Here is a 1,153,433-nt window from a genome sequence, read left to right as displayed (position 1 = left end):
TGGCATTACCATGAAAATACTGCATCCAACTTTGATAAATATTTTCACATTTTCATGTCCACTCTTGGCTCCAATGATCTTCAAAAACTGATTGATTTGAATGTGATTCCTACCAAATTCTTTGAGAATTTGTTTTACTGACATCATCTCCTTTAGATTTTGGAACTCATGGGCAACAGTGTCAGCTTCATGACAACGAATGGAAATTAAGGTAGTGAGATGCGTCAGTGTTATGCCTTTCTTCTCATGGTCAGCATTAATTGCCACTTCATCATCATCATCATCATCATAATCGTCATCCTTTCAAGGATTAGGCTGTTGCCTGTTCAGAACTCACAAACAAAATCATTCACATCTTTTCTAGGCTTTCCAAAATCTCTTTTTCCCATTTGGCTTGTAGTTCAAAATTTTCTGAGGAGTTCTGTGACCTGGCATTCATATGAGGTAGTATTTCCAATATTCAAATTTTTTTGAATTTTTTCATCCAAGCTGAAAATATTTCATTCTGCTCTAATATCTTCATTTCTTATCATATTTCTTTTTGTGTAGCCTTTCTTATTTCTTAGGAACCTCATCTCTGCTAAATTTTGTTTTCTTGTCTTTTTGAGGAAACACAGCTTTCACTCCCATAGGATAACATTGAAACTGCCATTACTTTATAGAATTTCATGATGGTTTCATTTTGTACATTATAGCAAAATGTTCTGTTAATGATAGCACAGATAGCTTGGAATTTGTGTATCACAGCCTAAGTAAGAGATTTCTAAAACTGTATTATCCTAAACAATTTTTGATCTGACTGGATATTTTCCTCAGAATGTCATTATTTTTGTTTTGTTACTTGAAATTTTAAAGTTGTACTTCTTGCAAATATCATACAGCTGGTATACTGATCTTTGGAGGTCATCTTCATTCTTCTGAATATTAACGATGTCATCACCAAACAAAAGTATATTCAGGTATTCCTCATACGTTATCGTAATTCCTTTGTTTACCTTACATTTCCATTTGTGAAGAATGAAGTCAACATAGATACTAAAAAGGGTAGGCGATAGTCCACATCCTTGTCTCACGCCTTGGTTACTAATTATTTCTTCTAATTGATTCCTATCTGTGTTTATTACAATGTGTGTAGTTCTGCAAAAACTTTTCACTACTTCTGTTAAGTGATAAGGATATCCACATCCAGACGTAATCTTCCATAGGCTATCATGGCTCACACAGTCAAAGGCCTTCTCAGGCTCGATAAAGGCCATATGGGCTTCCATATTAAATTCTCTGTATTTTTCTATGATGTTTACTTGCCACTTCTGGGACTAAACACGGAATGCCCTTCAGAAAGAAATAAGCCATGGTCAATGTATCTGGAATTTTGGATACCATACTCTGTGTAAATGTAAGGCTCAATCCATAATGCCACAATATCTTTCTCCGATATCTCACATTGTCTGGGAGCTTTTTCGGTTCTTTCTTGTCCACTTTCTGAGGTTGCAACTGATTTATGTTGTCATTCAGATCAGTTTTGAAGCTAATTTGTTTCTACAGCCTTTTGGTTTGACAGAATTTCTCAATAGTTCTGTTAACTGTAGACTGAAGGGAAGCATAGAGGTAATGAATTAAGGGGCATCTGATGGAAATTTAGTCAGAAATGACTCAATCTGAGCAACCACAGTCTCAAAAAAAGACAGCATCTTTCCCATAAATTACACACACGCTGCTTGGTAGCTATGGCTCTTAGGAATTCAGTAGTGACCTTATGTTTATGATTTTACCCACTTCTGTTCCTGTTTTTGCTCTTTCTACTTCCTTTACACATTTTTAAACAGCTGTTAATATTTGCTAAGCCCAGACAGACAACACTTTATTTCCCACCCACCAAACAGCACGAAACTTCTGTGGGACAGCAGAGGCGTTTTTAAATAGATTACATAAAGCTCTCAGGAACTGAACAAGATTCCAAAAAACGCTAGTGTAAGCCACATATCCCAAAGGCCAAAAGAGCGGGGCCATCTGGATTACCCTCAACTTTGAGCTTGCTTTTCAGCTCTCTAAGGAGTGGCTTATTAACATTATGGCCACCCATGGACACCTTGACTTTTCAAATTGGGATGCACATACCTCAAATCCTTCAACAAAATCTTTTGTAGCACTTTTCCTCAAAAACACTGAAGTGAGTATTTGCTCGAAACCTGGCCAAACACGCTATTCCAAAAAGGTACAAACACATCAAATTCAAACACTATCAAGTCACAAAGCAGAAACAGTCTCCTGTGGTTGTTCAGGGAAAAATGGCTCCAGTCCAAACACAATGCCATAATTTACTTTTGAAGCTGCACTTTGGAGGCAATGTTGCTGTCTAGGAACACACCTATTAAGAGATTAACTAGCTGCCAACGTCCCCAGAAGAGTTGTGTCTCTCAGCAGCCAACGGTCTTAAATGGCTCTCCGTCTTCACCACCACTTCCTTCTGCAAGTAATCTAGCATCGTCAGCTGTCGTCAAGAAGTTCCTGCAGTAGGTGCTTGATGTAATTGCCTTGGGGTAACACTTTCTTGTAGCCTCAAGCTCAGCATGACTCCTTGTACATTTGAAGAAGGCCTGCTTGCCTGTATTGTGGAGTGAGAATTGGTTTTACAGATCATGAATCAGACAATGAATTTTTCAGATGCGTAATCTGTGATCCACCAAAATTCTGGAACCTTAGTCAGGCTAAAGTTAAATGCACACTTCCGGTTCACCGAGTTAGCCTTGAGGTAATATATTCATTAGAAAAGATCAAACCTAAAGAGTATAGTGAGATGTGGCCAAGAATTCAAAACTACAGAAAACCACTGAAAAAATTTTGTAGTCTGTACTTTTCTTCCTTAAGAGCAATTTCCACTCCACCCCATCACCTACATTCTCTCCGAGAGGTTCTAAAGAAAGTCAATAAAATCTTCCTTGCATGCATGTAATTGAAAGTAGTTGACTAAAGCCCACAGCAGCACTGGAAATGTTAGCCAGTGAAGATAGAAATGACACAAAGAACAGTCTCACCCCACATGCACCAGGCACCTACTCTCACAGTTAGCCACTCACCCTCCATCCACTTGTGTTGCACTGCAGGCTTTAGCTCACTATTAACTAAACACACCACTGCATGCCAAAGCCCAATGACTGCATGCCAGTGCTTTAATTAAACTATTTAATCCCTACCACTAAAGCTCTATAATCAATCTGCACTTTATCCAAATCTTTCTTAATTTTTCCAAAAACAGTCTTCAATGTATCCTGTTAACTCCACAGCTGATTCCCGCATTGTTGTTATTATTGTTGCTGTTGTTGTTGTGGTCTTCAGTCCCGAGATTGGTTTGAGGCAGCTCTCCGTGTTACTCTATCCTGTGCAAGCTTCTTCATCTCTGAGTAACTACTGCAACCTATATCCTTCTGAATCTGCTTAGTGTATTCATCTCTTGGTCTCCCTCTACTATTTTTTCTCTACACACTCCCCTCCAATACTAAATTGGTGATTCCTTTATGCCTCAGAACATGTCCTACCAACCATCCCTTCTTCTTGTCAAGTTGTGCCACAAATTCCTCTGCCTCCCAATTCTATTTGGAGCATGGAATATCATATCCCTTGGGTACGTAAGTTAGAAAATTTAAATAGAGAAATGGATAGGTTAAAGTTAGATATAGTGGGAGTTAGTGAAGTTCGGTGGCAGGAGGAACAGAATTCTGGTCAGGTGAATACAGGGTTAAAAATACAAAATAAAATATGGGTAATGCAGGAGTAGGTTTAGTAATAACAAAAAGAAATTGGAGTACAGGTAAGCTACTATGACCAGCACAGTGAACACATTATTGTAGCCAAGATAGACACAAAGCCCATGTCTACCACAGTAGTACACGTTTCTATGCCAACCACTTCCGCAGATGATGAAGAGATTGGAGAAATGTATGATGAGATAAAAGAAATTATTCAGATAGTGAAGGGAGACGAAAATTTAATAGTCATGGGGGCTGGAATTCGATGGTAGGAAAAGGAAGAGACAAAATAGTAGTATGTGAATATGGAATGGGGGTAAGAAATGAAAGACGAAGCTGCCTGGCAGAATTTTGCACAGAGCATTACTTAATGATAGCTATCACTTGGTTCATGAAAGAAGGTTGTATATGTGGAAGAGGCCTGGAGACACTGTGAGGTTTCAGAGAGATTATATAATGGTAAGACAGAGATTTAGGAACCAGGTTTTAAATTGTAAGACATTTCGGGGGCAGATGTGGATTCTGACCACAATCTATTGGTTATGAACTGTAGATTAAAACTGAAGAATCTGCAAAAAGGTGGCAACTTAAGGAAGTGGGATGTGGATAAATTGAAAGAACCAGAGGTTGTCAGAGTTTCAGAGAGAGCATTAGGGAACGACTGACAAGAACGGGGGAAAGAAATACAGTAGAAGAAGAATGGGTAACTTTGAGAGATGAAACAATAAAGGCAGCAGAGGATCAAATACGTAGAAAGACGAGGGCTAGTAGAAATCCTTTGGTTGTTGTTGTTGTTGTTGTTGTGGTCTTCAGTCCTGAGACTGGTTTGATGCAGCTCTCCATGCTACTCTATCCTGTGCAAGCTTCTTCATCTCCCAGTACCTACTGCAACCTACATCCTTCTGAATCTGCTTAGTGTATTCATCTCTTGGTCTCCCTCTACAATTTTTACCCTCCACGCTGCCCTCCAATACTAAATTGGTGATCCCTTGATGCCTCAGAACATGTCCTACCAACCGATCCCTTCTTCTAGTCAAGTTGTGCCACAAACTTCTCTTCTCTCCAATTCTATTCAATACCTCCTCATTAGTTACGTGATCTACCCATCTAATCTTCAGCATTCTTCTGTAGCACCAAATTTCGAAAGCTTCTATTCTCTTCTTGTCCAAACTATTTATCGTCCATGTTTCACTTCCATACATGGCTACACTCTATACAAATACTTTCAGAAACGACTTCCTGACACTTAAATCTATACTCGATGTTAATAAATTTCTCTTCTTCAGAAACGCTTTCCTTCCCAATGCCAGTCTACATTCTATATCCTCTCTACTTTGACCATCATCAGTTATTTTGCTCCCCAGCTAGCAAAACTCCTTTACTACTTTATGTGTCTCATTTCCTAATCTTATACCCTTGGCATCACCCAACTTAATTCGACTACATTCCATTATCCTAGTTTTGCTTTTGTTGATGTTCATCTTGTATCCTGCTTTCAAGACACTATCCATTCCGTTCAACTGCTCTTCCAAGTCCTTTGCTCTCTCTGACAGAATTACAATGTCATCGGCGAACCTCAAAGTTTTTATTTCTTCTCCATGAATTTTAATACCTACTCCGAATTTTTCTTTTGTTTCCTTCACTGCTTGCTCAATATACAGATTGAATAACATCGGGGAGAGGCTACAACCCTGCCTTACTCCCTTCCCAACCACTGCTTCCCTTTCATGCCCCTCAACTCTTATAACTGCCATCTGGTTTCTATACAAACTGTAAATAGCCTTTCGCTCCCTATATTTTACCCCTGCCACCTTCAGAATTTGAAAGAGAGTATTCCAGTCAACATTGTCAAAAGCTTTCTCTAAGTCTACAAATGCTAGGAACATAGGTTTGCCTTTCCTTAATCTAGCTTCTAAGATAAGTCGTAGGGTCAGTATTGCCTCACGTGTTCCAATATTTCTATGGAATCCAAACTGATCTTCCCCAAGGTCGGCTTCTACTAGTTTTTCCATTCGTCTGTAAAGAATTCGTGTCAGTATTTTGCAGCCGTGACTTATTAAACTGATAGTTAGATAATTTTCACATATGTCAGCACCTGCTGTCTTTGGGATTGGAATTATTATATTCTTCTTGAATTCTGAGGGTATTTCGCCTGTCTCATACATCTTGCTCACCAGATGGTAGAGTTTTGTTAGGACTGGCTCTCCCAAGACTGTCAGTAGCTCTAATGGAATTATTGTCTACTCCCGGGGCCTCGTTTCAACTCAGGTCTTTCAGTGTTCTGTCAAACTCTTCACGCAGTATCATATATTCCATTTCATCTTCATCTACATCCTCTTCCATTTCCATAATATTGTCCTCAAGTACATCACCCTTGTATAGACCCTCAACATACTCCTTCCATCTTTCTGCTTTCCCTTCTTTGCTTAGAACTGGGTTTCCATCTGAGCTCTTGATATTCATACAAGTGGTTCTCTTTCCTCCAAAGGTCTCTTTAATTTTCCTGTAGGCAGTATCTATCTTACCCCTAGTGAGATAAGCCTCTACATCCTTACATTTATCCTCTAGCCATCCCCGCTTAGCCATTTTGCACTTCCTGTCGATCTCAATTTTGAGATGTTGGTATTCCTTTTTGCCTGCTTCATTTACTGCATTTTTATATTTTCTCCTTTCATCAATTCAATTCAATATTTCTTCTGTTACCCAAGGATTTCTACTAGCCCTCGCCTTGTTACCTACTTGATCCTCTGCTGCCTTCACTACTTCATCCCTCAAAGCTACCCATTCTTCTTCTACTGTATTTCTTTCCCCCATTCCTGCCATTTGTTCTCTTACGCTCTCCCTGAAACTCTGTACAACCTCTGGTTTAGTCAGTTTATCCAGGTCCCATCTCCTTAAATTCCCACCTTTTTGCAGTTTTTTCAGTTTTAATCTGCAGTTCATAACCAATAGATTGTGGTCAGAGTCCACATCTGCCCCTGGAAATGTCTTACAATTTAAAACCTGGTTCCTAAATCTCTGTCTTACCATTATATAACCTATCTGAAATCTGTCAGTATCTCCATGCTTGTTCCATGTATACAACCTTCTTTTATTATTCTTGAACCAAGTGATAGCTATGATTAAGTTGTGCTCTGTGCAAAATTCTACCAGGTGGCTTCCTTTTTCATTTCTTAGCCCCAATCCATATTCACCTACTATGTTTCCTTCTCTCCCTTTTCCTACTACCGAATTCCAGTCACCCATGACTATTAAATTTTCGTCTTCCTTCACTATCTGAATAATTTCTTTTATTTCATCATACATTTCTCCAATTTCTTCGTCATCTGCAGAGCTAGTTGGCATATAAACTTGTACTACTGTAGTAGGTGTGGGCTTCGTGTCTATCTTGGCCACAATAATGCATTCACTATGGTGTTTGTAGTAGCTTACCTGCATTCCTATTTTTTAATTCATTATTAAACCTACTCCTGCATTACCCCTATTTGACTTTGTATTTATAACCCTGTATTTGCCTGACCAAAAGTCTTGTTCCTCCTGCTACCGAACCTCACTAATTCCCATTATATCTAACTTTAACCTATCCATTTCCCTTTTTAAATTTTCTAACCTACCTGCCCGATTAAGGGATTTGACATTCCACGCTCTGAACCGTAGAACGCCAGTTTTCTTTCTCCTGATAACGATGTCCTCTTGAGTAGTCCCCACCCGGAGACCTGAATGGGGGACTATTTTACCTCTGGAATATTTTACCCAAGAGGACGCCATCATCATTAACCATACAGTAAAGCTGCATTTCCTCGGGCAAAATTACGGCTGTAGTTTCCCCTTGCTTTCAACCATTCGCAGTACCAGCACAGCAAGGCCGTTTTGGTTAATGTTACAAGGCCAGATCAGTCAATCATCCAGACTGTTGCCCCTGCAAGTACTGAAAAGGCTGCTGCCCCTCTTCTGGAACCATGCGTTTGTCTGGCCTCTCAACAGATACCCCTCCGTTGTGGTTGCACCTACAGTACCGCTATCTTTATTGCTGAGGCACGCAAGCCTCCCCACCAACGGCAAGGTCCATGGTTCATGGGGGAGGATCCTTTGCTAACAGAAGAAAATACTGAAATTAATTGATGAAAGGAGAAAATATAAAAATGCACTGAATGAAGTAGGCAAAAATGAGAACAACAGGAAGTGCAAAATGGCAAGCAGGGTTGGCTAGAGGACATATGAACGAGTGTAGAGGCATATATCAGTAGGGGCAAGATAGATACTACGTATAGGAAAATTAAAGATACATTTGGAGAAAAGAGAACCACTTGAATGAATATCAAAATGGTTCAAATGGCTGTAAGCACTATTGGACTAAACATCTGAGGTCATCTGTCCCCTAGACTTAGAACTACTTAAACCTGACTAACCTAAGGACATCACTCACATCCATACCGAGGCAAGATTCAAACCTGCGACCGTAGCAGCAGCACGGTTCCAGAATAAAGTGCCTAGAACCGCTCGGGCACAGTGGCCAGCTGTATGAATATCAAGTGCTCAATCAGTTCTAAGCAAAGAAGGGAAAGCAGAAAGGTGGAAGGAGTATATAGGTCTATACAAGGACGATGTACTTGAGGTTGATATTATGGAAATGGAAGAGGACGTAGATGAAGATGAAATCAGAGACATGATACTACATGAAGAATTTGACAGAGCACTGAAAGACCTAAGTCAAAACAAGTCAATGGGAGTAGACAGCCTCCATTAAAACTATTGATAGCCTTGGGAGAGCCAGCCCAGTCGAAATACCCTGAGACTTCAAGAAGAATGTAATAATTCCAATCCAAAGAAAGCAGGTGTTGACAGGTGTGAAAATTATTGAAATATCAGTTTAATAAGTCATGGCCGCTAAATACCAACGTGAATCCTTTACAGACAAATTGGAAAACCGGTAGAAGCCAACCTCGGGGAGGATCAGTTTGGATTCTGCAGAAATGTTGGAATACGTGAGACAATACTGACCCTACAACTTATCTTAGAAGATAGAGTAAGGAAAGGCAAGCCTACGTTTTTAGCATTTGTAGACTCAGAGAAAGCTTCTGACAATGCTGACTGGAATACTCTCTTTCAAATTCTGAAGGTGGGAGGGATCAAATACAGGGAGCAAAAGGCTATTTACAATTTGTACAGAAACCAGATGGCAGTTATAAGAGTTGAGGGACATGAAATGGAAGCAGGGGTTGGGAAGGGAGTGAGACAGGGTTGTAGCTTATCCCCAATGTTATTCAATCAGTATATTGAGCAAGCAGTAAAGGAAACAAAAGAAAAATTTGGAGTAGGAATTAAAATCCATGGAGAAGAAATAAAAACTTTGAGATTTGCTGATGACATTGTAATCCTGTCAGAAACAGCAAAGGATCTGTAAGAGCAGTTGAATGGAATGGACAGTGTCTTGAAAGGAGGATATAAGATGAACATCGACAAAAGCAAAACAAGGATTCTAGGTTGTAGCCGAATTAAATCAGGTGCTGCTGAGGGAATTAGATTAGGAAATGAGACAATTAAAGTAATAGATGAGTATTGCTATTTGGGGAGCAAAATAACTGATGATGGTTGAAGCAGAGAGGATATAAAATGTAGACTGACAATGGCAAGAAAGGTGTTTCTGAAGAAGAGAAATTTGTTAACATCGAGTATAGATTTAAGTGACAGGAAGTCTTTTCTGAAAGTATTTGTATGGAGTGTAGCCATATATGGAAGTGAAATGTGGACAGTAAACAGTTTAGACAAGAAGAGAATAGAAGCTATCGAAATATGGTGCTACAGAAGAATGCTGAAGATTAGATGGGTAGATCACATGCTCATCTAATGTTCAGAATTCTTCGGTAGCACCACATTTCGAAAGCTTCTATTCTCTTTTTATCTGAACTGTTTATCGCCCATGTCTGACATCTGCATGTGGTTACACTTCATACAAATACTTTCAGAAAAGACTTCCTGTCACTTAAATCTATACTCAACGTTAAAAAATTTCTCTTCTTCAGAAATGCTTTCCTTGCCTTTGCCAGTCTACATTTAATATCCTTTCTGCTTCAACCATCAGCAGTTATTTTGCTCCACAAGTAGCAAAACTCATCTACTACTTTAAGTGTCTCATTTCCTAATCTAATTCCCTCAGCATCACCCGACTTAATTCAACTACATTCCATTATCCTCGTGCTGCTTTTGTTGGTGTTCATCTTATATCCTCCTTTAAAGACACTGTCCATTCCATTCAACTGCTCTTCCAAATCCTTTGCTGTTTCTGACAGAATTACAATGTCAATGGCAATCCTCTAAGTTTTTATTTCTTCTCCATGGATTTCAATTCTTACTCCAAATTTTTCTTTTGTTTCCTTTAGTGCTTGCTCAACATACAGACTGAATAACATTAGGGATAGGCTACAACACTGTCTCACTCCCTTCTCAACCACTGCTTCCCTTTTATCTCATTCACCCTTATAACTGCCATCTAGTTTCCATACAAATTGTAAATAGTCTTTTGCTCCCTGTATTTGATCCCTGCCACCTTCAGAATTTGAACGAGAGTATTCCAGTCAAAATTGTTATCTAACAAGGGAACCTCCCCATCACACCCCCCTCAGATTTAGTTGTAAGTTGGCACAGTGGATAGGCCTTGAAACACTGAACACAGATCAATCGAGAAAACAGGAAGAAGTTGTGCGGAACTATGAAAAAAAAATAGGAAAATATACAAACTGAGTAGTCCATGCATAAGATAGTCAACATCAAGGAGAGTGTGAGCTCACAAGCGCCGTGATCTCGTGGTTAGCCTGAGCAGCTGCGGAACGAGAGGTCCTTGATTCAAGTCTTACCTTGAGTGAAAAGTTTATTTTCTTTATTTTCGCAAAGTTATGATCTGTCTGTTTGTTCATTGACATCTCTGTTCACTGTAATAAGTTTAGTGTCTGTGATTTGCGACCGCACCGAAAAACCGTGCGATTAGTAGACGGAAGGACGTGCCTCTACAATGGGAACCGAAAACGTTTGATCGCAAGGTCATAGGTCAACCGATTCTTCCACAGTCCACAGGAAAACACATCTGATATATTCTATACGACACTGATGACATCATGTGCGTTACATGACAGGAATATGTTGTCGACCCACCTAACTTATACACTTGGCGAATGGGTAAAAAGATTCTTCTACCTTGCCCTATTTAGGTTTTCTTGTGGATATGATAATCACTCCAAAAAAAGTGATGAAAACATAAGAGTTTGTCACATAAACTGCAACAAATGATTGCAACAGTTTCACAGTTGCACAGTTTTCCCTGTGCCATGTCAAAACATATGTTTTTAAAGTTTTCAATTTTTTCCGTGTGTAGACCATCAAATCCTGCGTATGTCCAAGCAAATCTGGAATTTTGGAGAGCGAAGTTGATTATGTGTGAGTGCCTGAACTTTGATAATTGTCTGAAAACAATAAATTAAACTTTTCACTCGAGGGAAGAATTGAACCAAGGACCTCTCGTTCCGCAGCTACTCATGCTAACCACGGGACTAGGGCGCTCCTGCATTCACACTATCCTTCATGTTGCCTATCTTGCGCATGGACTACTCAGTTTGTATATTTTGCTTATTTTTTTCATAGCTCCACACAACTTCTTCCTGTTTTCTTTATTGATCTGTGTTCAGTTTTTCAAGGCCTATCCACTGTGCCAACTTATAACTAAATCTGAGGGGGGTGTGATGGGGAGGTTCCCTTGTAAGATAAATTGTAAGGTCAGTATCGCCTCACGTGTTCCAACATATTTCTATGGAGCCCAAACCGATTTTCCCCAAGGTTGGCTTCTACCAGTTCTCCCATTTGTATGTAAAGAATTCATGTTAATATTTTGCAGCCATGACTTATTAAACCGGTAGTTTGGTAATTTTCACACCTGTCAACACCTGCTCTCTTTGGGATTGAAATTATTATATTATTCTCTAAGTCTGAGGGTATTTCACCTGTCTCATACATCTTGCTCACCAGATAGTAGAGTTTTGTCAGGACTGGCTCTCCCAAGGCTGTCAGTAGTTCTAATGGAGGTATTTCAGTGCTCCGTCAAATTCTTCACGCAGTATCATGTCTCCGATTTCATCTTCATCTACGTCCTCTTCCATTTCCATAATATCGACTTCAAGTACATCGCCCTTGTATAGACCTTCTCCATACTCCTTCCACCTTTCTGCTTTCCGTACTTTGCTTAGAACTGGTTTTCCATCTGAGCTCTTGATATTCATACAAGTGGTTCTCTTTTCTCCAAAGGTATCTTTAATTTTCCTATAGGCAGTATCTATCTTACCCCTAGTGATGTATGCTTCTACATTCTTACATACATCCTCTAGCCATCCCTGCTTAGCCATTTTGCACTTCCTGTTGATCTCATTTTTGAGATGTTTGTATTCCTTTTCACCTGCTTCATTTACTTCATTTTTATATTTCCTTCTTCATCAATTAAGTTCAATATCTCTTCTGTTGCCCAAGGATTTCTACTAGCCCTCATCTTTTTACCTACTTGATCCTCTGCTGCCTTCACTATTTCATCTCTCAAAGTTACCCATTCTTCTTCTGTTGTATTTCTTTCCCCCGTTCTTGTTGATCATTCCCTAATGCTCTCTCTGAAATGCTCTACAACCTCTCATTCTTTCGGTTTATCCAGGTCCCATCTCCTTAATTTGCAACCTCTTTGCCGTTTCCTCAGTTGTAATCTAAACCAATCAACTGTGGTCAGAGTCCCTGAAAATTGATTACAATTTAAAACCTGGTTCCTAAATCTCTGTCTTAGCATTATATAATATCTCTGAATCCTTCCAGTGTATCCAGGTCTCTTCCACATATACAACCTTCTCTCATGTTTCTTAAACCAAGTCAGCTAGGATTAAGTTATGTTCTTTGCAAAATTCTACCAGGCGGCTTCCTCTTTCATTCCCTACCCCTATTCCATATGCACCTACTACTTTTCCTTCTCTTTCTTTTCCTACTATCGAATTCCAGTCCTCCATGATGATTAAATTTTTGTCTCCCTTCACTATCTGAATAATGTCCTTTATCGCGTCATGTATTTCTCCAGTCTCTTCCTGAAAAGCTAATCAGCATATAAACTTGTACTTCTATGGTATGTGTGGGCTTCGTGTCTATCTTGGCTACAATAATTTGTTCACTGTGCTGTTGGTACTAGCTTATCCACGCTCTTATTTTTTTATTCATTATTATACCTACTCCGGCATTATACATATTTGATTTTATATTTATAACCCTGTATTCACCTGACCAGAAGTCTTGTTCCTCCTGCCAGTGAACTATCCATTTCCATTTTAAATCTTCTAACCTAGCTGCCCAACTAAGGGATCTGACATTCCATGCTCTGACCCATAGAATGCCAGTTTTCTGTCTCCTGATAATGACGTCCTCCTGCGTAGTCCCCATGCAGAGATCCAAATTGGCGGAGTATTTTACCCCTGGAATATTTTACCCTAGAGGATGCCATCATAATTTAATGAAACAGTGAAGCTGCAAACCCTAGGGAAAAATTACAACTGTAGTCTCCTCTTGCTTTCAGCCGTTCTCAGTACCAACACAGCAAGGTCGTTTTGGTTGATGTTACAAGGCCAGATCAGTCAATCATCCAGGTGGTTGCCCTTGAAACTACTGAAAAAGCTGCTGCCCCTCTTCAGGAACCACACATTTGTCTGGCCCCTCAACAGATACCCCTTCATAGTGGTTGCACCTACGGTACGACTATCTGTATCGCCAAGGCAAGCAAGCCTCCCCACTAATGGTGAGGTTCATGGTTGCCTTTCTATCCTGATGTTATTCACCATATCTCACTCCAAATTGCTAACTGTACCGTATGTTGTTCCACAGTTGCCCTGCTAGTACACACCAAGCCCTGCACATGTACATGTCATAATTATTAGCTGTACCAAACACTGTCTTTGGCAACTTTACCCCATGCATCTAACCCTCCTGTTTCATCATAACAATGTTCATGGCACAAAATCCATTACTTGACATAACTCATCTCTTAACCTTTCATACTAAAATAATAATCCCTGACCACCTCCCTGTATCTGTCTTAGTTTTCCTTCTATCTTGGCTTTGAGATTATGGGTCAATGTTAAAAATCCACTGGTGACCAGTTGGTATGACATCCCCTTGTCTGGAGCTTCAAGTTGTTTGTTCCTCAGCATGTCCACTACTTCTCCCCCAAAGTGGAGCAGTATCATCAGAAATATCAGACCTATTCTGAATATTCTCTGTGATAATGCCATCTGGGAGAAAGGAATTTGCATAATTCTTCTTCTCCCTTCAAAAAACTTAGTCGTACATAATTCAGTGGTAAACAATATTGTGTTGGGTTGTGTATTAAGTCAAAATATAGATGGTAAAGAACATCCAGTGACTTATGCCTCCAGGCGGTTAAATAAAGCACAAATAAATTATTCCACAACAGAAAAGGAAATGCTAGCTATCCTTTATGGAATTTCATACTTTCATTGTTATTTGTATGGTTGGAAATTCAAAGTTGTTATGGACCAAGCTTCTCTCGGATGGTTACTAGGGTTAAAGGATCCATCGAGCTGATGGTGAGATGGGCATGAAAATTAAGTGAATTTGATTATGAAATGATTCATAAATCGGGAGCTTCAAATAAAAATGCTGATGTGTTAAGCAGCAAGGTTGCAGATTTACAAGTAGTAGGTTCTGATCAGCCAGACTGGATAAAGGCACAACTAGCTGATGGACAGTGCACATTGTTTCACATGCAGCAACAGTTTGAAATATAAGAAGGCATGCTATACAGAGCTACAAAGTGCAAACCATGTGTTGTCATTCCTGCAGCGTTGAGACAGGAAGTGTTACGTCAGGCTCATGACCATGTTTTATCAGGTCACAGAGGTAGACGTACAACAAATCACTGAGTACTTGGAAGATTCTGGTGGAAGACACGTCACAATGATGTAGTGCAATTTGTAAAAAAACTTGTGTTCCGTGCATGCAACGGTCAAATTTAAGTCATCAAAAGATTGAGTTACAATGACTGCCTGAAACAGATAGACCATTTTCTTTTTTAGGACTAGACATTCCCTGGCCTTTTAACAAAACACCTGCTGGGAAAAAATATGTTTTAACAATTTTGGGCCATTTTTCATGTTATTTGGTTATGGTAGCTATTCCTGATCGGAAGGCTAGTACAGTAACACAAGCAATGGTGAGCAATTGGCTATTGAAGTACAGTATACCTGAAACTATTATTACAGACCATAGAAAAAAAAATTGTATCTAAATTACTGAAACAACTATGTTGGTTATTACAAATTAAGAAGTTATATACCAATCCATTTCATCCTCAAGAATGGGTGAACTGAATGAGTTCACCATACGTTTTCTAAGATGTTGAGCCACTATGTTGACCCACAGCATTTAAATTGGGATCTAGTCATCTGTGCTTAATATGTGAAAGTTCATTATTGAATGGGTCTCTCACCACACGAAGTTGTATATGGTAGGAAAATGCCATCACCTTTCAATGTGCTCCATCATAAACTAGGGCCACAAGGTGAACCAGTGAAAGAATTTGCAAAGAAGTTTAAAAAAAATGGAAAACAGTGAAACGGGCCAACACAAAAGAATTAGAATAACGAGCATATTGGGCAAAGAGCAAGTAAACTACCACAGTATAGAACAGGACAATGGGTATTGTTAACTAATCCTTATATTCTGATAGGCAAAACTATATTCATGATAGAAATCTGCCAAGGACAGTACTTCCACTTATGGCATATATCGGTTAGAAAAATACACCGATGATAACTGATATCAGTCGAAATCGATTTGCAACAAGCTAAATAAATTATGTTTCTGTGACTGGTTGCAACATTCTTTATAATTTTAATAAAACTAAAAATTTTTTGACTAAGTATCAAGGACCGTAGCAAATTGTTGAAATGACTTCCCTGGTCAACATAAAATTGCAATTACCAACAAGGACTACAATAGTGCATGTCAGTCAAGTCAAACCATTTAACAGTGTAGTTGACGCATTGCCACAAATCTCTTCAACCAACCCCGAAAGATCAGAAGGACAAAAGAAGTAACAAACTAAGAAGGATATACCTTATTCACTTAGATCTATGAAGCATAAACAGAAATATAAAGGGGTACGGTCAGGTGATCTTGGGGGCCAGTTAATATCACCACCACCGGCCAGTCCAGCAGTTAGGGTAGATGTGGTTGAGATGGTCCCTCACATGTAAGGTAACGTGGAGGGGCACCATCATGTTGAAAGTACATACCAGTTTGTTTGGCTGAAGGAACATCTTCCAATAGTTCCACAAATGAATTTTCCAAAGAATGCAGGTACCTCTCTCCCGTCAATCGCTGATTGATAATACACACATCAAAAAAAGTTTTGCATAACCTTGGTTCCAAGAGTTCCAGAATCTGTACAGAAAATTGGAATAGAGATCAACATAAACATCATTCCCGCCCTTTTTATTGCTCATGGAAACCTCACATTGCATGTTGTACCACCATACTGCGAGATCTTCAGAGGTGGTGGTCCAGATTGTTGTACGCACCGATACCTCTAATACCCAGTAGCACATTCTCTTGCATCGATGTTTGCCTGTATCCATCATGGCATACTATTCACAAGTTCATCAAGGCACTGTTGGTACAGTTTGTCCCACTCCTCAATGGCGATTCAGCATAGATCCCTCAGAGTGGTTGGTGGGTCACGTCATCCATAAACAGCCCTTTTCAATCTATCCCATTCATGTTCGATGCGGTTCATGTCGGGAGAACATGCTGGCCACTCTAGTCGAGCGATGTCATTGTCCTGAAGGAAGGCATTCACAAGATGTGGACAATGGGAGCATAAATTGTCGCCCATGAAAACGAATGCCTCTCCAACATGTTGCCGATATGGTTGCACTATCAGAGGACGGCATTCACGTATCGTACAGTCATCACGGCGCCTTCCATGACCACCAGTGGCATACGTCGGCTCCACATAATGCCACCCAAAACAGCAGGGAACCTCCACCTGGCTGCACTCACTGTACAGTGTGTCTAAGGTGTTCAGCCTGACTGGGTTGCCTCCAAACACGTTTCCGATGATTGTCTGGTTGAAGGCATATGCGACACTTATCGGTAAAGGGAACATGATGCCAATCCTGAGTGGTCCATTCAGCATGTTGTTGGGCCCATCTGCACTGTGCTGCATGGTGCCATGGTTGCAAAGATTTACCTCGCCATGGACGTCGGGAGTGAAGTTGCGCATCATGCAGCCTATTGTGCAGTTTGAGTCGTAACACGATGTCCTGTGGCTGCACAAAAAGCATTATTCAACATGGTGGCATTGCTGTCAGGGCTCCTCCAAGCCATAATCCACAGGTAGCAGTCATGCACTGCAGTAGTAGCCCTTGGGCGGCCTGAACATGGCATGTCATCAACAGTTCCTGTCTGTCTGTATCTCTTCTCTGTCCGAACAACATCGCTTTGGTTCACTCCGAGATGTATGGGCACTTCCCTTGCTGAGAGTTCTTTCTGGCACAGGAGAAGTGTACCTCCTTCCTGGTGGAATGACTGGTTGGCTGTCTAACCCTCTCTGTCTAATAGGTGCTGCTCATGCATGGTTGTTTAAATGTTTGGGAGGGTTTAGGGACATCTCTGAACAGTCGAAGTGACTGTGTTTGTGATACAATATCCACAGTCAACGTCTATCTCCAGGAGTTATGGGAACCGGGGTAAGCAAAACTGTTTTTGATGTGTGTACACACATTTACAGGATGTGGCGCATACAATTTTGATGCTGTGTAGCATTGTTGGATGATGTATCTGGACATGGGTTACTATGTAAAATTTGATCTACTAAGCCCCCTCTACAACCTGTAGAAGTGTGTAACATGAATTGTGAAACACCCTGTGTAGTAATAGTACATATGTTCATCTAGAAATAGAATTTACAGGTGAAGTATTTATGGATGAACGAAAATATATTCTTTGAAAAAATCATTGTAATCTAGCAAATCTAGTAAATAGAAAGCTACCAACAGCAGATAAACAGCAGCTACGTAATGAAAATGAGGTGGCAACACCTTTTCCTGTTGCAGCAGCTTTGTTTTCAATTTACATGATTAAATTTAGATAGCATATGCCTGAATGACATTCAGCAATATAGTGACAGTTTATTGTAAATATTTAAAGATTACATTTCTATGACTTCTTTATATTTTATTATTGTATTTCTTGACTTGTTCTGTCTCCCTGATGGTTTTCCATCTTGATAGAATCTATGGATGAATGAATGAATACTTTCTTACTTTATTTTGACTGTTGTTGTGGACTTAAGCCCAAAGACTGGTTTTATGCAGCTCTCCACACTATTCTATCCTGTGCATCCTACATTAATTTGAACTTACAGATAAACTGCTTGTTAAGTGGAAACAACATCGTAATCAACATCTTGTGCAGATCAGATTATATTGTGTAACCGATCAACTGTTATTTGTGTGTCAAAATCGTAGTAAATGGGTTGCTTCCATCCAGAATGCAAACTACGTACCATAACAAATAGAACGTTACTGAGTTGCCCTACAACACGATCTTCAACAGGATCATAAATAATATTGCTGTCTACATTCATTTTGTCGAATGATAGCACACACACACGTTCAGGTCTTGTCACTACAGATGAGTGGGCTTTAATTAGTTACAAGGCATCTGTCAGCACGCCAGGAAGGCATCTGAAACAGTGTGACGTTTATCTCTTGCGTGGCTTACTTTATTGACACAATTTGTACCTTCACCCCCACCCCCCACCCCGCCCCGCCCCGCCACTTCCCTCCATTTCTAAACTGACAGTTCCTTGACGCCTCAGTATGTGTCTTATCATCTGATACCTTCTTTTACTCAAGATGTGCCATAAAGTTATTTTTTCTTCAATTGCATTCATTAATTATTCGATCCACCCATCTTATCTTCACCAGCCTTCTGTAGCACCATATTTCATAAGTTCTATTCTCTTCTTGTCTGAACTATTTAATGTTCATATTTTGCTTCCATACAAGGCTACAGTTCAAAGAAGAAAAGAGAGAAAGAGAGGCTTACTAACATTGAAATTTATATTTGATGTTAGCAAATTCCTCTTTATCAGAAAGCTTTTCTGCATTTTATATTCCCACTACTTTCACCATCATCAGTTATTTTTCTACCCAAATAGCAAAACTTTTCAGCTGCTTTTAGCGTCTTATTTCCCAATTAAATTTCCTCAGAAGTTCCTGATTTGTTTTGACTACCTTCAGTTATCCTTGCTTTATTTTTGTTGTTCATTTTATACCTCTTTTCAAGACACTGTTCATTCCATTCAACCTTTTAAGAGGGAGAATTGCAGTGTCACTGGCACCTCAAAGCTTTAATTTCTTCCTGCTCAAATTCAATTCCCCTTCGAAATTTTTTCTTGATTTACTTTGCTGATTGTTCCATGAATAGATAGAAAAACATCAGGGATAGGAATAGTCCCATCTCCCCCTTTCTCATCTGCTGCTTCCACAGCAATAATGAAGACACAAGATAAATTTGGGAAAGTAATTAAAGTTGAGGGAGAAGAAATTAAAACTTTGATGTTTTCTGATGGGATTGTAATAATGTCAGAGAGGTCAAAGAACCCAGAAGATAATTTGAATGGAATGGATAGGGTTTTGAAATGAGGCCGTAAGATGAACATGAGCAAAACTAAAGCAAGAGTTGTGGAATATAGTTAACTTAAATAAGGTGATGCTGAGGGAATTTGATTAGGAAATGAGACACTAAAAGTAGTAGGTAAGGTTTGCTATTTGAATAGGAAAATAACTGATGAGAATCGAAGCAGAAAGGATATAAAATATAGACTGGCAATAGTAAGAAAAGCTGTTCTGAAGAAGAGAAATTTGTTAACATCAAATATAAATTAAAGTGCTAGGATATCTTTTTTGAAGATATTTGTCAGAGTGTAGCCTTGTACAAAAGTGAAACATGGCCATTACTTACAGACAAGAAGGGAATAGAAGTTTTTGAACTGTGTTGATACAGAAGAATACAAAGATTAGATGTGTAGAGCAGATAGATAGTGAAGACACATTTAATCACTGTAGGAGGAAAAGAAATGTATGCCACAACTTGACTGAAAGAAGGAATCGGTTGAGTGGACAAATCAAGGAATTGTCAATTAGGTATTGGAGGGAAGAGTGTAGGGGGGTGGAGGCTAAAAAAGTGAAGAGTGACGCCAAGAGATTAAGGGTTTAGTACAGTGAACAAGTTCATATGGATGTACACTGAAGAGCCAAAGAAACTGGTACACCTGCCTAATATCGTATAGGGCCCCTGTGAGCACGCAGAAGTGCCGCCACATGATGTGGCATGGACTCGACAAATGTCTGAAGTAGTGCTGGAGGGAGCTGACACCATGAATCCTGCCGGAAAGACACTTTTCACAAACCTTGTATGTATGTCTAGTGTGTAATGACGCTCATTTTGGTATAAAATAAAACGAAGTAAATAGGTTGTCAAAGGGCCGAAGACGAAACAACAACGATAGCTCGTTCGGATTTTATGCGTACTATGTACGATTGCCACTGGGATGGGCACTGGCTGGAATCTGATGTAAAGGTTAACTTTGCACAGTTATTCAACTAAACATCCCAAATTAGTCACAGTGCAACAACTTCCTAATGCGAGAAACGCATTACCGTCTTAATCAGAATGAGAGTCTGACATAATTTCCTGCTCATCTGTATAATATACTAATTAATGGAGCCGCCCGAGCTGTACTAATGAAATGCTAGAATGCGATCTAGATAATTTAATATTGTGTTCAAAATGTAGGAAGTAGCAGAAAACTTACGTCACACCAATAAATTGGAAACAACAAAATGTGAGTGTGTTACTCGCGCAAACGAAGTTAACACACGGTGCGGTGGCTGATGGGAACGTAAATAGAAAATGCTTTCACGGTCGCTCCCATCAGCCACCGCGTCAAGTTTCAGCATGGATGGCGCGAATTGTCATTGTTTAATTCATGAAAATGTAGAATATCTTCGTCACTGCTATTTTCGTTGCAAAAAATCAAATACTGTGATAAATATTGTTGATCAACATGTAACAGAGAATATATTAAGTGGTTTACTTTACATTGCTACAGATCCGTACACTGTCAAAATCGTTATGTGTAAATGTAACAATTAATGTACTTGAAACACGTACTAGTATGTAATACATATTGGCCTGTATATCATGATAACAAATTAAACAGCTTCTTCCGCTATCCTTTACTGAATTGTAAATCGAAATGTCAAGAACAGAATAATAACTGTCTTGAGCACACAAACCGGCGGAAATCTAATTACGAACCCAAAATTTTACTGAATGCTATAACATGTTGACTATTGAGATAAATCTGGAAGAAGAATGATAAAGTTTTTCATTATTTGACCTATAAAAAAATACAATAGAGTTCCCAATATTACAAGTATTGTAAAAAAAAAACAGCATAGCAACTTGAGATTTCCAAACTATACGTGAGACACAAGTTTCCAAAGAGAGGGGACTGAATAACAAAATTTTCCACAGTTTTGTTATTGCTGAAAGAAAAAATAAGGCTTTACAAATCTATTTTCAATGATTCTCGCTTGCCAGTGTCGTAGTATGGTGGACGTCAAGATAATGATTTAAGAATGACTTTTACCTTTTTCGGTGCTGCGATCAGGTTTTAATTTATGATAGTAAATGTTCTGTCTCTCTAATATCGAAATTTGAGCAATTTCTAAGCTACGAGACTCACCTATGTATTTGAATGATGTTCTGTATCCTCTGCTTGCACTAACATTTTCCAGTATCTGACAAGGCTGACAAGCACAAAGCGTTCCATTCGCCTTCGGGGATTAATATAACGGTGTAATTTTCCCTCTTGAACAACCATACGGCTACTACGCAACTTGCGATCTTGCCAAAAGGAGATACCTGGCTTCCTTAACTTCCACCACCAAAAACCAAGGTTCTAAAAGGGGCTTTCCAAGAGAGTTTTGGAACTATCATATCGAAAACTGACAAACTCCGCTATGCTTTTAACAGTTGATAAAAAATACGGATGCCATTGTTCGTAAGAAATGTTTTATAGCAATGACCATAATACTTCAACTTTTTTTTTTTACAAGGAAACCTCCCATTTAAGTTCATTACAAGCATATAGCTAGCTAGTTTGTGTTAATGGAGTGAAACCTCTCAAAGTATTGCCAGTCACTCACTTTCAGCCGACTGTCAAAGCGTTGACAAATCGCGGTAGGCAGCACTGATTTCAAGGCTGTTACGTGTCATGCGAGATAGATTATTGTTGGCATTAAATATTCACTGAACAGGCATACGAGCTATTGTAATTATGAACTGAAAACTTTTTAAACTATGTAAAAATAGCAACTTACTGCGCCTGAACTTCATTGTGAAGAGGCTGGTGATGACTTCAGTTTTCAGGAGTCGAGTTTGCTGGAAGTAATTAACGCGCTGGGACGTACCGGTACCGATATCAGATATTCAAGGTACAAGAGTTCCGTTTTTTTCGCGAAAGACACTGTCAGTTCCACCAGAGGGTAAACAAAAACAAGGTGCAGTCTGTTCTGTCAACACAACAATTAAAGATAGTTATTAAATATGGTTCTCTTCCCGTTCAGCAACTGTCACTGAATCTGTTTCACAGTTTCTATCTGATTGGTAGACAATACTTCTCTCGAAGTGCGGAACTCAGGCGTGCAACAAACAAAGATTGTTTTCACATTGTGTTAGTATGATACAGGTGACACCTATTGAGCAAAAAGTCAAATTTCCGATGTTGCTGATGATATGGAAAATGATTTGTTTAAGGGTGCTTTTATTAACTTTTTGAAAAGACTTTCTGGGGAACATTAAAAGTATTTTGTTACACGAGTTATAGTTATTATAGATTCTTTTTTGTGTTATTTCCATCTCACTGTTTGTAGTCTTTCAAGGGAAATGCCATAAATCGTCGCTATTGCTGATCAAGAAATGACAGGCAGCCTGACTTTCCAAGGAGAGATTGAGACGCGAATACAAAAGCAAAAATAACATACTTTCCCCTGTTACTGAAACGTGCCTGTAAATTAGGTCATTTATATAAGGTCAGTGTAAAACAGATCAAAAATAATTTGCTCTAAAATTACATTGCATACAGAATGGAAAACGTTCTAGTGGCAAAGGTTTTATACAGCGTAACAGTTTATCGAAACATTTTGAGTTCTGTTTGTTGCAGCGTCTAGATACTGAAGAATGCAGAACCCAGCCATACAATTGTACGAGAAAATTCCGACGTATTTCATATATTTAATCACAATGTAGAAAGTGAGTTGATGAGAAAATTAAATTACTTTCTTCATCAGTATGAAACTATATGATCGACAAATCGGCCAGTGATACAATTTATAACCTTTCTTCCTACTGCCAGTGTATTTTGCATTAAATAAATGCTTACATAACCATGTAATTAGTGAAAACTTCATCAGACTCGTTTTGATCCAAGGCATGCAGCATCCAATCAAACCCAGTGACATATCATAATGATCTCAGTTATCATCTGCCCATAAGTGCTTCAAAGCACAGTCCTCTGCATAATAAAAAAGCAGTTAATTCGTCGTCCAAAATGTGTTTCTGGCCTTACTTGCCACATCTTCACTACTTCTGTCACCTGAAGTCAGTCTCTCTCTCTCTCTCTCTCTCTCTCTCTCTCTGAATTGGTTCCAAGTAGTAGGTGCTTTTAATTATTATCAGCTGTAATTATTGCTACCAGCTTTGTGCAATTAACATATGGATGATGCAATATTTCTTGGTGCTATCTTATTTTGAGGTGTATCATAATGTGTGTTGCTGGAACTGAAGTCTACGTTTGGGATGTTTTGTCAAAATGACGGTTTTCTGTGGAAAGCTCACAGATGTTGAGATCCATAGTAATAGTTTAGGATGACACAGTTTGTGTTTGATGGGACTAGGGTGATAGAAATGAATACTGGGTAGTTTGTAGTCTTCCAAAATTCCTGTATAAATTTTGCATGTTGTATAAGTGGTTTGTGCATTTAATTCGTCTGATTGTTTTGTATGTTTGTATCTTTATTTCTAAATAGTTCTACTAGTTCTCTGGACTTTGGTTCCTATTCTAATTTTCTGAACAATAATGTGGAATTTAAGCCTCTAATACATTCTGGGGTTTTCCACCAGTGCATGTGTGCCTAGTTTGATTTCCCGATTCTTAAATTGTCACAGGATATGCATCCTTTTTCAGTGTATAGTTGTCTGCAGTGCTTTTATAAATATCTCTTAAGTACTGTAGACTGACTCGTGGTATTTTAGGTTTCTGGTATTTTTTCCAATTAGTTGAATTTTGATATATGAGGTATGTTGCTCTGATATGTCTTGTACAATTCAAGTATTTCTGTGTTTGGATACACAAATGTGTCATGTTTTACACTTTGAAGAAATTTAATCAAATTCAACATATACTTTTTGAGTTACTTTTATTATTGTTTCTTTAGTTTTTGTTCATTTATAAAAAGCAATATATATTGTCAATATCTATCAAAAAGATAAATGGAGCCTTCTGTCTACATCATTCCTTTCTTTTAACACGGAGTGATTTGAAGGCACATCACCAATTTAGTATCTGTTGAATCACTTGAAATGAAATCACTATGTGAAGGTAGAAACATGTTCCATCAGTTAGATTTTTGGGAACTTTTTCAGAGAGTTGTGACTCCAAGTAATATCACAGGCATGCTGAATATTGGAATACTTACAGTGTAATTTGCCTGTAGGTAAGACTGGTATCCTTCTGCCTCCAGAAATATTACATTATCAAGGGTGCAGTGATGTTATTTGAAGTAACACTATTGCAAGTAGTTAGGCAGCTCCTCATATAACCACCCTTCAAGAATGTCTCTAGGTTCTTTCCAATGAATTTAATATTAGCACCATTGCAGCAATTACAGTAGAAGCTTATACCTCCCCTTTTTTTGGGAGTGTTTTAAGTAGGCCTACATCTTGTCTCTGGGTTATGTGGTGTCACTTATCAGTACCACCCAACAGGTGTCAAAGTTGGCTGTGGAATTGCAAATTTCCTTGAGACGCTGACGGCAGTTGTCTAGGATCTGGTGAACCCAATGGTGCACATCCTCTTAGACACACTTCCAGTGGCTTTGGACTATGAGCATCCTTTGCCACCGCAGTATAGGACAGCTGGTGGCAGCTACACAGTACGTGATGCTACAAGGACACTGCCTAGCCATGGCTCTGACACCATCATTAGTTCCTTAGTTCAGAGAGCCTCTTCCGTGTTAACATAGAGTGCTGGACTCTGACTTCCTGCACTATTTGTAATGGGTCTTTGTATGCTTGAAGAAATACAAGTTAAGAAAATCTGTGTATTTTGTTAAGGTTTTTGCTACTAATTTCTGCTACTGTCCAGCTTTTCTAGTGTCAGTTGCCGCACCACTCTGTAGCGCACCTGTTCTTAATGTTGTGTATGAAGTCGTACACAATGGGATATGGCTATCTTGTGTCAACCATATCTTTACATACCAAAAATCCAGCTGCACTTATCACTGTTGGAATATAAGGTCTAACCTTTTTCATATAACAACACCAGTTCTTGGTGATGATTATAGGAATATTCTCAAACTTTCACTGGCTGAAAACTTGATGACACCTCTTATGCCCCCTAACTGCCCCTACTGGGTTTGCACAGCTTTTCAGAAGTGAGGGAACAGTTGGTTAAGTCTAAAATCAATCCATATAAACTCTTCTCTCGCTCTCTCTCTCTCTCTCTCTCTCTCTAGATCTCATTGTTGTTATGCATTGTTCAAATATCTAGAGAGAATGTGAGTTTCCCTGTAAATTGCCAGTACTATTTCTTTGTATTGTTTCATACCAGACTAAATGTGGAGTGACCGAATCTCATTTGTGATACTTCATTGCCATGTTACAAGCTAGACTAATTATAGAGCAACAGATCTCATTTCGCTGGATTGCCTCTCTAGTCGATTTGAGACTTGCGTTGGATCAGTATGTCCCACACTCCCTTCCCTCTCCAAATCCCTATCTCTGAAGTCTCAAAACAAAGATTGGGTAAAGGCTTGGTGAATGACAACTTCCACAATGCGGTCTGGACACACATGCTGATGTCCACTCAAATGAATAACAAACTAAGATGGCCTCAACATTGGATAAGTTAATCAGTTCTGCCTGCTTTGCACTAAGAAATCTGTTTCATTGTGAAACTGCCTGGCAGACTAAAACAGTGTGCCAGATCAGACTTTAGACATGGAACCTTTGACTTTTGCGGGCAAGTTGCTCTACCAACTAAGCTGTCCAAGCATGACTCATGACCCACTGCTACATTCCCGCCTCTGCCAGTACTTCAGCTCCTTCCTTCCAAGCTTCTCAGAACTTCTCCTGCATACCTTGCAGGACTAGCAGTGCTGGAAGAAAGTTTCAGTCAGTGCACATTTTGCTGCAGAGTGAAAATTCATTCTGGAAACTATCTCGTAGGCTGTGGCTAAGCCATGTTCTTTCTTCTAGGAGTGCTAGTCCTACAAAGTATGCCGGAGACTTATGGCAAATTTGGAAGGTAGGGGATGAGGTACTGCCTGAAGTAAAGCTGTGAGGGTGGATCGTGATACAGACTTCGATAGCTCAATCGATGAGATGCAAAAGGCAAAGGTCCCATGTTCAAATTTGGCCAAACACAATGTTTTAATATGTGAGAAAGTATCAAATCAGTGCACACACTGTTGCAGAGTGAAAATTCATTCTCTCTCATTGTCATAATTACTAGCATACTTTCACTCATTACTGCCCAACACACAGTCTAGAATAACCCAGGTGATGGCAAGAAGTATTTGTTGGACATAAGTTTGCAGCAAGAGTATTGTATAAAATTGATAGCCAAATATCTTACTAAAGCATCTTCAGGAACTTTGGGATTCTTACTTTACATTGATACCAACTATCTCTGCAGATGATGAAGAAATTGATGAAATGTACGATGAGATAAAAGAAATTATTCAGGTAGTGAAGGGAGACGAAAATTTAATAGTCATGGGTGACTGGAATTCGACACTAGGAAAAGGAAGAGAAGAAAACGTAGTAGGTGAATGCGGATTGGGGCTAAGAAATGAAAGAGGAAGCCGCCTGGTAGAATTTTGCACAGAGCATGATTTAATCATAGCTAACACTTGATTCAAGAATCATGAAAGAAGGCTGTATACGTGGAAGAACCCTGGAGATACTAGAAGATTTGAGATAGATTATATAATGGTAAGACAGAGATTTAGGTACCAGGTTTTTAATTTTTAGACATTTCCAGGGGCAGATGTGGACTCTGACCACAATCTATTGGTTATGAACTGTAGATTAAAACTGAAGAAACTGCAAAAAGGTGGGAATTTAAGGAGATGGAACCTGGATAAACTGAAAGAACCAGAGGTTGGACAGAGTTTCAGGGAGAGCATAAGGAAACAAAATGGGTCTGAGTACTATGTGACTTAACTTCTGAGCTCAACAGTCGCCTAGAACTTAGAACTAATTAAACCTAACTAACCTAAGGACATCACACACATCCATGCCCGAGGCAGGATTCGAACCTGCGACCGTAGCAGTCACACGGTTCCAGACTGAAGTGCCTAGAACCGCACAGCCACACCGGCCGGCTCATAAGAAAACAATTCACAATAATGGGGGAAAGAAATACGGTAGAAGAAGAATGGGTAGCTTTGAGGAATGAAATAGTGAAGGCAGCAGAGGATCAAGTAGGCAAAAAGACGAGGGCTCATAGAAATCCTTGGGTAACAGAAGAAATATAGAATTTAATTGATGAAAGGAGAAAATACAAAAATGCAGTGAGTGAAGCAGCAAAAAGGTATACAAATGTCTCAAAAATGAGATCGACAGGAAGTGCAAAATGAATAAGCAGGGATGGCTAGAGGACAAATGTAAGGATGTAGAGGCTTTTCTCACTAGTGGTAAGATAGATACTGCCTACAGGAAAATTAAAGAGACCTTTGGAGAAAAGAGAACCACTTGTATGAACATCAAGAGCTCAGATGCAAACCCAGTTCTAAGGAAAGAAGGGAAAGCAGAAAGGTGGAAGGAGTATATAGAGGGTCTATACAGGGGCAATGTACTTGAGGACAATATTTTGGAGATGGAAGAGGATGTAGATGAAGATGAAATGCGAGATATGATACTGCGTGAAGAGTTTGAAAGAGCACTGAAAGACCTAAGTCGAAACAAGGCCCCGGGAGTAGACAACATTCCATTAGAACTACTGACAGCCTTGGGAGAGCCAGTTCTGACAAAACTCTACCATCTGGTGAGCTAGATCTATGAGACAGGCAAAATTCCCTCAGACTTCAAGAAGAATATAATAATACCAATCACAAAGAAAGCAGGTGTTGACACATGTGAAAATTACTGAACTATCAGTTTAATAAGTCACAGCTGCAAAATACTAACGCGAATTCTTTGCAGACAAATGGAAAAACTGGTCGAAGCCGACCTCGGGGAAGATCAGTTTGGATTCCGTAGAAATGTTGAAACACGTGAGTTAATACTGACCCTATGACTTATCTTAGAAGAAAGATTAAGGAAAGGAAAACCTACGTTTCTAGCATTTGCAGACTTAGAGAAAGCTTTTGACAATGTTGACTGGAATACTCTCTTTCAAATTCTGAAGCTGGCATGGGTAAAATACAGGGAGTTAAAGGCTATTTACAATTTGTACAGAAACCAGATGACAGTTATTAGAGTCGAGGGACATGAAAGGGAAGCAGTGGTTGGGAAGGGAGTGAGACAGGGTTGTTGCCTCTCCCTGATGCTATTCAATCTGTATATTGAGCAAGCAGTAAAGGAAACAAAAGAAAAGTTTGGAGTAGGTATTAAAATCCATGGAGAAGAAATAAAAACTTTGAGGTCCACCGATGACATTGTAATTCTGTCAGAGATAGCAAAGGACTTGGAAGAGCAGTTGAACGGAACGGACGGTGTCGTGAAAGGAGGGTACAAGATGAACATCAACAAAAGCAAAATGAGGATAATGGAATGTTGTCGAATTAAGTCAGGTGATGCTGAGGGAATTAGATTAGGAAATGAGACTCTTAAAGTAGTAAAGGCGTCCTGCTATTTGGGGAGCAAAATAACTGATGATGGTTGAAGTAGAGAGGATATAAAATGTAGACTGACAATGGCAAGGAAAGCGTTTCTGAAGAAGAGAAATTTGTTAACATTGAGTATTGATTTATGTGTCAGGGAGTCGTTTCTAAAAGTATTTGCATGGAGTGTAGCCATGTATGGAAGTGAAACATGGATGGCAAATAGTTTAGACAAGAAGAGAATAGAAGCTGTGGTGTTACAGAAGAATGCTGAAGATTAGATGGGTGGATTACGTAACTAATGAGGAGGTATTGAATAGAATTGGGGAGAAGAGGAGTTTGTGGCACAACTTGACTAGGAGGAAGGATCGGTTGGTAGGACATGTTCTGAGGCATCAAGGGATCACCAATTTAGTACTGGAGGGCAGCGTGGAGGGTAAAAATCATAGAGGGAGACCATCTATGGTCATCAGTCCCCTAGAACTTAGAACTACTTAAACCTAACTAACCTAAGGACATTACACAACACCCAGTCATCATGAGGCAAAGAAAATCCCTGACCCCGTCGGGAATCGAACCCGGGAACCCGGGCGCGGGAAGCGAGAACGCTACCGTACTCATCAAGAAAATATCCCTCAGACGTATACTTATTTATGCAGTATGTTAATACACAATACAATCTATTACTTTTTTAGAATGTTACAAGAAATGTCATATATGTCTACACTCAAATGATTTTAGATGTTTAAATATTTTTAGGACAAGACTAGATGGGACCTCAGAGAAGGTAAACATACCTGTATTTACGAGTGTTTTACAGATATTTTTTGAAAGAATCTGAGATGAACTAATGACAGGTTTGGTGATAGCATTTCCTACTTCTTGAACTTATTTAATAAAGAAATCGTGAGGGCATATACTGATTGTTTTTGTTTCTTTCATCTTTAGTAACACTATTTATTAGTTTCCATGCAGCTTTGCATTTGCTTGTGGAATTCTCAATACTGTTGAAGTTGTGTGCTCTTTTGGCTTCCACTATGGCTTTTTTGTACTTATTCTTACATTGAACATACGCTGATCTGGCATGGCCGGTCTTCAGATTTTTATGTATACTGTGCAACAACATAACTTGGTTTTTCAGATTTGTTAGTTTGCAGTATACCATGGGTTTTGTATGTTTATACCCTTGCCTTTGTCGATTATTTTGAATTTCTTTATTGGAATGCAGTCATTAAATTGTGTCAAAAACACTTTGAAAATCTTTTCAAATATTAGTTTTGCTGACAGATCTTTCCATAATTTGTGTCACCAGACCATTAGCCAAACCAGTCTCTGTTAGTAAAGGACTTACAAAACCTACCAATTTTATCATTTGTGACCGATCTAGTGATTACCATTTTTAGGACAGACTTATAAATGTTACTATGAGCACACAACCTGCTTATGTAATTTAATGATACAGAATCATGATCTGAGAATGGGATTACTGTCACATCACATGAGTCTTCTGTAGTATTGAAACTGACAAAAGATATTGTCAAGACTTGCTTCATCTCTTGTGGGTCTATTATTGATGAAGTGCAGATTGTACCGTCTTAGAAGGTTTTTGAGCCTAGTGACACTATGTTTAGTTACTGTTAGATCAAAATCTGCATTCAAATCTCCACCTATTACAGTGTCATAATGTAACCATTTTGTCTTTCTACGTGCGTCTAACAGCATGTCCAGTTTTTCTAAAAATACACTGATGATACCCTTAGATGATCTGTATAAAGCTATTATCACTAACTTAAAATTGTCACTAACTATACCAGTGGCTTCAAAATTCTGTTCATCACACAAATAGTCTAGATCCCACCTATTAATGGAGTGACTGGTTAGTGTACAATGCCACACCATCCCTTTTATGCACTTTTCTACAGTAACCATTTGCTATTTTATAGTTATCAAATTTGACAGCTGTAAGTTCACTCACTGTTGCCAGTGTTCACTCAGACAAAAAATAACAAATTTGTTCTCTAATCCAAAATTATTTACAATAAATTGAATATTGGTTGGCTCTGAGCACTATGCGATTTAACTTCTGAGGTCATCAGTCGCCTAGAACTTAGAACTAATTAAACCTAACTAACCTAAGGACATCACACACATCCATGGCCGAGGCAGCATTCGAACCTGCGACCGTAGCAGTCACGCGGTTCCAGACTGAAGCGCCAAGAACCGCATGGCCACACCGGCCGGCTCCTTGAATATTCAGGTAGCAAATTTTATTGTCTTTAGAATGAACAGTTTGGTTAGGAGCTATAATATCTTTTACACTACTTATTTTATGGGTTTCTTTGTCTTGCTGTGTTCCACTAAAAAATCATGTAGACGGAGAGGAGGCACTGTTTTCTGCTTACCCACAACGCTTGATTCTGCTTCTTCTGCTGTAGGATGGCCACAAACTCCTCTAAAACCACATTTCTGTGTTAGCACCATCTTAGCAAACAGGGCAGTACATTTGAACAGATGTAAATGTAAATCACACCAAATACTTATCACAGATCCTTGCTGGTCACATTGTGTCACACAAAATCATGACCAACACAACAACAGGCCTCGGTGCCATGGTCCAGCTGCAGTGATAGGTGTGCAATCATTCCATGTCAACAACAATAAACCACCTCATAGCTCATCTGGACTCAGCCAGGCTGGGTAGGCTGGCAGACCGCTGCATTGTAGAGTGTGGAGAGGTTAGGGGATGCCAAAACACCAGTGGAGGGTGGTTGCACAGCACCAAACTGAGGGTGAACAGTTAGCGCAGTGCTGCATCAAGCCAACCAGAAGGCAAGCAAACATCTCTGCCCAAAATCAAATGGACACCCTGCCTTTTCCAGTGTTTTTAGGCAAAATGCAAAAATTTTCCAAGTTTATCAGTTTTCCAGGATGCCGGACATACCGTCACAACAGTAGAGTCTGTCTTCGCCTGCAGAGGCGTGAAGCAAGAAGTTTGTCTGCACAGGCAATGGAGGATGAGAGCCTGCTAGTTCACAGGTGGGAGAAACAGACCTTGAGTGCAGAAGACTGGCAGCAGCTTTAATAGCACCCCACAAGTGGCCCACCGGTTGTAGAGTGCTAAGTCCCAGCACAGAAATTATGAGTATTTACATGTTATTGGCTTTTCCTTGCTTTGAGCCCAAATATGGAGTAGCCACGTCATCCAATCGCTGTGACACTGGATTTCTGCAGTGTCAGTACCATTGCAGCTTCTTTGTCTTAGTTTGGTGGCAACATGAGGTCACTGCCTCGGTGTCTCGCTAGCCGCACGTATGCTGTATCAGCAGATGTTTCTGGTGAAACTTTGGTCAGCAATCTGACATGATCTGCTTCCCTGGCTTCTTACAGTGGGCGAGGGAGATGTCTTAATTTTTCCCCAGCCATATCAAGTACACCATTTTCCGACACAACATGCCTCCCTCATTTAGAAAAGACCCTCCCACCATTTTGCTGAAAGTTCCTCCGAAAAAATTTTGACATACATTTACATGATAACATTTACACATAGTACACGTAGTTTTTCTATTATACTAATCCAGCTTAAACCACAAGATTCATTGGCTATATTCTCACAATCAAACAATTCAATCAACTGCACCATCCCCCTTCCCTATAGGAATGTGTCTTCACTGAATCACCATTTATAAACTAGTACAACCAAATTCTGCTATTTTGACAGCTGTTCAGGACACATAACAATCTCATTTAACTCTTCCTTAAGCTCCACACTTCCTCTAGATTACTAACTAGTTCTCTTAATTCTTACTCAACTAATTTTCACTAAATAATTGTTACTCCATTACACTGATGTTTGACACACTGGCGGTTCATGGTGCTGGAGGGGTTTTCGCTCAAGGCCGATGTAGGTTAAACAAAACACAATCAGAACCACTACAGAACTAGAAAACACGACACTGGCAGTCATAACATAGTGGTATTGCTTACTGCAATACTACTGTACATGCTGGAACTTTGTGAAGTTATAAGCTGATCTAATGGCTGAAATAAGTCTAGTTTCAGGGAGTCTTTTAAATACATCAGCCTCTGGGTTGGCAACATGTATAGCAGTTTCTTTGGCCAATACAACTATAGCTGTGTATTTTATAGTAATTCCAGAGATGGTAGCAGGGAGACAAGACATCTTACCCATTGTGTCAAGGTTGTTCCGTTGACTAGTACCCCATTATCGCCCAAATTCCAACCACGTCATTGCCTTAGTACTTCCTTGTTCATACCATTCCACTATTACCACCGCTGGAGAAAACACAGAGTAAATCCAATGCATGTCCATCTTCTGGAAAAATAAGTGACGCATCAGGACTTCCCTCTGACAACATGCTCCTTCTGACTTCCCCAGAAATAATGTCACTTCCCACTGTTGTGCACTAGTCTGGACCATCCTAGTCAGACTTACCATAATATTCTCTCTCTGGAGCAAGCATAATTCCTCTGCTGATGTCAATACAAAGGTTTCTTTCTGCCCTGATACTACTTTCTGTGTTTTCACCAGTACAGATTTACCTACACCTTCCCATTTTAATGGCTAGTAATGAATTGTGAATTGCTGGTAGTGTGGATCCACACTCATAACTGGGAACAGCACTAATACAAGAAACCCCCCCCCTCCCCCCCCCCCCCCCCCCCTCTCTCTCTCTCTCTCTCTCTCTCTCTCTCTCTCTCTCTCTCAACATTAACTTCAACTGTCGATGTATGATAATACAATGACAAACTATGTTCTGTTGGTTCCACGAAGTGATGGAACTCTGATGTTAAATCTTGCTGCATCTTCAGTAGTCCAGCTAAGAAGTAAAGTGCACCACATGACTCCGTCTCCTGCAGGGTTGACACTACTGTCATTGCATTACTTAAGCCATCTGCCAGCAATCACTGCAGCTTTGCTACGACATGAGTAAGCACTTTATCCAAATCTCTCTCAATATTTCTCACAAGTGTCTTCGAAGTATCCTGTTAACTCCATAGTTGATTCCCTTACTATCCTGATGTTACTCACCATATCTCACTACAAATTTGCTAACTTCATGGGATGTCATTCCCCAATTGCGCTGTTAGTACACACCATGCCCTGCCCTGCACATGTACATGTCATTATTAGCTGTACCAAACACTGTCTTTGGCAACTTTACCCCATGCATCAAACCATCCTGTTCAATCATTACAATGTTCATGGCACCAAATTCATTACTTGACATAATTGATCTCTTAACCTGCCATACAAAAATCATAACTCCTGTGAAACCCTCCCTCTACCTGTCTTAGCTTTCCTTCTTTCTTGGCTTTGAGATTCAGCTCCAGAAAAGCTCTTTCTTTTCTTTTTCAATCTTTGTATCTCATTCCTCACCTCCCATGTGTTATGGGTCCATTTTAACAGCCACTAATGACTGGTTGGTACAACATATTCTTGTCTGAAGCTTCAAGTTGTTTGTTCCTTAGCACGTCCACGACTTCTCCTCCGAAGTGGAGCAGTATCATCAGAAATATCACACCCATTCTGAATATTCTCTTTGATAACACGATCTGGGAGAAAGGAATTTGCACAATTATTCGCTGTCTTCCTTTAAAAAAACTGGCTGTACACAATTCATTGGTACATTCATACTGGATGTAAGTCAAACACCTTATGGGGGTGAAGGTGGAAGACACAACATACATTAAAACAAATATTGTAATAAACAAGAATAAGTAGAATCGTCCCACGTAATATTCAGTTATTATAATAATAATGAAGTGTACACGAAGTGAATACCAAAACCTGATGTACGTTATAAAAGTTCAATTTATTATAATGTGCATACAAATTTTTAAAGATTATTCAGTAACGCTAGGGAGTTCAAAGTCTACTGAATTCTGTTAATGTGATCAGTTTGCCACGTTGTTATCCCTGCAACTGCATGGCTGTTGAAGTATTCTGTAAATGAATCTCGCACAGAAAATCCATCAGCAGTGCATAACTGCCACTCCTTGCTGCTAATGGTCCAAGATTTTCAGTGGGTAGTGGTTCACTTCTGTTTACTTCAAAATGTGGCTCATTATTTTTCTCTAAGAATGCATCTCTAAGTAAACTGTGTAAACAGCAAGCAACAACAGTCAAATTATCAGTCGTTTCTGGCTTCGGACTGATCGGCGAATAAAATATATGAAATACTTGACTTAACAGAGTGAAGGCATTTTCAGAAACTCTACGAGCTCGTGAAAGACTGTAGTTAAAAATAGCTTTTTTTTGGTCAGTACTAGCAACTCGACGAGAGAAAGGTTTCATCATGTTTGGATGTAATCGAAATGCCTCATCGCCTACAAAAGCATGTGGCACTACTATGTCTGAATCCGACAGCTTAGTAGGTGGATGAAACATCTTACCACTTGAAAACAGTTTCCCGATATAACTTTTATCAAAAATTCCACTGTCTCCTTCTTTCCCATATGACCCAACATCAATGAAAATGAATTTATAGTTCGTGTCAAACACAGCAAGAGGGACGGTAGAGAAAAAAACGTTTGTACTTGTAATACAATGAACCTGACAGTGCAGGGGAAAAAATTTGCACGTTTTCCGTCTATGGCACCAACACAGTTAGGAAATTGCCATTTTTCTTCAAATTCCTTACATTTTGATTTCAACTGGTCAGATGACATCGGTCGGAAAAGGATTGGCAGTAACTTCTTACATAGAACTGACAGAACAACTAGTATGATTTTATCGGTGTAAGAAGCAGATATTCTGAATGCAAATGCCAGTTATCTGAATGTTTCCCCCATTGCCATAAACCTAAAAATAAGGCAGGTGTAACTGTAAAAATTACTTTTATTTTTACATCTAACAAATATTAATGAACATAATTATTGACTCTATTGTGTTTTATAGTTGAAGACTGCAAAAAAGATAAAAGAATATAAAAGACACATACCAAAAAAAGCAAGGAAAAGGAAACAATACTGGAAATTCTGCTTCCAGTAAAGGAAATAAATGGCCAGTGGCTAATATGTTAAAATTTTTAAACAAAATGGATCACAAGTGAGTGTAAGTTGCCATACAATTTGCCTGTTTACGTTATTTTTTATTCTGTTTCATTTTATTATTGACAATGAATTACCTGTAATTTTTTAATATATTTCACAGAAGTACATCCAACGTTGAGGTAGATGAAATGCAAAGCCCACAATATGATGGTGAACCAAGTAACAGAGAGATGTGCCAGACATCGCCAACTTTGTCAGAAAAAGAAATTTTTTTCCGAAGACGAGGAAGACATCGCGTCGTTCAGACCACCCAAGGAAAAGGTCATGACAAAATGAAAAAAATCATGGAGTAGTTGAATTCTCGGCGGGCCGAGAGAAAAACGTTAATGAAAAGACTGGCTGAAGAAAAGCGTGATGATTACATCGATTTATTTTTTAAAAGTATCGCCCTCAACATAAAAAAAATAACTACAGGAATTTCACATCTGTCTTCAAAAATCAAATGGTTTAGCAAATATTCTATAGTAATCACAAAGTCCCAAAAATGAAAGCAGTTGTTCTGCTGTTTACGGCACTAAGAAGTTAAATACAACAGAAATGAACCATGAGTTAGTCTTCATTCCATCTTGGCTTATTAAATGACCTACATAATTTACCTCTGTTGGTGTAAAGGGACACTTCTCAATAGTTAGTGTTAGAAGTGCTGAAGACAACCTCTGAAACACTTCCTCCAGTATGAATATATGAAGATGGTGTCTATTCCTTCGGACATATCCGAAAGAACAGATACCATCTTCATGTAGATACGGCTTACCAGCCAATGAACTTCTTCAGTGCAGATGCACTGACATTGCTCAAACTGTCACTGGAATCAATAGAGAGGCTGCTGTGAGTAATGAGTATAGTGGGCAGGGGCACTACAAATGTATTTTTTGTGGACAGTAAAGTTGGAAGTGTGGGTCTCACAGGGAGCATGTGCCAGAGATAAGTCCCAGCAGTCCCACTATCCTCTGTGTCCTCGATCATTCAGTCGGACAGAGTGTCTGCCATGTAAGCAGGAGATCCCGGGTTCGAGTTCTGGTCAGGGCACACATTTTCACCTGTCCCCATTAATATTTATCAATGACAGTTAACAGCTAATGGTCTGGATTTCATTGTAATTTCATACTTCCTCCAGCTGTTGCACACGCTCCTGCAGGTCTTTAGAAAATACAATGTTGCATAGATAAACTACACTGTTTCAGTTCACGACCCTTCAGCATTCCATCCAATAGCCTCTGTAACGTAGCGGGTGCATTTTTAGGACCAAACAGCAAGTGTCAATACTGATGTGACCCCATGGAACAGTGGTCGTGGACTTCGGAATGACTTGCAATTTCTAATAACCACTCTTTAAATCAATTGTGGAGAATTATTTAGATTGACCTAAGTTGTCTAAATTTTTTGTTATATCCAACACAGGATGTGCACCCATGACTGTGCTTGCATTTAGATACTGCAAACTGCAAGAAAATTTGTATTTCCTCATTCCATCAAGAGATTTCTGTGGGACAATTACAACAGCTGTTCCCCACAGACTATTAATTTCTTCAATGATGCTGACTGACGAATTTTTCCATTATAGGTTGTACCTGCTTGGGTATTATGAATGGCTTCCTCTAGAGTAGTGTGTTACTGACAGTGCTAGGTTCAAAAGATCTGTGAATCATACTAACAAAGCTTCCATAGTTGACTTATCCTGTCCTTCAAATGTTTTACTTTCCTGCATAATGCAGATGCATTGATGGTTTGCTTGTGGCGAAGGTCTATACTTGATCTATCCGGATCATGCTCGTCTCGGCAATCAATAAACCCTTTGACAGATCCACTTCCTTAGCGCCAAAATTATCCACACTCACTAGAATCATGTAATCCATATCTATTTCCTGCACACATGCCATGCTTCTAAGCACATAATGATGCAATGTATTCAACTTGTCATTGCATTCCAACGGCTCTGTACCACCTATTTCACTTGGTATGTCAGTAGTCGCACTCACCCAGAGTAACTTTCCTGTCCCTTTTGGTTCTTTATCATGCAAACGGTGCTTTAATTCATGGGCCTGCAGTTTATTTGGTACAACTTCGTGAATAATAAATGTAACACTTGCATTGGTTGTTTCTAGCTGGAGCAATGTCACACTGAGTTCAATAGCATACTGCGAAAGATGAATTCTTGAATGATGCTTACCAGAAAATCCAGCCTAGGATCACGCAGTATCACTCCAGACATGTGGCAATACTTCCAAATATTCCCAAAAATTCATTGCTCCAACATTACAACCGAGCAATGTTGACCCCAATGATGCTACATCATTGTCTCCTATGCTATGTAACCTTTAATGTACAGATACCAGTCTCTTCCTGCTTAGGGTGTCCAGACTAGCTGCCAATACAAGTCCACTTCCATTAAAAATCTATGATACTTTCTATTCACTATGCCCACCAAGCAGCACTCCATCTCTGCGCGCACACACACACGCACACACACACACACACACACACACACACACACACACACACACACTTATAGCATTCTGCTTTATTGGAAACATCTTCTGGTAATTGAGGAATTCCCATTATTGTTTAATGAATGCTTATCATGGCTGTCCATTTTGCTGCTTATTACAACAGTCTTGCACCAGTAGCCCCACTTCTCAACATTCAAAGCACTGCGGTTGCTGGCACTGTCTCCGAATGTTGCCTGTATGTCCACACCTACACTTTACCTCTGAGGAGCAAACACTATTTTCCTACCCCCCAGTCACCATGTCCACCTTCTCAAGATGTGTAGCAACTATAATGGCAGCAGTCAAATCCTTTGGATTCTCCACCATCAACTCTCTGTAAATTATCAGCTGGGAGACCCCTCAAAAACACATCCAGCCTGTGCTCTGGCTCTTGCACAAAGATTTTATCTGTCTGCTTGTTCTGCATCTACTTGTAGGTCTGTGCATTGATTTTTCTAATCCAGTTTAAGAATTCCTCTACCAACTTGTTTCATTTCTGAGCTACCCAATCATATGTTCCCTGAAGAGTCTAGCACTCTTTTGCTTGTGTTACTGTTGACAGAGACCCTCCTTACGCTGTTCAAATGTATGTGTCTTATTTAATTCTTCATGATAAATGACATATGTCTTTGCATAGTCAACCAATCACAATTTGCCCATGTGCAAGCATGTCTCATCCAACCAATTACGTGGTTTAGCGGCAGAATCTAGTCATTAATACACATTGAAAACTCATGAGTGCTTGCAGCTGTATTACCAGAAAATTTGCCATACATCCAGTTTTTGGGCCAATACAGCTGTGTGCAATCATGAGTTTTCATCATTTCCTTAAAGGTATAAATTATCACCTCCTCAAATTAATGTTCATTGATGTGACTGTGTTTATCATCCATCAGCTTACCCAGAAAAGGCATTCCTAAGTTAGCTTCAGTTGGTTCCCAGAAGGAATAGGTGCACCGACTAAAGCTTATACTTCCACTGTCTCAAGACTGCCTACTCTCATTACATGCCTTTAGAGTGTCTACCTGCCATTGTTACATATCAGTATCCTTCAACTCGGCAAACTGTTCTGACAAAACTTCGACCAACTCCTGCATTGTCATTGCCTGTGTTTCTGGAATTTGTGCAACCTATCTTGCAATACAGTTAACATACACCAGAAGGACACCTACTACAAACACAGAGACATAACAAAAAATGACACCATGACAGATCATAGACCAACATGTTTCACTGCACTGATGTGCCTCATGTCAATGTCAGCATGTGCTACATACAGTTGGCACTGCTTGCATACACAGTAATTCATGACCTGTAAAATTACAATGTTGGTACCTAAGTCACAGCAAATACTTTCTTTTACTGCATGCTGCAGATGGAGACATGGTCTTGGATCCCTACTGCAGATGTCAGTGACCATTCTGAACCAATTATAATGAGCGGGTGGATCATTCGCTATGGTGGGACTGGGTAGGTCAAGGTCAGGATGCTGGAATATTGCCACCCAATGTGAGAGTTGCAGTGGAGTGGTGAGATGTGCCTTTTAGATACCCAATGAAACATCACAAGAAACTGCATTGGGAAACCTTTTACTTATTACTCAAAGTACATCCACTGTGCCAGTTGAAGAAGGTGCTGCAGTCAGTGCACAGCACGTGGCCTTGGCATACAGCATACTAGCAAGCAGTAGCGTAAGCACCAGCAACACCACAAGGCCGCTGAACCAGCGAAATGAGCACCCCGTGTCGACCCTGCCACCAAGCAGCAGTTAAAAAGCTCTTTGTGAGGCACACTGAATCACATTCTAGACCTGAGTAGAAAAGGCAGCCCACAACAGCGGAGTTTGCCCATGAGTGCAGAGGCAGGCAGCAAGAAGTTTGCCCGCACAGGCAATGCCGGGTGAGTGGCTGTGTGTTCCTGGCCAGGAATTGAACACCTCCAGGTTGTAAGGCCTGCAGCAACTGAAGCAGGACCCCTGGCAAGACTGGTCATGTGGGGAATGCATCACCTTCCTGTACTAACATGAAAGGTTACATCTGCGAGAAGTTTTTGTTCTGCTGGGCATTGCATAGTTCTTCTGTTAATCATACTGCAGATACTGATATCTTCTGCAAGACTTGTGTTTATTAATACTATTACTAAAATATTAGTATTTGTAAATACAAACACATCAGATGAAGTTTTAAATAACATTGATTATGTGCAAAATAGCTTTCTCAAATTTTAACAATGTGTGTTTTATAGGAAGATAGAACAGTCAACCCCTATAAGTGAAAGCGTTTAAGAGTTCTGAAAGTCTCAGGTGTACCTAGAAAGCCCACATCTGCATCCACTGCAAAATTGTACCAACAAATGTCTTTCCAAAATAAACCATGTATGAGCCATAGGGTGAAGGGTCTGTGCTGCATGTCACACACAAAAAGCTGAAGCCCAATGGAGTATTCATGTCTTACAACTTTTGCTGTGCTTTGAGCTTGATCGTAGCAGTTGACTGAATTTTGTATGACTTTTTGTAGTTTAGTAAACCTGGAAACAAAGATATCACCTGCAAAAATGGAAGAAAAATGGTACAGTAACTTACTTCACATGTGCATATTCTTATGGAAACAACTATTTTATTATTCACTACAATATACAAATCATGGTTTTATTTTCAGTGATTTTTTAAATTTAACACTGTTTTTTCATACTTTTGCTCTTTAAAAACTATCATCTGTTGGTGGTTTTGCATAAAGTTCTTCTCGTGGACGTTCCCCAGCAAAGTACTGTCGGTGGCGCTCTAATCTCATTTCTCGAATACGGAGTTTCTACAAAATATTAGGAAAGTTCCTGTTAATGTAGAATATAAGCAAGAGATAAATTATGAAACTGTTAAAATAAAAATAAGAAATACAATTACACATGTGAAGTTTAATATCTCCATTCATTTATAAAGCTTAATGAAAGGCAATACTAGCCCTTCTGCCAAACACAAGAAGTCAAAACCCACCACCTACACGATTTCACACAAACTTGCATCACCATTTCTTTATTTAGTGGCAGTAAATATCAAGTTTTGCCTTTTCAACAGAATGTAGCATTGTCATTTCTGGAAAGTGTTGTTACATGTGGAAATTCCAATACAGAGTTACCCGTAAGTATGTCCAAGGTTTCAGAAGACAGCTGCAAGGAAGCTACAAGACATACAGAAAATAGACACACATTTCTGGACAGAGTGTCTCCACAAGTTCTAACTCACATTATAGCTGCTTAATGTGAATTCCATTTGTGATGTGGCAAATGTAAATATTTGCATGGAATTCATTGAAGTCACAACAGAAGGTTCAACACAGCCTGTCTTGGAAATCTATTCATTGGGTTGCCTATCCACAAGCCCAACTACTTTGATGCAATAATATGGAGTGAATGATTTGTCTACATGATCTGACACATCAGCCCCCTATTGGCGCAGTCTACGACTACACTACAACGCGTAGTATGAATCCAAATTTTGAGAGATACTCTGTCCACTGAAGTGTAATTTTTCTCTGTTTTGTTTTCATGTAGCCTTCTGATCTGTGGAAGTACTATGAATAATGCTGCATATTAACTTTGTGCAGTACTTTCCATTTGCTCATGACATTTGGTGTGATATTATATTACCTTGTTATGGGAATAATTTTACTCCAAATGTGAGGCAACAGGGTGTGTGGTATTAATTGATAAACCTCTGTAGACTTATTTAACAAGCTTGGATTCTCACACTAACATTGCAGTACTTCTATTCACAGTCAAGAATTTGCTTGACAACATAAATTTCATAAAAGGAATTGCAAATTCCATTCAGTAAGCACAAGTTTGAGGTACCATCTTTGTATTATGGGCATATCCTTCATTAACCATTCTAAAAGTATGCAACATTAAGTTGCAGAAGACTTCCATCAAAGTTGGAGGTTTTTAGTGACAAAAATGTGTTTTCAAACCCAAGCTTAGTGCTTTTCTACTGGAAAACTTTTTTCAGAAAAAATACTTAAGGTATGTTTAATCCTGCAATGAGAAAAAAATCTGTTTCTACAAACTAAATAACTGATAATGTTGTTCACATAGACATCTACACTTATCAACAATACACAAACCATTCCCTTATTCTAATCATGTAATGGAGTAAGGGATGAGTGATTGCCTTTAAACCTCAGTATGCACCATAAGGTCATACATACCCTCGGTTCCAAAGATTCATATTTAAGGCCACTGAGCTTCTTTACTAAATTTACATATAAGATCTATTGGTCTTTTACAACTCTGACAGTGTGTGTCTAAATTTTGATGTCTTCTCACATCTACTTGATGATGATGACTATGATGATGATAATAATAATATGGAAAAGACAGATTGCTACTCACCGTAAAGACGACACAATGAGTTGCAGACAGGCATAATAAAGAGACTGTTACATATAAGCTTTTGGCCAAAGCCTTCTTTAGAAAAGAAAAAACACACACACACACACACACACACACACACACACACACACACACACACACACACACACAAAAAACCACTATCTTCAGCTGTTCTGGCCAGAATGCAACTGGAACACTTCGCATTGGAAGCAATAAGGAGTGAGGTGAGCAAAGGGGAGGGATAGCATCAGGATATGGGTGGTGGAAGAGGAGTCAGCACTGCCTGCAAGCATGCGTGGACTAGAGGCGGAAGGACAGATCCATCAGGGGCAGTATCGGGATCCAGTGGGGAGGGTGTTATGTATCAGATCACTTTGGCTTAAAACAATGTGTTATACCATACCCCTTCAATCTGACAAATGATGTCAGTGACTTTCAAAGAGGAACTTTCTTTTCTAGTTTATTAGACATTTGTGACCCACCTTCTGTACACAGAATTTCTGTTTTGTTTGTACATGTTCCGTATCCTGGGATGAACGCAGCACACCTGCGAAATAGGGTGGCGGGTGGTGATATTACAGTGCATTGCGGCACTTGCTGCACGGAGCTGTTACTTCAAGCCGCTTACATCCTGCCTATGGGATGCTTTTCGAACCACAGGATCCCCAGCGAGTCAAAAACTTGGCTGTCGATGTCTCTAAGACAGAGCAGGCAATTGATTGACAGCCAGAATGTACAAAAGATGTTGCATAAGGCAAATGTTGTATATTTTGGAGTGTAACCAACTGAAAAATGCAATGTACTCAATTGTATTGGGAAGTGAGTACATGTACAGCACAGAAGAAGAGTCCAAAATTGTTCCGTAGTGGGCCACTGTAGCTCTGCAAGTACTTCCAAGTGACAGAGGTGGTTGTTGTTGTGGTCTTCAGTCCTGAGACTGGTTTGATGCAGCTCTCCATGCTACTCTATCCTGTGCAAGCTGCTTCATCTCCCAGTACCTACTGCAACCTACATCCTTCTGAATCTGCTTAGTGTATTCATCTCTTGGTCTCCCTCTACGATTTTTACCCTCCATGCTGCCCTCCAATGCTAAATTTGTGATCCCTTGATGCCTCAAAACATGTCCTACCAACCGATCCCTTCTTCTAGTCAAGTTGTGCCACAAACTTCTCTTCTCCCCAATCCTATTCAATACTTCCTCATTAGTTACGTGATCTACCCACCTTATCTTCAGCATTCTTCTGTAGCACCACATTTCGAAAGCTTCTATTCTCTTCTTGTCCAAACTAGTTATCGTGTATGTTTCACTTCCATACATGGCTACACTCCATACAAATACTTTCAGAAACGACTTCCTGACACTTAAATCTATACTCGATGTTAACAAATTTCTCTTCTTCAAAAACGATTTCCTTGCCATTGCCAGTCTACATTTTATACCCTCTCTACTTCGACCATCATCAGTTATTTTACTCCCTAAATAGCAAAACTCCTTTACAACTTTAAGTGTCTCATTTCCTAATCTAATTCCCTCAGCATCACCCGATTTAATTTGACTGCATTCCATTATCCTCGTTTTGCTTTTGTTGATGTTCATCTTATATCCTCCTTTCAAGAAACTGTCCATTCCGTTCAACTGCTCTTCCAAGTCCTTTGCTGTCTCTGACAGAATTACAATGTCATCGGCGAACCTCAAAGTTTTTACTTCTTCTCCATGAATTTTAATACCTACTCCGAATTTTTCTTTTGTTTCCTTTACTGCTTGCTCAATATACAGATTGAATAAAATCGGGGCAAGGCTACAACCCTGTCTCACTCCTTTCCCAACCACTGCTTCCCTTTCATGCCCCTCGACTCTTATAACTGCCATCTGATTTCTGTACAAATTGTAAATAGCCTTTCGCTCCCTGTATTTTATACCTGCCACCTTCAGAAATTGATTTTTTTTTTTGGTAGGGTTTAAGGGCGCTCAACTGCTGAGGTCATTAGCGCCCAGTCACTGGTGTTAGAGCAAATGGAATCTGCTAAAACTCAAGGGGATGGGGGGACACCAGAAGTACCTGACAAAGATGCAGATAAAATAAGTAAAAAGGTTAAATGTCTTTGGACAAGCCAGTTAAAGTTATAAAACGCAGAATACGAGCAGGTGCTCGAGCGTCATCAGCTAAAACATCCGGTAAAGTAGATGGCAGGGACAGGATAACACGAAATTGATTAAAACGGGGACACGACAATAAAACATGGAGCACTGTTAATGCCTGACCACAAGGGCACTGCGGGGCTGTATCACCGGAGAGCAGGTAGCGGTGGCTAAACCGGCAATGCCCAATCCGCAACCTGGTCAGAAGGACCTCCTCGCGCCGAGATGGTCGGGAGGATGTTGTCCAAGCAGTTGGGAGCGGTTTTACTGCCCGGAGCTTGTTTCCTTGGAGGGATGACCAAGCATCCCACCACAACGACACAAGCCTCTTACAGACATCCCCACGAACGTCAGATGACGGGACACAATGGGAGGCTGGCCGAGGCAGGAGGACTGCAGCCTTGGCTGCAGCATCCGCAGCCTCATTCCCAGGCACTCCTACATGTCCGGGAACCCACAGAAAGCTGACAGAACCACCATTATTAGCGAAAGAATGGAGGGACTGCTGTATCCGTTGAATCAAGGGATGGACCGGATAGGGAGCTCCAAGGCTCTGAAGAGCACTGAGCGAGTCAGAGCAGAGTACATACGATGAATGGCGGTGGCGGCGGGCATACTGAACGGCCTGATGGAGAGCAAAAAGCTCGGCCGTAAAGCTGGAACATTGGTCGAGGAGCCAGTATTTAAAGGTGGCGGCCCCGACGACAAAGGCACAGCCGACACCATCGTCAGTTTTGGAGCCATCGGTGTAAATAAAGGTGTGACCGGCAAGTCGAGCACGAAGTTCGACAAACCGTGAGCAATACACTGCAGCCGGAGTACCCTCCTTCGGGAGTGAGCTGAGGTCGAGATAAATAGGAACCGGAGCCTGGAGCCAAGGTGGTGTCGGGCTCTCACCCTCTCTGAAGGTGGTAGGGAGGGCAAAATCCAATTGTCGAAGCAGGCGACGGAAGCGGACTCCGGGTGGCAGCAGGGCAGACACATACAACCCGTAATGACGGTCGAGAGAATCGGCGAAGAAGGACTCGTAAGAGGGGTGGTCGGGCGTAGACAACAACCGGCAGGCATACCGACACAGCAGTACGTCGCGCCGGTAAGTCAATGGTAACTCGGCATCTTCAGCATAAAGACTCTCCACAGGACTAGTGTAGAAGGCTCCGGTCGCAAGACGTATCCCCCGATGGTGGATGGAGTTGAGCCGGCGTAAGAGGGACGGCCGAGCGGACGAGTAGACGAAGCTCCCATAATCCAGCTTCGATCGGACTATGGACCGATACAAGCGAAGCAGGACAGTGCGATCCGCTCCCCAAGATGAACCGCTAAGAACTCTTAGGACATTAAGGGAATGTGTACAACGGGCCGCCAAATAAGAGACATGTGGAGACCAACACAGTTTCCTGTCCAACGTGAGCCCTAAAAACTTAGTTGTGTCCACGAATGGGAGAACAACGGGACCGAGATGTAAGGATGGCGAAAGGAACGCTTTATATCGCCAAAAGTTGATACAAACTGTCTTCTCTTCAGAGAACCGGAAGCCATTTGCCACGCTCCATGAGTAGAGGCTGTCTAGACAACGCTGAAGGCAGCGCTCCAGGAGGCATGTTCTCTGGGCACTGCAGTAGATCGCGAAGTTATCGACAAAGAGGGAGCCTGAGACATTAGGTGGAATGCAATCCATAATTGGATTGATCGCTATGGCAAAAAGGGCTACGCTCAAGACGGAGCCCTGAGGCACCCCGTTCTCCTGGAGGAAGATGTCGGACAATACGGAACCCACACGTACCCTAAACTTTCGATCCGTTAAAAAGGAATCAATAAAAAGGGGCAGGCGACCGCGTAGGCCCCACCTGTGCATAGTGCGGAGCATACCTCCTCTCCAACAGGTATCATAAGCCTTCTCCAAGTCGAAGAACATGGCTACCGTTTGGCGCCTTCGCAAAAAGTTGTTCATGATGAATGTCGACAGGGTCACAAGGTGGTCAACAGCGGAGCGGCGGCGACGAAAGCCGCACTGGACATTAGTAAGTAGTCGTCGAGATTCAAGAATCCAGACTAACCGAGCATTAACCATGCGCTCCATCACCTTACAGACACAGCTTGTAAGAGAAATGGGGCGGTAACTAGAAGGAAGGTGTCTATCCTTCCCAGGTTTGGGTATAGGAACAACAACGGCGTCACGCCAACGCATGGGGACTTGACATTCGGTCCAGACGCGATTGTAGGTACGAAGAAGGAAGCTTTTGCCCGCCGGAGAAAGGTGTGCCAGCATCTGAACGTGAATGGCATCTGGCCCCGGAGCAGAGGACCGGGACAGTGCAAGCGCACGTTCGAGTTCCCGCATAGTAAAGGGGGCATTATAAGTTTCTAGATTCAGCGAGTGGAAGGAAGGTCGCCGAGCCTCTTCTGCCTCTTTCCTGGGAAGGAAGGCAGGATGGTAATGGGCGGAGCTTGAAACCTCCGCGAAAAAGCGGCCGAAGGCGTTGGAGACAGCCACAGGATCAACAAGGACCTCATTACCTGAGGTCAGGCCAGGTACCGAGGAGTGGGCCTATGCCCGACAGCCGGCGCAGGCTACCCCAAACGACAGAAGAGGGAGTGAAACTGTTAAAGGAGCTGGTGAAAGAGGCCCAACAAGCTTTTTTGCTGTCTTTGATGACTCTACGGCATTGCGCTCGGAGTCGTTTGTATTCTATACAAATCGCCAACGTAGGATGGCGGCGAAAGGTGCGTAAAGCACGTCGTCGAGCACGGATAGCGTCCCTACAAGCCTCGTTCCACCAGGGGACGGAAACGCGACGTGAAGAAGAAGTAGTACGAGGAATGGAACGTTCGGCAGCATTGATGATAACAGCCGTGAGGTATTCGACCTGACTGTCACAACTGGGAAAATCGTGGTCCGGAAAAGTCGCCAGGGATGAGTACAGTCAGCTTTCAGTATGTTCCAGCTCGAAGGACGTGGGGATGGGGTGTGGTGCAGGAGACGAACGACACAGGGGAAGTGGTCGCTCGAATAGGTGTCAGAAAGGACATACCACTCGAACCGACGGGCAAGAGTGGCAGAACAGATCGAGAGGTCCAAGTGGGAGTAGGTATGAGTAGAGTCCGAAAGGAAAGTTGGGGCGCCGGTATTGAGGCAGACAAGATTGAGATGGTTGAAGACATCCGCCAAGAGTGAGCCTCTTGGACAGGACGCAGGAGAGCCCCAAAGGGGATGATGGGCATTGAAGTCGCCAAACAATAAAAACGGCGGGGGAAGCTGAACGATCAGGTGCATCATGTCAGCCCGACTAACAGCAGATGATGGTGGAGTGTAGATGGTACAAACTGAAAAAGTAAAAGCAGAAAGAGTAATGCGGACAGCTATTGCCTGGAGTGGGGTGGTCAATGGGATGGGATGGTAATAAACATTGTCCGGAACGAGCAACATGACCCCACCATGAGCTGGGATACCGTCCACAGGGGTGAGGTCATACCGCTCCGAGGTATAGTGGGTAAAGGCAATACGGTCAGTCGGGCGCAACTTGGTTTCCTGGAGACCAAGGACGAGCAGACAGTGCAGGCGGAGGAGCAGTTGTAATTCCTCCCGATTAGATCGGATACCTCGTATGTTCCAATGAAACAACGCTATCGCTAGTTAAAAGGTTGGGGGAACGAGACGGGGGAAGAGCTGGTCACCTCGACGGCCGCGGAGGGCCAGGTTGCGAGGGAACTACGCTACAACCGACGGGAGGCGGATCCGGTTCCATCGACTCGTCGCCAGCTGCGGCCGCTGTCCCTGGTTGTGTAACACGGGCCGCATCATTTGCCAACGAAAGGCCGGCGGAGCGCCTGGCAGCAGAGCGTCCCGGCGAAACTGAGGATGACCGGGAGCAGCGACTCACGGATGGAGCGTCAGACGAAACGCGCCGGGGTGGAGAGGGGGATAGAGACTTCTTCTTGGAGGCCTTCTTGGAAGGCCGAGGAGGCACAGGGATGGTGGGCTGGACCCGAAGAAGGTCCTCACGCGCGGGGTCCGTTTTGGAACGCCGGACCTCGGAAGCTGGGGTCCGGAACGTTTCCCCGATGGACGCCTGAGAAGAGGATCGCTTCTCAGGTGGCGTGGGGGGAGGAGGAGGAAGGGTGGCCCCTGGGGCAGAGGGGGTGGGGGCCACGGGGGAGGAGGATTGGGAAGGGAGGGATTTGGGAGGCGGAGGCAGAGCCCCCTGATGGGTGGAGGAGGTGGAGGGGGGACAGGATAGGGGTGAGGATACCGCGGAAGGAGTGGACACAACTGAGGCAAACGAGGTGGTCAATGGCACGGGATGGAGGCGGTCGTACTTCTTCCGGGCCTCAGAATAAGAGAGCCGATCCAAAGTTTTGATTTCTTGTATCTTTTTCTCCTTCTGATATGCGGGGCAGTCTGAGGATCTAGGCGAGTGGACGCCAGGACAATTAACGCACCGAGGTGGTGGGGTGCATGTATGTTCCTCACGAAGAGGACGTCCACAATCGCCACAAAGGGGCTCAGCCTCACACCGTGATGACATGTGCCCAAAGCGCAAACACCTAAAACAGCGCATAGGAGGCGGGACGTAAGGTCGCACGTCACACCGGTAGCACATCACCTTCACCTTCTCCGGGAGAACGTCCCCCTCGAAGGCGAGGATAAAGGCCCCGGTGTCGATGCGACGGTCTTTGGGGCCGCGCTGGACTCGCCGGACGAAATGCACGCCTCGGCGCTCCAGGTTGGCCCTGAGCTCCTCATCAGATTGTAGCAGGAGGTCACGATGAAAAATAACCCCCTGCGTCCTATTTAATGCCAGATGTGGACAATGGATACTGGGATGTCCCCTAGGCGGTCGCACGCCTGGAGCGCCGCCGACTGTGTGGCGGAGGTGGTCTTGATAAGGACGGACCCTGAACACATCTTGCTGAGAGCCTCGATTTCCCCGAAGACGTCCTCAATGTGCTGAACAAAGAACATGGGCTTGGAGGTGGCGAACGTCCCCCCATCGGTTCGAGAACAGACCAAATAGCGGGGGAAGTACTTCGCCCCAAGCCGGCGGGCCTGTCCCTCCTCCCATGGAGTGGCCAAGGGGGAAAGGGCAGGAGAACCAGAACTAGAACGGTACCTTTTCTTTTGAAAGACTCGGCCGCTGAGCGACCAGATACATGTTGACGTTTCATCTGCGAAACGTCCACCCCGATACCACCCACTCCGACCAGGGGCTCTCCCCACGGGCGCCACCCAGCCGCAGCAAGGGCCACCTGGCAGGATGACCATTGCCGGGAGTCCTGATGCCCCAAGGAGACGGGCATCTACTCCTTGGCCGACGTGGGGAGGGTGCAGCTCAGGTATCGGCAGTACGATCCCTGTGTTGTCAGGGGGCTACAACCTAGAGGGTACATGACGACCCCACCACAACGGGCTGGCTACCGTGCTGGATTTCTGGTGCCATGGAAAGTCCATCATGATCGCTGGTGCAGATGGAGATGCACTATGGGCATAACTTGGACAACCCATCAGGCGTTGAGGCCCAATTTGAGGAATAGTGGGTAAGGTTACAACGCCGGTGCAATGCTGAGTGTCAAGGTCTTAGTGCACTTAGGACCAGTGGTACACCATGTAAGGTGTCCTTCCCCAAAAGGCTCGTACTTCTGTAGAATTTTGAAAAATGGAGGTCAAACCCCAAGGGGGACCATTACATGGAAGGCCGAAAAGGTTGAAACTCCTTTTAGTCGCCTCTTACGACAGGCAGGAATACCTCGGGCCTATTCTTACCCCGGACCCGCAGGGGGCCTTCAGAAATTGAAAGAGAGTATTCTAGTTAACATTGTCAAAAGCTTTCTCTAAGTCTACAAATGCTAGAAACGTAGGTTTGCCTTTCCTTAATCTTTCTTCTAAGATAAGTCGTAAGGTTAGTATTGCCTCACGTGTTCCAACATTTCTACGGAATCCAAACTGATCTTCCCCGAGGTCCGCTTCTACCAGTTTTTCCATTCGTCTGTAAAGAATTCGCGTTAGTATTTTGCAGCTGTGACGTATTAAACTGATAGTTCGGTAATTTTCACATCTGTCAACACCTGCTTTCTTGGGATTGGAATTATTATATTCTTCTTGAAGTCTGAGGGTATTTCGCCTGTCTCATACATCTTGCTCGCCAGATGGTAGAGTTTTGTCATGACTGGCTCTCCCAAGGCCATCAGTAGTTCTAATGGAATGTTGTCTACTCCCGGGGCCTTGTTTCGACTCAGGTCTTTCAATGCTCTGTCAAACTCTTGACGCAGTATCTTATCTCCCATTTCGTCTTCATCTACATCCTCTTCCATTTCCATAATATTGTCCTCAAGTACATCGCCCTTGTATAAACCCTCTATATACTCCTTCCACCTTTCTGCCTTCCCTTCTTTGCTTAGAACTGGGTTGCCTTCTAAGCTCTTGATATTCATACAAGTGGTTCTCTCCTCTCCAAAGGTCTCTTTAATTTTCCTGTAGGCAGTATCTATCTTACCCCTAGTGAGACAAGCCTCTATATCCTTACATTTGTCCTCTAGCCATCCCTGCTTAGCCATTTTGCACTTCCTGTCAATCTCATTTTTGAGACGTTTGTATTCCTTTTTGCCTGCTTCATTTACTGCATTTTTATATTTTCTCCTTTCATCAATTAAATTCTATATTTCTTCTGTTACCCAAGGATTTCTATTATCCCTCGTCTTTTTACCTACTTGATCGTCTGCTGCCTTCACTACTTCATCTCTCAGAGCTACCCATTCTTCTTCTACTGTATTTCTTTCCCCCATTCCTGTCAATTGTTCCCTTATGCTCTCCCTGAAACTCTCTACAACCTCTGGTTCTTTCAGTTTATCCAGGTTCCATCTCCTTAAATTCCCACCTTTTTGCAGTTTCTTCAGTTTTAATCTACAGTTCATAACCAATAGATTGTGGTCAGAATCCACATCTGCCCCTGGAAATGTCTTACAATTTAAAACCTGGTTCCTAAATCTCTGTCTTACCATTATATAATCTATCTGATACCTTTTAGTATCTCCAGGATTCTTCCAGGTATACAACCTTCTTTTAAGATTCTTGAACCAAGTGTTAGCTATGATTAAGTTATGCTCTGTGCAAAATTCTACAAGGCGGCTTCCTCTTTCATTTCTTCCCCCCAATCCATATTTCCTTCTCTCCCTTTTCCTACTGACGAATTCTAGTCACCCATGACTATTAAATTTTCGTCTCCCTTCACTACCTGAATAATTTCTTTTATCTCGTCATACATTTCATCTATTTCTTCATCATCTGCAGAGCTAGTTGGCATATAAACTTGTACTACTGTAGTAGGCATGGGCTTTGTGTCTATCTTGGCCACAATAATGCGTTCGCTATGCTGTTTGTAGTAGCTAACCCGCACTCCCATTTTTTTATTCATTATTAAACCTACTCCTGCATTACCCCTATTTGATTTTGTATTTATAACCCTGTAATCACCTGACCAAAAGTCTTGTTCCTCCTGCCACCGAACTTCACTAATTCCCACTATATCTAACTTTAACCTATCCATTTCCCTTTTTAAATTTTCTAACCTACCTGCCCGATTAAGGGATCTGACATTCCACACTCCGATCCGTAGAACGCCAGTTTTCTTTCTCCTGATAACGACGTCCTCTTGAGTAGTCCCCGCCCGGAGATCCGAATGGGGGACTATTTTACCTCTGGAATATTTTACCCAAGAGGACGCCATCATCATTTAATCATACAGTAAAGCTGCATGTCCTCGGGAAAAATTACGGCTGTAGTTTCCCCTTGCTTTCAGCCGTTCGCAGTACCAGCACAGCAAGGCCGTTTTGGTTAATGTTACAAGGCCAGACCAGTCAATCATCCAGACTGTTGCCCCTGCAACTACTGAAAAGGCTGCTGCCCCTCTTCAGGAACCACATGTTTGTCTGGCCTCTCAACAGATACCCCTCCGTTGTGGTTGCACCTACGGTACGGCCATCTGTGTCGCTGAGGCACGCAAGCCTCCCCACCAACGGCAAGGTCCATGGTTCATGGGGGGGCCAGAGGTTAACGTTTATAATCTACAGCATCAGTAAAATACTCACAGACTGTTACAGATGCATGATACATCGCAAAGGAGGGGGAATGCAAAGAGGAATGAGGAGCAGAGAAGGGGAACAGACCAATGGATGTGCTGGCAGAGAGCAGCACATAATGAGGCTTAGGAGTCATGAATTGTGAGGACATGACAGAGACAGAGGTGGTGGAAACAGTTGGGTGGAGAGTGTGGGGCTACTGTAGGTTGAGGCTGGGATGATTTCAGGAGTGGAGAATATATTGTAAGGATAACTGTTGTATGCGCAGTTCAGGAAAGTTAGTGTTGGAGGAGAGGATCCAGGTGGTCCAGGTTGTGAAGACATATTGAAATCCAGCATGTTATATTAAGCTTCATGTTTTCTAACAGGGTGATCCACTTTGCTCTTGGCCACAATGTGGCAGTGGCCGTTCATCCTGGTAGATAGCTGGCTGGTAGTCATAGTAATATAAAATGCTGTGCAAGGATTGCAGCAGAGCTGGTACATGACATGGCAGCTTTCACATGTTGCCCAGCCTCTGATGGAAAGTGTTGGGTGGGTGGAGTGGGCAGGTCTTTTACCTGGGTCTTCCACAGAGATATGATCCACTTGACAAGGGGTTAGGTTTGGGAGTGGCATAGAGAAAGACTAGGATGATGTGAAGGTTGGGCCGGGGACAGAACACCACTTTAGGAGGGGTGGAAAGTAGAGGTGGACCAAACGGTTATTCCAGTTATCACAGTTCCAGTTATTCTTTGATAACCGTTATTTTTAACGGTTATTAATAACTGTCGAGTTATTTTTCGCTAGCGAATAATCCGACGGGTTACAGTTAAATAACGACATAGTAGGAATCCATCAGTTTAGTTATCAGTATAACTGCGAGTAGTGTTGGTTGGGGAAGGAGACCAGACAGCGTGGTCATCGGTCTCATCGGATTAGGGAAGGAAGTCGGCCCTGCCCTTTCAGAGGAACCAACCAGGCATTTACCTGGAATGATTTAGGGAAATCACGGAAAACCTAAATCAGGATGGCCGGACGCGGGATTGAACCGTCGTCCTCCCGAATGCGAGTCCAGTGTCTAACCACTGCGCCACCTCGCTCGGTGCGAGTAGTGTGAAATGGCAGGAATGTCGTATGAATGGTGTCATCACCTTACCTAATTAACTCTGGGTACATTTTAGTTGATGTTAGAACGATTATTAGTGTTTCATATCATATGTGTGTAGGTTATCGGTCGCTATTAGAAATATTACCTTTGCAGCTGCAACAGAAAGTACGCGGAACTTCACCACAGCACTGTTTAAGTAAAATATTAACAACGTGCGTTTTTATGTATGAAGTAAGATGTAAACTGAATACTGCAGGTTAAATTCGAAACTTAATTTTCTGTGCTGCTAACTTAATAGAATAAGTGTACAGCCTTGTAATACAACAAAAAATATACGTAATGTGACAGATTCGTTTACTCCTGTCCTGTACAAGATAGTCGTATTGGGAAAAGTGTGAGTACGCGAAGAAAAGTGTTATGTGAGATTTGTAAATTGCTCGATTTCTCCAGCTACAGCATGTTTATGACATATGAAGACACGCAGATCAAAAAGGTTGACAGTGTTACATTTCTGGGACTACAACTCGATAATAAATTCAGTTGGGAAGGGCATACCACAGAATTGATGAAGCCCCTAAACAAGTCTGTATTTACAGTGAGAATGATGTTAGATGTAGGAGACATAAATATAGAAAAGCATTCCGCTACACCAATGAAATCTGCAGGAATCTGACACTTCCCTTGAACAATATAGGTCAACCATATACCAAAACACCAGTACCCATAACTAAAAGTACGAAAATTGGAATCAGACATTTCCCTTGACCTACATAGGTCAACCTCAGATGACAATACTAAAACATCAACACCTACAACTATGAAAATGGGAATTGGTCATTTCCGGTGACCTATATAGGTCCACCACAACTACTGATGCCAAAAAACCAACACCTACAACTGCGAAAAATAAAACCAAAACCACAACCCCAAAAATCCACAAATCAAACATTCCTACATAAATTAAAACACATTCAATACTCCATAAATACACAAAACATCACAAATAGAAAAAAAAATTAATTACCACCAGCAAATTCCGGCACTGCATTCTAGATCGGCCAGACCCCCCCCCCCCCCCCCCCCACACAAAAATACTCATAAACACCGTGCCGTAATGACATTCACACACCACAACATCTTTACGTCAAAGCAGATGGGTGAAATCATCGGACGCTTCCATTGACCCCTCCTTCTACTCTTTAGATGAATATCTTAACAGAGACTGAGAGACCAGCTTAAGTAAAAATTCTGCTATATTTCAGTTTTGACAGCACTTGGTCGCAACAGTCATGATCGGGTATTCTGTGAATGATAAATTTATTAAAAGTGCGTAACTGTGTTTTATTGTGGAAGTGTATCAATTCTGTAAATATTAGCAGTTACTGTAATATATTCACATATTTTGACAATCTCCTGATAAATGATGAGGATGATGATTATTATATTCAAATGTATTATGTTATACTTTCTGACATCATTCGCAATGACCAGCAGCTATTTCCGAAGAAGTATGAAAATATTTGCTCGCTCCAGTAACTATCCTTTCTGGAAATATCACCGGGGTCTAAGACTGGAGTCACTGTGTCAGGAACACAGACACACAGTTATTCCGTTACCGACTTCCAGGTTACCTGTAGTGGTAGCCCGATAACTGCCAGAGAACGAGAACTGTGAGCCAATAATGATAACTGCCAGAGGAGAACACTGATCTGTGACAGTTATTTCCATAGTCGCTCGAATTCCTTATGGTAACTCTCGTTGTACTACCCGTCCAAGCTAAAATAACACATAAGGCGGTAGTTCAAGGGATTGACTGTACTTGTTAATGCCTGTACTGCAGCTCCTATCAGCCACCGCTCGGACATTAACTTTATTTAATTGTTTGTGCTAAAAGTAACGAAGGCACACGAAATAGTACACAGTTCTTATCAACAGATGGCGCACAGTCTCACAGTTATTCCCATGGTCTATAGAACGCCTTCCAAATGCGCAGTACGATCTTCGGTCAACAGATGGCGCAAGGCACTGTTGACACTAGACAGTTATTGAAATAACTGCCAGAATCAGAGAAACGGTTACCGCAGTAACCGTTACTTCTCAGTAACCGGTTATTTCTATCAGTTACGTTATTTTTTGCCACCTCTAGTGGAAAGCTTCTCGGGTAGCCTGTGGTTCAGTTGTTCCAGGTTGGGGTGGTATAGGATGATGAAGAGGGCACTCTTTGTACTTGGTTCTTGGGGGTGGTGGGAGGATTGAGGAAGGGGGGAAGATATGGCCTGAGAAATCTGTTTCCAGACTGGATATGGGGAAAGTATTTTTGTGAGACCTTCAGCATACTCGCAAAAGAGCTCCCATCACGGCAGATAAGATGCCCCTGGGTGGCCAGCAATATACGAGGGATTTTTTTGGGGGAGGAAGGGATGACAACTGTTGTAATGCAGGTACTGTTGGTGGGTTTAATGGGGACAGATGTGTGAATGGAGCCATCAGGGAAGAGGTGGTCAACATCTAAGAAGGTGGCATGGTGGGTTGAACAGATCCAAGTGAAGTGGATAGGAGAGAAGGTGTTAAGGTAATGAAGGAATAGGAATAGGATATCCTTGCTCAGTCCAGATCATGAAGATGAACTTTGGGTGGCCAAACCAGAGATTTGGGGTTTTGGTAGGCTAGGGAGGCTTTTCTCCAGATGAATCTTAACCTGGTTGGCTTACGAGGATGCCATGGGGGTGCCCATTGCTATGCTGTGAATTTGTTTCTGTATCTTCCCTTCAGAGAAGTAGTGCGTGTTAGGATACCGTATTTACTCAAATCTAAGCCGCACCTGAAAAATGAGACTCGAAATTAAGGAAAAAATTTTTTCCTGAATCTAAGCCGCACCTGAAATTTGAGACTCGAAATTCAAGGGGAGAGAAAAGTTTTAGGCCGCACCTCCAAATCGAAACAAAGTTGGTCCATTGTGATATGAGACACAATTTAGGTCGAATGAATGACAATGTAGCTACAGTAGTTTGGTTCGAGTCGTAAGCTTAGCAGTTAAGCTTTACCAGGTAGCCATTGCTATGCGTCAGGTGCTCCGTCCGTATTTATACGGGTACCCTTGCTTTTTCACGTGCTTCGTCTAGTTTGAATTGATTGCTTATTTTTCTTTGATCTGATAAGCGCCGTTCTCTTTGTTATAGGTGTTTACGTCACGCTAAGCTGAAAATGCATTACTGTACTGTGTCATGCACTGTTTGTCGCATTCTCATGATGAGTGTTTACGGCCTGTCGCCGCTCGCGGCATGGCTTGCTTTTGTGCACGCTACCGCCACTTACAATTATATAAAAAAAAGAAAAAAGAGAGAGAGGAATCGTCTCATTAGCCAAACAATGGCAAGAGACTGCTATTTGTTGTTACTTACACTGCAGCTTTCTTTGATAATGATCAACAAGAACCAAATAATATACTGCGTATGACAGAAGTTCTGAACGAGAGTTAAGCGAAAATTTTTCTCCCTTTGAAAATCTTTGCAGACGTCTCATTAGTACACATCATTCTGCACAGAAATTAGTCATTTTAGATTTAAAAATTTAGTCAATTGCCGTGCTTCATTTCTGACTGTATCACTATCACACATAAGAATAATACGAATATAAACATGACATGATATGTATATTCTTCCGCGTTTGCTGTTGTCTCACTCTAGTTTCGTAGTTCATTAGGCAGACAGGATTTAAATGAGATAGCAGCAAACACGAAACAATACATAGAAAATGTTTCTATTCCTATTATTCTTATGGTGAAGAGAATACTGCATGTGATTCACAGTTCATAAAAGTTCCTATTAGCAACCATCTCTTCTCACAGGAAGGAAAAAATTCAGAACGTAGAGTTGGCCATATTGACAAACATCCCAAACAGTCTTGCCAGTCGGATTTTCATAGTACATTGAAATGATGCTACATTCGAAGATGAACTATACGGAATTTGTATTTACTTCGTTGGATAATGTATGAAAATGCAGTGGTCGAAACTCGGGGCGGAGAAAAAAAGCTCGTCTTCCACCTTTTTTTTTTTTAATTTATTTACTGACGCAGAGGTTTTAGCGCCAGTATTTATCTTTGTGCCTGCAAAGTATGCGTGTGTAGCGCTACATATATTCGACGACAGAAGTTACTTGTGGCAGCACCTACCAACATTTTTCAGAACTTCCACTTACTTTGCACTCGATTCTAAGCCGCAGGTGGTTTTTTGGATTACAAAAAACCCGAAAAAAGTGCGGCTTAGATTCGAGTAAATACAGTATATACATTTACATCTATACTCCACAAAACACCATTAGGTGCATGGGAGAGCGTACATCCCACTGTACTAGTTATTAGTGTTTCTTTCCATTCAATTCAGGTGAGGAGCGCGGGAAGAATGATTGTTTGAATGCCTCTGTGCATGCAGTAATTATTCCAACCTTGTTCTCACACTCATTATGTGAGCAATATGTAGATAATTGAGGTACATTCCTAGAGTCACCATTTAAAGGCAGTTCTGAAAACTTTGTCAACAGACTTCCTCAGGATAGTTCACGTCTACCTTCAAGAGTCTTCCAATTCCATTCCTTCAGTGTGTCTGTGACTCCCTCCCATGGATCAAACAAATATGGTACCATTCGTGCAGCCTTTTCTCTGTATACATTCAATATCCGCTGTTAGTCTTATTTGGTATGGGTCCCATACACTTGAGCAATATTCTAGAACCAGTAGCACAAGTTATTTATTAGTAATCTCCTTTGTAGATTGACTGCACTATCAATACATTGAGAACTACCACGTGCTTTACCCATGGTTGGTTGGTTGGTTGGTTTGTGGGATTAAAGGGACCAGACTGCTACGGTCATCGGTCCCTTTTTCCAAGTACTAAAAACATCCACAGAGAGTAAAAACGATTAACAGAATAGAGCACAGATGACACAGAACAAGAGAAACTGAGACAAAGACCAGACAAAACGAACTAAAATCACACAGAGTGTGACGGTGGTTGGCCGACCATAGAAATAAAAAGGGAAAAGCCAACCACTTAAAACACATTAAAAAATCAGTTTAAAACCGGAGGCCAAAGGCCAGAATCAACACAAAACAATAAGATAAAACAGAAACACTTAGATTAAATGATAAAAACCCCCTGCCCAAATAAAACGTAAAACTAAGTCAGCTGTAGCAGAGTCATCTGTTAAAAGGGCAGGGAGCATGTCAGGCAGTGCGAATGACTGCCTGAGCACCGCTAAAAGCGGACACTCCAATAAAATATGGACCACAGATAAAACAGAGCGACATAGAGGTGCGTCCTCACGGCGCAATAAGTGGCCGTGCGTAAGCCGAGTGTGCCCAATGCACAGCCGGCAGAGGTCAACAGACTCCTTGTGGGAGACCCGCATGGACGACCGCCACACAGTCGTCATCGCCTTGATTGGCCGGAGTTTGTTGGGCGTGGGCAGATTGGGCCATTCAGCGTCCCAAACCGAAAGAACTTTGCGGCGTAAGACTGCCCGCAAATCAGTCTCCGGGAGGCCAATCCCCAGAGATGATTTACTAGCGGCTTCTTTCACCAGGCGGTCAACATTCTCATTGCCAGGTATCCCAACATGGCCTGGGGTCCACACGAAGACCACAGAGCGGCCGCAACACGCAAGAGTATGCAGGGACTCATGGATAGCCATCACCAGGCGAGAACGAGGGAAACACTGGTCAAGAGCTCGTAAACCGCTCAGGGATTTGCTACAGATAACGAAGGACTCACCTGAGCAAGAGCGGATATACTATAGGGCACGAAAGATGGCGACCAGCTCAGTAGTAAAAACGCCGCAGCCAGCTGGCAATGAATGTTGTTCATAGTGATCCCCTAGAGTCAGAGCATAACCGACACGACCAGCAACCATCGAGCCGTTGGTGTAAACAACTCCAGAGCCCTGATACGTGGCCAGGAGGAAATAAAAGTGGCATCGGAAGGCCTCCGGAGGGACTGAGTCCTTCGGGCTCTGTGCCAAATCGAGCCGAAGGCAAGGGCGAGGCACACACCATGGGGGCGAGTGCAGAGGTGCCCGGAAAGGAGGTGGAACTGGGAAAAACCCTAGCCCCGAGAGGAGCTCTTTGACGCGGACGGCGATCGGACAACCCGACCTGGGCCGACAGTCCGGCAGATGGACGACTGACTGCGGGAACAGGACACGGTAATTTGGATGCCCGGGCAAGCTAAAAACATGGGCAGCATAAGCCGCCAGTAAATGTTGGTGCCTCAGTCGCAGTGGAGGGACACCTGCCTCAACAAGTAGGCTGTCCACAGGGCTGGTGCGGAAGGCACCAGTGGCAAGTCGGATCCCGCTGTGTAGTATTGGGTCCAGCACTCACAACGCAGATGGGGATGCTGAGCCATAAGCCAGGCTCCCATAATCCAGACGGGACTGGATTAACGCCTGGTAGAGCCGCAACAGGGTAGAACGGTCGGCGCCCTAGCGGGTGTGGCTCAAGCATCTCAGAGCGTTGTGATGCCGCCAACACGCCTGTTTAAGCTGCCGGATATGAGGCAGTCAAGTCAACCAGGCATCAAAAACCACCCCCAAAAACCTGTGTGATTCCACCACTGAAAGAAGTTCGCCGGCAAGATAAAGCTGTGGCTCCGGGTGGACAGTACGTCGCCGGCAGAAATGCATAACGCAGGTCTTGGCTGCGGAAAACTGGAACCCATGAGCTACGGCCCAAGACTGCGTCTTGTGGATAGCGCCCTGTAGCTGACGTTCAACAGCTGCAATGCCAGTAGAGCTGTAGTAAAGGCAGAAGTCGTCAACACACAGGGAAGCAGAGACAGAATTTCCCCACGGCCGCAGCGAGCCCGTTAATGGCTATTAAAAACAGGCAGACACTTAAAACAGAACCCTGTGGCACACTGGTCTCCTGGACGTGGGAGGAACTATATGAGGCCGCGACTTGCACGCAGAAGGTACGAGACGACAGAAAATTGTGGATAAAAATCGGCAGAGGACCCCGAAGACCCCATCCATGAAGCGTAGAAAGGATGTGATGACGCCATGTCGTATCGTACGCCTTCCGCATGTCGAAAAAGACAGCGACCAGGTGCTGACGGCGGGCAAAGGCAGTACGGATGGCCGACTCCAGGCTCACCAGATTGTCGGTGGCGCAGCGGCCTTTACGGAAGCCACCCTGAGACAGAGCCAGAAGGCCCCGAGACTCCAGTACCCAATTCAAGCGCCGGCTCACTATCCGTTCAAGCAACTTGCAAAGAACGTTGGTGAGGCTAATGGGATGGTAGCTGTCCACCTCCAGAGGGTTCTTTCCAGGTTTCAAAACGGGGATGACAATGCTTTCCCGCCATTGCGACAGAAACTCCCCCTCGACCCAAAGACGGTTGTAAAGGTCGAGGAGGCGTCGCTGGCAGTCCACTGAAAGGTGTTTCAGCATCTGACAGTGGATGCCATCTGGCCCAGGAGTGGTATCAGGGCAAGCGGCTAGGGCACTGTGAAATTCCCACTCACTGAATGGAGCATTGTAGGATTCAGAAGTGTGGGTGCGAAAAGAAAGGCTCCGACGTTCCATCCGCTCTTTAATGGAGCGGAAGGCCTGGGGGTAATTTCCAGAAGTGGAACTCGTAGCAAAATGCTCTGCTAAGCGGTTTGCAGTGACGTCGGAGTCAGTACAAACTGCTCCATTCAGTGAGAGCGCAGGGACGCTGGCAGGGGTCCGATAGCCGAAGACGCGTCGAATCTTGGCCCAGACCTGCGATGGAGTGACATGGAGGCCAATGGTGGACACATACCACTCCCAGCACTCCTTCTTGCCTTGGCGGATAAGGAGGCGGGCCCGCGCACGCAGACGTTTGAAGGCGATAAGGTTGTCTATGGAGGGATGTCGCTTGTGACGCTGGAGCGCCCGCCAGCGATCTTTAATCGCTTCAGCGATCTCAGGCGACCACCAAGGCACAGCCCTCCGCCGAGGGGACCCAGAAGAACGGGGAATGGCAGATTCGGCGGCAGTAACGATGCCGGTGGTGACCGATTGAACCACCGCATCAATGGCATCACTAGAGAGAGGCGCAATAGCGGCAGTGGAGGAAAACAAGTCCCAGTCAGCCTTATTCATAGCCCATCTGCTGGGGCGCCCAGAAGAGTGACATGGTGGCAGTGACAGAAGGATCGGAAAGTGGTCACTGCCACACAAGTCGTCATGCACACTCCATTGGACAGACGGTAAGAGGCGAGGGCTACAGATCGAAAGGTCGATGGCAGAGTACGTGCCATGTGCCACGCTGAAGTGCGTGAAGGAACCATCATTTAGAAGTGAAAGATCGAGCTCTGTCAATAAATGCTCAATGGTGGCGCCTCAACCTGTTGCCACTGACCCACCCCACAGAGGGTTATGGGCGTTGAAGTCGCCCAGTAACAAGAAAGGTGGCGGCAATTGGGCTATCAGTGCAGCCAGGACATGCAGCGCGACATCACCATCCGGTGGAAGGTAAAGACTGCAGACGGTAATAGCCTGTGGTGTCCATACCCTAACAGCGACAGCCTCTAAAGCTGTTTGTAGAGGAACAGACTCGCTGTGAAGAGAGTTAAGGACATAGATGCAGACGCCACCAGACACCCTTTCGTAAGCTGCTCGGTTCTTATAATAACCCCGATAGCCACGGAGAGTGGGGGTGCGTATTGCTGGAAACCAAGTTTCCTGCAGAGCAATGCAGAGGAAAGGATGTAGGCTGATAAGTTGGCGGAGATCAGCTAGATGGTGGAAGAAACCGCTGCAGTTCCACTGGAGGATGGTGTTGTCCATGGCTGAGAAAGGCGTGACGGGACTAGGAAGGCAGATTACGCCGTTGGGTCACCTGCTGCCTCCGATTGAGCACCTGTGCTAGTGCTATCCATGGCGTCTGAGGGACCGGCGAGATCGAGGTCCTCAGCAGACGCCAGAATCTCCACCTCGTCCTCAGACGCAGAGCTTGTAGGAAACGGTGGGACGGGTGCCACCGCAATGTCGGTATTCTTGGGGATGTTCTTCTGTTTCTGTGTCCGTTTCCCTCGTTGTGTCTTCGGTGGTTCAGGCTTGGAGGGCTTCACAGGGTCAGTCTCAGGGACGGACGATGACCGTGAGGCCCTACGACCAGGAACTGGTGGTTGTTTAAGCCACTTGCGGGTGTCTGCTGTGCCGCTGGTCGGAACTTGCGAAGGGAGGTCCCCAAGGGACCCCTTCCTTGCGAGAGTAGCCGAAGAAGTCTTACGCTTCTCCGGCTGGGAAGGGGGAACTGATGTCCCCGATTGTTGGGGGGGGTGTTGCTCCTGAAGTAGATGGAGCAGGAGCAACAGGTTGTGAAGTGCCCCCCACAAGCAAGGGGGCTGGTGGAGGCTGACCGACCTTAGAGCCGATTCGTGATGATGGGAGAACTGTTGTTGCAGCAGCGGCGTAGGTTGACGTCATTGCCACAGGATGGAGCCGCTCGTATTTCCGTCTAGCCTCGGGGTAGGTCAGGCGGTCCAGGGTCTTATATTCCATTATCTTCCTTTCTTTCTGGAATATCCTACAGTCCGGCGAGCAGGGGGAATGGTGTTCTCCGCAGTTAACACAGATAGGAGGCGGGGCACATGGAGTATCGGGATGTGAAGGACGTCCACAATCCCGACACGTGATGCTGGAAGTACAGCAAGATGACATGTGCCCGAACTTCCAGCATTTAAAACATCGCATCGGAGGAGGGATATATGGCTTCACATCACAACGGTAAACCATCACCTTAACCTTTTCGGGTAAGACATCACCCTCAAAGGCCAAGATGAAGGCACCGGTGGCTACCTGATTATCCCTCGGACCCCGATGGATGCGCCAGATGAAGTGAACACCTTGTCGTTCATCGTCGGACTGCAGAAGAAGATCCCTGTGGAATATAATACCCTGGACCATGTTGAGACTCTTATGGGGCGTGATGCTAACTGAAACATCCCCCAACTGGTCGCAAGCGAGCAACCTCCATGATTGGGCAGAGGATGCTGTTTTGATGAGAACCGCCCCAGAGCGCATTTTGGACAAGCCCTCCACCTCCCCGAACTTGTCCTCTAAATGCTCCACAAAAAACTGAGGCTTGGTTTGCATAAAAGATTCACCATCGACCCACGAACAGACAAGGTACCGGGGTGAATAATCTCCACTGCTGTCTTTAGCCATGCGTTCCTCCCATGGAGTGGCCAGGGAGGGAAATGATCTTGGATTGAATTGCTTGCCGTTGAGGTTAGACCTCGATCGCTTAGAGACTGCTGGGGGAGGCCCACCAGCGAGAGATGATGTACCACGCTTCATTGCGGGTCATCCGCCCTGATGCCACCCACTCCGACCAGGGGCTCTCCCCACGGGTGCCACCCAGCCACAGCAAAGACCACCTGGCAGGATGGCCTTTGCCGGGAGTCCCGATGCCCCAGAGGGATAGGCATCTACTCCTCGGCATACATGGGGAGCTAGCAGCTCAGGCATCAGCAGTGCGATCCCTGTGTAGTCAGGGGGCTACCACCAAGAGGGTACATGACGACCCCACCACAACGGACTGGCTACCGTGCTGGATGTCGGGTGTCAAATATCCATATGTGTCGTGAGTGCGAAGATGGAAGTGCATAATGGAGGGCATGTATGCCACCCGGAACACACTGCAGCTGACGTGGCCAGATGCTTGGTGTAAGTCCAACTCCATGACAAAATCGGTTGTGCCAGATCTGAGGGCAAGATGGATATAGAATGCACCACGTAAGGTGTCCTTCCCCAAATGGCACGCACTAACAGAAAATTTTGAAATCTAGTGCTCAAACCCCTTAGGGGACCATCACATGAAGGTCAAAAAGTTTGAGACTCCTTTTAGTTGCCTCTTACGACAGGCAGGAATACCGCGGGCCAATTCTTACCCCCGGACCCGCAGGGGGGGGTGCTTTACCCATGACTGAGCCTATGTGATTCATGCCATTCCATATCCCTACAATGTGCCATACGAGTGCACATGGTTGTGTTGCAGATTTGTTTCTATACCTTCCCTTCAAAGGAGAATACCCAGGTATTTGTATGAGTTGGTCGATAGTAACAGTGATTCATTGTTGTTATAATCACAGAGTGCTACATTTTTTCATTTTGTGAAGTGTAAAATGTTACATTTATGAACATTTAAAGCGAGTTGCCAATCTCTGCACCACTTTGAAATCTTATTGAGATCTGACAGAATATTTATGCAGCTTCTTTCACATAGTACTTCATTACAGATAGCTACATCACCTGCAAAAAGCCTGATTTTACTATTTTGTCTCCAAGAACTTAATATACAATGTGAACAGCAAGGTCCCAACACACTTCCCTGGGGCACACCTGATGATACTTCTACATTTGATGCTGACTCTCCATCCAAGGTAACATGCTATGTCCTCATCCTTACCAAAAATTCCTAAATCCAGTCACAAATATCACTTGATACCCCGTATGATCATACTTTTGACAACAAGTGTAGTTGGGGTACTGCTTTTCAGAAATCAAGAAATACTGCATCTACCTGACTGCCTTGATCCAAAACTTTCAATATGTCATGTGAGAAAAGTGTGAGCTGGGTTTCACAAGATCAATGTGTTTGGAACCATCAAGATACCTCATTATGCTTGAGCTCAGAGTATTTGTAAGATTCTACAGCAAATGGCAAGAATACTGAAAGTTAATTTTGTCGATCACTTCTACTATCCTTCATGCAGACAGTTGTGACCTGTGCTTTTTTCCCAGAGCTGGACACAGTTTTTTTGTTTGAGGCATCATTGATACATTATAATCAGAAGAGTGGCTAACTCAGCTGCAAATTCTGTATAGAATCTGACAGGGATTCCATCTGGCACAGCAGATTTGTGCAATTTTAACAATTTCAGCAGTTTCTCAACTCCACTGACACTAATACTAATTTCATTCATCTTTTCGGAGGTACGAGGATTAAATTGGGGCAATTCTCCTTGGTTTTCCATTGTAAAGGAACATTTGAAAATGGAGTTAAGCATTTCAGCTTTTGATTTGCTAGCCTCAATTTCAATTCCTGTCATTCACCAGGGACTGGACACTATCTTTGGTGCCACTAATAGTCTTTACGTACGACCAGAATTTAACTGGGATTTGCGAAAGATCATTTGACAATATTCTGATATGGTACTCACTGAAGGCATTGCTCTCTTGACAGTAAAAAACATTTTATTCAGCATCTCTCTATCGCCTCCCATGAATCATGGATCTCACAGTCAGTGAAGTGGCTTGCGTGCCTCAGTGATATAGATAGCCGTACTGTAGTTACAGCCACAATTGAAAGGAATCTTTTGAGAGGACAGACAAATGTGGTTCCTGAAGAAGGTTAGCAGCCTTTTCACTAGATGCATGTGCAACAATCTGGATGATTGACTGATCTGACCTTGTACATCAACCAAAATGCCCTTGCTGTGCTGGTACTATGAATGGTTGAAATAAAGGGGAAACTACAGCCATAATTTTTCCCAAGAACATGCAGCTCTATTGTATCATTAAGTGGTGACGGTGTCCTCTTGGGTAAAATATTTCGGAGGTAAAATAGTCCTCCATTCAGATCTCCGGGTGGGGACTACTCAGGAGAATGTCGCAATCAAGAGAAACAAAACTGGCATTCTACTGATCGGAGCAGGCAAGTAGGTTAGGAAATTTAAAAAGTGAACTGAATAGATTGAAGTTACATATAGTGGGGATTAGCAAAGTTCGGTGGCAGGAAGAACGGAATTTCTGGTCAGGTGAAAACAGAGTTATTAAAAAAAAGTGAAAGAGGAGTAATGCATTAGTGGGTTTAAAAATGAACCACTGTAGCATAAGTTTACATGCCAAGTAGCTCTCCAGGTGATGAAGAGATTGAAATTGAGGCAAAAGAAATTACCCAGACAGTGAAAGGAGACAAAAATGTAATTGTGATAGGGGACTGGAATTCAATAGTAGGAAAATGACAAGAAGGTAAAATAGTAGGTGAATATGGACTGGGGGGAAAGGAATGAAAGAGGAAGCCACTTGGCAGAATTTTGTAAAGAGCAAACTTTAATCATCACTAACACTTGGTGTAAGAATCATAAAAGAAGGTTGTACACGTGGAAGAGATCAGGGGACACCAGAAGGTTTCAGATTTATTACAAAATGGTTGGGCAGAGATTTGGGAACCAGATCCTAAATTTTAAGACCTTCCAAGGGGCAGATGTGGACCACAACAGTAGATTACAAGTGAAGAAATTGGAAAAAGGTATGAACTTAAGGAGATGGGACCTGGATAAGTTTGAAAGGACCAGAGGTTGCTGAGAGCCTCAGAGGCAGCATCAAGCAATGGTTGACTAGAACATGAGAAAATAATACAGCAGAAGAAAATGGGTAGCTTTAAGAGATGAAATAGTGAAGGCAGCAGATGATCAAATAAGTAAAAAGATGAGGCCTATTAGGAATCCTTGGATAGCACAAGAGATATTGGATTTAACTGATCAAAGAAAAAAAATTAAAAATACACCAAAAGATGAATGGCTAGAGGACAAATGTAAGGATTTAGAAGCATATTTCACTTGGAGAAAGACAGATACCATCTACAGGGAAATTAAGGAGGCCTTTGGGGAAAAGAGAAGCAGCTGTATGAATATCAAGAGCTCAGAAGGTAAACCACTCCTAAGCAAAGAAGGGAAAGCTGAACACTGGAAGGTGTATATAAAGGATCTATACAAGACACACAAACTTGAAAGCAATATTACAGAAAGGGAAGTGGACGTTGATCAAGAAGAGTGGGTGGTATGATACTGTGAGAAGAATCTGACAGAGCTGTGAAAGATCTAAGTCGAGCCAAGGCGCCGGGAGTACATGACATTCCGTCAGAACTACTGATAGTCTTGGGAAAGCCAGCCATGACACAGTTCTTCCACCTGGTGTGCAGGATGTATGAGACAGCTGAAATACCCTAAGACTTCAAGAAGAATGTGGCAGTTCCAATTATAAATAAAGCTGTTGCTGATAGGTGTGAAAATGGTCAAACTATCCGTTTAATAAGTTATTGCTGTAAAATACTAACATGAATTCTTTGCAGAAGAAGAATGGGAAAACTGGTAGGTACAGACCTTAAGGAAGATCAGTTTGCATTCAGGAGAAATGTAGGAACATGCTAGGTAATACTGACCCTATGACTTATCTCAAAAGACAGGTTAAGGAAAGGCAAACCTACATTTATGGCATTTGCAGACTTAGAGAAAGCTTTTGACAATGTTGACTGGAATACTCTCTTTCAAATTCTGAAGGTGGGAGGGACCAAACTCAGGGAGTGAAAGGCTATTTACAATTTGTACAGAAACCAGATAGCAGTTATAAGTGTCGAGGGACATGAAAGGGAAGCAGTGGTTGAGAAGGGATTGAGACAGGGTTGTAGCCTATCCCCGATGTTATTCCATCTGTGTACTGAGCAAGCAGTGAAGGAGACAAATGAAAAATTTGGAGTAGGAATTAAAATCCACAGAGAAGGAATATAAACTTTGAGGTTCGCCGATGACATTGAAATTCTATCAGAGACAGCAGAGGACTTGGAAGAGCAGTTGAATGGAATGGACAGTGTCTTGAAAGCAGGATATAAGATGAACATCAACCAAAGCAAGATGATGATAATGGAATGCAGTCTAATTAAATTGTGATGCTGAGGGAATTAGATTAGGAAATGACACATTTAAAGTAGTAGGTAAGTTTTGCTATTTGGGGAGCAAAATAACTAATGATGACTGAAACAGAAAGGATATAAAATGTAGACTGGCAATGGCAAGGAGTAGTTTCTGAAGAAGAGAAATCTGTTAACATTGAGTATAGATTTAAGGGTCAGGAAGTCTTTTTTGAAAGTATTTGTATGGACTATAGCCATGTACAGATGTCAAACATGGATGATAAATGGTTTAGATTAAAAGAGAATAGAAGCTTTCGAAATGCTGTGCTACAGAAGAATTCTGAAGATTAGATACGTCGATCATGTAACTAAAGAGGACAGAAGAATTTGAAGATTAGATGGGTCAATCATGTAACTAATGAGGAAGTACTGAACAGGATTGGAGAGACAAGAGACTTCAAGGGATTGCCAATTAAGTATTTGAGGGAAGTTTGGGGGATAAAAATTGCAGAGGAAGACCAAGAGATGAATACAGTAACCACAGAGAGTAGCATGGAGAGCTGCATCAAATCAGTCTTCAGACAGAAGACCACAACTACCAAACAACACCAACACTATCTATAGCCCAACACTTTGTTTTACACGTATTATACAGTAATCTCTGTTTCTTTAGAAGTTCTTTACAGTGACTAAGGAGTTTCCCTCCCCTTATGAACTGTTCTATACAATGCATGGTCCACTATTCTTTTAAACCTGAGCCATAGTTCCTCTACACGATCCTTCCCTGTGCTGAAAGTTATAAGCTCCTCACTGAGATATAACACTTACAAATTTTATCTAGTTTGCTGAACATTAATACCTTTTTGTTTGTTTTAGTTGTCCTTTGCACTTTGGTAGTCATTGCTGCCACAACCATGTCATGGTCAGTGATACAAGTTTCGATATGGACATCCTCAAAGAGGTCAGGTCTATTTGCTGCTATTAGATACAATATATTTCCATCACGAGTGGCGTTCCTAGCTATCTGTTTGAGGTAGTTTTCAGGGAAGGCATTTAGTAATGTCTGACAGGATGTCTCATGCACCACTAACAAAATTTAAAATCACACAATTGATAGTTGGATGATTGAAGTCTCCTCCAATGATTACACTAAGATTGGGGAGCTTACTTACAAGTGGAACGAGTTTCTCTCTATAAGTTTTCAGTTACATCAGGAGATGAGTCTGGTGGGCGATAGAAGGATCCAATTACCATTTTATGCTATCCCTGATACTTAGTCATTCCCAAACAGTCTCACATATGGCTGCAATTTCTATCTCAATGGATTTGAGTTTCTTGTATATTGCGACAAATACACCACACCCATTTCCCATTAGCCTATCCTTTTAATATGTTCTTAAAATTTCCCCAAAAATCTCATTACTATTAATTTCAGGTTTCAAGCAGCTTTCTGTACCTAGAATTATGCGGGCTTCAATGCTTTTCAGGAGTGTTTCGGATTCTGGCACTTCGTTGTGAATGCTTCGGCAGTTAACCGCTATGATTTTAATACGCTAACCAGTGGGAGAAATTTCTTTCTATCTTTCACTGATACTTCTGAGGTTCCTGTGGCTATTACAATATGAAATGTATGGAGAGTCATCTAATCTAAAAAACCATTGTTGCACCACACACACTGTCAGCTACCTGAGTAGCAGCCTCTGATATGCACTGCACACCTGACCCATTTAGCAGGACACTATAGTTCTCAATCCTATGGTGCAAGTCCATTAAGTCACAGCTTGGCTTGTCACAGAACCTTCAAAGTATCTGGTTCAGTCCTTCCATTCAACTCAGAACCAAAGGGCCATGTTCGGTTCTGGGGACAGTGCTGCAAATTGTGAGCTTCACCGAAATAGTGGCAGAGTAGTTAGTAAGGTGGATGAGGAATGGGGTGGTGGGTTTGGAACCTGAAAGATGTTGGGACCAGGTCCCTTCCTAAGAACACCAACCTTTCGGCAGAAGAAAGGGCAATTACACACTGTCTGGAAACAGATCCTGACCTAATCATCCTATATGCAGACAAAGGCTCAACTAATGTCATTATGACTCTCAGCATCTGCCTGGTGGGAGGCCTCTACCCTACCTATAAACTCTGCCAGTGTGATCCCCTCCTAGAATCCCTGTTTGAAGCCTAACCTTGCCCCTGAATCTATTTCCCACCTCATCTCTATGACATTCCACACACCCACCTTCTACATGCTCTTGAAAATCCACAAACCCAACAATCCTGAATGACCCTTTTTGGCTGGTTATTGTGCTCCCACTGAAAGAATATCAGCCCTCATTGTCCAACACCTCCAACCTACTGCCCACAATTTACACTACCACATCAAAGACGCCAGCCAATTTCTTCACCAACTCTCTGTAATCCCTGCCCCTTTGCCACATGGACCGCTATTCATCACTGCTGCCGCCACCTCCCTAAACACCCAATCCCCCATGCCCATGGTCTTGCCGCTATTGAACAATACCTCTCCCAATGTCCTTCACACTCCAAACCCACTACCTCACTCCGATTACATCTCACTAACTATATCCCGACACACAACTTGAAGGGAAGGTATACAAATTAATCTGCAGCACAGCCATGTGCATCTGCCAGGCACTGTCCTATGCTAGACTGTTTATGGGTCACCTAGAGCAGGGGCAGTCAATCTTTTTTTACCTACTGTATACTTTTGTATCTGTGACACTGGTAAAATTTTCTAAACGCCAACTGGTTCCACAGTAATAGTGTTTTATACAGTAGGGAAGTAAATTTACTTTATAAAATTTATAAGGTAGCATTACAGTGAGTAAAAGCATATACTACGAATTACTCACCACATACTTTATGTCAAAAAATTATGAAAACCTAGTGAGAATGTTTTTGAAACTCCTATTGCCTACCATGAAATTTGGAACACTCGCTAGAGGGCAGTAGGGACCAGGATGACTACCACTGGTCTAGAAGAAACCTATCTTCCCTCCGAAAACCCCAGACACCTGATATTGTTCAGTTTCATTGATGTTATCTTTATGATCTGGACTAAAGGCCAGGACACCCTACATTCATTTCTTCACAACCTCAACACCTTGTTACCCATCCATTTCATTTGTTCCTCCTCAGCACTATGTGCGACCTTCATTAACATTGACCACCTCACCTCTGATGGCTCCACTCACTACTCTGTCCACATTAAACCCACCAATTATGAACAGTACCAGCATTTTGACAGCTGCCATCCCTTCCACCCAAAAAGTTCCTCCCATAAAGCCTGGTCACTCACGATGGCCTATATGCAGCGACGAAAGCCTCCCCCCTCATCCAGTATGCTGAAGGTCTTCAACAGAGCTTCAGTTATCTATCATGCCCTGAAATTAAGGGCCTCCTACCCAAGAAGTTTCCTACCCCTTCTGAAGTAGTTTTCTATCACCTACCCCTACTAAAATGGTTTTCCATTGCCTATCCAATGTCCAGATCCATCCCTATACCACTCCCAATCCCAGCCCCTTGCTACAGGGATCGTATACCTGTGAAAGACTCAGATGCAAAATCTGCCCAATCCACCCACCCAGCACTTTTTATTGCAATTGTATCACAGGCTCATCCTACCCCATCAGAGGCCAGGCCACTTGAAAAAGCACTGATGTCATATACCAGCTCTGCTGCAATCATTGCTCAGCTTTTTATATTTATACGACCGCCAGCCATATGTCCATCAGGATGAATGATCAAAAAATTATGGTCATGAGCGAAATGGACCACTCTGTGGCACAACATGCAGCTGAATGTAACATGTTCGATTTTGATAAATGCTTCACAACTCGAGCCACCTGGATTCCCACTTCCACCACCAACTTTTCTGAACTCCACATATGGGAGTTATCCTTAAAACACGTTCTCCATACCTGAAATCATCCCAGCCTCAACCTACAGAAACCTCTTGCCCCCACATAATACATCACCTCTGTTCTGTCCTGTCACGTCACGTCCTCACTATTCGCTTCCCCTCACCCTCATTGTGCGCCGGTCTCTGCAGACACACCCATTGGTCTTACCCTCGTTCTCTGCTTCTCTCCTTTCTGCTCTCGCTTCTGCCCCCCCCCCCCCCCTCTCTCTCTCTCTCTCTCTCTCTCTCTCTCTCTCTCTCTCTCTCTCTCTCTCTCTCTCTCCCCCCCCCCTCACAGCCTTCTGACACTGTGCTTGGCAGCCCTGTCTAGCAACCTCCAGTCCCTGCATGCTCTGCCAGGCAGCTCTGGTTCCTCTTCCCTCATCATTACCCTGCTATCCCTCCCCCCTCCTACTCCAGATTGTTGCTCCATTCAACATGTTTTAGTGAAGTTCTGACCAGAAATAGTGGTAGTGTGTGATGTGTATTTGCTTGTGTGAATGCATGTGTGTGTGTGTGTGTGTGTGTGTGTGTGTGTGCGCACCTTTTCTGAAGAAGGCTTTGGCTGTAAGATTATACGTAACAGTCTTTTCATGGTGACTGTCCATAACTGACAGTGTCATCCTTACAGTGAGTTACTGTCTATCCTTTTCATAATACTGTTGACATTGTAACTTGGACCTTCCTGCACTTGCTAATAAGGACTCCAAATGGTGCAATAGTAATTGTGTGCATTTTCATTTACATTTGTACAAAAGTTTTCAAGACAGTGAGAGAACTCTGTCAGTTGCTTTCTATTTACTTTTTCAATAAATTAACTGGCATCACCACACAAGCTTTTGGATGTTCTAATCATACAATAATTGCAGTTGATTGCCTTGCTTTTGTCAAAGACACTGTCATATTGTCAAATGACTCAAACAGCTATGATCAAAATTGATCTGCTAAAAGAAATTGTTGAATGAGCGCGAGTGAGGAGGGAGGGCGGGGGGGGGGGGGGCGCTATTGGGGGAAAGTTCACTTTCTGACAGTCCTTTTGCTGTGCCTATCTGTGACTCAGCATCTCTGCTATATGGTGAGCAGCAACTATCCTTTTCATAACATTCTAACATTCCATCCTGGATTTTCTATTGTTTGAAATGGTAAATATAATTTTTTTAGGTTACTATCAAAAAAATGTAAATCTGCCAATGTAACACTAATCATACTTCCAAAAACTAGAACAGTGTTTACTCACTTTTGTCTATTGGTAGTAGTACACACTTCACATTTTTGAAGTTAAGTACTGGCTGGTAAGACAGCTATTGTTTGCAGTAATGAGGTTAAGACATTTTCTTAACTGAGTTACCAGCCAATACTTACACTCAAAAGAAGAGTCGGAGGGATAGTATGGTGGGGATGGCAGGGACAGTGAAGTGCTGGAGGTTAGGTGGCAGGCAGGGGAGAGGTGAGGACAGGGGGGGGGGGGGGGAGGGAAGCAGTGGAAAAAGAAATAAATAAATAAAAAAATAATAAAACAAAATAAATAATAAAAAAAAGACTGTGTGCGGTGGTGGAATGATGGCTGTGTAGTGCTGGAATGGGAGCAGGGAAGGGGCTGGATGGGTGACTGTGGGGGTTACATAACCCTCCTGGCCTCAGCCTCCGTTAGTCGCTGTCCCCACCCTTCTCTGCTCCCATTCCAGCACTACACAGCCATCATTCCACCACCACACCCAGTCTTTTTTAATTATTATTTTTATTTCTTATCTCCTTTTCTGCTACTCCCCCCCCCCCCCCCCCCCCCCCTCCGTCCTCACCTCTCCCTGCCCGCCAACTAACCTCCGACACTTCACTGTCCCTGCCATCCCCACCATACTATTCCTCCCACTCCTTGCTCCAGCCTCCTCTTTCCCCCCACCCACTCTCCATTCCCATCATGCACTGGTGCTGCTGCTCGCAGTGTGGTTTCAGTTGATCGAGACTCTGTGTGTGTGTGTGTGTGTGTGTGTGTGTGTGTGTGTGAGAGAGAGAGAGAGAGAGAGAGAGAGAGAGAGAGTGAGTGTTGACAAAGTCCACTGGTCGAAAGCTTTAAGTGTGAAAATCTTTTTGTTGTGCCTATCTGCAACTCAGTATCTCCGCTATATGGTGAGTGGAAACTTTCCTTCTCATAATATTGTTACAAACATTTTTGTTGTAAGATTAATCGGTAGCATAATAGGACTAATCAAAGTCACTGGCTGCCGCCGCAGATAATGGTCATACGTACGTGAGGTGCGTGTGTGTTTTTTTCTTTTCTGAAGAAGGCTTTGGCTGAAAGCTCAATGCTTAAGGTCTTTTTCTTGTGCCTGTCTGCAACTCAGTGTGTGACGTTAATGGTGAGTAGCAGTCTATCCTTTTATTAATATTGTAAAAAAGTAAAATAAAGTTTTATTTCTAGATAATGGATAGTATTATCAGTGTATATAACTTTTCATTTAGCAAAGTGGGATTTCTTGTGACTGCATTACATTTTAATCATCTAATTACCTAAAACAAAAACATATTATTTTTCTACAAAATTATGATTCAATATTTGTTAATTTAAATTTCCATTTTAAATAAATATGGAATTTCAATGAAAGTTAACAACTCATACCACTAGCAGGACTGAACTATTAATTTTATGAATACAATCTTATTAAGCTATACATTCACTTATTGATGACTGTGTTGATAATTTTATGTTTTGTTAGAGCTTTAATCATGCCTGCGTTGTCAGCGATGTTACATAGTAAACTTAGGCTACAAGGACTGCAGCCCTTGGTTGCGAAAATGACATCTTTTTGACCTAGGTTTCAGCCCCTTCTAAGAGTGCCTTCATCAGAACATTTAAAACTGGCATGTCATGTATAAAATAACTATGAAGCGATAACCCCTTAGCACCTGATGCTACCGCAGCTGGACATGTTGGTTGGTTGGGTTTTTGGGGGAAGAGACCAAATAGCGAGGTCATCGGTCTCATCGGATTAGGGAAGGACAGGGAAGGAAGTTGGCCCTGCCCTTTCAGAGGAACCATCCCAGCATTTGCCTGGAGCGATTTAGGGAAATCACGGAAAACCCAAATCAGGATGGCCGGACGCGGGATTGAACCGTCGTCCTCCCTAATGCCAGTCCAGTGTGCTAACCACTGTGCCACCTCGCTCGGTAGCTGGACATGTGGTGCAGCCCTTAGTGGCCTGCCTCTATGTATTCTATTTTAATATTTTGTAACTAAAGCATTATTTCTTCCTAGTTATTTTATACGTAACATGCCAGTTCTAAATGTTTTATTTCTGATGAAGGCACTCTTAGAAGTGCCTGAAATCTAGATCAAAAAGACTCCACTTTTTGCAACCGAGGGCTGCAATTGTTTTAATTTTATGTTTTGTACTTAACAGCACCTAATCTAATTTTATAGGGCAGTTTTTTCAAGAATTGTGACTTACTGCTTTCAGAAATTGATGTCAGGGCTCTGAAATTCAAGTCCACCAAGTACGAAGAAAATCAAAGGTGGCCAGTCTGTTAAGGTCCTGTAGTCACTATTTTCAGATAACTCACCAAATGTCAGAAATTGATACTGCAGATGACACAAGGTCTTAAATGAGCAATGCATATGAGGCATTTCTTGAAAAACTGCTTTTCTCATAACAAATGACTGTCCCCCATATTGTGGTTGGTGGGATTATCTTGAAGAACAGTACATGTCTTATGCGATGCATTCCCATTGGAGTTCATCACAGTTTACAGTACATAATGTGTTATCAAAGATGGAGCACTATTAATTACAAGAACTCTCATGCATGCACTTTTAGTACAGCAGAATTTGGTGCGTCAAAAACTGAACAGATGTACACAGAAATGTTTTGCAACAGACATTATCCCAATCAGAAGTAGTTTATGACATTGCATAGAAACTCACAATATACTGGTTCATTCATTTCTCTGGGGGCTGATAAGTATTCTTACAAATAATTGTTCATACTGCAGAATTTTGAGAGATTATGTTGGACCACGTTGAAGAGTCATCAATAAGCACCTGTCAACTAGTCCATGTTACACATTTCAAAGAACACAGTGTGGAAATTACTGGTGAAGCAGGAATTACACCCCTGCCATACACAATTCATGCAAACAATGGTGTACAACAACAGAACTCCGATTTCATCTCTGTCAATGAATTACTGAGTTTCATTGTCTCTGGTCTTCACTTTGAACAGTTTCAAAATAGGTCACTGTGTGTAAGTGCCATCAGCTGATGTACAAGAATGTGTAATTGGTTGTGAAAAACTTTGTTTCAATGTGACATACAGATGCCATCGAGTGAATTACTAAATACAGCTGGTGCAAGAGGGGTGCCATTAGACAATGGAGGTTCATCCATTTTATCTTTCAATGAAAATCATTACTAGGAAATCCGTGCTACTTGACACACCAAGGGTAAATGCTAAAATAAAGCAGGCCCCCCCTAACACACAAATCTTACATAAAATTATAACTTGCAAATTTATGATAGAGGGAATCTGGGTTTGTTCTCGTATTTTTTAATTTTGGTTTAAATTGTCCTAACTCTTGGCATGTGACGTGGTAGTCCTTTTGTAGTAACAAAGACTTCAACCACTGTTTGTAGGAATAAGGTAATAGACGAAAATCCAAAATACGTTAAGCATTCCAGCAATTGTTTTGTACAAATTATAACAGCAATCTGGTACCTGACACAAAATACAGTGACTACATTTAACACTGTGGATGGGGACTATTAGAAAGGAAGAATCAGTTACATGCTAACAAAAACAGCTTCCGAAAAGTAATCAGAGGAAAATTCAGTGCGGAACACCACACAAGCATTTTTTTAAAAAAAGTTCTGAATCCTTTTAATTTCAGTAACTATAGGGAAAGCACCACCAACACATCAAAGGAATATTATTGGTACAAACCTGTTTAGTTCGCAAGGCACACTCTTTGAAATCTTCAATTAATGTCTTGCACTTCTCCTTTCCCCTCTCAACACCATAAGCCTCCAAACAATCCATCATTTTCATTTCAAACCCGGCACATCGTGAATAGTGTTGATGGTTGACCATACAGCCCGTAAGGTCAGTAAATGGCAGTCGGAAGAAAGGACCGAGGGACATTTTCCCCTTCTGTTACTCTATTCAATAGACCTAAAACAGAAAAATATATTCAGCGGTCTCTTACTTCCACGAAAGCCAAATCTATATGTGAATCCCAATTAATGCGAAGGCTGTTGTATCCTTTTTCATGATCCTTTAGATCGAACCATGACCTGGTTACAGTATCAGTTTATGGTATCTGACACTGAATACATATGGTATTATTGTAAGTGAAGCATTATGATGGTTATGCACAGACTGGAATGAAAAAAATTAAAAGCGTTATGCTTAATACCTATCGTGTGAATTTGATGTACGTAATATTATTTCACTTGCGTTGACTGTTCCGACGGCTCGTGGCGAATTTTAAACGTTATTAATGGAAAAGCTACATTTGTGTAGTATTATACCGTAATTCATTACATTAGTGTATTGTGTTTTTTCGTTCGTAGTAATTGTATCACTTTATAAAAGCGTCTAGGTATATGCAAATAGTAACACGATTCCCCTTGCTCAGTTTATTCATGCACAGTAGAATAATAATCCGATATACACAAATTCAAATCATACCATAAAATTATTCCCACTTTCAACAAACTTTTTGTTTTGTCGTTCGTCTGCACTTCTAAGCAGCTCATCAGACTACGGCTATTAAATAAATACTCTGATCAAAGTTCATAACCCATTCCTACGGAATAATTTTTCACGCGTGTCGTGCAGCGCAGTTGGAAGACTGAGAAAGATTTCTTAGTTTCTAGATTCTGACTATTTAAGAGAATTACGGTTTATATTCATGAATTGGAGTGCAATGTTAAGAGGACCTTTTGAATGGCTTGGTTGCCCGATTATCAGAGAACGGTAAGTACGAAAGGGCTCAATTGGTTAATTCACAAAAATGGAGTCAGAATTCTCACTCGAAGCTGGGAAACAGAAGAAAGGTACACTATTTCGACACTAAAAACCAACTAGAACATTCTAATTAGTAGCATTTATTGTAAGATCAAAATATTCTGTAATTACGTAAAGATGCTAGAAAGATCGTAGTATAAAAGACACAGAAACTATCTGTTGCTTATACGAAGTACACAGTGTTAAAAATACTACTACAGTGAAAAACATTTTGTTTAGCTGATAGTAGCATGGAGTTCAGATTCTCTTATGACATCTTAATATTCACGAGGTGAGCTTGGAATGAAAAGCACATTTTGGTAGGAAAATAAAAATTGAGATTATCTTCAACAAAGAAACCGAATGTGAATGAACGATATTCACAGTGCGCAGGCTGAATACGCTTCCTCCACTGCTAAACAAAACGTCTCAATTCCACAGTTTAAGTATAAAGTGAGTTTAGCATATTGTCTCTTGGTGCCGAAACAGAAGAGGATCATTATTCTCTTAAAGTGAAAAATCAGTGCCTAATTTGTGTGAATTATTTCCTCTGATCCATTCAAAACAAACAATAAAATCTAATTATCACATAATCCATTCATAATATTTTTCTTTTTAAATCTCAGTTCATTATAGAATAGTCAGGGCTGTGAAACAAGCTAAATTTATAAATTAGCAAAAGCAACTACTGGAAGATTCTGTCGAAGTAATTAATTCACTTAGAAAAAAATCTACAAACGAACATGGAAAAAATGGCAAACACGTTTTTCTGTAAAGGTTTCTGCAGCGATCAGATGGTACAATCAAAGAATGAGGCATTAGGGTGAACGATTTAAAAAAATGGATGATTGAATATGTCAGATTTTTCTTTGTTGTCTTCTATTTCAGCTCAAAATGGGCCCCTTCAGTGACTGTACAGAAAATTTAGATTCACTGTTTTACAGAACTGAAAAATTTCCTTAATCTTTCAGCAAAGTTCTTGGAATAATGTTTCATCAGATAGGCTGTTACAGGTGTCATGCATACTTCGTCTTACAGATGTATCAGTTGATATTAATCTTTGTCTGTCGCCCTTTCCATAGTCTCTTCCACCCTGCAAATACAACTGTATCAATTTTCTTAGCATTTCGCGAAAATCATCGATATCTCTCCCTTTGATAACAATGCCTAAAAGATTACGACTGATTGCCACAAAGAGGTCCAACATATTTCTTTTGTGTAGAGGCTGTGTCAGTACCAAGGAAGGTGACAGAGTGAATTTGCTTTCGGGAAGAAGGTGGTTCACCATCCGATCTCACAAATATTTTCGTTTAACAATTCGATTAAAAGAAATGTTGGGATGGTTCCTTCTCTACCCTTTTCCTTTCTAAGTCCGTGCTTCATTTTTATCATATTCAAAATGAGTTATTAAAATACAATCATTATTCCTTCATTAATTATTCATGACAAAACTGCAGAAAATATTTTGTATGATTTTGTAAGATTATTCATCTGTACCATGAGCGGTAAACATGTAACTGTCCAACTTAACAATCAATAACTAAAAATACTTCCCGCACTTAAGTGTAACACGTCTCCTCCATCAAGCTCAAAACCTCCTGAAAGCTTCTACAGCTGTTGAAGAAATATCCAATGGCTGATAAAATGTCCAATTTCCAATATGACTCTATCCTGACCATTTTATTTGGTCCCAAAGAGTTCACAATCTAATTTTTTCTTCCTAGATCTAATACTTGTACTGACTGCTGTAAAAAGTTTTCCTCCTGGAAAATGTAGCCTCTGTTATCTATATATGTTCTATGTACTGTTACCAATTTTCGAATTGTTTCCTGAAGCCTTCATGGCGGATCGAATATTCCATCATTTATTGGGCATGCATCTTTTTAATCTATGACTAACACTCTTGTTATCAACAGTGTTAACTATGCTGTATGTACATTTTCTCCACAGCAAGCGTCTCACCTTGAGAAGGGCTGAAAGTTTTTCAGCCAAAAAAAAAAAATGGAACATAAATTAAAAATATTTTTGAATTTTCTACCTCAGATTTTAACCAACTGCCAGAACTGCCATAATCCTGGAGGGAGATGACTTCTTAGCTTTTGTTGCAAATGCTTGCTCAGTTAACAATTTAATACTAAATTCTACCTTTTCCATACATTGTTATAAAACTGATTTTGCGAATAGGCAAGTGTTTATTTGAAACCTACAAAAAAGTTTCCACATATATTTCATACATACTCTGCTATTCCTGGTGTGACTTATCGAGAACACTCCTGGAAGACTTCACTATAGTATGCAGATAACAAAATCAGTCGTCATGTTGGTCATACAAGTGACAAAGACACTGGTCTAGTACCTAACCACTAGAAAAGAGGACTATGATCCATTCTGGGCACCATGTTACAGAGCAGCGGTTGTGCAGAGGTATGTGAGACTAACTATTTTTGCCATTTCTATCAGTCTCTGAATAGAGCAAAGAGTGGCTTTAGGTACTGTATAGTAGAAGTTGATGTACTGTTGTAAGGAACAGCCAACAGCTTATTACTTCCTGCATTCTAGATTGTTGTTGGAAGAAAGTTGTACCTGCATGAAGAAGCGAGATGAACAGCAATTAAGTCACTGGTGTCACATTTGGAAGTAGGGTGTTCACATTTTTATCCATCCTTTTAGGTTCAGGTTTTCTGTAATTTCCCTAAATCATTTAAGGATTTCTCGATGTGGAGTTAATGGATTTTGTGTAGTTACAGAGTGCTGTCCCATGTTGCCTTAGGAGTGTCTTGTTTTGCCAAGCTTTGAGTGTTGACATATATCTGTGTTTTGCTTTTGTTTACACTTTATCTTAAAGACTACATTGTGTTGACTGTTGTTTGCATTTTGTTTATGGGTCAATTAAAAACAAACTATTGCAAATCCAGCAGCATATGCATCATTCTCTATAATTTGAGTTGAAAATGTTGTATCCAGATGACAACATCCAGTATCTTACTAGAAATAATATGTTAACAAAGGAGAAATTGAAAAGAAGTGGTGAAGCAAAAAGAAAAACAAGTTTCTCTTTTTTCCTTCCCAAATTTTGAAATTGAATATGCAAAAACTTTATTTGAGTGACATCCCTTGTGTGAGAACAAAATTAAGAAAAAGTAAATGTTCCTTTTAATATTGTGGGATGCGTTTCTAGAAAGAAGAAAGATTGCTACATTTTGATGAAGAAGAAAACTGTCACTTTGATTTATATAGGTAATCATTCTAAACATTGCATGTGGCTTGCAATAAAAACACTAATAACTCTTGGCAAACTAAACTTTAACATGTAAATTACATTATTCAGTAGGGATATGCATAAAATCGCTTAGTTGCAACATTCCTTTCATCTGTTCACAGAACTTACATATCATAGTGGAAAGTACCTCTTGCGACCATGGCCAGTACTTTTAATGATGTACAGCTCACAAGATAAGTTACTTGATGCATTATTCCGCTAATTTGATGGGAAATGTTTATTAGCAGACCCGGATTAATTCTTTGCACCACTCCTTGTACTAACAATCTAAATAAGGCGTGCCAGCTTCACTTTGGCCTACAAGACAAGATTAAATTTCTCACTGCTCCATAATCAGTAATTAAATACCTGTAGCTATTTAAATACTTTCGGAAAAGTACTGTGGCTTGACAACTGGACCAGTCCACAATGCACACCGCTAACAGTTATTTTACTACCACCAGCTGGCTTTCAGCGACTCAGGCTGGTAATCTCTGCAGTAACAAAACACATACACAATTCCAAGTCAGTTGGTCAAAAGACACGAGTACACAAAAACACTACACATCAAGTTTTATCAAAAGGAATAGAGTTTATTGGCTTCTATTAAATCTCACCAATCCCATCACTTTTATCCAGAACAAGTACCAGCTAGCTAATAGCTCGAAGCACCGATATGAGACTTCTTCTTATGAAGCATGTCCATGTTCACTAAACTGCAACATGCGCCAAGAAAAAAAAGAAAATTATATTTTCACTGTCAAAATATCCACGGGTGTGCTGCCGGTCTATAGTGTCCAACGGACACAATATTTCAGCGATCATACATGTCGCCATCATCAGGTGAACTGACGGACTGAGCTCCTGTGAACGTGCCGGCACGGAGATCCGTACGCTATGGCTGCTCAGAGGGAACTGGGTTCGGTCGCGGCGGCGGCCGATTTAAATGCCCTCCGCCGTCCGCGCCCCGCGCCACGGTCGCGCGGTGGATCAGATTGCGACGGCGTCTGAGATGACGTCGGTGTGATGGCTCTGTCCGCCGTGGTCGTCACAACTATACGTTTCCTCGATTTACTCTTGATTAACCCAATCGCTGGTTCCCAAGCCTTGCTAAGATTATAGCCACAGTCACGGTTTATGAGGTCGTCATTGGTGCGAATTTCGATGGCCTCTCTAACAACGCTGTCCCAGTATCTCGACGTCTGTACCAGAATCCTCGTGCGTTCATACTCCATGGCGTGATTTTCCGACAAACAATGTTCAGCGACCGCCGACTTGCTCGGATACATCAGTCGAGTGTGCCTCTGGTGTTCAAGGCATCGATCCTCGACGGTACGCATCGTCTGACCAATATACGACTTGCCACATTGACACGGAATCTGGTACACGCCGGCCTTCCTCAAACCGAGGTCATCTTTGGCGCTCCCCACCAGTGTAAGAGTTTTATTCGGAGGACAAAACACAGTTCCGACCCGGTTTTTCTTCAGAATGCGGGCGATTTTCCCCGAGAGTGCGCCTGTGTATGGAATAAATGCAGTGCCTACCTCCTCCCTCGTGACTTCATCCATCTCAACGGGTTGTGCTGTAGTGGTTGGGCGGAGACCACGTTGAATCTGCCACTCTGAGTACCCATTTTTTCGAAATACAGTTCTCAGATGTTCCAATTCCTGGGGTAGACTCTCTGCGTCAGAGATAGTGCGCACCCTATGTACTAGAGTTTTAAGTACCCCATTCCTCTGTGAAGGGTGGTGGCAGCTGTCTGCGTGCAAATACAGATCAGTGTGCGTTGTCTTCTGATACACCCCATGACCTAGGGTGCCGTCAGCCCTTCTCTTGACCAAGACCTCAAGGAAAGGTAATTTACCCTCCGTTTCAGTCTCCATAGTGAATTTGATGTTGGGGTGTATGGAGTTTAGATGTGTAAGGAAGTCAAGGAGTTTATCCATACCATGTGGCCAGATGACGAACGTGTCGTCCACGTAACGGAAAAAGCAAGTAGGTTTCCATACGGATGATGACAGGGCTTCCTCCTCGAAGTTCGCCATGTACAAATTCGCTACCACCGGTGAGAGTGGGCTACCCATGGCGACTCCCTCCGTTTGTTCGTAGTATTCTCCATTAAAAAGAAAATACGTGGAAGTCAAGACATGCCTAAAAAGTTCAGTGGTCTTCTCGTCAAACTTCTGACTAATCAATTCTAGTGACTCTCGCAGGGGTACCCTCGTAAACAAGGAAACGACGTCAAAACTCGCCATGATATCTGACTCATCCAATCTGAAGCTATCAAGGCGTTAGTGCTGTTGAACAGGTTGTAGCTCAACTTCCGCCAGAATCAGCCGAGGAAATACGTCGTGAAACTTGTCGTGCGTTGACGAAATCCAAGCCGATGAAGTCAAATATTAGCAGTAAAGAGAGGGTGGCCATTCGTGATCTGAGGGAGCGCTCTGAAATTGTTGTCTTACCGGCTGACAAAGGCAATGCTACAGTTGTTGTCTCCCATAAGGACTACACTGATAAGATGCAGAGCCTGCAAAATGACGATTCCTACCGGAAGATCAGCCTTGACCCTACAAAGAAGGTGGAGAACAAGACGAGGGCGCTTCTCAAGGACGCAGATTTACCGGAGGGTGACGCTAAGAAATTGTTACCCCAAGGTCCGGTACCGCCTAGACTATATTGACTCCCGAAGGTTCACAAAGAGGGGGTACCATTACGCCCCATTGTCAGCAACATCAGGGCACCTACATATTTGTTGGCCAAATACCTGACGGGAATATTAAGTCCTTATGTGGGTAAATGCCCCCATCACATCCGTAATTCCGTGGATTTTGTTAAACGCCTTGATAGCTTCAGGTTGGATGAGTCAGATATCATGGTGAGTTTTGACGTCGTTTCCTTGTTTACGAGGGTACCCCTGCGAGAGTCACTAGAATTGATTAGTCAGAAGTTTGACGAGAAGACCACTGAACTTTTTAGGCATGTCTTGACTTCCACGTATTTTCTTTTTAATGGAGAATACTACGAACAAACGGAGGGAGTCGCCATGGGTAGCCCACTCTCACCGGTGGTAGCGAATTTGTACATGGCGAACTTCGAGGAGGAAGCCCTGTCGTCATCCGTATGGAAACCTACTTGCTTTTTCCGTTACGTGGACGACACGTTCGTCATCTGGGCACATGGTATGGATAAACTCCTTGACTTCCTTACACATCTAAACTCCATACACCCCAACATCAATTTCACTATGAAGACTGAAACGGAGGGTAAATTACCTTTCCTTGACGTCTTGGTCAAGAGAAGGGCTGACGGCACCCTAGGTCATGGGGTGTATCGGAAGAGAACGAACACTGATCTGTATTTGCACGCAGACATCTGCCACCACCCTTCACAGAGGAATAGGGTACATAAAACTCTAGTACATAGGGCGCGCACTATCTCTGACACAGAGAGTCTACCCCAGGAATTGGAACATCTGAGAACTGTATTTCGAAAAAATGGGCACTCAGAGTGGCAGATTCAACGTGATCTACGCCCAACCACTACAGCACAACCTGTTGAGATGGATGAAATCACGAGGGAGGAGGTAGGCACTGCGTTTATTCCATACACAGGCGCACTCTCGGGGAAAATCGCCCGCATTTTGAAGAAACATCGGGTCGGAACTGTGTTTTGTCCTCCGAATAAAACTCGTGCACTGGTGGGGAGCGCCAAAGATGATCGGTCTGAGGAAGGCCGGCGTGTACCAGATTCCGTGTCAATGTGGCAAGTCGTATATTGGTCAGACAATGCGTACCGTCGAGGATCGATGCCGTGAACACCAGAGGCACACTCGACTGATGTATCCGAGCAAGTCGGCGGTCGCTGAACATTGTTTGTCGGAAAATCACGCCATGGAGTATGAACGCACGAGGATTCTGGTACAGACGTCGAGATACTGGGACAGCGTTGTTAGAGAGGCCATCGAAATTCGCACCAATGACGACCTCATAAACCGTGACTGTGGCTATAATCTTAGCAAGGCTTGGGAACCAGCGATTGGGTTAATCAAGAGTAAATCGAGGAAACGTGTAGTTGTGACGACCACGGCGGACAGAGCCATCACACCGACGTCATCTCAGACGCCGTCGCAATCTGATCCACCGCGCGACCGTGGCGCGGGGCGCGGACGGCGGAGGGCATTTAAATCGGCCGCCGCCGCGACCGAACCCAGTTCCCTCTGAGCAGCCATAGCGTACGGATCTCCGTGCCGGCACGTTCACAGGAGCTCAGTCCGTCAGTTCACCTGATGATGGCGACATGTATGATCGCCGAAATATTGTGTCTGTTGGATACTATAGACCGGCAGCACACCCGTGGATATTTTGACATCAAATACGCCAGGAGAAACTCAAGAATTATATTTTCACTATCTGAAAAGCAACTCTGTTGATAGCGAAGGTTTACTAACTCAAGTCTACTGAAAGACAGTTGCTTGACACACACAACCATTGCTCCACAGTACCCACAACTTGATTCTTGGCGGTTGGCCAATGCTCCAATTTTGCAAGCTCCAGAGTTGTTTTTCTTGTCAGCATTTTCGTCAGTGATTTAGGAACGGTTGCAGGCAGCTCCACTGGTCACTTCCTCTCACACTAGTAACACAAAGCTACAAAACCCTGCTGCTTCCTGATAGAGCTTATGAAAAGTTTATGCCTAACATGTGATGGGAAACACATACCATCCTGGGAAGATCACTCACCCTTATGCCTAACATCTGATGGGAAACACATACCATCCTGGGAAGATCACTCACCCTTATGTCAGCTTCATAGGCCACAACCACAGCCCAATTTATCAACATCATGTAAAGAGCATGCCATCATCTCCAGGCTGGAGTGGTCTGCTTCTTCTGGACACTGGAAATTGACTAGTGTACATACAACTCAGTAGTCACAGGATAGCACACACCTATGCCACATCTGTGAGTTACGTGACACATACAAAGATCTCTAGTCAACTATAACATGTGACAATATGCAACAAACCGCGTGTGACTGTTCACCTCTGTGTGTTTTCAGAGTATTAGTTTGTGTGGTGTTGTGGGTACAAAACACGTTCAAGAAAGTAAATAAGCAGACCAGAAATGAATGGAAAACCATTCTAGCGGTCATAGCGGCCCAAAGTGAGGAAATCCACTGACATATCCGACTTTGATGAGGGAAGATATCTATGGCCCAGCGTCTGGGAAGAGCGAAATTTCGATGCTGGTCGCTTGTTTGAGTGTTTGTCATGAGGACCTGTGGAAAGTGGTTGAAGAATGGTGAAACCATGAACAGGGGACAAAGAGTAGGTGACAGTGTAGTATAATGTTCCTGATGCTACAATTATATTGGACCACACTGTTCACCACATGCCTTTGAATGTGGGCTGTGCTACAGATGACCCATATGTGTTGCCATGTTAACCCAATAACATCATAAGTTACAATTGCAGTGGACACACAATCATTATGATTGGACCACCAGTCATTGTAAATGTGTCACCTGGTCGGATGAATCATATTTGATATTTTACCAGATCTATGGTCGTGGCTAGATACACTGTCATCCAGTCAAACATCTTCTCAAAACATGCCCCGTGTCACAGATGGAGGCCAGTGGGGACCATATTATACTATGAAGACCATTCACCTGCGATACCATAGGATCTTGCAGGGTATTGCTGTGGGGGAGTAAATATGAATGAGTTTAAACTGATGGAAATAGAGTTGTGTGGATGGGTCGAGAGTCATACTTGGCTGGCTCAGTTGATAGAGCACTTGCCCGCAAAAGGCAAAAGTCCCGAGTTCAAGTCTCGGTCTGGCACATAGTTTTAATCTGCCAGGAAGTTTCTATCAACGCACACCCTGCTGCAGAGTGAAAAGTTTATTTAGATTACTGAATGAGTCAAATACCATATCTCTCAATATGTTGGTCATTTATATCAATAAACTTTCCAAACACACAGTTAAACCAGAAACTTTATTATATAGGACCTATTCATCATACAAATAAATAAATATGAACATAGACTTTTGCTTCTTCACTGCAAACAGGATTACAAACATTACTTATACAGCAGTCCAGCTTCGACAACAACCTTTCTCCATTATGTGGCTATAAAGCTTACATACTTACACTTTCTTGCTATCTGTCTGGGTGCTCATCCTAGTTTTATGGTTTCCATAATTATATCATTATGCTCGGCACATAGCCTTAACAATTATTCACGATTTAAGCGGACACTGTACTACAACTTCAAAGATAATTGTTGGACAAAGACACCTTGCATCCTGCAATATATTTGTTGTACAAATTTGGCAAGAAAATTTGAAAAACATCAAGGAATAACAAACAAAACCCGTCAGTTCATGAAGCTGCGACTAAACACCAGCACTGTGTACTAATTTACTCCACAAGCAATCGACTTTATTACAGCATCATTTACAACATGTTAATCAAATAAAAATTTAAAGAGACTTTACACACACATAAATACACCAAAAAATTCTTCACTGTTTATGGGAGTTCATGTCTTCAGGTCTCAACATAACAATATTTAACTACCTAAAACTAAAATAAAATAACATAAACTATTGAGAAAAAATAAACTTACTAAAATATTATTCTGCTAGTAATTCAATTACGCAGCCTATCAATCCAATATATCGACAGTTCGATTTCTGCTTAAAGATCGGTCTGGCCTTATTAAAGGCGTTTTTCGTTCCAGCAAAATCTTCTCTCCAACTTTCTACCCTAAATGCAAAAATATTTTGTTGAGGCCAACATACGTAACTAGAAACGATCATCATAATAAAATAAGGGAATTCAGAGCTCACACAGAAAGATATAGGTGTTGGATTTTTCTGCACACTGTTCGAGATTGAAATAATATTGAATTATTATGAAGGTGAATCGATGAACCCTCTGCCAGATACTTAAGTGTGATATTCAGAGTATCCATGTAGATGACGATGTAGATGTTACTAACAAAAAGATAACATGAAATACACTTTCTGTTTTGCTATCACTTACAAGCAACCATACTCTCTCATTTGCAGTTACAATGCTTTAAACTGTTTTTCCATAGGTGTTAATTACTGCATGTCCATTGCCCCACCAACACTCACGAAAGCAACTGATATGTCGAAACACCCAAGCTGCACTTTGTCACACCAACTTAATCCTAAGTTACACACATTAAATGGCACTTAACTATCTTCCACAATACTGCTTCCCTCACCACTGCCAAGGAGGATACCCTCATTCTGCTCTAGTCCATTCGAGTGCATAGACATTGATTCACTTCTATGAATGCAGAGTCTCGCAGCGGTAACATTGAATAAAATGTTCTCGGGTTTCCAACCGTGTCAATTGCTTAAAACTACACGAGCTTTCGGCCAAGCACTCCATGGCCATTGTCAAGTGTTATGACTGCCAGTGGGCTGTTGGTGCGCCCTTATATACGCTAGCTGCCGGCTGTGACGTCACTGGTGCCCATGACATTGCCATATATGGGCATGTTTCGAGTCAGTGTTTGATGTGCCCTCTTCAACCGCGCGATTGCTGGATCCCACGCAGCACTAAGCTGCAAGCCACCGTCTCTATTCAGGGTGTTTGCGGTAATTTTTATTTCAATAGCTTCCTTTATTAAAGTGTCCCAGAAGCCAATAGTGCGAGCCACGACAGAGGTATCGTCAAATTTTATGTGGTGACCATTTTCTAACGGATGTTCAGCTAATGCAGATTTCTCTTGATAGCGTAGGCCAGGGCTTCCCAACGTGTGGTCCGCAGACTCCTTAGGGTTCCGCCGGCTCTTTCTAGGGGGTCCGTGGCCACCTTTCACCAAATCGTGTAAAATAATGAATAAAATTATTTAATAAAAATGTGAAAATCGAATTCAGCACCATTTTTTTTCATGTGAAAAACATGTGTACTTTTACTTCAGGTTGTATTCCCAAGCAGCCTTTGCGGTTCCTAAGCGAGAACGCATACACAGTTTAGTGCTGGGGAATACGGCTTCTCTGATCGACTGTTTCGCAACAATACGCAGGTCGTTTGTGCGCTGGCTCACGGCGCTAGATGCGCTGAAACCTCTTACGCACGTGCGCAGCGAGCTTTGTCGACTAATCACAGCGCTCGCTGTATGCGGCCCCAGGAATCACTAAAAGTTAAACTTGCTTTGTCAGTACACTACCTATTTCATAAGTCGGTTTTTGACCAGTTTATTACTTCTAAGATGGATAGGTGGCTCAAGTCAGGATCATTGAAGAAGTTTCTCCATCACCTTCACAACAAGGGAAGTTTCCAGTTGAAATGAATGAGGAGGGAGGACGACCAAAGGAAGAACAATCACAAGAAGCTCCTCAGCTGGATTTATTATGTGAAAACGCTGCAAGTACTCCATTGATTGCAATATCCTGTGGAAGTTGAATAACCAAGAAGCGTAAGTACAACGAAAGCTATTTAGAAATGGGCTTTATGGAGACAAAGAAGGGTAAAGCTCAGTGTGTAATTTGTGCGTGAGTCCTTCCAAACAGTTAAATGGTTCCAGTTAAATTTCGCCGTCATTTTGAAGATACTCACCTGGATTTCCAGGCTAAAGACATCGATTTTTTCAAAAGGAAGAGTGCAGAACTGGCTGCTTCTCAGCATTGCATGAAAACTCATGCAAAAACAATTAATTAAAATTCATTAAAAGCTTCTTTCTTGGTTAGTTATCGAGTGGCAAAAACAAGCAAAGCTCATACCATTGCAGAAAATTTCATAAAGCCCTGTGTTAATGATATTGTTTCCTGCATGCTAGACGAAAAGGCATTAAAGTTTGTATCTTCAGTGCCATTATCAAACAATACTGTCAGGAGACGCATTGTTGACATATCAAATTAAGTGAAGGACCTCTTGTTTCTAGCATTCCAATTAAAATTGGAAGTCTTAGCTTTCCTTTTGGAGCATGACACCAAATTAGCAGACCTTATTAATGACGAAAATTGGCAGTGTATACTTGTCTATTTGTCAGATACTTTCTCCAAAATGAACGAAATGAATATTTCACTCCAAGGGCAAAGTGAAACAAAGGTCACTACTATCGACAAAGATCGAGTATTCAAGTGGAAAATCAATTTTTGGGCAGAGAGTGTCGAGGAGAGGGAGGTCGAGTGTTTTCCTCTTCTCAAGGAGTTTTTGAAAAACAAAACACTGAAGCTTGATGTCATTGTTTAAGCATTATTTCCCAACAGCTGAAGATGAGAAGCTGCAGAAATACGAATGGGTGCTCAACCCATTCACTGTATCCAAAAAGCCGAACATTCTATCATCAAATTAATATGAGTTGTTGATAGAAATTGCCATAGACCCTATCTTGAAATCAAGTTTTGACATTGACGGTTACTCACACTTTTGGATCCGCTTGGATAACAAGAAATACTACCGCCTTGTTGAAAAAGCAAAACATGTACTTCTTCAAAATGGTTCAAATGGCTCTAAGTACTAGGGGACTTAACATCTGAGGTTATCAGTTCCCTAGACTTAGAACTACTTAAACCTAACTAACCTAAGGACATCACACACATCCATGCCCGAGGCAGGATTCGAACCTGCGACCATAGCAGCAGTGCTGTTCCGGACTGAAGCGCCTAGAACCGCTCGAGCACAGCGGTCAGCCATGTACTTCTTCCGTTTGCCACAACATACATGTGTGAATCTAAAACTAAATACCGAAGCTGTCTAGATGCGGAACCAGACATCCGTCCCCAGTTGTCAAGTACTGTACCCAACTTTTCAAAATTGTGTCAGCAGAAGCACTCACAACCGTCACATTAGGACTCCATTATTATTCCTACAGACTCATCTGTAGTAAAGAAGAAAGCATTTTTCTTCATAGATGCTCAGTGAACGTACCTGAACTATAGATCTGTAGGAATTTTGTTTCTGTCTTCTATCATTTACAAAATAATTATTAATTGAATTCTGTTGGAATTGATATTTTTGTTACGAAAATTAAAATGATCTCTAAAGTTAATTTCTTTCCTCTCAGTTAAAAATATGGCCTGCCTATACTTCAGTTACAATTACTTGATATTACTCTGACGCTATATTGTGGCAACTGGCTGCAAGCTTAAACAAATGAGGACTTTTCACGTGCCACCTTGTAAAAGGTAAACCTCCTCTGCCAGAATTCTTTCCTTTGAGAAAAAAAGTCTTACATTCTGTGAAATGCTTTGCCTTCTTATATAGAAATAAGAGAGCCTGTTTGTTTGTTTTCCTAATTTGTTTACAGTTGAGGCTGACTGCCATGATATAGTGTCCAAGTAGTAGTTGAAGTTGTCAGCTGTGGCTAAACTGTTGGCACGCTGAATGCCAGTTGCCAGCTATCAACTGAAAGTACATTGTTGCAACGTCACCTGCTAGCTGCCAGCTATGGACTGACAGCTGCCGTTCAGTAGATACGCAAAGATCTAAAAATAACTAGACTTTCCGAGCTGTTTACATGGGCACGAAAATCGATTGTGGAACTGGAAAACGACTTTATAAAAGTTGATTTTCAAAATCGATTTTGAAGTGTTTACCTGACCAACCAAAAGCGGAACTGGGACATCGGCTTACGAAATACTGTTTTGGAGACGCATGTAAACTGGATGAATATATTCCCACACATTGCACAACAGATGTGACAATAGTCATATAAAGGCAATTCCTTGGCCTCTTTTCTTTCGTGATGTGTCTGCATCCCGAATCATGGGTCTGCCTCTTTCCTTCACAGCTGTGCGGAATGGCCGCGCACTCACAAGGCGCCGTGTCGTCTTGGATTGTGTGGCCGCTCCCGCCGGAGATTCGAGTCCTCCCTCCGGCGTGTGTGTGTGTGTGTGTGTGTGTGTGTGTGTGTGTGTGTGTGTGTGTGTGTGTTGTCCTTAGTGGAAGTTAAACTTAGGTTAATAGTGTGTAAGACTACGGACTGATGACCTCAGCAGTTAAGTCCCATAGACTTTACATACATTTGCACATTTTTCTTCGGATTGCACGAAAAACCACACACACACACACTCACACACATACACACACACACACACACACACACACACACACACACACACACACACGAGTGTTACGAAATATGCATGCTCCTTACACAACATTAGTCAAACAGTGGAAGTGAACAGATCACAAGCAGCAGCTTGTCAACAGCGAACAGTTTTGATGTGATGTTGATTGCTCTTGGAGGAAGGCAGCTCCAAAATGTGAAATGCCAATTACCAAGTAATTTCAATCAGACTATAGTGTGTTGAACAAAGGGAGTAAATCCACTAGTAAGTGTCTTGATACAGTGGAAATTCAATTTGGATCGTTAATTTCAAGAGGTTTTCACTCATCTCTAAACCAAAGACTATTGATACTTCGTGGGGAGGGGGGGAGGGGGGGGGGGAGGGGGGTCATTGGGAACATGGCACTTGGATTAAGAAGCTTTCAATTCCCATGGGTTTAGCTCTGAAATTAAAAGTTACTGTGCTCTTGACTGACTAGGGGTCCTCCATGGATTTTTGACTGAAGAAGTGGTCCGCCAGCTGAAAAGTTTGGGAAGCCCTGGCGTAGGCGATAATACCTCTCATGTTCTTTCCTGTGTTGTTCCACAGTGCGCACTGTTTGTCCGATGTACTTCTGGCCACACAGAATTTTGAGGATATTACAATAGATACTGCGCCATTGAAGCCGAAGTGCTTCTTTCGATACATTGACGACACGTTCGTCATTTGGCCACACGGACGCGGGGATATATAAGAGTTTTTGGAACATCAACAGTAATATCCAGTTCACCATGGACGTGGAAAAAGATAATGCATTGCACTTCCTCGACGTCCTTGTCCACCGTAAACGAAATGAGTGCCTTGGCCACAGCGTCTACAGAAAACCCACCCACACAGACCTGTACCTCCACGCCACCAGCCGTCATTATCCACCACAGAAGCGCACAGTATTACAAATATTGGTGCATCGTGCAAAAGTAATATCAAACGACGACAACCTGCCCCATGAACTGAGCCACCTACGCAAGATTTTCAGGAGTAACGGCTACAGCACCCATCAAGTGATAGAAGTGATTTCTGGGAAGTATCAGAATAAGACCACCGACGAAGAGCAGGAAAAGAAACTTGCTTTGCTACCATTCTGTGGCTCTGTGTCGGGCAAGATAAGCCGCCTGTTGAAAAGGCACAATATCAAATCAATCTTCAGGCCGCAATTACTGAGACCAGTTAAAGACGCAATAGGTCTCAGAACACCTGGAGTCTACGAAATACCTTGTGAGCGTGGCCAGAAGTACATCGGTCAAACAGTGTGCACTGTGGAACAATGCAGGAAAGAACACGAAAGGTATTATCGCCTACGCTATCCAGAGAAATCTGCATTAGCTGAGCATGCGTTAGAAAATGGTCACGACATACAATTTGACGATACCTCTGTCGTGGTTCGCACTAACGGCTTCTGGGACAGTTTAATAAAGGATGCTATTGAAATAAAAATTACCACAAACATCCTGAATAGAGACGGTGACTTGCAGGTCAGCGCTGCGTGTGATCCAGCGATCGCACGGTTGAAGAGAGCACATCGAACGCCGACTCAAAACATGCCCGTATATGGCAATGTCATGGGCACCAGTGACGTCACAGCTGGCAGCTAGCGCATATTAGGGCGCACCAACAGCCCACTGGCAATCGTAAAACTTGACAATGGCCAAGGAGTGCTTGGCCGAAAGCTCGTGTAGTTTTAAGCAATTGACGCAGTTGGAAAACCGATAACATTTTATTCATTGATTCACTTGTTTATATACATGAAAAGTTAGTGTCATGCAACGATAATGGACTTTGTCTCACCTAAGCAAATAAATACTTTGGAACGTGGGAAATGTTCTTAAACTGTGTGGTAGGTATCTCATTCTAACATTCACCAATTCCTTATTGTCCTTTATTTGTAATAATGTAATCCACCATCGTTTGAGGTGACAAAATCGATTCTAGACTTATTGCAACTGAAATTGTACATTTGTTGGGGTTTTTGCAGTATTACCATACGGCAGAACAGCCAATAGTGTGGAGCTATTTTTTATTTCAGTATAATAGCAATAATTTCCTGCTTTAGTCCCTAATTGTAAATATTACGGTGAAATGGAAAGTTATTTATGGCTTCAGAGATTTATAGCTACTCTTGAGCCTTAATAAAGTCCTCTGTAAGTCAACAGTGTTTGAAGTGGTCCAATCTCTGATCAATGTCTATTCTGCACAGTAATACAAAGTTTGGTTGTGAACTTCAGTAGCATTATATTTACAGCACCTATAACTTAGAAAAACCTTGCTATAACCAAAAATAAAAGCAAAGCAGCATTGCTGGGAAAAAAACTTAGTTTCCGATGCCCATTAAGTGTACTGTACATAGTATTCCACTGATAAAATTAGAAATAGTATTCTTTGGAATGCGATATGTGTATTGGAGTGCTTCCATTAGCCACATACTGTGAGTTTACTTCTAATTTAATGTGAGCTGTCATAGCTTCTCACCTCACATATTTGCTTCAGAAACTTGTACACAGCCAGAAATGTAGCTCAAAAATATTTTAGAAATTGATTTTGCTAATGTAAAAATGATTTTCGAACGTGAAGTCGTCCTTATTTGTGTACTGAAGGCCCCCAAACGGTTCCTGTGAGATATCAATTTCAGTAGCTAACACTTGTCGATCTGTTTTCTCTTTGTTAACAGCACTGTAAACTAATGGCATACAAGATGCAAAACTCTAGTACAAATAATTTCACTTGTCGCCATCTTCAGAGCAGCGGAAATTCATATTTATGGAAATACGTTTGTACAGCTTGTGGCCTGTCGAGGTGCGGCGCATCACGAATTTGCATGCCTGAGCTTCAGTGCACATGGCCGCATTGGCACACAAGGGCTGCTGACTTGACTTAGCCAGGTGGAGTTCGTCGCTGCTGCTGATGGTTGTGGTGGTAGCACTGGGCCCCATGCATGCACAGAGTTGTGCAAGGTGACTCCCAAGTATAGCTGCTGTCTTGGGCGAGCAGACGCATCCTGCATCTCCACAGTTTTGATGCATGGACTTGGCTCAGCTTGCTACTTGGTGAAAGACGACAGCCCTACAATACACTTGCACAGTGTTGATGACCTTGTTCTCGTTTTTGTCGGTAGCTCCTGATGTGTTGAAATCTCAGAGCAAAACTAGTTATGCCTAACTATTCACTCACATACAACATTTTGAAAATTAATATTCATTGACGCTTCTAAAATATTTGTTAAACACAACTGTGTCTTGGTTGTCATTACAGTGTAATGAAGCTTGCAGTCTCTTCCTTCTTCTTGCCGCCATCGCTTTTCACCCCTTAAAAGTATGTTCCCTCTCTTCTTCCATAGCACATGTCCAATGTTTATGTAATAGTTGCAGATTTTCTGGTTTGTTCCTCATGTCTCAACTGCCTCTTCTGTCTTCACTGGGCCTTTCCGTGTATAATTTCTTTCTCTGTTATTTTGATCCATTCTCTTCAATTTTGCTGTCATTCTCTGCTGTCTTCTTCTCATGAATTTTGTCGCAAAGGTCTGTATCTCATATGATCTGTTTTTTTTTTTTTTGTACTGTAGTGCATTAAATCGTCGTAAATGTCTCTGTGTCCTCTGCATTTTTCTTCTCTTTTGGCGTGTCTTTTTCCTCTGTTTTGGCTCTCTGAAATTTCACTGCATTTTCGTCTAAATTAGCGTTCACTTGATGTTCATTCGCCGTCCCTGCTCCTAATATACAATTCAAATATTGCTTCACTATTGCCAAAGCCTCTATGGTATACATTATCTGCTACTTGTACATCGCTCTTTTCTTTCGAACCCAATCCACTTGAACTAAATCTGCACTCTCTCGAACTTTTTTGCTCCAATCTGCAGCTTTTCCAGGTTTGTATTGTTTTTGTGTCGCTGCATTCGCTGGCCTTGGTGACCAAGAGGTTCTAGGCTCTTTAGTCCGGAACCTCGCGACTGCTATGGTCGCAGGTTCGAATCCTGCCTCGGGCATGGATGTGTGTCTGATGTCCTTAGGTTAGTTAGGTTTAAGTAGTTCTAAGCTCTTCGGGACTGATGACCTCAAATGTTGAGTCCCATAGTGCTCAGAGCCATTTGAACCATTTTTTTCGCTTCATTCACTTCATAAGTTCTTTCTTGATTGTCAGTTTCTGAATTCTCATACCCAGCTATGCCCTCTTCTCTCTCACTATATAATGACAACAAAATTTCTTCAAGTAATTTTATTTCGACCTATTCTTGCCACTGTCCTTTTATCAGTTCTCTAAGTGCTTCCTTCCATTCCTTCTCCAATTTTTCTATTGTGTCTCTCATTTTACCTCTATTTCCTCCTCTCTTCTTTCCATTAATGCCTCTGTTTTTCCATTAATTCTTCTAGCACCTTCATTATTACCAGTTCACTACTCTGAGAGATGCATGCTACGGTATGTAATATTAATCTAGTTTCAGCCATGATGAACAATTTTGTTACAGTTTAATCTCAACAACTGGATAAATACATAACTACAGTTCTAACACATTTCACTCCATATGGTATTGCAATATTCCACTCTAAAAAACATGACTGTTCCAATCAAATATTCTGTTGAAGCATAGCATTACAAAACTCTGATTTATGTTTTTTACAGACTTATGTCTTGCTATTTTGAAACTGTTGCTGTTATGTGGCGTAGTGTTCTCTTTGATACTGAAGGCTGCTTCCTGGTGTTCTTGTAATTTCTTCTGTTGTTCATCCATATAAATATATTACGTTTGTCACGTCCACTATTAGTTGCACACCACATCCAGCTGCATGGTCTGCCATGGTGCTTCTCCTTGCCCCTCTAAAACGGGTATCATCCTGACTGTTCGCAGCATATAACAATTCTCTTAAATTTGATTTCGTTCTCTCATTTTATTCTCCCTGCATTCTTCTTTACTGGAAATTGTCCAGTTATGGTCTCCCTGTGTAAAGTACTTGTGTCTTGAAGGAAATACGAAATAAATTAACTAACATGTCATTCAACATCTTGGACATTTACATTAATAAGCTGTTCAAACATGCAGCTAAACTGGAGACTATTTATTATGTAGAATTTATTCTCCATCACACAAATAAAAACAATCAGAATCTTTTACCTCTTCTCTGAACTCATGTTATTTTTATAATTTTCTAACAATAACATAACTTCTCTGGCAATCCAGCCATGATGACAACCATTGTCTGTATTCTGAACATCAAGTTGTCTACACACATTTATGCTTTCTATGCTCTGTTCCCATGTGTTCCACATTCTATTCTTTTCAGGTGCTCAGCCTACTTTTGATGCAAAAAATGAGGTAGTAGATTTTATTTTTTATTTTGTGTATACACTTGACAGCATGTTGAATCCAAATTTTCGACCAACAGAACTGTCAGCACAGCTTTTTGTGGCAATAAAACAATAAATTTTGGCTCTTTTTCAGGTTTTCGCCTATTACTTGGAAACTATGCAACCAACTGAAAATGTTATGTGTACCAAAATGAAAGGGCACAAAATTTCCCAACGAATGATCCATTTAAATTACAAAATCGGGGCAGTAGTTTCTCCAAAATTCGTTCATTTTTACCAGCTTAGCTAAAAAGCCACCTCCAATGCTTATAACTCAAAAACATCTACTTCAAATGAAAACATAAAATTACATAAGCTGTCAAGCATGAAATTTTGATGTCACAAAAGCATCTAGTTTTTCAGTTTTAGGCACTATTAAACGCTCATACACTTGAAAGCTGAAGTAATTCCATTTTGTTGTTTTTCTTTTCAGTCATAGTTTTTCAACGAAATGAAATTTCCAGTGGGAAGATGGCTCTCTAATGAACACACATATGTTCTCTATATGTGTCTTTTTATTTTTTTTGTTGTTTTTTCTATTTTTATTAGTTTTTGTCCATGCCTTAATTGGTAAGAGTGGGTTGCTAAAATGAAAATCAAGTACATAATAATGGCCAATATGTATTTACGTATGACTAATATAAAACTTGCACAAATGAACTAATAAAAGGGAATGACAAAACTGAAAACAATTTAAATATCATAGATTAACATTTTATCAAATTTCAAATGAATATAAAACTTGCACAAATGAACTAATAAAAGGGAATGACAAAATTAAAAATCAATTTAAGTATCAGAGATTAACATTTTATCAAATTTCAAGTCCATGAAGGTAGTTTTTGACATTACGGCTTGTCCCAGTCCTGCATCCAATCTTTGAGAAATGAAATTCCCGATGTTCGGGAAATGTTAGACACCTTGTATCCACAATATCAGAGGAAACTGAAGATGATGGTGTCAGGACAGTAAGCAGAAAGCCTTGTTTTACTTGCAGCAGTTTTCAGAACTGGCAAAGGAGGTCAGACCAGGGCCAGCTAGACAAAATTACATTAGGATGACATTCTGATACAACAAGTACTGTCTCCACACTGTCGGGTAGCCACCACATTGCTTGGCGCAGCAGGGAGACCAGAGATGTAATATTACCGATCCAGTAGAAAGACAGAGCCGTTGTGGTGTTGATAACCTGATTTCTTCATGTCAAATTTATGGCTCCATTGTGGCCTATGTGGTGGGAGTCGATGTCTTGGCAAAACAGCGATGAGTCAAGACTATATAATTACAACTCATTTATCTACGGAAATATACAGTCGGACACAAAGCAGCGCCAAAGAGGTACCTACCCCACTTTACAAGTCAGGATGAATCAACTAGCATCTGCCTCCGGACTCTCCCACTGCTAGCTGCGGCCCTGCTATTTATCTTGGGTCTGATGCTGCTGTCTTCTAACCAATGGGCTCTCAATGGCACCACTTGATCCATTGCTAACCTCCTAACCTGGTAGTCTACAGTTCTGTCCCAGGACTGTGCAGCTGCTTGGCCTCCATCGCCTGTGTGGGCATTCCCTTTATGATCTGCCTCCACTTGCAAGGGAAGACGCTGTAGCTGTTTGATACTTACATAGGTCTACTTGTTAGGATTTTCACAATTATGGAAACAACATGTAAAACTCTTTGGACTCTTGAGTACGTATTATAGCTGATCATGCATTACTGTACATTCTGCCATAATCATGTTTGTCGATGTCTTGAACAATACCTGTAAGGGAAAAATTCTGGATTTGTTACATACTCCTCTGTACACTGATGGAACACACTGTGATAAACAATCACAGGTTTCGTCTGAGAATTGTTGCATTACGCTGTGTTTTGTGTTATACGTTTTGCTGATTGGATAACACAGACCCTTCCACTATCGTGAAGATATTTTCGTGGGAAAAATGGTAGTCAGGGTAACAAGCCAACTAACTCAGAACTGCATTGTTACTGTATAACTGGCCATTGGAGACTACGAGAGTGTTGTTGTTGTTGTGGTCTTCAGTCCTGAGACTGGTTTGGTGCAGCTTTCCATGCTAATCTACCCTGTGCAAGCTCCTTCATCTCTCAGTACCTACTGCAACCTACATCCTTCTGAATCTGCATAGTGTATTCATCTCTTGGTCTCCCGTCTCCGGCCATCCTGATTTAGGTTTTCTGTGATTTCCCTAAATCGCTTCAGGCAAATCCCGGGATGGTTCCTTTGAAAGGGCACGGCCGATTTCCTTCCCCATCCTTCCCTAACCCGAGCTTGCGCTCCGTCTCTAATGACCTCGTTGTCGACGGGACGTTAAACACTAATCTCCTCCTCCTCCTCCTCTCTTGGTCTCCCTCTACGATTCTTACCCTCCACGCTGCCCTCCAATGCTAAATTTGTGATACGTTGATGCCTCAGGACATGTCCTACCAACCGATCCCTTCTTCTTGTCAAGTTGTGCCACAAACCCCTCTTCTCCCCAATTCTATTCAATACCTCCTCATTAGTTATGTGCTCTACCCATTTAATCTTCAGCATTCTTCTGTAGCACCAAATTTCAAAAGCTTCTATTCTCTTCTTGTCCAAACTATTTATCGTCCATGTTTCACTTCCATACATGGCTACACTCCATACAAATACTTTCAGAAACGACTTCCTAACACTAAAATCTATACTTCTTCAGTAACGTTTTCCTTGCCATTGCCATTATATCCTCTCTACTTTGACCATCGTCCGTTATATTGCTCCCCAAATAGCAAAACTCCTTTACTACTTTAAGTGTCTCATTTCCCAATCTATTTCCCTCAGCATCACCCGACTTAATTCGACTACATTCCATTATCCTCGTTTTGCTTTTGTTGATGTTCATCTTATACCATGCAGTCAAGACACTGTCCATTCCGTTCAACTGCTCTTCCAGGTCCTTTGCTGTCTCTGACAGAATTACGATGTCATCAGCGAGCCTCATGTTTTTACTTCTTCTCCATGGATCTTAATACCTACTCCGAATTTTTCTTTTTTTTTTCCTTTACTGCTTGCTCAATATACAGACTGAATAACATCGTCGAGAGGCTACAACCCTGTCTCAACCCCTTCCCAACCACTGCTTCCCTTTTCATGTCCCTCGACTATTATAACTGCCATCTGGTTTCTGTACAAATTGTAAATAGCCTTTCACTCCCTGTAGTTTACCCCTGCCACCTTTAGAATTTGAAAGAGAGTATTCCAGTCAACATTGTCAAAAGCTTTCTCTAAGTCCACAAATGCGAGAAATGTATGTTTGCCTTTCCTTAATCTATTTTCTAAGATAAGTCGTAGGGTCAGTATTGCCTCACGTGTTCCAACATTTCTGCAGAATCCAAACTGATCTTCACCGAGGTCAGCTTCTACCAGTTTTTCCATTCGTCTGTAAAGAATTCGCAATAGTATTTTGCAGCTGTGACTTATTAAACTAATAGTTCGGCAATTTTCACATCTGTCAACACCTGCTTTCTTTGGGATTGGAATTATTATATTCTTCTTGAAGTCTGAGGGTATTTCGCCTGTCTCATACTTTTTGCTCACCAGATGGTAGAGTTTTGTCAGGACAGGCTCTCCCAAGGCTGTCAGTAGTTCTAATGGAATGTTATCTATTCCTGGGGCCTTGTTTCGACTTAGGTCTTTCAGTACTCTATCAAATTCTTCACACAGTATCATACCTCCCATTTCATCTTCATCTACATCCTCTTCCATTTCCATAATATTGTCCTCAAGTACATCGCCCTTGTATAGTCCCTCTATATACTCCTTCCACCTTTCTGCTTTCCCTTCTTTGCTTAGAACTGGGTTTCCATCTGAGCTCTTGGTATTCATACAAGAGGTTCTCTTTTCTCCAAAGGTCTCTTTAATTTTCCTGTAGGCAGTATCTATCTTCCCCGTTACATTTGTCCTCTAGCCGTCTCTGCTTAGCCATTTTGCACTTCCTGTCCATCTCATTTTTGAGACATTTGTATTCCATTTTGCCTGCTTCATTTACTGTATTTTTATGTTTCCTCCTTTCATCAATTAAATTGAGTATTTCTTCTGTCACCCAAGGATTTCTACTTGCCCTCGTCTTTTTACCTACTCAATCGTCTGCTGCCTTCACTACTTCATCCCTCAAAGCTGCCCATTCTTCTTCTTCTTATGTATTTCTTTCCTCCAGCTTTACTGTATGTATAAATAATGGCTGCGTCCTCTTGGGTGAAATATTCCTGAGGTAAAATAATCCCCCATTCGGATCTCCGGGCGGGGACTACTCAGGAGGATGTCGTTATTAGGGGAAAGAAAACTGGCGTTGTACGGATCGGAGCGTGGAATGTCAGATCCCTTAATTGGGCAGGTAGGTTAGAAAATTTAAAAAGGGAAATGGATAGTTAAAGTTAGGTATAGTGGGAACTAGCGAAGTTCGGTGGCAGGAGGAGCAAGACTTTTGATCAGGTGAATACAGGGTTATAAAACCAAAATCAAATAGGGGTAATGCAGGAGTAGGTTTAATAATGAATAAAAAAAAAGCTACTACAAACAACATAGTGAACGCATTATTGTTGCCAAGATAGACACGAAGCCCACGCCTACGACAGTAGTACAAGTCTATATGCCAACTAGCTCTGCAGATGATGAAGAAATTGAAGAAAAATATGATGAGATAAAAGAAATTATTCAGATAGTGAAAGGAGAAGAAAATTTAATAGTCATGGGTGACTGGAATTCGATAGTAGGAAATTGAAGAGAAGGAAACGTAGTAGGTGAATATGGATTGGGGGAAGAAATGAAAGAGGAAGCCGCCTGATAGAATTTTGTACAGAGCACAACTTAATCATAGCTAACACGTGGTTCAAGAATCATAAAAGGGTGTTGTACACATGAAAGAAGCATGGAGATACTGACAGGTTTCAGATAGATTATATAATCATAAGACAGGTATTTAGGAACCAGGTTTGTGGATGGTTCTGTCATTTAGAGAGAATTAATATCGCGTAAGAATTATTATGCTGTTGGTGATTAACAGGTGTCTTTGATTCTGCTAACTCTATTTTACATGGAAGAATCCTGGAGATACTAGAAGGTATCAGACAGATTATATAATGGTAAGACAGAGATTTAGGAACCAAGTTTTAAATTGTAAGACATTTCCAGGGGCAGATGTGGACTCTGACTACAATCTATTGGTTATGATCTGTAGATTAAAACGGAAGAAACTGCAAAAAGATGGGCATTTAAGGAGATGGGACCTGGATAAACTGACTAAACCAGTGGTTGTACATAATTTCAGGAAGAGCATAAGGGAACAATTGACTATGAGAGTATCAAACTAAATTATGCAGAAAAAAACCCCAAACAACTTCTGTATTTTTGTCAGTGTAGTTCTGGTTCCCAGTGAATTATTACTCGCCTTAGTAGTCGTTTGAGGCTTAAACTCGAGCTGTTCTCCTGGATCTTTTTTGTAAAAAATAGTTTACAAACGGAGTTAAGCATTTCAACTTTTATTTCGCTGCTCTCAGTGTCAGTTCTTGTATCGTATGTGAGTGTCTGGACGCTAAGTTTGTTGCCATCGGGAGCCTTTCAATATGAGGAGAACTTCTTTGAGTTTTTGAGAAGTCTTTCGATAGCTTTCTACTCAATACTCATTAAAAACTTCATGCACTGCTGTTTTGACAACCATCGCTTTTTATTCAGCATTTGTATTTAACTCTTGTTACAGCTCTAATACCATACCCTGCACTATAACTTTCGTACCCGCCCATATGATTTCAGCTATGCAACTTCATAGAATTCGCGGCGTCCTGTGTGAACCGTAGCTTACGATGCCACTACAGAAAGCCACCAAATCAGTTGCATAAGTGAACCAGGATTAATCGTCATTTGAATTTCGGCTGTATTCGCAAGTGATCAACGCAGACGGATCACCAGACGCCGAGGAGGTTAAATTATTGAAACCTCAGTCTAAAAAATACTGCCACGACACTCCCTGCTGCGAAAGTTGTTAACGTTTGAAAGTGGGAGCGACACTATCGCTCCAAGCGATGGAAATTGAGAAAGCAGACAGTCATATGCATTGTAAGGATAATGTTTTTTCAAATTATTTTCTACTTAATTGATAGAATAGTTGTCATATTCCATGTGTTAGTAGGTTACCGAGAGACATGTATTAACGTGAAAGACACGTAAAAACGTCCGAATCACACTTATTCAGTGATATAAGCTGCAGCTCATTCATGAAGAAATTCTTTAGAATATGTCTTTATTTGCTATTTATTCTGCTGAAAGCAAGATACTGTAAATACGTTTTGTTTGTGAGAAGCATATATATCTGTTGTCGTCGGTTACTGTTATCGTAGGCAATTTCTTTGTGATGTAAATTTTTTATGGAGTTCAGTGATTCATCAATTCTTATACTTCACTCGATTTTCTAATATACGAATATTTCCGTAAATGTAATAACTTTTGCTTCATAAGCAAATGTGTTGTATATTCTTGCCATTTGTGGCTCATATTTATCAACAATCTTGCATTTGGTTTGTCCTGTGTTGGGGAACGTTTTTATTTTCTGAAGATTGATGATCACGTCTCTGTGGTTTTCCCTGAAGCTACAGCTGTGATGGCTTATTTGATACGTTAAATAATGTAGGTATTAATTCCATATAGGTTTCCGTTCCCCATTAACTGATTTGATTCAAAGTTTAGTGAGAAAACACTTCCTTTCGTATAGGCATACGACACCTTTTCTGTAATAGGTCAGATCTTCTGCTGTTTGCTAATACGCTTTCATTATTAAAGGAAAACGACATTTCTCAGTGAATGTCTGTACGTTGCAAGAGAATTGTAAATTATCCTTTAATGCAACGTGCTGTTAATCTCATGGTCTTTAGGAAACTAAACGATCAAAAATGTGGGTCGATTTTTATGGCATTGCGGACACTCGCTACTGTAAAAACAATGTTACAAATCGATATAAACTTCAGTATTTGCACTCTTCCGATATCGTATCCAGAATTTTCGCTTGCTGGCCACTTGGGGCGCTGCTATCGCTGGGAGTAACAGAAACGAGGCAGAGTTTCGCGACTGCCAGACTTTTCAGAGACACAAAATTTATTTGATGAGTTTGGAGATCTTTGGAGGGAAATTGTAGTGAGATCTTAGACGACGTGAATGGGGACATCGGTGGTAGGAACTGAACTTTGCTATTGTGTTTTGTCTAAGTGTAAACAGTGAGTTTTGATTGTGTTTTAGAAGCGTCATGACAACAAACTCAGGCTTGGTATTATGTCAGCTATGGATGGGAAGTGTAAGTAGTAATCTTTTTTCCTCCTCTTGCACATACTTTGACGACGCAGGTACGCTATAATAGAGTAATGTCGAATTTTATACCTATATAAACATTGAATATACGAGACTTGTAGAACTGAATTTTACTGGCGCATCTGTAGTGGGGAACTTGTGAAGATATATTTCCTTTGACTGTACTTGTACTAACTATGGTACTGTTCACGAATGAAGGAGTTTTGTGGTACATTAAAAGCTTTCATTGATAAGTGGCTCGTAGCAGGTGATATTTAAAGTTGGTCCTGCCATGACGGACATTGCGTATGTGTGAGAGAGGGAACTTCTAGCCTCAATTCACAGTTTCTCGAATAAACATACGTCATCCGTAAATACCCCAAACATTGCCTAATTCTCCACTTCTGTTGGCCATAAAAATTGTCGTCTGGGTCTGTGGCACCATTGGTTAAGTATCCGTTTACGAATCTGCCATGGTTCGATCCCCATTGGGTCCACAGATTTTCTCCTGTTGCTTATTACTCCTTTCACCACACTGGGATATAGCCCTACAGTGATCTGAGAAATTTGGTGTTGCACCACATTAAACTGATGTCTTTCAACTGGCTGGCTAAATCAGTTCAGAGGTCAGAAGGAAGGCAAAGGGGTACCACATCCAATAGGACTGTGCCTAATAAAGCACTGTGCTGTTTAAACCAATCTTTGGGTAGTGGACATCTTTACTTTTAGTCTCAAGAATGGATTTTGCTGTATTTCATATCTTAGTTTCTTTTCTACCTGTCATACCTGGTACGGGTACAGTTTTTAAGTGTACTTATTCTATAGATGATGGCTATCTCACATTGCCATCATCTGGAGTAAGATTGACCGCTTTTTTGATGTTTGTGTAGTATATCACTTGTATATATCAGTTTTTGTTCGTGTTGATTTTTATTATTGTACATTATTTCTGTAGAGGTATATATTGCACTGCGCATGTTATATTTTTCATAGGTTAGTAGGGGGGAAAAAATGTTACCTCATGACATGGGGTTACACTGACCCCTCAGATTTGTTATAATTTAAACATGTGCAGGTAAATGCCAGTGTAATGCAGTATGAGTATCACCCCTGTAAAGCGATCTCGGTGATCCCCATTGAAAACCGGACTTTTGTAAAATGTGGATAAACTATTTATTGGTGAAACACACAATGCTGTATATATAAACAGTAATCCTTCATTTAAAACACACTACAAAAAACATTAAAATTCTTTTACATAAATCCTCTCTGCAAATGTATACAGAGTTCTATACCAATAAGCCTGTAGCTCTAATGGAGGCAGCTTGCCGGTCTTTATCACATAGTGGGGCAGTGAATATAACATGTTCTTTTGGAACAAATGTAGTTTTCATTGAGGCAGTGGAGGGAAGCCTCATTGTTTCAACTACCTTTTCCTTTGTTGCAACTTTTTGAATAACACAAAGGTATCAACAAGTTTGCTTCCCCCTTTGCTCCCAACTACTTTCAACATAACAAAGCCATTTCATAAAAAAATCGTGACACTCGCACTTAGTGAGCAGCAAATCTTTGACAACAGGATTGTCTGAAGAACCAGAGTCACATTCATCAGTTTCCAGAGTCTCTGGCAATTTCATTACATCAAGTTCATCTTCTGATGAAGAATTATCACACTTCTGAAAGAGGGATTTTTGTTAGGCTTTGAGAGTTCTTTTTTAGCTGTGGGTGACTTGGAACAGCTAGGTTGATGATAGTTTGTGTTATTTGTACCTGTAGACAATTTGAACTTTTTACATGGTGCAGACTAATTTTGATTTGATGACCTTTCGAGTGATTTTGGATCAGTGTGCAGTGCATGAACAAGTAAATCTGCTTTATTAGGGCTCACACCAATATTCAAGAAAGGTAGTAGGAATAATCCACTAAAATACAGGCCCATATCGTTAACGTCAACATGAAGCAGGATTTTAGAACATATATTGTGTTAGAACATTATGAATTACCTCGAAGGAAACAGTCTATTGACACACAGTCAATATGGGTTTAGAAAACATCATTCCTGTGAAACACAACCATCTCTTTATTCACATGAAGTGCTGAGTGCTATTGACAAGGGATTTCAGATCGATTTCCTATTCGTGGATTTCCGGAACGCTTTTGACACTGTACCACACAAGCGGCTTGTAGTGAAAATGCGAGCTTATGGAATATCGTCTCAGTTATGTGACTGGATTTGTGATTTCCTGTCAGAGAGGTCACAGTTCATAGTAATTGATGGAAAGTCATCGAGTAAAACAGAAGTGATTTCAGGCGTTCCCCAAGGTAGCCGGCCAGAGTGGCTGAGCGGTTCTGGGCGCTACTGTCTGGAACCGCGCAACTGCTACGGTCGCAGGTTCGAATCCTACCTCAGGCATGAATGTGTGTGATGTCCTTAGGTTTAAGTAGTTCTAAGTTTTAGGGGACTGATGACCTCAGACGTTAAGTCCCATAGTGCTCAGAGCCATTTGAACCCCAAGCTAGTGTTATAGGCCCTTTGCTGTTCCTTATCTATATAAAAGATTTGGGAGACAATCTGAGCAGTCGTCTTCGGTTGTTTGCAGATGACGCTGTCGTTTATCGACTAATAAAGTCATCAGAAGATCAAAACAAACTGCAAAACAATTTAGAAAAAATTTCTGAATGGTGCAAAAAGTGGCAGTTGTGACCCTAAATAATGAAAAGTGTGAGGTCATCCACATGAGTGCTTAAAGGAACTCGTTGAACTTCGGTTAGGCCTACACGTTAAATCAGTCTAATCCAAAACCCGTAAATTCAACTAAATACCTAGGTATTACAATTACGAACAACTTAAATTGGAAAAAAACACACAGAAAATGATGTGGGGAAGGCTAACCAAAGGCTGCGTTATATTGGCAGGACACTTAGAAAATGTAACAGATCTACTAAGGAGACTGCCTACACTACGCTTGTCTGTCCTGCTTTAGAGTACTGCTGCACGGTTTGGGATCCTTACCAGATAGGACTGACGGAGTACAGTTCAAACAAAGGCAGTACGTTTTGTATTATCGCGAAATATGGAAGAGAGTGCCACAGACAAGATACAAGATCTGGGCTGGAAATCATAAAAGAAAGGCATATTTCCTTGCGACGGAATCTTCTCACGAAATTCCAATCACCAACTTCCTCCTCCGAATGCGAAAATATTTTGTTGACAGCGACCTATATAGGGAGGAATGATCACCACGATAAAATAAGGGAAATCAGAGCTTGTATGGAAAGATATAAGTGTTCATTCTTTCCGTGCGCTAAACGAGATTGGAATAATAGAGAATTCTGAAGGTGGTTCGATGAACCCTCTGCCAGGCACTTAAATGTGATTTGCAGAGTATCCATGTAGATGTCGATGAAGTTGCAGACAACTGCATCCTCAATAGCTACAGGCAGTACCTCTTGCACATCTTGGATGAGATTCCCCCAGCAGACAAACTGAGTACACGGTGGATTTCTTTCTGGCCTGGACGCTGTACCCCTTATGGCCTCCATAATACATCTAACATTGCAGTTCCTGATAACCAGTAACCCCCCCCCCCCCTCCTCCCCTCCCCCCACTCCCATGTGTGTACTGCTACCCTGCCGAAGAAGCAGCCACCTGTCCACTCAAAAAGCAAATAGTCGAGACCAGATGACCAGCTTCCATATCACACTCCACTTTGAGCGAGGTTACTGCGCTACAACCTGCCACTTGCCCTGCAGTGAGTGTGGATCACCTTGCATTGGGTTCACAGCAAGGCGCCTCAACAACAGGGCCAGTGGGTGTAACAAATGACAAATGAGGTGATCTACTAAATGTGCAACTTTTTCCTCTGCTGCCACATCTCTAGGCAGCAGCCTGCAGATGGCTGATCATGGCCCTAAGCAACTTCAGGTCTTCACGAAATGTGGTCAGCTGCTCCTGTGTCAACACACAGCATGCACACACATTATCAACCCTACTGCTGCTGCATGAGAATTGAACTACGAAAACAAACAGAAAGAGCTAAATATGTTACTTGCTAATATCCTGGTGCATCACCAACAAAGGCCGACAGCTGACTCACTGTGAATGATGCTTACTGGCCGTCCACACACACACACACACACACACACACACACACACACACGTTAGTTACACTTAGTGCTCTGGAGTTTTCATGTGTTACAGATGATGAGAAATTCATCCTTGAGTATCTCTTTTAAGCACAAGATAAATGATGCCATTCTGTTCTGAAAGAAAACCAACCATCCAGCAGTTGATGTATGTTTAAATAACTGGGAGAGTACATTGTTGTGGATACAGTTAGCTCCTTGATGTTCTCCATCAGATTGTAGGCACTGCTTGTTAGTGTGTGGGATTAATTACGGAATGATAGCTGAGATCCAAGTACCAGGGCACAGTTTATGATAGTTCATAGATAGAGCAGAATTTAAAAAGTGTATGATGCAAATTGAAATATGGGAATAAGCAGGGGTTGCTGGCAGACAGTTAAATGCTCAACAGCCTACAGTGGGAGATATTTCAGACAAGGCATTGTGTATCATAGAGCCTTAGTCATAGAATTCTGAGAGCCCAAAAATGTGTCAAGAAAACTTAATAATTCTACCAACATACTTCTGGCAAAATTAGGTAAAATTTGAGTTCATGCAAAGAGGTGCTGACAGTCTTTTTACCCAATCACTACTCATGAATGAAATTGGAGAAAATTATTTTGTATGTTATGGACCCTCATCCACATGTAATTTGGTAACTTGCAGAGTGTAGGCTTACAATGGCTGGGAGGCATGGAATATTTTAATCGATAATAAAAATAGATTGGTAAAGCAAAATGTTAGTAGAAAATGGAAAAAAAAAATATTTTGATACAGTGTAAATCAAGTCAAGTGGTTGGGGATATCTAGGTACAACTATATGTTGGAAAGACTGTTCCTATGTTTAGAGCCCCCCCCCTTTTTTTTAAAGGGGTTGTTCAGGTGAACCAAATTAGGCAGTGCAGCTGTTAAGACACTGACCTTATAGTTGGGGGATGGAGTTATTCTGTCTGGCCAACCTGATTTGAGTTTTCTGTGGTTTTCCTAAATCACTAAGGCAAATGCTCAAATGGTTCCTTAATAAGGGCCACAGCCAACCACCTGTCCTTTTCTCATAGATCACCTGTCATATCCTCACAAAGCATGTTATGTAGCATTTGTGTTGTATATTTTGAGTTATTAATTTGTGTTATGTTATCTTGAAAATTGCTATATCATTGTAAGATGATCCTTAGATGAATTAAGATGATGATAATGACTTAAGTGATGAAGAAAATATGTATGTTCATGCTGTTATTTACTTACTATTGTTTATTTAGTGTTACCAATTTAGATAATTTGTTTTTGACCATTCATTCAGACTGATAATTTACTAGTGGTAATGCCAGTGTAAACTGCTGGACAAAACTGTCAAGTTGGTTGGTATAGCACATGTAAGCTTATGGCAGTCAAGTATACCCTTGTTTATGAGATGTATGACTGATGGGTTTGTAGAAAATGTTATTGATAAGCTGTATAAGACTGGTTTTACTGCAGGATTGCTCATCTAAGTGTGTGCAATAGACTAATGAACAACAATTAGGAGTACCTTAGATGCTAACTAGCATGTTGTGTGTATTGTGTTGAGTGTCCCATTCCAATGCATCACTTGAGGATGTTAAGTAACTATTTGATAGATTACTTTCAATATAGTATTCTACGGGGCTTAATTCTTCCCCAATAAGGTGTGCTGAGTTTCTGCACACACTTCACCATTAGGTTTATTTATGGGTTCAGAAGCAGTCACAAAATTGTAAACAAGCAGAAGGTAAATCAAGTTAACAGAATTGAGGAAGATGGTGCAAAAGCTTTTTGATACAATTATTTAGCATGCTATTGAAGATTTTTAGGTAGTTTCCATGATACTTGGTTAGTGGAGAAAAATTGACTGTCATGTTATGTGACCAAAGTGATGCTGAAATGTGTGACAGTGAAATGATGACTGTATGTAATATGCAACTGTGACTACATTTCTAGCTCCTTTAGATTATGTGGATCAACTTAGCCTACTGATTCTGGACATAAGTTTTGTTTCGTAATGTAATGATGGAGCGGTGTGTGAAGTCATACATGTGCAGCCACTAAGAGAACAAACAGTAACAAAATTTCTTTTCAGTATTTTAAACATAGCTGCACAACAGCAACGGTTCCACGTAATAAAATTATAAACAGCCGACCAGTTGCAAAGGATAAATAATTCTTTACCTAGGTTTCAACAAATTTAAATTTGTCTTCTTCAGAAGGTGGCAATTTTACATTAGTATGGACTGATGTATCATCGCCGTTTTTACAAACTTCTGCATAGATCCATTTGTCAAAATTAAAATATAGCCCTAAAAATAGGGTTTGTCACGTAAATATAAATTAGTACATCGATGTTGCAGAGCTCACAACCGACTTTTGTCAGTAATAGTTTTGTAAAATAGTATGTGGTGATAGACTGACTTGTAACAGCCTGAGTTCTATGTTAGGTTAAAAGTTGAGGGCTGGCAAAGCCCTGTCGAATGCTGCAGTTAATCTGATTGCTGTAGCAGCGGTGTTACCAATCTGATACAAACAGATTAGTTAATTGCTATTTTGAAGTCAGTTTGTGATTTCAACAAAGTCCAGCTCTTTGTTTTGAATGCCAGTTTGCCGAGGGATTACTTAACACCCTTTTGTGGCCGGATAAAACAAATTTGTGCAGTCATAACTTCTAGAAATGTTTGTATGTGTTTGATAGGGTGAATTCTATGGTTCTTGATTCTTGGAATGCTTTTGATGCAGACTGACACATTACTCAGTGAATTACGTGTTTATTGTATATTCAGTCAAGATGTTGTGTGACTGGATTAAAGATATCTAGATAGATAGAAATTAGTATTCTCATTGTAGATGAATGGGAAATCAAGTGTGCTTTGAAGAAAATGGTATAACTGTTTTCGGTATATGCCACAGATTAAATTTTAATATTATCATAATTCTAAAATAGTTTGTGGATGGTTCTGTCATTTAGAGAGAATTAATATCGCGTAAGAATCATTGTGCTGTTGGTGATTAACAGGTGTCTTTGATTCTGCTAACTCTATTTTACATGGAAGAATCCTGGAGATACTAGAAGGTACCAGATAGATTATATAATGGTAATACAGAGATTTAGGAACCAGGTTTTAAATTGTAAGACATTTCCAGGGGCAGATGTGGACTCTGACCACAATCTATTGGTTATGATCTGTAGATTAAAACTGAAGAAACTGCAAAAAGGTGGGAATTTAAGGAGATGGGACCTGGATAAACTGACTAAACCAGAGGTTGTACAGAGTTTCAGGGAGAGCATAAGGAAACAATTGACAGGAATGGGGTAAAGAAATACAGTAGAAGAAGAATGGGTAGCTCTGAGGGATGGAGTAGTGAAGGCAGCAGAGGATCAAGTAGGTCAAAAGACGAGGGCTAGTATAAATCCTTGGGTAACAGAAGAAATATTGAATTTAATTGATGAAAGGAGAAAATATAAAAACGCAGTAAATGAAGCAGGCAAAGGGGAATACAAACGTCTCAAAAATGAGATTGACAGGAAGTGCAAAATGGCTAAGCAGGGATGGCTGGAGGACAAATGTAAGGATGTAGAGGCTTATCTCACTAGGGGTAAGATAGATACTGCCTACAGGAAAATTAAAGAGACCTTTGGAGAAAAGAGAGCCACTTGTATGAATATCAAGAGCTCAGATGGAAATCCAGTTCTAAGCAAAGAAGGGAAAGCAGAAAGGTGGAAGGAGTATATAGAGGGTCTATACAGGGGCAATGTGCTTGAGGACAATATTTTGGAGATGGAAGAGGATGTAGATGAAGATGAAATGGGAGATATGATACTGCGTGAAGAGTTTGAAAGAGCACTGAAAGACCTAAGTCGAAACAAGGCCCCGGGAGTAGACAACATTCCATTAGAACTACTGACAGCCTTGGGAGAGCCAGTTCTGACAAAACTCTACCATCTGGTGAACAGGATGTATGAGACAGGCAAATACCCTCAGACTTCAAGAAGAATATAATAATTCCAATCCCAAAGAAAGCAGGTGTTGACAGATGTGAAAATTGCCGAACTATTAGTTTAATAAGTCACAGCTGCAAAATACTGACACGAATTCTTTACAGACGAATGGAAAAACTGGTAGAAGCTGACCTCGGTGAAGATCAGTTTGGATTCTGCAGAAATGTTGGAACACGTGAGGCAATACTGACCCTACGACTTATCTTAGAAAATAGATTAAGGAAAGGCAAACATACATTTCTCGCATTTGTGGACTTAGAGAAAGCTTTTGACAATGTTGACTGGAATACTCTCTTTCAAATTCTAAAGGTGGCAGGGCTAAAATACAGGGAGCGGAAGGCTATTTACAATTTGTACAGAAACCAGATGGCAGTTGTAAGAGTCGAGGGTCATGAAAGGGAAGCAGCGGTTGGGAAGGGAGTGAGACAGGGTTGTAGCCTGTCCCTGATGTTATTCAATCTCTATATTAAGCAAGCAGTAAAGGAAACAAAAGAAAAATTCGGAGTAGGGATTAAAGTCTATGGAGAAGAAATAAAAACGTTGAGGTTCGCCGATGACATTGTAATTCTGTCAGAGACAGCAAAGGACTTGGAAGAGCAGTTGAACGGAATGGACAGTGTCTTGAAAGAAGGATATAAGATGAACATCAACAAAAGCAAAACGAGGATAATGGACTGTAGTCGAATTAAGTCGGGTGATGCTGAGGGAATTAGATTGGGAAATGAGACACTGAAAGTAGTAAAGGAGTTTTGTTATTTGGGGAGCAAAATAACTGATGATGATCGAAGTAGAGAGGATATAAAATGTAGACTGTCAATGGCAAGGAAAGCGTTTCTGAAGGAGAGAAATAGAATTGGGGAGAAGAGGAGTTTGTGGCACAACTTGACAAGAAGAAGGGACGGGTTGGTAGTACATGTTCTGAGGCATCAAGGGATCACAAATTTAGCATTGGAGGGCAGCGTGGAGTGTATAAATCGCAGAGGGAGACCAAGAGATGAATACACTAAGCAGATTCAGAAGGATGTAGGTTGCAGTAAGTACTGGGAGATGAAGAAGCTTGCACAGGATAGAGTAGCATGGAGAGCTGCATCAAACCAGTCTCAGGACTGAAGACAACAACAACAGCAACTCTATTTAGAAAGTAAACCAAGTACACATTAATGTTCATAAGTGGATATAATTCTGTTGTGTTATTTGATTATAGCATCAGGCTTGTGATGCAGAATGATATAAAATAGAATGGCAATGTGAGAAAGGCAAATCCCAATTTAATTTCATTGAGAGAGTTCTGGGTACATCATTTTTCTACAAGGGAAGTTGGTTTCAACATATTGATGCAGTCCAGCCTCAAGTAATTGTAGCCTCAAAAAAAAATTACCTTGACATATAATGTTAAAACATTTGAAGAAGAACCTGCTGGTTTTTTTGGTGGATTTACTGGAAACACCAAAGAGTTCTTACCACATGTCAGCTTTGATCTGTGACACAATGAAAGTGAGAGTCTCGAGCAACCTGTTTAAACCACAATACGGTTACCATGAAATACCTCCTGCAACCATAGTAAGCACACAACAGCCATTTTGTCATAAAGCATATATTCAGAATATTCTAAGAACTAATATATGACTAAAGGAACTCCCATGAGTGTTTGGGGTTTTTGGTTGGGGGACAAAGTGGATACCCCCTTCCCCCCCCCCCCCCCCTCCACACACACACACACACACACACACACACACACACACACTCAAATACCAGGTCGCTGGAATTAAACTGATGGTGTTGTGAGTGGTGCAATGTGGGCTGTATACATCGCAGGATGCAGAAACATCGTAGATATGTTCGTTAATTGGTGCATTCAAAGAGTACGCTGAAAAAAATTAGTAGTCCCACTTTCTGCCGTCAAGCGAAAATATGGTGCTGTAAGCAGTCAGAATGTGAAATGTTCCCTGTTTTGATGTCAGTATGCTGTCTGATGCTTGGAAATGTATGTTTATTTCTTTTGTGAAGTGACTGTTGGTACAAAGGGTTAAGAAAGGTACAAAATGCAGCCTTGAGGAAATATGGCCATCAGAAACATCTTTGAAGAGGCCCCATGTCGATAAATGGGCTAAAGAATATGATCAAGAAATTCAAAGAAACAGGTGAATTAGGTGGTGCTGCAGGGAGAGGAAGACTACCCATTTCCATGGTCTGTTGTTGATTAAGTTGATTTAGCTACAGGTGACCGAGTAGCACATGCCTCAAATTCTGCAACGTGCTGGAGATATGTCATAGGAATTCTCTCTCCTCTGAGTAACTGTTCAAAAGACTTTGCAGTGCATTTTACAGTGGTATCCCTACAAGATTCAGAATGTGCATCAAATGAAGCTCCAAGGTAGGCTACAAAACCATGACTTTGCCCTTTGTTTTTGGCATGCATGGAAGTGGGTGACATGTAGGCAGGGAATATTCTTGGACAGACAAGGCACATTTTATTAAGCACAGTGCTGTAAATGTAAAGAATGTCAAATATGGGCCTGTACTCCTTGACATGTTGTGCAGGAACATCCATTACCCCTTGATTCCAGCTTTGCAAGAACACACACACACCACTATTTTCATAAGTTGGGATGACACCACCTGTCACTTTCTAGATAGAAGATATACTTTTGGAAACCTCCAGTAATGAGCTTATTGTCTCTAGGCAATTTCATGTTACTTCTGGTTGTGGGGATTACTGAAGGATTGTGTCCATCAGGGATGTATCAGGACTTCTCCTGATCTTAAGGATAGTATATGATGACATATTGCTCTGATTACACCTTATGTGCTGTAAGCAAGTGTGTACTATACCATGTGAAAGATGCAGCATGTTTGCTGAGCCAGGAGACCATACTGAACACATACTGCAGCTTGTGACCATGTCCTAATAAACATGCTAGAACCATCATTATCGTACGTTTGGTTGTTCCATCTCATTTCCTGCACCCACACCACGTTATGATTGCTTACAGGACAATATTCTCATCCAGTGGCAGAAGGTGGAACTTCAGTTTTTTTCCTCCAGCAAATTCCACGAGTACACCAATTAATGAACATACCTACAATGTGTCAGTGCGTACTATGTGTACAGCCCACACTATAGCACTCAGAACACCAGTTTAATAATAACCATCTGGTACAAAACAAAACCAAAACTTATATAAAAAATCCGTGAACCTCACATTACAGTTATTAACAAAAGTATGATTGTATGAGGTATCTCACAGAATCTGTGACTACATTGAGGATTTCTTGGTAGGGAGTATGCGGGATGGTATCTTGGAAAAAGAATAATCAGTAGATGAAGACGTAACTTCAGGTATGCCTAGGAAAGTGTGCTGTGACCTTAGTTGGTTATATTATATGTTAATGATGTGGCGCACAGTATTAACATCAGACATTTTGCAGGTGATGCAGCTATCTATAATGAAGTTCTACCTGAAAAAAAAACTACCTAATCACCCTGATGAGGTATTTGAAGACTTACACAAAAAGAACAAGTCATTAAAGCCTTGAAATAATGTTTTGTATCTACTAAATGATTCATTTATTTGACAGAACTAGCTTGCTTATCATTGGTTAACGCAAGACTAAGAGCACACATAATGATGAAATGCAAAATGTAAATGTGTATGCATCTCTAAAATCTAGAAACTCTATCGTGAAGCAAATTAAAACTAAATTCAAACATGCAAAACTCTTTCAACACATTTTGTCAGATTTTGATAAGATTTCGAAGCTGTGCAAAGATTGCAACTTGTTTTAAATACTCAGTTGTGTAAAAATATGCACTTCACAAAATGCAGAAAAGTAGTCTCTTATGACATCATCAGTGGGACACATTTGGAATCAGTTGGCGCATTCATATACCTGAGTGTAACCATTTATGTGCCTATGGAATGGTTGTAGATAAGTAGCAGACTTTGGTTTATTGACAGGATACTACAGTCGGTCTACAGAGGAGACTGCTTACAAATCAGTTTTGCATCCTCTAGGAGTATTGGTCAAGTTTGTGGGATCCACACCAAATACGACTAATGTATGAAATTAAATGTATGGAAATAAGGGCATTATGCATGGTTATGCGTTTGTTTGGCTCGTGAGAGTGTGTCATGGAAATATTGAATAACTTGGATGGGCACACTCTTGAAGATAGCTGCAGATTATCTTTTGAAAGCCTCCATAAAAAGCTTCAGAGACAAATGTTAAGTGAAGAATGCAGAGATGATCTTCATCTCCCTCTGTTTCATTTCCAAAGGACATGTAAAGACAAGTTTAGACTGCCCCTCCTCCTCTCTCTCTCTCTCTCTCTCTCTCTCTCTCTCTCTCTCTCTCTCTCACACACACACACACACACACACACACACACACACACACAAGCTACCATTCTTGTCTCACTCCATATGCAATTGGATTTGGAAGAAATCCCAACATTTGTGTAAAATTCTTAGTCCCTTCGCCATGCACGTCAGTCATTTGTAGAGCCTGTGGCATCTCAGCCTTCAGACTCACTCATAAATTGACCGTATTTACTCGAATCTAAGCCGCACCTGAAAAATGAGACTCGAAATCAAGGAAAAAAAAAAATTTCCCTAATCTAAGCCGCACCTAAAATTTGAGACTCGAAATTCAGGAGGAGAGAAAAGTTTTAGGCCGCACCTCCAAATCGAAACAAAGTTGGTTCATTTTAATATGAGACAATTTAGGTCGAATGAATGACGATACAGCTACAGTAGTTTGGTTCGTGTCGTAAGCTTAGCAGTTAAGCTTTACCAGGTAGTCATTGCTATGCGTCATGCGCTCCGTCGGTATTTTCACGTGCTTCGTCTGGTTTGAATCGATTGCTTATTTTTCTTTGATCTGAAAAGTGCCGTTCTCTTTGTTATAGGTGTTTACGTCACTCTAATGAAAATGCATTACTGTACTGTGTCATGCATTGTTTGTCGCATCCTGATAATGAGCGTTTACGGCCTGTCGCCGCTTGCAGCATGGCTTGCTTATGTGCGCGCTACCGCCGCTTACAATTAAGAGAGAGAGAGGAATTGTCTCAGTAGCGAAACAATGACAAGAGACTGCTATTTGTTGTTACTTACACTGCTGCTTTCTTTGATAATGATCAACAAGAACCAAATAATAGACTGCGTATGATAGAAGATGTTCTGAACGAGTGTTTAGCGAAAATTTTTCTCCGTTTGAAAATCTTTGCAGCTGCCTCTTTAGTACATTACATTCTCCACAGAAATTAGAGTCATCTTAGGTTTAAAAATCTAGTCAATTGCCGTGCTTCATTTCTGACTGTATCACTATTAGGCATAAGAATAATACGAATATAAACATGACATGATACGTATATTGTCCCGCGTTTGCTGTTGTCTCACTCTAGTTTCGTAGTTTATTAGGCAGACAGGATTTAAATGAGATAGCATCAACCACGAAAGAATACATGGCAAAATGTTTATATTCGTATTATTCTTGTGGTGAAGAGAATACTGCATGTGAATCACAATTCATAAAAGTTCCTGTCAGCAACCATCTTTTCTCATAGGTAGGAAAAAATTCAGAATGTAGAGTTGGCCATATCGACAAAAACCCCAAACAGTCTTGCCAGTCGGATTTTCGTAGTACATTGAAATGCTGCTATATTTGAAGATGAACAATACGGAATTTGTATTTACTTCGCTGGATAATGTACGAAAATGCAGTGGTCGAAACTCGGGGCGGAGGAAAAAGTTCGTCTTCCCTTTTTATTTATTTATTTACTATGCAGAGGTTTTGGCGCCAGTATTTATCTTTGTGCCTGCAAAGCAAGCCTGTGTAGCGCTACATATATTTGATGGCAGAAGTTAGTTATGGCGGCACCTACGAACATTTTTCAGAACTTCCGCTTACTTTGCACTCGATTCTAAGCCGCAGGTGGTTTTTTGGATTACAAAAACCGGAAAAAAGTGCGGCTTAGATTCGAGTAAATACGGTGAATGCTGCTGTGTCACATACAATCACCAAGGCCTGTGTGATGTGCTGTGGGGAAGGAGTTGGTGACAAATCTTGCGCATCAAGGCTGCGAGTTCCTACTGTGATCATTTAGCTTGCAGTACTGATTGACACTCGACTGCCATTTGTCGCAATGTTGTGGTGGTTGAAGAGGAACTGCCATGAGTGTTAGCAGACAGAACATGCAAGGGTTGGAACTTTAATAGAGGCAACTATTTATTTACAGCTCATATAAAATAGAAACGTGTTTCAAAGTTTAACTGACCTTCAAAGTAGTCACCAGCTTTGTGTATAGCTCATTGCCAGCGATGTGGAAGTCATAAGTGACTCTTAACAGTGCCAGTTGTGTTGACAGTTCGAGTGGCGCCGTCTAATAGCCCGACAAATTTGTATCAGTTCTGAAGTGAATACTGTGAAGTGCAGTAGGTGGTATAGCATGTAGCAGCTCCATCAGTCAAACAAATCAGTAACAGCTTGCACTGTATATGCTTGAGCATTTTCCTGCAAAATGAGGGTCAAGTCCTGCAGAAAGTGTCATCACTTCTGTCTCTATGCTGTTCATTTTTGGAACACAACCTACGACCATCTTAGAGACAGAAGTGATGACGCTTTCTGCAGGATCTGACCCACATTTTGCAGGACAGTGCTCAAGCACATACAGTACAAGCTGTTCTGATTTGTATGACTGATGGGGCTGCTAAGTGCTATACCACCACCTACTGTACTCCTGACTTAGCCCTCGTGAGTTCAACCCAATTTCTAAATTGAAGGAGACACTTCACGGCATTCGCATCAGAACTGCTACAAATTCGTCGGGCAATAGATCACGCCGCTCGAACTGTCAACACAACTGGCACTGCTAAGAGTATCCTACGACTTCCACATTTCTGGCAATGGGTTATACACAATGCTGGTGACTACTTTGAAGGTCAGTAAAACTTTGAAACACGCATCTATTTTATACAAGCTGTAAATAAATAGTTGCCACTATTAAAGTTCCAACCCTCGTATATTCTACAGAAGAGACTCTAAACAAGCCGGAATAGTTCCCGCTGGGATAACTTCGAGCCACTACTTTTTTGATTTTATTAGGAATTTGCATCATTGATGCAGATGTTGTCAGATTTTTTCCTGAAGTTTTCTTTGCTCATTCTTATAACCACTGGATATAAGAATGCCTAATTTGATATTCACACCTGTGTAGTTTATGAACAGCATCATCCTGAAATTATTAAAACTAATGATTTGCAGCTCATAGTCTTAAAATTACAAAAAATTGTCAAATGAAAATTAATTAATTAATTAAATAGGGGCTTTCATTGTGTGCAACTTTCCCTTCCACTATGAGTGCTTGAGCCAAGAGTTATTCATTACCTCAGTCCCAAGCAGCTGCCAAGGTTGCAGATAACAAATGAGCATGATGCGCATGCTGGCTGCCTCTGATGTTGATGTAGATATATAAATCTTCCAAAGGACACTGCAGACTTGGAATTGTTATCTTTAATTAACTTGTAAAAGCTTAACGTATGTAGTTAAAATGAACTGAACAATACTGACTAATCACGAAACAGTGATATCTGGGGGATGGGTGGATCCTGATGCTGGTTTTGGTAAACTCATTTAACCTACATAGGAAGAATGAAACTCGTGATACTCACGAAACACATCAGTACATTTATAATAATATTAAGAAACTGAATAAACATATCTTAACAACTTACTTAACCGTCAAGAAACACCATATGAAAAAAAAGTAAACTAGGCAGACGTGAAGAGTAAAGCATGAAGAATAACTGGTTCTTCAGTAGCAGCAGCACTACCCTGGCTCATGCTGACTGCTGCTGCCATGCAGCAGCTGTGCTCAGTTTCTGCTGGAGTACTGATTATTCTTCGTGTTGTCTGTACCTGCTAATACATATTGATAAATCGAATATTGCACTAGGATGATTTCGGATCACTCTGTGAAATGGATATGTATATAAAGTTCTGCTTTAAAAATCGTTTTGTTAATAATGGGAAAGAAATTGATGCTTTCCATTGATGCTGTGTGTCACATGAAAGACATTATGAGCAGTATTTGTTTGGGCTGACGAAGGTTGCTCATTTAAAAAAACCAAACTGCAAAATATCTTCTGAAACACCAGAGAAATTGCCCTGAGGACACACGATAAGAGAGAGCAAGTATAGATCACAGGATTCTGGGTATAAATAAATATGATGGAAAATCAAACTATCAGTTTCCAGGCTAACACAGACCACAGGCTACTCTACAGAGCAGTCTGTCACCACAACCTAGACTTCATGTTTGCATTTTTTGGCTTACAAATCTACAGCCAAACTGTCACTTTTCTGCATAACCTGGTTTTGGGCTACACTACAGAGCAGCTTGACATCAGAACATAGATTCCACCTTAGGATGAAATCATTAATATTATTTCAACATAGTTTCTACAGATGTGCTGCATATATCAGTAACAGAAACGTCAGTAAATGACAAAAGCAAAAAATGAAGAAAGGGCCGTTTGCACAGTATGAGTAAATTTGTGAGGTTTAGCCCAGATTTCTGTTAAATACATCAGATCTTACATTCATGCATTAATTGTATGGTTGTCCCTTAAAGTTAGCAGTAATATTTTAATAGGAAGGATACTATTGTCCTCACCTTTCTTTCATGCGTGCCACACAGTGCTGTTTAGGTGTTTACTTTTGTCCTCTATTTGCAAGCTCATCAGTGTGAAATAAGTTGGGTGTTGTAATATATTTGTGCAATGTTTATCTCCTTTAGTGGGCTATACAAAATATGGCTTACAAGCAAATATCTCATAATCTCTAAATAATGGCTTCGAATTATTGAGGCAATGATCAATCTATATTGACAGCACCTGTTTGAAGTTACAAGCGAAGCAGGAATCAGTAGAAATAAAAATTAGTACATGTTTGTTATTAGTTGTATTATTTGATTGCAAACCCACATATACACTAGACTGTTATATTTTTGTGTGCATATCAGTAAACATTGTGAGAACCGTTACCGCCGAGCTATAGAAATTGTTGCAGGTGAGCGAAGACCCTGATTATATCACTGTTCAACTTTCCCTTCAGTTGTCATCTGTAAATATTTAACACTTGTATTTCCCTATCATGAAGTCTGTCTTTTTGTAATGTTACAGTTAGAACCCTATATGACAGAAAGTTTTATTATGTCTGCATTTCAAAGAATGGGAGAGAATCCTCAGAATGTTAAAGTTATGAGAAATAAATACACAGGGGAGCCTGCTGGTTACTGCTTTGTGCACTTTGCAACTGATGAAGCTGCACTGAATGCAATGCACAAATTAAGTGGAAAAGTTATTCCTAACACTAATCCAGTGAGTATTTGATTTCAGCTATTTGTAAGCATGTTAAACATTAGTTGGTCATTTAACAGGCCATACACTTTTCGCTTCTTCATTTTTAAATGCTTCCACAAAGTATACAAACCACGGTTTCAAGTTTTAGCTTTATGAGTTCAGAAACTTTCCAAATGGAAACTGGATTATGCTAGTGCACTTTTTCACTCAGATTCCATAAATTTTGTATTGTGGTATTTTACACAGTGACACATGTTAGCCTCACTGATATGAGTGCTGAATCTCTTGAAATTAGCTGGAATGACAAGGGCATCTGTCAGTAATTACTAAGTAAAGGTACCATTGCTTGAAACAAGTGCTCATGCTTGGGGATAATTATTTTTATTAACTGTACCAAATGATCTTATTCACTGGTAGAAGTAGTGGATACACAAAACACTATTAGACTATGTAGTAATGTAACACTATTACTAGAATATGATTGTAATTGCATAGAACTGTTATACTAATTCCCTTTGTTCTTGTTTTTTACCCTTCTTCATGTGTGTACACTTGTCACTGTCTTACTTAGTTACCTCTGGCCAGTTTATTTAACAGCTAACATAGTGGATGTCAAAGGTAATTCTGATTTAATAACAGTCTTTAATTTTTGACAAGTATGCAGAATTACCTTTTTCCAACATAGTGTTTCTATTCTCTTTGTAGAATAATGAAATTCCTTTTTGTTGTCATACTTCTGATTTTCATTGAAAATTTATGTTGCATTTTAAAATTGCTTGCCTGTTAATGTGTTTGATGAATAGAAAATTGTAGCATAATAGTTTGCAGATTATGTCCCACTTGTGAACTTCTTGAACAATTTGCAGTAAATCCTAAACAGAAGCAGTGAGCAATGAGTGCTAGTCAGTGAAGAGAACTGTTTTAAGTACAATTAGTGCACGTTAGTGCTAATTTTTGGGGCCTTGAGATGTTAGCTAAGAATTATTGTTGTAAGAGCTGTAAAACAATAAGCCAAAAGTCACTTTTGCTGTACATAAATTATTAACAAAACATATAGTATGTTCTCTGAAAAGCTGTATCATGATCTCCCTTCTAGACTTTGTCCATTGCATAAGTAACAATACTGTTCCACCAAGTATTGTAATTTGTTTACTGTATGTATGCACATAATATCATAAACATATTAATTATTCTGTGATTTTTCAGCCTGTACGATTTAAACTAAATCATGCTGGGACGACAGGCCGACCGTCAGGTGACCGGGAGTATTCTCTGTGGGTGGGTGACTTAACTCCTGAGGTTGATGATTACACACTGTACAAAACGTTTGCATCTCGATATCCATCAATCAGAACAGCAAAAGGTAAGCTTATTGTCAGTCTATTAAGAATATTTATGTTTGATAGTAGTGGTAGTTAAGTAACAGAATTTTTAGGCAGTAGACTGTCTGTTTACTTCATTGCATGTAATTAATGAAGGATTTTTAACTGCCTTTTCTGAGTTTCTGACATTCACAAGAGTCTCAACTCATGAACATGATGGTTGTTGCCATTCATGTTGATATTACTGTTTGGTTGTATCAGTGTAAATTCATGTTTTTCCCATTTCTGGCTGGTTATTCAGATGACATGACCACAAGTGTATATAAAACACTCATTTAACATAACTCCGTAAATAACATTGTGAAAATGTGTAGCATACCGTAAACCGTTCATACTTCATTGATGTAGTTTTGTAAAATGTGTTCCTAGGGTTCTACTCTTTCCACCTGTAGGAAGGAATATAACCTTTTTAAAGCATTAAGGCAGGAGCTCTGAGGTTTTGGCAAACAATTATAAGTTGTAAGTTCTATAAAATAATGAGTCAAGAGTCACGTTTGCTGTGCGGAAATTACTACCAAAGCATAGAATATATTCTCTGAAAAGCTGTATCATAATCACTCCCAGTGCATGTGTTTTTGATTTTGACATTTTATATTGAACAGCTGAGGTCCCCTCAACTATCATGTATAAATGTGGAGTTACAGATACTCAACTTACTGTCAGTAGTGGAATGTATGATACCCTTTGGGGTTGTTTTGGTCTTCATTTCAAAGACTGGTTTAATGGAGCTCTTCATGATTTTCTGCTCTTTGCAAGCCGCTTCATTTGTGCATAAAATTGCAAACTACATCCACATGAACCTGCTTGCTGTATTCATGGTTCAATCTTAAGATGACTTGCAGCATAGTAGCTGGTGAGAGAAGCTGTTTTGATTGAAATCAAATGCCCTTCATCGATACTGACAGCTTTCTCATCACAGCCAACATAATCAGTGTTAGCTAGCATATGACAATATGTCCAGTGATCCTATGTGTTCATGAAATAAACTATGTTATTAATTGCAAACACTGCTGGGGTGTCTTCAGTATATAATTTTAATCACAGGATGAAATTAACGTAGAAACAATATAACTACAATAAATTCAGCAGACAAGATTGAAAGCTTATGTTGATATGGAGTGGAAACAAGTGAGTATTGGCTTGAAGTGATACATTGCTCTAAGACATATACTGATAAAGCTACAGCCATCAGCAGTTGTGCAGAGTCTTCGTAGGGTGAATAATTAATGTTCAAGCCTTGGTCTCCCTCTACAGTATGTACCCCATGTACTCCCCTTCCTTCCCTCCCTCCATAGCTAAATTGACTGTTGATGCCACAGGATGTGTCCTATCAACCAGAGCTTTTGTTTAGTGTTGTGCCACAACACTTTTTTGTCCCCAGTTCGGTTCAGTATCTCTTCATTGGTTGTTCAATTTAAGCCATCTAATCTGTAGTATTCTTTTGTAGCACCACATTTCAAAAGCTTCTATTATCTTCTTGCCCCTACTGTTTATCGTCCATATTTTACTCCCACTTAATATTACACTCCAGACATATACATTCAGGAAAGACTTAACACTTAAATTTATATTGTGAGGGTAATCCAAAAAGTAAGGTCTCCTATTTTTATAAGTACAGAGACTTGTTTATTTCTACCATGGTTTACATCAGTTTACAGCTTGAACATTTAGCTATTTTTTGACAGAATCACCATTTCTGTTGATGCATTTTTGTAGACCCTGTGGCAGTTTTTGTATGCCCATGTCATACCAGCTTGCCATCGTGCTGTTCAGAAAGTTATGAACTGGTGTGATTGTTGCTTAGTCTCAGGTGTAAAGTGGTATGCCCAGATTTCGTCACCCATGACAATTGAGTCCAGAAAATTGTCCTGTTCGGCTGCAAGGCGGTGAAGAAATGTGCAGGAAGCATCAACTCGTTGCCGCGTGTGGTCCTCAGTCAGCATGCGTGGCACCCACCTTGCACACACTTTCCAGTAGTTCAATGTTTCCGTTAAAATTCTGTGAGAGGTGCTTCAGGAAACCTCAGGAACCAATGCGCAGAGATCATCCAGGATGATCCGCCGATCTTCACACATGCTTTGCTCAACCTTCAACACTCTCCTTAGAAATTGATGGTCTCCCACTCCTTTGTTTGTCGTGAATTTCGGTCCAACCAGCTGCATACTCTTACGAACATTTTGACATCCATGCAGGACTCACCATACACTTCCGTCAGTTGGCAGTGGATTTCAGTCGGGGCAGTGCCCTTTGCGTTCAAAAACCGAATAACTGCGCGCAATTCGCACTTGGCTCCATTCTCAAAGGCTGCCAAGCCGAGATGAGGGCCTCAGAGCGTGTAGCACTCTTCATAACAATGTGACCAACTGCCACACAAACAGAGTTCTGTACTTATAAAAAAAATAGGAGACTTTACTTTTGGGATTACCCTCGTAGATGTTAAAATATTTTTCAGTAACACTTTCCTTGCTTTTGCTAATGTGCAGTTTATATCACCTGTACTTCAGTCGTCGTGGGTTATTTTGCTGTCCAAACAGCAAAAATTGTGTAATCAGTGTCTCCTTTCGTAATCAAATTCTCTGAGTTGTCATGTGATTTAATTCAACCGCGTTCTGTTACCTTTGTTTTACTTTTTTTTTTCAACTGTTCTTCCAAGTACATTTCTGGCTCTGACTGATTTATGACGTCATTGGCAAACTCCCAAGTTTTTATTTATTCTTTCTTGGGGTTCAAAGTTTACATAGCGTAAAAAAATTCCTGCTGTAAATATAGGTTTTCCTTTTTTCAGTCTATCTTCGTAGATACATTTTAGAGGCAGTATTGCCACAAGTTTCTACATTTCTCTAGAACCCAAAATGATCTCTCATGAGGTAGGATTTTATTGTTCGTTTCATGTTTCACTATATAACTTTTGTTCTCATTTTGCAACCACATCTCTCTGTGCTGTACTTACTTTTCTTGCTTTCATGGCACATACCTGGACAGTGCACTTGTCCGTGTCATGATCCTGTGCTCTGTTATTCTCAGAAGACAAAAAATATCTAGCATATCTTAGAGGACATCATACATTTTCAGTGTTGGCAAAACGTGAGAGCTTTATACTGCACTGGAATGATTTAACAAGTCTCATGCAAGTATTTGGGAATTTAAGTAAAGCCAAACATGAAAAGTTGTTGAAAATACTGAGAAATCTGTGGTCAACCTTACATGCACTTGTGCCCATGTGTATGCATGTGCTATCACACCTTCACAAAATAGGAAATAAAACATTGAAATAGACATTGTTCCTTCAGATTTCTTCTTAATTATATTATTTCTTGTTATACATAGCTGGAGCAGTTGTTTGTTTCCTTCAGTGTCTTCTACTGTTGAGAGTGTGGGTTGGTGATAGTTTTGGGGAAAAAAACATATAGTATGCCTGTATTACATTGTGTTGTAATGTTTTGTCCAGCAAAAGATTTTTGTCGCAGAATAAAGGAATGTAGAAAATTGTACAGGATTGGATTGGTGCCAAGAGCATTGTGACCGAGAGCATCAACACACCCATGTGCCACATTTATTGTCAATTTTATGATGGAAACTTCCATGGAGTAAAAGCAGTCATAGACTCAGTGCTCAATAAAATTATGGTAGTGAGAGACACCACCCTGTTATATGTGAAGTCAAAATTTTGTATTGTATTACCGAGTTATTTATTTTATTGATTTAAATCAAACATTGAACGTTTGGTGTCGCTTGTTCTTTGTTTCAGTGATACTAGACAATGCTGGTTACAGTAAAGGTTATGGCTTCATCAGGTTTGCCAATGAAGAGGAACAGAAGCTGTGCCTTATCCAGATGAATGGATACAAAGGACTTGGCGGGAAACCCATCAAAATAAGCAACGCAGTGCCGAAACCACACAGGTTTACTACCACAGGGTAACTCTTGTTCGTGTGTTTGAGAGACTGTATGGGACTGCCAGCTGTTTCACATTTCATAATTTGTGTAATGATGTGAAACAGTGAGCAGTACAGTATGTTCAGTCCCCTGCATGTTTAAACTCGCATTTGTTGTCTAGATGCACTAGTCCTGGTAGGATGTTATTGATTGATTTCAAATTCTCCCTTGTATTGTATAGTTTACAAATATCTGACATAAACTGGTGGGTAATTTAGGTCTGCTGTCAGTTATCATTTTGATAGATCTTTTCTTTTTGGATTTACTAGTTCAGAAACACAGAACAACAAAGTAAAAAAATCTATTATATACATGAAAAGTTTGTATCGTGAATTAATGTGAGTAGGAAGTTAGGTAGGTAGATAGATAAATTGATAGACTTTGGTAGATATTTACTTTCTGAAACTTTACAAATACAAAATAAAACTAAAAGTTTTATTTCAATTAATGCATTTTCAGTTAACAACAAATTAATGTAAAGAAATGTAAATAGCTTCCATGTGTTAAAGACTGGTAGTGATAAGTATTCTGCCTGAACACATGTTAGTTACATTGTTCTCAGGACTTCAAAATCAAAGGTGAGGGTTAGAGGACTAGCAGATGTAGAAGAGACAAGGATGAGCACATTACAATATCAGGTTCACTGTCTGTTTTGAATCTCATTAGTATTCATCTTTCACTTTTGGAAACGCGTGTTTGAAGACAAATGAGGTAGAGAGAGGAAGATGAAAATGTGTGTGATTGGTTAAGTTGTAATTTTGAACCAAGTACTTGTAATTGTTTGTGTTGGTAACTGATGGAATACAAAATAAGAAATAGCCAGGCTTCTTTATTAGAGATTCAGTTTTTAAACCTGTGAAGGCATTGTTGACCAAGTAGAGTGGCGCAGTGTTAAGACTCTGCACTCGTATTGCAGAGGACAGCAGTTCAGTTTGTGTCTGGCAATCGACACCTAGTTTTTCCACAGTTGCTGAAAGTTGCATAAGGCAGGTGCGGAAATGGTTCCTTTTGAAAGGGCATGGCTGGTTTCTTTCCGCATCGTTCTGCAATCCAATCCAAGTCATTTAGGTATTTGATCTTTATATTTGATCCACAGAATTCTGAAAATAAAATACTTAATGACATGTTTGGTCATAATATTCTGGTCAGTTGTAACCCTCCCATTGTACTATGTTTTTCTCCAACCAGTCACGGTTCCTTGGTACATTTGTTATCTATCTCATTCTTATTCCTCTCTCTGAAATAAGTGTGCCTGTTTTGTTATTATTTTAAATTATACTTTCGTCATTCCACTTTGCACTTTTTATACAAAGCTAACAATTGGTCTTCAGAAACCAGCTCTAATTTCTCAGTTTTTCTTTTGAATGCAGTTACTATTCAGTAAGTGCTTCAGTAATTCCGCGAAAACCTGATTTCTTGACTGTGCATATATCTCTATCTTTTGCTGTTTTCCATTGATTTCTTCCTCCTCCTCTTTCTTTTTCAATTTTCCTTTTATTCGTCTCTCTCCAAATGTTAACTATTGTTTTTGTTTTGTTTTGGTCGATATCTTTTAGTAGCCTCTTGTGGCTGGCCTTGGACATAAACACTCTGATTTGCATTGTGCACATTATGTAATATCCACACTTAGAACTGAAATAGTTACATACTATTATTGTACCTGTCCCTTGTCATTATCTGGTTTCAATCTGGGAACTGGGGTAATGCACATCCTCCACCCGGGGGCTTGCTGCTTTTTGGTAGGTTCATCTTCGACTACCATCGGGCCCCAGCCTTTGGAGCATCTTGTCCCTTCCATGCTGTGTGTTTATCCTCTTGCTGTTCTTTTACCCCTCCCTTGGGGAACATGCCTGGGCTGTTTTTGGAAATATATTCTGCATTTTCGGTAGTCAGTATCAGAATACCAGAATACTCTCCATTGTCTTTTGTTCCGTTTTTCTTTCTTGTTCACCTTCTCCTATCCTTACTCTCCTTCGGCATTTGAGGTTCTTCTTTTTCTTCTTCCTCCCTGTGCACTCCTGAAGGCCAGCCCACGTGTCTTACATATAACAGGTGACTGGGTAATTCGCAATTCCCTGCCCACGGTTGACAGATAGGGTTCGCACATAACCTCCTGATACATGGTGGATTGATTGCATGATTTGTTACCTTCCAAAATTGCCGATTGGACCCTCTGTCAGGTGTTCGGGAGGTGTGAACAATCACCTAAGGCGGGTGCGCACCCTTCTGAAGGGGGGCACCCACTTGGGAGGAGCATGCCATTGGAGACTCTGGCAACCGTGGGGGATTTACTTGCAATGAGCCAATCATCTCCACAGTCAACGGCTACAAAATGTAAACGGAATGACACTAACATTTCAAAGGCCCTCCCACCTACACCACAGTTCCTCATGGTTTCATGTACCGAAGATGGTCAGTCCTTTGCTACGGTAAATCCGTTTATTATTCAGAAAGGTGTTGATTCAGTTGCTGGCCCTGTGAAATCCTGCTCTTGTTTACACAAAGGCACTTTGCTTTTGAAGACTACTTCTGATTCTCAATCACAACAACTGCTTGCAGCTTCACTCCTCCATGGTTATCCTGTTTGTGTCGAGGCCAATCGAATGCTGAATTCTTCCCGTGGTATTGTTTACACTAGGCTGCTCGATGGTCTGACCGAGGCAGAAATCCAAACGTACCCCTCTTATCAGGGTGTCATTTCAGTTCAGTGGGTGACTTAAAAAGTCGATGCCTTCTTAGTGCCCACACACACCCTTTTTCTCACTTTTAATAGAGTGGTTCTTCCGTCAAAGATCAAAGCAGGTTATGAAGTTATCACAGTCATACCATATAATCTGAACCTGATGCACTGCTACCAGTGTCATAATTACAACCACACTCGTGAGTCCTGTTGACACCCAGCCAAATGTGTAACCTGTGGTAGGGATGCTCACGAGTGTGATTGTCCGCCTCCTCCCCACTCCATGAACTGCAGTGGCGACGTTGATCCATCAACTGCAATGGTGACTGTGCTGCCCCCTCCCGCAATTACCCTATGTGTCTTAATGAGCGGGCTGTCTAGGAGATCCGGGTAAAGGAAGATCCGGGTAAAGGAAAAAGTGCCTTTCCCAGTTGTTCACAAGTTGTTGGCTAGTCTGAAACCCTGTGTTCTACAGTCTGGCACCTGTAGTACTGTTCTTGCTATCTCACACCACGGAGGACATGGGCATGCAGACTTGTAACTTCAGGTTTATCACTGCGGTTGTGAAATCACCCAGCATCATGGTAACGTCCCCGCCTACTCCTCCAGCTGTGCAGCACACACCAATTTTTCGCCTCATGGGGCGAAGTCACCTGCTATGCAACTGGCAGGCTGGAAAGGACAGAAGGAATACGCCCGTGAAGACTTCCTATGCCCCCCAAGCCAACTAACATCTGAGTCATGTTTTTCCAGCTGGAAAGACTGCAAGAAGCCAAAAAAAGGCAAACTGTCTTCTCCTTCGCTGACTTGAAGATCCTCTTTGATGGTATAGCCATGTCGTACTGTTGTCAGGCCAACCTCCATGTCACCGGTGTGAACCACCAACAGTTTGTCTGTCCTGGACTCTGCAGGCCCACAGAAGGAGAATGCCAACGCTTCTGTAGACCTCATGGAACAGGATTCTCCTACCTCCGTGCCCTTAGTAGCGAGTCTCCGAAGGCTGGCACTTGCAGACGTTGTGGTGACATCCCTTCATTTTTTCCTCGTCATGACTCTCCTCCAATGGAACATTCGTGGTCTTCAATTCAACTAAGAGGATTTACTGCTGCTCTTAGAATTGCAGCGTCCACTTGTTCTCTGACACAGAATTGTGTCCCCATGACCTCTTTTACCTCTCAGATTTTTTCCTGGTCCATTTTGACCTTGTCCCCAAGGATGGCATTCCATCTCGTGGAGGAGTCATGCTGCTTATATTGGATGATGTTCATAGTCAACACATCTCCCTGACTACCTGCCTTCAAGCTGTTGCAGTTCGCCTTTTCCTTCCTCACTTGACCTTTTTGCGTTTGTATAGTTTACATCCTTCCGTCATTTGATATCAGCAGGACAGACTTCCTTCAGATTATTGGGCAGCTACCTCACCCTTTTGCTGCTCTGTAACTTTAATGTGCACTATCCTCTTTGGGGATTTCCCAGAACCTGTCCGAGAGGTGCCGTATTCTGCCTTAACACAGGAGCACCCATGTTCCTTTCAGACTCCATGCACATCAATATCCATTTGGACCTATCCTGCACTGCCCACCAGCTCACCCATCCTCTTGAGTGGTCTGTTCTCTCTTGACTCATACTCAAGCAACCATTTCCCCGTGTGCTATCTGTTTGCTGACTACTACACCACCTATGTGCACACCCAAATGGCAGCTTACTAAGACCAACTGGAGGTTTTACTCCTCCCTGGTGACCTTCGATGAACAGCATTTCCCCATTTGTGATGACCAGGTAGAATATCTTACAAACATTATCCTCACTGCTGCAGAACGTTCCATTCCTTGCACTTCCTCTTTACCAAGCTGTCTCCTGGTCCCTTGGTTGACTGAGGCATGCCATGATGCAATTCGTGCGCGGAGATGTCCTCTCCATGTTTTTAACCATCATCCTATGATGGCAAACTGCCTTCATTATAAACAGTTGCTTGCACAGTGTTGTTGCGTTCTTCAGGATAGTGAAAAAGCTAACTGGATTTCACTCAGTAGTTATTTTATCATTTCCACTCCCTCTTCCATCATGTGGGCCAATCTCCGATGGCTCTCTGGGGCCGAGATCTGTTCCCCAGTTTTTGGTCTGACAGTAGCAGACGATGTCATCGTGGACCCTATTGCTATTCCAACACCTTGGGCTGCCATTTTGAGGAGATTTTGAGCTCCTCCCACTATCGCCCTGCGTTCCTCTGTCAGAAACAAGTGGAGGAGGCTCGGGCGATATCCTTCTCTTCTTAGAATCGTGAGTGCTACAATGCCGCCTTTACTATGGGGGAGCTAGCTCGTGCTCTCATTTCATCCTGATCCTCCACCCCAGGGCCAGGCGATGTTCACATTCAGATGTTGCAGCATCTTTCTCTTGCGGGCAAGCAGTTTCCGCTTCAAATGTATAATCGCAACTGGGCAGAGGCACATTTCCCAGTCACTGGCATGAAGCCATTGTCATACTCATACCTAAGTCCGGTAAGTACAAACACCTTCCTTCTAACTCTTGCCCCATTTCTCTCACCACCTGTGTTTTCAAGGTGATGGAACATATGATTCATGACTGGCTGATATAGTTTCTTGAGTCTCACAATTTAGTAACCACTGCACACACTTTATCCACCCATGTCATGAATAGTTTTCTGTGGAAATCCCAGACTGTGGCCGTGTTTTTCGATTTGGAGAAGGCCCATGAAACCTGCTGGAGGACTGGTGTCCCCCATACTCTCTACATGTGGGGCTTCCATAGCTCCTGCCCCATTTCCTTTGGGAATTTTTGAAGGACCAAGATTTCAAGTTAAGTATGGGTTCTGCTTTGTCAGACACCTTTATCCAGGAAAATGGTGTGCCTCAGGGTTCCGTCCTGAGTGTCGTCCTCTTTGCTATCACCATTAACCCTGTAATGGCCCATCTCCCCTCAGGCATCTCCTGCTTCCTTTTCATTGACAAATTTGCCATCGATTGCAGTTCCCCCTGGACCTGTCTCATTGAGCAGAGTCATCAGTGTTGCCTCGACTCTTGGAGTGTTGACATTGGCTTTTGTTTTTCCACTGGCAAAAACGTTTGTATGAATTTCTGGCGGTGCATTCGGTTTCTTCCACTGTCCTTACATCTTGGGCCTGTTGCTCTTCCGTTCAAAATTTCTGTGCCTCATGCTTCACAGGAAACTTTATTGACCCTCTCATGTATCTTACCTGGAAGGTCGCTGTATACAGTCACTCAGTCTTCTACGTGTCCTCAGTGGTACTTACTGGGGAGCAGATCAAACCTCCCTCCTCCATTTGTACTGGTCCCTTGTCCGCTCGAAACTAGCCTACAGGTGTTTCGTATGTGCATCTGCACGTCTGTCCCTCATATGCCGTCTCAGTACTATCCATCATCATGGCATCTGTTTGTCCACTAGCGCCTTTGACACTAACCTGGTTGAGAGTCTGTATGCAGAAGGTGCTGAACTACTACTGTCATGACTCTCCTCAGCAGGTATGCATGCCTCTTGTCTGCCATGCGTGGCCACCCATCCTGTGCTGCCTCCTTCGATGACTCCTTTGATCGCGTATACCTCCTGGAGTTTGCTTTTGGCTCTTGCTCTGGCAGCTTAACTTCACGCTCCCTGCAACTTTCCCAGTGAATGTATACCCTTCACCACCTTGTCTTTGTGTGGTGGTTTACGTTCACCTTGGCCTTCATTCACTTCGTAAGGACACTACTCCAGCCTCACTCAATTGCCTTCTGTTTTACGGCCTTTGAATGGAACTTCGCTGTAGCACCTTCGTGTGCACTTATGGCTCTCAGACTGAGCATGGTGTCTGGTGTTCCTTCATAATAGGCACCAACATTTTTTGGTATTGGTTTCCAAACACTGCTCAGTATTTACAGCAGAGCTCTTCGCCCTGTATCAGGCATGCAGTACATCTGCCTACACAGGCTTTTCAGTTGCATCATGTGCTTCGACTCTTTAAGTGCCCTTCAGAGCCAGTGTGTGCTGTACTCCATCCATCCCTTAGTGCAACAGGTCCAGGAAAGCTGTCACTTGCTCACTCTTGGTGGAGTCGCTGTGATGTTCATGCGGGTTCCTGGTCACACTGGTCTGATAGGAAATGAGGCTGCTGATGCTGCTGCCAAGGCTGCAGTCCTCATACCTCAGCCTGCTAACTTGTACATTCCCTCCGATGATCTCTGTGTTGCCATCTGTCAACAGGTGGTGTCACTTTGGCATCACCACTGGTCCTCCCTTCATGGGAACAACTTCTGGGTTATTAAGCCTCCCCCAATGGCTTGGACGACCTCCTCTCGGCCCTCTCGCTGTGAGGAGATCATTTTAGCTAGGTTGTGAATTGGGCACTGGCTTTTTAGCCATCGCCATTTGTCCAGTGGTGCTCCCCCACCACGTTGCACTCATGGCACTCAACCTGTCGGAATGCCCTTTTTTTTAACCACTTACATTCTTGTTTGTGTTTGCTGTCTTAGTTATCGGCAGTTTTAGCATCGACGCATGGATCGTTGATCACGTTTTACTTTTTATCCATTGTAGCAATACAGCGAAGGCCATTTAAGTTTTCATTCTGGACCTCCATATCTCTAAGACATACTTTGTAGACCTTTCTTTACACCCCTGTTTTTAGCTGTCTTCTCTTCTGTCGATGGTATTTGTTTTTAACTCCTCTCTTTGTCTTTGTGTTCTACAGTTCTGATGTGGGCTTGTATGACCCTAGTTTTTTTGCGCCCTAAAACAAAAAACAATGCACACTATCTGCAGTTATGGCTGTTACACTTATTTTTCTTGTTATGTATGTCTGGCTGTCTTTAAAGAAAGCTCATGTTCTGAAAGTTAAAGATTCATTGACTTCAGCTGGTTTTTGTTATTCTTAAGTGTTTCCTGAGCTGCTTGTTTTGAGGATTAGTTTGGTGATTTGTGTCTGTAGTTTCATTTTTAGTTTTTATGTTTGCAAAAGTCATCTTATCAAACGAAGCGAGGTAGTGCAGTGATTAGCACACTAGACTCACATTAAGGAGGATGACAGTTCAAACCCATTTTTGCCATCCTGATCGAGATTTCCATGATTTCCGTAAAATCTCTTCAGGCAAATGCTGAGATGGTTCCTTTGAAAGGGCATGGCCGGCTTCTTTCCCCATCCTTCCCAAATGTAATGGAACCATTAACCTTGCTGTTTTGTCCCCTCCCCTGAACCAACCAACCAACCAACCAACCAACCAACCATCTTACCAAGGACAGTAAGATAAATACAGTTAATATACATAATGATCAGCCCTTCACAAAACACTCCAGGCATTTCACCTACACTGATAATATAGCAGTGGTTGCCCAAGGGAAGATGTTTTAAGAGATGGAAGAAAAGTTGATTACATCATTGGATGTGCTTGGCCTTTACTACGAGTTCAATCAGCCAAAGCCAAATCCCAACAAGACACACCTAGTGAGACGGCACAGTGGGTAGCACAGTGTACTCACATTTGGGAGGCTGATGGTTCAAGCCCACATCAGGCCATCCATATTTAGGTTTTATGTGATTTCCATGAATCATTCCAGGCAAATGCCAGGATGGTTCCTTTGAAAGGGCACGACCAATTCCCTTCCCCATCCTTGACACAATCTGAGCTTGTGCTTCACCTCTGATGACCTCGATGTTGATGGCACTTAAACCCAGTCTTCCTTTCTTTCCAACAAGATTCAAGTGTGCGTATTTCACTGATGAAATATCGGAGTTCGGCACAGTTGGACGTCACATGACAAGGCAAATGAGTTCAGCATTGTTACATCTGTATATCGAGGTGCTAGTCTTGGACATACACTGTCTTTCAAGAAACATTTCCATAACAGAAGGCTGCAGGTCAGTGCAAGGAATAAGATTTTGAGGAAGCTAGCCCTCGCATCATGAAAACTTCTGCTCTTGCTTGGTATATGTCAGCTGCAGATTACACCTCACCTGTGGGGAGTGCAGCTGTTCACTTCACACAGGTTATCATTGCAGTCAGTCAGTCAGTCAGTCTGTCCGAATCTTGTCAGGATGTATGAAGTCATCTCAAGTTGACAAACTCTATCAAATTGTTGATATAGCTCCCTCCCCCCCTCCTCCTCCCACTGTCAGAAGGGATGTTGCTGCCAGTATGTAGAGGGTGAAGCAGATTAGTGATCCCCATCATTCACTGTATGCTCATCAAGCTGTAATCTGTTGGCTGATCTAAAAAGAGCTTCATCACTTGGACTCAGTCACTAAAGGGAGCAATGGCATGCAAGTACATCACCAGTTGGAATAGTAAACTGCTGTTGGGTATCCCACTGAAGGAAGAACTAGCCCCAGGAAACTATATGCCCTACCCTGTTTGGATATCAATCAGTCGCATTAGGATGGATGTCCCCTGTTGCAAGACCAACATGCAAAAATGGTGAGCATCCTTTCCATGTAATGGAGAGGTGTCTTGCGAGTGTGGAACAACACAAGGTCATTTGCTTATATCCCCACTTCTGGAACACCTTGCACCACACAGGACTTGACAGAGGCAAATAACAGGGCCATTGGAGTTGCTGCATTCTGGAAATGCTGACTAGACACGGGAATGAATGAATGACGATGTTTGCATTAGCACTGTTGTTGAGTAGACACATTCCCAGTAATAATACACAGTTTGTAGCATATAGTTGAAGTTTAGGAATTGAATCCTTCCCTTTAAAGCATCCTCCCCCCCTCTCGAAATGATAATTATCTACAAACTTCTGTTAATTCAGTAACACACTTTTGACTCTGCCACACACATCCATTTGTTTTATGTATCAACCTACCTATTTCCTTTTTGTGTCTAGCTGTTATTTTTAATTTAAGTACTCTGTAAATCCCTTGAAATTTTGTGTAAGCATTGAATGCCTATTTCATATGCAAATCCCATGTTCTGAATGTGTGTTGCTTGGTAAAATATAAATTTTTTAGTTTTTATTGAATTACTGTAATCAGAAAATTGTTTGTGAAAGTTCTGCCATTCTGCCTTGTGTAGAATGTTGTGCTGCCTATGCATGCTGTATGTTCATGCTTCTGAATATAGATTCTTTTTTTTTTCAGCTTATGATGCAGTGTATTATTCTGAGTAGTTGCTAATTTTATTCAGCAATGAATTAATTTATAATGTGTTATTAGTAATTTGCAATGTGGCATTATGTTTTTTATTTTATTTTCTTCACTTTTTAAAATTTTTTTCTGTGATTTGTGCAGAACATCCCTCCAGTACATAAAAAATGGACATAGATGTTTGCTACACAACTGAAAGCACCTAGTTTGATAACACTGAACATACTCACATGCATGGCTGTGGTGAAAGGTAGATGACATGTATTGGAAAATTAAAGAAACCCTTGGAGAAAAGAGAGGCTGCAGTATGAGCATCAAAAACTTGGCTGGCAAGCCAGTACTTACAAGGGAACCTCCCCATCACACACCCCTCAGATTTAGTTATAAGTTGTCACAGTGGATAGGCCTTGAAAAACTGAACACAGATCGATTGAGAAAACAGGAAGAAGTTGTGTGGAACTGTGAAAAAATAAGCAAAATATACAAACTGAGTAGTTCATGGCAAGATATGCAACATTAAGGACACTAACATCGTAGGAGCGCCGTGGTCTCGTGGTAACGTGAGCAACTGCGGAACGAAAGGTCCTTGGTTCAAATCTTCCATCGAGTGAAAGGTTTAATTTTTTATTTTAAGTTTATGTGACAAACTCTTATGTTTTCATCACTTTTTTGGGAGTGATTATCACATCCACAAGAAAACCTAAATCGGGCAAGGTAGAAGAATCTTTTTACCCATTCGCCAAGTGTACAAGTTAGGTGGGTCCACAACATATTCCTGTCATGTGACGCACATGCCGTCACCAGTGTCGTATAGAATATATCAGATGTGTTTTCCTGTGGAGGAATCGGTTGACCTATGACCTTGCGATCAAATGTTTTCGGTTCCCATTGGAGAGGCACGTCCTTTCGTCTACTAATCGCACGGTTTTGCGATGCGGTCGCAAAACACAGACACTAAACTTATTGTAGTGAACAGAGACATCAATGAACGAACGGACAGATAATAACTATGCAAAAATAAAGAAAGTAAAATTTTTACTCAAGGGAAGACTTGAACCAAGGACCTCTCGTTTTGCAGCTGCTCACGGTACCACGGGACCACGGCGCTCCTGAGCTCCCACTCTCCAAGATATTGTCTATGTGGCCCATGGACTACTCAGTTTGTATATTTTGCTTATTTTTTCACAGTTCCACACAACTTCTTCCTGTTTTCTCAATTGATCTGTGTTCAGTTTATCAAGGCCTATCCACTGTGCCAACTTATAACTAGATCTGAGGGGAGTGCGATGGGGAGGTTCCCTTGTTAGCAAAGAAAGGAAGTCTGAAAGATGGAAGGGCTGTGCAAGGGAAGTAAATTTAAAGATGATTTTACATAAAAGACCAAGCAGCAAGAAGAGTGGGTTTGGGGATGCGATACTGCGAGAATAATTTGACAGGATTTAAGCTGAAACAAGTCACTTGAAGTAGACTACATTTCTTTGGAATTCTTAAGATCTGTGGGAGAATCGACCACAAGAAAACTGTTCCACCCATTATGCAATTCATGTGAGGGAGACGAAATATCCTTAGACTTGAAGAAGAATGTACCAATCCCTACACCAGCGAAGGGAGATTCTGACAGGTGTATTACCAAACTACCAGTTCAGTAAATCATGATTACAAAATATTAACATGAATTATATGCAGAAGAATGGAATGACTGGTAAAGTCAACCTGGGGTGAGGCATGGGAAGGAGAAACCAATTTGGGTTATGGAGAAGTGTATAGTAGTACTTAACCCTGCGTCTTACCTTAGAAGATAGATTGAAGAAAGACAAATATGCATCTAAAAATTTGACACACTGTTGATTGGAATATGCTCTTCAAGATTCTGAATTAAGCGGGGGGGGGGGGGGGGGGGGGGGGGGGGGGGAGTGAGAGTTATTCTACAAATTACGATTGTAAGTGTTGAAGGACAAGAAATGGAGGTATTATTTGAGGAGAAAGTGAAGCAGGGTTGTGGCCTGTCTCCAGTGTTATTCAATCCATATACAAAGCAAGCAGAAAATGAAAGTATCTTCTGATAGTATGTGATTGACGTAGAACTTTATATGGAAGTGAAGCGTGGACGATAAATAATAGAACAAGATGAGAAAAAAAGCTTTTGAACTGTAATGTTGCAGAAGAGTACTGAAGATTGAGTAGTTTGAATAATGAATGAAGAGATACTGAATTGAATCAGGAAGAAAATAAAAGTAAGGCACAAGTAGACTAAAAGAATACTTTGGTTGACAGGATACATAATGAGGCATCAAGGAACAGTTCATTTTGTAGTGGAGAGAAAAGGAGAGTAGGCTAAAATTGCAGACAAAGATCAAAGCTTGGTTACAGCAAACAGCTTCATGTGAATGCAGTCTGCAGTTACAGAGAGGTGAAGAGACTTGCGTAGGGTAAACTAGTGCAGAGAGCTACATTAAATCACTCTTTGCAGTGAAAAAACCCACAACAGCAGCAAAAATGTGATGTTCAGTTCAGCAGCTTTTTTGTATGCAGGGTGATGTGGAGCACATCTTGATACACTTTTGTCTTTCCTTCTATTTTGCTAATTAAATATGAGTGATATAAAACTATCCTATCATTCTTGTGTTTCTCCTGTGGAGTCATAGACACTCTGTAATATTGCATAGTATTATAGATGAAAGTGAACATTAATGTCGTTGACATCATTGGCCTTACCGAGGTGGGGAAAAGTTCAACAAATTCAAAATTCTCATCTAGGAAATGAGTATATTTTGCAAATTACGTAGCTGATTTAATATGATTCATTAAAAGAACAACTTCATGTTAGACATGATTAAAACCAGTAAAGGTAACAGCAAAGTTGGGGAACACTTCTGGAACAGGAGTCAGTTCATGTAAGCACTGTAACCAGTCAAGAATTTACATAATAGTGTGCTGCAGATTTCCTCTGACTACTCTGAATAACATTGTGAATACCATTTGGGCAAAGAGAAGCCAGAAATGTAAGCCCTTATTCTCAAGAGGCAGTTGTTCAACAAATCAAATGCAGACCTTTAAAAAAATACATTAATCAAAAGAAATGTAAACAGTGGGACTGATCCACACATTTATCCAGTAGAAATAAGGTACATTTTATCACTTTCAACAAAAAGTCTCTCAGGAGATGTGTGTCCATCTTTTGCGCTGAATGGTGATACAGTTGCAATATAATTTTTACTTATCATCTTATTGGGTAACTTGGGATAGCCCCATCATCAAATCTCTGGTACAAAATTAACAACATAAGACGAGATATTTAAAGACACACTTTACGACAATGCAGTGAAGCTGACAAATGTACCCGTTAAACTCAGTACAAAACACCCTGTTGCCTCCTACTCCATTCCGAAACACTATCAGTGCCCACACTATTGCAAGCAGTTTGGCTGATACTTGGCATTAGTGACAATATACCTGAGACAACAAGCAAACTTTTGTATGATGACACTTATTAAAATAAGTATTATTTAACTGGTTTGGGAGTAAAGGAGACCACTCACAGCAGAAGCATTGAGACCTCAGCAGGCACACGTGAAAGGTAAAGAAAGAAAACTTTATAGCTTTCAGAGTCAATCCTTTGTCTAGCCAGATTACTCTCTCTCTCTCTCTCTCTCTCTCTCTCTCTCTCTCTCTCTCTATACCTCTACCTCCCTCCCCCCCCCCTCCCCCCCCTCCCCCCCCCCCCCCCCAGCCCTCTCTTCCTCTCTGTTTCTGTGCCCCTGCATTGTGGCGGCTGGAAACACGATGCTGTATTGCATTTTGGTATGTGGTATAGGGTGGGGTAGGGGTTGTGTTGGGTGGTTGGTAGGAGGAGAGGGAGGGAGGAGGTAGAAAGAGCGGTTGACGGGTGGGCAGCTAGCAGCTCAGAGGGAGCAGTAGGTTTGCTAACTAGTTAGGTGCTAGGCATGTGATGCACAGGTGCCAGAGATGGTGTGGTGCAGTTTACAATGAAGATGACATTGATTCAGAGGGGATGACAGGACAGAAGAAGGGGAACTGTTGGGTGGGGGATGTGGGGACTGTGGGGTATTGGTAATTGTGGCCAGGATGGTTATGAGAGTGAAGGATGTGTCGCAAGGATAATTCCCATCTGCGTAGTTCAGAAATACTGGTGGTTGGGGGAACGATTCAGATGGCCCAGGTTGTGAAGTGGTCGTTGAAATTGAGCATGTTGTGCTCAGCTGCGTGTTCTGCATCTGGGTGGTTAACTTCATTCTTTGTCATGGTTTTGGAAGTGATCATTCCTTATGGTGGACAGCTAATTATTGTCATACTGATATAAAAAGCTGTGCAGTGAATACAGTTGAGTTGTTCTGTGAGGGCTGTTCAAAAAGTACCAATCTATCCTTACTGAGGTACAATTGTTTGACACAAGTCACCTTCCGAGCAGTCATCTTCAGCTTCTACACACCCCTCACAACGTTGCTGTCACTGCTGGAAATAGGACTGTTGATACTTTTAAAAATATCAGGAATCCAATACATTGATATTTAAAAAATATCATTATTGGCTCTCAAAAACCAGAAAAAAATCAATATATTGACTGAAAAAGTATCTGTTTACCTGCCCGTAAAAATATCTGCTGCACATTGTAAATGTAATGCCAATTTTAGATTTGTATATTTAAGTATTGATTTATTATTAGACATTTTGAACATCATCATGCTAGCAGGCTGCCTATCCCCTTTGGAGCAAGAATTGAAGGGAAAATGATGCATGTTCACGCTTAGACTGACCTCTGTTAACAACTCTGTTATGCGTGAAGATTGTGTAAATGTCACCAGAGTCCTTAAATGGTCAGTAACAACCCACGGTCTAGGGGTAGCGTCTTTGATTCATAATCAAAAACGTCTTCGGTCCCGGGTTCGATCCCCGCCACTGCCTAAATTTTGATAAATAATCAGCATTGGCGGCCGAAGACTTCCGGCATAAGAAGTCAGCCTCATTCTGCCAACGGTCTTGTCAAAGAGGGCGGAGGAGCGTATAGAGTTTCAGGGCACTCTCTTGTCCTAGGGGTGGGAAATTGCCCCTAAAGGCGGAAGAATCAGCAATGATCAATGACATGAGGATGCAGAAGGCAATGGAAACCACTGCATTAAAGACACGTAACGTGTATCCACAGGACATGTGGCCTGTATTTGAAGAAGTGTCATGATGATCTCTCCATTGGCAAAAGATTCCAGAATAGTCCCCCATTCGGATCTCCGGGAGGGGACTGCCAAGGGGGAGGTTACCATGAGAAAAAGATTGAATAATCAACAAAAGGATAACGTTCTACGAGTCGGGGCGTGGAATGTCAGAAGCTTGAATGTGGTAGGGAAACTAGAAAATCTGAAAAGGGAAATGCAAAGGCTCAATCTAGATATAGTAGGGGTCAGTGAAGTGAAGTGGAAGGAAGACAAGGATTTCTGGTCAGATGAGTATCGGGTAATATCAGCAGCAGCAGAAAATGGTATAACAGGTGTAGGATTCATTATGAATAGGAAGGTCGGGCAGAGGGTGTGTTACTGTGAACAGTTCAGTGACCGGGTTGTTCTAATCAGAATCGACAGCAGACCAACACCGACAACAATAGTTCAGGTATACATGCCGACGTCGCAAGCTGAAGATGAACAGATAGAGAAAGTGTGTGAGGATATTGAAAGGGTAATGCAGCACGTAAAGGGGGACGAAAATCTAATAGTCATGGGCAACTGGAATGCAGTTGTAGGGGAAGGAGTAGAAGAAAAGGTTACAGGAGAATATGGGCTTGGGACAAGGAATGAAAGAGGAGAAAGACTAATTGAGTTCTGTAACAAGTTTCAGCTAGTAATAGCGAATACCCTGTTCGAGAATCACAAAAGGAGGAGGTATACTTGGAAAAGGCCGGGAGATACGGGAAGATTTCAATTAGATTACATCATGGTCAGACAGAGATTCCGAAATCAGATACTGGATTGTAAGGCGTACCCAGGAGCAGATATAGACTCAGATCACAATATAGTAGTGATGAAGAGTAGGCTGAAGTTCCTGACATTAGTCAGGAAGAATCAATATGCAAAGAAGTGGGATACGGAAGTACTAAGGAATGACGAGATACGTTTGAAGTTCTGTAGCGCTATAGATACAGCAATAAGGAATAGCCCAGTAGGCAGTACAGTTGAAGAGGAATGGACATCTCTAAAAAGGGCCATCACAGAAGTTGGGAAGGAAAACATAGGTACAAAGAAGGTAGCTGCGAAGAAACCGTGGGTAACAGAAGAAATACTTCAGTTGATTGATGAAAGGAGGAAGTACAAACATGTTCCGGGAAAATCAGGAATACAGAAATACAACTCGCTGAGGAATGAAATAAATAGGAAGTGCAGGGAAGCTAAGACGAAATGGCTGCAGGAAAAATGTGAAGACATCGAAAAAGATATGATTGTCGGAAGGACAGACTCAGCATACAGGAAAGTCAAAACAACCTTTGGTGACATTAAAAGCAACGGTGGTAACATTAAGAGTGCAACGGGAATTCCACTGTTAAATGCAGAGGAGAGAGCAGATAGGTGGAAAGAATACATTGAAAGCCTCTATGAGGGTGAAGATTTGTCTGATGTGATAGAAGAAGAAACAGGAGTCGATTTAGAAGAGATAGGGGATCCAGTATTAGAATCGGAATTTAAAAGAGCTTTGGAGGACTTACGGTCAAATGAGGCAGAAGGGATAGATAACATTCCATCAGAATTTCTAAAATCATTGGGGGAAGTGGCAACAAAACGCCTATTCACGTTGGTGTGTAGAATATATGAGTCTGGCGATATACCATCTGACTTTCGGAAAAGCATCATCCACACAATTCCGAAGACGGCAAGAGCTGACAAGTACGAGAATTATCGCACAATCAGCTTAACAGCTCATGCATCGAAGCTGCTTACAAGAATAATATACAGAAGAAAAGAAAATTGAGAATGCGCTAGGTGACAATCAGTTTGGCTTTAGGAAAAGTAAAGGGACGAGAGAGGCAATTCTGACATTACGGCTAATAATGGAAGCAAGGCTAAAGAAAAATCAAGACACTTTCATAGGATTTCTCGACCTGCAAAAAGCGTTCGACAATATAAAATGGTGCAAGCTGTTCGAGATTCTGAAAAAAGTAGGGATAAGCTATAGGGAGAGATGGGTCATATAAAATATGTACAACAACCAAGAGGGAATAATAAGAGTGGACGATCAAGAACCAAGTGCTCGTATTAAGAAGGGTGTAAGACAAGGCTGTAGCCTTTCGCCCCTACTCTTCAATCTGTACATCGAGGAAGCAATGATGGAAATAAATGAAAGGTTCAGGAGTGGAATTAAAATACAAGGTGAAAGGATATCAATGATACGATTCGCTGATGACATTGCTATCCTGAGTGAAAGTGAAGAAGAATTAACAGTCTAATGAGTACACAGTATGGTTTGAGAGTAAATCGGAGAAAGACGAAGGTAATGAGAAGTAGTAGAAATGAGAACAGCGACAAACTTAACATCAGGATTGATGGTCACGAAGTCAATGAAGTTAAGGAATTCTGCTACCTAGGCAGTAAAATAACCAATGACGGATGGAGCAAGGAGGACATCAAAAGCAGACTCGCTATGGCAAAAAAGGCATTTCTTGCTAAGAGAAGTCTACTAATATCAAATACCGGCATTAATTTGAGGAAGAAATTTTTGAGGATGTACGTCTGGAGCGCAGCATTGTATGGTAGTGAAACATGGACTGTGGGAAAACCGGAACAGAAGAGAATCGAAGCATTTGAGATGTGGTGCTATAGACGAATGTTGAAAATTAGGTGGACTGATAAGGTAAGGAATGAGAAGGCTCTACGCAGAATTGGAGAGGAAAGGAATATGTGGAAAACACTGATAAGGAGAAGGGACAGGATGATAGGACATCTGCTAAGACATGAGGGAATGACTTCCATGGTACTAGAGGGAGCTGTAGAGGGCAAAAACTGTAGAGGAAGACAGAGGTTGGAATACGTCAAGCAATTAATTGAGGATGTAGGTTGCAACTGCTACTCTGAGATGAAGAGGTTAGCACAGGAAAGGAATTCGTGGCGGACTGCATCAAACCAGTCAGTAGACTGATGACAAAAAAAAAAAAAAAACCTCATTTGTGGATATTGAGGGTCGAGCAGAATGTACTTCCCTCTTTATTAATGAGTGGCCATCTTTGAAGTGGTTTTACAAGTCCTTTATCTGTATGGTACCCATTGCTTCGTCCCCAAACACTTGTCAAATGTTGTGGATTGCTTCAGTCTGAGTATCGCCAAGTTTAAAACAAAATTTGATGCAATAACATTGTTCCTTTTTTTCCCCACAACATAAAATTCAGTGATTACCACTTACACATGATCAGTTGTCCATGGCTAGCCAGTGACTGGTTGTTTCCACACTCATGAAAAGAATCGGGTATGTGCACCACATATGCCCCCAAACACAAAGTATGCACGCACACTGATACCATTGTTTATTTCAGCAATAAAAAATAAGTCTGGTACTTTATTAACAGACCTTATCTGACAAGGCTGCTTTCACAAGTGGCCCTGCCTCTGACAAGGTAGGATAAGCGTGTGACAGGACTGGAATAGAAAGTGCTGGGTGGCTGGACTGTCCAGATCTTGCACATGAGTCTTTCACAGAGATAAGATCCCTGTGGCAAGGGGTTGGGAGCGGGAGTGGCCAAGGATGGACCAGGATGGTTGTGTAGGTTGGGTGGGTGAAGGGAACCCACTTTAGGATGGGTGGAGAGGATATTCCATTGCCCTCACAATCTACACAACATCCTGGTCCAATCCTGTGTCACTCCAAACCCACTGTCACATGAATCTATTCTATGGAAGATTCAGATGCAAGATCTGGCCAATCTACCCACCCAGCACTTCCTGCTCCAGTCCTGTCACAGGCTTATCCTACCCTGTAAAAGGTAGGGCCACCTGTGAAAGCAGCCATGCCGTACACCAACTCAGCTGTAATCACTAAACAGATTTTTGTGTAGGTATGACAACCAACCAGCTGTCCACCAGAGTGATTGGCTACTGCCAAACTGTGGCAAAGAACAGAGTTGACCACCCGGTGACACAGCATGTAGCTGAGCATAATGTACTCGATTTCAATGAATGCTGTACAACTGGATCATCTGAATCCTTTCCTCCACCACCACCACCACCACCACCACCACCACCGCCGCTGCCACCAGCTTTTCTGAACTATACAGATGAGAGTTACCCTTGCAACACATCCTTTCCAGTCGTAACCATCCTGGTGTCAATGTTCATTAACCTATTGTCCCCACACCCTCTGCCCCACAGTCCCTTCTTCCTCTGTCCTGTCATTCCCTCCCAGTCCACATCACCTTCATTGTGCACTGCACCACACCAGCCTTGGAATCGTGCAGTTTGGGCCAAGCGCATGCATCTGCTGTCCTCCTCTCATGCATTCATAGCAAACAAAGCCGCTGTCTCCTTCTGAGCCACCCCGACACAATTCCCACCCACCCTAGTCCACATGCAGGAATGCAATCCTGGTATTGTAGGTTCAGTTGGCACAATGTAAGGGTACAGATGGCAGTGTGTGTGTGTGTGTGTGTGTGTGTGTGTGTGTGTGTGTGTGTGTGAGAGAGAGAGAGTGAAAAAGGGGGGGGGGGGGTGTACCTGTTGACTACTGAAGACTTCTGCTATTCGGTGAGTGGTCTCCGTACTCCTAAATTATTTACATTCTGCCAGAACGTTCTTACTATATTTTCCAGTCTACTATATTATGAATGTGGGAAGTAACACTAATTGAAATAGCTCAGTAAATAAAGTTCAGCCAAAACATTTTAAAACTAATGTTACTTGACACATTGAAATTTCAAATAGCTCAGTAAACGTAAACCTTAACAATATGGAAGGAAGGATCATGGACACTTTCTATATTTACAAGGAACCACTGTTAGTTATGGTCTAGTAATGGGTAATTCTTGTAACATTGAGATCAGCCATTACAATTGCACAGTAAAAATTGTCAGTAATTACAGTTACAAATTTCTCCCGACAAGACCATAGGTAGAATGCTTTAAGCTGCTGGATTTAAACCTAGAGTAGAGTACCTATATGCTATTGTTCAATATGTCTTGATTTCAACCAACTGTTTAAAACTGTAATACATGACAGTCAAAATTTCAACAACCTATTAAAAACAGTAGTTGCTGACATTTAAAACAAGAAAAAGATGAAAACAGAAATTTAAAAAAATAAAATAGGAAGGAAGCTAGGTCAAATTGTTTTTAACATTTTTTTTACTGTCACATACTATTTATTGTACACGTGTGGCATCCTATTGGTTAATGTAAATGCAGTGACTGACTTTTGATGTTTTTGTGGTATAATGCAATGACTGACGACCATGGTGTTAAGAATGTAAATTCTTACTAACCATAAGTTTCTATTGTTTCTTTTATTGCGATAAATGCCCTTTCTCTCTTCCTTTCCACATTTTTAAAAGTTTTATTTTTGATCTCTTGTTATTTTGACTGCTGTATGGAATATTGTTTTCATCAGGTGTGTTGAAATTTTGTCTGTTATGTACTATTGTTGAAAAAACAGTTTAATCGTGTGTACTACATTTTTTAAATAATTGGTTGAAATTGACATTTTGAACAGGCTCATATAGGCACTGTACTTCTAGGTTTAATACCAGCAGCTGAATGAACGGCAGCTGTGGCCTTGATGGTAGGAATTTGTAACGGCAATTAAAGACAATTTTTACAGTTTAGTTGCAGTGACTGATCTTGGTATTATAAGCATTACATAGTAGTGTTTTCTTCTAATTGTAATAAGTGTTCCTGCTCCATTCGTTCTGTATTTTTACAGTTCGTATTTATTGAGCTATTTGTAATTGTGATCTACCATGTAACAGTGCTTTCAAAACATGGAGCTGAAATTTATGTACTGAGCTAATCTTCATTTCCTATGCCAACATCAAGCAACATGGAATGTCACAGCTGTGAATTTAGTACAGTGTGATTCTTTTCTTAACAAAAATTATATATGTATGTCATTTAAATAATACTTGTTTCAATAAGCATTGTCATTTAACAATTTGCGTGTTGTTGTAGATATGTGTCACTAGTACCACTTACTGGCTGAATTGTTTACTTCCTTGTGCCATATTGAGCTGCTAGGGTACTGGTGACATTTCGGAGTGGAGTAAAAGGTGACGAGTATTTTGTATTGACTTTTATGGGTATGTTTGTCAACTTCATTGCATTTTTTAATGTGTGTCTTTAAATAGGTTGTCTTATATTGCATATTTTGTGGCACAGACCTGATGATGGGGTTATGAAACTCTGGCAATTTTTGTTGATGTGAAAAATGTCAAGCTGCACCATGGTTTGGACTCTGCTTTAAACTGTAGGACTTGCTGTAACTGGCTGAGTAAGTCAGTTCAGTTCAAAGATAGGAAGGAAGGCAGTGGCACACCAGCTCCAATAGGATCATGCCTAGTAAAGCACTGTGATGTTCAAAACAGTTTTCAGATTGATGACTACCTTTTTTTACCCCATTTAGTACTGTCCCATTGATTGATGAATGAGAGTTGTCTGGACTCAACACGTGATACCATTGGAATGAGCCTCATATTTCAACCCCAAATTTTTTGTCCTGGTGAATACATTCCTTTTCAGTGTTGGTAACAAACTTTTTTATTTCAGTGCTTTTATAGTTGATGGCTGCTTGGCAGTTCTTCATCAAGAAATTTAATATGTGTACTCAAGTCAGGTAACTTACTATTTGTTGCTCACATTTCTCCTCAGCACTGACACCAGTACCTTCACGACAACTACTACAGCAGCAACAAGTGGGGGTTACAGCTCCAGTTCAGATTACAGTCAGTACTATGACCCATCATATTGGCAGAATTATTCTGCATGGCAAGGATATTATGACACAAGTACTGATCCAGCAGCTACTGCATCAGCACATGCGCAAGCCTCCCATGATTACTATCAGAGTATGAGTGCGTACTCCAGTGCACCGGTAGTGGAAGATACTACTAACCATGAGGATGACCTTGAGCTTATTGGTAGGTAGACTGGAGATTTAGTAGCACAAAATGAAGTGCTATAACCAGTTTGTTTAGTTGATAACAACTGTTTCAGGTGTGTGGTTATAATATGATAGTTCTTTTAGCTTTTACAGTTTTATAAATTAGACAAAAATCTTTTAATTTTGGCTTATTTTAAAATAATATGCAGTGTTTTCCATTCACATACTGTTGCTATAATCATTTCTAAAGTTAATAGTGTACATATGGCTTCAATGTTAATATTATTATTTCTCTGTGCACTTGCTCCATATTCCAGTCCTTTTATAGATTTGCTGAACATGCTCTACATTTGGATTATGCATTCAGTAGATTAATCATGACTAGATAATTTCCATATGATAACAGATGTTGACAGATGCGTATGCTTAACTGGATTTAGCTTTCATTCAAGACACTATGATGTCTTTCTTATTGTGTCAGAGGCACACATTTTTTAAACAAAAAAATGCCAGGCATATTACACCACTTTTTATGCCTATACAGTGAAGTTCTTTAAAGTTGTGATAGAAAAGCGTTTTATGATAGCGACTTGTTATTAGGGAAAATTTGTCTCTGAAAAATGGATATGTATTTGTGGGGAGAAAAAAGAGTCGGTTATTTGCCCCCCTCCCCCCTCCGAGCAACACAAGCTAAGAAAGACCAAGCTTCAGTGTTAGTTTTTCATATGAGGTTGAGTCAAATGAAAACCTTAAATACTTTTTAAATATTATTTATTGTGCAGCAGTGGTACGAAGCTGTATCACTTTTCAACATAATCTCCCCCATGCTCAATGCAAGTCCTCCAGCGCTAACAAAGTGCATAAATTCCTTTAGAAAAAAGTTCTTTTGGTAGTCCGCACAACCACTCATGCACTGTGTGGCATACCTCTTCATCAGAACGGAACTTCTTTCCTCCCATTGTGTCTTTGAGTGGTCCAAACATATGGAAATCACTTGGGGTAAGGTCTGGTGAGTATGGTGGATGAGGAAGACACTCAAAATGCAGGTCTGTGATTGTGGCAACTGTTGTATGGGCAGTGTGGGGCCTTGCGTTGTCATGTTGCAAATGGACACCTGCTGACAGCAATCCATGTCGCTTTGATTTGATTGCAGGCCAAAGATGATTTTTTAGGAGATCTGTGTATGATGCACTGGTGACAGTGGTCCCTCTAGGCATGTAATGCTCCAAAATGATGCCCTTTTCATCCCAAAAGAGAGTCAGCACAACCTTCCCTGCTGATGGTTCTTTTCGAAACTTCTTTGGTTTTGGTGATGAGGAATGGCGCCATTCCTTGCTCGCTCTCTTTGTTTCCGATTGGTGAAAGTGAACCCAGGTTTCGTCCCCAGTAACGATTCTTGCAAGGAAGCCATCACCTTTTCGTTCAAAGTGCCGAAGAAGTTCTTTACAAGCATCAACACGTCATTCTCTCATTTCAGGAGTCAGCTGCCGTGGCACCCATCTTGCAGACACTTTGTGAAACTGGAGCACATCATGCACAATGTGATGTGCGGACCCATGACTAATCTGTAAATGGGCTGCAGTGTCATTCAGTGTCACTCAGTGGTTTTCCTTCACTATGGCTTCAACTGCTGCAATGTTCTGTGGAATCACAACTCGTGCCTGACGTAGATGAGGAGCATCTTCCACTGAAGTCGCACCATTTGCGAACTTCCTACTCCATTCATAGACTTGCTGCTGTGACAAACATGCATCACCGTACTGAACCTTCATTTGTCGATGAATTTCAATAGGTTTCACACCTTCATTATGCAAAAACCGAATAACTGAACGCTATTCTTCCCTGGTGCAAGTCGCAAGTGGGGTGGCCATCTTTATACTGATACTGTGACGGTATGTGTGCATCTGCACTATGCTGCCTCCTACAGGCCATTCTGCACACTGTTTGTAGCACGCTTACCGACTCACAGGATAATGGTGCAAAATTTCAATTTGTTATTACAAATTTAAGGTTTTCATTTGATTCACCCTCATATTTCTTTTAGTTCTTTCATAGATTACAAATTGTGCAGTAAAGATGGCAATAAGTATAATTATACTTCAGAGCACTTTGGTGTGTTTGTGCTTGGGCCCTAGCATTTGCAGCACCTTTTCCCTGCTATGCTGCATGTCTATCCTCCAGCTATCCTTTTTCTCGTCCCATGGGGAACGTGTGCCATATTTTTGAAAATGTGTTCTTAATTTTCTGTAGCCAGAGTCAGAATAATCCCACTACTGTTTTTTCTTTCTTTCTTTCTTTCTTTCTTCATTCTCCATCTCCTACCCTTCCTCCACTGCAGCATTTGAGGTTCTTCTTTGTTTCTCCTTCCTCCCTGCATGCTCTTAAAGGCTGGCCCATGCATCTGACATGTAAAAGGTGACTGGGTAACATGTAATTCCCAACCCTTGGTTGACAGGTAGGGTTCACACGTACACCTGGTACAGGCCAGGCCTAGGGAGGGGTGTTTGCCTGAGCTGTTATTTTCCAAAATTGGCAATTAGTCCCTCTGTCAGGAGTTTGGGAGGTGTGACCTGAGGTGTGAACAATCACCTAAGGCGGAAGAGATCCCCTCTGAGGGGGGGCCCCCAGTTGGAAGGAGCTCTCCATCACAGATGATGGCAATCATAGGGATTTTTCTTACAGTGAGCCAGTCACCAACTCAGTCTTACTAAATGTAAATGGAATGACGCTAAAGATTCCAAGACTCTCCCTGCTACACCTCAGTTCCTCATGGTATTACGTACTCAAGGTGGTCAGTCCTTTTCGGTTGTTGATTCTTTTAATATTCAGAAAGGTTTTGATGCAGTTGCTGGCACTGTGAAATCCTGCTCTCATTTATGCAATGACACTTAGCTTCTGGAGACTAATTGTGATTCTCAGGCAAAGCCTGTAGCTTCACTCCTCCATGGCTATCCTGTTTGTGTCGGGTCCATCGAATGCTGAATTCTTCATGTTGTGTTATTTACAGTAGGCTGCTCGATGGCCTGACCTTGGGAGAAATCCAAACTTACCTCTCTGGTCAGAGCGTCATTGCAGTCCATCAGATGATAAAAAAGGTTGATGCATCCTTCGTGCCTACACGCACACTTTCTCATGTCGGATAGCGTAGTGCCTCCATCAAAGATCAAAGCCGGCTATGAAGTCATCATGGTCCGACCATACATTTCGAACGTGATTTGCTGCTACCAATGTCAGTGTTACTCAAATGTCCTATCAAAACCTGGCCATATGTGTTATTTGTGGTAGGGGTGCTCACAAGGGTGATTGCCCGCATCCTTCTCCCAATTGTATCAATTGCAATGGCGGCCATGCAGCCTCATCCCAAGAATGTCCCCTGTATTTTGATTAGCGGGCTGTCCAGGAGATCTGGGTGAAAGATAAAGTACCTTATCCTGCTGTGTGCAAGTTATTGGCTAGTCGGAATCCCTGCATTTTACCACCTGGCACTTACAGTACCGTTCTTGCTATACCTCACTGCACGAAGGATATGGCCACACAGACTTGCGACCTCAAATTTAGCACCACTGTTATGAAATTGCCCAGTGTCATGGTAGCATCCCCATCTCCTCCTCCTCCAGTTATGCAACAAGCCACCAAATTTTCGCCTTCGGCGGCAAAATCACCTGCTACGCAACCAGAGATTGGAAAGAACAGAAGGAATACTCCCACGAAGATTTTTTACATCTTTCTAGCCAACAAACACCTGAGTCTTCATCTGCCAACCACAAAGGCTCCAAGGAAAGGAGTCCTTCACTGACTTGGAGATTGTCTTCACGGTGTTGCCACGTGATACCCTTACCGGCTGATCTCCATTTTGCCGGTGCGTACCACCAACCGTTTCTCCACCTTGAATCTGCTGGCTGACCCAGTGAGAATGCCGTTGTCTCTGTAAATCTCATGGAGCAGGGATCCTTCAGCCTCTGTGCCCTGTAGCAGTGACTCTTTGAAGGCTGGCATTCGGCTGCCACTGATGTGACAACCCTTCATTTTTTCTCTTCACTCCTTTCCCCATCGGGACTCTTCTTAAATGAAACATTCATGGGATTAGATCCATCAAGGAGGAATTACAGCTGCACTTGGAATCGCAGCTTCTGCTAGTTTTCTGCGTCCAGGAAACAAAATTACATCCTCGTGACTGCTTTGATTTCTTGCATTTCTTTCCCGTCTGCTTTGACCTTTCCCCCCAAGGCAGCAATCCATCTCATGTGGGAGTCATGCTGCTTGCCTGGGATGTCATTCATAGTCAGACTATCTCACTGAACATCTAGCTGCAAGCTGTTGCAGTCCACATTTTCCTTCCTCGCTTCAGCTTTTCTCTTTTTACCATCTACATACCTCCGTCATTCGGTGTCACCAGGGTGGACTTCCTTCAGCTTATTGGGAAACTCCCTCCCTCATTTTACAGCTTGGAGACTTTAATGCGCACCGTCCTCTTTGTTTCAGAGAGGTGCCCTCTCTTGACCATCTCAATCAGCTCAACCTCATCTGCTTTAACACTGGAGGACCAACATTCCTGTCAGACTCCAAACACACCTGTACCCATTTGGACACCTCATTCTGCACTGCCCAACTTGCTCGTCATCTCGAGTGGTCTGTTCTCTCTAACACATACTCAAACAACTATCCATTTGCTGACTCCTACCCCATCTACGTGTAAACCATTTGGCACTGCAGACTTTACTCCTTCCTGGTGACCTTTGACGAACAACATTTCCCCAGTTGTGATGACCAGATAGAATATCTTACAAACATTAACCGTACTGCCGCAGAACGTTCCTTTCCTCGCAGTTCACCTTTAGTGCACAGTATTGTGGTCACTTGGTGCACTGATGGAATCCGCAGTTCGGTTTGTGCATACATTTGCTCTCCGCATATTTAACCATCATCCTAAAATGGCGAACAGTATTCGTTATAAATGGTTGTGTGCTCAGTGTTGTTGCGTGCTTGGGGGTAGCAAAAAAAGTTCTCTAGTTCTTTTAGCAGTCCTGCTCCCTATTCTGTTGTGTGGGCCAACCTCCAGTGACACTCTGGCACCAAGGTCCATTCCCCAATTTCCGTCCTGACCATAGCTGCTGATGTCATTGTTCCTATCACCAACGCCTTAGGCTGCTATTTTGCGGAGATTTCGAGGAAACGAATGGAGGAGGCTCGAGTGATACCCTTTCTCTCAGAATCGTGAATTCTACAATGCTGCCTTTCCTATGCTGGAGCTAGGTCATGCTCTCACTTCATCCTGATTTGGACAATATTTGCTTTCAGAAGTTGCAGCACCTTTCTCTTGCGGGCAAGCAATTCCTCCGTCATGCGTACAATCACATCTGGGCAGGTGACTCATTTCCCAGATTCTGGCATGAAGCCATTGTCATTCCCATAGCTAAGCCCAGTAAGGACAAACAGCTTCCTTCTAACTACCGCCCCAATTCTCTCACCAGCTGTATTTGCAAGGTGATGGAATGTGTGATTCATGCCTGGCTGGTATGGTGGCTTGAGTCTCTCAGTTTACTAACCACTGCACAGTGTAGATTTTTGGGTGCGCTGCTCTGCAGTTGACTATCTTATCACTTTGTCGAACAATTTTCTACGGAAATACTAGACTGTGGATGTGTTTTTTGATCTGGAGAAAACCTACAACACCTGCTTGAGGACTGGTATCCTCCGTACTCTTAACATGTGGAGCTTCCAAGGCCGCCTGCCCCATTTTCTTCAGGAATTTTTAAAAGACCGACACCTTTATCCAGGAAAACAGTGTGCTTCAGGGTTCCGTCCTGAGCGTCATTCTCTTTGCTATCGCCGTTAACCCTGCAATGGCCTGTCTCCTGCGGGGCATCTCTGATTCCCTTTTTTCATAATTTTGCTATCTATTGTAGTTCTCCACAGACATGTCTCCTTGAGCAGTGTCTTCAGTGATGTCTCGATCACCTTTATTCATGGAGCAATTACAATGGCTTTTGTTTTTCCACTGATAAAACTGTTTGTATGCATTTCTGGTGGTGCAATGGGTTTCTTCCACCATGTTTACATCTTGGGCCTGTTGCTCTTCCTTTCACTGTAACTACGAAATTCCTGGGGCTTATGCTTGAAAGGAAATTTTCTTGGTCCTCCCACGTCTTATCTGGACGCCTGCTGTATTTGGTCCCTTAATGTCCTGTGTGTTCGCATTTGTACTTCCTGGGAGTGGACAGAGCACTTTCCTTCGTTTGTGCTGATCCCTTGTCCGTTTGAAACTAGACTATGAGTGTTTAGTTTATGCATCTGCACGACCATCCATCTTACACCATTTAAATACAGTCCACCATCGTGCCATCCATTCGGCCACTGGTGCCTGTTACACTAGCCTGGTTGAGAGCCTGTATACACAGAACCTGCTGAAGTACCACTGTCGTATGGTCTCCTCAGCAGATACACATGCCATTTTTCCACCATGGTGGCCACCTGTCCAATGCCTCCTCCTATGATGACTCCTTTGCACACCAGTACGGGGCACGTCTCTCTTCTTTGTTACCCCTGGAGTTCGCTTTTGGCTACTGCTCTTGCAGCTTAACTTCACGCTGCCTGCCACGTTCCCAGGGGGTGTGAACACTTTATCACCTTGGCTTCGTGTGGTGGCTCATGCTCACTTCGGACTTCATTCACTTCCTAAGGACACTACTCCAGATTCTATCTATTGGTGTAAGTTTCTCCACCTTTGCACAGAACTTTGTGGTAGTACCTTTGTGTACACTGATGGCTCTCGCATGAACTAATGCCAAGGCTGCAGTCCTCCTACCTCAGCCTGCTAGTTCTTCCATACCTTCCAATGATCTCCTTGTTGCCGTCTGTCAGCAGAAGGTGTCACTTTGGCATCACCACTGGTCTTCCTTTCATGGGAATAAGCTCTTGGGAATTAAATGTCATTGAGCTGCCTGGCCGACCTCCTCTCAGCCCTTTCGCCGCGAGTAGATCATTTTAGTTAGGTTACATATTGGGCACTATCGTTTTAGCCATTGCCGTTTGTTAAGTGGTCTCCCTCACCACTTTGTGCTCATTGTCGTTAATCTTCGACGGTTCAGTGTTTCCTGACCGAATGCCCTTTTTTCAGCCATGTTCTACTGTATATTTGCCATCTGGGTTATTGGCTGTTTTACTGAACGATGCGCAGGCTATTGACTGTGTTTTATCTGTCGTAGCATTATGGTAAAGGACATTTAATCTTTAGTTTAGGACCTCCATTGTCTTTACAGAATATTTTGTGGACCTTTCTCCAAGAGGAAGTCCTTGTGTTTAGCTGTCTTTCCTTTCATTGATCGCTCTTAATGTGTAGTCGCTTTTGACTCCTTTTTCATGTTATTGTTCTGAGGTTCTGACAAGGGTGCATATGACATTAGTTGTTTTTTAACATTGTAAAACAAAAAAAAAAAGAAAGAAACAGAGGGGTGAGTTGAGTTTTTGAGCAAAAATCACATGTAATTGGTTTTTTCTACAGAGAAGTCCAAGTGCTCGACAGAACATAACATATATTCAGCCAGGTAACCCACAAAATGTTCGGTGCACAGCAGCAAATTTATAATCGTGCTTGCCAGTAATTTTCAGCTGCTGCAATTTAAGCTGTGCTCTTAGGCTCCTGCTTAACTGCACCTTCAGAAAAAAAGAAAAAAACAGGAAAAAAGTTTTGATGACCATTATTATGTGTGAAAGCTTAGCTTTTCTTGTAGCTACAGTATACTGTACGTGTATCAGACTGAACCATTAACTTTTCCTGTTTGTGTGTTTGTACTACTTAACAGTGATTGTGCTTGGCTGACTATATTATGTGCCCTATGCTCTGAATATCTTCTGTTGTTGGCTGGTGAGGTCATGTGACATGGCTATGCATTGCAATCTCCATTTCAGTGCCACTTTATTGTATTTGACAGAATTTGTATTTATACTTTCATAATAGGAAAATATAAAATATGCAGTGTACACGTTGCCACACATCAAAGACCTTTCTAAAAAAAAAAAGAAAAAAAAAGGTGCTAGGAAGTTTTATGCTGGTGTATAAAACTTTCACCATTAAAAGAATTGATAAGTTTTACAGCTCTGAGGGGAAGTATATTGTTATTTAACATGGAAAAAGTGTATTTTTAACTGGTAAATGTGTTCTAAGTGTGAATCCTTTTTTAAATACCTCTAAGCTGTCCAGTGTCCCCTCTGCTCAGCAAATAGTGACCTCTCTGTGCTCAGAATATTGTCGCTTTACTTGGGTTTGAAGCTTTCATAGGAACTCCATTCCTAAAGCATAAGATTGTGTGGTAGTATTGTATTTGACTAGGGCCAATGGACTGCGGAGGAAATAAAATTAAAAATCGACACTTCCTAGCTTTTGAGTAAAGATCTTAGCTTCTTTCACCTAGAGGAGGAGAAGGAGGAGGAGGAGCAGGAGAAGGAGTAGGTTTGTTAGTGGGATCATTCTGGAATTATGTGCAAACGTCATGAATGCCTATCAATGGAGAGTCAGTTGTGCAGGATTAGAGGTAAACAAACAGTGGAATTTAGTGATTTGCAAATAGATGGTGTGTAATGCTGTTTTCGTCACAGTTTGTGCGTTATAAAAATTTAGTGTTGGAATGAAACATACACGTTGCTTCTCAGTAATAGAATAGCTTTCTGACACAGTTTAAGTTATTTTGCCACCATATGTTGACACAATAATTGCTATTCTTGTTGAACTGAATTTGTGATTACTTTGGCAACATGTACCACATGGGGTGATTTTTTATTGTCTAAATTAGAGATGGGCAAACTGAAACACCAAACTGTTTCGAAACAAATGAAACAGTACAGTGTAATGTTTCGAAACAGTGAAACAGTTTGTGTCTTATAATGGTATAGGCCTTCACATTATATAATCTTGAGTGTCTACTGTATAAATATTGTCATAAAAACACAAATGAGGTGCGAGACCGCCAATCATATCGCAGAGAGTGTGAAACTTTCACTTAGACGTCTTTCCAGTTCCATATTTCGTGTAGCAGCAAATGCACTGCTTTCATGTCATGTGACTTTCGTACTTTCCAATTGGCCGAGGTCAGACTTAATATGTTTGACATAACAGATTTTGCCAAACTCGTTTCCCTGTATTCTAGTGCATAATTTTGATAGGTTTTATGAGTGATAATCTGTATGTGCTCTTGAAAAGGCATATCATGAGATATAATTTATTGAGATAACATCCTGGAAGTGAGGCACTGAATTAACATTTATGAGTATGCCGCTCACACTTTTACTACCCGCAGTTAAATTTTCCATTGTTTGTCACACAGAGCGGGATGCAAAGTGACTGATGCACACAGATCAAAAATTTACCGTAACAGACTGGAGGATATAGCGCAATGGTCAAGTATGGCAGTTTCTCATCAAACATTCACAAGTTAGCTGGATACATCTCATAGTAAGTACACTTGATAGAACAGGAAAACATTTCAAGATAACTGAAATGCAGAGATTCCTATGTTTCTTTGAAGTATAAAATCCAGACGAAAATTTAAAGCAGTTCCTACAGTGTAATGCCTTTGTGATACCTGTATCATGGCAAATCTGCCTCTACACCACTTATAGTTCTTGCTAAAGAAGTTTGTTTGAGGTACAGGTACATGGAGTTCCCTCAAGTACTCACGGCAAGCAGATGTATTATATACTTGCCCAGGAAATCAGGGATGAAATTACGTTGTTGTAGAAATGCAATTTTTATCACAGTATCTGAATGCCAAAAACAAAAGTATCGAAGTACAATTGTTGATTTGCCTGAGAATTTTTTATCATACACAAGTATCAAGATGCCTATAGTGTAATAACCAAACACAGCACATTTACAAAAATATACACACAAACATATACATACACAAATCAGATAATTATTCTCAAACACATAAATGAATAAATAACATACTAAAAAAAATTAAACTCACAGAATGGTGAGCAAAAAGTGTCTTCTGTGTGCAACAAATTTGAGAAAAATGTTCTTGTAAGGTAGCTACATGCACAGTTTAGTGGACTAAACAAAATACAGCCAAATATAAATTCAGTGCACTCTGTCCAGAGAAGAACAAAATCAATTGAAATTTTCCTGTTTCATTTCTGAGTAGATCTGCTGTACCTATTCTAAGTTGTAGTTTAGAAATATCATTTTTGATACTTTTTCGCCTGAAAGACGGGATTGTCTGTCTGTTATTGTTTGCCCCTGCTTTGAAAATATGCGCTCACATGGAACAGAGGTGGCCATAATACAAAGACGTCGTTTCATTGTTTCAAACAGTGTAGGAAACAACACATGATTTTCTTTCCACCACAGCAATGGATCTTGTGATCTGTGTATCAGTGGCATCTTCATATATTTATCAGGCTCGACTATACTTGCAGCACGTGGATTTCTACACTTTGGATCAAGCCACCTACAGCTTGGTCAAAATCTTGCCAAATGTTGCCACTGCTAGAAGTGAATGTGCTCACCTCAACTGGTTTGGCTGGTGGCGGATTTTCTGTAGAACACTGAGTGGGTTTCTGTCGTATTGCACAGCACTTGTTAATTATGGCATCTTTTGTTTCTTTTAATCGATGCCCAGTTTTTGGAAAACCATGCTTCCTGAAGCGAGGACCCAGTAATGTTGCCTCACAAGCAATTGCTTTATCTGCAAACTTTTGAACGAGGTGGGTACAGATTCCGTCCTCAAGTTTAGCAATTACTGTATTTGTAGCTTCATTGCTGTGATCTGAGTTTTTCAGTCTCAGACAATGACTTTGTAAACCTTTGCTTAATAAGACAACTTTTGACAAGGTTACATTTCTTTCACTGCTAATTTCTGTTGTGACTTGTTCAAAAGGAGATAGTATTTCACAAGATTTTTCAATAACTAACCAGTCTTCATTGGACAGTTTTGTTTGTGAATCCACACTGAGGATGGCAAGGGTGCTTTGCAAAGGCTCTTTGATTTTCAAAAGCCTGTCAAACATTTCATATGTGGAATTCCATCTTGTAGGGCAATCTTGTTTCGGTGTTAAAATAGGGAAGCCCATTTGCTTCTGAATGTTGTGTAATTTCTCAAGTGCTTGAGGACTTCTTTTGAAAAATTCCACTATTGACTTCACCTTTGCCCTTGTGTCTGTAATTGGTTCAAGGCTTGCTTGCACGATTAAATTCAGTGTATGTGCAAAACAAGGTACATGCCACCATTTGCACATCATCACTGCCTCCACCATGTTAGGTGCATTATCTGTAGTGCAAGCTACAATTTTATTGGTGATACCCAAGTTGAAGTCACATTTTGTAATTCACTGGAAATATTTTCTGCTGTATGCTTGTCATGGAATTTAAAACTAGATAACAAATATGACTTCAGATTGCAGTTTTCATCAATGAAGTGAGCAGTCACTGCAATATAATTCTCATTTTTCACAGATGTCCATCCATCAGTTGTAATGCAGATGTAGGATGCAGCTTGCACTGCAGATCTTACCCGCACTAATGTGCTGTCGAACACTTGAGAGAGTAAACTGTGGGAGAGTGTTTTTCTACTTGGTGGTGCATAGTTTTCATTTAATAAATAAGTCATTTTTCTAAACTCTACACTCTCAACTACATTAAATGGAAGGTATTCTGTAACAACAAGTCTTAAAATCTGTTCGTCTATTTTGGCTCGTTTGGATGAAGGCACTGGTCTTGATGCAAATCCAGTAATCTTTGTTTGTTTACCACACCTACCCAGAACTGAACTGGTGGAAGTGCTGGGTATTTATTGCACAGATTGTTCATCTTGACGCACAGGCACTGGAATGGCAGATTCCTGAACAGTTGCTGTGGAAACTGAACTGATTTCATCACTGCCCAGATTCATAAAGACTGATTTCGAACGAGTTTCACTTAAATTAACTGTTGGATGCTTATGTCGCAAGTGTCTGTTTAAGCAAGAAGTTGAACTACTTTTAAACGACAAAACTGCCGAGCACAAGTTACATTTAATTTTCTCAGGATTTATCTTCATAAAATAATCCCACACCAGACTTCGTAACGCCATAGCTGAAGACAGAAGAACCAACACGAACTGTACTGGAGGCGGGAAAAAACTGCAGAAACAATGGATACGCTAGTGGGATTCCCACATTTTGTTAGTATGGATAATATATACCCGGCCTGCTAATGTCCACGCACACAAAAGAAATCATTGTGGAGAATAGGCACATTGACTATAGACTCACAAATAAAGCCACATAATTCGAATAATTGACAAAATATAAGAGAAAAAAATTTTTGTCCCTTAAGGTGTTTCGAATCATTACTATAAATCCACCATGCTTCTTAGCCTTTCCCGTTCACCATTACATCATCAATGATCCGTCAATCATATTGCTTTTCAAGTGCATCCAATTTACGTATATGTCTAAAAACTGCCAGTCTACGCCTTTTCTAATTCAAAATGTAGTGGGTTTACTTGCATTTTTTTAATATGATTACTGTACATCAACAGATAAGCATATGTTATAGGAGATGTGTAATTTAACTGAATGTTTTTCACACTTTTATTATTTTGAATGCGAATAGTGTGCTTTATTTTATTGTTTGTTAGTGTTTATAAAGTATATACACTCCTGGAAATTGAAATAAGAACACCGTGAATTCATTGTCCCAGGAAGGGGAAACTTTATTGACACATTCCTGGGGTCAGATACATCACATGATCACACTGTCAGAACCACAGGAACATAGACACAGGCAACAGAACATGCACAATGTCGGCACTAGTACAGTGTATATCCACCTTTCGCAGCAATGCAGGCTGCTATTCTCCCATGGAGACGATCGTAGAGATGCTGGATGTAGTCCTGTGGAACGGCTTGCCATGCCATTTCCACCTGGCGCCTCAGTTGGACCAGCGTTCGTGCTGGACGTGCAGACCGTGTGAGACGACGCTTCATCCAGTCCCAAACATGCTCAATGGGGGACAGATCCGGAGATCTTGCTGGCCAGGGTAGTTGACTTACACCTTCTAGAGCACGTCGGGTGGCACGGGATACATGCGGACGTGCATTGTCCTGTTGGAACAGCAAGTTCCCTTGCCGGTCTAGGAATGGTAGAACGATGGGTTCGATGACGGTTTGGATGTTCCGTGCACTATTCAGTGTCCCCTCGACGATCACCAGTGGTGTACGGCCAGTGTAGGAGATCGCTCCCCACACCATGATGCCGGGTGTTGGCCCTGTGTGCCTCGGTCGTATGCAGTCCTGATTGTGGCGCTCACCTGCACGGCGCCAAACACGCATACGACCATCATTGGCACCAAGGCAGAAGCGACTCTCATCGCTGAAGACGACACGTCTCCATTCGTCCCTCCATTCACGCCTGTCGCGACACCACTGGAGGCGGGCTGCACGATGTTGGGGCGTGAGCGGAAGACGGCCTAACGGTGTGCGGGACCGTAGCCCAGCTTCATGGAGACGGTTGCGAATGGTCCTCGCCGATACCCCAGGAGCAACAGTGTCCCTAATTAGCTGGGAAGTGGCGGTGCGGTCCCCTACGGCACTGCGTAGGATCCTACGGTCTTGGCGTGCATCCGTGCGTCGCTGCGGTCCGGTCCCAGGTCGACGGGCACGTGCACCTTCCGCCGACCACTGGCGACAACATCGATGTACTGTGGAGACCTCACGCCCCACGTGTTGAGCAATTCGGCGGTACGTCCACCCGGCCTCCCGCATGCCCACTATACGCCCTCGCTCAAAGTCCGTCAACTGCACATACGGTTCACGTCCACGCTGTCGCGGCATGCTACCAGTGTTAAAGACTGCGATGGAGCTCCGTATGCCACGGCAAACTGGCTGACACTGACGGCGGCGGTGCACAAATGCTGCGCAGCTAGCGCCATTCGACGGCCAACACCGCGGTTCCTGGTGTGTCTGCTGTGCCGTGCGTGTGATCATTGCTTGTACAGCCCTCTCGCAGTGTCCGGAGCAAGTATGGTGGGTCTGACACACTGGTGTCAATGCGTTCTTTTTTCCATTTCCAGGAGTGTATTACGCCATTTCGGAATAGAGCAGTCAATTAGAAACAAAGCTTTATTTTCGGAAATCTTAAGCTTCATGCTGTTGTATATCAAAAGGATTTCGACACTCTTGAAAGAGTTTGATGAAGTAGTACATTAAATGTATTTCCGTATCTGTGCCGTGCCCGAATCTCGTCCGAGACAAAGCGAAATGAAACATCACTGTTTCGATACAGTTAGTCCATTCCAAGCACAAGTGGACTGAAACAGCGTTATTTTGAAACAACGATACAGTTAGTCCGTTCCAAGCACAAGTGGACTGAAACAGCATTATTTTGAAACAACGATAGTTTCTGTGGCTGGCTCGAGATCGAATCAGGTCCCGTTATCCGACACAGAGCAGAATGAAACACCACTGTTTCGAAACAGTGAAACATAGTAGCCGTTTCGAAACACTGAAACAGTTCCACGCATCGATACACTGTCCCGAAACATAGAAACAGTAGCCAAGTCTAGTCTAAATGATTAATCTCTTTCTAGTTGTATTTCATAGGATGTTATTTGTTTCTTTTTTATAGAACATAATCAGCAGATAGATGTTGAGAAGCTGAACAGAGAAGTAACTGAACGAGATTACTGTCTCTGGGATGCCCTAGAAAGCTCAAAATGGCTACCTGTGGAAGGATTGGAATGCTGCTGAAAATGAAGAAAGTGTGTACAGTTGTAAAATATTTCATTCCTCATTGTAGCAATTTTTCACATGTTTCTTTTTTTATAAAATCCAATAATAAATAGGGTCAGGTGATACAATTTCACCATCCTGTTAAATATTTTGTAAGATAAATAAAAAAAAATCAAGTGAAACACAAGAAGTTATTTATGTATATACACACTCTTCTTCCACACACAGACGTGAAATTGGACATAAAAGCACTAGAGTGATAATAATTATATTTTTTTCTCTTATGTTGGTCCGTTGAACATTAAAATGAACAGAGATCTATTAATTGTTGTCGCTCTTAAACTAAACACACATTTGTTTCCATTTTTTTTCATTGTGTACAGAACATTGATTTTTTTCTGGGTGGCCAGTTGTAGTTATTGACAAATGTCTGCCTGTGTCTGTATATGCGCGGATAGATATGTTGTGTTTGCGAGTGTATACCTGTCCTTTTTTCCCTCTAAGGCAAATCTTTCCGCTCCCGGGATTGGAATGACTCCTTACCCTCTCCCTTAAAACCCACATCCTTTCGTCTTTCCCTCTCCTTTCCTGATGAAGCAACCTTGGGTTGCGAAAGCTTGAAGTTTGTGTGTTTGTAACCACGACTTATGGTGCCTTAAAGAAGCTGTATTTTTACCTCTGAGCTATCACACATGTTAATTTACTCCTTTCTTTGTTATATTTAACCATAAGTTGTCATATCTGACATAAATTGGTTATTAATTTTTGGACTTCAATTGACGTCTACATTATCACTCTACGAGAGAGTGACATGCTCAGAATTTGTTGTTCTTTAATTTTTGCAGTTTTAAAGATAACTGCACAATTTTTGGTTACAAACTAACTTTTGCATGATAATTTCAAATATGAGATTCGTTTTACTCTACTGATTAAGCTCTTGATATGCCAGGCATGGTTACACTTACCCCAACTTTTTCCTTTGTGGGGCAAATGTAACCAATCGGCTAGGGCAAGTGTAACCAGGAGGGGTTACACTTGCCCCAAACAAACTTACCGGAACATATTTATTTATTTAAGCCGTAACCTTGTTTTTGCCATCACACTGGATCAACTAAACTGGCCTTCCTGTACATACGGATACCAGAATACCTGATGTGCTGGATTTGTAGGTCTACTGAGTTTGTGTGAGATATATTTTATTTTTTATTTAAGTCTACTATATTTTTAAACCATGGTTCCTTTTATAAAATATAACACAGAACTAAAGAATGCCACCATTTCAATTACAGTACAGTATGTGAAGCATTGTTTGACTGACAACAATGTTGAGCATGATAATTCATCCTGCAGCCAATGGATGTAGCAGTGTTTAAGAGTGTGAAATCTACTTGGGACCAAAAGTTAACTCTTCACCAGAGACATCATCAAGTGGTAAAATTTAGCAAATGTGACTTTTCCAATCTCCTCACTGCTGTATGGAATGAAACACCACCTGAATTGTTGAAAAGTGGTTTTCAAAAAGCAGGAATATTCCCTTACAGTAGAGAAGTAATTGATAAAACTAAATATGATCCGGAGGCATATAAAAGATATGTAGCTCATACAAAATCTTTGGCAGAAACAAATCCATTGCCAGCTCATGATAATGCAGCCATAGACTGTGTGGAAGCTACGTCTTTAACAGAAAGTACTCAGATTTTTGGGAAGCTTCCAGCTGAACAACTTCCAGAATTTTATAGACCTACATCTACTGAGCCCTGCAGTTCTCCCAGTATCAGAGTTCTTTCTCAACCATTCCCGAGTTAACCAATGTTTCATTATGTTCTGGAACTTCTGATTTGTCATTTGAAAGCTTATTATAGGAAACAGTCAGACAGTGTAGTCCCACTGGTAAAACAAAGAAGATAAAGGTTGCACCAGGAGCTGAAGTTATCATTTTTCAAGATGCCATCTATAAAGAAAAAGATTTTAAAGGAAACAAGAATAATAAGGAGAAAGAAAAACAAAAAGGCATTATTGGCATAAAAAAGGGCTTGGTAATGAAAAGTAAATCTTCCAAACAAAGTGCTGTTACTTTATCCGAAATGGCATCGTATTGAATGTACACTGCGGTGTTCCTTCGCATCAACTAACATTAATAAAAGTTGCATAACTTTTTAAGAAGAATTGCTTTCTATTATGTAGTAGAAATTTTCAGCGCAGGACTCATTGGCTATGGTGATGCAGTCAAAAGAAGAGCACTCAGAAATATATTTTACAGGCGCAAACATTCATGGTTGAATATAACACCACTCTTACAGGGTGTATACGACCCGGGACATCTGGGAGATCCGGGAAAAACCCGGGAATTTTTTAGAATTCCAGGAACTTTTTCTTGTTTTTGTTACCAGTTACACTTTTGTGATTTTGACCGGTAAGAACCAATACTCTAAAGAAGGATATTACTGTATCCCGCTTCTGCAGAATAATGCTGCAGCAAAAAAACATGAACAAGAGAAAAAAATGAAAATAAAACTTCAGTTGCAAAGGAAATGCGCCATATACAACAACAAAACACAGTGCTCATACAAGCGTCTGCCAACCAAAGTGTGTCAAAGGCTTCAGGAAGAATATGCATTGCTTCCTAACAGCAAATTGCCTCCGATGAGTGTGACATCACAGCTGTTTACATTTGATTCATTTGAGCATTTGCGGGTGGGCTCTTGTGCATGCGCATTTGAGGCGCCTATGGGTAGTACCTTCTCCCGCTTCTGGCTACAGATGTGTGGCTGGGCACCACTATCCAAATTGCTCCGGTCCGGAAATATCGTAGATCCACGGCTGATGCACAGAGCAGTCTGAGTTGTAGTGGGGAGGTGGGTAGTCTCCACGTGACCTGTGTTTACGTATAGTGATTTTGCTGTTACCTCTTCGTTTATTATTCTCACATTAAATGAAAACAAAACAGATTTCTGTGGCCGGGAGCTACCAAATGAATTAAAATACGTTCGCATAATTATGGAAGGCTAGAATATGTTGTTAGTTTCAGGTTTTATTTCCACCTTTCTGACAGTCAAGCATTAATCACCTTGCAGAACAATGAAGTTATTTTTGTCGGTTTGGTAAAGAGATTTGGCTTTTATTAATATTTTGCGCTGAGGCAGACAATTTATTTGAAATGAAGTGTTTAATTTCACACTGTTGGCGAGTTTCAACTGTTCACTGCATTTCAAGTGCATGTTTTCCATCTTCCAACTCGTATGGCATTATGCCGTAATTAAGAACCAAACATGAGCTAATACAGTACTGGTACTCAAGAAAATTTACATATGAATCTGGACATACGACTGCACTTTAAGCCGAATTATGCATTTTAGTATAGTTCACGAAATTCCGATGCTCCTGAAGTATCCTTTGATGTCTTGTTTCTTTTATGACATAATGCAAGATCTTTTAATATTTTACACGTACGAACATGCGGCCTTCCTGTGTCATCGTAGCTGCGCAGGCGCAGTGACGCCTGTTAAGGCCGGTTCCCACTAGAGCGCGGCAACGGCAGCGGCAAGCGTTTTCCGCTTTGACGCGGTGGCTCGTGGAATTGGCATTCCCATCTGGAAGCGGCAGACGCTAGCGGTAGCCAATGGCGGTCAGCCAATGAGGTACGGGGCGGGACCCACCGAAACGCCCGGTGCGTTTGATTAACTATATCTTACACCTACATGAAGGAAAGATGAAGTTGGGTGAAGACATACCAATTTTTCATTTTCTGTGCAATGTACTCTTTCACATATTTCATTATTCATGTTTTCTCATGTCACCATAAACAGATTTCTTGACTACAGTTCATGATTGTTCACTATCTCCTAAAACATTGAAACAATGTATGACAAAAGAGATTATTCAGATAGTTAAGCGAGACAAAAATTTAAAATGTGATACGGTAGCAGGTACAGGAAAACACTAAGAACACAAAGGCTTGGGGGAAGGGATTAAAGTGGAAGCCACCTGATAGAATTCCGCACAGAGCATAATGTAATCACCGCCAGCACCTTGCTTAAGAATCATGAAAGAATAATACATATTTGGAACAAAGTTTTCAAAAGCAGATTTTAAATTATAAGACATTTCCCGGTGCAGACGCAAACCTACATTGATTTATTGGTTACGAGCTGCAGTTTACAACTAAAGAGACAGTAAATGGTAGCAAATTAAGGAAATGGAACTTGAATAAGTCAAGACCCACAGTTTTTCGATAATCTTAAAGTTACCGTAATGCAACGACTGAGTGAAATAGAGGAAGGAATCGCTAGAATACGAATGGATATCTTTGAGAGAAGAAGTGGTGAATGCAACAGAGTATGTGAACGGGAAGAAGGTACAGTAGAAGTCGTTAGATAAAACGTGATATATTAAATTTTACAAGAGGGAAAAATATAAAAATGCAGCAAATAAAGTAGGCCATTGGAAATAGAAATGGTTCAAATGGCTCTGAGCACTATGGGACTTAACTTCTGAGGCCATCAGCCCCCTAGAACTCAGAACTACTTAAACCTAACTAACCTAAGGACATCACACACATCCATGCCCGAGGCAGGATTTGAACCTGCGACCGTAGCGGTCGCGCAGCTCCAGACTGTAACGCCTAGAATCGCTCGGCCACTCCGGCCGGCGAAATAGAAATGTCTAAACATGATGTTGACAGAAAGTCCAAAATTGCAATGCGATTTTGCACTTGGAAAACATAGGGGAATGAAAACGAGAAAGAACAAAGAAAACGTTGCTCAAAGGAGAAGCAACTGTCAAGAACTCATTCGGCAAGCCAGAACTAAGCAAATAAGAGAAGGCTAGAAAGTGGAAGGAAATGTAGAGAGGAGAGGAGGAGGGGTTGTATAAACTAACATTAGCACAATGTTAGATTACTGTGAGATGTCTGAACACGCAAGGCAATACCAATCTTACCACTTAGCTAAGTAGACACACTGAAGAACTGCGAAAGTGTGTTTATAGCATTTGCGTGTTTAGAGAAAGGTTTTGACAATCTTAATTAAAACATTCTTTGAAGCTCTGGAGATGTCATCAATAAAACACAGGACCACAAGATTATTTACAACTTTTATAGAAACCAAACTGCATTTCTGAGACTTCAATAACTTGAAAGGGAAGTATTAATTGAGAAGGCAGAAGTAGAGAGCATATAAAATGAAGACTGTAAATAGCAAGAAAAGCGTTCTGAAAAAGAAAATTTGTTCACATTGAATATAAATTCTAATGATTGGGTACTATTTTACAAAGGTATTTGTGTGGAGTGCAGCCTTGTATGTAAGTGAAATGTGGGCGATGAACAGTTCTGTCAAGAAGACAATGGATGCTTTCAAAACGTGGTGATCAATAAGAATGCTGAAGATTAGATATGAGGATTGTGTAACTAAAGAAGAGGTACAGAATTAAATAGAGGAGGAAGAGGAAATTATGGCACAACTTTGACTACAAGGGGGGTAAGTTGACAGGACATATTATGAGGTGTCAAAGAGTGAGGACAAAGGGGTTGGGTGATAATATTCTGATAATAATCATCTGTTGAAATGCTATTCTACTATTTTATCTATTAATGTAAGCAGTGAATTTACTCTTCCATGCACTCCTCCACAAAACATTTAAACCAATACTGAAATCAGCTGAACACCAAATCTTTCAACCACTGACTGACAACTACTGCATTCACTTTCAACTTTCTATAACTATCACTGGCTAGCCACACGCACATACATATATAAGGAGAACAGAAATAAACAAAGATTAGTTTTCAGCATATAATTCTTTAGGTTGGCAACATGTACATAAACAAACCAAACAGGAAGGGACATGAGGTGAACACACTGTAGTTACGACTTCAAATAAGTGTTTTCGGTATAATGTCTACAGCTAGTGACAGAAGAAAAAAGAGCGAACATGAAAATGTGCTTATGTTCCATAATCTAAGTTTTAGTTCAACCTCCAGCATGTGACCAGGTGAGGGGAAACACGATGTCCGCAAAAAACTCTATCCACTGTAAGTAATCAGTTATTCACGTAAGAAAAAATGTGAACTGTTTTATAATCTGCAAGTATCACATATCAAAACAAATCATTCTAGAGTCCACCGAAGATGCCTTAAAGTAAAAGGCGAAACACGTCTTGAACCAATAAAGTACACTAGATAAAGAAAAAAACGTTTGTTACTTACAAAAGGAAATAATCAATAGCTGTAGATACTTGGCAAATTACATCTTATGACATACCAGCAAATTAGTTTCGGTTTAACTTCTCATTCTACATGCTATTAAATGCTGTTTAAAAAAATTCATCTATCCCTTCTGAAAAACTGTAGTTACTTTCATACCTCAGTAGATAAACAGATATGGGATATTTATTATGCGACGAAATACATGACTTTTTACAAGTTATCGTTTGCAAAAAAACACATTTCGATTTCTTGAACCGTTTACGAAATTTGCGGTTGATACAACCACATGGTTTACGACAAGCAGGATGAAGCATCGGTCGCGTCTCGAGCGACCTGCGCGCGGTCATCGCACAGCCTTTCCGCCGACATTTTATTCAATATCTCGAGAACGGTGATAGCTATCGTTCTGCTCTCAGCTTTAAATACAATTTCGATATGTTGACTAAATTTCATACGCAATAATGTACTACCTAAAATGAACTGTACGCAAAGTCCACGCAATGCGTTTTTACCTCTGCGCACTCATTAAAATTTCGTGTAAAGGTTTACGTAGATGCGAGACAGCAAGTAACCACGACGAATAACGAAAAGAAATTCGGTTCTTTATCGAGAGAAGATATCAGGCTGTAACATGCCCAAGAATAAAATTTTTCTACCAAATAGTTTCCTTGGAATCGGATTATAAGTATTTCATAGCTGCCGCCGCGCCAGCAGTTCGGTGAAAGTTCGTGTGGCCCGGGGTTCTGTCCTGACGTCACGCTCAGTGCGTTCTGTGATTGGCGGCGCGCAGCTGGAGCGCGGCAGCGGAAGCGGTTCGACATGGTCAAACCGCGACGCAGAGCCCACCGCGGGGGTTTTGACGCGCGGCAGCCCTAGTGGGAATCGGCCTTTACCTGGCGCTCTCTGGCAACTGCTGAAACGAACCAGTTTCTAACAAGTCACGGGAAAATATTGCGAATGGTGGTTTGAAAAGTGTTACTTTAAAAGTAAATTTCCTTTTATGCAAGATGAACTATGTGCGAGAATGTACGATGAATTTCTTAAATCACAGAGAATTTGACTCTCATATAAAAATCAACTCTTTGAGGACGACCATCTAGATGAATTTCGAGCCGAGATCAGACACATACGTCATTATTAAAAATTTTACTGGCACATCTGTGTGATGTATCTTAAAGTGTAACACACACAAAATGATCAGCATTATACACTCCTGGAAATTGAAATAAGAACACCGTGAATTCATTGTCCCAGGAAGGGGAAACTTTATTGACACATTCCTGGGGTCAGATACATCACATGATCACACTGACAGAACCACAGGCACATAGACACAGGCAACAGAGCATGCACAATGTCGGCACTAGTACAGTGTATATCCACCTTTCGCAGCAATGCAGGCCGCTATTCTCCCATGGAGACGATCGTAGAGATGCTGGATGTAGTCCTGTGGAACGGCTAGCCATGCCATTTCCACCTGGCGCCTCAGTTGGACCAGCGTTCGTGCTGGACGTGCAGACCGCGTGAGACGACGCTTCATCCAGTCCCAAACATGCTCAATGGGGGACAGATCCGGAGATCTTGCTGGCCAGGGTAGTTGACTTACACCTTCTAGAGCACGTTGGGTGGGACGGGATACATGCGGACGTGCATTGTCCTGTTGGAACAGCAAGTTCCCTTGCCGGTCTAGGAATGGTAGAACGATGGGTTCGATGACGGTTTGGATGTACCGTGCACTATTCAGTGTCCCCTCGACGATCACCAGTGGTGTACGGCCAGCGTAGGAGATCGCTTCCCACACCATGATGCCGGGTGTTGGCCCTGTGTGCCTCGGTCGTATGCAGTCCTGATTGTGGCGCTCACCTGCACGGCGCCAAACACGCATACGACCATCATTGGCACCAAGGCAGAAGCGACTCTCATCGCTGAAGACGACACGTCTCCAATCGTCCCTCCATTCACGCCTGTCGCGACACCACTGGAGGCGGGCTGCACGATGTTGGGGCGTGAGCGGAAGACGGCCTAACGGTGTGCGGGACCGTAGCCCAGCTTCATGGAGACGGTTGCGAATGGTCCTCGCCGATACCCCAGGAGCAACAGTGTCCCTAATTTGCTGGGAAGTGGCGGTGCGGTCCCCTACGGCACTGCGTAGGATCCTACGGTCTTGGCGTGCATCCGTGCGTCGCTGCGGTCCGGTCCCAGGTCGACGGGCACGTGCACCTTCCGCCGACCACTGGCGACAACATCGATGTACTGTGGAGACCTCACGCCCCACGTGTTGAGCAATTCGGCGGTACGTCCACCCGGCCTCCCGCATGCCCACTATACGCCCTCGCTCAAAGTCCGTCAACTGCACATACGGTTCACGTGCACGCTGTCGCGGCATGCTACCAGTGTTAAAGACTGCGATGGAGCTCCGTATGCCACGGCAAACTGGCTGACACTGACGGCGGCGGTGCACAAATGCTGCGCAGCTAGCGCCATTCGACGGCCAACACCGCGGTTCCTGGTGTGTCCGCTGTGCCGTGCGTGTGATCATTGCTTGTACAGCCCTCTCGCAGTGTCCGGAGCAAGTATGGTGGGTCTGACACACCGGTGTCAATGTGTTCTTTTTTCCATTTCCAGGAGTGTATGTGGAAGCTTAGCTTCTCTTGCAGCTTATTAATCTTTGAGACCAATATTATTTGTGAAAGCTTTGTTTTTCTTGTAGCAAAACTATGTATATTAATTTAAACCATTAACTTTTCTTTTTGTGTGTTTGCACTACTTAAGAGCGATCTTGCTATTGGTTGACTACACTACGTGTCCTGTGCTGTCATCAGCTGCCGAGATCACGTGACATGAGCTATTACTGGCTTACAAAAGCACGTTGCAAACTCGATTTCATTGCTTCAGAAAGTAACATGCAGTGTTTGGTGGAATTCAAATTTATACCTCCGTAAAACAAAGAAATCCAGCATACATGTTGCTGCACATCAAAGATCTTTCCAAAACGTGCTTTTTTTTGCCCCCTGGGTTTCGTTTTCTAAAGTGCCGGCAAATTCTATGTCTGTGTAGAAAACCATAAACATTCTAAGGATTGATAAGTTTTACAGTGTCGAGGAAAAGTATACCGCTATTTAACACGAAAAAGTGTATTTTCATCCGGGAGAAAGTGTATTTTCAACCCGGAAATGCGGGAATTTTTTTTCCTTGTCCACATATACACCCTGACTCTGAACAAACATATATACTTTCCTAAAGAACAGAACATTGCACCCTGATGCTCTATTGCAGGAGACACAATACATTTGTGCTGAGAATTAATGAAATTCAAACAAGAAAGTTTATATGAGGCATGTTCAGAAAGTAAGTGTACTGTGACCATAGCGGGCTGTGGTTTTTTGTTTTTTTGAGGGTTTGTGGCATTGAGTGGTAAAATGGGATCGTCTGATCAAGAGTGAACATTGCAGGAACACAGCAGTACATAAACTCACATTGCAGCGTCCAGTTGTATGAAAGGTGGTAAAAAAAAAAACCACCAAGTGTGAGCCGCACGCTATGAGCCACTTGCTACTCGCGGAAGGAATAACACCCACCAAAATTTTTTCGTGAATGAAAACGGTTTATGGCAAAGGTGTTGTGAACGAAAAGAACATGTTTATGTGGTGTAGGGAGTTTAGTGGAAGCATAAAAAAAAAGTTCATGAAAAAAAACTGGATGAGTGGAAGACCTTCCATTTTGACTGATCAGTTGGTGCCAAAAATTGAGGAAACTGTTAGTGAAGACCTCTGATCAATAGTGGATGAAATTTCTGCAATGTTTTCACAACTCTCCAGAGCTCTCTTATATGAGACACTCACAGAAATGCTGACATATTAGAAACTCTGTGCAAGATGGGTCACAAAACAGCTACCAGAGCAGCACAAGAAAAATCAGGTCAGTAGTGTCTGCGAGTTTCTTGAGTGACTTAAATGGGAAGGTGAGGATTTTCTGAGCTCTGTTGTGATTGGAGATGAAACATGGGTGGCAAATTACCAGCCTGAGGCAGAAAGAGTGCCATCACTTTGGCACCACACCAATTCCCCATTTGCTAAAAATTCAAAACCACAATGTTGGGCAAAAAAAGAAACAAAATCATTGTCTCAGTCTTTTGGGACTGAAAAGACATCATTTAGATTGAATTTCTGTTGCAGGGGGAGACAGTGCACTACAATATTGTTGGGCCTTAGAGGAGCTCAAAAGGAAGGGAATCCTGATGGGGAGTGTGCTTGTTGCACGACAACACCAGTCCTCCCGCAGCCTTAGCCACCAATGTGCTCTTGGACTCATTTGATTGGGATGTTATGGACATCCCACTACCCTTGTATTCTCATAGCTTACCACATTCACTATATATGACTGTTGTATCTGTTCCAGAAAGAACAGTTACTGGAGATGACCATGCAGCTTTGCTAGAAATGAAATGATAATTAAATGGACACCCTAGCTGCAAACAGGCGTTGATGTACATCATTGGGGACGTATTGAAAATGTGTGCCCCGACCGGGACTCAAACCTGGGATCTCCTGCTTACATGGCAGACACTCTAACCATCTGAGCCACCGAGGGCACAGACGATAGTGCGCCTGCAGGGAGTTATCCCTTGCACATTCCCCGTGAAACCTACATTCCCAACATGTCCACACCATTACATTCATAGTGCGGTGTAGTGGTTAATAAAAAAAATGGGAGAAGAGAGACCGTGAAAAAGGGAAAGAATGAAAGAAATGCAGATCGGACTTTGTATTACGGAAAAGCTATCGGACTTCGTTATTCGAAAAAGCTATTGTTGGGGTGGTCCTTGTGGCGTTTTTGAGCAAAAGTTAAACCAATTTTCACTACAAAAGTTATTGAAAAGAAACAGAGAATAACAGAATGTAACGGACAGAAGGAAGTGGCGTAGACGAGAGATCATCCTTTACCAGATTAACTTATCTTCTTTAGGGCGGCGTCCACGTCTTCAAAAATCTCCTTCATTTCAGCGTGAAAAAATCTGCTCCGAAATCTTGTAATAGTCCAGGGATCACTAATTTATACCAATTAAAATCATATTGATACTGTATGCAATTTAATTCACTTTGCTACTTCCATCCACCGAATTTCTTAATAATTTCCACAATGTCTACACATTACAATCAGATCAAGATTAGCCATTAAGTTTTTACGTCAGCATCCGATCACGCCTGCCTTAAGCTACCGCTATCAAGAGACAATTGAAACGGAATAAAAAAACAAAAAAGAGTTAACAATTTTAGTATTTACTCTCTGCCGTCGAGCGCTCATACCGCTGCGACGGGATATTTTTTATCTGAGGGAACGAGTGTAGCGCGGCGAAATTCAAAGCCCCGCTACATCGCCCCCTCGACTGTCACGCTAAAACATTTAGCGTGGCAGGCTAGCAAACAATAGAATAGATATACCTAAATGTCTATTATACATATTTTCCCAGGAAACGCCACGTGCATACTTAGAGGATTATCTTTGTCAATACTTGGTTTCTAAATCTATATACTACATACACTTGTTACAGTTTTGATCCTTTTTTGACAATTAATATATATATGTTTACATAGTGTGTGTTTGAGCAAGCTGCTCACCAGCGCAGTTAATGTTGTGCGCTTCCAGCGTTGGTTTCCCAATGCATCTCTGGCAGCCCGTAGTCTTTGCGCATGCGCAGCAGCATCACTGAATTTCGCGTGCGGCAGTTTCAAAATCGCTATGTTATGACAGTCTTCAACAGTATTCGCTCTCACATAGTGTTCATTACAAGTTGCTATTCCAGCATAAATGGCGTGTTAAGTTCGGTGACACCATAAGATTGAGCGTGTGCGTGATCTGAAGCAACGTCCATGTCTTCTGTTACGACACAACACTCCAGGTCCTTGTGCGTTTTCATGACTATTGTTCCCGGGGCATATATGGTCGATGTAGTTTTTAGCCTCCACATCGCCTACGACAGGTGCTGAGTTTATTGTCTCCAAGCATCTGAAGGCCGGCCAGGAACAACGGCGTCGATGTTCGCAAAGGTAGGTGTTTCACCACATTGTTTACACTTGCCAACAAACGTTCATTTGCAGTGTGAAAATCCTCATTATCGTCAAAGTAAACTGCAGTTTATATCGATTTATAAACAGTTATTTGGTTTATGCGCCATAAGTTTCACAAACAACACAAAATTCGTCGTTTATAACGTTCACTGTTTAACACAGTTTGCGTCACTTTTTGCCACATTTACATTTTAACAGTTCACTTTGTCCAAGCATGTTTACATCGTTAATTATGAAAGCTTACATTTCGTGGTCATGTTTCAAAATGTTGACAATATGCAAAGTTTTAACACATATACAAATACATATAAATTTACAAGAATATACGCGTGAAATATTTACGCTAAAAAAATTATACTAAGTCCCATTGGCTTTCTTTTATTGGGGTTTATTGTCATTTTGATTTTCTTTATTAAGGTTTTGACGTGCCAAGGGATATAAGACTTAATGTTTAAAAGCACGGGCTTTCCTTTATTTATTATTTATTTCTTTTCTTTGATTCCATATCTTGGCTGGCTAGTGGTTGACCAGGCTTGTAATGCCATCAATATTCAGTTTTCTTCATGTCTTTTTATTCATACCTGAAAGTTTACTGTCACACAATATATTCTTACATTCCATAAACAAACAATACCCAGCTGCAGTATGTGGTAGGATAATGGAGAAAGAAAGAAAGATAGACTGGAAGAAACTATTCACTACCTATAAACTACCAAATCCTACAGCTAATACATAAAAAAAGAGAATATAATACATTGTAACGTTTGCATCACCTTCAAGGGGTGTGTGAAAGGAGGTGCTTACAATTTACCAAATCATGGGTAAATGTAAGTGTCCTTACGTCAAGTCTGTGTAGTGTAACATCATGACAGATTCTCTGTTTGTGTTCTGACTGTTCGTATGACTTAGTGTATTATACCTTAACAAATCCTTGCATGAGTGAATCGCATGTCCCCTCAGTGCTTCCTCAATATCTCCACTTCTTGTGGATACCGTCTATACAAATGGAAAATGTATCTCAGAGATTGTCTCTCTCATAATGTGTATTATATGGTAACATATCAAATTTCCTCTCAAGAGTTCAACCATGAACTCTCTTCGACTTTAGTGAAGGTTAAATATCATGTATGTAGTATATATATATATCATTTCTATCTATAAATTATAAACAAAGAACATATTATTATAATTGACAGCAAAATGTCTCTTTCTCACTGTCCGTTGCTCGACGTCGGCTGCACGGATGGTCACTGCTCCTTTGCACTTACCTTGCATAGCCTAAAAAGTCAAATGTCTTCAACGTAGATGTAATTTTGTCATCTGTTCGCTTAAGTGGAGGTGTTGTACGAGTCGCAAAACGGCCTTAATAACTCTCCTATCTTTTGCTTCCTCAGGGTTTTCTGTCATATGTAATTATAATAAAGGCTAATATGGCACTAAATTTCACTTTCGTATTTTTTTTTTAAACAAATGCATTCACATGAGGGCTGTGTAAAAACTATATTTCAACTTAAGTTCCTTAAAATATCATTCTCCTGTCTGAACATGAACTATAAATGTTTTCTTCCACACAATGGCTTAACAAAACTTAACGAAATGTTACAAAGTTACACTTCTGAAATAAATTAAAGCTAATGTGTTTCCAAGTTACATTCTTATTACGCTTCTTTCAACAGCTGTAATCACCATTATGTTCACTCTGCTTTTCTTACATTCGTTCATTTTCAAGGGCACTGTAAATAGATTCACCTTTAACGCCTTGTACTCACGTGTTCTAACTCATCACAAATGTTTTCTTTCAAACTGAAATTCTTATGTAATCTTAAAGATATAAACTGTTTACTCACTTCTCCATGTAGCACAATATTACCAAAACATTCTCACTCATTCCTTACTCACATATTCATCATAATATATATATATATATCCTTATACATTAAACATATTCCTCATCAAACATTAATATATCACATACGTGGGGCCATTTGGCACTTCCATTCTCATAAAACTCCAATAATATTTTCCTCAAATAATCTCTTGTCTCCAACCACTTCACAGTAACTTACCTTCTTATATTAACTTAAATATTAACTCATTCATACTGATCATTCATTCTTACACCCTCATTCATTCTGCTACATACCTATGTCATTACTGATGTCAATAGCTATTATTTCCTCTCATTATAGTGCCTTGAAATAACTAACTAGTTGTTGATTCACCTTATAATTTACAATTAACAACCAATGTAACCTGCATAGACCTCATTCCTATATGAATATCTTTTCTCATTCAGCAAGTGTACTCACCTGGGTTTACCTTCTCTTCATAATTATGTGTGCAAGTGTAACTGCAGTATATAATTTCCATAAATGAATGTTTGTGTTCTTAGGCTGTATAACTTAATGTTCGTGTATTCAATACAAATATTTATGATCTCGTTTTCACAGCAACTTGGTCATGTTCAACTTAGTTATCATTATATTATGTTGTTTTAGTGCACAAAGGGTTTCAAATGTCTGTGGGGATGCAGCCCCCTCGGCTTGTGAGATAACGGGTATTCTAGGGAGTAACAACCTGGGTGAGGTATGCTTGCTATTCTGAAAGGACCTGAATATAATAGCTGTCATTTTGTCGTCGTACCTGAGGAAACAAATCGTCTCAGCCGTTGCGCTCTTACAACACCTCACGACCGTAGCACGAGCGCTTAGCTCGGTCGTCGACTGTTTTCCGTCGTCTGCTGTGTTTGGCCGGGTTCATTGACCAGCTCCACTATGTTTACATTCCGGCCGGTTGGCGCCCACGCGTCAGCTGATGGCGCGCCGCAATTGTTATTGCTACTTCGTGGCGGGGAGTGCATAACTGTACCGGGGAACGGCGGCGGTTTCCGTGGAGGGTTATGATTTGTCATGCGTGAATTTTGTGTGTTCCACATATTCTGTCGGTGATTGTTGGGATTGGTATTGTTTTGGTGGTAATTATGTCTGTTATATGTCATGTTCCTGTCAAAGTAGCCCGGGTTGTACCGGTTATTCTCACGTCTCCTATTGTTGTTGTTGTACTGTCTGTAATTTTCATTTTGTTTGTAGTTACCATTTTGATATGGGTGATAATTATTGTTATTATTCCACGAATTTCTGCGGTTGTTCCTACTGTCATACACGTTTCCATTTGAATATGTTTCGCGCGCAGGCGTCGTATTGTGTCGCGGCGCGGACGGATGGTTCCACCAACCACCGTCACTACGGTTCCTTTGGGGTGGGTGCTGATTTTGGTTACTAATATGAATAAAATTTGAATGGCGTGAATCGCCTCTGTAAACTACGTCCATTTGATCTAAGAAGTTTAAGAAAGTCTTAACGTCATTCTCCGGTACTCCTATTAATCTGTCTCGGTATGGAAAGGGTAAGTGGCTCTTTAAAGTGTCAATTATCGCTGACAAGTCGGCTGGTTTGGACCAGTACAGTGTCTTGTCTAAGTACCTCTCAAAGTATTGTCTTAATGTCTCTTTTTTAGGGTCATAGGTCTCGGGGTTGCACACTTCTCTCCTTAGACTCTGTTGCTCATTCTCGGACCAGAATTCGTCCAAGAAGGCTTGTTCGAACTGTTCAAACGTAAGGCACCGCCGTTTCATAGCGGCACCCCACTTAGCTGCTCGTCCTCTCATGAGATTGGTGACGTATCTGATTTTATCGACTTCTGACCAACTACGTGGAAAAACACCGTCAAATGATCTAATAAACACAATAGGGTGGACTTTGTGCTTGTCCTCACTGGAAAATGTCTGGAAATACCCATGTCTTACAAACGTGTCATCGGCCATGCCGGTAACGTAATATTGCTCGTTCGGTGGAAAAGAAAGCGGCACATTGTAATTTTGATTTGAAATAGGTGATTCCACAATAGGTGGTGTTCTGTCTGTGTCATTAGCCATGGTTTTAGCTGTTTTGTCGTTACCTGACGATGCGTTTGCACCTATCGCCAAACACGGCACAACATTGTCTCGTAATTTTGTCACTTCGTCTTGTATGTGTTTTGTCTCGTCTTTAACATGTGTCTTTGTTTTTGAAAGTATGTTCTGTGTAATTGTTTCAAGTTTTTTGTCCAGGTAGTCGTCACACAATTTACATTCATGTACAATTCTCTCGGCCATGTTTGTGTCGTTGTTTAGTGACGCGAGGTCCGCTCGATCTTCTAACTTTTCTATCTTTTCTTTGAGGTGGGTTTGTTCAAGAACTACCATTGTAAGTTGTTGGGTAATATTTCCCACTTCTTCAGTCAGCTTTTCTTGGGTGGAGCTAGCTGAAGTGTGGGCCTGAGCTAACTCTTCCACACGGGTGTTCACTTCCTGCTGCACATTAACTATTTGAGTTAACTGATTCTCACATCGGGTGATATTGTTTTTTGTTTCGTGTGTGAATGTAACCAAAGTTTCTTCCTGTTTAGTGACTCGGTCGGACAATGTCTCAAATCGCTGGCTGAGCTGTTGAGTGGTGTTATTTAATTCTGTCATCTGTTTTGTCGTCCGTTCAAAATTTTCGGTCATAGTATGGTTTAATGTGTCAATTTTCTGACTAACGTCTCGTTTCATGTCTGCAAATAACTCTAATAGTCGGTCCAGTTTGTCAGTTTCCTGTGTCCGATTTGTGTCACATTGCTGAATTTGTCTCATATTCGGTTCTGACATTGATGTTAACAATGGTGCTGACGGTCTAGCCTCGCGTCCATTCCACATTTCGTCATTTAAAGTCGCCATCTGTGTATTATCACAAATGTTGCGAGTTTGAGGCAAAATCATTGCATTGATCTGTGAACTCGTCCATAGAGGGAAACGCGGACTTTCTTGTTGGTTGAAAGATGAATCTACTTCACTTAACTCATCTGCCGAAACTATCTCTACCTTACCACGTTCCATTGTAATAGGATGTGCAATGGTAAGTCAAAAAGGGAATAATAGAAGTCTGATTAATAAAGATTTGACTCAAATTTAGGTTGAAATATTTTCTCGTCAATGTAAATGATTGCTCTATTGCAAACAATGGTTGAGAAAGATGCAGCAGGGCGGACAAAATTTTTCGTAACAAATGACTGTTTGGCGGTCAAATTCACGATCTTCATATGCTACAACAATACTATAATTAAGACAAACTACAATAGAGATAGATAATTTTGTAAAAATCTAGAAGAAAACTACAGGATGTGTGGAAAAGGAAAAATGGATTCTGCAGTTGGCTATTGAATGTTTGAATGAAACATAATTGTGTGACTCACCATTAAATTTTCTGTCCTGCAACGGCTGGTCAATCACTTCTGCGTAAATCGTATTCGTCAAAATATGGATTTTCTTAATACATCTCCATCGGATAATCACCAAAAGGTCTCAAAATAACAGTTTTGCATCAATATATGCCATGAAAAGAAAAACAGATTGAATTAGTTACAAAAATTCTTTACAATATTGTGCTATCATTTGCTTAGGTACAATAAAGTTGGTGTTTTCGTTACCCTTTAAACTTCAGGATTTTATTCTCTGTTGGGAAAAATACAAATTAAAGTTTCAAATTTGCTCAAAAACGACACATCCGAAAATTGCGTCCTGTCACGGTCGCCAGTTGTAGTGGTTAATAAAAAAAAATGGGAGAAGAGAGACCGTGAAAAAGGGAAAGAATGAAAGAAATGCAGATCGGACTTTGTATTACGGAAAAGCTATCGGACTTCGTTATTCGAAAAAGCTATTGTTGGGGTGGTCCTTGTGGCGTTTTTGAGCAAAAGTTAAACCAATTTTCACTACAAAAGTTATTGAAAAGAAACAGAGAATAACAGAATGTAACGGACAGAAGGAAGTGGCGTAGACGAGAGATCATCCTTTACCAGATTAACTTATCTTCTTTAGGGCGGCGTCCACGTCTTCAAAAATCTCCTTCATTTCAGCGTGAAAAAATCTGCTCCGAAATCTTGTAATAGTCCAGGGATCACTAATTTATACCAATTAAAATCATCTTGATACTGTATGCAATTTAATTCACTTTGCTACTTCCATCCACCGAATTTCTTAATAATTTCCACAATGTCTACACATTACAATCAGATCAAGATTAGCCATTAAGTTTTTACGTCAGCATCCGATCACGCCTGCCTTAAGCTACCGCTATCAAGAGACAATTGAAACGGAATAAAAAAACAAAAAAGAGTTAACAATTTTAGTATTTTCTCTCTGCCGTCGAGCGCTCATACCGCTGCGACGGGATATTTTTTATCTGAGGGAACGAGTGTAGCGCGGCGAAATTCAAAGCCCCGCTACAGCGGCTTATAGATGTTTGCCCACCATACTGATTACTCGTGGCAGATTAATCTACCAAGTCCATTTAATTATCGTTACCACATTCAGATTATCACCTTTCAACTCCCTGAAGGCATGCAAATTGAATTAAATTTTCAGTTGATGAAAAGGTTCAGTAAGAGGTGCTGAAGTGGGGGGAAGCAGCTGGCCAGAGAGTTTTTAGAAGCGGGCTTAGAGAAGCTTGTGCTATGGCTCACCACAAGTGCTGAATGGGATGGCAGTTATGTGGAAAAATAGCCAACAAGTATATCTGTCATGTCAACAGTACGTTGTATTTTTTTCCAAATATATTTTTTTTAGAAAAAATGTAAAAATCTAGTATACTTATTTTCGGAACATGCCTCTTATTAAAAGAAAATGAATGTGGTCATTTACACTTGAGTCGGCAACAAAATATTACAGTGAAGGGCCAAGTAATTATGAACACTACAGATAAGAAGATTTGAGCAGAAAGAGTTTGTTGATAAATACTAATCACATTAACTGACAACAGTTACATGACAAGAATTTATAAAGTCAATGACTCAGAAGTTAGGTGGCCAAGACTACACAGACTAAGATTCACAATAAGCACAAAGGAAGGAGGAAGGGTTATTTATCGACATGGAAAAAGAAAACACTACATGGCAAGCACCTGTATCATCTAACACAGCCACACATCAATCAACACGCGTCCAACACATGGCTAACAAAAGGCAATATATACAGTGAGACAGAAGGATTCATGATTGCAATACAGGATCAAACAATAAACACCAGATATTACAGCAAGCATATTATTAAAGATCGCAATACCACAACAGATAAATGCAGACTTTGCAAACAACAAATAGAAACAGTAGATCACATCACAAGCGAATGTACAATACTAGCAAATACAGAATACCCCAGAAGACATGACAATGTGGCAAAAATAATACATCAACAACTTGCCGTACAACATAAACTAATACAACAACACGTTCCCCCATACAAGTATGCACCACAAAATGTACTGGAGAATGATGAATACAAATTATACTGGAACAGAACCATTATAACTGATAAAACAACACCACATAACAAACCTGACATCATACTCACCAATAACACAACTAATCTGAATATCCATACCCAATACAACAAATATGCAGAAGAAAATAGGAGAAAAAATTGAAAATTACATCCAACTGGCTGAGGAAGTCAAGGACATGTGGCATCAGGATAAAGTTGACATTATACCAATTATACTATCAACCACAGAAGTCATACCACACGATATCCACCAGTACATCAATGCAATACAGCTACATCCAAATGTATATATACAACTACAGAAATCTGTAATTATTGATACATGTTCAATTACCCGAAAGTTCCTAAATGCAATGTAACATGTACCGTACAGTTAAAAGGAAGTCACGCTTGATTAAGGTTTGCGTCACTTTCCATTTTTAACCAGACATAAGGTCTGAGAAAGGAAAGAAATAGTAATAATAATAATCGGATTGGATTCAACATAGCCCACTGAACTCGTAGTGTGGCTTGCAGAGGGAAAGAGGATTGCTGTGTTCACTAAACAGAGATGTTATAGATAGGTGAGCAGCAGACATTACTGCCAGCTATTAAACCTAGCTCATCAATCAGGAACTTGGAAATGAAGCTTGACTGACTACCGCTATCCAGAACGCAGCGCGTAAGTTTGCTTACTGTCTATAATTACAAATATCAACCCGCAACAAGGGTCAAGCTCACCGGCTTGGGTTGAAACCTTTCCCTTGGTACCTGCTTTGTACCAGGACAGATGGCACGACCAAGCCTTTGTTTTTTATAGAGACGATTGAAGATAAGTATGGCGAATGGAATCCTTGAATGAAATGCAGTCCGGTTCTTTGCTCATAAAGACACCTTCTGCTGCCCAATCTGATGCCCTGCATGCTTGTAACCATCTCGGTGACATCCCAATCTCCGTCGCACCCCACCAATCTTCAAACTCGGTACAGGGCATCATTTTCCACCGGGATCTTCTTGTACAAATTGACAAGGAGCTCTGTGCATACCTCGAGCGGCGAGGAGTTCGATTTATCCACAGTGTACAACGAGGCCCTAGAAACAATTGCACCGATACAGGTGCCTTTATCCTGGCCTTCGAGGGGGTACCCTCCCAGAGAAGGTCAAGGTGATGTTGTATCGGTGTGATGTAAAACCTTACATTCCACCACCAATGAGGTGCTTTAAATGCTTACGGTTGGGACACATGTCTTCCTGCTGCACCCATGATCCCCTTTGTGGTGACTGTGGGTGCCCCCTCCATGAGGGGAGTGCCTGTGCTCTCCCGACTGTGTGAGTAAATTGTAATGCGCAGCATCCTCCACGCTCGTCGGCATGCCCAGTGTATGCGAAAGGATGACAGATTCAAGAGTACAAGACCTTAGATTGACTTACCTACACTGAGGCTTGTCGAAAGTATGACCGTCTCCATCCCGTGCCTGTAACTTCTACTTTTGCTTCAGTTACATCCATTCCCCCTCTCCCACTCCCCTTCCCCATCAGTACCCATACCCACCACTTCAGGTGCTGCTCCCTCTCCCCCACTGGAGAAGTGCTCCCCTTCTTGCAGCCCCCGGTACTGGAGCTCCCTCCCGGGACTCCTCTTCCCGGCACCCCCCTGAAAGGCGATCTGCAGCTCCACATCAGCTACGTGATCTGCGGCCGGTGAACGCCGAGATTGCCAGGTGTAATTCTGTGCGTGACCTCACTGCAGTGTGCCCTTCTCTTCCTTCACAAGAGAAGCAGAAACACAAGAACAAGGGCAAAGCCCCTCAGGTACCCTCTGAGGTGCCGCCTTCCTCTCCTCCAGCCAATGAACCAACAGAGTCCGACCCCACCTATATGGACATTACCCCATCCTTATCGGTGACGGATGGCGACTCGGTGGCGTGACCAGCTCCGGTGTTCACGTCCCATTTAGACTCCAGCTTGAGAAACCTCCAGTGGAATTATAATGGATATTTGTGTCACCTCCCTGAGTTCCAGCCCCTTCTTTCCTCCTACTCTGCTGCTTGCATTGCTCTCCAGGAGACCCATTTTGTCAATTCTTACTCACCCACCCTTTGTGGGTTCCACGCTTTCTGTCATAACCAAATTGGTGCCTTGTGGGCTTCTGGTGGTGTTTGCACCTTGGTCCACAAGGACATTGTTAGTAAATGGGTTCCCCTCCATACCACTCTGGAAGCAATTGCTGTCAGGGTCCATCTGGCCACTCCAATCACAATCTGTGATCTCTACCTCCTGCCTGGGAGGCTGCCCACATCCCTTGCCCCAACTACCCTTCTTCAACAACTCCCTTCCTGTGACTAGGACTTTAATGCCCACAACCCTCTTTGGGGTAGTCACACGACTACTGCCCTGGGCAGGACAGTTGCAGCTGTTCTGGCAGGGGCTTGACCTCTGTCTACTAAAGACCGGTGCTCCCACACACTTTAGTGTGACACACGGCACTTTCTCTGCCATGGACCTCTCCAGCTGCAGTCCCGGCCTTCTTCCCTCTGTTCAGTGGCGTGTCCACAATGACTTATGTGACAACGGTCATTACCCAATTGTTTTGACTTTCCTTCAGTGTATCTCACTCCATCACCTTCCCAGGTGGGCCTTCTCTAAAGCTGATTGGGGTGCCTTCTCCTCTGCTACCATACCCCCTGTACTATCACACAGCAGTATTGATGAGTCTACACAGGCTTTCACTGCTGCCATTCTTTCCGCAGTTGTTTCAGCCATCCCTTCTTCCTCGGGTCCCCCCCATCAGAAGATGGTCCCTTGGTGGACTCTGGGTACCCTTTTACTGCTCTTGTTCTGGTCTTTAAACAATTCCATGCCTGGGCCTGTTACCTAATCAAATTTCAGAAACGGATTTGCTGGGAACGATATGTGGCTGCCATAGGACCGCACACCCCCTCTTCACAAGTCTGGGTGAACACAGGCGAATTTTTGGCCATCGTCATCTCACCAGTGTTACAGGAATTTCTGCGCGTGGTGTTGTCCTTACCCATCCAGACTTTGTCAAAGAGCATTTCGCTCGACACTTTGGCCAAGTCTCTGCATCGACTCACTATCCGCCCATGTTCCTCCTCCTGAAAGAGCACTTGGAACGACTGCCTTTGTCTTTCGTTTCTCGCTGCTTGGAGCCTTATAATGCCCCATTTAGCAAGTGGAAATTTGCCAGCACCCTCGCCCTTTGTTCCGACAGGGCTCCTGGACCGGATCAGATACATAACTAAATGCTCCAACGGTTATTGGTGGCTGTCCACAGTTGTATACTGACTCTTTTCAACCGTCTGTGGGGTGATGGGGTATTTCCTACCAAGTGGCAGGAAAGCATTGTTATTCCGGTGTTGAAGCCTGGGATGCCAGCTCTTCAGTTGGATAGTTACTGTCCAATTGCCTCACCAACACCCTCTGCAAGTTCCTTGAAGGCCAGGTGAGTCAGCAGGGTTCCGTGCTGAGCGTCCCTCTCATTCTCGTAGCCATTAATGGACTGGTGGTGGCTGCTGGGCCAACAGTGTCCCCCAATTTGTATGCTGACAATTTTTGTATCTACATTGCTTCCTCTGTCATGGGCACTGCAGAACGCCGTCTACAGGGTGCAATCTACCGGGCACAATCTTGGGCACTCTCCCATGGTTTTCAGTTTTTGGTGGCCAAGTCACACTTCTGCTTTCACCATATAGTCCAACCCCATCCGGACCTGTTCCTCAATGGCCAATCCCTTGAGGTGGTGGACACCCATCGCTTCTTGGGTCTGGTCTTCGATGCCCAGTTGACATGGCTCCCTCATCTTCACCAGCTGAAGAGCATGCAGGTTACATCTCAATGTTCTTAGATGTCTGTGCAATACCACCTGGGGTGCCGACTGCTCTATTCTACTGCGACTGTACAAAGCGCTGGTCCAGTCTTGTTTAGACTACGGGAGTCCTGTCTATGCCTCTGCGTCACCTTCGACATTGCAGATGCTAGACCCCATCCACCATTGTGAGGTACGACTTGCAACTGGTGCCTTCCGGACTAGCCCTTTGATTAGCCTTCTCACAGAGGTGGGGATTCCAGTGCTGCAAGTTTTGGGACAACAACAGCTGATATCTTATGAGCTCTGCATTCACTGCACCCCAATGCTCCCTAATTATGGTCTCCTTTATCCAGACACGGTGATCAACCTCCCATGGCAGTGGCCACGATGTGGGGTTACCATGGCTGCCCACATTCATTCACTTTTTTCTGAGCTCCAGCACTTCCCTTACTGCCTCTTTTCGCCACTCACGCATGTACCCCTCCATGGTGTGTCTCTCGGGCCACAGCTCTGTCTTGATCTCTCCATCAATTCAAAGGATTCTGTCCCTCCGGAGGCCCTTTACCACCAATTCTACTGTCTCCTCAGTTCATTCCAGGGTTCAGATGTGATTTATACTGATGGCTCCATGGTTGCTGGTCACACTGGTTATGCTTACACTTATGCGAGACACACAGAACTTCTACAACTACTACATTTATACTCCGCAAGCCACCCAACGGTGTGTGGCGGAGGGCACTTTACGTGCCATTGTCATTACCTCCCTTTCCTGTTCCAGTCGCGTATGGTTCGCGGGAAGAACGACTGTCTGAAAGCCTCCATGCGCGCTCTAATCTCCCTAATTTTACATTCGTCATCTCCTCGGGAGGTATAAGTAGGGGGAAGCAATATATTCGATACCTCATCCAGAAACGCACCCTCTCGAAACCTGGCAAGCAAGCTACACCGTGATGCAGAGCGCCTCTCTTGCAGAGTCTGCCACTTGAGTTTGTTAAATATCTCCGTAACGCTATCACGGTTACCAAATGACCCTGTGACGAAACGCGCCGCTCTTCTTTGGATCTTCTCTATCTCCTCCGTCAACCCGATCTGGTACGGATCCCACATTGATGAGCAATACTCAAGTATAGGTCGAACGAGTGTTTTGTAAGCCACCTCCTTTGTTGATGGACTACATTTTCTAAGGACTCTCCCAATGAATCTCAACCTGGTACCCGCCTTACCAACAATTAATTTTATATGATCATTCCACTTCAAATCGTTCCTCACGCATACTCCCAGACATTTTACAGAAGTAACTGCTACCAGTGTTTGTTCCGCTATTATATAATCATACAATAAAGGATGCTTCTTTCTATGTATTCGCAATACATTACATTTGTCTATGTTAAGGGTCAGTTGCCACTCCCTGCACCAAGTGCCTATCCACTGCAGATCTTCCTGCATTTCGCTACAATTTTCTAATGCTGCAACTTCTCTGTATACTACAGCATCATCCGCGAAAAGCCACATGGGGCTTCCGACACTATCTACTACGTCATTTTTATATATTGTGAAAAGCAATGGTCCCATAACACTCCCCTGTGGCACACCAGAGGTTACTTTAACGTCTGTAGACGTCTCTCCATTGATAACAACATGCTGTGTTCTGTTTGCTAAAAACTCTTCAATCCAGCCACACAGCTGGTCTGATATTCCGTAGGCTCTTACTTTGTTTACCAGGCGACAGTGTGGAACTGTATCGAACGCCTTCCGGAAGTCAAGAAAAATAGCATCTACCTGGGAGCCTGTATCTAATATTTTCTGGGTCTCATGAACAAATAAAGCGAGTTGGGTCTCACACGATCGCTGTTTCTGGAATCCATGTTGATTCCTACATAGTAGATTCTGCGTTTCCAAAAACGACATGATACTCGAGCAAAAAACATGTTCTAAAATTCTACAACAGATCGACGTCAGAGATATAGGTCTATAGTTTTGCGCATCTGCTCGATGACCCTTCTTGAAGACTGGGACTACCTGTGCTCTTTTCCAATCCTTTGGAACCTTCCGTTCCTCTAGAGACTTGCGGTACACGACTGTTAGAAGGGGGGCAAGTTCTTTCGCGTACTCTGTGTAGAATCGAATTGGTATCCCGTCAGGTCCAGTGGACTTTCCTCTATTGAGTGATTCCAGTTGCTTTTCTATTCCTTGGACACTTATTTCGATGTCAGCCATTTTTTCGTTTGTGCGAGGATTTAGAGAAGGAACTGCAGTGCGGTCTTCCTCTGTGAAACAGCTTTGGAAAAAGGTGTTTAGTATTTCAGCTTTACGCGTGTCATCCTCTGTTTCAATGCCATCATCATCCCGGAGTGTCTGGATATGCTGTTTCGAGCCACTTACTGATTTAACGTAAGACCAGAACTTCCTAGGATTTTCTGTCAAGTCGGTACATAGAATTTTACTTTCGAATTCACTGAACGCTTCACGCATAGCCCTCCTTACGCTAACTTTGACATCGTTTAGCTTCTGTTTATCTGAGAGGTTTTGGCTGCGTTTAAACTTAGAGTGAAGCTCTCTTTGCTTTCGCAGTAGTTTCCTAACTTTGTTGTACCACGGTGGGTTTTTCCCGTCCCTCACAGTTTTACTCGGCACGTACCTGTCTAAAATGCGTTTTACGATTCCCTTGAACTTTTTCCATAAACATTCAACATTGTCAGTGTCGGAACAGAAATTTTCGTTTTGATCTGTTAGGTAGTCTGAAATCTGCCTTCTATTACTCTTGCTAAACAGATAAACCTTCCTCCCTTTTTTTATATTCCTACTAACTTCATTCCTTGCCAGGTGGCTGTAGTGTTTTTACTGCAGAATTGGTACCATCGTGCACACACTGGACCATGTCCACTTCTGCTCAGGACTGCCCTTCACTATCTGTAGTGACTCCTTGAGCAGTTTGCAAGCTATCAGCCAGTTCTTCCCTCGCCACCCATTGGTCATAGCTATCCAGGTCTCCCTATCTTTCCTTGATCAACATGGATGGTCAGCTGTTTTCATTTGGACCCCAAGCCATGTTGGTATCCCAGACAATGAACTAATAGGCCATCTCTTGCTACTAGCATTCCGGAAATAGACTTTTGGTCAGCATTATGTTGTCAATTTTTGGAATTTTGGAATGCAGAATGGCACACTCTTTCTTCGCAGCACAAGCTCAGGGTGATAAAGGATTCTACGTTCAGCAGGCTACTTGAAGTTGATCAAGCCAAGTGTACACTCCATCCCTATAATAACTGAAGCCAGCATTACCATGCATAATTAAATCTTAAAACATGCATGCATTAATGCGCTATCAAATGACTAAACATGCACAATTAAAGGAAAAATTTGCAGTGTCAGAATTCAGTCTTTTGGTCATATGCATTTTAGTTATTTTAAAACAATATTCGACGACCAGTTTTTAAAAATTCCCCACCACCTTGGGGTACCTCTGCATGGTGAGACACTGAGCTAGCAATCCCCGGATTCAGAAGATGGCGTGGTTTGAATCCATCTGCCAGCAACCTTGAAAATGGTTTGCTGTGGTTTCCCATTTTCAATTTAGGCAAATGCTGGGTTGGTCCCTTACTATAAGCCACAGTCAACTCCTTTCGATCACCTTTCTTTCCTGACATTCTCCAATTCCCTTAAAGATGCAACTCCTCTGCGTAAATGAAAAGCTCTGAATCCAAAGGCTACCAGAGCATCTCTTCGGACATTCCTGGCACTGAAAGCTATATGATAAATAAATAATAATGCAAATTATCCTCATTTAGGCTCATGCATTTGCTGTGGAGACATTCTTTAATGCAGAAAATGATCTTTCTTACACTGCAAGAAATGACAGATGTTTACTTACATGAGGATAGTCGGGAAAGTGTATGGTTGAATAATTCCAGACACTCTGCATTTTTGTCATCAAAATTTCTCTACTGAAATGAAATGAAATGTCGTGTGACGAGGGCCTCCCATCGGGTAGACCGTTCGCCTGGTGCAAGTCTTTCGATTTGACGCCACTTCGGCCACTTGCTCGTCGATGGGGATGAAATGATGATGATTAGGACAACACAACACCCAGTCCTTGAGCGGAGAAAATCTCCGACCCAGCCGGGAATCGAACCCGGGCCCTTTGGATTGACAGTCTGTCGCACTGATCACTCAGCTACCAGTGGCGGACACTTCTCTACTGAACAGAAATCTCTTTATTCGAAACGTTCTGTGAATAATAATCATGGTGTCCCAAAAAATCAGCACTCGTGTATTACTGATCACCTCCTCAGCTCAAATTCAGACAGAGAAGAAGAGTGTAAAATGACCTTGGAGGGTAAAAGGAAACTGGAGCATGATTGCTTCTTAACAGTTTGCCAAAATACTGCAGTCCTAAACAATGATATTATATCTTCGCTTGGTGAAAACTCTGAGATCATATTGAAATCAAATGGTTTATCTTTCTTTATGGAAATTTACAGAATAAATGAAAAACATGAGTGTTTGTATGGTCATCTCAATTAAATTAGACCCCTCCTTTGATAAAATTCTGGCTATGTCCTAGTTTCACACAGCAATAGTATTTTTGTGCATATTTTTGGCCCAAACCTGATTCCCTGAAAAATTAACTGTATCTTTTATCATTCCAATGCAGTTGCGGACCTCAGGAACATTATTTAAGTCATTTACTGCATGGTTTAATTTGTGGCAGGTGCAGCAAATATATGAACCCATTTTATATGTTCTTCTCAATGTTTTTTGGACCCACCATCATAGCACATCTGTTATAGCTCTGTCCCATGCATTTATTGACATCAATGTTTAATTCACTTATGAAGCCACTCATTTCAGCAGCTATTGTTTGGGCATCCATTCTTTTTCTAACTCGACAAAACCCATAAATTCTTCCTTAAAAATTTTTCGCTTTTATTGTAATAGCTAAGACCTATTGATAGTTGCTTCTTTTCTGATACATCGGCTGATCATCAGGCAAAATGCTGTAGCCACTTGCAGCTTTGACATTATCTACCAATTTTTCACTGATTATGACTCCACATATGTTTAAAATCTCATTTTATATAGTTGGGTCTCCAGTTTTATGCCTTTCTTGTAAATTTGCTCAAAATTTCGTCACCAGAATCAATTTTTAGTCCAAGCAAATCTTGAAATATGCCGTCATCCTTTTCTTTTCCTCACGAGGCAAATCATGAGTTCCGCAGAAATAAGTATACTGACTATAGCTTGTAATGCATTTCTGATGTGTTCAATCTTTTTCTTTTTCTTTTTTTTTCTTTTTTGCCTGTTTGCGCAACCAGAGAAAGTACACTAAAAAAGTTTCAAAACCTGGCTTCAAATGATGACTCCAGGAATATACTAAAGCTCCCTACATATTGCTCACATAGAGATCGTGAAGATAAGATTAGAATAATTACAGCAAGTACAGAGGCATTCAGACCATCATTCTTCCCCCACTCTATATGTGACTGGAACAGGAAGAAACCATAATAACTGGCATAGTGTGCTGTACAGTCTGCCATGGCAGTTTGCAGAGTGTAGATGTAGGTATAGACTCTTGGTGCCAATGACTATCTACATGTGGTTTACAACAATTGTATATCTTTGTACTTAGTGAACGATCAGACGAATGGGGATCCCTGTGTATCATGTTCATGTTTCGGTGGAAATATAAGGGCCATTTTTTTCCCTCCAATAGGCTATAAATAAAAGACAAGTTCATAGAAAACAATTATTATTACCTAAAGTTTTATACACATATGGTTACTTTTCATCATAATCACCGAAAAGATTGAGACATTTATCATACCTGTGGACAAGCTTTGCAATACGGTAAAGGCACCAGTAGTTGACACCTTAAGAAATGAAACTACTATAATTTGATATTTATGAATACAAGTGGATGTTAGGCACAATCACAATTAATCTTCAGGTTCTTTGATCTTTTGTGATTTGATATTTATTATAATCCACTATGTTAAGATACCGTAAATGGTAAATAAAAATTATAACAAATGTATATGTGCAGTCATCAGAAGTTGACACTAGTGAGACACAAAAGTTTCAGTAGTTGACAGGAAAAATATTCACTAGTTGATACTAAACAAATTACTTTAGTCTACACATCACAGTCAATACTGTTTTGGAATTCATATTTCAAATGTTCATTAGTGATACTTGAGAGTGGTAAAGGAAGCTTGTCAATAACCTGTGATGGACTAATAACACTAACATCATTTTCATCATCATAAAAAAACTTTTTCTGACAGTTGCAAGATTTAAGAGCCATTACTTCTATTTCACCATCCTCAAACACATGCTGAACAATACAAACATATTTGAAATATCTCTTCTTTCCAGGAAAAAAAAAGAAACGAGAAGAAATTGGCCATTTTTATAAAATTTATTCATATTTTCTTCTTTGTTTATGTTTATTTTTCTATTATAATTGTTTGATCAGAATTGTCATCTTCCTTGCCATCAGATGTCTGCAAATCACTATCAGGGAGCATACTAATCTCATCCATACTGCTGCCTGACTCACTCCATTCTTCATCTTCAGAATCTGAGGACACTGAAATTGTTCTTTTCTTGTGCACTTTTGGATTTCTACGATTCTCTGCTTTAGTTTGCTTCTTGAGTTTCTTAGCAATCTCAGACTGTTCTTTCTTCAGTTTTCATGCTTCTGCTCTCTCAGCTTTTAGTCTTTCTCTTTGTAGCTCCAGTTGTTCCTTCTTATGATGATATTCCTCCCAGTGGTTGGATGTCACAACACTTGGAAGTTTTTCTCTTAATCTTCTTTTCCCTTGTTTTCCTGTGTTCTGTGGCCAAAATAATGCACGTTTGAATGGGGAGGGGATTAGTTGGTCTCCTGATTTCCTATTAATGTTTCCACTAGAAGCACACTGAGGAAAATCTGAATTTTTCATTGAATTCTTCGGTGTGACACACTGGTCTGTTACATTAATCTCCTCTCTTTCTTTATTTTGGTTGTTGCCTGCCAAGATTTTCATTTCTTCCTGTTTTTTATTTTTGATTACTTCATTATTTTGTTTTTCATCTGGATGGACATTTCCTTCCTCCAGTTTTTCATTTTGATTTGCCACACAGTTGTTTGTGTCCTCAACAGACTGAGAAAGTATAGAATTATGACAATCATTTTTAATTTCCTTCCAAAGCAAAAACAAAGACTGGTCATTTATATTTCCTTCCCAAACATCACTTAAAGACTCAAAACATGAAAGTGTATCTTTCCCAATGTATGTTTCTAGAACCTCAAATCCAACTCTTAAGTTTAATGTTTCAGAAGTGGCAGTTCTGTTAGTAGTAAGTATAACTTCATCACTCACTGATGGAATTTTTGAGTAGTCTACAGCCTCTGGATTCCATGGAACAAGTTCTCCTGAATCCATTCTCAAACGGTTTAATGAACTCATCCAAAGTTTGTTCCAGTAAGGGTGCAAAATGGATCTTCTTAAGCACTGGTTGATCCAAATGTTCCATTCCCCACTGATGTACCTTGTTTTTTCCAACTTTCCTTTAACAAATGAAAGACGGCAACATCCATAGGTTGAAGAAGATGTGTAGAATTTGGAAGCAAAGCTACGAGCATTATCCCATGCTCATTACAAAACTTACTTGTGTGTAAGGTGAGATGTGATGCATGGCCATCAATAAACACAATGACTGTCAGTGTGGTATTTTCTTTTCTAGAAGGTAAGGATGGAAAACATTCATTATAAATTCAAAGAATAATGGACCTGTCATCCAACCTGTTTCAGATTTACCTATTCCCCAATGTTTTGGTACACTCTCTGCTAGTTCCTGTGGTATTCTAATGTATTTAAAAACTGTCATTGGAGGTGCTAAATCGCCATTTGCATTTGCAGCCAACAAAACTGTTAGACATTCTTTCTCGTCACTATTCACTTGCTGGTACACGTGTTTTTCTCCTTTCAGGGCCAACACTTTGTGTCCTTTGGGGTTCAGAAAGAAAGCAGTTTCATCTAAATTAAAAACTCTTCCGGGACTTTGAAGAATTGACCTAAAATTGTTCTCTGTTAAATATTTATCTATCTCATCAAACCAGTTTCTTATAGCTTCTGGCTTTACTCCTGCCCTGCTTGATGTCAGATTTTGTGACATTCTAATCCCAAATTGGGAAAAGCATTGTACCAAGTTTTCCCTGGGCGGTTACAAACAAAGGGATTTTTACGTTTCAGTTGTTCAATCAGGTGCTGCACACTGTCCAGAAGTTCGAGTTTCGTTATGGGGAATCCGGCCTTAGCCATAGTACAAATCCAGTGTACTAATAAATCCTCCTCTTCTTTGGTAAGAACTGTATCAGGATCCATGTGACGATTTCTAGGCGTCTTCCCTCTGGCTTTGTACATTAAAGTAATTCGAAACCGAGAAACTTTTTACTGCTGTAAAAACAGGCATTCCATTAAGTACTGCATCAATAGCAAGCTGCATTTGTTCCTCTGGATAACTGAGCATCTTTCCTTTTACTCGTAGGATTATAATGACCTAAATAATACAAAACGTAATGTCAGAAATTCACATTACTTGAATGACATGGTATGAGCTAGTGGTTGACAGTCTAATCTAATCTAATCAAATCATAGGGTGTCAACTACTGGATCTATACATGCAACGATAAATTTAACACAAATAGAAATCAGAATTAAGTGCATATAATGGATATAATACCTTTTCTTCTATGTTCATGTCACAATTTGAAATGTGTTTCCCTAAGAAATTAGTGAGGTCCAAGTCTTCAGAACACAAATCACATAAACCTTGGATAACTACAGGCATTAGGATTTCCAGTGTAACCATGAAAAGACTGAACCAAGAAATTAAAACTTGCTCAGATCCACAGTTTGTAGAATATGTAAAAACATACAGGAAAATATACCAAAAGGCAATAGCAAAGGCAAAGTTGCTATATAATGACAATTTAATCAGTAACTCAGACAACAAACTACAAACTATATGGGACATTGTGAGGAATGAAACTACTACCTTGGGAGAAGAGGAAGAAATAATACTCAAAAGCAGTGAAATTTGCAATATAAAAAGAAGGAAATGGCAAACTATATTAATAACTATTTTTTAAATGTACCACATTCACTAAACTTAAACTTCACAAAACAAAACATAATACAAGCTCCAAGGGTTGCCTGCAGTATGAATATTCCTTCAAAAAATGAGCAGGAAGTAGTTAGAGTGATTAGAAGCTTCAAACCAGAAATGGCAGCAAGTGTTAATGAAGTATCGGTTTCAATCAGAATAGGGACTGCAGTGCAGATTGCAAAACCTTTAGCACATATTACAAATTAATCCTTTAGTGAAGGTGTGTTTCCTCAGCAACTGAAGATCTCAAAAGTGAGGCCACTATTTAAAAATGGAGACAGACATAAAATAGAAAACTACCGTCCGGTATCACCTCTTCCTGCTTTCTCCAAAATATTAGAGAAACTGATGAAATTGAGAGTCACCGGTTACCTAGACAATAATAAACTTTGGAATAGAAATCAACATGGTTTTCGTGTAAAACAAAGCACAGAAACTGCAGTCATAGACTACACCCAAGAAATAATTAAAAATTTGGAAAAAAACAAAAGTGTAGTAGGAATCAATTTAGATCTATCTAAAGCTTTCGATACGATCTGCCATGAAATCCTCCTTGATAAGCTGCAAGCAGTAGGTATTAGAGGAAGAGTTAAAATGTGGTTTGAGTCATATCTCAAAAACAGATCTCAGATTGTAGAGCTCACCACTTTAAATTCAAATAAAAAAAAAAAAAGGTTAGTTCCAGTAGCAAAAGAAGTTGCTTTAGGAGTACCCCAGGGTAGCATCTTAGGGCCACTACTGTTTCTGATATATGTCAATGATTTACAGTTACAATATAATACAGCCAAAATTGTACTATATGCAGATGATACAAGTCTGATAGTGAGCGACTTTAAAACCTCGTTACAGTCAACCATTGACAAAATCCTAAAAAGTATTGAGACTTGGTTCAGCACAAATAAACTTACACTCAATGCAAAGAAAACAAATTACATACAGTTTGGTAAAATGATTCAGGATAAAGACATTAATCTAGAACTGGATGACAGACGAATAGAGAGAGTGCATTTTGGAAAAGTGTTAGGAATGCATATAGATGAAGCTATGAATTGGAAACACCACGTAAAATTTCTTACACACATATACTATACTAAGTGATCGGAGGTTGAAAAACACAAACACAAAACACACTTTTCAATCTCTTTGACTAAGCAAGCGAAGTCCTGTATATTTCTAACCAAGTGTGACTGAATTTGCATTTTAAATGTGTTGTGTCTAGACAAGACAGCCTAGACACAATGAGAGGAAGCCGAAAGGCACGCGCTAAGCTAAAGTAGGATGGCGTGAGGTCTGAAACAGGATACGTAATGAATGCTATAAAGAAAAGTACGTAGCTTCTGGAATACTTAACTTTAATCCATCCTTTTGGTACATCTGGAGATTGTGGCGATACAAGTGAGACTCTTTAGATACATGCAATGTTACTAATGGCGCCTTGCTAGGTCGTAGCCATTGACTTAGCTCAAGGCTATTCTAACTATTTGCTCTGCAAATGAGCGAGGCTTCGTCAGTGTGCATCGCTAGCTACGTCGTCCGTACAACTGGGGCGAGTGCTAGTCCGTATCTCGAGACCTGCCTTGTGGTGGCGCTCGGTCTGCGATCACACAGTGGCGACACGCAGGTCCGACATGTACTAATGGACCGCGGCCAATTTAAAACTACCACCTAGCAAGTGTGGTGTCTGGCGGTGACACCACATTCCTCCCCCAAAAATCGGCGAACGGTCGTGTTATAAGGCTTCCGCCCGCTGTGGGGAGGACCCCATGTTGACCTATGCGAAGAGTTGGGGAGCCTAACAACAGGCGAGGCTGTGCCACCTGCACCCAGCCATTCGGTCCGAGGGGATCTAGGAAATGCCTGAAAACCTAGTCCAGGGTGCACGTCAACATGCGGTGTATGCGCCCGTAAAGAGACAGGAGAGGCCGAAGGGTCGACCTCCATTGCGTCGGGGTATCCGACGCGCGATGACGTCATGTGGTCCAGAGCGGGCAAGAGTTCCATGGTGGAGGACAGCTGGTCACGGGAAGCGATCGGCGGCGCGTGACCCAGGGAGGCGCTTGGCGGCTGCAGCGAAGCGTCCACTGCGGGCGGCGCCGGCTGGCGGACAGGCGGCGGTGGCGGAGGCGGCAGCGGCGCGTCGCCATGGGGCAAAATGGAAGGCATCGTCGGTAACACCTGGGGATGAGGCGAGCCAGTAGATGGGTCCCCAGGGCGCTGACCGGACGGCACCGTCGCTGAAAGCAGACGGGGAGCAGCAGAACCCGTGCGACGACAGAGGCGCATCTGATTGAGATGCCGACGCACCTCGCCAGAGGCCCCCAAAACCAAATACATCGTGCGGTCGAGGCAGCGAAGAATGCGCCCTGCGAGACAACGCCGTGAACCTCGATAGTTGCGATAGAATACAACGTCGCCTGGACCAAAAGCAGAAGTCTGCCGCTGCACAGGAACCTGATGTGGCGGGTGCAGCAAAGACATCAAGGTTAGATGAGGACGACCGTGGAGCAACTCTGCCGGCGAGCGACCATCTCGGGGCTGAGAGCGATACGATGACAAAAAGAGCAACAACGTGTCCTCCCGAGAATGCGACTCTTTCAACTTCAACATCTGTGACTTGAAAGTCCGGACCAATCGTTCAGCGGCACCGTTTGACTGAGACGAAAACGGCGCGGATGTCAGATGTTGAATACCATTGGCCTGGCAGAATGACTGAAATTCTGCGGACATGAATTGTGGGCCATTGTCGGAAACAATAGTCTGCGGAAGACCTTCAATGCAAAAGATAGCAGACAACGCTTGGATGGTGGCAGTTGACATCGTGGAAGACATCCGGACAACAAAAGGAAAATTACTGAAGGCATCTACCAGAACCAACCATCGAGCATTTCAGAATGGACCAGCAAAATCGATGTGCAAGCGTTGCCAAGGGGAAGTGGATTTTGGCCATGCAAAGAATTTCCGCGGTGGTGCGGATTGTTGTGCGGTACACGCCATGCAAGAAGAGCACATATGCGTAATCGCAGCATCGATTCCGAACCAAGTACAGTGCTGACGTGCAAGTTGTTTCGTTCGCACGATACCCCAATGTCCTTGGTGAAGAAGCCGTAAGACAGAGGACTGTAACGAACGTGGGACCACGACTCTGGACTGATCATTATCAGAACGCAACAACAAAACACCACGTCGAACAAAAAGTCTCTCCTTATGAGCAAAAAATCGGCGAACCAACGGATCCTCGATCCAAGACTTGGACAAAGGCCATTGCGTAGCAACAAAACGCAAAACGGTAGCAAGGACCGGGTCAGCGGCTGTGGCTGTAGCTACACGACGAAAATCTATCGGAAACGATTCGACCACTTCATTGGTTTCTGCATCAATGAACAGGCAAGCAAGTTCGGAAGAATCGAATGCTCTATCCTCAGCAACAGGCAAACGGGACAACGCATCAGCGTTTCCGAGCTTATTAGTGGACCGTTACAAGATATTGTAGCGGTACTGCGAGAGGAAAAGAGACCAGCGAATGAATTTCTGCGCTGTACGCAGAGGTACAGGCTTGTTCGGATGAAAAAGCGACATCAAAGGTTTGTGGTCTGTGATAATGGTAAAGTGACGACCATACAAGAAATCATGGAACTTAGTAACACCAAACACGAGAGTCAAAGCTTCTTTCTCTATCTGTGAATAAGTTCTTTGCGCAGACGAGAGCAATTTGGACGCAAAGGCAATAGGGCGATCGTGCGACCCATCTTTGTGCGCAAGCACAGCACCGATCCCGAAATCCGATGCATCTACCATCAACAAAAGGGGTTTCTGGGGATCGAATGGCGTAAGGCAAGTATTAGAAAGCAACGCCGATTTCAACTGGCGAACGGCGCGTTCGCATTCCGTCGTCCAGACGAACGGAACACCCTTACGGCGTAAGCTATGAAGCGGAGCTGAAATGGAAGAGGCATTGCGCAGAAAGCGATGATAATAGTTAATTTTACCCAACACACCTGCAGCTGCTTCAAATTCTGCGGCGAAGGCAAGTCTTGTGTGGCACGGAGGTGCTCTGGACTGGGATGTATGCCTTGTGCATTTATGACATGTCCCAGATATGGTAAGTCACGAGCAAAAAACACACATTTGTCCTTCCGCAAACGAAGACCATTTTGTCGCAACACTTGAAATAATGTTCGTAGGTGTGCTAAATGCTCATCTGCTGTCTTTCCGGAGATCACAATATCGTCCAGATAGTTCACTGCAGTAGGGACCGACGCACAAACAGTTTGTAAATATTGCTGAAACAATGCAGGGGCGGACGCACACCCGAATGGCAGTCTTTTGAAACGGTACTAGCCAAGATGCGTGTTAACCACCAAGACGCGCTGGGAATCCTCGTCCACTGGTATTTGCAAGTACGCATCTGCTAGGTCCAACTTTGAAAAATATTGACCCGGGCACAGTTTATCAAAAAGATCTTCCGGGCGGGGTAAAGGATAAGTTGCAATCACTAATTGTGGATTCACTGTTGCCCTGAAGTCCACCCAAAGTCTCAGTTTTCCGGAAGGTTTTGGCAAAATTACTAAGGGTGAGGCCCAGAGAGAAGCCTGCACACGTTCAATTACTCCTTGTGATTCTAAATCGTTTAATGTTCTCGCGACCTCATCACGCAATGCGTGGGGAACATTGCGCGATCTGAAAAATTTTGGTTGCGCGTTGACTTTCAGTTCCAAATGTGCTTCATAGTTCTGAGCGGAACCTAAGCCCGGTGCAAAAATGTCTGCAAATTCTTCACACAGACGAGAAACACTGTCGGAAGGCACAGTCCGATTCACTGATAGGACCTGATTGACTATAGACATGTTAAATGACTGAAATAAATGTAAACCAAACAAGTTCACTGCAGTAGAAGAACGAAGAACGTAAAATGACACAAGTTTTGTTTGTCCCTTGTATGTTGCAAGAAGAGTGCACTGTCCTAACACAGGGATATTCTGACCTGAATAACTATTTAACTGAACATTTACGGGACACAACGGAGGTGTCATGATTGAGCAAAGAAACTGCAGCTCCGGTATCGAGCTGGAATGGTATGACCTTGCCATTAAAGTCCAAATCTACAAAAAGTTTATTGTCCTGCTGACGACAAGAGCGACTGTCACTTGCTAATTGACGTGATTTCCGGCGACGTCGACGCACAGTATTTGTGGGACGAACACAGTCACTGTTAGAGACAGTGGCACTGGACGAAGTGGAATTAACTACACGAATGTCCATGGGCGAAGGTTCACGAGCCTGAGTATTCTTGGTTCGATTCCGGCGCGAAGCAAAGGGCCTGGAATGGTTGTGATTGTCTGATCTGAGCTTTTTCTGGCAAACACTTTGGACATGTCCTTTCTTATTACAGAAAAAGCAAATAGCTTGGCGTGACGGGCAATTTTCACACGAATGTCTAGTAGCACACCGCGGGCATGATTTCACTGCATTTGTATGCTGGCGCGGCACACCTGGTTTAGAGCGTGGCGGCAGCTGCATGGACGTGCACGAGGGCAGTTTACCGGTCCGAGCAGCGCGCCCGGCGGGCAGGTTAATGTGACACACGGCTGGCGAAGTTGCAAATGATTCCTGAGCAAAGTCAAGCGTGTCTTGTCTATCCAAAATGTCTATCACTTGTTGAAGGGAGGGATTAACTAGTTTCAAAATCTGTTCCCGTATACGAACATCAGAAACGTTCTGTGCAGTTGCATCACGTACCATAGTATCTGAATAAGGGAGTCCACATTCACACTCAAAAGCACAATCCCTTGTATGGCCTTGCAATGTTGCAACCCACTTCCTATTAGTTTGACCGGCCGTACGTTTTGTGCGAAAGAAAGTATACCTTTTTGCAACTACATTAACCGTTTCCTTGAAATAGGCATCTAAAGCAGACAAAATTTTTTCGTAGGACAGAGTTGCTACGTCGCGTCGGGGAAATAATTTCACTATCACACGGTACGTTTGCACCCCTACACACGACAATAAATGAGGCTGCCACTCGTTACCTTGAATTCTGTAGGCGGCGAGATGAAATCCAAACTGGCATGACCACTCCGTCCATGTTTCCACGTCTGCTTGAAAATTTCGAAATGGTGGTGCAACTGCATGTTGTGGCTGCGGTAGCGGTGAAGCGGCGGCTGCCGCATCGTTTTGCAGTGCACGTTGACCCTGGACGAGCTGTCCAAGGGCCTCCAATAACGCCTGTGTCTGCTGATTCTGCAAGCGATAAAATTCAGACAGTACATCTGGCGAAGCCATGACACAAGTAAATGTAAGCAATAAGAAAGAACAAGACCCTTTCCGTTGACTCGTTGCCAAAAATGTTGTGTCTAGACAAGACAGCCTAGACACAATGAGAGGAAGCCGAAAGGCACGCGCTAAGCTAAAGTAGGATGGCGAGAGGTCTGAAACAGGATACGTAATGAATGCTATAAAGAAAAGTACGTAGCTTCTGGAATACTTAACTTTAATCCATCCTTTTGGTACATCTGGAGATTGTGGCGATACAAGTGAGACTCTTTAGATACATGCAATGTTACTAATGGCGCCTTGCTAGGTCGTAGCCATTGACTTAGCTCAAGGCTATTCTAACTATTTGCTCTGCAAATGAGCGAGGCTTCGTCAGTGTGCATCGCTAGCTACGTCGTCCGTACAACTGGGGCGAGTGCTAGTCCGTATCTCGAGACCTGCCTTGTGGTGGCGCTCGGTCTGCGATCACACACACAGTGGCGACACGCAGGTCCGACACGTACTAATGGACCGCGGCCGATTTAAAACTACCACCTAGCAAGTGTGATGTCTGGCGGTGACACCACAAAATGTGTAGTGTCAACAGCAACATCATAATTTTCTGGAGGTACCTGGCCTTCAACAATTCCATTTGCGTTCCAGTAGCCACTACAAAAGATCGTCCAACCCACTGCATACTTACCTCCATCTTCCAGAACGGGTGTAGATATAGATACACGAGATTCAGAAGTTACCTCATCATTAATATCACCAGAATTTATGGGTTCCAATTCTGATACTTCTAAAGGGTTAAGTAGAGAGTTACACAAGCTTTTATTGCTATTGTCTTTGGGATGACAAGAATAAAATTGTGTAAATGGCACTTGATCCTCCTGTCATCCTCTTCTGTCGTTATTTTCCTCTTTCTTGGTTTTGTGGCTGCAAAAATAAACAATCCTAAAAATCATGTTTCATTTATAGTCTGGCCAACGAAAGCTGGCTTAATTAATAAAGTGATTTGTTTTCACGTTGTCATTGGATACTGTTTTCAACCAAATTAAAAAAAGGTTTTATTTATGTGACCCGTATATGTATATGTAATTAGTAGAGACAGGATTATATGCATTTGCATGTTGCATATGAACTTGCATCTTTGGCTCCTTTTCATCGGTTACTGTATATTTTAACTACAGGGTGTTTCAAAAATGACCGGTATATTTGAAACGGCAATAAAAACTAAACGAGCAGCGATAGAAATACACCGTTTGTTGCAATATGCTTGGGACAACAGTACATTTTCAGGCAGACAAACTTTCGAAATTACAGTAGTTACAATTTTCAACAGCAGATAGCGCTGCAAGTGATGTGAAAGATATAGAAGACAACGCAGTCTGTGGGTGCGCCATTCTGTACGTCGTCTTTCTGCTGTAAGCGTGTGCTGTTCACAACGTGCAAGTGTGCTGTAGACAACATGGTTTATTCCTTAGAACAGAGGATTTTTCTGGTGTTGGAATTCCACCGCCTAGAAAACAGTGTTGTTGCAACAAGACGAAGTTTTCAACGGAGGTTTAATGTAACCAAAGGACCGAAAAGCGATACAATAAAGGATCTGTTTGAAAAATTTCAACGGACTGGGAACGTGACGGATGAACGTGCTGGAAAAGTAGGGCGACCGCGTACGGCAACCACAGAGAGCAATGCGCAGCTAGTGCAGCAGGTGACCCAACAGCAGCCTCGGGTTTCCGTTCGCCGTGTTGCAGCTGCGGTCCAAATGACGCCAACGTCCACGTATCGTCTCATGCGCCAGAGTTTACACCTCTATCCATACAAAATTCAAATGCGGCAACCCCTCAGCGCCGCTACCATTGCTGCACAAGAGACATTCGCTAACGATATAGTGCACAGGATTGATGATGGCGATATGCATGTGGGCAGCATTTGGTTTACTGACGAAGCTTATTTTTACCTGGACGGCTTCGTCAATAAACAGAACTGGCGCATATGGGGAACCGAAAAGCCCCATGTTGCAGTCCCATCGTCCCTGCATCCTCATAAAGTACTGATCTGGGCCGCCATTTCTTCCAAAGGAATCATTGGCCCATTTTTCAGATCCGAAACGATTACTGCATCACGCTATCTGGACATTCTTCGTGAATTTGTGGCGGTACAAACTGCCTTAGACGACACTGCGAACACCTCGTGGTTTATGCAAGATGGTGCCTGGCCACATCGCACGGCTGACGTCTTTAATTTCCTGAATGAATATTTCGATGATCGTGTGATTGCTTTGGGCTATCCGAAACATACAGGAGGCGGCGTGGATTGGCCTCCCTATTCGCCAGACATGAACCCCTGTGACTTCTTTCTGTGGGGACACTTGAAAGACCAGGTGTACCGCCAGAATCCAGAAACAATTGAACAGCTGAAGTAGTACATCTCATCTGCATGTGAAGCCATTCCGCCAGACACGTTGTCAAAGGTTTCGGGTAATTTCATTCAGAGACTCCACCATATTATTGCTACGCATGGTGGATGTGTGGAAAATATCGTACTATAGAGTTTCCCAGACCGCAGCGCCATCTGTTGTTGAAAATTGTAACTACTGTAATTTCGAAAGTTTGTCTGCCTGAAAATGTACTGTTGTCCCAAGCATATTGCAACAAACGGTGTATTTCTATCGCTGCTCGTTTAGTTTTTATTGCCGTTTCAAATATACCGGTCATTTTTGAAACAGCCTGTAGAAACTAGTGACGATGCATATTTTCGCTCTATGTTTACATATTTAGACGGGTGGTCTCTAGCTCGATCTAGTTTTGATGTGTCACAAATTGATTACGACCTAGAACTGCGTGCAGTCGTTAACCGAGAGGGCACTGCCTAGAGAAATCATTACAGAGGAGGAACAGCCCCATATTAATGCCCTTTGCTGTCGTACCGTACACGTCGGCAACAATTAAACTACGCAAAATTTTATTCTCACGTCCATTGTTTCTGTTTAGCTTTCTATTTACTTGTACGCAGTTCAACGTCTTTACGACGTGCAGTGTGTAACGTGTACTGCGCCACGCCGCTTGAAAAAAGAAACGTCGTTTCGTGGATAGCTGACCATCCTGGAACATTTACGTATGACGGAATTGTTTTATATTGCCGAGTTTGCGAGAAAAACGTTTCGTGCAAAAAAGTTTCAAATAGGTTAGCATGTCAAGATTAGTCTTCATATCGCAGGAATGCAGAAGCAAGAACCACGACGACTTCTGACAAGAGCAAGTTGCAGTAGCAGGGTTTGTTCAAAGGTAACCGAAAAAGTCGGTTTAACATGGATCTGTGAGAAGCATTCATTACAAGCAATATTCTCGTCTTCACAAAACTTACAAACCCTATCCTAAAAGGCTTCCTGCGCAAATATTGCTTAAACCAAAATATACCAGATGAATCAATATTGCGTAAAAATTAGATACCTGTATCGAAAATTTATATGAACATTCTGGAAGAAATACACAATGAACCCAAGGACAGCACTATTTAGATTTCAGTTGGCGAAACTACAGACACTTGTATCCTTTACATTGCAAATTTAATTGTTGGTGCTTCAAAAGAAGAGCCTTCGTCTTCCTATTTAGCGATCTGCAAAGAACTTGAAAAATTAAATCATTCTGGGATCGCCAGATTTGTGAATGCGGATTAGAAAAATATTCTCAGAATCATCCTGCAGATGAAACTGTGTTTGTGTTTATTTCAAGGCTGCTTCCTACAAGTTCAAAGCAGGAAAAACCCTCCTATTCATATTATGTGCTTTGCTCATGGAATACATCGCCTTGATGAAGAAGTACGTTCCATGTTTGTGAATGTAAATAAACTGATTTCATCCACAAAGACAGTGTTTCTAAAGGCTCGTGCTCGCATCAAGATCTACAAAGAAAAACTACCAAATGTGCCTTATCTCCCGAACCAGTGATAATTCGTTGGGGTATGTGGGTAGGTAGAAGCTGTGCTATTTTACAATGAACATCTCGAGGTCATTAGAGGGGTAGTAAACGACTTCGATAGTGCAGAGGCTTTGGCGATTTGCCAGTGCAAATAAGTTTTTAATGATTCCAGTATTAAAAAACTACATTGCTGTGATTAGCACTCATTTTTCCCATATACCTGCAAGTATTAAAAAGCTTAAAATTCAAGGTTTGGCGCTGAATGAATCTAATAAGTTAATGAATAATGAACTCCTCATTGCCACAAGTGTTCCCAAGAAAACATTTTAAACAATAATCCAAGCTTTGAATCCTTGTGCCAAACTGATAAGTTTTATTAATGGGACCAGAAACAATTAGTACCAACATAGCACCCAAATCCAAATACTGCCTTGTTACTTCTGTTGATGTAGAACGGTCCTTTTTTGCTTATAAAAATGTTGTGAGTGGTCGAAGATCCAATCTTACACTGAACTTATGCAACAGTACTTGTTCATTTATGTTGCAACAGTAGAAAAATGTAAAATAAATGGTAAATGATGATTTGGTCCAATAGTATTAATTAAAAGTAAATGCTGTTCAAAAAATTCATGATTTTTTTAAAATAAAATATTACTGAGATTTTAAGCGTGCCCCTCTCCGTGAGATATATCTCGAAGATGGTCCGTACGTATCGATTGTGTCGCTGCGACTCACTAACATCGCATCCGCTTGTTTCTGACAACAATAGCAAAGAAGGAACACTTCTTCAAACGCGGTATGCGTCTCCATCAGCGTTGCCAAGTTGACGGATTTCCCGTCAAATCTGACGTTATTTCATGTTGTGTGACGGGCCTTTTTTTGACGTATTATTCTGGTTTCGTTTAATTTCAAAAAAAATTTCTTCGATATTGCACTAAACGTCAGTTTCACTCAGTGTGTTGCAAAAACAGGCCGTATTTCTGATTTGTTCATTCAAATGAAATACATGTAGGACATAACGGAAACCTGAACTGAAATTAAGTCCTTAGGTTTCCTTCCTATTCAGAAATGTACATCACTGTAGTTTAGCTAACAGTGTTAAACATCTCTGATGACTGGCAAACTCAGCAAAGCAAACATAATGTGGTGGCAAATGCCTCTACTTTCTGTCATACGCAAAGATAGATTTGTTAGTAAAAGTTCCATACCAACGAACAGAGTGTAGGGAGCAGAAGCAGGAATCCTGAAATGCCATCCTGGGAAGGGTCCGAATGAAGGTGGTTTGCCAATGCCCCCCTCTGACCCGTTACAAAGTTTCGAGCATGTTTTTGTACATGACTGTGAAGAGTGTTGGTGCTATGTGGTGTCGTGTCTGTGTTTTTATGGATGAGGACGGAGAGGTGGAAACTCAGTTCTGGCACATAGTGTAATTCTCTCGAAAAGCATTTAACGGGACATCGAGCTTAACATCCCCATCTGACAGACGATTCACCATCAACAGTGTCACATGTCCTCTCTTCATGAGAGACTGTGGAGAGGTTTGAATTCAATCCAGCACATTGGTGCGAAAACTGGGGATCAGGAAGTTAAAACTACCATCTCTACTCCCCTGGCTGGCAAAACACTGGCAGTGAGAGTATCATTCACCACCAGAATTCGAACTGGCTTTATATGTCCGATATGTGCCTCTAGCCACAGCATCACACTAACAAAAATATGCTTTGCTCTACGAGTTAATGCCGTGATACATTGGTGTGTGGTACTTCTCGCGAATTGTAACTTCTGTTGAGCAGGGTATGCGGGCAGAGGGGACAATGGACAAGCTATACTGCATGGAGTGATGTCTGGTGAGTGAAGGAAGGGGGGGGGGGGGAGGGGGGCAAACTCCACCTCCATGCATTTTAAGCACCCAGTGCAAGCAACAGAAACCCGTGTTTTGAGCATCCATGAGCTCCTGATAACTCGCTATCTTTTCCGAAATGGAGTAGAAGATAGCCCCCATGATGAGACGGCAAGCGCATTGTTACCCATTTCCGTAAAAATCACAATGAATATAGCGCAACAAAAAACAGACAGCTCAGCAACAAAGAAGACGAAATTGGAGTCAACATCAGCTAATGATGGGAGGCTGCGCTGTTGCCAACAAACATCTCAAATCACTATGGCACGAATTCTCCAGGCTGCTGCCGACTGCTACCGATCAAACTGGGGAGCTGCATTTCAGGTTACCGACTAAAGTGTTGTAGCGATTTATTGTGTGTTTGCCTGTCCGGTTGGCCGTGTGGTCTAACGCACGGCTTTTACGGGCGGGAAGGAGCGCCGGTTCCCGGCACGAATCCGCCCGGCGGATTTGTGTCAAGGTCTGGTGAGACGGCCAGTCTGTGGATGGTTTTCTAGGCGGTTTTCCATCTGCCTTCGCGAATGTGGGCTGGTTCCCCTCATTCCGCCTCAGTGACACTATGTCGGCGATTGCTGCACAAAGAAGTTCTCCACGTACGCAAACAGAGGAGTTACACTCATCTGGTGTGAGACGTTCCCTGGGGGGGGGGGGGGGGGGTCCACTTGGGGCCGAACTGCACAATAACCCAGGGTTCAGTGTGGGGCAGCAGAGGGGTGAAGTGGACTGCGGTAGCTGTTGTGGGGTTGTGGACCAATGCGGTTGCTTCGGGGATGGAGCCTCTCCGTCGTTTCTTAGTCCCCGGTTAACACACGATACAATACATACAATATTGTGTGTTCAACAACTAGTGTCCAGTGCTGTTTTTGTTTGTTTTTACGACTGACTGAGCATCTCTGAAAAGAATGTCAAGCAAATGTACTTCATTTTAGAAAAGAGTAGTTAAGTGATAAACAATTAAAGGATTAGGTGTTAGAGATGCCTGGGGAACCTGGTAGTGCATGATGTAAATATTGCCAATGCAACTTGAATGTGCATTTGTCAGATTTACTTCTGCATGGAAAAAGCAAGAAATATTCAAAAGCAGCTGAGCCTTTTTCAACTTCACGACAGTCAACATTGCTGTGAACGTGCAGCTGCTGAAGCTGCTCTTACATGGTTTGTAGTTAATCACTATGCAGTTAAATTCGTTGTTCATCTTTCAGGTCTAATGAAGAAATTTTTTCAAAGTGCTGACCATGTATCTCTTTTACGGCTACCCTGTATGAAGAGCAGTGCTTTGATCAGGAACATTCTCTTCCGGCACTTTAAATCAGAACTACAGAACGATTTTGGTAATGGATATTTCAGTCTTATTATAGATGAATCTACAGAAATATCTGTCACCAAACTGTTGGTTGTGTGCATTGTATGTTTTTCAAAGCAACAAAGCAGAGATATTCCCACCTTTTTAGGAGTTGTTGAATTAGAACAGCGGAATGCTGAATTTATTGTTACTGCAGTTAAGTTATTACTTCCAGATTATGGTCTAGACCTTAAACAAATGAGAGGAGTTGGTAAAAAATAGGTTCAAATGGCTCTAAGCACTATGGGACTTAATATCTGAGGTCATCAGTCCCCTAGACTTAGAACTACTTAAATCTAACTAAACGAAGGACATCACACACAGCCATGCCCGAGGCAGGTTTCGAACCTACGACCGTAGCAGCAGCGCCTAGAATCACTCGGCCACAGCAGCTGGCGGAATTGGTACAGATAATACCTCAGTAATGGTGGGTATTAACAACAGGGTTTATCAGAAATTGAAATGTGAGGTCCCTAATCTTGTATTGATCCCATGTGTTTGCCATTCAGTTCAGTTAGCAGTGTTCTCTGCCGCCCAAATGCTACCAAAGAATCTTGAGTTCTTAATTTGTGAAATTTATTCTTGGTTTTCTAAATCTTCTTCTCGACAAGTCATGTGTAGGGAGTTGCTTAAAGCAATAAATGATGGAGCCCAACCCCTTAAAATTGTACACCAATCAGACACAAGGTGGCTGTCGATCGAAGTTGCTGTTAATCGCATTTTAAGTCAGTGGCTTGAACTACAGACACATTTTGAAATACCCGTACATCAGACTAAGTATTACACAGCTGAACTAATATAGTACCATACGCACTCTGGTGCCATCAATAAGCTTTATCCTCCGCTTCTGAGACCAACTCTAGAAGAATATCAAAGGGTTAATAAATCTTCCCAGTCAAGTACAGCAGACCATTCAAAACTATTGGAAGACTTACAAGTTAGCTCTTGCTGTAGGTACTAATGAAGTGGATAGTTGTCCTCGGTTATAAGGGAGATTTGCGAGTGGTAGACAGTAGAAAATACAAATCCCCTAATATTTATCTTGGTCATGAAATAGAGGTCTCATTGGTAAATATGGTGAAACAACAAAAAAATTAATGCAGAAAGCGAAAATTATGTGCTTTGTTTAGTAGAGGAGCTCCAGAGGCGACTGCTGAATAATGTCAAGGTTTTGCAAAAGGTGTGCCTAATTGATTCAGAAAAGTGTTTAAGCGTGGTGAAAGAAAGTAGAATCCTTCTAGCTCAGGAATTTTAATTACCTGACATAGAAATAACAAAAATTAACTTTCAGTGGTTTCCATTGATGGAAAAACGTCAACAATAGATTACAACTTTGGCAAGAGATCGCATCATATAAAGGCGCTAGTTCCCAAAATCAATTTCAGGAGCTCTCAGATTTTGCAGTGACGCTTTTGGTGTTACCTTGGTCAAATGCTAAGGTCGAAAGAGCATTTAGCATGCTCAACAATTAGTCCAGTGAAACTGTCAGAAAAAAAGCCTGTACCTTGCAAAAGGTGGGGTAGAAGATTTTATTTTTTTAACTCGTTCATATTGTTGGAAAAGTTAGAAAAGCAAGTATTGCCAACAAAATTTCTCTTAGGAAAACTTTCTCCAGTCAAAAAACTTCGAAAATTTCGGCATTTTTTCAGTTTTTTTCAAAATATCTCAGTTTCATTTGCTCCTATCGCTTTGACGTCTATTTTCTTTTTTAAAGAGCACAAAATTCTCTACAAATTTGATTCTTATCATTTTTTCTACTCCTAATATCTAAGGCGCTACAGCGCGTCAAAAAATACCAATTTTTCAAATTTCGAGCAAAGAATAGTTGGTGACAATTTCCACGATGTAAAGTTCCGCAGGAAAGGTAAAGTTATGACTCTCCTTTCTGCGTTCAATTCTGTAAAAGCTGGGAGTACTAAAATTACTCCTGTTGATCCTTTAACTCACTTCCAAAGGATTTGTTTAATGAAACAAAGTGAAGAAGTGTTAAAACCTCGCTGAAATATGGACTTGCTCCTTACCCAATGTCCCTATTCTCAGAAAAAGGCATGCGAAAAGGAACAAACTCTTCATTTTACAATGCCTTCGTTCCAGTGGAAGATGTGAAGTCAGGTGGACCGAGTAAATTTTTTGTCATTAATGGAGGGTACCTTATCCACAAAGTGACTTGGACTCGAAATGTTTGCTTCAAATCAATAGCCCAAAGCTATGTTTCTTACCTGCAACGTCATTTTGGATCTCAATTTGCTATTGTATTTGATGGGTATCCATGTGAGGGAGACAAATGTAGCACAAAGAGTGCTGAGAGGATTCGTAGGGCCAAACAACATTCTTCGGTTGACGTTGTGGTTGAATCAGAGCTGGCGAACCAAGTCCCTCAGGACAAGTTCTTTTACAACGAACGAAACAAGATGCGTTTGACCACACTTCTTAAAATGGAATTTCTGGAGTGTAGCATTGAAGTGCACCAGGCACAAGAAGATGCTGACGTTATAATTGTAACATCTGCCATTACAAGAACCAAAGATTTTGGAAGTGTTGTCATTGTAGGAGAAGATGTTGACCTACTTGTGCTCATGACTGGTTTGGGGCAAGGCATTGAAAACTTATTTTTGTTAAAGCCAGGAAGAGGAAATGCAGAAGACAAGTGGTTTTCCACTGCATCTTACATGTTTGACAGTGAATATATTCTGTTCACTCACGCCTTTAGCAGATGTGATACAACATCTGCTTTTTTTGGCCAAGAAAAAATTTAGTTCTGCAATATTGTTGCGAAAAATGAACACCTAACCTCAGCGCTTTGCACGTTCAATAAACCACATGCTATCCGTGAAGAAATAATAACTGCAGGAGAACAGGTTACTATAGCATTGTATAGTGGAGGTGTCAGCAGTTCCCACACACTAGACCATTTGCGGTATCAGCTATTCGCCAAGTCTGCCACAAAAAGCAAACTGAATCTTGCACGGTTGCCACCTACACAAGATGCTGCACAACATCATTCGTTGCGGACTTACCAACAAGTCCAAAGTTGGATGGGAAACTGGGAACCTCCTGAGAAATGGGGCTGGAATCACAGTGACCACGGTCCAATACCCGTTATAATGAGCCAAGATCCACCACCTGAAGCACTTATTCACATTGTTTCATGCTCATGCAAGCTGAATTGTGACGGAGCGTGCTCCTACAGAAAAGTGAGTTTGAAATGTTCTTCAATTTGCAAGTAATGTATTGGGGTCAACTGTGAAAACGTGCCAAAATTTTTATATGAAGACAGTGAAGAAGATGTTATGGAGGATGTTGAGGAAACCGCTGACGAAACCAACGAACTTGCTGAGGCTGACTCGCTGTTTAAAGAAGAGGTCAATCTGGTGGTGGTGGTTAGTGTTTAACGTCCCGTCGACAACGAGGTCATTGGAGACGGAGCGCAAGCTCGGGTTAGGGAAGGATTGGGAAGGAAATCGGCCGTGCCCTTTCAAAGGAACCATCCCGGCATTTGCCTGAAACGATTTAGGGAAATCACGGAAAACCTAAATCAGGATGGCCGGAGACGGGATTGAACCGTCGTCCTCCCGAATGCAAGTCCAGTGTGCTAACCACTGCGCCACCTCGCTCGGTGGTCAATCTGGGATCAACTCTATGTACAGACCCTGAATCCGTAACTCAAGGTATTTCTGGTGACACTGAGGAACCTGGCCCATCAAAACGTTGGAAGTGATGCTCATATCTGTCTCAAGTGCGCTTAAGTGCAATATTACAAGTATTACACACCCAGAATCATCAACATTTTTTAGTAACTGACAATGCATTTTAATTGTAATAAAGGTACTTATTTTTAATGTCAACTGTTTGGCTTTTATACACAAGAATAATTACCTACCTAATTAGGTTGCATATTGCAGCTAATAATAGTTCAGTTTCCTGAGACAATTTATTTTGTGTGCGTGTGAATGTGTGTGTGTGTGTGTGTGTGTGTGTGTGTGTTTATGTCTCTTAATGATGTATTTTTATATTTATAGTTTTACAAATACCAGGGCTGAGGTGGCCCATAGTGAACTTCAGGTAGTATTGTAAGAATCACAATAGTTGGGTGCCCAGCAATCCTCATGTTGCTACAGAGAAATTGAATACCTGAAAGTGAGGTGGTAAATTCCAACTTATAACATGATGTATAATGTATTTATACTACAAGAACAGAAACTGAAAAAATAGTGTTCAAAAATTAGGTATCTTGCCACTATGCTCAAAATTTGAAAAATTGGTATTTTTTTAGGCGCTGTAGAGCCTTAGATATTGCGAGTAGAAAAAATCGCAAGAATCAAATTTGTAGAGACTTTTATGCTCTTTAAAAAAGAAAATAGACGTTAATGCGGTAGGAGCAAATGAAACTGAGATATTTTGAAAAAAACTGAAAAAAGTACGAAATTTTCGAAGTTTTTTACTGGAGATAGTTTTCCCAAGCGAAATTTTGTTGGCAAAACTCGGTTTTCTAATATTTCCAACCATATGAACGAGTTTAAAAAATAAACTCTTCTACCCCAACTTTTGCAAGGTGTATCTACTATTTGACTATGTGGAAACCTCCCTCAGGAATAGACTTAAAACCAATATGGTAAACACAATTCTCACTGTGCGGGCCGGACTTGGGCGTGTAACAAGTGCTGTCATGATTACGTCTTACCAGAGAACGCTTTGAAGCAAATTGGCGCAATGCCTGCACACCGATGAGACCAACAGTCTAGCACGTCAACTGAAGAACAGGCAGAGGACAATGTGGATGAACTGTTATTATTTTAATCAACATATGTGAGTAAATATCTTTAAATCTGTGCATCTTCTCATTTTCATGACGCAGTGATTGCTCCATTAAGTTTTGGGCGTGCTGCGCATAATTTCGGTTTCTTCTTCTAATATTTCGACTGTTTACTGCCCAGCCATCTGTCTTTCGGCTTATTCTGAAGATGACTGGACGTTATACACCGAAATACTAGAAGTAGAAGCTGAATGTGAGCGACTGCATCTCCGAAATTTAATAGAGCGTATTTAAATTTGCTTGTTACTGTTCCATTAAAATGTGATGTAGTTATAAAGTAGTATATATTTTGTATTTTGGCCGAGTTCGGAGGATTTTTCAATGTTTGCCCATCGCGTAAAGTAGTTATGTGTATAATGTTTAAAGTAAATTTTAATTTCGTCTTTTTATTTGCTAGGAAATACGTAGATACGGTATCTGATTTTGACGGATTTTTAAAACAAAGTAATTAGTGTAATGTTTTAAAATAAGTTTTAGTTTTTCTTTATTTGTGCAAGAAAATATGGAGATATTTCATTTTGGCGAATTTTTGGGTGTTGGTTTGATGGAAAAAATAATCATATGTTGGCATCACTGGTCCCCATTTTGTAAATTTTTAAAGTATAACCCCAGAAAGGCCCCATTCCAAACCCATACCAAAAAGTTTTCGGAAAATGATAGCGTTCTAAATATACCGATTTTTCGCGTGACTGGCGCTCTTGCTCGTAAATTGATATGCACAGGTTCGACATGGAGATATAATGCACACAGGAACTATTTTGTTTTTATTATTTGAACTTGCATATTTCGACACTTTTCACGCATTTTTTATGCATATTTTAAGGTTTTTACGATGCTCATAATTCGGTCTCTAGTAATAAGTATTCCACGATTTTCTTAAAAAGCAATAAATTGATTATATTTATGCATTATGAGTATTCGTCAACACCTTTTAATTGATCAAATAACAACTTAACTCATGAAATACGTTTGAAGATGTATCAAAATCAAAATAATGTTTATTGAGGTACCTATTCATAGATAGAAAAGGATTATTGTGAAAAAAGGCAGATGGACAAAAATGAAATTCACACAGTTTGATATCAAGATTTGACACTGAAAATGTGTGATGATGACATCCGTAAAAACATTAGGTTCAGTCTATGTTATCCAGACTATGAGAAACTGGAAAGTTTTTACATAGGTACCGTATAATCAGTTCTAGCTGCATAAATTGATATGATGACCTACACCTAGGTACGAACAACATTGTTTCCTTTTACAAATAAAATATTAAAATAATACAGAAAAAAACTAACAAAAAAATTCCAAATGTGCATTGTTATTTAAGGAGACACACTATGGTTATTCACCAGAATGCACATATCACAGTACTAGATTTTTTAAATTTAGTTTGATATGGACATTAAATGAATGTTCTTGATTGCCTATGTTTGCCCACTCCCACAACTTTGAATCTCGAAGTCGCACTCGCAGCCGAGTATACGAGCGCTCGGCCAGATTTGTAATCTTTGTTGTCGACGTGGTGGTGGCTGGTTAGCTTGTTTGATGTGCTACCATATTGCATTGCTTGATGTGCTAGCGTATTGCATTAATGCAACTTGACCGAGCATGCAGTATGATCTTTTCAAAAGTTAACCCATAATATATTGTAAAGTAAGTCATAACATGACTCTAATGTAACTTTTATCACAACAGTAGGTACATAGAAATAGGGGAAGCTACCCCCCCCCCCCCCCCCCATAAAAGGAAGCACATGTCACGCACTCATAAGTGCTATCTCTGGTTAGAATCAGCCCGAGACAGTGGTCGTGGGTGCGTGAGGTGTGCTTGTGTGAATGGGTTATGTTTGCCTTTCTGAAGAAGGCATTAGCTGAATGCTCAATGTGCAACAGTCTTTTCATTTTGCCTGTCTGCATCTCAAAGTGTCATCTTTGCGTCAAGTAGCAATGTATCATTTGCATAATATTGTTGATGTTCCAACCTGGACTTTATTGCTACTATTTTGTTTCAGATTCCTTCAGACTTAGCCAATCAATAATTATTTTCTTGCTAATGATGAAACCTACTTCCCAGAACCCACCTTTGGCTCTCTCTAAAATTCTAGTCTGACTGCAGTTTTCTTTGATTCTCCTTTTTTTTCGTATCTCTGATGCCCCAATGATATCCCACTCCATGTTACTTAGTTTTGCTGCCAATTTCTGTAGATTATCTCCAGTCCTAAGCCTCTTACAGTTTATGGCCCCTATATGGAGAGTGTTACAAGCAGCGAGGAGTTTATGAGTCATGGTACTTTTTAAAACCAAACTACATGTAACAAAATGCAGCCACAGAAGTAGTTGGGCGTGCTCCAGATTTTGAAGACATTGCCAAGGTCAACCCCCCCCCCCCCCCCCCTCCCGTCCACTACTTCCAATATCTTGCAACACAGGTCAAAATAGTTGCACCACATGAACTCACAATTTGCAAAAGCTTCTAACTATGTTGTCCATGGTAAAGTAGCCTGCCAGGCCCAAAGACTTTGATGAGACACATGGCCAATGCTAAACCTCAGCAGTCCATCTCTCCAACTGCTTTTAAATGTCAATGATGGATGTACACATGATGAGTTCACATGCTGGACATGTGTTGGCAAGGGTTCATCCGGTCATGACTGCTCAATGTCAGCTTGGTTTTGTACTGCACAAAGTATTATGGACTATCTGGAAATTTCTGGTTGTCTGTTCATCATACTGTCTGTGACTTTTGGCCTATTTTTTTTTTGATTAAGTTGGTGAGTTGTCCCTTTTTGTCAATTCACCAAACCGAAGTCTGCTTGCGTTGCTGTCACATAGGGTTATAGTGAGATGGGTTAAGGTGTACGAGATGGGACACAAAGAGGTGAGACATGTGGCACACATTTTGTCTGATGGAATAGCTCTCAGTTTTATGCGACACACAAAGCTCTCTGCCTGCATGGTCAGTGCTATTTTAAGCAGAAGATGGAGCATCAACCATGGTTCCTAATTTGTGCGTTATCCACGTTACAGTTTTTCTTTTTTTTACGTTTCTTCTATCGCAATGCATTTTTGTGCCCAATTTCATTTATGAGGTACATTTATTTATAGCTGTTTCAACTTTTAGTTATTCTGACTTTCAGTCTGTTTTCTCCACATCTAATTCTTAGTTGCCAGCTACACTAGTATCTAACAGTTGAGCTTATTTTGGAAAAATAAATGAAAATGGAAAGAGCAAACGTGAACAGTTACTGCAAATCATCATCAGGGTTCTCCATCGAACAAGAACTGTGCCATCTGTGTATGATAGGAGTACAATTTGCTGTGACAAACATTACACTTGTCTTTGAATGTATAGTTCAGTAACCTATATCTCACCAGGTTTGCACTTTTGTTGTGTTCAGAGTGTACTCTCTTTGTGGGCTCACCACAATAATTTTCTAGATGCCTTAAAGTAGATTGGACACAAATCACACCATCTCAGCAGTGTCAAATGGGCTAAAAATGTCATTTCAGGACTTTGTCAACAGTTCTGAGGTATGGAAAACCAGGGAAATTTGAAAAGAGAGAGAGAGAGAGAGACTGAAAAAAATCTCGATTTTTTCCTCAGTAAATGAAATGGTTTGTTTACGAGATGTCATGCATCATCGCTGGCTGGGCATCGTTTCCCGACTCCCTCATTCTTACTGTTTCTCCCCTTCCTACCACTCCTCACAGCTTGCAGCCAGTGCTGCCATCACTGCTTGCTGCTAGCCTAGCAGCTGCCAATGAAAGGCAGGGAGGCACGAGGAGTGGTTTGTTTGGTTCCGATTCTCAGAGATTGTTGACACACCAACTGGAGACGGCAGTCAAGTCTGCGTGAGTTGTGTGTGAGAGACTGTGTATGTGCTCTCATTTTCTGATAAAGGCTATGGCCAAAAATTTGGTTGTGAGAGTGTGCCTGTCTGCGGCTCAGCGATCATCTTAACGGTGAGTTGCTACTTATCCTCATTAGTACTGCTTCTCAGAGTATTTGCGCAAGTTACCTGTTGCATGGATTGATCGCTGCGGTCTTATTTCAGCAACATGGTGCCTGTGAAACGTGAATAGCTGGTCACACACGTGAACTTCCACGACGGGCCAAAACTGCAGACCATTTCTGCCAATCTGAAGCCCATTGTTTCCCATTAATATGGCAGCCCTGCCCATCAGATCTAGTCTCACTGATTTACCCGCAGGCTGGATATGTTTGTGTGTGGCGTAATGCTTCGGATTTTCATGGTTTATCCATGCATCCAGGACTGGGGTGCTCCTTGGCAGGCCAGAGGCCACATGCAATGGATTTCAGGAGATGTGACTGTCTCACCACAAGTACATTGTACAGTGCAGCGTTTTATGGACATTTTATTTATTCTAGTACATTTTGGCACCTTGAAAGTAGTTTATATATTAGAAAGTATGGACGATAAGAAGAAGAAAATTGTGGCAGTGTGGTTTGTATGCTATGTAGTCATATATTTCTTGAAAGAAAAATCACTCAATACCTGTAAGACAGTGGGTTATAACTGACAATATTGAACATAGTAGAATCAACACTTTATTGCCGGTCACCTACAGTGTTGGTTTACACAACTCTTCCCCACCTTTTATACTTCTTTCAGGACACCTACATTTTTCTGATGCTATTTCTGAAATCAGTGGAGGTATTTTAAATCGGTCTTGCAACTCCAAGGAAATGCATATTTTGTCACCAAATATTTTTCATTTTATTGAAATAAAATAACAACAGTGTTCTTAATGAAACACTATATACCATTTGGCTTGCTTTCTCCTGCAAAAGTTCTTACATTTTTTGTCAACTTATATCTTTACTTATCCTAGAGATCTCAAAATTTATCAGGGAAAAATGCTAAAACTCGTCTGGAAATCAGGAAAATATAAAGGTAATTTCACTTGGGGAAACTTGTGGCAGCCCTGAAAACATATGTCTTCATCCAGCACAGCATTAATCAAGATTAACCCCTCTCAGCTGGACCAGAATCTGGCCATTTTAACTACATGGTAAAAGCCAGCTTAGTTATATCAGGAGTAGTACCTTGCTGTACCACTTTAGTTTGCATAATTATTCATGTTGCATGTCTGTCTGGGTTGAAAGGGATAGTCAGTAAAATCACAGGAACGACATGAAATAAGAATGGTTTGGCAGTTGTCCAGTGAGATGCAAATATGAAGTTCTGCAGCAGCTTATGTCACGGTATCATAGGTGTAGTGATCCAGCTTCCTCCTGCTAGGCAATACTGCTGTCTGCATTGAGTTACACTTGTGGATGGATTTCTTGCAGAAGAGTGTTTCCAGGAAATGAAGTCTTTGGATCTGGATACCATTGTGCATGTTTGAGATGCATTTGGGAGGATGAGCTGAGTAGTATTTGTTAGCCAATACAATCAACATCATGACTTCCAGAAAGTGGTGCAATGTATCTAATGGAGGAGTTAGAAATTTATTTACATCACAAAATATTTGGAGGAAAAAATATTAAAATTGCAACCTTTCACTACAGTGGACGTGTATAAATGTCCTTCTACATCTTTCCCCAGGTGCTGTGGGCACGTTTACAAAAGCTGCATGGGTCTTCCTACAGTGCCATGGATATCTGTATGTGTCCTGAGACGATAACCTCTCACTGCTGCACATGAGTTACTTCTGTATCTCGGTGAATAAGAGTTTCAAGTAGTTATTATACAACATATGCACGTAATTGTGTGCTACCATTTGGAAAAAGTTTTGTTCCAATATCTTGAATCGTTTATGGGGTACAATGTTTGTTACGACCACAATTATTGACGCACAAGCGACATAATGGTTGCATCGTGCATGACTGTCCGTGGGATATAAAATCCAATAATTTGAGAACAACATGAAATATTGTTCTCCTATAAAATTTTGATATCTTATCTACATTTCATTCATTGCAATCTATGAGCTAAAAATCAACCGTATGCAAAGTTTATGCGTGTGTTTTTTCCTCTGCAAAATTTTAAAATTTCTTGCCATGTGTTACTCAATTTGACGCAGGACACTAACTATGGTTTATAATGGATAGAAATTCAGTCCTTTATCAAGTGATGATATCAGATTGTATGCTGTGCAAAAATCCAATTTTTTCATCTAACGGTTTTTGAAAAATGAGTTCAAAAGTTATTTCATATTGGCCAAATGCTGTCTCTCAGCAAAGGCACCAGCATTTGACAAGCAGTATAGTCATAACGAAAGCTGTCCTCAGCACAGAATGCAGACAGCACATCTGTAGCAGTGAAAGGGTTAATTTTTTCAAATGTTTTTCTTACAGTTAATACCTGCATTCATTCCATAAATATTATTTTTTTGCAAATATTTCTCATATTTAATAACTGTGGATATACAATAAAGATGAGATGCAATAGAATATTGGAAAAAGTTGAATTAAAGGATAAATTATATTTAAAAATAGTGTTTCCTGTTACTAACAGCAGCAGTTAGTGGAAGCTTAATGTAAGTGAAAAATGCAGTCTACTTAAACAGGCCATTTCCGACTGTATTCTAATTCTTTGGTAAGCAATACTGTCACAATATCTTTGAACTATATCATAATTTAATGTGAAGACACACTGTGGATGGTGTGTGTGTGTGTGTGTGTGTGTGTGTGTGTGTGTGTGTGTGGTGTATTTGTACATGGTAGAGGCAGCACAATATCTGAAAGGAGAACAATATATTGCCATTTTCTTATTATAAGCGAAGTGATGTAAAAGGATAAAATACTCATCAATTGACACTCCAACCACTCTGGTTTAGATTCTCCAGTCAGAAGGTTTACAGCTTTCTAATATGTGACCCATCTCCTCTATTGCCCTCTTTCACATCTACCACGGCACCATGGAGATTCTCAGTTTTATTATTGTTGTCAACATTGTAATTTGTAATAGTTAATGTACCATCATTCACAATTCACACAGCCTTGACAATTTATAATAACATAAATATATTATTATGCTCAAAGGTGAATTGTAGATTATAATTTATTTTTATTTACAATAAATACTCATATTTACAATTTCTCACATAGATATATTTTGACAGTCATGAATATACACATCTTAAAGGTATTACATTATCACTGAGTATTACAAAAATAAAATACAACAGTTGCTGAGGGATAGTATGCAATAAATACAACATACAGCTAAATGGATGATGGAATGTGCTGCTCAATTTGGACTTAACAACTCCTGGACCAAATACCACAATGCTATATTATAAAACTAATGTATCAGTTACGATTTCTATTCAGTCAAAAAATATAAGAAGTATATGTAAACTGCAGTCATACGTAAATAAATTAAACAAATAATTTTATGAACAAATACACAATGTAAAAAAAAAAACATTCAAATTTTAATCATGCACTAAATGTGCTGTCTGATACCTAAACATAATAGGCTCTTAGAACCATAAAAGCCTTTCATCAGGGTTGTGAGGGAAATTTTTTTTTACACAAGAAGCAAAATGTTTTGCTGCATTTAAAATTATGAACATTGATACATCACTTTTTTCAAAAGTCTACATATCATAGTGTAGTGATGTAACTCTGAATTTACTTAGAAACAAAATTGCTTTTCTTTTCTGTTAAAAATTTTGTTCTTGACAAATGTACACACACACACACACACACACACACACACACACACACACACAAGGCATGGGCGGTGCTCTGATACCAATTAGTGGAAAGAGATAGCTTCATTATGTGCAAAACGAAAGTCAGCATTAGTATAAGTACAGACTTTACGTGACATATCTTTGGATGTATTATTGCATGCGTTACATTAAATCGGGGGGCAAAGACAGAACAGCCGCCAATGCTGAATATACATAAAACTAGGATTCCCACTAAGAAGAGTATATACTATATCATACAAAGGGCAAGAAATGGGACACTTGGGTTTCCCATATGAAAACTGCACAATAAGTTACATGAAATAAATAAAAGTTCACAACAGGAATCACACATGCATACTCCTCTTTTACAGACATAATGTTCCTTTTCTCTTTCTAGCAAGAAAATCTAATTTGAATTAAACTTCTGTTACGAGTTTGGAAGTTGATACTCTATAGCCCTGATCACAAATATTTTCACATCTGTCCACACATTAACACATCCTTTATAATAAAATAAAATCACAATTATTTGTAAAAGTTCACAAATATAAAAGACAAAGAGATCCCAAATGTTGTAAATATACAACTTATTGCATGTAGAGTTTATAACCAGTCGAAGAACAATTAGATATCTTACAAAAATATTTTGCACCTACAGAATGGAAAGACGTTCACAGTAGGCCTTCATTAAATTAAGTCTCCATAAAAATTTCATTCTTACACCTCACGAATAACAGCAGTTATACCAGCCTTATTAGTTCTATGAAGTATGTAACAATTTCAATAACAAGAAAAAAACCATTTCTAATCTTAATGGCAAATAGAGCTCACACAAAAATACTGGAAGTACGAGGAAAATCGACTGACATTTTCAGTGATGTTAGTATTGTCACAATGATTGAGAAAAATGTATTTCATTTTGAACTGTACACGGAAGGTTCCTTCGAGGAAGACAGTTTGTAGTCAGTTAAGATTAAAGTTTATATATTTACACAGTAGACAATAAAGGCAAATAAATAGTTAGCACATATTAAATGTACTAAATTTGGAACCTCACCACAACAGTAAGCAAGTATATTTATAACATACAATACTGATGTAGCATAAGACAAATAACTGGAATGTTTATCTCCACAAAGACCTGTAATTGCACCTTTATGTACAAAGAACTGCTCAGCTGCTTCAGTCACAAAGAGTATATACCAGAGAACACACTTATTGCAGAGGTACACTTACAACTAGTGACTGGAACATATGCTGTGATGAGTAACCTAACTGCAAGTTCACATTCACACATTATTAATCTTATGATATACAAAGGGAAAAAAACAAGTAGGCTCAAGGTACTATCAGTCAGATAAAATATTTAAATTTATCAACAATAATTTAAATAGCATTTTTGTACACACTCTCAAGAAAACATGCAATATCTCTAAGGCAGTAGTTTTTATTATATGCCTGATAAGCCCTATGTTATTGCCAAAGTTTAAACAAAAAGGAGCCACAGGCCATTTCTCTTATGCGCTAAGTAGATCAATTGAGATTTGTGGGAAGAAAAGGGCATTGAGATTTCTCCTGCAGCTGTGTTAACAAATCGTAACACACTAATACTATTACTTTGAAATGCAAGCATACAAAGCAGTCTCAACAAACCTAATAAGATGAATGCATCTTGTCATGCTAATGACACATTGGGCCACTTTTTCAGGAAAAATGTTTGTTCATCAAGCAATGGCTACAAAGAGCACAAACTTGCAGAAAAAGGGGCCTTCAATTCTTTATTTACTGTTGATGGCCACTGATAACTATTTCACTAATACTGTTTACCTGTCTCGTTTTAAGGCTTATGTAACTTGATACAGTGCAGAGCCAGAAGACATCAGTGTGCGGCAAACATTGTGCGAGTTGTTTTGCACTGTGTGGTATTGAAAATATATAGTTTGATGACAGAGACAAAATTTAAATTAAGAAACAGTATTTATATAGTTTCTATTTGTTTTTGGGAATCTTGAATAAAAATGTATATTCACAGTATAACCCATATAAAAAACTACATATTTCAGCTAGGAAGAGAATTGAGCAATACTTCATAAATCAATAAAATAAAAATTTGAAAATATGCACAGATGCCAGCATAGGATTCTTGAGATATTCTGCTAACTGGCACACACATGGCACAATTTAACAGTTTCACAATTGGCACTAGAACCAACACAATGCCCTTTTATCATTCTACAGCAAAGAATAATAAAGAAATGACAATAAGATGGTAGGGATTTAACTTTTATGATACACCAGTGTTAATTGTCTGGTAACAAATTCACTGTGAATATATTTTGAGACACACCACATTAATTGCTCATGCTGTTCTCTGAGGAGACTGGACTGGGGGACAGAAATATTGTTACTCTTTCAGATGAAGGTGCAAGAATTGAATGAAATACCGTATTTTCACTAGGCTTACATATTTTTGTTTTTTCTTTGCAGATTCCTTACCAAATCATGCACTGAAATTTTTCTTTGACACCTACTCTAGTACATATTTTTATTTAATTCTTGACTACTTGTTACAATTGTCTGTCTCTTTGGCATAATTTTTTATGAAACAACAGGTTTGCCCATTATATAACAGGTTTCAAACTTCTAAGCAATTAATGAAAGTGTAAAGTAATAAGAAATCTACTCCACAATTAAATAGACCATAAAAACAGGAAATCACAAATGTGTGACATGTTAGATGTATGTAAATACAGATATGCTGACATCTGTCTAACTCTAATGAATGTACAAAAAAATGCAAAATTTATGGAGTGTAGCTTCTGAAATTTATATTAGAATAAGATCATGAAAGAAGTACCTCAGAATTATGACAAATACTGTTTGCCACAGAGGAAAATGGACAAAATATGCACAAACCAGTGCACAAATGCAGTTGACTATCATCCCTATAGCTGGGAAGTCAGCATGCTGGACTGCCACCAAAGAATCTGGGTTTAATTCTCCGCTATGGCAATGATTTTTATTTGGAAGAGAGACACGAACAGAGCACAATGAGCTTTGTGAGGACAACTGAGGAAACACCTGAGGGATTGGCAAAGGTCGAGTTTGAGAAAGTCAATGTTAATGGGCAAAAGCAATGAACTAATCAGGTGCCCCTCTATAAACAACGGATGACACATTCAATCAAAGTAGATTGATCTATGAGTCACTGTGGTCAGTATCAGTTACATTATATAACATACACTATACAGCACATGCATGCTCTTAGTTATTTCAAATAAGAAATACATACATCCATAAAATGTGGTTTTAAAATTTAACTAGCACTTAAATTTTATCTTGTGAAGCAAGTGGTTATGACACTTTAGTGAAATCTTCCAGGCACCAGCAAGATAAACTAAACACTGTGCAGAAATGCAAGAGACTAATCATCTGTAGAAGTGCTATTATGGTTTTGCAGTAGTCAGTTTCATGATTTATATTAAAAATTACTTTTATATATATTTAGATTGTTGATGTTACTTATTTTGTAGTTAAAAGACAGATAACAGCATCAAGTTGTAGTATTTCATGAGGACACTTATATTAAAAGATATGTTTTTGAAACAAAATTAATCACCATCTGCTAACTGAACCAGTGAGTGATAAAAAGGCTTCATGAGACTATGCAGTCATAAAAGTAAGTTTTTTTCCTTCCCCCTCCATCTTTTCACAAGTCACTACACTCATAAACAGAAAAGTGAGAGAGACACTTACAGCTTTTCTTCAATATTTTTGCCACTTCTGTACCCCTCCTATCCCCCCCCCCTCCCCCCACACTTTAAAAAACTGCAACAGTTAATCCTAGCTCAGTCAAGACCCACAGTAATGACTAATGTTTCACTAGAGTGTCCTTGTTTGTGCATGTATTGGTTTCAGTCATCTATCTGTTCCTGAACAAGTACTAAGAGTTATATTATTATTTCAAATTCGGTTAGGAATACCAAAACTGATAGGGAACAAGTAATACAGCAAACAAAAGAAGCTGTGTCTTCAAAGAAAGAATGATAGTGCCATGGATTAAAAACACAAATTAAGGTAATAAGCAAACTAAAAAAGGAGAGATTATATACTAAAACGAAATTCCACAGATTTATCCAATACAGCTGAGCATAACCTGTATATAAACAATAAATAAAAGGTAACAGATACTAGCCAAGTTGCAACAATGTTCAATAGAAGAAATCATCAAACCAAAGCAAAGGCAGCTGAGTTAATAACCTGTTAGCTACTGCAATGGTGCCATTTTTTTTTTGAAATCTGTAGGAATTTGAAATGAGACTACAGTAAGGACGAGTAGGTACCGACATTAATAGGAAATTATTAGTGATTCAGTTAACAGAGGTATCGTACTTAATTAACTCTTGATCAGAAGGTAGATGGACAGCAGAATATGGTGAGAAGATAATTTATGGTTGTGGAATAAGAACAACGTGTCTCATTCTGAGGCATTGTCACATAGTTATGAAGTATTTAACCTGACTGTTCCACTTTGGAACATAATTATATTGTCATACAATTAAAAAAAGATAGTTCAGTAAAGTAGATTGTGACAGTCAAAGAAAGTTTGCACTGTACAAGAAGATAACAAAAACATTGTTCTGTATGTGAAATGTTGGTGTATTTTGAATAGACAGACATTATGTCGCAATAATAAAAACATGATAGCCAAGTGGATGTGTGTCCTGAAATTAAATGAGATAACAAACCTATGACTAGTATCAGTACAAAGCTAAGAAAACATGGGCAGTGTAATCTCATTTGAGTAGGTAAGTTTTCAAGATTTAACATTCTTACATCAGAAGCTAATGTTCACAACTATTTTGTGGTAAGCTAATTTTCACCAAAACAAACAATAAAGGTACTGTCATAAAGTCAATATCTGAACTGAGACACATAAAAGAATGATCTGAAACTGCACCAACCATATTCGTGAGTCTACATGATTTTTTAATATGTTGATCATGACACAAGAACCACTAAAATTTTTGTACTTAATCATGGAGTTCACAAATGCCAGGTAATAACCTAAGAAATTTAATTTCACTGGTGCAAATTTTGTAATAACAATGGGAAATGGTAAGATAAAACTACAAGGAAAACTTAAGTATATATCTTCGTGCACTGAGATAACGAAGTATACACTCTGCAATATTTAAATGCACTGACAAAGGAATTTTTAGAGAACACTATTACATTAACTTTACAAAAATGTATTAGAATCGAAATGAAATTTCAATTCTCTATCAAAGCATTCCATGTGATTAAACTTTCTGATGCATTAATAATGTCTCCAGAGCAAGGCTTGAATACTGTTCTTTGCCTCCCATGGGCAATGCTGCATGGAACTGGGAAGTGCAGGAGAAAAGGCCATGGAGGATGAAGCTATGAGCTGGGCAGCTGTGGTTGAAACTCAGTTGAATTAGTTGGTTGACTGTTCCCTGCTGAAGGCAAAGCTCTGTGTTAAAGCCCTGGTCCCATTATTTTTAAAGTCAGCAACGGGCTTCTAGAAATCTCTGGTGTGAGAAATGAGGATGAAAGGAGGATTGGTAACAACTCATGCTAATAGGAAACCATGATTAATATATCAATAATGTTAACAAAGCCAACCAACTTAATCATTCATGGTCAAAAGATGTTGGGCAAAAGAAAATGCACACCAGATAAGAATAATACACGTCATGATGAGGCACTGTCATATAGTTATGAGATATTTGACCTGGTTGTTAAATTTTTTAGGACATTCAAAAAAAGCACAAGCAACATCCTGAATGCAACAAAGTACTTGAATTCTTTTCTTGTAAAAAAAAGTTATCAATGAATAAATTTACGTCACTTTGCCCAGACCAGAATTATTCCAAATGTCAACAGTATACGTAAGCAAGATGATGTCATGCACCCCCCCCCACCCCCCCCCCCCCCAAAAAAAGAAAAAAACTAAATTTTTAGAGTGTAATAAAAGATATTGTAGCAAGGTAAGTTTCATTTTTGTGCCTGCTCACTCAAAAACAGATGAAAAAATTATTAAAAGAGAAGGAGAACAGTTTATATATCGTGGGAGGAATTGATTTCCAATTGCAGAGAACAGCTGATGGCTATGTTTAACCACTAAACAAATGACTATACATTACAGATATATTTAAATGCCTTACTTATGTTCTGCTTTGTGTGTAGTGGCTGACATATTATGTCCATATATACAATCGCAAAGACATTTCAACTGTATGAAACTTGCTTATTTGAGTAGTATCAGGCTTTGAAAGTAAGTAGCGTCATCTGAAATTACTAAGGTTTATTTACATGTTGCATTGTTATGTAACATAATTACTAACCACTTATTTCAAAGGGACATAAACATTATACATCTGCAAATGAGGCAATCCTTCCACAGTACCCGAGTGCTTTGGTAACAAATGCACTGTCTGTCTTTTGGCTACACTACAGTGCATCTGGACAATGAACTGGCAAGTGAAACAATGACATCTAGTCTCTATAAAAATATAGAACCAAAGCTCTATAACTTTTAATATCTTGGAATGACAATCACGATCTTTTGCTAAGGTGGCCTTTCCTTGCTAGTATCTCTCAGGAACATTAAGATTTCCCTCAGATAATATACATGGTTTATTTCTACAGGTGTCAATTGCAAATTAGCTGATCCTTCAAGGAAATCACCAGCTTTACCAGAGACTGCTTCTCTTTAGCATTAGCTCAAGCATCACCGAGTGTAAACGGTAAACAACCACTAACACAACCAACAGCTCGAAGAAGTGACTTCAACTTGTCCCAGACACGTGAATGATGTCACGTGTGTGTATCTCCTTGTCAGAAGTATATAACTTCTTCGTCGGCAGACCGTCGGCTCGACGCAGGCTGTGGTGCAGACTCAGGACCGGGGCTTCCAACTCTGTTTACAGGGTGATTGTGAGTGCGATCCAGTCCTCCTGCAGATCTCCGAGACATCCCACTTTCGACAGGTGGTGGAGATGGTAGCTCACTCTGCATAGAAGCAGGACTACTGCCGGTGCGCACATGGCTATGTGGTGATGGCGCTGCAGTCTCATCTGCTGCTGCAGTTCTCGAGGGGGGACTGAAGCTGCCAGAGCCCAAGCGGCGATATCCTGAACCTCTCCTACCACTAGTGCTTTCTGTTGCGGAAGACGTCGGTGACTGCCCTTGGCTCAGTTTGTAAGGCAGAATTTGTTGCACAACGGAAGAACTGGAACTGCTGCTACTACTACTGTTGCCAGTGCCACTGCTGCTACCACCCAGCTTAGTGGCCAGTTTATATGGAAGTTGTTGCTTCACCTGAAATTACCACACCATTACACTGTTAGAGTAACAATAACCTGTCAATTGACGTGTACATGGAAAGTAAAACAATGTACTGTACTAATGATATAGTATGATTAAATACAACTGTGAACCGACAAACTTTCAAGAAGTTGTTCAGAATAACTTCTGAGTACTTTGGTATAAGGGACCAATTGTCTCTGACAGCTAGTAAGAGAAATAATGGAATTATTTAGTCTGTTACTGCAGTCACCCTCGCTTCTATGAAAATACCTTTGCAACAGTAAAGAAGCCTGTAATATGCAATAACCAAAATATACAAAACACAACGTAATGCGAAACAACACAAAGAAATGCAAAACTCTCAGATGAAACACATACACTTTTATCACCATATGTTCAATCCGTTCTGTCAGTGTACAGTACAGCATGTACCAAATGCAGAACTAACAGGTATTGTTCAAATTGTCGACTATGATGGTCACAACTTAGCGTACAGTGATGCACCATTGATTGTCTTACAAGCTAAATACTTCCACGAGTTTGGCATACTGCTTCCACAGCTGCAATAATACTAGTAACCATATCCTTACATGTACTGACCAGAGTTTTTTAAACTAAGCTCTTTACATGCACCCAGAAGAAGTAGCCCAATGGTACCATGTCTGGTCACTGAGCTGGTCATGGAAAAGGACACAAAGCAACCAATCTACTGTCATCCAAATTGCAGTTCAAAGAGGTTCCTAACATCAAGTGCAAAGTGTGCCGAAGTCCAGTGGGGACATCATCTAGGAACAACTTGGTTTAGTGCGACAGGAAGTATAAGGGACTAGCAACCTGCCACAATGAAATCATGGAATGGTTCCATTCGAAAGTAATTGCCAAATGTGTTAAGACATTTATCCCACTGGGAGACAAGATGATCAATTCCTGTTTCACACACTTGGATGCAGATGGATCCACAACTGCACCCACACTTGCACTTCCCTGTCTGACTGAAATTGAACTCCTTGCATGTCTTTCTTCATGTGAAAACAACACAGTGAAATACCCGGAATGTATTGAGGACGTTGCAATGTTTCCCGACCAAATTGCTGAAGCATAGCCTATCTCCAACTGGCAGTGTGGGGCCGGGGCTTATCACACAAGAAGATCTCAGTCCACACCATTCCTGGACATTCTGACTTTCTGGTGCGTCACTGTTTGTGAAAAGTGTCTTTATAACATTGTACATTGATTGTTGCTCCACACTCAAGGAAGTCGATGAGCAGAGGGGCCCTGCAGTCAAAGAAGATGAGCGTTATGACCTTACTGGAACTTTTATGAACAGCTTTGGATTTCTTTGACTGGGCAGTTGCAGAATGTTTCCACTGTTGGCTTTGTCATTTGACCTCAGGATTGAAATGGTGGCGCCACATAATGCCATGATGACCACTACCTTTGACTGCAGGGGCCCTCTGTTCAGTGATTCCTTGAGTGTGAAACCATAATCAACGTGCAGCACTATGAAGACACATCACAGTAACTGTTAAACCCCCCCCAACCCTCCACACTGCCAATCAGACACAGGCTATAATTCAACAATTTAGCTGGCCTGCAACAGCCTTGATCTTTCATCACGTGATTTTCACATCTTTGGCAACCTGAAGAATGGCAAGAATGGATGTCGGTTCCTGTCAGATGAGGAAGAGCAGGAGTGGACGCAGTTATGGATCTGTCAGCTGACAATCGTGTTCCCCAAACAGGAATCGTCCATCTTGTCTCGTGGGATACATGCCTAAATGCATGTGGTGATTATTTTTGAATGGAACCATCCTAAAGTCCCGTTTTGGCTGGTGGTTGGTTTTCGTTTGAAATAGGTAAGATAAGATCCTTTTACAAAAATCATTTACAACACCCACACATATACAGCAAACAACTGTTAACAGGATTGACATAGCACTGTGTGTGGATCTGTGTCATCCCACACATGGCTATTCCTACTGCTGAATGTGCCCTCTCTTGTAAACATAGCCTCATTTAAACAACATAAAAGCAGGAAAATTGGGGTTTTCTGTACACTGACAGGAAACAATTTGCAAACATCATTCGAAATGGGAAGTCCGCTGGTGGCAATGATTGCACCTTCTGTGAAGGATATGAGTGTAATTGCTGTTCACAAAAGTCTCTCAAAACAGAGGCTGTGCAAAGTGGCAACCACTACAGGAAGAATTCTCACTGATCACTTGTAACACATTATTTTTAATACTGGTGTTCTAGCATGCAAGGATCCAGTTTCTTGTAGGATCCTATGTACAGAAGTAAAAGTACTGTGACACGATTGCCATCATTGTAGGAACAGCTCAGCAATAATGTTGCCATTCTGCTCTTCAATTGCTTTCAGTGGAGCCCTACATGAGCTGCATGTCACCAACTCTTCATCAGTAAACCTATCCATATTACTGCTGCGTATAACGCACAATGCAAAAGAGAGAGAGAGAGAGAGAGAGAGAGAACGAAGAAAGAAAGAAAGAAAGAAAGAAAGAAAACCTCTAGACAGAACTGAGCAGTACTGAATATAAACTTGAGGGAAACAGAGTAAGGAGGGCATTACTGTTGGTCAACAGCAGGTAATGTGAGCAAATGGAAACAATAAACACAGTGCAGCATACTGTCGACATTTGCATTGTTGTGCACTATTTCCAGTGCAGTACAGATAGGAAGCCACTGGATCAAGAAACTAAACAAATTGCAATAACTGTAATGAGGTGGCAGAGTCTGTGGGTCCCTCATCCCAAAGTATTCAAAAAATATTTCCGAACAAACTCTGAAAGTTCGTTGGTGGAGTTCTGGTTCATGATATAGTTACCCTCCTCCCTGACAGACTGAAATTTTTTAAATAGAGGGCATAAAGATGTGCAAAAATAGGCAGGGAACATATGAAAACTGACAAAAATTGGGACTGGGCCTGTTGTTGAATAATGGTGGATAAGACCAACAAATGATACGTGTCTTGACAGGTAATATAATAGAAGACAAACAACTACAGTAAATAAGGGACACGTATAAAAACAGAAAACAAGCAAGTAAATAGCAGCAGGAATACACACCTATAAAAGGTACGAGGGTGGTTTGTGAAAAGTTCTCGCAACGGAATAGAAAAAAATTACTTACATCACTGAAAGTTTTTTTTATTTTTCAATGTAGTCTCCCTGCAGATTCATGCACTTGGTCCAATGCTGTTTCCAGTGCTTTGATCCTATCTTGAAAATGAGTTTCCTCCAGGCCTGCAAAATAGTCTCAACTCCAGCTATCAATTCTCCGTTTGAAGTGAATCTTCGTCCACCAAGATAAATTTTCAGTTTTGGGAAGAGATGGACGTCTGACGGAGCCATATCAGGTGAATAAGGCAGGTGTGGCAACAATTCATATCTAAGTTCATGTAATTTTGCCATGGTGACAGCATATGTGTGCAGGCACACATTGCTTGATGGAAGATGACTTTCTTCCTTGCTAAACCTTGCCTTTTTTCACATATCTTTTGTTGCAATTTGTGTAGGAGGTTAGCATAGTATTCTCCAGTAACTGTCTGCCCAGTGGGGAGATAACCTACAAACAGAATCCCCTTCGCATCCCAGAACACTGATACCATGACCACCCTCGCCAAAGGAACTGTCTTTGCTTTCTATGGTGGCAGAGATTCAGCATGTTTCCACTGCTTTGACTGTTGTTTTGTCTCTTGGGGTATAGTAGTGCACTTGCCTCACTTATGCGTCCTTCACCTGATAGTATAGTCTCACTCAAGGCAGCTAAATCTATATTTAACCTAGCTAGTTCATGGCTGATAAGAGCGGTTCTCTCTGGCCTGTCACTGTTCACGTCCAGGAGGGTCCTGACATTCCACGTTCCTATGGTCATTATATTTCATTCTTCTTTGTGCTCATGTGGGGGCCATATAGATGCTTGTAAAACAATAAACTGGTAGCCAAGATCATAGGAATTCTTTTTATTCCATGATTACCGGTTTCGGCAAAACTAAAGCCGCCATCATCGGATCTTAGGACACATACAGGTTACAACATCAAGGCAAACAATGGTGATATTAATGGTTGCCTATAACACGCAAGCCTTACAAAATTGTCGTGAGTAGCGCATAGGCGTCTAAGAGAGACGACATTATAAATGTTAAGTGTCTCCATCACATACAAGCACAAGCTCCGATGAAGGCAGCTTTAGTTCCGCCGAAACTGGTAATCCTGGAATAAAAAGAATTCCTGCGATCTTGGCTACCACTTTATTGTTTTATTTCATTCTTCTTTGGTTTTCATCCGCAGTATAAGGAGTTACTTTCTGGGTGTAGATTCCCAGCCTGGTTCCAGTGTGACACTTTCAGAGACTGTGCTTCCTGAACCTCAATGCGGGTTTAGCCCTTCAAGAGGGACGATTGTCATGATTTTCTGTGCACGACAACTGCAGGAGAAGTGCAGAGAACAACAAAATCCTTTACTATTAGTTTTTATGACCTAGAAAAGGCCTTTGATACAGTTCCCAGAGAAGCCATGTGGATGGTCTTAAAATGTTTCGGCTGCCCTGAACATTTTGTTGACTTGGTTAAAGCTCTCCATGATGACATGAGTGGACAGGTCATCTGCCAGAATGAAACATCTAATGAATTCCCAATAAGGAGTGGGCTAAAACAAGGATGTGTTCTTGCACCAACATTATTTGTCTTGTACCTGTCAGCTATGCCTTATGAGACATCAGTGAACAACGCTGGGGTAGAACCAAAGTACAAGTTCGATGGAGGATTATTTAATTGTTTCAGCAAGGCATACAAACGATTTGGTCTTTCCATCAATATTCAAAAGACAAAGGTGCTTGCACAAGCTCTCGGCTCTTCCCTTCCTGATTTCAGCATATCCATTTCTGATGCACCCTTGGAACAAGTGGACAATTTCCTGTATCTAGGAAGCATATTGTCATCTAATTGCTCATCTGAAAAAGACGTGGAGAACAGAATACGTGCTGCTCATGTAGCATTTGGTCGTCTCAGAACACGTGTCTTCCTGAATAAAGACCTAACACTATACACCAAATTGATGGTGTATAAAGCTGTTGTCATCTCAACACTGCTCTATGGTTGCGAAACCTGAACATTATATCACCATGATCTGAAGAAACTAGAACGCTTCAACCAACAGAAGCTAAGATACATCATGAACACGAAATGGGATGACATTATATCAAATACCACCGTTCTTGAGAAAGCGAAAATGAATTGTTTAGAAGCTCTCATTATTGGGCACCAACTAAGACGGGTTGGGCATGTCCAGTGGATGAGAGATAACAGACTTCCAAATCAAATGCTGTACAGTGAAGCGAGCACAGGTAAAAGGCCGCGAGGTGCCCCTCTTCAAAGCTATAAGGATCAGTATAAGAAACTGGTCCACCTTAAAAGAAGATCGCAGTCTCTGGCGCTCAACTACCTCAAATGCTCTTCAGAACTTTGAGTGGGAACGTCGAAGACTGGAAAATGACAAACACCAGAGACGTGAACTTCTCCAGGCCCAGCCACGTTCTCCACCTTCCAACATTTGTAATTTCTGTGGTCGCTTGTTCCATGCCAGGATTGGACTACTAAGCCATCAAAGACATTTTCACACCTGAACCATGACAAAGGAAATCTCAGGAAAGAAATGAAAACTCTGATACTAGTATTACCCGCCGCCGCCGATGATAGTAGTGCAACCAAGTTTCACTTGTGGTCATAAACTGGCTCAAAAAATCTTATTCGTTTCTCCTAAAATGGGCCAAAAACTGTTGTGATATGTCCATTCTCATGCGTTTTTGATCCAGTGTCAAGAGTCGCAGCACCCATCTTGCCGACAATTTTTTCATTTCTAATTCTTCAGTTAAAATGTCATATACCCTTTCAGATGACATCTGGCAAGTGTGAGCAATTTCACGCTCTTTCAATCTGTGATCCTTCATGACGATTTTGTGCACTTTCGCAATGATTTCTGGAGTAGTGACACATCTTGGCCGCCAACTGCGCAGATCATCATCTAAGCTCTCCTGACCAAATTTAAATTAATTCGTCCACTTGGCAACAGTTGAATGTGAAGGAACAGAGTCTCCCAGTGTATTCTTGAAATAGGCATGAATGTTCTTTGCTTTCATACATTTCTTTATGAAGTACTTAATCACTGCCTGAATCTCTATTTTTTCCATCTTCGCAAATCACTAAGCAGGAACAACTACAAAGCCACATCACCATAACAGCTCTCTTCCAAGAGCACTGACATGGCACATATTTACAGGTAACAGTCCAATGAATATCATGTGAACGAATCAGTGCACTCGGGCTGACCTGTCGTGGTGATTTCACCAAATCACCCTCGTATTATAGTTTGCAAGCTTTCAGAGCCAGTGGCTCCTCCTCCTAGCAGAAGGGTTGAAGTAGGATGGAAGAGGGGTGAAGGAAAAGGACTGGACCTCTTCCATCCCCTTCAACCCTTCTGCCACGAGAAGGAGCCACTTGCTCCGAAAGCTTGCAAACTGAACCTTTTTTGTGTGTGTTCTCCTGTTGCTGCTTGGTGAGTAGATTTTTTAACTGTCCAATTATATTATATTTTCAAAAATTGATTATTTTTGTTGATAAAAAAGTGAATTGGCAATAAATAACAAAAGATTCAAATGAACCTATGATTTCTTATTTTCATATCAAAATAGAATATTACAATCATTATTACTAAAACACACTCACTTTTCAATTTCTTTTGCTTCAATATGAACAGAAACACAAAATTTCAATTATATTTTAATAGAAAAATAGTATGAAATACAGATATGTAGTAACTCACTGCATTTTACTTTTAATGACAAGAAGGTGAAAACAGAAGACCAGGTTTAAATGTTTGAATTCAAGGTGGAAAAAGATGGTCCACAGCAAATCTTTATTGTATTACTACAAACCAAGCTCCTGTTACCAATTTGCTAGAACCTTTATAACTTATTTTCACCTAACAGGACTGAAATAATATTCTTCCCCTAAACGATAACTCTGACATGTTCAAATCTGCAATATTTTTGCCGTGCTGGCAACTTGCTATTTTTTAATGTACCCTTGGATATCTGGTGAATCACTTTGCCCTGCTGCTCTCAGAAGTACGCAGTTTAAGTTTAGGCACAGAAGTTTCAAAACCACGACAAACATTTTGATATGTCACCACATCCACAAATCAGATTTGGTCTTGCACCATGGATTCATCACCTCACATTTTAGCATATGTTGCTCTCTGTACATACCGGATACCACACAATGTTATTCATACATAGGGCTTTAAATGAAGAGTCACAGGTAGCAGATATATTTAATAATCATTTCTTAAATAAGACAGAAAGTATAGACACAAACAAGGGGAAAAATTGCAACAGTATATTGAGAAAGTAACTCTCAAAAAATTCAGTCACTTGGAAGTATCACCAACTTCTTCTGAAATTAAGAAAATCATACATTCTCTCATAAATAAAAGCTCAACTGGTTTTGATAGTGCTTTGAACATAGTACTTAAGATTTGTTCCCATATAATAAGCCCAGTCTTGTCCGAAATATGTAATACATCGCTACCTCAAAGGCATTTTTCCAGAGAGATTGAAATAAGCCATTGTTAAACCCCTCTTTAAGAAAGGTGACAAGAGGGATGTGAATAACTACTGACCTGTATCACTACTGACAATTTTCCAAAATTTTTGAGAAGGTGCTGTATTTCAGAAAAGTATCTCACCTTAGCAACAACAATATTCTCAGCAAATCGCAGTTTGGGTTTCAGAAGAATTGCTCTATTGAGACTGCCATTTACATGTTCGCTCACCAAATTTTACAAGAATTAAATAAGAAAATAGTGCTTGTTGGTATTTTCTGTGAACTACATAAAACACCTGCCTGTGTGAATCACAGTATTCTACAGAAATTGAAGTTTTATGGGACTGATGGTACAACCAACAAATGGATGATATCATATCAAACCAAAAGAGTGCTGAACGTTGTACTTAGTGATTCAACCAATATAGTCTGGTGACACAATCCTGACTAAGGAGAAATCACAAATGGGGGTTCCCCAAGGCTCAATATTAGGCCCACTATCGTTCCTCATATATGTAAATGATCTTCCGTCTAATATACAATAAGCGGAAATAGTTCATTCTGCAGAACCAGACCATGCATACATACAGAAACAGAAGAAATGGTAAACAATATTCTCCACTAGTTTTCTGCGAATGGCCTCATCTCAATCTTAAAAAGACAATACATTCAGTTCTGCACATCTTGGGGCACTACAGCAATAATAAATGTAACAAAGTGAGGAAACATTAAATAGGGTGGAAACTTCAAAATTTGTAGGTGTCCATACTGATAAGAATCTGAAGTAGAAAAAGCACATTTTGGAACTCCTAATGCAACTTAAATCCGCTACATTTGCACTTAGAATCACTAAATATCTTGAGGAAATACAAATCAGTAAGTTGACATATTTTACATATCTTTATTCAATAAAGTCATATGGAATAATTTTCGGGGGTAACTCATCTTTAAGAAAGGAAGTCTTCATAGCTCTAAAACCAGATGTAAGAATAATATGTGGTACTCATCCACGATCATCTTGTAGCACCTGTTTAACAAGTTGGGCATTCTGATTACTGGTTCACAGTATATTTATTCCCTCATGAAGTTCACTGTAAATAATCCACTACTGTTCAAAAGGAACAATGATGTACATCATAATTACAGTACCAGAAGGAAAAAATGACATTCATTACTCCACAGTAAGGTTGTCTTTAGCACAAAAACAGAGGCACCATGCTCCAACTAAAATTTTTGATCACTTATCCAGTGATATAAAATGTCTGACAGACAGAAAAGCAAAATTTGAAAACAAACTGAAAAAGTTTGTTCTCAACAATTCCTTTAATAGAATATACACTATATTGTAATCTGTAATGTGTAAAAGGTGTAGGGTAAGAATTACCAACTCAATCAGTACATATTAAAAACAAAAAAATTATGATTTGTCATGTAAAATGATCCATGGAACATGTAACTAACTAATGAATTAATTACATGTACACTGGAATCAAAGATCAGTGATGTAATCTATTTTCTGTCATGATTTACTAACAATTTAACATGCTTTCATTTCCTTCTGATTGGCCCTATGTCCTCCGCAACTTAACTGTTTCACAGCAACAGTTATAGGTATGTAGCAGACTGATTACACATTAGTGTAGCAAGACTTCTGATCCCATGTCAATAGGACTTCATAATACTATGTAGCGTAACTGGGTGCAAGTCAATAGGATTCAGAAAGGTGAGGTAATACTGCTTGGAAATGAGATTTATGGCCACTGCATCATCTCTTGGGATTAAGTTGGCCTGACTTGGCCTGTCATGTCGTGGAGTTTAGCAATAAGCTGGAGTCTATGCCCACAGATTGTAGTGTTCCGAGAATTTCTGCGTAAATTCTATAACTACTCGACTTTCTACCGTCTCGAACACACGATATTTTAGATGTTAAGAGTGGGATGCTAGAATGCTATCTACTGCACCTCACATGTTTGTGTGTGCAGGTGTGAAATCAGTCGCGAGCAGCAGGTAGACGTGGTGGAAAAATGGCACTGACAAGTACTTGTCAGGTGATCCATGGAAATTCTAGCGAAAGTATATGGAAGAACCGTGGAACTTCTAGGTTATTCTGTGCTAATCATATCAGTGATCATTGTCATGAATAACAAAAACAATTGAGATATTGAGGGGGGGGGGGGGGGAACCTCTCATCTTGAGCTTGCTGGAGGCATGAGGTATTTTATGATTTGTTTGTAATAGAGTTATGGTTGTTAAGCCAACTCTTTCCTAAATGTACTTAAATCTGTTTCTAATGTGAGACGATATTAGTGACTTACAAGAAATCTAATGTGCGAAGTGTGAATTTTGTTCTTTATGAAGCTCAAATATACTGATAGTCGTTGAAAAGTATTCTTCGAGTACCTACTTAATTCGCAAGTAGTGAGAGAGTCTTTAAGGTTCCTGTAACTAGCGTCATTCTTCGGAGATGAAGTTTATAGGGATTCCAGAAGCCGGCTATCCAGAGAAGAAGATCAACTGTGTACACCACGTGAGTCGACTTGTATAAGAGAAGTGGGAAGTTTGCACATACACTTCACACACTCTTAGTCGTCAAAACGTTAGAAGATGGGCAGTCAAAGCAAACTGTTTTCCTGTTTCAATAGGCATTGTCTGAAATAAAAAAATCTCCATGTGAAGTAAAACACTGGACTGCAGAATTTATATGACAGCAATAGATCATCTGAGATTGGACATTTTTGTCAGGCGACACTTTCTTGTAATACTTACACACTACGATCTGTTTCAGTCGCTGACTATCCTATCAGTAAGAAAGAATACGATCACAACATCAAATCTCATGCACCTCTTCACTTACAGAGAGCAACTTAAACATGGTAAAAATGTGTAAAACAATTCATTAGTCTCCAATAATAAGGCAGTGTGGTTCAATCTGGTGCAACCAATAAACTGGCTGCCCAGGACACACCAGCTTATTGTACTGATGTTATGTTATTACTTTTTGATAAATTTCATGGTACTGGAATGTCACAATCCTCAGAAACTCTGCAAATGGAGCCTTCTAATGTATGCCCTTTGACCTCAAGTTCTGGTACCTGTAAGTAATTTTGATTTACTTGGAATTACATAACATGACTTTTTGTAAACTTAAGGGTTCAGCTGTTGGCTGTGAACCAGTTTTACAACTGTCCCATTATTCTCCTGACCATGCGTGGTATAGATTTGTTAAGACCATTTCTCAATACACTTGCATCAAGATCACAGATCAGTGTTTGAAGACTTCTCAAATGTCTGGGTAAACCATTTATGTAATCTAGGAACAGCCAAGAAAAGTAGCAGGCCCAGCAATGAACCTTGTGGCACACTCCACCCATGCAACGAGAAGGCTTACCATCCTATACTATTTTGATTTCCCTAGTACAGTTTTATTATCTGGACAATCGAGGGCCTTGATATCACCACAGAAAATGCCAACAGGGTTGAGTCCAAGAACTTAGGCTTACAGTTGTGTTAATATACTGATCACAGGTTAAATTTTTTTGTTATCATTTAGCTGCATTTACCTTACCCATCTACTTGTTGGTTGGTTGGTTGGTTGGTTTACGGATTAAAGGGAACAAACTACAAGGTAATCAGTTCCTCCTACATGGAACAGCAAGTCAACAAAACTACACACCAAGGAAAGGCCTTGTGCACAAGGGGAAAGGAGAAAAGGTGGGCGAGGTGCACTGTCCTGGGAGCAGCCAGAGGCCCTCAAAGGAAGAAAGTGTGATGGGGAACATACACCCCCGCCACTTATAAGAGGTACCGCATCCAACAATACACAGCAAATACTAACGACATGGACAGGGTGAGAGAAATGCAGGAAAATAGAAGAACACACAAGAAAGGGAAGAAGAGCAAAAGAATGGCTAGGCGAGAGCTGGGGCAGACCACTGCAAGTCTAAACAGCCATTGTCCAGTCGTGGCAGAGGAGGCAACAAGGAGTCTTGCCAAAACAGACCGACGAGGCTGAGGCACCCTTCCTCTAAGAGTGTGATAAAAACCCCCTTCACAAATAAACTGTAAAACCAGTTCAGCTGGACAGCTAGGTTAGGACAGACCAAGAAGACCGCCATCAAATGGGCACCACAATGGCACTGGGGTGAATTCTTGCAAAGGAGGAGATGACTATAAGCTGGCCAAGTATGGCCGATGCGGAGCCAACAAAGAATGATGGAGACGAGAGGCCTGCATGTAGGACCTCCACAAATTTGTGGTCTCCTTTATCACCCGTAGTTTTTTTGGCCATTCCATATTCCAAAACCTTAGAACTTGATGGTGTAATATCAATTGAAGGTCCGATGCCGGAATACCAAACTCAAGAGGCGGCTTGCCAGTAGCATATTTAGCCAGCCTGTGTTCTTTCCCCAATATCCTAAAGTGACCTGGGGTCCGGACAATGACCATCGAGTGTCCACATTGTTTGAGGGCTAAAGGGGAATCCTGGATAGTCACGACCAAGGGATGGTGAGATCAACACTGGTTAAGAGCTTTTGCTGCCCAAGGACATGCTACAGATGAGGAACGACTCATTGGTGCAGGAGCAGATATGCTCAAGAGCATGTGGAAGTCTATCAAATCCGCAGTGAAAATACTGTAGTCATCCAGCAACAAAAAGGGTTTCATTACATCCCACGTGAGTGTAAGAAAAACCAGTGTGACCAGTAACCTTTGGATCTCTATATCTGGCAAGAGGGGACAGTAGTTCAGGTGCTCCAGGGAGCAGCAGATGCGAACGCGTAAGCGATCAACTGTTGTTGGCGCAGAATCCATAACAGTGGAATCTTCCTCTGTTAGGATACTGATCGTGGGGCTGGCCTGAAAGGTGCCAGTTGCCAGTCATACCCCACAATGGTGTATTGAGTCCAGCCAAGCCATAAGTGAGACTCTCATAATCTAGACGGGATGGGACAAATGCTTCATAGAGCCATAGTAGGTTAGAGTGGTCCATGAACCAGTTGGTATTGCTGAGGCATCTAAGAGCATTGAGGTATTATCAACATATTTGCTTTAGCTGATGAAGATGGGAGAGCCATGTCAACCAAGCATCAGACTAGTTCCAAAACATGATAAGAGTCCGCCCTGTTGAGGGACTGGCCATCAAAGTACAGATCCAGATGGGACTACACTGTACAGTGACACAGAAATACAGAAATGCATAATGCAGGTCTTGCTAGCCGAAAATTAGAAACCTTGAGTAAGAGCCCAAGAATGCACTCTTTGTATTGTTCCCTGCAGTCAGCATTCAGCAACGCTCATCACGGATGAACAAAAATAAATGCAAAGATCACCACCATACAAAGAGGGGGACACTGTAGGTCCTACAGACACCACCATACTGTTGATACCCATTAAGAAGAGAGGGACACTCAAAACAGAACTCTGCGAAACCCCATTATCTTGCAGATATAAGGTGCTATGGGACGCACCAATCTGCACCTGGAAAGTGCTACATGTAAGAAAGTTCTGGATAAAAACTGAGAATGGGCCACAGAGGCCCCACTCATGTAAGGCGATAGGGATGTGATGGTGTGATGTGGTATCACAAGCTTTATGCAGATCAAATAATACTGAAATAAGGTGGAGTTGCTGGGCAAAAGCAGTTCGATAGCAGACTCCAGGTGGACTAAATTATCCATAGCTGAATGCACTTGGCGAAAACCACACTGAGTCAAAGCCAAATGTCCCAGGATACAAGCAGCCAATACAGCCCTCGACTCACAATACATGTTTAAGTACTAGGTCTACAACTTTGCTTCCGCCGTTTTTTCTCAATGTTTGAGGCTTTATTGTGGAAAAAATTACAAAAAAATTATGACTCATAGTATTGCCCATCACTGGCCACTACATTCTCCCATCTTCTGGATAGCATACGAATCCCATGGAGGAAGAACTGGGCGTCTTTTGTGGGGATCCATGAATCGATTCAATTTAACACTTGTTCATATGATCAGAAGTGCTAGTCAGACAGACTGTATGCTACTGATCGAAAAAGGTGGTAGTCAGAGAGAGCAATGTATGGAAAATACGGTGGGAGGGATAGGACTTCTCATTTCAACATTTCCATGTATATTTTGACGGGTTTTGCGACATAGGATCAAGAACTGATGTGCTGCAAAATTATCTTTACGTGTCTATCACTGTATTCTGGCTGTTTGTGTTTCAGTGCTGGGCTCGAACGCATCGATTGCTTTCGATAATGATGTCCTACGACTGTCTCTGTCTGTTTCAGTAGCTACGAAAACGTTCTGTCTTCCCCTGCCATGCCGGTCTTCGACATCAAAAGCACCGTTCTTAAGGCTTTGAAAACATTCTCTGCACGTTCTTCCACTAAAAGTTCCCTCACTATTGGTCTTACCCAGCATTTTAAGAGCCACAGCCACAGATTTCTTCCTGTTAAAGCAGAAAATTAAAACTTCCCGCAAATGGTGAGAAATGGGAATGTAAGTTGACGTACTTAATTGAGAATAACCTTATGATGCAATCACAAATCGACTAATATTTTTATGGCATTATGTTGACAGATGCCTCAGCTTAGCGTATTACACCTATGGCCGACCACCTTTTCCCCACTTCCCGCTACTGCCATCTATTGCAAAACGGCACAAGCAAAGTTGTAGACCTAATAAGTAACTTGCAGAGGGTACTGGTTAAACTGATTGGACGACAGCTATCCATCTGAAGAGGCGAAAATTGCAATAGGGACAGCCTTCTTCAAATGCGATGGAAAAGGGGAAGTATATGATGCTGGCTAACTGCTGAAAAATGCTGAGACATTTGGTTGTGCAACCGGCCAAGTCTAGGAGCTGTGTCGTGGCAGAGAGCATGGGTGCTAGTGAATTCCCACTTGCTAAATGGGACATTATAAGGCTCCAGGTGATGGAGAACAAAATATAAATGGAGTTGCTTCTGATGGCGTTTAAGAAGATGGAACATGAGTGGACAGTGGATTGGTGATGAGGCCTAGGGAAATGCCGAGCAAAATGCTCAGTGATGAGAGTCCCAGCTGATGAGGATAACACCATTCAGGGGAATTCCTGAGATGCCTGTATACAGGCAGCCGTAAAAGCACCTGATCTTTGCCTGTAATTGTGACGAGGGAGTGTGCAGGCCTATAGCAGAGACTTATCTGTTTCTAGCCTTTAATTAGATAACTGGCCTGAACATTAAGCTGTTTAAAGGCTAGGAGTGGTCGAGAGATGCATTTTGTAGCATTGGAGTGCACGATGGCAGTCTTTAATAACTGCAGCATTTTTGGAGGTCCACCAAGAGACAGACATCTGTCAGGGAGATCCCGGGGAGGAGGGATTCACTGAAGAACTGCTGAAAGGATGACGTCAATCAAACTCTGTGCAGAATCACAAATGCCATTGTGTGGTGAAGCGGTTGGCATGGAAGTCAAGAAAAAGGCAACCCAATTCGCATTAGTAAAAGCCCATCTGGAATGGCGTCCAGCTAAGTGATGCTGATCGAAAGGTAAGACAATCAGAAGAAGATTGCTGTCTCACAAATCATCATGAACTCTCCACCGAATGGAGGGGAGGAATATAGGACTACAGATGGAAAGATCAATCCCGAGAAAGTGCTGTGTGTCACACTAAACTGTGTAGGAGCACCAGTGTTGAGAAAGCAGAGGTCAATCCCTGCCAGCAGGTCTTCAACAATTCTGCCCCAGTCAGTAGTCACAGTACCACTCCTCAGACGGTTATGGGCATTAAAATCCCCAAGGTGAAGGAAGGGAGGAGAGAGCTGGCGAAGGATGGCAAGAAGAGGAGGAAGCATATGAGGTTGGTCAGGAGGGGGGGATAAAGATTGCATTTTGTTACTGCAGAGTCTAAATGGGTCCAAACGGCCACTGCGTCCAGTGCGGTTTGAAGAGAAACCTAGGAACCAACAATGTCCATGCAGACCAATGAACAAACATCACTGTAGGCTCACAGAGGACTGGTCCAGTTCTGGCAGTAGGCTCAGAAACCACGAAGAGTTGGCAAATGAGTATCCATGAAATGAGATTCCTGTAATATAGCATAAGCTTCAGAGTAGAGAGAACGAAGAGACTGCAATTCCGGGTGATGACAGTAACCATTACAGTTCCATTGAAGGAGAATAGTACAAGAGCCAAGATGGATGCTGAATGGGCCACAATTGATCACTGTCACTCATAAGTATGGAATGATGTAAGATCGGACCTTGACTGAGAGGGAGGGGGCAACATCACCAGAGATACTGAGGGAGCCTTGTCCCGATACTTACACACCTTCTTCTTCTTCTTCTTCTTCTTCTCCTCCTCCTCCTCCTCAGAAGGGTGAGAGGAAGTGAGGTCAGATAGAGAGCAAGATGACAGGAAGGAAAGTTCCTAGAGAGAGTTCCATCCCCAGCAGGTGCTACAGAAGAGGCTTTCTTCTCCAGCAAAGGAGAAGGAGTGGCTCCGTGAAGGATGGGAACAGCAATTGCCAAGGATGCGGAAAGGGAAGGGGGGGTCAGAATGGAAATAAGGCAGGAGGATGAGGAAAGGACACAACAGAACCAAAGATAGATGTGGAGACAATCAAATTTCTGTTGGGCTTTTGATTAGGATAGGGGGTCAAGAATTTTGAATTTTATAGATTGGGCAAACCAACGAGCAAGGAAAATGTGGGCTCGCACAGGTCACACTTGCGGGCAGTGGGGTGCAAGGACTGCTCACATAGAGATGGTGGTCGCAGTCGCCGAAAATACGAGTTGCCTCACTTTGTTAAGACACATGACCGAAGCTAAAACACCAGAAACAGTGCATGGAAGATGGGATATAGGGCTCCATTTTGCAATGGTAAACCATAACTTTGCCTTTTTCCAGAAGGGAACCCCCTCAACAGCCACGATGAAAGTGTCAGTATCAACAAGATTGTCCTTAGGACCTCTCTGGACTTGCCAAATGAAAGGACTGCTGCTCTATTCCAGATTAGTCCAGAGTTCCTTATCAGACTGTTGATGGATGACCCTGTGGAAAATAATACCCTGGGACATACTTAAGGACTGGTGAGGAGTAATGTTCATGGGGACATCTCTTAAGCACTCACAAACACAAAGAGAAGCCAACTGACTGGCAGAAGAGGTTTCTATCAGCAGGAGATGAGATCACAACTTACTAAGAGATTGTGTTCTACAAGAAAAAGGGTGGTTTGGTAGCAGCAAAAGTTTCCTTGTCTATCATGGAAGAAAAAAAAAAAAAAATAACGGGGAAAGAGTATAGCAACAAGCCAGCAGGCCTAGCCCTCCTCCTAGGGAGTGGCCAGGGACAAGAAGCCCAAAGAAGCAAAAGTAGGAGCACAGAGAGAACCATTTCTATCTGAAGAGATGATCACAGAAGAGCGACCAAAATGTGGAGTTTACCACCCTTCATGTGGAGAGCATCTGCCCTGGTAGAATCCGCTCTGATCAGGGGCTCACCCAGCTACAACAAGGGCTGCCTGGCACAGTGGTCATTATCGGGAGTCCAAAAAGATAAGCAAGCACTCCTAGACATACACAAGATGATGATAGCTCAGGTGCTAGCAGTGTGATCCCTGTTTTGTCAGGGGGTTCAGCCAAATGGGTACATAAGAGCCCCACCACATGGACTAGCAACTGTGCCGGTGACCTAGTGGGAGGAGGTGGGGGGACTCATGTTGGAGACGCTTACTACTTCATCATGACTAGACGGCCGGGAGGAAGTCGACCAGGCTGTTGGGAGAGGTTTGACTTCTCTGAGTTGAAGGGAGCACCACGGGTCATGCCAAAGTGACATGATATGCCGACAGAGAAAAGTACGAATATCTTGCGAGGGAACAGAGTAAGAGGCGGGCCGACCGAGATGGACAGCGGCCTTGGCTGTAGCATCAGCAGAGTCATTTCCAGACACATCAACATGGCCAGAAACCCATATGAACATCACTTGGGCTCCCCCAACTGGGAACAAATGGAGGCAGTCCTGGATCCATTGAACGATGGGGTGGACTGGACCTGGATCATCCAGATCCTGAAGGGCACTGAGGGAGTCAGAGCATATCACACAGTGAATGAGCTGGTGCCTCCGGATGTAGTGAACAGACTGATAGAGAGCAAAAAACTCTGCGGTGGAAATTGTGCACTGGTCGAGAAGCCGGTATTGAAACTTATCATCCCCAACGACAAAAGCACAGCCAACACCGGGCGCAGACTTGGAACCATCAGTGTACAAAACATGCTGTAAGTTGTGAGCAAAGTTTGAGAAATTTGCAGAGATAGGTCAGCTCGGGAGTTGAATCATTCGGGAACGAGCTGAGGTCAAAATGAACACAAACCTGCGCCTGAAGCGAAGGTGATGAAGGGCTTTCACCAATTTGGAAAGTGGCAAGAAGTGTGAACTGCAGCTGCTGAAGCAGGTGACAAAAGAAGATGCCGGGAGGCCGCAGAGAAGAAACATACATCTCATATTGGCGGTCAAGAATGTCATCAAAAAAAGGGTCAAAGGTTGGGTGGCCAGGCATAGAAGAAAGCCGACATGCATACCTACTGAGTAGGATGTTGCGCCAGTATGACAGTGGTAGTTCACCTGCTTCTGCTTAGAGACTCTCAACTGGGCTAATACAGAAGGCACCAGTCGTGAGACAGATCCCCAAATGGTGTATCGGTTCAAATGGCTCTGAGCACTATGGGACTTAACAGCTGAGGTCATCAGTCCCCTAGAACTCAGAACTACTTAAACGTAACTAACCTAAGGACATCACACACATCCATGCCCGAGGCAGGATTCAAACCTGCAACCGTAGCAGTTGTGTGGTTCCAGACTGAAGTGCCTAGAACTGCTCGGCCACACTGGCTGGCAAATAGTGTATTGTATTTAGATGGCGTAAGATAGATGGCCCTGCAGATGAGTAGACAATGCACCCTTAATCCAACCTGGAGCGGACAAGAGATCGATAGAGGCGGAGGAGGGCAGTCCGGTCAACTTCCCAAGAGGTACCACTCAATATACGAAGGGCATTGAGGGACCGGGTGCAGTGTGCAGCCAGGTAGGAAACCGTTTGTGACACTTAATGAATAGAGAAGGTCCAGACAATGCTGAAGACTGCGTTGCAAAAGATACGTCTGCTGGGAGCTGCAATAAATAGCAAAGTCATCAACGAAAAGAGAGCTGGAAATGCCAGCTGGAAGGCAGCCCATAATTGTGTTGATGGCTATGGTGAAGAGGATGACACTCAGTACGGAGCCCTGAGGCACCCCATTCTACTGTGAAAAGGTGTGATATAGAGGAACCTTCACGTACCCGGAAAACTCGGTCTGTTAAAAATTCCTGGATGAAAGTGGGAAGATGACCGCGAAGGCCCCATGTGTGCATAGTACGTAGAACACCTGTCTGCCAACAGCTATCATAGACTTTCTCCAAATCAAAGAATACGACCACTGTTTGTCGCTTCTGCAGAAAATTATTCATCATGAACATCGAAAGGGTGACAAGATGACCAACCACTGAGCGGCGCTTTCGGAACCCACACTGAACATTAGTGAGAAGATGGTGTGACTCCAGCCACCACACTGATCGACCATTGATCATGCGTTCCATCACCTCACAAACGCTGCTGGTAAGGGAAATTGGACAATAGCTGGAAGGAAGAGATTTATCTTTACCAGGCTTATGTAGGGGAACAGTAACAGCTTCACACCAAAGCATGGGGAATACTCAGTTACTCCAAATATGGTTGTAGGTATCAAGGAGAAAGTGTTTTCCCACAGGAGGAAGATTCTGCAGCAAGAGGACATGGATTGTATTGGGCCAAGGAGCAGAAGACCAGGATGAGGAGAGAGCTCCCTCATAGAAAAAGGAGTATTGTAGCATTCTCGATTCAAAGAGAGAAAAGAGATCGCACGAGCCTCCTACACCTGTATCCGAGGAAGGAAGGCAGGATGGTAGTGGGTGGAGCTTGAAACCTCCGCAAACTACTGGCCCAAAGCATTGGAAACATCAACAAGGTCGACTATGACGTTTCCAGCCACAGTCAGACCAGGGATCGGGGAGTGGGTGGTAGTCCCAGAAAGCCGGCGCAGGCCACCTCAAATGAGAGAGGGCGGAGTAAAACTGTGAACGAGCTGAGGAAGGAAAGCCAGCATGCTTCCTTGCTTTCCTTAACAGTGTGACGGCACTGCGCACATAGTTGCTTGTAGCGGATGCAGTTTGTTAACACAGGATGACGGTGAAAGACACGAAGCACACGTTGTCGGGCACGAATCGCATTGCTTCACCCCACAGTCCACCAATGGACTGGGACCTGACGGGGAGAACTAGTAGTACGTGGGATAGAGGATTCGGCAGCCGAGAGAAAAACGTCCACAAGGTGCTCGACCTGATCTCATCATAGCTGGGAAACAGCCATCCGTCAAAGACTGCCAAGGAGGAAATAGCCTCGAGTCAGCAAGAGAGAATTTCCAATGAGCAGGCCGCTGTGGCGGGGTACGATTGTACAGGCGAGTCACACAAGGGAAGTGGTCACTTGAGTAAGTATCCGAAAGAGCACACCACTCGAGACGTCGAGCGAGTTGGGCAAAGCAGATCGAGATATCTAAGTGGGAATAAGTGTAAGTGGAATCAGAGAGAAATGTGGCTTCACTGGTGTTAAGGCACACAAGATTAAGATGATTAAGAAGATCCGCCAAAAGAGAACCTCTCGGGCAGGTAACAGGTGAGCGCCAAAGAGGATGATGGGTATTGGTGTCACCAAGGAGCAGAAAGGGTGGAGAAAGCTGAGCAACAAGCTGCATCAGGTCCGCCCCAGTGACAGCAGAAGACGAAGGGATATAAATGGTGCAGAGGGAAAAGGAAAATTTGGAAAGGAAAACACGGGCAGCAACTGCTTGCAGATGGGTGTGCAAGGGGATAGGACAGTGACAAACATCATCTCATAGAAGCAGCATGACCCCACCATGAGCAGGAATCCCCACCATAAGGGGAAGGTCCCTCTGTAGCGAAGTAAAATGGGAAAGAGCAAAATGGTCTTGAGGACGTAGCTTGGTTTCTTGGAGACAGACTACGAGTGGGCATTGCGATCGCAGGAGCAGCTGGAGGTTTGCGCCGTTGGACCAAAGGACATGGATATTCCATTGTAAAAGGGCCATAAAATTTAGGAACACTGGAGAATGAAGAAGAAACACTCACCTCAACTGCTGCTTAGGGCAAGCCGTCGAGGGAGGACAGCCACCGGAATCGACAGGTGGAGGATCTTCGTCCATCTACTCAGCAGGATCAATGGAGCTTCCCCGGTGTCGGTCGGTTGAAAAGGACTGACAAGTTGAAGAGTGCCGACGAGTCAGAGAGGGGGAAGACTGTTTGTATGCCTTTGGATAATTGTTTAGACTTTTGGCGATTGGCAGAAGAGCCAGATGGCTGTGAACTCGAGGTATGCAAGAAATCTTCCTGGGAATAATCCTTTTTGAATTGATGGTTTGCTGGCTGTGTTGCAACCGCCTTAGCCAGTGAGATTGAAGACCGGGTAGCAGAATCTACAGCCCGGGAAGCAGGAGACAGAGTGTCAGTTTGAAGGCAAGGTGACTTTGCCACCACTGAACTGAACTGTAAGTCACAAGTTTGCATAGCCATGTTTTTCATGGGACAGGGAGGGGGACGGGGAGGCTAACACAGTGCTGTAGCTTCCAGACGAAGGGACACTTGGTTTACTGTTCGCCAACAGTTTCCAGGCAACAGGAAAAGGTACCTTCTCCTTCACCCTTATCTCCTGAACAGCTCACTCGTCTTGATAGATGGGACAAGAATGAGAAGAAGCAGCATGGTCTCCATGACAATTAATGCAGAAGGGGGAAGGAAGTGGACAGGCACCTTCGTGTGCGTCCCTGCCACAAGTGACACAATTGGCTGCGTTTTTACATGATTGAACTGGTGGCATTTATAACACCTCAATGGATTGGGAATGTAAGGGCACACACAGATGACTTCATAGCCTGCCTTTATCTTGGTATGGAGCGTTAACCGATCGAAAGTGAGGAACAACGTGCGAGTGGGCACCAAATCGGCAGCTTCCTTCTTCATAACTCTATGAACAGCAGTAACACCCTGATCCGATAAATAATTAGTTATTTCATCCTCCGTCAAACCATCCAACAGCCAGGTGTAGATAACACCACGGGACGAGGTAAGTGTCCTGTGAGCCTCCACTTTTAAAGGGTATTCATTGGTGAGTTGGGCCTCGAGTAGTTTCTGGGCCTGGAGAACACTATCAATTTCCAAAAGCAGAAATCCATTGCAGAAAAGGGAGCATGACTTCACAGGGCCAGCAATGCCATCCATGCCTTTCTGTATAACGAAGGGATTTACAGTAGCAAAAGTCTGGTTTTCGTCTAAATGTGAGACTACTAGATATCGAGGCGCAAAAGGAAGAGACATTGAGGCAGGAGCCTCATTTCACTTTCTTTTATGTGAAACAGTCTGAGAAAGAGAAGGAAAATCAGTCATTGGAAAGAAATCCCCCAAGACTGCCAGTGTCTCCAATGGCGTGCTCCTCCCAGCAGGGGCCCTCCAAAGGGGAACCCCCCGCCTTAGGTGATTGTCCTCACCCTAGGGCACATCTCCCAAACAACAGATGGAGGGACCAATTAGCAGAGGAGGAAGGTAACAGATCAGGCAATAAACCCTCCCTGGGACTGGCCTGTAGCAGGAGGTACGTGCTGGCCCTACATGCCAAACTACGGCTGGGAACTACCCGTTACCCAATCTCCTGCTACGCGTCAAACGTGTGGGTGGCCATCAGGCGCACACAGGGAGGAGAAGAAAAGATAAGAAGGGAAGGAAGAAAGAAAGGACAGCTTGAAACGCTGCAGCAGAGGAAAAAGAGGGCAGAACGAGGAAAGGGCAGAACGAGGAAAGAAAGGGACGGGGAAAGGGCGGTACGGGGAAAGGGCGGTACGGGGAAAGGGCGGTACGGGGAAAGGGCGGTACAAGAGAAAATATTCCTACATGCAAACCAACGCAAATGAGCTTCAAGAGCCCATTAAGGCATGAGACATCTCCCCAAGAGAGAAGGAAAGGACAGGAGAAGAGGAGACGTGCAGCCCAGAAGGAGAAGTGGTGCTGCGAGGGCTGGGGCCCCGTGGTCACCAAAGAGTGGTGTGAGCCCCCCGGGGGGAGGGGTAGGAGGGGAGGAGCAATATTCTAGGATGGTTATCATGAGTGTTTAGTAAGAAAAGTTCTTTGTAGACTGATTTAGTTTTTACAGTATTCTACAAATGAACTGAAGTCTGATACTTCAATTACCTTCATCTGAGCCTATGTGATCACTCCATTCCATATGTACATCTACATCTACATACGTATTGTACAAGTCACCATATGATGCATGGCACAGGGTACACCATACTAGTGCTAGTGATTTCCTCTCCTGTTCCACTCACAAATGACTGTCTGCATGTCTCTGTAAGAGCCCTAGTTTCTCTTACCTTGTCTTCGTGGCCCCTAAGTGAGCTGTACATTGTTAGCAGTAGAATCAGTCGGTCATGAATATCAGTTCTTGAAACTTTCTCAATAGCGTTTCATGAAAAAACTTCATCTTCTCTCCAGGAATTTCCATTTGAAATCACAGAGCATTTCCGGAACACTTGCATCTTGATTGAACCTACTTGTATAAAATCTAGCAGCACACCTCTGAATTACTTTGATGTCTTCATTTAAACCACATGTGGATCCCAAGTACTTAAGGATGGGTCACACGATTGTTCTGTATGTGGTCTCCTTGATGGATGACCATATTTTCCCAGTATTCTCCCAATAAGCAGAAATTGACTATTTGCCTTCCCTACTAACAACTTTACATGCTTGTTCCATTTGATACTGCTTTGCAATGTTACATCTACATATTTAATCGACATGTCTGTGTGGATTAGCAAACTACTAACACTGTAATGAAATTTAAAATTTTCCCGTGAATTAAATGTTCTAAGAGATTTTGGGATTGCAGCCAGTTGTCATAAATTTCATTCTATGATATTTCAACTAGACACCTGCCAGTCATCTTCAGGTGAGCCATCGAAGACTGATGAACATGTTCTCCACTCTGTCTCATATAGTGCGCTGATAGTATTGCCGCGCATGCATCATTGTCATGGTGACAGAAGAACCACACCATCCAGCGGCAGTGTCGTTGCTGGTGGAACTGCAGGGGATCAGCTGTCTTCGGCGTTGCCGCTCGCTGCAGTTATCAGAGTATTCTGGCATCTTTGTCTGAAGCAAATCTTGGAGATGACAGGATTCCATACATTATTCAGCTAGTATCTGCTATCATGATTCATTAGATTTTCCACAATGCGTGTTTTAATAGATTCTTTTACAACGAAGTCCCAAAAAGATGTTGCTGTGACCGAAATTAATGTTTTGTCATACTCCATTGAATGACTGTTGGAGATACAATGTTTCGCAACTGCAGACTGAGTTTTTACATCATCTTAACTCAATTCATGAGAACATTTGATTTACTATAGAATTACAGAAAGATGGTTGTCTCTCATTTCTGGGTGTTTTGACAGATGGAAGAGTGACGGATCTTTGGGACATTCTGTTTACCGTAATCCCACTCACACTGATTTGTACTTGCACTCCTCAAGTTTCCATCATCAATCCCAAACTATGGGTATGCTTAAAATCCTTGTACACAGAGCCCATACAGTGTCGGATGCAGATGGTTTAATTAAAGAGCTTGCACGTTTAAGAACACTGTTCAGAGGCAATGGACACTCGATCCGGCAAATGAACAGAGCATTCTCAGCTAAAACCAAGAACTGGGAAGTGGATAAGGAGGAGAATGTGCCAGCAAAGTCCCTGGCTTTTCTTCCCTTCACTGGAAACATTTCCTTCAAAATAGCAAGAACTCTAAATAATTTTCAGGTGAAAGTGATTTTACATCCACCATCTAAAATTTCGGACCTGCTGGGATCAGTGAAGGATAATTTGATATTGCGGAAGGTGGGAATTTACAGAATACCTTGCGGTGTGGTATGGTCAATATAGGACACACAACACGCACAGTAGAAAAATGTTGCACAGAACACAAAAGTTCCACTCGTCTTCTTCAACCCAGTAAGTCTGCAGTTGCGGAATGGACTTTCAGTGGAGTATGACAAACATTAATTTTGGCCACAGGATCTTGTTGGGACTCTGTTACAAAAAAATCCGTTGAAATACACATCGCGTAAAATGTACTGAACTGCGACGGTGGCTACCACCTAGATAACATGTGGAATCCCATCATCTCCAAGATTTGCTCCAGACGAAGACGTGAGAATACTCCAATAATTGCGGCAAGCAGCAATGCCGAGGACAGCTGATCCTTGCAGTTCCAACAGTGACAGTGCTGTAGCCGGACTGTGTGGTCCTTCCGTCACCGTGACTGATGCATGCGTGGCAATACTATCAGCATGCTATATAAGGCGGAGCGGAGAACATCTTCGTCAGCCTTAAATGGCTCACCTGAAGATGAGTGGCAGGTGTCCAGTTGAAATATCATGGAATGAAGTTTACAATGACCGGCTGCAATCCCGAAATCTCTTCGAACACTAACACTCATTTGAATTTGCTTGCATTTTTATACATTTACACCTAGCTGCCATTCATCGCATCAAACAGAAATTCTGTCCAAGTCATCCTGTATCTTCCTGCAATCACTCAAAGATAACACTTTCATGTACACTATGGCAGTATCAGCAAATGGCTGCTGATTGCTGCTTGCTGCTGTCAGCTAGCTTGTTTACATATACAGGCACGAAGAGCCATCCTATCCTACGTCCCTGGGAACTTTCGATGATACTTCCCATCAAGGACAACATACAGCTCGGCTCTATTACTTAAAAAGTCTTCAAGTCACTCTCATATCTGAGAACCTAATCCGTACGCTTGAGCCTCTGTTAACAGTCTGTAGTCAGGGACTTTGTCAAATGTTTTCTGGAAAACTAGGAATATGGAATCTGTCTGTCGACTTTGGTTCATGGTTTGCAGAACATTGTGCAATAAAATGGCCAGCTGATTTTCACACAAGCAGTGCTTTCTGAATCCATGCCGATTTGCAGACAGAAGCTCTTTTGTCTCAAGGAATTTTATAATATTTGAACTTCACATATGCTCAAGAATTCTGCAGCATATCAATATTAAAGATGTTGGTCTGTTATTTTGCAGGTCCATTTTTTTACCCTTATGTAAGGAAATCACCTGGGCTTTTTTTCCAGTTACTAGTCACTTGGTCTGGCTGAGAGGTTAATGATAAATGAAGCTAAGTAAGGTGCCAACCGAACTGGGATTCCATATGGATCTGGTGACTTATTTGTTTTCAATTCTTTCAGTTGCTTTTCAATGCCAGGGATGTTTGTTTTATGTCCTCTATATGAGAATTTGTACAATGGTCAAATGGTGGTATGTCTGTATGATACTCTTGTGCAAACAATTTTTTTAACATAAAATTTTAAACTTCAGCTTTCCTCTTGCCTCCCAAACTGTTACACTCAGGTATTTTTCAGGGTTGACTGATTCCACTTGTGACTCACTGATATGGCACCCATGAAATACTTCATTTTCGTGTTTTGTGGAGTGCATAATTTTACACTTTTGGACATTTAAAGGAAGTTGCCACCAGTCTCTGATCCACTTTAAAATCTTATCAAGACCAGATTGGACACCTATGCACTTTATTCTCAGATAGACCTTCTTTAAGGATAACTACATAGGATCTCCAAAAAGTCTGAGGATATTATTAATATTGTCCAATGGGTCTTTAATACACAATGACGACGACAACAAATACTGCATCCACCTAACTGTCTCGATCCATGGTTTTCGGAATGTTATGTGAGAAAACTGCGAGTTGGTATTTGCATGATAGATGTTTTCGAAATCTGTGGTGGTTGACACGGAAGAGGTCATTCTGTTAGACATACCAAATTACAATGGAGCTCAAAATACGTTCAAAGATTCTACAAGAGACAGATGTCAATGATATTGGACAGTAAGAGGAATCACTTCTGCTATCCTCCTTGTAGACAGATGTGGCCTACTTTCTTCCAACCATTGGGAACAACAAAATGGATACTTAGCAATTCCCATGCTTCAAACATAAATTTAAATCCATTACACTGTAGGAAAAACAAAAAACCACTAACATAACAGCTGTAAAAACTGATAATATAAATATGGCAGCAAAGCACAACATTTATATGAATAATATACATCAAGGGAGGGAGGGGGGAGGGAGAGGGGGGGAGGGTGGGAGGGGTGAGGGAGGGAGGGGTGAGGGAGGGAGGGAGGGGGGGAGGGAGGGAGGGAGGGGGGGAGGGATGGAGGGGGGGAGGGAGGGAGGGGGGAGGGAGTTGCGGAGGGGAGGAGGGAGGGAGGGAGGGGGGGGGGAGACAGAGGGAGTAATAGAAAATTAAGAATCTAAAACAAATCTTTGTTAAGCTGCATGTTACACATTACATTGCATCAATATTACATAGGGATGGTGCTTTACTATTTGTTGTTTTAGAACAGCTTTCATACTTATTTCTAATTTCCAATGCGTTCTCATAACTGACCTGCACACTCTGTGCCTGCACCTTCTGCTGATTTGTGGCACTGATGAGGTTTAATGGTAGTGTAGCTTTGTTCGTGGTAGCACTGGAGCTGCAAGAGCTGCTTGCATTACTGCCAGGCTTGCGCTTGGAAGTATGGGAATCTGCTTTGCGACGAGAATCAGGTACAGGTGGAGAACAGTCACCACTAATGCCTGTAACACTCATATCCTCTGGCTGGGTGCGTATCAATATCCCCTGCCCCGAAAGACTATCTTCTGGAGGCACTGCAGTCACTACAGGCATATTGGGGCTAATAAGGATTCCCTGGCTTGTTAAATACTCTAATTTACTGTACAGCTTCTCCCGCTGCTGCCGTACATCCTCACTTTCTGCTCGTACTTGTTCCTGGAATAAAAAGTAATTCAAATATTACGCGACAGACATAAAAATGTAGATACTAAACATTGCTGGCTTCCTATGACAACAGAAAACAATGATTATGTACCTCAAAATGCCTTACAGAGTCGGTTTTCACATTTCCGAGAAGGTAAGATACTGATTAATAAACACTGAACACAGAATGTATACATAGTTTTGAATTCTGCTTCAACACAATAAATATAATGAACTAGCTGTGATTCACATTCACACAGCTGTTTAAATACTCAAGAAGAGGAAAACAGAAGCCAAAAGTTACGAACAAATTTGCACCAACATTCACTCAAAATATGGTAAATATCTCAAAGCTGAATCTAAAATGTAATATTAGCTAATTAAAGTTTGAGCAACCATAATTGAATGGGAAAGAAAGTTTACTAATACAAAAGGGCAATATCTCCAAATAAGGTTACATACAGCTCCTTCAGAAGGCTTTACATTATCATAATTGGCCATATGCTCAAAAACACAGAGATAATGTGCTAGATGGCCAAGTATGCAAAAACATCTACGAGGCTAGTAGGTTAAGCTATGAAGTTCCTTCATTGTTGTTCTTTTTGCACATAACTTTATTTGTGCATTAACCTCTAAAACTTTGGTAAGAATTCTCTGTTGGAGCGTTAGAGAACATGACAACAATATAATAATGGAAGCACTTTTTTGATGTTCTGCAATTACTGAGTATTTCTAGTAACTTCATCTTTTTGCTTTTCTCAATTTTCATCACTGAAAATACTTGAAATCAATAAACATAACACAGTTTTAAATTATGAAAAAAAAAAACAATTTCCTTTTTCTTGATTGTTAGTTAATTTTCCATTATGAACATGTGAGAATAGAACATGAAAATCAATTTAATCATTCATTTCTCATAAATGAACCATTTTACATGTAATATAAAAATGCAATACCTTCCTTTGTAAACACTCTGTGTCTCATCATTTATGTATCTTCTGCATTTGTATCAGTAATGTATGTATAATTCACATGTCATTTTACCTGTGTTTGTAACATTTAGTTGTCACCCAACAATGGCCTAAGATGCAGAAAACTGGTTTGTGACCAAACAAACAAATAACAGCTGCAGAACACCATAAGACATAGTAGTCAATAACATCAAGAGGTGGTTCTCAGCCATCACTATTTTTCATAGATGTACAAAGAAGACTGGTACAACTCCCCAGACTGAAGGGGTCAATAAATGAAACTGCTTGTCCATTAGTGTATGTTTTGGGATAATGCATTTTTATATGTTCGGTTAATTCCAAAGATAAGAACATAAATACTGGTACAATAAGACAATGTAATTGATATTGAAGACACTAGTATGTGGTGCATTCAAAAATACAATAAACAACGTGATCAATCTAATTCTATCCAAAGTGATGGTTAGTACTTTCTTCTGCCAACCCCTTCAAGTTTTCGAGTTAACATCATAATTGTTACCAAGTATGTCTGGGAGAGAAAGCTACATTGTTTGTTACACTTTTTTGGATGTGCATACATATAATTGGAGTAGTAATTTCCTCTTCAGCATAATCCCTTCTTGCAGCATTTCTTACTGTAGTTTTTTGAGCATTTCTGTGACAATCTTGTGATGACTAAACAAAGTTTCCAGAAAGTTATTCTGAACTTTTAAAGGAAACATGCTGTAAAATGAACCAACATTTTGACTACTCTTGGAACCCAGAATAATTTTACGGAAAGTGACCACAACGACAGAATGCTATGGAGATTCTTCTATGAATCTTCCCTACCACTTCCATTAATCCAACTTTGGAAAAAAAAAAAAAATCTCATACTGAACAAAAACCATGTAAAAATCTCAAAGAAAAGAGGTTTTGTAAGGGGTCTCCTTCATGGAAGAAGCGCACTGTGTGCAAGAGGTGCAGGCTGCGAAACAAAGAAAACCTGATGTCAGAGACAGTGTACTATAGAGGTTCAACTCTTAAATAAGTAATAGGATGTAAAGAGTAATTTGAGATCAAATGGAAGTAATTATCACTATACACGGAAAAGCTTCCTACGTTATCACAAGAGTCAATGACCATCAAAAATTTATGTGCTTTCTGACTTATTTGCAGATGATGCCTACAAAGAAAATTATGCCTCTGAAAAATTATAGGCAAGGTGCACAATACTTTAGAACCTTGAATCCTGATGTATAGGTTTCCCAGCCTACCTAAGCATAATCTCCAATTTTTCTTTAAAAATATTTTCTGGTTTTATTAAATTGTAATTCATTGTGGTCTACACACCAAAGTAAGATTGTCACCTCAGCAGAGATTGTTTGTTCCTCTGAAGTGCTGACACAGAATCTGCCACCTACGCACTCAATGTGTGTAGCCCACAGGGAAAGTGGGGGAAGAACCACATCTTGCCTTCTGACCAAGGGCATTAGTGGAAATAGCAACTTCTTTCTTGCACCAGCACCCAGCCAACCAGGACGCCTTTGTAAAGAAAGTCCATATGACAAAATTACATTTCTAATGTGCTCATCTCTTGGCTCCACCGAGACTGATTGGTGACCTTGCAAATCATCTTAGGAGCTTCCTTACAACAAAAACGCTGACTTCTGGTCTGTGAAAAACTTTAACTGAATACTCCCCAAAGCTGCCTACATTTTGTTTATCCCAATCAGGCTCACTCTCCACCTGCATACTGATTTTAATGAAAATGGCATATCACTAAAACTGCAATGACATACGAGGTGCATTCAAGTTCTAAGGCCTCCGATTTTTTTTTCTAATTAACTACTCACCCGAAATCGATGAAACTGGCGTTACTTCTTGACGTAATCGCCCTGCAGACGTACACATTTTTCACAATGCTCACGCCATGATTCCATGGCAGCGGCGAAGGTTTCTTTAGGAGTCTGTTTTGACCACTGGAAAATCGCTGAGGCAATAGCAGCACGGCTGGTGAATGTGCGGCCACGGAGAGTGTCTTTCATTGTTGGAAAAAGCCAAAAGTCACTAGGAGCCAGGTCAGGTGAGTAGGGAGCACGAGGAATCACTTCGAAGTTGTTATCATGAAGAAACTGTTGCGTAACGTTAGCTCGATGTGCGGGTGCGTTGTCTTGGTGCAACAGCACACGCGCAGCCCTTCCCGGACGTTTTTGTTGCAGTGCAGGAAGGAATTTGTTCTTCAAAACATTTTCGTAGGATGCACCTGTTACCGTAGTGCCCTTTGGAACACAATGGGTAAGGATTACGCCCTCGCTGTCCCAGAACATGGACACCATCATTTTTTCAGCACTGGCGGTTACCCGAAATTTTTTTGGTGGCGGTGAATCTCTGTGCTTCCATTGAGCTGACTGGCGCTTTGTTTCTGGATTGAAAAATGGCATCCATGTCTCTTCCATTGTCACAACCGACGAAAAGAAAGTCCCATTCATGCTGTCATTGCGTGTCAACATTGCTTGGCAACATGCCACACGGGCAGCCATGTGGTCGTCCGTCAGCATTCGTGGCACCCACCTGGATGACACTTTTCACATTTTCAGGTCGTCATGCAGGATTGTGTGCACAGAACCCACAGAAATGCCAACTCTGGAGGTGATCTGTCCCCCAAAACAATTCTCTCCACTTTCTCGATCGTGTCGTCAGACCGGCTTGTGCGAGCCCAAGGTTGTTTCGGTTTGTCGTCACACGATGTTCTGCCTTCATTAAACTGTCGCACCCACAAACGCACTTTCGACACATCCATAACTCCATCACCACATGTCTCCTTCAACTGTCGATGAATTTCAATTGGTTTCACACCACGCAAATTCAGTAAACGAATGATTGCATGCTGTTCAAGTAAGGAAAACGTCGCCATTTTAAGTATTTAAAACAGTTCTCATTCTCGCCACTGGCGGTAAAATTCCATCTGCCATACGGTGCTGCCATCTCTGGGACGTATTGACAATGAACGCGGCCTCATTTTAAAGCAATGCGCATGTTTCTATCTCTTTCCACTCCGAAGAAAAAAAATCGGAGGCCTTAGAACTTGAATGCACCTCGTATTTCAAAACTGTGTCATCAGATAACACAGATATAAGAATAACTTCCAACCATTCACAGATAGTGTCATCTTGATCCTTCCAACCAACACCAGCTTTTCTGAATTACATAGGTTGGAACTCTCCCTGCAATTTATCCTACCTTCCTGTAACTCTCCTGGCCTCAACATCCGATAGTCCCTGTCCTTCACCCACCCATCCCCTTCCCACTTCAGCACCACAAAACCTTTTGTCAAGAACATACCCACAGTCTTTTTACTTCTCGACCCTGTACTCTCTCATAAGCAACACTTTTATGCCCCCACCCCTACTCTGCTATCCCTATCCCTCCCTGCCCCAGCCTCCTCCTTTCCCAAGTGGCCCAGATTGCTTCTCCCATTATACGCTGCTGCTCATAGTCGGGCCTCAGCTGCCAGACACAGTGGTCATATCAGTGTTAGTTGTGTTTGGGTGAATGTGCGTGTGTATGTTGTCTAAAGCAGAACAAGGCGTTTCGATTGAAGGTTAACTTGTTAGCAGTCTTTTTGTTGTGCCTGTCTGTGACTCAGCATCTCCACCACGTGGTGACTAGCAATGCACCTTTTTTACAAAATAATTTAATTGGATAGATAAAAGAAATCTACTCACCAAGCAGTGGCAGAACACACATATAAAAGAAGGTTATAATTAGGCAAGCTTTTGGAGCCAGTGGCTCCTTCTTCAGGCAGAAGGTCTATCTTTTTCATAATAGTGTCATTATTCCATTCTGCATTTTCTATTGTTTGATTTTACAATCATTATGAATGAATGGAAGCAAGTTAAATTGGAAGGTACATACAGACCATTCGTCCAATAAACTGAATATCCTAGCCTCTCATATAGATATTAGAAAGGCAGTAAATCACAATCACTTCAACTATTTGGTATGGCATGTATTTCTTGGGCATATATTCAAGTGATGCACTGTTTAAATATTTTTACAATAGCAATATACATCAAAATTTTGATATTTAGCACAGTTACATCACTCATCACAGAGAAAAATCCAAGTTACCTGCACACTGTTTGATTATGTGCAGACATTGCAAAATATAGGATAAAGGCTTTCTTATACACTAAGCTGCCGAAACATATTTAATACAGAGACTCTTACAAAAATATATACAAGGTGATTCACATAAGATGTAGCATTTCTTTTATTTTGTGAAAGGTTCCACATATCAGAATGAGGTTTTCCACACTTAACATTATGCTGAAAGGCATGTAATGTTTTGTATGGATAATGCTCTTGAACTCTTGTATCAACTGACATACTGAACCAAGTATAATTTTTTTTAAATAGAACTGTACACTTTTCATAACTGAATTCAATTGCTCTTGGAAAGACAATTACAGATGCGATACAGAATGCCGGTTTCAACTCATCTGTTTTGTTTTCAATCCCTGATAATAACTAATGTTTTTTTCTTTTTCTAATTTCTGCTAATTTTAAATACTATTATATACCTAATATGTGGTTCTGATATTCCAAAAGTGTAATTAAACTATCCCCCATTTCTATTCATTGCTTGAGTATTCTTTTTGGCTAGGTTGGTTCCAGGAATACCATTAGTTTTGCTACAGAGTACGTTAATTAAAAATTATAGCTAATTAAAGTTAGAACTAAACCTCGATACATGAATAACTTTGTGAGCTAATAAGCATAATTCCATAAAATGACCCACACCAACAGAAAGTAACAGTCACCCATGCTATACTTGGAAATATGGCTCAAAGGTGCGTACAACCTTCCTCTGTAATGGTGCAAAAGAATGGCACCCAGTGACATCACCCTCGGGCTCAATGACACTTCAAACAGCATGGTGTCAACAGATGGGGGGGGGGGGGGGGGGGGGGGGAACAGGGAAGCCAGAGCTCAGAAGTTCAAGTTCATGTGACATGTAATATGGGTTAATGTTGTCACATTGGCACCAAATTTTACCCCAATTCTGTCCAACACCACTGTGGATGTGTCACATGATAGAAAGGTCATCACAGTCCCTCTTAACCACAATTCAGCCCTTCTTTTGACACTCCTGTGATGGAGGTCAAAACTGCATGGTTTCATTATGAGTGGCTGTGGAAAACATTTCAGAAACACCGCTGCTTGGACGTGGAATAAAAATGACAAGGCTTCACATGTTGATCCCCACACATTTCATGGTCAAAAATGACAGTTTGCAATACGATGAGCAAACAGATGACGTCCTTGTAAACATTTGCCACTGTTGACAGCTCTTGGCTGACTCAACCCTTCTCGATAGACATCATACGGCTGCAACCCAATTCTATGTGATCCTCCCCCCCCCCCCCCCCCCCCCCCCCCCCCTCCCCTTCCTTTGGAGAGCAGTGTGATAACAGTTTTTGCTCTGTTGTACAGGGGGAACCACTAGGGGCCATTCATTCAAAACCATTTCACGAAATTTGAACACGATTCAATGCAGCAAAGGGTCTTTATGCTTTTTCAGTGCTTCTCTTCCATGTCCTCCTGTGGTATGATCATGGAAGGGTGTGACATTGACACATGCATGAGCAAAGGGGACCAAGTTTAGTAAAAACCTTGGCAGTGTCATCCTACAATTATGAGCATTTTAAAATGTAGCTGGGAAATACTCCTAGGCACCAGTAGGTAGACAACTGGCCTCGGAGGTGTATCAAAGGGCTGCCTACCTGCAAGCACCACCGGCAAATTCACACATTTTCTCTGTAAAGGTACACTTTTAAAATTTTCAATAAATGTGGGGTGCCCCTGAATGTTTTGTTGAGCTGGGGGTGGGCGGGGGACTTAGAGACATCTTTTGTCGTTTTTTCCTCTCACATGTATCAGTGTCGTGATCATGCTCAGGAGTGTATGAACAGGAACACTGAAAAAGCATGAAGACCCTTTGCTGCTTCAGATCACATTCATTTGTTGAACAGTTTTGAATGGCCCTATTGGTTATGTACAAGAAGGCAAAACTTGCAGCTGCACTGCACTCCAAAGGACTGCAGCCACATTCAATGATGTTGCAGCTCCACTGTGTCCATAGAGGAGGGTTGAAATGTCTGATAGTATCAGCAGTGTCAAAGGTTGCCAAGAACTTCTTCCTGTTGCTCACTGCACTGCAAACTGTAATTTTCAAATATAAAATGGGTGGGAGTGTCTGTCCCACGCAAAGGATGGTTTCATGCCTTTTATGCCATGCCCCGAGGCCTTTTCGCCTCAATTATGAGCGGCAGTCTGTCTGAAAAGTTTTTGTTCACTACTCATAAGAAAATATCATGATTACAACACTGGACATTGCAGTTCTGACTAGCACTGCAAAGGTGTCAAAAGAAGGGGTGAAATGTGGATAAAAGGGGCTGTGACAATCATCCCATCATGCAACACGTCCATAGTGGCGCTGTGCAGATTTTGGGGTAATTAGGACCAATGTGACATCGTTAACCCACTTTTCGCACCACACAAACTCCGCTCTGACCTTTTTTTTAATCGATGTTTAGACACCTTCCTGTTTGAAGCGTTGTCCAACCTGAGGGTGACTTCGCATGGTGCAATGTTTTTTGATCTTTAGAAGAATGTTGCAGGCACCTTTGAGCCAAATTTCAAACTTATGTGTCACAATGGGAGACAAGTAATGGTGTTTCGAAAAACTGATCCTTTAATTATGTCACGCAGTGTGATAAACTGAAGTGATTATCATTCAGGTTTGTAAGCAGCCCATATTCCATTGCAGATTTTGTCATAACCACTGTTAACAGTCTAATTTTTTACTATCTACTGTTGTTATCTATAGTAGAACATACAGCTTTAATTAATTAACTCACTAATTAATAATTTCATGTAATTTATCCTAATTTGTAACACGGTGCTCATACAGATGAACAAGGGGTTTCACATTGTGTAGGAAGAGTAGTGTTTGTGAATTTCACTAAATTTCTGACCAACAATGTTTTCTATAAATCAAAGTCGCAATAGTTTTCATCTAAAACAGTAAAACCCAGTGCAGCCAATTTTCAAAGCATAATGTAATTAACAAAATAACAGTTTATTCTTATGCCTGTTTTTAAACAGTTGGATGTCAACCAAAATAGTCACTTCGCAGTTAGAAAGCTCACGAGTACAACTCATTCAAGCACACTCTTGGTGCTGACACATGCCACTGTTATGTATGCTCAGTATGTGAAACTATGCGCACCGAAAACTGCAAAACGCAAGAACTTTAATAACTTTTGTGTGATTTCTATAAGCCAAATCAAGCAACATTCTCATGGAACTGTGTTGTGATGAACAAGACTGTGAAATATTATTGTCATCAGAACTAGTGAATGATGGACATGGTGATTATTGTTATGTACTGGATAAAATGAACAACTGAAGTGTAATCCTTTTCTAATAAATCACTACATGACAGAGCTCAATGCAAACTGTGACATTTTAGTGTGAACTGTGTTTTTGTGCCGCAATAGAATAATTAACTTCACCACTGCAATTGTCGGGTGTGCTAAAAAAAATTTTCTTTAGTTGACGAACTGGTCTCCATTATTAATAATGGGACTTTGTGAAGAATGTATGCGTGTTAGTGAAAACTGGATTGAGCTGTTGTGTACATCTTTTAGCAGAAACCATCCCACACTCATTTGAGCATTCAGTTCTGTGGTGATCGAGTGTTGTTACTGAGGAGAGTCTATGAGATCTAGGTCAGTATCCTACATAGTGATATAGCACTTGTTAATATTGGCACTGAAACATTTTGCAAAAGGTTCTGGGAAATGAACTAAAATTGGAAATCAATGGAACCAGAGTCAGTTATCATAGTGTTAACACTGCCAAACAGAGCTCTCACGCCAAGCTCCATCATTATATGAAGTAAGACAGGCCCACACTACTAAAATAAAACTTCATTTCCTATATGACATAGATGCAGGGTGGGCTATAACTTCTGTAGATGGAACTGTGGCATATGTTAGCTTCTGGGCATCATATGGGGCTTATCAAAAACTATTTCAAATGCTTGTAAATTCTCAGGTTTTTGTGGAAACAAATACAGTTTCATCAGGCAGTTTTCCATTTAAACACTCCCCATTGCTCCTTACTTATCAAAGCCAAAACAGAAATGCCAGTTGTTCATACAGGGGCTGGACTAAAATATAGAAAAACTGTGATAAATGCACGCTTGAACGTAAGTGCAGACGCTACCCAAGTCTGTGGGCTGCACTGTTATTTTTGACTACAAATGGCATGGTGGAAAGTCCGTCACATGTTGCAATTGTTAGTCATTGTCAGCACCATATTCTGTGTGGTTGTGAGTGCATTATGTCACAGCTAAGTGAATTTGAATACGTGCACATTTTGTGATTGTATGGTGGGTGCTTCCATAACCTAGATAGATGAAGTGTTCAGTGTTTCAAGAGGCAATGTATTGCATACAGGGAAAGCAGAAAAAACTCATCTGCTAAGTCACAAGGGGGATGAAAGTGAGAATTCAGTAATCCTTGTGGAAGGTCATTGGAGAAGATTGTGATGAAAAATAAAGAGGACGACAACTGTAAAAGTTACTACAGAACTGAAACAATGCAAAGGGAGTTCCAGAAGCAGGGAATTGCATGGCAAGCTAGATTCCAAATCCTCTCATCAGTGATGCAAATGCCTAACAGGAAGATGTTGTGTCAAAACCATAAAACCTGGACTATGGAGCAATGAAAGAGCGCCATTTGATCATATGAGTCTTGTTTCACACTGCTTCCAACTTCTGATTGAGCTTAGACCCCAAGAGTGGAAAATAGCAGAGATTTGGTGATTACTTGTGCAGCCATGTAGTGGTATTCCATGGGCACCATGGTTACCATGCAAGGTCACATTAGTGCCAAGGATTATGTGATCATTCTGGCTGATCAGGTCCATCTCATGGTACAATGTTTGTTCCCCAATGGTGATGCTGTGATCCAATATGACAGGGCCCCTATTCACACAGCTCACATCATCCACAACTGGCTTTGGCAATTACTCCATGCAGCTGCAACACTGCCTTGGAGATACACTGTGCTCCATGGAAAGGCACACATCACGACAATGTATTATGTTGTGAAAGAGAAGATGATAAGTTTGTTCTGACGTCTGACAGTGAGCTGATGCTAAACTGTTTATAAATTTGTAATAAGCAATGTGACTGACAAATTGAAATTGCAGACAGTTGTATATGCAATGTTATGAAGTCATAAGAGTTGAAAGAATATATACACATCTTCAAAAAGTGACTTCTGTTATTTGGTAGCTAGTTGATGTAGATAAGCACTATTTCCTTCTCCAACACAGGCCAAACTGTGTAGAGACCAAGTCCATGAAAGGAGGAATGAAGATTTGGAGAGGAGATATCTAATCCATATTAGTGAATCATAATTTCTGATGCATACACATCAGAATTGGAACTATTGAACGAAGTCCCCCCTTTGTAAATTTATAAAATTCAGAAGGGAATATCCCAAAAGGTGCATGATCACTATCTACCTCCATCATTATTACTTGAACTTGCCACTATTTTGCATGATGAATGGTATCAGATTCCCCTGAAGACCATACAGGAACTGTATTATCCTTTCCGAGCTGTTTTGAATGCCAACAGTTTTCTGATACTGTATTAGGCATGGTAATGTGTTGTGTTTGTGGTGTTTCCATATTTTTGTCCATCCTACACTTTGTAATGATAATTATCCCTGTTCATGGAGAAAAAGAAACTACTTTATTAATTTTCTTAGACTTGGAGAAAAAAAAAAAAAATTACTTGACCTATCTTTGCCTGGAGACGCCTGAGTGCTTCTTGATGGAATAACTGCTGTCAGACAAATGTGCCTATAGATACTATACGGAATTATAATTAGACAGAATACATTTTAAATAAACTAAACATTTTGTTCAGAATGAATGATGACATGTCACCTACAAAAAAATACTTAACCTTAACAAAATACAAGTTTTACAACTTTCTTGAGCATGTGCTCAAATTATTTACCATCAACTGCAAAGAACATTTCCAGTCGCTCTTCGAGAGAGAGATGAACAGATTAAAGTACAATGGACGATATGCTGTCGTACACTATGCCCATTCAAAGGTATGCATCACCTGGCAGACAAGTCAATAGCTGAAAGGCTTGATACAACACAGACTTGCATGAACCAGTTTACAGCACAATAAATGATTCCGATGGAATTGCCTTTCAATTTTAGAATCTTCCTCAGTTTCTTTTGTGGAGAGTTTCAACCTCAAAATTAACAAGCATTGTATCACTTTGCTTATCTATTCAAGCACTTTCAGCAGATTTAATTAAAAAAATGAATAAAAACTTTATCTGCCCGAAAAATCATACTTGATTCAATATCTTGATCGATACAAGACACTTTATTACATAACAAAAGTCTGTGCTTCTTAATGTGCTACCATTTGCCGAAAACCTCATTTCGAAATAAAATGAGTGTTAGTCTTAGGTGACACGCTGTGTATATGTGGTGTTTAACCTATTAGTGAACAAACGCTGCCTTTCCACTGTAAAATTTACAAATAACAATTTACAGACTCAATAGAGAATGACACACTGCTGATTCCTCCAGAAAACAGCTTCGGAATGCACCACTTGTCACTCAGTATTAACCTGGTCTCGAATCTATTAATCAGCCACTTCGACAAGGCCACGACTTCCTAAAGTCATGCCCTGAAATGAGGTCCACTCTGTCCGAGATCTTGCTCTCCACACCTAGAATAGCTTTTTGTCACCCCACCAATTTCTGCAATATTGTCACACCCTATGCTCCTTCTGCACCCAATATTCTTATCAGACCCTATGCTCCTTCTGCACCTATCTCCTTACTCTATGGATCCTACCCCTGTGACTGTCTCTGCTGCAAGACTTGCCCAATACACCCTCCTACCACCATCTACCAGCCCTGTGACTGACAAAACATATACTTCTATATGGAGAGCCACCTGTGAAATGACATGTCCAATACCATTTGTTGTGTAAACACTTTTTGGCATTTTACACTGGCTTGACTGTTATTGAGTTAACAGTTAGGATGAATGGGCACAGGCAGAGGGTGTATACTGGCAACACACAATATCCTATTGCAGAGCAGCACTGCAACATGTCAGTCATGACCTTGGTGCCTGTTTCACCCTTCATGCCATCTGCAGTCTTTCCCAGATACCAGTTTCTCAGAACTCCACAGGTGGGAATTGGTGCTACATGTCCTTGGTTCTCGCCACCCACCTGGTCTTTATTTACATTAATTTCTTTGGTCACAGCAGCTCTTCATAGGAACTATTCCTTTCTTCAGCCCCTTTCAGTTTTTCACATCTTTCATTTCCTGAGCTGTGTATTTTTTGCCATCCCCCCCCCCCCAACTCAATCACATAAAATATACTTACTTTTTGGTCTTATGAATCTGTGTAAAATGTTTTAGCAGTAATTTCTGTATTGCATATTACCCTATCTTCTGCCTTTAAGCTCTCAGGTTTTCAAATCTTGTCCGGTGCAATGCCCTACAACCAGTCTTTCCTTCTCATTCATCTGGTAAGTCTCGACTGACCTGCGCTTCTGGGTGACTTTTCCGAACTACTACACTTTTCCTAAACCTCACCAGTCCTTTTCCTTCACCACTCTCCCTTTCCTTTCAACCCTTCTGCCAGAAAAAGAAGCCAGTGGCTCTGAAAGCTTGCCCAAGTAACACCTTTTATGTGTGTGTTCTCCTGTCACCGATTGGAGCATAGATTTTTTATCTATCCAGTTACACTGTATACTGTTAAACAATGGAAACTAAAGATACAAATATCAACAATGTAGGTAAAGACACAGTGCTACTTACTGAAAAGAAGAAACGTCAAGTTGCAGACAGGACAATTAAAAGACACTCACTTATAGCTTTTCACCACAGCCTCTGTCAGTAAAAGACAGAAGACGACAGACACACTCTCTCTCTCTCTCTCTCTCTCTCTCTCTCTCTCTCTCTCTCTCTCTCTCACACACACACACACACACACACACACACACACACACACACACACAATCACAAATATACACACACAAGCAAGCACACATGACCTCCAACTCCAGCATCTCGGGTCAGAATATGTATCTCTCTTACTGACGAAGGCTGTGGCCAAAAGCTATATGTGAGTGTCTTAATTGGCCTGTGTGAGGTGTGCTTGCCCTTTGTGTGTGTGTGTGTGTGTGTGTGTGTGTGTGTGTGTGTGTGTGTGTATGGTGCGCATATGTGTCTCTCTTACTGATGATATGTGAGTGTCTTAATTATTCCGTCTGCAACTTGACATGTCTTCTTTACAGTAAGTAGCAATCTATCTTTTCCTCCATTATTGTATGTTGTTATAATTATAAATGATATTACAATAAGGTGTTTAAAAGTGAGTTTACATTCTACTTCATATTTAATAACCAATTGTGTTTTCCACTATGAATTTCACATACCTCCAAATTGTCGTAATTGTAAACGGTGTGTCAGTAACTTGTGCAATAGATGTAAAACTTCCATTTTTTAGCAATTATTTAATTTTACACTTAATATGTTTTCTGTACACTAATCAAATATTTCGAAAATTGTATGCTCTGAAAGAAATTAATAACCTTTCTTCCTTATTCAAGCAAGTTGAATTTTTTAAAAATTACTGCTGTGTGTCTCTTTCATTGCATCAAGTTCATAGTTCTGTCACCTTTTTCAGTTTCCACTAATGTGTTGTGGTCAGTTTTTAATTTGCTACAAGTTGAGATATGCAGCTTGAGTCCGTACACAAGCAATCAACGTATTTTTTGATCACATGCAGAAGTTTGTACATAATATGCAGTGGCATGTCTAGTATTGTTTGGAAATATCCTGAAATGGACAGTTATGTGAAGTGGTCATATACTGATGTGATGTTTCTGATTTATGAAAGCAAACATTGTACACTTTAAGAACAAAACTATGGTACAAATTCAGCTCAAGTATTATTTTATGCATTTTTGTTGAAACTGGTTCAAATAAATCCTATGCCATTTCCCCATTTCTGGCTCCAAAACTTTAGCAACACAAATTAATATATGAAGAACATTTATAGCAAACACAGAATTCAGACAATTTGTTGCACAACTAGTTATTAACGATCAACATTGTCTTTTAGTGTGGGGATGTCTTCAGTGTAATAGTCTTACATTTATTCAAGAAAATTACTACTGTCCTTATATGAAATAATCAAGAGAAAGTAAAGTGAAGGAAAAAAATAATGCATTAAACAATAGAAAGTTCAGGTTGGAAAATCAACAGTTATGGAAAGGATAGATTGCTGCTAACCATAAACATGACACACCGAGTTGCAGACAGGCACAACAAATAGATTTCACGCTTTAAACTTTCAGCCAAAGGCTTCATCAGGGGGAGGGGGGAACATGCTTTCACACAAGCAAGCACACCTACACACACACACGACCACTACTTCTGGCTGTTTAGGCGAGACTCATGACTCAAGTTCGGCCTAAGCAGCCGGAGACAGTGGTCATGTGGGTGTGTGAGGTGTGCTTGTTTGTGTGAATGCATGTGTGTTTTTCATTCCTGATGGATGCTTTGGCTGAAAGTTTAATGTGTAACAGTAAGTAGCAACCTATCCTCTCAATAACTGTTAAAAATAAATTAAAATGTTCGTATTATCATAGCTGTTGACTATACCATTTGCATAATGAATTATAAATATTTTTTTCAAGTTGTAACTGCAACTAAAAGTGTGCCTGAAATGCAGCAATTTAAAAATGGCAAGATCCATGATTTGTGGAAGGGAGGGAGGTTGGATACTTAACTATTATGAAATTAATTTATTTATGGCAGTGTCAAAACTCCAAAGAAGTGTTCTGTCCGCTGTACTCTTTAATATGCACACCAACGACAAACCAAGGCTTAACACATGCAGAAGCTTAATATACACAGATGACTTTGCTTCATCAACTCAAGGAAAGAAGTTTGAGGAAGCTGAACAAGTTCTGACAACACAGGTAACTTTCACTGAGTGTTATGGTGAGAACTATCTGAAACCTAATCCTCAGAAAATGCTTTCCACCTCCAAAACAGATAAGCAAATAGAAAACTAAACAATATTTGGGAGGGAACTGAGTCTGAAACACTGCTTTACACCTAAATACCTTGATGTCACTTTAAGACAGACCTGTAACGTACTGCAAACATTGTCTCCATTTCAAGCTGAAAGTGTCAACCCAAAATAACATCATACAGAAACTCACTGGCAATAACTGGGGAGCCCCACCTCAAGTCATCAGAACCTTCACAATGGCACTCCATTTCTCTGAAGGTCAGTGTGTGTGCCCTTTATGGTATAGCCTCAGGGGACACAGCACTGAATGAAACTGCATGACTGATGACTGAATGTCATGAAACAGACACTATACACAAACTTTATTGATTCACAGGTGCCGCATCACCCGATACACATTGTACGGTAGCGGCAAATGTTGAACAGAAAAAGGCTCAACTAAATCATTAGGCCCACTCCAAGACCACCAACCATCAATACCTACACTGAAATCCCCGAAGCAGTTTCCCCAGTTCAGTGTCAGCCACTGACTGTGTCTTCATGTGTTAACTGTTTCCATGTACTACTGGACAGGCTATAAGCAGGTGTTGGAAAATTCAAGGACAATTGTGTCAAAGGACAAACACACTGTGACTGCAGAGAAGACTAGACAATGGATCCTCTGCACCACTGTACACACTGCCCTGAGTCGTGCAGCAATGAAGAGCTGATGAGGGCTAATGAGGCAGTGCATTTGCTGTTCTGGGTGAAGATCATATAGTTTTCTTGTCTTTTCTTCAATTATGTAAAAATGTTGTTTTTGCAGTATCCCATCATATTGCACAGTTCTGTGATGTGAGATTTGTATGGGTTCCAACTCAAGTAAATTAAAAACGAACCTGCAATCTCAGTAGCTCCTGCTTCTTTTCATCAAGTTCTTTCTCCTCAGCTTCTTTTTCACGTTGCCATGCTTCTTTCTCTTGTGTAAGACGGTCTTGTAAATTACGTAGCTCCTCCAACTGCTGATTATGTTTATAAACTGGCCGTCGGTCCTTTGTATCATCTTGTGTCAGCTGCACCTTACATGCTGAAAGTTGAGCCTGCAAGCTAATAAAATTCAAATATGTACTCAGAAAGACAGACCAATATTGTTGAGTTAAAGCTAACATTTAATGATATTAATGCTTATGCGTCAATTTAGCATTTCAAATAACTATTTTAAATAATTGTTGTTTCAGTCTATTCTCAGTTACTGGTAATGATGAAAGTTTGAACCAAAAAGAAAAGCACAGTTTTAACAAAACTATTGCAATCAACAATCTATTTCATTTCATGTTAAAACAGATATTTATTTTCCTTGCAGACCACATGCATCTGTGAAAAGAAAAGCTGATAATAGTATTCACTCTTATTACTGTGACTTCACAGGCTTTCCCAGTGCAATAAGTCTTTAAAGTCTGCTTGGATTTGCCGAGAAAACAAAACTCTGCATGGTTTTGGTGTATGTGCGGCTTTGCCACAGAGCTGTGGGTTCATTAGCGATAAAGGTTTCACTAACTGAGCCTAAGAGGGCTTTCCAATTCACAGACTGAGTCTGAGAGCTATGTTTCTGTCACAAATATATGGTATTTGTTAATTTTCATGTTCTGTAAGTAACACACTGTTCAAATTGTGGGAAAGATTTCATCTCACAAATCTGTCAGAGAAGCACTGTTGTACTCATGGAAGATGATATTTCCCATTATTAAGAAGAGCTGATGTGTTTGTCATCACTTGAAATTAGCCTCTACGCATCATGATCAATCATGATGTATAAACAAATTTTAATTTTGGACAAAAGTTGACAGTTCAAGAAGAACCATGGTTTTAAACTTTAACTAGTAAGCAGGAGAATGAAGCTAAGCATTTCAGTCTGCAATACAAATAGCTTTCAATAAGTATGCACACAGTTTCTTCATGTACTTACCTATTGATAGTAGTCATCTGGTGATGGATAATGGAAAGCAGTTTGTAGAAGTAGTGAGAAAGCTGAACTGCAACTGTCTGCTGATCTTGTGCAAGTGAGGACAATGCAGGGACTTCACATGAATTTTCACATACATTTGAAGGTAAAACAACAGGTGGAATAGTGGCCATAACAGCAGAACGCCATGGAGGTTGATCCTAAGGCACAAATGGTAGTAACGTTACAAAATGTACAAGGATAATAACCACACACATATCGCCTATGCATGTGCTCTATGATGTGAAATAAAAGTACCAGCTACCGTCAACATGATGTGATGATAATAGCAAGATTACTGAAGCTCAAAATAAAATATCACAGTGTAGTTGGTGACATGACAAAAGCAGTTCACTTATTCTGGTTTCCATCCACCTCCTCTACAAAGACTATAAAAATTAGTTGGTTCTGGGATAGATAAGAATAGCAATATTTGCAGATCTCATAAAATGAATAGATATAACGATATTGTGAAAGTGAAAGTTGCTACTCACCATATAGCACCATATAACAAACGCAACTCACACACATGACCACAGTCTCTGGCAACTGAGGTTGTGTTTGTGTGTTTTTGCCATCTAATTCTGAAGCTTGCCTTCTGCCAAAAGTTATATTTGTGATAGTCTTTTTGTTACACCTATCTGCATCTCAGCATCTCCACTATATGGTGAGTAGCAACTTTCCTTTTCACAATACTGTTATATTCAAAAAAGGTGTCAATGAAAAATAGTGGTTGCTATGATTTTGCGTTTGGTGCAAATTACATAATACGTTACTGCATATGAAGTTTAACTAACACATTGAATTTTTCTTCCTGTTATTCATTTTCCACTTGGAATCTTTATTCATGAGATTTTAATTATTTTCATTTATTTATTTCAATTTAATTTCTTCCATTTTATTATCCTATATTTTTGTCCTCATTATTGCATTCATTCTTTCAATTTTTCATTTTGCCTGAATTTTGTTTACTTTATAATCCCTTCTTTCATTTAAATCTCCATCTGCATTACTTTGTCCATACCACAATAAGGATTTGCATTTTAAGCATGACTATTACCATAAAAAAATGTCTAGCTTGTAACAAAAAAATCATTTTTGATACAACTGCATAGCCAATATAAGTAGATTATTTTATCCTTTGTTTTTTAACTGATACATCAGTAGTTTCATATGTTTCAGTATTATGATATACAAAGAAAAAGGATTAAATTCGCATGTACAGAGATTCCATGTGGAAAACAAACAATAGGAAGAAAAAATGAGAGCAATTGAAAAAGTTAATACATTGATTAAAATGATGTAACAAAGGAACAGAAATTAAAAAAAAAACAATTAACCCAATTACTTGAATAAAAATAAATGAGCAAAGTAATTTTGATAAAAATCTAAAAATAAAAAAATGTCAGAGCACCTGAGAAGATTCAAACGCACAACCTTCTGCATGTGAAGCCTGTACCTTAACTGTTTCATTGCAAAACCAGTCTGTTAAACTTTCCTTTTACAAAGCTGTAGAGCATCATAAGATATTCTGAAATTTTTGTTGTTGATGAATCGTAAATGAGGGACCACCAAGGAGAATGGCTGCAGAGTGTGATACCTGGGACCTTAATAAAGTCTATCCCACCGCTGAGGACCTCTCCTTGTAAGTTTGGGAATACAGTTGTCAGTGTGTTCAGCATTTTTTTAACAGGTGCTGCACCATGCAATATTCTGGGTTCACTCTTTGTACAGGCAAGTAGTATGAATTACATGAAATGAAATGAATAAAAATTATATGTAGAATTCACTCTTGATGTATTGTAACCACTGAACTTGCTTCAATTCTAAGAAAATCTCCTCTAGAAGCTACGACATTTCAAAAGAATACTTGCAATGATTGGCAAACAACGTGTTTTATAAAATCACAAGACAGAATTTGTGATCAGTATTTATCTTCAGCTGACAAAATTTCAGTATTACTGATAAGCAAACTGAAATATATATGACGCATTCCAAGCTTTCATAACTAATAACATTTTTCTTGAGAAGGAAATGGGGGGTACTTTGGGAAATGGCAGCTTACTCAGACCCCAGGAGGAGTGTGACTCAGTTGGGATTATACGGCACTACAAATGTATGCTACACAAGCAATATGAACAGTAAAATAACATGATGAAACATGATCTATTCCACATAACAAAATTTCATCTCAACAAATAGATGGTTCAACAGAACCAAGTCATGCTTGTATGAATCAGTATGAAATCAAAATATACTAAAACCATAGCATAATAATCATCATTATCTTTGAATGCGATCAACGAAACGGTTGCAGTAAAAACTTGCCAATCTGTAAAAGTAGAGCATCATTAATATTGTCACAAACCTAACATGATTATTCTGTAGCAATCAACAGTTAATTTATGCTCTCGTTGAGAACAGACATTTAGCAAGGCAAATGTGACTGCATGACAGCTCTAGGCTCTGTTTACTGATGTTCTTCAGGTATGGATGAATTTCTAAACATTAACATCCACAGGTATCAAAAATAGATTTCCCAATTGCACTTTGATCTGGGATGATAAGAAAGAAAGTGTGTTATAAGCATATAGTATCTCAGTCCAGTTGAGCATCTTATGAAGGCACCTTTATCTGATGAAAAATACTTTCCCATATTACACTTCGAAGTGGTGGAACACTGTGAAGTCAAATTTTCAAATCATTTGGCATTAAAAATTGCTAACACAAATGCTAAAATCAAAAACAACAAACAGTTGCATATTCAAGCATAACTAAAGGAATATTGAATTTACCTATCTCCCTTCTCAAAGTTAGATTATCTGCAGTCATGTTTGATGACCTTAAGAAATTTCAAGAAAGTTTCTTTTAGTAAAGAAAATTCCTTCCTATGTAATTCATACTATAGTAAGACTGTGATAATCCGGCAGACCCAACAGTTCAGAATACATAAAGAAATTTCCGATATTTATTGTTTGGTGTGGTTTCAAGTAGTCAGATGCCTTCAGCAAACCGTCAGAACCCTTCTATGTGGCACCTCATCAGTAATCGTTTTCTACTGAGATGGAAAGCAATGTGAATGACGAGTCAGAAGCTGATTGCTCTGAAATTGTATGAGCAAAAACTTTTGCACCCACTAATGGACTGAGTGCGTTTCCAGCAGAAGAATTTGACAAATGTTTGACATTTACATTAATTTAGCTGTCGAAGAAGAGCTGGCTGATGGTATGATAGGCCTATTAAGAACTGGTTTCAACTCTCACCACCATAAACTGAGAGTCACAAAGAAGAAATGCCTACAACTCATATCTCTTGGGCTGAGTCACCAAATTCGTGAAATTTGGTGAGACGAGCCAAGAATACAATGCTTCTGATGTAATGAATCTGCATGTCATACAAATTAATGATTATCAAGAACAGCTCAATCCGAAAAACAAGGCATTGTTCTGGATGATTCAAAACAAATTTCAGCAAAACCAAGAGTGGCTGATATTAATCAGATGTATTCCACATTCTCAACAATGTCAGTTATCTGTGTCATTCCTAAAGACAATGATTCCAATTAAAGTGCACCAAATTCTTGGTAACAATTTTTATTAATTACCTTGTTCTTGATTTTTCAAATCAATGGCGGTAATTTTATTGTGCAATGGTGTACAAAACCTTATCTATATTTACTGAAGTTCTGTAAAACTTTGAGCCTTTAACTGATTTAACAGCACAGTACAGTGTTCAAATTTTCATTCAGTTTTGTTTTTACAGAAAAGTAATATATGCTTTTAATTTGTTATACTGTAAGACAATCCATTTTATTTATATGATTATCAGTTTTTTCAAACAGGTTTCTAAAAATAAACTTGATAATCCACCAACTTGATAATCTAGCACTGAAAGATCCCCAAGCATCCCAGATTACCAAAATCTTACTGTATTTACATCCTGTTACTGCTATTACATCGTAGGGACTATACTTGCACAATGTAATTTTACGAGTTCTTCAGAAATCACTTGATGAATATATCGCTTGTGCTCAAAGTTACATTTGCCAGACTAGGCTGTTTCTTTGGATGACAATGCAGGAATCACTTCCACACAAGTACGAAGCTAACAAACAAATGGAAATGTCTTGTTTGCTTACTGACAAAAATATTTTAGAAGTTTTTCCTCCTTTGCCCCTCACAGCAAGCAGGTTCACTCTCAATAAGGGTCAGAATGGCCCGCCCTTCCTTTCCGAAAGTCCCCAACCTATCCCTCTTTCTTTCTTAGGGAGGAGCTAAAGTTATGAAAGCTAGGTATAGCTTTTTTTCTACTTTTAAATATGTCCATCAGCAGTACTTGGAGTTTTGCCACATGAAAGTAAGTCCTCCCCACAGACACTCTACTCTCTTGTCAGCTTATGGTTTTCTTAAGTGAGATTTCCTTTTTCCGATAGAGAATAAAAGGTTCAGAAAAAAAAAGAAAGAGCAAACTTATCTTCTGTTCATAGTTGACTATACCAGTAAAGAGAAGAACGAAAGGAAAATGTGGAAAGAAATAAAAGAAAAGAAAATTAACCACTTACATGACTGACTTTTGGAGACATTGTTTCCTGTTTTGAACTTGGACTGGACTCCGAGTCTGGTGTCATTACTGGAGTGGAATAGTTTGAATGGTCCCTGCTCTCTCTCTGTTGCAGTTTCCTCACAACACCTAGAAAGAGATAGTTCATGCCACTACTAAAATTGTGTATTACATGTACAATTGTTCTGGTAAATTAACTTTCTTCATGGTTATCCCAAGCTACTTTGGGTAGTGTAAAATTTTAGAAATCTCAAACGTCATAAAAATGAAAAACTAATCTAGTAAACGTAGTTCACTGTATATTCTTACTTATACAGTAGTTGTATGATATTATGAACCAAAACTTTAAACAATGAAAACTCCAGGTAGGAATATCAACAACGTACAAAATGATAGATTGCTGCTTACTGTAAAGGTAACATGCTAAGTAGCAGACAGGCACAATTGAAAGACACATACACATAAGTTTTCGGCCACAGCCGATGTCGGATGAAGAGAAATACGCAATATTCATTCACACAAGCAAGCACACTTTACACACACATGACCGCCAAGTCTGGTAGCTCGGGCCTGAATGAATTTTGGCCTGAGCTGCTGGGCTTGGCAGTCGTGTGCGTGACAAGTGCTTGCTTGTGAGAATGAATGGTGTGTGTTTCTCTCTTTCCGACGAGGGCTGTGGCCAAAAGCTTAAGTGTAACTGCTTTTTAATTGTGCCTGTCTCCAACTTAGCATGTTATCTTTATCGTAAGTGGCAATCTTTCTTTTCTTATCTTGTTAAATCTTTCTCATCCATTACAAAAAAAGTGATAGTCTATAGACTATTAATTGAAGAAAGTAGTTCTAAAAGTGTTAATAAAGAGTTAAATCTTTGAGTGTCATTCTGAAATCTGAAATTTTTGAATTAAAATCACCTCCTTACTCTTAATATTCCAAAAGCAGAATAACCTCATTTGTGTTTTTAGATATATTTCTTTAAAACCAATCTGAAAAATGACTGAGCAAATTCCCGACTCTGTACAGGCGATGCTCCAGTCCTTTTACTTCTCTCTTTTTTCGTCCCCCCCCCCCCACCCCCCACCCCCTCTCTCCCCTTCTCTCTGTCTAACCCCCCGACTGCACCTAACTGCTCCACCAGGACTGTGGTGTTGTGTGTGTATGTGTCTGGTATCTATTTTTGACAACGGCCTTGTTGACGGCACACTTATTTTGTGACAGTCTTTTTGTTGTGCCTATCCTCAACTCACCTTCTCCGCTATATAGTGAGTAGCAACCAACCTTTTCATTATATTGTTAAATTCTTTAATCAAAATCACACAGCTTTATGATGTAAACTGAGGTTAGTCTTGTAATAACTGTAAACTGCAGCCTCATTGAAAACTGGAATCTACATCTACACTCTGAAAACCTCCATGAGGTGCTTGGTAGAGGGTACATCCCATTGTACCAGTTATTAGAGTTTCTTCTCACTCCATTCACATAGGAGCACAAGAAGAATTATTGTTTGAATGCCTTTGTGCATGCAGTAATTATTCTAGTCTTATCCTCATGATCCCTCTATGAGCGATACATAGGGGTTGTAGTATATCTGTAGAATAATCATTTAAAGCTGGTTCTTGAAACTTTGTTAACAAACTTTCTCAGGATGGTTTACGTCTGTCTTTAAGAGTCTGCCAGGTCATTTCATTCAGTATCTCTGTGACACTCTCCCACGGATTAAACAAACCTGTGTGCATTCATGCTGCCCTCCTCTGTATATGATCAATATCTCCTGTTAACCCTATCTGGTATGGTTCCCACAAAACTGAACAATATTCTAGGATGGATCACGAGTGATTTGAAAGCTAACTCTTTTGTAGAATGATCGCACTACCCCAGTTTTCTACCAATAAACCAGTCTATTACCTGCTTTACCCATGACTGGAATTACGAGTATGTTATCATTTCATTTCATATCCCTACAAAGTGTTACACCCAGGTGTTTGTATGAGCTGGCCAATTCCAACAATGACTCACTGATATTATAGTCACAGCATAGCAAGTAGCCCTCGCTATGGTCATAGGATACTAAAGTTTTTCATTTTGTGAAACATTTAGAGCAAATTGCCAATCTCTGCACCATGTTGAAATCTTACCAAGATCTGACTGAATATCTATGGCGCTTCTCTCAGATAGTACTTGGGTCCCAACACACTTCCCTGGGGCACACCTGAAGTTACTTCTACATCAGATGATTACTCTCCACCCAAGGTAAAATGTTGTGTCCTCCCCACCAAAAAGTAGTCAATTCAGTCACAAATTTCATTTGATACCCACTATGATCATACTTTTGACAACAAGCATGGGTGCGGTACTGAGTCAAATGATTTTTGGAAATCGAGAAATGCTGCATCTACTTGGTTGCCTTGATCAAAGGCTTTCAGTATTTCATGTGAGAAAAGTGTGAGTTGGGTTCCACATGTTTTTGAAATCCATGCTGGTTGGCAATGAAATGTTTAGTAACGGCCGTTTGTATAGGCAAGTGACATGCTTTGACTTGCATCTTACTGATATGTTACTGTCTCATCTACTCTTGTACAAGGTTATATAACTATAATATGTTTTGTAATGTATTCTTGCATGTTTTTAGCACTGATGATAGCAACACAGTGGTTGATAAAGAGGCAATAAAAGATTATTAGTGACTAACTGTTGTACATTTCTCAGTCTAGGAATTAAAACAACCATACACTAAAGTGTTACACTCCTGAGGGTGGGGGTTGGGGTTGGCTAGTGGCTTGGAGGCAGGCAGCCTGTTTGCTGGTAGGAATGCAGGGAGGAAGGGCTGGCAAGTGCATGGACTAGGCATGTGATACACAGGTTCTGAAGCAGGTGGGGTGCGGGGCACACATGATACATGAATTGGGAGGTGGTGATAGGATAGAGGAAGGGGAAACTGTTGGCTAGGAGCGTGGGGACAGAGATTACCAGAGATTGAGGCCAGGATGATTAGGAGAACAGAGAATGTGATTTAAGGATAACACCCAACCATATAGTTCGGAGAATTTGGTAGTGGAAGGAGGGATCCAGATGCCCTGGGTTCTGAAACAGAAATTGAAATTGAGCATGATGTGCTCAGATGCTTATAGTGCTACTAGGTGGTCAACTGTGTTCTTTGGTTGACCACAGAGTGACATAACATGCACCTCAGCACAACATGCTCAATTTCAATGGCTGCTTCACAGCCAGAACCATCGGGAAACTTCCCTCAGCCACTAGCTTCTCTGAACTACGCAGATGGGAGTTATCCTTACAACGCACCCTCCACTCCTACAATTGTCCCGGCCTCAATCTCCAGTAACTCACTGTCCTCAAATCCTCCACCCAACAGTTTCTCCTTCCTCTGTCCTGACACCCCCTCTCAATTCTCATCCCCACGTCACCTTCAACATCCATCGCTCCCCACCAGCTCCGACAACTGTGCATCAAATGCCTAGCTCGTGTACCTGCCACCCATCCCTCCTCGCATTCCTTGATGGCAAACTGGCTGCCTCCCTCCAAGTCGTTGGGCGCACACCCTCAGTCCCTCGCCCTGCCTTCCACCTCCCTCTCCCTCTATCCAGCCCACATGACACAGCTGCTGAAACAAAATACTGACACTGTTTGTCCACAATACTGACACTGTTTGTCCACAATACTGACACTGTTTGTCCACAATACTGACACTGTTTGTCCAGCTGGCCAGCTAGCATCATATAGGGGCACAGAGGTAGGTGTGTGTGTGTGTGTGTGTGTGTGTGTGTGTGTGTGTGTGTTTGTTACTCTAGCTCAAAAAGGATTATTCTGAAGCTACCACATTTCCTTCTTTTTGGATGTGCCTAGCAACACCTCTTCTTTTCAGTGAGTGGTCTCCTTTCATTCAAAAGTATTTAGGATCATTACGTTACTAATTCCAAAAGCTAGGAACTTAGTTGTATTTTTTATTTACACTCCTGCTACCTTTGATTCAATGGCTGCTGATTGCATAAATAGTGTGTGCTGGAGTACATCTAATGAATCTAAATTTCCAGAATGAGATTTTCACTCTGCTGATCAGGAAGTTTCAAATTTCAATCTAAATTTGTTTATTAACCGGTGCAATTTTTGCTAAAATTCCCCTCATACTTACACTGAGGTGACGAAAGTAATGGAACAGTGATATGCACATATACAGATGGTGATGGTATTGCATTCACAAGGCATAAAGGGCAGCGCAGTGGTAGAGCTGTCATTTATACTCTGGTGATTCATGCGAAAAGTTTTCTAATGTGATTATAGTCATGTGACGGGAATTAACAAACTTCCAATGCGGAATGGTAATTGGAGCCAGATGCATTGGACATCCCATTTCAGAAATTGTTAGGGAATTCAATATTTTGAGATCCACAGAGTCAAGAGTGTGCTAAGAATACCAAATTCCAGGGATTACCCATCACCACGAACAATGCAGTGGCTGACAGTCTTCACATAATGACCAAGAGCAGTGGCGTTAGTGTAGAGTTATCAGTGCTAATGGACAAGCAATACTGCATGAAATAACTATGGAAATTAATGTGGGATGTACAGGCAAAATCTGGCATTAACACACTTTGGCAGCAGATGACCAATGTGAATGCCTTTGCTAACAGCACGACATTGCTTGCGGCTCCTCTCCTAGGCTTGTGACTATATCGGTTGGACTCACGATGACTGGAAAACTGTGGCTTGGTAAGGCGAGTCCTGATTTCTGTTGGATGTGTTGATGGTAGGGTTTGAGTGTGATGCAGAGCCCATGAAGCCGTAGACCCAGGTTGTCAACAAGGCACTGTGCATATTGGTGGTGGCTACATAATGGTGTGGGCTGAGTTAACATGGAATATACTGGGTCCTTTGGTCCAACTGAACTGATCAGCAATGGTAGATAGTTACTTCTGGCTTCTCAGAGACCATCTGCAGCCATTTAATGGACAGCATGTTCCCCTACAACGATGGAATTTTTATGGATGACAATGCACCATGTCATTGGGGCACAATTGTTTGCGACTGGTATGAAGAACATTCTGGACAATTTGAGCAACTGATCCAGCCACCCACTGAACATTTATAAAACATAATCGAGAGGTCAGTTTGTGCACAAAATCCTGGGCTGGCAACACTTTCACAATTATGGACAGCTATCCAGGCAGCATGGGTCAATATTTTTGCAACAGACTTCCAATGGCCTGCTGACTCCATGCCATGTTCAGCTGCTGCACTATGCTGGACAAAAAGAAGTCCAACACAATATTAAAAAGTATCCCACGACTTTTGTGACCTCAGTGCATTATCTAGGAATATAATTTCTTTGGCCTCAGTAATTTGTTTCCTATTTGATAATGAAGAGCCTCTCAGCAGTGACATATCCACTTTGAGCCTGCAGGGTGTATATGCGGACAAGGAAAATAATTTGCCAGATTTATCCTGGATTTCCGAGTTAAAAATACACTTTCGCTCGGGTGAAAGCACACTTTTTCCATGTTAAGTGACAGTATATTTTCCTCCAGAACTGCAAAACTTATCAATCCTTTGAATGGTTATGGTTTTATACACGGACGTAGAATTTCCCCATAGAATTTCCCAGCACTTTAGAAAACCAAACTTAGGGGAAAAAAAAGACACGTTTTGGAAATATCTTTGATGTGCAGCAACATGTACACTGCGTATTTTCGTATTACGAAACTAAACATCGGAATTCCACCAAACACCGCATGTTACTTTCCGAATAATTGAAATCAAGATTGCAATGGGCTTTTGTAAGACAGTCATAGCTCATGTCACATGATCTCGCCAGCCGATATTCAGAGCATAGGACACATAATGTAGTCAGCTAAAAGCAACATCACTGTTAAGTAGCATGAACACGCAAACAGGGAAAGTTAATAGTTTAAATTAATATATATAGTGTTGTTACACAAAAAAAAGCAAAGCTTCTACACATAAAATTGGTCTCTAAGGTTAATAACCTGCATGAGAAGCTAAGCTTTCGCATATAATGTTGATCTTTTTTGTGTGTGTTACACTTCAAGATATATCACACAAGTGTGCCAGTAAAATTTTTAATAATGACATAAATGTCTGATCTTCAGGGTTTGAAATTCTTCTACATGGCTCATCATCAAAGAGTTGATTTTTAAATGAGAGCCAAACGCTCTTTGATTTAAGAAATTCATGGTACATTCTTGCACATAATTCAACTTACATAAAAGGTACTTTGAAAGTACCGCTTTTCAAACCATCATTCGCAATATTTTCCCGCGACCTGTTAGAAATAGGTTCGTTTCAGCAGTTGCCAGAGAGCGCAGATAACAGGCGACACAGTGCTTGCACAGCTACCATTATGTAGGAAGCCCATATGTACGTACGTGTAAAACATTAGAAGATCATACATTATGTCATAAAAGAAACAAGACATCAGAGAATACTGCAAGAGCATCGTATTTTATGAACCATACTAAAATGTGCACATTTAAATTGCGTACTTAAAGCGCACATTCGAATGTCCAGATTCCCAATGAAGTAGACCTTGACCTGATATTAAGCTTTTCAGTGTGGTTCTCGGGATGTAAATTTTCTTGGAGCACCAGTACTGTATTATATCATGTTTGGTTCTTTATTGTGGCATAATGCCATATGCGCTAGAAGATGAAAACATGCACTTGAAATGCAGCAAACAGCTGAAACTAGCCAGTACTGTGGAATTAAACATTTTGTTTCAAATACATTGACTGTCCCTGTGGAAAAGGTTAATAAAAGTTAAATTTCTTTAGCAAACAGACAAAAATAACTTCATTGTTCTGCAAGGCGATTAATGCTTGACTGTCAGAAAGGTGGAAATAAAATAAAATCTGAAACTAATAACATATTTTGGCCTTCCGTAATTATGTGAATGTATTTTAATTCGCTTCACAGCTCCCGGCCACAGATATCCATTTTGTTTTCATTTGACATGAGAGTAAACAAAGGGGAAACAGCAAAATCACTAAATGTAAACACGGGTCACATGGAGACTAGCCACTATAACTCAGACTGTCCTGCGCATCAGCCCCCGATCTACAATATTTGTGAACTGGGTCAATAGTAAAAAAAAATCAAATTTTCAAAAATATGTTCATCTTGTAGCGCAAATCTTTCTGAGAAGTCTGAAACATAAAACATTTATGTCCAAGGAAATGTAAGACATGTTATTTGGTCTTAAGTGTGCCAAAGTGCAGTGCCACGCCTCTTCATACAGCATTCTTCTATAGCATGTCACTGTATTTTGCTCTGTGGAATTGAAACATGTATATTTTGTAATGGATGCCATCAAACTTACACAGGGCAGTGGAAATTGAAATGTCCTGTGGTGCCTCTCCTGCTCCGAGTCTGCCCATTTGACAGCCTTTCAAATTTCTCACAATTAATAGTGAATGGGATTACTTGTAATCGGGAGAACAAAAACTCTCCAGAAAATTTGCACTCTTCACTGTCTATTAGCTAATAACTTGCTGTCTTGTGTGACATAAAATTAAATATAGGAGATTTAAAATTACATATAGGATACATAAAACCAATAAAGTCAAGAGACAAGCAAGAAAGTACACATTTCTTCAATCCTTAGCTCCTAGCATTTTTTTCTCTCTTATCTTGCTACAGCTTTACATGGCACACTCTCCTTTCTTCAAAAAAATCTATTACCTAATCAAAGTTGGTCAAACATTTTGCTACGTGAAAAATCGAAATGTTGTTATCTAATACTGATAAAGCTGTTAATGCAAATAATACCCAAGACTGGTATGGTTTCTTGATCTGATTACATCTATTCTGTCACTGTCTGCTATATAAAACAAAATAGGCCTTTCTAATAGTGCAGTAATTTTGTAACACACACCAAATAAACGAGACTGTTTTGGCACAAATGGTCAGTTTTATAACACGACGGAATATAATTCACGACGTACCAATATGAAATGCCTAGAAGGCCTACTACAAGCAAAAAGCTTTATGTTAGGAAATAGTTTCACATTTCATTCATACACACCAGTTTCTCAAGCATGTGATCAAAAAGTAGTATTACAAGATTTTTATATAAATTTGGAATCATCTTATTCTTCCATAATTTGTGTGATGTCTCCGTTTCTTCTGCTTCCTCATACTAACAATCTTGTCATCACCAATTCTGTAGCTATTCCTGCCGTTGTCAAAATTTGTTCGCCGATTAACTTCACTAACCTGGCCAGAATCACCAATTTAGTTACCCCATGATTATTCTGCAGTTAGGCGTTGTCACATATTTGTACAAAATGTTTTCTACGTTACTTCCAAAATAGAACTTAAGCGGCTGCTAGCCGGGGACTGTACAACTGGTCCTTACTAGTGTAGCGATCTGGCCAAAATTTTTCTGTAAAAATTTCATTTTCTTGGATAAAACAAGAAGATAATACATAATCTTTCTCACTTGTTATTCCTGTAGTCATTTATTTCCACTCTGATAGTCTGAATCTATGGATTTCGCTAGTAATTATAGCAATGCTGAACATTTGCAAACCCAGTCAACCACCAAATCAGACAGTGATTGGCATTCATCTGTTCGGCTTTACTATGCACAGTTCATATAACCCTAACCCCTTTTGTCTACGGAAAGTTTATTTCTAGATGCGACAAGGATTCTCCTGATAGACACATCACGTGCACTATGCACACATTCAAAAATCAACTTACAATTCATTCAGAAATCAACTTAAAATGTGTTCAAAAATGTTCCAAAACCTATAAGGATGCGTTTCAAAATCATATGAAAAATTGACAGACCAACATGCACTGGATGCTAGGAGCTTTGTGAAACAAGTTTTTTTCCCCAAAATGATATGAATTTGGCACTCCCTTTTCCCGGTAGCATCTAGCTGCTTGCTACGACTGCTTGCACAGCCAACAGCCACATTCCTGCAGCCAGAAGTGAGAGAATCTACTGCTTACACGCGACTCATCCACGCATGCGCATGAGCCCACTCGTAACTGCTAAAACGAATCTAATGTAAACAGTTGTGACTTCACGTTCATCAGAGGCAATTTGTGGTCATGAAGCATTGCATAGTCTTCCTAAAGCTTTTGACACATTTTGCTGTTGGCAGACGCTTGCATGAGCACTGTGTGTTATTGTTGTATATGGCGTCTTTCCTTTGCAATTTAAGTTATTTCCGTTTTTTTCTCTCGTTTATGTTTTATTGTTGAAGTATTATTCTGCAGTACAGGGATACAGTAATATCCTTTGGTAGAGTATCGGTTCTTACCAGTCAAAATTACAAAAATTTAACTGAAAACTAAAACAATGAAAAATTCTCAGAATTCTAAAAAAATTCCCGGGTTTTTCCGGTTCTCTCCCGGGTGAAAAAATTCCTGGGTTTTTCGCAGATTTCCCGCATCATATACACCCTGGCCTGCTCTTGTCCAACATGTACTCCTATAAACTGTTCATTTTAGGAAATCACACTTCTCCCAATATTTTGAATTTTGTTTTACAAGTTCTGTTTCATTTCTGTTTTCCACTTTCATACAGTTGAAGCCATACTGTCATGGATGGTGTTCTTCAAGCTTACAATACTCCAAATAAGTACTGTCTTCAGTTTCATCGGGGTTACTCAGACTGAGTCCTTCTCCCTTATATCTTATTCCTTTTCCTGCTGTCAAGTTTTATTTTTATCTGTCATCTTAATATTGCCAAATGCTTAACCTGGATGCAATATCATAATCATAAAACATATTTAAGCAAAAAAAAAAAAAAAAAAAAAAATCTAAAAAAAATGTGCTTCTGGATATTTTGGATTCTTGTAACTTTTGAAGGAATGATACCTATTTTGTAAAGTAAACATAAAAACTGTATACAATAACAATATAAATGTTATACCTTTTGTTATTGCCATTGGCAGTTGTTCTTTGTTTGCATTGTCAAATCCTCCAAACGTTTCTGCTCTCTTTGGCAACGTTGGAGAAATATATGCCTCACTCTGATGTTCACCAACGGAGCTTACACTGCGAGAAAGGTTTGTTCCAGAAGCACAAAGTGAGTTAGCCAGTTGGTTAACTTCCTGTAACAATTAAAACGTCTTCCATACTTCCTGTCAATTGTTACATAACATTAATAAAAAACACTAAAATTATTACAGGCAGAAGGTAACCTGTCACACAGATTTATTTATAAAAGCTGTACAGAACTCACAAAAAACTACAGAACTCACAAAAAAAACTACAGAACTCACAAAAAAACTACAGAACTCACAAAAAAACTACAGAACTCACAAAAAAACTACAGAACTCACAAAAAAACTACAGAACTCACCTTATGTGATTTAAGCAAACCATGAAAAATCTAAATCAGGACAAGTGGGCCGATAGGGGAGGATACAGAATTTTTTTCAGGAGAGGGCAGGAGCACACGATCAGGAGGGTAAACATGTCCTTATAGGTTTTTTGAGACTAATTTTAAAATGAAAACTCTCCCTCTGTCTTTTCTTGAGCTGTCAGTGGCGCACACGGGGCGGGGGATGTGGGGGGGGATGGGGGGGGGGGGGGGGGTGAGGGGGGGGATGATGACACACATTGCCTGCCCCCCCCCCCCCCCCCCTCCCCTGCAACCCCTGCCCTCTGCGTGTATCTGTTCTTGTTACAGATATACAAAAAGGAAGAAGAGAGGGAAGGAAATTACCACTTTTTGCAATTCCCTGACATCTGATAAAATACTTTGATTCTTAAAACCCTCTCCAGAGTCTGACCTGAAAGAATATCCTGGAGAAGTTTTGATTCCCTTTAAATTAATAAATGAAGCAATATCCTTAAGCCTAGCAATAAAGATCTCCTATACTTTACAATAGCTTTTTAGTTATGCATATTATTGTCATAAAATCTAAGCAAAGCTGCCAATGGAAATTTAATAACATGAGTTGCCTTAATGTCTATGTTCCTTTCAAACATATAGCTAACTACGAAGGCAAGTCAATTATTATCCACAAAGTAGTTAACAATTTTTATTGTAATCAAATAGGAAACTTACAAGAACATCATTTTTCGACATACGTCTCCTTGCATTTCAATGCACTTGGTCCAGCGTTGTATAAGCTTCCTGAGGCTCTCATAAAAAAAGGTTCTTCGTTGAGCTGCAAACCAGGAATGCACTGCTTCTTTACTGCTTCTTTCACTGCTTTGTACGAGGCAAGTCGACGGCCCCTTAATGCCTGTTTGAGTGGGCCAAACAAGTGACAGTCAGAAGGGGCAAGATCAGGACTACATGGAGGATGATCCAGTTTCTGCAGTGTGAGCAGCAGTGTGCAGATCGGCAGTGTCGTGAAATAACACAACACCTTTTGACAGCAATCCTCGGCATTTGCTTTGAATAGCTGGCTTTAGCCTGGCAGTAAGCATCTCACTGTAACGTTACACTGTTTATTGTTGTGCCCTTTTCCCCCATAATGTTCCAGTACTGGACCTTGTGCATCCCAAAAAACTGAAAGCGACAGTTTTCCTGCGGACTGTTGGGTCTTGAACTTTTTCTTGCATGGCGAATTTGGATGTTTCCATTCCATACTCTGCCATTTACTCTCCATCTCGTAAGGATGGATCCATGTTTTGTCACCAGTAATGATTCTGTCTAAGAAGCTGTCCCCTTCATTACCACAGTGATCCAAATGTTTTCTGCAGATGTCCAAGTGTGTGTGTTTATGCAATTGTGAGAGTTCTTTTGGGACCCATCTTGCACAGACTTTATGAAACCCAAGTGTGTTGTGGGTGATTTCGTAGGCAGAACCGTGACTAATTTGCAGACATTGTGTCACTATGTCGATAGTTAAGCATCTGTCTAAGAGAATCATTTCATGTGAACGCTCAATGGTTTCTTAATTTGTGGCAGCAAAAGGTTGTCCGCCTCCTTCATCGTGTGTAACACTTGTGCGACCATTTCGGAATTGTTTAGTTCATTCGCAGACACTCTGTTGTGGCAAAACACTGTTCCTGTACTGTACCGAAAGTCTTCAATGAATTTTGGCACCTGACACGCCTTCCGACCACAAAAAACGGATCACTGAACGTTGCTCTTCTTTGGTGCAAATAGACAGTGGAGAAGCCATGATTAACAGCACAGCAGTGATAACGAAACTAACCTATTGAAAATTGCAAAGATATAACAACAAATAAACAAAGCATGCGTCATCATCGTAAAACGACAGTACTACTAAAATAAACAAAAATATAACTAAATTGCGGATAATAATTGACTTACCCTCATAGATATCTGAAATGACGAAGGGCTGCAAGCAACATTTTTAGTGTTGTAATTGTAATGCTTCTTTTATTTTTTCAATCACTCTCGTAATACATAAAATGTCTTGGACATATTCCTCCACAGGACCTCCTTCAGCAACAGTATCCTCAAGCCACAGTGCTCAAGTACACACACCAGAACCATAAGTCCAATCATGCTCTAAATTATCTATTACTCTCTTCTTCTCAGTTATCAGAAAAACAATAATTGGGCAATCCTTTTACATGTCAATCAAATAAGGACTCGATTAATAAAATATTCCAGGCTATTATGCCACTGTCTAAGGGATTTCACTTCAAAACCCAACGTTTCCTCCCTATCTGCGGAGGACATTTTCAAGAGGGATCGTAGCTTTGTTGAAGTCCGATTCCCACCCTGGCTCACTAATGAGTAAAGCAAAATTCTGCTTCAGCACAGGGACATGAAGCCACATGTTTTGAAAACGTGATTACAACTGGCCGTTGTCAACTGCTGTCATCTGCTGTTACTATCGTCCCATGGTGGAAGACTGGTACTCTTCTTCTTCTTCTTCTTCTTCTTCTTCAGTACCAGAATCCAAATTTCATTCAATTTCACGCCCTCCTCCTCCCTATTAAAATCTCTATGGCCTCTCTTTATAGTCTTTCGTGGTATCCGTTTGTGTCTGCCATTACTTGAGCCGAGGCAAAATGAATGTGGTTGTCCCCCGACTGTAAAGCATGTTCCGCAACAGCTGATCTGTCAATCTCTCCTCTTCTGCGATTGCCCTAGTGCTCTTCGAGTCTTTTTTTGACAGTTCTTTTTGTAGTACCCATGCACGCCTCCCCATAGCAACACAGAATCCTATAAATTCCAGCTTTTTCAGTGGGTGGCGAGCATCCTTGGCTGATTTTAGATGATCTTGTATCTTCCGTGTGGGCATGTAAATTACCGTGATGATCGTTTGCTCAAGATTTTTCCTATGTGATCATTCAAGTCCTTAACAAATGACAGGAAAACTTTTGATTTCACCTGCACTTGAGCATCACTATGATTTCTATGCGGTGGTCTTAAAGCTCTTTTCACCTCAGTGAACCAATAACCATTCTTGAGCAGTGCAGTAGTGAGATGTTTTAATTCCGCATCAAGCAGCTCTGGTTCACGGATTTACCTTGCTCTATCACCAACGTTTCTATGACATCTCGCTTTTGTTGTGGGTGGTGGTTTGAATCCCGGTGTAGGTAAAAGTCTGTGTGTAGGGTTTTCGGTAAACTGTGTGGCCCAAGCTACAATCTTCTTCTTGAAAACAAGTACATTAAGAAAATTTAATCTTCCGCCTGCCTCATCCTCCTTCGTAAGCTGAATCTTCAGACTCATCCCATTCAGATGTTTGTGAAAACTATCCAATTCCTCCCTACCATGCCGCCACAAAACAAACGTATCACCTACGTAATGGAACCAAATATTCGGTTTCTTGTTTGCAGTTTCCAATGCCTGCTCCTCGAATTTTTTCATAAAGAAGTTCGCTATAACTGGGTTTAAGGGGCTCCTCATAGCAACACCATCAGTCTGTTTCTGCTCCCAGTAGCTGAGTGGTCAGTGCGACAGAATGTGAATCCTATGGGCCCGGGTTTGATTCCCGGCTGGGTCGGAGATTTTCTCCACTCAGGGACTGGGTGTTGTGTTGTCCTAATCATGATCATTTCATCCCCATCGACGTGCAAGTTGCCAAAGTGGCGTCAAATCAAAAGACTTGCACCTGGCAAATGGTCTACCCAACAGGAGGCCCTAGTCACAAGACATTTATTTTTATCCGTCTGTTCATAGAAGTCTTCATTCCATTTGAAATATGTGGTTGTGATGCAATATTGAAACAGTTCCGCAACATCGAGGGGAAAAATCCGATTCAGCTGTTCCAGTACTTCACTGAATGGAACCATAGTAAATAGCAACACCACATCAAAACTAACTAATAAGTCCTCCGGCTATACCATTATGCCATTTAATTTACTGATGAAACGTGTCGAATTTTTGATATATGAATCCAATCGGACCACATATGGTCATAATAATGTTGCCAACTGCTGGAAATTATAGGATTCCGTGTCATCGGGGGGAGGTGTATGTGGGTACTACAAATAGAACTGTCAAAAAAAAAAAAACTCGAAGAGCACAAGACAGGAGGGAAGACCGACAGAGCAGCTGTTGTGGAACATGATTTACAACACGGGACCACCACACTCATTTTGACTGGACTCAACTAATGGCAGCCACAAACAGATACCGCGAAAGGCTGATGTCAATGCCCGACCACCTGTCATATTTCTCTTTCTTTGAAGACTCTCTCGACCGCCAATACGGGCTGTAAGTCTCTGCCCTGTTACCTCCTGGCGTTCACTCTCGTTGCCTGCTTCAGCAACTTGATTTTACCCTCCCTACGACTTTTTGAGTGGGTGAGAGCCCGATGCCACCTTGGCTCCAGGCTCAGGTTCATGTTCACGTTGAGGTCAGCTCGCTCCCGAAGGAGAGGACCGCGGATTTGATATACCGCTTGGGGTTTGTTGAACTTCGTTCGAGGCTCGCTAATAACGTCTTTATTTACACAGATGGCTCCAAGACTACTGCTGGCGTCAGATGTGCCTTTGTCGTTGGAGATGATACCTTTCAACACCGGACCGGCTCCTTGACCAGTGTTCAAGCTTTACAGCTGAGCTTTTTGCTCTATCAGGCTTTTCAGTGTATCTGCCGCCATTGTCATTCTCCCTATGCCATCTGCTCTGATTCTTTGAGCGCCATTAAGAGTCTCCGTGACCCATATTCGGACCACCCTCTCGTGCAACGAATTCAATGGTCCCTTCAGTCGCTAGCTGCTACCGGCACTTGTGTCCATTTTTTGTTGATTCCTAGCCATGTTGGTGTGCCTGGGAACGAAGCCCCTGATGCTGTGGCCAAGGCTGCTGTCCTCCTGCCTCGGACAGCTTCCTTTTGTTTTCCATCAACTGAAAATGGCTCTGAGCACTATGGGACTCAACTGCTGAGGTCATTAGTCCCCTAGAACTTAGAACTAGTTAAACCTAACTAACCTAAGGACATCACAAACATCCATGCCCGAGGCAGGATTCGAACCTTCGACCGTAGCGGTCTCACGGTTCCAGACTGCAGCACCTTTAACCGCACGGCCACTTCGGCCGGCCCCATCAACTGATGTAAGTGGGGTTCTTTGTCAGCGCATTTCATCATTGTGGCACGAGGCTTGGTCCTCTCTCCATGAAAATAAGCTTAAGGCCATCAAACTGATCCTGACGGCTTGGACGCCCTTCCCAGCGAGAGGAGGTCATTTTGGCCAGGTTGTGGATTGGACTTTGCCGATTTAGGCACCGCTACCTGTTGTCCAGTGACCCCGCCCCGCAGTGCCCCTGTGGTCATCCACTGATGGTGAGCCATGTTTTATTGTCCTGTCCCCATTTTATTCACTCTCGTGTTGTCCTGTGTCTGCCGTCTACCTTACAGGAACTTTTAGCTGATGACGCTTGAGCAGCTGTTCGTGTCCTTCGTTTTATTACACTGATGGACTTATCCAAAAAGATCTAACTCTTTTCTTTTGTTTCTCTCCGTCTTTTTCAGTACTTTCTGACATTGCCCCCTTTTTACTATATTAGTGCACTAACATTTGTGACTGGGCACTAACGACCTTAATAGCGGAGCGCCCTAAAAATAAAAAAATTATAAAAAAAAAAAAAAAAAAAAAAAACACTACACCGAGAGGCCATAGAGATTGTGAAACACCCCAGGAATTTTAATAGAAAGGAGGAGGGCATGAAATTGAATGAAATTTGGATTTCGGTACTGAAGAGGATGTGTACCAGTCTTCCATCATGGGACGATAGTAACAGTGGAAGCCAAAAGTCAACAACAGCCAGTAGTGCTCATGTATTCAAAACAAATGACGGTAACACCACTGCGCAGAAGTGTAATTTTTTGTAGTCAGTAGCGAGTCACGCTGTGAATCGTATATTCAACAAAGCTACGATCCCCATTGAAAATGTACTCCTCAGATGGGGATGAAATGTTGAGTTTTGAAGTGAAATCTGTTGAACCATGGCATAATAGCCCAGAATATTTTATTAATTGTGACAGTTCCGGCCGTGAAAGTTTACACCATACAAATACAGGACTGGTTCCAATGTTATGCCTCGGATATACTATCTGCAAACCCTGAAAATGATGTCACATCTGAACATGTGATTCAGCTATATGCAGGTGGAGGGTGTACATACATTCTTTCCTGGAGAAGATTTGGCAGTAGCTTTAAAATGCGTTTGGGAATGGTGACCTCATTGTAATAATAGCCTATAAAAGGTTATGTTTCATTCTCTGCAAAACTAGAGGAGAACCATATGAGTCCTGGCACGCAACTGGCTAAATAAGGGGCACCGGGAAACAGACAGGGAAGGAAGGTAGGTAGGTAGGCAGGTAGGTAGGAAAGAAGGAAGGACATAAGTAACAAATCTGCTCCTGGAAGACCTGTTAGAACAATTCCTCGCAATATTTTATGATAATGGAAATTTCAAGATGGACATATTGCAACAAAACACTTACACCCTAGCCTAATTTAACAGATTCTGATCTGCACAGCAGTCTGCATTCCTTGATGATGTCTGTTTCTTTCGAGAGATCCTAGGACAACCTCTGCATATTTAAAATAAATGCATGTTTATGATCATTTTTGTATGGCAGGAGCTCCATAACACCACAATGGGCAACATGGAACCACATGATGAAATATTAATAATATTAAGTTTTTGAGAACAGGAAGAAAATCTGCTATAAGAAGCTATCACATCAACAATTATTTTGTGTAACTGAGGAAAGAGTGAATAATCTGTGTATATTAGATAAAATAAAGTGACTTCTGCCTCTGTAAACATGTCACACTTTCTTCTGGTGGGAATTAATATGTTTCGTCCATAATTGGACATGGAGTTCCAACCCTGTCCACTTATTCTCAGTAATCAGTAATGAAAATTCCTGGTGCAATGTAAATAAATTAACGAGTGAAGATGATGACTAATTGAGTAGTAGAGGCACCAAATCACTGAAATACATGTAAATGAGCCAGAGATCTTTTCTATCTTTACATACACATCTGTCTGTACAGGTATATTGTCCTGGCTGACTACACTGCACTGGCACTACAGCTTGAATGGGGGTGAGGAGGTTGTGTCGGGTTGGATTGGGCAAGGAGGGAGAGGAGGCTGGGAACAGGAGGGGGGGGGGTCAGGGAAAGGTGACTCACTGCTGGCAGGGAGATGCAACAGATACTCAGGATAGAAATGTAGCACAGTATCGGTTAGCTCTTTCTGGCATCTAGCAGGGGGAATTGTCTGTGTGTATGGCGAGGGGGAGATAGAAGAAAGGGAAGACTGCAAGGAGAGCGGTGTGTGTACAGATTGTGTGAAGTGAGGAGGCTGAGGCAAGGGTGGAGGTAAGTGTGGGGCAGGGAGTAGTGTGGACTGAGGCAACAAATGGCATCCACAGGCAAATTTCAAATACTTTCTCCAGTTTAAATGCTGACAATCCATTGTTGTAAGGTCACTTTACCGCCATTAGCTTCAGTAGTCTCAACATTTTCTGTGGCAGGGATATTAGACATTGGGGTTTTAAAAAATGTGAAAAAATGTATTGGTGCTCTGGGAATGAAGCCCTGAACCTTCCACTGTGATGCTTGGTGATGTACCATGAGCAGAACTCTACCTCCAAATGATGAAAAACTTCATTCATATTTCTGCATTAAATATAGATATATTTAAATAATGTATTGATTACACACAAATATAGCTTTAATAAATCAGATCAGAGAAATCAATAAAAAAGCCATGCTTAATAAATACAGCACACTACGTGACTACTTATAAGAAACATGAACTGGAATGGAAGAAGACAGACAAATCAGTGCAAAAAAGGACAAGAAGGATGAATTCTCATTTAAGTTCCACACAAGCTAAACACAATAACAACAATTATTAAAAATCAGCCAACAGTGATAAAGAATCACGTTTAACTATAAAAGTTGATACAACAATATTACATACAAACATCCAGTAATCAGTGAAGTCAATCTGCACTATAATAAAAGCCTATATACAGGGTGATTATATTTAAAGTTAAACATTAAAAATGCTGTAGAAATAACACCACTGGTCAGAATGACATGCAAGAGAAGGAGGAAAATGTATGGCAGAAGAAAAGAAAATAGTGTGAAAATTTATCAACAGATGGCGCTGTATGTGTCAGAATACGTAAATAAAAACACCTGCCATGTGCACGACCCATTGAAGTTGGTATAAACATGCCGGGTACACAGCTTTTCCTCCTTTCGCGTCTGCCATGTTCACCATGACTGTCTAAATGCAGGATCGTGCTCTGCTTGTAAAGCTGTGTTACAAGAATGATGACTGTGCACACGTCGCTCTGCAGAAGTTCCGGACACTTAAGGTTTTGAAAAAAAGGCATCGGTCCGATGACTGGCGTGGATCGAGAGAATATGATTCAGAAATTCGAAAAGACATTTTCTTTTGGTGTGCAACCTGGTAGAGGGAGGAAACGAATTGATTCGGCGTCAGTGGAAGCAATGGCAAAGCAGTGCAGGAGGAGATGAGTGGCGGTGTGCAAATGTGTAGTGCACAGAGAATTGCCCAAACATTGGACATACCTGTGAGCACAATGCATAAAATCCTACGAAACATCCTTCTTTGCTATCCATTCAAAATTACCCATGTGCGCGAGCTGCTTCCTGTTGACCTCCCAGCAAGAGAGACTTTGCTTTAGAATTTCTTACACGCATGGAAGTGGACAATGATTGGACGTGGAAGGATATGTCAATACACACAATTGTCGGATATGGGCAATGGAAAATCCACATGCAAACCAACCAGTAGCACTTCATCATGAAAAGGTCACTTTGTGGTGGGGGCTTATGGCATCATTTATCATTGGGGTTTTACTTTTTCGAAGAGAGAGGTGCTTCTGGCCCTGTAACCTCCACTGTCACTGTTAAGCACTACGAGCATCTTTTGCGCAGCCACGTTATTCCATCTCTCCAATAGCATGGATGTGTGGATGGCACACCTCCGGACATTAAAAACCCAGTTAAGTAGCTGGATGAAGCGCCATTTCAGAAATGCTGGAATTATCAGCCGCCATTTTCTACAATCTGGCTGTCCCGATCACCTGATCTTTATCTGTGTGACTCCTGGCTGTGAGGCTATCTGAAAGATGTTGTGTTCAGTGTTCTAATTGCAAACTTAGCTGCACTGAACGCACGCATTGCACAACACATTCTGAAAGTGACCCAGGAAATACTTCGATCAGTTGCAGAACATGCTGTTTCTCGATTTCAATTTGTTACAGAAAACCGTGGACAGCATATTGAACATGCTTTGCACCAATCAAATGGCAATTAATAATCTGATTTAATTTTGATTGATGATTTTATGCGGTTTTTGGCCTCAGGACAATTAAAAACCGATTTTTCTCATCCAATATGATATAACCTGGCTGTGGTGGATGGGCTTATGTAACCAATAGTATCACACCTGTACACCCAGCACTCTTGAGTGGTTAAATTTGTTTAACGGCAAACATATACCTTAGGAACTGTTGTATGATTTATTTGTCATTTGTTGTCTACCATTATTGAATCACGATACTTACAGTGCCATCTGTTGCTACATTTTTTAACTATTTACTTTTCTTCTGCCATACGCTTTCCCTTGCAATTTGGTGTCATTCTGACCAGTGGTATTATTTCTACAGTGGTTTGAAGATTTAACTTTAATTATATTCACCCTGTAAATTATGGTGCCAGGTAAAACAGGCTTTCACAAATATTAATCTATGTAGCATCCATCCTAGTCTGCAGGACAGCTGTACTGACTACTGGATGGAAGTTAAGAGCATGTGGTTGACCATCAAAATATTAAAGTGATTAACTTATTGTCATTAACTACAGAAATTATTTATTTCACAACTGTAATATCGGCCTTAAGGTCATTATCAAGCGATAATTTTGCTTCAAAACAAGTAAAACATTAAAACCCTTGACATGTATTTATGTCATCATCCGAACTGAGCCTTTCCACAATAAGAATACAGCAAGACTAAATGGGCGTGAAGCTCCGTACATTGTGAAATGATGACAAGTACACATGTCAGAGGATTTTAAAGTTTAACATATTCTGAAGCAAAATTATGGCTTGATAATGGCATTATGGCTCAAATTGCAATTGTGAAATAAATAATTTCTGCAGTCAATGGTGAATATCATATCCTTTAAAAATGTTAAAGGCATGTACAACAGACTGGTGAGTTACATCACTATCAACACCAGAGGAAATGCTGAAGATGAATGACATTTATAAAGATGACATACAAAAGAGCAAGTACACCTCATGCACACATGACTGCTATCTCCAGCCACTCCTCTGACTCTGAAGGGGTAGGATAAGCCTATGACGTGACTGGAATAAGGAGTGCCGGGTGGGTGGATTGGACAGGTCTTGCACCTGTGTCTTCCACAGTGATGTGATCGCTGGGATAAGGGGGTTTGATTGGGAGCAGCACATGGATGCACTAATATATTGTGGAGGTAGGATGGGCAACAGAACACCACTTTAGGAGATCTGGGAAGGATCTTTGGCAGGATGTCCCTTATTTCACAGCATGATGATAGATAATCAAAGCCCCGACAAAGGATGTAGATAAGCTGTTCCAGTCCAGGGTGGTAAGAGATGTCAGTTGTCGAAATGCAGTTTCTGTTAGTGGTTGGTGGGATTAATTGGACAGTGGTGACGATAAAGCCATAAGAGAGGTGGTGGTCAATGTCAAGGAAGGTGGCACGCTGAGTTGACTAGGACAGGAGAAGCGGATGAGACAGAAGCATCAACAGTGACATGAACTCCCTTGCTCAGTACGCTGAAGGTCTTTGCCCAATCCGCCCAACCAGCCCTCCTCATTCCAGCCACGTCGTAGGTTTATCCTACCCCTTCAGAGGCCGGGCCACTTATGAAAGCAGCCATGTCACATAGCAGCTCTGCCGCAATCATATCTCAGCTTTTTTGTTTGGTATGTCCACCAACCAGCTGTCCACCAGGATGACTGGCCACTGCCAAAATGTGACCACAAGCAAAGTGGGTCTCCCTGTGCCACAACATGCAGCTAAACGTAACATGCTTGATTTCAATAGTTGCTTCATAACCCAACTCCCTTGTCCAGAATGTTGAAGGTTTCATAAAGACCTTCATTGACAGGCACTACCCCCAGATCTAGTTCGCAAACAAATTTCCCATGACATATCCCCAAACACCCCCATCCCCCAGCATATCCAAGAAACAGCTACAAAGGAGCATCCCCTTCATCACACTATATCTTTCTGGAGTGGAACAAATGTACCACATCCTCCATCAGAGCTTTAGTTATCTATCAATATTCCCTGAAATAAGGGACATCCTACCCAACATTTTTCTACCTATCCTAAATTGGCATTCCGTCACCCAGTCAACCTCCACAACATCCTAGTCCACCCCTACGACACTCCCAAACCCAGCCCCTAACCACAGGGATCATATCCCTGCAGAAGACCCAAGTGCAAGACCCACCCAATCCACCTGCTCAGCACCTCACACTCCAGTCTGTGACAGGCAAATCCCACTTGTGAAAGCACCCATGTCATATACCCCCCCCCCCCCTTTTCCCCCAGCCTCTAAATGCTGTCCTGCTGCATTGTAGTCCCTGCAAGCTCTGCAAGACATCATCCTAGCCACACTATCCCTCCCCGTTCAGCCAAAAGCTCAATGTGTAACAATATTTTTGTTGTGCCTGTCTGCAACTCAACGTGTCATCTTTATGGCGGGTAGCAAACTATACTTTTCATAATAATGTTAATATTCCAACCTGGAATTTCCACTGTTTGACATTTATGAAGATAGTGAACAACATTAATTATCAAGAATTTGCAAATGATTTTTGTAATATGACAATTAAACAGAAATTAACACGATTTTGGCAAAAGAAGTCTAGCAGCAGTGTACTGCAGCTACTTAGCTGTAGCAGTCATTTACACTTCATATTTTCTGCACTACATAAAATTCCTAGGCCTGATAGAATCCCTGTCAGATTCAATACAGAATTTGTTGCTGTGTTATCCCCTCTTTTAACTTCAATACATTGCAGATACTCGAACAAAGAAAAGTGTGCCCTGCAGTTGGAAGACAGCACAAGTCTCACTCATATACTAGAAATATATCAGAAGTGATTCATAAAACAATTTCATATCAGTGACATTCTTCTCTTCTGAAATCTCAGAGCACAGTCTGGGCTCAAACACAATGAGGTTGTCTAACGGAATGGCCTCCACCATGCTGACCAATACAGGTTCAGAAAACACTGACCATGCCAAACTCAACTTGTGCTCTTCCCACATAACACCATGAAAATTATGGATCAAGGCAATCAGCTGCATGCAGTATTTCTTGACTTCTGAAAAACTCTCGACTCAGTACAACAACAAATCTTATTAACTGAAGTATTATCATACAGGGTATCAAGTGAAATATTAGACTGGATGTATGATTTCTTGAAAGGAAGTAAGCAGTATGCCAGCCCGGATGGAGAGTAATTGGCAGGTTTAGAAGTAACTTCATGTGTGCCCTAGGAAAATGTGTATGCATCATTGGTGTTCATGCTGTGTACTGACCTATTGGCCCAGGAAATAATATTATAACTCAATCAGATCTTGATAAAATTTCAAACTGGTGCAAGTACTGGCAGCTTGCTTTAAATGTTCAGAAACTGAAAATTGTGCATTTCCTAAATGCAAAAATACAGTATCATATGACTATGACATCAGTGAATCCTAATTATAAGGGGCGTTCAAAAAGAAACAAGCCAGAGGCATAATTTCAGAAACAAGTACCTGTATGTTAGAAGTATTGACCCTGGCTGTTAAGACACTTATCCCACTGTGACACAAGACAGTGAATGGCTGTCTCATAAAATTCCTGGGGCTGTGATGTGAACCAGTTCTGAACATACAGCTGGACGTCCTCCTGATTCACTTCCTGCAGCAAGGGACAACACTGAATGCCCAGTGTTACTCTCAAACCTCAACCACCCTTCCCCAACCGATCAAATCAAAATAACCAGGCAATCTCACCCATGGGGTGACAATGCAAAGCCTCATACGGCCAATACAGTCGCGGCACTCCTGCAGAAATTCAAATGGGAGGTTCTTGGCCACCCTCCATACAGTCTGGACCTCTCCCCCTGTGATTACACCATTTTTGGTCTCCTCAAAAAGGCTCTGAAGGGTAAACGATTCACCTCGGACGACGATGTCCAGCTGTATGTATGTGCAGAACTGATTCACATTCCAGCCCCAGGAATTTTATGAGATAGCCATTCACTGCCTTGTGTCACAGAGGGACAAGTATCCCAACAGTCAGGGTCAATACTTCTAACATATAGATACTGGTTTCTGTAATTATGCCTCCGGCTTGTTTCTTTTTGAATGCCTCTTATACATTCAGACAACTCAAATGCCTTAGTGCAACAATTTTTGGGATTGTGAAATGGAATGATCACAAAGGCTCAGTCATAGCAGGTGGAAGACTTGGGTTCATTCATAAGGTACTGAGAAAATTCAGTCAGTCTGCAAAGACGAAGGCTTACGAAACACTGGTGCAATTCATCCTAGAACAATGCTCAAGTGTGTGGAATCTGTACCAAACAGGACTGACAGGATAATGGCACGAAAATGCTGGAAAACTTGAACTGGAAGTTCCTTGGAGATAGGTGTCAACTAACCTATGAAAACCTGTTTGCAAAGGTTAAAGAACCTGTGTAAGTGAGGAATCCAGTAGGACATTACAGTCCCCCACATTTCACTTCCTTAGGGACCAAAAAGACAATATTAAACTGGTCACAGCATGCACCAGAGGTATTTAAACAGTCACTTCCCCTGAGCTGCATACAGGAATGGGAAAGAAAGAAATCCTGGTGTGGTACAATGGAAAGTACCCTCTGCCACACGTTTAACAGTGGTTTGCAGAGTAAGGATGTAGCTGTAGATTGTAATAAACTTCTGGATGAAGATACAAAAATATATGGACTAGGGTAGAATACTGAACATTTTTTCTGCTATTACGTAGTTTTGTACTTTCTTTAGTACAAAGTCTCTTCAGCTGCATGTGGATACTTTTGGAGGGCTGTGTTGTTGTATATACATAAACTTGCATCTGGGAATTGCCATCTTTTAATGAATTAGACACAAAGAAATAGCTCATCTGCAGGACAAAGAGAGAAGGTATCCATTATGACCTTTTTGATAGAGTAATACAAAATTTTAATGGAGCCATCAAACCAGTCTCAGGACTGAAAACCACCACCACCACCACCACCACCACAACAACAACAACAGCAACAACAACAATTTTGGTAAACTGTAAAAAATCTATTCATGGTCACCAGCAAGGACTTAAAACAATATTCTTCGCAAATGTGGCAAACAACTATTGTATTTATTGTATGAGCGGTCATAAACAACACTTCAACTCTCAAGATAGCAAACAGAATACTTTATTTGGCTATTTGGAATAAACACAATTTACTCTTAAATGTCTAGTATTTACCTTTGAAAGTAAAAGAATGACAACGAGGTTTGCAGTTTTACATGGTACACAGTACATCAACTGGTACTGTTTGATTCTAGTTGCTTCATTCAGCACCCAAACATGTTGTGGCTACAACTTTCAGAAGGAAACATTTAATGTGTCACTGCAATTGTTTCTACAGGGTGTACTAGGAGCAATTGTCAGTATTAAGTAATCATTTGAAACAAAAAAGTCCAGTGAACATAGGCTCCAAAATGCCTACCTTAAGAGCAATGAGCAGGTCTTCATCTTTAATGTGGAACATATCTCTTCTACTGAACAATTGCTCATAGCTCTTTACGTACACATCTTAGAGTCCATGTTTACCAGATTTTTTTTGCTTTGAATGATATTTCCTGTCATGTCCATGAACACTGACAATTCCTCCTGGGACACTATATATCATGACAAAACTGAAGCCTAAGTTATAAAAACTTATTTGCTTCAGTGACTTTCTTTTTAAAGAGTTTAAGTTTAAAGTTCATACAATAGTGTGATTATTACAGATTAAATACTTTCTCATATCATAGAAGAACTTGGGAAGAAGTCAGACAAAGTTGTGTATATTGAATCATTTTGGCAGTGTCCAGGAGAGGATTTAGGAAACCACAGACAAATTGAAAGGCTTCAATGCAATTACATTTTTTTTTCACAGCACTGTTCACTTTCAGCTGTTGTTTCACTCTAAGTAGTAATACTTTTTACTTTACAAAGATTGTATTCAGTCCCACAGTAACCTCATAATACCGACCAGCTACTACATCATTTTCTCCCACTTTCATCACGTGGAGGTTGTACAGAGGGGCATGGGGTTATCAGAATGCTCTATCAGCTGTGGTCAGCTTTCCAGACCTTGCATCTATTACCTGTAATTAAAGTAGCTCCTCAACTGGCATTTGGAGGCTAAGTGCACCCTGTTCTATCCCTCCAACCATGGAACAAGGAACAATCCCTAGAAGTACTGGAAATTCAAAATGGGTTCTCTGGATGGTAGACTGACATGCTGACTCTCATCTAAGATGTGCTGCACAGTAATACATTTCTTCTATTTTCTTTATGATTACCCCATGCCTCACAAATTTGCTTTGTTAATTCTACAATAGTATGAATATAGAAAAAATACAAAACCTCAGCCTGAAAGATAAAAACAACTTAAATACCATGGTACCTGAAGGAGGATGGATATGGATATTGTGTTATGGGCGCTCAACAGTGTAGTCTTTAGCGCTCGAAAGGTACCTGAGTATTCTCACCTGAGAGAATATGGAAGGTTTAGGTTTTGGCAGTGCTACTGATACCACATTCTCAGTGATATCCACGCAGCTGGGGGCTGTCACTCACACCTCTACATGAGAATGAGGTGAATGTTTTCATAGGCCATGTTACATCACCTGGGTGTGGCCAATCACCTCTTACCACAGATGCAAGAAGGCAACCAATGCACTACAAGTCACTTGTGGCACTATGCTTGCATACTGCCTAGCTATGCAATCTGCTAAGACTGTTTCTATCATACAAAACACTGCTATATTACTTAGACTCTGCTCATGAACCCTACTGTGATTACTGGTCATTGCACTGTTGACAACTCTTGGTCATGGACTGGTTTTCGATGTGAATAGATTCTTGTCACGGCACTGAGGGACAATGTGTCCAATCTTCTAAATTACTGGTATTCTGCTCTTGTGCAATAAAGCACAGCTGTGGTCAACATTAAATTGGCCACGAGGTATTCTGAACAGTGTGTATGAATGAGTAACCAGAGAAATGGACTAGTAATTTCTAAAGACTTGGCAATGACAAATGTATTTGTAAGAACAAAAATTACAACAGTAACTGCAGCAAATTGGGCAACTGCAATGGTGGGACATAAAAGCTAGAAGTGCACTAGAAGAAGGAAGAAGGAGTGAAACTTTATTATGCAACAGAAAGCACACTTGACCATCCATCAGAAGCTGTCTTCACCACCACAGCATCCTGCAGGTTTTATATCTGCATTCCCAGCATTGTATGATGATTATGAGGACTGGGAATCTGTACAAAATGAAACAGAGCCTCACATCATTTACAGTAAAGGAAGGAAGGAAAGTTGGGTTTAATGTCCCATTGAGATCAAGGTCATTAGAGATGGAGCACAAGCTCGGATTGTGTCAAGGATGGGGAAGGAAATCGGCCATACCCTTTCAATGGAACCCTCCAGGCATTTGCCCGGAGTGATTTAGGGAAATCATGGAAAATCTAAATCTGGATGGTTGGATGGGGATTTGAACCGTTGTACTCCTGAGTGGGAGTCAAATGCGCTAACCACTCCGCCACCTCGCTCGGTTATGGTACAGAAAGTGTATAGTAAGGAAGTACTCTTTTCCCGGTGTGGTCAGGATATATTTCAGTTACTGTATAAGCAGTAGACCTTCATTCACTGTAACATAGAAATATGTGAATTGCGAATGGTACTATCAAAGGTACATGTGCGCATGCATGACCCCCCCCCCCCCCCTTCCGTGCACACACTGCAGCAACTTGACTGTGTGCTTTCATAAGTCACAAAAAGATAGATCAAAACTAGAAATGCTGATTAGTGAATCTTTTTGGTTTATGTCACAAATGCTCATTTCACTGTTATCAGTGTCAGTCATCATATACAGGTTCATTAATTTGTGTTATCATACACAAGAACATGCCACATAGAGAAATCCTCCATGAAGCATGTGAATTATTGGGTCTTACCCTTGAATAAGTATAGCAAATTGCTTAGACTGTGGAAGTCACTTAACAGGCCGATGCACAAGAGGTTTGTTACCTTTGGGTATTTCAAATGCTAGTGTGATGTCAAAACAACAGCCTGACTTCAGATGACAACAAACACCTACCAAGAATACAGTCCAGTTTTCTTGGCAGGGAACAGCAACTTTTCCACCTAGGAAAACACATCAGAGGAAGTTAATAGCTCAGCACAGTCAGAAATTGAGTGTCATAGCCAGCAAGCTTGGTACTTCTCTGAATATCCTGCTATCAAAGTGGTTATTAACACACTAGAAGCTCACTGTTACATGTTCAATAAACCACATAAAATGTCAGTGAATCTAGTCATAAATCAAAACCAAGGCTCTATAGGTAATCTATTAATCTTGGCCAACACCCACACAGCCTTGAAAGTGAAGTCCCACTGATTTTTCTGAGTCTTTCATAAATACATGTGGCTGATGCTGGAAGATGTGTTTTTAAATTTTTATTACATTGTATAACTGCCACATATTACCGAAAGGCAATTTTACAGAGTGAACACAAAGTTTGCCAATCAAAGGCCTTCCCCTGATCTTCAGTCCTACAACTGGTTTGATAAAGGTCTCCAAGAGTCTATTCTGTGTAAGCCTCTTAATTTCTGTTTAACTACTGCAACATTCATCTATTTTAACCTGCTTATTGTAACAAGCCTTGGTCTCCTCCTACAGTTTTTACCCTCAAACTTAATTCCTTTGTGCCTGAGGATTGTAAGTTGTCATATAATTTTTTTCTCCATTTCAATTCAGTGATTCAGTAACTCTTTGTTGGTTACTTGCTCTATCCATACAATCTTCAGCATCCTTCTATAGCACCAGATTTCAAGAGCTTCTATTTTTTTCTTGTGTGAATTCTTTATCACCATAATTTCACTTGTGTACCAGGCTACACTCCACACAATTACCTTCAAAAAAGATCACTTGCTGCTTAAATTTATATTTGACGATAACAAATCCCTCTTTTCCAGAAATGCCTTTTGGCTACTCCCAGTCTGAATATCATATCCTCTTAACTTTGGCCACCATCGGTTACTTTGTTGCACTATTAGCAAAACTAATCTATTACTTTTAGGATCACATTTCTTCATCTAATTCCCTCAGCATCACCTAATTTAATTTGACTACTTTCCATAACCCTTATTTTACTTTTGTTGCTGTTCATCTTATGTCCTTCAGCCTATAACTATTGCCCAATTTTTCTACAACAATACAGGTGTTTAATCAGTTATCTATAAGGACTCAATGAATATACATTCTCTGAACAGGTATGATCAGAATTATGGGAGCCCTGACATAACTAAATATGAGTGTCAGCAAGAAATGTATGCCCCAGAACATCCTCAAACAGTAGTTGCTAAAGCTTCAAACACTTAACTGTTGCAAGAATGGAAAAGACAGACTTCAAAACAGTTGAACACCTGGTACGGTAGTTAAGAACTGCCGTGAAAGGGATACACAGCATGCAGAAGAAGATTTTTTTTATCTGTTTCATAAGCAGTCACTGAACAGAATAAAATATTCTGAATAACTAAATCTGAGGCCACAGTTATAGGGGAAGCATAGATAAGTTGTGCTTCTAAAGAGACTCCCTTGAAGCCACCTTAAGCCCTAAATATTACGTACATGAAATACAGGAATCTTATGAAATTTATGCCATTAATTTACCATCCATTTTACACAAATCTGATTCACAAAGAGGAGAGCCAAAGTGCTTGTCAACAACAACAGCAATGCCAACAGGCTGAATAAGATGGAGAGCCATGTATGTTTCTTGAGACAAATTCTGAGTCATGCTTCACACAGGTGAAGTTTTACATTTTTAAGCAAATCTTTTTGTGAAACTATAAATAATTCTACACTTACTTACTATATATTGCCCTATTATGACTTAGAAAAGAAGAGCATGAGGAAATAAAAGCAAAACCTTATTAAAGAGGACCCCTGAAGGGACAAAGTACTACATAATCAGTGGCTTCCAGATATAAATAGTTCCTGTACAGGAGAGTGAAAACTGCATCACATATCAGATTACATCAAGCCAAAGAAATTGCCACTTGTTCAATTTTGCACATGAAGTGCATTTACTTATATGGCTTCTACATATTTCATGTTTTATTGCAAATAATTTTTTCTTTTATGATGCAAACTTAAAATTCACTATAACATAGGACTGAACAACTGAATTAAAACAAAGTAATCTTAGTGCTCTTGGGCACTGATACAATAATTATACTTACATGCACTGCTGACTTCACTTCTTGCCATATCACTGAACTGTCAGTATCTTCTGACATCAAACTAGTGTAATTTGGTGGATTCAGTATGTTCTCAACGCCAGCTGCTGCCAATAATTTCTGTTGCAAAGCCATTTTTTCTTCCAGTATTTGGGCCTGTTCAAGATCCTTCTGTCGAAGCATACCTGACAAAGTAGAAATACTGTCATAATCATAACTGTAAGAGACAAAACCATTACAGATGAGTGCTGGCACTTAGGTCTGAACTATACTCATTTCAATCTAAAATAAATAGGTTGAATCACACCTATCATACAAAGGGCTAATACTGATTATGAAATGTAGTCCTGCACAAAAATAGTTGTTGTTTCTACATTCAGCATACATACCCCTTTTGTATGTACCGAAAAAATATGCAGTGCTTAACAGAAAATTCTGAAAATGAATCAGATAAATTGATAAAAGAGGTAAAACTACCAGTGTGAAGTGGAAAACACGTCACATGTGACCTCTGTTACAATAACTGTATGAGGTATGCAGTTTCCTGAATTAATTTTCCTGAGATATTAAAAGTACATGTCAGATGACAACCTTTTACTTTTGTAGACAACACACTACAATTTTGAGCAATAACATTTTGAAATATGGAATGAAACACTGATGTGTACACTGAAGCATCAAACGTTTTATTGAGGGAAGAAGAATGATTGGATTATGTGGAGGAAGATGAGTTGTTAATACTTTTATGTGAATGGGTTTCTCTGAAATTCAGTGAGCATGTTGAAGTCAGATTTTAACCTACTGATAAGAAGAAACTAGACAACTACAAGAGTACAGACACTCATTTTGATATCACATTTGAAACTATATTTTATTATGGTATATTAAATGTCTAGCTTTTATTGGCTGCGCATCATATGGATAAGGTGATAAGTTTTGATGCCATTTTTATTTAGTCTCTATTTCTAATTGTGTGATAGTGAGGCTTAAATAAAATTCTCTAACCAAATAACTTGCACTCAGTGAATCAAAAAAATTGAGGCTACTGATTGCAACAGACAGTAAAACACCTCTACTCAGACTACACTGCACAGTTGAAAGAATATTTGAACAGTTGATAAATTTCTGTTATCAACATTTGTGTTGTGGATGTCTGTTTCATATGCATATACAGCTTTGTGTTCCACAACTCACAAACAGAGCAATGTCCTCCAGACTCTTCGAATATTACCAGCACAAACAAACACTCAAAACTCAGTTCACTTTGCAAATATTACAAGCTCAATGCAATAGTGTCATAAATACTGTGAATCACAAAATACCATTAATTTTTACAAGCATATAATTATTTGGATTTTTAAATATTTATCTTCATGAAACAAAAGCAAAATACTTTCTGTAATTTTGAAATAGATAAAGTATTTGTGGGAGAGCTGTAGCTGGTCAAGAATCACAGATTATGGCAGTACGAACAATGATGAACTTCAAATGTTTTGACACTATCTTTATTAGACTTTTTAAGAAGTAAGAATAATCAACCAGAATGGACCAGTAAGAAACATAGTGCATCACTGATACATTTCTCATGTCACTGTAGAGTCAGTGCATATCTCCTCATCTGCCACATTATGGCAGTATAGTTTGTACCTTTATCCCATTTCACTTACTGCATACAGGACTTTCATATGTAAGGCAATATGCAAAAATCTCAATAGGAGATGCTTTTTGCAGTGTCCCAATGGAGATTGTTCACTATTGCTTCCTTCTATTTGGCTAGAGTAGTACCCTTTCTGGGAACATCATTCAAGCACTTTAAAGGAGGCTAAGTAACTAGCACAATACGTACAGTTATAGGGGGGGGGGGGGGGGGGGGAATGGTTCCCCCAAGACCCAGGGACCTTACCAAGTTTGGGAGGCCTGTGTTCCTCAATGATAAAGACAAGTGTCCCATAGTTACAACCACAATGGAGGGATATCTGTGGAAAGGCCAGACAAACAAGTAATTCCTGAAGAGGGACAGCAGTCTTTTCAGTAGTTGCTGTTGTAAGAGCCTGGATGACTGACTGACCTGGCCTAGTAACGTCAGCTCACTCAGTCTGCTTCTGTAAGCTTAGATGATGATGGCATCCTCTTGGGTAAAATATTCTGAAGGTAAAACAGGCCCCCATTTGGAGCTATAGATGGCGACTACAAAAGAAAATGGATAGGTTGGTTGTATATAGTGGGAGTTCGTGAAGTTTGGTACCAGAATGAGCAGGACTTCTGGTCAGGTGAGTACAACGTTATAAAAACACAGATGATGTGACTTACCGAATGAAAGTGCTGGCAGGTCGATAGACACACAAACAAACACAAACATACACACGAAATTCAAGATATCGCAACAAACTGTTGCCTCATCAGGAAAGAGGGAAGGAGAGGGAAAGACGAAAGGATGTGGGTTTTAAGGGGGAGGGTAAGGAGTCATTCCAATCCCAGGAGCGGAAAGACTTACCTTAGGGGGAAAAAAGGACAGGTATACACTCGCGCACACACACACATATCCATCCGCACATACACAGACACAAGCAGATTTGAAATACCTGCTTGTGTCTGTGTATGTGCGGATGGATATGTGTGTGTGTGAGTGTATACCTGTCCTTTTTTCCCCCTAAGGTAAGTCTTTCCGCTCCCGGGATTGGAATGACTCCTTACCCACTCCCATAAAACCCACATCCTTTCGTCTTCCCTCTTTCCTGATGAGGCAACAGTTTGTTGCGAAAGCTTGAATTTCGTGTGTATGTTTGTGTTTGTTTGTGTGTCTATCGACCTGCCAGCACTTTCGTTCGGTAAGTCACATCATCTGTGTTTTTAGATACATTTTTTCCACATGGAATGTTTCCCTCTATTATATTCAATCTCATATATATATATATATCAGTGAAAAGTTCTATTAGAATGTGTCCAGGATATGTCACACACACACACATACACACACACACACACACACACACACACACACACACACGGTCCATTAAGAAAATAGAAATTGGTCCATTAAGAAAATAGAAATTGGTCCATTAAGAAAATAGAAATGCAAATAAACTACTACGAACAGTATGGTGAATGCATTATCGAAGATAGACATGATGCCCATGCCCACCACAGTAGTACAAATTTTTATGCCAACTACCGATAGCTCTGCAGATGAAGAGACTGAAAGAATCTATGATGAGATAAAATAAATTATTCAGGCAATTGAGAGAGAGGGAAATTTAATTGTGATGGAGGACTGGAATTTGATAGTAGGAAAAGAAAGAAAACAAACCATAGTAGGGGAATATAGACTGGGACAAAGGAATGAGAAATTAAGCAACCTAATAGAATTTTGTACAGGGGATAGTTTAATCATCATTAACACTTGGTTTAAGTATCCAGCAAGAAGGTTGCATTCTTCAAAGAGACCTGGAGACAGAGGAGGGTTTCAAATTGGTTACATAATGGTAAGACACACATTTTGGAATGTGTCCAGGATACAGGATTATAGTCATAATTCACTGGCTATGAACTGTAGAATAAAACTTAAGAAATTGCAAAAATATAGAAAATTAAGTTGATGGGACCTGGATAAGTTGAATGAGCCTGAGGTTACTGGGAGCTTCAAAGGGGTTACTATGCAATTAGAAACTGATTGACCAAAACAGGGGAAAGGAAAGGACCAAATAGGTAAAAAGACAAGGCCTAGTACTAATCCTTGGATATCACAGGAGATTCTGAATTTAAATGATGAAAAGGAGAAAATATAAAAATGTGGCAAATGAAGCAGGCAAAAGGAAATACAAACATATAAAAACTGAGATTGGCAGAAAGAGCGAAATGGGTGAGGAGGAATGGACAGAGGACAAATGGAAAGCTATAGAAGTATATATAACTGGAGGAGAGGGAAACATTCCATGTGGGAAAAATATAAGGTAAGTTTTCCCCCCTAAGGTAAGTCTTTCTGCTTCCGGGATTGGAATGACTCCTTACCCTCTCCCTTAAAACCCACATCCTTTCATCTTTCCCTCTCCTTCCTTCTTTCCTGATGAAGCAACCTTGGATTGCGAAAGCTTGAAATTTGTGTGTGTGTGTGTTTGTGTGTTTTTTATTGTGTCTATCTACCAGCACTTTCTCGTTTGGTATGTTACAGCATCTTCCACGGGAAAACTAAAGAGACCTTTGGAAAAATGAGAAAGAGGTGTATGAAAGTCAAGAGCTCAGATGGACTTCCATAAGACAATAATAACCTCAAATACAAGGACGGCAGATGCCGACAGGTGTGAATATTACTGAACTACCAGTTTAATTCATTATGGCTGCAAATACTGACAAGAATTCATTACAGAAGAATGGCAAAAATGGTAGAAGCTGACGTCAGGGAAGATTGGTTTGATTTCCAGAGAAACATAAGAACACACGAGGCAACACTGGCCCTATGATGTTTCTCAAAAGACTGGTTAAAAGAGAGCAAACCTATGTTTATAGCATTTGTAGACAGAGAGAAAGCTTTTGACAATTCTGACACTCTTTGAACTTCTGAAGGCAACAGGGATAAAATACGGGGAGTGAAAGGTTGTATACAGCATGCACAGAAACCAGACTTCAGTTGTACGAGTCTAAGGACATGAAAGAGAACCAGGGTTGAAAATGGTAGAGACTGGAGGTTGTAGCCTATCCCCCATATTATACAATCTGTACATTGTGCAAGCAGTAAAGGAAACTAAAGGAAAACTTGGAGAACGAATTAAAGTTCAGGGATGACACTGTGGTTCTGTCAGAGACAGCAAAGGTCTTGGAAGAGAAGCTGAAGGAAAAGTAAAGTGTTTTCAGTAGAAATTACAAGATGAACATCAACAAACATAAATCAAGTGTAATGGAACAGTTAAGTTTGGTGGTACCGAGATAATTAGATTACGGAAGTAAATGAGACACTAAAAGTATTAAAAGAGATTTGTTATTTGGGAATAAAAACAACTGATGACAGCTGAAGTAGAGAGGACATAAAATTCGGACTGGCAGTGGCAAATAAAATATTTCTGAATAAAAGAAATTTGGTAACATGTAAAGTATATTTAAATAATTTGAAGTCTTTCCTGAAGGTATTTGTCTGGAGTGTAACCTTGTAGGGAAGTGAAATGTGGAAGATAAGCAGTTCAGACAAGAAGAGTGTAACAGTTTGCTTCTGGGTGCTTTGCGAAGTAGTTGTTTCAAACTCAACAGAACATCCAGAACAGTCTAATCCTCAATCATGCTGAGGAAACCTGGGAGGTCAATGAGAAGAGAATGGGTTTTGCAACTGGTGCTACAGAAGAATGTTGAGGATTAGATAGGTAGCTCATGTAACTAACGAGGAAGCACTGAATAGAGTTAGGGAGAAAAGTAATTTGTGGCACAACTTGACAGAAAGAAGGGGTCAGTTGCTAGGGCATGTTCCGAGACATTAAGGACTCATCAGTTTAATACTGAAGGGATATGTGGGAGCAAAAATTGTAGAGGAAGACCAAGAGATGAATACAGTTCAAATGGATATAAATTACAGCAGTTTCGTAGAGATGAAGAGGCTTGCACAGGATAGACTAGTGTGGAGAACTGCATCAAACCAGTTTTTGGATGGAAGACCACATCAAAATGAGAAAAATGGTTTCTAATTAAAAACTGACTAAAGTTTTGGATAACCACTAGTGACAAAATACCATGCTGCAGATATGAGCACACTGCTATGACAATACCACTATACAGACAGACAATACTAGCAACCAGAATTTCCCAAATTTCAGCCACAGAAACTGAAATGACATTACAAGATATAGTTGCCAAGCTGATTCAGGAAAAAAGTACTGTTTTATTCGTGATACAAATAGTTGGTGATTTCTTACACTGACATCATGAAACGGAACAGTAACCAGAAGCTTACTAAATATAACTTTTTTATTTTTCATAGCAAATACATTGTGAAATAAATAATTATATTCAAGAAAAGACGACTGGTACACCACTTTTAACTTCATTTCAAAAAGGCAATTTATTATGGAATAAATTATGTTGCATGCATGATGGGTTTCCCTATTCCAATTATACCACCACAAATTCTAAAAATATTTGTGTTGCTCACAGAAAATCTTTTTGAAGTGGTATTTTGTGTTTGTGAACAGATTTACTTTTTTTTTTGTTATATTCATGTACACAATAATGAGAATGAATCTGATAAAATTAATTACTGTTCCATGATCAAAAATAGACCTAAATGTTATTTCTGCTGCATGGTGTAGCTTCTTATATTGATTATCTCTGAATATTTGTGTGCATTAATATAATGCTTTAGTGCAAAATCAGACAATGGAAAACTTGGGATGGAATAAGAACAATATGAAATTGGAAAAATGTTACACACCAAATAGAGGTGGTGTTGAGTGGAAGATAGGCAAATAGAAAAAAAGACAGCTAGATGCTATTAGCTATCGGACTAAGTCCTTCACCAGATGTGGACAAAACACACCCTCATTCCATGATGCATAGCTCCCAGACAAATTTCACTGTCATCTCCAGGTTCCCAGGAATGACAGCAACCATTTATGGGTGTGAGTTAGTCACGTGTGAATGAGTGCATGTTTGGTTTGTCTATGTCAGACAAAGGATTTAGTCCAGTATCTAGCACTTTTTTTATGTGCCTGTTTCCCAATCAGGGCCTCCTCCATGTTGTGCGTAGCAATCTATTCTTCTCACATTGTTGTTAATTCTTTAGTGCATTTGATGTATCTTTGGCATTCTTGGCTGACACACAGTCTCTTATTCCATTGCACATCTTTTGTCCTGTCACCATTGTTAACTGCAAGTGTTCTGCATCTTGTGTTTAAGTGCCCTTTAATTCAAAAAATAAACCTCATGCATCATAAGCTGTTATAATTTGAGCGCAGTCTGTCCAACGGGTTTTGGGCTCCATAAATTTTACACATCTGAACCTCTCTTGCCATAATAGAGCTAAGTCAGATGATGCGCAACTTGCTTGTTCAGTGTTTTCCCTACAAAACTGTTTGTAACACTGATTTTCAGCCTTTATGTGAACTGTCACTGGCCTCTCACTAAATAACTAAATCTTATTGTTGTTAAATGTGACTTTTTAATCATTACTGACTGCTTTCCCTCTGAACAGAAATTATTTTTCAAACTAAGTACACACGGGGTGCATTCAAGTTCTAAGGCCTCTGATTTTTTTTCTCCAGACTGGAAAGAGATAGAAACATGCGCATTGTTTTAAAATGAGGCCGCGTTCATTGTCAATACGTCCCAGAGATGGCAGCACCGTATGGCAGATGGAATTTTACCGTCAGCAGCGAGAATGAGAACTGTTTTAAATACTTAAAATGGCGACGTTTTCCTTACTTGAACACCGTGCAATCATTCGTTTTCTGAATTTGCGTGGTGTGAAACCAATTGAAATTCATCGACAGTTGAAGGAGACATGTGGTGATGGAGTTATGGATGTGTCGAAAGTGCGTTTGTGGGTGCGACAGTTTAATGAAGGCAGAACATCGTGTGACAACAAACCGAAACAACCTCGGGCTCGCACAAGCCGGTCTGACGACATGATCGAGAAAGTGAAGAGAATTGTTTCGGGGGATCGCCGAATGACTGTTGAACAGATTGCCTCCAGAGTTGGCATTTCTGTGGGTTCTGTGCACACAATCCTGCACGCCGACCTGAAAATGCGAAAAGTGTCATCCAGGTGGGTGCCACGAATGCTGACGGACGACCACATGGCTGCCAGTGTGGCATGTTGCCAAGCAATGTTGACGCGCAATGACAGCATGAATGGGACTTTCTTTTCATCGGTTGTGACAATGGATGAGACGTGGATGCCATTTTTCAATCCAGAAACAAAGTGCCAGTCAGCTTAATGGAAGCACACAGATTCACCGCCACCAAAAAAATTTCGGGTAACCGCCAGTGCTGAAAAAATGATGGTGTCCATGTTCTGGGACAGCGAGGGCGTAATCCTTAGCCATTGCGTTCCAAAGGGCACTACGGTAACAGGTGCATCCTACGAAAATGTTTTGAAGAACAAATTCCTTCCTGCACTGCAACAAAAATGTCCGGGAAGAGCTGCGCATGTGCTGTTTCACCACGACAACGCACCCGCACATCGAGCTAACGTTACGCAACAGTTTCTTCATGATAACAACTTTGAAGTGATTCCTCACGCTCCCTACTCACCTGACCTGGCTCCTAGTGACTTTTGGCTTTTTCCAACAATGAAAGACACTCTTCGTGGCCGCACTTTCACCAGCCATGCTGGTATTGCCTCAGCGATTTTCCAGTGGTCAAAACAGACTCCTAAAGAAGCCTTCGGCGCTGCCATGGAATCATGGCGTCAGCGTTGTGAAAAATGTGTACGTCTGCAGGGCGATTACGTCGAGAAGTAACACCAGCTTCATCAATTTTGGGTGAGTAGTTAATTAGAAAAAAAATCGGAGGCCTTAGAACTTGAATGCACCTCGTACAACGTATCTTGCAGTGTATGAGGTTCCCGTGCACTGTTTATCAGTACATTTAACATGACTGATCAATACCTTCACTACAGACAGCAGAAGCATCTTCTATCTAGACAGGAACTTTAAATACCTTATGCAAATTCTTTAGTGGAACACATCAGTTTGGTACACTGCGTAAGAAGGGATTTAGATCAAATCTGCAGACCCATGCCTTTGCTCCAAAAGAATATGTTCATGCCGATGTATGGAAAAAGATACCATGCAAAACATTAAGTGGAGTGGACTTTTTTATTATTTTTAAAGATAGCTTGATTTTATTAAGATTTGTATATTTTGCCAGGAACAAAAGTGATGTTGCTTCTGTGTTCTTAGAGTTTTAACAGCCAATGGAATAACAGATGGGAAACAGGCTTAAAGTTATTTGGACAGACAATGGGACAGTATTTGTTAATGATCGGTTTCATAATCATTTCAGGAAGACTGGTAGCATCCATGAAACGAGTTCAACATATACACTAGAGCAGAATGGTAACACTGAATGTGCAGTCAGATCTGTAGTAGAAAGTGTTCACACAATGCATTTCGATTCTGGCCATCCAGAGACACTTCGGGCAGAAGCTGTCAAGATGGCAGTCTATACACTAATTGCTGTACATGTGAGCCTAATTCCGATAAGATGCCTTATGAGAAATGCTTTGGGAAGAAAATGTCATTCATGTATATGAGGAGGTTTGGACCTGAATGCTTCATCATACTTTCAGTTTCGATCCAAATTTCAAACAATATGTAATGATTATATGCTGTATGATCATATTATGAAGAAAAACTGTTTCATGACATGAGGTCTTCAGAAAAAATATCACAAGGTATCATATAGAACTCAGGACCAACAACTAGACGAATGAATACAACTTCCCAAAATATGCAAAAGGAGATGAAACTCAATAACCAGTTGAAAATGGAGATAAGGTTGTGCAAGAGTCTTAGAAATTGTGGTGAGCTTCGCCCTCCAGTTTGTTTCCTAAATTATGTGCCTTCTGAAGCAGTTAGTGATGAACCACAACTTTCAAGGATGTGATGGCATCTAGAGACTCTGAGAAGTTTTTGACCGGTTTGATGTGGTCCGCCGCAAATTCCTCTCCTGTGCCAACCTTTCCATCTGAGTAGCACTTTCAACCTATGTCCTCAATTATTTGATGGATGTATTCCAATCTCTGTCTTCCTCTACAGCTTCCTCTAGTACCACGGAAGTTAGTCCATGATGTCTTAACAAATGTCCTAACATCTTGTCCTTTCTTCTGGTCAGTGCTTACCATATATTCTTTTCCTCAACAAATCTACAAAGAACGTCATTATTCATTTACTTTATCAGCCCTAGCCAACTTTCAACACCCTTCTGTAGCACCACATCTCAAAAGCTTCAATTCTCTTCTGTTTCAGTTTTTCCACAGCCTATGTTTCACTATCATGAAATGCTGTGCTCCAAACATAGATTCTCAGAAATTCCTTATCAAATTAAGGCCTATGTTTGATTACTAGTAGACTTCTCTTGGCCAGGAATGTCCTTTTTGCCAGTGTTAGTCTGCTTTCGATGTCCTCCTCCTTCCATTCATCATGGGTTATTTTGGTTCTTATCGTAATGAAACTGGCTGTATTGAGTCGTGTGGAGTACCTGATACAGCAAGTTCTTAGCATGCGATACACGCTAAAACAGATGTGGTTAGTGTATAAGGACAATTAGTGAATATGGTCACTTAGTGCAACAGTGTGAAATAGTTGTAACGAAACTGTTAAACTGTGTCACAGACCAATTAATGTATGTTCTTAATCAGGTAAAGTAATGTACAATTAGGATAAGTCATTATCCCTTTGATATTAATTTTGGGATGTTTTGAAGAGAAAGAACAAGTTCTTGAGTCAGGGTTAATAGTGTACAAAAGGTAGTGACCTTTTTCATTCAGTTTTGTAATTATAGTTCAATTAGTAAAATTCATTGTTTACCATAATGCAAATTAACTGTGTAAACCATTAATTTTGGAAAAGCTTAACATTTATGTTACTTTGAAAGTCAGGACAGCATATTCTTACAGAAATCACCAACTAAAAATCTGTAATTAAACTTATAATTAATGTTTCTGGAACATTCTATAGAGAAATTCAGTGCAATGTCCACATATTACGAAAACTAGAAAGCATTCGTTTAAATTGGAGACATAATCTGACTCAGAAAGACAATTTGTATCATAAATAATGTTAGAAGAATGAGTCATTAATTTTTGTAACACAATTTAAAGAGTTTGTGATGTATGTAATTATTCCTCATTTTAGTCTTCAAATGTTGTAAAAAGTAATTTTAAACATTTGAATTGTAATTTTGATAATATAGAAGTATCACCAGCTCAAAATCGTTTCATATAATCATATAATTAATTAAATTATGTAAAGATATTCAAGAATGTTCTGGACTGAATAATAAGAACTTAATTGTTAACTGTATGTACGCTTCAAAATTGCACTTGTAAAAGATCGTTAAGTTCAGAAAATGCATTATCATTGTACTTGTTTTAATTTCTACCAAATCTCTGTAATGACAGTTTTTGCTCAATTAACTTACTGCATCTGTAACATCAAACATGGAATAATATAATAATGTCAAAGAACGTAATTGTTAAAAGATGTATAAATTCACCTTGTCCAAAGCCTTGGACGGCAGAGTGCAGTTGGAGTACTATCTGGTGTGTTCCGGTTTTTGGGAAGTTGTGACAGTCAGCTGTTGTATATATGGGTGTAATAAAGAAGTTTTGTCAATATATTAACTGCTGTACGTCTGGTAGTGACCCAAGACGTTTTGCAGCGAAGTTATCTCCTCCAAAAATGTAAAACATGGTACGATCAGTTGTACTATGTTAAACCTGATTTGATGGCATTGCTAAGTTAGATTTGGTGAATGGAGCTGGTATGAGAAGTTACGTTAGATTTGATGTTGGAGCTGGGCTTCTGGACCTGGTTATGTTTTACTAGGTAGCAGAATCCCATAATTTCATCTACTTTGTGGTCACCAGTCCTGGTGTCAAGTTTCTACAGCTCTCATTTCTGCTATTTCTCAGTATTTTTTTTTTTAATTTACTCCCAATTCATATTCTGTACTCATTAGACTGTTCATTCAATTCAGCAGATCCTATAATTCTTCAACATTTTCACTGAGAACAGCAATATCCCACTTCTTCATCACCAAATCCTACTGATATTCTTTCACACTGGATTTTAATTCCACTCTTGAATCTTCCCTTTATTCTGTCCCTGCTCTTTGATGTATAGATTGAAGAGTACGTGTGAGAGGCTACATCCCTGTCGTGCACCCTTTCTAATCCGAGTACTTTGTTCTTGGTCTTCCATTCTTGTTGTGTTCTCTTGGCATATTGTATATTACCTGTTTTACCCTACAGCTTACCTCTATTTTTTTTCCCTTGACTTTCGCACATCTTACACCATTTCACATTGTCGAATGCTTTTCCTAGGTCAACAAATCCTATCACTGTGTCTTGATTTTTCTTTAGTCTTGCTTCCTTATCAACTGCAATGTCAGATCTGCCTCTCTGGTGCCTTTACCTTCCTAAGCCCAAACTGATCATCATGTAATAGAACCTCAATTTTCTTTTCCATTCTTCTGTATATTATTCTTGCCAGCAACTTGCATGCATGAGCTGTTAAGCTGATTGTATGATAATTCTCGCACTTGTCAGCTTTTGCAATTATTGGAATCATGTGAATACTGTTTTTCTGAAAGTCAAATGCTATATCATCAGACTCAGATATTCTACACACCAAAGGGAACAGCTATTTTGTTGCCACTTCCCCTTCTTTTAAATTCTGGATCCATTATCTCTTTTACATCCACTCCTCTCTTTTCTTCTATCACATCATCAGCCAAGTCTTCTCCCTCACAGAGACCTTAAATTTATTCTTCCCACCTAACATCTCTGTCCTCTGCAATTAACAGTAGAATTTTCACTGAGTCCTTGCTTTTAATTTCACCGAAGATTGTTTTGAATTTTCTATATGCTGCATCAGTCCTCCCAATAATCATTTCTTTTTCAGTTTCTTCACATTTTTCATACATCCATTATGCCTCAGCTTCCCTGCACTTCCTGTTTATTTCATTCCTAAGTGACTTGTATTTCTGTAGTCCTGAATTTCACTGAACCTCTTTTGTACTTCCTTCTTTCATCAATATAATGAAGTATGTCATCTGTTACCCACAGATTCTTTGGAATTACCTTCCTTGTACCTATGTTTTTCTTTCCAACTTCTGTGATTGATATTTTTTAAAGCTGTCCATTCCTCTTAAACTGGACTGTCTGTCAAGCTATTCCTTATCGCAGTATCTATAGCCTTGATGAACTTAAAGTGTATCTCTCTTCATTCCTTAGTACTTCCATATCCTACTTCTTTACACTTTCATTATTACTGACTAACCTCTTAAACTTCAGCCTACTCTTCATCACTACTAAATTGAGGTCCGAGTCTGTATCTGCTCCTGGGTATGCCTTACAATCCAGTATCTGATTTCACAATCTCTGCCTGATCATAATGCAATGTAACTGAAATTTTCCCAGATTTCTTGGCCTTTTCCAAGTATACCTCATCCTCTTGCAATCCTTGAACACAGTATTTACTATTACTAGCTGAAATTTATTGTTGAACTCAATTAGCCTTCTTACTCTCTCATTCCTAGTACCAAGCCCATACTGTCCTGTAACCATCTCTTGTTCTCCTGTTCCTATAATCGCATTTCACTCCATCATAGCTATTAGATTTTCATCTCCCTTCACATACTGAATTACCTGTTCAATATCCTCATGTATCTCTTCATCTTCTGCAGGCAATGTCTACATGTAAGCCTGGATTGGTTTCCTGTTGATGCTTATGAGAACAACCCTATCACTGAACTGTTCACAGTAACTCACTCTTGCTCTACCTTCCTAATCATAGCGAATCCTATTCTCATTATACCATTTTCTGCTGCTGTTGACATTACCCTACACTCATCTGACCAGAAACACTTGTCTTATATCAATTTCACTCCACTTACCTCCACAATACCAGATTGAGCCTTAGCATTTCACTTTTCAGATTTTTTAGCTTTGCTAACACATTCAAACTTCTGAAATTCACACCCTAGCTAGTAGAACATTATCCTTTCATTGGTTATTCAATATATATTCTCATTCTCACCTCTCTTTGGTAGTCCCCTCCTGGAGATCTGAATGTGGGACTATTCTGGAATCTTTTGCCAATGGAGAGATCATCATGACAGTTTTTCAATTACATGCCACACGTCCTGTGCGTACACATTACGTGTCTTTAATGCAGTGGTTTCGTTGCCTTCTGCATTCTCTTACCATTGATCATTGTTGAATCTTCTGCCTTTAGGAGCTGTTTCCCACCCCAAGGGCAAGAGAGTGTCCTGAACTTGTCTGCTCCTCCACCCTCTTTGATTAAGGCTGTTGGGGGAGAAGCAGTATGAAGCAATGAAAGATGAAATCTTCTTATTGGCCCTACATATACCTGAGATATATTGGAGATACCTCCAGATCACCTGGTTGTCGGTTGGAAGTGGGTCTACAAAATTAAATGTAGGCAGATGGTAGCATAACAAGGTATAAAGCTAGTTTACATGCGAAAGAGCATTCCCAGAAACCAGGAATTTGACTACAGAAAAATTTTTGCACCTGTTGTTAGGTACGAATTAATTCATATTCATTTGGCTTTAGCCAGAGTGCACGATATGGACATGCAGCAACTGGACGTAAAAACTTCCTTTCTTAATGGTAATTTACGAAAAAAAATATTTTAAAAAATATTCTCATGAAACAGCCTGAATATTTCAACAACGATAATGAAAATTTAGTCTGTAGATTAAGGAAAACCCTTTACGAAGTGAAGCACTTTCCTCATTGTTTGAATCAAAAATTTATTGTTTATCAAGTTTTTATCATTTCAGACCTAATTATTTAGATCACTGTGTGTTTCATGCTCAAGTTGAAAGCCAAGAAATGTTGTTAGTTATTTTTTGATGATGATGGACTGATTCTGAGTAAATAACTCTCGCTATAAATAAAACACTTGCAGAATTCAGAATTCATTTTGAAACTGCAGTTGAGAGTCCCAGTTAGTTTGTATAATTGGAAATTAGGTGAGGCCATGAAAGCAAAAAACTCTTCCTCATCTGGGAGGGCTACATTAGTCATCTCCTAGAAAAATTCAATATGAACAACCACAAGGCATTACGTGCTATCTGCTGACTGCAGTGACAGTCCTCTGCTAGCGAAGACAAGAAATTCATGGGAATTGCATTTTGTAAGACTGTAAATTGCATACAATACCTTCAGGATACAAGAGGCAAAGGTATTAAATAGAGCAATAAAACAACTGTGTGTACTCAGATTCTGATTTTGCTGTAGATATTAATACTTGAACCAACTCAACTCTTCATGGAAAACCATAGTGTGTTACAATTCAGGAAAAACAATGAACATCACAAATGGGTAAATGCAAGAAAATTTGCAAGAAAATAATTGATGGATCCATTTGTGCTTCCTATGTTAGATCAGAAGATCAGTTGGAAGCCGTGTTCACAAAAGTACTTTCAAAACAAAATTTCCACATTAATTGCAAATCATTATCAACTAAGTCCCTAAAATCAGCAAAAAGGAGTGGGGTGTTGCTCAGTGTAGCTTACTGTGGTGATTATCTTTTAATGTCCTTGTGCACATACATAATGTTTCAAGGCATTTGATATATTACTGTTTTTTTATCTTTGGTGCTTTAGGCCAACACATGGTCTCCTATTCCACTGTGTACCTTTTCCCCTACCACACATATTGTATTTAAGTACGCTTTTATTAAAAAAAATTAAAGTCTCACGTCTTAAGCTGTTATAATGTGATTACAATGGGTTCAATAATGCTAGAAGAATGCTGGATCAGCCTTAACCAATATTTATCTACTCTGTACTGGCTTATGATTGCATTCAATTAATGAATTCCTGATTACACAAATGAGATCACATAGCTCTTAAATTAATGGACATGAACTGTTTTATAAGTGATGAAAACTCTGTTTTGACAATCCAGAATTTGGCATTGTGTGTTTCTCCCTCAACATGAAGTTATTATGCAATATAAGTGAATTCGATCTTAAACGACTTTTCAATCACCTGCTTGCACTAAACTTTGGACACTATTGCTTCCTTGGTAAAAACTTATCAAACTTGCTAAATTGCTCAAGAGAATAAATTTTCCGCTCAAAGACAGTAACGTACATTGCTATTACACAAAGTTGGAGAAGACATATTTTCCTGACAAGCTGGAAAGGACCTAGTGTGCAGTCAGTGATGGGTACTGAATTAACAACAGTATGTGGTTCTTTTCGGAAATTTATTATTTTCAAACAGTCAATCAAACAAAAGTGGCCCAATGAGCATGTTCGCTTCTGGGATGGGAGGTGCACCGGTGGATTAATGATAAGGCCTGGTGTGCCAGCCAGCACTTCCCCACAACCCACTAGGTAAATACAGGGCTGATATAAAAGTCTCACATTAGGTACACAATTCACTAACATTTAGAAAATATTTTCTCACTTTCACAAAATAACACTACATGCAGACAGCTGGAGTATGCGCATTCCATCCCAGGAAATAATGGGTTGGGCACATGAGGAGCATCCGCCCACTTCTTAAAATTAACAATGCCAAATCTGTTAATAACCCTGTTGATCCTGTGCTGATGTGAGACAAAGGCACAAGAAAAATACGAATAATCAATTATCCACTTAATGATTAGGACATCAAAAAAGCATTTTCACTCATGGTTTATTTTCTATCTGATGGTGCTGAGTTGTACAATTTCTCCTCTTATTTAACAAAACTGCCACGTATTATATTATCTTGCTTTGGTACTATCAGTCACAGACCCTCAACATTCAGTATATATAAAACTACAAAATGATATTGAAAAATGAAGGCAATTTTATCAGCTACAGATAACATTTAAAATAATTAATATTTAACATATTGCATTTCTCACATGCCGTGAATTAGCTTTAGCATGTTATGTTGAGATACGCTTCTGCTGCACACAGTGACTGCTCTGATTATGGGTATGGCTTTTGCACCTTTGAAAATAGCATGTTCATGTGTAACAACACGAAATATTAAGTAAAGTAAGTGTACAGGAGAGCAATAAATATCTGAGGAGAATTGCAGAGCACTCAGAATTTGGTTAACATTTCATCTTGGAAAAAGTATGAACAACATGTTGCAGCAATGAGATCATGTTTTCCATGTAAAACTCAAACAATAGGAATGAGGTTAAATAGGCACCTGACTCTCCAAAGCAACAAACCCAAGTCTTCTGCAGAATGTTTATGCATTTATGGAAAAAACAATACATGCTAACACTCGGAAAACGACTGAATTCTAGTCTCTCACACTAAATCATTTTCATTTCACTTAAGCACAGCACTATAATAAAAAAATATGGCTTTACTTGTTAGGCTTTTACCTTGCATAATTTATAAATTTACATGATACATAACAGTTTTACTTTTACTGCACATTTTGAATTTTGCACTAATGAAGAGGCCACACTTAGGCTAATAAACACCACTTTAAGTAGTTACATCACTAAATATCTGAAACAAAATGTAATTAAACTTTGGAGTATGAAATGCAACCAGATTATTTAATTATCATGAAAGGCAACACTTATGACACAATCATTATGAAAGAGGTAAAGTACACTCCTGGAAATTGAAATAAGAACACCGTGAATTCATTGTCCCAGGAAGGGGAAACTTTATTGACACATTCCTGGGGTCAGATACATCACATGATCACACTGACAGAACCACAGGCACATAGACACAGGCAACAGAGCATGCACAATGTCGGCACTAGTACAGTGTATATCCACCTTTCGCAGCAATGCAGGCTGCTATTCTCCCATGGAGACGATCGTAGAGATGCTGGATGTAGTCCTGTGGAACGGCTTGCCATGCCATTTCCACCTGGCGCCTCAGTTGGACCAGCGTTCGTGCTGGACGTGCAGACCGCGTGAGACGACGCTTCATCCAGTCCCAAACATGCTCAATGGGGGACAGATCCGGAGATCTTGCTGGCCAGGGTAGTTGACTTACACCTTCTAGAGCACGTTGGGTGGCACGGGATACATGCAGACGTGCATTGTCCTGTTGGAACAGCAAGTTCCCTTGCCGGTCTAGGAATGGTAGAATGATGGGTTTGATGACGGTTTGGATGTACCGTGCACTATTCAGTGTCCCCGCGACGATCACCAGTGGTGTACGGCCAGTGTGGGAGATCGCTCCCCACACCATGATGCCGGGTGTTGGCCCTGTGTGCCTCGGTCGTATGCAGTCCTGATTGTGGCGCTCACCTGCACGGCACCAAACACGCATACGACCATCATTGGCACCAAGGCAGAAGCGACTCTCATCGCTGAAGACGACACGTCTCCATTCGTCCCTCCATTCACGCCTGTCGCGACACTACTGGAGGCGGGCTGCACGATGTTGGGGCTTGAGCGGAAGACGGCCTAACGGTGTGCGGGACCGTAGCCCAGCTTCATGGAGACGGTTGCGAATGGTCCTCGCCGATACCCCAGGAGCAACAGTGTCCCTAATTTGCTGGGAAGTGGCGGTGCGGTCCCCTACGGCACTGCGTAGGATCCTACGGTCTTGGCGTGCATCCGTGCGTCGCTGCGGTCCGGTCCCAGGTCGACGGGCACGTGCACCTTCCGCCGACCACTGGCGACAACATCGATGTACTGTGGAGACCTCACGCCCCACGTGTTGAGCAATTCGGCGGTACGTCCACCCGGCCTCCCGCATGCCCACTATACGCCCTCGCTCAAAGTCCGTCAACTGCACATACGGTTCACGTCCACGCTGTCGCGGCATGCTACCAGTGTTAAAGACTGCGATGGAGCTCCGTATGCCACGGCAAACTGGCTGACACTGACGGCGGCGGTGCACAAATGCTGCGCAGCTTGCGCCATTCGACGGCCAACACCGCGGTTCCTGGTGTGTCCGTTGTGCCGTGCGTGTGATCATTGCTTGTACAGCCCTCTCGCAGTGTCAGGAGCAAGTATGGTGGGTCTGACACACCGGTGTCAATGTGTTCTTTTTTCCATTTCCAGGAGTGTATTATGATTGTAGACTTAATGGTCCAAGTATATCAGTATGGCTAAAGACTGTGTGAGTGAGTAAGCACATGAGTGAATGGATGGATGAATGAATGAATGAATGGGGTTATGTGAGACAGAGAGGAAGGAAAAAATGCAGATGACAATTATGAATAAAACAGGGCTCAACGTGAAAAAAATAAACCCGAATGGGATTTTTAAAAGTTACTAGATCTATAAATAAACCAATGAAACTGTTCCTATCAGAGAGGTGAAGAATACATAGAGGGGTTACGGGACATTACTTAGCCTTCTTGTACTTACTATTAGCGTTGCGTTACTATTAGTCAACATATTTTTTGGATCATTCTGCAGTTGTTCTACATGCAAGGAAGTTCTTGTTTGGTTTTGTACACTACACAAATGCTGATTTTCTTTTCAGAATAAAGCATACTGTGTGCTCAGCTTATAAATACATACACACATCTGGAAAGAAGATTGATGTACAAATTTTTTTGTATGTTCTGTTACTGAGCTGTATTTTGCATACAATGAGGTATTTGCATAAAATGTTCTTGGTTAATTTGATGTGTCAAATTCTGATAAAATCCCAAGCTTTCAATGACAGTCACTGCTGCAAAGATGGGGGCAAAGTCTGACTGTCATGAAAGTGGGTTTGGTACCACTTTCATATCCAGCAGATGGCATCTGGCTGGCTGGATTATGTCTTGGTCAGAACATGGAAATGACACATACTGAGATGGTGACCTCTAAGTCCAAAGATTTTGTTTGCGCTCCCTATCCAGTATTGCTTGCTACCGTCCCTTGCATCTGATAGAAAGACATCTCATAGTTTCCGATTTGCTCCTTCTTTATTAAGTGCATGCTTCCAAGCACCGCTAAGTGCATAGCCAGTGCTTCTACTGAAATCACATAGCTGCGACATGAAATTACGAGGGAGGTATGCGACTATGCTGAACAATATGTGCAGTCTGCAAAATGCTGAATAGGTTGTCAAGGAAAAAGTAATTGACTATGTGCAAGCTGACTTTATTATTCCAGCATTATGTGTTTCGCACACTGCCATTATCAGATATCCTGAAACATTATGGTGCACAGATACAAAAGTTGCACTTTGTAGTAGTAATTATCAATGCAGATCTGCTTTTGATTACTACAATATGTAACTTTTGTATCTATGTGTAACATGATATCAGATGATGGTAATGTCTGAAAGACATAAAACTGGAACTTTTTCCTCAGGTACCTACTCAGCATTTTGCAAGCTGTATGTACATATCTACTGAAGTTGTTTCACACAGTCCAGTTTCAACTGATTTCCAGACTACAGTGTTCCAGTCTATCCTTCACCACACCCATTTATTTTCACAACACAAAACATAATAGACAATTGTTCAGTCTGCCTTACTTTTGTTGTCGTGTTGCCTCTCTGTCATTTTCAGTCTCTTTCGTTCCTACTCATGTTGTATATTTTTCTAAACTAAACATCTTTATCACTAACTGAAAAGTAATTTTGTTGATAATTTATCTATAATGATGTTTCTCAATGGTTTTTCTGATACACTGGAATTACAGACTTGATTATGGCAAGAAGAGTGTCAGATATAGTCTGATTATGTGCCGGTGGGTTGCACAATTGTGGTGTATTTGCTATGATGAAATTATGTTATATGATGCTGTGAAATTTTGAGACTGTTGTGCTGTTTTTATGTCTTCAATGAATAATGAGAAGTGATTGGTACTCAGAACTGAATAACCTTACTATATGAAATGTGAGGCATGTACAAATATGTGTTATATTGTTGAATTTTTCCTGTTAGTGTTTTTAATTTTGGTATTCCCACAATTGGCACTAAGAATGGAACAACAAGAAAAAACATCTATTGATTTCTGCCTCAAAATACAATGTTTGTTCATTCAACAATCGATAATGTGTCTAACAATGACAAAGGAAGTTGGAAAAAATTCCTGATAAGGCACACTGTCTACCACTTAATACGTTTTCTAGGGTCAGTAAATGGTCTATCTAACACACAGTCCGAATGTATCGATACATATTTTATATTACATTTCCACAGGAACATACTACTCTCACTACTGAACTACAAAAATCATAATCATCCTTAACATACACACACTAGTTTTACAGTGTTTATCGGTGGCTGATTAACTACAACCTTTTCAAACTCATGATAGCTATGAAACATAAATTTCACCATAAGCGAATTTCCTTCAACTGTGCAAATGTAAGGAAAAGAAATAACAACATTTACGAGAACTGAACTCATGGAAAGAATAACATAAATGATTACAAACTAAAATTAGACAAAGACAGTGCACCAGCAATAAGTGATTTCCAATACAGAAGTATCACATACGTGTAAGTCCAGCACCTCCAACACTTATGTGATCAGACAGGTGGGTTACGTTAAGCTTAATATGTGAAAAGCAGTTGAAAGAAACTGGAACATTAAAACAATTACCATTAGGCCTTATTGCAATATCATTATGTGAATGAGCAAACACATATCCGTCCTTTGTAAGCCACTATACAGTGTATCGCAGAGGGTACAAACGCACAAGTATCATTCTATCTTGTTCCTATTCCATTCACAGATGACGCACAGAAAGAAAGTTTGTTTTATCCATTTCATTAATCCAAATTGGTAATGGTCCTCACCAATGAGAAATATTCAAGAAGTGGTGCAGCAAAGGTTCTGCAACCAACCTCTTTTGTGTGCAAACTTAATTTCTATAAGATTATTCTCATAAAAATGAGACTGACATTTGCCTTCCCCAAAATTAGATTTCTATGTTTCTTCTTTCTCACATCACATCAAACACAAACTCCTAGATGCTTGGAGGCTGTGATGAATTCTAGTGACAGATCAGCAGCTGTGTTGTTGTTGTTGTTGTTATTGTTGTTGTTGTGGTCTTCAGTCCAGAGACTGGTTTGATGCAGCTCTCCATGCTACTCTATCCTGTGCAAGCTTCTTCATCTCCGAGTACCTACGGCAACCTACATCCTTCTGAATCTGTTTAGTGTAGTGTATTCATCTCTTGATCTCCCTCTACGATTTTTACCCTCCACGCTGCCCTCCAATACTAAATTGGTGATCCCTTGATGCTTCAAAATATGTCCTACCAACTGATCCCTTCTTCTAGTCAAGTTGTGTTACAAATTTCTCTTCTCCCCAGTTCTATTCAGTACCTCCTCATTAGTTATGTGATCTACCCATCTAATCTTCAGCATTCTTCTGTAGCACCACATTTCGAAAGATTCTATTCTCTTCTTGTCTAAACTGTTGATCGTCCATGTTTCACTTCCATACATACATGGCTACACTCCATACAAATACTTTCAGAAAAGACTTCCTGACACTTAAATCTATACTCAATATTAACAAATTTCTCTTCTTCAGAAATGCTTTCCTTGCCATTGCCAGTCTACAGTTTATATTCTCTCTACTTCGACCATCAGTTATTTTGCTCCCCAAATAGCAAAACGCCTAAACTACTTTAAGTGTCTCATTTCGTAATCTAATTCCCTCAGCATCACTTGATTTAATTCGACTACATTCCATTATCCTCGTTCTACTTTGTTGATGTTTATCTCATATCCTCCTTATATCCTCCTTTCAAGACACTGTCCATACCGTTCAGCTGCTCTTCCAGGTCCTTTGCTGTCTCTGACAGAATTACAATGTCATTAGTAAACCTCACAGCTTTTATTTCTTCTCCATGGATTTTAATTCCTACTCCAAATTTTTCTTTTGTTTCCTTCACTGCTTGCTCAATATACAGATTGAATAACATCGAGGATAGGCTACAACCCTGTCTCACTCCCTTCCCAACCACTGCTTCCCTTTCATGCCCCTCGACTCTCATAACTGCCATCTGATTTCTGTACAAATTGTAAACAGCCTTTCGTTCCCTGTAATTTACCGCTGCCACCTTCAGAATTTGAAAGAGAGTATACCAGTCAACATTGTAAAAAACTTTCTCTAAGTCTACAAATGCTAAAAACGTCGGTTTGCCTTTCCTTAATCTATTTTCTAAGGTAAGTCGTAGCGTCAGTATTGCCTCACGTGTTCCAACATTTCTACGGAATCCAAACTGATCTTCCCCAAAGTCGGCACCTACCAGTTTTTCCATTCGTATGTAAAGAATTCGTATTAGTATTTTGCAGCCGTGACTTATTTAAACTGATAGTTCCGTAATTTCTACATCTGTCAACACCTGCTTTCTTTGGGATTTGAATTATTTCATTCTTCTTGAAGTCTGAGGGTATTTCGCCTGTCTCATACATCTTGCTCACCAGATGGTAGAGTTTTGTTAGGTCTGGCTCTCCCAAGGCTATCAGTAGTTATAATGGAATGTTGTCTCCTCCCAGGGCCTTGTTTTGACTTACGTCTTTCAGTGCTCTGTCAAACTCTTCACGTAGTATCACATCTCCCATTTCGTCTTCATCTACATCCTCTTCCATTTCCATAATGTGTCCTCAAGAACATTGCCCTTCTATAGACCCTCTATATACTCCTTCCACCTTTCTCCTTTCCCTTCTTTGCTTAGAACTGGGTTTCCATCTGAGCTCTTGATATTCATGCAAGTGGTTCACTTTTCTCCAAAGGTCTCTCTAATTTTCCTGTAGGCAGTATCTATCTTGCCCCTAGTGATATACACCTCTACATCCTTAGATTTGTCCTGTAGCCATTACTGCTTAGCCATTTTGCACTTCCTGTCGATCTCATTTTTGAGACGTTTGTATTCCTTTTTGCCTACTTCATTTACCGCATTTTTGTATTCTCTCCTTTGATCTATTAAATTCAATATCTCTTCTGTTACCCAAGGATTTCTATTAGCCCTTGTCTTTTTACCTACTTGATCCTCTGCTACCTGCACTATTTCATCTCTCAAAGCTACTCATTCTTCTTCTACTGTATTTCTTTTCCCCATTCTTGTCAATTGTTCCCTAATGCTCTCCCTGAGACACTCTACAACCTATGGTTCTGTCAGTTTATCCAGGTCCCATCTCCTTAAATTCCCACCTTTTTGCAGTTTCTTCAGTTTTAATCTACAGTTCATAATCAACAGATTGTTGTCAGAGTCCACATTTGCCCCTGGAAATGTCTTACAATTTAAAACCTGGTTCCTAAATCTCTGTCTTACCATTATATAATTTACCTGAAAGATTCCAGTATCTCCAGGCCTCTTCCATGTATACAACCTTCTTTCATGATTCTTAAACCAAGTGTTAGCCATGATTAAATTATGCTCTGTGTAAAATTCTATCAGGCGGCTTCCTCTTTCATTCCTTACACCCATTCCATATTCACCTACTACGTTTCCTTCTCTTCCTTTTCCTACTATCGAATTCCAGTCACCCACGACTATTAAATTTTCGTTTCCCTTCACTATCTGAATAATTTCTTTTATCTCATCATACATTTCATCAATCTCTTCGTTATCTGCAGAGCTAGTCGGCTTATAAACTTGTACTACTGTGGTAGATGTGGGCTTTTTCATTCATTATTAAATCTACTCCTGCATTACCATAATTTGATTTTGTATTTATAACCCTGCATTCACCTGACCAGAAGTCTTGTTTCTCTTGCCACCGAACTTCATTAATTCCCACTATATCTAACTTTAACCTACCCATTTCCCTTTTTAAATTTTCTAACCTACCTGTCCGATTAAGGGATCTGACATTCCACGCTCCAACCCTTAGGACGCCAATTTTCTTTCTCCTGATAACAACATCCTCCTGAGTAGTCCCCGCCCAGAGATCCGAATGGGGGACTATTTTACCTCCAGAATATTTTACCCAAGAGGACACCACCATCATTTAACCATACAGTAAAGCTGTATGCCCTCGGGAAAAATTACGGCTGTAGTTTCCCCTTGCTTTCAGCCGCTCGCAATACCAGCACAGCAAGGCCATTTTGGTTAGTGTTACAAGGCCAGATTAGTCAATCATCCAGACTGTTGCCCCTGCAACTACTGAAAAGGCTGTTGCCCCTCTTCAGGAACCACGTTTGTCTGGCCTCTCAACAGATACCCCTCTGTTGTGGTTGCACCTACGGTACAGCTATCTGTATCGCAAGCCTCCCCATCAACGGCAAGGTCCATGGTTCATGGGGGGGAGGGGGGGGGGGGTAGCAGCTGTGTAGTCAAATGAAATTTGGTCCCTTCTGCCTGGTATTGCACACTACATCACATCCACTTATATTGAAGGTCAGCTGGCAATCTTTGTACCAAGCACTGATCATCCGCAAGACTCTGCATATTGTAAGAAGTTTTTAACCGTATCACCTTAATGTACACAATTGTGTCACCTGAGACCAACCTCACAGGTCTACATGGGTTATTCATAAAATAATTTATATATGTTCGTAACAGAAGTGGCCCTAGTTATGGTGAACTGTGTTCTCAATAAATTGTTTTGTTATGGTAGAAGAGGTTTGTCAGGCAATGTAATCAGCCTAGACAATGTAGTCATACAGAGGTGTGTGTGTGTGTGTGTGTGTGTGTGTGTGTGTGTGTGTGTGTGTGTGTCCATCCAACCATCCTCTATAGCCCTGGAAAAAAACAAGTAAAGTAGTTGTTCTTTTTTTATGTGACTTTTGATAACTCAGAGCCTCTACTTTTCAACAATTTGCTCCTTAAAACATTTACACTACACCAGGACTTATATTAAAATGTGTGTTTTTGGTTTAAGAAGATTTTTGATTAGCTGATTTAGAAACAACTATATGGTAGAAATATCTTGTTCAATAATGCATCAGATGTCCTGTTCGGGAAATATGTCCCACTTTCTTGATTACACTTAACTACTAGATACTAATGTAGCTATGCATTATGCAAGTGTATGACTATAGAATGTGACAATACCAGGGACGGAAAGTTGCTACTCACCATATAGCGGAGATGCTGAGTTGCGATAGGCACAACAAAAAGATTCACACAATTGAAGCTTTTGGCCACTAAATCCAAAAGGCCTTAATGTCATAAACTTTAATTGTGTTCATCTTTTTGTTGTGCCTATTGCGACTCAGTATCTCTGGTATATGGCGAGTAGCAACTTTCCTTCTCTGGTATTGCTACATTCCATCCTGGATTTTCCAATGTTTGACTATAGAAAGTGATTATTACAAGTAGTTACTGGGATGTACAATTTGGTATGAAAACTCAAATTTAAGGGCTGCAGAAACCTATGTTGGCACGTGACAGTGTGTGAAATCAAAAAGCACAAATCTCAATGACTATATTCAATGGAATAAGCATATTCACATACTACCCTCCACACTAAGGTATTTAATATAAGACTTTGGCATACGCCCTGTTCTCTTACGGCTCCAATATCAGTGACAAAAAGCTTCCTATTAGTATTCACATCAAGTTATCACCAACAAAGTGCACTAGTGAAATTACAATTTAGTCTCTTGAACTACAGAAACAGTTTTGCGGATTACACAGCCTCAATGATTACATGTAAATCTACAGTAATGAAGTTTGTGACTGCTACAGTGCTGTTTTCCATCTATGGGTTCAAAAGTTTTAGATTTGATGCACATCACACATCACATCATATACTGATTGTGAAGCAGGTGACAATGTTTTCTACCATAGGTCATTCAAATGAGGCATTAAGGTTTGCATCACAAATGATGACATTCCAAACCAAGAAAAAAACATTACTGAAATTCTGTGCACAATTAATATACAACAGAAGCATTAATAGAATTAATTATATGTTAAAACTTAAAACTGTCTGTAGAACCACAACTCTGACTCTATTCCCTGTTTTTCAAAGGCAGTATTCCCAGCTATATCCTTTCTCTAGGTGGTGCAATCCCCACAGCACTGCAGAAGTGCCTCTTTTGAGCTTAAAGGGAAAGGGGAGAAGCCTAGGACAGGCTGATTAATTGTGTTTGTTCATGAGGCATGCATACACAGCTCAATTAGTAACATACTGTTCATGGAGAACAGTGATCCCAGTTCAAGATACAGACCAGTGCAAAGTTTTAACTTGTCACATACAATCAGCACAGCAAATACTTGACCGAGTAAGAATTTTTCTCTATGTTGGATAACTGCAATACATGCATTAGAAATAAAGAAAATTTTGAATTCATTCCACAATAACATTACATGGAATGATAGAACCATGCAATGCAATTAACAACGGAACAATATTACTTGCTGGTGCCTGGAACCATTCAGTCTACAGCATTACACTGATCAAAAACTGATGCTCACAGCATTAACGTTTACATATATTCAGAATAAACACATCATTCCAAATGTAGATTACTCCAAAGTAATTCGTATACATTTGTTGAACCCGATCTAAAAAATATAAATCCAAAAGAAATGAGCATTCTCATGCACTGGAAGTAATATAATTGGAAGTTTATTACTGATGAGTTTTGTACATGCATCAGTGTTTCTTTTTATGTGTACATACACAACACTTGAACACTATTGAACACAGACATGCCCCTGTTGTCATTATTAAAAAAAGACCATCCGATATTTAATTACTTCACAGTGCCAAGAAGAACAGTATGTGGTGTTTATGGCGATGATTAATTATGGTTTACTGACATGAAAAGTGAATCTCAAAGAAATACAGTGGTGTGCCAAACTTAAAGATGAAAGTAACTTTCACACAACATGTCACAGCCAAGTAACATAGGTCGATGAAACTTGGACCCCACATAGAAGGTAAGTGAAAGAAATATGCAATGAGATGAACAGAAATGACACTTTTATTCAAATAAAGTAATTACACTGAAGTCATTGTGATTTATGATGGTCCCCAAGAGATCACAAAAGGCAGCACGTGGTCCTTAGTAGGCTGTGTGATCAACATGACACAGCAATGCATGCTCTAAAATGTGCTTCCATGCTAGCCACATGGTTGGTAAGGACTTCTTTTGGAAGGGCATTCCATTTGTCCAACAGTGCAATTGACAAGTAAATTGATGGTCGTCAGTACACGTGGATATGCTGCAATATGTCTCCCAAACACATCCCACACTTGCTCAATGCAATTTAAGTCAGGAGAAACAGGAAGGCTAGTCCCATTCCAACATTTCTTCCACCTACTTAGTTTGCTGTAGTCACACACTGTCATCTGAAAAAATGAAGTCGAGGCTGAATGCACACCTGAGAAGATACACTTGTGGAACACGTACAATGTCACAATAACATTGACTGGTAACTGTACCGTGTTCAAAGATTTAGAGGTCAGTATGCCCATGCAACATTATGCCTCCCCACACCCTAACACCTGGACCCGAAACGATCATGTTCGACAATGTTCCAGGGTGCATTACATGTTCCCACCTCTTACCATGTGAGGGATGTCCAGCATTGTCTGACATGATCATTTTGGTGTTACAGTGTTGGGAGACATAATGTTGCATGGGCATACTGACCTCCAAATCTTTGAATATGGTACACTCATCAGTCAATATTATTGTGACACTTTACTCCTTCCTCATGTGCATCTTTTCAGGGTAATATTTGGCAGTAACCTAATTTTTTGTGGATGACAATGCACAACCACATAAAACTGTGCAGGTGGAAGAGTGCTTGGAATGAGAGGATGTTCGGTGAATGGACTTGCCTGCCTGTTCCGCTGACTCCAGTCCCACTGAGCAAGAGTGGGATGTATTGGGCAGACATATTACACCACTTTCACATTAAGTCCTTATCAACTGTGGGGCCAGCATGGGAGCACACTGGAGAGCATGCATTGCTATCGATGGTGATCACACACACTATTAAGAACCATGATGTTCTGCCTTTTGTAATCTCCAGGGGACCATCATCATAAATCACAATGACTTAAGTGCAACTACTGTCTTTCAAAAGTGTCATTTAAATTTGTCCCCTTGCTTATTTCTTTCATGTACTATAACTGGAGAAGTTCTATCTACACATGGTCCAAGTTTCATCAAGCAATGTTACTTGGCAGTGACACATCATGTGAAAATTACTTCTGTCCTAACATTTGCATAGCAGTTGTATAATATACTGTTCACCATATAAATTCATATTAGTTCTGAAAGGGATTTACGAGCTATGTGGAGAACAAAGTATGAATAAGCAATGAACCAGAGCAACAGGTGAACAAAGCATGTGCATAAATTTTTCCATTTGAGTTAAATGGGAATCCAACAAAATGGCCTTCTGGGAAATAGGGTTGATAGCAACAGCACCAAGATTTGGTATCTGGAATATTTCACCACAGAGTCTACTACAATATTTAATCTAATAATATTTCCCTACATCTACATCTATACTTTGAAGATCAGTGTGAAGTGCACGGAAGAGACTATTTCTTAATATACCAGTTATTAGGGTTTTCCCTGAACCAGGCACCTACAGAGCACAGGTTGAATAACTACTTGAACACCTCTGTATAAGCTATAAAATCCCGTCTTTGCAATCCCTATGGGACTAATACATAGGGGGCTGTAGTATGTTCCTAGGTTCATCATTTAAAGCTAATTCTTGAAATTAGGTAACAGAGCTTTCTCAGCATAGTTTGTGTTTATCTTCAAGTGTCTGCCAATTAACTGCATGCAGCACCCTGTGATGCTCTGCTACAGGTCACACAAACATGTCACCATTCATGGTGTACTTCTCTGTATTCATTCAATACACCCTGTTAGTCTTAATTGTATGGGTCCTACACAGTGACAGTATGTGTTACACAAGTGTTTTCTAAGTGTTCTCCTCTGCAGATATAGTCCATTTTCCCAGTATCCTATCAATGAGCGAAAATCTGCAACCTGCTATACCTACACATGAGTCAGTGTTATGGCTCCATTTCATACTTACGATAGAAGAAAAGCACTGGGAGAAGGGCAGGGAAAGGAAGGTCACTTCAGACCACATAATAAGAAAGGCAACTGGTACAGGAAATAAAACATCAACCATCTAAAACATTGTTAGTAGTACTTTGGACTTCTGAATGAGAGTTGCAATTCCATTGTTCTTTCCTGTTCATTCTCTATGGCTCTCCTGGTCCTTCCCTTCAGTCTTTGTGAGTAAAGTCTAATTTTATCCTGACAATCATGTTTCTTGCACAGTTACGAGCAAATTGTCCTTCATTCACTGCACTTTACCTGTATTTTAAAATTATTCATTCATCTCTAGCCCCAAGTGTAAGAACAAATTATTTTAACAATTTAATCATATTTGTTACTGGTACCTTACATGTGAAAAAAAAATTAATTTAACTACTGGCTAGATGAAGCTGGACGCTGCAATATGGCAAAATATGCCTTTGGACAGGCAGTCAAGTAAACTAGTATGCACTGTTTCTAGAATGAAATTTTCACTCTACAGCGGAGTGTGCACTGATATGAAACTTCCCAGCAGATTAAAACTGTGTGCCAGACCGAGACTCGAACTCAGGACCTTTGCCTTTCGCGGGCAAGTGCTCAACCAACAGTTGGTAGAGCACTTGCCCGCGAAAGGCAAAGGTCCCGAGTTCGAGTCTCGGTCCGGCACACAGTTTTAATCTGCTAGGAAGTTTCGTATCTGCGCACACTCCGCTGTAGAGTGAAAATTTCATTCTAAAAACATCCCCCAGGCTGTGGCTAAGCCATGTCTCTGCAATATCCTTTCTTTCAGGAGTGCTAGTTCTGCATGGTTCGCAGGAGAGCTTCTGTAAAGTTTGGAAGGTAGGAGACGAGGTACTGGCAGAAGTAAAGCTGTGAGGACGGGTCATGAGTCGTGCTTGGGTAGCTCAGTTGGTAGAGCACTTGCCCGCGAAAGGCAAAGGTCCCGAGATCAAGTCTCGGTCCGGCACACAGTTTTAATCTCCCATGAAGTTTCTTAGTATGCACTGTGTTCAATGTTACAGCATTTTAACAGTATAAAGTAAAACATTATCTTCCATAAGATCATGATGGAAATGGCCTTATGTTTCATTTATCGGATGATCCTTACATAGTTTACTAATTTTACTATCCTGTAAAATGAGTTATGTATTATCACTACACTATGGATGCTATTGATATGTACAGATGATAAGTGCTAGCGATATTACCTTCAACTCCTACACAGCTGCCTTTGATATTTCATAGAGAACAAAATAGGAAAAATTATGCTATTGAGCACAAGGAACAAACAGATTTGATTAAAAACAAACACTATTTACTACCAGCTACATGTGATTTTATAATGAAATATTTTTAAGAGTAAAGAAAAAAATCTGACTGTAATGGTAGAAATTTGACAACCAACGTCCTTAATATCTTAAGGGCTCAAGTGAATATGGAATAACCTGCAGTGTGCACTTACTGGTTGCTTTACAGTTTATTTCCATAATTTTGTCAGGACTAACCTATCCACATTGTTTCATGCGTTGTTGTAACACAATATTGGATTTACAACAGTGTTCACCATGTAATGGAAGGTCAGCAAGGAAAATCGAGTAATGGATATTATTTAAGTAGGGGTGAAAGCACGTGCACGACACCCCCCCCCCCCCCCCCCCCCCCCCCGAGAACAAACAAACAAAAACCTGATTGCCTCAAAGGGCAAACAAAATTGTAAATGTAACTGGTATGGGAAATTAATACTGGCATAAAGGGAACAAAAGCCAATTTTTATGATAAAGTTTGGTGAAATTATTTGCCTGAATTGTGACCTGTTGTCACTTTCGAAGTAAATGAAAACACATAAAAAGTTACAGTATGGTACAATTCCAGTTCGTACATTACCGTATTTACTCGAATCTAAGCTGCAATCGAATCTAAGCCGCACCTGAAAAATGAGACTCGAAATCAAGGAAAAAAAAATTTCCCGAATCTAAGCCGCACCTGAAATTTGAGACTCAAAATTCAAGGGGAGAGAAAAGTTTTAGGCGGCACCTCCAAATCGAAACAAAGTTGGTCTATTGTAATATGTGACACAATTTAGGTAGAATAAATGACAATACAGCTGCAGTAGTTTGGTTGGAGTCATAAGCTTAGCAGTTAAGCTTTACCAGGTAGCCATTGCTATGCGTCAGGCGTGCTTCGTCTGGTTTGAATCGGTTACTTATTTCTCTTTGATCTGATAAGTGCCGTTCTCTTTGTTATAGGTGTTTACGTCACTCTAGGCTGAAAATGCATTATTGTACTGTGTCATGCATCGTTTGTCGCATTCTGACAATAAGTGTTTACGACCTGTCGCCGCTTGCGGCATGGCTTGCTTTTGTGCGCGCTACCGCAGCTTACAATTAAAAAAAAAAAAGAGAGGAATTGTCTCATTAGCAAAACAATGGCAAGAGACTGCTATTTGTTGTTAGTTACACTGCTACTTTCTTTGCTAATGATCAATAAAAACCAAATAATAGACTGCGTATGATACATGTTCTGAACGAGAGTTTAGCTAAAAATTTTTCTCCGTTTGAAAATCTTTGCAGACGCCTCTTTTGTACATTACATTCTGCACAGAAATTAGAGTCATCTTAGATTTAAAAATCTAGTCAATTGCCGTGCTTCATTTCTGATTGTATCACTATTAAGTATAAGAATACTACGAATATAAACATGACATGATATGTATATTCTTCCACATTTGCTGCTGTCTCACACTAGTTTCGTAGGTTATTAGGCAGACAGGATTTAAATGAGATAGCAGCAAACACGAAAGAATACATGGCAAAATGTTTATATTCGTATTATTCTTATGTTGAAGAGAATACTGCATGTGATTCACAATTCATAAAAGTTCCTATTAGTAACCATCTCTTCTCACAGGTAGGAAAAAATTCAGAACGTAGAGTGGCCATATTGACAAACATCCCAAATAGTCTTGCCTGTCGGATTTTCGTAGTACATTGAAATGCTGCTACATTCGGAGATGAACAACACAGAATTTGTATTTACTTCGTTGGATAATGTATGAAAATGCAGTGGTCGAAAATCGGGGTGGAGAAAAAGCTCGTCTTACACCTTCTTTTTTTTTCCAATTTATTTACTGACGCAGAGGTTTTGGCGCCAGTATTTATCTTTGTGCCTGCAAAGCATGCCTGTGTAGTGCTACATATATTCGGTGGCAGAAGTTAGTTGTGGTGGCACCTAGCAACATTTTTCAGAGCTTCCGCTTACTTTGCACTCGATTCTAAGCCGCAGGCGGTTTTTTGGATTACAAAAACCGAAAAAAAAAAAAAAAGTGCGGCTTAGATTCGAGTAAATACGGTATTTAGTTGGCTATTACCTGAATTCGTGATATTACATAGTTATTTCAAAGTGTGCAGAAATGAAATAGTTACCAAAGACAATTGTTTTAGTAGGGGTAGTTTCCTGATGGAAAAAAAAGAAAAAACCATTACTGTATGTGGAAAGATTCTCCAACTGACATAGTTCAGGGCAAAGAGAGCCAGATGTTTTAATCTCTTGTGACCAATTTTTGCATGATGGGCAAGAGTAAGACTGGGTATGATAAACTGCAGTACTTGAAAATGTGTACGTAGCACTATTTCAATCATCTCATTTTAATGAATCTTACAGTACAAGATGTGTACAAATTAAGTTACTAGAAAAGTAAGTATTTTTGGATGTATTATCTGAGTAAATGTTATTGTTTATGGAGAGATATATGAGTGATATACATTTTCAGTGAACCTAGTATATTAATTGACAATGCCAATCTGCAGATCACAACAAAAACTATCAATCTGTAGATTTCAACAAAAATTATGTACTCTTTGTATAACTGGTTTTATTTACTATTTTGCCATAAGGAACCCTGGAGCAAAAGGACAGTGCTGTGACTTTATAATTGAGAAATGTTGCTTCTTTAGTTGCCAAGTAATATTTATTTTCATGAGGTGTTCAGAAAATGAACCTGCTATGTATTCAAATGTGCTTCTGTTACATTAAAGCTCTATTCATTGAGAAAATGAACCTGTTATGTGCACAAATGTGCTTTCAATACATTAAAGCTCTATTCTTCAGTTGTATTCCATTTCTGGTACAAGTAAAATGCTAACAGCTTAATATTTATAAGTTAATATCTCTTGTATACACAACAAAAATGTTTCAATGGACATTACATGAACATTAGGCGAACAGCGTATGATTAAAATAATTTTGTAACTTCCTATAATAGATTTCAAAAAGTGAAGTTACAGGTTCATTGTATTCTTCTTATTTTATATAACAAAGGAGCAGTAAAAATTTCAGTAAGTGAGACATAACGGAAGACATTGTGTTAATACATTTTTGGCACTTCTGACACCACTGTCTAACAATTTACACAACAATATCATATTCTCTTTCTATTTATTTCCTTCCACACTAATTTGTAGTAATTCACAACTTCCTCTTTCTACCCTTCTTGTGTGCCCTGGCATTTTAAGTCAAAGCCAGTCGCTGAAACCTCTCTCTGCTTCCCAAGTTACACAATCTTCAATTCACCTCAACTTATTATTAAGCTAAGCATTCACCTGCAGATAGTTTCCCACAAAATAATTTTTGTTTTGTCAGTGTATTAACTGCAATGCTGAACCAAGACTGAAAATGATGGCAATGTGAAAACGACGGCAATCTGAGATAGAAAAAAGGGCCCCCTCCAACAGACTGTGAAGATTAAATCACACCAATCAGAATCGATAATAATTTGGAGTAGTCTTAGACACAAAATCTTTGCCTTTCGCATGCATACTTCTCTTTGTTGTGAGTTGAGGGAAGAAGGAAAGAGCACAGAAATGTGACACATAACTGAGGGAAAGAAAATATACCTTGAACCTCATGTCATGGCAAATTAAGGTAGTCTAACTGAAGCTTCTTTTGAACATGATGTGATCTGACACAATGCGTAGCTCACACAAAAGAAACACTTCTCTATTCTCTTCCATTATACCAATATAGTAAAAAGACACGAGAATATGAGAGCTGGTAAGAAGTGAATATAAATTTACTAATCCATGAATAAAAGGATATAGGCAAAAGATGAGAATGAGAATGTTAACTGTAGCAAAAAAAGAAATGACATTGAATTGAAATACATGAAAAAACTATAAACAGACCCTTTTATTTATCTCCTAATGTAACATAGATGGTTTGTATGTATGGTTTTCTAAACAACTCATGGAACTGTTCTGTGTACACAGTCTGTCTTTTCATTATTTGTATTTTAACTGTCATGGCAATCAAAGTTAGACCTAAACTAAAATTACTAAAAAGTGAGAGAGGTGAGCCAAAAATCTCTGTGAACAGTTTTAAATGTGCTATGTTAACACTGCTACAAGACTGCATTAACAGTAAGTACAGTATCTTCTCATTTCGTCTTTATTATCCAATATTAGTTTCACTTCCACGCCTTCTTTTATCTCTACTGTCATCTCTACTCTCTCATCAATTTTCACCACTCTCTCAATGGCTGCTCAAGACTTCCCCGCTACAGTTTCTCTCATCTCAGAGCTGACAACTGACTTCCAGCAAATCTCACAAATAACTTCTTGCAGGAATCAAAATTTAATTTGTTAATTTCTCTCGTGTAGCTCCCCTACAAAAGTGTTCTATTATTTCTCAACCAGTTTGGAGTTCTGTGCAACTTCGTGTCAGAGTCTTACTTTTTGCCAATGTGCCACTTTTTCACTTCTCCTGCTCTTTCTTACACCTGCAAAATTGTAATCAAAGACCTTCAATTTCCTGAGACGCTTCATTTGTTAAACACGTACGAGATATAAATGATCTGGAACTTGTTCATTAAAGCCCTTCAGTAATTACCATTGACTCTTCATGGAGTCTCATACAAAATTATATGGAGGAAGCTTTTTCAGGAACAAATATGCACTATTTTCAGTTTTAAATATTCCTAGTCTTAATTTTTTAGAGTTATTTTGTACAGGTCATTTTAAAATTAATTTTTCTACCTGTTATATACTGTAACTCATATTTGAGCTTTATTGAGCATTCTCAGGTTGCCCCCTAAATCACAAATAGCTCAAGTGATTCAAAGTATTTGGCATTCTTTCTCACTGTATGACTGAATGGTGATCATTGTTGTCAGTAGTTAGCAGAAAACTTCACAAATGGAGTAAATGTAGATTTTTATCACTATGTTCAGCATGACAGAGCTGTGTTCCAAATAATTGTTGGTGCACACCACATATTATTCTCTATACACATGTATAACTTGAATTCCTTGCAACCAAATAAAAATTTTTTGTACACAGTATTATTTCACAAAACATGGCTGACTGAAAGTACACAGAATATGTTAACTCATTGACATGTGCAATGCTAAAATCAGCAAACACATGCACAGCCAAAATTGCTGACATTTCCAATTCAAGTTCTTATCTACATGCACATTCAAACATTTTGAAGATTCTGAGGAACTTATTGTACATCTGTCATGCTCTATAATTAGTGGAAGAGCTACATTGCTTACTATACAACTGTATGTACTTAATTTTGTGTATGTAAAGTAAACCACTCATAATTTTGGGGAAAACTGAAACCTCTGGATACTTGTTTCTTGAAATGGAGGATTTCATGCTGGTTATATAAGGTCATGTGATCATGGTCACAAACTGTTAAAAATACCTTGCAATACATGAAGATTTAGTGAAACTGGAGATGATGTTCAAGCTGCAGGTTGATGCAGGACGTTTTGATACTTACAAACAACAACAACAACCACAACAACAATAATAAAAACAATGAAATTAATGGAAAACAGTATCTAAAAGTGAAAACATTTCTCAGCAAGTTGTTAATTATCCTCTGTTGCAAATTATAAAACTATGGGTATGACAACAGTAAATAAATATCTGAGCAAAGTGGACAAGGTAATGAGAAAATAAGAGAAGAAAAGTGGCAAGTGCAAAAATGTACACTGAAAATACATGCTTATAATGATTGCTAGAGACAATGTTCCCTCATGCTTCAGTTATGAGATGAGTCATGTATGTGATGACTGATAAACAGCCATTGGAGACAGTTACATTATCTACCTGTACTGGGATTACTTGTATATTTTGAGGTTTCATTCATGTTGGTGAGACAAATCTATAAATCCAGATTAACTATACGAGAGTGGAGCACATCAGAAATCAAAGAAACTGCTACTGTCCCACTAGTATTGCCACAGATGACCATTAAGTGGTAGCAGAAGCAAATTTGGTCATCATCCTGTTATTCTTATCAGGCAGTATTAATAGAGGAGGTAGAGAAGATCAAAAGAGAAGCACTGGATTCTTTCAGCAAATGTACGAGCATTGCAGAAAGGCTCATTGAACTCCAATGACATATGCTACAAAAGAAATGACGTGACATCATTGTACACATTGCAAGAAAGCACATTCACATTCTACAGAAAGTAAAGCAACACTGCCCCCCCCACTGCTTCTCTCTAAATCATATCATATAACATACAAGATATATTGTGCAACCCTATTTTTGTGCATGTAAGTAAGGAAGACATTACCATCAGAGACGTTGATGTTGAGATATATATACGCCAGCCTAACAAACTGCAAATGTTATGAAGCACATTAATCAACAGTTCACCACGAAAAGCTATACTGATGCTCAACATTGATATAGCTTGTCACAGTGACTTCTTAAAATGCAATCCCCATAAAACTGTCAGTTTCCTAGCCAAGCAAATTCATCCCGACATCAACATCTCTGTTGTTAATGTCTTCTTTATTTCAAAGCATATACTGCAGGCTTAAACAATATGTCTTCCATGTGTACACAATTTGATCTGCACACTGTAGACTGTCATATGGAGATCTGATCATCAAGATACCTCAGTCTCAATCTTATCAGACTATACATGTAAACAGAAAAATAAAGCATTGCAATTGGAATACATTGAACATAAATTATTTCACACACAAATTGTGAAAAGACCATGTCAGTAAGATAATAGGAATTCCAGCTCATACAGAAGCTTACCTGCACACCATTTGTGCACAGAACTAAAAACAAGGGAAATCGTAAGAGTACAAGAAGTACACTCAACCACATATTATAAGGTGATGGGAGAGTACAAATGCAGAAGTAGGTTCTGATTTGTTTATTTTACAATTATTACTTGAAAAATCTTGTAAAATGCTGGGAAAGAAAAGTTGATTGGAGTATATATGTACATACACGTTTTACTTAAGGCGGAATATACAGGGTGTTACAAAAAGGTACGGCCAAACTTTCAGGAAACATTCCTCACACACAAAGAAAGAAAATATGTTATGTGGACATGTGTTCGGAAACGCTTACTCTCCATGTTAGAGCTCATTTTATTACTTCTCTTCAAATCACATTAATCATGGAATGGAAACACACAGCAACAGAAAGTACCAGCGTGACTTCAAACACTTTGTTACAGGAAATGTTCAAAATGTCCTCCGTTAGTGAGGATACAATGTATCCGCCCTCCGTCGCATGGAATCCCTGATGCGCTGATACAGCCCAGGAGAATGGCGTATTGTATCACAGCCGTCCACAATACGAGCACGAAGAGTCTCTACATTTGGTACCGGGGTTGCGTAGACAAGAGCTTTCAAATAACCCCATAGACGAAAGTCAAGAGGGTTGAGGTCAGGAGAGCGTGGAGGCCATGGAATTGGTCCGCCTCTACCAATCCATTGGTCACCGAACCTGTTGTTGAGAAGCATACGAACATTTCGACTGAAATGTGCAGGAGCTCCATCGTGCATGAACCACATGTTGTGTCGTACTTGTAAAGGTACATGTTCTAGCAGCACAGGTAGAGTATCCCGTATGAAATCATGATAACGTGCTTCATTGAACGTAGGTGGAAGAACATGGAGCCCAATCAAGACATCACCAACAATGCCTGCCCAAACATTCACCGAAAATCTGTGTTGATGACGTGATTGCACAATTGCGTGTGGATTCTTATCAGCCCACACATGTTGATTGTGAAAATTTACAATTTGATCACGTTGGAATTAAGCCTCATCCGTAAAGAGAACATTTGCACTGAAATGAGGATTGACACATGGTTGGATGAACCATTCGCAGAAGTGTACCCGTGGAGGCCAATCAGCTGCTGATAGTGCCTGCACACGCTGTACATGGTACGGAAACAACTGGTTCTCCCATAGCACTCTCCATACAGTGACGTGGTCAACGTTACCTTGTACAGCAGCAAATTCTCCGACGCTGACATTAGGGTTATTGTCAACTGCACGAGGAATTGCCTCGCCCATTGCAGGTGTCCTCGTCGTTCTAGGTCTTCCCCAGCCGCGAGTCATAGGCTGGAATGTTCCGTGCTCCCTAAGACGCTGATCAATTGCTTCAAATGTCTTCCTGTTGGGACACCTTCGTTCTGGAAATCTGTCTCTATACAAACGTACCACGCCACGGCTATTGCCCCGTGCTAATCCATACATCAAATGGGCATCTGCCAACTCCGCATTTGTAAACATTGCACTGACTGCAAAACCACGTTCGTGATGAACACTAACCTGTTGATGCTACGTACTGATGTGAGTCGCATGTCAGCACAAGCACCGAAGTCAACATTACCTTCCTTCAAATGGGCCAAATGGCGGTGAATCGAGGAAGTACAGTGCATACTGACAAAACTAAAATGAGCTCTAACATGGAAATTAAGCGTTTCTGGACACATGTCCACATAACATCTTTTCTTTATTTGTGTGTGAGGAATGTTTCCTGAAAGTTTGGCCGTACCTTTTTGTAACACCCTGTATAGTGGCTTGTCTTGAATAGCTGTCTAGGTTTCACTGCACAACGAGGTAAACAAATGACACAAGCAGTTAGGTTTCATGTTACTTCATTACATAGTAGAAGAGATCATTTCATCAGAATATTGAACAATACTACAATTCAAGCAATAAGAGGAAGATTCACACGAACATTCAATAATAATTCACATTATCCACAAATCACACTTAAATTCTGACATCTACTACATTATGTTGGTGGATGCACCTACTACAGACACTGAAGTTGGATATATTTATAAAAAATGTCTGCACAGTTCAACAAGAATTTTGAAGAGTTCAGAACAATACGATTTCAGATTCATTCATAGTTGTGCAATTCATATATATGGTAAATTTGAACTCCAAGGCTACTACTTAAAATTTTTGGACCATACACTGACATCTCAACGTTGTTCAAGTAAATAGGAAAACATTATTAACTTTTAGCTTTCATGGAATACTTTTACTTGGTTATGAATGAAATAGTTTCACTATAGTAATACCACAAAATATACATACAAAATAACAGAAGCTACTGCCTGAATTGTAGAACTATATTTATTGACATACTGTATCATATAACACTGTATCAGTAATATGAAGAATAACTACTTATAAGTCATTATTTATACTGGATGTTCATCATGATTTATTGTGTAATTGTACTGTCCCAGTGGTTATTTGAGCACATTTAATAGATTATGAACAGTTGAAAAATTAAATATTATTATTTCACAATGTAAAATAAAAAACTGTTCCCTTAGGACAGTATATTTCAAATTCTGAATGCACTGAAAAACTAATCATCAATCTTTTTTTTGAATGACATTACTTGTACTAACAGCAGCCACAATGTTGGTATGTGCTAAAGGTGATCAGCATCCATAGTCAAAGATGCTACTGACAACTTTTTGCATCAGTAGAATGTACACACAATGAACATATGTTTTCTTCCATTCCGAAGACTAATAACATTCACTAAGTTAGCTATAACTGTCAAGAGATGCATGATTTACCAGCAATGCAAACTATACTGCTGTTGTCTCCAACAAACTTCCACTGCACTACTGACATATATTCAAAGATCTCCTATAAGGCGCTAACGAATCGGTGCATTAGTCTGTGACAAATGATAACAAAAGCATAACAATTACGTTACAGTTCCTAACAGAAGATTGATTACATCTTTTTCATACTATCCCTTTACAGCTATACGCATTAAACATGAAAAACATTCTCTCTTCAATTTAAGTCTTTCTGTTATGCTATTCTCTGCACCTTGACAAAACTTTTCTTTTGTACTGCTGGGAAAAATTTGTGAAAGTCAAAAACATATCTTGATTCTTGTTATTGCATTATCACAAACAGTGAGGTATAAAGTAATCTAGTTCTTTAGCCAAAACAACGCTATAGAGAACTTTCAACAAAATGTTTGCCTACATTAAACCTAAAGAATCTGTCAGTTGAGTATTTTAGAGGGTATGAAAATATCTACCCAACAAAATACAGGAGTTAAAAGAAGAGATGAAATAGATTGTGAAATTCACCAAAAATATGAAGTATCAGCAGGATTGAAATAAGCATTTTCCAGAAGTCAATGTTTTGAAAATTGCAGTTATATTAAAATTATCTTTTGTCACATGATGCACTTTGTAGTGAAAGTGTTAGTGGCAGTTACACCCCCCCCCCCCCCTCTCCCCCCTCAGTACCCAATAATTCTGGTACAGGGACATGTCACAAAACTCAGTTTTGAATGTATCCTTGGGTACATGTTTAATTACTCATCTGCCATTATTACAGATACTCAACAGAACTGTATCTTTCCGAACACCATAAATAAATACCGGTACTATGGTCTCTTTTCTGTGTTTACTTTGGGCTTAATGTTACATTCCTAAATTCTTACCATATTGGGTGACGTGGTATCAGGTTCCCATACATAGTGTTACAATATGCTATCCAACAGTATTATTCAATACTCCTCCTTGAATTTGAATTGTAGAAGGACTGGTAACTTAAAATACTAAAGAATTTGGTTTCTGATTGTCAATAAAATGTCAAATAAATTGTACAGAGAGAAGAGGTTGAATTGGAATTGCCTCTTTTCAGAAGAGAATTGTTTAATAAACTAAGATTTTTTTTAAAAAACTTCTTAAATAATGTAATTTAATCCTGCTTCTGCCGTGTCCTACACATAACTACACAAAAATGGCATTTTAAATCTGTATACTTACCAACAATTTGCCGAATTTGCAACTGCTTTGCTTCCATTAATTTCTGTTTCTCTTCCAAGCTGAGAACTATGCCTTCATCTTCATCTTCTTGACAGTTCTCCACAGCTGACCTGCAACACACAGGATTTTCAGTATCTGTACATCTCTCATCAAACTTGACTGAACACTATGTTGGGCTACCGATTTCCTTTCACTATGTTCAGCAAACAAACAAAACATGATAACTGCTTGCAGGCATCTGTTTCAGGTTCTATGGCTGAAGGCAGTTTGATTTACAATCTAACGTTTCGCCAGCACAATTATCCTCTACTGATTGGTGGCATGAGGACAAGCTCACGGACAGCATTAACACTGCATGGACAGCATTAACACTGCCTCACTTTCAAAGAACCTGAAACAGATGGCTCTATGCAATATATTTGTTAGTGGCTGTGGAACTCTCAATGATTTCGAGCATAACACAAGGTAATCATTTGATTACCTATCATTGTGCCCTGAAATGAGGGACATCCTACCCGAGATACTACCCACCCCTCCAAAAGTGGTGTTCCATTGCCCACCCAACCTCCACAATATCCTAGTCCATCCCTATGCTACTTTCAATTCCAACCCATTGCCACAAGGCTCATATCCCTGTGGAAGACCAAGGTGCAAAACCTGCCCAATCCACCCACCGAACGCTTCCTATTCCAGTCCTGTCACAGGTTTATGCTGCCTCATTGGAGGGGGCACCTGTGAAAGGACTCATGTCATTTGCCAGCTCTGCTACTATTACTGCATAGCTTTTTATATTGGCATGACTATCAATCAGCTGTCCACCAGGATGGACGGCCACCACCAAACTGTGTCCATGAGCTGAACACAACACACTTGATTTAAATGGCTGCTTCACTACCACAGCCATCTGGATCCTTCCCTCCACCATCAGTTTTTCTTAACTGTGCAGATGGGAGTTATCCTTAAAATACATTCTCCAATCCCTTAACCATCCTGGCATCAATCTACGGTAACACACTGCCATACCCACACCCTCCACCCAACAGTTTCCACCCTCTCTGTCCTGTCATCTCCTCCCCATTCTTCTCTTCCACCATGTTTATTTGCAGCCCTCTGCCAATGCATTCACACGTCTTTCCCCACTCGTCTCCTTTTTTGTTCCCTTTTTCCCCCAGCTCCCTGCCCCACACCCTCCTGATGCTGCGCCTGTTGCCAGTGTGGTCGCTGAGCACTCCACCAGACAGCGTTTGTCTCTCCCCCACCCATACACTACTACTTCTTCCCCTTCCCCACCCCCTCTAGATTGCTGCTTGCCTCCTACATGATGTTGCATTCCAGCCAAAGATGCTGAAATCAGTGGTCGTGAATATGTAAGGTGTGTGTGTGTTTACTGACGAAGGCTGTGGCCGAAAGCTAAGTGTGAGTGTCTTTTAATCACGTCTGTCTGCCTGCAACTTGACGAGTCTTCTTTATGGTAAGTAACAATCTATCTTTCTATCTTTTACTACATTGTTGATATTCCAAGCTGGAGTTTCCATTGTTTGACATCATTGCCCTTTTTTTTCCCCTGGCAGTTTCTCCCCACTGAGAATAATATAAAAAGCTCTGTTTTCCAAGAAGTCTCAAACCCACTCATGCATATGGTAAGAAAGATATTCTGCGAGCACATATTTACTTGGTGACGGTGTAGAATCGTTCTGTATGCTTTCTCTAAGCCAATAAATGTAGCACCTTTGTTGGCTCCACTGTCTAAAGCCTTGCGAGTCTCATGAAAATATATGGAGATCTGAGTTTCCCATTACTGGTGACTGTGGAAACAATGTTATTTCTTATAGAGCAATCATCCATTATGTAAGTACTATTTTCAATAAATTCCAAAATGGAGTTGGTTTTCTGAAACTGTTCATTACACATACTGTCTTGCCAGTTTGTTATTGTGATCAAAGATCTACATGCTGAATATTTGGTGAACACTCTTATTTGTTTAACAGATCATAAGAGAGAATTTTGTATGTGCATTTCACTGATATTCAATATTAATTTATGCACTTCGTCTTCAGGCCACAAGTTGCCCATTGGGACCATCCGACTGCCGTGTCATCCTCAGCTGAGGATTCATATAGGAGGGGCGTGTGGTCAAGCACACCGCTTTCCTGGTTGTTAAGATGGTTTTCTTTAGCTGTGCATGGCAGCCCAGATGGTCATCCATCCAAGTTCCGGCCAAGCCCGACAGTGCTTAACTTCGGTGATCTGACGGGAACTGGAGTATCCACTGTGGCAAGGCCGTTGCCTAAGATTAATTTATGGGTATTAAATGATTCGATTATCATTAGTATTATTATTCTTAACACTGATTTTTGCAAACCTTATTGCACGTATCCACACTTGCTTGTCCTTTGGTTTATGTACTTTCAGTTCAAACATTTCAGGCTCTGAAGGGTTGGACGAAATAAGATATATGCCTCTTGAGTCCTGCCCAGCTTTCTCTCTGACAAGCAGTTTTTGAAGGGAGACAACCCCAGCCTGAAATAAATAAATAAAAGTGAAGTGTTTGAGCAACTGGTAATTACGAAGAAGTATATGAACACTATTTCAACTATAAACAAATCAGATATAAATTTGAAAATGATGTTACGCTATTCAAAATACTTTTCCCATCGATAATTTACCTTGTTATCTGGAGTAAAGAAAGAATATTTGTTATTGTTTTCCAGCAGAAAGAAGAGGACATCTGATAATACAATAACCAAGACAACTTGCATTTTACTCCTCCCTTGCATCAAAGTTGAAACACCTTCAAACCTATAGATTGAAAAAATATGGCATTATTTTTGAAACAATGAAATGAAATTATTCATTTATAGCAAGATAAAAAATAGCCATTCATAATATGAAAACAAAAATAATCACTCAAAACGTGGAGAGCAATATCAATGATTTAAAAGTGTATCATTTCTTACAAACACAAAAATGTTGAAAATCATGTGATTATTATTCTCTATTATAATTTACAAACTAAAGATAAATGAACAGAGAGAGAGAGAGAGAGAGAGAGAGAGAGGGGGGGGGGGGGGGCGGAGCAGATGGGTAATGGGAGTGCTAGCATGAATTTGACGCTCAATGATAATATTATTATGTTATTTTCATCATGGCAGCGACAACAGCAGCCACTGCGAAATTGTCTTGAATGAAAAACAACCCACAGTTGCACTAAAATCTGTTTATTTTAAACCTTGACCATGGTTTCTGCTATAATAATATAGCCTCCTTTAGAAGTCCTAAAAAATGATCAAAATAACATTTAGACCAGTGATACAATCTACACAAAAACTTCAGAATTAAGTGATAACACATTACTTACATACACACTAATAAATGAAAAATGTCTTAGACCAGCGGCTGCGACAAGACCAATAAATAACTTCAACAGAGATAAGCCTGTTTCGAATAAAAGTAAAATTACACACGACAACATATGTCCTCCGCCACTACCTCTGTTATACTGGGCGTACGGTTGTCAAATGTGCTGCAGCCTGCGCACCATAGGTGGCACTCATCACAGTGAGCTATGTCGCACCGTTTATCAGGCAACTAGTCAAAATGTACAACAATAAATTAATAACAAGCCTACATGTGCAAATGAGGAATCATATACTATTAATACAAATGTCCAAGAGATGAAATACTGTTGCATACGATCATTAGACCAACTATCAGACTCCTTCAACTGAATATCGAAAGCATTAGCAGGGCAAAGTGTGACTACCTGTCAAAATTTTTGCTGGACAACAATATCGATGTCGTCGCCATTCAAGAAACTCGTGTTTCCAGCGAAGAAATATTCCGAAGCCGAGGTTGAATTCCTGGATATTCTGCACTTGGTGTAACTTACGACGAGGTGTATGGAATTGCTACGTATGTCCGTAACAACATAAGCAAAGCTTCGCTAATTTCTGTAAGTGTGGAGGCAGATATACATACAGTTGTCATACAATTGCACGGCATTACTATTACAAATGTTTACAAACCACCCAAAACAACATGGCCCGATTTTGTCTTACACACAGCAGAACATGCTGCAATTTACATAGGAGACTTCAATAGTCACCATGAACTTTGGAAGTACTCTCAAAATGATGAAAATGGGAGCGTGCTTGCAGATTGGATCGAAGAGAACAATCTTCATCTAGTGTTTGATGCCAAAGATCAAGGCACTTTCAGGTCAGCTGCTTGGGACAAGGATTCAAATCCTGACTTCTGCTTTGTTAGCTGCAACGAAATTGGCTTTCCCATCAACACCACAAGGAAAGTGATAGATGCCTTTCCTCACAGCCAACACAGACCTGTAATAATACAAATTGGGTGCACTGTTCCTGTCATAATTCCGCATGCTCGATGGAATTTCCAGAAAGCCGGCTGGATGAAGTTTTCAATGGAACTGGATAAGACCATTCGATGGATACCTCCATCACATAATAACTATCAACGCTTCATTGGTGCAGTAACAGCAACAGCTAAAAAGTGTATGCCAAGAGGATACCGAAAAGAATATGTTCCAGGATGGAATGAGGAAAGTGAAACACTGTACCAATACTTCCAGCAAAGTGGTGACCCAGAGATAGCTACGGAACTATTGTCCAGCTTGGACATGTCTCGGAGGCAGAAATGGGCAGAAACAGTCAAAACTATGGACTTTACCCACTCGAGCAGGAAAGCATGGAGTCTTCTGAGAAAACTGGGAGGAAGTGCACCAGCATGCAGAAAAAATTCCGAAGTAAATCCAGACCAAATTGCTTCCCACATCATTACTACCTCAAGAGTACCTCCCGACAAGAAACATACAAGACATATCAGACGACAGCTTCGTGACCTTAAAAAGAAGGCATCTCCCTCATCTGAGTATACCCATCCCTTCACAGTTTCAGACATTGACTCTGGACTGAAGGACCTCAAACCTCGTAAGGCACCCGGATTCGATGGTATCCACCCAGAATTCCTGATCCATATGGGAGGAAAAGCTAAGGAATGGCTGGCAGAATTCTTTACTGACATCCTGCTGACTGGTCAACTTCCATCTGAGTTTGAAAAGGTGAAGAAAATATCTGTTCTGAAACCTGGCAAACCCAGCAACAGGGTAGAAACCTATCGCCCCATTTCCCTACTCAGCTGCTGCTACACACTTTTTGAAAGGCTAATATATAACAGAATAAGTAGCGCTATCTTAGAGAACGTTCCAGTTGATCAGGCTGGCTTCAGACCAGGGCGTAGCTGCTGCGACCAAGTATTGTCTCTCACATCCTTCATAGAGTCAGGATACCAAATGAAGCAGAAAACACCTGTGGCATTTGTTGATCTAACTGCCGCCTTCGACACTGTGTGGAGGGAAGGCCTTATCTACAAATTTCTCCGCATCATACCCTGCAGAACAATGGCTCGACTGATTAACAGCATGCTAAGTGATCGAAAGTTCCAGGTAATCACTGGAAGCAACATAAGTAAGGAGAGGAAGCTGAACAACAGATTGCCTCAAGGATCAGTTCTCTCACCCTTACTGTTCAACCTATATCTATCTGATCTACCTGACACTTCGTCCAGAAAATACTGCTATGCCGATGACCTGGCTCTAGCCGTCAAACACCAGGAAATGAAGACAACAGAAGAGATTTTAGCCAATGACCTGTCTGCATTAGACAATTACTTCAAAATCTGGAGACTCCAACCCAGTGTGAGTAAAACAGAAGTGTGTTGCTTCCATCTAAATAACCAGTTGGCGAACGTAAAACTAGAGGTAAGTTTCAGAGGCAAAATTCTTCGTCACAACTGGAACCCAAAATATCTTGGTGTCATCCTGGATCGTACACTATGCTTAAAACAACACCTTCTTAACTTAGCTCAAAAGCTGAGGACTCGAAACAACATCCTCCATAAGCTATGCGGAACTACCTGGGGATCTTCAGCAACCACCCTGCGAACTTCAGCTCTGGGCTTGGTATACTCAAGTGCTGAGTATTGTGCACCTGTTTGGACGAATAGTCATCATACAAGGCTTGTTGATACCCAGCTGAATACAACAATGCGCATGATATCTTGCACTATCAGATCTACTCCAGTTTATTGGCTTCCACTGTTAACCGGTATAATGCCTCCTGATCTACGCAGATGTACTGCCCTTGTGAGAGAATTCCACAAGATCTCCAGGAATTCTAACCTACCCGTGCATTGCGACCTGCCACTTTTAAATCGCAAGAGACTGAAATCACGTCATCCAACTCTGTGCGATGCTGCTGACATGGTTGCTAAGAATTTCAAACCTCTTGAAGAATGGAAAGGTCGGTGGGAAGCAGTGACAGATGTGCACCTGCATAACATCTTCTCAGGTGCTAAACTTCCAAGTGGATTCGACTTACCACGCAAGACGTGGTCTACTCTCAACAGAATCCGTACCAGCCATGGGCGATGCAGGGATGCTCTCTTTAAGTGGAAGAAGCTGCCTGATCCAGCTTGTGACTGCGGGGCTCCATACCAGACTGTTCACCACATTGTCAGTGAATGCAGGATTCGAGCCTATCACGGTGCCAAAGAGGACTTCCTACTAGCAACTCCAGATGCAGTGCGCTGGATTGAAGGACTGGATATTCAGTTGTAAAGACAAACTTAAGTTTCTTGTGTGTCAATATGTACATATTTATGTGTAATTTCATGATATGTCTGTATTAGCCATACGCTAAATAAATAAAATAATTAGAGTGGTAGAACATTAACAATTTCATATAACGAAGTTTGTCTTATCACTCTTTGATGAACTTCAATGACGTGTTCAGCAAACGTTGACCCATTCTTATTCATAACCATCCTCAATGGCATATGTTCTTTATATCTTACGGCTGTAGACCTACCTGTTTGCCCTATGCAGTACGCCAGGCAATCATTACAAATATAACTTCAGCTTACATTATGTGCTCTAATAGCTTATATGGCTAAGTCTACCAGCCGAGCGGAGTCGTCGTACATAGCCACACTACCAGTGATTGACATTATCTCTGTGACTAGCACCCTAATGCATGAGTCCGGTAACATGATACATGATGACAAAGGACACACAAACATATCTGTCTCAACGTAAACCAATGTTAACATAAAAGCAGCTCATGACTATGATGAATTCCTACGGGAGCATTGTCCTAAAATACAAGTTTATCTCAAAAGATAATCATACAATCATATGGCACAATCGAGTAACTACTAGTGCCAATCTGCTACGCCCAATACAGGCTGAAAACCTTCAAGGAAGCTGGAACTTTCAAATAACACTGATCATTCAGTAAATTCCAACTGCCAGGCTTTTTGGGCTTGTGTGTCTGCACCTCCTCCAACAAATCTAATCTCATACCCTTTGCTTCTTTACACAATAGTTCAGTGTTGTTAACAGGTTGGGGCGTATGTACTCCTTCGATGATGGGTTCAGCAAACGTTGACCCATTCTTATTCATACCCATCCTCAACAGCATGTGTTCTTTATATCTTATGGCTATAGACCTACCTGTTTGCCCTACGTAATACGCCGGGAAATCATTACATTTCAATTTATAAACTCCTGATTGCAATAGCTCATTATAATTGTTATTGCTGAAACAAACAAAATTCCATTTTAGGCTATTGTTGGTGGAAAATGCTACATTACAATCGTGTTCATGGAGCACACATTGCATTTTATAAGATGTGTTTCCTAGAAATGGAATAGGTGTAAATCTCTTACATTTTGTGCTCAATTATATTATCGACTATTTTGGGGTTATAACCATTATTACCGGCAATCTCTTTTAGGGTACACACTTCTTTTTGAAAGTTAGCCTTGGTAAGAGGTAAATTTATTGCCCTGTGTACACTTGAATTGGAAAGAAGCCATTTTCTGCGCCCACAGATGCGAGGACCTATTGGGAATGACGCAATCTGTAAATGTAGGCTTTCAATAAATATTAAACTCTATCCCCTTGTTAACTACTGATAAAGTTAAAATCCAAGTAATTAATCTTTCTAGTATTATTCCCTAGTTCCATAGAGAACTTCATTTTTTCATGCATCGAATTGAAATGAGTATATAACTGCTCCATCTCCTTATGGGACCCATCTACCACAAACAACAAATCATCAACATATCATGCATAGAATCTAATGTTATCTTTAATGTCCATAGCGCTATTGAAAAAACTGATTTATTTTGAATTGATAAAAATGGCCATGGGTTGCCCGCTTGCTGGGCTTATGGCCGACATTTGCTTGACAGATGTGGGATACCAAATGACATGAGCAGCAATATTGTGGTAAGACAGACTGCAATCTTGACAGGCCACAATCCTGGGGCTATCAAATTCTGATGTGTGCTGGTACACATTTCTCCTTTTTACACAAAACAAACAAACAAACAAATACTGTCTGAATAGGGCTTGAACGCCAATCATACCGAACAGCCACCACGTCATCCTCAGCCCTCAGGCGTCGACAGATAAGGATATGGAGGAGCATTTGGTCAGCACACTGCTCTCCCAGCCATTGTCAGTTTTCATGACTCGTGTCATTACTTCTTGATCAATTAGCTCCTCAATAGGTCTCACAAGGGTTGAGTGCACCCTGCTTGTCAACAGCACTCGACAGACACAGATGTGATGCATCCACGTGCTAGCCATGCCCAATAAAGCTTAACTTCGGTGACCTGACGGGAAGTGGTGTTGCCACTGCAGCAAGGCCATTGGCTCCTCCTCATACAAAGTATAACTTAGCGACAACAACATTCCAATGAAATTTCTGAAGGATAAATGCGCAGAAAAATCGTTTGTTGTATAAAGAATACAGGTACCATTACTCCAACCAACATTGTGCGATCGTGTAGAAATGTTGAAATGTTAATCATTTGCATATCCAAGAATGTGGCACACACCATTGAATTTGACGTTTGTCACCTTCATGGTGCTGCAATTTTAACAGCCAGCAGTGTTTTTAAGTTGTTGTAGCTGTGCTGCAAAAACACAGTTCCCAGAGCTGCAATGGACAATCCCTGGCGGCAAGGAGAGAGACATCTGCAGCTGAATGAGAAAGGACATGGAAACCAGATGCAGAAGTTAATCTGGCCTAAAAGCCAGAGGCGACAGAAGCACAAGGACACAAACATGACTCCGAGCTGTGACAGACAAGCAGCTGGTTACACGTTAGGTGGTTTCTGGAGCTCGACTGCAGGCAATGTGCTGACGACATGGCTCACTGAAGACAGGGTGTCTACAGCAGATGACAGCTGGGGTCTTGTTATGATGCATCATGGGTGTTTGAAACAGTTGTGGTAGCCAGAGCACGTCACATCGGCCACTGGTGGCTATGTTGGGGTAGGTGAGGGCACTTGTGGTGGACACACATCGCGCAGCTGTACTGACTGGTGGACAAGGTAGGGTGAGGTTGTGGTGCATGTGGAGGCAAGATGACATCTGGTGGTGTGTGTGCATCGTGGGCGGCCACGGGTACACGCTCTGTTTGGCTGGTAGTGGAGGAAGAGTCATCCATCAACAGGTCTTCCACTGGGTCGAAGAAGAGAACGATGGCAGGAGTAGTCGTGATATAATCCAGCTTGACTGTGTCAACTGACACATGGCTTAGCTTGCTGTTGCACTCGATGTCCAGTGTTCGCCCGGCACGGGTGATGACACTGTGTGGTCCTGAGAACAGTGGCTAAAGTGCTGGCTGTACTGCATCAGTACGTAACATGGCATGTACGAACACTTTTTGGTGTGACGTTTCGACAGGCAGACACTGCTCGTTTCTCTGCAGGAATTCTGGCACAGTGATTTCGAACGCATCCATGGATTGTCACACTCCGACTTCCATCAATGGGCGCACACCTGCACAGCATGCCAGCATGTCAAAGTCAGGAGACACACCCATGCACTCAATGGCACCTTTCCTGATGCATCACAACATGTTGCACATGTACACATGAATGTTGTGGGCCTCCTCACTCTGTCCCAAGGCAAGTGATATCTTTTGACGATGGTAGTTAACTTCATATACTCGCTGGAGGCAATGCCCATAGTGAACATCACCACCAAGATAGTTGCCACAGCCTTCGTCAGCACCTGGGTCCCACGTTTCGGCTGCCCCAGTCACGTCACAATGAATCACAGCTGCCAATTTGACTATGTGCTGTTCACCCACGTCACCTGTCTGTGTGGTGTGCAGTTACACAGAACTACCTGCGAAAACCTGGTGTCTAATGGCATGGTCGAGTGGCTCCATTGAACATTGAAAGCCGTCATAACTTGCCATCACTACCCAGCTGCATGAGGACACACATTCTGTGCATCTGCACACTGATGTCAGGTGCCACCGCTGACTGGCCTGCCACCATTGCACGTTTACTGACGCCACAACGAAGTGCATGGAATCCAATATCACACAAACTGGACGCCAGTACTTTCTCTCAGGCAACACAAAAATGTGGGAACGGACCAGAGTTGTTCATGGCTGGCCCAAGTTAGCTGTGTCATGTATCTGTTGGCACACACAACACCAATAGACAAAATTCTGGCGATGTGTGGTGCACACAGGCATGAGTTAGCGAAAAGAAATGGCAGTTCAAACTGAGCCACCATACAGTACAGATACATTCTTCCAGAGTCTACAACTGCAATCCATGGACTACGTGGGTCGAGCTTAAAGTGAGAGCCCCACCAATGTGTACATAAATTTGTTTAGCACTCTCCATTCGTTAGCACTTTCACTTCATCGCATCCTGAAATGCATGGTTCCCCGTGATTGCGAAAAAAGTCCGTACATCCCAGGCACATGTTCACTGTTCTTCCACATTCACGCGATCGGACGATGTGCTCGTCACTGAGGAGTGTACACCATCTGGGATAAGTGTTTGAGTGGAACTGTTACGCAAACACAATTATCGCGATAGCTGGTTAATAGACACTGTGATCTTATTTCATTCTTATCAGTTTTTCGTTTACTCATTTGTGCAGAATGAATACATTTTCGGCAAAAGCAGGGTGTCCAGTGACTGATCATTTTCAATTTCAAGGTTTTTTCCAGGTTTTTCCATGTCAAATTTTTTCCATGTTAAATTTGATACTAAAACATCCTTTTTTTTTTTTTCAAAACTTCATAATGATAATTATTAAAATATGCACAATTAATGACAAGTTATTTCCTTAGTAATATAAAATACAGGAACAAATTTTATATATATATATATATATATATATATATATATATATATAGACACACACACACACACACACACACACACACACACACACACACACACACACACACACACAGACTGTGTATGTGCGGATGGATATGTGTGTGTGTGTGCGCGAGTGTATACCCCTTTTTCCCCCTAAGGCAAGTCTTTCCGCTCCCGGGATTGGAATGACTCCTTACCCTCTCCCGTAAAACCCACATCCTTTCGTCTTTCCCTCTCCTTCCCTCTTTCCTGAACGAGGCAGCATTTTTTTGCGAAAGCTTGAATTTCATGTGTATGTTTGTGTGTGTATATATATACACACACAGAAACAAAGATGAGGTGACTTACCGAACAAAAGCGCTGGCAGGTCGATAGATACACAAACAAACACAAACATACACACAAAATTCAAGCTTTCGCAACAAACTGTTGCCTCATCAGGAAAGAGGGAAGGAGAGGGGAAGACGAAAGGAAGTGGGTTTTAAGGGAGAGGGTAAGGAGTCATTCCAATCCCGGGAGCGGAAAGACTTACCTTAGGGGGAAAAAAGGACAGGTATACACTAGCACACACGCACATATCCATCCACACATACAGACACAAGCAGACATATTATTGGTCTTTAAATATGTCTGCTTGTGTCTGTATGTGTGGATGGATATGTGTGTGTGTGCTAGTGTATACCTGTCCTTTTTTCCCCCTAAGGTAAGTCTTTTCGCTCCCGGGATTGGAATGACTCCTTACCCTCTCCCTTAAAACCCACTTCCTTTCGTCTTCCCCTCTCCTTCCCTCTTTCCTGATGAGGCAACAGTTTGTTGCGAAAGCTTGAATTTTGTGTGTATGTTTGTGTTTGTTTGTGTATCTATCGACCTGCCAGCGCTTTTGTTCGGTAAGTCACCTCATCTTTGTTTTTATATACAATTTTTCCCACGTGTAATGTTTCCTTCCATTATATATATACACACACAACGTAACTTGCTGATTAAAAGGAACAAACAGTAGGAATTTGTCGTGATAAAAATGAATAAATCATTTCTTTAAATTTAACTCAATGTATGTGTTTTTTTTGTTTCTAATTCTTTGATTTCAGTTTACTTTCATTTGTTCAACAATTGTTCCTCCTCTTCTCTTTCACCTTCCTTCGCCTTACATTTCACATCATCTCTGTACAAGGAATGTGCATTACGAAAACAGTGTATAAGAATTTTGTTGATGCTGAAATTGTCAACTCCATTTGCATCCTGGACTGCATCAATTGCATCTCTGGGCAATAAGCCTTTTTTCTGTTTGATTTTAAACTATAATTTCAGAGTTTACAGAAAAGCCTCACTCAACAGAAGCATTTTCAAGTGTGATTATTAAAAGAATTTGCATAATTTGGGCATGGCTTTGAAGATAGTTCAGTTACGTTAATCCAGAATTTATCAAGATGATTTTCACTTCTTTCATAGCATTTCATCTTGTCTTCAATTCTTTTTTTCTCTGCAGATCTCCACAAACTCAAGTCTGACATGGTCTGCCTTTGAATTCAACATTCTTCTGTTTGCTACCAAAATTTTTCAAGATTTATTGTCAATCTTCCTTGAGCTACTACCTGGTTTAATGCAATTTTTGGATTCAAGCATGAAATTATACGTGTTACGTTGTATTTCAGCAGTGATCTTTCTCACAGCTTTTCTACTATGCCAATAATGCATGTTTTCCTTTAGCAACAGTATTTCCTCTTCAGATACATTCCTAATTGTTTTCAGTACATTGAACTGTCTTACAATAACTAGATTCTTTACATCATTTAAGTCAATTTTCATCAAAGAGGATGTTTTGCTTTTGAAGACATCTAGTTACATAACTTTCTGCATCAAAATGTTCATATGATGATGTAGTACATCATACAGCAATGGAGACATCGGGACATCACTGTGAAAATTGAGTAAGAATGGTTCCAACAAGTGTGCTGTTGAATGAAGAATGTCAGTTTCAGAGATAGCAATCTGTCGTTGACTGCTTCAGAAACAGCTCTGAAATTTAATGACTGAGGAATAGTTTTCAATTTATTTATCTCAGTAACATAAGTTTGAATATGTTCAAGAATTTCCACATGCATCTATGTAAGAAATGGCATTTCTTTCATGCCAATGATGGATTTCTGCTCTTGGGACTTAGTGATCATTAAAATGCAGCAATGTGAGGAAGGTATCACGAGGGAAATTATTTTAGCCTCAGCATACCTTCCTTATGAAGACAGCTCTCCTCCTCCCTTGGATGCGAGGAGACTGGTAGAGACTTGCCATCGGCAAGGTGATCAACTGCTGGTGGGATGCAATGCCAATGCCCACAACCTAGTGTTGGGCAGCAAGGACACCAACAGTAGAGGCGAGTACCTTCTTGAATTTCTTTTAGCTAACAACTTAGAGGTCCTGAATATGGGCAATGAAACTACATTCAGGAATAGCAAAAGGGAAGAAGTAATTGATATAACTACGATGGTAGCTATGTCAAACAGTGGCATATGGTGTTGTAGCCATCCTCATCGGACCGCATGTACATCAAATTCAAGGTTGAAATGGGAATCAGACAGACCAAGACCTATAGGAATCCCAGGAAAACAGACTGGGAGACATATAGGAGGGACGTTGACTTATGTTTATCGGAAATTAAAATCTCAATAAGGAATCCAGTAGAATTTGAGGAAGTAGCGGAGGCTGTTGCTTCTGCCTTAGTGACTTCATATCAGGACAACTGCACAATCACCAGGAAGTGCACAAATAGGAGTGTTCCTTTGTGGAATAACAAACTGTAAATGCAAAGAAAACAGGTACAGAAACTGTTTAATATTGAGAGACGTAAAGGACAATGGGCTAAATATCGTGAGGCCCTTGTCAATTACAATCTTGCAATAAGACAAGCAAAGGGGACACCCTGGAAGGCATTCTGTGAGGGAGTGGAGGGCACGGCTGCACAAGCAAGACTATACAAGATTTTCACTGGAGTACCAACCAGTCCAGAAGGTACATTGAGGAAAGAGGATGGGGAATATACAAAGACAGCACACGAGACACTGGAATTGCTCCTCAAAACTCACTTTCCTCAATATGCTCTGCCGGACAACAAAGACCAGTATGTGACCCTAGAGAGACAATGGTTCTCAGGCACTCTAAGAGAGGACTGGGATTGGGCCAAAGAGTGTGTGAACTTCAACAAAAGCCAGTGGGCAGTGGGAACATTCCAACCATTCAATTCATCTGGCTCAGATGTAATTTTTCCAGCTCTCCTGCAACAGGCAGGAGGAAAGCTCATAAGAGTCCTATGCAGGCTATCCAGGGTTAGCCTAGCAGTAGGAATCATTCCCAATGCCTGGAGGGCAGTGAAGGTTGTCTTCAATCCAAAGCCAGGGAGAATTGATCATACCAAGGCCAAGAATATGAGACCAATCAGTCTGTCCTCTTTCATTCTCAAAACTGGTTAATGTATACATTGGGGAGAGGACGATAAGTAGGGTCTACACCCGAACCAACACGCATACCAACCAGTAAATCGTGTGAGACAGCTCTCCACCAACTGTTTGGGAAGGTGGAAAAAGCACTTCACTTCCAAGAAATAGCCCTCTGCATCTTCCTGGATATCGAGGGGGCCTTCAGTAACACGACCTTCGATTCCATGGTAAGGGCAGCAGAGGTGCATGACCTGGGGGCCACCATATGTAGGTGGACCAGGGCCATGCTTAGTGGGAGGAAAGTAGAGGCTACCATGATGAATGAAAAGGTGGTAATTAAGACCACTAGAGGCTGCCCACAAGGAGGAGTTTTGTCTCCTCTATTGTGGAATCTAGTGGTGAACGAACTCATTGAGGAACTGAATTCCAGACAATGCTTCTGCCAAGGATACGCAGATGACCTAGTCATAGTAATACTTAGCAATTCACTGACACAGTCAGGAATATGGCACAAGGAGGATTGGACATTGTGCAAAAATGGTGCATTAAACAGGATCTGAGAGTTAATCCTAAGAAGACTGTTGTGAAGCCATTTACGAAGAGACATACTAAGCATGCAAGTTGGAATCTAAAGCTCTTCGATGAAACTCTACCTGAAGGGGACAGTGAAATATCTATGGGTGATCTTGGATGAGAAGCTAACTTGGACTCCTCACATTAAGAGCATCTGCTCCAAGGCAAGAAGTACTCTAGTGAGTACTAGGAGCGCTTGTGGCAAAAACTGGGGCCTAAGCCCCAGGGGTATGCACTGGATATACACCACAGTGGTTAGACCTATGATTTCCTATGGGGCCGTAGTGTGGTGGAAGAAGGTAGAACAGCGGGTTGCTGCTAAGGTGCAGAGTTTGGCCTGCTTAGCCATAACGGGCAAAATTAGCAGCACACCAACATTCCACTCCCGAACAGGGCGCGAGAAAAACGAACAGCTAAACCCTTGTGTTCGAGCTCTGATTTCTCTTATTTTATTTTGATGATCATTCCTGCCTATGTAGGTTGGGCTCAACAAAATATTTTCGCATTCAGAAGAGAAAGTTGGTGACTGAAATTTCATAAATAGATCTTGCCGCAAAAAAAAACGTCTTTGCTTTAATGACTTCCATCCCAACTCGTGTATCATATCTGCCACACTCTCTCCCCTATTACGTGATAATACAAAACGAGCTGCCCTTTTTTGCACCCTTTCGATGTCCTCCGTCAATCCCACATGGTAAGGATCCCACACCGCGCAGCAATATTCTAACAGAGGACAAATGAGTGTAGTGTAAGCTGTCTCTTTAGTGGACTTGTTGCATCTTCTAAGTGTCCTGCCAATGAAACGCAACCTTTGGCTCACCTTCCCCACAATATTATCTATGTGGTCTTTCCAACTGAAGTTGTTCGTAATTTTAACACCCAGGTACTTAGTTGAATTGACAGCCTTTTTGTACTATTTATCGAGTAATCGAATTCCAACAGATTTCTTTTGGAACTCATGAGGATCACCTCACACTTTTCGTTATTTAGCGCCAACTGCCACCTGCCACACCATACAGCAATCTTTTCTAAATCGCTTTGCAACTGATACTGGTCTTCGGATGACCTTACTAGACAGTAAATTACAGCATCATCTGCGAACAACCTAAGAGAACTGCTCAGATTGCACACCCAGATCATTTATATAGATCAGGAACAGCAGAGGTCCCAGGACGCTTCCCTGGGGAACACCTGATATCACTTCAGTTTTACTCGATGATTTGCCATCTATTACTACGAACTGCGACCTTCCTGATAGGAAATCACGAATCCAATCGCACAACTGAGATGATACCCCACAGGCCCGCAGCTTGATTAAAAGGCGGTGTCAAAAGCTTTCCGAAAATCTAGAAATACGGAATCAACTGAAGATCCCCTGTCGATAGCGGCCATTACTTCATGCGAATAAAGAGCTAGCTGCGTTGCACAAGAACGATGTTTTCTGAAACCATGCTGATTACGTATCAATAGATCGTTCCCTTCAAGGTGATTCATAATGTTTGAATACAGTATATGCTCCAAAACCCTACTGCAAACCGACGTCAATGATATAGGTCTGTAGTTCGATGGATTACTTCTACTACCCTTCTTAAACACTGGTGCGACCTGCGCAATTTTCCAATCTGTAGGTACAGATCTATCGGTGAGCGAGCGGTTGTATATGATTGCTAAGTAGGGAGCTATTGTATCAGCGTAATCTGAAAGGAACCTAATCGGTAAACAATCTGGACCTGAAGACTTGCCTGTATCAAGCGATTTGAGTTGCTTCGCAACCCCTAAGCTATTTACTTCTAAGAAACTCGTGCTAGCAGCTGTTCGTGTTTCAAATTCTGGAATACTCCATTCATCTTCCCTGGTGAAGGAATTTCGGAAAACTGCGTTCAATAACTCTTTAGCGGTACAGTCGTCGGTAACAGTACCATCGGCACTGCGCAGCGAAGATATTGACTGCGTCTTGCCGCTTGTGTACTTTACATACGACCAGAATTTCTTCGGATTTTCTACCAAATTTTGAGACAATGCTTCATTGTGGAACCTTTTAAAGGCATCTCGCATTGAAGTCCGTGACAAATTTCGCGCGCCTGTAAATTTTAGCCAATCTTCGGGATTTCACGTTCTTCTGAACTTCGCATGCTTTTTCCGTTGCCTCTGCAACAGCGTTCGGACCTGTTCTGTGTACCATGGGGGATCAGTTCCATCTCTTACCAACTTACGAGGTATGAATCTATCCATTGCTGTTGCTGCTATATCTGAATTTGAGCCACATCTCGTCTACATTTGCATAGTCAGTTCGGAAGGAATGGAGATTGTCTCTTAGGAAGGCTTCTAGTGACACTTTATCTGCTTTTTTTTTTTAAATAAAATTATTTTGCGTTTGTTTCTGGTGGATTTGGAAGAAACTGTATTGAGCCTAGCTACAACGACCTTGTGATCACTAATCCCTGTATCAGTCATGATGCTCTCTATTAGCTCTGGATTGTTTGTGGCTAAGAGGTCAAGTGTGTTTTCGCAACTGTTTACAATTCGCGTGGGTTCATGGACTTACTGCTTGAAATAATTTTCAGAGAAAGCATTTAGGACAATCTCGGAAGATGTTTTCTGCCTACCATCGGTTTTGAACAAGTATTTTTGCCAACATATCGAGGGAAGTTTGAAGTCCCCACCAACTATAACCGTATCAGTGGGGTATTTATTTGTTACGAGACTCAAATTTCCTCTGAACAGTTCAGCAACTATATCATCGGAGTCTGGGGGTCAGTAGGAGGAGCCAATTATTAACTTAGTTCGGCTGTTAAGTATAACCTCCACTCATACCAATTCGCACGGAGTATCTACTTCGACTTCACTACAAGATAAACCACTACTGACAGACACAAACACTCCACCACCAATTCTGCCTAATCTATCTTTCCTGAACATCGTCTGAGACTTTGTAAAAATTTCTGCAGAACTTATTTCAGGCTTTAGCCAGCTTTCTGTACCTATAATGATTTCAGCTTCTGTGCTTTCTATTAGCACTTGAAGCTCAGGGACCTTCCCAGCATAACTACAACAATTTACAACTACAACAATTTACAACTACAATTCTGACTGTTCCTTGATCCTAGTACGTCCTGTATTTGCCATGCACCCTTTGAGATTGCAGCCCACCCCGTACTTTCCCAAGGCCTTCTAACCTAAAAGACTGCCCAGTCCACGCCACACAGCCTCCGCAACCTGTGTAGCCGCCAGCTGAGTGTAGTGAACTCCTGACCTATTCAGCGGAACCCGAAACCCCACCACCCTATGGCGCAACTCAAGGAATCTGCAGCCAACATGGTCACAAAACTGTCTGAGCCTCTGATTCAGACCCTCCACCCGGCTCTGCACCGAAGGTCCACAGTCGGTTCTGTCAATGATGCTGCAGATGGTGAGCTCTGCCTTCATCTCATAAGCAAGAACGGCAGCCTTCACCAAATCAGATAGACGCTGGAATCCAGAGAGAATTTCCACAGATCCAAAGCGACACACGTCATTAGTGCCGACATGTGGCACCACCTGCAGCTGGCTGCACCCTGTGCTCTTCATGGCATCCGGAAGGGCCCTTTCCACATCAGGAAGGACTCCACCCGGAATGCACACGGAGTGCACACTGGATTTCTTCCCCTCCTTAGCCGCCATATCCCTAAGGGGCCCCATTACGCGCCTAACATTGGAGCTCCCAACTACCAATAAGCCCACCTTCTGCGATTGCCCGGAGCTTGAAGGCCGAGAATCATCCTCAAACAGGGCAGGCAGCTACATCTGGCTCAGCCAGAGACAGTACCTGAAACCTGTTTGTCAGACGCACCGGGAAGGCTTTCTGATCAGCCTTCGGGGACGTCTTTCGCTGCCTGACACGCCTTGGAACGACCTGCCAATCAACCACAGGCGAGGGCTCAGCCCCACTGCGGGCAGCAACCAGGGCAACCACAGCGGCAGACCAATCTGGGGACAGACGGGACGAGGTTGACATCCCTGTGATACCCAAGTCCGGCTCCCCACAGTGGTGCCCATTGGCAACAGCCTCAAGCTGCGTGACCGAAGGCAGTGCCGCCTGCAGCTGTGAGCGAAGGGATGCCAACTCAGTCCTCATCCGAACACAGCAATCACAGTCCCTGTCCATTCTAATCGATGTTGAACAACAGTTCCTGAAACACGAGTCCGTGCCTAGATAACGCAATGGAAACACGCAAAGAATGTATGAACTAACCTGTACAAATGCCTAACAACTGCACTACAATCTGCTTGAATTTACGATTACAGTAACTAAAACTCGAAATTACACCTCCTATACAAAACTCACATGCAATTTAAGTAAGAATCTATGAAGTAAACACAGAAAAGAAGCTATATACATATCTTTCTGCGCTGTCGATGTGCACCAAGTGGGAGCTCAGGACCTTTGGGTCAAGATGGAGGCAGCAGCTGGGGCACACAGACTTCAAACTGGCCAAAACCGGGTCTCATTTGGATATCCAGAATTACACACTAACATAGTGAGTGAGATAAATATAGGTATGGCTGGGGAAATGACTGCTGACTATATAATAACTCCCAACTGCTTCGACAAGCCTTACAACATAATAATTGGAAGTAGGGAGCAGTGGGAGAAAACAGTTCGACACCATATGGGGGGGGACATCGTTTGGTTCATCGATGGGTCGAAAACAGATCAAGGCATTGGGGCAGGGTTGTACAGGGTTCAGCCATGACTGGAGAGCATCATCTCTCAAGGGAAACTGGCCTCTGTATTCCAAGCTGAAATTACTGCAATCAGGGCATGTGTGGAGGAGAATATGCATGGGTGCTACAATGACCGTAGCATCTACATCCATCCAGACAGCCAAGCAGCCCTTAAATCATTGACAGCTCCTGCAACAAGATCTAATATTGTTGCAGATTGCCACAGGGCTCTGGTGGAGCTAGGGGGAAGCAATAGAGTGAACCCAGTGTGGGTCCCTGGCCACTCAGGGATCTGTGGCAAAGAACAAGCCGATAGATTGACTAGGATGGGGGCAACAACTCCATTTATTGCATTTATTGGACCAGAACCTGTCCTGACAATCACCAAGGCTATGATCAAATTAGAACTACGAAACTGGCTTAGGAAACAGAACATAGGATACTGGACCAAGGTCCATAAACAAAAACATGGTAAGGTAATGGTGCCCATGTCATGTTTTTTTTAAAAAAAAAACCTGTAATCTTGGAATTGAACAGGAAAGAGATCAAACTCATGACTGGACTGATGACCGACCATGGGAATTTCAAAAAACTCCAACACACAATGGGTATAACGGAAGAGGACCCTAAACGTAGGATCTGTGATGAGTGTGAAGAAAATGCATCACATGTAATCTTCGAATGCATGGCAATGGAGAGTAAAAGGTACAGAATATTCGGGACAACTATATCTGAAGAAATTTTGTCTAACAAAAAACTGGTAGAGGGACTCCTTGCACTATTTAAGGCACTGGTTGGCTTTACTAGATATACAGGGAGCGATTCCGTACAATGAACCTAGTTTCGGTGCGGACAGTGGTGTGTCAGACCTAAGCTGTTTTAGCTTCCCTGTTAAAATCAGTCAATCATACAATTATAGTTAGTGGTGACTTCATCCTACCCTTGATGTGTTGGTGTTAATGTGTGTTTGAAGATAGTGGCAGGCATAAAGTACCCGAAATTGTACTGAATGTGTGCCCCAAAAATTAATTCGAGCAACTAGTTCAGGAACCCATTCTAAACGTAAATGTCTGGCTGTGAAAACATACTTGAGCTCTTAACAACAGATAATCTTGAGAAAAAGGAGTATCATAACCGATTCAGGGAATAGTGACTAACAGATGCAGGGATCAGTGATCACAGGGTTGTTGTAAAAAGACAGAATACCATAACACCCAAATCCACCAAAAATAAACGCAAAATAAATCGATTAAAAAAAAAAAAATTGGCTGAAGTTCTGCTTGTTTCATCCTACAAGAGAGTCCTTCCAAACTGAGTATGTGAGAGTAGACCTGATGTGGCTTACATTCAAAGAAATTGTATGAATGACAATTGGGAGATGTATATACAAATAAATTATTAAGAAATTGTACTGATACCCCACAACACACAAAACAGATCAGAACACTGTTGCAGAAGCAATGGAAAAAGGAGGCCACATTTAAAAGAACGTAAAATCTCAAACAATGGCAATCTTTTACTAAAGTTCGAAATTTAGTGTATACTTCAATGCGTGATGCTTTTGATAGTGTCCAACAATGAAACTCTGTCTCAGTATCTGACAGAAAATCCAAAGGGAGTCCAATACAGTCCAAAGAGAGCTTGATACAATCAATACTTTCGGTGTGCGACAGCAATGGTAATGTTACTAATAACAGTGGCACTGAAGTTGGGTAAATAAATACATTTTTTCGAAAGTTCTTGACCAACGAATGAGAAGTAAATGTTCCAGAATTTGAATCGAGAACAGATGCCAACACGAGTAGCTCAGAAGTAGATATCCTCAGTGCAGTGAAACAGTTTAAATCACTTAATGAAGGCAGTTCATCCGTTCCAGCTTGTATAGCAGTTAGGTTCCTTTCGGAGTAAGCTGATACAATAACTCCATACTTGGCCATTATATACAATCGCTCATTTGATGAAAGAATGTACTTAAAGATCGGAAAGTTTCACAGTTCACACCATTACTCAGCAAAGGAAACAGGAGTAATCTGCTGACTTACAAACTCATACTACTAATGTCGATTTGCACTAAGATTTTGGAACATACACTACATTTGAACATTATGACTTACCTTGAAGTAAATGATCTACTGACAAATAGTCAGCACAGATTCAGAAAGTATTCTTTTGTAAAGCACAACTAGCTCCTTATTCATATGAAGTAACAAGCAATAATGAAAAGGAATCTCACATTGATTCCATATTTCTAGATTTTCAGAAGGATTTTGACACAGTTCCCCATAAATGATTTCTTATCAAACTGTGTGTCTGTAGAGTATTAATTCCTGTCAGAAAAGGTCACAGTTCTTAGTAACTGAAGGAAAATCATCACATCAAACAGAAGTGGTATCTGGGACTCCCCAAGGTAGTGTTACAGGCCTCTGCTGTTCCTAATCTACGTAAATGATGTAGGACACAATCTGAGCAGCCATCTTAGATTGTTTTCAAATGATGCTGCCATTTACCTTCTAGTGAAGTCATCAGAAGATCAAAACAAATTGAAAAATGATTTAAAAAAGATACTGTAGAATGCAAATAGTTGCAATTGATACTAAATAATGAAAAGTGTGAAGTTATCCACTTGAGTACAACAAGAAACCCACTAAATTTTGGAAACACAATAATTCACACAAATCCAAAGGTTATGAATTCAACTAAATACTTACAGATTACAATTACGAATAAATTAAACTGGAGCCATCACATACATACTGTTGTGGGGAAAGCTAACCAAAAATTGCAATTTACTGGTAGAACCCTTCAAAGACGCATCAGGTCTACTAAAGATACTGCCTATACTATGCTCTTCTTTTGAAGAATTGCTGTGGGGTTTGGCCTCCATATCGGATAGGATTGGAAAAAGTTCAAAGCAGGGCAGCTCATTTTGTATTATTGTAAAATAGGGGTGAGAGTGTCATGGATGTAGAACAAGAGTTTTGGTGGCACTCGTTAGCACACAAGTGTTTTTTGCTGTGGCAGAATCTTTTCACAAAATTTCTATCACCAACCCTCTCCTCCGAATGTGAAAATATTTCAATGATGCTAACATACATAGGTAGAAATAACTATTGTAATAAAAAAAAACAGAAATCAGAGCTCACACGCAAAGATTTAAGTGTTCATTTTCCGAGCATGCCTTGTCCTCCTGAATCTGGGTACAGTATTTTAAACACCTCATCTCCTCACTCACTGTGGAACTAATTACACACTGCTCTACATCATAAAGTAAGACCAAAACTATAAAAAGTTTCAACTATATAATAATATTTAAACATTTGCAAGATCATATCACAGTTTGTTGAATCAAACTGCCTAAACTACGTCACAAAATGATAGAAATTTGTGATTTGTTTATGTTAGTATATAATGCGCCTTGAGGAATATAGCCTGTTCAGTTGGTCGTCCTTTTTGAAATCCACACTGTTCTTTCTTCTGAGAAGTACCACAAATTCTACTGTAGGTGACCATTCCAAGAGTTTCCAAGGAACGGAATTCTCATAGTTTTATGTAAGTAAACGACCTCATTTCCATGGATGGTATTTCCTGTATTACTTTTAAGTGTGTTCCATATAATTCTTCCTTTGTTGTTATAATATTATATTATACAATTTTCTAATATTTAAATTCATAAAATTTGATATCCTGATTTCAATTTGTAATGTGATTGCAGCCACATATTAACTGTGTTCTCTGGTGGTAAGTGTAGTCTTCTTCTACTTTTCTGGTTCCATATGTTGAGTAGGGTAAGCATACACACCAGATGATGGTATAGGGAAACAGTAATTGGAAAAAAGATTTTTATGATTTTGTGTATTAAGATGCAAATAAGTATATATATACACTTTACAAAAAGAAGTTACTATAACTTTCTGCAAAACAGTTAATAAACAAACTGCTGCAGACTGTAAGACAGACACACACACACACACACACACACACACACACACACAGAGAGAGAGAGAGAGAGAGAGAGAGAGAGAGAGAGAGAGAGACCAACAAGAAAAAAAAGAGTCCCATCAATTGGCATGAAAGATACAACAATAAAGCTTACAGACCAACTATCTATGTGAAGCAACCAGAAATTATGGCTGAATAAAGAAGAAATTTTGTGACTATTTTAGAGTAGAAGAAGGATACCCTCTGGTCGAAACACATTTTTCTTCATTGTACAATTGTGAATAAAAATTTTAAAAAAATCCATCAATATACCTCAACTTCCTGTTTTCCAGCAATATGTCAGATTTCTTGAACTTGTTTCCTCGGTAAATAGTGAAAGATTTGGCTTCAATTTTGTTATATATTTCAAGTTTGCGATCCTCTTTCTCTTTTTCTGCCACCTGAGCATCAACTTCGACGAGAATTTCCTGCACAAGGAATCAACAATTCTTACACATTAATAATTGTCCAAATGCCTGATTATTCAAAATTTATTGTGAAGTTTTGCATAGTACTTACTTTCACAAGTGCCAGTGCCTTGGTAAGATTTTCCTGTTCTACTTTATTGTCTTTGGCAGTCTTTATTAGAGGTTCAATGAGAAGTGGATATTTGGTAAGTCTTTGGGTAACAAATAGTATGCATTCTGGTATTCCTTTCTTCTTCAGCAATGGATTGACTTGACAGTGTTTAACAAATTCTGCAAACCTCCTGTCATGGAGATAATTCTTATATATATTTACAGCATCTCTATGACGACTGCAGAATTCACCATAAGCAGATTTCAGTTTCTCAGCACAGACTCCCGAGAACTGTTCAAGTAATATATCACTGATTGTTACAACAACAGGTTCTTCCTTTTGCCTTTGCCGCAACCGTTGAAGAAAATTAAGATGAATTTCTGTCAATTCCGACAAACATGGAAACATCCGCTCTAGGTCATTGCCTAACTGAAAATGTTTCTGAAAGCCTTCAACGAACACCTGGAACACAGAAATTACATGACTATATGAAAAAAAAGTTAACATTCACTTGACTGTAACAAATTAATCATCATCTATCCACATGACCATACCCTGGGTATACCACATCCCCTCAACAATGTCCAGAATGAACAAATACACATTTAATTAATTTCATGTATTATGTAAATGTGTTACACTTGACATACAAAGATTGGTGCAGGGGCCCAAAAAGAACATCTCTACAAAATTTACTTTAACCCTCCAGCTACAGGCAATGCACGCATATGTTCAGCTCTTTCCATATAATTCCAGTGGGCATGCATTTATTGTGTCGGATATGATTTCTGGGCTTCCTGTATAGCAGAGTCACTATTTTTCTGTCAAATATTTTTCTGCTGCTCTGGAACATGTGAGTCACATTTTACAAGTTATCAAGTCTCACGGCCGAAGGGAACGGTCAAGTTATGACTTGTTTAATTGCATCATAGAATACGCATTAGGCAGCACACAGCTGGAAGTAACAAAGTGTTGTTAACAATTAATAGTAATAGTATGAGAGATATGTCCAAGCAGCAAGAAAATTCTGTAAAACATTACTTTTCACTGCACTACAATATGTCATTTCATTTGAAAAAGACTGTGACAATATACATTCAGTTGCGTAGCAGCAGTGTTAACAGTGAGCCTATGTTCTTAATGCGTTGAAATGTGTGGCTGCTACTGAACACATCTACATCTACATTTATACTCCGCAAGCCACCCAACGGTGTGTGGCGGAGGGCACTTTACGTGCCATTGTCATTACCTCCCTTTCCTGTTCCAGTCGCGTATGGTTCGCGGGAAGAACGACTGTCTGAAAGCCTCCGTGCGCGCTCTAATCTCTCTAATTTTACATTCGTGATCTCCTCGGGAGGTATAAGTAGGGGGAAACAATATATTCGATACCTCATCCAGAAACGCACCCTCTCGAAACCTGGCGAGCAAGCTACACCGCGATGCAGAGCGCCTCTCTTGCAGAGTCTGCCACTTGAGTTTATTAAACATCTCCGTAACGCTATCACGGTTACCAAATAACCCTGTGACGAAACGCGCCGCTCTTCTTTGGATCTTCTCTATCTCCTCCGTCAAACCGATCTGGTACGGATCCCACACTGATGAGCAATACTCAAGTATAGGTCGAACGAGTGTTTTGTAAGCCACCTCCTTTGTTGATGGACTACATTTTCTAAGCACTCTCCCAATGAATCTCAACCTGGTACCCGCCTTACCAACAATTAATTTTATATGATCATTCCACCTCAAATCGTTCCGCACGCATACTCCCAGATATTTTACAGAAGTAACTGCTACCAGTGTTTGTTCCGCTATCATATAATCATACAATAACACAGCGACTCTAGTGAAGATTGTATAAATTTAGGAAGTGAGAACAACTGTTCTGAAGAGATCTTTGGCAAGAGCGATGAAGAATCGGATGAAGATAATGGATTCGGACATTTTTGCATATGGAATGAAACTGATGAGAGTGATTTTCCTAATGCTCTACCAGCTTTCTCTTTTACTTCAATCCTGGGAGGAAAACAAATTTAAAAACAAATGCTACAACATTTCAGTACTCCGAAATATATTTTTGACAATATTTGGATTCATTTTCTAGTAACTGAAACCAAGTATGCATACCAGAAAAACAAGAAGTTGTCCAAAAATATGAATTACAAGTCAAAGAAATGGAGAGGCGTTTATGAAAATGAAAAGAAATTTGTCATAGGCCTTTTGTTATTACAAAGTATAGTCAGTTTACTTGAAAGATACAGGTACTTGTTGAAATGCAAAACAATTCATATTCTGATTTTTTTGTAAGTCTGACCTTGAGATAGATTCAGATTGGTTATGAAATTCTGGCACTTTTAGGGTAACCCCACTTTCAACCAAGATACATATTCATGTGCAAAGTTACAAAAAGTGTATGAAATTACTGAATATTTACAAATCAAGATCAACCCAACTTTAGTTTGGAAAGAAATGGTAACATGAATGAAAGCTTATTATTATTCAATGGAAGTTTTGGCTGGAAACAGTATTACCAATAAAAAGATTTCGCTTTGCTACAAATCATTTGTTCTGTGTGATTCACAAAGTGTTACATATGAAACATTTTACACTGCCAAAAATACACCATACTTACGATAAGCATAAAGAATACCCTATGTCCACCAAAACTGTTTTATAGCTAATAGATTCTCTATTAGGCAAGGGCTATTGTGTAACAACTGATAATTTTTACGCATCACCTAAACTTGCCAATTATTTGTATAATACACAACATGTATTTATGGAACTCTCCAAGTGGATAGAAAGTGTCTATAGACTAGGTTTGCAGCCATAAAACCTAAACAGGGAGAAATCTGAGCCTTCCAGAGGGGCAACATCATAGTCCTAAAATAGCAAGATAAAATCATAATTTGTGCTTTGAGCACTATACAGGGTGGTCCCGAATTCATGGTACAAACTTTAATGGTAGGTACAGGACATTGTAACAAGGATTTATTGTATAGGAATGTATAGTCGCAGGTGACGCGGTGAGGCGTAAACAGGGGAAAGAGAAATGGAGTGATCGGTTGGTGTCACTGCCGGTAGAGGGCAGTAGATGAACATGATGTATCGCAGTAGGGACAAGCGCCATTCACAATTGTGCTGCCGTAGACGATGGGTGACTTTACGTATGCAGAAAAAGCAGACATGCATTACATGTACGGCCGTGCAAATGGTAACGCCAGAGCTGCGTTACGAATGTTTCGCGCGGAGTATCCTAATCGACGAATGCCGGATCATAGAAGTTTTCAACGGTTACATCGTCAACTTTGTGAAACAGGTACGTTCGACGTCAACAGACATGACGCTGGTCGATTAAGAGCTGTACGCACTCCAAGACTGGAAGAACGCATCTTGAACATAGTGGCTGATAGACCCCAGTCAAGCACAAGAACTGTTGCGCGTGACGTACATGTGAGTCATCAGACTGTATGCAGAGTGTTAAATGAAAATCGCTTACACCCCTTCCATTTTCAAAAAGTACAAGCATTGAATCCGGCAGATTATCCTCTTCGCGTGAACTTCTGCCAGTGGTTGTTGCAGCAATGTGCGTTGCAGCCGGATTTCGTAGGTCATGTGCTATTTACAGATGAAGCGACATTTTCACGCGAGGGTGTCTTTAATGCGCACAATTCCCATGTGTGGGCAACAGATAATCCACATGCAACGCGTCCACATGCGTATCAACAACGTTTCGGTATTAATGTGTGGGCTGGTATTGTGAACGACTTTTTGATTGGGCCATACTTACTACCCACGCGACTCTGTGGCGAAAGCTATCTTATTTTTCTGCAAGAAGTGTTACCAGAACTGCTGCAAGATGTTCCGCTCGCCATTCGTAACCGCATGTGGTTTCAGCACGATGGAGCGCCAGCACACTTCAGCACTGCTGTACGGAATTACCTGAATGCCACGTTTGGTGCTAGATGGATTGGGCGTGGTGGACCAGTCCCTTGGCCACCCCGATCTCCTGATTTCTCTTGCCTCGATTACTTTTTATGGGGACATCTTAAGAGTCTTGTTTATGAGACTCCAGTTGACTCAGATGAGGATCTCGTTGCTCGCATATCTGTAGCTGCTGCAGGTGTGCGTGAAATACCAGGCATCTTTGAACGTGTACGCCAATCGCTGCACCGACGCTGTCAAGCATGTATCGCTCATGGTGGACGCAATTTTGAACACTTACTGTAAACATGACACTTGTCAACAACGATTTCAATAAAATCTTTCGTTTTCCTTTCGGCCGTTATTTCCCCTGTTTACGCCTCACCGCGTCACCTGGGACTATACATTCCTATACAATATATCCTTGTTAGAATGTCCTGCACCTACCATTAAAGTTTGTACCATGAATTCGGGACCACCCTGTATACAATCTATCATCACATGTAATGGAAACAAAATGAGGCGATGAAATAAAAAACCCTTAGTTAATACGCGACTATAGCAATACAATGGGTGGCACTGACAGTGCGGATCAAGAACTTTCTTATTACAAGACCACAAGGAAACAGCAAAAGAAATATTACGAGCAAATACTTCATCATATGTTATTGATACGGACAGGAAAATTTCGTGAAAATGTTAATGCATAAAATAATGCTGATTACTGGCTTTTAGAAAAACATCACGAATTTGACATTTCTACAGGGTATCATCTAAGTTGTACTGTGCTGTATAGTAATGTTATAACTATATATTTGTAACTGATGGTTATTGTATGTTAAAATTGCATTTTATTTTCTAATCTCATCAAGCTGATATTAATGTATAATCCGAAAATAATGCTTCATTTCCTCTGTGATGACAAAGATAGCACAGAATTTGGCAAAAAGCAATCCCAAATTCTGAAGATTAAAAAAAAATTATTGATTTAAGCAACATTTGGCAAAAACCGACAAATTGAGGGGGTGGGGGGGGGGGGGGGGGGGGGGGTGGGGGGGGGGGGGGAACACCGAGCTAAAAAAAAAAATTAGCAATGAAATACACCTGAATTGGGTAAAAAAACATCAACCACACACTTGAATGTGGATAAAAATTCACACCTAAATTTGGCAAAAATAAAGAAAACACTGAAAAACCAAAATTGGCAAAAAAATTAAGTGAATTTAGCAAAAATACAACAACAAATTGGTCAGAAAAATAACAAAAAATTTGGTAGAAAAATAACAAAACTTGCAAATATAACACCGAATTTGGCAAAAAACAACACTAAACATGAACAAAAATAGCACCAACTTCTGCCATAAAACGAAACAATTTTTTCCTATACCTGCTTATTGGCCAGTTTCTGTTCAATGCATTTATTGTATTTCAAAAAAATTCAAACAACACACAAAACATTTTTGGAGTTTAGAATGGAAATAACTGAAGTCATTTTCGACAAATATGTACAATGATTATCTTGATACATATAAGAAGATACAATTACAACAAGACTAATACAGAGAGGCTCTTCATATCCCGCATAGCTCCAAGTCCAATAAAAAAGGAACCTTGTAGATGGTGTTTTATATATCATGCCAGAAGAAATGCTGATAGGAAAAAAATCAAAAGAAACAAGAACCTGACGTGAAGATTGCAACATGAGCTTGTGTATGAAACCTTGCTCCAAGATGTACCACACTAAGTAAAATTATTACTAAGTTTCTCCAATGTTGATTAAACATCACTTCTAAATTTATTTTTGGTTTTCTTGTTACACTTCTTTAAAACAGTCCTCATAACAGTTCTAATTATCGAATAAAATTGGTCTGCAATTGATAAAATCTCCTCTGGTTGGAGGGTTAGGGTACATACATATAACTGTCAAAAGTGATGTGTCTGTTTTAGTGGGACAGTAATGTTAATAATACAAAATGAATTTCTACCATGAGTTTGGTTTGCTACTGCTGTGAAGAAAAAAAGTTGGTGGAATCCTCTTAATGCTGTGATCAAACAGTCACAAACGATGATTATTTATTTGATGATGCAATAGGTTACAAGGTTCTCCACTTGTCATTTGGTGGAAACTTCTTATACATTGTCGTTAGCACAGATGCTTCACAAAATACCCTTTTATGCCTAATTACAATGAATAACAAATGAACCAATGAGGTACAAGAGCTTTTGAATTTGTACTATTCGTGTAAGATGACCATCAATAAAATGCCTGCTTATATACCACTAATAACAGACAATTTTGTATATTTCAAATTTATGATTTGTTCATAACTTCCTATTTTTCATGAATAAATGCTTAATGCTACCTCAATGACTGGCAATTTGGACACACTGTAAACATTTCAGGAATAAATATTAAATTAATTCAAAAAACAGTGGTATGAGGAGATGCAAATATTTTTAATATCACATCTCTTCAAGGATTAGCGAAGTCTTTTGTCTCCCAAATAACGATTAACAGCAGGGTTTCTTTACCAGCTCTTGTGAGGCCCCACAATATGCTGTAATGGATTTTGTCATGATCAAGTGATGTGTCACAAATCATACACTACACCAAATTCAGCCCCCATATGGAGAAGACACAGTTGTAAGGTCCCTGACTGTTAAGAGTCCATGTCCCAGCTGCCTCTCTCAGAGATGATGGTCACTACAAAGATATATTTTACTGTTGTTTGCACTATGGTTCTTTGACTGATCTGCAGACTACCATTTCTCATTACATTAGCAATTTCTTGTCTCCCTTCAAACCCAGAAATTCTGATGATCCCATATTAATATGGACTTGCTGGAACATTACAATCCTTGTTTACTCCCCTTAGTAATTAAGCATCTATTTGGCTTTGCTATCTGAAAGGTTGGGAGTTTCTCTGCAGTCGAGAAACATCTGAAACTTCACAATGAGATATGACTTGGTAACTTAAGAGCAGAATTCCTTTCTCTACCATAGGATGCTCAGTTTTGCATATGACCAAAGTTTTGGGAATGGACGCATCTGCATTTTAGTGGTTCACAGTTGTAATGTATTTTGCCCACTCCTGGATGATGTAACAATGCAAAATACGGGTATTTGGTTGTACAATGTCCACTTATCTCTTCTGAGCATCCATTCCAGTGTCTTCCTTTTGGGCACTGCTCAGTCTGCTAGTTGTATCCCGATTGGGAAAAGGGCACACGAGTGTAAATCATCAACTAGCTCCCAAGGAGTTATGTAGGCAAAGGAGGGAGAATTTGATGGTGGAGATCATCATCACTGCGTTACGAAGCATATGGGCTGTCCTGTTTTCTCGAGATATAAAAGATCTGAAAGTGGCAAAGTACTGAACGGATCAATCTCTTGGGCAACTGGTGGTACAGTCACACAGTATGTTATCGATTGTGGAGCCATGTAATGAAGTTGCAGAGAGCCTTGTAATAAAGTTACAGGGAGCCTCAGGGTCTAACCCTTCATGAGGGGTACATTTGGGATACATATAGATACCGTAACGACATATGCACTATTGCAGCAGCTGATTGTAAATTAGTGTACAAGTGAGCAGTTGCCCAGTATGGCAACACTACTTTTCTCCCTCTCTCCACTAAAGTGAGTCTTTCTCTGGAAGTGATAACACCCTTAGCAGCAGGATATCAGAGTCTTTGAAATGAATCTGTAGGAACACACACTTTTATTCACAAATGTCTTGACAGTATTTGGTACATGTTACACAGTTAACCAGTTTCGACTCTAATGGGTAATCATAAGAAGTAAATATCCAGTTTCCTGGTACAAAAGTGTACTTCCTGATGAATTAATGTTTTATTTTTGTAACAAGAAACTGGATTTGCAATTAAGACATTTGTGAATAAGAGTGTGTACTTTAAAATAGATCACATGCTCCAATTTGACAATGACCAACTTCATTAAATCTCTTGGAGACAAATACAGAAGTGTCCCAGCTGTGCCTAGAGTCTCTCAACTGTTCTATATGAATGCCAAACCCATTGATGTTCCACTGTAATACAGCAGTCATTTCATGGAGGCATTTTATATCTTTCCTCTTTCACTTTCAATGAGGTGACGATACTGAGACGAGGGTGTGGATGCTACTTGAAGAACTGGAACTGGTCCCTCAGACAGATAGCACAGTCCACAGTTCGAGAGCAGTTTCATCCCAAGGGCTAGGGATATTGTTGCATTTGAGTGTAATATGTAGTCTGCTTGGGGGAAAACAGCAAATTGTAAGGATAGTACACTTTTGCAAATGCACTTTTAACAACAGGTGTTTGTGCTGGTACTGACCAACTTTTCAGCCAGATTCCTTTAAGAGCTCAGCCAAATGAGGTTAGAGAGGTCGGTGGTTGTGATGCTTTCTCTACGACTTCTTGGCTTCATCATAAGTCATCAGACTCTACTGCCATTAATTACTGTATTTTTCTTTCTTTTTGGAACACTGACACTTGCTACTCCGCACAGTGATGCAGGCACGTGTAGCAGTGCATTGAGTTAAAATCTGAGGACCGACCGTACAATTGGTTGGTTGATTTGGGGAGGAGGAGACAAAAAGCCAGGTCATCAGTCACGTCAGATTAGGGAAGGATGGGGAAGGAAGTCAGCTATGCCCTCTCAAAGGAACCATCCCAGCATTTGCCCGAAGCTACTTACGGAAATCACAGAAAACCTAAATCAGGACGACTAGACACGGGTTTGAACTGTTGTCCTCCGGAATGCGAGTCCAGTGTGCTAACCACTGCACCACCTCACTTCGTTGACCATAAGAAAGATGTATATTTTCATTATGTACTCTGCAAATATGTTTCTACTGAACACAAGGTTAAATTTTTAGTTAACCATTCACACTTATCATTACATTTTGGACAAGTACCCAGTTCTCTTAACCCTAGTTTACACGAAAAAACTAGGTTGTAAGCAACTGCACAACTGTCTACTGTACACGTGCGTCGCAAGTTTTCCCAACTCTGAAACTGAACACTTTGGGTTTGTTTCAACTTTGGTGATATTAGCTGCATGAGTATTGAGGTTAGGTACAGCAGTCAAGTGCAACCAAACTGAAATACGAAGTGCAGAATGGCAGAAATCGTTCGTGTTTTGGGTATCTATACTGTGCATAGGTGCTTGTGAGATTTTAATGATGTTAACTACCAAAACAAACAGTGACATGTTGCTATGCTCGGTGCCATCACAAGCAATCTGAACACAGATGGGTTGACAGTGTCTGTGCTGCAGAGAAAAATTCATTCGATTAGGATTACACACACAAATGAATTAAGAAAAATACAGGCAACCAAAACATCTGACCGTGAAACCACCCACATCTAGAACACTAAGATCCTGTGGTTTTAGTTGGCCGATTCTTTTTTATGGAAAATAGTTGACAGAAAGAAAGGCTACAGGATTCTCAAAAGCTGAATTCTTTATTCAATATTCATTTATTTAAAATATCACAGTAGTGCTTCCCATTCACCAATTGTAGTATAAATGATTAAAACAATTTCTAGGGCCTTCCACTACAATTTCTTTCAACAAGACTCCTGAGCAACCAGGCCGACATCTCTCTTTTTCCAGCCACAAATACGTTTCTGTATCTTTCATCTTATGCAGCTATTTCATGCAAACAAGCATTAACTCAACCACTACTCACACAGCTATAAAAACTTTCATTTTACACACGGCTATGGCACTCACAAAACGATGAAACTTAAGTGTACTCTGGCGGTGCTGTGTCTACAGACCTATATGAAACCATCTGCAAGCAACTCATTTCACGCAATGAGTGGCGCAACCCAGTGTCCATTTGTAAACTAGGCTTTACAGTTTTTCTTTTGGTACATCAATAATCTATCTGCATGACACAAAACGCTTCCTAAAGTTTTGGTGTTATGCACCTCCTTTTCAATTAGACATTCTCCCAGAGATTTATCTGTTTGGAGTTTTGTCAACTGTTGGGAAGTGAAGGTTTTTGTTCTTAAGGTGTAATATATCAAATATTTTACTGCATTTAAAGTGGCTGCAATCACATCTAGACCCATAGGGATATATAGTGGAGTCCTTTCTACAAACTGCCTTCTTGTCCTTTCATTACCAAAAGCAAGTTCTATCAAGCACTCGGTATTTTGTAATTTTTATTTTCTTAATAGAGTTTTGATCTATCCTTGTAATCCAGACAACTAAGTCAAAATCTCCACTCACAGTGACACACAACATTCTACTACAATATGGGATGATGGTTGATGAAACCTGCACAAAGTTACAGTCATAGATGACTCTGCACTGCACAAAGTTACAGTCACAGATGACTCTGCACTCACTCACCAGCTGTCAGTGTAGGGAACTCAAATTCGCCAAACCCAAACGAGACAAAACTAACATAGTTCCCTGAGATGCTTAACCCAGGGTACACATGTGGCTTACCAAATACCATCAAAGCGACAAGAATCTCTCAAGCATGAAATTGATCAAAACTGTGTTTTGGAACTACACCCAATATTACAGTGTCACCACGAATAGATTTCGTTCTAAAATTCCACAAAAACCTATAGTTACAGTTTGCATTCCAGCATCAAAAATTATGAAAGACTGTGTGCTTGCAATGTTGCAAGAAAGACCAAAAGTGTTTACAGAACACAGTTAGTCAGTTTTTAATTCAAGTCAGCTTTACCTTCCATTTAGCAATTGCAACTTGCGTCTGTTTAAGAAACGGACTGTAAAATATGGTGAAATACAGTCCTATTATAAAAGAAAAGTCAGAATTAAAACAAAAAGAGAAGAGAGGGAATATGCATAGGTCATTGTTCTCAATTATTTAAACTGCTCTACACTTATAATTTTGTATTGTTAACAGTAAGATGATAAAAAGATTTTATGCTGCCCCATAAGATATGTTCTAAATTGGTACTGTATCATTCTTACTGTGAACAGTGGACTACCACATTAACATAAATAATTATATGTGATACCTTCTGCATTACTCTCAGTGTGAGGCAGTGGTGCTTTTCTGTCAGGATGAATTCATAAATATGTTCTTGTCGTTTCACTTCCTTCTCTTTAAGTTTCTTAGCCACCTGCAATACCAAAAGAACAGTGAAAGACGATCAGCAGACAGCTTATAAAATAACTTAATCTGAAAGACAATAATTGAATCACCCAAATCACAGAATGCAAAGTGATTCCTATGAAATATTTAACCATTCACTACTGGTTCCATTTTCCATTTGCAAATCAATAAGTCTCAATACCTCTTTCCCAACAGTTGGCGTCCAAGAATCTGGTTCATCATCTTGCAGACCAAGAAAAGGGTCTGTCTCCAGATCACTTGCTGTAATAGGCCCTAGAGAGAAAAGGACATTTCAGTAAAACACATACTTACATTGATCAAATATGTTTCTCAGCACACTGTAAACAGTATCAGAAAATTTACTTACAATTTGTAACTAAACAATTAAGCACCATAATATTGAACAGTACTTTCTAATCACTATGGATCTCTGCTAAAAAAAAAAACATATTTGAAAAGGTTATAAGAAAAGAAAAAAATGTATGAAGTTAATGATCAATGGAATTTGATAAACCTTGGCTAAATTTATAAAAAATAATATAAGAAAGAACATGTAATTATAAATACCATATTTATAAATACAATATAAAGGGCAAAAACTCTGTAGTGCTTCAAAATTAAGGGGGATGAGTAATGTAATATAAACTGGAGTTTCTGGGTCTACTACAAAACTCAAAATTAATTATTCAAGAAAGAAGACTATAATTCAGCATCAGCAACACACATTTGGTAGGAGCTATTCTTCTTACCAATAATATTTTACTCAAACCTCTTCCCTTCATTTTATTTGCCAGCAAAGATACAAGGGCTATAAGAACTTAGCTTAATCAAGAGCTCCATTATATGTAGAACAAATATAAAAGCTGTTATTAAACCAGAGATTTACTTGATAAAATATGGACAGAACAAAATGAGATAATGTGTAAATAACACTTAAAGCTGTGGGTTAAACCATGGAAACCTCTAATTATGGCGATATATGGTATGCAGCTGAAGCTTATCCAAGTTTGAAGGCAAACAGAGTGTTTTTATCTCATCAATGCTTCACAATTTTAACACTACTAATACACTTGACATTACAGAATTTAATTCTGCATACAATCAGGTACAAGGCCATTGAAGATTTATGAGGCCTGAATAAATCAGCCGAAAAAAGGTAACTAAGTGCATAGATTTATACAGTTGTTTATATATTACATTTTCTGTATCGTAAGAAGTAGAACTCCACAAGCTCCATTCAGAAATTTTTCCTGGCTACAAAGGCTACAGAATATTTCCGTATTTACAATAAATAATTACACATCAAGAAGCTAAACATTTGCTGCTATTCTCTACTATCTCATTTGGGAATTTTTTTAGAAATGAGTCTTCTGGCATTATTAGCAGTAACAGTTTCTTGTAAAAAGTATTATTATTGCTTGCCTGCAATGTTTTTATTTGTAAGCACGCATTTAGGTTGAGAACAAAGGCTTCCCCTCAGAAACAAAGGAAAGAAGCTTTACAGTTTTAATACTTGGCTCATGGAGCCAGTATTCCACATGGGCACATAAACCCTGACATTCTTAACGATGCCCATATTGCGGGACTTTTAGCCTGTCATCGAAGTCACTTTGTCTTATAACATGGCACCAGTTCCTCTTGTCTTGCTACCAAAGGGCTCCACTTACTGGCAGCTCACTCTAGTATCATTGAGAGAACAACAAAAAGAATGTCTTCTGGTTCATTCGTGAGTGAATAGGGAGGTAAAAATGGTGAGTAGCAAGTTGACAGAGTTGGAGATCTTTGATATTTTATACAGAAATCCAGGATGAGAAACAATAAAGATTGACAGTTTTCAGACAAAAGTATGTGTGATGGTTCCAGCTGCAGAAGTAAGACAGGGAAATGGAACAAGAACATTAGTGTTTGCATAAAGCTACAAGCACTGCAATTTCAGGAGACCCACGGAGGAATATCAGCAGAAATCCTGAAGCCAGATGTAATCACTGACTACAGTAAGAACAAAACCATTGTTAACAGTGGATCAGCACCATGGCTATTCCCAACTGCCCAGAATACTGAAACTCCAGAAAAAGCAGTTTTCTCAATTATTAATACTGTTAATAGTTTATCTTATAAAAAGAAAAGAGGGGAGAAATGTACCTGTAGCAGACTATTGGCTGAAAAGGGAAGACATATTTTTCAACAGTAACCTACTTTGTCTACCCAAACTGACACAAAATATGCACATAACTTTCCAGATAATGTTCAACCTCTTACAGAAAGGCCAACACATTTTGCTACTGCTAGGTTTGTACAGAAGGGGAAGAAAAGAAAGAGAAGATGGGTAAGTGCAACAGAAAGTTGAGTAGATATGGTGCAAGGACTGCAATGACATCTACATGTCCCACAGTTCTTCCAGGATTACAACACCGAAATTACACAGAAAATGTTCTCAGTTTCATACAAGTAGTTTTAACTTTGCTGAACTGTTTTGTGGCAAAATAATAATAGCACCACTCAAGAGAAAGAGCGTGTAAAATTTTTTTTCTTCAAATTCTCAGGTGTTTTAATGAGTTAATTATGTCAACTGTTTACCTGGGAAACTGTGTAACTTGGAATTGACCACTAGATGTCAGGGGAGGCAGCTCCACCAGCATAAAAAGAGGTGGTGTGTACTGTGTTGTCAGTAGAATGAGTTGGTCAGGAGAGCTCAGTAACTTTGAACATGGATTGGTTGGTTGGCTGGTTGGTTGAGGGATGAAAGGGACCAAACTGCAGAGGTCATCGGTCCCTTGTTCCAAAATACTAAAAATACCCTCAGAGAATAAAATATGTTCAACAGAATAGGAGACAGACGACACAGAACAAAATAAACGTAGACAAGGACGAGACAAAACAAAATAAAAGCACATGGAGTGCGACGGTGGTTGGCCGACCATAGGAACAAAAAAAAAGGAAAAGCCAACCACCGAAAACACATTAAAAAACTGAGTTTAAAACCGTAGGCCAAAGGCCAGAATCAACACAAAACAATCAAATAAAACAGAAACTCTCAGAGTAAATGATAAAAACCCCCTGCCCGAATAAAACGTAAAACTAAGTCAGCCATAGCAGAGTCATCTGTTAAAAGGGCAGGGAGCGAGTCAGGCAGTGGAAACGACTGCCTGAGCACAACTAAAAGTGGACAGTCTAATAAAATGTGAACCACTGTCAAAATGGAGCCGCAGCGACATAAAGGTGGGCCCTCACGTCGTAATAGGTGGCCGTGCGTCATCCATGTGTGCCCAATGCGCAGCCGGCACAGGACAACTGACTCCTTACGAGACATCCGCAAGGAGGACCGCCACACACCGGTCGTCTCCTTAACAGCCCGCAGCTTATTCGGGGATGTCAGGCCACGCCACTCATCAGCCCACACCCCAAGCACCTTACGGCGCAACACCAGCTGCAGGTCGCGAGCTGTGAGGCCGATCTCCAAAGCTGGGGCGTCGATCGCCCCTTTGGCCAGCCTGTCAACACGTTCATTCCCCGGGATGCCAACATGACCTGGCGTCCAAACCAAGACCACCGAACGACCAGAACGGGCAATGGCGGAAACAGACTCCTGAATAGAGGACACCAGAGGAGAGGAGGGATAGCAGCGGTCGATGGCCTGAAGGCTGCTCAGGGAGTCACTGCAGATGACGATGGACCTACCTGAGCAGAAACGCACATGCTCAAGAGCGCGCAAGATGGCCACCAGCTCTGCAGTAAAAATACTGCAGCCAGCCGGCAAGGAGCGTTGCTCAACATGGGCAGCGTGAGCAAAAGCGTAGGCAGTGCGACCATCAACCAGGGAACCATCAGTGTAGACAGGCTCACAGCCCGGAAATGATTCGAGGAGCGCAAGAAAACGGCGACGGAGGGCCACAGGCGGAACCGAGTCCTTAGGTCCCTGTGCCAAATCCAGACAGACGGACGGCTGGGACAAACACCAGGGAGGCGTAGGTGTACGGACCCGGAAGGGAGGCAGAAGAGGGAATGACCCCAGTTCTGACAGCAGGGACTGGACACGGACAGCTACGGAAAGCCCAGACCGAGGTCACCGTTCGGGCAGGTGGTGGACCATGGCAGGGAAAAGCAGGCGACGATTGGGATGGCCTGGCGAGCAATGTACGTGGACAGCATAGTCGGCGAGCAGACGATGGCGGCGAATCTGCAGCGGGGGAACCCCGGCCTCCACCAGTAGACTATCCACGGGGCTGGTGCGAAAAGCGCCAGTTGCAAGCCGAACCCCACAGTGATGTATGGGGTCTAACAACTTCAACACTGAGGGTGACGCAGACCCATAGGCCAGGCTCCCATAATCAAGCCGGGACTGCACAAGGGCTCTGTACAATTGCAGTAGCGTGCAGCGATCTGCACCCCAAGACGTGTGGCTAAGGCAGCGGAGGGCGTTGAGGTGCCGCCAGCATTTTTGCTTCAGCTGAGTAACATGAGGAACCCATGTCAGCCGGGCATCAAACACAAGTCCCAAGAAGCGGCAAGTGTCCACCACTTCAAGCAGGTGGCCGTCGAGGTAAAGTGCAGGATGAGGGTGGACCGTCCGACGCCTGCAGAAGTGCATAACTCGAGTCTTGGCAGTAGAGAACTGAAAACCATGAGTCAGAGCCCATGATGCTGCCTTGCGAATGGCGACTTGCAGCGTGCGTTCGGCGACTCCCGTAGTCGTGGAGCTAAATGAGATGCAGAAGTCGTCGGCATACAAAGAAGGAGACACCGACGACCCCACTGCTGCTGCCAGACCATTAATGGCCACTACGAATAAGGAGACGCTCAACACCGAGCCCTGCGGGACCCCAATTTCCTGTGTATAAGAGGAACTAGAGGTGGCACCGACTTGCACCCGGAAAGAGCGGCGCAATAAAAAGCTTTGAAGAAAAGTCGGGAGCCGACCACGAAGACCCCACTCATGCAACGTGGCGAGGATGTGATGCCTCCATGTGGTGTCATACGCCTTCCGCAGATCGAAAAATACAGCAACGAGATGCTGACGTCGGGCAAAGGCCGTACGGACAGCAGATTCCAGCCGCACCAAATTGTCCACTGCAGACAGCCCCCGACAGAAGCCACCCTGGGATGGAGCGAGGAGACCGCGCGACTCAAGGACCCAACACAAACGCCGCCCCACCATACGTTCGAGCAATTTGCACAAAACGTTGGTGAGGGTAATGGGACGATAGCTGTCCACCGCCAGGGGGTCCGCACCGGGCTTCAAGATGGGGACAATAACACCCCCTCGCCATTGCGACGGGAACACGCCTTCGCTCCAAATGCGATTAAATATCGCGAGAATGTGTCTCTGGCAGTCCCTGGAGAGATGCTTCAGCATCTGCGCGTGGATGCAGTCTGGGCCTGGTGCTGTATCAGGGCAATCGGCGAGGGCAGCGAGGAATTCCCTCTCGCTGAAAGGAGCATTATATTTTTCAGAATGACGCGTGTGGAATGAGAACGGCGTCCGCTCGGCTCGCTCCTTTAGAGAGCGAAAGGCGGGGGGATAGGAAGCAGTCGCAGAGCTCTGAGCAAAGTGCGCGGCTAGCCGTTCAGCAATGGCGGCAGCGTCCGTGCAGACAGCGCCGTCCAAGGAGAGCCCAGGGACACCCATAGGGGTCTGGGATCCATAAATCCGCCGGATCCGTGACCACACGAGCGAGGAGGAGACACGGGAGCCCAGGGAGGAGACGTACCTCTCCCAGCACTCCTGCTTACGCCGTGCAATAAGACGATGGGCGAAGGCACGGAGCCTCTTAAAGGCGATGAGGGTCTCTGGCGACCACCAGGGGACAGCCTTCCTCCGAGGGAGGCCAGAAGAACGGGGGATGGCAGCCTCGGCCGCTGAAATGATGGACGTGGTTAAAACACGGACCACCTCGTCAATGTCACCCTGTGGGGGAGACTCAATGGTTGCAGCGGAAGTAAAAGCTGGCCAGTCAGCCCTGTGGAGAGCCCAGCGGGGCAAGCGCCCAGAAGAATGACACTGGGGCAGTGACAAATAGATGGGAAAATGGTCACTACCACACAGGTCAGGATGCACTCTCCAGTGGAGGGATGGGACAAGGCCAGGGCTGCAAATAGAGAGATCGATGGCCGAGAACGAGCCATGGGCCACACTGAAATGCGTGGGAGCACCGGTGTTCAAGAGGCTAAGGTCGAGCTGAGCCAACACATGCTCCACGGACCGACCGCGATCATCGGAGACAGTCCCACCCCATAGAGGGTTGTGGGCATTGAAATCGCCCAGCAGCAAAAAAGGTGGCGGCAGTTGGGCTATCAGAGCAGCCAGGACATGCTGCGCGACAGCACCATCAGGTGGAAGGTAAATACTGCAGACGGTGATAGCCTGTGGCGTCCACACCCGAACAGCGACAGCCTCTAAAGCTGTTTGTAGAGATACAAACTCGCTGTGAAGAGAGTTAAGGACATATATGCAGACGCCACCAGACACCCTTTCATAAGCTGCCCGGTTCTTAAAATAACCCCGATAGCCACGGAGGGTGGGGGTTCGCATTGCTGGAAACCAAGTTTCCTGCAGAGCAATGCAAAGGAAAGGATGACAGCTGATAAGTTGGCGGAACTCAGCTAGATGGTGGAAGAAACCGCTGCAGTTCCACTGGAGGATGGTATTAGCCATGAATGGGAAAGGCGTGAAGGGACTGGGGAGGCAGATTACGCCTCCGGGGCCCCTGATGCTACTGAGTCACCACCTGGACAACAGCCATCCATTGCGTCCGAGGGACTGGCGAGATCCAGGTCCTCAGCGGATGCCAGAATCTCCACCTCATCTTCGGACGCAGAGGGAGAAGGTTGCGGAGGGACAGGTGCCACCGCAATTTCAGGATGCTTGGGAGCCTTTTTCTTCGACTGCTTTGCGCGCTGTGCCTTAGGTGGGTCTGGCTGGGAGGGCCTCACTGGGTCAGTCTCAGGGACTGAAGACAACCGTGACGCCCGACGACCAGCGACCGGTGGTTGACAAACTTGCGGGCGTCCGCTTTGGCACTGGGCAAAGCCTGGGATGGGAGGGCCCCAAGGGACCCCTTCCGGGCGAGAGGAGCCGAAGAAGGCTCACGCTTCTCCGGCTGTGAAGGGGGAACAGATGTCCCCGGTGGTTGGGGTGGTGTTGCTCCTGAAGGAGATGGAGCAGGAGCAACAGGGAGTGAAGTGCCCCCCGCAACCAAGGGGGCCGGTGAATTCTGGCAGAGCTGAGAGCGAACTCGTGTTGCAGCAGCGGCATAGGTAGACATCATGTAGCCGCTCATATTTCCGCCTTGCCTCGGTGTAGGTCAGGCGGTCCAGGGTCTTATATTCCATTATCTTCCTTTCCTGCTGGAAGATCCGACAGTCCGGTGAGCAGGGGGAATGGTGCTCTCCACAGTTAACACAGATGGGAGGCGGAGCACATGGAGTATCAGGATGCAAAGGACGTCCGCAATCCCGACACGTGATGCTGGAAGTACAGCGAGATGACATGTGCCCGAACTTCCAGCATTTAAAACACCGCATCGGAGGAGGGATATATGGTTTCACATCACAACGGTAAACCATCACCTTAACCTTTTCGGGTAAGACATCACCCTCAAAGGCCAAGATGAAGGCACCGGTGGCGACCTGATTATCCCTCGGACCCTGATGGACGCGCCGGACGAAGTGAACACCTCGTCGTTCGAGGTTGGCGCGTAATTCATCGTCGGACTGCAGAAGAAGATCCCGATGGAATATAATACCCTGGACCATGTTCAGACTCTTATGCGGCGTGATGCTAACGGAAACATCCCCCAACTTGTCACAATTGAGCAACCTCCGTGACTGGGCAGAGGATGCCGTTTTGATGAGCACAGAACCAAAGCGCATCTTGGACAAGCCCTCCACCTCCCCGAACTTGTCCTCTAAATGCTCCACAAAAAACTGGGGCTTGGTCGACATGAACGATTCTCCATCAACCCGCGTGCACACGAGGTACCGGGGTGAATATTCTCCACTGCCGTCTTTAGAAAGACGTTCCTCCCATGGAGTAGCTAGGGAGGGAAACGATCTCTGATCCAATTTCTTCCCGTTGAGGTTAGACCTCGATCGCTTAGAGACTGCTGGTGGAGGCCCACCAGCGATAGATGATGTACCACGCTTCATTGCGGGTCATCCGCCCTGATGCCACCTACTCCGACCAAGGGCCCTCACCACGGGCGCCACCCAGCCACAGCAATAGCCACCTGGCAGGATGGCCATTGCCGGGAGTCCTGATGCCCCAGGGAGATGGGCATCTACTCCTTGGCATACGTGGGGAGTGAACGGCGCAGGCATCAGTAGAGCGATCCCTGTGTTGTCAGGGGGCTACAACCAAGAGGGTACATGGCGGCCCCACCACAACGGACTGGCTACCGTGCTGGATGTTAGGTGACATGTGGTCCACGGGCGTCGTCAGTGCAGAAAATGGCCCTGCACAGTGCTTGGCAGAAAGTGCACGCAGGAGCGCATCCATGCCCAAGCGATGGAGAGCGGGCAAGACTGCAATGCAACGACGAATAAGATGGTGAAAGTTCTCAACCGAACACGGACACAATGCACCAAGTAAGGCGCCCTTCCCCAATTGGCTCGCTCTTTGGAATAATTTAGAAAGATGGAGGACAAACCCGAGAGGGGACCATCACATAAGGCCGAAACATGTGAGACTCCTTTTAGTCGCCTCTTACGACAGGCAGGAATACCGCGGGCCTATTCTTACCCCCGAACTCGCAGGGGGGTGAACATGGAATAGTCATTTGGTGTGACCTATGTAACAAACCAGTCAGGGAAATTTCAACCCTTCTTAAGCTGCCCAGTCAACTGTTGGAGATGTGATTGTGAGGTGCAACTGTAAACCAAGACCTGGCAGGCTACATGTACTGACAGACAGGGAACGGATGCACTGTGGAGGATGGCTATAAAAATTGAATAACATCAGTGGAACGAATCATTTGTGAGTTTCTAAGTGCTGCCAGCAGCCTAGCTATTACAATGACTGTGCACAGGTAGTTGAAAGGAATTGGGTACAATGGATGAACTACTTCTCATAACCCACAAATTACTGTAGCCAGCTCTAAGTGACAGTAGAGGTGGTGTAAAGAGTGATGCCACTAGACAGTGGATGACAAAAACAAGTGATTTGCAGTGATGAATCATGCTATACCCTTTGGCAAACTGAGGGAATGGCTAGGGTTTGGCGAAAACTTGCAGAAAGTTACCCACCATCCTATGTAGTGGCAACAGTGAAGTATGGAGGCGTTTTCCATGCTTAGGATATGGTACCCTTATTATGCTTAAGAAAATGCTAAATGTGGAAGGATAGCAACACATTTTACAGAACTGTGAACTGCATACAGTAGAGGAACATTTTGGAGATTATGACTGAGTTTATTGGCATGACAACACATCCTTTCATAAAGAAGCATCTATGAGAGAATAGTTTATGGACAAGAATCCAGAAATTGACTGGTCTGTCCACAGTTGCCATCTGAACTCACCTTCTCTAGTTTTTTGAGGAAGAATGGGCTGTCATTCCTCCACAGTCATTCAGACGTCTCACTGAAAGTGGCCCTAGCAGATTTAACATCATTACAAAGGTGAAGGGTGGACACACTCCACATTAATACCATCTAATAAGTGACTGGATACTTTTGATAAGATAGTGTATATACTAAAAGAAACTCATCTTCCTGTAATGCACTTACATTTCCCTTTTAAATGGCATGACAATAATAATTCTATAACATTTCTGTATTTTGTCAGTAATGTAAGTGCAGTTCTCAATTAGCCAGTTCACAGAGAAGTACAATGTGGGAAGAAGAGAAAAGGGTTCAAAGTGTTAATATTTTTTCTTATATTATGTTCAGTACTTCAAACTTCATGCTTCCTCGCATGATACGTGAATAAGCTACAGTAGCAGAAATTACAGAATGGAATGGATGATTAGCTACAACCATTCCAAACTATTAGTGACCTTAATAACTGAGCTCTGCTACCCAGCAGTTTTAAAGTGGTTTTCACATGAATACAATGACCACATGGGTACCTTATCAAGTATGTTATTGGGTAATGAACTCACAATGAGCAACATGTTGCTAGACAACAACTCAACAAAAAAAGTGAGCAAAATGAATTCTAGTGAGAAGTTAGTACAGACAAAAAAATGCTATCCACATCTAAAGTCCCGTAACCAGACACGCACGTCCATGGCATTAAATATCGTAAACCACTGTATGCTGCAGTTCTCCCAGTAGGTTTGCACCTGGCCTAAGTGTTCAACTGCTGAAGTTTAAACTTATAATTCACATTCTATTGACTAAAAACATAGAGGCTAATCATCTGCACATTTTAATACAACATACTGTTTTATTCTCATATGTTCCTCAAGTTAACACTTTCTATCATATTTACTTAAATATCATAATGCAAAATTTTCTGCAAAGTATTTTTTCAACACTGGGTAGTTAAGATAAGTTGAGTTAAAAGATGTAGTCACATCTCAAATACTGTTAAATGTAAGCCATATAATTCATCTGTCACATTTATGTTAATTCATCACAATGTTAAATCACGTTAATGTGCTACACTTCCCAATGCAATAACCACTGCACTGCATACTTCAAAATATTTTATGTGAAACTTTAATAGAATCTTTAATCTTTTACAGAACATTGCTTATACCATGCATGAAACACAAATAGAACACAGACCATGAAATGAATATTAAAAGATGGAACATCCTAGAGCAGCTTTCAGTCCACTTTGTGGCAGCTTTCAGTAATTACGTAAGTGTCCTCTATTAATGTAACTGAAATAGTTATGACTCAGATGTAAGGCAGCTGCTGCTACAATAGAAAAAAAGGATGTATATGTAATTGTGCAGAAAAATCAGGAAGATCACAATGTGATCATATGCAGACTTTGCAGATGTCAACAATGTATATACCATCCATAATACTGTGCTTTGAAGTCAATGTACCAGCACTCCTTTATAAAAGGGTAATAATAATGACTTAGATAATAATAATGATCATTATTACTGGTTACTTGTAATGCAAAACTAGCGAAAAATATCAAAGCATCACTATCTTTTCAGCTTTAAAACATAAAGTAAATGTTGTGAATATACATGGGTATGTATATTAATAGATATCAACATTGGCACTAGCTTTAATCTGCAAAGTCAGTACTACTGTGGATGTCTGCATTTGTGGAAACATCTAATGATAGCTAATATTAAATGAGGATATGCAGGATCAATAGATGAAATGAACAGCAGGAAGAGTGATGATAAGAGTGCCAAGCAATGATGTTGGTATTATCCGTACAAACTATACTGTCACACTTTGCAACCAACCATATTCAATATGTAAAAAACTATATTAAACTAGGTATCTGCATGCAATTTGATATGAACTCGCACTTACCTTCATCCAAAAACTCGAACTGAACTAGTGGCACATCATCATAATATCTGTAATAAAAATCGAAGATGAGACAATATATTTCACAATCAGTACCTACAAGACTATAAATTTACTTAAGTATACTTTCTTATTGTTCCTGAGTGCAGAGCACTCATAATCATCTTTGGTGATCTTATTAATAACCATGTCCCACATTCTGTAATTTCCAGGAAACCATTACGAATCACAGTGACTTCAGTGTAAAAAAGTGTCACAGCTATTCATCTCATTGAGGATTTCATTCAGCCATCTTCTGTATTATACTGTAGCAGTTCTCTCTACATAAGGTCCACGCTTCAGCAAGTTATGTTACTTGGAAGTCATGCACCATGTTAGAGTTATTCTCATGCTTAAGTTTTACACACCAGTGTAAATGAGCAGAAAACAGGTGTAAAAGTTATCCTCAAAACATCTTTGTCTGTTTGCTGTAATATATGATTTTGAAGATAGGGTCTTTACGGTTTCAGTGCATTAAAAACATCTGTGCTGTCATTACTGTTGTCTGCCCATTCTAGTCTAAGCTGCCGAAGACAGCGGTCATGTTTGTGTGAAGTGACCTTAGTTTTTTGTGTGTGTGTTTTTCCTTTTCTGAAGAAGATTTTGGCTGAAAGCTAAATGGTAACAGTCTTTTCATTGTGTCAGTCTGCAGCTCAGCATGTTACCTTTATAGTGAATCACAATCCACCTTTTTTCCTATATTGTTAATTTTGGTTTCTTTTTTTATGCTATTGGAGCATATCAACTGTATTCCATCAAAAAGTATGCCAGAGTGAAAGTGAACTGCAACAGAGCCATTTGCATGAAGGTAAGGATGTTACACACTGCAAAGCAAAACACAGCTGACAGCCATTGCAAAACAGTGGCAGCTGGACATGGTACAGTAATAGCCAATACTACGATACTCTAGCAGAAGGGTGGAAGCCTTTCCTCACTTTTCACCACAGAATTGTTTAGAGTACGTGTCTTAAGCCCTCTACAAACATAGTCTGGGGTATGTAAGTACTCAGCCATTTGTGTACTAAAATATTCTTGTCTCAGCATCACACCCTACAACACAAGCCTGTGACATCTGGAGTAACATCCCGTAATGCAGTACAAACTGTTTGACCACAAGACGTGACAGCTTGCCCTCAGTCACAAGAGCAGCCACCGACAGAGCAGAGCCACCCGCTCACCGGAGGGAGGTCATGGCTGCCTCTGCAGTAATGCCAGCTGCGCTGCCGCACTGTCATCGCAGATGCAGCAGGAGATGTCGCTGATGACGGCATTCGAGTGGTGCCGCACTCGGACCCACTCTTTGTGCTGTTACCAATGCTGGACGTCTATCGTTTCACATGAGAGGCAACTGGACCTCTCCACCAAGCTGTTCCTGATGTACTATGACCAAGAGCCAGAATAAAGAAATTAATTGAACAAATCTACTGTTGTCCTGATGTCTCAATTCACTCTCCATGGGTGACAATCTATGGGTCATCGAACACTGGTGCCACATCACTGACATAACCTCCTTAGAGCAATGTCTGAACCTACAGTCTACGGTATGGTGAGTGCAAAAAACTTTGACAGCATTTTGATCACGGAAAAAAGATTTGACGGTCATGTAATTTTGTAAAGGAGATTTTATTGCCATTAGAGAACTGTGGGTTTGTCTAGTTTTAGAGATAATGGAAGTTGTGATTGGTTAGTGCTGTTAGATGTGCACAGTCTAACTTTGACGGCCACTAAGCACCATGTACAGAATCAGCTGCAGTAAAATGTTACACATGTAACACAGGGGCATAGGGTTAGGCAATGCTGGAAGTTGAGATGGCTCATTATTAGACATAAGAATTAAATTAATGTATTTTTTTCCTGTATTGTGAATTCTAGTCCCCAAAATGAGTGTTGTCATGGACAAAGCTTCGACAGAACCAGAACAAAAAGGTGTGTCAAATCCGGAAGCAGTGTGCATATTGTTAGAAAAGGTAGCACAATTAACAGCAGACAATACAGAACTTCACGGGATGGTAGAATCGCAGTTGTCACAGCAGAATGTAGATTTGTCAGTCGCAAGTTTAATTGCTCCTTTTTCTAGTAAGGCAACCAATAATGTACAAGCCTTTATGAGAGACCTTGGAAATCTGAGATGGAAGGTTGCTCTGATAAGGAATTACTGAGTGTTGCAAAATTGAAACTAAAAGGGAAAGCTAAAACTTACGTACGTATACAGACGCTCTTAACGGAGCCGCAACATTTGAAGAATTTAAAGACAGGTTAATTCAGAGATATATGAAACGGATCAGCACCAGACACTATAGGGAATAATTAGGGGTATAACTAAGAGAAATACAGAAACTGTGGAAAAATTTGTGGATTGGATAAGAAAAATTAATGGACATATCTATGAAACAGAAAAGGATGCCACAGTCAATGAAATTATTTTGCAAGAATCTGAGCAGAGCACACTCAATGATTCTTTTAAGAGGATTGCATGTGGAAATGTCAAGACATGAATGGGCAGGAGGTCCAATGGATTTGTGCACAACAGTACGCTTAGCTATAGGGTGTGGGGAGATCAATTTGTTGACTGGAATGCAGGGTAAAAGGACAGTGTTTGCAGCTAATATAAAATGTTTCAGGTAGACAGATGGGATATGTAAGCAGGCAGTGTCACCAGCCACAGGGTGATGTGAACAAAGTAAGAGGAAGTAATAGTTTTAGAAGCACAGGACCAGACAAGAATAAGGTGTTACATACCAACAGGAACCCCAGGCCCACTTAAGGTCATTCCCAGTAAGACTTGATGCTACGAAATCATATGCAGAGGTGGATTGTGGGATAAGAGCAATAGTAGGAAAAAATGGTTACATGATATTATTGGACATAGGGGTGCATGTGTCGGGTCACCTGTAGTGACCTAGTGAAACGTCTGCAATGTGACCCACCACAGTACAGATTGTGTGGAGTGAGGAATAAAGATGTCATACCATTAGGATTAGTGGATATAGACTTTTGGCTGGGAAACCGTTCAATTTAAACAATGTGTAGAGATTGTGCCATCTTAGCCTTCACTGTATGTAATTACTCCACCAGCCTAGTTCAAAAGCAGATTTCTGGGGCCATCGCATCCAATCCTGGTACTGCTGATGCCCCCAAAAACCAACTTCGGAGCACACCACTGGTGATCAGTGTTATCCTGGTCTGAAGTGTATTAATCACAGCTACTTTGGCAGGGCCGTGACTTCCTAAAATCATGGCCTGAAATGAGATCCATTCTGTCCGAAATTTTGTCCATCACACACCCACAATAGCTTTCTGTTGCCTTCCCAATCCTCGCAAGTTTCTTGTGAGACCCTATGCTCCTTCTGCACCCATCTCCCTACCCTATGGCTCTGCCTCTGTGACCGTCCCCACTGCAAGACTTGCCATATGCACCCTCCTGCCACCAACTATAGCAGCCCTGTAACTGGCAAAACACACACTACCAAAGGGAGAGCCACCTGTGAAATGACATGTCATATACCAGCTATTATGTAAACCAGGCTCGTGCAAACTGTGCTCCCGGGGCGCTAGCGCCCGCGACCGCCCGCGGCCAGCACCCCGGGCGAATTCGGATGTTGCCACAGTGACCGAGCCATGTGGCTTAGCTGGCAATGCAGTCCACCCGCCGCGCCTCACCATGCCCCTGTATGCGACGGCAGTGGCCAAAAGAGACACAAAGCAACAGACGTAAGGCTACTGTGGATTAAGATGGATGGTCAACAGCAGCAGACAAAAAGAAAGAGGAGCGGTGCGTCCGCACTATTTAAACCCGAGTGGGAAATTAATTTTCTTTGTACTGCTGTCAAAAATCATGCCAAATGTTTAGTATGACATCAGAACCTCATGTATTTAAAAAAGTACTCGATTGAACGGCACTTTAATACCTGTCACAAATATCAGTTTGAAAATTTGTCGCAAGAGGAACGCCAGTCAAAGCTTGAAGAACTGAAAGAAAATTTCAAGCAGCCTTACAGTGAAGTAAGTGTTTCTTATGACTCTTTATAATTTATAAAGATGATAAATAAAAGTATATTTTATAATCTGTCACTTAGCAACGTGCCAGTTATCGAATATCAGATTGTCAGCAACAAGGAACATGTCTTTTCGGTTAATTTTTATATTTGATTTGCATTAAATCGCGTCGCACAGATACCCGAAAAAGTTTCAGGTGCGTTATTTTTTTCCACTTTCTGAAAAGCCGTCACAAACGCTGTCTCAGCCAGCAAAGTGTCATTAAGAGTCATTCTTTGTTTTTGTATATTTGTGTTTTTATGGATGGGAAAACATATGTTGTAGTTTGATCTATATATTAAATTAATCAAAACGCAGATATTCCAATATATAAAAATTTATTTTGCGACCACATTTCGCTGTCCTGGATAGCGTCTAAGGCCGCTTTTCGGAGGAACTGGGGGAAAACGCACCTTAAACCAATCTTTCATTGTTAGTTTTTTATTTGAGTTTCGATGAATGAAACAATTGTTAAAATGATAAAAGTGTTTTAAAAACAGGATCTACATCTACATCCATACTCCGCAAGCCACCTGAAGGTTTGTGGCGGAGGGTACCTTGAGTACCTTTATCAGTTCTCCCTTCTATTCCAGTCTCGTATTGCTCGTGGAAAGAAGGACTGTCGGTATGCCTCTGTGTGGGCTCTTATCTCTGATTTTATCCTCATGGTCTCTTCGCGATATATATGTAGGAGGGAGTAATAAACTGCTTGACTCCTTGGTGAAGGCATGTCCTCGAAACTTCAACAAAAGCCTGTACCGAGCTACTGAGCGTCTCTCCTGCAGAGTCTTCCACTGGAGTTTATCTATCATCTCCGTAATGCTTTTGTGATTACTAAATGATCCTGTAACAAAGCGCACTGCTCTCCATTGGATCTTCTCTATCTCTTCTATCAAACCTATCTGGTACGGATCCCACACTGCTGAGCAGTATTCAAGCAGTGGGCGAACAAGCGTACTGTAACCTACTTCCTTTGTTTTTGGATTGCATTTCCTTAGGATTCTTCCAATGAATCTCAGTCTGGCATCTGCTTTACCAACGATCAGCTTTATAAGATCATTCCATTTTAAATCACTCCTAATGCGCACTCCCAGATAATTTATGGAATTAACTGCTTCCAGTTGCTGACCTGCTATATTGTAGCTAAATGATATGGGATGTTTCTTTCTAAGTATTCACAGCACATTACACTTGTCTACATTGAGATTCAATTGCCATTCTCTGCACCATGCGTCAATTCCCTGCAGATCCTCCTGTATTTCAGTACAATTTTCCATTGTTACAACCTCTCGATATACTACAGCACAGATGGGTAGATCACATAACTAATGAGGTGGTGTTGAATAGGATTGGGGAGAAGAGAAGTTTGTGGCACAACTTGACTAGAAGAAGGGATCGGTTGGTAGGAAATGTTCTGAGGCATCAAGGGATCACCAATTTAGTATTGGAGGGCAGCGTGGAGGGTAAAAATCGTAGAGGGAGACCAAGAGATGAATACAATAAGCAGATTCAGAAGGATGTAGGTTGCAGTAGGTACTGGGAGATGAAGAAGCTTGCACAGGATAGAGTAGCATGGAGAGCTACATCAAACCAGTCTCAGGACTGAAGACCACCTCCACCACAACAACAACAACAACAACAACAACAACAACATCCGCAAAAAGCCTCAGTGAACTTCCGATGTCATCCACAAGGTCATTTATGTATATTGTGAATAGCAACGATCCTACGACACTCCCCTGCGGCACACCTGAACTCACTCTTACTTTGGAAGACTTCTCTCCATTGAGAATGACATGCTGCATTCTGTTATCTAGGAACTCTTCAATCCAATCACACAATTGGTCTGATAGTCCATATGCTCTTACTTTGTTCATTAAACGACTGTGGGGAACTGTATCGAACGCCTTGCGGAAGTCAAGAAACACGGCATCTACCTGGGAACCCGTGTCTATGGCCCTCTGAGTCTCTTGGACGAAAATTAATTGTATGTTATAGCCCTTTCGCCTCAAACTGTTGCTCACCGAGTCGAAGATATGGCCTCAGAAATGAAACAGCAATTAATGAAGAGAGCGGCAAACTTCATTTCATTTTCTATTGTTCTTGACGAGTCCGCGTACGTTGCAGACGTATCTCATATTCGTTCTAGGTGTCGACGACAATCTGTGTGTCACAGAGGAATTTCTCAGGCTTATACCACTAAAAGACACAACCACGGGTTTGGATATTTTTCTAGCCGTGGAAAACGTGTTAAGAGTCAATGGATTTAAAATGGGAACGCCTGACCAGTGTAACAACAGATGGAGCCCCTGCACTACGACGGATATGCACTGAATTTATGAGTTTTGTCAGGTCAAAAATGGCTGAAGTTGGCTGTTCCTTATTCGCAGCAGTCCACTGTCTGATACACCAGGAGGCACTTTGCACGAAGATTGTCAACATAAAATATGTTATGGACACAGTTCTTCGAACGGTTAATTATCTTCGATCGCATGGACTCACACATCGCCAATTTAAAGAATTTCTGGCTGATATTGAAGTGGAATACCCTGACATCCCCTACCACGCCGCAGTAAGATGGCTGAGCAGAGGAAAGGTGTCATCAGTTTTTCTCCTTGAGAGGCGAAATAAATACCGTTTTGGAAATGAAAGAACGTCCAGAAGAATTACTTTGTGATCCTATGTGGATGGCGAATTTGGCTTTTTTGAGTGATCTTAGTGGTCATTTAAATACTTCGAATATTTCACTCCAAGGCGAAAATCATTCTGTTGTTGATTTAGTGCAGACGATTCAAGCATTTCAAAAAAATCTTATTTTGTGGGAAAAACAGTTGTGCGAGAAGAGTTGTTGTCACTTTCCTGCACTATACAGCGTTAAAGAAGATGTGGATTTTTCAGATTATTTTCAAATCATTTTTGAATTACAACAACAGTTTGAAAACAGATTCTTGGAGATAAGTGAGCTTCAGCCGCCCTTAGATATATTTGTTTGCCCGTTTTCTCTTTGGGCAGAGGACCTCTTACAAGAGCTTCAACTAGAGCTGATTGACCTGCAGTGCGATATCTGCCTGAAGGACCGCTTTCTCATGTGTAAAACTCTGGATGCCTTTTACAGTTGTCTTCCATGAGAGAAATATCCTCTTTTGCACAAGCACACGGCCAAAGTTCTGTCAATGTTTGGTTCCACATATATTTGTGAGCGCTTTTTCTCTCTGTTAAAGCTTGCTAAAACCAAGAACCGTTCATTACTCGACAATAAAAATTTGACTAATTCTTTGAGGTTAGCAGTCTCACGGAATATTGTACCAAACCTAGACAAAATAATTTCTTCGAAAAAGAAAAACATTTAAATGTTAATTGTCTTCTTTAACAATGTTGGCTGTAGGAATCAAAGAGCTTTATAATGTTACTTCTATTTTTTAACAAGTTTTCAAACTGCATCAGTTAAAATTATTACGTACAAAACAGCAAACTAAGCATCCGATTTCTAAACTCTGAAAAGGGATACAAAAAGATGTAGCACAAAGTACACCAACAAATATTTACTTGTAGCTACTAACAGTAGGAATGAGACTCTATATCCCTTACATAAAATTATTTCTAAAATAGAATATTTGTGACTAGTTCATTTAAGAAACTGATGCATCTTCCAGAAGATATGATGAGTGTGCATGTGCAGTACTAGTAGAATCAACCTGTGCGTCACAAAACTACTAAGTTGTTCTTCAATTCTTGTTTTGGATATTGTTTTCTAAAGCTTTGCGCAGTAATTCTACCACATGAACACTAGTTGTTACCTCAACAGTAAATGGTTTGCTTGTTTTACCGCTCATGGACCACTTTTACAGAGCTGTGCTTCCTCTGTTATTTTGTTTACATTGGATCTGACCGCGCGACAGTCCAGCGCAGAACAGTTCTGTGAGATCTCACTCGTCCCCCCCCCCCCCCCCCCCCCACAGCTCTCTCTCGCTCCTTTGACGACACTAGCAACACACGGTCGCGGACGGGGCGCTGAACTACACTGCCTTGCGCCCGCGGGGCGCGGGTACGCCCGCCGAGCGCAGTTCTAGGATGAGCCCGATGTAAACACTGTTTGGCCTCTTAAATCAGCATGACTACGACCAAATTATCAATTAGGATGAATAGGCGTAGGCAGAGGATGTGACCATCTCCGTTGCAAGACTTGCCCTATGCATCTTCCTACCACCACCTATAGCAGCCCTGTATCCTGGAGAAAGAAGAATCAAACATGAGGGGTGACAGCCATGGACCGTCGCTGAATGCCATTGAAACTGCATTACGAGGAAAAGTGAAGCACCTAGAGGCAAGCAACAGGGAACAGGTGGAAAAATTACTTTTGGAATTTAAGGATTTATTGTTTCCAAAAGGGTCGTTATCAGTTATGCATATTACACAGTATTGCATACCAATGGGAAACGAATCACCAGTCTACCACAAACAATATAGAATACCAATGTACTTACAACCAATTTTGGAGGAATTTATCAATCAACAGCTGAAAGAGGGAATAATTGAAGAAGTAATAGCGTATGGGGTGCAGGAATAGTTGTCATGTCAAAAAAATCAACGGACAGAACACGAAAATGTAGATACCTAAACGCGAAAAATCGTAACGGATGCCTACCCTTTGGCAAATCTTACAGAACCAGTTGGATCATTTAGGGCAATGCAACTATTTATCAACAATGGATTTGAAGAGGGGTTATCACCAGATGCAGGTTGCATCACAGGAGTGATGCAAAACAGTATTTTTGGCACCGTAACAATTCAGAAGAATGCCATTAGGATTAAAAAATGCACCTGCAACACTTCAGAGAGTGTTGGATGGAGTACTCAGAGATTTAAAACCACAGCAAGGCCTCATATATCTCTAAGACATAATTGTCTTTGGGAGTGACATGGAACAGCATATGCAGAGATTAAGGGAAGTATTCCTAAGCAGCAAAGTTAAATGCGAGTACAAAAAAGTGTCATTTTGTTATGGGAGAGGTAGCATACCTAGGTCATGTCATAAGTGAAGATAGGATTAATACAAACCTGAGATTAATTTGAGTTGTACGTGAATTTCCTGTACCAGAATCTGTAAAGCAGTTGCAATCATTGTTAGGAGTCGTGAACTATTACTGCTGGTTCATGAAAGGATTTGTGGATATTGCCCTATGATTGACACAGTTGTTAGAAAAGGGTACTAAATTTGTGTGGTTAGAAGAGTGCCATCATGCCTTTGAGGAGCTAAAAGAAGCTTTAACATCAAGTCTGATATTGGTATGTCTGGATTTTAATAGAAAATTTGTTTTATCATGCGATGCATTAAACCGTGCACTTGGCTGAGTGTTGTCACAAGAGGAAGAAGGTGTGGAACATCCCACAGCTTACGCATCAAGACAACCAAATTTTGCAGAAAGAAATTATTCCACAATGGGGAAAGAGATGTTAAGCCTTATTTATGGAATCACCTATTTCAAATGTTATCCGTATGATAAAAACTTTACAGCAATAACAGATCACGTGGGATTAAAACGGCTGTTGTGGTTAAAGGATTTTTTTAGAAGGCTGAAGCGATGGGCAGTAATACTAAGTGAATTTTATTTTGAAGTCACGCGTAAACCTGGGAAGCGGCACAGAAATGCAGATGGCTTAAGCAGAAAAGTAGCAGTATTACATATTGGAGGTAATGAGCATAAGGAATGACAAACTGCTCAGAGGGTGGATGATGAATGTAAGCAGTATTTTAAGCAGTCACAGTTTAGGGTCCAGGATGGGTTACTATGCAGAGAAAAACAAGTTGGGACCAAGGTAGCGGTACCAACGAAGCAAAGGAATAGAGTGCTACAAGAAGATCATGATCACATACTAGCAGATCACGAAGGTTGCACGTCTCCCAACAGAGGAGTAGCAGAAAGATATCGGTGGAGGAATAGGAAGATGGACGTAAGCCAGTATGTGCGGAGTTGCACACTGGGCACAGGGAGTGGATTTGTGTCAAACACGAGCACCGTTGCGGAGGTTAACTGAAGCATTGGCACCATTCAAATTTCTTGGGATTCATGTTTTAGGTTCATTTAATAAAACATCCGTACGGAGTAAGTAAGTACTCACAATCATATATCATTTTTCAAGATATGTACAAATGGTCATGATGCCAAATCAGCAGGCAGCAAGAGTGACACAAGCACTTGTGAATAATTGGGTACTGAAATTTGGAGTGCTTGAGACAATAGTAACAGACCAGGGATCAAACTTCAGGTGAGATCTATTCAAGAAATTTTTGTAAGTTAATGAATGTGAAGAAGTTGAGGATGAGTGCTCCCTGCCCATGAGCCAACGGAAGAACGGAAAGAGTGCATAGGACAATTGGGAAGACACTTAGTTACTATGTTGACTTACAACACACCAACTGGGATATCTATTTGAAGTATGTCATCTCCGCCTACAACTCAAAACAGCATACGAACACAGTATGAAGTAGTACATGGTCATAAAATGCCATTACCATTAGACATATCGAAAACAAAGAAAGGGAAGACTGGAGAACCTGTTAAGGAATTTGCCTGAGTGATTAGGGGAATCTGGACTACAGTAAGGAAGGCAAATACACAAGCACTGAAAACAGGAAGAAGCTGTGGGCCATACAGCAAGAATGCCACTATATAAGGTTGGTCAGTGGGTGGTGCTATCAACTTCATGTACACCAAAGGAAAAGACAAAGAAGTTTTTTGCAAAGTATCAGTGGCCACACCAAAAGTGGTAGAGACTATGTTGCCAGTAAATGCCACGATTCAATGCTGAAGAGAATGACAACTGAGCATGTAGGGCGGTTGAAACCTTTTCACAGGAGTCCAGAAGTTATTCCAGGAATGGGAAATGTAGACCTGAAAAGGAGACTGAGGAGAAAGGTATCTGACGATAAACAAGAGGTTGTCCATGAAATGTGAACGAGGAACCTGTAGGGATTAAAGATTAGGAGAAAGTCATTTAATGATTTTAGGTTATGTATAGATTTGGTGTAATGAGTATAAGCAGCTGTGGGGCAGCAATGAATTCAAGGGAGAGGAAGGTGATAAGACTTCCTGCCCATAGGTGACATGCAGAGAAGGCAAGATGATGCTGTTCATAGTGTGACTACCAATCTTCATCATGGTGGAAGCTTTATGGAACCAGCACCTGGAAGGTGGAGTGCCGTTCGCCAAGCAGGAAGACATAGCAATCACCAATCATTACTTGGTGATACTGGAAAAGTGTAATGAGATGAGAAGACTGGAAGTAGCATTCAACAAATTGTTTCAGGGAATGGAAAGGCATGGGATACTCAAAGGTAGTGGAGCATACGAGAAATTAAGGAGTGAGATGACCCAGATACTGGAGGTCATTCCGCAATCGTGAAAAGGAAGAGGGGTTGGATGAATGCTGGGGGTCAGCTTATGGCAACAATATTTGGCACTGCTGCTGAGGAGGACATTCGAAGAGTGAGCAACACAGCAGGAGAGATTAAGCAGTGGGGAAAAGGGAAAAAACCTGTGAGTTATTGGCACACTACACAGATTGCAAATTTAGAGGAGGACATACTAAACAGCACATGACAACTACAAAAACTGACTGGAGAAGTAAAGTGGTATGCCACAGCTACAGAAGAGGCAGTTAATCAGAACATCAGGGAACTACAAATTGAAGTAGACGTCTTGGAAAGGGAAGTAGTAATGACAAAATAGTTGCAGTTTGTAGAAGATAATGTATGGGAAGCACAAGGGAAAGTAACAGAACTACAAGAGGCTAAGCAACATGCTGTAAAAGGTCAGTTGGGGTTTAACTCCTTGTCACCAGAACTGTATTTGGAGGGTCTAAGGAAAGGAAAGGAGGCACTACCACTGGAGTTGGGGCTGTTTTTAGAACCCAAGCACAACAAATTAACTTTTTATTTAAAGGTAGAGCCACAGTACCAGTGAGAACTGAAGGAGCAAACGTTTCCATTTCCATTTCTATACTAATAGCAGAGAAACAAGTATGTTACAAACGCTATGTAGTTCATGTGTATCTTGTCAAGTGGAGGATACTGAAGAAATTTGTAAAAGTAAACATGCAGCAACTATTATTAATTGCGAAAAACACTGGAAGGTATACAGAAATGGAGGAAGCAAAGTTACAAAAATTCTACCAACGGGAAATCACAGTTGATCTCAGCATGGCAATAAGAGAGGGGCAGAATCCCTGTGCAATGATATTGCTAATGGGGCAAAAGGAGATGAGAGAATGCAATAAAGAAGTGACTGAGCCAGAATTGTACTTTCAGCTGGTCGATGCACATTGGTTGTACTCTACCTTAGGCAAGATCGTAGTAATGGGTAGTTATTTCAAGCGGCACAGCTCATGTCAGCAAAGAGGCTAGAATTAAACAGGAATGGTTTGTTATTAAATGGAACAGCTTGTGAGATAATGTGGCCTACTTTCCATTTGCCCACCAACATCACAGAGATAACTCACCTGAATATTTCATATCTTCGTTTCTTTTGGCCAGAGGAGCTCATGGAAGCGCTACCTGCTGCAAACTCTAGGGCTGGAATTAATGCAGTCTATAAACATGCTTCTGATCCTGCAGGAGGGACGAGTCTCCCTAGAAACCTTAGTACAGCAAGTAAATTTATATCGGGAAAATCAGTAACAGAAAAAGACAACAATGACTATTGTCATACCAACCATTGCAGCGACACTTCTGCTGAGCGTTGTTCTTGTTGTGGTCTGTAGAAGATGAAGTACGAGACTGAGTCAGACCCAGCCGTCATTCAGATTCTGGTGAATTGGATATCCCGGGCATTAAAGCACCAGAAGAAAGATGAATGCATGAGGGGGTAGTATTAAGGATAATTGATTCATTGATTTATTTTAGGCTGTAAGTTATTGTGTAAGAAGTCTAGTAATGAAATAAGTTCCATGGTGTTAAGTTAAGGAGCAGGGAAAGGGGCCCTGTAGCAATGTGTAAGATTAAGTGCCAGGGTTAAAGAAACCAATTGCTAGAATAATACTTAAGAGGCAAAACGGCCAGAAGTGCTGGTTGCCAGAAACTCTAGTGTACAGGATAATCTAGTGTGCTTCACCCGGGGGACTGGGTATTGATAAAAAGGAGGGAAATGTAAATTACTGACAACAGTATTGTACGGATTATAAGACGAACCTTAACTTTTAAGCAATTTTTTAAAAACTAATATTTTTAACATTTTTATTATTAGATCGTGAAAAACATACTAATAAAAAATTCTTAGTTTATAAAACTGAACTGACCTTTAAAATCCCTAAAAAAATTGCCATCTGCAGTTTTTTTTTCTTCTTCTTCTTCTTCTTCTTCTTCTTCCTCCTCGTCATTGTTGTCCTCTTCATATATAAGAAGGTCTTCACTGCCATCAAAAGGGTTACTTATGCTGCACTTCTTGAAATATTTAACAATAATGTCTTCTCTCATTCTAGACCACAGTTGTTTTATCCACTGAGATACTCGTTTGATTGTACGTTATTTGGAAGCTCCCTTCGGTGTGAACTCATGTTGGGTTTCATCCATCATCTATTTGTTCCATTCCTGTCTCATGTACACTTTATTTAGCAAGCTCTGTATTTCCCTGTCTCAATTTCTCTTCCACAAAATTTTTCAAATGACTTCTAAACTCATCTAGCACAAGAAGCAAACTATTTTTCAATAAAGCACCTTTCCTTCTCTCCCACACACTGTTAATCCACAATTTCATACCAGCCTCATACATCCAAACCTTGTGACGTATGTGAACAACAATACCTAGCGCCATTTCAAAACATTTTGGCATTGTTTTGCATTTGAATATGCACAACCCGAAAGAACAACAGCGTAGTGCAGTTTTTCATGTCTACTTTTTTTATAGTTGCAGTTTTAACACCTTTCATGGCAACTGTTCTGTTGCTCAGTACATCAAATGGCACAGGAGTTTCATCCACATTCGCTATGTGATGGAAAGATAATACTCTCTTCATACTCCTGTGGCATTGTCCGAGATAGTTTGGCTTTGGTTCTCATGTTAAGTCCACGACACTTCATAAACCTGTAGCACCAACCAGCTCTACCCTTAAATGTCTGTTAAGATCTATTGTAGTGCTAGGTTATGAGGGTGTATTTGAATCAATTTTGTATTAATTCCAGTGCCATTTTGATGCTGTCCTTGAATCCATTTCAATCAATCGTCTTCTAGTTTTGGACATTTTTGCTTTCAGTCCTCTACTTGCAAATTTAATATTTCTTTTTTTTTTTTCAGTTCGTCTTTACTAGCCCGCCAATCGTGAATGGTTTTTTTCTGTTGGTGGAGGACCGAAATGCCCTCAACTGCTCTGTTTTCCTGTTCTCCTGCATATGCCATTACTTTCAATTTATAGCCCGTGTAATACAATACCATTTATTTGTTTCCATATGAAACTAGCCACTAATATAAACACTGTACAGTTACTGATAATACAAATACTTTCAATTCCAGTTCACTGGCACCATAGACTGCAATGATGCAGCATAGGTAGATAATGTTCTGGGTTTATGATGGTGGGGTGGGAGGGAGACAGTGTTAGCAAGCTTGTCAAACTCCACAACTCATGTCTGTTGCAATGGTGCACTGCTGTTGTCAGTTGAATCTAATGTTGCCGGATAGCAATAGATTTCCTGTGGCATTGAATATATGGCCATTTTTATATTGCAAACAAAATGATACAATTTCAGAGACTTTACTGGTCTCATACAGACATGATTTTATGTATATAGACTTACACAACAAATGAAAGTTTGTACCAATGTCGGGAACTGAGCCCAGGTCTCCTGCTAACTAGTTGCTTCAGTGTATATACATAAAAATTTTGTATTAATGCGAGTATAAGACGCACCTGAATTTTCGAAGCAATTTTCCGAAGAAAAATGTGTGTCTTATAGTTTGAAAAATACAGTATTCGCTTGAAAAGAACACCAGAGCAAAAACGAGATGCAGCAGAGCTAGACGCAGGCAGGCAAGTGTGTTTTGTGTTGCAACGCAAAACAGGGCCGAAAGGCATTGTGAAACAGAGCACAGCTGGGCACAGTACAGCAACAGCTGACACTGCAACACACTAGTGGAAGGGCTGAAGCCTTTCCTTACTTGCCACCACAGAACTGTTGTGGAGCATGTGCCTTAAGCCCTAAACGAACATAGTCTGGAGCAAGTAAGAACTCAGTCATTTGTATACTAAAATATTCTCATCTCAGTATCACAGCCTACACCATGAGCCTGTGATACCTGGAGCGACATCTAGGAATGCAGTACATAGTCAGCTGTTCGACCACCAGATGGGGCAGCCTACCCCGAGTCATGAGAGCAGCCTGGTCGCTGGAGGAATATCACGGCTGCCTCCGGAGTATCCTTAGGTGCGCTGCTGTGCTGTCATCATAGTCGCAGCTGGAGACATTGCTGATGGCGGCATTCTGGTGACGCCATACTCGGCCTCACTCTTTGCACTGTCAGAAATGGCAGACATCTATTGTTTCGCATGAGAGGCAACTGGACGTCTACACCAAGCTGTTTCTAATGTACTACAGCTGAAGGCCAGAATAAAGAAATTAATAACACAAGTCTACTGTTATCCTGACACCTCATTTCACTCTCCATGGACGAAAATCTATGGGTCATCTAACATTATGATCCTGTGGTGTTTTGTACTACTTGTTACAGTTCACCAACTCTTATTTTTTAGAGCTTGCTCTCTCCAGCAATTTAACTTAGCGTACCTCTACATTAATTAACTAGCATTTCCGGAAAGTAGCATAAAGTTTAAGTTGTTGTTTCAGAAACTTTGGACTGTTGTTTTTGTTTACACACAGTTGCGTATAGGCCAAATTTGTGGAACCATATTTTCGTGTTTATCTGTAACTTAACTGCCTTATTCTTAATACACTATTACATTTATCATGAGTGAAAAGTGCTCGACTTGCTGTAGAATTGTTAGGTCGTGGCTTTGGTGTGATGGTTGCTATAGCTTTTTCCGTGTGGGTGACTGTAGTGGCGTGGGAATAGGGGAAGTAAATGAGACTCGTCGGTTGTTTTATAGGATTTGTAGAAGAGATAGGAAGATACTAGAACAGGAGGGGAAAAGGGGAACAGGAGAGATCTTGACAGGTTAAGGAGGGAGAAGGGTAAAGAGAGGTGGGAAGTAGCAACAGGCAACAGGAGGAACAGGCCTAGGACTTCGTCTAACAGCTTCGTCTAACAGCTTCGTGGTGACTGTGGAAATAAATTTGACCTGTTGCTTCAGTTAGAAGCTGGTGAGCCTCAAACAGTTGCAGGTGTACACAGGGAACAACAAACTTTCAGCAGCAAATTGAAAAGTAAGAATGTAGGGAAATCAGTGTTGTTGTTAGGTAGTTCCCACGGAAGAGGTGTTGGCCAACTTTTGCAGGATGAACTAGGATCAGAATGCCAGGTCACCAATTTTTTTTAAACCTAGTGCTGGTCTGGAGCAGGTGACAGAGGATTTGCAAAGATTTCACTAAGGAATACACCATGGTTATAGTGGGTGGGACAGGTAACAGTATTGACAGAGATCCTCGCTACACTATAGAGTATGACTTGGCAAAAATTGCATTGGCATCGAAGCATACTAGTGTTGAGTTTGTATCTGTACTTGGGTACCGTGACCGACCTCATTTGAACTCTTCTGTGAAGAGAGTTAATTTGGAGCTGGAATGGCTGCTTATGTCGAGTGCAGGGTCACACATTGGTGTGGTTCCTGTTGACTCTCTCAATAGGTGGGATTATACAAGGCATGGCCTTCACCTCAACAGGAAGGGGAGGGTAAATTTGCTGGGAAAATAGCAGGAAAGTTAAAGGGGGAGGCACTGTCATGAGTGGTAAAATATCAGTGGTTATAGGGTTCAGAAAATACCCTTTTTTAGGATAGGGAGGACAGAAAGAAACCAAATTTTAAGAGAGATTAGAACTGAAACAAACCTTGAGTTTGAGAAAGAAAACAAAAACACAATTCCAGCTTATCACAATGGCGTAAACAGCTATTGGTTAAGAATTTTCAACAGTCAGCAGATACTTTAACTCTACCCAATTTTAACTCAGTCACTGTGAAATGTCAGCTATCTTTATTATATCAAAATATTCGAGGACTGAGAAATAAAATTAATGAATTAACTATCTGCATAGATGAATTAGAGTCTTCAAATCCAGCTGACATAATCTGCCTCATGTGACCACTGGTATAGAACTTTTAAGTGTTACAGGGTTTAGGTTAGCACCTCACTTTTGTACATTAGAAATGGCAAAAGGAGGAGTTGCCACATTCATCAGGAACTGTCATAAATTTAAAAACATAGACATTCATAAATTTTGCCTAGAACAGCATCTGTACTGACCCATTTAACAACCAAAAACAAAGAAACAGTGGTTGCTGGTGATTTCAATGTAGGTTTCCTTGAAGACTCTCCCAATAAGAACTTATTTGAGTTAGTAACACTATCATTCAACTTAATTCCCACTGTAAAGTTCCCCACTAGGGTAGCCAACTGCTAACAAACAGCCACTGATAATATCTTTATAGAAAAGTCCAATGAACAAACTTATATTACAAAACCAATAGTCAATGGTCTCTCAGACCATGACACGCAGTTCCTTGTGTTAAATGTTAATACTGAACAGGATATAAAATCTGTTAAATCTGAGCTCAAGAGGGTAATCAATAAGCCAAAAATTGATTATTTTAGAACACTCCTCAGAGACATTCACTGGACTGATGTTTACAGTGCTCATGGCATGAATGAAAAATACAACACTTTTGCTAATAAAGTGCTTACCTTATTCGAACACTGTTTTCCCCCAAAACTTACCAAGGTTACACCAAAGTCTACAAAGAAGCCATGGATTACTCAAGGAATAGGGGTATCTTGTAAAACAAAAACAAAACTGTATCTGTCAATCCGAAACGGTTCTGATGTTGATGCTATAGCACATTACAAGAAATATTGCAAAATATTAAAGACCGTAATATGGACATCAAAGCAAATATATTACAAGGAAAAGATAGTCATATCAGATAACAAAATAAAGACAACGTGGGATATAGTGAAGGAGGAGACCGGTAGAACCAGACATGAAGAGGAACAAACAGCATTAAGAGAAAATGATACATTGGTAACAGATGTGTATAGTATTTACTAAGATGGTATCTGTTCTTTCGGACATGTCCGAAAGAACAGATACCATCGATGACCAAGCAGCTCGTTAGAAGGAAATTACAATGAAATGAACACCCTTAGCTGCTTACAGGCGTTGACATACGTCAACGGGGACAGATGAAAATGTGTGCCCCGAGGGGGACTCGAACCTGGGATCTCCCGCTTACATGGCAGACGCTCTATCCATCTGAGCCACTGAGGACACAGAGGATAGCGCGACTGCAGGGATTTATCTCTGGCACACCTCCCGCGAAACCCACATACTCAACGTATTGTCCCGCACTACATTCGTAGTGCCCCCACCCATTATACTCATTACTCGCGGCACATTGCCGATTCCCGTAAGAGTTCGGGCACTGTTTGTGCATTCGCACAGAAGAAGAAGATGGGCGGGGGCACTATGAATGTCGTGCGGGACAATACGATGAGAATGTCGCTTTCACAGGATGCGTGCCAGAGATAAATCCCTGCAGTCGCGCTATCCTCAGTGTCCTTGGTGGCTCAGATGGATAGAGCGTCTGCCATGTAAGCAGGAGATCCCGGGTTCGAGTCCCGGTTGGGGCACACATTTTCATCTGTCCCCGTTGACGAATGTCAACACCTGTAAGCAGCTAAGGGTGTTCATTTCATTGTAATTTGATGTGTATAGTGTTGCAGAACTTTTTAACAAACATTTTATAACTGTTACTGAGAAGATGGGGTTGTCAGGTTCAGTAGATGCTGCTATGGAATACCTCAGACCAGACATTTCAAGTAACTTCCATAATATGAATTTGACCCTCACTACCCCAGCAGAAATAATGTCCATCATAAAATCTTTAAAATCAAAAACATCTAGTGGGTATGATGAAATATCAACAAAGTTAATTAAAGAATGTGATTCTGAGCTAAGAAAATAGCATCAAATTTCCGTCCAATTTCACTGTTGCCAGCATTCTCAAAAATTCAAAATTTTAGAAAAAGTAATGTACAATCGGCTTTATAACCATGTTATCTCAAAAAACATTCGGTCAAAGTCACAGTTTGGATTTCTAAAGGGTTCTGATATTGTGAAGGCTATCTGCACTTACAGTGAAAATTGTCTAATTCATTAGACAAAAAATTGCAGGCAACTGGTATATTTTGTGATCTGTCAAAGGCATCTGACTGTGTAAATCACAATATCCTTTTAAGTAAATTATAATATTATAGTGTAACAGAAAATGCTGCAAAAATGGTTCAAATCTTATATCTCTGGCAGGAAATAAAGGGTGTTATAAGGAAAGAGACATGTATCAAGCTATCAGGCATCATCCAAGCGGGAACTAATTACATGTCGGGTCCCACAAGGTTCCATTTTGGGGCCCTTACTTTTTCTTGCATATATCAATGACCTTTCATCAGTAACATTACCAGATGCCAAGTTCATTTTGTTTGCTGATGATACAAACATTGCAATAAATAGCAAATCAAGTGTAGTCTTAGAAATATCAACTAACAAAATATTTGTGGACACTAATCACTGGTTCCTAGCCAATTCTTTGTCACTAAACTTTGAAAAAACACGCTACATGCACTTCAGAACTTGTAAGGGGTGTCCCACGAGTATATGCCTAACATACGATGACAAGCAGATAGAAGAAGTGGACAGTGTTAAATTCTTGGGATTACAGCTTGATAATAAATTCAACTGGGAGGAGCACACCACAGAACTGCTGAAGTGTCTTAACAAATCTCTATTTACAATGCGAATTGTGTCAGACATAGGGGATATAAAAATGAAAAAGCTGGCATACTATGCTTACTTTCATTCCATAATGTAATATGAGATTATTTTCTGGGGTAATTCATCAAGCCAAGCTAAAGTTTTCCGGGCACAAAAACGTGCAGTAAGAGTTATATGTGGTGTGAACTCAAGAACATCCTATAAAAGCCTGTTTAGGGAACTAGGGATACTAACTACTGCTTCCCAATATATTAATTCTTTAATGAAATTTGTCATTAAAAATATATCACTTTTTCAAACCAACAGCTCAATTCATGGAATCAATACTAGAAATAAGAATCTTCAGAAGGATTTAAAGTCATTTAGTCTCTTACAAAAAGGTGTGCATTATTCCGGAACACACATTTTCAATAACTTGCCAGCAGCCATAAAAAGCTTAACAACCAATGAAATTCAGTTTAAGAGAAGCCTAAAGGTGGCCAACTCCTTCTACTCCACTGATGAATTTCTCAGTATATAACTTCTGCACAATTTCAGTGCAGTAATGTGTTCATTGTAAATAAGTATTATAGTAGTTGTATTGCACATTTATTACCTTATGAATAAATAAAAATTCAGTGCATCAGTATTTGTAAAATGACTCTTTCATATTTTGTTCATTAAAAAATGACGACCATTCCACTTGGGAACTGTGGAATGGTACATTAGCTTATTTGTTTTACTTGTAAATATTTGTCATATATTGTTGTTTTTCTGACATGTTCTACATCCTGGAGGACCTCCTCACTACGGATCAATTGGAATGAAAGTAAATCTAATCTAATCTAAAAAAGCACTGACATGCCACAAATGCATTGTGCCCAAACTGAGCACAGTTACAGCCTACAAAGTCAAAACAGAGAGTGCCTAAATACGCCTCCACAGCACCATCTGTTCGCTGATGACAGACAAATGAATCACTAACACTACAACCCATCAGTGTGCCCTTATTACACTCTCGTGCCACTGAAAACAGTTCCTGAGGGCATTACTTTTTTTCTGGGACTGTATGCGCAAGAAAGAACTTCAACCAGTTGTCTGCTTAAAGTCATCCAAATCTTTGAACAATGAAAGATAACACTCCTGTTCTGTATTCACACCTTAAAGTTTTATATTTCTGATAAAAGAAAGACAGTTCTCTCCTTCCTTAATGATCTCTTATATTGCTTGTGCCATAGGCATATGCAACTTCACCAACAACAAAAAGGCAAGGATATTTCTTTATTGTGTCAAATTCTGTTTAACCCGATTGTAAGATAAATAAAATTGTAAGCTCTGCAACACTTCTTGGGTTAAAGAAATAACATTATCGAAATAGTCTAACAAATTTCTTATGCAAATTCCCATACCCATTTGAATTATTTTTTAAGAGAATAGAATAGTTTTTTTTGTCATATTCAAGAACATCAAGCATGTAAGTATGCTACTATCTAATGTTTTGTGTACAGACATTATTAAGAAGAGAACCATGAAATTAAATTACACTCACCCAAGTCCATCATGCTGTCCATAGTCACCTTCTCTTTCCTCGTTTATTATTTGACTGTAGAGATAAACGCTATCATTACTTTCAGTACATAATTAGAGGAAAGGCAAATAAATGATATCATTACAAAATCAAATCAAATGTCACTGTTAAGAACTGGAGAGATTACAACTGGATTATTCTTACCTCTTAACATTAGTAACATTGATAGAAGATAGTTACATACTAATAACATAGACAATATACAATGCACCCCAGAATAAAAAATCTGTGAATATACAATGCACCCCAGAATAAAAAATTGGTGTGTGTGCAAAGTGAAAAATCTGTGCAGCAAACATAACAACCATTTAAACAGATTTTTTTATAAACCACGAAAAACAAAAATGTTTTCAAGTGCATTCAGTGTATTGTACAGTAATACACAGGAAGTAATGCCATTTGATCTTATATACATACATGTACCTAAAAATAATCATTGTGATATATAAGTAATTAGCAGGAAAAAAGTGTTGCTTTCAAGCAGCGTGTCTACTGTATTGCACCTAGAAGCTCAAAAGCACCAAACATTTAGAAATACAATAACAATGTTTTACTGCCGAATGTGAATAATTTCTAGCGTATTTCAGTCAGTATTGCTCTTGTAGCTATATGCAAAGTGCTTTTCACATGACTCAAGCAGCATGAAGAATATCTGATAATAAACATATCACAAATAGCAAATTAACTGTATTATTTGCTGTTCCACAAAATATTTGGTGAAATTTTTCAACAAGCCTGAGCAAAAGGTGGATAATGGCTAATATTATGAAATCTGTTAACATTTTCTTCTTATATTAGTTGACTCTGGGTCAATGGAACAAGGAATCCTGGCCACAAAATACTTCATAATTGCATCGCTGTATGGAAGAGTCTTGGTTTTCAACATACATCTATTTGGTGTTAAAATCAAAGTTCTTAAGAACATAAAGTTCAAACACCAAAATGGCACACCAAAGTGGAAAAACTGTATCACCAAGAAATGATGTAATTTTGTCTTGATATTCTTGTTATATTTCAGTAACACGAAAATCGCAAAACTTAAAAGTGATATGTTAACTAGAACATTGAAATGACTAGCTCTGTAATGCTTCAACACATCGCTCTACATATGACCCTGCATAAGGTGTTTCAGTTTAATTTGACACAGAAGTTTATTTTTCTTCTCATATTTTAGGCAATATTTAATATCAAAATTTCTGAGGTTATCAAAAAATCTGTAATGACTAATTTTAAGCAAAGATCAATATTATTTGCAAAAATTACCAACAGTATCACAATAAGAACTATGATACAGAAATTCTCTTGCATTGTGTTAAATTATGATTCTCAGTTACTTTTATTAATTATTGTAGTCTTATTTTATTCAGTAATCTAAACAATGACAGCCCGATAGCAACACTTCTTTCTTCAATAATTACACACAATATTAATGTTATCTTCATGCCTCTATGTATGAAACTCTAGAAGAACAAGCAGAATGGAAATGAAAATAGGCAGAAGCACAAAGGCAGATTGAAAAAAGGAATTATTTTTCTCAGAAGCACAAAAGAAGGACAGACAGAAATAAGAGAGATTAGCAAAAAGCAGGGCTGATAGTCTACAAAAGTGTGAATAGCTTTTAATACGATGTCCCCATACCACACCTAAATTTATAGAGAAATAACAACAAAATAAGAAAAGGTACAAGTTACAAAAATCTTGTGTTTTTTTTTATTTATTTTACCTAAACTCTTAAAATTAAGGTACTTACTTATTTTTGGATAAGGACAGCTAACTGAGACCAAGTTGGACCTCACAGTACTAACCCACAACAGAATTAATTCTCTCAAGTAGAATTCATTGCTGCAGATGCCCTCAACAAAATGCAAGAAGCTCACAGTAGGACCATGTGATTGGAATGAACACAAGCAAAGGTGAAAAAAGCTAAATAATAAAACAATGCTAACTCCCTTGTTCAGTATGCCGAGGGTCTCACTAAGGCCTTCCCAGAAGGCTCTATCCCCCAGACCAAATCCGCAAGCAGATTTCCCGTGCCATTTCCCCTCACAACTCCAATCCTCCCACCACTCCAAAGTACTTGCCACAAAGGAGTGTTCCCTTCATCATCCATTACAACCCTGGACTGGAACAACTGATCCACATCCTCCACCAGGCTTTAGATAACCTATCACTATGCCCTGAAATTAGGGACATCCTACTCGAAATATTTCCCACCCCTCCTAAAATGGTGTTCTGTCACCCAACCAACCTCCACAATATCCTGGTCCATCCCTATGCTATTCCCAACCCCAATCCCAATCCCTTGCCACAAGGATCATATCCCTGTGGAAGACCCAGGTGCTAAGCCTGCCCAATCCACACATCCAGCACTTTCTATTGAAATCCTGTTATAGGTTTATCCTACCACATCAGGGGCCAGGCCACCTGTGACAGCAGCCATATCATTTACCAGCTCTGCTGCAATCACTGCAGACCTTTTTATATTGTTATTACTACCAATCAGCTGTCCACCAGGATGAACAGCCACTGCCAAACTGTGGCCAAGAGCAAAGTAGACCACGCTGCCACACAACATGCAGCTGAACATAACACACTTGATTTCAATGGCTGCTTCACTACCCAAGCCAACTGGATCCTTCCCTCCACCACCAGCTTTCCTGACTTACACAGATGGGAGTTACGCTTACAACACAGTCTCCACTCCTGTAATAATCCCGCCCTCAACCAATGGTAACATACTGTCCCCTCAACCTCTGTCCTACCATCTCCTCTCTATTCTCGTTACTCACCCTGTTAATTTGCACCACTCCGCCAACACATTCACCTGTCTTTCCCTACTCCTCTTCTTTTTTGTTCCTTTTTTCCCCACCTCCCTGTTCCACAACCCCTGACGCTGCACCTGTTGGCAGTCTAGTCCCAGCACACTCCACCAGACAGCATACGTCTCTCTTCCCATCCGTACACTACTATTCCTTCGGCTTCCCCACCCCCTCCAGAATGCTGCTTGCTTTTCAAGTGATGTTGCATTCTGGCCCGAGATGCTGGAGTTGGCGGTCGTATGTGTGGAGTTGTGCTCGTTAGTGTGCAACTTGATGTCTCTTCTATACGGCAAGTAGCAATCTGGCTTTACTACATTGTTGAGAAAGCTAAAGAATATGAAAGTAGTAGCACAGCTTACAACTTAGCTCCTTTCTTTAACACCTTCTGTACTATGATATATAAAACCGTGGCCCTTTATCTTTTCCTTACTCACATGGCCTTACTTGCTCTGATTGGATTTAATTACAAAATAATAACTGGAACCACAGTCCAATCACATAAAACGCTGCAGCAATCTTTCAGACTAGAAGGTGTTCTGATGAAGTATGCATACCACATAGATTGTTGCTGTGGCTAATATGACAACTCATCTTTCTTATGCCATTCTATTAAAGGTATAGATCTAATCTCACTTATTTAACCAACAAGGGAACTTCGTATCATTGGTTACATGCTCTTTTTATTTCAAAACTGTAAAACAAATTGTTTAGCCCAATGAGTTAAACAAAATGATGGACACTGCTATGCTGGTTACATTTTCAATAGGCTTACAGCAATATTTGAGTGTTAAATCTCCGGTTTTCAATTCTGAGTTGACAGGCTAGTTTGCCACAAGCTACATTTATTTGTAAAGGAGCTGCTTTCAATAGTTTGGATCCCTGCATAATGCAAATTCTTTATTGTGCATTTTTATAGTCCTCATAATTTGTTTTTAAATTCTCTTGTCAGCATTTTGTGAATTACGTGATGAACTGTTCAGTGGCCATGTGGCTTAGACATAAATGGTGGCATGGAACAGAAGATATTTACATTTAAATTTATTCTGTAACAGATAAAAACATTTATTGATGGTCAGCAAACAACTGACCTACAAGGATTTTTAACACAAACCATCCTTCTGAAACTGTCCCTGAAGTAAGGAATAAGGTATAAAAAATGCAATAGTCATATATTACTGAATCTACAACAACTTTTAACCCAAACACTATGTAACCAGAGTGAGGCAAATATAATGAATGCAGAGCGTGTTTGCAAACATTATCTTAGAATTCACCATCCTACAAGGAACAGAGCTGTGTAGCTAATTCTCAAAAGGGTTCTCTGTCATCAGTCAAGTTCTAGGATTTCAAGCTCTTTCCCACATTCTGATGAAAACCATTTTTCCTTGAAAACTTCCCTTACATACAGCTGATTAATATATACAAAGCAAACATCTATATAAGCTATAAGTAGAATAGAATGAAAAGAAACCAAAGCAGGTTCAAGTGTATACTGATTCTACAGCAACACATTAATGTGTTATAAACACATTTTTTTCCTCAATTGATACATATTTCTCTGTGGACTTCATACCATCATTTCACCTCTCTAGCTTCTTCAATTTCTTTCTACCCAATTCTGCTCATTCATGAATCTCAGACGACAGCAGTAAGGAATAACACAGAGAAATCACTATCTTATCTTGGTTTATTATCATAAAATTTTGAAATAAGAAAAGACACATTGTTCTATAACTTTCCCACTGTATTTCAACGTATGAAAACCCTTTCAGGGCCAGAGACAACCTGTTTTGAAATAAATTGCTTCTATTTTGTACTTTTCTGGGATAAAATTTTTATATAAGAACACATATGGGAACACACAAGATTTTTGTACACAGAACCCATTCTGGATAACATTGCTGCATTGACCTATCAGTTCAGAACAAGGTGTAACAAATTTACCGACTGGCAGCTACCTAACGATGAAATGTTCCTTTTTTGGATCAGTGTTTCAGAAACAGTTGCTCCAGTAATCCAACATTGTTGTGCTATCTATAAATAATCACTCAGTAGAAACTAACTACATCTCTATAAATAAAATATGTATTTCTAATAACCTTTCTTATTTTTTTTAATTTCTGGAGTGGCTACTAATTTAAAGTCTGAAATGCTCCAGTATGGGATTCGTATATTAAAAAAAAGTAAGAAAGTAGATTGGAAAGAAAGAGAAAGACACAATGACAGCTTGAAAGTTCCAGTGTCTGTGGATAATGAGTGTGTCATCCCACATCACACACACAATGTGACACGTGCTATGTAACTTACTTCACTCCGAGCTTGGTGGCGACGCGCCTCCACGGAGAGTAGCATCCGACAGTCCTCCTACTGAGAGGATGGGTCAATGCATAGCAGAATGGAGTGGAAAGCAACAGATTAGCAAGGGGGCGCTTGGCCACAGCCCGTGGGGCAGAAGGGGGCTGAGGGTGATTGCATTGGCCAGCACCAGGCATGCCCACTAGCATATGCTTATCCACTACAAACCCAGCTGCAGCCAAGATGCTCTCACTCTCAGTAGCACAAGTATTAAAAAAACAACTATAAGGTTTAGAAAACTAGATTATGCAAGATTTATGAGCTGTTTAATTTCGCAGCACTAAGCATCAGCAGTGCTTAAAAAGCATAACAATATGTTCGAAGAACTGCACTTACATTCAGAGAGCATGATATTTAGGCTGAACTGACAGTTTGTGGTAGCAAAAGCTGATCTGCACATAAATTTTCACACCCTCTGCCAAATGCCGTTAGTTATAAAATTAAGGTAGGCAAAGTACCTTCATAACCGCACACACATACATACATATTACTTAAATGAATAAGGCACACAGAAACATGAAGGCATGCACTACCCAGGCAACTCATATACAATGCACTACAACTGCAAGATTTAACACCTAAATTAATAGACTGTTGCTGCTGCATGTAATGAGGAAATCATTTCATAAGTTATCATTGCTTAATGCAATGCTATCAAACAAACTCTGAATTTACTTGTGCATATATTAGTTTCTTTTCTGCCTACAGGAACTGCAACCACTAGGTATTATCAAGTGCACATTTATATTAAAGAAAACAAGTTACAAAGATTATTTCAATGTACATAAAAAAAATTAAATGTCATGTTTTACTGAACATATTTAATTTTTTTACAGCAACATACCAGTAAATTGACTACAAATGTATGTCATTATATGAATAAATACAAATGGAAAGAAGATTCTTCAAAACGTTTGTTGGTGACAGTACAAAATGAGCCTAAATCCTGAGCTAATGAAAGCAAACATAATTTTCTTAAGCCAGTAGCAAGAAAAAACTGACACTGTAACATATCAAGATTTGTGACAGAATACCATGATACACATAATGACATTCTTGAATATTTCATTTATCATGGATAATATTTCAGTTCATATATTGAACCCCAAAAGCAATAGGAAAGTGTTGAATATGTGAAAATTCTAACAATCTTGTCAAAAATTGAAAAATCTGATTGGAAAAAATCATCATTACAATCATATTCATTCAAAATGTTATGAAAATTTTAACATGAATCTTGAAGCAAATCATTTGGATTATGAAACTGTAATTACATATTAAGCCTTAACAAAGCAGTAAACAGTTTTTGTATGGTTAAGAGGCTATAAAGAGGATTGTGGCTGCCATTGTGGAGAGTCACTGAGTCAGTCAATAGGACTGCTGTTGAACCCATTTTGGTTTGTATGAGTAAATGAAAATCTTTAAAAAAGAAAATGAGTTGTTTAAAATTTTTCATTACGCAAAATCTGCATAACCAGATAAGAACATGAAAAAATCTGAAGAACCACTTTAGGACTTCTGTACTGAACATAAACAACATTTAATTATGAACAATAAGTTTTGTCATCTCCAATTCAACCAGATAAATAACTAAGTATTTATGGACATTTTCCTGCTTTTAAACCTCAATGTACCTTTTTGCAAGAACTACAATATTATGATTTGGATCCTGCAAATAATTACTATTTTTGAATTGAAACTTTGACTAAATTCTTGCCTACATTGTGAGTAGGAGCATTACAACAAGAGTCAAAAGAAATGGAAAAGCAATTAATTATATGAAACGTATAACATGTAATGGAAATGGACATTAAACCTACAGAGAAATGAGAACACTGAACTACACAGACCGAAGAAGGTACACAATACAACAGATTCAAGAAGGGGGAAAAAAAGTTAGTCAAATTTCACTTACAAAATGTCCCAATTCATAAATAAAATTATGATGTCTACTTCTACATGATATTTCTTTATAAAAGAGCAGTTGGTAATAGCTTCGATCCACTATACAAGCCTCTTCATAAGTAATTTGACACACAATATAATTTACCCTGCCTCTAAAAATTATAAGCCACTGGGCAGACTATGAATTTTTATGATGTGACTCGGTTTCAGTTTAAAAGGGTCATAAAAAGTGAAAGGCAAATCAATTATATAATCTAATGCTCAGAAGTGACTTAAGAACTTATTTTTTGACTCGCAACAAATCCTACACTGTGTGACACCTAGAATAATGTCATTGTGTCATAGCACATCTTGTAAAGGGATTGATAAAAAGTCTACTCACCAAGTGGCAGCAGGGGAACATACACACAAAAGCGTTTAACTTTTACAAGCTTTTGGAGCTAGTGGCAGCTTCCTCTGGCAGAAGAGTTGAAGGGGAAGTCTTTCCTTCTCGTCATATACAGTACGTTTTTCCTGACCTTCAAGGATGATTTTTCTGAACTGTACCCCTTTCCCTAAACACTCCAGTCCTTTTAATTCACCCCTCTTCCTTCCTCTTCAATTCTTCTGCCAGAAGAAGAAGCCACTGGTTCTCAAAGCTTGTAAAAGTTAAACTCTTTTGTGTGTGTGTGTGTGTGTGTGTTCCCCTGCAGCAGCTTGGTGAGTAGATCTTTTATCTACCCATTTACTTTATATTGTCAATAATTGATTATTTTTGTTCTTATAGTATGTCTTGCGATATTCTGGTTGAAGAGAATGGGTTTGGTGATTGGTTGGAGACTAGAATATGTCAGTCCACACAGAACAAAGAATATAAAAAGCCAAGTTCCATTTGTGATTCACATCTCACCATAGTGCCCATACAGCCGACTAACAAATACCATCAACAAAATACTGCTGGTAGCATCATAGCTGCTTGGTGCTGCGCTGCAATTAAGCTGAAGATAATTTATGTCGCGGTTGTCTACAGATTTCTGAAAGCGTTGAATCTATCAACCACTGCAATTCACTATCAAATTTGTGAACTACATGTTGAATAGACCATGAGTATATCAATGAAATGGAAATGGGTCTGATTGTTCAACAGAGGGTGGGACAATATGAAGAATGAGGAATGCAGTGGGCAGCAGTTGTTGACAATAGGTAACTGGTGCATGCTATGGAAATAAAGATGACATAGCACTCTAAGGAAAGTGCTGACCTCTTTAGTCAAGTGTGATTGAGAAGAAGACAACAGTGATTCACAAGACTAAATAACAGTCCATCAAGTGGATGCAGAAGTTCTTGCCATCATCTTAAAACTTCTGTGTACTTTGTATAATGACAGTAGAGGTGCACTGTGGAGTGGCTGTTTTGTAATGTGATGCATCCAACAACAACAATGACTATTCTGATGATGATCTTTCATGAGATGCAATGAAAAACTAGTGACGAGATGTTCGGAGATTGTGATGTTGCTGTTTACAACAATATTCATCCTGAGATTCCGATTAAAATGTGATGAGTTGTTATAGGCTTTGATTGTAAAAATTTTCCTCATCCCTTCTGTGGCCTGGACCTTGCCTATTCTGATCTGGTTTATGTCTTTTTTAAAAGTGTTTTCTGCTGTTACATAATGTGTCATTTTAATTGGCCAGTGGCTCTTAGTTTCTGGATATACTTTGCAATGTCCAACAACAATTTCCAGAATAGGTGCACACTATGCATTTTTCCTTTGCCATGCTGCTCTCTAAATTGAGGGAGTGCTGCAGAAAATGGTAAAGAGTAGAGTAGATATACTCTTCCACACACACCAACTGTAGTGATTCGAGAATTTCCACATAAATTCTGGAATCACTCAACCTTCTGCCACCTCAAACAAGCGATGTTTTAAAGATAAGTATGAGAGAGAGAGCCTATTTACTGCACAACACATGTCTTTGTTGCAGCATGGACGTTTATCGTGGGGAGGCCAGAGTTGCGTGGTTCTAAAACCAAACTCATTTGTAAATGTTAATTAAGTGTGATTCTAAAGTTCGAAATATGAGTGAAATAAAAGAAGATGGAGATTTTTATGGTGTATAAATACATCATGAATTGCCTACTTATTTAACAAGGATGGCAATCCGACTTTACACGTACTGTCACCGAAACCGTTAGAATGTGGTGACCCGCGTGATCAGGACTCGAAGAAAGAGGAATTTTGAAACGAAATCAAGTAAAAAGATATTGTGAGTGGCCATAGCAACCATTAGTAACAAGACAGGGAAATTGTTTAGCAGAGTTGCATTCTGCATAAACAGTAAAAAGGGGTGAAAATTAATAAATACCTTACAAGAAAAGACGCAAGAAAAATCTCAACAGTTTAGATTACGAGGAGTTACGATGAGATCTATTCGACGACAAAGATTTAGTGTGGAGAGTAAGTATCCCTCACACACATGGCAAGGGCGTGGACCCCATAACCAGCAACCAATGCCAACGGGGCCAGCAGCTGCTCACCGGTGCTGACTACAAATCCGTTCACCGACACCAACGCTGAAACCAACCTTTGACGCTGCCGGCGCACGTGCTGTTCACTGGCGCTGACTGCACACTTGCTCACTGACACAGCCTAAGACTCTATGCCATGTGAGCGAAAGACAGTTATTTGTGTGTGAAGTTAAGGATGCTGCTCAAAATAGACTGTTAGTATAGTTATTATACTCAGAGGTGAATTTTTTTAATGATATCTCGATATAAAAGTAAGAAAGATATGGATAATACTCAAAAAACTGGGGAAACACCAGAAGCAGCCATGGCCATGACAGTGACAAAAGAAATGCCAGACTGGACTGAAGTAGCAAATTTAATTAAAGCACTAAGTCTTAAATTAGATTACCAAAGAACAGAGTCAAATGCTCAAATTGCAACTTTAAGTGAAAAATTAGATGCACGAAGCAAGGAATTCACTGCTGAAAATACTTCTTTAAGAAAGGAACTAAATACAACTCTAAATGCTCAAAGTCTTAAATTAGATTCAGTGAACACTCAATTAAATAATAAATTGGATGTTCAGAATGAGACTTTAGCACTGTTAAGTGCTAAACTTGACTAGAAGAAGGGATCGGTTGGTAGGACATGTGTTGAGGCATCAAGGGATCACCAATTTAGTATTGGAGGGCAGTGTGGAGGGTAAAAATCGTAGAGGGAGACCAAGAGATGAATACACTAAGCAAATTCAGAAGAATGTAGGTTGCAGTAGGTACCGGGAGATGAAGAAGCTTGCACAGGATAGAGTAGCATGGAGAGCTGCATCAAACCAGTCTCAGGACTGAAGACCACAACAACAACAAGTGCTAGAGTAGATGAATGAAGTTAAGAATTTAGTCAGTTATGTGAAGGCATGGGAAATTTGAAGACTGAATTTGACGCTTTAACTAATAAAGTAGAGAATTTTTAAATAGATCTGAGAGAGGAGTTATCTGGTTCTTTAAGTAGTCAAGTAAACCAACTGTTCACTGACTTGAGTCAGACACAGAGTAAACAATTTCAGGACTTAGCTAAAAAGTTAGAATCTGATATTGAAGATAAATGTAATAATGTAAAATCTGAACTTGACGAAAAGTTAGGATCAGTTCAAAGCGTATGCAATGTAACATTCGATGCTGTAAAGCGTAGGTTGCACACCATAAAAGAGAGTTTGGGAAAACAGGATAAATAAATACCTATGGTCCAATCGCAAATTGCAGGCATGAGCATTTAAGTAGATGATGTGGAACAAAATGTTAAAGAGAAACTAGTCACTTCAGATATAGTAAACATAAGTAATCTGGAGAAACAGGTAGAGGAAATAATCAACCAAAACGTTGCCAAGAGTGTCATTCCCAACAACATTTCTCAAAATTTAGCTTTGGAACTTAACAATACTAAGAGAGGCATAGATAGTTTAAGGAAAGAATTCAAATTTATCCACAACAGAGAAAAAAATTTAATAACTTTACCTAATGTTGTGTTGCCAAGTAAAGTGGTAATTGTTTTCTTTTGGGGAGACTTTCACACAAAATTTAACAAGAAGTACTGGTTTGCACTTGCTCAAGTGAGCTTAATATCAGATCCATGGGATCCAGGCAGAGTCACATCTGTCCCCCAGGGACATTAACATTCTGTGTTAACGGTTGGAGTGACAATGGTCAGATCCCAAGCTGTTTTTGGCGTTTCTTCTGTACTACGTTTCCTGCACTGAATTCCCTTCAAATATTATACTATTCTGTTTTCTATTAATATATTCTTTTTTGAAGGGGTGGGTATTATACAGGGTGAGCACAAAGTCTTGCCCTGATTATAACAATTTATTACAGAATAACTATTTGACATAATATGTTACATCTAATGCCATTACATAGGTTAGTGTTACCAGTTTTTTTCTAAGACCACTTACATTAGTAAACCTCAACGTGTGCTCCATTGGTAGCTTGGAGAATGTCAAGGCGGTGTTCCAGTTCCTGCCAGGTGTTTCGTAACAAGTGTTCTGTCACAGTACCCCCAGCAGATTGTATCCTAGCCTTCAGTTCGTCAACGTCAGCAACTGGTGTGAAGAAGACTTTGTCCTTGATATAGCCCCAGAAAAAGAAGTCAAGAGACATAATGTCTGGAGAGTGGGATAGCCAAGGAGTTGGACCGTTCCTTCCAATCCACTGATCTGCTCACCAGACATTATGCCTTCTCACTCACATACTGTAAGAACGTACGCAAGTAGGGATCCTGAGGAAGAGGGGTTGGGAGTGTTTTCTGTCTTTCTAGTTATCTTCTCTCTCTTCTTCGATCTTAGCAACCATTTCTACTTTTTCCTTTCTGGCTTCTCATTGGAGGACCTATCTATCTTTCCCTCTTTCCATATTCAACTACTTCTATCGCAGAAGTCCCTCTCAGTTCCTGTGGTTTCCAATAACCTTCAGCTTATTTTACATAAGTTGGCCGAAGAATCAGGCTACACAAACACAATTATGCCTACACACAAAAAATACCATTACACAAACAAAGCTCTTACACAAACTGTCAAGTGTTGTAGGGGGGAAGAAATGTGCACATCGGGAAAGGATGCACACACATTGTCATTTCCAGTGATGGTTCTACATCGCACATATATAATGATCATTCCGAATCGCCTATGTGCGTAAGTATAGAAGAACTAGGGTTATTTTACTTCGAGTATACCTAAGTAGGAAGCGTGAGTAATTAAGAAGAGCATAAGCAAGAGAGGAAGGGTTTGTGATAGTTGTTAAGGAAGGTCAGTCTGACAAATATTTTGATGGCTGGTAGGATAGTGGGACTCTTATAACACAAGTAAACACATTTCCTACGAATAGTGTATAAAGGTAGACTATATACTAAGAGTATAAAAGTTGAAAAGTAGAGGAGGACTCTAGGGTACTAAATGACGTATTAAAAAGTGAGTGTGAAGTGTGAAACAGATTTTGTAATTTTACCAGAGGATATTTAATTATAGTGCACATAAAGATGTATACTTGGGTAATGACACTAGAGGCCTACTCAAAGGATAAGGAGGGTGCACCCAGCATTTATTGGATATAAAGGGCAGATAGGCAGACCTAAGAAAGGCTGACCCATACTGTGCGGACAGGGGCACCAAGAAGGTGATTGACATGTACCACAGGAGAATAGGAATTTAAAAGGGCATACCTACTGAAACGGAAGGAGGAAGGGCACTCATAGGGCCAACCCACGTGTAAGGTATAGATGCTGATCTGAGGGGAAAAGGACAGTAACGTGACAGAAGTCACACATTTTGTACAAATTATTCTGGTAAGTTTGAATTCTATATTTCCCTAGCATTATTGTGTTTTCTGAGCGTCAATAGGAACACTTATTTTTCCCAGAGTTCCTCCTGCCTACAGACCGCTATAAGTAATGAGGCCATTACGTACTAAAGTAGTAGTACAGAGAATAAGAATAGAGTATGAGATATTCAAGAGTCCATGACACCTGGAATTTAAGATTGGAAAAAGAGTAGGAAACAAAAATTTTGGTCCTCTCGATTTTTAGATATTGAAAGAGCTAACTCCAACATAAATTGAAAGGTTCACGTTCTATAATTGTAGAGAAATTGAAAAAAGGAATGACCAAGCAATAAGAACAAGAGAATTTACGATTATTAATAGGAAAAGATGTATTGTTGAAAAATTAAGTATTATCCTATGAGGTATTAATGTACATGATGAGTATGTGTAAAATATTGCGTGTTCGATCTAAGGAAGAGGATATGTAGTTATTCGAGAATTTACACATAAAGTCTGGAACCAGTCGACCTTCTGCCACCTCGAACACGCTACGCGTGTGTGTGTGTGTGTGTGTGTGTGTGTGTGTGTGTGTGTGAGAGAGAGAGAGAGAGAGAGAGAGAGAGAGAGAGAGAGAGAGAGAGAGAGAGAGAGAGAGAGAGAGAGAGAGCCTATTTACTGCGCAACACACGTCTGTGTGTACCAGATGGACGTTTATCGTGGGAAGACAAGAGATGTATCAGACGAGTGACGCCGACAAGTGTTTGCCGCTTGCACCATAGAACCTGTATCGAGAGGATGCAAGGAGTAACTACATATCATTCCTTGACGGTCCAATAACTGTAAATCTTATAGACGATTGAAACATGATTTGTCTAGAGACTCTTACTTAACCTTGGTGTTAGACTTGCTAGAAGCAAGACCTTTTTCTGAATTTCTGGTGGTTATTAAACCCATCAAAATGTAATTATATTTAATTGTATCTAATGGTATCAGTGTAGTTGATTTGCAAGAGTTTGTATGCTTATATGAGAAACTTGTGGAGACGAAAATATACCTGAACTGAACTGAAAGTATGAGGGTACTGAGTTATTTCTATTCAGAGAGAGAGAGAGAGTGAGAGAGAGAGAGAGAGAGAGAGAGAGAGAGAGAGAGAGAGCATTTTTAGTTCCTCTAACCAGTATTATTGATTCGGAGAAAAAGTTGTGGAGATTGATGCAACCGCATATCCGGAGAAGAGGATCGGCTAAATGTTTCAAGTAAGTCAACTGTAGTAAGAGAAGTATGAAGTTCGCAATCCAGTTTTGCACTGCTTCTCTTGTCACGAGAAATGAGGTTAGTTAAAGATTTTTGAGCACAGTTGTTGATGTTAATACTAATATATTGAACTATTAGTTATTTAACTTAATTGAAGATTGAACTGCTTCGTAAACTGACAGGCACATCAAAGTATACACTAACAGAATACAAATATCGATTCCCATATAAGTTGTTTCCTTCCATTATTATAATTTATTCTCGATGACGATCTGAGCTAATTAATATATCATCATGCCACATGGCTCTTTGGTTTGTCAGATTAGCAATGAAAAAGTTCATGATTTGCCCCTAAACAGAGCTGAAGACTTTTTTATTTTCAGATTTAGCAAAATTTTATGTAGAGAAGCACCATCTACATCTACATCTACGTGATTACTCTGCTATTCACAACGAGCACTTAAATTTTTCTGTGCGAGCCCTGATTTCTCTTATTTTATTGTGATGATCATTTCTCCCTATGTAGGTGGGTGCCACCAGAATGTTTTCTCAATCGGAGGAGAAAACTGGTGAATGAAATTTCACAAGAAGATCCCATCACAATGAAAAACGCCTTTGTTTTAATGATTGCCACTCCAATTCACGTATTATGTCTGTGACACTATCTCCCCTATTTCACGATAATACAAAATCAGCTGCGCTTCTTTGTACATTTTTGATGTCATCCGTCAGTCCCATCTAATGTGGATCCCACACCCAACAGCAATACTCCAGAATAGGGCAGACAAGTGCGGTGTAAGCAGTCTCGTTAGTAGACCTGTTGCATCTTCTGCCAACGAATCGCAGTCTTTGGTTTGCTCTACCCACAACATTATCTACATGATCGTTGCAATTTAGGTTATTTGTAATAGTAATCCCTAAGTATTTAGTTGAATTTACAGCCCTAAGATTTGTGTGACTTATTGCACAATCGAAATTTAATGGATTTCTTTTAGTACTCAAGTGAATAACTTCACACTTTTCTTTATTCAGGTTCAATAAGGCTAAGCCTTATCAATGTTAAATTGGTTGAGTAAGACAACACTATGCCTTGATAAACATGCTCTTCTTAAGCCAGTATTCTAGTTAACGAGTAATTCCATATTTAACAGTTTACACCATGCAAATGGTGGAATCAACATAAAAAAAATTTATGCAGACGAGGCATAATTCCAGCGTCAGATCAAACAAACAGTATCCATACCAGACTCATCTTCTTAGTATTTTATTGTACAACAAATTGCTCACAAATACCAAGAAAAAAATCCATTTTTGAAAACTGAACTGTTTAAAAATATAGAAAAGGGGAGATAGTAAAACACCAGGAACCTAGATTATGAAATCAAACTAACTTCTATCCACAAATTGTAATTTTTCCTTGGTTTCCAACATAACTAAATCATAGATAAGTTGATCTAACTAGTATGGGAAGCACTGCCATCTTCTGGTAGTTTCCTTTCAGGCCTAGGTACTATGAATAAACAATCATGTCTATCACACAAGATTTAATCATTTTGAATGATCGTTGATATCTGTTCCTCCCATACAAAAAATTGAAGATTCTTTTTCATTCCACTTCATATTAACCACTTTGACTTTATTTTGTGTGTGTGTTTGAGGCCATCAAATTTTGGGGGCACTGTTCAGTCAGCAGTCATTCCAGATTAAACATTTCCATGAATCCAGGACACACTTTTATTTTCTATACAATTTTGATTACCTACAGATTCCAAATAGACAACAAACATTACTTTTTTCTTTCCTCTCCGATTGATGCAGAAGCTTGTGCATAAAGGGTCTTTTAACATATTGTTAGCTGGAGAAACCTGTAACAGTTGAATTATTATAATGTCTTTTACTACAGTCTCTCGTCACTTTTCTACAAGGATCAACTGATTAGTTCCTTTTGATCCGAAACTGAGTATCAGTGTGGAAAAGCACGATAGCAGACTGAAAGAAATGTATCTTTTTTTTTTTTTTTTTGAATCATCAAAGTTAGATTTTGGAAAGCAAAAATTTCCAAAATAATATGGTCACAACCATCCAATAGTGGAACAAGCAAATTGTACACTACATTTTTCGATAAGTAGGGATTCAGTAAATATTTCAGAATACCCCCAAATATAAATTTCATTCTGTTAATAAAAGCTGTTTCATAGAGACATGTTAAAGTAACAGTATACTATGATAAATATAATCTCTTTTCCTTTTTCTTATAAACATGTACTGTGCAAATGCAATTTTTATTTCTTATGAATATAACATGACACATCATCAGGTAACTTATTTTATGTGATTCATTATTTATTTTATACAGAATTTCATGCCATTAATTCATCTGACACAATGCTTGCAATAAATACAAAGTGAAACTACACTAAGTAAGCCTCAAGTGAAAGATGAAGGAAGCACCTGATTTTGCTAACTCTGCTACAGAAACTGTTGCAACAAGATACTGTGGGGGAATAAATATACCAAATTAAGCCACCTCTAGAACAACATGATGTTATTTATGATGTCAACTCACGACACCATAAAAGTCTTAATCATCGACGTATTTCTACAACACAAATATAAGAAAATGTTTGCTTCAAAACTTCTACCACTTAAACTGATTGAGATTATTGTCTGTGAAAAATTAATCAACAAATAATGGTAACCTTTGTAATTAAAATGCACATACTGCAAACTATTAGAAAATGTATGGTCATTAATCTCTTTGAAATTTATTTGGAACAAAATTTAATGATTGCAATGAATGAAAAATAATAAAAAAACAAAAAACATTGAAGCAGAAGAAGATAAACTAAGGCACGCAAATATTTTGCAGCAACAAATTGTCTTCATTTTAGTTAATGTCTCCTCTTTCTGAGACGTATCCTGGGATATCTAAGCTGCATACTGTTAATTACCATTCAATACGGATGTCACACCATCAGGTTGTGACCACAGAAATGATTTCATTCAGAATAATACTATTAGTTAACATTTTTAAAAAGACATTATAGATACAAAGAGGGGAGGCTGGTATCAATTTACTACAGATGTAAAAGAAATAAGTTGCCTCACAGTTTTATTGTTATTCCGATAACTAACATTTTTTAACTAATTTTATACACGTTTCTCATTACAGAGTATTTTTCAATGTTATGAATGCATTTGAATTCACGTGCATAAATGTGGACTTATTTTCACAGACGTCTTCACAGTTAGTGAAAGGCCCATCAGATTACTTAAATGCTGCATGGAAACTGCTACGTCTTGTTGCAACTTAGCAAAGAGCAGTGATCTGATTGGAAAAGATGTCATACAGCTGTTGTATCCTCTCCTGGGGAGAAGTGGTCCACAACTGGCGTAACTGGTCCTTGATTTCCTGGATACTGACACTGGGATTTCTGATCTGGGCCCACACATGTTCTATCAGAAACAGATCTGTGGGTCTCTCTGGCCACAAGAGTATTATGCAGACAGTTCATAAAGCATGTGCCTAATGGATATAAGCATTGTCATGAAGAAAAACGGAACCACGATACTGTCACATGAGAAGTAATACATAAGAACGCAGTGTCCGTAACGTACCGTTGTGCCGTCAGAGTTCCCTCAATCACTATCAGCCCTGATCTGGCACTATGAACACATGGGATAGAACAGCTATGCCTCTCCAAAACACTGTAAGAATGTGGGATAACACTGCTATGTCTCTCCAAAACATTGGAAGAATAGGACATCTCCCCAGCTTGCTCCAATACTCACTGATGATGGCCATCCAGGGTAGTGAAGAACCACATTCATTGTTGTACACAATGTGATCCCATTCATCAGCACTCCATGCTTCCCAGTCAAACCACCACTACAAATGCAGCCATTCATGCTGTTGTGTTAATGTCTAGCCTGGCTGCCACTTGTCTTCAACTAATTGTGCAGGATGACAAAGATTATTGCAGGGAGTCCATTACTTGTTCTCTGATTGCCGGTGCAAACGTGAAGGAGTTATGATAGTTTTCACGCAAAGTATGGTGATTCTGTCTTGTGATGGATAGACTTGGTTCACTGAAACCTTCAAAACAAGTATGCCTGCCCTCACGTTCCTATGAAATTCAACACTGGGCCACTTGTCTTCAACTAATTGTGCAGGATGACAAAGATTATTGCAGGGAGTCCATTACTTGTTCTCTGATTGCCGGTGCAAACGTGAAGGAGTTATGATAGTTTTCACGCAAAGTATGGTGATTCTGTCTTGTGATGGATAGACTTGGTTCACTGAAACCTTCAAAACAAGTATGCCTGCCCTCACGTTCCTATGAAATTCAACACTGGGCCACTGTCACATCTGAATGTCCCACAGATTCTGTATGCTGCACAGCTGGTCAAATAGAGACCGACAGTAAGGTCCCTTTCATACTCTGTTAGATGCTGACAACACTGACTCACACCACTGCGCTGTTCGCTACCATCCAACACTGTTTACACCCCTTATATACCCTACCAGGCCTGGTAAAAACACTAAACACAAACAGCATCAGTGCTCTCTGGTGGCCCTTCTATATGCCACGGAGAATTGCAGCTCTAAATTATTTACATAATCACTGATTGTATGTAAATATATGAAGTTCCGTCGACATCTGACCATGTGTCCTGGGTGCTAGACTTTTTTGGTCAGGCGGTGTATAATAATTAACATTTGGTTTTCACTATCTTTGGCCAACTTCAAACTGAAATGTTCCTCAGAAAAAACATTTCATTTTCATTGGCAAGCCATTTTTTGATCCTATTTGATGAAGTTTGTGCTCATACTAGACATACTAGACTAGGAAAATCCCACCACTGACATGACAAGCTTGCACAATGGAACATGTATTGCTATCTGAACTCACCTGAGACCAAAGATGCTGCAATGAACCATCAGTATCATCCCAAGTAGTAGCACCATAAAACTGTGTACAGAGTGTTTACTGTCTGATATAAATTAGTTCAGTGCCATAAAACGGAAATTTTGAAAAAATTAAATGAATTTTATCTCGTCTTGATAAGTGTGAGTATGTTGGAATGTCTGTGAAATTATAGTTCAATTCTTTTATCTTGGCGGCTCGTGCATGCCCGCCCAGACACGGGAGATTGCTGCGTTGCCATTGCACACGACGCACGCACCAATAGAAGCAGCGCCATAGTATAGCATAGTTCGCAAGCTTACATGTAGGGGGGAACGCGCAGTTCATGAAGTAAAGTCACCACGGGCGCATTAACCCTTTCGCTGCTACAAAGACGTGCTCCCTGCAGTCCGTGCTGTACGTGATTTTGTCACTGCACTGCTCGCCTGTGCAGACACATCATGTTCCGACTGCCTTGACACTCTTATCAATCGATTCCACAAAAACTATTTGGCCCAAAAATTAGATTTTTACACATCTTCTTGACTGATACCCTCCCCCCATAAATGACTTAATTTTGTTAAAGAGTTTGCAGAGGTAAAAGTCCATAGAGTATACTTTCCATATGGTCAATTTTAGTTGGCACAATGTTGAGAATGAAATGTGGACAAGATACCTAAATTCCATATAAAATTTACGGCAAAACAATAGCTCATTTAAGTACCACGTAGGTGTCATATGTAATATTGAGAAATGTTCCGTCTTTCGCGACTATAACAAAAGTTTTATTTACACTGAGCACATTTGGCTTTATTTTAAAGCACTCCAATCAATCAAAATGAAGTAGACAAAATACATTAAACAAAACTGTGGACTTACAAAAACATTAGGACTTGAATATACCGTCTATCAGTGAAGTGCTCTGAGCTATGTCAAATACAATTTTTGTGTGTGGCCAACACAAACGTTGAATATTGTGTTACCGCAGCACAAAACTACGAAAGGTGACTTGGCAATGGAGGAGACAAAATACTGTCCACTGAAGATGCTTCAAAAGAGAGAAACGCATCTGGTCTAAATAAGTCCCTTATTACAGTTGCAGAAGAGGAATATATTTCAGTACCATTGGTAAAACTGCGACTGTGGAACAAAAACGAGAAAGAGAACATGAGTACCATTGTGTATGTGCCATACCTTTCCTTGATTGAAGTGCTTTAAAATAAAGCCAAACGCGTCCGGTGTAAATAATACTTTTATTACAGTCGCGAAAGACGGAATATTTCTCAATATTACATACGACACCTATGTCGTACTTAAATTAAATGAGATATTGTTATACAGTAAATTTTATATGAAATTTAGGTATCTTGTCCACATTTCATTCTCAACATTGTGGCAACTAAAATCGACCATACGCAAAGTATACGCTATGGACTTCTACCTCTGCAAACTTTTCAAAATTGCGTGCAATGGTTTACTACATTTAATGCTGCATAATAACTGCGTTGAACATCGAAACAAAATTAAGTCATTTATGGGGGGAAGGTATCAGTCAAGAAGACATGTAAAAATCAAATTTTTGGGCCAAATAGCTTTTGTGAAATCGAATGATAAGTGTGTCAAAGCAGTGGGAACACCATGTGTCTGTACAGGCGAGCAGTGCAGTGATGACAAAATCGCGCACAGCGTGGAATGCGGGGAGCACGTGTCTGCAGTAGCGAAAGGGTTAATGAAGAGACAAAGCACTAGAAATTTCAAAAAATTGCATTCAAACAAATATAATTCGTGAAGTAAGGCACTTTGATATTATTTTTAAATAATGAAAATATTAAGCACCGCATAAGGTTTGAACTCATAACCTTTCGCGTAGCAGCCCAACACCTTAACCGTTACGCTAACGCACCTCGTCTGACTACATGACGCCATGAGGACTATAACATGTCACGCAAAATACTGACAAACACTGTTGGTATGACTATGAATTACTCACGCTTCGTCGAAGTACAATAGGAAATAAACAATTACCGCTGTTCTTTATTGCGAAAAAGCGGTTCGTGAGAGTGATACAAACACCTTTCCTTGCTATCGCCTGAATTAGAAGTCTTATTGCTTGTTTGGTTTAATTAATTAATAGAATATGAAGCAATTGGTATAAAGAATGCTTCTTCCAAACTTTCTATAAAAGAATGTCTACTATCAAGACATTGCTTTTGTTCTATTACTTTATTTATGACTGAACGTTTCTAAAACTGAAGACACTCGTCCTTGCTCTGCACTGCAGTCGAGATGTGGCAACGTCGTTCTCTGTTCATTGGCTGACTGTGTTTTGTGACGCGCACTTTAGTTGCGGTTCACTTCTCCACTTTATGTAAGTTCCACACTATTCACAATGTATGTTGTTTGCTATTATGTAATGGTATCTTACCGTGAATGTAAATTTACACTCTCATACACTGCATAGTTCAGTTACCGTGCAGATTACCAATACATGAACGTGAAAAGTTTGTGAATTACACAATCACTTTTGTGAAACATACAACGTGTAGTTTAGGCAATGAAGTAAATAAGGGGCTATGAGATTGAGGAGGAGTTTAGTGTTTTTAACATCCTGACGACAACAAGTTCATTAGAGATGGAGCACAAGCTCAGATTAGGGATGGATGGGGCACGAAATCAGCCATGCCCTTTCAAAGGAACCATCCTGACAGTTGCCGGAAGTGATTAAGGGAAATCACAGGAAACCTAAAGCAGGATGGTTGGATGGGAGTTTGAACTGTCGCCCTCCAATGCGAGTCCAGTGTGCTAACCACTGTGCCACAATGAAATCAACTTTAGAGGACATCTCTTGAAAATCAGTACAACAACTTTACTGTTAGTGAGTTTCGATTCAAAATTTTAAAAGACAAATACTCACAAAACTGTTGCTCTTCTTCCTCCGAAGATGGCTTCTTAATGGCACTGAGTGAGATGGCGTAGTGGTTAGCAGAATGGATGCTCATTCCAGAGAACAATGTTTGAAATCCCCATTCAGCCACCCAGAGTTGTGTTTTCCACCATTTTCCAAAATTATCTAAGAAAAATGGTGGGATGATTCCTTTGAAAGAATATAACCAATCTTCTTCCCCCTTCTTCCCTAGTCAGAGCTTGTGTTCCATCTCTTACGACCCCTTTATCCACGGTATATTAAAATGTAATCTTCCTCACTTCTTCTTAAGGGCGTTAGCCTCCTTCAAAATTTCAAAAAATAATAATAATAATATTCCCCCCCCCCCCCCCCCCCCCCCAGGATGTTCTCTGAGATGTCTACATTGTTGCAGTATTCATCATAAGTTTACCAGAAACTCCATTATCAAGTTACAAAGTGTTTTGTGAAAAACTGTGTCTGAAATCCATTCACAGCATGAAAAAAACATTTGACATGAGGTCAGTGTGGCAGCATGTAATTTCAATTATGACCTAACAGGCATTACGAAAATTATGAACATGCTCGAACTCGAGACTGGACCAGCCTTTTACAGCTTCTGCACCGAAGTAGTCAAAAAGCATACTGAGTGGACAGAGCAGCAGATGACACAAGCTGTCAAAGAAGCATGGCCATAAAGAAGATGGATGAGGACCTCCTTTTGAATCTGGGAGTATTACTGTACAGTCCACAGATTGCTAACCAGAGGCATATTTAACTTGACTACAAATAATGTAAACCAAAACTAATTGTTTTTTTCTTGAAACCATATTTTTCAAATTTGCAAGAACCTTGAGTATGGTACGTATGGTTCTGATCAGAATTTGATACCACCAGCATTCCAAATTGAATCTATCAGCATACACAGTCATTTTGCAAAATCTTCAAAAGTCTATTTTTGGTGTATGCTTTTGTCTCAATTTTTTGGGCAGAGCAAATGAAATTTACTTCAACAGATCATCTTTATGTTAGAACTTAATATTATTCATTTATTCAATTCAGGGTTCCCACCAAGGACCAATATTCCAGCTGCTAGGGCTCCTTCCCACTAATGCAGTGGCTACAGGGAGCATCTGATGTGGACACAAAAATGATTTCTTAAAGACAAAAGTATAAGGAGTAAAACTATAACAACAGATTAAGCATTACTTTTCACTTTACTTGAGAAATGAAGGTCACGAAAATCAGCTATTTTGCAATGCATAAAGACCGTGACATCTCTTCGTAATTCTTGAAATGACACACTTCCCGATGATGTCTTAGCAGATGCATTGTTTTGGTAAAGTACAAATGACTTTTCTTGTTACAAATTGGGCCCCTTTCTGAAAACTCTGATGCAACTGATTGCATAGAGATGATGTGCAAATTACAGGACTTCTTAACCACTCAAAGACCTCTGTTGAGCTTTTCCTCTCTCTGAGACTCCTTACCCCTTGCATGTACGCAATACATTCTCCATGAAAAGATTCAAGATTCAAGGATTTCTGATTATGTTTCCCTCACTTTCACAAATGATTTCATGAAAACTTGCTGCAGTTCAAATTCACATTTCACAAACTGCTCTCAATGCAATATTTACTATGAAACTGACAAATACAAGGTTACTCCATTATATTTCGGGCATGTAGCTGCGCAAATAGAATTTCTTCCACTGATATTTCAGCAGCATATCGTCTGGCCATCCTCAGAGTAACTAGCAAGATTGATGACAAGGTGCCAAGTGCAACCTTATATGCTCCACCATGAAGGTGGAAATATTAGGGGAAGAAATTTTATTTGCACAGCTGCCTGCCCAAAATTTAATGAAATCTTCATTATGCCACGATGAGTTGAAAATACACTACTACAAGAGTTTTTGGGCAGTAAACAAACACAGAATCACTGTTACTACCTTACAGAATTAACACAGCACTAAAATATAATCAGTACATGAAATTTTATTTGTTATACATCATGTTGTTGTTGTGGTCTTCAGTCCTGAGACTGGTTTGATGCAGCTCTCCGTGCTACTCTATCCTGTGCAAGCTTCTTCATCTCCCAGTACCTACTGCAATTTACATCCTTCTGAATCTGTTTAGTGTATTCATCTCTTGATCTCCCTCTACGATTTTTACCCTCCACGCTGCCCTCCAATACTAAATTGGTGACCCTTTGATGTCTCAGAACATGCCCTACCAACCAATCCCTTCTTCTAACCAAGTTGTGCCACAATCTTCTCTTCTCCCCAATCCTATTCAATACCTCCTCATTAGTTATATGATCTACCCATCTAATCTTCAGCATTCTTCTGTAGCACCAAATTTCGAAAGCTTCTATTCTCTTCTTGTCCAAACTAGTTATCGTCCATGTTTCACTTCTATACATGGCTACGCTCCATACAAGTACTTTCAGAAATGACTTCCTGACACTTAAATCTATACTCAATGTTAACAAATTTTTCTTCTTCAGAAACGCTTTCCTTGCCATTGACAGTCTACATTTTATATCCTCTCTACTTCAACCATCATCAGTTATTTTGCTCCCCAAATAGCAAAACTCCTTTACTGCTTTAAGCGTCTCATTTCCTAATCTAATTCCCTCAGCATCACCCAACTAAATTCGACTACAGTCCATTATCCTCGTTTTACTTTTGTTGATGTTCATCTTAAATCCTCCTTTCAAGACACTGTCCATTCCGTTCAACTGCTCGTCCAAGTCCTTTGCTGTCTCTGACAGAATTACAATGTCATCGGCGAACCTCAAAGTTTTTATTTCTTCTCCATGGATTTTAATACCTACTCCAAATTTTTCTTTTGTTTCCTTTACTGCTTGCTCAATATACAGATTGAATAACATCGGGGAGAGGCTACAACCCTGTCGCACTCCCTTCCCAACCACTGCTTCCCTATCATGCCCCTCGACTAATAACTGCCATCTGGTTTCTGTACAAATTGTAAATAGCCTTTCGATCCCTGTATTTTACCCCTGCCACCTTCAGAATTTGAAAGAGAGTATTCCAGTCAACACTGTCAAAAGCTTTCTCTAAGTCTACAAATGCTAGAAACGTAGGTTTGCCTTTCCTTAATCTAGCTTCTAAGATAAGTCATAGGGTCAGTATTGCCTCATGTGTTCCAATATTTCTACGGAATCCGAACTGATCTTCCCTGAGGTCAGCTTCTACCAGTTTTTCCATTCGTCTGTAAAGAATTCGCGTTAGTATTTTGCAGCTGTGGCTTATTAAACTAATAGTTTGGTAATTTTCACATCTGTCAACACCTGCTTTCTTTCGAACTGGAACTATTATATTCTTCTTGAAGTCTGAGGGTATTTCGCATGTCTCATACATCTTGCTCACCAGATGGTAGAGTTTTGTCAGGACTGGCTCTCCCAAGGCCGTCTGTAGTTCTAATGGAATGTTGTCTACTCCTAGGGACTTGTTTCTACTCAGGTCTTTCAATGCTCTGTCTAACTCTTCACACAGTATCTTATCTCCCATTTCATCTGCATCTACACCCTCTTCCATTTCCATAATATTGTCCTCAAGTACGTCGCCCTTGTATAGACCCTCTATATACTCCTTCCACCTTTCTGTTATCCCTTCTCTGCTTAGAACTGGGTTTCCATCTGAGCTCTAGATATTCATACAAGTGGTTCTCTTTTCACCAAAGGTCTCTATAATTTTCCTGTAGGCAGTATCTATCTTACCCCTAGTGAGATAAGCCTCTACATCCTTACATTTGTCCTCTAGCCATCCCTACTTAGCCATTTTGCACTTCCTGTCAATCTCATTTTTGAGACGTTTGTATTCCTTTTTGCCTGCTTCATTTACTGCATTTTTATATTTTTTCCTTTCACCAATTAAATTCAATATTTCTTCTGTCACCCAAGGATTTCTACTAGCCCTCATCTTTTTACCTACTTGATCCTCTGCTGCCTTCACTACTTCATCCCTCAAAGCTACCCATTCTGCTTCTACTGTATTTCTTTCCCCCATTCTTGTCAATTGTTCCCTAATGCTCTCCCTGAGACACTCTACAACCTATGGTTCTGTCAGTTTATCCAGGTCCCATATCCTTAAATTCCCACCTTTTTGAAGTTTCTTCAGTTTTAATCTACAGTTCATAATCAACAGATTGTTGTCAGAGTCCACATTTGCCCCTGGAAATGTCTTACAATTTAAAACCTGGTTCCTAAATCTCTGTCTTACCATTATATAATTTACCTGAAAGATTCCAGTATCTCCAGGCCTCTTCCATGTATACAACCTTCTTTTATGATTCTTGAACTAAGTGTTAGCTATGATTAAGTTGTGCTCTGTGCAAAATCCTACCAGGTGGCTTCCTCTTTCATTTCTTAGCCCCAATCCATATTCACCTACTACGTTTCCTTCACTCCCTTTTCCTACTACCGAATTCCAGTCACCCATGACTGTTAAATTTTTGTCTTCCTTCACTATCTGAATAATTTCTTTTATTTCATCATACATTTCTCAATTTCTTCATCTTCTGCAGATCTAGTTGGCATATAAACTTTTACTACTGTATTAGGCGTGGGCTTCATGTCTATCTTGGTCACAATAATGTGTTCACTATGCTTTTTGTAGTAGCTTACCCGCACTCCTATTTTGTTATTCATTATTAAACCGACCATCCTTTCTTTCAGGAGTGCTAGTTTTGCATGGTTCGCAGGAGAGCTTCTGTAAAGTTTGGAAGGTAGGAGACGAGATACTGGCAGAAGCAAAGCTGTGAGGACCGGTCGTGAGTCGTGCTTCGGTAGCTCAGATGGTAGAGCACTTGCCCGCGAAAGGCAAAGGTCCCGAGTTCGAATCTCGGTTGGGCACACAGTTTTAATCTGCCAGGAAGTTTCATATCAGCGCACACTCTGCTGCAGAGTGAAAATCTCATTCCGGAAATTGTTTATTATTTTGGGAAAATCTGTGCAGAAAATTCCATGAAACAGATGACCAATAAGCTGAACAAAGAAATATAATTGTTTGTAATGATCTCAAGGTTAGGGTGCTTGTGAACCCATGAATATTTCTTCAAAAGGGTTGTGTTTCAGGTGTCAATGAGCACCTTTGTTTCAGTTTTCGCAAGGAGCAGCAATTTGTGTATATAAAAAAAAGTTAAGTACAAAGGAAGAGAATATGTGAGCAAGACAAAGACTTAACTTGTGCTTCATTAATTTCAAATTTTGCAACTAAACATTATTACTCTGTGCTCAACACACACAGTATAGCCAAGTACATCTTGTTAAATGTAAGTCGCATTGCAGCTATCAATTTAATTTCCAGACAAAAATTGTAACTGAATGCTTGTATTCCAATGTGGATTACCTGCATCAGTAGAGAAATGATAAACAGGAAATTAATGTAATGTAATGTAGTGGCTGGAGCAGATGTGGGATGCTGCAGTAAAGCTTCTATTCAGATAGCTTCTGTTGCAACTATGGAGAGTTAGCAGACAAAAAGAGTACTACTGCACAACATCTTCAGAAAAAAGGAAAATGTGGCCAGAAAGTGGGCACTTAGTAACAATTTTCAGACCGTAAGTACTCAGACACTAAATAAAGTGCAGATTATTTGAAAACTAAAGCTATGTTATTGTAGGGAGCTTCTGAGAAACTGGATTTCCACTCTTAAAACTGTATGCTATTTACAGTCTGAGAAAGACTGATAAACAAAATTAGCACATTATCTGTGAAGTCTTAGACAACACCTGATAATGTCTGATGAAGTAAACTTTTTACTGTCTCTGCCAAGAACAGAATTTTTGATCTTGTTGTTATCTTTAACATACATATCACAAGAAAGCCTCAGAGAAGTCAAGAAGTTATCAGACGAGATGATGCTGGCTTGTCTCAGAGTGATGGTTCTCTCTTCTTGAGGATGATTCTTGATGTGAAGAAGTTGTGAATGCTGACCACCACCACAAATTATTGCACATTTGAAATTCCTAAATCAAAAGCTAATCATTTGACAGGTGCCTTTTATTTCAAAAAAAAAAAAAAAAAAAAAAAAAAAAAAAAAAAAAAAAAAAAAAAAAAAAAAAAAAAAAAAAACCAAGCAACTGAAAGCTCTGTGAACAGAAGTGTGGCTGCAATTCTACTTAGTTTTCATGATTGGCTATAGTTGTGACAGTGTAAGAAGGCCCCTGACAGCTATGAGTGCTGTTGCCAGCTTTTTGCTGCAATTCTCAAATGGCTGCAGGTGAGGCAACAGCCTTCTACACAGCTGTGACAATAATTATGCCCTGACATACAGATGTTTACAGTATCGGGTAAGGTGTTTGGTTGAGATAGGCACACAAAGCTGCCATGCTCAGACAACTGCAACTGTTGGGGATCACCTTGTGCCGTGTTGACTACAGTTTCCTTATTTGGCAATTTGTCTGTCGCCCTGCTTCTCAGATATTAACAATTCATGTTGCTTGCAGACTGATGTTTTACAGTACTTACTGATATGAATATGTCCTGCTTATCTGAGCTATCACGAAACTTTATGTTCAGAGTGAAGATGCTCAAATTTCAAAAGCCATATGTTCAGGAACATTTAAATCAGAGACAATTACTGTGTTGGAGAGAGAACGCTCCTGTCATCATGGTGAACTAAACAGACTGGTTTGCCTTTTGAGTGGGATGTTGTCAGATCTGAAACTGGCTATTCGTGTAACAGTCAAGCACAGGTTGAGTAAGATACATTATGCCACTGCATTTGATTAGACAGATTGCGACAATTCAATTCCATTACAAAGTTCAATAACAAAAGCGAAAAATAATACAGTGTATCTTTTCAGAGCAAGTCACCACCACAGCACTGCAGCAACAGTAATGCCTTCCCCCCAAAATCCCTTTTTCCTTCTACACTGGCAAACACAATAAATATGTTCTGACTGATGGCCTAGTCACCAACCGTTTAACCTTAAACTGAGCAATCAGGTATTTTTTAAAGGATCAACATTTCTTGAGTCATCAACACATTGCTTTTATACAATTCAGTCTAGCAAAGTGTGCACCTGGAAGTGAGGTTAGAATTGCACTGTATCGTGTTATAGAAGGAAACCCGAGCTGTTCTTGAACTCAGGAGAAATTTGAATTGCAGAACTAAGAAGAACCTTTTGTGCTAACTATTATTCTCGCATTCTGAAACTGAGTGTGAAATAATAAAGTGAAAGTGCATGCACTGCAGCTCTCAAATAATTTCAAACTGGACTACTGTCCTTCAAGGTACAAAAACTTCACTTGGGTTGGCTAAAAAAAAAATCAATCTCTTAAGTGTGTGTGTGTGTGTGTGTGTGTGTGTGTGTGTGTGTGTATACATAATACCTTGAATGCCATAAAAAAACAGGACTCTACAGTTTAACAATGTGAATCACAGTTGCATTAAACAATTAATATTCACATTACTGACATCCTGGACAATGTCAGATTAATGAACATGCCTTCTTTACAAATAAAAGCTTTACCAAATCACTGAAATCAACTTTAGAAATAAAACACATGCTGCTACAATATTACATCAAGAACAATATAATGTCACCAAATGCAAACATTTGACAGTGCAACTACACCACAGAAATAATGTGTTACTTTCTCACACAAAGGCGCAACCTCATGATCTAAATAGTAAATGGGAGAGGAGAGGGACAAAGGGAGGGGGGTTAAGGAACTGTGAAAATATACCAAAGGTGACATCTTTTCCTTCTTTATATCTAAACTTTATTTTTTCTATCCCCAAAAAGTGAAAATTTAGTTCCAAAAGAAAACTAAGTTATCTTTTTCAATTGCTTTCACAATTTGCACACACACACACACACACACACACACACACACACACACACATTGTTTTAGTCCAAATAGTCATACATAGTTTTGATCTAATTCTGAATCTTGTATCAGTTTAATTCATGCTTAATTCATACAAAAAGGCAAAGCAGGGAGGAAAACAATAAAATAAGCGTTCAATACTTCCTGAATGGCAGTCGTATAACATAAATCTTAAATGAAAACTTTACACATGCTTCTATGGTGTGCCTTATTATGTATACTTAGACTGTGAGTAAAAAAAATAAAAAAAGAAACTCCTTAATGCACAATGAGAAAATGCCCACACACAAACTTTGTATGAAAATAATCACTTTAAATTAACTAAAGGTCCTATAGAGTAACAGGCACATATCCACAAATAGACAAATTATTCAATTCTGCAAAATTAACATGTGTTCTGCTATAAAATTTTTAAAAATAAATTTATCATGAAGAGTTGTAAGAACACAACCAATTTCAAAGATTACAGATTATATTTGCAATTTATTTGGACAGACTGTGGTATTTACATAAGTATTCTGTATATCCCTTCTCAAATAAATTAAAAATAATGAGAAACTGGTAACATTTAAAATAGAAGAGAATGAGATTAAACCCTAAGAAGGTCATGAAATAAAACCAAGAACCAAAATGTTTAATGTAAACATTATCTTCAATATGTCAGGTACACAAATTTAAAACAAAAAAGTGTAGAAATATTCCAAAAGTAGTAGGTAAACTTAATTCCTGGTATACACAACCATAAAACTATGAGCTTGAGTATCCCAGAATAGCAAATCTCCATTTCTCAGTTAGAGCTACACTATTTAGTTTTAGCTGTCCAGGAACAAAAGTGCAAGTATCCATACAATTAAAAGAAGTGTCATTAAGATTCCTGCTTTATTTTATAAATCAAACCTTGATACAGATGTTCTTCAGCTACAGTCCTATTGATCTCTGTTTTATCTTGTGTACTTTTACCAACAAATACTTCATTCTAGAATCTCTGCATGCACAGTACTTTAATACATATGATTTTTATACAAGTAACTGATTTATTGTTCTCTTCACTACTAGATGACAAAAGTCATGAGATACCATCTAATATCGAATCGGAGGTCCTTTTGCCCAGCATAGTGCAGCAACTGCACATGGCACAGACTCAACAAGTCATTGGAAGTCACCTACAGAAATGTTCAGCCTTGCTGCCTCTATAACAGTCCACAACTGCGAAACTTTTGCCAGTGCAGTATTTTGTGCATGAACTAACCTCTTCATTATGTTCCATAAATGTTGTAATGGGTGGCCAAATCGTTAACTCTCATTGTCAACAATTGTGATCCAGTGACATGGAGAATTATCATGTAAAGAAATTCCATTGTTGTTTGGTAATATGAACTAAATGAACAGCTGCAAATTGTCTCCAAGTAGCTTCAGATGGACCAGAGGAACCAGTCCATTCATGTAGGGACCATGGCTTTGTAGGGTCTGTGCCACATTCGAACCCTACCATCAGCTCTCATCAACTGAAATTAGGATTCATCCGCCAGTCATGGTTTCTAGTCGTCTAGGCTCCACCTGATATGGCCATGGTTTCTAGTCATCTAGGCTCCACCTGATATGATCATGAACCCATGAGAGCCATTGCAGGCGATGCAGTGTTGTTTGCAAAGACACTCGCTTCAGTCATCTCCTGCCATATCCTAATAATGCCAAATTTCACTGCACTGTCCTAAAGGATATGTCTGTCATACATCCCACACTGATTTCTGCAGTTGCTTCATGAAGTGTTGCTTTTCTGTTAGCACTGACAACTCTGTGCAGATACTGCTTTTCTCAGTCATTAAGTGAAGGCCACTGGCCACTGCATTGTCCATAGTGAGAGGTAATGCCTCTACTGATATTCTTGGCATACTCTTGACACTTTGTACCCTGGAATATTGAATTCCCTAACAATTTCTGAAATCGAACGTCTCATGCATGTAACTCGAACTACCATTCAGTGTTCAAAGTCCGTTAATTCCCATTATGCGGCCATAATCACATCAGAAACCTTTCCACATTAATCACCTCAGTACAGATTACAGCAATGCACTGCATTTTTACACTTTGTGTTTGCAGTATACCATCATCTCTATATGTGCATATAACTATCCCACGGCTTTGTCACCTCAGCATAAATTGCAACTTATCTTCTCAGGGAACAATTTTTTCCCAAGTAACAATTAGTAAAATTCTTACATTTTATTTTCATTGCATAAAACCAAATGACTGTTATAAATAATAGCAATAACAATAAGATGAAAATTAATTGACTAAAATTTCATTTCCTATTTTATATCATGCTCCCATGTTATATATTTTGTGTTTTTCTATAGATGATAAAGTGACAGTTGCAAAATGGATTTCTTTGAAACCAGTGATACTGCTTTGGTGGCAAAGAAGTGCTAGGTGAGATACAAGCCATCTCATTTCCGAACAATGTAACTGCCTGGTGTGCAAATTGTGAAAAAGTGAACAGTGACAGTGTTAGTATCATTTATACACCTAAAAGAACTGAACATATAAAGAAAAGGATACAATCTTATTTTATTTACAGTGAGGCATGGAGAAAGTCATCAATAAGACAAAATAAGCAATTAGGCAAGTAATTCTAAGAAAATAAAATATACAAGCTGAGATTATGGTACGCTGATAATTTTTACTTTTGGACCATCTATTTACAACTGAATGAAACACAATTTTTGACAGTTGGCAACACCAACCAAAACATAACATCAAAAGAAGAGTTCAGTTCCTACTGTTGTGAAGTCTGAAAATTAAAATTTCAAATGCCATTTATAAGAAGAACAGTGCCGAAAATGGAACAAGACCACATTGGTGAAACCTGTAACTAGAGCTTTAAATTATTACTCCATCACAGAAAAGCAAATTGCCAGAACTGTTAATATCTACTAAATAGTATATACGTAAAAACAAAGATGGTGTAACTTCCCAAACGAAAGCGTTGGCATGTTGACAGACACATAAACAAACACAAACACACACACAAAATTCAAGCTTTCGCAACCATTCATCAGGAAAGAGGGAAGGATGTGGGTTTTAAGGGAGAGGGTAAGGAGTCATTCCAATCCCGGGAGCGGATTGGACAGGTATACACTCGCGCGCGCGCGCACACACACACACACACACACACACACACACACACACACACACACACACACACACATGTCCATCCGCACATATACAGACACAAGCAGACACACACACATATCCATCCGCACATATACAGACACAAGCAGACATAATGTCTGCTTGTGTCTGTATATGTGCAGATGGATATGTGTGTGTGTGTGTGTGTGTGTGTGTGTGTGTGTGTGCGCGTGCGAGTGTATACCTGTCCTTTTTTCCCCCTAAAGTAAGTCTTTCCGCTCCCGGGATTGGAATGACTCCTTACCCTCTCCCTCAAAACCCACATTCTTTCGTCTTTCCCTCTCCTTCCCTCTTTCCTGATGAAGCAACCGTTGGTTGCGAAAGCTTGAATTTTGTGTGTGTGTTTGTGTTTGTTTGTGTGTCTATCAACATGCCAACACTTTCATTTGGTAAGTTACATCATCTTTGTGTTTAGATATATTTTTCCCACGTGGAATGTTTCCCTCTATTATATTCAAATAGTGTACATGTACATATTGCAAAGAATAATGCTGAAACAAGCATGGAATAAAAATTGTTTCATTTAGTTGTCATTAGATGCTCCAAAAGTAAAAATTATCAACATACTATTATATTATACACAACTGAGGCCAACAGGACTACAAAATTTGAAGATGTTACAAGCTGAGGTGAGCGAGACTTACAAAATATTTCCCAGCTTATGATCCATTAAATTCTGAGACTTTAATAAGCATTTTTTTAATGCAGTAATTTCATTGGGTTCCATACATTTGCTCATTCCATTTAATTTTTGTCATCACAATTAGTTATTATTTTAGGAAGTAAAAAACTGTATTGTATCTACTTATGAATTTTACGGCCTCTGCTCCTTTATACTTATTTATGACCGAAATGAGCTCAGTACTTGTTTGAATATGTAGGAAGAAAGATACAAAACTACATTCAGATCAATTTCTGTTAATCCAGTGCACTAATCAGAATCACTAAGAAAAATGAGGAAAATAACTAAGTTACCTGAAACTGATTCAAATGTGGCACATAGAGACACACAATATCACAGATATATTACTAGCTATCTACACCTAACTTATATTTTACAATTGTGGCAGATGGCGCATTATGCAACACTATCACTGTCTCTCTGTTTCAGAAACAAATGATGCATGGAAGAATGATTTAATAAATGTATGTGTGATGTATGCATGATGAAGCAATATGCTGGTTAAATATTATAAGAATGTACAGTTTTCAATAATAGAACATCCAGGATGGAACGTAATTCTGCAAACCTCCCCTGCCTTCCGTCTAACCTCCCGACTGCATTGAGCTGCTCGACCCTCTCTTCACCTCACCCTGTATACTCCCGCAAGTAGCACTTTCTCGTTCCCCACCCCTACCCTGCTATCTCTCCCCCTCCCTGCCCCAGGATAGTTGTGTTTCCCATGATGTGCTGCTGCTCACAGTGTTGTTTCAGCAGCCAGAGACTATGGTCAAGCATGTGTATGTGCAGGAAGGGGTGTGTGTGTGTGTGTGTGTGTGTGTGTGTGTGTGTGTGTGTGTGTGTTCTATCACCAACAAAGGCCTTGTTGGCTGATAGCTCTTCTGACAGTCTTTTTGTTGTGCCTATCTGCAACTCATCATCTCCGGTAAATTGATGTACTCTTTGAATTTTAGCAGTAAGTCACACAACTTAGCACAACATTGCTCTTACAGTGTTTGCCACTGAAGTTAAATGAGTGTCTCTGCAATGTTTTCATACTTATTAATTGAAACTGCAACAAACTGTGCTGCTCTCCTTGGGATCTTCTGTATCTGATATACTAACTTTACCAGCTAAAGATCCCAATTTAAGTAGCAATACCGAAGTACTGCTACAACATGAGTTTAACAAGGAACCTTCTTCCTGGATGGACTAAACTTCGTCAGGATTTTTCCAATAAAGTTCAGTCCAGCATTTTCTTTTTCTAAATTTAGATTTATGTTATTCCACTTTAAATTGCTTCATTTGCATATTCCCAGATATTTAATGAATGCAAGTGTTTTCAGTGATTGTTAAGCAAACATGTAATAAAACAATAATGGCCCTTTTGGCCTATGTATGCGCAATATGTTGCATTGGTACATATTGATCCCATACAAAGCATTGGAATCTTCCGCACGTCTTCCCACAGTTAACTAAAGCTTCCAAGCAATGAGACTTCTCTATACAGAAAAATATCAACTGTTAAGAGCCTCGCAAAGCTTCAACTGTTATCCACAAGTCATTTAATACATACAGGGTGATTTTGCTAAATGACGAGAGACTGCAGGTAGGGCAAGAAGCAAAAAATGTCATTTAGACACATGGCTGAAATTCATGGTGTCTGCACTAGAGGGTATTTATTAATTCCTTCACACAGTACAGTACAATGCAGTGCACAATACACTTTGATGAGACCGCTGTTAGATGTGGTATTCCAAGCGGCCTCCATGGGCTTCTAAACTTGAATGAACAAGACACTGCAGTGCCATCCTCCAATAAAACTGTGTCACAGGCAGCACGAGTGCACTGTTCCATTGTCAGCAGGTACGTGATGGCCTCTGCATTCATGACTTTTTTACAGGTGCCCCCAAAGATATAAATATAAAGGGTAGAGGTCCAGTGGTCGGGTGAGTGATGCAAATAGACTATCTTATTCAATCCTTTGGCTGGGGAACATGTCGAGATGCATCCACACAGAAATGGAAAAGTGAGCTGGAGCACTAATGTGTAGTAGCCACATTATCCTTTGTACCCACCAAAGGCACGTCTTTCAGCAGGGAAGCTAGGGTCACCCCACAGGAAGTGCAGATATGCCTCATCTGTGAGTGATTGTCGAAAAATGACTGCTCCCGGGAGGCAGTCACCAATAACTGCCACCCACACATTGGCTAAACCAGTGCTGATGATTCACTGCTACCACACCCCAGACACTCTCTGTAGCCCACAGACGGGCATTGTAAAGGTTGATGATATGGCCCCCAGGAAATCTGTGAATAGGATGGAAGATGGAAATCCCAGCATTGTGTGGCCTGTGCAACGAACCAGGGACAAAACCACCAAAGTAGAGGCATGTCCATAGATAATAAGGGCTGCACTTGTTATAAGTGACATGGATGGTGACTGTTGTCATGCAAAACATTCCACATGGTTGTTTGGCTAATCCAAAGCTGGCCGGCCATGTGCCTGGTGCTGATATTGGCGGCACTGTCAAAGATCTTTCATCTCCACCTTCAAGCAGGTGTACCACATCTCCAGCCACATATCCATTTGTCATTTTTTCTCCTTATCCTTTCGGGGACTGTATCCCGCAGTTTGTCCCATTTAGAAAAATCAACCTGTATCACGAACAGTAATAGTCCTTAAGATATCCCCAAAGCTATTTTTACACTTATCCCTGGTAACTTTGCATGCCACATAGCTGTCAGAATACCATGTACAATACTCTTGAACTTCGTCCACTTATAATCAACATTAGTCTCGGAGGTGAATGTTTGATGTTGACTCCCCAAGTAATCCGAAACCTGTTTCTTGTTGCACTTACTAAGCAGAAGGTTGCTGTCTTTCTTCACAGCCCTATTGACACTCATTGTCAGTGACGCTCTAATGACCTTATGATCAATGATTTCCCAGAAGATCTAAGATGTTACGCTCAAAGCTAATTCTCTGACTAACTGCTCAAACTGATTTTCTGATTACGCATTTGGAATATCACTGCACAAATCCCTGTACATAACACCCACTCCAATTACCTGCATCTCCCAATTCATAGCTGATTATCTGTAATCACCACAGTGACAAAACAATTTTTGTGTGACCTTCAACAAGTTTTCCCTGAAATTCTTCCACCACAGGCAACTAGCTTATCCTTATAATACGCATTCCAATCAAACTTTAAAATTTCACTGCTATTCACTTCTGTTTCAGCCATCTTTCTGTTCTTCATCTTATATTGGACATAATTACTGTCTATAAGCAAGATAGTTTGGGGATATTTCCATGAAAAAGCATTAACTAATGCTATATAACATCCTAGCAGTATTCTAAACATTTCCAAATCCAAACTGAAGAACTTCCTCATCACTCACTCATTCTATTCTGTTGAAGAGATCCTGGACAAAAATTAAGCAAATCTTTTGTTAAATTGTTGATCATATTAGTTTTTACTCAGCAGCTCGTCATCTGCATGTGATTCATGTAAATTTTATTTGATCTATTATTAACATTTCTGACGTTAATTTCATGTACTGCTCATTCCATGACCTTGGAGATGTCCCCCTTTCAATTTGGTCCTATGGAAGCAGAGGTGTAAAAAACAAATGCCATCCAGTGTGATGAATGGGACTGATATTATACCCCAGAATGTAATCTGTTGGGCTGTTTGTGTGTGTGTGTGTGTGTGTGTGTGTGTGTGTGTGTAAACCTGACAGGTCGTTGCCACACACACTCAGTTTCCTGTGTAGAGAGCACGCCTGATCTGTTAGGGTGACTGAAAAAGGAGGGGGGTGGGGGGAGGTGAGGGGGGGGAGGGGGGGGTGAGTGAGTGTTCCTACATTATTGAGCTAGTATAATTACCTACATTCACACACTACACCCCAAAGTACACCCACCCACGGCCACCATCACTGTGGCTGGTGTGTTTAATGTCTGTGAGGGAGTGTACTTAATCTTGAAAAAGAGAAGCAAGTCGAAAAATAGTAATGTCTCTGTAACACTAAGTGTTTCTTTGTACCACACAGCCATCATCTATAGATGTATAGTTATCTTTCCTCTTTTTGTTTTATTGTTAATATCATGGAATTTTCATCGCTGCATTTCATCTGATTCTGTATGTCATTTCCAACAGTCATCAATGCAACTTTTTACAAGTGCTACTCTATTCTGGTATGGTCCTTGGAAACTATATTTTTTTGTCACCTTCTTTCAGTGTGCTCCATGATATTCTCATTACAAAGCCATTCTCTAGTAAAATAATCTAAATATGCAATGGTGCTCTAATCTTCTTCAACAGATCATTGTATTAACACCTAATGCATAAACCAACTACAAGCTATGAACTGGCTCATACGTATTACAGGTACAGTGATCAAGGAAGAAATCCACCACTTACCTACTACTGGAAGAACTGTGATGATTTTGGCTCTGTGTGGAACTTGAGCCCCTCTTATTTCCTGACAGCTTCGATGTTGACATAACTGCAGGAAATGCGGTGCCCTTTCCTGAATTCTGAAATATAAAATAATATTCTTGTAATTTAGTTAACTGCTTCAATAACAACTTTAAAGCATCAACAAAAAACCAAGTTAAAAAATGAAGCTCATTTAGCTTCATTGGGAGGTCACATAACATCAATCACCACCCTGAACTAGTGCACATTCATTTAATCATGTGCAAAACATGTTTGGATTTTGAGCTGCTTGTAAGTGTAAGAATTAAACAAACGATACATAAACCAGAGTTACTTCAGTTTAGTAGAAATATCTTGGACAGAGATCTGAAAATTTACAAATGAATACAACACATCACAACATAATAATGCAAAATACAGCTCATAGTGACTTCGATGTTACCTGAATTACAAAGAATGAGACAATGTAAAACAAGAAATATAAAACAAGTGGAAAGACAGTACCTGCAAAGAGACAATCTTGTCATATATGTGCAGGCTTTGTCTAGTAGCATCAGGTAAAAAAAGTGAGAAAGGAAAAAACTAAACGAAAAAGTGGGCAATGATCATCCACCTCCTAGCGTCAGGATTTTTTCTATTGATACAATGAAGCCGGATATTTCAGCTGCCGAGAATTCTTCCGGGTTGTATGGTGGTGGTCCATGGAACTCTTCTATCCCTGAGATTTTGTCCAAAGCTATGTTGGACATCTCTGAAGATGGTCCAACGTAGCTTTGGATGAAACGTCATGGACAGAAGAGTTCCATGGACCACAGTCATACAACTCGGAAGAATTCTCGGCAATTTTTCCATTCCCTCTGATAATGAGAGCGCAATGGAAAGGGTAAATACAGAATTTACTATTTTCAATTATTGTTACTGATTCTTCAGTGTAATGCTGTAGGTGAAACACTCTTATTTTCCTCTTCATCATGAAGAGAGAAATATTCATCTCCTAAAACTGCAGTATTAGTGATAAGCAAATGCTGTAACAGGTGCAAGACACTCATCTCCCTAAGAGAGAGTTGCGAAATTTTGTAGCTTCTTAAAGAAACCACAAAGGTTTGGAAACAGTAGTGCACTACATGTAACACTATAAAAAAGCTTAGTAATATGCAGTGGTTCCATAAAAATACACTATTTTTGTATTACATCATTGATATGCCATGCCAGGTTCAGTCAAATACCATCCTTTATGCAAATGACTCAATAGCGATAGTCTGCTGTAAAACTGATGAAGCCTTAATCCATTGCACTGAGCAGACAGTTGGGGAAGTGGAGGCAAGGGTCAAAAATAATAATTTGAAATTAAGCTTTGCAAAAACAGAAACTGTTCGTTACACCACAAAACAATCAGTACAATGTACAAGTGAAAAATGCTATATGGACAAAAAATTGGACACTGCAAACTGTCAAATTCCTTCGTGTGTTAGTAAATAAAAATATGTTATGGAGTTGTCATGTAGACTGAACAGACTTGTGTGTGTCAAGGATGTGTTACGAACTATCACAGACTTAGCTCTAAAAAAACTGTATAGTGTATATATTTTGTTTCAGTGGTGAAGAATAGAAAACAGAGATCTTAGGAAACTCAGCTCACTCTCTTCCTCCACGAGATCCACAGTGCTGTAGACATCAGCACTCAATTTGGTGTCATGTCCCTAACTTCGGAATGGCACCTGGCACAGTCCCGTATTGCGGTTTAGTGAAAAAAATATGAGCTTAGCATGTGTTGGTACAGATTTGTGATTGGAGTCAGGACTTTCTTGCAGAGAGAACTCATTATGTCGCTCTTAATGGAACAAAACTGAAAGATCAACAGATGTAATGGTGATTTCGGGAGTAGCCCAAGGAAGTGTGATAGGATCACAATATCTAGTAGTGGCCGTCCAGCGCAGCCTTAAGAGGAATGACTACATAAAACAAATGGTAGGTATTAAGTAAATGCTGGAGTGAAATTCATAGACAGAATTTTAGGAAAGGTAACTCACCCATGTATGAAGTGGCTTACAAAACACTTGTTAGCCAATTCTTGAGTATTGCTCAAGATGCTGGGACCCTTACCTGGTATGACTAGTAGAAGTGACATACATCTCACGAAATGACCCCAACAAGAAAATTCGAGAAATTATAGATAATATAGGGGTTTACCAACAATCATTCTTCCCACGTGCCATTGATGAATGGAACAAAGAAGGGGGTTCAGAAAGTGGTACCAGAAGTAGCATCTGTCATACACCATTAGGTGACTTGCGGAGTATTGATGATAATGCAGACATGGATATTGCAAATATTTAATATTTTTTAACTGAAACTTTAACTAAATTCAAGTCTATATTGTGAGAAGGAACGTTACACCCCATCTTTAAATTTCTTAGCCTTCATTTTATTTCTCTCCCTCTTAATCTTTCTTCTCATTCTGTCTTCAACACATCTGAACTGAAGCAGGCTCTGCAATTACCGATGAACCACCTTTCATTTCCTACTCAGCTTGACACCTACTACTTCATCTTTCTCTCTCTTCATCCTCAGCACATTTGAGTTCCTCTCATCCTGGGATCTTAGTGACCTGACCTGTGGTTACAACTTTCTCTAACATATCCCTCTATCATGCTCTTTAAGTTAGAATAGTTCTTATACATGCCTATTGGCAGTATCAAATATTTTGCCCCCTTAAGTAAGTACACGCCCGTAATTATGTCTCAATTTATTGTTTTTTTAACTGAATTATCTCTTTGGGTCAACAAAGTTAAAATGATGTAGTGAATATAAAAGTTAAAATGCTCATATTACACACAACAATTACTCGTAAAATCTAGACTGCCATATTACCTGAAGATAATATTCACAAAAAATGCACCCATGCCAGAGAGAGTAACTCAACATACAAGGTCTGTTAAAAAAGTGCCAGAACATTCGTAATTTTGCACCAGTTGCCAAATATTTCACTGTTGTATGTCTGTTAGTTATTGTTTAGCACTGGTTTGAGTAGATATTTTTTGTCACACAGTTTGCGAATTTCAAAATGGCAGAGTTAGAGGAACAACACTTCTGCTTTAAATATTGTGTAAAACTCAAGAAAACCTTTACACAGACACATCAAATAATGCAGAAAGCCTACAGTGATGAGTGCTATGAATGGTTCACATGGTTTGAAAATGGCCAGACGGTAGTTAAAGATGACCCTCATTCGACTTTTACCAACGACTCATATGAGGAACACCATCAAAATTGTGTGTGCGAATTGAAGACTGTCGGAGAGATTGCTGAAGAATGTTGGATCATGTTATGAAATCCAGACAAGAATCTTTAAATGCATTGTGTTATTGCAAAGCTTGTCCCACAGTTCATGAGTCAAGACCAGAAAGACCTTCACTTCACAATCTGTGAAGAGCTTTTGTATCACACAAATGAAAATGAGATGTTTCTTTAAGAATCTTAACTGGTGATGAGGCATGGGTATACGGTTGTGGTGTTGAGACCAAGGTTCAATCTTCACAGTGGGTAGGGGAAGATTTTCCAGGACAAAAAAAAGCTCATCAGGTCAGGCCAAATGTCAAGTTTTCTTTGACTATGGAGGACTAGTTCATCATGAATTCATGCCACAGGTACAAACTATTAATTGATGGTGCTACCAGAATGTGTTAAGACGACTGCGAGAAAATGTGAGAACTAAATGACCTGAAATGTGTCGAGACAATTCATGGTTCTTGCATCACGATAATGCACCCATACAATCATCCTTGTTGGTGCTTGACTATTGCACAAAAAACCAAATCATTGTGCTGCCTCATCCTCTGTATTCTCAAGACGTGGTGCATGTGGACTTTTTTTATTTCCAAAGTTGAAAAGTCGATTGAAAGGAGAAAGTTTTGCAACAATACACAAGATAAAAGAAAATACGTTGGCGGCGCTTTGCTCGATCGACCAAAAGGCATACCAAGACTGCTTTCAGAAGTGGAAATGGTGTTGGAAACAGAGTGTCAATTGTGTTGGAGAGTATTTTGAGTGAGAACATGTACAACAACTAAAAGGTAAGTTTAGAAAAATTTTGTGGGCAAAGATCTGAAATTTTCTAAACAGACCTCACATTCACAGATACGTTTCCCATCATGTCTTGAACTCCAAAAGTGCCCCACTTGTGGCAGGATACCTTCCGGGACTGGATCAGACTCTGAATGTGGCTCTCCAGCAGGGTTACGACTTCCTCAAATCCTGCCCTGAAATGAGATCCATCCTTCACGAAATCCTCCCCACTCCACCAAGAGTGTCTTTCTGCCGTCCACCTAACCTTCGTAAACCTCTTGGTTCATTCCTATGAAATCCCCAAACCACCTTCCCTACCCTTTGGCTCCTACCCTTGTAACCGCCCCTGGTGTAAAACCTGTCCCATGCACCCTCCCACCACCACCTACTCAGTCCTGTAAACCGGAAGGTGTACACGATCAAAGGCAGAGCCACGTGTGAAAGCACCCACGTGATTTACCAACTGACCTGCCTACACTGTGACGCATTCTATGTGGGAATGACCAGCAACAAACTGTCCATTCACATGAATAGACACAGGCAGACAGTGTTTGTTGGTAATGAGGATCACCCTGTGGCTAAACATGCCTTGTTGCACGACCAGCACATCTTGGCACAGTGTTACACCGTCCGGGTTATCTGGATACTTCCCACTAACACCAACCTATCAGAACTCCGGAGATGGGAACTTGCCCTTCAATATATCCTCTCTTCCCGTTACCCACCAGGCCTCAACCTCCGCTAATTTCAAGTTGCCGCCGCTCATACCTCACCTGTCATTCAACATCTTTGCCTCTGTACTTCTGCCTCGACTGACATCTCTGCCGAAACTCTTTGCCTTTACATATGTCTGCTTGTGTCTGTATATGTGCGGATGGATATGTGTGTGTGTGTGTGTGTGTGTGTGTGTGTGTGTGTGTGTGTGTGTGTGTGTGCGCGCGTGAGCGCGCGCGCGCGCGCGAGAGAGTGTATACCTGTCCTTTTTTCCCCCTAAGGTAAGTCTTTCCACTCACGGGATTGGAATGACTCCTTACCCTCTCCCTTAAAACCCACATCCTTTCGTCTTTCCCTCTCCTTCCCTCTTTCCTGATGAAGCAACCGTGGGTTGTGAAAGCTTAAATTTTGTGTGAGTGTTTGTGTTTGTTAGTGTCTCTATCAACATACCAACACTTTCGTTTGGTAAGTTACATAATCTTTGTTTTTTGATCAACTCTCAAGTAGCTGTCATTATTTGGTGGTCACATTAAATCTAAGGTAGCGCAAATAAAGCAGTTACTTTACCTTAGAAATCTTTGGTTTGCTACAGTCTTGAATCTGATCTTTACACGAATGCTGGTGGACAGTAGTCATGCAATCTGTAAAATTAAAAAACTTTTTTTAAATGGGTTGTTATCTTTAATAACTATAACTAAATAAATAAATTGCAGAGCTGCTACCAGCACACTAAGTGAAAGTATGATTACTTACTGAGAAAATGATACTGAGGTTAGCCAACAGTTTTAGGGACCAGAAAGATATGTCAAGTCTGAATATCATTTATGTGGTGCACACTTCTCTTCTCCATTCGTACAGTTTAAACAAGAACATTCAGCAAACATCTGATACCAGTTGCAAGTAATCAGAATTAACTGACTGCCTGACAACTCTAACATCTATTGAAAAACCTCATACATAAGTAATGTTCCAAGCATATCATCTATGTCTTCTCACTTTTATGATGTATATTCCATTCTTCATCTTCATTATATGATCCTGACAACTATCTCTCTTAAGAGGAAAGAAACATTTTTACCATTCTTTACATAGGATATTACAACATTAAGGGACAGGGGGGGGGTTTCTTGCACCGAGACAAGAGTACTAAAGACTGAATTTGCTTTCACACGTGTAAGTATTTGCCAGATCATGGACTGTTACACCATTATAAACACTCCCAGATGGTGACACTTTGCTTATCACTTTTGCCTCAACATTTTTGGCTGACAGTGTAAAAAAAAAAAAAAAAAAAAAAAAAAAAAAAAAAAAAAAAAAAAAACTGGCCAAAGATCCCAAGACAAAACTCAACGGGCAGTAAGTCAACAAGTAGCCACTACAGCTTCAACAGTTTTGTACTTTCAGATGGTGTCAAATGGTTTTGCGGGTTTCCACGACAGAACAATGAAGTGTGTCTACATTACGAATGTCTGCTGCATAAGTCAATTTCTTTTTGGCAGCTAAACATATACAAATCCAATGTCCAGGTGCAAGCTGTGGATCTGGTCCTCCATCTATCCTTTTATCAATACAGACACAACTGTGCAAACACGACCTTCCCCTTATTTGTAGCAGTAAGTCCTGTAGCAAGTCTGTAAGAATGTTTTTAATAAAGTCCTTGCAGACAGCAGCTGTAAGACATGCTGGAAAAACATATACTACATTTCCAGTTTACCCATTAATCATAAACTGCTTCTTGTACCTAACATAGATTTTAGTCTATCCACAAATGCTGGTTGTGAAAATAGTAATTAATTTATGAAAATGACTGAGAATACAAACAATGGATTAGCAGTCAGGGCAATAAACCTTTCACAAAGGTTCTTCTGTGGTTATGATTAAGTTGAATGTGATGTAGATATATGAACTGTCCATGAAATATCTTTCGTGTGATAGAGTGAGCAGCTTGTTCCTGGTAGTTATACACACAAATGTTGGCTACCTTGATCCACCGATTTTAGTGCTATGGTTCTTGTCTTAATCATGTGAAAATAAATAGTGAATCAATCACAATTTACAGACGACCTACTGGGGATATAGACATATTCATTAATCAAGTAGAAACAATGCTTAACATTCTTTTTACTGAAAGAGACACTGTAGTTGTCTATGGGGATTTCAACATAATCATATGAGTGAAAGTAGGCTAAAAAATCACTTCCTAAATCTATTATGTAGTTTCAATCTGTTCCCACACACAAATGAACCCACAAGAATAACATATAATACAAACAGTCTTATAGATAATATATCTTCAAATGTACAATCCATAGAAGTAGAAGTAACAAATATTGATTTGGGGTTATCAGACCATAATGCTCTTGTCCTCAAAATTCCTTCAATGCCAAAAAAAGTGCACTTCACGTATAAAAGAAAATTTTCCATTGAGAACTGTATAGAATTTACAAATATCCTAACTAGTGAATCCTGGGCAGAAGTGCTGTCCCTAACAAATATGAATGATGCATGAAACACTTTTTCCTTCAATTTTCATAGGATATTTCGTAATTTGTTTTGTAAAGAAGCTGCCAAAAATCACATCGCATCAAAATACAAAGCCAAGTTCTTGGATCACAGCTGGCATCAGAACTCTAAAGAGACTAAATACAAAACTGAAGGCATCGACAGATCCACAGTTCATAAAATATGTTAAGAATTACAAGAGGGTATATCGAAAAGTAATTGCCAAGGGAAAATCTATGAGTAATGACAACTTAATAAGACAGTTTGGTAACAAATCAAAAACCATATGGGGTATTGTGAAGACTGAAACAGGAAAGAGGTGTGAAGACTAGGATATCATTCTCAAAAACACAGAAAACGTCAATATAAAAAAACAAGATTTGCCAAATTACATCAAGAATTATTTCATAAATGCATCAACTTCATTAAGCTCGAAATTTACAAACCAAGAAAAACCTGTATTTCCAAAAGCTGCCTGTAGCATGAGGATAGATCCAACAGACGAACATGAGGTTCAAAGTAATAAAAAGCTTGAAACCTAAAATGCCAGCAGGAGTAGATGAGGTGCACGTTTATATCACAACAATGACAGCTGCACAAATCTCAAGGCCCTTGGCATACATAGCCAACTTATCACTTAGTGAAGTAGTGTTTCTGGAAAGGATGAAAATGTCAAAAGTGAAGCCATTATTCAAAAATGACGACAAGCATAACGTAGAAAACTATCGGCCAATATCCCTCCTGCCAGCATTTTCCAAAATAATAGAAAAATTGATGAAGCACAGAATCAACAAATATCTAAATGACCATAAGTTACTAAATAGAAATCAGCATGGCTTCCAGGCAAGTAAAAATACAGAAACAGCACTAATGTGCTACACTGAACAAATAATCAAAAATCTAGAAAAAGACAACAGTATAGTTGGAATAAATTTAGATCTCTATAAAGCATTTGACACTGTCAATCATGGCATTCTTTTAGAAAAACTGGAAGCATTAGGTATTCATGGGACAGGATAAAAGTGGTTTGAATCATACATACAAAACAGAACACAGATAGTAGGACTGAGGTCAGATTACTCCAACCACAAAATAAATTTAATATCAGATGAACCAAAGAAAATGCCATAAACAACTACTGATCACGCAATAAAGGATGTCCACACTTGGTTCAATGCAAACCGGTTGACATTAAATGCAAATAGAACAAATTATATGTAGTCTGGGAAAATATGTTAAAATGTAAATCTTGATTGTTGTTGGGTGACAAGGCCACAGACAGTGTGGCAACAACAAAATTGCTGGGGATACATGTAGATGAAAATCATAATTTTAATGGTCATGTATTAAACTTGTGCAGAAATTTAACTCTGCCTGTTTTGCACACACACACACACACATATCCATCCACACATATACAGACACAAGCAGACATATTAAAAGGCCTTTTAATATGTCTGCTTGTGTCTGTATATGTGTGGATGGGTATGTGTGTGTGTGCGAGTGTATACCCGTCCTTTTTTCCCCCTAAGGTAAGTCTATCCGCTCCCGGGATTGGAATGACTCCTTACCCTCTCCTTTAAAACCCACATCCTTTCGTCTTTCCCTCTCCTTTCCTCTTTCCTGACAAAGCAACTGTTGGTTGCGAAAGCTAGAATTTTGTGTGTATATTTGTGTTTGTTTGTGTGTCTATCGACGTGCCAGCACTTTCGTTTGGTAAGTCACATCATCTTTGTTTTTAGATATATTTTTCCTACGTGGAATGTTTCCCTCTATTATCATCATATCATTAATTTGAACCCAACAATTACGTTTGTTATTGTCGCTGTTGCATTTCGAAATCTTTCCTGTCGTCGTATTTTCTCTTTCTGTTTTTACCAGTAGCCTCACTTTGTATTCACCTTCCCCTTTTTACCGTAATCTACTATACAATTTTATCCCGCCTATATATACTCAATAATACGTAACCCACTTCCAAACCATTACCAAAAAAATTTATTTTCCGCTTTCAACACTACCGCTGCTATAAAATCCACCGTTTCTAGTTCAAAAACAGTTGCTTTCATGTATTAAACAACCATTTCGGCTAGTTCTAATAACTTTGGCTTTATTTCCACTTCCGTTTTTCGCACATCACTGATCATTTTTAGCCGCTCCACACAGATTTTAACGTCATTATTTCTTCGTCAGACAATTGTTAGCCCCATTTTCGTAATCTTTCACCACAACACCACTCCTTTTAATACATTTACACGTAGTTTTTTCGAAATTTTCCCGAAATTCTCCGTTCTTTAACGTGTTTTAGCGGCAACACAACCACCTAACCTTTGTGCACATCGCTGTCTACCAACCCAAGTTCACCACAGGATCAACTTAACCAACACTTTTTCGCCTTTTTTCGTACCAGATCTCCAGTTGCTTTCTAGTTCACCTTTATCTCTCCCCATATATTTTTATTTTTCATTTTCATTTCAACCTCATGTTACACTTTCCACCTTCTAATACCATGTCACCCTCACAACACCCCCACAACGACCCCATTAAGTTTTATTTACATTCCCTCCGCAAACATGCCCTCGCCCTAGCCAGATTACGCTCCCATATTTTATTTTCTCAGGCTTGTCTGACATTTGGCATTATCCCCAAAGGCCTCACACTTAAAGTTCCCATCTCTGGCTGCAACCCTTCTTTCCATCAGTCCCTATACCAGTTCCAAACTGAACAATCCATTGCCCTCACCCACCTAATCCTTCACCTACACATCAACTCAGCCAACGAACACACCCGTCAATCCTATCCTTAATAAAAGTCCTCAATCTTTCCTCTCCCACATCCACACCGACTGTTCAGAGCATCCTCCTACAGGCCAACCGCAAATTAGAACAGCATGCCACCCTCCACCTCAAAAAACTATCCAATCTTTTGGTTTCCCACCTCCGGAAAGGCAACTCACTCACCCTTCACAACCTTTCCAGCAAACCTCAACCTGCTCTCATTGCACACAAACCCAGTCTCTCCCATCTACTCAATCTCCCACTTCCAGCTCCACTCCCTCCAAGACCTCAAAATTCCAATCAATGCAATCTGGAACCACAACATCCTAATTCAGTAGTTAACCTTTCCTCCAAACCGCTCTCCCAATCCGAAACCTCTGTCCTATCCAAAGGCCTCACCTTCAGCCCCACTCCCACATTCAACCAAACAGCCCTCGTCATAGATTTACTGTCCTGCACTCGTACTCTCTGCTGGAAGTATCACTTTGCCACGAAGAAAAACGATCCTAATCCTACTCCTAATGATCCAACTCACCAAGACACTATCAGAATTGAACCCTGCCTGGAACAGTTCCGTCCTCCGTCACAGCGGGACCCAGCTCGTCTTCCTCAAAATCACCCTCTCCAAACCTTCCAGGAATTTCTGACTTCCAGCCTTGCCTCTCAATCCTTCTTAAAAAACCTTAATCATACTCCCAACATCACCACTGCTGAAGCCCAAGCTATCCGTGATGTAAAGGCTGACCGATCCATTGTCAAACTTCCGGCAAACAAGGGTTCCACGACCGTGGTACTTGATCGTCGGGAGTATGTGGCTGAGGGACTGCGTCAGCTTTCAGACAACACCACATACAAAGTTTACCAAGGTAATCCCATTCCTGATGTCCAGGTGGAGCTTCAAGGAATCCTCAGAAACTTAGGCCCCCTACAAAACCTTTCACCTGACTCCATCAACCTCCTGACCCCACCGACACCCCGCACCCCTACCTTCTTCCCAAAATTCATAAACCCAACCATCCCGGCCGCCCCATTGTAGCTGGTTACCAAGCCCCCACAGAGCGTATCTCTGCCTAAATAGATCAACACCTTCAACCCATTACACGCAGTCTCCCATCCTTCATCAAAGACACCAACCACTTTCTCAAACGCCTGGAATCCTTACCCAATCTGTTACCCCCGGAAACCATCCTTGTAACCATTGATGCCACTTCTTTATACACAAATATTCCGCACGTCCAGGGCCTCACTGCGATGGAGCACTTCCTTTCACGCCGATCACCTGCCACCCTACCTAAAACCTCTTTCCTCATTACCTTAGCCAGCTTCATCCCGACCCACAACTTCTTCACTTTTGAAGGCCAGACATACCAACAATTAAAGGGAACAGCCATGGGTTCCAGGATGGCCCCTCGTACGCCAACCTAATCATGGGTCGCTTAGAGGAAGCCTTCTTGGTTACCCAGGCCTGCCAACCCAAAGTTTGGTACAGATTTATTGATGACATCTTCATGATCTGGACTCACAGTGAAGAAGAACTCCAGAATTTCCTCTCCAACCTCAACTCCTTTGGTTCCATCAGTTTCACTTGGTCCTACTCCAAATCCCATGCCACTTTCCTTGACGTTGACCTCCATCAGGCCAATGGCCAGCTTCAGACGTCCGTCCACATCAAACCCACCAACAAGCAACAGTACCTCCATTATGACAGCTGCCACCCATTCCACATCAAACGGTCCCTTCCCTACAGCCTAGGTCTTCATGGCAAACGAATCTGCTCCAGTCCGGAATCCCTGAAGCATTACACCAACAACCTGAAAACAGCTTTCGCATCCCGCAACTACCCTCCCGACCTGGTACAGAAGCAAATAACCAGAGCCACTTAATCATCCCCTCAAACCCAAAACCTCCCACAGAAGAACCACAAAAGTGCCCCACTTGTGACAGGATACTTTCCGTGACTGGATCAGACTCTGAATGTGGCTCTCCAGCAGGGATACGACTTCCTCAAATCCTGCCCTGAAATGAGATCCATCCTTCACGAAATCCTCCCCACTCCACCAAGAGTGTCTTTCCGCCGTCCACCTAACATTCGTAACCTGTTAGTTCATCCCTATGAAATCCCCAAACCACTTTCCCTACCCTCTGGCTCCTACCCTTGTAACCGCCCCCGCTGTAAAACCTGTCCCATGCACCCTCCCACCACCACCTACTCCAGTCCTGTGACCCGGAAGGTGTACACAATCAAAGGCAGAGCCACGTGTGAAAGCACCCACGTGATTTACCAACTGACCTGCCTACACTGTGAAGCTTTCTATGTGGGAATGACCAGCAACAAACTGTCCATTTGCATGAATGGACACAGGCAGACAGTGTTTGTTGGTAATGAGGATCACCCTGTGGCTAAACATGCCTTGGTGCACGGCCAGCACATCTTGGCACAGTGTTACACCGTCCGGGTTATCTGGATACTTCCCACTAACACCAACCTATCCGAACTCCGGAGATGGGAACTTGCTCTTCAATATATCCTCTCTTCCCGTTATCCACCAGGCCTCAATCTCCGCTAATTTCAAGTTGCCGCCACTCATACCTCACCTGTCATTCAACAACATCTTTGCCCCTGCACTTCTGCCTCGACTGACATCTCTGCCCAAACTCTTTGTCTTTAAATATGTCTGCTTGTGTCTGTATATGTGTGGATGGATATGTGTGTGTGTGCGCGAGTGTATACCCGTCCTTTTTTCCCCCTAAGGTAAGTCTTTCCGCTCCCGGGATTGGAATGACTCCTTACCCTCTCCCTTAAAACCCACATCCTTCCGTCTTTCCCTCTCCTTCCCTCTTTCCTGATGAGGCAACAGTTTGTTGCGAAAGCTTGAATTTTGTGTGTATGTTTGTGTGTCTGTCGACCTGGCAGCACTTTCATTTGGTAAGTCACATCATCTTTGTTTTTAGATATATTTTTCCTACGTGGAATGTTTCCCTCTATTATAATATATATATGATTTTGTACATATATTTTTATATGTTAGGGCCCACCTTGCATATTTTCAGACAAATGCTGACTTGCATAACTACAATACTTGAAACAGCACAGCCGTCCATACTCAACGAACAAAAAGAAGACACACACAAGGGCATATGAGTCATATTGGTGCAAAATTCTACAACATCCTGCGAGCCGACATCAGAAAGTAAGAAGATGAAAACAGATTTAAGGTAGAATTTAAAGAATTTCTATCTGAACAATGCTTTTACTCAGTAAATGACTATTTAGGCCAATAAATATTTCTGATAATGTTTATATTGCAGCAAAACTGAAAACACTGTATTTCATCCCCTAAAGTTTCTGTTAATTTTGTATATCTGATGGACAGTTGCTGAGTGTGGTAAAATCTTCACTGAATTATTGTAGTGAATATAAGGGCTTCCTGTTTAGGGAAGACAAAAGTAAAGCTTTACGGCAAACAGACTATGCAGTTACAATACTGTTAGTATACATGTATAAAAAGTTGTCTTACTGTGTCTTGTATGTCTTTGTTCATTTTTTGTACAATTTTGTATGTATTATTCTTTTTACTATTTAATGTAAAAATTTATATGTTCCTTTTGCCCTAATTGTTTCCCATAAATTTACCTGTACTTTTGAACAACATCCATGCAATATTTATTGTCTATGGATGGATAAAGTAAATGGTCAATTTCAGAATCTTACCCACCTCTTCATATAGTGACTATCCTTTCACAGTTAAATGGAGTTGTAATGAGGTAGCACTAGTAACTCATGTGAAACTTTCTCCACAGCAACACATCACTATCAAGGATACTCCAAGTGGATGGGTAAGTTGACTTGAATCAATACATCAGTATCACTCAATTATTTAACACAATTAATTGTAATCACTGATTACAAATTTCAATGGGTGAATTTTACCTTGAAATGTGTTGAGGATAAACTTTCATTGACAACTCAAAAATGAAGAATTTGTGGACATCTCGTATCATGGACTTTTCCCCTTATTTTGGAGTGAAGAATGGAGCAACCAACCCACCCTACTCCACCTCTCCTTCAAGCTTGTAAAAATATTCTGATACACCGTATATTTATAATCATCAATAGGTACCAAATATTCATGGTAATTACAGGAATAACATCTTTTTACTAAAGCACTGACAAGTTAAATTGTTCCTGCACATTCATAGCAATTATTACTAGCATTTAGTTACTTGCTAGGGCATTAAGGAATGAACAGCCAAGCACTCCTATAACAAAGGGTCTTGTGTATGTGTGTGTGTGTGTGTGTGTGTGTGTGTGTGTGTGTGTGTGTGTGTGTGTGTTAGAACGGAATAATCATGAACAGAGGAATGTATCAGAGTTTTAATTCAGGAAATTTAGACAAATCAATAATATTTGGTATCTGTGTCACATAAATTCTGTGTTTGCAACAAAAGTGAAAATAAAGAATGCATGAAATTTTTCTTTACGGGTAGGGATTGGGAGGGTGGTGGGGTTGGAGGGGTGAGGGGTGAGGGGGGAGTCTTCAAATTGGTTTGACTCATGCCACCACTACTTCCTCTCAGAGTAGTACTTGCACCCAACATTCTCAATATGCTTTATCTATCATATAAAAATGTTACATTCCATCCTGGTTTTTACATTGTTTGATATAAAAATGAATATTTATTTGTTTGTCTTCCATGTGTTCCTTACCTTTCAGTCTACTCCAATGAAACTTTGATGAGTTGTTGTGTGAATGCTCAAGAAGGCTGCTGTGAGTGTAAGAACCACCTGCCACCCACAGGGGTAGGAGTGAAAAAGGGGCTGACATAGAAGCTTAACTGAGGAACAACTGGAGCAATTTTAATCAAATTTTGTACATATATGACTCACTATTTCTATAATTATTTTTATACAGATATTGAGGTGGAAATATAAACAACAACCATCCCTGGGGAGGGGATGACAAGAAGTGAATACAAAAATATTCAGTAAAAGCTGATATTAGCACTGAATCAATAGTTTTAGGGATGCTAGACTTACTGGTAACAGTCCTAACGAAGTTTCATCCCTAGAGGTGGAAATAACAAGTGGTGGTATGGATGCAAAGACAGTGAGAAATCAGCGTAGGAATTGTTATCAGAACTGTCAGAGCTGACACATGAATCATTTGCTATCTGGGATAATTTACCGTGACAGTAAAACATGCTTACCACCCCTTTGGATGAGGGTTTGAGGTGAAAAGTCATGAAATAAAAGCAAAATTCTGGAATGTCTGGAGAAATTTCACCCACATTTAGTACACACATGGCTCATTAAGTGTATAAAAATACTGTGGGACTAAGATGCACCTACTTCCATTACGGGCAAGGGTGATGATGAGAAGGGATGGTGTATATAAAAGTCTGAAAATGACCTGTTCATACTGCTTTCCTGTATTTAGTTGACATGGAATATTTTAAAGGGATAACATGCAATCTGACTTATTTGCATTGCTCAGTGCATCAACCACATCATGAGAAAGAGCACTCAGTGAGCAAATGACATCCTCATCACGTTTCAGGGGCAAAAATCATGCCATACAGCTCAATAACACAGATACACTTAACATCCTCTCTCGTGTTGCATTGTGTAAAACCATGGAGAAGCAGATAGTTGTCAGCAACAGTCCTTTTTTCTTGAAACAACAGTGAGTCACTGGAAAATTACAAGTTTCCTCAGAATTCAAACAAAACTACAGGGTGAAACTTGCTAGTGATACAGCTGAAGTGTGTGTAGAAATATTTATGGAATGTATTAAATGAGTGTGAAATATATGTGACATATGTCTATGCAGACGAAGCTGCAGACAAAAAGCTCTTCTGTTATGTATATTTCAATTTCTGGCTCTCCCTACACAGTTTGACCCCTACCTTCTCTTCTGCAATGACGCAAGTTATTCCCTGATATCTTAACATTTGTCCTATCTAATCAGTGTTTTCCACAAATTGCTGTCCTCACCGATCCTGGACAGAACCTCTTCACAATTTATCCTACCAGTCTACATAATTTTCAGTGTCTTTCTGTTGCATCACATTTCAAATGCTTTGTTTTTCTTCTTTTGGGTTTTCCCACAGTACAAAATTCGCTCCTGTTCAATGCTGTGCTCAGCATAAAAATTCTCAGTGATTCCATCCTCAAATTAAGGCCTATGTTTGATATTAGTAGACTTCTTTTAGGTGAGGAATACACTCTTGCCTGTGCTGGTCTGTTTTTATATCCTCTCATGCTTATTCCATCATTTGTAATTTTGCTTCCAAGGCACTAGAATTTCTTCTTTTTTGCTACTGTATGATGCCCAATTTCAATGTTAAGTTCATCATTAATCTCATTTCTGCTGCTCCTTATTACTAAAAGTCACTCTTTGTTTTACTTTCCATCCATATTGTGTATTCACTACACTCTTTATTCCAGTCAACAGGTCCTGCAATTCACTAAGGATAGCAATGTAATCAGCAATATTTTAATCCAACTTGTGAAATTTTCTTATATATCCACCATTCCTTCTTAAGTGTACATGCTGAACAGTAGAGAAGAAAGAGTGCACCCCTGTTTTTGGCCTTTTTAAATCTGAGCACTTCTCCCATGATCTTCAATTCTTATTGTTGCCTCTTGGTTCTTGAACACATAGCAGTCGTTCCCTACAGCTTGTACCAATTTTTCTGAAAATCTAAAAAAAATTTTTCGCCATATTATATTGGCAATATAATTTTCTAGACTGACAAATTACACGAGTAGCTTGACTTTTTTAAATCTTGTCTCCATTACCAAGGGCAACATCAGAACTGCCTTCATGAAACCTTTGCCTTCCTTAAAGCTGAACTGACCATCATCTAACACAATCTCAATTTTCTTTCCCATTCTTATGATATTATAGTTGCCAGCAATTTGGATGCTTGAGTTGTTAGGCCAATTATGTGACAGTTCTTGGATTTCACTGCTTTCATTACCTATAAGATTGTGTGGACAATATTCTTTTGAAAGTGTCTACAGTCTCACGCGTTCTACATGAAGATTTGTTTGTTGACACTTCCACCAATGACATTAGACATTTCAAACGAATGTTGTATATCCTTCTGCCTTGTTTGATGACTAGCCTTATAAAGTTTTGCCAGATGCTGGCTGCAATAATGAATCACCTATGTCATCCAAATCCTGACCCATTTGTTGTTCTATCACATCAGCACAGAGGTACCAAGTGTACTTTTTTCACCAATCTGCTGTCTCTTCTGCATTTGACCATGTCTTTTCTTTTGTACTCTTGATGTCATCTTTGCTTTTAGTTTCACTAAAAGTTATTTTGCATTTTTTATATGCTGAATGTGCCCTTCTGAGGACCAATTCTTTTTCAATTTCTTCATATTTTTCCTAGAGCCATTTAACTTCAGTTTTGCTGCACTCCCTACTGATTTCATCACAAGTCACTTATATAGGCGCAATTCTTTTTCTCCACCAAAGTCAAGTAATGCTTGGCATGGCCAGTGCGCACACACCCATTACAGTCAGCTATACTTAACACATAAACTTTAACACACAACTCTCACACTTCACACAGGAAAGGTGCAGTTGTGCACGAAGGACAGAAATACCATTGCAACTAAGCAGCTGAACCTGCCCTTCCTGCCAATAATACCACAAGCCTTTACTTTTCTTACCCATATCTGTCAGTCCAACATCTTTTTAGTGATGTCCATTCCTCTTCAACTGAAGCGCCTATTGTCATATTCATTATCACAGTACCTACAACCTCAGAGAACATTAAATGCACTCATCATGCCTCAACACTAAAGTATCTTACTTTTTTACAAACTGATCCTCTTCCTCTCCATCACTACTAAATTGTGATGAGGTTTCTATTTGCTGCTGGGTATGCATTAAAATGCAGAATTTGACATTTTAAGAGAGAGTGTGTTATTACTAGCTGGCATTGATTGCAGAACTTAAGGTGTCTTCTTCCTCTGTCATTCCTACTGTTTAGCCCAATTGATCATACAACTTAATGTGTATTCCTCCTCTCTCATTCCTACTGGTTAGCCCATTCTTTTCCTGTAACCCTGTCTCCAAGTCCTTGTTCTACTATAGTGTTCCAATTCCCTGTGATTATTATATTTTTATCTCACTTCAAATTCAGAGTTATCTACTCAATACCCTTATATACTCCTTCTATCTCTTCATCTCTGGTTCCTGATGTTGGTATGAATACCTGAGATGCTGTAGTTGGTGCTGATTTGCTGTCAAACTGAACAGTTCACAGCAGCTAACTGTTTTCTTAACTTCCTATTCCTTACTCCACGAGCAACCTTATTGTGTAACAGTTCTTAATCCCATTATACTATTTTCTGCTGCTGTAGACTCTACCCTATATTCATATGATCAGAAATCGCAAATCTTCTTCCCAATTTATTGTTTCATTTTTTACATTTTTATGACATTTTCACAAAAGCATTTCATCACAATGCCATCACTGGTTTTGACCAGCCAATGATCATCTTCAGACTAAACGTACACGCTACAAGTGGATCCCATTGCATTGTCAATACTACTCCCAATATAATGGTTATCACTTCTTCTTCTTCTTCTTCTTCTTCTTCTTCTTCTTCTTCTTCTTCCTGTTTCAGAAATAACCGGCTTTCGGCTGTGTATGAAAGAGGAAGCTGCCTGGTGGAATTTTGGAGAGAGCATTACCTAATCATAGCTAACACTTGGTTTAAGAATCATGAAAGAAGGTTGTATATGTGGAAGAGGCCTGGAGACACAAAGTTTTCAGATAGATTATATAATGGTAAGACAGATTTCAGAACCAGGTTTTAAATTTTAAGACATTTCCAGGGGCAGATATGGACTCTGACCACAATTATTTGTTATGAAATGTAGACTAAAACTGAAGAAACTGCAAAAAGGTAGGAATTTAAGCAGATGGGACCTGGATAAACTGAAAGAACCAAAGGCTGTAGAGTGTTTCAGAGAGAGCATCAGGGAACAATTGAAAAGAATAGGGGAAAGAGATACAGTAGAAGAAGAATAAGTAGCTTTGAGAGATGAAATAGTGAAGGCAGCAGGGGATCAAGTAGGTAAAAAGACAAAGCCTAGCAGAAATCCTTGGGTAACACAAGAGATATTGAATTTAACTGATGAGAGGAGAAACTATAAAAATGCAGTAAATGGAGCAGACAAAAGACTTACATACATCTAGAATGTGAGATCAACAGAAAGTGCAAAATGGCTGAACAGGAATGTCTAGAGGACAAATGTAAGGATGTAGAAACATATCACGTGGGAAAGACAGATGCCGGCTACAGGAAAATTAAGGAGACCTATGAAGAAAGGAGAACCACCTCTATGACTATCAAGAGCTCAGACAGCAAACCAGTCCTAAACAAAGAAGTGAAACCACAAAGGTGGAAGGAGCATATAGAGGTCTATACATGGGAGATGTACTTGAGGGCAGTATTATGGAAATGGAAGAGGACGTAGGAGAAGATGAGATGGGAGACATAATTTGCCTGAAGAATTTGACAGAGCACTGAAAGACCTAAGTCAAAACAAGTTCCCAGGAGTAGACAACATTCAGTTAGAACTACTGATAGCCTTGGGAGAGCTAGCCATGACAAAACTCTTCCACCAGGTGAGCAACATCTATGAGACATGTGAAATATCCTCAGTCTTCAAGAAGAATATAATAATTCCAATTCCAAAGAAAGCAGGCACTTGCAACTGTGAGAATTACCGAACTATCAGTTTAGCAAAATACTAACATGAATTCTCTACAGAACAATGGAAAAATGAATAGAAGCTGACCTTAGAGGAGATCAATTTGGATTCCGGAGAAATATTGGAATACAAGAGGCAGTACTGACCCTAAGACTTCCCACAGAAGATAGGTTAAGAAAAGGCAAACCTACATTTATAACATTTGTAGATACAGAAAAAGCTTTTGACACTGTTGACTGGACTACTCCCATTCAAATTCTAAAAGTGAAAGGAGTAAAGTAAAGGGAGTGAAAGGCTCTTTACAATTAGTACAGAAACCAGATGGCAGTTTTGAGAGATGAGGAGCTTGAAAATGAAGCAGTGGTTGAGAAGGGAGTGGAGGCAGTGTTGTAGCCTATTCTCCATATTATTCAATATGTATATTGAGCAAGTTGCAAAGGATGCAAAAGAAAAATCTGGAGTAGGAAGTCCAAGGAGAAGAAATAAGAACTTTGAGGTTTGCCAATGACATTGTAATTTTGTTAGAGATATCAAAGGACTTGGAAGAGCAGCTGAACAAATGGACAGTATCTTGAAAGGAGGATACAAGATGAACATCAACAAAAGCGAACTGAGGACAATGGAATGTAGTCTAATTAAATCGGGTGATGCTGAGGGAATTAGATTAGGAAATGAGACGTTTAAAGTAGTAAACGAGTTTTGCTATTTGGGGAGCAAAATAACTGACGATGGTCGAAAGAGAGAGGATATAAAATGTAGACTAGCAAGAAAAGCATTTCCGAAGAGGATAAATTTGTTAATTTCAAATAAAGATATAAGTGTTACCAAAGTCTTTTCTGGAGGTATTTCTTTGTAGTGTAGGCATGTATAGAAGTGAAACATCGACAATAAACAGTTTAGATGAAAAGAGAATAGACGCTTTCAAAATTAGGTAATGCAGAAGGATGCTGAAGATCAGATGGGTCGATCATGTAACTAATGCTGAGGTACTGAACAGGCTTGGAGAGGATAGAGTAGCATGGAGAGCTGTATCGAACCAGTCTTTGGACTAAAGACCACAACAACAACAACAACAACAACACGTTTCCTATCTTGTAGACGTACACTTCAAGATGTGATCTGATATCGTGAAACTGGTCATCGACCGGTAAATAAAAAGAAAAGTTTATATACAGTTGAAAGCAGTTTATTTCTGAAACAAGGATCACTTCACCTGCGTCTGCCTTCTTTTTTGCTGCCGTCTTATCTCACAGTCTATCGTTCAGCATTTCCTCCTACTGTAGTACTCTGAGATTCACTCAATCCTTTAACTGGTCTCTCCAATTTGCTCTGGTCTTCCCGTATGGTCTTCTGATCCATAGGTCAAAACTTGTTGATAATGTGATCAGTATAAAGTTATCTTTGCTTTGACACCTATTTTCCAATTCTTAATTATGTCTGATACACAATAATAAACTTTTGAGCAATTTTCTATCCTCTCCAAAGTTTCTTCCTTGATGTTTCCTTTCCTTGTTAGCTTACTTCATGAATGTTCAAAAGCATCTGTTTCTTTAATAATGTTTCCAACACAACTTATATCCTTCATTTTTTCATTTTCCCTACTGATTTTTGCTACCTCACATTTTCTTAAGCTTACTTCCACATGTGTTTCTTCAATTACCTTCCGTCAAATATGAAGCTGGTCTTCCAGTTTCTGCTCATTGTCTCCTCAAGTCTTCAGTCTTCTGACACTTCATGCTCCACTTCATAGAGCTTTACTCTTTCACTATTTTTTGCAAAGCCATGTTCCTATTAGTATTCCTTTGTTGGAGATTCAAATGGAGGAAAATCTTTTGGGAATGGAGACATCATCACGAAATGTTTTCACTTACCAGCCACATTTCCTTTGGATACACATTGAGTGTCTTGAATTCAGTGATACCAAATGACTTCTGCATTCATGCTGTTGATCGTTGCTCATTCTTCAATCTTTTGCCATTGTTCATTCTTCCATCTTTTGCCATAAGGTTAAGGAAGTGTTCTGTATGTCTACCCTCTCCTCAGTCCTCTTTGATAAGGCCACTAGCAGAATGAGGGTGGCTCTTTATACTGGAAGTCTTTGACCCCCGTTGCTAATAAACTTTATTCATAACAACAGCAGTGGCAAACTGTAGGCAGAGGACATTTCAGTTGACAGTTAAAGATGTACCAGTAGCCTATTCAACTAAAGAATATACCAATGCCAAACATGATAAGGGGCTAGCAGGCATCATTATACTGTAAATGCTTGTTTTAACACCATTGTTGTCATGGATTCATAATTATTACTACATAAAATAAAATTATAAAACACACTCTCTTCAATTACAATGTTATGAAATATATTGTTCTATTGTGACTCTGATGATGTACTTACTCTCGCAGTATAGTGCCGGTTTGTTTGTGACAGGTTTGGAGCACCAATCACAGGCATGTGCAGATCCATAACACGCTGAAACCCACTGATGGGGAACTTTCTTCGTTTTGTCCTATTAACACAAATGACAGTTTTAAATGTTTTATTATACTAAAGGAGAAGTAAATTATCAAAGCAACTTTAACACATCGGATTATAAATGATTTATACTACAACAGACAATCTAAGTTTCAGCAATAGAAATCCCTAGAACAGAATGAAATAATCACTTCCACAATTTGGTATTCCCAGAACAGTCAGTGCAAACATACTGTGGCATGAATTTGGCTACTACAAGAATATACAGAATGATAATAGAAATCTTGCTAGAGACTCCCTTGTGGGGAGAAGCGGCAAGAAGGAACCTTACAAGATAAACTCATGCAATGTACTGCTGCTTATTTCAGACATCATGAAAATCCTAACTTCTGTACTTAACAATGAGAAGATGATAACAGAAACCTTTCAGCTCATGGGCATGCACCTGCCTGATACAAAGCAGGACCTTAAAAGCTTTATGTTCACTATTAATTCTTTGGGGTTCTTGTCATTTTAGTCAGACCTTCCAAAATTTCTAAATACTGTACAGAGTAAGATTAAAACATGGGACCATCAGAAGCATATTTTCATACTTTAAGTGCTTATGTAATGTAGTACCTGTAATCTCTAAGGAGACTCAAAATTAGTGGGCCAGCATTATTTCTGTGCATAAATAAGGCAAAAATGCACAGGTTTTTGCTACCACATGATATTACCAGTTGCCACAAAAACATTAGTAATATCAGTCTTTGAGATTATCAATTCAGAGAACTATCTGAGCCATTTACGATTGCAACAGGATTAAGACTGGGTGTCAGTCAATTACAACTACTCTTCAACTGTTCTGGAATACTCCCTGAGACAATGTTACAAAGAAAATCCTAAGGAAAAACAAATTGGAACCATAAAAGATCAAACAAATTTAAATTGTTAGGAGTCACAGATGATTTAGTGTTACTAGCTAATAACACACAAGAAGCCAGAAAGTTGACACAATAAAGCAAAAAAAATTGGACTCCAGATACCATTAGAAAAGACTGACATGATGGTAACAGGCCCACTAGTAATAAACTAAGTAATAATAGATAACAGAAAAATAAATATATGAAACAATTTAAATAGCAAGGAGAAATTATGGCATACACCTTGAATGAAGACCCTGCATGGTAAGAAAGAACCAACAAAATTATAAAGGCTCCAAAGCTAACACGGCTAAATACAATAAAAATACCTACCAACCAAAACAAAATTAAAACACTAAAAGACAGTGGTTCAGCAAGAGGTAACATACGCAAGTGAAACTATAGTCACTGAGAGAAACAGAGTTGCCATGACCCTGAAAGCAGGGTGAAGAACAGCTAGAATAAAAAACTGTCCAGGTGCAAGTATGACTAGCACCTTGAGGGTTCCGTACAAACTTAATTATGTATATAGACAGTTCATTCATCATGAAATTGAGAATCTCTATGATATTTTGCCTGTTATCAATGTTGATGTTTGCAAGATATCATTTTCAGGAATTCCAAGACTTTCAAGAATTTTTTACATTTGTGATCATGTAACAAACAACCAGACAAATATTTTTTAAAATCAAACAACGGAAAATCCAGGAGGGAATGTAACAGTATTATGAGAAGAATAGTTGCTACACACCATATAGTGGAGACGCTGAGTTGCAGATACGTACAACAAAAAGACTGTTGGAAAGTGAGCTTTTGACCAACAAGGCCTTTATCGAAAATAGGCAACATACACGCACACACTCACGCAAACCAACTCACACACACGTGACCACAGTCTCTGGACACTGAAACCAGGCTCAATTTTTTTTTGGGTGATATAATTACAAACTAACAAATTTTTGGATTTTTCAATTTGAAGGCAACCAATCAAATCTGAAACAGCAACGGGTACCCATATAGCACCATCCTGTGCCAACCTATTCACGGGTGACCTAGAGTAATTGTTTCCAACCACCAGGAATCCCAAACTTCTCACCTGTTTTGCATTCACTGATGATATCTTTGTGATATGGACAGAGGACTAGGACACCCCATCCAGAGTCCTACAGAAACTTGACACCTCCTCCCACATTAACTTCACCTGGTCATCCTTAACACAAGAAGCCACATTCTCTTACAGGGTTTTGACCACCTGTCACTGTGCCCTGAAATGATTAAAATCCTCCCCACTATCCTCCCACATTGGTATTCCACCACCCTATTCCAAGCCTGCTCTCAACCCCTTTCTTCATGGCTCACATCCCTGCACTAGACCTTGATGCGATACTTATCCCAAACATCATCCCACTATCATCTACTCCAGTCCTGTGGCATGCATCTCCCGCCCCACCACAGACAGGGCCACCTGTGATAGTAGCTCTGTGATCTGCCAACTATACTGCAAACACTGTGCCACTTTGCACATGAGCATTACAGATAACAAGCTGCCTGTCCACATGAATGACCACACTAAAATATGGCCAAGAGACAGCAGGCCCACCCAGTTGCTTAACATGCCCCCCAACATAATGTGGTTCACTTTAATTGATCACTTCACAGCCCAAAACAGCGTTACTGAAATGCACAATGGCAACTTTCCCTACAACATATTCTTCTTTCTCATAATCCACCTGGCCTAAACTTTCACTAGTCTCTCTCAACCATCTACCTATCCCTTTCCCTGTTCCCACTCCAGTACTATGCTCATCTTATCCTGCCAGTGCACCTTGAAGTTCTTTCACCTTCTCTACTCCTATCCCCTCCCTTTTCCATTCCTCCACAGCACTTAATAGCCCTTTCCTGCCCCCACCAAGTCCCTGCACGCTCCCTGCGGTAGCACTAGCATCTTGCCCTGCTATCCCTGCTCTATCTCCTCCTCCCCCTTGTTTTGTCCATTTTCTCTGCTGCCTCTCTCTGATCACAACCTCCTACCCACCTCCCTCTGACAATATCTTCCCCTCTCCCTTTTCTACCTGCCTCATGTGTCTCCCCCTTCTCCACACACTCTACCCATTCCCTCCTCCCCCTCACTGTGTCCATCAAATCCTCTCCATCTCTACCCAACCACACTCATCAGTACACGCAGTCTCTGAATACAGTGCAATAAAGAAGGCTGATAGTACTGAAACACATCTGTCGTGCAATGCAGGCTATGCACTAGGGGGCTTGAAAATCATTTATTTACCACTGACATACAGGCCACTATGCAAATTAAATTGATACAGCAGCACAATACTACTCCAACAGAGTATACTGATCATGCAGGACAGTGTACATATTGAGTCCCGGAAAACTTTTCCTTGACCCTGACACGTAAGCTGCCCTGCATATCAGGTTCATTTGACAGGCTAATACTATTCCCACACAACATGACTGTCATGCACGGCAGCCCGTACTCGATGGACTGGAAAAAACACATTTTGCCCAAACATCTGCTCGTATTAGAGCTAGGAGATTATACACCCCATAGTGTTGGTACTTGTGAGGCCTGCTGTTCCCATGACAAGTTTAGCTGAAATCAAATCAGGGGTTTGGGAGGAGATCCCGAACATAAACACATGCACTCAGCTTTATACACATATAAAATATAAATGGAATGGATTTTTTGTCATACATAATTATTTTGTTTTGATGACTTGTTACAGCTACTACTAATTGGTGGAAAGAGCTTCTAAAAAACTCTGCTTCAATAACATTATAAATTATGTGATGAATTCTGCCACTAGACACTGTTTGTGAGCACTGACCTAGTTTGAGTGCCATTAATCTCATGAAGTTGAGAAACTGGTCATCGAGCCAATAACAAGGCATTAAGGATAATAAAAGGGTGAAAATGTGAAACCAATATTGTAGTGTCATGTACATTATTGAGCAAACACAACTCCCCAATTGAATAGGATTGGGGATCGGCATTCATTAAGCTTTTCAGTTTTACCACTACAGATTGACACACTACTGAAGAGGCCACTGAGAAGAAACTATGATAACCACACTGATCAACTTACGAGTAGTACATTTCAATGTACAGTAACTGCAGGAACCTGCCTAAACAATTAATTAAACTGAAGAAATCTCAATTTTCATTTTTAACTACTGATTACAAGACTTCCATGAACTTTGCCTTCTTAAATTTTATTCAGAAGTCAATGAATTACTTACAAATGATGTATGAAACACTGGTACTTTTACTGGTAGCTGAGGGGAAAATAGCAAAGTGATTGAATATAAATAAATAAATAACACAAAGGCATGAGTCAAAAGAAAGAGAGAGAGAGAGAGAGAGAGAGAGAGAGAGAGAGAGAGAGAGAGAGAGAGAGAGATAAGGGGGCGGTAGTGTAGGATAAGGTTATGAATAAGAAAGAATTTAATGCAAAATCATATTACACTTATTTCAGACACAATAAAAGTGTAATATTAAGCAGCAATACAAATACTGACTTTCATTCAATATACTATTACCTTCTTTTTCCGAAAAAAGATACTGCCCCGTTTCCGCCTCTTTCCAGATCGATGGTCATATGCTGCACTGAAAATGAATGGAATATAAATAACCCTCCACTACTATATCTAAATTTAACAGTGCTTAATATTATAATTACTAATTTGTATTGCCTCATGTATAACTAAAAGGACTGTATCTGGTTGTTTTTGTTGGGAAGTAAAATAAATTTATAATTCTGAAAACATTAATTTCAATACCTTCCAAATGATCAGAATCCCATCCCTGGAGATGTACATCATAGTAAATTAATGTTAAGCGTGAACAGCAATATTCATAAAAGTCATATTCATCAGCATGGTGGAACACTGCAGTAAAGCTAATGAACACGGTTGAAAATCAGTATAAAATCCTATGCTGCCAGAATAAAAAATTGTGGTATCAGTGGGAGTGAAAGGAAAATGCCACAATGGAGAGTGCAAGGAGATGGTGGAGTTGTTACTGAAGATGCAAAGTAACTCAGGATCCTAAAACAAGAAAAAAGTGAGTATGTGGTGAAGTTGTATGCAGAAATGCAAGGTAATTCAGATTACTACAACAAGACAAGGACAAGGGTGTGGTACGAATTGCTACAACAATAATTAAGACTCCTGATAATTAATCTCTGGGGGTTTTAGGATGGGAACAGCAAATAAAAATAAGGAAAAGTGCTGTATCCTCTTTAACTGGTTGATGAGTGATGCAAGGGAACACTTGACGGCACACATATGAATAATTTTTAAGCTACCACTCTTACAATGTGATTACACATACTGATATGCACAACCATACAGACACCCAAATGTGGCTGTGGGTAGGTGCGTTTGGGAGTCTGTATGAGGAGATGATGTGACAGCCAAAGCATTCTGTGTCTCAGGATTTTTGCAGGCATGTGCGCACATACATCATGCATATACTTACAAAGTTATATAATACTGTGCATTAATTCTGTCCACAAATGCATTTCCTGGGTGGTTGGTACAATGCTTTTATGTGTTGGAAGAAATCTGAGAGCAATCCTAGAGTTAGTTTTTGTGTGTGTGTGTGTGTGTGTGCGCGCGCGCGCGCGCAAGTTAAGAGAAGGATTGATTCTGATCTGATAGCTTACGATTTTTTTTTTCTATACCTGGCAACAACTTTTCTGCAACTCCACCGCATATCTACTATCTCCTAGAGACACAGACTAAAATGATAACTTGTTTGTCATCTTAAATTTATTATTATTATTATTATTATTATTATTATTATTACTGCTGCGCATTTCAATTGTGAAATAAGAATTTATTCTATGACATACAATAACTTGACTCCTGACACATACATATAATTATGATAAATAATGGAATAAAGACAAAACCAAAAGAGAGTATCCAATTCCTCTCATAGACATGTCCAATGGAAGCTCATTTTGATCCCGTACCTATTTCAGTTCACAATCAAAATAACATGATGTTGACCGTAAAATGTTAAACAACTGCTTAGATAAAAGTTCATAAATAGATTCTTGAAAGAAATTCTGTTATTCTCCTTTCAGTCATGAAATAATGGCACTGTAAGAAAATGAGAAGCAATGAAAACTGGAACTAACAAGATAACAAAAAGAAGCTCATTATAAAGCTAATGAATGAAAAATGAGAATATGTATGATGAATTTGGGTACCGAGAGAGATACAAAATTTAAGCAAAGATGACTGCTGAGAGTCAATGAAATATGATGCTACAGCATCAAAACACAAAGCTCTCAAGCACCAATATCAGTATGAGGAAACAAAATGATTCAAGTGGCAGAAAAAGCTACCAAAGTCATTGCTGTGATTTTCAGGTGTATGCTTAGCAGGATACTGCACAACCTCAGGGCATATTCACACTGAATACATTGTGTGTTTCACAGATCTGTAATAAAGAGACCCTCTTGGATGGGAGACATGTCAGAGAAACAAAATGCAGAATAAAGGTAACAACTCATTGAACAGCTGATGCTCCAAGTCATCAATAGGCTCATAAACAAGAGTGAGAACAAGAGTAAGGCAAATTCCTCTTCAGAGCTATAGTGTACACCTGTAACTGTGCAGTCAACACAGTCCCACCAGACTACATTGTGCCCCTAATTTCACTCACTTGAACTCACACCTGCTGCTCCAGCATTTCTCTTCTTCTGTTTTATCTTCCCCTCCCAATCCACTCCTCCACACTGGTGTGTGCTGTGCACAATTTCCCATTTTTAGCCAGGATGAGCTCAAGGGTGCAACATTCCCATCCCATGAACCTGCTGCCTCTCCCTCCCAGCCCTCAGCCACCCTTCCCCTACACTCCCTCCTCCTGTCTTCTCTTTTCCAGTCCATTCCACACTGCCCATCAACCCAGTAGAGCTGCAGTGATGGCACAATGCAGTCATTCAGGACAACGTAGCTGTACATGTATATGTACTTCACAGCTCTGAAGGAGGCAACATTCTCAGTCATGTTTATATACCTACTGGTGTCTTAGCACTATAATTATTTAGCGAATTATCAGCTTTACCTCGTACATTAGACTCCACCAAGGACTTTCTCTTAACTTAAAAATACAGAATACATATTCAAGTAAGAACTGATACAATAAGATCCAATGTCCATTACACAGATCTTAAGTGAAATGGTCATCAAGCATGTAAAACATACTGGAATAAGTTTTCATTTTCAGCTTAATACAATAATTATTACAAACATGTAATTTTTTGCTTATTACATAGCACAAAATAATTCCTAGGCTACTATAGCCAAATATCACACTACTTTAACTTATATGGTATACATTATCACACTTAAAGAGCGCAGGAGTCAAATGTTACAAAGAACTTAGATCGTATGATATTATCAATGATATCTATATAGAACAGTTTCGTAAGCAATTCATCTACACAGTATGAATCAGACAAAAATAAAGCCTTCGCATCTTTATAAACTTCCGCTACTATTAGTACTTAATTTTTGTATTATTTTTGCTAACAAGTTCTTGAAAATGGGCAATCCTGAATAATGAATATTCTTATGGAGAAAAGTAAATGCCTTCGGCTCTCTGTATCTATAATTGTTATCTTCAACACAGATTCTATGAAATGATGTGACACATCCGTTGATTGGAGATATACTTACTACTGATTATAAATTTCATGTGACAATCTAGACACTGAGAATCAAAAGTTAAATACACTTGATATTTTGACAGTTCTCATTTAGGTCTGTAGGTTAATCACATCAACTGACAGGCAAGAAACTCCGTTCCAATATAAAGTTTGATTGTAGACGAAATGTTGAGTTAATACATTCCATTTCTCATTTTATAATGTTCTCTTTGCTTCCGGCTATTTTTCGTTCTTACCCTGACATACCTCAAACCACGTACCTCTTTCCCACACCTCCTGCATCCCACCCAGCATTTAACTGCGTGTAACCCTTATTATATCAGTTATATTCACATGGTTAATTTTAATTTTGCGATGCATATTTTGTGGCCAATTTCTCTGTGCCTACTGCCTACTCCTCCTTTGACCAAGTTAGTGGCAACAGCATATTATCAGTTGTGTTCTGGGACCTGCTATTTGGTTGTTACAACCCTTTTTTCAGAGCTTAATGGTTAGCCTCTTCACTGATGTACAGGTGTTCAAATGGTCAATCAATATCAGCCACCGTAAATAACAACAACGGTTGAAACTTTCATTACTTCAAAGCTTACGACCAACACTCATCCATAGAAAATGCCAAAATCGACTATATGATGAAGGACATAAAGCACAATTGGAAAGAACCTACTATTTAGCAGTCACAAAGCTGCCACAAACAATAAAATCCAGCAGCACAAAGCCTAAGCTGATGCAGTAGTCATGGAAGTGCAGTTTTTTTAAGGCACAAAATGATATTGCATAAGCATATATTCTTACAAGAAAACTTACAACAAACTGAAAGAAACAGCTGCAAAACATAATTATTTGTATCTTTATAATAATGGTTGCTGCAATATACTCACTCAGTCAGGAATTCATCCAAAGCTATGTTGATGTGTGGGGTAACTAAATGCTTTCCTGATGGCATAAGTTCCTCTTCCGTTTCACTCTCAGTTCCACTGTAGCGTAAGCAATAAACATGAGATTCAAGCAGAAAGCCAAGCAAATTCATTCATGCCAATGCTTAGTAACAATAAAAAAATCAAATGCTGGAGCATATTGCAAATAACTTCAGTAACCAAATAAGCCTGGGTTTATCCCATGCATGTGGTAATTTATCACAGTTTTGATCCTTAAAAATAAACATACAAATAAAGAAAAGTCCTCTAAAATAAATTTCAGATTGCATTTTTGAAATCTATTCATTGACAAATTGTGTTCCCCAGTGACAGCATAATTACATAAATATCTGGGTAAAAGCTGGCAGAGATATTTAATTTTTTTTTTCATTCTTTTGCTGGCCTGTTACAATAGAAAGTATTACAACATACATCACTTGAGATGCACATCCTCTATCATTTTAGCAATCAGCCAACAGCAGTCTACTGTCAATGTAATTTACATTTGCTGATGCAGTACTTAACAATTTGATGTCATTTAAGAAAATCAACTGTCTTCCATATCTATAATTAATATTTTCATGAGTCATGCAGTCTAATAGAATCAGAGTTTGTTTGGACACGACAAAGTCAGCATCTCTTTCTCCAACATTTGCAGATTGCAAAAAAAGTTATTAGCAAAGCTCTGACACACATCATGGAAGTCTTCACAACACAAAAACACATATTCATTATAGCTCCAAGTGGCATCACTTATTTACATCCAAACCAAAAACTTTACTTTCAGTCCTTATCCTCAGTCCCTGAACTGTTTTCTATTTAAGAATCAACAATGTTAAGTTACAATGTTAGTCCTCTAAAATTCATGTCTGGTTTTATTATTATTATTATTACTACTACTATGAGAAACTGAGTTCTGCCAGTGTGTACACATTTTATCTCAAACTTTCAACACATTAAATTTTCATTTGTGAGGTGACAGTCAACCGTACTAGATACCTGACTACACATTCTAACTGCATAAAGTAACAGAACTGAAAACATCTAAGATTCTGCATAGTATATCTCTGATAAATTTATTATAGATCTGTACATTTTCAAATGTTTATGACATAAAATTCACAAAATTATTTCAAAATGCCTTACCACACTTGATAGCTAACTGCTATCTGTCATATTAAAGCAATTCATATTGACAGCTCAGTAGCAGATGGCAGCAAATTGTAGCATAAATCATGCCTAATTGCGGCAATTGGTGCACAGAAGAAACATGAAAAAAATTGAAACATTTTGTAAAAGTCGTGCATAGATAAAAAAAGTAAAACTTACGCTGGAATTGCAGGAGTACTGTCTGTAACTGCCTCACCCACCATGTCCCGCACGGCAAGTATTGATGGAGTTGAGACAGACTTCTGAAGTGGCAGGCGAATAGGCAGTAACCTCAAATTATCCATTTCTCTCTTTGCAGCCAGCTTATTGAAATCATTCTAACAAAACAATGAATGTTGTATATTTCCACGCATTTTATTTGCAGTTTTTAAAAATGTATTGTTATGAATTACACACATTGAAAAAATGTTTGCATCACCTTGGTTCCAAGAGTTACGGAAGCTGTACAGAAAATTGGAATAGAGATCAACATAAACATCATTTCTGCCCTATTCATTGCTCATGAAAACCACATATTGGATGTTGTACAACCATACAGTGAGACCTTCAGTGGTGGTGGTCCAGACTGCTGTACACAATACCTCTAATACTCAGTAGCACATCCTCTTGCACTGATGCATGCCTGTATTCGTTGTGGCATACTATCCACAAGTTTATCCAGGCACTGTTGGTCCAGATTGTCCCACTCCACAACGGTGATTCAGCGTAGATCCCTCAGAGTGGTTGGTGGGTCGTGTCATCCATTAACAGCCCTTTTCAGTCTATCCCATGCATGTTCAATAGGGGTCATGTCTGGAGAACATGCTGGCTGCTCTACACAAGCAATGTCGTTATCCTGAAGAAATTCATTCACAAGATGTGCACGATGGGGCACGAATTGTCATCCATGAAGACAAATGCCTGCAAATATGCTGTTGATGTGGTTGTACTATTGGTCGGAGGATGGCATTCACGTATCGTACAGCCACTACGGCGCCTTCCAGGACCACCAGTGGGATACGTCAGCCTCACATAATGCCACCCCAAAATATCAGTGAACCTCCACCTTGCTGCACTAGCTGGACAGTGTGTCTAAGGCGTTCAGCCTGACCAGGTTGCCTCCAAACACGTCTCCGACAATTGTCCGGTTGAAGGCATATGCGACACTCATCGGTGAAGAGAATGTGATGCCAATCCAGAGCAGTCCATTTGGCATGTTGTTGGCCCATCTTTACCGCACTGCATGGTGTCATGGTTGCAAAGCTGGATCTTACCATGGACGTAGTGAGTGAAGTTACGCATCATGCACCCTATTGAGCACAGTTTGAGAAGTTACACGACTTCCTGCTGCTGCACGAAAAGCATTATTCAACATCGTAGTGTTGCTGTCAGGGTTCCTCTGAGCTATAATCCATAGGTAGTGGTCATCCATTGCAGTAGTAACCCTTGGGCAGCCTGAGCAAGGCATGTCATCGACAGTTCCTGTCTCTCTCTGTATCTCCTCCATGTTAGAACTTTGGTTCACTTCGAGACGACTGAACACTTCCCTTGTTGAGAGTCCTTCCTGGCACAAAGTAACAATACGGACGCAATCGAACTGTGGTATTGACCATCAAGGCATGGTTGAACTACTGACAACAGGAACAGTATACCTCCTTCCTGGTGGAATGACTGGAACTCATCAGCTGTCGGACCCCTCCATCTAATAGGCGATGTTCATGCATGGTGGTTTACATCTTTGGACGAGTTTAGTGACATCTCTGAACAATCAAAGGGACTGAATCTATGATACAATATCCACAGTCAATGTCTATCTTCAGGAGTTCTGGGAACTGGGATGATGCAAAACTTTTTTTGATGTGTGTGTATAATATAATAAATTAGTTTTCAAATCACCTCTTCAACACTACCGGTGTATTTTGGTTTACCGTTTTATTTAACTATAAATGATGCAACTTATCTCTCAAAATATTAAAAAATCAAATTATGTTATTCCAAAAATTTAATTAATACATTCATTTGTTCCACAAGTCCTATCATTAACAAATATTTTTTTTCAGATGTGGAGTGCTTGAGATATATGGACAGAGCAAAGCGACTATAAGATACTTGAGTTGTATGCTGTACTGACAGTTAACTATCATCCAACTACCACATTTTTTGTGTTCATATGGAATATAAAGTGAATGTAACTTGGGTTGTCTTGAATTTTTAGAATGTCCAAAAACTGCAATTTCCTCAGCTACACTAAATATCTGTTCCTTAGCTTCTTCAGCTTGCCTGAGATGCGCACTGCAACTGATGCTTTTAGGTGTCATCACAAGCAGCTGACACTTACAAGCACAGAAGTATATACACTGTACAATGTACAGGCTGTCCAATACGGCCCATGCCTCTCTCGACTGTCCATTAGTTGTTTTACTGGTACTTCTAATTTGAAGCTGATGAAAAGTATTGATGCTAGTACTACGCTGTTTTGTTCCAGCATTGCACTGTTTCAGTTGTGAAGCCACCGCTGATGTGAGCGGGCACAGGTACACCGCTGATGAATGGTTAGCATCACGTGTCTGGGAGCAAGAATATTCACAGAACACCAAGCAATTAGAGAGATAATGAGTGCACTTAGAGGTGACTGGCAAAGCCACATGCCATAAAGCAATCCTGCTTAATTGGAAGAAATGTTTTATTTTAAACAAAGTCAAAAACAGGCCACATAGTGGACATAAGAAAAGCTCTGGAATCATTACTTGTATGTCTCAATCTGATTTCAATGGTAAATTTTCCAACTTGTATGCACCAAGATAGCAGGATCCTGATTGTTAACATTTTTATAAACAGTGCTCAGGCTGAAACAATTAATATGCTTCCACTTATTAATGGGCTATCTGATCATGATACACAATTAACATGCTTCCTCTTGTTAATGGACTATCTGATCATGATGCACAATTAACACTGTAGCACCTTACAGTTCTGAGGTGGATTCATACAAAACAGTGAGGTTTATTAATGAGAACAGGGTAAAATGTCTTAAGAAAAAGATGATAATGTGAAATTCAGTATGCTCTATAGCAAATTTGTGTCAATATTTTAATGTAGCTTTTCTACAACATTCTCCAGAAAGTATTTTAAAAAAAGCGGAAGATATAGATAAGTAAAGGAGTTAAAATTTGTTGTAAGAGGAAAAGAGAAATTTATACAAAGGCCAGGATAAGCCAAGATCCAACATTACTTGCATTATACAAAAAATACTGTAATATTTCAAGGAAAGTCAATAAGATGTCCTGAAACAGGTATGTCCTGACATAAATTGCTACTGCACATAATAAGATTAAAACTATAAGGGATACTATGAAACAGTAGACAGGACACACTATCACTGTACAAGACACAACAACTATTAAGCTAAATCACAGTGTTGTGAACGGTGATTTACAAGTTTCAAATGTTTGTAACATTCACTTTCTAAATGTAGCAGCAAAAATGGGATGACAGGGTTCAGTTGAAGAAGTAAGATAATACATTATTTAGTTTGGTCCAGGAAATCATTCCTTAATACCCTGTTGTACATAAAACAGCAGTAGTTATTAATTGAGTCTACATGATCAACAGTGTCAAAATAAACTGTACGATAACGTGACATAATACATAATTAACAATATCAGATAAATTACGTTTGCTTATTATGATGTTCCCAAAATTCAGAGACAGCAGAAGCAGTGGTCATACAAAAACTGTTTCAAATTTACCTTAAACGTATTTAATATGAAAATGCATTTTAAGTATGAAGGCGCATGGTGATATAACGTAACTCCAGTATGGTATATTCCTCTTTTCCGTAAGTTTGTACTTAATAGGTTCATATGTAGGTTTAACCTCCTGTCCAGTTTCAAATGTGTGTTAATCACACTTATGTTTGAACTCCCTTCTTTTCTTAAAATACTTCCTTTTATAAAAATTAGTATTTCATATATTTATACAAACAAGGTATAGGCAGTATTTTCAGACTTTTAAAAAGCAGGCTACAGGAATCCCTGCCTTTTTGTTTCTTTATTGCTCTGTATTTTAATTGTTTTTTAAATTGTGGATTTCCCTTACAAAATTATTTTGTTCATCAATAGTAATAACACTGTGACCATGAATGAGCAATTTGGATTTTGAGTGAGAATCTGAGCAGCAGAAGTAATTGTCCTCAGTTTTCTTTATTTAGATTATAGAAGTGTATCTCCTATTTTAAATCTTCATGAATATTTATGCCTAAAATTTTTTTATGAGTCACCCTTGAAACTTTTTTCCTTCAATGGTGAAAGCTGGGTTTGCAAGATGGAAGTTCCGTATGATGTGAAAGTTAGCAGCAGTTTTTTCACACTTTTTTAAGAGCCTATTGGTCCTGAACCATTGTGCTAAACTATGCAAACTGATGTTGCAGCTTCCTGTAGATTCGTCAATGTGTGATTTAATTGCAATATTAGTGTCATTTGCAATGAGTACTGTGGCTCCATTAGGTATTTTAGCAGCCAAGTCATTTACATACAATAGAAATAGGACAGGTCCTAGGAATGACCCTTGTGTGTCTCCATAATCGATTTTTTGCTCATTATTGCAAAAACTAGAAACTTTTTGTGTTTCACTATCTCCTTATTTTATTTCTGTAATCTGTTGATGGCTGTTGCGTTATGACTAGATCCACCTTTCAGACTGGCTTCTATTTCCAATCATGTAACTTATGCAAAAGAATGTCATGATCAACAACATCAAAGTTTTTATGAAGATCGGGAAATATTCTAGATACATCATCAACTGCTGTTAGTAATTCATTTCAAAAGACAAAAAATGTTGACTGGGTTATTTTTCCAGCTCTGAGCCCATGTTATGAGTCATTTATCAGCCTTCCTTTATTTAAGACTGCTATTAATCATCTAACATAATGTTTTACATAATTTCGCTGAAATCTGACAAAACAAACTGGTCTACAATTATCAATTTCACATTTTGCAACCTCCTTATGAAGTGGCATTACTTTTTGCATGATAGCATCTGGTACATCATCGGCACCAACTGAATGTGTATAAAGTAAGCCCCTTCATAATTTTTAGATGGCCCCTCAGGTGTTGTTGGGAACATGATTAAAGTGCTGTGTTTGAGAAATAATGGTTGAAAGCACAAGCCACATGCCTGGGGTCAGAGTTAATAATAAGCTCCCTATTACTGCGATTAACTGGCCTCCTCTCTTCTTATAATTTGACAGGTTACTTTAGTTTTATTCTTGGAATTACACATTAGTTTGTCATTTTCTAGTTATTTTATTTTTGAAATAATCTGTATTGGTATTAATCCTTTTGAAGTAGGTAATAAAATCAGGACTAGTGTTTTGCTTGGAGGAATTACACAATGTCCTCTTATTCTGATACTACACGTCTTTGTCCCTTTTGTAATACACTTGTCTGTTTTTTGTCTTAAATGGAGTTGCTTTCTTGGGAAAATCTGTTTCAAAAAGCTGCTTAAATGTGACCATAAACATACATTTTTATTGGTATAATAGCAGTTGTATACATCATTCCAATTTTCACCCTTCAGGAGAAAAAAAAAATTACAGATTTTTTGCACTGAAATTACTAACAGTGCATCTTATTCCATGCAGTTATGAGTTTCCTGCAACATTCGTTGAAAGAATGTCAGCATAGTGATCACTAAAACACATGTTTATAACTTGTGTGATATGGGCATATTTGCATGCATTTATCAAAACCTGGTCAATGATAGACACAGAAATTGCTGTTTTTCAGGTTGGTTCAGTTACAGTTGAGTTTATTTTCAATGACTAATAAATTTACTATCATTAAATTTGTTTTTGAGAAATCAGTATTGAAGTCACCACATATAATTATATTTTTCTAGGGGGAGTGAATTTCTTCCAAAAGTTCCTCCATGTAATTATAAAACACATTCACATCTCTGTCTGGTGATTTGCATATGCAAATAATAATTTATTTTCCTTTGGTGATTTGGCTACAGAGGATTCTATATCTCTTTCACAGGACAGATTGTGATATTTAATTACACTGTTGAATTCAATATTTTCTTTATCATACACACAGGTACCTTCACGACTCGATATCTTCGTACAAAACATGCTTGGAAGTTTAAACTGAGGGAGGTATGTTAGCTCTAATATATCTTTTTTAAGTCAAGTGTTCGGTATAGCACAGTGCAGAAATATCATTCAGATCACAACATTATTTCTATTTCATTAAAAATCTAATTTCATAAAACTTTACACTACTAAGAGTAACACCAACATCCTTCATGGAAATTAGCAGAATTATAAAAATTCTAAAAGGCAAAAGCTCATATGGTGTTGATGGAATTTGAAATAGAATTCTGAAAAGTTGTTCTAACTAAATAATTACTGTCCTTAGTGTTAAATGTAATGAAATGCTGGCACATGGCATTTTTCCAGACAGATTAAAATATGCAGTAGTTAAATGTCTTTATAAGAAAGGTGACAAGAAAAACTTAAATAATTATTGTCCATTTTCCGTACCTACTTCTTTTCCAAAATATTTGAAAAATTGATGTACTCAAAAGTAGCCTCACATTTAAGTAGAAACAACTTAGCACATCACTGTCTGGATTCCACAAAGGTTGCTTGACAGACTGCTGTTTACACATTCAATCACCAAATATTACTAGCCTTATATAATAAAATATTGGCAGATGGTAATTTTGTGATCTCAAAATATTTGACTGTGTGGCAAGTCATGATACTCTCTTAGGAAAGCTTAAAATTTATGGTTTTACACTAAACTGGATTGAATCATGCTTAAACAGAATGCAAAAAGTTGTGCTGAATAATTCAAACAATGTTGAAAGGAAAGAACAGTTCAGTGTCGGGGTATCAATCACAAGGGGAGTCTCACAAGGTTCAATTTTTTATCCACTCCTATTCCCTATCCAGGGTGAACCAGAACTCCACCAATCAACTTTATGAGGTTGTTCAGACTCACCTTCTGAGTATTTTCTGTATGGGACCCATGCTTTCCAGTAGCTGTTACAGAGTAATAATGTAAGGATTGATTCAGTCTGTCACCCTAGTTATCTTTGTTTCTGGAAAAATAGCCTCACACCAGTGAAAAAGCCTGCTATATGTAATCGCCAAAATGTGCAACACAAAAACACAGGATTTGACTCTCTATAGCTAATGTGGTTGGTGTTGCTGTGGGGACAGTTCAAGTTAGTGTTGGTGGGCTGCCCTTACATTGCATTCAGTGAACCCATGTCTGAGGTGTGTATTAGCCAATGCTTCATCAACAAATTTGTCAATAGTAAGAGCACATTCAGTGAACCCATAGTCCGCCTGCATAGCTGAGTGGTCAGTGCAGCTGACTGCCATGCAGGGGACCTGGGTTCAATTCCCAGCCAGGTCACAGATTTTATTCATTCAGGTTCTAGGTATCACGTACTCATTATCATTTCATCATCAACAATGCACAAGATGGCAAAATGGGATCAAATAAAAAGACTTGCACTAATGGCAGAACAACCTCAGATGGGGGCTCTCAGCCAATAATGCCACATGAATAATTTCATTTCAGTGAGCCCAAACATGAGCTGCATATCAGCCAATGCTTCATCAGTAAATCTATCCACAGTACCCCTGTGTATCACCGTTAATGTACAACTAACACAGGTGGAAAACAAAACCCAAGATAGAACCAAGCAGTACTGAATGCAAACTTGAGGGCAACAAGTCATAGAGGGCATTGCTGTTGGCAATGGAAAGTACCAGGAGCAAATGAATAGAAGACATACTATCCACATTTGTGGTATTGTGGACTATTTGCAGCGCAATACAAATAAAAAGTTAACAGGGGCAAGAAACCAAACGAAATGCAGTAACTCTTTAATGAGCCATTGATGACTGATTACTAATTATTAAAGCTCGTACTGGCTCAAAAAGGAGTTCAATGCCCATTAACAAAAATTTTTGTTCATTTGGCCAATAAAGCAAAATGTCCAAAGGATGCAAAGGAAGTTTTAAATCTAATCCAAAATCATTTCTCCTGGACAACTGCTCTTATTCTGCACACAAATTTTTTTTTAAGCACAGCTGCCTGAGAAGGATTAGAAATAATATGTTCAGTCATGTTAACACTAATCACATACATATATGCTGTAAACTGGCTCACTCCACATTCTTTTGATAAAAGAAAGATACAAATGATCTAAGGATCATGCAACTAACATGAGAGGAATCATGTGCCACCTTCATTCAATCAGCTGAGCACCCTCCAATGAAATTCATACAAGTAAGAGAATCTAAGCTTCAGCTACCACAATCAACAAGATATGACCACATTGAAAATGTTTAAAAATTAGGATTTAGGCCTATGTGTGTGAATGAAAATTCTGATAATGACATGAAACATCAGGCTGCAAATTGCCATGGTTTGTTGGCACAGTTTCCAAATACGTGTCCCACTCAAGAGTGTTATTTTCTGATGAAAGTTTTATATATCATAGTTCACACAGAAGGAATGTGGCTTTCTGGTCAGAGGGAAATTCCCATTATGTGCAAGAGCTGGAAAGATCTGCCTCAAGTTATAATATAGGAAGGGACATTGTCACAATATCTGTAACAACCATAGGTTTTTTAAGTATATGTGAATGGAAATACTTGTTTGGAGATTTTTCAAACTTGATTAGTGCCTCAGCTCAAAGACATGGGAATAATAAGACTGAGTGGCTACAACAGTGTGGAGCTCCAGCACTCTTTGTTATTCAGTTGGAAGCGTTCCTTGATGAATAATTGTGAGGTCACTACATGGGTGTAGTTCAAGAACGTGTCCAACTCCACCGACATGGCAAGATGAAGCTTGAATCTTACGATGCCAAACAACTAATCATAAGGAATAATCAAGTTGCATATGACTTCAATATCAGCAGAAGACTAATGATGATGAATTGGGCATAGGGGTCAAGGAATCATTTGAATGAAGAAGTCTTGAGATGCTCATTCTGCAAGATGTCCAGGAGGACATAGAGAACGAGAGATCTCTGTGTAATACATGATGGTGCATATAGAAATAAGTTGGTTACATAGTTACACCATCTAATCAAAAGTATCTGGACATGTATTAACAGACATTAATATGAGGTGTGTACACTCTTCACCTTTATGAAGGCTTGAAGACTGCTCAGGACACTTTTAATGAGGTATCTCAATGTATGTGGCGGAATGGTAGACAATTCTTCATCAACAGCCAAAATCAAAGACGGTAGTGATGTTGGATTCTGGAGTCTGGAGCAAAGTTGACATTCTAACTCATCCCAAGAGTGTTTCATTGGGTTCGGGTCAGGACTGTGGGAAGAGCAGTCCACTTCAGGAATTTTATTTTCCACAAACAATGGCCTCAGAGATGCTGCTTTGTTACAGGGTGAAGTGTCAATATGATACAATCATCATTTCTGAACTGTCCCTTTGCTGTACCCAGTACACAATGCAGTAAAACACATCTATATCCTTCCACATTTACAGTTTTTAGAAGCACAACAAGAGAACCCACCATAATCATGTAAAACACCTCCATTCTGTAACACCACTTCCTCTGTACATCACCGCTGGCTCTACAGATGGTGGCAAGTAACATTCTCGAGGCATTTGTCAAACACAAACCTTTCCATTGTTTTCCCACAAGGTCTAGCATGATTCATATCTTCAGATCACCCATTTGCAATTGTCCATTGTCCAGTGGTGTCGCTGTTTACACCAGGTAAGTGTCGCCTAGCAATGACTACAGAAGTGTGTGGCTTTTGAGGAGCTGCTTGACCACTGCATCCCATTCTTTTTAACTCTCTACGCATAGTCATCGTGCTAACTTGACTCCTGGTAGCACTTTGGAACACATGGGTTATTCCTTCTGCTTATTTCAAGTGCTTATTTTATTTATTTCTACCACCACCACCACTACCATCATTTTTGCAACCACCAACCGCAGTACTCTGACGCCTCTGTCTGTAAGCACATGAGGTCAGCTTGGTCTTCATTTAGTTGTTTGTTGCTTCATATTTTCACTTCACAAAAGAAGAGATGACTCCGAAGCTTTTGGATTGGAATCTTTGTCTTTGCAAAAAACTTCAACAGTTTTTTTTTTCTTCTTTTTTTCCTTCCCAACAGTGGTCTTGTTTCTTCTACTGGCTGTATTGAAGCTTTCAACAAATGATTATTTCTGTTGAGAAGGAGCAGCATTTTTCTACAAATGAAATGACTGAGTCTCTGATTAAAGCTATTTCTTGACACCATTTTTCTTTTCTGGACAATTTGTTAATTACTAAATGTGCAGAATATTAATTTAAACCTTTCATAGCAAAAATGGTTCAAATGGCTCTGAGCACAAGGGGACTTAACATCTGAGGTCATCAGTCCCCTAGAACTTAGAACTACTTAAACCTAACTAACCTAAGGACATCACACATATCCATGCCCGAGGCAGGATTCGAATCTGCGACCGTAACGGCCGCGCGGTTCCAGACTGAAGCGCCTAGAACCGCTCGGCCACACCGGCCGGACTTTCATAGCAGTGTGACTGATACTTGCCAATGCTGCAGATAGAATCAACAAAGCACTTAGCATAGATATACAACTGAAAATAACTATTTGCACATTAGGGGAAGAATTTTGGCACAGTCAAAATATATTGACAGATTTTGTTTTATGGTCACAATAGTGCAATGTATTGACACTATACCATTGGCGGTCAGCTGTGAATGTAAAATATTCTCCAATTAAAATTATTGTGACCGACATTTCACCATGTCAAATTGTGGAGGTCAGGCAACAGCCAACTGTATTTCTTTCTCATGCATCGTTGACATCATTAGAATAAGCAAACAGAATAATTTCAACTTGTACAGGGCTTACTTCTATGACAGACTGTGTTGCATGCTTGGACTGAGCAACACAATGTGACCATATCACTACATGTCTGTGATCTCTTCCATGTGGCTGCAATGCCCTACAAAGCTTTTTCTACAGTTTTGGCTCAATGGTAAGAGTGTTTCAGTGGGTGGATTTTTCTGTGCCAATGGTTCTAAATGCTGTAGCACATGATGAATTACTGGCAGGTATGCCACTGCAATGACTTCCATTGTTTTATAGGCAGAGGTAGAGCCCTTGATTTAGGAACTCTACATGTCATATTAAAAGTGCAGTGTGTAGTGAACTTCCTTTGAAAGAGAAAGTTGGGGCTTCTACTTCCCCAACTTCCATTTTCATGGTCTCAAATACAACTTGCACGTAAATAAATATGAAAAAAATGTGCATAATAGGTATGTGTTATGACAAATGCAAGTGTAGAAATTATCAAGACAATCTCCAATTTTGTTTGAACAGCAGTACAAGTGAGTTGGATTAGCAGACATTTTGCACTAAAAACGAGATCTATGTACATTTGTGAACAAAGATTTGTTCTAGCATAAGTATAACATTTGAGTTTATTAGTTGGTGAAAATATTAGATGTTTGTTTTATTGCTTGTAGGAGTTTGAAATAAAATAGTGTGCACTTTTTTTTTAATTTGCATACATAACCCAATTTCTTGCTTTTTAATGTTTACTATTTGACATTTTTAACAGGACAGGATTAATTGTAACAAACAGCAGCCATCCAAATTCTCTAATATAAGGCAAAGGTTTATCACAGGATGCTATTAACAGTTATCACATTTTCTCAGGCTAATTTCAAATTTTCATCACTGAACAGTGACAGCTGGTTCTCTACATTAACTTACCTGTAGGTCAGCTTCATTGAGTGAATGTGTAGATGCACCACCTGAGCCCCTTGCTGACCGACGACCTCCTGACCCAGCACTCCCTGTGCCACCACCTCCAAGTGATGCTGTCTCTGACAGCAGTAGACCAGTGCTTCCAGCACCATCTACACGGTCCAAGAATGGATCATCAGGCTCAGAGTCCAAGCTACTCAGGCTCATACTGAAAACATTAATGCAACTCTCAGTATCAAACGTATTTGCCAGTCACTGTGGCAAAGAGCCTTCTTTTAACAGATCAAATAAAGTTGTATTTGATTCCATGGACCTACATTTCCATGTCTGATTCAACACAAAAAATATACTACAGTATAAGCACTTTAAAATATCTACATTGTTAATTTTTTCTGTTCCTATATAAAAACTGGAAAACACTCAACATCAACATAAGTGGTCCTGTGTTACAAGCTGCTTTTCAAATTATGTTTACGAACTTAACACACAATCCAGTACCTAACATTTCAGAAGAAAATACACAGCTTAGCTGAAAATTGGGAAATAGCAAAACTAAAGGCTCAGTTTTCAAGAAGCTACTGCATTTATCAATCAAGCAATAAATTGCAGTTATCATACTTATCCTTACATTAGAGCCAGCTGTCACACTGCAGTAATAGTGCACCTGTTTCCTCGGTCAATGGAGTAGTTCACCATGGAATTGTAATGTCAAATCCCATAATGTTTGCGTGAAGGACAGGCGTGTACAACATGGGTAAAAAATAAGAACTCTGTGAGGCCAACCATGTGACTGAAGATGGCATCTACAAACTTCAACAATTTGGAGTTTGCACTTGACGCCAATCAAAATGAATGCTGTGAACACGTGGTCTGATGAAAGTGCTGCTTGCAGGATCAACTGTCATTTAGGAAACATTTGGATAACAAGGTTAGCAGATGGATAGCTTCAATTATCACAAGTAACGTCACAAGGAGCTGGGCATGAGGGGATGCAAGGCGTGGGGAGGGGGGGGGGGGCAGGGTAGGAGGGGGCAAGATGTAGGGTGCAGGGTATGGGGAAGAGAGAGAGGGGGGAGGGCAGAGGGTGGCAGAGAGAGGGCAAGAGGGGGGCGAGAGGGGGGGCAGAGAGAGGGCGGGAGGGGGGCAGAGAGAGGGCGGAAGGGGGCAGAGAGAGGGCGGGAGGGGGGCAGAGAGAGGGCGGAAGGGGGCAGAGAGAGGGCGGGAGGGGGGCAGAGAGAGGGCGGGAGGGGGGCAGAGAGAGGGCGGGAGGGGGGCAGAGAGAGGGGGGAGGGGGGCAGAGAGAGGGATGAGAGAGGGCGGAGAGGGGGGCAGAGAGAGGGAGGAGAGAGGGCGGAGAGGGGGGCAGAGAGAGGGAGGAGAGAGGGCGGAGAGGGGGGCAGAGAGAGGGAGGAGAGAGGGCGGAGAGGGGGGCAGAGAGAGGGAGGAGAGAGGGCGGAGAGGGGGGCAGAGAGAGGGAGGAGAGAGGGCGGAGAGGGGGGCAGAGAGAGGGAGGAGAGAGGGCGGAGAGGGGGGCAGAGAGAGGGAGGAGAGAGGGCGGAGAGGGGGGCAGAGAGAGGGAGGAGAGAGGGCGGAGAGGGGGGCAGAGAGAGGGAGGAGAGAGGGCGGAGAGGGGGGCAGAGAGAGGGAGGAGAGAGGGCGGAGAGGGGGACGGAGAGAGGGCGGAGAGGGGGACAGAGAGAGGGCGGAGAGGCGGGCAGAGAGAGGGAGGAGAGAGGGCGGAGAGGCGGGCAGAGAGAGGGAGGAGAGAGGGCGGAGAGGCGGGCAGAGAGAGGGAGGAGAGAGGGCGGAGAGGCGGGCAGAGAGAGGGAGGAGAGAGGGCGGAGAGGCGGGCAGAGAGAGGGAGGAGAGAGGGCGGAGAGGCGGGCAGAGAGAGGGAGGAGAGAGGGCGGAGAGGCGGGCAGAGAGAGGGCGGAGAGGCGGGCAGAGAGAGGGAGGAGAGAGGGCGGAGAAGCGGGCAGAGAGAGGGAGGAGAGAGGGCGGTGAGGGGGCGGAGAGGGGGGCAGAGAGAGGGCGAGAGGGGTGCAGAGAGAGGGCGAGAGGGGTGCAGAGAGAGGGCGAGAGGGGTGCAGAGAGAGGGCGAGAGGGGTGCAGAGAGAGGGCGAGAGGGGTGCAGAGAGAGGGCGAGAGGGGTGCAGAGAGAGGGCGAGAGGGGTGCAGAGAGAGGGCGAGAGGGGTGCAGAGAGAGGGCGAGAGGGGTGCAGAGAGAGGGCGAGAGGGGTGCAGAGAGAGGGCGAGAGGGAGAAAAGGGGGAGGGGGAGAGAGGGTGAAGGGGATAGAGGGGGAAGGGGGGAGAGTGGGGAGGGGGATAGAGGGGGAGAGAGAGTGAAGGGGATAGAGGGGGAAGGGGGGAGAGTGGGAAGGGTAGAAGAGAGGGGGAGGGGGGAAGAGAGGGGGAGGGGAGAAGAGAGGGGGAGGGGGAAGAGAGGGGGAGGGGGGAAGAGATGGGGAGGGAAGGAGAGGGGGAGGGAGGTAGAGGGTGAGAGATGGGGAGGGAGAGGGGGAGGGAGGTAGAGGGTGAGGGTGAGAGATGGGGAGGGTGAGAGAGGGGGTTGAGTGTGGTGGCAGGAAGGAGTGAGGGGGGCGGGAGAGACAGGGGGCGGAAGAGACAGGGGCGGGAGAGACAGGGGGCGGGAGAGACAGGGGCGGGAGAGACAGGGGGCGGGAGAGACAGGGGGCGGGAGAGACAGGGGGCGGGAGAGACAGGGGGCGGGAGAGACAGGGGGCGGGAGAGACAGGGGGCGGGAGAGAGAGGGGGCGGGATAGAGAGGGGGCGGGATAGAGAGGGGGCGGGAGAGAGAGTATGGGGCAGAGGGGAGGGGCAAGAAGGTATGGGGCAAAGACGGGAGGCAGGGGCAGAAAGACGGGAGGAGGGGGCAGAAAGACGGGAGGAGGGGGCAGAAAGACGGGAGGTGGGGGCAGAAAGACGGGAGGAGGGGGCAGAAAGACGGGAGGTGGGGGCAGAAAGACGGGAGGGGGGGCAGAAAGACGGGAGGAGGGGGCAGAAAGACGGGAGGAGGGGGCAGAAAGACGGGAGGAGGGGGCAGAAAGACGGGAGGAGGGGGCAGAAAGACGGGAGGAGGGGGCAGAAAGACGGGAGGAGGGGGGAGAAAGACGGAGGAGGGGGGAGAAAGACGGAGGAGGGGGGAGAAAGACGGAGGAGGGGGGAGAAAGACGGAGGAGGGTGAGGAAGATAGAGGAGGCGAGTATGGGAGAGAGAGGTGGAGGGGGGGGGGGGAAGAGAGGAGCAGGAAGGAGGTGGGTGAATGAGGGAGAGGTGGGGGAGGAAGGTAGAGAGAAAGTTTGAGGAAGATAGAATAAAGGGGGAGGGGAGGCGTAAAAGTTGAGGAGCAGGATAAAATTGGGAGGAAGGGAAGTGGTTATGGGGAGGAATTAGTGGGGTAGTGGCAGAGGGGAGCAGCAAAGAGGCAGTAGGAGGAAGTGGAAATGTGAATGAAAGGGGCGAAATGGAGATAGAATGAAACCAAGTGCACGATGGTGGGAGGGAGGAATTTCATTATCTTTACCGTCCCTAGTAAAAGGGGTAATACATTTTATGTGGGAAAAAAAAGATCTTAATAGTCTGCAGACATGTGATTGGAGTTGAACGCCATGGGTGGTAAACCCTTTCAGTTTCACTGTCTTGCTTAAGAGTAAAACAATGTTGCAAGCAGTGAGATTCAAATCTACACGCATAGGTGGCCATGATTTGTACACAGCTATTACACAAGTTGGCCACTGGCCCACTACACATATGTTTCCCTTCTCAAGTAAATGTGAGACAGTTCACAAGCACTAAATCTTCCATTTCTGGGGAACTTCTAAGTTGTGGCCCTGAAATGTACAGACAATATTTCCTCATTTATGAGTGTTCTAACAATTCCACCAACTCTGAAATATGTTTACATCAAGACCTTTGAACTTCACCTTTTTTATTAGACAGACTATAATATAATGAAACAGAATACAATGAACAAATACCTTTCACAGGATTTAATGTGACTACTGACTAGACTGCTGATGCTCACTGAAACTAGTGGGATGTTTGCAAGTACACACGCAAGCACCAGGCCTTGATTAACTTTTAAAAAAGTTGCTACAAATGTAAAATACTTGTGAAGCATAACAACATATTTAAGAAGTATATCTCTTGCCTCCTTTGTCTTTCCGATTTTCTTTTTGCCCTTCCACCGGTGAGGTCTTCCAGAGCAGTCCAACTCCGCCGCCGAGGCACATCTCCACTACCGTCTCGGCACATCAACCAGTCTTTAGGAGCTTCAAAACAAAATTTAATGTGAATCATTTTACAAACATATTCTTTGAGCTACTGTGAAAGTTTGAAGTATGTGTCTAAGAGACTACAGAAAAGCATGAAATATAAATTGAACAATCAATTGCAGACAGATAAAATAATTAATGCTCCTCTTTCCTTAATATGAAATTATTCTTGCTGGGACAATAGTATACCATAGCAACCATGTGACATTACATTGATTCTGGGTTCAAATTGATGACTAGAAATACTGTTCAAATATTATTTAAATTTTTGTCCTCTGTTTTTTCTGTAGCTGCTGGTTTTTTTCCTCTCCTCAATTTTGCCATCCCCCCCCCCCCCCCCCCCTTTCTCTTTGCATGATAACAGGGTGCCTTTGGTTCTAGAAGCATGAAATTCTGTGACTTTCAATTCTGTCTACTGGCCTTACGAGTACAATTTTTTGGATAGGTACTTGTCTTTGCACGTTTGCTGACCTGATTTTTAGTTCCTATCACATAAAAAGAAGAGAAAGAGACCAGCAGACACAATTACGAGATATAGAAGATCAACTGACTAACCTGTAAATGTTTCACTGGATTAAAAACTTAAAAACTGCCATCTGACTAGTACTATTAGGCATTGTCTTTCTGAGACCATATGCCCAGTAAATTTTTCACAGTATCCTCCATCCCCTGTGCTCCACATCTACTGTAAACTAATGAAACATTTTTTTAAACAAATGTTAAGATAAATAAAAAATTTGCATATGTCACGCTAAAAGGAAATGCAACAATTTTGAACCCCATAGAAAATTCCCAAGTTGCATATGGAATGATACAATGCATGTTGGGTTTCGCATTGCTCAAATCGTGTGATTTCATACCTCTGCCAGATGTTATTTCCTAAACTTAGCCCAGAACATACACTATTTGATCAAAAGTATCTGGATACCCCCAAAAACATACATTTTTCTTACGAGGCGCATTTTGCTGCCACCTACTTCCAGGTACTCCCAATCAGTGACCAGTAGTCATTTACAAACCGTGAGAGAGCAGACTGGCTCCGCAGAACTCACGGACTTCGAACTTGGTCAGGTGATTGGTTGTCACTTGTGTCATACATTTGTACATGAGATTTCCACACTACTAAACATCCTTAGGTCCACTGTTTCCTATGTGATAGTGAAGTGGAAACACGAAGGGGCACATACAGCACAAAAGAATATAGGCTGACCTCATCTGTTGACTGACAGATCACCAACAGTTGAAGAAGGTTGTAATGTGTAACAGGCAGACATCTATCCAAATAACTACACAGAAATTCCAAACTGCATCAGGATCCACTGCAAGTACTATGACAGTCAGGTAGGAGGTTAGAAAACTTGGATTTCATAGTCAAGCAGCTGCTCATAAGCCACACATCATGCAGATAAATGTCAAACGACACCTCGCTTGGTGTAAGGAGTGTAAACATTGGATGGTTGAACAGCGGAAAAATGTTGTGTGGAGTGAAGAATCACAGTACACAATGTGCCAATCTGATGGCAGGGTGTGGGTATGGCGAATGCCTGGTGAATGTTATCTGCCAGCGTGTGTAGTGCCAACAATAAAATTCACAGGTGGTGGTGGTGGTATGGTGTGGTCGTGTTTTCCATGGAGGGGTCTTGCACCCCTTGTTGTTTTGCATGGTACTATTACGGCACAGGCCTACATTAATGTTTTAAGCTCCTTCTTGCTTCTCACTGTTGGAAGAGCAATTTGGGGATGGCGATTGCATCTTTCAACACAATCGAGCACCTGTTCATAATGCACGGCCTGTGGTGGAGTGGTTACAGGACAATAAAATTCCTGTAATGGAGTGGCCTGCACAGAGTCCTGACCTGAATCCTATAGAAAAGCTTTGGGATGTGTTGGAATGCCGACTTCGTGCCAGGCCTCACGATCAACACTGATACCTCTCCTCAGTGCAGCACTCCATGAAGAATAGGTGGCCATTCCCAAGAAACCTTCCAACACCTGATTGAACATATGGCTGCAAGAGTGGAAGCTGTCATCAAGGCTAAGGGTGGGCAAACACCATATTGAATTCCAGCATTACTGATGGAGGGCGTCAAGAACTTTTAAGCCATTTTCAGCCAAGTGTCCAGATACTTTTGATCACCTGACACAGGCTAGCGCAGGATCAGCAATGCAACTGAAGGAGGATGCATAATTTTTTTCCCCCAATATGAGAAGCAGCAGCAAAATCAGACATCAATTTGTTTCAGAAAATTCAATCTGGATCATCACCTTGAAGTTTTCATTAATACACATTAAGAATACACTGATGTACATTCACCACTGCTGCAGGGCCATGTCAGTGCTATGTTAGTTGTGAGTACAGCATCCTGGAGGTAAGAGACACGAGTCTCCATGGCCATGGCACACACAATCAAAATGTGCCTGCGAGCAATATTGCGCAGCCAAACAAAGTCAGGAATAGAGTTTCCCACTCACAATGTATGTGGCACTAGAGAGAAGTACTATTGATATCCAACATCACGTGATAACTTGGCCATGCCCTCACAGGCAATGAAACCTGCAGGGACTATGCCCAGAACTCTGCTACAGATTCTCTAGTACTGCTGAAGACAATCTGGAAATGGATTTTCAACACTTTGCTTTAAGCACAGAACTGTTTGATTTACTAAGTGATAGCTCTTTCATGCCAGCCACACTGATACATCCTAAATCAGGAGCTGTGTTGTGCACTGTCTTCACTGCATCAGTGAATCCTTTGTGTTTACTAGTTACACTAGTGATTCGAATGCCCATATACATGAATGTATCTGAACTATTGCAACTAAGGTTCAAGAATCTCAAGAGTAATCATTTGTACTTTGTTAGAATAAATCAAGTATTGCATTTTTTTGGAACTCATTACAAATTCTACAGCCAGACTGACTTCATGTCATCATCCAGCAGGCTGCTGCTACTTTCAAATAACTGCTCTGTGTGTTTTCTCAGGCAAATTTCCAGTGACATAACTCTACAACCGTCCCAAATGCAGTGTGTGTTGCTTAGTAAACTTTAATTTTAACCACTCCGAATGGTGCCAGTACATTGCACCACTCGAGGCTGCCTTGCCAGTGGACCACTATGTCGAAGGACTACAGTATTCTGCAGTTGTTGCTCACTCATGCATATTTTGTTGCACTTAATGAAACTCAGGATGTGTTTGTGACAATGTAACACAATTACACAATGCATTCTGATTTACCAACACTTTTTTTATATATATCAATGCATACCTTTTGTCTGTAGAGTTTCTGGGAAGCATGGGTTTACAGAAGATCCCAAGGGTGTGGGTTGTGTTGGTGATGAATTGAGTGAAGCCTCAACATCCAAGTCAGATGCACCTTCATTATTAAGAGATGGGCAAGAAGCACTCAGTCGGGAATACTGTGTCAGCCCCAAGATCTAAAAATAAAATAGCACATTATAATGAAAAATGTAAATCTGATTACAATACTGTAAAACTGTGTGGTGCTAAACATTAACAGTATATAAAGGACTTGTATATACAAATGAATTACTATGTAACAAGCCTGTAGAATTAGATATTGACATAACACATTAAATATTTTTCATTAAAACCAAGCCAATAACAAGAAGAAGAAAAGATTCATGAAATTTTACCTCCAATAACTAGTATGGTAACAATAAATAGCCTGATATGAATACCTATTTTATCTTGCTCCACACACTCTCTGAAATCGCATCTTCTTCCTCAGTACAGTTGTAGAAATAAAAAGAAAAGGGAGGTGTATGTTATTCAGTCACATAGTTGAGGAGCATTAGAGCAGCAGTATGAGGGAAAGGGGAAAAAAATGTTAAAATGTCAGTTGCAGAAATGAACATCAATCTAGCCCACTGTGGCAGTACATGAGTGTAAACTCTGTGAAATGAAGGAGGAAAAGACATGTTGTTTACAAAATGAAAAGACAGGGGACTACGAATGTGATAGACACACACAAAAGGTTTGGTAAGCACATACAGAAATAGAAGTGTGAGGGAGCAGCAGACAATAGAAAGAGCTTGGATACAGCTACAACGTGCCGAGAAAGGATGGAAGTGCGAGACAAGAGGAAGTACTGCTCTACATTGTAATTCTGAGGCAAACTTTCACAAGTAAGATATTCTAAATTAGGAATGAGTTTTAACAGCCATCCATACCTATGATATAAAGAATCTGTTAAACACTCACTTCTGATCATCAATATACTCATATAAATTTGCAAAATTATGATTTGCTAGGCATTCGAGACAAAATACACACACACGAGCTACAAACTCAGAGAGACAGTAGTAAGGTTATTTTGACAATGGCCAAGACTGGTGTAACTCCTGGAATAAAGGATGAGGAGTTAAGAAGCATTTAGTTGCATCTTTACAACAAATATACAGTCATTTCAGTACTGCCAAGAGCAATAGTAAGATACCACACAGGAGTTAAAAAACAGAGACGACTGCAAACATCTTAGACCCATCAACAGTCAATAGCAGTTCTTATCCTTCACCACTACATTATGGAACAATCTGTTTTTGAAAGTATTATTTCCAACACAAAAACTTGTAACACAATGACAAAAGTATTAGTAGTGGACATTGTTCTGTATGTTACTTAGTTTTAGTAATAGTTTCTTCAGATGGAAAAAAAAAAAAATGCTTGCAGGTCATTCTATTTGTCGTATCATCAATATAGGTGCATTGTCATCAATAGATCATCATTATCATCAATACATGGTGCAATGGTTTCTGCACACTTATGATAAGGACGACACATGACTTGGCAGTGGCAAAAGGGATTATTTGATTGGCTTGCTTTAAAGTTCATTTACTCAGATGGTGACACATTTCACAGATCTCTCACTGGATACCATCCCAAAAACATATCAGTACAGGCTGATGTCCTTGTTGACAAGGGTCTATTTCACAATAGCAATTGGAAAAGAGTTGTGATGGACAAGGACCAATGGGGTACGTACTGTTGGCTATGAAATGTTTGGTTAAACTTTATAAACAGCACTCCACACACTAACTTCGAAGCGTACATTGGCAATGATTGTCACAAGTGGTCACTGGAAGTCATGATACCCAAACATGTGATTTACAGTATATTCAATAACCAAATCATGTTTTCATTTTGATCATGGAAGAAATACTAAGGTTTTAATGTAACACTAGGTGCTGAAGTGTGAAGAAACTACGAAGTTACAGAGAAAAACACTTTCTCTCTCTCTCTCTCTCTCTCCCCCCCCCCCCCCCCCTCACACACACACACACACACACACACACACACACACACACACACACATATCCATCCGCACATACACAGACACAAGCAGACACTTGTAAAGGCAAAGACTTTGGGCAGAGATGTCATTTAGGCAGAAGTAAAGAGGCAAAGATGTTGTTGAAAGACAGGTGAGGTATGAGCGGCGGCAACTTGGATTGGAATGACTCCTTACCCTCTCCCTTAAAACCCACTTCCTTTCGTCTTTCCCTCTCCTTCCCTCTTTCCTGATGAGGCAACAGTTTGTTGCGAAAGCTTGAATTTTGTGTGTATGTTTGTGTTTGTTTGTGTGTCTTTCGGCCTGCCAGCGCTTTCGTTTGGTAAGTCACATCATATTTGTTTTTTGATAAATTTTTCCCACGTGGAATGTTTCCCTCTATTATATATATATATATATTATATATATATACACTCCCAGATTCAACCAAACAGCCCTCATCAAAGATTTACTGTCCTACACTCGTACTCTCTGCTGGAAGTATCACTTTGCCACGAAGAAAAATGATCCTAATCCTACCCCTAATGATCCAACTCACCAAGACACTATCAGAATTGAACCCTGCCTGGAACAGTTCTGTCCTCCGTCACAGTGGGACCCACCTCGTCTTCCTCAAAATCACCCTCTCCAAACCTTCCAGGAATTTCTGACTTCCAGCCTTGCCTCTCAATCATTCTTAAAAAGCCTTAATCCTACTCCCAACACCACCACTGCTGAAGCCCAAGCTATCCGTGATCTGAAGGCTGACCGGTCCATCGTCATTCTTCCGGCGGACAAGGGTTCCACGACCGTGGTACTTGATCGTCGGGAGTATGTGGCTGAGGGACTGAGTCAGCTTTCAGACAACACCACATACAAAGTTTGTCAAGGTAATCCCATTCCTGATGTCCAGGCAGAGCTTCAAGGAATCCTCAGAACCTTAGGCCCCCTACAAAACCTGACTCCATCAACCTCCTGACCCCACCGACACCCCGCACCCCTACCTTCTACCTTCTTCCTAAAATTCACAAACCCAATCATCCCGGCCACCCCATTGTAGCTGGTTACCAAGCCCCCACAGAACGTATCTCTGCCTAAGTAGATCAACACCTTCAACCCATTACATGCAGTCTCCCATCCTTCATCAAAGACACCAACCACTTTCTCAAACGCCTGGAATCCTTACCCAATCCGTTACCCCCAGAAACCATCCTTGTAACCATTGATGCCACTTCCCTATACACAAATATCCCGCATGTCCAGGACCTCACTGCGATGGAGCACTTCCTTTCACGCCGATCACCTGCCACCCTACCTAAAACCTCTTTCCTCATTACCTTAGCCAGCTTCATCCTGACCCACAACTTCTTCACTTTTGAAGACCAGACATACCAACAATTAAAGGGAACAGCCATGGGTACCAGGATGGCCCCTTCGTACGCCAACCTAATCATGGGTCGCTTAGAGGAAGCCTTCTTGGTTACCCAGGCCTGCCAACCCAAAGTTTGGTACAGATTTATTGATGACATCTTCATGATCTGGACTCACAGTGAAGAAGAACTCCAGAATTTCCTCTCCAACCTCAACTCCTTTGGTTCCATCAGATTCACCTGGTCCTACTCCAAATCCCATGCCACTTTCCTTGATGTTGACCTCCACCTGTCCAATAGCCAGCTTCACACATCCGTCCACATCAAACCCACCAACAAGCAACAGTACCTCCATTATGACAGCTGCCACCCATTCCACATCAAACGGTCCCTTCCCTACAGCCTAGGTCTTCATGGCAAACGAATCTGCTCCAGTCCGGAATCCCTGAACCATTACACCAACAACCTGACAACAGCTTTCGCATCCCGCAACTACCTTCCCGACCTCGTACAGAAGCAAATAACCAGAGCCACTTCCTCATCCTCTCAAACCCAGAACCTCCCACAGAAGAACCACAAAAGTGCCCCACTTGTGATAGAATACTTTCCGGGACTGGATCAGACTCTGAATGTGGCTCTCCAGCAGGGATACGACTTCCTCAAATCCTGCCCGGAAATGAGATCCATCCTTCATGAAATCCTCCCCACTCCACCAAGAGTGTCTTTCTGCCATCCACCTAACCTTCGTAACCTGTTAGTTCATCCCTATGAAATCCCCAAACCACCTTCCCTACCCTCTGGCTCCTACCCTTGTAACCGCCCCCGGTGTAAAACCTGTCCCATGCACCCTCCCACTACCACCTACTCCAGTCCTGTAACCCAGAAGTTGTACACGATCAAAGGCAGAGCCACGTGTGAAAGCACCCACGTGATTTACCAACTGACCTGCCTACACTGTGAAGCTTTCTATGTGGGAATGACCAGCAACAAACTGTCCATTCACATTAATGGACACAGGCAGACAGTGTTTGTTGGTAATGAGGATCACCCTGTGGTTAAACATGCCTTGGTGCACGGCCAGCACATCTTGGCACAGTGTTACACCGTCCGGGTTATCTGGATATTTCCCACTAACACCAACCTATCCGAACTCCGGAGATGGGAACTTGCTCTTCAATATATACTCTCTTCCCGTTATCCACCAGGCCTCAATCTCCGCTAATTTCAAGTTGCCGCCACTCATACCTCACCTGTCATTCAACAACATCTTTGCCTCTGCACTTCCGCCTCAACTGACATCTAGGTAAGTCTTTCCACTCCCGGGATTGGAATGACTCCTTACCCTCTCCCTTAAAACCGAAATCCTTTCGTCTTTCCCTCTCCTTCCCTCTTTCCTGACGAGGCAACCGTTGGTTTCTGTCAATGGCAAAAGCAGAAAATGAAGAAAGGGCTATCCACATAACTAAATAATTCACACGCTATTGGCACACATGTATGTGACTATTTCATATGTTAATTCTCTTAAGTCAAATCCATTTCATGTCTGTTCATTGGTTACCACATACAATCTTCCCTTTGGCTGCCTCCAACTTTACACACAGATGCGTTGCCAACATCTGCTCTATATTGCAGCAAGTGTGCGGCAATTAGTAATGTTTAGCTAGATGCTGCACTGTGCAAAAGAAATTGTTATGGAATGACAATTCTGATCATTTCAAAACCACTGCCGAATGAACACTCTAGACTGTATTGCATCTAGCTGGTCTGCAGGAGGAGCTGTGGGGAAAGTAGTTTCAAACTGATGTCTTCTACATTCGAAACACTTTTCAAGTCTGAACCACAGAGAATCACTAGGACACTCATGACCATTCTTTGCCCAGTAAGGTTATCTGAAGCTAATAGACATGTAGGCTATTTATTTTATTTTATTTTAATTACAAGCCAAGTGGTAGGACCAAATTGAAGAGCAAATCTCCAAAGGTCATGGAACATGTCAGTATGTGAAATTACAACATAAAAGTAATAACGGATAAAAATAAATGTTCTTGAACCCGAAAAAAGTCAGTATATAAGTTTAAATAAACACAATCAACAATGCAACAAGGATCAGCTTAATTTTTCAAGGAACTCCTCGACAGAATAGAAGAAGTGACACAAGAGGAAACTCTTCAGTTTTGATTTGAAAGTGCATAGATTACTGCTAAGATTTTCGAATTTGTATGATAGCCTATTGAAAATGGATGTAGCAGTATACTGCACACATTTCTGCTCAAGAGTTAAGGAAGTCCGATCCAAACGCAGGTTTAATTTCTGCCGAGTATTAACTGAGTGAAAGCTGCTTATTCTTGGGAATAAGCTAATACTGTTAACAAGAAATGACAGTAAGGAATATATATATTGAGAGACCAATATCAAAATACCCAGACTTGTGAACAAGGGTCGACAAGAAGTTCACCACTCACTGCCCAAAATGCCCGTTGCCGAGTCAAAAATATCCTTTTAGAATGGGAAGGAAGAGGTACCCAAAATTTAATACCATTCGACATGAGCGAATTAAAATAAGCAAAGTAGACTAATTTTTGTGTCGAACGATCACTCACTTCAGATAACATTCGAATAGCAAAAATGGTAGTATTAAGTCTTTGAACAAGATCCTGAACATGGGCTTTCCACGACAGCTCACTATCTATCTGAATACCTAGAAATTTGAACTGTTCAGTTTCACTAATCATATGCCCATTCCCTGAAATTAAAGCATCAGGTTTTGTTGAATGCTATGTAGCAACTGCAAAAACTTAGTCTTACTGTGATTTAGCACTGACCACTGAGTGGTTCAAGGCACTTCAGTCCGGAACTGTGCTGCTGCTACGGTCGCAGGTTCGAATCCTGCCTCGGACGTGGATGTGTGTGATGTCCATAGGTTAGTTAGGTTTAAGTAGTTCTATGTTCTAGGGGACTGATGACCACAGCTGTTAAGTCCCATAGTGCTCAGAGCCCTTTGAACCATTTTTTCAGTCAATCATTTTGGTGATTTTTTGTGATTTAGCATTAGCTTGTTTCCTACAAGCCATGAACTTAGGTCATGTTCTGCCCTACTTGAAACTGAGCCAATGTTGCACACAACATCCTTCACTACCAAACAGAAATATTTTAGAGTTACCTGTAATACTAGAGGGCAATTCATTTATAAACTACTGGCCATTAAAATTGCTACACCATGAAGATGAAGTGCGACAGACGCAAAATTTAACCGACAGGAAGAAGGTGCCATGATATGCAAATGATTAGCTTTTCAGAGCATTCACAAGAGGTTGGCATTGGTGGTGACACGTACAACGTGCTGACATGAGAAAAGTTTTCAACCGATTTCTCATACACAAACAGCAGTTGACCGGCGTTGCCTGGTGAAACATTGTTGTGATGCCTCGTGTAAGGAGAAGAAATTTGTACCATCACGTTTCCAACTTTGATAAAGGTCAGATTGTAGCCTATCGCGATTGCGGTTTATCGTATCGCGACATTGCTGCTCGCATTGGTCCAGATCCAATGACTGTTAGCAGAATATGGAATCGGTGGGTTCAGCAGGGTAATACGGAACACCGTGCTGGATCCCAACGGCCTCGTATCACTAGCAGTCGAGATGATTGGCATCTTATCTGCATGGCTGTAACGGATCGTGCAGCCACGTCTCAATCCCTGAGTCAACAGATGGGGACGTTTGCAAGACAACAACCATCTGCACGAACAGTTTGACGATGTTTGCAGCAGCGTGGACTATCAGCTCGGAGACCATGGCTGCGGTTACCCTTGACACTGCATCACAGACAGGAGTGCCTGCGATGGTGTACTCAACGACGAACCTGGTGCACGAATGGCAAAACGTTATTTTTTCAGATGAATCCAGGTTCTGTTTACAGCATCATGATGGTCGCATCTGTGTTTGGCGACATTGTGGAGAACACACATTGGAAGCGTGTATTCGTGATCGCCATACTGGCGTATCATCCGGCGTGATGGTATGGGGTGCCATTGGTTACACGTCTCGGTCACCTCTTGTTTGCATTGACGACACTTTGAGCAGCGGACGTTACATTTCAGATGTGTTACGACCCGTGGCTCTACCCTTCATTCGATCCCTGCAAAACCCTACATTTCAGCAGGATAATTCACGACCACATGTTGCAGGTCCTGTATGGGCCTTCCTGGATACAGAAAATGTTTGACTGCTGCCCTGGCCAGCACATTCTCCAGATCTCTCACAATTGAAAATGTCTTGTCAATGGTGGCCGAGCAACTGGCTCGTCACAATACGCCAGTCACTACTCTTGATGAACTGTGGTATTGTGTTGAAGCTGCATGGGCAGCTGTACCTGTACACGCCATCCAAGCTCTGTTTGACTCAATGCCCAGGTGTATCAAGGCCGTTATTACAACCAGAGGGTACTGATTTCTCAGGATCTATGAACCCAAATTGCGTGAAAATATATTTGTCCAATGAAAACCCATTTATCATCTGCATTTCTTTTTGGTGTAGCAATTTTAATGGCCAGCAGTGTATAAATAAGAAACAGGAGTGGCACCAACACTGATCCCTTGACCGTACCCCATGCAGACCCCATATCACAGCCATTCTCAAAATTGTGAATAATGATCTTTTCCAGTCTGTTGCTTAAGTGAGAGGTAAACCAACCATGAGCTACTCCTCGTAGTCCATAACGGTCCAACTTCTGGAGCAATATTTTGTGATCAACACAATCAAATGCCTTAGTTAAATCAAAAAATATGCCAAGTGTTTGAAACCTTTTGTTTAACCCATCCAGTACCTCACAGAGTAAAGAGAATATAGCATTTTCAGTTGTTAAAGGACTTCTAAAGCTGAACTGTACATTTGATAGCAAATCGTGTGATATAAAATGATCAATTGTCCCTACCTACATAGCCTGTTCAATAACATTTCCCCCTTTTCATAAAGCCTTACTACTGAGTACTTTTAATCATTCAGGAAACTGACCATTCCTAAAGGAAAAATTACAAATGTGACTAAATACAGGGGTAACATTTGCAGCACAGTAGTTTAATATTCTGCTAGGCACTCCATCATAACCATGAGAGTCCTTAGTCTTCAGCGATTTAATTACTGACTCAATCTCCCCCTTGTCAGTATCACAGAGAAGTATTTTAGACATCAATCTCGGAAAGGCATTTGCCAGATTAGATTAGATTAGATTAGTTTTTCGTTCCATAGATCCAATAGATCGATGCTGAGGAGATCCTCGTGGATGTGGAACATGTCAACGTGTTTTTTTTTTTTTTTTTTTTTTTTTTTTTTTTGCTGAAATAACAATACTAATAGTATACACAATACATCATTTGTTTCTATTAAAAAATTCGTCAATGGAGTAGAAGGAGTTGGCCACTAGTAAGTCTTTCAGGCTCCTTTTAAATTGATCTTTATTTGTAACTAAATTTTTTATGTTTGCTGGCAAATTATTGAAGATGAGTGTTCCTGAGTAGTGGACACCTTTTTGAACTGAAGTAAGTGCTTTTAAGTCTTTGTGCAGATCATTTTTGTTCCTGGTATTGTATGTATGAACTGAGCTGTTTGTTGGAAAAAGAGATATATTATTTAGGACAAATTTCATTAAGAAGTAAATATACTAAGAGGCAGTGGTTAGTATACCCAGTTCTTTGAAGAGGTTTCTACATGACGTCCGTGATTTTACTCCACAAATAATACGTATTACACGCTTTTGGACTCTGAAAACTTTGGTTTGACTTGAAGAGTTACCCCAAAATATTATACCATATGAAATTATGGAATGAAAGTAGGCAAAGTATGCAAGCTTTTTCATTTTTATGTCGCCTATGTTTGCTAACACTCGAATTGCAAATACAGATTTGTTAAGGCGTTTCTGCAGTTCTGTGGTGTGTTCCTCCCAACTGAATTTATTATCAAGTTGTAATCCAAGGAATTTAAGACTGTCAACCTCTTCTACCTGCTCTTCTTCATACTTTATGCATATGCTGGGTGGAAACCTCTTACAGGTTCTGAATTGCATGTAGTGAGTCTTTTCAAAGTTTAATGTCAATGAGTTGGCTTTAAACCATTTATTAATATCCATGAAAATATCATTAGCCAAGAAAGTTATATGATTCCCTGGAGAAACTAAATTTTTATTTAATTCATCAGCAACACTCAGAAAATGATTGTTAATTACTGTACATATATCTGATTTATCAGTAACAGAAATATTTTTACTACGAACTGACTTTATATCGTAGACTTTGTGCTGCTGACCAGACACTTCCTTCACAACTGATCATATGGTTTTAATTTTATCCTGTGAATTAGCTATTCTATTTGCGTAACACATACTCTTTGCCTTCCTAATAACATTTTAAGCACCTTACACTACTGTTGGTAATGGGCTACTGTAGGTTGATTGTGACTACTTCTAACATTTTGATATAATTCCCACTTTGTTCTACAAGATATTCTTATGCCATTAGTCAGCCACCCGGGCTGCCTATTACCGCTAGTACCCTATTTAGAACGTTCTAGTGGAAAGCAACTCTCAAAGAGCAAGAGGGATATGTTAAGGAAAGCATTATACTTATCATCTATGTTATTGGCACTGCGAACATCCTGCCACTCTTGTTCCTTGACAAGGTTTAGAAACCTCTCTATTGCTGTTGGATTAACTTTCCTATATAGTTTGTAATTAAATGTGATATTTGTTTGAGTACTACAGCCTTTTAGTGTTAAAATTTGTGCATCATGGCCTGAAAGGCCATTCACCATTTTACTAACAGAATACCCATCAAGTAATGAAGAATGAATAAAAATATTGTCTATGGCTGTGCTCCTGCTCCCCTGCACCTTCGTTGGAAGAAACACAATCTGCATAAGATCATATGAATTTATGAGATCTACCAACATCCTTTTTCTTGCCCCATTATACACAAAATTTATATTGAAGTCGCCGCATACAACTAATTTCCGGTACTTCCTACAAAGTGAATCAAGAACCCTCTCCAGCTTGAGCAGAACAGCTCTGAAGTCAGAGTTAGGGGATCTATAAACAACAACAATTAGAAGTTTAGTTTTACTAAATTCAACTGCCCCACACAACATTCAAATATCTGTTCAGCCCAGTGCCATTATACGTCTATGGATTCAAATGGAATCCTGTTTTTTATGTACATAGCCACCCCCTACCCCGCAACCCCCCCCCCCCCTCCACCCCACAAGGAACTCCTTGAAAAACAGCCAGCTAATCTGTATCCTGGTAAAGGAAGCCTCTGAATTGTCAAATTATTTATGTGGTGCTCTGATATACCAATAATTTCAGAGTCAACATCTATAAGCAGTTCACTAACTTTATCCCTAATACCTCTTATTATTTTGATGAAATACTTGGAAGTATTACATCCTCAGAAAGTAAGCACTTAGTTAGTGGTACTTCCTTTAAGCAGGTATACCTATCAGCTGACTTCCATCTAAAAAAGGTTCCGCTCTAACACCAACTACTACAGGAATTTTTCCATGAGTGATCCCACCACCACCACCACCACCACCACCAGCACCAACACCACCACCAACTACACTGCCACCAATAAGCTTTGCCAGCCTCCCCTTCCCATACCTATTGATGTGCAGGCCATAACACCAACTACTACAGGAATTTTTCCATGAGTGATCCCACCACCACCACCACCACCACCACCACCACCACTACCCACTACACTGCCACCAATAAGCTTTGCCAGCCTCCCCTTCCCATACCTATTGATGTGCAGGCCATGCCTAGTGTGATTCCGATCTACTGATAGACCCATCTGGCACCACTGAGATGTGACCCATGCCCTCTGCCATTAGCGCCCTCCACAGCCCCATGTTAACACGCTTAAGAACCACATTAAGATGAGGCCGATCAGGATGCTGAAACAGTTGCAAGAAATGCACATTAGTGCCACCAGTCTGAGTAGCTATCTTTACCAGGTCACCACCTACATCATATTCCCCATCCCTATCAAGACTGTTCCCTGCTCCACCCCCTATCACTTCCTGATCCTCCTCCATAAAATTCCTACATAACTCCCCTATGCTGTCAGTCACTTGAGCCAACCCTGCACTAGGCTTCACAATGCTTGTGACCCGGTACTCACTCCCAACACTTCCTGCAACTGCTGGCCCACACCTCTACCATGCGAGCCACCTAGCAGCAGAACCTCCTTCTTTCTGTTTGACTTTGCAACTAACCTAGCCCTCCTAACTGCTGAGGGCTGCTGCATGTTCCCTACATCTACAGCTACACGAGGTTCCTCTCCACTAAACTCTGACAGTTGGTCAAATCGATTGTATATATGCAAAGTTTAACTGAATACCTCCTCTTCCTAGCTGCCTTCCCGCCAAGTTCCAAGTGGCAGTTCCCATTCCCCACCACCCTTAACCCTCCTCAATGTATCTAGTTCCTCCTTTGCATGTTGTAATTGCACCTTAAAGGCACAGATCTTACACTCCTGTTCCTCTATCAACTTATTTCTACTACAGATTCTGCATTCCCAGTAGAGGATCTCACTATAATGCACATTGGCTTCCCCACTGCATTCCCCCTAATGAAAATGCTTTGAATAAATTCCACACCATAACCCACTACTCACAAACTTATGACAGAGTCCCACATTTATCACTCATGGTAAAATTTTACAGTTACCGAAAAAAAACTATACATCTAAGTTACCGAAGTTCAGTTAAACCAGTAGAACTAATTATAGAACTAATGTATGGTGATCACTTTGTTTCAGTGTGGTGTAATAGCACACAGAGGCAGCTGCAAATTTTTAGAGATTTTTCTTTTTAGAGATAAGATAAAAGATTAAAAGATTTCTTGACCACAAAAAAATCTTCACACATAAAAGAAATGCTAGACAGATTACACTAGTGAGACATTCTAAATAATGGAACTGCACTACTCAATATATTTGTGCAGAAGTACCTAATGTATAGAGAATTGAACAAGACAGGAGAATATTTCAGTTTTCTCAGAGGTAATCTTGCCCAAAATCTGATTGATAGGAAGGACTCACAGACATAACCAGTCTTTTACGGTATTTTCTTGGTACCTGCACTCTGTCTGCTGTAGACTATGGAAATGGAGTTTCCGCATAGCTAGAGATGCAAAAACCAATTGGTTAATAACAAAGAAAACATAAAGAGTGGAAAATGGGTAAAATGAGATCGCAATACAATTGTGATACTTCAATACAATTGTGATACTTCAGATTCATCTCTTCCTTTCAGCTACTACTCTGTGTTTGCAATATTCTTCCTACCATATAACTTGTCTATAGTACTTATCCACCGGTGTTCACTTCCTTCCTAATCTAGTACATCACTGTTAACAGCAATTCTCTATAAACCATTTTCACATGGACAAATATTAATCTTTTATACATTTGATACATTATGTTGTCTGCCTTTTCTGTATCATATAATTAATCTGACAAAATGTTAAACCAGTTCATAGCCCACCTGCTTTCCTGTATCGTAAGACCCAAAGGTGACTCTGAACTAAAATGCTAAGTGTCATCATCTATGTAATGTTGTCACTCTAACAAAACATTTTAATTGAAACCAACACCACCACCACCACCACCTTTCCATATTTTCCCAACAAATAATCAAATTAACAAAATGTTCAATAATTACGTTAATTGGTGTTAAAAGTTTATAAACAATGACACAAGCATACCTGAGCATGTATTGCATGAATTGCCTGTGTATTCAGGTCTCTCATCTGCTGCACATTTTCATGTATCTCATGGAGATGCTGCAAGTTGTCTTCTGAAAAATTATATAAAAGAACTAAGTATGCTTTAAGAACATACACGTTACTTTATGATAAACAGCAAATACTCATGAAAAATAAAACAGCTTACCCCAACAGCTGTTTTAATGTCATACATAGCACAAAACTTTCAGAAATCGCCAGGAGCCCACACATGACTTACTGATGTATACATCAGTAATAAAAAAGAATGAATAAATAAATAAATTTTCAACAATTCAAATTCAATTTTTGACTGTAATCAGAAACTTGCAGCCTTCACAGGACTGCTGATTGAACATTTGGGATCATCTTTGCATTTATCCAGGAGGGATGCATTATACACAACAGTATCAGCTCACTCCTCTTCTGCATTTTATTCTTCTCGGCAGTTAACAATTTTTGTATGGGCCAGTCTATTGTTCACATAATTTCTAATTTCGCCAACATGTCATTTAAAATATCAGCTACCATGAACAGCATCTCTATTGATTTGAAAGGTGAAAGCTAGGGATATCTCCAGTAAAAAATGCATACTGATTCTCCAAGTAAACTATACACGAGATCCCCATTAAATTAAATGTTGGGACAACTGGTCCAGAAGGTTTCCCAAAATCAGTTATATAGCATCTCATTTTACATTCATTTAACCCATTAACTATATAAGTTTTTAATTTTAATTCAGTGTTACTGCGTACCATTCAATACTATCTGACAAGAATAAATAGCATGTTCTGTGCTACTGTTTGTACTGTATCAAATACCAAGGCTGCAGCTTTCGTGGCCAGCCAGCCACAGACTGGGCATGAAAATGACCGTAATCCAAAATACAAGTAGCTAATAGGTTAAACATTTTACCTGAGAATGGCTACACAACTGAAACATTGTAGTGCACAACACAAAAATAAAATGACAATGAGAAACAGCTGATGCAGGGAACTTTTTCTTTCTCTCCTTCAAGAAGTTTATGTCAACTGCGGACTCTGTTGCAACTAAATGATTTGAAATTTGTAGGGAAAGTTGCCTGGCCCGACTGTCTAGTAGTACAGCCAGAGGCGATTTAAGGCCAGGATACAAATGGCTGCCTCAAGCGCCAAGCTGAGAGAGGCGTTAGAGGCAAGCAAGTGCAAAATCTGTGTACAGGGTACAAATAATTTGTTGAGAAAACTGATACAGCACAAAGTATACGATAATATTGGAGGAAGCAAAAACTTTCCAGTAAACTTGGAGCCACAATCGAGCCATCTGCTAGGTACTGCTAATGTACGATTACAAGATTCCACTGACTTCAGTATGAAACTAGTTAGCATTAATGCATTTAAAACACAATCATTTCAACTAAGGTCTCACATAAATAGGCTCAAATTCCACCCAAGTCTGGATTTAACAAGAAATGGATCTACATCACCCTCCACAAGCCACCTAACAGTGTGTGGTGGAAGGTACTTCTGGTACCACTGAGTGACTTCCTCTCCCTCTCTGTTTAACTCGCAAATAGTATGTGGGACAAATTATCATTGGATATTGGTTAGCACTGGTATTCGCTCTAATTTCTCAAATGTCACAGTAATAGTCATTTTGCAAGATGTGAGTCATAGGAAGTAATATCTTGTCCGACTCTTCCTGGAAAATGCTCTCTCAAAATGTTAATAGTAAACCTCTCAATGATGCACAATGCCTCTTTTGCAATATCTGCCACTGGAGTTTGTTGAGTGTGTCTGCGACGTTTTCGCAGTGACTAAATGATCCCATGATGAAATGCCCTGCTCTTTGTTGGATCTTCTCTATACTTTCTATCATGCTTACCTGGTAAGGATCCCACATTCCATATTGATAAGAAGCAGTCAAACAAGTGCCTTGTAAGCCACTTCCTTCCTGGATTAGTTACATTTCCATAAGATTCTTCCTATGAATATATTAGTTGTTTCATGTCGTCATTCCATTCAAGGTCGTTCTCGACAGTTACTCCTAGGTATTTTATGGTAGAGGCTGTTTGTAGCTGTTTCTTACCAACAGTGTAGTTGTATAGTTGTGGCTTTCTTTTTCTATGTATGCACAATATGTTACATCTTTTTATGTTCAGGATCAACCGTCAGAGGGTGCACCATTCATCAATCCTCTGCAGTTCATTCCACAAACTGATACTCTTCTCGTGTTGCTACTTTGTTATAAACAAACATACCATCTGCAAACAGTTGCAAGGTTCTTCTGACACTTTCTAATAGAGCATTCACATACACTGTAAACAGTAATGGTCCTATCTCACTTCCTTCAGGAACAATGCTATGGATCTGATAGAGCAAAAGAGTGAGCTGAGTTTTGCACAATCTGCGTTTGTGGAATCCGTGTTGATTTTTGTAGAGATTTTCATTCTCCAAAAAGTCGTAATTCTTGAACATTAACAACTCTTCATAATTTTATGACTGACTGACCCAACAGTTCAAGGCCTATAATTATGTGCATCAGTCCTACAACTCTTCCTGAAAATGGGAATGACCTGCACTTTTTTTCAATCACTAGGTACACTTTGTTACTATAGTCATCTATAATAAACTGTTGCTAGAATGGTAGCAAGTTTTCTCGCATAATCTTTATAGAATCTTGTCAGTGTCTCATCTTCTCCTGATGCCTTTCCATTACTAAGCAAATGTGACGTTCTCTTCTGTTCTGTGATGGGTTACTCTAAATATCTGTCATTTTGATGTTCGTATGATGATTGAAAGGAGGGACCATGTTATGACCTCCTACAGTTTTGGTACCAGTACTATCACTGAGTGAATAATAGAGGATTGCAAACTGATTACTGATTTTATGTAAGACCAAAAGGTTGTAGGGTTTTTATGCAAACTGGTTGAAAAAATTTTACTTTCATAGTCACTGAACACTTCTCTCATTGCTCTCCTTACACTTGTCTTCACTTTGTTCAGCTTTCATTTGTCAGCCAGGTTTTGACTTTTCTTGAATCTGTGATGAAGCTCTTTTTGTTTACGTAGGAGTTTTCTAACACAGCTGTTAAACCATGGTGGATCTTTCCCATCCCTTATGGCCTTGCTCTAAATATACTTGTTTATGGCATACTGAATGATTCTTTTGAATTTGTTCCATTTGTGCTCCACATTTTTGTCCTCATCAGTGAATATTTGATGGTGACTACTCAGATACTATGCTGTTTGTATCCTGTCACTCTTGCCAAGTAAAAGTATCTTCCTACCTTTCTTAACTTTCCTTGTAAAACCAGTAGTCATAGTTGCTATCATAGTCTTATTATCACTGATAAATATATTTAAGGAGGCACATGGAGATAATTTACATATTTAAATAATCTGGAAACATTGCAATATTACTGAATATCAGAGATAAGTGCACAAACGGGGACTTACCCAGCACTGGATAGACTTTGGTACCAGGTGAATGAGGAGTGACACTAATCGTGGGAACTTCATGCTTATTAACTGCCATTGGTGCACCAGAGTTGGACTCAACGGACGGCTGGTCCTCTGACAAGTAGTCTGTGATCACATCTTCATCACTGTCATCTGGACACTCATCTGGAAGGAATGAAACAACAGCCATGAATCATGTATGGGATGCCCACTTACTAAGTAAATGATGAAGTTACTAAAACGCAAAACACAACACAAGACTAAAAAAGGGACGTACTAGAGGCCAGAGATCAGACAGAATAGTATCCTGAAATGCCCGTATCATCCGATGACAGTTTTTATTCCCTTGGTCACAGCAGAGTGGAAAGAGGGCCAGTTTAATGCCCAGGTGACACATGGAGATAACGAACATTTCTACACAGGACTTAATCACAGTTAGTGACAGTCACTAGGGGCATCCAGCTGGGGTGCCCCAAGTGCCAGATTTGCATACAGGGTGGCCAGAAACAGTCTGGAAAGCTTGTAAAGTTGTTGCAGGGCAGGTTGTGCTGAGAAATAATTGTTAAATGAAAAATGTGATATGTTGCGCAGTTTCTGAGTTAATTAGCATCGAAGTTAGCCAATCAGCCCTTGATGCGTGCAAATTCAAGCAGTCTGCCAGATACAATTAGTGTCTGTTGTTCTCACAGCGTAGCAGAGAGCACACAAGATTGCTTGGCCTTTATTCATCTTTGATCCTCACTTCTGTCTCTTGTTCAATTTATGCACAGCTTTCTTGTTCAGTTTCAAGTAACCAAATGAAGCACATATTTGGTGACACTGTCTTGGTGGGTCGCATTAATTTGTGTGTGCACCATATTGAATTCTTTTTCTTAACAATTACTTCTCAGCACAACCTACCCAGCAACACGTAAAAGTTTATAGACTGTTTCTGACCACCGCATATAGTGAGTGAATTAGCAATGAAAAATGACACAGTAAATTATGATGCAAAAAGGGATTTGGGGGGCGGGGGGGTGCATCGAAACAAAAGTCGCTTGGGTGGAATAATGTTCTTGAACTGACCCTGACTAGAAACAAACATCTGGACGATTCAACAATATACCACTGTCTGAGAATTGTTTATGAGAAGTGGGTGAAGATTGGAGGAAGCTAGCTCTGTCTCTATCAGACATATACTTGGAAAGGAGCTCTGCACAGAGAGCAAGTGCGACCTCCACACTCAGTATTGTCACTTTAGCTATCTTTGTGCTTTGCACAGAGCATCCGCTCTCATGGCGAGCAGTAAAATAAATCTATCCAAAGCGAGGCACACCTACTGCTCAGAAGGTATTAGGAACTGTTTTATCACTCATACTAAAAGTAACACCAAGAGCCATACAGAATTTGGCAGAGGGTTCACTTGCACCTTTCACCATACTGCAGAACTTTATTATACACAGTGCATTATGAAATGATGTATCCTAATACTAGATAAAAATGTCAACATGTGCTTTTTGAAAATGCTGAGCACTTCCTGTCATAGAGGCGGAGTGGATACACGAATCATCAGCAACTTGATATGGTTGCAGCTATGAGCTCTTTAAAAGCTACTGCAAGGAAAAACAGTTTCATTACAAGAAAATCTGTCAACATCAACACAAGTTATGGCAGTTATAATTTCCAGAAATAGCTTGGTTCCCCTCAAAATGAAATTTTTTTTTGAGTTGAATAGATGATGGTACAGTCGAGAAAATTAGATTGAGAAATGAAATGGATCTGTACTTTGACTGTGCAGCTTAACTGAATCAGTCATCACTTAAATTCGTCTACGATTGTTAATATGTCAAATATAAGAATGGAGATCAAAGAAAATATTAGTCCCCCTCAAATGCTTCTAGCTGAGGAATCAGGAGACACCTTTGGTATTCTGTAAGAATACTGTTTGATCAAGTCCGTGACTTGTGATATGTTATGCTTCAATTGCTTACTTGCATTTACCCTCAACAAACAGGCTTGGCTTTTGTCTTCCCTATGATGGAATTCCCACTTTCTTTTGCTGTTTCCATCTTGGGTGTCACCAATGTATCTTCAGATGCAAAAATGCTAACAAAATCTCCAGAAATGAGGAAATGACATCCACAGGTCCATTCAGAGACTCAAGAAGTAATAAGTGAGACTAATGTACAAGACCATCTCATTTTTACAGTGTTCTTGCATATACTATTTGCAGATGTGTAGTGAGCTGCGTAAGACACATCAGTTAAGGAGTGTACACGTAAAGACTGCAGGGTCACCGCCATACCTCAGGCACCAGCCATCACAGCAGAATGGATGACACTTACACACTGATAGTGAGAAACTGTTGGGAGTTCTCAGTTTTTGGAGGAGAGAGTCAAACGTGTCACTCACTGGTACCTGGTGACCACATACGGTCATTATCAGCATATTTGATCCAAAAGTACAAAATGTGTCACATTTGACCTCTAAATCACACTGCAATTAATTGAGAAAAAAATGAAATTTCTTTCACAGTGAGAAGAACCAATAATAAGCAGGAAAATCTGTATTCTATTCAACAATGACCTCTAACATGGATTCTGGAAATAACAAAAACTAAAATAATTGAAAATAAAGGGGAGAAAGTGTGTTTCAAAATTTTCTGAAAATTCTGAATAAAATGCCAGCATCAGTTGTACGGCCGATTTCCATCCCAAAGGCCACTACCCATTGGTCGTGTGTCGGACATCCTGAGACAACAAAGAATGACTGAATCAGTCATTCTTAGGATGTCTGACACAAGCACTGGATAGTAGCCTTGGAGGTCAAAATCAGTCACAATTTTTAAAACTGAAATAAAAAGGTCAAAAATAATTTTGTGCAACTAATGCTGGCATTTTATTCAAAATCAATAATAAAGTTCTCGAACCTCCACTAACATGCTCCACATTCTGGACAAAAAAATTGTCTGAAAATTTTTCACATAGTAAGGATTTCAGACCCCAGTTCATTTGACAAAGAAAGTAAATTTGAAAGTTGTTTGTTTCAATTCAGATACATTAGAACAACTACATTTATTCTAATTTATATAAAGAAAACCATTTAATGAGAATTGTTTTGGCCAGCTTAGTGCTCTCCGTTGTTGATGCCCCTTCTAGTCATCTAGATTAAAATTTTCCATACACACTGGTTGACAACATTAGTGAGACGGTTGCTTCCTTCCTTTCTGTTACATCATTCTGTAATAATGTTCTCTGGTATGTAAAATGGTGTTAAAAGAAACTTATGTTGAAAAGCAGGAAAGAGACTGTCATGTATACTACTCTGAGCATCTGTATTGAGCTCCACAGTGATTTAATTACCACGACCAAACAGGCAACAATTACAAGGGTCCAGACCCTAGTAAATTTCCTGTGGCTATCTACACTCATCAAGATTCCATTCAAAAAGCATATGGTGAAAAGGACACAAATTACAGAGCGTAAAAAAAGTGTGGACACTGAAGGTATTCAGAGATGAAGAACTGCCATTTGAGAATGAAGACAGGTATCAACAAGGCATTCATGTTACATGATTAAAGAAAAACACAGAAAATCTAAATCTGGAGATTGGACAGGGGTTTTGATTTCCACCTTTAATGTGATTTCAGTATTGTGATCACCACACACCTCCTCCATCTGTGAAAATTGAGTTCATAAGTATTTTTCTACTTCTTGTGATATTCTTAAATCTCGTTAGAAAAAATGCTTACCTCTAATAACACAGTCTCTCATCATGTCTGGGATTACAGCACAATTTCACACATACATATAAAAAAACTCAGGGTGAAGAAATAAAAACTTTGTGGTTTGCTGTTAACACTTTAAATCAATCAAGGATGACAAACACCATGAAAGAGGGCTTGACTGGAACTTCACAAGAAGCTATAAGATAAACACCAACAGAAGTTAAACAAGGATAATAGAATATAGCCAAACTGTATCACGTGATGCTGAGGGGATCAGAATATGAATTGAGACACTGAAAGTAGTAGATAAGTTTTGCTGTTTGGGCAGTAAAAAAACTGATGATGGCCAAAGTAAAGAAGATATAAAATGCAGACTGGCTATTGCAAGAAAAGTATTTCTGAAAGAGAGGAATTCATTAAAATCTAATACAAACTTAGGTGAAGATCAAGTGAGTAGATTGAGGAACTAACAAAGAGGTATGGAATGAAACTGGGAAAAAAAACAGGGATGCACCACTGAGGAATTATCAAAATGGGATGGAAGTCAGTAGCTGTGCTGTTCATGTACAGACACAAAAACATTGCAATTTCAGAAAAACTGAATGATTATTCAACACAAAAGCCTTCAGAAATTGAGCAAATCAATATCACATTGGGCCACATCTGGCCCTTATGCAAGCAGTTATTCAGTGTGGCACTGATTGATAGAAACGTTAGATCTGCTTAATTCCAAGCTGGTTGAGGACAGATCTGGCAACCTTGCTGGCGAAGGCAAGATTCGGGAGGCACAAAGATAAGCAGTAGAAAATCTCGCTGTGTGCAGGCAGGCATTGTCTTGCTGAAATGTGAGCCTGTAGGACTGCATGCCTGAGATGTGCAATGGTAGCAGGCCTTGTCTGCAGCTTTCTACAACTATAACCGGACATCTGAAAAATCCTACAATCACTGATGAAGAGATGTGAATGAGCGCAGTTCCACTCCAGTGTTCTTTACATCCCTTGGTGCAGGGGGAGAGTATGCGGTGTTAGTTCTGTTGTTCATAATGGATTCCTAGAGGACAAACTGATTGTTTCAAGACAGTAATGTACTGTTAGTCAACACTGCCCTCCAAGTTTCCTGGAGAAATGCAGTGCAAATTTCTGTTGCATCCTCCTCTGGGTATCTATTAACCATAATTTGAAGGCAGCAGCCATTAGTGGTACTATTGGCCACATGCAACCACTACAAAGCAGGTATCCAATCTTTGTGTGTCATGATGGTGGCTGAATGTTCCAATGACACTGTTGCATGTAGTGTATGCCAATTCAGCAGGAGCTTCCTGTGCTGACAACTGTTTTTACCCTAAGGTGGTAAAGCACACACAGTTTAAGTCTGAGTTGATCCTCCGACGTATACTGACAGACTGAACTGTGTACACAAAGCACACTGCACTGTTCACTGTATGCTTCACTTTTACCCCCATTACATAGATGGCTACATGTAGCAACTGTCAGAAGAGTATTGTGAAAGAGGTTTCGGAATATACTCGTACACAAATTTAAAAAAAAAAAAGTATATCATAAGAACTGTGCATTTTTTTAAAGATTTTATTATGCAAAAGTCAGAGCAATCAAATATTTCAATACACACTTTCACTGCTGGGTAGAGTGGAACTCCTGTTTTCAGAAAAAAGTGTCATGTTCAATTCCTAATAACAAATGCTGATTTATAAAAGAATGCATACAAGAACAGTGGTAATGTATAAATAAATATATGGTATCATACCATGAATATGTGTTCTCACATCGCAAACGTTTTTTCTTGGGTTGTTAAGGGATGTTTTCTCACGGATTTCAAATTAGGGTTTTTTTATGATAATAATACACCATATCTAGCCACAATATTTTGTTTTCGTATGAAGTCCACAGCATTCTGGAACTACAACTACATTTTCCACGACAACATTGCTTTTTTTGGCTAAAAATAATCTACTTCTCACTGATCTCAGCTGAGGAGCTTTTCTCGTAAAAGTAGTAAATGTATCGATTTACTAATAGGCGATGACCTGGAACAAATGTAACACTCAAGGAAGCCAATGTAGTTTTCACCTGTGCCAATTATAGTGTGACAAGATATTGCAGCTTTCACACTGCTGTACTGCCCGACTATGCGATGATACATGAGAAAGTTTAGTTGTAATATATGAAGTTTGTAACTTTAATAGTGGCAACTATTTATTTACAGCTCGTACAAAATAGGTTCTTGAGCTATGAATCCACCACACCCAGAAACATATGGGCCCAAGGACGCCAATATCGATTATTTTTTAGAGGTGCATACGGGGCCTGAAAATAGCATAATGAATTGCCGAAACTGGCAGCAAAAATAAAATTAAATAGTATCTGAATTAGACGGCTGTTTGGCGAATTTCATTGTTAAGAAGGTACTTTTATTTGCTCGCGTCCCGAGCGGACGTTCACTGACACGCTATTTCCACGATGCACCTTGGACACGTGAAAGACTGCCTTAGTCCGAATAGGTGTTGGAAATTTCAACTGGCTGTACGCGGTATGTTGATAACCCAGTTGGCAGTTGCCTCCTCTACTTACGATAGTAAGTAGTACTGTGATGGAAGGTATCTTGGCTGCTGGACGCTATCAAACAGACTGGAGTGCCTGTACCGCCCGCATAACGTCGTCCACTGCAAGCGGGCGTGCGGTTGCTTAGTGGAAGCGATAGCGCCTATGGTCGTCGGTGTATACTGAGATCAACGACTTAGCGAAGGGCTTTTATTGAACAGCAGTTACGGTTCACTGGCAGGATGCTACGAAAACGCCGTCACAATACAAAGGAGTCTGCTTACGTAGCACTTGTGCAGCTCGTTCTAGAAAACTGCTCAAGTGCTTGGGTTATGCGCTAAAGAGGACTAACAGGGGTAATGAACGTATACAAACAAGGGCAGGACGAATGCTCACAGGCTTGCTTCCCCACGGGAGATCGTTTCTGAGACGGTAGGAAACACGAATGGCAGGTGGCTGCATATGGACCTCAGTTAACCCGCAAAAAAGCTACTTATACAGGGTGTTACAAAAAGGTACGGCCAAACTTTCAGGAAACATTCTTCACACACAAAGAAAGAAAATATGTTATGTGGACATGTGTCCGGAAACGCTTACTTTCCATGTTAGAGTTCATTTTATTACTTCTCTTCAAATCACATTAATCATGGAATGGAAACATACAGCAACAGAACGTACCAGCGTGACTTCAAACACTTTGTTACAGGAAATGTTCAACATGCCCTCCGTTAGCGAGGATACATGCATCCACCCTCCGTCGCTGGAATCCCTGATGCGCTGATGCAGCCCTGGAGAATGGCGTATTGTATCACAGCCGTCCACAATACGAGCACGAAGAGTCTCTACATTTGGTACCGGGGTTGCGTAGACAAGAGCTTTCAAATGCCCCCATAAATGAAAGTCAAGAGGGTTGAGGTCAGGAGAGCGTGAAGGCCATGGAATTGGTCCGCCTCTACCAATCCATCGGTCACCGAATCTGTTGTTGAGAAGCGTACGAACACTTTGACTGAAATGTGCAGGAGCTCCGTCGTGCATGAACCACATGTTGTGTCGTACTTGTAAAGGCACATGTTCTAACAGCACAGGTAGAGTATCCCGTATGAAATCATGACAACGTGCTCCACTGAGCGTAGGTGGAAGAACATGGGGCCCAATCAAGACATCACCAACAATGCCTGCCCAAACGTTCACAGAAAATCTGTGTTGATGACGTGATTGCACAATTGCGTGCGGATTCTCGTCAGTCCACACATGTTGATTGTGAAAATTTACAATTTGACCACGTTGGAATGAAGCCTCATCTGTAAAGAGAACATTTGCACTGAAATGAGGATTGGCCTCCACGGTACACTTCTGCGAATGGTTCATCCAACAATATGTCAATCAGCTACTGATAGTGCCTGCACACGCTGTACATGGTACGGAAACAACTGGTTCTCCCGTAGCACTCTCCATACAGGAAACTTCTATGACGCTGACATTAGGTTATCGTCAACTGCACGAAGAATTGCCTCGTCCATTGCAGATGTCCTCGTCGTTCTAGGTCTTCCCCAGTTGCGAGTCATAGGCTGGAATGTTCCATGCTCCCTAAGATGCCGATCAATTGCTTCGAACGTCTTCCTGTCGGGACACCTTCGTTCTGGAAATCTGTCTCGATACAAACGTACCGCGCCACGGCTATTGCCCCGTGCTAATCCATACATCAAATGGGCATCTGCCAACTCCGCATTTGTAAACATTGCACTGACTGCAAAACCACGTTCGTGACGAACACTAACCTGTTGATGTTACGTACTGATGTGCTTGATGCTAGTACTGTAGAGCAATGAGTCGCATGTCAACACAAGCACCAATGTCAACATTACCTTCCTTCAATTGGGCCAACTGGCGGTGAATCGAGGAAGTACAGTGCATACTGACAAAACTAAAATGAGCTCTAACATGGAAATTAAGCGTTTCTGGACACATGTCCACATAACATCTTTTCTTTATTTGTGTGTGAGGACTGTTTCCTGAAAGTTTGGCCGTACCTTTTTGTAACACCATGTGGACCTTCGAGAATCAGCTTTAAGTGTGGAATCCATGAATATACTACAATCACCCATGTGCCTCTCCCGCAGCGATCACGAAGAAAGGATTAGTTACAGTGTGCAAAGAGCCATTTGAGCTATCATGGTTCCCGCACTCCGTATATGAATGTAAAAGAAAAACGCCTTAATAACTGGGAAATTGGGAAGTACCCTTTGCAATATACTTCAAAGTCGTTTGCAGAGCATAAACGCACACATACACCTACTACTCCATAGGAAAAGTGGAGCAACCGCTAAAATAATTTTGTCTAACTTTCGACTAAGTTCAAAAACGAAAATGGCAACAGAGCCAAGATGGCGTTACAGAAAGCAAACATTATTCATTACTCACAGAGTCATCTGCATTAGGATCGCTGAAATTAAAAAAATGTATGATAGAAACGGAATCAATATCAGCAATAACCGTTCAAGAATGCTGAGCCTGCAATGTAATGTGACTAATGACGAATTGTGCCTGGCCAGTTTTCGCCGCAATCTCACTGCCTTCATCCTCATCGGCCATTCATTTAATGTGCGTGAATGAAATTTGACATTTTTGCCTGAAGAATGTATATGTGTGCATGTTAACACCAAATGAAAAAGGAGAAAGAAATATTCCTGTTTAAGGCAGTGAGAACAGGCTTGTAAGCTTTTTCTCGAATAAGTAAGAGTTATACTGTCTCATTTTCTCCCTATTTCTGGACATTTTTTTATCATTATGCTAATTGTTGCTACGTTGAAAACATTTCTGTTAGACTTTTGTGGAACATGCTCTGTTCTTTTCTTTTACCTATTATGTTTTTTTGGATTTTCTATCAGCGAGAAGAAAATGATTTATGTATTTACCTAATCTGTTTTCTGTCTTATATAAGATGGTTCACGACCGAAACCGGTAGATATTGAGTTCAAATAAAAACAGCCGATGGTTAAAATGCGTTTCTTCTTCTAATTTTTTGCCCGCAGAAGGGCAGTATATTCCTGGTGGCAGTGTAATAACAGAACTGCTTGGGCGCACGATACTGAAGCCTTCAGTGGTCATACTAAAAGTCTCGAGAGCTGAATAGGGTTAAACTGAGTAAAAACACTGAAAAATTGTGGAATAATGCTATAGAATATTTCTTAAAATTTCTTTTGTGAAACATACATACATAAACAAACACTCTATAAACTTTGTCAGTTTTTAAAAGGTGGATAAAAGGAAAGGAAAGAGCTAAAAAAAGTATTGAACTCTGAGGTGACAGAAGTCATGGGATAGTGATATGCACACATATAAATGGCTCTAGTATCGTTTACGCAAGCTATAAGTAGGCAGAGATGTCTGTCACATGTACTAGGGTGATTCATGTGGTTTCCGAGGCGATTATGGCCGAACGACAGGAATTAACAGACTTGGAACGGGCAATGCTAGTTGGAGCTAGACGCACGGGACATTCCATTTCGGAAATGTATCAGGAGCGTGTCGGGAATGCCACATTTCAGGCACTACCCCCTCTCATCACGAACAACGCAGTGCCAGATGGTCTTTACTTAACAACCGAGAGCAGCGGCGTTTGCGTAGAGCTGTCAGTGCTCACAGACAGGCAACAATGCATGAAATAACCACGCAAAATCAACGTGGGACGTACGACGAACGTATACGTTACAACAGTGATGCGAAATTTGGCGTTAATGGATTTTGGCAGCAGACGACAGAAGCGAGTACCTCTGCTAACTGAACGACATCGACTGCTTGGAGACCATTCGGAGCCATTCGTGGACTTCGTCTTCCTAAACAACGCTTGAATTTTTATGGATGACAATGCGCCATGTCACCAGGCGAGATCTGTTCTTGACTGGTTTGGAGAATATTCTGTACAATTCGAGTGAATGATTTGGCTATCCACATCGCCCGACATGAATCCCATTGAACATTTATGGGACATAATCGAGAGACCAGTTCGTGTACAACATGCTGCAGTGGCAACACTTTCCCAATTATAGACGGCTATAGAGGAAACATGGCTCAATATTTCTGCAGGGGACTTCCGACGACTTGTTGAATCCTTGTCAGGTCGAGTTGCTGCAATACGCCGGGCAAAAGGAGGGCCGACACGAATTAGGAGGTACCCCATGACTTACGTCACCTCAGCGTATACCAGAGAGATGTAGTTGGCTGATTTCCAAACGACAAAGGACGCGCCATCTATTCTGCAACACACTAAAACGTCCATCCTAACAGTTTAGGCTGGAGTACGGACAACTCATAAAATTTTAAAATGTGTACCACACTTCTCTCATCAGCTACAATAGAGGGCAGGCCTCTCAAATTTACTGCTGCTACTCGTCAGAATATAAAACACTGTTAAAACATGATGTATTGAAACAATTCACAAGTCCCACGAACAACGGGGTCCTCTCGCTGGTGCGAGAAGTCATGGGCCAGTGGAGTACGACCTATATGGAGACGCATCACTGTCACTTCACCCCACCTCTGTGACCGGAAGGAGGATCGGTGTGGTCGACAGTTGGTTTCACAGAACATACCTTATTTTCCGACACTTAAAGCCACTCCGTCTCTGAATGACTTACGACCGGCTCAACAGTGAAGGAATGACTCATAAGGGGACAGCGTACGTGTATACTGTATGCCGCTGATAAGCTTCCTTGGTGGCAATATCAGCGTGCCTTGGTAACCAGCAGAATATCACTTCCTCTCCTTGTGGCAGGTCCTCTACTGACTTCGTTCCCCTAGTGGAGACATCCCTGCTTAGACTGTGGGACAACATGTACCAGTAGCGTTCGTGAATCGTTCGTAGAAACATCGGTGATTGTGATTTAGGCGACTATTCGTGAAAAACAGTAAATCTGGGTTTCAGTCTCACTCTGGTAGAGGTTTTCATTCGTCATTGTACATTCATCACATGGGCGAATGATGTAAAAAAAAAAAAAAAGATCTCTAATGGTTGTTGCTTAGTCTTGTTGTTTTTAGTGTGCTGACTCCTAACATAACAACAAAAATGTCATATTATCAACCCTCTTTACAATTAACACACAACACGATATAAAAAGCATTTTTACTCGTTTTGAAAGATACAGACTTCATGTACTACTTCAATTAACAACATGAAGCTGGAACTTCTGTGGCTGTGGTTTTAATGGTTAGTATATATCGGAAATACTATGAGTAGCTCACTGGCTTTCTCTTTTTGCGAGAACCTGGCAAAACAAGGAGACTGTTTCAGAAGTCTCTGCGGGATGTTTCCTCGTTTGTCAGAGGCGAAACTGAAAGAAGGCGAGATTGACGAACCTGACATTCGAGAAATGCCATTCGATTCCGCCTGTGTACCAAAATGATTGACTGAAAAAATGGTTCAAAGGGCTCTGAGCACTATGGGACTTAACAGCTGTGGTCATCAGTCCCCTAGAACTTAGAACTACTTAAACCTAACTAACCTAAGGACAGAACACACATCCATGCCCGAGGCAGGATTGGAACCTGCGACCGTAGCAGTCGCGCGGTTCCGGACTGCGCGCCTAGAACCGCGAGACCACCGCGGCTGGCATGATTGACTGAGAGGGAGGCTTAGGTATCACACAAAAAGGCTGCCGCAAAGTTCTTAGGCAATGAAAATTCCCACATATTTCTATTGTACCCCACATACTGGAAAACTAACTGATGAACCTCAAGATTCACTTTTTGAAGTCACCTTGATTTCTTTACCTGAAAATTTAGGTCATGCCAGTGAGGAAGAAGGGCACCTTCACCACGACATCAAAGTGATGGAAAGACGGTGTCAGGGATGCTGGAATATTGATATGAGGGGAGGCGTTCAACAAGGAATTCATGGGAGAAAAAAATGCTTGAAGAAGAAAGAGAGACAAAGGAAGTAGGAGCCGATGGACACACAATTCATATGTCATTAAGATGTTTTCATCTTTACATTTCAATAAAACCTTTGTTCATAACGAAAAATTAAAAAGTATTTTCCTAACGAAGATTGTGGTACATGTACGTCTCAGAGAAAAACTGAAGCCAATAAGAATTAAGTGCTAGAAAACGTTAAATTAAGCCGTTGTATAATAAGAAAAATAATGAAAAATAGTTTCGTCGGACTGTGTTGTTTACAGTGTTCTTCGAGTTTTCACCTACACTAACATTCATGAGAGTCTAAAAAAAGTAGCGATCAATTACGTTCATCGATTCATTAACCACGGTGATAAAGACAACAACTTACTATTACTTTGTTGTGCCTGAGACAAAACTGAGTAAAAATTTGTTTCAAATTACGATATTTCTGGTTTTCTTGAAGTACGCTGAAAGACAGCATCCGGAAGTTTATGCACTCTCAATGTAAATGTGTGTTCCCGAAATATGAGCCCCTTATTTATTGTGTACCGCCCTCCAAAGCATCGGAATGAGGAGAAATGGGTAAATTTGTCTCGAGACATGCCAAAAATTCACTTGCAGTATGTACTTCGTAAAGCATTTACACTGACGATTCATATGCGTCATCCAATTTCAATCCGTAAAAAACGACATGAACACTCAAAAATTATTTTTAATTAATAACTTCCTGACAATATAAATTCGGTCCGAAAAAAACGGCTACTGTATGAGGAAGGAAAATCAGGCTCTAAAGTCACAGCGAGGGTGAGCTCATTAAACACGGGCTTAAGCAAAGACAGTAACAAGACGGGGCAGGAAATCGGCTGTGGCCTTCTCTCAATGAAACAATCCCGATTCTGACCTTACAAGCTTAAGAACAGAAACAAATAATACACAAACGCAGACAGAATCTAAAAGCAGTTGGCTAAACGGGGATCTGTATCCCGCTCTTCCCGAATACAAATCCAGTGGAAGAACGCACTCCAAACGATTTTCGGCGGAAAATAAATTCTTTCTGATATTCATCTCGGAGGAATTGAGCATTGCAAAAGACAATATTTGCTTCATCATTCACTGCAGAAGGTCTGTTTCCGATTTGGACCGCATAAACTGACATACGAGCAGTTGGCAACACTGACGGGAAGTGTTGGGGGATTTCATGGCAACATTATGACCGACATCCATCACTGACAAGGGGTGAGAGCTGGTGCTTCATGTGGAAGGCAAGCAACAATGAGTATACACTTGCCTTAAGTATGTATCGAAAGAGATGTGTGTGTCGAAAGAGATCCAAAGTCTTAAAACAGTAATCTTTGGATACATTCCATAAGCAGCCTTGTTGATAGCTTCCAGCATATATATCGTGCAGTGTGTACTGTCGCCAATGGCAATTATTTTAAAGGCTTGTAAAAGGTGCTTTGTTAGTTAACTTGTTGACTACCAGAAGTTCCACGTTATCCAACGGAGACAACTATCTTTATCAAGAGACCTTGTATCGCTCTGGAAGAGGGGGAAAGAAAAAACTGATATATATCTAGTGCACGAAAAAGCGAGGAAGCGTCTGATCATGTAGACCACGGCAGCAGCCAAATAAAAGTTTAGAATGAGTTTCAAGTATGTTACAGAAGAAACGAGTAGGGTTAACTGGGAACATCAATAGAATAGACATGTCGATTATGAAAAATATGGAAGACAACATGGGTAAGGGGAATAGCTGGATTAAAGTAATCAGGAAGGATATGAAAGCAACTAGAACAAGGAAGGAAAGGGCCCAGCCACAGCAAAACGGAGTTAAGTTCGTAAGTGGACTAATAGCAGAATCAAGATCACAGAACAAAAAGAACCAGGGAGGGAGGGAGAGAGAGAGAGAGAGAGAGAGAGAGAGAGAGAGAGAGACTGGAGGAACATTTGGAAAAAAGAGTATGTTCCAAACAAGTCATTCGTGATCCTAATGGGTCGAAACGAACGTATTAAATAAAAAAGGTGGACTCCCGAGCACGGTGCAATTCGGCGTTTGTCACACATGTAAGTCACTGACAGACGTAAAAATGGATGGGAAAAATCGTATAAGCAACCGAAGGTTGAAATTCGGATGTTCGAATGTGAATTTTGACACTATCCTCTCAACACACCGTTAGTCGAGGTCGCTAACGCACGCCAATGCAGCGGCGCTCGACTCGGTGGTGACCGAATCGAAACCTAATGGCGGAAAAAATGTTCACCGCCAGCATTTAGACGGCAATAGGAGGAGAGATGGTGGCGTATAGTCCTTGATCACCATAATTTGCGCCAGTGCCCTGGATTAACTATCGAACCTTCCCGTAGAGTCTCACGGAGTGACGGCATGTGTCAATGATGACTGTGATCCGTCTGTTGGATGGAGGTGCTATGACAGGCGCCCCCTTGCTGCTATTCTAAAAGAGTAACCTGTGTACCGGCGTTGAGTTTCAAACTCCCCCTTACGATCATACAACACACCCATTACAGTTACCCACACTTACAGTTACCTACGCTTGACAGTTGCAGTTAAAAGGCGAGTCACGTTTCGCGAAAAGAAAGAACCACCTATCCAATCGGGTTCCCCTCGGAATCTCCCAATCAAGCGTGCAATACGATTTCGATTTTACTTTACCGACTAAACCATCGAGCCACGGTGAGATTAATAGCACAAAGAAACAATTCAAATACGCCCGCGTGACAAGTCGCGAGCATGGCCTGAGAGCTACAAAATCTGAGCCTTTGCTATTGGACAACAGCGAACGCTTCACTACAGCAGGCGCATGTATATCGCCTGCCCGCACTTCGGTGGTGTTACGCAGGTAGCAGACGTAGCAGGCGAATCACCTCGCGATGACCGACCGAACGAAACTTCTCTAGAGCACGCGCACATGCCCGCAGTTCGGAGGTGTTTGGCAAGTTGCAGATGCGGCAGGCGAACCACCTCGCAAAGACCGACACTGCAAACGTTAGCTTCTTCGTCATCCGTAAACAAACGGAGGACGAATTAGACCGTTAATGTACCTTAGTCTACGAGGCCCCAGAGACGGAACATACGCTCAGATTGGAGAATGAAATCGGTTGTGTTTTTTTTATACAAACCATCCCCTCATTTGTTTTAAGAATTTTAGGGTAACTACGAAATACCTACATCAGGAATAACTGACAGCGATTTCAACTACCGTTCTCCCTGATAGCAAGTCTAGTATCTTACCACTGCCCTATCGCCGCTCGGTCTCATATTCGAGTACATAGTCTCAATGAATGTTTTGAAAGTCAAAACTATTTTGTGTATCATAGGCTATTTAATTTATAGGATCTTTTACCAGAGCATTTATTTTGGATTACAAACCAATATCAGCCAGTCGTCATTCCTTAGCGCCTTTACAATATCCAACACCAAGACACTGACAAAGGTTCCAAGAAAATTACGTCGTCACAATATCTTATAAATTCCGTTTAAACTACTTAACACGTATAGAAAATCACATTGTACTATCAGCATCTGCTATGAAGCTGTACAATATTCCATAAATAACTACAAGTTTCGGGGTAAATGCATACTAAAAATAGTGTGTAGTCATATTTAAAACTAATTCGTGTTAGTAGGAAAAAACAGTCACCACGATCACGAGCACCTACTGCACTGCACGCCATCTGAAAGTACTACTGTTCTGACTTGCTTCTAGGCAATTTGTGAACACTTTTCGCAGCACAGTAGGTCCTCTCACTTACACAGATTTACACAAAGATGTTAGGAAGCGTACGAACAGAGAACGTTCACAGAATACAGAGCGTTTCGAGAAAGTGATCCTACTTCACAAGACTATGCCTTCTATATAAATGAATATAGGAACTGGACGGGGGAGCTATTTGAACTTACATTTACTATTACAACGGTTTTTGATTTTAGAAGTACCACCAAATTTTACAAGGGTATATCTTTTACATATATGCACATACAACTTTGGAGTACTTTTCACAATTACTTTTAAGATCTAAATTTTCATTCACCTTTCGGAAATGTTCAATATACATAAAAGCTTCGATTTTACAAGTAATTGTGAAAAGCATTGAAAATTTGCATGAAAATGTGCATGCATGTGTAGTATAATAGAATTTTTGATCACATGACTGTCTTTGTCGTAATAGATAAATCGTATTCTGTTGTAAGACATATTGTGGCCTGTTATACGGGAAACTTGATTGGTACGAGAACAACAGGCATTCCATTCGACCCACCCGACACTTCCAATCCTCGGTTACTGCGTCAGCATACATCAAAGCCTTAAGTCTGACAACGACGCCGAAGCCTTGGCACCGTGTACTAGGATGAGCTAATTCCGACCTGTGAGCGTACGGAAAATGCCAAGCGCACTGAGAGTTCGGGCAGACCCTAGGGACGGAACGGCGGTAGGCGAGCGACGACCTGTCATTCGGCCATTTCCTACCGGTGAGCGGTCGCCCAGCCCAGCGCCGGTCGGGAAATGGAATCCGCCGCGGCAGGGGGGCCGCGGCGAATTGATAGCCCCCAACTCACGCTCAGCTGTCTGCCCTACGCAACAAGCCTACCAACCCAGCCTTGGATCGTGACAGACTTACCTGTAACGCCAAGGTTACGGGCGATTTAGTAATTAGCAATGTTAGGAATGCTCATTAAAGTACCCCGACATGTTGGCGGGCTGTCACTTGGTATTAAGGGCCTCTTCAACCTACAAGGGCTATTTTGTAATACTGAAATAAGTTAACATACCATGAGATGACATGCTATGTGATAGCATGGTAGTATTGCCTACACAAGGTACAAAGGGGTAGTGCACTGGCGGAACTGTCAAGTGTACTCAGGTGATTAACGTGAAATGGTTTCCGACGTGGAATGGTAGTTGGAACTAGGCGTGTGGGACATTCCGTTTCGGAAATCGTTAGGAAATTCGAAATTCCGAGATCCACAGGGTCAAGAGTGTGCCGAGAAAATCACACTCCAGGCATTACCTCTCACCAAGGACACCGCAGTGGCCGACGGCCTTCACTTAACGACTGAAAGCAGCGGCGTTTGTGCACAGCTATCAGTGCTAGCAGACAGGCAACATTGCGTGAAATAACCACTTAAATCAATGCGGGACGCACGAACGTATACGCTAGAGCCGAACAGCGAAATTTGGCGTTAATGGGCTATGTCAGCAATGGACTAACACGAGTGCCTTCGGTAACAGCACGACATCGCCTGCAGCGCCTCTCCTGGCCTCGTGAACATTTCGGATGGGCCATAGACGACAGAAAAACCGTGGCCTGGTTAGATGAGTCCAGATTTCAGTGGGTGCAGGCTGATGATACAGCTTGAATATGGCGCAGACCCCACTAAGTCACGGGGCGAAGTTGTCAACAAAACACTGTGCAAGCTGGTGGTAGCTCCATGATGGTATGGGCTGTGTTTACTGGGTCCTTTGGTCCAACTGAACCGATCATTGACTGGAAATGGTCATGTTCGGCTGCTTGGAGACCATTTGCAACCATTCCCGGACTTCATGCTCCCGAACAACAATGGTATTTTTATGGATGACAATGCGTTATGTCACTTGGCCATAATTCTTCGCGACTAATCTGAAGAACATTCTAGACAATTCGAGCGAACAATTTGGACACCTAAATAGCCCCACGTGAATCCCTCTGTACATTTATGGGACATAAACGAGAGGACAGTTAGTGCACAAAAACCCACACAGCCGACAAAATGGCAGCATTCCGGTACATGATCAATACTGTTACCCAACTACCACTCTACCCTACTACCCACTACCAGACAAATGTGAACAAGAATGAAATAATAAAACAAACAGCTATTGCAAACGATTGTAACAGATCCACAGTAGACACCCTAAACACTCAATAGTGACAAAGTAATCACATCACATAAAACAAGAAGCCCTTTCTAGGTAACATTTCATATCAAATTGCCAATGTCTTCACACGAAAAGGCATACACATATCCTTTAACACAGACAACAAGACTGGAAAGAAGTAACCCCACAACATCAGCACACGAAACTCACTTCGTCACACAGGATGTGTACAAAATTGAATGTTTGGACTGTGACTGCTTCTATATACGCCACACAGGCTGATCGTTTGAGATTAGATTCAAAGTATACATGGCAGCACTAAAAAACAAAAAATACCACACATCAGCAATATCTACCCACCGCATGAAACAAAACACCATGTTAACACAAGTATCAGTATACCACACATCCGACGTAAAGGCAAAAAACTAGATCTTTGAAACACTCCAAATATACAAACACCAAACGAAACAACCTGAATCCATCGTAAATGACAATATTTACAATAGTATCATCTCTTTTTTCAGAAGCTGCCTACGTTATTAAATTTGCAATGCACGCACGCACACACACACACACACACACACACACACACACACACACACACACACACACACACACACAAACGCGTGTGCGCTTTCCAAAATAATAAATGGAGATCCACCTGATGGTGGAGGTTTAAACCTTTGAAACGCGTCGTGGAGATAAATAAACAGTGACTAATAACAGTAAACGTGTTTCATTTAATGTCAATAATAGTCACGATAAAGCCTAAACGAAAATGTTCGCATTTAAAATGTCACAATGTTACAATTCCATGGCTATGCAGTGCGGATAATAATTCAGTAGAGTGGTGCAGTGGTAAATAGTAAATTCGTATTCGGGAAGGCAGTGGTTCACATCTGCGTTCGACCGTCCCCTATTTCCCAAAATTACTTAAGACGAAAGCTGGCGTGGTTCTTTGAAAAGGACACAGTCGATTTGCTTCCCTGTCCAGAGCTTGTACTCCATCTGTAATGGCTCTGTAGTAGGTGGTAAGCTAAACTCTGACCTTCCCTCCATTCTCGCAACCGAATGAGTATCTGCAGCTGCTCTTGGTAACTACTAGAGAGGAGATAGGAGAGTTTATGGACAGTGTAGTAATACAGGCAGTGTGGGCCGTAAAGAGCCTTGTATATGAGTTTTACACATGGAATTCGAGTTGGAGGAATAGATAAGAGAGCCCTGGTTTATGGAGCAGAGAATAAAGCGAAGACTACAGCTGATACGAAGGATGTATTTCTGTACGAATTTATGGATGAAGAAGTAGGAGTTGTTTAAACATACCTTGGGACACAGTGTTAATTACACCACGGTAAATAGAAAGGGACAGAGTTCCAAGATGGGTGACGATTGAAAACACACTGGAATTTTGCTGAGAATATGTAGGGGTTTCTGGAGGCAATATAGGAATTTGATGGATGGGAATAGGGCAGTACAGGATACTTGTATGGTAAGGTATGTAGATACGAAGTACTTAGCGTGGCGAGTGGTAAAGCTGGCGGAGCAGAAACACACATATTCTGGCAAAGCAAATGATGCATCGGATAAAGTTTTGTTGCAGTGAATGACGGTGCACTATTTACAGCAGACGATCACGCCTATGTACTTCGCATTTTACAAGTTTTTTTGTGTTAAGGTGTACTATTTAACTAAAAATATGGGAACAACCAATAATGGACATTAATTTGGTGTGTGTCCATCCGTCGTCTAAGACGACTTCAACACTGGGGACACTGTCCATGAGGTGTCTTAATGTCTGCGGAGGAATGGCATCCCATTCTTCTTCGAGAGTCGGACGCAGAGGTCTGCAGCAAAGTCGACATTCTCACTCGTCTCCAAGGGGTTCGTTCCCGTGGGTTCAGGTCGGGACTCTGGGCAGACCAGTGCATTTCAGGAATGCTATTGTCCACAAACCACTGCCTCACAGACGCTGCTTTACGACACGGTGCAGAGTCATGCTGTGGTCTCCGAACTGTTCTCCTACTGTAGACAGCAACACAATGCTGTAAACGTGTTCATATCTTTCCACATTTAGCGTTTTCTTAAGTGCACTAAGGGAACCGAATCCTAATCTACGAATAACTTAGTCGGAAACAGAGATGAAAAACAAATGTGTTATTTGACTTGTTTACATTTCGAGACGAACGTGTGTGTTGTGACAATACATGGTCAATCTAAATTCACATTCATCACGTTTCACATCATAATCTACGTCTATCTGCAGCCACATTACGGTGCGTGGCAAGCGGTATTTCATGTACTACTGCGACCGACCCCCCGCCACCCGCCACCTATTCCCTGCCTTCTCCCTGTACCAGCTGCGAATGGTGCTGGTGAGCCTCCGCGTGACTTTACCATCCTCGTCACTTGGTGAGATGTATGTGGAAGAGTCATCTGTAGCCTGACGTTTCTTGGAACGCACCATCTCCGTAAAGGACGACGCCTCTCTTGTGGTGTCTACCACTACAGTTGGATGAGTATCTCCACAAAGCTTTCGTGTTTACTAAACGAACCTGCGACGAAACATGTTGCGTCTCTTGGGATCTTCTGCATTTCCTGTATCAATGGTAACCGGTAAGCGTCCCAGAAAGATGAGCAATACTCAAGTAACGGGCGAATAAGAGTTTTGTAAGCTACTGACTACACTTCCTGAGGATTCTTTCATTAAGGTCCGCCTGTGGTCCGTCTTTCTACGATTAGTTGTGTGGTCCTCTCTTAAATCGATCCGAACGCATACTCGCATTTGATACTAACTGCGTCCAAAGACTGTTCGGCAGTTGTATAATCAGGCGGTAACAGGTCCTTCCAAGTACTTCTGTGCAAACGTTATATATGCTCATGTCGAGAGTCACGCGTCAGTCCCTGTACGAAGTAGCGATCCTCTTCCTGCATTTCGCTACAATTTTCTAGCGCTGAGATGTCTGTGTATACGACAGCAGCATCCGCGGGCAACGGTATGGAGCTTCGGACGCAATGCACTAGCTCATTTACATAATGTTAGCAGTAACGGTCCTGTAACAATCCGCTGTCGTATGCCTTAAGTTACTTTTACGTCTGAAAACTTCTCTGTTAAGAATGGTGAGTTGCGTTATATTTGCGAGCAACTCTTCAGTCCAGTAACAAAGCTGGTCTGATGTTGAGTAATCTCCAATTTTGTTCAGCAGACGACAATGTGGAACGGTATCGAGTGCCTTCTGGATTTGAAGCAACCCGTTATTAACCCTGATCGCAGGTTTCTGCCTTCTGGGTCTCGAAGAACAGAGCGAGTGGGTTTCACATGATCGCTACCTGCGGAATCCATTTTGATTCCTATTGAAGCGACTTTCGGTATCCAGAAAGGTCGTAGCAAGCGAGCATAAGACGTGTTCCAGAAGTCAACAAATTGCTCACAGGTAGCAGTACTGCAGGGCATTAGGGGGCTCAGCGCTGCCTTATTAAGGCGGCGGCGAGCGAGCAAGCTTTGTCGCGAGCGCGAAGCTCCACAGCTTGAGGGCCCTCGGGCGTAACGATGCTCCGTGCCGCGTCGTGGGGCGTCTTCCCTGCACGGCTGCTGCTGCTACTGGCCACTTCATTATGGCTGGGGCACGGAGGAGGCAGAGAGCGAGAGGGAGACCCTTGTTGTCCCTAACTACGCACCTCAATTCAAGTACCAGCAGGCCGTTTATTCTAGTGACATTATCACCGCCTCATCGTCCTCACGCATGACATCTACCAGTGGACACCTTGGGAAGTATGCGTTCATCTCTTGTCCACTGGTCAAGCACAAGGGTGGAAATTCGTACGAACTACAAGCAGGCGCGTATCTACAGTTCGGTTCAGTGACGGAAATGTAACGAGCCGTAACCCTCATTATCAACAGGCTGCAGATACCGCTATTTTAATGATAATAACAATGAAATATATAAACAATCTTAATATAATTATTTAATACTTTGTTTACACCTGTGCGTACTATATCGGCTTAACACAATTTTTAAGAAATTGCAGTTGAGAGGAACACACAATTTCGAAGCATTCGTCAGAAAAAAAAAAAAATATATATATATATATTTACACATAACATGCAATTGATTCAAGAAATATAAAACCAACAGTCTCTCACAACTCTGACAAGATAATAACATAGAAGATATAAAATTGAAGTGAACGCTCTCCGTTAACACAACGACTACGAACACACGTCCGCAGAACATAGCTATGCTATAGTGTATATGCTGTGGAATGCTGTTTCTTTCAATTTTTTTCTCTTTCTTTCTTGGTGGAGGTCTTTCTGTTTCTCGGTGTCCTGCAATTTCCCGATTTGATTACGGCCTCACGTGTACTGTCGGGTTTATTGTTGGTCGCAGCCTTAGAATGGGCGTCTTTGCTGACTGGAACGTTGCCTAAAGACGGTCAGGCTAGAAGCTCATCCAAGTGGGCCGGCTCTCACCCATGCAACTAGAAAGTATCCAATGTTAAACGTAACACCTAATTTTCTAGAGTCTTTGGCATTGGCTACACCCTTAGTTTTCGCGCTACTTTATTCTCCTAAAGCCGGCGGAGAAAACTGGAGACTGATATACGTAGAAGTACGAACACTTTAAGCAGATGCAACGTGCAATTGCAGGAAGCTCGAGACATTCAAAGAAGCACATAATTTAGAATAATTATGCAGCTCGCATTAAAGGACACGTGTTGTTGTTATTCTTATTGTTGTGGTATTCAGTTTGAAGTTTCTTCACGCCTCGGGACGTGTTCTATCAACTGATGCCTTATTTTATTCAAGTTGTGCAATAAATTACTTTCTCCAGAATTGAGTACCTCATAAGTTATCCCACCTACCCAACTAATCTTCAGCATTCTTCCACATCTCTTCTTGTCCGTTGTGTTCATCGTCCGTGTTTCACTTCCGTACAATGCTACAGTCCAGACAAGAGAAGACTTCCAAATATTCAAACGTATATGTGGTGACAACAAACGCTTTTATTGCTATTGCCAGTCTACATGTTATATTATCTCTAATTCAGCCACTGTCACTCACTTTGCTTTCAAAATAGCAGAACTCATCTACCAATATTAGTGTTTCCTTTCCCAACATAACTCAATCACCACCACCACCACCACCACCACCACCACCACCACCTGATTTAATCCGACTACATTCCCTTCTTTTTTTACTTTTGTTGGCATTCATATTATAACTCTTTTCAAGACAATATCCATTCCGTTCAACTACTCTTCTGAGTCTTTTGACATCTCCAACAGAAATAAACAACGAATCTCGTAAGTTTGAACTTCTTTTCCCCAAACTTTAATTCATTTTCTAGATTTATTTTTGGTTTCCTTCACATCGTGCCCTTCTACACATGTAAGTTAAGTCTCGTTTTTGTCCAAGTTGCAGATAACCTTCCGCTCCCTATGTTTTATTCCAGCTATGTTCAGACTATAAAACGAGAGAAGGGACACTAAATTAAAGTGTGAAATTTAGTTTAGCAAATAATTTTTTAATTAATGTATTCAAAAAATTTGCTTAATGTTTTCTGTGATACCCGAAACTATATAATATCATTCATTAAACAAATAAGTAAGTCTTGGGTTACTTTACTTTTAAAACAACTACTCGCAATATATTATTATTAATTTTCAACAAGATGGGGGGTGAGCATGAGAAATATTCCTTTCTATTAAAAAGGATTCAATGAGGACAAGAGTACCTAACGTTAATGTGACTCTGCGCCCGATAGAGGATACCTCAATAAGAAACGGATAATTTTTTAATTAATGTATTCAAAAAAATTTGCTTAATGGTTTTCTGTGATACATGAAACTATATAATATCATTCATTAAACAAATTTCTCTGCCTCGTGATGACTGAGTGTTGTGTGATGTCCTTAGGTTAGTTCGGTTTAAGTAGTTCTAAGTTCTAGGGGACTGATGACCATAGATGTTGAGTCCCATAGTGCTCAGAGCCATTTGAACCATTAAACAAATAAGTAATTCTTGAGTTACTTTACTTTTAAAACAATTACTCGCAATATATTATTAATTTTCAACAAGATGGGAATGACCATGAGAAAGATTCCTTTCTATTAAAAAGGACTCAATGAGGACAACAGTATCTAATGTTAATGAGACGCTGCGCCCGTTAGAGGATACCTCATAAGAAACGGTTGATAACAAGCACGGTAATGAAAACTTTCGCATTAATATTTATACACACAGCAAAAAAAGTTTTCTATCACCTCAGTTCCGGAACCTGTACAGAAAATTGGAATAGAGACCAACGTAAACATCATTTCAGCCCTTTTTATTGCTCATGAAAATCACACATTGCATGTTGTACCACCATACAGCGACACTTTCAGAGGTGGTGGCTCAGATCGCTGTACACTCTAATACCATACGACTATTTCACGAGTGTACTGTGAATATCAGGAATCCGGTAAGACATCAAATCTCCGATATCGCTGCGGCAGGAAAAAGACCTGCAAGAACGGGACCAACGACGGCTGAAGAGAATCGTTCAACGTTACAGAAGTGCAACCCTTCCGCAAACTGACGCAAATTTCAATGCAGGGCCAAAAAAAAAACTGTCAGAGAGTGAATCATTTAACGAAACCTCATTGATATGGGCTTTCGGAGCTGAAGGCCCACTCGTATACCCTTGATGATGCACGACACAAAGCTTTACGCCTCGCCTTGTCCCGTTAACACAGACATTGGACTGTTGTTGACTGGGAAGATGTTACCTGACTAGACGAGTCTCATTTCAAATTGTATCGAGCGGATGAATGTGTACGGGTATGGAGACAAACTCATGAATCCATGGACCCTGTATGTCAGCAGGGAACTGTTCAAGCTGGCGGAGGCTCTGTAATGGCGTGGGGCGTGTGCAGTTGGAATGATGTGGGACCCATGATACGTCTAGATACGATTCTGACAGGTACGTAAGCAATCTTCACAGACGTTAACATTATTGAGCATATCTGGGATTGATTACAACGTGCTGTTCAGAAGCGATTTCCACCCCCTCGTACTGGCTTTTCAGGGTATAAATGCTGAATATAACCGTTACGAAAGTCTACATTCACATAGTCTAAGGTGTGTCCAAATGGACAGTGGCCCATTTTGTATTTTAAACTACAGTGTTCCCTGCGTGTGTTTATTTCTTATTACATTTTATTGTTAGTTCCACTACTTTTTTTTTTACTAAATGATGATATGAGTTGTATCTTAGGCCCATTTTACATGGTGACTTTGTGTCGCAAATCAATCACTCGTTGTGGGTGCGCATCACGTGCCTGAATGTAAGTCATCCGCTGACCAGGAGTGGGTCCACAGACGTTAACATTATTGAGCATATCTGAGATTGATTACAACGTGCTGTTTAGAAGCGATTTCCACCCCCTCGTACTGGCTTTTCAGGGTATAAATGCTGAATATAACCGTTACGAACACGGACGATTCCTTACTACCAGCGCGCCGGAGTAACAAGCAATTCAAAATTTATTTTTTTAGCTTCTCGGTTCATGTTGCGACTTTTTACTCCCCAAAATTGAAATTGTCCAACATCAAGTACATTTTACAAAATAACGCTGACCTACAGGCTCAATAATATCCAGTTTACTAGCTCCTGCATATATTCCGAACAATCAAAGCTGCGATGAAAAGCTCCCTGGTTTCCATCCAGATGATGCCATTACGATACCGGTATATCAACGCTACCAGCCGGCAGGAAACCCAGGAGCTTTCGTCAGTAGCATACGCCGCGAAAGTCTACATTCACATAGTCTAAGGTGTGTCCAAATGGACAGTGGCCCATTTTGTATTTTAAACTACAGTGTTCCCTGCGTGTGTTTATTTCTTATTACTTTTTATTGTTAGTTCCACTACTTTTTTTTTTTTACTAAATGATGATATGAGTTGTATCTTAGGCCCATTTTACATGGCGACTTTGTGTCGCAAATCAATCACTCGTTGTGGGTGCGCATCACGTGCCTGAATGTAAGTCATCCGCTGACCAGGAGTGGGTCAGAGACATCACTGGTCAACTCATTTATCGACTGACTGTGCCGAGTATAACTCTAGAAAACCATGAGTACGCTGAACAGGAGACGGTGGCATCGTCTGCTGAAATCAGGAATTAACCAATTATCGTCGTGTTCACTCATGTTGTTTTTACGGATTTATGTCTTCTTAAAGTTCATTTCATTGTTTACTTTTTGTTTTCGAGACACATTGGGAAGGCTGAATGACGATTTGATATTTTTTCTACCAGCGAAGGCCCACAAGAGTGAGAGGAACTATCTGAAACGAATAATTATTTACGTTTTACAAATACCAAGACAAAGAAATCGCTTGCATTGTGTACAAATTAAAAGGTGACAATGGATGTAGTAAAAAGGAGCTACGTACAGCCTTTTGAAATTGCTTGTTTCTTGGAATTTATTTTCTCGAGCAAATAAATGGCGATGTTTTGGGTGACATTCTTCGAATTCTTTCCGCTTTCAGCAGTGTGGAGGTTTTACCGTAGACATTTGTCAAGTACATTCGGCATCAATTTGATTTTGGTTATTATCAAACTCTACTCTCATGCTAGTTCCTTAACAGTGTTGGTATATTAACGTCTTCTAAGGTGCACGGTTCCCCATAACATCACTTTTAAAGCAGACAGAAATCCGAACACATCCAATTTTTGCTGCTGCGTTAAAAAAGAAACGTTCACTCGAATAGGAATAATTCGCCAATGGCGCTGCAGTGCACTAGTGTACAAGAAAGTGTAAAAGCTGTACTTCATTTCCCTTCCACACATGACCGAGTACAGAGGAGCCCTACGCCGGTATGCACGACGTATCACGTGACCGCGGCCCTACTCCGCGGCGCTGCAGCCTGCCACCTGTTAGCCGGCAGCGCGCCTGGTGGCCGGCGGCCGCACCCCGCACGCCTTATCAGCACGCTCGTGCAGCGCGCCGCTTGACGTCACAGCTATTCACGTCGGCGAGAGGAAACCGCACGCCAGCGCCAGCGGCAGGGGGAGGCACGCGGCCAGATACAGCGCAGCCAAGCGGCCTCAGGAAGCAGACAGATACAGTCAGGCGCACACCGCATGCGCGGCGGGCGCCGCCTTGGGACAGGCCGACCGACCGCACCGACACCGGCACACCGTGTGACCTCAAGTCCTACTCAACGTGTTCTATGTGGCGGCTTTCTATGCATGACAGGGTAGACGAGACGAGACGCATCCAAAATAGTTCGCAATGGAAACGTGTTGGATGAACGCAATATGATATGAAATGGTCATTGTTGTACTTATACTACGTGGGTCATTTCAAAAGTCTTGCACGCTCCAAGACAGAATTGAAGAGAATAATTCATTTTACAAAATTCCTTCCTAGTCCTTCAATATAATCTGCATTCTTGCTTATGACAGCTTCCCAGCTTTCTCGTAACTTCTGTATCCCGGATAGGGCACCTCTATTGTTGACCTGCCCGATTACTCGGGTCACAGCAGCAATGGTGAGTCGGAATTTTCCACTGTGACGACTAAGACTTAAGTTCTGGCTCAAATTCTCCTATCCAGCTTTCGTCAAGTGCAACAATCCTTTTCCGAACTTCTCTCCTATTCGATAACGCCGAAGCAATTACTCAGCGTTTCTTCTCCCATCTGCTTTCTACTCTTAACCCAGATCATGCTGAACTTATTTGGAGGCAGCTTTCTCCATCCATAACTTTTCAGTTAAGATTATGGCCTAACTTGTAATTTCCTCACGTTTTGCGCCGGTCCTCTCTCAAAATGTCATTACCAAGAAACTGAGAGGTGTAGTCTGTTGCAGTTGATGGCCCTCCACTTCTTGGGTTCTTCTCAGTGTTTACCCGACCTTCACGAAACGAGTAGTCGGCCGTGATACTGTGCTATGATACACTATACTATTCCTATACCCCACCGTTGTAAATTTCCGCCCGCATCTCGTGGTCGTGCGGTAGCGTTCTCGCTTCCCACGCCCGGGTTCCCGGGTTCGATTCCCGGCGGGTCAGGGATTTTCTCTGCGTCGTGATGGCTGGGTGTTGTGTGCTGTCCTTAGGTTAGTTAGGTTTAAGTAGTTCTAAGTTCTAGGGGACTGATGACCATAGATGTTAAGGCCCATAGTACTCAGAGCCATTTGAACCATTTGTAAATTTCCGTTGGCTTCTTTTCAAATAGAAATTCGTTTGTCATGTAGGAACGCTGGTCACTATATGTAGTCAGATCTGACTCGATTTCAGCTTTCATTTTTAAACTGAATTACTCACGACACAGCCACGTGCACCAGCGAACCCACATGCGACCGTCACTCCTACGTCCCGCTCGCAACTGACAAGAATTTCGACTTGATCACGCCACGGGAGCGGTCGCGCACGTGCAGTGCGCTGGATTTTTGAAATGACCTTGGTATTTAATTACATGTTTGTTTGGATAACATATATTTTGTAATGACCTCTGGTAGTTCTCGTTAACAATTTTTCTATTTAATACAGTTCCCTACTGTCACCTAGTGAACAAAAATACGAGGTTACTGAATACCGGAATAGATTTTGTGACTGTATTCAGAACTTCCCAGAACGTACAACTCAACAAGTCGATCTTAACGGAACAAAATTGACATACGAGTATGTATAGGTCATTTCTTGAGTATCCCAAAAAATGCGGTATTGCTGTTACTGTTAACGATATGCATAAATGATCTAGTGTATGACGACGAAAGTTCCACGAATGAAATCCAGACCTTTAGATGCTTACAGGCACAGGCGCCGACTCCATGGGGCCTGAGGCGGCCCCATCCAAAATTCGTTTGGCGGTGTGTGTGTGTGTGTGTGTGTGTGGGGGGGGGGGGGGGGGGGGGGGGCGGGGGGGGGGAGGGGGGAGGGGGGAGGGAGAGAGAGCCCCCCCCCGCAGCATTTAAGAAAATTATTAGTTATATTATACTATTTAAAATCACAAAATTATGTTGGAATTTTTTATTTTTCCTTATTTGACGATAGTTACCTTTTAAAATACATTCAGTAATGAATTAAAACAAATATTATTACGGTAGTAAACAGATTACCTGAAAACGGGTGGTGTGAATCATGATAGTGTTACGGTGTTACGGGAACAAGTAGAATTTGTCCCGGTGCGCGAACCTTCGGGTAAAGCCTGGCGCCGACGGGCCAGCGCTGCGGCCGCGACGACATCAAAAGGACTGGAGCAGACGCGCCTGGAACCCTCCGCCTCGCGTCGCCTTGACGCTTCGAGACATTGCGACGCCGCGGCTACGTAAAGCCCACCCTGCTGTCGCAGCCATGTGGATAGTTTCGTTCAGTGGTGCATGCTGCAGACGTGTTTAGTGTTTTAGTTTTATATGACTATATTTTACTCGTGATGATACAGCAAGTAAACCTCCAACAATTATTATGTCGTCAATTACTTCGTCGTCTTCGGCGAGAACCGTTCACAGACGAAACCACGACAATCCGGTAAGAGAAGATCTTTCCAGAAGTCTTGGTTGATCAAATATACATGGCAAGAATGTGAAGCATGTACCGAAAAAGCTTTTTGCAAAACCTGCAAAGAGGCAGATGCTAAAAATATATTACAATTTTCTTCAAAAACAAGAAGATGCATTCTCTTTCGTAGGGTTCTCTAATAGGAAAAAGGCTTCGAAAAAATTCCGTCTCCATGAAAACACGTTTACGCACAAAGAAGATGCTCTGAAACTAAATTCTATCACTAACTGAAGTGTGGCCTCCGAATTGAATTATTGTTAGACAGTGATATGAAGAAAGGCAGTCTAGCTCTTGAGACAATTTTTATTACCGTGCGATTTCTGAGCCGACAAGGACTAGCAATTATAGGGCACGAAGATGTAAACTCATTTTTTTTTTTTTTTTTTTTTTAAATTCTTCGAACTCCGAAAGAATGACATACCTGAGTTCAAAGCTTGGTTTGGGCGTTCGGGGTACAACTGGACGTCTCTTTAGGCAGTTTGTAGTTTTAGTGTGTTCCGAAGAAGGCGGGTTCGATTCCCGGCGGGGTTAGGGATTTTCTCTGCCTCGTGATGACTGGGTGTTGTGTGTTCATCATCATTTCATCATCATTGACTCGCAAGTCGCCGAAGTGGCGCCAACTAAAAAGGACTTGCAATATGGCGGCTCAACCTTCCCGCATGGGGCCTCCCAGCCAACAATGCCATACGATCATTTCATTTTCTTTACAATCATTAAATTATTCACGATTGCTGACACAAACCTTCACAAGTTGATGATCCTTCGCTTCCTCGGATTCAAAGTATACCAAATAAGTATAAAAACAACGAAGCCAGCTCACCACACACTTTCAAAACCCCAAAGGAGTACTACGAAGCTCTTTACATTGAAGTTTGTGAAACGGTGCAATCTTACATTACTGAGCGGTTTGCTTCAACTGGACTCACACAAGTCATTGTAGTGAACAAGAGTGCTTCCTTTTAGTAAACAGAGGTGAAACGAATTTGGAAAAATCAACAATTGTTTTTCAAAAATGACCTACACATTGAGAGACTGCGCTTAGACTTGATTATGTTAGCCGATATCGCTAAAAAAAAAAAAGTGCGTAATGTAAGAAAGTACATTAAACAAGAGCCTCCAGTTGGATAAATGTCATGTGAAGCAGTGAAGTGCATTAAGCTTCTCCAAGTAGTTCCAATCACGACAGCAACAGCAGAACGGTCATTCCCTTAGACGTCTGAAGTCATATCACCGATCAACAATGGGACAGAAGCGATTGAACAACTTTGCTGTTCTTCATGCCCACCGAGATGTTTTGGATGAACTGGATATCCGACCAGTCACCAACGACTTCATATTCAGTAATCCAGTCACATGGTCGACATTTGCACCTTTCTCAAGACACTCTAGCCCTAATAATGGCATTTAGAGCAATATTAAAAATCTTTATAAAATAGAGAATTAAAACAACAATGTTAAATTTTCAGTTTCGAAATATTAGTACTATTTTAGCACTGTATTACTATATTACTACAGTACTGTATTAGTTCAAAAACTTAAATATTTTTAGGGTGTAAGACCCAATTAAAACCCGCTATTTACATACTTTTTGACTGATTGCATTAGGTATACTGTATTAACTTTATTAACTGTATTAAAGCATTAACTTTGAGATAATGTTTTATTTAATGAACCCTGAGCCTTACTCAAAGTAAGCTTAAATTAGCTATTTCATATATTAATCAAAGTGCTATTACCGTGCGACAGCAATATTTTATGTTTTATTCTTTTAATGATGTTTAGGATTTATTTAAATATAGTTCCAGACATTTCAGAGCTACATATTCACTGTTCTGTAATAGTCTAAAGCATGATTATAACTGTAAATTAAATAAGCTTTTTACGAAAATAGCGTGCGTGTTTATGTTTTGTTTCATTTTTCAAAGCCAAAAAATGTGTCTGGCTTGTCGAGTTTCCCAGAGTGTCGACTTATCGAGAGTCCAGTTTTCGGGGTTCTAATGTTGATCATTAGACTCTAAAATGCTTAATAAACTTTAAAACTCACTATTTTCATCTAAAATTTAGAAAATTTACCGGGGGCAAGATCCCCAGTATGCCGCCCCCCCCCCCCCCCCCAAATATTCAACGGGGACAGTTGAAATTGTGTGCCTCGACCGAGCTCGAACCTGGAATCTCCTGCTTACATGGCAGACGCTCTATCCGTCTGAGCCACCGAGCACACAGAGGATAGTTCGACTGCAGCGACTTATCTCTGGCACGCTCCCCGTGAGACCCACATTTCCAAATTATTGTCCACACACTACACTTGTAGTGCTCCTACACACTGTACTCATTACTAGCGGCAGTCAATCTACTGATTCCTGTAAGAGTTCGGGCAATGTGAGTGCATCCGCACTGAAGAAGATCATTGTCCGAAAGAACAGATACCATCTTCATACATTCATAAAGTTCCACAATGCTGTTCACATACACTATGTGATCAAAAGTATCCGCACACCCCCAAAATCATACGTTTTTCATATTAGGTGCATTGTGCTGCCACCTACTGCCAGGTACTCCAAATCAGCGACCTCAGTAGTCATTAGACATGGTGAGAGAGCAGAATTAGACCTCCGTGGAACTTGGTTCAAATGGCTCTGAGCACTATGGGACTTAACTTCTGAGGTCATCAGTCCTCTAGAACTTAGAACTACTTAAACGTAACTAACCTAAAGACCTCACACACATCCATTCCCGAGGCAGGATTCGAACCTGCGACCTTAGCAGTTGCGCGGTTCCAGACTGTAGCGCCCAGAACCGCTCGGCCACCACGGCCGGCTCCGCGGAACTCACGGACTTCGAACGTGATCAGGTGATTGGGTGTCACTTGGTCATACGTCTGTACTCGAGATTTCCACACTCCTAAACATCCATAGCTCCACTGTTCCCGATGTGATAGCGAAGTGGAAACGTGAAGGGACACACACAGCACAAAGGCGTAAAGGCCGACCTCGTCTGTTGACTGACAAGAGACCGCTGACAGTTGAAGAGGGTCGTAATGTGTAACAGGCAGACATCTATTCAGAGCATCACAAGGAATCCCAAACTGCATCAGGATCCACTGCAAGTACTATGACAGTTAGGCGGGCGGTGAGAAAATTTTTATTTCATGGTCGATTGGCTGCTTATTAGTCACACATCACGCTGGTAAATGCCAAACGACGCCTCGTTTGGTGTAAGGAGGGTAAACATTGGAAGACTGAACAGTGCAAAAACGTTGTGCGGAGTGACGAATGCGTGGCACTATCACAGCACAAGCCTACGTTGATGTTTTAAGCACCTTCTTGCTTCGCATTGTTGAACAGCGATTCAGGGATGGCGATTGCATCTTTCAACACGATCAAGCACCTTTTCATAATGCCCGGCCTGTGGCGGAGTGGTTACACGACAATAACATCCCTGTAATGGACTGGCTCACACAGAGGCCTGACCTGAATCCCATAGAACACCTTTGGAATGTTTGGGAACGCAGACTTCGGTGTCAGGCCTCACCGACTGACATAGATACCTCTCCTCAGGGCAGCCCTCCGTGAAGAATGGGCTGCCATTCCCCGAGAAATGTTCCAGCACTTGATTGAACGTATGCCTGCGAGAGTGGAAGCTGCAATCAAAGCTAAGGGCGGGCCAACGCCATATTTAATTCCAGCATTACCGCTGGAGGGCGCCGCGAACTTTTAAGCTATTTTCAGCCAGATGTCCGGATACTTTTGATCACAGTGTATGTAGTAGTAGGAACACCAAAAGGCCAGCGTAACGCAGGAAGACCTGCAGAAAATTAATGATTGATGTACTGACTGGCAATTGACCTTAAACATATGCGAAGAAATCTACTACTGTACGATTACATTATTGGCTACAAATTACTAGAAACCGTAGCTCCCACGAAGCACCTAGGAGCAACCATTCTGAGAAACCTAAAGAGGAATGATCACGAACAACACATTGTAAGAAACGTAGATGCCAAGGTGAGAATCATTGCAGGAATTTACAGGAAAGGTAATTCATCCACGAAATAATTGGCTTTCAAAACACTGGGTCGACCGATTCTTGAGTACTGCTCCTAGGCTTGGGACCCTAACCAAGTTGGATTAATAGAAGAGATAGACAAGATCCAACGAAGTGCGCCGTGTTTCGTCACGGTGTCGTTAGGTGGTGCGAGAGATACGCGGAGATGCTTAACAAACTCCAGTGGGAGACGCTACAAGATAGGTATTGTGTATCACGGAGAGGTTCGCTATGGAAACCACGAAACGTATTACTTCTTCCCACATGCGTCTCGTGAAATGACCACAACGAGAAGATCCGAGAAATTAGAGCCAATACGGTGGTTTACCAACAATCATTCTTCGCACACGTCATTTGCGAATGGAACAAGGAAGGTGGGTACAGATCGTGGTACAGGAAGTATCCTCCGCTAAACACCGAAAGGTGGCTTGAGGAGTATAGATGTAAGCTTGGCGTACAGGTGGTACAGCATCGCTCCGTAGCCTAACAATAGTCGTTCGCAGTTGGGTGGGGGCGGATGGAGGGGGAGAGGACAGGGACACTCGCCTCCTCCTGCTATCTAGGGTTCACACGTTTATTGTTTTATTCATTGTAGAGCGCTGATGTATTTTTAGAATTGACTGCCTGTGATTATACTAAACAGCAACTTTAGCATTGCCGACTGCAAAGGGAAACACTGGTTTTAGCAAGCACTGCGTAACTTGGGATTTTTTGGTTGTCGGGCTGTCCACAGCAAATGATACCATTTCGTTTGTGCGTCGGCGGTTTCGTCGCTGCTTTGCAGTTACGGAGGATGGTAGATGCGAAGGTTTACAGAACACTGCCAAATTACAGTCCCTAATTTTTCTCTGTCGTTTCCTCGTACAACACGTATCGAACTTCTGAATAGCGCCGTTCCATCGAGCAGCAAAAAGCAAACACGACTGCTGTACACCTGGAGACATCCGGCCCCAGTTCTCAAACACATCCCAGCCCCCTTTAGCCGCTACAGCACTTAATAACAACAGTACACTGCCAAACATCTACGGGTCAAAATAGCCGGTCACGATTTGTTTACGTGGTAGAGTAGCTGTAATAGTCTCTCAAAAACACCGTCCATCCTTTATTTATACTTCATCTATCGCTCCAACTGCTTTAATCGCAAAGACCAAACACCAGCCGGCCGCCGTGACCGAGCGGTTCAAGGCGCTTCAGTCTGGAACCGCGCCACCGCTACGGTCGCAGGTCCGAATCCTGCCTCGGGCCTGGATGTGTGTGATGTCCTTAGGTTAGTTAGGTTTAAGTAGTTCTAAGCTCTAATGACCTCAGATGTTAAGTCCCATAATGCTCAGAGCCATTTGAACCAAACATCATTTTCTGGTTTAGCAGAGAGAACAAAAAATTGCGAATAACAAAATATTGAGTGGATATCTATCAAACACGTGACATGCAAAATTTTTGTATTCTTCCTACGAAATTAAGCTCTCAGGGCACGAATCAGCGGACGTCTGTGAGCCTAACAAAAATTCCTTCCACAAAAGCATACCTTTGCCCGTACATTACCACCTAAAAAGTACATCACAAACAAAATTTGGTTCTATTAAGCCATTCAACTAGCAGACCACCGTTTTTGACGTTTAAGATTTGGCATCCATTGTGTTGCAGCATTGCTGTCTGACGAAACCGTAAAACAGTGTGCCTTGTGCGCTATCGGCCGCGTGTGTTTACAGCACGCTGCAAGCGCCCATGTTTACACGTTGCAGGACCGCCTGTTTACGACTCGTAGCACCGCGTTGCTTACGTTCCAGGAGTGCCGGAAGCGTCAGTGAGAGGCACGATTCGCCTAAGTACCAAACAGCAAAACGTCTACAACCGCCTTCTACAAGCAGCAATGTTGCGTTCGGTACAGCTTCCTCAAAACCTAAGTTTCAATCCCCTTCACTGATACAGTGATATGCATAGAAACGATTGTCTGTGCGCATCCGTACATACCGTAAATTATACCTGCAGCTACATTTTATACATTAAATGTATTCGTAACTGTGAATATGGACAACCATCAGCTATAGAGTGGAATGACGACAGTGAAAATTTGTGCCGGAGCGACATACCATTCTACAGCTGATGGTTGTCTAAATTCGCAATTGCGAATACGTTTAATGTACTTCATAACGGCTGTAGTCACCGCAGTACCTCCTTCTCTGGACATGCATGCATGTCTAAAGGAGATTTGTATCGTTATTTAGAACGACACAGGCACTGCAATATCGTAAGCACATTTTCTGTCATCAGTTTCGAAAGTTTTGCAAAAAAATTATGCTCAATTCTTTGAAGAACGACGCTGTTGTATCGCGTGAGCAAATTAGCTACCTTGAACGACAGCACTCTTGTTGAATTTCTCGAGGAATATATTTCATAAGTTCATTTATGCATTTACTTTTTCTGGCAAAATTAGGACCCTCAGGGCCTCTATGGCATCTAAGAAGACATCCTTAAAGGGTAAATGAACTGTGTACAATATTAATGCAGTTTTATGATTGTGTTGCCTGACGATGAGAGAAGGCGAAGATGAAACATTGGCCCGGCACGTAGCCTACTTCTCTCGAATTACAACATGGGGACCACCTAGTTCACGTTCCCACCCCAGGAGGGGTCACCATCAACCGTGTCACAAGTCATCATTTCATGAGACACTGTGAAGAGGTTTGCAATTTAATCCGGAACATTGACGTAAAGACTAGCGATCAGGGTGCCGCACATGTTCACCCTTTGCGGCCGAATACTGGCAGTGAAAATTTCATCTACCACCAGGATCGAACAGACGTACCTCCGAGTCAAGCGCGTCCGTTTGCGACGTCCACTATGTAGACAGGTATAATTACGGTAATTAATGCAGATATAGAAATAACAGAGTAAAGCTAGCAGATGAGATGTAAAAAAAGGAGTAAAGCCGTGAGGAAAACTACGTTGAAAAGAACAGGTAAAGTTTTTGTTCTCGTCTTGAATGCAGCATGGTGTTGGACTAGACGTAGGTGTTGTAATATCTTTAATTCTTTATATTACTTGCTTTGGCTTCTTTTCAAACGTCTACACGATATATTTATATATTCCGCTCCGAAGTGACAAAATTTATAGAATATTGTTTCTCAAAAAGAACGATTAGGGCTTATAGTGTCGCCGACAACGTGGCCATCTAAGATGTAGCACAAGCTCGGAATACGAATGGCAGTAGCTTCGTTTTCAAAGGGCTCATCCTGAAATTTACATCATCTACCTGATACATGCATATAAAATGGATGTGTGGTTCTCTGTTTGCCAGGGCACATTACTGTGGGACAATTGACGGTAGCAAGACATGGTCGTAAGATAAACATACCACACATTGATTTGATGTACAGGGTATCTATACTTTAAGGTCTGGTTTCAAAACGCACAGAAAGAGAACCACGTCTCAGAATGACGTCGAATTTGAACGGCATATTTTTGGTGCAGGGGGAAACGTCATGGAACGAAATAAGACGAAAATCTGACCAACTAATGTCGCTCAGGTGAGGATATACACACCAACAGACGCGCGGGTGTTTCTCAGTTTGCGTCCGAAACGTGCAACATGTCTGTCTCTATGAAGGATCGCACGCTGCTGGTAAAGCAGCAACTGTGAACCAGTAGCTCTGCAGAAGTTCCAGACGTTCAAACGAATGGAAAAAAAAAATGAAAAAAAGGGCATTGGGTCGACGTCTGCTAAGGGTCTGGAGCAAATGATTAGAGAATTCGAAAAGACAGATTCTTTTGAAATGCAATGTTGCAGAGAAAGGAAAGCTGTTGATTCGGCCTCTGTCGAAGATGTGGCCACAGCAATGCGTTGGTGTGCAAACATGAAATGCGCTGGGAAGTGCCCGCACACTGGACACGCCCGCGAACACGGTGCATAAAATCCTACGAAACATCCTGCATTGCTATCCATGCATAATCACCCATGTTCAGCAGTTGCTTCCTGCTGACCTGCCAGGAAGACTAACGTTCGCTCGGGAATTTCCTGCTCGAATGGAAGTGGAAAATGAATGGCCGTGGAACATTCTGTGGTCAGACGAAACTCACTTTCATCTCTAAGGACATATAAATACTCAAAACTGCGGAATACGGGCAAAGGAAAATTCGCACCCACATCAACTGGTAGCACTTCACTCTAGAAACGTGACCGTGTTCTGCGGGTTGAAGGAATCATTTATCATGGGACCGTATTTTTTCGAGGAGACGAGTCCTGTGGGTCCTATTACCCGCAATGTCACTGGTAAACGTTTCGTGGATGTGTGGGCAGGATCATTTATATGCCGTACAAGAAACAAGTAATTTGACCAGGTTGCATCTGATGATGGGCCTACAAGTTTCAAAATCTACTGCGCAAAATGCAAGTGTGAATGCGGGCAGATTTGTGAACGATAGACTTCATTTCATACTGTTTTTGTTGTTGTTTTTGTTATGGTTTTCAGTCCGAACATTGGTTTGATGCAGGTCTCCACGCTACTGCTTACCTTGGCGTAAGCCATTCATTTGAACCTGCTTACGGTGGTCAAGCCTTTGTTTCACTCTTACAATTTTTACCCTCCACACTTTCCTCCGTTGCAAAATTGACGATCACTTGATGCCTCAGGATGTCTCCTATCGACCGATGCCTTGTTTAAGTTGTGCCATAAAATTCTGTTTTGTTCTTAATTCGATTTATGACCTCATTAATTACAGGATCTACCCGTTTAACCTGCAGCATCCTCGTGTAGAAACGTAAGTCAAAAGCTTATATTCTCCTCTTGCCTGAACTGTTTATCGTCTACATTTTACTTCCGTTCAAGGCTGCACTTCAGAAAAATACCTTCTGAAAACACTCCCGACACTTAAAGTTCTTGCAGAAACCCTTTTCTCACGATTGCCCTTCTACATTTTATATCTGCTTCGGCAGTTGTCAGTTTTTTTTCCTTTACTGCTTGCCCAATTTATGTACTGAAAAACATGGTGATAGGCTACAAGTCTGTCTCGTTTGCTTCTCAGCTACTGTTTCTCTGTGTAACGCCACTCCCTCGGACGAGAAATGAAAATCAAAAATTAGCTCCAAAATTCCCAAAGATTTCCCCAAAACAAGTTCCAAATTCCATGAAAAATGAACAAGTAAACAAATTTTCTGTTATCACTATTATTTGGATATTAACCAGTAACTGAATCAAGAATCTAATACTTAGTAATTTATTAACATACGAAAGAAAGATAGGATTCCAGTAAAATCAAACTAAAAATCATAGTAAATCGCAAAATCATTATAATTAACATTCGCAAAGTAGAACCAAAGTTCCCAAAGACTACTCCGTGTGAGTACTCTTTGAGATTCGTAATGGCTAAGGATAATTCAATTCATTGTCACTACGTTAAGAGAGTTAGCCGAAGCAGGTCATACTTTTGAATGCTGGTATATGTAGGCGCAATTAGATTTTTTTTCAGAATTGATTATTGCGATCTACTATGACTTCAGATATTACGTTATTTAGAATTCAGATAGAGGACTTGCATGTATTAGAAGTGACTTTTAATTAGATAACCATAAGTTAACACTATTTAGGAAGTGAACACAGATAGACAATTTCATTCGTAATAAAAAATGGCTCTGAGCACTATGGGACTTAACTTCAGTCCCCTAGAACTTAGAACTACTTAAACCTAACTAACCTAAGGACATCACACACATCCATGCTCGAGGCAGGATTCTAACCTGCGACTGTAGCGGTCGCGCGGTTGCAGACTGCAGCACCTAGAGCCGCTCGGCCACTAAGGCCGGCCATTCGTAATAACTAATGGACTATGGAACTTGGCGATAGTTACGAAGCATATAATTTATAATTCCCCACAACACCTGGGAAAGCTGCTTCTTCACCGCTCTGTTAGGAAGTGACTAATATTGTGTAATAAACCATCATATAGTGTCAATTCACGCATTTATCATTCAAGTTTTACAATATTATTAATAGAGATAACGTGCTGCGATATTATATGACTGAAGCGCTCGGCGCTTATATAGAAATTCCTTGACGTTAGGAATTATTAACACTGTTACGACTGATTATAGATTTGAGATTACAACCAGTCTATAGGGAATTTGGTGTCGCTGGAACTAATTAGAACTTATCATTAATATTTAAATAGCAACTGATAAACAATCGATTATAAACGATTTAATTGCGACATTTGGTGAAGTAAACATCTCCACAAGTCGCGAGTTTAGTTCATCAATGTTCTATTTTGTAACGTCGATACCGATACATAAGAAATAACAATCTCATTGCTCTACCGCTGAATGTTAGCCAAGACCGAAGATCCGAAGGACGTTAATTCTGTAATAAGGAAATGTGGTTCCGCCTTGAGCAAACGCGGCCAAGGAAAGAGCTTCGACCACAAAATAACTGCTTCTCTTTCATGTTCTACGAATCACCTCACTGCAGTCTGGTTTCAGTACAAATTGTAGGTAAACTTTTGCTCCCGTTATTTCATTCCTGCCGCCTTTCCAATTTCGAGGAGTGTATTGCAGTCGACTGTGTCAAAAAGTAAGTAATAGCTAAAAAACTACAGTGGAAAAATAGAGTTAACGGACTAGGATGTACAGCCTGGGTTCGAGATGAAACGGGTGTAGGGAGTAAGAACGGGTGAGCATGAAAGGTGGTACGATGGGCTAGAGGTGGGGCGCGGCCTGCCGCTGGGGGCGGCTTCGCTTTGAACGGCCGCACGCCGCCAGGAACGCGGCCGCTGCTGCTTCTGTTGCACAAAGGCGCGCAGCCCGGGGCTGCCAGCCACCACTGCGCCAACACCACCACCAACACCCGCCTGCCTGCCTGCCTGCCTGCTTGCTTGCTTGCTTGCAGAACCACCATCTTGTTACATCTCGGTCGCCAACGTCACCTTCTTTTTCAAACTGGCGTTGCCAAAAAACTGTACTCTTGCTTCAACACCTGATTTCAATATCAGATTGCGGCTCACGGTTTCCACACTGTGCGACTAATTTCCAATTTTGAAGCGCCACTGGAATATGCCCGTCTGACTTCAAATAGCGCTACTGTGGTCTAAAAAAATGGGTGTTTGTGTTGCGTGTACGTTTATGTTAGTGTACTTTTGTGTATTGTTTGCTAAACTGTCATGTTAGGGTCCTTTGAGTCTTTTGTCCGATGCTTCAAAGCGCGAAAGGATGGCGCCTAACGCCACTGACGACGCTTCTGAGCCGTACAAGACGACCGAAATATGAGCTGGCGCCGAGTAACAGTTTGTACGAGGGTCACTCCAAAACAAATGCACACTATTTTTTTTAAATCCATCTTTTATTCTACATGTTTGAAACTTTCACAGTGTGTAGATACACCCTTTAGGAACAATATTTTCATTTCTCCACATAATTTTCATCCCTCTCAACTACCTTACACCATCTTGGAACCAGCGCCTGTATACCCGCACAGTAAAATTCTGGACCATCTGTTGGAGCCAATGTTTGCCAGCGTGCACAAGGGAGTCATCATCTTCAAACCTTGTTCCACGAAGAGAGTCTTTTAGTTTCCCAAAGAGATGATAGTCACATGGAGCAAGGTCAGGACTGTAAGACGGGTGTTTTAAGTGTTGTCCATCCGAGTTTTGTGATCGCTTCCATGGTTTCTTGACTGTTATGTGGCCGTGCATTGTCGTGCAACAGCAAAGCATCCTGCTTTTGCCGATGTGGTCGACCACGACTCAGTCGAGCTTGAAGTTTCTTCAGTGTCGTCACATATGCATCAGAATTTATGGTGGTTCCACTTGGCACGATGTCCACAAGTAAGAGTCCTTCGGAATCGAAAAACACCGTAGCCATAACTTTTCCAGCAGAAGGTGTGGATTTGAATGTTTTTTCTTGGGTGAGTTTGCATGATGCTACTCCATTGACTGCCTCTTCGTCTCTGGTGAAAAATGGAGGAGCCATGTTTCATCACCTGTCACCATTCTTCAAAGAAATTCATCTCCACCATTCTCGTACCGTTCCTAAAGTTCGCTGCATACCGTTTTCCTTGTTTCTTTGTGAGCGACTGTCAACATCCTGGGAACCTACCTGGCACAAACCTTTTTTAACGCCAACACTTTCAGTATTCTGCAGACAATTCCTTCCCGTATCCCAACGTAGCGTGACAATTCGTTCACTGTCATGCGTCTGTCAGCAGACACCAATTCGTTAACTCTCTGCACATTGTCTGGAGTGTGTGCAGTACGAGGCCTGCCGCTGTGAGGACAATCCTCAATATTGCCGTGCCCGCTTTCATCACGTAACCTGCTTGCCCACCGACTAACTGTACTGCGATCGACAGCAGCATCTCCGTACGCCTTTTCAACCTCTTGTGGATATTTCCCACTGTCACGTTGCTTCTGACGAACGTCGAGTGTATCAGCCATCTTGAAGACATGCTGTGATGGCGCCACTCACGGGAACAGGTTGAACAAAATTTGAAAACAAGTGGGAACGATGTATCTACACACTGTAAAACTTTCACACATACAGAATGAAAACTGTACTTTTACAAAAATAATGTGCATTTCTTTTGGAGGGGCCCTCGTAGTTTGTTGCCCTTAAACTCTTAAAACAGGATACGGACGAAGTAAGTACGTGCAATCTTAGTTTGTACCATTGCTACGACCTCCCCAGGTAAGCTGTCGACAGATTTCGGAGCTTGACGTTACCAATGTCAAATTCTCAAGAATCAGAGTCCTGCCGATTTTTTTGTCCCCCTTGGATTATGACTCAAGATATGTCTTCTTCGCTGTTCTGCCTAACGCACACGTTGCGAAAAACCTCGAAATGTCCCCCAAGAAATAAAAAGAAATTTAAAAACAACCCACTTGATCATGCAGACGCCTTTAGTAAAGGAGTCTGTTAGCAACTCAAAACAACGAGAAATGTTTCGCGCCCCTTTTTCGTTTAATCGTTTGTAAGTTCCTCGCTAGGTGGCGACATGAACAGAATGATGCAACATCACTCTCGTAGATGCGAAAGTACAGTGGGTGGTGTTGCCGTCGCTGCGGAAACAGCTCAGCGTCGTCGTGCCGCTGTTCCCTTGCATTCAGTGAACGTATACATGAAGTGTATAAATGCCAACTTTTCATAATTACAGTTATCTACATTTGTGTGAATCATTGTTAACGTAAAACTAGCATTTCCCGAATAAAAAATTAAAAAAAAAGAAAACCTGTGACAAAACTGGGCATTACTGAATGCAAGCTGTTGTCAACAGCCAAGTTGGTTGGTTGGTTGGTTCCTTTGGGGGAACGGACCGAACAGCGAGATCATCGGTCCCATCGGATTAGGGAAGGGAGGGGAAGGAAGTAGGCCGTGTCCTTTCAATGGAACCATCCCGGCATTTGCCTGAGGCGATTTAGGGAAATCACAGGAAACATAAATCAGGATGGCCGTACGCGGGTTTGAACCGTCTTCCTCCCGAACGCGAGTCCAGTGTGCTGACCACTGCGCCTTCTCAATCGGTCGACAAAAGAGTACCGTGAACGAATGGAACAAGTTTGTTTCCAAACAAGACATACACGGTGCTTACCGTCGACACCTTCAATGCTGTGCAGACATGTTTTCTTTGCAATACACATACCAAGACAGATAAGGGTAAGGAATAAAAGGAAATGCAATTTGTAACGAGCCACTAGAGACCTCAGGTCCCTTATACCAAAATACTCAGAAAATATCCTTGATAACCTTGGAAATCTCGTCGATGAAGTTCCACTTCACCTTCTCCAAAGACCGTTTTTAAATTGCTTTTACAGACTGCTACGACATGTTCGAGGTTTTTCAATAGGAACTCAAGTTCCCGTACGACAAGAACAAACGCTACAGTAAACAGCAGTTAGTGGTAGCCCTCGTGGCAAACTGACCACATTTTGAAAACCATGGGTGTGGGTACAGGACGATTCAGTAAACGTATTTCAAGCGCAATTAGAATTCGCCCTTCCTAACATAGTCCCCCCACCCCACCACTCTCTCTCGTGTGTGTGTGTGTGTGTGTGGGGGGGGGGGGGGGGAGGCAGTGACGCTGCTAGTGCGTAAGGGGAGATTGATAATTTCGATGTATGACAAAAGGAAAATCTGAAGATTTCATTATTACGAGACAATTATGTTTACTACAAACCCACTTTCTAATCAGGAACGACAATGTCGTTCATTAATTCATGTTGTAGCTATGAATGGGAAAATCTCGGGTTCAGCGCTGATGAGGGTTATACCAATCGATAGCAACACCAGAAGCATTTTGTGACTGGAGAGGAAAAAACAAGTACCATAGAGTTTTGAACTACATCATAACAAGTAAATCATTATCCAATAATTACTAAAGTAATTATGACTTCGCTATAACAGTGTAACACAAAGAAACTACTTGCCATTTTAAAAAGCTATCGCCGTAAGTTATCTGTTAGATTTTATCACCAAAGATCCCAGGCATCTAATAATGATGCCTAATTTTTTCATGGTTTGGTTCTCGAGTTTCCCGATCGTCAACAGTCTGTTGTTACTTGATGATGGTCTAATAAGGTTGAATCGAGATAGTAAGAGCATAATAGTAGTGAATCATACGCAATATTTGTACTCATTGGCTGTAAATATGACACTGTTCTATCACTGGAATGGCCGAACCTGTTATCGAAGGGAATTTTGTTGCAAATTTATACCAAGCACGTTTAACGTGGTTGAATTACTACGTTTGGGAAGGAAGGCACTGGAAAACAGTCGGTCAGACAATTGATATGATGTTGGTTTTTCGGGTTTCCTGTAAGTAGGAAATTCCAATTTATGCTTTATAATACTTGAACGATTGATCTAGTCCTTGTCTCGTACTGCGAATGCTAACTAATAGCCGGCCGAAGTGGCCGCGCGGTTCTGGCGCTGCAGTCTGAAACCGCGAGACCGCTACGGTCGCAGGTTCGAATCCTGCCTCGGGCATGGATGTGTGTGATGTCCTTAGGTTAGTTAGGTTTAACTAGTTCTAAGTTCTAGGGGACTAATGACCTCAGCAGTTGAGTGCCATAGTGCTCAGAGCCATAGCTAACTAATGGTTTAGAGTTGAAGTGCGTTGAAACTGGAGTTGAAACAGCATGTACACGTGGTACGAACGCTTGAATAACAACAAAACGGCTAGGTGATCGCGTAAATATTATACGCTAAAAGTGGGAGTGTCAACTCTGCTGCAAAGGCGGCGACACGCCATGAATCAAACATGTCGAGAACATAAATAACTCTAACATAATGACGAGTTCCTCCGGAGGATGCTGTGTTCAAATCTTGGTACTTGGTTCCCACTGGAAGGTGCGACGGTTCATGCAACTGCTTCCAGAGTCGACTGTGGCTAGTGGCAACGAAGTGTGTGCGTGCTATGGTGGTGTTGGTGGTGGAGTATGCGGGTTCCGCCACGCCGCGCCGCTGCTATCAGCACGCCAACTGTTGCCTGCAGCTGTCGCACGCAACACAATACTGAACGTTCTTCAGCAGTCTGCCGCCTCCCTTTTGTTCCTGACCAAGTTACATGTTTCCGAGGAATACTACACAATTCATTGATCACTCGCGATACGTTCAATTGGTAAATAGTTCCTTATCTGATTGAAAACAGTAAACAATCGTGATAACAGTCCATAGCACGTTTTTCGCGCTATAAGAACTCTTCAGTGAAGTTATGAAAAATACATACTGTATACGGAAGCTAAGGCGGCAGTACAGTTTTAGTGTTACGATGAATCGCCTTTTATTTCTATCCCAACAAAACTGCTACTAATCTAGAACTATTACCAGCTAGCTACGGTACGATGTGTGCCGAATGGATCGCTGAGTGCCACTAACATTTTCTCTTTCTGGTTCCGTTCGCCTATATTACGCCACTGTATGAGGCAGAATGTGTCCAAATTTAGCGTGTCGTCACTACTCCAGATACACGTTGGACCAAGTATTGCAATTCGTTTTTTGACTCCGATGACTACGCTAGGTAGGCCCTCTTCGATTTTCTTTTTTTTAATATAGGATCTCAAGGCCCGTGTCCGTGCATCAGTTTCCTAAAGTAGTACGACGCAACTGAAAAAAATCGTCTTTGAAAATGAATACATATACTCTGCCTGATTAGCAATGAGAGAGAGAGAGAGAGAGAGAGAGAGGGAGAGAGAGAGAGAGAGAGAGAGAGAGAGAAGGGAGGAGGAAACGAAACTTCACAGGTTGAGACGGTATTTGATGTTATTTCGGCAATTTGAGCCCACTTACCAATATGGCGTTGCACCCCTCTGGTCTGAATGCAATTACCGATTTGGTTGAGAACGATGTCATAAAACATTTGTAACACCCCTAAGCCAAGTCTGTCCGTAACTGTTGCAGCTGGTCCTTGACAATCCAGACACTGGCACTGGAACGCACTTTACGTCTGAGTTGACCCCACGCATGTTCTATAGCGGACATATGCGATCATCCTGCTGGCCATGTAACTGAGTACCTTAACATCACAAAAGAAGTTCATACAGGCGCTTGCCATGTGTCGACGAGAATCGTCCTTCTCAAAGATGGCACCACGATACAGTCTTATCAGAGGTAAAATACGCACTCATGATGTCTGTGAAGTGCCGCTGCGCCTTCAGAGTTCCCGCAATCACTACCAGCAGTGAGCCGAAGTCATAGCCGATGACTCTCCACACCACGACTAACACCGTTGCGCCTCCATCGGTGTACACAATGCGACGCCATTCCTTGCTTCCTGGTCACGCCACCACACCAAAGGCAGTCGTTTGTGTTGTGGTACTACCGGCAGCTTACGCATGGGACGGCGATTTCTTAGTCTGACTGATATTAGTTTCCGACTAAGGGTGCGGGATGACACAAAATGTTGGATGGAAGGAGCAGGTGTGCAGCGGTTACGGTATGATTGGTAAGCAGTACGGCGACGTACCGCTGTGCTGTAAGGGTGCCGCACATGATAACCGAAGGTACAAACAACATGCCAGACCATCACTCCTGGTTTTCAGGCTGTATGGCAGGCGACAAGTTGTTATGCAACTACTGTCTGGGACGTCTCCAGACACTGCTTCGGTCAGGAATCTCACTGACTGAAGTAGAAGTGTCTCCAGTGGTGAGCCCTGCTTCGAACTGAGCCACGATGACCATTCTATTGAATAAATCATCCATTTTTTTCTAAAATCGTAATCGTTTGTTTGTACATGTACATCACATCTACCGATTTCCGTCCCATTCGGATAATCCTTCGTGGTGCGTCTGTTTTGTTAGAGTGTATATACACACTTAATACTACATAACGTTCCAAATACTGACTGCTTCGTATGTCACGAACTGAAATTTGTTAATTATAATGTCGATTACAGTTATCATCATTGAATCAGTATCTTCTATCATTACAACTAGTCTTCGCCTTTAACACATTCATGATATTAATGGCTGTCACTTGCGACCTAATACACACAGCCGCTCATGTTGGCTGCAGCCATCTCACTTCCTAAAGCAATTATATCTTAACAACACTTCAGCATATTTTGGGCAGTGAACACAACATTACGACTCACTCTGTGACAATTTTGTGCAAACGTTACAGTGTCACAAGAAAGACGTCGTGAGTGACGGAAACAAATATAAAATTCCAAAAGCTCACATTCAAAACTAATCCATTTTTTCATGCTTATAGAATGTCTAGGTCAGTAACCTCTGTTAATTACAAAAGATGTGGAGAGGTACTGGCGGAAGTAAAACAATAAGGGCGGGTCGTGAGTCACTCTTGGATAGCTCAGTCGGTAGATCACTTTATATATTTAATACGAAAGTTGTACGAGAAATTTCAGAATAATATACCTTGTATTGTCGATGTCATCACCACTGGAAAAATTTTAATAGATCATGTGAAATAATCTTTAACGTTAATCTGTCATTTCATGGGTGTTATTCTTTTTGAGTATGGACAGCAACTGACTGAATAAAGAAAATACAAGTGCAATGCTGAAAAAAGCGCATAACGCAAAAGTGTAGTAATTGTAAACTAGTGGTTCTAATCTCAGTTGTAGCAACTTTAATTTTAACTCCTTATTTATTAACAAATAGAAACGTTAATGAACAAATATTGATTCGTAATTTTTAATAAGTAACATATTTCTAGTACTAATTACTAGTTGCATGAAATTTAAAAGTTCCTAGACATGTGAAACGCCTTACAGTGAAATGAGGAAGTTCTACAGGTTAGTAATACTGTTCAATGTCTTTCAAAAATATTTTATTTCGTACTTGGTGCTTCGCATTTTTGTACCAAATTTTAACTTACTGCGAACGCTCGCATTTCATGCGTTTAATATTCAGAAGTAGAAAGAGTTATTTTTATTAAAACGTATGATTCAGTATTTGTTAATTAACATTTCTATTTGTTAAAAGTATAAAAATAAAGAGAGTTGCTACCAACGAGATTCGAACTCGGCGGCTTTACGGCTACTATATGCAGTTTACTCGGCCACCAGCAATTACATTGCCTGACAAGAAAAAGCGAAGCACGCAGGAGGCATGGTCGTGTCAGTGGAATTTCGTACACGTACGCGCCATCGGCGGGTACGGACTAACGCATCCAGTTTTCTGAAATTGTAATAATTTGTTTGTCTGTACATGTACATCACAACTACCTATTTCCGTTCCATTCGGACAATTCCTTCGTGCTGCGTCTTTTTTTTTCTCTCTCTCTCTCTCTTAAGAGTGTATTTTGAACAGTGTTGTAGCAGGAATTGCAACACTGAATAAGTCAACGGCATCCCTTAACCTAAATTTAGGCGCTCTTTACAGGAAAGTACACCTGCATCTTTCCCACAATCACAATAACAGCAGCACCACTTCGTAAAAAGCAACACGACAGAGCGTGATCTTCTGCGAGAGGAACATTCAGCTTCAGAATGCCCAAGTTGATCTATTAGAATCCCGCGATGTCTGCCTGACATTGTACACACCCAACTGCAACCCTCGGATGTACGGTCAGGGTGTTACTATCAGCCACCGTAGAACGGTTTTTAGAGCGGAGATGATGCAACGTTTCCCACTGCACTATTTGAGCAGTTCTGTCTCTCACGCTGACTATACAGTCTCATGATGAATCGGGCTGCCTTCTCCGTACGTCGGGAGTAATCTCAGCTCACTCAACTAACAGCTGTAAGACGCAGTAGACAGTTGACTCTACGACAACGACGAAGAGACACTCTGGGTTTCCACACGCACCATGGCTAACAGCAGCGACCTATGCAACCCGTCAAGACTATGTCATAATATCCATCGCCTGGCATGAATACGAGTTGATAATGGTCCGTGGCAAATGAGCATCATTCCAAGAATACGTCGACCGAGGGGGTTTTGTTAGCGACTTCTTTCGTGCGTAAATCACATTTCATTAGGTTTCTTTCAATAAACCCCAGTCCAACATCTGGTCTGTCCCCAGTGCTAGCTTTATATGGTTGTTCCCACTTAACATTACTCGAGAGAGGAACTTCTAGATACTTTAAGGCTGTGAATAACTGCAGGGATTGGTCGCCCATCCTTTGGTCAAACGATATCGGATCTTTTAGTCTACTTAAAGGACATCATAGTATATTTACTTCCGTCTAGAGTCGGCTACCAATCGTTAAACTGAGCGCTGAGTACCAAGTTAACTTGCATTTCTTTTACAATTTCCCAGCGTCGCAATCGCTCTATATGCAACAGCTTCGTCTTTCAACCTTTCAACTGGGAGCTCTTCATCTGCATTGTTCAGCTGTATCAGCTCTATGATCGTTTGAAGCCGACGAACTGGAGATTTCCGCCTGAACTGTGTCACACGGGAGCAACGACTCAAACTTTCGGAGACCTAGGAAACTTGTCAACAGCTTAGGAACGTTTACTACAAACAAACGTATGTTTACCTAAATGGAATTCCCCGCCACTCCTCTCGTGGTAACGAGATCGAAAGTGAAAAAGGACGCCAGATCAATGACAGACAGTTTGTTAACGACGTAATAAGAGCTGTTACAAAGCAAAAGCGTATGGGACTAGCGTTTAACAAGGTCACGACGCATACTTACCGAACACTGAAGTGAACAACGTAGGAAGTCTGCAGCAAAGGCGCCAAAATGTAGGCAAGAAAAGTTGATCATGAAATGTGACAACCACATTCTACACATGAAACGTCAGTGCAAGTACTGAGATGAAAAAGGAGGACAGTTTGCATGGATGATGGAGCTCCGCCAGCTGACCAAATGGGATTCTCGTCGGATAAATTCTATATATAACTTCGAAGATGGTACAGCTCGATTATACTGGATTACAGAAATTACTGAATGAAAAAATAAAATGAAGGACGAAACGAAAAACGAATTTCGTCTGGTCAACACACAGGTGCACAAATCTGCAGTTTTCATGGGACAGCCACTCGGAATAAACGGTGAATTAATTCCTAATCTGCCACACAGATTTTGTGTCACGTGTCCGTCTTCTTCTATTCTCTTTCTCTGAAAATACGATAAAACGGCGCTTCGGGATGAAATACTCACTGAATTACCAACGCGGTGAGTACTGTTACGGACAGTCCCCGTGATTTATAAAAGAATAAAGAGAAGAATTATTTCGAGGGTCTACAAGTTGTCAACAACGATCCAGATGCATTGCACTGAAAGATAGACTATACCTAAAAATACATTTACCACGACTGAAAAACTAGTACCGTGGAAAACTACAGATTTTACACTAACTCTTGCTCACATAAAAATTATTTGAGAGATTAAAAAACGAGTACGCAAGAACATTTATGAAGAGATATACATAATTTTAAGAACTGCAGTTAAATGTATGATATTGAGCGAAGATACCGCATAGTGGAGAAACTGCACACATGTTCCCAGTTTGAGGGAAGAGGATTTTGTACTGTTGCCCGATACAAAAATGGTTCAAATGACTCTGAGCACTATGGGACTTAACTTCTGAGGTCATCAGTCCCCTAGAACTTAGAACTACTTAAACTTAACTAACGTAAGGACAACACACACATTCATGCCCGAGGCAGGGTTCGAACCTGCTACCGTAGCAGTCGCGCGGGTCCAGACTGCAGCGCCTAGAACCGCTCGGCCACTCCGGCTGGCGCCCAATACAAACTCAGGCAGATCACTCCTGCGGGCTCTGTAGCGTGTGGTAACCCAGCTCGACTCTGTTTTGCTGGCCTAAAGCGCAGTAGGCGGCGAACGTTATTACCGCAACATCACCACAAATTAGTATCGATGAACGAACGCAGAAACATCTTGAAATACAACACGCAATGAATGAGAGGTCCAAAATCAAAGTCCAGATTTAGAAAAGCGGGGTAACAGTCGTATTTGGTAACTAGCGTACGGAGGCGTCAATGACTCTGCCGTCCATCCGCCGGTCGGGTATTTATCATTTGTGAAAAGCCAACGGCCGTCCCCGCGCGACCAGTTTGCCGCGACCGCTGGAGTCGCGGCCGTCGAAAGCCGAACTACAAGCCACACAAATAGTTCCGCCACCTCTCAGTCCTTTTGATATCGCTGGAGTGGCGGGATATTGGAGAAGGCCCTTGGTATCACAAACTACTCTTGGTAAAATCTAGCAACCCACCCAGGGCTCAAAACAAACACACACACACACACACACACACACACAAAATACTGTATACGTACGCACACATACACACATGCGCAAAAGTGAAGAGCAGCCTTGTTGGCATAGCCAGTGAAAGGTGTAGACACACGTGAAGGCACGGCGGCCCGTCCCAGTATGCCCCTATAAGGATTCATCGAGCAGTGCCCCAGTGGCACACATCTATCTAGGACAAGTTCGGTGGCTTTGTACAGAGATGTTTGTTGGCCTTTGAATCGCTTCTAATCACTTATACTGAACATACTGAAAAACATAACCACATATCGTTACAACACAACTTCACAACAACTGAAACAACATTCCAGTGGTCTTTCTAAATACAAACATGCTTGCTAGCGTTATCTTCACTCCGAAGATTTGTTTAATGTAGCTCTCCACGCTAGTATTCGTATATCCAGTGCAAGACTCTCTCTGCGTAACTACCGCAACCTACACCATTTGAACTTGCTTACTATATTCGAGCCTTGGTCTCACCCCCCCCCCCCCCTCCCCCAAACACCACACTACTAACAAGGGAACCTCCCCATCGCACCCCCCTCAGATTTAGCTATAAGTTGGCACAGTGGATAGGCCTTGATAAACTGAACACAGATCGATTGAGAAAACAGGAAGAAGTTGTGTGGAACTGTGAAAAAATAAGCAAAATATACAAGCTGAGTAGTTCATGGGCGACATAGGCAACATCATGGACACTGTCAACTCAGGAGCGCCGTGGTCTCGTGGTAGCGTGAGCAGCTGCAGAAGGAGAGGTCCTTGGTTCAATTCTTCCCTCGAGTGAAAATTTTACTTTCTTTATTTTTGCATAGTTATTATCTGTCCGTTCGTTCATTGACGTCTCTGTTCACTGTAATAAGTTTAGTGTCTGTGTTTAGCGACCGCATCGCAAAACCGTGCGATTAGTAGACGAAAGGACGTGCCTCTCCAATGGGAACCGACAAGATTTGATCGCAAGGTCATAGGTCAACCGATTCCTCCACAGGAAAACACATCTGATATATTCTATACGACACTGGTGACGGCATGTGCGTCACATGACAGGAATATGTTGTCGACCCACCTAACTTGTGCACTTGGCGAATGGGTAAAAAGATTCTTCTACCTTGCCCGATTTAGGTTTTCTTGTGAATGTGATAATCACTCCCAAAAAGTGATGAAAACATAAGAGTTTGTCACATAAACTGAAAATAAAAAATTAAACTTTTCACTCGATGGAAGATTTGAACCAAGGACCTTTCGTCCCGCAGCTGCTCACGTTACCACGAGACCACCGCGCTCCTGCGTTTCCAGTGTCCTTGATGTTGCCTATCTTCCCATGAACTACTCAGTTTGTATATTTTGCTTATTTTTTCACAGTTACACACAAGTTCTTCCTGTTTTCTCAATTGATCTGTGTTCTGTTTTTCAAGGCCTATCCTCTGTGCCAACTTATAACTAAATCTGAGGGGGGTGCGATGGGGAGGTTCCCTTGTAAGCAAACTGCTGATTCCCTGATGCCTCAGGATGTAGCCCGTCAATCAAGCCCATCTTTTAGCCTGGTCGTCCCATAAATTTATTTTTTCCTAATTAGATTTAGTATCTCGTCATTAGTTAGTTATTCTAGCAACTCATTTAATGTTAAGCATTCTTTTTTATTTCAATTTGCTGGCTTTCGGTGCGTATCCATGCAGCCACCTCAATAGTGGAAAGACGATTCGACAGTGGGTTTGAGGCGACAGTGTATCAGCAATAACGATACGAATGTAAGGACAACACAACACCCAGTCCCCGAAAGGATAAAATCTCCGACCCAGCCGGGAATCGAACCCAGGCCCCTTCGGTAGGCAGTCTGCCGCGTTGACCACGCATCTGCCGAGATAGACAAAGTATCATACTTCAAAATCTTCTATTTCCTTCTCATCTGAACTTTTCATTGTTTATGTTGCAATTCCGTGCAACGCTACACTCCCAACAAATACCTTCAAAAAAGACTGTATATTCGATGTTAACCAATTGCCCTTTTCAGCAATGCCTTCCTTTCTATGCCTTCTGCTTCAGTCATCAGTAATTTTGCTGTCTGCATAACAAACCTGATCAACTACTTTTGGTATCTCATTTACTCTCTCAACGTTGCTTGATTTAATCCGATTACGTACCATTACCCTCGTTTTACTTTTATTGATGTTCAAGACACTATCCATTACTTTCAACTGCCCCTTTGGCATCTCTGAAAGAATTACAATGACACGAGCATATTTCAACGTACTTATTTCTTCCCCCTGAATTCTAATTTCATTTTCAAATTTCTCGCTGCCTTCCTTAACAGCTGTCTCAATGACTCAACAGACCGAAGAACACTGGGGACGTGATGCAACACTGTGGGCTGGCTCTGAGCACTATGTGACACAACTGCTGAGGTCATAAGTCCCCTAGAACTTAGAACTACTTAAACCTAACTAACCTAAGGACATCACACACATCCATGCCCGAAGCAGGATTCGAACCTGCGACCGTAGCGGTCGCGGGGTTCCAGACTGTAGCGCCTAGAACCGCTCGGCCATTCCGGCCGGTTTGCAACACTGTACCACTACCTGTTGTGTGTGTGTGTGTGTGTGTGTGTGTGTGTGTGTGTGTGTGTGAGAGAGAGAGAGAGAGAGAGAGAGAGAGAGAGAGAGAGATGATGCCGGTGTAATCACTGCGGGGTTGCACTTTTCTACGGGACTAAAAGGCGCAGTGTGGCGACCTGTAGAACAGGGCTCCACACGGCAAATTTTTGGTTCCTTCTACCGGCTTCTCCTGCGCGTTTTGTACTCCGCGTCTCGTTCGTTCGCTGCGGCGCCTCAATCGCGAAAACCTGTTAGGAGGAAGTTTGGGGACCTGTTGGGAGCAGCGCGCGTGGTCCAGGCCATATCGACCTGTCTGCAGGCGGGCAGCACTTGAACACAGCTAACTGCGAGCGGTTCACAGTGCGCGCTGCCGCATAATGCCCTGACCCGCCACAAAAGGCTAAGGTCGGTGCATTAGCGCTGCAGCGATTTGATCTCAGGAGCAGGCGCCGGTCTCTCTTTCGTGCATCTCTGTCCAACATTATACTTAAAAATATGACTTTCAGAACAGCCGTCGTTCTCTTCCTATCTACGTGACTGCTAAACCTATCATTTTTTAGAAAAAGGATCTTGGGAAATTTGAACTGAAACTTGGTGCTGGGTACACACTCTCCCCCAAACCCCACCTCCCAGTCCCCTACACTCGTCTAGTGATAAAACCATTCAGCACATATTGTAGAGCTTTATCACGCCACACTTTATGTTCGTAATCTGTTCTCGGAATTAAAATCCGTGTAATTTCCTGGTGTGAACTCCATTCTCAATATTACACGCTGCCCACACTTTTTAAGCAATCTGTTTTACTAACGTAGTGGTGCAAAGAATTGATCCAGGTCCACTGATTGACGTTCCTTTCCGACAGTAGAGCAATGACGACGTGTAATGGGATCACGTGCAACACATACGCCGGAAGAGCGAGAACTGCCTCACGGATCGTGGTTCAAATGGTTCTGAGCACTATAGAACTTAACATCTGAGGTCATCAGTCCCCTAGAACTTAGAATTACTTAAACCTACCTAACCCAAGGACCACACACACAACCATGCCCGAGGCAGGATTCGAACCTCCGACCGTAGCGGTCGCGCGGTTCCAGACTGAAGCGCCAAGAACCGCTCGGCCACACTGGCCGGCACGGATTATGCTATCGTATTTTCGTGCAGCAGATAGTAAGTGTGGAAACTGTAGCAGCAGTGTAGAAGTCGAGCCTCGAGAACCGTAATGACGTAATTAATCAAAAAGGGGGGGTCGTAGTAGGGCCTTCTACAGTAAGTACAACGGCCATTCAAATATAAACCGGAACTTAGTTATCTGATTAGCGCAGTCTCGTAAGCAGTGCGGGCGCTGAAGGAGGGGATAAGCCACCTACACGGCCGTCGCCGTCTGGTCCGCCACTTCAGTAAGCTACGAATGAACAGGTACCAGCGTCTGTTGCACAACGCGTTATTGTTCGTTTTCTCGCCAATGAACCAGTGAAATCATATAATGTTTTGAAGAGACTCCAAGTACAGTTCGGAGATCTTACTCTACGTATAAGCTAAGTTTCAACTAGGTCCAGAAGTTTCAAAATGGTCCTGATAGAGAGGAAAATCAAAGTCATAAAACGGTGCCCGGCGACAGCGTCAATGAAGACAATATTCAAACTGTGCGCGAACTTATGGTAGGGAAGTGACACGTTAACTTTGACGAGATTGCATCATAACTGGGGATAAGTGTTGGAAGTGTCCGTATTATTTTATCGCATACAATTTGATACGGAAAAATATCCGTAAAAAGGGTTCCACGTCTTCTCATTGAGGCACAAAATAATATGCAAAAAGACATCTGTCAATGACTTCTGAATCGCTTTTGAGGAAGAGAGGCTTTTCTGGACAGTATAGTGACCTGCGACGAAACGAAGGCCCATCATACTATTTCAACGAACAACAGGACGAGAGGACAAGGTGGAGTGAAGGAAATTTAGAGAGAGAGAGAGAGAGAGAGAGAGAGAGAGAGAGAGAGAGAGAGAGAGGGAGAGAGAGAGAGATCAAATCAATGACAATATTGTTATCTATAGGCGACTGTGTTTGGGACTCAATAGGGTTGCTGCTGATTGACTACCTGCATGGGAGAATGACGGTGAATGTGGCCTTCTACTGCAGGATTCTGGACGACTTAAAGCCTGCTCATCGCAACAAACGACGCCGGCAATCAATTCGCGATGTCCTCCTGCACGACAACGCACGGCCGCGTCTAGCGGGCACAACTTTCGAAAAACACGCTAAGCTATATTGGCCACCTCTTGAACACACACCTTGCTTAACTGAAGAAGGAATTAGTAGAGGAATGTTTTGAACAGTACGTGCGCAACTGGCTACTGAGGCAGCTAACTTCACGATTCCATGAAAGGACTAGAAAGCTTTCTATCCGATGGAGAAATTTTTGTAGATAGAGATTAAAATAAGGCACTTCAATTGCATTGTTATATATCATTAGCAAATCTGTGTAACGATGTTTCGGTTTATGTTTGAGTGACCTTGTTGTAATGAACAGTAGATGAAATATAACTGTAGGGTTATTTAAACAGAAGGGTTGCCCTAGTGTACTATAACTATTTCCATTTTCACAATTGGGTTACTCAACCCATCACCCACAGCACAGTAATAAGGGATTTAAAAATTATCAAATTAATTTATTCTGCACTTCTAAATTCACCAACGCTTTATGGAATCATTTTTTGGAGACATCTTGAATTAAATAGATAACACTTTCAAGAACATGTTACAAGAAGTGTATCTGGTGTTAATTCTCGAAAATCTTGAGATTTCTTTAAAGAGACTTAATATTTCACAAGTTGTTTTGCTCAATACACATAGTCATTAATGTCTGTTGTCGCTACCGATATTTATGTTTTCGCTAAAGCCAGGCAAAGGAAAAAGAAATAAAAATAAAAAAACGGCCTCTAAGGCGGTTAAATAGGGATGGATGATGTTTGCGTGGAGATCGGCTGTTTCGTAAATGTTTTGATTCGATGAATCCTAATTATACAGACGGATTTTCCTTTCCAATTTAAAATACTGCAATTCCCAATAAAAATTGATTTTTAATGACAATAAATAAAGCCCAAGGCCAAACATTCAAATTTGTCTATGTGCATTTAGAACAACGTGTTTTCTGATGGACAACTCAATTTGGCGTGCCGACGTATGGCCAGCCCACAAAATCTTTATGTCCTTGCAAAAGGCAAAACCAAAAACGTTTTTAAAGAACTCTGTTGAGTCAAGATAATGCAATCAATAATTGATAAGAAAGAAAACTGTGTGGTTTTTAATACTTTGTAATTAAGATTCGACATTCGGTAGAATAATACAAACACATTCGTTATATACCTCCGAACACACACACACACACACACACACACACACACACACACACACACTCTACGCAAAATAATGTCACGGAAGCTACCGTTCTCACAGCTCCAGCAGTTGTAGAGGTGTCTATCATTTTGATTTGATTTACAACCCCGATAAACAACACTCAGGGTCAGAAATACAAGTGCATTGGAACTGATTGACAATCAGAATGTTTTCCGCATGTGTGTTATCCTTTCACGAACTGTTCATTAAAATAATTGATACTCTTATCAAACAGTAACCAAAAAATGAAAACGTTATTCTGAAGTTTTTGTAATTGTATAGTGTGTATAAACTTAAAAACCTAAAAATTAATAAAAAGCAAGAATTAAGAACGGAGTATTTTTCATTCTATTAGGTATTATAATTTTGAGTTTCATACCTCCAAAGTGGGCGAATCCGCAACGAGCAGTCAAAATTTGCATATTGACACCATTCCCAGGGATACTCCCAGATTGGGACGTATATCCAATTCCCATATACTGTATATTTAGCAACTTCAAATCATTACCGGGTTCCCTAGTAAAAAATGTATGCAAAACTTTCTCAACATGACATCTAAAATAGGAGAAAGAGTAGAAGGTTAACAGGTTGAACCTTGAACGAATTCACATTAAGTTAGATATTTCGCGCTCATGGAGATCAGTGCTGCTGCCGTTCTGTAAACGAAGCGGAGAATGATGACACTCTGCTAACGTAGTTACTAGTTAACAACTACCGCTAACAAAGTAGATCTAGTATCATTTCAATGAAGAAGTCTCCATGAAAATCTGTTATTTACGATGTCCACCATGATGTCATATACAATTCCAAAACTCCGAGGTTCGATCTCCGGTTGATTCTACAGTTTTTTTGTCTCTCTCTACTTATTTCAGCCGTGACATCATTCCGTTTGTGTAAAAAATGAGAAGTTGGAGCGTAGTTCACAGTCCACGTTAAACTGGCCGGGTAAATCAATTCAGAGGTTGCAGTAAGGCAATGGCATACCACCTCCAACGAGCCCATGCCTATTAAAGTTTTGTGTTCTTCAAATCAACCTTCGTGTGTGAGACAGCTTTACTTTTCTTGATTAGATGTAAGACACATGCGAGGAACAACACTGACGAGTTTTGTTAGAAAGCATTTACAATCATTTCGGATAAGACTAAAATAGCCACTAAAATGTTGTTCTACAAATTTTATTCTAAATATTACCCTAATCGTACTTCCAGTTTCCGGCTACTCAAGCTGCTGTTGTGGTCTGCAGTTCTAACAAGACTGTTCTGTTTCATCTCTGCTTGAGCACTACCACCTATATCCATCTAAACCTGCCAACCGTAACAAAGCCCTGGTTGCCCTCTACAATGTTTACTTTCATCATTTAAATTCACGATACTTGACGCGTCACAACTTCTCATGCAAATTTTCCCTGCTTGTAGAGAAGTGCCGCACATATCATTTCTCACGGACTCGATGCAGTACCTCTTTATTGATTATCAGATGTACTCCTCTCATCATCAGCATTATTTTGCAGCACCAAACTCCATAAGTTTACAGTCCTCACTTGTCTGTACGGTTTATCGTCAACATGTTTCACTTCTGTACAAGGCTACATACCAGACAAATGCTTCCAGAAAAGCCTTAACACGTGAATCTATATAGCCAGATGTAATTCGCTTACACTAGGTTATCCTTGTTTTAATTTTCTTGATAATCATTTTATAAAGTATTTTCAAGACACTGTGTATTCCTTCAAATGCTCTTCTAAATCATTTGCCGTCTCTGAAGCCGGCCAGTGTGACCGAGCGGTTCTAGGTGCTTCAGTCTGGAACCGCGCGACCGCTACGGTCGCAGGTTCGAATCCTGCCTCGGGCATGGATGTGTGTGATGTCCTTAGGGTAGTTAGGTTTAAGTAGCTCTAAGTTCTAGGGGACTGATGACCTCAGATGTTCAGTCCCATAGTGCTCAAATCCATTTGAACCATTTTGAACCGCCTCTGAAAGATCTACAATGTCACTGCCAAACCTCGAAGTTTTTATTCCATCTCCATGAGCTTTAATTGGCTTTCCAAATTGCTCTTTTGTTCCCTTCATAACTTGCTTAATCTACAGAACGAACAATATCGGCCGATAGGCTACAATCCTGTCTCACTACTATCCCAACTGTTACTTCTCTTCTAATCTTTCACTTACTGTATTTTATCCCTGATAACTTCAGAGTTTCAGAGAGAGTATGCCAGTAACGCAGTCAAAAGGTTTTTGAAAGTCAAAAATTGAGCGTTTGTGCCTTATACGATAAGTTGTAAGCTCAGTATAGCTTCGCGTCTTCCTGCGTCTTTCCGAAACCCAAATGGATCTTCCTCCCCTACGTCAGCCTCTACTGGTATTTCCATCCTTCTGTAGATAATTCGTTCAAATGGCTCTGAGCACTATGGGACTTAACATCTGTGGTCATCAGTACCCTAGAACTTAGAACTACTTAAACCTAACTAAACTAAGGACATCACACACATCCATGCCCGAGGCAGGATTCGAACCTGCGACCGTAGCAGTCGCGCGGTTCCGGACTGAGCGCCTGAACCGCTAGACCACCGCGGCCGGCAGATAATTCGTATTCGTATCTTGCACCTATAACTTACGAAACTGATTGTTCATTATATACTCGTCAGAATCTGGCTTCTTTTTAATTAGAATGATGAAATTCTTTTTGAGGTCTTAGGACATTTCCCTTGTCTCATATTCTATACACCAGATGGAACAGTACTGTCACGTCTGTTTCTGACAAGGATTTTAATACGCTGGGTGCCTTGCTGCGATTTATAAAGCTATGTAGAAAATGTTCTTTTATGCTGAATAAAAGTATAGGTGCTGACAGGCAGTGATTTGTCACTGGAACAGAGTTATGGGGTTGGTTGCAAGGCGGCAGCCCCAGCTTCCAGCTGCACACAACGCCACAGCCCAGCACACACACAAACGCGGCGTGTTATACGCGGCTTCACGGCTCGTTTGCAGGGTCACCCAGGGATGAGACCATTAAAGTGCACCAAGCCCGGATAATTGCTCAATTTTCAGCTGATAAGAGCTTGAATACAGCACACTGAAACACGGCTCCACTCCCCAACAAGTGCTTGTGTTCCTGCTGATGAAGTAGACTACATTTTTCGCAGCCAATCAAGTGCTCTGACCTCAATCCGTTTCAGCTCTGCGCCCCCTGTGCCCCCAAGTCCTTCGCTTCACGACTTACAACTTGTTTTATACATTGTAAGAAGGTATTTTCAGTTTTTCAGTGAAAAATGAAAAGCAAGCGCAACTTTTGAATATTTGCCGTTGTATAATCTCAGAGTGGTGTGGCTCTGAGCACTATGGGACTCAACTGCTGTGGTCATAAGTCCCCTAGAACTTAGAACTACTTAAACCGAACTAACCTAAGGACATCACACACATCCATGCCCGAGGCAGGATTCGAACCTGCGACCGTACCGGTCGTGCGGTTCCAGACTGTAGCGCCTTTAACCGCTCGGCCACTCCGGCCATATAATAATCTCAGAGTGTTTCCCGGACAAACTTGCCATGGAAAACGCTCTACACTTTTGAAAACAAATTTCACGCTTTGGCGTAGCGATAATACATCCGCTGTTCAAGAGGCGGTATTCTGACAGCCCCTCTGCTAACGCAGTGCCTAGATGTGCTCTGAAGTCAACGTCCCACTGTGTCTGGAGCACCCGTCACTTGGCCTGAGCTGCCAGGCGGGATGCTTGATTACGTACGAAAAGCAACAAAAATATCAACCTTTGACTTCTTTATATACCTTTTTCTAATCATCGCGCGAAGATTAAATATAGACATGACTTACTGTTCAAAAGAATTTTTTGAACAAAACTTCGAGCACAGCACATTGAACGATTTCCTAGTTAGGCAAATTTACGTGAAACATTAAATTTTCAGGTTTGGAATAATAATCAGGTATTTACTTATGTAGTACACTGACAGTGTAGGCCTTAGAACAGTTCCGACTGCTGCCTTCAAGACAGTGCGAGGAGCGATCTATGATCTTTGGACATGTCTTCCAGCACATCGCCCATCTTCCAACCGGCATTGCCATTAAATGAATCCTGATGACGCCGCCGTTTCTTAACCCTCGCTTGGTATCAACTCTTGAAAAACATATGTTGGGATCTTTTTTTACCCAAAAGCGATTCTAGCAACTTTCTGGCGATAAAATGTAAAATATTTCCATAAAAATAATGAAGATTTACCGATATACCCAAGCACAATGTCGAAATTACAACTCCATAGTTGGAAAGCACATGTATTGTTTGGTTCCAAAAATTATTTCAACACGAAATATTCATATACTACACACTATGAAACAATACTGCAATCAATTAATATGGTGTAATATCACTTACAAGGCATTGTGTTAGAAATAAATTTTTACTCGCTTTCCATATATGATGAACGTTCATTACACAACACTCTTACTCTAGAATATTCTTTAGAGACAAACTTATGACACTCACCACATTGTTGGTTCACTTTCCCTTTCTCTGACCTTGTGTACGAACTACACATTTTTCGTTTCAAATTTCGAACATTGCCTGTAATTGTAGTCTAAGGTGATGTGACGTGCAAAATGTACAATTTCATGTATCACATTTCTGGAAACCTTTCTGCGCACATCATGTGGTATTGTGTGATACACTATGTGATCAAAAGCATCCGGACACCTGGCTGAAAATAACTTACAAGTTCGCGGCGCCCTCCATCGGTACTGCTGGAATTCAATATGGTGTTGGCCCGCCCTTAGTTTTGATGACAGCTTCCACTCTCGCAAGCATACGTTCAATCAGGTGCTGGAACGTTTCTTGGGGAATGGTAGCCCATTCTTAACGGAGTGCTGCACTGAGGAGAGGTATCGATGTCGGTCGGTGAGGCCTGGCACGAAGTCTGCGTTCCAAAACATCCCTAAGGTGTTCTATAGGATTAAGGTCAGGATTCTGTTCAGGCCAGTCCATTACAGGGATGTTATTGTCGTGTAACCACTCCGCCACAGGCCGTGCATTATGAAAAGGTGCTTGATCGTGTTGAAGGACGCAATCGCCATCCCCGAATTGATCTTCAACTGTGGGAAGCAAGAAGGTGTTTAAAACATCAATGTAAACCCGTGCTGTGATGGTGCCACGCAAAACAACTAGGGGGTGCAAGACCCCTCCACGAAAAACACGACCACACCATATCACCACCGCCTCCGAATTTCACTGTTGGCACTACACACGCTGACAGATAATGTTCACCGGACATTCGCCATATCCACACCCTGCCATCGGATCGCCACACTGTGTACCGTGATTCGTCGCTCCACACATTTTTCCACTGTTCAATCGCCCAATGTTTACGCTCCTTACACCAAGCGAGGCGTCGTTTGGTATTTATATGCGTGACGTGTTGCTTATGAGCAGCCGCTCGACCATGAAATCCAAGTTTTCTTACCTCTCGCCTAAATGTCATAGTACTTGCAGTGGGTCCTGATGCAGTTTGAAATTCCAGTGTGATGGTCTAGATAGATGTCTACTTTTACACATTACTACCCTCTTCAACTGTCGGTGGTCTGTCAGTCAACAGACGGGGTCGGCCTGTGCGCTTTTGAACTTCACTATCACATCCGAAAAAGTCGAACTAGGGATGTTTAGGAGTGTGGAAATCTCGCGTACAGACGTATGAGACAAGTAACACTCCAATCACCTGACCACGTTCTAAGTCCCTGAGTTCCGCGGAGGCCCAATTCTGCTCTCTCAGGATGTCTAATGACTACTGCGGTCGCTGATAAGGAGTACCTGGCAGTAGGTGGTAGCACAATGCAGCTAATGTGAGAAACTATGTTTTGGGGGGTGTCCGCATACTTTTGATCATAGTGTATGTTATCTGTTCGTTTCTAGATACTATATTAGGAGCACTAGTTTCCTGAATAGCATCATGATCATCACATTCACTCACATCTATTTAATCTGTGACCTGCATATCTTCCAATATCATATTTACATCAGCATCATTCTCATCGTTATTTCCAAAAACTGATTGATTGTCACTATCACTCTTCTGTAAATCCGCTAATGCCTGCTTGGGACTGTAGCCCCATTAATATAACACGTCGTCTTACTTCAACAAGATGCAATTCCTACGTCTGAATTTGTCATAACAATGCACGTGTACGTACTTTGTACGAATTCTTCACAACAATGAACATATCAATGTCGGTTTAGAAGGTGCATTGTTGCCAAGTTCTTATTTTCGTAATAGAACTGAAACATAACATCGCAAATCACGTAGTGGTACCTGGGATATTTTCTGACCCCACTGCTAAAATTTCAAGTTACTGTTCTACAACCCGTGATACTGTATCAACCATAAATATCTTACCCAATTATAACAAAAAGTCAATAAAAAGCATCTCTGGAGGATGAGATGTCTACATACACATTAAAATTGTTTCTTTGTAATTAAACGAGATTGGGGGTCTTTTAGACCCCAGACATCAAGCAAGCGTTATTCAAGCAGCTCCTTATTTGGCCTCACAGAGCTGGGTGTATTCCGTTCTAGACCTCCCTAGCTCAGAAAAGTCGGAGGAGATACTGGGAATCGAACGCGAGTCCTTCCGCAACGAAGACGGCGATGCTAACGAGTCGATCAATGACTTGGCATACTTTGACATCTGACTAAGTATTCACTTTTATCTAATGTAATAGTGAGGATGTAAGAGTGAATGAAAGGTTAATGTATGCGAGAGTTAAATGAAGTAATTATTGTTAAATATATATGTGACTGCGTGGGAATGAACGTATGTAATTATGCAGTAGGTATTGGAACCGGTGCTGATGCTGACTGCAAAGAGACCAGTTTTCACACTGACAAAGGGAGGATTTTGACACTCTTCGTTCATAAAAATAGCAGAAAGGGGAATTAGAGTATTAATTTGTTTTCTATTATTTTTGGAATTCGTTAATTAAATGTATCAAGGCCTGTGGTTGGCTGAGCAGTGGAAGAACCTGATTTTATAAGAAAAGACAGAATGCAGGAGCGTGTCGTACTACCCAGTCAGAAACGAGAACGGTCCCGTGTTCTAGAAACATGTATGGTTTGGGCAGGCTGCGTTTCTGGAAGAAGTTGTTCAACAGTTCCAGAACAGAAAAGCTGTGCCGCCAAGTGTTCTGAAAAATGCAGCTGTATATCTAATAACAGTAAAGCATATGAAAAATCGTGTGCAGAAAGTCAGCTATTGGTAGAAATGTACATTTAACAGCTCAGTTACGCCAATTTCTGTGAACAGTGAGACTTGTAGCTTCATGTTCCGTGTGTAACGCAAAATCTGCGTGGTTTGTTGCACTTAACTTTCTCAGGAATTACAAAGCCTCTGTCGAAAAGGGTCAACAGAATATAGAGATTATGCAAGCAATATCTGTGACTGAATATCAAGCTAATTAAGATTTGGTTTTGGAATCTTTTACACGCATACGCGTAAAATCCTGGGGCACTTATTACAGTTACGTTTAGGATCTAAGTTTTCAATGGCTTGTCGCAAATGTTCGCGAACGGCGTGTAGAAACTAAATCGGATATGGTCTGAAATACAAACATCGCCGCGAAACACGCCAGACAGGCACGAAGAATCATTAAGCCTCCTCTGGCTCGACGACCAGACGTCCATGACTACGTTGAATGCGTTCTAGGTCTTGAATACACGGAGGCGATTTGTGAATCCCCCTTACGTAATCAGTGTTTGTAATCTGCTGGTACCATCGTCGAGTGCTTTGAACTGTGGGAGATCCAGTGCAGTACAATATACGAAAATCAAGCCGCACAGTTGTAGCTGTATTGCGACTGGGGATGGAGAAGAAATAAAAACTTTGAGGTTCGCCGATGACATTGTAATTCTGTCAGAGACAGCAAAGGACTTGGAAGAGCAGCTGAACGTAATGGACAGTGCCTTGAAAGCAGGGTATACGATGAACATCAACAAAAGCAAAACGAGGATAATGGAATGTAGTCGAGTAAACTCGGGTTATGCTGAGGAAATTAGATTAGGAAATGAGACACTTAAAGTTGTAAAGGAGTTTTGCTATTTGGGGAGCAAAATAACCGATGATGGTCAAAGTAGAGAGGATATAAAATGTAGACTGGCAATGGCAAGGAAAGCGTTTCTGAAGAAGAGAAATTTGTTAACATCCAGTATAGATTTAAGTGTCAGGAAGTCTTTTCTGAAAGTATTTGTATGGAGTGTAGCCATGAATGGAAGTGAAACGTGGATGATAAATAGTTTGGACAAGAAGATAATAGAAGCTTTCGAAATGTGGTGCTACACAAGATTAGATCATATAACTAACGAGGAGGTATTGAATAGAATTGGGGAGAAGAGGAGTTTGTGGCACAACTTGAGTAGAAGAAGGGATCGGTTGGTAGGACATGTTCTGAGGCATCAAGGGATCACCAATTTAGTATTGGAGGGCAGCGTGGAGGGTAAAAATCGTAGAGGGAGACCAAGAGATGAATACACTAAACAGATACAGAAGGATGTAGGTTGCAGCAGGTACTGGGAGATGAAGGACCTTGCACAGGATAGAGTAGCATGAAGAGCTGCAGCAAACCAGTCTCTGGACTGAAGACAACAACAACAACAACAACAACAACGAGATGGAGAAAACAAAACGCCTGTTTCTTTCGCCAAGTTATCGCCTTCTCGACTGGACGCACGTTGCACAGTAAATGAGAGAGGACGGTATCTGCACTAGGGAGAGCCCAACCGACAAACACACGAAATGGCAACGAATAAAACATGAAAGTCTGCTGCCTTAAGCCTGCTTGGCCGTTCTTAAACAAGAGATTCCGACTTCTGATGTTACCTTTCGCTTTGGGATACAAGAGGGATATGAACTAAATATTTACTCGTCAACGTGCCCAAATGCGCCGGAAACGAGTCAATAAATGTTTAAAACACTTAAGGAGGTGCAGATCTCGAGTGGAAAGAAGCCAGTGCCGAGCTCTGAAATCAATAGCAGGCCAAGTGGGGGCGAATCTGATACGTGGAGCTCCAATTTGCGTGAGCTGCTCACGGTTACTGATCGGCGTCTCGGGAGCTGGGAGAGGGCGACCCATCAGATTGCCGGCCTGCTGGGCGGCGAGCAGGCGAAGAATCGATGTGCCGCGGCCGCGGAGGTCTTGCTGGCTGGCTGGCTGCAGCCTGCGGCATCCTTGGAGTTACGGGTCAGCGGGCCCGCCGGACCAGCGTGGGGATGCGGACCGCCGCCGCCTCGCAACATCTAGACCGACGATTTGTACGCGTACTGCTCTGCTCACCTGTACTCTTTCTTCTCCCGTCGTTCTCTTTCTTCTCCAGTCGTTCTTTTTGAACTGTGGGCAATAGGCATTGTTAAGGCGCGTTTACACCTGTACGGCTTGCGGCTTGCCGCCGTGCGGCTGTAACTTGTTCCACACGCAAGTAGAGGTGCCCAGTGTGAACACAGGTGTAAATGTAATGACCCGCATGCACATGTTGAGGAAGAGGCATGCGCCTACACTAGTGCCTCTATTTGTGTTTGTGGGCACACTGCAGCTGCACGGCGGTGAGCCGCAAGGCGCACAAGTGTAAACGCGTCTCTGGTGGACAGTGAGGAGAGAAGATAGTTTCAGCCGAATGTTAATGGGAAGTGACGTAAAAATGACGTGTACTTGTCCTTCACATTTGTCGATGGCTATCGAGTTTCGTGGTCACCCCGGGTTTCAGGGATGGAAGTGTGTGAGTGTGCCTTCGAAATTGCGACATATTCGGAAATAAATATCCAAATATTTGTGACAGACAACAATAAATGTCAATGCTATTCGTTTAACTGGCAGCAGTTTAATATTTCGTTTTTTAATCAGACCGAAGTCACAAAATCGAATAAACTCACTCATGAGAGGGAGTGCTCTTACATGTAAAGAACATACTTCAATTAAATTAGTGAGAAAATCCCAATATCTGTTACAAACGTGCTATATTAGCATACAGCAGAACGTGAAGCTATTTCTTTCTACTTGGTAACTCAATGCCTCTATCCACAACACTACCGTGAACTCATACAACGTCTGACATCATCTCTCAACCTTCCCTATCTCCTGAAGGCTTTTACCACCGATTTGTCGTGAACTGACATTTAATTATAACAAATAGATTCAAGGCCGTGAAACATAACGGGGCTATTTCTAGGTGTAACAGCATAAAATATTTACTATTGTTTTTCAACGATCTCTGATGCTGCAGTGGCTGTACAACTACTTGCGAGTATCTGCTTCATCAAAATTTGCTGCAACTTGCTGTGTTATTGACAGTGTAGCTAACGATTTGGTAGTGCGAAGACAAATTTCGAATAATCCATGCTGACACGAAATGTTTCGCTTTCAGAATTACATATTAATTTTGTAATGCGCTAACAAAACTGGCTCACAAAAACTCTCCGAATACTGAGACGCTAATGGCTGATTCGATGCTGCTCGTATAATGTTTTAACAATCACTGGTTACGTCATCCATTATTCCAACCAGAAAATTTATGAGTTACAATTAAAGACTTGCTGTGTATACAGACATCTCGGAATTACATGTTTATTAGTTCCTCCCACATTGCGACATCACGTTTTACACGGCTGAAACTCGTAATATCAGTTCAACGATGTTTTTCATGTAGTTGCTTACATAATGAAGATTATTAGCTGAAAAATGTTTCCAACATGCAGAGGTATTCATTACGTAAATACTAAAGAATATCTAGTTTCACTTCTCGCGTAAGGTATTCTGTAATTACAAAATGAGAATTGTTTATGATTCATGTTCAAGTTTCGATTAGTAAAAGTCGAACCAAAAACAGAGATGCAATGAAATTAATGACAATATAATACACTGAACTTTAAAATTATCAGATAAATGAAATAATAATGTTACAAAATTTGCATATACCTGTGAATGTGGTAGCCTGACATCTGAGGAAAACAGTTCGTGTCATGCATACCCTAGCGATCATACCTTAGTACGTTTCAAGCGACAAACTTGTGATAAATCTTATATGAGCCGCTGCCTTGAAACGGCATGCTGTCGTAGCACGCAAGCTATAATCTATACTAATAATAAATCTGTAAAAATGTCGTGTCTGTCTATCTGCCTGAACACGTTCTGCAAAACTACTAAACGAATTTTCATGCGGTTTTCGCAGGTAACTTGAGCACAGCTTGGGGCACTATTACACTTTATCTGATCAAAATCGGATCACAGAGAGAAAAAAAGTGTTTCGTAACTGTTTTATCCATACTACTATTGTAAATGCGAAACTAACTCTGTCAAGTTTTCACAACTACCTGGAGAACCGATTTCGATGAAATATGGTATGGGGATAGCTTGAACACAGGCTGCTTCAGGAAGTGTGTAGTACAATGATTTGAATATCATGTAAATTAGGGAAAAGTATTTACTCTTCGAAAAATCTATTTACTCTTTGACTTTTGATCTTTACCATATTTGTGAAAATGCTTTTATTGATTGATACGTGCTACATGATATGATTTAAAGTAATGGATACAATACTTACAAAATCTTCAAGTTGTTTAATCCGTACTTCCACACTACTTGTTGCATAATGTACACTTTGTGTGATACACAGCTACTTCAATAGCATGATGCGCGCTACTACCCATTCCACTCCGTACACATTGCTTGGCAGTAACACTGTGCACGCTGACGCACGTTTGGACGCCGGTTCTATCCCACGTCCGGCCATCCTGATTTAGGTTTTCCGTAATTTCCCTAAATCGCTCCAGGCAAATGCCGGGATGGTTCCTTTCGAAGGGCACGGAGACTTCATTCCCCGTCCTTTCCTAATCCGATGAGACAGATGACCTCGTTGTTTGGACTCTTCCCCCAAACAATCCAATCCAATCCATGGCACACATCACGATATGCGCTCCCCGAACAGGCAGAACCGTGAGGGCAGCTATGTTACAGTAGCTTACTCACTCACCATCATTTATCATAACGAAACTACTGATATGTGAGCGCAGTAGCGATTAACAGTTAGTGCGAAAGTAAAAATCCAATATGTCTTCTGCAAACTACTTCACTTGTCGACTGCTACTGAGTTTCGTGCTCACATCGAATTTTATGGTAGACGCGTCTTTTCACGTCACTTCCGAGTAAGATTCGAATGTGAAGCCCGGGAAGTGGATATAACACAGTTAACAGGGGAGACACGAATTAACATCGCGAGTGATTTATGTAGAACGTATCTTACACTGATTATTATAAATAACAGGAGGAATTACTGTTGGCAAAGGGCTTACATTTATGACAGGTGAAAGGAACTTCAACAGTGAGCGTGTAAGAGAAATCAAAGCAACTGATACTGGAAAATAAATTCTCATAGTGTTGTGAAACTTGACTTTAACTCGTGTTATTCAATACAGTTCCAGTGACGGCACACACTCGAAGTATTGGCTTGAGCCGTGATCGTGTTCGTTAGGACACAGCGTCATTGTTAGAAACCAAGACGACTAACAGATGCGAGTTCTGCGACTAAATAAACAATCCCATAGCCGAAATTTAACTAATCTATGATAATCTATCAGCAGAGAGCATACAAGCTGCAACAGCGAGAAGGATTAGCCCGAACAATTCAAAGTTGACTATATTCAAAACATGTAACGACGTTTCTTTGTAAGGCAATCTCTATCTTTTGTCTGATGTCCTCCTTTTGTTTCTTCCTTCGTTCCCCTTTCCTCCTCCTGGCCTTTATCATTTAAAATGTATGTATCATTTTAAGTTCCTGTAAGTGAGAATAATTACTGACTTTCGTTCAAGCACTGACTCATGTTCTATTATTTAATAGCATTAATCACATTAATATGCTACTGGCAAGTTTCCCAGTGGTAGCGTGGGTGAGTCTTGTTGTATGAACGTAAATACCCGGTTTACGTTATATCTGTTCAGCAGCCACTGCGGCCATCTCCCCGAGATAACTACGAATTGTAGTTAGCACTTAAAGAGTCTGCTAGTCATTAAATTCTCGAAGTCCGCTTACTCAGTGCGAATAAAATTGGCGCACTTACAATATTCCAAACTTTTACGGTCGCGAAAATATGAAGACAAGCGAGTTATTCCGAGAGAGCAATATTCTGGGTCTCCTACTTCCACCTGTAGACTTTTTATCAATTTAAATCACCCGCTACAAAAAGGGAGAGGTAAAAACTGTGCACCAGCAACAAGCGATATGGAAGAAGAGAGATTTGGGTTTAACGTAACGTCGACGGCAAGGTCATTACAGACGAGCACCTGCGTCTGGAAATTTCGTGAGAATTCTGTATGCGCGGGTCCATTGCCGCAGTGAACTACTTGAAGGTCTTCCCCTGCATAGCCTGTTGAAATAAATAGTTCATTTCATTAGTTACCAATTAGGTAATTTCACCGTTGTGGACATTACCAAGCTACATCACAATAAAAATTAACACGTTCATAGCATAGTAAATTCCACACATCAGTGTGCAAGAAGCTACGCGTGATAGTATCCCTAATAAAACTTCCGCGCAGCCGAGGTAAGTACGGGTGCAAACATTCCAATGTGAATGCCATATGTGAAATTGAAAAACAGCAATCCTTATGCGGGTTTTGTCATTGTGCCAGTGTACATATTGCACTACAATACGTTAGTGTAACTAGAAGTAACAACATACACGGCGTGGACAGCATCTCTGACGATACAGTTGTGCTGTTACTGTTTATTAACATGCGTACCATTTGATTTTAAGACGCTGACCACGCCATGTGTGTGGAAACTTTAACAGTTAAACTAACGTATTGTAATGTGTTATGTGCACTGGCACAAAGAAAAAATCCATGTAAGGTTTACGCCTTTTCAATTTCACATATGGCCGCAGTTACTACGGTTGCGCAGAACTTTTGTTACGGACACTACCACACGTAGCTTCTTGCACACTGATGCGTGAATTACATCTGTCATAAACGTAACAAATTTTATAGTGTTGTAGTCTGAAATAGCCCACTGGGGTGGTTTTACCTAATCATTAAATAATGACATGCGGTGTTTACTTCAAAATAAAACAACAACCTACGCAGGAAAATTACTTCCTTAAAAAAATTTAGCCTAAGTATGTGGGAAAAGTAAGATGTTTCCCGGCTCCTACCGGAACGTACACTTTTTAATGTTCGACAGTAAACTTATATGAGATACACAACACCTTTCTTGTAGCGTCTGCCACTGCAGTTTGTTGAGCATCTTTGTTATGCTCTCGCACCAAATAAACAGCACTGTGACGAAACGCGCTGCTCTTCGTGGTATCTTCTCTGTCTACCCTATTAATCCAACCTCGTAAGGGTACATGACTGTTGAGCCACACTCAGAATACGTCGAGCAAATGTTTTGAAAGCCATTTACTTCGTAGATGAACTATATTTTCTTAAAATTCGCTCAATTAATCTCAGCCTCGTATCCACTTTTTCTACAATTTGTTTCATGTGGCCATTTTACTTTAGGCCACTCCGTACGTATTTTACTTTAGTTACTGTTTCCACTGTTTTGTCACCAATAGTGTAATCGAAAAGTAGTGGACTTCGCCTATTTATTCGCAGTGAGTTATATTTATTTACGTTCTGGGTCAACTGCATGTCCACGCGCCCACCATCGATCCTTGCAGGTCTTCCTAAATTACAGTGTTGTGGTGTTGCTACACTCTTACAGACAACCACATTATCCGCTAACAGCTTCATGGAGCTTCCTACGTATCCACTAGATAATTTGTCTACATTGTGAATGGTAATGAAGCTATCACAAGATCAGACTCGGAAAAGGAACAGACAGAATCCTTTCTAAGGATTCTAGTGGACATCCGCCTTAAGCGATTTGGGGTTACAGAAGTATACGTAATTCTGGATGACCAGATGAGGATTTTAAGTGTCGTGTACCCGAAAACAATGGATGAGCCTGCACAGAGATTGTGTTCTCACAGGCCCAGTACTGTTGCACTGTTTCCTCATGTATGACTACTACGCAAATTCTGTGCAGTGGGCGCTCATTCTTTAAGTAGCTCCCTATACACAGAAGGTGGACCTCCTAAATTTTACATGTTTTGTTGGGTTTACATTTTTCTAGCTTTTGGTCGACTACTCCTCTGAACTTGAATCACAGCCCATTCACATGATCACTGCTTAAAGCAACTGATTATAGCTCCTGTATAAAGAGTTGCTCGGGGAACTTTAATGGGAATCTTTGGATGAAATGTGACCTAGTTCTCGTGATACGCGGTTGGGTAATCATACAATGTATGCTTTCACGGCTGGCAGTTATATAGATAGTGATCACCAAGCATGCTGTTGGGTCAATTTACAGAATCTCTGTTCGAGAAAGACTATGCGACAATTTTGCTACAATAATTGTATATCTGGCGTACGTTACATGAGGAGAAGATGACAGAGATTGCGATTCGAAGTATTTTCCTCCAGCATGCAGTTAGCGGATGGTGGAGTAGATCATTATGTTGATATAGATCAAATACGACACACTCTCAGGCAACCTGAGCCACTAAACGACGTGCGCGATTAAGTGGTCAGGGGAAAGTGAAAAATGCCGCTTCACAGCAAAATACTTCAATTCCGATATTTCTTGGAAATTTCGACGTTCCGACGCTCATCAACAATTTCCATTTTGATAGTACCACCTGGTTTTGATTGAAACACATTGAACGCAAAGGGCTGAAGGAAATCGTTGTGCAATATAAAATAATTATCTTTTAATGAAACCTATATTTGTTCGTAACAGTAACTTGCCATACACTAAATAATTGCACATGTTCAAAGCATAACGTAAATACACTTATGTTTCTTGTTTCCTGTTAATGTACATCACAAATATCAATTCTAAAAAAAACACTGCTGTTTCTTGACGCGGCGTGCAGTACTGTTAGCAGCGCTAGATAATAAACTTACTTTTGTCCTTCACAGAAAGCGAGACGTTCTCTGTCAACAGACGTCATACAAGTCAATTTGAAAAAGTACTGGTTTTCGGTCGCCTCTTTCACAACTGTTACAGACAGTACACAATGAACATCAAAGAGAAATTCGTAATATACCGTTTTCTGCAATGTGTACATAAACAGCCGCGAAAATAAATATGCGATTCACCCAATTATTAGTCAATGAATAACTGAAGACCAGTTTTACGACATTTTTGAGAGCTTCTGCAAAAAAAATGAACACATCGTTTGGCGAACGCCTGCCTGCGTCGCAATTAAATTTATCGCAGGCAGCACTGACATCCATGATGTAGATTAGAGTGGCTCTCATTTGGCACTTTTTAAAAATCTTTCGGGATTTTTCTTGGGATCCCCCTTCCCCCTCCCAGTTTGGTGGCATTCGATGTAAACATGGCTGTGTGAAATTTGGGCTCAGTAATGCGTACAAATAAAACCACTAACTTCGCAGAACATTACATCTGCATGACGAATTCATTCCTTACGCAATATAAGCAGTTTGTTTATGTCAGTTTCCTTGAATGAATCCGTCCTCATGTCACAGATCGCAGTGATTGGAGGACATGAGGCGTTAGTGACAGCAAGACAGAGAGAGAATGGCAGAGCGAGTCGAGCCGTTCCCCTTCATGACACTACCCGCTATACCCCAATAGCCACCACTTTCGAGACAAGGTAGCAGTAGTAGCAAGGACAATCACTCTTCGTCGTCACTCTGTTTATGAAAGAATTTTTATTTACCATAGTTTTACTCCCATAAAATAATTGTAAGCACACTGCCATCTGTCCAATAACAGATAACTATTTTCTTCTACAAATTGCGGGTGTGTAAATTAGCTGTGCATGAAAACGCCACGTTACCTGTGCAGGAAGCGATGATGTATTAGGAGAAAAACAAGTTCCGATAGAAGCTGAGGAACTGCGTACCAAAACTATACGTTTCGTGTCAACAACGGAGGCAACTACAAAACCATGCTGGAAGTTCGTCGGGCGTTGACGATAAAAAAAAGGCATGTATTGCAATAACTGTTTAGAATCTGAGTGTAAGATATCTTCAGTCGTGAAGTGTCGCTTTGTTGCTGATGCAAATCTCATTTGTCACATGTTGTAGTTTAAAGAGGTTCACTATGCTGTGTGTGGTTTTTAGTGTTTCTGTACGTTGTAAAAAGTCCGATATCTATACGCTAAATAACATATCGCTGTATTTTTTATGTTTAATAAAATAACTAGTATGTTATCTTTAATCTTGCCCCGTATAAGGTAGCTGAGTATCCTTCCTCTGGTAGAACTTTTTTTTCCGACCACCTCAGATTACGACTAGAGATCGACTGTCCATCTTTTATGTTTCTATCGCTATGCTAGAATTATACATTATCACTTACCTTTGCTGTATAAAAATAATTTGTTTTTATAAATGTTTTAATTTTATAGACAAACTTATGTTTTTACCTTTTTATGTTTTTTAATGGCTGTATCAATGCCCCCCCCCCCTTTACACCAGAGAATAAACTAACTATCGTTTTTTACATTATACATTTTACTGTCAAGTGTTGTACACCGCCACTTACTTTTGCTGTAGAAACTACTTCTGTTCATATTTTTAATACTGACAATAATATATTTTAGGCTGTTGAACACTCTTTAGTTGATGCATCATTTGCCATATTAGCTGCTAGTAGCCTCCCTTTTACGTAAGGTAACCTTAGGTTAATGATGGTAAATTATAAACTGCTAATTTTTTCTTTACAACGTTTCATTCTTTAACTATATCAATATATCTTTATTTTGTTAGGTGAAAAAAAAAAAACAGGTTCACGTGTCATCTGAAGAGCCTTGTATTACAATAGCTATTCACACTAAATGTAAGCTTTCTTCAGTCATAAATATAGCTTTCTATAAAAAGGTAATGTAAACATTATTTGTCACGTACATTTACTTATGTAAAAACAGGTACATTTCTAATGATGTACCGTCTGGCAGAGTTATAGTTCTAATTATTTTACGTCCAAAATGTAATTAAGACTTCCTTTCCCTTTTTTCTTGATTTCACCGCAGTCTGCAGACACACTGATGTCTTGGCACACTGTTCATTCTGATTTGGTTTTTACAGTTTCCAGCCTTCAATATAAACTTACAATAACAGTATGTTACGTCTATGACTCGTGTATCCATCTACGGATATACTGATTCTACTTGCTGTATCTTTGTTTATCGCGTGGGCAGCAGTGACAGTTGGTGTATTACAACGAAAGCGAGCACATATGGTGTCCTGTAATTAGGCGTTAGTTATGAAGATGGCTACGTAAACTTTCTGGTCGGCTGTATCCGATGTTTAATATCAAGACTACTGAACAACACCTCACCATCAACCACCCATATTGTCTACCAACTTATAAAATTCCCTAGCCTACTCTTCCATCTTGAACGCCTCCGAATATCCTACGATACCCACTTCTCAGTGCCCACTCCCCCACCCCCACCACCAGCATCACCCTGCTCACTGACCCTGGTACTCCGCCGAGCCTCTAACACCAAATTCTCCCAAAACTACACACCTACACCCTCCGCGTCTTCTCCCAACGAAACTTTTATTGCCTTCCCTTACCCGATCATGAAATCCGCCTTGATACACATCTGTCCTCTCAGATCAAAAAGATCCTTACTACCTTCCCCTTGCCAGGGCTTCATTTCCCTCCAATCTTCTCCATCCACTTCCTAAGTCTTGGTTCAGAACCGCATCCCTCTCCACTATTCCCCCATCTCTCCTCCAAACAGCCACCCACACAAACCCCCACCTGCATGCTATTTTAAAATGGTACGTTACCCTGATACTCATAAGCCTAGCAGTGTACATCCACTCATTTCTTCACTCTGTCTATCTGTTTTTATATATTCGTATGCGACACTCATTTTCCACTCATCTGTGGCTATATTTTAATTAAATCCCTGAATCAACTTTTTATTTTTAACTTATGCAACTGACACTCTGTCCTTTTTTCATATCATGTATTTTTAAAATTCTACACCCATGTGGCTGAAGAGCGGCAAACTGTATCCGCTGACAGCCCACCCCTTGCCTATACGAGGTGAGGGATGAAATAACAATACAGAAAAAAATAATATACATCGACACCTGTAAGTAAAATTTTAGGCTGTCCGCTGTAAAATGTTACTAAGGTGCTGAACACATTAACGAAATTACGATTATCATGATTCAGGAAGCTTCATTTACGACATTTAGTTGGCTTATATAAACATTTGGTGTGGGAAATTAAACCGAGCACGTCGCGTACGTACTGTACATCTACAGGCTTTCGCAGTTGCCTTGCAATCTAGAGTAACTGTTTCGTCGCACCATTCTTCACTCGACTTTCACTAAAGAAAATCTTGTCAGCTTAATTGAAGAGAAACTGTATAGAAGATTTAATGTTTTTGATCATCATGCCAGTATGTTTCCCAGTCTTTCTGGTTTGGCCTCAATCGAGACCAAGTACTTTGTTCGAAGTGAGCTAGTCTGTCGTCCTCTTGCTGAATTTTCAATATGTGCAAAAGGGTCCACTACAAGAACTGCCACTAGAAGTTTTTGCTGAAAACTGGTAACCTTCACAAATTCACGGCCTAACTAGCAATCCCAAAGTCTAACCAGATTACTGCCACCTCCAAAATGCAGCCCTGTTCTTCAGTTGACGCAAAAATAGACGTTGAAAGTCTCGTAAAACATTAGTTATACCGATAGTAACAGGAAAGCTGCAGATCTGCTACGAAAATGATTCTACAGGATACCTAAAGATATATCGGCTGCAGTGAGTTAAAGAAACACTAAGAAGATAAAGTACAAAGAACCTACCAAAAAAGGAGAGAGACGAACCACCTACTGTAATAGCTACTGATGGCATAGTCCTGTCTAAGAATTAGAAAGACAGAATAATTGAACTAATACACTACTAGCACAGAAACTCATTCACGGGGAGGTAAAGTATCGAGCACCAAAGAGATTAACACATTGCGGAAGTGAAAAATCGTCAGAAAATAAAAACTCAGAAGCATTCCAAGAGTGGCCCATGGTGAAATGAAGAGAAAGTAGACTTAACAGGCAACAACTGTGTTTATTTCAGAATAAAATGTCTTCCTTTTGGACAATTAACAGACAACGAAAGGACTGTAAAGACGATTCTATCTTGCCAGTTAGGAACAAATGTATACGATAAAAACAGTACATGAAGATGGAGTCGGAATTTGTTGCACAGATTATCAGGAAACATTCAGAAATAATGGTATTACCACAGTCAATAGACAAGTAAGGTGTCGCAAAAGCACATGAACTGGACGTGGAGTCTCAGTTGTGTGAGAGTGCGGACAGAAAATCCTGCGCTAGGCAGAGTAAATGTCGACAGGCTGGTGACCGCAAGGAGAAAACGATGCAGACTGAAGAGCTACCGCTGACAGAATTATCCACTGACTGACATTTGGTTAAAAGATGATGAATATTATAGTAACGGAGATTTATATGATTATGATAACGTAAAAGGGATTTCAAGGGATTGTAGAACAAATGACTAGAGTAGCGCAAACTGTAGATCGTCAGTTAACACAAAAAGTGATGTATGAGAGTGACAATAAGCATGGGAAGCGGAAGAAGAGAACAAGAGGAACGATGAGACGAGGAGGACAACGAGGACAGTGGTTTCGTATTTTATCATTTTCATCAACTGTAATTAGTTGCATTTATTGAACTAATCAGCAACCAGCTTCACAAAAGAAATTTTGTTAGTTAGTGCCCTTCTTCAGAAGATTATAACTATCGCATTATTTGTGACTGTGTCTTATTGTCGACACTTGCAAATACTGCGGTAATCATGACCTTCTGAAGAAGGGTACTAAATGTCCGAACTAAGTAAGCAAATAAAATTTCTTTTGTATAACTAGTTGCCAATTATTTCAATAAATAAAGGAGAATGGTTGCAGGAGAGAGATAATATGAAGAATGGCAGGAGGACCAAAAGAACTAGAACGGTGTAGGAGTAGTAACAGAACAAAGATGATGATAATATGAGGAGGAAGATAACTAGAAAAAGGAAAGATGAGAAACACAACAAGGAGCAGGAGGAGGAGGAGGAGGAGGAGGAGCAGCAGCAGCAGGAAAGAGTTGCTGCCGGGGAGGGGGGGGAGGAGAAGGGAGTCACTGGGGGGGGGGAGGAGAAGGGAGTGGCCGGTGGGGGGGAGGAGAAGGGAGTGGCCGGTGGGGGGGGGAGGAGAAGGGAGTGGGCGCTGGGGGTGGAGGAGAAGGAAGTCGCCCAGGGGGTGGAGTAGGAAGTCGCCCGGGGGGGGGGGGAGGGAGGAGAAGGGAATCGTTGGGGGGGGAGGAGAAGGGAGACGCCCGGGGGGGGGGAATAGAAGGGAGTAGCCCGGGGGGGGGGGGAATAGAAGGGAGTAGCCCGGGGGGGGGGAAGAGAAGGGAGTCGCCCGGGGGGGGGGGAAGAGAAGGGAGTCGCCCGGGGGGGGGGGAAGAGAAGGGAGTCGCCCGGGGGGGGGGAAGAGAAGGGAGTCGCCCGGGGGGGGGGAAGAGAAGGGAGTCGCCCGGGGGGGGGGGGGGGAAGAGAAGGGAGTCGCCCGGGGGGGGGCAGAGAAGGGAGTCGCGCGGGGGGGGGGGGAAAAGAGAAGGGAGTCGCGCGGGGGGGGGGGGGGAAAGAGAAGGGAGTCGCCCGGGGTGGGGGGGAAGAGAAGGGAGTCGTCGGGGGTGGAAGAGAAGGGAGTCGTCGGGGGTGGAAGAGAAGGGAGTCGTCGGGGGTGGAAGAGAAGGGAGTCGTCGGGGGTGGAAGAGAAGGGAGTCGTCGGGGGTGGAAGAGAAGGGAGTCGTCGGGGGTGGAAGAGAAGGGAGTCGTCGGGGGTGGAAGAGAAGGGAGTCGTCGGGGGTGGAAGAGAAGGGAGTCGTCGGGGGTGGAAGAGAAGGGAGTCGTCGGGGGTGGAAGAGAAGGGAGTCGTCGGGGGTGGAAGAGAAGGGAGTCGTCGGGGGTGGAAGAGAAGGGAGTCGTCGGGGGTGGAAGAGAAGGGAGTCGTCGGGGGTGGAAGAGAAGGGAGTCGTCGGGGGTGGAAGAGAAGGGAGTCGTCGGGGGTGGAAGAAAAGGGAGTCGTCGGGGGTGGAAGAAAAGGGAGTCGTCGGGGGTGGAAGAAAAGGGAGTCGTCGGGGGTGGAAGAAAAGGGAGTCGTCGGGGGTGGAAGAGAAGGGAGTCGTCGGGGGTGGAAGAGAAGGGAGTCGTCGGGGGAAGAAGCTAGACGAAAAAGGAGTATTAAATGGGGAAAGTGGGGAGAGGATGAGAGGAGAGATGGATCTCGAAAAAGGTGGTGTTGGAAGAGAAGGAACAGCAGGATAAGGTGGATGTGTAACTTTTAACTGTGTGGGAGTGCACAGAAAAGAGCTACTTCAGGCTGTGCGTAGTTGACAAATAGTTGAAAAGAATATAAGTAGAAGACATGTAGTTAGTTGAAGACGACAGAAAAGTGCAGTGCATTGTGAGGAAGAAGAAAAAGAAGAGGCGACGCGGCGTTGTAGTGTGTACCTTCGGGCTGTGCGAGGGTGGGCGTGGCGGCCGGCGCGGGAGCGGGTGTGGGCGGGGCTCGCCAGAGCTTGAGGCTGAAGCGCGGAGCGCGCTCGCGCTCGCCGCTCCCGCCGTCCGTAAGGCGCCCGGCGGACATGGCAGGCCCAGGGCCTCACACGCAGCCACCTGCATCCAAACAGAGCACACGCTGTACACCACCATTGCCTACCACACTGCTAGACACCACGCAGTTCACCTACGGAAAAACAAATGCACGTACAGTTTCCAGCGATCGAACAGAGTGTGAGGAAAATGATGACACAGTGCCAATGTAAATAAACTCTCAAAAAAGGTACCGCACCTAAATAGTCCGATGTGAGCACTGTTTCGTACACATGCATACTATCAGCAGGTCTGTAAATGATTGTTGTTGTTGTTGTGGTCTTCAGTCTTGAGACTGGTTTGATGCAGCTCTCCATGCTACTCTATCCTGTGCAAGCTTCTTCATCTCCCAGTACCTACTGCAACCTACATCCTTCTGAATCTGATTAGTGTATTCATCTTTTGGTCTCCCTCTACGATTTTTACCCTCCACGCTGCCCTCCAATACTAAATTGGTGATCCCTTGATGTCTCAGAACATGTCCTACCAACCGATCCCTTCTTCTGGTCAAGTTGTGCCACAAACTTCTCTTCTCCCCAATCCTATTCAATACCTCCTCATTAGTTACGTGATCTACCCACCTTATCTTCAACATTCTTCTGTAGCACCACATTTCGAAAGCTTCTATTCTCTTCTTGTCCAAACTATTTATCGTCCATGTTTCACTTCCATACATGGCTACACTCCATACAAATACTTTCAGAAACGACTTCCTGACACTTAAATCTATACTCGATGTTAACAAATTTCTCTTCTTCAGAAACGCTTTCCTTGCCATTGCCAGTCTACATTTTATATCCTCTCTACTTCGACCATCATCAGTTATTTTACTCCCTAAATAGCAAAACTCCTTTACAACTTTAAGTGTCTCATTTCCTAATCTAATTCCCTCAGCATCACTTGATTTAATTTGACTACATTCCATTATCCTTGTTTTACTTTTGTTGATGTTCATCTTATATCCTCCTTTCAAGACACTGTCCATTCCATTCAACTGCTCTTCCAAGTCCTTTGCTGTCTCTGACAGAATTACAATGTCATCGGCGAACCTCAAAGTTTTTATTTCTTCTCCATGGATTTTAATACCTACTCCAAATTTTTCTTTTGTTTACTGCTTGCTCAATATACAGATTGAACAACATCGGGGAGAGGCTACAACCCTGTCTCACTCCCTTCCCAACCACTGCTTCCCTTTCATGCCCCTCGACTAATAAATGCCATCTGGTTTCTGTACAAATTGTAAATAGCCTTTCGCTCCCTGTAATTTACCCCTGCCACCTTTAGAATTTGAAAGAGAGTATTCCAGTCAACATTGTCAAAAGCTTTCTCTAAGTCTACAAATGCTAGAAACGTAGGTTTGCCTTTCCTTAATCTTTCTTCTAAGATAAGTCGTAAGGTCAGTATTGAGTCACGTGTTCCAGTGTTTCTACGGAATCCAAACTGATCTTCCCCAAGGTTGGCTTCTACTAGTTTTTCCATTCGTCTGTAAAGAATTCGTGTTAGTATTTTGCAGCTGTGACTTATTAAACTGATAGTTCGGTAATTTTCACATCTGTCAACAGCTGCTTTCTTTGGCATTGCAATTATTATATTCTTCTTGAAGTCTGAGGGTATTTCGCCTGTTTCATATATTTGTCAGGACTGGCTCTCCCAAGGCCGTCAGTAGTTCCAATGGAATGCTGTCTACTCCTGGGGCCTTGTTTCGACTCAGGTCTTTCAGCGCTCTGTCAAACTCTTCACGCAGTATCGTATCTCCCATTTCATCTTCATCTACATCCTCTTCCATTTCCATAATATTGTCCTCAAGTACATCGCCCTTGTATAGACCCTCTATATACTCCTTCCACCTTTCTGCTTTCCCTTCTTTGCTTAGAACTGGGTTTCCATCTGAGCTCTTGATATTCATGCAAGTGGTTCTCTTTTCTCCAAAGGTCTCTTAAATTTTCCTGTAGGCAGTATCTATCTTACCCCTAGTGAGATAAGCCTCTACATCCTTACATTTGTCCTCTAGCCATCCCTGCTTAGCCATTTTGCACTTCCTGTCAATCTCATTTTTGAGACGTTTGTATTCCTTTTTGCCTGCTTCATTTACTGCATTTTTATATTTTCTCCTTTCATCAATTAAATTCAATGTTTCTTCTGTTACCCAAGGATTTATACTAGCCCTCGTCTTTTTACCTACTTGATCCTCTGCTGCCTTCACTACTTCATCCCTCAAAGCTACCCATTCTTCTTCTACTGTATTTCTTTCCCCCATTCCTGTCAATTGTTCCCTTATGCTCTCCCTGAAACTCTGTACAACCTCTGGTTCTTTCAGTTTATCCAGGTCCCATCTCCTTAAATTCCCACCTTTTTGCAGTTTCTTCAGTATTTATCCACAGGTCATAACCAATAGATTGTGGTCAGAGTCCACATCTGCCCCTGGAAATGTCTTACAATTTAAAACCTGGTTCCTAAATCTCTGTCTTACCATTATATAATCTATCTGACACCTTTTAGTATCTCCAGGGTTCTTCCATGTATACAACCTTCTTTCATGATTCTTAAACCAAGTGTTAGCTATGATTATGTTGTGCTCTGTGCAAAATTCTACCAGGCGGCTTCCTCTTTCATTTCTTAGCCCCAATCCATATTAACCTACTACGTTTCCTTCTCTCCCTTTTCTTACACTCGAATTCCAGTCACCCGTGACTATTAAATTTTCGTCTCCCTTCACTACCTGAATAATTTCTATTATTTCATGATGCATTTCTTCAATTTCTTCGTCATCTGCAGAGCTAGTTGGCATATAAACTTGTACTACTGTAGTAGGTGTGGGCTTCGTATCTATCTTGGCCACAATAATGCGTTCACTATGCTGTTTGTAGTAGCTTACCCGCATTCCTATTTTCCTATTCATTATTAAACCTACTCCTGCATTACCCCTATTTGATTTTGTGTTTATAACCCTGTAGTCACCTGACCAGAAGTCTTGTTCCTCCTGCCACCGAAATTGACTAATCCCCACTATATCTAACTTTAACCTATCCATTTCCCTTTTTAAATTTTCTAATCTACCTGCCCGATTAAGGGATCTGACATTCCACGCTCCGATCCGTAGAACGCCAGTTTTCTTTCTCCTGATAACGACGTCCTCTTGAGTAGTCCCCGCCCGGAGATCCGAATGGGGGACTATTTTACCTCCGGAATATTTTACCCAAGAGGACGCCATCATCATTTAATCATACAGTAAAGCTGCATGGCCTCGGGAAAAATTACGGCTGTAGTTTCCCCTTGCTTTCAGCCGTTCGCAGTACCAGCACAGCAAGGCCGTTTTGGTTGATTGGTGTTGCGATTACCTCCTACAGGAAGAATGGCCACCAGAATGCTTTATATTGTGATCATGTTCTCCATGTCTGGCAGTGTATCTAAGACCCGTGCAATGTGTCACATGGTAAAGAAAGGACCACGGAAAATGCCGCTTGCTCATGTGAAATGTTGTCAGCACTTAGGAGTTTCAATACGGGCTTCACTGTTGCGGGCATGTAGCCGGCTGGTGGACTTGGCAATGTTCTGACACAAGGGACGTTTAGATGTAACTGTGGTCCAATGTTGCGCGTCGTTGGCAGGTTCAAATGGCTCTGAGCACTATGGGACTTAACATCTGAGATCATCAGTCCCCTAGAACTTAGAACTACTTAAACCTAACTAACCTAAGGACATCTCACACATCCATGCCCGAGGCAGGATTCGAACCTGCGACCGTAGCGGTCGCGCGGTTCCAGACTGTAGCGCCTAGAACCGCTCGGCCACCCTGCCGGCGCGCGTCGTTAATCTTGTGGTGGACCACTGCCGACATTCAAAGGAAGGACTCCCTTTATTCCACATGGTAACCGCTTCACATTTTGCCCTGCCATCCAGGCACAATTAATGGACTTACTACAACACCCCGTATTATCTTGCATCACTTGTTGGAGATAACCGAACTGGTCTACTAAATCGCCATACAGTGAGCAGGCCGCTGTCAACAAAAACAAAGACTGGTTTTGAAATGGGATGCATCGATTTCTGGCGAGTGGCTTTGCGTCAGTTTCAGCAAAAAATTTCGGCTCTGTACTACTTCGTGAACGGACGGATGGCTTTAAAATTGTTGGGCGCTAAACAGTGTGGCCACCAGCGCCCTTGCGCATGATCTTGATAATGTTCTATGAGTAGTCACTGAAAGCCATACAACTACAGCCACAGCCATAACAAAATTTCACATGCGTTCTCCAGTATGTCTATTTACACCGTTGTACATTTTAGTACGACCATCAACTGTGATTACGGTTGCGCGAGGACACATTTGCCCTCCTTTAGGACTTGCACAATGATGATTCTCCTAGATTAACTGTGTGAGGAGCTGTCGGTCATGAAATAATGTCATTTCTGGTACTGATTCAGGAAAAGGTGATGGAACAACAATACGCCATAGATATCCTGCGTCCTTTCAGTGTTGTGTCTTCATAGCATCTTTCCGTCCGACAACGTTCGGATTCACAGGGCACGTATGTGTCTGAAATTCTTGCATGAAGTCGAAGTGTATCCTAAGGCCAGAACGATTCCCATAAAGTTTGTGTGGGACCAGCTCGGACGTGGCTTCATCCGCGTGCTAATATTCAGGGTATGAAGGGGCAGTTCAGTCAGCTGTGAGCCAAGGAGCAAACACTAGGCATATATGGCGCTCTTCCCAACCAAATCAGTGAATGCTTTCAGTTCCTTGAGGACCCAACATTTTATCAAGAAGAGGCCAAGAACGTGTACGTACAGCTAATTTCGTTGTTCATGTAGCTTGATCCTGTAATCACTGAAATAAAATCACACACACATTGCCACGCGTGAAGTCATTTCACTCCTTCCTCTGCTTCCCGACACTCAATTTTTTTGTCAGGTCGTTTAGTATATCACTTTCGGTGCCAGTGCAATGGTCGTTCATTATAAAGGAAGACGAGTCTCTATATTACTAAACGACTATCCCGACCGTGGTACATGATGACCAGTGCTAGTTGGAGGTTGCTTGTCTAACGGCCACCAGGGGCAGCAAAAAATTGATTTTAAATATGTCATAGAATTATTGACCAAATTTCATTTTTTAAATACTGTCATAATCTACCCATCAAAAGGTATAATCGTATGTTGCCGGTTTAAAACTAGAAGACAAGCATTACACTATGAAACTGTGTATATATGTCTTGACACGGCGCAACTTACGGCGCGCAAATATCTCGACTAGATTCATCCAGTATTTGAGAATGATAGCACTTAGCGACATCCAGCAAACTTCACACATAATTTCAAATCTATATGAAACTGCTTCTCACTGACACCACCACACAATGAAAGGAGACAAAACTTATGACTTACTACATTTTCGCTGTTCATGCATTAAGACTTCAGCATCAGGCATCACTTCCTTACTACTAACTCTATTCGCAAGACATTCTGCACACAGTATCCATTTATACCACATACCATTAAATTTACCTGCAAAATTAGATCATTGTACAGCACATTCTTCAGGAGATATAACGTCATAAACATTGTGGCGTGTGAAAAACTATATATTTTGCTTAAAATGGAGAGCAAATTACCCAGTTTATATTTACCCAGTACGATTCTTTTCAGAATCATGGGTTCCCTGTTGCTATATATGTCACCAACATATTGACGGTCGTTTTCAAAAGCTCTAAATTTTAAAAAAATCGATCTGTGCATTGCTAACACAGTGTAGTGCTGTTGTGTGTGTGTGTGTGTGTGTGTGTGTGTGTGTGTGTGTGTGTGTGTGTGTGCGTGTGGGCGCGCGTGTGTGTGCGTGTGGGTGCGTGTGGGTGCGTGTGGGTGCGTGTGGGTGCGTGTGGGTGCGTGTGGGTGTGTGGGTTCAGGTGTTCAGTTGTCCGTTGCCTGCAGGATCGTCTTGTGAAGAGCGCTTATGACAGTTGAGCCAACTTACGGATTCGTTATCTCAGAATAATTCAGGCACAACAGCGGAAAAGAAGGTGTACTGGTAATGAAGTGGAGAAAGCAGGGATTTACGTTCGCTAGAAGAGTGTATCTCCTCTCTGCAAAAAAAAAAAAAAGGTTCAAATGGCACTGAGCACTATGGGACTTAACATCTGAGGTCAGCAGTCCCCTAGAAATTAGAACTACTTAGACTTAACTAACCTAAGGACATCAGACATACATTCACGAGGCAGGATTCGAACCTGCGACCGTAGCAGTCGCGCGGTTCTGGACTTAATTGCCTAGAACCGCTCGGTCACTACGGCTGGCCGCCTCTGCAGAGTTTGGCCAGTATCTACAAGTTCACATGGATGTGGTGGTGCGCAGGACACCACAAGAACGCGACCTAGGAAATAAGATCAGCGAGACAAATAGGCGGCATTAATGCAAGCTAGCAGATGAATGATGCAAATATTACAAAAATTCCTCCTCAGTTTCATCGTGGGCCACAAACCGATGTCTTGTTTACTACAGAAATGCTCTCCGTTCCCCTTGATTTGACGTAGAATCTAAATCAGAGTTGCCGGATTGAGATTTGAACAATCCAACATGATTACGATTACATAACGGCTTCGAACTTCAAGCGCTCATTTACGCTTTTAAAAGTCCGCAGCTCGTGGTCATGCGGTAGCGTTCTCGCTTCCCACGCCCGGGTTCCCGGGTTCGATTCCCGGCGGGGTCAGGGATTTTCTCTGCCTCGTGATGACTGGGTGTTGTGTGACGTCCTTAGGTTAGTTAGGTTTAAGTAGTTCTAAGTTCTAGGGGACTGATGACCATAGCTGTTGAGTCCCATAGTGCTCAGAGCTATATGAACGCTTTTAAAACGTTACAGGTACTGATCTGGTAACAGCTAGTATGAAAATAAATGTTAGTAATTGGAGTTATCTTTTGTTATCGTTAAGAGACAAAGCCTCTCATATTGAAACTCCAATTGTCAGCAGAGCGGAGAAACAACGTGTTTGGTAACAGTGAAATTCTCAAATATCTTGACCGCACAGTTAACCTGTTTCGACTCAATGTATCATCAAAATAATTTAAAAAAAAACAGGAAATGTAAGAATGGAACTAAAAGCAAACACGTTTAAATGAAGTGGGCTATTTATATTTTTTATTTTTTTGACTTTTATTTCTGTTGATAATACGTTCAGAATCGGAAACGGCTAACTGTAATAAGAGTACATTCAGTCAGAGAATGCCACCACGACATTTATGAATAAAGGTATTTATTTCAGTCAGATCGCGTGCTCCAGTTTGGCAATATCAAATTTCATTGCAGTTTGTAATCGTGATAAATGGCCTTTTAAAGAATATATAAGTTAAAACACGTTTAATGTTGAACTAAACTGGCTGGGACATAGAGAGCTCTTTCAACTTCCTCGCCGCAACATTGTGGGTGCCAACTGAGCTCCCGACGTTGTAGTGTGTTCGTTTCAGTCCACACCTGTCGCTGAAATTCAGTAAAACACGTCTAGAATCAAACATGGAAAAATTCTGCGTTTTAAGCGGGCAATCCTCTACTAGACTAGTTCGTTCATGGAAATTATAAGGATGCCTAAGCTCGTAGTATGATACACGACCTCCATAGAGGCTCTAAGTTACAAGGAGTAGTTACGTGAAAAAGAGACAGACTACACACGCGTAATGAAAATGACGCGGACGTTGGTAACGCAGATAGGTGTGTGCAGAGAAGTGTCCAAATTGGGAATCAGTAAGGAACAGTGCCAACATTCACCGCTGTGCCATTTTCAGTTAGAAGAGTTCGACGCGAGGTCCGCGAGTCGTGTGCGGGTCCGACTTCAGTATACTGAAAACAGCGAGGTGTGGTGCGCTTTTTGACTGCGGAAGGAGTGTCAGGAAGTGAAAATCACCCCAGAATATCTGCTGTGTATGACGAACACGGTACGTCGCGTGTTCGCGTGGAATAAACAATTTCGAGGAGGTCACTGAAAGTATCTAAGTCCCGTTAAACTTTAGCGCAGTGGTTCCCAAGAACACGAGGGAGAAGAAGTTGCATAGAACGCCGAAAACACGGCAGCATCTGGAACGGTATCACCATGAAGAATGTTGTTTACTTCCCGTATTGTCGCAGTAGAGGGAACATGATATCATTTTGAACCGAAAAGCAAGCTTGATAGCCAACGATGGAAGAACACAGATTCACTCTCTCCGGAAAGATCCAAAAGCCGCGCACGCTACCTCCCGGAAAGTCCTCGTGACCTTTCTGTTTGACTTCAAGGCCAATATTGTTCTGTCACCACTGCAGATGTTTCGCTCCGAAACCCTTACACATCCTCCATACAGTCCCGATCTCTCCCCACGCAATTTCCACATTTTTGGAGCCCTAAGGATAAACATTCATAGCCGTAGATTTGCTTTCGACGAAGATGTGCATGCCTAACTACAGCCATGGTTCCGTGGGCAACAGCAAACGTTTTCCATAAAGGCACTGACCGTCTTGTCTCTCAGTGTGATATTAACAGCTACGGCGATTACTTTTGAAATAATACATAGTTTACTATTTTTCATCTATCGCTTTTTCATTTGACTGTCCGTAATACGAGGGCTATTCAGAAAGTAGGGAACGTTTCCGTCTGACGCCCCTAGGCGCGCGCAGATTGCGTATATTTTGTTATGTGCATTCTCGGCAACTCAGTCGGCATCCGTCCGTGACAGCGGGAACGTCTCTGCGCGTCTGGTTTTATCGACACTCGAATTTGAAATTTGCGCTGCAACCGAAAATCCCGCCAGTTGTAAGGTGCGGTCTGTGATACGGTTTTTGTTGGCAAAAAACCTAAAACCTACAGAAATTTTAGTGAACTGTGCGAAGTGTACGGAAACAACGTAATGAGTTAATTTTCCGTCCGGAAATGGTGCATTCGGTTTAAAAATGGCCGAACCAACGTTCACGATGGAAACAAGAGTGAACGCCTGAGCATTGTGACTGACGATGTTGTCGCTAAAGTTGATGAAACGATCAGTGAAAACAATAACGAAGCTTTCGCTTTCTATTCCACAAGTTTCACGGACTGTTGTTTGAAATTGTCACTCAAAAGCTAGGCTACCACAAATTTTGTGCACGATGGGTGCCCAAAATGCTTACAGAGCACCATAAGAACAGCAAATGGGGGCAACGTTGACATTTCTGGAGGCCTACCACAAACATGGTGTTCATTACTGGATCGGATCGTAACCGGTGAAGAGACTTCGGTGAAACACGTCAATTGCAAGACAAAATTACAGTCCATGAAGTGGGGGCACACAAGGTCGTCGTCGTCGTCGTCGTCGTCGTCGTCGTCGTCGTCCCCCCCCCCCCCCCCCCCACAAAAAAAAACACAAGAAAATGCTTGCAAACCTTGTCAGCAAAGAAGTTGATGCCGACCGTTTTGGGATATGCAAGGTGTGTTTCTTATTGATTTTCGCGAACGTGGAGCAACCATAAATTCTGCCCGGTACTGTCAAACGTTGCACACCCTTAGAATAGCAGTTCAAAACAAACGCCGCGGAAAGCTGACGTCCAAAACTTTGTTATTGCGCGACAATGCCCGACCTTAAATGGCAAACCGCACTAAAGAAATCCTTAATTCATTCAAATGGGAAAATTTCCCTCATTCGCCCAACAGCTCCGATCTTGCATCAAGCAACTTCCACTTGTTTCCCAAGATGATGAACTGGCTTGGAACGCAGCGCTTTGATGACGACGCGGAACTCCAGGCGGGCGTGACTCACTGGCTGAAGAGTCAGGCGGCAGAATTTTACGACGAAGGTCTTTCAAAGCTTGTCCACCGCAATGATAAGTGCCTCAATGTGTTTAGTGACGAGGTGGAAAAGTAGTATGTCAGTCGCTCTTTCAGATGTATATAATAAAATGTATTTCTTGTACTTAGTTTTTTTTTTTAATGCCAAAACGTTCCCTACTTTCTGAATAGCCCTCGTAATTAACTGGTACAAGACACCAGCACCGTGTAGTGCAGTCTCCGTGTGTGCCTTATTACTATTCCAATCTCTGTTTCTCGACGTAACAACGAAAAACACATGCAATCCTTTGATCTAGCATTTAATTGTTTTTTTTTTTTTTGGCAGCTCCAAAAAAATGGCTCTGAGCACTATGGGACTTAACATCTGTGGTCATCAGTCCCCTAGAACTTAGAACTACTTAAACCTAACTAACCGAAGGACATCACACACATCCATGCCCGAGGTAGGATTCGAACCTGCGACCGTAGCAGTCCCGCGGTTCCGGACTGCGCGCCTAGAATTGGCAGCTGCAAATGCTATGAGTGGCACATACGGAAAGAAAGTGAATATGAATGGTGCAGCTGGATGCTAAATTAAGCTGTTTAAAAGGCTACAGCTCGCAATAATTCACCATCGTCCGCTGTTTAATTGCTGGGTAATGTAACTGTATAGTTTCACAATGCGCTTCGGTAAAAAGTGATTCTTCATTAAGCTTGTTTTGTTTCAAAATTTTGTAACTGTTTTTCCTTTTTTATTGACCTCAGTATCCACACTGCAGAGCATATAATGCAGTACATTGTTTTCGAACTTCGCTATTGAAGCCTGTGCTGTTTAACTGTTTTAACATTCACGTATAACGTGTTTACGTCTGGAATACGCAATTTGATGCTTTCAACGAAGTGAGGGGCAGTGTCGCAAACAATTCCCTCGTGATCGACAATGCATAATTAATCACAGTTCATAGTTAGCAATCTGATTTCGATACCTGTATAATTGGTTTTCTTTGCAAGCGTTTCATTGTTCTGAGTCTGCTCTGGCAGTTTAGTCTCTCTCTACTTTGGCCTAAGTGCTACCTTCTCCAGTGATAGCATTAACTGCACTTTGACGGCAGTATTCCCACATCAGCTTTCGTCGTATCATAAAATGTGCTTCTATATGAACACATCAGAGCATGAGTTATCGTTTCGCTTTTTATAGTTCTTTATTTTGGAAGCACTATAGCGGCAATATCAGAATGTTGGTTTTCATGACAATACATACGCTATTAAGACATGTGATCAGTTTCAAGGTTTACGTTCAGAAGAAGGAAGAAAGGATCAGTAAGAGACTTTTGAAATTTTTTATGTTATAGCTGTTACAGCGGAACAAAATCGAAATTCTCGGTGTGTTTGGCATAGACCTGTGCGATTAAGGGCAGGGACACGCCAATAGCTTTGAAGTACGACTAACAGAGAGCAGATTCGAAGAAGAACTGCACGTTACGTCACGTGTCCGTCTAATAACTGCGATGACGTCATGGAGAAGTTGATTGATATAAATCTCAGACAGCACGTTTCGGAAAGAGCGATGCAACTTATTACTTCAACCCATGTACGTCTGTCGAAATGAGCACGACAGAAGAACGTAAAGAAATTCGAGCTAATTCCAAGTCTTATCGACAGTCGTTCTTACCTTGCCGCTCATCATTCGTGAATAGGACACGAAATGGATGTGGTGCCAGAAGTACACAACACACGACGTCAAATGCAGATGTCAAGCAACCAGGGAAGGAACGTCACTCATTTCACAACCTCCCACGCTTTTTTTTTTTTTTTTAAGTAAATCATGCCAAGGAGATTGCCATACTGATCAAGACAAAGTACTGTATCTGACCCAATCTGGCATAAATGATTTAGGCTTTTCGAGGTTTCTCTAAATATCTTCAGATAAGTCCCGTGAAATTTGCTTGAAAGGCATTATGGCAGATTCTACTCCATCGTATTAAAAATAACGGCTCTCCGAACCTGCTCAAGCACATGTGTTCAGTGAAAGTAGACACAATTAGTGATTGACCAAATACATTGAATTACCGGAATAATATGTGACAAACACCATTTCACCAGCGTTTAGCAGAAAATTAATGTCCATAAGTATTATTTCATCCGCGCGATAAGCTCCTAATCGACGAATAGTGGATGTTAAAAGCCCCATTAACGATTTTCAGAAATGTTATCACGCGTACAATTACACTTAAGTCCAAGTATATAAGAAATAAACTGCCTATCGTCGACTGCCGACAAGAACGTTCGACGCGGAATCTAACATATCTGGCACTAAGGCCGCAAACACTACATGAAACAGACGTCAGTCTTTAATAGGTGAAAAACCCAGGCAACTCAATCTGTGTGCTTTATGGGTAATCGAACCAGAACCTTTAACGTCAGTCGGTCTTTCTCTCACTGACTGAGCTATTCCAGCATGGTCCACGACTTGTCTCAGTTTCATTTCTGCCAGTATCTCCTCCTAATTTCAAACTCCAAGATTTTAACATTTTATCGACGATGAGGTCATCTGAGACGGAGTGCAAGCTCAGGATGGGAACGTAAATCGCCCGCGTACTTTTCAAAGGAACTAACACAACATTTGCATTAACTTATTTCAAGAAAACAATTGAAAATTTATATTTGGATGGTCAGACAGATTTGAAACAACGTCCGCCAGAATGCGAGTCCACTGTCTTACAACAGCACAGCCTCGCTCGAAAGAATAACAAAAGATAATTCTACTTTATCATGAAAGAAGCAGATATAAAAAGGGTAATATACAGAAAATAACGTCATTTAAACTTTTCTTTATTAGTGTCAGAAGCGATCGATTAAAAATTAAAAGAAAAAATCAAAGCGTTTGTTTTAAGAACACACAGGTCCACTTACAGCGCATATAATGGTTTATTAACAAAATATCACAGTTTAATTTTTATTTCATGAACTAGGAAGTTTTAAATTAATCTGCCCGTCTACAATTCGTCCCCCCCCCCCCCCACATGCACTCAGTCCGCGCTTCGTCCTATGCAGACGCCCAGTTTGTTCAGAATGCTTAAAATAACGGCTTATACTTTTCTTACCTGATGGTTAAAAGCCACCTCGGAGACGAAGTAGCCTCTGCATTGAAATTCCAGAATCATTTCTTCCGAACTCGAGAACACAGAACACCTTATACTGAGTGGTGACAAAACTGACGAGAATTCGCTGGCTATTGGCGCATGAACTCTACCGCTGGAAAATCGAAAATTCAGATCCTCTTCCTCCATAGGTGTGTAGATCCAACTCATATTTCATGAAATAAAGATTAATTAAACTTACTGAATAACCCTGTACCTATCGCGAACAGCAGAGGGAAGTACAAGCAAAACAGAATATATTAGCAAGACTAGCTTCGTCCAGTTTCATAAATGTTGTTTCACAAAAATACCATAAACGCTATTTATTAATACGGTCAGATAGAGGCGCAAAGGGCAAAATGAGAATCGTTGAAAGAAAAAGATAAATAAAACCGAAAAAACGAACAGACTTGAGCGCGTATATTATTCGCGTGCGCCGCAAAGAATGTGAAGGTGTAACGTAATGTCGTGTTACGTCTATCTTGGAATCCGCTTAGAACTGTAGTAATCAGTACATGATGCGTCACGTTCCTGACACAGGAGTGGGCGATAGCTCCCGCTGACTGGAGAGTTGCTGTCATGCGGTTAACGAATTTTCCAGTTAACCGCATCTGCACTGCTCGAGGCAGGTCGATCGTTCGTGGATAGTACCACCCCCTCCCTCAGCCCTCATATTGGTGTCTTGTTACCATACGCTATTATGGCAGCAGTACAGTGTTTATAACATGGTAACGTTGAACATTGCCCTGTAGCCACTCCCCACCATTCACGTCCAATATACCGTCATCTGGTGAAAACGGTAGTTAAAACTTAAAAATCTTTTTAAATTTTTTTTTTAATTATGTCCGCCGCCGCGCGGTTCCTCTCAGCTTGCACGGTCATTGCCGCTCCCATCATAAAAAAAAAATTAAAAAGATTTTTAAATTTTAACTACCGCTTTCACCAAATGATGGTATATTGAACGTGAATGGTGGGGAGTGGCTACAGGGCAATGTTAAACGTTACCATGTTATAAATAGCGTATATTGCCTGAGGATGCACCGATAAGTGGTGCGAAACCGGTCGCAGATTTAATAAAAATCATTGATACAGCCCATGCGGAATTTTCTTTGGAAAAATTTCGAAGTTTGGCTGTGGTTGCCGCGCGGGCTTAGCCGAGCGGTGTAAGGCGCTGCAGTCATGGACTGTGCGGCTGGTCCCAGCGGAGGTTCGAGTCCTCCCTCGGGCATGAGTGTGTGTGTTTGTCCTTAGGATAATTTAGGTTAAGTAGTGTGTAAGCTTAGGGACTGATGACCCTAGCAGTTATGTCCCACAACATTTCACACACATTTTTTTGGCTGTGGTTGCCCCCCTACAAAACAACATGTCAGCAGTACAGTGCACAACAAGATACGAACCATTACGACTCTCACGCGTCTCGCGTCGTGGATATGCTATTACTGGAACTATCGTACTTCGCTGATAACGTCTACAAGCTAACGTGCAGCTAGTCCTGTGGAGAGTCGTCAGTCGTCTAATAATACAGGGCGTACATAGATATGCTTGGTCTTACACGTCGAAACGCATTATTCCAAGTACCACTACTTTAATGAAAAATAGGGTAATACCTGAAAATCTGGAGTTATGTCAACATTCAGTATGAAAGGATATCAATGATAAGATCATGAAGTATATATAGCCAAGGAATTCTGCTTCCTTTAAAGCAAAATAGTACATGATGCTTCCTGGCCGATTAAAACTCTGAGCCGAACCGGGACCGCACCTGGGATTTTTGCTTTTCGCGGGCAAGCGCTCTACTGACTGAGCTATCCAATCACGTTTCACGAGCTGCCCTCACTGGTGGAACTGCCTACTGGTGGAACTGCCTAACTGCCCATAGTTTCCTTATGATTGTCGTCGATTTGGTTGCTGGCAACCAGTCGATAGTGCCAAAGAGGCCTAAAGCCTAATTTAGTTGACGTCCGGCGTTTGAAGTTGCGACGCTGACGCGTGACGCAGGGGTATGTCTACAGGCAGCCATTACAGATCTCCGCTCTCCGTGTTGTTAGAAAATATATTTAACCCTTTCACTACCAAGTTTTTTTTTTCAGGGTGACAAACATTAATGTATGGTTTTTTAATTAATGTCATAGTCAAAAGTAAAAATACGAGAAAAACATATTTCCCGTCGTTTCGTTTTCCATAGCGGGGAGAGGTGGGACATTTGTGTCCCACTGGTATCTTGACGTGGGAACTGTACGTTCCACTGGTAATGAAATGAATGATCTTCCTCTATTTACATTTATCATCATCATCATCGTTTACAATATTTTAATGAATTTTGGTTTCTTGATATTTATACTTGTGATACATATTTTCAGCAAGCAATGGATCATATTTATGATTAGAAGTACTTGACATTCAGCTTAGTTATTTCGAAGGGCAAGCTCTTTATACTTATATGCAAGTTCCAGTGTCTCGTGTGACAGTCACATCGATCTTCCTACTTGTGATACAGTGCGAAGCAGTTTTTGCACAAAGATACTTGAAACATGGTGTACATCAAAAACATGCCACAAATTCCCGCTGGTTCTCTGATAAACTATCGTGGGATACATATGTTCCAATGGTAATGACAGGATTAAAAGTCCTACAGAAACTCACGCAAAATTCTGAAATTCTCTATAGCGTCTCGAAACAAATAAAAAAATCTGCTATTAATTTTAATTAGGGCCAGAGTTACGCTTTTTTCTTTTTTTGGTATGGGTGAAATTCTTTCGCCAGGTAAACAGCTTCACGATTACCACGTTATATCTCGAAACCCACACAACTCACTGAAATACCACAATGTACTTTCGGGTATTACCAAAAGATCTCGCTCAGAAACGTGTCTTTCCAATGCGTATTGCACTGCGTAGCTATTCAAACTTCGGAAAACGGCCTCTTTTCGCAATTTTTGTAAAATATTTAAGTCGGCACAAGTACGAAGTTTAATCTCTCTCTCTCTCTCTCTCTCTCTCTCTCTCTCTCTCTCTCTCTCTCTGTGTGTAAAAAAACGTGAAATTCACATACGGTGTCTCTAAGAATGTCAAAGTTGTGTTCTTAATGTTAGTACGGGCCGGAGTTGCGTCTTTTATTTCTTGAATTTGGCGAAATTTTTGCCTCCTGAAAAGATTTCCACTCGAGAACCGGATGCGGCAACACAATGTCACCCGATAACAGCAGGTTGTCATTGGAGTACACACACACACACACACACACACACACGCGCGCGCGCGCGCGCGCGCGCGCGCGCGCGGATGGAAGGGGGAGAGATTCCCTCTGCATACTAGTAAGTCTGGACACAGTAAATTTTAATTCAACCTTTCAAACTATAAGCACAGGCGTTCACCAACATGGCGGTGACCGCGCGAGAATTTCCTTGGTTTGAAGGACACATGGAGCGCAGGATATCTTCCTCGAAGGTAGTTTGCGGTTTGGACCAGCTAGATAATGGCAAACTAGTACCGGGTGTTTCAAATTGAAAATCTGTGTTTTAAGGATTTGCAACATTACATTCAACTTACAATCGTAAATAATAAATCAAATTGAAGGGCAACTCGAACAGCTTTTCATACAAGTGTTCAATCCGAGCAACACTCATCATATGGCACATACCGGTAGACAAGTTCTTCCCAAACCTTGGTCAGTGTGTCTGGAGTAATTGTTGCAAGAACTGCTTCAGTCCTGTTTCATAAGACAGGTAAATCAGCAAGTAGCGGAGGACATACAAATGATCCTTTATCAACCCCCACAGGTAAAAACTGCATGGCATTGGATCACCTGGACGCGAAGGCCATGCTAAACACGCTCTATCATCCGGCCCAGTCGGGTACAACTCCATTAACCAGTCGTGTTCTGAGTTATGCCAGTGAGGCTACGCCCCTCTTGGTGGTGTGGTTCAGCTTTTTCCAATTGAGGAAAGAGCCACAGTTCTAGCGCATCAAGATAAGAAATGCCATTTACAGTTGCTTCGACGAAAAAGAAAGGCCCATAAACTTTTAGCCGGGATATGACACAAAAACATTCAATCTGGCGGAGGCATCTACACAATCATTTTTCCCTCGCTCTGTCTGTGAGCAGAGCAGGGGGAAGGAGGGTGACTTGCAGAGCTACAAGGTACCCTCAGCCATGCACCGTATGGTGGTTTGAGGACTATGTATATAGATGTAGAAGCAGGATTCGCGAAGTCAGTTTTCATCACAGTGGACCTCAAGATGGGCCTCATGCTGGTGAAAGTCTGTCCTTAAAGCCTCCCTCAATAATGGGAGTAGTGGCAGCGTAGGACGAAAGCGATTATGGCGTTTACTATTCCAGACACGAAAGTCATCTACGCGATCGTTAAGACAACTCGGTCGTCATCTGCCATACGCGTCGTCCTACGTGAGCGAAGTGTTGTGTACACGACGCGGCGACTGTGTGAAATTCCAAAGTCGCAAGTGGTTCAAATGGCTCTTAGCACTATGGGACTTCTGAGGTCATCAGTCCCCTAGAACTTAGAACTACTTAAACCTAACTAACCTAAGGATATCACACACATCCATGCCCGAGGCAGGATTCGAACCTGCGAGCGTAGCGGTAGCGCGGTTCCAGACTCTAGCGCCTAGAACAGCTCGCCCACCCCGGCCAGCTCGCAAGCGGTTGAATTGTCCTATGTGAGCGAACACGGGAGTGGGCATCAGGCGACGCGCGATCCGACGAAGTGGACGCCGTAAGTTGGTTTGTTATTTTCACGTGTTGTGGGATATGAGAAAAAAAATAACGGTTTAATACCGTGCCGTGAATGATTGGTATTACAAGTACGTGCACATAACACATTTACTAAGCAGTGTAATTTACATTATATAGGATTCAGATCACAACATACAACTGTGTGACTGCTCGCGATGCAGCATTATACCTCCTTTGTAAACTGTCTTTTTTTAGATATATATTTCTATATGCATCTTGGAAAAATGTAGCTTCAGCTTCATTTTACGATTCGAGGTCATGTATGATGATGTGTGATAAAGTTATGTCTTTCACGGTATGTACTGCATTTCTACTTGTTTCAATAGCTTTTTGCAAAATTTGAAATTTGTATGCTATAGAACCAAACAACGTTCTACCGTCATTTTTGTCTGAGGTAACCGATAATTATGTTTAGCGTCACCTACAGTCATTATTCTTTCTGGAAAACGCCCCATTAAATACTCCTTTAGAGAAAGTGCTGCACCCCCTAAGGAAAACATACAGACACTTGATACTTATTCATACCAATCGAGAAAACCTCTTTACTATGCCTTTCCAAATTATTAGTTCCATTCCTTTGTCGTGGAGAACGTTTTTCAGTATTTGATACGTAAGATACAAGTTCCCCATTAAAAATGTCTTTCGTCCGTCCATGATGAGTGTACTTTGATAAACGGAAAAGCGTGCAGACTGCATAAAAACGCGGCTACGCTGCACGCATAGGATAGAGCAACCGCGTCGCGTTGCATCGCATCGCCTATCCGCGCTGTCCCGCGCCGCGTCCCATCAGGTCGTTCACGTGGGGCAAGGTGTTACACTGCGAGTTGCTACGGCCTGCAGGCTAAGAAACCCGTCAACTTGCTCCACTGTTGCCCCTCAAAAATTTTTCTCGCTCGTCTCAATCCGATAATTGCTTCCCTGGTATCATTTTGTAACTTTTATTTTTAACTGATGCTTCATCACAAGTGACACCTGATACGGAATATGAATGCCCTCATTAGTCCCGAGTACAGTGCTTAATATTAGTTTTCCTACTTGTCTCTAAATCTTAAATGTATTTCACTTAATCAGCCGAATTTCGGCTGCTCCGATTGTTATATTGTGGTACGGCCCTTCCTATTCGCCTGGAGCCCCATGATAAGCTCTGATTACGCAACAGTCATGGAAACAAGTATTCACACCGTTGTTCCTGTAGAATAACTTTACTTATTATAACTTAAGATCACAACGAGAGATGTTATTTGGTAACTAACACTATGTTTTTTTCATTAACTGTACATACAAAAGGATAACTAAATTAGCCTTCTGCAAAACCTAAATAAAAAGTCTGTACCATTCGGCTTCACACACCGCGGAAAAAAGGATTCATACACTACTAGAAAGTAAACACAGAAACGGTTAACGAACCGTATGCTGCAAGGAAAAAATGGGTCGCAAAGCGAAGGTAACAGCTGTAACGGAAATACAAATAGTTACCTCCCAGTATGAAAAGGGAAAAGCATTTTTAGAAATAACATATTACTGGAAGAAGCCGGGCAACTGTGCAGTCCACAAAATCGAGATTCAGAGAAAGAAATATTCTCGCTGATAACGAACGAAAAGGTCAACCACCGAGAGCAAGGCAAAAAGAACGAAATCTGTTAATAAAGACGGTGAAAAAGGATCTTCAATTGATAGCTTCTGTGCACGTTACTGATCAGTTCGGGAAGAAAATCACACCACGGGCTGTTCACTATATGTTAAGTAGTACAGGTTATGGAACTAGGGAACTTGGAAGAAAATCAAACAAACAAGAAGAACAAGATGTAGAGACTTCTCTTTGCCGAGAGCGTATAAGCAAGAACACTAGTTTCTGGGCCAAGATACTGTTCACAGACGAAAATAAATTCTACGTATCTGTAAACGATGGCAGAATTTTGGTGTGGAGACGGCCAAATACTGAGCTGGAACCAATATGAATAGATTTCAGTATTTAAATATCCTAAAGAAAAATCTGCAAAAAAGTTTTGATAGCTTGGGTTTACGCACGGATTACTACTTTCAACAAGACAAGGAACCTAAGCAAATAGCGGAAATTGTTCGCCTGCGGTCGTTGCACCACTGTCTCCAGGTTCTGAAGTTTCCAGCATAGAGCGCAGACCTTAATCCAATTGAACATCTTACGAGTACACTTGAAATAATGGTCAGAAAACATGAGATATGAAGTACGAGTGCTCTGAAACAATGTCTACAACAAGACCGGCAAAATATTACTTCAGAGACTACCAAAAAAACTGGTTCATTCTATGCCAAACAGGTTAGAACAAGTGATACATAGAAGAGAAATGCCTACAAATTATTAATATTTTCGTTATATTTACGTGCATTGTAATTTTGTTTGTGTGTATGAATATTTGTTCCCTACTGTGTGAAGCCGGCTGGTACAGAATTTTTGTTCATGTTTTGCAGAAGGCGAATTTAATTATCCTTTTATAAGTACAGATTAGGAAAGAAACCGCCTATTGCTGGTTTATCAAATAACATCTCTGGTCACGATCTTTAATTGTAATAAATACAGTTATTCTACATAAACAACGGTGTACGAAAACTTTTTCCATGACTATCTTCATGTAGACTGCTTAATTCACGCCTATAATTAGAACCAAGTCATATTCTCCAGTGACCACATAGTACGGCATCACCTTCTTTCGATTGCACTTGTAAAGAGGAAGTTTGGAGAGGCACGGGAAGGTGGGTGGGGGGGGGGGGAGGGAGAAGCAGGTGGGGTGTACTACTGGTGCAGGAGCGGTTCGGCCCGCCGGCTGTTGCTCTGAGTATGCGTCTCAGCTTGTCCCGCTGGGTGAGCGCGCGGCTGCGGCATGTGTGCTGCGTCTCCTCCCCCTCCTGAAGTACTGGAGGGGCGAGTCGGCAGCGGCCGGCGCTGGCTGTATGGCGGCCAAACGTGACTGCGTTGCCCGATGGCGCGCGCACCGCGCCGCGTCGTTATCTGGGGCCGGGCCGAAGCTAACGAGCTGACGCGCGTGCAGCCCATGAATCGCGCGTGCGTGACCAGAGTGCGGCGCCGCGCTGCTACGCTCTTGATGACGTGTGCTGCTCTTCTCTTTCAACCGCTCCTAAAATACCCCGTCCAACAACTATCGCGGTACACACCGTCGGCTCCCGTTATCGCCACCATTCACCAGTCCGCAGAATAGAAGCCGTCTGTGGCAAACTCAGCAGTTACTCGTGGTGAAACGTCTTTTTCGGTATCTGCAATAGGGATGCAACCAAGTTACCCCTTTAAAAGCCAGAAGGTCGACACTTCCGACAGAAATTGCTCCGACAGTTTTGAAATAGAGGTGTACACTTAGTTGACATAAGTCGTGGGTTTGCGATACGCACATATACAGATGGCGGCAATATGTTGTACAAGGTAAAAAAAAGGACATTGCATTTATACTCAAGCGATTCATGTGAAACAGTTTCCGACGTGATAATGGCCGTACGAGGGCATTAATAGACTTTGAACACGGAACGGTAGTTGGATCTAGGCGCAAGTGACATTCCCTTTCGGAAATCGTTAGGGAATTCAATGTTACGAGATCCCACAGTGCCATGAATACTAAATTTCAGGCATTATCTCTAACAACAGACAACGTTCTTAATGACCGAGGGCAGCGGCGCTTGCCGCACAACTGCCATTGCTAATTGACAAGCAACACTGCGTGGAATAACCACAGAAATCGATCTAGGACATATGACGAACGTATCCGTTAAGTCAGTGTGCCGAAATATGGCATTAATGGGTTATGGCGGCAACAGACGACAGACGCGACTGCCTTTGTTAACAGCATGACATCGCCTGCAGCGGCCCTCCTGGTCTGGTGAGCATGTCGGGTGGACCCTGAACAACTGGAAAACCATGGCCAGATCAGATGAGCCCAAATTTCAATTGGTTTGAATTGGTAGGAGTTGATGGTAAGGTTCGCGAGTGGCGCAGACCCAGGTTGTCAATAAGGCATGTGCAAGCTAATGGTGGCTCCATAATGGTGTGAGCTGTGTTTACATGGAATGGACTGGGTTCTCTGGTCCAGCTGAACCGACCGTTGACTGGAATTGGTAATGTTCGGCTACCTGGCGACCATTTGAAGCCATTCATGTACTTCATGTTCCCGAACAACGATGGAATTTTTGCGGATGACAATGCGTTATGTCACTGGGCCACAACTGTTCGCGGCTGGTTTGAAGAACATTCTCGACAGTTCGAGCGAATGATTTGGCGACCCAGATCGCTTGACATGACTCCCATCGAACATTTATGGGACATAATCGAGTGATCACTTCGTGCACCAAATCCTGCAGGATGCGTCCTCCAGACACTCCGGGATGAAGATGGCATTGAAACACAGGATGACACGCGTAAAGCTGAAATACTAAACACCTTTTTCCAAAGCGGTTTCACAGAGGAAGACCGCACTGCAGTTCCTTCTCTAAATCCTCGCACAAACGAAAAAATGGCTGACATCGAAATAAGTGTCCAAGGAACAGAAAAGCAACTGGAATCACTCAACAGAGGAAAGTCCACTGGACCTGACGGGATACCAATTCGATTCTACACAGAGTACGCGAAAGAACTTGCCCCCCTTCTAACAGCCGTGTACCGAAGTCTCTAGAGGAACGGAAGTTCCAAATGATTGGAAAAGAGCACAGGTAGTCCCAGTCTTCAAGAAGGGTCGTCGAGCAGATGCGCAAAACTATAGGCCTATATCTCTGACGTCGATCTGTTGTAGAATTTTAGAACATGTTTTTTGCTCGAGTATCATGTCGTTTTTGGAAACCCAGAATCTACTATGTAGGAATCAACATGGATTCCGGAAACACCGATCGTGTGAGACCCAACTCGCTTTATTTGTTCATGAGACCCAGAAAATATTAGATACAGGCTCCCAGGTAGATGCTATTTTTCTTGACTTCCGGAAGGCGTTCGATACAGTTCCGCACTGTCGCCTGATAAAGTAAGAGCCTATCAGACCAGCTGTGTGGCTGGATTGAAGAGTTTTTAGCAAACGGAACACAGCATGTTGTTATCAATGGAGAGACGTCTACAGACGTTAAAGTAACCTCTGGCGTGCCACAGGGGAGTGTTATGGGACCATTGCTTTTCACAATATATATAAATGACCTAGTAGATAGTGTCGGAAGTTCCATGCGGCTTTTCGCGGATGATGCTGTAGTATACAGAGAAGTTGCAGCATTAGAAAATTGTAGCGAAATGCAGGAAGATCTGCAGCGGTTAGGCATTTGGTGCAGGGAGTGGCAACTGACCCATAACATAGACAAATGTAATGTATTGCGAATACATAGAAAGAAGGATCCTTTATTGTATGATTATATGATAGCGGAACAAACACTGGTAGCAGTTACTTCTGTAAAATATCTGGGAGTATGCGTGCTGAACGATTTGAAGTGGAATGATCATATAAAATTAATTGTTGGTAAGGCGGGTACCAGGTTGAGATTCATTGGGAGAGTGCTTAGAAAATGTAGTCCATCAACAAAGGAGGTGGCTTACAAAACACTCGTTCGACATATACTTGAGCATTGCCCATCAGTGTGGGATCCGTACCAGATCGGGTTGACGGAGGAGATAGAGAAGATTCAAAGAAGAGCGGCGCGTTTCGTCACAGGGTTATTTGGTAACCGTGACAGCGTTACGGAGATGTTTAACAAACTCAAGTGGCAGACTCTGCAAGAGAGGCGCTCTGCATCGCGGTGTAGCTTGCTCGCCAGGTTTCGAGAGGGTGCGTTTCTGGATGAGGTATCGAATATATTGTTTCCCCCTACTTATACCTCCCGAGGAGATCACGAATGTAAAATTAGAGAGATTAGAGCGCGCACGGAGGCTTTCAGACAGTCGTTCTTCCTGCGAACCATACGCGACTGGAACAGGAAAGGGAGGTAATGACAGTGGCACGTAAAGTGCCCTCCGCCACACACCGTTGGGTGGCTTGCGGAGTATAAATGTAGATGTAGTAGTAGATGTAGATGATTCTTTAGTAACACAATCACTAGATCCAAAACTAAAACCGCTAAATATGTTTAAAATAACAAATTATAGGTATGCATAAACTACAGCTCACTGATCGACAGGGCCATACCAAAATCTCAAACCTCTCGGTACAATTGTCGTAAAATCGGTGGGAGGGCCGTTCCGTAATAGGTCGCAGAAGCTTACTGAATAGGATATTTGGATAAAGAACCGAAAATCACGTCACTACCGAGACTAACCTACTACACCGATCGATATGAACGATACTGAGTATGGCCCCTGAGCTGTTTCGGACCATCAAAAAGGAAAACCGCTATTTACAAGCCGCCTGGTGTATGTCCACTATGGAGAGAATTAGTGGAATTTCCTAAGAAAGAATTGTGCCTGATATGGGAGTGTGGCAACGGAAAACACCCCGAGAACAGCGTTCAGGTGACAGCTAAAAAACGCGAACAAAATTTTAAATTCAGTCTTTATGTGTTGTCTTCCACGTACTTCTCAGTCACTCTCCGTGTGAGACAGACTGCGTATAAGCTCTGCTGCTGAAGCTGAAGGGTAATCATAGTGAAAAGAAAAGTGATTTGGAGTTACTTCACTGGTCACGAGAATACTGCCAATCATTAAACTCGCGAGAAAAACTCGACAAGAGAAGGTAAAACTATAAAAGGACGTTTAAAATATTTATACCTTGCCTCATATGAAGAGCGCCGAAAAATCGAATAGAAAAGAAGTGTTGCTTCAGTATCTTCGCCCTCATGAGCGCTACAGGAAAGTAAGAAATAGGTCACTTCCAAACAGGCTCTCAAAAGAAATCAAAAGAAACTGGCAAGTTGATTTCTGAAATAATTGCCTTTCAAGTGTTATCATTTCGTTCCGTCGACAGCCTCGGATTTCAAAGCTTAACGCATTTGTTATGCCACATTATCAGTCCCCTTTCTTATTTTCAGTTCATGAACATGCATCATACCTTATAATATTTATTACATAAGCAATTTACAACAAAACTAATTTGTTTGTAGAAATAAACTGACAATTTTACACAGTGCTGCTGTTAATCACAACAATAGTTACGGGAATTTTAATATTGTACACTCTCCAGATGTGAGGTAGTGACTGTTATACTTATCAGTAATAATACTTGCTTAAGAGGCGGCCTGCTACACGGTTGTGGCGTGAGACATGCACGATTATATTACAGACAAGGATCCACAGTCCAATATATTTTTTTATTTTTTTTTAATGAACACCACAACCTGAGTGTAAACAATATTTTGATTTGAATTTCTTTCATCCTTCTCAAGTTACTTCATCGTACTACTGTGATAGCTTCCGTGGAATGCTGTCTTCAGCCATTGCAGAATGACTGGACCTGAGAACCGAGTGCAGATGATTGTTGATCAAGTGAAAGTAGGTAGCCAGGGGCTGGCAACTGCAAGTCTCTACTATCTCTTCTGCTGACATTTAACCAGATTGAAAAAAACACTTGTAAGGAAAGTCCCTTACATAAAGGTATTCTAACCCCATAGATCTAAAAACAGAGGAACGTTATCTCCGAGTGTCATTTGTAGAACTCTCGGGTCCCCATAAGTACATAGAGTGAGTGTCAACGTACGCTTTAGTATCTGAAAAGAACGGCGCTTTCGAACATGTATCTCCATCTGCAGAACGAAAAGTAGAATGATTGGCGACCAAGCCCAAGTCCGGATTTTCTTTTTGATTTATTGGCTTTCGGGATGTCCCCATACAGTCATCTCAATAATGCAATGTCCATTATGTCGATACGAGCATAAGGACAAAGCAACACCCAGCCCATGAGTGGCGAAATTCTCCGACTCGGCCGAGAATCGAACCAGGGCCTCTTTGGTTAGCAATCCGCCGCGCTAACCACGCAGCTACAGAAGAGATCAATCGCGTGTTGGGAATCGACCGCGTTCGTTTAAAGGAATTATTCCGCCATATGATTTAAGTGGTTTAGAGAAACTACAGAAAACCTAAATTTGGATGTGTGGAATGCGGGTCCAATCTTAACACTGCGCCACCTAGTTCGGTTATCTCACTTGGGACTTCTGACTATACTAGTGCCGTGTATAACGGATTCTGCACGAAGGTAAAGACTTGTGTCTTTAAAAAATGAAAGCAACTGTAAGGGCTACCAATGATTAAAAAAAATGCGTTTCAGGTTTGGTACCTACCCTCACAGAAAATGTTGATCTTCCAAGGTTAAAGAGTACCAAGCATTCTGCGATGTTTTCATCACTAAAATCACTCAAATAGCCATTTTGCTCCTTTCGGATGCCGTCCACTGCACCGACCACGGCTAAACTGTACGTAACATACTGCATGAACAACTTTTATCAAAACTACATATCAATCAATAACTTTTTGACAGACGTAAAAATCAGGCTTCGTTGCGAAAGAGTACCTTGATTAAGAAGATGCTATCTATGCCAACTTTTGGATACCTTACATTAACACACCACTGCTCTATATTACTATAATGCCTTACTACTTTATCAAGATGTATAGCTTGGTATTTGAATATGCAGCCAGAATAGGCAAGAAAAACGAACACACACAGAACAGAATATACTGCCTTTGGACTGACAGGTCCAAAAGTTCTACGTTTTGGAAAATACATCTGTCGAATGCGTAACAGTTCTCTTTTTACTTCACATGCGTTTTGTTTCACCTGTGGCATCGATATTGGGTATCCATGAAGTATTATCAATTTAATGTTAATATCAGTTAAAGCCATTACATTTTTTCTAATTAATAAATGTGTGATTATAACATAAGCTCTGCAACACTACAACAATAATATTTTATAAAAATAATGTACGTGAAAAAGCGTCACCAAAGTTTGAATGTGCTCAAAAATTCTAGACTGGCAGACGGTAAGATGTAACCATGCATACGTATGTTAAACATAAGCAGATAGAAAAATTGAGTGAATAAAGAAAATATCGCAAACAATTTAAATACGCAAGGAGAAAAAGTTGCCGTAACAGTGACGAAACTAATTTCTCTAGAATGAAGAAAAAACGAAACTGTATGTTGTACAAGGAGGGAAAAAAGAGGAAAAAGTTGGGGGTACAACTCCGACTTTTCCAGATGATAGTACACAAGAAATGTCTTCAAGCGTGCTGAAAGGATCTGTCAATAACGTTACGAAAACGTCACTAAATGGAATGAGCACGTAAGGCTAGACATTGAGAAGGGGAATGGCAGGCTACATTGATTTTGGAGAGTTTTGAGAAAGTGTAATGCACCTACAAAAGAGACCGCCACACGCCTGTGTGACCCGTTCTTAAGAACTGAACCGGTGTTTGATATACCCGCCAGATCAGGTTAACGGAAGCAGAGATCCAGTATCTGCGACAGGCCGCAGAACGATTTTGCTGCCTGCAACAATCTTCTCGCATAAAGCCTCGTAAACAGGGATACGGACAGTTGCTTTTCCCTCGCTTCACCTGAGAGGTGGAACTTTAACTGCTATGTGGCCGATTGACCGTGGGGTACATTATCCTGAGGAATTGTCATGGATACCGAGATGTACGTAATGTAAGAGTCTTAAAACATAACGATCTTTTCGTCTGGCGAACATTTTATTAATGCATGTGTAAATCTCCACTATTTTCACCAGTATCACGGCCCTAGTGGCTCGCTGCATGTGGTCGAGATGATGATGTTCCTGTACCACCTCCATCTCATTGCGAGCCTGCACTGGTTCGAAAACTAGTTAATGGTGTAACAAATCGTAGCAGATTCAAAAAGCAAGTAGCTGCATATCACACCTACATAAGTTACCAATTTAAAGTACAGCTGCAATTAATCATTCATAACGAATACAATGAATTTGCGTTGACCTATGCTTCCGTGTAAGCAGAAATCGCGCTCAGTGGTAGACTTATCACATGGGGAAATTCAGAGCATGAAGTACAAAACAGTAACACAGCAGACAACAATGGCTACCCCACACAATAGCGTCAGCTATGTAACATTTACTGCCACCAAAAAGGAATGACTATTGGCCGAAGCCTTCAGACTTCTATCGATCCAGGTCTAGGGAGCCTGTCGGACAACTTACAGTGAACACACTGTATAGATGTACAGTAATAGATTCATTAACTGTGCCCCCCCCCCCCAGCCTCCCCTCCCTTGGTGTAAGGCGTGTTTCTGTATCTGGGTTTGTGTCTCCTAACGCTGGAGACATGCTCAGCTGACTACATCTTTATAGCCTCTGATGATGTCTCCAGCATTACGAAAGGAAATAGAAACAAGCCTATACCATGGTCTAAAGTCCATTAAGTCGAAATAACCACGGAAAGTCTGCACTGTATTCTTTGTAACGTTCCGACAAAAAAATCCTGGACATCAGCTGCGAATTTAATATTGTGTTGCGTATGTATCGACATGAAGTTGGAATAAAAAACTGCAAATAAGGTACCAAATACATAATATCCGCTTCCCACACTTGATTAACAGAACTAAGGGTGTGTTACATGCGTAGAACTAAGGAAGAAATAACTCTGAAAGGAGTGCTGTTCTAGGAATGTCAGCATCATAAGGCTTAACGCCTGTCGCAGCTGGCAGTTACAGTGCGTTCGTTCCAAGACCGTGTTGACCTAGGGTAGCGTCAAGCGAGCGGGCGCCTCGTGTGCATCACTATTGCAGGCGCAGACTATTTTGGTGGTTGCCACGGCGACGTGTCCACCGCGATCGACTGGTCAGAGCGCGGTGCGGCGCCGCTACTCGCTGAATAAGCCATTGCAGACTGTCCGTCACTTCGCTATTTCCGCACCGACAACCGCAGCACCTGGTCGCCAGAGCAGACACCGGCGCTATCGGGCTGACCTCTTGACCTCTGCAACGTTTTACCGTATAATTCGCTACGTTAAAGTTGCATCTCGTTTCAGCATGGCTGCCTCAATTAATGCGAGGAAGGAACAGAATTTCACATCGTACATCAGTATTAGAGTAAAAGAAAGCTTCTTTGTAACTATCCTATTCCGTACTAGACGCTGCCAACCCACGCTAGTACGGTGTCTGTCAATCCCCACATCACTACCGGAATTTGATCGTCAAGGACAGGAGAAACGCTCACAAACAGCTGCTGATCACCAGGCTATGCTCGGAAGTCCTGTGTTAAATCATAAACCTCTAAGCAGCCGCCATGGTGTGAGAGCAGTGACAATATCGGTAACTCTACACTTTCTATCCCCATGGTGTTTTTTGAGAGCAGGATATGCGCCAGGACAGTTTCTTTCACTTTCATGATCACAGATGTTTACTTTGAATACCTACACTCACACTTTAACAACCACTGTGAAGAGCATGGACGACGGCGCTTCACAAGAGTTTAGCGTTTCTTCGCCTTTCATCCGCGACTGGAGAGCGAGAATCACGACTTCTTAACGGCTTTTGCGAACTCTGTAATTAGCCTAACCCTGGTTTTGCTCTCCCTACAGGTGCGATACGTAGGGACAACTGGGGCGGTAGTATATTGGTGCATTCTTCACTTAATGCTGGTTCTTGAAACTTGTAAGAAGGCTTTCGCGGGATAGGTTGGTGTAACATGGTGAACCTACGGAATGACCACTTAGGCGGACAAGAGATGTTCATGGAAACTGAAAACACAGTTTAGGTAGTTATTAAGTGCGGAATACCCCACTGCGTGCGTCCTGGTTTGATGTATGTGCAGATGGATGCAACAGGAAGTCATCGCAGCATATACCGGTAGACAAGGCGTGACGGCGAATGCCCGTCTCGACCTGCGGTGGAGGTCCGCTAACACTTTGGCGTCGCAGCTTGGCAGTGCCTTGTAAGTCATGAAGAAAAGGGCGCGGAAAGGAATGTAAACGCCCGAACAAATGAAGAATACAGGAGAACTGTCATGTGAGCACCTCACGTGAAACCAGTACAGTAATGCATGTTGTGGCTTAGTCTGAGCTACATGCTGAGAGAGCTCTGTTCACACACTACTGCAAAGGCATTTATAATACAGAACAGTTGTCGCAAAAATGCTTACTTCATTTAGATGCTTGAACACATCGGAGCTGTATTTCAGCACCTGCCCCAGTACAAAAGGTGAAGTCTCACGTCACAGCAGCTCCACTACAGAAAGTAACTTCAAAAACGGCAACCGGAAGATAATTATGAGGTAAAAGTGGCACGTACATCAACCAAACCATCCACCCGTAACAAAACTATACCTGACGTTTTTCCACAATCGTACGTCAGTTCAGGGTTTTGTGAATTTCAATGAATCTCCCGTGGGACGTACAAACCAGGCCCCTTCGTGCTGCCCTTCTTTGTGTATGTTCAACATATCCCGTCAATACTAACTAGTATGGGTCACACGAATGTTTTGTATACAACCCCCTTGTAGACTAATTATATTTTCACAGTATCTTACCAATGACCTGAAGTCTGTCTTCTCCTTAGCTACAACTGGCCCTATGTGATCATTCCATTTCATATCCCCAGACAGTTTTACACTTGGGTATTTTTGTATGTGCTGTCTGATTACAGGGTCTCACTGATATTGTAGTCATAAGATACCGTGAGAATGAGTTTTTAGATCTGAACGTTTTCACAGCAAGTTGCTAATCTAGTTGGCACTTTAAAATTTTATCAAGACTGGCTGCATGTTTGTGCAACTTTTTTTTTCAGGTAGTGCTTCATTCTAGATAAATGCGTAATCCACATGAAGTGCGAGGTTACTATTAAAGTTATCTGTCAGGTCATTAATACACAAAACGAACAGTATGGGTCCGAAAACACTTACCCTGGGCACACCTGAAGTTACTTCTTGTACGTAGATGACTCGCCAACCAAGACAACAGAACACTGCATTAAAGTAGTGCAAATAAGTACTAATGAAAGTCACCTACACGATATAAACACAAATTTTAGCACACAACGCTGAGGAAAAGCTCTGCACCATTCAATTAACGCGGACAGGGATCGGATCTACCCTATAAAGCTACGTGAGCCGTGCCTGGTGGGAGAATGGTGGACTGATAGGCTAAGAGTGGAACGTACAGTATTCATATCCTGGAACGACTCAACGGACCACAACAATCACTTTTGACTTGAAGAGCGTAAGTTAAATGGATTACTGGGAAGTACAGAACTCAGAAGCATGCGATATTTCCACTAACAGCATCAATAATTTGAAACAGATCGTACCTCTCTCAACGGTCGCGCAATTTCTGTCACGAACATCAGCGATACAGACTTTCACTAATTTTATCTGAACATGCGAGCGAACATTTAATACAACCGAGGTGTATTGACAAGAGTACGATTCACGGGTGGAGAGTGGTGTGCTGTGACGTGGTTGGAGCCGTTAGCAAAGTAAGGAGACGCTAGGTGGCGGATTTTATTGGCTGCGGCGGCTCGCAATTACAGGGTGGTCGCGGTGGGGGGCGAGGAAGGAGGGGAGACGGCGCCGCGGCCGTTAAGCCGCTGCAAAGCCGGCGATGGCTGGGATTACGGCGGACTCGCAGTGCCGTGACGCGCGCCTCGGAGCCGGGCTATCTCCCGCAAACTTCACCCCCACAGACATCTCATCTCCGTGCTGCGAAGCAGACCCACACAGCGGCCACGTAGTCACCCAATTCCGCACGATCCAGGTCGTGATAATAGCTTTTAACGATTTCTGCGGCTGCCGTTTCAAATATGAGGCGAAGGCAACCTCGTGTACGTGAGGGGACTATCTATATTATGTTGTTGTTGTCTTCAATCAGAAGACTGGTTTGATGCTGATGCAACTCTCCATGCTACTATATCCAGTGCGAGCCTCCATCTCCGAATAACTGCTGCAATCTACATCCTTCTGAATCTGCTTACTCCATTCATTTCTTTGTCCCCCCTCTACGGTTTTTACCCCCCCCCCCCCCCCCCCCCACACACACACACACTTGCCCACACCACTAAACTGGTGATCCCTTTACAACTCAGAATGTGTCCTATCAATCGAACTCTCCCTTTGGTCACGCTGCGCCACAAATTTGCACCCCCCCCCTCCCCCCACCCATTCCATTCAATACCACCTCATAAGTTACGTGATTTACCCACTTAGTCTTCTATGTTCTTCTATAGCACCTAATTTCGAAAGTTTCTATTCTCGTTTTGTCCAAACTGTTTATCGTCCATGTTTCACTTCCACACATACATGGCTACACTCCAAACAAATACCTTCAGAAATGACTTCCTAACACATAAATCTATATTTGATGTTAACAAATATCTCTTCTCCAGAAATGCTTTTCTTGCCGTTGCTAGTCGACCTCTTATATCCTTTCTACGTCGACGATCAGTTTTTTGCTGCCCAAATAGCAGAAGTCATATACTCTTTTCAGTGTCTCGTTTCCTAATCTAATTCCTTAGCATCACCGGATTTAATTCGACTACATTCTATTATCCTGATCGTATATCCTCCTTTCAAGACACTGTCTACTCCATTCAAATGATCTTCCAAGTCCAATGTTGTCCCTGACACAATTACAATGTCATCGACAAACCTCGAGAGTTTTTTTATTTCTTCAAGCTGGATTATAATTTCTTACTCCAAATTTTTGTTTTGTTTCGTTTACGGCTTGCTCAATGTACAGACTGAATAACATCGGGAATAGGCCAAAGCTATCAGTAGTTCTGATGGAACATCGTCTACCGCCGGGGCCTTGTTTCGACGTAGATCGTTCAGAGCTCTGGAAAATTCTTCTCGCAGTATCGTATCACGTATCTTATCTTCATCTCCCTTGTGCATACCCTCTATACACTCCTTCCACCTTTCAGCTTTCCCTTCTCTGCCTGGGATGGTTTTCCATCTTATCTCTTGACATTCATACAGGCGGTTCTCTTTTCCCCAAAAGCTTTTCTGTAGACGGTATCTACCTTTCCCCTAGTGAAATATGCTTCTAAATTCTTACATTTGTCCTCTAGCCGTTCCTGCTTAGCCATTTTGCAGTTACTATCAATATCATTTTTTAAACGTCTGTATTCCCTCTGGCCTGCTTTATTTGCTGCAATTTTGTATTTTCTTCTTTCATCAATTAAATTCAATATCGGTTGTGTTATCCAAAGATTTGTACGGGTCTTGTCTTTTTACCTATTTGATCCTCTGCTGCTTTCACTGTTGCACCTCTTAAAGTTACCCATTCTTCTTCTACTGCACTCCTTTCCCCCGTTCTAGTGAACCGCTGTATAATGCTCCATCTGAGGCTTTCAACAACCTCTGGTTCTTTCAAGTTGTCTAGGTCCCAGCTGCCTAATCTCCCACCTTTCCGCAATTTCTCCAATTCTAATCTACAGTATGTATAAAAAGTACATTGGAATGGCACATCTACTCCGTTCAATGCCTTCTTGGTGTAGCGGCTAGTGTTGTTAGCTGACGTAGACTTTCTGGGTTTGATTTCGGGTAATCGCCGCAACTTTTTTATGGTGCCGAAGTCTAGTAGTGGCCAAACCATGCGCCCCCTCTTTCGAGGAATTTCGGCGTACTAATCGGAGGTCAATTGAATATAGCTGCTGTTAAATGCTTTGTACATTATGTTTCCATTTTTGAAGAAAAAAAAAGAAAAAAAAAACGCCAACAAGCAGGATCCGTGACACCCGCTGGAATTGTTAGAACACTAAAAGATAATGAAGTTCGTGTACTTTAGTGTCACACTTGACGACAGCATGTTTAGGCCTAAACCGTTAATAACCATTAGTACAGCATGATCTACACGGTTTACTTTATCAGTAGTTTAAACAAGTTCACGTTTGTCTGCTGCGACAAAATTCCTCTTTTCGGTAGGGGAAATTTTGTTTACACGTATCAGACCCTCAATCTAAATGTATTCGATATTTCGATGAATTAGTGATTTTGATTTGTTGTAGATATACTTGAGAACGGAGGAAGGCAATCTCTCCCACTGAGAGGAAAGTCCCGAGCGACCGGAATAAAGCCCACGTGACTCGCCGTCTTATATAGACGGCCACAAGAAAAGATTCGCAAAACTAAACATCAATTTCCTTAATGTCGGTCTGCAGCAGAATTCTTCGGCACATACTTATAATGAAAATATTAAATTTCTTTAAGAGAAACAAGTTTCTATCCACAAATGAACACGCATCCAGGACGCATCGTTCGTGCGAAACTCGGCCTTTTCTCGCACGATGTTCTGCGAACCATGGATGACGGGAAACCGACAGATTCCATATTGTTAAGATTTTCAGAAAATGTTTGACACAATGCCACACTGCAGACTGTTGACAAAAGTCCGGGCATACAGAATATGTTCTCATACATGTGACTGTTTCGAGGGTTCTTTACGTAATGGTGTCCAGTACGCTCTCCTGAACGGCAAAATATGACCCGCAGTGCTCCAGAGAAGTGTACACGGTAACTTGAACAGAATTCCTATTTGGTCTGATGAATGGCAGCTTTCTTTAAAAACAAAAATTAACGAACAACAATTTTGTAATGTTTGAATACTGTAATAGCAGTTTGCTCTTTGATACAGTCATGTCGATTAAATACCAAGGCCTAGCACTGCAAAGCGATATGAAATATAATTAGCACCTGAGCTCGGTTGTAGGGAATTCGAAATGGTAGACTTGGGTTTATTGGGAGAATTTTAAGGAAGTGTAGCATATCTGTAAAGGAGACGGTGTGCAGAACAATAGTGTGGCTCATTCTTGATTACTGTTCGAGTGTGTGGGAACCCCATCAGATCGCATCCAATGAAACACCGAAGCAATTGAGGCGTGCTGCTTTGTGTGTTGCCGGTACGTTCGATCAGCAAGCGAGTAGTACGGAAGGGCTACGCGAACTGAATTGAGAATATTTGGACAGAATAGTCTTTTCGGGAAACACTATCAAGAACTTTTAGAGAATCAGCATTTGCGACAGACTGCATAATGATATTACTGCCACCAAAATACACCTCCCGTAAGGACCACGAAGACTACATTCCAGAAATGAGGTCTCGTACGGAATGATATAGACAGTAGTTTTCCCTCGTCTCATTTGTGAATCGAACAGGAAAGGGAATGACTAGCTGTGGTACCAGCTACCCTCTGCCATGCATCGTATGGTGGCTTGCGTGTGTGTGTAGATGTAGGTGTGGGAATAGCAGCAATGGGGGAACTTGGTTAATTTTATCCATCGCTGTCAGTGTTTCTTCCGTGACTGTATTACTTTCGTGAAATCAACAATTGCATTGAAATAAAATCTCGCTTGTGACTGAAGATAGTTATTCTTTATTTTACGAACTTAGTCCGCGATGAAATGTCGCTTATCCTGTCAAATGGGATATGTATGAAATGAATTAAATGCACTTAACTTTTGGAAGTATTTGTGGAAAAGTTAGTAAAAATGTTTGCGTCAAGCCTGTGAGCTTACTGAAGCAGTCAAAGTGACTGCTCGCAATAAGTAAGAAATCTCAATTTGAGTCCAGATATGGCACAATTTTTTAATTGTTACTGTGAGTTCACAAGCTTGCAATGTATGTAGTTTTCTTGACATACGTACCACAATTTCCCAAAATTCTGGCAAGAAATGAAAACTTTCCGACCACCTCTCCGACTTCCGATTTTCGCTACTTTTTACTATCGTTTTCTATTGACGATATCCCTACATACGTAAAAAAGTTCCTATAGTTTAACACTGAAGCTGTAACCTGATACCATGGGGTAATTTTTCTCGTTTATGTTAAATTTTGGTTACACGACAAATTTATAGATTGTCAGTTCAATGAAATAGCTAGGGGTTGCAATTACGACGAACTTAAATTGCAACCACAAGGTAGAAAATGTCGTGGGAAAGAAGACCAAAGCCTGCATTTAATTAGCAGTACACTTACACAACGCAACATATCTACTACAGAGGGCGAACACTACACTTGCCCGCCCTCTTCTGCAGCTCTGCTGTGCGACAGAAGAGGACTGCGGAGGACGTAGAAAAAGTTCAGCGAAGAGCAGCTCGTTTCGTATTATCGCAAAATAAGGAAGTGTGTGTCATGGGGATGGTGTAGAAATTAGAGCTCGGAAAGATTCAGATGTTCATTTCTCCCACGTGCTATTCGAGTCGTAGTGAACCCTCTGCCAAACATTCAAGTGTGAACTGTGAATTAACCATGCACATTTAGATGCGTTTATCTCACAGCATTGATCAATATGGAAGGACAGCTGCCATTCAGTTGAGCTGTCGTTCTGCATTTGCTCACGGTCATTCAGCGTTGCTATTTCCACGTGGAACAAAAAACATCGTTAGTGAACAATTTAAGAGTGCTGCTTCTCTACGTCTCAAGTCATTTATACTTTCTGAGAGCAATGGTGGCTCTCGTTTGTTTCCAGGTTGCATACCCGATGTTATTTTAGTCTGTAGTTTCCACGAGCATGTTGACGACTGGAGTGCAGTGCAGAGAGAGTTGAAGTACCCACAGCACAACCGCAGCAAACGAGACCACAAATGTGTCGTGCTTGAACCCAGAGTAGTGGAATATGAATGATACATGAAGGAGGTTTCATTATGGCCACACAGAAGAACGTAATCGTTCTAGTGCTATGAGGAGGAAAGTAATCGCCCGCGTTAGGATTTCAGTATGGAGTCTGCGTTTTGTGACTGTAGCACTTCTTGCAGTGCCACTTATGGCAAGTCTTATACAGCATGGAAGACTGCATAACCTTTCTACGGTGAACATGAGGCTGTAGTTGTCTTAACATTTGTGGACTTCATATTTTGCGCTTAGGATGTGAACGAAATGAGGTCAGTTCCAGATCTGGTGACCGGAAATCCTGCTACCCAAACAAACTAAAGAATTCAAAGTCTTTGTCAAATTTTTATTTGTTTAGGCAGCTATGCACCTCAACTGTCAGACGCGTGAAGATAGACGTCAACTACCCAGAGGAAACACAAAAACTACTGTTTCATACGGAATTAATGTGGAATTATAGATTACGAGAAAGCATAAGCCTGTTCATCCGATACATTTTATGAAGTCTTTGTGGAAACACGAGGACACTCCGAGCACTTAATAGATGTTATTAAAAGCCTGTCTCAAAAAACAAAAATCGTAATATCTGCGGGTAGAGAGAAGACTGGAAAGAAACTGAATAAATATTAGATGATGCGTGGCACATCACACTACTGGTCGACAATATAAACAGCGAAACTGACACGCAAGCCCCTGAACTTGAGTTACACAGAGAAATCGCATCTGGTTTTTCTTTTCCTATCTACGAGGGTTGGAACTTTAATAGTGGCAACTAAACTCATGCTCATAAATTAAGGATAATTGCAGAATGTGGTGCCACACAACGTGGCAGTACACAAAACTGGCGCTAATAGCACAGGCACACAGAGAACACCCACGACACAGATCTGTAAGTCCACGGTATTGGTGATAAGTTGACAAAAACGTCCCGAAACACATGTGCTACAAAAAGCCACTGTCTCCTGTGCATGTACCCCGACATCAATATGGGATATGATCACCATGCACACGTACACAGGCCGCACAACGGGTTGGCATACTCTGGATCAGGCGGTCGAGCAGCCACTGGGGTATAGCCTCCCATTCTTGCACTAGTGCCTGTCGGAGTTCCTCAAGTGTCCTAGGCGTTTGAAGACGTGCAGCGGTATGTCGATCGAGAGCATCCCACACGTGTTCGATGGTGTTTAGGTCTGGAGAACAGGCAGGCCACTCCATTCGCCTGATATCTTCTGTTTCAAGGTACTCCTCCACGATGGCAGCTCCACCATCAAACCATACAGGTCCCTTTCAAGAACATTAAGGGGTGGTATCTGGTTCCTGGTTCACGCCAGATGAAAATCCGGCGAGAATCACTGTTCAGACTATACCTGGACTCGTCCGTGAACATAACCTGGGACCACTGTTCCAATGACCATGTACTGTGTTCTTGACACCAGGCTTTACGGGCTCTCCTGTGACCAGGGGTCAGTGGAATGCACCTTGCAGGTCTCCAGGAGAATAAACCATGTCTGTTCAGTCGTCTGTAGACTGTGTATCTGGAGGCAACTGTTCCAGTGGCTGCGGTAAGGTCCCGAGCAAGGCTACCTGCAGTACTCCGTGGCCGTCTGCGGGCACTGATGGTGAGATACCGGTATTCTCGTGGTGTTGTACACTGTTGATGTCCCGTACTGTAGCGCCTAGACACGTTTCCTGGCTGCTGGAATCGTTGCCATAATCTTATCACACTTTGTGTTATGACCTGCTGTGTTTGACCAGCCTCCAGTCACCCTAATATTCTACCCCTCATAACGTCATAAATACGTGTTCTTTGGGCCATTTTCAACACATAGGCACCATTACCACGTCTGAAAACGTCTGCACACTTACTCGCTGCACCGTACTCTGACATGCACCAACACACCTCTGCGTATGTGGACTGCTGCCAGCGCCACCGTGCGACGACCGCAGGTCAAATGCACCGCATGGTCATACCCCGAAGAGATTTAAACCTGCAAACCGCCCACCAGAGAGTTGTTTCACTATGTATCAGCATTATCCTTAATTCATGACCATGAGTGTAGTTATAGGACCATATACGACTTGATACACACTGAAATGAAGTTTATGAAATGGACCGAAGGTTGCATTATGGGGGATCGGGTAAGAAATGAAGACAGCAAAGGTGAATTTAGAATTTATTCAGACAATGAACATATCGTTATGATGCGAGAAGAAAACAGAATTAGTACTGAACTACAAAACACAAGAAAAACGAGTGCTCGGAATACCACGAAAGAAATGTCTAGACAGAGTCCTGAACGGGTAGAGATCGCGAAGTAGTACAGCAGCGCACAGGCATCTGCACAGCTATTCTTTCCGCACTCCATACGCCAATGGGACGGGAACATACTCAAATACGTAGTACAGTGTGTGGCAACCTCTGCTATGCACCTAACAGTGGTTTGCAAAGCTTGTGTGGAGACTGTATAGCTGCATGCAGTTTGCGACACAGAAAGAATTTTTTAATCAGAATCAAGGTAGCGCCGACAGTAGATCACAGGGAAAGCGAGCACGGGCGCACTATTTTAATGGTTCAAATAGCCACGACACGGACAGAATCCATCAGCGTGCAAGCAGTCGGTCTGCTGACAACTAGCGGTCGAGCTGCCAAGCTGTCGGACCCCGCAGTGGGTCCAGCAACGGCACGCGTCGTCCTCATTAGGCTCGACTGATTGGCACGTTATTTAGTCACAGTGACTTTAATCGGAAACAGCGAGTCTGCTGCCGGAAAAAATTGGAACTCTGAAATATTTAAACGCACAATACAGAACATGTAACCGGAACAGGGGAAGAGGGGGAAAAATATTAGGAGGTTCGTGTCTATATCTTTCGTTTTTAGACCATTTCACAGTTCGTGTGCTACCTCAAAGCTCTAAATCACCTAGTTCAGCGGCATAATTTAACATTAGAACGGGTTCAACATCATTTGTTTGGCACACTTACCAGCCGGAGTATGATTTTTTTAGGCGGTTTTACACAGTCGTTTACGCAAATGCCTTGCTATTTTCCACCTCCCGATTAGGAAAATACGATACACAAACAGTTAAAATAGATGACACACAAAACCAAGTTTACACGATTCACACACGGTGGTGACAACCTACCCATGCGTTAACAGATGACTGCGGCGATAGGAACGGATAGTCGGCCGTGGATAAAATAAATTTCTCAATCAAATCATGAACTACAGTTGACCTGTTATCGTGGGGTAAACGATAGGAAAGAAAGATCTGAACGAGTTATATCCGACAGACAGGTGCTACAGTAACGGTCCATACAAGAGTTGTCAAATATCGTTTTTAAACTGTGTCATCTACTCACTTTGTTCAGCTGTCCTGTTTTTAATATCCGTGACCTTTATGGAATGCGTAGAATCGACTGTCGCAAAGAACGACCACAACTAGGCCTCCACACTGCCCTGTTGCTTTCTCATCGATGGGTACAAACACAGACCCCAAAGTCCAACATTACCATATAAATCGAAAACACACACAGCACTTGTCGAGCAAGTCATCGACTTAAGTGTCTTATACACTTGAAGAGATATTCTAACACTTTCCACGCCTTCATTTCTTGTCCCAGAAATAAATTAAAAGTATCTCCAAACACCGGTCTCAACCAAAGTTTTGACGAGGTTTCCCTCTACTTCAGTACCATCTCGCTTAGTATTTGGCCGCAAACACCTGGAATATACAAATGGACAAATTTAGAACGGTCTGCTCGACCCTCGCAAGAGACAATGAAACACTAAAAAAAAAAAATTACGACTGCTTTCGTCATACAGGCAGCTTGTATCAACCCCTGTCTGCAGATCTACAACAGTGCAATCGCCGCTATTGCTGGAACCTTTGCGGTAATGCTGGGACTTATTATTCACTGTACAGGTCCTGCCGGAAGTGTCTTCACTGTCTGCGTACTGTGCCTAGTTTCTCGACTGTCATATACTCTTTCTTATACCAACTGCACAAACAAGGGGTATTTGCTACATTCGCATTTCACAGTACTTTTGCTTCATGAGCGAACACCAAATGGGGTCTCATTCTAGCGAGGGTATGGGCTGCAAATGGGGGAAATACACTGACATAAGCGACATCGATAAGTGCAGATTGTTACGGCCCGGCGCTTGCGAAAGAGTAAGCTGATCGACTGTTCGAATGCTACTGTCGTGAGCATCTATGAAATGCGGTTGAAGAATGGTGAAACCACTAGCAGCGACAAGCCGTTGGACGTACATGTCTGACCACGGACCAAATGGGTTGGAGACTTGCACGCTCCGTGAAGCAGGATAGTTGTCTATATCTGGCACATCTGACGCCCGTGCAAGCACAAGTGTTTCGGATCACACCGTTGAAATGTGACTCCGCAGACGACTATTCCCACTTATTACCTGTTGACACAACGACATCAGCAACAATCACTGCAATACGTAAGAGACCAACAAGACTGAGCTGTAGATCAACGGAAACGCGTGTAACACAATGTAGATTGTCATACCTAGATAAGCCGTCATCCAGACGGACCGATGACGGTCAATGGGGGTAGGATTATGCTACGGGGGACATTCACGTGGGATGCCATTAGACTTGCGGTAGTAATCAAAGGCACCACGATAGTTGTGGACTACAGCAACATTATTGCGGACCATCTGCATTCCTGCATACTTGATGTGTCACAAGGCCAGAACTGCGCTACAGTGGTTTGAGGAGCACGAACTCGCATTGATGTCTTTGGTCATTACATTTGCCTTACACATCCAGGACGCTGACGCGCGCCAACTTTGTGCCAACACATCACCCACATGTACGAGTAACTTACGGGAATTGTGTGACCTGTGCGTAGAAATTTGGTGCTAACCACTTGCGGGTATCAACGACTTGTCATTTCCATGCCACCCTGAATCGCTGCGTTCCAAAGGTGGGTCAACACAGAATTAAGTAGGTATTAAATTGAAGCTTCGGCATATAAAATACAAAAAGCCAGATGACGAGGACTTCTTTCAGCACTGCAATCTGGCGGAAAAGTAAGAAGTTATTAATCGTGTAATTTAATGGGAGAGCACTTCTCTGTGAGATCTGTGAATTAGTTGCGGCGTTACCAGCATTCGGTCAAGAAATTCAGCGGCAGTTTACTGATTTATGATTTCTCTTATCAGTGGCTATTGAATAGTTTGTTTTGAATAGCAAGAATGTAGAGCGAGATATGAAGTACACTTTTTGCAGCCAAACGATTGCAACAGTTTCAATTAAATACATAGTTACATCACTCTGTCGATTTAATTGGTGTAATTTTGACTCATATTTATACCCATTACTAAGCGTTCGATAGCGTAGATAAAAGGAGGCTGTGTGAGAGTATATGGGAAACAGGATACACAAAATATTTGGCTCTGAGCACTATGGGACTTAACATCTGAGGTCATCAGTCCCCTAGATTTAGAACTACTTAAACCTAACTAACCTAAGGACATTACACACATCCATGCCCAAGGCAGTATTCGAACCTGCGACCGTAGCAGCAGCGCGGTTCCGGACTGTAGCGCCTAGAACCGCTCGGCCACCGCGGCCGGCCCACAAAATTATTTAATTGACGCCCTTCTGGTTCAATGTGTTATGATAATAAGAATTAAACATCAAAAGGTAGTGCAAAAGCCCCATAATCTGAACTATAAGCGTAGGTCGAAAATATCAAACACTAAAAATTAAAAATTCTGTTCGATCAAAGATAAACTACGTCGATCTTATTCCAAACCTCTACTTTCTTCAACATGATAAAATTTATGGAAAAAAATTAGAGAAAATTGGAGATTAACGTCTGGACGACGATGAGAATGTCATTGGAGACTGAGTGCTGTTATGGATTGGATAAGACGAAGAAACTAATGAGCCGTACTTTCTGTACGCAACTATTCCGCCACGACCATGAGCAATTTTCGAAAATCACAGGCAACTTAAATCTCTCTTTTAATAAAAGTAAGATTGCAATGTCATCAGTAGCTAATCACAGATTTATTCCTCCGCTCCATCTGCATTATCACAGACTCGAAGGCGACGTTTTGCTTTCGGCATTAGAATGAATGTGCTATTTGATGTTTGCGTCACAGTGAATGAGAACCCAATGCACCAACAGACTTTGCGTTCACATTTTGCAAATTTTCCGGTTGTCTTTGGGGAAAGCTCTTTTACAAATAAAAATAGCTATAGTTCCGTACTAATGTTTTCTGGAATAATTTCTTTAAAGTCTACATAGTTCTATTATATTACAGCAAATTGTTCAATGTGTTGATAAATAAAATTGTTATGAATATTGAACTGTAATAGCCGTAATTGCCTCTTTGCATACCAATACATACCAGAAAAAAGCTCTGATATCTCGAATAATTTATGAAATTTTTTACGCAAGGTAATACACAATTTACAGTCCACAGGATTCCACTTGCGCCTTTTTATCTGCTAAAGGACGCACTAAGTACCACGCTGAGTTTCAAATATGCCACACATTTTAAAAAATCGTTGTCCGCTTGCCACATCGCTGGGGCGCCATGCTGCAAGACCCTTTCGGAAGCCGTTGTAACGGCGCCACGAAGCCTTACCACATCATAAACGATCAGACAGCCGCCGATATACCTCCGAAGACAACGCGTCACGCCATAGCCCAAGATTAATACTTCACGTTATTTTCAAGTTTATCGTTGTAACCAACATCAAAAGTTAGTGTTCATAGACCACCTCTGCATTACAAAGAACGAGGTGTGTTTACGAAGGCCGTGCCTTCTCTTATTTCATAATTAACTATGAACAGGAAAAACAACAATTACAAACGGCATCCTCGCTATGTACTCTTTTATTCTCATTTGTGTTTGCAACACCATGTTTTTGGGGACACTACCCACACACTGGAATCTAGGAACACATCTGGTTTTTGCCCCTTTTCACATTTAGTCCCACTTTCAGTTACTTGGTTGGCAAGACTTAAGTAAAACAGTATAACACAACCAGATGACGCTTCTCATTATAAATATTTATGCGGATTTAATTATTAATTATGACATTGTTTGCTTTACAGCTCACGCACCATGGTTATCCACAGGGATTAAAACAAATTTTATGTTTGGAGATGTGATTACGCGATTATTCGGTGGAAGCGAACTTTCTTAATGTAGTACACATCACAAGCGACCTTCTTCGACAAATACAGCAACTGCATTCACGAGATGCCTGAGTTTTTTCTAGCATAATTTAAAAAAAAAAATGTTCTCAGTCTTTTTATTTGACGATACTTCCGCATTTTGCGTGAGAATTCCGATGCTTATTAACTCAATCATTTACTCATTTGGTCTTATGTGGCTGATGGGTTTCAATGCGTTGTAGGAACGAGTATTTCACAAAGTAACGGAACGGGCGATAAAAGAAAAAAATGGACTGGGATCGAACTCAGCCAGAATAGTTATGCAACATCAGAAACGTCTGACAGCACATGAAGAAGACTACTAAGTTAACTGCCGAATTATTCTATGCAAAACGAGGAAACATGCCATTAAAACCATTACTCGTACTTAAACACGCGATCTTGTGACAGCTCAACGATAGAACTGTGGCAGCGGTTTTGTCACAAGCCAGAGGTATATGGCGAGAGTGGGCTCCCAAAGCCAGCAGAGCATGGCGTTCGAGAATGATTTCAATGCATGGGGTATTTAGTGTGTTTGCCGTGACGCCATGAGAACTCTGCAGTCATTAGTTTGCCAAATACGGTCTAAAGTATGGCGTTATTAGCTGCAGAGGCCACGGTTGAGACACAAGACAAGCATTTTGTATCTACAGTGATGGTAGGCTAAGAAGCATAAATGTACAACAAATTTCGGGAGTTGGTCTGAACTTAGGAAATTTTGTTCTCCGTCACTGGAGTTCATGGAAGGAAGAAGGTGGGACACGTGCGCGGAATGTTCTCAGCTGGTTCGAGTTACGTTGACGTTCGGTGCAAAGCGCGCGTGGTTGTGTGTGTTGTACCAATAGATGATCAGCAGGTTTTTCTCTCGAAACGGAGTGTGCCCTCATTTAGTCCACTGTGGAGTTATTCGGCGGCAGTTTTGTGTCAGATCAAGGAGGTAATAGCTGGAGGAAATACTGATCAAAGAAACGGATTCGGAAGAGGGGATGCATCTTGATGTTTCGGAGGAAAATGGCACGTTTTATTTCCGTGCGACTTGTTGAGTTTCTAAACTGTTAGCCAACGATCTTTTATTCTGCTCAGATTGTCGAGGTAATTGCAAAGAGTCGGTTAAAGTAAACAGGAATTCTTTGTAATGCATGTTCCTACTCCAGTAGTCGAATCTTGGAAATTTTGTGAATACAATCGGGTGCTACAGGACAGTAATCATTACTGCAAGAGTGGCGACTTTTTAAACTTGTCCTGCGGTGCAAATCGAGGCTGGCGACCCGTTTCAAAAACTATTTCATTTACACGATACTGCACAAAATTGATCCCGGTTCGCCAAATGTAAGTTCCTTTGCCGATGTTAGTGCTATTACATCGTGTTGTACGCAAAAGCAGCCTTTCGGAAAGAAATAAACTGGAATCAGCACATAAAATTAATTGCAGAAAAAGCAGAAGCAAGACGGATTTTGTGGGTAGTTATTAAGGAAGATGTAATTTGATGCACGAAAGAAGCGGTTTACAAAACATTCGTTCAATCGATTGAGTGTTCCTCATCAGTCTGGGCACCTTATCACGTTGGATTAACACTAGAAGTACTGGACTTCTCCGTACCCCTAGTAGTACCATGGGGATCATTTTAGATCCATAGTAGGAAACACCATTCTGTTCGTGTTTTGAGTGTCATCATGTTGACAATACGTTCAGGAAGAGTTGGGTTGTTTTGGGGGAAGAGACCTAACAGCTAGGTCATCGGTCTCATTGGATTAGAGAAGGACTGGGAAGGAAGTCGGCATTGCCCTTTCAAAGGAACCATCCTGGCCGTTCAGGAAGACTCTACAGTGTAACCAAATGATAATTTGGTCTCTAAAATGAATAGTACACAACCAAACATAAATTTTCAGAAGTAAACTTTATTTTCCAATTTTACAGAAGAAATTCCACAATCATTCATTAATCATCGTTAAAACAAGTAAGTAAAACAATGTCACAGTGTATTTCTTTATAAAAAGATTGAAACAGAATCAAAACTTACTGTTTACGTGAGATATATTTTATTATAGACAAATGAGGGAAGTACGAAGTATTTGTGAGAGATTCTAAAACTTAGCAGGTGACTAAAATGCTCTGCGTCATGGCTCACATGGTACAACTAGTACAACAGGCAAATTTTTCATACTTCTAGGCGGGCTAGGGATGTGCGAGTTGTACAACCCCATAAATGGTGAAATGTCACGGAAGCGTTTGGTCCTGCGATGTTCAAATGGCTCTGAGCACTATGGGATTTAACATCTGAGGTCATCAGTCCTCTAGAACTTACAACTACTTAAAATTAACTAACCTAAGGACATCACACACATCCATGCCCGAGGCAGTATTCGAACCTGCGACCGTAGCAGTCGCGCGGTTACGGACTGAAGCGCCTACAACCGCTCGGCCACCGCGTCCGGCGTCCTACGATGATTAACGAGGGGAGTAAGGCCATCGAAAAACCATTATGAGTCAAAAATGGCCCACGAGGTATTTCTAGTGTTAAATACAAAGACGACGTAACGAAGAGCGGCACGTTCTATCATGACATCGTTTAGTAAGCTCAAGAGCGTAACGATAGCTTTGAGCCGACTACAGTGGCAGACGCTACAGGAGAGGCGTGTTACGTGGAGGAGAGAGTTAATGTTTTAATTTCACGAGAATACATTCCAAGTAGGGTCGGGCAGCAAATTACCTCCTCGCACATTTGTCTTGCAAAATGCACACGACGAAAACATCGGAGAAATTTGAGTTCATATTGAGGCCAACAGGCTGTCGTTCTTGTCACGTACCATTCTCGAATGGGACAGGGAAGGGAAGAAAATAATAGCGGGACCAGAAACACGTTCTGCCGCACACTGTTGTTCGTCCAGCGCATCTATCAAAATTCCTTTGAGGATGAAATTTCGGTAGGAACACATGGAGGCGTGGAAAAAATTTCCACGTCCAGCACGCAATAAACGCGTTATCTTACAATCCATTCAACTCGATCAAACTCGTAAACTGTTCGCTGTACCAAGAAGGAACTGGCATCGGGATCTTCTGGAAGAACTGTAGCATACTTTCATTTTACGTGAGATATTCCAAAACTTCTGTACAGGGACTACTGGAACGATTCCCACACATGAAACTTAAGTACATGAAATGTATTGGCAGCTACGAACGCTGACAACCATAAGCTGTGTAATGGAATGACGACAATGAAAATGTGCCGGACCAAACTCGAACCGGGATTTCACGCTTATCGCGAGCGATCACCTTACCATCAGACTATCCGAACACACTCCCCGGCCAGGCTCAAACTTCCATACGTCGTGGACCATGTTTCTACAGCCTGCACTCGTACATTCATTACGTATATTCCCGTACATGGGAGGAGACTTCTACCTGATATCGTAGTGCCTGTGTTCTTCAGAAGTGCGATGCAGTTTTCCTTTGGACATGCACGTATATCTCGGGCAGCCTAACAGTAAGGCGACCGCTCGGGATAAGCGTGAAATCTGAATTTCTGTCCTGGTCGGGCACAAATTTTCACTGTCGTAATTCCATTATAAAGCTGATGGTTGTCTATACTCGTGAATGCGGAAACATTTAATGTATTTCACAACGGCTGGAGTCCCCGCAATGCCTGCAATATCGTATGAAACTTAAGTTGGGAGCCAGACTGGGACGTGTTACGTGTGACATATTCCGATTTGAAACGGATGGAGAAACTAACTTAGGTCAAGTCTCACGTAATCTAACACGAAAACTGAGAGTTTAGGGAATGATAACTAACGTATATCTGAAGACTACTGGAAGCATTTCTAATGTATTCACTGTTGGCATAAAGATAAACATGTAATTTGTCAATTATGGTATTGTAAGTGTGCAAAATAACCGCTAAAAAGAAAGACTCGGCAGCAGCGTACATTATAGTTTCTGAAGAAGTAGCGACAGTGGTATTGATTGCTTTGCATCACAGGAGTTAAGCCAAATTCTCTTCTTGAACAATTACGTCATTGGCAAGAATAATACTTACATGCATGAAAAAAACACTGAAAAAACTGCGTCCAGTAAGCACTGTTCTAAAACAGATTTCTGGAGAATCTGAGAAAGCCCCTTTAGTGGAAGATTAGTTTATTATGTTCCTGACAAATTTACACGTAGAAACGCCGAAAATAAGTCAGAACTGAAACTGAATTTTCTCATTTTGAAAGAACTGAGGGCGATCTGTTTAATTGTTAAAAACCATTCAACAGCCAAGATTGTCATCTTCAGGTCTTAAAATCTTTTGTTGTAAAAATGGTTCAAATGGCTCTGAGCCCTATGGGACTTAACAGCTGAGGTCATCAGTCCCCTAGAACCTAGAACCTAGAACTACTTAAACCTAACTAACCTAAGGTCATCACACACATCCATGCCCAAGGCAGGATTCGAACCTGCGACATGATGGTCGCGCGGTTCCAGACTGAAGCGCCTACAACCGCTCGGCCACCACGGCCGGCTTTTGTTGTAAAACATGTTCGTTTTATGCTGATCTCACGCACAAGATTTCAATGCACTATTTTCATCCACTAGACATCTTGTCTGTGAGGTTTGCGTAAGATGAATATGTTTTGCAACAAAAGCTTGTAAGACCTGAAGATGACAGCATAGTCTGTCGAAACCGGTCGTCTTAAATAAAAACATTTTATGTGATCTTGGCTGTTGAATGTGTTTTAACAAGAATGAAATATCCAATTAATAAATCTGTGTATGTAAATAGATTTGTATGTAACAGCTAACATTCTGCCTCATGAGAAACAGATTTTGCTGTGTTGCCAAGGCGATTTGCCAGCCTCACTTAACAAAATAATTAGCCATTGTTTCTTATTAGTGATATATTTCTCCTTCTTTCTTCCAATTTTGTGGGAGACTCAAATCCTTTCACAGTAAATGTGTCAACGTGTTTGTGACCATATCCCCAACGTACGTATTTATGCAAAACACAGTATACAGTATACAGCCAACTCGGCCGCTGGATATGCGATACTATGTCTGGTTCTGAAATGAAAATAACTCTTAATGCAGTGCTAACTTAAAACGTGAGTATAACCAACCTCATAAACCACTTATGAAACAGAAAGAAGTACTACTCCGCACAGCAAGTGGCCATTGGCAGACTGTGGCGGACAACCGCTAGTATAAAATGTGTAACTGTATTCCCTTTACAGACGTTCAAAACTGGTTTCTTACACAAAATCAAGAAAAAATGCTGGTTTCTTACACAAAATCAAGAAAAAATGTCCTGCAAACACGGGCAGTAAGATGCATACCTTAAGAGCTATGGGCACTTGTTCATCTTCGTTAATGCGAAACATCTCTTCAACTGAAGAAGAGCTCTTAGCTCTTAAGGTATACCGGTGCACTTTAGAGTCCATATTTATTAGACTTTTTTTCTTGTTTAGGTGTAAGAAACCTGCCCTGAAAGTCTGTAAATGGAATCTAGTGACTGGATTTGCGATTTCCTGTCAGAGGGGTCACAGTTCGTAGTAATTGACGGAAATTCATCGAGTGAAACAGAAGTGATTTCAGGCGTTCCCCAAGGTAGTGTTATAGGCCATTTGCTGTTCCTTATCTATATAAATGATTTGGGAGACAATCTGAGCAGCCGTCTTCGGTTGTTTGCAGATGACACTGTCGTTTATAAACTAATACAGTCATCAGAAGATCAAAACAAACTGCAACACGATTTAGAAAAAATATCTGAATGGTGCGAAAAGTGGTAGTTGACCCGAAATAACGAAAAGTGTGAGGTCATCCACATGAGTGCTAAAAGGAAGTCGTTAAACTTCGGTTACAGGATAAATCAGTCTAATCTAAAAGCCGTAAATTCAACTAAATTACAACTACAATTACGAACAACTTAAATTGGTTCAAATGTTTCTGAGCACTATGCGACTTAACTTCTGAGGTCATCAGTCCCCGAGAACTTAGAAGTACTTAAACCTAAGGACATCACACACATCCATGCCCGAGGCAGGATTCGAACCTGCGACCGTAGCGGTCGCGCGGTTCCAGACTGTGGCGCCTAGAACCGCTCGGCCACTTCGGCCGGATCTTAAATTGGAAAGAACACTCAGAAAATGTGGGTAAGGCTAACCAAAGACTGAGTTTTATTGGCAGGACACTTAGAAAATGTAACAGACCTACTTAGGAGACTGCTTACACTACGCTTGACCGTCCTCTTTTAGAATACTGCTTCGTGGTTTGGGATCCTTACCAGGTGGGACTGACGGAGTACATCGAAAACGTCCAAAGAAAGGCAGCACGTTTTGTATTATCGCGAAATATGGGAGAGAGTGTCACAGAAATGAATCAGGATTTGGGCTGGAAATCATTAAAAGAAAGGCGTTTTTCGTTGCGACGGAATCTTCTCACGAAATTCCTATCACCAACTTCCTCCTCCGAATGCGAAAATATTTTGTTGACATCTGTCTACATAGGGAGAAACGATCACCACGATAAAATAAGGGAAATCAGAGCTCTCACGGAAAGATATAGGTGTTCGTTCTTCCCGCGCGCAATACGAGATTGGAATAATAGAGAATTGTGAAGGTGGTTCGATGAACCCTCTGCCAGGCACTTAAATGTGATTTGCAGAGTATCCATGTAGATGTCGATGTATATAAGCTATTTACTCCAGACTGGATAGAGGTATGGCTCTCCTTACAACTTTAAAAACAATTTCGATAGGTTAGTTACATTTCATACGCAGCAATTTATGACCTAAAACGCACCAGAAGTAAACTGGCCGCCAACTACATTTTAGCAAACTTTTCGAAATACGCGCAGTGGAGTATTTAATTAAGAAGTATTACAAAAAGAAAGCCAGTTCACTATCAAGATGCAATTTGAGGCTATAAGATGCGAAAGGATCCGATTGTTTCTTCAAAATCAAATAAGAATGATTGCATAACATAGCAAAGCAATGAACACATGGGAATCGAAAAACAGTGGTTTTTAATTTTTCACGCGAAAAGTAAAAGTATTACTAGGAACTAATCATAGTTACAGACGTAGCTTTACTTCACTGAAATAAAAAAAAGAAATTATAGAGGCATATCAGATGAATAGATAGCTGACTCACCGCATCCTGCTCCATAGCTAGGCGCATGGCTACAGGACTTCGTTTCGTAATAGTACGTCTCCCGTTGCGGAAACGTTCCGCCAGTGTCACCCCGGCCTTAAAGTGTAAGACGCGTTATATTTTTCAGTCCTTTTTTATTTTTTATAAAAACGCTCCCAGGCAAAATTATTACAACGTGACCACTTTCCGCCAGCCGCCAGTCAGTGTCTGTCGCTCCAGCCGTAACGTCGCCGGCAAAACAGGGAAACGAGGCTTGCTCGCCGGCGAATTTTCCAGCGCGCTGGCCGGAATAAAAGTGAGGATCCAGGGCTGGCGGGCTGACAATGAGCTGCGCGCGCGGACGTCGCCCTTGGCGCGCAGCCCAGGAGCGCCCAGAGCGGACCGCCGCCAATCGATGGTCCGCACCGAGCGACAGGTTGGCGCTGCCGGCCCTCTCCCTAATGGACGGCCACTGCAGCCTTCTGTACGCACAACGTAGCTCGGACTTTTCCTGGGAGCGAAAGAATCAACGGGAGTCGGATGATCTAGGGCTGGTACGGAATGTTTCCGCGCGCTCCCGGACCTTACGTACTAAACAATACAGCATGCCGTAGCATCGTAGCAGGCGCTGTAAATGAAGTGTTGATTCCGATGTGCTGCCTGGTTTGCGAGTAAGAGGTGGAGCTGGTTATCCCTACCCCTTCTCCTTCCCCTTGCCCCACAGCAACCCATGAGTTACAATGCTACACCAGCATCTTCTACAAAAAGATCTTGTTATATTGTGGGTACAGTAAATCACGAGGTGGCAAAATCTGTCAAGTAAAAATAGTTACCCAATCCATGGAAAGATCTGTCACGTAAATTAGTCTCCCAGTTCATGTTCATAATAAACACTCAAACTCAGGCGTGTGTACGATAAAATATGGCGCCTGTCCGAAAACTTACGTAATGCAAACAAGAAGATATTTTGATGTTAGAGAACATTGTAATGCAGGGAAAGAGAGAACTGTTTTTAGTTCTCATTTGAAAACATGCGGACGTAAAGCACGACGCACAAAAAAATGGCTCTGAGCACTATGGGGCTTAACTTCTGAGGTCATCAGTCCCCTAGAACTTAGAACTACTTAAACCCAACTAACCGAAGGACATCACACACATCCATACCCAAGGCAGGATTCGAACCTGCGAGCGTAGCGGCCGTGCGGGTCCAGACTGTAAAGCCTAGAACCGCTCGGCCACCCTGGCCGGCCAGGACGCATAGATTAACATCTTGTATCTATCGTGTTGTTATTGTTATCGTCTTGAAACCGAAAACTGGTGCAGCTCTCCACGCTTGTCCATTCTGTGCAAGCCTCTTCATCTCTACGTAAGAACTGCACCCCACATCCCTCTGTACATCTTTATTATATTCAAGCCTCAATCTACCTGTACAATTTTTACTCTCACCTCCTTTCCAAGCATCATCTAATTGACAATTTCTTGATGCCTCAGGATGTGTCCCGTCAACCTGTGCCTTTTTTTATTAAATTTGCGCCACATATTTCTCATTTGTTAATCTATAAAGAAACCTTCAGCCTTCTTTTAACCACCACATTTCAGTAGCTTCTATCATAAACTTGTATGAACTACTTATCGCCCACATTTCATTTCCATACAAGGCTAACCTCAAACAGGTTTCTTCAGAAAAGACTTCCGAAAACTTTAATGTTTTATTTTCACAAATTTATATTTTTCAGAAGTGCTTTTCTTGCTATTGCCACTCTGCATTGTATGTTGCTGCCAACATAAAACTCACCTGCTGCTTTTAGTGTCTCGTCTCATAATCTACTTCCCTCATCTTCGTCTGAATTCGACTACGTTTTATTAACCTTGTTTTACTTTTGTTGATAATAATCTTATATCCTCTTTCAAGACACTTTGTAGTCGGTGTTACGAACCATACTGAACAACAGATTGGTCGCGGTGGTCCTGTTCGGTGGCCAGTTCGGTTTCGAGACTGGACACTAATGGACTTCCTCTTCAGGGCCACGCGAACAGCCTTTTTTACGAGACCTCGGACGATACTCGCATCGACTTCACTGCTAGGATTATTGCAGCCCCAGAAGCAGTACGCCAAACTTGTGGAAATCTTGAGTGTGTAACACATTCGATGGTGTGTTGCTGTATACTCCACCGTCATCATGCTGGTCGACATTTTGAACATTAAATGAAAGAGAACAGTCTTGCATTTCTTACGTGCAGTAGTGAGAGAACAGACTGAACACACTGTGATAAAAGTGTATGAGTTTCGTCGGAGGGTTAGTGCATTACTCAGCGTTGTGTGTTTTTGGTTATTGCATAGGACTGTTGTAAAAATATTTTCACAAACACCAGGGCGACTGCGGCAACAAACCAAATACGTTACGAGCCGCCCGAGGCCTTGAGTTCTTTATGACAAAATACTCAAAGGTATCCCTAAGCAACCTTTGGAAATACGTCGGTGGAGTTCTGGTTCACCTTGTGTAATAAAAGAACAATGTTTTAAAACTTCCTCTGTTCTTTTAACATTTAATAGTTACAGAGGGAACAATAAGATTGGGAGCTCAAGAGGGTAGTGCTCAGATTAACAGGAGTATAAGTCAGGGATGCAGCCTTTCCCTTATACTGTTCAGACTGTGCATGGAAAAAGATATGACGTAAATAAAAAATTTCACGGGTGGGCTTAAAACTTTGGGTAAAAAAATGTCAGTGATATGATTCGCTTAGTGACGTTCCTACCCTTAATGAAATCGAGAATGGAATCGACAGTCGCAAAGTACAGAATATGGACAAAGTAAATCAAAGAACGGCAAAAGTTATGAGGAATAGCAGAAAATACACTAGCGATTGCATCTGCAAAATTAAGGAACACGTATCAGACGAAATGGATGACTTCTGTTACCCTAGAAGTAAAATAAACCTTGACAGGACATAAAAAGCAGGTTAGCGCAGACAGAGGGGCCATTCCTCGGTAAAGCATGTTTGTTAGAACCGAACATAGGCATTAATGTGAGGGAGAAATTTTTGATAATGTACGTCTTCTGCACAGTATTTTATGCAAGTGAATCGTCTACTATCGGAAAACCGAAAAAGAAGATAGTGGAAGCGTTTGAGATGTGGCGTTAGTGTGTGACCTTGGGGATTGGGTGTGTAGATTGGATTACTGATCAGGAGTTAACGAATTCAATATTGTAGACAGGAAATTTGCGGCAGAATTTAATCACACGAAGGATCGGTTAATATGATATTGTGATGCATGAAGGAACAGTCAACTTGATTATGCAGGGAAGTGTGTTTTCGAAATATACCCGGAGTCCTCCACCACCTTCACTAAGCCTCTTATAATTTTTGTGCAGGTGGCGACCCTAGAGATAGTAGATATTTCAAGAGTGTCAGTCATACGTCGGAATGCCAAGAACTACTGATAAAATAATTCTGCATTAGCGACAGGTTTCGATCACCTGATTATCTTCAAGCATCGCAACATTATTTACATCAGGCCGTATGGCGCTGTTCTCACTGTGGCATCAAAAGTAAACTGCTTTGCTATAGTTAATCTTCGTGCCGATTCTACTCCACACAGAATGATGGGACCTAATTTGTCAGTATACGAAGATGTGTACACAACGAAACCACTAGTTAATACAGATTTATTTCATAAATAGCTTTTCGCAGCTCCGAAATATGACCTTTTTCATAATGGCTTTCCTTGTGGGCGGACATCGGGGACAGAAACACACAACAAACTACTAAACCCACAAATCTGCCATAAGAAGGCTTATTACGTGCGGTTTTCGCGATCAAACAGCACACGGAATAGCAATTGTGGCTGGGATGGTAGACGCTTCGAAGCGCGCCTTCCCTTACCAACTGGAGTCGAATGTGCCAACCGCACGCCTACCTTGTGGTGTTGAAGGCGTCACGCGCATGCGCAGAGTGGACGCAACTCTACTCGTCGCTTCGCATCCCAGGCGGGGCTCAACAGGTCTGAGCGGCGGCGGCAGCGCCTCGCCTCGGTCAATATATCGGCCACTGTGCGCGCCCGGCGGCAGACGCTGCGCCCGCCCACGCAGCCCGGCGGTGACGGCCAGCAGACGCTCGCGCCGGCCGCCGACCTCCCTACTGTACGCAGGCGCCGCAAACTTGTCACATAACCTCACTACGTCTCGCAGCCTGTTCACGAACAACGCCATTCGATGCAAGACGATTGATAAGAATATTTTGGCTGCATGGCGCTCCGTGGCTTCCATACACAGTGGTGTGAAAAATTTAAGGACGAAAATAACTTTCTTATGGTGTGTCACAAGATTGGTAATTAATTCTTGTGGTAGTGCATTACATTTCTCCACCAGCGAGCTTGACAACTGCCGGATGGTCGTTGGTGTATTGGATGTGGTATAATACATCTCAACGCGTCTCACGAGCGCTCGACAGTGTTTCTGGGATGTTCCATGTTCCCACCCGTCACCACATGTGGGTACGTACAGAATCATTACTCAGACTGAATCTGCTCGCATCTAAGAAGAGCGTCTGACCCCACTCCTCGTTTGTCCTGTCGCTATTAACTTGTCACTACTGCAAATGGTGCCGCCGATGTTTGCGTGTAAACGAAACACAACGTATCGGTCGTCGGGTATGCAGTCGGCGTGCCACTATGGCGTGTAAGACTGTGCGCCTTGTACTTCTATGAAATGTGGTTGCGATTGCACCCATAGTTTAGTATGGGTCCCTTCCTGTCTGTTGCGCAATGTATGGACATGTACTGCTGTAGTTGATCGACCACTTCTTTTCCTTGGAGAAGTAGTGTCTGTAGTTTGGAACACACTCCAAGCTCGTGAAAAATATGCTTCGAGCGATAACAAACTCCTGGGCTACACACGCCACACTTCGACTTCCTTCCAGGTTCCCGACGAATCTTCCCTATGTGAACTCATCCAAATGTTGTCTCTCGTCCATGTTGTAATGGAGAACATCACCGCGATGCACCGAAACTGCTCGCTAATTGACGTACAGTCTCTTTACCCGTTTCTTCAACTGCCCCTTTTGCAGGACTATCCCCATTTAGTGCTTCAGTTACGCTCACCATACGCAATACGACGTCCAACTTCTCTCCACAACTTGGAGACCTCATTTATTTGCACCGAGTTGTTAATATGTTGTTACTTTATCTAGGTCGTCCTGAAGTTTTTTAGAGCAGTGTATTTACGAAACACTGTATAAGAAACCACCACCACCTTCAAGCCGTGTATAAATGATTTATTATTCGGCTGGTGTTCAGGACTACCCATTTATCAGGAATGTTAACTGATACTCATCACATCATTAAAGTTGGCATCATGTATATTCATTGCAAGAGTCTGTGCGTCTTTGGTCAGGGGAAATTTTAAAAACAATATTCTTGATAGAATCACAATTAAAAAAAAAAAACAACTCATGCCAGCTTCGCTAGGAGCCAATTGTACTGTATCCATGCAGTCTGCTGTTTTGCATTGTAGGTTGCCACAGATTCCTCGACCAAATGGTGAACATGTGCCTCAGCCATATACTCACAGTACGACCAAGCGCCTCTGCACTGTCAAGGTACGAGCGAGCGTCTCCACACTGTCGGTGTTACAACCAAGTGCCTCCACACCATTAGCAAATGAGCAAGCACCTATGAGGTGTTGAAGTACGGCCAAGTGCTTTCACATTGTTGGCTTACAACCAACCACTTCCACGAGCATCTCCGCACCGTCAGCGTACGATCACGCGCATCCACACCGTTGGTTTACTTCCAAGTATCTCCTTTGTCCAAGCATCTCTGCAGTGTCGGCGTAAGATCAACCACCACCGCCCCATTGGCATACGACCAAATGCCACCACAATGTTGGCGTGCAGCCAAGTGCCACCATACCGTTGGCGTGCGGACAAGTGTTTCTTTACCAATGGTTTATGGCCAAATGTCTTTGTCCCATCAATATGACCATATGTTTTAGCACCATCACTTCGACCAAGTGCCATTGTCGTTTGGTATGGTATGGCTAAGGCGCGTTTTTTACCAGCTGGTCGCGGGAATTCTAGCAACCTACAGAGCTGAAGCTATCATGAGCTGTCCTTTCTACTTCGCGATTTTAACAAATTATAACTTTTTATATTGTTCTGATTTTCAAAGCATTCCTTCTGAGGAAATTAACACTGGCAGTTGCATCCCAGTATACGTGACGCCAACTTTGATGTGCTGCTGATCGGTTAGTTCCCAACATCGATGGAACAATAAATTTGTACGAAAGTTCAAAGTGATTTTTTTTTACAAATGTATGTTATCAAATACCTGATACGGCCTTCCACAGCTCCGAGCCAACGCTCCGAGTGGCTCGAACTTTGTTACTGGATTACTAGGCTCGTATCCAGAAGTTTAGGGATCCTCGAGGCAGTGATTCTAGATATACAAGGTGATTATAATTAAAGTTAAACTTTCAAAGCGCTGCAGAAATAGACCCCCTGGTCAGAATGACGTCAAATTGCAACGGAATATTATCTAAGAAGGGGGAAAAGGTATGGCAGAAGGAAAAAACAGTGTGAAAATTGATCAACAGACGGCTCTGTATATGTCAGACTACGTAAATGAAAACACCTGTCATGCACACGACCTATTGAAGTTGGTATAAACACGCAGGGTACACGGCTTTTTCTCATTTCGCGTCTGCGACGTTCGCCATGACTGTCTTCATGCAGGAACTCGTTCTGCTTGTAAAGCTGTATTACAAGAATGACGACTGTGCACACGTCGCTCTGCAGAAGTTGCGGACACTGAAGGGTTTGAGAAAAGGCGTTGGTCCGATGACTACCGTAGGTCTGGAGAAAATGACTCGGAAATTCGAAATGACGGGTTCTTTTGATGTGCAACCTGATACAGGGAGGAAACGAATTGATTCGACGTCAGTGGAGACAGTGGCCACAGCAATGCAGGAGGAGACGAGTGGTGGTGTGCAAACGTGTAGTGCACGGAGAATTGCCCGAACATTGGGCATACCTGTGAGCATAGTGCGTAAAATCCTACGAAACATCCTTCTTTGCTATCCATTCAAAATTACCCATGTGCACAATATGCTTCCTGTTGACCTGCCAGCAAGAGAGACCTTTGCTTTCGAACTTCTTGCTCGCATGGAAGTGGACAATGATTGGCCAGAAGATTTTGTGGACAGACGAAGCCCACTTCCATCTGACAGGATATGTCAATATACAGGCTTGTCGAATATGGGAAATGTAAAATCCACACCCAGTCAGCTAGTACCACTTCATCCTGAAAAGGACACTGTGTGGTGCGAGTTTACGGCATCATTTATCATAGGGCCATATTTTTTCGAAGAAACAGGGGCTTCCGGCCATGTTACTTGTACCGTCACTAGTAAGCGCTATGGGTGTCTTTTACGCAACCACGTCATTCCACCTCTCCAACAGCGTGGATGTGTGGATAAGATTTTTATGCAAGATAGCGCACCTCCGCACATTGTAAATTCAGTTAAGCAGCTGCTGAAGCGCCATTTCGGAAATGCTAGAATTATCAGCTGCTATTTCCCTACAGCCTGTCCGTCCCTATCAGCTGATCTTAATCCGTGCGACTCCTGGCTGTGGGGCTTCCTGAAATATGTTGTGTTCAGTGTTCCGATTGCAAACTTAGCTGTATTGAAGGGATGCATTGCGCAACACATTCTGAACGTGACCCCGAAAACACTTCGATCAGTTGTGGAAGATGCTGTTTCTCGATTGCTGTTGCAGAAAACGGTGCAGAGCATATTGAACATGTTTTACGCCAGTCACTCGGAAATTAATAATCCGATTTGATTTTGATTGACGCTTTTTATGCTGTTTTTGGCCTCAGGACCGATTTTTCCCATCTGATGTGATATGACCTGGCCGTGGTGGATGGGCTGACGTAACTAACAGTATCACACCTGTACATCCATGCACACTGTGCAGTACAGTTTGTTTAACGTCAAACGTACACCTTCGGCATTGTTGTATGATTCATTTGTCATTTGTAGTCGAACATTATTAAATTATGATGTTTACAGCACCATCTATTGCTACATTTTCTAACTATTTATTTTTCTTCTGCCATAAGCTTTCCACCTTCTCCGATAATATTCCGTTGCAATTTGACGTCATTCTGACCAGTGGTATTATTTCTGCTGCGCTTTGAAAGTTTAGTTATAATCACCCTGTAAATAAGTGTAATGTAATGCGCATGAATAGATGGAAAGCTCCGATATTGTTAGACTACGTGATTGGTGTTCCGTCCCAACATTGGACTATCTAGGAGTTCATGCCCTGGCGATTTACGGTAGAACGGTCAAATGCATCTAGTCGTGAGAAAGTCAAATGCTAGGCTCAAATTTTTTGAAAGAACTACACGGAAGTTTAAACGACGCCCGAAAGAGGTCGTTTACGAAACCCTAGTTTGCCATATTCTTGAGTAGTGTTCTTTGGTTTAGGACGCTGACAATCCGGATTAATCGAAGAGGTAGAAACGCTTTACAGAAGACCTCTACGATTTGTCACGAGTCTGTTCAGTCAGTAATAGAATGCCACTCACGGGAATGGTCAACAAACTACACAGCGAGAGGTGACAAGAGAGATGAAGAACATCGAGGTGAACCTTATTCACAAAATCCGAAGAAGGAAGGAAGATTGGGTTTAAAGTCCCTTCGACATCGAGGTCATTAGAGACGGAGCACATGCCCTTATTGCGTCAAGGATTGGGAAGGAAATCGGCCGTGCCCTTTCAAAGGAACCATCCTGGTATTTGCCTGGAGCCATTTAGGTAAATCATGGAAAACCTAAATCTGGATTGCCGCACCGGGTTTGAACAGTCATCCTCCCGAATGCGAGTTCCATGCGCTAACCATTGCGCCACCTCACTCGGTAAAATCCCAAGAGCACCCGTTCCATAATAGTCACCATACAGCTCACGTAACGACCGCGAAGATCGGCGGCTTTCTGAGAACAGGTCTGGACGAGGAGATCCACGAAATCCCGGTACATCATGGCGGGACAGTACAGACACACACCAATATGCGACCACTTGGTGTGTTACTTCATGTTGACACACGTCTTGGATATGGCGGATATAACTATACGTAGCGTCGATTTGGTATACAGTACTCAGTCGCTGGGTGAGGATGAACAGTGCACAGCAAACACACGTCGCTGACAGACGACTGGCGAATTAGAAGTCGCCGTAGACCCCGTGACGTGGGCGAACATCGCCCACGACGTAATTCATGTCTGTAGAAGACTCCAAGGAGAAAGGAAGTCTTCAACGGCATTACAGGCAAGGTTCGCCGGCGTTAGGATCTTTGTTTCACTGTGGGTACCCTAACACAACCAACAAAGCAACAACGCTGATGTCCCACGTTTTAGCAGAATTCAAAACAACAACTTTTACAAGATACCATACTCGCAATTGACTGAAGTTATTTATTTTCACTACCTCAATTTCGATTTTAAGGCCACTACTAAGTGGTATACTGCAAAAGATCGTGCTTCGGCGTCCTTAAAACTTTACAAATTCTCCGACATGAATAAATATCGTCGTAGTATTTGAACCTGTTAACAATGTTAACATCCTGAACACTTTAAAGTTTGGCATGTGCTGAATCACAGTCTTTTGTAGTATACCACTTGATAATGGTCTTAATGCCGAAACAGCAATAACGAAATTAATCTATACAGTCAATGACGAATATCATGTCTTTAAAAAAGTTCTACATTACTGTGACGCCCAACGGTAAGAAGTTAATCAAAACAGTAAATATCGTAAATAATGTTTACGGTCGCCAATCTATAAGATGTCACATTTAATATCCCAAAAAGCATAACGAATATGATGCCAGTCCATTTAGTGGACAGTGTGTCATAGACCATTACTTTTCACAATATATATAAATGACCTAGTCGATAAATCGGAAGTTCCAAGAGGTTTCTCACGGATGATTATGTTGATGTAGGCCTATATGGAGGAGAGGCGAAGCTAGAAAACTAGCAAAATGCAGGACGATCTGCAGAGAGACGACACTGAAGCAGGAAGTGCCAACAGATCCTCAAAATAAACAAATGTAACATACTGCGCAAGAATACGCACGAAGACGTATTACTGTATGATTATACGCCTACAGAGCATAAGATATCTAAGAGTATGCGAAGGGGGCGATTTAAATAGGTAAGATGACATAAACCTAGTCGTAGGTAAGGCAGATGCTAGAGTGAGTTTCTTTGGAGGAATTCTCAGGAAATGTAGCCCATTCGCATAGGAGGCTGCTTATAAAACATTAGTCGGGCCGACACTGTAATACTGCTTGTCAGTAACGGATCCGTGACGGACAGGATAGAGGAAACAGAGAAGATCCAAAGAAGAGCAGCGCGTTACGTTATAGGTTCATTTACTAAACGTGAAAGCGACACGGAAATGCTCAGCCAACTTCAGTGGCACACGTTGCAAATACTGCTTCCTCCTACGTATATTTTGCGAAAAGACCATGAAGGCAACATTAGAGGAGCCACAAGGAGGTTTAACAGTAATCGGTCTTCTCGTGCACCATTCGCGAATGGAATAAAAAAAGGGGAAGGTGACAGTGGAACGCAAAGTAACCTCCACCATACACCATATGGTGGCAATTCCAAGATGTAAACTTTCAAACGCAATGTCGGAGTATTCGTGCCAAGAAAATCAACCTCTGTAGCAAAATGAAGATACTATGTTTTTATACATTAATCTACTTTCAATTAGTTCCACTTCAAGCTACAGCAACTCAGAAAAAAAAGACGGAAAAACGCTCTCAGGCCCTAAACAGTGTACGAGTGCAACGCTGGCCGCTGGACGCAACGACATGGTACATTATTTTCGTCCAAAGAAAACAGCAGAGCCATGTTATTTCTTACTCTACTGGTGGTACACTGAAGTTAAAATCTTCTGGGTTGTTAGGCCGCGTCATATTTCTACTAAAATGATCGACGTTTAGACCCCTTTGCTAGGATCTTCCTCAGGATCTTCCACTACTGCTAGAACACTGTCCGAGACGAGTGTCGCGTCCTCTTATAAAGAGGAGTTTTCTCGCGTTCGTGCTGGAGAAGTGATAGTATTGGTTAAAATTCATATGGCTACCATTAGTGGGACATAGTCAAAGGCTAATATTCCCGCTCTGATGCAGAAGAAGGGGTGTTGTTGGTTAATCTCCTGTGGATACTATCGGCGGCCCATCGTCATCGGATAGAAAGCCACTATCTAACACTGCCACTACATAACTATAACTTTCTTACGCACGCGTGTGCAGTGTGAGAGACGCTCATAATGAAGTTCAAATTTCAGCTTTCCTCACGAGTTAGTACCTCAAATATCCCGTTCTATAAAGTAACTCCAAAATGTAATCTTCCTAAACAGACTGCTCATTCTTAAAATTAAACGTAAATCCAATTTCAATTGCTCTACTGTTTGCAATGAAAAACATTAACGACATTAAACTGGATATGTTTTTCAACTTTTATCACTTACGAGTAGGTCCTATTTCCACCGAATCGTCTCCTGAGCTTGATGGTCCAGTTACAGATGGTGCTCTCCACTTCAGTGTACAAGTAGAGCAAAATGAATGAAGTCATAAAAAAACACAAATTATTCAGCAACTTTTCAATCTGCACCCAGCTACCGCCGAGAAAATCTGAATCTCATTAAACACTTCATGAAATTATATAAAAAAAATTTATAATCATCAAAACTGATTTATTCATTGTTGGGAGAAAGAATGCAATTCTCGTTACACCTAATGGCCAAAACAAACGAGAGAGAAGGATAATGTTTTTTTCGGGATTATATAGGAAGTAACAGATTTCTTAATATAAGAAATGAAGACTCAGCTCTGTCTAACTGGCACAGAGAAATTAGACCGTCAAGCACGTGCATTTACAGGCGCACTGATGCACGCGAGGCGTCTCTGTCTCACCGTCACAAAACGCTATATCTGACATAACCACTGGGCTAAGTTCGCAACTGTCACATGACGATGACATTGCATATGGCGTATTTAATGAAAATCGAAATCACAGGTGGGCATCAGTACCGCGCTCTCAATATAGAGTTCATAATCTGCATTACCATATTTACTCCGTGATGAATACGTCTTCATACGAACACGTCCGTCATTGCACTTGTTACGGAAGATACTGTGACAGCTGCAGTCTATAGGACTGACATTGTGGAACGACATGTGCGCCTTTTTCACATGCTTATGGCCATAGTTACCATCTGATGGATGATTATGCTTAATCACACAGAGTGGATAAGTGCCTGAAGCACGAGGACATCAGCCGGCTACAGAGGCCAGCTCGTTCACGGACTCAATCCGATATTACACACATAGGCGGAAGGAAGGATGCAGTAATATCGCCACTATCACCAACTGCTGACACCCAGGGCGTACAATCCAGTGGAAATGGAAATGCCGTATGGCTAGGGACCCCCGTCGGATAGACCGTTCGCCTGGTGCAAGTCTTTCGAGTTGATGCCACTTCGGCGACTTACGTGTCGATGGGGATGAAATGATGATGATGATGATGACAACACAACAACCAGTCTCTGAGCGGAGAAAATATCCGACCCAGCCGGGAATCGAACCCGGGTCATTAGGTATGACATTCCGCCGCGCTGACCACTCAGCTACCAGGGGCGGACACTTGTCCAGTAACAGGAGGCGATACTGCATCCCTCCCTGGGCAGCCTGATAAAAGAGCATAACTATACGTTGTACATCTTTAACTGTCATGTGTCACTGGCAGTTGTGCCACTGGGGCCGTATCGCATATGCAGAATACAGGTTGTCAGCACGTGTAAAGTTTCTGCATTTCTAATTTCACCGCACAAAAGTTTCCATTTTTCTTTTCTTATTACAGAAATCAAATACTTGCCATTTCTAAGATATTTGTGATTAAGAAAATGTTAACTCTTGGGATCCGAACATGACTTTGGGAGAGAATATGCTCATAGTATAGGACAAAATACTAGTCACCCCTATGAAACAGCACACCGGTCGCTTTGCACGCGCGCTATTCCGTCGTGTGAAATCGGTGCAGATACGTCTACATGGAGACAGGGCATTGAATTATCGTAATTGTCCATGACCACACTATGAATGAAATTGCCCGTTTTGTTGTGTCGCGCCGCGGACTGTCCAACGTGTGTACAAGGAACGATGCAGCACTTGCATTTATCTAACATGACAAAGAATAGTGACCGTAAAAAGATCTTAAGCGACAGGTACCGGCGACGATTGTCACGCCTTATCAATGACAGTCAGTTCCAAACTAGATAGGAATTGCTGTTGTCAATGAATGCAGGTCCATCTCGACCAACATACTACCAAACATCGCGGGGAGAACTGCACGAAAGAGTCACTGGAGCGGGGTACCTCGCAAAAGGCCACTGCTCACAGCGACACATACAACTGCACGTCTTCGATGTGTCAAATAAACTGGACGGTATTATGTTCAGAAAGGAGAAATTACGATCTCTGTCGCATTTGAGTAATAAAATAATTCACTGGAGAAAATGAAAATTTGTACCAAGGCAGGATTCGAACACGGATCTCCTGCTTACTAGGCAGATGTGTTAACCCATCTATGCCACCTTGACACAGTGGTTGGACAGAACTGCACGGACTACCCAAGCACGTTTCCCACCCTCAAACCAAATTCCCTCTCGCCGCACACTACCAAAGTAGCGTCCCCTAACCCTTTTTCCTCTTTTTTTTCTCATCGCATCACGCCAAGTCCCAGACGAGGTCGTGGTAAGAGTGGTCTGCACTGAATGACAATATTAGTCTTCACGCCGCATATATATATCTATATGAGTGCTGTCTGTTCTTTCACTCATTTCCGAAAGAACTTACACCACTTGTATAAATAAATTGGATAGTAGCTGATCGGAGTCGTGTAATGTGATCCGTCATATAGCGTTCTTGTCTCTTTTCAAACAACTCAAGTCGTCGAATACACCGACGGCAAGAACCTGCAGTGTCTGGAGGGTGCAGTGCACACCGGAAGTTTCGGGGCTACTTTTCGTACCACGAACTGGGCGCTCTCATTTAGGCAGCTTTAATATGAACCAGCTGTATATTTCAATATTCTCGGTCTCCAATGTTACCTATTCTCCTATTCACTATGAGTATTTGTGGTCATTCCCACCCTCCAAAACGATTACAGCCGTATTCACACAGCTGCATACGTTCCTTGTTCGATGAACATTCACCTACCGCACCCAATCTTAATGCTATAGAAAATCTGTGGGGCTGTTTAAAAAGCGGATGAAACGCAGCTGTCATTATCTCCGCAGTTTGATACGTCTATGGGATCCCAACATCAATGAGTGGTTGCAGCTGGATGGGATCTCAACATCAATGCGTGGCTTCAGGTGGATGTGCATACCTGAAGAGACTTGTGAACATTGACACCAGTCGAACTGCCATTATCAGGGTTAATAGGCGGTATTACACGGTATTAGCGTCATATCTTTATGGGTGACTCATTTTTGCGCCAGTTGTGCTTGGTATATACAAGCTATCTTCACTATAATAACAAACAACAATAGTTTCCCTAATTTTTAGTATATATACAACTTATTTTCACTATAATAACAAACAACAGTCGTTTCCCTAATTTTTTAGTATGTGTGCTACACAATGCTGGTGTATCCTTTGATTGCCTCTTTAAAACTCGCGTAATTTAGCAGCCTTATGCGAGAAAGCTTACCCTCGCGCCGTGTGCCTGTGTGTTCATAACAGCTTCCCGTCCATGATGCGTAATCAATACAGCAGCGACTCACAAGCGCTGCAGCCTCGCTAAGCCGAACGCAGCGTCCGGACAGCAGTTTGGTTCAACACCGACATTCAGTAAACAAACCGTCACTGCTAATCGTAAACTCCATTAGCGTACACTGTCGCTCTTGTTAATGGTGCTCTTCGCTATGCTCGTATGTCAAGTCACTTGTAGTATTAAGTATTATTAAAAGTTTAAATCAACATACAGGGTGATTCAAAAAGAATACCACAAATTTAGGAATTTAAAACTCTGCAATGACAAAAGGCAGAGCTAAGCACTATCTGTCGGCGAATTAAGGGAGCTATAAAGTTTCATTTAGTTGTACATTTGTTCGCTTGAGGCGCTGTTGACTAGGCTGAAAACCAAACTACCCGAGGCAGCCCGTGACAGAGCACTTCACCACTGGCCTCCAAGAAGCCCTGATCTTACCCCCTGAGATTTTTTCTTATGGGGGTATGTTAAGGATATGGTGTTTCGGCCACCTCTCCCAGCCACCATTGATGATTTGAAACGAGAAATAACAGCAGCTATCCAAACTGTTACGCCTGATATGCTACAGAGAGTGTGGAACGAGTTGGAGTATCGGGTTGATATTGCTCGTGTGTCTGGAGGGGGCCATATTGAACATCTCTGAACTTGTTTTTGAGTGAAAAAAAAACTTTTTAAATACTCTTTGTAATGATGTATAACAGGTTATATTATGTTTCTTTCATTAAATACACGTTTTTAAAGTTGTGGTATTCTTTTTGAATCACCCTGTATAACGTTAGGTAGTCTACAAGTAGCCTAAGCGTTGAACCTTCCCATGAATTTCTATACTTTCTCTCACAACTCAATGGCCGAACGCACATCTGTTGTTTACAGTTGTTATTTCAAGTTGCCACCGTAGTTACAGCGCTGAAGTCGGTAATACATCAGGAATAAAACCAGTCTCACCACATTTTGGACGGATGTTCTACACCAAGTCAAACATGGCTTATGTACACATATCAAAAAAGTTTTCCATCACCTCAGTTACAAGAGTTTCGAAACCTGTGTAGAAAACTGAAATAGAGATCAACATAAACATCATTTCCGCCCTTTTTATTGCTCATGAAAACCACACATTGCATGCTGTACCACCATACAGCGAGACCTTCATAGGTGGTGGTCCATATTGCTGTACGCATCGGTACCTCTAATACCCAACAGCACGTCCTCTTGCATTGATGCATGCATGTATTCGTCGTAGCATACTATCCACAAGTTCAAGGCACTGTTGGTCCAGATTGTCCCACTCCTCAACGCCGATTCGGCGTAGATCCCTCAGAGTGGTAGGTGGATCACGTCGTCCATAAACAGCCCTTTTCAGTCTTGCCCGGGCTTTTTCGATTGGGTTCACGTCTGGAGAACATGCTGGCCACTCTAAACCAGCGATGTCGTTATCCTGAAGGAAGTCATTCACAAGATGTCCACTATGGGGGCCACGAATTGTCCTCCATGAAAACGCCAACATGCTGCCGATATGGTTGCCCTATTGGTCGGAGTATGGCATTCGCTTATTGTACAGCCGTTACGACGCCTTCCATGACCATCAGCGGCGTACGCCGGCCCCACATAATGCCACCCCAAAACCGCAGGAAACTCCGCCTTGCTGCACTCGCTGGATAGTTTGTCTATGGCGTTCGGCCTGACGGGGTTGCCTCCAAACACGTCTCCGACGATTGTCTGGTTGAAGGCATATGAGACACTTGTCGGCGAAGAAAATGTGATGCCAGTCCTGAGCGGTCCACTCGGCATGTTGGGCCCATCTGTATCGCGCTACGTGGTGTAGTTGTTGCAAAGATGGTCCCCGCCATGGACATCGGGAGTGAAGTTCCGCATCATGCAGCCTATTGTGCACAGTCTGAGTCGTAACACGACGGCCTGTGGCTGCACGAAAAGCATTATTCAACATGGTGGCGTTGCTGTCAGGGTTCCTCCGAGCCATAATCCGTAGGTAGCGGTCATCCACTGCAGTAGTAGCCCTTGGGCGGCCTAAACGAGGCATGTCATCGACAGTTCCTGTTTCTCTGTATCTCCTCCATGTCCGAACAACATCGTTTTGGTTCACTCTGGGACGCCTGGACACTTGTTAAAAGCTCTTCCTGGCACAAAGTAACAATGAGGACGTCGATCGAACCGCGGTATTGACGGTCTAGGCATGGCTGAACTACAGGCAACAGGAGCAGTGTATCTCCTTCCTGGTGGAATGACTGGAACTCATCGGCTGTCGGACCCCTCCGTCTAATAGGCGCTGCTCATGCATGGTTTTTTATATCTTTGGGTGGGTTTAGTGACATCTCTGAACAGTCAAAAGGACTGTGTCTGTGATACAATATCCACAGTCAATGTTTATCTTCAGGAGTTCTGGGAACCAGGGTGATGCAAAACTTTTTTAGATGTTTGTACATGCGACGCACGATAGTAAGGAGAGCCGTTCTCGGCCTGGCAGTAAACGATTCGCTAGTTAGTCATCGCAACACAAGGGATATTCACGGCAAAAGCAGACGAATTAAGATATCAGTTAACCAAGAACAGTATGTATTTTAATAATATATAATGGAATGTATTCTGTTAGTAATCTCTTGAAGAAACTGTCCCTTGCTAAAAGAGATTCTGCAGAGATACCATTAAAAAATGTGTTTAGTTTGTTGAAATACGAGGATGGTTTGGTAAGTCTGGTAAAAAACAAGAAAAAATGTGTTTCTTAAACAACTCACTTTTCGACAGTCTCCTTGTAAGGATATACACTTGGTCCAGCGATCCTCTAGCTTTTTCGACTCATTGGAAAAATTGGTTGGGTCGAACACTGCAAACTAATCGTTGGCTGCAACTATAGTTTCATTTGATGAAAATTTCTTCCCAGCAAGCCGAAGTTTCAAGTTAGGGAACATGAAGTCACTTGAGGCTAAGTCTGGTGAAAGAGGGTTGATGAACCAATTCAAAGTCCCGTTCATGCACTTTCGCCGTTGTTATTGCTGATGAATGGGATGGTGCATTATACTCGTGAAAGGGCACTTTTTTGCGTGTCAACCTTGGGCCTTTTTTCAGCCAATGCAAATTTCAAACGACATGGACCTGCCTTTCTCCAAGCAATCTATGAGGATTATTCCTTGGGAATTAAAAAACAGTGGCCATCACCATAACAGATGACAAAAGCGTCTTTGCCCTCTTTGGTGCACTTTCACCAGTCTTTGTCCACGGTTTTGACTTTAGTGTATAATGATGGATCCAGGATTCATCACGTCACAAAGCGGAGCATAAAGTCTTGCGGACTGCAATTAAGCACCACCAGACCCACTGCTGAAATGTTGCGCCGCACGCACTTTTGGTCCACTCCGAGCAATCGTGACACCCACTTCACGAACAGCTTCTCCATAGCCAATTCTCTGATCAGGGTATTATGCACTCGATCAGCTGAAATGCTTACAGTATCAGCCGACTCACGAACTGCTATCCAGCGGTCTTGCATTGCCGTATCATGGATTTTGTCAATGATTTTCTTTGTGGTGACCTCAACTGGACTGCCGGAGCGCGCTTTGTATTCGGTGCTTGTCCGACCACGTTTAAATTCATTATTCCAAAAGCAAATGGTTTTCACTTATGGTGTGGAGTCCGCGTGAACTTCATTCAGGTCTGTTTTGGTTTGTGCGGCAATTCAGTCCTTCAAATGAAAACGTTTAATAATAGCACGAAACTCTGTTTCCCCAATTTCAGTCACAGTCGACACTTGAGCAATTCCGATAGCTTCGACAATGAACCGTACGCTGCACACTGTCGAAATTCTTTACACCATCCTTGGAATAATCAAGGTTAACAACCATGAAAGCGCAATAAAAAATGTTCCATTCTTTCATGGAAATTTATCAGACTTATCAAATCACACCCGTTTATCACACCTCCAATAACTCTTCGGGTTTAGTTTTGTGGTTTTACGTAACGTTTTCGTCTTTATTTTTCTCGTCAAGAGCAATTTATTTTCGATGAGGCACTCATTTGAGCAATTTTATCTCTGGTGCCGTATCGTATTCATTTGTTTTGAAATAAATAAAAAGAGAAGGGGGCAGCAATTATTTGGCGTCTCCTGAGAGTTGTGAATCTGAGCGGACACACAGATTGGCGCGCTCGCAATTTAGAAACAGGTTTGCAAAAATAAACCCTGAGTTCGTGTGGACTACGTAATTACTATTCTGCATAATCACGTTATACTTACTTTTAAGGAAGTCAGATCTGCAAGAAAGTGCTAACTAAACAACCCAAAAGATTTCTTTTGTCAGACGCAGAGAAGCTACTGGAAAAAAATATATTAGTCGGTCAACAAATAATTTTGTTCAACGTTTTGCCAGTGAGTAGGTTTCGTCACTTAAGACAGATTCTTGAGAGTCTGCAACATACCCACCTAAGACAGGCACAACTTCTGTTTCGGATTCAAAACGATTACCGGTCAAAAATTTCTAAGCAAGAGCACGTAGGCAGAATTCAGTGAATGTAAATCTACTGAAAAATGGTCTTCCTTCCACCAAATTCTAATTTCAAATTACTCAGTTTTGCTACTGCCATAGCACCTTTATGGTTCAAATGGCTCTGAGCACTATGAGACTCAACTGCTGTGGTCATTAGTCCCCTAGAACTTAGAACTACTTAAACCTAACTAACCTAAGGACGTCACACACATCCATGCCCGAGGCAGGATTCGAACCTGCGACCGTAGCAGCAGCGCGGCTCCGGACTGGAGCGCCTAGAACCGCACGGCCACCGCGGCCGGCGCACCTTTATGGGCACGAACATTGCTATGATGAAAGCAGCAGCGCAAGCATCTCCTCAGGAATTTTTACCAATTTCTTCCTAACAAATGCACAAGTCTGGTAACCAGTTTGCTGTTGCAGACACCGTTAAAAAACAAGAATCCAGATGTAGGTAAATATTTCTGACTTCATATGATAAATTAACAGTGTTTTTCAAGAAATGTGCATGGAAACAGATTCATAACCAAACTCTTTATAACCAGCTTAAAAGACGTTCCCGTGTACAAGACTTCTGTATGCAGACTTCTGAGGTCAGAACAGTGTTAAAGATCGCTTCAAGGTTTGATCACAAAGCGCGCTGCAACCATTGCTGGGAGCGAACGCTTTCAAATCCTCGGCCTTAATGTCATCACACATCAGACTCTGAACTGCAAATGTATTCCCATCACCAAAGAAGAATTGTTATCAAAATTTTCTCAACCACCAACAAGTTTTACCCTTCTGAATGCTTACCAACGCGTCAGCTACAAGGTGACAAAAACAAAGAGTGCCCGGAGAAGTGCATTCCGCATTTCCTGATAGCATGATCGGAACACTAAACATTCATAGAAAACTATCAGTAACTATAGTTGACAATTTGTACAGAAATTGTGACCGCTCGTTTTTTAACATTTGTAATACTTTTATGTTCCTCACTACGGGCGCTCTATTAGATGGATAATATTTAAAAGTACGCGGCGAGCATCAGACTAGTTGTTATTTACTATATAAAATCGGTCAAAACCTTAGGCGATAGGCTACTTCTCGGATTTGTCTTTGGTCAGCATTCAACAAATGCGGCAAACCATCTTCCGCAAACCTTGTTCATAGTGGATTCTACAAGTAAAACGGGACAGTACGATCTCCTAGCACGTATATAGTGTCAGATACACCCATATACGTCTACTCACCGACTACCTAGTGCCAAATTGTGTATCTTACCAAGGGAGCCGGCCGCCGTGGCCGAGCGGTTCTAGGCGCTTCAGTCTGGAACCGCGAGACCGCTACGGTAGCAGGTTCGAATCCTGCCTCGGGCATGGATGTGTGTGATGTCCTTAGGTTAGTTAGGTTTAAGTAGTTCTAAGTTCTAGGGGACTGATGACTTCAGATGTGAAGTCCCATAGTGCTCAGAGCCATTTGAACCATTTATCAATGGTTCTATCTGCCACTGCAAGGACGGCATGTCCTTGTAGTGGGACATATCCAAGTTAACTATGCCCAATTCAGACACTCATTTATCAACTGTTGAAAATGGGGTAGAATCGTTTTAAATCTTGTTTATCGAAGGTTGAATTTCTATAGGCAATAAACCGTGCTAAACAAAAGAGTTTTACACTGAGGTAACAGAAGTCATGCGATAGCAATATGCACATTTATAGATGGTGATAGTATCGCATACACAAGGTATAAAAGGGCGATGTATTAGCGAACCTGGCATTTGACTCAGTTGATTCATGTGAAAGGTTTCCAACGTGATTACAGACGCACGACGCGGATTGTTAGCGGAGCTAGAGCATGGGCACGCCTCTTCGGAAATCGTTAGGGAATTAAATATTTCGAGATCCACAGTGTTACAGGAATTCCGAGAATACCAAATTTCGGGCACTACCTCTCACCACGAACAACACAGTGGCTGATGGTCTTCACGTAAAGAGCGCAGCGGCGTCTGCGTAGTTGCCAGTGCTAACAGTCAAGTAACACTGCGTGAAATAACCGCAGAAATCAGTGTATAACGTACCACGAACGTACTTGGTAGGACAGTGCGGCGAAATTTCGCGTTATAGGTTATGGCAGCGGACGACTGGCGCAAGTGCCTTGCTAACAGCACGACATTGCCTGCAATGACACTCCAGGACTCGTGACCATATCGGTTGGATCCTAGACGAAAACTGTGGTCCGCCACGATATTAGCAGGTATCGTACCTCAGTGTTCGACGAGTGTCGTTCTTATTTATTCACTTACACTAAACTCCCACAACACGACTACTTAAAAAAAACGCGCAAACAAAACTATTACGCTGGTTAAAGATGACACTATATTAATGATGTAAAGATCATCCGATTGCTACTAATATTCGTATTACCGGTTTCAGCGAACTATCGTCATCTCAGGTGTGATAGTTAATACACAAACAGTTTTGTCATAATGTATAAACTCTAGCTATATGCAAATTGAACATCACGATACTACTATAAATACGTATGTTAATGAAATATGCATCAAGCCATCACATAGCGAAAGACAATGAAATTAAATATTGCCGTTTGCATATTTTAGTAACTTCAACCATGTGACGGCATAGTGCATATTTTACTGATACGTTTTGTATCATTCTCATGATGTTCACTATACATGTAACTAGAAACTATACATCACGAAGAAACTTTCTGGATTGAATATCACATCTGGAGACAATAACAATTTGCCGAAAACAGCAATTGAACATTTGTAATAATTAGACACTGTTCATATAAGTTATAAGAATATTTATAAGGTCGCAATATTTCATCTGACAATACATCAAACTCCTAAAAAAGCTGACACCAAACTAACGCTGTTATACAACAAGTATCGCAAGTAGATTCTCTCTAAAAATCAGTAAGGATCCCTGCAAGCCACACCTTGCTTTATTCATATACATCACACAAACAGTGGAAACACATGTATAGATAGATTCAGTCTGCTCAAAGGCATTCCAAGACTGCACCACACAACCAATCAAAAACGAAAATACGATCATATGGGCTATCTTCAGTGTCGTTCAATTGATTCGACGAATTTTCGACTACGCAGTACGCTGCACTGGGTGGCGAATGCTCAACAGAAAAGAGAAGTGGAATCGAGAGTGTCAGATGACAGCGCAATATGACCTTTAAATTTCTCTATATACATAAACAAATCAGTTAGTGTTGTCGACTATCTGATGGTTCGCTGGCGACACTGTTGGCCAGAGGAAGTATAGTCGTTGAGTGACTGTAAGGAGAGGCACAAATCTTTAGAGGTAACATCAGATACCTGCGATTATGATTAAAAACTGATTATGGGAAAAAATACTCTTATTTTGGAACAATTGTTTGAAGGGAGTTTATTTTTCAATTCTCGCTAGTTCAGTTGCATACTTCATTCAATGGCACAAAATTCCTGTATTTCAGATTACCGTGTATGCTTTCAACGACCATCGAATAGCATATGCACGACAGCCCGAATTTTCGTCAAATAGTCCAGCGCCGTATGGTCCAGCGCCGTATGACGTATTCCCGCGATATGAAACAACACTTCCATTAGTGAACGATTTAAACATGAAATATAGTAGATTTTTATAGTGTGTACTTCGTAACATAGAAAATGACCCAACGACACGGAAACATGCATAATATTCTACAGCGGTTGACCCAGTTCAGGGGTGTTGCGAAGGCATAGGAGTAGTACGCTGGAATCACGGTGAAATCATTACGCTTTGCTTCTACATCTCAGAGAAAACGGTTATGGTTATGACGGTATTTGCCTCGGCCAAATTCCAGACATAGCTCTAAACAGTTCGAAGCGGCTGGTAGTCCGTTCGGGAATCAGAAGAGCAGAAACTCATTTCGACGCAGTTTATAAATGCATCTCTGCTTGAAAAGCCTTTTGAATGCAAGTGAAGGGGAATGTATTTTTGCAAAGATGTATCATCTGGAGCAGTATGCTGTTCATTTTAACCAAAATCAATGCAATATCTCGAAAACTACACATCGGATCAAAGACAGATATAGTTCCAGTTTGTTTATCTCGGATGGGGACATCCAATGATACCCCATTCTATCAGCCACCCAACTCCGTACGTGGGTGGCAACTTTGAAATCTTCAATGGGAATCCCCGTTTTTTATTGCAGATTACGATTCTACAGCAAAATCTACATATTTCCGTCTGAAACATTTTCTTCGTTTCGTCACAGATGCGCTGCAATCGAAGGAACAGAAATGGGTACACAATCCTAATTTACGACATGCTACTCAATTGGCCTTTAATATCCAATGGCACGTGGGACTCCACCTCCACGCTGCAAGGGTAGGACACGACAGTATTTCATAACTTATAATTGGAAACCTCATTCGCAGCGTTGTATTCCTCAGACATATCGAACAGGAAGCTACTCGAAGCGCCACCGTGGCCGTGTAACGAACTACGAAGTATCATTACAGGCAGTGCACTGCTACCGGAGCTCACGTATCGTGCAGACGTAGAACACATAGCGGCTCCGTACATTACAATACTTGTACCATGTTCATTGCCTGCACACCTACCTCTCATTTGGAGAACAGACTTGCAAGTGGATGATGAAGGTTGCAACCACAGAAGAAAAAACTGAAATGATCATGATTTACAGAGAATGTAGGTGAAATGTTGAGGCTGCTGTTGTCTTGTGTGCCAAGCGTTTCCCAAAGGAAGCTCCCTCTCGTTTGTTCTTTTACGAGGTTGTGAATGCTTTTATGTCTGATGACAGCGTACACACGGGCAAAAGGAAACGAAGCAAACGTGTTACAGGAGATGCTAATGAAATAGCTATACTAGCGGCAGTGCACCACAACTCACGGTTAAGCGCCCTGCAATTACACCGCGATTCCGCTATGTCCGTTGGCAGTATTGTCATAATACTGCATGGTCATAAGTATCATCCATACCCCGTGTCACTGCTTCAAGAACTTCAAAGCGGTGGGGTCCCACGTGCCACTGGACGCTCAACGGCCTCTGAGTAGCATGTCGCAAATTACAATTGTGTACCCACTTCTACTCCTTCGATTACAGCACCATCTATGGTGAAAAGAAAAAATGCTACAGACAAAACGTGTGTAAATTTTGCAGTAGAATCCTAATCTGCACTACAATACAGGGGTTCCCACTGTAGGTTTCAAAGCCCCCCCCCCCCCCCCCTCTCGCGCATCGGCTGGGGTGGCTGGTCAAGTGTGGTATCATTGGATGTCCAAGACAAACAAATTCGAATTATAACTTTATTTTGATTTGATATGTAGTTTTCGAGATATTTCAATGCCTTCAGTTAAAATGAACATCCTATGTGTCTTCGAACAGACGTTCGCCTCGCTTACCAGGCACCGGAAAACGGATGTGGCTTTTACAATTCATCGAAACAGAGGCGGAAATCCCACGAAGCGCGCGTCCGTATTACGGTAGCTGGCGTGTCCGCTGTCTCACTGAATACTTCAGAATGCTTGTGAAACCCCTGCAACGATGTTTTGCGTTCCAATTCTACTCGAAATAATTAATATTACAATCCAATTCGATCGTCCAGATTTTGCCACCGAACCCAAAGCTGTCGAGTGTTTTTCGTGTTTGAATAATGAGAAATTTCGTGCTATATAACGATGAGGCCACTGATTACCCTTAACTATAATCTTACTCCAGTTGTGTTTTCAGATGAGACGTCTTTTTTTACTGCTGTACACAGCATCGGTTGGGGAAATAAACAAGTGACTACATTTTCTTTAGCTCTGTTTACTTTCCATTTTCTGTTCCAAGTATTTGGCTTTTCACTATCAGCGTGTTTTTACTGGGGTAGGATATGCTTTTTTTTTTTTGCAGAACTGCACGCGGAGGTGCTATTGCTTTAGTATATTAACAATTCCCAGAAAGCTCTTACCTATGGAAATCATTGAGAGCATAAATCGCGATGGACTGAGCACATTGGCGTAACTGGGGTAACCAGCGCCCGGGAAAAAATTCGGTCTTCTTCTCCTCCCCTCCCTCCTGCTGTCCAGGCACCATTTTTTGTTTGTTTGTTTGTTTGATCTTGACCCCAAACCTAATTCGCTATACATTAATGCGTCCATAAACTAAAAGCATATTGTAGATACGGGTCGTTTTAAGCCTCGTGAACGCTTTGGGTACCTGTTTCGACGGAGTCTCAATTTTCCAATTCCAAATTGATAAACAATCAAATCGTCTGAAGTTTTACGTAATTCTGGAATTGCAATAAGCCGAACCTTAAATAATTTTTGACTGTGTCGCTACATAATAGGAAATCTTAAAAATGGTTGTTAGAGGCAGAAAACACAATACAATTCAGCTTTTAAAATCAATTTCAGTGACGCTTAAACGCGAAGAACACGTAGCTAAATCTCAAAAGTTTTGCGTAATAACATTTTTACCGTTGCAGGCTATTTATTTAGAGCATCTGTACAGGAACAAAAACTGAAACTGTGGTCAACTGGATAGTTGTTTTGTGTTTATGAACGTTCAAATGAATAGGAAGCATTTGTCATTTTTTTGCAGTTGAGTACCTCTTCAGATAAAATATTTTTACAAAGAACAATAAAACGAGAGACTGACTGCACTTTTGCCTCAACGATTGGTAGAAAAACATTTGTTTTAACAAGAACAAAATAACAGTTATTAAAATATTAACAATTTTTATGCTCACTAGCCGGCAGTCACGTATTCAACGACTGGGCTCTCACAAAACGCTCTCATACATCATAAACAAATTTTATTCGCAGTTCATAAGACAAATTATACCTCTTTGCACATCGTTGGTTTTAAATTTGAAAGTTACGTGACGCGCAATCTTATGAGGATCACTGGCGTTGTCGCGATATTAGACGTAGTTACGGCGCCGTGGAGCGGTAGTAGAAGACACCCAGCACTGATAAGGGGACGGGAAGAGCAGTAGAGCGACACAGCCCGTTGCTGGCGGGGTGCCTTTCTGCTTGGAGGGACGCCAGCCGGAACCCGACTTCGCCTCGGCGTTACAAACTCACCAAAAGCGATGAAACGCGCGCCTGGCGGTGCCGTATCCAGAGTGCATTGCACTAGGACAATAAGCCGCTGTGGGGTACCCAGAGAGTAGCGATTGTCATCTCACTTCAGTATAATGGGCTACGTTTATTTCTTGCACTAAAGTAGTAACACCAATGGCGAATAGTAGTTGCTGCTACGAATGCAAAGAGAAATACGTCAAAGGAGCAAAAGTTATTTTCCATCGGTAGGTATTATAAAGGTCTGGTTATAGACATCACGCAAATCAGGAGCGCCTTATGTCTTGAAAAATATCCAGGCACAGTGTCTTGAGTGTCTTTACTAACAAACTGAGACGACAAAAATCATGGAATACCTTCTAATATCGGGTCGGACCCCCTGCAGCAACTCGACGAGACATGGTCTCAAAAATTCGTTGGAAATCACCTGCAGAAGTACTGAGCCTGTATAACATACTAATTGAGATAGTGTTGCCGGAGTAGGATTTTGTGTACGAACTGATCTCTCGATTATGTCCCATATATGTTCGACAGGGTTCACGTCAAGCGATCTGAAAGGCCAAATAAATAGTTCAAACAATCTAGAAAGTTCTTCAAACATATCGGAAACAACTCTGGCCCGGGAATATTATATCATTACTTGGGAACATGAAGTCTGCAAATGAGTGCAAATGGTCACTAAGCAGACGCACATAACCATTTCCAGTCAATGATCTGCTCAGTTGGACCAGAGCACCCAGTCCATAAACTCAGCGTACCTCATGGAGCCACCACCACCTTGCACAGTGTCTTGTTGACAACTTGGGTCGACGGCTTCCTGGAATCTGCGCCACACTAGAACCCTACCATCAGCTCTTACCAGCTGAAATCGGGATTCATCCGACAACGCCACGGATTTCCAGTCGCCTAGGGTCCACCCGATATGGTCACGAGCCCAGGAGAGGAGCAGCAAGCGATATGCTGTTAAAGGCACTTGTGTCTGTCTTCTGCTGCCATAATCCCTTATCGTTCGTCATACGTCCCACATTGCTTTCTGCGGTTATTTCACGCAGTGTTGCTTGTATGTTGACACTGACAACTCTACGCAAATGCCGTTGCTCTCGGTCGTTAAGTGACGCCGTCGACCACTGCGTTGTCCGTGGTGAGACGTAATGTCTGAAATTTGGTTTTCTCGGCACATTCTTAACATTGGGGATCTCGGAATATTGAAGTCCCTAACGATTTCCGAAATCTAATGCCCATGCGTCTAGCTGCAACTACCATTCCGCGTTGAAATTCTGTTAATTTCCGTCGTGCGGCCATACTGACTTCGGAAACCTTTACACGTTAATCACCTGAGTATAAATGACAGCTCCGCCAAAGCAATGCTTTTTTTATGCGCGATACTACCGTCATCCGTATATGTGCATATCGCTAGTTCATGAATTTTGTCACCTCAGTGTATAGTTGTGAGACAAGAGCTATATACATTCAATCGATCCGTTGAATGTGTACACGCTTCGAACAATTTTTACTTGCAATTTCTGTACATCCCTCTTCTAATGAATATTGGGACAGCAGCCGTTTCATTTACGTGTACCAACAATAACACTCTCAGTAGCGTGAACTAGTTTTAATACTTGCAGCTGGTTTCCGTGATACAATTCACTATCATCAGATTCCTCTGCAACGTGGGTGACCACGCTTTCAACGGGCATCACCATCGTATCTCTAGTAAAAGTAGCAGAGACCATCGGCGGCTGTGGAGTTTATCATGTAAGATTCGTCTCGTTGCCCACAACTCACTACGCTGTCAGTGGTTTCTGCTCCTTTTATCAGAGATAAAATTATGAAGCCCGCTGAAAGGGTGATCAGCTTACGTTGCAGAGGGCCCCGAAGAAGGTGGATTTTATCACCGAAACCGGCTGCTATTAAATAAAACTAGTACATACAGCTGATGTTATTGTTGCTACAAATGTTTTACTTACAGGGAAGATATATACAGTATATGACAGTCTGAGTCCCTGCCTCTGGAATACGCAGATTTTCAAAACACTATGCTTATTTTAAAGTAGTCACAATAGGAAAATGTAATATTAGTAGATACGATATGGAGAATAAGTGTATGCGATTAATATTTTAGTTTGCATGCACTGCTCCAAAGTCAATGTATTTCCGGACACTTTCACTTTGTCGTATGCTATGCCGCTTCAGCACAATTTATTAAAACAGAGATTTGGCATTATAGTCAACAGCAGTAAAACATCTAAAAAATAGCGATGGCTATCCCTTCTTTCCCTTATAGCAAGAAAATTAACATTTGCGCTGTGACGCTAGTCGCAAACAAGTAGGATGATCTTTCATTTGCCTCAAAGTTTGAAGCTAAGTTAATTCAAGACATCGGACGCAAATTACTAAGACGCCTAAAAAACACGTGTACAACAGTTGCAGTACTTTTGAACGGGATCTCTCTGTACCAGCGATGCAATGATATCAAAAAACAGTAAAGCGCTTGCGGCAAACTTTGAACCGTACCATAGCGACGTGACTTTCAAGGCTACCTATATTGGCGACAAAACTTCTGCTCTGTGCATCTAAATGCTCTTTCCATAGCTCTTTCCACGCATTAAAGAAGTCATCGTAGATGAAAACTTACACTGAGTAGTGCTCAACACGTCACTATAGCTCACAAATAATATCTTGCGTCGACCACTTGCTTAAGAGAGACAATTCTCGTTGGTCCAGCAGCCACCTTGTACTCGGTCGTGGTTTCGGAAAGCGGCCGTGGTACGGTAAGCCATATAACGACTTTCGTTTTTACCTCACACGAGCCGGAGTCGATCAAACGGCACACGGAAGTCGTGAAGCACCCAGCTGCTCCCACTGCAGTGGATGCCTGCCGAATCGTGCGAAGGAGCCAGGGTTTGCTGTTTTGAGAAAACCATTGCGCGCTGTTCAATTAATATGCTCCATTGTTATTCGCTTTGCTTTTTATCGTGATTCCTTATAGTATTCCTACGCATTGGCTGAGAAACATTCATTGAGTGATTAATTTCTTTAGTAGAAGAACTGTTTTCTTTGCAGGAAAAAGCTGAAAATTACAAGGACAGAATTCACATAAAAATATGTGGATCGCTATATTTCAGGAATCGAATGAGTCACCTCAAGATATGAATCAAGCGCCCCCCCCCCCCCCCCCCCCCCAGCGAAGAACAGGGGAAGGAAGTTGGAAACTCCCGCCTCCCTCTCTCAAAATAAAGTTTCAGAAAGCCGAACTCTCATCCTGCTCGCCAAAGAGACAGATGTACTAATTCAGTATTACTTTGAAAGAAAGAAAGAAAGTAAAAACGAAAGAGAGGAGGAAATAAAAGAAATGAGTTAAAAACTGACTTGTAACAAGTGTACCCACAAAAAGTATACCCAGACCCATTCGCGGTTAAATCTCAAAACTATTTCGTCAATGAAGAAGCAGAAAAAAAAGAAAAAGAAAGAAGGTAGCTCACTCTACACTCTAAGATGTCACGAAAAACAAAGATGGATATGATACTACAAGTTTATGACAAGTTACAGCAGAAGTTTGTGTGTAAAGCCTTACTGCAAATCACAGCAAACGGACACTAGATAACGAATACACAGGATTTCTGTGCTCTTCTGGTTAACAAGGCCGTGTGCCCTTCTAATAAAATGGTCTAACTTGCAAGTGACATAAGCTTTAATTAGAAAGGGTCCCTAAAAGTTTGCATTCGTGTTCCGTATGTTCCCTTTGCCACTCGCGCCATCACTGATATAGTCCATAGGCTTCGTCATTAAGCAACTATTTTGTGCTGTAGTAACCAACAGTTACTGAACAAATGTAAACGTACAGTACGGTTATAAGGCATGTTACTACAGGTTTTTCTATGCCATTGCCAGAATTATGCAAACGGTCGACAATACGAAATTGAATATTTTGGGATAAGAAACCAAATGTCGGAAATACAATGCCTAACAAAAAAAGTGAAGCATCCAGAAGAAATGGTCGGATGTCAAAGTAACTTCGTGCACCTGCTCACTGTCGGCAGGATGTTAATGACTGGAGTTACAATTCTATATAACAGGTACGATAGCCACCACAGTGCTTTGATGTCGTTCGTAGGCCTGGTTGGGCAAATAAGGACTGTGAACAGCGTCAGGTGTTCAGTGATCACTTTGGACAGGCCGAACACTCGTATGAGGTGGCGTTGTCAGCATCTGACAGAGTACGAAAGGGACCTCCTTGTTAGGCCTTCATTTGACCGTCTGATCGAATCGTGCTATGTCCAGATTTCTGGAGGATTCGGATGTGACTGGTCTCATGTTGGACTGCTCGGGAATGTGAGGGGAGGCACACTTGTCAAGGTTCATGTGGACCACGTCTGACCACCACATGGAAGCACGGCAGCAGTGTGCATCAGGCAAATCGTAACCCTTTCACATACGCTCCCCATCAAAGACCAAGTAAGTAATGGACTCCCTGCAACATTTTGTTTAATCCCACGCCACTGGTTGCAGACTAGCAGCAAAATGGTTCAAATGGCTCTGAGCACTATGGGACTCAACTTCTGAGGTCATTAGTCCCCTAGAACTTAGAACTAGTTAAACCTAACTAACCTAAGGACATCACACACATCCATGCCCGAGGCAGGATTCGAACCTGCGACCGTAGCGATCTCGCGGTTCCAGACTGCAGCGCCTAGAACCGCACGGCCACTTCGGCCGGCAGACTAGCAGCAGCCAAAGTAGACAGTTACCGTCCGTTGAGTAGACTACCGTTAACACAAGACATGCCACTGCAATTGGAAGGCATGTAGTGCTGATGAATGTCGTCGTCTTGGGTTCAGCGATGAATCGCGGATCTGCACTACCCAGGATGACCATCGTCGGTGAGTATGGTGGCGACATGGGGAGAGGTCCCATTCTTCCAAAGTTCTGGAGAGACACAGCAGTGTTGTGGAGCCATGTAGCATGACTTCACTTCACGACTGGTTGTAATTGAGGGAATTATAACGACAACGGTATGTCACGGACATCGTGTCCTCATGTGTTGCCTCTCATGCGACAGTATCGTGGTGCCTTTTTTTTTTAAACAGGACAATGCTCGTCTCGTCCACACATGTCTCTAGAAACTGTCCGCTAATGCTGCAAAACTGCCATGGCCAGCAAGATACCCAAATCAGTCCCCGATAGAACGTGTCTCGAACTAGGTCGGACGTCCACTCCGCTCCAGCAACTGAATCCAGAGCATGAAGAGTCAGTTACAATAGTTGTGGGCCAACATGCCTCAGGAGAGGATATAAAGGGTTTAGGAGACCCTTCCCAACCTAATCAGAGCATGCATTCATGCAAGTGGGGGTAGAACGTCATACTGCAAAGTGTGCTCGAACTGCCAAGTTCTTTATGAAACTGAATCAGTTTCGTAAGCTCTGAAATAACACCCCGTACCCTCTCAATCTGCGAAGTTTCATTTCGTTTCCCCCTTCATTTCTGGGTGCTTCAGTTTTATTGTCAGGCCGCGTACATGTATGTTAAATTGTGTGTGTGTGTTTTTCTAATTTGCTTATTTTTCACGATAAACGTTTGATTGCCGCACCGACGATGGCAGTGTTAAAATGAGAAACAATACAGTCTTCTGTCACGAATTCACGGTAGACACGATTGCTGTTCATAGTTTGTGACTGGTCGTCGAAAATGAAGTGTAACAGGAACTTTTAGAGATGCATTTAATGTATGACGCAGCGCCCGGAGAAGCGAACGAAGTCTACAGAAAGACGTTTGACAACAAGCGTCATCCACCTTAGCAGAAACTTATCGCCGTTGGTAGAAACGTACGACAAACTGTGCCGCAGAAGCTACAGAGAGCTGGGGGAGGTTCTCGACGAAGCATTGTCGTTCGCACAGCAACATTTGGAAAAATGTCTTGGAACATGTGTGACAAATTTCTACAACATGCATACGTCAATATGCCCGTGAAATGCACGCATTGGAGAATACATGGTGGAAAGTACAGGTGCAGCACAATTACACACCTATTAAACACAACTGTGTTCAAGAAATGGCAGAGAACGAGTCTGAACCCGGAGTTAAGTTGTGTGTATAACTTGTGCACTGTAAGTACTGAGAATGGCGGTCAAAACTTTGAACAGATGTTGTCAGCTAAGGTTGCTGCTAAAAGTTGTAACCGTTTATATTAATAGGAAACTAAGTATTCATTTCAGAGTTTTAGACCTTCTCAAGTTTAGCATCCCGTATCATCTGTATAATTCTGATCCTCAGAGGTTGGGCAATCTGAAGACGATAGTTATGAACGAAATCGGTAAGGATATAGACAGCTGCGTGTCATGCATTTCATAAAATACTTAACAGCTGTTGGCGATCGCTTTCAGAAAATGTTTAAGTGTTAAAAACGTCCTGTAATTATTTCTTTGCTGCTTAGATTACTCTGTAACGAAATGCCAAAAGTACTTTCCATGCCAGTATTACTTTTTGCCGCCCTGTAGTTACACTTATGCCGCCAAATATTCTGTAGCTTCGTATTGAAAAAAAAACGCAAATTCTGATAAATAATTAGGATAATACAGTGTGATTACAATTAAACTTAAACTTCCAAACCGTTGTATAAATAACACCACTGGCCAGAATGACATCAAATTGCAACAGAATATTATCGGAGAAGGGGGAAAACTTATGGCAGAAGAAAAATAAATAGTTACAAAATGTAGCAATAGATGGTGCTGCAAGCATCATAATTTAATAGCGGTCGACTACAAATGACAAATGTATCATACAACAGTGCCTAAGGTGTACGTTTGACGTTAAACAAACTGTACTACTCAGTGTGCATGGGTGTATAGGTGTGATACTGTTAGTTACGTAAGCCCATCCACCACGGCAAGTTCATATCAGATGGGAAAATCGGCCCTGAGGAGAAAAAAAAAGCATCATTCACATCGGTTTTTAATTGTCCTGAAGCCAAAGTCCGCATAAAAATTATCAATCACATCGGTTTTTAATTGCCCTGAAGCCAAAGTCCGCATAAAAATTATGAATCGCATCGGTTTTTAATTGTTTGGGGGCCAAAAACCGCATAAAAAGCGTCAATCAAAATCAAATCGGATTATTAATTTTCATGTGACTGACGCAAAACATGTTCAATATGCTGTCCCCGTTTTCTGCAACAAGTTGAAATCGAGAAACAGCATGTTACACAACTGATTGAAGTGTTTGCGGGGTCACGTTCAGAATGTGTTGTGCAATGCGTCCCTTCAATGCAGCTGAACACTGAACGCAACATCTTTCAGATAGCCCCACAGCCAGAAGTCACACGGATTAAGATCTGCTGATACGGACGGCCAGGCTGTAGGGAAGCAGCAGCTGATAATTCTAGCGGTTCCAAATGGCGCTTCAGCAGCTGCTTAACTGGATTTGCAATGTGCGGATGTGCGCCATCTTGCATAAAAATGATCTTATCCACACATCCACGCTGTTGGAGAGGTGGAATGACGTGGTTGCGTAAAAGACACCCATAGCGCTTACTAGTGACGGTACAAGTAACATGGCCGGAAGCCCCTGTTTCTTCGAAAAAATATGGCCCTATGATAAATGATGCCGTAAACTCGCACCACACAGTGTCCTTTTCAGGATGAAGTGGTACTAGCTGCATGCATGTGGATTTCCCGTTGCCCATATTCGACAATCCTGTGTACTGACATATCCTGTCAGATGGAAGTGGGCTTCGTCTCTCCAGAAAATCTTCCCGGCCAATCATTGTCCGCTTCCATGCAAGTAAGAAATTCGAAAGCAAAGTCTCTCTTGCTGGCAAGTCAACAGGAAGCAACTCGTGCACATGGATAATTTTGAATTGATAGCAAAGGACGATGTTTCGTAGAATTTTATGCATCGTGCTCACAGGTATGTCCAATGTTCGGGCAATTCTCCGTGCACTACACGTTTGCATACCCCCACACGTCTCCTTCTGCACTGGTATGGGCACTGCTTCCACTGATGTCGAATCACTTCGTTTCCTCCCTCTACCAGGCTGCACACCAAAAGAACCCGTCATTTCGAATTTCCGAATCATTTTCTCCACACCCAAGGCAGTCATCGGACCAACGCCTTTCTTTAAACCCTTCAGTTTCCGGTACTTCTGCAGAGCGACGTGTGCACAGTCATCATTCTTGTAATGCAGCTTTACAAGCAGAGCGCGATCCTGCATGTAGACAGTCCTGGCGAACGTCACAGACGCGAAATGAGGAAAAGCCCCGTACCCTGCGTTCAATGGGTCGTGCGCCATCTATTCATCAATTTTCACACTTTTTCCTTCTGTCATACGTTTTCCCCCTTCTCCGATAATACTCCGCTGCAATTTGACGTCACTCTGACCAGTGGTGTTATCTGTACAACGTATTGAAAGTTTAACTTTAATTATAATCACCATGTATATTTTACTATATCCCTGTTGATCTAAAATTTGAATGTTGGAAGTAATATTGATGCAAAACCATGTGAAAACTTCCACCTTTGGACGAGACATTTCCAGATGCATACTTCTGAGGTCAGTGCAATATTAAAGATCGCTTCAAGGTTTGATCATAAAGTGCGCTACAACCATTGCTGGGAGCGAAGACTTTCAAATCCTCGGCCTTAATGTCATCATACTTCAGGTGTTGCATCGTAACTGAATTCCAGCCAAAGAAGAATTCTTATTAATATTTCCTCGGCCTTAAACCTATCTTATGAACAAGAGTACAACACAGGTTTAGTTACGTCACCTGAATAATGGTCACATAACCTAAATAATGCAGTTAGTGATTTTCACGCCAAATAACAATCATTAATGAACACATACCTATGGGAATATGAAAGTTACAGCCTCTCAAGAATTTGTGCTTGTTTTAGACCGTATAAGAATCTCGTGAAACAGCAGAACATCTGCAAGAATACGAACTGAGTCGGTTTCGAATATAATAGCTAATTATGACTGATGGGAGAGGGATATTCCATTTTACAAATCATCCTGGCTATTTTCAGCCGGAAATGTATGTGCACTAAAGTGGAAACGAATGTTTGTAAATTGTGTAATGAAGCGTAAGTCGGAGCTGCACTGCTGACACGACAGGAAATGGAAATTTAGACCAATTTCCCCAACACAGCATCAATACTTTTATTTCGCGCATTATTAACGGTAGCGATTATATCGAATTAAGCACACAAATCGTAATGGTTTTAGTGTTGAACGAACTGCTGACATATGTATGCGGACCAAATGTTTCTATCCGTTTTGGACTGCTTTGGCGTCACACTGACTTTTTCCCGCAGACAAGCCCTGTTACTCTCTGAGACCTGTGTGCGACAAGCCTGCAGGCGAGGCGCTACGGCGTAACACAATCTGCTGCAACCGAACTTATTTCTTTTTAACATTTCTTCGCAACATGAAGCACGACGAGTCATCTGCACCTCTGTCTAGCAGTGTGGTACCGCGAAGAAATCAGTTTGTCGCTACAACCGAGGGGGAGGAAGCAAATATGGCTTCATTCGCGAAGTGTGTGGTCCCCTATTGCGCTTAAGAAAAGCGCTAAACGCTGAAGGAGATGCACACAGTTTACAGTACTGAGGACTGGATACAGGAGAGCAACTGTCGGAGACGATGGTTGACTGTAACAGCATGACAATGCCTTCTGTCATAAGATGGTATTTGCGAGTCAGTGATTCCAGTTCTGAGATGGACTGGCCTGCCCAGAACCCCGACATTCCTAAAGAAGGGGCTGCTCTGGACAGCGAGCAGTAAATATTTTTATTAAGGCAATCGGTTTACCAAAACATCCTAATGTATCCGCTGAAATATTTTTGTTGTAAAAACCATCGAAGTATAGCTAGTGGAAGGTAGTTACACAAACCAAAATATATTTCCAGAAAAATCATACAATTCTACTGAGACCATACCGCTCATTCAAAAGACTGCATCTAAATATTTACAAGATACACTATTTAACCAACGAAAAACTCGACAGTTGGAAAACAGATGCTACTTCTTTCACTCAAACGCTGTTCAACAATGCATTCACAAAACAAAATCTTCACAAAATGAATAAAAGGGTGCTGCATTAACATCTTTTTGTGACCGCATCGTTGTAAACAGTGACCGTCGGAGTTGACTACTAAATTTAATATATTTATTCATTTGTCCCTCGTAAGTGTAGTAGTCATTTGGAACGAATCTAAATTCAAGCTAGAGCTAAAAAAAGAGAAAACTTACACAAATTGTTTTCTATGACCTGAAATACAACAATTATTCGATATTGTTGTAATACTAACAAACAGAAAGAAGGATGGAAAAGCACACTGCTCTTGCTTTGGGAGAAGCAAATACCGATCAGTAATCCTGATTTAGGCCCGCCCGGTTCGCCGTGCGGTCTAACGCACGGCTTTCTGGGCGGGAAGGAGTGCCTGGTCCCCGGCACGAATCCGCCCCGCGGATTTGTGTCGAGGTCCGGTGAACCAGCCAGTCTGTGGATGGTTTTTAGGCGGTTTTCCACCCACCTCGGCGAATGTGGGCTGGTTCCCCCTATTCCGCCTCAGTTACACAATGTCGGCGATTGCTGCGCAAACAAGTTTTCCACGTATCTGTACACCACCGTTACTCTACCACGCAAACCTTGGGGTTACACTCGTCTGGTGTGAGACGTTCCCTGGGGGGGGGGGGGGGGGGGGGGGGGGGGGGTCCACCGGGGGCCGAACCGCACAATAACCCTGGGTTCGGTGTGGGGCGGCGGAGGGGTGAAGTGGACTGCGGTAGTCGTCGTGGGGTTGTGAACGAATGCGGCTGCGGCAGGGACGGAGCCTCTCCGTCGTTTCTAGGTCCCCGGTTAACACACAATACAATACAATCCTGATTTGAGTTTTTTTTTTTTAGTTACTAAATTGATCAAAGCCAACGCCAAGACGATTCGTTTGCTCTATCCGAGCTTATGGTGTGGAACTCTAACCGTATTTCCAAATATGATAATACGGAGCGATTGCTCAGTTTAGTAAGGAAGTCACAAAGCACGCTGCAACCATTTCTGGGAGCGATCACTTTCAGAAAATCCTGGCATGCAGTCATCATTGCGCTAAGTCTACTATCATTGCGCTAAGTCTACTATCTCCCTTCAGCTCCGTCTAACTACTGTACCCTGCCTTTATGTGATACCTCTCTCACAGGAGTGCTACCAACAGTTAAAGTGAACTCCCCAACAGTTTCAAGTGCAAAAACCACCAGAAAACCACTAACAAAAATGCCCCTACTCTCACAATCGCTAAAATTTTTTTAATTGTTATGAAAGAAAACAATAAGTATATTAGTAATTAGTATCCTTTATTATTAAGTAATAAAATATTCACAATCATTAAATGAACAAACAATAAATGAATCCGCAAGTGAAGGTCAGGAACATACAAAACGTTCTATAACAACAGCGAACTATTTAAATGAATTCGTCTTCTTCAGATGAATTATTTTTGTCTGTTATCACCACCGTCGTCGTCGGTGCCAGATTGATACGATTCTTTGGTACCGATTTGTTTCACAAGGTTTACTGGAATTTCACATTCGTTGTAGCATTTTCCTTCCAACCTCAAACCACAGCGTATTCTTAATATAGTAGTTAAAAGATTTGACTTCATTCTGTTCCTCTGCTTGTTTTTATTACATTCATACTGCTAATTGTCTCTCAACATCGGCATTGGAATGAGGCAGTAATAGGAGAGTAATCGCAAAAGTCGCTAATTCCTCAAATCTGGATTCCCAATAAGCATCTTTGAAATGCAATATTTCATTCCAAAACTTTTTTTGTATCTTTGGTCTCTTTCCTGTTCAACAACTGAATTTGTCGCCACTGATCATACACTCTTTCTATAAATTCTACACTTTTATTCAACCGAGCCATTATATCAATTTTCTTTGCTGTGATTAAGTGCTTCTTCAACACTTATTCTGGAAAATTTTTTCATCAACCTCAAAATTTTTGATAACCTGTTTTTCATTTCTTCAATCATACTTACTACAAATGTTATGCACCGATTACGCAACATTTCTTCGTCTTCCCATGGTAATCCTTTCTCTCTCATTTCAAGCAACTGCTTTTCAAGGCGGAATCACAGATAACATCTTCGATCGAAGAAATCACAAATATTTTGAGTAAAAATATTAAGTTTATTTGCAGGTAACGTAACTTTGCTAGCAAGCATATCTATTAGGTTGGTCAACTCATCAAAGAGCTTTGTGTGACCTGTATCTTTTAACTCGAAAAATTTACTGTTTATTTCATTAATATTGGATATAAAAATTAAATATATGCGTAATTAACGTTGTCCGCATACACAGCGTGCAATAACTCTGCCATGTGACACATTTCGCGCACTTTAGCTACGGAAAAATGTGATTTTAGCTCTGACCATTGCGTGTATATTCCTGATACAGCGGGTTCTATTGATAACCACCTTGTCTGGCACGCTTGAACTATTTTTAACGGTTTCTGCTCATCATTGATGGTTTTGTATAGCTGGTTATAAAGCAAATGTCTGGAAGAGGAGCGACTAAACCAGTCATATGCTTCTTTAATCAAAAACTCCAAATTTCTCATTATTATTATTATTATTATTGTTACTATTTTTTTTTCAGCTGAAGCAGGCAGTTGCAAGGAATGACATATTGGCACCTCTTCTTTCAGTTTCGTAAATATTCCATTATTTACTTCAACCATGGCAGAGGCATTATCTGTACCAACACTCATTAAATTTTCATGTCGCAATTCGAATCGTTGAAGTGTCTTCTTTATAGCAGAGACAATAGCTTCAGCATTACACTCGTGCAGCTGAGCAAGGTCAGGGTATGTAGATACTATTTCTTGGTGTAATTTACTGTAATAAACTACAATAAATCCAAGTATTTATGTACAGCACTATCAATAGATTCATCAGTTAATAAGATAAATGGTTGATCTTTGCAATTTTGTTTTAGAACGTCAGTGAAATGCGGTGCTAACACGTTTTCTATAACTGAGGTGCACTTAATTCGGTACAGCTGAACTTTTTCAATTTTTTTTCATGATTGTGATTGATTACCTCTCCCAAATGGTCGACAACAACTATACCAGTATGCATGGCTGTGAATAATGCAAGTCTTGCTTCTTCCTTTTTTTCCCAATGGACTATGACTTAAAAGCAATTTTAGGCTGCATAGTTGCAACCTGCAACAATTTACTTAGGGAAAGAGTGGTCAAAGATGTAAAACCGATCAATTAATGACTGATTAATTAAAAAAGAGTTTGTTTACCTTTTTATTTTATATATTCTTCTTTGATACCCGATGAGACTTCAAAGCTCCATACTGACTCCTTATAACTCTACCACAAAATTTGCTCTTCGCTACCTGACCTACAGTACTTTCAATAACTTGAAGCCAATCTTTTGAATCTGGGTCTTGAATCCAAGAATCCCGAAACTTTTGCGTGTATTGTGGTTTCGGCATAGTTATACACGTATGAAGTCGTGAAATGATGCCATATACTGAGAATCACAATTGTATAGTACACCCACGAATGACGACAATCGAGTTACTTTTTCTGCGCATCTGACGTGGCGCACCCTGCGTGACCCAACAAGTGCTCAGTGGTTATTCGAAGTGACAGTGAAATAAGTGAGCACTCAAGTTGCCAACCTAGTGGATTTTCCACTAAAACTGGTGGTTTCTACCCTCCTTTTAGCGGCGAAATATTGCTTCTACTGGATGGTGGATTTTATAGTGGTTATTAGAATTAAGTTTCCGTTACTGAAACTGCGATCTCTCAACCACTAAGTTATTTATATGTTTCGAAATATGTTATTTCTACTTTATTTGATTTCAGGAGTATCTAACTTTTACTGCGAAGACAAGTCTGATGCATTACAGTGTGACATCAAAAGAACCATCACATTCGATAGACTACATGCGGGTATTCCCCGTAGAATTAACAGTATTTACTAGCACATAGTTACATTTCATTTCACGAGCGAAGGCGGCTTGCGCAGGTGCAGGGAGTGCAGCAACCGTAATAGGTGCTCGCCTGAGTAACATACGTCCCCCAGTTTCATTTACGTACAAGGCTACAGTCTAGCCGAATACCTTCAGAAGAGACTTCTTAATTTTCAAATTAGACGATGTTAACATGTTTCTCTGTTCCAGAAACGTTTTTCTTTCTACTGCGATCCGCATTTACGAGGAATAGTCAAATACAAATTTTAAAACTGTACTTAACCTTTTATAACGGTTCTCTTATTATGCACAATGGTTTGTGGACAACGATTTCCTTGAACTGGACTCTCCTATCCAGAGACCCAACCCGAATGTAATGCAACGCCTCTGGGATGGGTTAAAAGTTGATTCCGCTCCAGAGTGCAATAAAACCTTCTCTGGTTTCAACTCCTGAGGAAGAACTGGCTGCCATTCCTCCACAGACACTCAGACACCTCAATGGAAGTGACACCAGCAGAGTTGAAGCTAAGCAAAGGGTGGATAAACCTCATATTACCACTAACGTGCGTCGGATACTTTCGTTCAGATAGAATATTTCAACATCATGCATGATTTGGGAGATGCACTACGACAAAAACATTCCTAGAGAACGGACTGCCTGGACTGCGAGCTGCAAATATTTTTATTGGGGCAAAGGATTTACCAGTACATCCTATGTGTAACCGCAAACATTTTCTCTATGGAAACTAGTTTTGCTTTAAGAACCATCGAAACATCGCTAGTGGGGTGATAGTTACACAAACCAATATATTATTCAGGTCATGTCGTACAGTCTTAGAGAGACTATACTATTCATTTAAAAGACAGTATCTAAACGCATTCACGTTCAGAAAAAAACAAATCACCTTGAACAACTAGAGAGGGCGTTCCTGTACACAGGACATGTATATTAGTATGTTATGCAGAAATGATTAGCATTTGAACCATGTTGGCCGCAGGTTCAAGATCAACATCGATATCACGGCGCAACACAACTTACCAGTAAAATGTGCCTGGGGCTCTCATTGTCGCTATAAACCGTAGGTAATGGATCAATGTAACCTTGAGAAGACGTGCAGGATGCTTCGCAAACGTATGCGCGAACCGTACCGTCAAATCAGCGAGTTTGAAAGACGGCGCATTATTGGCAAGAAAGCATGTGATGCATCCATCCAGGAAATTGCTGCTCGTGTGGGACGAAGTGTTTCAACAGTGCAACGGGTGTGTGCCGAATGGTTCACGGCACGCCGTAGAACACGACGAGATGGTTCAGGTCGCACCACCCAGACCACCCTCCGAGAAGATCAACAACTCATCCGAACGGCAGTGCAGGGCAGATCTCCGCCCTCCTAGTTTTGCCACTACAGTGGAACAGTATAACACATCGTACACTGTCAGGGGTGACAGTCGGCCGCCGATTATTACGGTATGGGTTACTAAGCGTCGTCCACTTCTCCACATACCTTTGACGAATGTGCAGAAACATGCTAGACACAACAGTTTATGAAACGACCTCACTGGGGACAGGAATGTCAAAAAGGTAGTGTTTTCGGACGAATCCACGCTCTGTTTGTTTGAAAATGATGGTCGCATTTTGGTTCGCCGCAAACAGGGGGAGCGGCATCACAGTCACTGCAGTCGCTCAAGACATACAGCGCCAACTCATGGCCTTATGTTGCGGAATGTTACTGAGTACAACCACAAATCACAAATGGAGCGTGTCTAGGGCACTGTGACTGGTGTGACCTATGTGAATGACATTCTGCGACCCGTAGCCATGCATGCCCTTTCTGCACAACACCCCAGACGTCATTTTTCAGCAAGACAATGCACGACCATATGTTGCTGTACGGACACATGCCTTCTTGGTGTCGCGGGATGTCAGCCTTTTGTCCTGCCTCGCCAGATCACCAGACTTACCGCCAATCGAAAATGTGTGGGATATGATGAATCGACGGGTGCAAGACAGAGGCCCAATGCCAATCACCACAGATGAACTTCGGAACAACGTGAATGCAGCATGGATAGGTATACCACAGGACGACATTCGCGCCTTATTTCCGTCGAACCCATCAAGCATGCAGCAAGTTATAAGGGCCCATAGCGAACCCTGTGACCACTAGGTAACAGGACACATGCTGAATCGAGATGACTGCAGAACATACTAATGTACATGTCCTGTGAATATGGACGTCCTATCTCTAGTCGTTCAAGGTGTTCTGTTCTTTGTGGACAGGAAGGAAAGAAGATTGGATTTAACGTCCCGTCAACATCGAGGTCATTGGAGACGCAGCACAAATTCGGATTGTGTCAAGGATGGGGAACCTAAATCTGTATGGCCGGGCGCGGGTTTGAACCGTCGTCCTCCCGAATGCTAGGCCAGGGCGCTAACCATTACGCCAACTCGCTCGGTTTTGTGGACACGAGTATTTATGAGACAAATAACTTAACCAACGAATAACAGAGACATACACAACAAATGGACTCCATTCCCACAAAAACAATTCAAAAATATTTTGATACAAAACAAATGACTTCTGTGCCAATAATTGCATAAAGATATATTTCTTTATCGCAGTATTGTAAATAGTTACCGTCGAAACTGCCAATTAAAATGAATATATTTTTTTACCGTCATAAACGTTGCAGTCATTCCATGCAAACATTTGGTATGAATTTACATATAAATCAGTAACTGCGATGAACAAAAACTCCCGTAAATTATCTTTGCTACGATCTTAAAGACAATAATTATTCGATACTTTTATTAACACATCAATATACAGAGGAAAGACGGGTAAGCGCACTGGACTTCCATCAGATGAAGAAGAGTTTAAATTACGATCAAAAATCCTGATTTGGGTTTTCCGTGATTTACCTAAACTTATCAAGGCGAAGGCCAGCATGGCTCCTTTGCTTTATCCTAGATTGCTGCCTGAAACTGAAAAATTCCCAAATTACGATAATATGGAGTGATTGCTCAGTTGAGTAAGGCAGTCACAAGGCACGCTGCAACCATTACTGGGAGCGATCGCCTTCAGAATACCACGATTTACATGTCATCATTAAGCTACGTGTACACAGTCCATATACTCTGTAACAAACGGTGCAGTGCAGGGGGAGGGGCTACTTCGAACGTTCAAGCCTTCCGCCTTCCAGTGTACTGCTAGCCTCCACGGGGTGCATATACCACATTGGCCTGTTAGCAATACGGTGGATGTACGCGTATCATACAGGTTTTACAGTTTTACTTACATCGGTTTTATACAGTTGCTTGTTACCGAATTCCGTAATACAGTACATTCTATGGAGTGTTATCAGGTCTGTCTCTTTCAGCAGTCACACTTTGTACACTTTGACAAGCATCTTTAGGGTGCACGCAATTTTATTACGACAACCCACCAATAGAGTTTGACTCTTAACGTTGACAATTTCCCGAACGCTAAGACTCCGTAACTGCCCATCTACATTACGAAAATATAACTATTAAAAATCTAAAAGATCCATCTATACTGACGCGAAACCGGTAGTTACGAATAAAACATCTCGATATAGCTATACGGCTTTCAGAAACACTTTGTCACTTCCCAAAATTTTATAATAATTTAAATGGTTGTTGAATGTGGTTGCTCTCCCCAGAATGTTGTTTACTCCAACGGATCTGTTATAAATAACGAATGCTTACAGTTCAGTACCAAGTTGTGTGGAAGATTATTGCTATATTCTAACAAAGCCAAAAAATCAGTCAACTTATTATTGTAGTCTTCAGAACGAAGGTTAATTTGATATAGCTTTTCATTCTAGTCTATTCTGCCCAAACCCCCTTCAGCTCTGTACTCGGCCTGCACGCTCTCTCCCAGCATGTGTCCTATCACCCTCGCCATTCCTTTAGTCACTTTGTGATATGAATTTCACATCTACCCGATTCTATTCAGTACCTCTGTATGAGTTGTACTGTCTACCCATATAAACTACAACATTCTTCTTTAGTACCACATTCCGTATACTTCTATTCTGTTCCTCTAAGTAATATTCGTCCTCTCCGTTTCACTCACGTACAAACCTACATTCTAGCCGAATACCTTCAGAGGAGACTTCCTAATTTTCAAATTAGCCGATGTTAATATGCTTCTCTTTTTTCAGAAATGCTTTTCTTACTATTTTAGTCCATTTACGAGGAACAGTCAAATAAAAACTTTAAAATTGTACTTAAAACTCGACATTTCGCGCACTTTTTCTGTAAGCTGGCAGCACTGTTACCAATGATGTAAGGAATGCTCTGCAGACGGCAGCATGCTATATAGATAAGCGAAACGCGGTCACAATACCAGTTCAAAACAGCTGTCCCGCTTGCGACATGCACCCACGGAAGAACAGTGTTCTATGTTTTCTGAGCAGTGAAGGTACGAAACCTACTGAAATCAACCGGCGATTAAAAGTAGAGAATAGTAATAAATGTTTATCACTACACCAAGCATATGAGGGGAGTAAAAAGTTCGAAAATGCCTTAACTTCCGTGACAGCGCTTGGCTAAGGATCACCGCGTTTTGACTCTGAGTCTACTGCAGCTGTTAGTCATTGTGATTGAAAATTGTCGTGTGTTGATGGATGAAACAGCTGGAAATCTAAACATTAGTGGTGAAGTGCTTAAGTTTCGCTAATTGTTTCCAAAATGGATGTCACGGCAGCTCACTCCAGAACTGAAAGAGAGATGCGATGACGTTTGTGAAAAGCTTCTGCGGTGCTTTGAAGCAGAAGGTGATGGCCTCATCGCGAGAATCGTTGCAGGAGACGAAACCTGAGCACACTACCACCAACCATAAAACAAAGAGAGCAGTCAAAATGGCGCTAATGCTCATCAGCAAAACCCAATCAGTTCCAGACGCAGCCATCTGCAGCGAATGTTCTGTTTACTCTCTTTTGGGATGAAGGAGGCGTTGTCTTGAAAAACTACACGACCAGTCGAATCATATTCGGTCTGTATTAAGATCAATGTGACGTGGACTTCTGAGTACAGGTATCATTTTTCAACATGAGAATGTTCGGCCTACTACTGCCCTTGCAACACTTGTAACCATCGATTACCTGCACTTTGATACCGTGCCACATCCGCCATATTCATCAGATCTCGCATTGGATGATAACCACCTGTTTGGACCACTCAAAGAGGTGATGGGAGGAAAAATATTTCGTTCCGATGAAGAGGTGCATCAGGTGGTACAAGACCGGCTGCGCACACGAACAAAAGTTTTTTTTTTTTTTTTTTTCCCAGATGAGTCCGAAAACTTTCTACGGTCTGGAGGAAGTGTGCTGAACGACAGGCAATCTATATTGTAAAATGATACACTTGTGTGCCATTTTTGCTCAATAAAAAAATTTAAAAAATATTCAAGGTTTTCATTTGACTCCCCCTCGTATATTGTCTATACTTGGACCATCGTCAGTTATTTTGCCGCCTAAAACGCGAATGCCTGGATAACATTACTTGTTATTTGTGGTGCCAAGAATGAAAGCACAGGAGGAGGTGCCGTTGCATTATGGGATGTTTTCGTGTTTAAGGTGTGGTCCCCTTACTGCGTTTAAGAAAGCGCTAAATGTGGAAGAACAGGAGTAGATTTTACACCATTGTGTACTGCGTACAGTAGAGGAACAGTTCGAAGACGAAGACAGAATCAGCACGACAGTGCACTTTTTTATAGGTCTTCTCTTGTGATTTAATGATTTGTAGATAACAATTTTCTTGAATTGGTCTCTCCTATCCAGAGACCCAACCTGAATGTAATGGTACAACTCAACATCGACTCTTGAGGAAGAATTGGCTGCTATTCCTCGACAGACATTCAGACACCTAACTGGCAGTGTCACCAGCAGAGTTGAAGCTAAGCAAAGGGTGGATGCATCCCATATTAATGCCCACTAATGTGCGTCCGGATACCTTTGTTCAGATAGAGTATTTAATCATCATTTTGAATTTGGGAGGTGCGTTACGCTCAACACTTTTCTTGAGAAGGGGTTGCTCTGGACTGTGAGCCGCAATGTTTTTACTAAGCCAATGGGATTACCAAAACATCCTATATGTAACCGCCAAAATATTTTCTCTAAGGAACTCGCTTTGCTTTATAAGCCAACGAAGCATTGCCAGTGGAGGGTAGTTACACAAACCAAAATATTTTTCAGGCCATGTCATACAATCCTATCGAGACTGTACCAATTAATTAAAAGACTGCATCTAAATATTTATGAAATACACTATTTAACCAAGGATAAACATGGACAGATGCAAAAGAGGCCACTCCTTTCACACAAATACAGTTGAACAATCGTTCGATACTATTAAAAAAACGTTTCGTGACAAAATGAATCAAAGGTTGTTGTAAAAAGACACTTTTCGTAACCGCATTGTTGTAAATAATTACCCTCGAAGCTGACTACTGAAATGAACATATTTATTTATTAATTAATCCTCACAAATGTAGAAATCATTTGGAATGAATCTACGTTCAACCTTTAACTGTCAAAACTGTCAACAGAGAAAAGCCCCATAAACTGTTTTTGTTATGACCCGAAATGCATTAATTATTGGATATTTTTGCAATAATATAAAAAAAGAAGTAAAGATGGAAAAGCAAACACCACTTGCATTAGGAGAAGTAGGTTTTAAATACCGCTAAACAATTCTGATCTGGGATTTCTATGATTTACCTAAGCTGATCAACGCGAACGCCGGGATGGTTCATTTGCTCTATCCGAGTTTGTCGTCTGAAACTCTAATGTTATTTCAAAATTATAATAATACGCAGTGATCGCTCTTTTTAGTAAGGAAATCACAAAGCATGCTGTGCCCGCTACTGGGAGCAATCGTCTTCAGAAAATCCTGGCATGCGTGTCGTCACTACGCTAGATCTACCCTCTCCATATACTCTTTAAGACACGGTGCAGTGCAACGTGAGGGGGGGGGGGGGGGGGGGTTATTTCAGGCCTCACTATTTATCCTATCACTCTGGTCATTCTTTTAGTCATATTGTTATATGAATGTCATTTCTACCTCATTCGATTCAGTACCTATTCATTTGTTATCTACCATACACGCTACAGCAACCTTCTGTGGCACCACATTCCGCGAGCTTCTATTCTCTTCCGGTCAATACAGTTCCTCATCCACGATTTCGTACAAGGCTACGCTCCAGGCGAGACTGCCTAACATCTAAGTCTATATCCGATGTGAACAATATATGTTTTCCAGAAACGCCTATCTTATTATCGCGGTCTGTATTTTATATTCTCTCTACTTCGGCCATGGTCAGTTATTTTGCTGGCCAAAACGCAAAACTCGCCAACTACTCTTAGTGTCTCACTTTTTAATTATTTCTCTCAGCATTAGTCGGTTTGATTCTATTACCCTTGTTTTACTTTTGTTGGTGTTCATCTTATAACCTCTTTTCAAGGTAATATCCATTCGGTTCGGCTACTCTTAAAGCCCTTTGCTTTCTAATAGAATTACAATGTCATCGGGAAACATTATAGGTTTACGCGACAGTGAAAAGTTCACTAAATATAATGGAAGAAGAAGATTACTTCAATGTAAACTCAACTATAGGGCTTAAACGTAATTACTACCAGTGTTGATACACCTGTCATACCAAGACTCCAAATTTTGTACATTGGTCGGTAAAGAACGATACCGCTTATACCGGCAATCAAGTAGTAACAGAATTTTTGACAGCATCTCCATGCTTGAAAGTCTTACTAGAATGAAAAGTTATCGGGCAGCGGTAAACAATTAGGGCGAGGCCGGGAATGTAGAGGCTACGAAGAAGTGCTGCCTATTCAAGATCTGCAATCCTTCGTTTCGATGCAGCTGACATAATGGGAAAAGCACTGCCGTGGATGGAAACACTGCCACGTCTCAAAAAATGGTTCAAATGGCTCTGAGCACTATGGGACTTGAAATCTGAGGTCATCAGTCCCCTAGAACTTAGAACTACTTAAACCTAACTAACTTAAGGACATCACACGCATCCATGCCCGAGGCAGGATTCGAACCTCCGAAAGTAGCAGTCGCGCGGTTCCGGACTGAAGTGCCTAGAACCGCTCGACCACCGCGGCCGGCTATTAACAAGTCTGGCAGCAAAATTATAATGAAGGTTCTGATTTGTGATCGTATGATGGTGAAAAATTGACAACAGATTGAAAATAAGATAAAAAATTAAGTTTATTTCCTTATGATGTGGCGTTTATAAACCCTTATGCCCCATGTCTGGTATGTACAAAATAGGTAAAAATTCTTACCTGTGGACGACACGTAACCGTATGCACACTTCTGAAGTCAGAGTAATAAGAATTATCGCTTCAAGGTTTGATCATCAAGTACGCTGCAACCATTGCTGGGAGCGAACACTTTCAAATCCTCGGCCTTAATATCATCATACCTCAGGTGCTGCATTAGAATATAGGGAAGAATTATTGAGTATAGTAGCTAATAATGCTTTCTTCTCGCAAAAAAGTTTAACGAATCAGAAGTAGGTGCCGTTAGATCATGCTAAAATGCGACGTCTGATGATCTCAGCGCCGCTGAACATGTCGCGTAGCTGAGCAAAAGATTTAGTGCGAAATTACGCTTTCTCGGAAAATGTGAACTTTAGATTCCTCTTGGAGATTCAGCGGAATGTCGTCGTTAAAAGACATAGCTCTGGTGCCTTAGCAAATTAACTCTGCTGAAGTAGGGGGCTGTTTAGAAAACTCGCGATAATACTTTAGTGTCAGTGAGGACTCGGTCTAAAGCGACTCCGCCGTGTCTAATATTTGCTTATGGCTGTGTTAAAATGCAAAGCGTTGTTAGATGAAGTCATCTCTAGCCCTTATGCAGCTTTCATAACTATCCACATGGGCAGTGTGGTTCGTCGTAGAACTCTCCTTTTGGGCCAAATTCCAGGGAACGCAGAGTGGGACAAAGGGTTTCCAAAGTGCGTGTGCGCATATGGGATTACGTACAGATCGTATGAGCAGTGGTTAGTGGATGATGAGCAGACGAACCGTTCCAAGAGACAGAGATCCTGCGCAAAGAACTAAAGCCCAAATCGCTATCTCAAACTGCACAAAGTAAGTTGTGATTTCTAATGTTGTCTCTGTGTGTGAAAGACTATTCCTTCACAATTTAAGGCGTATTGCCGATTGCCTTTCTAATGCGCTGCTTTTCAAAAGCTGTTCAAGGCGTTTTCGTCAGGTGCTGCAAAGTTAGACTGGTTGAATTTATTATTATTATTATTATTATTATTATTATTATTACTATTACAATCATTGCTCATGTCAATACTGAAATCGACTGAAACAATCTACATCCCTAGCAGCCTGCTATAAATGGAAAACCGCAATCGTCTATCCTTACGTAAACAAGTTATAACAGACACATTGTTGTTCCTGGAACACTGCAGAATTACAAGTAAGTAGTAACAGTATCCGGATTTACATTTACGACTTTCAGCAGTTCACTGACGTTCAATTCCTTCCATTCAGTAGTTGCACAGTTCAGCTCAGGAAGCCCTTCACTGACATTCTGTTGCATCATTTGGCAATCTAAAAGATAGCTGTGTAACTGGTTTCCAATGAGGATGTTCACATAGCGGTTGTCGAATGGCTCCGTGACCAAGGATTGGATTTCTATCGTCGAGGAATTAAACTATAGGTAGAACGTTATGTCCGCTATTTACAGAGATTTGTGACTATGTTAAAAACAATATTATGTATTTATGTTACTCTGAAATGCAGCGCAGCATTTAAGAGAAGTTACTTTGGCCTGCCACAATAACGTGTAAGTTACTTTTTGAAATCCCTTCGTATGTCACATTGCTATCCATTCCAGAAGCGTGTATGCAATTAAGTGATGTTATAACAGTCTGTCTTGAAATTTATGCCACAGATGCTGTCACAAGATCAAAAACAACCACTTCCACAGATGAATATCATGCTGTTCTGCAGATTTAAGATCTTTTTTGTATCGGGCTCCTGCTGATGAGAAGTATTTGTCCATGTGGGTGGAAGGTGTCTGTATGTCACGAAGTCGTTTGACTTTCGTCAGAGCACACCTCACAGTCTACGGAGAGAGTACTGTTTGAGAACAATATATATACACACAAAAAAATTGGACTAGAGATCAACATAAACATCATATCCGCCCTTTTTACTGCTAACGAAAACCACACATTGCATGTCGTACTACCATACAGTGAGACCTTCAGAGGTAGTGGTCCAGATTGCTGTACACCCCGCTACATCTAATACCCAGTAGCACGCCCTCTTGCATTGATGTATGCCTGTATTCGTCGTGGCATACTATCCGCAAGTTCATCAAGGCACTGTTGGTCCAGATTCTCCCACTCCTCAATGGCGATTCGGCGTAGATCCCTCTGAGTGGTTGGCGGGTTCATAAACAGCCCTTTTCAATCTATCCCAGGCATGTTCGATAGCGTTCATGTCTGGAGAACATGCTGGCTACTCTAGTCGAGATGTTCGATAGCGTTCATGTCTGGAGAACATGCTGGCTACTCTAGTCGAGCGATGCAGTTATCCTGAAGGAAACCATTCACAAGATGTGCACAACGGAGGCGCGAATTGTCGTCCATGAAGACGAATGCCTCGCCAATATAGTTGCACTATCGGTCGGAGCATGGCATTCACGCATCGTACAGCCGTTATGGCGCCTTCCATGACCACCAGAAGCGTACGTCGGCTCCATATAATGCCACCCCAACACAGCACGGAACCTCCACCTTGTTGCACTCGCTGGACAGTGTGTCCAAGGCGTTCAGCCTGACCGGGTTGTCTCCAAACGCATCTCCGACGATTGTCTGGCTGAAGGCACATGCGACACTCATCGGTGAAAAGAACATTATGCCAATTCTGAGGGATCCATTCGGAATGTTGTTGGGCCCAACTGTACCGCACTGCAAAGATGGACCTCGCCATGGACGTCGGGTGTTAAGTTGCGCATCATGCAGCCTATTGTGCACAGTTTGAGTCGTAACACGATGTCCTGTGGCTGCACGAAAAGCATTATTCAACATGGTGGCGTTGTTGTCAGGGTTCCTCCGAGCCATAATCCGTAGGTAGCGGTCGTTCACTGCAGTAGTAGCCCTCGGGCGGCCTGAGAGAGGCATGTCATCGACACTTCCTGTCTCTCTGTATCTCCTCCATGTCCGAACAACATCGTTTTGGTTCGCTCCGGGTCGCCTGCGCACTTCCCTTTTTGAGAGCACTTCCTGACACAAAGTAACAATGCGGACGTGATCGAACTGCGTTACTGACTGTCTAGGCATGGGTGAACTACAGACAACACGAGCCGTGTATGTGTATCTTTGGCGAGAATGACTACATGGCAGAACGTGGAAGCGAAAGACGCTCTGACACGAGGCACTGTAGACCACGGGTTCCACACACACCAACATACTCAGTAAGTAAAACAGCCCTTCACGAATGCGTTTCGGTTGATTTCAAACTTGGTTGTAGGCATATCAGCCAAGGAGCGATTGCATTGTGACGATCGAGCAAAATAAGCAAAAATCAACCCTATCTACGAAGCAGGTACTGCAACCGTCACAATATGGTACGAAAGGCGAAGTAGAACATAATCCGTACACATTCAGGAAATATCACTCGTGTGAAACACAGTTCGCTTTCCTGATTTACGGTGATTCCGTCACGACATTTCCGAAACGCTTTCGACACTGTACCATATCTAACTATTAAGATATAATCATACAGAGTATCTTCACCGACATGCGACTGGCTCCCGAGTATTTAACTTCGAGTACCTAGTATGTTATACTGAACGCCGAAAGTTTTACAGAAAGTAGCATCGGGAGTGCCCTAACGAAGCGTAATAGGAGACACTAATGTTCTCAGCACACTTAAATGATTTATGAGATATATTCCGCAGCACTATAAGACTGTTCGCTGACGAAGCCGTCGTCCATGAAAAAATCTTGTCGTTGGTCGATCGTAAGGAACTGCAGAAAAAACTTAGACAAAATTTCCACTTTATCTATTGAATGGCACTTATCTTTAAGTGTGGATAAATATAAGACAATGCCTGTAACAAAGAAAAAAAGAGAGTAGTATCTGATTACAAGGTTAGTGGTGAACATCTTGAGCAAATTACTGTTTAGGGGCAATTCTAAGAAGCTACACGTAAGGGGTCGATCATTTGAAATCAATATCAGTAAAGGAGAATGTAAGACCTAGATTTGTTGGGAGGTTCCTAGGAAAGCACAGTGCTTCTGTAAAGGAAACCATGCACAAAACTCCAGTGCGTCCAATTCTAGAGTATTGATCCAGCGTTTGGTGTCATTATTAAGCAGAAGTTCCAGCACACTAACAAACTCAGGTACGCACAGTTGTATGAGAGAGAGAGAGAGAGAGAGAGAGAGAGCTGATTTTGTCACAAGGAGGACTGTATACAAAGGTGGCGATACCACAGATAAAACAGTGCCAAAGTATTTCTGTCACAGAGAGATTTTACAACATGTACAAAGATGTGACAACACAGCAAAGAACTTACGTCACAAGTAGGGAAAAAAGCAGCCGACACCTAATGCAAACAACAACAACAAATGTAATCTAAACGTGAACAGCCGTCTGAAGATGAACTTAACAGTTTGAAACCAATAATGGCGCTATTTGTGTGAATGACAGCAGTGGCTGCTGGCTGTTTTCTTCTTTGCAACCATCAAGTTGCATTTTTTTAGCCATGGTCTCAAAATGTTAGTTTCCGGCAAACTAGCTTATTGAGTGATTTTAGAGAACCAACATTCGAAGCTGACTGTGCAATAAATTTGCTGCCATCAACATGAGACTTACACCACGTGCGTAGGGATCACGAGAATTAGGAAAATCACCTATATCAGTACGAAGTACCCCCGTCGTGCTCTATACAGTGGCTTGAGGAGATGTTGATACTAACGCTACGATGAATACCACAAACCTTTTACAAAAGAACTGCATGGGAATATTTCGAAGAACGAGGGGGCTAACTCGACGGGGCTGCTCCACAAAACAGTGGGAAAGAGTATAAAGGAGACAGCCTTGAGAAAAAAAACTGGTCCCTTTGTGGCTCGGCCCGCGCAGCTCCTTATGGCTGCGATCTTTACCGGAAAGCAAGAAACGGTGCCTGTGCGCGAGGAACACGGCCGGCGAGTGTTTGTCCTGGATGGGCGCCTCAGCAGTCCTTCTTGCCGGTGGGCCGTGCGGTCGCCGGGACGCGCTGCGGTTGTGGTGGCGCAATGGCGGAATTCCTCAGGCAGAGCCACAAAGCGCGCAACGGCATCCCCTTTACTCCACGCTCCCGTCGAATGTTCCGTTAAAATCTCACTATTGTACCACTGTTAAATGTACGTCTGTCGGCTCTATCGGACAGTACTGCTATGCTAATGATCAAAAGAATAACTACCTATATCCGCGCTCATTAACCTAAAGGTCCTAACCGGTCTCCGACGTTCTTTGTGCTACAAATCTAACTAGGGAAGTAGAGAACCAATGGCTCATCGATTTCGCTCACCTTTCGCACAACTTTAACACATATTTAGGTGTAACAAATAGTGCTCTAGTATGCTGCGTTTCTCAAGTACAAGGAGCAATCAAACGAAAACGAGACACATGTAAAAAAAGTAAGTAAACTGTTTATTATTTCGAAAGTAATCGCGCAAACTTTTAATAAATTTATCCCACTGTGAGATAAGACAGTCAATGCCTTCATGGAAAAATGTTTGCGGTTGTCTATGGGAGCCAAGACCGTACTCAGGCGGGCACCTATTCGTCCGAAGCAAATCGGCGGCCTTGGATGTCTTTCTTCAGGGTTCCAGAAATACGGAAAGCGCCTGGAGAGACCGGGACTGTATGGATAATTTGGAAAACATTTCGAGTAGATTTCCCTACCATGTTATAGTTCTGGGTGGAGATTTTAATTTGCCGGATATAGACTGGGAGACTCAAGCGTTCATAACGGGTGGCAGGGAAAAACGAATCCAGTGAAATTTTTTTTAAGTGCTTTATCTGAAAACTACCTTGAGCAGTTAAACAGAGAATCGACTCGTGGCGATAACATATTAGACCTTCTGGTGACAAACAGACCCGAACTATTTGAAACAGTTAACGCAGAACAGGGAATCAGCGATCATAAAGCGGTTACGGCATCGATGATTTCAGCTGTAAATAGAAATATTAAAAAAGGTAGGAAGATTTTTCTGTTTAGCAAAAGTGACAAAAAGCAGATTACAGCGTGCCTGACGGCTCAACACAAAAGTTTTGTCTCAAGTACATATAGTGTTGAGGATCAGTGGACGAATTTCAAAACCATCGTACAATATGCGTTAGATGAGTATGTGCCAAGCAAGATCGTAAGAGATGGAAAAGAGCCACCGTGGTACAACAACCGAGTTAGAATGCTGCTGCGGAAGCAAATGGAACTTCACAGCAAACATAAACATAGCCAAAGCCTTGCAGTCAAACAAAAATTACGCGAAGCGAAATGTAGAGTGAGGAGGGCTATGCGAGAGGCGTTCAATGAATTCGAAAGTAAAGTTCTATGTACAGACTTGGCAGAAAATCCTAAGAAATTCTGGTCTTATGTCAAAGCGGTAGGTGGATCAAAACAAAATGTCCAGACACACTGTGACCAAAATGGTACTGAAACAGAGGATGACAGACTAAAGGCCGAAATACTAAATGTCTTTCTCCAAAGCTGTTTCACAGAGGAGGACTGCACTGTAGTTCCTTCTCTAGATTGTCGCACAGATGACAAAATGGTAGATATCGAAATAGACGACAGAGGGATAGAGAAACAATTAAAATCGCTCAAAAGAGGAAAGGCCGCTGGATCTGATGGGATACCAGTTCTATTTTACACAGAGTACGCGAAGGAACTTGCCCCCCTTCTTGCAGCGGTGTACCGTATGTCTCTCGATGAGTGTAGCGTTTCAAAGGATTGGAAAAGGGCACAGGTCATCCCCGTTTTCAAGAAGGGACGTCGAACAGATGTGCAGAACTATAGACCTATATCTCTAAAGTCGATCAGTTGTAGAATTTTGGAACACGTATTATGTTCGAGTATAATGACTTTCCTGGAGACTAGAAATCTACTCTGTAGGAATCAGCATGCGTTTCGAAAAAGACGGTCGTGTGAAACCCAGCTCGCGCTATTCGTCCACGAGACACAGAGGGCCATAGACACGGGTTCACAGGTAGATGCCGTGTTTGACTTCCGCAAGGCGTTCGATACAGTTCCCCACAGTCGTTTAATGAACAAAGTAAGAGCATATGGACTATCAGACCAATTGTGTGATTGGATTGAGGAGTTCCTAGATAACAGAACGCTGCATGTCATTCTCAATGGAGATAAATCTTCCGAAGTAAGAGTGATTTCAGGTGTGCTACAGGGCACAGGGGAGTGTCATGGGACCGTTGCTGTTCACAATGTACATAAATGACCTGGTGGATGACATCGGAAGTTCACTGACGCTTTTTGCAGATGATGCTGTGGTGTATCAAGAGGTTGTAACAATAGAAAATTGTACTGAAATGCAGGAGGATCTGCAGCGAATTGACGCATGGTGCAGGGAATGGCAATTGAATCTCAATGTAGACAAGTGCAATGTGCTGCGAATACATAGAAAGATAGATCCCTTATCATTTAGCTACAAAATAGCAGATCAGCAACTGGAAGCAGTTAATTCCATAAATTATCTGGGAGTATGCATTAGGAGTGATTTAAAATGGAATGATCATATAAAGTTGATCGTCGGTAAAGCAGATGCCAGACTGAGATTCATTGGAAGAATCCTAAGGAAATGCAATCCGAAAACAAAGGAAGTAGGTTACAGTACGCTTGTTCGCCCACTGCTTGAATACTGCTCAGCGGTGTGGGATCCGTACTAGATAGGGTTGATAGAAGAGAGAGAGAGAAGATCCAACGGAGAGCAGCGCGCTTCGTTACAGGATCATTTAGTAATCGCGAAAGCGTTACGGAGATGATAGATAAACTCCAGTGGAAGACTCTGCAGGAGAGACGCTCAGTAGCTCGGTACGGGCTTTTGTTAAAGTTTCGAGAACATACCTTCACCGAAGAGTTCAGCAGTATATTGCTCCCTCCTACGTGTATCTCGCGAAGAGACCATGAGGATAAAATCAGAGAGATTAGAGCCAACACAGAAGCATACAGACAATCCGTCTTTCCACGAACAATACGAGACTGGAATAGAAGGGAGAACCGATAGAGGTACTCAGGGTACCCTCCGCCACACACAGTCAGGTGGCTTGCGGAGTATGGATGTAGATGTAGAGGACGTGTGAGGGCTTCCCAGTGAAACTTCTACAGTGTAATCGAAACGACCTCGGCAACATGTGTGCTGCCTTATTCTTCAACAGAATAAAGCTGTCCAAGAAGCCTAAGCATCTGAACTTAATGATGCTCTTCAATTTTTGCAACGTCCACATACCGCTGTGCATTAACTGTTCACCAAAGTCAATCGGCAGCCGACCCCAGCAGTCAAAAAGCTCATCATCACTTTCCCGGTGCTGGCGTGCCCGTTGTTCCGACTACGCGGCAGAAGTTTTACTGGGAAGCCCTTCCACATCCTCCACACAATCCCGATCTCTCCACATGCATTTCCATATTTGTTGGTGCCTTTTTCGGGTCTACCATTCCTTTCTTTACCGCCGAGCGGTCTAAGGCGCTACAGTCATGGACAGTGCGGCTGGTCCCGGCGGAGGTTCGAGTCCTCCCTCGGGTGCGCGCGCGCGCGTGTGTGTGTGTGTGTGTGTGTGTGTGTGTGTGTGTGTGTGTGTGTGTGTGTGTGTGTGTGTGTGTGTGTCCTTAGGATAATTTAGGTTAAGTAGTGTGCAAGCTTAGGGATTGATGACCTTAGCAGTTAAGACGCATAAGATTTCACACACATTTGAACATTTTTTCTTTTCCTTATATTAACATAAAGACACATTTCTGGTCACCAGTAGGAATAGTCGGTGTTGTTCACGAGCCAATTGATGGCAAGCAAGCGGAGATCACAGAAGATCACCCGCTGGTTTTTGTGCTTTCGGCTTAGAGCGTCCGATATCCTTAACCCCGATTTTTGAACCTTCCCCACTGCACGCAAATACTGCACGATTATGGAATGATCACAATTCATCACACTTGCTAGTTCTCGAATACGCTAACGCGGATCATTGTAGGTTAACGCTTTTAAACAGTCTTCAACAAACACCGAAAATCTTCTTGAACATGGAGTCACTAATGTAAAGGATCCTTCTTAAAACCAGAAAACCATTTTCTTCCCGTGCTCTGTCCAGTGGCATTATCGTCATGCACGGCGCAGAAGTTTCTGGCTGTCTCCGCAGCTGTCAGCCCTCTACTGAACTCAAACAGAAAAATATGTCTGACATGTTTCGGTTTCTCCACTTGGCACTCCATTTTCTAGCGTATGTAGCTGCACTTATTATCTCCATATGACAAAATAACATGTAAACTCAAACAGGAAAGGTGAACTACGAATAAAAAATGACAATCGATAAATAGACCCACAGCAACCGGAATACCAACATGCAAAACAAAAACGCTACGAAGTTATGCACCAACCTAATAATACGGTAACATGAGTTGGCAATACTTTGCAAGGGAACATGTATCCACAGCGTCACCTTGTTATCTTTCTAATCTTTCGCACGACTTTTGTAGATGCTTCGAAATAACGAACACTGCTCTACTACGGTGCGCTTCTCTTGCGTTTTCAAGAAATCGAGATTCTGTGCTTTACGAGCCTGTTCAATACTGCGTACAAGACAGCGCCAGTCGTCAAGCAGCATTGGCACAACGGATTAAGGCAGCAGCCAAGTCTGCACATACTGGTTTCGAGTCTGTTTTTTTTTTCCTAAATTTCCACCAAGCACTTGTATCGCTACAGCGAATCATGTTTTTTCAGAAAGGAGCAATAAAAATACCGTTCTGAAATTGTTGACTATCTTTCTACATAATCAAGAGTCTCTAGGCATTCTGTGATCCAACAAATGTTTAGGATCATAAAGACAAATGATTTAACGCCTTAAACACATCACACGCCTTTACACAATCAAATAAATAAGGATGGACTCAGTATCGTCTTTGACACCTTGGTTGATCAACGCCATGTTGAACGAAAGCCGAAACCTCTTCGCGGGCGAGGGAGCCTTGCTGAAACTTGCTACTACATGAATCAGTCCAACTAAGGTTCAATCAGATGCATGTCACGCCATGGTATATGCCTGCCACGTCACCTGTCAGGTACTTGTCACATCACTTTGGTGGACGCCCTGCCTAATGCGTAACGCTCCCAGTGCGGACATGCCTGTCATCTGCCTTCTGCGCGCAGCACAAACGCTAACTATGACCATTTACTAAGTAGAAGGTATTCCCGTTACGATTTGTACGGTTTTTAGCCCACACTTTTGTAATCATATCTCAGAAAAACAGCTGCCACGGTCTTCTAGTATTAACTGTTCTTGATGGATTTTTGAGGTGTGTGACAGGCATCATCAATAGGTGCCACACAGAGCTCCGTCATCAAGCAGCTTCTCACGTCATCTGGAGCCTTTGTTCTCAAGACGGTCACATAGACCGAAACACGTTATCGGAATTAAAAATAAATAACTTATTACATACCGGACTAGTTCCTGTTATTTACTGTTTATGTACCAGACCCTTTAGCATGAAACTACAACAAAGCGGTCACAAAACTGGGGACTCTTTGGCTGGTACGTTTACTCGGGAGCAATTCGACAGCGACAGGAAGTATCACTGGTTGAATCACAATACAATTTAAAAAAAAAGTTCGGTTGACATTTCAACAGACCTCGTACGCGATCTTCGGGCACTAATTGGAAAGTGCCCTCGTGCCCAATCTTCAGTTCACTTTTTTTTTTGCCTCAGAGGCATACTAGCTGTCTAATGACAGCTAAAACAGTTATGTTCTATCGGTAGTGTATTACGAACAGGGGAGGAAAGGGGAGGGGGGGATACACAGTAGCAGTAAGTGCTTCGACTAGCTGTTCCTGGACAGAAAGTAACCAGGTATTCTCCAGAAATAAAGCGCAAAATTCTCAATCGGATTCTGCTCAGCGCCCCTGCCAAAGATTCAGAAGAATAACATTTCTAATACCTGAGAACTACTGGTAAACACAGTTTACAGCTCCTCGAAATTAGGGAAACGGCAGTAGTATGAATCAATCAATTCTCCATTGCACGCTCTACAAGTAATTCTCTCTTTCTTTTTCTTTTTTTCCTGGGGGCAGTCTCAACCGACATACTGAGGCACTACTGCTACTATTTTTTATTTATCATCTGGAATATATGACAAACTGGCAATAAAAATATTTAAGCATACAAGACAGGGACACAGCATACAAACAACAAAGGGTAAGCAAACTTTAAAGGCATTCATAAGCTGATGTCTGTCTGGCGAGTACAGTTCAGAACTGCTGGTGCAGCTTACAGGAAGGCATACTACCTCCTTAGTACGCTCCAAGTGCAAACGCCCTCACAATAGGATTGATAGTTTGCTGGTGCGCACCGCTGTTACATATACTTGTGTGATCAAAGTTCCACTGAATGAAGAGAATCCACGAAACTTCCTTGAAAAGTTCGGAATCTGTTCAGTCTAGCGCTGTCATTGCGATGCGATGTATTTCTGATACTAGCAGGAGAGTTCTACCTGTAACGGCACCTTTTAGGTGATGTTCTGCAAATGTGTTCTACCAGCTGTGCCACTGTCTCATTAACTGACGTTCTGGCTGATAGGTGGTCTATAATCCGCATGATAGTTGGGCTTGATGGGCTGTAGGTTGCAGGTTGGTGGAAAGTCTTCAGTGGTGCCTCAAATCTTCAAACATCTGGTGGAGTGATTCCCGACAAAATGAGTCGGAGTATATTTAATCGTTCAGTTATTATCCTCGTTGTCTAATTGAGTAAACACCAAATACTTTGGTGCCGCGGCTACTTAACCGGACAGGATCACAGTATTCCCCACATAAATAGACAAATGCAGGACAGCTAATTTGTAGAGTATGAGCCGTGGAGACACAGATCAGCCTGCACAATATCCGTATAATGTTTTTCATGGTTCTGATTTTTCCAGTGGCATTGGTCAGACGCTTCCTGAATGAAAGTGTGCGATCTACGCCACCTACAAAGTATATTGGGAACTCGTTGTGTCACAGTGGCAAATTTGCGTGTGACACCAGGAGTTCAACGGTAGCTGGTATAATTTGAAGGTGAAAACAGGTGACTTCAGTTTTGGTAGTACTCAGCAATAAACGCCTTTTTAAAATTATTCCTTCAAACTTGCTGCTGACAGTAATTATTTAACGATTCAAGGAGGGAGTGTAAAAGAGTTTTGTTCAGAACATGTACTACAGGCCGTTTACAGAGACGGACGATATCAGTTTGTATGCAATGTATGGCTGCAAAACAGAGGAGTATGATTTTAGGATATAATAAAAGACAGCTCTGCTTGTCTGCAGAATGTGTATACTGTTTCGAGTTTTTTCTTCGCGTAATCTGCAATCTTAACTGCTTAAGACTTCTCTTACGGGACTGAAATGATTTATTTATTTACACGTCGAGTTGCTTAGGACCAAATTGAGGACCAAATCTCCAAAGTCATGGAACAAGTCAGTACATGAAATTACAACGTAACAGAAATAACATATAAAAAATTCGATTTGGAAGGACGTGGATTACTGCTACGATTTTTTGAATTCTAGTGGTAGCTTATTGAAAATGGATGCAGCAGTATACCGCACATCTTTCTGCACAAGAGTTTAATTTCTGCCGAGTATTAAACTTGTGAAAGCTGCTTATTCTTGGGAATAAGCTAATACTGTTAACAAGAAATGACAGTATGGAATACATAAAAATACTGAGAGGCCAGTTTCAAAACACCCAGACTCGTGAACAGGGATCGACGAGAAGTTCGTGAATCTACACCACTTATTGCGGGAACCGCCCGTTTCTGAGCCAAAAATATCCTTTTAGAATGGGAACAGTTACCCCAAATTATAATACCATATGTGTCATAAGCAAATGAAAATAAGCAAAGTAGACTAATTTTCTTGTTGAACACTCCCTCACTTCTGATACCGTTGAATAGTAGAAATAGCACCTTCAAGTCTAGGAACAAGAGCCTGAACGTGGGCTTTCCACGACAGTTTGCTATCTAGTTGAACAGCTAGAAATTTGAACTGTTCAGTTTCACTAATGATACGCCTATTCTGTGAAATTAAAACGTCAGGTTTTGTTGTTGTTATAAACTGTAAAAACTGAGTCTTACTGTGATTTAGCATTAGTTTATTTTCTAGAAGCCATGAACTTAGGCCATAAACTGCACTAGAATGAGATTTTCAGTCTGCAGCGGAGTGTGCGCTGATATGAAACTTCCTGACAGGTTAAAACTGTGTGCCGGACGGAGACTCGAACGCGGGACCTTTGCCTTTCGCGGGCAGGTGCTCCACCAACTGAGCTACCTAAGCACGACTCACGACCCGTCCTCACAGCTTCAATTCTGCCAGTACCTCGTCTCCTACCTTCCAAACTTCACAGAAGCTCTTCTGCGATTTGGAAGGTAGAAGACGAGGTATTGGCAGAACTGAAGCTGTGAGGACGGGTCGTGAGTCGTGCTTGGGTAGCTCAGTTGGTAGAGCACATGCCCGCGAAAGGCAAAGGTCCTGAGGTCGATTCTCGGTCCGGCACACAGTTTTAATCTGTCAGGAAGTTTCATGAACTGCACTATTTGAAATCGAGCCAATGTTGCACACAACATCCTTTACTACCAAGCTAGTGTCATTAGCAAACAGAAATATTTTAGAGTCACCCGTAATACTAGAGGGCATATCATTTATATAAACAAGGAACAAGAGTGGCCCCAACACTGATCCCAGGGGCACCCCCCACTTGACCGTACCCCACTCAGACCCTACACCACAGCCATTCTCAACACTGTGAATGATGATATTTTGCTGTCTGTTGCTAAAGTAAGAGGTGAACCAATTGTGAGCTACTCCCCATATTCCGTAACAGTCCAACTTCTGCAGGAATATTTTGTGATCAACACAATCAAACGCCTCAGATAAATAAAAAATATGCCTAGCGTTCGAAACATTTTTGTTTAACCCATCCAGTACCTCACACAGAAAAGAGAACATAGCATTTTCAGTTGTTAAACGACTTCTAAAGCCGTACTGTACATCTGATACCAAATTGTGTGATATAAAATGATCAATTATCCTTACATACAAAGCTTTTTCAATAACTTCAGCAAACAGTGATGGCAAAGAAGTAGGTCTAAAATTGTCTACATTATCCCTTTCTCCCTTTTCATAAAACAGCTATACTACTGAGTACTTTAATCGTTCAGGAAACTGACCATTCCTAGGGGAAAAATTACAAATGTGGCTAAATACAGGGCTAACATGTGCAGCACAGTACTTTAATATTCTGCTAGGCATTCCACCATAGCCATGAGAGTCGTTAGTCTTCAGTGACTTAATTATTGACTCAATCTCCCTCTTGTCTGTATCACAGAGAAGTATTTTAGACATCAATCTCGGAAAGGCATTTGCCAAGAAAGTTATTGATTCCCTGTAGAAACTAAATTTTTATTTAATTCACCAGCAATGCTCAGAAAATGCTTGTTAATTACTGTACATATATCTGATTTATCAGTAAAAGAAATATTTTTACTACGAACTGACTTTATATTGTTGACCTTGTGCTGCTGATCAGACACTTCCTTCACAACTGACCATATGGTTTAATTTTATCCTGTGAATTAGCTATTCTATTTGCGTAATACATACTCTTTGCCTACCTTATAACATTTTTAAGCACCTTACAATACTGTTTGTAATGGGCTACTGTAGCTTGATTGTGACTACTTTAACATTTTTATACAATTCCCGCTCTGTTCTCCATGTCCTTATCCCACTAGTCAGCCACCCGGGCTGCCTGTTAATGCTAGTACGCCATTTAGAACGTTCTAATAGAAAGCAACCCTCAAAGAGCATGAGAAATGTGTTAAGGAAAGCATTATATTTATCATCTATGTTAGTGGCACTGTATATATCCTGCCACTATTGTTCCTTGACAAGGTTTAAACAACTGTCTATTGCTGTTGGATTAACTTCCATAAATAGATTGTAATTACATGTGACATTTGTTTGAGTACTAAAGCCTTTTAGTGTTAAAATTTGTGCATCATGGTCTGAAAGGCCATTCATCCTTTTACTAACAGAATGCCCATCTAGTAATGAAGAATGAATAAAAATATTGTCTATGGCTGTGCTACTGTTCCCCTGCACCCTGTGATTTTCAGTCCTCAAGTTACTCTACATCTACACCTAACATTTTGTGACGGACGGTTCCTTCGGGTACTGCTATCATCATCCGTCTACCTCTCCCCCGCCCCCTCCTCAACGATCGACTCGCGAATGGTGTGAAGGGGGGGGGGGGGGGGGGGAGGGGAGAGAACGGCTGTCGGTAAACCACTGTGTGAGCTCTAATTTCTCAGATTATTTTAACGTGGCCACTTCGCAATACGTATTCGGATGTAACTAGTAGCATGACTACTCTTACAACATACGTTCTCAGAATTTAAACAGTTAACCTTTCCATGACGCACAACTCTTTCTTGTAGCGTCTGCCGCTGGAGTTTCTGGAGTATCGCCGTAACGCTGTCGCACTTGCTGAACGGTTCCGGGAGGGAATGAGACGCTCTTTGTTGGTTGTTTTCTATCTCCTCTATTAATCTAAGCTAGTAAAAGATATCATACCGATGAGAAATACTCAATAATCGGTCGAACGAGTGTTTCCTGCCGCCCCCCCCCCCCCCCCCCCCCCTCTTTCTTCGTAGGGTACCGACGACCCAGCAGTTTAGCGCCTAAAACCATAAATAATCGTAATTCTGCCCCGTAACCAAGTCATATGTTTAGTTTGCAGCACTGTCACCGGTAAAAAGTCGGCAACCGGCTTACATTCGAGGAGCAGTCATAACATTTTAATTGACACCTTGACAGAATGAAGCTGCAGCCTGGAAACTTCGTGATGGCGTTAGTAGTTCTCAACATGTCCACCCTCCAAAGTGACACCTTTGCCCTAAGGATTGATGACTCGGCGGGAATCTTGGTGACTGAACCCTGCATATTTGTTGTGCAGGAAACGCGTCCATCTCGAAAATCACATCGTCATCTGGAAATCCATGATACGCGGTGGCTTCTTCATCCAAAGAAAGAGGAAGAAGTCACTGGATACCATGTCAAGAAAATATAAGATTTTTGGGGAGAGGGGGTGTAAAAGTTGATAGCCCAAAAAAGCAGCATATGTGACTCTGTCCTGTGGAGAAAAAGTATGGGCGTCTTCGTGGTGCCGTTTCGCCTTGACAGCGTCTCGTAACTTTGGCAGCGGATTTCGGTCGCTTTCTCCCGTGACGGTTTGCTCATTACGAGCACCATGACAGTCCCGATACACTTTATCTTATCTGTTGATGATTGGGTCATCGCCTTTTCCGACGGCGGAGAATCCACAAGTTCCCACAGTTTGCTTTGCCCCTTTCTCTCGTGGTCACAGCTACACACCACGCTGTCGCTCCAGGGGATTAGGCGGCTAAAGAAATCATCTGCATTGGCCTGGAACAGCTGACTCGTTTCGGCGAGCTTTATGAAAAGCTGACAGCAGTAGCGGAACCCAGCGAGAATCGACCTTCGTCATGTTCAAAATGTAGTGCAGGATGTTGGAAACTGTTCAATGGCTGATTTTCAATTTTTCCTATACCGCTTGGTTATGATCGGCAATCTTCGAGTACCAGGGCCGCCTCTTCTCTAGCGATTACAGAGTCTTCACAGAGAAATGGTCTATCACTTCCTTCTTCGTCATTCAGATTTGTTTGGCTACACTGGAAGCGTCTGCGCCTCTTGGGTCGTACAGTGATGCGTTGTTGCCATACATTTCGATCAGTTCAACATTACTGAACACAACTAATTTCGATGAAATACTCCAATTGAATCACGTGCCACATTTTTTTGAGGTGATGATTAAAACTTCATATCACCACTCGTCAATGATGCCCTCTTTTGGGAGATGAACACACGAAGTTTTCTTGCATGCCGACATCAGAAGACATTCCGTGCTGCAGCTTTCATTCTAGCTCGTCCCTTCGGCTTTGAAGCCCAGTGCGGCGGTTGCTCCCCCTCTTAAGCGGCCGTTCCCTTACTCATTAGCGCGTGCCACAAGCAGTTCATAATACCTCCGGTGCCGCTTGCAGCGGCCCCAGCTGGCTTGATTCGATCAGAGGGTGTGTGCAGAGTGCGGCTGCGCGTGATGAGCGGTGCGCGGCTGTTAGCAGCTGGAGAGGAGAGGAGAGGAGAGGAGAGGAGAGCAGAGCAGAGCCCCTGGTCCGGTCCGGTATCGACCGCGGCGCTCCAACAGGTGCCCCCAGCCGCTATCTGCTGCCGGACATCCCTCGCACAAGGACCCTGCCGGGAGAGCTGCGCACACGCGCACGCACACACACCTACACTGCACAATACGGACCACTGTACAAAATGTCTCCCTTAAATGGACGCTTGACAGCGCCATGTACGCAGCGCATTACCAGGTCCCCATGCTAAACTAGATATATCACGTTGCACGGATGCTCGATGTGGATGTCCATTACGTGGTCCGGAGTCATGAGATAACACAATCCTACAACTGTCTTCTATCCTGAACTTCAGCACTCGCTATTACTTCTACGAAACTAGTCGCAGTTCTCGATCTAATATACCGGGTGATCAAAAAGTCAGTATAAATTTGAAAAATGAATAAATCACGGAATAATGTAGATAGAGGGGTGCAAATTGACACACATGCTTGGAATGACATGTGGTTTTATTAGAACCAAAAAAATACAAAAGGTCAAAAAATGTCCGGCAGATGGCGCTTCATCTGATCAGAATAGCAATAATTAGCATAACAAAGTAAGACAAAGCACAGATGATTATCTTCACAGGAAATGCTCAACATGTTCACCATCATTCCTCAACAATAGCTGTAGTAGAGGAATAATGTTGTGAACACCACTGTAAAGCCTGTCGAGAGTTATGGTGAGGCACTGGCGTCGGATGTTGTCTTTCAGCATCAATAGAGATGTCGGTCGATCACGATACACTTGCGACTTCAGGTAACCCAAAACCCAATAATCACACGGGCTGAGGTCTGCGGACCTGAGAGGCCAAGCATGACGAAAGTGGTGGCTGAGCACACGATCATCACCAAACGACGCGCGCAAGAGATCTGTCGGACACTTTGTGAACTTTTTTTTGGTTCTAATAAAACTCCATGTCATTCCAAGCATGTGTGTCAATTTTTACCTCTCTATCTACATCATTCCGTGCTTTATTAAGTTTTCAAATTTATACTGACTTTTTGATCACCCGGTGCTATTGGAAATGGAAAGTGCTCTACCATGAACACCTTCACTGAACGTTACGAAAAGATATTCCATTATTGCCATGCCTGTAGGGTATGTTGATCAAAATTTCACCCTTACGAAAGCTTCTTCTCGCTAAAGAAATAAGCGATTTCTACATACAAAGAATATTGTGAATCAATGATGGCTCTTGGGGGTGTTTAACGTTAGTAGCGCTTTTCAGGTGAAGATCGCAACACAGCAATCGCCGTGGACGTGGAGCATTTCGCAGTCTTAAGACTCTGAGAAAGGTAGAACCATTGGCATGAGGGGCATGAGACCGCCATACCGATAGATCGCATAGGCAGTTGGCTGTAGAATAATGACTGCAAATCGAATAGTGACAAGATGGAGTCAGAAAAATTGTGTGGCAAGAACACTTAGGTAAGTGTTGTTGCAAAACGACTACACCATGAGAAGTTCGTAGGATTGTTCAGCTGGCTCTGAGGAATAGACAAATGACAACAGCTGAAACCCGAATAGAGGTTACAGGCAGAGTATCAACATGCACCGTCGGGGACAAATTATTGAGAGTTGGATTGAAATATCGAACTGCCTTTCGTTGTTCAACGCTGACACCATACTACCGACAACAGAGATTTGCATGATGTAGAACCATAGCTCAAATGGCTCGGAACACTATGGGACTTAACATCTGAGGTCATCAGTCCCCTAGACTTAGAACTACTTAAACCTAACTAAACGAAGGACTTCACACACAGCCATGCGCGAGGCAGGATTCGAACCTGCGACCGTAGCAGCAGCGCGGTTCCTGACTGAAGCGGCTAGGACCGCTCGGCCACAACGGCCGGCAGAGCCACAGCCAACTGGGACATTGAGCGACATTCTGTAGTGCTCAGCGATAAGTCTCGCTTATGTCTATGGCGGTCAGATCGATGCCAACATGTCCGTAGGCGACCTGGTGAAAGGTCATAGGAGGCAACGATTCTGGAGACTAATACATCTAAAACTTCTGGAATCATGATATGCGCAACAGGATTGATTTCGTAATTGCTGAATGTTCGCCAGTACGTATCAAGAATTGCAAACCCCGTTGCCATTTCTTTCATGATTAGGGTATCAAATGGCATATTCCAACAGGATAACGTAGAACTCCACACCGCAGTTCAAATCACAAGCGGCTTGAGGAACATACACATCCCTGACTTGCCTGTCCAGTCCCTTGATTTGTCACAAATAGGATGCGTCTGGGATGCACAGCGAAGGTGTATCTTTTATGCTAGCCTCTAGCCACAAATCTTCAAAAACTGATACAGCAATTGGTTCCGGCATCGCAAGAATTTCAAGACGACATTCGGAGACTGCTTTCATGTCACTAGAATATATTCGTGCCATTGGGAGAAAAATTTTATGCTGACGTCGTTGATAGCGGACATGACTTCAGAATGCAATGAACTTTTTATCATTTAATACTAGTTATTTGATGAACATCTGTACAATGATAAATTTCGGGTTGGTACTTCATAGAGAAACACTTATTTCGGTTCGTGTACATTAAATGACAAAATCATTTACCCCCGACTGTTATATTTTGAGAGATTATTGTTTATTTAAACTGTTGTTGCTCAGTTTCAACTACATACAGCCATTTTTAAGTTGGGAGGTCCATGAATACGTGTCTTATCATATCCAGACAACCACCACAGGATCTAATGGAGATATGTCTCTTTCAATTGGTTAGCATCTGAGCGTGAGTCCTGCAAAACTGAGAGCAGTTCATGGTCTCATTCATTTGAAAATGACCATACAGCCTAAGTTGGCTAATTGTGATTAAATAAAAGATGTATTCTCTGTAACACGAACAAGGCCCACGTCCTTCCACTCACTCCATACATCTCCCCAGGGAATTTCAAGATACTCCCTATCCCAGACACGGAAATTTGCATCGAAATTTATGTCTCCTACCAGATCTCACCCACTCTGTGTCCTTCCCCACATCTACGCCTTCCTTTGTCTTCCCACCGTCTACAACTCCTTCCTTAACTATTGACTGGCCACCATTCTGGGTACACCAACCTTCCCGTGATACACCACGCCTCACACCACCGTAACCACTCACAACTCTCATCTCTCATTATCCCATTCTGGAGCAGGCCCTTCCCGTTTTCGTGCACTGAAGTGCTTTGTCAATTTATCTTTAGTACCTTCAGCGTGTACTCATCATTTTAATAGTTCTAAAAACCATGTGCGCATTTCATCTTATTTAATATTTTAAAGTTATCAATATTAACAAGAACGCATGTTGCATAACAGCAGCATGTTGTACTGCTACCGAGAAAGAAAAAAAGTAAAAAAACTCCAGGCGCAACCAAACCATCGTTACTTCGCCCACTAGTTCACACACAAGGAAACAGACCTATGCCGTTAGGGGTCTTGAAACAGAACAAGTCGTGAAGCCCCCTGGGATTAAGGGCTGGTAGCCTCACGTTTTACGGCTGGATCAGCACATGGCTGGACGTTTCGTACCCAAAATATCGTAAGACGATACGAATTGGCTTCGGCTACATTCATGGTCCTGATAGTAAGTTGAGTAGATTTTAACATTTGTAAAGGACAAGGATGCTTTTTTCTTTCTTTTTTGTTCCCAAAAAGAGCGATTCGATTTTACGTGCATGCACGTACAGCCGTGAAGTGCATTTTACAATTTCGCTTAGGGATAATGTTTCCATTAATCCCACACTAATTTTCAATGGATGTACGACATTCAGACGGTACGCAAACTTGTTCCACACTTTCGCGAGCATGCCTGGAGTTGCTGCATCCACTGCTCTTATGTGGTGTCTGAGTTAACTCAGCTGAAATGGGAGACACACGCAGACGAAGTCTTTCACAAACCCCCATAAAAAGAAATCATATACCATGAGAACAGGCAAGTTTTAAGGCCAATAATACAATGTGAAATCTGCAAACCCCCTTACGGACGATCCTGCAACAAGTCAACGGTAAATAATGTCTAATAATTGGGTGAAGACTCTGGTTCGGTGGCTCACAGCAAAAGTGCCACACCACCAATCCAAAACTCTCGGTTTCGATACCCTGCCAAAATACTATTTTCATCGGTCAGTATCACTTTTTCACCTCTGAAAATGTTTGTTAACGTGAAAAATGCCGAGGTGCGCCGTAGTTCGGAGTCCACATCAAACTATAGGTCTCCCTATAACTGGCTGTGTAAGTCAGTTCACATACGGGACGAAGGCAACGGCGTAACACCTCCAGTAGGACCACGCCTAGTAAAGCAATACGCTGTTCAAACCAACCCACAGGCTGACAACTTTATTTAACGAATGGAAGAGGAGAGAGAGAGAGAGAGAGAGAGAGAGAGAGAGACGGGAGGGGGGGGGGGGGAGGAGGAGGTTGGGCGCCTATTTAAACAAGAGTCGTCGCTGAAAACTTAGTTGAAGGAATTATTAGTATTATTGTTTCTTTCCTTGCTCAGACGTTTTGTCTGGTTAAAAATGGAAAGTGACGCGGACCTTGATCAAGCGTGACTTCCTTTTAACTGTGCGGTATATGTTACATTGCATTTAGGAACTTTCGGGTAATTGAACATGTATCAATAATTACAGATTTCTGTAGTTGTATGTATATGTTTGGATGTAGCTGTATTGCGTTGATGTACTTGTGGATATTGTGTGGTATGACTCCTGTAGTTGATAGTATAATTGGTATGATGTCAACTTTATCCTGATGCCACATGTCTTTGAATTACTACTACTACTACTACTACTACTACTACTACCTACTACTATTATTATTATTATTATCGGTGTTCCATAGTACTATGGACACACACACACACACACACACACACACACACACACAAAGTAATCAGGCTAATGTTTAAATTTGACAACCAGATCGTAGCACTACGTGTCGCTTCATGCATGTCTTTCAGACTACCTTTAAAAGCATGTAGTGGACAGTTTCTTACAATATGCCTATCCCCCAGTAGCCCCAGCACCACAGGTACACAGCAACTGCACAACCATTCCCCCCCCCCCCCCCAATTTCCAGATGTCACTATTTTGTCCCATTCGGATGAGGTTAAGCATAGGCCATTCGTGATGGGAAGATCAAACCCTGCAACCTTCTTCATTTGGCTTAAATCACGTGGCCATTCTGGGGATGCAATTTCATTACAGAGTCGGAAACATTTGTAACGCGAAGATCAGCCCGTGACTTGTGTGACTGCAGAGATACAGACAGTGAATTTTGGAAAAATCTCTTTAGGCCTGAGTTCTTATGAGACTCAGTCGTCTTAAGAACTGGCACCTTCCTAGCTTTTCTTCTGGGTTCTGGAGCAATATTCGATAGAACAGTCAAAACAGAATGGGGGTTGATCTGAGAACGGCAGTATTTTTATTGCTCACTAAGACTTACATCTATATTATTCGTATGGCACTGTTCTTCCAGTGCAGAGGTACATTGTTCAACAGCTAAATAATGGCGTATAATGGAATGTACTTTGTCAACCACTGTCACTTCCCACTTTTCATGTTACAGGCGTGAATGGATAGCGGAAATCACTGTTGCTGGTAATCGTCCGTGCGCACTGTAATCTCTCTAATTTGGATTCATGGTTTTTTCGCGAAGTATATGCAACAGGAAGCAATATGTTGCTTGAATCTTCTAGGAAAGCACGCTTGCGAAACTTTAACAGTAAATCACACCATGATGAACAACACGTCTTTTGTAATGTCTTCTATTGAAATTGAATGAGCATGTGTGTGACGTTTTCGTGCTTACTAAACGAACCTGTGACAAAATGCGCAGCTCTCTGTTTCCTCTATGAATTCTTTCTCGTAGGGGTCCGGAAGGTGTCTTAGATTGACGAGCAATCTCGAGTATCGGCCGAACGAGGGAATTTTAAGCTAGCTTCTTTGTGAGTGAACTGCTCTTCCCGAGAATTCTTCCAAACGAATCTCACTCTGGCATCTGCCGTTCCTACGATTAATTTTTCGTGGGCGATCTATTTTAAATCGCTCCTAATCCGTAACCCAAATATTCAATGCATGTTATTGCTTCCAGTGCTTGTTTGGCAATCGTGTAACCATATCACAATCGGCCTTTCCTATTATAAGTGTAGTCAAATTCAAAGACCCGCCACAATGGGACCATGGAGTGGTTCCATTGAAACTTAATGATCACACGCGTTAACACATTTATTTCGCTGTTTCGTAGAACGTTGTCGGCTGCTGACGGATCTACAATCGCACCCACTCTTGCACTTCCTCGTCCGACTGAAACCGACGTCCATGCACGTCTTTCTTCAAATCACCGAAGACTTGAAAATGACACCGACAACGATCCAGGCTTTATGGTGGTTGCTGCAGTGTTTCCCAATCAAACAGCTGAAACGTAGTCTTCGACCTATTAGTATGTGCGGGCGGGCGTTATCGTGCAACACGATGAATCCGTCCAAGAGCATGTCTAGTCTAGGCCTTTTGGCTGTATGGCCCGTCGCAAGTGTCTTCATAGAGCTGCGCACTGATTGTGGATCCACGCTCGAGGAACTCCACTAGCAGAGGGCCCCTGCAGTCGAAGAAGATTGTCGTCATGGCCTTACGAATGCCATTTGGACCCCGAGGGCAAAGGGAAAACAACAAAGCCAACAGTGCAAAGAACCCACATCTCCCCGCCACAGAAATCCGAAACAGTGCAAACAAGTTCCAACAAGACATGCAGGGCCGGCGGTTTCAGACAGAAGAGGAAGTCCGCGAATGGGTGTGGTTGTGGATCCATCAGCGGACGACAGCGTTCTAAGAATCTGGAATCGATGGTCTCATCTCCCAGTGGGATAAATGTCTTAACGCGTATGATGAATCCTTTTTGAATGGAATCATTCCATGGTCCCGTAGTGCCTGGTGTTCGGTTTTCATTGGACTGCCCATAGTATTTGCTCGCTGTACGTCACATTTGTTAATTCTGATGGTCAATTACCAATCACTTCCCCAAGCTACAATCCTCTGTACTTCTTCCTGCATTTCTCAAAAAAAAAAAAAAAAAAAAAAAAATCGAACCAGAGCCCCTGTGCGTGGCAATCCAACGCGCTGACCATTCAGCTAATGGAGCGGACATTTCGCTACAATCTTCTAGCGTCTCGACTTCGCTGTATACAACACCATCATCTGCGAAGAGCCTAGTGTAGCTTGTTATATTATCTGCTAATCATTTATACAGAGTCCGCCAGAAAAATGTACACACTCTTTGTCAGGCTCTATCGAGATATTGATATTGTCGTTCGATGTGCGTTACGAGTGTGTTGTAGTATTGTCTTTGACTCAACAGACGTTGGTACTTTCATCTGGGTATTGAGGAAACAAGCTGGCTGGAGCATGCTTGACATTCGAGCAATGAAAATGAATTGTCAAGTGATTTTTCAAGTTTAGTAATGCCACTGAAGCGCAACCTCAGTGGAGGCGGGAGTTTGAAACAGAACCGCCAACCCGCCTAACAAAAGCATCATTGACAAGTTTGAATTGCATGGAACGATTTGTGATATTCACAAAGGAAGATCAGGAAGACAGCGTACATCTACATGTCCTGCTTCGTCGGCTCTCGTGTTGGAAACATTTATTAATTCTCCACAGAAGTCTGCTACGCAATGTGCACATGAAGTGGGGATTAGCAGAAAAAGTGTACGAAGAATTCTGAAAACTGCAAAGTGGAAAGCTTACATTCCACGATTACTGCACGCGATTAATGATGATCAGCCTGATCGCCGAATGCAATTTTGCGAATGGTATCAGCAAATGGTAACTGAAGACGAACAATTTGTGACGAAAGTAGTGTGGAGTGACGAGGCACAATTTAAACTTAATTTAATCGTGAATCGGCATAATAGTGTGTAGTGGGCATGTTTATGTGGATAAAGCGGTCAATCTAACAGGGGTTCAAGTGTGGTGTGGACTATCATCTAGGGGCTTAGTAGGACCCTTTTTCTTTGATGTTACTTTCACTGGAGATGTGTCCCTGGAAATGTTATGCACATCAATTTTGCCAGGTATACGTACGCTTTGTGGAGCTGATGAAGAGGTCTTCTACCAACAGGATGGGGCGCCACCACACTACCACCTAGCCGTACGAACTTTCCTGGATGACAATTTTCCGAGACTGGGTTGGACGAAGAGGTCCCATTGAGTTCCCTCCACGGTCGCCAGATCTAACACCCATGGACTTTTACTTGAGGGGAATTGTGAAAGATAACGTCTATCGACGTAAGCCCGCGTACAGAACTTCGTCAGGTGATTACAACATGTGCAGCGATCTCCACTGTAACACTGACTGACGTAGTTGCGGCGACCGCGGCGTTCTGTTGTGTGTATAGCCGTCCACGGTCAACATTTAAAGTAACCATGTGCTAAAGTGAAGGTTGTACAACAGGCTGATCAATTATTAAATGTAAAATACACACATAAGTAATACTTTTCGTTCTTTAAAGTGTGTATGCATTTTTGTGGCGGACTCTGTATTTTGAACAGGGATGGTCCTATAAAACCCTTGGGGTCTTCCCGAAGTTACTTTAACGTCTGACGATATCCCTCCGTTAAAAATGACATGCTGTGTTTAGTTTGCTAGGCACTCGGAAGGCTTTAATATTCCACGCGCTCGAATTTTGATCATTAGACAACAGTGCGAAAATGTCTGAACGCCTTCCGGAAGTCGAGGAAAATGTAATTACCTCTCAGGAATTTTTCCCGGGCGTCTAATGAGAGAAAATGGAAAGTAAAAAAAGGTTTTCCGAAATTCAGTTGTTCCTACGCAGGATTCGGGCATTGTTTAGTGGGGACAGGATGTGGGGAAGTGGCGGTATGCCATGGAGTCGCAACACCCCTTAGACAGGTTTGCAGAGTACAGGTAGACGTGCAGACGTAAGTTCTGCTGTAAAATGTGCGAGTAGCTTCAGGCAGACGAGGAGCTCGGTAACATGGACAGTGGCGGACACGGGAGCCGGCCGTGCCCCTTCCGTGACATTCGACACCGGCGGACACTGGTGAGGCACGGCCTCCCAAGGACACGGCAAGCACTCGGCCCTCGGCAGCGTCACACACCCGTCTACTGCTCGACGCCATTATTCACAAACTTCACGCCAAAAACTGCTCGTAGCTGTTCAATTAAACATGGACTCAATTGTCTGAAGGGGCGTCCACAAATTTCTTCCCCTTACTGCCTTTCTCATATCACCAACGTTTCCCACAGATTTCATTCTGAAGTCAAGAACCAGCTAGTAGCAAAAGTAATACCTGCAAGGGTGGACGCTTCCCTTGAGCGCAGTTTCAGTGATGGTGCAGAAATGTGACGGGCGGCAAAAAGGAAAAAGGCAAAAGAAAAGGGGAACTGGCAAGGGCGAAGTAGGGGGAAGGGAAGGATGAAGGAGGAGGAGATGAAGACGAAGACGACGAGGAGGAGGAAGGGGTGGTGGTTTTAGTATGGAGGGTACTAAAATGGTACGGAGGCTGTTATGTATGAAGGGATATCATCAACAAATTCAGATTTGACTGTGTTGAACAACAGTCACAAACGCCATACCTCTCTCCCAGGTATGGTGAGGCTTGTTTGTTGCTGCTATATGGAGACACGCTTGTAACAACAACTTAGCCAACGCGACATAAATATAAATAGTGCAATTTGCATTCGTCGAACTGTTTATTACTGCTTCAAAATGACCGCAATGAAACAATTATGAAGGAATTGCGTTATTTTTGCAATAAATGCAACTTGGGCAGTGTCGATTCATGTTTTGAATTGTAGCATACAAAAAGGAATTATTGCAATTTGCAACTTTTACTTCATAAAAAATTGTGAGATTTCGGCAGTGGAGGAGGAGTGGGGATAGGGGGAAATTTGCTCTGGGCGTCGGTTACCCTCGTTACGCCGCTACATATGAGCGGAGTGGACTTCAAAAATTAAGCTATTCATTATTGTGGCAGACCAATTGTCACTGAATGCTGCACTACACTTCACAGTGGCACAGATACATGACACTAATTTTCAACACATTCGCCAAGTCTCTGTAAACGACAATCGCAACGTTGTATCAATTGTTCACCTCCTCGACGACAGAAATCTGCTTTGCGGAGCCATCTGAGAACATGCTGTGTGAATATCCTCATCGTTGGATAACCTCTTACACTCTAGATGTTCTTTGATTTGGCCGAAAAGATGGGAATCTTATGGTGCAAGACCTGCACTTCCCAATCACAGTCACCAAAGTCTGTGCGCCCTTGGTAAAGTTGTCGGCACCATTTCACTATAGCTGGAAGCGACATTGCACTTGTTCCGTATGCCGCCATACCATTCACGGTAAAATTTGTGCACTTTAGGCGAATTGCTCACAAGAATCGTACTGCTCCTTGTCCTTAAAGTTTGACGTACGCCTCCAATTGCCGCGCCATTTCAATCGCAATTGTGATGTACCTGTCATCCATACAGCAGCAGAACTGTGTCTCCAGGAAACCCGGAACATGTACTCTTTTGTTAACGCACCACTGTTGTTGCGCATTGGTGTTAGCGTGGGACATGTGTAATTACTGTCTCAAGTCCCTCCGTTGGAAGAGGTCGGGGGCATACAACCTAAAATAGGACCAAAGTGTTTGAAGAACACCTTTATCGATTGGCTGCAGAATGTTACCGCAACTCTTACGTACATATGGGTGTCTAAATAATAAAAGCTACAACAAAGAGGTTATAGAGGGCGAGGTACTGTTCTTCCTCCTATCAACTCCATACCCTACATTTCAACAGGACTACATGTGGCAAGGAATATGTAAGACATCTTCAAAGGATGGCAGATAGTACAGCTTTCCCAGTGTGCATGTTCACTTGACAAGTTGTCCATAGCAGACGGTTGATCGGTAGTTTATTCGTCACTGTTATCCAGCAACAATTGCTGATGCTTTCGCGGGTATGCAGTGTTCACGTGATGCGATATTGCCCAGTAAAAAATCGAGGCCCTGATCCAATCCACTGCACTTGGTTCAGAAGCTTAGTTTGCAGCTCATTGGCTTCGCAGCATACTAAATTCTCTCACAGAGTACTGTATTCTCTCTGTTAAAGAGCCTGTCCAGTACTGTATTTCTGCACTGTCATGTACCTCATCCGACGTCTAACGATCATTTCAGTCATAACCTATCCTCCTTTGTGCTACAGTTTCATGCTAGTACATGAATTGTGTGGTAGCTGTTGCTGTCAGATTAAAATGGTACGCTAATGGTCCTTTCGACGTGTTGAATACCGAAAATATATCCTTTAAAAACCTGACACAACACCCGTTTCATGGCATACATCCAGATGTTCCATGAACGAAGTCCAATTTTATTAACGCTTTCTGCAGGCTTTAAAAAACAAATCTGTTCCCAACTCGAGAGCTGGATAAAATCCATTGAAAGCCTCTGCATCCCATCATCAGAAGAGCTTGCAAATGGCTCTGAGCACTATGGGACTCAACGTCTGTGGTCATCAGTCCCCTAGAATTTAGAACTACTTAAACCTAACTAACTTAAGGACATCACACACATCCATGCCCGAGGCAGGATTCGAACCTGCGACCGTAGCAGTCGCGCGGTTCCTGACTGAGCGCCTAGAACCGCTAGTAGACCACCGCGGCCGGCGAACTTGCAGCTGGATTCAAGGAGAGATGGAGCACATGGAAATCTACTGACCGAACTTCCTTCGAGGCATAGTGTTATTAGAGACACTACAAGTTAAAAGAACACGGAAATTCTTGGCAGGATAAAAAAAAAACATGGAACACCACTGGGTCCCACGACCAAACGAAATTGCAGGTGAATTCAGGGATATTTAGACCACAATGAAAGCTACGAACCGGCTACGGACTACTATAGACAGATTTCACGGAGCTCTGAACAGCTGGGATTTTCTTGCTGTTCCTAGATTTCGCGAAACAGACATGTGTACTTCTGTCTTCGATGGCCCTTGCACTGTTACTGGCAAGAGCTTACACCAATTATCAGAGCAAATCGTTGGTGAGGACATGGCTCAGTCCTGGGCTTCAGTTGTATAGTGCTTCAACTTGTGGTTAGTACAATTCTTTTTTAGTTAATTATTGAATACGTACTTCAAAGTATATGATCCTTACGATGATAATAATAATAAATAATAATAATACAAAAGTAAAGCTGTCACCACACCAAAAGTGGATTGTTCATCACAGCGCATTAACAGACATGGTTGTATCAGAGGTGGTATGCCCTTCCTCTGACCGCGAACTGACTGATCCAGCCTGTAATAGACGTGGCCTCCGAACGCGGCGCAACGCGCCTTTCTCACATTAACAAACACTGCCATAGGGAATAGAATCCTATGACTCAGCGCCAATATAATAATAACCTCATAACGTTACGTCAAAATGCTAATAGCCCGTTTCAGGCTACCATTCATACAGAATGTTTACAATAGCACCAAAATTTTGGTTGCCTCTGGCAATAAGCGGTATTATCCACTGAAAAAAAAGTATCCTCAAATTAGGTGACCGTTGGAGGGTAAAGTTATCAACTCGCGGCGAACAGAGATTTCACCAATACTGAACTATCGATTACGGCACACATACTATCAGGTGATAAAGTCATGGGATCGCAGCATGCAAATATATAGGTGGCGGTAATATAGTGTACACAAGGTGTCAAAGGTCAATGCATTGGCGGTGCCGCCATTTGTACTCAGGTGATTCATATGAAAAGATTTCCGACGCGATTAAAGGCCGCACGACAGGAATTAACAGATTTTGAACGCGAATGGTAGTTGGAGATAGACGCATGGGACATTCCATTTCGGCAATAGTTAGGGAATTCCGTATTTTGAGATCTGCAGTTTCACGAGTGTGCCGTGAATACCAGACTACAGGCATCCCTGCCACTACAGACAACGCAGTGGCTGAGGGCCTTTAGTTAACGACCGAGAGCAGCGGCCTTTGCTTAGAATTGTTTGTGCTAATAGACAAGCAACACCGCAGAAATCAATGTGAGACGTACGACGAACCTATCCGTTTGGACAGTGCCGCGAAAATTGGCGTTAATGGGCTATGGCAACAGACGACCAAAGCGAGTGCCTTTGCTAACAGCACGAAATTGCCGGCAGCACCTCTCCTGGGCTCGTGACCAGCACCTCTCCTGGGTTCATGACAATCGGTTGGACCCTAGAAGACTGGAAAATTGTGGCTTGCTCAGAGGAGTCCCGATTCCAGTTGGTAAGAGCTGATGGTAGGGTTCGAGTGTTGCGCAGACGCCACGAAGCCATGGACCCAAGGCATTGTGAAAGCTCGTGGTGGCTTCATACTGTTGGTGTGGGCTGTGTTTACATGGAATGGACTGGGTCCTCTGGTCCAACTGATCCAGTCACTCGGTGGAAATGGTCATGTTCGGCTACTTGGTGACCATTTGTAACCATTCTTGGACCTCATGTTCCCGAACAACGATGGAATTTTTACGGATGACAATGCGTTATGTCACTGGGCCACAATTATTCGCGACTGGTTTGAAGAACATTCTGGACAATTTGAGTGAATGATTTGGCCATCCAGAACGCCCCACATGAATTCCATCGAAAATTATAGGGCATAATCGAGATGTCAGTTCGTACACAAAATCCTGCACCGGCAACATTTTCGTAATTATGGACGGCTATGGAGGCGGCATGCCTCAATATTTCTGCTGGGGACTTCCAACGACTTGCTGAGTCCATGCCATGTCGAGCTGCTTCATTACGCCGGGCAAAAGGAGGTCCGAAACGACACCAGGAGGTATCCTATGATTTTGTCATCTCACTGTAGAGGCTGTACTGTAACGTACAACCTGCAAATGTTTACCTACCACCATATCGATCGAAAGTTACGAAATTAGACGGCTATAAATGTGATTCTCTTTTACGCTACAGATTCGGGAAAAGCATTTGGGTGAAACGTCGATTTGGTGGTCCTGCTCTGTTCCATATCCGTTATACCTAAAGAGGAGCAGAAAGCTAAAAGTCAAAATCGTCGGTGCCCGGCACGAAATGTCATTGATCCTGTATATCTTGTTAGTTTCGATAGAGAAACACAACAGCAAACGTGCACACATGATGTCTATACCTCGAACTTAGGCAGCGCTGAGCAATATTCTGGACAGAGAGCTGGCAGCCTTCGTGTCAACTGCTAAAAGGTACAGTCCGGCGTACCTTTCCTGTCTAATCGTTAGTAGGGCCTAGCTTCCGCCATACGGCATTAGCGGTCCCCTTCGACGTCACCGGAAACGGCGACAAAGCTAGCATGCTTACGAGGTGACGAAGTAACGGATCGGAGTCGAGCCGGCAATCTCATATCACTTCAGTAAACTAGGTGGAAAAAAAATTAAGTTTAACCCAGTTGTCCAATCAGACGTCCAGTTGCTTGGTGTTCTGTCGTTCATGCGACTCTACGACATATTCGAGAGTTTGCGTTTTGCTCCTATAATGTTGTGCTAGGTTGTGTAGGAAGCAAGACAAAATTAAAGGAGTTAATATAGTGAACATGATCGACGAGGGCACATAGATAGTCTGACAGAAAAGAAACGACACAGCTTTTATTGCTAACAAATTATAGCGTATTTCAGAAAGATTCATGCTATTTCACAAAAACATATCTTCTACATAAATGATGGTACAAACTTGGGGGTGAAATTTAACTTACGCACGAGGGCGTTTGAAAAGTTCCTGCAAAGTCCGAGAGATGGCACCAACGGTGCGTATCAAGGTCATGTTTAGTTAGTAGCATCTTTGGAAAGAATGAACACGAAGTTTCAGTGTTTGGCACTCGTGTGAATCAAGGAAATCGAGTGATTGTCAAAAAATGGAAGAAGAAGAAGAAGAAGAAGAATTTCGTGTGGTGATTAAACATTACTTTACACAGGTAAAACGCCTCAGGAGACTAAAGAGAATCTTGATAAACATTATGGTTACTCTGCACCTTCGATTAGAACAGTTTATAAGTGGTTTCAAAATTTTCGGAGTGGCCATATGGACACAAGTGATGCTGAATGTTCTGGGCTCTCTGTGGAGGTTACGACTCCAGAAATCATTGATAAAATCTGATATGGTGATGGATGACTAAAGAGTTAAGGTGCGTGAGATTGCTAGTGCTGTGGGCATCTCGAATGAATGGGTACATAATATTTTGCATAAACATTTCGACATGAGAAAGCTATCCGCAAGACGGGTTCCACGATTACTCACGCTTGACCAAAACCGGAATCGTGTGAAGTGTTGCAAGGATTGTTTGCAGCTGTTCAGGAAGAATCCGCAGGGCTTTAAGCGTCGTTTCGTCACTGTGGATGAAACATGGATACATTACTATACTCCTGAGATCACACAACAATCTAAACAATGCGTTACCAAGGGAGGATCTGCACCAAAAAAGGCGAAGACCAGTCCTTCGGCCGGAAAGGTTATGGCGACTGTCTTTGGGGATTCGCAGGGGACAATCCTCATCGACCATCTGGAAAAGGGTAAAACTATTACAGGTGCATATTATTCATCGTTATTGGAACTTTTGAAAACCGAACTGCAAGGAAAACGCCGGCGATTGGACTGCAAAAAAGTCCTTTTCCATAACGATAGTGCACCAGCACATACTTCAGCAATTGTGGTCGCAACATTCATGAACACAGGATTCCAATTCGTTTCACATTCCCCCTTTTCTCCACGCTTGGCTCCCTCTGACTACTAGTTGTTCCCCAATATCAAGAAAAGGCCGGCGGGACAAATATTTTATTCAAACGAGGAGGTGATTGCAGCAACTAATAGCTATTTTGGAGACTTGGACAATTCCTATTATTCGGAAGGGAACAACAAATTAGAACAGCGTTGGACGAAGTGTCTAAGTCTAAAAGGAGACTATATCGAAAAATAAAAAAGGTTTACCCCAAACACGTATATAATTTTTATTTTTGGAAGGACTTTTCAAACGCCCCTCGTGAAAGTTCAGCTTTCACTGGATATAGGTTGCCGTTTCAAGTAGTTGACGATAAGGGTTTTCCTTCGGCAGTTCGCTCATTACCCAGTGCGCTGCGAGGAGAGATGAGGAAAACAGCAAAAATGGCGATCTGCGTTCGCCCTTTCAATAGGTGCAATTCAGTTACAACTGTGCGACGTGATTTTCGTCTAGAGTCCGGTACTGCATCTCTTACAGCTCAAAGTATTTGAAGATGGCATCAGCACTTTCAAGACACTGGCTGTTAATGCAGTTTTGCGCGCCGTCCACGGAAATCTACTCGTCGAGCCAACCGAGAGTTAGTCATTCCTCTTGTATTTATCTTGCATGTTTGGCGGCTACGTTTATGTTTGAAACCACAGAAGATTCTAGGTCGGTGGAGAGCACTTGGAAAATATGTGAAATGTAATGAAAACTTTGCTACTAAACATAATTCTAAGCAGTTTCCCAAAACCGTATTTGCCTGTATGTAAACGATTTACCATTGAAAAATCGGATTGTTCTTTTCAACATGAAATCTTTGTCGTCTCATGCGCAGGTTAAAATTCTCTCCTGCAGAAGATAGAGTCTACAGTAATTGGAAGAATCCTACTTTAACCCCGCGTATTTGTCATGCCGTATTTGTGAGACCTGTGTCATCACGGCACGACAAGTTTCACCAAAATCGACATGACAGTGGCAGTGGACGAGCAGTTCCCTGCACCCGTGTTTTCGCGCTCTAAATGAGAGTAAACACGGTGGAGCATCTGCGCAGCCTCACACGAAACGACGTGCAGCGATGTTTTGCGTAGTGGAATGGATTAGTGCGGATGTGTGCCGACTCAGATGTATACTACTTTCAAAGCGACCGACATTAACTAAACATGTCTGGTTGAGTATATACATTGTGGCCACTTTTGTTGAACTGCTTTCTGCTTTCATTTTGGTCCATGCAAATCACAACAAAAAAAGGTGAATTCACTGAACCGTCATACCAACTGCCATGTTTTACTAAATTCTTTACATGCAACTACAAAAATAGTCTTTACCTGCAACATGATCACGAGTTCAACTTAATCAAACATACAGGGAAACGGTGGTTTCGAACGTGTTTAAGTCCTTGGGTGATTCGATAAACATTATATGACCGCGAATGCAGAAAAGGAAGGAAGCTGTCACGTATTGTCACGGCTCTAGCTGGTCCAGCCGACAAAAATCCTGTCTCTGAAGCAAACAAATACAGCGAGCAGTAACAGAAAAAGATCTTTATGTTAATTACTGTACGTACGTCTCAGAGACTATTTTATTGCTGCATACAGCAATTGTTACTCGTGGCTGTATGCTTAGGGGAACTTATGTAAGTGGAAGTATTTGCGTGTTTATTAAGAATGCACCGTTATATTTTAGTAGCATGTCTAAACTCGTCCAAATGAAGCTCTTGTTAGAATAAATCTTTGTAAAACGTTCAAGATATCAACGCTATCGTTCATACTGCAGGGAGCCGACGATGACAGAAGAGAGTTACTGCGATCTGAACGAAAAGTTAGTTATTAACCTCAAGAAACAAAGTATTAGTATTAATAGTAGTAGTTTGATCCAGCTCTCCATGGTATTCTACCCTGTGAAAGCCTCTTCATCTCCGAATAACTACTGTAAGCTACATCCTTTTGAACTTGCATACTGTATCCATCCCTTGTCTCGCTCCACAATTTTTATCTTCCACGTTTTCCTCCAACACTAAATTGGTGACCCCTTGATGTTTCAGGACGTGTCCTATCAACCTATCCCTTGTTTAGTCAAGCTACGCCACAGAATTATTCTGCAATTCTATTCAGTACCTCCTCGGCAGTTTCATGATCTAGCCACCTAATTTTCAGCATTCTCCTGTAGCACCACGCTTCGAAAACTTCTTTTCTTGCCTGAATTTTTTATCGACCACGTTTCATTTCATTACAAGGCTACACTCCAGAAAACTACCTTCAGAAAAGACTTCGTAACATCTGAATTTATATTTGATGTTAAATTTCTTTTTAGAAACGCTTCTCTTTCTATTGTCAGTCTACATTTTACGTCCTCTCTACTTTACTTTGCTCATCAAAATAGCCGAACTCATCTACTACTTTCAGTACCTCGTTCCCTAGTGCAAATCCCTCAACATCGCATGATTTAATTCGACTACATTCCAATACCCTTGTTTTGATTTTGTTGATGTTCATCTTATATCCTCCTTTCAAGCCACTGTCCAATCCGTTCAACTTCTCTCCAAGTCCTTTGCTGTCTCTGGCAGACTTATAGTGTCATCAGTGTTTCTTTCTTGTCCATGAACTTTAATTTCTTCTCCAAATTTTTCTTTGGTTTCTTTTACTGCTTGCTCACTGTACAGATTGATTAAAATCAGGGACATGCTACAACTCTATCTCACTCCTTTCTCAACCACTGCTTCCCTTTCATGCCCATCGACCCTTTTAACTGACATCTGGTTTCTGTAAAAGTTGTACGTAACTTTTCGTTCCCTGTATTCTACCCGCGCTATCTTCAGAATTTCGAAGAGTGTATTTCCAGGCAACATCGTCAAAAGCTTTCTGTAAGTCTACAAATGATATAAACGTATACATAAAATTCCAGCATAGCAATTCGACAAGACTTAAGCCCGTTTTCCTGAACGGGTACCAGCTTACCTGAAAGTAAGACCGACTGCACCCTTATCCTGGATTACGAAAATTTCTTAGAAATTTTAGGAGCTTACAATGAAGATGAGCACATCATACGCTGGCGGCGAATGCCACTTTCTCCATCTTTCATTTTCATCACCGAAACAGTTATAAACACTGAAAGATACTATGCAAGCATTCAGTGGAGCCGTACACGTTTGAACTTTACATTAAACACAAAATTATGGCCATAAAATCATTAGAGAAAACAAATAGATATACATTAAACTGCAAGTTGTCACTTTTTGAAGTATTTGCTTATTCTCATGAATTAATTTTTTAGCCTTCTCAGTCCGATCTTCACATGGTGGAGATGGAAGTTACATCTGACGATGAGGCAGAAAGGGCTCGAAAACTAGCAAATGAGGATAAACAAATATTTCAAAATGTGACTGGTTTCCTGTATTTGTATTCAATGCACAGTCACGTGTTCTAGAACATCCGTAAACGATAAATTTAATCATTATAGAACGTCCTTCCATTTACGTGGCTGTTACAACCTTTTTGAGTGTTCTAGCCTTTTAGCCACAGAATCATCAATTAATACATGCAGAGACACACAATTCGGATGATTGCGACGAGTGAAACTTAAGTTATTGGGATAAACAATGGTAATCAGCTATATACGAGGACGAACTAGCACACCAGATACATGAAGCCATGCCGGTCTTTCCCTTAATGACCGAGGGCAGGGGAGTTGGCGTAGAACTGTCAGTGCTGACAGAAAAGCAACACTGCGTGAAATAGCAGCAGAAATCAACGTGGGACGTAAGACGAACGTATCTGTTCGGATACTGCGGCAAAATATGACAATTGCAGCAGACAATCGATGCGGGTGCCTTTGGTAACAGCGCATGGACGACTGCAGCACCTCTCTTGGACTCGGGCCGTAGACAACTGGAAAACCATGGCCTGAGCAGATTTCAGTTGGTAAGAGCTAACTGTAGGGTTTGAGTGTGGCGTTGACTCCACGAAGCCATTGACCGAAATCGTCAACAAGGCACTCTGAAACTGGTGGTGGCTCCATAATGATGTGGGCAGTGTTTACATGGAATGGACTGGGTCCTCAGGATGTTCGGCTAATTGGAGACAATTTGTAGCCATTCTTGGACGTTAAGGTCCCAAACAGCGATGGAATTTTTAAATATGACAATGTGCCGTTTCACCGAGCCCCAATTGTTCACGACTGGTTTGAAGAACATTCTGGACAGTTAGAGAGAATGGTGTTGCCACACAGATCGTCCGACATGAATCCCAGCGGACATTTATTGGACATAAATCGAGAGGTCAGTTCGTGCACAAAATCATGCACCGTCAACACTTTCGCAATTATGGACGGCTATAGAGGCAGCATGGCTCACTCTGCGGGGGACTTCCAACGAATTGTTGAGTCCATCCCATGTCGAGCTGCTGCATTACGCCGGGAAAAAGGTGGTCTGGTACGATATTAGGGGGTATCCCATGACTTTTGTAATCTTAGTATTGAATGTCAATGAAGTCAGTTTTGGAACGGTTGAACCACGACTTAGAGGAAATGTGGTATTTGGAACCTTTCGGCCACTACTGGTATGTCTCCTCGTTCTTGCTCTCATAACAGTTCTCGTATTAAAGGCAGTCGGAAAACTGTCAACAGTAATGATATACATCAGAACGTCTCTGCACGAGCATCAAATGACTGCGGCGGACAAATCATTTATTAGGTTCGATTAACATCAACAATTATCTTGAAAGTTTATCGGCACGCTGCATTAGCCATCAACCCCGTTTTACTTCTGCAACAATACGTATGGGGTTAGTAACATGTCAAATTCAGTAATAATTGTTTTCTCAAATCAAGGCCGACTGGTATTCTTAACAAACAGTGACGACAAAATTAAGCAAAATGAATGACTGTACAGTAATGGATGTGTTACGTCATTTAGATACGCTACTGCTGCGGAGATTTCTTCACTGAAAGACGGGCGCAACATTCGTCGTGGCGGGCTCATCTTCGAGAGTTTCGAAGCACTCTACGAGCCTTCCAGGATGCTCATTCGCTGCAGTATGAATTGGTATTCTGCGATGTCCATGGTTATTTCTAACGAAGACTTCTATTGTACATAAGAAATGTTCAACGGAGAACACTGAGAAAAGAATTATTGCTAAATTTTTACAGGAGTTCAGTAACTGGATACTTATCGTTACAAAAATCAGTAAATAAATCAGATATAGAAAAAGTTGTTACTAGTTGTAGAGATGAGCAAAAAGTGAAAAATTACTGAAGGGTGAAGCGTAAGATCAATTAAAGAGCTGTGCTAATGAAAGTCGACTATCGTATCCGCGTAGATTTGTGCGGGAGGTATGATCTGCGCGGACATTTAGGATACAGAATCGTTGCTCTCGTGCGCACACTCCTACTGTTCTTCACCATCCAAGAAACCGAAGAGAAGAAAAACAGCTGGACTGTGATTTTATAGCATCTCGATGGCTCACGCTGATGGAAACAAAAGGTCGCTTTCAATTTTCTAATTTTAAGATTGTAATATTACTCGGCATATCAAAGTAATTATCTAATCAATCACAGGTTCAGTAACTGACCAGTGACCGAGAGCTGGTACAAATATAATCATACAATAAGCTCTGTTGCAGTGTCCGAAGTCAAACAGGCGACAGAGTGGTGAATATTCGATGACTTCAGGTTGCGCGCATGCCGGCTATTGACAGCAAGAAACAAACACGTATTCGTGGGATAACGGTAAGTGTACGAGAAAACACGAATTCCGGCGGGGCATTGAGAGTTGTATGACTTTCAACGATGAAATAACGTTTCACACCATGTGACACACAACCCAACGAAAGAATGGCAAGACTGCCCTCCGCATTACGCCCGAACAGCCCGTGAATACTTCAACTGCACATTTGTCAACGTCGTTGTACCATTATGGTGGCCTCCATGGATCCCAAATTTCTTGTTCGGGAGTAACGTGAAGGAACAGATCTGCTGTCGAAACGTGTCGCGATGTCAACGAGGAGGACAGGAAGTAGTGGTTGTCTACTTCCAATGATGTTTGTATGCGGCTTGAACGAACCTGAAATGAACAGCTTGGAATAAATGTGCGTTGTGTCACGGAGGTAGTGAAGTATGTCCCTTTTTTGCATGTTTACATGGTTTTGAAACAGTCGACAAGACGGGAGCTTGCAGCTGGGGGAAGCCCCGCGCGCTCTGTGGGGGCCAGAGAGAGTAGCGCTGGCGGCAGCGGAGCAGCACGTACCGAGCGGGCGGGCTAGGCTCGTGCGTGCAGGCGGCGCAGCGTCGGTGTCCCGCGGTGACGGGCGGGCGGCGCGCTACTGCCACCAGGTTGGCCTGGGCGCCCCGCGCAGAGCCGAGGCTAACCGAAGCCGACCGAGGGCAGTCGAGTCCGAGCGCCTGCTGCGATCGATGGCCGCCGAGGAGGGCGCGCTCAGCCCGAGACGGCAGCGTCCGCGCTCTCGCAGCTTCCAGCGAGCAGGGTCACGGTCGCAGTTGCTGCCGGCCGACCGTTGCCATAGGCCGCGACACGGCCCGGCCCTACTACCGCAACTGCACACCGGCACAATCAGCCCTCTAACCGTTGCCTTAGGCCGCGACGTGGATTTCTGTAGAATACGCTGATGTTTCTTGCTACGGCAAGCTTCGATACAGTTCCTCACTGTTGCAACAAAATACTCACATATGATATATAGGAACAGCTATGCAACTGGAATGAACTTCCCACATAGGCGCGGATCCGAGGGGCCGGGAAGGAAGCGGCGGTTCACAGGATGCCCCACCCCCTCAGCAAAAAATAATGCAGTAAAAAAGCGTTCATATTTTTACAAACACAAACTTCCAAATTTTGCAACAGCATGAAAACTTAGTCCCAGAAAGGACTTTTAGAAATTTACAATTTGCTGCCCACGTGGACGGCGTTGCATCTTGACAGCCTGCGGAGAACATTTCAGCCAGGTAAAGGTCCTCACTCACAGGCTACAACACGGTTCGAGAATCCACAGGTAGGACGAGTAACACGCAGGGAGTAGCCTACGCCGTGGCAGAAACGGAAAGAACTTCGCTACAGTAAGAAAAAAGTTTTAGGTACATCGACCTCCGACCCACAGGCGCAAATGACAAAGGAACAGCATTCTCCTCATTTACAAGTTCGCATTTTCATTTTCTGCAGACCTGTGTCCATAATCGCAGTATACAGTGAAGTACTGACTGTGCTAAATTCACACTTAGATTTCATTCTGCGTAAATTTTGATGTCAGAAGTGTTGCTATTATACAGAGTGTTTCAGAGTTAACTGACAAACTTCGAGAGAATGTGGAAGGTGGCTTGAGGAACAAAATGAGGATAGGAACTTGTGTTCAGAACCGTCATCCAACGATGCTACAGAGTCTCGAAGCTATAGGCGCTGACACTTGCCACTAGGCCACCCCTTCGGTAGCAAACGTAACTTTTTACGCTGACCGACTGCAGGCGAGACGGAACGTCTCGTAATGTTGTTTGTTATTCAGTGATCCCGTCTGGTTGCTACGATCGCCAGTGAATAAGATCGAGCAGCTGCTGCGTAGAAAGGCCTTATATCCTATGAATGCAATGCTTCGTTGCCTCGGTGAATGACGCTTTCGAAGACGGGTCTCCATCTGCAATTAATTTTGTCCTGGAACCACCAAAATCTACAACTATTTCGCGATACAAAAGAAAAATAAACTGCGGATGGAATCTCGTGCCCGAAACTGTCATCCACCGAGGCAACAGAGCAACGCGTTCATAGGAGACAAGGCCTGTTTATGCAGCAGATAGCTCCATCTTCTCCACTGGATATCGTGGCAGGCAGTCGTGATCACTGAATAACAAACAGCACTGCGAGACGTCCGTCAGGATACGAAGTCTGTTCACTGCCGAAGAGGTGGCCTAGCGGCTGGCGCCGGCGCCTCTAACTACGAAGCTCTGTAGCGTCGATGGATGACGTTTCCGGATACGGGCTCCGGTTCTCATTTTCTGCCTCAAGACACCCTCTACATTCCCTCCTAGTTTGTCAGTGTAATTTTGAAACACCCTACGTAAGGCTGGGCAGTAAAATGAAAAGGAGACATATGGAAAAATACGTAAATTGGTTATTATTTCAAAAGTAATCTCTCTAACTTTTAATACGTTTGTCCCACTGTAAGACAAGACAGTCATTGCTACCATGGAAAACCACTACTGCACTATTGTATCCAGGACTCGTCGACATTTCGCCAAGGTGGTTTCGAGTACGCTGCAGAAGATTCGCTGGGAACCCTTTACACATTCGACATACACTTATGATTTCTCCCCATGCAATTTCCACATTTTTACAAGTCCTGAAGAAAGGCCGTGACCGTACGTTTACTTCGGACGAACAGGTGCACGCGTGGGTACAGTCACGGTTTGTAATTCACCTTAAGCATTTTTCCATGAAGGCACTAACAGTCTTGTGTCTCAGTGGGATAAATGTATTAACTGATAACACTATTACTTTTGAAATAGTAAACAGTTTATTTACTATTCTTCCATCTATTTCGTTTTCCTTTCACTGCCTTTTATAGATCCATCAATTGTGTGAGATGTATTTACCAAATGTGTGGACGAATGCTTTTCAAATGCTATAGTTCTCTGGAGGAGGAGGAGGAGATTAGTGTTTAACGTCCCGTTGACAACGATGTCATTAGAGACGGAGCGCAAGCTCGGATTAGGGAAGGATGGGGAAGGAAATCGGCCGTGCCCTTTCAAAGGAACCATCCCGGCATTTGCCTGAAGCGATTTAGGGAAATCACGGAAAACCTAAATCAGGATGGCCGGAGACGGGATTGAACCGTCGTCCTCCCGAATGCGAGTCCAGTGTCTTCTAACCACTGCGCCACCTCGCTCGGTTATAGTTCTCTGGAACTGAATTTTTTTGGACATTATGTTACACTGATGCACACACTGATATAAACAAACATTTTAGACATCTGTGCCTCTTTAAACGGGATGGCAAGTTACATTTGCGTAGCCGAAGTTGGGAGACGAGAGGAAGGGGTGTGGATGGGGCAGGGAATGATTGCGACAAACTGTGATCCCCCACCTCCACAATCAGAACCTGGATCCCGCCAGTTTCGAATGAACAGAACACAGCAAATTTTTCTCAATGGCCACGATGTCAGAAGCCAATGAACCAACTGCAACTCGAAAAAAGTAAGAGAACGGCTTAGGAGATAGGTTGAAGAAAATGTTTATAGCATTTGTGGATATAGGGAAACTTTCTAACACCGCCGAAATTCTGAAGGTAAAAGGGATAAAATACAGAAAGCTAAAGGTTATTCATAAATTGTACAGAAACCAAACTGCAGTTGTAAGATGGCTCTGAGCACTATGGGACTCAACATCTTAGGTCATAAGTCCCCTAGAACTTAGAACTACTTAAACCTAACTAACCTAAGAACATCACACACACCCATGCCCGAAGCAGGATTCGAACCTGCGACCGTAGCAGTCCCGCGGTTCCGGACTGCAGCGCCAGAACCGCAAGGCCACCGCGGCCGGCGCAGTTGTAAGAATCGAGGTACATGAAAGAGGAGCAGTAGTTGAGAACGGAATGACATGGGTTTGTAACCATCTCCGACGTTATTCCTTCTGTAAACCGACCAACCAGTAAAGGAAAGCAAGGTGAAATTTGGCAGCAAAACTGAAACAGAAGTAAAATTCAGAGTAAAGAAATGAAAACTTTGAAGTCAATCCGTGAAAAGTGAAACTTTTTCAGTGACGGCGGAGGAAGAGAAGTTGAGCGGAATGGCTAGACTTTTGAAAATCTTTTATAAGATCAACGCGAACAAAAGTTAAAAAATCTAATGGAATGTGGTAAAATCGAATCACGTGTTTTTGAGGGACGCACTTCAGAAACTAAGCCACTAAAAGTGGCAGATGAGTTTTTATATTTTGGCAGGAAGGTAATTTATGATGGTAAAATGGGAATTGCATGAAACGTTTCTGAGAAACATAAAATTATCAGCGTCGAACATAAACTTAAGTGTCTGGAAGTCTTTTGTCAAGATATATGTGTGTGGAGTGTAGCCTACAAGGAAGTGAAACGTGGACGATAAGTAGTTCAGTCAAAACGAGAATAGAAGCTACCTGAACATGATGCTGCAGAAGAATGCCGAAGATTGGATGGGTAGATCGAATAACTAATGAGATGGTACTGAAACAAATTGGGAGTATAAAGTTTTGGCAAAGTTCGACTAAAAGAAGAGATTGTTTGATAGCATATATCCTGAGGCATTAACAAATCGTCAATTTGGCAACGGAGGGAAGTGCAGAGGGTAAAAATTATAGAGAGAGACCAACGGTTGATTACAGTAAGCAGGTTCAAAAGGATTAATGCTGTAGTAGTTATGAAGACATCAAGTAGCATGCACAGGATAGATTAGCGCGGAAAGCTGCATCCAATCTTCGGACTGAAATGCGATTCGACTTTAAGACTTGCAATCGCGTTTCTTAATGGGGGAAACGTTGTCAGACGCGTAAGTACATACGTCGTACTGAAATTCCTGAGTAACAAGGGTTGCCCGATATCCGATTTAGGCGGAATTATCTCGATTTTTCTTTTGAAGACACGATTCCCAATTACATCAAACAGTCTTTTGTTCAGTACGTCAGTGTTTAATTTACTGTGTAAACAGTAGAGAGAGTCGGCCGGTGTGGCCGAGCGGTTCTAGGCGCTTCAGTCTGGAACCGCGCGACCGCTACGGTTGCAGGTTCGAATCCTGCCTCGGGCATGGATGTGTGTGATGTACTTAGGTTAGTTAGGTTTAAGTAGTTCTACGTTCTAGGGGACTGATGACCTCAGATGTTAAGTCCCATAGTGCTCAGAACCATAAGCAGTAGAGATTTGAGAGGCTCTCAAACCTGGTCGTCATACGGGCTCCAGAACATGTCACACTCAAAACGTGTATTGTAATTATTGAAACGACATGGAACAATAAATTTAAAGGCTTGTCTGGAACAAATGTACCATAAGGAACCTTAGCTAGTAGTCCTGTACTCTCCGTTATACTCCATGTCTTCCAAGCCAAAATGTTTGCATCAGGGAATGCTTCAAGGCCACCATAGTCTGCATGGTTCCCACATACAACAGCCAAGGTCAGCCATTACTGTCTCCAAACACAGCACTAACATCGCAGGTGAACTGCATTCTCAGTCAATGAAAGACATTTGGACCTCCAATAAGCTGCTGCTTTATTGAATTGGCCAGCAAGGTCAATGTCTATAGCTTTCAAAGACTTGTGCACAGGAACATTGCGCCGACAATGGCGACGATAACCACGTCGCAAAGGCATTGCAGAGGCACTGGAAATTATACGAGGATCACTGACGAATAAATAGTGAGGTATCAGAATCTCTTTTTCACGGATCTCGTCTCATGTAGGATTGGCTTGCAATGACAAAGTTTCTGGCTCTGTAATGGATGTCAATCTACCATCTTCCGATTTCAAGTTATGGGTGCGGAAAGAGGTACAGGAAAAATGGGCAGAGGATCGGTGCCTTTCAGTCTGCCAAAGGTCAATACTGCGATTCAACCAGTAATCAGAAACTCCCCTGGTTGCGAAAATTTCAGGCGAGAAGGAAGCAGGTAACTACTTTCGTACGGATGCGTACCAATCATCGTTCAAATTCTTCTCACTTACACCGGACAGGCATCATGCTTAACCTTTTCTGTGGTGTCAGAAGAAAGTGGGAGAGCTGTTTTTCATTTGCTGTTTTCCTGCAGCTTCTTCCAAGTACAGCACATATGTTTACTGCATTACCTAGTGAAGCCGGAGATTTATCGTGATGACTCCGAAATGCTGCATATAAAGCCCTCTTTTTTTTTTTTAGCGCACCCTAATCTCTAAGTGTATGCTTTCCAATATTTGTTGAGTTGTCTTCCTTATGTTTTGTCTCTAGTTCATAAGTCAATACGACTCAGTTTGTAGGTACTGAAACCTATGTGGAGAAATATAAAAAAATTTAAAATAACTGTTCAAACTTTTTATATTGTGATTTCTGTGTACATATATGATTTTGTAATTGTACCAAAGTTGGTGGAGTGATTCAAGAAACCTAAGACAAACTATAATACAGTCGGCATTTGCGGTCAAATAATACCCCAGCACAGTAGCAGTTACAGCGCATCGTTTATTCCGTTTCTGTTTATAATATTTCTTTTATAAACATACTGATGTTGCGACGACATAAGACACTTCCGAGAAATGAACACCTCTAGAGATGTAGTGTAAAAGCATTATCTTTGCATGGGCTACTTAGAAGGCAGCAAAAGCAATAGGAACCATATACCGGGAAAGTTGGGGGCCCACAGCAGAACTTGCCTTGCTGATGCACATCATCCCACTATACATACAGTATTTACGCTTGGGACGCGTCGTTAAGTTACAGTGCTCGTGGGGCAAATACAGCACAAATTAGGGCCAACATCGCACTCACACCGTCAGCTGGGAGCATCAGGAAGACATTGCCGGGAGCTGGGCTATGAGCAGGGGCGTTGCTTCCTCTCGTTCTTTATCTCCGATGTTACACCGAAATACGTACCTGCAAGAAAGAATGGCAGTTAGTAGCAATTACGAAAAACAATAAAAATTAAAACATTTTTGGTACAAATCGTCTAATTTTTTCTCACTACACCGTTCTAGCCTTTCAAATTTATACACTTTTGTACACATTCGAACCAACGCTGAAAGTGTTTTTCCCCATTATGGTGTAGCTACCGCAGAAACAACTTTTCAAAAGAATTCAACAGCTGTTCTAAGCGATGAAAATCAATGTCCACGCGTTTTTTGTTTGTTTTTTCTGGCCTAAGAGAACAAAATGAAATAGTTTAACCTGTAAAGTAGGTAAAACAGCAGACTTATCGATTCGATAATTTTCTCCGTCAAATAGTTATTTGACGTTTCTACTTTAAGAAGCTTGCGTTTAGCGTACTGTGTGACGGATGTCACTGTCAAAGGATGTTACGTTTTCGACTGTTTTCCCTTATTTCACCGATGATTTGTGGCAAACAAACTGTTCTAGATCCTTCAGCGATCTTCGATTCCCTAAGGGAATGATCGCGACAAGTGTAACCAAAGGGACAAGTGATGTTTTCTTTAAGTGCTTCACGAACTATCCACTTTTGTTGGTGTCGGTCCAGCCTCGAACATCTAAATAGTTGATAACTGCTTAGAGTTTTGTCTCCTTTTACGGTATTGTATACGAATTCCGCATTTCCTCTGTCGAATGTTGGGGTTGGGTTGGGTTGTTTGAGGAAGGAGACCAGACGGCGAGGTCATCGGTCTCATCGAATTAGGGAAGGACGGAGAAGGAAGTCGGCCGTGCCCTTTCAAAGGAACCATACCGGCATTTGCCTGGAGCGATTTAGGGAAATCACAGAAACCCTAAATCAGGATGGCCGAACGCGGGATTGAACCGTCGACCTCCCGAATGCGAGTCCAGTGTGCCAGCCACTGTGCCACGTCGCTCGGTCGCCTGTTTTGAGCATTTCCTTACACGATCTGACAAGATCCTGTTTTTTGAGCTTTGGTCAAATTGTGAGTAATCCATCGGAAGCACTGCTCACCGTATACAGCTCCTGAGCTGTCACGGTTTTAACAATAACAAATTTTAAAAGAATTGTCAAGTCACATCAGAACAGGGTCGTCTATTATCTGTCTGCATAAACTTAAATGTCAATACTAGTGCCATAGGGCCTCAGGCAGTGATATACAGAGGGAAGGAAGAGAGCTTAATGTCCTGTCAACATCTACAAGGATTAGGCAAAAATGCGAGAAAAACCGAGGGAAATGCAAGCTTGAATATAAATGCAATATCCTAGCGATGCCTGCAGAATGCGCTGTTGAATCTGACCACGAACGGCAACTGTGTAACGTCCTCAGTAGGTTGCAAGCGTCAGTCGTGGTCAGAACCGTATTCTGTGTAGATGTGAGTGAATTATGTCGGAGCTAAGTGAATTCGTATGTGAGCAACTGTGGGTGCTCGTAAAGTGGCAACTGCAGGCGGCATGGATGTCCAAAACCACTCATCAGTGATGCAAACATTCGTAACAGGAAACTGTGGTGCAGAAGCCACAAAACGTGGACTCTGGAACAATGGAAGAAAGTAATGTGGGCGGATGAGTCTCGTTTCACACTGTTTCCATCTTCTGGCACAGTTTACATCCCAAGAGTGAAACATGGCAGATGTTCGGTGATGATTTGGGCATCCAATATCGTGGTATTCCATGGGCCCCATAGTTACTCTGCAAGGTCGAAATACTGCCAAAGATTTTGTGACCATTTTGGCCGGTCAGGTCCGTCCCATGAAACAACGTCTTTTCCCCAATGGTGGTGTTGTGTTCCAAAACGATAGGGCTCCTGTTCAAACGGCTGGCATCGTCCGAATAGTTTTGTGAGCATTAGGAAGAATTTTCGCATCTCTCGTGTACACCAGTCACCAGATCTTGATATTATTGAAAACTTTGTGGTCTACTGAGGAGAGAAGGGTGCGTGATCGCTATCCATGTCCAACACCGTTACTTGGATTTGCCACTATTTTGCAGGAAGAATGGTAGAACATTCCTTTGAATACAATACAGGACCTTTATTTATCCATCCCGAGACGACTGGAAGCTGGGTTGAATGCCAATGTGTTCCCTACGCCGTATTAAGCATGGTAAAGTATTGTGTTCTTGGTCTTCCACATTTCTGTGAAACCCCTCGACATCTACATCTGCAAGCCACCTGACGGCGTGCAGCAGAGGAGTGCGGCGGAGGATGCTTTGTGTACTAGCATCGGTTCTCCCGTCTCCTGTTCCAGTCGCAAACGGTTCGCGGGAAGACCGATAACTGTTAAGCCTCTGTGTGGGCTCGAACCTCTTCAATTTGACCTTCACGGTCCATTTGCGAAATACAGGTATGAGGAAGCAAAGTACTGGTTGACTATTCTAAGAGCGTACGCTCTGAGAACTTTAACAGGAAACGACAGCATCACGCAGAACACCTAGCTTGCAGCTTTTGCCTCTGGATTTGGCTAAGCTTCTCTGTGAGCTTGCGCGCTTACTAAATGAACCTGTAACAGAACGTGATGCTCTTCTTTGTATCTTCTGTATTTCCTCTATCAATTCTATCTGTTAAGGACCCCACACTGACGAGCAGTACACAAATACTGGTTGAAAGAGGGTTTGTAGGTTACATTTCCTGTGGAGTGTTCCGATGAATCTCAGCCTGAGTTCTTCCTCACCCGCGATTAATTTTATTGGTCGTTCCAGTTCAAATCGATCCGTACGCAAGCTCCTAGACAGTTTGTGGAACTGCTTTTAGTGACTGTTGTGCACTCGTTTAGTTGTACAATAATGGGTCTTTCTGTCTATGTATACACAATACGTTATATTTGTTTTGTTGAGGGGCCATTGCCACCCCCTGCACCAAGCTTCGATCCTCTGCAGGGCTTCCTTCATTTCGCTACAATCCACTAGCGTTGCAACCTCTCTGTATACAACAGCGTAATGGAGCTTCCGACGTTATCTACTAGGTAAGTGGTAGTCAACCTGGTCCCTACCACCCAGTAGTGCGCATTCCAGCTTTCATAGTAGACGATAAGGTGTTGGGAGTAGATTTTTTCATTAGGTTATCATGGAATTTCGAAGTAAAGAATTTGGTAAGTAATTATTATTATATATTTTAACATGCTACAACTCTGTTGTTTAAATTTTAGAAAATAACGATACTTCCCTACTTTGAGGAATTGGTGGGCGGTTAGAAAATTTTGGTACTAAGCGATACCTCTGTATATATCTTTTATGTATATTGTGAAAAGTAATGTTCCTGTAACATCCCTTGGGGTACGTCTGAAGACACTTTTACTTCAATATAATTTTACTTCTGAAGACTTCTCTCCGTTGAGAATGAGACGATGTGTTCCGTCTGTTAGAAACTCTTCACGGCAATGGCACAATTGGTCTGATATCCCTTACGCTGGTATTTTGTTCATTAGGCGGCAGTGCTGAATTGCATAAAACATAGAGGTCGTTACAGACGGAGCACAAGCTCGAATTTTTAGAAGAATATGGAAGGAAAGGGACCGTGTCCTTTCAGAGGAACCATCCTGCTATTTGCCTGGAGCGATTTAGGGACATCACGGAAAACCTAAATCTGAATCGTCGTCTTCCTGAATGCGAGTCCAATGTGCCAACCACTGCGCCACGTCGCTCGGTAGCGACATATACAGTCTCTGGCCAAATTATTAGAAGCACAGCACATTTTTAATGTTATTTGTAATAATTAGGTGTTGAGTACTACATTTAACGCGATTAATCGGAAAATTTATGACAGTTATTCTGGGCCCTCATCACATAGTTGAATTTTGTATCTATTGTTGCTAACAAATCTCAGTATGTGCGTCGTCGAACAGGAGAAATATTTCATCCACACTGCATTATTCAGACCGTAAAACATGCAACTAAGGTGGTGATTTGGTCTGTCATCTGTGGCGAGGGTACAGGACGTCTTTACGTGGTTAAAGTCATAATGAGGCAAGACCAGTAAAAGGAAGTCCTGCAAAAACGGTTAATACCACAGCTCAGAGAATGGTTCCCGAATGGGAAACCATTTATTTTTATGAAGGACGGAGCTCCCTGTCACACAGGCAGGTCAGTTAAATCCTTTCTGAAGAAACACAATATCCCTCTTTTACACTGACCAGGTAATAGTCCCGACATGAGCCCCATAGAAAATACATGGGAACTAATGAAAAGGGAGGTGGCAAAAGATGTCATCACAACAAAAACACAGCACTTAGAGAAGATCATCAATATGTGGTATAATTATCCACAAATGCAGGACACAGTACAGTTCTGCATCGACAGCATGCCATGTCGTGTTAAGGCTCTCATAGCTGCAAAAGGTGGCTCAACAAGATATTAAAACTAAGGTTTTCACTTCCACAATATTTTTATTGTAATTGTTGAAATAAAATATTTGCAACAAATACTACGTTTTATTTGTTATATCACCTTAGTTATGAAGCAGACTACACAATCATTTTATCACAATTTGTGTATTAAAAAACATTTTTCGTTAGACAGAAATCAAAATTTCCTTAAAAACTGTAGTGCGTCTAATAAATGGGCCAGGGACTGTAGAGCCAACTACTGGTGTCAGGGTAAGTGGTGCCATAGCTTCTTTGATTGTCGGGAGAACACTGGACAGTGCACAATAACTCCAAAAACGCAACCAGTCCTTTCTGTTTTGTTCAGAATGAAGTGATCTTTCAAGAAGACTGCGCCAGTGTGCACACACCACGCATCACTCAGCGCGCTCCGCTAGATATCAGTCTGCTCCTCCAGCCAGCGCCAGTACGATCCCGTCTTGTCACCCCTTTGAGCAACTGGGAGCTGTTATGGAGCAGCGTCTGGATATACACGCGTTACTGGTAACAATGCGCGACCAACCGCTGCAACGGATGGAAGTGGAACGAAATATTCTCTATCAATATGACGTCCTAAGACTATGTTCGTGTACTAGATCGCGACTGCAAGAGTGTTTTGCAACTACAGAAGTCTACCGTATATGAGATAATAATAATTAAAAAAGTAATTCTTGTGTAAGACTGTCTGATTGCATATGAATCCTCCTTTGATTCTGATTATATACAGTGTGCTGGTGTGGTCTTCTGGCCACAGACTGACCTCGTGTAGCGCCCACGCTTGTTTATCATTTTCAAGCTTCTTCATCTCTACGTGACTACTGATACCTACATTATATTGAACCTGCTTACTGTATTCAAGACTGGGTCTCCATATACGTTTTTTACCACTCGCACTTCCCTCCACTACTAAATTGGTCATCTCTTGACGTCTCAGAATGTGTCTTATCAACCGATCCCTTCTTTTAGTCAGATTGTTCCACAAATTTCTTTTCTTACCAATTCTATTCACTAACTCCTCATTAGTTATGTGATCTAACCATCTAATCTTCTGTAGTACCACATTTCAAAAGCCTCCACTCTCTTTTCTGCACTGTTTATCGTCCACGTGTCGCCTCCACACAAAGCTACAATACACAAAAATAGCTTCCGAAAAGTCTTCCTAACACTTAAATTTATATTAGACGTTAACAAATTTGTCTCTTCCAGAAAATATGTTCTTGCTTTTGTTAGGTTGCACTTTATGTCCTCTGGACTTCAGCTATAGTCAATTAGCTGCCCAAATAGCGAAACTTAACTATTTCACATGTCTCATTTTCTACAATAATATTGTCAGCATTACTTGATTTAATTCGATTACATTCCATTACCACTGTTTTACTTTCGTTGATGTTCATCTCATTACCTTTTTGCAACACTAGCGATTCCGTTCAAATGATTTTCCTAATCCTTTGCCACCTCTGACGTGACGTCATCGGCGAACTTCAAAGTTTTCATTTCTCCTTCCTGAATTGTAACTCCCATTCCAAATTTCTCCTTGGTTTCCTCTACTGCTTATTCAGTGTACAGACTTAATAAGGCTGGGATTAGGTAACACACTTCCTTCTCAACTACAGTTTTCATTTCACGTCCTTCGAGACTCATAACTGCAGCCTGGTTTCTGTACAAGTTGTACATAACCTTCGCTCCCCGTAATTTATCCCTGCAAACTGTAGATTAAAACTGAAGAAACTGCAAAAAGGTGGGAATTTAAGGAGATGTTGTTGTTGTTTTGGTCTTCACTCCTGAGACTGGTTTGATGCAGCTCTCCATGCTTCTCTATCCTGTGCAAGCTCCTTCATCTCCCAGTACCTACTGCAGCCTACGTCCTTCTGAATCTGCTTAGTGTATTCATCTCTTGGTCTCCCTCTACGATTTTTACCATCCACGCTGCCCTCCAATTCTAAATTGGTGATCCCTTGATGTCTCAGAATATGTCCTACCAACCGATCCCTTCTTCTGGTCAAGTTGTGCCACAAACTTCTCTTCTCCCCAATCCTATTCAATACTTCCTCATTAGTTATGTGATCTACCCACCTAATCTTCAGCATTCTTCTGTAGCACCACATTTCGAAAGCTTCTATTCTCTTCTTGTCTAAACTATTTATCGTCCACGTTTCACTTCCATACATGGCTACACTCCATATAAATATTTTCAGAAACAACTTCCTGACACTTAAATCAACACTCGATGTCAACAAATTTTTCTTCTTCAGAAACGCTTTCCTTGCCATTGCCAGTCTACCTTTTATATCCTCTCTACTTCGACCATCAACAGATATTTTGCTCCCCAAATAGCAAAACTCCTTTACTACTTTAAGTGTCTCATTTCCGAATCAAAATTCCCTCAGCATCACCCGAGTTTACTCGACTACATTCCATTATCCCAGTTTTGCTTTTGTTGATGTTCATCGTATACCCTCCTTTCAAGACACTGTCCATTCCGTTCAACTGCTCTTCCAAGTCCTTTGCTGTCTCTGACAGAATTACAATGTCATCGGCGAACCTCAACGTTTTTATTTCTTCTTCATGGACTTTAATACCTACTCCGAATTTTTCTTTTGTTTCCTTCACTGCTTGCTCAGAATACAGATTGAATAACATCGGGGATAGGCTACAACCCTGTCTCACTCCCTTCCCAACCACTGCTTCCCTTTCATGCCCCTCGACTCTCGTAACTGCCATCTGCTTTCTGTACAAATTGTAAATAGCCTTTCGCTCACTGTATTTTACCCCTGCCACCTTCAGAATTTGAAAGAGAGTATTCCAATCAACACTGTCAAAAGCCTTCTCTAAGTCTACAAATGCTAGAAACGTAGGTTTGCCTTCCCTTAATCTTTCTCTAAGGTAAGTCGTAGGGTCAGTATTGCCTCACGTGTTCCAACATTTCTAGTGAATCCAAAGTGGTCTTCCTCGAGGTCGGCTTCTATCAGTTTTTCCATTCGTCTGTAAAGAATTCACATTAGTATTTTGCAGCTGTGACATATTAAACTGATAGTTCGGTAATTTTCACATCTGTCAACAACTGCTTTCTTTGGGATTGGAATTATTATATTCTTCTTGAAGTCTGGGGGTATTTAGCCTGTCTCATACATTTTACTCGCCAGATGGTAAAGTTTTGTCAGGTGTGGCTCTCCCAGGGCTGCCAGTAGTTCTAATGGAATGTTGTCTACTCCCGGGGCCTTGTTTCGACTCAGGTCTTTCAGTGCTCTGTCAAACTCTTCACGCAGTATCGTATCTCCCATTTCATCTTCATCTACATCCTCTTCCATTTCCGTAATATTGTCCTCAACTACATCGCCCTTGTATAGACCCTCTATTTACTCCTTCCACCTTTCTGCTTTCCCTTCTTTGCTTAGAACTGGGTTTTCATCTGAGCTCTTGATATTCATACAAGTCGTTCTCTTTTCTCCAAAAGTCTCTAGTCTTCCTATATGCAGTATCTATCTTACCCCTAGTGAGATAAGCCTATACATCATTACATTTGTCCTCTAGCCATCCCTGCTTAGCCATTTTGCACTTCCCGTCGATCTCATTTTTGAGACGTTTGTATTCCTTTTTGCCTGCTTCATTTACCGCATTTTTATATTTTCTCCTTTCATCAATTAAATTCAATATATCTTCTGTTACCCAGGGATTTCTACTAGCCCTCGTCTTTTTACCTACTTGTTCCTCTGCTGCCTTCACTACTTCATCCCTCTGGTTTAGTCAGGAGATGTGACCTGGATAAACTGACTAAACCAGAGGTTGTACAGAGTTTCAGGGAGAGAATAAGAGAACAATTGATAGGAATGGGGGAAAGAAATACGGTAGAAGAAGAATGGGTAGCTTTGAGGGATGAAGTAGTGAAGGCAGCAGAGGATCAAGCAGGTAAAATTATGAGGGCTAGTAGAAATCCTTGTGTAACAGAAAAAAAAATTTATTTAATTGATGAAATAAGAAAATATGAAAATGTAACAAATGAAGCAGGCAAAAAGGAATACAAACGTCTCAAAAATGAGATCGACAGGAAGAACAAAATGGCTAAGCAGGGATGGCTAGAGGATAAATGTAAGGGTATAGAGGCTTATCTCACTAGGGGTAAGTTAGATACTGCCTACAGGAAAATTAAAGAGACCTTTGGAGAAAAGAGAACCACTTCTATGAGTATCAGGAGCTCAGATGGAAACCCAGTTCTAAGCAAAGAGGGGAAAGCAGAAAGGTGGAAGGAGTATATTGAGGGTCTATACAAGGGCGATGTACTTGAGGACAATATTATGGAAATGGAAGAGGATGTAGATGATGATGATGATGAAATTGGAGATATGATACTGCGTGAAGAGTTTGACAGAGCACTGAAAGACCTGAGTCGAAACAAGGCCCCAGGCGTAGACAACATTCCATTAGAACTACTGGCAGCCCTGGGAGAGCCACACCTGACAAAACTTTACCATCTGGTGAGCAAAATGTATGAGACAGGCTAAATACCCCCAGACTTCAAGAAGAATATAATAATTCCAATCCCAAAGAAAGCAGTTGTTGACAGATGTGAAAATTACCGAACTATCAGTTTAATATGTCACAGCTGCAAAATACTAACGCGAATTCATTACAGACGAATGGAAATACTGGTAGAAGCCGACCTCTGGGAAGATCAGTTTGGATTCCGTAGCAATATTGGAACACGTGAGGCAATACTGACCTTACGACTTATAATATTGGAACACGTGAGGCAATACTGACCTTACGACTTATCTCAGAAAAAGATTAAGGAAAGGCAAACGTAATTTTCTAGCATTTGTAGACTTAGAGAAGGCTTTTGACAGTGTTGACTGGAATACTCTCTTTCAAATTCTGAAGGTGGCAGGGGTAAAATACAGTGAGCGAAAGGCTATTTACAATTTGTACAGAAACCAGATATCAGTTATAAGAGTCGAGGGACATGAAAGGGAAGCAGTGGTTGGGAAGGGAGTGAGACAGGGTTGTAGCCTATCCCCGATGTTATTCAATCTGTATTCTGAGCAAGCAGTGAAGGAAACAAAAGAAAAATTTGGAGTAGGTATTAAAATCCATGGAGAAGAAATAAAAACGTTGAGGTTCGCCGATGACATTGTAATTCTGTCAGAGACAGCAACGGACCTGGAAGAGCAGTTGTATGGAATGAACAGTGTCTTGAAAGGAGGGTATAAGATGAACATCAACAAAAGGAAAACGAGAATAATGGAATGTAGTCGAATTAAATCGGGTGATGCTGAGGGTATTAGATTAGGAAATGAGACACTTAAAATAGTAAAGGAGTTTTGCTATTTGGGGAGAAAATTAACTGACGATGGTAGAAGTAGAGAGGATACAAAAGGTAGACTGGCAATGACAAGGAAAGCGTTTCTGAAGAAAAATTTGTTAACGTCGAGTATAGATTTAAGTGTGAGGAAGTCGTTTCTGAAAATATTTGTATGGAGTGTAGCCATGTATGGAAGTGAAACGTGGACGACAAATGGTTTGGACGAGAAGAGAATAGAAGCTTTTGATATGTGGTGCTACAGAAGAATGCTGAAGATTAGATGGGTAGATCACATAGCTAACGAGGAGGTACTGAATAGAATTGGGGAGAAGACAAATTTGTGACAACTTGACTAGAAGAAGGGATCGATTGGTAGGACATATTCTGAAGCATCAAGGGATCACCAATTTAGTATTGGAGGGCAGCGTGGATGGTAAAAATCCTAGAGGGAGACCAAGAGATGAATACACTAAGCAGATTCAGAAGGACGTAGGCTGCAGTAGGTACTGGGAGATGAAGGAGCTTGCACAGGATAGAGTAGCATGGAGAGCTGCATCAAACCAGTCTCAGTACTGAAAACGACGACGACGACGACGACGACGACGACGACGACAATAACAACCACCTTTAAAATTCCGAAGGGTGTAGTCCAACCAATATGGTAACATGATCAAAATGTTTCTCTAAACATACAAATGCTATAAATGTAGGTTTGGCTCACTTCTATGTATCTTCTATGGTAAGTCGTCGGGTCAATATTTCCCCGCGTGTTCTGTCATTTCTCCAGAACCCAAACTGATTTTTCATGAGATCAGTTCCTGCGAATTATTCTATTCTTCTGTAAATAATTCGTGTCAGTGCTTGGCAACCATGACTTATTGAACTGATGGTTCAGCAGTATTCACACATGCCAGCACCTGCCTTCTTTGTAATTGGAACTGAACGTTCTTCTTATAGTCTCAGAGTATTTCGCCTGTCTCTTACCTTGCACACCAGGTGGAATAACTTTGTCGTGGCTAGCTCTCCCAGAGATCTCAATAATTCTAAGGGAATGACATCGACTCACGGTTCTTGTTTTGATTTAGGTCTTTCAGTGCTTTGTCTAATCCTTCTCGCAGTATCGCATGTCGCATCTCCACCTACTTTGGAAAAATTTGGAAATTTGTTGTAAGGACTATGGGACCACACTGCTGGGGTCATCGGTTCCTAGGCTTAAGCACTACTTAATCTAACTTACGCTAAGGACAGCACACGCACCCATGCCCGAGGGAGGACGACTCGAACCTCCGACGGGGGGAGCCGCGCGAACCCTGACATGACGCCTCGGACCGTACGGCTGTCTTCCTAATTTGCTTCCGTTCTTTGTTTGTATTTGCTTGCCATCTGGGCTCTTATCATCCATAAACGTGTCTCTCTTGTTGTCAAAGGCATCTTTAATTTTCTAATACGCGGCGTCTATCTTTCCCCTGGTCATGCATGCTTCTATGGTCTTACATTTCTCGTCTAGACACTTCTACTTTGGCATTTTGCACTTCCTTTCAATCTAATGTTTTAGACGTCTGTATGCCTTTTTGCCTGCTTCATTTGCTGCAGTTTTATATTTCCTTCTTCTGTGAATTAGTGCATGGCTTGTAAAATACGTGAATAACATTAATTGCTTCAATTCATGTATTTTTTGCTGTCCAATAGCGTACTTTTAGTATAAGTAACAATGAGAGCGGTTCAAACGATGGCAGTATTGAAAGAAGATCGATCAGCTCTATGGACACTATGCCAACTGCTGTTAATAACTGGACAATGCAATCGCAGCAAGCAGCCTCTATGGAAAATTACGTATCGTAACAGAATAAAGAAAGTGAGAAATGTGCAATATATCGTGAATAATACAGACAACAAAAACGTCCTCTCAATAACAATAAAAATAAAAATAAAGGCCACAAAACACTCTAATCAGATGTAACACAAGCAAATGAAACCGTTAACAAAAAAAACAACGCTACAAGAATAGAAAACCGCAGTTAGAAAGAGGGTTAATCAGAATGTGTATAACAAAAAATACCAAGAAAAAGGAGACCGGAGACTAGCTTCTAATGAAATAGTCTACAAGGAAGTGGAGACGGTAACGAGAAAGGAAGAAAGATTAAAGTTTAACGTCCCTTCGACACCTACATCACTAGGAACCGAGCACAAATCCGGAATACGCAGTGATGGGGAAGGAAATCTTTGTTGCCGTTTTCAGTGGAACCATCGTGGCTTTTGCCGCGAGTGATTTAAGGAAATGACGGAAAACCTAAATCTGATTGGCCCGAAGCTGATCTGAACAATCGTCCTCACGAATACAGTGTGCTAACCAAAGCGCCACCTCGCTCAGTGTCAGTAATGAGCAGGAACACTACGAAAACAAAATAATAGAGAAATTATGGAACAGTAAGAACAACATTTGACGGATTATCGGTATCATGGAAAGAAGATATAATTATTATAACACCAAAAAACACAAAGAGAAACAAATCAACATCAGCAAACATTGGGAAGGATGATTTCAGGCGAAGAAACGAAGCTGAGATCCGAATCGAGAAGTACTGGACAAACAGAAAACAGTAAACCCTATTTTATACAACTGATGAAAGTGGTGCAATGAAGGCCATGAAATGTAAACAAGTAATTGGTTTCAGGCAGTGACAGTAAGTTTCGTATTCTTTATTAAAGCACATTAGTTGAGGCTTGGCGCAACCATCTCTGGACAGAATGGAAACGTGGGGTGATGCTTCGCTTTATGAGTAATATTTGGCGTAAAAATAAAACTTTCTTCTCCTTTTAAAACAAAGAGTCTTTCTACTCATTTTAGGATTCTGTGAGCCTGGCACAGGATGCTTTACGTGCTACGATTAGCTGGCTGCAAATCCTCGCACAACGGCGCGCGCAGTGAGACCTGAGCGGGTTTGCAGTGACGTCAAGCGATTGTAGGCGGCGCGACGCAACAACCCCGAGGTCGCAGCTCGAGAGAAATGTAATGCTGACGTCATAAAGCGCCGCAGTTTTCCTCTCCAGCTAAAACACATCGCTGGCGCCGGAGCTCACTTTCACAGCGACCCCGGCGACCTGACCCAGCACTACGGCTGCTAACAGCGTTTTTATCCTCCACCCTCCGATTCCGCCTTCTCTTCTGCCCTTCGTCTCGGGTTTATTTATTTTTTACCTTTGCGCACTCCTTATTTTATCCTTTCGCCACTTATATTTTCACCCGTCTCCCCCCCCCCCCCCCCCCTCTCTCTCTGTGTGTGTGTGTGTGTGTGTGTGTGTGTGTGTGTGTGTGTGTGTCCGCGCGTCGCGCCCGCTTGTTTTTACTTACAGAAAGTAGAAGTTCTTTTCGATCATCACTAAGTATCTAAACATATTAAAGTCTGCCCCTCCCCACCTCTATTTTTTATGAAGGCTAATCTCAGGAACTACTGTAGTGATTTTGATATAGTTTTCACTATGAGGGGGAGTGATTCACGAGAAATGTGTTTGTATAATTTATTGCCCTTACGCTATACACAAGTCGTCCGGCCATAAATACTTTGCGCCCCCTTGCGGAGTGGGGATGGGTCGCAGTATTTTTTAGAAGTTATTGCTCTGGGTCAAGTCGCCTACAACACAAGCAAGCTGGTCATTTAAAAGTTACTCACAGGACGAGCTGCCGACGTGAGCGTAACGGTAGGCAGTGAAACAGATTGCCCGCCCTGGAACGTACATTGACAACAGCAGGCGCTGATCGTAACATGCGCAGAGGCCTCGGCTGCCCGACAGCAAATGGCGTGGATATAATCATATCCAAAACTTTCAAAATTCAGAAATCAAAACTCGTATTGCGAAACAGATTACCCACGAAAGTTTACGAGTTCAATTCAAAGTTACAACGATAACAGTCTTCGTGCAGTTTAAATGGTGGCCTATAGAGTTATCAGGTATAGGGCACAACGTAGGCGACATGGGGCCTCTACAAGCAGCAAAAATATCAACTGAATTTCTCAACTTCAGGGGGTTCCATGTGTCTTACAGTAGAATACCCGTTTATTCAACCAAAGTCATTCTATTAAATAGTTTGAAAGCCACTGTCGGGACGCAGAACCACGAAACAGACGCCGCACGGTAGAGGCAACTAACACTGAAGCTTCAGCGGAAAAGTTACGTAAAATAATAAAAAAATTATGTAAAATAATAAAAATAATGCTATTGTTCCACACGTAACATGTTGATACATGTAACGTGTAGCTTGCGAGACAGGGAAGTGGACCCGACCAGGAAAAAGACTGCGCGGCTAACATTTGCTACAACGTAAAATAGAACCTAGAATTTAATTTCCGTCTGTACTTAGACGTGTTATTTAGAAGGGCTTTTTATAGTTATAAATTCTGTTAGGTTCATTTCTGGTCAACTATTATACGAGTGTGATGTATTTTGAAAGGTGGTGATTTTTCAATGTCATACTGTTTTGGTTTCTTTCCACAATGTTTATGATTCACAGAGAATGGCATTACGCGTCACTATAACGTAAGACTTTTGTTTATATATGCCGTATGTGGCGCTGTTGCTGTTTATTGTTCGTTGGTTTTAAATGCCATACTGTTCTTCGAAAAAAATTAAGAGCTTAAGTCAGGTAGTGAACTTTTTATTTTATTGTAATAACTGATTTGTCCTTGATGATTAGAAGTTGTAATAAAGACACTCCGTACATCCTAAAATGGCGCCCTCAACCTTAGGTTTCCTTGCGGCAGCGGAGGAAGCAGACCATCTGTTGTATGTTTGTTCTGTCACTGTGCAATGTTAAACTTGACTTTGTTACACGTATATGTATAATCTTGATATGATTTATATACTATTCCGCTGTTTTGTCTATGTGGTACTTATATCCTGCTGCGATACGCTCTGTATCTTGTTATATGCACTCAATTTTTGTAATAGCTTATTGAATAAACTGTAAATTAAACTTTCGTATCGCGGAAATGAAACAAAAAGTAACTCTTGCAACTCTGGCTGCTTTTACATCGTACTAGAATTGTTGGTGTTGGTAATACATTGTCAAGTCAATCAGTTTTTCTGAGTCAGCTTTGTTTGTCTTGTTAAGCTAATCTCGACTTCCAAAGCAAATGAACGGGAGCAGATGCCATTCTAGTTTTGCTCAAAGCGCTGATAGGGGGCGTGGCTCCCGCAAGGAGCCGGCCCCAGGGAACAAGCGGTTCTAGGCGTTCAGTCCGGAACCGCGCTGCTGCTACGGTCGCAGATTCGAATCCTGTCTCGGGCACGGATGTGTATGATGTCCTTAGGTTCGTTAGGTTTAAGTAGTTCTAATTCTAGGGGACTGATGAGCTCAGATGTTCAGACCTAAAGTGCTTAGAGCTATTTGAACCAGACACGGAGGATCAAGACTTGTGTCCCTCAAGCGTGCGCAGCACTCTTGCTGGGTCACATACAATGGGGTGCCAGGTGACGTGTTGAAAACTGGCAGCGATTATCATGTCCTCACAACTACTGGTCATTTCTCATAAGTAAACTTGCGTATTGGCCAGCTTAGCGCGTAGAACAAGAATCTTCTAATCCTGAAGTTGAGGGTTCGAATCTGGCTAATAACTTTTCTTTACTTTTCTTCTATATTTCACATTTATTAACAAATGAGAATGTCTTAACAAATATCAATAAAAATTATTCAATAAAAATAATATCGTTACAAACAGGTAGTGGAGAGCTGGGCAAAGCGGTCAAGCCAATTCATTCAAGGTATTTCTATTTTTTAAGCTAACAAGGAAAGGTTCCCAGTGATGGGATCGACTTTTGAAACTATCTATAAGATGATGTTGGTTAAGGTCCCAGGTACCACACCCTGCAGCCTTTCATCCTGGTACGCCCTCATTTGCGAGTAATCGACGAAAAAAAGCTTCGGAGGGAGCTTTATAAAGATTGGTTGCGTAGTGAAACGGTTAATATTACAAGCCTCGTATGCAAGAGACTGTGGGTTTGGATGTTATCAAGTGCTTTGAAATTTTTTATTTTTAAATCTTCATCGAAATCACTTTCATGATTGTTTTTATTCAATTATTTTGTTTCAATGTACTTTTTATTTATATTCCTTTGTCACATTGTAATCATCGTATTTACTTTCTCAACTGCTATCATTTTTTCTTTCCATAATTCTTTTTTGACGGAATCTTTGTGCGCGTGATTTCAATAAATTAAGATCGATTTAATTTCTTACGGTTAGCCATCCTGTATTTTCGTCCATGTTATTGCGTTCATTATTTCTGTTCCTCATTTTATCTGAATTTCGTTTCACTTTTAATTCCTTCTTTCGTTTAAAACTTCATCTGTGTATTTTGTCCACAGTGCAATAAGAATATAAATTTTAAATGTTTGTATGACGATTACCATCCAAGAAAATGAACATCTTTTAACGAAAATTACATTTTTGACTCCTAGAGGTTGAAAATACCGCTTCAGTTGTAAATCTGTTTTATTATCACGACCGGTTTCGGTCGCTGACTCCACTGTACAGTCAGTACAAAGAGATTATTTAGTATTTTGCTTTTTAACCGATAGATCGGCATTTTAAAATGTTTAAATATTATGATGGGTAAACAAAAATAACTAAATTCGCATACACAAAGATTCCAACTGGAAAAAGAATGGTCAAAAGAAAACTTGAGAGCAATTGGAGAAGGTAATGTGGTGAATAAAATTGTGTGCCAAAGGAATATAAATAAAAAAAATTAAATTTAAACATATTAACCGAAGAAAAATAATGATCAAAATCTTTTCGATAAAGATTTAAAAATAAAAAAATTTCAAAGTAGTCGATGAGATTCGAATGCATAACGTCTTGTATATGAGGGTTGTACATTACGCTAAGAGATAGGTCTCCATAATATTTGCGAAATTCCAAAATATTTTTACGTTGATTGTTCGCAAATGACAGCCCACCACAGTGAATGGCTGCAGGTTGTGATACTGTATAGATGATTTCAAACTGTCGATCCCAACGGTGGGGACCTGTCGTTGTCAGTAGCAATTGACGGAAATGCATAAAAATGAGTGGTTATATACAGCAACTATTGAAGTACAATGCCTAATAGTTTAATTACCTTAGCAACAAATTAAGCACTGTGCACAATTCACTTTTCACAAAGTGGCCACTTTTAAACTAAAAAATGAGAAATAAAAACTGTTATAACAAAGAACTAAATGTATGTTATTGTAAAACATGATTCGAATTACTTACACTTTTCACAAATGAAAGTCTGCGTTTCTCAACTCGTGTGCGGAGTCAGTGGCCCCAAAGGCAGCACTTCTGACAGCAGTCAAGATATAGAACTTTCAACACAGTTTCATTAAATAGTAATAAACCACATTCCCTCTCCACAATAAATAAGCTAATGACCACTTATCTTAAACAACAGGATAACTAAAATCCACAGAAATTATTGCAACTCTGCGGAGTGGCACAGCAAACACGTGACTCAGGCCCACGGGGAGAACGAGTTAAAGCATTTCCCGTCCCATGCCAGCACCTTATAATCCCCAGGACCCCAGTAGTCACACTTCCCGGCTCTCCTGTACACAGTAAATTGGCCATGACGACCCACCAGAACAAATTTTCTTACAATAACAGTTATATTTGGACAAAACTGTTGTCTGGCTTTATCAAAGAGCGAAGCTATCCTCAATCCGAGAGTACGTTTGAACACCACATAGTCCTTGTCTTCCTCTGAACAGGCTTAACCAGCCAGTTATCGAAGGCCTTACACTTTAAGGTGGACTCTGATACACTGTGTATCTTGACTCTTTTACATAACAAAAAAAATCAGTGACAGGTGAAAAGACGCGATAAGTAAATAAAGAAAAAATCATAGAGTAAGACTAAAGTTTACGCATTGTATTGTACGCGACACAAAGCAGATGTACACAATGCTGACAATGGTTAATTTGAATACGAAAACCCTGAATACTGTGACGACATATTTGTAGTGTTGCTTTAGGTCTAAATAAGGTTGGAAGAATACAGCTTGACTGTGAGTACTAGAATCGAAAGCACGGGGATGTGAATATGGAAACGAAACTATCTCATTGTTACATCACTGGGTACTGAAAATCTGTTGCTACTTATAAGCATATATCAATAAATAAAGATTACGAGGGAGGTGCCGACGTCAACCGCGTTGGGCTTTGGATAATTCAGTGGCGAAAGTTGACACTCATACATTTATTACACACACTATGCGATCAAAAGTATCAGAACACCCCCAAAAACATACGTTTTCCATATTAAGTGTATTGTGCTACCATTTACTGCCAGGTATTCCATATCAGCGACCTCAATAGTCATTAGACATCGTCAGAGGGCAGAACTCACGGACTTCGAACGTGGTTAGGTGATTGAGTGTCACTAGTGTCATACGTCTGTACGAGAGATTATCACACTCCTAAACATCCTTAGGTTCACTGTTTCTGATGTGATAGTGAAGTGGGAACGTGAAGGGACACGTACAGCACAAAAGCGTACAGGATCGACCTTGGCTGTTGACTGACAGACCATCGACAGTTGGAGGAGGTCGCAATGTGTAGTAGGCAGACATCTATCCAGACCATCACACAGGAATTCCAAAGTGCAGCAAGATCCACTGCAAGTACTATGACAGTTAGGCAGGAGGTGATAAAAACTTGGATTTCATGGTCGAGCAGCTGCTCATAAGCCACACATCATGCAGGTAAATGCCAAACGACGCCTCGCTTGGTGTAAGGAGTGTAAACATTGGATGACTGAACATAGGAAAAACGTTGTGTGGAGTGACGAATCACGGTACACAACGTGGCGATCCGGTGGCAGGGTGTGGGTATGGCGAATGCCTGGTGAACGTCATCTGCTAGCGTGTGTAGTGCCAACAGTAAAATTCCGAGGGGGTGGTATTATGGTGTGGTCGTGCTTTTCATGGAGGGTGCTTGCAACCCCTGTTGTATTGCGTGGTACTATCACAGCACAGGCCTACACTGATGTTTTAAGCACCTTCTTGCTTCCCATTGTTGAAGATCAATTTGGGGATGGCGATTGCATCTTTCAACACGATCGAGCACCTGTTCATAAAGCACGGCCTGTGGCGGAGTGGTTACACGACAATAACATTCCTGTAATGGACTGGCCTGCACATAGTCCTGACCTTAATTCTATAGAACACCTTTGGGATGTTTTAGGTCGCCGACTTCGCGCTAGGCCTCACCGACCGACATCGATACCTATCCTCAGTGCAGCACTCTGTGAAGAATGGGCTGGCATTCCCCAAGAAACTTCCAGCACCTGATTGAACGTATGCTTGCGAGAGTGGAAGCTGTCATCAAGGCTAAGGGTGGGCCAACACCATACTGAATTCCAGCATTACTGACAAATTAAGTCATTGTCAACCAGGTGTCCGGATACTTTCCATCACATAGTGTATGTGTGCTGTCTTTTCTGTCGGAACATGTCCAACAGAATAGACACCACTGTTTTTTAAACAGCAGCCGTAAATATCAGTGTTGCGAGCTATGGACCGACGTCAGCCGCAATTGGACAATGAAATAATTCAAAGGCGGAAGTTGAAATTTGTGCTCGGATACCCGAAGCAGTGAAGGTGTCGCGTGCGTGAAGTCCCTGTCAGGCACTGATTTTCAAATTTCGCCAGTGAATTATTTCAATGCCCAATTGCGGCTGACGTCGGTACCCGCTCGTGATATTGATATTTACGGCTACTGCATTAAAAACTGCGGTGTCTGCTCTGGCGGGCATGTCCGACAGAAGACACCACACATATACAGAATAAGTAAAGTCTCTTATTTTTTATTTATTTATTTATTTTTGCTCCACGGATTGATAGCAGTAAGTCCTCACCGTTGTTTTTGCGCATTAGCTGTGTTGGTTAAGCGGACAGTTCTGTTCATAGTGATTTCAGAGGTTTTTATTATAAGTGCACACTGACTGTATGTACGAAGGAAGAAATGAGTACAGTTATTTTCTGCACTCTGAGAAGAATGGAAGTGCGAAAATTGTTCGCAGAATATCGCTGCAGTATGGTGATATCTGGTTTAGTCACCAAAATGTTCAAATGTGTGTGAAATCTTATGAGACTTAACTGCTAAGGTCATCAGTCCCTAAGCTTACACACTACTTAACCTAAATTATCCTAAGAACAAACACACACACCCATGCCCGAGGGAGGTCTCGAACCTCCGCCGGGACCAGCCGCCCAGTCCATGACTGCACCGCCTGAGACCGCTCGGCTAATACCGCGCGTCGTTTAGTCACCGAAACATTTACGAGTGCATCATTGGCTTTAGAAGAGGAGACGCATATACGACGAAAAGTATACGGTAGGCCATCCGCTTTGAACGTCTTCAGGAACGTTGAGGCAGCTGAGCGACTGATTCATGATTATCGACGTACTAGAATTGATGATACTGCGCACAAGTCGAATATTAGCCACAGTTCAGCACTGCAGTCACCCATTAACGTCTAAACTGACGCTACGTTTGTCTTCGTTGGGTAACATGTCAACACCAAAAAGGAAGTTTGCTGTTGTCGAAATCAAATGTAAGACGTTTTGAAGAGGAGGGAGAAGACTACTTCAGTCAAACAATAATCTTCGATGAGACGTAGATCTACCATAACGAAACACAGAGCAGGCGGCAGAGCTTGGTAAAAACAGTATTCCTACAGCTCAAACCGTGAATAGTGACAGCAACTGTGACCTACTGCAATACATGAAACCCAAAATCCAAAATTAGGAGGGAGGGGGAGGGAGGGAGGAAGGGAGAGAGGGAGAGAGGGAGAGAGGGAGAGAGGGAGAGAGGGAGAGAGGGAGAGAGGGAGAGAGGGAGAGAGGGAGAGAGGGAGAGAGGGAGAGAGGGAGAGAGGGAGAGAGGGAGAGAGGGAGAGAGAGAGAGAGAGAGAGAGAGAGACTTTCAAAAGATGTGAATTTCAGGATGACGCCTGCGTTTATACTGCTGGGATAACACCACTGCATTCAAAATACTGGTTTTGAACTTCTTGAGCATCTCCGTACAGTCCTGACTTAGCTCCAAGTGATTTTCACCTTTTGGTTTGCGTTAATCCAAGCTTTCGTTGGAGGATGGGGTTGCAGAGGTGGTGCAAGACTCGACGTGCTTGATCCCACAGAGCTGCTCTTTTTCAAGATATGGACCAAGTGCATAGCCATTAATGGGAATGATGTTGAGAAATGATTTTCCTCACAATGTGTTTTCCGTACAAAAATTTCTCTAACAGCTATCTGTACTTACTGACTTGCACTCGTTATTCCCACCATCACTCGCAAGAGATGTTACCAACATACACTTCGAGGCTACGTGTCCAGCCAAGGAACCTTTGGATTGGTAGCCTGATCACTTAGTCACACAGTTGCTTAGCGTTAGTACCTAATAGCGATGGTGGGCAATGAAAACTTCGTAACTCAGTTTGTCTGTAAAAACCTCCTAATTCCAGTAAACAGCAATCCACTATCAAAGTGAGATTTAAAAGAGCATGGACGTCTCTAATCTGTGAATAACTAGGCTTCTACTATATAGTTAGACATGTGGCAATTTCAACTGTAGCCGGCCGAAGTGGCCGTGCGGTTAAAGGCGCTGCAGTCTGGAACCGCAAGACCGCTACGGTCGCAGGTTCGAATCCTGCCTCGGGCATGGATGCTTGTGATGTCCTTAGGTTAGTTAGATTTAACTAGTTCTAAGTTCTAGGGAACTAATGACCTCAGCAGTTGAGTCCCATAGTGCTCAGAGCCGTTTTTTTTAATTTCAACTGTATCACTTCAAATTATTTTTTAACAAACCTTTTTGCTACTCCTGTAAAATTTAACAACATGGAGTTATGAGATTTTCATTGTCTACCTCTGATATTAAATGATAGGGCAGACGTGTTTCATATCACAGCAGATGCAGCGGCGGCACTGCATTGCATAAGGTAAGCGTATACCTCACCTCACCCAGATGACACGACGCCCGCACACACTGAGTCATGCGAACCGAGGTGAAGCGAAGCGGACTAACCTCAGAAACGCAGTGCGCGCATGAGACGTTCTCGTATGTCACACACGCAGCTCATTGACCAATTCACGGAAGTCGTTTACTGTTCTCTTCCCAGAAGAGGCACCGCTCCCGAAACTTCAAAGGGCGTACGATTCCGAACCGTGTCTCTAAAACCAGTATTTATCAAACCTTTGAAATCGCTTCATACCTTGCAAAACAGCAAATTCACGATTCACAATTTAGCTTTGAAATATCGCCGTCTTAAACGGCTAGCAATGAAGTCGTAAGTGTAGAAGCTATGCCATTAGAAGAACGCTTTGAGCTGTTCAATCTATTCACTGTTCTATCCTACACATTTCGTCTTCAGCTACACCACACAGGAAGAAGTCCATCGGTGCGTAATTATATATAGGTATATATAGGTAGTTGAATTTCAAGAGTGATTATGGTTGAAAATGACGCCAAAGCACACACATTTTTTGCATAATGGAAGAGCTTCATCGTCAAAGAATTGGAGTTGCCCAAGGTTGTGGGAATTCTGAAAGATTCCCGCTGTCGATATCGTAAGTACAGTGGAACGTCGTTTATCTGGTCCTCATTAATTCAGATCTCCGGTGCGTCCTGATCTCTTTCTGATATTCCGACAGATAATGCGACAGCAGTCGACGACGATAATTACCACATTCAATTTTCGCCAAACGTAATACACAGATCCTGGGTCGAATCAGTTAACAGGTTAACACTGATCTCTACAGTACTGTACTTTCCCCGTTGATTGAGAGTGTAAAATGACATCGAAGAGAAAAAAGTGGTAAGATGGTGTCATTGGAAAAAATTTAGGGCTACACTCATGTTCTGAAGAAACAGAACACCTTGAGCGACTAGAGATAGGACGTTCATATTCACAGGACACGTACAGTGGTATACTCTATGAAATGATTAGCATTTCAGTCACGCCAGTTCGGCATATGTCCTGTTTAGTGATACGGGCCGGGCAAATGCCCAGTGAGCAGGACATTTACAAATGGGCTGGGAATTTGCCCAAAGCAGTTTTAAATGTCCAGAATCTGAGCATTTATAAAGAAGTACTTTTTAAAAGTTTTACTAAGAATGAATGGAAAGAAGAGAGAAGCTTTTTTCTTTTTTTATCATTCCAACTTGCTGTACGAGAAAGGGCTCGTGTTGCTGACAGCTGCTTGTCATTTACAATATCCTTATTTTTACTAGTTCTACTCCTCAATTTTCCCTCCCTCCCTCTCTCTCACTCTCTCTCTCTCTCTCTCTCTCTCTCTCTCTCTCTCTCTATCTATCTCTGCTGACATCCTTGACACGCAGAAGGCAAGTGTTCGTGCATCACTATGTGGTTATGCATTGCCTTGCTGAAAAATGGTGTCTGTAGTTTTGTATCGCTACGGGTCGCAGGATGTCATTCACGCAAGTCACGCTGGTCACAGTGCCCTGGACACGCACCAACCGTGATGTTGTGGTTGTATCCAATAGCATCCCACACCATAATGCTTCGAGTTGGCGCTGTATGTCTTGTGCGAATGCAGTCACTGTGATGCCGCTCTCCCCGTCTGCGGCGAATCAAAATCCGGCCATCATTTTCAAACAAACACAACACGGATTCGTCTGAAAACACTATATGATACCATTTCTGTCCCCAGTGACGTCGTTCCGTACACCATTGGCGTCTAGCATGTTTCTGCATATTCGTCAAAGGTAGGCGGAGAAGTGGACTACGCGCGCGTGACCTATGTCGTAATAAACGGCGACAGATTGTCACCTCTAATAGTGTACGATGTGTTACACTATTTCATTGTAGCGCCACAGCAGAGGATGAAGCAGATCTGTCCTGCAATGCCATTCGGATGAGGTGTCGATGTTCGCGGGGGGGGGGGGGGGGGGGGGTTTGGTCTGGATGGTGCGACCTGACCCATTTCGTCGTGTTCTACGGCCTTCCGTGAACCATTCGGCACACACACGTTGCACTGCTGAAACACTTCGTCCCACACACGCAGCAATTTCCCGGACGGCTGCACAGCATTATCTCAAAAAAGCGCCTCCTTTCAAACTCACTCACTTGACGGTGTTGTTGTTGTTGTTGTTGTGGTCTTCAGTACTGAGACAGGTTTGATGCTGCTCTCCATGCTACTCTATCCTGTGCAAGCTTCATCTCCCAGTACTTACTGCAACCTACACCCTTCCGAATCTGCTTACTGTATTCATTTCTTGGTCTCCCTCTACAATTTTTACCCTCCACGCTGCCCTCCAATGAAAATTGGCGATCCCCTGATGCCTCAGAACATGTCCTACCAATCGGTCCCTTCTTCTTGTCAAGTTGTGCCACAAACTCCTCCCCAATTCTATTCAATACCTCCTCATTAGTTATGTGATTTACCAATATAATCTTCAGCATTCTTCTGTAGCACCACATTTCGAAAGCTTTGATTCTCTTCTTGTCCAAACTATTTATCGTCCATGTTGCACTTCCATTCATGGCTACACTCCATACAAATACTTTCAGAAACGACTTCTTCACACTTAAATCTATACTCAATGTTTACAAATTTCTCTTCTTCAGAAACGCTTTCCTTATCACTGCCAGTCTACATTTTATATCCTCTCTACGTCGACCATCATCAGTTATTTTGCTCCCCAAATAGCAAAACTCCTTTGCCTCTGCTAATTTAAGTGTCTCATTTCCTAATCTAATTGCCTCAGCATCACCCGAGTTTACTCGACTACATTCCATTATCCTCGTTCTGCTTTTGTTGGTGTTTATCTTATATCCTCCTTTCAAGACACTGTCCATTCCGTTCAACTGCTCTTCCAAGTCCTTTGCTGTGTCTGACAGAATTACAATGTCATCGGCGAACCTCAAAGTTTTTACTTCTTCTCCATGAATTTTAATACCTACTCCGAATTTTTCTATTGTTTCCTTTACTGCTTGCTCAATATACAGATTGAATAACATCGGGGATAGGCTACAACCCTGTCTCACTCCCTTCCCAACCACTGCTTCCCTTTCATGTCCCTCGACTCTTATAACTGCCCGCTGGTTTTTTGTACAAATTATAAATAGCCTTTCGCTCCCTGTATTTTAACCTTGCCACCTTTAGAATTCAAAAGAGTATTCCAGTCAACATTGTCAAAAGCTTTCTCTAAGTCTACAAATGCTAGAAACGTAGGTTTGCCTTTCCTTAATCTTTCTTCTAAGGTAAGTCGCAAGGTCAGTATTGCCTCACGTGTTCCAACATTTCTACGGACTCCAAACTGATCTTCCCCGAGGTCGGCTTCTAACAGTTTTTCCATTCGTCTGTAAAGAATTCGCGTTAGTATTTTGCAGTTGTGACTTATTAAACTGATAGTTCGGTAATTTTCACATCTGTCAACACCTGCTTTCTTTGGGATTGGAATTATTATATTCTTCTTGAAGAAGTCACACAGATCCATTACCTTCAGTTTATAGCGAAAACGAGAGCCGTATCTACATTTTACCGGAAGTGGTGTTGTGCCGTGATATCGATGTTGGCCTTGACCCTGCCGTCCGATAGGGTTGTTATAGTTATGCGGGCTCTGTGACTGTATTATATGTTATAAAACCGCTACCAACCATTAATTTAAAGATGTTTTTGTTTGCAATGCCGTTTTCGAACTTTCGTTCATCATCAGATGGACGCATTACAGGACGAACTGTTAATCAGATGGTGCTGTTTTGCTTACAATGGTGGCCTGTAGTGCAAAATATTTTAACTGAAAAATATTCAGAAACGAAAGGAAAAGAAATAAAAGTTCGAATTTCAACAACAGCTGTATAGTACAAGTACAGTGAACGTGTGTTGTTTGTTTTGAAGGCTTGCATTTTTATAATTTTCCGTGCGGTTCATTTGGCCAAGGCTCGTTGCAAAATTAGTTGAAGTCAATACTATACTAATCACGCATTGGCTCACAAAATTCCATAATCTTGTCTGGTTCTCTTTCAGCAAAGAGTGAAATGAACCGAAATGTAAACCGCGAAATGGTATTCGTGTAATAATGCTTGGAATGAGACGAGAAATGTCCGAATATTCTGAATGTCAAAGCATCGCATACTTGCTTGATTTACGTGTCACTGCCGGGCAAATAGTTCGCATTCACACCGTTCTCGGTCGTCCAACACGCGTTGCGTCAATAAACTTTTAGTTGCTTCATTTGTATGTACCAGATGATCCCAAACCCCACCGACAAAATTTCGGAGGTTGCTCTGGGACATCTTCCGAGTATTTTGTAAAAGGAGCCCGTGGTCTTCGTTGGCTTATACACAGCAAAACTATAATTACTGTTTACTCTGTTTGTTATCCCAATTATCTTTGTTTTCTGAATACATCTTCACAACGGTGGGCAAATCTGTGTTACGCAGTCACCAAATCATACACCCGGTTCCTTGTAGACACTTAGGTACAGATAGTGAAGCACTGTGATGCGCTTGCCGTCGGTGCGGGAACAGCTCAGCAAAACGTCGTTGTAAAGCTGCTCCATAGCATTCAGCAAACCCATACACGAGGTGCACAGAGGCCTATTCTTCAGCAATAAAACTATCCACACTGCTGTATCAGATTGAATAATGTTCCTATCGTAGCACAAAAAAAAGTCGAATATGTCCTGGGCAGAGTTTGGGCTGTAAAAGAAGGGAACTAGCTTTAAGACTTATCTGGCAGCTTCAAAGGAGGCATTTAAACCAAATATCTGGACATATTCACGCTTTTTTACTTGTTAGTATTAGTACCCACGTCATGTTATATAACATTCCATGCCATTGTATCATCTAAAATGGCACTTGTCATGTGCAATATCATGCAACATGTTAAAGTTCAAGAAGCATGCATCCACACACTGAGATACTCCCTATTAAGGTACACCACCGTTCTTGGATACTTTCTATTGTGGATGCATTCCAATCTCTAGAACCACATACATTTGTGTGTATTTGTCCTTATACCACATATCACGCATGTAACAGGGAGGTGGGTCTACTCTTTACGCTGGGGAAGCAGGGTTAAATCGTAAAAAAAAGGGGCGAGTATGTCAAGATATTTTGATTTAAAATGTCTTTGAAGCTGCCAGATAGGTCGAAAAGCCAGTTCCCTTCTTTTACATGCCTAACTCTGCCCAGCACAAACTCGCCGTCTTTTGTGCTTCATGAGAACATTTTTCATTCCGGCTCCCAACTTTTACTCTACCAATTTTGAAATCGGCATAGCTTGCAAACCAATGTAGATTTCTGCCGACATGGACGACGATTGATACGGTATATGTTTTTTTTAAATTCTTTCAAAACACGCTGTTTATATCGTAGCAACGGATAAAGCTTTCACAAAACAACAAGACAGTCATTAATAGCATGTATTTATCTACCTTTTTACATATGGAGCGATTCACAAAAGATTGAAACAGAAGTGTTGCGCGTAAAAAAATTGACGAGAAATGAGTTTTTTGTACATACAATCCAAATGAAGCTGTATTTTTTAAAGCAAGTTTTCAATTTTTCGTAAGAATGAATTTTTTTATCTGATTCACTTTAAACTGTTTCCGCGCATTCAATTCACGTAAGAATGAATTTTACGTCCTACATTTAGCTCGACTTTAAACTATCGTACTTCGACAACGGTTAAAGATTATTGGATGAAAAAATTTCGTTTTGACTTTATCCATTCATCTACCTTGTGTTAAGTTTGAACCGATTCGTACAAGTTGAGAAAGATCCAAGAAAAACGTGTTTTTTGCACGTAAAATCCAAACGAAACAATGCTTTCGTAACGATGTCACTGTTAACTATAACACAGCGGAAAAACAAACACGAGACAGAACTGAACAGTACTGAACGCAAGCTTGAGGCCGTAGAGTAATGTGGATATTATTATTGTCAGGAGCAAGTATCGTGAGTGAACGGTATAAGTTTGCTAGTTTGTTTCAAGTAAGACACATAGCACGTACCGTCGATGTTTGCATTGGTGCGCACAAATCATCAGCGGCACACAGATATAAAGATAAATGACGATAAGAAGCCAAACGAAATACAATTACTGTGCAACGAGCTACCGGCAACCACGGTTCCCTCATACCGTGAAGCACCCCGAAATTCTGGCGGTGGAGTTCTCGTTTACTATGCATTATACGGAACTAATAGTCGTATCCGAAGAATAGTACGACACACAACTTCTTCCCCATTCATGTTGAAAAGCACTTACAAAGCTTTTATACATAACTCAATTTTGCCCACACTTTCATTGTCGTTGCCTTGACTGTACTACTTTCGTAAATAAGAAAACAAACCGCTGCAGTCATTAATCATCATTTTTATGTCAGTACACGACGCATTTCGAGGCCGGGGGCTTTATCTTTAAGTGACCGTTGAATTTACATCAGTTTCTGAAAATAGGTCACTATGGATCCTGTCGATAGCACACAGATACCTTAAGGAAGCCATAATTTAACAATTATAACCATTTTTCAACATATGTCAAATCATATATCGACAGAGAAATTTTGTTTAGCGAACAACATCTGCGTATAAATAAAAATGTACCATCTTTACAGTTAGATATTCTCTGACTTAACGCAAATGTGCTTTAGAAAAAAAATGTGTTTGTAGGTTTGTTTACATATGCTTCACCTAGTAAATCCTTTATTTTGGAATAGTTTTGTAAAAACTGTAGCTGTAGCACTCTGTAATATATTTGTGTACTCTCAACAGGAACAGTATTAACGAGTTTGAAAAGAGAAAAAAAAAGTGTAACTGATCAAGCACCTGAAGATAGCCACCAGTGCTCGCAATGCATCGTGTATTGAAACAGATATCACGATTGGCGACGGAATGCGGTTTGTTTGCTTCACAAATAATTTTGAGGCAAAAATTCTCTACTCTTAGGTTAAAATCGAGAGAAACTTAACTAATATGTATTGCTAGCAACTGGCATCAGAGCTACAATTTCCTGATCCATTGTGGAACACTACTATTAACTTCTCAAACAGATACTCAAGACAGTGAAGAAGAAAAAATTCCGTAATATGAAATGTGTGCTTATCATGTCGAGAGTATTGTTCGCCTTGGTAGACGACGTATTTCCGTGCTTAAAGTTTCATCTCCTAATGCTGGAGACATCACCAGAAGACGAAATGTCGCGCACAGAGAAATGCTTTAGACCACAGGCCAATGCTCATAAAACAAAATTCAACAATCACGGATCTGTTTTCATCTTGCACAACAGTTTGAGCATAACGCAGGTAATCGCCCGCTGGGTTCCGCGACTGCTCAACGCCCATTCAAGTGGCCCATGGTCGATTGCTGAGTATATCACTATGGCCCCGAGACAAGGATCTAAGCAAGCAGGTGAACATGAGGTTTACCACCGCCTAAAAAGCAAAGACCGCAACCATCTTCGGGCAAGGTGGCGGTGAGAGTTTTTGGGGACTGCAGTGATGCAGTGCTAACAGATTACGCTCATCAGAAACAAATCGTCAGAGGAGCGTTCCATACAAGGCGTCCTAGAAGGATTGGCCAGTAATCAGGGATATTAAAGGAACGCTCATCTGAAGCAAAAGACTTCGTATTGGTATATGTCCTCCTCTAACGGTTTCTGGGTCTAAACACATTTAATGTACATTTGTTTTTGTGGATAAGACACCTCGTTGATTTCAATTTCTTCGCTCGCGATGATTTCTGTCATTAAAGTATCCCACTGAATGCGCAGCTGTCCATGGTGTGCCTGAAGTGGCGCGAAGGATTGATAGCGTATCAGAGAGAAGCATCGGTTAACTGTGTTTGTACACACGCTAGCTAAAACGACACACTTCTACACTAATGAAGAATACGCAGATATTGTATTTGTTTACGGCTCCTGTGATGGTAGTGCTCCTCCTACTGTCTAAGAATACCGTCAACACTTCCCGACACGCAGAGTTCCTGATCGCAGATTCTTTACCAGAGTCTGAAGCACATTCCTTGATACAGGTGTGCTTCCAAATTCACATTTTTCTTCCGAACTTGTAGTTTTACAGTCTGTGGACGAACAGCAACAGAAAATGTTGCAACGTAGTCTTTCGACCAGATTTTCTGCACTTATCAATGTCCCACGCACACGTGAGTGGCCAAAAATTTGCGCGCAGTTCACAAGCAACGTGTCCACAATCTTCACATTGGCAACAATGCCACACGACTTGAGTTTTGTTGCTGATTAAATTACAAATGTCATTTGGTCCCATTAATACTATTCACTGATGAAGCCACGTGTACACGGAATGGAAACGACAACACACGTAATAATCATCCATCGTTGCAGAAAACCCACACGTTACTGAGGAAACCAATATCCAAGTTCCCATATTGACAGGTCCAGTCATTCCACAAGAGCGAATGACGAGGCAGAATAACTTCCATTTTTTTGGAAAATTTGTTTGCTGAACGCCTTGACGATGTTTGTTTGGCTGCAATGTACTTTCAGCATGACGAAACCCTTCCACATTTTAACGAACCTGCGAGGGGACACCTCAACCTCACTTACCCTAATTGCTAGATTAGACATGCTAGTACAATTAACTGGACTCACAAGATTTTCGTTTAATCAATTGGACGAAGTCTGAGGTGTACAAAAGAAAGGTGAATACGCGAGATGAACTGTTTGGATGCTGCTGTCCTCACTAGGGAACGTGCATAGGCCCTCAGACAAGCAACACAACATTTCTTTCAGGTGTGGACAGGTGCACTGAAATTGGCGGTGAGTTATTCGAACGTTTATTGTGAACTGTACAACAACTATAATGTAAGATGTAAGATAATGCTTATATGTGAGAATGATAAAACTACACATTTTTCAATATATACTTTGTAAAATGCACGTCCTATTCTTTAGTAACTGTTGTGCATGTCGAAACTAGACAGTGTATTGAATAACACAGAAAATGACTAACAATGCACATCAGATGCGTTGTATCTCGGAAACTGTTCGGAATAGGGAATATGTCCCTCTGAAGTTTCTTGCTTCAAATTATCGCTCCTCCTGGGACACATCACAGAAAGCTGCTGGCGACCTTACTGGTTGCTATCAAGATGAAGCGTTACAAGAAGTTGTACTAGGAAGTGTTTTTGCTACACCATATCGCCCCAGCACATTCTGCACAGGACACAGATACGCATGCAGCTTCTTTGGGCTATCAAATTTTGCCTCATCCCCAGCGACTTCTTCCTTTTTTTCTGGAATGAAGAAACCACTGTGCGACAGAACCCACTGTGTGGCAGGCATCTTCAGGATAATGAGGTGCTTTTGGAGGTGGAACAGCCAAACTACAGACTTCCACAACCAAGGTCTCCGCCGAGTCACTTGTGGCGAAAATTTGTCGCACTGAAGGGTGAACGTATACATAAGGACAAACACCGTAACCAGTTTCCAGGTTGCAGCTTCAATTTTTCGGAAAGATTGTGGGTTCATTTTTCCGACCCTTCCACTCGGATGATACAGCTGCTGACAGTTCACAGAAAACTTGAGCCTCAGCCCCAAAAGGTACCCCACTCATGTAATTGTAGTTCGTGGTGACTTCCATCTACCCTCGATTTTTTCAAAGCCGATGTAAGGTATGAAATACCGTCTGTTTTCCGGTCTAGACGTCAACCAATAAAGATGCTTTTAGAGTAGGCCGATGCAATAGTCCCATAGTTAGCAATTATATACAACCGCTTGCTCGAAGGAAGATTCGTATCAAAAAACCGGAAAGCTGCATGGATCACACCAATACTCAATAAAGGAAATAGGAGTAATCCGCTGCATAACAGACCCACATCACTAACGTCGATTTGCAGCCGGATCTTGGATCACATACTGTGTTCGAACATTGTTAATTACATCGCAGGTAACGGTTTGTTGACACACATTCAGCAAGGATTCGGAAAACATCGTTCTTGTGAAACATAACTAGCTCTTTATTCGCACGTAGTAATGAGTGCTATCGACAGGGGATCTCAAATTGTTTCCACATTTCTAGATTTCCAGAAAGCTTTTAACGCCGTTCCTCACGAGAGACTTCTAATCACATTGCGTGCTTAGTGCGTATCGCTACAGTTGTGCAACTGGCTCTGTGACTTCCTCTAAGAAAGGTCACAGTTCGTAGAAACAGAAGGAAAATCAGCGAGTAAAATAGAAGTGATGTACGGTGTTCCCCAAGATAGTGTTACATGCCCTCTGCTATTCCTAATCTACATACACGCTTTAGAAGATAATCTGAGTAGCCCTCTTTGATTGTTGGCAGATGATGCTGTCATTTACAAACTAGTCAAGTCATCAGAAGATCAAAACCAAATGCAAAATGATTTAGACAAGTTATCCTTAAGAGTGCGAAGAGCAACTGACTATGATCAATGAAAACCATAAAGTCATTCACTTGAGTACCAGACGGAAACGGCTAAATTTGGCTTACACAATAAATCACACAAATCAAAACGCTGTAAATTCAACTAAATACTTGGGGATTACAATTCTGAATAAATTATATTGGAACGATCGCATAGACATTGTTGTGGGAAAAGCTATAAGCAAAGACTACGTTTTATTGGGAGAACGCTTGGAAGATGTAATATGTCTACAAGAGACGTTGCTTGTTCGTTTTCTGCTGAAGTACTGCCTTGCCACATGGGATCCTTATCAGATAGGATCGATGGAGGACATCGAAAAAGTTCAAAGGTAGGCAGCTCATTTGGTATTATTGCGAAACCACGGATATTATACGTGAATTGGGATGGCAATCATTAAAACAAAGTCGTTTTTCACCGCAGCGAGATCTTTTCACGAAATTTGGTCACTAAGTTTCTTCTCTGAATGTGAAAATATTTTACTGCCGCCAACAGATATAGGGTAATGATCATAACAATAAAGTAAGAAAAATCAGAGCTCGTACAGAGATTTGTGTGTTCATTTTCTCCAGGCGATCTTAGAGAGTAACGATAGGACAGATAGTTGAAGAGCCCTTTTCAGGCGCTTATGCGCGAACTGCAGAGTAGTCAAGTACATGTAGATATAAAACTTAATGGCATATTTTAAGAAAATGGTCTTCCAACAGATATTTACTTTTTTTTCAAATTAACTCAGAGAACACGCCTTCTATTCGTAAAGGGTATGTCAATGAATTAATAATTCTGAGGAACGACAGATCAGTCGGCAAGACGTTAAGTTCCTTAGCAACGACTAGGCGAGTCACGCAATTGTGAGCAAGACTTCTCCGTCTGCCATCAATGCGGTGTCGATCGCAGCTATTGTGTTGTCCGACAATAAAGCGGAGACGGAGAAGCGGGGATTAATCTGTTGTCCTGTGTGACTCGGCTGCCGGTTTGTCATCGGCCGCAGCTGTCAGCTTGGCTACGGCGGCTCCGAGTGGGAAAACAGCAATCTCCCTGCGACGCGCACGTCGTTTCCTATCGGCGGGGCCAGAGCAATCAGTCCAGCGTGCAATCAACATACGCTAATTTCCTCGCCCACCTCCACCCCGCGCTACCAATTACGTGGCCTGTGGCAGCGTCGCCTGATTATGTGCCAAAGTCTACGGACTGACGGCGGTACGTCACTGACATCGTCCAGTCCGGAAGATAGAGAACCTGTCGTCGCTGCCACGCCGACAGCCAAACTCCGATCTGATGAGACCTGTTTGCAGACATCACAATACAGGGTGTTTCGAAAGGATTCAACGGATTTCACTGGACTCCATATTTCACATGAGTTATGGTAGCAAAATGGCTCTGAGCACTATGGGACTTAACATCTATGGTCATCAGTCCCCTAGAACTTAGAACTACTTAAACCTAACTAACCTAAGGACAGCACACAACACCCAGCCATCACGAGGCAGAGAAAATCCCCGACCCCGCCGGGAATCGAACCCGGGAACCCGGGCGTGGGAAGCGAGAACGCTACCGCACGACCACGAGATGCGGGCAGTGATGGTAGCAACTTGGGGTAAGTTTTAACTTGCGCATTGAAACTAAACGTTTACCTTGGCGCTAGCTGGAGGTTGCCGGCTCGCATAGGGATCACGAGATACCTAGCACTCTCACTCGTTCATCGCCCAATGTGCGTCGAGTAGGGATAATGATAACAGCCTAACCAAAGGCGCTTTTAGTTGTCCGTTTAAATTACATCTGTGTGGCGCGGTTTTCACCGAGAGTGTAGCACTACAGCTCCAGAAGCGTGGGCCTCCACGGTCGCCGGATCTTGCGGTTTGGCGACTCCATCTATGGGCCTCGCCTTCCGAAAACGTTGACCGAACTTCGTCACCGCGTAACACCGATGAAAGCAGAGTACTCCAGACATGCTAGCGAAAGTGTGTATGGAATTCGACTATCGTCTGAACGTTCGTCGTGTGTCCGCTGGAGAACATATTGAACATTCGTACTTGCTAAATGAAAGCTTCGATCCTAAGCATAACTGTAAAAAGTGTCAAAACCTTGACCGGTTTTTGTATACAGTTTATAAACATTCCGTACAAAGTTCTAAAAACGATGCCACTGCCACTTACCGAAAAAGCGCCATAACGAGAGAGAGAGAGAGAGAGAGAGCAGTGACTTACTGTGACGGTTTAGCGCACTGCTTCCCAACTTTCTGAGGCCACTACCCCTGAGTGCAGTCCGATATTAGCTAGTTCCCCGCATCTCCTACGTCATCAAAATTAGCACATAACTAACTTATAGAATGAAAAAGAATTTTGTTTGAACACTTTTATGTTAAGAATGACGAAAGAAAGTTTCTGCAGGTGTTTTATTATATGATGAAATAATCGTTCTGCTTATTTCTAACAACCTTCTTTCTAGAATGATGAACCATTCAGCAGTGCACCGCGAATGCTACCTATAAATCCTCTTCAGTAAAGAAAGCTAACTATCAACATTGAGGATAGACACTTGGTACAAAATATACTTCCTCTGCACCACTTCTCTCCCTTGCGACCCCTGCTTCGTACACACTCTACACCCCCATTTACAAGCAACCGAATTAAAATGCGGTCTGTAAATTACTTCACTGCTGGACTCCTTTCTTCTACGATATTTCGAAATCCTTCAACAGGTGGTTGAGGGATGCATTACAAACTATGACAATTTAACACTGCCAATTTCTGCTTCCATCAGATTACCAGTCGCAATTCGCACTCGTCATCCAGTGCAAATTCTGCGAACGAGGAGTGAGTTACTCAACTTTCAAGTATCGTAATAAATACAACCAATAACGAAAAGATAACCACTTCATCTTCAGGCTGTGATGTGAGATTTACAATCTGAAATAATGGAATACTTTTAACTAATAGTTTCCCTGCAATCGATTGAAAGTAACTGCCTATCGAAAAAACAAGCGGAACCAAAATATATGTTGTTTTATTTTTTGACGCTTCAAGTAATATGTTTTTCGAAAAAGTACTTCATCCACTTTGCTTGGTGTACAAACAGTTCGTACTTTCAGTAGCACAGCTGATGACTCAAGTTTCAGCTTCCGTTTTTCTTTGAATCAAACCTAGATGTGAGAACGATTCTTTGCGTGGCATGGCGAAGATATCTGCCATGTAGGGTCCACGACAATGACACAGCTTCACACGAGGCGTGCTATAACATGAGCTAAACATTTAGCTCGTGCGTGTCTTTTTTCTTTTTTCCTTTTTTTTTTGCTATGTTAGCCAACCTTCGATACATACTGAATCACTCACAGGCACACCCATGATTCGTATATAACATTTACACTGGATATAAACATATTACTTATGTCACGATGTGCTCTCATCACCGCCATGAGATATCACTCCAAACACCAATTCAAAATGGAATACACAACATTCATGCCTCCAGCAACTTCCCTGGCGTGCGTTGCTTATATCACGTTATATGAAAGTGACGATATTCGCTCAAAATTGTTCTCTGAATTTTATTCGTGGCACCCATACAAAATACGCTACTCCATTGATGTCCGGCCGTAGATACTTAATGATACCGGGGCTGTGTCGCTAGTGACCTTAAAAAATTGGACTGATATTTTGGAAAAGTTAAAATTCTGTTTAAGTTTTTATCTTCGTTCATGTAGATGATATAGTCTTGCAAAATCTAATCAATCTTTTCCAAATATCCTGCAATATCGCAGCGTACAACGCTCCTTACTCGGCAGCCCTTTGGCGGAACGCAAACCAGTATCCGGATTCAAAAACGAACAGGGTACATAGCTCTAATATCTCATAACGAAAAGACTGGAAAACACTTATTATGACGTATTGGAAGAAGGCAGGATGATACACAATGATTACAGGTTCGTGTTGCACAAGTCAACAAAAGTTCTAGTTGCACAAATTGATAAAATTCATTACGAAGAGCGTAACGGATACGCTGGAACTATGAAGTTGGCGCAAAGAAGGCACTTCGGATGGAACTATTCGAACTGCAACTATATTTACAACACAGATGTCTATCCGGTATGGAACACTAAAGTCATAGAACAACCTGATACGTTTTGTGTGGTTAGGACAGCTGAATACACTTTGAGAAACAGCACAAGAAAGAAATAGAAGAGTGAGAGCACATTTACAGCGCTGTATGTAAACTGAATTGGATTTTCACAGCTAACTACTAGTTTTTTATAATTTTTACAAAGACAGTTCGTGGCGGCTTGGTAAGTTCTGGATACGTTGCAGAATGTCGTTGTTTTGTTGCAGTAGTTGTCGCTGCCTGTTTAGGATGCTCAACGGTGTAGTCATCAATGTCTTTACAATTACAGTATGAGAGGAATACGGTTGAAACATGAAATGCTAAAAAGCACAAGATCACATTCAGACATACAATCGCTCCGCTTCTCTAACAATTTGGCAACGTTCGCCATAAACGAACACCACATCCATTTTTCGACTGTTGTAGATCATTTGAATAGCAGAGCACAAACTAGTGGGTTTCAGGGACACACATAAAGACAAAAACTATGCCCGTGTTATTGCTTACATTTGGTATAGCAGGACAAATTTTGGCGACTTTTTTATCTTGTGAGGAAGCTCCATGCATGTTACGTCGCTGAACTCTTCTTTCAATGTTTATAATTCTGGTTTTAAAAATCCATCTCATAACTCGATTGCTATAAACGTTGCGTATGTCAGAAAATTCGCCACGTTTTCCGCTGTAACTCTACGAAAACCGCACCTAGGTATATTTACTCGTTCTGGATGTATATGGGGTGGCCTATCTCAGCTGCCTCAATTTGTGATATTCAACGCTTCTCTTTTTTAAGGTCTACTGGAGTTCAATACAAAAATAGCTCTCTGATTTCGTCACCGTATCGTGGATCTTTTCATACTAGAAAATGTCAGTGAAAAACGATAAACATTTCATGTAGAAAGATGGCACCGAGATTCGTACTGGCTTCAATTCACTGGTGGGAACGGCGCAGTAGAGCAGAGAATTTAGGAGTGAGCTTTGGACACTTCGCGAACTCAGTGGGAGCTGATGACGCGTCGGGTGGCAAACGCAGCGTGGATAACGAGACCACGTGCGAACCGCCGAATATCGGATTTCATTAGGCGGGCATGGCCAGAGCAGATTGGATGGCTTTTAACCAGCGCTGGCGACGGCAACAAAACACGGCCGCGCCGGCCGCTTTTGTGACAGGTCGCGCTTGTGTCCCAGCCAATCTCATCAGGCGCCCTTCCGAACACTACTGTAAACGCGACCGCAGCATCCAGTCGGGGTGAGCACTGTGAGCGCTCTGGAGCAGTACGCCAAGCCACGCAGTGTCACTTGCCATCAGCGGAATGAATTCTCATTAGCGACGGTGCGATACCGTTAGATCCGGAGATGGCCTGTTCGAATCATGATGGTGGTGCTGGTGGTGATAGTCGTGGTGCAAGAAATTTCCGTCACCACTGTGTGGGCGCCAAGGGGAGGAGACACTGTTGCCAACGACCAGGGATCAATTCCAAGCCTCTCGACTGTGTCCGATGGAGCTTTCGGCACCTTAAGTCGGTGCAGGCACTGTGCGTAGAGCTTGGGATACAGCCGACAGATATAACTGAAGTACTGCGCGGCGTCACATTGACTTGAAGCGACTGAGGATGAAACGCGTCAATTCCAGCCAGGCAGGATTCATTTCTTAATCGGTCATGGTCCATGCTCCACGCATTTCCTGGGTCTACACCTTCATCAAGTATCTATGTCCGTAGAGAGGGGAGGGGGAGAGGGGGGAGGGGGAGGGTGGGAGGGAGGGAGGGAGAGAACACACATTTCTACACTGTGACCTCTGGTTGCAGGAAAGACGACTACACATCACAATCAGTTCAGAGACCAGACATTGTAGATCGATCTCAAAGACTGAACAGACAGAATATTTAGAGTACCATATAAAAAGTAATTCTACCAACGCCAAGTACAGGCGACTAATGACTCCGCAGACAATGTTAGTGGTGGTGGCAGAGACAGCAGTGACACAGGCGAAGACGGACCAACATAAATAAGGACTAACTTTCAAGTATTAACATAGGCTAGAATTACTACTTACTAACACAGGTGGATCAAACACCCTCGGTACGGAATATTGACAACTTCAATATAAAGAACACAACCTACATAATCATGATAAAGATCCGAAGAATATAGAATAGTAAAATTATAAATAGAATAATAATTAAATGTTACTGATGTACTAGTAGTAGTAGTTGTTGTTGTTGCAGTACATCTGTCTGGTGGTGTGTACCCAGAGACGAGAAACTCAATGTGTTTCTGAGGTACCACTCTTTGACAGTATAGCTGATGGCAGTCTATAAATCTAAACCCTTTCCTATCTTACTGACAAGTTGTTGAATTTTATGCATTTTCGTTTCCTAATTAGTATTAATTTTCCGAATGCATAAAGCTTCGTTTTATGTACAGGTACTACTTGCGTAAACACGACCATGCTGATCAAGTATACTTGCTGATGTGATCATCCTGATGTCCCTTCAATTGCCAAGATGACCTCTGGTTAACAGCATAATTGTTTTGTTACTGCATCAATGTAAAGCTTAAGTGTTCAAGAAACTTATTATTTAGTTGCCCAAACAACCAATTTCAGCAACAGTTGCTCTTCATATAATTGATAGTTTTGGAAACGATTCTGGAGCAACTACTAACCAGGAAAAAGAAAATACTGATTTCACAAAAGCGAGCAGTGACAACACCCAGACTCACCTTGCAGAAACCTCTCCAACGGGTTAGGCATTTTAATCGCTCTTTCACAATACTTATATTCGATAGGAAAATTCATTATAAATATCCGCGCTTAACACAAAATTTCTGACAGATACCAACGCAAATTTTAACTGTAGCTTCATATTATTTCTTATGAACAAACTCTTTATTTCATACACATTTTTTTGTAGAAAACACATGCAAGCTTAAGCGACGTGAGTAGTATTAATGAAAAATAAGTTTCATAGCGTTTTGCAGATTACAGTGCAGTTGAATACAACGCTACGGTAGTGGTGGAGAATGAAAATATAAGCAATGTAGGTATGTTGATACTATACTAAACTTAGATATTTAATTTGTTCGAGTATATACATTCGACAAATCTCTCTAGGACCAGAAAATGGGTCAAGCAATTCTGAACACCTAATTTTCCTGAGCATTGCAGTCACATTAATTAGGAGCAGGAGGCTACTGCCTCAAAATACAGTTGTTGTTGTTGTGGTCTTCAGTCCTGAGACTGGTTTGATGCAGCTCTCCATGCTAATCTATCCTGTGCAAGCTCCTTCATCTCCCAGTACTTACTGCAGCCTACATCCTTCTGAATCTGCTTTGTGTATTCATCTCTTGGTCTCCCTCTACGATTTTTACCCTCCATGCTGCCCTCCAATGCTAAATTTGTGATCCCTTGATGCCTCAGGACATGTCCTACCAACCGATCCCTTCTTCTGGTCAAGTTGTGCCACAAACTTCTCTTCTCCCCAATCCCATTCAATACTTCCTCATTAGTTATGTGATCTACCCATCTAATCTTCAACATTCTTCTGTAGCACCACATTTCGAAAGCTTCTATTCTCTTCTTGTCCAAACTATTTATTGTCCATGTTTCACTTCCATACATGGCTACACTCCATACAAATACTTTCAGAAACGACTTCCTGACACATCTATACTCGATGTTAACAAATTTCTCTTCTTCAGAAACGCTTTCCTTGCCATTGCCAGTCTACATTTTATATCCTCTCTACTTCGACCATCATCAGTTATTTTGCTCCCCAAATAGCAAAACTCCTTTGCCTCTGCTACTTTAAGTGTCTCATTTCCTAATCTAATTCCCTCAGCATCACCCGACTTAATTCGACTACATTCCATTATCCTTGTTTTACTTTTGTTGATGTTCATTTTATATCCTCCTTTCAAAACACTGTCCATTCCGTTCAACTGTTCTTCGAAGTCTTTTGCTGTCTCTGACAGAATTACAATGTCATCGGCAAACCTCAAAGTTTTTATTTCTTCTCCACGGATTTTAATACCTACTCCATATTTTTCTTTTGCTTCCTTTACTGCTTGCTTAATATACAGATTCAATAACATCGGGGATAGGCTACAACCCTGTCTCACCCCCTTCCCAACCATTGCTTCCCTTTCACGCCCCTCAACTCTTATAACTGCCATCTGGTTTCTGTACAAATTGTAAATAGCCTTTCGATCCCTGTATTTTACCCCTGCCACCTTTAGAATTTGAAAGAGAGTATTCCAGTCAACATTGTCAAAAGCTTTCTCTAAGTCTACAAATGCTAGAAACGTAGGTTTGCCTTTCCTTAATCTTTCTCTAAGGTAAGTCGTAAGGTCAGTATTGCCTCACGTGTTCCAACATTTCTACGGAATACAAACTGATCTTCCCCGAGGTCGGCTTCTACCTGTTCTTCCATTCGTCTGTAAAGAATTCGCGTTAGTACTTTGCAGCTGTGGCTTATTAAACTGATAGTTCGGTAATTTTCACGTCTGTCAACACCTGCTTTCTTTGGGATTGAAATTATTATATTCCTCTTGAAGTCTGAGGGTATTTCGCCTGTCTCATACGTCTTGCTCACCAGATGGTAGAGTTTTGTCAGGAGTGGCTCTCCCAAGGCCGTCAGTAGTTCTAATGGAATGTCGTCTACTCCCGGGGCCTTGTTTCGACGCAGGTCTTTCAGTGCTCTGTCAAACTCTTCACGCAGTATCGAATCTCCCATTTCATCTTCATCTACATCCTCTTCCATTTCCATAATATTGTCCTCAAGTACATCGCCCTTGTATAGACTCTCAATATACTCCTTCCACCTTTCTGCTTTCCCCTCTTTGCTTAGAACTGGGTTTCCATCTGAGCTCCTGATACTCATAGAAGTGGTTCTCTTTTCTCCAAAGGTCTCTTTAATTTTCCTGTAGGCAGTATCTAACTTACCCCTAGTGAGATAAGCCTCTATAACCTTACATTTGTCCTCTAGCCATCCCTGCTTAGCCATTTTGCACTTCCTGTCGTCTCATTTTTGAGACGTTTGTATTCCTTTTTGCCTGCTTCATTTACTAAATTTTTATATTTTCTCCTTTCATCAATTAAATTCGATGTTTCTTCTGTTACCCAAGGATTTCTACTAGCCCTCGTCTTTTCACCTACTTGATCCTCTGCTGCCTTCACTACTTCATCCCTCAGAGCTACCCATTCGTCTTCTACTGTATCTCTTTCCCCCATTCCTGTCAATTGTTCCCTTATGCTGGCCCTGAAACTCTGTACAACCTCTGGTTTAGTCAGTTTATCCAGTTCCCATCTCCTTAAATTCCCACCTTTTTGCAATTTCTTCAGTTTTAATCTACAGTTCATAACCAATAGATTGTGGTCAGAGTCCACATCTGCCCCTGGAAATGTCCTACAATTTAAAACCTGGTTCCTAAATTTCTGTCTTACCATTATATAATCTATCTGATACCTTTTAGTATCTCCAGGATTCTTCCATGTATACAACCTTCTTTTATGATTCTTGAACCAAGTGTTAGCTATGATTAAGTTATGCTCTGTGCAGAATTCTACCAGACGGCTTCCTCTTTCATTTCTTAGCCCCAATTCATATTCACCTACTATGTTCCCTTCTCTCCCTTTTCCTACTGTCGAATTCCAGTCACCCATGACTATTAAATTTTCGTCTCCCTTCATTAGCTACCTGAATAATTTCTTTTATCTCATCATACATTTCTTCAATTTCTTCGTCATCTGCTGAGCTAGTTGGCATATAAACTTCTACTACTGTAGTAAGCATGGGCTTCGCGTCTATCTTGGTCACTATAATACGTTCACTATGCTGTTTGTAGTATCTTACCCGCACTCCTATTTTTTTATTCATTATTAAGCCTACTCCTGCATTACCCCTATTTGATTTTGTATTTATAATCCTGTATTCACCTGATCAGAAGTCTTGTTCCTCCTGCCACCGAACTTCACTAATTCCCACTATATCTAACTTTAACCTATCCATTTCCCTTTTTAAATTTTCTAACCTACCTGCCCGATTAAGGGATCTGACATTCCACGCTCCAATCCGTAGAATGCCAGTTTTCTTTCTCCTGATAACGACGTCCTCTTGAGTAGTCCCCGCCCGGAGATCCGAATGGGGGATTATTTTACCTCCGGAGTATTTTACCCAAGAGGACGCCATCATCATTTAACCATACAGTAAAGCTGCATGCCCTCGGGAAAAATTACGGCTGTAGTTTCCCCTTGCTTTCAGCCGTTCGCAGTACCGCAACAGCAAGGCCGTTTTGGTTAGAGTTACAAGGCCAGATCAGTCAATCATCCAGATTGTTGCCCCTGCAACTACTGAAAAGGCTGCTGCCCCTCTTCAGGAACCACACGTTTGTCTGGCCTCTCAACAGATACCCCTCCGTTGTGGTTGCACATACGGTACGGCTATCTGTATCGTTGAGGCACCCAAGCTTCCCCACCAACGGCAAGGTCCATGGTTCATGGGGGGAGGCAAAATACAATATCTAACAAAAATGTGAAGCACCCAAAAGACACGGTCGGATGGCAATGTAACTTTGTACAAGTAGACGTCATTGCCGGTATTAGTTGCAGTTGTCTCTGACAGGTAAAGCAGTCACCAGTGTGCATTAGTACTGTTCGTGTTTAGTGTTGTTACCACCCGTCACCAGTGGTCGGAGACTGGCAGCACCACACTAGGGAATTGCCGTCCCCTGCGTAGGCTGCCATTAACGCGTAACATAAATGGCTAAGTTTGGAGTGGTGCTTTGGCTGGGAAGCATGGACTGCTGGTGAATGGCGTTGCACTGTGTTCATGGATGAACAGTGGTTCTGCAATACCCAAGAAGGCTATTGTCAGCGAGTATGGTTGCGACCTGGGGAGAGGTCCCATTCTTCCAATGTTATGGAGAGAGACAATTGTGTTACTCCTGGCGTCATGGTATGGTGATCCATAGGGTTTGACTTCACGTCAAGACTGGTAGTGATTGGGGGGGACCATGATGGCACAACGGTACGTCACGAAAATCCTGTGTCCTCATTTGCTACCTCTCATGTGACATTATCATGGTGCCATATCTCAAAAGGACAATGCTCGTCCACACATGGCACATGTCTCTATGAACTGGTTGGTTCAAATGGCTCTGAGCACTATGGGACTCAACATCTATGGTCATCAGTCCCCTAGAACTGAGAACTACTTAAACCTAACGAACCTAAGGACATCACACAACACCCAGTCATCACGAGGCAGATAAAATCCCTGACCCCGCCGGGAATCGAACCCGGGAACCCGGGTGCGGGAAGCGAGAACGCTACCGCACGACCACGAGCTGCGGACGATATGAATTGGTTGCGTGATAGTGAGGCACTCTTGTGTAAGATATCCAGATCTCTCCCCAATAGAACATGTTATCGGACCAACTAGGACGCAAATTCCATCCTAGCGCCAGTATCCTGGATGTCACGGGCCAGTTACATCAACACGTGGGCCGGCGTATCTCAGGAGAGGAAACAACAGCTTTATGACAACATTCCTAGCCTAATCAGTGCATGCCGCCAAGTCAGAGGTGATGCTACGTCATACTGATAATTGGGTACATATTGCCATGTTATTTGTAAATTTTCCCTTTATTATGTAAGCACTGCAGTATCATAGCCAAGCCTCTCACAATAACATCACATACCCTCCCACTCCACCCGTAAACATTCATTTCGGTTCCTCCCTCTTTCTGTGTCCTTTACTTTTTTTGTCACGCAGTGTATCTATTGAATCAGTACTACTTCAAATCTCTTGAGTAAGGACAGCAAGGTATGAACGCCGAACAGTATGAATAGGAAAAATTTTGCCGGAAAAGAAAGGTGAATCTCGAGGAAAAACTTCGCTTTGTCATGTAGTACTAAAATTTCGTCAAGAAACACAACCCGTACTCACGAAATTAGGCTTAAGTTTTCTGCATCCGACTGGACGACAGTATTAACATTTAAACACAACCAAAAAGTATAAATATAATTCTGTTCTTGGCATGGGGATGCATAGGCCTAAGTGTATTACAAACAGAAATCTGCTTTCACTGAAGAAATGTAAGTTAACAACTTACCGAAAGGAAACTAAAATTAGATATAGGAAAATAATTTTTCAGAATCTACTGGCATGAATGCAGCATTGGTTTTTCTTGGGGTCCGCCTCCGTAGCCGAGTGGTCAGCGCGATTGAGGAACGGGGTCCACTCAGACTTGATGTCAATTGAGGAGCTACTTGAATGAGAAGTAGCTGTTCCAAGGTCTGCCATGTCGACAACGGCTCTGAGAGCTATATTCCGACCCAGTGTGCGATTTGTGCTTTTACCAGTGGGGGGGAGGGGGGGCATGTCTTAGAGGGTTAGTACAATTATATATGTTACTAGCTTTGACCGTGGCGTTACCCGTGGTTAAACAGTTATTTATAAATAGATGTTATTGCCGAAGCTGTTAGTGCAATGAGATGGGGCAGTGATTCGGACACAAGACTCGTGATCGAGTGGGTTCAAGTCACCTTCCATCCGTCCAACCACCCCAATTTATATTTAATTCCATCTCGCTCACAAGAGAGTTGCTGACTGCCACTCCTCGAAGCGCTGGAGTACTCACACAACTGTTAATCTCAGTTTGCTGAAATAAATAGCTCCAGCTGCTAATTATGATGTAATTTTGATAGCATAACGGGTTTCATTCAGTTTTACGTGGTTTCTAAAATTTATTTCCAGCGATTGCAGAGCTGGTTTCCCAGCCCCGGATAAACTCCTAAGTTTAAATAATTGTCACCGTACTTTCCACAATCACTGTTTTTTTTTTTTTTTTTTCAATCTACACATTAAGTCTTTTGTCGGAGCAGAAGCTATTCATCTTCGCCTCGGGCTAGGCATACATATTTCTTCCCGAAATATGGGGCAACAGATGCTATTCCGATTGTCTCAACGTCCACAGTTACGCGACTGAAAGCTGTAACATGAGCTGCCTTCGCATACCATCTTTTATGTTTCGCTCTCCTAGTCATACAAGGTATTTTTTTTAACAACTCCTTATCTTTTACGGAATGTTTTCCGTCATGCCGATGAATATTTTTATAGCTAAACGTTTCATTTTTCGTGTCATCACACCGGACAGTTACGAATAACTAAAGAAACTTATAATTCGCTTCACGAAGAATTTTTATCCCAAATGTGAGGAAAAACGCTGGGTGGCTACTGAAAACTTTAGAAGCATTCATATGAAATGCATGCCATACCGCAAGCGTGTGACTGTTATATCGTTGTTGGAAAGAAGATAAACAAGAAAAGTGTTGCATATTAAAGACACTGTCATTAGAAAGTACATGGATATTCACCGCCCTCCGCCGTATAAATAACATAGTTGGAAGCAATATAGGAATATGAAAAAATGGTTCAAATGGCTCTGAGCACTATGGGACTCAACTGCTGTGGTCATAAGTCCCCTAGAACTTAGAACTACTTAAACCTAACTAACCTAAGGACAGCACACACATCCATGCACGAGGCAGGATTCGAACCTGCGACCGTAGCGGTCGTGCGGTTCCAGACTGTAGCGCCTTTAACCGCTCGGCCACTACGGCCGGCTATAGGAATATGAAGTCGTCAACAGTCCTGCATATGCAGTAAGATAGTAAATTACTGTGAGACGAAGAAACGCTCTCTCGAGAACGTTGTTTTCGGAAGCAACAAGTTTATCATTCGTGAAGCTCCGACATGAGAGTGGGCTTTTCAGGAAGATTAGTCGTTTTATCAAGCTTTTAGATTGTTTGCTTGTCTGCATTGCAAAGCTAGGAGGAACTGTGTTTACTATCTGCAGGTCATTTCTACTTCTTCATTCTTTGCTTGGAGCCATGTACACCTATGAGAATTTGGACATGCTACTTTCATGCGGCGAATGTTAAAGAAATGCTGTCAAGACTGTACAGCGGTATATGGATGTCTATCGTGATCTTCGCGCCAGGCAATTGCCCAAATTATTAGGTCACTAGTGCGACGTCAAAGGACGGGGACGAACAGTGCACTGACGAAGCACATGTATAAGCTGTTCTGAGTAGGAGGCTAATCAGTCCGCACGGTGGCACGAGCTGTATTGCCAGGAAAATGTGATCAGCCAGACGAGTGCCAATCCCATCTTGCATCGATATAAATTCCATGAGTATGATGGGCAAACATCCATTATGCGCACTACAAATGTAGTGGGGTGGACATGTTGGGAATGTGGGTCCCACGGGGAGCGTGCAAGGGATAAGTCCCTGCAGGCGCACTGTCCTCTGTGCCCTCGGTGGCTCAGATGTATACAGCGTCTGCCATGTAAGCAGGAGATCCAGGGTTCGAGTCCCGGTCGGGGCACACATTTTCAACATGTCCCCAATGAAGTACATCAACGCCTGTTTGCAGCTAGGGTGTCCATTTAATTATCATTTCATTTCTAGCAAAGCTGCATGGTCATCAATGGTAACTGTTCTTTCGGGAACAGATGCTACCGTCATATACAATTCCATCTTTATCATGTTACTACATCAGGCACTCTGAGGACGTGATTTCGAACATCGTATAGAATCTGGTCTGTTTGCTCTGCAGCGCCTGGGAGACGACACTTTACCAACGGAGCAACGTTTACGAAACACGGAAATACGTAGCATGCACTAGCGGGCAATTGAAAATTCACGCTTGCTTCGTTAGGTACACGAACGACCGCCGAGCGTATACGTTCGGTGCGGCATTACATGAAATTCCATTGCGGGACCTTATTTTCTTCCAAGTTTTAAATGGAAATACGAGTGTATACGGACATCTTAAGAACAGTCTACCTGTTTTTCTTGAAGACGTACCACCGGATAAGCGACAGTCTATGGGTTCCGACAAGACCGTTGTCCAGCTCACTCCTCCAGTGTTGTAACGCAAATTCTAAATGGAAAGTTTCCTGACCGTTGCATCGGAAGGAATGCTCGAGTACGTACAATGGCCGGCCACGTCTCCTGATCCGACTTCTCTTGATTTTTTTCTATGGGGAGCTCTGAAAGCCGCAGTCTATTATGAAGCCCCATCTACGCCAGACATGTCGTCGAATCACCACAGCATGCAACGGTGTATCACCCAATGTACTTTCATCTGTTCATCTATCTACCGAACGGCGATTGCAGATGTGCTTTGCAGTCGATGATAAACTTGAGCACATACTTATGTAAAATGTACAACTACGTTTATTTAAGAAAAGATTTCATTTTGTGCGTGACATGTCGTCAGTCATTTTGAATAAACTGTTTACATTATTTAAACTGAATTTCGTCTGATTACAATTTCGTGTAGTACTACAGATACATTTGTCCGACAGCAGGTGATTTATTTTAAGAAGCTTTGCGGCGTCTCCAGGCAACAACAGGTCAGGATTTTTTTCTTCAAATCTAAGGAAGTTAATACAGTAGTTTCGTTTTTCCCTTAAATAGGGCTGTTTATCATTGCGAAGTATGAATGACCGACGTTTCTGTTTCGGCTTTGACAGGTAACCAGCAAAGGAGAGGGTTTAAATGAAAAACTGCCTGACGTAACTGTAGTTGTTTCCACAAAAACCTGGAAACGTACACCACTATGAAATAGTTTCCCTGAGCCCATTCTATGCACAAGAAGCTAGCCGTAACTTCCAAGAATGTGAATCGTAGCTGACCCTGTATTTATGTTGCACAGGAAACGAGGCATTATCTTAATGTCACTAAAGTAAGTCTGGCTACATATAACGCCGCAGCCTCGCATGATAGCTCTGCTTGACGGTGTTTACACCGCAGTACCTGATTCTGGCGACAATGTTTTCCAATTTTCGTTCATTTCTCGGATTATTTTGCAAAGAGTTTCAACCACAATATTAACAAGCATTACAACACTGTACTCGTCTTTTCAAGCGCTTTCGGAAGCCGTTAAACGTGTATAATCGTATTTAATAAATGATACTTGCTTCATATCTTGATCGATACGAGCGATACGATACTTTATCACATACCGAATCACATGCTACTAAGCGGACTATCATCTGCCGAAAGCATCGTTTCGACACCTAGAACAGTTCACTAAAAGAAACGCGTGTTAGTCTTACGTGACTCACCCTGTGTTAGTCTTACGAGACTCCTCGTGCTTATGTCTCGCGAAAAGATCATGAAAATAAACTTAGAGAAATTCGAACCCACGCGGAGGCTTACCAACAATCGTTCCAACGAAACGTACGGGACTGGAAAAGGGAAAGGGGAAAGTGACACTGGTATACAAAGTACCCTCCGCCACACACCGTAAGGTGGCTTGCGAAGAACAGACGTGAATGTAGATAGTTCGCTGCGTACTATCACTTTGATTATTTTCTTCTGTTACCGTTGAGGGAGTGGTTATTATACTCGTCGTTACTTTGTTTATTGTATGATAATATATGATATAATATTCATACACCAAATAAAAGCAGACATTTCAATTATTCCGGCAAGTTACAGCACATTGACGATCGCCATGCGATGTAATCACAATATTTCAAAGTCAAGGGTCAAACATTGTGAAATAGACAGCAGCTCACGTTCAAAATCAATGAGTTCCTATGACCGACCACTCTGCTGTTACTGCTTGCTTCTCTGCAGACAATACAATACTCCCCGCCGCCGTTTTACACTGGCGTGTCCGCCTATCCTGACATCTAGTGCTCAATTTCGCATTCCATAGAGATGTCCGACTACTTTTGATTAGCAGTGTGGGAACTACTACAGGTTCCTTTTTTTTTTACGCTAATACTCTATGTATTATGTGTTTCATATTTAACTAGCGTTTCAAGTAAAATCTCGTGGCAATAATGAGAGCAACAGAGGAGACGGTATCTGCCCGAAAAAGCAGAAACGCTGCTGCAGCAACTACAAAAGGCAGCAAAGATTTGCCAGAATCTATTCAAATAAATATATAAATGTTCGTTTGTTCGAAATAGTGTATCTCCGAAAGTTCTTGACCGATTTGCTTCTAAAATTTTGGCCGACTTTGCATTCTAATGAAAAAAAAAATCGTTTTGGAAAAATCTTTGATGTGCAGCAACATGTACGCTGTAGCTTTTTGTATTTCGTTACGCTACACATTTTCTTATTGCGGAAGTATAAATTCGAATTCCACCAAACACAGCACGTCAGTTTCTTTAAAGAAACATCACACAAACGGGAAAGTAAAATTTTAAATAATGACAAGAATGTCAGGTCTTCTGGGTTGGAAATTCTTCTAAGTGACCGCCCCTCACGGTGTTACCCTTTAAATGAGTGTCAGACGCTCTGTGATTTAAGAAATTCAAAGCACATATTCGCATTTAGCAAAATTCATCTTGCGTAAAATGAAATTTACTTTGAAAGTAACACTTTTCAAAACACCATTCGCAATATTTTCCGCGATCTGTTAGAAGTCGTTTCAGCAGTCGTCAGGGACCGCTAGAAAACAGGCGCGTGCGGGGTTACAATGAACGTAGGAAGCCCTTATGTTCGCATGTATATAGATTCTTACGTCATAAAAGAATCAGAACATTAGAGGATAGAAGAGCATCAGAATTTCGTAAACCATACTAAAATGCATAATTAGGCTTAAAGTGCACATTCTTATATCCAGATTCACAAACAAGTAGGCCCAAACCTGACATCAAGCTTTTCAGTGAGGTTTTCGGGATACAAATTGTCTTTGGAGTATCAACACTGTGATACCTCATGTTCGGTCCTTTATTATGGCATAACGCCATGTGTGCCAGAAGATGAAAACGTGCGCTTGAAATTCAGCAAACAGTTGAAACTAGCCAATAGTGTGGAATGCCACACTTTGTTTCGAATAAATTGACTGGCTTTGCGGAAACGATTAATAAAAGCCAAATTTCTTTAGCAAATCGACAAAAATAACTTCATTGTTCCCTAAGGCGATTAATTTTTCACTGCCAAACACGTGGAAACAAAATGAAAAACAAACTAGTAACTTATTTCAGCGTCCGTAATTTTGTGAATGTATTTTAATTCAGTTGATAGCTCCCAGCTACAGAAATCTGTTTTGTTTTCGTTTGACGTGAGAGTTGTAAACAAGAGGAAACAGCAACATTACTAAACGTAAACAAGGGTCACGTAGAGACTACACCCCTTCCAATACACCTGACTGCTCTGCGCATGCGCTAATCTGGCAGCTAGGGCGCGCCAGAAAATTTTTTTCCGGGTAGCATCTGGCTGCTTGGTCTCCACTAGAGCCTCATTCAAGTAGCCAGAAGCGGGACAATGTACTGCTCATACGCGACTCGAATGCGCATGAGCCCGCTAGCAATTGCTCAAAAGAACCTAATGTAAACAGTTGTGACGTCACAGTCATCGGAAGCGGTTTGTTGTTGCATGGTCTTAGTACTAAATCATCTGATACATTTTACTGTTGGTGGACGCTTTGTGCACTGTGCTTGGTTGCTCTAAATAGCGCATTTCTTTTACAACTTAAGTTTTATTCTTTTTTTCTCTCGTTTATGTTTTATTGCTGCAGCAGCGGAACACACTTAAATTCTTTATTAAAATATCAGTTCTTACAAGTCAAAATTACAGAAGTTTATTAAAAACTAAAATTATGAAAAATTCTCGGGTTTTTCTCGATTTTCTCCAGGATGAAAAAATTCCCGGGTGTTCCTGGTTCTCCCGCGACACATACACTGAAGTCGTATTTATAGTTTACTGGTTTATGGTTAGAATACTACTAGAATCTGAATTTTCATTAACAAACAAGGCCTAAGGTCAGAGAGAGGGGGGAAGAGGAGATGGACAGAAGGGTGGCAAAAATGGCCATAGGAAACGGGAAGGAGGAGATGGACAAAGAGAGGAGGGAGGAAGAGATGGGGGGAATGGGGGAGGAGAGAGAGAGAGAGAGAGAGAGAGAGAGAGAGAGAGAGGTGGGGGGAGGGGGAAGATGGACAGAGAAATTGGGAGGGAGCGATGGGCAGAGAGAGGAGAGAAGTAGATTAGGACGAATATCTAGTTCCCATACTTATTAAAAACGTGTGCTTTCTCCTTTCTTTCTTTTCCATTTAAGCAGGAAGAGCCACTGCAAAGAGTCACCGGTTGCAGCTAACAATATTATAAATTAAAATTATATTCGCGATCTTAAGAAAAAAAAAAACGACTTCCTCTTTTTCCATGTTGAAGACTAGGAAAAAAGAAGTGTTTCATTAGGTATTGATACTTTCACGGTCACAATAAATCTGTCAGAATTACGTGGCATTGAAAAATACACTAACGGCAGCGAGACTCGATCCAGAGACCTCGTGCATCTGAAAATAAGTGCTTACTCGCTGGGCGGTGGATCCCGTGAACACTAGCGGTCCACAAACAGAACAACATAAGCACGCCTGTAATTTTCAAGCTAGATTTTCTCAAAAACAGTTGAAACTTGCGTCTTCCTGTTTACATAATTATGTTAAAAGTCTTACCTGTATCCTACACACCTTGCCAATATGAATCAAATCGGTGAGAGTAAGTTCGACTGTTCTCTTTGTGGAGCCACCCTTGCGACGAAGGACGGATCGCTAGTTCTGTTAATTTTATTTTTTCTTGGCCTCTGGTTAAAAAGCAACGGCACGACTCCAAGAAAAGAGAGGGGGAGGGGAGGGAGGCGGGGTGGGGAAGAAAGGGGAGGCGCTGAAGAAAGGGGGAACGGGGAACAACAAAGATTCGTTCAAGTTTATAGCGCGCAAGAAGTTGGGCGTAATGCCCTGAGTTGTACCTTCTTCCGCAAAGAAGATGCACGGCACGGGCAAGTTTGGCGGCCGCGATCCTCCAGAGCGGCGGCACCGTTTTTGTGCATACCGGCCGCCAAATCGTCCTAGCGGACCGCCAAGTTGCTGCCTCCGTCCCCGCACCAGAGACGCGCGCTTTCCGGGCCGCCAATCGCGCTCTGCCTCCCACGCTTCTTCTGAGCCAAAGTCTAAACTGACAAGCAGCAACTGCTCGCCGATCAATACCCTGTCCGATCATGGCCTGCTATCCACTTTTTCATGCCATCTACTAACGTTTGTGGAAAATGAAACACACTGCAAAATAGTCTTAATGAAGCCACCCTCACAAGGTGGAATACATGATTGAACAGACATGCCGTACACTTAGTCTAGCGATAGAGGGCGTATGAAAGATTTAGTATAATTAACAGCAAAAACTGACACTGGTGAAATTGAGGCATTCACTCGAAAAACGATTTAACGTCCATTACGTCGTTTTTTCCGTTTCCTGCAGTAATTGCATCTGTCAGAATCTGGTGAGCAAGATGTATGAGACAGGCGAAATACCCTCAGACTTCAAGAAGAATATAATAATTCCAAACACAAAGAAAGCAGGTGTTGACAGACGTGAAAATTACCGAACTATCAGTTTAATAAGTCACAGCTGCAAAATACTAACGCGAATTCTTTACAGACGAATGGAAAAACTGGTAGAAGCCGACCTCGGGGAAGATCAGTTTGGATTCCGTAGAAATATTGGAACACGTGAGGCAATACTGACCCCACCACTTATCTTAGAAGAAAGATTAAGGAAAGGCAAACCTACGTTTCCAGCATTTGTAGACTTAGAGAAAGCTTTTGACAATGTTGACTGGAATACTCTCTTTCAAATTCTAAAGGTGGCAGGGGTAAAATACAGGGAGCGAAAGGCTATTTACAATTTGTACAGAAAGCAGATGGCAGTTATGAGAGTTGAAGGGCATGAAAGGGAAGCAGTGGTTGGGAAGGGAGTGAGACAGGGTTGTAGCCTCTCCCCGATGTTATTCAATCTGTATATTGAGCAAGCAGTAAAGGAAACAAAAGAAAAATTCGGAGTAGGTATTAAAATCCAGGGAGAAGAAATAAAAACTTTGAGGTTCGCCGATGACATTGTAATTCTGTCAGAGACAGCAAAGGACTTCGAAGAACAGTTGAACGGAATGGACAGTGTTTTGAAAGGAGGATATAAAATGAACATCAACAAAAGTAAAACGAGGATAATGGAATGTAGTCGAATTAAGTCGCGTGATGCTGAGGGAATTAGATTAGGAAATGAGACACTTAAAGTAGCAGAGGCAAAGGAGTTTTGCTATTTGGGGAGCAAAATAACTGATGATGGTCGAAGTAGAGAGGATATAAAATGTAGACTGGCAATGGCAAGGAAAGCGTTTCTGAAGAAGAGAAATTTGTTAACATCGAGTATAGATGTGTCAGGAAGTCGTTTCTGAAAGTATTTGTATGGAGTGTAGCCATGTATGGAAGTGAAACATGGACAATAAATAGTTTGGACAAGAAGAGAATAGAAGCTTTCGAAATGTGGTGCTACAGAAGAATGCTGAAGATTAGATGGGTAGATCACATAAATAATGAGGAGGTATTGAATAGGATTGGGGAGAAGAGGAGTTTGTGACACAACTTGACTAGGAGAAGGGATCGGTTGGTAGGAGATGTTCTGAGGCATCAAGGGATCACCAATTTAGTATTGGAGGGCAGCGTGGAGGGTAAAAATCGTAGAGGGAGACCAAGAGATGAATACACTAAGCAGATTCAGAAGGGTGTAGGCTGCAGTAAGTACTGGGAGATGAAGAAGCTTGCACAGGATAGAGTAGCATGGAGGGCTGCATTAAACCAGTCTCAGGACTGAAGACCACAATGACAACAAGAATCAGTCTTTGTGCTTACAAATTATTGCTACTCTCCGACAGACGCAACGCCCTCCAGAAACATTTGACGGCCGTGTTATTCTACGTCGTCGTTCCACCGACCGCCGCGGTCAGTAATTAGCCACAAGTTTGAAGATTAGCACTGATTCAGCGCAGAATACTGTTCACTATATACTGCACTTCAATACGATGTCTGTAAGATGGGTGCGACGTCAGTTGACCGTTGAATGAAAACCCGTCGTGTCGATACCAGTGAAGAACTTTTGCATCATTTCCATGTCGAAGATGATGCATTTCTGGGAAAAATTACTACAAGCGATGAGACTTGGGTCCACTATCACCAACCAGAAATGAAAAGGTAAAGCAAGGAATGGCGCCACCGCTCATCGCCGAAACCAAGAAAGTTCCGCACTCAACTGTCGCTGGAAAAGTCACTCTCGTTCTCTTCTGGGATGCGAATGGAGTAATTTTGGAACATTATATAGATAGGAGAGTAACGGTAACCAGTACTTTTTATTAAGACGTGCTGAAAAATGAACTTCGCCCCGCAATCAGGAGTAAACGACTAGGACTTCTGACTTCAGGAGTACTGCTACAGCATGACAACTGCCGACCGCGTACAGCCCGTAAGACAGTTAACACTAGTCAGGATATTAAATTTGCAAGTCTGTTACATCCTCCTCCTATATCAGACCTCGCTCCTCGTGACTATCTGTTCAGTGCACTCAAAGAAGCGAGGAAGGTACGCATTACAAAAGCGACGAGGAGGTGAAAAACCGTGGTGCACAACTGACTACACACACGACCAAAAGAATTCTTTCATCTGTAATATCTATGCACTTCCGAAGCGGTAGAATACGTGCATTCAATGTCAGGGAGACTACGTTGAAAAATGACATGTAAATTTAAAATATTATAGTACTTTTAAGACTTTCATTTGAATCACCCTCTTATTACTCGATGCAGTATGCAGTTATAAGCGATCAAAAACATGTGGTAAGTAACTACAGGAATTAGTACACTGATGCAAGAAACGGACGGGCAGATAAGGTAAGCTGCCGGCGATCTGTTAACTTCGATGTCAGGCTGAATAAACCTTTGCATGCATTTCACCTGTGTGCATAAACCAACTGGCACACTTATTCTGAGCTTCAAAAGAGAGTTGGCTAAATGAACGGTAATGGAACAGTGCCATAGCATTTCTCATGCAGGAAACCTTTGCTGCTAAACCGATGGCCGCTTTTGCCTGGATTCCCAGAAGAATGACACTTCCTTCCTCTAGTTCAGTAAGGAGAGAGACGAATCCTGCATGTTATGACCATATTTGCGCCAGATGCCCTGAAGGGCTCTTTCATAAACGTGCTAATAACTTCGATGTTGAGTGAGCTAATCATAAAAGCATACGAACGCAACCTGGAGAAATTTTAAGCATTCCCTCGGTAACTGTCATGATTGTTCTATTAAGCAATTGCTTCATCGATACTGTGAACATTAAAAGAAATATAGACACTGTGGAAGTGTCATTGCTGCGTCACACAGGGCTGGAATTAGCTATAATGTAACAAAGAAACAACAAGAGCATTATTTCATCTGTTAAACAGATGCCAGAATAAACGAACAGACTGGTTCGAATGGCAGGTTGTTGTTGTTGTTGTTGTTATAGTCTTCAGTCAGAAGACTGGCTTCTTGTAGCTCTCCACCCTAGTCTATTCCGTGCAAGCCTCTACATCTCCGAATGACTACTGCAACCTTAATTCATTTGAATCTACTTACTGTATTTACTCCTTGGTTCTTCTTCTAAAATTATTACCCTCACACTTTCCGGCATAAACGAACTGGCAATATCTTGATACCACAGGGTGTGTCTCAACGACCGATCCCTTCTTTTAGTCAAGCTGTGCCATAAATTTCATTTTTCCCCATTTCAGTTCAGTATCTCATCGTTAGTTATTATTTCTAGCTGAACCTCATATGGAAAGCGTCTATTCTCTTGTTTCCTGGACTATCTATTGACTATGTTTCACTTCGTAGAAGGGCATACTCCATACAAATGCCTTCACAACAGACTTCCAAACAAATCTGTATTACATGTTCACAAATTTTCCTTTTCCGTTATGCTTTTCTTGCTACAGCCACTCTATTTTACATCCTCTCTACTTCTACCATCATCAGTTATTCTGGTTTTTAACAAAATTCATCTTCAAATACCTTCGACATGCCTGACCTGGCAATATTCAATTATCCATACTTTATGTTTGTTGATATTCATGTTATTGCCTCTTTTCAAGACACTAAACATTCCCTTCCACTACTCTTCCAACTCGGAGAGCGGCGGCGTTTGCGTAGTGTTGTCAGTGCTAACAGACAAGCAACATTGCATGAAATAACCGCAGAAATCAATGTGCAACGTACAACGAACGTATACGTTAGACATCACATCCTGCAACCATTTCGGTTAGACTCTATAAACGACTGCAAAAACCGTGGCCTGGTCAGATGAGTCCTCATTTTGGTCAGTAACAGCTGATGGTAGCCTTCGAGTATAGTGCAGACCCCATAATGTCACGAGCCCAAGTTGTCAACAGGGCACTGCAAGCTGGTGATGGCTCCAAATGGTGTGAGCTGTGTTTACATGGAATGGACTAGGTTCTCTGATTCAACTGAACCAATCATTGACTAGAAATGGTTATGTTCGGTCATTCATGGAGTTCGTGCTCCCTGACAATAATGGAATTTTTATGGATGGCACTAAATAAGGTCACCGAGCCACAACTGTTCGTGATTGGTTTGAAGAACATTCTGGAAATTTGAGTGAATGATTTAGCCACCCAGATCACCTGACATGAATCCCATAGAACATTTATGGAACTGTTTGTGCACAAGCACCGGCAATGCTTTTGCTATTATGGATGGCTGTAGGTGCAGCAAGGCTCAATATTTCATCAAGGGACTTCAAATGACTTGTCGAGTCCATACCACGTCGAGTTTCTGCACTACATCGGGCAAAATGAGGTCCGACACAATATTAAGCGGTATCCCATGACTTCTGTCACCACAATGTATTAATGTCTATGCAAAAATCAGTATTTCAGTTTTAAAAATATCTGTTAGGCAAATGGAAGATAAAAATGTAATGACGAAACAAGTTTTACTTTTATTTCATTCAAATACTTTTTTTTTTTTTTTTTTTTTTTTTTTTAGACAATCAGGCCTGGAATGAAAGCTTAATATAATCTTACTGGCTAACTGATTACTTCCTACACTGGATACTAGTGAAACTATTTATGTCTTCATAACTAAGTTGTGTCAAACACAGTGGCATCTCTTACAAAATTTTACCAATGTGCTACAATGTGGTGGCCTACAGACTTCTGACTTACAAGGGTAGAAATGGTAACTAAATTGAACATATTAAGTTTACATATAAAAATTAAATTGCTTAAACATAGTCAAATTTTATAATTAATCATTTAACAAAGCGAGCAATAAAATAAAGTGACAAAAATATGGTAGCAGCAGGAACTGAACCTGAACCAACAAACTGTCGGTCAGTGCGCTTGATCACTCTGTCACAATGCCGTCACCAGAACTACTACTCAAAAATCTCTCATACCCTAAGCTTGCACAATATCTTACACCCACTTTCTTAGAAAAATATTGACCACGTGCTGTGAGCAAAGTAGGACTCAGTGCCAGAAAGGATGGTGCCCCATCAGAGCACGCAGATAAAAACGGGCAGCTGCTTCCCTTCTCTGAGTTGATCATAGTGTGGCTGACCATCACTTTAGCACTCGATACGTGTTTCTGTTTATCGTGGAGAGAGCATTACAAAACATGTTTTTGTCCATTTTATTTGCGTACCGGCAAGCATCCGAAGAGAAACGGTGTAATTTTAGTGCAATTTCCATTCTGCATTCGAAGAGAAATTGTGTAATTTTAGTACGATTTTTCCAGTGTACTGCAGCACATTAGCACTTGATAACTGACCGTCAAGGCTTAAACATCACTTCCAATACTGAGCAAAGCCAGAATTTTCCACTAAAATGCTCGTGATGGTCCCTCGACTTTGCTACGATTTCACGAGTCAACTACCTATCAGAGGCTGTGGATCATAGGACATCTAGTACATAATGAATGAAATTAGACCAGTACAGTTTCCCAAAGCTTTATGAATTCAAGAATCTCTGTGAGGTGACAGGAAGTAAAAACTTATAGGTTCTCGTTTGGATGAAATGAGATCTGCAAGAAATTGGCATTCTGTGAAAAAGAAATCACTTCAAAATCCTAAGTTTCATTAACTTGTCTCATATGCCTTAGCAATGCTGCAAAAGGAAATGCAAAACATTTCACTGGGCATTTGGTACTTGGGAGTGCAGGATTTGAGAGGTAAATGCTACCTCAATTTGTATCAGCTGTCTAGTGAAACATTCAGCCATGTAAGCCCATGCAAAATAATTACACATATGTCTTTAACAAGAGGGCTCACATTACAGTGTTACAACAAAGACAGTTACTGTTTTACACTGTTGCAGTGCAAGTGCAGCCCTGGTCAACTGTCATCGATGTCGATGCATTCCCTTTCAAACACTGTGTAACGTGTCAGCTGTTTACATTGTGCTGCCTAACTGTATGCAGCAAAGAAAAGCAGTTATGTTTGTCACAGACCGTCGCAAATGCAACTCTTCTAACAGATACTTATTCTCGATGTCCTCTTGGGAAGGGACTTCTAACAATTCCCTTCTTACACAGCAGTATTAGTGAGAATAAACTGCTCAAGTCATCAAACAATCTGTCATTTCACGTGCAATGAGGTTCTCTTTGATTCCACAGTCCACTACCCAAAAAGAAATTTCTCTGCACAGCCCAAACAATACCCCATCCCAAAAGTTATAATTTCATCATGCCGATCAGCACTATCACTCCAAGAGTTTTAGTTCCTCTTACATATTGTACTACCCAAGAACATCAGGAGTGTTAATATGTGTTCACACCTCTCTGCCACGCTCTAATGGGAATCCATGGGAACTGAGGGTGTAAACACCAATAATGTGCTTGCAATTAAATGGCACAGCAAATTTTGGTATTCTGGTTAAAAAACTAATAGTGAATATCCCTAGATCAATTGTAATGGAATTTCTACAGTGATGAAGGCTGGCAGTGGCACTTCATTACATGGAAACTGGTCATTCATATCCAAGTGTGAGCTACTGATCTCATTTCTGAAACATTTTATGGGAACTAGTCATTAAAATTGAAATGTGAGCTACAAATTTCATGTCTGAAACAAAACATTTTACTCGCTGTTCCCGAAACTGCAAAAAATCTGTGGCTGGTTCTGAGTGATTATGATGTTTTGTTTCATTTTATTAAATTTCTCATGTAATGAAACTATTTCAAGACAGTATTTTGAACATAAAAAATTATGGAATAACATATTAGCTTATATGCAACTTAAAAGTGTTCTGAAATTGTAATGGGTCTGACATTTCATAGACAACTGACTTCATGCAAATCATCAATAGAATCTGCTGTTACTGGCACATATTCTCATTTAACAGATTTTAAATAAAAATTCAATTTATCAACCTCTCTTCCATCTGTCTGACTTCAGATGCTATTCAAGCATCTACATTCCTGCCTGAAATCTTCAGACGTGGACTTAAAGAACGTGCATGCACTTTTTACTATCCTTAAATATCAAGGTCAAAGACAACTACGAAAATACAATTACATACATGAACATTTCAAAAAACAGACTGATTACACTTGTCTACTGTCATTAAATGGTGCACGATATCTCCACCACAGATGGAAGGTGATGGGCACAATTCTGTTTCGACAAAACAGTAGGACTAACTGGGGTTTGAACCAGAGACATTTGGCTCTGTAGTCTGGACTTCTATCACGAAGTCTCCACGCCACACAAAAGTCAAAAATCTTCTAGTTACCTCCCTAGAAAATAAAGATGAATACAAGGGGGAAGGTTCATAGGGAAGGGCAGGTCATTCAGACCTCATGAAGATAGGGTGTTCTGGAACTAGATTTAGTTTTTTTAACTTAAAATATGTTACCAGTAGTACTACATATGGTATGAAATGTACTTTTCCCAATGTTGATAAACTGCTGAAACAGTAGGTTGAAATTCAGATGTATGACAGAGGACTAACTGCTTAACAACTCTGCAGAAACCAAACAAATTACACAGTTTTTTAGGCAATGAACTGTTTTTAAGGGAACCAGGGCTCAAATTCCCATCCCATAAATTACCAGAATCTAGGGCTTCACTATATAATTTCCTTTGAATGCCATCACAGTTCCTTTGAATAGAGCAGAGAGAATTTTTGTTCTCCATCCTTGACCAAACTGTGTTAGTGCTCTACCTCTAAGGAACTGAGTGTTGATGGTAAAGTAAACTGTAACCTTCCTTCCTTACCTCTGAATGTTTCAGACTCTTCTTCCTCAGAAAAGGCCCAAGACTTTGTGCATAAAAACCTCTGCTTAATCTTTTAAATATTGTACTGAAAAAGAATATGTTGTCGTATCTATACTTTCCACATCATGTCACTCCTGCCACAGTTTATGCATTTACTAAATTCAGATTAATGTGTACATGTTATACTGGTATGAAGTACACGTCACTGTGCTCCATACCGTGGCTTGTGGAGCATATAAGCACGCATGACAGGGCCATACGTCCCAAAGAAAAAAAAGGGTTACAAACTAATTTCTTTTATAAGTTGCTGCTTACAAGCAAATTTTGTGTAATAGCCCTGCGACACATATCATAAATTTGTTGACTGAGACTAAACAGATCAAACTGAAGTACAGTTCTTAGCTTCAGTCTCACTTTAAATTTGTAAGTGCATACAGAATGAGCAGTTGGTCACTTGGAAAATCCAGAAGTCAATTGATCATTGTGGTGTTAAGGAAAGATTTAAATTTTCACTTGAGTGACATAGGAGAGTAATGAAACCCTACATTTGAATGGATCAGAAGATTTCCAAAATGGCACTGTTATGATCTTCAGTGTGGAGATTGTTCCGATGCAGCTCTCCATGTCCATTTGCTCTGTACAAGGCCTCTTCATCTCTGATTAACTACTGCAGCAGACATCAATTTGAACCTGTTTACTGTATGGACATCTTCATCTACATCTACCATATCCCCCCCCCCCCCACCTCCACCCAAACACACACACATTTCCGTCAGTTACCAAACTGACAATTCCTTGATCCCATTTAAGATGCATCATGTTACTTCCCCTATAATTCCAGTGCATAAAATCATCAGCCATCTTGCACAGTGAAAGAAGACAGCAAGTAATAAGCAGGGGTAATAGAAATTGACAAATACAGGTTGTACAATTTTCAATGGAAGTTATTACAGGCCTGCAAGAAGCTGTTTTTGTGATTTGACAAGTTATCATAATAACTAATTGTGACCCAAAATCAAATTTAATTGATAATTAACCTTCTATCGACCAAATTGTCTAAGGTAATTTAATTCATTGCACCCAAATTATATATTCATTTGAACTACATACTTTTTCTCTCCATGTTAATCCAATTCATCCACAAATAATTCACATTTCAAAGCTCATTTTCCAGACAGTTATCATCTAAAGCTAGTACACCCAAAATTACAAATATTACTTTCTTTTTCAAAGGTGTGCACCTTCATTATCCTACCTAGCTTTGTTTACGGATCACCTAAAGCATTTTGGACATGACACTGTGACAGATATTTCTTGTTCCATTCTGCCCTTTCTCTTCTCTCTCATTACTAATAGATTGCCCATGGTTTAAACGCGCAACAGGAAATATTGATGGAATTTAGTAGGGCACTATAGACAGACAACAAGAATTAGTGTTGTTAATAACTGCAGCCATTTATGATAAAATATAATAAGCCACCATGCTGCCCACATTCTGGTTAATACATTTTCAAATAAAATTAAGTGTGCTTAACTGCAAATAAATCTGAAAATGTCTCATGGAGATATTCACAGTACATTAGAACATTCATTCACAATCAATGCAAAAACTGCATTCAGTGAAATTCTAACATTAACTAGAATAAAGATCAGTTAATTAAAATAGGTCAAACCACAAAAAATAGCTTTGCCATGAAAAACTTATCCTCAATAGTGCAAAGAGCACCATCATCTAAATTTCAAGCTTGAGTGGTCACAAAATGAAGCAATTGCTACACACTAGGTGTAGACCAATCAATCACTCTATCTACGATAGTTGCTCACACAAGCAAAGTACAACGATAGCAGTTGCAAAAATGTTGAAGAGAGACAGTTTGTTTTCAAACAGCAATGGCCTTCCATTATTACATTTTTGCAGTTTGAAATGATCTCTAATCTGCCATGAAGTAAGCATTATTCGTATTTTCTAATGTATTGTAAACACAACGAAAACTTATAATCCACCAATGCAGTAAAACAACATCTGGTAGATGATAAGATGCAACAGCCACAGACACCTACCACCTCATGACAAAGTTGGCTGCTCATACTAATAAAACAAAAGGGACTCAAAACGAAAAATTGTGTTCCAAAAAAATACAATACAAATATAAAGTACGGCAGACAGCACTCAGTACCTGTATTTGCTAATATGCAGATCTTTTCGCAGCCTTCTGTACCTGACTGCCAAAAGATAATCATTTCCTGTCTCTATTTCCGTATAACTGCACACATGCTTTTCAGCCACCCATCATGCCTTACTCAGAAAATTATTAGTTCTTCTTGCCTTCTCTAAGTTGTTCTCCAATATGTGTAGTACACAAGCAGCAAAAATATAGCTCATTTTAAAAAAAAAAATCATCCTGTGAGGATGAATCAAAGAACAATAGTCACCTGTCTCCCTGGTTAAGCACAATCTTTCCCTGTAGCGCAAAAATGTACAAAGTCTATGGACTGTATGGCAGAATCACAAAAGTACTCTGAACGTATCATCAGAAAGCCACAAAGGGGGACAAACTGTCAGTGCAGACCATTTATCTTAGTTTAATTTATTCTAAACCTATAAGACATTCAAAACATGTCACAAAAATATTAGTGATCTTTTTAAGCAAAAAATAGAAACAGCTATAAAGAGTAGACGAAAGTTTTAAACAACAATAAACCGGCTTGGCAAAAGTACAGTTATGGTGGTGGCAGCTGGTCCTTTGAATGCCAATGTTGGTAATGACTTGTGTGATGAACGGTGAGAACTGAATACGATAAGTAGTGAGACTTGTCGGTGGCGAATTAGAATGCATGTCCACAAATAAAAGTTTTTGACTATTAAGTTAGAATTTAATCGCTTTGTTGCAATTTTTGGCAAAATCGGAAATGAGATAAAAATTGGTTATTGCAATGATGAACATACATCCTGGGCTACACTACACATTCATCTATTACAGCAATCGTATTTTTGTGCTGAGATATGCTGACTTTGTCAACTCACAAGCAAACTGGAACATTCCAATCTAACCTGGGCTTTGCTACAGGTTAGTCCATCAGCACATCTAGTATTTTCCATTCACTAATAGACACGTAAATCAGCAACCAACCTTAAAAGCCATAATAACCACATCAGTAACTGCAGAGAGAATCTCAGTTTATTTGCACATTAAGTTTCCCAACCATTCTGTACTAATCGGTGGAAACAATCAAGTGTGAAAATTACAGTTTTGTTACCGGCAGGCATGACAAGACATTCAGTGTAACATTAATAACTGCTGTTCTCTGAAATCTACTTGGATATATAGCTCGTAGCCCAATTCATAATAGAAATATATTAGATCTAACGTCGCCAACTGACCTGGCCTCCTTGAGGATGTCCACATCAAAAGTGGCACCAGTGACTATGCGGCAGTAGTGGCAGGATGATTACCAAAGCACAAAGGGTGACTAAAACAAGTAAAAAGATATATATGTATGTTCAGTAAACTAGATAAAAAAGTGGTACTGTCATATCTCACTGAGGAATTTCAAACTTTTAGCAGAGGACTGAAGCATGTAGAAGAACTATGGCTCAAGTTTAAAACAATAGTTGACCATGCAATGGATACATACATACCCAGTAGAACAGTTTATGAGAGAAACCCTCCACGGCATACATTCACTGCAAAGAAGCAGAGACTACTGCATAATAGATGTACAACAAAGCATAGCAGTACAGATAGATATATGCTAAATGAAACACATTTGGCTGTCGAGAGAGCAACGTGAGGAGCCTCCAATGACTACCATAGCAGAATATCGTCAAATGGTCTTTCAGAAAACCCAAAGAAATTCTGGTTGTATACAAAGGCTGTTTGTGGCACCTAAGTTACTGGCCAGTTACTTGCCAATGAGACAAGAACTGAGGGCATCAAAGCAAACACAGAAATGCTCAAATCCATTTTCAAATGTTCCTTTACAATGGAAAGCCCAAGATAATTGTCTCAATTTAATCCTCTTCCTACTGAAAAGATGGATGAAACAAGTGTTAGCTTCAGTGGTATTGAGAAATAGCTGACATAGTTAAAATTGAACAAACCTCCCTATTTCTATACATAATTTGTGGTTGAGTTAGCCCTATTATAGTGGCCAATAGCTGGAAGAAAGCACAGGTCACACCCATTTATAGGAGAGATAGTAGAAGTTATCTACGAAACTACCGTCCAATATCCTTGAAATCAATTTTCTATAGAATCTTAGGATATATTCTGAGCTCAAACATTACAAGATTACTTTAACAAAATGAACTACTCCATGTTAACCAGTATGGATTCCAAAAACATCGACTATGTGACATACTGCAAGTTTTGCATAAAGGCAGTCAGGTAGATGCAGTATTTCTCGAGTTCTGAAAAGCATTTCACTCAGAACCATATCTATGATTATTATCAAATGCACAATCATACAGCATAAAATATGAAATTTGTGACCGGACTGAGGGTTTATTAGTAGGGAGCACACAATATGGTATCTTGGACGGATAGTCGTTGACAGACGTAGAAGTAACTTCAGGTGTGCCCCAGGGCAGTGTGTTGGGGCTCCCACTGTTCATGTTGTGTATTAATGAGATTGCAGACGATATTAATAGTAACCTCGGACTTTTTGCAGATGATCCACTTATCTATAATGAAGTACTCTCTGAAAGAAGTTACACAAATATTCAGTCCAATCTTTATCAGATTTCAAAGTGCTGCAAAGACGGGCAGTTTGGTTTGACTGTTCAGAAATATAAAATTTTACACTCCACAAAATGAAAAAAGTAATATCCTATGACTACAATATCAACGAGTTATTGTTGGAATCAGTCAATTCGCACAAATACCTGGGTGTAACGTTTCAAAGAGATATGAAATGGAAATACCCCACAGGCTCAGTCGTGGCTAAAGCAGGTGGTAGACTTCGGTTTATTGGTAGAATATTGGGGAAAGAGAATCAGGCAACAAATGGGATTGCTTAAAAATCACTTGTGCGGACCATCTAAGAACGTGGCTGAAATATGATATATTCAATGAATACAGAGAAGGGCAGCATAAATTGTCATAGGTTTGTTTGACCTATAAGTGTGTGTCACAGAAATGTTGAAGAAACTGAACTGGCAGACTCTTGAAGATAGATTTATACCATCCTGAGAAAGCATATTGACAAAGTTTCAAGAACCGTTTGTAAATGAGACTAAGAAACATACTAGTCACCTATGTATCATTCCCATAGGGCCAGTAAGGTCAAGATTTGCAAGACTAGATTAATTACAGCTTGCATGAGCATTTAACAATCATTCTTCCTGTGCCCATACGTGAATGGAACAGGAAAAACCATAATAACTGGTAAAATGGTATGCATCCTGTGCCATGCGCTCCACGGTGGTTTGGACAGAAGAGATGTAAATATCACTGCATTGTCTATGAGCAACATCAATTAACTGTGAACTTCAGCACTCAATACAAGGGTCACCAATGCCATTAAGTGTACTTTAAGCCTAGTTCACACAATGACACTAGGTTGCAGGCAACTGCGCTACCGGCCACTGCGCATGAGCGCCACATATTTGCGCAACTCTGTGAAACTAAACACTTTTGATGTGTTCCAACTTTGGTAAACATTAGTTGCACGAGTTTTGAGGTTATGTGTGTTCGCAGAGTGTAGACAAACTGAAATACCAAGTGGGGAACAGACAATAATGTTCGCTTTTTGGATATCTATGCTTTGCATAGGTGTTTGTGGGATTTCAGTGATGCTGATTACAAAAACAAGCAACATATTGCTGCCACAGAGACCATCATGTGCGATCATAACATAGATGATTTGACAATGTTTGAGCTGTAGGGCAAAATTTATTGAGTTAGGAGCACATACACAGCTGAATTAAGAATAATACATGCAAGTGTAATTCTAGCTGTGGCAATGCTCTCATCTACAAGACTAAAATCCCATTGTTCGAGTTGGCCAAATCTTTAAGGAATATTGTTTACCGGAGGGAAGGCTATACTAATTCAAGAAGCTGCATTTTTTATTCAATATTAATCTATTTAAAATGTTGCTGCAGTACTCCCCTTTCACATGTTAGAATTTTGAAATATTGCCACTGTACAGATCTATCTTCAAGAGAGTAGTTTGCAAACCATTCTCTTCTTAATGTGGCCTGCTTTGAATAATTATGGTTGCTAATGTTAATAATTATTGGTGTTAATGAAATAGTGTCATCACCAACTAAAACCATATCTTATAGCACGCCAAGTGTTCTCGATTGTAATGTAGGCAATATGATATGTAATTTAGTTCTGGCGACAGTGCTTCATGCATTACAGTACCTTTATTCCCTATCGCACAATTAACTCTATTTAGAAGAAGCGTGATTAGTTCTTGTCGACATTCTAAGATAATTAAAAGAACTTCTTCGATCTTCCGTTATAAATTATTTCAGCAAGGATGCTGAGCAACTGAGCTGACTTCTTTCCTTCATCCAGTCATGAATCGAAACACGTTTCTTATTTTTTTCTTATGCAGCAATTCCACGCAACAAGCTTTAGCTCCATCACAACTTGTGTGATGTGCAGCTGCCAAAACTTTCATTTCAGACATGACTCAGGGACCCACAAAACGACGAAACTGAAGTGTATACTGGTGTTGCCGTGTCTACAGTCATATGAAACCACTTGCTTGCAACTCATTCTACGCAAAGAATGGCGCAACCCAATGTTGTCGTGTAAACTAGGCTTTAAGTAACTGGGCTTGAATGTGATAGCGATTTCCCCTCTCTGAAGTTTGGCAGGAGTAAAAATGTAAATATGAAACAATGGTTGTGGTTGTGATAACAGATATCTGCAGTGTGGCACATAAAATCTTGGTAAACTTAGGTTCACTTGTTTATGGCATATTATGATAAAGCACACTTGTATTAAGTATACAAAATGTTGAATTTTGAAGATAATGCAGAAAATGGGACTGATTGGTCATCAATGTTCAACTATAGCTGTAATAGCTGAAAGCACAGCATGTAACTATAATTAAATTTCCTTGCCCAATGTGTACAAAGATGGAAGAAGCCACATACCTGATGACAGTGGGCACATATGTGACTCGATCAGCCTCTCCATTTCTTCACAATGACGACACCCTGGGAAATATATTGAAGCAAAGGTTACTATGATGCTCTTTTTTCTTAGCAAAATAATTGGAAAATTAATATAGATAATTATTTCAAAACCTTTCATGCACATTGCCTCATAACTATTGTACATGTTTAGGCATGGCCTGTGAGCAGAGGCCTTAATGTATTTGGTACACAAAAAATGCATAGTAGGTTTAAACTTATATATAAAAATTTGCCAGAAAACACATGGATCCTTTCAGAACATAGTACCTGAAGTGAGTGGTCTCCTGTGAACTGTTACGTCCACGAGCCATTCACAAAATGTAAAAGGGTTGTGTAATGGCAACGACACATCTATATCAGCAGCCACATGAAATTAAAGCACTCTTGTACATCCTTTTTTAATAACCACCCCTGCGTGGATACAGAGGAATGTTCGATAAGAGTCATTGGCTCTGACCAGTGTCATGCGAAAACATATGACCAACACTGTAAATATATTGACTATGTGATACTGGCAATTTTTTCGAACACTCTAAGCTACAGATCACTCTGTAACAACTAAACCATCACTTTCCAACCTACTCTAGACCTCAAACAAAGCTATAGGTCAATTAATGTGTCACCACAATCAAATTTTTGTCTCTATAACATTTGTTGTCTTTGTGAACTAACATCAAAACTGTGAGTATCTGCACCAAAAGATGGCATGATGGTAGCCATTAACATTGTGTCACTGGAGAAGACCAATGACTTGTACTGAATGTTCCTCTCAACCCCTTGCTCCATATTTCAAAATCCAAGAGTTTCTTCTGAATTGATTCAGTCCTCAGGCCATAGATTGGTTTGATGCAGCTTTCTATACTGCTTTAAATAATAGGATCCACAATAAACAACAGCATGAACATTTATCAATTGTCTTTTTCTGTTATACACAAACTGTAATTTCAACTTTATACACCTATAGTCTACATAGTAAGATCTATTTTTTAAGCATCAATAACATTATGAATACAGCATGACTGTAGTTCCTATGCTGTATCACACCCCAACTATAATGATCTGGTAGATTTACAACATGCATAACATTTGCTTCTAGATGTTAAGGACGTTACAATTCATTACCTGGGGGAAAAAAAAAAAAAAAAAAAAAAAAAAAAAAAAAAAAAAAAAAAAAGAAAGAAATCTGCAATTGTGAATCAAGGAGTAAGTGCTGTATTGAGGAAGCAGGAGATTGTAACTACAAACTACATTCAGACTGTGAGAAAATGAATCCCTTACAAGATACTGTATGGAGAATGGGCATATAAACTGCCCAAACTTGAGTGCAAACTGCCACCAACAATGTTTGGCTAGAAGTAATTTTTTGAACATGCAGTACAAAGGAAAACTGTGTACGTTCAAAAATGAAGGGTATTATGTAGTAGCTAGTACAGGATGCCAGGGACTATGGGCAGAATACACAACCGTCAAAAAATATTAATTCTACTTCTGGTAAGTTCTTTCATTCACAGTAGTGTTTCATGCTGCTGTTAAAACATTATTTCGTTAATTGGTCACTAAAGACAAGAACTCTGTCTAGCTTGCAAAATGTTAGGCTACTGAACGTTTACTACTTTTTAACAGCAATGGAATCAAGTTGCTAAACGCTGTCATATGTGCTCCTTCATCAGTCTTCATATGAAAGTTTTTTTACAGTTTAGGGAGCATTCAATTTTCATTCAAAATCACACTAATTCCAGCACCAAGTAATGACAACATCTTTGTCATTCAAACAGAACAACAAAACCAATTTTTGTGAGCAAACGCTACAGTGTTTGATTGCTGTTGACATATCACACACGTGGCAGTCGTAGCAAAATAAACAAACAGATTATGATTCCAAACATAAGAATTTTCAAGTAATACGTTGACAAAATGAAAAATTCGAAAGAATGTGGCGGAAAAGAATGGAAGTCAAATATGTGAAATGAACCACGAATTTCACGTATTTTACTGAAAAACGCATATTTAAACAAAATATAATAGTTCACAGAATATAATGAGTTCTGCCGTTTATTTTCGTAAATCCCAATTTGTTGTTACTGCTAAAGTATTTTTGCGCAGCCAAAAACACTAACCTGTAAAGAGATTATTATCCAATTACAGGAGACTAACACATAATAGCCCGAAAAAATAGTGAATTAACTAATGCAACCTCAATATAACTGTTTCTGCAGATAATTATTAGCTAGTCTTTCGGTTTAATGTTCTCTGCACTTCGCGCGTCTATAACGCTTTCTGTCAACGTAACATTACTGTTGCTGTTATCTTACTGTATTTACCCGTGAACTGACAGCAAGTCACTCACCTGTACTGTAAACTAATGGTTGTCATAACAAACTGTTACAAATGAGTTAAAACTTACCTTAACTCTAAACTCATACAAATTTCCAAGCCAGCTATGTCTTATCGGCAAACACAACACCACGAATTATTTAATATACCTTTTACAAAGTACTACCGTTCTACACTATGCCATTTGTTTCAACCATTTTACACGGACGTGACGTTGTGTACGTTCAAAGACATAGGCGGGAATTATAAGTATCATTCAGCCGGCCCCACGCGCGTCTCCGCATGCGCATAGACCCGTAGCACAGAAGAAAATTTCATTCAAATCTGCGTTTCTGCAAGCAATGAACAGATTCCCACTTTAATAAAACACTGTAATATTGTTTGACATTTGTCTTCTATGTAGTTACGAACAATTAATAAGATACTGGAAAAACCTAGGCATACTGCTCACAATACTGTCTTTCTGTAGACGGGTATGAATTAAATCCAAAAAAGATAATGAATAATGCGTCATTTACCACGTTTTATGATCTTCAGACTTCTGAATAATGCAACCAAGGAAAATTTAATATGTCGAATATGTTTCTAAGGGCCACAAAGGCTCTTATCAGTTAAATATTTGTTCGTAAATGCGCACACGGTCGTTTTACAACATTTTTACAAGGGTGTCGAATAATACACCACGCATGAAATCTGTAAAAACGCTAAATGTGAAACGCCGTAGTTAAAAATAAAATATTTGAGCGTTCTACTGTATGTAATTTACTGCTTAGAGGATATCCTACTCTCATTTATTCTTTTCGAGGAAATGACTTTCTAGTGAATGTTGGACGAATGGGTGAAGCACAAGAGCCAAAATTCTTCTATGTTCCCGGTAACAAAATGTCTAAGATAAACTTGACGATCAATCCAGATTATTATCATCTTTGTATACAATGATACAGGATTTGTCATAGATAATAGTATATGAAACAATTTTACAATTGTTAGTAAGAAATTATTATGAATTATATGAAACCACAGACGTAACAAGCCAGACTGTAAATTAGCGTAGTAAAAAAAGTGTTTTATGTGCTACAGATATAATTAGTTTTAATGTAAACACACTAGTTCACTACAATGAAGAAAAAATATCTTTCTGCTTTTACTGCTGATGATCCATGTATTATTCAGTACTGGAAAATTGCTACTAATGAGCAATTTTTAATTCTTTTTTAAATATGTGGAATTCTGAAATGATTATTTCCATCAGTAATGCACTTAACAGTATTCGTGGCTAATATGGTGCAAAGTTGATACATGGCTTTTCTTTATATTTCTGTACGAAAAATGTCTTTGTTTCTTGTTTCATAGTTTGGACTTGACTGTTTAACACTGGGAATACCTGGTGTACCTTCAGTAGTATACACTTTCATGAATGTAACTGTTAGGTTATTACTTTTAAAGTCCTTGAAACTGTATTTATATGGTTCTCTGTATATGTTCCTTTGATTATTTTTATTGCTCTCATTTCTAGTGCTAATGAGAGTTCAGCTAGGCGGATTCCCCCAATACTGTGCCATATCTTTATATGCTTTTTATGAGTCCAACTTAGATGCATAACACTGTTTCAGTACTACATGAATTTTTAAGCATTGTTAGAACATGATAATACTGATTTAATCTTTTGTTTAACATTTTGATACATTTTTCTACTTTAAATGTACCTCCAGCCATAATTCTAAACATTCAGTAATGGGTTTTTGTAACATCTTACACTACCATAGAAATAATATTAGGCTGATTCCTGCTATGTTCGTAATGCCATATATGACACACTGATATGTCAATGAATAAACTTTCTATGCTGTATCTCAAACCTTCAATATCCGTTACCCAAATATTATTTCTTTCTTTTTTTGATCCGTCTCTGAGCATTTTTATGCAGTTGATGCCATCATAGGGAGTTTACATTTGTTGTACAAATATTGACATACTAATAATAATACAAGGCACATAAAATATACACTAGAGAACAATTTCTTAAATGCACGGTACATAGAAAATAATATATAGAAGTATCAAATAAACTATTCACATACTAACGTAAATGCAAAGTATTTTACAGTTAGAAATAATTTAGTATCTCAGTCATCCTTACAGTTTGAAATTCTGAAATATTGTAGAAAACCTAATATTTAAACCATTTTTCAGTTTTTGTTTTAAAGCCATTAAATGAGGCATCATATGCCTGTAAAAGTAAAGTATTAGATAATTTTATGCCAAGGTATTCATAACTAGACTGTGTTTTCTTTAATCTAGCTGTGGGCATACCTATTTGTTTCATTGGATTAGTTATATGTTGGTGTACAGCTTTCCTCAAGATGTTGTTATTTAAGTTTTCTTTATGATGGGACAGCCAATACTTTAAAATCCTTAAAAAGCGGCCTAATAGGAAACAAAGGATTTCGTTGCGAAAAACCTGTGCAGTAAGCAGTCAGTTTTCATCTGACTGGGAATTAATTACCTGTCGTGTTCCTCAAGGTTCTGTGTTGGGTCCATTGCTTTTGCTTGTGTCCATTAATGACCACTCATGTGTTACATTGCCAGATACTAAGTTTGTTTTGTTTGCAGATGATACAAACATTGCAATAAGTAGCAAGTCAAGTACAAATTTGGAAATAGTTGCTAATCAAATTTTCACAGACATTAATAAGTGGTTTAAAGCTAATTCACTGTCATTGAATGTTGAGAAGACACGCTATACAAAGTTCAGAACCTGTGAGCGATTTCCTTCCAGCATGAGTATAACATATGGAGACATGCAGATCGAAGAGGTTGACAGTGTTAAATTTCTGGGATTACAGCTCGATACTAATTCAGTTGGAAAGGGCATACCACAGAATTGCTTAAGTGCCTAAACAAGTCTGTATTTGCATTGAAAATAATGTCAGATGTTGGAAATATAAATATGAAAAAACCTTGCATACTTTGCTTACTTTCATTGTATTACGTCATACTCTGGGGCAACTCATCGAACCGAGCAAAAGTTTTTAGGGTGCAAAAGCGTGTGATAAGAATCATTTGTGATGTAAATTGAAGAACGTCTTGTAGAAACCTGTATTCTAACCACTGTTTCCCAGTATATTTATTTCTTGATGAAATTTGTTGCAAGTAATATATCTCTATTTCCAACCAACAGCTCAATACATAGTATCAATACTAAGAATAAGAACACTCTACATAAAGACCTAAAATCACTTACCTTGGACCAAAAAGGGGTCCAATATTCAGGAACACACATTTTCAATAAATTAGACCATTAAAAACCTGGTTTAAGATAAAGCATGGTTTAAAAAGAGTTCGAAAGACTTTTTGATAGGCAACTCCTTCTACTCCATAGATGAATATCTTAACAGAGACTGTTAAGCCAGCTTAAGTAAAAGTATCAGTTGGATTTCAGTTTAGTCAAAACTTGGTCACAACAGCCAAGATTAGATATTTTATGTATGATAAATTTATTAATAGTGCATAACAGTGTTTCATTCTGACAGTGTGTTAATTCTGTAAATATTAGCTGTTCCAGTTTACTGCATTGTTTTAACATATTTCAACTATCTCCTGACAAATGATCAGGGTAGTAAGTATTATATTAAAATGTTATATGTCATACTTTCTTACATGTGCCCCCCCCCCCCCCCCCCCCCCGAGAATCATCTCATTTTTTGGGTCTATGGAACGAAAACTGAATCTAATCTAATCTCACTCCAGAAATAGTATTGATAGCGTTTTGTTTTTTTGCCAGATGAATATTCTTTTGGTCCCTGCAGAATTATCTCACAAAAGGCTACCATATTACTGGTGGCAGTGAAAGAAGTTATAGTAGAGTTATGTAACAGAGGTGTTATTACACATATCTGTATTTACTCAGTAAAAAGGTAACATGAGAGAGCTTTCTACATACGTGATCTGTGTGTTTGTAGCAGGTTAATCTGTAATCAGGGTCTACACCAAGTAGCTTAACAGTTGAGCATTCAGTTTCACTGCTTGATAAACAAAACATGATGTTCACTGTCTTTTCATAGTTGATGGATAGCTCATTGGTTTTGAACCATGTATTAGACAGATTAAAATACTCTTCGTTTTCCAGTTTCAATCTGTCTATGTCTTTCCCAGAGCTAATATATGTTGTGTCATCAGCATAAAGTACAGATTGACAGGGCATATTATTGGGAAGATCATTCACAAATATTATATCATTAAAGACCCAAGCACAGAGCACTGTGAAATGTCTCGAATTATATCTAAGTATTGGGACGTTTGGTTGTTGTAAAAATCACTGTTTGTTTTCTGCCACTGAGATAGGAGCTTATGAGGGAGACTCTCTGACTGCATAACTCCAAAGTTTTTTCAGTAGTATTGTATGGTTCACTGAATCAATGCCTTGCTTAAGACTACTTGAATGGCTTCGGTATATAACGTTGGTTCAAATGAGGTTTTTATAAAAGAAATGATGTCTTCAACTGCTTTCACTGTTGATAATTTGGACCTAAAATCATAGTGAGATTTAGTCAGAATATTGTTTTCAGATAAATGCCCCCAAATATCATGTTATACATGGTACTCTATTATTTTGGAGAAAATAACTACCAATGAAACTGGAGGATAATTATTTGTGCATATCTTGTTACCCTTTTCATGAGAAAGGTCGACAACTGTTCTTTGTAGACACTCTGGCAAATGGCCACTAACATACATTCAGTTCATTATATACAAAGACGGTTTGATATGAGATCTACTATTTTTTTAAATCACAAAATTTGATAAGCCGTAAATATCCTCAGATTTTGAATTGTCTAGTTTTTTATTTATTTAACCAGACCACACACTTACACTTGTGCCCACTTGAAAGATAGCACATAGTTTGCACAGTTTTCAAGAAACTGATTGCTAGAAATGAGGTCTACATTTTATTGGCAATGTGGTGGCCAGAAGTTGGGGCGGTAGTGGGATTTTCTGCCTTGACAAAAAATTGATTAAATTTGTCTGCTGTGACACTGACGGCACTTGTGGTTTCTTTACAATTTGTGTCTGTAACCAACTCTGCTTTTATAATCCTCCATGCTGCCTTACATTTATTATTTGAGTATTCAATGTAATGTTCATTTGCACTACATTTGGCTATTCTAATTTGTGATCTGTTATGTGCTTTGAAGTTGTTATAGGTGGCTTTGTCCGCATTACCACATTTTATTCTTTTTTAGCAAGTAATTACCAGTAGCCATAGTTTCTGTAAGTCAGGCACTAACCATTTGTTTTGTGTCGGGTGCCTGGGACTTCTGAATTTATTACTATACTGTTTTTTGATCTTTTGGCAACAGATATCAAAACTTTTAAATATTATGTTCTTGAATCTGTTGAAGGCTTCCTCTCCATTGTTGGAAGACAGTAAGACAGCTTTCCAATCTACTAGTTTTAGTTCCTCCCTTTAGGTGTTAATATCCCTATCAGTTAATAATGTAACATCGCAGCACTGAATTTGTTCATGGTCTACATTTAACTTCATAGTAATTAATTTCACCCATATACCTTCATGGTCTGATAGGTGATCAACATTAAATAATACTAATTCAAATTCACTTTTATGTACATTTGTTATGAAGTTATCAAGGCAGGTGTTGTAGGACTTTCATTTGTAGAGAAAAGATTGTATGATCTTAACATATTTGTTAAGTTAATATTTTTAGCTGCATTTTTCTAACATCAGTGATTAAGTCTCCAAAAATTAGTATATTGTATATATCAACAGTACACTTATAATACTTAAGTCATTAACATCCAGAACAGTATATTCCAGGTTTAAACCATCACTTGAATGTATGGAGGAATCCCCATGGCCTTCATTGGGACTTTAGTAACTTTTAATTAGAAGAAAATCTGGTGAAACATACAGTTCTATGCACATCAGATGAATTCGCAATTGGGAATAATGACTACTATCAGCTGTAGAATGGAATGACAACAATGAAAATTTGTGCAAGACTGGGACTCGAACATGGATTTCCCAATTATCATGAGCCTTACGATCTGGCTATCTGTGTGTGAGTCATGGCCAGACCCAAACTTCCATACGTCATCATTCCACTCTACAGCTGATGGTAGTCACTATTCCCAATTGAGAATTTATCTGATGTCTTTAGTAATGGCTGTGGTCGCCACAGCGCATCGTCATTAGAATAACTCCGGCACTTCAGTATTGTATGTACAGTTTTATGTCTTCTTTTAGCCATTGTTCATTTAAGCACAATATCAGTCTTCTTCTATCTTTCAAACCAATACCAAGATAATCAGTCTTATATTTTACGGACCTGATATTTATAAGTGTAAAATAAAACAGAGCAGATATTACAAGGAGAAGGATTTAGTTTGTTATGGGGCAATTTGCAGGAACACAGAACTGTTTGTCTAGCACTAGATCCTAAGATAGTTTGCATTTGGACTTCCTTGGCGCAGCCCCCACAAAATCTTTACTTCTCTGTGTCATGTTTTTGGGTCTGCTTGAGACGCAGATGGCAGTGTGCTTTACATCACCTTCCAGAGACTGGTGGGAACACACTGTTTTGAAACACCTGGTGCCACTTCAGCAGGAGATGACTTAGATTTTGTACTTGGCATGGCTACTTTCTTCTTTTCTGCATGTAGTAGTGGTGTCTTCTTGGAGAGCACATCCTGTATTTTCACATCTACACTTTCCGTTGGTTTTGCAGCAACTGTTGAGGCTTCCGTCTCGTTTGATTATAGTTCTACTTATTTGCAAGAATGTAATGATGGGAAGGGGTCAGGTATTTGATAGTACACCAACTGTTTCTTAGCATCTTCAATAAATATGCACAGAGTTTAACTTTCCCTAACTTTGCCATGTAAAATCCGTGTCTTGAAAAATTTTTTGTTGAAGAAACCTGTTTACGTCAATTATTTTGATGTGCTTTGTCACTGCAGCTCTTTTCATTAAATATTTGTTCATCTCAAAAATCTTGAGGTTTTCTCCATGGTTATCAGATCTATAAGGTATTGTGCAGAGTATTAATTCAGTCTGCACTGTTTTGAAATAGCTTCATTCAGTGGGCCCACACTCAGTCATACGCCACTCCTTAAATCGCATAGGAATATAGTTTACTGAGCAGTAAATTATGTTCACTGACATCAGATGCCTTAGTTAGAAGCAAAAACAAACAATAGTTTAATGAGTTATTATATATGAAATGATATTAATATAATAGAGGGAAACACTCCACGTGGGAAAAATTTTTCTGTCACTTAATCTACTTTGTGCTCACCAATTTTTATATTATGTTTATTGCTAACATAATCTCTGCTACTGGTCATTACTTTCACATTTCAGTGGTTTACCCTCAACACATACTCTGCACTTATTAGACTGTTCATTCCATTCAGCATGTCCTTAATTCTTCTCCACTTTCGCAGAGGGTGGCAACATCATCAGAAAATTTAATTTTTGATATCCTTTCATCATGGATTTTAATTCCAGTTCTGAAGCATCGTTTCATTTCCATCACTGCTTCTTCATTATGTAGATTGGGTAGCAGGGGCAAAAGACTGCATCCCCCTCTTACATCCCTTTTTAATTTGAGAACTTTGTTATTGGTCTTCCATTCTTAGTGTCCCCTCTTGGCTTTTGTACATATTGTTTGTAACCTGTCTTTCCCTGTAGCTTACAATAATTTTTCTAAGAATCACACCATTTTATATTGTTGAATGCTTTTTCTGAGTCAACAAAATCTAAGAAGGTGTCTTGAGTTCTCTTAAACAATACTTCTATTATCAAGCACAATGTAGAACTGACTTTCTGGTGCCTTTACCTTTCCAAAAGCCAAACTGATCATCATATAACATATCCTCAATTTTATTTTTCTTTCTTCTGTATATAATTCTTATTAGCAACTTTGATGCATGAGCTGTTAAGATGACTGTACAATAGTTTTCACACTTATTTGCCCTTGTTATCTTTGGTATTGTGTGGATGGTATTTTACTAAAAGTCTGATGGTATTTCTCTTGCCTCATATATTCTACATACCAACTTGAATAGTTATTTGGTTGCTATTTCCATCAATGGTTTCAGAAATTTAAAAGGAAAGTTATCTATGCCTTCCATCTAATTTGACTTCAAGTTTTCCAAAGCTCTGCCTCTAATGCTGGGTTACCTATATCTTCCATGTTGTTGTGTTGTTGTTGTGGTCTTCAGTCCTGAGATTGGTTTGATGCAGCTCTCCATGCTACTCTATCTTGTGCAAGCTTCTTCATCTCCCAGTACTTACTGCAACCTACATCCATCTGAATCTGCTTAGTGTATTGATCTCTTGGTCTCCCTCTACGATTTTTACCCTCCACGCTGCCCTCGAATGCTAAACTTGTGATCCCTAGATGCCTCAAAACATGTCCTACCAACCGATCCCTTCTCCTAGTCAAGTTGTGCCACAAACTTCTCTTCTCCCCAATCCTATTCAATACCTCCTCATTAGTTACGTGATCTACCCACCTTATCTTCAGCATTCTTCTGTAGCACCACATTTCGAAAGCTTCTATTCTCTTCTTGTCCAAACTGGTTATCGTCCATGTTTCACTTCCATACATGGCTACACTCCATACAAATACTTTCAGAAACGACTTCCTGACACTTAAATCTATACTCGATGTTAACAAATTTCTCTTCTTAAGAAACGATTTCCTTGCCATTGCCAGTCTACATTTTATATCCTCTCTACTTCGACCATCATCAGTTATTTTACTCCCTAAATAGCAAAACTCCTTTACTACTTTAAGTGTCTCATTTCCTAATCTAATCTCCTCAGCATCACCCGATTTAATTTGACTACATTCCATTATCCTCGTTTGCTTTTGTTGATGTTCATCTTATATCCTCCTTTCAAGACACTGTCCATTCCGTTCAACTGCTCTTCCAAGTCCTTTGCTGTCTCTGACAGAATTACATTGTCATCGGCAAACCTCAAAGTTTTTACTTCTTCTCCATGAAATTTAATACCTACTCCGAATTTTTCTTTTGTTTCCTTTACTGCTTGCTCAATATACAGATTGAATAACATCGGGGAGAGGCTACAACCCTGTCTCACTCCTTTCCCAACCACTGCTTCCCTTTCATGCCCCTCGACTATTATAACTGCCATCTGGTTTCTGTACAAATTGTAAATAGCCTTTCGCTCCCTGTATTTTACCCCTGTCACCTTCAGAATTTGAAAGAGAGTATTCCAGTTAACGTTGTCAAAAGCTTTCTCTAAGTCTACAAATGCTAGAAACGTAGGTTTGCCTTCCCTTAATCTTTCTTCTAAGATAAGTCGTAAGGTTAGTATTGCCTCATGTGTTCCAACATTTCTACGGAATCCAAACTGATCCTCCCCGAGGTCCGCTTCTACCAGTTTTTCCATTCGTCTGTAAAGAATTTGCGTTAGTATTTTGCAGCTGTGACTTATTAAACTAATAGTTCTGTAATTTTCACATCTGTCAACACCTGCTTTCTTTGGGATTGGAATTATTATATTCTTCTTGAAGTCTGTGGGTATTTGGCCTGTGTCATACATCTTGCTCACCAAATGGTAGAGTTTTGTCATGACTGGCTCTCCCAAGGCCATCAGTAGTTCTAATGGAATGTTGTCTACTCCCGGGGCCTTGTTTCGACTCAGGTCTTTCAGTGCTCTATCAAACTCTTCACGCAGTATCTTATCTCCCATTTCATCTTCATCTACACCCTCTTCCATTTCCATAATATTGTCCTCAAGTACATCGCCCTTGTATAAACCCTCTATATACTCCTTCCACCTTTCTGCCTTCCTTTCTTTGCTTAGAACTGGGTTGGCATCTGAGCTCTTGATATTCATACAAGTGGTTCTCTTCTCTCCAAAGGCCTCTTTAATTTTCCTGTAGGCAGTATCTATCTTACCCCTAGTGAGACAAGCCTCTACATCCTTACATTTGTACTCTAGCCATCCCTGCTTAGCCATTTTGCACTTCCTGTCAATCTCATTTTTGAGACGTTTGTATTCCTTTTTGCCTGCTTCATTTACTGCATTTTTATATTTTCTCCTTTCATCAATTAAATTCAATATTTCTTCTGTTACCCAAGGATTTCTATTAGCCCTCGTCTTTTTACCTACTTGATCCTCTGCTGCCTTCACTACTTCATCCCTCAGAGCTACCCATTCTTCTTCTACTGTATTCCTTTCCCCCATTCCTGTCAATTGCTCCCTTATGCTCTCCCTGAAACTCTTTACAACCTCTGGTTCTTTCAGTTTATCCAAGTCCCATGTCCTTAAATTCCCGCCTTTTTGCAGTTTCTTCAGTTTCAATCTGCGGTTCATAACCAATAGATTGTGGTCAGAATCCACATCTGCCCCTGGAAATGTCTTACAATTTAAAACCTGGTTCCTAAATCTCTGTCTTACCATTATGTAATCTATCTGATACCTTTTAGTATCTCCAGGATTCTTCCAGGTATACAACCTTCTTTCATGATTCTTGAACCAAGTGTTAGCTATGATTAAGTTATGCTCTGTGCAAAATTCTACAAGGTGGCTTCCTCTTTCATTTCTTCCCCCCAATCCATATTCACCTACTATGTTTCCTTCTCTCCCTTTTCCTACTGACGAATTCCAGTCACCCACGACTATTAAATTTTCGTCTCCCTTCACTACCTGAATAATTTCTTTTATCTCGTCATACATTTCATCAATTTCTTCATCATCTGCAGAGCTAGTTGGCATATAAACTTGTACTACTGTAGTAGGCATGGGCTTTGTGTCTATCTTGGCCACAATAATGCGTTCACTATGCTGTTTGTAGTAGCTAACCCGCACTCCTATTTTTTTATTCATTATTAAACCTACTCCTGCATTACCCTTATTTGATTTTGTATTTATAACCCTGTAATCACCTGACCAAAAGTCTTGTTCCTCCTGCCACCGAACTTCACTAATTCCCACTATATCTAACTTTAACCTATCCATTTCCATTTTTAAATTTTCTAACCTACCTGCCCGATTAAGGGATCTGACATTCCACGCTCCGATCCGTAGAATGCCAGTTTTCTTTCTCCTGATAACAATGTCCTTTTGAGTAGTCCCCGCCCGGAGATCCGAATGGGGGACTATTTTACCTCCGGAATATTTTACCCAAGAGGACGCCATCATCATTTAATCATACAGTAAAGCTGCATGTCCTCGGGAAAAATCTTCCATATCGACTCCCATTTCTCCTTCTATCACTTCATGAGACAGTTCCTCCCCTCATAGAGGTCCTTGTGCACTTTTCACATCTACTCTTCCCTACTTGCTGAACAGTGGAATTCCTTTTGCACTCTTAATGTTGATGCCTTTACTTTTAATTTCACCAGCAACTGTTCTGATATTTCTACATGCTGAAACAGTCCTTCAGATTACCATTTCCTTTTTGATTTGTTCACATTTTTCCTGCAACCATTTCACTTTATTTTCCCTGCATTTTCTATTTATTTCATTTCTAAGTAACTCATACTGCTGTACTGCTGACTTTTCCTGAGCATTTTTGTACCTCCTTCATTCATCAGTCAATTGAAGTATTCCTTCCGTTACCTAAGGTTTCTTTGTTGTTACCTTTCTTGTACCTATATTTGTCTGCCCAGGTTCTTTAATAGCTATTTTTAGAAATGTCAGTTCCTCTTCACCGGAAATGCCTACTGTGGTATTCAGTATGGCAGTATCTACAACCATAAAGAACTTCAAATGCACATCATCATTCCCCAGTAGTTCATTATCTCACTTCTTTCCGTATTGATAATCAGCTACATTGTACATGATTGCATCATGAATCACGGCAACATGTTAGTACTTGGCTCACTTACATGTGAATCTACACCGTCTAGTAAGGGTGCAAAATGAGGCCTTTTCCTTGGAAATTAGTGATTAGTGTAATGAATTGAAAAACCTTATGGGAAGCTAAGAGCGCAGTTGCCACAGATAATGGATGTAGTGCCACAATCAATGATATGAAGGAAAAATGGATAGATTAACATAGGAGGGAGTTCATCACAAACCTTGTTTGGGACAGTAAGCAAAGACGTGGGAATTTAATGCGATGGTAGGTCAGATGCAAGACATGGCAGGAAGAATTAAAACCGCAGTAGATTGGCATAACACACAACTCACAAATTAGGGGCAGAATGTGTTGAACAAAACTAGAATAATATGGGAAATGCTTGTCGAATGAATGGAGTGCATACATAATACAGCAGCGACAGCAAATTACAACCTGGCAATAATTCAGAAATGATTAACTGCATTGGATGAAAATATGAATGTCACTAGAATATTATGTATACTGGCAGGCAGCATTAATGATGCAAGACTTCAAGTAGCAGGAATGCAAGAAGTGGTACATCATGCAGTACATGGGCAGTTAAGTTCAGTGTTAAAGCTGCCACAGAAATTTTTGGAAGAATTATGTCAAATGTACCAGGACCTGCCAGGAGAGCTTTGGCTTATAGTTGAGTTAAGACAAGAGAATTTAGCACTCTTCTATCATGTACCATCTGTAAAGGTAAAAACGAATAATGCAAGACTGATTATATTGATTTGATCCCCAGTAGTAAGTATAAATGTGATACAATGCCACAGGGAAGTGCTGGAAGCTGAACCACATTTTCAGAGAGTCAATACCCACTGGATTTACGCAGTCTTTACACCATAGGCCATTATCATTAATTGTTATGAAGACGGAAAACAGAGGGGTTTGGAAATAGTGCAACTTCAGAACAGTGGTATCTTGATCAATGGCATGGCTTGTGATATATTTGGGACTAACTATTGGTTACTCACAACCATTACTGGTGCAACATGATCAAGTTACCAGTACTACTGTTGTACTGGCCAGAAAAATGTTTGTATGTCGTACCCAGTCCAAATCTAAACTTTCTCAATAGATAACCTAACTGCATTGGAAAAGGGGTATATTACTACAGAACAGATGTTCAAACCAACATCATATGGTTATCAGTATACGTATTTCTACTACTAGCATAGCCATGTTTCTTACAGAAACTTATATCCTTTACCCTGGGCCTACGTTTGCACCAGACTCCCACAGAATTGCTTGATGCCAAAACTAATAAGTAGGAACTAAATTGTATCAACTCCTTTAAATGAATTATAACAAGTAGCATGGATTGAATTTAAAGCATATTAGAAGGTATAACCTAGGTCTAAGTGGAAACAATTAATGTAGTTCATTCTCGTAAAATGTTAAGCAGGATTGCAGAATATAAACTAGTGTCGATATAATCAATGTAAACAGCAGTTATTCTGGGTACAGCAAAGTAAAATTTGGGATAAATTTCTTGAAGAAGGGAGGATTTTTTCATAGCAAATCTGATTCCTGGGTGCGAATATAAATTTTTTAAGTTATTATGTGGCATGGACAACAGGGAATCAAGTCCAGATCATACAGGGACATGTCAGGAGTGCTATGTTGCAGAAGGCAGAACGCCAATCAAAATGTATTGCCACAGTGAGCCAAGCCATAATCAAACAGTGCAAATGCCAGAGCATGACAGTGACTGTGTCATTGGTGTGCCTTGCTCTATGAAACCATAATGTGTAACCTCCATGCTGAGCTGCTCTACAGCATCCTAGTACAGACAGAAAGTGTGATGGCAGGGGAATGGGCAATAACTGAGACAACATGGTGGGGAAAGTCTGATGACACCTCCAGATAAGGACAAAGACCATATCACTGGCCACAGTGATATTATTTCTAGCTTTAATATGACTGTTTCTGAAGCTTCACTCTCAGACTCTGCTCATCCCATCTGTATCACCGATTCTTATGAAATGACAGTCTTGCTAGTTACACAATAACCTGACTGGTGAATTGTGATGTGCTGCCTGCTGCTGAAAGAAGACATCTGGCTGTAGTGGGACTTAGCCATAGCAAGCTGCCACTGCTGCCTGGTAAACACCATGACTGAAGAAAATGTGGGTGAGCCTGGGACTTCCTGTGGTGAAAGGCCATACTGAGTGACTGAAAATATCTTCCTACAATCTGTTTGGCATTACAATGGAGTACTGCCTCCCTGACTGAACACAGAATCACCTCCACAGCTGCATGCAGTGTCAGTGATCTAGTCCTGGGCATTTGCTTTTATGACACCTGCCATCTGTAATATTCTGCGACACCTGCCTAACCACACATTGTTCTGTGAGAGTACTGAGGTGGAGACCACATTAGGTCATTGCGTAATGTTTGGATAGACATCACCTCATTGCTGCTGCTGCTAGCCCCGTAGGTGGCTGTGGCACTGACTCACAGTAGTGACATCTTGAATTGCTGACAAGAAAATAGCACTTCTTCATGGCACATGTGCATCTGCTTTAGGCTGCCAACTGCAGCTCTAAAGACACTTATAACTCTGTACATGCTCCTAGTAAAGAAATGTTACCCCAGATATTGCTGTGTCAGTGACACTATAGCGAATATGACAGCCATTTGCTCCAGTTCTTGAATTTGGTCTCCTACACCAGTAATGTTGCTGCCTTACCTGCACAACTCCCATGCCCACTGAACACCCTAACCTGTGGAGTGTCCACTACACAACTTTCCAGAACGAATATTTCTCTCTGCTGTGCAATATGCACTGTTTTAAGACTTTCTGGCAGTTTAAAACTGTGTGCCAGACTGAGACTTGAATGCAGAGCCTAATCTTGGATGATGCACCTACCAATTGAGCTATCGAGACGTGATTCATGACCCGCCCTTGCAGTTTCACTTCTGCCAGTATCTCTCTACTTTCCCAACTTCATAGACACTCCCCAGCATATCTTGCTGAACTAGCACTTGTGGAAGAAAGGATATTGCTTCTGTAAGATTTGGAAAGTGAGAGAGAGATACTGATGGAAGAGAAGCTCGTAGAATCAGTCATGAGTTTGCTTGAATATTTCTGTTGGTAAGAGTGCTGCCCAAAGAAGGAAAGTTTCTGAGTTTCATTCTCAGTCCACCACATAGTTTTAATTTCGTATGAACATACATGTCATTGCTTAGAGTTACTAAGAGAAATTACTCAGTGGTTAAGAAACTGAATTTTTACAGAAGAAGAGCAGGGCTTAAATCTTCATCTGATCGTCTTGATGTAGGTTTTCTGTAATTTTTCTAAAGATTTATTATGAATATGAGGATGCATCCTTAAACAGGTCATAACTAGAACAATGTCTGTACTCCACAAGCCGCCTTATGGGTACTTTGTGTACCACTGTCACTTCTCATCTGTCCCTGTTCCAGTCACATATGGATAGTGGAAAGAACAATTGCTGGTAAGTCTCCATGTGTGTTCAAATCTCTTTAATTTTATCTTCATGGTCTTTTCATAAGATATACATAGGAGGAAGCAATGCACAGTCTGACTCTTCTAGGAATGAATGCACTCAGAACTTTAACATACTGTGATGCAGTACACCTCATTACAGTGTCTGCCACTGGAGTCAGCTGGGCATCTCCATGATGCTTTCACACTCAAAACATGGACCTGTAACAAAATGTGCTGCTCTTCTTTGGTTTTTCTCTATTTGTCTATCGATCCTATCTGGTACAGATCACACACTGACAAGCAATTTTCAAGTATAGCTTGAACAAGTGTTTTGTAACCTACTTCCTTTGTTGATGGAGTACATTTCCTGAGGATTGTTTCAATGAGTCTCAGTCTGGTATCTGCCTTACTGGCAATTAATTTTATGTGATTTTCCCACTTCAAATTGCTCAATATGCATACAGCATGGTATTTTATGGAAGTAATTGCTTCCAGTGATTGTTCTTCAGCAGTGTAATCATACAATAAAGGGTCTTTCATCTACATCTACATATATGCTCCACAAGTCAGTGCATGGCAGAGGATTCATTGTACTACTACTAATCATTTTACTCACAAATAGACCTAAGTTCCCCTATCTGGATTCATGGTCCTTACATGAAATGTACTTTGGCGGCAGTAGGATTGTTCTGCAGTCAGCTTCAAATGCTGGTTCTCTAACATTTCCTCAAAAAGAAAGCCACCTTCCATTCAGGGATTCTCAGCTGAGATCCTGAAGCATCTCCCTAATACCAGCATATTGTTCAAACCTACCGGTTATAAATTTAGCAGCCCACCTTTGAATTGCTTCAATGTCTTCCTTTCATCCAACCTTGTGGGGTTCCCAGACACTCCTGCCAGAATAACTCCAGCTCTGTTAGTGTTCTGTTTCTAACTGCACCATTGACAAGTTGTTAAATTTAAACACTCTTTTCCATTCACTCAAATATGAAAGAATAGTAAAGTCCAGTGTGTCCTTGATTAAAATTTTACTTCACTCCTACCACCAATGTCTCCTATTGGATTAAAATGTTTCATATAAAATAGCTTTACCAGTTAACTAGCACACTCTTCAACTTCTGTCTCTTCTTTCACTATATTTTCATGAAGGTATGCAATAACATATGTACTCAATAAACAGAATGAAAATCTTGGCAATGTTGATGAAAATACTTTAGGAGCAATGCAGAATGCAGTGAACAAATTCCTTCTGTTGCTGACAGAAGAGGACAAGAATTGTGAGGTGACTTGATATGAGGGATGGGGTAGTCACTCAGAATAGAGCTGAGCAAGTGATTTGCTCCAATTCATTCCATTTTTTACTCTAATGCTCCAAATTGGCTATTGTTGGTTAATGTTAATTTTCAGGAATGACTGTTTATGTCAGTGACATTCCTTAACTCATACACGTCCTCTAGGTGGTGCTAGAGAACAGTCTCTTCAAGGCAAATATCTGAAGCTGAGAATCAGAGGCAGCCTGATAATGTTAATGTCAGACCCAACCTAAATTTTTCTGTTACTTCAAATATTTTTTTATAAGGATGTGGCATATGGATGTCATAAATAAGCAGTGTAATGGTAGTTTCTTTGTTACTGCCCATCCGGATGGATTTTCATGTATGTCCACCTGGCCGGACACTGGGTCTCAATGTCACTATTCATGATATATGGCCAAGAAACTGATAACACAAAATTGTGTTTTTTATTTACATATAACATTTAGGTACATTATTTACAGAGTATTACAAAAGTACAACACAAGAAAAGCAGTTACAGTCATCAATAATCCTGAAATTGTTGTAGAACATCACAATGAGTTTTCACCTGTTGAAGTCAAAGAAAAATTTTCTCTCAGTAGTGATACACAGATATACTTGACATTCAGAGCATATGAACTTGGTTTTAGCTTTGTAGCCCTTGTTTTGGCATCTCATCCACTTACTTTTGTCTGTAATTGGGTTGAGTGGCAAATGTCTACTCTCACTTTTCCTAACATCTCTGTTTAGAGCTTGAATTATCTTTGTGCATGTCCTAGGAGCTACTTCATGAGATTCAGATTCAGAGTTTGGAGAGTAAATGTCCTGTCATGCTGCATTTGCAGCTGAATTCAGGGATTTGCCAATATAAATCTTAAAAATTCAATAGATCCATGACTGATACCTTGCTAGCACCTAGTGCCTATTGATCCTTTTTGTACTCAATCCACAAGTTCACAATCACCAAGTTATGAAATGGAAGAAGATTCTTACAGGCCACTTCTTTGTTCATGTGGATATTCGATAGTAAGAAATCATTTCTCACACAGATCCACATCTCCCATTGATTTGTTGTAATCACAGATACATTTGGGTTGAGGCACTCTAACGAATTCTTTTGCTTTTCTGTCCAACCTTTGTACTATACTAGTGGGAGAAGCACCAGAAAAAGTAGGTGCTACTGTAACAGAATGATTATCAATCCACTTCAAAACAGAAATGTTCCCATCTTCTTCGGCAAACTCATCACAGGAACCTCTATCTCTCTTCATCAGTCACTTGTCTTCAGTGAGTTTCGATCTGAGACCAGATGGAATGCAGCTAGCTAAAATGGTTCTTACTGCATATATTTGTCTTTCCAGTAGGTATTGTAGAGGTCAAATGTATGTGAAGTATCAATCAAAATATACAGCATGCTCCCTTGCAACCTTTCTCTATACCAGATTCTTCACCACAGAACCTCCCAAATCGAGCTCTGGCTCTGGTTGCCTGGTAAATAAGGAAGCCAAGTACCAGTCTATCAGCAGTTGTCAGCACAACATTCTTCACATGACTGGATTTGGCTTATTCTTTACATACTGTCTAAGAGATTTTTAGCCATGGAAAGGCATCATTTGTGCATCTACTGAAAGCTATGTAGAAGCTGGCAATGACAAACATTTTCTCCTAACACAGTCAGTGGCTGGTTGCGCTTTTAATAATTTATTATTTGCCTTGATTTCAGCTGAAACACTCAGATTATTTATGAAGTGCAAGTAGTTTCTCAATTTGAACATACAATTCCTTGGAATTACAACCGTGATATACACGATCACTTTACCAGACAAAACAGAAACTTACATATGACTCAAATCAGCACAGCACTGTGCCAGAAAGGTACTTTTCACATGGGAGTTAAGCTTTATAACAAACTTCCTGAAAACTTAAAAGCTATCACTGAGGTCAATAGCCGGCCGGGGTGGTCTAGCAGTTCTAGGCGCGCAGTCCGGAACCGCGCGACTGCTACGGTCGTCGGTTCGAATCCTGCCTCGGGCATGGATGTGTGTGATGTCCTTCGGTTAGTTAGGTTTAAGTAGTTCTAAGTTCTAGGGGACTGATGACCACAGATGTTAAGTCCCATAGTGCTCAGAGCCATTTTTGAACTGAGGTCAATACATTTAGAAAATCTCTAAAGTCATATTTACAGCATCCCTGCTTTTACTCCATTGAAGAATATTTAAATTTATGAAATGTGTTATATAAATACTTATGTGTAAAGTGTATTATCGTAACCTTAAATATGTATGCCTTGAAATGACTTTCAGCCTGTATATTTATAACTTGACTTGTCCAATGTCTTATACATAAGCTGCTATGTAGACAACAGGACCAATAAAAAATACAATACAATACAATACAGTTACAGCAGGGGCTGTCAGTCTGTTGCGAAAATACATTCTAAGTCTTGGTAGTTTCATACAATCTATTATTATGTGTGCACCCACAAGCTTCTTAATTTCAGTAGCTATTGCATTTAGAGGAATCTGGTTATCTTGAAGGGCCTTTATGTTTGTCATCTCAGCAATGAGATGACACATCTCACTTCCAAAATACTATTCAAAATATCTTAGTGGTGTCCTGCCTCCCACTGACCACTACTTCTTGGCCATATTGGCTGTTTGATCAGTACTTTTTTTCCAAAGTATTTGTCTGGGTATGACCTTTGATTTATCAACAGCCCCTTTTCTCATAGCTAATGTGTTTGGACGTAGATTCATATCTTTGGTTTCATCCTGGAAGAAGAAAGTAGAACTTAAAAGAACCTGATTTATTTATGAAACATTATAAATTCAATATCTTTTCCTCTCTTCAGGACTTTTTCAATATACCTCAGAAGGTGTCTATTGTAGCAAATGAAAATAATGATGTAATGTCTACCAGTTCAGATGAACTCTCATTTCCTGCTTCAGGTATACGCAAGTCTGTACTTGCAGTAATGTCAAGGTCTTCCTCATGTGAAAAGTACTATGTCACTCAAATCACTGCCCTCTTCTATTATGGTACTTTTAGCAGTTCTCTTTCTATTTCCACTTCTGTGAGTGGTTCATTCAAGCCTGCATTAATTGAGAGAAGAAAAAAGTTGTGAACTTCTAAAGATAATTACAAATTAATAATTATGGGAGAAATGCTGTGGTTTCCTATGAACAGCTAATTTCATACACTTGACAAAGTAATAAGATGCACAGACACATTTTACAGTAGGTATTGTGGTCAGAGAAATTAGTCAATGATCTAAAATGAACAAAGCTGAGCCCATCTGTCCAGTGGGCTGGACTTCATTGTTTACTCTTGTAAATAATGGAGAAGTAATAGTGTTAGCTTACTACATAGACTGTAACATAATTTGTTGACCTATTTACCACAACAACAACAACAACAACAAATAACAACAGAAAACTGAGTATGACGTTTGTGAGTGGAACATCTCAGTGTAGCCACCAGGAGAAACTAAATATCATTTACAAAAATTTCCAGAGAAAGCTAAAATGTCCAGTGTACTGGACACATGATTACAGCATTGCATAAGTTGTAATTTCACTTAAAGTAAAATAGAGAACTAATGTCTAGCCAGCTGGACACAGGGACTGAAGAACTTTGGATCTGTTATCAATATCTGTCAAATCAGTTCTGAAGGCATAAGTAAATCAAAATGCCAAGTATTACAGAAGATTTTATCAAAATATAATATCGACATTGTTGCCATTGAGAAAACCCATACTGAAAAGGAAGATCAAATGAATCAAAGAGGAAAAATTCCTGGATTACTAGGAGCCAAGCTCCACTGTGCTTACGGAGTGGTAACTAATGTATGACTGTCAATCAAGACTGCACAATTATGATTTGTATCTGATCTGAATGACAGTCATGGTGTTATAGCAAAAACTGGAGAACTAACAGTAATTAATATACATATACTTCCAACTATCTCTTGGCCTGCACAGGTCATTCCAGTATCACAACATTCTGCCTATATCTCTGACATTTTAACAGGCACCATACTCATTGGAAGTATAATGGAAATTGGTGAAGATAGTGAACTGATGAAGACAGTGAAGTCATAAATTAGGCAGAAGATAATAACTTGTATCTGATGTTTGATGAAAAGGATAAAGGAACTTTTGTATCAACAGCATGGAGACAGAATAAAATCCCAACGTAAGCTTTGTAACAACTAATGAAAATAAACTGCCTGTTCAAAGTTCTTGGCTTGCATTATAAAGCTTCCCATGCAGCCAACATCATATATCCCACTCATATCATCCTTTCCATGAACTAGATAGAACTTTATAAAACCCAATTGTTTTGGTTGGATTCCCCAAAAGCAAAAAACTATGAGAGGCATGTTGGGGCTATGATAAGTGCAGCAGAAAAAGCAATCTCTAGGGGATAATGCAAGCAATATATTCAGGTTGGAATGAAACTAATGGGAAACAGTATGATGAATTTCTAAAAAGTGGTGATCCAAAAATCAGTGGACAACGTACCTCATAGTCTTGATACAGACAGGTGAACTTGGTGAAAAGTGACTGTTGAGTCACTCGACCTTTGGACATCAGATTGAGAAGTAGGGCCATGAATAAGGAAATGGGTTGGAAACAAAATAAAAGTAAGGGACCACACACATATCAACTAATAGGATTATATCACATACACTGTCTACATTCAGAACACCAAGGAGTAAAGCTCATACAAGATACATCAGATGCAAACTTACATTTCTCAAAAAGAATACTAATGAACAGTCTGAGTTCTCAAGAACTGCCTTTGTATCTGAAATGAACTGCCTTTGTATCTGAAATGTCTGTTGCTCTTAAAACTATAAAACATAGAAAGGCACTGGGAAATGGTGGAACCATTGCAAATTTTTCTATATTATGGGTACTGTGCGAAAAGGTAGCTGGCAGATTTCTTCCCTGACATAATGGTATCTGGGTCAGTTCCACAAAAAAGAAGCAATGAAAAATCATAGCAATGCTCAAATCTGGCAAGTCACCAGACCAGCCAAAGAATTATCGTCCAAATCCGCTAGTGAGTGCTATTTATACCTCAAAAAATTCTATACAATCAGATTACTCCAGTGTTCTTTCAGAACTGTCCAGTTGAGTAAGCTAGATTTTGACCACGATGCAGCTGCACTGATCAAGTCTTATGATTAACAACACTTATTGGAGCAGGATACAAAATGAAGCAGAAAACATCTGTTGCTTTCATTGATGTAAGTGTAGGATATGATACAGTTTGGAGGCAGGCGCTACTTGATAAATAATTGCAACTTATTCCTTGCAGATGGACAATGAAACTAGTTGACAACATGTCAGCTGGAAGGAAATTTACTGTAACTACAGGAAAAGACACCAGCTGTCCAAGGGTATTGAATAATGGCTTACTGCAGGGATCTGTCATGACTCCTCTCTTGCTTGGTCTATTCTTATCTGATATTCCTTCAATACAGTCCAGAAAGTTTGGCTAAAGAGATGAATGGGCAGTAACTACCCAACATAAAATCTTTGAAACAACTGAAGAAATCATAACTTCTGATCAAGACATCTTAAGTCATACTTCTGTAAAGGAGGTTACAGACCAATTCAGATAAAACAGAAGCTGCATATTTTCATCTGTCCAGTAGATTAGCACACAGAGCACTTGATGTCCATTTTGTGGGAGACAAATGTCATCATAACATGCATCCAAAATGCCTTATGATCATGCTAGATAGAACACTTTCTTTTAAACAACACTTGACACAAAAATCTGCTAAGTTCATATGCAGAAATAACATTCTTCACAGGCATTGTAGCAGTAGTTGTGGATTATCAACAGACACTCTTCAAGGTGAGCACTTAGAATGTTATATCCAACAGCAGAGTACTGTGCATCCATCTGGATTAAAGGTCCATACATGAAAAAGATAGATGTGCAACTTTATGAATCCATGTGCATTGTTAGTGGGTCAGTACAATCTGCTCCACATTGTGGTTATGTACCTTGAGTCATATTCCACCTTCTGATATCAGAAAGAAGAGTGCACTGTTATGTGAATACCAGAAGATTATTGATAACCCTAACCTTCCAATACTGAATGATGTATTATTCCCTGTGGAGCAAAAAAGATTAAAAGTCAAGACATTCCACTCTTATCTCAGCTAGGATTCTTACTGACAATGAATTCAATGTTTCCACAGTGCCTAAACCTGTCCTGCATCCAGGAGAAGCCCCTTGGATTCGACCAGTCTCTGGAAATTTGCTCTACTCTGAATTGCATCTGAATGGGACATGGAAGATGTACAGAAACTTTCCACAAGTGGGACAAAACTTCACCACTATCTTGAGACTATGGCGCTGAACAACAGGCAGTTGTTCATATTGTATCAACATGCCCCACATGTGTCTACAAGGGTCCTTTCAAAGATTTTCTCACAGTGACAAGTGGTGTGATAAACTATGTACACTGATCAGCCACAACACTATGACCACCAACCTAACAGCAATGTCCATCTTTGGCACAGATAGCAGCAGCAACGCATAGTGGCATGGAAGCAACGAGGCATTAGTAGGTTGCTGGAGGGAACAGCTGAATGTGCTGATGGCCACGGTCAGCCGTCTTCCGGCTGCTGCCTTGTAGTGTAGCAGTAGTGGGGAGTCTGCTGCATCGCATGGTACATCCCAGGTGTTACATGCTTCACCCATGGTCCCTACTGTCAAGACATCTTCGGGGGGTACCGGGCGCAGTTGGGTCACCCTCTCCCCAAGGGGAATGGCGGGTTCAACGGAGTTTGCGTCGCATGAGGCGGAGGGTCAATGTGGAGGCTAGCCATGTGGCATCGCCCACTCTGCCTGTGAGTGGACATGTGGCCACTCCTTCAGCAAGGTCCGAGCAGGCACATGGGGGGGGGGGGGGGGGCGGGGGCGTTTATTAGTGATTGGGAGCTCCAGTGTTAGGCGGGTGATGGAGCCCGTTAGGGAAATAGCGGAAAGGTCAGGGAAGAAGGCCAGTGTTTACTCTGTCTGCTTGCCAGGCAGTCTCATCAGAGATGTGGAGGAGGCCCTGCTGGCAGCGATAGTGAGCACTGGGTGCACCCAACTGCAAATTGTTGCTCATGTCGGCACCAATGACTCCTGCCGTCTGGGTTCAGAGGTCATCCTCAGTTCATACAGGTGGTTGGCGGAGTTGGTGAAGGCAGAAAGCCTCACTCACAGGGTGGAATCTGAGCTAACAATTTGTAGTGTTGTTCTCAGAAGCGATTGCAGTCCTCTGGTTTGGAGCTGAGTGGAAGGCCTAAACCAGAGGCTCAGACAATTCTGCAGAGATCTGGGGTACAAATTTCTCGACCTCTACGATTGGGTGAAGAAATGTAGGGCCCCCTGAATAGGTCAGGCGTGCACTATATGCAGGAAGCGGCTACAAGGGTAGCGGATTATGTGTGGAGTGCACATGTGGGTTTTTTAGGTTAGAGAATTCCCTCCCTAGGGACACCTCCTGAAATGTGATAAGGTAGCAGTAGGCAAAATGCAACAGGGAATGACAACATTAACGTGGTATTAGTAAACTGCAGGAGCGTCTATAGAATTTTCCCAGAACTGCTCTCATTAATAAACGGTTACAATGCCCACATAGTACTAGGGACGGAAGGTTGGCTGAAACCAGATGTAAACATTAATGAAATTCTAAACTCAAACTGGAATGTATACCACAGAAACAGGCTGGACAGTGAAGGGGGAGGCATGTTTATAGTGATAAAAAGTGCAATAGTATCAAAGGAAATTGACTGAGATCCGAAATGTGAATTAATTTGGGTGAAGGTCATGGTTAAAGCAGGCTCAAACAGATAACTGGATGTCTCTAAAGGCAGAGGGCCTTTAGAGACATCCAGTTATCAGGTTTGAGCCTGCTTTAACCATGACCTTCACCCAAATTAATTCACAGGCAGAGGGCCTGTGGTATTAGTAAACTGCAGGAGCGTCTATAGAATTTTCCCAGAACTGCTCTCATTAATAAACGGTTACAATGCCCACATAGTACTAGGGACGGAAGGGCCTTTAGAGACATCCAGTTATCATGTTTGAGCCTGCTTTAACCATGACCTTCACCCAAATTAATTCACATTTCGGATCTCAGTCAATTTTCCTTTGATACTATTGCACTTTTTATCACTATAAACATGCCTCCCCCTTCACTGTCCAGCCTGTTTCTGTGGTATACATTCCAATTTGAGTTTAGAATTTCATTAATGTTTACATCTGGTTTCAGCCAACCTTCCGTCCCTAGTACTATGTGGGCATTGTGCTCAGCAGCTGTTGTGGCAGAACACCTGAAGGAAAATTTGGAAAATATTTAAAATATTTCAAGTAGATTTACTGACCATGTTATAGTTTTGGATGGAGATTTTAATTTACCAGATACAGACTGGGAGACTCAAATGTTTATAATGGGTGGCAGGGACAAAGAATCCAGTGACATTTTTTTAAGTCCGTTATCTGAAAACTACCAAGAGCAGTTAAATAGAGAACTGACTCGTGGCTATAACATATTAGACCTTCTGGTGACAAAGAGACTTGAACTATTTGAAACAGTTAACGCAGAACAGGGAGTCAGTGACCATAAAGCAGTTACAGCATCAGTGATTTCAGCCGTAAATAGAAATATTAAAAAAGGTAGGAAGATTTTTCTGTTTAGCAAAAGTGTCAAAAAGCAGACTTCAGAGTACTTGACAGCTCAACACAAAAGTTTTAAGAGCCACCGTGGTACAACAACCAAGTTAGAAAACTGCTACAGAAGCAAAGGGAACTTCACAGCAAACATAAACATAGCCAAAGCCTTGCAGACAAACAAAAATTACACAAAGCGAAATGTAGTGTGAGGAGGGCTATGCGAGGCATTTACCAAATTTGAAAGTAAAGTTCTATGTACTGACTTGGCAGAAAATCCTAAGAAATTTTAGTGTTACACCAAAGCGGTAGATGGATCAAAAGAAAATGTCCAGACACTCTGTGACCAAAATGGTACTGAAACAGAGGATGGCAGACTAAAGGCTGAAATAATAAATGTCTTTCTCCAAAGCTGTTTCACAGAGGAAGACTGCACAATAGTTCCTTCTCTAGATTTTTGCACAGATGACGAAATGGGAGATATCGAAATAGATGACAGGGATAGAAAAAAATTAAAATCGCTCAAAAGAGGAAAGGCCACTGGACCTGATGGGCTACCAGTTCGATTTTACACAGAGTACGCAAAGCAACTTGCCCCCCCCCCCCCCCCCCCCCCCCTCTTGCAGCGGTGGCTCTTTTCCATCTCTTTCCAAAAGATTGGAAAAGGGCACAGGTCATCCCCATTTTCAAGAAGGGACATCGAACAGATGTGCAGAACTATAAACTTATATCTCTAATGTCGATCAGTTGTAGAATTTTGGAACACGTATTGTGTTCGAGCATAATTACTTTTCTGGAGACTATAAATCTACTCTGTAGGAATCAGCATGGGTTTTGAAAAAGACAATCATGTGAAACCCAGCTCATGCTATTCATCCGTGAGACTCAGCAGGCCATAGACACAGATTCCCAGGTAGATGTTGTGTTTCTTCCGCAAGGTATTTGATACAGTTCCCCACAGTTATTTAATCAACAAAGTAAGAGCATATGGACTATCAGACCAATTGTGTGATTGGATTGAAGAGTTCCTAGACAACAGAATGCAGCATGTCATTCTCAATCGAGAGAAGTCTTCTGAAGTAAGAGTGATTTCAGGTGTGCCGCAGGGGAGTGTCGTAGGACCATTGCTATTCACAATATATATGAATGACCTTGTGGATAACATCAGAAATTCACTGAAGCTTTCTGTAGATGATGCTGAAATGCAGGAGGATCTGCAACGAATTTACACATGGTGCAGGGAATGGCAATTGAATCTCAATGTAGACAAGTGTGATGTATTGCGAATACATAGAAAGAATGATCCTTTATCATTTAGCTACAATATAGCAGGTCAGCAATTCGAAGCAGTTAATTCCATAAATTATCTGGGAGTAGGCATTAGGAGTGATTTAAAATGGAATGATCATATAAAGTTGATCGTCGGTAAAGCAGATGCCAGACTGAGATTCTTTGGAAGAATCCTAAGGAAATGCAGTCCAAAAACAAAGGAAGTAGGTTACAGTACAATTGCTTGCCCACTTGCTCACCAGTGTGGGATCCGTACCAGATAGGGTTGATAGAAGAGATAGAGAAGATCTAAAGGAGAGCAGCGCACTTCATTACAGGATCATTTAGTAATCACGAAAGTGTTACGGAGATGATAGATAAACTCCAGTGGCAGACTCTGCAAGAGAGACACTCAGTAGCTCAATACGGGCTTTTGTTGAAGTTTCGAGAAGATACCTTCACTGAAGAGTCAAGCCGTATATTGCTCCCTTCTACGTATATCTCATGAAGAGACCATGATGAAAAATCAGGGAGATTAGAGCCCACACAGAGGCATACTGACAGTCTTTCTTTCCACGAACAATACGAGACTGCAATACGAGACTGGAATAGAAGGGAGAACGGATAGAGGTACTGAAGGTACCCTCCGCCACACACCGTCAGGTGGCTTGCGGATTATGGATGTAGATGTAGGTGTAGATGCATACACAAGTCACTTAATTCCCGTAAATCCTCAGGAGGGGAAGGGGGATAAACTCTGATGCCACATTCAATCACATCCCAGATGGGTTCGATCGAGTTCAGATCTGGCAAGTTGAGGGCTCAGCACATCAATTGAAAATCGCCACTGTGTTTCTTGAACCACTCTGTCATACTCCTGGCCTTGTGACATGGCACATTACCATGATGAAAAATGCCACTGCCATCAGGAAATATGATCGTCATCAAGGACTGTACATGGTCTGAAATCAGTGTATAATATTCCTTGGCCACCAAGGTGCCTTGCATGAGCTGGCCCCATGGATGCCCATGTGAACATTCCCCAGAGCATAATGGAGCCACCGCTAGCTTGTCTGCATCCCGCAGAACAGGTGTCAAAGAGCTGTTCACCTGGAAAAAGATGGATGTGCACCATCCCACTGGCATGATAAAGAAGATTTGAGGATTCAACAGACCATGCAATGTTTTATGATTGAGCCAACATCCAGTGTCAATGGTCCCCATTTCAGTCATAGTTGTCAATGTCATGGCATTAACATTGGCACATGCGCAGTTGTTGGCTGTGGAGGCCCATTGTTAGCTGTGTTCCGTGCACTCTGTGTTCGGAGACACTTGGACTCTGCTGAACATTAAAGTCTGATCTTAGTTCTTCTGCTGTCTGCTGCCTGTCCTGTTTTACTATTCTGCCCAGCCTACGATGTCTGACATCTGTAATGAGCAGTGCCCGCCCAACCCCATGACATCTGGAAGTGGATTCATGTTTCTGTATGTTTTTAAGATATTTGTACATAGTTTTATGCAGTTGCATACATTCTGCATAGTTTTACATATTCGTGCCTATTTTTACATATATGTGTGTATTTTTTCATATCTGTGCATATTTTTGCATATCTGTGCATATTTCTGTGTGTCTTTACATATCTTTTTCATGTATTTTCTCTCATCCAGCTGCTCTTACAACCATCACCACCTATTTTGCCAATTTCTGCATCATTCCCACTTCTTTTATGCCATTCCTACCACAATGGACCCCCACTCCATATTTCTGCACCATTTCAGAAAAGTATCCCTGGCTAAAATCCAATCCCACATTCTGTTTCTCAAATACTTCCTAAACCACAGAAGACCCCCAAACAGCCTAACATAAAAACTCCTTTCTCTGGATCCCACCCCTCCTTTCATAATGACAACTTCAAAACAAATCCTCACCTAATCATCCTACCTGCAGACAAAAATTCCCCCACTGTTATGAATCACAGTGACTACCTGGCAAAAGGCCTCTGCCAGTTATCTGACTACTTCATCAATAAACTATGCAGAGTGATCCAATCCCCAAAGTCCAACACAACCCCCAATCTGTGCTTAATGCCTTAGCCCTCACCAGAAACTCTCCCATAAATCCATTTCCCTCCTCACCCCTATGACACCTCACACACCCACCTTCTACATGCTCCCCAAAATCCACAAACCCAACAATCCTGGATACACCATTGTGGCTGGCCATTGTGCCCCCACTGAAAGGATTTCGGCCATCATTGATCAACACCTCCAACCAACTGCCCGTAATCTAGCCTCCATGTCAAAGTGACCAACTACTTACTCCTTTAGCTCTTGGATCTCAACTCATCACTGTCGACACCATCTTCCAATACCCCAACATCCCTCATGCCCGTGGTCTTACCACTATTGAACACTGCCTACCCAAGCGTCCTTTAGCTTCCAAACACAATATCTCATGGCTCATACACCTTACTAACATTATTCTAACCCACAAACAAATATGGGGCACAGCCATGGGCACATGCATGGCACCCCCCCACCCCCCCCCCTCCATGCCAGCCTGTTTATGGGCCATCTAAAGGAGAATTTCATAGCTTCCCAAAATGCCAAATCACTAGTCTCGTTCAGGTTTATTGGCGATGTCTTCATGAACTGGACTCAGGGCCATGATACCCTATCTTCATTCTTTCACAACTTCAACATCTTCTTTCTCACGTGCTTCACTCATTCCTCCTCAAATCAGCATGCCACCTTCCTGGACACTGACCTCCTCCTCTCTGATGGCTCCATCTGCACCTCTGTCCACATTAAATCCATCAGCCTCCAACAGTATCTTCATTTCGGCAGCTGTCATACCTTTCATACCAAAAAACTCCTCCTATGCAGTCTGGACACCCAGGAACGGTGTATAAACAGACACAAGAACTCCCCCCCCCTCCCCTCACTACGCTGAGGGTCTTACCAAGGCCTTCACAGAGAGGTACCATCCCCCAGACCCAGTCTGCAAACAGATCTCCCATGCCATTTCTCCTCACACTCCCAGTCCTTCCACCACTCCCAAGAACCAGCCACAAGGAAGTGTCCTCTTCATCAGCCATTACCCCCTTGGACTGGAACAAGTGAACCACATCCTTAACCAGCACTTTGATTACCTATCATCATGCCATGAAATATGAGACATCCCACCCGAGATACTTGCCATCCTATCTAAAGTGGCGTTCCATCACCCAACCAACCTCCACGACACCCTAGTCCATTCCTATGCCATTCCCAATCCCAACCCCTTGCCACAAGGATCATCCAATTTCAGTCCCATCACAGGTTTATCCATCGCATCAGGGGATGGGCCACTTGTGAAAGTAGCCATGTCATTTACCAGCTCTACTGCAATTATTGCACAGCTTTTTATATTGGTATGACTACCAAACAGCTGTTCACCAGGGTGAATGGCCACTGCTAAACTGTGGCCAAGAGCAAAGTAGACCACCCTCTGGCACAACATGCAGCTGAACATAACATGCTTGATTTAAATGGGTGCTTCACTAGCTGAGCCATCTGGATCCTCACCTCCACCACAAGTTTTTCTGAACTGTGCAGATGAGAGTTATCCTAACAATACATTCTCCACTCCCATAATTATCTCATCCTCAACATACGGTAATATACTGTCCCCTCTCCCACCAGCCAACAGTTTCCACACTCTCTGTCCTATCTTTTCCTCTCCACTCTTGTCTCCCCTCTTTGTTCACCACTCTCTACTAATGCACATGCACATTTTTCCCCACTTATCTCCTTTTCCACTCCTTTTTTTGCTACCTCCCTACTCCACAACCTCCTGATGCTGCATCTGTTGGCATTCTAGTCCCTACACTCTCCCCCCCCCCCACCCCCACCCCCACTAACATGCCTTCCCCTTCCCTGACTTCTCCTGATTGCTACTTCCATTCCACATGATAGTTGCATTTGGGTCCGGGATGCCGGAGTTGACGGTCATGTGTGCTTGCTTGTGTGTATGAATGGTGTATGTTTCTCTTTTGCTGATGAAGACTGGGGCTGAAAGCTATGTGTAAGTGTCTTTGTCTTTTAATCATGCCTGTCTACAACTTTATGTGTCTTCTTTATGTCACGTAGCCATCTATCTTTTCCTACATGGTTGATTCAAAAACTCTTAATGTATGCTATACAATAAAATAAAAAGCTTAATTTTCAACTCTTTATGGTTCCATCTTAGCTAGAAATTGCATTTATACTATTGTTGTCTTTTTCTGGAAAATTTTATGTACAAATTTTTTGTTTTTTAAGTAAAAATAAATGCGGACAAAAGCTTAATAGTTCATTGAATCAGTGGCTTTTGCCAGGATAAAATGAATTTGAGTTTTGCAAACAGTAGTTTCAATTTTCTTGGAGATGTGGTCCATCTGCACAATTAAATGATAGGCTGTTGTTTTGTGCCACACAGGTTGCATTTCTTTTTATTTATGAAGTAACTTGAGTGGCAATTTTGTGATCATCTTATTCCATATGTGTTGCCCTGGAGTTGCATTTATTTTGCACGCATAAGCCAAGAAGTTTGGTTTCTGTCATTTTTTAACATATTTCAGTTCAACACTTATCTTCGACTGTACTTTTGATTTTAATTAATTGATATATAACAGCACATTCTTGAAGGTTGTCAGTTTGCTTACATACATTTATGCAGTCGTAGATTTTACTTCTGGTTTTCTTATTGCCAGGAAAAAGGCTACATTTATTATTTAGTACTAAAAATGTATTTTGTACTTTACTGTCCTAGTACAACATAGTATGACTATATCCACATTAATAACAGTCTTTTGCATCTCATAAGTAAAGAGTGAAGTCTAATGTTATTATAAGGAAAAACACCCAATAAACAGTTTACTACTGAGCATCTTTGGTCTTTATCTCTGTTATCCCACATTTTAAGTCTTTCTTCAAGCACATCACCAGTACAAAAGAGAATTGAAAGATCGCTTTGGGATGGTAAGATCAATGTTGCCACGGTTTGGATCCACAAGCTGTATCTTCGTATCGCTGTTTTTCCTAGAAGGAAAAAAATAATAATTAAAAAGGTACAAGAAGAATAAACAAAATGTTGTTTTTATAACAGTATATATTTTTATCTAAAACAGTATCTTGAAAAAGTACAACCAGATCGTTAAGTGCATACAGAACTTTAAAAATACCTAAGTAGTATTTCTAATTACTGGTTGCATTGATAAGAAAGCATAATGGTAATGATGTCATACAGTTAGGATTTAAGTGTAAAATTTAATATACCATTTACAGCTGCTCTCATAGTTCATAAATCCCAGTCATTCATAAATTCTGTTAAGCCCTCTATACAAAGTTACTTGTATCAGACCACAACAAAGCAATGTTGGTATTATAGGAAAAATTGTTCCCAGTTTCACACATAATATATATTCAAGATCAAGGTTACAAACTCAATTCATAAAATGAAACAAAAGGACTGGATGATCCATCCTTCTCCATGAATATATCAAAACTACTCGGCATTATTCGACTTCTCTGAAGCATTGCTTGTCTTTTCAGCAGCAAAACTATAACCCCAATCTGGATTCCAATGTACCAATACATACACTGTTGCAGGTTGTGAGCAGAAAGGAGAAGGAGAATTAGTGGGAGAGAGGATAGAAATCTAAGGATGGGTACCAAGAAGAGTGATGGCGAAGAACTCTCCAAACAAATTCTTCATCTCTACCCTTCTAAAATCTGCACATTCCCCATACCACTGCTAGCATTTGATGGTAAGGACTCACTTTCTCACAACATCTTGTACTAAACCTTCCAATTATTTTTTATGTTGTGGAAAGAGGAATGGCCTTCTGAATTCCATCACTCACTCAGTCTGTATACAGTATTGATTTACCCTAATGTCATTTCTACCCCTATATGTTACCATATTAATCTGTGAAAACACCAGATGTAAGTCTTCTACTATGGACCACCCATCACTCGATACTCCAACCCTACCATATGTGTTTCAAGCTGAGTAAGTGGTACTCACCTGTGAAAGCAGCAATATTTTTTACCACATCTGTCATATCTGACTCCCTATTAGATGGAATGGAATAGAGCCATCTTTCTTCCCCATCCTTATCCAGTCTGAATTTGTGGCCTATCTATCATTAACTTGTTGTTGAATTGTTGTTTCATTTTCTTTGTAGATATACTCATGAACTGATTGAATATTTTCCACAAATGGTTAACACCAGGCTAGATCCAATCAACTACACCTGCTGAGGATCTGCCTCCCACCCCTATAAAAGCATAAGATTTTCTGGAGTGATCAGTAAGGAAATGTCCTTAGGGTAAATCTCAGTCATTCAAAATTCCTATCATATACGTCAGTAGTTCTTGTTGCCACTTCCATCCAGCCCCCCCCCCCCCCCCCCCCCTCCCTCTTTAATTTTTGATCCCTAGCTTATCCAGGTCTTTGCTTTTTCTATTTGTACTTCCCTCCCTCTTCCCAATTTCTATAAACAACTCTCATCGTGTTTAACTCCTCCTGACCTAAACAAACACAGATGTTTTTCTTTATCATCATTATTACTGTGTCTCTGACTAAGAATTATTACTGTTATATTATTTATTTATTTTTGTACTAATTCCAAACTACAGTTCTTAAAGTGAAAAGCTGATGACACAACAGGAAGCATCATTTCCATATTAGAATATTAAATATAATTATACCATAAGCATACTTCCTGTAATCTATTAAGCAATTTTTGATTTCATGAAAAATTCAGAAAATTTCTTTTATAATATTTTTCTTCATTGAATGAAAAATGAGAAAGAAACTTACTCATTGTACATGACAATGACTGTAGCATTGTCTGGAGTTCTGAATGCCACACTCTTCAGTCCACTCTTGTCATTTGGCTCAATACTGATTCTCACTGATCCTTCAGGAACAAATTTGGAAAAGTGTCCCATAGCATAAAACATTGGCTGCTTATAGAACTCATCACTTGTTGCATTCACAATAACTGCAGAATCAACATAGTTGTTCACCCAGTTAGGACCACCTTCAGGATTCAAAGCAAGATTCCAGTCAATCCAACCAGTGACCCAGTGTGTCAAGTCCTGTAAATACAATTTTAATGAATTTTTGAGGCTCCTATGGCAAAAAGGAGGATAAATTTTTAAGTTGCCAAGATTTGTATGGAAATTACTGGGATCACTGCAGCTCTAATGTTGTCCCAATATATCATATGATAGCACTATAAAAATCATCCTTGTCTCTATTATGTTGTGGATATTTGCAGTTTTGTTCCTTACTTTGGTAGCAGTGGTGGTGATCATTCTGATGAGTTGGAAAAGTGTTTACTTTAGTACAGTTTTATATCAAAGAATCCACATTGATGCATGAATGTCATTATGAAACTGCCAAGAGTATTAATAGCATTGGATTAAGTGAGGAAGGGAGAAGGAGGAGGTGATAAACATTATTGGCTGTTATAAACATAAAAAACGAACAATGTGTGAGATTAAGGTATTAGTATCCATTTTTTGGTATGTTGTTGCTGACTGAAGATATGTATTAAAACAAATATTTTATGGAGGTAAAAGTATTGAAGAATCACAGAGGTTTTTCTGTAAGAAAAAGAAATGCTTGTCAAGTCTTATTTAAAATTCACTAGTTTTGTTAGAAAGTGACTTGCACATGTTCCAAATACAATTTAACAAATAGAGTAGATTTTCATTCTCCAGTATTGTTGCTACATATTCGTAATCTATGCTCTGCAAACCACCATGAGGTGCATGGCAGAGGGTACATCCCATTGGACGAGTTATTGGAATTTCTTCTCATTCCATTCACATATGGAGTGCAGGAAGAATGACTGTTTGAATGCTTCTGTGTGTGCAGTAATTATTCTAATCTTATCCTCATGATCCCCATGTGAGCAATATGTAGGAGATTGAAGTACATTCCTAGAGTCATCATTTAAAGCTGGTTCTTGGAACTTTGTTAACAGACTTTCTCAGAATTGTTCTTGAAACTTTGTTAATAGACTTTCTCAGAATAGTTTACATCTATCTTCAAGAGTTTTCCAGTTCAGTTCCTTCAGGAACTCTGTGACTCTCTCCCACAGATCCAATAAACCTGTGATTGTTCATGTTGCCCTTCTCTGCATACATTTAAAATCCTCCGTCAGTCCTATGTGGTATGGATCCCACACACTTGAGCAGTATTCTAGAACTGGTTACACAAGCAATTTGTAAATAATCTCCTTTGTAAACTGACTGCATTTCCCCAATATTCTACCATAAACCAAAGCCTGCCACCTGCTTCATCCATGACTTGTTGTTGTTGTTGTTGTTGTTGTCTTCAGTCCTGAGACTGGTTTGATGCAGCCCTCCATGCTACTCTATCCACCCATGACTTAGTCTATGTGATCATTCCATTTTATACCTTCAAAACGTGTTACACCCAGACATTTGTAGTTGGCCACTTCTAACAGTGACTTGTTGATAATATAATCATAGGATACTAGGGTTTTTTTTTCTTGATTTGAGAAGTGCACAATTTTACATTTCTAAACATTTAAAGTAAGTTGCCAATCTTTGCACCACTTTGAAATTTTATCAGAATCTGACTGAATATTTATTCAGCTTCTTTCAGACAGTACTTCACCACAGACAAAAGCATCATTTGCAAAAAGTCTGAGATTACTATTAATATCATTGGTACACAACATGAACAGCAAGGATCCCAACACACTTCCTTGAGGCCCATCTGAAGTTAGTTCTACCTCTGACAATGACTCTCCATCCAAGATAACATGCTCTCAACCAAAAAGTCCTCAATCCAGTCACAAATTTCACTTGACACCCCACAGGATCATACTTTTGACAACAAGCATCTCCATGATTTGGTACAGAGTCAAATACTTTCTGGAAATCAAGAAATACTGCCTCTACCTGATTGCCTTGATCCGTAGCTTTCAGTGTCATGTGAGGAAAGTGTGAGCTGGGTTTCACATGATTGATGTTTTCAGAATCCATGCGGGTTGGCATTGAGGAGGTCTTTCTGTTCAAGACACCTCATTATGTTTGAGCACAGAATATGTTCTAAGATTCTATAACAAATTGATGTCAGGGATACTGAGTGGTAGTTTTGTGAATCACACCTACTACCTTGGTGTGACCTGCACTTTTGTCCAAGATCTGGGCATGGTTTGTTGTTTGAGTGATCTACAATAGAGTATAGTTAAAAGAGTGTTTAACTCAAATCACAAATTCAGTATAGAATATGGTACGGATTCCAGTGGTCCATGGAGCTCTCTTCAATAATAGTGACTTCAGCTGTTTCTCAACACCACTGACATTAATACTCCTTTCATTCATCTTTTGAGTGGTATCAGGATTAAACTGTACCAACTGAGATATAAGGTTACTAATTTACTACAAGAATTAAAGAAAATACACAAAATGAGATTTCTATTAAGGCAACCCAAAAACCTGGTGGTAAAAATGATCAGTTTCCTAAAACGTTTTGAGGTTAATTACAGTTGTTAGTAAACTCAAAAACAGAGCTAATTTATGATAAATGTGGATAATATATGAGGTTACTCCTCTTTAAGGGAGAATTAGATGTAACACAATATGTTAGTTAGAATATCAGCTGCAGCAACTGTATCACAAATGCTGGTTTACTACAAACTGCTCATACATTATGCAAAGGACAATTTTCAAAAATGCGTGTTTATTTGTGTTGATATCCCCTACTGTTCTCAAAAATTTTAAAAGAGCACAATTAGTTTACCCCTACAATTGACAATAACAGTATGAGTTTATCACAGCACTCACTGTTCAAAATTTCACAATATATTATAATATAAACAGGTATTCTACACCTACATCTACATCTACATGTACTGTGGCGCAAACCACCGTGAGGTGCATGGCAGATGGTACATCCCACTGTACCTATTCTTAGGGTTTCTTCCCGTTCCATTCACAAATGGAGTGTGGGAAGAATGATTGTTTAAATGCCTCTGTGTGTGCAGCAATTATTTTAATCTTATCTGCATGATCCCTATGTGAGCAACATGTAGGGAATTGTAGTATATTCCTAGAGTCATTATTTAAAGCTAGTTTTTGAAACTTTATTAACAGACTTTCTCAGGATAGTTTACATCTATCTTCAAGAGTCTTACATTTCAGTTCCTTCGGTATCTCTGCAACACTCTCCCATGGATTCAACGAACCTGGGACCATTCATGCTGCCCTTTTCTATATACATTCAATATCCCCTGTTAGTCCTGTCTGGTACAGGTCTATATGCTTGACGAATATCCTTGCAATTCTCACAAGTGTTCAGAATTTCACAATATATCACAAACAAATCAATAAAAGACTATGCAGAAGGATGAAAATAGTAAAATATGTGAATCTAGAACTTCAAATCAGCAAAGGCTGTCTCACACAAAGGAAAATTCCTAAGTCAGTTTTTATTTATAAATTTTTCACTTAACTGTTACTACATTGACATGTCAAAGAACAACACTGCAGGATGAGTTTATCTCAGTCAAAATCGCTAAAATGTGCAACATCAACAAAGCACATCTTCTGCCTGTTACAGCTAACAATGTGTGAATTCCAATCCTTTGAACTAAAATATTTACTTGATACATCACTTTACTATAATAGATTTATGTGAGGTAACTAGCATTGGTATGGAACTGTTAACAGGAGAAGTAACTGGCTTTTTGAAGCGAGCATCATCTCTAGCAGATTTTATCAACTGGTACCTAATTTACAGTCATGTTATAGTACCCCCACAGAAAATTATGTCAAAACAATAAGGTACTAGAAATGGCACTGTTTATTGCGAATATCATATGTATTGCATTTTAACCTTAGTGACTGTGACAGACACAACTGCATCTCAGCAGAATAAGGAAGAAAAGGCTGGTCACACACTTTCACAAGAGCTGTTGAGAATGAATAAATACACTGTGGAATTAGTTTCAAATCTGTTATGTTGTTATCAGTGCTGGTACCAGTAACAACATTGTACAATTTTATCAGTGTGGTTTTTGTTACTGTATTTTGAATTTAATTGTAAATAATTATATCATTTTTGGTATTGTTTTTTGTTTGGAGGCAATTATCATGGGGAGTAGGCGCCCCAGAATCATTATTGTGGAAGTAGGGATGAAGATGTTGGTGAGAAAGTGGTGACATGTAACACATTAATAAATTTCAGTCAACTTTGGAGCTTATAACTTAGTGTATGAAAAATTTACTATCATGGTAAAATATCCTTAGCCCTACTAGGGATTGGGTGGAGCTGTGACAGATGTGCCATAAAAATAATAAAAAATATATTACTGTTGAATCCATAGTTTTCTGGGATGACTGACTGGCAGTCCCAAATGCATACAACTGTGATATTTACAGCCTTACTCTGGAACTCAGGGATCAATTTCAAGAAAATTTTATGAATATCAGTTCCTGTCTGGAGAAAAAGAATAATAATAATAATACACTGGAACTAAGACACCACTAATGCTCCTAGGGATGATGGAGAGGTAAAGGAGGGAATGTGGACAATGGAGAGACAAAGGAGTGAAAGAGGAGGCAAATAAGTGTAAATCTGCAGGGCTTGGCAAAATTTCAACCAAGCTTAATGCACATATGGCTTACAATCTAGGAGAAAATTCAGTGTTTGTAACACACTCATAGCATTTCTAGGAGTGAAGGTGGGGCTGGGAAGGGAATGACACATTAAAAAAATTAAAAATAACTGATATTGATGTCAAATTCACAATGAGAAGATGAGATTCAGGGAAAATGTTTACACAATAAATGTACATATTGATTAAATTCTAATTAGTATTTAGTGTTTTGTGTCATTATTGCATGGTGAAGATATACTAAGACAATGATATAATTTTGATGGCTTCTTTCAAGAGTTTGCTGCATAGGCCACAAACTAACTTTATGAGCTCACTTATTTCACAGAAAATGAACGGATTTTTTCACCTAGTAAAAAGAAAATTTAGGCTTATGTTTTTAATGGGAAACTAGAATTATTCACTGGTTATAAAATGCTTATTCCTTGAGCATGCAAATACTTCAGTGTTTTTACTTGTCTACTGGAAGATGACGGATGCAGTATTATCTCTGTTAACATCTTGAGTTCTGTATTTCGGCATTGCATCTAGCTTAAAGTATAAGAAATTGAATGTAAAAGGAGTATACACAAAATACGTAAAAATCAATCATACATTCTATGAATGTCTTTTAAACTGACTAGCCAAATTTCACAGGATGAGTTGTCCCATGTAAAGAAGTGCTGTTTATGATGCTCAAATGTTGTGACTAGATGCAGCATATGATTTGAGTGTAGTTATGATATCTGAACAGTCTGTTACAGACAGGTCCATAATGAACATATGGCTTGTAGCAACTTTGAATGTGGGATGATAATCATTGCAAGACACATGGGTCATAGCACATTGGAGATTACATATGATTTCAGGTTTGTAAAGTCAGCAGTACATACAGTGAACCTTGCAGTGGGACAGCAATGTCATGGATCAATAGAGATCATCTTTTCTCCACAGAGCCATAGGGAGAAACCCACAGACTACTGTGAGGCAGCTCACAGCCTGATTTGAAGAGTGAGCAACAGTAAATTATTTTACCAAGACTGTACACAGACAAATGAATCACAAAGGCTTCAGCAACCAAGGACTGATATCACATCTAGTGCCTTTCAATGGCGTTTTCATGTACAATGTATATTTAAGTAGCATATTATGTACACTGCATATTATGTACACTGCATATTTAAGTAGCACATTTCTGATGGTAATCTATATATAATTTGACACTTTCTAATGACTGCTGAAAATGCAAGTGAGATACACTAGGCATTCAGAAAAATCTGAGGGTAGAACTTAAGATAATAAGTCATGTTAAAAATGCTTAGTACAGAGAAATGCAGCCCCTTGCGCAGAAGATCTTAGTTACAACTGTATCACCATCTCACTTCTAAAGACCTTTAGTATAGTTTTAAAAGCAGAATAACATACTTGAATTATGTCAGCCATGTACTGTTCACCTCTTGACCATTCACCAAGCACAACTTTAGTTATATCCCATGGTTTGTCACCTGAAAAGATACAACAAGGACATTTATAAACTGCTGTGCTGTTTTTTGATGAGACAGAACACAGATAGCCATATAACACAAATTCAGTGACAAGCATTTTTCTCTCATATACAGGCAGAGCAGATAGGCAGGGATGGTGAGGGGAGGGGGGTTATGCACACTCAGCATCACATTTCTTCATAATGTTTGCACACATTTTCATAAATTTCATCACCAACAACCACTTATCATCCATTGCTGGATATAAGCCTCTTCTAGAGTTCTCCATCCATAGTGGTCTTCCAAGTTTTCACATCCAAGTTTGTCCTGCTTGTTTCTTTATGTTGTATTCTTGACAAACAAATTCATGAAGATTCCTAATGAAAAATGGTTAAATGTGATGCAAAAAAGGAATGAGAAACTTTGGTTCCCTACATACATCACATAAGTTTAAAAAAGAAATATTACATGTATTTACCTACACTACCACTAATTAAAACAGGAACTGTTCAGCAAGACTGTTCCTAACATTAAACAATTAATGACATTAAATATTGTGCTTTGGGGATGAACATTGCTTCACCCATGCTTCACAATTTTATTTACTTCTAATGTAATTGGAAATAGGTTACATACTTCCACATAAGTCTGCAGAATCCAAAACTATGAAATTGACCATCACTAATATTTCACCTTTCTAGCACTTTTCACATGTTTGCATGTCTTTACACTAACAAGATCCATCTGATGCACCTTAACTTTTTAGTTCTGTTATTCCCAATTATATATTTCAGTTAACACTAGACTATTTTCCTGTATACATTCTACCAATAGAAAATTTCTCCTACCAAGCACAAAAAAATGAAAAATGTTCCTGTTTTGAAAGACCAACTGAACAGTGGGTTACGAGCTGCCTAATTCTACCTTCCCCAGCACCTTTAAAAATGTTCCCAAACAATTTGGCACACGAACATATTCACACTCTATTTAATGTGCAACTTACTTCTCACTCCAATGAGCTCCCCTAACTGTCCACCCGCTCACACCCACTAGTCCATCGCTGTACGTCACTCATTCCCACCAACTCTCACTTGTCCATTCTCAGTCATTCAGCCCAATTCATTATCATTATCTCTGTGTCTCTCTCTAACTGTCATTGTCTCCTATTTCACAGCCACAGTCTTCTTCTTTGTGCCCTACTACTACAGTCTCCTCTCAATGTCTTTCCTTCTCATTCCTGTTGTCTGTTCCCACTGTCACTATGTGTCTTCTCCTTGTTGTTGTTGTCATAGACTCTGCCTCTCTTTATCACCAGCTCTAATCCACTTCCACTTTCTCCATCTGTTTATTCCTCTCCCATTGGCACTGTCTCCATCACTCTTTTCCTAGCACTGGTTTGTCATGTCAATTATGTTTCACAGTCGTTGTGTCCCTCTTTTTCTCCCAGACTGCCATTGTCTCCTTTGCTCTCTCTATAGTACAACGACTGAGTAATATCTTCCAGTATTTATTACTTTTCTGTCTCTTTCCCACTACCACTGTCTCCTCTTTCAAATATGTTTGCATGCCAAAACATTTGCGAAATTTTTTAAAGATTTTGAGGAAGGTAGAATAAGGTGCCTGGTGCCCCACTTCTCAATCACAGTCTTTTACACAGAAGCATATTTGCATTTTTTGTACTCCAATAAGAGCATTTTTCCACTGGTTCCCTTCTTTTCCCTGCCATAACAGGGTGTGTCAGTCATATGAAAAGAAATATGGGGTAGTAAAGTTTTGATAGTTTACTTATGGTATGTAAAACTGAAATAACATAAAACTAATTTTACACCTCACACCAGATTTTATCATGCACAAAAATTTTGCATGTGCTTCAGTACTACAGTATGGTATTCACAAAATATTTCTAATGATAACAGTCACTTTACAGCATATTTCTCCATGCTAGGTTTTCACCTAATTCTGGATTTTATGCACAGATTCTATTTGTAAAGGTATGGTAACTTTGAACCTCTCTACAGTATTTTGGAAACTGGTAAAGATATCGAGAAAATTTTATGGTTGTTCAAGATCATGATCTTAGGAATATATCAAAAAATCGCATCCATATACTGTGCACATTCATTTTGGAATCTGCAGCTCAGTTTTAGTACCACTACCCAAAAACCAAGTTTTTAGGGTGTTTCTTGGTAATGGATAAATATTTTTGAAAACAGGAGAGTGGCACTTCTAAATAAATGCAACATTAAAATTGGAACAATTTTCTGCGGTTAGGCCGTTTCTTGATAATGGATGAATATTTTTGAAAACAGGAGAGTGGCACTTCTAAATAAATGCAACATTAAAATTGGAGCAATTTGCTTATTCATTATTTAGATTACACCTCACATACAGTTTTACATGTGTATTTTATCTTGTATATGTGAGGTAACTTTGAACCTTTGTATTTCAGGAACAGATAAAGGCATCAATAGAATTTTCAGGCTTCTTTGAGATCAGAATTTTTTGAAAATATTGTAAAAATTTCATCCATTTGCTACGCATAGCAGTCTTGGAATCTGTGGGTCAGTTTTGGTAAGAAAAAATGTAAAAAAAGAACACTTTTTGTGGTTGTCTAAGGAACCACCTGTGAACTGATAGAGATTTTGGAAATGGAAAGATGACTCCTAGATAAATGCTTAGAGAATATATGGTTAAAATTTGAGCAATTTTCTGCCATTATTTTTTATTTAGATTTCACATCATACTGGATTTTACACGTGTATTTTATGTGTACAAATACGATAACTTTCAATGCGTCTGGGATCCACCCAACTGCAGACAAAACAGCACTGCCTCTAGCTCTTTCCCAGCCACAGACTTGTGAAGAATTGAGGAGGGTTTTGGGAACCATCAACTTCTATAGGCAACACCTGCCACAGCCTGCAGCTAACAAAGCACCACTGACAGATGCAGCACTGGCACAGAGAAACAAACACAGCAGGAAACTGTTGATGTGGACTTTGGAAATGCTCAAGGCCTTTGATAACATCAAACCGTTCCTCCAACTGGCTGTGACTTTAGTAGACCCTGTAAGCAAAGCCCCATTATCTCTCACCCCTGATGTGAGTGATGCAGCCATCAGCACAAAGCTCCAGCAGTTAGTAGATGGGCCCAACAACCATTATGGTTATTTTCTCAGAAACTGACAGAGTCACAGTGGAAATGATTTGCATTTAACAGAGAACTGTTAGCAGTCTACAAGACAGTATGTCATTTCAAATCAGAAGTTGAAGGTAGGCCCATCACTATTTTCATGGATCACAGACCACTAACAGAGGCCATAGAGAATTCTATGAAAGACTGCTCACTACATCATTTTCACTATTTGGACTATGAGGGTCAATTTACAACAAATGTACAACATATCTGATGGGTAACAATACAGTGCCAGACGCTCTCCTGAGAATTGATGCTCTTTCAGGGTGTATTAATTACAATGAACTTTCTTTGGCACAAGGGATCGATTCTCAAATCAAAGAACTTCTGCAGAACACTTCAACAAGCCTTAAGTTTGAGTATCACCTCTTCTCTGGTTCACACAAACAAGTTTGGTGCAACACATGAACAGGGAAAGTTAGACCACTGGTTCCATCTCAAATGAGAAGACTTGTATTTGATAACCTTCACAATTTGTCACATCTGGGCATCCACCCCATCACCAAACTTGTAACAGACTGCTTTGTTTGGCCAGACCTAAAGAATGACTATAAGAGCTGGATCCATACCTGCACTGCATGCCACCGCTGCACAAACAGGGAGGCCTCCTAGCCCAGAGCTTGGCCAATATGACAATCTGGCAGGTAGGTTACAGCACATACATTTGTATTTAGTCAGACCACTCCCAGATTCTGCTAGTTACAACTCTTCAGTCAGCTGCTGACAGAGTCACATGGTGGCTCGAGGCAGTGTTGATATCAGACATCATAGCTGAGATGACAGCGTAAGGCCTTAGTACAAGTGTGGATCACACATTTCCATTGCCTCACCACAATAATGATGGACCAGGGAAGGCAATTCAAGGTCTCTGTGGAATTCAGTGCCTTTGCACTGCTGCTTACCACCCACAGAACAATGGTCACTGGAGTGGTGGCACTGCATCTTCAAAACATCACAGAAGTGACACAGTGGGAGTTGTCGGAGGCCCTTCCATGGGTACTTCTCAGTGTTTGCAGTGCCTTGAAGGAGGATCTGCTGGCTTTACTGGCAGAGATCCTATATGGTGAAAAGTAGATGTTCCCAGGAGATTTTGTTGACCCTGTGAATTTACCTAATACAACTAAACTGCTGGAAATGGTTCAATGAGTCACATAGGATGCCACCTCCACAGTGACATGGAACATCAAATGTTTTTGTACACAAAGAATTGATGACATGCAAGTATATAACATTACAAGATGACACTACAAGGGCATCATTTCAGCCACCTTACTCTAGTCCTTACAAGGTATTACAGAGGGGTAAACAAACATTTGACATACTTCTCTGTGACAAGTGCACTACAGTTTTGATACACAGAATCAAACCTGTGTAAGTATTCAACTCAAAATCTGACCTATTCAACAGTAACTTGGCTCATTGTTTCACCAATCCAGAGCAGAACCTGCACTCCAGCACAACATGTCATGCGGAGACAACCGAGGTAGCGCCTCCTCCCTTTACACATCAGATTCTCCACCTACTACCCCACTGTCATGCTTCGGCCACCCACTCCACCCTCCTCCACACCTCAAATATTTCTTCGCAGACTGGGCAATGCTTTTTACAATATTTACAAAGTTTTTTAGCATTACTTAAAATGTACAATTTTTTTTAAATGACACTGTTAACTCCAGTATATTTGTTTCTGTGTAACTGATATCCTGTAAAATCTTGACCATCCACTCAGTACGAGGACTGTTCAAAAAATTCCAGAACTTTGTCCATAAAATTTTTCTACACTTATGTTTTTCTTATTGTGCATGGTGTCCTTCGAAATACTCTCCTCCACAATTCATACACCACTCCCAACACTGTTTACACCTCCAGAATTAGTCTTGGTACACATCTTGCTGTATCACACGAAGTGCCATCTGCGAATTTTCTTTCATCTCGTCTATCATTGCAAACCTTCCTACTTTCAATGGGTTTTCAACTTTGGAAATAAAAAAAGTCTCCAGGGGCCAGGTCTGGAGAGTATGTGGGATAGGCAGCACAGTGATTTTGTTGTTAGTGCATTAGTCATGCCCCAACAGAGATGAATGTGCAGATGCAGTATCATGATGAAAATGCCATAAATTGTCTCACATTTCAGGCCATTTCTTTCTCACATTTTCTTGCAGGTGTTGCAACACATTCTGATAGTACCATCGATTAACAGTTGGTACCTGCGGCTGGAATTCATGATGTATTTATCCTTAAAGGTCAAAGAAAATAATCAGGATGTCTTTGACATTTGACCTGACCTGATGAGCTTTCCTTGGTATTGAAGAACCTTTCCCAAGATTGTGAAGATTGAACCTTGGTCTCTACATCATAACCTCAGATAGTACCATCAATTAACAGTTTGCCCCTGTGGCTTGAATTCATGATGTACTAATCTTTAAAAGTCAAAGAAAACTATAAGGATGTCTTTGACATTTGACCTGACCTGATGAGCTTTCCTTGGTCTTGGAGAACCTTCCCCGACATTGTGAAGATTGAACCTTGGTCTCTACATCATAACCATAGACATACATCTCATCACCAGTTATGACTCTCTTAACACCTTGTTCTCATTTGTGCAATTGAAAAGCTCTTCACAGATTGCAAAGCAAAGGTCTTTCTGGTCTTGACTCATGAGCCATGGGACAAACTTGGCAGCAACATGATGCATTCCAAGATGCTGTGTCAGGATTTCATGGCATGATCTAACTGAAATGTTACATTTTTCTGCAAGATCTCAGACAGGCAGTCTTCGATTGACAAGCACAATTTTGTTGATGTTCCTGACAGTGTCATCGGTAGACATAGAAGGGTATCCTCAATGAGGGTCATCTTTAACTTCTTCCCATCCATTTTTAAATCATGTGAACCATTCATAACACCGAGGGCAGCTTAAGCACTCACCACTGTAGGCATCCTGCATAATTTAGTGTGTCTCTGTAAAGATTTTCTCAAGTTTCACACAAAATTTAATGCAGATGCATCATCTTCTAACTCTGCCAGCTCAAAATTTGCAAACTGTATGAGACAACATTCTACTCAATACAACACTTCTGGCAGTTACACATTAAACACAGTCGTGTGCAGAGATGCCAACTGCATTTCACTTCAACACACCATTGGCACAAAATTATGAATATTCCAGAATTTTCTGAACAGACCTCAGTTTAGTCTTATTCATTGTGTAGTATTCATTCCATACAAATAAGAATAAGCAGCTGTGATGAATCTAAGATGTTTACTGTTCGTTCCTACCAAATGTGATGTTGTCTGTTCTTCAAGTTGTGTTCCTATTTCAAACAGAACTTAATTACTTGGGTAACAAACTCAAATGTTTCCAAAACATACTCTCATATATGCAGTTATTACTTATGGATATGACATACATATCATTTTGTGATATGTTTTATAGTTTAGCATTTTTTATAAGCCAAGATAGTGGAACAAAAGAACAGTGATTAGTGTGATATGTTTAGTAGTGATTTAGTATGGTTTTGTACACCTACAAAATCAGGTTCTCACATGCAGACTGGTTAGACATAAGTGCAATACAAGTATTTTTACTGTTCATATCAGCTAGTACTTCATTCAGTAGGAGTCCTACATATTCTTCAAAGTTTCAAAAACATACAATTGATGATCTTCCAAAACAATTTTATGCTATGTCTCCTTAGATCACTCACTTTTGCTAGCTTCAGCTTCTAATAAAAAAATCATTTTATTATTTGTCAACAGTATTTCGAGGTTGAATGATACACTGCAACACTTGTGATCACAGTTGTTTTATTTTGTTTTCAGTTCTGATCAGATGTTGCTTTACATACAGCAGTAATTTCTCAAACTCTAAAGTAGTATACTGTAGTATAGTTCTAGATAAACTCAGTGTCATTGTAATTGTAAAGTCCTGCCAACATAATATAATTGTAATGTTGTGTGATCGATGATGATGGTTATACATTATAAACATTTAAAAATTGCTTCACAACAAAAATTGTCCAGTAATGAAAACAAAATTAAGGGATTTTAGTTCATTGTGTGGCAGTCACTGTGGTAGAATGTTATCATTCAGACAAAATGTGGTAGTTGTAGAGACTGTTACAACTAAAATACTGTTTCAAGGACTGGGACTTCAACCTGTTATGAATGCTGCTTAATGGTAATCTGAAGCTGACACTAATCTGTCATGCTGTTCATCATAACCATCTTTAACCACTTCCAAACTCTCGCTTACTGGATTTTTCATGTTTTCATTTGCATTTAGTTTGCCTGTGCATCACATGCCATCATATCACAAAACTTTCTTTGCTGTTTTCTTCTATGTCTAACACTTAATAAAAGATAAATATAGAAATAAATGTACAAGAAAAATGCCTTCCAAAACTTACCAATGCTGGCTTCAGTTGCTATAATAAATTTTGAAGGGTACTTGTTGTGTGTTTGACTTAGCAGTGAAGCTGGAAGAAAAGTGTCCCAGTACCAGTGCACAGCAACACCATCAACATAGTTTTGCACTTTTTCATCTTCCATTAGCTGCAATTGTTCATTATTGAATTATTCATTGTTGAAAATAAGCACGATTTCAGAAAAATTGTTGGACGAAACTGTAGAAAATAATAGTTTTCAAGGGTAGGAACTACTAGAGAGTCTTAATTTATGGGGAATAAGAAATTGAAAAATTCTGTCTAGATGTGAAATGCTGTTTTTAGGCTAAACATATTTATGTTCAACATAGACCTCCTTTAAGACTGCAACACTTTCTCTAAAAATTTTCCTGAGAGTAGATTCTATCCATGAAGTGTGAATTTGTACAGGGTGTTTCAAAAATGACCGGTATATTTGAAACGGCAATAAAAACTAAACGAGCAGCGATAGAAATACACCGTTTGTTGCAATATGCTTGGGACAACAGTACATTTTCAGGCGGACAAACTTTCGAAATTACAGTAGTTACAATTTTCAACAACAGATAGCGCTGCAAGTGATGTGAAAGATATAGAAGACAACGCAGTCTGTGGGTGCCCCATTCTGTACGTCGTCTTTCTGCTGTAAGCGTGTGCTGTTCACAACGTGCAAGTGTGCTGTAGACAACATGGTTTATTCCTTAGAACAGAGGATTTTTCTGGTGTTGGAATTCCACCGCCTAGAACACAGTGTTGTTGCAACAAGACGAAGTTTTCAACGGAGGTTTAATGTAACCAAAGGACCGAAAAGCGATACAATAAAGGATCTGTTTGAAAAATTTCAACGGACTGGGAACGTGACGGATGAACATGCTGGAAAGGTAGGGCGACCGCGTACGGCAACCACAGAGGGCAACGCGCATCTAGTGCAGCAGGTGATCCAACAGCGGCCTCGGGTTTCCGTTCGCCATGTTGCAGCTGCGGTCCAAATGACGCCAACGTCCACGTATCGTCTCATGCGCCAGAGTTTACACCTCTATCCATACAAAATTCAAACGCGGCAACCCCTCAGCGCCGCTACCATTGCTGCACGAGAGACATTCGCTAACGATATAGTGCACAGGATTGATGACGGCGATATGCATGTGGGCAGCATTTGGTTTACTGATGACGCTTATTTTTACCTGGACGGCTTCGTCAATAAACAGAACTGGCGCATATGGGGAACCAAAAAGCCCCATGTTGCAGCCCCATCGTCCCTGCATCCTCAAAAAGTACTGGTCTGGGCCGCCATTTCTTCCAAAGGAATCATTGGCCCATTTTTCAGATCCAAAACGATTACTGCATCACGCTATCTGGACATTCTTCATGAATTTGTGGCGGTACAAACTGCCTTAGACGACACTGCGAACACCTCGTGGTTTATGCAAGATGGTGCCCGGCCACATCGCACGGCCGACGTCTTTAATTTCCTGAATAAATACTTCGATGATCGTGTGATTGCTTTGGGCTATCCGAAACATACAGGAGGCGGCATGGATTGGCCTCCATATTCGCCAGACATGAGCCCCTGTGACTTCTTTCTGTGGGGACACTTGAAAGACCAGGTGTACCGCCAGAATTCAGAAACAATTGAACAGCTGAAGCAGTACATCTCATCTGCATGTGAAGCCATTCCGCCAGACACGTTGTCAAAGGTTTCGGGTAATTTCATTCAGAGACTACGCCATATTATTGCTACGCATGGTGGATATGTGGAAAATATCATACTATAGAGTTTCCCAGACCGCAGCGCCATCTGTTGTTGAAAATTGTAACTACTGTAATTTCGAAAGTTTGTCTGCCTGAAAATGTACTGTTGTCCCAAGCATATTGCAACAAACGGTGTATTTCTATCGCTGCTCGTTTAGTTTTTATTGCCGTTTCAAATATACCGGTCATTTTTGAAACACCCTGTAATTAAAATTGATCATTTCACATTGGAAAAGCATCTTTGTACATAACTGCATTGTTCTAGTACTTTCTTTTGGAATACAGGTCTATTCTTGAGTATTCTTACATTCTGTTGATTGGAAAACTTGCAAGGAATTTAGTAATTATTGTTCAACCCTTTCCAAAGTGATTAAATGAGAATTACTTTTGCAGCTAGAAAAACACTGACCATCCTTTCCGACAGATGAAACTAATTGCCTGGTGGCTTTTGTCGCAGGCTATACAGCCAGAGTTTGTTTCATAATTTTCCTGGAATTTCATCAGTACAAGGGGCTGGTATTGACAAAGCTTCACCTTCCGTTGCTGGTGGTGGACTGGAGTCACCATCATGGCTGCAGATTATATTTACATGGCTTGCCAACATTTAAGGGCTTTCCCTTCATCATTTCTGCTGCAACTCTCCCATTACTCCCTGCAATGGTCAATTGCTGGAGCATGGGAATCCAGAATGTATTCCCTTGAGGATTTCTTCTTTCTTTTTGAAGCTATTGTCATGTCTGTGTATTTCTACAGCTTCCCTAAACAAGTGGAAGCTATGGAAATACACAAACATGACAACAGTTTCAACAAGAAAGAAGAAAACCTCAAGGTGAATGGATCCTGGATTCCCATGCTGCAGCAAACAACTGCTGCAGATAGCAAGGGGAGAACTGCAGTGGAAATGAACACATGACAGCCCTTGGATATTGGTGTGCCAGGTACATATAATAGGCAGTCATGAGCACAACACTAGTTCCCCACCAGCAGTGGAGGATGAAGTTTTGGCAATGCCAGCCATTTGTGCTGGCAAAACGTCAGAAAATTTATCAAAGAAACATCTGCTGAAGAAACTGAGACAGATGCTGCCAGGCAAGTTGTCAACAAATAGCCATGAAAGCCTTAACAATTTTGTAAGATGAAACTAATTTCACCTTCCTTGGTGCAGTGCTACTGGTTTCCATCCATTGATTCAATTTTTGTTGTTATATTCCTGGTGTGAAGTGGTTGGCCTATGTCTAATCCATTGCAATTAGTAGGATTTTTTAAGAGTCCAAATATTGTTCAGAAATTTGTTTCCACATTTGCTTTTGGGGAGGGTAGGAGGGGGGGGGGGGATGAAGTGGAAAAGGAGAGAAGTAAAAAGACTGTTGATGCGGGCCCTGAAATGGGGAATGTACAACCCACTACCCTTCCCACCCTGCCCACAGTGGTATTTCACCAGCCTCCAGACCTACACAATATCCTCATCCACCACCACACAGTCCATGCTCCCAACCCCTTGCCTCATGGTTCAATGCAATACTTGTCTCGTGCCAGCCCCCAAACCTACACAATATCCCCATCCACTCCCACACAATCTGTGCTCCCAACTATGGCTCAATGCAGTACTTGTCCTGTCATCCTCCCACTGCCACCTACTCCAGTCTCATCACAGGCAATAACTATCCAGTCAAAGGCAGGGCTACCTGTGAAATGACTCATATCATCAACAAGCTAAGCTACAACCACTGTGCTGCATTCTACGTAAGCATGACAACCAACAAGCTGTCTGTCTGCATGAATGGCCACTGATAAACTGTGGCCAAGGACCACTCAGTTGCTGAGCATGCTGCCCATCACAGCATTCTTCATTTTGATGACTGCTTCACAGCCTGCATAATCTGGATCCATCCTACCAACACCAGCTTTTTTGAAAAGCACGCAGGCGGGAACCTGCCATGCAATATATCCTACACAGTCATAACCATCTCTTGGCCTCAACCTGTGTTAGTCAGTGTCCTTCACCCATCTTCCCCTTTCTTGTTCCCATCCTACCAACACCAGCTTTTTTGAAAAGCACGCAGGCGGGAACCTGCCATGCAATATATCCTACACAGTCATAACCATCTCTTGGCCTCAACCTGTGTTAGTCAGTGTCCTTCACCCATCTTCCCCTTTCTTGTTCCCACTCCAGCACTACATAACCTTCTATCCCACCAACATACCCAGTCTTTTTACTTCTCTCCTTTTCTGGTGCCCCCCACCCCTCTGCCCTCCATCTAACCTTCTGACTGAACCTAGCTGCCCTACCCTCTCCCCATCTCATCCCTATATGGTCCCACAAGCATCACTTTACCGTCCCTCACCCCTACCCTGCAATCCCTTCCCCTTTACAGCCCAGCCTCCTTCTCATCCACACCACCCAGATGGCTTCTACCATCACGTGCTGTTGTTCACATTCTGGCCTCGGCAGCCAGAGAGAGTGGTCATGTGTGCTTTTCATAGTATAGTTAGAAATTTGTAGTGATGATTTAAATAATAAAATACTGTACCCAGTTATGTTTCTTAATACATGCTAGAAGGTTTTAATTATTAAAAAACGTACTTATGGTCCTTGAGAAAGAACACATTGATCCATTCTAAGTTTCTATGACAGGTAACAGCAAAGTTTTAATTATCACATTAAAAAAATAAAGTTATGTAGGTAATTTGTTTGTTTGTTTGCAGTTACCTGTTTGCGTGTATTATTAGTTTTAACAGATGCCAATAAAATATGGACAGTCAGAGTTAAGAAATGACCAAAGTAATGACCAAAAGGAAAATGGGTAGATGACATTAGAGAACATGCAAGATCAGTGTGAATGCTCTTGAAAACTGAAAAACTCTGGATGGTTCTTTTAACCAGCATTGTAGATCAACCCTGTTGATGGTGACAATGAATTTCAGTCATGCTCTATAGGAATTACAGATTTCTCTGCAGGGTTGACTTGCTAATGTTATTTATTCTTGCTTGTTTGACTTCAAAGGCATATGAAACTTCTAATAGAATGGCACAATATGTTTCCAAAGTAATGTCTCAAATGGAGAGCTGGATGATCTCAGCTGATAGTCCAGAAATATCATAACAATTCAATATTACATCTCCATGTTTTCTTCTCCCACCCAACACCAGTCCCTCTGAACTGCGGAGATGGGAACTTGCACTCCAACACATCCTTTCATCCCCCCATCCCCCTGGACTGAACCTACGTTAAACAACCTCATTCCCATTCACTCTTCAGTCTTCTCCTCTTTCCCTTTCCTCTTTAGCCATTCACGCATCTTTTCATCCTACATAGTTGTGTTTATCTTTATACTATATACCTCTTTACTTTTTTATGATAAAGGACAGTAGAAAAGTTAGAGTTCTAAGTTCAGTTAACACAGATGTCAATAGAGCCTAAGCTGTAGCTCATATACGACAAAAACTGACCTTGTTGAAAAAATCATTTATATGAAAATGTTTCTAAAAGCCATAGAAAAACTACATCAGACCAGTGGACAGGTGGTGATTTAAATCCTGACCGTAATGAATGAAAAGGGTGTCACCTCTACACCACCTCACTTCACTTCAGGGTTTTTATCTGTCTTTGGATGCCCTCTGTGAGTCTTGTACCACATTTAAGGTTTTCATCCCATTCTCTTCAGCTGTAGAGCATGGGAACAAAGACAGTTTAAATGCTAGTGTGATTGCTGTAATTAGGCTAGCTGGCTTTGAGGTCCCTATGTGAGCAAAACACAGGGTCTCTAGTATATCCATGTATTTTTCACTAAACAAAAGTTCTTGAAGCATTGAAAATAGGGGTTACGGGATACATAACATTTGCCTGCACATGTCTGCCACTTCAGGCTTTTCAGCATTTCTGTTGTTGTTCTGTGAATAAAACAAATTTGCGACCACTCATGCAGCCCTTCTTTGTAAAGAATCACTATCTCCCATTAGTCATATCTGGTATGGGTCACACACACTTGAGCAATATTCTAAGGTTGGACATGAGAGCGTTTTTTAAGTAGTCTCCTTTGTAGACTAAATGCATTTTTACAGTATCCTACCACTGACACGGAGTCCGGTACCTCTGCATCTTCTTTTGTATAGAAAGATATGAAAATGGAGTTCAGCATAAAAAGCTTTTTCTTTGCTACCCCCTATTTCTGTTCCTGTTTAGTATCTAGACACTAACTTTGGCACCACTGTCAATGTTTGAATATTGCCAAAATTTGTGTTTTGTGAGAGATCTTTCAATAATATGAATATGGTATCTGTTCTTTTGGACATGTCCTGGTTTGGGCACACATTTTCAAATGCCCCTGTTGATATTTATCAACGCCTGTAAGCTGATAATGGTCTGCATTTCATTGTAATTTCTTTCAATAATATTCTGCTTCATTAAAAGTTTCATGCACTGCCCTGTAGAAAGCCAAATACATTTCATTCATCATCTTATTGGTTACAGTTCTATGCTTTAGTTTACACCTATTATGCAAAAGTCACCATTTTGTTACAATGATTGTATGCCAAGGGCAGTTCCTCCCATCAGGAACGGTTTTACAAGTATGTTTCTATCCAGTTCTTGATCAACTATTTTTATGAATTTCAGCCACAGTTCCTTCACATTCTCCTGCACAGAGCTGAATGTTTCAAGTTTTTTTCCTTAAGAAACGACATTGCTAATTTATCAAATATGAAAATCTTTCTACTAATTTTAGTTGCCATATGCAAGGTGTGCAATGAAGGCCTCAGACTGTCACATGTCCTTTCTTGAATAACACTCCTCTAAATATAGTGAATAATGATTCATGAGAACATCATTATCTTCCTTCTAATACTTCTATTTAAGTTCCCTGAACAATCTTGATACTTTTTGTATTAGCTATACTGACTTCTTAGAATCCTAGCACCTTGTCTCTAATTTCATTAGACTGCTGCATGCATATTTGATAAAGACCTTAAATGCTGGAGCAGCAGTTTAGAATTAGTTGCACTAGTGTCTGATTTATCCCTTACAGATTCACTGCATAGAGCACATCAAACAAATCTCTCTTTGATTTGCCTCCTGAGTCCATCTTCTTTTGTGTCTTATCCCTAATTATGTAAATAAAGTGATTGGCTTCAGAAGGTTACCATTAAGCATTTAATCAGACACTATCAGTTTATTTCTTGTTGTATGAGCATTGTCTTTTTTTTTTTACATTGAAAGAGACCTGTCATTCATGACACTAAGTGGATATTTTGTCCACATTTTGTATAATCATATAACACAAACACATTTTTGCAGACAACAGCATTACCAGTGAACAATTTGATAGTGCTACTGACCCTTTCTTGTATGTATTTTGAAAACATTTGTGGACCTAATATGTTTCCTTGTGTTATAGCCAATGTTACTTCCAATTTTGTCAGACATTGGCAGTACAGTGTAACTACTACTTAAAACTTCCAAGAACTGAACATATGTTGCTTATTAACTGAGGATGTGGTGCAAAGCCAAATGACTTTTGGGTGTCAATAAACATGGATTCCATCTATTTATTTGCATGTATTGTCTGCAAGATATCAGAGTGAGTAAATCCAATTTTGTTTCACATGAGAACTTTATGCTGAAGCTGTGCTTAATCTTTGAGGAAAATTTTGATCTAAGATCCAGCAACAGACATTAGCAATGTTGGTCTGTAATTATCTGCATCCATCCATTTGCTGTTGTTGCCATGTCCTTCTCCTGTGGACTGTTTGCTGTGTCAGAGATTCTTGATAAATATAGCATTCATGGTAAAGACAGCATATAAAATCAGATTGAAATCCTGAGTGTAATATGACAAAATAATTAAATTGGATAGATAAAAAATCTACTCACCGAGCACCGGCAGAACTCACACATAAAAGGCAGTTTTAATTGGCAAGCTTTCAGGGCCAGTGGCTCCTCCTTCAGGGAGACGGTTGAAGGGGAAAGGAGAGGGGTGAAGGAAAAGGACTGGAGAGGGCTAGCAAAAGGGGTAAATTTTGGGAAAGTCACCCAGAACAGCAGGGCAGTGGAGACTTACTGCAAGGGATGAGAAGGAAAGGACTTTCTTTCTCATCCCTGCAGTAAGTCTCCCCTGACCTGCAGTTCTGGGTGACTTTTCTGAAATCTACCCCTTTTCTTAGACCTCTCCAGTCCTTTTCCTTCACCCGTCTTCCTTCCCCTTCAACCATTCTGCCTGAAGAATGAGCCACTGGCTCCAAAAGCTTGCCAATTAAAACTGTCTTTTATGTGTGAGTTCTGGTGCCACTTGATGAGTAGATTTTTTTTATCTATCCAGTTTAATTATTTTGTCAATAATTGAGTGTAATACGAATATGAAATAAATATATGTTAAAAATGTGGCAGCAATCTAATGTAAGTACTTACAAGGTTCACCATCCAAGGCAACAAAAATCGTTGATCATCAAGTACAAGGAGTTTAATGCTGCTGTGTTGAGAAGCACGAAGTGCAGGCCCAAAATTTTCAGCAATCCATTTTCTTTGCTTTTTTGGAGTCCATCCAAGTGAATTAAATCTATTTATAGGAATTATTCCATTTGATGGCTCATTTCCAGTAGACACTGCCCAGAATTCAAGGCCCATGTTTTTGTAAGCATCAAGAAATCTGTAACGTTGAGAATTAACTGAAAATAGTAGCTCTAAAGACATATTCTCAGGATCTTCTAAAAAAAAATTGTTGCTTTAATCTAAAACTTACACATACACAAGATACTACAGTAAAGTGTATATAGTGCAACAACATAACATAATTTATGACAGACTCAAAAACTGTTCAGTAAGAAAGGGGAAAAAACAACATACAATAATTACACTGTACTGACTGACTATTCCATCTGTTCTTGGTAGAATATTTTATACATTATGAATAAAAACACACACAACACTGTTGTAATAGTCTACAATATTTATTATTTATTTCACCAACCAGTTTGTGGCTGTTATGCCTGTTGTGACAGTGCCACGACATTCAAAAGTGCCGCTACGTTAGTACGCGAACACGGCGATAGAGGCGCTCCGCAGCTCGGCTGAGCGCGGGAGCGCCACCTGGCTATGAACGGCGCCGGCCGCATGTCACGGCATGGCAGTCGAATGACAGATACGGAGTTAGTAACATGTAACCCGCTAGTGTTTCTACTTTTGTATATCCACGCAATTTATTAGTGATTAAAGGTTATAACACTTTTTGGCGACGAGGTCGGATATTTTTTTTCCTGCGTTGTGGAATTGTGTGTTCGTGTCGGGGCAGACATGGAACAGCTTATGCAAGTGCTTATTGAACAACAAATACAGCTGACGGCTGCTATTCAGGCGTTGTCGACGTCGCTTACTCATCGTCTGTCTTCCTCTTCTTCGCCTCCGTTCCCTCCTTATGACGAGGCCGCTGAAGACTGGGAGGATTATGAGAAGCGTTTGCGGCAACACTTCTTGGCTTTCGGCGTTGTCGACGCTCCTATGTGTAAGTCGTTATTTCTATCTTGGATTTCCCCACGGATCTATCAGCTGCTATCTCAGTTAGCCCCTCTGCGGGAACCTGCCTCTCTGTCCTTCCAAGAAATGTGTGACTTATTGTCTAACTATTACCGAAAAAACACCCATGTCATTGCCGCCCGCGTGGCGTTCTACCGGTGTCGTAAACAGCCCCATCAATCTTACCGGGCTTGGGCGGCGGAACTACACGGTCTGAGTTGGAAATGTCAGTTTGTCACGGACACTCATCATGAATCTTACGCTGATTCAATGGTTAGGGACGCTATTTTACGGCTTGCTCCTGATAAAGAAGTTCGGCAACGTGCCTTACAATTGCCAAACCCGTCGTTGTCGGAAGTTCTCAGCATCGCTCAATCGTTTGAAGTGTCTCACGCTGCTGGTGCGCAAATAGACGCGTGGTGTGATGTCGGCGCTGTACAAACCACTTTCGACGCAGACAATTTGCCTGTTTCACAGGGAAACGACGATGTGGCGGCGGTGCACTCGCGTCAACAACGTCGCGTTGGGCCGCCACGCTCGCAGCGAAAACAGCAACCACAGAAGCAGGTTCGTTCCGCCCTTCCTTCTTGTCCACGTTGTTTCATACAGCATGACAGAGCCACGTGTCCAAAACGTTGGGCCACGTGTAATTCATGTAGGAAAAAAGGCCACATGGCTTCTGTGTGTCAGTCCCCTAAAGTTCCTGTCGACAAGGACGAGGCATCGGACATGGATGTTAACTGTGTGCTTTCTCAAACGAATAAGTTGTTTGTTACTGTTCGTGTTCTGGATAAAGACATTCGCATGCAAGTGGACACTGGCTCTGCAGTAACTCTCATTAATTCTCGCACGTATTTGGAGTTGGGCTCCCCTCCCTTGTCTCCAGTTACGCGAAATCTACGAACTTATAATAAGCAGAAAATTCCTATCGTTGGCCAGTTTGATGCTTCCACTGCCTACAAGTCTGTTGTTAGGCCCCTCAAGTTTTATGTGGTGGACCATGCGGGCACTGAAAACCTGTTCGGTTATGATGCTTTCCAGTTGTTCGGGTTTTCCATTGATGATGATGTGCACCTCATATCTGAGGACATTCCGTATCAACAGCTGGATGGCTTGTGTTCTGAATTCTCGTCCGTGTTCTCTGCTGGTCTGGGTCGTGCCAAGGATTTTGAAGCCCACATTACTCTTAAACCTACGGCTCGCCCTAAGTTTTTCCGGGCACGCCCTATTCCGATGGCGTTGCGTGCGCCTGGCAAAGCTGAGATAGACAGGTTAACAGCTTCGGGGATTCTCCTTCCTGTTACCTCCAGCGAATGGGCATCGCCCATCGTGGTGGTTTCTAAACCAAACGGGAGTCTGCGATTGTGTGGTGATTTTAAAGCCACTGTCAACGCTCAAAGCCTCATTGACACTTATCCTCTTCCCCGTCCTGAGAAGTTATTTACCAAGCTTGCTGGGGGCCAGTTCTTTTCCAAACTTGACTTATCGGAGGCGTACCATCAGTTGCCGTTGGATGCATCTTCCAAGGAATTTCTCGTCATCAACACTCCTTGTGGGTTGTATCAGTACCAGCGGTTACCATTTGGCGTCGCTAGCGCGCCGGCCAGTTTTCAGCGGTTTTTGGAACAGCTCACAGCTTCCGTTCCCAGCTGCATCAACTACCTGGATGACATTGTTGTCACGGGGGCCTCCACTGAGGAGCACCTTCGCAATTTGCGTTCACTGTTTCGGGTTCTGCATTCAGCAGGGTTGAAGTGCAATCTGGACAAGTCTCAGTTCTTCCAACCCTCCATTGTGAATCTTGGTTTCCACTTGTCCCGTGAGGGTATACGTCCTCTACGACAGCACGTTGCGGCCATTACCGCTCTACCCCGGCCATCTACGGTCAAAGAACTTCAGGCGTTTCTAGGCAAGGTTGCTTATTATCACAAATTCATTCCCTCCGCGGCGGCGGTGGCTCATCCTCTGCATCAGCTGTTACGCAAAAACGTTCCTTTCTGATGGTCCGCCGAGTGTGAGCAGGCTTTTGTCCGCCTGAAGGCTCATTTGCAGTCAGCGCCTTGTCTTGCCACATTCCGTCCGGGTCAGCACTTGGTTCTGGCGACTGACGCGTCACAGTATGGCCTAGGGGCTGTTCTCGCCCATCGGTATGAGGATGGGTCAGAACGACCCATCGCCTACGCTTCCAAGACCCTCAACGATGCCCAACGGCGTTACTCTCAAATAGAAAAGGAGGCGCTCGCTATCATTTATGCTCTAAAAAAGTTCAGCGTTTTTTTGTATGGTTCTAAGTTTCACCTCATCACCGACCACAAGCCGCTGGTCTCTCTGTTCAGCCCCTCAGCGTCGCTTCCGGATAAGGCAGCTCACTGCCTGCAACGTTGGGCCTTATACTTGTCTCGTTTTCACTATGAGATTCACTATCGCCCCACGACCCAGCACGCCAACGCTGACCCGTTGTCGCGTTTGCCGATGGGCCCCGACCCGGTTTTCGATCGAGATGAACTCCTCTGTTTCCACATTGATGAGGAAGAACATCGTGCGGTCGAGGGTTTTCCACTTACAGGTTCGCAGGTCGCGTCGGCTACTGCGCGGGACCCGGTCCTGCGTCAGGTGATCGGTTTTGTTCAGCGGGGTTGGCCGGACAGGACCAAGGGCCGGGCGTCGGATCCCCTTCGCAACTACCATGCCTTGCGCCTTCGTCTGTCTGTTCGTGAGGGTGTTGTTCTTCTGGCCACGGATGGCGCATCTCCATGGGTTGTGGTGCCCGCCTCTCTTCGCAAAGATGTTCTCAAACTCTTGCATGAGGGCCATTGGGGGATTTCTCGGACTAAGTCCCTGGCCTGCAGGCACGTTTATTGGCCCGGTATTGATTCGGACATCGCCCACATGGTCGCTGCGTGTGATCAGTGTGTTCAACAACTGGCTGCGCCTCGTACTCTGCCCTCTCCGTGGCCTGATCCGGCGCAGCCGTGGGAACGGGTGCACGCTGACTTTGCCAGCCCCTTCCTCGGCACTTATTGGCTACTGTTGATTGACGCCTTCTCGAAGTTTCCATTTGTTGTTTGATGTCCGTCGCCCACCACTGCGGCGACGACGCTGGCTTTGTCCAAAATCTTTGTGCTAGAAGGTCTTCCATCCACGATTGTCACGTATAATGGCCCTCAGTTCTCTTCGCAGGCCTTCCGTGATTTTTGTACTGGACAAGGGATTCATCATGTTACAGCACCGCCCTTCCATCCACAATCGAATGGGGAGGTCGAGCGCCTTGTCCGCACTTTTAAAAGCCAAATGAAAAAATTACTTAGTGATTTTTCCACAGATGACGCTCTGTTGCAATTTCTGAGTTCTTATCGCTTCATGCCTCTCGGTGATCGCAGCCCTGCTGAACTCTTGCATGGCCGCCAACCGCGCACCCTACTGCACCTGCTTCACCCTGTCAGGCCTTGTACTGTGTCCCCTAGTGCGGGAAAATACCCGGTGGGCGCCGACGTGTGGGCACGGGGGTATGGATCTCGCCCTAAATGGATTCCAGGGGTGGTCCAGGCTCTTCGCGGCCGCCGGCTTTGTGAAATACGTACGGACGACAGCATGGTTGTTTGCCATTACGACCAGATGCGCCCACAAGTGGTGGCCACGCCGGTACCACCGCCCCTTCTTTCGTCTCCACCAGCCCGAGAAGCCAGTCCTGTCGCTGCTGCCGATCTTCCGGGCGTGTTGCTGCCGCCGCCGTCGCTACCGCTTCCGAGTACGCCGGAACCGGCCCCAGTTGCGACGCCGCCTTCTCCGGGACCCATCTCGCTGGAGCACACCCCAGTTCCACGACACCTATGGATGCTGCTCCGGAGTTTTCACCCATCATCTCATCCAGGAGGCACGTTCCACGCGCAAGCTTCCGTCCTGGACATTTTCGACCATACTCTCGTGTTTCTCCGCGGGATCTTCTCAGGACCTCCCAAGAGGCCATGGATGTCTCCGCACTGTCCGTGTCTCCAAGGAAGTGAGTGTTTTTTTTTTCCAAGGGGGGAAAAGTGTTGTGACAGTGCCACGACATTCAAAAGTGCTGCTACGTTAGTACATGAACACGGCGATAGAGGCGCTCCGCAGCTCGGCCGAGCACGGGAGCGCCACCTGGCTATGAACGGCGCCGGCCGCATGTCACGGCACGGCAGTCGAATGACAGATACGGAGTTAGTAACATGTAACCCGCTAGTGTTTCTACTTTTGTATATCCACGCAATTTATTAGTGATTAAAGGTTATAACAATGCCACCATCAGGTACAAAGATTTATCCATCCATCCAAAACTAGCAGAAATGACAAAATAGATGCACAGACTCTCCTGCAGTGACTGGCAGAAATGACAAAACACTAGCAACAGCTATTCTGAAATGAGTACTTATTGTGTTACATGGTTGTGAACACTATGAATGGAAGGAATGTCAAGAAGGAACTTAAATACACAGGACTGGTGTATGAAGGGAACTATATTTGAATACTCTGGTTTTCACTCCCAAATGGTTGAACCTCCCTTCTAATTATTTCATACTCAATATTTCACATTTTCTTTTGTAGTATCCTGCAGAAATAGTACTATTACAAAAGTACCCTGACAAATTATCGTGTCATCAGTGAAGGTGTGCTTTTATTTTATTTTATTTTTCAAAGTCTAGTATTCTTTTAGAACACTTTATTGCATAGATCATATGTTTTGTTACACAGATAACAAGTTTTAGTCAGTTCAGTGGTCATCTTCAGATCCGTAATCCCGGACCATGCAACATATTGGTTCTGGGATTATGGATCTGAAGATGGCCATTGAACTGGCTGAAACTGGTTGTCTATGTAACAAAACAGGAGAAAATTTTTAAAATCCAGCAAACGAAGCAGGCAAAAGGTAATACAAATGTTTAAAAAATGAGATTGACGGGAACTGCAAAATTGCTAAGGAGGAATGGCTAGAGAACAAATGGAAGGATTTAGACGCGTGTTTCACTAGTGGAAAGAGAGATACTGCCTACAGGATAATTAAAGAGGCCTTTGGAGGCAAGAGAAGCAGCTGTATGAATATCAACAGCTCAGATGGTAAACAGCAAAGAAGGGAAAGCTGGAAGGAGGAAGGCATATATAGAGGGAGATGAATTTGAAAGCAAAATTATAGAAGGAAGTGGACGCAAATGAAGATGAGATGGGAGATATGATACTGCAAGAAGAATTTGACAAGCCCTGAAAGATCTAAGTTGAAATGTGGCGCTGGGAGTAGATAACATTCTGTCAGAACTGATGTTAGCCTTGAGAGAGCCAAACATAACAAAACTTTTCAATCTAGCATGCAAGAAGTAAGTGGCTGGCAAAATACTCTCAGAATTCAAGAAGAATGTAGTAATTCCAATCCCAAAGAAAGCAGTTGCTGATAGGTGCAAAAATCACCAAACAATTAATTTAATAAGTCATGGCTGCAAGATACTTACATGAATTCTTTACAGAAGAATCTGGTAGAAGCCAACGCAGGGAAGATCAGTTTAGATTCCAGAGAAATGTTGGAACACTTGATGCAATACTGATCCTACGACTTATCTTAGAAGGTAGGTTAAGGAAAGGCAAACCTACATTTATAGCATTTCTAGACATAGAGAAAGCTTTTGACAATGTTGATTTGAATGTACCCTTCAAAATTCTGAAGATAGCAGGGATAAAGTACAGGGAGCAAAAGGCTATTTACAACTTGTACAGAAATCAGATAGGAGTGGTAGGAGTCTAGGGGCATGAAGGAGAGGCAGTGGTTGAAAAGGCAGTGTGACAGGATTGTAGCTTAACCCTGACGTTATTCAATAAGTACAGTGAGCAAGCAGTAAAGGAAACCAAAGAAACATTTGGAGTAGGAATTAAAATTCAGGGAGAAGAAATAAAAACTTTGATGTTTGCCACTGACACTGTAATTCTGTCAGAGACATTAAAGGATTTAGAAGAACAGTTTAATGGAATGGACAGTGTCTTGAAGGGGAGAGGTAAGATAAGTATCAACAAAAGCAAAACAAGAATAATGGAATGAACTCGAATTAAATCAGGTTATTCTAATGGAATCAGATTAGTAAATAGACACTTAAAGTAGTACATGATAAAGTAGTACACTCGCACACACACACATATCCATCCACACATATACAGACACAAGCAGACATATTTAAAGACCATGTCTGCTTGTGTCTGTATATGTGTGGATGGATATGTGTGTGTGTGTGTGTGTGTGTGTGTGTGTGTGTGTGTGTGCGCGCGAGTGTATACCCGTCCTTTTTTCCCCCTAAGGTAAGTCTTTCCGCTCCCGGGATTGGAATGACTCCTTACCCTCTCCCTTAAAACCCACATCCTTTCGTCTTTCCCTCTCCTTCCTTCTTTCCTGATGAGGCAACAGTTTGTTGCGAAAGCTTGAATTTTGTGTGTATGTTTGTGTTTGTTTGTGTGTCTGTCGACCTGCCAGCATTTTCATTTGGTAAGTCACATCATCTTTGTTTTTATATATATATATATATATATATATATATATATATATATATAGTTGGAGATAGAAAATATATCACTACAAAATTTTGTTTTACTTACTTTATGTGGTAGTCTGCCCATTCCTGGAAATATTCATCCTTTAATAGAGAAAATCCTACAAAATCATTGTTTGTTTTCATCCATTTTGGAGGACTCCATGCAGCACCAACCAACTTCAAGTTCTGACCCCTGATAGCCTGAGCCCATTTTATCAAGGGAATCTGAAAGCCAAAACATAATGATTACAATTTGAAAGTGCAACAAATTTTATTAATGTAATTATTTAGAGCTTGCTTTCCTTGAGGTAGTCCTACAATTATCCACTTGATAGTGGAGGCCAGGAAATCCACATCTAGGATCACTGCAGAATTGTCTGAGCCTCTTATTTAAACCGTCCACTCAGTTCTAGTCCAGGGGACCATGATCAGTTATGGGCACAATGCTGCAAACAGTGTGCTGTGCTTCCATCCTGTGTGTGAGGATAGCAGTCTTAACCATTTCAGCCAACCATGTCAAGGAATAGTGGATAGCTTCACATTCCAAGCAGCAAGTGCTGTTCATGCCAGCATGGACTACAATTTACAGCTGGTTGCACTCAATGCATTCAATAAATGCTGGCAGAGCCTCCTCCACATCTCAGATGAGATCTTCCAGCAAACTGGTAAACATATTGATTATACACTGGCATTCTTTCCTGGCCTGCCTACTATTTTCCTCTAAGCTCCATTACCCATCTAACACTGGAGCTTCTTGTCTAAAGTCAGCAGAAAAATCAGCCTTTGGCCCAATAGGTGGAAAATCTCATTCTGGTTCAGATGTATTGTCAGCACTGGGTAGCACCATGCACTTATTGCTTAGGTGTAAGGGAAAAGTCATGCAGCCAGTTCCCATATTCATCTTCTGTCCAGATATGTGCAAATCAATCTCATCCTGGAGGAAAACTGATCACATGTTGCGTATTGAAATGTGCTGACGATGGAGTTTGCCAGGGCTGACAAACAGCATCAGAGAAATATAACTTTTGCCACTGGTATCCCAACACTGCAACAGCTCAGGGTAATAGCTTGCCTACAGTGGCTAGCACAGCTTCTTTGCTTAAGTTTGTGTCCACACACAATGAGCACATTTCTTATCTGTTTACTATTATGTTAGGCAATTTAAAATCATGAAAAAAGGCACTAACCAAAGCAGTCCAACTAACTAAGAAATTACAAGCAAACTGCAAAAAGAAATCAAATTACCAACTGTAGATTACAAGCTGCACAAATCTACACTATTACAATTTTGGTTGACACAAAATGTAAACAAGAGGAATAAAAACTACTTCTGGTGTCTTTTAAATGGCATTGAAAAATGTGAGAAGCCAGTATATGTGAACACAATTGCAAAGCATACAACTCTTGAACAGTATTCAAACACTTAGAAGAAAGTTATAAACACTACTTAACAAAAAGTACACAAATAATATTCACTTCTTCAAAGAAGGAAATAAGAAAAACTAAGGTAACCCACCGTATAAAATAAGTTCTACAGCTGCTGTTGGTAGCTGCTCTCATCTGAGCAACTAGAATAATACTTTCTGGTGTGTTTTATACACTGCCCAGTCACATTAATGTGACCACCTGTCAAAAGCGTGAATAACCACTTTTTTCAGAGTGGACTGCTGCAGCAGTGATGTGGAGCCATGCCGACTCAAATGCCATGGCTAACTGGACTATGTTTCTCAGCTGAGGATCCATGCCATGATTGAAATGGTCCCACAGATTCTTGATTGTGTTTAAATATGGGGTTTTTGGTGGCCATAGAAGTACTAAACTCATCCTGCTGCTATATGAACCACGCACATGCACTGTGAGCTGTGACACATTGCATTGTCCTGCTGGTAGATGCCATCGTGCTGAGAAAAAAACAAACTGCATTTAGGGCTGGGCATGATCCCCACAGATAGATGAATACTTGTGTTGATTCACTGTGCTTTCCAGAATGACAATATCAACCAGGGAATGCCATGAAAACATTCTCCAGGCTGTAACATTCTCTCTTCTGGCCTGGATGCTTCTGACTATTGTTGCAGGATGTTTGCTTTCAGGTGTTTCAAGTCAGAACAATGGCCATCCGTCTGGTGGAGCATAAAACATTAATCATCTTAGAAGGCCACCTGTTGCCACTTAGTGGATGTCCAGTTGTGGTATTGACATGCAAATTCCTGCCTTTGTCGCCAATGAACAGTAGTCAGCATGGATGGGTGCATGAACCAGGCATCTGCTGCAGAGGTTCACATGTAGCAACACTTTCTCAATGGTCATTGAGGAGACACTGTTGGTCTCCCCATGGTTCATCTGGGCAGTCAGTTGCTCAACAGTTACACATCTACTCACCCGTACACATCTCTGCAGCTGTTGTTCTATTACAGCTGCAGCCACTTGGAGAGTAGATTTTTTATCTATCCAATTACATTATGTCGTCATTCACCTCTGTCGTCTATGGTCTGTGGTGCACCAAAGATGTCTCAGCACTGGTTTTGGATAGCATTGTTTTTGCCATGCATGGTATACTTTAATCTTGGCAGCATGCTATAAGTTTACAAGCTTAGCTATTTTGAAAACACTTCCAGCTTGGCTGAAAAGCAAATCACCACACCCTTTCAGACATCAGATGAATCACTCAATTTCTGCAATATGAAGGTGACTGCACTGTTTTCTGTGTATGCCCTGACATGCTTTATATAACCTTGATTGCTAGCACTGCCACATGCCATCTATGAATGGTTATCACACACTGATGTCAGCCATAGGCAGCAGTCACATTAATGTGTCTGGACTCTGTATAAACCTTATGTAAGTTGTATATCCATGTATTTATAACTTTAAAAAGACAGTGTATGTCATGTTTCTCATCTAATCATTCCTGACTCTGCTGGCATGTCATGGGTGTTCTGCCACTTCATTCTTCCATTAATAACACACGTTTCTCTGGAGGTGGTAGCTGCAATAGGTGATGGTGGAAATATGTTTAGCACAAATTTAACAATGGGGCCATTACAGGGTAAAGGGAATGAGAGAACTGACTTACTAGCCACACAACTAACTAAAAACTAGCTCTGCAAGCAGGCACCAAGGATAACAAAATGATTACTTATTCTGACTATGCCACTGATGTTACTCAGCAGCAGTATGGCTGTTAATGTCGGCATTTCAAACTGGAGCCTGCATTTCTCATTAAAGTAGCTTGTGAGTCTGAGCAGATTCCACCAAAGAAGAATGCCAGATATTGAGCCTGACCCTCCATGTGGTAGACAAAGATGTTGACCTCTCAGATAAATCAGCAGATAATCAAAGTCCTTTAGATTATTAGTAGGAGCATACTAGAATTTGAATCTTGGTTGTTAGGCCACCCTCAATCTCTATTCATTCCTTGTACCCTGTATCACTCCTAATGATTCTGCTACTTTAATGTTTATCCTTATTATTTAATTGTATTTCGGTGTATCACGATAAAGAAGTTTAAAATGCTCAAGATCAAACTTACATAAATGCTGCTGCAATAAGCTTTGAACCTCTTTGGACCTAAAATGTGATTCACAATCTTAATTTGGATTCACTGTCATGTAATGATCACAACTTTCTGTTTATGGATGTCTCAAAGTTTGACACTCTGATGTATGTGGTCTACATAAATCCAGCTTATTACGTAGCAATGAATGGAAATGATGATATAAATACAATGAGTATGAATTCATTTGTTACCTTTATGTTGTAGTCTTCATCTGTTAAATTAAAGTGTGAAAGACTCGTATCATTTTCATAATCATCATATGAATATGCATGAGTAGAAAAGTCACAGCCACCTATTGGCACTCTTCCCATATTTAGTTCAATCCCAGAGGTTGAAAAATAAGACCTGTAAAAAGTGGAAAATTAGCTGTTGTGACAGTGTAGCACGTGTAAATCAAACTTTGTAATTCAAGTAAGTACTGTGTTACCTACAGCATGCTTATCCAATAAGCAATGCCCATTGTAGATATGAAGAGCTGTAGAGAGGGATGTGTCAAAAATTACAATGGGACTACATAAATCATTTAACATGTTATGGGAAATAATGCAGTTGTGGTGACAATAGTGATGTGATTGAACACCAAAAGTAAGACTATTGCATAAAATGTATTGTCTTTTCTGTATTGTATTCTTTGTGTAGCGTGGACTATCAAAGCACTGTCATATGGATGTCTTTTTATGTGGTGACTATAGAGGCCTCAGTTCCCATAGGATTCCGGTCAGATACCCAGTTCTGAATGTAATGGACCTTAACTGAAGTGTGGGGCACTCATGCATCTTCAGCGTTGTTGACTGAGCAGGAGCTTTCTTGAAGATGCCAGTGGCAAAGAGGGATAAGCATGAAACTGCCACAACTATGCCATTTGGGCTTTTTGAACACAATATGGTGCCTGTCAACCTCCACAACGCAGCACGCACATGGCAGCATTTTACTCATTAAGTCCTGCAAGACTTGGCATTTACATTTTGTTACATGGCTGATATCCTAATTGTTTCCAAAACTCTTTAACATCATCATCATCATTTACACGACAGGTTTTCAACAGGTTCAAAGTTCTGGAATAACGATAAATGTGTATAAACATTTTTTTCCTTCAAAGCAAGACATGTAATTTGTGGGACACAAGTTCTCAAAAGCTGTAATCACACCGCTGCCAAGAAAGTGATCGACATTCAACAACTTTCTCCTCCACAAGTGTTTAAAGGACGGCAGCATTTCTTAGGAATGCTCAATTATTACAGACATCACATTCCACATTTAGCAGCACTTCAGGAGCCATTTAACCTTTTGCTTACTGAAAAACACACCTCAAGAAACTGACTTGTTCATTGGAAAGCTGTGGAGATACTGCCTTTAATTCACTAATGCCATCTTATTGGTATATGCTACCCAAAGGGCACCTCTGGTTTTAATGGTTGATGCAAGTCCTATTTCACCAAATTACTGAGCTCAATTTGCCTCGTCATCATTTCTCAGTTCACCACCAACATCCAACATGCCGATGGCATGCCAGTGTGATGGCTAACTGTCTGTTACAGGATTGTGAATTGCTCACTGCCAATTGGAGTGCTGTGGCCACTGATCAAGAGTCCAACCTTTTCCTTCTGCAGTGTCTTCAGGATCCATCATCCACAGGATTGCATCTGGAGCTCCTCCTGCTACAAGGTTCTAAGGAAAATGTGTGGTGTGATACTCACGTGCCATAACCTAGCTCACTTGGGTATCACAGCTGCTTCAAAATTGCTTACTGATAAAAGTAGTCTGTCACAGTTTGCAGCATGACTGACACAACGGGCAAGATGTTGAAGCTGCCAAGCTACAAAAATAACAGGTACCTGTCTCCTCTTCCCCTGCCCAGTCAGGATGTTTCACCTATATCCACTTGGATATTGCAGGTCTTCTTCCTGCTGAGTGTTGTGCATATCATAGGTACCCGTGTACCACTTCCAAAAGACACACGGAATAGGGACAAATGATTTTAGTCTTTTGTGTTGAATTTGTTCAGTGGCTTAAAGTACTCATTTTTACAGGTCTACAAAAACATTTTCCATATACAAGTATATCTGAGTGAGAACTAATTGTTGTCATCTAATGGAATTCATCATTTTGCTAAATTATTTCAGTGGTGCAGTTTATCTTTATGTCCTGACTACATCCCCAGTACTTATTGAGTTTCTACCCATCATTCTGCAAGGGAACATGTGGCGCCAGCATCATCATATTCTGCCACTTTTCAGCTTGGATGTACAAGTAAAACAAAATGACACCTCTTAGACTATTTGTGCTACATGGCCAACACAATTGACTGACTCAGTGTCTGTAGGTTTCTTTCAGGGGTAGCATGTTGAGCATATTCAAAAAAGTTTCAGACTTTCTGTCTGTTGATGTTAACTAAAAGGTGTACAACTTTGCTTCCGCCATTTGCCGATAGGTGGCAACAGCGGTAAGTAGCGGTCGAAAGAAACAGATCATAGGCATCAGGCAGTTAGCTTGCACTTTGGTCGACATAAACTCATTCAAACATTAGTCGATTTATGTCTGCATCACTAAGTTGTACTTGATTGAAAATGTCAGTTTACGAGCCTAATTCTCGTCATTTGAGACAGGTATTACTGTTTTATTTCAATATGAAGAAAACAGCAGCTGAGTCTCATCAAATGCTCTCAAGTACGTATGGTAAGGATGCTATTAGTGAAAGAATGTGTTGTGAGTGGTTTCAATGCTTCAAGAATGGTGATTTTAATGTCATAGACTGGCATAGTGGTGGAAGAGAGAATGTTTTCGAAGATGCAGGATTGGACACATTGCTAAGTGAAGACTAGCGTCAAACTCAAGAAGAATTGGCACAATTAGTAGGACTGACACAGCAAGCCATTTCAAAATGTCTCAAGGTTATGGGCATAATTCAGAAAGTAGGAACTTGGGTCCCGTTTGAGCTGAAACAAGATACGTTGAACAGCATTTGTGTATTTGTGAACAGTTGCTTCAGAGGTAAAAACACATAGTGACTAGGGATGAAAAATGGGTTCATTATGATAACCCTAAATGGGCATGGGGATATCCCGGCCATGCTTCCATGTTGATGGCCAAACCGAATATTCATGGCTCTAAGATCATTCTCTGCATTTGGTGGGACTAGCTCGGCGTCATGTACTATGAGGTATTAAAACCAATTGAAACAATCACAGATGCTTGTTACTGAACACAATTAATGTGTTTGAGCAGAGCATTAAAAGACAAATGGCCACAATACAGTGAGAGGCACAATAAGGTGATTTTGCAGCATGACAGTGCTCAACCCCACATTGCAAAAGAGGTCAAAACGTACTTGGAAATGTCAAAATGGGAAATCCTACTCCACCCGCCGGATTCTCCAGACATTTCTCCCTCTGACTATCACCTGTTTAGATCAATGTGCATGGGCTGGCTGACCAACACTTCTGATCTCATGAAGAAGTCACAAATTGGATCGATTCGTGGATCGCTTCAAAAGATGAACAATGTTTTCGACGTGGGGGTCATACACTGCCTGAAAGAGGGGAGAAAGTAGTGGCCAGTGATGTAAAATACTTTTAATGATACATGTGTAACCAATTTATTTCATTAAAGCCTCAAATGTTGTGAAAAAACAGCAGAAGCAAAGTTTTACACCTTGTACAATCGACAATATTTTGACTGAGTACCCACCAGTCATCTTTAGATGAGTCACTGAAGTCTTAAATAGCTACCATCAAGATGGCTAGCAGATTCCCAGTGAAGATATGATGGATTGTAATTAGCACTGACCAGCAGTGTTCAAATTTCCTTACTAAAATGTCATAGTCAACTAGGTCAAAAGCTTTAGAAATGCTGCAGACTAAACCAATAGGATTTTGGCCTTGATCTAACCCAACTGAGATTATACATTCAAATGCAGCTGTTAATGTCAATTTTATTTTGTGAAATAATCTAAACTAACTACCATTAATGATGTCTTTTCTTTCAAAATATGACATACATCTAACATACATTATTTTTGAGAACTTTTGAGAAAAAGAGTAGAAGGCCAACTGGCAAGATTCTAACTATTTTAATTCTACCCAGAAAACTACCTTCCTTCAGACATGAATCAAGTAAATAGCAAAACGGTTTGGCCGTTTCATCATCAGAAACACTTCTGGAATGTGTATTTTGGAATGGTGATCAGCTGGACTGCTGCATCTGCATGATGTCTTCTCTTGGCTCAAACTGTGTTCCTTTCAGGGACATTTCTGCTGAGCCAATAACAAAAAGTCTCATAGAGTCAAGTCTGGAGAGTAGGGAGCTTGAATAACCACAAGAATATTGTGTTTGGTGAGGAAGTTCTGAATCAGAGACCTAGAATGGGCAGTTGTGTTATCATGATGGAGCACTCAAGTTCTTGCTGTTCACAGATCCAGTCATTTTCAACATACAGAATCATGAAGGTGCCTGGGGCCTCCTGGAACATTCCTTTGTGAATGTTTGGTCTTGTGTTTTGTACTTATGATGCAGCACCCCATGAGAGTCTAAGAAAATGGCCAACTTGACCTCAACATTGCTATGGAGCTGCTGTGTGTTTTTTGACCTCATGAATGTTGGGTGTTTCACCTATGATGACAAACATCATGCTTTCTGGATCAATCCATAAACACTGAGCTCACTGTCTGTGTTCGTGATGTTTAGAAAGTTGGGGTCACTTTTTGCATTGTCCAGCATATATTGTGTGGTTTCCAGATGGCATTGCTTCTGCTGCATTATCTGCTGTTTCAGTGTGAAGTTTGTGGATAGTCTCCTCATACATAAATTGTTGGTCAAAATTGAATGAACTGATCCTGCTTACCCCTACCTAATCAAAAAGTTCTTGTACTGTGATAGAACGATCTTCTATGACCTAGGTCTACAATGTCATTTCAGCTTGTTGAGGATTTGCCTAAACATGGTTCACTGTCCTCTGACATAAAACCATTTTAAGCAGTTTTACCACTCCTCTGTCCATGAATTTTTCATGGAATTGTCCCTGAAAGCCTTTTGAATCTTGTGAATGGCTTCCATCTGGGTATTGTCAAGTTTTTGGCGAAATGTGATGCAATATTTCTACTAAATTTACTAGAAACTGATGGGCACTTATACATCCTCACTGGTAGGCTGACTGGCAGTGAATGATGCTTTCTGCTGGTGGGAAAAAATTCATGACTGTGTGTGAATGGCCCCCACCACAGAAAGTCACCTGTGCCGTATTGATTTATGAGAGAAAGAAGGTTTGATACTTTTTGAACACATTTCATACAGCTCTTTCCTCAGATTAAGATGAAGTAGACAACTTTACTAGGCAACAAAATGATATGCCTCTACACTGATTAATGATGTATGAGAAAGGTTAAATGATGTTTTACCCAAATTGCATGAGAGCAGATTACCTGACTTTTTTTGCCTGGCCTCTACATTCACCTGTTCTGACACTATTCGTGTTGCAAATGGTGTTCACACTCAACATTGTCTGAGGAGCTGTTCTGAGTTGTTGCTTCTTTTCATATATCATTTATCAATCTACATAAAAGCTGATAAATATTGCTTAGCTTTCAATTAATTATATTATTTTTGAAACACCCATTACACTGAGTACCTTTGGTAGATTGCCAGAAAATCTGATGAATTCTTCTCGGGTTATCAGCCGAGTTGTGGTGTTGTCTTGTCACAACATTTCAATGAGTTTTGTAACCATAATCTTCTGGACTTCACCAGAAGATGATGGGTACAAAACTCATTGAAACGTTGTGACAAGATGACGCCACCACTCGGCTGATAACCCGAGAAGAATTCACTGGTGGAATACACCGAGAAAGACTGCAATTGCATATTTGCCAGAAAATGTAATTTAAGAATAAACATGCAACTAATTTAATCTAATTTTGCATTATAATGCTTGCTCACTTTTTATTTTCTGACTTATTATTTAACTATTTGTGAACACATACTGTGTAAACCTCAATTTAGCATAGTAAGAATTGATACAAATAAATGAACAGTTTTTGAAGCTAAAAGAACATAACCGACACTTTATGGCACACTTCAAATATGTGCAAAGTTCCAAAACAATATGTTTGAGAGAATATGAGTTACTTGGTAAAAACTATCTTCTTTGTAAGGTCTGTCATTTTGTTGGTTTATTGCTGTGGCGTTGACTAATCCTCTATTTCAATAGTTGATATAAGATAAATAAAGAATAAATCTTGGTATATCTTCAGTGTGATTATTTCTGAATTGTTAGTTATGAAGTGTCTTTTTGACAATGTTGACTGAAATACTCTCTTTCAAATTCTAAAGGTGGCAGGAGTAAAATACAGGGAGCGAAAGGCTATTTACAACTTGTACAGAAACCAGATGGCAGTTATAAGAGTTGAGGGACATGAAAGGGAAGCAGTGGTTGGGAAGGGAGTAAAACAGGGTTGTAGCCTCTCCCCGATGTTATTCAATCTCTATATTGAGCAAGCAATAAAGGAAACAAAAGAAAAATTTGGAGTAGGTATTAAAATCCATGGAGAAGAAATAAAAACTTTGAGGTTCGCCGATGACATTGTAATTCTGTCAGAGACAGCAAAGGACTTGGAAGAGCAGTTGAACGGAATGGATGGTGTCTTGAAGGGAGGATATAAGATGAACATCAACAAAAGCAAAACGAGGATAATGGAATGTAGTCGAGTTAAGTCGGGTGATGCTGAGGGTATTAGATTAAGAAATGAGACACTTAAAGTAGTAAAGGAGTTTTGCTATTTGGGGAGCAAAATAACTGATGATGGACGAAGTAGAGAGGATATAAAATGTAGACTGGCAATGGCAAGGAAAGTGTTTCTGAAGAAGAGAAATTTGTTAACATCGAGTATAGATTTAAGTGTCAGGAAGTTATTTCTGAAAGTATTTGTATGGAGTGTAGGCATGTATGGAAGTGAAACATGGACGGTAAATAGTTTGGACAAGAAGAGAATAGAAGCTTTTGAAATGTGGTGCTACAGAAGAATGCTGAAGATTAGATGGGTAGATCACATAACTAATGAGGAAGTATTGAATAGGATTGGGGAGAAGAGAAGTTTGTGGCACAACTTGACCAGAAGAAGGGATCGGTTGGTAGGACATGTTCTGAGGCATCAAGGGATCACCAATTTAGTATTGGAGGGCAGCGTGGAGGGTAAAAATCGTAGGGGGAGACCAAGAGATGAATACACTAAGCAGATTCAGAAGGATGTAGGTTGCAGTAGGTACTGGGAGATGAAGAAGCTTGCACAGGATAGAGTAGCATGGAGAGCTGCATCAAACCAGTCTCAGGACTGAAGACCACAACAACAACAGTTATGAAGTACAGGTTGCATTTCAGACACTTTGTATCTAAATATCATTAATATTTACGAAACAGCAGATGTATTAGCAATTACCTCATGAGGTTTATCTGAGAACCATTGGAAAGAGAAGCTACATTTACCCCAGCTGAGTCAGTGAATGCAGTCCCAAAGCCATGTATTGTTTGATATGTGGTAGTTGGATCAACAGTCAGCTTGAAACCTAAAAAATAAAGAAGAATAAGTTGTATCACAAACAGGTAACATTTTTTTTCTTTGGAGTTACCATGAAATTTGGAAGATTATGGCTAAAAGTATTAATTTATGTATGTCATGGGGTCTGCTGATTTTTTTGTAGTGCAGTTAAGCAGAAACAACAGTAGATGGAATTTAAAAAGAAACTAGAAATAACCATGATATAATGATGGTAGTCTGCTGAGTATGATTTAAATTGTTATTGCTATAAAATAAAAATATTGACCTATATTTAAACCTACATAAAAGATGGAGAAGAAGAAGAAGGGCAGGAGGACAAAGTCGTCTGAGGAGAAGAAAGATGGGTAAGGATAAAAAAAAAAGGAACTTTCCATAATAGCAGTTTCTTTTCTTCTTCCATAATCTTTTTAAACTAATTAGTTATAAGCTTCATTCACTTAAATTGCTCTCCTGATAATACAAATGAAAGAGCTTTGCTGAAGCATAAAGTTGAAAAAGTGTACCTTTGGAAAACCACAGTGCAAAAAACTGTTCATGCCATATAATTTGGAAGATAACAATTTTGACTATTTGACACAATCAACCACTGAGAGAAAAGATAATTTAATCTTATTGGCTGCATGTACTGAGAATATTTGTAGTTGTTTGAGTGTTGCCATTAGCACACAACAAAAATCTCAACACATTGTGGTTGTTATTGACTTCTTTCAAGATATACAGCTTGATATTAAAACATTTTATGATTGTGTAGACTGTCACTCAGCATAAGTTTACAGTTCCTGCTAGCATCTGTCTTGAGATATTAAAATCATTCCAGCATTTAAGTGAGTGAGAGAAGTGAACTACAAAAATTAAGGTTTTCTGAGACTTTTAGTTCTTTTCAAAATACTTTAAGCTCTTCCTCTCTGATATGAAGGCCTCCCATTAACTAGATTCATTCCATATCATTCAAGGAAGCATTACACTAACCACACAAACTACACAAGAGTCTCAGAAAGTACTATACTGTTTCCTTTTAACTGAATTGCCCAGACATGGTGTACTCACCCTTGTGACTTGACAGAAAATTGGTTTCTTATGATTAACTTCATTCACACAGTCTATACTACTGCTCGCTTATATTTTTAACTAAAATGCTGTTTGGGTTTTTACAATGGCACAGAAAAAAAATCTGTGATGCCTGTCTTTTTGTGGGATCTTGATTTTAGCTATGCAGCTGTAAATCCTTTGATCACACAGCTATATAAATCATTGTACACCAATGGAGTCACAGCAGCTCTCTTCAATAACCCTGTCCATGCCCAAGACTTTCTGGAGCCAAGGACAGTAACAGCAGCTACTGCATTCCTTGTGCTCTTACAATGGCTTTTAGCATGAGCAGATAGTGGGTCATTAAACAATGTGGGGTGCAATTTTACCCTGCTTAGTGTTTCATCTGCTACATATCCCCTGCAGTCTTGTAGTACCTGTAACAATAACAGATAAATCCTATGTTCATTGTATATGTACATATGTGACTCTAGGAACAAATGGAAACCCTGTAGGGATGTTTTTAGAGACCCAAGTAGAAACTAATGAAAAGAAGGGATGGAAGAGAATCAATGATAAATTGGGAGGAGGCAAGGAACTAGAAAGACGAGTAATAGCCTCCAACATTGGCAAAATAAAATATTACCTCTGACTGCTGGCACAAAGACAGACAAAACCTGGTGTCTCAAAGGCAACAGAAGAAGAGAGACCAAATGATTAATGATGTTTTATCAACAATTATGTAAGTTATAAGGTCTTTCCAACCCTGGAAATTCCTTTATTATCTTCATCTATAATTTTCCATGCTATACCATACCTCTGTGTAATAACCTGAAGTAAATGAGAAATCCTTGCAGGTATACACATCTAACTGTTGTTGCTGGAGTGTAATATCATAGACTTCAATAGCAATGACACATTATATTTGAAACCAGACACTCTTCATGCTGTGGTCACAGTTGAAACATGACGCTGGGAGAAAGTTAGCAAAGTTCTACTTTTCACTAAAATCAGTAAAAAAGGACTGAAACCTAAAAATTTGGTGCTGATCTACAAAACATGCCTGCTCAAATTTGGAACTCACTTTTGCTTTTGTATGAATGCCGAATTCACAGCTATGCTGTACTCACAATCATGCAATGGGAAAATGATCAAACATTTCTGAGGTCAATGTTTGAACCAAAGGTTACTGCAACTGAGCAACAAACAACAATTCACTGACCTCCTTCACCTTTCCTTATGTGACTCCACAATTGATTGTTTCCAAGCAGAATCTCAGAATGATCTGTAACACAATTACCGGTACTATGAACATTTCTTTCTGTCAATGAACAGTTCACTTACCCCTAATGTCTCTCAATATTCCCTAATTCTTCCAGAATTCCCTGATTTTTACAGTGAATTCAGTTTGTCTGAGAGGTTCCAGTTTTTTCAGACAATGTGTGCATATGTGTGTGTGTGTGTGTGTGTGTGTGTGTGTGTGTGTGTGTGTGTGTGTGTGAGATTCATGCTAACAAGTCCAAGTTAGCTACTGCATGCAGAAAGATGCCAATGTGCTCTTGAGTTGAAATGCATAAAGGAATAACACAGTGTATATGGTTAATATGTGTGACAAACTTTCCCCATGGGAAGGGTGCTGCATTATTCTGTGATATGAATTAGGTATAAGACTTTAAAACTCCTCTGTGAATTTAGGTAGTTGGCATGATACAAGCTTTATATTTTGATATCCCAAAAAATCCTAAAATATGGATCCATTTCTGTTTCCACAGTGTTATCCAGCAATCATTTATTTGAGTAAATAACTAGAGTCTGTTGTATTATGGTGAACAAGAGGAATATTTACTGAATCAACCCTTGTGTGTATTGTGGTTTTCAGTAGAAAGACTGGTTCAATGCAGCTCTCCTCACTAGTCTATACTGTGGAATTCTCTTGATCTGTGCATTACCACTGTAAACAATTTAATGAATGACAATGACTGGAGAATGTGGTACTATGATTACCACACTCAATTGGCATTTGAGAGGGATGAGACTTACACTAAGGTGAGAAGTCTTAGAATAGTGATACGCACATACACAGAAGGTGGTAATATCATGTACAAATAATATAAAAGGGCAGTGCATTGGTGGAGCAGTCATTTTTGTTCAAGAGATATACATAAAAAGATTTCTGAAGTGATGACCACACAACAGGAACTAACAGACTCTGAATTCACAATGGTAGTTGGAGCTAAATGCATGGGGCATTAAATTTTGAAAACTGTTAGGGAATTCAATATTCTGAGATCCACAGTGCCAAGATGGTGCAGAGAATACAGAATCTGAGGTAATACTTCTCAGCATGGACTACACAGTAGCCAATGGCCTTCACTTAACTACTGACAGCAGCGGCGTTTTCTTAGAGTTCTCACTGCTAAGAGACAAGCAATGATGTCTGAAATAACTACAGAAATCAATGTGGGATGTACGATGAATGTATCTGTTAGGACAGTGTGGCAAAATTTGGCATTAATGGGCTATGTTAGCAAACAAGCAATGCAAGTGCCTTTGCTAACACCATGCCATCGCTTGTAGTGTCTCCTGCCTTGTGACCATATCAGTTGGACAATAGATGACTCTAAAACTGTGGCTAGGTCAGATGAGTCCCAATTTCAATTGGTGAAAGCTGCTGGTATGGTTCAAGGGTGGAGCACACTCCACAAAGCCATGGACCCAAGTTGTCAAGCTGGTATTGACTCCATAATGGTGTGGGCTGTGTTTACATGGAATTGACTAGGGCCTCTGATGCAACTGAACTGATCATTGACTGGTGATGGTCATCTTCAGCTGCTTGGAGACCATTTGCAATCATTCATGGACTTCATGTTCCCAAACAATGATGAACTTTTTATAAATGACAATGCGCCATGTCACTGGGCCACAATTGTTTGCAATTGGTTTGAAGAACATTGTGGACAGTTTGAGTGACTGGTTTGGCTACCCATATTGCCTGATGGGACATAATCAAGAGATCAGTTTGTGCACAAAATCCTGCACTGGCATCTGCAGTTATGGACAACTATAGAGCCAGCTTGGCCCTATATTTTGCAGGGGACTTCCAGCGACTTGTGGAGTCCATGCCATGTCAAGTTGCTGCACTATGGTGGGCAAGAGGAGAAGTGACATGATATTAGGAGGTACCCACGACTTTTGTCATTTCAGTGTATGCTTTTATTGTGCCATGCAGGCTTACTTTTTTAATGGTTTCACTAAATTGCTTAAGGCAAATGCAGTTACTGTTTCTTTGACATGGACATGGCTGATTTCCTTTCTCTTCCTTGTCATATTTGAAATTATGCTCCATCTCTAATTCCCACACTGTAAACAGGAATTAAACTTAAATCTTATTTTTTTATCATCAAAATTGGAACTGAATAGTAGATCCATAATTTGTTCATTGATAGAAGATAGAAATAACATCTGTTCACTGGAGAAAATGCATAAAAAGAAGAGAATTTTTCATCCATGTCATTACATTTGATTCCAATGAATCTATAAGCAATAAATGAAAGGAAGATCAGTTAAATGACTTTTGAAATATCTTTGCTCTTGTAGGAAACAGTTGTGTGGCAGAGGATTAATACTAGCTCAAAATCTTTCTCTCTCTCTCTCTCTCTCTCTCTCTCTCTCTCTCTCTCTCTCTCTCTTTCTCTATCTCTATCTCTCTCTCCTCCTCCTCCTCATCTTCCACATTATCCTTATGTCATGAGAATCCTTAAAAATATGTTTATGGCAACAAAGGAATTAAAGTATTCATCTGATTGTCCCAACAATACCAAAATTGGAGTGAAGGACTGTTATTGACTATTAATAACAACAGCATCACAACACCCATATAGTCTCATATGATGTTGCAGAAAAATTATTTAGCAGTTTGCATTTACTTACGAAAAATGTTTCTGGTAGAAGTAAATGAACCAGTGCTCTTGTTGAATCGTAAGCCATCTTCATTTGAAGTGTAGAGCAAATATTGGCCTGAAGGAACAGGTGCTGGTTTATCAATGGTATCACAGTATGTCGCATTGCAGACACAGACGATCTTGTTGTCACCATAGTATTTTGGTACACATTGTTGGTCTGCTACTACTATCACTGAAAATAAACACAAAATTATCTAATATAAGACAAAATACAACTTGCAGCATTGGAGTGAATTGAAGCACAGACAATACAGAGTGACGTATCATTCAGAATGTTATACTGTCAGAGCAGGAAAAACTTTTATTACAAAATTTATTTATTGCTTAATGTATAATATGAAAATGAACTAAATATTGAATTTATGGACAAATTCATAATAATGAAATAAACTTTACAATTGTGTTTATTTATAGCTGTGTAAAACATGAAAGAATTGAATCAGCAACCTTTTTTCAGTGCATCTTTCCTTCCAAATAAATTTTAAGTGCTTGAGAAATTATATTTCAATTCCATAACAATTAAGAGATCTGGTTCCTCAAAACAAAAGAATAACTTCTGGAAATAGCAAACACTTAGGAATAACTAAATTTTCTTTTCCATTCTTTTAATAAAATTTCAGACAAAAACTTCATAGTTTCAACTTTAGACAAGTGCACTAATGTGCACCATGAACGAATTATCTGATGGGGCAATTGGTAGATGTGATGTACATGAGCAGACAAACAAATGATTACAATTTCGGAATAGCTGAATGATTTATTCAACGGAAAGAAAACAAATTGAGCGAGTCAATACACGTTGGTCCACTCTGACCCTTATGCAAGCAGTTAATCGGCTTGGCATAGATTGATAGAGTTGTTGGATGCCCTCCTGAGGGATATTGTGCCAAATTCTGTCAAATTAGTAAGTTAGATCATCAAAATCCTGAGCTGGTTGGAGGGCCCTGCCCATACTGCTCCAAATGTTCTCAGTTGGTCAGAGACCCAGAGACCTTCTTGGCTAAGGTAGGGTTTGGTAAGTACAAAGACAAGCAATAGGAACTCACGCCATACGCAGGTGGGCATATCTGGGTGTGATGTAAGCCCAGGAAGGCTTGCCGTGAGGGGCAACAAAATGGGGCATGGAATATCATTCATGCTGTGCTGTAAGAGTGCTGGGGGTGACAACCAAAGAGGTCCTGCTATGAAATGAAATGACACCTCAGATCATCACTCTTGGTTGTCAGGTCATATTGTGGATGACAGTCAGGTAGGTATCCCACCGCTGTCCAGGGCATCTCCAGACACATCATCAGTAGTCATAGGACCACAATTTGAAGTGGGACTTATCACTGCAGACAACTCTACTCAAGTCAGTGAGATTTCAGGCTTAATGTGACCAACACCACTGCAAATTGGCTTGTTGGTGTACAGAGGTCAATGGTAGTCAGCACAAGAAGAGGCATGAGCTCAGCCTCCTTTCTGTGAGCCACCTTTCAATGGTCCTTGTGGTCCCTGAAGCACCTGTCACACATCAGATTGATGATAACAATGAATCTAGGTCACTAAGCACCTCTCTGATGATTGCTCGGTCCTCACATTCTGTCGTGTTTCTAGGTCAACTGCATCATTCTTGAAGCTATGTTCGCCATGGTTCACCTATTTTTCTATTCAAATATTGAGTGATTCACTGACTACTACTATCAGCTTCCTTGAGCTCACCTACACATTCTCTCTCATAAGTTGACATCTGTGTGTATTGTTCATGAACCTGTCTGCGATGTGTAGTTACTGTCCAACTGAGTATGTGGAATGAAATTCACAAAGACTTTAGGCTCTGGTACTGACACGTTCCCTGTTTACTATCCTTGCCAGCTGAGCAATGAAATTGCACTGCATCATCAGACAATCATCCACCGGCTGCCAATTTTGCATTTTTCATCGACGCCTGTATGAATATCAGTTTGTGACAAATTTGCATAATTTCTTTTTTTTTTTTTTTTTGTCTTTAGAGTGTACATTGAACTAAGATATAAATAGTTGTATCAAAGGAAAATCAAAGTTGAGTAAACTAGCCTAACAAAATAGTGAGACAGAACTGTTGGTCACTACTTACTTTTACAGGCCAAAATGTTTAGTACTTCTGACTGACACATATAACAGTGAAGGTGATGACACCAACATACCTCTTGGAATCTATTAATTCCTTCTTCAGGAAGCAGAGAGAGATAATTTGCAGATAAAGAAGGGAGGGCAAGTTACTCAGGTCCCAGGATAAGAAGAACCCCGTGTTGTGAGGATGAAGGTAGACAGGTCTTCTATCTATCCTCAGTGTGTAGACAGTATGTTTCCTTATCCAATAATACTTAATAATGCCAGAGACTGACCAGAAGCTACTTCATAACTAACTCTAGCACAAATAGCCCTAATGCAGCACAGAAAAAGGAAACACAGCATTTAACAATAACTTCTACATGGATATTGCACTCATCATTATCTGATCATTATGGCTTCCAACTTTTGCCTATTCACAATTACCAAATGTATGTTTTACATGAGGAGAATGTAATTATTGCATAACAGTCTGAGTCAGATGCAGTCATCTACTAATTTGGCAGCTGTATGCAAGGACTAGCAGTTACCCAAAGGAAAATTGCAGGCCACTGGCAAAAAGTTGCAAAATATTAAAAGTCACTTTATTTGATGTAAACTTGTCAAGTATGACATTTTTTAAGTCTCATAGAGGAAGATTTGTCAGTCAAACTGAAGATATTAGACGTTCAGGATGAGGGCAGACAGAGCTTACACAAATGGTCTTATCATTCTGTAAAGTCATAAGCTTTTTATGCATCACAGATGGAACACAAAAACATGATATATACAAGAAGCTGTAAATGTACTCATGATCTGACCAAAGGGCAGACGTAGGGTTCAAAACTATTGAATATTGTATATGTTAATTGCTACACGTAGTAATGTCATTATTTTATAGTAGATTGTAATACCAGTAATCCTTGACTGAGAGAGTATAGTTTTTAAAAGATGTGTACAAATTATCTTGCTGATGAACAGGAAGGTTCAGACATGTCAATATAGGAAGCATTCACATGTGTCTGATCTTATCTGTCCAACAGCAAAATAATTTGTACAATCTCACAGAAACTATACTCAATCAGTTAAGTACTTGATGAACACTCATTGTCAGTGAATACTTCCTGCATTCATATTTTAGTAGTTTTTGACATCAGTTGTAAACATATGAAAAACACCGTCAGCTGAATGTCAACCACTACAGGGAGGCTTTAGAACACAGAGCCAATTGGCATTTTCTGTTGCAGAAGAAAAGTGAGAACTGACAAAATAGTTTAGAGATATCACAACAACAAATGGGTATGAATATGCTTGCTCCTAGTTATTAATAACTATAAGTTCTGACTTTCTCCAAAGTAATACTGAATTAAAAGGTCTGTCTGTATGTTGCAGCAGAATGTGTGTTCAGTTTGTGATAACACTATATCCTCTGCTTCAAGTGAGATATTGTCCCACAAAGCAAACGCCCCTTGGAAAACTGTAAATTTGCAGTTTTTGCCACCTTACTGATGTATGAGAGCTCTCCATGCAGGGCCATATATGGTATCTATAGACCATAAGGCTAAGCATGCGGTGGGAGCCATGTCATGGGAAATCTTATGGTGACTAACCCATAAAAATAGCATTTTAGAGAAATTTTTGAAGTAAAACCCTATTACAGAACGTTTAAGGTTTATTATTTAATCTTATAAAACTTTATGATAAAATTTTTGTTTTAATGAATTGATGAGATTAAAAAGACAAAAGATCTAAAATTATCTAGGTATTTAAAACAATTAATTAACATTGCTATGAACAATTGTAAGTAAAAAAAGGTGAGATTCATGTCCAACAAAGAAACGAGTATTTCAGTTTTAAAATACGATATTGAAACTAAAAGCAGACATGTTTGTCAGTAATATGCAAGACAACAAAAGGAATGTATCAGCTGAACAAATTGTAACTGTAACTGATTCTAATACATTGCTTCCCCAAAGAAACAGCCTTGAAATGAAAGTTTCAAATATTCTTACTGGCTAACTGGTTTAATTTGATTTGATTTATTGATTCATCCATGGTACAATATTTGTTGCATGGATATGATTGAACAATGGTTCTTGTTAAATAATATCTAATTGCTAACATTCTTTACAGTTCTTACAATTAGCTCTACAGCATTTGTATGAGTATTTGTGTCATACATTGTCACATATTATATGTTCATGGATATTAAGTTTCATAATACCTGTTCGGGGATATTATTTGGCTATGAAATAAAAAAAAAATTGCTACACCAAAAAATAATTATGCAGAGTAATGAAATTTCAGAGATACATTTGTCTAGGTAACATATTTAGGTTATTAGCATTGGTTTAATTTGTAAAGTCATATGATAATGTAAGTGTGAGATAAGCCATTGCAAATATGTGCAACTGCCATAATGTTGAATGCAAGAATGTAAATTTGCATGCATCGTGTTGTACAGGTACTGTATGTCACTTTGTGGGATGGAATTCCATGCCTGTTCCACTCGGTCAGTCAATACAGGGGCAGTTAATGCTGGTTGTGTATGACGCTGGAACTGTTGTCCGATGATGCCCCATTTGTGCTCAACTGCAAACAGATCTGGTGTTTGAGGACAGATTTTCTGTTCAAACAGGCCAAGGCAACATGTTGCCACTCTGAAGTGCATGTTTGGTTACAACAGTGGTATGCAGGAGAGCGCTATCCTGTTGGAAAACAACACCTGGAATGCTGTTCTTGAATGGTAGCACAACAGGTCGAATCTCCTGACTGTTGTACAAATTTGCAGTCAGGGTGTGTGAGATAACCATAATAGTGCTCCTCCTGCTGTCATACGAAATTGCACCCCAGACCTAACAGGTATAGGTCCAGTTTGTCTAGCATGCACACCTGTAGGTTGCAAGCCCTCAAATGGCCTCCTTGTAACCAACACACGGCCATCAGTGGCACCGAGGCACAACCAGCTTTCATCAAAAAACACCCTGCTCGCTAGGGAGCTCTCGCTTGATACCAATAAAGTCGCAAATGGTTTTGTTTTGGGGTCAGTGATATGCACACTGGCTCAGATCTTCTGGCTCAGAGCTGCCCTTGAAGTAACTGATTTGTAACAGTTCGTTGTGTCACTGCGGTGCCAACTGCGGCTCAAATTGCTTCTGCAGGTCCAGTATGATGTGCCAGAGCCATATGCCGAACATGATGGTTTTCCCTCTTGGCAGTGACAAGTGGCGTTCTGCAGTCCGGTCTTCTTGCGACCGTACATGTTCGTGATCACTGCTGTCAAATCTTTCCACAGTATCGCAGAAGGTACATCCAGCTTCTTGTGGTCTTATCTACACGACCTCGTTCAAACTCGGAGATATTGGTAATGACGTCCTTGTTGCCTTAAAGCCATTCTTGACTAACATCAACTCACCACGTCCAGTCTCAAAGGTGACTTACGCCCATGAACGTTACAATGTGTATTAAAAGCAAACCTGATTTGGCTCCTCAGAGTGGTGCTTCTAGCGAAATATGAATAGACACCATCTTTCAGTTGCAGAAACACTATTACCAACTTTCGTTTATTGCACACAACACTTTGGTGTTGAGATTATTTTTCCATCAGTGTATTTTCATACTCTAGTTGATTTAAATTTTACTTTCAACACTGTGTGTAGGCAAAACGTTGTGCCGTTCTTCTGACATGGAGGTCCGAGGCCTGGTTTTTTAATTAAGTTTTGAAAATGACCTTTATCCACTGCTTTTTGTGATCATAAGTGACAAGTGCATAATTAGCGTGACCTCGATATTAGGAATTCGATGGTGGTTTGTGTGAACTGAATTCATTTCCAACTGTCAATATTCCATTTAAATTTCTTTTAAAAAGCCTTGACAGTTTTGTCAACTGAAGTGCTACGAATCTGACTGGTTGCACTGGAACTCGATGCGACACAGGTCAAGGTTGGAGGGGAGAATGCTTTATCAGCAGTCCACCGAAAAATTCTGTCTACACTACAGTTTCTCTGATTTTTTTTAATTTTTGCAGAGCATGTCCCTCGGCTGCAGCACTGATAGTCCGTGTGTAAATGCAACCCAGTTTCCTGTAGAAGTGTATCTACGGCTGTATTTGCAGAGAACGGTGACCTAGGTCAAAGATTTTTCGCCCCTCTACCCGCTCCCACTTTTTGTGTGCAAAACATTAAGTTTCCCTATTTTTTAAAAAAGGAAAGTGGTCAGTAATGGAATTACGTAGAAGAAAATCAGGACATTTGGCGTCCCAACTGAGTCTTTTTTAGGTCACCGACACAACGAGTGAAAAATCAGGACGTTCCTGATTAACCGGACACATGGCAACTCACGGAGCCATCTCAGAACCGCTTGTGAACGTCCTCATCGTTGAGAAATCTCCTTCCCTTGTTCTCTCAGCTTACCGAAAAGTTGGAAAACGCGTGGTGCAAGATCTGGACCTCCCGATCAGCATCACACATCGTCTGTGTAGCCTACATCAAATTGTTGGCGCCATTTCACTATAACCGGACACATACTGCCAGAATTTCACGGTGGATCTATGTGCAATTAAGACGTTTTGCCCACAACAATTGCTCTGACCCGCGTACTCCAACTTTGGGGCACTTTTCCAGTTGCCGCCCTATTTCAAATGTACGGTATGGTGCATCTTTTATCCGTACAGTAGCAGTACGGCTGTATGTGCAGGAAACCCGGGACATGAACGCCTACCGCCTACTGACAACTCACTACTCTTGTTGCACGTTGATAGTGTAACTTACTTTTTGAGGTCCATCAGCCCCAGATCTACGATATTTCCGAACCGGGGAAAAAATTTGATAGTGGCGCGCGTACCCTCTTCCCCGAGCGTTTGAGATAAGACGTAAAAAATTTTAAAAAACCAAGTTCTCAAAAAATGTTCGTTTAGTCGTGCACATCTTTCTGAAGAGCTTGATATATATAGAACATACATGTTCGATGAAATGTAAGATATGTTATTTTGTCTTAAGTGCAAAATGTTTCACACAGCACTCTTCTACCCGGAGAATAACTCTTTAGAAAATTCATTAGATCCCAGCATTTTTTCTCTCTAATGTTGCTACAGCTTCACACGGCGTGCTTGCCTTTCTACGAAAGAATCTATTACATCAAAGTTCGTCAAACGTTTTTCTACATAAAAAAATCAGAATATCGTTGTCTAATACCGAAAAAGCTGTTAATACGAATAGTACCCAAGACTGGTGTGGTTTCTCGATTTGATTAAGGATATTTATCACTATCTGCTAGATAAAACGAAACAGGCCTTTTTAATATTGCAGCAATTGAAACACACGCCAAATAAGCGTACTGTTTTGGAAAAAATGTCATTTTTGTCTATCTTATTTACATAAACAACACGAAAGAATGTAAATGCCTATTAAGCCTACTACAAGAAAAAAATTTAATGTTAGGAAATAGTTTCACATTTCATTCATATGCTCCAGTTTCTCAACCATGAGATCGAAAAGCAGTAGAAGTACAAAATTTTTATATAAACTTGGAATCGTCATATTCTTCCATATAATTTGTGTGATGTACCCGTTTCTTCTCCTTCCTCGTTCTATCAAACAATTACTTCCTGCAGTTGTCAAAACGTTTTGTCCGGTTAACTTCACTAACCCTTCCAGAATCACCAGTTTAGTTACCCCGAATTTATTCTCTGGTTAGGCGTTGTATCGTATGCGTACAATGCGTCTTCCGCGCTATTCCGAGAATAGCTGCTACAACTGGCTCTTAGGAGTGTAGCGATGTGGCGAAAAAATTTCATGTTCTTGGATGCATCGTAAAGGTTAGCTTTTTCGTGAAATGAGATACATACATTCATTCATTCTTTATTGATCCACTGAATCATTTTGTGTACAGACAGTGCTGCAAGATATGGGGCAAGTCATTATAGTAGTTAAACATTTAAAAATACATAACACCAAATTAAATGCACCTAGACTTACACAACACTACGTTAGTTATAGATTACAAGATATAGTATTAGTATACTCATAAGTTGTTCAAAATTAAGGTCAAGAAGGCCTAACTGAAATTTAAAATTTGTGGATACATTTAAAATCATATTAAGTACAGATAAGCATCACATAATTTATATAATAGGTAAGTTTTACTAGATAAGTATAATAAATACATACAAGTAGATCAATTTTAACAGTCGGTTTGGCCTTATTGAAATTTACATTTTGAAGATCAATTATAGTGCAGAAAGATAAGTGTGCAAACATATTACACGGAAAAAATCACATTAAAATATTCATGTAAGTAATAAAAAGAGTATTTTAATAATAAGGATTTAAGCCTTATTTTAAAATGTGCTGGGTTATTGATGTTTTTTATGTTTAGTGGTAGATGATTATAAAGTTTAATCGCCATGCATTTTACACTACCAGCATACAATTATACAATCTGATGGAATGGGGGAACTGTGTCAGCAAGTATTTCCCTCTAGTGTTGTACTGGTTACAGTCCAGATTCTGGTTCAGGTTGCCAATATTTAGCTTCATAACACTTAGTATCTCCTATACGCACTGGCATGGAAGTGGAAAAACATCTAGTTTCTGGAATAGTTATTTTCACGCGTTTCTCTGCTTTTTAAATAACATTATTCTGATAGCTTTCTTTTGGAGCTTAAATATTTCATTGGACTCAGAACTGTGGCCCCAGAATATGAGACCATATGTTAGGATTGAGCGAAAAAGAGCATGGTAGACTGACGTTAGGATTTTTATATTCGTCGTTTCCCTGACTGACAAAAGCTTTAAACATGCTTTACTTAGCTTGGTAGCCAAGCTGTTAGTCTGTCTTTTCCAGCTGAGAGTGTCAGAGATAGATATTCCAAAGAATTAAGTTACATTTTCCAGATCAATACTATTTCCAACTATCTGTATAGTTGGGATGGTGGGATTTCTGTTCTGGACTGTATGAAATGTTGGCCTACAGTCTTTTTTGCATTAAGAAGTAGCTTATTAGCTGTTAGTCATGAATCCAGTAGAGCTTGCAGCTTCAGTGCGATCATCTGAGTCAGATATCAGAATATTGGTGTCTTTGGCAAAAAGGAAGGTATTGCAAGTCGGTAGGTGAAGAGGAAGATCATTAATGAACAGGAGAAGTAGGATCGGGCCTAAAACTGATCCTTGAGGGACACCATGTTTTACGGTTTGCATATCAGAACATGAAACTGTGTATTTTCCTGAACAGGTAACGTCACATAATGGCACATATTGTTTTCTGTTTAGTAGGTACCATGCAAACCAATCGTAGGCAGTGCCCCTTATAGTTTTTGTATTCTATGGTCTACAGTAGCAAAGGCTTTTTAAGATCAAGGAACAACCCCACAGCTGGCTGTTTCTTATCTAAGAGAGTGACAGTTGTATCTAGAAATTTACAAACAGCATCTACTGTTGTTTTCCCCACTTGGAAGCCATATTGACGTGGAGTAAGGATATTATACTTACTCAGAAATGATTTTAGTCTGTCAGCCACTAAATTCTCAAATATTTTACTAAACACAGAGAGGACTGCTACTGGCCGATAATTATTGGGATCTTGTTTAGAGTCTTTTTTGTGTATCGGTATAATTTTTGCTATGGTAAGTAATTTAGGGAATATGCCACCCAAAAACGATGAATTAATGATATGTGATAGAGGCTTACTTATTATATTTGAACATTAATGAACAACGAAACAAGGGATTTCATCTTGTCCAGCAGAAGGAACCTTTTTTATTTTTTGGCCGATTTTATTTTCAATTTCTGCTTTTGAGGTTGATGATAAGAATAGTGAAGCAGTCGGGTTGCTCGAAAGAGGGCTGGCATAGGGCGACTAGTAAGGTTTTCAACAGAATTTGCGTAGAAGGAGTTAAATTCATGAGCAATTTCTTTTTTGTTATTAATCAATCTTCCATTTGTTTCTAGGTTACGGCTATCTGTAACGTTTTTAGTTCTACCTGTATTAGTGTTAAATATTTGCCACATACATTTACTTTTGTTAGTTGAATTTTTGAGAAGTATGTTATAATGAAGTTTTTTTGCTGCCTCGACAACATTTCTGAATATATTTTTATAAGCAGTGAAGTACTTTTTAAAATGAACACTCCCGCAAAAGTTTGTTTGGGTCAGGGAGAGAAGTCCCCTCTTTCTTTTGGAGGAAGTTATAATGCCTGAAGTGATCCACTTTCTGAAATAACAAGGAACAACTTTTTTTTTTAATTTTAAAGGCAAATGGTAATTGAAGTAACAGGTGAAAATGTTTAGGAAGGCTTCACACTTATCATCTACTGTTTGTGATTGGAAGGCTGTCTACCAGTTTCCTTTACTCATGTGGGATAGAAAATTTAGAATATTGTTTTCTGAAAAGTTTCTGTAGTATTCGTGTTGCAGGTTTGAGTTGCTGTCTCTCAAATAGAATTTCAGTTTTCATATTAATCTAACTTTGCTTGACTTTTACGGTGACTTTCTTTTTAGTGATTTTTGCAAAGCCTCTACGGAATAATGGCTTTCGTAATTACAACAACTAAAATGTTATTCTGCAACTTACCGTCGCCGAAAAAGGAAACACCAGACATCGATATTTAAAAGAGACAGTTTGCTGGTCTGAAAGGACGCATGTTATTATACGAGACCCTAATAAAATTTTAGTTAACGCCATTATCCTTCGTCAATTATCTTAGCGCTGTTTGCTACGAAATATTACTACACAAATACAAATTCTTTACGACAGAAGCAATTAGGTTATTTTAATAAAACATCGATACTTCTGATGACTTACTTTAGCAACTAAATAATTGCACAGTGTCTAGTAGATTACGCTAAGACATTATTCTCAAAACTCTAATAGAGAGAACAGAAGAATAATGACAATGTTTTTGTCTTCTGTTTTAAAAATAAAAATTATATTAGATACTATAGCTTATGCCTGTCACATGTATTTATTCCTGTTAGTCGTTTATTTCCATTCTGGTAATCTGACTCTATGGATTTCGCTAATAATTATTATAACGCTTATCATTCACACACCCAATCAACCACATCAACAAACAGCGATGACATTCACCTGTTCGGGCTTATTCGGATCACCCCGTATAGCCCCGTCCCCTTTTGTCTGCGTAAAAGTTTTTTTTATTTCTAGATGCGATGGGGATTCCAGTGGCAGAGACATCGCGTACTCTACAAACGTATTCAAAAAACAACTTATGATTCGTTTTGAAATCAACTTAGAATGTGTTCAAAAATGTTCAAAAACCAACAGGGATGAGTTTCAAAATCATACACTATTGGCCATTAAAATTGCTACACCAAGAAGAAATACAAGTGATAAATGGGTATTCATTGGACAAATATATTATACTAGAATTGATATGTGATTATATTTTCACGCAATTTGGGTGCATAGATCCTGAGAAATCAGTGCCCAGAACAACCACCTCTGGCCGTAATAACGGCTTTGATACGCCTGGGCATTGAGTCAAACAGAGCTTGGATGGCGTGTACTGGTACAGCTGCCCATGCAGCTTCAACGCGATACCACAGTTCATCAAGAGTAGTGTCTGGCGTATTGTGACGAGCCAGTCGCTCGGTCACCATTGACCACACGTTTTCAATTGGTGAGAGATCTGGAGAATGTGCTGGCCAGGGCACCAGTCGAACATCTTCTGTATCCAGAAAGGCCTGTACAGGACCTCCAACATGCGGTCGTGCATTATCCTGCTGAAATGTAGGGTTTCGCAGGGATCGAATGAAGGGTAGAGCCACGGGTCGTAACACATCTGAAATGTAACGTCCACTGTTCAAAGTGCCGTCAATGCGAACAAGAGGTGCCCAAGACTTATAACCAATGGCACCCCATACCATCATGCCGGGTGATACACCAGTATAGCGATGACGAATACACACTTCCAATGTGCGTTCACCGCGATGTCGCCACACACAGATGCGACCATCATGATGCTGTAAAGAGACCCTGGATTCATCCGAAAAAATAACGTTTTGCCATTCGTGCACCCAGGTTCGTCGTTGAGTACACCATCGCAGGCGCTCCCGTCTGTGATGCAGCGTCAAGGGTAACCGCAGCCATGGTCTCCGAGCTGATAACATGCTGCTGCAAACGTCGTCGAACAGTTCCTGCAGATGGTTATTGTCTTGTAAACGTCCCCAACTGTTGACTCAGTGATCGAGACGTGGCTGCACGATCCGTTACAGCCATGCGGATAAGATGCCTGTCATCTCGACTGCTAATGATACGAGGACGTTGGGATCCAGTACGGCGTTCCGTATTACCCTCCTGAACCCACCGATTCCATATTCTGCTAACAGTCATTGGATCTCGACCAACGCGAGCAGCAATGTCGCGATACGATAAACCACAATCGCGATAGGCTACAATCCGACCTTTCTCAAAGTCGGAAACGTGATGGTACGCATTTCTCCTCCTTACACGAGGCATCACAACAACGTTTCACCAGGCAACGCCGGTCAACTGCTGTTCGTGTATGAGAAATTGGTTGGAAACTTTCCTCATGTGAGCACGTTGTAGGTGTCGCCACCGGCGCCAACCTTGTGTGAATGCTCTGAAAAGCTAATAATTTGCATATCACAGCATCTTCTTCCTGTCGGTTAAATTTCGCGTCTGTAGCACGTGATCTTCGTGGTGTAGCAATTTTTATAGCCAGTAGTGTAATTAAGGTTCTACGTCAATGAACTCAAAAGATATGGTCCGCCAAGAGCCCTTTTCCTCAGGAACATACAGAGGTATCAAGTCGAAATTTACGTCAAATGCTAAGGTCTACGGTTCCTTGGCGGTGTAAATTATTTTAGTTTCTAAGTCAATACAATCAAAAGATACGGCTATATATGTCACATATTCTGACACCAACTCACTTATCAAAGCTTATCAAAGCCTACAGTTGAACTTTCTGTATACACGTCGGGCCTGGTAATCTGGGGGTAAAGCGCGCATCTGGAAACCGAGAGAGATCGCGGGATTTTTCAGTCTTCGTTTTAACCTAGCCTTGAGCTCTCAACGATGCGAGTGGTCGTCAGGAACAACACGTGTTTCCGATTATACGTTAAACCGTAGGTCCTCTTTCCCCGGTTGGATAACTGGGATAGGTTAGCGACACAAGTCGCCGAAGTGGCGTCCAATAGAATGAGTTGCAACCAGGCCATTGAGCCACACGAAACTGTTATTATCATCATCATCATCATCATCTACATACATAAATAAGTTTGTACAGGACGGTCAGAGCGCGAGTCCTGTTCGTTTGTTGCAGCGCGTTTATTTTTCGCCGTGACGACTTACCCGTAAGTGAAATCAGAAGCCACAGGCCGGTTGACATCCGGACGAACCCCATGACCTGCAACAGACAAGAAATGAGTGCCAACTGGAGGCGCCTGCGATTGTCTTGACTATATAAACCACTTCAGTTTGTCCGTAATCTACAGCGCCTGAATTGACCTTGTTATCGGTTGAGGCACGCGGCAAAACCTTCGAGTGCCCTTCAAGGTGCAGTAAGTAAGTACTTGGTATAGACTTCATGTGTTTGTTCCCGAGATAAAGAAGTCGCAGAATTCTCCGTATTATAGAAACCTTGCAAACCTAGAAATCTCTCAAATTATCAAATCGCCAGCTGCACTGTCAAGGTCAGGTTGCTGTATCAGAAGCAACAGATTGTTGTATAAGATAATGAAAGTTTTATCGTTTGCATGAGTACGATCAAACAAACAAGGTAAACAATTTTGCAGCACTTGTATTTCTGTTTGGAGATGACGTAATTTACTGATTGCCTGTCCCTGAGATAATGGTTTTCTGTACGCAGCATGGTGTTCTCATATTGTGGTGGTGTAGATCGCAAAATAATTATTCCATTATCCGTCTATATTTACTTTGTTTCCCTGTTTTCTGTACCTAAATGAGCTCACTGCGGTAGATTTGTAGCTAGTATTGCTTCGTACGTCTCCTTCTGTGATCAACTGTAATCAAATGTCATGATAAACCAATGGTTTCAACAGTGTTATTTGTGAAATCTGTGTTTAATTTTGATGTTGTTTTTCCTGGACTTAGATTTACGGTGGGTTTTTTTTCAATTTTTTAAATGTTTGTTTTCTATAATTGCGTAGGATTCCGCGTTCAGTCAGTTGACATAATACACTCCTGGAAATGGAAAAAAGAACACATTGACACCGGTGTGTCAGACCCACCATACTTGCTCCGGACACTGCGAGAGGGCTGTACAAGCAATGATCACACGCACGGCACAGCGGACACACCAGGAACCGCGGTGTTGGCCGTCGAATGGTGCTAGCTGCGCAGCATTTGTGCACCGCCGCCGTCAGTGTCAGCCAGTTTGCCGTGGCATACGGAGCTCCATCGCAGTCTTTAACACTGGTAGCATGCCGCGACAGCGTGGACGTGAACCGTATGTGCAGTTGACGGACTTTGAGCGAGGGCGTATAGTGGGCATGCGGGAGGCCAGGTGGACGTACCGCCGAATTGCTCAACACGTGGGGCGTGAGGTCTCCACAGTACATCGATGTTGTCGCCAGTGGTCGGCGGAAGGTGCACGTGCCCGTCGACCAGGGACCGGACCGCAGCGACGCACGGATGCACGCCAAGACCGTAGGATCCTACGCAGTGCCGTAGGGGACCGCGCCGCCACTTCCCAGCAAATTAGGGACACTGTTGCTCCTGGGGTATCGGCGAGGACCATCCGCAACCGTCTCCATGAAGCTGGGCTACGGTCCCGCACACCGTTAGGCCGTCTTCCGCTCACGCCCCAACATCGTGCAGCCCGCCTCCAGTGGTGTCGCGACAGGCGTGAATGGAGGGACGAATGGAGACGTGTCGTCTTCAGCGGTGAGAGTCGCTTCTGCCTTGGTGCCAATGATGGTCGTATGTGTGTTTGGCGCCGTGCAGGTGAGCGCCACAATCAGGACTGCATACGACCGAGGCACACAGGGCCAACACCCGGCATCATGGTGTGGGGAGCGATCTCCTACACTGGCCGTACACCACTGGTGATCGTCGAGGGGACACTGAATAGTGCACGGTACATCCAAACCGTCATCGAACCCATCGTTCCACCATTCCTAGACCGGCAAGGGAACTTGCTGTTCCAACAGGACAATGCACGTCCGCATGTATCCCGTGCCACCCAACGTGCTCTAGAAGGTGTACGTCAACTACCCTGGCCAGCAAGATCTCCGGATCTGTCCCCCATTGAGCATGTTTGGGACTGGATGAAGCGTCGTCTCACGCGGTCTGCACGTCCAGCACGAACGCTGGTCCAACTGAGGCGCCAGGTGGAAATGGCATGGCAAGGCGTTCCACAGGACTACATCCAGCATCTCTACGATCGTCTCCATGGGAGAATAGCAGCCTGCATTGCTGCGAAAGGTGGATGTACACTGTACTAGTGCCGACATTGTGCATGCTCTGTTGCCTGTGTCTATGTGCCTGTGGTTCTGTCAGTGTGATCATGTGATGTATCTGACCCCAGGAATGTGTCAATAAAGTTTCCCCTTCCTGGGACAATGAATTCACGGTGTTCTTATTTCAATTTCCAGGAGTGTAGTTTTCTAGGTATGGCACCGCGTCATAATGTACACAACTACTGCTGCTCGAGAAAAACCAACGTTTCGGCCACGGTTGCAGCGGCCTTGTTGAGACTCAGAAGAAGGCCGCTGCAACCGTGGCCGAAACGTTGGTTTTTCTCCAGCAGCAGTGGTTCTATACATTATGACGGGGTGCCATTACCAGAAAACTATTATGTCGAATGTTTGTTTTTATTTTTCTTTTTATCGGATCCGACAACCAGACAGAATTCCAAAATAAAATGTCTGACATCATTGTAACGATTTAAAATCAACATAATCAGCTATCGCGTACAGGAATGAAACATGCACAAAGTAACTGTTTTGCGATCGAATAATCAGTACCCCATGGTGCAAGTAAATCACAAATTGACTTTTTAAACATTAAACATTATATATGTAGTAAGGACAACCATGTCTCCAGATGTATTGAGAGTTACGAGAACTGGCAAATAAAAATAATTCATAGTGAATGATAGTAATTGGTGACTTATGTGTAAAAGTGGAGACGTAGCTACACCATGAACACATTTTTGAAGTCAGGCATAGAATGGACGTGTAAAGAGTTTGACTATATGCTGTCAATAAATTAATAAATAAAAATTTTAAAAGGTCCTTCTGAATGTGTGTGTCTTAAACCTGGTCAAGACCTCTAGCGACCACAGGCTAGTAAGATGCAAAATAAAACAGGACACTCAGTTAAAAAGAACTTAATTCATTAAGCACAAAACCAATTGCCGGCCGGAGTGGCCGAGCGGTTCTAGGCGCTACAGTCTGGAACCGCGCGACCGCTTAGGTCGCAGGTTCGAATCCTGCCTCGGGCATGTATGTGTGTGATGTCCTTAGGTTAGTTAGGTTTAAGTAGTTCTAAGTTCTAGGGGACTGATGACCGCAGAAGTTAAGTCCCATAGTGCTCAGACCCATTAGAACCATTTTTGAACAAAACTAATTTCACAAATTCAAAGAATTTGGGTATAAAAAGAGGAGAAAAGCAACTAAAATTAATAAACAAGGTAAAGCTCTAGAGGAAAGAAGGCAGATCATTCGAGGGGTACATAAGTTCGCAGCAGACTAGGTGGGGAAGGAATTTGGCCCTGTTCATTTCAAAGGAATCATCCAAGAAATTGCTTGAAGCCATTTACATAGACCACGGAAAAACTAAATCTAGGTGTGAGGCAAAGAAATGTGAATCCTAACCGCTACAAACAGCGGTTACTCTCAGTTGCGACAACAACAGCAGCAACAATAATCAAGTTGTAGATCGTGAAGAAGTACTCTCAAATTAGTCCATCCGGGCATGTGTATTGTATAAGGGCTTAGCCCATCCACATGTTGCTAAGAGTGTTCAAGAATTTGTAATATGACCGATACAAATCCTTCCCTAATCTAGCAGTTAACCTGACATTTCGCTCGCCAAACATTTCTGCCTACTCGCTCGTAACTGTCCAGTACAGTGCTCGATCCTCTAAGATGCTGCATAGAGTTCATACAATTTGCTATATTTCGCATGTTTTATGAAGCAGATAAGTGGGTGATGGAAGGTTTACAAACTATTTCATTCTCGTCTGGGAGGCTTATACTTGATTTCTACAGTCGAGCCGCCGATTGTCACAAACATCATACTGACAATGCTAGCTGCTGCGTGTATGTACTGCTGTTCTAAGTTCATGAAAGTGATGAAAGATATTACGTGTAGCGATGACATACCATTTGGTGCTCTGATGCAAACTTCAGTGCAGATTCGACATAGATGACTTACAGGACGTTCATATTAGTTATGGCTGACGAGAGGCAAAGTGAAGCGTCAGTGTTTGTAATATTCTGACGGGCGCGAGCAGATTTGAACGCCCTTGCTAGATTTGACGACCCTACGCGATCTGGGATTCGTTAATGGATCCTGCAAATAGGATATGATGTCGGGACATGAGCCTTTCTGTTTTTCTTGTCTACACGTAATGTTTGGCTATCTGGAAAGTTGTACAGTAGCAAGCTTCACTGCGTTACTGACACCGGAGTTCACTCACACAGGATGAATGTGTATATTACGGACTGTGGCCGTTTATCATTAGATGACGTTAAGAGACTCGTGTTATCTCATGTTGTTTGCTCGATACCACTCTGCGTTAATTCAAGAACAAAAAAAAAATGGTTCAATGGCTCTGAGCACTATGGGACTCAACTGCTGAGGTCATTAGTCCCCTAGAACTTAGAACTAGTTAAACCTAACTAACCTAAGGACATCACAAACATCCATGCCCGAGGCAGGATTCGAACCTGCGACCGTAGCGGTCTTGCGGTTCCAGAGTGCAGCGCCTTTAACCGCACGGCCACTTCGGCCGGCAATTCAAGAACACTCAGCGGTGACAGTTGCTTCTAAGATTCGGTTTGATCGATGTATATTTTGCTGGGCCACTCTTAAACTGAGGATCATTCACATTTGACGTGGGGGGCGATTTGAAGTGATTAGTGATATTTAAACTGTGGGAGAGTGTTATGTACTATTATCGTTTTAAGGGAGTGGAGGCATCAGGTCATTTCTTTAATTTGTTTCTTGCTTTGACTTATTTAACAGGTTTTGAAATGGTTACACAACTTTCTAAGTAATGGGAAATTGTATTGTTTACATTATTTGGCGGGTCATAATACGGTATCAGGTCGTTATAATATTCCTAAGGGATGCTGTTTGTATCGTTTTAAATGACTGTGTATTTTGGGGGTCATTGTACACTGAAGCACCAAAGAAACTGGTATAAGCGTGCGTATTCATATACAGAGATATGTAAACAGGCAGAATACGGCGCTGTGGTCGACAACGCCTATATAAGACGACAGGTGTCTGGCACAGTTGTCAAATCTGTTACTGCTTCTACAATGGCGGGTTATCAAGATTTAAGTGAGTTTGAACGTGGTATTACAGTCGCCGCACGAGCGATGGGACAAAGGATCTCCGAGGCAGCGATGAAGTGTGGAGTTTCCCGTACGACCATTTCATGAGTGTACCGTAAATATCAGGAATCCGATAAAACATCAAGTCTCCGACATCTCTGCGGCCGGAAAAAAGATCCTGCAAGAACGAGAGCAACGACGACTGAAAAGAATCATTCAACATGACTGAAGAGCAACCCTTCCGCAAATTGCTTTAGATTTCTATGCAGGGCCATCAACAAGTGTCAGCGTGCGAACCATTCAACGAAACATCATCGATATGGGCTTTTAGGAGCAGAAGGCTCACTCGTGTACCCTTGATGACTGCACGACACAAAGCTTTACCCCTCGCCTGGGCGCGTCAACCCACACATTGCACTGTTGATGACTGGAAACATGTTGCCTGGTCGGACGAGTCTCGTTTTAAATTGCATCGAGCAGATGGATGGGTATGGAGGCTACCTAATGAATCCATGGACCCTGCATGTGAGCAGGGGACTGTTCAAGCTGGTGGGGGCTCTGTAACGGTGTCGGGCGTGGGCAGTTGGAGTGATATGGGACCCCTGATACTTCTAGTTACGACCCTGACAGGTGACAAGTAGGTAAACATCCTGTCTGATCACCTGCATCCATTCAAGTCCATTGCGCATTCCGACGGACTTGGGCAATTCCAGCAGGATCCCACACGCCCAGAATTGCTACAGAGTGGCTCCAGGAACACTATTCTGAGTTTAAACACTTCCGCTGGCCACCAAATTCCCCAGACATGAACATTAGTGAGCATATCAGGGATGCCTTGAATGTGCTGTTCAGAAGAGATTTTCACCCCCTCGTACTCTTGCGGATTTATGGACAGCGCTGCACAATTTATGGTGTCAGTTCCCTCCAGCACTACTTCAGACATTAGTCGAGTCCATACCACGTCGTGTTGCGGCACTTCTGCGTGCTCGTGGGGGCCCTACACGATTTCAGGCATGTCTACCAGTTTCTTTGGCTCTTCAGTGCGTACGCTCAATGTAAAATTGTAATTCTGTGACTCACCTCTTGACTGGGTATTCCATTTAAAGCTTGGGTTTTTGTTTTGTTTAATAAATATTGGTTGTTTGTGGGACGTTGTTACGCACACCTCTCGAACTCAGCGCCACCACTCCCTCTACCGTCACAAATGTCACTTTTATTGCAGTTACGCTCGCGCTAAGTGTGTGTAAAGCTGCAATCGGGATCGCCTGTTGCGGTGATCTCCAGGCAGAGGCTACAGGATGCGTGCAGTTCCTCACAGGCAACCTTTACTTTCAGCAAGAGACTGGACCATTCCACTGCTCCTGGACTGTGTCATATCGTCCTGAAGAACATTCCACGTACATGGGGGTGTTCGTGTGGCTGACCAGGTCACCTGACCTTAAAACTAATGGGTACAGCCGGGAAGGCAGGGGCGGAGACGCGAGCGCACCTTGACCCTGCTCCTACCAATCTACACGGTATGTGGTCGCTGAGTGAGCTGTGATTGACCAGGACGGCTGCCCATCGTTTTAGAAATCCTGTGCAGCCCAAGCAACGAAATATAGCGCTGTCATCAGAGCGGAAGGAAGTGCAGCATATTACAAGTGTTTGTATTTTAATTGAATTATGGGCTGTGGAAGAAATGGGAGAAAGGAGATCGAAGCGTTTTGAGATGTGGTGCTATAGAAGGATGACGAAAATAAGGTGGACTGATTAGATAAGAAATGAGGATCTTCGCAGAAAAGGATCATGAGGGGAACACTGACAATAAGAAGGGACGATGTTAGGAAATGTGTTAAGAAATCAGGGAATAACTTCCATGGTACTTAAGGGAGCAGTAGAGTGTAAAACTATAGGGGAAGACAGAGTTTGGAATATATCCAACAAATAATTCAGGACGTTGGCTGCAAATGCTATTCTGAGATGAAGACGTTGGTACAAGAGAGGCCTTCATGGTGGACTGCATAAAACCAGTCAGAACATTGTTGACTCAAAAGAAGAAGCACAGAGTAAACAGATAATACATGACCAGTTATATAAAAACAACAGCTCACTGTTGAGCCTGACTCAAGACATAAATATTAAACCACACACACACACACACATACACACACACGCAAACTGCTCACACATACATCCCTCACTCACTCACTAACTCACTCGACTAAATTCGCTGACCAAAGATCTCATATACATCTGTTCAACATTTGGCATCGCTGCACATACAGCATATGATAACATGTTGGAAAAGTGTTATTATTTTAGTCGGTTGACCAGACTGTCAGTACCATAGTGTTTTCGCTAGAGAAACAGAGAAGTTAATTAGCAATATTCATATGTCTTACAAGTGCAGCGCTACAACACGTCACACGTATACACGCCAGTGGGCCACATAGTACAACAATAAATCTTTGACGGTCACTGTTTTTGACAATACTCCTGGCACATTTTGATAATATTCTTTCACAGTCTATGTACACTATCTACTATATCCAGACATCAATTAGTGGATGTTACTATGAGGTGTGTCAAGCCATTGCGTTTATGACGGGTTAAACTCTGCTGGAGACACGAGGAATGGCAGACCTTTCTTCCTCAAGAGCTGAAACCAGAGATGGATGGACGCTGAGGTCTGGAGCGGGATCGACGTTCTAACTTATCCCAAAGGCGTTGCATTTGAACCCAATAGTCAGCACTCTAGGCAAACCTGTCTATTTCAGGAATGTAACTGTCCACAAACCATTTTCTCAAAGATGCTGCTTTCCGTCAGGCTGCATCGTCATTCTAATACAAAAAAAGCATCACCTCCGAACTGTTGCTCTACTGTAACCAGTAAACAAAATGCTGTAAAATGTGTTCATATCCTTCCACATTTTGCATTTTCTTACGCGCAACAAGGGATCCCACACTAACCACGAAAAACATCCACATACCTTAACATCTCGTACTCCGCACTTCACTGTTTGCACTGCAGTCATCCACTATACAGTGACGTCGTTGTTTACACCAACTCAAATGTCTCTTAGCATTGACTGCAGAAATGTGTGGCTTATGAGCAGCTGCTCGACCAATGTAGCCCATTCTTTTTAACTCCCTATGCCCAGTCATTGTGCTGCCTGGACTGCTGGTAGCACTTTGGAACTCACGAGTGATTCTGAACCGAGTAAGGCGCAGGATCGATCATTTGTTACTCTGTCTTTGCCTAATTTGCGCGAGCGTGTTTACCTTCCGCGTCCACAAGGGGCGAGCCCGCGCTTCGCCAGCTTAAACGAGTCGGTCACGTTCACGGAGTCAGTTGTGTGCTGGAGATAGAACGTGTGCACCAGTGATGGGCTACAGGCGCTACACTGCCACGTGAGTCCATTTTGTGACCGAGTGGGCTTCCTGGCGGTCCCTGCACTCCAGGCCTGACGGTTAACTTTGAGAAGCGCCCTAACAAGAACATCAGCGTAAATGGATCAATTCTGGGCACACATCGAGTGGTATGAAACCGTTACTCCAGTTCGATCGCAGAGGAAAAGATTATTTGGTGAGAGCTTTATGCTAACACTATTTCTGCGGATCTCACTAGAAAATTCATTCACTTATCGCTGCTTGTCATAGTTACTATTTCAGGTACGTGTCTACAGGCACGATTCTAGAAGTCGGTCATGGGGGGGGGGGGGCAGTGTGTATGTGTGTGTGTGTGTGGGGGGGGGGGGGGGGAATGAAATATCGCTTAACAAAAGGAGAGTTGGGGGGGTCCTCTACCGACAAACTAGTAAAATTTGGTGTTGCTTAACGTTCAGGGTAAAAAGAAAAACTTATTTTAATATGGAAAATTTTATAAATTACATAAACCATAAAAAAGATCAACTTACAACAAACACGTTTTCATTCATTTTATCGATACAGAAGATGACATGATTGTAAAAACTTGAACTTGACATGAATATAAAAAAATACTGTAACAAAATTCTCTGGATATTTCCATCTTCTGCCCATTTTATCATGCTCATTCGTCTCTGTTTCTTTTTACTGAATATGGCAATGATACTTTCAATGTCCATATCTCTTCCTTTATGGATGTTTGCAAGAGCATATTTAGCTTTTTTGATTATTGTATGTGGTACATTAATATACATCCAATGTATATTAATAAATATTAAGACGCCCATTTTAAGTTAAATGGTATGTATTGGTTTAGATAGTAAGCTCGCTCTTTGTTAAAATGTGTTTCAAATACAGAGCTACATATATTGCTACATCATTATAAAAAATGATTGAATCTGTTGAAGTAATATGTTCGCTGATTTCTGAAGTCATTTTATCCAGCGTAATATGGTGCTCCACTGGTGGGGGGGGGGGGCTATAGCCCCATGGACCCCCCCCCCCTTGCCACCGCCCCTGCGTGTTTATCATTTTTATTTTGTTGTGAGTGATGATTTTATCTTTCACTGCTTCGAATGATAACAGTTGTACTGTATTCTTAAATTACGAGAGGCGTTCAATAAGTAATGCAATACATTTTTTCCTCGGCCAATTTCGGTTGAAAAAATGCGGAAATTGTTGCGGGACATCACGGAATATTCCTGCTTCAGCCCCTACACTTTCATGAAGTTCTTATATGTGACGACGTTATTCGTAGCCTTCAAAATGGTCTTTCTAATGGAGGTGCGCACCAAGCAGAGAGCTGTCTTTGAGTTTCTTTTGGCGGAAAACCTGTACATCGCAGATAGTCATAGCCGCAGAAAACAAAAGCATGGTGAGTCGGCGGGCGAGGGTTGGTTTGGTTTGGTTTGGTTTGGTTTGGTTGTTTGGGGAAGGAGACCAGACAGCGTGGTCATCGGTCTCATCGGATTAGGGAAGGAAGTCGGCCGTGCCCTTTCAGAGGAACCATCCCGGCATCTGCCTGGAGTGATTTAGGGAAATCACGGCGGGCGAGGGGTGTGACATCATCGCAACAAGGTCGCGCAAGCCTGTCCGATCCCACGCCGGACGGTCGCACATACTTGCAACATTGGAACGTGCGGACACTCTCATTCGAGGTGATCGACGGATCACAATCAAACACTTCGCTGCACAGCTGGAAGTCTCTGATGGTAGTGGTTCAAATGGTTCAAATGGCTCTGAGCACTATGGGACTTAACATCTGAGGTCATCAGTCCCCTAGAACTTAGAACTACTTAAACCTAACAAACCTAAGGACATCACACACATCCATGCCCGAAGCAGGATTCGAACCTGCGACCGTAGCGGTTGTGCGGTTCTAGACTGAAGCGCCTAGAACCGCTCGGTCACACCGGCCGGCTCTGATGGTAGTGCTCACACTCTCTGTGAGGCGGCGGGTGGAAAATATAGTATTATAATTTTCCTTTGTATTGCAGTTCTCAACACGGGCTCTCTAACTTCAATGTTGACAACCAGAAAGTGACTAGCAAAAACGTGATGCCTGTAATTAGAGGTCACTGTGCCCACTCTGATGGAGAATAGAAGATGTCGATTATTGAAGTTCATTACTCTGAGGATTTAGGATGACGTCTGGGATTCATTGAAAATGCAGTTTACTATAACAATTTTCACTATATTCTGAAAATGATGAAGCGTAAAATTCCGGACAAATGATTAGACATATCAGCTATTGTACTATCAGAGCTGTTCAGAGTCTATTGCGCGGACCCTATTATCCCTAGATAACGAAACTGTTCAATAATCGTTTTCCATGTAAATGTTCAAAGTGAATGCTTGCCAAAATTTGATGTTAATACTCATCAAACGCCGCACTAGTAATGGTAGAAAGCCTGCCCTGCAGCGACACGTGAAAATATGACATATGCAAACTGAGGCTAAATCACTGAGGTCGTTCCACAATTAACACTTTACCCCAATGCGAACTCATTGTTAAGTACATATCGAGTTACGTAATATGACATCCAAGGCTGTTCCTGGCAACTGCACAAATGCGACGCGGCTTCCCACACCGAGTGCGCGCTGATACGAATCTAGAAGAGAACTGGGGCCTTACTCCAGCGCACACGCTCTTATTTATATAGCCGCGGTGCTGACCGCCGAAGGCGCAACCGACAGCATTTGGCTCACTGACTAGCCGCTGGCTTAGCAAAACACCATTTCAATTTACTAAATAATTCCTTCACTCGCTGAAGACCGATGAAGCTCTCGATTTAATTGTGCAATCAGCACACAGGTGAGTGAGAATCTGTAATAAAATTCTGATGTGGCTAGGTTAAATACTTTTGGCGAGAGAATTGTTTTAGTTGTACTTCACGCAATAGATGAGCTCTGAACTTGCCCTTTGGAGAGACGCTAGAGCTATAGTTTTATAGCTACCTTTTTGAAACTTCTCACATCTTTGTTATTATAGCGTATCTCCATTCTAACTAAATCCAAACATCCTCGCTTTATCGAATCACTTACTTAATCTATCTTGCTTCCGAACTTTTAGGACACAAAAACAGAAAATCGTGAAAAAAAATGGCTCTGAGCACTATGGGACTTAACATCTTAGGTCATCAGTCCCCTAGAACTTAGAACTACTTAAACCTAACTAACCTAAGGACATCACACAACACCCAGCCATCACGAGGCAGAGAAAATCCCTGACCCCGCCGGGAATCGAACCCGGGAACCCGGGCGTGGGAAGCGAGAACGCTACCGCACGACCACGAGATGCGGGCAGAAAATCGTGAATTTCAACCAAAATATTACTCTGTGAGATCCAGCATGCTGTTTCCATTAAATTACAATGAAAAAGGAATCCGAATATAAATTTTGAAGTTCCTAGATCCTTCCTGTTGCGCCAATGATTTTTACGTAAAACGCCCAAATTTCGAAAACTGTTATAGTTACTGAACTGAAGCTTAACACATTATTGTTTTAGCATCACTCCTGACATGCTATCAACTTTCCAGATTATTTACTTTACGGCCGGCCGTGGTGGCCGAGCGGTTCTAGGCGCTACAGTCTGGTACCGCGCGACCGCTACGGTCGCAGGTTCGAATCCTGCCTCGGGCATGGATGTGTGTGTGATGTCCTTAGGTTAGTTAGGTTTAAGTAGTTCTAAGTTCTAGGGGACTGATGACCTTAGAAGTTAAGTCCCCATTTACTTTACTTTTAAGGTATTGCGCAACATTCGTGACGTCATAGCTAGTAACAGCGGACTAGGCTGGCACACAATGGAAAGCATATGAATTCTATATGGCGTGAGTAGGCTGCTTCCCTACATCTCATTCACAAGTTAGGTGTTCGTTGGGTTCCTTGCCGCTTAACATAAGGCCGTAATGAGCGACGAGGCTGATCGTGACCATTTTTTGTCGAAGATCGCCATAGGCGATGAAGTATGGTTTCATCACTTCGAACCGGAAACAAAACGGTAATCCATGCTTGGCGCCAATCCACCTCTCCTCCGAAAAAAAAAGTTCAAAGCCGCACCCTCAACTGGTAAAGACATGGCGACGGTCTTCTGGAAATCTGAAGGGGTTATTCGGTTTGATGTTGGCGCAACGATCACCTCTGAAGTGTACTGTGCTATTCTCAAGAAGCACAAAATGCAAACGGTCTTCTTGTTGACAACGGAAGGCATCACACAGCTCTGCGCACCCGGGAGGAGCTCACAAAACTTTATTGCACTGTTCTTCCTTACCTACTCTACAGCCCCGGTCTCGCACCTTCCGACTTCCAACTGTTTGACTCAGTTAACGATGCAGCGCCTGGATGACGGGAATGTTACTGATGCAGCAAAACGTTGGCTCCAGCGTTGACCAGTTGAGAGGTAGCATGCAAGCATACAGGCCCTCCCAGTAAGGTGGCGTAGGGCCGTAGTATTGAACGGAGATTATGTTGAAAAATAGCTTTTTGTAGCCAAAAGAGTGGGGAATCACATGGTGTATTGGAAACTTGAATAAACTGTGCTGCATTACTTATCGAATGCCCTTCGTATTGCCTCATCTGGGGACATTTTATAATAAGCTTGTTTTTCGTAAGTTATATAACAATTTCGGGAGTTCTAATACAGAACATAGTTTCTGGAGCTCTTAACCGTAACTCGTTTGTGTATAAATGTTTTAAGATATATAATTGGTACCTCTTGTGTTTTGGTAATTAGATTTTATCACTTGTTTAAACTGGGGTTTCAACGTTCTAAACGCTCATTTTCTTTCTCTCTGTTACAGTTCAGTGTTATCTGTTAATTATTGTTACTATTCCAAGGCTCCAGTGGGTTGGTTGTGTACAGGCCAGTTGACCAGAACTATCTCGTTAATATTCTGGAGTAAAAGTTGTTTATTTAAACGAGTTTGTAAAGATGATTATACTTTTTATTAATCTTACAGACGTTGTTTAACTCGAATGGAGTAACTGATCTTTCATGATTCAATGTGTACATATGTTTTTCAAGAAGTTGTATGTTTGTTATCTTAGATCGAAGACCAAGCTAATAAAACCTTGTGCTAACGCTAGGGTCAAAATAGTTTCTGGGACCTTACCACTTACCTGCTCTCTACCTATCTGGTTGTTTCCGCTGATTTCATGTGACTTTTTTTAACCAACCTCCTCAAAGTTCGACACTCCCTGTCCGTCAGTATATGAGGTCTGCTTGGTCGTGGAGTTGCTGTGAATGTTCCCTTGCGTTTCTATTTCACAATCATCTCATCAACAGTCGACTTGTGTAGTTTTAGAAGGGTTGAAATGTCCCTGTGCATCTGTAACTCAGATGAGATCTAATGACAAGTCCACATTCGAATGCACTGTGCTCTCCTGAACGATCTATTCTGTTTTTTTTTGCTTCTCTACTGATAGCTCAGAACTTCCCACCTCCTTTTCTACTAGCGGGTTCGACAGTACACGATGGTGTCCGTATACAACTGATTATCATTTAGTGTACCTAAAACCATGTTTTGTCGGAAATGACAAGTATTTTGGACAGGTCAGGTAAACTGCTGGTGAATCCTGTGGATGCCTTGGGCAAATGGAGGGAATATTTTGAAGAGTTGCTCAGTTAAGGTGAAAATACGATCAGTAATGTTTCAGATTTCGAGGTAGAATGGGATAGGAATGATGATGGAAATAGGATCACATTTGAGGAAGTGGAGAATATGGTCAATAGATTGCAGTGCAATAAAGCAGCTGGGGCGGATGAAATTAAGTCGGAACTCATCTAATACAGTGGAATGTCAGGTCTTAAATGGCTACACAGGATAATTGAAATGGCCTGGGAGTCGGGACAGGTTCCATCAGACTGGACAAAAGCAGTAATCGCACCAATCTTTAAACATGGAAACAGAAAAGATTGTAACAATTACAGAGGTATCTCTTTGATCAGCGTTGTGGGTAAAATCTTCTCAGGTATTATTGAAAGGAAAGTGCGAGTATTAGTTGAGGACCAATTGGATGAAAATCAGCGTGGGTTTAGGCCTCTTAGAGGTTGTCAGGACCAGATCTTTAGCTTGCGGCAAATAATGGAGAAGTTTTATGAGTGGAACAGGGAATTGTATCTATGCTTTATAGATCTAGAAAAGGCATATGACCGGGTTCCTAGGAGGAAGTTATTGTCTGTTCTACGAGATTATGGAATAGGAGGCAAACTTTTGCAAGCAATTAAAGGTCTTTACATGGATAGTCAGGCAGCAGTTAGAGTTGACGGTAAATTGAGTTCATGGTTCAGAGTAGTTTCAGGGGTAAGACAAGGCTGCAACCTGTCTCCACTGTTGTTCATATTATTTATGGATCATATGTTGAAAACAATAGACTGGCTGGGTGAGATTAAGATATGTGAACACAAAATAAGCAGTCTTGCATATGCGGATGACTTAGTTGTGATGGCAGATTTGATTGAAAGTTTGCAAAGTAATATTTCAGAGCTAGATCAGAAATGTAAGGACTATGGTATGAAGATTAGCATCTCCAAAACGAAAGTAATGTTAGCGGGAAAGAAATATAAACGGATTGAGTGCCAAATAGGAGGAACAAAGTTAGAACAGGTGGACGGTTTCAAGTACTTAGGATGCATATTCTCACAGGATGGTAATATAGTGAAAGAACTGGAAGCGAGGTGTAGCAAAGCTAATGCAGTGAGCGCTCAGCTACGATCTACTCTCTTCTGCAAGAAGGAAGTCAGTACCAAGACTAAGTTATCTGTGTACCGTTCAATCTTTCGACCAACTTTGTTGTATGGGAGCGAAAGCTGGGTGGATTCAGGTTACCTTATCAACAAGGTTGAGGTTACGGATATGAAAGTAGCTAGGATGATTGCAGGTGCTAGTAGATGGGAACAATGGCAGGAGGGTGTCCACAATGAGGAAATCAAAGAAAAACTGGGAATGAACTCTATAGATGTAGCAGTCAGGGCGAACAGGCTTAGATGGTGGGGTCATGTTACGCGCATGGGAGAAGCAAGGTTACCCAAGAGACTCATGGGTTCAGCAGTAGAGGGTAGGAGGAGTCGAGGCAGACCAAGGAGAAGGTACCTGGTTTCGGTTAAGAATGATTTTGAAGTAATAGGTTTAACATCAGAAGAGGCACCAATGTTAGCACTGAATAGGGGATCATGGAGGAATTTTATAAGGGGGCTATGCTCCAGACTGAACGCTGAAAGGCATAATCAGTCTTAAATGATGATGATGATGATGATGATGTCAGTTTAAATTACTGTCTACGTTCATTCCGATGCTTAATGTTTCCGCAAAAATTTAATGTAGCACGCATGTGACGACTCATATATTCTGACACCCGGTCGCAGGTTCGAATCCTGCCTCGGGTATGGATGTGTGTGACGTCCTTAGGTTAGTTAGGTTTAAGTAGTTCTAAGTTCTAGGGGACTGATGACCACAGATGTTAAGTCCCATAGTGCTCAGAGCCATTTGAATAATTTATTCTGACACCAAATACCACAGACCACAGACAGAATAACTTTACTCAGAGTGCCCTTACCACCCTGGAAGTCCCGTTCTGTGCAACAGAAGCTGCGTATTTTTCAGTTTTCTTTGTACTGTTCACAACAACGCAGAAATTGCTGCCCCATAACACATTTATATGTATCGCCACTGGGCTATGAAGACATCGGCTGTAAGCAATGGAAAGGAAGAAGCTGGTCGTTTTGAGAAATGTCGCAGTAAGGTTACAATAAAATATTATAAATAAGACATTTCAATTAAATGCAATATGATGATTTTATTCCGATAAGTCATTGTTTTGAAGTTTATTTAGAGTAACAACATATTTTAAAAAATGTTAATTTTACCGAAAATTATATTATTAAAAATTCGTCAATAGGTACTTCACATTGTGTACTTCTGAACTGAGTGCACTTAACATGAGTTAGCGTTGACTTACCACTGTTTACTTGCAAGAATTAACGAAACATTACTGCGAAACCTCTCAAAAATACAAATTTAAAATTTCTGAGTTGTTTGTTTTTTATACTAAGTCTTAAATGAACAATTTTTATAATAAAAAAGTATAACAGCCTCAAAAATTACTCTACATGCCAGCAAAATATAACTCTACATGCCAGCAAAATATTAAGTTAGTTCCACCAAATAACTTATTACAGCACATAAACAATATTAAAGATGGCCCTTTACATTTCTGCCATCACCCTGTTGCGTAAATTCACGTAAACTACGATAAGGGAGACAAGTTAACATTGTTTGTTTACTTGCTTAAAAAATATTCACATGGTTAACAACTTTTGAACGTTTGTGATCAGGAACGCATTCAAGATCTTCATCTAAGTCGTAGTTATGCGCATCAGCCTCAGAGCTCTCAGTTCCTGAAGGGTATTATCCTGGCACGAACACTTCACTTATTGTTACTACTGTCAGCCTTGTTTTTGGCAGTTATAAGTGTTCGCATGTACACTTCTTGACAAAGCTGCCATTAGAGCAAATCTGAAAGTACAAGTAGGCTGCCATTTCTCTATTTGGGGAAAGAGGAGGCACTTGCCCCTCGTGGACTCCGAATACAAACTTTTTATTCATTATAGAATTAGCTCGTATTTCAGCAATCATTGTCTGCGACGCCACTAAATTGTACATTTAACATTGCCGACAGCGACGAGAGACATTGTAGCGTTAGCAATCACTATACACTGAAGTGCCAAAGTCATGGGATGTCTCGTAATATCGTGTCGGACTTCATTTTGGCGGCCATAGTTCACCAGCTCGACGTGGCATGGACGCAAGAAGCCGTTGAAAGTCCCCTGCAGAAATACTGATCCATTCTGCCTCTATAACCGTTCGTAACTTCAAAAATGTTACCAGTGCAGTATTTTTCCGCATAAACTGATCTCTCGATTATGTTCGATAAATGTTCGATGGGGCTCATGTCAGGCGATCTAGGCGGCCAAATTATTCTCTCGGACTGTCCAGAAAGTTCTTCAAACAAATCCTGAACAAATGTGGCCCTGTGATGTGGCGCATTGTCACACATAAAAACTTCATCGTTGTTTGGGAACATGAAGTCCATAAATGGCTGCAGATGGTCTGTAAATAGCAGAACATAACCATTTCCAGTCAACCATCGATTCAGTTGGGCCAGATGACCCAGCCCATTCCATGTAAACACAGCCCACACCATGATGGAGCCACCACCAGCTTGCACAGTGCCTTGTTGACAACTTGGTTCCATGGCTTTGTAGGACCTGCTCCATCCTCGAACTCTACCATCAGCTTTTACCAATTGAAATTGGGAGTCACCTGACCAGGCCACTGTTTTCCAGTCGCCTATGGCCCAGTCGATATGTTCACGAGCTCAGGAGAGGCGCTGCAGGCGACGTTGTGCTGTTAGGAAAGGTACTCGCGTCGGTTGTCAGCTGCCATAGCCCATTAACGCCAAACTTCGCCGCACTGTCCTAAACTATACGCTCGTCGCGCCTCCCACATTGATTTCTGCGGTTATTTCCAGCACTTTTGCTTGTTTGTTAGCATGACAGCTCTACACAAGGGCCGCTGCTCTAAGTGGACGACGTCGACCACTGCGCTGTCTGTGATGAGAAGTAATGCTTGAAATCTGGTATTTTCGGTGCACTCTTCACCCTGTGGATCTCAAAATATTGAATTCCCTAACAATTTCCGAAATGGAATGCCCCAAGCGTTTATATCCAACTTCCATCCCAAGTACTAGGTCAGTTAATTCCCGTCGCGCGGCCATAATCACGTCGGACACCTTTTCACATGAATCATGTAAATACAAATGACAGTTCCAGCTTTGTACCCGATGCTACCGACATCTGTATAAGTTCGTATCGCTATCCCATGAGTTTTGTCACCTCAATGTATGTCTTCGGTTTTCTTTGCTGTCGCTGTTCATGACAAATAATACCGTTTCCTTGGTGCGACTGCGGTTTCAGCGCTGATCTGCAGTCAAGATGGATTCGAACCTCTACATTATGAAATTATAATTATAATTAATACTTTCAGCTGCTGACGGGTGTTGATATATATCGGCGGGGGCAGGTGAAAATGTGTGCCCCGACCGGGACTCGAACCCGGGATCTCCTGCTTACATGGCAGACGATCTATCCATCTGAGCCACCGAGGGCACAGAGTATAGTGCGACTGCAGGGACTATCTCGCGCACGCTTCCCGCGAGACCCACCTTATATGTCCACACATTACATTCGTAGTGTCCCTACCCAACACACTCATTACTCAACGAAGACATACTTACCAAGTCCCGTAAGAGTTCGGGTAAATATGTGTGCATCTGCACAGAAGAGGAAGGTCATGGCCGGTATTGCCAGAACTATATACTTATATGGATATGGTGTCTGTTCTTTCGGACATGTCATGTAAGCAGGAGATCCCGAGTTCGAGTCCCGGTCGGGGCACACATTTTCACCTGTCCCCGTTGATATATATCAACGCCCGTCAGCAGCTGAAGGTATTAATATATAATTCTAATTTCGTTCTAGACGGCTGCAGGTCATCAATATCCATATAAGTCTACAGTGTCATGCCGAAGTAATGCCTTCAATTATTCTCTTTCGGTTCCGCGTTCAACCCTTACGCAGCCGTAGAAAATAGCCAGTTTAAAACTCTTGCGCTCGTATTGCGTCGCCCATTAGTAACAAACAAACAGGGCAGCAGTATACGTGCGGGTCACCCGACTCACCCCATAACGTGGCCTCCTCCTCTTGATGCACAACGGAAACACAAGCGTAGTTGACCATTTGACTGTGGGAAAAAAATCTCGTAGTGTCTTGCTGATTCTGTATTCAGTTTTAAAAGTCAGAGCTATTGTAATGTGCTCGGAATAACACAGCGACGCTGTGGTTGTAGATGTGCACATCTATTCATAATCCCAAGCATATCAATCGAAAAAAGATAATACTATTCTCAGCGCTAGAAGAGAAGGAAAACAGTCTGAAGGTTCGAGGACGAAGAAGTAAAAAATGTGTTCCCCAGGGCTACCACTTCTCAAAGTCTAAGGGCGCAACACGGCGCCACATGCAGTCACAGAGCTAAGGAGTCTGCATTTCAATTGGCATGCTTCATAATAACGCGAAAACTCGAGAGACGAGGATTACCCTGATGCAGTTCTAGGCTGCCAAATTTTGATTCCAACCGTAAAATTATGCTTCTGGGAGGTTTCTCACATTAATTTAATTGTTTAGTGGCCCAGGCCTACACTTTACTTAACCAATACAAAAAAAATGTTCAGCTTCGGTCGTGCCAATCAACACTAAGATATAGAAATCACGAAAGTACTGCAATATATAAATTAACGTGAACAAAGGTGCACTTTTAAAAGCAAACAAAGTATTATGCATAGTATCAAACATGAAGAAGCCTTTCTTAAGGTAAATTATTGTTTCTTCATTTTGAGGAGAATTAATGTGTCATTATTGATGACTTGCAGCAGGATTTTTTCAGCCACTCTGACTTTTTTTCCTGTTTCAGATTTTCAGTTTCAACTTCTTATTATGGAAGCATGAATAAATAATTTTTGTCAATATGTTCTATCTTTATTTCACAACTCATTGGATACGCTGGATTTAATCATATGATGATGTAATATCAGTTCGTTGAATCAAAAAGGTGGCATCCATATTTACATTAGAAACATAAAAAGATATACCTTGCACATACTGTTGAAATATACTTGCCATTTTGTACCAAACTAATCTACCTCATAAATACTAAGCGGGTATACAGTGTATCAATATTTTGAGATGCAAAAGTGTTGTGTAATTATTGTCAAACTTAGTTCTCGGGACACGACACGTTTTCAAAATCACGAAATCAGTTATTTCAAAACCGGTAAATTTGAATTTTGCCTGCTCTTGTAAAACTTCTGCGGACGCCCAAGCATGCAGTAGCTTGCAGTAGCTAAGTCTCATAGACCAACTCTTAGCGTTGTTTACAATCGATGTCTTATTAATTATGTGCACATTGCTTCCAGATGTCTGAATCACACCCCATTCCTACTATAATTTGCATACTATCGACTTACAAATTAGATTTAAAAAAATTGTGTTGCTCTGGAAACTGCTGCAATCACTCAAAAATACCTCATTTATGATTCATCTCGTTTTGGCCTGTTTTTCGAGTATATCTTCCACCGTAATTTTGAAAAAAAAATCGAAATTTTCACATTTTGCCACCAATTTCTCAGAAACGAAGGTTTCAACTCAAAAGTACACAGGTATATAAAATTTGGATTTAAATTATTTTCTGGGCTTTCTGAAAACCTAATATGAAGCTATACAGGCCTGAGCCAAAAAAAGTTTGCTTGAAATGTGGTCGTTTCATAGATATTATATGTATATATTGTGGAGACAAAGTGGATTTTTCAGTAAATGTTAGGAAGATTATCTTCCTTGAATAGAGAGTCAGCCCCTTTTCCACGTTTGAAGCGTGTTAGAACTTAATTAATACAGGATTTTATGTTTATATGCGGATTTACTTTTTAATTAAAAACTTAGTTTCTGAGAAACAGGAAGAAAATCGGAAAAAAGCGCGAAAATACCGAGGGTTTTTCAACATGATGGCGGAAGCTCCACTCGGAAATCGGGGCAGGCTAAAATTAATCTCGAAGGAGGCATGCTTAAGTGATTAAAACTCCATCAATTTTTCTGAGACAGAACTCAAAATTTGACAGACCTATTACTCCACTTAAACGATTTGTTTGAGCGTCCCATCACCTTTCCCGTCGGCAGCGTCATTTCTTTCTCTTTCTCATCACCAATGAATTTATTAGCGTATTAGCGATAACAACAAACTGCCATATCTGCGCACAATAGCCTTTTACGTGATCGCTTCCCATGCTTGCACTGCGAAGTAACATCGTGCATTACTTTGAGCTGGAGCTTGGCTCTACTTATGAACAGACATATGGCCAGGTTAGTTCTCCCTGTGGTCGGGTTACGGTCCGCTTTGTTGGGTATACACAGTGCTCATCGAATGTTGACAACGGTTTATACACTGAAAGTACCAGGACTGAATGCAGTTACAATACAGAAAACCCTTAAATAGGCCATGCTGTATGTAAAATTATGTATAGACACTCAGGTGACAAAAGAAGTGGGAAACTCTTAGCAACGTTTCGGAACGTCTTTTGCCGGGCATACTACAGCAGCTCAACGTGCCATTGACTCGACAAGTCGTCGGTAATCACCTGCAGAAATACTGAGCCATCCATAATTACGAAATTGTTGCCGGTGCAGGATTTTGTGCACGAATTGACCTCTTGATTATGTCCCATAAACATTCCATGGGATATGTCGGACGATCTGTGTGGCCAGATCATTCGCCCGAATTGTTCAGAATGTTCTTCAAACCAATGGCGAACAATTGTGGCCCAGTGATATGGCGAGTTGTCATCCACATAAATTCCATCGGTTTTTGCTGCAGATAGTCTCCAAGCAGCCAAACATAACTACTTCCAGTCAATGATCGGTTCAGTCGCAACAGAGGACCCAGCTCACTCCATGTAAATTCAACCCACACTTTGATGGAGCCACCACCAGCTGCACAGTGCCTTGTTGACAACTTGTGTCTATGGTTTCATCGGGTCTGCGCCACACTCGAGGCCTGCCATCGGCTCTTACCAACTGCGGTCGGGACTCGTCTGAGCAGGACACGGATTTCCAGTCGACTATGGTCCAACCGATATGGTCACGAGCCCAGGAGAGGCGCTGCAGGCGATGTTTGCTGTTAGCAAAGGTACTCGCGTCCGTCGTCTGCTGCCACAGCCCATTATCGCCAAATTTCGCCGCACTGTCTTAACAGATGCGTCCGCGGCACCTCCTACACTGATTCCTGCAGTCATTTCACACCTGTTGCTTGTCTGATAGCACTGACAACTACGTAAATGCCGCTGCTATCGGTCGTCAAGTGAAGGCGTCGGCCACTGCGTTGTCTGTGGTGGGAGGTAATACCTGAAATATGGTATTCTCGCCACACTCTTGATATTGAGTATCTCGAAATATTGAATTCCCTAACGATTTGCGAAATGGAGTGTCCTCTGTGTCTAGCTCCAGCTACCATCCCGCGTTCAAAGTCTGTTATTCCCGTCGTGCGGCCATAGTCACGTCGGAAATCTTGTTACAACGAACACCTGAGTACAAACGACAGGTCCGCCAATGCACCGCCCTTTTATACCCTTTATACGAGCGCCATCAGTATATATGCATATCGCTAACTCATAACTTTTGTCGCGTTATTGTATTTCAGGCCACTGAAATTGCTTTTAAAATAAATAGGGGCGAAATGTGTTTGGAGAGTTGTACACAGACGTAACCGCAAAATCATCAACAAAGTGACAACGCGATATTAAGATATCAGCATGTTGTTCCCTGCTGCTACTCATAAGTTTTACATATTATTCTTAGTTCTCAATTTCTTGTTCATATTTTCGAGGTATGTACTGCCTGTAAATGCATGGTGCTGCAGTATCTTCACGTCGTTGACGATGAGACGATATTTTAGGATTTTCTCGTAATACATTAACACTCTATTCCTTAGCATGTAGGTGATTAAGCAGATTTCCCGTATATGTTGAACACACAAAATAACTTTTTCCATAAGAAAAATAATAAATGTATCAAGCAAATGATGTTTAGCTACCGAAGGAACATTAATGTGGATGATTGCATTTCTTTTATCTTTGTTCGTTACGACGAAATGAACAACAGTACTTTTTTAAATAGCACCTCATATTTTTTATTCAGAAATGTGTATCTTCTCCTCAAGAACTGTTTGAAAATGTGTCACGTATTCACGTAAACGCAACAGTCATCTTAATAAGAAACAGGACGACTCTTCAATATCATTTTGTGTTACTGTAATCAACAGTAGAACATCCAAAGGTGCTCAAAGTGGTGACATTAGTCCGCGCACTGATGAAAAATGGTTCAAATGGCTCTGAGCACTATGGAACTTAACTTCTGCGGTCATCAGTCCCCTAGACTTAGAACTACTTAAACGTAACTAACCTAAGGGAATCACACACATTCATGCCCGAGGCAGGATTCGAACCTGCGACCGTAGCAGCAGCGCGGTTACAGACTGAAGCACCTAGAACCGCTCGGCCACAGCGGCCGGCCGCTGATCAAAAATTCATCGTTGTTTCCACTGTTTCCTCATGAATTGAGCTACAAGCAATATTCTCTGGATTGGAATATCGCGATAGATAACGTCTTTTGTATATACCCAAACAAACAAAAAGTTCGGAAGAGTTAAGTCAGGTCAATCCGCTGTTCCTACATGATCAATCCGTCTGCGAGGATACCTTCAGTTCAGAAACGACGCGCAAACAAAGCGTTATGCGCTGGACGCCGTGTTGGTACCACATTAGCATTCTGATTCTTAGCAGCACTTCGTCCAAAAGACGCGGAAGAATTCGCGTGAGAAAGTTGACATATAACCTGCTATTTAGATTACCACTGATGAAGTAAGGGCCTACAATTGCAGTACGAAGCATCTGACACCAGACATTAACAGACGCCATGTCTTAGGAACCGTGACCCCTGTGTGTTATAGTAAATAAACAAACATTGTGTGGATCACAACTTTTATTTGCCGACAACCGATTTCATCTGCTTTGCAGATCATCTTCAGGTCTGACGCCGCAAAGCGCAGTTTGTCAACATTGTGTGAAACAGTGAGTTAGCTTCAGACAGCACCGACGCGTAGCCGCGCGGTCAGGGGCGCCTTGCCACAGTTCGCGTGACTGCCCCTGTCGGAGGTTCGAGTCCTCCCTAGGGCATGGGTGTGTGTGTGTGTGTGTGTGTGTTGTCTTTAGCGTAAGTTAGTTTCGGTTAGATTAAGTAGGGTGTAAGCCTAGGGACCAATGACCTCAGCAGTTTGGTCCCAGAGGAACTTACCAAAAAAAAAAAAAAAGTCTTTTGACAACGTTGACAAACTGCACTTTGGGTTGGTTGGTTGGTTTGGGGGATTAAAGGGACCAGACTGCGACGTTCATCGCTCCCTTTGCCCTTTGGGCTTTGGGGCGCTAGACCAGGAGATGGTCTGCAATATTGACTGAAACCAATTGTCGGCAAATAAAAATTGTGATCCAGAAGGTGTTTATTTATTTACCAGAAATTAACTCTTGAATGACACTGACATTCCACCTGTGGTGGCCATCGCTGGTTTCCGCTGGATCAATAACGGATGTTTTCTATGTGATTATTTGCCCTATCTTCGAGAAGGAACACTCATCGGTAAAAAGAAAATCGGAAAAGAAGTTCTGGATAGCAAGGATTTCTGCTGTGCCCACTGTCAGAACTGTACACGATTCTCTAATGTTGTCCAAGTGTACTTGATAAGGATGGTGACGAGTTATAAAGCGATGTACACTGGTTTTAGGAATACCAATCTTCTGTTCAAGCTGTGGTGTGCTCACGTATGGATTCCTTATTAACAGGAACGAGAACAGCAATTTCGAGGGCTCCGTATGTGACGACGATTGCTGCTCGCGTTCCCTTGGCTTGACACTTTCCGTCTTCTGAATCGTCACAACAAGACGAGAAAGCATCCGTCTGGAAGGTGGGTTCTTGTCAGGATGTCGCTCTCTGTGTCTATAGAGTTCCTCTCCCTGAGTAGCACAACACCTACTTTCAGTCATAATACAATAAAAATAATCACGCAGTTTTTAATCAAGGAATGCCTTTACTGTAAACTACATATCGTTTAAAATTACTACGGTAGGCCTACTGCACTACATGTACCCATATTGCAGATAAAAAAAGTTATTACAGTTACTGTTCTGCTAACTTATATTCACCATAGATGAGTAGCATTTCTACCTTCTCTTCGTTAGTGCACATTGTACTCACACAAAACCTTCAACTGGAACTCAATGGCCGGTGTACATCCTCCTTTTGTTTCCATTTGTTTACTGTCAACTTGAACAAATGGACGAGCTACGCCACACACGGGCACCGGCGCTGTGTGCTATTATAGGGGTCAAAGTCAATTCTGTGTTACGCTTTTAATAACGCCATTATTACGCAAAAGGTACTACACTGTGCTACTTTTTTGAACATGTTTTCAGGAGAGGAATTTAATTACTGAATAAAAGATGTAGGAGTGGCTGTGCGGTTTGAAGCGCCATGTGACAGATTGTGCGGCCCCTCCCGTCGGACGTTCGAGTTCTCCCTAGGGCATGAGGGTTGTGTTGTTCTTAGCGTAAGTTAGTTTAAGTAGTATGTAAGCCTAGGGACCGATGACCTCAGCAGTTTGGTCCCTTAGGAATTCACACACATTTGAACATAAAAGATGTAGGGTATTCGCAGAGAAGAAAGTTACAATAAAAGCCATCATGGTGTTTAATGTCCCCATGGTAGCTAAACAGCAGTTGCTTGATACGTTTGTTATATTTCTTCTGGACAAAGTTATTTGGGGTGTTCAAGACAAAAAGAGCCTCTGAATAGCGAAATGTATTTGCTTTTGTGCGAGACTCTCAGTTAACAGGTAAAGAGTTCCGGCATGACTGCTGGTGTAGGCGTGGCGAGCGATAAGTTGTCCTACGCTTTCCCCTGTCGACTCGTTATCATCCGTTGATAATGCGAAACGAACGGATGTAGTATCTGTGGAGCAACTACCTTTCAAGTCATTGATATACAGTATTCTGATGATACTCACGCTCAGCAAACGAAGTTGCTGCTCGCAGTAAATTGTGAGTCGTCACGAGATGATTATGAGAAGGCGCCTTTCGCTTAATTTTCGAATTTAAGTTCGATATTTATTTTCCGGAGTGTAGCAAACCGCACTGGTTCGTTGCCTCACTGCCATTTACTACCGGCTTATCAAGTTCGTCTGCTAACATCTCTCAGAGTCACTGATAAACACACCCACAATTGTAGTACAGGCTTAATTATAGACTCAGTTTTTTACTGTAATTACATTTTTTAAACTCTTTCTTGGCTATATGCATGAGCAAAGTTTTGTAACAACTTGACTCTTACAAGAGGAGGCCGGCAGTTGTGGGTCGCGGATCTTGTTAAAATTTCACGAATATGTTCTTTGTCGCGGAAAAGTCGACACCAGTTTTGTCTTTTAGCTTAATATTCCATAATTCTGGGCAAAATAGCCTTTGATGTTTTCTGTTCTTCAAGTCTTAAAAGCTATACGATTTTTGCTTTCCGTGGGTCAATGGCAAAGGCATCCAATAAGTAATGCAACGCATTTTTTCTCGGTCATTTTCGGTTTAAAAACTTCGGAAATTGTTGTGAGACATCATGGAATATTCCTGCTTCAGTTGCTATAGTTTCTTGAAGTTCCGATAGGTGGCGGTGCTATACATAGCCTTCAAAATGGCGTTTGTGACGGAGGTGCATTCCAAGCAGAGAGCTATCATTCTGTTTCTTTAGGCAAAAAACCAGAGCATCGCACATATTCACAGGCGCTTGCAGAATGCCTACGGACACCTGTCAGTGAACAAACGCACGCTGAGTCGTTGGGCGAGGCATCTGTCACTATCGCAAAGAGGTCGCGAAAATTGTCTGATCTCCAGCGTGGGTGCAAAGTTCCTTCGGATAGACATGCAGGCAGGCACTTCGGTGACTACAGTCGTTATAAAAGACATGAAAGGTGTTCACAATTGCAAGTATGGACTACCACCAACTGTATAATGGAATGAGAACAACGAAAATTTGTATCGGACCGGGATTCGAACCCGGATATCCAGCTTACCGTGAGCGGTTGCCTCAGCATTCGGCTATCCGAGCACGACTCATGGCCAGACCCAAACTTCTATTCGTCGTCAACCAAGTGTCCACAATCTGTATTCTTATGTCCATTGTGTATAATGCAGTGCCTGTGTTATTCCTAATTACGACGCGAATTTCCATGCATGCGTGTCCGAAGAAACTTTGCGTCGTAATTTTGAATAACACAGGCACTGAAACATTGTATTTATCCGCCGACACCAGGCAAGCGACTTTCAACTAAAATGTCTCCTCTGTACAGGAATAGAAATAATAGACGTACGAGTACAGATTGTGGACACATGGTTGAGGACTATGGAAGTTTGGGTTAGCCGTGAGTTGTGTTCGGATAGTCAAACGGTATCGCAACCGCTCGCGGTAAGCGGGAAATCCGTGTTCGAGTCGAAGTCCGGCACAAATTTCCGTTGACATCATTCTGTTATACAGCTGATGGTAACCCATATTCACAAGAGCTAATCCATTTCATGATTCTCATTCCAGGTAATCCACGGAATGCACAACTGGAAATCTTTGATGGTAGTGCTGACACTCTCGTCCACCATGTGGGGTTCACAAAGGTGTGTACCCGCCAGGTTGCTCACTGCCTAACAGAAGACCATAAAGAGCAACGAAGGACCATCTGTGCAGAATTACTTGCGAGCTACGAGGCTGATGATGACAATTTTTTTGTCGAACAGCATCAAAGGGGATGAGACATGGGTTCGTCACTTCGAACCAGAAATAAAACGACAATCCATGCAGTGGCGCCAAACCACATTTCTTCCCAAGAAAAAGTTCAAAGCCGCACCCTCAGCTGGTAAAGTGACGGCGAAAGTCTTCTGAGAGCCTGAAAGGTGTTATTCTGTTTGATGTCCTCCCTCATGTTGCAACGATCAACTCTGAAGTGCGTTGTGCTTCGCTCAGGAAGTTGAAGAAATGACTTCAGTGTGTTCGTCGTCACAAAATGCAAATGCTCTTCTTCTCCATGACAACGCAAGGTACCACAAAGGTCTGTACACGCGAGAGGAGCTCACAAAACTACACTGCACTGCTCTTCCACCCTACAGCCTGGATCTTGCACCTTCTGACTTCCGTCTGTTTGGCCCAATGAAAGATGAGCTCCGTGGGAAGCAGTAAGAGGATGATGGGGAGGTTATCGATGAAGCGAGACGTTGGCTCCGACATCGGCCAGTAGAGAGGTACAATGAGGGCATATGCTCTCCCAGTTAAGCGGAGAACTGAACGAATATTATGTTGAAAAATAGGATTTTGCATGTAAAAGAGTGGGGAATAATATGGTGTGTTGGGCCCTGAATAAAACCGCTTTACTAATCGAACGTGTGACGTACTTGTGGTTTTTAGAGGAGACGTGGAGGAAAGTCAACACACGGGTGGCAGAATGATAACGACATCTGCAATTATCACAGTGCAATAAATCGGCGATGGGGAACACTACTGAGACTGTGGACGACCTATCATCTTCCAGGAACCCCTCGTGCATGCAAAACAGTCATAGACGCACTGACGCAAAATACGCGAGGCGATTAAAATTATTAAGCAGTATGATAAAATTAATAAAGAGGATGGCTACAAACTTCTGGCGTCCTCGTGTACGTCTTACAATCCCTTCCTTCAAATATGTTTGCAATCCAAAATTTTCCGTTGTCTCTCCTTTTCATGGCTTTTCTGAAAGTATTAATAAATACGGCAGATTTAGAATTATTTGGGTTTATTTGCAGTGTGAGTAACGTAAAAATTGAAAATAAAAAAAATTCCGCATTGGACTTGACCCCACAACTCTCCGATTACCGGTCAGCAAACTTACCATTACGGCAGCCGCTGCATGGATACTATGCTAACATAAATGCCTCATTACTCGCCCGACCCGCGCAAGAATGCTATTTTTCCTAAACCTTGGCCATCTGGAGCTTGCATTTCTGCCACTTTCCTTTCTACGTAACTGTTGTGCCTGTGGTGTTAAGAAGAATGATGCAATGTTCCTTCGGACATGCATGCACGTCCGGAGAACACTACATCGTTTTTCTTAACAACACAGGCACTGCAATATCGTATTTATCCGTCGATGCAAGGCGACTTTCAATTCAAATGTCCTCCCCTGTCCGAGAAGTACATAATGTGTGTACAAGTTCAGGTTATGACGCAGGTTCAAATGGTTCAAATGGCTCTGAGCACTATGGGACTTAACAGCTGTGGTCATCAGTCCCCTAGAACTTAGAACTACTTAAACCTAACTAACCTAAGGACATCACACACATCCATGCCCGAGGCAGGATTCGCACCTGCGAGCGTAGCAGTTGCGCGGTTCCGGACTGCGCGCCTAGAACCGCGAGACCACCGCGGCCGGCTGTGACGCAGGAAGGACGACATATGGAAGTCTGTGTCTGGCCATGATTCGTCCACGGATGGCCACAGCGGTTAAGGCGACCACCCACGGAAAGCGGGAAATCCGGGTTAGAGTCCCAGTCCGGCACAAACTTTCACTATCGTTATTCCCTTATACAGCTGATGGTAGTTCATATTCACGACGGCGAATACATTTCATGTATTCATGCTTTCATATCTGGCCAAACGCTGCATATACCAAATATATGGAAGAAACTGGTCATGACGAGTACGATGATGATGTCTGGGGTGAGGTCGGTTGCGCTTGGTGCGGCCCTGCCCGTTGCCGGCGCGCTGTAAGGCACGGAGGCTCGGACTAGGGCGTATCGCTTCTAGTAGGGCGTGCCGTGACAGGCCTCACAAGGGGAAGTGACGCGTCTCTTATAGCCTCTCCTTCCCAAATCGCTCTTTCCGGCTTCCCGTGGTGCCAGACGTTAAGCTCGGTATTTCTCGGGCCCACCCGAACGCTGCCCTGCGACAAAAGGGAGAGCTACGACCCAACCCGATGCGAAAGCGAAGGGTGCGTGGCACAGGGGGAGCTGTGTCGAGGGACCGAAGATCTGTCCCTTGGGGGTGAGAGTTGAGTGGGGCTGCTAGGCCGCAGGGGGATGTTCCTCACTTGTGTGAGACCCCTCTGCACTGGGCGGCTGCTGCTCCTCTCCCTCTCTCTTTTCGCAGGGCACAGACCAGCAGGTGCTCTGCATGCCGGCGACCTCGTTTGTCGGCGTGGAATCTCGGCGCGAGTCGGCAAGGACGCTTCGCCGCGCCCCTGGGTAACCGGGGCATGTTCTGCCAAACCCAGGAGGTGGTGACATCGCCTGGGTTAGCTGGGTCCAGACTGCTGAAAGACTGTGTGACCGGCCCACCACCTGAGTAGGAGTGGGTCCTTGGCCGAGAGGTGGAAGGTCGGGCTAGTAGGTGGCGAAGGACGAGAGGAGCATCTGCCCCTCCGGAGTGCAGGGTGCACTTGCCGATGAGCCTCGAGTGAAATCTTCAATGACGGGGCCACCGAGGGGGACCAGTACGTTGGTGACAGCGTGCTGAACTCGGTAGCCCAAGAGTGCCCTTGGCCTTGGGCGAGGACGGTGGGCGAGCTGCAGCAGACCCCTCCCATGCCAGAGGAGCTGGTCCGAGGTGAGAGACGAGCTCCCCTTCCAACTTTATTCATTCGTGTACTCAATATGGCTGACCAAGAGATGAGTCACTCAACTGTTCTTTCGACGTGTTCGATACTTGCTGTTCCCACCCAGAAGAGGGCCTGGGCAGAACGTAGTAAATGTAACAGAAAGGCATACGAGAATAAATCAGTTACTAGATTCCAGTATAAAAAATCGAAAAATAAGCAACACAGTAGTTCTCTCAATTAGAAAAGAACTCGTCGCCTGGGCTGTTGCCATCGTGAAGCTCGAGGGGCGACTGGAGGAGTTGGAGAAGGAGAACGAACGACTACGAAAACAGCCTACCAAAACATGGGCTGGAGTGGTCGCGCAGGCGGCCACCAAAACGCAGACAAGAGAGACGATAGCTAAGGTGTCCAAAAGACTGGACACGGCAGTCTTTCTAAAAGGACATCAAAAAGCAGAATTTTACAACAACGGTGAACCCTGCATCAGATAAATTAAAAATAAATAAGGTCAAGGCAACCAAAAATGTTGTGATAGTTGACGTTGCCACTGAAGAAGACAGAGATAAAATACTCAACCATGTGAAATTAAATAAGTTAGTTAAATGTGAACCGCCTAAAAAGCGGAATCCTCTAGTAATCTTATACAATGTTCCCACTGCAATAAATGAAAACGACATTTATGTAACAATAAATCAACAGAATTTTGAAGACATGAGTTAGGAGACATTTAAGAACGAATTTAAATTGCGCTTCAATACTGGACATCAAGAGCGTGATGTTGTGCACCATGTTGCCTAAGTCTCGGGGAACATGTGGCGCAAGCTCACCACTATGAGCAGAGTATATATGGGATTACATTCAATTAACGTAAGAGACTATCTCATACTTCCCCAGTGCCACAACTGTGGTGACCTAGATCACGTACACAAACACTGTGAGCGAAAGCCGGCTTGCTCCAGGTGCGACGCAGTAGATCATGCCAGAAAAACCTGCGGCAGAACAGGGATATGTATACCCTGCACGCGGAGAGGAAAAAGAAGTTGTAACGCCACAGGAAGAAACTGCCCTACCTACAGGGTACTAGAGCAGAGACTCATTTTAAGAACTGATTATGGCTGAGCCCATATCAGGTCACAGGAAGCCTAAAAGAAAGTCCCCGAGTAAAAGGTTGAGGGATGCATTAAGGGCCAGCAGATTTAGGGAATTTTTGCAAAGAGTTTCCAAGATAAAACCGAAAGTGTGGAAACGAGAGATGCAGGTGTGCAAACGGACCCTTGTGGTCAGACAGGTGCTCCCTCTCCCTCAAACCGGGGACCAAGGTGGCCTGAAGAGATAGAACGACCAAAAGTGCTTCCTGTGGTAGGAAGTCTTCTAATGACAAAGCAAAATGACACACTTAATAAACAGAAAGTGCAAGTTAACATTGTTAGCAGTACATGTTCATCCACAAATCCATCGACTCATAGAGGTCTGGGCGTAGATCCCAATAGGGTATACCCCAACCTAGAACATGCATTACAACTAGCATGCCTGGAGGAGCCGGCAATCCTCACCACAGTCCTAAGACATGTGGTACGTGTTGGTCATGAATACGGTAGAGACGTCGCCTTCTCGGTAATGGAGGCTGTAGATAGAATACAGCTAAAGACAATGAATCTCCCCACCGACTTCGGACCCCTACGAGACCTGGTTAAAAAAGTTTTTGAAAGAAGAAATGAGAAATTTGATCTAAATGAACTTTACAATCAATCTGTCATCACAAACGGAAGATTAGCTCACGACTGGAGCAAAAACTGGCCAGAATCACACATCAGAACATACTTCGCACGTGAACCTTTTAAAAGTAGGACAGATTTATTCACATAACATTAAGTTAGTCATGCAGGAACTCTGGAGAGTCGTGGAGGAGAGGGGTCTGGATGTGCTCTGTTTGCAGGACCCATACTTCCAAGATGGGCGAATCCCATTTGCAGCAGCAAACTGGCAAGCAATTCACAGTGGAGTAGAACACAGAGCTGCAGTAATAATTATCAACAAAGCGTTAAGAGCGACGGTCCTTTCTCAGTTCTCTGATAACCACTGCAACGTCGTGGAACTACATTCACAAGCTGGAGTACTGTACATCATCAACAAGTACTTCCAGTATGGCAGAGGAATAGATGAGTTCCTAGATAAACTAACACAAGTGACCACGGCGTTCTGGGGGTGTAGATGCATCATCACAGCTGACATAAATGCGAAGTCACACCTATGGTTCAGCGGCACCCATGATGATCGGGGAGAAAAAGCCGAGGAAACCACCATGGCGTTACAGCTAATGGTCGCCAATTAACAAGGGAACCCCCTCCCCCTCCCCCCCCCCCCCCCCACCTATGCAGGAGGTGGGGGCGAAGGCACGAACATCGATGTTACCCTGGTCACGCCCAATCTTGCAACCAGGGTAGACCCCAGCAGCTGCTCGACCATCTGATCCAGAGTATGCCAACCCGTTGTGCAACCTGTGTACGTGTGCATGTTCATCATACACCATACTGATGTCGGGTCACATGCGCAGGAAACAGTGACATTTTGTAGCACATGTGTTTCGGGACGGTTTTCTCAACTTATCACCAATACCGTGGACTTACAGACCTTTGTCGTGTGTGTTCCCTATGTGCCTAAGCTATTAGCGCCAGTTTTGTGTAGTGCCACGTAGTGTGGCACCACATTCTGCAGTTATCCTTAATTTATGAGCATGAGTGTAGATACATGTTTCGATGTATTATTGTCCTTCAACGTATTCACAAGCATTATGCTTAAGCCGTTGCCAGCTATGTGGAAGCCTTAGGATACCCTCAGCAGCGCACATTGCGTTGATGGTTCCAACCGAGCGGTCTGAAGCAAATGCCATTAAGTGCTTTCTTCATCTTAGAAATCCAGCTGAAGTCATAAGGGCTACGTCCACGGAATATAGTGGGTGGTAGAGTATTTCCCAGCGCCATCGATCGAACAAATCAGTAATACCCTGCCCAATATCCGCCCGAGCACTGTCGTGCAAAAGTAAATCGGAACTGTATGTTTCCTCCTACGGTGCTGCTTGGTTTTGTGTCGTGTGAAATTCTTCGCTCCTAAGACTCTCTTTTTCATGCTTTTACTCTAGGAAGTATTATTGCTATGTGTTACCATTTTAGGTATTAGAGAGAGAAGATCACTGTTCCTAAAAGTATTGTATTCTTTCTACAAAAATATATCCTAAATTAACCATAGCAGGTTTAGGCCCAGGTTTGAACTCTTCGGGTTGTTAGAATTACAGTATTCGTTCATTAGACTACTTTTTATATACTAAGACAATCGCGAGACTCCAAGATTTGTGGAATGACAGACACAACGGTTCAGCTGAATAATGACAGTAGTCGTACAAATATTCGCAAGTTGTCAAGTGAAGATCAGTGGGAAGCATGGAAATGGCAGATTCAACTTTTTTTCTAGAACATTCTCTTCATTCGATGGTACACGTAGTGTCCGTCATTATAGGAAGGAGAAGAACCGTCCGACCCGTATCGGTGCTGGCAGCATGGCAATGCTCGGGCAGCTCGTATCATTGGAACGGCACTTGAAGAGGAACCTGCTATTCATGTACGAAAGAAGACTGATGGAAAAGAAATTTGAGTACCCTCACGTCATTATATCAACAGTCTTCACTGCATCGGCTGTATATGTTGTTCGATTGTTTCTTTGAAACATCGGAAGACGACTTTACGTCTGTAACAAAACACATGTCGCTACTTCTTAACATTTTCCATGGCTTTCGCAGTGAACTGAACAAAATTAATCCAAACGCAACTTTGTCTCACCATCGCATTTTCAAAACATTAGGACCCGAATATCAGTTTTACAGGTCAACCTGTTATCGTATTCCTGAATCTGAGCAGACGACAAAGCTTTTTACTGAGAATTTGCTTTCGATTCAGAATTCCCTAACTACACAGTCAGCTGAGGCTTTCTACGCAAAATCAAAATCAGATGAGCAACATCAAAAGCAGGAGAAATTTACAGCAGAGCGGAATAAGTCAAAGGAGAAAAAATCGTACATGACCGTATTGCAACAAAGCTGAACATGTTATCGCAAACTGCCGAAAGCGCATGGCCGCAGGAGAAGTAAATGCGACAGCTAACAATAATTCAAGTTCCAATTTAAAAATGAGCAGTAAACCAAATACATATCTAGCCGCTAGTTTGTTGTTTCATGTTAATTTTGATGGTACAGATTCTTGAATTTCTGACTGCCACGACACATCATAACTCACCAAATAACGGCAGGAACGTTTCCGATTCCACAATGTGTACAGCTGGCAACGAAGTTAGTTTTGCACATGAGACTGGCTGTTGTTGTTGTTGTTGTTGTGGTCTTCAGTCCTGAGACTGGTTTGATGCAGCTCTCCATGCTACTCTATCCTGTGCAAGCTTCTTCATCTCCCAGTACCTACTGCAACCTACATCCTTTTGAATCTGCTTAGTGTATTCATCTCTTGGTCTCCCTCTACGATTTTTACCCTCCACGCTGCTCTCCAATACTAAATTGGTGATCCCTTGAAGTCTCAGAGCATGTCCTACCAACCGATCCCTTCTTCTAGAGAAGTTGTGCCACAAACTTCTCTTCTCCCCAATCCTATTCAATACCTCCTCATTAGTTATGTGATCTACCCATCTAATCTTCAGCATTCTTCTGTAGCACCACATTTCGAAAGCTTCTATTCTCTTCTTGTCCAAACTATTTATCGTCCACGTTTCACTTCCATACATGGACACACTCCATACAAATATTTTCAGAAATGACTTCCTGACATTTAAATCTATATTCGATGTTAACAAATTTCTCTTCTTCAGAAACGCTTTCCTTGCCATTGTCAGTCTAGATTTTATATCCTCTCTGCTTCGACCATCATCAGTTATTTTGCTCCCCAAATAGCAAAACTCCTTTACTACTTTAAGTGTCTCATTTCCTAATCTGATTCCCTCAGCATCACCCGACTTAATTAGACTACATTCCATTATCCTCGTTTTGCTTCTGTTGATGTTCATCTTATATCCTCCTTTCAAGACACTATCCATTCCGTTCAACTGCTCTTCCAAGTCCTTTGCTGTCTCTGACAGAATTACAATGTCATGGGCAAACCGCAAAGTTTTTATTACTTCTCCATGGATTTTAATACCTACTCCGAATTTTTCTTTTGTTTCCTTCACTGCTTGCTCAATATAAAGATTGAATAACATCGAGGATAGGCTACAACCCTGTCTCACTCCCTTCCCAACCACTGCTTCCCTTTCATGTCCCTCGACTCTTATAACTGCCGTCTGGTTTCTGTACAAATTGTAAATAGTCTTTCGCTCGCTGTATTTTACCCCTGACACCTTTAGAAATTGAAATAGAGTATTCCAGTCAACATTGTCAAACGCTTTCTCTAAGTCTACAAATGCTAGAAACGTAGGTTTACCTTCCTTAATCTAGCTTCTAAGGTAAGTCTTAGGGTCAGTATTGCCTCACGTGTTCCAATATTTCTACGGAATCCAAACTGATCTTCCCAAGGTCGGCTTCTACTAGCTTTTCCATTCGTCTGTAAAGAATTCGCGTTAGTATTTTGCAGCTGTAGCTTATTAAACTGATTGTTCGGTAATTTTCACATCTGTCAACACCTGCTTTCTTTGGGATTGGAATTCTTATATTCTTCTTGAAGTCTGAGGGTATTTGGCCTGTCTCGTACATCTTGGTCACCAGATTGTAGAGTATTGTCAGGACTGGCTCTCCCAAATTCATACTGAAATATTCATAAACATAACGTGGCCGCCTGCTTTGCTTGAAAATGTCTGGTACATAGCGGACGTCAGACACCAACTTCTCTGTCCGTCAAGCTGCATAGCTCGGATGTGATGTGACTTATGATAAGGAAGGTGTTATCATTCGGCGACATAGTGAAATAGTCGCAACAGGAGTAAGTGTTGGTTTAGTTTATATTATGAACATGCGAGTTTGTCCTCCAGCTTCACAAGTAATGACTAACTCGGCAACTTCAGAAGACCAACTACAACGTTGGCATGTGAGAGTCGGTCACAAGGATAAACGTCACGTACGAGACGTGCTCTCTCGCTTAGGTATATTAGTTACGTGCCCTGATACAACATCGTTTTTTGATGGATGTTTTCTTGGCAAATCTCACCGCAAACGATGTAGCCATAGCAGATATCGTCCACAAATTGCTGGTGAGTTAATCAATGCAGACGTTAATGGACCCATATCTGTTGACTCTACAAATGGTTTTTGTTACTAAGTGATTTTCAATGATGATTATTCTCGTTTCGTTCAGATATATTTCATGCGAAACCAATCTGCGGTGACTGACAATTTGAAAGCTTTTTTGAAGGAGTGTGATGCTGTTGGTCATGAGGTAAAAATGTCACGTTCTGACTGTCGAGGAGAGTTTAATTGCAATATGATAGCTGCAATGCTACGAGTCCATAGTACTGAGCTTCGTATTACGTGTCCACATATTCCTGAGCAAAATGGTGTTGCTGAACAATCAAATCGACATTTAGTTGAATTAGTTGGCTCATTGGTAACATGTAGCAAGTTACCTAAATCATTTTGGGCTCATGCATGTGCACAGCCGTTTTTCTACTCAGTCGTACTGGGAAGTCAAGTGTTGAAAGTAAAACACCTTACGAACTGTAGACTGGCAAAGTGTTTGACAATTTCAGCTATTTACGCATTTTTGGATGAAAATGCTATATATATTTGCCAAAGAAATTTCGTTCTAAGTTCCATGACAAAGCTATACACGGCCATTGCACTGTCTACGTGAATGACAAAGATGGTCACAAAGTATGAATTCCATCAAAACGACATGTGATGAAATCATACAATGTTGTTTTCAACCAGAGAAACTGTGAAGAGCTGGAAATTCGATTGAGTTGTAACTTAATTTCATACCTGAAGAAACGGGAGGGAAAAGTGAATCTACTGTTGATCAAATTGAGACTAGTGACCAAGAATATTCGAATGAGTTACCAAATCGACGTCTAGTTCGTTAGTGACCACGCATTAGGATACCAAGCTCACCATTCTCAAGAAGCAAATGCATTAGTTTGCCTGACAAAAGCAATCCATGAAGAGCTTGCCCCAACAAACTTCAACGAAGCTGTGGAAAGTAGTAATTCCAATAAATGGTTTAATGCGATGAAAGAGGAAATGAAGGTATTTGAAGAAAATGATACCTGCGACTTGGTAGAGCTGCCTAGAGGTAAACGTATTATCGATAATCGATGGGTACTTCGTGTTAAACATAGACTTGATAAGTCGCCTAATCGATACGGTGCTCGCTTGGTTTTGAGCCGTATGATTCAATGCGCCGGACTTGCTTATGATGGAACTTCTAGCCCAGTTGCTCGTTATGACGCTATTCGTGCTGTAATAGCGACTGCACCAGAAGAAAATTTGAAACTCCGTCAGTTCGACGTCAGAACTGCCTTTTTGTATGGTGACTTGGATCCAGAAATATACATGACTCAACCAGAAGGTTTCGATGACGGCTCAGGTCGTGTTTGTCGTCTCAAGAAATCAATGTATGGACTTAAGCAATCACGTCATTGCTGGAATAATAAATTTCACTCATTCATGAAAAAAACTGCTTTACTAGTTCTGCAGCAGATACTTGCATTTATATTCGACAAAGCAAAACACGAAACCTGCTAACTGCTGTTTATGTCGATGATGAACCTATCGCAAAGGGCAGTGAATTCATTTTTAGATATGTTAAAGTCAGAATCCAGAATAATAGTGGAATCTATAGACTCATTTTTAGGGATGCAAACAGAGCAACAAGAGCCTATCTTATTCATTTCACAGCGACCATACAACATTTTAACATGTCTGATTAGAAACCATTAAAAACTCCCTGTGATAATGAACAGGGTCGCTTATGCTGTTTGAAAGTTGTTCGATCTAAGGCTAAACCCATTTCTTCTGATTGGAACATTGTAAAAGGCATTTTCAGATATTTCCTAGGTATTTCAGATTTGGGTCTCTCCTATACTTTATCTGTCGGTAAACTTTGTACCTATGTTTATGTCGACTTCGCTGGCAACACTAAAACAAAACGATCAACAAATGATTTTGTTACAATGATCGGCGACACGGCTGTGTCGTTGAGATCTCAACTGCAACCACCACACTGTCAAAGATGTTACTTACTGTATGTTTCTACTTCAGTCTACACGTGTTACTTCTCTTCCAATGTTGTTTGCAAACATTGTAACTTCTTTGGTGATAATACTCAGTAAATGTCTGAAGATGGCCTTGTAAGCCGAAAACCGATTAACAGTAAAAGTAATATTGTAGAAAAAAAGCAAACTGGTGCTTTTCATTTATTGATTAAAGTTATTGATTAAAGTTTGTTAGCGTCTCCAAAGTTCAGAAGGAATCTCGCTGCCCAGTCGCTGATTGTGAATGACTTAGCCTAGTTGTTGCTCTGGAATCCTGGGTAACCCGGTGAAGCAATGCTGCCTTTGTTATGTCGTATTTACGCGTAGCTGGGAGTCCGAATGATGTCACTGATGACATCAGCGTGCTCGCCTATACAGCTCAGTAGTGTGACGAACTTGAAAATGTAATCGAAAATTCTGTAGTTGTACTGAATACAATCGACGACAGAGAACCGTATTGTTAGTTGTTTTGGGCAAAAGGGTGGTAGTCGAATAAAAGTTCCACAGAAATTTTGGCACGTATGTGGTGGCACGGGAAGTCCGGAAGCAACGGTGGACTACCTTCCCTGGTATAAATGCAGCTCGGAAGAAAATCCCAAGAGAGTGTTGTCGCATGGCCTACAGGCCGGGGGCTCCGCATGACGTCACGAACGGGTTCGGCAGAAATATTCCCGATGCGCCTGGCGTGATAAGCTCAGGTGACATGCCACTGTGTCTGTCGGTGACAGTCCGAAAAACAGTGTAGGAAAACGCGTTACACTAATTAATGAAGCCATCCAGAACGTCGGCAGTCACTACAAAATGGTTCTGAGCACTATGGGACTTAACATCTATGGTCATCAGTCCCCTAGAACTTAGAACTACTTAAACCTAACTAACCTAAGGACAGCACACAACACCCAGTCATCACGAGGCAGAGAAAATCCCTGACCCCTCCGGGAATCGAACCCGGGTTCGAGAACGCTACCGCACGACCACGAGCTGCGGACGCAGTCACTACACATTGTTTATGTAACACAGGTCACTGTTGCTGCTAACAGCACGGCACAGAAAAGGGTCACTTTCGTGTTTCGCAGAAAACGTAGATTGTTCGTGCTGATTTGTAGCATTAAAAGAAGCACTAGGAATGTCACTATCTTACACTTGTAGTGCACCAGAACTGTATATGCGTGTTGGTACCACTGTTGTCGTGTAGGCGATGAGACGAAGTATGCTGAGTAATCTGTAGCAGGTTCTGACGTTCGTCGCCATTGTGGGGAGGAGCCTGCTAGAGATAGTCATAGTGAGTAATGTAGGTAGCAAGTGTAGATAATGTACGCTATATTTGTTGATACCACGGTACTGAGCACAGCGGGTGTGCACACAACTACTGTTCAGGGTAAATTCCCAGTCAGAGATAGTGTTGTAGCGCAGTTATGCCCTACTAGCTAAAGAGTTTTCTAAGACAATTGATGGCTGAGTCACAAAAGCTCCATGATAAGTAATCATATACAACTGCTCGTTTGAAGAAAGATCCGGACCTAAAGACAGAAAAGTTGCGCAGGTCACTCCACCACTCAAAAAAGGAAATACGTGTAATCCGATAAATTACTTACCGCTATCACTGACGACAGTTTGCAGTAGGATTTTGGGACATAGACTGAGTTTGAATGTCCTGAATTACATACAAGAAAACTATCTACTGACACCGAGGATGGATTCAGAAAATATCCGCCTTATGAAACAAAACTATCTCTTTGTTTACACAAAGTAACAAGTGCTATCGACAGGTAACCTTATACTGATTCCATATTTCTAGTTTTCTAGAAGGCTTTTGACACCGGTCATCACAAGTGGGTCTAATCAAATTGCGTGCCTATGATATTACGTCACAGTTGCGCGCTGGATTCGTGATTTCCTGTCAGGAAGGTCACTGATGGACAGTCATCGAGTAAAACTGTCCGCCCCGACTGCTGTGTGGTCAGCGTGACGGATTGACGTCCTAGGGGCCCGGGTTCGATTCCCGGCTGGGTAGGGGATTTTCTCCGCTCAGGGACTGGGTGTTGTGCTGTCTTCATCATCATTTGATCCCCATCAGGCGCGCAGGTCGCCCAATGTGGCGTCGAATGTAATGACACCTGCACCAAGCCGGCCGGACCAAGGGGCCTCCCGGCCATTGATGCCAAACGCTAATTTCCATTTGTCCATAGAATAAAACAGAAGTGATATGGCTTTCCCCAAAGAACTGTTATAGGCCCTCTGCTGTGCGTAATCTATGTAAATGATTTAGGTGACAATCTGAGCAGCTCTCTTTTTGACTGTTTGCAGATGATGCTGCCGTTTACCGTCTTGTAAAGTCATCAGAAGATAAAAAACAATTGCAAAATGATTTAGGAAGATATCTGATGGCGTGAAAATTGGCAAATGACTTTAAATAATGAAAGTGTGAAGTCATCCACATGAGCGCTAAAAGGAATACTTTAAACTTGGGTTACACGAAAAATCACACAGATCCGAAGGCTGTCAGTTTAACTAAATACCTAGGGATTACGATTACGAACAAATTAAACTGAAACGATCACATTCAAAACGCTGTGGGGAAGGCAACCAAAGAGTGGGTTTTATTGGCAGATTCATGGAAGATGCAACATACCTACTAAAGTGACAGCCTATGCTACATTTGTCCGTCCTTTTCTGGAATAATACTCTTTGATTGGGATCCTTATCAAACAGGATTGACGGAAAATATCTATAAAGTTAAAAAAAGGGCAGCTAGTTTTGTATTATCGCGAAGTCGGGGAGGGAATGTTACAGATATGATATGCGGGCTGCGATGGCGTTCATTAACACAAAGGCGTTTTTCGTTGTGGCGAGATCTATTCACGAACTTTCAATCGCCAACGTTATCCTCCGAATGCGAAAATATTTTCCTGTCGCCCAGCTGCATATGAAGAATTGATCATCGTAAAAAAAAAAAGAAAAAAAAGTAGAAATTAGAGTTCGCACGGAAATATTTAAGTGTTCATTTTCACCCAACGCAAAGTTCTAGACTGGAAGGTAGAGAGATTGTCTGTAGGTCGTTCGATGAACCATCTGTGAGGCACTTAAGTGTGAACTGCAAAGCGGTCACATAGACGTAGGTACATGTACATGTAGATCTAAAATCATTTTTCTTATGATTCAGTTTAGGACGTTATCGAGTTATTCACAAAAAAACATTTTTATTCATATAAATACGAACGCATTACGGGTTTCACTGAAGATTAAAAATCTGAAACAAAAAAATAGTAATGATTGATTCATCCCTCTTGGATAGCTGCAAGTGTAACTATAAAAAAATACGACAATAATTCCCTTCAAATTGGAGACAGGAAATAAAATAAATCGCATATTCATCTGCGATGATTTTTATAGCACTCTGTATGCTTACAAACTTTCACTTTAATGGGTTTATTGCATTATTTTTATGCTCCTGTTATTTTAACTTGGCTAGCATAAAGTAGAACAAAATGCGTTCCATTATTTGGATAATGTGCAACACAGGCCCAGCGTTCGACAAGATATATGTAGGAAGCCACGACACCCCCCCAACCCTCCCACAAAAAAAAACAAAAAAAAAACCTGCAAATGGCCTGCCGATATGACTTTTAACAGCCTCGGATTGAACCAGGAAGTCCTCGTCTCCAGGTTATTGAGTTTCAGATAGGACGAAAAATGATCTTAAATTTTGCGTTATTTTCCGAACACAACAATCTATCAGGGAGTAACTCAAGAACTTTATCGGGTTTCGGTGAACTACGACTCATTTTGAAGCTGAAATGTCCATTGTTGATGGAAATGTACAATAATAACATAACAATAAATGATACAATTTTTAAAAACCTTTTATTCATATATGAAGCATAAACAATATTTTCATGAAGATTAAACTTACTCACGCTTGAATCTCTATTCAGTACACATTGATTTCAGTTTGAAACTTAATGGAGCCCGTTGTCTGAGACGCAACAAAAAATAAATAAATAAATAGTAAATACTTAAGTTGATGCTGTACTTAGGTTGCAATTGGCTGCCGCGAAATACAAAGAGCACGCGATCGACAAAGGCCTCGTCTTTATGTTGCCACTGTTTCTATTTACCTTCCGTTTTTTTCTAAGCTCTCCATTGGAAAATCATAAAAGAGATAATTAATATTTTTTTAAAATCAAATGGTGAACAATACGGTATATTTTTTATTCTAGTTCCAATTGGGTTTTTCAGAAAAAATATAAAATATGATGAAAAGTACATAAAATTTTACTTCTAAAAATACTTCATATACACCATCTCAAACTATATAATATTACCTTCATTCTGAATTTTACTTTGAATACACTGGTGCTCAGAATTAAAGCGACTGACCGCTATTTTCCCGTCTGTGTCTAATTCGCGATAAAATCATACAAACTGTCAGCCAAATGTCCGTACGATCGCGCTCTGCACGGAAAGATGGCATTCCGGTCAACGGTAACCATGCGAACGATGACGTCAGGGCACCTATGAAACGAGGTAGTGTTTGCCGGATAGCCCCACATCCACAATCGCTGTGTGCACAGTCACAGACGGCAGCGTGGCACAGATAAGATGCCTACCAGACAGTCTGTGATGGATGGCCATGGAAAGAAAGAAAGCGGGACAATCACAAACTGATGTGGCCGATGGCTTAATGTGAATCGTTCTGTTGATTCTCGAATGTGACGACAGTTTATAGAGACCGCAACTGTATCCCGAAGACCAAGTGTGACTTCAGAAGCTTGGATCAGTATTTGGCTGTAAGGACACGACAGTACCGCCTTAGTCCAGCATGGCAACTGGCATGTGAGCTCGCAGCATCCACTGGACGTGTTGTATCGAGGCAAACGGTGTGCAGAAGGCTTCGGCAGAGTAGCCTTTATTGTTGGAGATCCGCTGTATGTCTGCCTCTGGCGTGCCTTCACAGAAGGGAACGTGTAGAGTGAAGTCATCAACATGCCATTTGGACGGTAGAACAGTCAGCCAAAGTTGTTTTCACAGATGAACCCCGATTTTGTCTGGAAAGTGATTTTCGATGGATTCGCATCTGGAAGAAACGTAGAACTAGATTTCGGGCACCAAACATTGTGGAAAGAGACCGATATCGAGGAGGATCCCTAATGATGTGCACAGGAATTATGTTTACAACTCGAAACCCATTCGATGAAATTGCACGGGTGAATTGGCAAGGTTAAACTGTGGTCAGGTATCGTGACGATTTTGGGACCTCATTTGCGGTTGTTGCGAGGTGCTGTGGGCCCAGACTTCGTATTGATGGACGATAACGCTCGACCTCATAAAGCACAGGTGATTGATGTTTTCTTGGAGAAGGTCACACTCGGCGTGGCCTGCTCGCTCTCCTGATTTGAATTCCATAGAGCGTGTCTGGGATGCGCTAGGGAGACGGCTTGCATCACGTCAGCATCCATCAACCAGCTCTGCCGGAAGAATGGGCGTTAATGCCTCAACATGAAACCGATGACATCATTCACAGCATGATCCGCCATTGTAAGGCCTGTACTGCTGCCAGAGATGGTCATACCCCATACTGTGCACATTAACCAGTTGTCGGAATGTGTGTGCAAACCTGTTAAGTTGAAAGAAAAAAAAAACGAAGTACATACCTTACTATCACCCTTTTATATTGTTTTGTGGCAAAACAAGCTCAACCTTGCAGAATTTCAGTTTGTTCCTTTAGTAGTGGACACCATAGTAGTTTCTGAGTTAAAGGTCTTAGAATCGGGTGATATTATCAAATTACCGTAACTTTGACCCTTAACAAGACAGGTAAGAACTTGTCTATCACAGCTGCAAGTTTGGTAAAGATATTAACTTAACGTCTGCTTTAGATGACCGAAAACACCACAAAGATTCAACGTTTCCTGTGGCCGGGAGCTCCCATATCAACTGAATTGCATGTAGCGCTGCGTTGCACCCCTTGGAGTTTAAGGAGAACCCACTTTCTGGTGAAAACAACTTTTCGACCTTGAAATTTCACATTTCTTTCACCTCTGCCTTCTCAACTGACGCTTTGGTGTTCACGGGTGTATAGATCTACGTATGTACAGTTAGCTACACGGAAAGGTATAGATACTTCTTGGTATCGACAGAGTCGCTGTTAAGACGCAAGCGGCGCCAAGCTGTGAGGGGCGCCCATGGCAAAGCGCAAAATTTGTGTACGGGGTGTATCATAGAACGTACTGAAAACTGGCAAGGGTAGAGGTAATGATGATAGGGCGGAGAAGGGACGCCAAATGTGTCCTTATATGGGAAAATGTTATCGAACCGACCTTCGGTATCCAGTACTTTGATCTCGATACTCGTACTTTTTTCCTCGATACTATCCAACTGAATAGTTTTACTCATATTGGTACTTTATAGCAGGTATCGTATTGAATGATCCTAGTAATGATTTACTACATTTTTATTATTTTCCCAAACGTTTGGACGTGTGACTCAGTTTCTATATTTTGAACAACTGAACGCGCGGCGTGCATGCGAGCGAAAAACACATGCGATGCTTCGCCAACTTTGGCAACGTTTCATTCGCAGTTTGTTCACTTAGAAATCCGTTCTTTTCACGATTAGACTTTCTTGTTTTTCTACTGTTGTTTAAACTAGTTTGACCCCAAGAACTACTGAATCATCAGACAGAATGGAGCCTACCAAAAGAGAAATTTGGTAGCATTTTGATAAACTGGGTAATAATGAAGTGAAGTGCAAAAAGTGGTTCAAACTTTGAAGTCTTCGGGTAATACCTCGAACGCGAAAAAGCATTTAAGAAAATAACCCACCACAAAACCAAGGTAAAATGATTTACTTAACAAAATAAAGACGAGAGTGATTGCTCGTCACAAATTTGTTAGTCTAAATTATTAATATTCTAAAAAAGTAATTATCTGCTATAAAATTTATACCAGTGCTTGATTTAACACTTGTATTATTGTATTTAAAATTATGAGAATCGACTTTCTGTCTTCACTACTGACAATTGTTTTCAAAACAGAGATGAACAGATCTGAACTGAAGGAATCTACTCAGATCTTATGTTACTACACGCTGAGGTGACAAAAGTTATGGGATCTCTCTTACTATTGTGTCGGACCTCCTTTTGCCTGGCGCAGTGCAGAAAAACTACGTGGCGCGAACTCAACAAGTCGTTGGAAGCCCCCTGCAGAAATATTCAGTCATGTTGCCTCGATGCTCTCCCTAATTGCAAAAGGTTTGCATGTGAAGGATTCTGTGCCAGAACTGACCTCTCCATTATGTCCCAAAAATGTTCCATGGAATTTGTGTCGGTCGGTCTGGCTGGCCAAACCACTCGCCCGAATTGTTCAGAATGCTCTACAAGAGGGCCCAATCCGTTCCATGTATACACAGCCCACACCATTATGGAGCCAACAGCACCTTGCACAGTGCCGTGTTGACAAGTGCCGGCCGGGGCTGCCGAGCAGTTCTAGGCGCTACAGCCTGGAACCGCGCGACCGCTACGGTCGCAGGTTCGAATCCTGCCTCGGGCATGGATGTGTGTGATGTCCTTAGGTTAGTTAGGTTTAAGTAGTTCTAAGTTCCAGGGGAGTGATGACCTCAGAAGTTAAGTCCCATAGTGCTCAGAGCCATTTGAACCATTTTTTGTTGACAAGTTGGGTCCATGTCTTCGTGGGGTTTGCCTCACACTCGAACCCTACTATCAGCTCTTACCAACTGAAATCGGGACTCATCGGCCCAGACCACAGTTTTCCAGTCGTCTACGGACCAACCGGTATGTTTACGAGCCCAGGAGAGGCGTTGCAATCGATGTGCTATTAGCAAAGGCACTCGCCTTGTTCGTCTGCTGCCATAGCTCATTAAGGGAACCACACCCTGCCCATCCATCTAACCCATGTTAATTTATGCTAGTATTTAACCCATTTCTGAGAAAAACTATTTGATGCAGGACCTTAATATTTTTACTGTATGTTACATGATGCTAATATAGTCAACTGCACTAAAATCTACTTTATCCATTTTATAGATTTTAAGAAAAACTTTATTAAATTTATTAACAAAAAATTTTAAGTTTTTTCTGCAGAAAATATTTTTTGTGAACTTCCTAATGGGGGAATATTAATGAAAGTAGTACCAGAGGTGGCTTTTTATGTTATGCAGTGTAAGACGTGTATATTTCTATTGTCTATTGGCAAATCACAGTTTATGAAATATGTTTATATTTTATTAATAGGATTAAGTAGGAATAATTAATATTTGTCATGTTGGAAATAATTGTGGTAGCAGGGATTATCTGTACCAGAAAGCATTGTTGGCAGGAGAGACCGCACTTTAGCGTTCGTAGGATGTCAGTAGTAAGCGAGAAGTGAAGCGAGTCGGTAGCAGGTCTGAAGCGAGAGGTTGAGAGGAGCGGTGTGCCTGCCAGCCACTACCTATGATTTACAAGAGATTATAAACGGATGTACAGAGACATCAGCTAACTATTATGATAAGAGGAACTAATATTATTGAATTAATTTTTTGAGAAACTCAAGACTACTGAAGGTATGTTTGCGCATTGGTAGTTGTAAGATTATTGTAAAAAGTAAGCCCCATTTGAACGTTTGTAAAATCATTTCATTCATAATATAATTAACTTTTGCCAGCAATATTGCATTTCTAATTATAATCCATCCCAAAAACCATCAACGTAAAACTTTGCAAAATTTTATTGTTGTCAAGAAAAAGTTTAACTATGAATTACGTAACTTCAGTCAAATTAATGAAAGAATAACGTCAGCTTTGCTATTAAAGAATAGCGTCAGCATTGGTAATAAATACAGCGACTTATTATGAAAGCCCACCAGCAGCTAATAGAATATAGTAAAACAGAGTAAGTATATTCATGTCGCAGTTCGATGTAGCAGTCAGATGGCGATCCAGTAACAGTAAAAAAGGTAAGGAACAGTTTTGGGTTATTGAGGGCCACGACGACGACACATTCTATGTTTCGTCGAAATAATCAGAAAATCACTTTTAATAAGCAGCAATTAAATTTGTATGCGAAGATAGAGAAAGAGAATAAATTTCAAAGGGAAGATTTCATTTGTTATTATTAAGCAAGGGATAGAAATCCTAAGGAAAGGTTTCATAGTTTATTGTAAATGGGAAGGTTATCATTAACAAAAGAGGTATAGAGGAGACGGCAAGGTTTCAGCAGAGTCTCTGAAAATTTCTTTCATTTATCTATGATAGTTTCTGATATAATGGGGCACATGTACTGAAAATGCGGGAAATTGACTTTAAAGAAAAAACTTTTGAAATTTGGTACTTACAGTTAACTAAAACAGTCCTGCTGCATATAATGGCCCTTCTTTGGCCTCTAGCAAATCCTCCAGCTTCTTTTTCACCTTCATGGATGTTTGTCTTGCTTTCTTGGCCATGTTAGATGCAGACCTGTCTGCATCGGCTATCCTCATTTTATCGCAATGTTGCAGCCCGGTGATCATTCCCAGCTTTTACAGTACCCAACACTTTCAAATATTACCACAGTTGAATGTAATAGCAGCATCATGAACTCCTAGTTTCATTGTATGCATGCCTACAAATACAATTTTACGAAGGCTGTTCCAAATTATGTTGCTGAAACATTCATTTGGGTTCTGTGTCTGCCCACGCAGACATTTCCTTAGAATGTCAGGATGTGCCAAGTCCCTGCAAATAGGTTTAATTGCTGTAATAACAGCAGCAGGAACAGAACGCTGGTGAGAATAAGATTCTCCAGTTGCCTGAGCCCTATTGTATTTGCACCACGAATTTTCTCCTGATGGACAAAATCCATGACATGACTTATCATCAGTAGAGGAGGAATATGGCCCAAACATCTCTCTTCATTGACTCCAGATTTTCTTTATTTCTCCTAATTGCCTGCTCATAGCATGCCTGCAAGTTTTCTATAACAACTACTCGCAATCACACTTGAACAAAACTAACCGCGTGTTTGAAAGCGTATTGTTTACAAACAGCAGAAACAAAAGAATACCGACCGTTGCATTCCAAGGATAGCCAACACACTCGGGAGTAAAAAAAAATCCCTAACGCGCAATGTAGGGGATATAAAGATCTAAAATATATGCAGAAAAGTGGGTGACAGAAAAGTGGACGTGGCGCATAAACACACGTGGTAGGAAAATGCTCTTTAAATGCTCTAAAAAAAAAAAAATCAGCAAAATCCTATTCAGAGTACTTAAATAAAACCTTAATCTATCGAAACAAGATGAAAACCGGAAATCGATTTTTTTCGACCTGAACCACGGTGTGGTCTCCTTAACACCAAATTTCGCCGCACTACGCCAAAGGATACGTTCGTCATACGTCCTACAATTATTTCTGCAGTTATTTTATACAGTTTTGTTTGTCTGTTAGCGATGACAAATCTACGCAAACGCCGCTCTGTCGAGAATGCCAGAGGCCACTGCGTTGTCTGTGGTGACAGAAATGTCTGAAATTAGGCATTCTCCGCACACTCTTGACACTGAGGATATCGAATTTCCCACGAGCGTAGCTCCAACTGCTATCCCGCGTTCAATGTTTGTTAACCCGTCGTGCGACCATAATCACGCCACAGACCTTTTCACGTAAATCACCTGAGTACAAATGACAGCTCCGAAAATGCACTGCCCTTTTGTGCCATGTGTACGAGGTGCCACCGCCATCCGTATATGTCCATGACTCTTGTCATCTCACTGTGTAAAGACAAGTCGTTGTTTAACTAAAAATCTCGAAAAGTTCTTGACCGTTTTACTTCAAATTTTCACGCCATACTCTAATAAACGATCGGGTGGGCAAAGGCTACATACACATACACATTATATGTGAATGGTGTTTAAATATACATGTACTGTATAAAGAGGAAATGTTTTTAGCAAAAATCTCGGTAAGTTATTGACCGATTCTAATAAACTTCCGGACTCACAAAGGCGACATATTTTGATTATGACCGATTCTAATAAACTTCCGGACTCACAAAGGCTACATATTTTGATTATACCGGGTGATCAAAAAGTCAGTGTAAATTTGAAAACTGAATAAATCATGGAATAATGTAGATAGAGAGGTACAAATTGACACACATGCTTGGAATGACATGGGGTTTTATTAGAACCAAAAAAATACAAAAGTACAAAAAATGTCCGACAGATGGCGCTTCATCTGATCAGAATAGCAATAATTAGCATAGCAATGTAAGACAAAGCAAAGATGATGTTCTTTAGAGGAAATGCTCAATATGTCCACCATCATTTCTCAACAATAGCTGTAGTCGAGGAATAATGTTGTGAACAGCACTGTAAAGCATGTCCGGAGTTATGGTGAGGCATTGGCGTCGGATGTTGTCTTTCAGCATCCCTAGAGATGTCGGTCGATCACGATACACTTGCGACTTCAGGTAACCCCAAAGCCAATAATCGCACGGACTGAGGTCTGGGGACCTGAGAGGCCAAGCATGACGAAAGTGGCGGCTGAGCATACGATCATCACCAAACGACGCGCGCAAGAGATCTTTCACGCGTCTGGCAATATGGGGTGCAGCGCCATCCTGCATAAACATCGTACGTTCCAGCAGGTGTTTATCACCCAGGTTGGGGATGATGCAATTCTGTAACATATCGGTGTACTTCTCACAAGAGTCAAGCATTTCCCCCCAGAAAAAAGGCCCGATAGCGATAGATGTGATAAATCCAACCCATACCGTGACTTTCTCGTCGTGCAATGGAGTTTCCACGACAGCTCTAGGATTTTCGGTAGCCGAAATTCTGCAGTTGTGGGCGTTGACAGACCCTCGGAGCGTGAAATGAGCTTCGTCGGTCCACAACAAGTTACTTAACCAATCGTCATCTTTCGCCATCTTTTGAAACGCCCACATCACAAATGCCCTCCGCTTCATTAAATCGCCAGGTAATAGTTCATGATGCCAATGGATTTTGAACGGATAGCATGGGAGGGTACGCCTCAGTGCCAACCAAACAGTAGTGAAGGAATGCCGGTGCGACGTGCGGCTGCACGAGCGCTGACTTCCCCGTGCATAGACGAACCCGCTACAGTCTCCGTTTCTTCCTGAACTGTCTCAGCAGCATTACGCCTTTTGCTCGGTCGGCCACTACGTGGTCTACCGTCCAAACAACCTGTGGCTTCGAACTTCGAAATCATTCTCGCCACAGCTGAATTTGTCAACGGACCTTTACCCGTTAGAATCACCTTCCTATGGCGATAGAATCGTAACGCTGAACTAGCACATTCCCCATTCTGATAATACAGCTTCACTAAAAGCGCCTTTTCAAGTAACGTCAACATGCTGCGACTGCTGGCGCATCTGATTCTCATTACAGCTCCTTTTTTATACATGATTGTCATGCGCAGTCACTGACGTTTTGCTGTCCAGTGCCATCTGTCGAACATTTTATGAACTTTTTTTCTTTGGTTCTAATAAAACCCCACGTCATTCCAAGCATGTGTGTAATTTTTTACCTCTCTATCTACATTATTCCGTGATTTATTAAGTTTTCAAATTTATACTGACTTTTTGATCACCCGGTATATATGTTCGGACAGACATACGCTATACATTTTTAAAAATATGTAATATGATGTATAAGTGCCAACGGCGTTGCCGCAATAGTAACACCGGTTCCCGTCAGATCACCGAAGTTAAGTGCTGTCGGGCTGGGCTAGCACTTGGATAGGAGACCATCCGGTCTGCCGGCGCTGTTGGCAAACGGGGTGCACTCAGCCTCTGTGAGGCAAACTGAGGAGATACTTGATTGAGAAGTAGCGGCTCCGGTGTCGTAAACTAACATACGGCCGGGAGAGCGGTGTGCTGACCTCATGCCCCTCCATATCTGCATCCAGTGACGTCTGTGGGCTGAGAATGACACAGCGGTAGGTCGGTACCGTTGCGCATTCATGGCCTGTTCGAGGGAGTTGAGTTTAGGTGTATATGTACACTGTCGAAATGAGAAAGGTTGTTCACAAAAATCTCGAATGGTTTTTGACGAAATTATTTACAATTTTTACACGATACTCGAATAAACGTAAGGACAGATATATGCACTTTCTTTATAAAATATAAATTGTATATAAATATATACATACTTCATAAAAGTCAAACGTTGTTACGAAAATTGTCCAAAAGTGCTTCTCTGAATTACTTCAAATTTTTACACTACCCTCTAGTAAATCCTCTAGTAAACGTTCGGACAGACATAGGATACGAATTTTTTTAATACACTGATGCTCTAAAGAAACTGGTATAGGCATGCGTATTCAAACACAAGCAGAATACGACGCTGCGGTCGGCAACACCTATGTAAGACAACAAATGTTTGGTGCAGTTGTTAGATCGGTCACTGCTGATACAATGGTAGGTTATCAAGATTTATGTGCGTTTGAATGTGGTGTTGGATGTGACAAAGCATCTCCGAGATGGCAATGAAGGGGGGATTTTCCCATATGACCATTTCACGAGTGTACCGTGAACATCAGGAATGCGGTAAAACATCAAATCTCCTACATCACTGCGGCCGGAAAAAGACCCTGCAAGAACGGGACCAACGACCACTGAATAGAATCGTTCAACGTGACAAAAGGGCAACCCTTTCGCAAATTTCTGCAGATTTCAATGCTGGGCCATCAACAAGAGTCAGCGTATGAACCATTCAACGAAACATCATCGATATGTGCTTTCGGAGCAGAAGGCCCACTCGTGTACCTTTGATGACTGCACGACACAAAGCTTTACGCCTCGGCTTGGCCCGTCAACACTGACATTGAACTGTTGATGACTGGAAGAGTGTTGCCTGGTCGGACGAGTCTCGTTTCAAACTGTATCGAGCGGATGGGCGTGTACGGATATGGAGACAACCACATGAATCCATGGACCCCACATGTCAAGGGGGACTGTTCAAGCTGGTAGAGGCTCTGAAATGGCGTGGGGCGTATGGAGTTGGAGCGATATGGGACCCATGATACGTCTAGATACGACTCTGACAGGTGACAGCTGCATCCATTCATGTTCATCGTGCAATCAGAGGTACTTGGGCAATTCTAACACGACAATGCGACACCCCACACTTCCAGAATTACTACAGAGTGGCTCCAGGAACACTCTTCTGAATTTAAAAACTTCCACTGGCCACTAAACTCCCCAGACATGAACATTATTGAGCATATATGAGATGCCTTGCAACGTGCTGTTCAGAGGAGATCTCGATCTCCTCGTACTCTAACGGATTTGTGGACAATCCTGCAGGATTCATGGTGTTAATTACCTCCAGCACTATTTCAGACATCAGTCGAGCCAACGCCACGTCGTGTTGCGGCACTTTTGCGTGCTACACGATATTAGGCAAGTGTACTACTTTCTTTGGCTCTTCAGTTTATATATAGTATATAAATATATATGCACTATATAAAGGGTAACGTAGCTAACAAAGATCTCCGAAAGTTCTTGATCGGTTTACTTCAAACTTTTACACAATTCTCTAATAATACACTTAAGGTAAATCCTTGATTAAAGTTGTTACCAAAAATCTCGAAAATTACTTAGCCGATTTACTTCAAATTTTTCACGATACACTAAAAACGTTCATACGGACATAAGCTGCATATTTTTTAAACATGTGTAGCATATAAATACATATTTAATACATAAAGGGGAAACGTTGTAGGCAAAAATCTCGAAAATATCTTGACCAACTTAGTGCAAATTTTAACATGATACTCTTATTTTTGTATGTGGTACATACATGTATATATAGAACATAAAAGGGAAAGATTGTTAACAAAAACCTCAAAAAATTCTTCACCGATTTACTTCAAAATTTTACACGATACTCTAATAAATAAACATTCGGACAGACACAAAAAAATGTTCAAATGGCTCTGAGCACTATGCGACTTAACTTCTGAGGTCATCAGTCGCCTAGAACTTAGAACTAATTAAACCTAACTAACCTAAGGACATCACACACATCCATGCCCGAGGCAGGATTCGAACCTGCGACCGTAGCGGTCACGCGGTTCCAGACTGAAGCGCCTTTAACCGCACGGCCACACCGGCCGGCCGGACAGACACAGGCTACACATTTTTAATATATATGGTACATAAATACATGTAATACATAAAGGGTAAACGTTGTTAGTAAATATCTCTAAAGATTCTTGTCTTTTTTGTATTTTTATTCCATTTCCAATAAACTTTCCGACAGATGCATATATTTTGAATACATACTTCAAATAAACATTTATATAATACGTAAGGGGGAAACGCTCTTAGCAAAAATAACGAAAAGTTCTTGACCAATTTATTTCATTTCACATCATACTCTAATAAACATTCAAATGGACTTTAATGGTATGTTTTTTAAATATGTGTGATAGACCTATATAAATATACATTTTATATATATATAGGGGAAACGCTGTTAGCAAAGATCTCGAATAATTATTGACCGTTTTAACTGATACTGTTACGCAATACTTTACTAACATTCAGACGGTCATAAGCTATACATTTTTTTAAACGACAATAAAAATGTATTGTGTTAAAGGAGGCTACATATTTTCTTTAAACGACAATGAAAAGATGTTATATTAAAACTGGCTGCGAGAAAGAAAGTGCTGTGATGTGGAAATGTGCTGCTTCATTCTCTTTCTCGTAGTCGGTTTTAACTCAGATATCAGGGCATTTAGATAATCAGACAAATCGTTTCTTCCACACATGTTCTTTCTCCTTACCGGGATAGTGTCAAATCCCGGTATTCTATAGAATGCCTAGATGATGTATAGAATGCGTGATGGTTATGGGCAAACTATGAAATACGAGGGTTGGAACTTAAATAGTGGCAACTATTTATTCACAACCGATATAAAAGAGTTACATGTTTACAACTGTTACTGTCCTTCAAAGTAATCACCAGCGTAGTGCAGAACCCTTTGCCAGCGATGTGGAAGGCGTAGTATTTCGTTAGCAGAGCCTGTTCTGTTGATGGTGCGAATGAAGTGGTCTAAAGTTATGGTGATTCTCGTGTACGACTGTGATGGTGTTATCCTAACGCATTACGTTCCTCCACTGCAGACCGTCAATGCACGGTATTACTGTTCGTTTTTGGAGTATCACCTGCGACCAGCTTTGCGAAAGAAGCGGCGACACTTTCTGCGCAATCCACCCATCATTTTGCACGACAATGCGCGGGCGCATACAGCGCAAGCTGTGGCTGCTCTGTTCGGTCGATGGGACTGGGAAGTACTGTACCACCCACCATACTCCCCGGACTTAAGTTTTCGTGACTTTGATTTGATTCCGAAGATGAAGGAATCACTTCGTGGCATTCGTTTCAGAACTATTCCAGAGAATCAACAGACAGTAGACCGCTCCATTAGCACCATCAACAGAACAGGCTCTGCTAACGATATACTGTGCCTTCCACATCGCTGGCAACGGGTTCTACACAACACTGGTGACTACTTTGAAGGACAGTAACAGGTACAAACACGTAACTCCTTTGTATCGGTTGTGAATAAATAGTTGCCACTTTTCAAGTTCCAACCCTCGCATAAGGATCTTGTGAAAATGTTAAATACTTTTCCTAGGCATTCTATACAATTCCTAGGCATTACTCAGAATGACTAGTACCATTTAAGCAAATTTTAAAAGGGCACAAGATGAGAAGCCTTTATTAATTAATACGCATTACGAAATGAAACACAGGATAATTTTACCGGAAAACAGTGAAACCAGAACTGTGATGGAAGAGCTTGTTACAATAAATGCTCACTTGTATTCGTCACACAAAAAAATTAGGTTTTGGCAATTTGATCTTGTAAATACATTTCTCGACTTAAAGAAGAATGCGAACAGAATATTGTTACCGGTAAAACACAAAGCAGAACTGGCGTGGCCTACTAGTTGCAGCAGGGAAGGCTAGAATGACTTTATGAATCGCACTTAATTTTCTTCTAGACACAAAGGCACCTCATATTTTGGCGTTTCGTGTTGCACGTACACCTGACGATTCTTTGGCCGCTTCCTGTGGACCGAGAAGCAGTTGCAGATCGAAGAGGTATTTCGTGGTCAGGTGAATACTGATCTTACTCAGAGCTGCTTCAAGAATCCTTCGCTAGTTCGAAGTCGGTAAAAGCCATCTTCCGTCACGTTCATAACAACGGCCAACATAGTGTGAGTCAGGAAAGGACAACACAGGTTTTAACAGTTCTTTGCCGTCGTCGTCTTTAGCAAAATGTCCAGAGATGGCATGAACGTTGCAGCCACACTTTTGAGAAGTATGAGCGTCGCTAGTTTCTTTTCAGCCGGCGCAATAGATATCAGAAAAAGAAGGATTTTCAGTAACCACAGAAATGGAAGGATCTCAGATAATCATGGCTTCACCAGGCAGGAACGACGTCGAGAGACCTACTTTAGCTTTGCAGCCGAATAGGGTTTCGTATGTTGACCTGTTACCCCAGAATGAAAAGCTCTGTTTTTCATAAGTTGGACGAACCGCAATCCGTCACTCCAGCAGCTAGTTTTTTTCATCTTACATCCAAACACACAGCATATTTTCAATGTCCTGCTTTCCTCTTTCGACGTTGCCCTGACTTTGTGAGTAGCGCGTCTTGCCATGGACGACCTTCAAGTTGGGTCAATATTCCTTTAGGCTGCTTATCAAATTGTTTGCAAATTCCCTGCCGTTATCGGACGTTGGTTTATCAGGCAACGTAAATATGTCGATGAGGCTGCAGGCTACTTCTTCCGCTCTCTTTGATTTCAGAGAACTACAAACTTAGTGAGACGATCTTGGTAGACAATTATAAAATTGTACTATCTATCACGATGGAACTGAAAATCGATGAGATCGACCTGAAAACGGGAACTGAATTCCGAAAAAACTATTGGCTAGTCCACAACACCTTCTTGCTTCTTCTGTCAAAGCTCACAAAGGTGAATGTACAGCTCAGTATCATGACGGATAATATTCTTATCCTTGGGTGAAAGCTTCAACAACATACCACATCCTCCATGACCAACAGCCAAATAGGCCTTATGGAGCATGTCCAATATTGGAGTCCGCGACGTAAAACTGAACAGCACTCGTATCTTCCTTACCAAGACTGGTCAACTTAGTCTTACTCTCGGCGAACATTACGTCATAGTGTTTCAGCAGTGAATATTCCCGAGGCTCCTTCTTCGTAGCAGTCCTCGACTTTTTCACATTGTAGGCTACCTTTTGGTAACTGGTTTCGGTAGGAAAACACAGTTTTTAGTTGCATTGGCTCTTACGTGAGATAATTAACCGCAGAATCGTCGTTACAAGTCACCGTGGCGCGATTCCTGTCTTGGCACTACACTCCCTTCCGATATGGTGTTACAAGAACGGCTAAGGTTTATGGGAGAGCGTCTGTAGAACATCAGCCAGATGCTATACACTGGAGGACTATTGTTGCAATATCGATGGTGTGATAGTTGGACGTCGTACTACAACACGCCGTCTTCGCAGCTCTTGAACAATGACCCGACCGCTACCGCAAACAGTGGTGGCGAGAAAAAAATGGCGGGATTAGACGTATTAGCAGACAATCACTCAAAGTATACACTGCTTAGGCAATGTATAAAATATCAATCTTTTCTTACTTTGACGTTCGATTTCAGGCATTCTATACATTACCTAAGCATTGTATAGAATGCCGAATATAATTTTAAACAAAAACTGTGTATACAACAGAGTGCTGTTTTGTTTTCTTCGTTGTAGTTAAGAGGAATGTTGTTTTTATGTCTTATCGACTTTGATCAGAATACTAACGTAATATGATATCTTAATCATCCGAAACTTTTCACTCATACCTGTTCACAGATTAAAACTATGAGAAATACTGTCACTGAAGCTACTATCCTCACAGTAGTTGGAGACGTCTCTCCTTACCTCTTGTATTAATGATCTCAACTGATTTACCCATTCATTTTATGTGACTTCATTTTCCAATTGAGGTTTCGTTTGCAGTAACAATAAACAAGAGGCAAGGTCAGAGAGAGAGAGAGAGAGAGAGAGAGAGAGAGAGAGAAATGTTCAAATGTGTGTGAAATCCTATGGGACTTAACTGCTGAGGTCATTAGTCCCTAAGCTTACACACTACTTAACCTAAATTATCCTAAGGACAAACACACACATCCATGCCCGAGGGAGGACTCGTACCTCCGCCGGGACCAGCCGCACTGTCCATGACTGCAGCGCCTAAGACCGCTCGGCTAATCCCGCGCGGCAGAGAGAGAGAGAGAGAGAGAGAGAGAGAGAGAGAGAGAGAGAGACCGGGGAGGGGGGAGGGGGAAGATGAGATTGTCAGGAAGGGGGAGAAAACGGCCAGAGAGAGGGGTGAGTAAGAGGTAAACAGTGAGAAGGGCGAAGAGATGGATAAACAGAAGGGGAGAAAAGAGGAGATGGACAGAGAGCAGGCGGAGAAGAAGATTAGGACGTTTTTACAACTCCCATACATTTTTAGCAATTGCGAAACATTGCCAAATTCTCCAGTCAAATATAAGCACTGGTATCTCAAGATATTGAAAATTTTCTTTCCATACTTTTGTGGCGACTGTGTGTTAGCTTTAAATTGGCCGATAAGCTCCCCAGTGCAGAACCGGCAGAAATCGCTAGACGTCGGAAGATTTAGGCCGACAGTCATTTATTTTTGGCAGCAGCCAAAGCCACCTAGCTGACGGTAGTGTCAGGTAGTTATTGTTGACTGTTGTGTTGTACTTCACACTGTTTCGTATTGTTTGCTTTGCTAGTGAGAAGTATACGTAATTGTTGCAGTTAGGACCTGAATTACAAATGCCAATATGTAAGACGTTATACATGAAATATGTTCACATCAGGTGTATCAGAAAATGACAATGAAAATTTGTGCCGGACCGCGGCTCGAACCCTGCTTTACACGAGCGGCCATGTTTAAGGATTTGGTTGTCCGTGCTCGACTCACGGCCGGCCCAAACTTCCACATGTCATTTCTGTGTCACAACCTATACCCGCATTACATTATTCCCGTATAGCGGAGGACATTTTAACTGAAAGTCACTGCCTGGTATCGGCGGGTAAATACTATATTACAATGCCTGTGTTGGTAAGAAGAACGATGCACTGTTCTTTCGGACATACAATGCAATATCTTACTGAGACGTATTGGGTTACGAACAGTATTCCAGCGATCTTTACCTGTGTACGTGACTCCTACTTTCGCGGAATGCATATTTCGTCACCCTCGGTACGGCCCTCGAAGGAAAAGCAGTCAGACTAAGATTCATTGAAAGTACGTTAGAAAAATGAGGTAAGTACAAAATCTTCGTTCTATCGATTCTTGCGGATTGCTAGTCACATTGGGTCCCATAACAGGTAGGATTAATGCAGCAGCTCATGCCGGGTGCATTTAGACAGCGCCGGAACGTTACGGCGGTGGTCATGGAAGGCCAGTGGAAGACGCTACGAGAGCGGTGTTGTGTATCGCCGAGATTTTACCGTTAAAATTCCAAAGGCTACGTCCTAGAACAATCCCACATACTGGTAATACTCGTGGCGGGAAAATCAAGAAAAAAATAAGGAGGATTACCGACAATCAGTCTTAAGACTATTGGCCACCAACTACTAGTAACATTGCATCAAGCCATATAACAATGCCGACTCCGCAGAAGAAACGGGAGAAAGCAAATGTAGAAGAAGAAGAAGAAGAAGAAGAAAAGATACACACCGTTGTGTAGCTTGTCGACAATAGATGTAAAGGAGTTCAAGATCTGATACAGAACGCCACCGATCACGCTACTAATATGCTAGCTCGGTTGATTCTATAAACGAAGTGACCTAACAGAAAGTAAGGCTCAAAAACGATGAACTACCACCGCATCAATACTGGTTCAAACGGCTCTGTGCACTATGCGACTTAACTTCTGAGGTCATCAGTCGCCTAGAACTTCGAACTAATTAAACCTAACTAACCTAAGGACATCACACACATCCATGCCCGAGGCAGGATTCGAACCTGCGACCGTAGCGGTCGCGCGTTCCAGACTGTAGCGCCTAGAACCGCTCGGCCACTCCGGCCGGCTCGCATCAATACTGTACGACAATACTGCGTAGGTGCGATTTCCGACTGCAGTAACGGAATTTCACTACATCTCTTGCAGACGATGCATGGCATTAGTCTGTGAAAACTGAAACGGCGCAGTTGCCCTGTTGAGTTGTGACTGTACTCACCGCAGAAGCCGCGAGCCAGCAGCTAGAGGACCGCAGCACTAATTTCCCGCGGACTGGCGAGCACGTGACTCCGTAGGTGGGGCAGCGAAAGCGCCGCGCTGCGGCCCATATTTGCAACACACACACTGCGCAGCGCACACGAGTCGCATCAACACGACGGTATAGACGGTATGTCAACACACCTTGCCTAGCCCAGAACTGAACGGTGAAAGTTAGATAATTATAATACTTTCGTGTTTTTCATCGGCATGTTGCAAGTCTTTCAAGTGGACGTCACCTGGGCGACTTGGATGCACCTGACCTACCGCATACCATCGGGTAAAGCGGACCCGCAGTTTGACGTGGAATCCGAACCACGTGTCAAAAATGTGTGTGTGAATTTCTATGGGACCAAACTGCTGAGGTCATCGGTCCCTAGACTTACACACTACTTAAAGTAACTTATGCTAAGAACAACACACACACCCATGCCCGAGGGAGGGGCCGCACAATCCGTGTCAGGGCGCCTAAGACCTTGCGGCCACTCCGCGCGGCGAACTACGTGTCGTTACATCATAGAAAGCTGAAGTACTGGAAAACTTCCGTGATTCGATCTCGCAACATCTTGGTTTCTAGCACGCGCTTTGCCACTAAACCACAAGAGAAATTGTGGCGTGTTCACGCTACTGTCCCGCAGTTTAAGGCGGTCTTTCTGCGGAGACTGCTGGGAGCGAACGCTTGTAATCGGCTCGTAGCACATTGGCTGCTGCAACAAGCCCCACCTCCTCCTCTCAGGGCAGTCAGCTTATAGCTCATACTAGATCCGAATTTGTATTGCTACGGCGCAAAAAATAATTGTTACTTAGCTAAGGTTGGCGACGAGCTGAAACAATCTGTTGGGGCGCAATGACAGCCGATTTCCACCGATAACAAAACGGCAATCTTAAAGCGCACGGTTATTAGACAGACCGTAAACATATCGTCACTTTGCTTAGATCAGTATCGAACGGTGAAAGTGAAATAATGAGATACCATTTGTGACACAAAATGTCGGGATACAGTATCAGAATAGACAAAGACAAGTTTATTAATGGCCAAAGAAAACTTCATAACATATGTTCGTGATAAAGTTTGTGTGGTAAACTGATGACAAGTCAAGCAACCGGAAAAGTCTCGTCCAAATATTTCATAACGTCGACATTTGCTTGCTAGAGCAATTTGTATGTACAAACATATGTTGTATTTACAAGATACTTCAGCGAATCTCCATTGTAATTTTTTTTTTTTGAAGTATCAAATAACATCAAAAACAACTTTGTTTCTATCTTTCGATAGAACTGATTTTTCCACTGCTGAAGGAAGATTATTGAATGAAAATTAAAATGAACATTGCTTTATTAATGTATGTTTTTATTCGTATAAAATATACGTGTTTTTTCTGTCCACATACCGTGAACCCAAAATATATTTTCGCTTTTCAGATATCTGGCCTCTCTTCTGATAGAACCAGTGGTGGGCAGTTACGTGCCAGTGTGCTAGAGAACAGTGCATATATCATACTAAAATTGTGCAATTTATTTTCGATTGCAAACCGGAAATCGCACTACAATTATGCCACATCTCTTTCAATGCGAGACGGAAATCGCACTTAACTTACACCAAAGTTGGTTGTCAAGTGGAGGAGAGAGGTGATGATCTGTCCGATCACTGGACTTTGCACCAGAGCCATGAGTTAGAGAGTAAACCTTTCCACATTGCTCATGGAGTCTGTAATATACTATACATTCTGATCATTCCGTGGGTGACATTAAGCTCAACAGACTCTTTGGTTGGGAGTAAGTTTGCTACAGTACCTTGCTTCAACCTTTTATCGTTTCGCTCCAATACTCATTACAATAACACATTGCAAAAATCTAATCACAATACGTAACTCAGTCCAGACTTGACGCAAAGAGTCTAGGAGAGGAGAGAAACTCTGTTCCTATGTACCAAAAATACACAACTCGTGGTGGTGTATAGGCGTACATTCATCAGAACGTCATACAATGTTTTGGATTTTGTAAAAGATGGATATTATTTATTTATTTCCTCCAGAAGGGGCCATAGAATGTTACGAATTTTGTAAAAGATGTGTATTATTTCTTTGCCTCCTCCAGAGTGTAGTAGCTTTGCAGTAACACGTGAGTACGTGACACAGAATCTGTTGTTCTATGCTTCCTCTCCTACTCTCGAACATACAATTTATCGTTAAGAAATTGCAACTGAAAGCAGCGATGGTAGCTTCCTTCTTAAAACATATGTCTATGAGTATGTTTTTACTTCTTAGTGTGCCTCATAATTTTTCAGTTATCCAGCATTGATTTATATTATCTTATAAGAATGGTAGATATATGTAAGGGGCGTGAACAGCATCAGATGTTATCACAAGAAAAGGACGGCAGACGCCACGTACACGTGTGAGATAGAATTATCAGCAGCTTACAGAGTGCGAAAAGGGCCTCATCGTGGATTTTCATGTGGCCGGCTGGTCACATTGTGCAATATTCATATTTCTGGGGCTTTCATATGTGACATTGGCCCGATGTTGGACTGAGCAGGAATGTGAACGCAGGCACACTCGTCGTCAAGGATCCTGTCAACCATATCTGACCACCTAAGGGAGGATCCCCTTACTGTGAACCAAATGCAATGTAACCCGTTTACATCAGCGTCTGCCATTCGAGAAAAAGTAATGGACGCCCTTCACCATTCCGCGTCATCCAGCACCACTGATCGGAGACTGGCAGAAGTCGAAGTAGGGAATCCCGTGTGTAGTCTGCCTTTAACATGTCGACTCAAACGGCTGCATTCGGAATGGCGCCGTAACTGGAAGCATGAGCTGCTGATGAATAACGTCACACTGCGTTGAGAAATGGATCGCGATTTTGCGCCATCCCGGGTGATCGTTATCTGCGAGTTTGCCAGCGACTTGCGGAAATCTGGTCGAGTCGCTGCTATTGACTTCGTTTCAATGTAAAGGTCTATTACTGGACACGGCCTTGCAGTCGTTAACTGAATTTCCCACTGCCTTGCTATGCTGCTAGCGTGTCACTGGCTACCTGCGCGCGCTCCCACAGTCACAATAGGCAACTGAAAAGGGCCGTTCTTTCTGCCTAACCCTATTGTTTTCAGTGGAATTGACAGTTCCAGCCCATCGTTGCTAGTTAGTGCCTCAGACAATAACGCCAAATTAACGCATGCTTTGAAAATCAGAGTTTGGGAATACTTCACAACTGTTCAATATTTTTTTGAATGAATTAAAAATGCTGGGTTTAAAACTGAAAACTACCTGTCTGTCAAGTACAAAAGTCGACGAACTGTTACGCGGTATAGTCTGTAAGTCAGTCACATCGCTTGCCACAGTACTCAGTGGGAGAAAGTATGTAATATTGGCACAATCCAAGCTGATTATCGTCGCGATGGTGATGGCAGTCTGTCTAATAACCTTGAATATGCTTTTATAGTTGCCCCTTCAGCCACCTGGCCTAGCGTCAGATTGAAGCGCGCGAATAATGGTATCTCTCCCAATGAATAACAGTATGCACACACTGATTTCAGACGGATAGTTATTATTCAGCGAAGCAGGTTATCCGGCTGTAGTTAGAGTTAACTTGATTACAGGGCTAGCTAAAAATTACGTTCCAGTTCAAAGTAGCATGCTTGTTACGTAGCAATGCGATTGCTAAAATTCATCGCGGAAACTATTCCCGCGGAAAGTCTTGACACTTTCTGTTAATCATTAATTTTGCTGACAATGAGAACGAGATGGGTGTGATAACGCCGGCAGAGAAGGCGACGGAAGGTGCAAGCAAACGTTGACGAGTGAAGTTCAGTCACTGATGCACAAATTACGGAAGCACGGACACGATGCCGACCGGAGTGGGATTCAAGACCCTGCTCCAAAGGAGAACGAGTAAAATAGCGCCATTGATGTTCCATTGATAACGTAGATAAATGCGTTATTAAACAACAATCTCTGCGATATTATGAACAATACAAGCAAATGGCATTTTTTGCAGAAATTTTACAGCTTTCGTCAGTAGACTTCCACACTAGCAAAGAAACTCGGAGAAAACCTGTTCCATCTAAAGGATTTGATTTTAAAAGGGCCAGAATCGAGTAATTGTATGCCAGTGGGAACATATACGTGAAAAGAGCATGCTAAATTAGATCTTTTTATGGAAAAATAAAGCATCAGAATTAAAGCGGCCAGTGGCTTATTTAGACGAACCGTGGATTCATACATACTACACTACGAACAAATGTTACAAAGTGACACTGAGCAAACAGTATTGTCAAACAACAGTGTCAGGCAACGTTTCATTTTTGTAAATGCGAATTTTAATTTCGTAATCAGTTCTCCTTTGTGACTAAGAGGAATACTTCAGACTATCGTGTAGAAATGAACAGGATAAAATTACAAATACATAAAGACAAGAAAATTGCGCTTTCAGGATTAAATAAGGAGAACCAACCTACTCATACTTATTCCACTGACAAAATTTTGCAAGTAAATGGTTCTCGTCTTATTTCCGCCCCCAGTTTAGAACAAAGAGAAACTGCCATGCCAGACGGACATGTAGCATTGTTATGGAATCCGTAGTGTTAATGTCAGACATGTCGCTGTCTGCCCCAGAAAAATGACGGCTGTTGCTTTTGCTGTGTCTCCTAGTCTGGTGGAACCGTTTCGACGTAACGCTGCTTCGGCGACTTGCGCGTCAGTTTCGCTACATTAATATTCAAGCAGTGTTTCAACTGGCACCACAAAGGTGATCGAACCTCGTTCCAGGCCTTTCAAACAGAGAAAAATTTGAGGTGGCCACTGGGAATCAAACCCGGGATCTCGATATTACTTGCCGAAAACAGTTTGCTTTGGCTGCCATCACGTTAGGATTTACTGATGTAACGTTATAAGACTAGAAAGACCGTGTATGACGCAAAAAATTAGTGTGATGACTATTGGAAGAGAGATTCTTTGACGGAGATGGAAACTGAAAATGGAATAAATTCAGTCGGCATAGATTCGAGCTAAGTGTCGGCATTATCATCCGCAATTTGAAACTGCAGGTGACGAATTAACAGACAGCTGTGAAAAATTCGATACCAGTGGGAAGTGCAGTTTTACGGGTACTGCAAGCAAAGCGTCATGAGCAGCTGACGTGAGATGCAATGTTCATCTTGTTTCTGTCCTTTTTTCTAAGTGGGAACTTTATTCAATGGTGCGTACAGACGTGTTACGCGTGACAGCGCTCTGCTTATCGAGAGTTCTGGAGTGTAGGCTAATACTACTTTCCTTTCCTGCTTCTCGGAAGTGAACACCAAGGTGCTGCCTCCACGAAGTTCGCCTTGCCGAGTAATGCACAGTACGACATCTTGTTTGTGTGGTAGTTGTGCTATGATTGCCGACTGAGAGGACAGGGCTTAAGCGTCAAACATGTCAATGTTAGTAACCAGGAGAAGACACTAATGGCTCACGAATTTTTTGCTATGCGATAAATGAAATGCGCAGCTGGATATTAACATAGCGCTATAGTCTAATATAGGTTCGAGGAAAAAAATCGTAAGTGCCAATCCAGACATTCCATCAAATAATTATCAAACCCAATCGAACAGTTTCAACCTAAACTGATATCAAAAGTATGAAAGTGGTTATTCAGAATGTACCAAGAGGAATGGTCAGTTTTCAGGGATACGACAGGAGGGATCATTCGAAGTAAAAGGTTTGGTAATGTGAAACAAATCTCTTCTACTGTAAGCTCTTTGCTTTCGATATGTTGAGAGGTGGTAGTAAGGACCAGAGCAAAGAAAACATGGCCGGCCGAAGTGGCCGTGTGGTTAAAGGCGCTGCAGTCTGGAACCGCAAGACCGCTACGGTCGCAGGTTCGAATCCTGCCTCGGGCATGGACGTTTGTGATGTCCTTAGGTTAGTTAGGTTTAACTAGTTCTAAGTTCTAGGGGACTAATGACCTCAGCAGTTGAGTCCCATAGTGCTCAGAGCCATTTGAACCATTTTTGAAAGAAAACATGTCCAGTAAACATGGGCTCTGAAGTGCATACCTTAAGAACTATGACACTTGTTCATCTTCGCTACTTCGAAACACATCTCTGCTACTGAAAAAGTGCTCATAGCTGTTAAGGCCTGCATTTTAGAGCCCACGTTTACTGGACTGTTCTGTTTCGAATGATTGTTCCTCCTATATCCCTGAATATTGACCTTTCCTCCTGGGACACACTGTGTGAAATAACCATTGAAATCTATTTACATGAATAAGGTAACTGCACTTCTGCAAATATAAAGTAGAACCATTCTGGTGCACATATTCAAAGCAATTTTCAGTCGAGCAAGTGGTGATAACAAAAACTCAACCATTCAGATACTTGCCTATGGTTTTGATAAATATGTTGAAAAATTATTCAGACTCATAGTAGTATACTGTAATGACCTCATTAATGGTTCAAATGGCTCTGACTATGACACTTAACATCTGATGTCATCAGTCCCCTAGAACGTAGAACTACTTAAACCTAACTAACCTAAGGACATCACACACATCCATGCCCGAGGCAGGATTCGAACCTGCGACCGTAGCGGTCGCGTGGTTCCAGACTGAAGCGCCTAGAGCCGCTCGACCACAGCAGCCGGCTCCTCATTAACACAAGTCAGTATGTGCAGTTTACATTTCGAATTCTGCTGTAGCATCGGTCAAGAAATTGGAACTTCGTATCGCTTACGTCAATATGTTTTGATATCAACGCACTGGTGACCGAGTGACTTCCTAGATAAGAGGTCTAGGTCACGCAGTCGGGGCTGTGTGTAGCAGACGTAATCGACGACACATACATACGGAGGGAACTATGGTGCTAACCCTTCGGTAAACACGATGCTGTAAGACGTTCTGTGACGGCACTTTCTTGAAATGCTTCTGTGAAACGGAAGTACACCGCTTCGTTGAGTAGTGGAGTAAAATCTTGAGAATTTAGTGACTCAGCAAAGGGTTGAAAAATAAATAGAAGATAAGCCCCTCTGTTAGAGGCACCACCGCAATTTTATGGGAGCACTTCGTGAGTGATGACCATTGCTGGAAGTATTATGACAGAAATGCACTGCAGTGTTAATTGCTGTAAATTTACAAAGGAATCTTTCACGCCGCGGCAGAGTCTGCATTGTTTCTAAATTTCGCTACCTGATCAAAAGTATCCAGACATCTATTAGTGGACATTAATATGGAGAGTAGTCACCTTTCGCCTTTATGATGGATTTAAGTCTGCTGGGGATACTTTCAATTAAGTGCCTCAGTGTCTGTCTAGGAATGTGTAATACCACAACCTTTTTGGGGTCCTGTATCCTCTTCGAGTCTCACCCGTATGTGTAAGATCAGTAATTTACACCAATTTAAACTGCTGCTTTGACTTTATCTTTTCTAGTTATGTGGATCGAATGCACCGAAAATTTTCTTTTGTGCATCAAATTAGTAATTTGTACTAATTTAAGCTATTGTTTTGACAGCTTTATTTTGGGCCTCACCTGTTTGTAGAATAAAGGAAACATGTTTGATTAAAAGCTAATGCACCATCACAATTTGTACACAATACAAAATACAAGCACATGGTAGGAACAAATTTGCTATTGTAATTATGGAGTAATTAACGATTAAAGTTTTGATATTTCAAGCCATCGAGAGACAGCTGTTTTTATGTTTTTTAAGTCAGAAATTGTTCATTCTCCTAACAGAAATATGACACGATGAATTTTCAGCCAGAACCAAATATGCTCATGTTCTAATTGGTAGCAGTGAATAGAACTGTAATTACGACTATATAGAAATGTAAAATTTTACTCGTACAAAATTTAATTAATTGAATCTAGGCCTTTATTCAATAAAACTAATCCTTCTCTTCACCTGAAAATGGTGGGGTGATTATCATTTCAGTATGTAAAATAATATATGCAAATTAACGAAATATATTGTTGCAATAATAAAACATGTAATTTAAGGTCTTAATAGAAACAGATTCTTTCCTGTCTTTTTGTGAAATTATTCACTTTTATTTCATGTAAATTTCTATGTAATTTAGGAAGATATATGTAAAAATTTTATTTATATAAATCTAAAAATTTTATATGTAACAATGGCAGTAATTGTTTAAAACCATATGAATAGAGGCGATTTGTACGCCGCCATAAGTCAGTCTGAAGTGAGTCTGAGGTCAGTCTTACGTCAGTCATGAGACAGTGTTAAGTCAATTTTACACATGTAGTTCGCCGCCGAACATCTAGCCTGCGAAATAAAACTCTTTGTGAACAAGAAATACTGGAACTTATTTCAATCATTGCAAGATTCCCGTGTGGCTATGCAGTAACATAAACATGGACCTACGGTAGCATTAAGAAGCAGCGCCCCGGATTACACAATATATGTATTATTTATTTGGTAGAGGATATCCGTAATATGACGTGGTATACTGTTTTTCTTGTGTTAAAGCAACGATACACATCCCAAGATTCACCAACAAAAAACATTATCGCCACGCTATATTACAAATAGCAGCCCATTCTTCGTCAGGAGCCGCAACCAGAGAAGGTAGCGATGCTGGACGCTAGGGTCTGGAGCGAAGTCGACATCCTAATTCATTCCAAAGGCGTTCCATTCTATTCAGATCGAAACTATTGGCAGGCTAGTTCATTTCAGGAATGTTGTTGACCACAAGCCATTGCCCCACAGATGCTGCTTTATGACAGGGTGCATTGTGACGCTGATACAACATCGTTGGCGAACTGTTCCTCTACTGTGCCCAGTGAACAATGCTGTAAAATGTTTCTGTGTTCTTCCGAATTCGATGTTTTCTTAAACGCAATAAGGAGACTACACCTTAACGAAAAATACCTCCATACTGTAACACCACCTCCTCCATACTTTAGTGTTGGCACTACACATGATGGCAGTTAACGTTCTCAGAACATTCCATCGGATTGCCACAGGATGTAGCTTGATTCATCACTCCAAATGACTAGTTTCCAGTCGTCCATTATCCAGTGGTGTCGCTCATTACTCCGCCTCAAACGTCGCTTAGCACGGACTTCAGAAATGTGTAGGTTATGATGACTGCTCGAACACTGTACCTCTTTCTTTTTAACTCCCTACGCGCAGCCATTGTGCTAACTGGACTACTGACAGCACTTTGGAACGCACGAGTGATTCCTTTCGCTGATATGCGATTTTTTACAACCACCCTCGCATTCCAGAATGTGATTTTCAGTCTGCAGCGGAGTGTGCGCTGATATGAAACTTCCTGGCAGATTAAAACTGTGTGCCAGGAAGTTTCATGTCAGCGCACACTCCGCTGCAGAGTGAAAATCTCATTCTGGAAACGTACCCCAGGCTGTGGCTAAGCCATGTCTCCGCAATATCCTTTCTTCCAGCAGTGGTGTTTCTGCAAGGTTCGCAGGAGAGCTTCTGTAAAGTTTGGAAAGTAGGAGACGAGGTACTGGCAGAAGTAAAGCTGTGAGGACGGGGCGTGAGTCGTGCTTGGGTAGCTAAGATGGTAGAGCACTTGCCCGCGAAAGCCAAAGGTCCCGAGTTCGAGTCTCGGTCCGCACACAGTTTTAATCTGCCAGGAAGCTTCCCCTCGCATTGTTCGTCGACGCCTGTCCGGCAGTACATGAGACTTGCCTGCTCTCGGTTTAGCTGTTGCTGTTAACTCGCCTTCCCACTTCACAATCACATCGTCAACAAACGATGGGGGGAGGTTTAGAAGGGTTGAAATGTCCCTTGATGGATTTATTATGCGGGTGACAGCCAACGACTAATCTACGTTCGAAGTCACTGAGCTCTCCTGATCGATCCATTGTGCTGTTATTGCTTCTCCGTTGCCAACACGGTACTCTCAGCTTCCTCTTATACTGACCTCTTGTGACATATAGTCGTCAATTCCGATTCACACAGGAGTGCAGGCTTCAGGAAGCCCTTTTTTCACATGATATCTTGCGAACCATAGATGAAGGGTATCAGACGGATGCCATATTCCTTGACTTCCGCAAAGCGTTTGACTCGGTGCCCCACTGCAGATTCCTAACTAAGGTACGAGTATATGGGACTGGTTCCCAAATATGTGAGTTGCTCGAAGACTTCTTAAGTAATAGAACCCAGTACATTTCCTCGATGGTGAGTGTTCATCGGAGGTGAGGGTATCATCTGGAGTCCCAGGGAAGTGTGGTAGGTCCGCTGTTGTTTTCTATCTACGTAAATGATCTTTTTGATAGGGTGAATAGCAATTTGCGGCTGTTTGCTGATGATGCTGTGGTGTACGGGAAGGTGTCGTCGTTGAGTGACTGTAGGAGGATACAAGATGACAGGATTTGTGATTGGTGTAAAGAATGGCAGCTAACTCTAAATGTAGATAAATGTAAATTAATGCAGATGAATAGGAAAAAGAATCCCGTAATGTTTGAATACTCCATTAGTAGTGTAGCGCTTGACACAGTTACTTCGATTAAATATTTGGGCGTAACATTGCAGAGCGATATGAAGTGGGAGAAGCATGTAATGGCAGTTGTGGGGAAGGCGGATAGTCGTCTTCGGTTCATTGGTAGAATTTTGGGAAGATGTGGTTCATCTGTAAAGGAGACAGCTTATAAAACACTAATGTGACCTATCCTTGAGTACCGCTCGAGCGTTTGGGATCCCAATCAGGTCGGATTGAGGGAGGACATAGAAGCAAATCAAAGGTGGGCTGCTAGATTTGTTACTGATAGGTTTGATCATCACGCGAGTGTTAAAAATGCTTCAGGAACTCGGGTGGGAGTCTCTGGAGGAAAGGAGGCGTTCTTTCCGTGAATCGCTACTGAGGAAATTTAGAGAACCACCATTTGAGGCTGACTGCAGTACAATTTTACTGCCGCCAACTCATATTTCGCGGAAAGACCACAAAGATAAGATAGAGAGATTAGGGCTCGTACAGAGGCATATAGGCAGTCATTTTTCCCTCGTTCTGTTTGGGAGTGGAACAGGGAGAGAAGATGCTAGTTGTGGTACGAGGTACCCTCCGCCACGCACCATATGGTGGATTGCGGAGTATGTATGTAGATGTAGATGTAGATGTAGATGTAGAGTTGGTTCTAATGGCTCTGAGCACTATGGGACGTAACATCTGAGGTCATCTGTCTCCTAGAACTTAGAACTACTGAAACCTAACTAACATAAGGACATCACACACGACCACTCCCGAGGCAGGATTTGAACCTGCGACCGTAGCAGCAGCGCGGTTCCGGACTGAAGCGCCTAGAACTGCACGGTCACAGCGGCCGTCTCACATAGGAATGTCCGCGCACTTTTAATCAGTGTACGTGCAGGACCACAACTCCCAAGACTAACTTCGCCTTTCACGGCCAACCCTCTTGTCAATTGAGTTACTCAGGACCGACTCACAACCCGCCTTTTGAGCTTCACTTCTGCCAGTACCTCACTACTCCTGGATTCCTTGCGCGACTAGTACGCCTTGAAGACAGGATATCGTGGACAAATGGGTTAATCATAGGTAAGGGGATTATTTTCACAAAGAATCTTTCATTATGCAATGGCGTGAGTGCTATGTTGAAAAGTTTTGGAAGATTAAAACTGAGCGTCAGGCAACTACTTGAAATGAGTGGGATGGAGATGAATGTCTGGAAGCACAGAAGAAAACAAGACGAGAAGCTATTACGAACGCTATCTACCGTCATTACAAGATGAGATAAATCAATACTTGATAACAGAAAAGTAATGAGCCACTAGCTTGAGTACGTCAGAATTAAAAATACACGCACAGACCAATGTTTTAAGCAGGAAGCTACCGACGCTGACTTGAAACGCAGTTTCGAAACAATAAATTGTTTTTTCGAGAATTTGCGAGGGAGTGTAGAACAACAGATACTGGTTCACGTACTTGCGTGTTTGTGGAAAGGTACAGCATTCTGGATGAGGCAAATAACGAATACCTACCTTTTTACAAAATTCAAACCATTGTATGACATGCTGATGGATGGACGCCTGCCCACCAGCTCGAGCTGTGTATTTGTAATACGTAGAAACAGAATTTCCATTCTCTCCTAGACGGTTTGTGTCAAGTGTGGTCTGAGATTCGTATTGTGATTAGGGTTTTTGCGGTGTATAATATTTGTGTTGTTATGTTGAGTATTGGAGAGGAACGATGTGAGGTTGCGATTACACATTATAAAGAAACTTGCTCCCAAACAAAGAATCCGTCGAGCTTAATGTCACCGAAGAAATGACCACAATGAACAGAAGTATATTCCAGACTCTTTTAGACAATGTGGAAAGTCTTTCTCTTTAACCCATGGCACTGGCGTAAAGTCCAGTGACAAGATAGACCAAAATCTTTCCCCTCCAGTTGTCGACCAACTATTGCTGATTAAAATTTCTTCTATGACCAGAGTTTACTGGTGTAGCACCATAGCATTAGCTCTCAGAATGCTTTGTGAAAGTAGGTTCTCGGAATTCAAGGGTATTCTTTGCCGAAAATCCAGATCCCTTTTTGTAGAGTTCAGTAACACAGGAACGCACAGGAGCTGATAAAACGTACTCCAATAGATTACGCAGCTCTTCTTTAATTTTGTTCTGAACGACATGTGACTGCCTCAAGTTGCGCTCAGTACGGGGATTCTTCGAATGGTTTGGTTTTCAACATTTCAATAGCACAGCATTGCTGTCAAGCAGAGTAAGTTTTGCACGGTTCTGGGGGAGGGGTCACAATTTTTTACTTTATCTTCCATAACCTTTCACGAATATACAGTAGTTTGCTGTAGTAGTATGGCTATATGGATTCTGACCCATTTTGCTTACATTTGTGATGTCAAGTGACTGAAGTCATTGACCAATGACATCAGAAGCTACACCCCCTTATGTATGATGTCACAATTAACCCACACTCACTCACACACACGCACACACACACACACACACACACACACACACACACACACACACACACAAACAAACATACATAAACACACACACAAACGATCGATATGAAGTTAATACCCTAGAATGGTGAATGGGGCTCACTATAATGTTAAAAGAAGGACTGCAGTTGATTTTACTTGGTAAACATGAATAAACTTCTAATAATTATTATTGTTCTTTTTTTTCGTCGAAATACATCTATTAGAACCAGTACAGTTTAATAGCGTTAACCAGTCATCTGACATCATGCATTCGTATGGTAATACTCATAACAATAATGATATTGTGAGATGAAATCATTAGTCTGAAAGACTAAAGGCAAGCTGTGAAGGCTGTGTGAAATATTAGACATATATTGTAATAATTTTTTGTAAACAAGTAGTAGCCAGTTCACTCTAATTATGACATTCATTTCATATAAAATGTAAAAATTAATTTACATGTATTTTTTTATTTAATCTGCTCGATAAATAAATATGTAACACTAGAATTCTAGCACACTTCTTCCTTTTCATTGGCACTTTTGAATCCATAGTCTTAAATCCATAGTCCATAACACTTAAGCAACATCAGAGAAAATTTGATTGGTTGACTAGAGGGGGATTATGGGACTAAGTGGCGAGGTCATCAGTCTCGCAATCTAAAGTTACTTGTGGAAGAGATAGCGTCCCCAAAAAGTGGACGGACCTAATCAGAGGAGTCAAACTATAAAAACGAGGAAGTTAAAACACACATTGTTCATGACAGAAAAGGGTAGACCAAATCTAAAAACTGGAAAAACAGAGGGATAAAAGAGTGATCTTTGCATGAGGGAGTGGTCATGGGTCCCAGAACGAGAAAACATGAAGAGGGGCCCCAACAACATTCACCCTATCCCTGCTTCAGGAATGAAACAAAATCTTATATCTAAAATAAAAATCACTTTCACCTAGGAAACTGAAGACCTGTTCAACCATCCAGAATCGTTTGCTTACTTTAAAGACAAAGAATCTGAAAGGCTATACTTAGTATGAAGGGCCAAAAGAAGGGGACATTCCACCAATATATGGGATACCGTCAGTCTGGCTCCACAGCCACATTGTGGGGGTGGCTCGTTACACAATAGAAGACAATGGGTGAGCCTGGTACGACCAATGCATAAGTGGCATAAGACAGTGAACTCCTGTCGAGAGGAGTGGAAGGAAAAGCGCCAAACTGCAAAAGTCTGTTTGGTTGTAGGGAGTTTATTACCGAGAGCAGTAGCGAATAGATATCATTCCACTTTTGGGCAAAGAGAGATTTGATATGGATCCACATATCTGCATCCTGAGTCATGGAAGGGAATGAGGAACAAGTACCTGCCTCTTTAGGCAAATGGTCAGCCAGTTCATTTCCTGGGATGCCCACATGACTTGGGATGCAGAGAAAGACAACTGAGCAGGTGACATGGCTGAGGGTAGAGACAAGGTCATAGAAAGCACAGACCATAGGGTGAAGAGAGTAGCATTGGTCTATTGCCTGCAGGCTGCTCACTGAGTCGGTACACATTAAAATGTTGTGGAGGGAAGCCTGAGTAAGGAAATGGAGGACCCAGTTAATGGGTAGCAGCTCTGCTGTGAACACGCTACATGATCCCGACAGTAAGTGGTGTTCCATGCCAGTAGCAGACATAAAAGCATACCCTGTCTTATCTATTTTTCAGAACCGTCACTGTCGAAGATGGTAGCACCCTGGAACTCTGCAAGGATGGAGCATACAAGACGCCAGAAGACTACAGGGGCGACAGAGACCTTAGGACCCTGGAAGTGGAATAGGTTGGTCCTTATCTGTGGTCTAGAGACCATCCAAAGAGGGTCAGGTTGCGGGAGGAAATACAAGGGGCGCATTCCAGTGAGTGGAGATAAAGATCCCAACAGAGGGAAGTGAGATGCATTCCAATAATGACAGGTATAAGGATGGATACACCCCTCGTTTACGAAGAGAACAGGGTACATGCAATGGTCAGGGAATCGTCAAATGGCGATTGTGTAAGTAACCAAGAGTTGGCTTCATCGTATTTGTAGAGGGGGAAGTCGACAGGAGTAGTGCGAAAGGCACCAATAGCCAGACACAACCCACAGTTATGAACAGGGTCAAGTAGTTTCAGAGTGGAAGGAGCCACTGAACTATAGTCCTGACTACCGTAATCTAATCTGGACAAGACTAGAGCATGCACAGTCTGCACCCCAAGATGTGTGGGCCAGGAGGTGGAGAGCATTAAGCTTCTGCATGCATTTAGTCTTCAGGTGCTGAATGTGGGGCAGCCACATCAGCTTATTATCAAAAATAAGACCCAAGAAACTGGATGTGCCATAACATGTAGGCGCTGGTCGCCTAAATGAAGTTCTGGATCGGGGTCTACTGCGAGTCGACGGCAAAAATGCATAACCCGCGTTTCGGAGGCAGAAAACTGGAAGCCATGGGAGAGGGCTATGCAGAGACCCGTCAGATGGCGCCTTGGAGCTGATGTTCAGCAGATACTACCGAGTGGGAGCTGCACCAGATGCAAAAATCGCTGACGTACAACGCCAGGGTAACCAGAAGCCCAGCAGACGTTACAAGCCCATTGCTGCTTTGAGGAAGAGTGACACTCAACACAGTACCTGTTCCCCATGAATCCGTGGCGTGCTGAATGAAGTGCCAACTTGAACCTGGAAGAGCCGGTGGGATAAAAACAGGCGGATAAAAATCTGAAGGGAGCGCGAAAGCCCTAGTCTTAGAAGGTAACTAAAATGTGATGGTGCCAAGCCGTGTCGTATCCCTTATGTACGTCAAAGTAGACCGCAAAATGATGCCGGCGGTGAGGAAAAGCCTGTCGGATTGCTGCTTTCAATCTGAGTAAATGATCACTTGGAGATCGCCCTTCCTGGAAGCCACACTGATACGGCGACAAAAGGACCCAAGATTCAAGTACCCAACATAATAGGAAGCTTATTATCTTCTCCAGCAGTTTACAAAGTATGTTGGTCAGGCTAAGCAGGCGGTAGCTGTCAAGAGACGCTGGGTTCTTACCAGGATTAACGATGGTGAAAACTATGTTGTCTCGCCATTGTAAGGGTGAGAAACCCATGAGCCAAATGCGGTTGAAGACCCTGAGGAAATGTTGCCCTTGGGTAATGTCCAAGTATTGGATCTCTGGTTGTGGATAGAATCTGGGCCTTGGGCCATATCATCTGAAGAGGTAAGAGTCTGCAAGATTTCTCACTCAGTCAAGGGTTCACTATAGGGCTCAGCTTGGTGGGGATTGAAACAGAGAGGGGTCTGTTCAACCTGACATATCTGTCAGAGAAAGGTAGCAGGATAGGAAGAGGAAGCCAATACTGTGACGCAGGGGTCGTGAGGTTTTCTGCAAGGACCTGTGGCTCAGTGCACAGAGCACCCTAGAGGATAAGATCCCAGACAGTTGAATATTGCTGGTGGCCCAGAAGGCAAACATGAGATGAAGATGCATGCATTCCCAGGGAGGAAACATAACGCTCCCAGTATTCCTTTTTATCTGCTCAATCAGGTAACCAGCCCTAGCACAGAGATGCTTAAAAGCAATAAGATTGGATTGTGAAGTGTGTCCTGAAATCGCTGCAGCACCCTTCGGCGGTCCTGGATAGAGACTGCTATGTCCTTGGTCCACCATCGTACTGGTCGGTGACGAAGGCGATCTGTGGATAGGGAGACAGTAGTTCCAGCAGCATGAAGAATAGCGGCAGAAACGCCTTGCACGACCACGTCAGTGCAATCTGAGACAGAGGCGTCGAAGTGCACAGCAGATGTATATAAAGGCCAACTGGGTCTGCAGAATACCCAACATGGGGTCTTGTCTGCTTGGCGGCGGCAGGGGAACGAAAATATCACTGGAAAATGATCACTGTTGCAAAGATCATCATGGGGTGACCAATGTAGGGAAGCCACAAGAGCAGGGGAGCAGGTCGTGAGATCGATAATAATAAAGGTGCCATAAGTGCTACTAAAATGGGTAGAGGAACCATGATTTAGGAGGCACAAGTCAAAGTCTGTAATGGATTGGTCAATCAGAAGACCCCTACCTTTCGAAGTGGCAGACCCTACAGGGGGTGGTGTGCACTGAAGACCCCAAGGAGGAGATACTGAATGCTGTATTCAGGTAAACAGTTCAACATAAGGAAGTGGCTTACCTCGAGGAAGGAAAACTCTGCACATGGTGATTGCTGGGGGTCATTTGCACTCTAACCACTATTGCTTCCAGGCTGGTAAGAAGGAGAATCCAGCCACTAATGACATCAGTGTGAACCAAAATGCAGACCCCTCCAGATGCTATCCCGGAGCTGACATGATTCCGACAGAATGTCTGATAAGAGAAAACAAGGTGTTGTGTTTCTGGCAGGTGACGATAATATCCGTTGCAGTTCCACTGGAGCAGCATGTGGCGAGAGTGCAGGTTAGATATGAAGAAGCTGAGGAGAGGTCACATCACATGGTCAGTGGTCGTCACCAACAAGGGTGGAGTGACATCCATAAATTAGATGCAGACTTAGGTTGCAAGGTGGGAGATGTCACCACCAGGAACACTGGTGGGGTCTTGTGCTGGCTCTGAGCACCATGCGACTTAACTTCTGAGGTCATCAGTCGCCTAGAACTTAGAACTAATTAAACCTAACTAACCTAAGGACATCACACACATCCATGCCCGAGGCAGGATTCTAACCTGCGACCAGAGCGGTCGCTCGGTTCCAGACTGTAGCGGCTAGAACTGCACAGCCTCCTGTGCTGGGACTTACGTTTCTTCTTCTCCTCCTCCTCTATTGGAGGATGAGTAGGACAGGGCGCAGAGAGAGAGCAGGCTTCTGTAAAATCTTTGACCAAAAGACAGAGTGCAGTCTTGTGACACACAATCGGTACATCTCGTGGCTGAGTTGTGGTAGCAGGCTTCCGGCCTGAGAGACACCAGGGCAGGTGTTCCTGGAGAGAGGAGGCCAGTCCTCTGGGTGAGGAGGGGAAGCGGCACCCAGAGGGGACAGCGTGGGAACTGCAAGGGAGGGGGAGGAGAGGGGGCTTGGGGCTGAGGCAAGGAAGAGGGAGGAGTGGGGAGAAAGAATGTAACAGGGGCAAATGTTGAAGAAAGTGACACTGGATGGAATTTGTCATATTTTTGGGGAGCCTCAGCATCAGATAGGCGATCCAGGGAATTTTACCATTGGATCTTCTTTTCTCTTTGCGCAGTCTGGCGACTGTGGAGAGAGGCGTTAAAGACAATTTACACACACAGTTGGCAGAACACAGGGGCTGCCTAGATGGAGTGGGCATTCACAGTCACCACACAGAGGGTCTGCCGCACATTGGGAAGACACATGCCCAAAACACAAGCTTTGAAAGTACTTCATGCATGGTAGGACATGTGGCTTCATGTCACAGCAGTAACATATGACCTTGACTGGGAGGGTATCTCCATTAAAAGCCAGAATAAAGCCGCTGCTATTGGTGTAGTTCTCTTTATGACCCTTCTGCACATGCTGAAGAAAGTGAACGCTGCATCACTCCAGGTTAGCCCAGTGTTCCTCATTAGTTTGCAGGGTGATGTCCCTATGAAAAATCACTCCATGGGCCATATTCAGTGACTGGTGAGGGATAATAGACACCTTAACGTCGCCAAGACAATTAAAAGCATGAAGAGCTGTAGATTGGACGGCAGAAGCAGTTGTGGTGAACAGAGGGCCCAGCCACATCTTACTGAGAAACTGAACTTCCCCAAACCAGTCCTCGATGTTCTCCACAAAAAACACCAGCTTTCTAGCTGTGAAAGAGTTCCAGTCTGTCCTAGAGCAGACCAGGTAGCGGGCAAAATGTTCCATTTCAAGAAAGCGAGCCTGATCCTCTTCCCAGGGCGTAGCCAAGGAAGGCTGCCTGGTCATTCAAAGCAGCATTCAATGAACATTTACCACTCAGAGAGATGGCTGTTTGAGAATGGAGAGATTTTTGCAGCTTCATCATGCGCCAAGCATCTGCCTTGATACCACCCACTCTGATCAGGAGCTCTACCCATGGGTGCCACTCAGCCACTGCAAGGGCAGTCTGGCATGGCGACCATTGCCAGGAGTTCTGGCTACAGTGGGAAAGGAAAAGGGGAAGGAAGAGGGGAAGTAAGGGGGGAGCGAGTTCTTCCCCAAATTGCTCACACTAAAAACAAAAAATTTATAAGTGGAGGTCAAACCCCAAGCAGGACTAAAACACTAAAAAGGATGAACGAGAACAGGCAGAAGGAACCAACTGCAAACAATACAGGGAATCAGGGTGATAGCCAGGTGGATATAAATCAGAACACCGAGAAAGGGGAAGGAGCGAGGATACGGACAGAGGGGCATGGTGAAGGAAACGCAACCAGGGAAGGAAGAATGGGTTGCAAGAGCTCAGAGACCAATGTGCGCCACCTGCGAACTCACGAAAGAACTGTGAAGCGATAATTTGCTTCAGAATGTTGAAGACCTCTTGGTAACGTAACTTTCGCGAAAATACTAGCGTTCTACAGTCGATGTTCTCTATTAACAGTAATTGAATGGAAGAGTTTTAATGCTTTAAAAGACAATTCCAACTTCAGTACTTGTAATATATATTCAGTTCCCCCACTTACTTTAAAAATTAATGCTCTCAATTGGGGAGAGACCTTGCGTCCTTGCTGGTCTACATGTACATCTACATCTACATCCATACTCCGCAATCCACCTGACGGTGTGTGGCGGAGGGTACCTTGAGTACCTCTATCGGTTCTTCCTTCTATTCCAGTCTCGTATTGTTCGTGGAAAGAAGGATTGTCGGTATGCCTCTGTGTGGGCTCTAATCTCTCTGATTTTATCTTCATGGTCTCTTCGCGAGATATACGTAGGAGGGAGCAATATACTGCTTGACTCCTCGGTGAAGGTATGTTCTCGAAACTTCAACAAAAGCCCGTACCGAGCTACTGAGCGTCTCTCTTGCAGAGTCTTCCACTGGAGTCTATCTATCATCTCCGTAACGCTTTCGCGATTACTAAATGATCCTGTTGGATCTTCTCTATCTCTTCTATCAACCCTATCTGGTACTGATCCCACACTGCTGAGCAGTATTCAAGCAGTGAGCGAACAACCGTACTGTAACCTACTTCCTTTGATTTCGGATTGCATTTCCTTAGGATTCTTCCAATGAATCTCAGTCTGGCATCTGCTTTACCGACGATCAACTTTATATGATCATTCCATTTTAAATCACTCCTAATGCGTACTCCCAGATAATTTATGGAATTAACTGCTTCCAGTTGCTGACCTGCTATATTGTAACTAAATGATAAGGGATCTTTCTTTCTATGTGTTCGCAGCACATTTCACTTGTCTACATTGAAATTCAATTGCCATTCCCTACACCATGCGTCAATTCGCTGCAGATCCTCCTGCATTTCAGTGCAATTTTCCATTGTTACAACCTCTCGATATACCACAGCATCATCCGCAAAAAGCCTCAGTGAACTTCCGAAGTGATCCACAAGGTCATTTATGTATATTATGAATAGCAACGGTCCTGCGACACTCCCCTGCGGCACACCTGAAATCACTCTTACTTCGGAAGACTTCTCTCCATTGAGAATGACATGCTGCGTTCTGTTATCTAGGAACTCTTCAATCCAATCACACAATTTGTCTGATAGTCCATATGCTCTTACTTTGTTCATTAAACGACTGTGGGGAACTGTATCGAACGCCTTGCTGAAGTCAAGAAACACAGCATCTACCTGTGAACCCGTGTCTATGGGCCTCTTGAGTCTCGTGGACGAATAGCGCGAGCCGGGTTTCACACGACCGTCTTTTTCGAAACCCATGCTGATTCCTACAGAGTAGATTTCTAGTCTCTAGAAAAGTCATTATACTCGAACATAATACGTGTTCCAAAATTCTACAACTGATCGACGTTAGAGATGTAGGTCTATAGTTCTGCACATCTATTCGACGTCCCTTCTTGAAAATGGGGATGACCTGTGCCCTTTTCCAGTCCTTTGGAACGCTACGCTCTTCTAGAGACCTACGGTACACCGCTGCAAGAAGGGGGGCAAGTTCCTTCGCGTACTCTGTGTAAAATCGAACTGTTATCCCATCAGATCCAGCGGCCTTTCCTCTTTTGAGCGATTTTAATTGTTTCTCTATCCCTCTGTCGTCTATATCGATATCTACCATTTTGTCATCTGTGCGACAATCTAGAGAAGGAACTACAGTGCAGTCTTCCTCTGTGAAACAGCTTTGGAAAAATACATTTAGTATTTCAGCCTTTAGTCTGTCATCCTCTGTTTCAGTACCATTTTGGTCACAGAGTGTCTGGACATTTTGTTTTGATCCAACTACCGCTTTGACATAAGACCAAAATTTCTTAAGATTTTCTGCCAAGTCAGTACATAGAACCTTACTTTCAAATTTGTTAAATGCCTCTCGCATAGCCCTCCTCACACTACATTTCGCTTCATGTAATTTTTGTTTGTCTGCAAGGCTTTGGCTATGTTTATGTTTGCTGTGAAGTTCCCTGTGCTTCCGCAGCAGTTTTCTAACTCGGTTGTTGTACCACGGTGGCTCTTTTCCATCTCTTACAATGGTCAACATTGAGTTTGGCAGTCACGAAGACAAGCTGTATAAACACCTGTCGTGTGTGGGCGGGCATTATCTTGCTGAAACGTAAGGCCATTATGGCTTTCCATGAAGGACAACAAAACGGGGTGTAGAATGTCGGTTTCAGACACGTCTTCGCTGGTCATTGGGTCTCAATTCCATGTGGGATTCATCACTGAAAACCATTTTTGCTCCAGTCAATGAGATTCCATGCGAGAGACGCGTCTGGAGACGCCCCAGACAGCAGTGATGTACCAACCTGACTGTCGCCTGCCACAAGGCCCGACAACCAAAAGTGACGGTCTTGCATGGCATTTATTGTAATAATAGGACCCTTTTGGTTGTCATCTGCGGCACGTCGACGATATTCTATGCCCTATTTTGTTGCCCTTCATTGCAAGCCATCCTGGCCCTACATTTCAGCAAGATAATGCATGCTCACACATGGCTAAGATTTCTACTGCTTCTATTAGTGCTTGCCAAACCCTATCTTGGCAGGTAAGGTCGCCAGATCTCTCCCAAACTAAGAACCGATGGAGATTACAGGCAAAGCCCCCCAACCAGCTCAGGATTTTGATGATCTAAAGCAGCAATTGGACAGAATTTGGCGCAATATCCCTCAGAGGGACATCCAGTAACATTCGACGCCAGGCCAAGTAACTGCTTGCATAAGAGCCAGAAGTAGACCAATGCTTTATTGACTTGGTCAATTGAAGAAGCTCTTTCTCTTGAATAAACGGTCCAATTTTTCAGAAACTGTAATCATTTGTTTGTCTGTACATGAACATCACATCTACCGACTTCCGTCCCGTTCGGATAATTCCTTTGTGGTGTGTCGTTTTGTCTTGGAATGTATAAGCTTATTGTTAATCCTGGATTAGATAAAATTGGTAAATCAATATTGCAAGATGATGACGTACTTTTAGGCGTGTGTGTGAGTGTGTGTGTGTGTGTGTGTGTGTGTGTGTGTGTGTGTGTGTGAGAGAGAGAGAGAGAGAGAGAGAGAGAGAGAGAGAGATCACAACTTCAGATCCTAATCCAGCTGTGCCCAATGTTGGATACAAAAAGAAGATGCAGTTTTGGTAGAATGGACTTCAGCTTCCAATCAGACCTGTTCCTCAGACTCTGGGACGTTTATTCTGAAGAAGAAGAAGACAGACCAAACTGAAGACGTTAAACCAATGTATTTGTGAAAGCAGACCGTGGAGATATTGGAGAACAAGAGGATGATTACAATGAGGAAGATCATAAGTCATGGCTAGGATGCAGGCCGGTGGCGGATCAGTAAAACAATATAAACAAAATCATCACTTTGTTACAATCCATGCAGATACACTCTGACACGGTGGTGGACAGGCAGGTCACTCTCAGCACGTGGTGTGGTAGGCACATGTTCCATGTTGATGGCTGCTGATCAGCTGGTGCGTCCCGACGTATGTGCCTCAGAATGCTGGCATTTACTGCCAGCTAGCAGCATGTGACCCATTTAGGTGTGTTATGTAGCGTGCAAGTGGCGCAGAAGACGACTGGAACACCTGCAGGTGCTGATGTCCTGTGACTGCTGGCTGCCAATGGCTTCTCCAATGCTACACTACTATCCTTGCACAGAATCGCCAAAAAATGGTGCTGGCACTACAATACCCTTTTCCCCCTCCCTCTTTGGGAAGAGCTGTTTCCCATATCTCTATCTTGGAGTGACCTGCAAAAAAAATCAATATGCATGGTCAACAGTATACAATATTTACAAAAATCTTCACTTAATGGGTACTAGGAAGCTTGAACCGCTGGGCTGAGAGGTTGCAATTTCACCATAAAATACTTAGCATGTTAGATCATTACTTACACCTACAAGGTTACATCTGTGTCACACTAATAAAAAGTGCATTAGTTCTCATGATAACATACAACACAAAGAACAACTACCTAAACCCACTAGCTGTGTCATCTTGGCGACTCTCTTTGTATAGTGCTTAATACCTCACCATACTTTACAAGCTCCTCCTGTCCTGATCAGTATCCTTATAAGCTCTATACTTCTTGCCACAACCACATTACAAAGCCGTGTAGACAACAACTATCTTTAACTTCTCACTTTCAACTTATAACTAAGAATTATCCTGAAAAACTCTTTCTCTCTTAGCAAATTATTCTGACAAAGCTTCTTGGAGAACACATAGTCTGGCTCTATTAAACTCTAATGCTTGGCATTTTTTTTTCATTCCAGTGATTTTGTAACCTATTGACTTGGAACATCATATGGAACTTTGGCACTGAGGCAAAAGTTCCCCTTACGCTCTCTTAGAAAACATATTCCCAAACCAATCCCTGCACATGAGTCACATATGGTACTACTACTCAAAGTACAGAAACCTGCAGCTTACTGGTACTTTTGCTCATCAAAGTAATTGCCTTGTGGCTTGTGCTACTACATCATGAGAATTAAGCTTTGGTGTTTTTGTTTGCAGTTTAACTGGCTTACCTTGTAAGGTGATCGATACTGTTAAATTTTTATTGTTGCATAGGGTTACTATGGAGATAAATACATTTTACATAAATTAATAGGTAATGACTTAAAAGGAATTATATCTGCCTAACAGTAGAATTCTGCATTTAATTCGCCATTGTGGGTAAAATTTTGGAGCGTACTGTGATATCATTTCATAATCAATTATTGATTATCGAAGCATAGTAGTTAATAAAGAAAGTGGCGAAATGTAAACAATGTGGTGTGGTAGATCGCCTGAGAGTAACTGAACAACAAACTGGTAGGAAGGATTTAGGATCCACTACAAACAGCATCACTGTTAACTCAAGTATCCCTGAAGAAATGATACATGGTTATTTTTCAATCCTAACTCACTAAATTACACAGGAAAGAAATAAGATAGACTATATAATTTAATAAAATAATAAAAATACATATTTATATCATTCAGAGGTACCCTGTGCCCTTAACTGTCATGCCCAGCAAGGTGGACAAAACTTGCGATAACAATCCACTGATGGCAGTTTCCCATAGCTAGAATTTTGTCTGTCTAAGTTTCATTGTGCATCGCCCAAGATTAGTTTTGGCATGATGTTCTTAGATTATTCTGAATTTTGCCTTGTGTCCTTAACCACTTCACACTTGTCACACTCATCAGATAATGGCTGTATGTAAACAGCTCTCAGCTCACGTCAGCCGCTTGCTCTGCAAGGTTGTGACCTAGTGGTCACATTACTGTTATATTCTGTACCTCAGGCACGTACTACTCAACAGGTTCTGCCTTTTTAGCCTGATCACTAACTTCACGAACACATCTCCTTTTCCTACATTCACCCTGCTTCTCAGGAAATTCATGCATCTGTATTGTTCCTTCTGCAGCATCTGAAACACAACTGCCAACATCAACACCTTCCTGCACATCCTCCATAATACCTACAACAACATCTTTATCTGCAATTCCGCTCTGCAGGGACCAAAAATGAACGGCATGTGTACTCCCCTGAACATCTGGCCCAGGATCTGTGGCCTCTAAACAATACCCACTATCACCCTTAAATATGCTGCTAACCACGTACTTATACTCTTTGGTACAGCCCACTCTCACTCAGTCTGTTACTACTACTACTTCGGACTCCACAGTTCCATGTAGTATCAGAGCTGATACTTCTATGGTACTCCCTTTAATATCCACAACACTACTACTCCTCCTATTGCGTAATCTCCCAGAGATTTCCACAGTGCTATCCTTTTCATTAGTTATCTCAATTTTCCCACATAAAAGATCATCCCACCAGTCATCAAGCTTTGCCCTACACTTCACAGCGTAAATAGGCGTAACTACACCAATTCTAGTCAGACGTGTTGTGGGAACAGGTGAACTAGATTGTAAGGGGTCCATGATTAAGGAATTTGTTATTAGTGCACTCGAGCAGATGTAATTTCGATGGATTGCTCACGCGCTGCCTGCGATATGTAAGGTATAAGAGAATCTCAGACCAGAGAGCAGTGTTGTATGCAGTAGGAACTGTGTAGCAGTTGCAGTAGTAGCTAGCAATCAGTCTGGTGTATCGTGTTGGCTGGGCTGGTCGTGGTGGAGCGATGGCGGAGCCTGAGCGGTATAACATAAGGTAAAAGCAAGCTCGCGCATATGTAGTATTGTTATATCAAGTCCCATGTAAATGTTTTAAAAAAAATCTCTTAATAATAATCTTTCTCATAAAAAGTAACTTTTGACAATCATTCATTTCAGTTGAAAGAATTTACTAATTTCTGCAATCCTTGGTCATCCCGATTATTGAAAAGAAAAATCAGTTGTTTCCTTTTATAAATGACAAATCTATCGGCCAGCATTGCACAGGGCTGTGCCAGAAAAATTTCTTATAGGAGCAGATACATATGCGTTATCCGGCGACCTTATTGAGGTTAGAATTTTCAATTTATTCAGAATGATCTTTCAGGGCCATGACGCAGCGCTGCTGACGTCCAAAATTCACCGGTTTAAATTGACATTCATTATTGAAAGGTTATAAGTGAGCGACAATTTTATTGAGAAGTTAGTCACATTGTATTATTGGGAGGTTACGAAATTTTACTGTTGGGAGGTTTTGGAGTGTATCTGTTGGAAGGTTACGCTGAATGTGAATTATATACTTATATTTTTTTACTGTTGGGAGGTTATTAGACATATAATTTATCTGTGGGGAGGTTACACTTGTCGACAACCGGCCAGGATCGTATTTTCTTTGTGAATTTCTGAGAAGTAGTCAGTTATATATCTGCTCTTATTTACACTATTGTTAAAGGTAGTTTGCATCTGGCGCAACGCAGTTACTAATTTGTCACTCTTTCTTTCACAGATCATCGGCAATTTATTGCTGTTTGTTGTCACCGTATTTGTTCCATTTTTGCTTTGTCTTTGTTTGATTTTGTGCTTAACTTTGATTTGTGAAAATGCTTTGAAAAACTGCTAACAGTACATCGCGATGTGCAATGAGCGAAAAATCCGACCTGAATAATTTGACGGATAATACTAGCGATACTCAGTGTCTTAATGATAATCCTCCAATTATTGACATTCAGTGCGTGCCGACCACCAGTAATGATTTTATTCCAAATGATGAACTAACAAATTCAGTTATGTCCACATTTAATTTATCGACAATTGATGACGCGGCACTTTCTGTTACAATGAACGCTGCCCAGTTTAACACACCTGATTTGCAAAATTTACACGGTAAACAGATAAATGATTCTAACGAAGGTGAACAATATACACAGACACGTCAGGTTTATTTGATTCCGATATAGTGACCAATAGTTCACATCCGAATGGCAAACCTTTTTGTGAATCAGACAATGACCAAATGATTACTGCTACACAAAACATGACACACGCAGATACACCATCACACAGTACAGAGAATACAGCAGCTAATTTTGGCATGGATCGAGTTATGGCATTATTGCTACAACTTAATGAAAATCTCAAACAACAACTCAATGAATCGAACAAAAAACTTAATGAAAATCTCAGACAGCGGAATGAAATACTAGACAACCATTTCAAACAACTTAATGTATCGTACTAACTATGTAATGAAAATCTCAAACAGTGGAATGAAAAACTAAACAACAATTTCAAACGAGCTAATGAAAAACAAGACAACAATTATAAACAACTTTATGAAAATCTCAAACACTCCCATGAAAAACAAGACAACAATTATAAGCCACTTAATGAATCGAACAAACAACTTAATGAAAGTTTCAAACAGTCGAATGAAAAACATGACAGGTCGATCAAACAAACTAATGACAACTTTAAACAAAGTAATGAAAAACTTGACACCTCTATTGAACAGGTTAATGAACAGATTACAACCATTTCCGCGCAATGTAATGAAACTAAAGAACAATTACGTGAGGAAATTAAGGCTTGTGCTAAAACAGTAGCGAAGAATTACGTGATACACATGCAGCCACAACAAAATCACTTAGAGATGAAATTAGTGCGGTTGATAAACAATGTTCAGAAAACGCAACACAGTTCCATGACGAGTTTAAATTAATATCAGCAGAACTCTCACACACTCTGGATGCAAAAGTCGATAAGAGATTTGAACAACAGAAGAGCCAAATTGACGAACGTTTTAAAGTGACAGAATTGAAAAATGTTTCAGCCACTAACACGTCACAGCATATGCCACATCTTGAACATTTCTCAAACGCACACAGCCAGTATAATCTAGGTAATTTACAGAAAGTACGTGACTTGGATTCCGAACAATCACACACAAACAGATTATCATACAATCGTGAACCTGCTCAGATATACAGAGACGATAATTTTGATTATAAGCACTTTCTATCCGTGAGAAAATCTAAGGTATTTAAAAGTGACAGAACACAGATACCCTCTTTGGACTGAATACAACAATTTGCTTTTGATTTTGCACCATATTGGCCTGTAATGCAGAAACTAAAATTTATTTGGAGCGCGTAAGCGACCTCAGGGGATTCATTACACTTCGATGATTGTGTGCCGTAGTGTGCACATGCCCCCAAGCCGTAGTAGTGCTATTTCATCTTTAGTTTTCTGCACTGCCGCCTTCTCTTTTACTATCCTTTATATCTATTAAAACAATTGTTCAACTATCGATCTATCTATAATTAGGAATTAGTAAAGAAAACCTGCTACGACAAGTTTTACCTGAAAGTGATAGTTTTCATTAGAGACTCCCGAAATGACAAGAACTACCAGCATAATTTTAATACCAGATAAAATTTTAATCATCAGTATGTACAAAATTTTCAGTAATCGCAGACATATTTTGGTAACAATAGAGGCTTTTCCCCACAACATCAACAAAACCAGCCGGTTTGCATACCTAACCAACAATGTAATGTACAAGGTCAACCAAGGTTTAATGTTTCGCCGCCTACACGCATCGCGTCGGCTCCGACAAATAGTAACGCACAGCAACAAGGAAATCATTACGTACAGACGACACATCGCTTCAACTCCTACCGCAATGCGCCGTATAATAATGACTATTATGACAGACGTAAAAGTAATGAGCACAGTTTTCAGCGTAACAGTCGGTCTTACCAACAGCAGAATCATCCCCATCAACAGATTATCATGAATGAACCAGACAGTCGGTATCATCCCGAAACTAATACGTCAGGAAGGAATAACGAACAGTACAAATAGTCGAAATGAGACAGCATCCTCCCGCAAATAACAGCACGGCAGAAAGAATTTGACTAGATACAGTACACACTGACTCTTCCAGCAATGTAAGCAATACTTTTGACACACAGAATCTTGTTCACGAAAATGTTATTACTTTTGACGACATCCGAGACACACATTTGCATGAAGAACCAGTTATTCAAAAACCATTTCCCACCCTGTCATTGAAGTAAAGATTGGATCGTCCACATTTTTGGCAGTAATCGATTCTGGATCACCTATGTCAGTTATAAATGAAGAAACTTTCAACGAATGTAACAAAGAGAATACCTATCCTACGTTACCATTAGGCAAAACTAAAGTAAAAGGAGTAGATGTAAAATTACAGACACACTTATCATTTTGTGTTGCGGGTCATACGTTCCACTCAAATTTTTGGATTGTTCCCTTATTGGCAACAGACGTTATTTAGGTACGAATTTTCTGGTACAGCATGACGCAATTATTGACTTTCAAAATTCCTATTTAATGTTAAAGGATGAGAATGTACAATTAGCATTAGAATTTCAGCACGCTTTATCTGCAGATGAACAGGCAATTAATCGAACAGAGGCCATTTCTACATCGCGTAACGCGGACTGTCATTCCACATTGTTCACAGATACGTACGTACACAACTATAATACACCAGACGAAGCTGACTATGACGTTATGCAAATGATTTCTGATAAAGTAAAACAAAGCAGCGCAAATACAGACGACGAACGTACGCAATTACGCAAAATTCTTTTACAGAAAGCTCCAGTTTTTGACAACGTCCCTGGTACTATGTCTGGTTTTATGTATGAATTTCAAGTTAAACAGCACGACACACTTAAAGCTAAACATTATCCCATTCCTTATATCCACAGAGGACAAGTTAAGAAAGAATTACAAGCTATGTTAGACCAAGGAATTATTGAACCGGCAGTTAGTCCGTACATAAACCCGCTCCATATTGTTAAGAAAAAGGATGGATCACTTCGCCTCGTACTTGTTTCGCGTCATGCCAACGACATTATTATTAATGAAACAGACCGCCCACAAACACTAGAAGAACTTTTACAGAAATTTCATGGTTCTGCTATTTATTCCACATTAGATTTGAAATCGGGATTTTGGCAAATTCAACTCCATCCGAACTGTAGAAAGTACAAAGCATTTCTCTGTTTTGGTGACTGTTATCAATTTTGCAAATTACCGTTCGGTTTAACAATTTCTTCAGCAGCGTTTATTCGCGGTTTGAATACTATACTTCCGACAGAACTTAAAGACCGAATCACAACGTATTTAGACGACATTCTTATTGCAGAAGCTAACTGGTCTGAACATAATCTGATTCTGGAACAACTGTTGCAAACTTTTCGTGCACAAGGACTCACAGTTAATCTTAACAAATTGAACTTTGGCAAAATTTCCATAAAATTTCTTGGACATGTAATTTCAGCAAAAGGCATTGCGCCTGACCCGGAAAAACTTCAAGCTTTACGTGACATTACCGTTCCTACGACGAAGAAACAACTACGCAGCTTTTTGGGTTTAATTAACTTTTTCCGTAAATTTATTCATTACTCTGCTTTAGACACCCCTAGGTTACGCCAATTGACGGGTAAAAACGCTATTTGGTCCTGGGATAGCCAAGCACAGTCTGAGTTTGTTAATCTGAAACATGCCTTGTTGAACGCACCATTTTTTATCACACCCAGATCCTACCACAAATTTTTCCATTGCCACCGACAGTTCTAACACCACTTTAGGCGTACACATTTTTCAGGAAATTGAAGAAGACGGTACTACAGTAATTAAAAACATCGCCTTTGCGAGTCGCATTCTGTCACCTGCTGAACGCAATTATTCTGTCACAGAACTTGAAACATTATGTGTTGTATGGGCATTTACGAGATTTAGGCATTTTCTTTATGGAAGACATACGACCGTTTACACAGATCATAGAGCTATACAGTTTTTACTTTCCGCAAAATTTACACACGACAGGTTAAGCAGATGGAAACTTTATTTACAGGGATTTAATTTTACAATTGTTCACATTCCCGGTACACAAAATATTGTAGCAGACGCACTATCCCGTTCTCTCAGCAACAATCAGCAAGACATCGCAACCAACTTCTGCCAAGCCAATTCTAGCGTCATGTATATTCAACAAGTTGCATTCGAAAATTTTATTTCGTCATCATTACGAGACATAGCACAAGAGCAAAGTAAAGAAAACGTATAGCAAGAAATTAAACGCCTTTGGCAAGATAAGAATAATGTTACCATTAGAAACCATTATACTGTACGTAATAATATTCTGTTTCGCCGCTCTCACCCTGACAGCAACAAATGGTTATTATGCATACCTGACGAGCTTGTTAACAAATTAATTTGGTATACTCATTTAAGTTACGCACATTATGGAGCCAGAAACTGTTTTCTTATACTGAGACAGAACTGTTATTTTGCGAACATGGAGAAACGTATTCGACGAGTTTTAGCGTCATGTAAAATCTGCCAGAAAGCTAAATCAGACACGACTTCACGTATTCCTCCGTTACATCCCATTGTACCCGTTAATTTGAGACACATGGCCGCTGTAGACATTTTTTTTCCAATTCCCAGATCAAATAGAGGTTTTTGTTACATCTTTGCCGCTGTTGAACTCACTTCGAAATCTGTTTAGAATGGATTTGTAAAACATTTTCTACTTCATGTAGGGCATGTATTGAAAGTAATTTCCGACAATGGACCACAATTTCGATCTGCAATATGGAGCCGTATGTTACGAGCTAGAAACATTTCTCCGATCTATATATCGAAGTATCACGCTTCTTCGAACCCTTGTGAACGACTGATGAAAGAAATTGGTAAACTATGTAGAATATACTGCCATAAAAAACATATTGATTGTGATACACACATACGCTCATTCCAGGATGTAATTAACTCCATACCAAATGAATCTACTATGCTATCTCCGACTGTTATATTGAAAAATGTTGAACCACCTAACAAATTTAAAGAATTAGTGTCCTTTCGTACATCTCGTCGACTACGCCACCATGAAATAATTGACATTTCACTCAACCACATCAAACGAGCTAGAGAGCGCCGGAGAAGACAGCAAAAACAGGTTTGTACACGCCGTGACTTTCACATAGAACAGAAGATATTAGTACGTACACACTATTTATCCAACAGAGGAAAGAGTAGATGCAGTAAATTTGAGCTTCTGTACGCAGGTCCATACAGAATTCGCAGCATTCCTCACCCCAATGTAGTACATGTTGAAACTTTGAGAACCAGAAAAAGCAAAGACAATCACCATGTCTCCAATATTAAACCCTTTATTGAATGAACATACTTTATGGTTTATTACATTGTAATGCCTTTTCTAGTTATTGATATGACCACTTACTGATGATGATTATATTTTTTCTTGGCAAGTGCCCGGCTAGGTAAGGTTAGCAGGTCGCTTTTCTTGTTGTTACACATCAGACTGTGCACATTTTTTCGTGTATGTATGATTGTTTTCCTGTTTTGTCTGTGCGTGCTATGAAATCTTTAAGATATAACAAACAACAGTTGACTTTGACATTTTTGCCTTATGATACCTCAATATTTTGACTATTCTAGATTTTTTAGGTATTGCATTGTGATACTGTGTATACATTTTTTGCACTTGAAAATTGTCTATAGTTTTGACCTAATAGGTTTTCTGTCATGATATGCTGTATGCTTAGTTATATCACTAGAAACAAGTTTTTATTTAATGGGTGTATGAATTAAATGCAAAATATTAATCCATATTCATCATTTTCAGAAAGCAATACCATGTAAAGGAAATAAATTATACAACCACAGTGGTTTACTATGAAAAGGAAATTTCACCTTCGGAATGAACGAAAGAAATTCCAATAACTTGTCATGAAGAGTAAATGGATCAGAATTAACAAGCATTAACAAGCTATTACCAGTATATAACTAAATAATGCTACCAGTTTAAGATATTTTTCTAGTCCTAAATATAATACAAATTTCTCTGTTCTTTTGAATCCATTATATCTACATATTATTGGACTACAGACCTTGAGTAATAGTCACAATGTGTTACATTTTAAATATGTCTTATGTCACTTGCATGATATCATATATAAACACTACAATTTGATGCTACACGCAATAACTCCTGTTTTGAATGATGACTTCTGAATAATGCATAATAAATGCCTTGTCACTGGCCAATGAATGTCAATAATTACTGTAATGAGATGTCTTATGATGCCAATGATTATTGTAACGAGATAACTTATGTATAAATGCAATGCCAATGATTACTGTAAACGGTAATGAGATGACATGATGCCAATAATTACTGTAATTAGGTGACTTAATGAATAATGTTCTGTAATAATTACTGTTATGAGATGTCTTATGATGCCAGTGATTACTGTAACGAGATGACTTATGCCTAAATGCAATGCCAATGATTGCTGTAAACTGTAATAAGATGACTTATGATTAATGTTTTGTAATACTCCATACATACCACATAAACGTTTAGTAACTAGCCAATGATTGCCAATAATTATTCAAATCGGTTGATACACTAGTGTAATTCTGAATGATGACTAGCATAAGACTTAATGTCCTTCACCTTCTGACTTAATTACCTCCAATTACTGCAATATCCGTATGTCCTGTCCATCCTCATGATCGTGGAGCGCTATATTTGGTTTTTGCACTAATTTTACGTTGATGAAAGAGTATGGATTCTACAAGAATGTGGTGTTGACATACAAAGCTGTCCACCACCTTGAATGATGGAGATACTATTATGGACCTACTGTTTGGTGTACCTAATGTACTACCAAAATGATAGCATACAATATGAATACAACATTTCAGTGTCTTGGCTACACTGATAAATACTTCAGGGAAGAGAACTTCAGATTGTCTCACTTGGTGTTGTGCTTCTGTAGAAAGATATTGACTTTCAGTACAGCTACATGCAACTCACTGTGCAACAACCATGATGCTATCCTTCCCATTCCACTCCTAGTTCTTGTAAAAATGGCAAATACTTTTACAGTGTGTGTGTGCACTTTCTTTCATTTCTCAATATGTTTAAATTCTTGTAAAATGGTAAGGCTTAAACAGTGCATGTGCACTTCATTTCATTTCTCAATATGTTCTGCACTTATCAATAATGTATATACTCTGTGACTGTAGACTTAGTAACTAAATGGATTATAGAAAAATTTGTTGCTCATGGTGAGTCCAATTGACTCACCATCGCTACCAAGTTTTTGCCCCCTCAGTGGAGGGTTACGTAAGAGGTCCATGATTAAGGAATTTGTTATTAGCGCACTCGAGCAAATGTAATTTTGATGGATTGCTCATGTGCTGCCTGCAATGTGTAAGGGATAAGAGACTCTCAGACCAGAGAGCAGTGTTGTATGCAGTAGGAACTGTGTAGCAGTTGTAGTAGTAGCTAGCAATCAGTCTGGTGTATCGTGTTGGCTGGGCCGGTCGTGGTGGAGCGATGGCGGAGCCTGAGCGGTATAATATAAGGTAAAAGCAAGCTCGCGCATATGTAGTATTGTTATATCAAGTCCCATGTAAATGTTTTAAAAAAAATCTCTTAATAATAATCTTTCTCATAAAAAGTAACTTTTGACAATCATTCATTTCAATTTAAAGAATTTACTAATTTCTCCAATCCTTCGTCATCCCGATTATTGAAAAGAAAAATCAGTTGTTTCCTTTTATAAATGACAAATCTATCGGCCAGCATTGCACAGGGCTGTGACAGAAAAATTTCTTATAGGAGCAGATACATATGCGTTATCCGGCGACCTTATTGAGGTTAGAATTTTCAATTTATTCAGAATGATCTTTCAGGGCCATGACGCAGCGCTGCTGACGTCCAAAATTCACCGGTTTAAATTGACATTCATTACTGAAAGGTTATAAGTGAGCGACAATTTTATTGAAAAGTTAGTCACATTGTATTATTGGGAGGTTACGAAATTTTACTGTTGGGAGGTTTTGGAGTGTATCTGTTGGAAGGTTACACTGAATGTGAATTATATACTTATATTTTTTTTTACTGTTGGAAGGTTATTAGACATATAATTTATCTGTGGGGAGGTTACAAGATACAAGCCTGGTCCTTGTCCTTTCATATACTCATTATGTGCTTACTCTCTTTCTCTTCTTTGCATCCTCTCTAAAATCCTCCCGTTTCTCATCTCCCAAGACCTATTTTCAATCCACTAGTCAGCGAGTCTTCCCTGCGTTTTGCCCTGCATTCTCCAAAGAACTGCAGAAAGCTATTTCCTCCTACCTAGCCATTAGTGCTTCCAGTCTCTAAGACAACTTGCATTATCTGTTTGCATCTTATCTATTTCGGTTGCTACGATTTTTTTTAATACCTCCTCCATGGTATCCCTGTCCTTGTTCAACACCAGTGCCCATGCCCATACTGCAAAGTAACACACATTTCATACAGGTCTCAGACCTTGTCATAGTGAATAAAGCAAAATCAAATTATGAGAAGGACACTTAAGTGTAACACTATCATAATGCTTCATACTTGACTACTCTCCCTGCATGGCTGCTCATACCTGTTGGTTACACATTGAAAACAATAAATACTTCTTGACAGCACTTAGGCACCCTTCCTGAATGGTTAACACCTTATATACTCTTAGACAATGAGCCACATCCCTTGCTCATGATAACATATATTGCAAATGTAACATTCTTATTTACATACCAACAGAATACTCAGAACTCTGCCTACATCTACTTGCCACATATTGAGCTTACCAGTGTAATTACACACTTGACAATAGATCAATTGATTCTCCATGAAATCAGCGATAAAAAAAGATTGCACTCATCCCACCATATGCAGACGAAAGTGCAACCCCGGAGCACTCGAGTCACCTTCAGTGGTGCGGTGACAGCTGGCAACAAACTGGTGGGTTCTGATATATGCACCCTGGAATGCTGATGCCCACAACCATCTTGCAGGAAGTGACTCATTTAGGAGCACAACAGTGCAGCAAAAAATGACAACTGGAAAGCTTGCAGAGTGTGCAGCCTCCCAGTGTGATGTCCCACCTCTACAAGTTGTGATATGAGGTACCACAGTATCTGAACAAGAGTAGTAGGGAGAGTGGTCCACGAGTCGAGCAGCTGTTGGAGTGAACATTGGAGAGGCCCAGCAGTGCAGAGGCACAAAGTCTCAGAAGGTGGGTTGGGTGCTAAAAGATGAGTGTGGAAGTGGTAACTAGCTGGGCTCACAGTGGCTGCTTGTTGACCAATGGTAGGGCAGAGACTGGCATATACATCATAATTGCAGGTCTGCTGGGATGTGTGTATCCCTGCTAAAAAGTCACAACCATGTGAATTTTATTGACTGTTCAAACAAATTTCGGGCTTGCAGCCTGTCGTCGTTCATTACTTCGCACAATATTTCAACTGGGCACCTGCCAGTCATCTTCAGTGAGCCGGCGCAGACTGGCGAAAACGTCCTCCGTTCCGCAATATATAGAATACTGCAACTATTCTGCGATTTTATCAATAGACTGGGGGCCCTTCGTCCTAGCAGTAAGTTTTGATGTGGTCTCACTTTTTACAAAAGTTCCTCTTGCACATTCTTTGACACTGATTGTTAACATGTTTCCTGTTGATATCACTACTTTGTTCAGGCACGCTCTTTCCTCAACTTATTTTATGTTTAATCAAGAATATTTTGAACAGACTGACGGTGTCGCCATGAGTAGCCCCCTGTCTTATTTGGTGGCCAACCTTTTTATGGAGGATTCTGAAGAGAGAGCGCTTGAATCAGCTGTCCTGAAACCAACAGTTTTTTGGCGGTATGTGGATGACAGTTTCATAGTGTGGCCTCATGGAGAAGATAAATTAATGGAGTTTCTACATCACCTCAACTCCATTCATAGCAACATCCAGTTCACCATGGAAATAGAGAAAGATGGTTGTTTGCCTTTCTTGGATGTCCTAGTTCGAAGGAAGAATGATGGTTCTCTAGGGCATTCAGTTTACCGGAAACCCATTCATACTGATTTGTACCTGCAAGCATCGAGTTGCCATCACCCATCGCAAACCATGAGTTTGCTTAAAACACTTGTTCATAGAGCTCATACTGTCTCAGATCTAGATAGCTTACCTCAAGAACTCGCCCATCTAAAGACAGTATTCAGCGAAAATGGGTATTCCATCCGACAGATTAACAGGGCACTAACAGTTAAAACTAAAAAGCAGGAAGTGAATAAAGAGGAGAACATGCCAGAACAATCTTTAGCTTTTATTCCTTTCGTTGGCAACACTTCGTTTAAAATAGCAAGAATCCTCCAAAAATTTCAGGTAAAATTGGTTTTCCACCCACCATCGAAGATTGCGGACCTTGCGGGATCAGTTAAGGCCAATCTGTTACTACGAAAGGCCGGAATTTACAAGATACCGTGCCAGTGTGGTATGGCTTACATAGGTCAAACCACACACACCGTGAAAGAACGCTGCACTGAACATCAATGGTACACCCGCCTTTTGCATCCAAGCACGTCTGCTATTGCTGAACATTGTATTTCTGCTGGACATTCAATGGAGTATGAGAAAACAATGATTTTGTCCACAAAAAACGTCTTACTGAGACTCCAGTTTTAAAGAATCCCTAGAAATACGACTGGCGGAAAATCTGTTAAACCATGACAGCGGCTACCAGCTGGACAGTGCATGGAATCCCATCATCTCCACGACTTGCTCAAATCGAAGGCGACAGAGTGCGTCGACGGCCGTGGCAAACAGCAGAGCAGAGGGCACTGCCGGTGGGCAGTGTGGCTCATCTATCAAATTTTCGATGCATGTGCAGAATAGTTACAGTACTCTATATTTTGCGGAACGGAGGACGTTTTCGCCTTAAGAACTGCCCCAACCTCGCTGCTCCTCCTCCCTGTAATACCTGCAATGGCCTCCATCCCACCTACTCCCACAAGTGTAAAGCTAAACCCCCTCCAGCCACCCCTGAGCTTACAGTCCCAGTTCATCCCATCGATCCCCCTGTCCATCCCAACAATTCCCTCCGTCCAACCCCCACGACCGAGGACATCATCTGGTTCCTTACCGTTGTACTCCAAAACATTCACCCTTTTCAGCGCTCCCACACCTTCCAACATATCTCCCTTGCCGCTCGCTCCGTTTTCCACCTGAACACCTTCGCCACCTACTCCCACAACCAAGCCCACTTCACCTTCACCCACCTCGACACCCTAGTTTAAGTCTCTTCCCTTCCCTCTCTTCCCCCCCCCCCCTCCTTCTCGCCATGGCATGGCACGAGTATCGCATCCTCTTCGAGAACATTCGTTCCTTCCGCTCCAACAAATACCTTCTCATGCACACCCTCTCCCACCACCAGGTCGACACCTTCCTCTTGAACGAAACCTTTCTCCAGCCCCACCATTCTATCCGCACCTCTCCCTATATCCTCCACCGCACTGACGCTCCTGGTCCTTGTGCACAGGGTGGAGTCATGATTGGCCACCTTAAGCATATCCCCGTCCGGCCACAACCTCTCCTCAATGACCCCACTGAACACCTTATCTTTAGCATCTTCTTCCCCTCCCTCACCATTACCTGTGCCAGCATCTAAGTCTGCTCCACTGCTCCTCTTCCTTATGACTTCATCTCGCACTTTGACTGCACCTTCTCCACTTATGTGACTGCCGCTGACCTCAACATCCATAGCCACACTCCTGCTGCCCTTCGGTGGTGGCATGAGTTCCTCTCCACAATCCAAGGTGACTTTGTTCCCCTTCCCCAGCACACCTGACCCGAAAGTGACACCACCCCTGATGTTGTCATTGCCTCCGCCAACCTTCTTGGGTGTATCGCTGTCGCCGTCTTTGACCCCACAGGTAGCGATCACCTTCCTGTCCTTCTCACCATAACGTCTGCTCACCGCCCCCCTCCGGCTCTGCACCCTGCACCCCCTCCCAAGGTCGTCCATGACTATCACCGTGCCAACTGGGATGCCTACTGGGACTCCATCTCCACACAGGTCGAAAGCCACCCTCTTACGTATCGCCATCCTGACGACATCATCCACGCCTCGTCCTTCCTTTAGAAGGTAATTACTGACGCCGTGGAGGCCCATGTTCCTAGTAAAACCATCCACCCACACATTCCCACTCTCCCTCTGCAGGCTGTCCTCCTCCTCTGTGAGTCCCGCCGCCTCTATCGCTCCTTCTTGCACACTCGTGACAGGGATACACTCCAACGGCACCGGCAAATACAGCGACACGTACAGAACCTTATTACAGCAACGAAACGCCGAGACTGGCGCCAGACCTGCACACAACTCAACGCCACCCTCCCTATCAACTCCTCCAAGTACTGGTCCGCCTTCCATCACCTTACTGGTTCCCTTTCCACTCCCCACTACCCCTTCTCCATAACGATCGCCCCCTTCCTGACAACCTCAGTAAGGCCAACCACTTCGCTTCCCACCGTTCCGAGGTCTTCTCCATCCCCGATGATCCCCACTTTGATTATTCTCTTTTCCCCGCCGTCATGGAACGTGCCGATACCTCGGTTGCTCCACTTGCTCCAAGTCTCCAGTACTTGGGGCAGTTGCCCCCCTCCAACATAAACACTCCCATCACAGCACAAGACATTAAACTTATCCTCTGGTCCAAATGCAACACAGCCCCTGGTTGCGACTGTGTCACCTACCGTCACCTTTGAGAAAGCCCCTATTCCTTCCTGACTGTTCTCGCCCATCTCTATAATGTCATCCTCTCTACTGGCTTCTACCCTGACCTGTAGAAGACCTCCTGCGTCCTCTTATTCCTCAAACCCAACAAACCCCCTTCTGCCACCTCTTCCTATCGTCCCCTCTGCCTCAGCTCCGTCTTCAGTAAGGTCCTTGAATCCATCCTCTCCCACTGTATCCATCAGCACCTTGCTGAACACCACCTCCTCCCCCCTACCCAGTGTGGCTTCCGACCCTCCTTCTCTGCTGAAGACCAACTCCTCAACCTTGTTCACCTTCTGTCCCTCCAGCTCAACTCCCATCGCTCCGCCATTTTTGTTTCCCTTGACCTCCAAAATGCCTATGACCATGTATGGCATCCCGGTCTCCTCTTTAAACTTCAAACCCATGCCCTGCCTATCAATTTTGTCTGTCTGATTGCTTCCTTCCTCTCGCACCGTCCTTCCTATGTCATCCTCCACAACACCAACTCCCGTATCTTTTATCCCATGGCTGGCGTCCCCAGGGTTCTGCCCTCTCCCCTCTCCTTTATCTCTTGCACACAGCTGATATGCCCAAGCCACCCCCACCAGTCCACCTTCTCCAGTATGCTGATGACACTGCCTACCCTTCAACGGTCTCAACGTACCCTCCAAACCCACCTTAACCAGTTCACCACTTGGTGTAACCAGTGGTTCCTCCATCTCAACCCCTCCAAAACCCAGGCAATCATCATAGGCCGCACCACTCGCTCCTTTCGCCTCCATGATTTCTACCTCACCCTTTATGGTCGTCCCATCCAGCTCACCCCCACCCTGAAATACCTTGGCCTCTCCCTCGACCGATACCTCACCTGGACCCCTCATCTTCAGACCGTCCAGCAGAAAGCCCATTCCCGCCTCCGCCTTCTGAAACTCCTGTCTGGCCGGACATGGGGATTGCATCCTTCTACCATCCTCCACACCTACAAATCCCTCTTCCGTCCTATCCTCTGTTATACCAGCGTTGCCTGGATCTCCGCCCCCACCTGCTTTTACAAGGGCCTCCAAATCCTTGAATGCCATGCGCTTCGCCTTGCCTTCAGTATCCGCCTTCCTCCCCCCACACTGCTCCTGTATGAACTGATCCCCTTCCCCCACCTCCTCCTGTTCCTCCAACATCTCCGCATCCTTTACATTGTCCGCAGGCTTGACCCCCCCCCCACCCTCTGGTTTCCTCCTTCCTCTCCATCCCCCACCCGTTGCCGCTCCCCTATCGCTGTATCCCTCCCTCTCTCCACCTCCACACCCTCCATCTCCTTCATCAGGGCAATTTCCAACAGGCAACGTAGAAAGACGTTAGTCATTGGTCCAGAAAGAAGCCGCTAGTGACGATTGTTTGCGAGTTGCTGATTGCCTACGTAATTTTATCTTACCACTATGGTGCAGCTAAAACTACTTTGTACTTGACAGCTAGCCAAGCGCGTGGCTTGGGAGAGTGCGGCCAATCTCAGGCTGAGATTCAGCATCTCCCGCCCTGTGTAGCTGTCACTACTTACTCGTTAGCGCTCAATAGCTGCTAACGCCTGGTGTTGTGAGCGTCGTATCCTGTAAACTGCGTAATCGTTGTGTCTGTTTTTGCTCTCTTTCCACTGCGTCTTGCTGACAAATTTCTGCAGTAGTTTGTCCGTCAAAATGTCCGAAAATAAAAAGCGGGATCGGCCTAGAATCCATGGTACGAAATCATCTTTGGAGAAAGTCGTACAAGGAATACCACTGTAAGGACAATTGCGTGAATACGTCTGCAATGTAAGATGATATTTTCAGATGGAAATGGAGAATGTAGGGCCTCTTATTTCCATTAATAAGGTAGTCGAGAGGACTGTGGCGGCATTAAAAGTAAGCAGAACAACCGTCATAAATATACGCAAAGAACAAAATGAAAAACTGAATACACATTCCAGGCGATCAATTCTTAATTCAGAACTGCCAAGTCTGGGATATGCGGGGATAAAATGATATGTCGAGAAACTTGACAGTTATTCTACTAAAACATTTTATGGATGTTGTTGTTATTATTACGATTATGATTATTATTGTAATCGAAACACCCGCTACTGTGGTACATTAAAAGTGAACGTGACAGTAAGTAGCATGGTTATGAGGATGCTGGCACACTTTGTTTACATTTATAGAGTCGTACAACTGAGGTCATCGATCCTAGTGATCATCACAAGTCATGCATCTTTTTCAGTGACATAATCAAGATGGAGGTAATCTAAATTTGAAAGATGGTGAGAGATTTAAAAACTGGTCGAATTTTTTAAAAAAATTTAAAGATAGCAGATGCTAGAGTACTGTACTGTCTCGTTATCACCTTATTTCATCTCTCTCTCTCTGTCTCTCTCTCTCTCTCTCTCTCTCTCTCTCTCTCTCTATGTCAAACACTGCACCTCCTATTTCGTCTCTGTCTTTGTCACACACTGAAGAGACAATGAAACTGGTACAACTGTCTAATATCACGTAGGGCCCCCGCGAGCACGCAGAACCGCCGCGACACGACGTGGCATGGATTTAACTAACGTCTGAAGGGAACTGACACCATGTCATGAATCCTGCAGGGTTGTCCATAAAACCGTAAGAGTATCAGGCGGTGGAGATCTCTTCTGAACAGCACGTTGCAAGGCATCCCAGATACGCTCAATAATGTTCATGTCTGGGGAGTTACTTCCATCCTCCGAATTTCTTAACAACTTCCACAATAAGTCTACACATTAAAATCAGATCAAGACTAGCTAATAAGTTTTTTTAACATCTTCATCAGATCACGTCTGCCTTAAGCTTCGGCTATCAAGAGACAATCAAGAAACGGATAGAAAAAGAAAAAAAGTTACAATTTTAGTATTTTCTCTGCCGTCGAGCGCTCATACCGCTGCGACGGCACAATTCATGTTTGAGGGAACGAGTGCAGCGCGGCGAAATTCAAAGTCCCGCTACAAACACAAATGAAAGCAAGTGATCTTTGTGATAATTAGTTTCAGAATACAGCATTAAATTGTATTAAAATGGCGGTCCCACACAATCAGAAATTTAATATAGGTGATTTATAGTTCAATTCATTTATCTTGGCGGCTCGCGCATGCCCGCCCAGACGCGGGAGATTGCAGCATTGCCAGTTGTACGCGCCAAGAGAAGCAGCGCCGTAGCAGTGTAGTTCTCAAACTTACGTTTAGGGGGAAGTGCGCAGTTTATGAAGTAAAGCCACCACGGCCGCATTAAACCTTTTGCTGCTACAGAGACGTGCTCCCCGCATTCCACGCCGTGCGCGATTTTGTAACCACTGCACTGCTCGCCTGTGCAGACACATAGTGTTCCGACTGCTTTGACACACTTATCATTCGATTTCACAAAAACTATTTGGCCCAAAAATTTGATTTTGACACATCTTCTTGACTGATACCTTCCCCCCATAAATGACTTAATTTTGTTTCGATTTTCAATGCAGTTATATTGCAGCATTAAATGTAGTAAACCATTGCACGAAATTTTGAAGAGTTTGCAGAGGTAAAGTTCATAGCGTATACTTTCCGTATGTTCGATTGTAGTTACCACAATGTTGAGGATGAAATGTGGACAAGATACCTAAATTTCATATAAAATTTACTGTATAACAACATCTCATTTAATTTAAGTACCAGATTGGTGTCGTATGTAATATTGAGAAATATTCCATCTTTCGCGACTGTAATAAAAGTTTTATTTACACCGGGCGCGTTTGACTTTATTTTAAAGCACTTCAATCAATCAAAAGGAAGTACACAAAATACGTTAAACAAAACTGTGGACTTACAAAAACATTAGGACTTGAATATACTGTGTATCAGTGCTCTGAGCTATGTCAAATATAATTTTTGTGTGTGGCACACACAAAAAGCATTTATTTGCTAAAACACTGATCGGCCGACACAAACGTTGAATATTGTGTTACCTCAGCACAAAACTACGAAAGGTGACTTGGCAATGGAGGAGACAAAATGCTGTCCAATGAAGATGCTTCAAAAGAGAAAAACGCGTCTGGTCTAAATAAGACGCTTATTACAGTTGCAGAAGAGGAATATATTTCAATACCATTGGTAAAATTGCAACTGTGGAACAAAAACAAGAAAGAGAACATGAGTATTATTGTGTATGTGCCTTACCCTTCATTGTTGTCTATCGCTGCGATAGTCTTCTGCATCGCTGTAGTCAGTGTCGCAGTCCGAATCATCAGGTCTTAGAGTTATGACAATGGGTTCAAGCAGATTGTCAATTACAATTTCCCTGTCCATGTCCTCCTCCTGTAGCCTTTGTGCATGCCGATCACATTCAGCCCATGCTGAAGAAGTAATTCTGTCAAGTGCTTCGTGCGGAAGCCTTTCTGTATCGGCAATTTTAAATGTCACGTTTCGTTCTGCGACATACCCTTTCACTTGTGCCCAAATTAACTCTATCGGATTGTATTGGCAATGGTACGGTGGCAAACGCAAAACTGTGTGTCCATGTTCCTGTGCAATACAATCGATTTCATAAACTTTTGTGCGAGGCTTATGAAGCACTACAAGATTCAACATTTCAGCACGAGTTTGGTTGGCAGTATGTGGAATATTTTTACTTGCAAGCCATAACATGATATCGGCTTTTTTTGTACTTGTTGTGGGTGTCTTGTCAACAACAACAGAGTGATAACTCGCATTATCCATTACAATCACCGAGTTTGCAGGCAAGTAAGGGAGAAACTGATTCCTAAACCACAATTTAAATGTCTCAGAGTTCATTTCGGAATGATAATTCCCTGAATTTCTCTTTTTTGCCCGGAACACTAATTTGCTTTCTGGAATGAATCCAGAAGCAGAACCAGCGTGAAGCACAATTATTCGTCCACCTTTACCAACTGGTACTTTAAACCCACCCGAACCATCACTCATTTTCCAACACGCTTTCCTTGTGTGATTTTGGTTCACCCATGTTTCGTCCAAGAAAAAAATGTTCTTATTCCCGGATTTTCTTACTTCAACAATACGTCTTAAAAACTGTGCCCTTGAAGCAGCGATATCACTACGTTCCATTAAAAACTTTCTTCCGTCATTTGTATGTACATATTTGAATCCAATGTTTTTAAGTATTCTATTCATTGAAGTCATGCTACCTTTAAAATTTATGGTTTCACGCATTTTCAGAGTGATTTTTTTTACAGTAGGAAATTCGCCTGTGTTGTACATGTTGAGCACTTCTCGTCTTAGAACATCTTTGTCGAAATTATCTAAATTAGTTACAGCCCTCTCACGAGTGCGATATTTCCCTGGCGATCTGAAAAGTGGGCTTCCACAGGTCTCCATAGATAACTTTCCTTCATTGGCAATCCGCTGAACGGTTCTCAAGCTAACGCCTGTCGCTTCTGCAGTGCGTTCCTGAGATCTGGCGACATCCGTGATAGGTCCACCGTTTTCTGCTTCGCACTTGAAAAAAGCGTGAATCCGGTAAATTATGTCCCTCGCCTGTTTATGGAGAGTTTGTCGCTTACCACCATTATCAGCCATGACAACTTGCAACAAATGCGATAAAAATTCACCAAAGAATAACTACAATCACATTTAACACTCGCACTCGCCAAGACATTCCCAGCAGACCGTTCAGAAAACTACTGAACACTCATTGGCTGTCAGCGGATGCGTGACGTCAGGTGCGTAGAACGAGCCTTAAATCGACCGCAGTCGTTCATGGTTCCAACTATACAGAGTGTTCATTTTAATTGGAGACATTGAAATATCCGCAAATCTACACATCGGATCAAACAAATTTATAACTAATTTTTTTTTTGTCTCAGAGGGGGACATCCAATGATACCAAATTCGACGAATTTGTAGTCAAATTTGTTATAATTGGATGTCCCCTTCCGGGAGGAACTAATTTTCATTAGGATTTCTTTTCGCTCTGTGTGTCGTTTTCAAGAGATTTCAGTGTCCCCATAAAATGAACACCCTTTATAACATAAACAGTGTTTATAAATTGGGAAATATTCTATCTTTAGCAACTGTAACAAAACTTTCTTTATACCAGAGTCATTTCGCTTTTTTCTAAAACGTTCTGATTAAAACGAAGTTGGCGAAGTACACAAAACTGAATTTTGGACGTAATAAAACATAAAACTAAAATATATTGCCAGTGAGGCACAGTGAGCAAACATTTTGTTTTTGTCACAACGGACAGCAAATACTTGCCAAAACATAGATCAGTCGACGAAACCATTGAATATGATGTTGCCAAAGCAGCGAAGCAAAGAATTCCGTCAGACAATCAAATAGCTCGGCAACGTACGAGCCGAAATTCTGCTCTAAATAATACTTTTAATACTGCCGCAAAAGAATATATCTCAATATGAATAGTAAAACAGCGACTGCGGAAGAGGCGATATACAAACAAAACGGATAACATGAATATTGTATGTGTGCCTTTTCGTTGTTTTTAATTGCTGTGAAAAGAAATATTGAAGGAGAAAATTACAAAAACTGAAAACTTATTATGATTATAATGAAGCACAGGAAATTTCAAAACATTACATTCAAACGAATAAAATTCATTAAGTAAGACACTTCGGTATTTTTAAATAAATAAAATTTTTAGTATGCAACAAGCCTTGAACTCAGAATCTTCCGATTAGCAGCCCAACACCTTAACCATTACGCCAACGCAGCTACTCATTTCTGGCATCTCCTGGAGCACTCTAAACGTTTGCAAAATACCGACAAACACTGTTGGGATGACTATGAATTACTCACGTTGCGTCGAAGTACAATAGGAAATAAACAATTACCGCTGTTCTTTATTGCGAAAAAGCGGTTCGTGAGACTGATACAAACACCTTTCCTTGCTATCGCCTGAATTAGGAGGCTTATTGTTTGTTTGGTTTAATTAATTAATAGAATATGAAGCAATTGGTGTAAAGAATGCTTTTTCCAAACTTTCTATAAAAGAAAGTCTGCTATCAAGACATTGCTTTTGTTCAATTACTTCATTTATGACTGAACGTTTCTAAAATTGAAGACACTCGTCCGTGCTCTGCACTGCAGTCGAGATCTGGCAACGTCGTTCTCTGTTCATTGGCTGACTGTGATTTGTGACGTCAAATGCGCAGAACGAACCTAAACTCGGCCGCCAAGATATATGACGCGCACCTTAGTATATATTTTGAAAGTCTGAAAGGTGGCTACACTGAGTCACAGCGCCAGTGATTGCGCCAAAGATTATTATTCCGCCGCCTACACTGGGCGCAGTAGTGGTTCGGAGGATGTCGAGAGCAGTCGTTGTTCTGCTGGGCGAGATAGACGATCTGAGTGTTGACTGACATGTTGTACTGATTGGTTGGTGTAATGTACAGATGGAAAAAGATGCAATTGCCAGAATATATTTGAGAAAGGAGATGGGTTTTTGATTTATGATGCTGGTGTAATGGAATATTTTCGTCAATATATAATGGGCTAAATAGGTATTACAGTTTTCTTTGATAACAATCCCTCTTGCTCTCAGGTACAGTCAACAAAGCTTCTTGCTCGTGTTCATTTGTTAGACTTGTAATTCTGGTTTCTACGTGCAATTATAGTATTTCTGGTTTTTCAATTAGTTCATTGTAAATTGTGTTTAAAATATTTTGTCATATTGAGAAAGAACCGAGCCAGATACATGTACATTGAGTCACACTACCACACACAGAACAGTTACACTCGTGCTACATTGTTTCGTAGCTTTTATAGTTGCAGGGGACTTAATTAATCAATTGTGTTAATGGAAATTCCTTGTCATTCTTTATTTTTATTTTATGCAGCCAGATTGTGTGCTAATACTAGTCAGGACCAATTGGTTACGAGAGCTGGTAACAGGTCACACAGCTAGTAAAATTATTGCATTTATTCATTAATATTAGTCTTTTTCTTTTTAATTAAGCCCCCTTGCAAGTATAATACTGCATTTCAAAACTCGTACTTACTGAACTCATCAGAAAAAATATTTACAGTTTCCAAAATGTCAAGGACAAATCCTATCACTTACATCTTAAAGGATGGCAAAGGCAAGGAAAATGCTGAAACTTTTTACACTAAAGAACTGCAGAAGAACGCTGAACTGAATATGATTCTCATAGAGCATCTTATAAGATGTTGAGGGAATAGAGCTTTAATTAAATGGCTCGGTTTCCCATCATCAGACAATAGGTGAGTGGATACCCTTTATTTGCTATATAACAGTGTGCACACACCTCAAACCATAGTGGAGGTAGTATTATCAATAAACTACCCATCTAATTACACATCCCTATATATAACTACTATGCACCAGGAAAAGATTCAAAAACAATTAGCCTGTGGTAATAACAGGATTAATCTTTTAAATGAGGTGTGCAAGGAACGTATCACTATGCTCCAAATCATTGTCTGGTAGAATGTCACACTGCAGAACGAATTTTGGATGATAAAGATAAAGCAATACGTGCATGAAGAAACACTGGCAAAGGTCAATGCATTGCCGTATTTGCAGTTGATAAAACAAGGTGACTCAAACTTTAATCGAGTTTGGGAATACATTTCAGGCAAGTTACGAGTCTCACTCATCATACATTGAAGTAGAAGAAGAAACCCAAGATTGTTTAAAAATTGCATCCAATCAACAGTGGCAGCAGCAAAAGTGCCTCAAAGCAGAAAGTAGTCAGGAGAAGGAGACTGATTAAAATGCCTCTGGGAAGAAAAATGAACCAGCAGAATGTCCTGCCTATCATAGAACGCAGTGCACGTGATTTTTTGGTACTGACATCACTGTTTTTAATTTTTTTTTTTTTTTTTTTTTTTTTTTTTTTTTTTTTTTTTTTTTTTTTTTTTTGGCGGGTTATGATTGCTCCAGTACGTCGACTAATACCGGGTGATCAAAAAGTCAGTATAAATTTGATAACTTAATAAACCACAGAATAATGTAGTAGATAGAGAGGTAAATATTGACACACATGCTTGGAATCACATGGGGTTTTATTAGAACCAAAATGCAGGATGGCGCTCCACCCCATATTGCTAGACGCGTGAAAGATCTCTTGCGCACGTCGATTGGTGATGATCGTGTGCCCAGCCGCCAATTTCGTCATGCTTGGCCTCTCAGGTCCCCAGACCTCAGTCCGTGCGATTATTGGCTTTGGGGTTACCTGAAGTCGCAAGTGTATCGTGTTCGACCGACATCTCTAGGGATGCTGAAAGACAACATCCGACGCCAATGCCTCACCATAACTACAGACATGCTTTACAGTGCTGTTCACAACATTATTCCTCAACTACAGCTATTATTGAGGAATGATGGTGAACATATTGAGCATTTCCTGTAAAGAACATCATCTTTGCTTTGTCTTACTTTCTTATGCTAATTATTGCTATTCTGATCAAATGAAGCGCCATCTGTCGGACATTTTTGAACTTTTGTATTTTTTTTGTTCTAATAAAACCCTATGTCGTTCCGAGCATGTGTGTCAATTTGTACCTCTCTATCTACATTATTCCGTGATTTATTCAGTTTTCAAATTTATACTGACTTTTTGATCAGCCGGTATTTTGATTCTGGAGCTACACAACGAACCAAAGTTTCATCACCAGTCACAATTCTCTCTAAGAATACATCTCCCTCATCAATGTACCAGATAATAAATGCCGAAGTAGTGCCAAGTCGGTGCGATTCGTGGACATCCTCAAGCATTTTTGGAGCTCTATGGGAACAGAATTTGCAAAAATTTAACAGATTTGTGGTAGTCTCATGCAAAAACGTTTTTTGAAATTCGTGAAAACTCATCACAGAGCATTCCTATTATTAACCATCTGTTTTCTCGATTTTTCTCATTCACTTTCTCAACCAAACCACCCACAAGGTTAGCAGAGAACGCTAATGTGGTGCTTCCTGGACTCGGGTAGGCGCGCCGGCCACAGATCGAATCGGCCCAGCGGATTAACAGCGAGGGATGGTGTGCCGGCCAGGCTGGATGCGGTTTTTAGGCGGTTTTCCACATCGTGCTAGGTGAATACCGGTCTGGTTCCCAAGTCCCGCCTCAGTTTCACAACTCAAAGACATTTGAAAACTTTCTTACTATTTCATGGCTTACACTAGTAGCAGACAGCTGGGGTACGCTTCTTTCATCCAGTGGGTTCACAGTGGCGACAGGAAGGGTATCCGGCCACCCTCTGCCACTAGCATTGCCAAGTCTGTAGTAACAGGACCAACCTCGTGTTGATGTGGGACAAAGGGCCATGGAAATGATGATTACTTTCTCAACCAAACCATCATTTACAATATAAGTTCACCCTTTCCATGATTCATCATGAACACTGGTTCGTCCATCACTGATTTGTCTCATCCATTCCATTAGTCATTACTTTCACCATAAATCTCTACAAGATGTTGGTGAATTTCAGCTCGCTTAACATTCTTTGTCTTCATACGCCATAATATGAACGCACTTTACAGTCAGCAGGCTCAGATATTGTCTTAAACATTTTGATCGACTACTAACAAATGTAAACACAACACAATCTGTTTGTAATGGCTTCAGTGGCAACGCAATGAACGAAAGAGACGAATGCTATGTGCAGAACTTCGACATTAGTGCTGCATTAGCAATAAAACAAAACGGGACACACTCATAGATGGCTCATGCCTCAGTCGACCCATGCCAAAAATGTTATTTTTCTAAATGCTTGGCAGTCCGGAGCTCCAAAACCTGTCAATTTCATTTATGTCCAAGCCCTGAGCCATATGCAATAAATATGGACTATTAGGCGCGGTCCCCTTGTGAGACTCGTCTTACAAGATGACGTGGTAGTTTTCCTGCGTCCAGTGTTGTCGCTGAAGGCACCACTGTCGGAAGCAATTCTCTCTATTCACTATGGCGTCATCAAGGGAAGGTGCGCAAGCCGAGCTGTCAGTCCATTGTGCTCCAGATTTCGAGGCACCATCCATGTGATACTTGATTTGCTGCAAACAAACGCATTTCCTGGCTCAATGTACATGACATTGCTGTATGATCCTGCAAGCCAAGTGAAAAGTGTGCATGTCGTCTAGGGTGCTATTTGCATAGGTCGACACAATCCTGCATGGCGTTCAGTAGGGCTCTCCTGAACGCTTTGATTCCATATTCACACGTCAGTCAAGGGATCCTGATCAACGTCAATGGCAATATGGTGTAACGATAAGCTGTCGTCTCATTAGGCCACGATCCCGCCATTGTCAAATGCTAACACATGCTGGCAGACATTTCACCTTTGTACTTGAGGCACAACACGACCTTCTCAAAAACAAGTGAGGATGTGACATTCAAAGGTGAACATGTCCACAGTTTTAAAAAACGAGATTCGAAACGGAATGCTACTGATCGGCCAGATCTTTATGACGGCCTACTTAATAGACGATAAAATCTTCCTTTGGCACAGATAACAGTGGCAACGCATCGTGGCATGGAAGCAGTGAGGCCTTGGTAAGTCACTGAAGGGAGTTGGCACCACATTTCCACACACAAGACACCTATTCCTGTAAATTCCAGGGAGGGGAGTGATGAGGTCTGACGCCACGTTCAATCACGTCTCAGATGTGTTCGATCGTGTTCAGATCTGGCGAGTTGGCGGGCCAGCACATTAAATGGAACTCGCTACTGTGTTCCTCGAACCACTCCGTCACACTCTTCGAATTGCGACATGGCGCATTGTCTAACCCCGGTAGCTGACGGGTCAGCACAACAGAATGTCAATCCTAAGGTCTCGGGTTGGATTCCCGGCTGGGTTGGAGATTTTCTCCGCTCAGGGACTGGGTGTTGTGTTGTCCTAATCATCATCATTTTATCCCCATCGACTCGCAAGTCGCCGAAGTGGCGTCCAGTCGAAAGACTTGCACCCGGCGAATGGTCTACCCGATGGGAGGCCCTAGTCACATGACATTTACATTTATTTAGCTAGTTGAAACATGATCGCCATGAAGAGGTGTACGTGGTCTGCAACCTGTTTACAATACTCCTTGGCCATTATGTTGCGCTGCACAAGTTCCACTGGACCCATGGATGCCAAAATGAGTGTTCCCCAGAGGCCAATAAAACTGCTGCCAGCTTCTCTCCATCCTACAGTGCAAGTGTCGATTAGCTGTTCGCCTGGACGGATTCGTGCCCTCCCATCAGAATGATGAAGAAGGTATCAGGATTCATCAGATCATGCAAGGGTCTGCCACTGTGCCAATGTTAGTGCTGATGGTCATGTCCCCGTTTCATCTACAGCTGCCAAAGTCAAGGTGTTAACATTAGCAAATGCATGGGTCATTGGCTGCAGAGGCCCATCGTTGGCAGTGTTCAGTGCACTATGTGTATAGATGCACTTTCTCTAATACCCGACAAATCATGCGGTTTCCGAAATGCTCATGGTGAGGCTCTGCACCATCACAATCTGCTCGCGGTCCAGCTCAGATAGAGTGCACATATTTCCCATTCTACACACGGTCAGCATGCTCACTGATAACACATGCACTGTGCATGTGTCTGACTAGCAGTTATTCTTCGCGTGGTGACACTGCTATCACCTGGATGGGTTTACATCGATAGTAGGTCGGTGGTCGTAATGTTCTGGCTTATCAGCGTATTGGATAAATATGGGATACATACATCATGCAACAAGAGTGAAATTGAGAATATGCCATGACACAAGCCTATGAAAATACATGATTAAGAGGAAACATGAACCTATCAACATAAACATTTCGTGAAAACAAGAACTAGTTCATTACAGCACATAGGAGACGCTAATTCCAATTTACATGATTCCCATTCAATCACGTCCAGATTTTCCTGCACAGAGTAACTATTAACATCAGTTTGCGTTCTCTCACAATAATATTGCACAGTATTGATATAAATAATTATTATTATGAGGACACAGTTACTTGCCCGCTGACCACATTTTTGGTAGAGTAGCGAAACTTCTAGGAAAAACGCCAACATTTGTAACAAAACAGGAATATAATGATATCTACCAATCAGTGGGTGAAGTAATACCTCATGGTGCAAATTGGAGAGTGACAGACGTGACATTCCTGTGTAAAAGTCTACGAGATTTAGATCACATAGGTGAAATGAAACGAATTTTCACATACAAGTTCGAAGCTATGGGGAAGACTCATATTGATCTGGAGGCAGCTGCATTCTAGAGGCCCCAGCGAGATGTACACGAGGGGGGAGTCTCTTCAGAAATACGGATGAATCTCTATGAAACTCTTTTCTTAACCATCAGCTGAAGCACTTCTCAGCCATCCAGTCTCAAATGACAAGAAGAAAGATGCTGATGGTCTACTGTAAACCGCACTGACAAATAAAAAAAATCAAAAAAAATCGCACCATCACCAAGGTGTTGTGCGACATAAACGAAAGTTGGTAGATGTGTTTCTACAGCTGAAATATGGTATCTATTAAAATTTCGCTCCAATCGCACAAGAGTGGTGCCGGTAGCACCACTACGAGGATTCAAATCAGTTTTGCTTTCAATACACGCTGTAACATTCATGAGCGTTAGTTACCTATGAGATTGGACGTGCTGAGTTGATGTTAATCAAGAATGTCCTTAAGTGACAAAGACGCAATTATCAACATCGCACTGAGTTCGAACGAGGTCGTGTAATAGGCCTACAAGAAGCTGAATGTTCCTTCTACGATATTGCAGAAAGACTTAGCAGGAACGTAGCCACTGTACATGATTGTGGGCAGCGGTGGTCACAAGAATGTACAGTCGCAAGAAGACCAGGCTCTAGATGGCCATGTAGCACTACCGAGAAGGAAGACCATCGTGTTTGGCAAAAGGCTCTGGCGCATTGCACTGCATCTGCAGCAGCAATTTCAACAGCAGTTGGCACTGCAGTGACACAAAACTGTCGCAAATCGGTTACTTCAACCACAGCTCTGAGACAGATGCCTTGCAGCATGCATTCCACTGACCTCCAACCCCCGTTATTTGCGACTTCAGTAGTATTAGGCAAGAGCTTACTGGAGGGCAGATTGGAAGCCTGTTGTGTTTTCTGATGACAGCTGGTTCTGCCTCAGTGCCAGTGATGGCCATGCGGTGATTAGAGAGAGGCCAGTTTAGGGTCTGCAGCTACTCTGTATGCATGCTAGACACACTGGACCTATACTTGCAGTTGTGGTCCCAGGTGCGATGTTGTATGACACTACAAGAACTCTCACGGTTATCACATGCACTCTGACCGCAAATTTTTATGTCGGTCTGGTGATTCGACTTGTGCTGCCTTCATGCACGGCCTTCCAGGGGGTGTTTCCAATTAGGATAACGCTCGCCCAGATACTGCTGTTGTAACCCTGCATGCTCTACGGAGTGTTGCCATGTTGCCTTGGCCTGCTCGATCACCAAATCTTTCTCCTGTTGAGCACATATAGGGCATCATCGAACGACAACCCTCTCATTATCCACAAACAGCATTAACCGTTCCTGTAATGACTGACCAATTGCAACAGGCATGGAACTCTATCCCACAAACTGCCATCCAGCACCTGCAAAATATAATGCATTCACATTTGCGTGCTTTCATTCAACATTCTGGTGGCTACAGCAGTTATTAATGTACCATCGTATTGTATCTGCAATAGCTTATCTCATGCTTACATTAAGCTGAGACCTAGCAAAGCCAATCACTTAAATATGTTACCTAGACAAATGCATTCCCAAAATTTTATTACTCTACATTAATTAATTGTTGGTGCTGCGATTTTTCTTTTTCTGTCATCGTATTTTCGGACAAGACTTTCAAAATCGAAAGAACATAAACTGGTATACATCCATCACTGACGATATACTCATGTTATTGCAGAGGTAAAGGAAATCCTTTTTAATTGTTTAGAAGCTGCTTCTGGCATGTATGTTTAAGTGTAACAGTTACCTCAAAGAACCATTCTGATAACAGCAAAATAGATAATGCCCTTGTTACATCACTGTATTCTGTTACGGTAATCTGAAATATACTAAATAATTGTGAAGCAACAATAACATCAGAATTTTCGGTAGAACACTGTATATCAATGTTGCAGTTTTTGATTTATGACTGTTTTACGTGATATCACATACTAAATTGTTACAAATCTGCTGTATGAATGTGTATTCGTAATTTCTAGTTTTATTTATCCTTTGGATTATACATTACATGCAGAGAAGCAATTGACAATATGGGACACATCAAAAATGAAGATGAGGTGATACATGGTTAAAATGATTATGATAGTGATATAATAATGATACAAATCTTTGAATAATATATATGTAATGCCAAGCAACAGAAAAGCATGTAAGTGGATATCTTTTCTACGATTTCTAAGTAAGTTCACATTATTAAGGGAAAGAAACATATAAGCAAACAATGTGAAAATTCAAAAGTGCCATATACATTTGAAAATTCGTTACTAAAGGAAAATAGTAAAGATGATACATTTCTGTATTAAAGTGTTCAGGTTTACATACAAAGTGCAGGACATGGACAGAACAAGTAACATGGAAATTCAAAAGTACAGATTAAAAAAAAGCAAATAACAAGGAAATAAAAAGTATCATATACATTTAAAAATTCATTACTAAAGTAAGACAAAGAAATTCGAAGGTATACTTTATAAAATACATTGCAAAGAGGAAAACTCAGTTCTGTATTATAAAGTTTAGTTTGCATAAAAATGCACAGTGCATGGACAGAAAAAGTAACAATTTAAACAGAGTTACATTGTATATAAGAAGATGAGTTTTTAAGGAGAAATTAGAATGTTGCGTCAAGAAATGCAGTAATGGAGTAAGAGCAGTAATTTAATAAAATTTGATTTAGTTTTGTTTTCATTACCTTCAGATTATTGTCTTGATTGCTGATAGGAGATAGTTGTAAATATTTATGCCAATGTATATTAACACCTTCAGCATATAATTTGGTGCTGTGTGCTATAATTTTTGACTGAGATTTGTTTCTAGTGCCATGAGTATGGCAACCTAGATTTCTGTTTAGGGTTCCTAAATGCTGAGCTACAAAACAAACCATTTCCATTATATAAAAGCAATATTTTTAATGATTTAAACAACGGTTTATAGTGGTCAGTTCTGTTTTTAGCTGCCATTATTCAGACCAGCTGATTTTGTAATTTTAAAATTGTATTGCATTCAGAACTATTTCCCCAAAAAATGAAGTCATAGCTCATAATGGATTCAAACAGAGCATGGTACATGAGCTTTATACTGTCAGTATTGGCTGAATCTTTTATTGATCTGAGTAGGTAGCACATTTTACTGAGCTTCTTTGGAAATATCTCTACATGCAGTTTCCAGTTTAGTGTACTACTGACTGTTATTACAATGAATTTGGTGTCTTGTAAACTGACAATTTCATCTTTGCCAATATGTATGTCTGCATTGGAGGGGTAACATTCTGTCTTGTGTGAAAGTTCATCTTACAGATTTCTAAGTGTGAGCCTATTTGCCTCAAATCACGATTTTGTGACAAGTAGTTTCATTTAATGTTTCCTACAGTGGACCTTCTCTGTTGGAAATTAAAATATTTGTATCATCAACATATAAAAGAGAATTAGTATTATGGATGTTTTTTGGGAGGTCATTGACGAACAATGTGAAAAGGACTGGGCCAAGAACAGATTCCTGTGGGATGTCACAAATTACAGTTAGGGTGTCTGAATCCTTGGGGTTTTTGATTTCTATGTTTATCACTCCTTTCACTCAGGTAGCTAGTGAACCGGCTTTGGGCAGTACACCTGGATCCAAATTTCTAAAGGTTTGTAGGGAGCAGCTCATGGCTGACCATATCAAAGGCATTGGGTTGGTCATGGAATATACCAATAATTGGCCTTTTATGATCAACTAAACTTGAACACTTCTCTAAAAACATTACATTTGTGGTTGCTCCCACTTTTGCAAAAACTCTATTGAGATGATATTATAATGTTCTTGAAATTTAAAAAGCTTTTCAATCTTATGGAAACACAGTAATCAATTTTTTTTAAAAATGTGGATACTATTGCAATACATCTATAATTTTCCATGGCAGTTTTCTCCCCTTTCTTATACAGTGTTATAATTTTAGAAATTTTTGACTAGTCAAGAAATGTTCCGTCCTCAAAAGAGATATGAATGATACTAGACAAAGGCCCACAGATGAAACTGGAACACTTTCCAGGTAAAAAGTAAGATACCATGTCATGGTCACAATGAAAGTGTTTTGATTCATTTCCTTATAATATCCTCTATTTCACAATGTGTTGTTGGAGATAGGAAAAATAGTTTTGAACAGGCAGGCAATACATTTTTAAAATTTGTGAAAAATATTTATTAAAACCATTGACAATTTTATGTACATTTTATGTTTTTTGTCCTTCTATGTTCAATTTAAATTCTTCTAGTTTGGTCGTTTATTATACTCCATTCTGTCTTACATTTGTTAGAGGCATTTCTTATGAAGTTAGCATTGTGAGCCTTTTTTGTTGCTTTAATCCTTCTTTGGTGAGTATTTTTATATTTTTTTAAATTACAAATTGAACTCTTCTGACTTGCAACTATTCAGTTTGCTAGCTCTGTGCAATAACCTCAGTTTCACTGAGGACGTTTTAATGTCTTTTGTAATAGAATAATTTTTTGCCTTTTAAAATCGAATAATTTTTTGTGGGCCATAGTTTATGTTTTTTGGGAAATGGTAATTGAATTGGTTCTGGAATACCTGCTTGAAGGCTTCAAGTGTATACAATAAAATTAAGTTGTTTTCAAAAAATAAGATATTTGCTTTTGAAAGTCAGTCAAAGCCGAACATGTCTCAATGGTTCATGCAAATGAGAATATGCCCATATTTAAATGTACTTTTTAAAGAAATATTTTCATTGCAGATTTGATTTACAGATATGAGCTACCTTTTGGCACAAATGTAGAAGTGTTTGCATTTTAATGTGTTAGTCTCATTCATGTGTACACCCGGTATAAGTTTTATGTTGGCAGTGAAAAACTGCAGTAGTGGACAAGTTCACCTTTGCATGTCATCTCCTCAACTAACAGTGTATGACGTATACTGAATAAGACATCCATTGCAGAATCTTTTCTTATATGCAGGATGTAGATAGAGTTACTCCTACTACCAGCAGTATGTGATTACTTTGAGATGGTAATAATTTTCATCAATTTGAAGTTTGTTGCAGCATATCTTATTAATGTCAACAAAGTGAACGATAATTGAATCATCAAAAAATCAGAACTGTGTAGAGGTGTTCCTCCATGCAGAATAGAGTTTTAATAGACTGGCAATACATTAGATTCACTGTAGCGTATGCATCTTCTCACTCTGAAATCTTACGTATGATGCGTCATTCAGTGTGTGACCAATAATAGCAGTTTTCAGGGTAAAAAAGCGATTTAGTTTTTAAGCATGTTCCAGTGCAGTAATACAAATGTGGTTAAGGAAATGGTTTCAAGCGCTTAGACCCCGTAAAGTTGATGTTTTGTTTTAACATGTATGTAAGTAATTTTTTTTAGTAATGATAGCATAACCTTTGTAATATTTAGACGTGCCTTTACAACATTAGCCTGTTAACTTCTTTTCCTGAAATATTTCTCCCCAGTCACTGTCAGCTCTTCATGAATAATCAAACATATCACAATTAGAATGTACGTCTACTTTGATCATCTGCTTGATTTCACTTTTGAATTTCATTTTGAGGTTTTCGAAGTATAGAAATCTATACCTTGCTTTATGATATACCAATATTTCGTTAGTTTCATGTTTCACTATCTTTTGCATGATAAATCTTAAGATTTTTTTTCGTAAATATGCCTATATGCTGATAATTTATTAGTTTTATTGTTTTTTAATTAAAGGCAGATATTAGTCAGTAATTCATAGTCATCATTTACACATTACAATACTAGATAGTCTTCTGTGGAAGAGGAGGAGTTGACAGAGAGAAAAGGTTTTAGTTCAAATTTTACTTTAATGTCTGTCAGGAATGTTATCTCGCTGGGTAAGTGATCAAAACCTTTGGTTGCAACAACGTGACCCCCTGTTTATGCTACATAGAATCTTAATGTGATGTAAGGAATGCCACTTTTTTCTTCTTTTATTGTAATTATGTGCCAACGGTCTTTCCCGTCAGATTACCGAAGGTATGCGCTGTTGGGCTGGGTTGGCATTGGAATGGGTGACCATCCGGTCTGCCAAGCGCTGTTGGCCTGCGGGGTGCACTCAACTCTTGCGAGGCAAACTGAGGAGCTACTTGATTGAGAAGTAGCGGCCCCGATCTCGTAAACTGGCATACGGCTGGGAGCGCGATGTGCTGACCACATGCCCCTCCATATCAGCATCCAGTGACGTCTGTGGGCTGAGGATGACACGGCGGCCCATCGTTACCGGTGGACCCTCATGGCCTTTTCAGGCGGAGTTTAGTTTTCTTGTAATTATATCACCACTTCCAGAATGAGATTTTCACTCTGCAGCGGAGTGTGCGCTGATATTAAACTTCCTGCCAGATTAAAACTGTGTGCCCGACCGAGACTCGAACTCGGGACCTTTGCCTTTCGCGGACAAGTGCTCTACCATCTGAGCTACCGAAGCACGACTCACGCCCGGTACACACAGCTTTACTTCTGCCAGTATCTCGTCTCCTACCTTCCAAACTTTACAGAAGCTCTCCTGCGAACCTTGCAGAACTAGCACTCCTGAAAGAAAGGATATAGTGGAGACATGGCTTAGCCACAGCCTGGGGGATGTTTCCAGAATGAGATTTTCACTCTGCAGCGGAGTGTGCGCTGATATGAAACTTCCTGGCAGATTAAAACTGTGTGCCCGACCGAGACTCGAACTCGGGACCTTTGCCTTTCGCGGGCAAGTGCTCTACCATCTGAGCTACCGAAGCACGACTCACGCCCAGTACAGGTTCGCAGGAGAGCTTCTGTAAAGTTTGGAAGGTAGGAGACGAGATACTGGCAGAAGTAAAGCTGTGTGTGCCGGGCGTGAGTCGTGCTTCGGTAGCTCAGATGGTAGAGCACTTGCCCGCGAAAAGCAAAGGTCCCGAGTTCGAGTCTCGGTCGGGCACACAGTTTTAATCTGCCAGGAAGTTTTATATCACCACTGTTCATGTTGAAGTGCAGTGGATTGTTTACAACATCTTCACGATGGAATAACTATACTGTGAAGCGGTTAGATTGCTACTCACCCGCCGAGCAGCAGGCAGGTACGACGAAAAGAGTATTCACGTGTTTCCGACTAAGCCTTCTTCAGAAAGGAAGCAAAGCACACACACACATTCATACAATCATACACAGACAACACACACACACATGACCGCTGTTCTAATCAGAATCTTTTTTAAAGAGAAAGGAAAAGAGAACAATGAATAATTATCGTCGGGAGGAACTTAGGGCATGAAATGCTGCAACAACAATCTGCGCGGTCACGTAACCGTATATTTTGTGGGGACGAGACCATTTGATAGTGTGGCACCGATGTCGGAGCGCGTCCGTTTGGAAGGCATGGAAAAACACAGGAAAGAATTAAAAATAAACAGCGCAACCATAACTCATGTACAAAAAAGAAAATATTGCCTGATCGGCTCCACTAACGAATGTAATGTGATCCTCTTAAATGTTACATTACGACCATATCGATTAGTGCACCCGTAAACGACGCAAGCTGGCATTTTTGATGGAACAACTACGTCTCCACACATTCAAAGCACCAGATGCGATTAGGGATGCGATCACAAAAGTCGATAGTTATTCCCAACGGGCGAAACTGGGCTTGGGTACGTCAGAGTGACGTCATGGGGAAGTACTGCCACAGCGAACCACGCCGATATAAATGCGGTGAACCTAATGCTACATAAGATGGCGAACATCGGCTTCAAGTTTTTTACGTAAGGACAACTGCCTTCTTTTTTTACCTCCATGGGTTGCAGTCACCTTTACGGTGCTGCAGCTACTGCACGTTGTTTTTAGTGCGGTGTATAATAAATAACACTTTTATTTGTTCCTCATAAATTGTTACTAGCGCGAAAATTGCAAATTAGAAATTAAATTAAAAATGGTCATATAAAGTCCCCCTTTCCAGGAATTATGGTTTTATTATAACTCTACTTCCCATTTCCTTGTTTTGAACGACGCAAATTCATTGATAATGCCATTGGACTCAAGTTTAGCAGATGTGTCGTATTCTATCGACAAGGCAGGTAAATATGACACTCTGCTTTCACCAGTATTCGATCTTACATAGTTTATTATCTTTAAATTTATGAAAATCCGTTCACAGGTTTTTGCAGTCGCTGGCTTTGTCATAAATATTCCGAAATCTAGTTCGCAACCAATACCTTGAAAAACCTTCGGCACATGCTAGTGGGAAGCCGTCTGAAAAATACTCTTCTTCATCTCTTTCACTTGAAATTTGAACGCAGCTGTTGCGCTATCTCCACCGTATCAATGTCTCTGCTATATTTGGCATCAAAATCAGCTGCACGTTTTTCAAGATACAGCTTTCGTAGGGTGTTTCGTGATACGACATTAACGTGGAGTAATAGATGTGAGCTCGTTATCAATTTCACTTATTATTCCAGGAATTACTTTCAAACACGCTGACTTGGTCGGCAAAAATCGGAAGCTTTCGGTCAAACATCATACTTGTTTCAGTACTTGCTCACCGACCTTTGAGATCCTACAACACCGTAGCGAACTACATAATCGAACACGATCGAGTAGTTGAGGCGACAGCTGTGTGAACCAAGAGCACTCTTTCCACATATGCCCTTTTAGCGACAGACGTCTGCTCGGTAGTAATCGTTACTTGGAGGGTGTCATACTAGAGTGAACAACCAACAAATTGTATGTTTCGAGATATTCAGCTCTAAAGATCAACCACGGAAAAACATCCTTTGAAATGCTGAGGTCAGTAAATGACTTTCCACAGGCTTCTAACATGTTGTTTACTCGCTGTTCAAACAAAATACGTGTTAAATTAAGAGACCCACTGCTTCAAAAAGTTGCGTACTGGCTAATTGGGCAATACCCTCTATCGTTAGCCAGGGGATCACAGGTGGCAGATGCGAGTGTAGGCAGTGAGTAGGACGGAGCCTTCGTGATGGTGTGGGCGGTGGGTCATAGACACATCCTTCTCTTTGAGAGTTGCATCGAATGGGCTTTGTTTTTTTTTATGTTTCTTTTTGTCGACGGTCGTTGAAGCACTGAGCAGTAATCGTTGATTACCTTCCGGATGTAGAGGTCTGCAAGCTCAATTACATTGCGTTTACCCTTTGGCGTTAGCTGTTGTTAAGGGCATAAGAGCAGGGACTAGGAATTTATCACACATGACAGTATATTGTGTTTGCGCACTCTTCCTTGAGAGGAATTCATCTGACGTTTGCTAAGCTGCAGTTAGCGTTCCTCTAGTTGCTCTTTAATTATTTTCGACTTTTAAGTGCTGCGCCGATTGTCCTGGCACCTAACAAGTCTAGCGTACTCATGATTCGCTGTTGTTATTTTACAAAGTACAAATCCATCGGTGTTAGTAATATACATGAGGAGCAGGTTCGATTCCCGTATTAGAAGATCCGTTGAAGGATCTCGCCTTTGGTTGGAAGTTTTTTTTTTTTTTTTTTTTTTTTTTTTTTGCATTTTGGCTCTGAGCACTATGCGACTTAACTTCTGAGGTCATCAGTCGCCTATAACTTAGAACTACTTAAATCTAACTAACCTAAGGACATCACACACATCCATGCCCGAGGCAGGATTTGAACCTGCGACCGTAGCGGTTGCTCGGTTCCAGACTGGAGCGCCTAGAACCGCACGGCCACTCCGGCCGGCTTGGTTGGAAGTATTTCCTTAAATAGCGTGTTAGGAAACGGTAATAGTATTACGTCGTAGTGGTTAAATTGCAGTATCATTAAGTTCAATTGTTTGTGCTTCAGTGGTTCCCAGACTGGGTTTATCTGTGGTCACTGGCTTTTGAAGTTGTTAAGTAAGGCTGGGGTATCCAGTTGCAGATGAAATCTGTTCTAGTATAAATGATTGTTTTTCTCTTTTAAACCCGTCGGCGGTTCTTATTTGCAGTCCATGTTTAGGGGTCTAAGAGAATTCTAAATTGTAGTGGTGCTAATGTCCAATATATCGTACGTCCGTTAAAAAAGTGACTCACTTGCTGTATTTAGTTGTTGGTATCCATACGAGGTTATCCTTTAGCGTATATGAAGTTCACCAGGGTCGCACTTCTAAGTACGTTGTGAAAGACGTATAACTCTAACCATTTCAATACAAGATGCCCTCCGACACGCTCCTCCAATCCCCGGCCAGCGACGGAGGGTGTACCAGCGCACTTCCCCATACCCCTTCGCAATGACTGCTAGTGTGCGTTTTATGTTTACCCGCTCCGAGTCAATGCCCTGCCAAAATCCATGCGATTTTTCAGACATTCTGAAAGGCTTAGAGAACCACAAGCACATCTTCGTTTTCCAATATCCATTGCAGTTCACTAGCAGTAATCCTACAATCTCAAGGTTAGTAGGGCACATTTCTTTACGCATTTTGATTCAACTGATAATAATTTTTGAAATATGAAGTTTTTTTGTTACTCAGAATCTTAATTACAACTTCTAAAAAGCATACAAGTAAACGCTGCCTCAACGATAGTTCTTAATTCAGAAATTTGTATTTTTCAATTGGACTACGTATTTTCGATGAAGAATCAAACATGAAGTCCTACTACGTAAGCCCATAATGCAGGTCAAAATCCTCCTCAGTGACGGCGAACGCATGGCCTCTCCGTCGCTTGCTGGGTATTGGAGGAGCGTGACTGCGCGATACTCGTGTTGAATGGATTAAGCCTTGCAGAATGGTAATTGGTGTGTGGCTTAATTGCCGTAGTTGGTCGTTGGTTCTAGTCCCTGACTTGGGTTTTGTAATTAGAGGCCGTGTAAGTGCCGCGAAAGTGATAAACCCCATCCCTTCATTCAAGAATTGGGTTGCGTTGTCTGGGGGAAGAGGCCAAACAGCGAGGTCATCGGTCTCATCGGATTAGGGGAGGAAGTAGGCTGTGCCCTTCCAAAGGAACCGTCCCGACATTTGCCTGCAGCGACTTAGGGAAATCACGGAAAACCTAAATCAGGATGGCCGGACGCGTGATTGAACCGACGTCCTCCCGAATGCGAGTCCACTGTAATAACCACTGCGCCACCTCGCTCGGTTCCAAGTATTGATCGTGAGACCGAGCAGGGCTTTCAACTTCTGCCTAACCACACTCCGAAATCGCCGCATATTTGGAAAAACTGCCGAATCTTGCAGAACCGACGTAGATTCTATTACGTTTTGAATGTAATGCATCACAAGTGCAAAGATGATACATACACATTAGCGCATAGCAGGGCGCGAACCTATGTCCTATTACAAATGAAATTCTCAAGGAAGATTATGATTGGTCAATAAGTAATAAAGTGACACTGAACATTAAAAAAATTTAATGCCATGAATTTCAGTTTGAAGAGGAAAAACGACTATGTTAAATTAAATGTAGATGGCACCTCTATAGACTGTGTAACAAATGCAAAATTTCTAGGAATGAATATTGATTCTCAGTTGAAGTGGTGTGAACACACAAAGGTACTTGCAAACAGAATGTCATCAGCAAGTTATGCCCTTAGACCTGCACAAAATATGAACACAATTTTCAAGCTCCAGAAAAGATCCATAAGAATAATAACCAAAAATACTAGTCGAGCTCATTGTAAAGATCTGTTCAGAACACTGGGGATTTTAACTGCTCCATGCGAATACATTTACCAGTCAGTTGTACACATCAAAAATAACATTGGCAATTACTGGACAAACAGCTCTCTCCATGACCATGCAACAAGAGATAGACTCAACTTACATTTACCAAGAAAGAATAAACATAAAACTCAAAACAGCATTTTCTACCAAGGGATAAAACTGTACAATAAATTATCAAAAGAGATTAAAGAAATTGCCAAAATACATTTATTTAAAAAGGCAGCTAAAAAGTACCTGTTATGCAATACATTTAATACATTGAAGGATTACTTAGCTAAAACAGAGTAGGGGTTTGATAAAAAAAGTTATACAAATAAATAGTAATAATAATGACTGTAAAATATCCAACATTCCACATAACACCTTCACTTTATGTTTTTCCCTTTCTAGAAATACATACCCCCAAGCTATGCATAGCACAATATTAACACCTCTTCCTCTTTCTGAGCTCAACATCTCACTCATTATGGAGGAATGCTGACTCAGTTTTTCAGGATAGCAAATGGGAAGTTGTGGCACAGAAAATGGCCCAGAGATCACCAGCGTGTTTGTGTGTGTGTTTGTATGTGTGTGTGTGTGTGTGTGTGTGTGTGTGTGTGTGTGTGTAGTGATTGAAGTGTTACGAAACAATGTGTGTGTAGTGTGTGCAGTGACTGATAGTGAGATATGAGTGAACAATGTGGCATTACATTTTTTAATAAGTTATTTGTAAAAAAAGTATTGCATACTAGACGTAAATCTAATGATTGTCTCTAAGCAGAAGTCTGTAAATATATGTGTATACGAATTAGCTTATTTGAAATTGATCTAAATTTGTAAATACCTTGACATGTCCTATATCCTTGTAAAAAGAGATCTACAGATGAATAAAGCTACTACTACTACTACTACTACTTTACTCTGTAACTCGACCACTCTTACCACAACACCATGACAAATACGCACAACCCAACATTACCATCATTCATATTGAATCTCCTGAGGGCTTTCACCATCATTGCGTAACTGACATTCGACATTCATCGTTAACGAACATTTGCAATACCAATGTGACGTGGCTGTGATAAATACAGTGACGTTGTCTTGAAACAGCACGCTGCTATAACACACAAGTCAGTCTGGTGTTTCCTAAATTGTCGAAGACAGGAGTACAGCAAAAACAATCAGCGGTAATATGTTCCTCTTTGTAAGAGGAATGCATCAGTCCCCAACGTCTGCTGTATTCCAAGACATAGTTCACACTTAACAATCACAAGAACCTTTTGGGAACTGTTTTCAGTTTCGTCACTGTGTCATTAGACGTTTGATTCTCTTTCTGTATTAGTCTTTTGTTATATTCTCATTTGTTGTTGATTAATACTGTTAATAATAGTAGTTACTTCCCTTGTAGAGTAAGTTTGTGATTCCTGTAGTCAGGTTTTTAACATTTTCTTATTGTAGTAGCGGAACTTAGATAAAGTAGTTTTCTTCTGTAAAATTTTACCATGAGTGAGAAGTGTGGGCTTGGCCGTAGGTTCGTGTGTAGTGGATTGCGGTGTGAGACTTGTTCGAAGTATTTTCACTGGGGGGGAATGCAGTGGGGAAGCCAGTGGGTATCCTGGTGAGATCCTCTCCTGGAACTGCAGGTTATGTAGCAAGAGTAAGTTGATAGAGGAGCAGGAGCGTAAGATCTGCGCCCTTCAGGTGCAGTTGAAAAACGCACAGGAGGAGCTAGATAGGATGAGGAGGGAGAAGGGGGTTGGGGAATGGGAGCTGGCTGTTGGCAGGAGATCTGCTAGGAGAAGAAGATTTTCAGATAGTTTTACTATTGGTGTTTGCAATAGATATGACCAACTGTCAGAGTCTAGTGGAGAGGAATCTCTAGTAGCTGTAGATGTAGGAAGTATGCAGCAGACCTCAGCAGTTACGGTGGCTAGGACAGTTGCAAAGTCGAAGAGGAAGAAGAAGGTTCTGCTGTTAGGTAGTTCTCATGGCAGAGGTGTAGGCCAGCAGTTGCAGGAAGTGTTGGGGAGTGAGCACCAGGTCACCACCATTGTGCAGCCTAATGCAGGATTGGCTCTGTTAACATAGGGGGGTTATGTAGGGATTTTACTAAAGAGGATCAGTTAGTGATTGTGGGTGGGGCTGGTAATAGCATTGATAGGGATGGGGAGTATGACATAGATGGTGACCTGGAAAAGATAGCCACTCAGATTGGCAACACGAATGTGCATTTCGTGGAACTGTTTCAGCGTCACAATCGGCCTCATCTTAATACAGCCATCAGACGTAATAAAATGAGACTTGAGGGTGCGCTGATGACAGAAAGCATGGGTCACATTTCAGTGGTGTCGGTGGAGTCTATCAGCAGGACGGGTTTCACTAGACATGACCTGCACATCAACAGGTATGGGAAGGGGAGGTTGGCAAAGCTTATAGGTGACAGCATAGGTGGGGGTCGTGGGATCACTCATGGGAAAATTCCTGCAGTAGTGGGTGTTAGAGGTGCACCTTTTTTTAGATTGAAGTCATCTGATAGGTTTTCCTGCTTAAGGGAAGTCTCTCTAACAAACGAACCACTTTTGACAAGCTTAGGTATCCGAGTAATGAGGGAATTTGTGTATTTCATCAAAATATACAAGGTATTATTGATAAAGTTAGTGAACTGCTTATGGATGTTGACTCTGAAATTATTGGATATCTGATCACTTCTTAAATAAGGAGATAATTCAGAGGCTTCCTTTACCAGGATGCAGGTTGGCTGGCAGCTTTTCTAGGAACTCTTTGCGGTGTGGGGGAGTAGCCATGTATGTGAAAAACGGCATCCCATTTGAATCAATTGATGTTTCAAAGTATTGCACTGAGAAGGTGTTTGAATGTTGTGCAGGCGTGGTTAAATTTAATGAAGCTAAACTTCTAACTGTTGTTATTTATAGATCCCCAGACCCCGATTTCACAACATTTTTGCTAAAGCTAGAGGATGTTCTTGGTTCACTTTATAGGAAATACAAAAAGTTAGTTATATGTGGTGACTCCAATATTAATTGTATAAGTGGTGGGCAAGAAAAATGATGCTGGTAGACCTCCTTAATTCATATAAGCTTATGCAAACCGTATTCTTTCCAACGAGAGTGCAAGGGAACAGTAGAACAACCGTAGACAACATTTTCGTTCATTCCTCATTACTAAAAGGGCATTCTGTTGGCAAAAAGGTGAATGGCCTTTCAGATCATGATGCACAAATTTTAACTCTAAAAGATTTTTGTGCTGCAACACATGTTAAATATAGTTATCAACTGTTTAGGAAAGCTGATCCAGTTGCTGTAGAGACCTTTGTAAACCTTATCAAGGAACAAGAGTGGCAAGATGTTTATAGCGCTGATACAGTAGACGATAAATATAACGCTTTTCTCAAGACTTTTCTCGTGCTCTTTGAAAGTTGCTTTCCGTTAGAACGTTCAAAACAGGGTAATAGTACAAACAGGCAGCCTGGGTGGCTGACTAGAGGGATAAGAATATCTTGTAGAACAAAGTGGCAATTATATCAAAACGTTAGAAACAGTCAAAATCTAAATGCAGCAGCTCATTGCAAACAGTGTTGTAAGGTGCTTAAAAATGTTATTAGGAAGGCAAAGAGTATGTGGTATGCAGATAGAATTGCTAAGTCTCAGGATAAAATCAAAACCGTATGGTCAGTTGTAAAGGAAGTGGCTGGTCTGCAGAGACAGGTCGAGGATATAGAATCAGTGTGTAGTGGGAATGTCCGTGTTACTGATAAGTCGCATATATGTGCAAGTATTTAATAATCACTTTCTGAATATAGCAGGTGAACTAAATAGAAACCTAGTCCCAACAGGGAATCATATAGTGCTCTTAGAAAAAAGTGTTCCAAGACTGTTACCTGAAATGCTCCTCCCTGATACTGACAAGAGGGAGATTGAGTTAATAATTAAATCACTAAAGACCAAGATGGGGTATATAGCAGAATACTGAAGTATTGTTCTATGTATGTTAGCCCAGTACTTAGCCATATCTGTAACTTTTCCTTTAGGAGTCGTCAGTTTCCAGACCAATTAAAGTACTCGGTAGTGAAGCCACTTTATAAAAAGGGAGACAGGGATAATGTTGACAAATTTAGACCTATTTCTATGCCATCGGTGTTTGCTAAAGTTATCGAGAAGGTTGTATATACAAGGTTACTGGAGCATTTAAATTCACATAATTTGCTGTCAAATGTACAGTTTGGTTTTAGAAATGGTCTAACAACTGAAAATGCTATATTCTCTTTTCTCTGTGAGGTTTTGGACGGATTAAATAAAAGGTTGCGAAAGCTAGGTGTTTTCTTTGATTTAACGAAGGCTTTTGACTTTGTTGACCACAAAATATTACTGCAGAAGTTGGACCATTATGGAGTAAGGGCAGTAGCTTACAATTGGTTCGCCTCTTACTTTAAGAACAGAAAGCAAAAGGTAATTCTCTGCAATATTGAGAGTGGTATTGATGTTCAGTCCCAATGGGACACTGTTAACTGGGGCATTCCCCAAGGGTCGGTGCTGGGGCCGCTGCTGTTTCTTATTTATATAAATGATATGCCTTCTAGTATTACAGGTGATTCAAAAATATTTCTGCTTGCTGATGACACCAGCTTGGTAGTGAAGGATCTTCTGTGTAGTTTTGAAACAGTATCAAATAATGTAGTTCATGAAATAAGTTCATGGCTCGTGGAAAATAATTTGATGCTAAATCACAGTAAGACTCAGTTTTTACAGTTTCTAACTTACAATTCAACAAGAACCGATATTTTGATCAGACAGAATGGGCATATTATAAGCGAGACGGTACAGTTAAAGTTCCTAGGCGTTCGGATAGATAGTAAGCTGTTGTGGAAAGCCCATATCCAGGATCTTGTTCAGAAACTAAATGCTGAGCTATATGTAGTGTAAGTTCGAGAACCTGTTGTCGACCCCTGTTCAATAGTCTGGGAATTCTGACATTGCCCTCACAGTATATATTTTCTTTAATGTCGTTTGTTGTTAGCAATATTAGCCTATTCCCAAGAGTTAGCAGCTTTCACTCAGTTAATACTAGGCAGAAATCAAATCTGCATGTGGAATGCACTTCCTTGACTCTTGTGCAGAAGGGAGTGCAGTACTCTGCTGCATCCATTTTCAATAAGCTGCCACAAGAACTCAAAAATCTTAGCAGTAGCCCAAACTCTTTTAAGTCTAAACTGAAGAGTTTCCTCATGGCTCACTCCTTCTATTCTGTCGAGGAGCTCCTGGAAGAGCTAAAAAATTAAGCAAATTCCAGTGTTACATTGTTGATTTTCTTCATTTAAACTTACGACTTGACGCCTGAATATGTTTTTTTATATTTCATTTTATCTGTTTCTACTATCGTGTTGTAATTTCATGTATTGACTCGTTCCACGACCATGGAGACTCCTCCTTAATTTGGTCCCACGGAACAATAAATAAATAAATAAACAAATAAAATAAATTCGCATAGTTTCTTCACTTTCGTATTCAACCACAAACACACACAACCTATACCACAAGATACCATTTTACACATCTTTAACCAAGTTGATGTAGTTTTAAGTACAAAACGTACATTATCTGCTTGATTTACCTGAAAATGGCATGTGTTCGTCACTGTAACAGCACTCAGTGTCAACATCACTGTCAGTTAACTCACTCGAACTTTCATCTATAACGTGGTCCGCCATCTTGCCATTGGATTTAGTTCACTTTTGCATAATAGATAACTGTACATCTGAAATTCGGCAGAAGTCACAATACGAAAATATTCCTCACCGTTCAACCATGGTCTTATTTTGTTACCCCACATAAATATTTATGGTATTCTGCAGTACATTATTTGCCATAACAAACTCAAAATGTCTGAATTTGTTGTTGGTTCACTCTGACATAAGACTCTCCAGTTTATAACGCTACTTGGACGAAATGTCACTGTAGAAAAGACACTGTGGCAAAAGCTTGCATTTACAGTAGCTGAGAAAGGCTTTTTCACAAACGCAGAAGATATCAGGACGATGGATAAGAGAACTCACATACCTCTCCTGTTTAACTCCGAAACCTTCTTTCTTTCTTTCTTCTTTCTTTTTCGGTAAAGGTCAGTTTTTTGCGCCCCTTCTGTGCATGTTCCCTGGGCGGGGACCTGTTTCACCACATCCTCAGTTGCACCTTGAATTCTAGGGCCCGCTTACCACAATTAATTCGTGGCATTTCGTCTCCTAACAAGACAAAAGTGCTCGGATAGCGATCAGCATTTACAATTCTTCAGCGGTTTTTTCTTATACTGTTTCATGTTGCTAACTGGTAACTAAATTGCTTTTGCTTATCATACCTCTTAAATTTGTGGTCCCTTCTCGAATATACTATCAGATAATTGATTCCTTGACAGGCAGTACGTAATGTGTTATCTGTCATCGTATGAGGGTAACAGGAAAAGCAAAAATAAAGACGCAGAAGTACTGGATGAAACGACTTCAAGGAAAAGTGGCATAGCTGTTGCTGTACCCAACGATTCGGAGTTGATGCGTGCGGTGGCTTTCCGCGGTCCCATCACCGGCGACGCGCGAATCGCTGTGGTTGCACCACGGGAGTGAAATGTAGAGTATAAGTATCCATAGAGTGAGCATTCGGTTGCACAGAATCAGAATTCTGTCAGCAGTATCTCCTACAGCTCAAGTCACGTAATTCTGGGACGGCGCATTTTAGCATGTATATCACTTACCGTATTTTGAGTGTTAATATGGCGCTGTTATCACCTTCAGAAGTACCGTAGGACTTTTTATACGCGTATAACTCACATGTTAACAGTTTCATGCCAGGGACTGGTTGGCTTAAAAATGTGAAGAACAATGATTCCACTTTGTTTTTTCGGTAAAGGAATGAGAAGTGACACCCAACAATTTTTTACAGTTTCTACTGTACTTATTCATATAGTCGAATCTGTGTTCTAATTAATTACGTTACAATGAATTGCAGACGGCGAAGTTACGTTACAATGAATTGCAGACGGCGCTGAAGGGCCACAAAAAAACAACTCATTTAGAACTGTGAAAATGTTGCAGTAAATACGGTAAGCGATCTGCAACACCTGGTCATCCATTATTATTTTCAGTTTCTCTTTATTTACCCCTCTTTTTTACGGACAAGTAAAATATCTGACATTTCTTCACCATCTCATTGGGAAATTAAGACCGTCCGCTACGCAAAAGAATAAAAAATACAGGATCAGTGCTCGAATATTTCGACAATATAAGAAGTAACAGCCAACAATTTTTTTGCGTTTTCTTTTGCACTGATTCATAATGTCTAATCTGTTCTAATTAATTAGGTAATAATGACTCTGTATAGGAAACTGTCTCAAGCAGAAAAAACTAAGACGCACAAAAGGCTTGAGAACTTGCATAAACAATTTTTTTGCGTTTTATTTTGCACTGATTCAGACTGTCGAATCTGTTCTATTTACTTAGGTAAAAATGACTCTGTATAGGAAACTGTCTCATGCAGAAAAACTTAGACGCACAAAAGGTGTGAGAACTTACATAAACTGGAGGAAATTAATCAGACTGCCATGTATAAACCTTGTCTGCCTATGAACATAGCACCAATATGTATACATTGACTGGCAGTCTACTGAAACTCTCTTGCAAATTTATGTAGCACTTGTCTGGTAAATACATGGCCATAAAATCGCAGGAAATGTAACCAGTACTCTTTCCAAATACAGGGTGATTCAAAAAGAATACCACAAATTTAAAAATGTGTATTTAATGAAAGAAACATAATATAACCTTCTGTTATACATCATTACAAAGAGTATTTAAAAAGGTTTTTTTTCACTCAAAAACAAGTTCAGAGATGTTCAATATGGCCCCCTCCAGACACTCGAGCAATATCAACCCGGTACTCCAACTCGTTCCACACTCTCTGTAGCATATCAGGCGTAACAGTTTGGATAGCTGCTGTTATTTCTCGTTTCAAATCATCAATGGTGGCTGGGAGAGGTGTCGGAAACACCATATCCTTAACATACCCCCATAAGAAAAAATCGCAGGGGGTAAGATCAGGGCTTCTTGGAGGCCAGTGATGAAGTGCTCTGTCACGGGCTGCCTGGCGGCCGATCCATCGCCTCGGGTAGTTGACGTTCAGGCAGTTACGGACAGATAAGTGCCAATGTGGTGGTGCTCCATCCTGCTGAAATATGAATTGTTGTGCTTCTTGTTCGAGCTGAGGGAACAGCCAATTCCTGGGCTGCGAACAAATGCTTGCTGGATGCGTGCTACATTTTCATCACTCGTTCTCGGCCGCCCAGAACTTTTTCCTTTGCACAAACACCCATTCTCTGTAAACTATTTATACCAACGTTTAATACACCACCTATCAGGAGGTTTAACACCATACTACGTTCGAAATGCACGCTGAACAACTGTCGTCGATTCACTTCTGCCGTACTCAATAACACAAAAAGCTTTCTGTTGAGCGGTCGCCATCTTAGCATCAACTGACGCTGACGCCTAGTCAACAGCGCCTCAAGCGAACAAATGTACAACTAAATGAAACTTTATAGCTCCCTTAATTCGCCGACAGATAGTGCTTAGCTCTGCCTTTTGTCGTTGCAGAGTTTTAAATTCCTAAAGTTGTGGTATTATTTTTGAATCACCCTGTACTTCTCTGTTACTAAAACTCAAAGGTGCTGAACCGTATATAAAACAAGCCGTATGCGTGTAATATTAATGTTTCGCTATTACTGCAAATTGTAGACAACCAGTGTAGTCCCAAAATCACGTGACTATCGCGGTTTGATGTTGAGAACATGCGCAGTGAACATGCTCACTCCATAGATATACATTCTCTATGGGGAGAAACTCACATAGGGCCTCCTGGCGACTAGACCTCGTTTCGCAATCAGGCCATTTGGAGCGCTGTATGTCTAACTGTCCATTTTTTATGTTTGCTTTTGTTTTGTTCAAACCAATGGCTGTTTTCACATCATCATGGTTACAGCTACTTATGTATATTGTATTTTTTGAAATACATTGTAAATATGTTGCTCGTATGAAACTTCCTGGCAGATGAAAACTGTATGCCGGACCGAGACTCGAACTCGTGACCTTTGCCTTTCGCGGGCAAGTGCTCTACCATCTCAACCACCCAAGCACGACTCACGCCCCGTCCTCACAGCTTTACTTCTGCCAGTACCTCGTCTCCTACCTTGCAAACTTTACAGAAGCTCTCCTGCGAACCTTGCAGTACTAGCACTCGGGAAAGAAAGAAGTTTGGAAGGTAGAAGATGAGGTACTGGCAGAAGTAAAGCTGGAGGACGGGGCGTGAGTCGTGCTTGGGTAGCTTAGATGGTAGAGCACTCTTGCCTGCGAAAGGCAAAGGTCCCGAGTTCGAGTCTCGGTCCGGCACACAGTTTTAATACGCCAGGAAGTTTCATATCAGCGCACACTCTGCTACAGAGTGAAAATCTCATTCTGGAAACATCTCCTAGACTGTGGCTAAGCCATGTCTCCGCAGTATCCTGTCTTTCAGGAGTGCTAGTTCTGCAAGGTTCGCAGGAGAGCTTCTGTAAAGTTTGGAAGGTAGGAGACGAGGCTCTGGCAGAAGTAAAGCTGTGAGGACGGGGCGTGAGTTGTGCTTGGGTAGCTCAGATGGTAGAGCACGTGCCTGCGAAAGGCAAAGGTCCCGAGTTCGAGTCTCGTTCCGGCACACAGTTTTAATCTGCCAGGAAGTTTCATATGAGCGCACACTCTGCTGCAGAATGAAAATCTCATTCTGTATGTTGCTTATATCTTGTCATATTTTTGCTCGCACCCATAATATTGAGTGGAGTAAATGATTCCATATTTGCTTTTCTTTCATATAAAACAGAAACTAGTTTTATTGCATGGTGTTTCCTGGACTCACATATTTTTGTTACTGTTTACGATCCCACGTTGCCCTGCTCGATTTAATTTGAATGTTAAGTACAGGGTGGAGCAAATAAAAGTACCCCAGATAGCAGAGTTCCATGGTACAAATAAACACAGCAGAGCAAAGGGAATACAGTACTAACCTAAATGTTGAAAGTGAGCACCATTCCTCTCTTGGTATTTTGGACTCTGGTCAACAAGTTTCTAAAGGCGGATCGAAGGTGGACCTCTGGAATTGTTGCATTCTCATTCGAAATGTTCTGCTGCAGTTCTTTAAGACTAGGGGGGTTGTTGCGATACTCTTTGGACCTGAGGGCTTCCCACACAAACTCGTCGCACACTGACAGATCAGGTGACCTGCGTGGCCAGCTAGGGCTGCGACCAGACAGACCTCTGCTAGCAGCTCCATCAGGCGTGAAGATTGTGTGAATGTTCTCAAAGGTTCGGCCGGCTGTACGGAAAGTTGCTCCATCCGGCTGAAAGTAACTGTAGGTCTTTTCTTCCTCCGTTAATGCTGCCACAAATGGTTTCAAAATTTTGGCAATGTAATGCGCCGAAGTCAGCGTCTGATGACAGAAGATGGGACCAATAATTCAGCGTGTAGACACTGCACGCCGAACTCCAACCTTCTGATCATGCAATGGTGTTTCGTGAGTTATGTGGATTCTACACTGCCCAGAATCAGTGACTTTTGTAAACTGACATAACCACTCAGGTGAAACCGGGTTTCATTAGACGTAAAGAATAAATCCATGTCCAAGCCATTCATTCTTATCTCAGAGGACAGTCACTCACAAAACCGGAGGCGCCGAGGAGCATCTGCTGGTTTAATGTATGAACAAGACACTCAGTAGGGATGCATGACCAGGTTCAGGCGCAGCATTCGTCCGCACGATCATCGTGATGTGCCAGTCTCTTGCGACAGGCGGCAGGTTGACTTGGTAGGACTCTGAAGCATTTTCTGATGAACTGCATCCACATTTTTTTGGTGTGCGGGCACATTATGGAATGTTTCTTGACTTGCTCAAAACAGATCCTGTCTGATGACATTTTCGGACTAAGCTTTGCATGGAACTCTTTGTTGGCACGTTGACACCATTAAACTTCTCAGCAAAACAACTGATTACACCATTTCCAAGACTTTCCACAACAAACACCCACTGCTCCGTTGTGAGTACCATCATCCCCTTTCCACTCCACCCTCATACTGACAGAGCCCGCACTATGTTCTGAACTGGTGTCGATCACATGCCCGGTCTACACGTGGTGTGCACGTCACAGGATGTGATTGTACGCATACATTCATGCCGAATTGTATCCACTCGTCCAGGACACTTTTATTTGCCCCATCTTGTATGGCATATTGTTTGTATTCTACTTTATTTTTATTTGCATCTGTTTTTCGTATTTGCCCGCGAAAGGCAAAGGTCCCGAGTTCTAGTCTCGGTCCGGCACACAGTTTTAATCCGCCAGGAAGTTTCATATCAGCGCACACTCCGCTGCAGAGTGAAAATCTCATTCTGTATGGAGAACTCCATGTCAGCAGCTTTGGACAGAATTAGTATTCAACTTTATCACATTTTGTCATGGAATGTCAATGGTGTTCTTTCTTGTCACTGAGAATGTTTGTAGTTTCAATGATGGAATACGTATTATACAGCAAAAATAATCTTCAGTACATCAAAATGCAAATTTGTGTATGGGATTGAATGGTACTAAATAATTTGAACATACTTCCACTATACTGAATTCTTCCACATTTAGTAAACATTATACAGAATTCACTAGTACATCCAGTCATGAAGTCAAAAGAGTGTGTATTATTTGGTTTCAAATTTTCATTGGAGTGGGAAAATGATTCTAGTACATTGGTTCTGCTAAAATGTATTGGTTGTAGTAGCTGATAATGTGTGAACACAGTTATGTAACTATTTCAGTATTTTTAGCATTGCAAGGAAAAATGCTCTAGTCACTAAGACTACAAAGCATACTCAGTGGCAAGAAGCAACGCCATTCAAAACAGAATTACATACTCACTCCATGACAAGATATTATAAAGTTGAATACCAACTTGGTCAAAAGCTGCTAACATGAGGTTCTCCATCAAACGCGAGAAAGTGCAAAAAACTGATGTAAACAAAACTAAAATAGAATACAAAAATATACTTACATGCAATTAAATTGAGCAGTCCACACACAGATTCATAAGCAGTAACAAATAAACGTGAAATGTGATTTGAGACTTTCTCGGCGTATTCCATTCGTGAAATCTTCTCGGGTGATCAGCCGAGTAAAGGCGTCGTCTTCTCGCAACGTTTCGAAGGGTTTCGTACCCATCATCTTCAAGCGAAGTGTCGAGATGCTGCTGCTGCTTACATCTAATACTTTCCCCTCTTTGGGGAAGTGTGTGGGGGAGTTTGTAGCCTTTCGGCTTTTACTCCCCTGTGTACTTGTGTGTGTGATTATTTCTGTACTTTTTTGATGTCTGTGATTTGTGATGTTTGTTCTGTGTGGGTCTGGTAATTGCCTGAGGTTTGGCGAGATAATTGTAGCATTTTGGGTAGGAGTAGGATTTGGGAATGGGTATTGGGATTTTTCTCTTCGACTTAGTCGTCGAAGATCGTCATGGGGCGATTGTGTTTATCGCGGGACATGTCATACCGACCTAGGGAGTGGATGAGAGCATTTCCCGACCTGGAAGTACCTTCATAGAAGGCCCTTGCCAGGTCTTGAAAACGCTCTCTCAGTAGTGGGATTTCCGCAGCGGCATGCAAATCGTCGATAGGGAATCCAAGGGGTAAACGCAGTGCCCTCCTGAGGGCGCGGTTCTGCAGCCTCTGGAGTTTGTCCAGGTGCTGCTTCGCCGCGTATCCCCAGACAGGACACGCGTATTCCATGACTGGCCGGATCAGGGCCTGGTACACGTTCACTCCTACTGAGCAGGAAAGGGAGCTGGATGAGTTGAGGATTGGGTACAGGATGGACATTCTGGCGCAGACCTTCCTATGGACCTCGTCTATGTGGGGTTTCCACGTAAGACGAGAGTCCAAGGTTACGCCAAGGTACTTGGCGGTTCTGCGCCAGGGGAGTTGGGTTCCGTTTAGGTGAAGGTGGAGGGGGGGCCGTTGAGGAGGTTCGCGCCTTCCGAGCCTACGGGTGATCAGCATCGCCTGCGTCTTTTCAGAATTGATGGTGATTCGCCAGCGACGGGCCCAAGTTTCTGTGTCATCTAAAACCCTTTGTAGCCTACGGATGACCAGGTCCTTGTTCGCGTTTCTTGTGTAGAAGGCTGTATCGTCAGCGTACTGTGCAGTGTGCACCAGGGGGGCCGTTGGAGTGTCCGCAGTGTACAGACTGTACAAAACGGGCCCCAGGACCGATCCCTGTGGCACCCCAGCACGAATACGCCTTCTGGTGGACGTGGACGTTTCTACTTTGACAGAGAAAGTTCTGTTCGAGAGATAGCTTTTAATCTGTTTAACTATACTCCCGGGGAACCCTTGGGTGTACAACTTGTAGAGTAGCCCTCTATGCCATACTGAGTCAAAGGCCTTGGCTACGTCAAGTAGCACTATCCCGCAGTAGCCTCTGTGGTTGAAGCCCTCTGTGGCTGCTTCAACCACTCTCATGATCTGTTGTGGGGCAGAGTGGTTCTGCCGGAATCCGAATTGGAAATCCGGCAGAATTTGCTCTCTGGTGATGTGTTCTTGCATGGGTCTTAGCAGGAGGCGCTCGTAGATCTTGCTGAGAGTTGGCAAGAGGCTAATCGGCCTGTAGTGCTGCGGGAACAGAGGGTCTTTCCCTGGTTTGTGTATTGCGACCACTTCCGCGTGTTTCCAGCAAGCTGGGAACTCGCGGGTACGAGTAATCTCGTTGAAGACGTTCGCGAGGTGTTCGATCGCCGTGGGTGGGAGGTTTTTGACCAACTGGTTGGTGACATTGTCATGTCCTGGCGCCTTTTTGGAGGGGAGGTACCTAATTACTTTTGCCACGTCTTCGGGGGCAAAAACTGTGGGTTCGTCTTCTGGGTCCTCCTCAGCATTGAGGAAGACAGCCAGTTGTCGACGGACCACTCTTTCATGCTCATCATCCTGGGGTTCAGCCGCTTGGAACTGCTTCTCGAAAGTGTCGGCGAGGGCGTTGGCCTTTTCAGCATGGCTGTAGGCCATACCCCGCTCGCCATGCAGTGGCGGCATCCTAGCGCGTCTTCTTGTGAATTGTTTGGTTGCTTGCCAAAGTGTGTGATCGTCTACTTTGAGGGCTGAGAGGCGGTTTTGCCATTGCTGGTTTCTGTGCTCATTGAGCGCTACCTTCAATTCTCTCTGTAGACGATTGAGCAGCCTCCTTGTGGCCTGGTTTCTGGTTATCTTCCACTCTTTTGCCACTCTGTTCTTATGTTTCGTACCCATCATCTTCAAGCGAAGTGTCGAGATGCTGTGTTGCGCGGTCCTATAAAGGCTCCTGGACCAGTGACTGATTCCGGGCGCCGACCAATCAGGTACCTGCGGAATCGGCCGCCGCGCCAGTGGTGGAGGGTTCGCGGCGCGGACCGGGCGTCGAGTCCCTGCCGGTTCCTAATACGTCTGTGGCCGCTACCGTCTTCGTGCCGGAGCGTTCTCTTCCAATTTTAGTTATTGCGGGATTCCAAGCTGTACTAAGTTGGAAACCAGTGTCTCGATTGATCAGGTTGCTGTTCAACCGAATTTCTACAGCCTCTTTGAAAACTGAATCCCAAAATCCTTTAGCGTCACACAGCTTCTTCGTACCCTCAAAGAGGAAGGTGTGTCCTTCGTTAAGGCTATGTTCCGCTACCGCCGATTTTTCTGTCTGACCAAGGCGTACATTTCTAATGTGTTCCGAGCGCCTCTGCGTGATGCAGCGCTGCGTTTGTCCGATGTATTTCGTACCACATTCACATTCAATACTGTATACGCCCGGAGTCTGCAGTCCTAGGTGGTCTTTGACTGAGCCAAGTATGTCCTTAATTTTACTTGGGGCATGAAAAATTGTCTTGATGTTGTGTTTCTCCAGAATGCGGGCAATCTTGGCTGTTGGCGGTCCCGCGTATGGTAGAAATGCCAGGCATCTGGTCTCATCTTCTTCTTCTGGTGTGTCTACCTTCCTGCTCTTGTGTAGGGCGCGCGAGATTTGCGTCTCATTATAACCGTTGCTGCGGAAGGTCTTCCTTAGGTGTTGTAACTCTGCAGGTAGGCTGTCATTATCACAGATAGACTTGGCCCTGTGCACAAGTGTGTTAAGCACTGAGTTGCGTTGTGCTGGGTGGTGGCAACTCTGTGCATGAAGGTATAAATCCGTATGTGTCTTCTTCCTATACACAGCGTGACCCAAGGTGCCATCAGGGTGCCTCTTGATTAGAATGTCAAGGAAGGGCAAGCTTCCGTTTTCTTCGACCTCCATGGTGAATTGTATGTTGCTGTGTATGCTGTTGAGATGTCGCAGGAAGTCTTGCAGGTTCTCTCTGCCGTGTGGCCACACGACAAAAGTGTCATCCACATATCTGTAGAAGGCTTTAGGTTTCAATGGGGCGGTGTCCAGGGCTATGTCTTCAAAGTGCTCCATGTAAAGATTAGCGATGCCTGGAGCTAAGGGGGACCCCATGGCTACACCATCCACTTGTTCATAAAATTTGCCTCCACACTTGAAGTAGGTGTTTGTTAACACATGCCGAAACAGCTTTATTGTGTCCTCACTAAAGCGTGTTTCGAGCAGCGCTAGGGAGTCTTCCAGCGGTACTCGTGTGAAGAGTGAGGTGACGTCAAAGCTGACAAGAAGATCTTCTTTATCCAGGCGAAAGCCTTGTAGTACCTTCACAAACTCCGCCGAGTTCTTGACATGGTGCTCACAGTGACCCACGATCGGTTTGAGCAGTTGTGCTAGGTACTTGGCTAAACCATATGTCGGTGAGTTGATGGTGCTCACTATGGGTCGCAATGGAACTCCGTCTTTGTGGATCTTAGGGAGCCCATATAGCCGTGGTGGTGCCGGTGCTCTGGGGTACAGCTTCCTGATGACGTCCTTTTCCAGTCCAGAGTCATTGAGCAAGGCGATGGTCTTGCGAGTCACGGAAGCTGTCGTGTCCTTGTCCAGTTGCTTGTAGGCAGTATCTTGTAGCAGTGAGTTTATCTTCTGCCAATAATCTTCTTTCCTCAGTATCACCGTGGCATTGCCTTTGTCAGCAGCTAGAACGACAGTGTCCTCATCCTCACGTAGGGCCTTAAGAGCCTTCCATTCAGCAGACGTTATGTTGTTCTTGGGCATTTTTGCCTTCTCCAGGACCCTGCACGTCTCTCTCCTAACTTCCTCAGCTGCCTCCGTAGGGAGGCCGCGCACGGCTTGCTCGATGCTGCTGATAATGTCTCGCTTAGGTAGTGTCCTAGGTACTGGAGCAAAATTAAGTCCTCTCGACAGCACTGATATTGTGGTCTCGTCCAGTTCTTTGCCTGCCAGATTGATGACAGTCTTGGCATTGGTTGTGTGGTCGGCATGTTGCCGGGCTCCAGACAGTCTGGTGAACTTGCCACATTGTTTTTCCGTGGCTTTTCTCTTGTGGATCTCACTGCTTGCATATGTGTTTCCGTCGATCCACTCCCATGTGTGTGGTGGGAGATAGGATGCCAATCGAAGGTGTTGAGTAAGCAGCATCCTTGCGTTCTTATCTAACTCCTGCCTGGTGACCCGTATGTGTTCGCGCACCAGGGCCGCACCGGCTCGTTGTAGTATGCGTCTGGATCTTGTCGTGCTCACAGGGTGTCGCAAGTTGGCAAATTTCGGCAACACTTCTTTATCTCGACACCGTTGTAAGAAGGCCAGTCTGCTAAGCAGCTTGCCCGTCTTGAGTCGTAGTGTCTGCAGCATCTGGTAGCTCCGATGGATATCCTCCCCGTAGAGGTATGTTAAATGTGATTTGAGACTTTCTCGGCGTATTCCATTCGTGAAATCTTCTCGGGTGATCAGCCGAGTAAAGGCGTCGTCTTCTCGCAACGTTTCGAAGGGTTTCGTACCCATCATCTTCAAGCGAAGTGTCGAGATGCTGTGTTGCGCGGTCCTATAAAGGCTCCTGGACCAGTGACTGATTCCGGGCGCCGACCAATCAGGTACCTGCGGAATCGGCCGCCGCGCCAGTGGTGGAGGGTTCGCGGCGCGGACCGGGCGTCGAGTCCCTGCCGGTTCCTAATACGTCTGTGGCCGCTACCGTCTTCGTGCAGGAGCGTTCTCTTCTAATTTTAGTTATTGCGGGATTCCAAGCTGTACTAAGTTGGAAACCAGTGTCTCGATTGATCAGGTTGCTGTTCAACCGAATTTCTACAGCCTCTTTGAAAACTGAATCCCAAAATCCTTTAGCGTCACACAGCTTCTTCGTACCCTCAAAGAGGAAGGTGTGTCCTTCGTTAAGGCTATGTTCCGCTACCGCCGATTTTTCTGTCTGACCAAGGCGTACATTTCTAATGTGTTCCGAGCGCCTCTGCGTGATGCAGCGCTGCGTTTGTCCGATGTATTTCGTACCACATTCACATTCAATACTGTATACGCCCGGAGTCTGCAGTCCTAGGTGGTCTTTGACTGAGCCAAGTATGTCCTTAATTTTACTTGGGGCATGAAAAATTGTCTTGATGTTGTGTTTCTCCAGAATGCGGGCAATCTTGGCTGTTGGCGGTCCCGCGTATGGTAGAAATGCCAGGCATCTGGTCTCATCTTCTTCTTCTGGTGTGTCTACCTTCCTGCTCTTGTGTAGGGCGCGCGAGATTTGCGTCTCATTATAACCGTTGCTGCGGAAGGTCTTCCTTAGGTGTTGTAACTCTGCAGGTAGGCTGTCATTATCACAGATAGACTTGGCCCTGTGCACAAGTGTGTTAAGCACTGAGTTGCGTTGTGCTGGGTGGTGGCAACTCTGTGCATGAAGGTATAAATCCGTATGTGTCTTCTTCCTATACACAGCGTGACCCAAGGTGCCATCAGGGTGCCTCTTGATTAGAATGTCAAGGAAGGGCAAGCTTCCGTTTTCTTCCACCTCCATGGTGAATTGTATGTTGCTGTGTATGCTGTTGAGATGTCGCAGGAAGTCTTGCAGGTTCTCTCTGCCGTGTGGCCACACGACAAAAGTGTCATCCACATATCTGTAGAAGGCTTTAGGTTTCAATGGGGCGGTGTCCAGGGCTATGTCTTCAAAGTGCTCCATGTAAAGATTAGCGATGCCTGGAGCTAAGGGGGACCCCATGGCTACACCATCCACTTGTTCATAAAATTTGCCTCCACACTTGAAGTAGGTGTTTGTTAACACATGCCGAAACAGCTTTATTGTGTCCTCACTAAAGCGTGTTTCGAGCAGCGCTAGGGAGTCTTCCAGCGGTACTCGTGTGAAGAGTGAGGTGACGTCAAAGCTGACAAGAAGATCTTCTTTATCCAGGCGAAAGCCTTGTAGTACCTTCACAAACTCCGCCGAGTTCTTGACATGGTGCTCACAGTGACCCACGATCGGTTTGAGCAGTTGTGCTAGGTACTTGGCTAAACCATATGTCGGTGAGTTGATGGTGCTCACTATGGGTCGCAATGGAACTCCGTCTTTGTGGATCTTAGGGAGCCCATATAGCCGTGGTGGTGCCGGTGCTCTGGGGTACAGCTTCCTGATGACGTCCTTTTCCAGTCCAGAGTCATTGAGCAAGGCGATGGTCTTGCGAGTCACGGAAGCTGTCGTGTCCTTGTCCAGTTGCTTGTAGGCAGTATCTTGTAGCAGTGAGTTTATCTTCTGCCAATAATCTTCTTTCCTCAGTATCACCGTGGCATTGCCTTTGTCAGCAGCTAGAACGACAGTGTCCTCATCCTCACGTAGGGCCTTAAGAGCCTTCCATTCAGCAGACGTTATGTTGTTCTTGGGCATTTTTGCCTTCTCCAGGACCCTGCACGTCTCTCTCCTAACTTCCTCAGCTGCCTCCGTAGGGAGGCCGCGCACGGCTTGCTCGATGCTGCTGATAATGTCTCGCTTAGGTAGTGTCCTAGGTACTGGAGCAAAATTAAGTCCTCTCGACAGCACTGATATTGTGGTCTCGTCCAGTTCTTTGCCTGCCAGATTGATGACAGTCTTGGCATTGGTTGTGTGGTCGGCATGTTGCCGGGCTCCAGACAGTCTGGTGAACTTGCCACATTGTTTTTCCGTGGCTTTTCTCTTGTGGATCTCACTGCTTGCATATGTGTTTCCGTCGATCCACTCCCATGTGTGTGGTGGGAGATAGGATGCCAATCGAAGGTGTTGAGTAAGCAGCATCCTTGCGTTCTTATCTAACTCCTGCCTGGTGACCCGTATGTGTTCGCGCACCAGGGCCGCACCGGCTCGTTGTAGTATGCGTCTGGATCTTGTCGTGCTCACAGGGTGTCGCAAGTTGGCAAATTTCGGCAACACTTCTTTATCTCGACACCGTTGTAAGAAGGCCAGTCTGCTAAGCAGCTTGCCCGTCTTGAGTCGTAGTGTCTGCAGCATCTGGTAGCTCCGATGGATATCCTCCCCGTAGAGGTATGTTAAATGTGATTTGAGACTTTCTCGGCGTATTCCATTCGTGAAATCTTCTCGGGTGATCAGCCGAGTAAAGGCGTCGTCTTCTCGCAACGTTTCGAAGGGTTTCGTACCCATCATCTTCAAGCGAAGTGTCGAGATGCTGTGTTGCGCGGTCCTATAAAGGCTCCTGGACCAGTGACTGATTCCGGGCGCCGACCAATCAGGTACCTGCGGAATCGGCCGCCGCGCCAGTGGTGGAGGGTTCGCGGCGCGGACCGGGCGTCGAGTCCCTGCCGGTTCCTAATACGTCTGTGGCCGCTACCGTCTTCGTGCCGGAGCGTTCTCTTCTAATTTTAGTTATTGCGGGATTCCAAGCTGTACTAAGTTGGAAACCAGTGTCTCGATTGATCAGGTTGCTGTTCAACCGAATTTCTACAGCCTCTTTGAAAACTGAATCCCAAAATCCTTTAGCGTCACACAGCTTCTTCGTACCCTCAAAGAGGAAGGTGTGTCCTTCGTTAAGGCTATGTTCCGCTACCGCCGATTTTTCTGTCTGACCAAGGCGTACATTTCTAATGTGTTCCGAGCGCCTCTGCGTGATGCAGCGCTGCGTTTGTCCGATGTATTTCGTACCACATTCACATTCAATACTGTATACGCCCGGAGTCTGCAGTCCTAGGTGGTCTTTGACTGAGCCAAGTATGTCCTTAATTTTACTTGGGGCATGAAAAATTGTCTTGATGTTGTGTTTCTCCAGAATGCGGGCAATCTTGGCTGTTGGCGGTCCCGCGTATGGTAGAAATGCCAGGCATCTGGTCTCATCTTCTTCTTCTGGTGTGTCTACCTTCCTGCTCTTGTGTAGGGCGCGCGAGATTTGCGTCTCATTATAACCGTTGCTGCGGAAGGTCTTCCTTAGGTGTTGTAACTCTGCAGGTAGGCTGTCATTATCACAGATAGACTTGGCCCTGTGCACAAGTGTGTTAAGCACTGAGTTGCGTTGTGCTGGGTGGTGGCAACTCTGTGCATGAAGGTATAAATCCGTATGTGTCTTCTTCCTATACACAGCGTGACCCAAGGTGCCATCAGGGTGCCTCTTGATTAGAATGTCAAGGAAGGGCAAGCTTCCGTTTTCTTCCACCTCCATGGTGAATTGTATGTTGCTGTGTATGCTGTTGAGATGTCGCAGGAAGTCTTGCAGGTTCTCTCTGCCATGTGGCCACACGACAAAAGTGTCATCCACATATCTGTAGAAGGCTTTAGGTTTCAATGGGGCGGTGTCCAGGGCTATGTCTTCAAAGTGCTCCATGTAAAGATTAGCGATGCCTGGAGCTAAGGGGGACCCCATGGCTACACCATCCACTTGTTCATAAAATTTGCCTCCACACTTGAAGTAGGTGTTTGTTAACACATGCCGAAACAGCTTTATTGTGTCCTCACTAAAGCGTGTTTCGAGCAGCGCTAGGGAGTCTTCCAGCGGTACTCGTGTGAAGAGTGAGGTGACGTCAAAGCTGACAAGAAGATCTTCTTTATCCAGGCGAAAGCCTTGTAGTACCTTCACAAACTCCGCCGAGTTCTTGACATGGTGCTCACAGTGACCCACGATCGGTTTGAGCAGTTGTGCTAGGTACTTGGCTAAACCATATGTCGGTGAGTTGATGGTGCTCACTATGGGTCGCAATGGAACTCCGTCTTTGTGGATCTTAGGGAGCCCATATAGCCGTGGTGGTGCCGGTGCTCTGGGGTACAGCTTCCTGATGACGTCCTTTTCCAGTCCAGAGTCATTGAGCAAGGCGATGGTCTTGCGAGTCACGGAAGCTGTCGTGTCCTTGTCCAGTTGCTTGTAGGCAGTATCTTGTAGCAGTGAGTTTATCTTCTGCCAATAATCTTCTTTCCTCAGTATCACCGTGGCATTGCCTTTGTCAGCAGCTAGAACGACAGTGTCCTCATCCTCACGTAGGGCCTTAAGAGCCTTCCATTCAGCAGACGTTATGTTGTTCTTGGGCATTTTTGCCTTCTCCAGGACCCTGCACGTCTCTCTCCTAACTTCCTCAGCTGCCTCCGTAGGGAGGCCGCGCACGGCTTGCTCGATGCTGCTGATAATGTCTCGCTTAGGTAGTGTCCTGGGTACTGGAGCAAAATTAAGTCCTCTCGACAGCACTGATATTGTGGTCTCGTCCAGTTCTTTGCCTGCCAGATTGATGACAGTCTTGGCATTGGTTGTGTGGTCGGCATGTTGCCGGGCTCCAGACAGTCTGGTGAACTTGCCACATTGTTTTTCCGTGGCTTTTCTCTTGTGGATCTCACTGCTTGCATATGTGTTTCCGTCGATCCACTCCCATGTGTGTGGTGGGAGATAGGATGCCAATCGAAGGTTTTGAGTAAGCAGCATCCTTGCGTTCTTATCTAACTCCTGCCTGGTGACCCGTATGTGTTCGCGCACCAGGGCCGCACCGGCTCGTTGTAGTATGCGTCTGGATCTTGTCGTGCTCACAGGGTGTCGCAAGTTGGCAAATTTCGGCAACACTTCTTTATCTCGACACCGTTGTAAGAAGGCCAGTCTGCTAAGCAGCTTGCCCGTCTTGAGTCGTAGTGTCTGCAGCATCTGGTAGCTCCGATGGATATCCTCCCCGTAGAGGTATGTTAAATGTGATTTGAGACTTTCTCGGCGTATTCCATTCGTGAAATCTTCTCGGGTGATCAGCCGAGTAAAGGCGTCGTCTTCTCGCAACGTTTCGAAGGGTTTCGTACCCATCATCTTCAAGCGAAGTGTCGAGATGCTGTGTTGCGCGGTCCTATAAAGGCTCCTGGACCAGTGACTGATTCCGGGCGCCGACCAATCAGGTACCTGCGGAATCGGCCGCCGCGCCAGTGGTGGAGGGTTCGCGGCGCGGACCGGGCGTCGAGTCCCTGCCGGTTCCTAATACGTCTGTGGCCGCTACCGTCTTCGTGCCGGAGCGTTCTCTTCCAATTTTAGTTATTGCGGGATTCCAAGCTGTACTAAGTTGGAAACCAGTGTCTCGATTGATCAGGTTGCTGTTCAACCGAATTTCTACAGCCTCTTTGAAAACTGAATCCCAAAATCCTTTAGCGTCACACAGCTTCTTCGTACCCTCAAAGAGGAAGGTGTGTCCTTCGTTAAGGCTATGTTCCGCTACCGCCGATTTTTCTGTCTGACCAAGGCGTACATTTCTAATGTGTTCCGAGCGCCTCTGCGTGATGCAGCGCTGCGTTTGTCCGATGTATTTCGTACCACATTCACATTCAATACTGTATACGCCCGGAGTCTGCAGTCCTAGGTGGTCTTTGACTGAGCCAAGTATGTCCTTAATTTTACTTGGGGCATGAAAAATTGTCTTGATGTTGTGTTTCTCCAGAATGCGGGCAATCTTGGCTGTTGGCGGTCCCGCGTATGGTAGAAATGCCAGGCATCTGGTCTCATCTTCTTCTTCTGGTGTGTCTACCTTCCTGCTCTTGTGTAGGGCGCGCGAGATTTGCGTCTCATTATAACCGTTGCTGCGGAAGGTCTTCCTTAGGTGTTGTAACTCTGCAGGTAGGCTGTCATTATCACAGATAGACTTGGCCCTGTGCACAAGTGTGTTAAGCACTGAGTTGCGTTGTGCTGGGTGGTGGCAACTCTGTGCATGAAGGTATAAATCCGTATGTGTCTTCTTCCTATACACAGCGTGACCCAAGGTGCCATCAGGGTGCCTCTTGATTAGAATGTCAAGGAAGGGCAAGCTTCCGTTTTCTTCCACCTCCATGGTGAATTGTATGTTGCTGTGTATGCTGTTGAGATGTCGCAGGAAGTCTTGCAGGTTCTCTCTGCCATGTGGCCACACGACAAAAGTGTCATCCACATATCTGTAGAAGGCTTTAGGTTTCAATGGGGCGGTGTCCAGGGCTATGTCTTCAAAGTGCTCCATGTAAAGATTAGCGATGCCTGGAGCTAAGGGGGACCCCATGGCTACACCATCCACTTGTTCATAAAATTTGCCTCCACACTTGAAGTAGGTGTTTGTTAACACATGCCGAAACAGCTTTATTGTGTCCTCACTAAAGCGTGTTTCGAGCAGCGCTAGGGAGTCTTCCAGCGGTACTCGTGTGAAGAGTGAGGTGACGTCAAAGCTGACAAGAAGATCTTCTTTATCCAGGCGAAAGCCTTGTAGTACCTTCACAAACTCCGCCGAGTTCTTGACATGGTGCTCACAGTGACCCACGATCGGTTTGAGCAGTTGTGCTAGGTACTTGGCTAAACCATATGTCGGTGAGTTGATGGTGTTCACTATGGGTCGCAATGGAACTCCGTCTTTGTGGATCTTAGGGAGCCCATATAGCCGTGGTGGTGCCGGTGCTCTGGGGTACAGCTTCCTGATGACGTCCTTTTCCAGTCCAGAGTCATTGAGCAAGGCGATGGTCTTGCGAGTCACGGAAGCTGTCGTGTCCTTGTCCAGTTGCTTGTAGGCAGTATCTTGTAGCAGTGAGTTTATCTTCTGCCAATAATCTTCTTTCCTCAGTATCACCGTGGCATTGCCTTTGTCAGCAGCTAGAACGACAGTGTCCTCATCCTCACGTAGGGCCTTAAGAGCCTTCCATTCAGCAGACGTTATGTTGTTCTTGGGCATTTTTGCCTTCTCCAGGACCCTGCACGTCTCTCTCCTAACTTCCTCAGCTGCCTCCGTAGGGAGGCCGCGCACGGCTTGCTCGATGCTGCTGATAATGTCTCGCTTAGGTAGTGTCCTGGGTACTGGAGCAAAATTAAGTCCTCTCGACAGCACTGATATTGTGGTCTCGTCCAGTTCTTTGCCTGCCAGATTGATGACAGTCTTGGCATTGGTTGTGTGGTCGGCATGTTGCCGGGCTCCAGACAGTCTGGTGAACTTGCCACATTGTTTTTCCGTGGCTTTTCTCTTGTGGATCTCACTGCTTGCATATGTGTTTCCGTCGATCCACTCCCATGTGTGTGGTGGGAGATAGGATGCCAATCGAAGGTGTTGAGTAAGCAGCATCCTTGCGTTCTTATCTAACTCCTGCCTGGTGACCCGTATGTGTTCGCGCACCAGGGCCGCACCGGCTCGTTGTAGTATGCGTCTGGATCTTGTCGTGCTCACAGGGTGTCGCAAGTTGGCAAATTTCGGCAACACTTCTTTATCTCGACACCGTTGTAAGAAGGCCAGTCTGCTAAGCAGCTTGCCCGTCTTGAGTCGTAGTGTCTGCAGCATCTGGTAGCTCCGATGGATATCCTCCCCGTAGAGGTATGTTAAATGTGATTTGAGACTTTCTCGGCGTATTCCATTCGTGAAATCTTCTCGGGTGATCAGCCGAGTAAAGGCGTCGTCTTCTCGCAACGTTTCGAAGGGTTTCGTACCCATCATCTTCAAGCGAAGTGTCGAGATGCTGTGTTGCGCGGTCCTATAAAGGCTCCTGGACCAGTGACTGATTCCGGGCGCCGACCAATCAGGTACCTGCGGAATCGGCCGCCGCGCCAGTGGTGGAGGGTTCGCGGCGCGGACCGGGCGTCGAGTCCCTGCCGGTTCCTAATACGTCTGTGGCCGCTACCGTCTTCGTGCCGGAGCGTTCTCTTCTAATTTTAGTTATTGCGGGATTCCAAGCTGTACTAAGTTGGAAACCAGTGTCTCGATTGATCAGGTTGCTGTTCAACCGAATTTCTACAGCCTCTTTGAAAACTGAATCCCAAAATCCTTTAGCGTCACACAGCTTCTTCGTACCCTCAAAGAGGAAGGTGTGTCCTTCGTTAAGGCTATGTTCCGCTACCGCCGATTTTTCTGTCTGACCAAGGCGTACATTTCTAATGTGTTCCGAGCGCCTCTGCGTGATGCAGCGCTGCGTTTGTCCGATGTATTTCGTACCACATTCACGTTCAATACTGTATACGCCCGGAGTCTGCAGTCCTAGGTGGTCTTTGACTGAGCCTAGTATGTCCTTAATTTTACTTGGGGCATGAAAAATTGTCTTGATGTTGTGTTTCTCCAGAATGCGGGCAATCTTGGCTGTTGGCGGTCCCGCGTATGGTAGAAATGCCAGGCATCTGGTCTCATCTTCTTCTTCTGGTGTGTCTACCTTCCTGCTCTTGTGTAGGGCGCGCGAGATTTGCGTCTCATTATAACCGTTGCTGCGGAAGGTCTTCCTTAGGTGTTGTAACTCTGCAGGTAGGCTGTCATTATCACAGATAGACTTGGCCCTGTGCACAAGTGTGTTAAGCACTGAGTTGCGTTGTGCTGGGTGGTGGCAACTCTGTGCATGAAGGTATAAATCCGTATGTGTCTTCTTCCTATACACAGCGTGACCCAAGGTGCCATCAGGGTGCCTCTTGATTAGAATGTCAAGGAAGGGCAAGCTTCCGTTTTCTTCCACCTCCATGGTGAATTGTATGTTGCTGTGTATGCTGTTGAGATGTCGCAGGAAGTCTTGCAGGTTCTCTCTGCCATGTGGCCACACGACAAAAGTGTCATCCACATATCTGTAGAAGGCTTTAGGTTTCAATGGGGCGGTGTCCAGGGCTATGTCTTCAAAGTGCTCCATGTAAAGATTAGCGATGCCTGGAGCTAAGGGGGACCCCATGGCTACACCATCCACTTGTTCATAAAATTTGCCTCCACACTTGAAGTAGGTGTTTGTTAACACATGCCGAAACAGCTTTATTGTGTCCTCACTAAAGCGTGTTTCGAGCAGCGCTAGGGAGTCTTCCAGCGGTACTCGTGTGAAGAGTGAGGTGACGTCAAAGCTGACAAGAAGATCTTCTTTATCCAGGCGAAAGCCTTGTAGTACCTTCACAAACTCCGCCGAGTTCTTGACATGGTGCTCACAGTGACCCACGATCGGTTTGAGCAGTTGTGCTAGGTACTTGGCTAAACCATATGTCGGTGAGTTGATGGTGCTCACTATGGGTCGCAATGGAACTCCGTCTTTGTGGATCTTAGGGAGCCCATATAGCCGTGGTGGTGCCGGTGCTCTGGGGTACAGCTTCCTGATGACGTCCTTTTCCAGTCCAGAGTCATTGAGCAAGGCGATGGTCTTGCGAGTCACGGAAGCTGTCGTGTCCTTGTCCAGTTGCTTGTAGGCAGTATCTTGTAGCAGTGAGTTTATCTTCTGCCAATAATCTTCTTTCCTCAGTATCACCGTGGCATTGCCTTTGTCAGCAGCTAGAACGACAGTGTCCTCATCCTCACGTAGGGCCTTAAGAGCCTTCCATTCAGCAGACGTTATGTTGTTCTTGGGCATTTTTGCCTTCTCCAGGACCCTGCACGTCTCTCTCCTAACTTCCTCAGCTGCCTCCGTAGGGAGGCCGCGCACGGCTTGCTCGATGCTGCTGATAATGTCTCGCTTAGGTAGTGTCCTGGGTACTGGAGCAAAATTAAGTCCTCTCGACAGCACTGATATTGTGGTCTCGTCCAGTTCTTTGCCTGCCAGATTGATGACAGTCTTGGCATTGGTTGTGTGGTCGGCATGTTGCCGGGCTCCAGACAGTCTGGTGAACTTGCCACATTGTTTTTCCGTGGCTTTTCTCTTGTGGATCTCACTGCTTGCATATGTGTTTCAGTCGATCCACTCCCATGTGTGTGGTGGGAGATAGGATGCCAATCGAAGGTGTTGAGTAAGCAGCATCCTTGCGTTCTTATCTAACTCCTGCCTGGTGACCCGTATGTGTTCGCGCACCAGGGCCGCACCGGCTCGTTGTAGTATGCGTCTGGATCTTGTCGTGCTCACAGGGTGTCGCAAGTTGGCAAATTTCGGCAACACTTCTTTATCTCGACACCGTTGTAAGAAGGCCAGTCTGCTAAGCAGCTTGCCCGTCTTGAGTCGTAGTGTCTGCAGCATCTGGTAGCTCCGATGGATATCCTCCCCGTAGAGGTATGTTAAATGTGATTTGAGACTTTCTCGGCGTATTCCATTCGTGAAATCTTCTCGGGTGATCAGCCGAGTAAAGGCGTCGTCTTCTCGCAACGTTTCGAAGGGTTTCGTACCCATCATCTTCAAGCGAAGTGTCGAGATGCTGTGTTGCGCGGTCCTATAAAGGCTCCTGGACCAGTGACTGATTCCGGGCGCCGACCAATCAGGTACCTGCGGAATCGGCCGCCGCGCCAGTGGTGGAGGGTTCGCGGCGCGGACCGGGCGTCGAGTCCCTGCCGGTTCCTAATACGTCTGTGGCCGCTACCGTCTTCGTGCCGGAGCGTTCTCTTCTAATTTTAGTTATTGCGGGATTCCAAGCTGTACTAAGTTGGAAACCAGTGTCTCGATTGATCAGGTTGCTGTTCAACCGAATTTCTACAGCCTCTTTGAAAACTGAATCCCAAAATCCTTTAGCGTCACACAGCTTCTTCGTACCCTCAAAGAGGAAGGTGTGTCCTTCGTTAAGGCTATGTTCCGCTACCGCCGATTTTTCTGTCTGACCAAGGCGTACATTTCTAATGTGTTCCGAGCGCCTCTGCGTGATGCAGCGCTGCGTTTGTCCGATGTATTTCGTACCACATTCACATTCAATACTGTATACGCCCGGAGTCTGCAGTCCTAGGTGGTCTTTGACTGAGCCAAGTATGTCCTTAATTTTACTTGGGGCATGAAAAATTGTCTTGATGTTGTGTTTCTCCAGAATGCGGGCAATCTTGGCTGTTGGCGGTCCCGCGTATGGTAGAAATGCCAGGCATCTGGTCTCATCTTCTTCTTCTGGTGTGTCTACCTTCCTGCTCTTGTGTAGGGCGCGCGAGATTTGCGTCTCATTATAACCGTTGCTGCGGAAGGTCTTCCTTAGGTGTTGTAACTCTGCAGGTAGGCTGTCATTATCACAGATAGACTTGGCCCTGTGCACAAGTGTGTTAAGCACTGAGTTGCGTTGTGCTGGGTGGTGGCAACTCTGTGCATGAAGGTATAAATCCGTATGTGTCTTCTTCCTATACACAGCGTGACCCAAGGTGCCATCAGGGTGCCTCTTGATTAGAATGTCAAGGAAGGGCAAGCTTCCGTTTTCTTCCACCTCCATGGTGAATTGTATGTTGCTGTGTATGCTGTTGAGATGTCGCAGGAAGTCTTGCAGGTTCTCTCTGCCATGTGGCCACACGACAAAAGTGTCATCCACATATCTGTAGAAGGCTTTAGGTTTCAATGGGGCGGTGTCCAGGGCTATGTCTTCAAAGTGCTCCATGTAAAGATTAGCGATGCCTGGAGCTAAGGGGGACCCCATGGCTACACCATCCACTTGTTCATAAAATTTGCCTCCACACTTGAAGTAGGTGTTTGTTAACACATGCCGAAACAGCTTTATTGTGTCCTCACTAAAGCGTGTTTCGAGCAGCGCTAGGGAGTCTTCCAGCGGTACTCGTGTGAAGAGTGAGGTGACGTCAAAGCTGACAAGAAGATCTTCTTTATCCAGGCGAAAGCCTTGTAGTACCTTCACAAACTCCGCCGAGTTCTTGACATGGTGCTCACAGTGACCCACGATCGGTTTGAGCAGTTGTGCTAGGTACTTGGCTAAACCATATGTCGGTGAGTTGATGGTGCTCACTATGGGTCGCAATGGAACTCCGTCTTTGTGGATCTTAGGGAGCCCATATAGCCGTGGTGGTGCCGGTGCTCTGGGGTACAGCTTCCTGATGACGTCCTTTTCCAGTCCAGAGTCATTGAGCAAGGCGATGGTCTTGCGAGTCACGGAAGCTGTCGTGTCCTTGTCCAGTTGCTTGTAGGCAGTATCTTGTAGCAGTGAGTTTATCTTCTGCCAATAATCTTCTTTCCTCAGTATCACCGTGGCATTGCCTTTGTCAGCAGCTAGAACGACAGTGTCCTCATCCTCACGTAGGGCCTTAAGAGCCTTCCATTCAGCAGACGTTATGTTGTTCTTGGGCATTTTTGCCTTCTCCAGGACCCTGCACGTCTCTCTCCTAACTTCCTCAGCTGCCTCCGTAGGGAGGCCGCGCACGGCTTGCTCGATGCTGCTGATAATGTCTCGCTTAGGTAGTGTCCTGGGTACTGGAGCAAAATTAAGTCCTCTCGACAGCACTGATATTGTGGTCTCGTCCAGTTCTTTGCCTGCCAGATTGATGACAGTCTTGGCATTGGTTGTGTGGTCGGCATGTTGCCGGGCTCCAGACAGTCTGGTGAACTTGCCACATTGTTTTTCCGTGGCTTTTCTCTTGTGGATCTCACTGCTTGCATATGTGTTTCCGTCGATCCACTCCCATGTGTGTGGTGGGAGATAGGATGCCAATCGAAGGTTTTGAGTAAGCAGCATCCTTGCGTTCTTATCTAACTCCTGCCTGGTGACCCGTATGTGTTCGCGCACCAGGGCCGCACCGGCTCGTTGTAGTATGCGTCTGGATCTTGTCGTGCTCACAGGGTGTCGCAAGTTGGCAAATTTCGGCAACACTTCTTTATCTCGACACCGTTGTAAGAAGGCCAGTCTGCTAAGCAGCTTGCCCGTCTTGAGTCGTAGTGTCTGCAGCATCTGGTAGCTCCGATGGATATCCTCCCCGTAGAGGTATGTTAAATGTGATTTGAGACTTTCTCGGCGTATTCCATTCGTGAAATCTTCTCGGGTGATCAGCCGAGTAAAGGCGTCGTCTTCTCGCAACGTTTCGAAGGGTTTCGTACCCATCATCTTCAAGCGAAGTGTCGAGATGCTGCCTGCACTCATCTTTTGCTTTCCCCTCTTTGGGGAAGTGTGAGGGGGAGTCTGTAGCCTTTCGGCTTTTACTCCCCTGTGAACGTGTGTGTGTGATTTTTCTATAGTTTTTGGTGTCTGTGATTTGTGATGATTGTTGTGAGTGTGTCTGGTACTTGCCTGAGGTAGGCGAGAGTTTGGTGTTATATGGGATGGAACAGGATGATGGATTGGGTGTTGGGATTTTCTCTTCGACTTAGTCGTCGAAGATCGTCATAGGGCGCTTGTGTTTGTCGCGGGACATGTCATACCGACCTAGGGAGTGGATGAGTGCGTTTCCGGATCTGGAAGAACCCTCATAGAAGGCCCTTGCCAGATCCTGGAAACGCTCTCTCAGGAGTGGGATTTCGGCTGCGGCGTGCAGGTCGTCTGTAGGGAACCCAAGAGGTAAGTGTAGTGCCCTTCTGAGGGCGCGGTTCTGCAGCCTCTGGAGTTTGTCCAGGTGCTGCTTTGCCGCGTATCCCCAGACAGGGCACGCATACTCCATTACTGGCCGGATCAGGGCCTGGTAGACATTTACTGCTACTGGGTAGGGAAGGGAGCTGGTTGTGTTCAGGATAGGATATAGGATGGACATTCTGGCGCAGGCCTTCCTGTGGACCTCGTCTATGTGGGGTTTCCACGTAAGACGAGAGTCCAAGGTTACGCCAAGGTACTTGGCGGTTCTGCGCCAGGGGAGTTGGGTTCCATTTAGGTGGAGGTGGAGGGGGGGACGTTGAGGAGGTTCGCGCCTTCCGAGCCTGCGGGTAATCAGCATTGCCTGCGTCTTCTCCAAATTGATGGTGATGCGCCAGCGACGGGCCCAGGTTTCTGTGTCATCTAAAACCCTTTGTAGCCTACGAATGACCAGGTCCTTGTTCGCATTTCTCGTGTAGAAGGCTGTGTCGTCTGCGTACTGCGCGGTGTGCACCAGGGGGGCCGTCGGAGTGTCCGCAGTGTACAAGCTGTACAATACGGGCCCCAGGACCGATCCCTGTGGCACCCCCGCACGAATACGCCTTCTGGTGGAGGTGGCAGTTTCTACTTTGACGGAGAAAGTCCTATTCGCGAGGTAGCTCTTGATTAGCTGAACTATGCTCCCTGGAAACCCTTGTGAGTACAACTTGTAGAGTAGCCCTCTATGCCATACTGAATCAAAGGCTTTGGCTACGTCTAGTAGCACTATCCCGCAGTAGCCTCTGTGGTTGAAGCCCTCTGTGGCTGCTTCAACCATTCTCATGACCTGTTGTGGGGCAGAGTGGTTCTGCCGGAATCCAAATTGGAAATCCGGCAGAATTTGCTCTCTGGTAATATGTTCTTGTATGGGTTTTAGCAGGAGGCGCTCATAGATCTTGCTGAGTGTTGGCAAGAGGCTAATCGGCCTGTAGTGCTGCGGGAATAGAGGGTCTTTTCCTGGTTTGTGTATCGCGACCACTTCCGCATGTTTCCAGCAAGCTGGGAACTCGCGGGAACGAGTAATCTCGTTGAGGACGTTCGCGAGGTGCTGCTGCTGCTCACATCTTTTACTTTCCCCTCTTGGGGAAGTGTGTGTGGGGGAGTTTGTAGCCTTTCGGCTTTTACTCCCCTGTGAACGTGTGTGTGTGATTTTTCTATAGTTTTTTGGTGTCTGTGACTTGTGATGTTTGTTGTGAGTGAGTCTAGTACTTGCCTGAGGTAGGCGAAAAGATTGGTGTTATATGGTAAGGAACTGGATTAGGGATTGGGTTTTGGGATTTTCTCTTCGACTTAGTCGTCGAAGATCGTCATACGGCGCTTGTGCTTATCGCGGGACATGTCATACCGACCTAGGGAGTGGATGAGCGCGTTTTCGGATCTGGAAGAACCCTCATAGAAGGCCCTTGCCAGATCCTGGAAACGCTCTCTCAGGAGTGGGATTTCGGCTGCGGCGTGCAGGTCGTCTATGGGGAATCCGAGTGGTAGATGCAGTGCCCTTCTGAGGGCGCGGTTCTGCAGCCTCTGGAGTTTGTCCAGGTGCTGCTTTGCCGCGTATCCCCAGACAGGGCACGCATACTCCATAACTGGCCGGATCAGGGCCTGATAAACATTTACTGCTACTGGGAAGGGAAGGGAGCTGTTTGTGTTCAGGATAGGGTATAGAATGGACATTCTGGCGCAGACCTTCCTGTGGACCTCGTCTATGTGGGGTTTCCACGTAAGACGAGAGTCCAAGGTTACGCCAAGGTACTTGGCGGTTCTGCGCCAGGGGAGTTGGATTCCATTTAGGTGAAGGTGGAGGGGGGGACGTTGGGGAGGTTCGCGCCTTCCGAGCCTGCGGGTAATCAGCATTGCCTGCGTCTTCTCGGAGTTGATCGTGATGCGCCAGCGACGGGCCCAAGTTTCTGTGTCATCTAGAACCTTTTGTAGCCTACGGATGACCAGGTCCTTGTTCGCATTTCTCGTGTAGAAGGCTGTGTCGTCAGCGTACTGCGCAGTGTGCACCTGGGGGGCCGTCGGAGTATCCGCAGTGTACAAACTGTACAATACGGGCCCCAGGACCGATCCCTGTGGCACCCCGGCACGAATACGCCTTCTGGTGGAGGTGGCAGTTTCTACTTTGACGGAGAAAGTCCTATTCGTGAGATAGCTCTTAATGAGCTGAACTATGCTCCCGGGAAACCCTTGTGTGTACAACTTGTAGAGTAGCCCTCTATGCCATACTGAATCAAAGGCTTTGGCTACGTCTAGTAGCACTATCCCGCAGTAGCCTCTGTGGTTGAAGCCCTCTGTGGCTGCTTCAACCATTCTCATGACCTGCTGTGGGGCAGAGTGGTTCTGCCGGAACCCAAATTGGAAGTCCGGCAGAATTTGCTCTCTGGTAATGTGTTCTTGTATGGGTCTTAGCAGGAGGCGCTCATAGATCTTGCTGAGTGTTGGCAAGAGGCTAATCGGCCTGTAGTGCTGCGGGAATAGAGGGTCTTTCCCTGGTTTGTGTATCGCGACCACTTCCGCATGTTTCCAGCAAGCTGGGAAAACACGGGAACGAGTAATCTCGTTGAGGACGTTCGCGAGGTGTGTGATCGCTGTGGGTGGGAGTTTTTTGACTAACTGGTTTGTGACACTGTCGTGCCCTGGCGCCTTTTTTGTAGGGAGGGACCTGATTACTCTTGCCACGTCCTCGGGGGCAAAAAGTATGGGTTCGTCCTCTGGGTCCTCCTCAGCATTGAGGAAGACGGTCAGTTGACGACTGACTACCTCTTCATGTTCTTCATCCTGAGGTTCTGCCGCTTTGAACTGCTTCTCAAAGGAGTCGGCGAGGGCGTTGGCCTTTCCAGCATGGCTGTAGACCAGTCCCCGCTCGCCATGCAGTGGCGGCATCCTAGCGCTTCGTTTTGTAAACTGTTTGGTCGCTTGCCATAGTGTATGATCGTCTACTTTGAGAGATGTGAGGCGGTTTTGCCATTGCTGGTTTCTGTGCTCATTGAGCGCTACCTTCAGCTCTCTCTGTAGACGATTGAGCAGCCTCCTGGTGGCCTGATTTCTGGTGATCTTCCACTCTTTTGCCACTCTGTTCTTGTGTCGAATTTGAGCTAGCAAGTGTTCTGGGAGCTGTATTTGCGGCGGTGGGCCCTCCCTTTGTGGAGGGGTGGCTTCTTCCGCTGCTTGCAAGATGGTGCCTGTTAGGTCTTGTAGCGCTTGTTCTACTGTTTCAGCAGTGGGTGGCGGAGCGCGAGCGATATCAGAGGCGACAGTTTCTTGGTATCGCTCCCAGTCTGTACGTTTGTACGACGTCTGGTACCGTGGGAGTGCTACCCATTCTCCCACATCGACCTCCAGAATCACTGGGTTGTGGTCGGAGGACATTCTGTTGATTGTCCTTGCGGCCACGAACCCTGCGATCCTCCTGGTGAGAGCTATGTCTAACACATCGGGCCTGCTTCCGTTTTTCGGAAAATGTGTTGGCTCGACTGGACCCCATGTTTCGAAGTGGTGGGCGCGCGCTAGTTGTTGCAGTTTGGCGCCTGCTCTGGAGGTTACTCTAGAATTCCAATCAGGATGTTTGGCATTGAAGTCTCCCCCTATTATGAGTTTGCCTTCAATTTGCCCTAGAGCAGCTATGTCTCCCTCATCTATCTGGTCGTGTGGGGGTCGGTAGACTGCAACAATTGTTAGGGGTCCAGTGGCAGTGGTTACTTCCACCGCCACTGCTTCGATTTTGTTGGTAGCTGGTAAGAATACCTGGTGGTGGGGGATCCCTCTTTTTACATATATGGCCACTCCTCCGCCTTGGGTTGGCCTGTCTTTACGGTAGCTAATGTAGTTGGGAACTGTCGCTTTTACTCCCGGTTTCAGGTGGGTTTCCCCCATCATGCATATGTCGATGGAGAACTCCTTCATGAGTTCTCGGAATTCGACCTCTTGATTAACAATGCCGTCTGCGTTAAAGACGCACATTGTCAGGCCTTGAATATTTGGTCGTCTATTCATGATGGGGTGTAGATACTACTGAGGAAGTCGCAGAGGGGAGCGACTGCTGGACTGTTGCCTGAAGGGCGACGAGGATCTGTGTGTTCTGCTTCTGGGCTTCCCTGAATTCCTTCATCATTTCCATGACGAGGTTCATGGTCTGCACCATTACGCCTAACAACTGATCCATGGGGGGAGAGTGTGTGTGGGGTTCCCTGGGCCTTCCTCCGTCATGGTGGACCTGGTCGTTGTTGCTGTGTGTTTCCCGGTGTTGTTCTCGTGATAGTGTCTGGTGTTGTGGTGGTTGGGCTATGCTTTCATGGTTCCTCGGTGGAGAAACCACTTCCGCATAAGTCGCCCTCGGTGTGTCCGGCCTTGGTTTTACCCAGGCCTTGTCCGTGTGTGTTGCCATGGTTTGTTTTCTTGTGTGTCTCTGTGGGTTTATGGTGTTTTGTTTGTGTGTGTGGGGGGCGGCCTTTGCGCCCTTTGCCTGTTGTGTGTGTCGTTTGTGGACCTCACAACCCTGGTATCCCGCCGTGTGGTTTTTGCCACACAGCGCGCACCTTATTTGTGGGTCCGTGTGGTGAAGTGTGCATGTTCTCGTGTCGTGGGCCTCGGCGCACTTCCTGCACCTTACTGGCATGGTGCAGTAGGCGGCGATGTGGTTAAGGCCCTGACACCTGAAGCACTGCACCGTCTTGTTCTTACGGCGCAGCGGTTCGGTGGTGACAGGCACTGCCAGAACCATCTTTATCTCCCTTTTGTTCTGGGGGATGTCCGGGAGTGTGGCCTGGTAAAGTGGCCACTTACTGTTTATGTTGCCCATCTGTTGGACCCCCTTGACGACGTACCCCTGGGCAGTCAAATCTGTTTTGATTGCCTGGGGGGACACTCGTCTTGGGAGGTCTCGTATCACGATGTTTCTGTTCCTTGTTTTTGTTGTGGGGAACGTGTAGTGTGGTATGTTTTTATTTGTGAAAAGTGTTTTGACTGTTGTGTAGTGTTCTAGTGTGTGCAGTGTGATTTTTATTTTGTCTCCACCAGCAGGTTTTGCCTGGAAACTGCCTCCCCCGATTTCTGCCTTCAACAGCTCGAAGAGCTCCTCATAGCTGTGGGGAAACTCAGCAACCTCGTCTATGTGGGGTTTCCATGTAAGACGAGAGTCCAAGGTTACGCCAAGGTACTTGGCGGTTCTGCGCCAGGGGAGTTGGGTTCCGTTTAGGTGAAGGTGGAGGGGGGGCCGTTGAGGAGGTTCGCGCCTTCCGAGCCTACGGGTGATCAGCATCGCCTGCGTCTTTTCAGAATTGATGGTGATTCGCCAGCGACGGGCCCAAGTTTCTGTGTCGTCTAAAACCCTTTGTAGCCTACGGGTGACCAGATCCTTGTTCGCGTTTCTTGTGTAGAAGGCTGTATCGTCAGCGTACTGTGCAGTGTGCACCAGGGGGGCCGTTGGTGTGTCCGCAGTGTACAGACTGTACAAAACGGGCCCCAGGACCGATCCCTGTGGCACCCCAGCACGAATACGCCTTCTGGTGGAGGTGGACGTTTCTACTTTGACAGAGAAAGTTCTGTTCGAGAGATAGCTTTTAATCTGTTTAACTATACTCCCGGGGAACCCTTGGGTGTACAACTTGTAGAGTAGCCCTCTATGCCATACTGAGTCAAAGGCCTTGGCTACGTCAAGTAGCACTATCCCGCAGTAGCCTCTGTGGTTGAAGCCCTCAGTGGCTGCTTCAACCACTCTCATGATCTGTTGTGGGGCAGAGTGGTTCTGCCGGAATCCGAATTGGAAATCCGGCAGAATTTGCTCTCTGGTGATGTGTTCTTGTATAGGTCTTAGCAGGAGGCGCTCGTAGATCTTGCTGAGAGTTGGCAAGAGGCTAATCGGCCTGTAGTGCTGCGGGAACAGAGGGTCTTTCCCTGGTTTGTGTATTGCGACCACTTCCGCGTGTTTCCAGCAAGCTGGGAACTCGCGGGTACGAGTAATCTCGTTGAAGACGTTCGCGAGGTGTTCGATCGCCGTGGGTGGGAGGTTTTTGACCAACTGGTTGGTGACATTGTCATGTCCTGGCGCCTTTTTGGAGGGGAGGTACCTAATTACTTTTGCCACGTCTTCGGGGGCAAAAACTGTGGGTTCGTCTTCTGGGTCCTCCTCAGCATTGAGGAAGACAGCCAGTTGACGACGGACCACTCTTTCATGATCATCATCCTGGGGTTCAGCCGCTTGGAACTGCTTCTCGAAAGTGTCGGCGAGGGCGTTGGCCTTTTCAGCATGGCTGTAGGCCATACCCCGCTCGCCATGCAGTGGCGGCATCCTAGCGCGTCTTCTTGTGAATTGTTTGGTTGCTTGCCAAAGTGTGTGATCGTCTACTTTGAGGGCTGAGAGGCGGTTTTGCCATTGCTGGTTTCTGTGCTCATTGAGCGCTACCTTCAGTTCTCTCTGTAGACGATTGAGCAGCCTCCTTGTGGCCTGGTTTCTGGTTATCTTCCACTCTTTTGCCACTCTGTTCTTATGTCGAATTTGAGCTAGCAAGTGTTCCGGGAGCTGTATTTGCGGCGGCGGGCCATCCCTTTGTGGAGGGGTGGCTTCTTCCGCTGCCTGCAAGATGGTGCCTGTTAGGTCTTGTAGCGCTTGTTCTACTGTTTCGGCAGTAGGTGGCGGGGCGCGAGCGATATCAGAGGCGACAGTTTCTCGATATCGCTCCCAGTTTGTACGTTTGTAAGACGTCTGGTACCGTGGGAGTGCTACCCATTCTCCCACGTCGACCTCTAGGATCACTGGGTTGTGGTCGGAGGACATTCTGTTGATCGTCCTCGCGGTCACAAACCCCGTAATCCTCCTAGTGAGAGCTATGTCCAACACGTCGGGCCTGCTTCCATTTTTTGGAAAATGTGTGGGCTCGACTGGACCCCAGGTTTCGAAGTGGTGGTTGCGCGCTAGTTGTTGCAATCTGACGCCTGCTCTGGAGGTTACTCTAGAATTCCAATCAGGATGTTTGGCATTGAAGTCGCCCCCTATTATGAGTTTGCCTTCAATTTGCCCTAGAGTAGCTATGTCTCCCTCATCTATCTGGTCTTGTGGGGGTCGGTAGATTGCAACGATAGTTAGGGGTCCAGTGGCGGTGGCTACTTCCACCGCCACTGCTTCGATTTTATTGGTAGCTGGTAAGAATACCTGGTGGTGGGGGATCCCTCTTTTTATGTATATGGCCACTCCTCCGCCTTGGGTTGGCCTGTCTTTGCGATAGCTAACATAGTTGGGGACTGTCGCTTTTATTCCCGGTTTTAAGTGGGTTTCCCCCATCATGCATATGTCGATGGAGAACTCCTTCATGAGTTCTCTGAACTCGACCTCTTGGTTAACAATGCCGTCTGCGTTGAAGACGCACATTGTCAGGCCATGGATGTTTGGTCGTCTATCCATGATGGGGTTTTGAAACTACTGAGGAAGTCGCAGAGGGGAGCGACTGCTGGACTGTTGCCTGGAGGGCAACGAGGATCTGTGTGTTCTGCTTCTGGGCTTCCCTGAATTCCTTCATCATTTCCATGACGAGGTTCATGGTCTGCACCATTACGCCTAACAACTGATCCATGGGGGGGGAGTGTGTGTGTGGTTCCCTAGAGCTTCCTCCGTCGTGGTGGACCTGGCCGTTGGTGCTGTGTATATCCCGGTGTTGTTCTCTTTGTTGTGTCTGGTGTTGTGGTGATTGGGCCACGCTTTCATGGTTCCTCGGGGGAGAAACCACTTCCGCATATGTCGCCCTCGGTGTGTCCGGCCTTGGTTTTACCCAGGCCTTGTCTGTGTGTGTTGTTGTATTTTGTTTTCTTGTGTGAGTGGTTGGGTTTGTGGTGTTCTGTCTGCGTGTGTGGGGGGCGGCCTTTGCGCCCTTTGCCTGCTGTGAGTGTCTTTTGTGGACCTCACAACCTTGGTAACCCGCTGTGTGGTTTTTGCCACACAGCGCGCACCTTATTTGTGGGTCCGTGTGCTGGAGTGTGCATGTCCTGGTGTCGTGGGCCTCGGCGCACTTCCTGCATCTCACTGGCATGTTGCAGTGCGCAGCGATGTGGTTCAGGCCCTGACACCTGAAGCACTGCACCGTCTTGTTTTTACGGCGCAGCGGCTCCGTGGTGACAGGGACTGCCAGGACCATCGTGATCTCCCTCTTGTTTTGTGGTATGTCTGGGAGTGTTACCTGGTACAGCGGCCACTTACTGTTTATGCTGCCCATTTGCTGTACTACCTTGACGACATACCCCCGGGCAGTCAGGTCTGTTTTGATTGCCTGGGGGGATACTCGTCTTGGTAGGTCTCTGATAACTATGTTTCTGTTTCGTGTCTTTGTTGTTGGGAAGGTGTAGTGAGGTATGCTTCTTGTGTTGAACAGTGCTTTGACTGTGTTGTAGTGTTCGAGTGTGTGTACTGTGATTTTAATTTTGTCTCCACCGGCGGGTTTTGCCTGGAAACTGCCTCCCCCGATTTCTGTCTTGAGCAACTCAAAGAGCTCCTCGTAGTTTTGAGGAAACTCTGCGACAATCGGGGGGAGGTGGTGGGCGACTTGATTCTGTGTTTGCGTTGTGTTTTCTGTTAACGCTGGCTCCTCAGCAATCACCTGGAATCTGTTTGGGGTGGGTTCCACTCCCCGGGCTGGCGGAAGCCTCGGCTGGCGAAACGTTTTCTTCGCCAGCACGAAACCATCCGAATCCTGCCCAGTTACATGGTTCCCTTCCAGTTCCGGTGTTTCCTGGTCCCCTCCCAGAACGACGACAGGTGCTGTCGGGGGCGCAGGCTCCTCGGAGGGTGTGGACGTGGTTAGGGTGGGGGTGGTGGATTGCTTCTTCCCCTTGGAGTGCTTCTCCTTCCTATCCTTCCTTACACGCCGCTGCTTTGTTGTGGTGGACTTGTGTGGGGGGGATTTAAGGTATTTGGAACGGGTGGAGGACTGAGACGAGGGGGTGGGTTTGGGGAGGATTTTGGTCGGCAGACGGGGCATCTGCTTGCCATTCTTCATGGACGTAAGGTACTCGGGAAGTGTGCCGGTGGCGTGGGCAAGCAGGAGCGGAGTTAGGACGAGGTTAGGAGGGGTAGGATTGCAAGTACTGACAATGTATGAGGATGTTGGTGTTTTGTGTAGGGTGGCGTTACTTGCTGTGTTATTTGCCACATCCGGTGCGGTGAGGGGGGGCGCTGCCAGGGGGGTGCCAGTTACAGCCGTCGTTGACACCGTTAGGTAGCCCGGCTGCATTGCTGGCCCTACTACTATAGTGGACGCGGAGGTCTGATCGGCGGCGGCGGAAACCTTCTCTGCGGTTCCGCGGCCGGCTCCCAGGTCCTGGCCCACATTTTCCCTAGCCTTGGGGGGGGCAGAGCCTGGCTCTGCGGCAGCTGGGGCGCTCGAGACGGCCGACGACGCGGCCCGCGGCAACAACAAGACGCGCTTTTTGTCGACAGCGGTTGACCGCTTCGACCCCAAAGCACCACTGGAGCTCGACATCCCGCAGTTGAAAGAGGAAACACGACAATTCTGCTGTCGGGCGTCTCCAAAAATATCCTGCCCGCCGTAAGACCTTACTGCAGACCTTGACTGGGTCCCGCCGATGCTTTAATAAAAGCAAAGCCGTGGATTCCCCTGGTGTTTCACCCGTACAAGCGGGGGCCTATGACTGACAGTGCGCGAGTCAGAGGAGCAAGCTCAACCCTTGACTGCCACTCAGCGAGTGTCGAGATGCTGTGTTGCGCGGTCCTATAAAGGCTCCTGGACCAGTGACTGATTCCGGGCGCCGACCAATCAGGTACCTGCGGAATCGGCCGCCGCGCCAGTGGTGGAGGGTTCGCGGCGCGGACCGGGCGTCGAGTCCCTGCCGGTTCCTAATACGTCTGTGGCCGCTACCGTCTTCGTGCCGGAGCGTTCTCTTCTAATTTTAGTTATTGCGGGATTCCAAGCTGTACTAAGTTGGAAACCAGTGTCTCGATTGATCAGGTTGCTGTTCAACCGAATTTCTACAGCCTCTTTGAAAACTGAATCCCAAAATCCTTTAGCGTCACACAGCTTCTTCGTACCCTCAAAGAGGAAGGTGTGTCCTTCGTTAAGGCTATGTTCCGCTACCGCCGATTTTTCTGTCTGACCAAGGCGTACATTTCTAATGTGTTCCGAGCGCCTCTGCGTGATGCAGCGCTGCGTTTGTCCGATGTATTTCGTACCACATTCACGTTCAATACTGTATACGCCCGGAGTCTGCAGTCCTAGGTGGTCTTTGACTGAGCCAAGTATGTCCTTAATTTTACTTGGGGCATGAAAAATTGTCTTGATGTTGTGTTTCTCCAGAATGCGGGCAATCTTGGCTGTTGGCGGTCCCGCGTATGGTAGAAATGCCAGGCATCTGGTCTCATCTTCTTCTTCTGGTGTGTCTACCTTCCTGCTCTTGTGTAGGGCGCGCGAGATTTGCGTCTCATTATAACCGTTGCTGCGGAAGGTCTTCCTTAGGTGTTGTAACTCTGCAGGTAGGCTGTCATTATCACAGATAGACTTGGCCCTGTGCACAAGTGTGTTAAGCACTGAGTTGCGTTGTGCTGGGTGGTGGCAACTCTGTGCATGAAGGTATAAATCCGTATGTGTCTTCTTCCTATACACAGCGTGACCCAAGGTGCCATCAGGGTGCCTCTTGATTAGAATGTCAAGGAAGGGCAAGCTTCCGTTTTCTTCCACCTCCATGGTGAATTGTATGTTGCTGTGTATGCTGTTGAGATGTCGCAGGAAGTCTTGCAGGTTCTCTCTGCCATGTGGCCACACGACAAAAGTGTCATCCACATATCTGTAGAAGGCTTTAGGTTTCAATGGGGCGGTGTCCAGGGCTATGTCTTCAAAGTGCTCCATGTAAAGATTAGCGATGCCTGGAGCTAAGGGGGACCCCATGGCTACACCATCCACTTGTTCATAAAATTTGCCTCCACACTTGAAGTAGGTGTTTGTTAACACATGCCGAAACAGCTTTATTGTGTCCTCACTAAAGCGTGTTTCGAGCAGCGCTAGGGAGTCTTCCAGCGGTACTCGTGTGAAGAGTGAGGTGACGTCAAAGCTGACAAGAAGATCTTCTTTATCCAGGCGAAAGCCTTGTAGTACCTTCACAAACTCCGCCGAGTTCTTGACATGGTGCTCACAGTGACCCACGATCGGTTTGAGCAGTTGTGCTAGGTACTTGGCTAAACCATATGTCGGTGAGTTGATGGTGCTCACTATGGGTCGCAATGGAACTCCGTCTTTGTGGATCTTAGGGAGCCCATATAGCCGTGGTGGTGCCGGTGCTCTGGGGTACAGCTTCCTGATGACGTCCTTTTCCAGTCCAGAGTCATTGAGCAAGGCGATGGTCTTGCGAGTCACGGAAGCTGTCGTGTCCTTGTCCAGTTGCTTGTAGGCAGTATCTTGTAGCAGTGAGTTTATCTTCTGCCAATAATCTTCTTTCCTCAGTATCACCGTGGCATTGCCTTTGTCAGCAGCTAGAACGACAGTGTCCTCATCCTCACGTAGGGCCTTAAGAGCCTTCCATTCAGCAGACGTTATGTTGTTCTTGGGCATTTTTGCCTTCTCCAGGACCCTGCACGTCTCTCTCCTAACTTCCTCAGCTGCCTCCGTAGGGAGGCCGCGCACGGCTTGCTCGATGCTGCTGATAATGTCTCGCTTAGGTAGTGTCCTGGGTACTGGAGCAAAATTAAGTCCTCTCGACAGCACTGATATTGTGGTCTCGTCCAGTTCTTTGCCTGCCAGATTGATGACAGTCTTGGCATTGGTTGTGTGGTCGGCATGTTGCCGGGCTCCAGACAGTCTGGTGAACTTGCCACATTGTTTTTCCGTGGCTTTTCTCTTGTGGATCTCACTGCTTGCATATGTGTTTCCGTCGATCCACTCCCATGTGTGTGGTGGGAGATAGGATGCCAATCGAAGGTGTTGAGTAAGCAGCATCCTTGCGTTCTTATCTAACTCCTGCCTGGTGACCCGTATGTGTTCGCGCACCAGGGCCGCACCGGCTCGTTGTAGTATGCGTCTGGATCTTGTCGTGCTCACAGGGTGTCGCAAGTTGGCAAATTTCGGCAACACTTCTTTATCTCGACACCGTTGTAAGAAGGCCAGTCTGCTAAGCAGCTTGCCCGTCTTGAGTCGTAGTGTCTGCAGCATCTGGTAGCTCCGATGGATATCCTCCCCGTAGAGGTATGTTAAATGTGATTTGAGACTTTCTCGGCGTATTCCATTCGTGAAATCTTCTCGGGTGATCAGCCGAGTAAAGGCGTCGTCTTCTCGCAACGTTTCGAAGGGTTTCGTACCCATCATCTTCAAGCGAAGTGTCGAGATGCTGCTCCTGCTCCTTTTCTGACTTCCTCACTTTGAGGAGGTTCAGGTGGAAGTTTGTGGCCTGTTGGCCTTTACTCCCCTGGGACTCTTGAATCTTCTTTCTTTACTAATAGGTTTTTCTCAACTGGCAAGGAATGCCGATGTCCTATTTCTTGACTTTGTCGATATGACGGCTTTTCTTCTTCTTCTTCTTACTTGAGGGCTCTCCCTCGGTTGGGATAGTGGATATGGTGTATCCAGCTCTCTCGTACTCTCCGTGGACCAGAGCGAAGATGACGTAGCGCATTTGCCACTCAGTGAATATCGGGAAGGAATTGATTAGTTCGTAATCCTCCCTAGAAAGACCAACGAGGCCTTCTGGGTACGCAACTGGTTGGTGTGGGGGTGAAGGTTTAGAAAGGTTAGGAGGAACGAAAGGATAAGGGTTGTCGTGGTGGGGATATGTACCTTCGCGAAGCGATGCAGCCAGCTTCTGCGTCATAGCGCTTGCGGGAAGCGGGAGGAATGGGACTTCTTCCAACCCTTCTTCTTGCGCTTCTGCTTCTGCGTCCGTCTTGGGCAGTGTTGCCTCCCCTTCGGCAGGCACGTCGGTCTGCGTGGCCACCGTCGCGAGCTTCTTCTCTCGTGGAGGAGTCGTCTGGCTGGCGGTGTCGACCGCTGTGGCGGAAGCTGCCTTGGCTGAGCGAAGCTCCTGCGTCAGCTCAGCAATCTGACGCCGAGCCTCGCCCAGTTCCGCCAGCATGGCCGCCCTCTCTTCCGCCATGGCGGATTTGAAGGCGGACATGGCTTCTTCTACGGCGTCGTTGAGGCGCCTGGTGATGACGTCTTCTGTGCGAGTGACCACCTCTTCGCGTGTGGTGGTCACTTGCTTCTGCGTCTTCTCTGGTCCGCGCCAATTTCTCCTGTACGCGCAGGAACGGGCGTTAGCCGCGTGTGCGCCACCGCAATTGGCGCAGGTGCAGGGGGCGTCCTTCGGCTTCTTGCAGTCGCGTGTGTCGTGTGCTTGCGCACACTTCAAGCACGCGACTGCTCCGCTGCATTGCTTGGCAACGTGGCCAAGCTTTTGGCAGCGAAAGCACTGCGGTGTAGACTTCTTCTTCTTCTTCCCGGCAGGTCCTGCTAACGTGAGCAGCAACTCCGCCAAGGCAGCAGCTTTGCGTCCACTTCCGCGTCCCGACATCACGATAAGCAACAGCGACAACGAACTAACGTGTACTCTCCGCGGCGTGAGCGGGAATGCCGGATCCAGACGCATACTACAACGAGCCGGTGCGGCCCTGGTGCGCGAACACATACGGGTCACCAGGCAGGAGTTAGATAAGAACGCAAGGATGCTGCTTACTCAACACCTTCGATTGGCATCCTATCTCCCACCACACACATGGGAGTGGATCGACGGAAACACATATGCAAGCAGTGAGATCCACAAGAGAAAAGCCACGGAAAAACAATGTGGCAAGTTCACCAGACTGTCTGGAGCCCGGCAACATGCCGACCACACAACCAATGCCAAGACTGTCATCAATCTGGCAGGCAAAGAACTGGACGAGACCACAATATCAGTGCTGTCGAGAGGACTTAATTTTGCTCCAGTACCCAGGACACTACCTAAGCGAGACATTATCAGCAGCATCGAGCAAGCCGTGCGCGGCCTCCCTACGGAGGCAGCTGAGGAAGTTAGGAGAGAGACGTGCAGGGTCCTGGAGAAGGCAAAAATGCCCAAGAACAACATAACGTCTGCTGAATGGAAGGCTCTTAAGGCCCTACGTGAGGATGAGGACACTGTCGTTCTAGCTGCTGACAAAGGCAATGCCACGGTGATACTGAGGAAAGAAGATTATTGGCAGAAGATAAACTCACTGCTACAAGATACTGCCTACAAGCAACTGGACAAGGACACGACAGCTTCCGTGACTCGCAAGACCATCGCCTTGCTCAATGACTCTGGACTGGAAAAGGACGTCATCAGGAAGCTGTACCCCAGAGCACCGGCACCACCACGGCTATATGGGCTCCCTAAGATCCACAAAGACGGAGTTCCATTGCGACCCATAGTGAGCACCATCAACTCACCGACATATGGTTTAGCCAAGTACCTAGCACAACTGCTCAAACCGATCGTGGGTCACTGTGAGCACCATGTCAAGAACTCGGCGGAGTTTGTGAAGGTACTACAAGGCTTTCGCCTGGATAAAGAAGATCTTCTTGTCAGCTTTGACGTCACCTCACTCTTCACACGAGTACCGCTGGAAGACTCCCTAGCGCTGCTCGAAACACGCTTTAGTGAGGACACAATAAAGCTGTTTCGGCATGTGTTAACAAACACCTACTTCAAGTGTGGAGGCAAATTTTATGAACAAGTGGATGGTGTAGCCATGGGGTCCCCCTTAGCTCCAGGCATCGCTAATCTTTACATGGAGCACTTTGAAGACATAGCCCTGGACACCGCCCCATTGAAACCTAAAGCCTTCTACAGATATGTGGATGACACTTTTGTCGTGTGGCCACATGGCAGAGAGAACCTGCAAGACTTCCTGCGACATCTCAACAGCATACACAGCAACATACAATTCACCATGGAGGTGGAAGAAAACGGAAGCTTGCCCTTCCTTGACATTCTAATCAAGAGGCACCCTGATGGCACCTTGGGTCACGCTGTGTATAGGAAGAAGACACATACGGATTTATACCTTCATGCACAGAGTTGCCACCACCCAGCACAACGCAACTCAGTGCTTAACACACTTGTGCACAGGGCCAAGTCTATCTGTGATAATGACAGCCTACCTGCAGAGTTACAACACCTAAGGAAGACCTTCCGCAGCAACGGTTATAATGAGACGCAAATCTCGCGCGCCCTACACAAGAGCAGGAAGGTAGACACACCAGAAGAAGAAGATGAGACCAGATGCCTGGCATTTCTACCATACGCGGGACCGCCAACAGCCAAGATTGCCCGCATTCTGGAGAAACACAACATCAAGACAATTTTTCATGCCCCAAGTAAAATTAAGGACATACTTGGCTCAGTCAAAGACCACCTAGGACTGCAGACTCCGGGCGTATACAGTATTGAATGTGAATGTGGTACGAAATACATCGGACAAACGCAGCGCTGCATCACGCAGAGGCGCTCGGAACACATTAGAAATGTACGCCTTGGTCAGACAGAAAAATCGGCGGTAGCGGAACATAGCCTTAACGAAGGACACACCTTCCTCTTTGAGGGTACGAAGAAGCTGTGTGACGCTAAAGGATTTTGGGATTCAGTTTTCAAAGAGGCTGTAGAAATTCGGTTGAACAGCAACCTGATCAATCGAGACACTGGTTTCCAACTTAGTACAGCTTGGAATCCCGCAATAACTAAAATTAGAAGAGAACGCTCCGGCACGAAGACGGTAGCGGCCACAGACGTATTAGGAACCGGCAGGGACTCGACGCCCGGTCCGCGCCGCGAACCCTCCACCACTGGCGCGGCGGCCGATTCCGCAGGTACCTGATTGGTCGGCGCCCGGAATCAGTCACTGGTCCAGGAGCCTTTATAGGACCGCGCAACACAGCATCTCGATACGCGTGCCCTGTCTGGGGATACGCGGCGAAGCAGCACCTGGACAAACTCCAGAGGCTGCAGAACCGCGCCCTCAGGAGGGCACTGCGTTTACCCCTTGGATTCCCTATCGACGATTTGCATGCCGCTGCGGAAATCCCACTACTGAGAGAGCGTTTTCAAGACCTGGCAAGGGCCTTCTATGAAGGTACTTCCAGGTCGGGAAATGCTCTCATCCACTCCCTAGGTCGGTATGACATGTCCCGCGATAAACACAATCGCCCCATGACGATCTTCGACGACTAAGTCGAAGAGAAAAATCCCAATACCCATTCCCAAATCCTACTCCTACCCAAAATGCTACAATTATCTCGCCAAACCTCAGGCAAGTACCAGACCCACACAGAACAAACATCACAAATCACAGACATCAAAAAAGTACAGAAATAATCACACACACAAGTACACAGGGGAGTAAAAGCCGAAAGGCTACAAACTCCCCCTCACACTTCCCCAAAGAGGGGAAAGTATTAGATGTAAGCAGCAGCAGCATCTCGACACTTCGCTTGAAGATGATGGGTACGAAACCCTTCGAAACGTTGCGAGAAGACGACGCCTTTACTCGGCTGATCACCCGAGAAGATTTCACGAATGGAATACGCCGAGAAAGTCTCAAATCACATTTAACATACCTCTACGGGGAGGATATCCATCGGAGCTACCAGATGCTGCAGACACTACGACTCAAGACGGGCAAGCTGCTTAGCAGACTGGCCTTCTTACAACGGTGTCGAGATAAAGAAGTGTTGCCGAAATTTGCCAACTTGCGACACCCTGTGAGCACGACAAGATCCAGACGCATACTACAACGAGCCGGTGCGGCCCTGGTGCGCGAACACATACGGGTCACCAGGCAGGAGTTAGATAAGAACGCAAGGATGCTGCTTACTCAACACCTTCGATTGGCATCCTATCTCCCACCACACACATGGGAGTGGATCGACTGAAACACATATGCAAGCAGTGAGATCCACAAGAGAAAAGCCACGGAAAAACAATGTGGCAAGTTCACCAGACTGTCTGGAGCCCGGCAACATGCCGACCACACAACCAATGCCAAGACTGTCATCAATCTGGCAGGCAAAGAACTGGACGAGACCACAATATCAGTGCTGTCGAGAGGACTTAATTTTGCTCGAGTACCCAGGACACTACCTAAGCGAGACATTATCAGCAGCATCGAGCAAGCCGTGCGCGGCCTCCCTACGGAGGCAGCTGAGGAAGTTAGGAGAGAGACGTGCAGGGTCCTGGAGAAGGCAAAAATGCCCAAGAACAACATAACGTCTGCTGAATGGAAGGCTCTTAAGGCCCTACGTGAGGATGAGGACACTGTCGTTCTAGCTGCTGACAAAGGCAATGCCACGGTGATACTGAGGAAAGAAGATTATTGGCAGAAGATAAACTCACTGCTACAAGATACTGCCTACAAGCAACTGGACAAGGACACGACAGCTTCCGTGACTCGCAAGACCATCGCCTTGCTCAATGACTCTGGACTGGAAAAGGACGTCATCAGGAAGCTGTACCCCAGAGCACCGGCACCACCACGGCTATATGGGCTCCCTAAGATCCACAAAGACGGAGTTCCATTGCGACCCATAGTGAGCACCATCAACTCACCGACATATGGTTTAGCCAAGTACCTAGCACAACTGCTCAAACCGATCGTGGGTCACTGTGAGCACCATGTCAAGAACTCGGCGGAGTTTGTGAAGGTACTACAAGGCTTTCGCCTGGATAAAGAAGATCTTCTTGTCAGCTTTGACGTCACCTCACTCTTCACACGAGTACCGCTGGAAGACTCCCTAGCGCTGCTCGAAACACGCTTTAGTGAGGACACAATAAAGCTGTTTCGGCATGTGTTAACAAACACCTACTTCAAGTGTGGAGGCAAATTTTATGAACAAGTGGATGGTGTAGCCATGGGGTCCCCCTTAGCTCCAGGCATCGCTAATCTTTACATGGAGCACTTTGAAGACATAGCCCTGGACACCGCCCCATTGAAACCTAAAGCCTTCTACAGATATGTGGATGACACTTTTGTCGTGTGGCCACATGGCAGAGAGAACCTGCAAGACTTCCTGCGACATCTCAACAGCATACACAGCAACATACAATTCACCATGGAGGTGGAAGAAAACGGAAGCTTGCCCTTCCTTGACATTCTAATCAAGAGGCACCCTGATGGCACCTTGGGTCACGCTGTGTATAGGAAGAAGACACATACGGATTTATACCTTCATGCACAGAGTTGCCACCACCCAGCACAACGCAACTCAGTGCTTAACACACTTGTGCACAGGGCCAAGTCTATCTGTGATAATGACAGCCTACCTGCAGAGTTACAACACCTAAGGAAGACCTTCCGCAGCAACGGTTATAATGAGACGCAAATCTCGCGCGCCCTACACAAGAGCAGGAAGGTAGACACACCAGAAGAAGAAGATGAGACCAGATGCCTGGCATTTCTACCATACGCGGGACCGCCAACAGCCAAGATTGCCCGCATTCTGGAGAAACACAACATCAAGACAATTTTTCATGCCCCAAGTAAAATTAAGGACATACTTGGCTCAGTCAAAGACCACCTAGGACTGCAGACTCCGGGCGTATACAGTATTGAATGTGAATGTGGTACGAAATACATCGGACAAACGCAGCGCTGCATCACGCAGAGGCGCTCGGAACACATTAGAAATGTACGCCTTGGTCAGACAGAAAAATCGGCGGTAGCGGAACATAGCCTTAACGAAGGACACACCTTCCTCTTTGAGGGTACGAAGAAGCTGTGTGACGCTAAAGGATTTTGGGATTCAGTTTTCAAAGAGGCTGTAGAAATTCGGTTGAACAGCAACCTGATCAATCGAGACACTGGTTTCCAACTTAGTACAGCTTGGAATCCCGCAATAACTAAAATTGGAAGAGAACGCTCCGGCACGAAGACGGTAGCGGCCACAGACGTATTAGGAACCGGCAGGGACTCGACGCCCGGTCCGCGCCGCGAACCCTCCACCACTGGCGCGGCGGCCGATTCCGCAGGTACCTGATTGGTCGGCGCCCGGAATCAGTCACTGGTCCAGGAGCCCTTATAGGACCGCGCAACACAGCATCTCGACACTTCGCTTGAAGATGATGGGTACGAAACCCTTCGAAACGTTGCGAGAAGACGACGCCTTTACTCGGCTGATCACCCGAGAAGATTTCACGAAATAAACGTGAGTCTACAGAAAACACAGTGACAAAACAGCTCGCTTAATATGAAACAAAACCTGATATGGAATCATGTATTCCAACCAATGTGACTGATACAAGGAAAAATCTAGAGGAATATGATGCAATTAAAAGAGTGCAATACAGACAAGAAGTATCAGAGTAAATGCAAAATAACGTGGCCGGTAGGTGCGTAATGGGCAGGGCACGTGTGGGGAGAGCAATAGTGGTGGGGGTTGAGGTAAGGAGCTGCTGTAAAAATGCCGAGCACTGGACAGGAAGTGCAGTACTAAACTGAAGTGTACACTCATATTTTTAATTTATATAAAGTGGAGACCCTCCACGCCTACAACTGTATGGTTACCATTCAAAGAGATTAGTGTCACCTCTGCTTTTGGTTACCATGTAAAAAAAACTTCGTTGAAAATGTAACAAAATCAGCGATTTATTTTCACCTGGCTTGTCAGCCATTTGTAACTTACATAGAAGCATCACAAGTGGCGAATTTTGAGTAAAACCTACGTTTCTCTTGAAGCCATGTTAAAATTTGCTTCTTTTGCAAACCACAGCGGAGTTTATACAGTATCACCTCACTAACATAGTGTACAGACGCAATTGCGAGAAAATTCTGACATAGCCGTTTATTAAGTTTATTAAGTGAGAAGCTGAGGAAAAGCAAGCCGGACGTTGTAGCCGAGTGGTTCTAGGCGCTTCAGTCCAGAACCGAGCTGCTGTTACGGCCGGAGGTTCAAATCCTGCCTCGTGCATGGATGTGTGTGATGTCCTTAGGTTAGTTAGGTTTAAATAGTTCTAAGTCTAGGGGACTGATGACCTCAGACGTTAAGTCCCATAGTGCTCAGAGCCATTTGAACCATTCTGAGGAAAAGCAAGTTCAATATCTTATGAAAAAGCACATCTTCGGCACAAAAATAAACATGTAATGTCTCCGCTTATTTTGTTCCAAAGCCCACTGCATTTATCCTTTCATCAGCTATCAATGGCCCTGAAAAATTACATTCTTTCATCAAAAAAGTCTGTAGTTAGTGGAATAACATGGTAGATAATTAAGTTTTGCGTAATAATCAAATGGCAAAATGCGCCATCATTTGCCAAAATGTCATTTCGATATCTCAATCTGTTCTTGAAATATGAAGAATCTTGTTGATATTTCATTCTGCCTTTATCGCTGAAGCACGCGATAGCAAATGAGTGTGATACATCAGATCCGTTTTCTTGAGATTGGTGACAGATAGAAACCTGCACACAAATCTAAAGGAAACTTCAATAAGTTAGCCAAATTTGATACACAGTAACATATTATGTATTATGTACCAAAGGTAAAATCATAGCGACCGCCATTTTTCTTTGCAGACTTTTTCGAATTTCTCGCAGTGTCTTACTTCAATGTAAATATCACAGTACCTATGATAATTAACGAAATAACTGGCTCGTCATGGGTTTACTAAAATGTGGGAATGGTGAAATAATGTTTATCTTACGCGGAGAAGTATTCCAAATTTGTACCGCACTGTTTGTAATTGAACTTTTATAAGCCTGTGTCCTTATTGACTGAATATGGTACTTTCCTTTTGGTGGACGATGGAGGAAATGTGCGTTTTAACAGAGCTACCGTGGGAATTTTACGCGCGCCCGTTGAGTAAACAGTGTGATTACGAACTGGAAGCATCCCTTAACTGCCGTTGGAGTGCGTTGCGATCGCGTACACCATGTTGGGGGCCCACGTACCTTATGCACAACTCGCATCGTTACTGAGCGTTCAACAGCACGTTGAACTTGGCACGCCCAACGTTACCGTTCGACAGCACGGTCCGTGTGCCGACGGCTTAAGTCTGAGCACGGCGTCTGAAGGTTGAGCGAGAACAAAACGCCAAGTGGTGATCCACCGACGATTACGACACGAGCTTCGGTACTGGAAACACTTCCACTTCAGTCTTACTTGCTCACAGTTCCCACCCAGTAGCAGAATCTTTGCAACACGTGAATTACGAAGCGTAAAAGAAAAAGGACCAAAATATCTTTATACAAGTAGCGTAAGCTGTCCTGTAGGTGAAGCCAATCCATCAGTCACCCATCAAAAAAAGGTGAACTTATATTTACATAACATCAAATATTATAGTATATGCTTATATTAAACTAATAATAAAGTACCAGAACCTAATAAAAACGCGAATGTTAGGGAAAAGAATCTGAAAGGGTCAAGACGCCAACCACTACCCCACCATAAAACTCTCCACAGGTCAGTGACTCTACGCATTACGCTAAACCAACATCACACCCATATATCTAATCATGTTACGTTACACCTTGCTGAAAACCTTAATCGTAGATATGTTACCAATTGCAATATAATTATAACAAATGTACCAAGAACAATACGTTTTGGGTGGATCTTCAGTGTGTCGCTCCCTTCAAATAGCCTACTCTCATAATACGCAAGTTACAATAATTCTTTTGCTACGAATATGATGTTTCTCATTATTTAATTGGAATGAATCACACAATTAACAACGGGTTTTCCAGTGATTCTCAATTTGCTGGTGCTCAGAAACGGCATATATACATATAGGCTTGATGAATGCCACAGCTCTGTACTGAAGGGAGACGGAGTGTGTGTGACGTAGGCGGCGTTGTGCCATCTCATTGGTCAACCATCGGACGCACGCTCAGAATATCTACCCTTCCTTCCAACTATAACCTGGCCTTGTTCCCCCCTCCCTCCCCAGGGCCCCCTTTTTTCCTCTTCCCTCCTTCTCCCAGAGCGGATTTTCCTCCTTCCCCCCCCCTCCCCTGAGACCCTGTACCCCATACTTGCCTCTTTCCTTCCCACATCCCTCCCAACCTGGCCCTCTTCAGCGCGCCCCCCGATCATCACCCCCCTCTCTTCCCCTCCCTCCCTTCTTCCAGTATCCCTCATCTCCTTACACCTGGCAGATCCTCTGTTTTGATCATCGTCAGTGTGCCACATCAGTGTTGTGTTTAGTGCTGTTTCTCCTGTGTGTCAAGAGGTGTGATTTTAATTGTGTACTGCCTTGAGGTTCGCCGTCAGAGTTTGTTATGTGCTACACCATCCGTCGATACCTTTTATGTTCCAGTCATACTGTGCCTTGTGTTCTTTTAATTGTCGCAGTGTGTGGCTTTTTGTGTGTGCTACTTTTAAACAGTTTCAACAGTTTTTTATCTCCATTTTACGGTCATCCCGTTTTTTGTCTATTGCCTTCCATGATGTTCCCCCTTTTTTTATATCTATGTTCACCACATTCTCTCCTTTGTTCCTTTTAAATGTCTTCTATTGTTTGTTCTATGTCTTTCAGCTGAAGAGCAGCGCATATGCTGCTGCCAGCCTGCCTCGATGTGAATTGAAATACAATAAAGAATTAAAAAAAAAAAAACGTTTTCGCCTGTCTCACCTGAAGATAACTGGCAGGTGCCCAGTTGAAATATCGTGTGATGTATTGAACGAAGACCGGCTGCAAGCCCGAAATTTGTTTGAACAGTCACAACCATGTTACTGAAACATTTCTGCAGTCTATTGATGAAGAAACAATTTTGCCCATTCTGTAAACTCTTGTTCTACCACTGTGTTGAAAGGTCCAAGGTGCCGGCCCTGATCTGTCTCACAATGCGTAATCAACCTTGTAGCTGTAACTGGAGTGAGATCATCCTGCAGTTGCTGGCTGCTTATGACTTCTGCAGTGCTGGAGCGTTCTTGGTAATGTAATAAATTTTATATTTAGAATATTTTTTGTTTGAATTATTTTCCTTTCCAATTCCGTCTGGAATATACCCTGAAGTGCCAAAGAAATTGGTATAGACATGTGTATTCAAATACAGAAATATGTAAACAGGCAGAATACGACGCTGCGGTCAGCAACGCCTATATAAGACAAAATCGCAGGTTATCAAGGTTTAAGTGAGTCTTAACGTGGTGTTATAGTCGGCACACGAGCGATGGGCCACAACTCTCCGAGATAGCGATGAAGTGGGGATTTTCCAGTACACTCGTTTCACGAGTGTACCATGAATATCAGGAATCCAGTAAAACATCTAATACTCGACATCGCTGCAACCGGAAAAGATCCTGTAAGAACGGGATCAACGACGACGGAGAGAATCTTTCAATGTGAAGCGAAACCCTTCTGCAAATTGTTGCGGATTTCAGTACTGGGCCATCAAGTGTCAGCGTGCGAACCATTCAATGAAAACTCATCGAAATGGGCTTTTGGAGCTAAAGGCCCACTCATATAACTTGATGACAGCGTGACACAATGCTTTACACTTTGCCTGGGCTCATGAACACCGAGCCGGCCGAAGTGGCCGTGCGGTTAAAGGCGCTGCAGTCTGGAACCGCAAGACCGCTACGGTCGCAGGTTCGAATCCTGCCTCGGGCATGGATGTTTGTGATGTCCTTAGGTTAGTTAGGTTTAACTAGTTCTAAGTTCTAGGGGACTAATGACCTCAGCAGTTGAGTCCCATAGTGCTCAGAGCCATTTGAACCATTTGAACCATCATGAACACCGACATTGGACTGTTGGTGACTGGAAAAATGTTGCCTAGTCAAGCAAGTCTCGTTTCAAGTTGCATTTACCTAATGGACACGTATGGATATGGAGACAACCTTATGTATTCATGGACCGTGCATGTCGACAGGGGACTGTTCAAGCTGGTGGAGGCTCTGTAATGACCTTGTGCATGTGCAGTTGGAGTGATATGGCACCCCTAGTAGTCTAGATACTACTTAGACAGGTGACACATACGTAAGCATCCTGCCTGCATCCATTCATGTCCATTGTGTATTCGGTCTTGGACATTTCTAGCAGGACAATGCGACACCCCACACGTTCAGCATTGCTACAGAGTGGTTCCAGGAACACTCTTCGAATATGAAGACTTCCGCTATTCACCGTAAAGTAAATTAAATTGCATACAGTATCAAGATGATTTTAATTGGTATAAACTAGTGATTCCTGGACAATTGCAAGATTTCGGAGCAGACTTTTCACGCAGAATTGAAGGAGATTTTTGAAGACCTGGACGCCGCACGAAAGAAGACATGTTAACCTGGTAAAGAATGAACTCTAAGCTACGCCATTTCCCCCTGTCAGTTACATTTTGTTATTCTATGTTCTTTTTCAATAATTTTTGTAGTGGAAATTGGTTTAACTTTTGCTCAAAAACGTCACAAGGACCACTCCAACAATAGTTTTTCCGATTAACGAAGTCTGATAGCTTTTCTGTAATACAAAGTCCGATTTGCATTTCTTTCTTTCTTTCCCTTTTTTCACGGTCATTAACGATTTAAAAAAAACATTTTTACTTACGATTTCTTCCCACATTTTCAACCCTTTTGTCTCTTTTCTTCTCTCTCTCTCTATTTTTTCTTTTTTTATTAACCACTACATGTTGTTTTTTGTACAGCTTGATTATGCCATTCAAATATGCGTGGGAAAGTATATAGCCATTTCTATGATCCTTGAAGATTAAAATGCATTTACATTTGTCTTTTTATTGTTCAGTTCAAACGTCCCATGATACTGGCTTTTGAGTAGTAGCGTGTCGAGTAGTGGTGTATTCCACATTGAGCCATCACTGTCTTGAAGTATCTATCACCAAACTTACTCACATGGTCGATTTGAAGGTTATTTGTACACCGATTTGTCCCCACCTACATAATAATAATTTATTCGAAGGCCTGTGCAGCATTCTTCTCCCTTTTGTTTTCAAATATAATGCCCAGGTTGATTTTTGAATACTTATCAGAAATCATTAAAACAAATCTGAAACTTTTATTTGCTCTTGAATACTGCATCATATTTATAAGTTCAGCCTGCCGTAAGTCAACCAACTCAAGTATCATAACATTCCTATGAGGGAATGTTCTGATGCTCATTTGTGTAATTCTGGAACTACTGTTTTCATAATTATTTAGTGATGCATCCTTCCCTAAGCTTTGAAATGTTGCTATAATTACATTCATGTGAGCTATATTCCCAACAGCAGCTGATGCTGTGAACCATCATAGCCATTCTATTATTTTGTTCAGATTATCATAATTTTTTTTCAAGACTGCTCTAGAGTCACTAGTAGCTTACAGTGTTTAATTTCCAAATTCACAAATTTGTTTAAAATATTCAAATGCTTCAGAAAGTCTATGCTGCAGGCAATATCTTGACGATCCTGACCAGCGAGTCTATCACTGAGCAATAAAGTCTGCCTATCATCGTTTTTGAGAACTTCATTGATCGTTTGAACATTTGTAGCAAAATTTCTCTGATTTCCATGGATAGGTTCGATACTATCAGGTAGTGCTGAAATTTTCACAGCCTGGGTTTCGATGCTTGATTGAATTTCCATAGTATATTGTTTAACACTTCCACTTATGGATGAATGTTCTGTCCATACATCCCCCTCCTCTTAGGCTTAACAGTTGGCATATATGGGAAGCCAGCATCTCGTGGTCGTGTGGTAGCGTTCTCACTTCCCACGCCCGGGTTCCCGGGTTCGATTCCCGGTGGGGTCAGGGATTTTCTGTGCCTCGTGATGGCTGGGTGTTGTGTGCTGTCCTTACGTTAGTTAGGTTTAAGTAGTTCTAAGTTCTAGGGGACTGATGACCATAGATGTGAAGTCCCATAGTGGTCAGAGCCATTTGAACCATACATGGGAATTTGTCGACAATGGAATGTATACTGATTTACTCATCTCCTTCATTACTACATATATGCAGAAACTCCTGGAAATTCTGTCTACATCATCCATCTTTCAATTTTCTTGTTTTATCAATAACCAGAAAAACATACTGCATGTGATTCCAACGATCTCCACTCTCTTTATAAATTCATTGAATGTCATGACAGTTGCTATAAATGCTTCATAAATGTGTTTTAAATTCGTATTTTCTTCTATGAAAGCGGTAATAAGATTTAAATTATTCCTCAGCAACTGTTTCAGAATTCTAGAAATGCCTGCTTCAAATAAAAGATGTCAACTCCCATGTGACAGCCAAAACAGAAATATGTCCGTATTTGATCCAGGTTTTCCACTACAACATGATCCAATATAAACACAGTGTGGTTTTATTCTTTCCAGCAGTGGGATATCGCTGATTTCACTGAATATTGTATATGTTACACGATTTATGCAGTGCAATATGTCTTGTAATAACTAATATTTGGGTTGAAAATGTGTTTTTGAATATATATACGTTTGTTCAAAGCGGATTCCATCAGGATGTGTTAGTAATGACATGATAACATTTGCTTGCTGCATTCAGATGGACCTACAGTTTCGGCTCATACATTATCAGGAAGATTATTCCATTCTTCTTCTTCTTCCTGTCTTCCATAGCATTGCAGGACCAGTCAGTTAATATGAAGTCCATGTGATGGGAGTGTTTCGCCCACTCAGCAAAAGGCGGTAGCCTTCTACAGTATTATCATGCAGGGTATTTTACAGAGAAATAGGAATTATATCTCTCTTAAACTTTTCTTGTTTATGAACTCTTACAGATTGTAAATGCTAAAATATGAACATAGCTCTACATTTACTTTCAGCATACCTAGTTCATTTGTATTTGCATGTATTGATCTATCGTAGGAGTTGTAGTGTTGAGGAACGACTTCTTCCTATGGATGCTGAGCCTTGCATACAAACTATATCAGCTTGGATTATCAGCGTTCCTCATAGAATGTGCACACATATGGGTGTGAACTTAGTTGTTCCTCTAGAACATGCTGTATCAAATAACTTGAGTACATTAAGTTTTTAAATGTATCCTCTTGCAGGTAGGTGCACTCTCTCTCTCGTTAAAGAGTTTCTCTGTTTGTGGAACGTCTCCTGTGAAGACTGTATGATCACCTAATGTCACAGAGGAAGCTTGAGTAATCTATTGAATGTGGCAGCAATTTGCTTTGAAACATGACTTAGGCGAATCCACTCATCCACGGATAACTGTATCGAGCATTTTCGAAAACCATCCCTTGATAGAACTTGTGACCCAACATCATTCCCACAGTTAAATGTTTGCTGGCACTGTTGTTTAAAGTAAATCTTGTATTTAACAACATTACTTCCATATCAACTGGTTTTGCCGCACCTGCATGGAGAAACAAAATTAGCTATGTGCACTTTTACCAGCACATTCTACAACATTCATCATTGTCATTGATACATGAAGGCTCCATTGCTGCTACACGTTATGACATGATCACTCTTACTCTATATATATATAATTTTTGGTCTTGAGTGTATAAGAAAGACTATGCTTAGCTGTACAGTCAGGTTTTTGCTGTTAGTCGTACCATCAATCTTGAAAAAATGGTACATGATGATGAGCCTGATAAATGCAGAGTAAGAGTGTTACTTGTTAATTTGAGTGAGGGCAGTGAAAGTATACCGCAAATTCTGGACACTGAAGCATCAGTCCATACTTTGAACACACCCATTAACTTACTGCTAAGGGAGAATGATGACTGTTGGACTCTTAAGGCCTGACATCCTGAAGATTCTGGAACTAATTATCGCTGAATATGTCATGATACTGCAGATGGAGGGCTAGGGATTCGATGTGAAAGAAGAGGAAGTTGTCAATGCATATTCCCAGTTCGAATGGCTTAAATGTAGAAATATATGTAAGCTGCTTTTTGATGTTTACGGGAAATTTACAGAAAGACGTCGAAGTTTGAATGTACTTGGCTATTATTTGTTTCCTAAACATCTGATGCAACTGTTACGTGATACTTCAGACAACTTTCAATGCCTATGTCAAGTGTTTGAGAGTTATTTGTTTATTTCTAAGTATGAATCTTATTACAAATATTATAATTTGAAAGCATGATGTGGAATTGATGGACCTTCTACTAGTAAAAATGTGATGCCACTGAAGCTTAACCAGTTCCGTAGTGACTCTGTTTTTCCATATTAATGTCTTCAAATACATTACTAACTGGGCTACTATGGCCGCACATCTTTATAAACTTTGAAACTGATGTCTGAATGGAAGAAAGGTGAAATAAAAAAAATGTTTCTTGATGGCTGGACGTGCAGTGTGAATTGCTATTTATTTATTTAATGGGATAATAATAATTATTAAAAGGTGGCAATTCTATTCAAGCACCGTTTTTTGCTCTTTCGATTGTTGCGAGTCAGCGATAGTGCAATGCTGCTCGCTTTGGAGAATACACATTTTATAAGAATTATTTGGTCCAGGAAACACTTTTGCGATTACGGTTGCGATTTAGACGGTATTCGCGTAATTGTACTGATCAAAAGTTATCGTTCCCGAAAGACGCTGGTTTGATTAAAGCTGTGTGCACTTTTACGCGTGTAATGAAAATATTCAAAACACGTCGCGTAACAAAAAGAAACATGCGAATCACAACCGTGATCAAACGAAGAAAATATATGGTAACATAAATGTCCTTCGCTGTTATTCAGGACAGGCTCAGATTAGACCTTGCAATTTTTAGTTGTAGGAAATCACAAGGCGTTACACCTTCGAGATATTTGTTTTGAATAACTTGTATTTACCTTCTCTCTCTCTCCTTTTTACAGCCTTTATACCTTCACACCGGTTAAGGAACTTTTCCTTCTCTACCGACAAGTACGAGAACAAAATTCAGACTCAACAAAATGTCTTACATCGAATTATTACATGCTTAACCCTTAACAATCATATATAGTTTCGTAGTACAAACAATGCTAATTTATTCCGTGCTCTAGAAAGTCTTTGATACACTGAGCACAAAAATGAAAATAATAAAATTATAATTACATTTTTAATATCATGAATACTTCTTTAAATCATGAAAATAAGGTTTGACATCGTCGTAATATTAATTTTCATCGTTGTAGCACTACAAGTGAACAAACTTTGTGTAGGCAGGTACCTTAAAACGGAAATCTTCAGAAACAGCTGTCGTAATAACTAATAAATGTTTTAAACGGTGTTACTGGAACTTTACTTACAAATAAAATTGTGTCAGAATATTATTTCAGTCTTACATCAGGTGCAGTAAATCATCATTCACTGGATCATTTTTTACGTGACTAACAGCTGGACAGTATTTTACAAATAATTGTTTCTTATATGGCACAAATTCAGTCTGTATGGCGTTCAAACAAATAAGGGCACCAAGAAAGCTTTGGTATTCCATCCAAAAATTGAGCATATATGTAGCTCATACTTACAGTAGTAATAGTATCTGACTTTGGCACTGCACAGATGCATAAACTCATTCACTGTTCAGTGGCCTTGCATTCAGGAGGATGACGGTTTAAAACTAGATTCAACCATACTAGAATGGGTTTTCCGTGATTTCCCTAAACGACCTAAGGGAAATGCCAGGATGGTTTCTTTGAAAGGGCACAGACACTTTCCTTCTCCATCCTTCCTTAATCCGAGTTGTATTTCATCTCTAATCGCCCCATTGTCGATGGGATGTTAAACACTAATCTTCTCCTCCTCCTCATATACTGCTCTAAGTCATTTACATGTACATTGTGTTCATGACACATGTCATCACTGAATGTAGTTTTAACATACAGCTACCACCCACTCAGACTGCCCAACATGGCCCATATTGCATTCCCTAGGTAATGTAAGTTCATACCACTTGAATGACATAGAGAAATGGAAGAGTCTCCAATGTGTTACATCCCCACATACCTCTATAACAGACAGCTTTAAAGGAAAGCAATGGATATCTGGTGGAGAATGCAATGGGTCATACTCCACAGTCACCAAAGCATCGATGTATGGCATTGCACAACAAAGCTGACTCCAACACATCCCAGTAAACTGTGCATTAATAGCATGTTTTACATTCTCAGTTTCCACTGCTACAGGGCAGTCACTGTATGATTTTATGCTTATATTTACATGCTTTGATCTCCAGGTGGTCATGTTATATGTTATGGCAAACATTAGTACACTACAACCACTTAACTGCATTTGAATAAATGGTTGAGTATCCTGCTCAGATACATCTCTGCACTGCTGTGGCTAGATGAGTGGTGGCATTGCAGCTAATAAATGTTCAAACAGATGTGTGTCCTGAAACTTCCTGGCAGATTAAAACTGTGTGCCCGACCGAGACTCGAACTCGAGACCTTTGCCTTTCACGGGCAAGTGCTCTACCAACTGAGCTACCGAAGCACGACTCACGCCCAGTACTCACAGCTTTACTTCTGCCAGTACCTCGTCTCCTACCTTCCAAACTTTACAGAAGCTCTCCTGCGAACCTTGCAGAACTAGCACTCCTGAAAGAAAGGATATTGCGGAGACATGGCTTAGCCACAGCCTGGGGGATGTTTCCAGAATGAGATTTTCACTCTGCAGCGGAGTGTGCGCTGATATGAAACTTCCTGGCAGATTAAAACTGTGTGCCCGACCGAGACTCGAACTCGGGACCTTTGCCTTTCACGGGCAAGTGCTCTACCAGCCTAGTTCTGCAAGGTTCGCAGGAGAGCTTCTGTAAAGTTTGGAAGGTAGGAGACGAGGTACTGGCAGAAGTAAAGCTGTGAGTACCGGGCGTGAGTCGTGCTTCGGTAGCTCAGTTGGTAGACCACTTGCCCGTGAAAGGCAAAGGTCCCGAGTTCGAGTCTCGGTCGGGCACACAGTTTTAATCTGCCAGGAAGTTTCATATCAGCGCACACTCCGCTGCAGAGTGAAAATCTCACTCTGGAAACATCCCCCAGGCTGTGGCTAAGCCATGTCTCCGCAATATCCTTTCTTTCAGGAGTGCTAGTTCTGCAAGGTTCGCAGGAGAGCTTCTGTAAAGATTGGAAGGTAGGAGACGAGGTACTGGCAGAAGTAAAGCTGTGAGTACCGGGCGTGAGTCGTGCTTCGGTAGCTCAGTTGGTAGAGCACTTGCCCGTGAAAGGCAAAGGTCCCGAGTTCGAGTCTCGGTCGGGCACACAGTTTTAATCTGCCAGGAAGTTTCATATCAGCGCACACTCCGCTGCAGAGTGAAAATCTCATTCTGGAAACATCCCCCAGGCTGTGGCTAAGCCATGTCTCCGCAATATCCTTTCTTTCAGGAGTGCTAGTTCTGCAAGGTTCGCAGGAGAGCTTCTGTAAAGTTTGGAAGGTAGGAGACGAGGTACTGGCAGAAGTAAAGCTGTGAGTACCGGGTGTGAGTCGTGCTTCGGTAGCTCAGTTGGTAGACCACGTGCCCGTGAAAGGCAAAGGTCCCGAGTTCGAGTCTCGGTCGGGCACACAGTTTTAATCTGCCAGGAAGTTTCATATCAGCGCACACTCCGCTGCAGAGTGAAAATCTCATTCTGGAAACATCCCCCAGGCTGTGGCTAAGCCATGTCTCCGCAATATCCTTTCTTTCAGGAGTGCTAGTTCTGCAAGGTTCGCAGGAGAGCTTCTGTAAAGTTTGGAAGGTAGGAGACGAGGTACTGGCAGAAGTAAAGCTGTGAGTACCGGGCGTGAGTCGTGCTTCGGTAGCTCAGTTGGTAGAGCACTTGCCCGTGATAGGCAAAGGTCCCAAGTTCGAGTCCCGGTCGGGCACACAGTTTTAATCTGCCAGGAAGTTTCATATCAGCGCACACTCCGCTCCAGAGTGAAAATCGCATTCTGGAAACATCCCCCAGGCTGTAGCTAAGCCATGTCTCCGCAATATCCTTTCTTTCAGGAGTGCTAGTTCTGCAAGGTTCGCAGGAGAGCTTCTGTAAAGTTTGGAAGGTAGGAGACGAGGTACTGGCAGAAGTAAAGCTGTGAGTACCGGGTGTGAGTCGTGCTTCGGTAGCTCAGTTGGTAGACCACGTGCCCGTGAAAGGCAAAGGTCCCGAGTTCGAGTCTCGGTCGGGCACACAGTTTTAATCTGCTAGGAAGTTTCATATCAGCGCACACTCCGCTGCAGAGTGAAAATCTCATTCTGGAAACATCCCCCAGGCTGTGGCTAAGCCATGTCTCCGCAATATCCTTTCTTTCAGGAGTGCTAGTTCTGCAAGGTTCGCAGGAGAGCTTCTGTGAAGTTTGGAAGGTAGGAGACGAGGTACTGGCAGAAGTAAAGCTGTGAGTACCGGGCGTGAGTCGTGCTTCGGTAGCTCAGTTGGTAGAGCACTTGCCCGTGATAGGCAAAGGTCCCAAGTTCGAGTCCCGGTCGGGCACACAGTTTTAATCTGCCAGGAAGTTTCATATCAGCGCACACTCCGCTGCAGAGTGAAAATCGCATTCTGGAAACATCCCCCAGGCTGTAGCTAAGCCATGTCTCCGCAATATCCTTTCTTTCAGGAGTGCTAGTTCTGCAAGGTTCGCAGGAGAGCTTCTGTAAAGTTTGGAAGGTAGGAGACGAGGTACTGGCAGAAGTAAAGCTGTGAGTACCGGGTGTGAGTCGTGCTTCGGTAGCTCAGTTGGTAGAGCACTTGCCCGTGAAAGGCAAAGGTCCCAAGTTCGAGTCCCGGTCGGGCACACAGTTTTAATCTGCCAGGAAGTTTCATATCAGCGCACACTCCGCTGCAGAGTGAAAATCGCATTCTGGAAACATCCCCCAGGCTGTGGCTAAGCCATGTCTCCGCAATATCCTTTCTTTCAGGAGTGCTAGTTCTGCAAGGTTCGCAGGAGAGCTTCTGTAAAGTTTGGAAGGTAGGAGACGAGGTACTGGCAGAAGTAAAGCTGTGAGTACCGGGCGTGAGTCGTGCTTCGGTAGCTCAGTTGGTAGAGCACTTGCCCGTGAAAGGCAAAGGTCCCGAGTTCGAGTCTCGGTCGGGCACATAGTTTTAATCTGCCAGGAAGTTTCATATCAGCGCACACTCCGCTGCAGAGTGAAAATCTCATTCTAGATGTGTGTCCTGCTTGAACATGGCAGTTAGTGCTACATCAGGAGGCTATTGCACATTTGGAAAGAAGAAAAACTGTAGGTATTTGTACATACACACACACACACAAACACACACACACATCCACAATTAACAGTGAGAAGGAATGGTTAATAATAGTACTTACATTAGGATGTGACAGTATTCTTTTTATACTCCCAGGGTGTGGTGTGTGCTCTCTGCTGTCACTTCATGGTCCATTCATTAAGGCGAACAGAACACAACTAGGGTATGCGTCTGCAGTGCCACCAACCATATGACATCTTCATCTGTGACAATCTGCCATTTCCTGCCAGTTTTCTGTTGTCATCTTGTGATAACATAGTTCATCAGCTTGGCAGCCGTCTTGTGAAGTCATAGCCTGCCATTGTCTGCCATAGTGTGCCACAATCAGCCATTTTTCCCTTCTGCCATTTTTCCTGTGGTTATATTATGATGTCATAGTCTGCCATCTTGGCAATCATTTTGTAATATCAAAGTACAGTCGCCTCAAGAGGGCGAGGGTATGGAACTTTGGCAACATCCCATGACATCATAGGCAGCCATTTTAGATAAATCTGCGACAATGCAGAGTGCCTCAAGAATGACTTTGTTGAACTACTTTTGCCAACATGCCACCATTTGAAATTTCGTTGATGTCCAAATTAAAGTGGTAATGTCACTGGACATCAGTCAGGACAGCAGTTCAAATCCTATTCTGGCACCCATATTAATTTGAACAAACAGATTTATGTTCTTGTGGGGTGATATTAAAAATATGAGATTTATAATTGTAATTACGTATATCGCCGCTGTCAAACTTTCAACTGTTTAACGGGAACCCTCATTCTTTATTATTCTGTCTGTCAGGTCAAAAGAAGCAAATAACTGTGTGTGATGGCTGCAATGAAAATTTGCGAAGGGAATCACATGCAGGATGACCTAGAAGTGTTATTTGGATCATACAATATCATATCAGTAATTAATTTTGCAACACGTTTGTATCAGGTTAGCAAAACACTTGCTGATAATGTCTTTACAGATAAAGGTCAAAGCAAGCAGATAAGTGTTTACTGAATAGTTAATGGATTCTCAGATAATGATGCCACGACTTACACGACACTGAATGTAGAATTACTTCATTAGGAGACTGACAAAAGAGAGATCTCTATATCCGAACGCAAAATCATTTGAAATGGAACAGTATTGCACACCTGACTATTTCACTCTTGCTCTGTCTCTACCAATATTTTTACTGAAATCAAAGCTGCAGACTTTTATTGTACATTAACCCAGACATGAAAAGGAAGCGAAATACGAAGTGTGTGGATTCTGTCTAACACTATGTTTTTCGTATGTAAGATCTTTGTAACGAATTTAAAATAGTAAAAGAACATCTGCTTTATGTTGTTGTGCTAAGTGAGACTGCAAAAAAAAAAAAAACGTTTATTTCCTTTGTTTGCTCTTCCGTCAATCTTGGACATACAATATGAACTTCAGCTTAACTGACTGGTCAACCCATAGAAACCTCTTGATTTCCCTAAATCACTGTAGCAGGAAACCAGCACATTGCTTTATTTCCGCGTCAAGATCTTTTGGATAATGAGGTATCTCATGGTGCAATGAGAATTCCATATTCACGTTACTCACCACATTGATTTGCACAAGTCATAGAAAATTTCACATCCAACATTCTAAGTACAGTTACAATTACTATGCTGAGAACATATTCCATAGCCCTGGAGAAAGTCATGGATGCAAACAAGAAAAAGTAAGAAAACGTAAGTTGAGATAATGATCTCAATTTCTTATGGAATGTAATTATGTTTTCTTTATAATATGTGTGGCTTTGTTTCAGCCCTGAAGGTTCTCTTGTGTGTTACGAACTCTGTGTGAAATAATCAAATCGCGTTTGCTTTCTTATAGTCGGGGAGGTCAAATGGAAGGACGACAGGTAGGTCATTCGGCCACCCTGTACCACTAACATTGTCAAAATAAGAGTAACATGCGAACCCCTGAAGACAAGGAATAAGGCCAGGAAAAAAAGGAGAGAAGGAAATAACTACAAATTCCTACTTCGCAGGCTTTAGTATTTTATCCATCCTCAGTAACTGTAGTTGTATAAAACGAAACAATAATCGAACAGTTGCATACAAGAAATTTGATTTCTTTACCAGTTCCGAGCACTTAGAGTCCTTTTTTCAGAAGGTTATATCTACTGTATTACTTGCTAGTATCAATAATAAGACGCATGCAGCAAAATGCCTCGGTCAAGTGGTTTATAGTGTCTGTACAGATATAGACTTTTCTACAAATATAGGCTTTCCTGGCATAATAAGGCTTGCAAGTCTTGCTGCCAGATCCTAAAATCAACGTGATGGAATATTTCGGCGATCTAACTGTCCTTCGTCTTCAGGAGAACGCTGCTGCTGCTGTTGCTGCCCGCTCCCGCTGAAAACTGATGCCAAGGCTGCAAATCGTCGTCCTGTATAGGCTTCCGTACCATACACGGCGCATGCGCCGTTCATCACAGTTGGCGCGAACCAAGACTGGGCTGGAGGGACAAGCCTTAGTGGAACACTGACAGCAACAATGTATCGCACTCATAGACTATTTTCAAAAACTCGCAGTGGCGGCACTGAAGAACATAGGTCAATGGTTTTTCTCTTAGCAGGTTATTGAACACTATATTATTCCACATCAAAACAGGGTTCCACGTCCTGCTATGAGGAAAATCATCCCATATCAAAACAGAACGTATTTCAGTGCGGCCAATGCGAGTGTTTGAAAATAGTCTGTGAGTGCGATGTATCGCTGTCAGCGTTCTACTGAGGGAGGCGCCACCTGCCCATTCTTGGAGGGCAACAGCTGTGATGGGCGGCACGTACGCCATGAGCGGTACTAAGGGCTTTGTAGGACTACGATTTGCAGCCTTCGCATCAGTTGTCAGCTCAGCAGCAGCAGAGTTCTCCTGAAAATGACGGACAGTTGGATCGCCGAAATATTGAATGACGTTGAAACTTCCTGACAGATTAAAACTGTGTGCCGGACCGAGACTCGAACTCGGGACCATTGCCTTTCGCGGGCGAGTCTCGGTCCGGCACACAGTTTTAATCTGCCAGGAAGTTTCATATCAGCGCACACTCCGCTGCAGAGCGAAAATTCTCATTCTGGAAACATCCCATGGGCTGTGGCTAAGCCATGTCTCCGCAATATCCTTTCTTTCAGAACTGCTAGTTCTGCAAGGTTCGCAGGAGAGCTTCTGCAAAGTTTGGAAAGTAGGAGACGGGGTACTGGCAGAAGTAAAACTGTGAGGACAGGGTGTGAGTCGTGCTTGGGTAGCTCAGATGGTAGAGCACTTGCCTGCGAAAGACAAAGGTTCCGAGTTCGAGTCTCGGTCCAGCACACAGTTTTAATCTGCCAGGAAGTTTAATATCAGCGCCCACTCCGCTGCAGAATGAAAAATCTCATTATTGAATGACGTTGATTTTAGGATCCGACAGCAAATCCAAGGACACTTTCAATAACAAATTCCTTCTAACAAAAAACAACCGTCAGACAGTAAACTATTTTGAAAATCATGTCTTAGTTACAGATCTAACACATAAATTATCAACAAGGACATGAACAAGATTCCAAAAGCAGAATATTAAAAAAAGGAACAGGTAGTTAAACCTGCGCTGTAAATGGTAACTGTTGTGATATACTGAAAATGACTTAATTAATAGATTTAAAAACAACAATCACGAATCAAAAATACATCTAACTCGTGTGAGGAACCAACAACATTCTATGGCTGTATCATTGAGACATTGAAGCCCGGAGTGTAAAATCTGTAAGTCCCCCTTTGCACCAATGCAATATAACTTGGTGTGGCACGCCGGTTTGCTGGTTTCCATCCAGAAGAAGACTCTCCCGGTGGCACACATCAGTGCACCTCGGACAAGGCAAGGTCAACAGTGCCCCCTATATCTCCAAACTCCTCTCCTAGGCAGCACTGCTGGGAAATTAAAACTGTATGGTGCCACTCGTGAGAAGTTCTAAATATCACTGTGTCCGTTCATGCCTTGAGAGAGTAATGCAAATCATTTCTCCATCTGCCAAGCAAACCAAAATGTCTTCTCGTCAACAAAAGGCTATACTGTGGAGAAATAGCTATGTTCATGTGACGCGAAATGTCCAGTCAGCTGGGAAAGTACTGATACGTTAAGAGGTAAGCCTGTGCATCTGTGAGAGAGATGGAGGTTAGCAACCACCTCAGTTTTCACTAAAACTGGAGCTGAATTGTTACATTATTTTTTTCTATTCACAAATTTGAAAAGAGCTTGTGTGAGGGCATGGGTGAATCACTGAGTTATGACTAATAAATCACAAGATTATAGTTCCATGGAGAATGTTTAATTTTAGTGTTTTGTCCATTTAGTTTAAGGAAAAAGTGCATTTGCAAGTAGTAATATTTTATCTTGTCCTTGGGGAAAGTTACCTGTTTGCCATGGGCGTCCATTATTTGCTAATGTAAGTAACAAAAAGAGTTTTTTCGTGCCTCTGACATACATGATGATGCCTTTCGTCATCACCTGAAATAAACTTAATGAAATTGGCTGTCTGTATAGAGTGACGTTCTCGTAGGTTCTAAGAGGAGAAAGGACACTGGATGTAGCCTTCTGCAGAACTTTCAGAGTTGATGGCCAACGATCCTGGTCACCTGTCTCCTGAAGGGTGATCCAGCGCTGTTGAGAGGGTAAAGGTGCCCATATAGAAGCTGCCCCGTTTGCCAACTCGCTCACTGAATGGGTCAGCCACAACCCGCTTGCCTGTGTATGGCTGATGAGCTCACGAATGGACCCATAGTTCACGTGCATTGGTTACACTGACAAGCCTCTACCTGCTTGCCCTGACCGCAACTTGGCAGCCTACATCCTGTCAGTAAAGGCAGTTAGGGTCCACCAAGCGCTCGCTGGTGTCCACACACAGTGAGATGGGTCTCAGTTGTCGTTTGTGAGTAGATAGCTTGACCAGTTGGGCTGTGAATGGGCACCTTAACACTCTGCCTGCAGCTTGCTCTCCACAGTTCAATACTCACGTCATGGCGACCAACTGGTGCGCCCATTGACATCATTGGGTCCTCAACCAAGGCCTACAAATCATTTGGTGTGATGAACACATAGTAGGAACTAGTTCACAGTTGTAGCCTATGGGATCTCGCAGCAGTGCCATCCAACCCCATAACGTGTTGCGTGTGTGATAAATTGTATGGCGTGAATGGCTGGGAGACACCAAAACGCACGCAATTGGAAAGGTTTTCCCTGTCCTCTGTACTTGCAGCCACCTTTTCTTTCCAAAGTATGAGAAGCATTTGTGTAAGTATATCCGTTAAGTGTAGACGACTGTAATGGTGTGCATGTAGTTTAGTGTTGTGTTCGTGTTGGAGATGATGAGGGAAGGGAGAGTATGAAACCCTATGCCGGCACATAGTCTTCTCCTCTCAGAGAGCACTTAGAGGCTGCCAAGCTTAACGTCGCCATCCGACAGACAGTTTACCATCAATAGTGCTGCACGCATTCACTTCTGCAGACACTGCAAAGATGTTTGGAAATGAACCTGGGACATTGGCGTAAGGACCAGTATGAAGGACTGTACGTCACCACCCCTTCTGTCCCTTCTGCCATAAAGGCAAAGCGAAAATTGTCAGCAGCTTGAGGCATAACCAGACGGTCACCCATCCAAGTACTGGCCACGTCTGATAGTGCTTAAATTCAGTGATCTGACGGGAACCGGTGTTTCTACCTTGACATGGCCTTTGACCTGCATGTGTAGTAGTGGGCCAATGTGACAGCAGTCACTGTTCACCCACAGCAGAGGCGTAGAAGCAACCTTCTTCTCCTCCAACATACACTCAGCTTCCTGTGTAATAATAGGACTGCTTTGAAGAAACAAAATCTTATTCTTTTAAATAGGTGAAAGAACCCCTCGTCTCCGACAGCAGTACGTAAATCTGTATACCTACCCTCTCTGTTCAAAACAAACTCATGAGACAGAGGAAAGGGAAGCTGTTGTTCAGTGATTATAAATTTTGTTTTTGTTTATTATTCCTTTTTAGATGTATTTTTTGTTCTTGTAGTGAGAAGGCGTCTTGAAATATTCTTTAATTTTAATGTTCTCTGGTTGTATTTTCTACGTTTGTACGTCTGAATGAAAAGGACTCTTTTAAGATATTCCTTATGTTTTCGTTTTCGTGTTTATTTATTTGTGCTCCTGGAATTAGCTTTTCTTTTTCATTTATGTCATTTACTATGACACTTGTCTTGAAGTAAGGGTCTGAAACTTTCGTGAGGCGGAGGGGTGACTAAAACATGAATGCCATCACTGTCTCTTACTCAAGATTCTTGATGGGACCACTTGTTATGCTACGACCGTAACAAGGATCGTCACGTTTGTGAGAAGCCGTTAATGTAGAAAGAAACCCTACAAAATTAAAAACCAGATCTTTGCAAATTCAGGACTCATCTTTAATGACTGACTGACTGGTGAACTTGTTATTCTGTTATCAGTTTTATTTAGAAGTTCCTCAAACATTAAATGCAGATCTGCTTCTGTCTAAAAATTCAGAGAGAAGATAGTCAATAACAGATTAGTGACATAATGAAGAATAGTATTCCGGAATCTAAATTTAGATGTGATCTTTTTGAGAGAATTTGATTGTTTGTTGAAAATGGCGGTATCTGTTAACATTACAATAATAACGACAGTGCCGCACGGGATTAGCCGAGCGGTCTCAGGCGCTGCAGTCATGGACTGTGCGGCTGGTCCCGGCGGAGGTTCGAGTCCTCCCTCGGGCATGGGTGTGTGTGTTTGTCCTTAGGATGATTTAGGTTAAGTAGTGTGTAAGCTTAGGGACTGATGACCTTAGCAGTTAAGTCCCATAAGATTTCACACACATTTGAACATTTTTGAATAACGATAGTGTTTCGACGGTTGGAGAGATGGCAGGATGGGAAACCTCTCTAGACAGAAGACGTTCTTTAAGTCCCAACAGGCCGTTCTTGACTTATGTCCCTCCATGTAGTTGGAACTAGCGATATTTTTTAAGTTCTGACGCTCACAGTTGGAGGGCCATTCCGAATCGTAAAACATTAGGTTGCAGCCGCTCCTGCCCCAGTTCGCCAGTTTCTCTTCGTACCAACGGCTTCAGCAGCAGGAATCTGGTTACGACGAGGCGTCTTTTCCACTACAGGTACGGTAACCGTTTTGTAATGTTTAACATTTACGTAAATATCGTAAAATATATTTACGTTATTTCAATCTGTTGTTCTAATAATTTAATTAACCTTAATCACCACTATATTAAAAAATTATCTATGTTTCTCATTACAGCTTTAGATTTTCTGTGGGACTGTCGCCGTATGGCGCTAACAAAGAGATGCATTTGGCCAGCAGAAATTGTCAGTGCTGGTTTTGCAAACTGAACGGTCAAAATGTCTACGAACCTTGTCTTCTCGAAAGATTAGTTCGGGGATTTCAAAGTCTGATACCTTAAAATTATTCTGTCATTTTTTCAGTTTCAAATAACACGGTCACGGTACCAACTGTTGAACAGGCAATGGCTCAACTGCTAATGTCTTCTACATAAGATTAAGGTAGTAAGAGGCTTCTTTATATCTGATCGTCCCATTTGAGCTAAATTTTATTACAATAACTAATTCTGAAATCCAGTAGCAACCACTAAACCTTTCACGGAGTAGTCTGGTAAAAAAAAAAAAAAAAAAAAGGTTCAGATGGCTCTAAGCCCTATGGGACTTAACATCTCAGGTCATCAGCCCCTAGACTTAGAACTATTTAAACCTACCTAACTTAAGGACATCACAAACATCCATGCCTGAGGCAGGATTCGAACCTGCGACCGTAGCAGCAGCGCGGTTCCGGACTGAAGCGCCTAGAACCGCTCGGTCGCAGCGGCCGGCGGTAGAAATGACTGCGCTCTTTTCATGTTATTCCTTCTTAGTAAAAGGCAGATATAAAATGACGAACGAGAAAGATACAGATATAATAACAATTTTTGTTGAGTTCAACATTCATTGTTTAGCTTCTCGGTATGTCTGTAATTTCTCTTGACAGTAAAGGCTGCTCTCGGCCATATATTTATATAAAGTTTAGGAGAACATATCCCATTTCTGTCCAGTTTTCTCAGTTTCGTAATTACCTGAGATCACCTGTAAGTAGGAACGATGCTGATTATGTTTCACGGTCGGGGCTAGTTAGCTCTTTGTTAAATTCCTGGTAGTTTGCCAAATTTCCACCCCAAGAGGCAGAGCCAGTTGTTACGGGTAGAGAACCCTATAGCGCGCCGTTGATATCCGGTGTTTAAAGGACACGGCGGGAGGTGAGGGGGGATTATAACCTATCTTGTACTTCCCTGCCGTAGACGCTGTCTCACAAAGAGTCAGATTAAAACAGACGATCTGAGAAAGCCCCATCTGCAACCTTATCCAACAGTGGACAAAATTATCAAACACCAGAAGTACAACACGTCACCATGCCTCATACACTGTAGGAAATCTGTTGACATTCAAAACAGTTTCCAGTTGTCTCGGAATGGATGAATACTGGCCCCGCCGGCCAGTGTGGCCGAGCGGTTCTAGGCGCTACAGTCTGGAACCGCGCGACCGCTACGGTCGCAGGTTCGAATCCTGCCTCGGGCATGGACGTGTGTGATGTCCTTAGGTTAGTTAGGTTTAAGTAGTTCTAAGTTCTAGGGGACTGATGACCTCAGATGTCAAGTCCCATAGTGCTCAGAGCCATTTGAACCATTTCTTGTTTTGCTACTGGCGGGATTCGCGAGCGCGATAGTTAGTTTTTCAGTGACTTTCGCAGTTGCCGTCCTCTTTATTTTTCATCACAACCATTTTCAATGACTGTCTCTCACGATCAACCAACACACGCCTTTGTCCGCACTGTGGGTTAGCGGATGATTTCTTTCCGCTTTCCCTGTACGCGGTATAAATCTCTGATACGGCACCCCTTGAAACAGCACACACGACTCCTTTAGTTAAGGAAGCACACACCATACGGTCACGAGCACCAACAATGTTCCCATGTTCGAATTCACTTGGCTCCGACGTAATACACTCGCAACTACACAGAACATTGTTGTGACCACGACTGACACTTGAGGACGTTGAACAAATGCCAGACGTGGTAAAACACAACAGCGCAATCTGCAGACTTGGCTAGCATCTTCATTTTATGTTCGTGGATCCATCTCTCGCGGTGCTTCCAAATTTTTGTCCAACCGCTGTATCTTATAAAACCAAATGGTAGCAAATTAAAATAAGTAAGCTTCATCAATATTTACTTAAGTTCCTTCTGAAGATAAGGGAGAACAAAATTCTGCCCTCCTTGAAACAATAGGGAGACTATAGGAAGAGTAACTCTTCATCGTTTCATGAGATTATATTCTAATTCATACAGAGGCGTCACTTGACGGTAACTTGGTTATCCTTTACTTGTAATTTTTGCTTTAGTTATCTAGTGCTCTTCCTGTCGTTACTTATAAACTTAATAGATACGAGGCGGTATTTTTACCGTTGTGTTTTTAGTATATTTGAAACAGGAACTGTTCGGGTATTTGATAACATAGCAGTGAAAATGTATCTAAAACCGCTGATTGGATTTTGAATGTACTGGATTAAAAAATATTGGCCCGGCATTAGGTTTCATCATGGACTTTCCCAATTTTTAAATTATTTTCAACGCTTAAAGTACAAGAACAGCACATTAGTGCGACGAAACTCATCACTGACAGAAAGCAATCAAGTTCAAGGTTATCTTCACATTACGTGATTAACTAGGGCTCGAACGCTCGGGTTTGCTGTTTTGTTCTTGTGAAGTATATCACTACATCTAACAAGCAATTCATCTGAGGTAATGGCTCTTTTATCTCGATGTGTTATTCTGCTACGTATTCACAAGTTGCGAAATGAAAGAACTGCTTGTGATAAACGTTGGTGCAAGCACAGGCAGCTCAACATGAATGCAGTCAAACATAGACTAATGCAGATAAATAGACAAAGAAAGTCAATTTTGTTCGAAGGTATCTTCGCCATACAACCACTGGAATGAAGTTGTAACTTCTAAAATATCTGGTGATAACCTTTGTTCGATGGATAAGTGGGTAACTGTCGTTCTCCTTATCAAACGGTATGAGCTTCAATCCCTAGTCCGTCTTCGTATTTTTTCTTATCATTTATTGCTTCTTTCAGCTCTAGCAATGAAAAATTCAAAGTCGAATCGTGGTTAGGTCCCCCTGCAATTGGCTTGTTACGTCAGTTCCAAACGTCGATAAAAGATACAGGCAACCTACCTTCAATAGGACTGTTACAACTAAAGAACTGGTGCGTCCAAGCCAACCATCTGTTTGAGAACAGCTCTACCTTATCCTTCAAGATTAACTGGAAAAAAACCTAAAGGTAGTTCAGTTCTCCGGCATGGAAGACCACCGATAACTCTCTCATGCAATCTGTTCCCCAGTACTGCTTCCCGACCCGGGATCCTTATCGAACTGAATGTGCATCATCTCTGTATCTTTTATTACCCGAATCTGGCTCGTTGTTAACATCACAGCACGTATAACAAGAACAAAGGATAGTTCATTGTAGTAACAAATTACGTTATGTCAGATGAAATTTATACACAAAACTCAGTACCCAGCAATGTTTGATGGGTAGGTGATAGAATTCAATGCAGTTAATTGTCTGATCATCATCTGCCAAAGAATCTTCTTTCTGGATAGTACTTCGCAATATTGGGTTGGTGCATACGTTCGTAGCGTTTTTCCATAGCCTTAATAATCATAAAAGATGCAAATAACAGAGGCTTTACTCATCGATAATATACTCTCCTTCACTATATACAACAGTCTGTCAACGCTGTGGTAACTTCTCGATTCCGCGACTTCAGAAATGACGTCGTTTTAAAGCGAAGAATTCGTCAAGTTATGTCCGGAGTGCTTTTTCATCGGGAAAGGAAGTTCCTTGAAGGTTTTTCGATGGTGCGGAATGGCTTCCCACCCCAATTCCTGTATTGTGGTTTTTGTTAGTCTAGCAGAATGCGGGCAGGCCATTATCGTGGAGCAGCATCGCTTCATGCAGTTTTCTTGGGAGTTGCTGCTTTGTTTGTTTGGGCTCTACAATTCTTTTCCTTTCCTCATGTTAGCATAAAGACACCATTTCTCGTCACCGGTAACGATACAAGATAGGTAAGGACGGCGTTATTCACAAGCCAAATGACGATGAGTAAGCGGAGATGGACATATGATATGATCACCCACTGATTTTTGTGACTTTGGTTTGGAGCATGCGGTACCTTTGAACCTTCCGCTATTGCATGCAAATGTCGCACGATAGTGGAATGATAACTGTTCATCACATTTGTGGGTTCTCAAGTACACTAACGTGGCTTTAAACGAACTTCGTCAAACACCAAAGCTGTCTCTGAACGTGGAGAGACACGAATATCAAAACGATCCTCCTTAAAACGAGAAAACAATTTTCTTGCTGTGCTCTGTCCAATGGCATTGTTCCCACACACGGCGCATATGTTTCTGGCTGCCTCCGCTTTTGTCACCTCTTTATTGAACTGAAACAGAAGAATATGTCGGAAATGTTCCGATTTCTTCACTTGGCACTACATTTTCTAGCGTCCACGGTCCACCCACTATCCCCAAATAACACAATGACAATACGTAAATTCAAATAGCAACAGTGAACTACAGATAAAAAATGACAGCAGATAAATAAACTCTTAACAACACGCAAAGGAAAAATGCTACGAACTTACACACCTACCTGATATGTGTAAACTATCAAATAGTGTATATCTGCGTGCAGTTTTGTACTTTAATGTTATAGTTAGTTGTCATTTTCATTTGTTATGCATGCAATGAAGAATAAATCAAGCTGGATTAACTAAAGAAAGAAAAAATTTAAACAAGAACTGATTCATTCATATGCATGTGTTCATTGAATGCTAGACTGTTATAGAAATTCTCAACAAACTACGATTGGCAACACTATAGGAAACGACTATGAAACTCGCTTAGAATTACAAGATGGTAACGTAATGACCATGACGGTAAAACTAGAAGATATTTTACTTATGTGGAGGTATACTCTCTTTCATGAGCTTGTGTGGGAATCGATAATAAACAAGAAGGGGATAAAATGGTACTTGTGCCTTATGTAACTCTGACACACATCTTATGGTAGCTCGTGGTGTACCGAAAAAAGTATACAATGTTCCTCTGTTGTGCTATTTTACGAAAATAGCTGAAAGTAATTGTGTAATCCTTTCACTATAAAAAATACGTTTTTCTGTTTTCCGCAAAATAACTACGACAATATTTTATATTACACACTAGGAACTCATTCAAGAATTGTAATCTGATGATGTCACTGCTTTTCAGATTAACAAAAAGAGTTTCATGCGAAGTTGAACTGCATAAGATTTGGTCTGAAAGGCATCCACAGCTGAGCTTCATAAGCAAGGCAATGGCTCGAAAAGCTGGTGTCACAGCGGCTTTTTTATACCAAACAGAATTAGTCTTCAATATAGGCACCATGAATCTAGGAGCCACAACCTCATCTACCCTTGATGAGGAAACCACTCTGAAGCACTTGTATCTTCTAAATAATTATTCCTTTATTAAACTGGCTGTTACTCTGTAATCTGCAAGTCGTTGAAGTACCTGTTCAATCAGCCTCATATATTCTAACCAAATGGGTGTGCCTATTACCATGTTGTCTACATAAACAGTGACTTTATTAAGCAATTCTGGTCCTAAAACCTTGTCCAGTGCAGATATAAACACGCCAAAAGGTAGAACACGGGATTCGTAACTTCTGCCACCACAAACAAATGATGTATATTTTCATCTTCCTTCATGCAGTTTTATTTGCCAGTAGGACATCTTAACATCGAGTGTACCGAAGTATTTTATATTGTAAAACTTTAAAAGCCGTTCGTCCAAGTTGTCTGGTGTTATGCTTACTGGTACTAAAGTCTTGCTTCGAGAGCTTATGTTACAGACCCATCTGGTTTACTTACTGGTAATACGAAAGGCGTTTGAAAAGTTGCTGCATCACAAAATTTGTGATCCCAGTTGAAACACGAAGAGTACATAAGCCACTGTTCCCCACTAAAATCGTCGGAAAACGTATTACAAAATGCACAGGTGGCATCTGTAGAATCATCATCAACTTCCAGATCATGATCATCATCGGTGTCTACCAGTGAAGGTTCACTAGCAGCCTCACTGACAGAAGAACTTGAGATTTTTGACTCTCTTTTAAATTTCCTCTTGGTGGCAGGATTCCTCTTTCGTGTTGCTCCAGTTGTGGAAGCCTCATTGGACTCGTCCGTGCCTTTAGAAGCATGAAAGTTTTCCAACATCTTCTTATAAGGAGAACTAGCCAACACAACGCTCTCCCCACACTTTCGTTTGTAAAATGCTGGTTGAACTTTTGGTACAGCTTTTATGTCTTTGGGTGAGACTAAAGGATCGAATGACATGGAAGCCGAAGAGGAATGAGATTCATTTTCACCAACAGACGGAATTTCATTGTCAACACAATGTGAAATAGGCCTACGTGCTAGATCAACTGTGGGAGTATTTGCAAGTAATTGAGGCCCACGCTGAGCTTCAGAAATAGGCTGTGTTCTGTTATCGATCGCGTCATAAATAAAATCAGCTTCAGTAAATACTGATTCGTCATAAGGATAGATACCAGTGGCACGAATATCATTCAATGCATTACTCACGTTTGCTGCTGTAATGTATGCTTTGCCCATGAGTTCAGTGACGTCATATTGCGTCACAATTCTACCCTCATTATTGGAAATCCACTTCTCAATTCCTTGATTGTAGAAGGTTTTAAATGGCTTCATGAAGGCAACATCCAGTGGCTGCATCGTATGCATGCTACGTGGTGGAAGGCAGACCATTATGATGTGATTCTCTCTGGCGACGTTTATAACGTCTAACTTCCTTGTGTGTGAGTAGTGTCCAACAGGGATTAAAACAACTGGGTCTTCTGCAGTAGGCTTTACAAAAGAGGCAAAATGCCTCATCCACTTACAAAACAAATCACACTGAATCCAGCCTGATGGGTGAAATCCTGGAATAGCTCCAGGAGGGGATCTTTTCATTAGCTTCAGGTCCTGCTTCGTTCTGGGGAACACTATCACTGGAGGAATATACTGACCAGCAGCTGACATACAAGTGATGATGGTGTTCATCTTTCCTCTCTCTGCTGATGACATTTTGTAGACTGCCGATTTTCCTTTTGTGCAGATCACCTTCATATTTTTGCTTTGGACAGTTGTTATTCCAGTTTCGTCAATATTAAATGTTCTTGCAGGGTTGAACTTAATTTTATCAACTTCTGCTCTGAGAACTCAGAAAAATGACCTCACATTGTCTTGAGTAAAGCCTAAGATTCTAGCTCTTGACAGTGATTGTGGTGTTCATATTGTTAACTGGGAACAATTTCTTTTCATAAACAAGTTCAACCACTTTCGACCTGCCATGTTTTTAAAAAGGAATGGGACAGATTGGTCCTTAAGGCAAGTTGGAATACCATCTGCTCTACATCATTTCGAGTTAAACCAAAGAAAATTTTTCCATTTCCATACAGTACTCAACCAGCTCTTTCTCAACTTGAGGTGTCAACATAGGTTTCCTTCCAAGTTTCTGTCTGACAACTGCAGCTTCCTGTTCATTCTCTCCTTTTGCACATCTTATATAGCCCGACATGCAGCCTCAAGATTTGATGTGCTCCAAGTACGAGATAGATCGGTTAAAAAATTAAAATAGCTGCTCCCAATATCGCCTACTGGCGACATTTCGATCCAGTTGATGGGCGATATTGGGAACACAGTACAATCAGCAAAAACATACACGTTAAAGATCTTCAAAACACCTTTTCTCGCTATTAATAATACAATTGCAATCCTTATTTAACATACTTCGTAGTAGTATAAACGAAATTATTATCAGTAAACATTTACCTGGTAGTTCCCTCGATTTGCTGCAGGCGGTAAAAACGATTGATACAGCCGCAAACACTTCAAATGCTGTACTGTTTCCACTATTACTCTTAGGAAGCTTGCAACTGGTGCCGTCTGTGGCAAAACTGCAGAAGCTCAAGTTTACTACACAGACTCATAGATGGCACGCTTAACATCTTCTAAATAGAGAGCCTATATAGGGATAGAGTGGCCAACCGGACAATACGGCAGCCATTTTTCTGCCAAACGGCGGGCGGGACTTTTGAATGGCCAGTAGTGGAGTAGTGGAGTACACACTCACCGAATCAAAAGCACAAGACAATATGGCGAAATCATTCGTTATATGGCTGTTAAAATTATTCATTACTTGCATTTATCTCCTTTAAAGTTCGTTTACTAGACATATTGCAATGAAAGTAACGTGAACAAAAAAATATAGTGTATAGCATTTGTTTTGTATCGGAAGTGCATAACGCTAAAGATTTAACGTACCTGTATTACGTCCATAGAGTAAATATCTCTGGAGTGAGCATTCACACGCGCAAAACAGATGTGTTCTCAACATACATTGCCGGCCTGGTCACGTGATCTCGGGACGTCGTGTGTTTGTCCGTATAGCGCCCTGTATATTTAGAATGTCACTACCTCCCTAGTACAGACGGATTCTTTTCGTACGTGTCGTGGATTATTTATATATGTTGCGCAGACATTTTAACAGTATCCATTTGATACCGGGAATAAACCAGCTACGTAACTTTTAAGGGCAAGTGATATTACATTCTGCTTGTTTGCGATAGGTGTCATAGTTCAGATGCACTAGATTTTTGGTAGTTTTCGCTATGATACGGCACTTTATAGTATTACAGAGCCTGACGTACATTTTTGCAGTGATAGTCCTGCAAAACGACTTGACAGTACGCTAGTACTTTTGCAAGTGTCCGAAAAACACCGAACTTGCCACACATTAGCGATTATATCCCTGCTAATTCGTCCTTTTTTCTTGTATTTCTGCGTATTTATTTTCTCGTTTTTGCGACCTAAAGCACAATTTTTCTTACTGGTGACACTTTGAGGTATTTATTTAACGCATTTTAAGTCCTTGCTCCCAGTTTATTAAATAAATAGTAGACTGAGTAATCTATATACATAATCGACAAGTCACTGATAAATGCATGGAGGATAGTACTTACCGAAACAACTAACCTTTCCCTATCCTGTTCCACTAGCAAATTTACGAGAGGAAGCGATTGTTTGTAAGCTTTTGTACAAGCCGTAATATCTGTTTTATAGTCATAAATCGTAGAAAAATAGGTCTACAGAATCAAGCCTTAATTATAAGGCGTCTCGAAATACATATACAGTGTCTCTTACTAATATGATCACTATAATTAGAGCTACATGGTATGTACCCATGAAAAGTTACTATATCTCCTTTCACATATTTTTTTTTGCATCCGTAGCAACAACAGTAATTCACCCTCGCTATTACGCTATCAACAAACGGTGAAACACAACAAAAATCTCGATATTATAAACTTCAAACACTGCAGAAAGCACACACGCACAGCGAAGTCCCGATAACACGTGACAATCCTGGTTTAATGTTGACAACATGCGCAGAACGCAATGCTCACTCCAGAGATATTTACTCTATGATTACGTCAGATGAATGAAAGTCGTAAGCAGTTGTTTTCTTGTGACATGCAAAAAGTGTGAGACGTATTAGTACTTCTTGCCACGTCTTCAAACTTTTTGCATGTCGCAAGTAAACAACTGCTTACGACTTTCTTTCTGAATACCTCTCGTAGATAACAAACGAAAAAGATTACAAAAGTCAGGTAATGTTAAATGTAGGCTACTGTAATAACGACCAAATATAACAAGAAAACTACCGTGTCCCTTCTACCCCACAGTAAGTAGGCCTTCAAGAGTACCTACAATTATTTACTACGAATAGTGTTTCAGCAACCACGACAACTGCGAAAAACGTGCTTACAGCTTGCCTGCGTCAACAGTCAGGCAATAATACTGAAACCAAAATAATGCCTAGTGTTCTGATTCGGGACGAAATAAAGTTTGACGCTATAAAGTCGAATGAGCATGGCACAACAATTATAGGAACTTTCCGTTTCCAGCAAGGACTGTCAGATATTGGCTTCAGAAAAGCTTGTGATGCTACCAGTATGCACGAACTGTTAAAGAAATAAGAGCTTAAAAACGATATACAACTAAATCGAACATGCATGCACAACGCATAACAAGTCTCTCAATAATTCAAATACCTTGTAATCGTTTCCAAAAGTCCTCTGAACTTCAATTCAAGTCAAAAGCACGGCGAACATAGGAAGCGCGCGAGACGTTTGGCAGAAAAATGGCGCCAAAGCTAATCAACCAATCATGTGCAACTTCACCTATGACCACTCTCTCTATATCCCTTCCTTTACCAGCGTAGCTTATAAGAAACATCGTCTTTCCGTAGATGTATTTTGCATCAAACCGATTTTAACTACGCTTTCTCACTGTTTACTTGAAGCTCTATGCCAGTAGTGACTGTTCCTGACAACAAATGGCAGGAATTAACGCGCGGGAAGAAGAAAACAATTGTTGAGCGTGACTAGTTGCTGCAGTCTTCATTGTGAAGAATTGATGATAAAAAACGCGTAAAATATGTAAGTTTTGCACTTTCGTTTACAGTGAAATAATCATGTGTTGTGACAATCCTTCCTGCATAAGTACATCATACATTTGACTTGCATAATGATTTCCAGATAAGATAAACTGCGAAAAACCTTATGTTGCTTCAAAGCAACAGTGGAATTGAGTGGAAATTCCGTAATATAATGCCTCGCTTTACAAATCTATTGATGTAGGTGCTTGAAATTTTGCTTTGCAGGTATAAAATCACATTCTAGACAGTTTTTAAATATTGCGTCACCATGTCTGACTTTTTGACTGATGCTGACCTAGAATCTATTATGAATTTACCCGATAATGAGTTCAATGCATACATTGATGTCCTTGATGGGGATATATCAGAAGTTGGGGATGAAGATAAAGAAGAAACTGTCGAAATTGATGAAAGTTCCCAAGCTATTTCCGAAGCAGCTGTCATGAATTGAATTCAGATGGTGGAAAAGGAGGATGCAGCTGAAATTTCGGCAATTAGAGAGGAGCAAGAGACAGAATATGAATTTCCAAAGGTAGGGATCACTAACAGAAGTAACAATATTGAGAAAGTACATAAGTATAAGTATAATTACGTATTTTCGACGTCAATATCTTTAAATTTCAGGCTGATGCAATCAGGAGTGGTAAAGTTATTGATTCTCAGCCAAAATCAGATGTAAGCGACAACAATACAAATGAAGGAGCACCATCTACACGTGAGCAGCAGCAGCAGCAGCAGCAGCAAGTAAAACATAGATGTAAGCGTAGTGATTATAAATTCAGAAAAACTGATTTTGTCGTACAAGACACAGAATGGTAAGGATCACTTCCACCACCACCAAGTAGAGAAAATGACACCTTTGCAATATTATAAAATATTTATGAATGATGACGTATTTGAACTCATTGCTGTGTAGTCCAATATCTATGCTTTGCAGAAAGGTTCAGTTTCGTTGCAGACGAGCAAAAATGAAATGGAGCAGTTTGTTGGTATTTTACTGCACATGGGGATACTCAAAATGCTTTCCATTCATTTATACTGGTCGAATGAGTGTAGATATTCACCAATAGCTGATGTGATGAGCAGAATTCGCTTCTTCCAGCTACCATGGTATTTTCATGTTGTCAACAATCAAGACTTGCCTGAAGCTAATAGTAATCGTGACAAACTCTTCAAGATTTGCCCACTTTTATCTGCATTGCAGTCGTCATTGAAGACACTCCCTCCAGAAGAGTACCAAGCTGTTGATGAACAGATAATACCAATTAAGGGTAGAAGCGGTTTGAAACAGTACGTAAGAAATAAGCCTCGCAAGTGGGGCTACAAATCTTTTACGAGAGCTGGTCCTTCAGACATGATGTATGATTTTGAAATTTATGTTGGCAAAAACACCTGGAGTGATAGAGGATTAGGTTTGACTGGGGATATTGTTTTGGCATTGACGGAAACATTGCCAGAGAAACAGCATTTCAGGGTGTTTGCTGATAGTTGGTTTTCGTCTATACCATTAGCAATTGCCCTGAAAGAAAGGGGTATTGAATTCTGTGGCACTATCAGGACAGACAGGATGGGAAAATATCCGTTGAAAACTGAAGTGGAGCACGAGAAAACTGGACATGGCTTCTGTGACTGGAGAGTGGAGGCAACAAACAATGTAGCTTTAGTACGCTGGTTTGACAGAAAATGCATAAATTTCGTGTCAACATATGCTTGTGTTGAGCCCATGGCAACATGTAGACGCTATTCTGCATCTGAAAAGAAATTCATTGATGTACCTAGACCTTACATAGTGGAAAAGTACAACAAACATATGGGGGGCGTGGACCTTGCTGACATGTTGATAGAGCTATACTGTATCAACTTGAGGTCACGGAAGTGGTATATGCGCATTGTGTACTGGTGTTTGTCTGTAGCATTTGTCAATGGATGGCTACTCCAACGACGTCTTATGGTCCAACGTGGCAAAACCTCAAAGATGCCACTCCTGCAGTTCCAAGCTAATATTGCTGCAGGTCTACTGCTTGCGGGGAAATCAGCTTCCCAAAAGAAGAGAGGAAGACCAAGTTCTGAAATGTTGACAAGGACTCCTGCAGCAAAAAGGACTGTATGTGCAGCTCCAGTTATGGATGAGCGTTTCGATGGGTCCGAACACTTTGCAGATATGGTAGAGAAGAAAGGTCGATGTAAAGTTTGTATTAAGTCTACTACACAAATTTTTTGCACGAAGTGTAAAGTGCATCTGTGTCTCACAGTAAATAAGAAGTGTTTCCACATCTTTCATGGAATATAATAACTTCATAAGGAGAAGATACAACACACACTGATGTCTGACAAGATACGTGAAAGTTTGCAGTACAAAAATTTCAAATTTTTACTAATACACAGAGTTGAATTTGTTAATTACTCGAAGGAAAATTAGTCATCACCACATTGTCAATAATAAAAATGCTGTGCACAGACTTCTAAGCTGTAAAATGTGATGTATAAACCAATATTTTGCTTAAATGAAGCCATGTTTATTGAATTTTGTTCTTATGATGTAACTACCTGTGAGAACCACTATTGCTTAAAAGCAACATCCAAAAATTTTTGGAATAAAACATATAAAAAAAGGTTATATCATATTTTACATTTATGCACCTAAATAAGTATAGAAACGAGTGCTGATATTTTTTTCTCAAACTTCGAAATTCGGTAAAGAAAGGGGTATACAGGCTCTCTACTTCTAAATACAGATAGGCGATATCATGCACAGGGGCGATATTTGAAACATCTACTCTATCATTCAATCTTGCGTCGATTTCAGTGCGAAAATTTTTGGCTAAGTCATTGAATTTCTGTGAGATCGTGTCATGCAAATCCTTGAATACTTGTTTTTGTTCTTGTTTCATTGTTTTTAGATTTTGTATAACTGTGTTTTGTTGGTGTTTTAACATGTTCATATCTTGTGTCAAGTATAAATTTTGGTATTCATATCTTGTTTCATATCGCTGAAATTTGTCTTCATACTATGTAATTTCGTGTTTATGTTTTGATAATAACTGCCACAGAAGTGCATCAGTTGTATTAGTGTGGTTGCTGTCAGCTGAACTTCCCGAGTTAATGTTTGTGTTGTGAAATAGTGGTGTTTGTAACGTGTTGTCAAGATTCATATTTGTATTGCTTTCCAATTTTTCATTCATGAGTAGTATACGGTATCACTCTGGGGGATGCGTGACATTGTCTCGTCAATTGTAGACATTGTGTCGTCAAGGTTATTCTGCTGTGGAGTGTCGCTATCATTTGTCACACCTGCGATACTCATCTCTGACCTACTTAAATCTTCTGCAGTAGGCATGATGGCGCCTGAACTTCAGTTGTTCCATTGCGCAATTCTACGCCATCTTGGCTGATTGCGTTTTCGCTATATTTTATATTTTTCTGCCATGTTGTATGAATATGCAAAAATAAAAAATTCATGAAAAACGCCAAAATTTTGTATGCTAATTATTACACTTGATAATTGTAATGTATACAATGTCAAACCATTTTTTACGTCTGTTATGATACGAAAACTATTGTGTCCGCAATTCTTTATGTTTCACTGACAACGCATATCGCACTGAAAAATTCCTGTAAATTTTCCACCATAAAATTCAAGGAAGGGAATAATGAGGAAAAGGTTTCTATCTACATCAATAGAGGCGCTACCAAGCGGAACCAAGCAAGCAAACTTTTGTAGCCGCCCTGCCTTTGCTGCTCCGAACAAAACAGCTTACTATGGAAAATGTCACATAACCTGTGTCCAGTTCTTATTTCTATCCAAAATTTTCCCCTCAATTTTTGCCTTTTTGCTTCCCGTGCTCCGCATTGTGATTCATTCAAAAAGAAAATGCAGACAATTAGTTTTTATGACTAATGACAATGTCATGTAAATTTCTTACTATAACAATAGTTAACAAACCCTACTTAGAACCGGTGCCCCGAAGTCGTGGCACTTAGGTCCCCAATTGTTTTATAGTAAATAAAATAAAAAATGGAAAAAAATTTAAAGTATAGTACAATTGTATAAACGTAGGCTTCCGTGGCCATTGTCACATTCACTAATAATTTTCTTGGTTTATGACCGCATTGTCAGTACATTTAAAACTACCGACGTTTCGGTCCCTTTTGCAAGGTACATTATTTAGCGTGCTCCTGTTTACTGCTGAATGAGAAAACTTTATTTCTTATATACTGCAGACTGCATTGTCAATATATGTAAAACTACCAACGTTTTGGTCCCTGTTGCAAGGCACCTTCTTCAGGGTGTTTTTGTTTACTGCTGAATGAGAAAAATTTGTTTCTTATGTACCTGCAGATATATAAGACACAAAGCTTTCTCACTCAGCAGTAAATAAAAACACCCTGAAGAAGGTACCTTGCAACAGGGATCGAAACTTCGATAGTTTTATATATATTGACAATGCGGTCACAAGCCCAGAAAATTTTTATTGAATATAGTACAACTGCATTAATAGTAAACGTTCTGTATTTACGGAATTGTGCTATTTGAACTTCCTCTTACATTTTAATTGTAGATGCTGGCAGCCGACTCCAAGGACACCATTGCATGTCAAAAATTGAAGAAAATCCTCCCAACTAGGCTCCACTCCACTTCAGTAAAAATGCTTAATACTCTGTTAAGTCTTCTCTTATTCAGAATCACATATGATACATAACACTTGTAGCACGTCATACTTCGAGCAATACATCTTAACCATCCTTCTACATACAAGAGAGCGAAACAAAATCACGCCTTACCATGCATTCAAAATTAATGTCTTTGCTGACTCTTATAGTCGATCGCTGTTTCATTTCTTTTTTTTTTGTAAATTTTATCTTTACCATATCCGGGGGTCTTTCACCATGTACCTACACAAATTCTGTACTCTAAACGGACATCCTCAGAAATTTCTTCCTCAAATTAAGGCCTAAGTTTGATACTAGTAGATTTTTCTTAGCCAGGAATGCCCCTTTTGCCAGAGATAGTGCGCTTTTTATGTCCTCCTTGCACCGTCCGTCGTAGGATATTTTTCTGGCGAGGTAGCAGAATTTATTAACTTCATCTGCTTTGTGATCATCAATCCTGATGTTGAGTTTCTTGCTGTTCTTATTTCTGCTACTTGTCATCACTTCCATCTTTCTTCGATTTACTCTCAGTCCATATTATGTGCTCATTAGACTGTTCATTCCACAACAGGTCCTGCAATTCTTCACTTTCACCGAGTATAACAATGTCATCAGCGAATCTTAACATTGATATCTTGTCGCCTCGAATTTTAATCCCACTCTTGAACTTTTATTTCTGTCATTGCTTCTTCGACGTATTGATTGAACGGTAAAGGCGAAAGGCCGTATTCCTGTTTAGACCCTATTTAATCCGTGCTCTTTGTTCGTTGTCTTCCACTCGTATTTTTCCCTCTTGGTTCTTGTATATATGGAAATTTTCCCATCTTTCCCTATAGCTTACCCCTACTTTTCTCGGAATTTCGATCACTTTACACCATTTTACATTATTGAATGGTTTTTCCAGGTCGACAAATCCTATGCACGTGTCTTGATTTTTCTCCAGTCTTCCCTCTATTATAAACGAAAACTTGAGAACTGCCTCTTTAGTGCCTTTATCTTCCGTAAGGCCAAACCGATCATCATCTTACAGATCCTCAGTTTTCTTTTCCATTCTTCTGTATATTATTCTTGTCAGCAAGTTGGATGCATCAGCTGTTACGCTGATTGTGCGATAATTCTCGCACTTGTCGGCTGTTGCTGTCTTCGGAATCGTGTGGATGATGTTTTCCAAGAAGTCTGACGGTATATCGCTAGTCTTATATAGTCTACATGCGAGCGTGAATAGTCGTTTTGTTGCAACTTCCCTCAACGATTTTAGAAATTCTGACGGAATGTTATCCCTTCTGCCTTATTTGATCTTAAGTCCTCCAATGCTCTTTTAAATTCTGATTATAATACTGGATTCCCTATCTCTTCCCTAACGACTACTGTTTCTTCTTCTATCACAAATTCCCCCTATCACGGAGCCCTTTAACGTACTCTGTCCACTTATCAGCTCTGTCCTCTGCATTTAACGATGGAATTCCCATTGAACTCTTAATGTTACTACCCTTACTTTTAATTTCACCGAAGGTTGTTTTCACTTTTCTATGTACTGAGTGAGTTCTTCATCATTTCATTGTAGATTTCTTCACATTTTTCAAGGAGCCATTTCAGCTTGGCTTCCCTCCACTTCCAGTTTATTTCATTCCTAAGTGACTTTTCCCTGAAGATTTTTGCATTTCCTTCTTTCGCTGATTAACTGAAGTGTGTTCTCCGTTACATATGGTTTCGCTGCAGTTACCCTCTTTGTATCTAATTTTTCTTGTGACCGCCCGTTTTAGAGATGTCCACGCCCCTTCAACTAAACTGCCTACTGAACTATTAATTATCGCAATATCTATAACCTCCGGGAACTTCAGACGTATCTTTTCACTCCTTAGTTAGTACTTCCATATCGCACTTCTTTAGGCACTGATTCTTCCTTACTACTCTCTTAAACTTCAGCCTATTCTTCATCATTACTAAATGGTGATATCTGTAACTGCTCCTGGGTGCGCCTTACAAACCAACATCTGATTTCGGAATCTTTGTCTGACCATGATGCAATCTAAATGAAATCTTTCCGTATCTCTCGGCCTTTTCCAAGTGTGCCTCCCCCTCTTATGCTTCTTGACGGAGTATTCGCTATTACTATCTGAGAACTCATTGTAGAACTCAGTCTTTCTCCTCTCTCATTCCTAGTACCAAGCCCATATTCTCCGGTAACGATTTTATATGCGCCTTGTCCTACAACAGTCTTCTAATCCCCCATGACTATTAGATTTTGATCTCGCTTTCCTGTTCTATTGGCAGGAAAATCTATAAATCCCTCGTCTGAATCCCATAGTCGGCCACCATGACCATCACTCAACTCAGATGATAAGTAAACATTTGGCCAAGCTTGCATAAATCCACCATATGCTGCCGTCGTTCTGCGAGCTTCGTGATTATTACCTTCATAGAATACACAATATGTGTCGTGAGGTTAAGGTTTTCCCAGCGGATGTAATGAAGGCAGAACTGTCCGATAAGAGTCAAGGTGGCAAAGTACTCCTTTCACATACACATCCGGTGTGATACCCGAGAATTTTTCCATCATATCATCATTTTAAGTCAATAGCAATAACTTGATAGTGCCCCCCCCTCCCCCACCTCTCTTGAGTTATCTTTGTAGTCAGTCGATATGTCAAGGTGTATTTCATGAAAGACTGAAGAACTTTAAGAACACAAAAATAATCTAACGTATCTTTGGTACGGCTGTGTGATAAGAAATTAAGGAAATATCTGCAATGACAACATTTCCGCCATGACTGTAATATTGGCCATTTCGACTATTATATCACTATCAGGCGGGTAGTTAGCGTGGATGAGCACAGGCCATCAAACTGTCAGGCTACCATAATATAGCGTAATAGCGGAAACTGAGCAATAGTGGAGCGCAGAGTGTAATTACAGTCGATGACTGAAACGTCACTTCAGAAATTTTGTATTTCTGTGGTACGTGCCTGAAGGAAAGTAAGTTGGAAATACTTTCAGTCAAATGGATGATGTTTGTTTCGATGCATTTACGGTCAAACTGGATTCTCTCATGGTATATCTACCTTTCAACCTACCAAGTACTGACAGCTAGGATTATATTTTATGTAACTCTTTTCACCATTCAGAACAGCAGAAAGATCCGAATGACACTGCTGATTCCTCTTTTGGGATAGACGCAACTGTCTGATAATACGTCATGTATCTACTACTACTCAAATGCACTTATTCAGCATTACAACACTGTATGGATGAGAAAGGAGGATACAAGATGAACATCACCGAAAGCAAAACGAGGATAATGGAATGTAGTAGAATTAAATCAGGCGATGCTGAAGGAATTAGATTAGGAAACGAAACACTTAAAGTGGTAGATGAGTTTTGCTATCTGGCAAGGAAAATAACTGATGATGGCCGAAGTAGAGAAGATATAAAATGTAGACTTGCTACGACAAGGAAAACGTTTCTGAAGAAGAGAAATTTGTTAAAATTGAGTGTAGATTTAAGTGTCTGAAAGTATTTGTATGGAGTGTAGCTATGTATGGAAGGGAAATATGGACGATAAATAGTTTGGACAAGAACTGAATAGAAGCTTTCGAAATGTGGTACTACAAAAGAACGCTGAAGATTAAAGAGGTAGATCACGTAATTAATGAGGAGGTACTGAACAGAATTGACGAGAGGAGTTTGGTTGGTAGGACACATCCTGAGGCATCAAGGGATCACCTATTTAGTATTGGACGGAGGGTAAAAATCGTAGAGGGAGTCCAGATATGAATACATTAAGCAGATTCAGAAAGATGTAGGTTGCAGTAGTTACTCGGGGATGAAGAGGCTTGCACAGGACAGAGTAGCATGGAGAGCAGCATCAAACCAGTCTCTGGACTGAAGACCACAACAACAACAACAACAACAACAACATGGATGAAAACCGATAGCACAATTCAAACAATACTACCAATTCAAAAACCTACAGCTAATGTACTCGACGACAGATCATTTGGACCAATTGAATTATCCTGTTGCTTCGTTAAAACACTTTTGAATATGTGATTAACATAGACTGAAACGGTGGACCGAATCGAGTAAACTACTTCCTATATTAAAATTTGGTTTTCGCAAGGGTAAAAGTACGCTAGACAACCTCTCCATTTTGTCAAATGAAATTCAAGTGGCTAATCCTCTAGTGCTGCTTGCAGATACTTCTGATGCTTACACAATGTATTACCTCCAGTCATGCTCCAAAACTTATTACATATGGACTTTCAGTTCAGTTTTGTTTCAGGAATCTAATAGTTTGTAAGTGCATGTAAAATACTAGCACATCAAAAAAATGAACTACAAGGTCCCAGAATTATTTGAAGAGTATCCCAAGGGGTTACCGTAAGCCCACTTCATGACATAGTCTACAACTCACATTTCAGAACAATTTTTTCACCGTCAGTCAGGATTTTTCAGTATGCTGATGATGCAGAGGGTGTCCAGATGAAACCTCTTTGATTTTCAAAACAATAAAAAACAGCTGTGAGACGCAGATACTTGCAGCATCGTGTAAAATAATACAAAACATTTTTTACAAAAAATTATTACACTTCTAAATGGGCTCTTTTCTAAAATCGTAAAATGTCTAGCTGCAGTCTCTCATTCCACATTCGCGCACCATGTCTGCGGTGATGGAGGCTATTTCAACCAGAGTTCCTCTGCGGAGATCGCCTTAAGATCACGAACAGGCGAGACATACAGAATATCTTTCACATAACGCCAGAGGAATAAATGGAGAAAGATTATGTCCGGAAATCGCGGTGGCACTTGGATGGTCCGTTTCATCCCATCCATTGCTGTGTAAATTTTCGGTTCATGAAGTCACGAACACGTAGGCTCTGTGTGATGGCGCTCCACCCTGCTGGGAGATCACATATATCTGAAGGAAAAGAAGCTGAGAGGCAGAAAATTGCTCGAGCACGTCCAGGTAAACGATTCCTGTTACCGTTTATTCGATGAAGCAAATTGGTCCAACCATGCTCTCTTTCATCAGCGCATGTCACACATTCTCCTTTTCTCTGTCTCTGATATGTTCGTGAAAACTGCGAGTGTTATGCAGATTAACCTTCCCACATTTGTGGAAGGTTGCTTTGTCAGAGAAAACGACATTTCCTAGATATTTGGGATTTCGTCCGATCTGGTCCAACCATCTCAACAGCAAATTCGTAAGTAGACAGCAAGTCGTTTTGCTTCAATGCCTGCGCAATTTGAACTTCGTAAGCGAGCAAGCGAAGTTGTTTACGCAGCACCTTGTGAACTGTCGAGCAAAGGATGTTGGCTCTCGCGATGCTTGGCGAACTAACTTCGTTGGCCTTCTCTGGGAGATCTCTAAGATCTCTTCTACCATTTCATCAGATGAGCGTTTTCTGCCAGCACTTGACGGTTTTCACTCCCTGTGGTTTGGAACTTGTAATAACAAGCCTTAATCATCTTAACGTCTGGTGGCTCCCTTTGCAATTCATGTTGGAAATTTCTTTGAACAGTAATTGGTGATTTAGTTTCTGCATATCACACCATGCATTGAGCTCTTTCTTGAGGTGTAGTCATTTCTGGTAATTATTTAGCACCTGAAACAAAACGAAAGGGATCGTTTAAAAAAAATCTGTACAAAACATTTTGAGCTACTTTACATGTTGCCGCAAATTGAAAGTATCTATGTCTGAAGTTTCTTTTAATTGCATTTGAAATTCAGGAGATTTCGTGTAGACAATCTGTATGTCATGAACAAAAATTTATCCTAAATGGAAGCTTTATCAGATCAGGCACTTACAGTATTAATTTCCTTGGCTAAATGCAGATGGCATTTCAATATCGGAAAAGAAACGTATACAAATTAGAGAGGATTTCACTCTACTGGACTACAACTAACTTCCCTTTAAAGTCTTTTTGCACTTTCTGGACAGGAATTTAGACTTATGCTTCACGTGGATTAGCCATATTAACATATCATCAATAAAACAGAACCATCTGTAAATGTTCTGATTTCAGCAGCTTGGTAAGTAGCTTGTCTCTTTCTTTTTCTGAAACTGTGCATGGCTCTGATAAGATCAATACTCGATTAGAAATCATAAAAAGCTCTTTCTAAACTCTTTAGTTGTCAATATCGTTATATTAGGCTATGACTGGGAAGAATGTTATCCACACCAAAAACTGCGCTATTAGTTGAAACTGTGGAAAAGATGGCGTGAGTCAGAAAACGACTGTTACTGAAGAAGACTCTTCTACTAAAGAATGTTAAGACCCAAATAATATTTTACCCTAACTCTTCCATTAATTTCATTCAATGGATGATAACATCATTCCAAGCTCAACTCAATTTCTTGCTTATCCATTAGCATTACTGGCAGCAAACACCTTTTTTGGCGTTCAGAGTCATTTCTTATGACGTATTTTGATTAGAGTGTTTTTTTAGCATCCTGCTAAACATGTTATATCGTCGATTCTAGGCGGGTGGATCCACTTCTCATATTTTCTTCAGTGTCACTGCCGGAAAACTTCTTTAACTGGCCTTGTTGGATAGTGTATAATTCGTAATCATTCTGCTAGCATAAATATGAAATAACTGAAGACGTCGAATATTACTGTAGTTCACGATACCGTGTTTTCAGAACCGCCGTTTAGTTAGGAAAATCTGCTACAAAAACTAGAGCGCGCCTCTTTTTCCGTCTCCTCAGTATAAGATCCACCATACGACAATATCCATCCGCCTCTCTTCATTTCTTTTAAGACAATTGAAAATGAGACGCCGGCATAGATAAAATTTTCCAAATCGCCAATAAAGGATACACGACGAGGAAAAGTAAAGATCACGGAACTAAACGGAAAGGGTTTTGTTACAGCCCGAGGGACGTGTGATATACGAGTACACGCTCACTTGTTAGCACTAAAAAGGTGTGGATTAACAGTGATTAATTTGGCCGAGACGTATTTTTTGAACTCACTAGCATTTACTGTCGTTTTCTTCACAAGTTTCATAGATATTTGTTTATTATTATTTCTTGGAAAACATTCCCCGTAGCTAAAAATACCTCTACTTCATTCAGCGACAGAGAAGGAAGCATACTTAGATTTTTATATTTGTTTCGTCAGAGAAAGACAACGAAAATAATCTCTTTGGATAAAACCTAACACCGGCCACTAAATAAATTTTGCTGAAATGATAATAACAATAAAAATAGTAACCAGTCAATCTCTACGCTGTCTGAGGGTGTACATCTGATATTACAGGGTCTCCAGCGCGACAACAATGTCAATGTTTTGGTACAACTTCACTGCTGGCGCTGTCTTTTGTTACACTTCTCCTTTCCACGTCCCGGATCTGCTATTTTTCGGAACCAATGCAAAAACTTTATTGTGGTGCCCCCATCCCCCCTCGAGCGTTTGAGATAGGACGTCAAAAATTAAAAAAAAATCGATTTTTCAGTAATATTTACATTTTATAGCGCTTATGTTTCTGAAGAAAACATATGTTCGAGGAAATGTAAGACTGTTATTCGGTCTTCAGTGTACCAAAGCGAAGTGCCACGCATCCTCGCACAGCATTCTTCTATCACAAGTTACAGTATTTCGCTCTGTGGAATTCAAACGTATATAATTTGTAATGGAAACCGTCAAACTTATATTCAGGACAGTGGTAATTAAAATATCCTGTGGTGCCTCTCCTGCTCCTAATCAGCCGGTTTGACATTCAACCCTCATTAAAAAAAAAAAAAAAAAAAAAAAAAAAAAATAATACTGGGTGGTATTATTTGTGACCGGGAGAATAAGAACTCTTCAGAAAATTTGCACTCTTTACCGCATATTAGCAAATAAGGAAGAAACCGCTAAGAGAACTCCAACGATATGACAGGAATGGGACTTGATCAAATACCCTAGACTCTCGCTAATCCGGCCCTCAGTAGTTCGGCCTCTCAGTAATCCGGCGCATATCCAAAACCACGTGCACAGTGAATTATCCTTCGCAACAATGCTTAGTTAAACAATACTTTATATACTGTATTTGAAATTGTAGCTTTCTTTACAGTTCGGATCAGGTCTTCTGAAAGGGAACACTTAACGCTAGACCTGAAGCAGAAACTCGAAATTTTAGATAAGTTAAAACGAGGTTCTTCGCAGAAAGCAATTGCTGCTGGGTTGAATGTTGGGCGAGCAACTATTTATGACATCAAAAAGAAAGATGTTGTTCAACAGTACTCAACAGAAATGGATAGTAAGTTGGGAAAACGAAAGGTTATGCGAAAGAGTGAGAATGAAGAATTATAGATGGTTCATACAACAACGCAGTAAAGGAATTCCAGTCAGTGGCCCGATTATAAAGGAAAAACAGATGCATTTAACAAACAACTTGGCGGTAGTAACTTGCTTGCAGCGAGCGAAGGTTGGCTATCAAAGTGGAAAAAACGACATGGCTTTCGGCATCTGACAGTCACCGAGGAAAATCGCTCAGCTAACGATAAGGATGCTGATGAGTTTCTAAGCAAGATACGGAAGATAATAGAGGAAGAAGATTTAACTGCTGACGCCTTATATAATGGTGATGAAACAGGACTCTTTTACAAGATGCTTCCTTCAAAAACATTAGCTGCCAAGGACGAGAAGGAAGCTCATGGTTACAAGCAACAGAAACAATGCGTAACATTAATGGCGTGTTGTATTGCAATGGGAGTCATAAACTACCGCTTATGGTGATTCTAAAATTCCAACACCCTTGTTGTTTTCAACTCACTGACAAAAAATACTCTACCAGTGCAGTTCTGATCTCAGAAGAAAGCGTGGATGGACAGACATATATTCTCTCGGTGGTTCCATGAAACGTTTGTACCAGCAGTGAGAAAAGAGCTAAAGCAGAAAAAGCTTCCACTCAAAGCTATCCTTATAACTGACAATTCTCCCAGTCATCCTTCAGAAGTTTTTATAAAGTCAGATGGTACAGAAGCACTCTTTCTCCCACTCAATGTGTCAGCCCTAATTTAATCCATGGACCAGGGAATTTTGGAATCAATTAAAAGTCATTATCGACATTCACTTCTCGTCTCCTTGCTAAACGAAAGTGAAAACGACTTTATCGAGACTATGCTGAAGGCGTGGAAAGCAATTAACATGCCGAAGCATGGGACTAAGAGCTGGAGGAAATTGTGGCCATCCATTGATACCGAGTTGGATCCAGTAGTGAGCGAAGCGACGAGCCAGTCAATTCGGAGTTATCAATTAGTTTGTACACTGACATGTTTCACAACCTTCCAGGAGGAAGATGTTACTAAGTGGGTGAATGAGGAAAACTGTGATACGGACCAAACTTAACAGATGAAGAAATAATCAAAAACGTGCAAGAAAGTAATGATGAAAGTGATGAAGAAGAGGACACAGGAGGAGAGAGCATGAAGATTTCTCACACTGCTGGTGCCGAAGCTGCCGAGGTCTTCCTCGAGAGCATTATGCAACAAGAAGACACGTGCAGTACCAATGTAATGCTTTAAAGCGGATGCATGACAAAGCATGCCACCGGCGCGTGTCATCATTGCGACAGTTAAAAATTAGGGACCAGTTTCATACGACTGTATAATTATATACAGTATACAGTCAAGGACTAAGTTTTCTTTGAAAATTAATGTATTTTAGGATTTAATAAAGTACATACTCTACGTCTTAAAATTGTATCCTTCGGTTTAATATAGTACAGTACACTACATTTCCGATGTTAAAAAAAAAATTAAAAAACAAAATAAATGAATAAAATAAATTTCAGACATTCAATAATCGGGCACTTCCGCTAATCCGGCACCCTTATGTGCCAAGAATGTCCGCATTAGCGAGAGTCTAGTGTAGTATCAAGATAACAGGCTCGAGAGTCTCTCTCCCGACGTCAGGAGAAGAGGTTCCCAAACGTATGCCCTATTATATCAATTGTAGGCAACTGTTGCAGCAATCAGATAATTTGCTCGTAAAACTATTGAGATATTCACAATGTATACGACAATCGAAAGACTGAACATCTTTTATGGCGAATGTCGTCAAACTATTAGAGCAACGGTGCTGTTGTTTGTTGAACGTTCTAAAAACTGGAAGTATCGAGAATATAGCTCTCCAAACAAAAAGGAAAAAAAAAAAAAAAGGCTCTGAGCACTATGGGACTTAACATCTGAGGTCATCAGTCCCCTAGAACTTAGAACTACTTAAACCTAACTAACCTAAGTACATCACACACATCCATGCCCGAGGCAGGATTCGAACCTGCGACCGTAGCGGTCGCGCGTATCCAGACTGAAACTCCTAGAACCGCTCGGCCACACCGGCCGGTGGGCGCTAATGACCACTGTAGTTGTGCGCCCTAAAACCACAAAAAAAAACACCGGCCGGAAAGCAAAATGAGGAGCAACTGATGAAAAGAATGAAACCAACACTTCAATTGCAGTAACACGCCATGCAGATGTCTCTAAGAGGCATCTTGGAAGTACGAGACGGTTCAATCAAGCTAGTCTTTTGCGAACACTACAGTCAATCGCATTTCATCCTCTTCGCATTTCGCTGCATCTATAGCTTCATGACAGTGACTTCCAAATATACAGGGTGAGTCACCTAACGTTACCGCTGGATATATTTCGTAAACCACATCAAATACTGACGAACCGATTCCACAGACCGAACGTGAGGAGAGGGGCTAGTGTAATTGGTTAATACAAACCATACAAAAATGCACGGAAGTATGTTTTTTAACACAAACCTACGTTTTTTAAATGGAACCCCGTTAGTTTTGTTAGCACATCTGAACATATAAACAAATATGTAATTAGTGCCGTTTGTTGCATTGTAAAATGTTAATTACATCCGGAGATATTGTAACCTAAAGTTGACGCTTGAGTACCACTCCTCCGCTGTTCGATCGTGTGTATCGGAGAGCACCGAATTACGTAGGGATCCAAAGGGAACGGTGATGGACCTTAGGTACAGAAGAGACTGGAACAGCACATTACGTCCACATGCTAACACCTTTTTATTGGTCTTTTTCACTGACACACATGTACATTACCTTGAGGGGTGAGGTAAACGTACACACGTGGTTTCCGTCTTCAATTACGAAGTGGAATAGAGTGTGTCCCACTGGAAACGCGTCGACGTATGTGGTGTCAGTATGATGGTGCACCTGCACATTCCGCAATTAACACTAGGCTGACCCTTGACAGGATGTTCGACGGGCGTTTCATAGGACGTGGAGGACGCATAAAATGGCCAGCCCGTTCTCCTGATCTTACACCTCTGGACTTCTTTCTGTGCGGTACGTTAAAGGAGAATGTGTACCGTGTTGTGCCTACAACCCCAGAGGATATGAGACAACGTATTGTGGCAGCCAATAAAAAGGTGTTAGCATGTGGACGTAATGTGCTGTTCCAGTCTCTTCTGTAGCTAAGGTCCATCACCGTTCCGTTTGGATCCCTACGTAATTCGGTGCTCTCCGATACACACGATCGAACAGCGGAGGAGTGGTACTCAAGCGTCAACTTTAGGTTACAGTATCTCCGGTTGTAATTAACATTTTACAATGCAACAAACGGCACTGATTACGTATTTGTTTATATGTTCAGATGTGCTAACAAAACTAACTGGGTTCCATTAAAAAAAAACGTAGGTTTATGTTAAAAAATATACTTCCGTGCATTTTTGTATGGTTTGTATTAACCAATTACACTAGCCCCTCTCCTCACGTTCGATCTGTGGAATCGATTCGTCAGTGTTTGATGTGGTTTACGAAATATATCCAGCGGTAATGTTAGGTGACTCAAGGAAGACGGTTCAAAATCCACGCTGATTCAAAGAAGTGGACAAAAACAACGCTCTTGGTCTATCAACGTTTGGTGCATATTTTCAAGACCCGCATCATTGGTCTCCTTCTATTGAAGGGAATCTAAATACACTCAAGTACCTCGAGTTTCTAAGATATGCTGTTGTTGCAGCTATTGGAAAACATTCCACTGAACGTAAGTCAATCGGTGAGGTACCAGTGTGACGGACGTCTCTTCTATTCCGCGCAATTACGAGAACATTTGGAGAGGTTTGGAACGATCGTTCAGGAAACGCAAAATAGTCTGCACTCTCATCAAACTTAACACTGCTATACTTTTATCTGTGACGAAAATTCAAACAAGAGGTCTGTTGGGAAACTCCGACTACTCCCGAAGGTACGAAATGCCTTATAACATGGGTTTGTGCTGCCGTTAACTCCAAATGAAATTCAACGTGCAGCATTGTTTCTCTAAAATAGTCAAGATCAACATTTTGAACACTTGGCAGGGCAACAGTGATCATAAACACACGAACCGTACCCGAGTTACGTATTTGCTTACATCTGGTATAACAGGTCAGCCGTTTGTGGAACCTCTTCTCCTTACGATGGGACGGTGGTTTGCGGTGCTACTGTCTTGATACTGTTTGATGAGGCTCCATATATATTATGTCGTTGAAGTTTTCTTAGAAGCTTCTTTCAAGGAGATACAGAAACAAGTATATAATACTTCCATAACAAAACCACAAAGGTCAAAAGTAGGCGGTTCAGCAGATCTCTACGATTTGCAGCGGTCGGGGAGACCATCCACGGCTGTCACAGCTGATAAGTTGCAGGGAGCTGATGTCATTCGCAAGGTCAGACCATTCGTGGAAGACATTTTGAGGACGACGAGGACGTGATTCACACAGTGAAGCACTGGCTCCGCCACCAGGACAAGGATTGGTAGCGACAGGGCATACACGCCCCTGTTTCGCGCTGGAGGAAGGCACAGAATGGGATGGAGATAACGTGGAAAAACAGGGTGTGTAGATAAAACAACGTTCTTTCGTGTATGTAATTTTCATTATGTTCGATAAAGAATTGTTGAAGAAAAAAACCTTGTAATTTTCTCATGATGTGCCCCTGCCGAGTAACTTACCTCAATGAAACTTCGACTATACGTAGAAAGAACTGCTGCAGTATAGTATAGAAGGTAACTGAAAGAAAGACGCAATCAGATGGACAGAAATGACACTTTCATTCAAAGACAATAAGTACTCTGAAGTCGCCGTGATTTGTGATGGTCCCATGGACACTACAAAAGACGGGATAAGTTCTTAGTAGGGCATGTTGTCCACATGATTGCCAGTGAATTCTCTACAATGTGTTCCCAGGGTGACCACAAGGTTGATAAGAAGTTCTTGAGTTAGTACATGCCGGCCGATGTGGCCAAGCGGTTCTAGGCGCTTCAGTCCGGAACCGCGCTGCTGCTACAGTCGCAGGTTCGAATCCTGCCTCAGGCATGGAAGTGTGTGATGTCCTTAGGTTAGTTAGGTTTAAGTAGTTCTAAGTCTAGGAGACTGATGACCTCAGATGTTAAGTCCCATAGTGCTTAGAGCCATTTGAAGTTAGTACATTTCATTCCTCCACCAATACTGTTTACATCTGCTGAATGGTCATTGGTGCACGTGGATGTGTTGCAATACATCTTCTCAACGCATCCCACACATCGTTGATGGGATTTAGGTTGGAGGACAGGCAGGCCAGTCCATCTGCTGAATAACCTGTCATTCCAAGAGCTCTTTCACCTGTGCAGTTCGATGTGCTCACATAGTGTCATCTGTAAAAACGAAGCCAGGGCCTAACGCACTCATGAGAAGGCACACATGGGGAAGGAGTACAGTGTCGTAAGCTGGTAGACCAGTCAGTACATTCTGTTCAAGGATTTAGAGATCAGTACACTTATGCAACATTATGGCTCTCCATACCATGACACCTGCCCAACCACAACGATCATTTGTCACAATGGCCAACGTACCTTAATGTGGCGGTGGCGATAAGTGAGAACTCATAAAGCAGCCAGGAATATTGTCGAATATGATAGTTTTAGTGGTCCAGGTGTTATGTTGTGGGGAGGCATAATGTCACGTGGGCAGTACTGACCTCCAAATCTTTGGACACAGTATACACGAGCACATCGAACTGACCAGTTGGAGGAGCTCTTGGAACAAGACGATATTCTGCGAAGGGACTGGGCTGCCTATTCCTCTGCCTTAAATCCCACTGAGCATGTGTGAGGTGAATTGGGAAGACATGTCTACACGGACCAACGACCATCCGCAGTTGCCAACCACGCTGGTGGAGAAATGGAACACCCTACCACAAGAAATCCTTACCAGCATTTTGGCCAGTATGGCTGAAGAGCGTGCATTGCCGTCCGTGGCCATCACACACTATTAAGAACTATGTCCCATCTTTTGTAATGTCCAGGAGTTCATCACAAATCGCAGTGGCTTCAGTGTAATTATTGTCTTTGAATAAAAATGCCATTTCTGTACGTCTCATTTCGCAATACTTTCAGTTGTCTTCTTTACTATGCTGTAGCAATTGTTTCTATTCATGGTCCAAGTTCCATCGAGCTTTGTTACTTAGAGGTGACACAACATGCTACAGTTACTATCGGATTTGAGTTTTATGCATCAGTGCATACTGATTGTTTCTTTTTAGTAAACATGCAGTCGATTCTAACATCTTGTACTTCTTGCTGCTTTATGAAAAACCTTACATAGTTAAATGTGTATGCTTCAAGCAATATGTTTTGACTAAATTTATTGTCATTCACACTGAGACTATATAAAATTCACATCTCTTTCGGCAGATTTTGATAATAAATATTCGACTGAATTACTTATCTTTGCCTGGAGTCCTGGTTTACATATTTTAATGACTGACCCCCAAGTTTAACAAATGGGATGACACTGTGTGTTTGGTTAACCTATTTTTCTACTTTGAGGGCTCTGCCAAGCAATGGTATGAGAACAACGAAGAAAAGTTCTCAAGCTGGGAAATATTCCAGGCGGAACTGTGCAAGTATTTAGGCAACACACGATGACAGAAGTGCAAGGCTGAAGATAAATTAAAGTGATGAGAACAGCATCCAGGAGAAAAGACAGCATCCTACATTCAAGACGTCTTGGAGCTGTGTAAAATAGTGGATCCTCAAAAGAAGGAGGATGATAAGGTTGGACATCTCACGAAGGGCGTTGCTGAGGACGTGTATTAACCCCTACTCTTGAAGGAGGTTTCGACAGCAGACGACTTCATAAAACGGTGTCAGTACATCGAGACAATGCATCAAAAAAGAATTACGTGGAAGAAGTTTGAATGGCTTCCAAACGTTGTATCGATGTCTGCGATGGAGGAAGAAACTGATTTCACAAGTGTTCTTCGTCAGATAGTGAGAGAGGAAGTTCAGAAGGCACTTGGATTGCACGGTGAGCAGAAAACCGAGATGCTTCAACAAGTCATAAGTGGAACAGACATTGAACCCAATCTCCCGTCCTTCATTTCCGTTTAAAACGGTAAAAAAAGCCGAGACCCAGGCGAAGTTACATTACTACAATGCCACATGAAGAACCTGTTTGGGCACCAAGGTAGACTGATGTTTGGAGGACTCAGGATAACCAACCAGTATGCTTCCACTGTGGACGACCGGGACATGTAGTGCACTGTTGTTCAGAAAGGCAGGGGATATTTGATGATACCCACGCCGGAAGACAGCAGACCAATCTTAGCTGATGCCAACTCCGAGACGACGAAGATGAACAAGAAGATATGGGTGCAGGACAACGTAGGTCACCATCATCGCAAGGTAGCTGCTGGAGAGGACGATCCCCAACACGCCGATCAAGGTCTCCATCGCCGTTTAGAAGCTCCAGCAAATCACCTAGATGCCGCAACCTGGAAAACTAAAGGGTGCGACCTTCCTTGGAGGTGAGGCCACTGAAGAGAAAAATCCTCCGCCGTTGATCACTATAAAATGATAGGAAAATACGTCGATATCCTCATGGATGGCCAACCAGACCAAGCTCTTGTGGACTCGGAAGCATCATATTCAGTCATTTCGGATAAGTACCGAGGCCAGTAGCAGAAAACTATATTCGTCGACAACAGAACATCTCTGCTGAAGGTGGCTAATGGGAAATATGTAAAACCTACAGGAAGATGTGTCATTTGTGTGGATATAAGTGGCCACACGGCCCTTGCAATTCATCATCTTACAAGAGTGTAGTCATGATATCATTCTTGGATGGGACTTTTTGAAAGCTTCTCAAGCAATTATAGATTGTGGTCGCTCGAAGATTATACCAGACGGGATGAGATACTGTGGACAGGAAGATGTGCATCCACGTGTATGGAGCCTATGTGTGCTGGATGAAGTAATCATTCCTGCAGTCAGCACTAGAAAGGTAGCTGTCAAATGTCATGCCATGCATCAACCCATGGATCTTGTAGTGGAATGTAAGAGAAGCATACCACTGAAGAATAACTTGATCATCCCAGCCTCTGTCATCTTGTTTAAGAACAAATTCAGTGAATTGTGGATAGTTAACTGCTGCCGAGAACCGCAGATCCTTCCAAGATGCATGTGCGTAGCAAATGCTGAGCCATTAATTTCAGAACAGCTGAGCATCATAGAAACCTCCCATGCCGAGTCTGTGGGTGAAATTAGTGCTACCACTATGAGACAAGATCTTCTAGCTCGACTATCACCAGGTCTCACTAAGAAACAACAGAAGAAGCTACTTGCCAGTCTTCAAGAGTTCTCTGAATGCTTCAATCCACAGGCGAAGAGAAAATCAGACAAATCGATGGCGAAGCACCGGATTAGCACTGGAGACCATCAACCAATAAGCCAGAGAGCATACCGTGTGTCAGCAACGGAATGTAGAATAATTCGTGATGAGGTTGAGAAAATGATGAAGAATGACATCATTCAGCCTGCACAGAACCCATTGTCATCACCAGTGGTTCTTGTCAAGAAGAAGGATGGCAGTTGGGGCTTTTGTGTTGATTACAGGAAGCTTAATAAGATAACTAAAAAGGACGTTTACCCTCTTCCACGAATCGATGATACACTAGATTGTCTGAAGCGGGCTAAGTCTTTCTCAATCATGGACATCTACTCAGGATGCTGGCAAATCGAAGTAGATGAGGCTGATCGTGAGAAAACTGCATTCATCACCCCTAAGGGCCTGTACGAATTTAAGGTATTGCCGTTTGGTTTGTGTAATGCACCAGCAACTTTTGAACGAATGATGGATAATCTTCTAAGGCACCTGAAGTGAACGATGTGCCTTTGTTATTTAGATGACATTATAGTGTTCTCAGAGATATTTGATGAACATATAAAAAGACTGAGGGCCGTTCTTAAGTGTCTCCAACAAGCTGGACTGAAACTTAATCCAAGGAAGTGTCTCCTTGGAGCAAAAGAAATCAAAATACTTGGACACCAAGTGTCAAACGAAGGCATGTGGCCAGACCGAGACAAGGTGAGAGCTATAAAGGAATTTCCTATTCATAAAAATATTAGAGATGTGAGAAGCTTCAAATGGTTCAAATGGCTCTGAGCACTATGGGACTTAACATCTATGGTCATCAGTCCCCTAGAACTTAGAACTACTTAAACCTAACTAACCTAAGGACAGCACACAACACCCAGCCATCACGAGGCAGAGAAAATCCTCGACCCCGCCGTGAATCGAACCCGGGAACCCGGGTGAGAAGCTTCCTCTGATTATGTTCTTATTACCATCATTTTATCTAATACTTTTCTATCAAAGCCAGGCCACTCCAAGAGTTGTTAAAAGCCAATGCTAAATTTATCTGGGGTGGTGCTCAACAAGATTCTTTCAATGTGCTGTGAAGAGCTCTCACGACTGACCCTGTACTTGGTCTGTATGATGAGAAAGCACCTACAGAACTACACACAGATGCCAGTGGGTATGGGATTGGTGCTGTTCTGGTGCATATTTCGGATGGAAAAGAGAAGATTATAGCCTATGGTTCTAGGACACTTACAAAAGCTGAAAGAATTTACTCAACTACAGAAAGAGAATGTCTTTCTGTGATCTGGGCCATGTGCAAATTTCGACAGTATCTCTACGGAAGGCCATTCACTGTTGTTACAGACCATCATTCACTTTGTTGATTGACAGGTCTTAAGGATCCAACAGGACGATGCGCCAGGTGGGCACTACATCTTCAAGAGTATGACATTACCATAGTGTTCAAAAGTGGAAGAAAACACCAAGATGTCGACTGCCTCTCAAGAAAGCCTGTGCAAGACCATCAAGACTTTGATGAAGATAGTGACTGTCTCGCTGCACTCCAGGATCTCTCTGCTGAGCAGAAGGACGCCAAGATATCTCTAATTATGCTTGCCTTAAATCAGTCAGAGGATGTGAAAGGGCAATTTAAGGTATTAATGGATTACTTTGCAAGGAAAATCTTTGATCAGTTTGGAAAGAGGTGGCTACAAGTGATTCCTAAACCCATGCACTTAGATGTTCTACAGAAATTCCATGACACACCTGAGGCCAGACATTTAGCATTTATTAAGACATACAATAGGATCCACAAGAGATTTTTCTGGCCAGGTTTATCTAGGAGTGTCCGTCACTATGTGTCGCACTATCGAGAGTACCAGAGGAGAAAGGCAGTTTCCTCAGAAACCACCTGGCTGACTCATACCAATTTCACCAGCCAAAACACCTTTCCAGCGTGTTGGGATTAGCCTCCTCAGACGATTTCCAATGTCTGCTAGTGGCAATAGATAGATTATTATTTACACTGATTGTCTGACACCCTATGCCATTACAAAAGCAGTGAAAAGAGCCGAAGCATTCCGGGTAGCCAAATTCATCGTAGAAGACATTGTATTAAAAAATGTTGCCCCATCTCCATTAATTACGGATAAGGGAAAGTTTTTCAATCGAATCTTGTGACAGAGATAAACCGTTGGTGCAACATTACTCATCACATGACAACTGCCTACAATCTGCAAACTAACGGGCTTACTGAGCACCTTAATAAGACGTTGGCCAACATGGTATCCATGTTCGTCAATGTTGAGCAGAGCAACTGGGATAAGGTGCTATTTTTCATGACATTTGCCTACAACACCACCAAACAAGATATCACAGGATTTACGCCATCTTTCCTGGTGTACAGGCATGAGGCGACTACGATGATAGACACTTTGTTTCCGTTACATCCTGACTACGTGGACGACAATTACATTGGCCAGGTGTTAACCAGAGCTGAGGAAGCTCAGCAGTTAGCTCAACTCTGTACACTGCAGGCTCAAGAAAACGATCACCGAAGGTATGACGCGAGCCACTGCCCTGTTGTCTACCAGCCTGGTGACCTCATCTGGATCTTTATTCCTGTTCGGAAGGCTAGTCTCTCTGAGAAGCTCCACAGGCGCTACTTTGGACCTTATAAGGTTGTAAGACAGTTGTCTGATGTTACTTATGAAGTTGAAGATTTTGACCCCAACACAAGACGATGAATGATCAGAGATACAATCCACGTCCTTCGAATGAAGCCCTATAAGGATCCTGCAACCCAGGGTAAATTTGATGCTCCAGCAACAGGCAACAAGCAGAAAGGCAATGAAGAATGTAGCAGCAAGGGAAGTTCTAAGAAGATCACCGCCAGGGTGAACATCAGTCATCGAGAGTCGGAGTTTGCAGGACTGGTGACTTGTGCCCAGACTAGGATGACATAACACTGAGATGCTGTTCTTGTAAGGAGGGAGCAATGTTGCAAAAGAAGCCAACTAGCCCAGTCACTGTAGTCTAGTGGTTATGATAGTTGATTGTTACATGGAGGGTTGTGAGTTCGAAACTAACCTGAAATGAAAAATTTTAATTTCTGTATTCGGTTTGAGTACCTTCTAGAAGTATCCACAAATGGTGAAGCAGTGTACTGGAATGATCTGTAGCTGTATATATACAGTATGTGTTCTGGCTGCACTCTTGTATGTGCAAGTGCTGAATAAACCTTGGTTAAGTGATGTTAGTGTTCGTCATTCATATACTTACACCTTCCATCTTTTGTTTTGTAAACTCTGTTGCTTTACAAACACTTTGGAATAATGTGAGTACCACAGAATGTAAGTAGTGGTGTGCATGTGATTTAGAAGAATGGGATACAATAAAAAGACATTCATGGCAACAGGTAATCTTCAACAGTTATTTTGTCATCACAAACCTACGAAATTAAAACTTTCAGCTGCAAGAAAGTACTCCCAGAGAATACTTTGAGCCATTGGCAACAACAACAAGATAATCAAGATAAGTAAAAAGTTCTTCTTTTTTAATCTTACTCCTCTTGTAATTTTCAAAAATTTGTGCAAAGAATGTGAACTTTAATGGTGATGTGTGGGAGGGTAAGATTACAAGTGGTGGCATCAGCTGTGATTAGTTGACTGATAACGAAGTTTTGTAGCAGAAGAAGAAAGAACAACAATTTGTGTGATTATAGCTATAAAATTCCAATCACCTTAAGAAAGAAGACCAGAGAGGTGCCCAACAATGTCCTATCATCAGTGAGGAGAATTTCATATGATATCTACAGTGACAGACCAAATGAATAGAAAGAGGACTTCACAACTACGATAAAATTAATTTTTCTTGGTTGACTCATGTGACTGCTAGCAAAATGAAAGAGATGAAGGTGATGATGAAGTGAAAGTTGTAGGACCCGGCCAAGACATGTTTAAACCAAGTGGAAGTGTAGAAAGCAAAGAAACAGTCAAAACCAATATTATGCAGTTGACTTTTTTCAAAACTGAGTGCACTTAATGCTCAGTTAACAGAAATAAAAGCAGAACAGTCTGAAAACAATGATAAAATGGACAGGGTACAGTACCAAATAGACCAACTAAATAATCACATTTTGGAACCAAAAAATGGGTTGTCAGATGGATTACAAAGTGCGAATGAAAAAGTTGATGTATTAGAAAATAAATTTATTGTTTTGGAAAATGAGTTAGTTGCACAAGCTATGCAACAGGAGAAGAATGTTAATGACATCAGAGTTCAACAGAAGGTTGTACAGGAAAAAATGTAACAGAACTTCAGTAGTTTAGATCAAAAAATTGTAAATGCTGAAAACAGTATGCTAAATGATGTAAATGTTCTAGATCGAAAAATTTCACTGTTTTCATACAGTGGTATTGCATGGTCCAACACTCCAATCAAAAGTTTTCCATCAGATAATTTATATCCAGCGGATCTTCTACTCCACTGTAGAGATAGTTCTGTGTCAGGCATGAGTGATGATCAAAAAATTAAATTTGTTAAAAGATGTCTTGAACACAAAGCTCTGTCATTGGTAAATGTAAATTTAAGTCAGTGGGAAACATATCAAAGTTTCGAGAAAAGTTTTTTTCAATAAATTTTGGTCAGAAACTGAACAAAGGGGAATTAAAGGAGAATTTCTGAATGGCCCAAATTATAGGAATAGGGATGGTACACCGAAAGAATTTTGTAAGAATCAACTTAAGAGATTAGCACACCTTGACAGGCCATTTGATGAAAGGACCCAGCCAGGAATTGAACCTGGGCTCTTAAGATTGACATTCTGCCGTGCTGACCACTCAGCTAAAGTGGGCGGACAATAATGGGGATAACCATGGGCAGTATAATAGGCGAAACAATCATAGAGGCAACTATTCTGGAAACGATGGCCCGCCTCAATGAGGGTCCATAGTTTTGGGCCAAGGAAACACAACAAGTACAGGACCCCAAACGTACACTCACGATTAGACAATAATAACAGTATTAATAATGTAGTACAGATATCTGAAGTTGAACAGAGGGAGCATCAGATTTCTCATTTATGTTTTGATCAAACATTTTGGCATACTATGTTTAATTACAATGTTGTAGATAATAATCACAAACCAGAATGTGAGAGTAATGAGAATTTTGATGTAATATGTACTAATTATTTCTTCTCTTAGCCAGAAAACAGTGTTATTGATAATTGTGAAACAGGTAATAACTGTATTGGATCTGAATTAGGTGGTATATTTGGTGTAGATGTGAATGAGAGCTGTGGAATGACTGTGGTTGGTAAGTCTGAACTGGTAGCTTGTTTCCAATGAATGTAGATGAGGTATGTGACCTTGATAGTGATGAGACGTGTGTTGTTAATGATGTTATTGATGATAATGATGATGAAGATGATGAATATCAGGCTTTTGTGGAGGTTAAGAATAATGAAGTTTCTGAGTTATTTGCAAATACACGTAAGGTAAGTGATATTTGTGATGATGAAAGTGAGAGTCATGGAAGACCAGTCCAGTCAAAGAAGTTTTTCATTAATATCATGCAGAGTAATGGTCCAAACAGAAAAGGTGAGTTGACTATAGACCTGGACAATGAGGGTGAACATTTTTTGAAATTTATTTGGGACTATGTTGATGATAACATAGATAAAATTGCATTCTGGAATAAGTTAGCTGTGGTTAGTAGAAATTTGTATCCAAATAGGTGGAATGAAGTAAAAGAAGATCTAAGTAGGAAATGTAATTTTGACAGTAATATTTTTTGTGCTCCTTCTATAATAAGTGATGTTGGTTGTGCTATGGAACCCATTCAGTGTGTTCAATCCTTACCTGACAACATGTGTAACCATAGTAATGCTGTGATACAAGTAAAGTTGTTAAAACCTTGCAAAACCAGTGTAGATGTAGCATTTGATGAAATTGAAAGTGATCTTTTACATGAAGTGTCTAATAGCAGAGATGATAATTCAGATTTTGGATATCCTTACATTAAGATTAAGATTGATCAGTGGGAAGGGAACTGTTTCATTGATACAGGTAGCCCGATTTGTGATATAGCTGAATAATTTACAGACAAAATCCAGTGTAGTAAGAATTTTGTGGAAACGTCCGTTGCACGTGTAAAGATAAGAGGAGCAACTGGTAAGCAAAGCAAATATGTGAAATGTCAAGTACTCTTAATGTTCAGTATAGAGTTCAAGACATATGAACATGAATGCATAATGACACCTAGTCTAGAAGAAAATGTTCGCTATGTCTGTAGATTTTTAAGACCATATAACTGTATTTTGTTTGGCATGAATGTAGTATGTAAGATCATGTAGTTTTAAAGTTCTGTTTTATCTAGTGACTGATGGAGATGATGAGAGAACAGGGGGGATTGGAGAAAGCAGAGACATGATGGTAAAGGTAGATTTTCTAAGTTTGAAGTAGGAGATCTTGTGTTGGTGAAAGCCAAAGAGAAATCTAAAGTGTTAATAGACATGATCAATAAGTATCTAATTTTTGTTTGTTTGTTCTTTTCCCATTGTTATGAACTTAGTATGTAAGATAATGTAGTTTCTAGAGTTCTGTTTTATCCATTGACTGAGTTAAAACTATCTGTAGATTAATAAGACTATACAACTGTGTTTTGTTTGTCTGGAATTTAGTGTGTAAGATGTTACAAATTTTTAAGTTCTGTCTTATCTGCTCACTGAGTTAAAATCTATGATATACTATACAGTTATGTTTTGTAATAGATTTGTACCTTAAAATTTGATACGTATGTGCCATGAGACTAAATGAGTCGAGCTTTTTACAGTTTTTAAATGGGAAAAGATTCATAACGTGCACGGCAAAGATTAGGAAAAGTATCTGAGCATATCTGTGTGCATTATCCTATCAATCCATCTTTTTTAATGCATTTAACTCTGATTATTAATGTTTCATATGTGAACACTTTTAATCTCAACTGACATAAATCCCATATAACTGACTATGTAAAATGAAGATGGAGAGCATATTTCATGTGATGTGAAGAAGGTATTGAACAGCATATTTAGTACACAAAACAATGTTTTAGGATTTGATATGAATGCTACACAGGAAGTTACCTATCCATTGGAGCGTGTGATGATAACTCTACAGAGGGAGATAAAGGATGTGGGTAGATCCACTCCCCACACTGCCGTATGGCTGTATCCTACTGGACCAGTCATCTTGCAAGAGATTTTGAGTGCTGGGTAATGTACTTGAGCATTTGTCGACTGGAATGTGTGTTGTGTCTGATATTTGTGAATCGTTAACCAAGACTGCTAAAGACAGTGTTATTCAGCATAAATGCATGTTTTCTTTTATTGGGGGAGTGACTCTCCAATCATTATGCAAGTTTAAATTAGTATGAATTTTTTTTGTCAATTGTAAGTGAATTTTATAAGTCTTTGTGTATGCAGGTTAGTGTGGAAAACACTAGCTAGTATGGACAATATAATAAGATGTATACGTGTTTGCTTTCATGCTCTGACTTTGGTTGACAAGCGACTGGATTGTATCATTATTCACAGCTATCTATGACTAAGTTAACCTGAATTTTTCCTGAATATTGTTTCCAATTGGATCTTGAGTTGTGGACAGACTCACGCTTAGCTCTGTTTTGGGTAGCCCTGGTCATCACAACTGTGTGTGTGTGTGTGTGTGTGTGTGTGTGTGTGTGTGTGTGTGTGTGTGTACTCAAGGAGAGTGTACAACAATTCATTGAAGCTAGATACTTTCACAATTACTCATTTCATATAATTGAACTCATTGGTATGATTATGAACTCTATTCATTTTGCTGTGTTGAAACTTTTTTGCTGGTTTGTACCCAGTGTGGTCTGGATTCATGGGTCGATCCCAAATCATAAACTTAGGCCCTAATATTTTTCCATTATTTTGTTCTTTCATGAGTCAACATATCTGTTAATACCATTGTTTATATGGCTGATTGATTCCTACTCATGATCGAGTATCTTCTGATTTGTACTCATCATTGTGAGGTTTTTGAGTTGGCTCACTTGTCATACACTTAGGCTCTGAAATTTTTTCTCTTCTCTTTTTAAGATTTTGAGAGTTTGATTGTTTAGCTCTTAACTTAAAATTTACAGCTTCTAGTAATTTACATTGTCTCTGTATTTATTTCTATAGTTTATTGGTGTAATGTTGTGGTTTTGATCTTGTGTTAGTTGTCTTGTGACAGTATGCTCCACAGATCTGAATGCCATATCCTGATATATGTGCAGATTATTATTTTTATAGTAGATATTTTTCTTATGTTTTCTGTAATATGCTATGATAAGATACTTCTATACATACATCTGCTATCCTGGGCATCATTTTCTACACCATTTGGAAAACCTTATAGTCTGTCACAAAACATTGCTAACATGCTGTTTCCAAATGTTGTGACGGGGATATTGTAATGAATCATCCTCCTCTAACATAACCTCTTTTTTTTTTTATAGAGAATTCATATGATTTTGTATATGATGCATTATATTTCATACTAAAATTTATAAAAAAGAAATTAATATGTTACAAGCGATGTGTACTAACAGTTAAAATTACACTTCTTTCAAAAATATTTGAAATTACAAAATTTGTGGCATACTTAAAATTCATACTATTAACTGCACCATCTAACACTAAATATTAAATTCATTTCTGGATTAATTACTGAAATAATGATGTATTTTATTGATGGTTCATCTTTTGTTTTGTAAACTCTGTTGCTTTGTAAATGCTTTGGAATAATGTGAGTACCGTAGAATGTAAATAGTGGAGGGCATGCCTCTGATGGAAATGCACTTATTTTGCTAAACTTGTCAATAACAATGTAATTATTAGCTTTCTGAATGTGGAAATTGTAAAGTCAGTGTGATTTAGAAGAAAGGGATAAAATAAAAAGTTATTCATAGCGACAGGCAACTCTTCAACAGTTATTTGTCATCATGAACCTAAGAAATCGAAATTTTCAGCTGCACGAAAGTAATCCTAGACAAGACTTTGAGCCGTTGACAAAAAAACTTCTATTATATTAGCTAAATCACTGTTTAATTAAACAGTAATGAAATAAACTTTACTGTATCAATCCGTTGCCACATACAAGTGTTACTGTGCAGAATGACCCATTCAGAGCATTAAACAGTGAGTTACATCAAATCTCAGGCAAATGTTTTATTTGACTACTAACTACCTTATAGACAACTGCCTTATTGCAGGCTTGTGCTATTAGTTTTAAATCTGGGACATTTTCTTACTACTAACTCTATAGTAATGTTGCCCACTTGGGCATAAGAACACGACTTTTCACTGTGTTAGCTGAAGTAATAATGAAGGAACAGATACAGCCTCAAAATTGTAAAACAACAATGGAATGGTACAAGACAATGTTACTTGTGGTTCACGCATTATATATGTAAGCATGCCCACTTGAGGGTTAATAGGAGAGGTTGGTTGTCAGACTAAAAGAATCAACAAATTATTAAAATTAAATATGATTATAATGAGATACTTGAAAGTTCAGTTGCTATGTATACTATTTCTTGGTTCTGAATGCATGCTGTGTTGTTGTGGGTAAAGTATGTAGATTATACTGAGAGCACATTTCTATTATAGGTAATATACTGAAGTTCAGGCAGGCTCGGTTCTGGGGGAAGGGGGGGAAAACTGGGGTATCTGCCCTGGGTGGCAATTTCAGGAGGCACCAAACGCATATTCTTGAAGAAAAAGCCTTGTTTCACAAAGTGTCTAACATTCAGCACTCATTGGTCTATCAACTATTCGTATGATTTCAGAACGCATCCCAGTTGGTTTTTGAACATCTTTGAACAAGAATCATATGTTGATTTATGAATGCATGTATAATGTATGTGATGTCTCTGCTAGGGGAATCCCCACCGCATCCAGCAGTAAAAAAACTGAAACTTCTTGTCAGATTAAAACCGTATGCCGGACTGAGACTCGAACTCAGGACCTTTGCCTTTTGCAGGCAAGTGCTTTACCAACTGAGCTACCCAAGCATAACTCATACCCCATCCTCACAGTCTTAATTCTGCCAGTACCTCGTCTTCTACCTTCCAAACTTCACAGAAGCTCTCCTGCGAACCTTGCAGAACTAGGCTGTGAGGACAGGGCGTGAGTCGTGCTTGGGTAGCTCATGTGGTAGAGCACTTGCCCGCAAAAGGCAAAGGTCCCGAGTGCAGAGTGAAAATCTCATTCTCAATTAAAAAAACTTTTTCGCAGACAAAAGGGAACGAGGCTGTATGACCTGATCCGAATAAACCTGAATAAGTGAATGTTAGTCACTGTTTGTTTATGTGGTTGACTGGGTTTGCGAATGATTGGTGTTGCTATAATTATTAGTGAAATCCACAGGTCGGACTACCAGACTGGAAATAAATGACTACAGGAATAAATGGGAGAAAGATTAATGTTATCTTCTTGGTGTATCCATGAAAATGAAATTTTGACAAGAAAATTTTTTTTCTAGTACGCTACACTCTTAAGGGCCAATTGTACAGTCCCCAGTCAGCAGCTGCTTTAGTTGTATTCTCAGAATAGCATGAAAAATGCATTATAAAAACATGTAATAACAACTAACCAAAGAATAAAAGTGGGGTAACTGAACAAGTGATTCTGGCTGGGTTAACGAAGTTAAGCAAAGAATAAGTTTTGACAGTGGCAGGAACAGTTACAGAATTAGTGGTTGTTTGTTACAGCAAGGGAAGAGAAGAAATGGGGACACTACACAAATTATGTGGGAGAGTATGACAATTTCAAATTTATATAAAAATTACATAACATTACTTTTTGATCTCATATTTGAGAAACTGGAGCATATGAATGAAATCTGAAACTGTTTCCTAACATAAAAACAACTGTTTGTGCCAAAACAGTTACATGAAGCAAGCTGGGATATTTTTATATCCGCTCTTGTTTTGCCATGTGCTCCTTAAAATTCATTTTTTTTCTCAACTAATTGCCATTAACATATGTGAGTCTAATTTGCATTTCCATAAAAGAGAAAGGTTGGGCCTCAGTGTTAAAGAATATAACACCAGATACAATTTTGTGCTCAATTTTATGTATGTAATTAATTTTCTAATTTATTTTGATTATGCGTAGTTAGTATCCTTAGTTATAGGGTGAAATCAGTAATTGCTTCGTAAATTAAATTCTATTGTTGACTTATAAACAAATATAAATTGTGTACTAATTACAAACATTTGGAGATTCTAAAGAATCTGTTTGTCTCTATTCGAAAACATTTTAGCAAAGCCAGCCCGTATTTAATTCCAAAGTAATTAACAGTTTTGTCAAAAGTATTATTTGCGTAACGATCTTTGTTAATTTCATGATTTAAACAAATAATTTGGCCTAACTCTTGTAGTAGAAGAAACTGTTAAAAAGAACCAATTTTTTGATGTATTTGGTTAATTTAATAAGTTAAGTTTTAATTGCAATTTTTGTAAATTAAACATCAAACAAAGTGTAGTTTCATTGCCTATTATTGTGATGATATATAAGGGACTGATTTTTGATCCTGAGACAGTCAGTCCATGGCCAATTTTCAGGTGAGGAACCTGTATTGGTTAGATCAACAACAATGCATCAACTGTGAAATAAGTGTTACACCAACAGGCCATGTGTTAAAACAATGGCAGTGTCTGTTTCAATTTATTTGAAAGACTGTGAAATGTGTGGTTAGGTTTTTACTGCTCGTAGATGTTTAATGGTACCCTATGGTAGGAGTATCTGGATGTTTGCCTGCAACCTAGTAATGAGGCTTATCAAAAGTTAAACAATAGTGCACTGGCCTTATAACTGTGTAATATTGGGGGGTTGTGAACAGTGAAAGAAAAGAACTGTGAAACACAACTGTGCACCTGTCAGCTACATTATTTACAGTAGTCAGTGTCTAAATTACAAACCCAATTTTTCAGCCAGTGTAGCAATGCAGTACATCGGTACCGAGGACAATCAACAAAGAAATAAAGCAGGTGAATTCCACACATTCTCACTTATTTGACATATGCTGAATTTGATGAAATATTAGAAAGACCTATTTCATTTTATCTAGCAGACAGTGACAAAGTAGACATAATGAAATAGAGAAACCATACCAGTCTTGGATACTATTTGTATCAACAGATTTATCAGTATTACACAATGACAATTTGGTTTTTCATGCAGCAAAATGTTTGACAAATTTTTATGAGGTAATAGATTCTTTTGCAGAAAGGAAATCATGCCATGTAAACATCTAGAAAATTATACCGAAAAAAGCTGGGACCTAAGTATTGAAGGAATGTGTACTGTCTTGCTTATCTTTCGATTTTACTGGTTTTATGTTTCCTATATTTAATTTTATGTCATACAAAAGAGAAATTTATTAACTAATAGACAATAGAGAGTTGTTATTGTCCCAGACAAAAATAATCCCACCCACTGTTAATTATGAGTTTTTTAAGAGGGGTAGGATGTCAAATCAGCCAACTGGGAGCAGGAAAGGCACCAAACGACATTTTA

At 41.5% G+C, this 1,153,433-nt stretch overlaps 4 protein-coding genes, 1 long non-coding RNA gene and 4 other non-coding genes across 11 annotated transcripts; 5 read left to right on the top strand and 4 right to left on the bottom strand.

The window, feature by feature from the left end:
- Positions 1-35,098: 35,098 nt before the first annotated feature.
- LOC124616152 lies at positions 35,099-36,579 on the top strand. The gene is made up of 2 exons (XR_006979850.1): positions 35,099-36,032; positions 36,132-36,579. It is a non-coding gene; the product is annotated as an uncharacterized LOC124616152 (long non-coding RNA).
- A 4,536-nt stretch (positions 36,580-41,115) lies between these two features.
- Positions 41,116-78,606, bottom strand: LOC124616164 (NADH dehydrogenase [ubiquinone] iron-sulfur protein 5). Its single transcript, XM_047144445.1, has 3 exons — positions 78,464-78,606; positions 77,717-77,944; positions 41,116-41,327 (listed from the first exon to the last, which is right to left on the bottom strand). The coding sequence occupies exons 2-3, from the start codon at positions 77,912-77,914 to the stop codon at positions 41,220-41,222; spliced, it is 306 nt and encodes a 101-aa protein (XP_047000401.1). The 5' UTR covers positions 77,915-77,944; positions 78,464-78,606; the 3' UTR covers positions 41,116-41,219.
- A 26,996-nt stretch (positions 78,607-105,602) lies between these two features.
- LOC124615991 (tRNA selenocysteine 1-associated protein 1) lies at positions 105,603-165,341 on the top strand. Of its 2 annotated transcripts, none has more exons than XM_047144200.1 (6): positions 105,603-105,793; positions 123,100-123,297; positions 124,486-124,642; positions 128,410-128,578; positions 150,219-150,487; positions 165,056-165,341. In XM_047144200.1, exons 1-6 carry the CDS (start codon positions 105,746-105,748, stop codon positions 165,175-165,177), a joined length of 963 nt encoding a protein of 320 aa, XP_047000156.1. In that variant the 5' UTR covers positions 105,603-105,745; the 3' UTR covers positions 165,178-165,341. The 2 variants fall into 2 exon arrangements, with proteins under 2 accessions (XP_047000156.1, XP_047000157.1); XM_047144201.1 differs by having other exon boundaries at positions 105,608-105,793; positions 128,410-128,563.
- Positions 165,342-229,690: 64,349 nt separating this feature from the next.
- On the bottom strand, positions 229,691-821,068 carry LOC124615354 (rho guanine nucleotide exchange factor 18). Its single transcript, XM_047143164.1, has 29 exons — positions 820,945-821,068; positions 818,499-818,561; positions 526,396-526,563; positions 522,941-523,032; positions 509,794-509,962; positions 506,404-506,524; positions 502,238-502,439; positions 490,630-490,787; positions 489,265-489,360; positions 485,241-485,307; positions 480,703-480,814; positions 463,854-463,927; positions 458,490-458,605; positions 420,366-420,419; positions 398,835-398,881; positions 387,572-387,663; positions 387,293-387,397; positions 376,364-376,825; positions 376,118-376,272; positions 354,592-354,724; positions 354,288-354,445; positions 351,926-352,035; positions 310,240-310,421; positions 290,152-290,332; positions 280,240-280,367; positions 275,643-275,839; positions 274,576-274,783; positions 258,194-258,577; positions 229,691-230,991 (listed from the first exon to the last, which is right to left on the bottom strand). Exons 2-29 carry the CDS (start codon positions 818,539-818,541, stop codon positions 230,509-230,511), a joined length of 4,497 nt encoding a protein of 1,498 aa, XP_046999120.1. The 5' UTR covers positions 818,542-818,561; positions 820,945-821,068; the 3' UTR covers positions 229,691-230,508.
- On the top strand, positions 417,623-417,696 carry Trnat-ugu. The gene has a single exon. It is a non-coding gene; the product is annotated as a tRNA-Thr (tRNA).
- A 31,143-nt stretch (positions 821,069-852,211) lies between the features above and the next one.
- LOC124615707 (lysosomal acid glucosylceramidase-like) lies at positions 852,212-974,009 on the bottom strand. Of its 2 annotated transcripts, none has more exons than XM_047143751.1 (11): positions 973,937-974,009; positions 913,523-913,577; positions 900,093-900,296; positions 895,014-895,140; positions 887,778-887,931; positions 884,092-884,252; positions 876,391-876,628; positions 868,220-868,364; positions 860,557-860,636; positions 854,313-854,593; positions 852,212-852,526 (listed from the first exon to the last, which is right to left on the bottom strand). In XM_047143751.1, the coding sequence occupies exons 2-11, from the start codon at positions 913,572-913,574 to the stop codon at positions 852,427-852,429; spliced, it is 1,542 nt and encodes a 513-aa protein (XP_046999707.1). In that variant the 5' UTR covers positions 913,575-913,577; positions 973,937-974,009; the 3' UTR covers positions 852,212-852,426. The 2 variants fall into 2 exon arrangements, with proteins under 2 accessions (XP_046999707.1, XP_046999706.1); XM_047143750.1 differs by lacking the exon at positions 973,937-974,009 and adding an exon at positions 913,679-913,791.
- On the bottom strand, positions 932,198-932,272 carry Trnat-ugu. Its single transcript has one exon. It is a non-coding gene; the product is annotated as a tRNA-Thr (tRNA).
- Positions 974,010-1,099,884: 125,875 nt separating the features above from the next.
- Trnas-uga lies at positions 1,099,885-1,099,959 on the top strand. Its single transcript has one exon. It is a non-coding gene; the product is annotated as a tRNA-Ser (tRNA).
- Positions 1,099,960-1,101,690: 1,731 nt separating this feature from the next.
- Trnas-uga lies at positions 1,101,691-1,101,765 on the top strand. The gene has a single exon. It is a non-coding gene; the product is annotated as a tRNA-Ser (tRNA).
- The last annotated feature ends 51,668 nt before the right edge of the window (positions 1,101,766-1,153,433 follow it).

The sequence above is a fragment of the Schistocerca americana genome, chromosome 5 (assembly GCF_021461395.2).
Source record: "Schistocerca americana isolate TAMUIC-IGC-003095 chromosome 5, iqSchAmer2.1, whole genome shotgun sequence".
Lineage (NCBI taxonomy): Eukaryota > Metazoa > Arthropoda > Insecta > Orthoptera > Acrididae > Schistocerca > Schistocerca americana.
The sequence above is the reverse complement of the archived record's forward strand: the minus strand, read 5'-3'. Positions and strand labels throughout refer to the sequence as shown.

What these genes read in the sequence shown, in the direction of transcription:
- LOC124615991 (XM_047144200.1), top strand. Translation starts at nt 105,746, where the DNA reads ATGACAACAAACTCAGGCTTGGTATTATGTCAGCTATGGATGGGAAGT. An exon ending in GTCAGCTATGGATGGGAAGT is followed by an intron (nt 105,794 to 123,099) that starts GTAAGTAGTAAT and finishes GTAATGTTACAG; the next exon opens with TTAGAACCCTATATGACAGA. An exon ending in GGATGACCTTGAGCTTATTG is followed by an intron (nt 150,488 to 165,055) that starts GTAGGTAGACTG and finishes TCTTTTTTATAG; the next exon opens with AACATAATCAGCAGATAGAT.
- LOC124616164 (XM_047144445.1), bottom strand. Translation starts at nt 77,914, where the DNA reads ATGTCCCTCGGTCCTTTCTTCCGACTGCCATTTACTGACCTTACGGGC. An exon ending in GTGCCTTGCGAACTAAACAG is followed by an intron (nt 41,328 to 77,716) that starts GTTTGTACCAAT and finishes AATATTTTGTAG; the next exon opens with AAACTCCGTATTCGAGAAAT.
- LOC124615354 (XM_047143164.1), bottom strand. Translation starts at nt 818,541, where the DNA reads ATGGAGAGGCTGATCGAGTCACATATGTGCCCACTGTCATCAG. An exon ending in TTGGATGAATTCCTGACTGA is followed by an intron (nt 485,308 to 489,264) that starts GTGAGTATATTG and finishes ATTCATTTTCAG; the next exon opens with TGCAGCATATGACCATCGAT. An exon ending in TGTCTCCAAAAGTCAGTCAT is followed by an intron (nt 275,840 to 280,239) that starts GTAAGTGGTTAA and finishes TTTGTGCCTTAG; the next exon opens with GATCAACCTCCATGGCGTTC.
- LOC124615707 (XM_047143750.1), bottom strand. Translation starts at nt 913,759, where the DNA reads ATGAAGTCTATACCAAGTACTTACTTACTGCACCTTGAAGGGCACTCG. An exon ending in TGCCTTGGATGGTGAACCTT is followed by an intron (nt 868,365 to 876,390) that starts GTAAGTACTTAC and finishes GAACAATTGCAG; the next exon opens with CTAATGGAAGATGAAAAAGT. An exon ending in ACATGGCTGACATAATTCAA is followed by an intron (nt 854,594 to 860,556) that starts GTATGTTATTCT and finishes TTGTATTTACAG; the next exon opens with GACTTGACACACTGGGTCAC.